This window comes from Monodelphis domestica, chromosome 2, assembly GCF_027887165.1.
Source record: "Monodelphis domestica isolate mMonDom1 chromosome 2, mMonDom1.pri, whole genome shotgun sequence".
In the NCBI taxonomy this organism is placed as follows: Eukaryota; Metazoa; Chordata; class Mammalia; order Didelphimorphia; family Didelphidae; genus Monodelphis; species Monodelphis domestica.
This window is the reverse complement of record NC_077228.1, coordinates 183,844,894-184,998,326: the sequence shown is the minus strand read 5'-3', so window position 1 is coordinate 184,998,326 and position 1,153,433 is coordinate 183,844,894. Positions and strand designations below refer to the sequence as shown.

Sequence of the window (1,153,433 nt, the reverse complement as noted above, 5' to 3'; positions counted from 1 at the left end):
GTTACCCAGGCATACTTGCAGTTTTTTTAAACCCTTACCATTCATCTTAGAATCAATACCATGTATTGGTTCCAAGGCAGATGAACAGTAAGGGCTAGACAATGGGGGTTAAGTGACTTGCACAGGGTCACACGGCTAGCATACTTGTAGTTCTAAACATGATATTTCATTATCCAATTTTATGCCTTTTCTCTGGTTATCCCCCCATGTCTGGAATGCTTTCCTTATTCTTCTTTGCCTCCTGGCTTCTCTAGCTTCCATCAAGACTCATTTAAAATCTTATCTTCTGGAGGGGTCCTTTCCTAGACACCTATATAATATTCCCTCTGAGAATACTTTCTATTGACACTATATATCTGTTACATTTTTTTGCATGTATTTTCCCCATTTAAAATGTGAGCTCCTTGAGGGCAGAGACTGTGTTTTTGCTTTTCTTTGTATCCTCAGTATTTTAGCAAATTGTCTAGGATAAAGTAATGATTTAATAAAAACTTGTTATTTGATTGACTGATGTGGGTTGGCTTGGGTTACTTTCTTGATGCTCTTGTAGTCACTTATTGATTCGCTGAATAAATGAATGAAGAACTTTTATGAAGTGCTTCTATGTGTCAGACCACTGACGCTAACTCTATCTCCCTATCTGGAGACTTATAGAAGTCTTTGCTTCCTTTGTTACCAGGCAAGAGACCAGCTTGCCCCATTAGTAATCTTTTGTATGCACACCCAGTTCTGGCTTAGCAACCATTCAGAAAAGTATATAGGGAGAAGACCAGAAATAGCCTTAGAATACCTGCACGTGCTTGTAATCCAAGTGTTATTGTATTAGGCAGAGTAATCTTAGCATGTTCAATGGGCTCTCATTGGCCATCTGCTCTTAGAGCAGTAATGTGGTCAAAGATATGTTGAAGAAGTATTATTTTCATAGCTGAGTGGAGGCTGCTTTGGAGAGAAGAAAAAATAAAATTGTTGTTACCAATGAAGAGGATGTTGTAATAACCTAGATGAGAGGAGATGGAGGACTTAATGGAATTCAAGCAATTTGGAGGAGTTAGCAGATGGAAAAGCTGATGGCCAGAGAGATTAAATGACTAGCTCATTGCCATTGGACTAGGGTGCTTGGAGTGGGGCAGAATTCCTAGCCAGATCCCAGTCCTGCTTTTATAAGGATTGGTTGGAAAAGAGAAAAAAACTAGTGCTGGGACCATACATTTCTCTTGGACTCAATACTGTAAATGGTATAAGATCTGGATTCCAGTTATAATGTCTGACCATATTTAATTGCAGAAGGACACTCCCAGAATCTCTCTGAACAACAAAAAAAAAAGATACTGGATAAGTGAAAGTTTTACGTGTTGCAAAATCTTGTGAGAACAATGTTCCAGGTGCCTCATTTCTTCAGGGATTAGGAAGATCAAGAAGGCTGAATGACATAAGACAAAATCCAGCAGGAGCCAAAAAAGAAAACCACAAGGTTTTCAAGGCATGGTGACTCCTCTTTCACAGCTGCAGTATCACCTGTCCTTTGAATACTTCCAGCTTGATTTGAAATGTCATTATTTCACAATCAAATTCTGCCTTCCATTGCAAACTTTACCAGATGAGTCTTTGGGATAGAAAATAGCATTCAGGCAGTGAAATTTCTTAAGGAAAATTTCCATTTCTAAATAAATGGCTATAACAGTCAACTGGCAGGTAACACATTTCCTTCAGGTCATCCAAAAGGATGAGATGTCAGGTGGAGGATCTTGTCTTTTCTCTTAGCACTTCACAGTTATGTGAACTTGAGCTGTAACTTAATTTCTCAGTGTAAAAAATGGAGATTTGAACCCCAGACTTCAATCCCCAGAAGTCCTTGGTATTTCCCAGAATTCCCTATAATCTCACCTGAGTCTCCACCTGGGCAAGATCACAATTAGTATTTAATGGGCTCTCTGCCTCCCACGGGTCTCTCTTCCTCTACTAGGACATTGCAAACATGTAGTAAGTAGGCTGTAAATGGGCTAATTAGCTCTAGGCACATGGTTTATTATTTTGTATCCTTGATTTCTAATAATCTTTAATAAACCTGATAAAATATAATTTTTCTATTACTAGAAATTAACTGTTACAGTTAATGGCAACCACTAGATTGGATGAGAACTTCTCAAAAAATTTTTTTTTAAAGATAGCCTAGATAATGTTTTTTAAGTCACGTTTCTCCAAGGCTTTTTAGCAAAGCCTCTTGATTCAGCTTGTCCCAGCCATCTGCTCTGGAGCTTCTTGATTCATATCGTTTACCTGGTCCCAGCCCTGCCCGCCCAACTCCTGCTGCCTGCTTCTGCACTCCAGCAATCCGGACCTGCTTGACCCAGTTGCTCTCTCTGCCTGCCCTGCCCTGGCCCTGGCCCCAGATGATCTCCAGCCTCCAAGTCAGATCACCCCAGGCCCAGCCCCAGGACCCAGGCTGCTGGTAACTGCCCTTTTGTCTTCAGAACCAAACACTAGCTGGTAAAAACAAGGGTAATCTTTCCTTAGGCTACAATTAGCCTCCACATGGTGGCAGGGGACCAAAGGGGGGGGAGGATGAGGAGAAGGAAGAGACTGTTCCAAACAGGAAGTTATAAGCATGGCGTATTTCAAAGGGTATCTTTTGAGTGCACTGATTCTGTTACTTATATCACCTGAGATTCAGGGGAGAAATTCATCTCCCTGCAACTCATTGGCCCAATTTGAGATTCCAAAAACCCACCCTCACTATGGGGGTTTTATGGGGGGCAGCTCAGTGGCTCAGTGGATTGAGAGCCAGGTCTAGAGATGGGAGGTCCTGGGTTCTAATCTGGCCGCAGACACTTCCTGGCTGTGTGATCCTGGTCAAGTCACTTGAACCCCATTGCCTACCTTTTACCAATCTTCTGCTTTCTGACAATAGGCATCTAAATGGATAAAAAACAAACAAAAAAAAACCAAGGAACTTTAAAGAGACTGGAGGATATATATTTAAGGCATTTCAGACTCCAATGTTTTATAAAAATCTCTGTATTTTATTGCATTTTGCTGATTGTTTTGTTTAAGATTTAATTTTGTTGGTTTTAAGTTCAAATATTAATGCATTCAATACTATTCTGTTACACTGAATCATTTTAATATACTGGGTTTTAACTACTGTTATATTCTGTTGCTTTTCCCCTATAACTATACTGAACAAATATTATTGAATAAGCCCATATAAAAACAACTTTTCTATTTTTGACTTTGTAAATTGTCACATAGAGGATAGATGGACTTTATAAAAACTGGTTAAAATTGTATAATAACCTTTGGAAAATTTAATAAGCTTTAGCTAAATATCTTAAATTGATTTCAAGGGGTCTTTTAGACATAATTTTTATATTTTTTTCCCAACAACTCTGGTCATTTTGCCTGTTTCCAACATGAAATAAGGTCCATTTGAATAGCTGAAGTGAAATATAATTATAATCCCCACCTCCCACATTTATAAAAATGTGAACGAATGGGACATCACAGTCTCATACCAAAGGAGCTGGGAAGTTAATCCCAGGGCATAGTACCCCTAACTCTGGATGACTCCCAAAAGAGGAGCATCTCTCATTTATAACTCTTCAGCTCACTTTACCCAACATCAACAGTACAGAGGTTTGGGTTTTTCCTAGACTTCTCTGCCACATTTTTTAATGATATCTAGATTTCTTGATGATGTTCTAGACCCAAATAAGTTTTACTTTGTTTAAAAATATGTTTGTCAAGGTTGAAACATTGCTACACCTGAAAAACTTGTGACAAGTATCCATTTTCTTTAAATGTCATACAGCAGACTTATGTAAAAAAAATAATAGTGTGTTTGTTTGCTATTGTAATTAATTGGGCTATTGAGAATTTTGCAGATATCGATACCTACATATTTGTACTACAGTTCTTTATAAAAAAAAACTGTTACCTTGTGAAATTCATTTGCTCGTACTCACAGTGGATCATGGTCAGGTTTGAAGAGGAAATGTATCTCATTTTTGGTGAGAAACCTTGTATTCTATATTTCTTTAGCTGACACAGTGTGTCAATGATTATAAGCTATTTTTAAAACTCTTTTATTATATTTTTTCTTGCTTGTGCAATATACTATTTCAGTCTTTTATTTTTTTCTCTCCTTTTTATATTTGAAGCACATGTCACCAGTATTAAGAAGATTTTAACTTTTTTTATTTGCAGTAATATAAGTTTAAAATATATTTGCTATAATGTCAATGCATGCCCCAAAAGCTTAAGACAATAAAAATGATGCCATTGATTGTTTTAAAAAAATGATGGGACTTTGCTTGATGATTCTGTCTGATTCTAGGACAAGATACAAAAAGAGCCATTGCATAGGGCCAAAGAAGCACAATAAACCTGAATGGTGCCAAAAGAGCACACAGGTCAAAAAAAAAAAAGAAGAAACCAATCCAGGTAGGATTGATGCACTTCTAAGCCAATACAAAGGACTTGAACTTAGTGTGAAGATTCGATGTTGCGACACTTAACATATGTTAAGATGTAGGCCTTCCTTGTATCCACACTCTTTGTGAAAATGCTTACAGACAAGTATCTCAAATTTGGCTCCTACCTGGCTCCTATAATCTAGTACCTTTTCTGTCTTTCATAATGTGGCAACTTTCTGTAGTCCTGGTTACTGACTGGGTAAATGCTTATATCATTTTAATTGGGCCCTGATTCAAGGACCTGTTATAGATCTATTTTTCCTTTACTTGGAATTTTTACACATAAGACTTTGATAGTCTATATTTCATCCAGAAATTATTTTTTTATTTGGATTTTTTTTGATATTTTTGATTTCTCTTACCAATTGATTCATATACCTCATAACTCAGCCATGCATCCCTAAGTGATCCCTGTGTTTTTCAGTCACCCTCTTTGGGCGGATGGATGTTAAATGCATTATTATTTTAAATTGCAAAGTTTAAATTCCTTGAGAGAGAAATTTTAGGTTAAGAAACATGATACCTCTCCAAATCCAGAAACTGAACTGTTTGGAGAAGACACCATGAAGATGCCTCCACAGACAAGGTGCACAAGAAAGATCAAGAATGAACATTGGGTGTGGGGTTTGAATGCATTTGTTTTGTATGTATACTTTTATGTCAAAGGGTACTGCCCCCTAACTGACTTTTTGTCAATGTGCCAAGTAATCATTGGTTTTGTTTTGTTTTTCCTCTTATTCTCAAATTATTGAAATCTTTAAGTTGCTTATGTTTCCACAATCCTTTTGGGGAAACTGGTTTCCCAATAAGATCACAGGGGGATATGTAAAAATGGAGATTTGAACCCCAGACTTCAATCCCCAGAAGTCCTTGGTATTTCCCAGAATTCCCTATAATCTCACCTGAGTCTCCACCTGGGCAAGATCACAATTAGTTTTTAATGGGCTCTCTGCCTCTCACGGGTCTCTCTTCCTCTACTTGGACATTGCAATATGTAGTAAGTAGGCTGTGAATGGGCTAATCAGCCCTAGGCACATGGTTTATTATTTTGTATCCTTGATTTCTAATAATCTTTAATAAACCTCATAAAATATAATACTTCTATTACTAGAAACTAAATCAGTTTGGTTATCTGTAAAATGGTGAGTGACAATATTACTTGTGGTACATATCTCACCATGCCAATGTTAGGATGAAATGAGTTAACAAGCTTTGTAGACCTTGCAACACTATGTAAATGTAAGTAAGAAATGGGTGTTGGTGTGGCAACCAAAGATTTAGTTCTGTAGTCACTACATGGGGAGAAAAGGAATAGTCTCCCCATGGTTCCTATGTCTTATGGTACTCTATTAGTCTTATGTGGCAGGATTCTTTTCACCTCACTTTGTACTGATATCCCTAGAATCCTAGTCATCATTATGGAACTCTTTTGGGGTCCACATTGATCTACTGTCATGATCCTTGCCGTATAGCTTTTTTCTCCCCTACTCTCCAATTTGATCTTCTTCCAGGGGTTGGTGAATCTGTATTCCCATCTTTTCTTCTGTGTACTCTGGAGTAGGAAAAAATAAGCTGTCAAGAATAATTGGGACATTTGAAGAGGATAGAAAGCATGGACTAGGTAAAGAATTGGAATGGGATGGAATAATAATAAGCATTTAGTAATTTCTTATCACACATAAGATACAATTGGGACACTAAAGGATATAAAGATGAAAACAGATCAAGACATTGGCCTCAAGGAGCTTACCTTCTACTGGAAACGAGGTGGATAATACTACACAGAGTCATGAGGTAAAATACAAGCAAAGGAATAACTAGTAATTTTGGAACATGGGGTAAGCAATATTAAACTCATCCTCAAATTAACTTGTAATTTATATTATAAAGTAATACAAGAAATAATTAAGATAAAAGTAACTGAGTGGAAGGAGAATGCATTATTACTATGATGGTTCACAGATGACCATTATTAGCAATGCAAGCCATCTGGTAACTTCTTTTTAATTAATTATTCTTGTGAACTAGTTACTAAGCTCATTTTTATTTGTAGTTGCTGAAGGATGCATGTTAGCAATATGAAAATGTGACAAGTTTTGAAATTTCAAAATCCTTTAGAATTATTAAAGAAATTTTGTGGCCTGATTTTCAGTGACCTTGGGGCAAAGTTACATTTTTCCTTCCCTCCTTATGGGTTCGAATACAAGATAAGGAGTAATTGGGACCAAGGAAATATAAGGACAAAGTGTTCAAGGAAAATTTGAAATGAGAGCAACACTGGTTGACTATTGGTTTTTTAAAATGGGTCTTTCTGGGAGACATTTAGGAGTCATTGGAGGACATTTATTTTTCTTCATTTTCAGTGGAAAGGAAGTGGGAAGAAGAAAAAAAATAAGTTTCTGTTATTAATATATTTCATTAAGATAATCCAGTTTTTTCTGTCTCTTCCCACATTATTCCAGTCCCATCATATGTCCTTTCATATTATATCAGATCCATTTACTGATGTATACGATAAGCTCTGTAGGGAGCTTTCCAACTGTTTCTCATAAGCTGAGTTATAGACTCTCTTCATTCACTTGGTTTATCATAGATAGGTTAAAATCCTTTGAGTGATTATGGATATATTTCTGGAAGCTCTCCAATGTGCTGAGGCTTAGAGCAATTAATACAATGTTATCTGCAAATAATAGCATCTTGAGGACAGCTTGTTCTCCTTCCAAAAGTATTCTGGTCTTGTGTGCTCAGAGCAAGGCCAGTAAGGTCAAATGGATATGTTTTAGTAAGAGTTGGGCCCTGTTCTCTGGAGTGGTGAAATATCAATATAAGGGCAGCTGAGTAAATATTATTTTAAAACTTTGTCATCCCTTCCCTACTTAGTGTTTCTGTAGGCTCTGAGGGGAGGGTAGAGCCCATGAACTGTGATGTCTTACAGTCATCCATACAAAGGGAATCCTTTTTTTTAACAAGGATTCTGTCCTGGATGCCCTCCACAATCATGATGCCACATAGTTTCGTCTTTTATGACGTGCCTTATATTTATAATCAAAAGAATCTTGAACAGAATTTATGTGTGGATTGGAGACATCTTGTTGAGAAAAAGCCTTTACAAGTGAATTTTACTCTACTCATTCAAATATACTTTAAAAAATCAATAAATAATAAGTACAGTGGAATATTGCAGTTTCTACATCTTTTAGTCAATTGCATGATGGTAAACACATGGTCAGTTGGGGTGTTTCACTAATACAGATTGAGAGCTAAAAGGAACCTATTGATGATAACTTATTTTTTGAAAATATTGTGTTTGCTTTTATTAGGGTACTTTCCAAATCTGTTATGGCTCATTTAATAGATCTGAAGGTATTTATTAATATTGGTAATCTGGGGTCAGCCAGGTGGTTCAGTGAATAGAAAACCAGTCCTAGAGACAGGAATACCTGGGTTGAAATTTGGCCTCAGACATTTCTTAACTGTGCAAGACTAAACAAGGCACTTAATCTCCATTGCTCAGCTCTTACTGCTCGTCTGTCTTGGAACCAACACAATATAATAATTCCAAGACAGAAGGTAAGGATTATTAAAAAAAAGACTGGTATTACATACTTATTTTTCCTATTCAACTCCCATTTTATATATCAATCAGTCTATTAACATATTGTATATATATATATATATATAAGGGATCTTTGAATTTATCAGTGTAGGCAATTCTGCAAGGAAACTATTTAACAATTCAGGTTGGGTTTTTTTTTTTTTATCTGTACCTCATGAAGTCTTAAAGAATTGCCTGGAAACATTGAGAGAAAATGACCAGTCTAGGATCTGTAAGGATAATTTAGGGTTGTGACTTAAAGTCTAAATTAATTTGGTCACCAAGGAAATCCCAAAATAAAATGCCCAAGTCAGCTGGAAGTTTATGTTGATTTTAATATAGAGGAAAGAAATTAAGAGAGAGAGAGAGAGAGAGAGAGAGAGAGAGAGAGAGAGAGAGAGAGAGAGAGAGAGAGAGAGAGAGAGAGAGAGAAAAGAGTTAATTTAAAACTCCTCTGGCTCAGCCTGAGCCAGGCAGGAGTTCAAGGTCTTGGCCAAGGGGTCCTCCCCTGAGAGCCAAAGGAAAAGGGAATCAGTCTCATCACTCATCACATGACTGTCTCAAGGAAGCTCTCTGAAGGAGCTCCTCTAGGCTCAAGTTCCAGGATTGAACTGACACCCAGGCCTGCTCACAGGAAGTGACCAGCCAGAGCCACCTCTCCAGGGAAAGACACCAAAGAGAGGAAGTGACACGCCCTAGATAGATGGTTTTACATCACTGTCCTGCATCTCATCTGTACCAATGGTAGCTTAAGCTTGACTTAGGACAGCCCAGCGATCTGTCAGCTGTTTCTGCGTATGTCTATCAAAGGCCATCCTCCTACATACTTAATCCTTAAGTATGGGTGTAGACATTCCTGATTTTGTTAGGCTAAGTATCTTCATTGTTACAATCAGGAGATAGCTAAATCCAATCTTCACAGATCACAGAGCTGGCATATGTCAAAAGTGAGGATTGAATCTAGGTCTTCTTTACCCCAGGGCCAGCTGTCTGTACACTATGCTATTTTGCTCTTCTGTTGTTTCAGTCAAGTCTGATTGTCCATGACCCTCTTGGGAGGTTTTATTGGCAAAGGGTCACATTAAGTGTCTGAGGCTAGATTAGAATCCATGATGATGTCTTCCTGATTCCAAGTCCAGTACTCCATCCACTATGTCACCTAGATGCCCTACATTATGCTATGCTTCCTCTCAATATATAAAATGTCTTTAAATAAACTTGTGTGGATCACTAAAATAACCTGGGTAGAATTAGCTTGAAAACATCAATATCTGTAGGATGGTAAAACAAACTATGATATGAGTTATTCTTTCCCTATAATGACAAATATTAAACAGAGAATTCAGAAAAAGATAAGATGTTTTGCACCAACAGATGGAGTCCATGTAAATAATGACTACAATAATATGAAGGAAAATGACAACCAAAGGTGATAGCATTGCAATCTGGTGCAATGATTAACAGGGGTTCTAGATGACTATTCATGCAATGAACTACTTTCCTCTTGATAGAATACAGGTGTGGCATGGCCTGTGGGTAACAATTGCTGCCTATGATAGTTTTCTTATCCTCACCCCACCATTTTCCCCTCACCCCCATAAGGGAGGGAACTATATGGAAATTAATCAATCAGCAAACATTTATTAAGTGCATGCTCTGTGTCAGGCACTGTGCTAATCACTGGGGATGTAAAATGAGACAAAAGATAATTAGAAATGATTGAGAAGTGACTGTAGTAAAAAAAATTAAACCATTTAAAGAACACTTTGTATGCTGTTTTATTATTTGAGAATAACAGAATCTCAGTGTTAGAAGAGACTTTAGAAATTCCTTCATTTTCCAAAGGAGACTATGGGAGGAGTTTTGACTTATTCAGGACCTGTACTACTAGCTGGTGATAGAGCCAGCATTAGAGTTCAGGTCTCTTGATGCATAGTTCAGTAATGACTCTCCTACACCATACTTCCTTCCTTCCTTCCTTCCTTCCTTCCTTCCTTCCTTCCTTCCTTCCTTCCTTCCTTCCTTCCTTCCTTCCTTCCTTCCTTCCTTCCTTCCTTCCTTCCTTCCTTCCGAGTTCAGGTCTCTTGATGCATAGTCCAGTAATGGCTCTCCTACACCATACTTCCTTCCTTCCCTCCTTCCTTCCTTCCCTCTTTCGTTCCTTCCTTCTCTCCTTCCGTCCTTCTTTTCTTTCCTCCTTTCTCCTTTTCCCAAGAGTTTGTGGCACTAATTAAGTGTGGGACAGAAAGATTTTCAGGTAGTCCATTAGGGTTTAGTAGGCAGGACATTGAAATTGTCTGGGTTCAAATACTGCCTCATATACTAATGAGGTCACATATACTTATGTGGCTCTCAACAAACCACTTAGAATCTCTGTGCCTCAGTTACCTTATTCAAAATGAAGGGGAAGTGGCCTCTGAGGCCATAAAACATGGTTTATGAAGGTAGAAAGTTATGATCTCCATCCCACTCGTTTTAGGCATAAATCCACTGCAAACATAAAACCAGAGGAGTTTCTATTCCAATATAGGATCTCTTTAAGAATGGATGGAAATTCCTTAGTGACATACATGTTGAACCACTCTCCCACTTAGGATGAGACTATTTCTAAGCCATGTTTTACTTTTATTTCCTATTATCTGATGCCCAAGGACCTGAGCTGTTTAGCTTAGTGAAACTTATTTGGGGATATAATTAGGAACTGCTGGTGAGGTACTTTGAGTTTTTTTTTAATTCTTACTTTCTATCTTAGAAATAACTCTAAGACAAAAGAGTAAGGACTATATAATGCTGATTAAGTGTCTCGCCCAGGGTCACACAGCTAGGAAGTGTCTGAGCTCAGATTTGAACCAGGACCTCCTGATTCCAGGTCTGGGTCTCTATTTACTGAGCCACCTAGCTACCCCAAAGTACTTCGAGTTTAAGGAGATCCTCTTGGAGGCAGCTAGGTGGCTTGAGAGCCAGGCCCAGAGATGGGAGGTCCTGGGTTCAAATGTAGTCTCAGAAACTTCCTAGATCTGTGATCCTGAGCAAGTCACTTAACCTCCACTGCCTAGTTCTTTCCATCCTTCTTCCTTGGAACCAATAAGCAGTATTTATTCTAAGACAGAAGTTAAGGGTAAAAAAAAAGATCCTTCTGACCTTACCATATGCCCTACTTCTCTGTCCTATAGTCCCTTAGCACAGTCATCACATCTACTTATATAACCTAGGGCCTTCTGGATCTTACGAACCTCATCACTGATGCCTTTTAGGATTTTCAGTCCTTTTTATCTGCCATAGAGCTGAATTTCCTTTCGTGAGTTTGACACCCCCTCTAATTAGAGTGTGAGCTGCTTCATAGTGGAGACTATCCTGATTTTTATTTTTATTTCCCTAGTGCTTAGCAGAGTATCCAACTCATAGTAAGCACTTAATAAATGTATTTTCATCCATCCATCCATCCACTCATTCATAAGTATAGTCCAATGTCTTACTGCTTTTGGGTACTGAAATCACTGTATCAGCAAGAAGGCAACTCGAAACAGATGTATAATTAAGTGATGTTTTTCACATTTCCATTAAACAATTAGGGGGAAAAATCCCCTACAATTGAGTTTGCAAAAGGGAGGCAGGCCACCCCAAGGAAGACTGACTTCAAACATTCCCCTGTCTATGCTACAACAGGAGATTTATAGCTAGTTTAGAGGTGTCAGGCTCCCACTGCCACCTAATATTTCCTTCTCCCTAGAATGAAAGTTTTCCAAAGTTCCCTGAGGGTTGTCTGTCGGTCTGGCCGGACTCTCTGGCTAGAAGAAGGCCAGGAGACCCAGGCCTTTTCTCACTGTCTCCTGAAACAAGCTAATGGGAAACAGAATGTTTTAAAAAATAATAACCACCTCATCCCATTACGAGGCCAGGAACCTCCCTCCTTTTCAGTTGGGTCTGGGTTGAGGACCGAGTAGGGGGAAACTGAATCTTGGGAAATAAAAGCAAGATTTTCCAGGGTTGGCTTGGGTAGAAAATCTTCCAGAGAAAGAATATAATTAGTCCATGAATTGGGTGACCTAGCTGTGTGAGGGGGAGGCTGGAGGGAGATGGAATGGGGGAATAGTGGCAGCCCAAATATTCTTCCTCTAGCTTTGTGTGTTCAGAGCAATATCCATAAGAACAAAGAGACCCAATTCAGGAACAGCTGGGCTTGTTCCCTGCAGTGATGGTAGAGCTCTCCCAGGGCAGCAGCCTCAATGTTATTTTGCAACTTCATCATCTGGCCTCCCTGCCTTCCCCCCTCCCCCTCCATGTTTCTGTGGGCTCTGGGGCCAATGGACTGTGAAGCCTCCCAGGCTTGAAACTCATTTGTGCTCAGGAATGGGAGGGTCGGGCCATTGACACACACGTCAGTATCCTGCTGCCCATTATTTCCTGTCTGTCCTGGCTTCCCACCAAACCTCAACCTGACAGGTGGATGAGGTTCACGAGAAAGATGAGCCAGGGGCCAGTTTTCCAGGAATGCTGCTCGGGGTGAGATGGGAGGATCTTCCCTGGACTGAATGGAAAGGAGAAACTGCTGAATGGGGAATGGGATTTTTTTTTTGCCTTTTAATTGTCTCTACTCAAAATCCTGTGATTGTTTTAGCCTGGAACAGGGACTGCTTCACTCAGATTCTCAGCTCTTCAAGAACTCTCACTGTTCAGTTCAGGGACAAAGGCATTTCCAGCTGCTGCTTCCCAGGTCTCTAGATTGATAACTGAAGGGCAGAGCAGCAGCAGTGAGCAATCAGCCAGTGAGCGTTTATTATTATGTTCCAGATAGTATGCTTTTTTTTTAAACCCTTACCTTCAGTCTTGGAGTCAATACTGTGTATTGGCTCCAAGGCAGAAGAGTGGTAAGGGCTAGGCAATGGGAGTTAAGTGACTTGCCCAGGGTCACACAGCTAGGAAGTGTCTGAGGCCAGATTTGAACCTAGGACCTCCCATCTCTAGGCCTGGCTCTCAATCCACTAAGCTACCCAGCTGCCCAGCTGCCCCCCCCCCCCCCGCCCCAGATAGTATGCTAAACATTGCAGATACAAAAATAGGGAGAATAAAACAAAAAAGCACCAATTTTTGCTTTAATTTCTAATGGGAGAGTTGACATGTAAATACCAAAAATGGGAAGAAAAGGTGGAGGTATTCTTGGAGGGAAAGATATTGGCACCTGGGGGACCAGGGAAGGCTTCCTGTAGAAGGTGGGCTTTGAGAGGAGTCTTGAAGGAATCCAGGAAAGCTCTGAATTAGAGGTGAGGGACAGGGAATTCTAGGAATTAAGGGACCAACAATATAAAGACACACCAACTGGAGAAAGAATGCCATGTTCAAAGGCTTGCAAAATAGACCAGTGAGGTTGAATTGGAAAGCTCATGAAAGGGAATAAGGCTAAAAATGTAAAAAGAAGCCAGGCACTATAGAATTTTTAATGCCTAATATAGGACTTTATGTTTGATCCTGGAGATAATAGGAAGCCATTGGACTTCATTGAACATCCCTAGGGACTGAAAGAATCTCCAGGATGGATGTTTGGTTGATTGGAGAATTTAGAAAACTGGAAATGAGGGCGGTTCCTGGTCTAGTAATGGGATGAAGTGAGGTGTGGAAGGGGAAGGAAGTTGACAAATGACAATAGATGGATGATTCAGATGGAGTGACAGAGTCCATTTAAACTTAAGGAAGTGATTTATTCCATCTGAGCCATGTCTAGAGAGTTTAAAAGCCTCGGTTCCTCCTGTCTGTTAATTTTTGTTTTCAATAAAAGGAATGTAGACTAGTTGGATGCATGACAACATGACAACAACTCTCTTCCCTGTCCTTTCCATCAGCAGCCTCCAACAGGAGGCTGAAACAGGAAGAGAAACAGATGCCAGTACTTTCTAAGGGCACATGGCATATTTATCTCTTTTGGGCGGAATGGGGGAAGGGTAGGTCAGCCTCATGTATAATTTTCTTTTACATAATTATTATTTTAATGATTTGTTCTTTGCTCATTATTTAGGATTTCATTGTTAAATTCCCATTTGTGTTTGTGTTTTTGTTTGTTGTCCCTGTAGGAATTTATTTGAGGGGACTATTTTTTATTGATATAAAAAGACACATTATATATATAAAAGACACATTAACTATTTTCTTCCTTTTTTTTTAAGCCCTTCTCTTCCATCTTAGAATCAATACTGTATATTGGTTCTAAGGCAGAAGAGTGGTAAGGGTTAGGCAATGGAGGTTAAATGACTTACCCAAGGTCACACAGCCAGGAAGTGTTTGAGGTAGATTTGAACCCAGGATCTCCTATCTCTGGGCCTGGCTCTCAATTAACTGAGCCACCCAGCCTATTTTCTTCCTTTTAACAGTTATTTGCAATATCTGTATCCATTGTTGATTTTTGTAAGAGTTCCATGTATTGCTAAGAATATGTCTATTCTTTTGCTGCCCCACTTAGGAAAGGTCATATCTTTTAGTTTTCACAGAAATTTGTTCAGTTTCATATTTTCCCTTTCACTTATCTTTCTGATAGACTTAACCAAAACAGAGATAGTGAAGTCATCTGTTATTGTTGTGTGACTGTTTGTCTTCTTTTAGTTTAGTTAATATTTCTTTTATTAATTTGGATGCTAAGGCATTTCAAACTTATGTTTATTACTGCATTGGTTTGTTGTCTATGGTTCCTTTCATTACAGTGTAGTTTCATTTTGAAATCTTTTTATTTTTTGAATATTTGCTGTTGATTTACCAAATAGTGTTGGATTCATTTGATGCACAGTAACATTTCCCCAAATTGGTTTGTATGTCTTTTTGTAAAGTGTGTATTTTTTATAAGCAATAGATTGTAGGGTTTTGTTTTCTTATTAAATCTGTCACTCTTTTTGCTTTGTTGTATTATTTAATTCATTTACATTTAAAGTTACAAGTTATGTTTATATTTTCTTCTATTTGTCCCTAAAATTGAGTTTTCCCTTCTCTCACTCCTCATCCCCTTCCCTTGTTAATTATTCCCTTCTCTTTGGATTTTTATTAATTTTCCTTCCCCTGTTTTAATCTGGGTTATTTAATTTTCTTCCACCTCTTTTTTCCTTCTCTGTTAAAGAAGATTCTTCTCTTTCCTTCAACTAGTCCCATTCATTAATTTTTAAAATTTCATTTTTTGCTTCTTTTCCCATAGAGGATTTCTCTTATTCTCTTCATTATCCATCTTTTCTTCCTGGTTACTGTAGATCTTCATTTTTGGTTCCAACCCCTATAATTATATCCTCTCTCTCTATTTTCTGTATTCTTAATGCAATCAAAATTTCTGAGCTAAGCATTCTGGGCTCTCTTCTCCAGAGTTTCTGTCTGGTAGAGCTTACCTCTTGGATCTCCCTTTTCCCTTGTGCCTCACTCCCAGAATAAAGCCAATTCCTAGAGGCGGCAGAAAAGACATGGCCCCATGATTAGACTCTTTCCCTTGTCATTTACCTTATTATTCAGTACATTATTGATTTATATCCTTCCCATGGTTATCTTCTTTTCTCCTTTTGTTTCAAAATCTTCTCCACCCCACCAGACCTCCATCCATTCCCTCTCACTTTCCCAGGTGCCAGAAGCCTTCAGGGGTTCCTATTCCCCTTCCTAAAGTAGGACAAGTAGTTTTGTCAAGCACTAGTTCCCATGGACTACACTGGGCACAACATTGCATCTCCTTTCACAGAACATCTCTCTTCACCTATTGGAGCATTCCATTCATTAGTGAAACCACCTACCACTATGAAGGCAAAGCTTCCTTCTCTTTCCCTTGTTAATCCTTCTTTCTCCTTGTCCCTTCCCTTATAAAGGTTCTTCTCTTCCCAGTACCAGAGAGGTCACCTTTTCTTCATTGCTAACCGGTGATTTGACCCTATACCTAACACACTTAGCTCTATACTCCTGTCTCCCTCTTCCCTTTTCATTCATCTTTCCATTTTGTAATGTAGTCTTTCATTGAACAAACAAACAATAATAACCCTTCAAAGTTGATTCTTCTGTAAGCAGAGTATCTTTCTGGTCTCTCTGTTGTCACTTTGTAGATATTGTTTTATGTAGATATGTTTTTGGCTGTTTCATTTGTTCAACACTCCTGCATTTCTGTTGTGTGAGGTGTTCAAGAAGCAAATAATCTTTTCAAGTCTAGTTTTTTTTATGAGAATGTCTTTTTATTATTTAACATTCATTTCCCCTTCACTTATGGTTAAACTCATATTTGTAGGCTATTCAGAATGCATTGCTTTTCCTTCCTTTGTTTTCTTGTGGGTGCAGAATACTCTTGTTATTTTAATTTCCTTTCCTTTGTATTTTGTTACTTTGTATTGAAGGCAATTTTCCTGATTGCTTGACGAATCTATTTATCATGTGAATTTTAACTTAATTTTAAATTTAACTACCAGGTATCTTGGTGTTTGCAATTTTGAGTTTTTCTGAAAGCAATTTATGAATTCTTTCAATTAGTATTTCATTTTTATGTTAAAAATTCTCTTTTTATTAAGTCTTTTATAATGGTGTTAAGGTTTTCAGTTCTGTTGAGTTCTTCTGGGAGGCCTATAAATTTTACTTATCTCTATGAATCCTGCCTTGGAGATCAATTTGTTTTGCTAGCATAGTGAGCATATTTTATTTTAATGTTATTGTTTTTGCTTCTCTTCATCTAGTTTGTCCTACATTTGCATTCCCAATCTATTGTTTTTTATTTTGTTTCTTTGGTAAGATTTGCCTTTGCAGATTTTAGTTTTTCTATTTTTCTCATTATTTTTTATGCAGGTCATAAATTCTATTCTCATAATTCTTATTTCTCTTTTAAACTACTCAGGAATAGTCTGTTGTGGTTCCAACTTCTCTTCAAATCCCACAGAGTCCTCTGTCTCATCAAGCATTATATAATTTTCTTTTCTTTTATGATATCTATTCATAGATGCCTCAATTTGTTTGCAAGACCTATAGGACACATTTATTTCTATTGTTAATGTTTTACCATCTGATTTATCTGCCTACATTCATTATCTGCTTCCATTACATACATCTGCTTTCATTTAAAATATTTTGTTTTCTTTTTTCCTAAGATCTTTATTAATTTAATTCTCCTTATCTTCTTATCTCCCTCTATTGCTCACTGTCTGACTTCCTCTTTAATTCTCCTTATCTTCTTATCTCCCTCTATTGCTCACTGTCTGACTTCCTCCCCTGTGATGGTGTTTCTTCCAGTGTTGAATCTCAAAATGTCTCAGGCTTCTTCTACATTGGGCAATTTATAACATACCAATCTAGAGCTCTGCTCCAACTGATTTCAGGGAGACAGAATTTGCCCCATCTGGATGCTGAGATCTTTCCCTCAGGTTTAAAGAATCTAAAGTTATTGATCATCTTCTCTAGATACACATTCTAGAAATTATACCTAATAATAAGAAAAAGGATGCCCAATGTAATAAGGAAAATAATTAGGAATGAGGAATTAATAAGGAAATAGATGCCCAGTGGAATACTGATGTTCTAAAGTGCCTGAAGAGGAAGTAAATATACTGAGATTGGAATTTTTTAAAGCCCCCCTTTTCAGTTTCATACCATGATTCTAACTAGTGCAATGAGTATGCCAAAACACAGTTAGTTGAAAAACCTGTCATTAGATATAACTATTTGGAAAGAAAGCACTTAGCTCTCAACATTGGACAAAAAGTGAAAAAAATCACCAACTTTCCAAGGTTTGTATGTAACAGTATATGTGACAAAGCAATTGCCACAATAAGAACCATCAAAGGGATGTGGGTCTATAAGGAATCTGGTTAATATATGGCAAACACAAACAAAGCAGGAGATATTGAAGACCTAAAGAAAAGCATCACAAACTATATCAATATCTAGGTGGCATATGCAATAGAAAACTTGAATGTTCTATTACTTCATTAGAGAAAACCAAAAAGAAACATGCAAACATGTAAGCATGACATACTTTTTAGTTTCATTTACATTATTATCGTTTTCTCCATCACTTTTTCATGTCTATATCAGTGGTGTCAAACTCAAATGGACTAGATCGCTGCTGGCAGTATATTGACTTTGAAAACCACAAATGGACAATATCCGTGTTGTATAAAATATTTTTAAAATTTGGTCAAATATTTCCCAGTTACATTTTAATCTGGTTCAGCTTGCCCTTGAGAGCTTGGAAGGCTGCTTATGGTGAGGTGGGGAGTTAAACAGCTCTGTCATGTAATCAACAAATCACTAAATCAATGACTCATTTGTAGTATTTGGAATTTCTGAGGTGTAAATGATTACACTTACTGGAACCTTTCTGTTTAAGGCTCCCACACCAGGAACAGTGGGAGATGCCAGGAAGTATCCTGATTCTGACACTTGTTAGCTGGGGGATCCTGGGAAAATCACTTAAAATCTCTGAACTGGAGAGCTGATTCTAGTGCAACCCTGGGCTTTCCATTTGACAAGGAATATCATGACTGTTGGTTGTTCATCTAATATGACTCCTTTGCATGCTCTTCCATTAGCTTGCTGCAGCTGCAATAGGCATGAGAAAGCTTCAATAAAGGACACTTAAAGTAGGTGGGAGTAGGCTGCCCCATGGAATACACAGGGTAAGTGTGAACAGGTTGCCAACTGAAACATCCAGGGGGAAATGTGAGTATGTTGTCATATAGAAAAATATAAGGAAAATTGAGGAAGAAAGAGAATAAAAGATGCCATTCAGGAAATGCACACTGGAAAAAGATGATCCCTTTATATGGGAAAGGGATGACAGATATACTGCAAGAGTACTCCAATGTGGTACTCTTTCTATGTCAAGAGAAATGGATGAATGGGAAAGATATACCAGAAAGAGCCCTTCCTATACGCAAATCACACATACATCTGCATGTCCAGATTATATATTTAGTTATATATTTGTATGCATATGTACAACACATATATAAATTATATATATATCCATATGTAAAATAATTTACACACATAGATAGCACATATATAAATATAACCAACATTGAGAAAAGGAAAGAGAACTTCTCTTAGATCTAGGAAGACCTGAGTTAAAAATACCACCCCTGAAACATATTGGTTGTGTGGCTCCAGGTCATAGAGAAGCTGTTGATCTACATTGGTATAGGAATTTTCATTAATCAGATTTTTCCAATGCCAATTAAATTACAGATTCAATTCCTATCTATCTTCCTACAAGTAGATGAATAAATAGTCTATGTGATATCACAAAGAGAGTAATAATGGATTGGTATTAAAGGACATAAAGGTTAAATCTTAGCTCTACTACTTACTACTTGGATAACCTTGATTAAGTAATTTAACTTCTCTGGGTTCCAATTTCCTAATATGTAAAATCATGGGATTCAACTAGAACAGAGGTGTCAAACTTGCTGTGTGTTGACCATGCAAAACTCCTTTGTGCTGCCGGAACTAGATTAAAATATAGTTAATGAATGTTTAATAAAATAAGCAAAAATAAAATACAGCATAGATAATGTTAATTTGTGGTTTTCTAAGTCAATAAGACTTCCCAAAGCATCTGTTTCTATTTGAGTGACACCACTGGACTAGATGACTTTTAAATCCCTTCTAGCACTAAATCTATGATCCTCTTGGAAGTAGATCTTTTAAGTGTTATTAGACACATTTTGCAGCCCAAGAGACTGAGGCTTAGAGATATTAAGTAACTTGTCCAGGATCACTCAGCTAGCTAATGGCAAAATCAGGATATTTCCTGGTATATCCCATAGTGACTAACATGGAAGGCTGACATAGGGAGGTTGAATGCGTGTTTGTTAATATGATTATTATCTTAGAATCTTGTCCTGTGCCGTAATAAACTCTCTGTACAATAGCAACTCAGGGTGTAGTTGCAGGCACTGTTTCCTGTATTTGGAGCCTTAAAAAAAGAGATTATTTACAAGGCCCCTAATGTTTGCATCATCTACCATTGCTAATTCCCCGATTAGATAATTGTCCATCCCTGGAAATGTTTTTTTCATTATTAACAGTTCTAGGGAGTGATGCAGCTGACACTTTCGGGAAGGGAGAGACTTCCAGTTGTGACTATAACATTGATCTCGCCTCCCATCCCACCCCACCCCACTCCTTCCAGAAGGAAAGGATCCTAAATTCTTGGGCCAGGTCAGCACCTAAAGAGGTCATTCAGTTCATCCCCCTGCCTCTGGGCCAGGGTGTTTCTTCCCCATATTCCCCTCACTCACCCACTTTCCTCCACATCTGCAGGGGTGACTTTTTCAATTGGAAAACACCCTTGGACAGAGGATTAACATGACATGTCAAAGGCAGGGACTTTGCCTAGTCACAAGATGAATAAACATAAAACATGGGAGGATATTGCAGCTTCTCAGGACATGATAAAGAAGTTCCCATCTAACCATTAACCAAATCTTAAGCTGCATGAGCTTAAATCAACACCAAACTGCTGGCCAATCTTCCACTGGAGAAGCATGATTTCCTTTTGAGCTCACCCAGCCTCCAATATAGCAATAGTAAAAATGCTTCATTACTGCCTTCTCAGAGAAAAAAATCTTACTTTTTTTCAGAGGTCATAGACTTCTCTCCTCAGATTTGTTTGCCCTGCTGGGTACAGAGAGAGGGTATTTGGCTTCATTGATGCAGTTAGAATTGAAAAATTTCAAAATCTTCCTTAGTTTTTCATTTTATGTTCAACCTCTGACTTCCAAAGATCAGAACTGGAAGAGATCCCCAGGGCATCTAGTCCAGTCCCTCATTTTAGAGATGAGGAAACTGAAGCCAAAGATGCTAAGTGACTTGTCCAAGGTCACAAAAGTAGTAAAAGAAGTAGGATCTGATCTCCTTTCCTCTGACTTTTTATCCAGTGTAATTTTCAACTGTACCACACTGTCATTCAAAAGAATTCTCATTAAACTCCACTTAGGCTTATCTCTCACTTTCCAAACTGGATATTACTGAGCAGTTGAATATAATTGAATTTTTGCTAATCAAACTGTCCTTTGTTGTGGAGAATCTGACTACTGAAAGTAACACAGTGATGAATCTTTTTTGGTGAATTAAAGTCTTTTTGTAAAACAATTATCTCCCAGTTTCTTTCTTTCATTATTAATCTCCATTTTCTTTTCATTCTCTTCATTTAATTGTCTTGCACCAATAGTCTCTACTATACACAAAGAAGAAAGTATTGGATAGAAGACCAAGAAATTTCATTAGCTCAAAATGGGTTGAGTGGGGAGGTAGAAGGTGAGAAATTGGTATATTAATATCTTTACACGTCTTTGGTCTCTTAAAGCTTTTGTTGGATAGGTAAATATTCTTTCTGGAGAGGGATATAACCTTAAATCCAAAGAATTGCCTCTAGCTGCTAACCTCCACTAATAATAATAGTCTCAGATGGTTCTCTTATCCTCATTTCAATATCATTTTCACCACTCCCCCAAATCCTTTAGTACCACTTCCGGGCCCCTAAACAGTGGCTTATCTCAATGTTTGCTATCAAGCACCACACTCCCTTAAGCTAAGACAATTCTGTGTAAACCCAAGGTCCTTGAATCTCTATTCTCATTTTCTTTTTATTAACCACCCCACAAATGTTTTTTTTTTTTGCCAAAATCAATGAAGTGAGGGGGAGAGAGGGAAGCCCACCCATAAGAAGCTATACCTTTAAATTCACAAGGACCAGATTTGCTCCTATGGGAGCCTCACCCCCAAGAGAAGAGATCAAGTTCCTCTTGCTCTATCTTATTGCCTTACCCCAGACTTTAGGGGAGAAATCTTGTAAACAATGTGTAGACATAGTTTTCTGTCTGATTGAATCCAAAGGAGAACTCGTGTATAGATGTAACATGCATGTATCACATGTAATAATTATACATTAAACATACATGTACATAATGTGAATTATAAAGCACTGACACAGTGCAGGAATGAACTAACAATCGTAACCCTTATTAAATTAGGGACAGAGATAGCCAGGGTGGAAAAGGGAAGTTCCCATATCTTAGAGAGTTAAATACAGGGAAAGAATAGTACTAACTTTAACATATACATGTAAAAATCTCCTAAGGTTATAAAATTGTAATAGTTAGAAACCTTAAGAAAGTATAAAATATGTAGGGAGTTTGAAAAATTTCCCCGTTAGTTAGAATTCTTTAAGATATTGTTTCTAGAGAGTTAACCAACATTGTTGCATATGGCTCAGAAATATTGTTAATCCTAGAATCAAAGTTATTTCATTGTATGAACTTTTGTAACCAACACACTTAACCTGAACCTCTTTCCTGAAACCGATCTTAGCTTCAGTTAATTAGCCAATAGAAATTAGGTTAAGAATAAGGACATAGTTAAGGGGTTGAGAGATTTTTTATTTTGGGAGGGGAATAGAGGGGATAGCAAGTAGATAGACAGAATATTAGTGATAATAAAAATAAAGTAAGTAATACATTCAGAGTGAATGCAAATTGCCAAGGTGACAAATTTGCCAAAAACCAAAAGGGGGAATTGTAATAGAGGAAAAGCAGATTCAACATGCTGGAAGAGCAACTTAAGCAGGGAAAGGGCAAAAAGGACAGAGAATTCCAGAGAAAGAACAGAAGAGCTGAGAAGATCCAAGCAGTTAACTCACTTCTCTTTGGGAACTCCTTCAAAGAGGTTGGTCTGAGAGAACCTCTGAGCTTGATCATCCTTCTGTGAATCCAGACTCCTGAATCCAGTGGAAGATAACAAGAGTGGGTAGGACTTTATCATAAAGTCATTACCTCTCTATCCCTCTAAAGTGGTCCCTGTGAACTTCATATTATAAATAAGACAGAAGTCAGGACATCTCTCACAACTGACCCAGGGATTGGGGAGGGGTCAGTTGTTAGTCTCTTAGGGACTTCCTACAACCTACTTCCCCATTGCCTCACCCAACAATCCTATTTATCCTATTTTATATGTGTTCCTTAAGAATAAATAGCTGTGTCTTTAGATCAAGTGCCTGCCTCATAATATCTAGGGAGAGAGACCTGAAGCTTGGGGAGAAGAGCTACACTTTCTCCTCAAGGAGGGAGGACCAGTTCAGTCTTGGATATTACATTCAACCCAGTCTCTAAAGGAATATAATCTGTAACTCTGAAGACAACTAGTGGTGGGTTTACTAATGAAAGAGAGGGGAGAAACAATTTATCCCTGCTCTCCACCTTTTGACTCTATTCCATCTCTCTCACACTCTGGCTTCAAAGTAAACATAGTGGGTGGCTCCCTTTCCCCCATCCATTACAGGTCTTCCCTAAAAGGGGTTTAGAGGCTCCCTTCTAAGAAAGACAATGTATAGAATAGATTTCAGGTACAGTACAGCTATTTCCAGGTCATCTGGAAATCCTCTACCACATAGAAAGGCAGAAGGGTATAGAATTAGAGAATTTGCTTATTTAGGAAGACCTGAATTCAAATTCTGACTCTGATGGTACTAGTTATGTTTGTTATGTACCAACTTATGACTAAGTTAGTCTCTTTGTGCACCTGACACCTCTACAAGAAGATTATAAAATGTAGAAAAGATCCTAATTTGCACTGGAAGAGAGAGCTTCCTTTTTGGGAGTTTCCTACATCACTGAAATCACAGGTACAATTATTTCCCACCACATATTAGAAAAGATGCTTGAAGTACGAAAGAATTATAAGCATTCATGAACACACCATTCATAAAGGGTTAAAAATTACTTATTTGGAACAGTTATACCAATGTCACTTTTGCCTCTGATTTATGCTTTCTTGGTCAGCCAGACTTTTCAGTTGTAGCATCCTTCTGGTGGTTTCTTTTGTGGTGGTTTGTCTTCTCCAAGAAGAGGCATAGTTGCTGGAATGACCTCCTGCAGAACAATGAGTCCTAACATAGGAACCCAGTTATGGGTAGCTGATACAGTGGGCAGAATTTTGGAGTTTGGAGTCTGCTTCAGATACTTCATATCTGGAGAAGTTATTTAACCTCTCCTAGCCTCAGTTTCCTCATGTCTAAAATGAAAAGGTTGGACTCAGTGGCCTTTAAGTTACTCTCTAGCTCCAAATCTTTCATTCTATGATATTATGTTGCAGGCTCATAGGATACAGTGAAGTTTGGAAATATTCTCTCTTAGAATTGCTCTTCAGTCACCTGCATATAGGAAAGAAATACAAAGCAGAAGAGACAAATAGGGATCTTTAGATCTTCTCAGTAATATTCAGCCAAGCACATGTCATCACTATCATTCTACTATTGCTGTCCAGTTGGAGAACGGGGGAGAGAGAGAAATCCATCCTCCTAACACTTACTGATAGTCCAAAGGAAGCATGGTGAGGTAGATGTGAGAAAAAGAGAGGGGAGGGGGGGAGAAAGACACAGAGGCACAGAGAGAGGCAGAGACACATTGAGAGAGGGAGGAAGGAATGGAGAAAAGAGAGTGGGAAGAAGAAGAAGAAGAAGAAGAAGAAGAAGAAGAAGAAGAAGAAGAAGAAGAAGAAGAAGAAGAAGAAGAAGAAGAAGAAGAAGAAGAAGAAGAAGAGAAGAGACACAGATAAGCAGACACCGAAAGAGACAGCAGAGAGACAGATAAACAGAGACAAAGAGAGAGAGGAAGAGTAAGGAATAAGACAGAGAGGAGAAAGAAAGGAGAAGGGAGATATAGAGACACAGAAAAATAGGGGCAGACAGAAAGGAGAGAGACAAAAATAGATACACAGGGATAAAGACTGAGAAAATTGAGAGGCAGAGACTAATAAAGACAGAAACAGATGGAAATAAAGATAGAGATATACAAAGAGACAGTAAGATGGAACTATTTTTTTTGTTTCTACAGTTTTTCAAATCTACCAAGTGGGCAGTCAGAGTAACTGTATCACATTTGACCTTTACTAAGGGGCTGAATTCAGCCCCTGTAATCATGATGGAGCCAGAAGCCAAAATACATGTTCCATATGATTGTTAGTTTTACAAACATTTAAGAAACTAATGACTCATGAGCCCATGGAATGGGCTGAGAATCATAATACGTAGTTTATGGTTATTCAATTATATTGCTATGATTCAAGCTGATATTACTTAAATTACCTGGATGAATTGAGGAAAACCCTTTCCACGAGAATTCTATTAATTGACCATTTCCTTTTGCCTTCAGGATTGACATAAATTTAGAATCCTCTGGAATTTGAATCTTTCCTACATTTCTTTCTTTCACATTATTTCCCATTTATTTATTCTATGTTCTAACAAACACAGACTATTGGTTCTTCTTAAAATCAACAAGTGTAAGACAGTTTAGAACTGAAAGGGACCTGAGAGGTTAATGAGTCCAACTAATTTTACAGTTGAGAAAAACTGAGGCACAGAGAAGGCTAGTTAATAACTGAGACAAGTTTTGAATCCAGGTTTTCCTTTCTCAAAGTCTAGTGCCTTATCTGTAATACTACCCTATCCCTTTATCACCCATCTTTTATCTCTATGTGGGGTCTAGAGGTATTCAAAGAAGACCAGCACTTCTGTTGTGAGGGCTTGCTGAATCTTTGTCAGAACTATTCATCCATTTTTGGTGTCCACTTTTCACCCAACTGTCACCTGTGGCTCCAAGAAGCTGAAGCATGTACAGCAGTCACAAACTCATAAACTATCTTGGCAGATGGGCTAAACCAGGTTGAGGGTAACTGATGGGCCATAAACCCAATCACTGAATTAGGTTGGGATGTCTACCCCAAGTATGTGAAGATTTCCCCCAGTGTAATTAATGGATAAGAACAATTTGTTCTAATGGTCATGAAGGTGGCTGAAGCAGGGAATGCGTAGTTTGGTCAGACATGGAAGAAACCAAGGTCATACATTACATCCAAGGTCATTATCAATATTGCTGGCTATTGTCTTGCCATTATTGGGACTTCAATGACTCTTAAAGAGAATGAGGCTAAAACCTTATGGAACTGTGCCTCATTTAAATCAAATTCACAAAAAAGTGAAGACATCATCCCGTGGTATCACTGGTCCTCTTTGAAAATGTAGGATAAACAAAACAACAGCAACTACAATCTCTGTGCATCCATATAAGCTTGAAATGTGTTCCTTCTTCATTATCACTCCATCAAAATCTATCTTCTTTCAGATGCCACCTCCTCTGAAAGGCCTTCCAGACCCCCCTGTTGTTAGTTCTCCCACCCTCCTAAAATACTCTTGTATTACTTATCTCTGAATATCTATTTCCTCTGGAAGCAGGGACTGGTTTCCTGTTCTGGCAAAGAACAGTTGTACATTATAATGAATGTTTGTCAAATATTGATATTGCCAGCTCTCTACTTCATAAGATCATAGATTTAGGGGGCCACTAGGTAGCTCAGTGGATTGAGAACCAGACATAGAGATAGGAGGTCCTGGTCAAATTCAACTTCAGAAACTTCCTAGCTGCCTAGCCCTTATGACTCTTCTGCCTTGGAACCAACACAGAGTTGATTCTAAGATTTTGGAATGTAAGGGTTGAAAAAACAAAGACCATAGATTTAGAGCAGCAATCTCTTGTTATTTATATTACAGACCACTTTAGAATGCTGCTAAAGTTTATGTATCCCTCTTCAGAATAGTGATTTTAAATGCATAAAAGAAAATATGTAGGTTTACAAAGGAAATCAATTATATTGAGATAGTTATCAAAATAATTAAAAATAAAACAAATTAATAGGTTAAGACCTCCTGATTTAGAGTTTGAAGGAACATCATTCTAGAGCTCAGAGGTTATCTAGTTTAAATCCTTAATCTATAGATAAGGAAACTGAGGCAGCTAGATGGTGAAGTATATAGAAACTTCAAGACTGGAGTCAGAGAAACTCATCTTTGTGAGTATAAATCTGGCCTCAGACACTTACTAGAAGTGTGGCCCTGTGCAAGTCACATAACTCTGTTGGCCCAGATAGTTTAAGAGACCTGTCCAAAGTGACATAGGTACTACTAGAGTCAGGAATTGGATTTAAAATCAGTTTCCCTGATTCCAAATGCACCACACTTGTCCACTGTCCCACACAATTCATGCTATATTAAAGACAGATGCCATACTCCTATAGCTTTGTAAAACATCATTTTCTAGCTAAGAAGTTGGGATTGGCCCCCATATTTACCTTCTTGCCTAGATAACTCAGGCACAAGTTTATTTGAATTCTTATTCTCCTTGCCTCTCTGTCTCGTTTCTTCATCCTTTTAACTTACCTAACTCATAAAGGAAGGGAGTGGGGACAGGACATATACTACCTATCAGACTTATGGATAGGAGAGGAATTTATTAATTAATAAGATATGGAGAGTATTGTTATCCATGTTCTTCCCCGACCCTTCTCCCACACCCCTCCTGTAGTCAACATGCAATTCCACTGGGTTTTACATGTGTCATTGATCAAGACCTATTTCCCTATTATTGATATTTGCATTAGGGTGATCATTTGGAGTCTGCATCCCCAATCATATCCACATTGAACCATGTGATCAAGCAGTTGTTTTTCCTCTCTGTTTCTACTTTTTTGGTACAAATATAACAAATGTTGCCAAGATCAAAAGGAATGCAGAAAATTGGGGAAATTTTGCAGAGGTGAGAGATTATGGACCTAGAATATTGCACACACTGTTTAATTCAATTGGTTTTACTCAGCTTCTTTATTTTTCTTTCCTTAAAAAATTCTGTTATGAGATGACTCTTAGGGTAGGGAAAGGTAATGCTCATAAAAGATGTTAAAAAACAAACAAAAAATGGAGAGAGTTGAATTTGATGACCTTTAGAGTCTTTTTTGACTCTAAATCTAGGGTTCTATGATCTAAGTTCACAATGAGCAAGACAGTCTCTTCCATCCTATTTTTTAAGATATTTGGAATTGCTTGATTTGGTGGGTTGGGTTGTTGTCCTTATACTTGAAGAGCACCAAAATGACATCACTGGTGATATCTTTTGACACCAGCAGAAATTGAATTTAAGTGAGGCAGAATTGCAGAAAGTCATCCTTGGATCACCTTGGGTATGTTGACTTACTTCTTTCTGGGTCTAAGTTTTCTTTTCCAAGAGCTAAGTGGCTAGAAGTTGCAAAGAGATCATGGTAGTCTTGTTTTAAGTGTAGGGCAGCTCATCACTGACAACTACCCCACCTCTTAGCGCAGGAAGTCAAGTATATTACCACAGAAAATAAGGGATCAGTAAGGTGTTCAACTAACTGAAAAAAAAAAACAACATGGACACCCTGGTTATCCCTTTATGAAGCATGAGGAAATTCCTTAAATGAATCAAAAAGGGAACTTGTTCATTAGCTGATCAGTGGTTAGCTACACACCTGAATAGCTCTTTAAAGCCAGTCAGACATTGACTCAATAGGTTTAAGGCCATGTTTGCCAGAAGCAAATTGATGGAGTATGACCCAAGCCCATGTCAGAGGGCATCAGGCAAAGGACATACATTTTCTCTCTTTCCTTTCCTACTTACCCAGTAGGATACAACCTATTCAGTAGTTTAAGATTTTGCCAGTTCAAGTGAGGTCCAGATAGGAACCAGCAATTGTATAAACTCAAAAGTTAAACATGGACACAGAGATTGTTACTCATCCTTTATTATTTTTATTTTTAAATTTAATTTAAAAATCTTACTTTTTGTCTTAGAATCAATAATGGCCAGAAATGGGGATGAAGTGACTTGCCCAGTGTCACACACCTAGGAAGTATATGAGACCAGATTTGAACCTAGGACCTTCTGTCTCTAGATCTGACTCCCAATTTATTGAGCCACCCAGCTGCATCCCCTCATCCTTTATTTTTGAAGATGACCAATGACAACATCTCATGGGGATGGTGTCTTTACTTGCATGTGAATTGGAATTAGGTGAGGTGGAGTTACACAAAGCCATCAGTCTCACTCTTTCTTCCAAAGCAGGACAAAAGTCAAGATGATTGGTGATGGCTCAGGTTGTAGTAGCGGACTTGGCTTCTTTAGTATCTAACCAAATTCTAAGCTTGAATTTGTGCTTAGTAGATTGTTTGGCTCTGATGGATTAAGGGTAAGCTTGAGATTTGACAGAACTCAGTACATATTGATCCACCATCATCCTTACTCTATACAAACTGACTTCAAATTGCTCATCTCACTCTGAGAATCATAAAAAAAAAAAAAAAAAAACTTGGATATCATCTAGTCTCATCTGTGCCCAAAGGAGAACCCATTCTATAACACTGCCCATGATTGGTTATACAACTTTTGCTTAGATATCTGGTATGGTGGTAAAAGCATGAGGATTAGAGTCAAAAGGCTCTATTTAGAATCCTGTTCATTCATACAAGCTATATGACAATTTTGTGCAACTCTGCCACATTTAAATCTAACTGGACGCAAGATAAGATATCACCACCTGATAATGTTGTTGGTCCTCTTTAAAAATGAAGGATGAACAACAACCCAACAATAATAGTTTGTACTTATATATATCATAAAGGTTAGCAAAACACTTTGTAAATGTGATCTCATTTTATATAACAACCCTGGGAAGTAGTTACTATTATAATCCTACTTTTGTGGTTGAGGAAAGTGAGGTCAAATGATTTTTCAAGGGTCATATAGCTGGTAAGTGTTTGAGGCTAGATTTGTAAATCCACTACTCTATCCACTGAATCATCTTGTTGTACCATCATATTGCCTCATGGCAAACTATCCCCCATTTACTTCTTATTTGACCAGAGGTAAATAAATTAATTCAGCTTCCTTTGCTTCCATTTACTCCTTGGTGAATTAATGTGGTTGGATTAGATAGTCTCTAAGATTTCTTCTGACTCCATATTAATTATCCTTTGTTCTCCCAGGGAGAGAGAATCTCACATGGAAATCCATCCCATTTCTGGCTAACTAAATTGTTTGGAAGTTTTCCCCATCGTATCCAGCTGTAATCCTCCTCTCTAGGCTAGTGAATGAAAGGTTTTCCTTTAAATCCCTTGTCAGGAACTGACTCTGAAGTGCTTCCCCTTGGCTAAAGCAGTGGCATTCAACAAATCCCAGATGCCTCCCTGACTCAGATAAAAACCAATCCTGTTATTTTGGGGGAACCCAGAATGCTCTGGGCTCAGGAGAAAACCCAGCTTGACAATTTTTGTGTCTGTCAATTACTCCTCTCATTTTAAACAGGAAAGACATTTCTTTATTCCACCTGTTCAATTATTTGTCATGTTGTGTGGCTTTACTACCAATTGTAACTCATGGCTTCCTTTCATGTTATAAGAGGACACTTAATATTCTTTAATGACCTTAAGCAAAGTTATTGACACTAGATACCAGTGTCAGATGTTCTGGTGACGCAGCTTGGCCTCCCAGTAGCAGAAAAGCTTCCTGCTGTGATTAACTTAGAGCTGTAAAAGGGCTAAAATGCGCTGTCCGTTTTCCCCTGATGCAAGCAACTTTATTATAGTGTTTGGTAACACAGCCACAGTAGGAGTAGAAAACTATAACTCCACATGCACCCCTGCTCACAACGGCCATCGTTTTAAAGAAGAAGACTTGTGTTAGGGACTGAGGGTATTTGTGAATAGTTATCAGCCTTTCTCCCATTTATAGGTTTTAAGAACTCTCCCTCCTCTCTCTCTCTCTCTCTCTCTCTCTCTCTCTCTCTCTCTCTCTCTCTCTCTCTCTCTCTCTCTCTCTCCCTCCTCTCTCTCTCTCTCTCTCTCTCTCTCTCTCTCTCTCTCTCTCTCTCTCTCTCTCTCTCCCTACCCTCCCTCCCTCCCTCCCTCTCTCTCTCTCTCTCTCTCTCTCTCTCTCTCTCTCTCTCTCTCTCTCTCTCTCTCCTCTCTCTCTCTCTCTCTCTCTCTCTCTCTCTCTCTCTCTCTCTCTCTCTCTCTCTCTCTCTCTCTCTTCTCTGTAACAATAGAATTGCAGCTGATTTATGATTGGCTGGCTGCCATTTTCCAAGCTCACATTAAGCACTCATGGCAAAGAAAACAAGAAGAAATCCATTCTACATTTTAACTTAAAATGGAAAATTATCTCTGTGTGCTTTTTTACAATAGGAGTCTGAGACGGAAGAAAGATGTAATTCTATTTTCTTTGGAATCAGCAAATGGTTCCCAATGGAAGTGGTTGAAAACTTCTGAGTAATAACATTGGACCTATTATAAATCAATGGTTGAGTAATCTTTTGAGGGCTTAATACAATGAAAAGTCACTGTCATATCCTCGTCCAATTCTCAATTCCCCAACACATATACCCTCCTTTCTGAAACACAAGGAGCTCTTGTAAATTCACTGCCACTCAATTTTTGTAATCTATATAGTCCCAGCCTATATGAAGCATGTCATCTATCTGGAGAGTAGTGGACCTAAGCTGACTGAGACCCCTGGGATAATTCTCTAAATAACTTCAAATTATTGACAATTATATCAGTGTCCAAATCTTTTGTTACAAAGGGAATGCAAATTGAAACAACCCTGAAATTTCCCCTCAACCCCAGAAAATTGGCAAAAAATAGTAAAAAGTGGCAATAGCCAATATTGGAGTGATTGTGAAAAGATAGGCAGTCATGTGCTGTGAATGTGGATCTGTGAATTAGTTGGTTAGTACTTTTTACTCAAAGAGGACCAAAATGAAATCACTATGTTGGATTTGATGTAAAACGTGTCTGATTGTAGCTGACTAAAACAACACTAGCTCAGAAGTCTCTACCATAGTTCCGGTTCAAATAACCATATGAACATTTGCAACTGTCTCCAAATTTGCAGATCTCACATTTCCTTTGAGTTATTGCATAGAGTACAGCATCTTTTTTTTTACTGTGGGCATGCCACGTTGGACGGTCCTGTACCAGCTTCTTCCATGTCTCCCAATTGTGAAAGTTCTTCAGAGAGACTTTTTATATCCTTGTATTACTTCTTCTGACCCTCCTGTGAGTTGTGTGGCTTCTAGTTAAACTAGCCTTTTAGACAAACATACTTTTGGCATTTGAATAACATGGCCAGCAAATTAAAACACCTCTTATTAAAAATGAACCAAGATGAAAAAATGGAAAGAATCAATGCCAGAAGAGCTGCAAAAAGGCAGGCACACTAAGATAGGCAAACAAATATATCATTAATAGTTCTGTTAATTAGTTCAGTCATTCTAGAAAGTGATATTGAATTATGTTAAAAATAATTAAACTACACATCCCTTTTTGATCCAACCATCCCACTATTAAGCATATAGAACAATTAGATCAATAACAGAAAGGTTTCATACATACCCCCCAAATCAGCATCATATTTTCTGATAGCAAAGAACTTGATACAAAGTAGTTTCCCACAAACTTTGGAATGGCTAAATGAATTGTTATATGTGAGTGTAACAGAATATTACTACACTGTAAGACCTGTAAAAATGAAGAATTCAGAGAAACATGGAAACTGTACTGTTTCAGGTTGAAGTAAGCAAAAGCAGAAAACCTACATGCCCAATGAGCACAATAATACAAATGGAAACATTAGTTAAATAAACCAGAACATCATTTAACTATAATGAGTAAGTGTGGAGCTGGAGAAGAATTGAGGAAATACTCTCCCTTCCCTTTTTTGAAGAGGTATTTTGAGTATAGAATACTTCATATTGTAATTGATGAGCCTATTGCTTTTGCTGAACTTTAAAAAATTCTTTGTTAATAAAGAATGGCAGGTGAGTGAGGGATATATGTAGACATGTATATGATATAAGGAAAAAGACACACCAAGAGAACAGAAGGAAAGGAAGAAGGAAGGATGGAAGGAAGGAAGAATGTGGGAAAGAAAGGAAGGGAAGGTGGAAGAAGGGAAGGAGGGGGGTTAAGAAAGAAAGGGGAGAGAGAAGGAAGGAAAGAAGGGAGAGAAAAAAGAAAGGAGGAAAGGGAAGAAGGAAGGAAAAAAGGAAAGGAGGGAGGGAAGAGAAGGAAAGAAGGGAAAAGGAAAGGAGGGAAAGGAAGGAGAAAGGAAATTTTGGAGGAAGGGAAGGAAAGAAGGAAGAATGGAGGAAAGGAGGAAAGTAAAAGAGGGAGGGAAGGAAGGAAGGAACAGAGTAAGGGAAGGAAAGTTGGGAGAAAGAGAACAAAAGGGAATTACATGAAAAACATATATACTTATTTAAGAAATTTGCTACAAATTGAAATGCTCAATCAACACCAACTATAGCCAAATTAGTCTAACAGCTACAAAGATGAGCAGATTTTATTGACAGTGACTTTGTGGAAGAAGTGATCCATACTTTCCAATCTATGCTCCCAAAGTTCAAGGACCAGCAAATTCTGCAAAGCTGTAAAAGCTTCAAAAATGATTTCAGTGATAGGTTGCATACTTATCATCAGAGAGGTTCATTACTAGAATGTTTCCTAGCTGGTGATAGTAGATTGTTGGTTTTTTTTTTTTGCCACAGGAATTTGACAGTGGTGCCTATTATATATTCAGAAGATTCTCACTTATGAGAGGGGAGAGAACCTAATGAAATCACATATCCTTCAAAGTCAATATTAAAGATTAGATAAGCATAGTATAGTGGACCTCAGGATTCAGGAAGATGTGGGTTCACACATAGCTGTGGAACTAGAATAAAATCAAGCGCCTTTAGGCAACTCTCTAAGACTGTAAATTGGAGAACAATTTCTTCACTGGAAAGTTCCTACACCACTAACACCACAAGTCTGGAATAACAGTAATAACAAAAATGGAGGTCAACAGAGGATCATAATGAGAAAAAATCTCATATTCCCAGTCTTATCTACATTGCTTCCAGTTAGCTATTTGAATAGTATAAGACTAATTTAACAATATTTCCAACCTTTTTTGGATATTTCATTTTTATGGCCATATTCTGCTTAAGAATGAGTGTCAATGATACTTTTGTCTTTATAATCCAGATTTTGCATGTGATCATATTGGCTATTTCTTCAAACCCTTACTTACTTTTTCTACAACCCTTACTTTCTGTCTTAGATCAATACTAAGCAGCAGTTCCAAGGCAGAAGAGCCACAAGGACTAGGCAGCTGGAGTTAATTGACTTGCCTAGAGTCACACAGCTAAGAAGTGTCTGAGGCCAAATTTGATTTTAGGACCTCTAGTCTCCAGACCTGGATTCCCCATTCACTGAGCCAACTAGTTGTTCCCAAACCCTTCCCTACTTTCAAAGAGACATAGAGATAAGACATTTAAAAATACTCAGTTGCAATTTCACTCAAGAGGCAAAGTGTTGCTTTAATGTGTAAGAACATCCCAACAAATTTGATTGAAGATATCACTGCTTGTTTGCCAATGTAGATGCTGCCAAAGATACCTGGATGCCAAAGGTGGCAGCTATTCAAACCCAACTCAGCTGTGTATTACAATTCACTGTGAAATAAATCATAATATTATTAATCACCCCAGAAGGGTTTCTGGCCTGGGGGAAGGGAAGCCTTTTGAGCTCATTTAGGACCTGGAACATTCAATTTTCTAGCTCTCAAGTTTCAAACACAGTTTGAACCCTGGGGGGAATGGAGTTATTTATTTTTTGGCAGAAAATATTTCCTCCTTCTAAGAAGAAAGAGAAAGAAATGAGGTTGTAAAATGCACGAAAAGCCTTCTTGGGTATCAAATAACTAACACCAAAGTCATGTTTTCCTTTAAACTCCTAATAGGAGTTGCCTGACTCTCTGTCCCCCTCTTCCAACCAGGTATACCTATCTCTGAGTTCAGACTCACTGGAATGATGAGACTAGTTCTGGAATGAAATAAGGAATCTCTCTGGCCCCAAATATAGCTCATTAGCACCATTCTTGCTTTGCTATTTTGCCTCTATTTGACTTTCTATTGTGCAAGGCAGATGGTTGGAGCTACCAGTTCTGTTTTGCCTTCATCTTCGGCCCTGTTCCTTGACTTTCCATCTACTAAAATGGTTTCTCAATTATTACTGTTTGACCTTCCTGGATTCTGGACACTTTTCCTTTTTAAATCTCTGATAATTTTTATACTTTGCAAATGCTAGAGTATAACTCAGTTTCTTTTTATGTGCGATTCAGGTAAAACAACCCACTCTGACTACTTTGGGTGACTAAATGAGATAATGTATTTTAAAGCTCTTTTATATTTTTATAAGGCTGTGTACAAAGGTAGGGTGTTATACTATTCCTTGGATAAAGTATTTTTTACCATTTAATTTTGGTCCCCATTTTGATTGATGTTAAGTTTAACTAGTGGAGATCAATTAATCAAATGCTTACCTGTTGAATTCCTAAACACACATTTGACAGTAACCACTGACTACAGTTTTTTTTTTTTTAAATCAACATTAGCTACAGTTTAGACATTATCCAACAAGTTCATGAGCATTTGTTTGTATGTGTGGCATACTGGAAGAATGCTCTTGAACTTGAAGTCAGGAAGACCAGGGGGTACAATCCTCCCCTCCCCCATATTTAGAAGCTTTTGTCTCTGGGCAACTTACTTAACTTCCTTAAGCCTTAGGCTTTAAGTTATAGAGGAGCTATGATCTGCATTGTGGAATGATTTCTCACACTGGTGAAATCATAGGTCCTTGCATTACTGACATATATACATAGGTTCTAGTCTCCTAATAAACCCATGACTTTGGGCAAATCACTTGAATTCATTCAGCCTTTGATTCATTATTTGTAAAATGGGATATTAATATAGTGCCCCTTTAGCAATCCTTCCCGCCTCAGCTCCCATGCCTTGCCTAGAATGATAGTTTTCCTATCCTTATCCCTGAGGCCTTTCCCTCCCTTTCTCCATTCCATCTATTTATCAGTCTTTCTTTCTTTCTTTCTTTCTTTCTTTCTTTCTTTCTTTCTTTCTTTCTTTCTTTCTTTCTTTCTTTCTTTCTTTCTTTCTTTCTTTCTTTCTTTCTTTCTTCTTTCTTTCTTTCTTTCTTTCTTTCTTTCTTTCTTTCTTTCTTCCTTCCTTTCTTTCTTCCTTTCTTTCTTTCCATCCATCATCTATCCATCCATCATCTATCTGTCTGTCTTATCTACCTCTCTATCTAGAGTACTTCATTATTGTTGGAGCAACCTATCTTGCAGGGATGTGGAAAGATCAATTGAAACTATATGTGAAATTTATAAATTTATAAAGAGCTCCATAAACATCAAATAACACCAGTTTTTTATGATTCATTTTGCAAGCTATTATTTATTTACAGTCATGTCCTTGATCCTTTATTCAGAAGAATTTATATTTATCATAACTCTTTAAGAGATTATAGTTTAAGACAAATATTTGTCTTTTGAATTGAACAACATAATCTTGGCTCTCTTTCTTGGGGACCAGGGAATAAATAGCTTGCAGGTCCCTGAAAGAGCATGTCCCTTGCCCTGAGGTTGGTAGATCAATGGAGGTGGTGTTTCATCCTCTAAGAGAAACCCTAAGACATTCACTATGAAGTGAGAAATACAGTGAACCTTCTCTGTAAGAAAGAAAGAGAATTCAGCATCCTAGGTTAATTCACCAGGACTCAGGTAGGGAGAAATTCCTCTTTTCTTCAGTTCTAGGAGGTATCTTCCTTGCTTCCAGTTTTCCCTAGAGTTTAAGGAATTCCCTGGAAATATATAGTATGTAAACTGCAGTACAGGGCCCTCTGGTGGTTTTGGGAAAAAATTCATGAGTCCATGTCTCCATTTTGAAAGACAGGACTATTTGGATATTTCTTCTATAGACTTGGTTCTCAGCTAGAACTAGTGTTCTTCAAAGAGATAGGTTCAAGTGGGTTTCCATAATTTCAGGATGAACTGAAACCACCTCACTTCCCTCCAATAGATTAAAATGATGACAATTATGTATGACCCATCCTACTTCATTTTTCCAATAAAAAGGATAAAATGATAAATAAATCTTCCTACTTGATGCCTTAGCTAAAAGGGGGTGGTGATGTCTAAGAGTTTATAACACTATTTTATCCACCTAGGTCTTTCAAAGAATGGTGGTACAAAGGTCACAGAGTCTCATATCTCCAGTAACTACTCAAAAGTAACTTACTTCCTTGGAAGGAACTGTGGGTTCTCCAATGCTTTCTCCTCTCTGCCTGAACATGGTGGCTTGCAGAGAATGCCAAGGCTTTAAGGTAGTCTCACTGTCAGTGGGTCATACCCAGAATTGTTATTCCATTGACAAGAAAGAGTTTGTACATAGCTATGTGTACTCTCTGGCTCAAGCTTCCCTATTACCAAAGACCCACTTTCATAAAATAGTAAGCTGCAATTTAGGGTGCAGGCCATGACTGGGGGACAAGATGAAGATCAATGACCCCTAATAAGTCTTATTAGCCCATTGCATAAAACCCACAGAGCTAATCAGGGTAAGTGAAGCATCTCACAGAAATCAAAGTGGAAAATTTTTGAAATCCAAGTCCCAAACCGCCTAAGCTATAATTACAGAGAAATGCTTTCATCTGGAGCAAAAGTGGTTCTGCTTTTTCTTCTCAGTTCCCTCTAAAATGAAGCTTTCAGAATAGAATTCTTTGCAGAAGGGAACTATTTTTCCAAAGGCATAAGGGATGTTCCCTACTCCCCTCTGACAGCAGCAAACCATTTATTTCACATGAGTCAGTGGATTCTGAGTGATTAAGAGTAGCCATTAAAATGTCCAGAATGAAAAAAAAAATCCTTTAGGAAGCTTCTAGCAGCACTGTGTTTATTATTTTAAATGAAAAGTACAAGTAAAAACTTTTATATAAAAATCATTGAAAGTGCTAGATTGGATCATTTCAATATTAATTTAATCCAACAATATTGACTTCCAGCTCTGCTCATCTTTTGTTTACTTTTGACACAAATCATTAAAAAACATGTTTACATCTAGTCAATAGTAAAAGTTAACAAGTTAAGAGTTTACTCTTCAAGGAAAAAAGTACCACCAATGAAGTCACTGGAACAGAATAATAAAAAAAAAATAAGATTCCAGAGAATTAACTCATGGGGGATGGGGATGGGGAACCAAAAAATTTCAAGGAAATAAAATCAAAAGTGATCTACACCTTTGAAGTCTTCACTGTGTTTAAATGCTACAATATCATGTTAGTGATTTTTTTAAAGGCAACTCTCAGATAACAGCAAATTTGTCCCATTATGATGATGGTTTCATGTTTTCCAATATTAGCCAGGGTAGTTAGGTAGTATAGGCCTGGAATCACAAAGACCTGAGTTCAAATCCAGCCTCAGATGCTTAATAGTTGTGTGACTAGGCAAGCCACTTAACTCTGTTTGCCTCAGTTGCCTCATTTGTGAAATAAGCTGAAATAGGAAATGGCAAACTACTCCAGTATCTTTGCCAAGAAAACCCCAAAGGGGGTCGTAAAGAATCAGGCATGACTGAAAAACAAACAAACAAACAAACAAAAAAACCCAACAACAAAAATATTAGCCAAGCATTGACTAATAATCCTTGCCTCAAATATAACCTCCTTAAAATGTAACATGGAAAAGTTTATTTAGTCTTAGAAAGAAATAGTCTTTCGCATGTCTCATTAAAGAAGACACAGGTCACGAGAGTCCCTTCCACTCTCATCCTTAACCTTGACTCCTAGTAAATCTTTCCAATTTTCGCCATTTACTTTTTCTAAATTGGTATTGAAAAAATGCAATTAGTGTTTATATATTTACACACACACACACACACACACACACACACACACACACACACACACACACACTGGTTATAAGTGTTTGGAAAAGTCTGACCAGTTTTTCAGGGCCCCAATTTCTGTTGGATTCAATTTTTTTAAGCAAACAGGCTTCTCTGGTTTGCCACCAGAACAGTCTGACTTTCTCGTCTTTTTGATTTCTTACTCCTCTGCCTTACCTTCCAGCACAAGGCACTGGAAGCTAACAAGAGGAGTCCAGATGACAGCAGGACAAGCCCCAAAATGGAGATGATGGATCCATGAGAATTGAAACTGTAGGCTACAGCTGTGACCACCACACCTGCAATCAGAACAACAATTGCAAATGGTATGATGCAGCGATAACAGGAGAGCTCAGCTCCCCCTGTGGCAGCAGTCAGCTGAACCTCCCTGACCAGGGGAATCGCAGTGACCACACAATCGTTGTTATTGCTCTTCTCCATTCTTACGGGTTCTGGACTCTTTGGTGTTCCCAAGATCTCCTTAAAAATCTCTTCAGTCATATTGTATCGCAGAGATTTCTTAGTCAGGTTTTAGACTAATTCTCGGAGTATTCATTAAGGCATATGCTGTATGGAAAAGACAGAGACACTCAGTGGAAGAATTTTATTCTATGGCAATCCAAAGAAAATGCAATTTGTGATTATGATGATAATAACATTAATGAACAGTTATAAAATGCTTCACTATGTGCCAAGCACTGTTTTAAGTATAGACTTCATTTTACTATCTCACTTGGTCCTCAAAACAATCCTAGGAGGAAGGTGTTATTATTACTCCCATTTACATGTGAGGAAACTGAGGAACAGAGAGATTAAATGACTTGCTTAGGGTCACAGAGCTTGTACAGCTAGATGACACATTGTATTGAGTGTCAGTGATGGAATCCAGAAGTTCAAATTTGACCTCAGACTCTTCTTAATTGTGTGACTAGAAAAGTCACTTAATTTTGTTTTTCTCATTTTTCTCATCTGCAAAAAATTAGAGAAGAAAGTGGCAAACCACTCTAGTATCTTTGTCAAATACACCTCAAAAGGCTTACAAGGAGTTGGTCACCACTGAACAACCATAACAATATTAATGCCTTTAGTTTCTACATAAAAAATAGTTCTACATACAGGATTCTTCTAACTCCCCCTCCCACCTTGAAGCTTTTCAAGCAATAAAGAAAAACAACTGAGCAAAAATGAGAGTAACAGCATCTGACAACATATACAACAGAGACAGATGTTTCATTGTCCATTTTCTGAGATCAGGATTAGTTCTTACAATAAACTTCTCCTGCTTTTTCCATTTATCCACTTTTTGGCTCAGATGTGCATTTTATTCTCCTGGTTCTCCTTATTTACCTCTGCTTGATAGATTTGTCCAAGCTGCTTAAAGACATTTGAAAATTAACTACATGTTTTTCACCATCAGCTGATAGATGAGGCCAACAAAACTGAAGAAAGAGGGGTTATAAAAACCAGGAAGCATTTTACAGTGTTTAATAGACCCAGGAGGTCTACAAATGTTTTACTAGCTCTTCCGTTATGCCTATTGCTCCTTTTCCCCTTGAAACATAACAGAAAGGACTGAATCCAGATTTAAAATGTCATCAGTGCAAGAGGAGGGAGCATTTTAAGCAGATACCACTGACAGTAACTCTAAGCCAATGTTGTGGCTGCATCACAGGCATTCTTTCCAAAAGATAATCCAGCAATAAAAGTAATTGTTGATGGTGGCAGAGCCAATAAAGGAGAAAACCAAACTGTGACTTCTCTATTAGCTGTCACTTGGTTAACAGAAAAAGTGTGTGTGTTTCTGAAGTTGACTGCTCTACTCTTCCATAAAAACATACCTTCCAGGCACCTCTTGTAGATGGAGGTGTTACAAGATTTCAGCTTTTAATGAGTATATATTTTACAATCCAAACTGACCTGGAGGCTTTTAATCCTAAAACAAAGAAATAAAAGGTACCATGTGCTGGGGTGGGTAGGGGGAAGAGGGAGAGAGAGTGGTCTTACACAGTGTTTCATTTAAATTTTAAATAAAACTGGTCTTTGATTTCTATTTCCCCCAATTGTTTTTTTTTTTAATTCTGATGTTCTGTCTTAGAATTGATACTAAGGAATGATTCTAAGACAGAAGAGAGGTAAAGGTTAGGCAGATGGAGTTATGTGATTTGCCCAGGGTCATAAAATCAGAAAGTAGCTGAGGCTAGATTTGAACCCAGGTCTTCCTGGCTCCAGACTTGGCGCTCTAATATCTCCCCTAATTGTTAGTCCTGGCTCCCTTTCCTCTTTAAATGATCATGGATATGTTCTTCATCCTAAGCAATAGTTCCATCACCCACACATCACACAAATGCAAACTTAAGTCTACATAGGCTTTTATTAATCTATTGCCCTCTATTACTTTCCCCTACAATTCTTTTGTATATATTTAGTATGAATTTATATGTCTACATTTCCATCAATAGATTGTAAACTCATTGAAGGCAGAGGTTATTTCGTTTTCATCCTTGTAACCCCAACCCTGAATTTCAGACAGATAATTCTTACTGAAGTGAATTGAGATCAGGGACTATTTTCTCTTCCACCCCTTATTTTGTCTTTATATTCTAAATACCTACCACAGAATCATGTACACAGTAGATGATTAATAAATGCTCGTTGGATCAACCTGAAAGATATGGCACTGAGTAGCCAGATCACAATTTCTATCAAATAGAGCATCTTTTTAGGCAACTGCAAAACTCTCTCTCTCTCTCTCTCTCTCTCTCTCTCTCTCTCTCTCTCTCTCTCTCTCTCAACTAATTTTTAGAAATCTTTGACAGATATACTCCAATTCTCCTAACTTAACCTTGTTGAAATGTCCTTCCTGTAAAATCAAGTTAAACCTGAAAATGTATTGTAAAGTTTCTTCATTTAGACACAGAAAAACAGTTTGATCTACAGGACTGAATTTGGGTCAATGAGATGAAATTCTTGCCTGTTACTCAGGCTTATTAGTCATTTCCTCCCAGTTTTGAGAAACAGACAGCCAGAAGGATTTAAGGCGTGCATTTCAGTCCCTTGCAAAACCTTACCAAAAGACTTTAAGCCATCTGACAGAAATACTTCACATGGACTGATGCTCTGGATATCTTCAATATCCACCAAGAAAAAGTCAAAACAAAGCAGTTTTCAAAGTCTCTACCTAGGTCCTACCAGTAAGACATCCTCTAGGAAGAAGTCTCCCTATCATTTTCTTATAGCTGTCTAATGGAGTGTTTCACCTATTTCGAGCTCAATAAAAAGCATCTTTCAAAACCTGTAGTTACCCAGTAGAGGCTGCCAATTAAAGTGAAGGTTACCTGGGACTTTGAAGTTGTGTGTGTGTGTGTGTGTGTGTGTGTGTGTGTGTGTGTGTGTGTGTGTGTGTGTGTAAGGAGGTAGAGATGGTAAATACCACTAAAAAAGAATGGGATGGAGCAAAAGCTATAGATAAGACCCACGCTTGAGTTACTCATACCTACCTCAGAAAAAGGAAATCCATTGACATCAAACCCAGTGTGATCTCTTAGGGAAGAAAGAGTAAGTCTTATCTCTCTGCACTTCTGTCAACTTGAGAAAAAGAAGGCAGCAGCAGCTCTCCTAATCCCAATGGTAATAAGTCTTGCCACGGGGTTCTTTGAAAAGATAAATGAGAAAACAGCCTGAAGGGAGGAAAGCCAAAAAAAAAAATCACTCAGCTCCAGGACTCTGGAGCTCTTTCCTCTTGCCCTCTGCCTCTAACACCCTGTGCTTCCAACATCAAAAAGAGCAAAAGCTCTTCTCTCCCTTCCTCCCTCTCTTTTTATCCCCTCCCTCTCCCCTCCTCCTCTTCCCTCCCAGTCATTTTTTTTCCTTTTCCTTGCCAGCAGATTCCAAGTTTTAGCCCTTCCCAGCTTTTGCTCTCTGACATGGTAAGTGTCAGAATCATTTGCTTGGGTCCCCAGAGAAAGGACACAGCTTTTACTTTGATTTTGCTCATCGAGTTGACTACATGTGGATCCTAACTTTCATTAGTCATGTTTTTCCCCTTTGGCTTCCAGCTTAGGGCCCCCACAGTCCCCTCCCCCTTTACCTCAAGAGTTTTTTAGAACTGAAAGGTTAGAACACCCTGGATTCAGTGCTGCTACAGACCTAGCTGAGGGCAGTTTAGGAGTTTAGGGGGAAGCTCCCAGAGGACAGCCAAAGGATGGAAATTATTATCGACAGCAGAAACAGCTGGGAAGCCACTAGGCAGCTGGGTTAACCCTATGAACCAGAAAAAAAAAAAAAGATTTATGTTCCTAAGCTTTTCCAGCCTTCCTTTTCTGAATGGGTGTGAATTGGCTAGGAGTATAGTTCTGTAAAAAGCTGAATCCAGAGCCAGTTAACCTTGGGAATTGGGGTTAGGGGAGATAGGGACAATGGATATCCAATTGTGTAAAATATTGATTTTAAGTTGTTTTCAATTAAACATGGTTACTCACTGCTTGCATCAATGAATAGGTAAATGATGGATACCCATGCACCAGAGAAGAAATTTTATGGCTCTCAAATGGGAATGTTGATGACTTTTCTTTCATTTTATCCAAACTGTTTTACATGTGTAAACTTCAAAGTGCAAGATAGCTGTCATTTAGGATTTGGGTCTTTAAGAATCTTACAAATTCCAAGTGTTAGATTGTTGCAATGAGATTTGTTTTTTTAAAAATAGCATTTTATTTTCCCCTATTACATTTAAAAACAATTTAAAATGTTTTTTTTTAGTTTTGAATTCCACATTTTCTTCCTTCTTCTGATCCTCCCTCTCTGCCCTCTCCACTCCTTGAGCGTGTTAGCAATCTGATACAGATTTTACATGTATAATCATGTAAAATATCTTTCTAAATTCATCATTTTGTGGAAGAGATTGTCATGAAATATTTTTAAAATGACAACTATATTAGAGAATTTATCACACAAACTTTTCTTAATCTGTTCCCAGTTTTAAAATCTTAAGGAAATTCTTGTTATAGAGAAATCCATGCAATTTCAATTCACTTAGTGGGTTGATTGCTTCAATTCAGCAAATCCACATATTTTAATGAAGTTGCAAAAAAAAGGTTTTTCCATCATTCATTTGCATTAGTAAACATGGCATAGAGGTGGGAGAACAGGGGCAGGGTAAAGATGGCAGTTCCTGTCACTTTGACATCTAAGTTAGGTTCTGAAAAGGAACATTACCGCAGGTCTCCCTATAAGTTATGTGTTCTCATTTGCCAAGAAAGAAACACAAACAAATGTGTATGGACAAGGGTGGGAGTAGAGAGAGAATGGAGGGAATACTTCATTTTTATGATAAGGTTGAAAAGACAGGATATATGAAATCTATAAGTATATAACAACTGTGAAAGAGTTTAGCACTTCTTTTAACTGCAAAATGAAGAGTCAGCTACATGCTTGAAGTTAGTATGAATAACTGGAGTGCCTCAGCTGACCCTGCCCTCACTCTTTTTCTGCCCTTTATAAAGTGGGCAGAGGGGAATTATTGATGATCAGTGATCATTGTAGGATCTTGGTATCTGACATTCTCCTAGTCTTTCCAGAGATCAGATGATCATAGTTATAGATTTGGAAGGGACCTGAGAGTAACTCTAGCTCAATTCCTTCATTTTCTTGATAAACCTGAGGCACTTGCCCAGTGTAACAGCTAGTAAGTGAGGTGAGATTTGAACCCATATCTTCCTACTTCTATACTGCCCTATCTATATCTATCTATCTATCTATCTATCTATCTATCTATCTATCTATCTATCTATCTACCTACCTACCTACCTATAATCTATCTTTCTCTCTATCCATCTATCTTGATATAGATATAGATATCTCACTAAATCTTAAAAGCAACATAATTTGTTTTAGGAAGTGATAGTAAGAATAGGGGAAACTATTCATAGAGGTAGGCTTGAATATTCTATCACTATGAGGTAGGATCTTATTTGAGGTGTTCTTTCTGCTCTATCAGCTTGCCACACACCTTTTTACATATCTCATTTCGCCGTTGTTGTCTGTTTTTTCCCCCAATAGTGTTCCACTTCTTTGTGACCCAATTTTGGAGTCCCTTATCACTTACCACACAGCAAATCCCCTACTGTCCTATGGTTGGGCATCAGGCTGTTTATTGCGCTGGCTCCCTAGTAGCTACCATGTATGAGCTGAACTTAATGAGAGATGCAGGAAAGTAATCATCTTGTTTAGATGAGTGTATGTGTGTGTGTGTGTGTGTGTGTGTGTGTGTGTGTGTGTGTGTGTGTTAGTGATGGTGGTGGTGGATTTGTGGGTGGCCTGTGGTGGAGAAGACAAAGGAAAGGGGGAGATATCCGTGACCTTTCTCTTACAAAGACTCACTTCAGCCCTGCTCATGGGTTCTTTTGATTTCTTTCACTCTCTAGCAATCTTTTCCCTCTCTAGCCATCTTGCCCCCTTCACTCCAAATATTCTGAGAGCTCGTGTTCAGTAGGAAATTGGAAAGGGTGGGGGCAGCTATAAAAGTCCTTCTTGGAGACAAAATGCATATTGCTCCAACCTTCAGACTTGGACGAGAGCAGGCAGAGACAGCCAAAAAAGAGCCCCCAAAGACTTAGATCTCTCAGAGAGCCTCTCACTGAAAGCCACCTCTCAACAAACAAAACAACCTCTTTGCAGACTTAATAGATTCCGCGTGCAAAACGAAGAATTCCTGGTTAACAATGTCAGCTGTCTCTTAATGTTTCTCACTCTCCCTAAGTCTGGGATGGCAAAGTAAACATTTAAAAGGCATGAAACAGAGATCTTTCAAGGGGTATGCATGTGTAAATATACCTCCACCCCTAAAAGTTAATTGTACTTTTCTGAAAAGGGCATTAATGTGTTTCGCCCTTTCCTTTTTGAAAATGAGACCAAAATCTCTGGCAAAAATTGAGCTCTCTGAACCAACATGCAAGCACATGGTTCAGAGAGAATTCTGCGCTTTTAGGAACTTTTCTAGTTGTCCCCAGCTCTCCGCAGCCAGCCTCTTATCTATGATCAGCTTAAACCTATGGGTCCCTTAGTCGTTTGCGACACACGCGCGCACACACACACACACACACACACACACACACACACACATTCACTCACTCCTTTTCGGTCTCAGAGCTTCAGATCAGAGAGCAGAGCAGAAAGTAAATCCTTACCTTGCTCCAGTCAGAATGGAACTGAGACAGACTCTTGGACAGCACAAACTCGAGCAGGGATGCAAATCCCTGTACTAGGGACTGTAAACAAAGTCCTCAGCAAGGTTTAAAAACAATTAAGGGACCAGAGAAAATGTGGTGAAAGGAAATCCCCAACCATTGACTCGAGACTGAATTTCAACCCGCCTTTCTCCTCTCTTGTCGACCTTAGCCCAGCTCTTCTGCTCAAAGAATAACTACATTTGGAAAAGTCACTTCCTTTTGTGTTGTACTGTCCTCTGAGTAATTCTTACCCTCCCTCTGGTTTTCATTTTCAAAAATTTCTCTTAAGAATCTGAAACTGAGATTCTGTGAGAGATATCTTTGATTGGGGACTCAGTGCCTTTAAAGTAAATGCCCATCTTTCCCCCCCCAGCAATTATTGGTCAATAAAATATCTATCAAGAACCTATTATGTGTCAGACACTTTGCTAACCAATGTAGATACAAAAAAAAAATAATAAAAGACAATCCATGAAGGGTTGAAGTGAGAATAAATGTCATTATAATTATGACATGAGAAACATGAATAATGATGAATAAGAAAAACTCTTAAGGATTTCAATATTAGCTTATACTACAGTTGAGAGGCAGTGCTGGTCTCACGAAAAGAATATTGGCTCTGGATTCAGAGAAGAGTGCAAGGCTTCCTTCTGATGGGTCTGACCTCAGGTGACTTATTACATCCCTGGGTCTTTGTTGCATCACTAGAGATAGCTGGATGGTAGAAGTGGCTAGATAATAGGGTTCTGGAGTCAGGAAGACCTGAGTTTGTATCTTGCCTCAGATATTTTCTAACTGTGTGATCTTGGGCAAGTCATTGTGTCTCAGTTTCCTCATCTGCAAATACTAATAGTACCTGCCTCCCAAGGTTGTTTTGATAATTGGATGAGTTAACATATATAAAGAGTTATGCCTTTAGGAAGTGTGGATTGTTTCACTTATTTCTTAGTATCACCAGAGCTTGGCACATAATGAGAGATTAATCCTCACAACTCCTTGAAAGAGTAAGGATTTATAGCATTAGCATTAGGTAAGTGGAAAGGGAGAAGAGTCAGTGTGAGTGACCTGGTTTTGAATCTCAGAGTTCTTATTTCCCATCTGTGTGTCTGTAGGCAGATTGTGTAACATCTCTGGATCTTAGCTTTCCCATTTGTAAAATGACAGATAATATTTATATAGCACTTTAAAGTTTGAACAGAGCTTTGCATGTCATCTCATTTTATTCTCGTAACAACTCTGGGAAGCAGATGGTATCATTAATCCCATTTTACAGATGGGAAACCGAAGCAGAAGTTAAATGATTTGCCTAGAGTACTGCAACTAATAAATATCTGAGGCAAAATTTGAACTTAGGTCTTCCTGATTCCAGGTCCATTCCTTTATGAACTGTGCCATCTAGCTTCCTAAAAGAATCAGGCTGTTTCCATTCTTAATCAAAAGTGGGGTACAGGTGGTAAATGAAGAAATTTACTCAGAATTTTGTTGTTAGTAGGGAGTAGTAGTTGTTCATCCTTTGTTTATGTTTCATGCTACCTTCCTCACAACTACAAAAAAGAGAATGTTACTAAATAAAATTTCTAGTCAAGGAACAGGGCAGTATGATTTGACTCTCAAGTGATCTCACCAGAATTTTTCTGTTATATAGATTCCCCCTAAAGCCCCCCATCATGTTATTCAAAGAAATAGCATTTCCCTTGCTTTAAATATATTTAGTCCTAAGCTATTAACAATAACAAAATTCTATTTCTTTCTCACCTGTATAATCCCATTTGTGAATAGATTGTTTTCTAGTCAGTAAGATGTAAAAAATTTGAGAACAAGGATAATGTTTTTTTTTTTTTCTCTCAAGGTCTGGAGCTGTTCCTATCACACAGTAGACCTTTGATACTTTTTATTGAAAACAAGCAAGTAGGAAGGAGAGAGCAAGAGAAAAAGGGAAGAATGAATGAAGGAAGAAGGGAGGAAGGAAGGAAGGAGAGAGGCAGGGAAGAAAGAAGGAAGATGAGAGGAAGGAGAGAGGGAGAACAGAAAAGAGAAAGGGAGGAAGGAAAGGAAGAGAAGGAGAGGAAGAGAGAAAGGAAGAATGGGAGAGAGAGAAGGGAAGAGGCAGAATGAATGAAGGAAGGAAGGAAGGAAGAAAAGAAGTAAGGAATACATAAATACATGGTTCTAAATGTTGTCAGAAGAATAAAACTTGTGAATAACTAAAAGGATACAAGTAGGATAAATATGGGACATAAACATGCTAGAGAATGTTGCCAACAAAGATATGTATGTAAGAACTTGTATGTAAGATATTTTCAAGGGAAGAGTATAACTAAAAAAAATGGTAGGCTATATATGGAGAAAGACAATGGATAAGAGATAGTAGTTCTTATTGGCACATTGATATCCCCAGATACTCCTAAAAGAGTAAGGAGAAAGCTTTGGGTATGCTGGGTATATTCTTTAGAAAAGATTCGAAGGCAAATATGGTCAAGAATCACACAAAGTGAAAAGTGGTTGCTATCTGCTTCTTTGGGATCTTAGCATCCACAATGATGGAATCATATCCTTTTTTATAATATTGAAGAAAAAGATGGATGAGAAACTAAGAACTGGAAAACTTTAACTGACTCTCCTCAAACTCAGTGTAAAAGCAGAAGAGTTTTATATACATTGACATGGCTTATGTAAAGTGCTTACTATATGACTATTGATTTGAGTTTGTTTGATTTGTTCCCTCCAGAGAAAACTTTATCAACTTGGAAAATGTCATTAAACCAAGAAACATTATACATGATCCTATACTTTTTCTTTTTAGTAAATTTTCAATTACTATAAGTTTCTTTTCTATCTCTATCACTTCACCCCTCCCCAGAAAGGGAAAATATATTTTAATATATCTATGATCCACCACAACAAATCACATACTGGTCATGTCCAAAAAAATTCTTTCTTCTCTTTCTTTCTTTCTTTCTTTCTTTCTTTCTTTCTTTCTTTCTTTCTTTCTTTCTTTCTTTCTTTCTTTCTTTCTTTCTTTCTTTCTTTCTTTCTTTCTTTCTTTCTTTCTTTCTTTCTTTCTTTCTTTCTTTCTTTCTTTCTTTCTTTCTTTCTTTCTTTCTTTCTTTCTTTCTTTCTTTCTTTCTCTCTTTCTTTCTTTCTTTCTTTCTCTCTTTCTTTCTTTCTTTCTTTCTTTCTTTCTTTCTTTCTTTCTTTCTTTCTTTCTTTCTTTCTTTCTTTCTTTCTTTCCTTTTCTTTTTCTTTCTTTCTCTCATCTGTTCTTTTGCAACATGGGTAATACGGAAATTTGTTTTGTATGACTTCACATATAATCACTATCATATTGCTTGCCTTCTCAAGGAGTGGGGGAGGGGTGAGAGGGAGCGTGTATTTGGAACTCAAAATTAAAAAAATGTTAAATTTTTTTACATATAATTGAGAAATGTTTAATGACATAAAATATAATTAAAAACCCATAGGCTGCTAAGACTCCTGTTTACCTTTTCAAGAGGCCGTGGGTTCTAGTTCTAGGTTGGGAGATTGGCATGTTATGATTTTGTGGTTATGTTCACCACAATTTGGGGGCTGCAACATTCTCCTTCATGAACACACACATTTTGCATTTTACAGAAAGTATCCCCATATGCATTGGATTATTTGCCCATATTTACTTTCCGTACACTTTCATATAATGTGGTTGGCCTGGCAATATTTCTGCTCTTTTGAAGATTCCCACAGGACATCCAACCGTGGCACAATTTCTAATCCCATATTCATCCAGTTCAAATGAGTTCCATTGACTCCTGGAGAGTTGCCAGTGTTTTTCCTTCTCAGTTCATCTTTTAAGAGTGTCTGAATTCTCACACTGAAGGTTGAAATATTTCAGAAGGTGGTTTGGAATCCAATTGGACCATAGCGTCTTCATTATATCTCACCAGTCAATTTATTATTATTTTACAAGGATTTTTCCCTTTCATATTTATGTTTCTAAAATCTCATAGCAACAAGAACAGTAGGCTCACATTGAGAATTAATAGCAGTAAATTGTATTTTTGTGAATGTTTAAAAAACATTTTTCTTATAAAAACTTACTGAGGTAGGTAGTACAAATGTTTTTCTTTTTTTTTTTTTAGGCTCACATCTATGGTTTTATTGCTGAGGAGAGGACTATTAGAGTGGGAATTCCCTACATTCATGTAGATCAGTATCTTATCTATGATTTATAGCCTCAGAGAACTGCCTGGAACACTAAGATTAAATCACTAGCCTTTAGTCAAACAGTCAATATGCTTCATAGGCAGAACTTGAACCTAAGCCTTGTTGACTCCTAGGTTGGCTCTCTATCCACTACATTACACTGCCAAGTATAATTATCCCCTTTAATGGGCAAGGAAACTGAAACTCATAGAGATTAAATGCTTTTCCTATGGTTACATGGCTAATAAATAACAGATCTGGGACTTAGAGCTTTAACTAGAAATTTTTAATCATGAAGCAGGTCTTCAAATCAAATTGTAATTCATAGGGTGAAAGTAATATAAGACATAATTCAGACAAATTTAGTTGTCAAGATTATTTGCTACAGTAGCTTACAGATGGTTAATAATGTTAATAATAACAATAAACATTTACATAGTGCCTAATATATGCTAGACATTGTGTTTTGTTTTTAAAAATTTTTTAATTATTTTTTTAATCTTTTGGTTCTTCGTAGAAACAAATTTTGACAATAGTTTTTTGACATTTTAGAATTCAAGTTTTTTCCCTTCCTCAAGAAGCTTACATTTTATTGGAGGGTGAATAAGTGTTTATATAGGATCTACTACATTCCAGGCCTTGAGTAATTTTTACAAATTCTGTTTCATATGATCTGATCCTAACTACCTGGTGCATGATCCCCATTATACAAATGAGGAAACCGAGGCAGACAGAGGCTAAATGAATTGCCTAGGGTCACATAGCAGATATAGAGGAGTAACAAGTAGAGAAAAGAGCTTTGGCCTAGACATTCATAGGAGTTGTCAGTGAAGGTACAGTGTAGAAGATTGTTATATATTTTTTTCCAGTTGCAACAGTAATTAATTTGAGTATTTTGTAGCCTGCAATTTGTTAAAATGATTGTCTTAATTAGTATCTTTGCAGATCCCCTAAGATTTTCCAAGTCAGCCATTATCTCATGCCAATAAGGATACTTTTATCTCTTCACCTGCTAATATTAATTTGATAATCAACAATCACAATAAGAATTAAAATTATTCCAAGAACTAGAGTTGAAAAACAGAAAGAGGTTGGTTCAAAGATAGTTAAGTCCGCTTGCTGTGTCACCTCTGGGGTTTCTGGTGGATACCTAGAGCGGAATTCAGAACAGTGGATTTAAAATATCTTATAGCAGTGGTGGAAAGAAGGAAGGAAAAAAATAAGGAAGGGAGGGAGAAAGAAAGGAAGAGAGGAAGAAAAGGAAGAAAGAAGGGAGAAAAAAAGGAAAGAGAAAAAACTGAATAAATTCCTAATTTTGCTAAATAACAAACTTTTCTATTTAGGTAACATCCATTTTGAGTTCATTGTAGCATATAACATAAGATATTGATACAATCCCATTTAAGGCAAACTTTTCCAATTTTTTTCAGCAGTTCTTTGTCCAAAAAGGGACTGCTTCCCTCCAATAATTTATGTATTTGAATTTATCACATCCTGGTCCTATTGTTTTTAATTCCTTCTATTTCTTGTTCACTTTGTCTGTTCCATTGATCCACTTTTAAAAATATCCTTACCTTCTGTTTTTAGAATTGATACTAAGTATCCAAGGCAGAAGAGCACTGGACTAGGTGACTTGCCCAAAGTCACACAGCTAGGAAGTATCTGAGGCCAGATTTGATGTATTGTTCTACTTTTCAATTTTTAAAGGAGTAGGATAGCTCTAATTAGGATTTCTCCCATCCCTGGTATCAAACCTAGATTTCACTCTCTGAAATTTATGCCCAGTTCCTCTAGTTTTACCTTCTTAGGACAAATAGAACAAGTCCAACCATTCTTCCCAATTACTGCCCTTCAAATAATCAAAGATAGCTATATCATTCCTTCCCAGTTACAAGACCCACTCCAGACACCATTTCTTCTATTTTCCAGATTATAAATTAATTTTTAGCAATAAAAATTAATGATGAGGATAATTCAGTTTTCTAAAATATTATTTATATATTACCTATTTGATACAATAGGTATTATAGGTATTATTATCCTAATTTTACTATTGGGGAACTATACAGCTGGTTAATAATTGAGGGTCTGAGACATGATCTGTTTACCATGTCAATATGCTGGGTTAGGGGTTTGACTTAATGGTTACTGAAATACAACTCCAAAATGCTATGAGTATTTGGGGTTAGATTCAAATCCTCTCTTCTCCTGACTCCAAGTCAACTGAGATTTCTACTGTACCAGAAACAGGAAAAAACTAGTTATATTCCAGGTGCAGTGTTTCCAAATATCCAGGTATTTAATCTCAGGTGGGGGAATTACCTAAATTTCTGACAATATTTTCCAGGACCATTAGAATGTTGTAGATCATGTAGACAGAGCCATAGGCTACACACACAAGGAATGGGAATGATCCTAAATAAGCACTGCTAAATTATGATTCCACATAGTTTATATAATGCTTAAAATGAGAGAAAATCTAACTCAGAAAACTTTTTCAGTAGAAAAAATAAATATTGTCTTTCCCAGAAAAATTTTTGCACATAGATGTTTGTTGAGATGATTACTAGTTTAGCTGTGGTATATGATCTGAAGGAATATTACTGTGTGACAAGAAATGAAAAGCAGGACAATTCTCAAAAACAAATGAACAAATATGGAGAGACCTGCATGAAATTATAAAGAGTGAAATGACAGAATCAAGAAAATGTTGTACGCAGTCATAGAAATATTGTTTGAAGAATAACTGAGGTCTGCTTCCAGAGAAAGAACTGATAAGTAGAAGTATGCATACATGATTTTACATAAACATATTTATCCTTTGATGTGTAGTTTCTCTCTGGAATAAAATAACTTAATGAATAAAGCATATAGTTCTTTTTTGTATTTGAGACTATCATCTGAATAAAACATTGAATGTCTTTCTAATTCTTAAAAAAAAAATATATATATATATATATAGTCAAATTATGCCTTCTCCAGTGTGGTGTGGGGAAAGAGAAAAGGAGACATCTTGGAACTTCAAATGCAAAAAATATACATATATATATATATATGTATGTATATATATATATTAAAAAGAGATTATCACTAACTCAAGAAAACATTTGAAAAGATGGCTTCCCCCATTTAGATAAACTTTAATGGCTATAGAGTAGGTAGTAGGAAACTAAATGTTGGCCACACCACAGTAGACTTATGCATGAAAAGGACTGTTTGTCTCCTGGACTCAGCACTTGGAACAATTTAGGGGCCAAGTTTTCAGTTTTCTTAGAGTGAATCTTTAAAACCTTCCTCCAGAAAGGAGACTGCACCTTGTTGTCTCCTCTTTGTTTACTTAAGTACACTATACAGGAAAGTGGCATGATTGTTCTTCCAAACTTTAAAAAACCGATGATCTCAAGATAATATATGTCCACAGAAAAAGAAAGAAAGGAACAAGCTGTTTCTATGATGACTATGAGTTAAAGGACCTCAGGTCAACTCAGAAATGTACCAGTGCCAATTGGCCATTTGCACTCAGCCAATAAATCTGCCAGAAAATGACTGGCCCCTTTCCAGTTTGATGGATACAACAGTTCTGGAGGATTATTTTCTCCCTCCCCTAGAGCTGGGTTTTTTGAATGGAACAGAATTGCCACTTCCTTAAGAAGTATTAATGCACCAGGGATATAGTTCCTGATTAAACTCAGTTTGAATAACCTGGCCTTCCTAACTCAAATGTGATTTCATAGGATAATAGAGTGAGAGATAGAAAGGAACTTTCAGATGATCTAAATCATCTTCTTTATTTTCTAAAGAAAAATGAGACTTAATGAGTCTATAATATGCCTGAGGTTACAAAAGTTTTAAATAGCAAAGCAGGGGCTTGAAGCTAGGGCTGTGATGCCAGATCAGATTTTTCCACTGAAACCTGCTTTTTCTGTTTTTTTTTCTCCCTCTATTGATAGCTCATTTTACAGATGAGGAAACTGAGGCAAACAAGGTAAAGTGACTTGTCCAAGGTCTTATAGCTGGTAAATGTCTGAGGCTGGATTTGAATGCAAGTCTTCCTGATTCTGGGTCTGGTAGGCTATCCACTGTGCCATCTAGCTGCCTAACTAACATTTATATGACTTGTGTCAACTCCTATTCTAAACATTTTACAATTATTATCTTGTATGATCCTCTCAACATCCCTGGAAGGTAGGGGCTAGTATTATATATATATATATATATTTTTTTTTAAACCTTACCTTTTGTCTTAGAATTAACACTAAATATCAGTTCCAAGGCAGAAGAGTAGTGAATTGGAGTTAAGTGACTTGCCTAGGGTCACATAGCTAAGAAAGTGACTGAGTTCCAATTTGGATCCAAGTCAACCCATTTCTACCTAGCTGCTTCCATTTTGTAGAAGAGGGAAGTGAGGCAAAGGGAGGTTAAGTGACTTGTTTAGGGTCCACACAGCTAATAAGTGAACTCAGTTCTTCTTGACACCCTCCACAACCTGCCCAGTAGTCTATCCAATGAGCCCCCTGGGTGCTTCAGGACAGTTTTCACTTAAAAAAATATCCTCAGTACTTAATATAGTACCTGGCACATAATAGTGCTTAATTAATGCCTGCAGCTTGATCAATGGGATTGGGATTGGGATCCCATTTTCTGATAGTTTCTTCATTTTCATTGGCAGCATAGGATAGTTCAGTGGTTTTTAGTTTGTGATTGGGGGCCCCATAAGGTTTTTCAAGACCTGTGCAGGGGGAACTACAAAAGGTCTAACTATTTTTATTATTATAGTATAACTATTTTTATTATTATAGGCAAAACTATTTTTATTATTATAGTATAATTTTGAATATATTTAAATATAATTAGTTAATATATTTAAATATAGTTATACTTAATTACTAATAAATAAAATAATATATTTAAATATAATTATAGTGAGATTTTTCTGATAGAGTAAATTTTAATATCTTTAACTTACATAAACAAAAGTTTTTGGTAGAGTCCTTAATAATTTTAGGGAGTATAATGGGTCCTAAGACAAAACATTTGAGAAGAGGTGTATGATGAAAAGCAAGCTGACCTTGGAGCTAGGAAGATGAGGGCTCAAGTCTAACCACTGGCACATTAATCAGCAAATATTTATTAAGTATCTTCTATGTGCTAGACACCTTGCTAAGTGCTGGGGATATAAATACAACAAATGAACCAGTCCCATACATTGGTGGTGCCACCCTGGGCAAATCATTTAATTTTCTCAGCACTCTAGGTAATTCTTTAAGTTTAGAAAATAGAGCCCTGCTTTGGTAGGGAGAATTTCCTCATCTCTGAGTTCCCTATATTAATGAATGGAACACAGGTCTAGTCCTCATCTATCCCTTCCTCATAATGGCTTTATCTAGCCTATCTATAGGATAGTCAAGTGGCTCAGTGGATAAAGCACTAAGCCTGGAGTCAGGAAGACAAGTTCAAATCTAGCCTCAGACAGTTATTAGCTGTATGACCCTGGGAAAGTCATCAAAAAATGTTTGCCTCAGTTTCTTCATCTGTAAAATGAGATGGAGAAGGAAATGGTAAACCACAATTGCCAAGAAAGTGGCTGACAATCTTTGGGGTGGTGAAAAGTTGGACATGATTGAAAATGATTAAACAAGAAGTCTTTCCCCAAGTCTTTGAGTGGGTTTAAGCTCCCTTAATGGACTGCCAATATGACAAGTCTAGGTCCTAGTTAAATGCACTTCTAGAACAAAGATCTCTGCAGTTTATGGAAATTCATCAAGGACCTTGACTCAAAATCTGCCAGATCTGTTAGCAGCCCACCTGAGGAAAATCATTCAGTATCAGGGAAGCCAAAGCCTGAGAAGAATGGGGAATGGGGAATGAGTGCTGGCGCTCCCCCAGGGAAAGGAGAACTTAGACAAGAGAGAAAGACGTATTATCTCTCTTGGAAGCTGCCAAGAGGGTGGACTCTTGTCATGAGGAAACTAGATTTCCTTGTGGCTCCTCGCCACCCATCCAGAAAGGATTGTTCTGTTCTGTAACAACCCTTTCTGGGTCAGGGCTGGTATGATGTGAAGAGAGCACTGAGTTTGGAATCTGAGGACCTGGGTTTTACTGAATGTTCTCTAAACTCCAGGCTCTAAATCTGTGATCTTGTGATTCTGGTGGCTAAATTAAACACACACACACACACACACACACACACACACACACACACACACACACGATCCTAGTGGCAAACCAAGTCTCCTATTACTGCAAGGCCAACTCTGGGGAAATCTTTTATAAGCAACAAGTCAATAATATCCCCCTTGCAAGACAGCTGATTCCCCTCATGATACATAGGTGACATCATGAATTTCTTTCATGTATTGCCTTTGATTTGATATGCTCTGCAGAATCCCTCCTCCCTAGGGTCTTAAATCACTTTTCTTCTTTCAAATCAGGGTTTTTAAAACATTAACTCATGGGAAAAAGAATCCCTTAAGCTGCATACCCAACAAATGGTTATCTAGTCTTCACTTGAAGATTTCCAGTAAGAGGCCACCTGTTGCTCTTCAATCATTTCCAGTTCTTTGTGATCTCATCTGGGGTTTTCTTGGCAAAGATACATTTCCTTCTCCAGCTCATTTTACATATGAGGAAACTGAGGCAAACAGAGGTTAGATGACTTACCCAGGGTCACATCCCTAGTAGGTGTCTGAGGCTGGATTTTGAACTCAGATTTTCCTGACTCCAGGAAGGCACTGTGCTTTATCCAGTGACCACTTAGCTGCCTGGACTGCTCAAGCTCCCTAGAACAACGAAATTATAGGTCTGGATAGACACAAAGGAAAACAATCTGTGGGTAAATAAGCATTTATGATCCTAGCTACTATGTTGGGCATTCATTTACCTAGTTGCCCTACAAGAACTGAAGCCTAACAAAATATTCTATTCCACTTTAGGATACTTTTAAAGGCCAGGACATTTTCTTTTATGTCAAGCTTCAAATTAATCTTTGCATCTTCAACCTTTTGCCCTTAATTGGCCCTCAGGGATCTTACAAACTAATGTAATCCCTTTCTCTGGTGGCACCCCTTCAAATATTTGGAGACCAATATTTTGTTTCTTAGATTTTTTTCCCCAGACTAAGCATCCCCAGTTCCTTCAACCAATACTTATTTCATATGATCTATGACTCTCACCATCTTGGTTCCCCTCCTCTGGACATGCCAGCTAAGCTTGAATCTTTACTGATCATTTACCCTTGGGTGGAGTTTGTGGATTTTTGACCTGCAAGATACCTACAGTGTTCTAACTCTAAACTCTGGGACTGTATATTATCTGGGCATAGAGGGGGAGTGAGAAACAGTTTGAGATAGTGCCTTAAGAAGCAGGAAGACTAGGGTTCAAGTTCCACTTCTGATGCATACCTTAGGCAAGTTTATTTTTTTCAATCTTTCTAGCAACTCTTTAAGACTAAAAGTTGAAGGACAGTTGCCAGTGTACATGTCAGAGGGAGTTTTCCCCCTGAAGCCTATGAGATCACAAAGGCAAATGAAGAAAAAATTGGTGGTGCTCAATTAAATTTTTATAGGATACTTGTGATATGGCATATGACCTTGAGTTGATGTCCAGAGATTTAAATTATACAGGGCAAACTCTGTTATGATAAGCTCCAAATTCTTGGCAGTACTATCAGGTAGCTACCACATAGTGGGAAGGGCACTTGGGCTGAGGTGGGCTCATTTCCATCCCCAGCTCTGTACCTTACCCAGCTGTGTGACTTTGGGCACATGATTTTCTTCCCCTCATCCTTAATTTCCTCACCTATAATATGAGAGTATTATATTAATCGCTGAAATCCTTTTCAGATCCAATCATTTATTATCTAGGATTCCAGAAGTATCAAATGTTAATTAAAAGAATCAGTTTTGGAAAGGGGCTTATATCTTTCAATTGTACACTTCAGTGAGATTTAACCCAAAGTTCAAAGTTACATTGGCTTAATTTTTATTCATGTTCAAGATGTATCTTAGCAGAGCAACAATATCTAGGTCCTTAACAGCAACTTAAAAAAAAAAAAGCAACACAACTTTGATTCTCTAGATTCCTAATTGCCAATTGCTTGGAATCTTTGGGATCAACTACCAGGAAGCACACTCAAATCCCCCTCTTAGATAAATGAGTTATTAGAAAAATCAACACATCCTTTTTCTTAGGAACAACACATGGCTTTACTGTGTACCAGCATCTTTACCTAGTTTTCCTTCCTTCTCTTGCCACTCCCTCTACTGTCTGCTAGGTTCTATTGCATGGGCAGATAAAACCAGCACTTCTTTTTTAAAAACTATATTTTAAACTATATATATATGTGTATATATATACACATATATATATGCATATGTATATATACACATATATATGTCCTAAATATAAAGACTTACACTTATACTTAATTATATATTTATATATTGTAACTATGTATAAAATATTTTGAAAAATAGATTTTTATTGTTTCTATATCACCTACATTTCCTCTTTTATCCCTCCCAGTTGTCCCTTTCATAAAGCCATCTGTTATGATGAATAATTTTTTAAAGGAAAGAAAAAGAGGAAGAAGTGAATTTAGCAAAACAGTAGATTATAGGCAATGTCTGACATAATATACAATGTTTTATACTAATAGATCTTGATTTCTGCAGCTGAGCAGAGGGAGATATCTTTTATTTTATTTTTTTCCAACATTTACAATATTCAGTTTTGATTTTTTGTGGTTTCTATTCTTTATATTTATATTGTTGTTACTAGATACATATTGTTCCTTGGTTCTATTTGCTTCATTTTGTATCCGTTCATGCAAGTCATCCAGTGAGTCTCTGTAGTCATCTTATTTGTCATTTCTCCTAGCACAGTAATATTCTATTATTTTCCTACATATGTATGGAGAAAGGGACATTCTTCTTTTACTTCTGTACTTGCTGAGAACACTTCTAGTACATCCCTATTCCATCCCACATTCCACTGTGGTTTTTGGTAGATTGTTTTTTTAAACTTGTACCTTCTGTCTTAGAATCAATACATTGGTTCTAAGGCAGAAGAAGGGTATGGGTTAGGCAATGGGGGTTAAGTGACTTACCCAGGGTCACACAGCTAGGAAGTATCTGAGGTTAGATTTTAACCCAGGACCTCCCATCTTTAGGCCTGGCTCTCCCAGCTGCTCCCTAGGTAGATTTTTTTTTATCATGTTAAAAACAAATCCTTCTATGGCTATACATTGTAGAGCTTATTTTTTTTTTTTAGTCCTGTTGAATCTTGTACTTCTGTCAAACTTTTTCTTCTGTTTTTATTGAGATAATCATGTGGGTTTTAAAAATATAATTACCTAGTAATAGTTAACACTTAACATAGCATTTTAAGGTTTGCAAGACTCTTTACAAATATTATTTCATTTTTTCTTTAACAACAACCGTGGGAGGTAGATGCTATTATTTTATATATTTTACAGATGAAGAATCTAAGAGAAAGAAATTAAATGATTTGTCCAAGGTCACAGAGCTACTAAGTGTTTGAAATAGGGGTTTTAAAAGTTACTATTTATTTTATATAAAACATAATATATTATGAAACATGACAATAATATAATACATATTATTTATTATGAACATGTAATAAATCATAATATATATATGCGTTTCCAAGAGAAATCAATTCTCACATTAGCTATGTCCTAAAATCTAGGTCTCTTTCTTTTTTCCCCTCTCCTTCCCACTTTTCCCCTCTCCCTAAGCAGGCAGGTTGCATGATATAGGTTATGTGTATATAATGCATATCTCCCTGTTCATCATGTTGTGAAACAAATCACATTACTTAAACTAGAGAATAATCTATGGTAGGATTTGAACCCAATACTCAGATATTAGGACACTATCACACATAAAGGCTCTGGCAACCAACATTTCCAATTCATCTCTTATTCCTTCATTCTTCTGTGACTTGTAGTGAGGAGACTTATAAAACAGTTGGGAGTGTTGCTTTATTCTCATTCCAAATCTTGTCTCCTCCATGAAGCCTTCCTTTCCAGCTTACACTTATTTCCCTTCCTGTTTACCCAGAGTATTTGCTGTTTTGCCATCTATTTTGTTAATGATTATATCCCATAACAATGCTATGAGGGAAGTAGTAGAAAAGATAAGTATCCCCATTTTACAGCTGACAAAACTAAAGGTCAGATAAACTAAGTAAGTTGCTAAGAGTCATAGAGCTAGTAAGTGCAAAGCAGGGGCTTACTTGAACTCAATTTTATCCAACTCCATAACCAAAGACCTTTTTGATACAATATCCTGTGACCTATGTGCTATCATTTGCACTTTCAAATTGTATTACAACATTAATGCACTTTTGGAAAAGCTGTGAATTGGTTCGGCCATTCTGGAAAGAAACACAAATCTATGTTCATAAAGTTACTAAATTGTGCCTAGCCTTCAGTCTAGCTATAGCAATAATATGCCAATACCCCCAAAAGAGATCAAAGAAAGAGGAAAGGTCCTGTATGTACAAAACTCTTAATATTATTTTTCTAGTATTCAAGACCCCCAAACTAAGGAGACACTCTCCTATTGGAAAACACCTAAATAATTATGGCATATAAATATAATGGAATAGCATCATAGTATAATAAATGGTAAAATGAACTGTTTCAGAGGAACTGGGAAGACCTGATGTTGTGTGAAGTGAGCAGAACTCAGAGAACAATTTATGTAAGGGCAACTCCTAAAAAGAAAAATAACATTGAAAGATGTTAAAATTCTGTTCGTTACATTGATGAACTGTGGTCCAGAAGATTAAACATAAAACATGCTATCTACCTGCTGCCAGAGAGGCAATGGACTTAACATGCAAAACCAAACCAAGCCAAAACCAAAACCAAAGCACTAAAACTTTTTTGGACATGGCCAATGTGGGAATTGTTTTGCTAGATCACATGTATTTGTTATGAGGGCTTTCTTTTTATTTTCTCTTTTAAAATTGTTTATTTGGAAAGGCAGCCGAATAGCTCATAAATTCTTATAAAAATAAACAAATAGATATTTTATAGAAGAAAAACAAAAAATAAACTGAGAGGCTAGGTCTTCAACTTATAAAGTAGGTTATGGAAGATGAAGGATGAGAAGAGAAGAGAAGGGAAGGGAAGGGAAGGGAAGTTTTGGATCAGACTCAGTGGGGCAGAGAGCAGAGAATCATCTAGAGAAGAATAAAATAATTTCCTTGTTGCAACGAAGATGAAATTAGATAACAAAAATTTCTAAGTGGATCTAGTGGGCTTAGTTTTATGACTTTGTCAAGCTCTGTTCCTCAGAATCGGACTGGGGCAGAGGAGGCAGATAGTAGGAGTAACCTAGGTTTGGGATATTATAAGACATGACTGGTCATAGGATAAGGGGACAAAGTAATCAAGGTAGAAGAGAATATAGTCTGAATTGACTAACTATGAGGTCAATATTAGAAAAGTGAAATCAGAGCAAATTTGAGGGTCTTGGAAGAACTGAAGGTGGTGGTGGAGTAGGGCTCTTGGTGAGGAAGTTTAAGAGGGATAGGTATAAGAAGATATGATTAACTAGAAGGTTATGATCAGAGAAGGGAATTTCAAAGTTCAAAGGATCAGTGATTTACAACTAAAAGAGATCTTAGAAGTCATCCAAATCAACTCCCTCATTTTATACAAGAGCACACTACAGACACTTAGATTCACACAGCTAATCTGTGTCTGAGGCAGGATACTAATTCTAGCCTCCAAGAGCTCTTGAACAAGGAGTGGCACACTCCTCGATGATGGTGAGGTAATGAGTATGACTATCAACTATCCATATGTTTAGCTGAGGTAAAGTGAAGGAGTAGTTAACTGCAATTGAGGAAATTAAGGAAATGGGACATTAGGATATTGAGATAACATGGATACATATGTTAAATTTTCCTAGTATAAGCTCAAGGATCTAGAGAAAGAAGACTGTGAGCCAGGTACTACATTCCTTGAGAGAGGAAGTTAAGATGATCCAAGAATTTTTAAAATAATTATGATAATAATAATATAGCCCTTTAAGGCTTACAAAGTACTTGAGTTAGTTTCTCTTGTTTATCCTTGATAAAAACACTCAGTTCTTTCTTTTTCTTCCAAATGGAATAGTCTCTGGACTGGAAAGGATAGAACAAAACCAGATAACAGATAACAGAAATGCCAGATAAGCAGGAATATTTTGAGAGCTCATGGCTGAATGCATTCAAGTGTAACTAAGCCCAAATGAACTACTTCTCCAGGATACTTTCTCAAACACTAGGAAAATATGATTGTTAAACCACTTGATATAATGATGGTTGATATATATATATATATCAACTAGCATATCAACTATATATATCAACTATCATATCAAGTGGTTTAACACTGAAATATGAGAGTTGATATTATATATTATATTTGCATAATATATATTTTTATCTTTGCAAAGCACTTTTGATCCATATAATGACAGTAAATATTATATAAGTAAGGTAAATACTATATAAATACTTTTATATAATACTTTTAAGATAATTTTATTATCTTATATCTAATATAATATCTAATATAATATATTATATAATATAATTTTACATATAATATATAACACCATATATTATATAATAGTATTTTATATATAATATATAACATCACATATTATATAATATTATTTTATACATAATATATGTCACATATATAATATTACTTTGCATGTTATAGTAGAGTATACTATTGTATATTATATATTATTATTTTATAGAATAGTTCTTAGTAAACACTTTTAGAGATGAGATAACAAGTTCAGAGAGATTATGTGACTTGCTCATGGTCACACAACTAGTACCAGAGATAGGATTTGAAAGTAGGTCTCTCCTGACTTTTTTAGGAGAACAGAAGACTAACCTGGAGAAGGATGATGTTGTTAAACTGATTTTCATCAGAGGGACCAATAGACATTAGATTAACTTGGATACTTATTAAAATAATAAATAATGGATTGTATTACAAATGTGGATAGAGTGAAATTCCCAATAGAAGAAACTGAGGAGTCATGGTAAGCAATTGAGCATCTGGAAGTGGGGAGGCAGCCGTATTTCTCCTGCCTCTCTAGCACCAAAGTTTCAGAGGGTATAAGAGAAAGAACATTCAGTGTTAGAGCGGTTGGCTACAAACACCTTGTCTTCGGTATGGAGCCCAGTGTTGCTCAAGGCCAGAACATGTGAGGAAGTATAGGAAGAAGAGGTCAAACCTGAAGGCAATATTCCCTTTCATATACAAATCTTCACCTCTTCCTTTCTCTTTCCTTTTCTACTTCTTTTCCTCCCTTCTTCCCTGAACACACCAAACTTGCCAGCAGCAAGACTTGATTCCAGGGAGGGTGAGACTGCTGGTTTAATATACCTTATTGGTGTTATGTCAAGGCAGCCTACTGGGGTAAGTGGAAATGCAGAGTCAGAAGAGATCTGAGAGGAGCATGGAGTAATGGATAACAAGATGGCCCTGGAGAGAAGACCTGTATTTAAGTCTCATCTAATACACCCTAGCTATGTGACCTGGACAAGTCAGTTAAATTCTTGTGACCCAGACCTATCTCTAAGAGAGATAGTCTCTAAACTTTGGTAGAAAAAAATATATATATATATATCTTTTTCTTTCAACCCTTACTTTCTGTCTTAGAACCAATACTGGTTCCAAGCCAGAAGAGTGGTAAGGGCTAGGCAATGGGGGTTAAGTGACTTGTCCAGGGTCACACAGCTGGGAAGTGTCTGAGGCTAGATTTGAACCTAGGACCTCCCATCTCTAGGTCTGACTCTCAATCCATTGAGCCACGTAGCTGCCCCCAAAATATATCTTTAACTTTACTAGCTTCCTGAAATCATGTTTTTCCTTAATTTTGAATGTAGACAACAAACATTATTTTGAGAAGGGATCCATAGGCTTTACGAGACTGCTCATGGGGTCTATAATACAAAAAAGTAAAAAACTGCTTTAAGATAATAAATTGTCAAGTAGATGCTATCCTGCTCCTGGCGCTAACTAACCATGACTATTAAAATCAATTGATCTAACTGAACCTCAGTATCTTTATTTGCAAAATGGGCATACTAGTACCTCTTTTGCAGGATTATTATTGTGAAGATCTAATAAGATAAATGTAAAATTCTTTGCTTGTAGTAAAGTGCTAAATAATATTTAGCTATTATTAACATCACTGGGATTTCCCACACTTCTGACACCACCAATAACAACACGCAGCATCTATTTAGTGATTCAAGGCTTACTCTCTTCTGAAGTCTTTTTTTGATTCCTCATTACTGAGTAGAGGTTTTTCTAGGGTCACAGACTCTGCCAGACCTTTGTATGTGTCCTTTGCTTCAGTGCCCACCTGCCTAAGTTCAGGCAGATTCTTTGCTAGGTTGCCAGAGTATCATTATTTTTTTCAGCTATGGTAAATTTTGAAGACCATTAAGAGGGATTGTGAACTGTATTGGAGGAGGGAGCCCATGAAATGACAGCTTCTGGAAGTAACTGAAATTTGTAAAGCTCCATATAAATTCTGGCCACAGAGACACAAACCCTAATGAGATTTGGCCAGGAGCCTGGGGAAATTCTTTTTCTTTCTTTTTTTTTTCTTTTCGGGAGAGTGGTACTGGCCCTGAGTTAAGTCCATTGAAGACACTCAGAGCATATATCACATTCATGAGAAAGCTGCTTAGCAATTCTGGCCTTTGCCCCAGATTTCTAAGATGATTCCAGGATTTCAGAATAAAGGCTGCTGGCATTTATGCTTGTTAAAGTGAAAGGACAAGTTGCCCTGGGCCAGGTATCACCACTAGAGTGTAATCCAAGACCCCCACGCTACAGTGCCCTGCTCTGAACTCTCATCCCCTGAGATAATTAGTTACCAAAGCGGAAGGGGCTAGGTAATATAATACCTTTCTGCTCATCACTGAAATTCCCTGACTGGAAGTAGATGAGCTTTATTCATCAGTCTCTTCCAGGAATCAAACAAGATTGCAATCCAACCTTTTGATCTCCTATTTTATATATAGTCTATTTCCCATAAAATATGCTTGAGGACATGCAAAGTCATTCAGGTATCCTTTCCAGGTCTTGGTGTTTCATAATGAATGCTCTTGTTTCACCCAATCATGAACATTTGATGCTGTCCAAGATAGCACCAGTGATTCGCAATCTGTTTGGACCTTAAATAGCCTGGGTATTTGTTGAATTTAATACACAATTGAGGAGTTATTTCTCCTTATTTATAAATTGATATGATCCTACATTTCTCGAGTCCACACTTTGCTTCCTTATCAATAAATGGATATGAAGGGCAGATAGTTGGTTCAGTAGATTGAAGTAGTTCTAGAGGTGGGAGGTCCTGCATTCAAATCTGACCTCAGACATTTCCTAACTTTCTGACCCTGGGCTAGTCACTTAACTACCACTGCCTAACTCTTATTGCTCTTCTGCATTGGAAGATAGAAGGTAAATGTTTATATAAAATGGATATTATCCTATGTTCCTTGAATCTATGTTTTGTCTCCTTTTCCATGGAATGGAGTGATAAATGGTGATTCAATCTGCCAGATAGTAAGAACATCTTTGATATTAGCTCAAAGGACAGGGAAAATAGGACTAGACTTCTGTTTTTCTTGTTTTAGGAACTTCTTGAGAGGTAGCTTACAGATAGGCACTTATGGTCAGTCTATATAAGAGAATAACCTTTAACCTACAGCTTCCTGGTTTCAAGGGAAACTCTTTAGCCATCTCTAGCCAAAAAGAGATTCTTGAGACATAGTTGTAATGTCAAGATGCTTTCTCTCCTTTTTTGCATGAAAAAGATATAAATATCAATGAATTCCCAGACTCTCTCTCTCTCTCTCTCTCTCTCTCTCTCTCTCTCTCTCTCTCTCTCTCTCTCTCAACAATCAATAAACAAAAACAAACATTAAAAAATCTACCAAAATGATTATGCATGGAACTGTCAACTTTCAAGCATTTAATTTTTAAAAGCATATATTTAATTAGTAACAAAAATCTTGTTTACTTTTATATCTCACTCTGAAGTATTCTATTTTTCTGGATTTTGTCATTCATATTACTAGTTTAATCAGTGTTTTTGTTTTATTTCTACTTTCTTCAATCTATATCACTTCAATCATATGCAAACTGTGTTTTTATGTTCTTTATTCAAGCTATCCCTCCCCTCTGTTTCCTTCTCCTCTTCTTTTATTTTCTTTTTTCCTTTTCCTTGACCAATAATTTTGTCTGAGTTAGGGATCTTCCTGGATAGGAAATTCCTTCAATTAATGAGATTGTCAACTGTTCTGTAACTTTGTATTTAGAAAAAAATGGGATTGTTGAGAAGTGCCTAGTATGACACATTCAGTACATGTTAAAGGTAGGACTGCAATCCAAGTTTATCTGGCTCAGAGTTGAGCTCTCTGTTCACTTAATTACATTGCCTCTTTTGTCCTTTTTATGGCTACAATAATATTCCATTATATTCATAAATTATAGTTTATTCAATTAGTCTTTAATCATTTAACACGTTTTGTTTCCAGGATTTTTTCTTATTCATGTTGTTTCTTAATCTTAGAAAATGGAAAAATTAGCATTTTTGGACTAAAGCCTATTTTTAAATTCCAGTAGAGAAGGCCATATTTGAAAAATATTCTGACAGCTCTTCTTTTTCCTGCTGAGGATGTGAGAAGTAGGTGATTCAGAGGATGGTGCTAAACTGGTACTTTGGAAGATTTGAGTTCCTAATCCTGCCTCAAACATGTAGGAACCTGGGCAATCACTTAACCTATCTCAGTCTCAGTTGCCTCATCTGTAAAATGAGGATAATAAAAGCTATCTCACAAAGTTGTTGTAAGGGTCAAATAGGATAATATTTGTTAATTGCTTTGCAACTTTAATGGACTATTATTGTATAGTCTATTCAGTCATGTCCAAATGTTCATGACCCCATTTGGGGTTTTCCTCGCAAAGATACTTGAAGTGTTTGCTATTTCCTTCTTCTGCTCATTTGACAGAAGAGGAAAAGGAGGCAAACCAGGTTAAATGACTTGCCCAGGATCACATGGCTGGTAAGTGTCCAAGGCCAGATTTGACCTCTGGAAGAAGAGTCTTCCTGACTCTAGACTTGGCAGTCTATTCACCACATAGCTGCCCTAACACATAGAACAGATTCCAGCTATTTGTATTTTTTGGTCAAGTAAGCTACAATTTAGAGGGTTTAAATGGGATAGATTATTTTAGATAATTTAGATATTCATATTAAACTTTAAAAATATGATTGTAGGGAGCAGCTAAGTGGATCAGTGGACTGAGAGCCAGGTCTAGAAATGTGTTCCTATCTCTTACCATTCTTCTCTTGGAACCAATTCATTGTATTGATTCTATGACAGTAGGTAAGGGTTTTAAAAATTATATTATTGTAGTAATTCTGTCCATATCCCCATTTAGTGATCTTATGTTTCTGGTTGATAGTTCTCATAAAATTTTGGCTAAATATGCAAAAAACCAAAGGGAAGGAGAAAAAAATGACATCGGGTCCAAATCCCACAGGAGGGTTCGTGTTTCAGAAATAAAAAGAGAGGAACTGAGGCTGACAGCATCAATCTCTGTGCCAGGCTCTCCTTTGACCTTTTCAGACCTAATTTCACTGCTTTACTGGAAAGACAGCAATGAATGATTGGAGTCAAGACAATCCCAAAGGACCTTGATGAAAAATCCTATCCACCTCCAGGGAAAGAACTAAGGGAGTTTGAATCAGATCAAAGCATATTATTTTCTTCATGTTTTTTAAATGAGTTTTCTTTTTCACAACATGACCAATGAAAAAATGTTTTCATGATCACATAAATATAAACTGTATCAAATTGCTTGCTGTACAAGAGGGAAGAGTAGGGAAGGGAAGAAGAAAGGGCAGGAGAGAATTTGGAACTCAAAGTTTTAGAAAACAAATGATAAAATTGTTTTTATATGTAATTAGGGGAAAATAAAATATTATATTGAAAAAAGAATGACTGGGGTCCCAGGCAGGCTAGCCAGTGATAGAGAAGAACTGGGGGGTGGTGCCAACAACAAAAATGGGAGTAGAAAATCAGTGTCCTTGAGTGGTAGGGCAAATGGAAAACATTTCCTTGCTTCTAGTAGTAGTGGCTGAGAGGGATGCAGAGACCTGGTACTTGCATTGTGTGAAGGAACACAGTGTTTGGGTTGTACCTATAGACTGATCTAAATGTTACCTGTCTGGAATGAATGTCAGGGGAGTAGTTTGCCTTGCAGTAGTGTAATACATTAGGATAGGGACTGAGTTGGTAGAGAGAACTCCTCTCTACCAATACAAGGCAGACTCTTCTTAAAATACTTCAAACCTCTTATAGAACTCCCTTTCTCCCTCCTTGGTGGAGGATGTTGACTCCCATGTTTTTGAGGAGAAAAAAAAAGTCATCTATAGTAAACATTTTCTTTCTATTTACTCCATATTCAACATCTGATAAAAAATTTTAAGCATACCTGTTGGTTCCCTCCTTCGCTACAACCTCTGCTGAAGAGGGAAATATTAAATTGGCCCTGTCTTCTAGGAGCCTATATTATTTTAGAGGAGACATGTACACGCATACACAAGATTTACATAAAATAAGCAGAAGATAATTTTTGAGGGTGTGAAGAAAGACCTCATGAGGATGGTGGTTTTTAGGTTGAGATTTTAATAAAACCAGGGATTATGAGATATAGAAGAAAGGAAAGAGTGAATAGCTGGCATGGAGAATAGCTTATCCAGAGGCAGATGGATGTGATACTGAGTTTTAAATATAAGGAAATGAGATAGTTTGGCTGGACCATAGATTATGTGAAAGGGAGGAATGTATAATAATGCTATTCAAATCAATTCAGTAAACATTTATGAAGCAGCTGTTATGTATGATGAGAGGCACTTTAAGTTCTGGAAATACAAATAATAAAAAGAAAGACAAATTCTGCCTACAAAGAGCTTACAATTTAATGGGAGAAGACAGTACACAAAAGGAAGCTGAAAAACAGTGGGAATGAGTGGAGGGTCCACCAGAGGGGACAGGGACAGAGATATGATGCTCTGTGGAGACAAAACTAGAACAGCTGATGGATGATGGAGAGTTATCTGGGAAGTTCTGAGCCCTCTTTAAAGGATGGTTTTTGGAGGGCATTGTTATTCCATTCCACAGCCCTCCAATCAGTGGGGAGAGGCAAGTGAGAGAGTGAGAAGGATTTGAGCAGCAAAAACTGAATCAGTCTACTTAGTGATGAGATTTCAGGTGCTCATCTCATCTTGGAAGAGGCAAGATGTTTGCTGGAGACAAAACCAAGCAGAGAGACTGAAGGAAATGAGGGACTTATACTAGAAAGGTAAGTCTCGGCAGCTGAGCTAAACCAGGTTGGAGGTAGTCAAGAGCTTAAAACCTGTTAGTGATCTAGGGGGATGTCCAACTCAAGCATGTTGAGATTTCTCCCAGCTAAATAGGAGATGAGAACAATGTGTTCCAATAGCGATGAAAGTGGTTGAAGTAAGTGTTGTGGAGCATTTGAGGATGCCTTGGATGACTCTGGAAGAGAAAGTAAGTTCCACAGTTCTGCATAACCCTACCTCAACCCAATTTATTTGAAAGTCAAGATATCAGTCATGGTGATGCCATTGGTCTTCTTCAAAATGAAGGAGGAACAACAGTTTGGAGAAAGATAAATATGCAACTCCATGGAGTGCTAATTTAGAGATTCTTTAATGTATGGTCTGGAAAGGAATTTGGTCCAATTAAGTATGGGATAATAATAAGAATTATAGCTATGTATCTTGATTGTACTTGTGTTCATAAAGTATGACTGATTATTGCCCTTCAAACTTGAAAAAGACCAAAATTACATCACTTGTGGTATCTTTTGAGTCAAACATAAACTAGATTTAAATGAGGCTGAGCCACACAAAGCCATCAGCCTCTCTATTCCAGTCACAGGAGTTCAGTGGCAAGACAAAAGTCAAGATGACTGGTGATAACTTGAGATGCAGTGGATAACCATGGAACAAATTGTTCCCATTTACCTGTAGCACCCTGGGGTTTTAACCAATAAATAAAATGAGGCCATTTCTCTGAGTGTAACATTGTTTATTAATAGGGGCATGTCTCTTAGGGGAAAGACCCTCAGTGAACTATGATTCAGTCTTTTATATGGAGGAGGTGTATTTTCCTTCTTATTGGTCTGACAGTACTTCTTTTGGACCTCTCCTAGCAGTACTAATTGGTGAATATTTTGCTGGGGAGGTAGGTTTAGATCTCAAGCCCTTCCCCTTTTCTTCATCCACAGCTTCATTGTAGATAAGCTCACTCACTTACCTCTGACACATAAGAATTTGCTTTTAATTTTTTTGATAAACAGAGTAGGGATCCCAGTCCAGATAAATGCCTTAGGGGTCTAGGAGTGATTATTTTACTCAGTTAAACCCTTGAGAAACTGTTTGATCCTCAGAGACCGGAGTTTGAGGGAATGAATGGATTTATATAATCCAACATTAATTTCCCTCACTCCTCTTCTGCCATAGAAGTCTGTATGTGTCTGGGGTAGACACCCCCCAAGTCACTGATGGGTTTGAGATTGTTGGTTACCCATGACCTGGTTTACTGGGGTGTGGCTGCTGTGCATGCTATTGATTCTTGGGGCCACAAGTGAGAGCTCGGTAGCAGGTGGACATCAAGGAAGAAAATAGCTCTGCAAATGGCTCAGCAAACCATTATACCAGAGATACTAATCTTCCCTGAATACCCTATAAACCCTATAAAAAGTATAAAGATTAAAAGACCTCAATCGCATTTTATGGCTTCTATATGAAAAATTTTTTGAAAGAGTGTAGACAAGAATCATATAGGATAAGAAGGTAGTGGTGAGTCAAAATCTATATTATACAGAAAATTATACAGAGGGTATCATGAATCCAAAAAAGTATAAAAGTATGATCATTAACCACTTTCTTCTTAAAGGGCCATGTACTTTAGAATGAAAACATGATGTCCTCTGTAAAATGCTCTCAATACTTGCCAATGGAGCTATGATCTCATAAATGAGTACATTTTTTCCTACGGGATAGCTTATATGTATACTTACTGATTCTGGGCTATTGCTGTTCATGTCTTCATATATTTAATAAGGTAGCTCTACCTAGTGTGTCAATCAATCAATATTTATTAAGCACCTACTATGTGCCAGTGTTGTGCTGGGGATACAAAAAGAAAAAAAAAAGACATTTTTTGCCCTCAAAGTATTTATAGCCTGGTGGCAGAGGCAATATTCAAATAAGCATATACAAAATAAACTATATACAAAATAAGATAAATAGGAAACTGGTAAAATAGGGAAAGCAGTGAAATTAAAAAGTTAAGTAGAGTTTCCTATGGAAGGTGGGAATTTAATTGGGACTTAAAGGAAGCTAGGGAAATCAGTAGTCAGTATGGAGAAGTGAGAGCATTCTAGACTGCCAGAGAAAATAAAAAATGTAATATGTTGTTTGTGTAACAGTTGGGATGCCAATGTCACTAGATCAAAGAGTACAGTATGTTTAAGAACACAGTATAAGAAGACTGAAAGGGTAGTAGGGGCTAGGTTATGAAGGGTTTTGAATGCCAAACAAAACATGTGTTTGCTCCTGGAGGCAGTAGAGTTTAGTGTGTATGTGTGTGTGTGTGTGTGTGTGTGTGTGTGTGTGTGTTCACGCATGAGACATGATCAGATTTGAATTTTAGGAAAATCACTTTAGTAGCTAAATGGAGGATGGGTTGGAGTACTACACTAGAGGCAAGCAGACCCCACAGCAGATTATTGCAATAATTGAAGCAGGAGGGTGATGAGGTCTTCCACTAGAGTGATGACAGTGTCAGAGGGGAGAAGGGAGCATATTGGAGAGATGTTGCAAAAATGAAGTCACTAGGTCTGGGAAACAGCTTAGATATGGATAGCTTAAGAGAGTGAGGAATCCAGAAGGACTCTTAGGTTGCAAGCCTTAGGGACTGGATAGATAATATTGACCTCAACAGTAAAAAGAAAGGGCTTAGGGGAGAAAGATAAGTTCCGCTTTGGACATATTAAGATGTCTACTGGATATTGATTTTGAGAGGTCTGAAAGATATTTGGAAATGTGAGTTTGGAGGTCATCAGAGAGATTGGGAGACTTGAGAATGCTCAACATAGAAATGATGATTAAATCCATGGGAGTTGATGAGATCACTAAATGATGTGAAGAAGAAGAATAGAAGGTCCAGGTTAGAACCCTTTGGAACACCTAAGTTTAGAGGTCATGATTTGGAGGTGATTGAGCAAAGGAGACAGTGAAGGTGTAGTCAGATAGGTAGGAGGAAAAACCAGGAGGGAGGAAAACCTAGCAAGAAGATAGTATCAAGAGGGAAAGAGAGATAAAAAGCATCAAAGGCTCCAAAGAAGTAAGAAAAATGAGGATAGAGAAAAGTTCATTGAATTTGGCAACTAAGAGATCATTAGTAACTTTAGGGAGAGAAGTTTCAAAGGAATGATAAAACTGGAAAACAGATTATATGAGGTTAAGAAAGTGAGAGGAGAAAAAGTGGAGCCACAGATTGTAAATGGCTTTTTTGGAGTAGTTTATTTACAAAGGGAAAAAGAGATATAGGATGATAATTAGTAGAAATGGAAAGATGAAGTAAGGTTATTTTTTTTTCCAGAATAGGGGAGACACTAGCATGTTTGTAGGTAGTAAAAAATGAACTGGTAGTGAGGGAGAGATTGAAAGTAAGTTTTAAGATGACAGAGAATGAAGATGACAGAGGCCACAAACATTGGATAGAATGGGATTATCTGAACCAAGTAAAGAGGTTAGCTTTGGACAGGAGTAGGGTAACTTCATCTAGTGAAGGAGGAGGAAGTGGCAGAAGAAATCAGAATGATAGGAGATGAAGAAGATGGGAGAAAAGGGAATTCACAGTGAATGTCCTCCTTTTTTTTTTTTTTGTAAAATATGAGGTAAGTTTCTTAGCTGATAGAGTTGGGGGTGGGGAGGAGCTGCCAGGATCCTTAAATTATCTTGACTTTGTATGGGTAACAATGGTGAACTCAAGCCATCTTTTGGTCATCCCTCACTTATCTTGTGATCAACCCATCCTCTTATCTTTCTAATAGCATATTTTTAGGTGATATCCTTCATAAGAATTCTCAGTAAATCTTTATTTGAATGTGTTGCAACCTCTGCATGCTCCTATATGCCTCTCCATTGTCTTTTACAGTTTAGGCATGAAATCAAACACTTCAATCTAATCTATATTGTTGCCAAGCAATGGTAAATGGATAGATGGAGGAAATGACAAAGTCTCTCTCTTATACTTCATTGTGATATGATGGTAATCCTTGGATCCTGAAAGCTATGGAAGTGGAGCATAAGTTCTATCATACTAGAGAAGCTTTGAATAGAGTCCTGTTAACACATTGGTTCTTTATTTTTTTTTTAGGACAGGTCTGGCTAAGAATAGAGAAATCCATTACCAAGAGGAGGCCCATCACCAGGAAGCTGGCCATTTGGATGATGAATCTTTTAGCCATAGCAATTCATGAAGTAAAGAAAAAAAAAGAAAATAGACTTAGTCTATTTATATAATGATGGTAATAGAGTGATAGAAAAAGGGGACAGAGGGTTTATAGATTCACATTGGATTTTAGGCTATCTATAAACATTAATTTAACAATGTATTTGTACTTTAAAGATGAAGATTTTGTCCAATAAGTAACAAATAAACATGTGATTGGAAGAAAGAAGTCACATCACTAGATATTCTTGCTCATTTAACCAACAGGTGGTGCTAATAGCTGGTGGTTTGCTCATGCCCTGGGGCAAATATGCTGATTAAGAGCCAAATTATTCATAGTTATCCCTTCTTCTTCTCTCTATAGTGCAGTACCTCAGTAATCTAGGGAGTTAGTGGATTTTTGCATTTACCCAACTATCTCTGAGCCTATCCAGTTGCTAAGCATTATGTATTAAATATAGTAAGTGGTGGCAATACAAAAGCAAACAGAAAGAAAGATAGTCCCTGCCCTCAAAGAGCTTACATTCTAATGAAGGAAGACAACAAATAAAAAAGAAGCTGAAAAGTCAACGAGGGACATTATAGAGAAAGCCCAGGAGAGCCAGCAGTGTATTCTGGAAGGGAGTGAAAACTTGGTTGGCCCTGGTGTCCTCTTTAAAATAGAAGTTCTGGGAGGAACCAGATCTTCAAAGGGAGAGACTAAAGGGGTTGGAAGGGTGGAGTGAACTTCCAGGCTGAAATGGTTACGGAAACATTGTAGAGAAAGTCTGGGAAAGTCAAGAGTGCATCCTGAAGAGGAATGAAGACATGTTGCCAATATCCCAGAAAACATCTCCCAGGGTAGTCTGTGCCTTAGTGATTCTCCACAGGGGTCTACTTTTTCTTCTTTTAATCATTGTAAACTTAGAGTTAGTTTATTTAATGATTATTTTATTTTATAATGTGTTTATTTTAAGTATAGTAAATGGAACTAATTTAAAATTCTCATACTTTTGATCTTTTGTTTTTTATTTTTAAAGTTAAAAAAGGTTCCAGGTTCATTTCTTTGATTTATATAAACCTCATCAGTGGAGAAAAAAGGGGCACTCAGGGAATAAATGTGATGAAACACAGGAATGTAATAATAACTAGGCAGAGAAAGATTCTTTGCAAGCATCTCAGACCTTGATCAAATGCTAAGAACTTTTTAGTCCTCTTCCCAAATCCCTTTGCCCCATTCCTTATCTTGTGTCTCCCTTCTGACAATGCTCAGTCTGAGCATTTCCACTTCCCCCAAAATCTAGTGGTTACTTTGTTTTTGTAGAAAACCATAAAGCTAATTTCCATGTCTTTTTTCCCTTCTGTACTTAGCAATTCATTTGAAAAAAGTAATGCTTTAATTTTATTTCTTTTTCAAGTATATTTTATTATTGTCTCTTTAAAAATCAGTTATTTCCATATATCTCCTCTTACAATTGAATTTTATGTTTTGACAAAGAAAAATAGTGAATCGTGCTTATTTCACTTTGTATCAGTTGATATAAGTTTTGCCATGCTTCTCTAAACTGCATAATCATTGTCTTTATAGTGTCAAAATACTCAATTATATTTATATACCATAATTTGGCAAGCTAGTCTTTGATCAATAGACACCTATTTTGTTTCTATTCCTTTTCTACTAAAAAAGCATTGCCATGAATATTTTAGTATAGATAGGGTCATTCTGACTTTTATATTTTGGGGCCCTGGAGGGGCGGTGGGATCAATCTCTGGGTCAAAGCACATCAAAAATTGGTAATATTTCTAGAATAATTCCAAATTCCTTTCCAAAATTGTTAGGCTAATTAACAGTTCAATTAATATTCTATTAGGGTACAAATTTTTCCAAAGGTTCTTTAACATTTATTATTTTCTCCTTTTGTTATCTTTGCCAGTTTTCTGGGTGTTAAATATGATCTCAGAAGTTTTTATTTCCTTTTAAATAATATAGAACAATCTTTCATGTAGCTTTTGAAAGTTTCTTTTTTGGGAATTGTTTGTTCATATCCCATTGATCACTTCTCCACTGAGGAATTATATGATACACACATATGCATATATTTATACTTACATGCACACATGTATTTATACACATATTTGAATTAATTCACTATATATTTTGAACATCTCTATCTTAAACATCATCTCATTACCAGAGATCATAGAATCATAGCTTTAAAACTAGAATGGAATTCAGAGGCCATCTGGTCAAACTCTGAGATCCATGTGGGTTAAGTGGATTATCCACATAGATAATAATTATTAAAGGTGGGATATGAAGAGAAGAGAGTAATAATAGAAAAAAGAAAAAAAAAGAAAAAAAGGAGGTGATAATGCCTAGTTTTCTCTTTCTCTACTCTTATCCTTACATATCTCCCTCATTTTCTTCTTCCTTTATTATGTCCTGTCCTCTCTAGGATTTAATTTTCTTCTTGTTATTCTTTCTACTCTACCAATTCCCCCATTTCCCCATACTTATTCATCACTCTAATGTTTTCTCAGTACACACTGTCCTCTCCCTCCTACACTGTTTTTCTCCTTCTATCCATTCTCCGCTATTTCTTTCTTCTTCCTTTATTAAACCCCCTCCTTGCCTTTCCTCTTACCTTCCTTTTCTTTCTTCCCCCAACTCTTCTCTATCTCTAAACCTTCCCATTTCAGCCCCCCTTTATCCCTCCTTACTTCCATTATTTCCTTTGACTCTTTCCCATTTCTCTGTCTTCTCTTTTTATCTATTTCCTTTTCCTCCATTCAACTTTCTACCCCTCCTTCCTCATTCATTCTTTATTCCTCCTTTTTCTCTGTCACATAATTTTTTTCCTCACTTTCTTTTTCCTTCCACTTTCCCAAAACTTGATCTCTATCTCTTTCCCATTTGCTGATTCTTCCCTTCCCCTTTTTCTGGGTCTTTTCTTTCTACCAGCTCTTTCTACCAGGTTCCTTTCTTCTTCAACCCTCCCCTTTCCCCTTCATCCTAATTAATTTTCTATGTTCCTCTCCTTTTTCTGTTTTACTTTCCCCCTGCTATCCTTTCTTCCTTACTCTTCTTTCTCAGCTGCTCTTTCTTTTATTCATCTCCCATCCAGTTCTCCATCCTTTCTCCCTATTCTTTAATTCCTGCCCCCTCCTTTCCCTTTATCTTTTTCTCTGACTTTGATTCCTACCTCTCTCCCATTCTATCTTTCTTTAATCTTTCTTCCACTTTCTTCATTTCTTCTTTCATCTAGTCTCCACTCTAGTCTTCTCCCTGCTCCTCCTTCCCTTCCCTTCTTGTATCTTTTCTTCCTTTTCTTTGTGTCTTCATTCTTTTTTTATCTCCTTTTCTTCTCTGCCCTTTCTCTTTCTGCCTATATTTCTTCTCCTTCTTTCTGCCTTTTTTTAGTCCTTCTCTCTATCCCTCTCCGTGTTTCTCCATCCTTTTCTCCTATCAATAGCACAATGGATAGAGCATTGGAACGGAATTACAGTCTTAACCACTAGCTAAGTGTGACTATGCTAGTCACAACTCAGCTCTGTCCCCTTCAGTTTTCTCATCTGCAACATAAAGTTAATAACACCTGCCTACCTCCCAGAACAGCTGTGAGAATAAAATGATATTATATTTGTAAAAGTGCTTTGCAAAACTTAAAGTACTGCCTTTTAGTATCTCCCTGGGGAATTTCCTCGTCTCTGTCCCACCCACTTTTTTTTTTCAACCCAGGCCCTTCCTCCTCTCTCTCTTTAACCCTCCCCCTGGTCCTTTCGGTCCCTCCCCATTTCCTCCCCAGATCCACCCCTTTTCCCTCATCCCCTTCTTCCCCGTCTCGGCTCCGCCCCTTCTTAGCCCCATCAGCTCTCTTCCTCTGGCCTCCCTCCCACCTGGGGTCACTAGGCTCACTGACAGGATGGAGCGGCAGGGTGACTTCTCGGAGGAAGAGTTCCGGAAGGCCTGCGCTGAACTAGAGAACCCGGCTTCAGACGGCAAAGCCTGGGAGTCACTGGTGGAGTCAGAGAGCTGCAATATCTACCAGATGCTGGACGAGGTAAGGGCCTGGACTGGGGGCGTCTGAGATCCCTAACAGTAGTTGAGGAAGGGAAGTTGAGGGCGGGCGCTGATTCGTCAAGGAGGCTGGGATCCGCTGCTATCTCTCAGGGAGGCCGGTCTCACTAAGTTGCGTGTATGAGGATGATAAAGGACCCACTGGAACTGGTGGGCAGGGACATATGCCATTTATAGTTAGATATGTCATATGCTGTAAGAGAAAGAGGTCAAGGCTCAGTCTTCTGTGACTGGTGGGGGAGGGAAGTAGGAGAGTTATCTAGGTACTGACTGTGGATGGAAATTGGAGAGGGAGGGAGGGTGGGAGAGAGAGTAGAGAGACAGTGAGAGAGGGAGAGAGAGGGGAAAGAGTAGAGAGGAGAGGAAGAGTGGGGAGAGAGAGATTGAGAGAGAGGAAAAGTAGAGAGACAGTGAGAAAGAGAGGGAGAGGAGAGAAAGAGGGAGAAGAGAGAGAGAGGGTATAGTAGAGGAGAGAGAGAGAGAGAGAGAGGGGAGAGAGATGGAGAGAGGGAGAGAGGGAGAGAGAGGGAGAGAGTAGAGTAAGAAAGAGAGGGAGAGAGGGAGAGAGAGGGGGGTATAGTAGAGGAGAGAGAGAGAAAGAGAGAGGAGAGAGATTGAGAGAGGGAGAGAGGGAGAGAGAGAGAGGGAGAGAGAGAGTAGAGTGAGAAAGAGAGGGAGAGAGGGAGAGAGAGGGGGGTATAGTAGAGGAGAGAGAGAGAAAGAGAGGGGAGAGAGATTGAGAGAGGGAGAGAGGGAGAAGAGAGAGAGGGGGTATAGTAGAGGAGAGAGAAAGAGAGGGGAGAGAGATTGAGAGAGGGAGAGAGAGAGAGAGGGAGAAAGAGAGAGTAGAGTGAGAAAGAGAGGGAGAGAGGGAGAGAGAGGGGGGTATAGTAGAGGAGAGAGAGAGAAAGAGAGGGGAGAGAGATTGAGAGAGGGAGAGAGGGAGAGAGAGGGGGTATAGTAGAGGAGAGAGAGAAAGAGAGGGGAGAGAGATTGAGAGAGGGAGAGAGGGAGAGAGGGAGAGAGAGGGGGTATAGTAGAGGAGAGAGAGAGAAAGAGAGGGGAGAGAGATTGAGAGAGGGAGAGAGGGAGAAGAGAGAGACGGGGTATAGTAGAGGAGAGAGAGAGAAAGAGAGGGGAGAGAGATTGAGAGAGGGAGAGAGAGAGAGAGGGAGAAAGAGAGAGTAGAGTGAGAAAGAGAGGGAGAGAGGGAGAGAGAGGGGGTATAGTAGAGGAGAGAGAGAGAAAGAGAGGGGTGAGAGATTGAGAGAGGGAGAGAGGGAGAGAGAGACAGAGTAGAGAGTCAGAGAGAGAGACAGATGAGAGAGAGATTGAGTGAGAGAGAGAGGGAGAGTAGAGTGAGAAAGAGAGGGAGAGGAGAGAAAGAGGGAGAAGAGAGAGAGGAAGAGTAGAGAGAGACAATGAGAGAGGAAGATGGAGAGAGTGAGAAAGAGAGGGAGAGGAAGAAGAGAGAAAGAGAGGGAGAAGAGAGAGAGAGAAGGGGGGAGAGTGGAGAGTGAGAGAGGAGTAGCCTGCAATAAAATTAGAGGTGCAGAGGTAGAGGTCAGAGTCTTGCCTAAGAAAAGTGATCACTAACTAGCTTTATTTTGTGGTCTTAGGCAAACTATTTCCCTTCCCTGGACTGCTGAGTCCTCATCTACAAAAGGAAAGAGATGAACTCCTTCAGTATCTTAAAGGTCCCTTCTAGCTCTAGCAATGTGTGGTTTTGTGATTTGGTTTGCTTTTTAATTGGCCAGGTAGAGGCTTATAGGCACTCTCTCAGCTGATCTGATTTATGAAGTCTAGAAAGATTAGCTAATGGGATGAGAGAAGGCAGGATAGAGTTGGGAAAAGTAGGGTGCTGTAATGGAGAGAAAAGACCTGGGTCCCAGCTTTGCTAATCATTTACCTGTCCTGTATGACCTTAGGTAAGAAATCTCTTGTCTTTTTCTCCTAATTTCTCCAGCTATGAAATTAGAGGTTTGGATTAGGTGATCTCCAAGATCTTTTGCAATTAAAAATGAGATATTGGAGGGGCTTAGGAAAACATGTGTGCTAGCTAATGTACTGTTGATGATCTTTCTTAATTCAAACACTAGGATTACATAGAAAGTTTTTATTAAATGCTTTGCTGATTTTACTTGATTAGAAAAACAAACAAAGTTTACCTTCCATTTTAGAATGAATACTGTGTATTGGTTCCAAGGCAGAAGAGTAGTAAGGGATAGGCAATGGGGATTAAGTGACTTGCCCAGGGTCACAGCTAGGAAGTGTCCAAGTACAGATTTAAACTCAGGAAAATGAGTCTTCCTGATTCTTGGCCTGGAGTTCTATCCTAGCTGCAGTGGATAGATAGAGCTGGCATCAAAGGCTAAGGCCTGTATTCAGATTCTGTCTCTGTCACATACTGGTTGTGAGTATAATAGGACTCTAGCCAAAAAGCTAAATGTCTGCTATATTTATCACCAATATGGTATCCCTCTGCTTTCAGAGTTATTAACAGGCTACTAAAAGAGGGAAATAGACTTGGATTGGAAACATTGAACCATTAACCTGCTCTCTGCTGATCATTATTGCATTTAGGCCTTCCTTAAATGTTTTTTTTTTAATTTTCCCAATTATGTTTAGTAGCAATTTTCAACATATGTTTTCTGCAATTATAAGATCCAAATTGTCTCTCTCCCTCCCTTCCCTTCTCCCTTTCTGAGATGGTAACCAATTTGATATGGTTTGTACATATTATGATCATGGAAACATATTTTGTATATTTGAAAATTCTCACAAAAATTTAAAAAATAAAAAGATAAATGAAATAAAGTAAAAAATTGTGTGCTTTGATTTGCATTCAGACCCCAAAGGTCCTTTCTCTGGAGGTGGATAGTACTCTTTGTCCTAAGTCCCTCAGAATTGTCCTGGATCATTGTATTGCTGAGAATAGCTAGGTCTTTCACAGTTGCTTATCAGTATTGCTGTTACTATGTACAGTGTTCTCCTAGTTCTGCTTACTTCACTCTGCATCAGTTCATGTAGATCTTTCCAATTTTTTTCATTCTGCTCATCATTTCTTTTTTTTCTTTTTTTTTTAAATAATATATTTTATTTGATCATTTCCAAGCATTATTCGTTAAAGACATAGATCATTTTCTTTTCCTCCCCCCCCCCCCCCCATAGCCGACGCGTAAGTCCACTGGGCATTACATGTTTTCTTGATTTGAACCCATTGCTTTGTTGATAGTATTTGCATTAGAGTGTTCATTTAGAGTCTGTCCTCTGTCATGTCCCCTCAACCTCTGTATTCAGGGAGTTGCTTTTTCTCGGTGTTTCCACTCCCATAGTTTATCCTTTGCTTATGAATCGTGTTTTTTTCTCCTGGATCCCTGCAAGTTGTTCAGGGACATTACACCGCCACTAATGGAGAAGTCCATTACGTTCGATTATACCACAGTGTATTAGTCTCTGTATACAATGTTCTCCTGGTTCTGCTCCTCTCGCTCTGCATCACTTCCTGGAGGTTGTTCCAGTCTCCATGGAACTCCTCCACTTTGTTATTCCTTTTAGCACAATAGTACTCCATCACCAACATATACCACAGTTTGTTCAGCCATTCCCCAATTGATGGGCATCCCCTCGTTTTCCAGTTTTGGGCCACCACAAAGAGCGCAGCTATGAATATTTTTGTACAAGTCTTTGTGTCCATTATCTCTTTGGGGTACAGACCCAGCAGTGCTATGGCTGGGTCAAAGGGTAGATATTCTTTTGTCCCCCTTTGGGCATAGTTCCAAATTGCCCTCCAGAATGGTTGGATCAGTTCACAGCTCCACCAGCAATGAATTAATGTCCCTACTTTGCCACATCCCCTCCAGCATTCATTACTTTCCTTTGCTATTATGTTAGCCAATCTCCTAGGTGTGAGGTGATACCTCAGAGTTGTTTTGATTTGCATCTCTGATTATAAGAGATTTAGAACACTTCTTCATGTGCTTGTTAATAGTTTTGATTTCTTTATCTGAGAACTGCCTATCCATGTCCCTTGCCCATTTATCAATTGGAGAATGGCTTGATGTTTTGTACAATTGATTTAGCTCATTATAAATATGAGTAATTAAACCTTTGTCAGAGGTTTCTATGAAGATTTTTTCCCAATTTGTTGTTTCCCTTCTGATTTTAGTTATATTGGTTTTGTTTGTACAAAAGCTTTTTAGTTTGATGTAGTCAAAATTGTTTATTTTACATTTTGTGATTCTTTCTATATCTTGCTTGGTTTTAAAGCCTTTCCCCTCCCAAAGGTCTGACATGTATACTATTCTGTGTTTACCCAATTTACTTATGGTTTCCTTCTTTATGTTTAAGTCACTCACCCATTTTGAATTTATCTTGGTGTAGGGTGTGAGGTGTTGATCTATTCCTAGTCTCTCCCACACTGTCTTCCAATTTTCCCAGCAGTTTTTATCGAATAGTGGATTTTTGTCCCAAAAGCTGGGATCTTTGGGTTTATCGTATACTGTCTTGCTGAGGTCGCTTTCCCCCAGTCTATTCCACTGATCTTCCTTTCTGTTTCTTAGCCAGTACCAAATTGTTTTGATGACCGCTGCTTTGTAATATAGTTTTAGGTCAGGGACTGCAAGGCCCCCATCATATGTGTTTTTTTTTCATTATTTCCCTGGATATCCTTGATCTTTTGTTCTTCCAACTGAACTTTGTTATGGTTTTTTCTAAATCAGTGAAGAAGTATTTTGGTAGTTCAATGGATATGGCACTAAATAGATAAATAAGTTTGGGTAGGATGGTCATTTTTATTATATTGGCTCATCCTATCCATGAGCAGTTAATGTTTTTCCATTTGTTTAAGTCTAGTTTTAGTTGTGTGGCGAGTGTTTTGTAGTTGTGTTCATATAGTTCCTGTGTTTGTCTTGGGAGGTAGATTCCTAGGTATTTTATTTTGTCTAAGGTGATTTTGAATGGGATTTCTCTTTCTAGTTCTTGCTGCTGAGCTGTGTTGGAGATATATAGAAAAGCTGATGATTTATGTGGGTTTATTTTGTATCCTGCAACTTTGCTAAAGTTGTTGATTATTTCAATTAGCTTTTTGGTTGAATCTCTAGGATTCTTTAAGTAGACCATCATGTCATCCGCAAAGAGTGATAACTTGGTCTCCTCCTTGCCTATTTTGATGCCTTCAATTCCTTTATCTTCTCTAATTGCTACTGCTAGTGTTTCTAGTACAATGTCAAATAGTAGAGGTGATAATGGGCATCCTTGTTTCACTCCTGATCTTATTGGGAATGCATCTAGTTTATCCCCATTGCAGATGATATTAGCTGTTGGTTTTAGATATATACTGTTTATTATTTTTAGGAATGACCCTTCTATTCCTATGCTTTCTAGTGTTTTTAATAGGAATGGGTGTTGTATTTTATCAAAGGCTTTTTCTGCATCTATTGAGATAATCATGTGGTTCTTGCTAGTTTGCTTGTTGATGTGGTCAATTATGTGGATGGTTTTCCTAATGTTGAACCAGCCCTGCATCCCTGGTATGAATCCTACTTGATCATGGTGAATGATCCTTCTGATTACTTGCTGGAGTCTTTTTGCTAGTATCCTATTTAAGATTTTTGCATCTAGGGAGTGTTTCATTAGGGAGATTGGCCTATAGTTTTCTTTCTCTGTTTTTGATCTGCCTGGTTTTGGAATCAGTACCATGTTTGTGTCATAAAAGGAGTTTGGTAGAACTCCCTCTTTGCTTATTATGTCAAATAGTTTGTATAGTATTGGGATTAACTGTTCTCTGAATGTTTGATAGAATTCACAGGTGAATCCATCAGGCCCTGGGGATTTTTTCTTAGGAAGTTCTTTGATGGCTTGATGGATTTCAATTTCTGATATGGGATTATTTAAGAATTCTATTTCCTCTTCTGTTAGTCTAGGCAGTTTGTATTTTTGTATATATTCATCCATTTCTCCTAAATTGGTGTATTTATTGCCATATAATTGGGCAAAGTAATTTCTAATGATTGCCTTAATTTCCTCCTCATTGGAGGTGCTGTCCCCCTTTTCATCTTTAATGCTGTGAATTTGCTTTTCTTCCTTCCTTTTTTTAATTAGATTGACCAGTACTTTGTCTATTTTGTTTGTTTTTTCAAAGTACCAGCTTCTTGTCTTATTTATTAAATCAATAGTTCTATCACTTTCGATTTTATTAATTTCTCCCTTAATTTTTAGGATTTCTAATTTGGTTTTCTGCTGGGGGTTTTTAATTTGATCGCTTTCGAGTTTTTTCAATTGCATTTTCAATTGATTGATCTCTGCTCTCCCTCGTTTGTTAATATAAGCATTCAGGGATATGAATTTACCTCTGATTACCGCTTTGGCTGCATCCCAAAAGGTTTGAAAGGATGTTTCGCCATTGTCATTTTCCTCGATGAAATTATTAATTGTTTCTATGATTTCTTCTTTAACTAAATGGTTTTGGAGTATCATATTGTTTAATTTCCAATTGGTTTTAGATTTGGTTTTCCATGTACCATTACTAATCATTATTTTTATTGCCTTGTGATCTGAGAAGGCTGCATTCATTATTTCTGCTTTTTTGCATTTGTGTGCTATGTTTCTGTGACCTAATGTATGGTCAATTTTTGTGAATGTGCCATGTGGTGCTGAGAAGAAGGTGCATTCCTTTTTATCCCTATTTATTTTTCTCCATATGTCTATTAATTCTAATTTTTCTAAGATTTCATTCACTTCTTTTACCTCTTTCTTATTTATTTTTTGATTTGATTTATCTAAATTTGATAATGGTTGGTTTAAGTCTCCCACTAGTATGGTTTTACTGTCTATTTCTTCCTTCAATTCTCCTAGTTTCTCCATTAGAAATTTGGGTGCTATATTATTTGGTGCATACATGTTGATTAATGATATTTCCTCATTGTCTAGAGTCCCTTTTAACAAAATATAATTACCTTCCCTATCCCTTTTGATCAGGTCTATTTTTGCATTGGCTTTATCAGATATCATGATTACCACTCCTGCCTTCTTTCTATCAGTTGAGGCCCAGAAGGTCTTACTCCATCCTTTAATTCTGACCTTGTGGGTGTCAACCCGCCTCATGTGTGTTTCTTGAAGACAACATATGGTAGGGTTTTGGATTCTAATCCATTCTGCTATTCGTCTACGTTTTATGGGTGAGTTCATCCCATTCACGTTCAAAGTTATGATTGTCATTTGTGGACTCCCTGGCATTTTGATTGCCTTCCCTAATTCTAACCTTTTCTTCTTCGGCTCTACCTTTTAGTCCAGTGATTAATTTGAATCAGTCCCCCTTGTCCCCTCCCTTGATGTTTCCCTTTTTAGTCCCTCCCTTTTTCTTCCCTCCCCCTCCCCCCTCTCTTTCCCTCCCTTTTTGTTCTCCCTCTCCCCCTCCCCACCTTGGTTTTCCCTTCTCCCTACCCTTGTTGGGTAAGATAGAATTCAAGATCCCAATGGATCTGGATGTTTTTCCCTCTCAGAGTTGATTTCCCTGAGATTGAGGTTTAAGTAACGCCCCCCCTCTTCCTCTCCTTCTTATAGGAGTTTTCTTCCCCTCCCCTTCCCATGTGAATCTTTGTGTGAGAACGATTATTCTATTTGGTCTTTCTTTACCCCCTATTTATACATTACATTTTCCCCACATATTAGTATACATAGATTGATATAAATATAGTCCTTATAGAAGAGAGTTTGAGTAAAAGAAGAAGATAACATTTTTCCCCTTTCCTTAATATTTACCTTTTCAGGTATTCCTTGCTCTTTGAATTTCGGTATCAAACTTTCCACAGAGCTCTGGTCTTTTCTTTGCAAAGAGTTGGAAGTCTTCTATTTTGTTGAATGCCCATACTTTCCCTTGGAAGTATATAGTCAGTTTTGCTGGGTAGCTGATTCTTGGTTGGAGACCCAGCTCTCTTGCCTTTCTGAAGATCATGTTCCATGCCTTACGATCATTCAGAGTAGAACTTGCAAGGTCTTGTGTGACCCTGATTGGCATTCCTTTATATCTAAATTGTCTTTTTCTGGCTTCCTGTAGGATTTTTTCTTTTGTTTGATAGCTTTGGAATTTGGCAATTACATTCCTGGGAGTTGTCTTTTGGGGGTTTAGTGTAGAAGGTGTTCTGTGAGCTCTGTCAGTGGCTGTATTGCCCCCTTGTTCTAGAATCTCTGGGCAATTTTCTTTGATTATATCTTGTATCACCATGTCCAGTTTGGTGTTTATTTCTGGCTTTTCTGGGAGTCCAATTATTCTTAAATGATCTCTTCTCCCTCTATTTTCCAGATCTATCACCTTGTCGGTGAGATATTTTATGTTCTCTTCTAATTTCTTGGTGTTTTGGCTTTGCTTTATTAGTTCTTGCTTTAAAGCCTGGTTTTCTTTTACAGTTTGGTCAAACTGGTTTTGTAGATGCGTGAACTTCTTTTGCATTATTTCCCACTTTTCCTCCCAGAAGGCTTCCATCTTTTTGGTCATTTCTGATTCAAATTCTTCATGGGTTTGTGGAGAGTTTCCATTTCCTTTGGAAGATTTTGGAGCATTTTCTTGTATATCTTCTTCTATCTGCTCTGTATTTTGTATTTTGGCTCCATAGAATGTGTCCAAAGTCGCCCCTTTCTTCTTATTTTTCTTGGTATTTTGGGGCTTCTGTGCTTCTGTGGAGTTTGCCATCTCTGAATGTGGAGGATTAGCTTTTCTTATCTCTGTCTGGTGTTCAGAGGCTTTAGTCCTGGGCAGATTGTCGGTTCTATGAGCTTTCCCTGAATATGCCTCACTGGAACTGGAATGGAAGGGTCGGACCACGAGGCCACACTCTCCCCCCGGCTCTCTGGGTCGGGTTGCTGTCCGGAAGTTGCCTTCAGAATAGCTGGCCGTGAGGCTGTTTCGTCGGCCTGTGGGGGGATGGGCTGCAGCTTCCCCAAGCTCCGAGGGCAGGGACTTTCACTGAGACTTGGATAGCAGGATCCAGCCCATGAGGCTGTCTTGCCCGCCCTGAGGGTTGCTGTTGTTTCGACCCTGCTCTCTGCAGCGGGAGCCCCAGGCAGTGACTTTCACTGGGACTCGGATAGAAGGCCCTTCGGGTTGTTGTTCCGAGGACCCTGCTCTCTGAGCCGGGCCGGGCTGTGGCTTCCCGGAGCCTTGGACTCTGCGCTCCTACCCCTGAGGTCCGAGTGATCTCGGGTTCTGGCTTTTGAGGGGAGCCTTACCTTTTGAACCGGGTCCAGGTCCAGGAGGAGGGTTCCCAGGGTCATTGCTGTTGATTGTTTTGAATTTCGGCGCCTTAGGAGCTTATAGTTTGAGATCGGTCGGGAAGGGTTTTCCGGAGATCTGAACTTTAGCTTTCTCTAAGCCGCCATCTTAACCGGAAGTCCTGCTCATCATTTCTTATGGTATAATAGTATCCCATCACAACCATATGCCACAGTTTGTTCAGCTATTCCGCAATTGATGGATATATCCTCAATTTCTAATTCTTTTCCACCACAAAAAGAGCAGCTTTAAATATCTTTGTATAAGTAGGTCCTTTCTCCCTATCTTTGTTCTCTTTGGGATGTGGACCTAGTAGTGGTATTACTAGATCAAAGGGTATGCACAGTTTTATAGCCCTTTAAATAGTTATAAATTTCCTCTGGAATGGTTGGATCAGTTCACAACTAGACCAAAAATGCATGAGTATCCTAATTTTGCCAAATCTCCTCCAATATTCATTACTTTCCTTTATTGTCAAATGAGTCAAATGAGATAGTATCTCAGATTTGCTTAACTTTACATTTCTCTAATCAATAGTGATTAAGGACATTATTTCTTATGACTATAGCTTTGATTTCTTCATCTGAAAACTATATCATTTGACCATTGGTCAATTGAGGAATGACTTATATTCTTATAAATTTAATTCAGTTCTCTCTATATATACATATATTTGAGATATGATGTCTTTATCCGAGAAATTTGCTATAAAAATTTCCCCAGTTTGCAGTTTCCTTCTAATCTTGGTTACATTGGTTTTGTTTATAGTACAAAATCTTTTTAATTTAACATAATCAAAATTATTTATTTTATGTCTTGTTTGGTCATGAATTCTTCCCATATCCTTAGATCTGACAGGTAAACTATTCCATGCTCCCCTAATTTGCTTATGATATTATTCTTTATGTCAAAATCACACACCTATTTTAACCTTATCTTGGTATAGAGTATGAGATATAGGCCTTTATCTCATTTCTGCCATACTGTTTCCAGTTTTCCCAACAGTTTTTGATACTGAGTTCTTGTCCTAAAAACTGAGATCTTTGCGTTTATCAAATTCTAAATTGTTATGGTAATTTGCTCATGTATATTGTGTTGCCAGTCTATCCTGTTGATCCATCATTCTATTTCTTAGCCAGTACCAGATTGTTTTGATTATTACTACTTTATAGTATAGTTTGATATCTTCTACTGCATGGTCTCCTTCCTTCACATTCCGACACCCCTCACCCCCCCATTAATTTCATTGAGATTCTTGACCTTTTGTTCTTTCAGATTAATTTTGTATATTTTTTCTAGTTCTATAAAATAATTTTTGGGTAGTTTTGATTGGTATGGGACTGAATAAATAAAGCTACTTAGGTTGAATTGTCATTTTTATCATAGTAGCTCAGTCTACCCAAGAACAATTCACATTTTCCTGATAGTTAGATCTGACATTATTTGTTTGAAAAGTGTTTTGTAATTGTGCTCATATAATTCCTATGTTTGTATTGGCGAGTAGCTTCCCAAGTATTTTATATTGTCTGGAGTCGGTTCAAGTGGAATTTCACTTTCTATTTCTTGTTGCTGGTCTTCATTGATAATATGTAGAAATGATAATCATTTATGTGGATTTATTTGGTATCCTGCAACTTTGTTAAATTTATTTTATTTCAGCTAGATTTTTTTGTTGATTCTCTAGGATTCTCTGAATATACCATCATATCATCTGCAAAGTGTGATTTCTTTCACACTTTCATTTTTTTCTTTCATTTTTTTCTCCTCTTATTGCTAAAGTTAGTATATAGTACAATATTAAATAATAGTGATGATAATGGACATCTTTGTTTCATTGCTAATCTTATTGGGAAGGCTTCTCGCTTATCTCCATTACAGATAATATTTGCTGATGGTTTTAGATAGATACTACTTATTACTTTAAAGAAAGCTCCATTTATTTCTATGCTCACTAATTTTTAAAAATAGGAATATATGTTGTATTTTGTCAAAATTTTTTTCTGCATCTATTGAGGTAATAATGTGATTTTTATTGTTGTTGATTGTTATTGATATGACCAATTATTCTCACAGTTTTCCTAATATTAAATCAGCCCTACGTTCCTGGTATGAATTCTGCCTGGTCATAGTGAATGATCCTTGTGAGTCCCCTTAGAAGTATTTTATTTCACATTTTTGCATCTATATTCATTAAGGAAATTGGCCCCTAATTTTTTCTCTGTTTTTGCTCTTCCTGCCTTAGATACCAGCTCAATATTTGTGTCATAAAAGAAATTTAGTAGGACTCCTTCTTAGCCAATTTTCCAAGATAGTTTATACAGTATTGGAATTAATTGTTCTTTACTTGTGAATTTATTTGGCCTGGGAGATTTTTTTTCGTAGGGAGTTCATTGATGGCTTGTTCAATTTATTTTTCTAAAATGGGGTTATTTATGTATTCTATTGTCTCACTTATTAATTTAGGCAATTTATGTTTTTATAAACAATTGTCATATTTATTATCATGTAATTGGGCAAAGTAGCTTTTAATGATTGCTTAAATTTCCTCTTCATTGGTGATTAATTCACCCTTTTCATTTTTGATACTGGTAATTTGATTTTCTTCTTCTTTAAATCAACTTAACCAATGCTCTATCCTTTTAATGTTTTTTCATAAAATCAACTTCTATTGTTAGTTCTATGGTTTTATTACTTTCAATTTTCTTAATTTTGCCTTTGATTTTAAGTATTACCAACTTGGTCTTTATTTAGGAATTACATTTTTTTAATTTTAAAAATTGTATTCCCATTTCATTGATCTGCTTTTCCTCTATTTTATTGATATAAGCATTTAGTAATATAAAATTTTCCCTAAGTAATGCTTTGGCCACATCTTATAAATTTTGGAATGTTGTCTCATTGTCGTCATTCCCTTTAATGAAATTATTGATAATTTCTATGATTTCTTCCTTTGACTCACTGTTTTTTTTAGAATTAGTTTCAAATCAATTTTTAATTTTTCTTTCAAGGGCCTTTTATTGATTGTAATTTTTATTGCATTATGATCTAAAAGGATTTTCTATATTTGCTTGCAAGGTTTTTACACACTAATACATGGTCAATTTTTGTATAGGTGTTATGTATCACACTGAAGAAGGTATATTCCTTTGAAATGTAAGATTAAAAATTAATATCTAAATAATTCATGCATTATATTATTTTAGGAATTTATCAATAATAACTTGAAGAAAAAGGAAAATGATAGCCTTAGCAAAAAGAGAGTTGCCTACATCGCAAAAAGCTGGAAGAGAGAACAAAAGGCGGAGTTGCAGCAAACTAATTTTTAAAACATAAGGATTCAAAGTAGGGAACTTAATTCAAGGAATTCTGGGAAAAGTAAAGGAATTCTGGGGAATGTATTCCTGGGGTACATAATTCTATTTATATGCTATTCTCATTTAGTTTTCTCCAAAGATTTATTAAATTTAACTTTTCTAAGATTCCATTTACCTCCTTAACTTCTTTATTATTTATTTATTTATTTATTTTTTGGTTAGGTTTATCTAGTTCTGAGAGGGAAAAGTTGAGGTCCTCTATTACTATAAATTTACTGACCATTTTGTCCTCTATTCTATCCCTTTAAAAATTTGAAGGATTACCATTTGTTGCATATATGTTTAGTATATATTACATCATTATCAATGGTATCTTTTATCAAGATATAATTTCCTTCCTTATCTCTTTTAATTAGACCTGATTTTACTTTAGTTTTGCCTGAGATTATGATTGCTACTCCTGCTTGTTTTAAACTTCAGTGGAAGCATGAGAAATTCTGCTCCCAGGCTCTTACTTTTACTTGGGGTGCAACTCCCTACTTCAAATGCATTTCTTGTAAACAACATATCATAGGATTCTGCTTTTTAGTCCATCCTGCTATCCACTTCCATTTTGTGAGTGAGTTTACCCCATTCACATTCACAGTTATGATTACTAGCTATGTATTCTCTTCCATCTTATTTTCTCCTTTTGATTCTGCTCTTTCTCCTTTTACTCTGCCCCTCCTCATAAGCATTTTTAACCTCTGCCTCCTCCACTTCACCATCCCTTCTATTACCACCCCTGCTTTTTCTTATTCTCTTCCTACTAGTATATAGGGTAAGATAGAGTTCTATGCCTTACTGACTATGGTAGTTAGTGCCTCTGTGAGCCAATTCTGATGGGAGTAAGGTTTAAGCATGGCCCATCACCACCCTCATCCTCCTGTAATAGTTTTTTAACACCTCTTCAGGTGAGATAATGCATTCTACCTTCCCCTTTCCTCTTCTCTCAGTGTAAACTTCTTTTTCACCCCTTGGTTTTGTGTGCATGTCCTATTATCCTAGTCAGTTTATTCCTATACCCCCTTTCTATGTATACTTCTAATTGCTCTAATAATAGTAATAAAATATTATTGGAACATGAAACATCAGGACATTACTTGATAGAGAGAATACCCCAAGACCTGAGAGCAGAACAGCTTTAATCAGTAAAGAACTGGCGCGATATAACATCGACATCATAGCCTTAAGTGAAACACGCTTACCAGAAGAGGGATCACTCAGAGAACCCACCACTGGATATACCTTCTTCTGGAAAGGTAGAGCCTCAAATGAAGACAGAATCCACAGTGTTGGCCTGACTATCAAGACCAGTTTGCTCAAACAACTGTCAGACTTGCCTGTGGGCATCAGCGAGAGGCTCATGAAGATCCGTTTGCCTCTCAGCAAAGAACGGTATGCCACAATCATCAACGCATATGCCCCAACACTGACCAGCACAGAGGAGACCATGGAGCAGTTCTACTCTGATCTGAGTGCCGTCCTGCACTCAGTGCCCACCAATGACAAACTGATACTACTGGGAAACTTTAACGCCTGTGTTGGCCAGGACCATGAAAGATGGAAAGGAGTGCTCAGCAAACACGGCGTGGGCAAAATGAACAACAATGGCCTACTGCTACTCAGCAAATGCTCAGAGTTCGAACTCACCATCATGAACACTGTGTTCAGAATGGTGAACAAATACAAAAAAACGTGGATGCATCCACAATCAAAACAGTGGCACCTCATTGACTACATCATTGTATGCTGTCGAGACATCCAGGATGTACAGATCACTAGAGCCATGAGAGGATCTGAATGTTGGATAGACCACCGATTGGTTAGAGTGACTCTTCAAATGCGTATTAAGCATCGCCATCCAAAACGTGCCCAGACAGTTTGCATATCTTGCAACATGAGTTGTCTCAGAGATCCATTTTATCAGCAAATATTCCAGTCCTGTCTGGACAACAAACTGTCTGCCAAGGGACCACTCATTGGAAGCCCAACCAAGAAATGGAACCAGTTCAGAGACATGGTGATGGAAACATCAAAGGCAGTCCTAGGCCCCAAACAACGCAACCACCAGGACTGGCTCTATGAGAACAACACTGCTATTGAAGACCTATTGAACAAAAAGAACAAAGCCTTTATGGAGTGGCAAAATAACCCAAACTCTGCTCCTAAAAAGGACAGATTCAAGTCTCTCCAAGCCACGGCGCAGTGTGACATCAGGAAAATGCAAGACCGATGGTGGGAAAAAAAGGCAGAAGAAATCCAGCGCTTTGCTGACACAAAAAACTGTAAACAATTTTTCAGTGCCCTCAAGACTGTCTATGGGCCATTAAAATCTGCCACTGCCCCCTTGCTATCCTCTGATGGTGACACTCTCATAAAAGACAAAAAAGGCATCAGCAACAGGTGGAAAGAACACTTCAGCCAGCTCTTCAACTGACCCTCCTCAGTTGACCAAAGGGCCCTTGACCAGATCCCCCAAAACATCATTGAGCAACTTGACATCCCTCCTTCATTACAAGAAGGCCAAAAAGCCATTAAACAAATGAGTGTAGGCAAGGCACCCAGTAAAGTCGGAATCCCAACCGAGATGTACAAGGCCTTAAAGGGAAAGGCGCCACCATTCCATATAGTGCTGACCAGCATATGGGAAGAGGAAGACATGCCCTCAGAACTCAGAGATGCCTCTATCATAGTCCTATACAAGAACAAAGGCACACAAGCAGCCTGTGACAACTGCAGAGGCATCTCACTACTCTCCACTGCCGGAAAGATCCTCGCCCGTGTTATACTCAACAGACTCCTGTCATCTATTTCAGAGCAGAACCTGCCTGAATCACAATGTGGCTTCCGACCAGATCGCAGCACCATCGACATGGTCTTCACAGTGAGGCAAATGCAGGAAAAATGCCTTGAGCAGAACCTGAGTCTCTACATTGTCTTCATAGACCTGACAAAGGCGTTCGACACAGTGAACAGGGACGCATTGTGGGTGATCCTCAGCAAGCTCGGTTGCCCAGCAAAATTCGTCAAACTGATCCAGCTCTTTCATGTCGACATGACAGGGGAAGTCCTATCTGGTGGAGAGATTTCCGACCACTTCAGCATCTCCAATGGTGTGAAACAAGGCTGTGTCCTTGCTCTGGTGCTATTCAACCTATTTTTCACCCAAGTATTATGACATGCTGTGATGGATCTAGACCTGGGCGTCTATATCAAATACCGACTGGATGCCTCACTATTCGACCTTCGCCGCCTGACTGCAAAAACAAAGACAACAGAGAGACTCATCCTGGAAGCTCTCTTTGCAGATGACTGTGCTCTCATGGCCCACCAAGAAAATCATCTCCAAACCCTTGTGGACAGGTTCTCCACCTCAACAAAACTGTTTGGCCTGACTATCAGCCTCAGCAAAACAGAGGTGCTGCTCCAACCTGCACCAGGGAGGCCAACTAGCCAGCCTTGCATTACAATCGATGGCACGCAGCTTTCTAACGTCAATACTTTCAAGTACCTGGGCAGCACCATCGCCAACGATGGGTCCCTAGACCATGAGATTAATGCCAGGATCCAAAAGGCCAGCCAGGCACTCGGGCGGCTGAGCTCCAAAGTCCTCCAACACAGCGGTGTAAGCACTGCGACAAAGCTCAAAGTGTATAATGCAGCGGTCCTCAGCTCGCTCCTGTACGGTTGTGAGACATGGACACTGTACCAGAAGCACATGAAACAGCTGGAGCAATTCCACCAACGCTCCCTTCGGTCAATCATGAGGATCCGATGGCAGGACCGAATCACCAACCAGGAAGTCCTAGACAGAGCCAACTCCACCAGCATCGAAGTCATGGTCCTCAAAACCCAGCTACGATGGTCTGGACACGTCATCCGCATAGACCCACAGCGAATACCAAGACAGGTATTCTATGGTGAACTGTCAGCTGGACTCAGGAAACAAGAAAAGATTCAAGGATCAGCTAAAGTCCAACTTGAAGTTGGCTGGCATTACACCAAAGCAACTAGAACTCGCTGCCTCTGACAGAAGCAGCTGGCGAACCCACATTAACCATGCCGCCGCCACCTTTGAAGATGAACGACGTCGATGTCTTGCCGCTGCGCGTGAACGCCGACACCAGGCCACAACCGCACCTCCTGTAACAACTGGCGTCCCATGCCCCATGTGCCACAAACTCTTCGCCTCAGCCTTTGGACTCCAAAGCCACATGAGGGTACATCAATAGATGATAATGCACAAAGGCAATAGTCATTTTCTGTCACTGAGAGACTACTACTACTAATAAAATAATAATGATAAATTTAAATTTAAAAAAAGTTACAAGTATCAGCTTCCATATAAGAACATAAACAATTTGACCTTATTCAAGCCCTTAAATTTTCTCTTTCTTGTTCACCTTTTTATACTTCTCTTGAGTCTTGTATTTGAACATCAGGTTTTCTGCTCAGGTATGACCTTTTCATTAGGAATGCTTAGAAATTCTCAGGGAGGTTCAAGCTTAATATGACTCTGTTTCTACATTTTGATTCTGCCTTGCATAATTGTGCCTTTGAGTAGCAACTTCCCTAGTTGAGGCAGAGGGACACCCAGTTGGAGAAAAATAACAAAAAAATTAATGGAGTAAGTCTGGTATGACCTATTCTTTTTTATTTTAAACCCTTACCTTCTGTCTTGGAACCAATGAACCAATACTGTGTATTGGTTCCAAGGGAGAAGAGGGCTAGGCAATGGGAGTTAAGTGACTTGCCCAAGGTCACACAGCTGGGGAGTGTCTGAGGTGAAATTTGAACTAGGTCTTCTGTCTCTAGGCCTGACTCTCAATCCACTGAGCTACCCAGCTGACCCTGGCATGACCTATTCTTGATACAGTCATGCTATATATAATTTATATTCTTTTCTAGATGTTCACTCATCATCACTTTAATATGGTTATTTTGCTAGAAATCAAAAAGCCACGCTCACTGGCCAACTTCCATTTTTAGAAAATTTTCATTTCTCTTATTTTAATGCTGCTAGATTATGGGAACAAATAAATTTACCTCTTATTCTTTATTTCATTTCCCTTTTAGGGGATGTTCTTATTTGTTGGGACATTACCATAATTAAGACATGGCCCTTTGTTCTTTTGACTCATCACCTCCATTAGTTACCATCAAATATATTAATTTAGTTCCCACCAGCAGTGGTAGATTGTATTGTCTCTGCTAGTGCAAATTTCAAACCTTAGTAAGCACAAATACTTTTTACCTACTCTTGAAGAACTTGCTGAACATTTAGGAAAATTAGAAACATATATGGTGGTAATACAAATTCTATGTGTTAAGAGAGATCTATGAACAGAGTTCTCTAAAAGGGCTAAGGAAGGAAAAATTATTTCCTGGTAGGGAAAACTTCATCAAAGAGATGACACTTCATATTACTCTTGGAATGTAGGTATGATTTCAACAGTAAAAGGTATGAGACCTTAGAGGAAGATGTGATTCTATTATATAGAAAATAGAGAAAATAGCATGAGCTATTTTTCTGATATGGGAAAACCTTTTTAGGAGATGGTAGGAGTTTAGTTTGGTTAGGGAAAGTAAAATGTGTAATGGAGAGTAATTTGATAAGGCTACGTTACAACCCTTTTATAAACTCCTGGTTTTATAGATAACTATGTTTTTGGTATAGTATAATTTTGGCTCTCAGAATATTTAAGAACTATTTAAAGACTGATGATAAGTAGAAATGAATATTTCTTTCACAATTTTGTGGGGACACTGTAAATGGAAAGAACAACCACCTAAGACAATTTAAAATAAAAGTTTTAAGACATAAAGAAGTAAAGTTGGTCCCAAAAAGAGATCAAAGAAGACTTATTCTTCCACTCCTTTTCAGAAGCAGGAGGTTCACAAATAAGGAACACTATATAATTTATCTCCACCACCCCAAAATGGATCATTTTTTTTTGCTGATTTTTTCTTACTCTTTTTTTTTCTTTTTAAAAATTCATTACTATAAGGGCTAGCTGTCTGGGAGGGTGAGGAGGTAAGACCTAGAGGGAAATTGAGATAATCAACTAAAATCTACTTTAAAAAGGAATTTAGTATCTTCTTTTAAATAAAAATACTATCAATTATAAATAGGCAATCTTGGCTTCCTAATAAAATGTGGCCAGAGTATCTTTATTTTCTATGTTCTCCCTCTCTCTGTCTGAAGGCTAGAAATTATGGTGAAGTGCATTCACTATCAGGCTATCTGGATTACAGTTCAAATAAACAAATTACTTCACTTTTCTGGTCTTGTCTCATTTGTAAAACAGAGTTGGACTAGAAGATGGCTTAAGGTTGTTTTCAGTCATAATAGTCTCTGCATTTCTGTTTGCCCTTGAGAAGTACCTGAGGGAGTTGTTGCTTGTGTTTTCCCAGTCTCTACCCTGTACCTCTGGAGAGGCTTCACATCACTCTCCCTACTCAAAAGCCTTCTTCAGTGGTTCTCTATAGCCTCTTAGATGAAGTGCAAAATCCTTAGCAAGGAACTTAAAAGCCCTTCAGAATATGACTTACTTGTCTATACACATTCCTCTTTGTATAGATAGAAACCCTCTTTTTCCCTTCCTTCCTTCCTTCCTTCCTTCCTTCCTTCCTTCCTTCCTTCCTTCCTTCCTTCCTTCCTTCCTTCCTTCCTTCCTTCCTTCCTTCCTTCCTTCCTTCCTTCCTTCCTTCCTTCCTTCCTTCCTTCCTTCCTTCCTTCCTTCCTTCCTTCCTTCCTTCCTTCCTTCCTTCCTTCCTTCCTTCCTTCCTTCCTTCCTTCCTTCGCAACATAATAGAAAATTGGCCTCTCTAGGCAAGTCTTAATATTCCAGTCAAACCTAATATTTAAATTACAAAGAAAGTGATGATCTACATTGGTAGAGGGTGTTTCCTATGTCAATAAAATCACAGATTACTCCCTAGACTATTTCTAGCATAACACTACATGTAGTAGGTATTTAATACATATTTTCCAAATTGAATTATTTCCTATTCTTTTTCCTATTATATAGTGCCTTTATCTCTATTGTAAGTTAAAACGACTTTTGTGGGTTAGCATGAGAACTCAGCTACTGGGATGATATTCTTTTTTTAGAAAGATATTTTCTTTCTGTTTCAAACAACTAAAGTATAAATGAACTTTTGAAATCCAACCTACCTATGAATTGAGAATAACCTATCTGCATTTTCTCTTTTCATCCACATTATGCTTATCTTCAAGGCAGCAAATAAAAGTGCTTTAATAATCTGTATCTTTTTCAGTGCCTTGCCCATGGGAAGTATTTAAAACATATATGTTGATTAAGTATAATAGGAAGAACATTAGGGTCTGGCAAAATTACATTCATCATTAGATGTGTTTGCCATAGTTAAAAATAACTCACTTTTAAAGGTTTCTCCAACAGCTGAATACATGACATGTGGCAGAATGCAGGACTTTAGAGAGCCTCAAGTACCATCCTAGGAGCAACATAGTACTATTTTGATCACATTATTAAAAGTAATATTATAGGGGGCAGCTGGCTAGCTTAGTGAATTGAGAGCCAGGCCTAGAGATGAGAAGACCTAGGTTCAAATCTGGTCTCAGATGCTTCCAGCTGTGTGACCCTGGGCAAGTCACTTGACCCCCATTGCCTAGCCCCTACCTCTCTTCTGCCTTGGAACCAACACACAGTATTGATTCCAAGATGGAAGGTAAGGGTTAAAAAAACGTAATATTATATCCTTTGAAAGAATTGAAATCCTATTACAACAGACATAAGAGAGTTTTCTAAGTCATTAGAAGTATCTGTAGGTGTCTCTCAGGGTTTTATTCTGGGCCTTTTTATTTTCTCCTTCTACACTACTTCATTTGGTGACCTCATCAGTTGTTTTGATAATCATCCTCCAATTTTTCTTGACTGCTCCAGTCTCTCTCCTGATCTTTCGTCTCACATCTTGTACATCTCAGACATCTCAAATTGGACGTCTTGTAGACATCTTAAACTCAGTATGCCTTATCACTTCATGCCTAGATTATTGCAAAAACCTGCTGGTGGGGCTGCCTCTCTCAAGACTTTCCCCACTACAATCTATTCTTCATTCAGTCACTAAAGTGATTTTCTTAAAATGCAGATTTAATCATATCACCCATATCAGTAAGAAGACTGAAAGTGTAATAAACCCCAAATCTTTCTATTGCCTCCAGGAGCAAATACATAATGCTCTAATTTGCCATTTAAATGTCTTCATAACTTGGTTCTTACTACACTTTCAGTCTTCTTACACCCCAACACATTGTACTCTTTTATCCAATGACTCTTGCCTGCTGACTGTTCCACAAACAAGACAATCCACCTCTTGGCTCCAAGCATTTTCCCTGACTGTCCTTGTCTAGAAGACTCTCCCTCCTCTGCTCAGACTACTGACCTCCCTGACTTCTGTAGAATCCTATCTTCTAAGGAAGCTTCCTTCACTCTTTTTAATTCCAGCACTATCTTTCTTTTACTTACTTCCTTGTTACATATTTGTTTGCATGTTGTCTCCTCTTTTAGACTGTAAGCTCTTTGAGATCAGCGATTCTTTTGCCTCTTTTTGTATCCTCAGCTCTTAGCATAGTGCCTGGAACATATTAGGTGCTTAATAAATGTTGATTGATCGATTGAAATGTTTTAAGAATAGTTGATAGTATTACATTTTTTGGTGGGGGTATGAGTATAGTTTAAAAAATATTGATACATTTTTGTCTTGGCACAACTAATATTTTCCAATAAATACTTAACATTTAATAAGAACCCCCCCCCCATTTCTAAGCAGTTAAATTACTGATTATTAGCAGAAAGAGAGATACCGCATTTAACTTTGTCATAGGATATAAACACTAACCACTGACATTTTTAAAAATGCCACATTAATTGATTGTTACTTTAAAGTTCCCAGGTATCTCTCTCCCTCTCATCCCTCTACTAGAGAAGACATCATTTGATCAGGAAAATGTATATATAAAACCATGTCTTGCTAGTTTCTATTTGTCCTTTCTTTCTCTGGAGGTGAACATATATGAGTTATTCTTCAAACAATATTTCTGTTGCTATATATAATCTCTTGGTACTGTTCATTTCACTCTTCATCCTTTCATGGAGGTCTTTCCATGTTTTCCCAAAATTAGCCTGTTCATCATTTTTTTTTACATTGTGGTAATATTCTATTACAATCATTTGCCACAGCTTGTTTAGCTGTTCCCTGACTGATGGTTGTGCCCTCAATTTCCAGTTCTTTGCCACTTCAAAGAAAACTGGTACAAATATTTTAGGACATATAGGTTCTTTTCCTTTTTCCTTGATCATCTTAGGAAACAGACCTAATAGTGGTATTGCTGGGCTGAAGGGTATACTTTTTAAAAAGAGTTTTATAACTCTTTGGGTATAATTCCAGATTGCTCTGCAAAATTACTGTGGGAGAAACACACCCAAGTTTGTGGCTGGGTCTCATCGAAAGAATGGGAAGCTCAAACTCCATTCAATCCGTGAATAAGAAAAGTATTTTATTTGAAGAAGAGCTTTAAGGTGGTAGAAAAGCATAGTAGCTATGGAAAAGCCTTGGAGCTAGTGAAATATTATTGGGGCTAATTGAATAGTCCTGGGGCTAATGGGTTAACCTCTGGACTGCCAGAGTCTTTAGTGAACATGTTCCATGTTTCCCTCCTTGTCCCCTTTGTCATCATTTGTCTGCAATCCTTCTGGAATGGGAACATGGGTGGAGGGTTGGGGGGGGGGAGTGCAGGGGAGTACAGGGTGGTGCTAACAGTTCAGAAATTAAGGGAGATAAAGAACACTATGAATAATTAATAAAACAGAGCAGCACAAAGCTTATGTCTAGAATAGAACATTACAGTCCCAGTGCCTGTGATTGATGATATAGAATGGGTAACTGATCAACAATATAGATATTCAATTCATGCTTGACTTATGTTAAAGCCACAGATTTTGCAGTTGATATTTAACTAGTGCTAACTGGTGAGATATACACTATTCCAGAGTAAAGGTCTGGTTTCTATTACTGCCCCTCACTGTCCACTGCCTGTCTCCATCAAAATGATTGGATCAGTTCACAATTCTACCAACAGTAGACTAGTGCCCCATTTCCCCCCTAAAACTTATCATAGGGTTTTTTTTTGCCTTTCCATGTTTATTTATTTCCATTGTTAGAGTCAATTTGGACTCTGCTTTCTATCACTTTGTACAAGTTACTTATATTTCTCTGGATTCCTCATCTTTTTCTTATGATAGTTACATTCCTGTATGAGTATTTGTTCATTAGTCCTCAATAGGTAAGCACATATTTTATGTCTTAGATTTTGTTATTCCAAACAATGCTATTATGAACATTTTTGTATATGTGCTTCTTGCCCTGTCAATTATATTCTTGGCACATTTAACTCAGTAATATGATTTCTGGGTAAAAGGATTTGAAGAATTCAGGACATTTTTTGTGTAATTAGAAATCGATTTCCTGAATAGCTAGACCTATTTACAACTCCATCAGCAATCAATTAGTAAGTTTATCTTCTCATAGATTCTCTAAAATTAGTTATTTTCCTATATTTTAGCACTTTTCTAGTTTGATGGTTGTGATAGCTCAGGGTTATGCATTTATGTATAAATGTGTGTGCATGTGTGTATCTATCTGTATCTTGTGTCTGTATGTTGTGTGAGTATATTCTAACATTATTTGAGAGTCAGGCAGGCTACATACCCAGGCTCAGAGTTTTGAGTATCCTAAGGAGTTTGTATGTCTTCTTTACTGCAATCAGTTCAAGTTCTCACTGTCAGTGTTCACCCCATCACTCACAAACTATTAGAGGCTAGTGACTAAAGCCCCAGTTCCATTTAATGATTTAAGATGAATTAGCTTTTATAAAAGAACATTTACTTCAAAAATATATTAAGAACACACTAAAAATATTTTATATAATACCTTAGGGTTTTCATTGCTTAGTTCTTATATAATATTAGTCCTAGATGTTCAAGTTAATGTCCAGATATGGCCTGACTTTCAGATGAGTTAGCTTGGGTTCCAAAGGCCACTCCTTTTCTTCTTGGGACATCAGAGATGGACTGGCTGCAAATCCTGGCCAGCCTCTAGATTCCAGCCTCTAGAATTCTTGACTCATTCTTGAGACCTGTGGTTTAATCTCCTTTACCTCAAGCAGAAAAGAATAGCAGTGGAGGATTACAGAGAATCACAAGATTTCACACCCTCTCACCTCACAATATTTTCTCTTCTTGAATTCTGTTAGCAAAGGAGTCACCCCAAGAATTTGCTGAGATGAATGAAGTGAAGTGAGATGTAAGAAACCTACTAAAATCTTTTGAATGCCTCTGAAACCAACCCAAAAGCCTCCCATTCATTGCATGAGTAGCCAACTAGGACCAGTTGCAGGATGTATAGCCATGGTTGGAGTTCTCTGAAATATTTCTTTTTTTTTTTCATTTGAATAAGTTTATTAGTCAATTTAGAACATTATTCCTTGGTTACAATAATCACATTATTTCCCTCCCTCTCCTCCTCCCACTCTTCCTGCAGACAATGCCCACTTTCACTGGGTATTACTTGTGTCCTTGTTCAGAACCTATTTCCATGTTGTTGTTTACACTAGGATGTTCATTCAGAGTCTACATCCCCAACCATATCCCTTCAACCCATGTATTCAAGTATTTGTTTTTCTTTGGTGTTTTTACTCCTGCAGTGTTTCCTCTGGTTGTGGACAGTGGTTTTTCTTGGAGTTTCCTCCTAATTGTTCAGGATCACTGCATTGCCACTGATGGAGAAGTCCATTACATTCGATTGTACCACAGTGTATCAGTCTTTGTGTATAATGTTCTCCTGGTTCTGCTCTTCTCACTCTGGATCACTTCCCGGAGGTTGTTCCAGTTTCCATGGAATTCCTCCACTTTATTATTCCTTTGAGCACAGTAGTATTCCATCACCAACAGATACCAAAATTTGTTCAGCCATTCCCCAATTGAAGGGCATCCCCTCATTTTCCAGTTTGTTGCTACCACAAAGAGTGCAGCTATGAATATTCTTGTATAAGTCTTTTTCCTTATTATCTCTTTGGGGTACAAACCCAGCAGTGCTATAGCTGGATCAAAGGGCTTTTATCACCCTTTGGACATAGTTCGAAATTGCCCTCCAGAATGGTTGGATCAATTCACAGCTCCACCAGCAATGAATTAATGTCCCAACTTTGCCACATCCCCTCCAGCATTCATTACTTTACTTTGCTGTCATGTTAGCCAATCTGCTAGGTGTGAGGTGATACCTCAAGAGTTGTTTTGATTTGTATTTCTTTGATTATAAGAGATTTAGAACACTTTTTCATGTGCTTATTAATAATTTTGATTTCTTTAACTGAAAATTGCCTATTCATGTCCCTTGCCCCTTTATCAATTGGAGAATGGCTTGATTTTTTGTACAACTGGTTTAGTTATTTATAAATTTGAGTAATTAGACCTTTGTCAGAGGTTTTTATAACGAAGATTGTTTCCTAATTTATTGCTTCCCTTCTAATTTTGGATGCATTAATTTTGTTTGTACAAAATCTTTTTAATTTGATGTGATCAAAATTATTGATTTTACATTTTGTAATTTTTTTCTAGCTCTTGCTTGATCTTAAAGATTTCCTTTCCCAAAGATCTGACAAGTATACTATTTTGAAATAGTTCGCCTAATTTGCTTATAGTTTCCTTTGTTATATTCATATCATTCACCTATTCTGAGTTTATCTTAGTGTAGGGTGTGAGATGTTGATCTAAACCTAATCTGTCCCATCCTGTCTTCCAGTTTCCCCAGCAGTTTTTATCAAAAAGTGGGTTTTGGTCCCCCAAAACTGGGATCTTTGGGTTTACCATAGGCTGTCTTGCTGAGGTCATTTACCCCAAATCTATTCCAATGATCCTCCTTTCTGTCTCTTAGCCAGTACCAAATTGTTTTGATAACCACTGCTTTATAGTATAGTTTAAGATCTGGGACTGCAAGTCCTCCTTCCTTTGCATTTTTTTTTTCATGATTTCCCTGGATATCCTTGATCTTTTGTTCTTCCAAATGAACTTTGTTATGTTTTTTTCTATTCCAGTAAAGAAATTTTTTGGTAGTTCAATGGGTATGGCACTAAATAAGTAAATTAATTTGGGTAGGATTGTCGTTTTTATTATGTTAGCTTGTTCTACCCATGAGCAATCAATGTTTTTCCAATTGTTTAGATCTAGTTTTAATTGTGTGGAGAGTGTTTTGTAGTTGTGTTCATATAGTTCCTGTGTTTGTCTCGGGAGGTAGATTCCTAAGTGTTTTATATTGTCTAGGGTGATTTTAAATGGAATTTCTCTTTCTAATTCTTGCTGCTGAAATGGATTGGAGATATATAGAAATGCTGATGACTTATGTGGGTTTATTTTGTATCTGTGAAATATTTCTATTCCACATAATTGAGACCCCATTGAAGAAAGCTTCTCAAGTCATCTTGGGAAAGATGTTATACCAGAAACTTTGGAAATGTGTCAAATTTTGTTACATATGTGGACAAGTATTTGTTTATGTCTGCATATATCTAGGTATATAGCTAGGCACATATGTATATGTGTGTATAAATATGCATGAATGTAGAGACAGACAGACACACACACACACACATATATGGTTAGTGGGACAGACAGAACAGACAGAAAAAAAGAGACCAAACAGCATGATGTAGTGGTTAGAGCTGACCTTAAAACCAAGAGGATTTGAGTTCAAATCCCACCTTTGACATGTCGTATTTTGTAACTCTGGTTTTTACTTGACTTTTCAATGTTCTAGACAACTCTCTGCAAACAAATGTCACAGATAAAGTGCCAACCTTGGTAGAAGGGGCTTCCTCACTGGGAGCTCCCTATACTGATGAAATCCTAGATCCAGGTCCTATTCTACATATACGCATACATATATGGAATAGGGATTTGACCTGGGAATAGGATATATATGTGTGTGTGTGCATGTGTATGTACAATCATATATGTGTATGCACACAAACACATGTCCTAATCTTAAGTCTAGCCCTTATTCTACACATGCATACAAATATGTGGTTACAGATGCATGTATATATATATATGTAGCACAGATCTGTATATGTATATACACATGTACAGCTGCATAAAATGTGTGTAAAAAAGAGATTTTGTTTTCTCCTGAAAGAATGATTTAAGCCATCAGTGAAACCTTTTGGAATTATTTTTTTCTTTTTAGTGATCTTTGGTTTGAAAAGATATTTTACCACTGCTGTCTCTGATTTACAGCTCTTTAAATAATTGTTGTATTCTCATGTGTTGAGAGTACTTGGTTGTCATTGTTGAGGCAGTTGTTAATTATTTGGCCAAACTTGGTCCTGAGTCTAACTGGCTAAGGATGTGAAAAGCTGCCCTTTTGGGAATTCTATAGAGGTGAATTCTGAATTTATTAGACAGAAAAGAAAGCAGAAATCTTGGAAGAGATTGATAGATTTTTTTCCAATATGTTGGCAGGTGTGAGGGAGAGAAAAATAAATGCTTGTTAACTGAAAAAAAAATTAAAGGTCAATAAAGAAAAAAATAAGTAATGGCATTTGAAATCAGAAATATTCTCTCTTTTTTTTAAGAGTCCAGTTTCTTTTTGTTGTTATTTCAAGGGTGAACATTCCTCAAATAAATGGAGGTGACAATTTTACCTCACAAAGAAGAAAAAAGGATGAATTAGAATAGTCTCTATATAAAGTCAAACTCTGATTATAGCTTTGGGCTATATTAACATTATTGCTGTTATTCCCATGAAAAATTAAAATTTTAATTTAATAATTTATCTTTTCTGGAAATACTGGATACTATCTTTTGTGAAATATGCGAATAAAGTTTGGATTTTTGCCTTTTTCTAAAAATCCAGATGTCTGGTGTTGTGAAAACTTGACTAAATTCTGTTTCCATACTTTTATTACTTTAATCCAAGATGTGAGGGGAGAAAATAATGTTTCCCCAGGGACTGTTTGTGTCTCTTCTATGTTGCTGGCCTACTAAAAATTCAAGGCCATTGAGGAGGAAAATATTTGGGAAGAAAACCACTTGCATTTGTGTGGGCTTGTCCTGATGGTAATTCAAATGATGAGGCTTTGCGAAGGGGGCAGCAGAGTCAGAGTAACAAAGGTTGTGAAATGCTGTAGCTTGCTCTTTTGCCATGTAAAATTATCATTCTGTTTGTCATTTAGCTATGAAATATGTGACATTCAATATCTTTCAGTTTTCTCAACATGGATTAGCCATTTAATGAGGGTTTTAAAGTTTAGTTTTGCTTCCTTTTTCCCTCGCCCCTAGTATTTTTTCTGGGCTCTGGTACCTTGATCATTTTTCTTGGGGAGACAGAGAGGGTTAGAGGCTAAACTTTCGATTTCATTGGTATAGGGAATTCCCAGTTAAAGAAACTCCTTTGACCAGTGCACTTTTCCTATAACTTGTAACCTTAGAGAGGTTGTTACTTGTCAAGGGTTTCTAAGCCAAAATTTATCACAAACAGGACCCAAGTCTGAGTAATCATGGTTTCTAGGCCAATACTCTATGCATCAGGCCACAGTGCTTCTCCATGAACACTAATTTAAGTAGGAAATATATACAGACTTTAATAAAGATAAACTTGCCCCTCCCAGATGATATAATGCTTTTTAAGGACAACTAGGAATGATTTGTAGATTATTCATTGTTCTTCCTTTACCCATGTCACTGGTCCCTTCATTAACCTGAATAATGATAAAGTCAGTTCTCAGAGTAAGTTGTTTTCCTTCCCACTATTGCTCTTATATGGAGAAGTTCTGTTTCCTCCAAAATTTTCATTCCTGAGAGGCATAAATAAATTACAAAGGCAGCTCCATGACTCAGGCTCCTGGGTAGGGTGACATTAGGATAAAGTGGGGGGTGGGTAGGGAAGATTTCTCTCCCAGGGGAAACAAAACAAGATCTAAATGGCTATGCATACATTCATTAGTGGGATCTGTTTCTTAGTGGTGGGGTGGTGGCCACCTTGCTGATTTATCGTGATTTATAGATTTGGACATACAGACATAGCAGGATAGAGATCAGTCTTGATGAAACAGGCTGGGGGTGGTGGTGGAAATGAGCCAGTGGGAACAGGTATGGGGATGAAGGTAGGGGTTTGTATTCTTGGCCAGCAAGTCACCTTACTGTTGATTTCAGGCTCAGATTATTCAGCCCTACCAGTCATTGGGAACATCCATTGAGTCAGGAGGAATTTCCCTCTCTTCACCCCTACCCAAAAATGGCATAAATGGGAATGGGTTAGTTAAAGGAAAGGTATTTTCTGTAAATGTGTCCTTACTCATTTGAATAACTTCTAACTTAATAGAATTTATTGAGTTCTTTAAGGTTTCCTTAGCACTTTACTTAGGAGGGTATCTGCTGTTCAGGGAGGACTAAAACCTCCGGTGAGAGGGCTTGCTAAGCCCTTTCCAGGGCTGCTCAGCCACCTTTGGTCACCATGTTTTACCCAACTCTCATGTCCAGCTCCAAGAAGCTGTGATATGTTCAGCAGCCACACCCCAGTGAAGCCGTCTGGCAGATGGGTTAATCCAGGTTGGAGATAACCAATGGGCCCGGATGAGGGATGTCTTCCCCAAGTGTGTGAATATTTCCCCTGGCAAAGAGGTGGATGAGAGCAATTTGTTCCACTTGGAGCTTGGTCAGCTCTCGAAGAGGCCAACGTAATTCACTTCAGGCCATTACAGTCATCCTGACTTTTGCCTTGCTACTAAACTTCAAAGACTGGAAGAGAGAGAGTGTGAGGCTCGTGACTGTGCAACTCTGACTCACTACATTCAATTCATGAAACTCTTAGATGAACAACTTAGACTATTTTAATCATTCTCAGAGCAATACAGCGAGATGCGACTGTTTTCTGTTTTACTTTTGTGGTTGTTTTCCTTTTGCTGTCATTTTATTTGTTGTTTTAGAAACTCCCATTGCCAATACAAATCAATCAAATCATCTAAAATTATAGTCTGAGAACTTAAAGTACTTAGAAATTAAGTGGCTTGACCAGGATCGTGCAACTAGTCTCTCAGAGATAGGACTTGAACCCAGGTCTTCTCAACTCCGTAACTGGTAAATGCTTGGAGTCATATAGATGTAAGATAATCTGGGTACAATGGATAGCCCTCTGGTCCTGGAATCAGGAAAATTTGGGTTCAAATCTAGCCTCAGATACTTACTAGCTGTGTGAACACGAGCAAGTCACTTAAGCCTGTTTGCCTCAGTTTGCCTCTATAAAACTTACTTCCCAGGGTTGTTATGAAGATCAAATGAGATAATATTTTTAAACTCTTACTTTCTTAATAATAACTTTCTTAGAAATAACTTAGAAACTTAGGAAAAATAACTTTCTTGGAAACAACTTTCAGAAAGAAGAGCAAGGGCTGGATAAATGAGGTTAAGTGACTTGCCTTGGATCACATAGCTCTTAAAGTGTTTAAGGCTGAATTTGAACCCAAGACTTCTCATCTCCAGGCCCAGCCCTCTATCTATTAAGCCACCTAGCTTCTCCTTGAGATAATATTTGTAAAACATTTAGCACAATGCTTGGCATATAGTAGGCACTATTTAAATGTTAGCTATAATGAACTATTACATATTTGAGGGTTTTTGGTAAATAAGTCTAATTGGCTCTATATCCAGGGCTTTATTCACCATTCCCCCTTCACCCCCGACTTGAAGCCATTGTGGTTATATGCTTTGAGACTTGGTAATAGTGCATAATGTGCCTTGCCTTCTAGAGCTAATGTGCTCCACTGGAATCAGTGAGTCAAACAGATAGAGGAGACCTCAGTTTGAATCTGATGCTTACCAGGTATCTGATCCTGGACAGTTCACTAATTGCCCTGAAATTTAGTTATCTGAGAAAAGGTGATACAATGGATAGTGTGCTTGGCCTGAAAATCAAGAAGACTCACCTTCCTGTGTACAAATCTGTCCTTAGACACTTATTAGCTGTGTGACCCTGGGCAAGTCACTTAATTCTGTTTGCCTTAGTTTTCTCATCTGTCAAATGAACTTCAGTATCTTTGCCAAGAAAACCACAAATGAGGTCATGGAAAGTTGGATATAACTGAAAACAATTGATAATATCTCACAAATTGTTGTGGGGATCCAATAATGCTTCTAAAGTTTTATAGAAATGCCAACAGACATCTTGTCACTTTCTGTCTTGGGGGATGGGTAGGGAGATATATTCTAGCACGAGCTGCTATTTTAACCTTTGATGAACATATCTTTCCTTATTTTGACTTCTTGGTAAGTATGGTATCTACCATGTACCAGGCATTGTACAATGTGCTGAAGAAGAGACAAAGATAAATAAAACATCGCCAGTACCCGCTCTTTTAAGGTATTTACAATCTGACCATGAAAATAAAAAGAGTAATAATTGCTGGTGTTTTTAAAATGGTTTAAGAAGATACTTTACATATTACTCTAATATTACATTTTATATTATACTCTCATGTGAGTTTCACAATAACCCCATAAAGAAAAGGATATTATTATATCCATTTTACAGATGAGGAAACTAAGTCTGTTGAAGGTTATATTTGTCAAGACAACTAGAGTCTGAAGCAGCTTTTAAACTCAGATCTTCCTGGCTCCAAGTCAAGCACCCTGGCTACTGTTTCTCCTAGACAAGACATTTACAAGCTGTTCCAAATGTACAGGGAATATTGGCCATTCAGGATTTAGAAGACATTTTCTTATGAAAACAGGGCCATCCATGGGGGTTAGGCTTTTTAAAATGTAGTCCATAAAAGTCTATCTAATAGTGTAGAAGGAATATTCTGACAATGATGGGGAACCTTTTAGAGAACAAGTGTCCAAACTGCACCCTCATGCCGCATGTAAGCTGCCCCATTACCCCACCCCCACCCCCCAGACAGGGGAAGGAGGAAGTTCTCCCATTGGACTGCTGGGCAGAGGGGGGATGAAATGAAAAATGTCCTCAGGCACAGTGGAGAAGGAGAGGGAGCAACCCCCTTTGGCATGCTTGCCATAGGTTCACCAACACGGCTCTATGCTGCTATAATAGGCATGATCTGTACATGACCAAGACATGGTCCTTACCCTCTGGAGCCTTACAAACTAGTTAGGGAACTATGACATAAACATGTAAGAAGTTATTAGAACAAGAACTAAATGAAGATTCAGCACAACTATCCAAGAGATAGGAGAGACCCCTTGATTTGTTGGACAGGGACAGTTCCTGAATTGTGCTTAGGAAGGGACTAGAGAATGAGCCTCAAGCTAGTCATAATTCCTGGGGCAGCCCCCATAATGTTAGATTGATGTTTCTTTTTAATGTCTAATTTGAGTTCAAATAGATGATCATCTTTATTTTACTTGATACAGGCATACCATTCTCACTGCTTAGAGTAGCTTCATTTAAAAAAAAATTTAGATTCAATAAAAGGAAAATAAAGGAAAGGAAGATGAGAGATCTTCCCGAGAAAACTGGCAAAGAAATGGTAAAGAAAAGGAAAAGGAAATTAAAGAGGTCATATTAGTGTATATGAAAAAAATGTAATTAAGAAAGATTTAATAGAGAGCTGCTTATCTGAACTGCAAGAAAGGAAAAGTCAAGAGGAAAGTAAGTCATAGTTGTTATACCTTCTGGGAAAGTGGTGGGAAAGAGATATCTTTGTAGATTCCAGCAAAAATTCTGGGTTGGTGTAGGGATGTGTATGTAACCTCCTATACCAAACTTCCTCCAAATTTCCCTATTGCTATTGAAGATGGTACCATCGTTTTAGTCACTCAAGTTTGGGATCCCATAGTCATCTTTTACTCTTCTCACTCCTTCATGTTGAATATCCAATAAGTTGCCACACTATTAATTCCACCTCTCCAATAATTCTCTCAGTTATCCATTCCTGCTTACACATCTACCACCCTCTCATTACTTGTCTGGGCTATTTCACTATTGGTCTCCTTGTTTCTTCCATATTTTCTCCTCTAATTCATCTCCTACAAATCACAGTTTTTGGCTTCAACTCTCCAGTTTGACATTTTGATTTAAAAAAAAAAAAGGAAAATACAGTCTGGCTCCAGTCTACATTTTCTGACTCTTTTCATGTATTCCTCCTTCTGTGTTCACATTAGACTGGTTTATTTGTCATTTCTTGGTCTTAGTGTTACATCTCTCATTTCTGTGTTTTTGCACAGATTGCTTCCTATACTTGGAATGTGTTCCTTTATCACCTCCACTTTTGAGAATTTTTTATCTTTGGGACAAGTACATTATTCATTGGATAGAGAGCTAGGCCTGGAATCAGGAGGACATGGGTTCAACTCTGATCTCAGGCACGCCCTAGCTGAATGACTCTGGGCAAGTCACTTAACCCCAATTGCCTCATCCTTACTTATCACTCTTCTACTTTGGTACTAAAGCTTAGTATTGATTCTAAGACAGAAGGTAAGGTTTTTTTTTTTAACCTTTACTTTCTGTCTTGGAGTCAATACTGTGTATTGGCTTCAAGGCAGAAGAGTGGTAAGGACTAGGCAATGGGGGTCAAGTGACTTGCCCAGGGTCACACAGCTAGGAAGTATCTGAGGCCAGATTTGAACCTAGGACCTCCCATCTCTAGGCCTGGCTCTCAATCCACTGAGCCACCCAGCTGCCCCCAAGAAGGTAAGGGTTTTAAAAAATAGGATCCTTATCTTCTTTTAAAACTTAGCTCATCTGCATCTCCAAAGGGAAATCTTTCCTGATATCTTTAGTTATGTCTTCTTTCCCTACGTATTATTTTCCTGTTTATGAGTTGTGTTATTCAAGAGAATATAGACCTGGGTCCCTTTAGCTGACCACATCGTGAATGGGAAATTCTTTGATTGGGTGGAAAGACAAGGAACAGGGCATTAACTGATGAGAGTTTTTGTCTTTCTCTTTGGCTATTTTCTTTCTTGGATCTCTGCTACTGGTTTTTGCTCCTTCAGTGATGGCATTGACAAGAGACAATGGGTTGTAGGGGAGTTGGCCCCTCCATTTTTCATGGAGGCTTTCATACAGACCTCCATTCTTTCACTGCTTCAGCATTTGTACTTTTGATTTAGAGGAAGTAAAATAATCTATAGGATCTGACCCTGTGGGTTTCAAAAAATTAGAAGAATGAGGCTTCAGGAGTCCAGGAAGAGGTAATTTTTGTAGTGAGCTCAGTATCAATTTCCCATTCCCAAGGAGAGATTGAGTAACTTGCCCATGGTAACATATGTGGTAAGTGTTTGGAGGTAAGATTAAGATTTGAGTTCAGATCTTCTGATTCCAAAGACAATATGCTTTCTAATGGGCCCCAGCACCTTCTTTCCAGTTATAAGGCTTTGATTTTATGAATTTGTTGATTAGCTGTAGCATTTCTATGTCCATGCATTCATGCATACCTGCTTTCATTCATTTAACAAAGACCTATTAAGTTTCTTTAATTTTTGGTGCTAGGTTTTTGGAGAAGTACAAAGATGATAAGATATGGTCTTTCCACATTTGTGTGTTGCCTGGATGCTGTAATCTCTATGGTTTTATAAACTTGTGACCTTAGAGGGCAGCTAGGGGGCTCAGTGGATTGAGAGTCAGGCCTAAAGAGAAGAGGAACTGAGTTCAAATTTGGCCTCATATACTTCCTAGCTCTGTCACCCTAGGCAAGTCACTTAACCCCCACGGCCTAGCCCTTACTGCTTTTCTGCTTTGGAATTAATTTATAATATTGATTATAAGACAGAAAGTCAGGGTTTAAAAAAAATCATGGCCCTTATTATGTATGGCAGTGAGGGATGGGAACATTAAGGTAGATGAGATCCCCTCTGGCTGACACTCCTTAGAGATAAAACAAACCCGAAGATATTTGTAGATCCCAAGTATTGAACTGGGTTCAACTAGATATTGAAGTCTGGGGACCCACTGCTCAATGGCGAGGACTGGATTAAGATCCTTAATTACAGCTGCTTCTTTTCAGTGCAGAGACACAGCTTTCTGTTCTGTGTCTTTTACTTGTCCAATTCTCTAGAAACTTGGAAAAGCTCCAGAAGAGAATAATGAAGATGATTCTTGGTCCTGCTAGTAGAATAGACATGAGTTGTTCGGAGACAAAGGGGATTCAATTAAGATTTCCCAAACCATTAGCAGGATTAGAGAAGTATGATTCATCACTAACATAAATGCAGATAAGCCATTTAAATGGAAGAAAATCAGCAATGACTTTATTATTTTTTCCCTGGGAGCTATAAAGGATTATTTGTAAGGGGTTGGGAGTTATGAATGCCAAGATCAAACCAGATCACATTTATAAGGAAGTGTCAACTTTCCTTGAATTGGCTCCTTTTTACAATTAATATGAGTAAACCTAGCAATAAAAATTCTCTAAGTAATTGCTAACTCACCATTATAAATGAAACACATAGTTTCAGTGGTTTGGACAGGATAAAGGTACTCCACTTCACCCCAAATAATGTTATTAAATACTTTATCTACACTTGTAACAGGTCTCATGTGTATGAAGATAGGAGAAATAAATGGTGACTTTTTTTAAAAATTGAGAACTGCAGTCTAATGAATCAAAAAAGATTTAAGTTTAGGCCCTACTGTTGATATATACTGGCTGTGTGAGTTTAAGCAAGTTACTAAATCAATGCTTCTGAACCCAAGCTTTCTTAACTCCAAGTTCTACTCTCTAGCTGTCATGCTGTACTACATCTTTTTAACTCATTATATCTGTGACCCAGACAATCAATCCTCTCAGACTGTAAGTGGCAGATAACAAATTGACTTGCACATTTGTAGAGGGTATTTCCTCATTTGGTAGTTCCCCATGCCAATGCAACCACAGGTTCTGACCCTATCCCTAAGTTTAAAATGATGAGCCCCTAGGGAAAGCACTTTCCCATGTGTTTTCTCAGTCGAGCCTCAAAATGATGTGGGGAAGTAGGCACTGTATTATTTCCATTTTGCAGTTGAATAAACTGAGAATCAAAACACGATTATCGAGTGCCTACTATATGCAAGATAACTTAAGTTGCTGGGGTTACAAAAACACAGATTAAAAAACCATACCTTCCTGCAACGAGCTAATTCTCTGTTTGCTATGAGCTGAAAAATACATAGGATTCTAGCTGAGCCTCAATCTAAAGAGCCCCTCCTAGAGTTTTAGAACTGGTGGACAATTCATGCCTAGGAGAATGGACACTGATGCCAGCCATCAGGATGCAAATTTTGGCCTTTGTAGATCATAAGTGAAAATTTTAAATTGTTTCTCATTTCTTATGTTGAAAATTTTTCTGATTTTTTTATGTTTGGAAACAAGCACAGTTGTTTATTTACATGAAAACCTTTAGCTAGGAGATATGACCTATAAAATCTTGGTTTTTTCAGTCATTCACTTGTTGTCAAGAGGAATTCAGGAGAAATTCAAGGCAGTCAAGTGGCAAGATGGATAGACCACTGTACTTCAGATCAGACCTGAGTTCTAATTCCATTTTAGATACTTACTTTGTGACCCTATACATGTCACTCAGCCACTCTCAGCCTCTGTTTCCTCATCTGTAAAATGAGGGTAAGAATAGTGTCTATCTCAAAGGGTGGTTTTGAGGATCTAATGAGATTATCTATGTAATGTACCTTACAAACCATAAATTTCTATGTTAATATTAGTAATTATTATTATTATTCCTCCTAGGGGGTTAAAAAGTGGATCACATCTTTGGGGAAACATTTGATAGTTCAGGTAGTAGGAAGTGGGAGAGAGATAAAACCTCTGAGAGTTCTATGCTCCTGATATCTTTTTAAAGGCAAATATTCCCTTTTGGACTCTGAGGGAAATTATCTCTTCCTGTTCCCATCTTCTCCCTCAGCTGCCCTTCTTCAACACACTTCCACATTGTGAAGACAGTGCGATTTATAAGTTTGTGTAAAACACTTTGGATCTATTAAAGGCATACAACAAGCATTTATTCATTATTGAATTAATTTATTAATTTAACATATGAAAAGGGGCTGACAAGGGATTGGTGGTGGTGATGATAATTGGAGGTGATGCAGGGGATTGAAATCTGAAAAAAAAATCTGCCCAGAGAAGAATGAAGTTTGGCTAATGTTAAATTTATGATTGGACTGAGTATATTTAATTGGTCACCAGGGATTTAATTACTAAATCCCAAAAATGATTTTCTAAAGTCAGCCTTTACACTCACCAGGTGTCAGTTCAATCAGCAGATTCTTTATCAGCCTCAACTCCAGTAGAACTGCTTCTTGAACAGGAGGTTCCACTCCAAGTATGAGTCTCCACTCCAAGTGTGTCTCTTCACTCCAAGTTTGTCTGTGTGTGTCTCTGTTTGCACTTTTAAAGACCTTTTTCTCTTGCGTCACTTCCCCTAAATTTTTACGTCTACCAATCACAGCCAACACTCTACTCCAGGACTGCCCACTCTTTCACATGTGAGTCACAGACCTTCCACTCAATGTATGAAATGGATGTTCATACCTTTTTGTGGTTAAAATCCAAAACGGATAGATCTCCATACTCAACTTTAAGTATTGTGCTTACATTTTTTTTGGGGGGGGTTACAATTTAATTACAATAGACAGGGGATTACAATTTAATCTTTACAATCAAGGAAGAGCTAAGTACCTTCATTGTTACAATCAGGGGAGAGCCAAATCCAATCTTCACACTAATCACCTATGGCCCATCCCCAAAATAGAACCTAGTGAAGAGCTGAACAGTGGATGGAGGAGAAAAGGGGTGGGCCTGCAACTGAGGCACAGTGTTTGAAAAAACAGAAAGTCAAGAGCACAGCCTGGAGATATTAAGTCTTAGACTCTACATTGTACCCCTATTAAGAGCAAGCTTACTGGAGCAGAGGCCTTTCAATTATACAGATACCTTTTAAACACCAAAAAAGCTAAAAGCTCTCTATTCTCTCCCACCCCTTTTAAATAGTTATATAATTAGTCTCTGTTGATTGAAGAGATGCATACCAGCACATTCTTCTTCTTCTTTTTTTTAACCCATACCTTTTTGTCTTAGAATCAATACTGTGTTGGTTCTAAGGTAGAAGAGCTTTAAGGGCTGAGCAATGGGGGTGAAGTGACTTGCCCAGGGTCATACAGCTAGGAAGTGTCTGAGACCAGATTTAAATCATAGGACCTCTTGTATCCTCTAGGCCTGGCTTTCAATCCATTGAGCCACTCCACTGCCCCCTGCAATACATTCTAGATGTGCAGATGGTTTCCTGACCCTTTGGAAGAAATTGAGTGCCAGGTGTGGGTAGATGTGGATGTGGGTATGCGGTGATGGTAGAGTGGTGGACTTAGTGCCCCACAGGTTGGGAGCTCCTGTTTTAAAGAGAGTTTTCTCTGACTTGTGTTTTGATCAAAAAATACCTGTGTACCCTGTTCATAGTCTATGGTAAATATGTATATTTATATCATGTATAATGATGTCAACATTAATAATGATATAGTCTGATACATGTATATATAAACATACATATACTTTATATGATGTATATTTATATATTGTATATTTATATTTCATATAAACATATGCTTTATATAACAAATATAAATTATTTTCATTTTTAAACCTTTTTTCTGTTCTAGTAAAAGTTATTGGCAGAGTTAAGTAAGTTGCCCAGAGTTACACAGATAGGAAGTGTTTGACATTTGAATCTAGGTCCTCTCAGCTCTAGGCTTGACACTATGTCTGGCACTGTGTCATCTCGCTGCCCTCATACATATGTTTATAAGAATTCGTACATTCTCTTCCTGCATATGATTGTATGTTGTGTTCTGATAGGCAAGGTCTGTGTCTTGAAAAGTAGCTTGATAAATTTCCTTCTTTTCCTCATGTATTAAATGGAAATGATAGTAGTACTTCACAGGGTAAATGTTAAATGAAATAATTCACATGAAGTGCTTTGCAAAGTTTTAATTTGGGGGGCACCAGACCTATGATCTTATTCATGTGGGAAGCTCTCAACCAATCAACAAGTCAAGCAATAAGTACTCATTCAATATCTATTATGTTGTACAGCATTAAGATTTTTACCAATACAGTAAAAGAAACAAGCCTTATTCTCAAAAAACTTACCTTCTAACTGGGAAACTGATAAATTCTTTTGTCTACCAATAGAGATCAGCATCTTCCCTCTAACTTAAATTTGGTAGAGTATACACCCCCGGTTCATGGAGAAGATATTCTATAGCTACTATTCTATTTCTAGGAATTCATATTTATTTGATCTAATTGATCATCTTAACCTTTGCAAATAAATGCATTCATTGGGCTTGAGCACTATGGAGTTCAGGGACAGCTACATATGTATTTAAAGATCTGTTGCAATAATTCTGAGATCACTCTAGGGGTCCACTAGCTGCAGATTGAGAATCGCTGTTTTAGTCAAAACCTTATTAAAAAAAGTAACAATAAAGTTGACACTCAAAAGTTGCCTTTGTCACTATAACTGTTAGAAACTAGGTAGAGTCCAATTACATTGTTGCTCCTTACCTTATCCACTAAATGTTAGTTTCTGTGTGTAGTTTTACTCTCAGAAATGAAAATACATGAGAATGTCAGCAAGGCAGAAATTGGTGATGATAGGATAATGGTTAGAGATTGCAATATGATGGACAGCTAACTCAGGACTAGGACATTGACAGATACAGCCCACAAAACACCATGACTAGGGCAGGTAGGTGGTTCAGTGGATAAAGACCACAAGGCCTAGGAATGGGAGGCCTGGGTTCAAATTTGATCTCAGACATTTCTTAGTTGTGTGACCCCGTGCAAGTAACTTCTTAACCCTATTTGCCTAGCCCTTATTGCTCTTCTGCCTTGGAACTGATATCTTAGTATCTCTTCCAAGACAGAAGGTAAGGGTTTTAAAAACAAACAAACACCTCCTCCCCCCGCCCCCCATGGATAAATATAGGAATCCTGAGCACTCTTCCACATCCCACTGGAGAAGCTAGGTGGCACAATGGGTAGAGTACTAGGTTTGTAGTCAGGAAGATTAATTTTTCTAAGTTCAAGTGTGACCTCAGATACTTACTAGCTGTGTGACCCTGGGTAAGTCACTTAACCTTTTTTGTTCCAGTTTCCTCATCTGTCAAATGAGCTGGAGAAGGAAATGGCAAACTACTCCTGAATCTTTGCCAAGAAAACTCCAAATTGAGTCACAAAGAGCTAGACACCACTGAAATGCCTTGACAACAACAGATTGTGCAGTGACTGATCTAAGTCATTGAAACTTTATTTATTTATTTTTAGCATTTTGATAATGGTGGTCAGCTAATTTCTTTCTTTCTTTTTTTTAACAGCAATCAGGATTTTATAACTATAAAGCCTTTGGTGATTTCAAGGATTGCTCTCCATCCCTGTATGCAGAAGTGTATATGGACTTAGAATACAGAAAGCAATGGGATGCATATGTTAAAGGTGAGTGGAGTATACAGTTTACTTTTTTTTTTTAAATAAACCTTAACTTCTGTCTTAGGATCAATACTGTGTATTGTTAGGATTAATATTCTCTGGAGACTGTATATTACTTTATGATTATTTATTAGATAGTAAAAGTGGTTTGGAGTGAGTAAAGGCACACAGTCACATAGCCAGTCATCTTGCTAGTCTGAGTCTCCTTTTGCTAGCAAAGAGATTGCACTCGAACTGCCCCACCAGGCAAGCCACCTGACCAAGAGCCTGCTGCTTCCTTGGTCCCTAACTCACAAATCTGGTGATGTCACGTTTTCTGGGTTTCCCCAGTTGGACTGATGACCTCAGTCTGGGTCAGAGGCTAGTCTTCCAGACACCAGGTATCACATGGGACACGAGGCAAGCATCTTCCAGGAGGCAAGGAAGCCACAAAGCCTCTGGCATCCTCCCATAGTCACATGTGTGCCCAATCAAAGGATGGGCTGAGACCAAAATGGATTTTTGGAGCTTTCCTTCCTAAAAAGAAAGAGGGATCCAAATTTATATTAAATCGACACAAGCCCCCTCTGATTCTTTGGAAGATTAACATGTTAGTCTCTCCATTGAATCATCCCATTTAGAATAAATGTACATTTCAGGATTTGCTCACTGGGGTGCATAAAGTCCCCCAAATATTATAATTTCCTTTTTTGGCACAAGGGTTTTACAATCAAGATAAAATAATGGGTACATGAGAGGAACAGATTGGAAGGAGGGCCCGACTCTCCACAGTTTCAGTTCATTATAGTCAAAGACTCACTCAGAGTCTTATGATGTAGTATTTGATTTCTAAGGACATACTCTATTGCTGTCATCTTTGCTGCTGTCTGGAGTCATGATGGTCCTTACAGTATCTTCCAAAGGAAGTTTGCTTTCTGATCCAGGTTATTGGTGATATCTTTCCTTAAAATTACTTTTAAAAGATCTTAGTCTATGGACCTTTAGGATAACTTCACAATCCTCTCTCAGGAAGATGAGCTATTTGCTCAGGATCTAATCCTATATACAAGCACATATATAATCTGATGGTAACAAAAAATAATGTTCCAACAATATTCATTCCAAGACAGAAGAATGGTAAGGACTGGGCAATGGGGGTTAAGTGACTTGCCCAGGGTCATGAGGCTAGGAAGTGTCTAAGGTCAGATCTGAACCCAGGACTTCCCTTCTTTGGGCCTAGCTCTTAATTCACTGAACCACCCCTATAATTTACTTTAAAATAACTCCAAAAATAGTTTACTCTCAATTTACTACACAAATGTAAGCAAGCTTTTCTGCATATAATTTGCAATGGCAGATAAAACTAAAAACTATATTGCCAAGGGAATATAGTATATTTGGTTTTTGAGGGTTGAGGTATAGTTATAGATTTAGCTTTTTGTTTGGCTCAAGTTTATATAAAAATGAGCATGTCTTCACTGAGGGTGTGCTGGTTATTAAGGATAAGAAGGGAGAAGAGAGAAGGAATATGGAGTTAAGGGGAAAATAGAAATATTTCATGCAGCAGTGGGGATTTAAAAATTCCTCTTCGGGTCCTGCAAGGTGAATTCCATTTAGTAAGCATTTTTGAGCACCTACAAGATATTGTGTTAGGGGCTGGGAATTGAAAGACAAAAGAAAAAAGGAAAAGTGTCCACATTCATAGTGCTAGTATTCTATCAGAGGGATGATTGAAATTCGAAGACCTCAGGACTAATCTTCCTTATTCCATGAGATCCACATTTCTTTTATCAGAGGTCATTCCCAACTATTCTCTCTTCTCCTTTTTTCTTTTTCTTTCCCTTTCCTTCTTTTTTAAGAAAAAATATTTATTTAGAATATTTGTTCATGGTTACATGATTCATATTCTTTACTTCCCTTCTTCCTTTCCTCCTCCCTGAGCTGACAAGCAATTCCACTGGGTTTTACATGTATAATTGTTTAAGGTCTATTTCCATATTATTCATATTTTTAGTAGAGTGACCTATTAAAGCTCCCAATCATATCCCCATTGAACCATGTGATCGATCATATGTTTTTCTTCTGCATTTCTACTCCCACAATTCTTTCTCTGGATGTTGTGACAGAGGTTTTGCACTCAAGGAAGAGTGGCAGACTGAGCTGAATCTGCTCACCTTGATGGGGGAGGGACCCCAGGAGTTCTGGAATTTTGAGAAGCCAGAAGGTTCTGACTGAGATTCAGTTAGATTTCTCTCAGCCTTGAGAAGCCTAGGAGGGAAGTCTGGCTAAGACTTTTCTCCTGAGGAGATATTCACCTTTTTCCTCTCCTGGTGACAGGATATCCTTTCCCCCACTAATTCCTAACTGAAGTGACCACTGAAGAAGACATTGAGCCTCTGTTAAACTTGTCTCACAGCTCCTGGTGCCCTGGGTCTGAATTGTGGCCAGTGGGACAAGACCAGGGCCAGCCAAACCTGACTCTCTCAGGTGGCCCACTGCTGCAAAGGGCTGGCTTCCCCAACTTGAGGAGGGAGAGAAAAGGGGGTAGTTAGTTAGGGACACCTCCCCCATTTTCCTCACCAGTTCCCTTCCTGCCAGCCATTTTCTTTGTGTTACCCCAGCTGACTTAGTCTATAATAAAGTGTTGTCTTTTCCCCAAAGTGACTCCAATGTGAATGGGCCAGCTTGAAGGGGAAGAGTAATCTCCCTGAGAAGAAACCTTTAGGCTCTACTAGTGGAGGAAGTCAAGAGCCAGTGTAGGGAAACAGCCATAGCTGAGGAGGGAAGTCTGAAGGGGGAAACTACTCACTCCTTCTCTCCTCTTTCTGGGCCAGCTTCAAATACTAGCTGCCTTTCCTGGATCCTGGTTTGAGGGGGAAGATATCCATTCCTCCTCTATCCCTTTTTATCATCAACTAATTCCTCCATTACAATGTGGATAGTGTTCTTTCTCATAAGTTCTTCAGAACTGTCCTGGATCATTGCATTGCAACTAGTAGAGAAGTCCATTACATTCAATTGTGCCACAGTGTATGTCGCTGTGTATAATGTTCTCCTGGTTCTGCTCCTCTCACTCTGCACCGACTCCTGGAGGTTGTTCTAGTTCATGTGGAATTCCTCCAGTTCATTATTCCTTTTAATACAATAATATTCCATCACCAACAGATACCACAATTTGTTCATCCACTCCCCAATCAAAGGGCAAGCTCTCATTTTCCAATTTTTTGCCAACATAAAGAGTGTGGCTATAAATATTTTGGACAAGTATTTTTCCTTATGATCTCTTTGGGATAGAGACCCAGGGCAGGCATTCTTTTAAAGCCCTTTGAGCATAATTCCAAGTTGCCCTTGGTTGGATTAATTCACAACTCTATTAGCAGTGTATTAGTTTCACTTTCCTTCTTAAAAATTATGGATATGCATATGCTTTTATGTAGCAGGAATGTATCTGTATATAAATTGAATTACATTTTATGGATTCTGGATAGATTCCTTCAAAAAGGAAAACCATGGGGAAGTTTCCAATGAACCAAGTAAATTCCCTTCTTGTTCATGCTTCCTTAATCTGGATTTTAACATGGCAGGTTTGCTAAAATGCCAGGACATACTTGAACACTGTCCATATGCCTTTTGTTGCTTGGTATTGACTTGGGCTGAGTATTGTATTATTCAGTAAGTGTGTAGGTGACTTCCCCAACAGCTGAAGAGCCAAAGACATGAGGCTATAATGGCTTGGTATGGCCCTTTTCTCTTGGATGTGTTTCCACACTTGGCAAGGTTTAAAAGCATCATCTTGATCAATGCCTCCCAGGTTGTAAGAATCACTGTGAGATGGGCCAACAGTCTTGAAATCTCTTGAGGCATTAGATCAGAAAAGTTTATTTGCCATTAACTCAGACTGTATATTTTAACCTAATTACAATAGGTTATTTGCAACTCTTACATTTTTTTAAACTTAAATTCTGGATCTGGGGATGATAGACTGAAAGATGCCTTTCATTAGGTCACCATTTAAGATTCACATAATGTTATCTACTCTGTGTGTTTGTATGTGTATATATTTTGCAGGCACACACATTTGGAAAAAAAAGAAAAGAAAAGAAACCAGTAGATAAAGCACTGGACTTGAGGTTTTAGGAAAACTTGGGCTCAAATCTCACATAGGATACTAACTATGTGATTGTAGGCAAGTTCTTAGCCATTTTATGCCTCAATTTCCTCATCTGTCAAATGAAACGATTGGACTAGGTAGCCTTCCTGACATAACTTTAAGCTCCTTTCCACACCTATTTCAATCAACAGGCATTTATCAGCAAACACTTACTGTAAGACCTTGCCATATGCTAAGTGCTCAGGATCCTTTACCCCTAAAAATCTGTGATATTATGATTTTCAGAAGTTACTTTGATGGATCACTGAAGTGAATATTCCCTCCATCAGAGCACATTATATCTTAGCCATTTCATCTCATCTAGTATGACTCTTGCTCATCTTTTCCCATATATTTTCCATTGGATATAGAGGAAATTTAATGGAGGCTTCTTTTTTTTTTTTGAGGTGTTGGAAGGGAATCATCCTATTATTGTCAACTCACAGCAGTGCTTTTTGCGTGTATATACTCCTGACTTCCTTAATAATGATAAAGTTCTTAGGGGTTACGAATATTATCTTCCCATGCAGTATTATAAACAGTAACTTCCTTTGTAAAATAACTTTGTATACATCATATAAAACTACTGCATGCATTTGCATTTTGTCTCTCCCGTTTCGATGTAAATTCCTAATCAATAGCTTTAAGAGCTCCTAGCCTAGAGATGGTAAGGAGATTAGTGAATTGGTCAGAAAGAGCTTCCAAGGGATCCTTTGCTGGCAATGGCTGCAAGATCTTGCTGCATTGTTATATGCAGTTCTGGATTACAGCTCTGGGAGCATTAGTGCTTACAGGTGCAGGGTGTTAGGGCCCTAGTCACAATTCCAGGGTGGAGGAGAGTATTTGTGGGAGTAGGGACTTTGGTCTCAGGTCCAAGGAAGAAAGAAGCACTAGCATTTTTAGCCAGAGGAGAGCAGTGGGCCAGAGTCACGGTTCCAGGGTCAAGAGGATCACTAGAACTCTAGAACTTGCAGCTCCAGGGGAACAAGGTCATTTGTTGGGTAGAGACCAGAGCTCAGTGGAAGAGAGAAGGGCACATATGCAAGCAATGTAGAGATAGAAATGATAAGATTTCAAGGAATGATTGAATATGTAGGATAAGAAAGAGTAGGGAATCAAAGATTTATTGGCAAGGTTGTGAACCCTGGATATCAGAAATTATGATGGTATCCTCAATAGAAATGGGAGCATTTGGAAGAGGGGAGAGTTTCTTTGATCAACTTATTGATCAGCCATAATTCCATAAGACTCATGATGAAACAAACTTACTTCCTGAAGGAGGAGTGATAGATTCAAAGAAAGATTGAGACCTGCTTGGACAAGACCAATGTGGGAATTTTTTTGCTTGATTATATGTGTTTATAAGAGGTTTTGTATTTCTTTTTTCTCAAAGAGGGAGAAAATGGCTTATGTTAATTAATTGAAAGAAATAAACTTTAATTATTAAAAAAAGGGAAGGTTTGGGAGAAGATGATAATAAGTTCTGCTTTGGAGTGAGGTGGAATTTCACATGCCTATGTAAATGTGAAACATGAAGTTGATGACTTCAGATTGAAGTTTAAGAGAGAAGTTAGAGCTAGAAATATGGGGATCATCTCTAAGGAGATAATAATCGAAAACATGGTAATTGATGAGATGACCAAATTAGATGGTCTAGAGTGAAAACATAAAGGGATTAAAGATAGAACCTTGGCGTAGAGCCACATCTAGTAAGCATAACGTAAGTGGAGACATAGTAAAGAAGCCTGAGAATGAACAACCAGTGACAGGTAGGAAGAGAACCAGGAGAGAAAAGCATCATTTAAAAAAACAACAACAACAACAAAAAAAACCAAACAGAAAAGAGAATACCTAGGAGAAGACAATCAATAATGTAAAATGCAATACAGTTCCAAAAGGATGAGAATTGATAAAAGTCCAGTATGTTAGGTAATGAAAGAGATTACTAATGACTTTTGAGAATAACATTTCCATTGATTAAAGAGGTCAGAAGCCAGAGTGCAGAGGTTTTAAAAGAAAGTGAGAAGTAGTACTTAGTTTAGATGGCTTTTTCAAGAAGTTTAGCTGGGAAAGTGAACAGGAGATATAGGACAATAGTTAATAGGGTTGGTAGGATCTAGTTAGGATTATTTAAGGATCAGCATTTTCATAGACAGATGGAAGAGAATTAGCAGATAGAGAATGGAGATTACTGTGTAGTGGGATGAAAATTGGAGTGATAGTCTGCTGGAAAACATGGGAAGAGAGATGATATCAAAGATTCATATAGAAGGACTGACCTTGGAAATGAGAAGGTCAATTCTTCATCAGAAACTTGAGTAAAGGGAAAGGTATAATGAGATGATTTAAATCAGATAAACATTAAATGAGAGGAAGTGAAGAAAGAACTCATGGCACATGACTAATTTTCATAGGGGAAATATGAGGGTAAGACTTTTAGCTAAGAGTGGTTGGAGGAAACTTGAGGAAAGAAGTACCAGAAAAGTGGAAGTGAATGACTGGGATAGAGAATCAGTTAGGAGGATTACATCAATTAGGAGGAGTAAAAGGTTTGTCTTGTTGGAGTAAGAGCCAATTGACTTGCCAAATCCCCCGGGTGACTAAAAATAGTATATTAGTATATTTACTACTTTTATTTACAGCCAGTAAGTATCTGAATCATATTTGAACCCAGGAGCTCTTATTTCTCTGCTTGGCTTTCAATCAATTGAGCTACCTAGTTGACCCAGAAATGATAGATTCTTGAAGTACTGAAAAGAGGAAGTAATTAAAGCAAAATACAGATTAGCTTCAGTCATCTAGGTACTTTGGGCCAAAATGCAATTGTTTCAATTAGTGTCCAAATAATAGGAAACTGAACTATTTGGATAATTTGCTTATTTCAAACTTGGCTTTTAGCATACTGGGTGTTATAGGACACTTAGCTTCTAACATTATTTGTGTGATCTTAGGCCAGTCATTTAACTATCCCAAACTTCCCGCTGAAGACTCTCCCAGCTCTGAATCTCTGTGATTCTGGGCTTATATTGCTTCCGAGGTCTCATCTAGCACTTGATCTTTGGTTCTATTGACAATTTGTACTTTCCTTTTAAAAGGCTTATATATCTGGGCAGTTTCCAAAACACATTAAGTAAGCTAATTGTTTTTAGCCTTCAAAGACCTATCTTTAGTCACTTTAAAGTACAATGCATATTCCTTTCCCCTTTCCTGCCTTGATTTGTTGATATTCTATCTTCAAAGATGATCTTTCCCTATGCAGTATCTTTTTAGATCTTTTGCTCTGTTTGGTAGGTAGCAGGTCTACTCCCCTGCTTTGCTCCCACCTCCTTTCTTTTCCTATCCAACTACTACATGATATCAGTATTACTTTGTTAACTTTGTAGCTTTTCTCTTTCATTCTATGCCAAAAAAGTTATCTTCTTATCTTTTCTTTAAAATAACCCCAAGTTCCCTAAGGAACCTATATGACAGTTTTTGGATAGACGGCAATTTTGGGGCAACTTGGCCTACTACTAGATAGATAGCTAGACTTGTAGCCAGGAAGACCTGTGTTCAAATCTTGATTCTGATACAAACTGGCTGTGTGGCCCTCAGTGAGTCACTTAACCTTTATGTGTCCCTAGAAAATGTCCTAAGATTATAATATGTCCATGAAATCAGAGGGTTAGTCCAAAAATAACCCCACAAAAACTCCACATGTAACCATGATACAGTAATATGTAAACTAATAAATATTATATGGTATAAATGTAACATTATTTATTAGAGCTTTCTGCTTATATCCTATTACCTGAATAAATTGCCCTGATATTAACATTCCTGAGGATAGGAATCTAGTGCCATATCTCTTCAGATTTTCACCTACTCTTTCTCCCACTAGAGTCAACATCTAGGATAATATTCATACAATAGGTCCTTATTAAATGCTTATTGAATGAATGATCAAACTCTGTTGGCTGTATTTAGTTTTTCTAGTGAATACTCTTAATAACCCTTACCTAATAACCTGGGCAAATTTTTACTCTTGTTTGCCTCAGTTTGCTCATTTGTAAAATTACGATAATAATAGTACCTTCCTCCCAGGATCATTGTGAAGATGGAATGAGGTAAATGAATTTAGCACAGTGCCTGGCTTATATTCAGCACTGTGGTTGTTGTTATTATTATTTTTATGGTTATTTTCAAATGATTCTGGATTTCCTGTTGTCTTAATCCCCTAACCTGGGAAGTGGGATAGAGATCAACTTTGAGAAAAGGCAAACAGGAACAACAAATTGCCTCTTCTCCCCAAAGCCCCATGGCCTTCAGCTTATGTGGTACCATCCTCTTGAAACATGGAGACAATAGTTCTAGTTCTAATGGGTGTTTTGCTCTAATAGGAGAATGTCTTTCTTTATGTTTGCAGCTTTGCATCTGTCTGGTTTTATCCTTCTGGAACTTTGGGGGCCTCTACTTGACACTCAACCACTGGAGAATCCTTCATTATTTTGCTAGCACAATCAAACTGCCTAGGAACATGCCCACTTGAAAATATTCACTAACTGGATGGCAGGATTTTATACAAAAGTAAAAGATTGTTAAGAAATATTTGGAACTGAAGAAAGAAAAATTCCCCTAAGTAAAACACTGATGCTCTGGTGACCTCTGGTGGAAATCATGACTTTTTTTTAAAAGTAGAAAAAAAAAACTTCAACCACAAAATAGTTTTAGTTTTTCATCTCTGGAACAATATCCCAGGTTGAAAAGTGAGTCTATAGCATAAAAAATGGTCAGCTCTTGTTAAGTTGGGTTTTTTGTGGGGGGTGGTATATGGATGGAGAGTAGAGAGGGGAGTCTAGATAAATTACTGGTGCGAAGAAATCTCAGTGCAGATACTCACTCTGCCAGTCAATCAATAATATTAAGTCAGCAATACTAGAAATTCATCAGAAATTCATCTACTGTCTACAGACTTTTTATTTGTTGTTCAGTCATTTCAGTCATGTCTGCCTCTTCATGACTATATTTGGGGTTTTCTTGGTAAAGATACTGGAGTGGTTTGCAATTTCATTCTCTAGCTCATTTTAAAAGTGTGGAACCTGAGGCAAGAAAGGATTATTGTGACTTGCTCAGGATCATACTGCTAGTAAATGTCTGAGGATGAATTTGAACTCATGAAAAGGAGGCTTCCTGATTGCTAGTAGAGCCCATTACCCTATCTGCTGCCACATAATAATCTTTGAAACTATATTGAGCACTGAGAAATTCAATGGTATATACATGTTTTGCTTTAAGCTTATTTCTCCTCTTCCCACTTCCATACCTTAGCCCTTCCCCTTCCCTACCTGTTGTCTGTTTTGAATGCCTCTTCTTGTAGTATAATTGATTCAATGCTTTCTAGAATTCCATGGTCAGAGATCATTAGTGTTGGAAGAGACTTTAGAAACGTCGAGGATATGCCCTCATCTTAACCGTCACTAGTGCAGGCTTCTTCAGGAAGTGAACCCAGCATTTGAATTCCCCCCCCTTATTATTTATTATACTGTGTAATGAACCATATTTAGAGTCAGAAGACTCTCAACTGAATCTGGGTTCTTACCATTGAAGAGTTCATGTGACCTTGGATGACGTCTACTTCCTTCTCTCTCAAATGAGAGAGTTGAACTAGGTGATTTCCAAGACTTCTGTGGCCTTAAGGGTCATAATCTCGTAACTTTCATATATCTACCAATTAGGAGGCTAGGCCAAAGAGTATTCTTAACTTGTTTTCTTCCTTTTTTATCTCATAGAACTCTATGAAAAAGAGATCTGTGGGAAGATGGTCATCTACTGGGAGGTGAAATATCCCTTCCCTGTGTCCAACAGAGATGTATCCTTTTAAAAAGAGCTACCAAATGACCTCATTTGTGAGCTGTTCGTGAGTTCTTTGAGGGCTTCTCAGGTATAAATGCCATTTCTTTCTATCCTTCTGTAAAGGCAGGCTTTAAACAGAAACTGTTGGTTTTGTCTTTCTACAATCCAGTAAGATGACTTCATCTGCAGAGAGTTGATTTGGGTTCAGGTGCCTCCCATCCTGGCTGGGTGGCATTGGTAATTTATTTAAAGATTTCTGTACTCCTAGGAAGTCTTCCCTGGGCCATATGTTCCTGAATAGATGCTAATTTGCCTTGGTGGAGAATTTCCTTAACTGAGAGCTTTCAATATATCATAGGTGGGGACCAAAAGAACATATGAACATTGTATTTGGGAAGACAAGATAAATGATTTCAGGCCTGGAGTCAGAAAGACACATAATCATGAGTTTAAACCTGGCCTCAGACACTCACTAGCTGTGTGACCCTGGGCAAGTCATTTTGCCCTGTTTGCCTCAGTTTCTTCATCTGTAAGTGAGCTGGAGAGGGAACTGGTTAACCACTCCAGTATCTTTGCCAAGAAAACTAAATGAGGTCATGAACACTAGCCCTTGACTGAAACAAAAGAACTACATTACCGAGTACCTGCCATGTGCAGAGGTGTAGGCCCTGCAAAAATTTAAAAACAAACAAACAAACCAAAAGAATGGATCATTATTCTTGCCCTGGAATGGCTTCCATTCCTTCTGGGGACACAAGATATAGAAGTAAAACAAGGATTAATATGAGGAAACAAGTCTGTAGTAACAAAATGCAATAGATTTAGAGTCTGAATAACTTGGTTCAGATCTCAGCTGTTTTTCTTTCCAGTATGTCCTTGGGCAAAAGTATTTTCCTCTCTAGCCCTCTGCTAACTAACATGAATGAGCTGTTTTTCAGTTGTGTCTTCTTTGACCCTACATGGGGTTTTCTTAGAAATGATACTGGAGCAGCTTGCCATTTCCTTCTCTGGTTCCTTTTTCAGATGAGGAAACTGAGGCTAATAGGATTAAGTCACTTGTCTAGGATCATACAGCTAGCAAATATCTGAGACTGGACTTGAACTCAGGAAGATGAGTTTTCTGACTACAGAGTGGGCACTACTCTGCTATGCCACTAGCTGCCTGGTGGTTGAACTAGGTGGCCTCTAAGTTCCCGTCTTGTTTTGAGTCTTTGTGCCAAGCACCAAGTGAGGGGTGCAAAGAAGTATTACAGGCTAGCAACATGATCTTTTGCCTTCCTGGATTTGATGCGTAGAATTCTAGTAGGCCCAAGTTTCCTTTCTCATGTATCTACAAAACTGGAGTGGATGCTTTTCCTTAACCTGGCCCACAGTATGTGTATATTCGTGATGGGAGAGATATCAATTTAAATGGGCGGATGGTCCGTGTGATACTGGCCAAGAGCTTTTCCACGCCTGAAATCCCAGAGAAGTGTGGTGTCATCCGAGTCAGTGATTACAGGCAAAGTCTTGTGATTGAAAGTAATGGCAAGGAGGGGTGCAAAGGTAAAAACTCAGGTCTTTCACGTGGCAATAGCTGCCTTGGTCAGTGTTAGAATAAGACATTTGTTTCCAAGTTATGCCCCTAGGATGAACTGAAAATAGAGCAAAGCTTACAGGGCTTTCTATGAAAAATATTTCTTTTTTATTTAACAAAAATCTAGCTTTTCTTCTTCCTATCTATAGTCTGACCAAAAAAAGTAAGATAAACAAAACCCTTGTAACACTCCAGTACTTTCCAAATACCATTTTTGTTTGGTCTAGAACTATGATTTCATCAGTGTAGTGAATTCTCTTTACTGACACAGGTAAGTAGTTTATAACTTAGAATCTTAGAATCTTGTCTGGAAGTATTGAGAAATTTATGTCCATGGAAACATATACCACATTCCTCACTTCTAATTTAAATTTAATTTTTTAAAAGACCTTGACATTATGTCTTAGGATCTAGTACAGTAAGTATTGATTCTAAGGCAGAAGAGCAGTAAATGCTAGGCACTTGGGCTTCAGTGACTTCCCCCTTCCAGGAGCTGACAAGCAATTCCACTGGGTTATACGTGTATCATTGTTCAAAACCCATTTCCATGTTATTCATATTTACAGTAGAGTGATCTTTTAACACAAAAACCCTAATTATATCCCTATAAAACTATGTGATTAATCATATGTTTTTCTTCTGCGTTTCTGCTCCCACAGTTCTTTCTCTGGATATGGATAGTGTTCTTTCTCATAAATTCCTCTGGATTGTCCTGGATCATTGCATTGCTGCTAGTAGAAAAGTCCATTACATCTGATTGTGCCATAATGTATTGGTCTTTGTGTCTAATGTTCTCTTGGTTCTACTCCTTTCGCTCTGCATCAATTCCTGGAGGTCTTTCCAGTTCACATGGAATTCCTCCACTTTATTATTCCTTTGGGCACAATAGTATTCCATCCCCAGCATATACCATAATTTGTTCAGCCATTCTCCAATTGAAGGGCATCCCCTCATTTTCCATTTTTGTTTTGCCACCACAAAGAGCGCAGCTATGAATATTCTTGTACAAGTCTTTTTCCTTATTATCTCTTTGGGGTACAAACCCAGCAGTGCTATGGCTGGATCAAAGGGCACAGTCATTTAAGGCCCTTTGGGCATAGTTCCAAATTGCCCTCCAGAATGGTTGGATCAGTTCACAACTCCACCAGCAATGAATTAATGTCCCCACTTTGCCACATCCCCTCCAACATTTTCTTTTTCCTTTGCTGCCATATTGGCCAGTCTGCTATGTATAAGGTGGTATCTATGTTAGAACTTCTCACTGCAGATCTCCACCCTTTCTTTTTTAGTAGTGTGGAAAGTTAGAATTAATTTGAATCCCTTTTTGTCCCCCCAAATATTTTTTTTAATTTTAAAGCTCAGTTTGATCTTAGAATGAAGCTATGAAAGACCTGGAATCTAGAAGACTCAGTCTCTTCAGTTCCAACCTAGCTTCAGACCCTTACTAGCAGTGGGACTCTAAACAAGTCACTTACCTCTGTTTGCTTCAGTTTTCTCATCTGTAAAAAATGAACTGGAGAAAGAAATGGAAAAAAAACACTAAAGTATTTTTGCCAAGTATGTAAAATAAAATACCTCAATCTTGAGGCACCCCAGTAGTAGGGCACAGGACTCACAGAGTCATGTGTGGTATTTGACAATCTGACAGAAGGGCAGATGGCCTGATGTTTGAAAGCCTTTGACCAAGGAAAGGGAGGAAGAGTGAGAGGGTTTGAAAAGTGAGAGTGGGAAATGGAGTCACTCTCTTGACTTCCATACCTGACTCTGGACTGGCATTTCTTTCTGAGCTTTTCCTCATCTCCTGATCTTTGGCAAGACTCAGCCTGAGCCAGCAAATGGAGAAATCAGATCTATCCCTAAAGTTAGAAAGGCTGAGACCTGCCTCTTTCCCCCTATCTAGTTCTCTCTACTAATAAATGATTATAAATCTAGTAATAAATCTCTAGATCAATTTTCTACAAGAAAACATCAAATGGACTTACAAAGAATTAGACATGAATGAAAAATGACTAAACAAGAAAAGCAGCCAGTTGACTTCAGGGCTGTTACTTTAGCTCATACAAAATGCTTCCTGGCGTCAGAACGTGATCATTTTCAGAATTTTCCATTGAATCAGTCCACTTATATTCTTTTAAAAATTATGTTTTTGGGGGCAGCTGGGTAGCTCAGTGGATTAAGAGCCAGGCCTAAAGATGGAAGGTCCTCGGTTCAAATTTGGCTTCAGACACTTCCCAGTTGTGTGACCCTGGGAAAGTCACTTGACTCCCATTGCCTAGCCCTTACCACTCTTCTGCCTTGGAACCAATACACAGTTTTGATTCCAAGATGGAAGGTAAGGGTTTAAACAAAATTATTTTTGTTTTATAGTTTATATTTTGTTTTAAAAATGAACTTGATCAACAAAAATAAATATTTCAATATACAATAAAAGGACAAAAAAGTATGATAAAACTTCTGGGATCATTTATAATCCCTTTGGAATTTCTTTGTTTTTAAATATATATTTCATGTGTTTTATTGATGTCCTTCTGTCTTCCCTCCCCATCTTGTATAGTGAATGAAGCAAAGCAAATAAATAAAGACCGTAGCCATGTCTGAAAATATATATCTTATTCTTCATCTTAGTCTATCATCTCTCTGCCAAGAGGTATATAGCATTTTTAAACATGCCTTATCATTAGAATGTATGTATATATAATCACATCATTAGGATGTATGTATACCCAAGGAATTCTATTTGGTTTTTTAGGATGAACATTTATGGAATATTCAGACATAACGACATTATTTTTATTCATTAAACTAAGCTAAAACTAAAATTTACTTTGAAAAAGTTGACAGCTAAATTTTGCTTTAAAATATAAACAAACAAAAAATGAAACATTTTTTGAAGACACTCAGATGTATTTGACTGCCAACTTACCTTACACTTTTGCATACATTATAATCAGTTTTTTTCTTAATAAAATTCAGTGAATATTTGGAACAAAGGCATGTGATCAGTTTTAAAAAGAGGCCTATCCTAGGTGTTACAACCTATTTCTATTGGAGCTCCTTCTTAAGAGACTTCCAAAAAGAGTTGATCAAGGAATTGAATATACAACTAAGAAAATTAGAAGAACAAATTAAAAGCCCAACTTAAACACCAAATTAAAAATCTTGAAAATCAAAGGACAAAGGAGATCTTACTAAAAATGAAAACTAAGAAAACCATTGCACTAATAAATTAGGCAAGGAACTATTTTTATGGGGAAGGGCAAAAAAGAGATAAAGACACAGCTGAAAGAAGAAATGGAAAGGACCATAAGGATCATCTAGCCCACTGGTGTCAAATTCAAATTGTATCAAGGGCCTGAGGTTCCCTATGAGCCACATGTTGTCTTAGAAAATTACACATCAATATTATCTATGCTCTATTACATTTTTATTTATTTTCAAAATGTTTCCCAATTTCATTTTAATTTGTTCTAGGCCACACTGGGGAATATTTAACTGAACCATGTTTAATACCTCTAATATAGCCCTAATCCCTTCCTCATACAGAGTAGGAAGCTGAGACCTACAAAGGAAAAGTGATTTACCCACGGTCACCTAAGTAGCAACTATAGTTGCTAGAATTCAGGCTCAGGGTCTCTAACTTTTTTGCTGCTTTATCACATCCCTACCAGATTCAGCTCCAGCATAGCCTACTGCAAAGACCCAGGACAGGACTGTTTCCATTTCTTCTGGCCTCATTTCTCAAATCTTAAAGTAGAGATAAGGATATTAAGAGGATATAAATTAGGATTATGACTAGGTTTTACAAAGGGTTGAAAGATTGACTATAATATTGACTACATCATGATAGTACAGGAATTCTTAACTTTTTTTGTGTCATGGATCCCTTCGGTTGTCTGATGAAGCTTATAAACCCCTTCTCAGTATGATATTTCTAAATGCATAGAATAAAATACATAGGATTATAAAGGAAATCAATTATGTTGAAACATAGTTTTCTATTTTCCTCTCTCTATTTCTCTTCATCTATGTATTGATCTGTGTATCTATCTATGTATCTACCTACCTATGGATGTTTGTATATATTTATTTAAGTATGCAAGCATGAATTGAGGTCTGACCTTGATAGCAAGGAAGATCTGGGTTCAAATACTGTGTCTAAATTATAATGGCCAGGTTATATGAGCGAAGGCAAGTTCCTTAGCCTTTTGGGGTCCCAAGCTCCTCTCAAAAACTGTGTTTCAGATGCATGTTGATTAGCCTAATTGGCAAGAGCTTAAATATAAGGAGTTCATTTTACTATTGAAATCACAGGTTCAAATTAAATTGAACCAATGACTTTTTTGGGAGGTGAAGGAGAGATTGGTGAGGGAGGTGCTTGAATCTGTAGATTTATTGATGGAGGGACCTTACCTTGAGGAATCTCTCTCCATCAATACAGATATGCATTTCTGTATCTGTTTTGTAATTTAAAGTCTTAATTATTTAGTAGCATGGAGAGATGAAATGATTTGCCCAAGGCCACATAGCCAGCATATTTCAAAGGTGGGACTTGAATCTAGGTCTTGTTGGCTCTGAAACAGTTTTTAAAGAGTAAATTTAGAAAAATTATTGGAGAGTAGTCTCCCATCCCAAGACACTTCCTTCCTATATAATATTGGTATCCATTCTGGATAGTCATATCACAGTGTTTTGTTTCTGAACTGTCTTGTATTTTTATTGCCTTTCTGAATTGTTCTTTTTATTTCCTCTTTCTTTCCCCCCAGTTTCCATGTTCTACCATGATAACCCTGGAGGCACAATTCCATCCTGGCTTGTCAACTGGATAGCAAAGGTAAGACTCTTAAGATGTGTGTGTGTGTGTGTGTGTGTGTGTGTGTGTGTGTATGTGTGTGTGCATGCGTGTGCGTGTGTAAGAGAGAGAGAGAGAGAGGAGATATTAAATTACCAATGCCCAAAATAAAAAGAGTGAATTCACAACCAGTGAAGATAAAACATAGAAACAACTGAAAATTTCATGAAAGAGAATGACACCAAGGAGACAACATATAAAAATTTTTGGGATACAGCCACAGCAGTATTTAGGGAAAAATTTAAATCTCTAAATGCTTAAGCATCAAAGAGAAAAAAGAGCAGATCAATAAATTGGGCAATCAGCTAAAAAAATAAAGAACAAATGAAAAATCCCCAATTAAATACCGAATTAGTAATACTGAAAATCAAAAGAGAGATTAATAAAATCAGAAGTAAGAAAAGTATTGAACTAATAATTTGACAAGGAAATGGTTTTATGGAAAAAAAACAATAAAATAGATAAACCATCGGTTAATTTGATTAAAGAATAAGAAAGAAGAAAGCCAAATCTTTTTTTAAGATATGAGAAGGGAAATAATCAACAAACATAGGTAATCTTTGAAACATGGAAAAACCAGTCAGAGAGACCTTTCTGTGGAAATATCTTTTTAATGTAACTAGAGTCATACTGTAGATTGACTGCTGAGTGTGTGTGTGTGTGTGTGTGTGTGTGTGTGTGTGTGTGTATGTGCACTAAGGAGGGTCACATACAGTTTGGAAAAAAATTATTAAGTGACTGCCATATGACTAGCACTGTGCTAAGTGCTGTGGATACAAATAAGAAAAAGAAAGACTTCAGCTATTTTTATGAGACCAGAGACAGGACCAAACCTACTTAGGTAGGACATAGATATGTTTTCAGGATTTAAGATTGGGATATAACAACACTTTGAATTACAAGAAGATAAAAACAATAATGCAAGAATGGGAGACTTTACATTTTCTCTCTCTCTCAAATTGGGACAGATCTAATAGAAAAAAAACATAAGCAGAAGTGAACATTTTGAACCTAATACATTTCTGGAGAAACTAGAACTAAATTACTTATGGCATTTTCTAAATTGGATGGCAGAGGAATATATTTATTTCTCAATACCACTTGAAACTTAGAAACTAACTATGTATTATGGTACATGAATATGGCAAATAAATGTAGAAAGTCAAAAATAGTAAACAGATCCATTTTGAAAATGTTAATTGGCCTAGGAACATAAACAAAGTACAAAGACCAATATGGAGATTTAGCAATGGAATTTGCCTCTATCTCTTTTTTGGTAAAGAATATGTTTCATATCCGTAATGGTGAATGGCAGGTGATCTGCTTCATTTCTATTTATTTTTACTGAATGCTCTTTAATATAAAGTCATATATCCACTTTATGTGGAACTAACAGACACATACCTATACACACACAAAAGTATTTTGCGAAATTAAAAAGTTGACTTAAAACAATAACAACACACACACGTACATCTATATTAAAAAACCCCAACAAACCTTTAGCCAATCTAATCCAAAAAAGAGAAGAAAATCCAGGTAACAAAATACAAACTAACCAGGTAAATCATAATAAAAAAATGTAAAAATGATAATTGAACTAATTATATACAATTTTATTCTTGCTAACCCACAAATTTAAAGGAAATATAAATTACTAATAAAAATATAAGATATTCAGATTAATAAAATCATAAATAGAGATCTTAAAATATCTAATTTTACAAAGTGAAATTGAATAAACCATAAACGAACTACTTAAAAAAATGAGTATATGTGGGAATGGAGTGGAATAGAACCATTAGGCAGATATTTCATTTATTTATTTATTTTGAAAACCCTTCTTAGAATGAATACTGACTATCTCTTCTAAGGTAGAAGAGCTCTAAGGGCTAAGCAAATGGAGTTAAGGGACTTGTCCTGGATCACACAGTGAGGAAATATCTGAAGCCATATTTGAACCCAAGAGAAAAATTAGGTTTAGTTCAATATCTCATACTCTATACAAAGATAAATTCAAAATGGGTAAATGACTTAACTATAAGAGTGAAATCATAAATAAATTAGGTGAACATAGAATAGTATACCTACTAGACTTGTGGAAAAGGAAGGAATTTAAGACCAAGCAAGAGATAGAGAACATTGCAACATGTAAAATGAATTACTTTGATTATATCAAATTTAAAAGGATTTGTACAAACAAAACGAATACAACCAAAATTAGAAGGAAAGCAACAAACTGAGAAAACATTTTATAACAAAACTCTATGACAAAGTTTAATTTCCTAAATATATAAAAACTAAATCAAATTTACAAAAAAAAATCAAACCATTTCCCAATCAACAAATGGTCAAGGGACATGAATAGGCAGTTTTCACATGATGAAATCAAAACTATCAATAAGCACATGAAAAAGTGTTCTAAATCCCTTTTGATTAGAGAAATGCAAATGAAAACAACTCTGAGGTACCAGCTCACACCTAGCAGACTGGCCAGCATAGGAGCAAAGGAAAGTAATAAATGTTGGAGGGGATGTGGCAAAATTGGGACACTAATACACTGCTGGTGGAATCATGAGTTGTTCCAACCATTCTGGAGGGCAATTTGGAACTATGCCCCAAGGGCTTTAAAAGAATGCCTACCCTTTTATGCAGCCATACCACTGCTAGATCTGTACCCCAGAGAGATAATAAGGAAAAAGACTTGTACAAAAAAAATTGCACTCTTTGTGGTGGCAAAAATTGGAAAATGAGGGAGTGTCCATCGATTGGGGAAAGGCTGAACAAATTGTGGTATTTGATGATGATGGAATACTATCGTGCTGAAAGGAATAATGAACTGGAGGAATTCCATGTGAACTGGAATGACCTCCAGGAATTGATGCAGAGCAAAAGGAGCAGAAGCAGGAGAACATTGTACACAGATAATGATACATTATGGCACAATAGAATGTAATAGACTTTTTTCTAGCAGCAATGCAATGACCCAGGACAATCCGGAGGAATTTATGAGAAAGAACACTATCCGCATCCAGAAAAAGAACTGTGGGAGTAGAAATGCAGAAGAAAAACATATGATTAATCATATGGTTCAGTGGGGATATGAGTAGGATTTTGATGTTAAAACATCACTCTACTGCAAATATGAATAACATGGAAATAGATTTTGAACAATGATACATGTATAATTCAGTAGAATTGCTTGTCAGTTCTAGGAACGAGGAGGGAAGATAGGGGGAAGAATTATAAATCATGTAACATGGAAAAATATTCTAAATAAAAAAGAAGGGAAAACAATAAAAGTGACTGCAGATTAAAAAAAAAGATTTGAACCCAAGACCTCCTATCTCTGGGCCTGGCTTTCTATCTACTGAGTCACCTAACTGCTCCTGTACAGATATTTTAACAAGTAGATTCTACAAATGTTTAGAGAACTATCAATTCACTTTAAGTTATTCTCAATAACTAAGAAATTACTAATAGTATACTTCCGGCCTTCTTTTCATGAGAAGACTATGGCCCTAATATCTAATTTTGGAAATGAGAAAGTGGAGAGAGAGTACTATAGACCAGTGATTCTCAAATTTCATAGTTATGGCCTTTTGGGAACCCTGAACCATACTTTGAGAACTACTGATTTTAGACCAATATCACTAATGAGTTTTTTTACAGTCATATTTAATAAAAATCTAGCAAGAACACTTACAGCATATGTCCAATCTCCTCTTCCAACAAACAAAAACAACAAAAATGCCCTCTAATAAAATTAATTTGAAACTGCATATACCAATATTCTTCAACATTAGAAAATGACTAACATGATTAATTCAATGAAAAATGGTAATCAAATCAAAAAATGATACAGATTTGGTAGAAATAGCCATACTTTTCAAAATGTACTCATTAGAGGTAATTGGATGATTCCTTTAGCTAGCAGATCAATGCCAACAAAGCAGGCTGGACAATCCCCATAATACTTGGCCATTGACCAGTTTGCCAGAGTTGAGGTGCATGTTATTTCCTTCTGAAATTTCCCCTACTGGGTCTTGTTCTTGGGATCATAGGGTCATAAAGCTGGAGGGAACCTTATTAAGTCATCTAGCAACCCATCTCTGTCATTTTAAAGATAAGGAAATGGAAGCCCTGAGGATTTTTGTTTTGTCTGACCTCACTTAAGTCAGTAGTAGAGTAGTGATGCCAACCCTGGTGCTCTGACTCCTAATTTACATTCTTTTCATTATCCTTTACCCACATTCTGTAACTGTGTTGTGTTAAAATCTTGCTATGGTCCTATTGGGAATTTTTGCTTTACATGGTCTTTGGTTCTCTTTTATAGAAGTCAGACGAATTGTATAGAAAATTAGGCTTGTTGTGTGAGAGTAAGAAATTGATGAGTTTAATTTTCTTTTACAGAATGGAGTTCCAAACTTCTTGCAAGATATCCAGAAGGCCTGTAAAAACTATCCCAAGAAAACATAGAAGGAGGCAGCTTTAGTTCCATTTCCACAAACAATGCACACTGAGTGGTCAGGTCCTGGTGACACCAACTCAGCCTTGGCTATTTTCCTTTTCTTCCAGAGAACTGAAAGCACGCTTCGGCATGTCCTCCCTATTCATGCTAGTCTTACGCCTCACTTACAATACTAACTTCCTTTCCCACTCTCCCCACCCTAGCAACAATTTCCCTCTCCCACAGTTGAATCTAGGTCAGATCAGGAAAACTCTGCTTGTTTATATTTCTAAAGGAAAGTCCTTACTAGGGAACACAATTGGTCTATTGTGCCCTTTAAAAAGGAAGAAAACAAATCAGAAAAAAAATCAACATCCACACCAACCGGTCTCAGGAGGTAGCTTCTTGCTGAACACAGAAGGGTTGGAGGAAATTTCATTACATTCAAAACTGGCTTTGCTTGCACTGGAGCTTGGCCAGCCTAGACCAGGTCACCTACTGCTCTGTAAATTGGCTTAGGAGAGAGATTGCCAATCTACGCAGTCTCATACAGTCTCATTCCCACTTGGGGAAGCTTGGGATCTTCTCATGGAGTCAAAACAACTCTCCACATTTTATGAATTTCTTTCCTGTCTCCGCTTCCCTACTTCTCTAGCATTCATCTATACAAATTCCGCCTGGTCCTCCAGAGTATATTTTTGTTAGTGTAGCAACCCATAGATAACAGTCCCTAACTAGGGATCTCATAAATCTACCCCCCACTGCATTCTGCTGAAGTGTCCTTACAGGGAGTGAGCTCGGAGGAGACTTATGGAATCTAGGGGATGACTGCTTACCTTGCCCTTAGGACCAGTTTGATCTATGGCTTTTAGGACCAGTTGGATATCCGGCTGAGGACCAGTTGGCTTTGGGCTTTTTTTTTTCTCAGGGAACCTTCTAGAGTTGACTGCTTCTCCTCTCACCAGAAGACCTCATGAACTCTTATTTGACTAACCTGTGCCTCAAAAGTGGTTCCCATCAGAACCATACCTAAATATTGGAGAATGAGGAAGAAAGATAGCAGCAACCTTGATGATTTTCTCAGGGGCAATGTATACCCAGCATACGATGGTACAGAACACTGATTGTTGCACATAGAAACTCAGGGTTGTCTGTGTTCGGAATTACAGGATGCAGACTGCCACAATACCTCAGATTGTGTTTCTTCTGTGTGAAAGGGAATTGATTCTTCAAGGCTTGAATAAAAACAAAACAAAACAAAGAAAATACTTGCCTTTTTTCTGGGAGTAATGTTATTCTTGCTTTTATTTATGTGGGTCCCTTTACATGAATGAAATGACTCACCCAACAATTTGGCCATTAGATGAGGCTGCAGGACCCAGAAAGGGAATTAAGTTAATTGAATTTCTAAGACCACATTTGAGTCAATGATTTGCAAGCTTGGCATCTGAGCATGATAGTTAAGTTCATTTTATCTATAAGGCTCTTTACTCACACAGACTTTGATTCTGCTCATAAGCAAGTTCTTATTTTTTAAACTCTTATTTTCTGTCTTATAATCAATAGTGTTTGTTGGTTCCAAGGCAGAAGAGTGCTAAGGGCTAGGCAATGGGGGCAAAGTGACTTGTCCAGGATCACACAGCTAGGAAGTGTCTGAGGCCAGATTTGAACCCAGGACCTCTCATCTCTAGGCCTGGCTCTCAATCTATTGAGTCACCTAACTGCCTTCCAAGCCACAGAATAAACAGAATTAAAAGAAGTCAAGTATTTGGCACATAATAGTTGCTTAATAAATGTTTCTAGATTGATTATTGATTATTTTGTAACATGGCTGGTCCTTTTTGTCTATGGAAAAATGAAGTTTTCATGGAAGATGCCACCTCAGTGAGAGATTACATGTTCCACAGGACCATGTTCATTTATGACACGTCTATAGCACTGGGCATGATGGCTTTTGAACAGTCATTATACAAAAAATGTCATGTAAATCATTTCTTTGTGATTGTAAATTACAAATGACAAATCATTTGCTTTATTTCATTTAAAATTATTTCTTTACTTTTGTCTATTGTTTTCACATGAACATCATTCCTACTTAATTTCTACATTCACATATTTACCTCCACCTTTGAACTATTTTTTGTATCTAAAGAAGAAACAGAAAAATCTGATAGAGGACATATGTGACAGACATAATCCATATTCCTCACTTGCTACATCTCTGTAAAGAGGAAGGAAGTGGGTCATCCTCCGTTCTCCAGGACTGAAATGATTCATGAAAAGTAATTATGTTTATACTATAACAGTACTACTGATATCCTGGTTTTTTTTAAACCCTTATCTCCTGTCTTGGAGTCAATACTGTGTATTGGCTCCAAGGCAGAAAAGTGGTAAGGGCTAGGCAAATGGGGGTCAAGTGACTTGCCCAGGGTCACACAACTGGGAAGTGTCTGAGGTCAGATTTGAACCCAGGACCTCTCATCTCTAGGTCTGGCTCTCAATCCTCTGAGCTACCCAGCTGCCCCCTACTGATATCCTTTTTAATTATAATAGCCATAGCAAGTATTGTTTTTCATTGCTTTATTTGTTTTCATCCGTACAAATCTTCCCATAAGAGCCATCCAGAAAGGTAACAATCAATCAACAAATATATATTAAATACTTATCATATGAAAGCCCTGGTGCTAGGATCTGGAGAAGTAAAGACAACCCAAAATACTGGTACTTCCTTTCAATGAGCTTACATTCTAATGGAGAGAAGATAACATGAATACTTTTAAGTATAACCAGAAAAAATACACTGAAGTTATAAGCTGAGAACAATGTATTTGTGGGAAAATATTTTGACAAACAAGAGCTATAAATCCTTATAACATGAGCAGAAACATCGGTTTTAAATTTACATTTGCGTATCTTAACGAGAGGAAGTTTTATCTTGCATTTTCCAACAAACCTTAGTTGAGTCATAATATCAGTACTTTCTTTTTCAGTTATTGATAATTTCATTGACCTAGATGACACCTTCCATTAAGATTTCATTTTTTCCACATGCAAAAAAGGGCCAGCCATACAACCCAATAATCAGCCAATAAGCAGGTGTCCCAAGCTGATAGGAAATGCCAGAGCTATAAAAATAGGATGGGTGCTTGAGGGAATGCTTTTTATGGAAGCGTCAAAGATCACAGGATTTAGAAGTGATAGGGATCTCATAGATCATTGAATTTAATCTTTCAGAGGCAGCTAGGCAACACTGGCTAGGGCTCAAACCCCTGTCTAATCCGTGCATATGAAGACGCTCTTCTAGAAAATAGGTGGATGAGAAAAATTCATTCCAACAACCATGGAGGTGGCTAAAGCAGATGCTGTGGAGAGCTTAGACCTTGGTGTGACTTGGAAGATGCCAAGATCATCCCCTGCATCCTGAGCCATCACTTCTCATCCTGACTTTGGTCCTTCCACTGGACTTTGAGGATTCTGGAAGAGAGAGCGAGGCTGACGACTGTGCAACTCTGCCTCACTTAAATCCAATTCATGCACAAGTCAAGACATGCATCATGATGCCACTGGCCAAAAATAAGGGATGAACAACTGCAGGTGACAATGAATATAGCACTGGGCCTGGGGTCAGGAAGACCTGAGTTTAATTCTGACATTAGACACTAGCTGTATGGCCCTGGGCAAATCACTTACCCTATGATTCAGTTCATTCAACTCTAAGATGGTGATTATAAAACCTATTTCTTAGGTTGTTATGAGGATTGAATGAGACACTTACCAACCACTTAGCTTAGCCAATAGTTGTTGTTGTCATTTTCCAGTAGTGTTTATTCTTCATCATCCCATTTGGAGTTTTCTTGGTAAAGATCCTGGAGTGGTTGGCCATTACCTTCTCCAGCTCTTTTTACAGATGAGAAACCTGAGGCAAACAGGTTGTCATTTCTCCAGGGACATACAGCTACTAAATCTTTGAGTACATATTTGAACTCAGGTCTTCCTGACTCCAGTTGCAGCATTTCCTAGCAAATAGAAGATTCTTAATAAATGAAAAAGAAAGAATCCTAGTATTTAAGAACCTACTAGCACATAGTAGGTACTTAATAAAGGTTTATTTTCATCTTCATTTTACACAGCAGGAAACAGGAGAGGAAATATGTTTTGCCCAAGACAATTCAGGCTAATAAATAGCAGAACCAGGATTTGAGTCTAGGATCTTGGATTCCAGACACATTGCTCTTTATTTTAAATGCTGATTTTCTCTTTCTACTCATTAATTGATGTAAAGTTAGAAGGGATTTTGGAGGTCAGCTAGTCCATCCAATCCCTCCATCTTCCAGTTAAGAAATGTAATGTCAAAAGATTTCGATCAACTTGCCTAAACTGGCAGTTAGTGAATATCAGTGGCATAATTTGAATTCAGGTTGTCTGACTCCAGAGCCAGTAATATTTCCACTCCATCACATTGCTTCCAATACTCTACATTTTATTCTTTTGAATTAGAACTTCAAGAGAGAGTGTGTTGGCAAATATTTAATATCCAACCCCAACCTAAAGCATGTGCAAGTTACCTTCAAATTTAATCTGCATGTATTATTAACATTTCCCCAACACTTTGTTGAGTGTAGACAATAAAGAAAATAGTAAATCAAGCCCTGATTTGTAGAGTTTGCCATTTTCTGAGGTGTAAATGCTTGTGGGCAACCAGGTAACATAGCAGATAGAGCACTGTGCTTGGAATCAGGGAGACTCACCTTACTGAGCTCAAATCCAGGCTCATACATTTACTAGTTGTGTGACCCTGGGCAAGTTTGCCTCAGTTTCCTCATCTGTCAAATGAGCTGGAGAAGGAAAAGGCAAACCACTCCAGCATCTTTGTCAAGGAAACCTCAAAATGGGATCAAACTGAAATGATTGAACAATAGCATATCAACAAAAATCCTCACACTGAAAATGGAAACATCTATATATACCCTTGATTTTAAGGGTCCCTTGGAACAGTTTTTTTTAAAGAGACCTTAGTCCCTTTTCATGTTATTTATTCAGTCATTCCAGTCATGCCAGACTCTTTGTGTCCACATTTGAGGTTTTCTTGACAAAGATACTGGAGGGAGGAGATTGCCATTTCCTTCTCCAGTTCATTTTGCAGATGAGGAAACTGAGACTTACCCAGGATCACCCAGCTAGTATCTGAGTCTGGATTTGAATGCATGAAGTTGAGTTTTCTTGATTCCAAGCCCAATGCTCTATCCACTGTGCCACTTCGAAGCCCATCTTCATTTTATAGATCAGACCATTAGGTCCAGAAAACTTAAATGGCATACAATGATAAATATATGCTCTAATCACACTAATCTAGGGAGTCAAACCAATTTAGTGATTACATTAAACCCAAAGGGTTATGGAGGAACTAGAATGACAGACAAGGAAACAGAGAGACAGAGAGACAGAGACAGAGACAAAGCATTTAAATGACATGGCAAAGCTCTCATCTTTTAAGTGGCAAAATTGGGATTTGAACTCAGATCCTTCAACTTCAAATCCAGTGTTCTCACCACACTGCCAATGTGTTTATTTGCTAAAGGCTCATGTAGTAATTATTGGACTCCCTGTAAATCTTTTATTCTATAGGTTCTGGGGGTTTCAGGCTCCCATTTATCTTAGCACTGAAGGGCTTACAAGCATAGAACGTTGAGTAGTAACATTTCCAAAAACATCTGGGGCTATACCACTTCTTCTGCTTTACTTTTATGGGAAGTGGGGCAAGCAGTGTTGGGTCAAGTCAATACCATATCAGGGCTGGTGCCATGGCTTAATGGCAAATTCTATCACAATATGATTAATGGTGCTAACATTTCCCCCATAGTATAGTTATTCACTCAGCACAGCCAGCCAACATTTATTATTGCCTTGGAACTAGAGCGTTCCAGGAGAGGGTCACTTCCCTTTCAAATGTTCCTATCTCACAGCAGGAGTTCTGGCCTGTGAGTTTCTCTCTCTCTGGTTCCCAGACCAGAAAAACCAACTGAAAGTCTGGAATTCTCTCACTGTTCAACAGAGGGGAAGATCCCGGGCTGAAAACAAACTTCTCATGTCTGGAAGGTGTCTGTTGTTGGTGTTTGCTCAGTTCCTAATACAAAAGGAAGAATCAGAAAAAATAGAGATTATTACAGATAAACCACTGGTAGGCTGACTTCATGTACTAAAACACCCATTTTAGGCTCTTCCATGCTTTTTTCCTAGTCTCACAAAAGCTGGAAATAGCCTTAAGGTGAACGATGGCATAGGGGAGGGGGATGAATAGGAGAGGCAAGCAGCTCCTTCTAGGCAATAAACAATTTTTACCTCCAGCTTTCTACCCACTGGTGGAGATTTTAAATCATAAAACACTTTTTTTTGGGGTCATGGTATTTGTTGGGGGGGAGTAGATTGGATGGGAGAAAGGCTGAATGCTGGGACGCCCATCAGGATTTGTTACCATTGACCAATGATTACCATCAGCAGGTGATGCGGGTATGTGCCTGAAGTAGTACAGTGACCATATGAACAGAGAGAAGGGATGAACCAGCTACTGCTCTAAGCCAACAAACAGTTTGAAGAGCCAACGAACTCAAGACAGGCAAATTCTTGTTTTTCACAAAAGGGAAAGAAGGAAAATGGGTATTTCAGGTTATAGACCAGTGAATTTGCTATCAATTCCTGGATATTCACAGAGTCTACAAAGTAGAGCAATGATCATTCTGAGCCATCATTCATTACAAATAGGTCAGGTAGATCTGGGGAATAGCAAATTCTTGGATTTCCACAAGGCATTTGGCAAAGTGCCTAGTTTAATAATTGAACCTGCTGTTCAGTTGTCTTTAGTCATTTCTGACTCTTTGTGACCCCATTTGGGGTTTTCTTGGCAAAGAGAGTTGAGTGGTTTGCTATTTCCTTCTCCAACCCATTTGACAGATGGGGAAACTGAGGCAAACAGGCTTAAATGACCAAGCTAATAAGTGTCTGAGGCCAGATTTGAACTCAGGGAAATGAATCTTCCTAACTCCATGCCTGGTGCTCTATCCATGGTAACATCTAGCTACTCTAATGATTGAATCTGCAGAGCACTGATTATTGAACTAAAATCAACTTGGAGAGTACTGCTAACAGAGTATTCTTTCCTTTCTCTAATTTTGGTTAACATTTTACCATTTTTACAGTTGAGGAAACTGAGACAGATAGAAGTTAAATGGCTTATTCAGGTTCACATAGCTAGTAAGTATCTGAGCAAGATTTGAACCTATCTTCGTGACAACATTTTATGCTCTATTCCACTTAGCTGCCTATTCTTGGGCAGCATTAGATGACAAAGTCTGGATCCCAGAAGCTAACAGGAAGAAATTTAAAAGTGAAAAATATAAATTCCTATTCTTGGGTTCAAAAAATCAATTCTACAAACCAGGATAGGGGAGACACAAGTAGAAACTAGTTCATGTGCAATGAAATCAAGAGGTTCTTGAAAGCTTAGTAAGAATGAACAGTGAGATGTAGCATCAAAAAAAAAAAAGTGTTATCTCAGGCTGTCTTTGTGCTGGAGTCCTATGCAGAGAGTACCATGAAAAGAGCTGGATAAGGGTTGAGGGGGATCCTTCCTGGGGGGAAGAATAAAATGCATATTTGATGAAAAAAAGTCCATAGTGAAGGATGAGGTAGCATTTATATATCTTATTGTACTCTTTCTCTGGTCAGGCCACACTTGGAATATTCTATTTGCTTTTGGCATCTATAGGAGAATTTCCAGGATGGTGGTGAGAATCAATATCATGCTGTACCAAAATTGATTATAAACTATTGGTGATGTTATAATCTAGAGAATAAGGCTCAACGGGTGATAAGACAATGCTTTTTTTTTTTAAATATATTTTATTTGATCATTTCCAAGCATTATTCGTTAAAGACATAGATCATTTTCTTTTCCTCCCCCCCCCCCCATAGCCGACGCGTAAGTCCACTGGGCATTAGATGTTTTCTTGATTTGAACCCATTGCTTTGCTGTTAGTATTTGCATTAGAGTGTTCATTTAAAGTCTATCCTCTGTCATGTCCCCTCAACCTCTGTATTCAGGCAGTTGCTTTTTCTCGGTGTTTCCACTCCCATAGTTTATCCTTTGCTTATGAATGGTGTTTATTTCTCCTGGATCCCTGAAAGTTGTTCAGGGACATTACACCGCCCCTAATGGAGAAGTCCATTACGTTCGATTATACCACAGTGTATTAGTCTCTGTGTACAATGTTCTCCTGGTTCTGCTCCTCTCGCTCTGCATCACTTCCTGGAGGTTGTTCCAGTCTCCATGGAACTTCTCCACTTTATTATTCCTTTGAGCACAATAGTATTCCATCACCAACATATACCACAGTTTGTTCAGCCATTCCCCAATTGATGGGCATCCCCTCGTTTTCCAGTTTTGGGCCACCACAAAGAGCGCAGCTATGAATATTTTTGTACAAGTCTTTGTGTCCATTATCTCTTTGGGGTACAGACCCAGCAGTGCTATGGCTGGGTCAAAGGGTAGATATTCTTTTGTCGCCCTTTGGGCATAGTTCCAAATTGCCCTCCAGAATGGTTGGATCAGTTCACAACTCCACCAGCAATGAATTAATGTCCCTACTTTGCCACATCCCCTCCAGCATTCATTACTTTCCTTTGCTGTTATGTTAGCCAATCTGCTAGGTGTGAGGTGATACCTCAGAGTTGTTTTGATTTGCATCTCTCTGATTATAAGAGATGTAGAACACTTCTTCATGTGCTTGTTAATAGTTTTGATTTCTTTATCTGAGAACTGCCTATCCATTTCCCTTGCCCATTTATCAATTGGAGAATGGCTTGATTTTTTGTACAATTGATTTAGCTCATTATAAATATGAGTAATTAAACCTTTGTCAGAGGTTTCTATGAAGATTTTTTCCCAATTTGTTGTTTTCCTTCTGATTTTAGTTATATTGGTTTTGTTTGTACAAAAGCTTTTTAGTTTGATGTAGTCAAAATTGTTTATTTTACATTTTGTGATTCTTTCTATATCTTGCTTGGTTTTAAAGCCTTTCCCCTCCCAAAGGTCTGACATGTATACTATTCTGTGTTTACCCAATTTACTTATGGTTTCCTTCTTTATGTTTAAGTCACTCACCCATTTTGAATTTATCTTGGTGTAGGGTGTGAGGTGTTGATCTATTCCTAGTCTCTCCCACACTGTCTTCCAATTTTCCCAGCAGTTTTTATCGAATAGTGGATTTTTGTCCCAAAAGCTGGGATCTTTGGGTTTATCGTATACTGTCTTGCTGAGGTCGTTTTCCCCCAGTCTATTCCACTGATCTTCCTTTCTGTTTCTTAGCCAGTACCAAATTGTTTTGATGACTGCTGCTTTGTAATATAGTTTGAGGTCTGGGACTGCAAGGCCCCCATCATATGTGTTTTTTTAAGACAATGCTTTTTTTAAAAAAAGTGAAGGGCTGACATATAGAAAAGGACTTGCTTTGCTTGGTCCTGAAGAGCAGAATTAAGGAACAATGAGTGGAAGTATGGTGGGAGGGCGACTCTTGAAGAATTAGAAGTGTCCAAAAATGGAATGTTAGGATGAAGTTGGGGTGTCTTTGAAACTAAAGGTCTTGAAACCTAAATTGAAATTTAACTTTTCAAAAGTTTGAATAGGAATTGAGTTAGATGACCTTTAATTTTATGCAACTGTCTGTCATTATTTATATTTTTACATCTTCTTTTGTTTTGTTAGCTGCCGAACGAACCATCCTTAAAGGAAACACCTATGCTAGCCATGCTCACCTCCTGCTTGACTCAGCTTCCAATTTCTACAGACTACTTTGCCATCTTGCTCCTTCACAGATAACCTTCTTTTTCTCCACCCCACTTGTTTTCTAAGTTCTCCTTGATATGTTATCTTCCCCTGAATATAACTGCTGTGAGGAGAGGGAGTCTGCTTGTATTTTCATCTCCAGTGCTTAGCACAGTGCCTACACATAGTAAATGCTTAATAAATGTTTTTTATCTAATCTAAGCTACATTATCTACATGTGTGTATCTACACATGAAATCATACAATGAAGTTCAATATTTTCTCAGTTGTGTCCAACTCTCCATGACCTTATTTTGGGTTTTCTTGGCAAAGATGCTGAAGTGGTTTGCCATTTTCTTCTCCAGCTTGTTTGACAGATGAGGAGTGGAGGCAAAAGGTGCTAAATGCCCCAGGCTCACACTGATAGTAAATGTTTGAGGCCAGATTTAAACTGAGGAAGATAAGTCTTTCTGACTCTAGGCCCAGCGTTCTATCCACTGTGCTGCTTACCTGCTATGAAATTGTAGAACAACTGAATGACAAAATGTTAGGATTAGAAGAAATTTCAGAAATCATGTTCTCCAACTGAAGATCAGAGAAAATGGTAGAGTGAACAGTGGGCTGGACTTAGTTGGTGCACTTAGGAGGTTCAAATCCTGTCTATACTACTTTCTACTTTTATAACTTTTATAACTTTATAACAGACAAGCAAGCCTACATACATTTGCTAAGTGCTCAGAGGCACTGTGCTGAGTGCTGGAAATAAAAAGACAAGAAAAAAGGAAGACAGATCCTTCTCTCAAATAGCTTGTATTCTAGCTGGGCCTCTTTTTCCTCATTTGTAAAATGTGGAGGAAGTTTGGTATAGATGACTTCAGAGGTCCCATTCAATACTCAACTTAGGAAATGAATTAGATGGCTACTAAATGGCCTTGCCATGACTAGATTCTTCATCTTCTGACTTCAAATTCAATGTTTTCCCCCACTATAGCAAACTGCCTCCACAAATAAACGTAAATGGATCAATGACAAAAACACATTAAGACAATTCTTAAATATGCTAAACATAATCTGACTCCTTACTCAAAGCAATGGTAACCCTAGCAGAGCTCCTGAATTCCTACAAACTCCAAGATTTTGACTATTTGAAGCTACTAAAATCTATATTCTGCAAGATAAACATGCTGGGACTTTATCAATCTAGTAATGCCTCATTCATCTAGCAATAATAGAGAATGAAAGACTCCGGATATAATCAACATAGCCATTGAGAGCCTACTATGAAGAACCAAAAGGAATTAGAACTGAAAAGGAACTCAGAGGCCCAATATTCCACATTTTTTTAGAAGAGATGGAAACTCAGAGAGTACAGAAGAGCCTTGATCAATGTTAACAGAGTAATTGAAATTTAATTTTAATTAAAATTGAATTAAATTAAATTGAAATTGAAAATTAAGGACTCTTGAGTTTGGGATCAGAGTACTGTCCACAAGTTTTGCTTCCTCTTTCTAATTCCAGATACTGTGAGGGATACCACCATGTGTACTTTAGAATCCCTGCCCTCAAGTAACTTACATTGAAGCTTGGGAGAGGAAGCAGAACATTTATATGACATTTCACATAAATGGGTAGTGAGGTGGAGCAATGGGTAGAGTACTAGATCTGGATCAGGAAGACTCATCTTCCTGAGTTCAAATCTGTCCTCAGATACTTATTAGCTGTATGACCCTGTACAAGTCACTTAACCCTGCTTGCTTTAGCTTAGTCATCTGCAAAATGAGATGGAGAAAGAAAAGGCAAACCGCTCCAGTATCTTAACCAAGAAAATTCCAAATGGGATTGTCCAAATTCCATGAAGAGTTAGATATGACTGAAAAACAGCTGAACAAGAGCAACATAAATGAATATGCCAGAAAACTGAATCTAATTCCTATGTTTAAAAATTCCAAATAATTATTTTTCCCTAAAATGTACTTATATTGCCCTCTCTTAAACAGAAGATATTTAACCTTTTCTTTTTTAGCTTAGGGTTGCCATAGTAAGAAACAACTGTTATATTAGCTCATAATAATTACATGGTGTCAGGCTTTTTAGCTCCTACGTAAAAATCGCACCATCCTTCTATGGCTTTTTTTTCTTTTTCTTTTGTCATAGTGTTTGTTTTGGAGAATAGATTGGCCAGGAGAATGTCTGGATGCTAGGAAACCAATTAGAAGTTTACTGGAATACTCTAGGGAAGAAGGTGCTGTGTGTCTGAACCAAGATGGTGGTCATGTGAATAGAGGGATAGATGCAAGAGAAGAATAAGTGCCTTAAGCAAAATTGCTACTGACCAGTGATCTTCTCTGATCCATTGATGTTGGCTCCATTTGGTGCTATTGCTTAAACTGCTTGTTATCATGAAGTTGCCTGAGAAACAAAATAGCAATCCCCATGGCCTCTTCAGAAGAAGGAATCAGACAGATCCCTGACTTATACTTTACATATAAGAGCCCAAAATGTAAGTAGAAAATGATGTAGGCAAATTGGGAGTAACATTCTGGGGTAGGGGACAGTTCAGATGGAGTCCTTAAATTTCTCTCTCTAGGAATCAGAAAGAGTCTAGCCTTCCATAGTGGACCAGCCATTCAGATTTGGGACTCAGGATTCTTTGAATTGGGAAGTTAATGGGAAAATGTGAGGGAAGAAGGAAGGAAATAGGAAAGGAAAAAGCATGCATTATGTTGCAGGCACTGGGCAATATGCCTTACGGATAGCTTATTTGATCCTTACAACAATCCTGTGAAATAGTTGTTCTGATCCTTATTTTACAGTCAAAGAAACTGAGGCAGTCAGCCATTAAGTGACTTGTTCAAGGAAATACAGATAGTAAATATCTAAGGCTGGATTTAAACTCAAATCTTCCTGATTCTACCACCCATTCTTCTACCCTAGCTAATAGCGAGCACTCTAAAGTTTGCAAAGTGCTTGATAACTATTCTCTTATTTGACCCTCAAAACAATCTTGGAAGCTATTATTATTATTGTCTCCATTTTACAGGTCAGGAAAATAAGGCAGACAGAAGTTAAATTATTTGTCCAAGGTCACACCTAGTTTAAGTATCTGAGTTTGTATTTGAATTCAGGGCTCCATGATTACTAGAACAAGGCTCTATCTACTGATCCACCTAGCTGACCGATGTGAAATTGGGGTATTTAGCAGAGCCCAAACTCTCCCTGATAACCGAGTGGCATCTGTTGTTGGATGCTGAGGGGAGAAGACATGTCCATTTCCATGTTGGTGCCCTGTAATGAAGCTTCATTCATTTCTAATTAGTTATAGCTCTAGTCAGCTGGCATGTGCGAGTAAGATCTTAATGAGAGCTCTGTCTATTGGTCCCAGACTCTAGTAAAGCCAGGTTCTTGTTTGTAAGCAAGGCTGCTGTTGGTTGCTGGGGAAGCAGGAGGTTGTTAACATGAAGTATGAAACTGGTTTTCCTCCCTTTAAACTTTCCTTTATTATCTGTTCCTTTATTCCAGGAAGCCTCCTATTTCCTCCCCAAAGTTAGTCTATTATTTCTATTCCCTATTGATGGCAATATTATCTTTATGCTTATAATAAAAAGGGCCATTGAAACCTAGTGGTGCTTGCGATTTTAAATAGGTAGATGATTTAGTCCTCTGTTTGCCATCAGTACTTTCACTAGCTAAGACAGATGAGGCAATATAGTTAATGGATAGCTATCATGAATCCAGTGAATTGCTTCAAAGTCATTCCTCCCTCTTCTCTGAGTAATACGTGTATGTAAGCTATGTTTAGTTCAGTCATGTTGCCAGAACTAGTATCAGAAAGAAGATATCCCAATACCTCCTGTTCTGCAGAAATGTGAACCATCTTGACTCACACGGAACCCTTCTTAAGCATGAATGAAAAGTCAGGATCTCACAGGAGAAAATCCAATGTTCTATTATGCCATTTGGGGGTCATAGAACCTGGATCTGCTACTTACCATCTTTGTAACTTTGAAAAAGTCCAGGCATGTGATGGTGAATATTTAACAATTGGCTTCCTGAAAGAAATGGACACAGGACACATTTTGAAGTTTAATCTACATTATTACAATTTTATCCATCACCTTCTTAAGTCCAATAATTCAATAAATAGAATAATAAATCATGTCTTAAAATGTAGCATCTGCTGATTTCTGAAATGTAAATGTACTAAGAATTTAGGGCATTTAATAATAATAACTAATCTTTTTGTAAAGCTGTGAAGTTAGCGAAGCGCTGTATATATGTGTATAATGTGTATATATGTACGTATATATACATATCTATCTGTTTATCTCTTTGTCTGTCTGTCTCTATCTGTCTATCTATCTGTCTGTCTATCTGTCTCTCTCTGTCTATCTTTGTCTCTGTCTATCTGTCTGTCTGTCTATCTGTCTGTCCATCTCTCTCTCTCTCTCTCTCTCTCTCTCTCTCTCTCTCTCCCCCCCCTGTCTTGATATATATATATATATATATATATATATATGTATATATATATATATATATATATATATATATATATATATAAAGAAGTAGCCTATGGCAATGGATAGAGAACTGTCTTTGGAGCCAGGAAGATCTGAGATCAAATCCTACCACTGGCACATGTTTTCTACTTGAACCTGAGCAAGTCACTTATTTGCTCAGCACTCTAGGTATCAAACTCAAATAAAAATGGAACCCTGCCTGCTGCATATTGAATTAGAAAACCACAAATTAACATAATATCTATGTCATATTTTTATTTTGTTAAATATATCTCATTACATTTTAACCAGGTTTGGGCTATACTTTGGAGGACAGTGACTTTGACACTTCTGGTCTAGGCAGTTTCTTCACCTGGAAATTCCTGAAATCAATAAAATCAAAGGTATAATTTTTCACCTTTAGAGACTCCCAACAACCATGTGAAGTTGATATTGGAGTTATGATGACTTCCAATTTACAGATGAGAAAACTAAGTATCAGGGAAGTTAAATTGCTTGTTTGCAATCATATAGTTAATACATATTAGAGATGAAATGTGGTTCTAAGGCTGACATTTTATCCTCTATAGCAGTGGATCTTAGGGGTTCGTTATATTTACGTGCATTGTTGTTCAGTTTTTTAGCCATATCTAACTGATTCTTTGTGACCCTATATGGAATTCTGTTGGCAAAGACATTGGAATAGTTTGCCATTGCTTTCTCCAATTGATTAAAACAGAGGTTAAGTGACAGGGTCACATAGCTAGGGAGGCTAAATTTGAACTCAGATCTTCCTGATTCCAAGGCCAGGGCTTTATCCATTAAGCCATCTTGCAGTTTGTGTACCTGCAGATATAGATACCTATATACAGATGTAGATACATAGCTATTTCAATGTAATAAGCTTCTTTTGTAATCCTATGTATTTTTATGCCCTTAAAAACATTATTTTGAGGAGCCCATAGGTCTCACCAAACCACCAAAGGTGATTAACATGCAAAAAAAAAAGTGACAACTCCTTTTACAGAATATTCTGTTTTATATGTCTGAGTCTTCTTTCATTGTCATTTAAATGGGGGGGGGGGGGATTGGACTAGAGAGTTTCTAAGGTCCTTTGCAGCTCCACAACTGCCATTTTTTTTTAACCCTTCCCTTCAAATTGATACTAAGTATTGTTTCTAAGGTAGAAGAGCAATAAGGGCCAGATTATTGAGGTTAAATAAATTGCCCAGGGTCACTTAGTTAGGAATTGCCTGAGTCAGGATTCTAACTGGGTCCCTCCCACCTCCAGGCTTGGTACTCTGTCCTCTGAGCCACCTACTACCCTGTTCTCTTTTTATGATCTGCCATTATGATCTGCCATTTCCTCAAGGACATGAATGGAAAAGGGACTGTCAGAAACCTGAATCTTAGACTGTGAAAGACTGCGAAAATCTTAGACTATATATATATATATATATATATATATATATATATATATATATATATATGACCCCTGCCTGCTGCATATTGAATTATAAAACCATAAATTAACATAATATCTATATTATAAATTAGCATAATATATATACACATATATAAAGCAACCTGAAATCATTGTATTTATCTTCTTCTTCTCTTTCTGTAGATTTGTAGTTTAAGCCACAAAACAATGCCAGAAGAACATTCATTTGGCGTTTTCCTTTAACTTGGAAATTGTAAATCCTTTGTTACAGATGATAATATTATACATCGATCTTATTTTCCTGAGGATGAATGATGAAATCCAGACTAAAGCAGAGGCATTCCACATAGTCTTTCTGGGCTTTGGGGTTAGGATAAGCACTTAAAATGATTAATGACTTACACACACACACAACCTATGAGGCAGAAGTATTGAGGCTAAGGTATTTTCTCCTTTGCAGCAATAATCACAGAATTTAAAGCATGAAGAAGGCCTTGGAGAATCAAAGCATCACAAGCTTAGAAAGGGAAGAGATCAAGAAGAGGCTTTGTGTATAATGTCTCCTCCGGCTGTCTGGTGAAGGCTACAGAGGAATGCTTTGGTGCCAACAAGTCAAATCTATAAGCATTTATTAAATAGTTACTATGTACCAGGAACTGTTCTAGGAATACAATTAGAAGCCAAAGAAAGATGGTGCCTACCCTCAAGGAGCTTACATTCTAAAGGGGGAAAGAAAACACATAAGGGAAGTTAAAAAGCAGGCGAAGGAATGGTTGCTACCTGCAGAAATCTGGGCAGCAAGAAAGGGAAAGGAATGAATGAATGGACATGTCTGGCTTGTTATCTTCCTGCAGAATAGAGGTTTGGGAAAGAATAAATAACCAGTCACAGGTGGAGACTGTAAGGGTAGAGAGGTCTTTCAGGATGAGAAGTCTTCCAGGTGGAGGGATCTTCTGCAGAGAGATTTGTTGTTACTCTTTAGTCATTTCAGTCATGTCTGACTCTTTGTGACCCCATTGGGGGTTTTCTTGATAAAGATACAGGAACAGTTTGCCATTTCCTTCTCCAGCATTTTACAGTTGAAGAAACTGAGGCCAATAGAGTTAAATGATTTGCACAGGGTCACACAATTCTTAAGTGCCTGAGGCCTGATTAGAACCCCAAGTGTTCCTGATTCCAAGCACCACCTAACTGCCCTCTAGAGAGAAAGACCATCATAGATGGAGGTGAGGGCATCTCACCCTGAGAGAGGCTGGAGGAGGACAGTGGAGATAAAAATCTTGAGTCAGAAGCAGAGTCTAAAGTACAATGAATGAACTTAGCACATAATGGAGAGAAATGACAAATTTCTGTTTAAGGGAAGTGAAAAAATAAAGTTGTAATTTCTTTTTTTCTGTGCAAGTTGAAGTATCACCAGACTAATCCATTAGGAGTCTAGGGATCTCAGGCTAAAAAGAAACTCATCTCAGAGGCAATCTAATCCAACCTCATTTTGCATATTAGGGAATTAAGGTTCATAGAAGAAAGGTTTTACCCATAGACACACAGCTAACAAGTGGCATATTTGCCACTGGATTTGCACCCAGGTCTTCTTGCCTCAAATTTAGTGCTTTTTAAAAAAGCTATCATCACCACTGCCAATTGTAGAAAAGCTCCTTTCTCAACAGTGGTGGCCCATGGGACATTTTTCCCTCTTGGAAGAGAGATGGCAAATTTAATTTCATGTCAAGTAGCTTCTGAAAAGCTAGCTCTGTTTTTAAGTGACTGGAGACTCAGCTCACCCCTGAATATAGCATTTCATTTGGTGAGGGGACATAAATAATATTCATCACTGGGAGCCTGTATTCCAGACCCATGTTGAATAATTACTAAACTGCTGAAAGGCTTCAAGTGGGATTCCTTCTCCCCCTCCTCCTGCCAAGGCCTGGTTCATTTTCCCATTTCAGTTACTTTAAGCTTTGTAAACAGCATTCATTTTCCATTACAGGCTAGGAAATGTGACTGCACTGCAACCATGCCCAGGTCCCTGGAGATGGCTGGCCAGAGAGGCTATTTCCTCACACTGCTGTTCATTTTATGGCTCAACTGCTCGATTGAGTAATCCCAGCACCTTCATGTCTTCCCATAGTTTTCTGTTCCACTAACTTATAAAACAGCCAGTGAGTGACCAGGCTTGAGGACTGGAGGAGCCACCAGATGTTTCCTGAGCAAGGATAGCTTTCGTTTCCCCTCGCGCATCATCTTGTGAGAGGGGAGGGCTGAGCTGATGCTGGCCCATCTGACATCATTGGGCTGGGCGAGGTGGCCTGGGGGGAGAGTTTCCAAAGCAGAGCTACTTGGCTCAGGGAAGCCTGGGCTGGTGCACTATAATCAGAGCATCCAGATAAATCCTGGAGAAGAAGCCCAGCAACTTCTCCTACTTAGACTGTTAGTCCTAAGAGGTAACAAGCGAGTCATCTGTGCTCATCCCCTGCTCATTTGGACGACTTAGGGGGAAAGGGAGATATCCTAGATGGGTATTCTGCTAACTCAGGGTTGCCATCGGCTCTGTTATTTCCCTCTCCTCAACACTACAGTGTCCCGTTGTTACCCATCACCTCCTTCTACTCTAGAATGAGTGAACTATCCACTATCCCACAGTGCCCCCAGTATGAGGAACAGGGCAGAATCTAGGGCTATGGCTTCGGAGAGAAGCACTAGTTGCCTTCCAGTATCTGAAAGAAAATAGACATATTATTTTGTTCCTACTGATCAGAAGAATTAAGACCAATTAATGGATGTTCTAAGGGGTAAGAAATGGGTTTAATATATGGAACATCTTTTCAACAATTTGTTTAACACAGGAATAACAATTTAACAATTGAATAAACAGATTAATAACAATTAACAATTAAATAGGGTGATGAGGTGGCATACCATGTTGGATTTCAAGTCAGGAAGACTTCTCTTTCGGAGTTCGAATCTGGCCTCAGACACTACTAGCTGTGTCTCAGGATGGAAGTGCAGAATTAGTTGGAGGGTCAGGAATAAGGTGATGAATTAAATCTTGAAATCTCAGGCCCAACTCAGTTGCCACTTTCTCCATGAAGCCTTTCCTAAGCCTTCACCCCACCAACGTGAAATTGTTCTCTTCCATTTCTCATAGCACTTTGCCTGACATTTTTGCCTAGGTATCCTGGTTATTCATGTGTTTTTACTTTTCCCAATAAGCCTCTTGAGAACAGGGAATTTGTTGGCTCTTTCTTTAAATCCTTACTGCTTGGCATAGTCCCTTGTTCAGAAAAAATAGTGCTTAATATCTATTTGTGGAATTGAATGGAAAGGTCTAAGAATAGTTATGACTTACAATCATAGATGTATAGAGGGTCAGAGTTGGAAGGGACTTTGGAGATCAACCAGCCCAATTTCTTACCTTCTGTAGGAATCTTCTCTATAAACACCTGGAGATGGGTCTAAAGACTTTGAGTAACAGGGATCTCAGGACCAAACAAGGTAGATCATTCTACTGTTGAATTAATTGTTATTTAATTTGTTTATGCAAATGTTATTAATTTGTGGATCAAGTTGTTAAAAAGGACTTTCATGTATTAAATCAATTTCTTCCTCCTTAGAACATCCATTAATTGGTCCTAATTCTGGTCACTAGGAACAAAAGAATAAGTCTATTCTTTCTTTTACATGACAGTCTTTTAGCTACATGAAGGCAATTAATGTATTTCTCCTAAGCTATGTCTTTTCCATGGTAAACGTTCTGAGATTCTTCAGCTGTTCCTCATATTGGAGGCACTGTGGTATAGTGGAGAGAGCACTAGTTCTAAAGTTAGAGTATTCAAATCCCACCTTTCCCCTGTACTGCCTTTGTGATCTCAAACAAGACCAGAAGCTTTTTGAGTCTCAGTATAATTGTCTGTAAAATGAGAGGGTAGGAGTCTATCCCCCCTTTCACGTTGTTTATGATCACAAATGACATTGTTTCTACAATCCTTTATTCAGGCATCTGTATGAGTATTCTCTACTTGACCAATGGGATTCTTAAAATGTGGCTTTCAAAACTGAGCACATATTCTAGATGTGATCTGATCAACACAGGTAGAGAGGGATGTTCACTACCCATAATAATGGGCAGCAAAGTTATATCAGTTTACCCTGAATGCCTTATCTATTTTGGCAACCATATCACATTGTTGATATATATATATATATATATATATATATATATATATATATATATATATATATATATATATGCATTACATTCTTGGATCCTCTTTTATGGAGTCAACTAATCCCCTCCCAGATCTTTTTTCATATGAATTGCTTCCCCTCAAAAGCCTCAAATAAAGGACTTCAAGCATATACTTGTTAAATGACTTGAGCTCCATTTTTCACATCTGAAAGAATAAGTTCTGGCAGAGCACTTCTAATCATTCACCTAGAAGTTTCCTAGTACTGTGGTGTGTATGTTCCTGTGCCTGTGCCTGTTTGTATACATGAATGTGAACTCTTGTTTTAAAATGGAAAACCCAGGGTAAAAAGTTTCCACATCTATACATTAAGTTCTATGGCATTCCCTTGATAGTGAAATCTTTCAAAAAAGGGGAATGTTTCATTTGCTATCCCTTTTCTTAATGAAACCAAGTTTGACCCCTAGTGATCAATGTTCTAACTGGCTACGTGGTCTTTTGAAAATTCAGCTAACATCTTTCAAGACACTTCAGATTTTCCCATTAAGTTAGCAGAAGGTTGATATCTGTATTGGCAAAATAAATTTACAGGCCTACAAAGTTCAAGATTCTTGATGTATTTATTATTCATGTTCTCTGTGTTTGTATCTGGAGAGGCACACTAAACCATAGATCTGGTGCTTTAAACTTTTTTAATAACTAAATTTCAATATAATTAGTGTGCTTTGTAATCCTATGCATATTATTTTATGGATTTAAAAGCATTATTCTGGAAAGGGGTCCATAGGGTTTATTAGACTTCCAAAGGAACTCATGACACAAAAAGGGTAAGGAATCCTTTCTTAAGATTGTTCCTGACTCATTTCCTTGTATTTGTACTTGAGAATAACTGGACACTTCTTCCTCCTTGCTTTCTTTCAAAGTTGCACACATCCCCTGTAATATATAGTTTTTTCAGTTCTCTCCGTCCCCTCTTCTCTTTCTCCATTATCATTATTATCATCATTAGCTAACATTTATAAAACTCTTTTAGGCTTGCAAAGCACCTTACAAATCCTATCTCATTTTGTCCTCACATCAACCTTGGGAAGTCGGTGCTGTGATTACCTCTATTCTGCAGATGAAAAACCTGAGACAGGGAGAAATGAAGGGATTTGCCCAGAGTTTCAGAGCAAATAAGTGTTAGAGGCTGGATTTGAACTCCATTATCCCTGATACCAGGCCCAGGGCTCTATCCACTGCACCACAGAATTGCCTAAAAGTCAAAATACCAATATCAAAAATCTTGATAAAATTCAGTTTTCCTGGGGTAAATTCTGGCCTTTTGTTATGAGCCTGCCATTTGGGTCCATGACACAGGAAAACAAGTCTTTCCCAATAACAAACATCAAGGAGCCAGTCATTCTCCTGTCATCTTCTCCTTTTGAGATGACAACTCCTTTTACTTCCCCAAGTCATGGAACCACAAAATGTTCCAAATGGAAGGGAACCTTAGAGACATTATCATTAGGAGGCACTGTGGTGTAGTAAAAAATATGTTGACTGGGCTTTCATAAGACTTGTTTAAAACCCAACTCTAACATATTACTTGTGTGGCTTGAGTGAGAAGGAATTCCTTTATAGCTAGGTTTCCTCATGAGTAAAAGTAGTCCTATGAACTAAATGATCACTAACATCTCTTCCATTTCTCATTCTAGGTGACCTTAGGCTGGCCAGTCATACTCTCTGAGCCTGTTTCCTCATTTGTAAAAATGTGGAAATCAGACTAGAAGGCTTCCAATTCTTAAATCTATGATTTTTCCAGTCTAAATCTCTCACAGAGAAGGAAACAGAGCCCTCATTTTGGTATTTTAGAGTTTCTAGAGATGCACTCCAGATTTCCTCTGACTATCATCAAAACCCAGTCAGTGGTGATGGAAAGTGAGGGGGTGATTCTTACTATTAGAGGGCAGGGGCCTCAGAGGAAGGAGGGCCATCGCATGATGATAATTGGGGCCAGCTGGGTAAGCATTTCTAACAGCTGGGGCTAGTGCTGAAACCACAGAGGAACAAAGTTTACTAGCTGTTTCATTACCAGGATGTCTGGTGGAGAGTAGCAGACTCAAGGGGAAATTGAGGCAACAGATCCAAAGAGCTTACCCAGGGCATGTGATTCTGATCCAAGACAAATCGACATATGCTGAGTGGGCAGATGAAAGAGAAAAACAAAGCCCAAGACAGTGGTTTGGTGGTTATGTAACCACTAACCAGGAATTGCAAGATGGGTCACTTTTGAGACAAGTTGTCAAGTGACAAGTTGAGATGTTTGTGGCTTCCTTTTAATGAGTCATTCTGGCATAGAGAGCCCACCCATTATGATTCCTTAAAGAGATATAGAACAGTAGCTTTGGATACTGATTGGACCATTGGTTCCCCTGTTTTGGTTTTCATCTTTTTTTTTAAACACTTACCTTCCATCTTAGAATATACTAAGTATCAATTCCAAGACAGAGGAGCAGTAAGGGTAATGTATTTGGGGTTAAATGACCTGTACAGGGTCACACAGCTAGGAAGTATCAGGCCACATTTAAACCCAGGACCTCTTATCTCTAGACTTGGCTTTCTATCCACTAAGTCATGTACCAATACCAACAATGTAATTCTTATAGAAGAAGTAAATGATTACTTGTTCAGTTATCACTTCTGGTGCACCCCCTCTCAAGCTCCACCACTGGCCATAGCCACACTGGTCAGAATTGTCCTGACTGCTATAGTTATGTTGTGTTTGCTCAGTCATTTTTAGTCATGTTCAACTCTTCATGACTCCATTGGTGGTTTTCTTGACAAAGATACTGGAGTAGCTTACCATTTCCTTCTCCAGATCATTTGACAGATGAGGAAACTGAGGCAAACAGGGCTACATGACTTTCCCATTGTCACACAGCTAGGAAGTATCTGAAGCCAGATTTGAACTCAGAAAGATGAGTCTTCTTGAATCTAAGACTGGCATTCTACCTACTATGCCACCTAGCTGCCCCTTATAGCTTCCAGCTTTTAGTTAACCTAGGAGTGCCCAGTTCTTTTATTGTTTCATAGGTACTATGGCAGGCTGATGAAAACTATGGACCCCTTATCAGCATAATATTTGTTGCATGATTGTAGGAATTCCTAAATTTCAGTTAGAGTTTAATAAACATGAAGGTGTAGTTTTCCCTAACCATGATCATGGACCTTTTGAAATCTATGAATCCTGGGAGTTTAAGAACCAAGTTAAGAATTCTTGATTTAAACTCTTGAAAGTATCCTAAAGGGAACTCAGCTTCCAGGACAGGTTAAGATTGCTTCTTTTCCAGGGTCCCCTCCCCTCTCACAAGCCCCCCCAAATATCCAGTGGGTCCTGCATCCTTCATGACTATTGTAATTTTAGCTTCCTACTTTTATTTTATCCTTCCCATTTTGGGTTCAAATAAAAGTGCTATACATAATTCTCCCTTCTTTTCTCTCATGCTCCATTCTCGTTCAAGGACATTGTTTTGAGTCATCTTCATATGGCCTCCTTTCTTTCTCCTTTCCCTTTCTATATGATTCTGGAAATTATTCTCAAAAATGTTAATTCTCCATAAAAGCAAAAGGGTGTAGTGCAAAATGTTTTATAGCCCTTCTGTGAAGGAGTAGATATGAGAAGGACTGGGCTATCTCTCTTTGCTTTCTTCGGTAGCCTTAAACTATGTGAGTTTTTTCTTTTAATGAAACCAATGTAAAGACCTCCTTCTCCCACATTCCTTGTCTTGTTTAGCCCTGTGTTTATGAAGATGGATGTTTTATTCTTACTCATTAATTGCTATCTAAAAGTATTTATCTTTATTCTGTTTGGTTAGTTTGTGTGCTGAATACCCTGTTAATTTCTGAGTTCTAATGAAATAATGATTTGAATCTTATCTTTTGTTAAATAACAAATTAGTCTACTAATGCTCAGGATCAAAACTGTAAGATATGTTACTTTGGGTGAATACTCCTATATTTTTTCTTCTTGAAATATAATATTGTGTTTTTCCTTTGACTTATTGCAAACACAGAATAATACCATGCTCTTCTGATTAATTCTCCTGATAATGTGAAAGATTTTTGTCCTTGCTATTTCCAAATTTTATTTGATTCTGAGCAAATCTAACAGAAAACTAGAGAATTTAGTATGAGAGACATAAATACTCTTCAAAATACTAGCTTTTCTAAAAATCAAAGCACAAAATTTCAGAGGCAGAAGAAAAACTAATGGAACAAAGTTTAAATAAAAAAAATTAGAAAAACTCAACATATCTATAAAACAGACTAGAATTGAAGATATGACATAAAATAATTTTAGTATTAGAAATATTCCATAAAAACATGAAAAAAACCCTGAAGGTTATGCTTAAAGAAATTTTAAAGAAAAATAATTCCCAGAAATATTGAAAGCAGATGACAAATTCCATATGGAGTATATACATAGAATATAACAGAAAGAAACCCCAAGTTTAACTTCTGGAGAAACATCATTGTAACATGGTAGTTTTATATTGGCCTGTATTCTAGTAACTCCAGAATGACAAAACTGAATGACAAGTAGATACTTTTGATGAAAATACAGCCTCAGTGTATCAGTCAGACTGTCCTGATGAGGCGGGCCAACTTGCTGTAACTCTATCAATATGGCAGCAGTAGATACATTTGATCTCTTAATCTCTCCTTCCCTTACAAATTCATCATACTGAAAGGAACCATAGACAAGAGGATTCCAAACTTTTTTGATCTTGTATACCTATCAATAAAAAATTTGAGCATAAACCCCCAATATAGATATATTTATTTACAAATTCTATACCATTCTGCTAATATATATACATATATATTATAAAATGTACAAAACCCAGATATATCAAAGGGATGAGGTAATGATGAAATAAACAATATTTAAAAATAATTTATTGATTGATGGATTAAGTACAAAAGCATTTCTTATTCACTAAATTATAATCAATAGTAATATTTTTGGGAAAACAATATGAGTGAATGTTTCATTATTTCTGCAAATCTTTTTTTAATACTGTGATACAAAGATGAAAAATTCTGGCTCTAAATTAAATTTATTTCTTTATTTGATTTTAACAACTGACATAGCTTTAAGAGATAGCTCATAAAAGTATATAGATACAAATGGAAGTAACGCATCATTGACTGAACTTATTAAATTATGATACTCAATTTTCAAAGCCATTCTCCAATTAAGTAAAAGGGTTTTTGTTGAAATTCAGCTAGTGAATTTCCATCTTTCCTAATGTCAACACAAATATCATGGCAGTAGAGATTGCTTCATTTGCTATATTTGCATCCCCAGGGTCTACCACAATGTACCACCCCAGTAGCAGGTTCTTAATAAATTGTTATTGATTTATTTTTGTATTATTCTTGCAAACTAATCAGAGGATATTGTATTTTTATTTTTTAACCCTTACCTTTTGCCTTAAAATCCATACTGTGTATTGGTTCCAAGGTAGAAGAGCAGTAAGGGCTAGGCAATGGAGGTTAAGTGACTTGTCCAGGGTCACACAGTTAGGAAGTGTCTGAGGTCAAATTTGAACCCAGGACCTCTTATCTCTAGATCTGGCTCTCAATCCACTGTCACCCAGCTGCCTGCATTATATTTTTAAAATGTTAATAAATGGATTTGAAACCCAGTGAAACAGATATTTTTAAATAAAAACTTTAGAATTCAGTGCAAATAAGAGTTTTTTAGGTGAAATAATTTCATCCTTTTTTTTTTTGCCAATTATAGGTTAGTAAATGTTTCAATAATAATGGCTTCATGATATCATCAATTAATATCTCAGGGCACAATTATAGATTCAGTGAGGCTCATCATTAATGATAGCGAATTTATATCCAATAGTGTTTTTAACAATATTTTGAATTTTTTGAGATGACTGTTCATCAGATCTCATTAAATTTTCCTTTAATTCCATAGCATGACTGATAAAGAGCTCCAGCTCTTACAAGAGTAGTAGTGTCTATTCTCCAATTTTACTGTCATTTGCTTGTATTTATATCATTAGTATTTTTTGATTAGCAGTGTTTTGAGGAGCTAAAGAAATTGAAGGTAGTGCAGAGCTGAAACATGAATGAATACTCTACTTTGTCAGGAGAGGGAAATACAAAGTTAGGAGATTAGTGAAGATTTGGAGGGGTGGACCAGGAACCAAATTATAATTGGAACAATCTAGGAATAAGTACCGCAAGTTAATGAGGTATTTTCTATTGTCTGACTAAAGATAGCATTTTTTTCTCTCCATAGTTTGTTTATGTTAGTATCCCCAGTCTACCCACAGGCCTTTTGGGGGATGTCACTTGCTTTGGAAGCACAGTTAAATAGGCCTAATATCTTGCTTTCACAACTGTAATCGTCAAACTTATTTGGTATTGGTTAAAAATCAAAATCAGTAGCACAGATGCAGTATGTTAGAAACAGAAAAAAATCAAGTGCAGTGTTTGGTAACCTAGAAACATAAATGATTGGAGCAAAGATGCCCTTTTTTGACAGGAACTGTTAGGGAGAAAAGGTTGGCAGAAATTAGGCTTAGTGTATCCTTTTATCACATCCAGAAGTAGTATCAAAATGGATAGGTATCTGAATACAAAGGCATACTATTAAAAAAAATCAGAAGAAAATGAGGACAGGTACCTTTTGGAGCTATGGTTAGGGGGAGAATTCCTTGTTTGTTTGTTTTTAAAATCCTTACCTTCTGTCTTAGAATCAATATTGTGTATTAGTTCCAGAGCAGAAGAAGGGTAAGGACTAGGTGATGGGGATTAAGAGACTTGCTCAGGGTCACACAGCCAGGAAGTGTCTGAGACCAGTTTTGAATCCAGGACCTCCATATCTAGGCCTGGCTCTCAATCCACTGAGTCCTCCAAGGTAAGAATTTATAGCCAAAAAAAAATACTTTTGAAGAATCTTTTTTGGTACCATAAAATTAACAAAATTTTCAAGCATAAAATCATTGAAGTGGGATTTTATAAAGTTGTAGAGTAGAAAAACACTCACATCAAATATGTTTGGTAGAAGACTTCTACCTAAGAAAACAGAAAATTGACACACATACCAAGAGCCATTTCCCAATAGGAGATGAGCGTCATGATGAAACTATATTTTAGGAAAATTATTTTGATAGTTATATGGAGAATGGAATGTAGAGGGGAGAGCAGATGAAGGACACAAATTAAAAGGCTAATCCAATCATGCTGGTGGGGCAACCAAATTATGTGCTAAATGTAAACTGCTCCCTCTTGACTCTTCTTCCTTCACCTCCTTAGTTGGTTTGTACTCCAGATATGATAAGGTTGTTTTGGCTTCAAGAATAACAAGTTGAAAATTTTCTTTCTGTTTCGTAATTTTCCAGAGGGGGATGCACGGATCTGCCTAGAGGAAGGTAGACTTGGCCCAAGTTTAAACCCTAAGTAGTAAACAAGAGTTGATATAGAATTTTAGTACAATATAAGAAGACAGTTTTGTAAATTGCCTCTAAAAATTATTTTGACCTAAGTAGGTAGGTGTCGGTGTTAAAATGTAATTTTGTTTACTCAGTCTCTTCTGCAGTTTAGAAAAGCTTCTTTCAAAGATGTCCTGGTTTTAGTTTTGAAAAGTAGTCAGGAAATAGAGTACTGAGATTAGAATTGGGAAGACCTGAATTCAGATTCTACTTCTTTGTCTCCCTCCTTTCCCTTACCTTCTCCATCACTCTGATTTTGGGCCAGTCACTCAATCCCTCTCAGCCTCAGTTTCTTATTCTGTAAAATGGGAATGATAATAATAACACCTAGTTTAACAAAGTTGTTGTGAGGGTCAAGTAATAATGTATAGAAAATGCTTTGCAAACCTCATTGTATCATGTAAATGCTGATTATTTAAGTAAGTTAATCAATCAATTGACAAGCATTTATTAAGGACCTACAATACACACCATTGTATTTTGCTTGGTTTTGAATAATATGGAAATATAAAAAAGAAGGGGTCATTTATTGTGAGGAAGCTAGGATATATAGCACTGTGCTTGGAGTTGGGAAGACCCGAGTTCAAATTCCACCTGAGACAATTAGCTATGTGTCTCAAAGCAAGTCATAACCAGTGACTCCCAGTTTCCTCATCCATAAAATGGAAATACTCCCTCACAAGGCTGTTGTGAAGATGAAAGGAGATATTTAATGTATAAAAACAATTTGAAAAATTTAAAGTAAGATATAAGTGCTCTTATTTGTCTTTTTGCAATCAGTAGATACTAGGTATAGCTATCATTTTAGTGTCCACAAAGGCTTCGATATTAAAAATGAGACTTCAAGCTGGGCAGAGTTGGGGGCAAGGACTGTCTCATTTTGGTATTTATATTTCCAGTGTCAGCACTGTGCATGCAGACACATAAGTGCTTAGTAAATGTTTGCTAACTGAGTGCTCATTTCAACGAACATTTATTGGGCTTCAGTACTATGCAAGGCATTTTTAGAGTGGTTATGGGGGATATAGACATGAACCAAGCATTCTCTTTTATTTGATTTTATTTTTAAATCCTCACTTTCTGTCTTGTGAAGGATATTATGCTTTGGTTCAAAGGCAGAAGAGGAGGAAGGGCTAGACAATTGCTGTTAAGAAACTTGCCCAGGGTCATATAGCTAGGAGGTGACTGAGGTCAAATTTGAACCCAGGACCTCATGTCTCTAGGTCTGGCTCTATCCATTGAACTACCTACCTGTCCCAGATATATTCTTTTATATGATATGATTTCTACAGTGGAAAGAACTGGATTTGGAGATGGAAAATCTTGATTAAAGTCCTGGTTCTATTATCTGCTATTAATAACAATTTAGACAAATCACTTTACCCTATTTCACGTCTCTTCTTTCATTTCTAAAATGAGAAGATTGGATTATATTACTACTAGAGTTCTTTCCATTTCTAATATTTGTCATTCTAGGATCCCTTCCCTCAAAAGCTTACAGTATAATAAGGGAGATAACACAAGCACACATATAGATAAAATACAAAATAGAAAATAATCCTCATTATAATTATGGTGCCAAATTATGAAAAATGAAACAAGCAGAACCAAGAGAACATTATAGTCATCAACAGAAACATTGTTTGAAGAATGTCTTGTCTATGCTTACCTTCAGAGAAAGAACTGATATAAAGAAATAAATAAGCCATTGTTTTATATATGCATTTTTTGTCAAATGATGCCTTCTTTAGTGGGCTGAGGGGAGGGAGGGAAGGAGTTAACTGGATATTTTAATGTAATAATCAAACAAATACACTTAAATGGAAAATATTTTTCTAGGGCATCTGAAGAAGATGATGCTTCTGTCTGGGTTGATCAGCAACATTTGAAATTGACCTTGAAAAGAAGGCTAAGATTTTGACATGTGGAGAGGAGATATGGAAGAGAGAGACATTCCAGGCTAGTGGGAAGGAGATGAGGTAAAGTCAAAAGTCGAGTAGGGAAACCTGAAAATTGATCCATTGTTTTATTAGGTAGTTCCTGCATCACATTCCTCCAGCACAAGCTTTCAGATCCATTTCAAAGAAGCTGGATTGATTTTTTCATTTCTCTTGCAGTCATCTCCCTTGTTTCCTTAGTGAAGAATAGCTCCAATGTAGAAGAGAACTGGATTTGTTCTGCTTGGCCACCAAGGATAGAATATAGAGGAGCAATGGGTGAAGGTGAAAGAGGAACAGACAGGCTTGATATAAGGAAATTATTTCCTATACATTGGAGCCATCCCAATTTGGAATGGGCAGTGTCATGAGGGACAGTGGCTTTTCCCTTACTGAGGATCTCCAAGCAGAGGTTGAATGAGGATTTTTTCAAATATATTGAGTAGATAAATGTTCACGCATGAATTAGAACAGATGGTCTCTGAGATCTCTTCCAAAGATAGGATCCTTATAGAATGGATCCTTGGCCAGTTATGATTTGATGTAGGCCTAAATGTCTTCTGAAGTTTCTCATGATACTATGACTAGATTTGTACCCCAAAGAGGCATTTTTATGGAAGTATTTTTCAGTGTGTCTGGAGAAAAGAAATGGAAACAAAGTGGATTCCCAATCAATTAGGGAATGGCCTAATTGTACCAAAAATTGTGGTACATGAACATAATAGAAGAACATCATAGAATAAATAAACCTAATAGTGATACTTAAAATCTATATAGTGCTTACTATGTGCCAGCAACTGGGAGTGCTTTATAATTAATCTCATTTGAACATCATAACAAATATAGGAAATAGATTCTTTTAACAGATGAAAGTGACTTGCCCAGAGTTCCACAGGTATTACATAAAATTTGAACTTGGGTCTTCCTGACTCCCTGACTAACATTCTACCCACTGTGCCACCTAGCTGCCTTCAAAGAAAACTGGGAACTTACATTATAAACTGATGCAGAACAAAATGATCAGAACCAGGATAAAACTGCATACACTATAATAATTTAAGTGTCAGAAGACTTTATTTTAGATATTGATTCCCCCCCACAAATAGTTTATTCTATTCATTTTTCTGTATGACAATTCTTCATTTCAAGAAAAAGACTCCGAAGTTACCAGATGTTCTCAAATGACTAATAAATGGTAAACTATGTCTCCTTTTTCTGGTAGAGAAGTGGGGGTCTACGCATGAAGAATCAGGCATACATTTTTCCAATATGACCAATATGATGATTTATTTTGTCTGATTGTACTTATTTGTTACAAAGGAAAAGTTTATGGGAAGGAGAACTGAAGGATTTGATTGTGGTGTAGGAAAAAAAAAGAAAAGAACATTAATAAAACATAAAAAACCCCTCTCTGAGATTCTGTGAAACCCTTAAAGGTTAAAAGCTCTCATTGTCCACCTGACAGCCCCCTCACCACTAATAGACTCCTTGTATCCTTTGTTCAAATCTCTGACCCCCTACACAGACCCTTCTTTGTGGAAAAACACAAATTTCCAAATGAAACTAAAGAGTTGATTAAAATGTGGTTAGAGAAAATGGATTCCACACCTCTAGTCTCTAACACCCCCAGTTCTCTCCACCAGTAAGCACCTAAACTCTCAAGTTAAGTGAACATAACAGAAGAGGTTTCTGGGGGCTTTCCCTTAGGTCAGACTCATTCCAGGTATAAATATGCAATGACACTGAGTGTTGTTTGTTTTAAGACACGATATGTTTACATTTGAAATCCTATTATGGGCTTCTCACCTTACTCTGCAACAAAAAGACATTGTAGCTTTGGGGAGGGTGACTGCCTGCTTGAATTAAGGTTTGCACTCCAGCTCCGAAAAAAAAAATCCTGGGGACTCAGTCATCATTTGAATCCAAGAGACTTATTCATCAAACATGTGGGGCTCTATTCATAAGTGATTTATAACTTTGCATAAAGGGGGATTTCTGTGCAAGCTGCCCTGAGAGCCATCGTCTGCCTCACCCGTGAAATTTATACAAGGTCAATATTTATCAAGGTGACCCGGGTATTGTGCAGCAACCCAGGGAGTTTTCAGGGATCCTTGGAGGCTGCGCGACCTAAAAGGCCGTGGAGAGAGGGGCAGGAAAGGATCCTCTGAGAGCATCACCTAAGGTCTGCAAGAGAGCTAAGGAGCAGCACCTATGAATCACGTGTGTGTTCTAGGAAAGACAAAGACAGAGTAGTCCATTTGCTTTCTTTTTTTCTAATTACAATTTAAGCACCAACAAATACATTTTGTTTCACAAAGAAGAAAAAGAACAAGAATTAGATTGGGTAAGAAACCGTGAATTTGTTAAGGGCAGATTAAAAAAAAAATAAGTATAACATGTAAAACCCAGTGGAATTGCTCATTGACCATGGGGGGGGGGAAGGAGAGGGATAGAACATGAATCATGGAAACATGGAAAAATATTCTAAATAAAATTTAGAAATTTAGAAAAAAAATTAAAAAAATTCTAAATAAATCTAAATAAACTTTGAAAAAAAGTATATAAAGATAGAGAATGGATCTCTGATTTCATAGAGGATAGTGAGCTCCCAGGTGAAGACAGTCTCTCTACCATTGCAGGATGGCACTTTTTCTGTAACTTATGGTCTTAGAGACTTTTTAAATGGCTTGCCTGGGATCACTAAGCTGGAATGCATCTGTGGAGGGATAGCAAATCAGATCTTCCTGGTTTCAAAGCCAGCTTTCTATTTGCTGTGTCACCTGTGTTGTCCCCCTGTCTGTCTCTCTTTTTAAGAGGCATGTGTACATGCATGCATATTCATGTGTACAATTAGGACACATGTATATTGTGTTATACTGTATTCTCTCATATCCTATCCCCTCATATATCATACATACAGAGTATATACATGAAGACTTTCTTCATCATGGTTTCAAGATATCGTAGGCTGACATAAGAAATGACATGGGAATTTTGGGGAGAGTTTTGTGGAAGCTGCAGACCCTAAGTGAAGACCAGCAGACAACACAGAAAGAGAAAGTTTTTTCTCTTAAAAAACAAAACAAAACAAAATAATTTCTGTTTTAGGAACAACTCTAAGAATAGCAAGGTCTGGGCAAACAGGGTTTAAGTGACTTGCTTATGGTAAGTGTCTGAGGTGAGATTTGAACCCAAGCTCCTCCCAGTTCCAGGCCTGGTGCTCTATCTAGTGTGCTACTTAGCTGCCCCTGATATACATTCTTATATCTAAATGATTGTTATGATTATCTTCTTATATGATTATATATATATTTTCAAGTGGTTAGTTTGCTATTAGTCCTAAACTTTAAAGCTAACAATTCAGAATCTGAATCTATTAATACTTGGGACTGTCTCTTACTATAGAATCAAATCAATCAATTAAATCATATTAATATAATTATGCCTATCAATCAATAGAAGTTCCTAATCAATAAACAAACACCACACACACACATAATACATTAATGTGTATGCACACACATGGAACATGTATTTAATATATAACATGTGTAACAAAGGCACACATTCCTATATGCACACACAGAACCTGGATAACAATTTGTAAAATGGAGAAAAAGAAATGTAAGTAAAAGAAAATAACTTTGAAGGACCCCATAATTCTGATCTGATCCAAAATAGTGATTTCAAAAGACAAATCACAAAACTTAACTTCTACTTTTTGGTAGAACTACAACAGACTAAAATTCAAATGGAAACATGCCTTCTCAGACTGGTCAATGCACTGATTTGTTTTGCCATATAATACATCTTCTTAGAGGGACCTCTGTTTGTAAGATGGTACTGACAATAAAGATAAAGCTAGGTTAATTTAGGAAGCAATGGTGATACAGTGGACACCATGGTAGATTTGGAATCAGAAAACTCATTTTTGATTTCTGACTTTGCTACTTTTTTATATCTGTGTGACCTCAGGTACGTTTCTTAACTTCCCTGAGCCCTAGTTCTATAAAATGAAGGAGTTGGAAGATAAAGTTCTTCCTAGTTCTAAATCTATGATTTTACTTTGTACGTTTTGTCATAGCATGAAATTCTATAAGCTGTCGGCATTATCATTCTGCATCTATAATGATGGAGTCCTACCTTTGAGGTCAAAGTTCCGTGATTTTCTTTAAGGATATGTCCAAGTCAAATAGACTTCCTTTAATGTCATAGGGTCTGAGATTATAGGGTACCTTAGAGATCTTCTGGTTATAAAATGTCTGAGTTGGAAGAGACCACAGGCACCATTGTGTCCAAGCCATGCCTAAACAAGAATCTTTTCTACAATACTTCCAACAGATGGTCATCTATTCTTGCCTTGAAGACCTCTACCAAGGATATAGCTTCTTAGATAAAACTAATTGTTAGGGAATTTTTCCTTGTCTAGCATCCCATTTGGGGTACTTACTTAGAGGGTAGTCACTACCTTGATTTTCAAACGGCAAACTTATTGCTAGAATTCTTGAATACCCATCTGACTATTTCACATTAAGAGTAGCCAATAGAGAGAATTAGCTGAAAGTAAAGAAATCTACTGTGAATTGTTTCTCATGGTTAACTGAGACCTTTCAAGAATCTCCCTTCTGACAGAATAGGGCTAAATCTTGTCTCTAAAATGGACTATTAGCAGCAGTCTACTCTCCAACAATAAACAAAGTCACCAATTGCTTTTGGTAACATCATTCTTATAACCACCACTTAGAAGTCATTGGGTTGGAATAATTATATCCCAATGTGGGATATGGTAATTAATTAATACTTTTTTTAAAAAGCATGTAATCAGGAGACCTACATTCTAATCTTGACTCTGCTACCTACTTGAAATATGATTTAAGGTTATTACTTTTCCTTTCTGGGTCAGAGTTTTCTTTCTGTAAAATGAAGGAATCTAGACTTCATGGTCCTTTATAGCTCTGACATTATGTTCTTTGAGGACAAGAACTATGTCTAAATTATACTTTTTTACAATATGTTTGTATTAAATCTAAATTATACTATTCTCTGTCCCAACTCCTTTTCTCATCCTGCCCACCTTCAATTTCATAAAATTATTGATGCTGTCTCCTATTCTTGGAGTGGACTTTTTATCTTCAGCTGTTGAAGCTTCCTATGTTTCTTTATTGCCCAATTCAGATGCCACCTTTGCCATAAAGGGGTTTTGGAGTAAGAGGAATGGGGTTCAAATACTGACTCTTTCTTGCAGTCCCTGAATTACTTTTGGCAAGTTAGTTGACATCTCTGGGCCTCAATTTCTTCATTTGCAAATAAATATGTTGGAGTAGATGTCAGCATGGTATACTGGGTCAAGCAATGAATTTGGAATTAGGAAAGTCTGGGTTCAAATCCCACTTTAGACAATTACTTAACTGGATGAGTCTGCCTCCATTTCCTTTGAAAGAGGAGAGTGAACTTGATGGTCTCCAGAACAAAACCTATTATCCTATGATTCTTCTTAACAGTCTTCACCATTCCCCTGAAAGCAATCCATCTTCCAAAGTTTTCATGTTTCTTGATTTCTCCATTGCACTTTAATTTGTCACCATTGTCCATGCATGTCTTAACCCATTAGTTTGTAATCTCTGTGAAAAAAATCTACATCATACCTTCTTTTTAGATCTCCAGGTCTGAGCCCACAATAACTTGTATATGGTAGTTGCTTAATGTGTGTTCAATTACATTTTATTCTTCACATACATACATTCATTGTAGCATCTACCATACTGTCTTGCACATAGTGAATGACCAACACATATTTGTTGACTGAACCAATGAGTTCAACATTTGAAGCCTCCAGTAGTGAGAGTGTGCCCCAGAATGCAAGACCTTTGGACAGCCATTAATTTAAAAGCAGTAGACATGTAGCTTTTCCCCTTAGCTTGAACCCTGTCCATTCTTCTCTCCAAGTTATCAAATGTCCTGCCAAAAAACCCACTAGAGTAAGAATTTCATCAGGAGCCTGGCTAGGGAGTCATCCACTGAAGTACCCAACCCAGCTGAGCAATCACACATTGATGTATTGATCCATTGCATATAGAAAACGTTTGTCTTTAATCACTGAAGTAACCTGTGTTCATTATCCTTACCTTATGAATCATTACCTATCATTGTTTCTGTATGAGGATTACATAATTCTCTTACCTATGTAATTTTCCCGATAAATATCATCCCCTCCCTCAATAAAAGAGCCATTGGCCACTTGCTTCCCACCAGCCCTCCTGAGTCCATCTGCATTCTTACTCCTTGGGCCCCCAAACCAGGTGGTCCCCAGTGGGCTTGACAAACATTGAGATTTAAACATTTTTTAGAGGACACAAAATCTCTATAGCCTTCCTCTAAACTGAATCCAGGACAGCAGGAATATCAGAGTTTGGAATAGGTCTGTTTCCGAATTCATTGTATGTGACTTGGTCAAACAGGGCAGAGCACAAACTTTGATGGGGAAGGAGGGTGTGGTTTCCCTTATTTTCTAGCCTATTTCCTCTTAGCATCATGAATCTCCTCAGTCCTCCTCCCTAATTCTCTCCAGGTCAGAATGTATCCTGTATTTATAATGAACTTAAACCTCCTCCTCACTGTTAATGGAAAAGTTACTGGATGCATTTCACTTGTTTATATCCACAGATATTCATTTCTGAAGCCCCACAATGCTGTGGTTAGTTAATCATAGTTAGATGCTAGATTATGTACAATACTGAACTTGGAGGAAGGAGAAATCTGTGTTCAAATCCTACCTTAGACATTTACTAGCTCTGTGACTGGAAAAGTCCTTAATCTCTGCCTGTCTTAGTTTTATCATCTGCAAAATGTAGATAATAATAGCACTAATATCCAGAGTCATTTTCCGGATCAAATAAGATTAGATAGGTAAACTACTTTGTAAACCTTAAAACCCTATATAAATTGTAGCTATTGTTATGTTTTTTTAACCCCTTACCTTCTGTCTTAGAATTGACTCTAAGTATCCATTGTGTGATAGAAGAGCTGTGTAGGCTAGGCAATTGGGGTTAAGTGACTTGCTCAGGGTCACACAGCTAGAAAGTGTCAGATTTGAGCCCCAGGTCCCTCCCAACTCCAGGTCTGGCACTGGCACTATATTCATTGAGCCACCTACCTGTTGTTATTGTGATCAGGGTAATAAGCTTTTAGTTGGTCTTCATAGTTGAAATGTAGGAATGGTTGGCGAAGTCTTTCTATCCTCAGGTACTAGGACCCTGCAGTGGTCCTGGACTGGCATCCCAGAAAGTGACATTATCAGCAATGCCCCTTAAAGATGGTGTTTAGTATAACAAGTAGAGTATAAGCTCACCAAGGTCAGGAATTCTTTGAATGTTTGTCTTTGCAACATCAGCACCTAGCACAAGATGTTGCTTAATAAAGGTTTACTGAATTGAAAAGAATTGAATCACTCTAGTCAATAAGAGTAAAAAGTCACTTCTAAAGGTCACTGTCAGATTAACAAAGTCCTTGGTTCATTTTGGTTCCAGAAGCCCCTTTAGGTTGGGAGAGGGTAGAGGGAGCAAGACAGAGACAGAGACCAAGAGACAGGGAGAGACAGAAAGAGGGAGAGCTTATTTATCTGATCTTACTAGAATGTGAGGTAAAGGAAACACATAGGATTTTGAGTTCTTGGATATAGATTCAATTCCTATTGTTCTAGAAATAAGGGAGCTTAAATTCTTATTTATCCTATCAAGAAAATTCTTTTGTCATGCATACTTTTTAAATTTTAGAAGAGATGCATGACAATACTATGGGGATGAAAATAAAGAGACAGAGATGAAAAGATGGAATGTGACACACACCCAGAGACAGAGAGAGAGAGCTAGAGACAGAGGAGAGAGAGAGAGAGAGAGAGAGAGAGAGAGAGAGAGAGAGAGAGAGAGAGAGAGAGAGAGAGAGAGAGAGAGAGAGAGAGAAAGAGGCACAAAGTTGGAGAAATAAACAGCCAAGGGTTGAGCAAGAAGGAGAAGGTACAGACTTTGAGAAGGGGCAGAACAAAAGAACCCCTGTGGTTGCTAGCATGTGAAGAAAATCTGGCACCCCAATATGTTCCTCTCTCCTTAGCTCCCACATTCTCAGAATTCTAGGAGTAGCCTCAAACTTAAAGGGGCTGCTACAAACCTTTACCCCTTTCAAGGTAAAGGTAATTTCCAAGTATGGTATATATTCCAATGGATGGAGCTATGCCTTTGCTTTCAGGATATGGCTTCTTGGCTGCTGGGTGGGGTCAAAAGGTGGTCATTCCTTAAGATTGACACCTATCTAGCCACAATAGCTATGTCTCTGGTAGCTTTTCTAACTTTTAAGACCTCACAATACCCTTTACCAGTGATTGTGAACCTTTTAGGGATCAAGTGCCCAAACTGCAGCCTTCATGCTACATGTGAGCCCCCTGCCTTACCCCAGACAGAGAAGAGAGGAAGCACTTCCATTTGGCTGTTGGGTAGAGGCAAGTTTTGTGAGAAATGTCCTCAGATGCTTGTGGAGAGTGGGGAGGAGCAGCCCCCTCTGGCATACATGCTATAGGTTTACCAATAAACAAAAGGAGATACCCTTCCAGGCAATGGCAGTTCTAAGAGGTCATGAATAAATGGGCCAGCTTATTGGGAAAGGTGGGGTAGGGAAGAACATTTCTCCAATTTGTCAATTCATCAATAAGTATTTTTAAATAAATTGCTTATTAACAAAGTATATATTCCAAGCACTACTAAATCACATGGTTTATTAAGAAAGGCAAAAAAGGCAAAAATAATTTCTACCCTCAAGGAATTCACATTCTTCTAGTGGGGAAGACAGCATGCAAGCAAGTATGAACATGGAACATATGAGGTGATCAAAGAGAGAAGACAGCATTAAGGGGGACTGGGAAAAGCTTCCTGTAGAATTTTCCCCAAGACTTGAAGGAAATCAGGGATGCCAGGAGGAAGAGAAGAAAGGAGAATTCCATGGGGGTGGGGGCAACCAGTACAAAGGGATGTAGTTGGAACCTAGTCTTGTTTGAGGAACAATAAAAGAGGCAGGATCTCTAGATTTTATAGGATGTGGAGAAGAATAAAGTGTGATACTGGAAAGGTAGGAAGGGGTCAAATTATGAAGGGCTTTGAATGCAAAACAAAGGATTCTCTATTTGATTTTGTAGGTAAGACAGAAACAGAGCAGTTTCAAATAGGGGATGACTTGTGATTTAGGAAGATCATTTTGACAACTGACACCTACTATCATAGAGTAATGAACTTGTGTGGGGAGAGACTTGTGGCAAGGAGACCAGTGAGGATGCTATCTATTTGCATCAGGGTGGTGACAGTGTCAGAGGAGAGAAGAGGACACATTTGAGAGATGTTAAGAAGGTATAATTGATAAGTCTTGGCAACAGATTGGATATTGAGGTAGGGTGAAGTGAGAGACAGTGAGGATAACACTGTGGTTGCAAACCAGAATATATGGGAATATGGTGGCACTCTTGATACTAATAATAAAGTTCAGAGAAGGCAGAGTTTGGGGGTCTAGTTTTTGACATGTTGAGTGTAAGATATCTACGGAACATCCAGTTCAGGATTCCAATAAGCAATTGGAGATGTGAAATTGAAAGTGAGAAGAGAGGTTAGATTGGAGAAGTAAATCTGAGAATTATCTACATAAAGTTAATTGAGACTCATGGCCAGGAGAGAATCAGCTTCACTGCTGGAGCATTTTTATGCACTCAGTCTCAACTTTGTAGTCAACCAAAAAACGATTTGTTACTACACAGTAAGTAAAGAGGAAACAGTCACAGAACACTTACCCATACTCTGAACTGGAATAGCTTCACCCCCCATTCTATATCATTGTACACGTTCAGAAACATAGTCATCAATCTCCCCTCATGTGGGTTGTCAACAGCAAAGTATCCTGGTACATGTTCCTAGGACAGGATCCTTATTGTATAATCCACATTACATTTCATTTCTAGCACTCATTTCCTCTTTTGAGAAGATGAGGCAAAGGCTTGTTTGGATCTCTGTATACTTTTTTAATACACATGAGAGTTTGTGAATGCTATTCTCTATCAGAAAGTCTAATATTTGGCTCTGGCTACAATGAACAAATCATTCATCATCTCTTGTACCAGCCATAAACTGCTCATTCCAGCCCAAAAGGCATATTCAGAAAAATCATAAATGCATTTTGAACTCAAACCTTTGCTCAGGCTTGCTCCCTTGAAGATACTCCTTCCTCCTTATGGCTTATCAAAGTTCTTCTTTCCCATTTCTAGCTCAAGACCCACTTCTTCCACAAAGACTTCCCTGACTTCCCTAATGCAGGATGATCTCTTTCTCCTGTGAATTTCCAACATCTATGTATTTCTCAATTGGCACATATCATATATTTCTGGTATTTTTATTTACTTCTTTTCATGTCTTTATCTCATTTCTCCAATCGGATAACAAACTCAGAAATGGCCAGGGATCAAACTTTAGACTCCTTTATATCTACACTATCTCTAAAATTAGAAGTGCTCAAAACTGTTGTCTGATGATGGGGTCATTCTCTTAGCCTATCCCTGGATTTTCTTGGAGACCTCTGAATAATTTCTAATGCTTTAAAATATTTCATAAATTTAATTGCTATCAATGAAAAAATCATGCAAGCACATACAACATAAAACCCTTAGCAGGCAAAAGAGTAGAATAAACAAATGAATAAATAAACCATAAACAAAGAAAATATATTTGTTTGATTTTTTGGGGGGCCTCTCTGAAGTTCTGTTAACTATGGCTTCTTTCTGTCTTTCTCTTTGCTCTCCTTCCTTCTATAAATCTTTCCTCTACTTTCTCTCTTTTTATTTCTTTCTCTTTTATTCTTTCTTTTTTAGTTTCCTCTTCTTTTCTCCTCTCATTTCTTTTTTCTTTTCCCTTCTTTTGCTTTCTCTCTTTCCTTCCTTCCTTCCTTCCTTCCTTCCTTCCTTCCTTCCTTCCTTCTTTCCTTCCTTCCTTCCTTCCTTCCTTCCTTCCTTCCTTCCTTCCTTCCTTCCTTCCTTCCTTCCTTCCTTCCTTCCTTCCTTTCTTTCCTTTCTTTCTTTCTTTCTTTCTTTCTTTCTTTCTTTCTTTCTTTCTTTCTTTCTTTCTTTCTTTCTTTCTTTCTTTCTTTCTTTCTTTCTTTCTTTCTTTCTTTCTTTCTTTCTTTCTTTCTTTCTTTCTTTCTTTCTTTCTTTCTTTCTTTCTTCCTTTCTTTCTTTCTTTCTTCCTTCCTTCCTTCCTTCCTTCCTTCCTTCCTTCCTTCCTTCCTTCCTTCCTTCCTTCCTTCCTTCCTTCCTTCCTTCCTTCCTTCCTTCCTTCCTTCCCTCCCTCCCTCCCTCCCTCCTTCCTCCCTCCCTCCCTCCCTCCTTCCTTCTTTCCTTCCTTCCTTCCTTCCTTCCTTCCTTCCTTCCTTCCTTCCTCCTCCCTCCCTCCTTCCTTCCTTTCTTCCTTTCTTCCTCCTCCCTCCCTCCTTCCTTCCTTCCTTCCATCCATCTACCTCCAGTTCAAATTCTGCTGATTTTACTTTGCCTCACTTGATATAGGTCTTTCCATATTTCCTTATATGCTTGTATTGTTCTCTATGGCACTATAAAGTTCCATTACATCAGCATAATGTAATTTATTCAGTTATTTTTCAATTTCTTGTCATATAGATTGTTTCCAAAACCTTCAACCATTTTCAACAGTGCTTTCAATCAGTTATTAGTAGGAAATATCTTTCTCTGCTTTGCCATGTGAGGATGACATAACTCAAGATGGGGACTGCCTGAAAACTGAGGAAATACTCAACCCTACTGGAATTTCTCAGAGGTACCTTTGACTCACTCTCCTGCCAAAGAGCCAGACATTGACATTGAATCCTAACAGGCCACCTGGCTGGGGAGCGATGCCGGTTGATGATTCAGACTTTCAAATAAAAATAATGAAAACCCAGCTGGACAGACAGCTTGACTTCCCTGATCCAGCTGGAACATGAGTAAAATGGCTCCAAAATGTTATTGGATGATATTGCAGCTTGAATAAGCAGAATGCTCACATTCAGCTGTGAGAGTCCTGCATGGTGGTCTTGTGACCACAAGTCCTCTCCAGAGCCTGCCAAGAACTAGGTAATGTTTTGGCTCAAAGTGCTGATGCTTTCTGCTCGAAATGAAGTTGTTTAGGGAGTGAGGGGTGCATTATGTTTTAGGGAGTGGGTCTAGGACTAAGTGATAAGCTGAATAGCCAAAAGACTGAGCCCTGAAGAAATCAGAGAAGTTACCTTTCATTGTGAGGGAAAGCATAACTGACCTCAAGGGAGCTAGGGTTTTGGTTTAGGAGACTTAGCTCTGATACCGACTCTGATGTTAAGCTATAGAACTATAAGTAAGTCATTTAGCTGTTCTGAGCTTCAAGTTTATTACCCATAAAATTGGGATAATAATTCCTGATCCACATACCTCACAGGGATGTTGGGAGAAAAGCATTTTGGAAACCTTAGAGCATTCTATAAACATAAGTTATTTTTGCACAAGTTTAAACAATTTTATTGAAACTGTCTTAGAATATTTGATTTAATCAAGACTTGGGTTCAAGTTTTGGCTCTGTTACTAACAAATGTATAATCCTGAATAGGTTACTTAAACTCTGAGACTTGGTTACCTTCTGTATAAAATAGGAATAATCATCCAGCTCCCTCTGTGGGGTCATATGGGAGATTTGTTTCCACACTGTAATGTGGAACAACCCAATTTATTTGGCTTAGGGATGATATCAAGGGAGAAAAAAGAGAAACCAAATGGTAAATTAAGAGTCATTCTTATAATAGATTAAAAACACTTTATTATTTTTACTTATTTTTTATTATTTATTTGCTTATTATTACCTTATTAATAACACTAATAACATAATTAACATCATGAGTATTCATGATCAAAGTCAAACTCAAATAGAAATTGAGACCACAAATCCATACAAAAAGATCCTTTTAGGTTGCAAATTGCCTTAGATTTAGAATTTAATATTACCTATGTTTTCTAGCATTTTTATTTATTTTGTTAAATTTTTCTCAATTACATTTTAATGTATTTCTGGCAGCCCTTGGGAAATTCAGTGGGCCACATGGGCCCTGTGGGCTGCATGTTTGATATTATTTGATGTATATATTATTTTTGGGTTACCACCCATAGATTTTTTTTAAATCCTTACTTTCCATCTTAGAATCAAGGGTTCTACAGCAGAAGAGTGGCAAGGGCTCAGTAATGGGGTTTAAGTAACTTGCCCAGGGTCACACAGCTAAGAAATGTCTGAATTCAGATTTGAACCTAGGACCTGCCAACTCCAGGATTAACACTCAAGTCTGCGGAGCTATGTAACTGCCCTCTAGACTCTCTTTTTGTTATAATATTTTAGCACTGAACAGAAAGGACCAACATTTAAGAGAATGCAAAGATTGTGACATGCTTTAAGTCCTCTTCAATATGGTGTCACTCTCAGTTATCTTGGGTTGAAGATGATTAGAATTAAAGACTTCATCTTAATAGCTTCAACTTTCCTGAGTGGACTTATTTTCATGTCAAAATGTAGATCCAACAGTTTTGAAAGGAGTGTTGAACAAGAAAGAAAGAAAAGCTACAAATAGGATGTAGGAGCACTTTTAAACTGTTACACACTAGATCTCTTCTTCTCTATCAGTATCATCAAGTGGAATCAATGCTCGAGACAACTATAGCCAATTCCATCACTTAGGAGAATATTAGTAAGTTTTATTTTGTTTCGTTGTTTTGTTTTTTAGTGAAAAGTATTGAATTGTAGTTTAGAGGACCTGGGTTCAAATCCTTAGTCACTACTAACTACACACACAGGAAGATTTGAGTTCAAATTTGGCTTCAGACACTTACTAGTGGTGTTACCCTGGGCAAGTCAGCTAATCTCTGCTTATCTCAGTTTCCTCATCTGTCAAATGAGCTGGACAAGGAAATGGCCAATCTTTCCAGTATCTTTGGCAAGAAAACCCCCAAAAGGGTTACAAGAGTTGAACAGGAGTGAAAAACTACTAAACAATATGTGTGCATTTATACAAATATATATATGTACACAAATATATACACATGCATAATATTTAGATATAACATCCTAGCTACTGTATTAAGTGTTGGACAACCCAAACAATGAAGCAAGATAGACTCCCCCTTTGGGAGACTACTTTGAAGGGCATCATTTTGGGGGGGAATCAGCTTTTGCCTTTGCTGGTCCTACTGAGGCAAAGCTAGGTAGAAAGAAAAGAAATGCTTTGCATACCTTTAACTTCATTTAGTTCCCAAATCAGGAAATGGGTCAGTGTCACCCAGCTGGTAGCTCTGTTGCCTCTGGCCCCAAGGCCAAAGGTTCAGGTTCCATACTGGAGATTAGGCATCCTTCCAAAGCCAATGCTCCCTCCTGGTGGGTGGAGATTTATCCTGGGAAAAAGGAGATCCCTCTGGTTCTGGTTAGCTCCGGAGAGCAGAGGCAACACCAGACAACCCTGTCCTCTTTGGACAAAAGGTCAGCTATTGACTAAACTGGTGTTAAGTTATTTTTCCCAAAATGATACCCTGTGACATGCAGGAGTGAGGACTGACTCACAGTGGCTGTCAGGAAGGTAATAACAGATCTGTGTCTACTTAGGGACAGACCTACACCTTTCAGAGTTGAAACTGACTTTAGAAATCATGTATGCTTTACTATTTCTAAAAAAAAAAACAACTAGAACCCATTCTTTGTGTCCTAGTACGAACATTAAGACAGAAGGGCAACAGGCAAAAGGATTAAGTGATTTGCTCAACTAGATCCAAGTCTCCCAGCCCCATACCTGGTATTCTATCCACTAAGCTAACTGGCTACCCTTATACTTTACTCTTTACCCATCAACCCAGCAATATAATGGAAAGAATGTAGGATCTGGAGACCCTGGACTTGAGTCTCTGCTACTTATTACTTGTCCTTGCAAGCAAATCACTTCTCCTTTATGAGCCAACTAGAAGATCTTCAAAGGTCTCTTTCTTCTCTAAATCCTGTGATCTGGATAATAATTTCCATTTACAGGGTCTTTTATGGAGTGTTTTCCTCATCATAACCCTGGGAGGTCTTAGAGCTGGAAAGTGTATTGAGAGAATCTAATTCAATCTTCCTACTTTTACAGATAAGTTAACTACAGTTGAGAGAAAGGAAAAAACGGAGCCAAAATTTCATAGGTAATACATGGCAGAACCAGAACTCAAGCCAAGGCTGTCACTCTTTCAAAGTATCATTATCTAGGGGCAGCTGGATACCTCAGTGGATTGAGAGCCAGGTCTAGAGATGGGAGGTCTTGGGTTCAAATCTTACCTCAGACATTTCCTACCTGGGTGACCCTAGACAAGTCACTTAACCTTGATTGCCAGTCCTTACTGCTTTTCTGTCTTGGAACCAATACATAGTATTGATTCTAAGGCAGAAGGTAAGGGTTTTAATTTTTTTAAAGTATTATTATTCTCTTTGTATAGATTCAATTCAATTTAATTAATTTAAATCAATATTGATTATCTGTTTTTTGTCAGGCACTATGCTAAGTCCTGGGGACACAAAGATAAAGATAAAAATATTTATTTACTCAATCAATAATGTTTTCTGATTCAGAAGAGTTCTAACTTTGTAAAGAAATACCACCCTGGACTTCCGGTTAAGATGGCGGCTTAGAGAAAGCTGAAGTTCAGATCTCCGGAAAACCCTTCCCGACCGATCTCAAACTAGAAGCTCCTAAGGCGCCGAAATTCAAAACGATCAACAGCACAGACCCTGGGAACCCTCCTCCTGGACCTGGACCCGGTTCAAAAGGTACGGCTCCTCTTAAAAGCCAGAACCCGAGATCCCTCGGACCTCAGGGGTAGGAGCGCAGAGTCCAAGGCTCCCGGAAGCGGCAGCCGCGCCGGGCTCAGAGAGCAGGGTCTGAGGAACAACAACCCTCAGGGTCTTCTACCCAAGTCCCAGTCCGGGTGAAAGTTACTGCCTGGGGCTTCCGCTGCAGAGAGCCGGTTGGTCCGGGTGAAAGTTACTGCCTGGGGCCTCCGCTGCAAAGAGCTCGGTCCCGGTGAAAGTTACTGCCTGGGGCCTCCGCTGCAGAGAGCTGGTCAAAACAACAGCAACCCTCAGGGCGGGCAAGACAGCCTCACGGGCTGGATCCTGCTATCCAAGTCTCAGTGAAAGTCTGTGCTCTCGGAGCTTGGGGAAGCGGCAGCCCATCCCCCCGCAGGCCGACGAAACAGCCTCACGGCCAGGGATTCTGAAGGCAACTTCCGGAAATCGAGCCAGGGGGAGAGTGTGGCCTCGTGGTCCGACCCTTCCATTCCAGTTCCAGTGAGGCATATTCAGTTTAACCCAGGGAACGCTCATAGAACCAACATCTGCCCAGGACTAAAGCCACTGATCACCAGACAAAGACAAGAAAAGCCAATCCTCCACGTTCAGAGATGACAAATTCCACAGAAGCACAGAAGCCCCAAAATACCAAGAAAAATAAGAAGAAAGGGGCGACTCTGGACACATTCTATGGAGCCAAAATACAAAATACAGAGCAGATAGAAGAAGATATACAAGAAAATTCTCCAAAATCTTCCAAAGGAAATAGAAACTCTCCACAAACCCATGAAGAATTTGAATCAGAATGGACCAAAAAGATGGAAGCCCTCTGGGAGGAAAAGTGGGAAATGATGCAAAAGAAATTCACGCATCTACAAAACCAGTTTGACCAAACTGTAAAAGAAAACCAGGCTTTAAAGCAAGAACTAATAAAGCAAAGCCAAAACACCAAGAAATTAGAAGAGAACATAAAATATCTCACCGACAAGGTGATAGATCTGGAAAACAGGGGGAGAAGAGAAAATTTAAGAATAATTGGACTCCCAGAAAAGCCAGAAATAAACACCAAACTGGACATGGTGATACAAGATATAATCAAAGAAAATTGCCCAGAGATTCTAGAACAAGGGGGCAATACATCCACTGACAGAGCTCACAGAACACCTTCTACACTAAACCCCCAAAAGACAACTCCCAGGAATGTAATTGCCAAATTCCAAAGCTATCAAACAAAAGAAAAAATCCTACAGGAAGCCAGAAAAAGACAATTTAGATATAAAGGAATGCCAATCAGGATCACACAAGACCTTGCAAGTTCTACGCTGAATGATCGTAAGGCATGGAACATGATCTTCAGAAAGGCAAGAGAGCTGGGTCTCCAACCAAGAATCAGCTACCCAGCAAAACTGACTATATACTTCCAAGGGAGAGTATGGGCATTCAACAAAATAGAAGACTTCCAACTTTTTGCAAAGAAAAGACCAGAGCTCTGTGGAAAGTTTGATACCGAAAATCAAAGAGCAAGGAATACCTGAAAAGGTAAATATTAAGGAAAGGGGAAAAATGTTATCTTCTTTTACTCAAACTCTCTTCTATAAGGACTACATTTATATCAACCTATGTATACTAATATGTGGGGAAAATGTAATGTATAAATAGGGGGTAAAGAAAGACCAAATAGAATAATGGTTCTCACACAAAGATTCACAGGGGAAGGGGAGGGGAAGAAAACTCCTATAAGAAGGAGAGGAAGAGAGGGGGGGGGGGTTACTTAAACCTCAATCTCAGGGAAATCAACTCTGAGAGGGAAAAACATCCAGATCCATTGGGATCTTGAATTCTATCTTACCCAACAAGGGTAAGGAGAAGGGAAAACCAAGGGGGGGAGGGGGAGAGGGAGAACAAAAAGGGAGGGAAAGAGAGGGGGGAGGGGGAGGGAACAAAAAGGGAGGGACTAAAAAGGGAAACATCAAGGGAGGGGACAAGGGGGACTGATTCAAAGTAAATCACTGGACTAAAAGGTAGAGCCAAAGAAGAAAAGGTTAGAATTAGGGAAAGCAATCAAAATGCCAGGGAGTCCACAAATGACAATCATAACTTTGAACGTGAATGGGATGAACTCACCCATAAAACGTAGACGAATAGCTGAATGGATTAGAATCCAAAACCCTACCATATGTTGTCTTCAAGAAACACACATGAGGCGGGTTGACACCCACAAGGTCAGAATTAAAGGATGGAGTAAGACCTTCTGGGCCTCAACTGATAGAAAGAAGGCAGGAGTGGTAATCATGATATCTGATAAAGCCAATGCAAAAATAGACCTGATCAAAAGGGATAGGGAAGGTAATTATATTTTGTTAAAAGGGACTCTAGACAATGAGGAAATATCATTAATCAACATGTATGCACCAAATAATATAGCACCCAAATTTCTAATGGAGAAACTAGGAGAATTGAAGGAAGAAATAGACAATAAAACCATACTAGTGGGAGACTTAAACCAACCATTATCAAATTTAGATAAATCAAATCAAAAAATAAATAAGAAAGAGGTAAAAGAAGTGAATGAAATCTTAGAAAAATTAGAATTAATAGACATATGGAGAAAAATAAATAGGGATAAAAAGGAATACACCTTCTTCTCAGCACCACATGGCACATTCACAAAAATTGACCATACATTAGGTCACAGAAACATAGCACACAAATGCAAAAAAGCAGAAATAATGAATGCAGCCTTCTCAGATCACAAGGCAATAAAAATAATGATTAGTAATGGTACATGGAAAACCAAATCTAAAACCAATTGGAAATTAAACAATATGATACTCCAAAACCGTTTAGCTAAAGAAGAAATCATAGAAACAATTAATAATTTCATCAAGGAAAATGACAATGGCGAAACATCCTTTCAAACCTTTTGGGATGCAGCCAAAGCGGTAATCAGAGGCAAATTCATATCCCTGAAAGCTCATATTAACAAACAAGGGAGAGCAGAGATCAATCAATTGGAAATGCAATTGAAAAAACTCGAAAGCGATCAAATTAAAAACCCCCAGCAGAAAACCAAATTAGAAATCCTAAAAATTAAGGGAGAAATTAATAAAATCGAAAGTGATAGAACTATTGATTTAATAAATAAGACAAGAAGCTGGTACTTTGAAAAAACAAACAAAATAGACAAAGTACTGGTCAATCTAATTAAAAAAAGGAAGGAAGAAAAGCAAATTCACAGCATTAAAGATGAAAAGGGGGACAGCACCTCCAATGAGGAGGAAATTAAGGCAATCATTAGAAATTACTTTGCCCAATTATATGGCAATAAATACACCAATTTAGGAGAAATGGATGAATATATACAAAAATACAAACTGCCTAGACTAACAGAAGAGGAAATAGAATTCTTAAATAATCCCATATCAGAAATTGAAATCCATCAAGCCATCAAAGAACTTCCTAAGAAAAAATCCCCAGGGCCTGATGGATTCACCTGTGAATTCTATCAAACATTCAGAGAACAATTAACCCCAATACTATACAAACTATTTGACATAATAAGCAAAGAGGGAGTTCTACCAAACTCCTTTTACGACACAAACATGGTACTGATTCCAAAACCAGGCAGGTCAAAAACAGAGAAAGAAAACTATAGACCAATCTCCCTAATGAATATAGATGCAAAAATTTTAAATAGGATACTAGCAAAAAGACTCCAGCAAGTGATCAGAAGGATCATTCACCATGATCAAGTAGGATTCATACCAGGGATGCAGGGCTGGTTCAACATTAGGAAAACCATCCACATAATTGACCACATCAACAAGCAAACTAGCAAGAACCACATGATTATCTCAATAGATGCAGAAAAAGCCTTTGATAAAATACAACACCCATTCCTATTAAAAACACTAGAAAGCATAGGAATAGAAGGGTCATTCCTAAAAATAATAAACAGTATATATCTAAAACCAACAGCTAATATCATCTGCAATGGGGATAAACTAGATGCATTCCCAATAAGATCAGGAGTGAAACAAGGATGCCCATTATCACCTCTACTATTTGACATTGTACTAGAAACACTAGCAGTAGCAATTAGAGAAGATAAAGAAATTGAAGGCATCAGAATAGGCAAGGAGGAGACCAAGTTATCACTCTTTGCGGATGACATGATGGTCTACTTAAAGAATCCTAGAGATTCAACCAAAAAGCTAATTGAAATAATCAACAACTTTAGCAAAGTTGCAGGATACAAAATAAACCCACATAAATCATCAGCTTTTCTATATATCTCCAACACAGCTCAGCAGCAAGAACTAGAAAGAGAAATCCCATTCAAAATCACCTTAGACAAAATAAAATACCTAGGAATCTATCTCCCAAGACAAACACAGGAACTATATGAACACAACTACAAAACACTCGCCACACAACTAAAACTAGACTTGAACAATTGGAAAAACATTAACTGCTCATGGATAGGATGAGCCAATATAATAAAAATGACCATCCTACCCAAACTTATTTATCTATTTAGTGCCATACCCATTGAACTACCAAAATACTTCTTCACTGATTTAGAAAAAACCATAACAAAGTTCATTTGGAAGAACAAAAGATCAAGGATATCCAGGGAAATAATGAAAAAAAACACATATGATGGGGGCCTTGCAGTCCCAGACCTCAAACTATATTACAAAGCAGCAGTCATCAAAACAATTTGGTACTGGCTAAGAAACAGAAAGGAAGATCAGTGGAATAGACTGGGGGAAAACGACCTCAGCAAGACAGTATACGATAAACCCAAAGATCCCAGCTTTTGGGACAAAAATCCACTATTCGATAAAAACTGCTGGGAAAATTGGAAGACAGTGTGGGAGAGACTAGGAATAGATCAACACCTCACACCCTACACCAAGATAAATTCAAAATGGGTGAGTGACTTAAACATAAAGAAGGAAACCATAAGTAAATTGGGTAAACACAGAATAGTATACATGTCAGACCTTTGGGAGGGGAAAGGCTTTAAAACCAAGCAAGATATAGAAAGAATCACAAAATGTAAAATAAATAATTTTGACTACATCAAACTAAAAAGCTTTTGTACAAACAAAACCAATATAACTAAAATCAGAAGGGAAACAACAAATTGGGAAAAAATCTTCATAGAAACCTCTGACAAAGGTTTAATTACTCATATTTATAATGAGCTAAATCAATTGTACAAAAAATCAAGCCATTCTCCAATTGATAAATGGGCAAGGGAAATGGATAGGCAGTTCTCAGATAAAGAAATCAAAACTATTAACAAGCACATGAAGAAGTGTTCTACATCTCTTATAATCAGAGAGATGCAAATCAAAACAAGTCTGAGGTATCACCTCACACCTAGCAGATTGGCTAACATAACAGCAGAGGAAAGTAATGAATGCTGGAGGGGATGTGGCAAAGTAGGGACATTAATTCATTGCTGGTGGAGTTGTGAACTGATTCAACCATTCTGGAGGGCAATTTGGAACTATGCCCAAAGGGCGACAAAAGAATATCTACCCTTTGACCCAGCCATAGCACTGCTGGGTCTGTATCCCAAAGAGATAATGGACACAAAGACTTGTACAAAAATATTCATAGCTGCGCTCTTTGTGGTGGCCCAAAACTGGAAAACGAGGGGATGCCCATCAATTGGGGAATGGCTGAACAAACTGTGGTATATGTTGGTGATGGAATACTATTGTGCTCAAAGGAATAATAAAGTGGAGGAGTTCCATGGAGACTGGAACAACCTCCAGGAAGTGATGCAGAGCGAGAGGAGCAGAACCAGGAGAACATTGTACACAGAGACTAATACACTGTGGTATAATCGAACGTAATGGACTTCTCCATTAGGGGCGGTGTAATGTCCCTGAACAACTTTCAGGGATCCAGGAGAAAAAAAAAACACCATTCATAAGCAAAGGATAAACTATGGGAGTGGAAACACCGAGAAAAAGCAACTGCCTGAATACAGAGGTTGAGGGGACATGACAGAGGATAGACTTTAAATGAACACTCTAATGCAAATACTATCAACAAAGCAATGGGTTCAAATCAAGAAAACATCTAATGCCCAGTGGACTTACGCGTCGGCTATGGGGGGTGGGGGGGAGGAAAAGAAAATGATCTATGTCTTTAACGAATAATGCTTGGAAATGATCAAATAAAATATATTTAAAAAAAAAAAAAAAAGAAATACCACCCTGATGCTTCTCCATACCTTGTTTTGAGGTTGCAGGAAAAGCCCCCAACATCTTCTTTACTCACATAAATAGTAAGGATAATATATTGGAGAATTCTTTAAGGAAACCCATAAACAACTCACCACTGAAATGTGGCTTCTTTATCTGCCTATAACACATTACACAAGATAACAGAATCATGGCTTTAGAGCAAGAAGGAAATAGAGATGATCTTTTTCATTTTACATATGAAATAGCTGAGATCCAGAGAAATTGAGTAAACTTACCCCAAATCATGCAGATAATAAATGTCACAGGCAGGTGCTGAACCCAAGTTCTCAGATTCCAAACCCAGCATTCTTTCTATTGCTACATTTGTCCTGGTCAAAAAAGCCCAAGGTGTTTGTTTCATCATTAAAGTCTTTTTTTTAGACTCAAAGTCACTATAAGGTATGGCTGTGTCTTTAAAAAAAATCTCTTTCATATTGTCCACTTGGAGGTGACTAGATGACTCAGTGTCTAGAATATTGCTAGATCAAGAAGACCTGAGTTCAAATGCAGCCTCAGACTCTCACTAGCTGTGCAATCCTGGGTAAGTAACTTAGGCTCTGTTTGCGTTAATCCATTGGAGAAGGAATGACAAATAACTCCAGATTTTTAACTAAGAAAACTCCAGACGGGGTTACAAAGGGTCCATTAGATATGACTGAAGTGATCAAATAATAACATTATTGTCCACTTGTCCTTTAATTATTAATTGCTACTCTTCTGGAGCAATGCTGAATGAAGAGGAGAGGCATTCCTAAGATTCACAATAATTTTCCACTCTAACAGTAGTCTCTCACCCTCTATTCTGGAATCTACCCTTATAGGCATATGTAGGAGGGCTAAACGTGAGCCTGACTCTTTGCTCTCTTTCCTTCTTTAAGAAATTTCTTTTAAGAAATCTCCATAGACTTCACTTTCAATTAACTTTACTAAAAATCCCCTTCCCTCTCCATCCCTTTTCTACCTATTATACTCCATGCAAAGAAGGGTGGGCAAGGTAGCAGCAGCTGGAGGAGGAAGGAAGGGGAGACATTACAAACACATTTAGCACCTCAGGAACAAAACAGCATTTTTGAGCTGTGGCTTTGGTCGCCTAGAGGGGGCAGCCTACCACAGTGGAAAGAGCTGTGGATCTGGACTTTGAGGACCTGAGTTCAAAGCCAATCTCTGTTAATATCTGTGTGACTTTAGGCAAGTCACTTAATTTCTTTGAGCCTCAGTTTCCTCATCTGTAGAAGGGGAGAATTGGACTAAAGGAACTAATCCTTTCTAGTCCTCTTCTGGCATCTTCAACTGCCCTCCAGATATCTCAAACTGGATTACCAGTAGGAATAAGTGCAATATATTCAATGCTAAATTTATTATCTTTTCTACCTAAACTCTCTCTACTTCTAAATTTTCCTAATACTGTTAAGGACACTCCCATCTTCTCAGTCCTGCCCAGGCTTATAACCAATTTCTCACTTTTGCTTTGTTGTTCAGTCATTTCACTTGTGTCTGAATCTTTGTGACCCAATTCGGCCTTTTCTTGAAAAAAGACAATGAAGTCATTTGCTATTCCTTTTTCAGCTTATTTTCCAGCTGAGGAAGTTTAGGCAAATAGGATTAAGTGACTTTCCCAGGGTCATATAGCTGGTAAGTGTCTGAGATCAAAGTTGAACTCAGGTCTTGCAGACTCCAGGGCTGGCACTATAACCATTGTGCCACTTACGTGCCCGGTGTCTCCCTATCCATATCTAGTGGAAAGCCTGTTGATTTCACCTTAGCAAGATCTCTCACATATGCCCTATTCTCTACTCTGCTGGTGGGTCTGCCTGTTTCAAGTCTGTTTCCACTCCAATGCATCTGCCATTCTGCCATTAATGTGATTTTGCTAAAGTACAGATCCAATCATGATATCACATCTCCTGCCCCTTTAAGGAGAGTTGTCTTCCCTTCCCTAATTAATAACTCCAATTACCTATTTACCTTCCCTAATTAATAACTCCTATTACCTCCAGGATCAAACACACAGTTTTCTGTTGAGTATTCAAAACCCTTTATCACTTAGTCCCACTCTCCCCAGGATTTTTATATTTATCCCCAACACATACTCTTTGTTCCAATGATCCTGGTCTCTTTGGGTTTCCACTAACAAGACTCTCCTCTCATGCCTGGAATGCTCTAGCTCCCTCTTCATCACAGTCTCCTGGCTTTGCTGACTTCCTTCGAGTCCTATCTAAAATCTCATCTCTTACAAGAAGCCTTTCTCCTCTTCTCTTTATTCTGATGTCTTCCTTTTGTTAATTATTTCCTATTTATCCTGTATATGGCTTATTTATATACTTTTATTTTGCTTGTCCTCTCCCCTACTGTGAACTCCTAGAGAGTGAGGATTGTCTTTTGCCCCTTTTTGTATTCCTAGCACTCAACTCAGTGCATGGCAAACTCAGTGCCTTTTAAATGTTTTTTGACTTTTCCACTCTAAATCTACAATTCTATGACCTCCTTCTTTTAGAACACTTAGCATCCTCCATTTAACTTTATAGGGCAGCTAGGCAGTATAATGGGGCTGGAGCCAAAAAGATGCAACTTTAAGAGTTCAAATCTGGTCTTAGTTTTTAGTCATCTAGCTCTCTGAGCCTCAGTTTCCTCATTTGTAAAATAAAAAAAACATGAACTGGATTATCTCTAAAATCCTTTCCAGCTCTTAATCTGCGATTATTTTCCATAGCATCTGACCCTGCTCTTATGATCTATGATGTGACCACATTGCAGTTATAACCTTGTGCTTTATGATTTCCTTTGGGTCACTTTGCAGGGAGGCTGAATCCCCTAGACTAGTTTACTCTCTAGCCCTGGTCAGCTCAAGGATATGACATAGATGCTATAAATTCAGCAAATCAGAAAGCTGGTTGCTAAGAAGACTGTAGCTTTCTCATGTATTGGCAAGCTACACTGTGTGTTAACAGGCAATAATACTAAAATGGATTAAAGACCATGTAATTTATTCCCAATATGCTGTTTTTCTTTCCAAAACATTAGCTCTGGAGCAGAGATTTTGCAAAATGCTGTCCTTATTTCCAGAGTTTGGGCTAAAGATCATATGCAACCAATGAATGAAAGATAATTGGCCACTTTACAGTTTTAACCTCAAATGAACTTCCCTGTCTGAGTGAATTTCCTGGTAAAAGATCGAGTTTTCACAGAATGCAAAAGCTGTAAGAAGGATGGCGAACAAGACGGTCAGTCCAGTCTGTTGGACAAGTGACCTGGAGTCACTTTTCTAGACCACGTTTTAAAGACGGACTCATCCGAAGGCCCAGCAAGAAACTGTCTAGCCATTTAGTGTTCATCTTGAAATGAAAATAACCCACGGGGGCTCAGCCAGAGACTTCATGGTCCTTGGAGCAGGCTTGGCAATATTCTTTCTTGGGGGAACTGCTTTCAGGAGCTGTCAGCTTTATCGTCAGGCATTTGATTTTACAGACCTCTAATAGGCCAGGAAGTACACAGGCTTCGGGCTGAAACCGTACTGTTGGGTTTGCAACAAATGAGTCTCTCCGCTGCCCATGTGGATTCACTTCACCAGCCTGTCACTTAGCCAGAAGTCTTGCATAGGTTTTTGGGTTTATGGTTGAAGAGAAATATGAACGCTTTATTCTCCTTGGCCCCTCTACCCCTCCTGCCCTGTTTCTCTCACCACCCAGGCCCCCCACTTTACAGAAAGCCTGTGATTTCTTTAGGCCAGCCCTGGCTAGGATAAACAGACCCTCCTCATCTACTCTCAAGCTTTTTAAGCCCATTTCAGTCTTAAATGATTTAAATGATTTAATTTAAATGATTCTAATGATTCTAGAAGTCATATAGTATAAGTCCCTCATTTTCTATTAAGGAAACAGGTTCAGGGAAGTGAATGAAATTTGCCTAAGAATACATACTTTGTAAATGTTAAAGCTGGGACCCCAAATCAGGTATTCTGGGCCTAATAACCAGTTTTCTCTTCTTAATTTACATATTTCACAAGTCAGAGCTTCAGTTTATACCTAGTTCACATATAAGGGCAGTTAGATAGGTGGCCACAGTGGAGAGAGGTCCAAGGCTTGAAGTCAGGAAGCTCATCTTCATGAGTTCAAATCTGGCTTCCGACACTAGCTATGTGACTTTGGGCAAGTCCCTTAATCCATTTGCTCCAGTTTCCTCATCTGTATCTAGAGATAGAAATGGTAAACTACTTTAGTATTTTCACCAAAAAAATATTCTAAAGGAGGTCGTGAAGGGTCAGATGCAACTGAAATGACTGAAGAACATATTAAGGGGTCTAATTTGTAGTGACTAACCTTGACATAGGGAGAAGTTGTCAGATTGTAGGTAGAAACAGGTTGAGGGGACTGGACATGCATGTCCAAAAAGCAAGAATCTTGGCAGAGATATATCCAATAAGCAACAGAAATCAAGATGGATAAAATATTGGAAAACAAAATAACTCGGCATGGGCAAAAAGCATGCATACAGCTAAGTGATCTTTTGGAGATGAATAGTGTAAGGTGAGTAGGAAAATAGCCAACTATTAGGTTTAAAAATACTGAAGGAATAGGGGCTGGACACTAGCAGAATGATATGGGAGGTATCTCTCCCTCTGGCAAGAATGATGTCATACATATGTCAGTAGGAACAGCTGATTGCCTTGGCAAGATGGTACTTGGACCTTAAGAATCTCACTGGCTGACTCTTCTGTATTGCTTGCTTGTTTGCTTCCCTAGAACTAGGGATTCTGAGAAATTGACTTTTCTGGAGGTTGGAAATAACTAACTTTGTTGTCAATCAGAAAGTAACCACAGAAGCTTCAATAATTTCTTGAGAGAGATGACCAATACCACCAGAGGGACACTATAGTTGATAGGACTAAATAAATCCAGGACATGCATGACCTAGATGGCCAGAATATCTGCAATCACAAGCTTTTTGGAGACTAATGACCTGAGGTGAATATGAAATAGCCATTGAACAGTCTGGAAAAGTTATCTTTACTTCTCAATAGAATAGGTGATGATTACTGTTTCACATTTTAAAAATATTTCTTCATGTTTATATTTTAGTGTTTTGTGTTTAAACATTTGTAGTTTAGGAAATAGCTATTGTATAACTAATATTTTGTATCTTAAGTATCTTTTTGAGAAGAGATTCTATAAACATCTTTTATGGTATAAAAGTATATCCTAGAAATGCCATACTTAAGTTTTTAAAGATTTCCCCCTGGAACTCCTGGGAGGGGTCATAATGAGCCAGAGAGTAAAAACAAAAGCCTGATTCCCTTTCTTTGTGGTTAACCTCCCTTAGAACTTAATCCCATTCATGTGAATATAGAAAAAGAGAATTTTTGTAGGCAAGCATCCCCCACCCACTCTTTCCCATCCTCCCATTTCATGGGTGACATTTCATGTAACTAAATGCTTCAAGAATTCATTTTTTAGAAGAGAATTATAGTTCTTTGAAGTATTAGAGATTATTTTTTTCTTTTAACTACTTTTCAGAGCAGACTATAAACACTGGGCCACTGTATCAAAGGCTATGATTGGTTTATTATGCTTATTAATTAAAATTTTTTCTAAGAATATTGCACTGATTTGCAAATTCACCATCAACAAAGAATTTTGTCACTTGTAATTATTTTTATGACAGGGTGATAGGCATTAACTAGCACCCTGAAGTTGTTTTTTTTTGCATTTGTATTTTTCTTGATTATTGTATAGTATAGGAAATTCATTTACAATTTTATTTTTGCATAATTTGCTTGTTTGTGTCATTCAGTGATTGAGTAAGTGTTTGGATAATGTGTGTCAGGGGGATGTAGGACTCACTAGAGGATGAAAAGTTGACTCTAAGTGTACGTGTCTTCTGGGAGGAATTTCAATAACTTGGTAGCATTAGGAACATGTATGAAGATGGTACTAACAAGAAGAGTTGTTTTAGATCTTCATGGAATTCTGGATTAATACAGATTAATTTCAGTCTTCAAGGTTTCTCATGAATCATCTTTGGCTTGTGTCTTCACCTGGCATTTCCTCTGATGACATCAGCATTTGTCTCTTTTGTCTCTATACCTTTGCCTAGAATGTGTACTTTCCTCTGCTCTGCTTCCTCTTTCAAAGCTCAGCTCAAGCATCACGTCCTAGAGGAAGCCTTGCCTGATCCTCCACCTCATTCCATTAGCAGCTAGCTATTATTACACTTTTTGAAATTATATTACATTTGTTTCATATGCATTTTGTACATATATATATATATATATATATATATGATTTTTTTCTAGAGGGTTTTTGGTTATTTGGTTCATATTCAAAAAGAACCAATACGAAATCACTATGTTGGGGTCAACGTACGGTGTGTCCAGGCATGGCTGATCAGATCCACATGAGCCCAGAAGACTCTACCATAGGTTAGGCATAAACAGCCTGTGAACATTTGGGATTTCAGAGGTCTCTAAATCTGTAGATCTCACGTTTCTTTTGAGGTACTGTAATTCTGCTTTGCTCATAGAGTGCAGCACCATCTTCAATGCAGGCATGCCATGCTGAATAGTACTATGCCAATGTTTCCCATGTCTCAAAATTGATAGCAAAGTTCTTCAGAGAGATCTTGAGAGTGTCATTATGTCACTTCTTCTGAAAGAAGCTCACATACTCTGTGTAAGTGCTTTTATTGTGTGAGTTCTCTATTTTGGAGTATTTTAGTCTTTTAGGCAAATGTGTGTTTGACATTCATACAAGGCTAAACCATCAGAGTTGCACTCTTTGCAATAGAGTTTGAATTATAGGTGTGCTGGTAAATGTTGAATGAATGTCTTAGTGAAAATATAGGCACCATACATTAAATTTTTTTAAAAATTCATTTTCTTTACATTTTTTTTCTCAATTACATGTAAACAAATTTTCAACATTAAGAAAAAAATTGAGTTGCAAAATCTTTTCCTTCCTCTCTACTTCCGTGAGAAGGCAAAGAATTTGATATGAAGGATACATATGTAGTCATGTAAGACATTTCTATATAGCCATTTTGCAAAAGAAAATGTAGTCCAAAACAACAATGACCAAGAATAGCAAAGAAGATTTTTAAAAAATGTTTCAGATTGCATTCAGACTCCATCTGTTCTTTTTCTGAAGACGGATAGCATTTTTTTTTCATCATAATTCCTTTGGATTGCCTTGGATCATTGTATTGCTCAGAATAGCTAAGTCATTCAGAGTTGATCATCATACAATAATATCATTTATATTGTTCTTATTGCTCATTTAATTTGTGCTAGCAAGTTTTTCTGAAAGCTTATTTTTCATTATTTCTTTACCCCACTTTCTTCTATCCAATTCCCCTCCCTAAAAAAGGTAGGTAATGTTAACAAGGTTGTAATATATTACCATATAATACATATTTCCCTTTTTCATGTTATGAAACAAGAGATATTTCTTACTCTAGAGAAAAATTAATGGAGGAAATAAATAAAGAATGGTATGTTTCAATCTGCATTCAGACTCCATCTGTTCCTTCTAAGGTGGTGGTTATCTTTTTACATCACGAGTAACATAAATCAGAAGATCAGGGAACATATTGCCTATCAGATTTATGAGTAGGAGAGGAATGTATGAATGAATAATAGAAAGCATAGTGAAATGTAAAATAGATAATTTAAAATATATTAAATTGAAGAGTTTTTGTACAAATAAAACTAGTGTAGCAAAGATTAGGAGAGTCATAAGTTGAAGGAAAATGTGTGGACAGTTTTTCCAATTGAGGTTTAGTATCTAAAATACATAAAGAACTTTGTCAAATATATGAGGGTGAGACATTTCCTAATTGATAATTGGTCAAAAGATATGAATAGATAATTTTTGGATGGAGAAACCAAAGATATATGTGAATATATGAAAACTGCTCTAAATTATTATTGATTATAGTAAAGTAATTAAGAACAACTCCAGGCTCATACCTATCAGATGGTCTAAAATGATAAAAGGACAAAATGGCAAAGGTAGGAGGGGATGTGGAAAAATATGGTCACCCAAACATTATTGGTGGAACTGTGAGGTAATCCAACAATTTTATTTTATTTTTGCCAGTTACATGTAATAAATTTCCACATAAGTTTTCTGAAGTTATAGGATCCAAATTGTCTCCTTTCCTCCCTCCCCTCCCTCTCCTGGAGTTGGTAAGCAATTTGATCTGGGTTATACATATATTATCATGCAAAAACATTTTCATATTTTTCATTTTTGTAACTGAATAATCCTATAAAACCAAAACCTCAAACACATACCCAAATAAATAGAATAAAAATAGTATGCTTTCATCTTCATTCCTACTCCAACAGTTATTTATCTCGTGGTAGATAACATTTTTTTTCATAAGTTCCTTAGAATTTTCCTGTGATCTGACCATTTTAGAGAACAATCTGGAGTTATGCTTGAAGAATATAAAACTGTGTATACCTTTAATTCAGTAATACCACTATTAGGTTTATTTCCTAAGGTGATCAAGAAAAAAGGAAAAAGAAATTATGACCTAAAATATTTATAGAAGTTATTTTTATGGTGGCAAAGAACTGGAAACTGAAGTTGTGGTATATGTTCATAATGGAATGCTATTGTGCCATAAGAAATGACAAACAAGATAATCACAAAAAAATCTGGAAAGACATATGAAGTGAAATGAGCAGAACTGGGAGAACATTATACAAAATAACAACAATATGATGATTAACTGTGAAATGACTTGACTATTTTCAACAAAGCAAGAATTCAGGACAACTACAAGGGACTTATTATTTCTTACAGCACAACAGTATTCCATAGAAATCATATAGCACAATTTGTCTAGTCATTCCCCAACTGATGGGAATCTACCTAATCCTTTTTCAGTCCTCTGCCACCACAAAAAGAACTGCTATAAATAATTGTGTACATATAGGTTCTTTTCTTTCTCTTTTATTTCTTTTCAGTACAGACATAGTAGTGACACTGCTGGATCAAAGAGCATGCAAAATTTTATACCCCTTTGGGCATGGTTGCAAATTGCTTTCCAAAACGATTGGATCAGTTCACAACTCCTCCAATCATGCATTAGTGTCCCTATTTTTCCCATTCCCTTCCAACATTGTTATTTTCCTTTTCTGTCATATTATCCAAACTGAAAGATATAAGATGATATCATGGACTTGTTTCAATTTACATTTCTCTAATCAATAATAATTTAGAGCATTTTTATATGTCTAGATAGGTTTGCTTTCTTCTTCTGAAACTGCCTGTACGTATCCTTTGACCATTTATCAACTGGGGAATAACTCATATTTATATAAATTTGACTCAGTTCCCTATATATTTGGGAAATGAGACCTTTATCAGAGAAACTTGCTGCAGATTGCTTTTCTGCATTTGGACTTTGAGAGCTCCTCTAGCTGCTGGGTTTACACAGGTGTAATCAATCTTGGTGGCTTCTCATGATTCATCCTTCACTTATTTTCCACCCAGAATTTCCTCTGACAACATCATCATTTAGTTTATTTCTCCACAGATGAATAGACAATTTCTTGTCTCTGTACTTTGCATAGGTTATCCATCAGAGAGGAAATCTATACTCTCCTTTGCACTCCCTCAGCATTTCTAGCTTCATTCAAAAGGAGATATGGTTGGTCCTCTTCTTTCTGAGTGGCTTTAACAACTTTAGAGGAACTCTTTTACTTCTCTCCAGATATATGGGTCTGGAAATTTGAGTAGAATTTCTGTTTCCCCAAACTTAGTTTAAGAATTTCCAACATTCTATCTCACCATTCTATCTCTCTTTTGCCATCTCTGAGGTTAGTGGTGATGGAGGAAAAGACTAGGAAAGTTATTCATGTGAGTAGGCTTCTTTTCCTGTGGAAGGACTGTTTAGGGAAGACTTTCCTTCCAGGAACCCAAGTCTGAATTAATGAATTAATTATAAAGCACTTATTAAGTATTTATTATGTTCTAGACAGAGCACAAAGCAATAGGCGTATAAATAAAATCAAGTAAGACAATCCCTTCACTGAAGAAGCTTATTTTTAATGGGAGAAGAAAGCACGTAAAAAAAGAGCCAAAAGAGAGAGGGAAAAGCAAAGATTGAACACTTAAGTAGCATTCCTGGAAAAACTGTGGAGACTTGGTTCTAGACAAGATAAGGTGAAATCTTAACTATCAAATGCCTCTGATCTACAGTCTCTCATCTTTACTTAGCTATTTCCTTGATCTCAAATCTTTGTCTCAGATCCCTGCCAGATCTGTCTGCTCCTTTTCCTAAGGCTTAAATCTAACTGTGTGGCTCAGATCTACATTGGTATTCTGGTAATTCAATCATCCCTGAAAGTCAGGATGCATTAAAACATGCTCATTGAAGTGACAGTGAGGAAACAAGTATCCAGGCTAAAGGTATTCCTTATATGTATTAGGGCAGGAATTTTTAATCTGGGATCTGTTGATAATTTGATACTGTGTTTTCAGTATGTCTCCTCTGTAATTCATTTTATTTTATGCACTTAAAAGACATTTTCTGAGAAGGGGTCTATAGGCTTTATAAAATTGTCAAAGGAGTGTGAGACAGAGGCAAAAAAATTAAGAACTCTTTTGTTAAAGTTATCTCAGTGTGTGGTTAATGTAGATGTTCCTAGGAATATATCTCAAAGGCGGGACAAAGGTGTCATCCTTAAGGTTCAACAAGCTTGACCAAACTGTTCCCATTCTTTATACTAGCACTATTCAAGTAAGAAGCACGAAGGCCAAAATGGAGATGAGTTATTTGTAAATATTGTTGCACATGGTTAAGATCTCCTGAGAGATAGGTGAATGAGGTACAAGAATTATTGGCCAATGACCTCCATGGCCCTTAGTCAACTGACTGACACAAATATTTTGTTGTTTTGCTGTATACATACTCAAAACCATTTAAGGCTGGTAAGAGGACTTACCAAAACTTGTGTCCTGCTAGCATAGACATTAAGAACTAAGGATCACTTCCATACCATGTGAAAATGCATCCATTCATCCTTCCTTTTTTCCTCCCTCCCTCCCTCCCTCCCTCCCTCTCTCTCTCTCTCTCTCTCTCTCTCTCTCTCTCTCTCTCTCTCTCTCTCTCTCTCTCTCTCTCTCTCTCTCTCTCTCTCTCTCTCTCTCTCTCTCTCTCTCTCTCTCTCTCTCTCTCTCTCTCTCTCTCTCTCTCTCTCTCTCTCTCTCTCTCTCTCTCTCTCTTCCTTCCTTCCTTCCTTCTCTCCTTCCTTCCTCTTTGGTTTTCAGTAAACATATGTAGTTTAAATATATATTATTTCCCTCAGAAATTACTATAATGTACTGTTTACAGTATGAGTCCAGGGTAAAACTTTTTTTCTTCCCCAAACTGATTTTTGAAAAATATTTCCATTCATTGATATCTGATATCCTTGCCTTGGTTTGTATCAAACACTAACCTTTTTGCTCACACTTGCTTCTACTTAAAGGATCTCTTTTTCCCCACTGATTATTAAAAAATGTTTTTGGTTCATCTCCAGATAATTTTGATAATAGCTGCTGTATAATATATTTTGAATTCTGTTATGATAAGACTCTTTTCAACAACTTTTTAAAAGTAATTTCCTCTTGATATTCTTTCCCCTTTGTTTTTCCACAAACTTTTATCCAGTTCTTTAAAGTAGCCCATTGGTTTTTTGATGGGTATTGCATGAGATCTGGCAGAGACAGCTCAGAGCACAGCTGTAGTACATTAAGCAGTCAGTGAAGGGAGGGAGGCTGTCACCCTGTATCCACAGATGCTGTTCCTAAAATGAAGATGAATCCATCACTTTTGATGCCTGGTTGGTCCTGCCCACATAGTCAAGGATAGACAGAATCTATAAATTTATTTGGAGACTATATTTTTATTTTATTGAATTATTTTAACCAAGAATAAATGATATCTCACCAGTCCTCAGCTGTTCTTTTATTTCCATCAAAACTATTTTGAAATTATCTTTAAATAGTTCTGTTTTGTGCTTTGGTAAATAAATGCCCAAATATTGGGCATTATTAACTGGCACTAATATAAAAATATATATTTTTTTATCAACTCCATGAATTCCCTTCTTATGCCTGGTGTCTCAGTCAATTTAGCTTTCCTGTAATGACTTCTAGCTGTTGTCTTCATCTGTTTTTGAGGATTTTCCCTGACTTCTTTCCCTTCTTATGACTTTTTCCTAGAAAAGAGCCCCATCAATCCCTAAATCAGTTGTCTTGGGGCTTTTCTAAAGTGAACTGCTTGAATCTCTTCTGAACTTCCTACACTGACTTTATTTCAAGATTTGCCCACTGCTCCTGCTCCCATGACCCTAGATTGGATAGACTCTCTAAAACAATTTCAGAAGAAGTAACATTTTAATTATATTGAATCATCCTAAATATATAGGTATTATCCTCCCAAATGTCATAATATTCCTTTGTTTGTCAAAAAGTGTTTTTGAAATACTTTTAAAAGGTTTCCTGTATTTTTATTGATTTGGGGTTTTTATTATATTATATTTTAAATTAATTTGTTTTTATTTAGAGTAGATAAGAATACAAGGCATGTTCATATGTTTGTTTAATATCCTACCTTCCTGAAGTAATTTATAATTTTAATTAATTGTTTTTTAGAGATCCCTTGATATTCTCATTGGTAATTTTAACATTTGCCAATAGAGATCCATTTGAACCTTTTCGTTTACAATGGTTGTTCTACTGATCTTTAAAAAATACATAGGATTTAACATTTAGAGCTCTTAGGGACCTCAAAGGCTATCTAGTCTGAATTTGTCACTTTACAGGTTAGGAAACTGAGGTCCAGAGATGTTAAAGGACTATAAAGAAACACATCCCCCCTCCCAATCCTATAACTTAACCTCAAGGTGTTAACAAAGTGTTAAACTAACTATAAAAATTTGGCCACACCCGGTGATGCCTTTTATGAGGTGTGAACACCTCTCTGATTGAAGCAGGAAAAGAAAAAATGCATTGACTTGTGCAAACAAATTATCCATATCCCTGGGAACTTAAAGAAAAGAAAAGAAAAGAAAAACTAAGTCCTTGAAGAATTTCAACAGTTTGACAGTGAGAATGCAGGCTCTGAACTTTGTGGAGTGAGGGGGAATGGAATTTTCTTCTCTTCCTCCATAAACTATGTCATTTAACAGTAGAGCTAGAAGTTACCACTTCTCGCATTTCAAAAATTTAGTTTGAGAGATTTTAAGACACAATTAAGAGATCAGAAATGCACATTGCAGACAGATATAGATATAAAACAACAATCACTCACTCAAATGAGGAGATGATTTTTGAGTAATGGGACTCCTGGAAACAGAGAAGAGAGCCAGCTAAGAAGTAGACAATGAGGAGACTAAAAAAGCACTAGCTCTTGTCTTTCAGGTGTTGGGACCCTAAGGAGAGAGAATGGACTTCCAGAACCTTCAGTATAAGGAATTGTGCCTTGCCTTTGCTATAAATATATTGTATATAAGTCCCTCACTACCACAGTACTCTTTTTTTTTTTTGAGTCTACTCTTCCCAAGGACAATATTTTGCTCCAGATTTGGTGAGAGGGAATGGGCATTTTGTAGCTATTGCTTAAAAAAGGTCAACCTAATAAATGACTTTGTAATATCTAATTGTGTCTACTTGCTTAGTATGAATCAGAAGCATTCTGGTGGGAACTCATGAGCTATAGTGAGGAATTCAGCTCCACAGTGCTGCCCCAGAACTTGAGGTAATTACTGTACCTTAGGAATACTGCAGAGAGGGTACCACACACACTGCTATGGAGAGGCAGAATTGGTTTGGATCTGGGTTCTCTAATTACAAATCCGGTTACCTTTCCATCATATAACATTTCCTCCCCATACTCCTCATTGCTATAGTTCTTCCATTGAAGACCTTTTATATCCCTTTGTAGTCTGAATGTCATCCTAAGTCTATAACTATCTATCTATACCAAGAAGGGAAAGTCTGGCAGATTCTATAAAACTGATAAAATTTGAAATCTGGGGGTTTGAGGTCAAGAACGGGTTTTTTGTTTTGTTTTGTTTTGTTTTGTTTTTTGTCTTTCTTTGTATCCCTATTGTATGTCAGTGCCTGACACTGATAAATAAATGATTCTTGACTGACTAATTGAGATCTCTGTCTTTTAAAGGCTGATCTAATTTTATTTGGAGAAGGTCAATATCAGATTGGCCACAGCGTAATGCATTTTTTGGTTATAGCAAATCTCTGAGAAGGTCTCCTAAAACCATAAACAACTGCAATCTATATTCTGTGAATGTGTGTTTATCTGATAATTCTAATTGTTCTTTTGTTTTCTATTTTGTTAATTTCTCCTCTGGACATAATTATCTCTCTTTTATTTATTTTTTTGGTTTATCATTTTGTTCTATACTAAATTCTTTAAATGCAGATTTAATTCAATTGACTTCTCTCTCTTGATCTTATATATGATCAATGTTAAATATAAAATAATATCTACTCAACATTAAAAATTTATTTTTGAGATTAACTATGACTATCAGCTATAGATTTTAATTTTAATGGCATTAAATTCTTAAAAGCAATACCACAACAGAGAACAAGTTCTAGAGCAAGTTCTAACACAATTGGAATCACCTTAAATATAGACCCAGTGAGTGACTCTAAGACTGTCATCCAAGTATAGCAGAACCATCATCAAAGGGTTAGAATCAAGATGACAATATTTTTTTAGTTACAGCAATGACCAATTTATGTTAATGTTCTATGTATATCTGAAAAGACATTCTATTCTCAGCTTTTTCCAAGATATGATTCTAATTCCAACACTTGATTACTGTGCAATGATGAGATCATTGAACTTTTCTATATCTCAGTTTCCTCATCTATGAAATTAAAATAATACTTATACCATCTGTCTAAAAGAGTTGCTGTGGTTAAAGCACATAGTAAATCTTAAAAATATTGTATGTGATTGATTATTATAATTACTTAGAAAGACAGTATTGGAGGGCAGATGTCCTAATCCAGAAGGACAGATTAAAAATTAGCCTCAGTAGAACATTTCTTTAGAGCAGTGTAGGGGCAAAACCTCTTCAAACAAATGCTGAGTATTCTATTAGAAGAGTCTTTATGGCAAAGGGGTTCCAGCAAGGAAATTCTAGACAAACTATGTCTCATGACATCCAAGGGAGAATCTAGCCTGATGACTCTAAGTACCTTACATTAATTATGACACTACTAACATGGGATGCCAAGCAAATTGGAAAGTTCCATTCCTTACTTGTTGAAACGTATAATAGCCCATGATCTTGAAGGATAGAGTATATTACATATAATTTTTTTAAAAATGGAATCTGCAATAAGACTCAAGCAACATCCAAAAGAGAACTTCTGCTCTTACCTTCATAGAACAGACATACTTGGGAAGTATGTATGTGATTTTATTTTTATTTGTGTTGTTTTAAATCAATGACTTTTGTCATCTCAAAGGTGTACTGTTTTTCTGATAGTAGCAGCTCCTAGGTCCAAGTATCTATTTACATGGCTTCAATGCAAGATCTCTTTTAGGACGCAATGGTCCCTAAGCTCTGTCCTGTTTTTGAAAATCATTATTATCACTCTTAAGGCATCACCAGTATGCATTTCCTGATGGTCTGCTATCCCAAGACTTTATGTCAAGAGGAAAGAGATCATTACAACTTTAGATCAGTATTTCAGATAATTACTAAAGTACTAAAGAAAAACACATTATAACTACCTCCCACCCAAGACCTTTTCATTCTGTTTCATTTCATCTAGCACACAATAAACACTTAATAAATACCTGCTGTTGTTGTTAATGATGACAACGCATTTGTGCACCAACATGGGTCAACACTTTCAATGATTCAGTGAAACCATCAGAACTCCAACAAAGCAAATAAAACATATTCAAGGGATTATCAGAGAAGCTTAGCCTACTCGCTTGTGTAGTTTTCCATGAAAGCTTAGTAGAAAAGTCAGTGTTTCAAAAACAATAATGGATCAGATCATCAATATCAAGAATTTGCCAGTCAGTATATCTCTTGGTAACTTTCAGACTAACTCTTCCTGATTCTTTGAAAATCTACTCAGGCAGGCTTCTGAGATAACGTCAGGATAAGAGGTTACAAGGGATCCTGAGTGTTCACAACCCTTATCAAAATTACAAACTGAAAATCCAGAAAGAAACATTTATGGGGATTTCAAAAAGACTGAAAAAATTTTGCAAAAACTTATAAAACTTTTCAAAAACTGAAGTTTAAAAGGAACAAGTTGGAAAAGAACAGCAGATGGAATGTACAATTCTATATTCCAGTCATATTTGCCTTTTCTACATTCCCCATACTCAATATTCCATTTCCTGCCTCTGGGTCTTCCTGTGATTTCTCCATGTCTGGAATATAGTCCTTTCTCATGTCCACCTCTGAAATCCCCAGTCCCCTTCAAAGGTCACTGATGATGCCTTTTTCATAAGATCTTTCTTGGTTTCTTCCTTGTTCAATGTGTAGCTAATGCTGTTTCCCTGAAATTGCCTTTTATCTTCTTTTTATATCTTTTGTATTTTCTTACCTATGCTCACATTGTTTATCTCTGTAAGATATAAACTCTTTGAAGAAATGGGCAGTATCATATTTGTTATTGTTTACCCAACCCTCAACACTCAGTTTCTGCTTTATAATAGGTGTTAGTATGTATTTGTTGAATTGTTAAATTAAACAACACAGTCAATGAAAGGAATGAGCTCAATAAGATAAATGACATATTAGAGAATTAAAGGAAGATCTAAGCTCCTTGAAAAAAATGCCTGGATGCAAGATCTGAAACCATCTCAAAAGTTGCTGGGGCAACTGGGTAGCTCAGTGGATTGAGAGTCAGGCCTAGAGATGGGAAGTCCTAGGTTCAAATCTGGCCTCAGACACTTCCCAGCTGTGTGACTCTGGGCAAGTCTCTTAACCCCCATTGCCTAGCCCTTACCACTCTTCTGCCTTGGAACCAATACACAGTATTGACTCCAAGATGGAAGGTAAGTGATATTTAAAAAAAAGAAAAAAGTTCTCTGGCTGAGTAATAAAAGTTATGATAATAATAAAAACACCTAGTAATATTTTTGTTCAATCATTTCAAGTTGTGTATGATTCCTTGTAATCTCATTTGAGATTTTCTTGGCAAAGATGCTGGAGCAATTTGCTCTTGCCTTTTCCACTTCATTTTACAGATGATGAAACAGAAGCAAACAGGGTTCAATGAGTAGACCAGGTTCACACAGTTAGTAAATTTCTGAGGCCCAATTTAGACTCAAGAAGATGAGTCTTTCTGAGATGAGATCAGGCTTATGCCTGAGAGGAAACTGGGAAAGTGTTTTGCTCATAATCCATGTGCCACTGTGAAGTATTTGAGCCAATGGTTGTGTAGCTTATCTGGTCCTATTGCTTTATAGTTTTGAAGAAAAGCTAGTTTCTATCTCTTCCTTTGACATAACTCTTCTGTCAGTTCATTATACTGACAGTGCACAGTTTTCCATTTCTTGTTAGATTCAATGTATATTTCCACTATACAATACATGGAGACAAGTGGAAGTTGTCTATGTCCTCCTTCTTTTGGGGTACCCTTTCACCTGTAACTTCTCAAGCTACTGTAGTAAAGTTTTTGTTTGATTGACGATAAAAAAAAGAAGATGGATCTTTCTGACTCCAGACACTCTCTTTTTACTAACAAAAAATATAGAAATATTAGTAGTAACAAGGAAGAAAGAAAGAAAGAAAGAAAGAATAAAGTCAGGGAACCAGAAAGCAGAAGAAAATGTAGGATAAGAAGAATAAAAAGTATGATAATAACAAAATGAAAAAAAATTAACAAAGATTTGTTAATATGAATTTAAAACATTAATTTTGGGTGCATGTTTAGACTATAAGCAAATTAGTGAAAGAGGGAACCTGTTACATCTAAGAAGAATTCATGAACAACAAAAAAGAGATTGACAGGTGATAAAATGGACAGTTCTGATTACAATGAAACTTAAAAAATTTGGCATTATCAAAATCAAGGCAGAAAAACTAGAATAAAAGTAGGAACCTAGGGAAAATTGCTGTACCAATTTTCTCTTATAAAGGTCTCTTTTCCAAAATATACAGAGAACTGAATCAAAATTACAAGATTAAGAGCCATTCCCCTATGGTGAAAGGATAGGAGTAGATAGTTTTCAAAGAAGTCAAAGCTATTAATAACCATATGAAAACATTCCAAATCACTAATAATTAGAGAAATTCGTATTAAAACAACAAAACAACAAAAGCCTTACACCCATTAGATTGGTTAAGATGACAAAAAAAGGAAAAAGACAAATATTAGAGAGGAAAGGGAAAACAGGCATACTGAATTCACTGTTAGTGGAGTTGTGAATTTGTCTAACCATTGTGGAAATCAATTTGGAATCAGGGCTAAAAAGCTATTAAACTGTGCATACCCTTTGACCAAGCAATACCACTACTAAGACTACTTTGAACTCCTCAGGGAGTTCAAAGAAAGAAAAAAGGATCCATATGTACAGAAATATTTATAGCAGCATTTTTTGTAGTGGCAAAGAACTGGCTTTCAAGACACTATTTTCTTGTTTTAGTTCAAGTACCTCTGTTTCCAGATGATGTATCTTAGTTTTTACGTTCTTTTCCCAGTTGTCTTCAGCCTCTCTTAATTGTGTTTTGAATTTTATTTTGAGTTCTTCCAGAGCCTATATTCAATTCCCTGGGGTTTCTGTTTCTTTTGCTTGGTGTTCCCTCATCCTTCTCTGTTCCATTTGCTCTTTGTTCATTGCCTGTATAGAAGCTGTTGATTGTAATTTCTTTTTTCTTTTTTTTGTTGTTTACTTATCTTTACCCCTTCTTTACTCCCTGCAGTTGCCTGAACTCTTGCTACTCTCATTTTTTCTGTGGTTTTTGGGGTTTTCTGTCAGTCTCCCCTCTTGGAGCTTTGTCAGGAGATCTCTCAGTGCAATCTATGGGGGAGGGGTTTCAGAGCTTCAGCTTCCCTTCCCTCTGAAGGCTTTGATGGGATTAAGTCCAGCTGGGTTGCTGGATGTGCCCTGAGGCCAAAACCTTGGGAAAGGGGAGGGGGCAATATGGAGTGTCTCTGCTGCTGCTACTGCTGCCTGCTCTGAGATCTGTGTTTCTTCTCTAACTGCTTCCCCACTGCCTGTGTTGGATGCCCTGAGCCTGGCACAGCTTTGCCCGCTAGGTACTCCCTCCAGACCAGTATCTTTGCCCAACTAGACGTTCCAGCTGCCACTGGAAACTTAGCCTTCTAGGTGAGGGAGGGGTCCCAGGACCTTCCTTCTTCCTTCCTCTTAAACCAGAGTGTTCTCAAATTCTGCCTTTTGGGGGTGTACCTTTTGAGTCCAGAATTCGAGAACACTCTGGTTCCTTGGCTCTAACTTGTTGTTAGGTTTGATTTTCAGTCCCCTAGGAGCATTTAGTTTTTAATCAGTAAGAAAAGGTTTTCAGAGGTCTGAATGTTCACTGCCTCTATGCCACATCTTGACTCCACCTCAAAGAATTGGAAACTAAGGAGATACCCATTAATTGGTGAATGGGTGAACAAGTTGTGGCATGTGAATATGAGAGAATACTCTTGTGCTCTAAGGAATGATGAAGGGAATGGTTTCAGAAAAAATTGAAAAGACCTGAATGAACTAAAGCAAAGTGAAGAGTTTAGAACTAAACTAAAAATTATACAATAACAATAATTTATAAAGATAATTGAGTAATAAAGATTTAGTAACTCTGATCAATTAAATGACTTGTCAAGATTCAAAAAAATTCACACTCTCCATATTCAGATAGATAACTGATAGACTCAGTGCAGATTGAATAATTATTTTTTCTCATTTCTTTGGTGGCAGGGCAAAGCTAATATGGAAATTTGTTTTGTACAGCTATCTATATTTGGGATGAGTTTTTTTTTTCCTTTTCTTTGGGTAAAGGAAGGGGTGGGGAAGGGAGAGAATGTGTAACAGAAAAAAAGTAAAGTGTTTTTTTAAACATCTTATCTTCTGTCTCAGAATTGATACTACACAATAAATTTCCAAGGTAGAAGAGCAATATGAGCTATGCAAATGGGGTTAAGTGACTTGCACGGGTCACATAGCTAGGAAGTATCTGAGGTAAGATCTGAATTGAGGACCTCCCAACTCCAAGCTTAGCTTTCTAGCCACTGATTTTGTGCCTTTTAAAAAAGCTTTCCTTTAACCAAAATAAATAAATCAAGAAAGAAAGAAAACATTGACCCTGTCACAATATCCTAGATTTACAGTTGGAAGGAATCTTTGAGGTTATCTAGTGGAGGAACCTCATTTTTTAATCTTAGAGGAGTTAAGTGACTTGATCATGGTCATACAAGTAGAAGTTAACCCAGCATCTGACTCCCCTTAGTCCCAACCAGAATTTGTTCCCATTATATCACACTGTCTTCCCCTGTGATTGAATCTTAGAATTATAGAGATCCTTTAACAGAATCACAGAAGACTTTGGTCATTTTTCAATGAATAATTCAAAAAACCTTCCCTGAACTGGCATTTCCTTCCTACCTTGGTGCCTTCATTACTGTGATATAAGCTACTTATAGTTAAAAGGAAATTTGATCTCTAACACTGCGAACTACTGATGATAGCCTCCCTGGAATTACTTGTTCCTCAGTTGGCTCTGATGATTCTTTCCTACCTCCTTCCCCATACCCCAACTCATCTCATTCTTCTTGACTCCATAAGTGGGTATTTCCTTAAGTTTGGATTTCTCCTCAAGCTGCAATTATCTTTCACTTTTAAGGAGACCATGTATAAATCTCTATTCCTGCCCCCAATTTCTCTCACTCAAGCTCTAGAAAAATGTCACCAATTTTTTCACAATGATCTTCACATATTTCTTATTCTTACCTCAAACTTTGTCAGACTCCAAAGAGAAAATATTATCTTTTCTTCCTAGTCTTATCTTCCTTTTAACATGATCATTATTGTCAATTTTACCTCCACTTATTAGCCTTCCATGTTTGAAACCTTGATGCTCTTTTTTCCATCTCCTCCTCCAACATCTAATCTAACCAGTTATGAAGTCCTATAAATTTTACCTCTATAATATCTCTAATTTTTTCCTTCCCTTTTCCCCACTGCTATAAACCTAACATAGGATTTATTACCCCTATTATAATTGGCTTCTAACAGGTTTTTCCATCTCTATGTATCCTATCTACTCTTCATGCCACTTCTATGCATCATTATGAACAGAAATGATTACACCACTGATTTGCTTAAAATTCTCACATATTTTCCTATTACCTAATGAAGTAGAGGTCAAATTCCTTTGTTCAGAACCCAAAGCCCTCCAAATAGTTTATGTTTCAACCAAACTTCACAATTCTTTCTCTTCCAAAAATGCCCCATTTTCTTATGGTTTCCTGTGGGGTAGTAGATTTGGTGTCAGGAAGATCTTGGTTCAAACCCTGTTTCTGACACTATTACATGTGGGATCCCATGAGCAAGTTATTTAACTTCTCCAAATCTCAATTTCTTCATTTTATAAAATGAGTGGATTTCATGCAGAGGAAGAACTGTGAGAATAGAAACACAGAAGAAAAACAACTGCTTGATCACATGGGTTAATGGAGATATGATTGGGGATATAGTCTCTATCTATAAATGATCACCCTAGTGCAAATATTAATAATATGGAAATAGGTCTTGATCAATTACACATGTAAAACCCAGTGGAATTGTGCATCGGGGGAGGGAGGTGAAGGGGCGGGAAAGAACATGAATCTTGTAACCATAGAAAAAATTCAAAATTAATTAATTAAATAAAATTTAATGAGTGGATTTCATTATATGGTCTATGAGGTCCCTTTCAGTTCTAAATTTTGACATAATTTTGCCTTTTCTTGAACTGCTCATTATCCTTGTAATAGCATCTCTTTTTTAATTGGTCTGTTGAATTATTACCCAAATAAATTCCATGAATTTACTTATCATTTCCATGCATTTGACTCCTATACCTATATTGATATCCTTCTAAAAATGGACTTTTCCATTATAGCCCCACTCAGATATCTTCCCTTCTATTTATCCTTCCCTATCACTTTCCATTTCCTTTTTTGCATGTTGCTTTTACTTTATTAGAATGAAAGCTTCTTGAAGGCAGGGACTATATTTCTTTTTACTTATATTTATGTATTCACAGTATGATTTAAGCACATAGTAAGTGCTTAATAATACTTGCTGCCTTGCCTACTAGTTGACAACATTAGGATATCTCATTGGCAGTTTTAACTTCAACATTTCTACAATTATTTTCATCTTCTTTCTAAAATATACCCTTCCACCCTCAACTCCTCCACTTCTATTAATAGTACCACCATACTCCCAGTTTTTTTGTACTTTTAGCCTCGTGCCATTAGATGATAGTTCAATAGCAAAAAAATTAAGAGCTAATTTGAAAAAATACTAGTAAAATAGACAAACAATTTAATTTTAGCCTCCCATAGAAAGGAAAATTAGAAAAATGAAAAAATAATAATGAAGAGAAAATTACAAAAAGTGCTAGAAACTGTTATAGCCATTATATGTCAACAAAACTGAAAACTTGAATGAAATTAATGAAAATTAACAATAATATAAAATATCAAGATAGGTGGTAGAAGAGAGAGTTTAAGTATTTAAATCTCAAGAAAAGAAATTGAACATGCCATAAAAAAGCTCCTAAATAAGCTAGGTATGAAAACCCAGTCCCACATGGACTTAAAAGTGAAATTCTATTAAATTTCTAAAGAAAACTGATATATAAACAATGCACAAGAATTTAAAAAAGACAAATTATCAAACTCCTATAAAGCAGATATGTTCTTGACATGATTTGATATCAGACCAGAGTGAGAAGAATATAGCAGAGAAATAAAACTATAGATCATCATTGAGGAATATTGAGACAAATGTGTTTAAAAATTATTAGCAAAAATTACTATAGTATTGTATTTATTTTTAAACCCTTACCTTCCGTCTTGGAGTCAATACTGTGTATTGGCTCCAAGGCAGAAGAGAGGTAAGGGCTAGGCAATGGGGGTCAAGTGATTTGCCCAGGGTCACACAGCTGGGAAGTGTCTGAGGCCAGATTTGAACCTAGGACCTCCCGTCTCTAGGGCTAGCTCTCAATCCACTGAGCTACCCAGCTGCCTCCTATAGTATTGTATTTAAATTTTTATTATTATTAGGTGTAATTTCATATTAGTTAAGTAACAATAATATTAATTTTATATATGGCAATAATAATAATCCCTAACATTTATATACTACAGATTCTGTACTAGGCACTGTGTTAAGCACTTTACAATCATTTTCTCTTTTTTCTCACAACTACCTTGGGAATTAGATACTGTTATTATATCCATTTTATAGATGAGGAAATTAAGTCAAATAGAGGTTAAATGGATATTGTAGGTGCCATACAGCTTGTGTCTGAGGCTAGATTTGTACCCAGAATTTCCTGACTCTAGGCTCAAAGCTGTACCCACCACACAACATAGTTTTTATAGAAGCTGCCTTCATATCAGGAATCCATGGATGTTCTAACATTAGAAAAACTCTACACCTAGACTTTTTAAATAGGAAAAATAATAAAGATTGTATATCAACAAAAAACCTTTGATAAAATATTGTCTTCTACAACATGACCAATATGAAAATATGTTTTGCATGATCACACATGTATGACATAGATCAAATTATTTACCATCAGGGAGCAAAGGAGGGAGGAGGAGGAGAGAGAGAATTTAAAAATCAAAATTTTAGAAAAAAAATTAAAATTATTACCTGGAATTGAAAAAAAAGTAAAAAAACAAAAACAAAGAAACATAACTCATATATTTGAGAAATATGAAAATATTTAATAATAGATATAATCTCCCTTAATGTGAGAAATGCAAACCATTTTAAAATCAGGAAATTATTTGTATTATACATTATTTGTATTAAAAATAAACTAGATCATTTGAAATAAATTCAAAGGTAAGTTACTTAGGGCATTATTAGGACAAAAATATTATTTTATTGAATAGAAATAGAATTTACATAATACTTGTATAGTTCTGGACATATAAAAGAAAGAAAAAATAGAGAAAGAGTGAAAAATAGAGAGAAAACAAAAAGACAATAAAGGAAATAAAGGAGAAAACAGAAAGAGAATGAAAGAAAAAAGGAAAGGAAAGGAAGAAAGGAAGGAACAAATCAAGGGAAAAAGCATAGTCAAGAAAAGGCAAAATTTCTCAATTTGTCACTAATACAAAACAATATTATATTTTAGGAGAGGTGTCTGTTTTATATAGTCAAGGATGTTGAGCTCCAAATTTGATTGGTCTGGAGGACTAGGCATCAAATCACTGGTAGAATTCTCCTTACTATCTTTCTTCCTGGGTGTTGCAATGTAACAACTCAGAGAGAAAGAAGAATTTTGTTCACTTAAACAAAACTTGTAGCCAGATTGATTCTTGAACTTCTCTTTGTTTAATGTTTTACAACTCATGAATGCCTCATTTTGTGTTTCTATCCCAAGTCTGAACCACAATACTGGCCTTCATAAAGCCTGGTGCAGAATGTCATGTATAGGTACTTACGTATAGATTCACTACTTCTATGAAAATATTTCCAAGATCCACACATACAACTCTATTTCCTCTCTTGAGTTCTCAATTATATATCACATGGACATTTCAAACTGATTGTCCTATAGGCATCTAAAATACATTCCCCAAAGTGAACCCCATTATTCCACTCCTTCCGCCTTTCTCAAACTTTTCTAATTGATAATACCACCAATCTTCCAGTCGCCTATGTTCACTGCATTAGAGTCATTATTGGCTCCTCATTCTTACTCCTCTTAAACAATCACCAACTATTGTTTCAATTTCCAGAAAACTTCTCAAAAATGTTCTTTATTTACTCTCACAGTTGTCACCTTCATTGAGGAATTCATTAGTTTTCTCCTTGTCTATTGCCATAGTCTCATAATTAGTCTCCTTGCCCCAAGTATTTCCTCTCTTCAAATTATTCCTTTACCCAGCTGCCGAAGTGGTCTTGATAAAGTATGTGCCATATTACCTGCTATTCAACAAGCCCCAGTGATATTAATTTTAGGATAAAACATGGACTCTGGCATTTAAAATTTGTCCTTATTCTATCTTTCTAGCTTTATTAAATATTTGCCCTCTCCAGTTGTGCACTGTTGTTAGAAGTGGGAATCAGTACAACCATTTTGGAAAGAAATTTGTAATTATGCAAATAAAGTGATCAAAAACACCCATGCTCCTTGATCCAAAGGTCCCATTTCTAGACCTATACTTCACAAGGTAATTGATAAGAAGGAATTCTATATATCAAAATATTTATAGCAATACTTTTGTAATAGCAAAGAATTGAAAATGAAGTAGATGCTTATCAACTAGAGAAATCACTGTATTGATATAGATAAATTAGTATAATGGAATATTATTGTGTTTTAAGAAGTATGATGAATATAGATTATCATAGAAAGACATGAATTGTTTTAAAGTGTAGTAATCAGTAGTAGGGACATAATACACACAAAGAGTACAACAGTATAAGTGGAAAGAAACACAATAAAGCAACCAAAATGCAATGCTGTGAAACTTTAATGACTTGGTTGAACTGTAAACAGATCTTGCCTTTCTGACAAACTCTAATAGCATAAGAGGAAATTCCAGGGGCTGTCCAAAATCATTTTACAGAATCTATGATTGCGTGTGTGCCATAATGCTTTTGTTCATGAATACCATTGCACACAAGGCTTTTGGTAAGAAGGAACTACCTCTCTCAGAGAACCATATGCCTCTCAGTTGTTTTGCTCCAAGTTTTTCTTTCCAGTCAGTCCTGAATTTCCCTTTCATTATAGGCTTGCTTTAAATTGTCTTCTTCAAGTAGGGAGAAATTCAGAACATGAATTGTACCAAACCAAGCCCCATATTTTGCTGTTATTTCTGTCCTATGGTTCCCAAAGAAGAGATGGGAGAAGACATCTTCCCTTACTTTCTTGAAGAGGTGAGAAACGCTCAATGTGGAACTGTGGAAATATATGTCAAACTCTTTCAATATGTTGATTAGCTCAAAAATACTTTTATTCTAGTGCCTTCTTTAGCTCAGGCTTCTGTGGTATGGTTTTGGCACAGCTATAGCTCTGACTACAAGACTTTAGAGAAGATAAAAGGGCAAAGTAAGTGAACTGGGGAGTCAGAGTCCTCAGATTCAAATCCCAGGAAGTCTACTTACTTGTGTGACATTGGTCAAGTCACTTTGCCCATATCTCTGGGTTTCAATTTTCTCATCCTGAGTACCATTGAGGCCATTGAAACCATATTTAAAGAAGTCTTTGAGTCAGGATTTATGCAAAACCATAATTCATGAGACTTCATCAGTAAAGTAAGCACTTCCTTTCTCTCAGGTTAGCCAAGAGACAATTATTTCAAAGGAAAGACATTCAGTGAATAAGTATTGTAAGAAAAGAAGCAACAAACATTCTTCCAGTTAATCTGGATCATTTGTATTTTGTATTTTTTGTATTTGTATTGTAATTTTTTTTGGTATTTTCTTCAATGTATTATTGCTGCTATGAAGATTGGATTTAGCTCTCCCCATTATCATAATGAAGGAATTTAGCTCTTCCTTTATTGTGAAGATTAAATTTTAATCCCCTGTCTATTTTTAGATTTTAATCCCCAAAGTGTAAACCCAGTACTTAAAATAGGTCTACCCATTTTAACCACAAAAAGGTATGAACTAACTACAAAAGGTGTGAACTAACCACACAAAAGTATGTATACCCATTTCATACATTAAGTGGGAGATCTGTGACCCTCATGTGAAAGAATGGGCAGTCCTGGAGAAAAGGGTCTGCTGTGATTGGTAGACATAAAATTTAGGGGAGGTGACACAAGAGAAAAAGGTCTTTAAATTGTGGAAACAGAGGTACACAGGAATCAATCAGTCACTCAGACTTGGAGTGAAGACAGACACTTGAGGAGAGACTGGAAGCAGACACAGACTTGGAGTAAAGACACTTGGCTGTGGAACTGGACCCCAGGAGGAACTCATGCAGGACACAAGAGACCTCATACTGCTTCCCTTTTAGATAGTTACCATGGTGAGTATAAAGGCTGACTTAGTTCCTTGCCCTTTCTGGAGGTGTGAACCTCCAAGAAGGCCCATCGCCTTGAGACTCCTTTCCCCTGACTAGTGCCTTAGAAATTCTAACTGTCTCTCTCTCTCTCACTCTCTCTCTCTCTCTCTCTCTCTCTCTCTCTCTCTCTCTCTCTCTCTCTCTCTCACTGTCTCTCTCTCTCTCTCTCTCTCCCCTTTTCCCTCTTCCTTAATATCTTCCCTCTGTTGTAAAATAAATTACCATAAATTCCATTTCACTTTAGTAATTCATTTTGGGATTTAGAAATTAAATCTCTGGTGACCACCAATTAAGTATTCAGATACAACTATAAAATTAACACTGCTATACCTCCATTGCTTTATCTACCTAATTTGCACTCACACTGAAGATCATGGACAGTTAAAGAGGAAATGAATCTTATTTTTCAGCAAGTAGTCTCTGTATTTTATCTCTGTGATTATGAAATATATACATTTTTTATATTTTTCATTATTATTTTTCCTCCTGCATGTGTGATACAGTATTTGCATTTTTCTCTCATTTTTTTTTTATATTTGAAGGACGTCACCAGTATTGAAAAGATTTTTTGAACTGTTTTGATTTTGCAATAGAATAAGCTACTATGTCCATTTGCCTGGCATATAAATATGTACCTAAAAAGCTTTTGAATATGGCACCCTGCCACTAGTTATTTAAGTATTATAAAATTTTTTTTTTATGAATATGTCTGAATCAAGAAAAAACAGACCACAAAGAAGCATGGAAATTGACCTGCAAAATGCCACACAAGCACAAAAGTTAAAAACAAAACAAAACAACAACAATTCTATGAGGATTGATGATATTTTGCGCAAAGAGTGCAAGGACTTGATAATTGTGAGACTCAAGGTCGTGGTCCATCAACCCTCAGCTTTCCTTCTTTTTAATGGAGAGGGGTTGAGGGTCTGTCTCACTGGAAAGATATAATCACCAGTGAAACTGTTGAGTGGACCAAGTGGTGAGGGAAAATATGGAGGTTGAGGTGAATTCTAATGATGAAGGGAAGATGGCAAGGCCTCTTCCTCCTTAGGTAAACCAAAGCAGGAGATTGAGGTTATCTCTTGAGAGAAAGAAAGGAAGACTTTCTCCCTTCTCAAGGAATATTTTAACAGACAGTATCACTGGAGCACTGACGAGAACAGAAGCTGAGGGGAAAAGGTGTCTGTTTCCCCTTTCAGCTGTTTCTGAGGAAGGTTTGTATCCAACCTTCCTTAATGGATAAAGGCATTTCCTTAATGGAGACTGTGACAGACCTAAGTCTGATCTTGCCACTGATTGGACAATTGCCCAATACCCCTCTTGTTATGAAGACAGACCAAACCCAAATCTGACTTAATTAAGGATTTATTTGAAAGGAAAGGGTAATGTGTTGAAGGGAAATGGGAAGAAGTTGCCCTATCAAGTAAACTCCCAACAGCTGGATCAAGAGGCAGGTACTCAAGCCCCCAAGTGTCCCAGCCCCTTTCCAGCTGAACTGCTCTATTTTTCTCTAAGCTAAAGTATCTTATCACTAAATCTTAAATCATAAAACAGTTTAGGGAAGGCAAGAAAGAACCAAGGGATGCCAGGAGGCTGGCTCTGTGTTTGAGAGAGTCCAAGCCAAAAACTTCCTCTCAGTAGGTGATTCTTGAAGGCAAGTGGAAGAAGACAGTGGAATGATGTCTTTGTAGAAACAGCTTTGGGATCAAAGGCAGGAAGTTGAAATCTCTCTCATGGCTTCGAGGGTTTCAGAAACTGAACTTTTTAGCTTCCAGTCCTGGGCTAGAAGACCTGGGGCTCACCAGAATCTTCCTCAGCCAACAGTTCTCTTCCCACAATCCTTTGCTGTTCAAACTATCACCTCTGGGTGTCAGTCAAAATGTAGGATTGGCACAAAGATCTCCTTGCCATCCTTACACTTAGGGTTAGAAATTTCCAAGAGCATTTCTTGCTTTACATGAAAAGGAATTTTATCTATAACATAAGGAAAAATAAGAAGGAAAAATCATTGTTCTCCATAGATCTTACCTGAATTTTTCCCTTATTATTTTATGTCAGTATAAAAACAATTTGATGCTATATTTCATCAAATAAAATCCTATCTTCTACAAGTAAAATGTTGAAGCTACTCTTGATTAGGGTTCTTGATCTTTTGTGTGTGTGCATTTATACCTTTGACAAACTGGTGAAGCTTACAGATTCATTTTCTGAATATTTTTAATATATGCAACAAAATACAGAGAATTACAAATGAAACCAATCATATTGAAATACAATTGTCAAAATCTTTTAAAAAGTTAACAAGTACTAAATTAAGTACTCCTTAAATTCCTTATTGCTCTAAATATATAAATTTATGATAATGCTGTGCCCAAGGTCAGTGATCTCCCCAAACCCTACCACCTGTCTTTTGAGTTAAAAAATGAACCCAATTATTATTGACAATTTCTTCTCTTCATTAAAGAAAAATTGAAGCAAAAAAGGTTGGTTTCATAAAGCTTTGGATGTTGAATAGCTATCACTAAGGAACATTTTGATGACTAAATGACTCCAGAACAGATGTATTACATTTTCCACTTGGGTTCAGGAATTAAGGGAAAAATGGATGAAGGCCAAATGTACTTAGGGATATTGTCAAATTCCAAATGTTGGTAAAACATTTCAAGATGTTTGATGGAGTCCATCACCCTGGAGAGTAGATCTATCCCCCACTGAGAAATATCAATGTTGAAACATCTTTGAAGATCTTAGTGTGGCTGAGGCCTATAAGAAGAAAGAAAACAGATAAGATTACTTTTTCAGGGATTGTTTTTCTAGAATTTCCCAAGTGTTGTACTTAGAGTAAGGAAGACTTAGATTCAAATCTTAACTCTGGGGAGGCAGAGCTAAGATCATAACATAGTAGCAGGAGCCTTCTGAATCTCCTGCCAACTGATCATTACAAAGCATCTCAAAAGGACAGAAATAATAATTGGATTAGTAAAGGGGACCTCTCACTGGACTCAGCCTTAAAGGGGGCAGTATTTGGGGATTCTCACATGATAAGAGGGCAAAACTGCAATTATCAAAGCTCAAGCTGATCACTCCTCCCCCACAGCAACTACCTTGCCAGAAGCAGAGTGAGGGCTGGGCAATCTCTAAATTCCCAGGGGCTGGCTGAAAGCACCACAGATTTATCCCTGAAGGCAGTGCAAGATGTTGGCAGCAATTCTTGAGACCTGAGGCTAAAAAGCATGGAGCCTGGGTAGCAGAGTGCTGAGCTTGGGCAGAAGCAAGACTGAACACAGCCCAGGAAGCAGGGACTGGAAATATAGCCTCAGGGCAAACCCCTTTAAAGTGTGCTACACAAAGAACATCACTTTACCTGGCCTCACAGGGGTTCTGACTGGAAAGGGAAGATATTACCAAGGCAAAGCCCTATGAGAAAGATACTAAGAAAGCAATCAACCTGTAGGAACCCCAATCCACTTGTGGCAAAAGGAATAAGCAGCAGCAAAAAAAAGCTCTTGATCTGGGATAATTGCTATGGAGAAAAAGAGCAAAATATAGAAGCAAAAACAAAGAGTGACAAACAAGCAAACACATTTAAACTTTCTAAAAAAATGGAAATTGGTCACAAGCTCTTGAGGAACTCAAAAAGGAGTTCAAGAATCAAATAAGAAAGATAGAAGAAAAATGGGGGTGGGGGGAATGAAATGAAAATAGTACAAAAAAATAACAGCTTAAAAGACAAAATTGCCCACATGGAAAAAGAGGCACAAAAAATCAAATGGAGTAACAAGCAAATTGGAGATCAGACTTGACCTGCTGGAAGCCATGAAAAGCAGGATAGACCAAACTGAAAAGGCAAATTAAAAGATCATAACTGAAAATCAGTCTTTAAAGACTAAAATCGGGCAAGCAGAAGAAAATCTCATGAAACAGCAAGAATTAATAAAGTAAAATCAAAAGAATGAAAAAATAGAAGGAAAATTAGATAACTCATTGAAAATACAACTGACATGGAAAATTGATCCAGGGGAGACAATTTGAGAATTATTGATTTACTGGAAAGCCTGGAACAAAATAAAATCCTTGTTATCATATTATAAAAATTATACAAGAAAACTACCCTGATATTCTTGAATATCAAATAGACATTGAAAGAATCATTAAATCACCCCCCAAAAGAAAACCCCCAGGAATGCTATAGCCAAATTCAAGAGCTTCCAGGCCAAGAAGAAAATATTCCAAACAGCCAGAAAGAGACAATTCAAATATTTAGGAGCTCCCATAAGGATTACACAACATCTGGCAGCCTCCATGCTAAAGGACCACAAGGCTTAGAAGATGATATTCAGAAAGGCAAGAGCATTGGGTCTACACCCAAGAATCACCTACCCATCAAAACTGACTATATACTTTCAGGGTAAAGTATGGGCATTTAACAAAATAGAAGATTTCCAGGCATTGCTAAGGAAAAGACCAGAACTAAATGGAAAATTTGATGTCCAAATATAAAATTCAAAATAACCATATAAAGGTAAATAATAAAGAGGGGGAAATTGTTTAAGGGCTTCAGTAAGGTCAAATTGATTATATTCCTATATGGAAATGATATCTGTAACTCTTAAAAATTATTTTCATTATCATAGTATTCATAGGCAGAGGTTATGGTATTAAGTTGTTCAAGATAATATGTAAAAAAAATTGGTTGGGGGGGGACAAAATAAAGAGGATGGCACTAAGAGAAACTTGAAGGAAGAAACAAAATGGAATAAATTATACCCCATAATGAGGTGTGGAGGATGGGGAGGGGAATACTATTATAAGAAGGGGAGCAAGAGAGTGGTAAGTAATACTTAAACCTTACTCTCAGTGGAATCAGCTCTTAGAGAGAAGAGCATCTAGATCTATTGGAGTATAGAATTTTATCTTACCCTACAGGGAAGTTGAGAGGGACAAATGAAAGGGGAAGTGGGGCAGGGAGCATAAAAAGAGAGGGACAGTTTTTTGTGGGGAGTGATTAATAGACTTTAAAGAGAAATAAGAAGGGAGGGGTAAGAAAGAAAGTCAAACCTCAACTCTGTCACTTAGCAGTTGGATGACCATAAGCAAGTCATTTAATCCCTCTAAGGCTCAGGCAATTCAGTGACTAAGATTAATCTATTAAATTAGTGAGAGATTATGATCTGCCTTGACCAACAAAATCCTACAACCTTCAACTGTGGTTAGCTAAGTTCAAAGTCACTAATTGCTCCCTTTGAAATTTACTTGGTTTCATACTTCAAGATGCAATTTTAAAGCATTTGACTATGCTTTTTATGTTTATATGTTATATATAAGTTACATATGTTTATATATCATATGGTACATGGGAAAGAGGTTACAAAGGGAAGCACTGAGTGTAATGAAAACTGCACTGGAATTCAGGTGATCTGGGTTCCAGTCTCTTCTTCAGAATTGATTTAACTATAAGAATTTGGCTCGGTTTTTTGACTTCCCTGAGTTTCAAGTTCTTTCTTTGTAACAATAGCAAGTAATAAGTTGTAGTATATGATTGTGATAGAATACTACTTTGTCATAAGAAATGACAAACATATTAGTTTTGGGAAAAAAACTTGGAAAGCCCTACATGAAGTTATAAAGAGTGAAATGAACAGAACCAAGAGAACATTATGTATAGCAATAGACATATTGTTTGAAGAATGCTTTGTGTATACCTATCTCCAGAGATAAAACTGAAAAATAGAAATAAATAAGACAGAGTTTTATATATACCTATATACACCTATATCATTTTGTCAAGTGACGTTTTCTCCCCCTTTGGGGGAATAAGCAATCACAAAACAAAACTTGATTTTAAAGACAAACAATGAAAATATGCAATGAAACATGGGAAGCTATTTTCAATAGTAGGATGAACAAGACCAGTTAAGTACCTAATAGAATACTAGCTGCTTCACAAAATTCCATTTGCACCTCTCATTTTCCCCCATTGCATGTAGCTGCCAGTACTTGAGTGAAAATGAGGTTACTAAATAAAATCATGCAAATACTTAAAAGTTGTAAACTTTAAATGTGTGAATGTTGATGATTGACTATATACCTACATATACATTTAATAGTTATATGTAATATATATGTGATGACATATAAGGGTTATGCATATGATATATATATATGCACACACACATATATAGATATAGATATAGATATAATGGTTGTATCATTTTAGGAAGGAAAAAATCATCACAGTTGACAAAGTCTGAAAAAACAGCAATGTACAGCACCCATGGATCTCCTACCCTCACCTCATATTCAAGCATAAACATAGGCATATGTATATGCCTCTCTCTATCTCTATCTCTATCTCTCTATCAGCAATTTAGTTCCTCCACTAAAAAAGAAATACTTAAAACTCAACTCATAAAGATGTATATTAACAAATACTGAAAACTTAGTATCACTGATAAATACAACAATCACCAACAATTCCAAAGGACTCATGATGAAACATGTTATCCACTTCTAGATAGAAAACTGATAGACTCAGGTTGTAGCATATTTAAAATTTTTCTTTTTTTTTTGAAACTTAGCTAATGTGGAAGTTTGCTTTGTTTTCTTGCCTTAATACTGATGGTGGTAGTTGGTGGAATAGAGAAGAATAATTTAGAATTTTAAATGAAATGAAATGAAATCAAAAAGAAAAGCAAAAATACAAAAATCTCAAATGCTTAAAACATAAAACAGAAAGTCATCACCATCATTATCCAATTCCAAAATATAAAGGCATTTCATGAGGCTGTTGAACACAGGTTTCACTTTCATCTCAGATCTGCACTGCCTGGACAACTCACAGAATCCTGATCTCCTCATCGGTCTAGGCATAGCTTGAGCTTTCTTAGTCTTTGAGGACCAAGATATCAGTGGACATCTTCTCTGAGAAGTGAAGTAGTTTTGGGAATATTTCCTGCTGAGTAACCAGCACTGACTTAAATACCTCTGAATTTTCAAACTCATGAAGGAAATATTCTATTTCTATGCATTACTGGTTGCTGTGATAAGAGGCTGGCACTAGAGAAAAAGTGCCAGACTTAAGAGTATATGAAATTGATCACCTCCACAGGGGAGGGGCCCCAGGAATGAATTTCCTGAGGAGAGAAGACTCTGGTTGGAGAGCAGTGAGGGGCTCTCCATATGGAGATGTCAAAGAGAGAAGGTGGAAAAGGACTTTCTCCTGAGGGTTACTAATTTTTCCTGCTGGTGACTGGAAATCCTTCCCCCCAACACTTCACAACTGAAGGGACTTTCTGAGGAGGAACCTGAGCAGACTTTACCTCGGCTGTTGTTGCCCAGGGGTGAGTCAACCTGACTTTCTCTCAGGGGGCTCAGGATGCCAAGGCCTGAGTTCCCCCCAAACTCGAGGAGGGAGGAAAAGGGTTTAGAGACAGGGACCCCCTTTTCTCACTTTCCTTTTCCCATTCTTCCCTGTCCATTATACTTTTGTATTACCTGATTGAGTTAACATTAAATTATCTGTTCCCCAAGCTGAGTGTGAGTAAACTGAATCAAGGGGAGACCTTTTCAGCCTCGAGTAGTAGAGGGGAACAAGAGGGACAAGAGGGAATTGGGATTAGTTAAGGAGGGAAGGCAGAAGGGGGAAAATCTTCAAACCCCCTCTCCTCTCTCTGAGCCAGCTTGTTGCATCTGCTGTTTCTCCTTGAACCATGCTTTTGAGGAAGAAGGGGGGGGTTCTTTTCTCTTTCCCTCCCTTTCCATATACCAAAACCCACGTCTCCCTTGGAGGTACATCCTTTTTCTCTTTCTTTTTAATTTTTTTATAAAAGTTGGTACCTCAGATTTAAAAGGACCCCGTTTATTTAAAAAATAATAAAAACTGAAGGAGAGAGGCTGTACTAGGGCTGTCAGCAATAGGATCTAGTCATCTTGGATCCTATCTAGCTAGAAGCAAAGCTTGTGGGTATAACAACCATTTTCTAACTGTTAACTCCTGACAAAACCTAGAAAAGATCTAATAGGGAACATGTTACAACTAATACTATCATTGACTGTGCTAGGAACAATTGCCATTTATTGGGGCTACTGTATCATTTATAATACAGTGGCAGGGATGATAGACAATGTTCTGGGGACATTAACCAATATGACTATGGAATGGATGCAGTTGCCAATGAACTATCTAGATGTAAATTACCTCTGGCAAATCATACCCCAAGTCTATTTTGTGTTCGTGGCAGTGACTAACATCTTAAAGAATATCAAAGCTTCTGCCACCCTGATCTTCCAAAAGAAAACTGTACATGCTCTAGTCATAGATAATAGATTGTAGACTTTGTTTGATCAGATCCCTATTTTGACTGAGATATGCCAGGATTATATGCAGAGAAAACAAAGCATGGGTAAGAGAACTGATAAGGAGACTGGGGACGTGACAGGACAGACTAATAGGGACAATGTAGTTACTGATACTAATGATACTAATAATACTGGGACACCATTAGGTGCAGTAGGGGGAAATGACTTTGCCAATAACAACAAAGCACCAATTGATGCATCTGCTAACAATCTTGCAAATGCATCAAAGACTCAAAAGATTATGCCTTTGCATGATGTAGCTAAGGTCAATGATAACTCTGGCATTTTACATGTGAAGGTTCATAAGTCATTCACCACCCATGACTTAGAATCCTTACATTACTGTATGCCTAAATTTTTATTAGAGCCTCATCTTGCAATTAAGGAACTGAAAAGAGCATTTTGCCTCTATGAATCAGATTTTGAGGATGTAGAAATTCTTTTATCTGAACTTTTTACACCCCAGGAACATAAAAATTTTACTGAGCAAACTAGAAAAGATTCCTCACTCATGAGCTTGCCAGAAGTTTTTGAGGATCTGGATTTTTCTAATCCAAGATCAATGGCTTATCTAAGAAAATGCCATGAGGATTTATTGCAGGGTATGAAACAATTTTCAGAAAGACCCAATGCATGGGGAAAATTTGACAGATTATCCCAAGAAAAAATGAACACCCAAGCACATTTATTGATTGCCTTATTTAAAAAAATGGAGGAACTGTTAGGTTTTAGCCCTGATTCAAAAGAAGCAGAAGTACACATGAGGAGACAGTTTCTCAAGGGCTGTGATAAGCACTTGAGGGATTTCTTCAGGAACTATTGCCCTAAGTTTGACACCATCTCACTTAATGAACTTCAAGATACTGCCACCTATCTTCATGATAACAAAGTAGATTAAGAAAAAGAAAAGAATGATTTAAAGCAAAAGCTCCCAGAGACCTCTGAAATATTAAGGCAGAAAGAATTAGAGGAGGTTAAAAACCTGGCTACAATTAAGACATTTAACAGACAAACCACACAGTATAGACAGACACCCCAAAGTCAATAGAGGATACAAAGAGATACCAGAACTTGCTTTTTGTGTTCTCATTAAGGATACATAGTAAGAAATTGCCCAATAGAACATCATTATGAACAGTGTAAAAATAAGAGAGATGGGAAAGATCAAAATTCATATTATCAGGGAAAAGTATATAATAACAAAAACTATGGGAGACATGACTCTAATAGCAAGCAGTGTTGCTCTCACTGCAGGCTTAGAGAACAGGAGACCCCAGACCTGCAATCCATGAGAGCAGTGATAGCTTCTGGAGCAAAACCCCATTATACAGAAGTTGGAGTGAGAAATGAGCATTATACCGCATGATGCCAGGCTCTAGCATTATCTAGTAAAAAAGAGACAAATTTGGAGGGTACCCCAGGGAGGAAACATGAGGAAATAAGCATAAAGTACACAAAGGGAGATGGTAGAAAGGAAAATGAAAACTTTAAAATTTTGGTGGTGGAGAAACAGATACTTGGGCAAGAGGCCAAGGTAAGTAACTTAAGTACAAAACAAAAAATGATTACTGAGATGGAGGGTGAAATTGCACAGATAATAGCAGACATGAAACATGACATTTATGGTTCATAATACATGGGTACACAAAACTGCATGGAGAAAAGCAAAGAACAGATTAAATCCTTTTTGGAAAAATTTTTAGCTTGCAGAATGTGTCTAGGCAGTGGAATATCAAATGGGGCTAACAAATCTTTCAAACAGCAATTTAAGTATGCAGGCCATTCTGACAAGATAGCTAAATGAGACATTTTTATAAGAGCCTTTGGAGCTGAAAACATTATACATCTAAGAGGGGAAAGAAAGGGAAATAAGGGAAGAACTAACAAATCCAAAAGCCAAAGACTTTTACCCACAAAATCTTATGACACTCAAAGATGCCAGTCCTGGGGATGGGTTTAGTACAGATCAATACCAAACTTCCAATGACTGTCTATTCCCTGAACCAGAAGCTACAAAACAATGTAAGGGAGTGGGAACAGAAGAGTCTTTGATAGTGAAACCTCATCCAAGCAGTTCTCAAACTGAAATTAATACAAACACAAAACTTTCCTCTGAGCAAAACTTAGCTCATGGACAGCAGTTGTCCAAAGTGATACAAGTGTATTACAAACCCTGGGGCAAGAAAGTAAAGATGATAATAGAAAATCTGTGTATATAAACACCATAATAGCTAATTTACAAGAAACTCCAGAACCATATCTTGGGACAGAAGTGGGAGAACAAAAGCACAAACCTTTCACTGATATAGGGGCAAGTGGATCTGTATTGAAGTCATTCAATACAGAAGATGCCACCATAGAGGGAATGGTTTCTATGTCAGCAGATTCACAAGAGGGAGTAGATACACGAGAATCTGATCCAAAAGATACAGTAGAACCTGTGCACTCCAGTAACATAATTGCAGATCTGTAGGAAGCAGTAAACCCACAAGGATCAAATTTGTCACCACAAAACTCAGAATTAGAGCATATTACTGGTCAACAGATAGAAAAAGAATTGGGAAATACAGAAATCACTGAAATGGAGTCAGACCAAGACACAAAACCTGGGTTAACAACATCTGTCACAGAATTACAACAGGTCACTGAACAAAAGCTAATGAAAGACCTACAGAGTACAGATATCAGTGACCAAGAGTCAGACTCAGACCCAGATGATACAGTATCAAATGGTACAATAATAGTTGAACAAAACAGTGATGAAGAACAGGAACCTTATGAGTACATTAAGCGTTATGATAAAGTTCATAAAGATTTAGATGAATGGGACACAAATTGGCATAGTGAATACCTGAATTCAGAGCAAACAAGTTTTTCTGATTCTGATTCAGCAATTGAAAACATAAGTAACTCATTATCAGTACAGGAAATACTGTATATTACCGGTGTCAGTAGTTTTGAAGAATTTTGTAAGAAATATAATTTAGGGGACTGTGACATTGAATTGGAAGTAATATGATAGAGAACTTGGTACCAGGACCTGTTTGAGTTCTATAGGGTAACAAACAACATGAAACCTTATAAGAACCCAGACTGGTACTAGGCATAAGATCTGACACTTGATCCTCTAAGAAACTTTTATCAAATTAGGAAAACCCCTAAGCCATAATGACAAGCCCTGGCTGAAAAAAAAAACCTGAGACAAGTCCACGAACCCCAGTAAATGTAGATGAAAAGCATCCAAGATGCAATTGGAGCATCTTACCCAAACAAAAATTATTCCATGAAACCTAAATAGAATAATGCCTAAGACTGATAGTATAAATTTGGATTAGTTAGATCAGGAGAATTAGTGTAACCTGTGAAACACAGGAGAATTAGTGTAACCTGTGAAACACAGGAGAAGCAGTTCCTTGCAGAACTTGGGAGTTTATTTGGGTGGATTTAGAATCCCTTAGAATTATTAAACCTATATACCAATTTCAATCTCAAGCATTGACTAAAATGTCATTAATCTCTATAATCAACCACATAGGAATAGAATGATCCCCTTACAATCAAACATTTTGAAAGTTACCTACTTTCATTACATAAAAAAAAAAATTCTCACTTGTACTCATGAGGATGGCATGAACATCCTATATAAAGTCTCATTTACAAGCATCAAACTATTCACTCTTATATGCACTCACGTTAATCTTTTTTTTTCTTTTTTTTAATTTTAAACATTATTTTATTTGGTCATTTCCATACATTATTCACTGGAAACAAAGATCATTTTCTTTTTCTCCCCTCCCCCCCTCCCACTACCTTTCCCTCTCCCATAGCCGACGCACGATTCCACTGGTTATCACATGTGTTCTTGACTTGAACCCATTTCCCTGTTGTTGGAATTTGCATTATAGTGTTCATTTAGAGTCTCTCATCAGTCATATCCCCTCCAACCCTGTAATCAAGCAGTTGCTTTTCATTGGTGTTTTTACTCCCACAGTTTATCCTCTGCTTGTGGATAGTATTTTTTAGACCCCGGCAGATTGTTCAGGGACATTGCATTGACACTAATGGAGAAGTCCATCACCTTCGATTGTACCACAGTGTATCAGTCTCTGTGTACAATGTTTTTTTGGTTCTGCTCCTTTCGCTCTGCATCACTTCCTGGAGGTTGTTCCAGTCTCCATGGAATTCCTCTACTTTATTATTCCTTTTAGCACAATAGTATTCCATCACCAACATATACCACAATTTGTTCAGCCATTCCCCAATTGACGGGCATCCCCTCATTTTCAAATTTATGGCCACCACAAAGAGTGCAGCTATGAATATTCTTGTACAAGTCTTTTTCCTTATTATCTCTTTGGGGTACAAACCCAGCAGTGCTATAGCTGGATCAAAGGGCAGACAGTCTTTTATCACCCTTTGGGCATAGTTCCAAATTGCCTTCCAGAATGATTGGATCAATTCACAACTCCACCAGCAATGAATTAGTGTCCCCACTTTGCCACATCCCCTCCAGCATTCATTACTTTCCATAGCTGTCATGTCAGCCAATCTGCTTGGTGTGAGGTGATACCTTAGAGTTGTTTTGATTTGCATCTCTCTGATTATAAGAGATGTAGAGCAATTTTTCATGTGCTTATTAATAGTTTTGATTTCTTTGGCTGCGAACTGCATGTTCATGTCCCTTGCCCATTTGTCAATTGGAGAATGGATTGATTTTTTGTACAATTAATTTAGTTCTTTATAAATTTGAGTAATTAAACCTTTGTCAGAGTTTTTTATGAAGATTGTTTCCCAATTTGTTGCTACCCTTCTGATTTTAGTTACATTGGTTTTGTTTGTACAAAAACTTTTTAATTTGATGTAATCCAGATTATTTATTTTGCATTTTATAACTCTTTCTAATTCTTGCTTGGTTTTGAAGTCTTTCCCTTCCCAAAGGTCTGACATGTATACTATTCTGTGTTCGCCTAATTTTCTTATAGTTTCCTTCTTTATGTTCAAGTCATTCATCCATTTTGAATTTATCTTGGTGTAGGGTGTGAGGTGTTGATCTAAACCTAATCTTTCCCACACTGTCCCCCAATTTTCCCAGCAGTTTTTATGAAATAGTGGATTTTTGTCCCAAAAGCGGGGATCTTTGGGTTTGTCATATACTGTCTTGCTGAGGTTGCTTGCCCCCAGTATATTCCACTGATCCTCCTTTCTGTCTCTTAGCCAGTACCAAATTGTTTTGATGACCACTGCTTTATAATATAGTCTGAGATCTGGGACTGCAAGGCCCCCTTCCTTTGTATTTTTTTTATTATTTCCCTGTATATCCTTGATCTTTTGTTCTTCCAAATTAACTTTGTTATGGTTTTTTCTAAATCAGTAAAAAAATTTTTTGGAAGTTCCATGGGTATGGCACTAAATAGATAGATGAGTTTGGGTAGGATGGTCATTTTATTATATTGGCTCGTCCTACCCATGAGCAGTTAATGTTCTTCCAATTGTTGAAGTCTAGTTTTAGTTGTATGGAAAGTGTTTTGTAGTTGTGTTCATATAGATTCTGTGTTTGTCTCGGGAGATAGATTCCTAAGTATTTTATTTTGTCTAAGGTAATTTTGAATGGGATTTCTCTTTCTAGTTCTTGCTGCTGAGCTGTGTTGGAATTATATAGAAATGCTGATGACTTATGTGGGTTTATTTTGTATCCTGCAACTTTGCTAAAGTTGTTGATTATTTCAATTAGCTTTTTGGTTGAATCTCTAGGATTCTTTAAGTAGACCATCATGTCATCTGCAAAGAGTGATAATTTGGTCTCCTCCTTGCCTATTTTAATGCCTTCAATTTCTTTTTCTTCTCTAATTACTACTGCTAGTGTTTCTAATACAATGTCAAATAATAGTGGTGATAATGGGCATCCTTGTTTCACTCCTGATCTTAATGGGAATGGATTTAGTTTATCCCCATTGCAGATGATATTAGTTGATGGTTTTAGATATATACCGTTTATTATTTTTAGGAATGACCCTTCTATTCCTATGCTTTCTAGTGTTTTTAGTAGGAATGGGTGTTGTATTTTATCAAAGGCTTTTTCTGCATCTATTGAGATAATCATGTGGTTCTTGTTGGTTTGCTTGTTGATGTGGTCAATTATGTGGATAGTTTTCCTAATGTTGAACCAGCCCTGCATCCCTGGTATAAATCCTACTTGATCATAGTGGATGACCCTTCTGATCACTTGCTGGAGTCTTTTTGCTAGTATCCTATTTAAGATTTTTGCATCTATATTGATTAGGGAGATTGGTCTATAATTTTCTTTCTCTGTTTTTGGCCTGCCTGGTTTTGGAATTAGTACCATGTTTGTGTCATAAAAGGAGTTTGGTAGAACTCCCTCTTTGTTTATTATGTCAAATAGTTTGTATAGTATTGGGATTAACTGTTCTCTGAATGTTTGATAGAGTTCACTGGTGAATCCATCAGGCCCTGGGGATTTTTTCTTAGGAAGTTCTTTGAAGGCCTGTTGGATTTCTTTTTCTGATATGGGATTATTTAAGAAAACTATTTTTTCCTCTGTTAGTCTAGGCAATTTATATTTTTGTAAATATTCATCCATATCCCCTAAATTGGTGTATTTATTGCCATATAGTTGGGCAAAGTAGTTTTTAATGATTGCCTTAATTTCCTCTTCATTGGAGGTGAGATCCCCCTTTTCATCCTTGATGCTGTTAATTTGCCTTTCTTCTTTCCTTTTTTAATTAGATTAACCAGTACTTTGTCTATTTTGTCTGTTTTTTCAAAGTACCAGCTTCTAGTCTTGTTTATTAGCTCAATAGTTATGTCACTTTCGGTTTCATTAATTTCTCCCTTAATTTTTAGGATCTCTAGTATGGTTTTCTTCTGGGGGTTTTTAATTTGTTCGTTCTCAAGTTTTTTGATTTGCAATTCCAATTCCGTGATCTCTGTCCTCCCTAATTTGTTAATATATGCACTCAGGGATATGAATTTTCCTCTAAGTACTGCCTTGGCTGCATCCCATGAGGTTTGAAAGGATGTTTTGCCATTGTCATTTTCTTCAATGAAATTATTAATTGTTTCTATGATTTCTTCTCTAACTATCTGATTTTGGAGTATCATATTATTTAATTTTCAATTAATTTTTGATTTGGCTCTCCATGTACCCTTGTCAATCAATATTTTTATTGCCTTGTGATCTGAAAAGGCTGCATTTATTATTTCTGCTTTTCTGCATTTGAGTGCCATGTTTCTATGACCTAGTGTATGATCTATTTTTGTGAATGTGCCATGTGGTGCTGAAAAGAAGGTGTATTCCTTTTTGTCCCTATTTATTTTTCTCCATATGTCTATTAACTCTAATTTTTCTAAGATTTCATTCACCTCTTTTACCTCTTTCTTGTTTATTTTTTGGTTTGATTTTTCTAAATTTGATAGTGGTTGGTTCAAGTCTCCCACTAATATGGTTTTACTGTCTATTTCCTCCTTCAGTTCTCCTAGTTTCTCTATTAAAAATTTGGATGCTATACCATTTGGTGCATACATGTTGATTAGTGATATTTCCTCGTTGTCTATACTCCCTTTTAGTAGAATATATTTACCTTCCCTATCCCTTTTGATCAGGCCTATTTTTACTTTGGCTTTGTCAGATATCATGATTGCAACTCCTGCCTTCTTTCTATCAGTTGAGGCCCAAAAGGTCTTACTCCAACCTTTAATTCTAACCTTGTGAGTGTCAACCTGTCTCCTTTGTGTTTCTTGAAGACAACATATGGTAGGGTTTTGGGTTCTAATCCACTCTGCTATTTGTCTACATTTTATGAGTGAGTTCATCCCATTCACATTCAAAGTTATGATTGTCTTTTGTGGATTCACTGGCATTTTGATATCTTCCCCTAGTTCTGACCTTTCTTCTTTAGCTATTTCCTTTTGAACCAGTGATTTACTTTAGGTCAGTCCCCCTAGTCCCCTCCCTTGAGATGCTTCCCTTTCTAGCCCCTCCATTTTTGTGCTCCCTTCCTCTCCCCCCTCTCCTTCCCTCCCTTTTTATACTCCATCCCCACTCCCCCTCCTTAATTTTCCTTTCTTTCTTGCCCTGTTGGATAAGATAGAATTCAGGATCCCACTGGATCTAGATGTTCTTCCCTCTCAGATTTGATTTCACTGAGAGTAAGGTTTAAGTAATTCCACTTCATGCTCTCTTCCTCTCCTTCTCATATGAGAGTTCTTCCCCTCCCCTTCCCATGTGTATCTTTATATGGGAAAGATTATTCTATTAAGTCTCCCCCTATTTCTTGAAGTAAATCTTAGTATTATCGATGGTTCCCCCCTCCCTTTTCCTTTCTTTGCCCCCACTTTCCCCAAATCTTCTTAATGCCCCAATCTTTCCCTATGCATGTTTCTTCTAACTACTCTTATGATGCTACAGTTTATGAGAGTTACACAAATCATTTTTCCCACATATTAATATATATAATTTGATGTAAATGTAGTCCTTATAGATGAGAGTTTGACTTAAAGAAAAAGATAAGATTTATCTCCTTTTCCCTTTCTTTCATATTTACCTTTTCATGTTTCTCTTGCTTTCTGTGCTTGGATATCAAATTTTCCACTAAGTTCTGGTCTTTTTTTAGCAAATGCTTGGAAATCTTCTATTTTGTTGAATGCCTATACTTTCCCCTGGAAGTATATAGTCAGTTTTGCTGGGTAGTTGATTCTTGGTTGGAGACCCAGCTCTCTTGCCTTTCTAAATATTGTGTTCCATGCTTTGTGGTCTCTTAGTGCGTTAGCCGCTAAGTCCTGTGTGATCCTTATGGGAGCCCCCTTATATCTGAAGCTCCTCTTCTTGGCTTCTTGTAGAATTTTCTCCTTTTCTTGGAAGCTCTTGAATTTGGCAATTACATTCCTAGGTGTTGTCTTTTGGGGATTTAGTATAGAGGGTGATCTATGAATCCTTTCTATTTCTATTTTGCCCCCTTGCTCCAGAATGTGGGGGCAATTTTCTTTTATAATTTCCTGTAGAATAATATTGAGTTTATTGTTTATCTCTGGTTTTTCTGGGAGACCGATAATTCGGAGGTTTTCTCTTATCCCTCTGTTTTCCAGATCGATGATCTTCTCAGTGAGATATTTTATGTTTTCTTCTAATTCATTAATTTTTTGGGTTTGCTTTATTGATTCTTGCTGTTTTATCATCTCACTTTCTTCGAGTTGCTTGATTCTGGTCGTTAGGGACTGGTTTTGCTTTTCAGCTTTGTCTGCCCTTCTATTGGATGCTTCGAACTCTTTTTCCAATTGAGCAGTCTTATCTGTCAGACAGCTGATCTCTTTCTCCCATTTTTCTTTCCAGGTTTCCATCTTTTGGATAAGTTCCAGTTTGAGATCTTCCAGAGCTTGTTGATAGTTTCCATCTTGGAGGCATGTTCTGATTTTTTTTTTGGGTTTCCTCCTCATTCTCCTCTTTTCCTTGAGAACTTCCACCATAAAAGTTTTCAATAGTCACTTTTTTCCCTTTCTTCCTGGAGGCTTGATTTTGGGCCATGTGCGCCATCCCTTTGGTGGTTTTATTCCCCTTTCCTTTTTGGTCTGGGGTCTGGGTGATATGGGCGGTTTTTCTGTGAATTTAGGTTGCTTCAGACTAGTTTTTCCCAGCCTCCGAGGTTTCTTAGAGGGCTGGGCCCCTGATCACAGCCACACTGCCCAGGTGTTCAGCTCCGCCCAGATAATCAGTGTGTGGTCCGCCCCTGGTGTTTAGCTCCGCGGAGATGTTCAGTGCAGCCGCCCCAAGTACAGCTCCGCTGACCCCCGTGCTCAGCTCCGGGTTCTCCAGTGAAACCGCCCTGAGATGTTTTTTCCTGGCATTCCCCAGATCCCAAGGACCCTGGAGTGCCCCCCCCCCCAGACAGAGACATTCCCCACTCACTCGCTGTCCCAGTGAGCACTCAGGTAGCTCACTCTGGTTTGGTGGGGGAGGTGGGGGGGGAAGGGTGGCTCAGTTCACTTTTCTGTGCAAGCTTTTTCTCCTTCTTATTATAGTGTGGAAATGTTCAAGCCCCACGTACCTTCACCTCTGTGGGATACTGGGGAGTCCTGTTCCACCAAAGGTGATTTTTATGCTCCTTTGATGTAGTCTGTTTCGTTCGGTGCTCCTGTTGCCCAGGGGTGAGTCAACCTGACTTTCTCTTAGGGGGATTTAGGCTGCCAAAGCCTGAGTTCCCCCCAAACTCGAGGAGGGAGGAAAAAGGTTTAGAGACAGGGACCCCCTTTTCCCACTTTCCTATTCCCATTCTTCCCTGCTCATTATTCCTTTTGTATCATCTGATTGAGTTAACATTAAAGTTATCTGTTCCCCAAGCTGAGTGTGAGTGAATGGAATCAAGGAGAGATCTTTTGGACTTGAGTAGTAGGGGGGGGGACAAGAGGAACAAGAGTGAATTGGGGAGAGCAGCTTTAGCTAAGGAGGGAAGGTAGAAGGGGAAAAATCTTCAAACTCCCTCTCCTCTCTCTGAGTCAACCTGTTATAGCTGCTGTCTCCCCTGAACCCCACTTTGTGGAATAGGGGGGTTCTCCTCTCTTCCCTCTCTCTATACTTTGGGGTATGAGCCTCCCCTTGTGGGGTACATTCCCTTCCCTCCTCTTTTATATATATATTTAAAACATTGCTCAGTGGTCCTCTTTGAAGCACCTCTCAATCAGACAGCTGATGTTATTTCTGCAAAGCTGAGTAACTATACTTCACTGAAAGAGTACAATTCTCATGTACAGCAAGAGGGATTAACCCAATTGTAAAGGTTGGAAGGAACCTCAGAAGCCATTTAGTATAAACTGCTCATTTTGCAGATAAAAAAAAAATGAGACCCACAAATGCTAAGTGATTTGTTCAATGTCACACAGGTAAGTAAAAGACAGAGTTAGGATTGCAACTTAGGTCCTCTACCTCTGAACCAATGCCCTTTCTGTTATAACTTTTTTTTTTTACTTTTAACTTTCCCTTCACAACTTGTCCAGAAAAAGAATCTAATACAGTGTAGGAATAGATTTCCTTATTTGGCCATGGTAGGAATGAGAGTCAAGAGAAAAGAGAAGGTGAATTAAGAGAGTTATGATTTGTTTTTAGAATGAGATATGTATACAGATAGAGGGGACTTTGGTGATTATTCATTCCAACTCTGATTTCATAGATAAAGGAAATAAATCCAAAAGAAAGGGTAATTTTGCCATTGTTGCAATACAGTTATTTAACAAAGCAGTAGTAATTCTTACTTTGAGAAGGTATTATTTCTTTTTTAAAAATTCAAATTAATTAATTTATTTGTTTGTTACATTAAAGTTCTCAGGTAACTTTTTCCTTTCCCTCCCCACACTGAAGAAGGCATAAATTAACAAAAAGGATATATGTACATATAAAAACTATGTCTTTTTTTTAATTTTAAAGTTATATTTTATTTGATCATTTCCAAACATTATTCATTAAAGACATAGATCATTTTCTTTTCCTCCCCCCTACCCCCCCACCCCCAATAGCCGACGTGCAAATCCACTGGGCATTACATGTTTTCTTGATTTGAACCCATTGCCATGTTGATAATATTTGCATTAGAGTGTTCATTTAGAGTCTCTCCTCTGTCATGTCCCTTCAACCGCTGTATTCAGGCAATTGCTTTTCCTCGGTGTTTCCACTCCCATAGTTTATCCTTTGCTTATGAATAGTGTTTTTTTCTCCTAGATCCCTGCAAATTGTTCAGGGACATTACACCGCCACTAATGGAGAAGTCCATTACGTTCGATTATACCACAGTGTATTAGTCTCTGTGTACAATGTTCTCCTAGTTCTGCTCCTCTCGCTCTGCATCACTTCCTGGAGGTTGTTCCAGTCTCCATGGAACTCCTCCACTTTATTATTCCTTTTAGCACAATAGTATTCCATCACCAACATATACCACAATTTGCTCAGCCATTCCCCAATTGATGGGCATCCCCTCGTTTTCCAGTTTTTGGCCACCACAAAGAGCACAGCTATGAATATTTTTGTACAAGTCTTTTTGTCCATTATCTCTTTGGGGTACAGACCCAGCAGTGCTATGGCTGGATCAAAGGGTAGATATTCTTTTGTCGCCCTTTGGGCATAGTTCCAAATTGCCCTCCAGAATGGTTGGATCAGTTCACAACTCCACCAGCAATGAATTAATGTCCCCACTTTGCCACATCCCCTCCAGCATTCATTACTTTCCTTTGCTGTTATGTTAGCCAATCTGCTAGGTGTGAGGTGATACCTCAGAGTTGTTTTAATTTGTATCTCTCTGATTGAGAGATTTAAAACACTTCTTCATGTGCTTATTAATAGTTTTGATTTCTTTATCTGAGAACTGCCTATCCATGTCCATTGCCCATTTATCAATTGGAGAATGGCTTGATTTTTTGTACAACTGGTTTAGCTCTTTATAAATATGAGTAATTAAACCTTTGTCAGAGGTTTCTATGAAGATTTTTTCCCAATTTGTTGTTTCCCTTCTGATTTTAGTTACATTGGTTTTGTTTGTACAAAAGCTTTTTAGTTTGATGTAGTCAAAATTATTTATTTTACATTTTGTGATTCTTTCTATGTCTTGCTTGGTTTTAAAGCCTTTCCCCTCCCAAAGGTCTGACATGTATACTATTCTGTGTTTACCCAATTTACTTATGGTTTCCTTCTTTATGTTTAAGTCACTCACCCATTTTGAATTTATCTTGGTGTAGGGTGTGAGGTGTTGATCTATTCCTAGTCTCTCCCACACTGTCTTCCAATTTTCCCAGCAGTTTTTATTGAATAGTGTATTTTTGTCCCAAAAGCTGGGATCTTTGGGTTTATCGTATACAACTATGTCTTTTTTATGTTTTATCAGTTCCTTCTCTGGAGGTGGACACACATAAGTCATTTATCAAACAATATTTCTGTTGCTATATATTCTCTTGGTTCTGCTCATTTCATTTCACAATTTCATGTAGGTCTTTCCATGATTTAAAAAAAAAATTAACTTGCTCATAATGTCTTATAGTGCAGTAGTATTCCATCATAGTCATATGCCACAACTTTTTTAGCCATTCTCCAATTGATGAGTATCTTCTCAATTTTCAGTTATTTGCCACCAAAAAAGAGATTTATTAGAAATATTTTAGAACATAGAGTTTTTTTTCTTTTTTCATGGTTATCTTAGGAAATAATATTTCTGTTGTATCATAGATGAGCTATTCTCCTCTGTGTAGTCCCAAATTCTTGGTACTTCAGAAGCAGAGAAAACAATAACCCCCCTCTTTAATGTCTCTGATGCTGCTGCTTCTACTTTTTATTTTACAAATAGTATTTTTTCCAGATTACATGTCAAGAAATTTTTTTAATATCCAGTTTCTGATTTTTGCAATCCATGTTCTCTCTTCCCTTTTGATTCCTCCCCAAATCCCAAGAAGGCAGCTAATATGAATAGGTTGTATGGAGATTATCATATAAAACATATCTCCATGTTCATCATGTGAAAGAAGACACCTATTGCTTATACTAGGCAAAAATTCATGGAGGAAATAAAGCATAGTATATTTCTATTTGCATTCAGATTCCCTCTATTCCTTCAACAGCAGTAGATATTGTTTTTTTTTTTTTGTTGTTGTGAATCTCTTGGAATTGTCCTAGATCCTTGCCCTGTTGATAAGTTAAGCCATTCACAACTGATCATCATACATGATTGTTGCTAATGTGTACAACATTCTCCTGGTTCTTCTCACTTCAATGTGTGCCACTTCATACAAATCTTTCCAGGTTTTTTTGTGATCATCTTGTTTGTCATTTCTTAGGCCATGATAGTATTCTATTAAAAGCATATACCACAACTTGTTAAGCCATTCCCTAATTGATGGACAGTCCTCCAGTTTCTAGTTCTTTGCCACCACAAAAAGAACTTCTATAAATAGTTTTGTACAGGTAGGTTCTTTGCCCCATCTTTAATCTCATTGGGATACAAACCTAGTAGTGGTAATTGCTAGGTCAAATGGTATACACAATTTAATGGCCCTTTGGGTATGGTTCCAGATTGTTCTCCAGAATGGTTGTATCAGTATATAGCTCCACCAGCAAGGTTTTAGTGTCCTGATTTTTCCATTTTCCCTCTAGCATTTATCATTTTCCATTTTTTGTCCTGTTAGCCAGGCTGATCAGTATGAAGTGGTACATTCCCCTATTTTTGACACATCAAATGGGCATTAATTTCATCTGCGCAACAGACTTTTGGTGGTGGACATGGAAAGTAACATTCTAATATAATGCCAGGGAGCAGGAGACCCAAACTAATCAATCTATCTGTGTTTGGGTTTCTCCACCCACAGAAGGGATAATAGTACCTTACTTTCTCTTTCTTTAAAGGATTTCATGAAGGTGGCAGATAGAAGAAGAAATATTAGGAGAATAGGAAAAAGATGTAGAAATTCTGTTGCTATGGATACACTAGGCAATAGGATTTTCATTTTTGGTTATCAAGTATAAGAGGTTTGCAGCTGAACATTCTAGTGGATAAAAGGGTGACACTAAATTACTGAGTGGGAAAATTCATGCTTTGGTTTTTTTCCCCAACTCATAACTATCAGTATGAGGAAACTCAACTTATGGCAAAGAGAGAGGACCAAGGCTTTGCTGTCTTCATCAGTACCAGTGGTATGACTGAAGTTTCTTGGTATGAGCATGAAGACACTGATTAAAAGTCTATTGCTTATATTCTGAGAAATAGGATCCTAGGATTATGTATTTATTTATTTATATCTGGAAATACCTAAGAAGCTATCAGGCCCTCACTTAAACCGATGAGGTAATTGAAAACCAAGAAGAAACATGATATGGCCGATATTACATAAGCAAATAAATGGCAAAGCTGGAGTTGAAATGTAGGTCCCATTACTTCAAATCCAATGTAGCTTCCCTTTGCCATTCTTTCTCCCCATTCCATTCCATTCTTTAAAGATGAGTTTTGTTACACTCCAAGACTATGTTATTACATGGATCTTGGTCTATCTTTTGCATACAATAAATATTTCTTATCACATTGAAAAAGTACACTTTGTTGTCTTAGTATATACAGTCATCATAGGCTGAGATTGGTAAGCTATTCCTAACCAGAGACAAGCTTGAGACAACTTCAAGTTCATGTTGAAAGAACACTTGCCTGAAATAGTAGGGTCCCAAGTCTAAACTCAAAGGCTTAGTTTACAGGGAAATAAATATAAGATGTTACTGCCATCTAGTGATGATTCAGCAATTGGTCTCTTCCCTGTGTGTCATCCAATACCAACAAGAGCTTAATGACTGAGAAGTGACCTTGGATCTCTGATAGAGTAGCTATGTTACATCCGAATGTAGCCTGGTTCCTAAAATGGAGGCCATATTTCTGTGTGAGGTAATTAATGGTCTTTTGCTTCTTTCCTTTCAGTAACTCAACATCCTGGGTTGTTTAGTGATGGCTATGTGGTTGGTTGATATTGTGAGTGGTGGGTTATTTTTTTATGGATGTGGTTGAGGGATGTAGTGGTTGGTTGCCATATTCCAAGGTTCAATTGACAGAAAGATATTGCAAGGAAAAACCTTTCCTTTCTGATAGTGAAAAAGTTCCACTTTAGGGACATATAATAAATTCTAAGCTTTATAATTAATTTTCTTGTAAGCTTCCTGAATCTCAGAATTCATTGTAGGAATGAAAATGTGTTTCATCATAAGAAAAGCTGTCATTAATAGGTTACTTTCAGGTTTACAAAGTACGTGCCTTACATGATCTCATTTGAGTCTCACAATAACTCAGTTAGGTACATAAGACTACAGATATTATTTTCATTCTTCACACTGTAGGAAATTAAGTCTTAGAAAGGTTAAGTGGCTTCCCCTGGGTCACATAGCTTGTAGAAGAAGTGGGAGTGGCATCTAGGTCTTCTTGACATATGGCATGGTAGAGTGGTAGGGTTTGAGTTAACAATACTAGGTTAAAATTCTGGATCTGATACTTCCTAGCTACATGGTCTAGCTATAGCACAAGTCACTTAACTTCTCCAAACTTCAATTTCTTCTTTATAAGATGAAAGGGTTGTGCTAGATTCTTTCTTTCTTTCTTTCTTTCTTTCTTTCTTTCTTTCTTTCTTTCTTTCTTTCTTTCTTTCTTTCTTTCTTTCTTTCTTTCTTTCTTTCTTTCTTTCTTTCTCTCTTTCTCTCTTTCTTTCTCTCTTTCTTTCTTTCTTTCTTTCTTTCTTTCTTTCTTTCTTTCTTTCTTTCTTTCTCTCTTTCTCTCTTTCTCTCTTTCTCTCTTTCTCTCTTTCTCTCTTTCTCTCTTTCTCTCTTTCTCTCTTTCTCTCTTTCTCTCTTCTCTCTCTCTCTCTCTCTTTCTCTCTCTCTTTCTCTCTTTCTCTCTTTCTCTCTTTCTCTCTCTCTCTCTCTCTCTCTCTCTCTTTCTTTCTTTCTTTCTTTCTTTATGTCTTTCTCTCTCATATACACACTATTTTACATCTCGTTTCATTGAGATTCTTCACATAACACTCCAGGAATCCTGCCATTATATAATCCCCAAATTTAATTGTATTTATCTCTATTTCCAGGACACTCAGTAATTCAGCATGCATTAAATTAATTTGGGCAAGTATATTAGGGCACAGTGGAAAAAACTCTGGAATTTGAGGACCTGAATTCAAATTCGACCATGAATACTACTCATGTGACCTTTGGAAAATTACTTAGTCTCCCTGAGTCTCAGTTTCTTTATCTGTATAATGAAGAGTTTGGAGAGGATAACCTCTAGTATTTCTTCCAGCTAAAAACTCAAGATTCTTTGATACAGGGATGTGCTAGAGCCGGCTCTAATTGGCCTATGTGAACCAACTGTTAAACATTCAGTGTGAGCACTTATATCTCACATAATGGAAATGTCACAAATTAGGGCTTGATTCATTGTTGTGTTTGTTGTCTAGACTTAAGAAAATGTTAACATTGTAAAATAAAAGTGTGCCTGCATACTTTTTTTTTTAAAGAGCCTAGTTGTTAAACATTTATCAGCACATCTCAATATTGCTCTATAAACATTTCTCAGAAGGAGTACAGTAGAAGATTCAGGGGACAAAGTCATCAATAGACTGGAAGCTAATAATTATAATAATAATAATTGTAATTCACATTAAAAGTTAATATGATTGAAATGCTTTACAAGTATTATTTCATCCAATTCTCACAACTTTTATACTCTCATATTTAAGTTTCTAAGTGCAACTAGGCAATATAATGGAACTAATTCTAGAATAGGAGCAAGGAAACCTGGGTTCTAGTCCTTTCTCCACAATTAAGTTTTTTTTTGTCACCTTGGATCACATATTTCCTTTGGCTAAGTATTTTCATCTGTAAAATGATGACTGATTTAGAATTATTATGAATATCAACTGTGATAGTGTGTGAAAGTGTTTTGAAAATATAAGATATTATTACATAAATATTCTGCTTTTGTAACTAGATTAAAAAAAACAAAAGATGAGAGAATAATAGCTTGTATTCATCTATGTTTCTTCTTGCAGGTCCTTTCCCCATCCTTTTCTCAAATCTAGAGTGGCACTTTGCACAACATAGATTTTCTCTGAAGTCTATTGACTGACTCCAACTTCATCTATCTAAAATTATAGAGTGATAGAATAGCAGAGCTGAAAGAGACTTCAGTTTTATAAAGGATGAAAATGGAACCTATGAAGGGAAATTACATATCCAAGATCATAGTTAGAAATGTCACAACTGGGAGTAGAACTTAAGACTCTAGCATGTATTATTGGAAAACATTCCTCTGAAGAAGGAAACTGAGGTCACAAAAGTTCTAATTACCTTCTATGACTGAATTCCTACTCAAATTGAGGTGAGAAACATGGAAGTAAGAAAGTAGCTCTGTGTCGAGAACTGTATATGCAGAGTAGGTCTGATGGAAAATAAGCAAAGCATGATTCTACATACTCAAGTGATGGGTGAAATTGGTGCCATAGATTCTGCAGAGACACTTTTAACACATTATTTAGGAGGCAGAGAGAAAAAATTTGACTGAAAACTACTGAAATGGATTATATATATATATATATATATGTATATGTGTGTATGGATATGTAAATATATATTTTCACCTTATGGATATGTAAAATCCATTTCTTGGATTTCCAATTTGCATCCTTAAAGATTTCAGACTTTCCTCTTGGGTGATTTAGGGACCCTTCTCTTGGTTTGAACTGAGATCTCATTTAACTCTGAGTAAAAATCATATTCACTTGTATATTATCTGGTAGGTTATAATTTACATAACTTCCCTAGTTTCTGTTTCTTGTTTTGTTGGGATAGATGTATTTACTTACTAATTACTATTTTGTATAAGAAAGTAGCTATGCCACTGACTAATATAAGATGAGGACCATCCTGTTACTTGAAAGTAATCACAAGATTTAGCAATTTCTACATTAAAACAATGAAGGTCATGGAATACAATATTTCAAAGAGTAAAGGAGCTTAGTTTACAACAAAGGATCTACACAGCAAAGCTAAGTATCATCCTATAAGAAAAAATGGTTATTTAACAAAATAAAAGACTTTCAGATATTCTTTCTAAAAATCCTTACCTTTGGTCTTAGAATTACTATTGAGTATTGGTTCCAAGGCAGAAAAGTAATAAGGACTAGGCAACAGTGTTAAATGACTTGCACGGGGTCACATAATTAGGAAATGTATAAGGTCAGATGATTTTCAAATATTCTTGAAGAAAAGGCCAGAATTAAATGGAAAATTTGATCTGCAAGCCTGAGAAGAAACATAAGAAGATAATCATGAAAGACCGATCATAAAGAATTTAATAAGGTTATTCTGTTTACTTTTCCTATGGGAAAATGGTACATATAAAACTCAAGAATTATATCATTAATTGATAGTTTGAAACAGCATATATAGCTAGAAGCTTTGAAGTTGTATTGAATATAATGGAATGAATCAAAAAATAAAATAAAATTGGCCAGGGAGGGACAAAATAGAATAAGTCTCATATTAAAGATGCATGAATAAAATAAATGTTACAATGAAGGAGAGGAGGAGATGCAGGGCTGATAATACTAATACCTTATTCACATAATATCTGGGTAAAAGAGGAAATAATACATATAGAAGGGTATAATTTTTCCTAATTTATAAGGATATAGGTGAGGAATAAAAAATAAGAGAGGGTCATTTAGAAGAGTGTATAGATTAAGAAAAAAAGAGGACAGGAGCATAAGATAATGGAGGGGATATTAGAGGAAGACAAAGGGATAAGGGAGGGAACAACAGAGATCATTCATACTAAGAAATATAAAATGAATAGAGCCAAGATTAGAAGAAATGCATGAAATTGGGGAAAATATAGTTTCTAGAACAGAGGTCTCATATCTATAATATGTAGAGAGCTTTGTAAAGTTTATAAGAATAAGAGCTGTTCCCCAATCAACAAGAAAAAGCAAAAGGTATGAACAGTTTTGGAATCAAAGCTATATATAAAACTATGTGAAAAAACACTTTATATTAATTTGAGAAATGCAAATTGAAAAAATTCTGTGGTATTATCTCATACCCATAAGATTGGTTAAAACGATAAAAAGGTAAAATGACAAATGTTGGAGGAGACACGAATACGCTGTTGGTGGAACTGTGAACTGATCCAACCATTTTGAAGACCACTCTTGAATTATGCTAAGGAGTTATAAAATTGTGTACACCTTTTGACCTAGCAATATCACCATTAGGTTTATTTCCTAGTATGATCAGGGAAAATGGGAGAGAACATGTATGTTCTAAAATATTTATAGAACCTCTCTTTGTTATGGCAAAGAATTAGAAATTGAGAAGATAGATGCCTATCAACTGGAGAATGGCTGAACAAGTTGTGGCATAAGATTGTGATGGAATACTACTGTGCCATAATAAACAATTGGCAAGTTAATAAAAAAAACCCATGGAAAGAGATACTGGGAACTAAGATGGTGAAGTAAAGGATGATTTACTCCCATGAACTCACCATTCACACACAAAAAGAAAATTAATTGCTTCAAAGCAAAGGAAATCAGGAGGGACATGAATCACTGGGGTAAGAAGAGAGAGTATTCCAGCATCATAGCATATGCAAGAACCAGCAAAACTGGGAACAGCCCACCATACTGTGATTCCTCCAGAGGCAACAAAGCTGCAAAATGGGAACAGTCCCAGCCCAAGTCACTCAACACCAGTATTTTTTTTATTCTCTTAAAAAATTGTATTTATTTAATTAATTTAGAATATTTTCCCATGGTTACATGATTCATGGTCTTTTCTTCCCATCCTCCCAAACCCCTCCTGTAGCCAATGAGCAATTCCACTGGGTTTTACATGTGTCAATGATCAAGACCTATTTTCATATTTCCATATTATTGATGTTTGCATTAGGGTGATCATTTAGAGTCTACATCCCCAATCATATCCCCATCAACCCATGTCATCAAGCAGTTGTTTTTCTTCTGTGTTTCTACTCCCATAGTTCTTTCTCTGGATGTGGATAGTGTTCTTTCTCATAACTCCCTCAGAATTGTCCTGGATCATTGCATTGCTGCTAGAGAAGTTCATTACATTTGATTGTGCCACAGTGTATCAGTCTCTGTGTACAATGTTCTCCTGGTTCTGCTCCTTATACTCTGCATCAATTCCTGGAGGTCATTCCAGTTCCCATGGAATTCCTCCAGTTCATTATTCCTTTGAGCACGATAGTATTCCATCACCAACATATACCACAATTTGTTCAGCCATTCCCCAATCTAAGGGCATCCCTGCATTTTCCAAATTTTTGCCACTACAAAGAACACAGATATGAATATTTTGGTACATCTACAATATTAATAACAATCCTATATTCTGTTCTTGATAAAGGAACCATCTTCAAGAACCCTGATATATATATATATATATATATTATAATTATATTACTTCAAAAGAGTTATACATTTAAGTCATAGGATTCTTTAATGGTATTTCAATCTTCTGTCATATCTGATTCTTTGTTACCTTATTTAGAGTTTTCTCAGCAAAGATACTGAAGTAGTTTGCAATTTCCTTTCCCAGCTAATTTAATAGATGAGGAAACTGAGGCAAATGGTTAAATGACTCACTCAGGATCATAAAGTTGGTAAGTGAGACCAGATTTGAATTCAGGAAGAAGTCTTTCCACCTCCAGGCCTGATACTCTATACACTGTCCAATCTAGTTGCTCCATTGTAATCATGTATCCCTCTAGAAATGTACAATTTGTTTTATTTTAAACCCTTAATTTCCATTTTGAAATCAATACTGTGTATGGTTCCAAGACAGAAGAACAGTAAGGACTAGGCAATGGGGGTAGGGGCACATAGTTAGGAAGTGTCTGAGGCTAGATTTGAACCTAGGACTTCCTGTCTCTATATCTGGCTCTCAATCCACTGAGACACATAGCTGCCCTTGAAATGTATAATTTTTTGAAGAATTAAATTAAATTAGATTAGAAGTTTCAAATACAGGGCTCACAGGCACTCCCTAGTGCAAAGGAATCAGATGAATATGTAATGGTAAAATAATCAACAAAATAAATAAAATACAATAAAAGAGATAATGTTAAAATGTTTCTAAGTTAATATGTGGCTCTTTCTGTAAGGATTAGTAGCCCTTGATCTATTTGAATGTGACACCATTAGATTGAATGAATTGAAGATGAATCCTGTGTCAAAAAGACATTGCCTGGGAAACTAGATCCTCTGCTATCTAAGAGATGCCTACCTTTTGTTGGAGCTAAGGGGTTCTGAATCCCAAGTTGTTGAAGAGATCAGCACTGTTCTAGCTGCTCAGCTTTCCCCCTTGCTTTCCCCCTTTCTAGTTAAATCAGAAACAAGTAATTAGCTCAAAGTAGCTCCAACATGGGATAGAGATTCCCCATGACTCTAGGGGAGTCATAATAAGAATCTACCTTTATATGGTTTAAAGTTATTTGTATAGACTATTTTACTTTTTTCCTCCCAATGACCCTCTAAGCATTCTAGGAATTTTATTCCCATGTTACAAATTAGGAAACTGGGGAGAAAAGAAAATTTATTCCCATTTTACAGAGGAAAGATAAAGTAAGAAGTCCATGGTGATTCAGCTAGTAGTTTTCAGAATCAGGTCATGAAATTAAGTCTTCCTGACTCCAGATTCAATGTTCTTTTCCATATACTACAGTGCCTCATGAGAGGATGAAGTGAGATTCTCCAAGTTCTTTTCCTCCCCACCATGTGAGACAAGAATTTTGTTAAGCCTAATTAGGGAGGAGAGTCAAGGGCACTACATTTAATAGTGAGAATAGAACTATGATAAAATCTCCTTTACCTCTTTCACAATGAACCATTACATAGATTATGTAAATTGGGTGGGATCATTTCATAGGTCTCATTAAGCATGAGGTTCCTTACATTTTCAGAATGTCTTGGATCACAATCTTTTGGGTTTTCTCAAATAGTATAATAATATTTAGGCTGCTCATGTAGATTTCCATATTTTTTTCTATTTGAATTAGTTTATTTAGTCAATGTAGAACATTATTCCTTGGTTACAATAATCACATTGTTTCCCTCCCTCCCCTCCACCCACTCTTCCCACAGCCAATGTGCAATTTCATTGGGTATTACTTGTGCCCTTGATCAGAACCTATTTCCATGTTGTTGTTTGCACCAGGGTGTTCATTTAGAGTCTACATCTTCAACCACATCCCTTCGACCCATGTATTCAAGCAGTTGTTTTTCTTTGGTGTTTTTACTCCCTCAGTGTTTCCTCTGGATGTGGATAGTGGTTTTTCTCATAGATTCCTCCAGGTTGTTTGGGGTGATTGCATTGCCACTAGTGGAGTAGTCCATTACATTCTATTGTACCACAGTGTATCAGTCTCTGTGTACAGTGTTTTCCTCGTTCTGCTCCTCTCACTCTGCGTCAATTCCTAGAGGTTTTTCCAGTCCCCATGGGATTCCTCCACTTTATTATTCCTTTGAGTGCAATGGTATTCCATCACCAACATATACCACAATTTGTTCAGCCATTCCCCAATCGAAGGGCAGCCCCTCATTTTCCAATTTTTTTTTTGTCACCACAAAGAGTGTGGCGATGAATATTCTTGTACAAGTCTTTTACCTTATGATCTCTTTGGGGTACAAACCCAGCAGTGCTATGGCTGGATCAAAGGGCAGACAGACTTTTATTGCCCTTTGGGCATAGTTCCAAATTACCCTGCAGAATGTTTGGATCAATTCACAACTCCACCAGCAATGAATTTATGTCCCAATTTTGCCACATCCCCTCCAGCATTCATTACTTTCCTTTGCTGTCATGTTAGCCAATCTGCTAGGTGTGAGGTGATACCTCAGAGTTGTTTTGATTTGCATTTCTCTGATTTAAGAGATGTAGAACACTTTTTCATGTGTTTATTAATAGTTTTTATTTCTTTAACTGAAAATTGCCTATTCATGTCCCTTGCCCATTTATCAATTGGAGAATGGCTTGATTTTTTGTACAATTGGTTTAGATCTTTATAAATTTGAGTAATTAGACCCTTTGTCAGAGGTTTTTGTAATGAAGATTTTTCCCAATTTATTGCTTCCCTTCTAATTTTGGATGCATTAGTTTTGTTTGTACAAAAACTTTTTAATTTGATGTAATCAAAATTATTGATTTTACATTTTGTGTTTTTTTTCTAGCTCTTGATTGGTTTTAAAGTCTTACCTTTCCCAAAGATCTGACTAGTATACTATTCTGCACTCGCCTAATTTGCTTATAGTTTCCTTCTTTATATTTAGGTCATTGTCCCATTCTGAGTTTATCTTGGTGCCCTAATACATGGCCAATTTTTGTGAATGTACCATGTGGTGCTGAAAAGAAGGTGTATTCCTTTTTGCCCCTATTTATTTTTCTCCACATGTCTACTAACTCTAATTTTTCTAAGCTTTCATTCACTTCTCTTACCTCTTTCTTATTTATTTTTTGGTTTGATTTATCTAGTTTGGATAGAGGAAGGTTCAGGTCTCCCACTAATGTAGTTTTTCTATTTATTTCATCATTGAGCTCCACTAGTTTCTCCTTTAGAAATTTGGATGATATGCCATTTGGTACATGCATGTTGAGTACTGATATTTCTTCATTGTCTCTACTGCCTTTTGATGTAATTACCTTCCCTATCTCTTTTAACTAGATTTATTTTTACTTTGGCTTTGTCAGATATCATGATTGCGACTCCTGCCTTCTTTTTTATCAGTTGATGGCTAATAGATTTGGCTCCCTTACTTTCACCCTATGCATATCTACCTTCCTCATGTGTGTTTCTTGCAGACAGCATATGGTAGGGTTTTGATTCTAATCCACTCTGCCATTTGCTTGCATTTTATGGGTGAGTTCATTTCATTCACATTCAGAGTTATGATTACTAGCTGTGTATTTCCCAGCATTTTGATTTCTACTCCTGGTCCTGCCTTTTCTTCTTTCACTATTTCCTTCTACACCAATGTTTGTTTTTAATCAGTCCCCCTAGTTCCCACCCTTATTTTACTTCCCTTTTGACCCCCTCCCTTCTTGTTCCCCCCTTATTTTCCCTGTCGTCTTTCTAAAACTACTCCCCACCCTCTCCCTCCCTTGTACTGCTTCCCTCCCCACCAGTCCATTTGTTACCCTTCTGCTCCCCTATTAGGCATAAATCTATTCTCTGCCCCAATGGATTGGATTGCTCTTCTCTCTTTGGGTCAATTTCAATGTACATAAGAGTTGAATATTTCCTATCTCCAACCTCGTTATCCTTCCAGTATATTAATGTTCTTCCCCCCTCCTGCCATGAGCTTCTTTGTCAATTTACCGCCATTTGTTTCTTTTCCCATTTCTTTTAATATTAGCCTCTTTTTTAGCTCTAGTTGCATATATATGTGTGTGTGTGTGTGTGTGTGTATACATATGTATATATATTTAGGCATGCATATGTCTATATACCTATTTCTGTCTTGTCCTTTCATCCTATACAGTTTGTCACTGTTCCCTCTAAGTGTAATCCTTCTAGCTGCCCAGGTGATAACAACAGTTTTTAAGAGTTACCAATGACTTCTTTTCTTATAGGGATACAGAACATTTTAACTTATTGAGTCTCTTTAAAAAAAGGTTTTTTTGTTTGTTTTGTTTTTCTTTTTCCCCTCTTTTTAAAATTACCTTTTGATGATTCTCTTGAGTTCTGTGCTTGGGCATCGAATTTTCTGTACAGGTATAGTCTTTTCTTTATAAATACTTGGAATTCTTCTATTTTGTTGAATGACCATACTTTCCTCTGTAAGAATATAATCAGTTTTTCTGGGTAGTTGATTCTTGGTTGTAGACCTAGTTCCCTTGCTTTCTGGAATAACATATCCCATGCCTTTAGTTCCTTCAGTGTGGATGCAGCCAGATCCTGTGTTATCCTCACTCTGGTTCCATTGAATCTGAATGATTTTTTCTTGGCAGCTTGTAATATCTTTTCTTTGGTCTGATAGTTCTTGATTTTGGTTATAACATTTCTGGGTGTTGTCAGTTGGGAATTAAGAACAGGAGGTGATCTGTCGATTCTTTCAATCTCCATTTTTCCCTCTTGTTCCAGAATATTGGGGCAGTTTTCTGGAATAATTTCCTGTAGTATTATGTCCAGGCTTTTTCTTTTGTCATGGTCTTCTGGTAGACCAATGATTTTTTCCCTTTTAAACATTATTTTATTTGGTCATTTTCAAATATTATTCATTGGAAACAAAGATCATTTTCTTTTCCTCTTCCCTTCCCCCACAGCTCCCATAGGCAACATGCGATTCCACTGGGTATCACATGTGTCCTTGATTCGAACCCATTTCCATGTTGTTGGTATTTGCATTAGGGTTTTGATTTAGAGTCTCACCTCAATCATATCCCCTCAAACCTTATAGTCAAGCAGTTGCCTTTCCTCAGTGTTTTTCTCCTACAGTTTGTCCCCTGCTTGTGTATAGTGTTTTTTTCTCCTATATCATCCTGCAGATTGTTCAGGGATATTGCATTGACATAAACTGTCTCTCCTTGAACGATTTTCTAAATCCTCTGTTTTGTGAATGAGATGCTTCATATTTTCCTCAATTTTTTCATTCTTTTGGTATTGTTTTATAGTGTCCTGCTGCCTTTTGAGGTCACTTGATTCTAGTTGTTGTATTCTGGTTCTTAAAGACTGGATTTCATCCCTAGCTTTTTCATCATCCTTCTTCTGGTCTGATTTTCTTTGGAGGTCATCTTTCATTCTCTTTACCTCATCTCTCATCTCCTTTGCCTCATCTTTCATCTTCTTTGCCTCATATTTCAGCTTCTTTGCCTCATCTTTCATCTCCTTTGCCTCATTTTCAAGCTGGTTGATTTTGGCTTTCAAAACACTATTTTCTGTTTCCAGATGACTTATCTTAGTTTTTTAATTCTTGTCCCCGTTGCATTCAGCCTCTTTTAGTTGTGTTTTGAATTGCATTTTGAGTTCTTCCAAAGCCTGTGTCCAATTCACTGGGATTTCTGTTTTATTACTTGCATCCTCCTGTGTATTGTTTGTTCTTGGTTCGTCGCCTGTGCAGAAGCTGTCAATTATAATTTCTTTCTTCTTTTTCTGTTGTTTGTTCATATATACCCCCTTTTTTTTCTCCCTGTATTTGTCTGTGCTCTTGCCCCTCTCTCTCTTTTTTTTTTTTTTTGGTTTTGAGGCTTTGTGTCAGTACCCTCTTGGAGCTTTGTCAGATTTCTCAGTGCAGTCTCTGGGGGAGGAGTGTTGGAGTTTGCCCTTCCCAGTTCTCTGGAGGCTTTTGATAGGATTAAAACCCAGCAGTCAGTGTTTCAGCTTATGCTTCCCTGAGTTCTGAAGACTTTTGATGGGATTACATTCAGCTGGGTTGGGCTAGGTGTGCTCTGAGACCAAAAACCTCCTGGAAAGCTGGAGCAATATGGAAGATCTCCATGGCTCTGAAGAGGCTGCCATCTCTCTCTCCAGCTCCTTCCCCACCATCTGTGCTTGAAGCTCCAAGCTTGGCACTGCCCTGCCTGCAAGGTACACCCTCCTTGCTTTTGCTCACTCAGAGGTTCCCGCTGTCACTGGAGGCCCAGTGCTCTAGGTTGGGGTGGGGGGTGGGTCCTGGGACCTTCCTTATGCCTTCCCCTTAAACCCAAGTGTTCTCGGATTCCAGCTTTTGGGAGGGCATACATTTTGAATTGAGTCCAGCAGGAGGGTTCCTTGGCTCTGTCTTATTGTTGGGTTTGATTTTTAGTCCCCCAGAAACATTCAGTTTGTGATTGGTAAGGAAGGGTTTTCAGAGGTCTGAACTTCTGCTCCTTCTATGTGGCCATGTTGACTCCTTCAACACCAGTATTAAAGGCAGAGAGGGCAGGAAATTTATAAATCCTCATGTGGCAGCAGAGTGCCTGAGGCTACAATGTAGCAGAGTTGGAAACCAGCTAGGCTGCAGGATCTGACCTACTCCCATGTGGCAGCAGAGTGCCTTAAGCAACAGAGTGACTTAGCAGAGGCATAGAAGCAGTAGAGTGGAGAATAGGCAGTTCAGCCCATGAAACAACAGGGGAACTGGAAACACATGGTTCTTGATATATCTGCAAGCCTCTCCAGAGCAAACCAGCAGGGACATCTTCTCAACAGACACACCATGGGATAAAAGGCAGCCGAATACCACAGAAGAGTATTTGGCAAGCTTGAAGCAGTGCACCTATCAAGAGAGAAAAACCTCAAAAGACAGATATGATAAGAGGGGAAGTAGCTAGAAAAATGAGCAAAAGACAAAAAAAAACCCCAACCCTGTCCTTGGAAAATTACTTTAGTGACAGAGAAGACCAAAATACAAACTCAGAAGAAGTCAATAATGCCAAAAAGGAAACCTATGAAGTCTCAAAAGAAAGTGTGAAAAGATGTCAAGCCCCAAAAGAATGCCTGGAAGAACTTGAAAAGAATTAAAAAAAACAAAAACAAAAAAACCCAAGAGAATTGATAGAAAAACTCAATAGCTGGTAAAAAATCACTAAAGAAATCAACTTCTTAAAAACTAGAAGAAGACAAAAGGAAGTGGAGGAACAAAAATAAATTGAATAAAATAATTCCCTAAGGAATAGAATGAATCATGGAGGGAAAAAATGAAAAAAATAATTCTTTAAAGAGAAGGATTGGTGGAGGCAGCTGGGTGGCTAAGTGGATTGAGAGCCAGGCCCAGAGATGGAAGGTCCTAGGGTCAAATCTGACCTCAGATACTTCCTAGCTGTGTAACCCTTGGAAAGTCACTTAATCCTCATTGCCTAGCCCTTCCCCTTCTTCTGCCTTAGAACCAATAGTTTCCAAGGCAGAAGGTAAGGATTTTAGAAAAAAGAAAGAGAGAAGGGTTGGCCAAATGGAAAAAGTAACAAAAAACTCAAGGAAGATAATGGCTTCCTAAAAATTTGAATTGGAAAAATAGAAGCTAATTAATCCATAAGATGCCAGGAAACAATAAGACAAAATAAAAAAATAGAATAAAATATGTAATATCTCTCTGGAAAAATTACTAACCTGGAAAATAGATTGAAGAGCAATCATCAAAGAATTATTGGAAAGCCTACAAGTCACAATAAAAAAGTAGCCTGGACACCATATCATTAGAAATTATCAGGGAAAACTGCCCTGATCAAGCAGGAAAAATAGAATTTGGAAGAATCCCCTAATCACTTCCTGAAAGGGATCCCAAAACAATATACCCCAGGAACTATTATGGTCAAATTCCAGAACTCCCAGGCCAAGGGAGAAGTACTATATGCAGCTAGAAGGAAATAATTCAAATATTGTGGAGCCACAGTCAGAATTATACAGGACCTATCAACTTCTACATTAAAGAACAAGAAGGCATGGAATATGATATTACAAAAGGCAAAGGATCTAGGACTACAACCAAGAATTACATACCCAGATAAACTGAACATAATCCTCCAGGGGGGGAAATTAATGTTTAATGAAATAGAGGAACTTTAGACTTTCTTGACAAAAAAAAAAGAATTGAAAAGAAAATATAATGAGCAAATTTGGCATGGAAGAGAAGCATAAAAATGTAAAGTGAAAACTTAAGAGTCCCAATAAGGTTGAATTGAGTCCATTCATACTTGAAAAAGTGATCATTGAAATAATTAAGTTTTTTATTATACTTGAGACACATAAGGTACTTAAATATGCCAGATACCTAAAGTACTTGAGAAACTTAAGAACTTTATCACTATTAGATCAATGAAAAGGAATATAGTTAGAAAGAAGGAAAGAAGCCAGATAAGATGGGCTGATATGTGAAAGAAAAAAGCAAGGGTTGAAAGAGAGAAGAATACATAGGGAGAAGAGAAAAGGATAGATATAAGAGGCTTTTAAACTATTTCTTATGAAGAGACACCTAAGAGAGAAAATAAGATAGAGGGAAACACACAATAATCATAACTCTGAATGTTAATGGAATGATCTTACCCATAAACCCCAAAAGAATATCAGAGTGAATTAAAAACCCATAATACTTTAATTTAATTAGTAATTAAATTAAAAATTAAATAATCAAAAATCCCATTATATTCTGTTTACAAGAAACCCATTTAAAACAAAGAGTGTCTTAATTATAAGAGTAGCCTAAGCAAAATCTATTATGCTGCGGCTAAAGAGCAGGAGTAGCAATCATAACATCAGACAAAACAAAAGTAAAAATTCATCTAATCAATATGGAAGTAAATTACATTATGATTAAAGGTACCATAGATTTTTGAATTAATATCAATATTAAGCATATATGTACCAAATGGCATAGCATCCGGATTCATATAGGAAAAGTTACATGGGTTGCAAGAGGAAATGGATAGTAAAATGTTACTAGTGGGGGTCTTCAACTTTCCCCTTACAGAAGTAGACAAATTAAACCAAAAGAAAGAAGTTAAGGAGATAAAGAGAATTTTAGAAAAGTTTTATACAAAAATTGACCACATAATAGAACAGAAAAGTCTGGGCAATCAAAATTCCATTCAAAAGAGCAGCAGAAAGACTAAAATTAATTGGAAACTAAATAGTCTATCCTAAAGAGTGAATGGGTCAAAGAATAAATCATAGAAACAATCAACAATTTCATTAAAGTAAAGGACAATAAGGAGACAATTTATCAAAATTTATGAGATGTAGCCTAAGAGGTACTTAGGGGGTAAATTCATATCCATAAATGCTTACATCAATAAAATACAGAGCAGATCATGAATTGGGTGTACAACTAAAAAAAACTAGAAAAAAGAATAAATTAAAAATCTCCAATTAAACATCAAATTTGAAATCATGAAAATCAAGGGAGAGATTAATAAAATTGAAAGTAAGAAAACCATTGAACTAATAAATTAGACAAGGAGTTCATTTTATGAAAATATAAATAAAATTAGAAAATGAATAAAATATAAATAAAATAAAACTTGTCAACTTGATTAAAAAAAGAAGAAAACCAAAATATCAGCATCAAAAAGAAAAAAGTTGAAATCACAACTATTGAGGAAGAAATTAAAGAAATATTGGAAGTTATTTTGTCCAAATATATGCCAATAAATCTAACAATCCAAATGAAATAAATTAATACTTATGAAAATGTCAATTATTGATATTAACAAAAGAGGAAAATACTTAACCCCATCAAAGAAAAATAAATTGAACAAATCATCAAAGAACTTTCTAAGAAAAAGCCTCAGGATCAGATGAATTCGCAAATGCATTTTATCAAATATTCAAAGAACAAATACATCCAAAACAACATAAATTACTTGGAAAAATAGGGAAAGAGGGAATCCTTTCAATCTTTTTTATGACACAAATATTGTATTGATACCTAAATGAGGAGGAGTTAAAACAGAGAAAGATAATGATAGACCAATCTCCCTAATGAGCATTGGTGCAAACATTTTAAACAAAATACTACCAAGGAGATTACAGTATTATATCACAAGAATCAATCAGATGAATTTTATACCAGGAATGAAGGGATGGTTCAATATTAGGAAAACCCTTAGTATAATTGAACATATAAATAAAAATCTAACAGAAAATATAATTATTTTAATAGATGCAGAAAAAAATTATAAAACTCAGCACTCATAGAAAACATTGGAATAAATAGACCTTCCTCAAAGTGATAAATGGCAACTACATAAAACCATCAGCAAGCATTATCTATAATAAGGATAGACTAAAACCCTTCCCAATAAGATCATGGGAAAGCTAGAATGCCCATTATCACAATTGATATTTAACAATATATTTTAAATGATTGCTATAGCAATAAGAGGAGAAAAAGTAATTGAAGGAATTAGAATAAACAATTAAGAAATAATTACTACCCTTTGCAGATGATATGAAAGTATACCTAGAGAATCATAGAAAGTCAGTCAAAAAACTAATAGAAATAATTAACAACTTTAGCTAATTTGCAGTATACAAAATAAAACCACATAAATCATCAGTACTTCTATTTACCACCAAAACCCACAGCAAAAGATATAAAAGGAAATACATTTAAAATAGCTCTTCACAATATAAAATACCTAGGGATATTCCTATCAAAACAAATCCAGCAACTATATTAACATAATTACAAAACATTCTTCAAACAAATAAAGTCAGAACTAAACAATCTGAAAATAGCATTAATTACTCATGAAAATCAGAGCCAATATAGGGAAAATGACAATCCTATTTAAATTAATTTACTTATTCAGTGCCATATAAATCAAACCACCCCATTTTTTTTCATAAAACTAGAAAAAATAACAACAAATCTCATCTGGAAGAATAAAAGGTCAAGACTATAAAGGGAATTAATGAAAAAAATATGAAGGAAGGTGCACTGCCCATACAAGACCTCAGACTATATTACAAAGCAGTAATCATCAAAACAATGTGGTACTGGCTAAGAAATAGTAGTAAATCAAATAGATTAAGTAATCAACATATGATAGTTCATGTCCATACAACTTAGTGTTTATTAAATTGAAAGATAATCTTTTGGAGAAAGAACTCACTATTTGACAAAGACTGTTGGGAAAACTGAAAAGACCTATGGCAGAAACATGGGGTAACATCTCACATCATACAATAGTATAAAGTCGAAATGGATACTTGATCTAGAAATAAATAGAGGCATATAGAAAAGTTTACCTGACAAACTTATGAATAAGGAAGGAATTTATGACCAAACTAGACATTATAAAAAATGAAGTGGACAATTTTTTAACATTAAATTATAAAGTTTTGTAAAAATACAACAAATGCAACCAAGATTAGAGGGGAAACAACAAATTTTGGGAAAAAATTATAGCAAGTGTCTCTGGCAAATGCCTTATTTCTCAAATATATAGAGAACCGATATCAAATGTTTAAGAATGAAAAATATTCCCCAAGTGAAAAATGGTTAAAGGATATGAATAGCTTGTTCTCAGAGGAAGAAGTCAGAACTATCTCTAGTCATACGAAAAAATCCTACAAATCACTATTGATTAGAGAAATGAAAATTAAAGCAACTCTTAAGATACCTATCACACATACTCACACCTATCCATTTGGCTAACATGAGCAAAAAAGAAAATGATAAATGTTGGAGGGGATATGGGCAAATTTGGGCACTATATGGTGTTGGTGGAACTGTGAACTGATAAAATAATTCTGGGGAGAAATATGGAACTTATTAAAGGGTCACAAAACCATGCATACCCTTTAATCCAGAAATATCATAACAATATTTGAATCCCACAGAGCTCAGAGATAAGGGAAAAGGACCTACCAAAACATTTTAGCACCTCTTTTTGTAGTGGCAAAGAACTGGAATCTGGAAAGACTTACCCAAACTGATGCAAAAGGAAGTGAGCAGAAGCAGAAAAATAATGTATACAGTAACAGAAATATTGCATGATGATCATTGTGAAGGACTAAATCATTATCAGCAAAGGAAGTCTCCAAGATAACCAGAGGGGACTCGTGATGAAAATAAGTCAACAAAAACCACAGTCAAAGAAGGAACTGTTGGACTCTGAGTGAAGATCAAAGGATGCCATCCTCTATTTCTATTACATGTGTGAAATATATCTTCTGTTATGATATAAACAATATGAAAATATGTATTACATGAAAGTACACATATAACCTATATTAAACTATTCAGTGCTTCATGGAGGGGGCAAGGGTAGGGAAGGAGAAAATATGAATTCTAAAATTTCAGAAAATGATTATCAAAAATTGTTTCTACATGTAACTAAAAAAATTTTTAACTTGGAAAAAAGTATAGAAAGACTTATATGAAAGTAAAATGAGCAGAATCAAAAAAAGTAATATATAAGGTGACAGAAATATGGTTTAAAAATGACAGATATGACCACCTCCAGAGAAATAACTAATATAATATAAACATAGAAAGACATAGTTTTATGTATACATATGTCTTTGAGTTAAATGATGCTTTCTCTACTATGGGGGTGGGGAGAGAGCATGGGAGATACCTGAAAATTTTAAGGTAACAAATGAACAAATTAATTAATTAATTAATTTTAGAAAAGAAAGTGACCAGGGAAGCAGTTTTTGTCCTGAAAGCCTCAACCACAATTCCTCTCCTACTCATATCAAGGTAGAAACTGTATCCTCTCTTGGAGAGATATCAGCCAGATTTAAGTATCCTTGAGATAGTCGCATAAACTGATTTTTTTCTGATTTTTTTTAATCTATAAATTGAGACTGTTAGATTTGATTCCTCTAAGGTCTCTTCAGGCTCTGCTTCTAAGATCCTGAGAGCAATAATCAAAGAGTTCAGACTTATACTAGACCGTAGACATCATCTAGTCCAAACTTATTATTTCTTTCAAGAGATATGGAAACAAAAACCCAGAAAGTAGCATATCTAGGATTAGAATTCAGATCATTTTTTACTCCAAATTCAGTGCTATTTCCACTATAGCCACACTACTTCCATTATCTAGTCAATATCTAGACGTAAAACAAGAACCATGATTTAGAGTACATGATTTGTTTTTATATAGTCTAAAATTTTAATGGTTGAACTAAATCAGGGGTTTTTAACCCAAGGTCCACTAACACACAACAGGACATGGATAAAATTCAAGAGGTCTGTGAATTTCAATGGGAAAAATTCCATCTTTGCTTTCATTAAAATTTAGCATTTCCTTCAATTATTTAAAAATATAATTCTCAGAAGTAGCCCATAGACTTCAACAGACAATGCCCAAGGGGGCCATGACATTAAAAAGTGTAAATTTCTTGGACAGGAAGATCTTTAAGGTCGCTATGAATGCTATAATCCTAGGATCCTCTTATCTCTGCTCTTCCTAGGAGTATAAGGAAACCTAATTCTTTTTTTTTTTAAATAAGAAAAAGAAAACCTAGGGTAGTCTAGTGAATTTTGTATTTGTTTTGCAGTCTCTAATCAGTACCATTTAATTCAAACATCATTAAGATTCATTACCTGGATTTCAAAATAATCACCACATATTATCCTTCATTATAGGCAGAGGAAGGTGAGAACAGGGCATAGTCACATGCCTTACCTGGAAGAGTTTATTATAATTTAAGAGACAGTATGCACACACACACATACACATACACACACACACACACAAATTTAAGAACATAGTAAAATCTTAGGAGTACTATAATTAATAAATTACAGACTGCATAGATGAATGCTGAGTGGTGTAGTCAAGGATTTAATCAGGGCAAGCTGTATGCAAAAGATGCTGAAAACCAACACTCCACTCAGGACTCCCAGATACTGGGCCTGAACACCGAGGCAGTTGCTGGACACAGTTGGTGGACCCTGGAGGAGGGAGAGGCAACTTTTCTTCAGCAATCTGGAAAGTCCAGAGGCTATCTGTCTGGTATTTTCTGGGGTGGACCCAGAGAGTCAGTGGGTTCCTCTTCTTTGGCTTTCTTGACATTTCTACCTATTCCTACTGCTGCTGCTGCTACAGAGAAGTGGATTTCAACTGTTGGTGATATCTTTCTGTGACTGCTGTTTGAATCAAAGAGTACTACTGATATTGTGAGATTCCTTGGGCCCTTTTGTCCTTGCTCCTACCAATCCCTCCCTAACTTTAATTAATACTCAAATTAGTTAGTTTAGAATAATTATAGAAAGTTTTAGGATTTTAAATATCTGTTGTGGGTTAGAAATAAGTTATTCCCTGATTCCCTTCCCTTCTCCATTTAGCTAATTAAACCTTTTAATTACACACACACACACACACACACACACACACACAGTTTGAATCCATTCTTTTAACCCACATATAACAGTGGCTACAAACTTGTTGTTTACTCCTCATTTTCAAAGAGGTAATGTCTTGACTTTTGCATGCATTGAATTTTAGTGAGTCAGAGTCGCACAAAGTCATCAACCTTACTTCTCTTTTCCAATCATCAAAGTCATGGCAACAGATGATGGGCCTGGGATACAGTGGATGACCTTGTCATCTTTGATGCCTGACCACACTCTAAGCACTCCATAGCATCTGCTTTAGTCACCTTCATTGCCATTAGACTACAGAGCAAGGATGGGTCAAAGTTCTGGGCCCCAGAATTTAGAAAGATCATTTTTATGCTAGAGATTTTCCAGAGAAGGTCAAACAAGATGATAAAAAGACTTCAAATCTATACCATATTAAAACAGGTTGAAGGACATGGAGATATTGATTTTGGAAAAGAAAAGATCTAGGAGAGATATTATTGTTACCTACAAGTAGTGAGAAGGTTGCCATATGGAAGGGGAATCAGAGTTGTACAGATTTTAGTACAGAGGAAAGCCTTAGGAATAGGCAGTGGGGTAAGGTAATAGCAAACAAGTAAATTCAGCTTGATGTCGGAAAATATTATGAATAATTCCAGTTGTCAAAACATGGCATGGGATGCCTTGAGAGATAGTGTATTTCTCCTCATCATAGGTTTGCAAAGACTGAATAACCAGTTGTTGGTTGTGTCATAATGGGAATTCTTTTATTTTTTAAACCTATACTTTCCATCTTGGAACTGTGTATTGGTTCCAAGGCAGAAGAGTGGTAAGGGCTAGGCAATGGGGGCTAAGTGATTTGCCCAAGGTCACACAGCTGGGAAATGTCTGATGCCAGATTTGAACCTAGGACCTCTCATTTCTAGACCTGGTTCTCAATTCACTGAACTACCCAGCTGCCCCCTGCGAATTCTTTTTGACATGTGGGTTGAAAAAGATCAGGAATTTAAACTTTTTCTGTGTTATAAACTCCTTTGGCCATTGGGTGAAGTCTGCTGACTCCTTTTCAAAGTGCTGGTTTTTTTTTTAATTTTATTTAGTCAATTTAGAACATTATTCCTTGGCTACAAGAATCATATTCTTTCCCTCCCTACCCTCCCCCAACCCTTCCCATAGCTGTTGCTCAATTCCACTGGGTATTACTTGATCAGAACCTATTTCCATATTATTGATGTTTGCATAGGATGTTCATTTAGAATCTACGTCCCCAACTATATCCCCTTGACCCATGTAATCAAGCAGTTGTTTTTTTTCAGTGTTTCTGCTCCCACAGTTTTTCCTCTGAATATGGATAGTGTTCTTTCTTGTAGATCCCTCCAATTTGTTCTGTATCACTGCATTGCCACTAATGGAGAAGTCTGTTACATTCGATTGTACCACAGTGTATCAGTCTCTGTGTACAATGTTCTCCTGGTTCTGCTCCTCTCACTCTTCATCAATTCCTGGCGGTTGTTCCAGTCTCCATGGAATTCCTCCACTTTATTATTCCTTTTAGCACAATATTATTCCATCACCAAAATATACGACAATTTGTTCAGCCATTCCCCAACTGAAGAGCATCTCCTCATTTTCCAGTTTTTTGCCACCACAAAGAGCACAGCTATGAATATTCTTGTACAGGTCTTTTTCCTTATTATCTCTTTGGGGTACAAACCCAGGAGTGCTATGGCTAGATCAAAGGGCAGACACAAAGTGCTGTTTTTAAATACATAAAATAAGCTATATGAGAGGGAATGAATTATGTTGAAATATAGCTATTAATTTAATTAAATAATTTCTTGAGAATTAGATGAGCCCTGACGGTCTCTCTGACTTTGAAATTCTGTAATTCTATAGTTCTTTGAACACTAACTGGTGGAGCCAATATTCTTTTTTTTATTGGTTATTTGTTTGTTTGCTTGCTTTTAGCTTTCACAAATTGTATCTCTAAGCTGGTATGTCAAGAACAGTTGGTACAAACATACCTCCCCAAACCTGGGGACACCTTCACCCACCAATATATACAGAATTCATGAAAAGTTTAATGCACAAATGATACTGAGGTGTACAAGTAGAGAATACATGTGAAAAAGGGCTACATCTTATTTCTAGCTCTGGAAGTCTTTTATCACACACTAGGTTACTGTTATCATTTACAACTGTGCTGAGCATCTAATTTATTCCATTGATCCACTACTCTGTTTCTTTTCCAGTGCCACATTGTTAGCCAATTCCAGTTTGGTGGCCATTTCTTCTACCACTATTCAGTCCCAAGTGTGAATGGGACATCTGTATCAAGGAGGTGAGTTAATTTAAAAGGGTCATGACTAAGAAAAAGGCTAAGTGCTTGCTATTACACTGCTACCCTTGTGAGGGCAAGGACCTAATCTAATTTAAATTGTGTTCCTTCCTCATCACTTAGCCTACTCTTCTATATATGATAGGGACTTCATTAGTGATGAGTATTGCTTCTTCCCAGCAGCAAAGGAATAACTCCCTAGTAGGAGAAAGTCAAGCCTTGGAAATGAGGGACTGAATGCCTGAGATCAACGCTGAGAGAGTGGGACTGTCTCTGTGTGTCAGCTTTTCCACTTAAATCTCTTTCACGCACAAGTATCTTTGTGCACACTCATCTATCCTAACCCAGTCCACCCTCTTCAAGACCTGCGGCGATGGGGGAGTGACGACGCAACAGGTGGAGGTGACCACTGGCAGTTGTAGTCACAATCCTGCACGTAGGCGGCCCACGGTCCAGTGGTTGCTCAGCCCTGTGGGCAGCAGGGACATTCAGCAGCATCCTGAGCGACTGAGCAGCCCTCTCTAGGACAGCACTGCTCACCCTAATCAAGGGAGGGGACTAGAAAAGGTGTCCCAAACATTGCCTGCCCTACAAACACCCAGTCAGCACACTGCGGCTGGCGGGTCATCCCCTTTAAGCGGTCGAAATCAAAGAAAAAATACAAAGAAACTCCTACTAGGAGCATGGAACATCAGGACATTACTTGATAGAGAGAATACCCCAAACCTGAGAGAAGAACAGCTCTAATCTGTAAAGAACTGGCACGATATAACATCGACATTGCAGCCTTAAGTGAAACACACTTACCAGAAGAGGGATCACTCAGAGAACCCACCACTGGAAACACCTTCTTCTGGAAAGGTAGAGCCACAAATGAAGACAAAATCCATGGTGTTGGCATGGCCATCAAGACCAGTTTGCTCAAACAGCTGCCAGACTTGCCTGTGGGCATCAGCGAGAGGCTCATGAAGATCCATTTACCTCTCAGCAAAGACCGATATGCCACAATCATCAGTGCATATGCCCCAACACTGACCAGCACAGAGGAGACCATCGAGCAGTTCTACTCTGACCTGAGTGCTGTCCTGCACTCAGTGCCCACAAATGACAAGCTGATACTACTGGGAGACTTCAATGCCTGCGTTAGCCAGGACCATGAAAGATGGAAAGGAGTGCTCGGCAAACACGGCGTGGGCAAAATGAACAACAACAGCCTACTGCTACTCAGCAAATGCTCAGAGTTCAAACTCACCATCACGAACACTGTGTTCAGAATGGTGAACAAATATAAAACAACGTGGATGCACCCAAGATCAAAACAGTGGCATCTCATTGACTACATCATTGTATGCCGGCGAGACATCCAGGATGTAAAGATCACCAGAGCCATGAGAGGAGCTGAATGCTGGACAGACCACCAATTGGTTAGAGTGACTTTTCAAATGCACATTGCGCCTCACCATCCAAAACGCGCCCAGACAGTTCGCGCATTTTACAATGTGAGTCGTCTTAGAGATCCATCTTATTTGCAAACATTCCAGTCCTGCGTGAACAACAAGCTGTCTGCCAAGGGACCACTCACTGGAAGCTCAACCGAGAAATGGAACCAGTTCAGAGACGCAGTGAAGGAAACATCAAAGGCAGTCCTAGGCCCAAAACAATGCAACCACCAGGACTGATTCGACGAGAACAACACTGCTATTGAAGACCTATTGAGCAAGAAGAACAAAGCCTTTATGGAGTGGCAAAATAACCCAAACTCTGCTCCTAAAAAGGACAGATTCAAGTCTCTCCAAGCCACGGTGCAGCATGAGATCAGGAAGATGCAAGACTGATGGTGGGAAAAAAAGGCAGAAGAAATCCAGCGTTTTGCTGATATGAAAAACTACAAATAATTTTTCAGTGCCCTCAAGACTGTCTATGGGCCATTAAAACCCACCACCACTCCCTTGCTATCCTCTGATGGTGACACTCTCATAAAAGATAAAAAAGGCATCAGCAACAGCTGGAAAGAACACTTCAGTCATCTTCTCAACTGACCCTCTTCAGTTGACCAAAGCGCCCTTGACCAGATCCCCCCAAACCGCTCCATTGAACAACTTGATGACCCTCCTTCAATAGAGGAAGTCCAAAAAGCCATTAAACAAATGAGTGCAGGCAAGGCACCTCATAAAGACGGGATCCCAACCGAGGTGTACAAGGCCTTAAATGGAAAGGCTCTCCAGGCATTCTACATAGTGCTGACCAGCATATGGGAAGAGGAAGACATGCCCCCAGAACTCAGAGATGCCTCCATCGTAGCCCTATACAAGAATAAAGGCTCACGAGCAGCCTGTGACAACTTCAGAGGCATCTCACTACTCTCCACTGCCGGAAAGATCCTCGCCTGTGTTATACTCAACAGACTCCTGTCATCTGTTTCAGAGCAGAACCTGCCTGAATCACAATGTGGCTTCCGACCAGATCACAGCACCATCGACATGGTCTTCACAGTGAGGCAAATGCAGGAAAAATGCCCTGAGCAGAACCTGAGTCTCTACATTGTCTTCATAGAACTGACAAAGGTGTTCGACACAGTGAACAGGGACGCATTGTGGGTGATCCTCAGCAAGCTCGGTTGCCCAGCAAAATTCGTCAAACTGATCCACCTCTTTCATGTCAACATGACAGGGGAAGTCCTATCTGGTGGAGAGACTTCCGATTGCTTCAACATCTCCAATGGCGTGAAACAAGGCTGTGTCCTTGCTCCGGTACTATTCAACCTATTTTTCACCCAATTATTATGACATGCTGTGATGGATCTAGACCTGTGCGTCTACATCAAATACCGACTAGATGGCTCACTATTAGACCTTCGCCGCCTGACTGCAAAAACAAAGACAACAGAGAGACTCATCCTGGAAGCTCTCTTTGCAGATGACTGTGCTCTCATGGCCCACCAAGAAAATCATCTCCAAACCATTGTGGACAGGTTCTCCACTGCAACAAAACTGTTTGGCCTGACTATCAGCCTCAGCAAAACAGAGGTGCTGCTCCAACCAGCACCAGGGAGGCCAATTAACCAGCCATGCATTACAATCGATGGCATGCAACTTTCTAACGTCAACACTTTCAAGTACCTGGGCAGCACCATCGTCAACGACGGGTCCCTAGACCACGAGATTAATGCCAGGATCCAAAAGGCCAGCCAGGCACTCGGGCGGCTGCGCTGCAAAGTCCTCCAACACAGAGGTGTAAGCACTGTGACAAAGCTCAAAGTGTACAACGCAGTGGTCCTCAGCTCGCTCCTGTATGGTTGTGAGACATGGACACTGTACCGGAAGCACATGAAACAGCTGGAGCAATTCCACCAACGCTCCCTCTGGTCAATCATGAGGATCCGATGGCAGGACTGAATCACCAACCAGGAAGTCCTCAACAGAGCCAACTCCACCAGCATCGAAGTCATGGTCCTCAAAACCCAGCTACGATGGTCTGGACACGTCATCCGCATGGATCCACAGCGAATACCAAGACAGGTATTCTATGGTGAACTGTCAGCTGGACTCAGGAAACAAGGCCGACCAAAGAAAAGATTCAAGGATCAGCTAAAGTCCAACTTGAGGTGGGCTGGCATGACACCAAAGCAACTAAAACTCGCTGCCTCTGACAGAAGCAGCTGGCGTACCCACATTAACCATGCCGGCACCACCTTTGAAGATGAGCGACGTCGACATCTTGCCACTGCACGTGAACGCCGACACCAGGCCACAACCGCACCTCCCATAACAACTGGCGTCCCATGCCCCATGTGCCACAAACTCTGCGCCTCAGTCTTTGGACTTCAAAGCCACATGAGGGTACACCATAGATGAAACTGCACAAAGACAATTGTCATTCTCGATCACTGAGAGACTACCACTATTGTTTCTTATAGAAATCCCTTGCATAAGCATGACACTCTTTCTCTTTTAGTTCAGTGGGCAAAAGCAAGGCCAGCAGCCGTCTTCCATTCAGTCAAAACAGAGAAAGCAGTTGATTGAAATCAATTAAAGACTGTCAAAATACAGCTGTGAGACCAAGTTCCTTTCCCCCTTCCTATCACCTCCTGAAGAATGGAGGATGAGATGACAGACTTAGAAAGAAACTTGATTATTGACAGTTTCTGTATTGCTCCTAGCCTCAGCCGCCTTCATAACTCCAGGGTGTAATTATCCATATACTTAATTGGAGGTTCAGGAGAACTTATTAGCTAGCTCTCTTTTGTTGCATAATTCAGGAACTGAGCACTCACTTCCTTCCATGGGTTTTCTTCACTTCTGGCCCCAAATGACCATTTTGCAATTGTTTCTGATTGGTAAATTCAACCAGGCTGTTTAAAACAACTGCAAAGAGTGACCTTGGGGAACAGTTGCTACAGGCTAGGGAAACAGACTGTCAAATTCATTCATTCAACACACATTTATTAAGCTGCTGCTTTGTGTCCTGCACTGTGCTAGATGCAGAAGAAGAAGTCAAAATAAATAGGGCACTGTCCTTGTCTTCAAGAAGCTTTCTACTGCCTAAAAGGCTGCTATTTGGTCCAGTGGATGGAATTCTGGTTCTGAAGCCTGGAAGACCTGGGGTAAAATCTGACCTTAGATGCTAATTGTGTGGCTTTGGGCAAGTCATTTAACCTCAACATGCTTCAGTTTTCTCAACTCTAAAGTGAGGATTATAATAACATCTACCTTGCAGAGTGGTTGTGAGGTTTAACTGAGATATTTACTAAGGTGCTTAGCACAGTGCCTGCCTGACACATAGTACTCATTATTTCAATGCTTTTCTTTTCCCTCCTCCTCAAGATCTTTGAAGTCACAAACCCCTAAATAGTCAGTTCAAGTCTCAGTGTCTTAGAGCAAGGGTCTACTCTAGGGTCTGGGAACTCTTTTTCCCCCCCAGTATTTTGATAAGTATTTCAAATATCATTAGTTTCCTTTGTAATCCTTTATATTTTATTTGATGCATTTAAAAACATTCTAAGGCATGCATAGGCTGCAACAGATTGCCAAAGGGGTCCATGACATAAAAAAGGCTAAGAACCCCTACTGTAGAGTAAGAATGAGAAGCTGGAATGAAGAGCATATTGGCCCAACTTAGAATGGGAAGCAAGAGTTATAGAATGGAAAGACCATAGGACTTTGGAGTCAGAGAACCTGGGTTCAAATCTTGACTGTCTATAGTTACATCATCTTATCCATGTTACCCTTTCCTAACTCAGTTTCTTCCCCTATAAAATAACAAAGTTGGATTAGATGATTTCTAAGGTCTTTTCCAGGTTGAATTTTTTTTTCTTACCACTATTAGGTATCAGGAGAGAAGACTAAGTTGTTCTTCCTAAAGGTAAGCAATGAAAAGATATGCCTTTTGGCTGTTCTCTTTTGACTGATTTCTTCTGCAGTAAATGAGAGAGAGAAAACTAAGTGGGAAAACAAATACTGTGGTCAGCCAGGCTTCATGATAGCCCAGAGGAGAATCCTACCTAATGCAATTCAATTAAATTCAGTAAGCTTTTATTAACACTCTTGGGCAAGTCCCATTTACTGGGAAGAAGTAACTCAACCACAAGGGAACCTATGCTGTTTTTTGGCACCTGGACTCATCTTTCCTTTGAAATCCTCCATGCAGGTTATTAGTATTATTTGGAAAATATGAAGGAATCAGGAAGAAGCATAAATCTCAGGATTGCTGTTAAGCCAGGGCCCATATCTCTAATTCCTGCTTTGTTTCCCCCCCACCCCCCATCCCCGCTCCCCTCACTTCCAGTCTTTATTAAATTCTCTTCCTCTGTACTGTCTATTTAGGTTGTCCATTGGTCTCCCACAGGCAACATTTCCATCCTGATGGCTGTGTTCTCCTGCTAAATTCATTTTAGTTAGAAAATTCTGCTATTCCTCTAGATCAATTCTACTCTCTTGGTGACTAGTATGTGATCCCACTAATTGATGTTGCAGTAATTAAGCCATATGGCTTATAAATGCTCCTGTCAAATTAGCAAGGCTTATCTGAATCTCCTGTCACTGTGAAACATTTTCTGGCTGCCTCAGAGTGGTGGATTGGCTTATGGGTGATAAGAAAGGATTGTTTTTATGATCTTCAAAGCCCAGGCTGTTGGTTTTGGATTTAGGTTAGCTTATAGAGTTATACCAGGATGAAAGCCTCATTTGTAGTCTTTGGGTGATTCTGGATTCCTCCCCATTCATCAATTGCACCTGGTATAATTGAGCTGGGAGATTAGAGGAGAAATTTTACAATTGCTCTCCTTCTTGTCAAATGATTTTCTGGAGTTGTCAGATACATTAGTGGATTGCCACCCTGGGCCTAATGACATTTAGCTTTCCCTTAAGGCACAGCAAAGGAGCAGATGGTTATTAATTGGAAAGATCACTACACTGGGAATTTGGAGACGTGGGTTTGAGTCCCAGCTTTGCCACTTACTAGCTGTATGACCTTTGGAGAGTCATCTCAGCCTCCCCAAGTCTCTTTCTTCCTCTGTAGAATGTGGATAGCAAAAATTGATTTTAGTTGCCTCATACAATGGTTATGAACATATCTCCAATGAGATAATGTGTGAAAAGTCCTTTTGTAAATTGGAAAGCCTTTATGGAGAGTAAAGTGCTATATGCACACATTTGTATGTTTATATTATATGTGTGTACAGATATACATGGATATACATAGATGTATATAGTATAGATATATATATTTTATGTATACATGCATAAATAATACACATAAATATATAGAATATGCATGTGTATTTATATAATCAATCCATATATGTATAATAATCATACACAATAGTTTTTTTGTTCAATCATTTCAGTTGTGTCTGACTTTGGGGACCCTCATTTGGGGTTTTCTTGGCAAACAAATTGGGGTAGTTTACCATTTCCTTCTCCAGCTAATTTAACAAATGAGGAAACTGAAGAAAACAGAGTTAAGTGACTTGCTCAGAGTCACATAGTATTTGAGGCCATATTTGAATACACCTGGTACTCTGTCCACTGTGCCACCTTGCTACCCCCCAAAATACATATACTCTACTCTACTCTACTCTACTCTACTCTACTATATGTACAGGGCAGCAAGGTGGCACAGCGAAGAGAGTACCAGATCTAGAGTCTGGAAGTCTCCTCTTCATGAGTTCAAATTTGGCCTCAGAAACTTACTTGCTCGGTAAGTCACTTCACTCTGTTTGCCTCAATTTCCTCATCTGTCAAATGAGCTGGAGAAGGAAATGGCAAATTACTCCAGTATCTTTGCCAAGAAAACCCTAAATGGGGTCACAAAGAGTTGGGCATGACCGAAATGACTGAATAACAACTTATTTGAACAATATACATTTATGTACATAGTATGTATACATATTAATATGATGCATTATGAAATATATAGATAAGTGTGTATTTAAAATATCTTATTTTATTCTGCATATGATTCCTACTTATGCATGTAGTATCTAGCTACATGCATATATATTCATATGAGATGCATGCATCATAAAGTATACATATATTTATAATACAAACATAGCCATATTATATATAATTCATATCTACATAAAATTATGTATATGCATAAACATAGGCATTATATAACATATTCATTTGTATATGTGCTATTCCATATTGTATTATAACATACACACATATAAACACATGCTACATATAGCATGTAGATATATGTTGTATGAATGTGTTATGTGTTACGTATAACATATGTATATTTGTATATTTGTAATATGCACACAGCATACATAATCCACATCTGTATATATAGTATGTGTATATATAAATATGTGATATGTATAACACATGTAATAGAAATGTATTTGCATTTTGTTTTAGATACATATGATACTATATACACAGTATGCAATTATGTACATATTCATGAAAATATAAATTATTCATTATTAATATACAGATATTTGTGTATTTACAATATGCACGTGTATATATACACACCATATATAATACACACATTTTTGTCTATTATAGTTGTATATATTGTCCTAGCCCGTGATTTCATCAGTGAAGGGTACTCCCAGATGAGGAAACTCCCTCTCTCGGTGAAGATCAATGCAGATATCCCCCTTACAATTTCAGAAAGATGTCTAGGGAAGTGACAGAGCAGAGACTTGAATCCAGGTTGTTCTGATTATGAGGCTGGTCCTCTGCTCACTCACTACACACCAGTATCCCTTAATGCTAAATAGTTATGATGGATAAATATTACTATGGGTTCAGGTAATGAAAAAGAGACTTGCTGATGACATTTATGATTCTAGGTGCCAAGTTCTTTTCTACTAAATATGAATTGGCTCTAGTATCAGGGAAAGATGATAGGATAGCAAGTGGATGCCTTGAGGCTACCTACCTTCTCATCTTTGCTGTTGACATTCCCATTACTTGGAACACCTTTTCTCCCACTTTTATCTCTGCATTTTAAAATACCATTCATTTTTCAAGGCTCAGCTCAAATGCCACCTTCTCCATGAAGCCCTCCTTCATCTTCCCATGAATATAACTTTTCCTTTCTCTGATTTTTTATTGGATTTTGTTTTGACAACTCATCTGACACTCACTTTAGCCATCCTGTTTTTGTTTCCATATATTTCTGAGTTTTCCTACAAGACTGTAAGTCTATTGAAGCCAAGTATTTTATTCTTTGAATCCTTCACAATATATAAAAGAGCTGTAACAAACAATAAATGTTTATAGGATATGGCGCATTATATTTTACAAAATAAATGTATAATTCTAGGAAGAACAGGGAATTTGGAATCAGAAGGTGAAGGTTCAAATTGCAGCTCCAGAGTCAGAGTTAGTCCAGGTAGACTATGGCTTTGCCTCAGGGGTAGAGAATTGTTCCAGTATACACAATTTAGAGTGTTCTGACACCATTTATAATATACTTATGTATTTAAAAAAAAACAAGATTGTGGTAGATCCTCATACCTTTGGTTGGAGCCTGGTGACAGGGGATAGCTAGACTGTAATTCTTATTCTGTTTCATGTGACTTCTCTGTCATTTAAAACTTTCCAGAATCTGATTCGCTATTTTTCTGACATTACATATTACTCACCTTTACTATAGTATAAGGGACATCTATTTGGCATTAGTAGATAGATGGATCACAGAATCTGGAGTTAGGCATCCCCAACTTCAAATTCAGCCTCACACTCTTAATATCTGTAGGACCCTGGGCAAGTCACTTAACCTTTAGTTACTTCAGGTTCTTCATTTATAAAATGGACATCTACTTCCCAGGGTTGATGTGAGGATCAAATGAGATAATTTTAGACTTTAAACATGTCTGACAAATAGTAAATGCTATAGGGAGCAGTTAGGTAACTCAATGGATTGAGGAGCCAGACCTATAGATGGGAGGTCCTAGGCTCAAATCTGGCCTCATATACTTCCTAGCTGGGTGACCCTGGGCAAGTCACTTGACCCCCATTGCCTAGACCTTATCACTTTTCTGCCTTGAAACCAATACATAATATTGATTCTAATGTGGAAGGTAAGGGTATATAAAAAAAGAAATGCTATATAAATATTAGCTGCTGCTACTGCTACTATTATTATTATGAATGAATGAAAATGCATATATTAAGTACATTAATTACTTACTTCATGCCAAGTCCTAAGCCAGGCATATACCAATCAAAAAGCAAAAGATTGGTCTGAGAGAGCTTATGCTATATATAGAGAAAACAGTAGGGAATTATTAGAGAGAGAAGAGCATTTTAGTCTTGTAAATCACAGAGATGGTGGAGAACAGGATTGACACCCCTTTTCATGGAGCAATGGCAGTATAGATTTGGTTAGTATTGTAGAACTGGAAGGGGGGAATTGCAAAGGTAAAAGTATTGATACATACGTGGCATGGTCTCTGGTCTCAGTGGCAAGGTGGCTGGTGAGAAAATAGCCAGGGAATGACCAATGAAGCCTTTTCTTGTGTAGTGAAATGCTGGGTATACCCTCCCAGTCCACATTAAGTCAGTTTTCCATAGCGTAACTGCCTATGTCTCCCTTAGGACTCAAAGGAAAACCTAAAGGAATATAGAATTTTCTTTAATGTTATTAATTCAAGACCCCATCCTACTACATTCCTCCAGTATCAATAACAGCTCCAATTAGCATTTCCTTATTAGCCTAAGCACATTATCCACATGGTGGAGGAGGGTTCAGTTGAGCTGTGCTAGCACTGGAAGCAAGACTAGATGCTATTTCACAACTACATTGTCTATGCCCACATCTGCATCAGTTCAAGGAGGGAGAGGAGCACTTTCTGTCAAAAAGGAACAGACTTTTCAGGGACAGTATTACTTGTGGTCACAGTACTGATTGCTATCTCAATGGATCAAGGACTTTTCCTGGATAAAGACCTGAATGCATAACAGGAGAGGAGAGAGCACATCTCACCCCAGATCATACCACATCAAAAGCAGCTACAACTTCCTAAGCTTCAGAACTAGCTCTAAAAATAGTAGTGCTAACAAGCCTAAAGTTTCTGATCATGCCTGCCCCCATCTAGGAATGGATCCCAACTTTAATATAAGTTAAAAAATCAAGAAATAAGGTAGAAAAATGATCAAAGAGAAACAATAACCTCAATAAAACCTAACTATAAAAGTTACTCTGATAACAGGGAAGATCAAGAACAAACTCAGAAGACAATGAAATCAAAACAACTACAAGAAAAGCCTCAAAGAAAGATGGGAATTGAACACAAACCCAATAAGAGGGCAAATGTGAGAGCTGAATAAGTTAGAATGATATAAAATTAAATTAAATTAAGGCTTGAGAAAGAAGAATTCATTGAGAGGAAGGGGAAAAGAAAAATAAAATGCACTGTTTTTATACAAAGAGGCATGACAAGAACTTTTACAATGGAGGGGATGATGGGAGAAGTAGGGTGGGGAGCATATGAACCTCACTCTCATTGAAATTGGTTCAATGAAGGAAGAAAACACACAATCAGTTGGGTATAAAGAAATCTCTCTTACCTTACAGGAAAATTGTAGGGGAAGGGGATAGAGAATTGGGGGTTGGGCTGAAAGAAAAGAGGGAAAATTGGGGGAGGTAGAGGAAAGAACCTAAAAAAAGACTAAATAGGATGGATAATAATATACAGTAATCATAATAGTGTAATTTTTTTGTTTCTCTTTAATAAAGGCCTCGTTTCTCAAATACACAGATAAATGAGTTAATTATCTAAAAATACAAGTCATTTCTCAATTGATAAATGGTCAAAGGATATAAACAGGCAGTTCTCAGACAAAATAATTAAAACTTTCTAGTCATACAAAAAATGCCCTAAAAAACTACTAGAGAAATGCAAATTAAAACATCTTTGGGGTACCACCCCACACCTAACATCCTTCTATTCAATCAATACCTTATGGATCTATACTAACTATATATCATATGGACTCCATTTATTTACCTGAGGTCATCAAAATATGTCATTTTGTGAATTATGTACTCTATTTTATGTAGTGTTGGATGTGATACTTACTCTCCACCTTCAGAAATTCACTTCTTACAGTTGCCTGATGTAGCTCTCTTCTTATTTCCAGTTATGTAGTGTTGCATGCCTTAACAAGTGAAAATGTGTTTGTGCATGTGTTTTTGGCACACTATATCTTACATATGTCCCATTTCTTATCTGTTCTCTTGATATTTACAAATATTCACATTGTGAATTTTGCCTTAATTTCATCTTCATTGTTAATGCATTCACACTTTTCATTTCTAAAATTTTAAAAAGATATTTTATTTTCCTAATTACATATGTTAACAATTTTCAACATGCAATTTCCCCCAAATTATAAGATACAAATTGTCTCCCTCCCTCCTTTCCTTTCCTCTCTTTAGAAACTATTTTGCCCAATTATATGCCAATAAATCTAACAATTAAAGTGAAGGGAATGAATATTACAATAATATACATTGCCTAGATTAACAGAAAAGGGAAATAGAACATTTAGATAATCCCATATCTGAAAAAGAAATTTAACAACCCACAATGAATTTCCTAAGAAAATTCCCAGGACTTGATGAATTCACAAGGAAATGTTATCAAATATTTAAGAAACAATTAATCCCAATACTTTATAAAATATTTGGAAAAAGTAGGCAAAGAAAGAACTCTACCTTATTCCTTTTATGATGCAAATATGATGCTGATACCTAAGCTTATAAGAACCAAAACATAGGAGGAAACCTATAAACCAATTTTCCTAATAGATATTGTTGAAAAAATTCTTTTGGGTAGCAAAGAATTGGAAATTGAGGGAATGTTGATCATTTGGAGAATGACTGAACAAATTGTGGCATATGATTGTGATTTAATACTATTGTGCTATAAGAAATGAGGAACAGGATGCTTTCAGAAAAATCTGCAAAGACTTATAAGAACTGATTCAAAGTGAAGTGAGCAGAAGCAGGAGAACATTGTACATATTAACCACAATATTGTTATTGATGATCATCTGTGAGGACTTAGCTATTATCAACAATGAAATTATTCAAGAGTATTTCTAAGGACTTATGAAAAATGATATCCACCTCCAGTAAATGAACTGATGGAGTCTGAATGCAGACTAAAGCATACATTTTTCAACCTTTCCTTATTTTTCTTTTTGTCTGTGTTTTCTTTTTTATGACATGGCTAATATGGAAATATCTTAAAAGTCTGTACATATGTAAGTCAATTCCTTACCTTCTCCAGGAGTGGGGAAGAGAGAGAAAGAGAATTTGGAACTCATAATTTTAAAATGTTCAAATATCTTTAAGTGTAATTTAGAAAAAATAAAGCTATTTAAAAAATAAAAATAAAGTGAATTTAGAGAACTTTCTAAGAGTAAGATATAATATACTCAAAGGTAAAGCTTCAGGCCTCATATAGAGGACATAAACAGTTTAGTTTGGTTTTAACTGGGGTGCTTGGAGACATTAATAGGAAATAAAGCTGAAAAGTTAGTAGCACCAGATTGTAGAAAGCAGATCAGTCAAAGAAAACAGTTACAATAATTATAATAATAATAACATCATTAGCATTAATATAATGCTTTAAGGTTTTTAAAGCTCTTTTGATCCTTACAACAACCTTCAGAGATAATGTGATTATTTTTCCCCTTTTTATAGAGGAGGAAACTGAAACTTACAGAATTTAACTATCTCGCCCAGAGCCGCACAGGTAGTGCCTGCGACTGTAAATGAGCTCAACACTTACTGATTCCAGGCCTAATACTCTGATTATGAACAGAGAAGTGACATAACCAGATAGAAGACTAGTTTTGCTTCATGTGGTCTACATACTGTTACTCTGAATGACCAATTACTGAATTCAAAATGTTGTTATCCTGTCCTAAACAATATGAAGATGAAATGAAGGCAATTATTAGGAGCTATTTTGCCACACTGTGAATATGGTTTTCAATCTCTTGAATATAATAAATTAGGCTTTTTTTTTTAAAGGAGATTTGGGATTTTAAACAAAAGGCTTCAGCTTATCCTTGAATTTCTACAAAAGCTTAACATATCCACCAAGGTCAGAAGCAGGCATCAAAGAATAGATTAAGCTGTCTGATCTAAGTGGGCATCCTAACTAATCCCAGAGCAGAGAGGTTACTGGAAGTTGGGGTATGGGAGAGAAGGTTTATGAATAAAAAGCAAATAAAGCAGAGATTCCTGGAGCTAATTTGCTTGGATGCTCAATATAAAGCTATAATTATTGCCATGGCAACATACTTATCACTTGAAACATGAATATGTAGCTTTCTTGAAGGAAAATGCAAATTGCTTGTACCTTTGTTCACCTTCACTTCTGAAAACACATGCTGGAGTTTGTGACAGAGGCTGGCACTAGAGAAAAAGTGCCAGGCTGAAGAGTATGTGAAATTGATCACCTCAATGGGGGAGGGGCCCTAGGAGTTTGGAATCTGAAGGAGGAGAAGACTCTGGCTGGGAGAGGAGTTGCTCTTTCAGTTTTGAGAAGCTGAAGACAGAAGGTGGGAAAAGACTTTCTCTTGAGGGTTACCCACTCTTCCTGCTGGTGACTGGAAATCTTTCCCCCCTAACACTTCCCAGTTGAAGGGATTTTCTGAAGAGAAACCTGAGCAGACTTTACCTTAGCTCCTGTTGCCCAGGGATGAGTCAACCTGACTTTCTCTCAGGGGGCTCAGGGTGCCAAGGCTTGAGTTCCTCCCAAACTCAAGGAGGGAAGGGAAAGGGTTTAGATAGAGACAGGGAGTCCTTTTCCCCACATTCCTTTTCCATTCTCCCCAGCCCATAATTCCTTTTGCATTACCTGACTGAGTTGACATTAAAAGTTAGCTGTTCCCCAACTTGAGTGTGAGTGAACAGATCAAGGGGAGACCCTTTGGTCTTGAGTAGTTGAGGGGAAACAAGAGGGACAAGAGTGAATTGGGGAGAGTAGCTTTGGCTAATGAGGTAAGATAAAGGGGGAAAATCTTCAAACCCCCTATCTTCTCTCTGAGCCAACCCTAAATATTAGCTATCCCCCTGTACCCTGCTTTGAGAATGGGGGGCCTCCTCTCTCCCCCCGCATACTGAAAGTCTTAATCTTCTTTAATACAAGTTCCAGTTAAGATGACAACATAAAAGGTATAGCAAAGCCCAGCTTTCTCCCATATGCTGACTAATAAATAAGATTAATAATAAGATATAATGAAACAATAATTAAATAAGATTAATAACAAATAAGCCTACAGAACCAGAGAGACCAATAATTATGGAAAGAGAAGCAAACTTCTCAATTCAGTCCAGAGCTACAGGAGATGACCAGAAGCTTGTGATATCTTTAGAGGTCATAGCAAGACTGGAGGAAGCCAATTCAACTGGTAGCCTGAGGTTTGAATGGGTCCATAATAGTAGACTGTGGGTTATCCAGGTGGAGGACAAACATGATCTCACAAGGTTGAAAGGTATTCAAGTGAGAATACAAGAGGAAGAGGAAATCAGTGCAATCTCTAAAGCTCTAGTGAGAGACAAGATTAGTTTAATGACAGGGTAGAGGTACATGTGCCACAAGTCTTGTATGTGAACCAGAACCTGCATGAACTCCAATATATGATTAGGATATGAAGCCCATAGCAATAGATAGATGAAATTTTCCATTCTGTATTTTATAAGAAGACCAAGAAGGTCTGAGGCCAGCACTCCCATTGAGCCAGCAAGAAAAGATACAAAGCTAGGGATAATGGAAGAAGACAGAGTCAAATCCCAGCCACCTTATACAGAAAAACAACAACGGCACATGGGCTACTAAAGAGAAAGGACAAGAGAGGGCTGCTCACTCAATTAAAGACTATAGGAAGGGGTAAAGATTTTCCCTTGTTTTAAGTCCCAAACCAAGGACTAAAGCTAGAGATAGGAGAAAACAAACAACAAAAAAGCACATACTACTATAGATTAGTAGGATTCCCAGAAATTGAAACAGAGGAAGAGAATAATTACATAATTAATTTTTAGAACCTCAGATAAAAGAATGGCTTGGTTTCAAAGACTCAGAGTAGTTGGAAGAAATTAGGCAGGAGGGGAAAAGGATGAATTGATAGATTAGAAAAGAAGATGGAAAAATTTTAAAAATAGAAAAGAGTGGGCAGCTAGGTGGCTCAGGAGATCCTGGGTACAAAGCTGACCTCTGATACATTGTAGCTGTATGACCCTGGGTAAGTCACTTGATCCCCATTGTCTAGCCCTTACCACTCTTTGGCCTTGGAACCAATACACAGTATTGATTCTTAGATGGAAGGTAAGGGTTTAAAAAATAGAAAAGAGCTAGTATATTTCAGTAAATTGATGAGATAACAAATATGAGTACAAAGACAGAAGACAAAAAAAGGGCATCAAAACTATCTACTATAAAGAAATAATTGACAAAAAAGGGTTGAATAAGAATAATTTAAGTAAGAATAATTATGACCAATCAAAAAAACCCACTGGATACTACATTTTAAGAAATCATGAAGACTACTTAAAACTCTTAAAACTAGAGGTAAAGCAGAAATAATTTACTGTGATCACCTCCAGAAATGAATGCCCAAATTGAAAATGTCCAGGAATATTGTAGACAAAATCCAGAGTTTCCAGGCCAAACAAAAATATTGCAAAAGAGGAAATAGTTCAAGCACAAAGGAAATAGAGTCAGGATCACTCAAGAGTATGTTACAGCTACTTTAAAAAGTAGAAAAGGTTGGAATACAATATTCCTAAAGGTAAAATATAGTGACTTACAATAAAAGAAGCCTACTCTTCAAAAATGGGGGAAATGGAATCTTAATAGAATGTAACAATTTCAAGCATATATGATGAAAGAATGGGAGCTGAGTAAAATCTTTAAATGCAAATAATTAGTGAGAGAAATGAAGATTAAGATATTTGAGCATTTTGAAGGCACTTGATTGCAATGAAGTGTTATATTCTGACAGGGGGAAATGTTCAGAATGTCCAGAATGTCATTTATCTTCAAAAGTTATAAAGAGTGAATGAATAAATTAATGAATGGAGAAGCAATTTAAAATGTTAATTATGTGTCAAATACTTTGTTAAGCTAGGAAAAATGAACACAGGACCTTTGTGTGGTTTTGCTATTTTGTTTTTTTTAATTTCTAGTCAAGAAGAAAAAGGGAATAAGGTAAAGGGATACATTAAGGAAGACATGAGGAAACAGAGAGAGGACTTGACTTTTTCATAATTGAGATGACAGAGAAAAATACATACAAGGAGGAAAGTATAGGGAGAGAAGGAATCTCACAAATTTTACTATTATACAACCTAAGCAATGGATGGTTGAAAACATACAGGAATCAACACACACACATGCGGACTTTTGTGTAGAAATATATTAAACTCAACTGAGAGCTATGAAGAAAGAGGTAAGAAGAGGAGAAAAGGAAGCTTAAGAAAGAGGGTTGAGGAGACTTCCGGTCAAGATGGTGCCTTAGAAGCAGCGAAAGTTCAGACCTCGGAAACCCTTCCTTACCGATCGCAAACAGAGTGCTCCTAGGCCACCGAAATACAAGCTGAACAACAGGATAGACCTGGGGAACCCTCCTTCTGGACCTGGATCAAAAGGTACCACACCCCAAAAGCCAGAAACCTAGATCACTCGGATCTAAGGGGTAGGCAGAAGGAAGGTCCCAGGACCCATCCCCCCCAACCCAGAGTGCTGAGCCCACAGCAGCAGCGGGAACCTCAGGGCTCTGAGGACTCACCTTGAAAGCAACCTGAGCCAGTCTCCGGGGTGCCCAACACAGATGGCAGGGAAACATAGAGAGAAGGGGGAAGCCTGTAGCCCCCTGGCTGGGTCCTTCCATCTGAGTCTCAAGGGAGGTCCCAGCTTTAGGGCACCAGCTGAACCCAATCCCATCAGGAGCCCTCAGAGCTACTGAAAGGACAGAAAACTCAGGGCTGGCAAAGGACTTGCTCCAAAGAGCTTACCTTGAAAGTAACCCGGGCCAGTCTCCGGGCATTGAACACAGACTGTGGAGGAGGAGGTTGTTTTTTTTCTTCCTTTTTTTGGCTCGGGATTATTCGGCTCACACCACCTGAACCTAATCCCATCAGGAGCCCTCAGAGCCCAGGCAAGGCACGACCCCTCCTCCCCTTAGAAAGCAGGGTCTTCTGAAAGAACAAGCTGAACCTAATCCCATCAGGAGCCCTCAGAGCCCAGGGAGGCCAAGCACCTCCCCCCTTAGAGAGCAGGGTCTTCTGAAAAAAAACAGAAACCTAGGGGCGAAGTCAAGATGGCAGCCTAGAAGGAGCATAGACCTGGCAGTCTGGCCAGAGCTTTGGAAATCCTCCATATTTGCTCCAGCCGTCCAGGAAGTTTTAAACTCAGAGTAAACCCAGCCCAACTAAGCTGAACTCAATCCCATCAAAAGTTTCCAGAACTCAGGGAAGCCCAGGCTCCCCACTCATCCTCATTGACTGCTGGATTTTAAGCCAATCAAAAGCCTCCAGAGGACAGGAAAGCTCAAACGCCCAACAACCCTCCCCCAGAGATTACACCAAGAGATCTTCTGTTAAGGCTCCAAGAGGGGAGACAGATAGAAGTGCCCAAAAAACCAAAAAAAATGAGAGGAACAAGAGCACAGACAAATACGGGGAGTAAAGAAGGGGTGAATTTGAACAAACAACAAAAACAGAAGAAAGAAACTACAATAGACAGCTACTACTCAGCAAATGGAACAGAGGGGGAGAGATCAGCAAACGATAAACCAGAAATCCCAGCAAATTGGATACAGGCTGTGGAAGAACTCAAAACACAACTAACAGAGGCTGAAGACAACTGGGAAAAGAACTTATAAATTAAGATGAGTCATCTGGAAACAGAGGCACTTGAACTAAAACAAGAAAATAGTGTCCTGAAAGCCAAAATCATCCAGCTGGAAAATGAGACAAAGGAGATGAAAGATGAGGCGAAGGAGATGAAAGACGAGGTAAAGAGGATGAAAGACGATCTTCAAAGAAAATCAGACCAGAAGGAAAAAGATGACCAAAAAGCCAGAGATGAAATCCAATCTTTAAGAACCAGAGTAAAACAACTAGAATCAAGTGACCTCACAAGGCAGCAGGACACTATAAAACAAAACAAAAAGAATGAAAAAATTGAGGAAAATGTGAAGCATCTCATTCACAAAACAGACGATTTACAAAATCGTTCAAGAAGAGACAATTTAAGAATAATTGGACTACCAAAAGACCACGACAAAAGAAAAAGCCTGGACATAATACTAGAGGAAATTATCCAGGAAAACTGTCTCGAGATCCTAGAACAAGAGGGGAAAGTGGAGATTGAAAGAATCCACAGATCACCCCCTATATTTAATCCCCAACTGACAACACCAAGAAATGTTATAGCCAAATTCAAAAACAATCAGATGAAAGAACAGATATTACAAGCTGCCAAGAAGAAGCCATTCAGATACCATGGAAACACAGTGAGGATAACACAGGATCTGTCTGCATCCACACTGAAAGGACCGAAAGGCATGGAATACGATATTCCAGAAAGCAAGGGAACTAGGTCTACAACCAAGAATAAAATACCTGACTATATTCTTACAGGGGAAAGTATGGTCATTTAACACAACAGAAGAGTTCCAAGCATTCATAAATAAAAGACCAGACCTGAACAAAAAATTTGAAGTCCAACCACAGAACTCAAGAGAATCATCAAAAGGTAATTAAAAAAGAGGGGAAAAAACAACAACAACAACAAAAAATTTTTAAGAGACTCAATAAGTTAAAATTATATGTATCCCTATAAGAAAAGAGGTCATTGGCAACTCTTAAAAACTGTTGCTATCACCTGAGCAGCTAGAAGAACTACACTCAGAGGGAACAGTGACAAACTGTATAGGATGAAAGGACAAGACATAAATAGGCATATAGATATATGCATGCATAAATACATATACATGTGTATGTATATATATACATGACTAAAGCTAAAAAAGAAAAGAGGTTATGACTAAAAGAAATGGGAAAAGAAATAAATGGGGGTAAATTTATATGTCACAAAGAAGCTCATGGCGGGAGGGGGGAGAACATCGATACACTGGAAGGGTAAAGAGGTTGGATATAGGAAATACTCAACTCTTACATACTTTGAAACTGACCCAAAGAGGGAAGAATAATCCAATCCATTGGGGAAGAGAATAGATTTACGCCCTTTAGGGGAGTAGAAGGGTAAAAAACAGACTGGTGGGGAGGGAAGCAGTACAAGGGAGGGAGAGGGTGGGGGGAAATTTTAAAAAGACTACAGGGGAAAATAAGGGAGGGAATATAAAAGGAGGGGGTAGAAGGGAAGTACAAGGGGGACTGATTTAAAGTAAATCACTGGACTAAAAGGTAGAGCTGAAGAAGAAAGGTTAGAATTAGGGAAGGATATCAAAATGCCAGGGAGTCCACAAATGACAATCATAACTTTGAACGTGAATGGGATGAACTCACCCATAAAACGTAGACGAATAGCAGAATGGATTAGAATCCAAAACCCTACCATATGTTGTCTTCAAGAAACACACATGAGGCGGGTAGACACCCACAAGGTCAGAATTAAAGGATGGAGTAAGACCTTCTGGGCCTCAACTGACAGAAAGAAGGCAGGAGTGGCAATCATGATATCTGATAAAGCCAAAGCAAAAATAGACCTGATCAAAAGGGATAGGGAAAGTAATTATATTTTGTTAAAAGGGACTTTAGATAATGAGGAAATATCACTAATCAACATGTATGCACCAAATAATATAGCACCCAAATTTCTAATGGAGAAACTAGGAGAATTGAAGGAAGAAATAGACAGTAAAACCATATTAGTGGGAGACTTGAACCAACCATTATCAAATTTAGATAAATCAAATCAAAAAATAAATACGAAAGAGGTAAAAGAAGTGAATGAAATCTTAGAAAAATTAGAATTAATAGACATATGGAGAAAAATAAATAGGGATAAAAAGGAATACACCTTCTTCTCAGCACCACATGGCACATTCACAAAGATTGACCATACATTAGGTCACAGAAACATGGCACACAAATGCAGAAAAGCAGAAATAATAAATGCAGCCTTTTCAGACTTCAAGGCAATATAAATAATGATCAGTAATGGTACATGGAAAACCAAATCAAAAACTAATTGGAAATTAAACAATATGATACTCCAAAATCATTTAGAGAAGAAATCATAGAAACAATTAATAATTTCATTGAGGAAAATGACAATGGCGAAACATTCTTTCAAACCTTTTGGGATGCAGCCAAAGCAGTAATCAGAGGTAAATTCATATCCCTGAGTGCATATATTAACAAACTAGGGAGAGCAGAGATGAATCAATTGGAAATGCAAATAAAAAATCTCGAAAGCGACCAAATTAAAACCCCCAGCAGAAAACCAAACTAGAAATCCTAAAAATTAAGGGAGAAATTAATAAAATCAGAAGTGATAGAACTATTGATTTAATAAATAAGACAAGAAGCTGGTACTTTGAAAAAACAAACAAAATAGACAAAGTACTGGTCAATCTAATTTAAAAAAGGAAGGAAGAAAAGCAAATTAACAGCATCAAAGGTGAAAAGGGGGACAGCACCTCTGATGAATTGGAAATTAAGGCAATCATTAGAAATTACTTTGCCCAATTATATGGCAATAAATACACCACTTTAGGTGATATGGATGAATATATACAAAAATACAAACTGCCTAGACTAACAGAAGAAGAAATAGAATTCTTAAATAATCCCATATCAGAAAATGAAATCCAACAGGCCATCAAAGAACTTCCTAAGAAAAAATCCCCAGGGCCTGATGGATTCACCAGTGAATTCTATCAAACATTCAGAGAACAGTTAATCCCAATACTATACAAACTATTTGACATAATAAGCAAAGAGGGAGTTCTACCAAACTCCTTTTATGACACAAACATGGTACTGATTCCAAAACCAGGCAGGTCAAAAACAGAGAAAGAAAACTATAGACCAATCTCCCTAATGAATATAGATGCAAAAATCTTAAATAGTATACTAGCAAAAAGACTCCAGCAAGTGATCAGAAGGGTCATCCACTATGATCAAGTAGGATTTATACCAGGGATGCAGGGCTGGTTCAATATTAGGAAAACCATCCACATAATTGACCACATCAACAAGCAAACTAGCAAGAACCACATGATTATCTCAATAGACGCAGAAAAAGCCTTTGATAAAATACAACACCCATTCCTATTAAAAACACTAGAAAGCATAGGAATAGAAGGGTCGTTCCTAAAAATAATAAACAGTATATATCTAAAACCATCAACTAATATCATCTGCAATGGGGATAAACTAGATGAATTCCCAATAAGATCAGGAGTGAAACAAGGATGCCCATTATCACCTCTACTATTTGACATTGTACTAGAGACACTAGCAGTAGCAATTAGAAAAGAAAAAGAAGTTGAAGGCATCAAAATAGGCAAGGAGGAGACCAAGTTATCACTCTTTGCGGATGACATGATGGTCTACTTAAAGAATCCTAGAGATTCAACCAAAAAGCTAATTGAAATAATCAACAACTTTAGCAAAGTTGCAGGATACAAAATAAACCCACATAAGTCATCAGCATTTCTATATATCTCCAACACAGCTCAGCAGCAAAAACTAGAAAGAGAAATCCCATTCAAAATCACCTTAGACAAAATAAAATACCTAGGAATCTAACTCCCGAGACAAATACGGGATCTATATGAACACAAGTACAAAACACTCGCCACACAACTAAAATTAGACTTGAGCAATTGGAAAAACATTAACTGCCCATGGATAGGATGAGCCAATATAATAAAAATGACCATCCTACCCAAACTTATTTATCTGTTTAGTGCCATACCCATGGAACTCCCAAAAAATTTCTTTACTGATTTATTAAAAACCGTAACAAAGTTCATTTGGAATAACAAAAGGTCAAGGATATCCAGGGAAATAATGAAATAAAACACAAATGAGGGGGACCTTGCAGTCCCAGACCTCAAACTATATTACAAAGCAGCAGTCATCAAAACAATTTGGTACTGGCTAAGAGACAGAAAGGAGGATCAGTGGAATAGACTGGGGGCAAGAGACCTCAGCAAGACAGTATACGATAAACCCAAAGATCCCAGCTTTTGGGACAAGAATCCACTGTTCGATAAAAACTGCTGGGAAAATTGGAAGACAGTGTGGGAGAGATTAGGAATAGATCAACACCTCACACCCTACACCAAGATAAATTCAAAATGGGTGAATGACTTAAACATAAAGAAGGAAACCATAAGTAAATTGGGTAAACACAGAATAGTATACATGCCAGACCTTTAGGAGGGGAAAGACTTTAAAACCAAGCAACATATAGAAAGAATCACAAAATGTAAAATAAATAATTTCGACTACATCAAATTTAAAAGCTTTTGTACAAACAAAACCAATGTAACTAAAATCAGAAGGAAAACAACAAATTGGTAAAAAAAATCTTCATAAAAACCTCTGACAAAGGTTTAATTACTCAAATTTATAAAGAGCTAAATCAATTGTACAAAAAGCAAGCCATTCTCCAATTGATAAATGGGCAAGGGACATGGATAGGCAGTTTTCAGATAAAGAAATCAAAACTATTAATAAGCACATGAAGAAATGTTCTAAATCTCTTATAATCAGAGAGATGCAAATCAAAACAACTCTGAGGTATCACCTCACATCTAGCAGATTGGCTAACATGATAGCAAAGGAAAGTAATGAATGCTGGAGGGGATGTGGCAAAGTAGGGACATTAATTCATTGCTGCTGGTGGTGTGAATTGATCCAACCATTCTGGAGGGCAATTTGGAACTATGCCCAAAGGGTGATAAAAGGATGTCTACCCTTTGATCCAGCCATAGCACTGCTGGGTCTGTACCCCAAAGAGATAATGGAGGAAAAGACTTGTACAAGAATATTCATAGCTGCCCTCTTTGTGGTGGCCAAAAATTGGAAAACGAGGGGATGCCCATCAATTGGGTAATGGCTGAACAAATAGTGGTATATGTTGGTGATGGAGTACTATTGTGCAAAAAGGAATAATAAAGTGGAGGAATTCCATGGAGTCTGGAACAACCTCCAGGAAGTGATGCAGAGCGAGAGGATCAGAACCAGGAGAACATTGTACACAGAGACTAATACACTGTGGTATAATTGAACGTAATGGACTTCTCCATCAGTGGCTGTGTAATGTCCCTGAACAATCTGCAGGCAGAGGACAAACTGTGGGAGTAGAAACACCGAGGAAAAGCAATTGCCTGACTACAGCGTTTGAGGGGACATGATAGAGGAGAGACTCTAAACGAACACTCTAATGCAAATATTAACAACATGGCAATGGGTTCAAATCAAGAACACATGTGATACCCAGTGGAATCACGCGTCGGCTATGGGGGGTGAGGGGGAGGAAAAGAAAATGATCTTTGTCTTTAATGAATAATGCATGGAAATGATCATATAAAATATTATAAAATTTTAAAAAAGAGGGTTGAGTTAAAGAGGGGTAGTGATAATCGAAATAAGCTTCATCTTTGGAGAGAGGATGATAAAGGAAGGATAAAAGGAATTTGACTAATAATCCTGGTCTGGAGTACACAGAGAGAAGAGGTGCAGGGTGGTAGGAGAAGACTACCCAAATTATAAATTACTTGTCTTCTTTCATATCTCTTCTTTTTTACCATTTATTTTCTTGTTTTGTATAAAGATTGAATGAAAAATGAAAGTGTGAAAGAGGACAGAATTAGAAGTAAAAATCATTGCAGCAAGTCTCTCTCACAAACACAGTTGACAAGAGAAATCTAGCAAGGTAGAGACATTGGATCAATTGTGTTTGCATTGTTCAAGACATATAGAGAATCATAACACATATATACAAGAACAAAAGTATTTCCAAATATATAAATGCTCAAAAAACGGAGCAAGCAGTCCTTAAAACAAAAACAAAAAAAATACAAGCTATCAAGAACCACATAAAAAAGTATTCCAGGGGGCAGCTGGGTGGCTCAGTGGACTGAGAGCCAGGCTTAGAGATGGGAGGTCCTAGGTTCAAATCTGACCTCAGACACTTCCTAGCCAATATACAGTATTAACTCCAAGACAGAAGGTAAGGGTTAAAAAAGTATTTTAAATCACTAATAGTAAGAGAAATACAAATGGAAAAAAATTCTATGAGATTACAGATCAAACTCATCAGATTTACAAAGATGGCAAAAAAGCAAAATGGCAAGTGTTTAATGGTCTATGACACACTAATATACTCTTAGTAGAGCTACGAATTGGTCCAAACAATTTGAAAAGCAATTGGAAATTTCATAAAGATATCATGAAACCTGGCATAATCTTTATTTCAAAGATGCTACTGCTAGGAATATAATTCAAAGAGGTCAAGGAAACAGAGAAATGATCCATATCAACATCAACAAGCATTTATTGCTTTCTATATATAAGTATATACTAAAATTATGGATACAAGGAAAGGCAAAATATGATATTTAAATCAAAGGAACTCATTCTAATAGGGAGACAGCATGCAGCTATTTACCTAGCATGTACATTATAAATATATACATGTATATGTAATGGGAGCTAATCTCAAAGGGAAGGCACCCATGGAGAGGTAGCAAGAAAGAGCTCATGTAGAAGATGATATTTAAGTTGAATCTTTTATTTTCTATTAACATTTTTTCAATTACACGTGGAAACAAATTTTCACAATTTTATGACATTTTGAGATTCAGCTTCTCTCTCATCCTCCCAACCTCCCAGAGGCAGTAAATAGTCTGATATAGGTTAAAACAGTGTTAAGCTGAGACTTGAAGGAAGCCAGGAGAGTTAACATACCAGACATGGAGGTATGTGGGTGGGTTGCCACTGCAAAGTGGTGGAGTTAGGAGATGAAGTGCCATTGTGAGAAGGCTACCAAGAAGGTTAGTGTCTCTGGATCATAGAATATATACAGAGGAGTAAGGTATAAGAAGACTAGGAAGATAAGGAAGGGGTCAGATTGCAAAAGGCTTTAAACCCCCCAAATAGGTCTGATCTGGATAAAGATTCAGCAAAAATGCCTGCAAAGGGGTGATTAGGCAGATAGAAAAACTAGGAGATAGTAATGTCCCAAAAACTTATAAAGAAGAGACTATTTAGAAGAGGATAATGAACAGTATCAAAGACTCAGGAGGCTAAGAAGGCTGAAAATTCAGTAAAGGATATTAGAAGGTTTGGGAGCAATCACTCATATTTCACAACTAAGGAGGGTGGGATGCATATTGCCCATTTCCCCCTACTCATGCTTGCTGGACAAACGTGATTGTTGGGTCTAGAGGAAGTCTGGACCAGCAGTGGCATGGAAATGCTTCAGTTCAAGGACCAGGCACACTAAGTGTGACTTTGCCTTAGACAAACATGCATTGCTTTATAGCTCAGGGATGAAAATGCTAGGGTTGACTTCTGACCCAAGGATGGGGAGAGTCAGACAAACAATGACATAAATAGAAAACAAAGAGAAAGCAGGAGAGAGACAGACACACACACACACACACACACACACACACACACACAGAGACAGAGATATAGAGACAGACAGACAGAGACAGACACACAGAGAGAAACACACACACACACAAACACAGAGAGAAACAGAGAGAGAGAGGAGATGAAGAAATAAAGTATTTATTAAACACTTACTATGTATCAGGCACTATGCTAATCCCTGGAAATACAAATACCACCCCAAAGACAGATAATCCCCAACCTCAAGAAGCTAAACATTTCAATATTGTAAAAAACACATTAAAGGATTCTGAGAAGCTGGGGAGGGAGGAAGTTACTTATGGGGGTGAAGGTAGAAACATCCAGAGAATCAGGAATAAGGCCATGTTAGAAGTGAGAAGAATGGCAGTGCTGGAAACAAGTACACTTCATTGCATTGTCCTTAACTTTACTGAGTTTCAAAAATAGTGTTGTTTTTTTCCAAGTAGAAGGTTTGTGGCAACTCTGTGTCGAGCAACTCCACTAGCACCATTTTTCTAGCATCTTGTGCTCACATCCTGTATCTGTGTCACATTCTGGTAATTCTCCCAATATTTAATTTTTTTTTCATTTTTATTATATCTGTGACTGATCTTTGATGATAACATTGTAATTGTTTGTAATTGTAATTGTTTAGGGGAACTGTGCCCATATAAGATAGTGAACTTTATTGATGAATGCATGTATTCTGACTGCTCCACTGACTGGGGTTCCTGTCTCTCTTCTTCTCCTCTGGTCTCCCTATTTCAGGAGGCACAACAATATTGAAATTAGGCCAACTAACTTTACAATGTCCTCTAAGTGTTCAAAGGACAAACTTCACTGTTGTCTCATTTTAAGAAATTTGCCACAGCCAACCTGACCTTCAGCAACTACCACTATGATCAGTCAGCAGTCATCAACATCAAAGCAAAACCCTCCACCAGCAAAAAGATTTTGACACACTGAAAGCTTAAATGATGGTTAGCAGTTTTTTTTAAACAATAAAGTAGTTTTAATTAAAGGATATACAGTTTTTAGATATAATGCTATTGCATAACTAATAGAGTATAGTGCAGTATAAACATAAATTTTATACATACTGGGAAACCAAAAAAAATGTGTGACTTGATTAATTGTGATATTTGTTTTATCACATTGATCTGGAACTAAATTCACAATATCTCTGAGGTATGCCTGTACATCCTCAAATGGAACTCCAAGGAAAGAACTCACTAATTAGAGAAGGGGGAGACAAGAGTGGAAGCATCACATCCCTAGTTTGAGAATGCAGCTGGGGCTAAAGTAGAAAAAAAAATCTAAAGACTGGAACCAGGTTAGAATATACACTTCTCCTTTTTAAAAAATGAGAAGATATTTGTGAAATGGGAAAGGATTTGTTTGTACAAAAATATTTATAGCTACTCTTTTTGTGGTGGCAAAGAATTAGAAACTAAAAGAAAATCCCTTAATTGTGGATTGACTGAACAAATTTTTTTATATGATGGTAATGGAAAACTATTCCACTGTAAGGAATGATGAACTGAATGATTTCAGAAAGAGCTGGAAAGACTTATATGAACTGATGCAGAGTGAATTAAGCAGAACCAGGAAAACACTGTACACAGTAACAGCAATATTGATGCGATACTTAGCTACTCTCAGCAATACAATGATCCAGGACAATTCTGAAGGACTTATGATAAAGAATGCTGTCCACCTCTAGAAAAAGAACTGTTGGAGTCTGATGCAGATGAAAACATATGATTTATAACTTATTTATTTGGGTATATGATTTGAACTTTTGGTTTTATAAGATTATTCACTTACAAAAATGAATAATATAGAAACATGTTTTGTGTGATAATACATGTAAAACCCAGATTGATTTGCTTGCCAGCTCTAGGAAGGGGGAGGGAAGAAGGGAAAGAGACAATTTGGATCATATAAATTTGGAAAACATATAGAAATTTTTAAAAAACATATTTTATTTGATCATTTCCAAGCATTATTCGTTAAAGACATAGATCATTTTCTTTTCCTCCCCCCCACCCCCCATAGCCGACGCGTAAGTCCACTGGGTATTAGATGTTTTCTTGATTTGAACCCATTGCTTTGTTGATAGTATTTGCATTAGAGTGTTCATTTAGAGTCTCTCCTCTGTCATGTCCCCTCAACCTCTGTATTCAGGCAGTTGCTTTTTCTCGGTGTTTCCACTCCCATAGTTTATCCTTTGCTTATGAATGGTGTTTTTTTCTCCTGGATCCCTGCAAGTTGTTCAGGGACATTACACCGCCACTAATGTAGAAGTCCATTACGTTCAATTATACCACAGTGTATTAGTCTCTGTGTACAATGTTCTCCTGGTTCTGCTCCTCTTGCTCTGCATCACTTCCTGGAGGTTGTTCCAGTCTCCATGGAACTCCTCCACTTTATTATTCCTTTTAGCACAATAGTATTCCATCACCAACATATACCACAGTTTGTTCAGCCATTCCCCAATTGATGGGCATCCCCTTGTTTTCCAGTTTTGGGCCACCACAAAGAGCGCAGCTATGAATATTTTTGTACAAGTCTTTGTGTCCATTATCTCTTTGGGGTACAGACCCAGCAGTGCTATGGCTGGGTCAAAGGGTAGATATTCTTTTGTCGCCCTTTGGGCATAGTTCCAAATTGCCCTCCAGAATGGTTGGATCAGTTCACAGCTCCACCAGCAAAGAAATTTGTTAATACATGTAAATACATGTAAAAAAGGTAAAATAAATGGATAAGTAGGAAAAAATTATATTTGTCAAAATAATTAAAAAATAAAATTTCCAAAAAATTTAAAGAAATAATTCAACAATCATAAATATACCCCAAAGCAGTCTGATCAAAGTTCTAAAGCTATGTAGATAATTGTTTCTAATGAATAGCCATAGAAAGTGAAAACTATTGAGTAATTCAGAGAGAGACTCAAAGAGAGAAATCTAGAATAAACATATAATTAATTATAAGTAAATGAGCAGGTTTGTATTTTTGAAACCATGTAGGATTTCTGGGACTGAAGTCTATAAATCAGACATTAACATCCTAGAACCCTGGAGGTAGTAAGGGACCTTGAAGATCATGCTCCAAATTGCTAGAACCTTCCTTCTACCAAATTACTTTGCTTTTATTATCTATATCTTGCATATACATGTATGAATAAGCATGCATGGGTGTGTGTGCATATATATATATATTTTTTCCTACACATTGAATATACTTTTCTTGAGGGCAGAGATTATTTTCATTTTGTTAATCTCAGTGACTAGCACAGTGCCTGGCACACTGTAGTCACTTAATAAGTAATAATAATAAAATTTTAAAAAATTTGACTGATTGATTTAGCTTTTCAGGTTTCTCTTAACTCTGAATAGGATTTCTTATTCCATTATGATATTCCAACTATCTTTTTCTCCCTCTTTTACTTTCTCTTCTTTATTCCTTCTCCTTCCTTTCTCTGTTTCTCCCAGTCTGCCTCTGCCTGTCTCTTTCTCAGTATATACATGAGGGATAACATGGTATAGTATAGAGCTAACTTTAGAGTTGGGAAGACCTTGGTTCAGGACCTACCCTTGGCAAAGAGTAAATGTCCACGTTAATTTTTCAGCTTCTCATGCAATCAATTCTCTAAGACTAAAAACTGAAAATTAGTTAGTAATGAAGGAGGCAGTTAGGTGGCTTAGTGGATAAAGAGCTAGGCCTAGAAGGTCCTGGGTTCAAATTTGACTTCAGATGTTTCCTAGCTGTGCAAACTGGGGAAAGTTCACTTAACCCTAATTACCTAGCCATTACCACTCTTCTGCTTTGGACAATATATAGTATTGATTCTGTAAGATGGCATTTGGACCAGTAACTGAGGTAGGTGAGCCTCAAGTCTGTTGGTTATGATTCCTCCCAGGCACAGAGAGTAAGATGGCTACTCCCAGGACTGTGACTATTAGAAACACAATCTGACCTTCTCTTCTTGACAACAGTGTGTTTATTCAATTTGATAAAAGGAATAAGGTAGGGTTTGAGGGCTAGGTGATTCCCTGGACTAATCACATGCTAACTGTCCCAGAACCAACTGATCTGCAAGGATCTCTTCAGTATCCACAAAGTGGACCTACACTGGTCTTCTTCTCTATCTAAATGTCCCCAAACCTCCCTGATTCTAGCTGCCTAACTCTATAGACACTCCAAAAAGTTTTGGATGATGAATAGAGCAAGTCGCTGGATCAAGGAAGATGAATCCAATGGCTTGGGTCACTCCAGATGCAGGTTAAACTTGTGAAGGCAGTGTATCAGGTCAATTCACTCAAGATGAGGTTCTACTTTCCACATAGATCAGACAGTTGTTATTCATATCAGGAAATGCTAGCAGGACTCTCTCAGACAGGACAGAAGATAAAATTACTAGACAGGATGCTTCACACCAAGGTCAGAGGATCAGAGGAGACCCAAACATCCATGAGCTCTGTACTCAAACATTGCTCCCCAGGTTCTCCCCCTCAGGACTGTCCCAGAATTCTGAGACCATCTTGTCAGCTTCAACCTTCTCTCAAAATTCCATTCCTAGACTTTTTAATGCCTTTCATTCCTTGCAAAATCTGATATTTATATCTTTTTGCATTTTCCTTTTCCTCAATTCTAAGATGGAAAATAAGGTTTTTAAAAGAAAATTAGTTATGAAGTACACCAGAGAAAAGAGTTTGCACATTGAGAATTCTCTATACCAATGAAATCAAAAGTCCTCACACACATACACACACACACATATACAACAGATATTAAATCAGGGAAAAATTAACTAAATTCCATTTACATTCCACAGTCCTTTTGCTGTCCTTTGCACTGATGTGCTAGAGATATGAGAAAAACCTTTACTGAGAAATTTCAGTTCTTGAATTGGCATAAGTTCTATTGGAAGAGGCAGATCCTAGATTAATGAGACCAGGAATGTGGAGAACATAGTTTAGAAATGAAGACAAAGGATGGAAATATCATGTGATAGGCCAAAAAGAGCAAGTTCTGAGAAAAGAAGAAAATGAAAAACTTATGGCAGAATAAGTAGGGCTGTATCGTAGTGCCTTGCTTTCCCATCAGCTCCCTGCTCCCCGCCTCTGTCAACCCCTAAGGCTTAAAGAACAAGGGAAAAAATGAGTTTTCCCTTTTTATGTTCAGTTGGTGTTAACTCTTTGTTTTATGAACTAGGAGCACTAAAGAAAATACACTTCAACTGACTTTTATTTCAAAAAGAAAACCACAAAAATGATGTTAGAAATTCATAGATATGATGGATGAATGAGAAAAGGGTTGATTCTGACTTTAATCCTGTAAAGAATTGATTTGGTCAGAGACCCAGTGAACTGTAGAGAAGAGAAAAAATGTAAACAAGATGTGTCTTTATAAGTGTACATGGTGTGACTACATCCTGCCAGAGAAAAGATACTAAAAGGAACATGGAATTGTGTGCTTTTTCATAAGAGACACAGCTAAACCAACCAAGATTATTTACAGATCTGTTATGTTATTATTCCATAAATCTTCCTTTCTTCTTCTCCCCTCTCTTGTTTTCCTCTCTCTTTCCCTCCCCTCCCTTTTCCTCCTCTCCCTTCCTGTCCTTCTCTTCTCCTTTCCTTTCTTCTCCTCTTCTCTTATCATTTCTGCCAGTTAGTATGATATTTACTGGTCCTTTGGATAATGATTGCCAGCAAACTGAAGACTAGCCTTAGGGCTATGGGACACATTTTCTCCTTTAAATAAAATCTAAAATGACAGACTGATTTGTTTTAGACTTTTTTTTCTCATTCCTTTCAGGCCCTATGTCTGTCTTTTTCTCACTTTGAAAACTTCAACAAAGGAAGCCTTTGAACTTGCTAGTTTCACAGCAGCCATTGATCTAATGGCATCAACCCTTTCCTATTGACATTTCTATCACTCTGCAAGTGATGAAGCTATTAAAAAAAACAAAAATCTTTACCTTCTATCTTAGAATCAATGCTATATATTGGTTCTAAGGCAGACCAGCAGTAAGGGCTAGGTAATGGGGATTAAGTGACTTGCCCAGGGTCACACAGCTAGGAATTGTCTGAGGCAAGGTTTGAATTTAGGACAACCCTCTGCCAGGTCTGTCTCTATCCACTGAGTTGTGTTGCTGCCACAGAGCCTTTATTTTTAAGGGGAAAAGATAAGTGATTGATTTTACTTATATTACAGAATTTAAAAGATGCAATTTTAGACCTAGAAAGGAACTTAGAACTTCTTAAAAAATATTTTTTTTAAAACAGAGGTCATAGAATCATAGAGTTAGAACAGAGAACCCTCACAGCTTGCCTTCCTTTTCCTTCCCTTTCTTTGTCTTGCCTTGTCTTGCCTTCCCTTCCTTTGCACATTTAATCTAAGTCTTTCATTTTACAGATGAGGAAATTGAGGAACAGTAACTAATCCAGAGTTATACAGCTAGTAAGCAACAGAAGCAGGGTTTGAATCCCAGGTCCCTCACTTTAGAACCAGTATTCTTTCTAGTGTTTGGGGGGATGACTTGCTTAAGATCACAAAGTTAAGGAGAATATTGTACACAGAGACTGAAACACTGTGGCACAATTGGATGTAATGGACTTCTCTACTAGCAGTAATGCAATGATCTAGGACAATTTGGAAGGACTTGTGAGAAAGAACACTATCCACATCCAGAGAAGAACTGTGGGAGCAGAAACACAGAAGAAAAAACAACTGCTTGATCATGTGGATCGATGGGGATAGGATTGGGGATGTAGACTCTAAATGATTACCCTGGTGTAAATATTAATAATATGGAAATAGGTCTTGATCAATGACACAAGGAAAACTCAGTGGAATTGCGCATCAGCTATGGGAGGGGGTGAGGTGAGGGGTGGGAAAGAACATGAATCTTGTAACCATGGAAAGATATTCTAAATTAGCTAATTAAATATTTTAAAAAAATGATCACAAGGTTAGTTAGTGATAGAACTAGAACCTGACTTCAAGTTTCCCAGCTCCCCATTCTATAGCCTACCCATGGCACCATATATCTTTGGTTTTTAAAAACTTTATTCCTGCCCTTCATTTTTGTGTATATTTTAACTTCTTTGGCAAAACTTCTGTATACTGAATTGGTCAAATAGCACTGGATGTGCTATTTGGAATGGAATGGAATGGAATATGAGGATGTAGGTAGTATGGAAGAGTGAAAGGAGGGCTGGTTTGAAATTGAGTTTTACTAACAGTTTTATTACTAAACACCTTTGAAACCTTGGTTAAATTACTTCTGCAGTCTGGGCTTCCATTTCCTGCTCTGAAAAAAGAGGGGAGGTTAAATTAGATGATGAAAGTTCTTGCCAAGGTATTCTAAGCTTTTTATCCAATTAGATTTAATGAACATTCATTAAGTATATGTCAGAAGAGAGGCAGGGCAACATACTTCTTTTTTTTTTTAACCCTTACCATCTATCTTATTATCAGTGCTAAGTCAGAAGAGCCATAAGAGCTAGGCAATTGGGGTTAAGTGACTTACTCAGGCTCACACAACTAGGACATGTCTGAGGCCAGATTTGAACCCAGGTCCTCTTGACTCCAGCCTAGTGTTTTATTCACTGTATCTTCTAAACTGCCCTAGTAACATACTTTTGACACATGCTAGCTGTAGGACCCTGGACAATTCACTTAATCCCTCAGTGCTCAAGTAACTCTCAGTTACAGAGAAATTGACAATTGGCATTAGTAGAAGCAGTTTCTACATCTGAGAGTCTCCTATATAATAATGATAGGACCATTTCCTTGCCCCATCCCTAGATTTTGTTTTTATACTCATATGTGTACATGTTAATTCTCCCAAAAGAATGCATACTCATTGAGGGAAGTCACTGTTGAAGTTTTTTGTCTACCACAGTGCCTGGTACATAATAGAATGTAAGTAAACTGCTGATTGATTGATTTGTTAATTTGGTTAATTGTTAATTGGGAGATCCCACACAATTCACTTAACCCAAAAAGGTCCCAGACAATTGTATAATTGTAGATCTGCTTTGTTAGGGGGATTTTACATACCTGGGGTTCCCTCACTGAATTTATTTATTTGAACTACCTACTTCCCAAATGTTCAAAGTGTGGTGCTAAGTACTAGGAATGCTAAAGGAAAAAAGGAATTAATTCCTACCTTCTCAAAGAGCCTATATTTTAGAGTTTAAAATGTTTGACTCATTTTGAATTTTATGTTTAGGGTTAACTTAAGTCAGATATTAAAGGCTATGATATTTGTACTCTGCTAACTCCTATTTCTATGCCTACAAAGAACTACCTTCCAAGAGTTCTTTTGCTGCCCATTGTTTCTCCACTTACTATGCCTGTGTTCCATGGGTCGTTCCTGTTTTAATTCTTTTCATTTATCTCGATAAATCCACAAATCCAGTCTGTGCTTCATCTTGCTGGACTACTGACTTACTAAGCTTTGGTGTTAAGACGTTAGAACCTAATTTCATGTCACCTCTCCTAATGATAGTTTGTCTTTGGAAAAAGTACTATTGCCTTCCTCTAAAGGAATGGATGTGTAATGTGGCTATTTCTGGTATGCTAGCTCAAATACTAGGACACAGCTATAATGTTCTTCCAAAGTGTTCTCTTCTCCAGGCTAATTACATTAAGTTCTTTCAATTAAACCTCATATGATTCATATTCAAGGCCCTTCACCATCTTGGTTGCTTCCCTCTGAGCATTCTCCAGAGCATCAATGTCTTTCTTAAACTATGGTTCCCAAAAAGGAACGCAACACTCCAAATGATCTCTGGTAAGGCCATAACACAGTGGGACTATTACTTTCCTGTTTTTAGAAACTATGCACCTCTTAAATGGGGCCCAAGGTTTTGTAGCTATTTTGGTTGCCACATTACACAACTAACTCATATTCTGCCTGCAGCCAACAGCCTGACCCCCTATTTTTTTCAGATAAACTGTTATCTAATTATCTCTCCATTTTTGTACTTTGGAAGTTGTTTAAAAACATCTCTTACAGATATGCTTGGGGATGTAGATTCTGAATGAACATCCTAATGCAAATACCAACAACATGGAAAAAGGTTTTGATCAAGGACACAGATAATACCCAATGAAATTGCACATCTGCTACAGGAAGGGAAGGGGAGGGGAGGGAGGGAAATAATGCGATTCTTGTAACCAAGGAATAATGTTCTAAATTGACTAAATAAATAAATTAATTTAAAAAATAAAAATAAAATAAAAACATCCCTTACAGATATGATTGGGAAGTTGACTTTAAATGATGATTTTATTGCAAATAGTAATAATATGGAAATAGGTCTTGATCAATGACAGATGTAAAACCCAGTGGAATTGCTCATTGGCTTTGGGAGTGGGAAAGAGGGAGGGAAGAAGAATAATATAAATCAAATAACTATGGAAAATATTCTAAATTAAATAATTAAAGAGAGAAATTATTTAAAAAACATCCCTTACACTTCTATCATTCCTTTCTTTTCTTTTTCTTTCCTCTCCTCTCCTTTCCTATCCATTCCCTTGCCTGTCTTCTCTTCCCCTTCCCTCTCCTCTCCTCCCTTCTCTCCTCTCTTTGCTTCCCCTCTCCTCTCTTCCCCTCTTCTCTTTCCTCCTCTCCCCTCTCTTACTACCATTCCCCCTTTCCTTCCCTCTCCTCTCTTTTCCTTTCCCTCCTTTGTCTGATTCACGAAATCACCATCTATATAACATACTCAACAAATTGTTTTCTGGCCTTTGCCTAAATATTTCCATTGATTGGGAACTCACTAGGTGAACCTATATTTTACCTACTGAAAATCCAGCGTAGCCCAAGTGTTCTTTCAATGTGAATCTAATGTTTAACATCATGGAACTATCAATCACTCATCCAGCACTTATTAAGTGCTTGCTGTGTTCCAGGTCCTATGCTAGGCAGCACAGATGACAAAAATTTAACCACTTCTGACTATTGACTATAAGAATCTTAGAATCCAAGCTTCAACTATTAGATTGGTGCTGGGTGAATTAAGGAAACACAACTAAGGATTTTTTAACCTTTTTTTTTAAATGAAAGAGAAATAAACCCCTTAAGGATTCATTTGTCTTCTCATCTTGTCTATATGTATTTGTTTGTAGTATGTGATGGCAGAAGATAGGAAGAGAAGTTAACTTTGGTGTCATTCGATACCCTCCATCTGAGTTCAACTTTTTAAGAGATGAACCTACTGAGGGCATGCCATTGTGCATCTGTGCCAGATACTGTTGTCCTTGACAACTGATTTACAGAGGGTGATTTATTTCTCCTTCAACGGGTTTCAATTGCCGCTGCTGCCTGAATTTGGGTTTGCCTACCAGGCTCCAGGGGGCAGTGTGGTAATGCCTAAGACATGAGCCTCTTCTCATGGAAAGCCTTTGACATTTTTAGGTGAAAATGTTTACACTGGAAATTAAATTATATTGGGAATTTTTGAACCCCCCCTTCCCCCACTCTGGGAGGTTTAGGAAAATTAGGGCAAGCAGCAGTGACCACCACCAGGGCAGGGCTGGAGGGCTGTCAGCATTCCCTCCCCTTTCCCACAGGCTGGCTGGACAGTTCAGCACCTTGGCCACATGCAGATTGATGGCTTGTGGAGGCAGAAGGTGATGACATCACTGGCTCAGTATGTCCAGACATTCTAGAATCTTCAGTCACTTTCAAATCAGGTGTACCTTCATCTGAAGGATGAAGTTCAAAGGACCCTCCCCTGTTTATAATAATAATATATTATTAATATGCCATATATTAATAATGTTATATTGTTATTAACTATTACACTTCCTTCTACCCTAATGATATATAAATATATATCCTAAAACTTCTGGATGTTTTGGTGCATGTGTATAGCTACCTTCTGAGATATCAATTATTATGAACTTCATTTTACAATTGTGGAAACTGAGGCACAGGGAGGTTAAGTGACTTGTCCAGTATCACATAACTAGGAAGTGTCTAAATGTGGGTTTGAAGTTAGGTCCTCTTGTCTATAGGCTCCAGGCTTTTTCCATTAGATTACCTAGTAGTTGTTAAACTTCAAGAGAATTTAGAAATCATTTAGTACAATCCCTCATTTAATAGATGAGTGATTGAGAAGTTAGTTAAGTGGCTCACCCAAGGTCACACAGTAAGTGTCAGAGCCAGGATTCAAACCCAAACCCTCTGACTCCAAATCAAGTACTGTCTACCTTCTGCCATCCTGCATATAAGGGTCCTACTATTTACTTGGTCACAAGGCTGGTGACATGATGATGGGTTTTTCAAATACAGAGATTCATGGAGACTAATGAATTCATGGAGTGGCTGAGACCTTATAGAAGGAGGGAGGATATGAAATGAAAATACTAGTCCTTGATGCATTGAAGTGATTATATTTAAACAAATTTGTTAAGAAAAGTGTTCATTCATTCAGCAAATATTTATTAAGTGCCTACTCTATGCAAGATTGTCTAAAAACCAATTCAAAAACTTACAGTGCATGCATTATTCTCCCTATTAGGATATGAGCTCCTTGAGAATAGGGGTTTCTTTGATTTTTAAAATTGTGTCATCAGTGCTTTGCACATAGTAAGTGCTTAACGTTTTTTTTTTTCCACTAAAGTGCTGAGGCGATTTCAAGGAAAAAGGACTTCTTTTCCCTCCCTATGGATACTGCAATATTTTCTATATGTTTGTTTACCCCACCATTTGTGATAACCTGAAGTTTTGCCCATCATAAAGAATCCAGGCCTTATATACAGACATATGTAAGTTTAAATTAAAGCAGAAAGCCAAATTTCTACCCAAATGATAGGAATATTCAGAACTTGGGGCTCTGAGCAACTGTGTTTTATTAACATGTGTTTAATGTAAACCTCATATTACTGTAACAGCATTTATGTTGTTAATATAATGAATTAGCATTAATTAAAACTGTAATATGATTAATATCGATTGTATAAATACATTTAGTATTAAACATTTCATTTCATTTTGTAAATATTTTAATATGTATTTAATAATGCATATTAATAATAAACATTAATGTAAATATTAAAATAAACAATATAAAGAAGACAAGGACATCCTAGTGGAACTGATGGACCAACATATTGTCTAAACTAAAATCATGAGTTAATTGTTGAAACAGGGTATCGCTGATTTAATCTCTAGTTTAAAAGGGTGGGGAGAATAGAGGAAGAGAGAAATAGAGACTAGAGAAATGATTATCTGATTATCTGGTGACCAGCTGCACCCTCTGAAATGATACCAACAACTATGAGTGTTACAAAGTTGGGAGCTAGGTGTAGAGATGAGAGTCAAGAAAGAACTAAGTTTGAATCTTGCCTTAGATGTTTGCTAACTGCAGGACCTTAGGCAAGGCATAAAACCTTTCTCAGCCTCAGTTTCCTTATTTATAAAGTGCACTTCATTATAAAGTCATGCTATTATGAAAAAGCACCTACATTTCTGGGTTATTGTGTCAAATGAGGTAACATAGATAAATTGCTCTGCCAAACAATGCAATGTGTAAATACTACACTTTTGGGGCTTCTTTGTTGTTGAATTGTTGGCTGAGTTTGTGCATTGTCACTCAAAAAGGGTCTAATGATTCTGTTGTTGATTTTAGGAGTTTTATAGACTTTATACAGTTGTATGCCCTTTTTAGTATTTAATAAGTCACAAAGCATGTAATTTACACCTTTACTATTAGTGAAGTGATATCTATGAATTCCAAATGTTATTTTGTGAACTTTTAACCTATTTACCTGTGTTGAGAACATTTCTCAATCACCTTCCTTTGTTTTGACAAAGTAATATTAATCTTTCCATAACTATCTTAGTGTGATAGATTGTGTTTCCTTCAGACATGGCTAGAATAAGAACAATCAAGGTTATTTATTTAGTGTGGTTTGAGGTGAGCTTTAGTAATCTATAAACTTCACTTATGTGGAATATCTCATTCTCTAATGATGCCAGGTAAATGAGGCATCTTTTGAATTATATTCTTTCTTAACCAAAAACAAAATATTTTTAAATCTATGACTCCTTCGAGCTCATCAACAGTATCTTTCTAATTATTCATTTTAAAATTATAGTAGAGGAAGAATTTCATTGAGATGACAGGTGAGAATTTTAAAAATGAAAATGAAGAGTTACTATTAAACATACACTTAATTCAAGGCTCTCCAGCTAATAACAAAAGTAAAGGGGAATACACAATTTACTACACCAACATTTCTCCCTCATCTATTATTATTAAAAGTAAATAACAGTTGTGAGAAGTATCCAGGGCTTAAAATCCTTAGGAATATTCACTTAAAGATAAGATTGTTGCTTTTTAAAGTCAGGAAACAAATGCTGATTGAAACAGATTTATTAATTATGATATAGATATGGTTCTCCTTCGCTTTCATAGCAAAAGGCAGGATCTGGAAAATAATTCTGAAAGAATTGCATCACTCATTGAGCATTTTCTTTTCCTTTGTAGATGAGATAGAAAATACAGGAATGGAACTTCCAGTCAAGATGACTACAACAAAGGTCATAAAGTAACCCACCTCTCCCATATACACCCCCAATAAAGATCAAAAAGGACACTGGAAGGAATAACACTTAAGAACACCAAAGTAAAACACTAGGACGTTCTGCCATCCCATCAAGGAGTACATAAAAAAGATGGCTTGAAACACAAAGATGCTCAGAGAGGAGACAGGTCACAGAAGGTAATAGTCAGTCCTGGTTCTAGTAAATGGGGCATGAAGCCAGGGGGATTTCAACCTTGTATGGATCAGCCAGCAACCGGGAGAGAGTCAACCCCCATAGGTAGCTGCACAGAGAAATAGAAATGGATAGTTTGGGTCTGCTTCAGGGCGTTTTGAAAGGCCTAAATCCAGTGTTTCTAAGTGAATCATGGTTGGAGACAGTGCTGGCAGGTAACTTTGATACCAAGGAGCCTCCTTAGGGGTCTAAGACCAATACAATCTCTAACATTTGATTGGGACCTTAAAAGACCTCAGATGATAGTCCTCTTCAGGCCAGGGATTGTGCAATGAGAAGACAGAGGTGGGGCTTAGATACCATCTAGGTGGTGTCTGCCACAGTAGCAGTGCTGAACTTCTCTGTGCAGTGACCTAGTGGAGGTGGACTGTCTTCTCTGTTGCTGGATGAACATACATATCTGAAATTCCAGAGAAAGAGGCAGAGACAGACAGAGTTTCCACTATGCACCATTGCACAGTAGTAAACCTATGATAAACTACAATTGCTTACGTTTCCAAGGTAAAGGACAATATTCTGCAGTCAGATAAATGAGCATTGCCCCAGGAAGGCTAGTTCCAATGCCTAAAAAGAATCCTTAGGGCATGAGATCATGAATCAAGAGCAAGAAGGGACATCAGAAATCACCAAGTCCACTCTCATTACTGTGAAGATGAAGAAAGGAAGGACCAGAGAAACTACATGCCTTGCCCTGGCACTTACAGCTAATGTCTCAGGTGGGATTTGAACCCAATTCTTCCCAACTCCAAGTCTAGTCATGCATCCAATATATTTTGCTGCTTCCCAGGTGACAATTCCTGCTCCCTACCTTAGATTCGATAGGTAACTTCTTAGCTGTGCTAGTAGCTAAAGCTACTGTTTCTGTTTCTAAGATAGCACTAATTTATCTTCTCATAGCTTGGCAACTTAAGGTGGCACTTAAGTGAATGGAATCCTTTAGGCATATTCCATTCAGAATTAACTTCTAGCAATGCTGAATATGATGACAATAAACAGAAATAAAGTTCTCCCTTCTTGGGGAGAACCATATTTATTGTTTTTAATTAAAGAAGAAAAACACAAACCTTCAGCCCTGTGTCAGATTGTTTAAATTCAGCAAGGCATCTTGGAATCTTCTTGCTCTAAGAAATGCTAGCTAGATAATTGGCATTGTCTTGCTCATGAAAAGAGGGGGAGGAAAAAAGTTGAGTGGCCTGAATTTTATGGGTATTTCACACAATGAGTTGTTTAAAAATAGGTCTTGAAATGACATATATGAGACATTATTATTAAATGTGCCTTAACATATTAAGTTTATTTTTGAAGGAAGCCTGAGGGCAGGAATTAGGAGAAAAAAGAAATACCTACACCAAAATATTAGGGTAAGAGTGCTCTTTTACTGTGTCAAGAGAAGCAAAAACAAAACAAACAAACAAAAACCAACACTCTTCTATCTTGCCTCTAGGGAATATTAAATTTGCTAGCTGATTAAGACAGGTAATGGCTGCATCTCAGAAGTTGAAAGCACTTGAGTTCAGCTAAGTCTGCAGTAAGTTTTAAATAATTCTAGTTTTTTTTTTTTAATAAAAAAAATGTGCACCTACGTACAGGATTTCAAAACTAGAGCTATAGTTAGAAAGAACATCAGAGATAAACTGCTGCAGTCCCCTCACTTCACAGATTACTAAACTGAGTTCCAGTGAAGAACTTGCCTACATGCAAGAGCCAGAATTACAGGCTAGGACCTTGATTCCTGATATATGCCCACCATGCCACCTTATCTTTCATAATGGAGCATGGCCACTAGATGAACCTTCCAGCCTTGTAACTTATGAGACAGATTAAAAATACAAAATGGACCTCAGTCTTATATAAGCCTTTTCTGCTTCCAGAGCTATTGATAACTGTGGAGTGGAATTATACATCTTTTAGTTTGATATTCTTAATATAAGAGCTTTCTCCAATCACTGAGCTAACATCTACTGATGGCACTGACTCATATCAATATTGCTATAAATGTGATCAGAAGGTATATTTTAAAATGCCAGCTAGGTAGAGGAATGAGAGCTAAACCTTCTATAGTAAGTGAGAGATATAGAATAATACTGTGTAATAAATAATGCTGTGAAGTAGAGTAAATAGAGTCCAGAGTAAAATGAATAAAATAACCTCAACTAAGGAAATCAAATAAACATGTAGAAATAAAAGAACTCTGGTCATATTCAATGGTCAATATTTGTTCAGCATTATCAAAGTTCAAGAACATTCTTCCTTTCCTAATATTCTTAATGATAGCTAGTATTCATGTAACACTATGATATTTGGGATGTTTTATTCATATTTTCTCATTTGGTCCTCATAACAACCTAGTGAAGTAGGTGCTTTTGTTATTCCTGGTTTACAGATAAGGAAAATGAGGCAGGCAAAGGTAAAATGGATGTGGCAAGGTCCCAGAACTAGTAAGTGTCTGAGACATAGCTTCTTGAATCTACTGTGACTCCTAGCTACCAATGTAATTTGTAAGGAAGTTCTGTTTTTGTTGTTGTTGTTGTTGTTGTTGTTGTTGTTGTTGTTGTGAAGGATTAATCGAATCAGATAAAATGTATCAATACATTTTCAAAAAATAAATGGAAGAATGATTCAGAATTTGTGCTCAAAGTTATCAAATAAATGTGTTTCTATAGTTTGTTTCATCATGGCTCTGAAGGTAGTAAGTGTGCTTTCTCTTTGTTTCTTTCAACAGAACTGTGGCAGGGGCTAGGCAATTGAGGTTAAGTGAGTTCTCTAGGGTGACACAGCTGTGTTGGAAGCTATTCCAATTCCAGGACTGGTGCTCTATCCATTGTGCTTCCTCACTATACAATAAATATCCTTTCCAGGGATGTTTGGTTATTTTACCTAGTAGTATTCACATTGAATATAAGCAAAGACATGACTACAAAGAAAATTGCAGCTTATGTGTCAACATATGTTGCAGGGGATGAAGCAGAGAAATTCTATAGAGAATTTGAACAAACCAAGTCACAGCTGACCTTGTTACTTGCTGATTTCAGTGGGAGGACAGGCAGAGTAGAGGATGAGGGAAAAAAATGTGTGGAAGTATCACATAGTGAGAGGCAATCTGATATATTAGATAGAGGATGAAGTTTGGAGTCCTAACGGCCCAAGTTCCATTTCCATCTGCCTACAATTACTGTGACCCTGGAATGGTTTCTATGCCAATGGTTTCTTCATCTTTTAATTGAAAGAATTAGATTTGATGGCTTCAAAGGGCCTTCCAAATTAAAATCTATCACTCTGTGTTATAGAATATGCTCTCACTTACTAAGTGAAATAGGACAAAAGATTAATAGGTTATAAGAAATCTCAAGCCTGTATATAATGACTATTCTTTAGTTTAGCCTGAGCTAGGAATGTGGGGTTTTCCTTCAACAGTTTATGGTTTCTGCCAGGACCTGTGTAAAAATGGAGAGATTTTGAATCCTAGGCTTCAATCCCCAGAAGTCCTTAGTATTTCCCAGAAGTCCCTATAATCTCACCTGAGTCCCCAAGTTGGTGAGATCACAATTGGTGCTTAACTGGCAGTAAAGCCTCCCTCTCTCTTCCATTGCAATGATGTAGCAAGTAAGCTAAGTGTGGGGATTTTGAATGGGCTAATCATCCATGGGCACTTGGTTTTTATTTTGTATCCTTAATTTCTAATAATCCGTAATAAACCTCATAAAATATAATATTTTTATATTAGAGATATAATTTAATTTTTACAGTTTATGGCAACCACAAGATTGGATGAGAACTTCTCAATTCTTTTTTTAAAGATAGCCTAGATAATTTTTTAAGCCACGTTTCTCCTGACTAGGCTTTTAGGCCCCCCTTGCAAAGCTGATTCTGATTCAGCTTGCTCTAGACATCCGCTTTTGCCTCCACTCATCTACTCCGGACCTGATTGACCCATATCGCTCCCCCCCCCCCAGTACCAGTCCCAACCTCAGCCAGGCCCCTGGGCCCAGCTGATCTCTAGCTTCCCAACCCAGATTTCCCCAGGTCCAGCCCCAGGACCCAGGCTGCTGGTCTGTCTCTTCAGGATCACAAACCAACTGGTAAAAACTGGGTTTTTTTTTCCTTAGGTAACAATTAGCCTCCACGTGGCTGGGGACAGGGAGTGGGGGGGGGGGCAGATGAAGAGAAGGAAGAGACTTTTCCAAACAGGAAGTTGATTACAAGTATGGCGTATTCAATGAAAGGGCAGTGCATTTCCTATTTCAAAGGATATTTTTTGAGTGCACTGATCCTTTTACTTATCTTACCAGACATTCAGGGGATAAATTCATCTCCCTGCAACTCTTTGTCATTTGGGCCTGCCCAATTTGACATTCCTAAAACCCACTCTCACTATGGGAGATCTCACAGTACTGAAAAAAAAGGAATCTAAATGGATAAAAAAAAAAACATACAAAAACAAGCTTTAAAGAGACTGGAGGTTATATTTTAAGACTTTATAGACTCCAATGTTTTATAAAAATCTCTGTATTTTATTGCATTTTGCCATTTGTTTAAGATTTAATTTTGTTGGTTTTAAGTTCATATATTAATGTATTCAATACTAATCTGTTACACTGAATCATTTTAATGTACTGAGTTTTAACTACTGTTATATTCTGTTCCTTTCCCCCTATAACTATACTGAACAAATATTATTGAATAAGCCCATATTAAAAAAAAACAAACCCTTTTTTCTATTTTGACTTTGTAAATTGTCACATAGAGGATGGATGAATTTCATCAAAACTGGTTACAATTGTGTAACAACCTTTGGAAAATTTAGTAGTAGTCTCTCAGTAACCGAGGATGAAGATTGTCTTTGTGCATTTTCATCTATGATAGATGAGTGTGCACAAAGACACCTGTGCATGAAGGAGATTTAAGTGGAAAAGTTAATGCACAGAGACAGTCCCACCCTCTTGGTGTTGGAAGCCTGGGTCCAGTGGCACGAAAAGTTGTTACACCTGGAGACTTCCTCAGCTGCATTGGATGGCCATGTTGTCTTTTGTGCTCCAACACGCCCTAAGCCCTCCACAGCACTTTGCTGCGTCGCCATCTCAGATGTTGAACCTTCTTATTGGTTTCTTCCATCTGTTTGGCCAAAGCAGTCTTCACATGCTGGGTGAGCAAAGCCCTGGTTCACCAGGGGTCGACAACCCGATGGCTACCCTCACAAGGTTTAGCTGGCCTGTCGAAGCCGTTGTCCGGGGTGTGGCTGCTGCCGCATGCTAACAGCTACTAGGAGCCACAAGTGAGAGCTGGGTGTCAGGTGGGGGTCAGAGGCTGGAGAGCTGCCCTAGAAGGGCATGACAAGACCTCCACACCAGAGATACTACCCCTCCCTGAACACCCTATATACCTCTTTGGAAAATTTAATGAGCTAAATATCTCAAAATGATTTTAAGGGGTCTTTAGACATGATTTTTAGATTTTTTTTCAACAACTGATCATTTTGCCTGCCTCTAACAGGAGGTAAGTTCCATTTTAGTAGCTGAAGTGAAATATAATTATAACCTCCACCTCCCACATTTATAATAATGTGAATGGATGGACATCCCAGTCTCATACCAAAGGAGCTGAGAAGTTGATCCCAGGGTATGGTACCCCTGGATGGCCCTCAAAAGGGAGCATTTCTCATTTATAATTCTTCAGCTCACTTTACCCTTTCACAAGAATGATATCTAGATTTCTTGATGATGTTCTAGACCCAAATAAGTTTTACTTTGTTTAAAAATATGTTTGCCCAGGTTGAAACATTGCTACACCGGAAAAACTTGTGACAAGTATCCATTTTCTTTAAATGTCATATAGCAGACTCATGTAAAAAATGATAGTGGGTTTATTTGCTATTGTATTTAACTGGGCTATTGTGAATTTGGGGGATTTTGATACTTTTTGAATGTGTGTTACATGTTGTACCACTGTTCTTTATAAAAAAAAAAACTTTTATCTTGTGAAAATCATTTGCTTTGTATTCACAGTGGATCATGCATCTTCTACAGGGCCTTCTGAAGTCCAGCATGGTAATCTATGAATGGCTTCATTCGCCTTTGAACTATAATCATTCCTGAATATACTTTACTTTGAAGAGCTAGAACATTGAATCTTTTCTCCATTTTTTATATTTTTTAAACCCTTACCTTCCATCTTGGAGTCAATACTATGTATTGGCTCCAAGGCAGAAGAGTGGTAAGGGCTGGGCAATGGGGGTCAAGTGACTTGCCCAGGGTCACATAGCTGAGAAGTATCTGAGGCCAGATTTGAACCTAGGACCTCCCGTCTCTAGGTTTGACTCTCAATCCACTGAGCTAACCCAGTATGAATTATGAAGAGAAAATGGATCTCATTTTTGGTGAGAAACCTTGTATTCTACATTTTCTTAGCTGACACAGTGTATCAATGAATATAAGCTATTTTTTTATTTTTAAAACTTTTATTATTATATTTTTCTTGCATGTGCAATATACTATTTCAGTTTTTTATTTTTTCTCTCTTTTTCTATTTGAAGCACATGTCACCCATATTAAGAAGATTTTAACTTTTTTGATTTTGCATTAATATGTTTAAAATATATTTGCTACAATGTTAATATATGCCCCCAAAGCTTGAGACTATAAAAATAATGCCACTGATGGTTTAAAAAAATTATGAGACTTTGCTTAATGATTCTATCTGATTCTAGGACAAGAGCATACAAAAAGAGCCATTGCACAGTGCCAAAGAAGCTCAAAGCTAAACTGTACAAGGTCAAAGAGACCAACCAATCCTGATAGGGTTGATGAAAATTTTGAGCCATGATAAGAGGACTTGAACATGTTTGGGGTTCGAGGTTGCGGCTGTTTAACATGTGTTAATGGCAGGTCTTCCTTGTTCCACATTCTACCACGTATCTCAAATTTGTCTCCTACCTGGATCCTATAATCTAGTCCCTATTCTGTCTTTCATAATGTGGCAACTTTCTGTAGTCCTGGCTACTGATTGGGTAAATGCATCATTGCTTAAATCATTTTAATTGGGCCCTGATTCAAGGACCAGTTATAGATTTATTTTTCCTTTACTTAGAAGTTTTACACAAAATACTTTGATAGTTTATGTTTCATCCAGAAATTATCTTTTTTATTTGGATTTTTTTGATGTTTTTTATTTTTCTTCCAATTGATTCATGTACCTCATAACTCAGCCATGCATCCCTAAATGATCCCTGTGTTTTTCAATCACCCTCTTCAGGGGAGAATGCATAATTATTATTATTTTAAATTGCAACATTTAAATTCCTTTTGAGAGAAATTTTAGATTAAGAAACATACTACCTCTCCAAATCCAGAAAATGAATTATTTGGAGAAGACACCATGAAGATGCCTTCACAGACAACATGCTGCACCAGAAGATCCAGAGTGAACTTTGGGATGTGGTGATTTGAACTGTGTGGGGTTTGAATGCATTTGTTTCGTAGGTATACTCTTATGCTGAAGGGGATTGCTCCCTAACTGGCTTTTTGTCAATGCGCCTAGTAATTATTGATTTTGTTCTCTTTTCCTCTCATCCTCAAATTATTGTAATTTCATAGCTGCTATGTTTACAAGACCCATTGGAGAGACTAGTCTTTCTTGGGCCTCAGGGGTGAATTGTAAAAATGGAGAGATTTTGAATCCTAGACTTCAATCCCCAGAAGTCCTTAGTATTTCCCAGAAGTCCCTATAATCTCCCCTGTGTCCCCAAGTTGGTGAGATCACAATTGGTATTTAACTGGCAGTAAAGCCTCCCTCTCTCTTCCATTGCAATGATGTAGCAAGTAAGCTAAGCATGGGGATTTTGAATGGACTAATCAGCCATGTGCACTTTTTATTTTGTATCCTTGATTTCTAATAATCCTTAATAACCCTCATAAAATATAATATTTTATATTAGATATATAATTTAATTTTTACACCTGCAGAATCTAGGAAATGGAGTAAGGGAGACTGGGAGAGGAATTGACAGGAACTGATAGAGGAGAGTTGGGAAAGACATGAATTTTCATACTGTGCTTTTCTTTTTAAAAGATAGTGGACTGTCAGACCACTAAGAGATAGTCAAGCCACAGCATGCATGGTCAGACCACAGTTTATCACAGAGATACCACATGTGGCAAAATCCTTCCAGCTCCCTCTTAGATATCTGAGAAGTCAAGACTTCCTGAATTACTAAAGAAAAAATTTAACCAAGTCTGGTCAGAATAGGGTTGCATTCCTCTCTCTTTCCCAGCATTGAACTTTACTATTAAGTAGATATTCTTGGAGCTAAGTAGACATTCTGAGAAACTGTCATTGATGATAGAGTAAGACAATATATTTCTATTATTCAATGACCAAGAGTGGAGGTAGGTCCAAGAAAAGATTTCTTCTGAATCCAGTTATTTTAATGTGGACTCTTTCCATAGTCTCTAATTGATTAATATAACCTTATTTATATTGCCAAAAATATAAAGAAGATATAAAAATTGTAGTTATGTGAAAGTATAAATATACTAATTTAACCATTAATGATACTCAAGCTATTACCAGGCAATAAATATACCTGATTCATTTATCCAAGTGACAAGCAGCAATTTGAGAAGTCTCAGTACTATATATTGGTATGTTCCAGCTTGATATTTTAGAGATATACTGTACATTAATGTGGGTTATGTAAAATAGTGAAATATATATATGAATAAATATACACATATGTAAGTACATATGTATCTATATTTATTTTTTAAAGGGAAATAAGATATATGTTATACTGAAACCAAATTTTGAATATTTTCTTAGCATAAGTTCTAGATGAGTACAAAATAAGAACCAAAATTGGGCTGTTTACAAAATAACATAAAGATTCTTTAACATTTTATAGCACTAAAATGCCCAAGATGGGGGTGGTAGTGGAGTAGGTGTTTGCTACAGTCAGTACAAAGCATCTTAACTTTCTAGAGACACAGCTTTAGTTCTTCCCTAAGGAATAGGGCTATTCCATGGGATACTTTACCCTTCCTTCTTACATGTGAGGTACCCTGTACCTTGCCAATCTTTACATATAGGGATCAAAACTTTTATTTCATTAAAAATAGAGTATGAAGGTGATGGATACACATTCTTCCTTCCTTCCTTCCTTCCTTCCTTCCTTCCTTCCTTCCTTCCTTCCTTCCTTCCTTCCTTCCTTCCTTCCTTCCTTCCTTCCTTCCTTCCTTCCTTCCTTCCTTCCTTCCTTCCTTCCTTCCTTCTTCATTTCTTTCTTACAAAAAAAAAATAAAATAACTATATCTTAAACTAGAAACATGTGGTTACTAACATTGGAATCAATCCAGAACTTGCTCTTTATATATCATTAATTTGTTAGAGCAGAAGTTAAAATCAATATCAAATTAGAAAAAAAACAATGATATAAAGAAGACACTGCAATTATGACATTTAGAAACTAAAAAATGTAAATAAACTGTGTAAAGGTAATTTTAGTGTTTGTGACTTGAAATCTAAATAATTGGCCACCAGGGAAAATTCCCAAATAATAAAATACCCAAGTCAGCTGAGAATTATGGAGATTTTAATTAATATAAATGAAAGAATTAAGAGAGAGAGAGAGAGAGAGAGAGAGAGAGAGAGAGAGAGAGAGAATGAATTAATTTAAACTGCTCTGGCTCAGGCAGTAGTTAAAGGCCTTGGCCAAAGTGACCTCCCTGAGCCTAAGGTAAAGGGAGTCAGTCTTATCACTCACCACCAGACCGTATCCAAGCTGGGTTCCAGTCCTCCACTGAACTCAATCTCCTGAACTGAGTTCAGAATATCCTGAAGTGACTTTTAGCTTCCTTTTAAAGAGAATTTTCTCTTATGTCACCTCCCCTAAATTTTTATGTCTACCAATAACAGTAGACACTTTCTCCAGATCTGCCCATTCTTTAGTTTTCACCACTCTTTAGTTCTCACCTTCTCTGATTAGATTATATCTTTTGAGTACTTCATACTTCTTTGTTAAGCTTGCCTTTTGTGAGTTACTTGATGTTTTTGTGATTAATTTAACCTTTATAGGTACTTAACACCTTTTTGTATTAGATCTAAAAATAGTCTTAACTTAAGTTTCTAGCTTCACTATAAGGTATGAGTTAAGTACCTTCATTGTTCAATCAGGAGTTTATAACTTTATCTTCCCCTAAAGTATGTCTAAGTAGAGTGGAGTAATTTTAAAAGTTCCCAATACATTCCTGATTCTTGTTAGACCAAGTATCTCCATTGTTACAATAAGGAAATAGCTAAATCAAATCTTCTAAAGTACAGTCTGAGTAGTTTTTAAGATTCACAACTGTTACATCAGAAAAATGACAAGAAGCTAGAAATCACATAATCCAGCACACACTTGGTCTACTGATGTATTAGAGAATCATGGAGCCCAATGATTCCATCAAATTAGAACATAAACTAATTTTTAAAATTCTGTAAGATAGTATGATCATCATTGCATCAGAAAAGAACAAAACTCATTGGTATGGAAAAGGAGCCTTTAGAAAGCTGGATCTAGTCAAGTAAATCTATGCCAAAGTAATGAATAAATAAATACTAAGGATAGCCAAGAAACATAAAATGAAACCAATTTCTCAGGATTTATTTTTCTAGTGGTTTATTTTCATCAATGTCAAATTATCAGTAAGATGCTATAACCTCAGCCTTAGGTATACCACATGAGGAATTGAAAATGGGCTTAACATAGTGGGAAGTAGGAGAATATTTTTAAGGGAATTTTCTATAGATGGCATCACCACATCTGACATCATCAGAAGCCCCAAATTTATGTTGGTCAGATCTTTTGATTGGTCTTCTAGTATTGGTTAATGGTATCAGGACTTCAGGTTAAGACATTCCTTCTATCAAATTCTAGACTATCAGTCTATAAAAAACAACAACAAATGACAAAAACAACATTTGAAGATTTCACTTAAAATAAAGAAGAGGTTAAATAAGTAGTTTGAAGGAGAAATGGCTTCTCTATATTTCTCTATAATGTCACTGATGGCCATGTAGAAAAATTTAGTAGCACAGATAAAAGAATTAGGCAAGGTCAATAGGACATTTTTCTCTGTCTTTGTTCAACAATCTATTAGGCCAACCTGTCAGCAATAACATTTCTGGTTTTTGTTAAGGATTATAGCCAGTACAAATGAGTTGGGCTCCCTATATTTGTTAACAGGGAATACTGGTCAGGAATTCTTCAATATGTGTGTGAAATCTTACCTTGACCACCATTTCAGCCCTGACATGCAAGACTGATTTATTATTGAATATGGAAGAAAGGTGCTGTAACTAAAGAAATGTTCATGAGTAATGTTCTTTGATGTTTGGAGAGGGTCAAACCACTCAAACAAACTGGCTAATATTGAAAGTAGAATGGAAATATAAGATCAGACATAAATATATGTTTGTGGGTGTACAGATAAGAGCTTTTTAACATCAGTGATAGTATTTATTTGTTATTGTTCATGCTGCTTGGCCTTTCCTCTTAGACACTTTTGCAACAGCTCCAATGTGTGCCTTTTCTCTCTTTTAGTCCCTGAGAGTGATTATTGTTAATGTTCTTTTTCTGGTTAAGAGAAAATAAATGTGTGAATGTTTGTGTGTGTTTGTGTGTGTGTATGTGTGTTCATGGGAAGATGGAGTTAGAGTGGTATTTGGATGTTTCTTCTTCAAAAAGAAGGTTTTGGTAATATTTATGATAATGGAAAGATATGCTGAATATATTCTATTCAGATCAATCTTACATGATAATTTTTTTAAATGAAAGGCAGTCCTTCTTGTTTAGATTTAGCAAAAAAAAAAGTTAATTCCAAAGAAGCATTCTATCTTTTCAATGTGATTACTGTGAATAGCTAGGTAGCCTTATAATCTTTCTCATGTTTCCTCACTGTTCAATGCAAAAACAGAAATGTTACCTGAAATTTTGCTTTATGGAGCAAAGTAATATGTCAATAATCTTCTGACACCATTCTTGGTGTAATTGACTTGGAAGGAAGAATCAGAGGCAAAAGCTATTGGTGTTCATGTTATGTTTTGAGTAATCCAACATTAAAAAATACAAACTTAATTTTAAAAAGACAAGATAGAACTTCTGGGCTAAGATGGCTGCAGTGTGGAAGGAACTTCACAACACTTCCTACTACCAATCATAACAAAGTGTCTCAAAAGGACAAAAATCGAAATCTGATGAGGAAAGGGACTCTACCATAGGGTGCAGCCTTGAAGGTAGGCAGAGTTTGAGCATTTCCACACTATAAGGGATTAAAATTATAACTACTAAAGTGTGAACTGATCATCCCATCACACTCTACCTACTGTGCCAAAGTCATATCAGAAAAAGAAATTGAACAAGTCATCAAAGAACTCCCTAAGAAAAAATCCCCAGGGCCAGATGGATTGACAAGTGAATTCCATCAAACATTTAAAGAACAACTAATCCCAATATTATATAAACTTTTTGACAAAATAAGTAAAGAAGGAATTATACCAAATTCCTTTTATGACACAAATATGGTACTGATTCCAAAACCAGGTAGACCCAAAACTGAGAAAGAAAACTATAGACCAATCTCCTTAATGAACATAGATGCAAAAATTTTAAATAGAATACTAGCAAAAGGACTCCAGAAAATGATCAAAAGGGTTATTCACTATGATCAGGTGGAACTTATACCAGGAATGCAAGGATGGTTTAATATTAGGAAAACTATCCACATGATCATATAAACAATTAAACTAATTGATAAATGTGCAAGGGACATGAATAGGCAATTTTTAGATAAAGAAATCAAAATTATCAATAAGCACACGAAAAAGTGTTCTTAATCTCTTTTAATTAGAGAAATCCAAATCAAAACAGCTCTGAGGTCATCACACCTAGCAGATTGGATAATATGACAGCAAAGGAAAGTAATAAATGTTGGAGAGGATGTAGCAAAATTGGGACACTAATGCATTGCTGGTGGAGTTGTGAATTGATCCAACCATTCTGGAGGGCAATTTGGAACTATGCCCAAAGGGCGTTAAAAGACTGCCTGCCCTTTTATCCAGCCATAGCACTGCTGGGTTCATACCCCAAATAGATAATAAAGAAAAAGACTTGTATAAAAACATTCTTATCCAAGCTCTTTGTGGTGGCAAAAAATTGGAAAATGAGGGGATACCCTTCAATTGGGAAATGGCTGAATAATCATGGTATCTGATAGTGATAGAATACTATCATGCTGAAAGGAATAATGAACTGGAGGAATTCCATGTGAATTTGTATGACCTCTAGGAATTGATGCAAAGGGAAAGGAGCAGAAACAGAAGAGCATTGTATAGATACACTGTAGCACAATTGAATGTAATGGACTTCTGTACTAGTTGCAATGCAATAATCCAGGACAATTTTGAGGGACTTATGAGAGAGAACGTTACCCAGATCCAGAGAAGGAATTGTGGGAGGAGAAACACAGAAGAAAAACAACTGCTTGATCACATGGTTTGATGAGTATATGACTGGGGATGTAGATTCTAAATCATCACTCTAATGCAAATATTAATAATTTGGAAATTGGTCTTGATCAATGACACATGTAAAACCCAATGAAATTACTTGTTGGGTATAGCAGGTGGGTAGGAGGAGGGGAGGCAAAGAACATGAATCATGTAAAATGGAAAAATATTCTGTTAATTAATTAAACTTAATTAAAAAAAAACAAGATAAATTGAAGAATCAGCAACAATATGACTAAAAGATTCTCCTTTGTTTTTTTTTAATTACAAGCTACCCTAAAGTAAGCTTTCATTCATTAAAATTCAATACAGGGCTAGTTCAATTTATGTATGAGCTCCCAATGAGACTTCCTTCCAATGGCACAGATTCCAATCCTTTTATGTTGTCCTGTTCCCATAAAATTCCACAATGGGTGTTTTTCCTATTTCTCCAATACTGGGTTTAGTATATACATTTATAGTTGTTGTTGTTGTTCATCCTTTGTTTCTGAAAAGGACCAATGACATCACAAAAAGATGTCTTGACTTGCTTGTGAATTGGATTTAAGTGGGGTTGAGTTACATAGTCATTAGCCTCACTCTTCTAAAGTTATCAAAGTATAGTTGTAAGACAAACATCAGGACAACTGGTGATGGCCCAGGATGCAATAGATGACCTTGGCGTCTTCAAAGGCTGGCCAAGCTCTAAGGGCACCACAGAGCTTGTTTCAGCTATCTTCATGGACATTGGAACAAATCGTTCTCATTGCCCATTCTACAAGGGTAAGTCTTCTCATATTTGGGGTTGATACTCTCTTAACTCACTGACAGGTTTGCAGCCCATCAGTTATCCTCATACTGGTGTTGTTCATATGCCAAGTTGGTTTATGGGGGTGTTGTCACTGTGCATGCTATAGGTTCTTTGAGCTACAGCCAGGTAGACACCAAAAAGGAACATCCCTAAAAAGGGCTTGACAAGCCCGTATAAGAGAGGAACTAGTCTTTCTTGAACATTCATACCTCCCCAAATAAAATTTACATGTACATATATATGTATATATATATATATATATATATATATATATTCCTTCCACATTTCAGGGATTAGGGGCCCTATGATCCTGATAATCTGTGTAAAAGTTTTTGGCTTTTGTGTTCTTTCTGCAAATTTTAATTTTTTGCTTATTTTAGCTTTTAAAAAGAAATTATATATGTTTATGGTTTTAAAAGGTAAACTATGTTGATATTATATAATATACACATTTTATAATTTCTGAGTTTCAAAACTTGTTTGTGTTATCTGCTAGCCTTTGCATGTCATCTTTGGCATCTTCAAAAGTCCCCCCAAATCTTCATGTAATTTCTTATGCTGACCCATGATATATCAAAACTGCAATAGGGAAAGTCTCAATGTGGAAGGGATACATACATACATACATACATACATACATACATACATACATACATACATATATATATACATGCATATATATGTACATGTATGTATATTGTGAAGATCGGATTTGGCTATCTCCTGATTGAACAATGAAGGTTCTTAGCTCTTCCTTTATTGGGAAGATTAAATTGTAATCCCTGGTCCATTTTTAGATTATAATCCCCAAAGTGTTAACTCAGTATTTAAAATAGATATACCCATTTTAACTACAAAAAGGTGTTAATTAACCACAAAAAGTTGTAACTAACTACAAAAGGTGTGAACACCCATTTTATACATTAAGTGGGCAGTCCTGAAGAGGAGCATCTGCTGTGATTGGTAGATGTAAAATTTGGGGAAGGTGACACAAGAGAAAAAGGTCTTTAAATAGAGGAAACAGAGGCACATGAGGCTCAATCGATCAATCAAGAATGAATAAGAGTCACTCGAAGGAGAGACTGGAAGAAGTCAGAGTTGGACTGGAAGACAGACACTTAAGGAGAGGCTGGATGGCCAACACTCAGCCTTGGAGTGAGGACACTTGGTTGTGGAACTGGACCACTGAAGGAGCTGATGCAGAAGACCTCAGACTGCTTTCTTTTTAGATGGTTACTGTGGTGAGTGAAAAGGCTGACTTAGTTTCCTTGCCCTTTCTGGAAGTGTGAACCTCCAAGAAAGGCCTAGCATTTTGAGACTCCTTTTCCCTGATTAAGGCCTTAGAATTTCTACCTGGCTCAAAGGAATGCAGATCTCTCTCTCTCTCTCTCTCTCTCTCTCTCTCTCTCTCTCTCTCTCTCTCTCTCTCTCTCTCTCTCTCTCTCTCTCTCTCTCTCTCTTCTCTCTCTCTCTCTCCCTTAAGATCTTCCTTCTATTGTAAAATAAACTACCATAAATTCCATTTTACTTTAGTAATTCATTTTGGGGATTTACTCATTAAATCCCTGGCAACCACCAGTTTAAATATTAAGCCCATGAATTTAACAATATGTATATATACAGACATAAATATATGTGATATACAATATATATTATTACTAATACATATGTATATCCATGTATATGCATATATATTCACATACACATAGCTATAGCTATACTATTTTGCTATATGAATAGCCTATTTCCTTTTCTATTTGTACATCTCTTTGATAGTATATATTCTGTTGCTTGGGGCTATAGCTTTTGTAGGTAGTATACCATACTCTATTCATACTCAGTATGTGTCTTATCAATGTCCATTGTATAATCAGCAATTGTAATTAATTAAAGGCTGTGGTATTTTATTATTCACTGTCACATGAGCATTAATGTAGTGGCAGGGTCTTTGTTTCCAGGAAAAATTATGAATCATTAAAATTGTTGTATAAATTATTATTAAAGGCATGTCAGCAATCTTTCCTTTTGAACACTAAAATTATTTCAAGCCTAAAACATGAAGTTATCAAATCTCATGTAGTAGTTAATATTTTAATGATAATTATGTAGCATAGAGAAATAAATTAAACAGAAGGTGTCATAGAATTTGAAGTCAATCAACCTAATTGTGTAAATGAGGGGTCATGTAGTGCTGTCCTGTTTTTGCCCATATAGGTTATATGTGTCTATATGGATCTGTCTAGAGATGGCTTTCAGAGAATCAAGAATAGATATCTCTAATATCCCCTTACCCTTTCCTGCCAGTAAAGGAAGCCAGTATTTATGGACAAAGGTTGGTCATTCTGTTCTCAGAAAAAGGGTATACTGGGTTAGAAATGTATTGAAGGCTCCCTTAAATATTGGTCATTTAGAAGATGAAGTTTTTAGGTTCAAGCTAAACTCCTGACTCCTATTTGTTAATGGGAAAGGATCATTCCAAGCCATATAGTCAAAGCTTTACTTTTTCACCACCAGATATCCATCCCATAATAAACACATGTAGCAAACAGCTAAAACCCATTTATCAACTTCAATCGCAAAATAGAAATCAGAGGATGTATCCTTAAGTTAGTATATACCACACAATACAGACTGAAAGAGCTCTCCCATTGGAAGCAAGATAATTCAATTCAATGAAGAGAAAGTCTCAGATAACACCTAATGGACTTTCCCCAAAGTCTTGACTGCAGTCAGCCATTAATAGGGACAGCTTCATGCCATGTCTTTCTCCCTTCTTGGACCAGAAAAGAGGTTGGAATCATGTATCTTTTCTCTTGAAGTTGGAAGACAGAAGAGCCCAAGATTTCTCTTCTCTCTTACTCTTACCATCTTTGCCCTTCTTGAAGATGTGTGCCAGTGAATAACCAATGTCCATCAATAAGAAAGCAGTGCAACACAATTAATCTTTTGAGCCAAGGGTTACACTTGCCTCTAAGTTCCATTTCCATCTGCCAAAATAAGGAAGGAGAGAGAAAATACAAAACATTTTTTTCCTGTAGCTTGTATTTGATTTCACTCCATCTCTGTACTTCAGTGTTTTCATTTTTCCATTCCTGTAACTCTCTCCCTCCTCATTTCTGACTCCTTGTTTCCCTGGCTTCCTTCAAGTTGTAACTGAAGACCCAAATTCATTAAAAAGTCTTTTCAAATCTCTCTTAAAGTTTCATTGGTGCACTCCAATTTATCTTGCATAGATTTTGTTTGTACATAGCTTTTTGCATGTTATCTCCCCCATTTGACCATAACCATCTTGAGAGCAGGGACTCTCTTCTGCTTTTCTTTTTATCCCTAGTTCCTGGCACAGTGTCTAGCACATAATACATGCTTAAAAAATCCTGGTTGACTAAATGCTCCCTTTTACTACAAGGCTAACATTTAAGAAGAGGTAGCTGACTTAGTTATATTTCTTAATACCTCTCTACTCACTAAATATTAGTATGAAAGATTAAATGGATTATGAGGTTTTATAAGAACAGAGAATATGCCATACCCTTTCTCCTCTTTCTCTTCAATTTCAGTTCATTATTCATCTTTAGTGAATATCATAGATAGATGTGTATGCATGTATGTAGGTATCTATGGGTAATATGATGGACCATTTATCTGGGCTATCAATATAACCATAAAATATAAATTACTTAATAAGCATTCCTTATCTACTTAGTTTTACCTATGTAAATAGGTTGAAAATATTTGTTTCATTATGGATCTTATTAAGGAGGCTTTGTATTGTTTTGTGAGTGGAAGGAATCAGCACAATAATATTCTTAAACAGGTCAAGACCTTCACTATTCAGAGAATAATTATTTTTGCACTTGGATTCTCTGAATGACACTCTGACAGTGGTAAAATCCTTTCTTTTTTTTTTTTAAACCCTTACCTTGTCTTGGAGTCAATACTGTGTATTGGCTCCAAGGCAGAAGAGTGGTAAGGGCTAGGCAATGGGGGTCAAGTGACTTGCCCAGGGTCACACAGCTAGGAAGTGTCTGAGGCCAGATTTGAACCTAGGACCTCCCATCTCTAGGCCTGGTTCTCAATCCACTGAGCTACCCAGCTGCCCCCCGGTGAAATCCTTTCATAGGGAGCATGGCTCTGCCTGTTTTATGTCTCACTTGATATTGATATCCAGAGTATAGTTGAAAATATTTATCTCATCTTCCAAGAGATCTTCTTTCTTTTGCTCCATATGAGAAATCCTGGTGGAAGAGGACCTTTGAGGGTTTCTTCTTGTAACTTAATGTTAAGTAAATTATCTACCATCTTTTGGGGGGAAGCAGGAAATACTTCACAATGGAGGTGAGACTATGTTTTGATGGAATGTAGGGATTGTAAGAGGTAGAGGTAAGGAAGAAATGTGTTCCAGGTCAGGGAGCAACCATCTGGGCAACATCAGAAGCAGGAAATTTAGATTGTTATATATTCAGAAGAGGTAGCAGTGTAGTTTGGAAGCAAGAGAGTGAAAAATATATGAAATTAATTGAGAAGGTAGGTAAGAGTCAGGTTTTGAAGGACTCTAAAAATCAGACTGGGAATTTTATATTTGATGCCAGAGGCCATTAAAGATTTTTGATTAAGGAAATTGTTTAAGAATATTCATATTTTCGGTTTTTGGAGAATGGATTGTTGAGAAGAGAGAATAAAAGTGTGGAGGTCATTTAGAAGGCTACTGAATTATCTAGGTGAAAGGAGATAAGGATGCACACTAGGGTAAAGACTGTATGAGTGAAGAAAAGTGATAAGCATGAGATATGCTGTTGAGGCACAGCAGACAAAATTTGGCAAGTGATGGAAAAAATGGTGCCAGTGTTTTAAACCTGGATGATGGGGAAGATACTGGTTCCTTTTGGAAGATGTAAAAAGTCATAGGGTGAAGTTTTAGGAACATAATTTTTCTTCTAAAAAATATGAGTTGTTGATCTGTTCTGGTGAAGGGAATTCTCACAATGGACTTTCCAGACATTGATGAAATCACTCTCTACATCAAAATATCCCCCCTTCTATTCTTTCTCCCACCTGCTATTTATAAAGACATATACTTATTATGTGCCAAGCACTTTGCTAGACACTGAGAATGCAAAGGTAAAATTGAAGTCGTTCCTGCCTTCAAGGAGCTTATAGGTATGCAACCTCATGTATACCTCTAAGAAAGAGTATGCTGGAACCACCTCAGATTGACTTGCACAAACCAGTTGTTAAATTTTTTAGCTTGAGCATTTTTTCACCATAGAAATTGGTAAATGCTTCAAATTGGGGCTTGGTTGATTGCTCTGGTTCAAGAAAGTGGTGAACTGAATATCAAGAATGCATATTAAACTTAAAAGTGTGTCTTATATAAGTTTTTTTTTTCTCTCAAGAGCCAGTTGCTATTTACCAATATATTATATATACATATATATGATATTCACATCATATGTTTCTAAGCATACACAAAATATATAATATTTTCTTGATAATTAGGTTCTTTGGACAAATGAAATTCATGTCTTGAATTATGATTGGAAGAAGAGTGCTTTTCAAATGAGCATTATATTCCACATTGCCAATACCCTGGAGATAGAATAAAATTTGTTGGTTCTTTTTTAATCCAGAAAATTACACTTCAGAGAAAGTCAACAACTATGCAAGTTACTATGGACTGACTGCTCCTGGGGAGGCAGGTGGGATAAAGGATCAAGAAACATTATAATAGGGATAGAAAAAAAAAAATTGGTGCTTCCAGATAACCTGATTCTGAGAGAAAATAAACAGATGGATAATGTGGGTTACTGAGGGATCTGAGAGAGACAGAATTAATGATATTGAAAGGAAAAGTAGAATAGTACTAGTGACCCTGGGCATTGTGTCTAGAATATGCTTACTTTGTAAGCAGAACCTGGGATTATGAGAGTTAAATCAATGAAACATAATTCCTACAGCCCAAGATATGACTCAGAGGGCTGTGAGCAAGGAAGTAGAAGAATGACCAAAGACATAAAGACCAAGCTGCCCTCACTGAACTGGAGGTTACCTTCATAGACAGTCAGAAATCAATTTAAGGTAAATTTTTTAAAAATTATGAATTTACACAGAAGAGAAAGGGTTAAGATGCACCTTTAAAGTAAGACCTGCATGTTTCTTTAAATAGCAAACTTTGGTGTACATATATGCTTATTTACATCAACTTCATCAACTGCAGTTGGGGAGCAGACAAACTGAAAACAAGGATTAAAGACCTTAATAATTACAGATCTGGGGGGGGGGGCAACTGGGTAGCTCAGTAGATTGAGAGCCAGGCCCAGAGATGGGAGGTCCTGAGTTCAAATCCGACCTCAGAAACTTCCCAGCTATGTGACGCTAGGCAAGTCACTTGACCTACATTGCCTAGCCCTTACCACTCCTCTGCCTTGGAGTCAATGCACAGTATTGATTCCAAGACAGAATGTATGGGTTTAAAAAATAATTACAGATCTATCAAAAATTATGACAGGACTATTCTAAAATAATAAGAATCCAGTTTTCCAGGGAATCTGTTACCTTTGGTGACCATGTGGCTATTCTCTTGAACAATGCAGATTGTAGGGAGTTCTGTGGGTGGAACTCAATCCATTCATATCTTTCCATTTGTGCAACTATTGTTCACACACTCAAAATTTTCACAGAGAGTCAACCTAACGTAATGAGAATTCAAAGATAGTCTCTTAACATTACATCAATACTACTGGAAAACATGTGTCCACTGGTTGTTTCTCTTGTTACATGACCCATCCATCTCTTCTCTCAGTCATATATTGTTCTTTTCAGGTTTCATTTTTCAAACCAATAGAAAAAGAGGAATGTATTTTCAAAAAGACAGTTTATGTAAAAGTCTTAGGAATATGTTCAGAGGTAATCCTCAAATAACAAGTGGGATGAGATAGGTCCTTAGTAGTTCTAGAAATCAATTATATATATATAGAAAAAAACCTTTTCCAACAATTAAAGCTCTCTACCTGAAGACTGGACCATAATCTCATGAAGAAATAAATACCATGAGGCAGCTAGGTTGCTCAGTAAACTGAGAGTCAGGCTTAGAGATGGAAGGGCCTGGGTTCAGATCTGGTCTCAAACACTTCCCAGTTGTGTGACCCTGTACAGGCCCCCCTCTTGGAATTGATACATAGGATTGGTAAAAAAAATGGAAGGTAAAGGTTTAAAAGAAAAATACCATGTTAATGAAAGTGTTCAAGCATATCTTGGCTCAAATGATCAATTAAACATTTATTAAGCATCCACTAATGTATGTGTCAGACATAGGTCTTGAAGCTGGGTCACTCTCAGGGATGCTTTCATGGTTATTCCTATATTATGTAGGAGATTAGATTAGGTAATCTCATTCTAATTTTTTTTTTCTTCTGAGTCTCTATATTACAGTCATTTGTAAGTTTTCATCTAGAAATTTGTAATATATTTCCCCATAGGAACAGTATTCATTTTCCTGGGAGTCCATTAAAAGCTTCAGGATTGCATTTTTATATTATATGGCAAGAAGGGAATAACATATGTTGGTCTTTGGGCTTTCCAGAGCCCCAGAGAAAGCCTATCCATGTTTTTGATGTTGTTTCATCCACCTATTTGAAGGTTTGAGACAGTTCATTCATAGATCAAGACATTCCCACCCTGCAAACCTGTTCATAGACCTCTGTTGAAACTGATTTGATTACATTCATGTGATCTCCAAATTGAATATTTCTCTGAATTATTGTGATAGAGATGACTCATTTATGATTTATGTAGACATGCAAAATGATTATTGGATATTTAAACTATACTTAGTGTGTAGGCATAGAAGATTGAGTAGAGCTCACTTATTCCTTCATTAATCCCATCCTCCCTACTCATTAGGTTTTAAAAAGATTTTACTTTTCTAGAAAAGTCCTCCTCCTCAAAATAGCAGCAAAACAGCTCAAAATAGCAAAAATATTTCCTTCTATTGGGGGGGGGGGGGCGGGAGGAAGACTTTGCACTCAAAAGCTATTTTATCAAAGTGCATTTTCTAGTTTGTTCCAAAGCTCTCAGGCCACCTATCCTAGTGATTTCTGGGAATTCATGCTTTTTATCTTTTCTATTTTTCAGGAGCTCTTTTCTTGCTACCAGATATTGATACTACGGGTGCCCAAAGCCCTATACTAGAAAACAATGCAATTCAGAGGCATAAACACTGACTACAAAGTGTTTATTATTAAGTTCTTTCTATGGGCCATGAATTGTGCTAATGGTTAGAGTCATAGGATAGATTTGATTTCTATTTTCAGAGCAAGATGCCAATCAGGATACTATGGCCCCAGGGTAAGAATTCTGAAACTTGGTGACAGCTCTCTGGAGGTCCGCTTCTGAAGGTGCATGCAGAAAGAGATGACAAGAAAGGAGAATTATTCACAATGAGACCAGAAAAATAGTTTGGATCTAGTTAGTGAAGAGATTTAAATGTCAAACAGGAGTTTGTAAGTTGTTATAGAAGTAATAGGAAATGTAAAAAGGAGATTTGAACCCTGGACTTCAATCCCCAGAAGTCCTTGGTACTTCCCAGAATTCCTAATAATCTCACCTGAGTCTCCACTTGGGCGAGATCACAATTTAGTATTTAGCAGGCTCTCTGCCTCCCAAGAGCCTCCTTTCTTCCTCTTCTATGCTCACACACTGCTCTCTCTTCCCCTACTCGGAGACTGCAACATGTAGTAAGTAGGCTGTGAATGGGCTAATCAGCCTAAACACATGGTTTATTATTTTGTATCCTTGATTTCTAATAATCTTTAATAAACCTCATAAAATATAATACTTTTATTACTAGAGACTATTTTAACTTTTACAGAAGCCACTGAATTTTATAGAGCAAGAGAGTGTCCTTTCTAGAACACCAGGACCTATGTCTTTCAAGTCACATGTTTGTCTTTTTTCAACTAAGCTGCCAATTCATATCTAGTTAAGGTACCACATGCAATTCAGCAATTAATCACTGAACTGCAGAATTAGAAGGCACTTCAGAAATTATCTAGTCCAACCAATATCCAAAGTATTAAGTCTGCTTACAACATCTCTTACCCCAAAATGGTCATCCAGATATTGCTTGAAGAGCTCAAGCATTAGGAAACTACCTTATCACTTAAGGAAGGATATTTTTTTAAAATTACTTCTCTTTGTTAAGCTTGTTTTTACTATTGAACCCAAAACTCGGCTCCCTGTAACTAGTGCCCTTTACACCAAGATCTTCTCTAGAGAGAAGAATAAACCTATTACCTCTAACATATCCTCACCACTCAAATATTTGAAGACAGAAATCATATCTTCTGTAATTTTTTTCTTTTCCAACTAGGCATTCCAAGTTTGTTCAAGGGATCCTCCTATGGTATTGTCTCCAGTCTACTCACCATTTTGGTTATGCTCCCCTAGAAGCACTCCAGGTTGTCTATGCCCTTCATAAAATGTGGAACCAAGAACTGAACACAGAATCCTCCATATGTAGATTGACCAAGACAATATACAGTAAGATTATCTCCTGAGTTGTGGACACTATTCCTCTCAGGGCGAAAGGGTAAATGAACAGGCATTACTAATTAGCTTCTGTGCTTGCGTGAAATTTTCTACAAATATTATCTCAATTGATCTTCACAACAAATTTGCTAGGTAAGTGCTGTTATTATCTTCTGTTTTAAAGTTGAGGAAATTTAAAAAGACAGAGATTAGGTGACTCTTCTAGGATCTCATAGCTAGTAAATTATCTATGGTTAGATTTGAGTTCAGGTCTTCCTTCCTCCAAATTCAGAACTCTGTCCACTGGGCTCCATAAGTACTTCAAAAGCAGTCTAAGACAACTTTTATATTTTTGTTGTTATTTTTTATTGATATATTTACACTAGAGACTAAAAAAATCCTAGATATATATGTGTATGTTAATGAGTAAACACAAACATATGCATATATAGGTATGTATATTTATACATATGTGTATCACTAATTTTAAAACCTTTTGGTTTTTAAAATTTATTTTTAAATTTAAAATTTACTTTAATTTAATTTAAACTTTAAAATACTCATTAAAAACTCTAACATATATGTTCTTGATGTCTAAATTTGTGTTACATACACATATATTTACATACTAGTTATTGCTTCACTATGTTTTCCCCATCTTATACTTGTGAAAGTGCCTAGGAAAGTCACTGGGGAGCATCATCAATTTTGAGGATTTGCAAAGGTCCTGGGTACTACCCCATTCTTAATAAGCACCAAATTATTTTTAATTACAATGTTGAACCCACCTCTTCCTTGAAGACTTGATGAATTCACCCAAGGGAAGATAATTCCTCCCTTATCAGCTCTCATAGCACCTTGTATACCTCTTATGAAGATATCTTCTATTATTTAGTTTTATATTAATCTTTCAAATCAATCCAACAAGTTAATAAGGCAACATTTTAAAAGAAAATACTATGTGTGGAGCATTATGATAAATGTTGGGGATGCAAAGAAACACAAAAAAAAGAAATTCCCTGCACTCGAGGAACTAATAGGATAATGAGGGAGAAAACATGCAAATAGCAATACACAAATAAGATATGAATAGAATAAATTGGATAAAAACAACAAAGAGAAGGCACTACCATTGTAACCTCCTTGAGTATAGATTGGATCTTCTTAATTGGCACTTCTTTTTCAAGTGCCCAATACACAATACCACATATAATAGAAAATAGAAAACGCCAAATGAATGACTTAAAGTATGAAGTTATCTTTGTTTTGGAGCCCTGTTCAGCTCCTTTGCTGGAATGATTTAGTAAGGGGCAGATTCTGCCATTGAAAGTACAATTTTGATACCCCTAGTGGGGTCTCAGAGGTAATGCCAATGCAAATCATGTACTAAGAGATTCTTCCAAAGTGAAAGGATTTGAGGCAGATGGAATGGAAGTTTTTTGAGGGCAGGGATTGTTTCATTTTTGCCTTTCTATCCCTTGTGCATGGTATATAAAAGACTCTAAATAAATGTTAAGTGTGAGTCTGATAGACTGTAAATCTGACTGGCAGCCTTGCTAAATGAGGAGAGGTTTATTACCAGGTTGGCTACAGCTTGCTGACTTGTCTAGCCATAACAGCTCTCAGAGCTCATCTACCAAGTCCCAGAGGGAATGTGAGTGGAGTCCATTGAGGGAAGATTCACCTTGAGATACTCATAGACCCTAGGAATACTAGCATTATAGTAGGGTATGATTATATCAATCTTCATGGCACTTAAATCTCATTCTTTATTCATTTTCAGAAGCATAGAGTGACTCTTCATTTGCCTTCTTTGAGCTTTTCAGTAAGAAAAGATATTTTAATTAAATCTCAGTTCAGTCATCCTGGCTTCTGGAAGGCCTTCAGTGCTAGTGGGTGGCCTGGTGAGGGCCACTGAGTGAGTTTGTGTCATGTTATTTCTTTCCCTTTGAGTTGGTCCAATTTTGCATGTTTTAAAGACTGAATCATAGAGACAAATACACCTCCAGCCTTCCTTTTACTCCACAGCCACATTCTTGGACCATCTCCTCAGCATCCTACCCTTTTCTTTAGTTACTGACGCCTCTCAGTCTTATTTAGCAGCAGGCCTTGCTCCAGGTATCAGCCTTGACTGCCTCTGTATGCCCAATGGTTGGAAAGAGAGCCCAAGGAAGAAGGCCAGTCTGTAGTTCCCTGATGACTTCATTGCTATTTCATTTCAGAGTGGCGCAGTTACCTAAGAAAGTACTTTGAGGAGACACTTACAAATATTCTTAAGAGCCAGGGTTGTCTGGTGGAATTTTGTTCTAACAGGGTCCCAGAATTAGTTATAGGGCATATAAAAATTTAAGGAACTTGTGGGAGGGGACCTCTTTATGGGAGCCAGGCATCTCTGAATGGGGGTGATGACCTCAAATGTCTCAGTAGTTGCAGGCCAGCAGACAGCTTACTGTAGTGAATGAAATTTTATATCTTAAGGGAAAATTAGTTATATATCCCAGCCTCATCCCCAAAATATCCAGAAAGACTGCTATGGTGACTTCAATAAAGAATGAAAGCCTTTAGTATGCACCTGAGACTGAGGAAGCAGATGTTTCATTGGAGAAGATGGGGGACACAAAACCATCCCTGACTCACTCTTTTATTAGAAGAACATCTTTTGCTTTGGGGAGTCATATGGAAGCCCAATTTCAGATTTTACATCCAGGTTAATGGAAAATAGTTAAAGAAATCCACAAACTAGAGATCCCCAAGGAGGAGGAAATACAAGCATTTACTCAGGGTCATTCTCTTAAAGAGAGGAAGGGCCAAGGCTAGATGAGCAATGCTAAGAATATATACAGCCCCATACAACTCTTACTCTAATGTCCTTGGAGAGATGATTAAGTCATCATTTTCTTGACCATCTGAGGGTTGGGAGGTAGTTAATTCAAATTGAATTATTCTCAATAAGGAGTACAAAACACCAAGAGATCATTTACTCAGGGTCATGGAATAAAGGATAGATAGATGGGTGGGTGAAAGAAAAGATAGATGGATGATTGAATGAAAAATTGTTAACTATTAGATCCTAGACTCAAACTCATAGCTCCTGACTCTAAAGAAGTGCTGCTAAAATGACTAAGTATCATTTTCTTGCCTTTCAAACAATCTCATAGGTATCTCAAATAGTCTTAAATAATTTAGTTTTTTGCAGTTCAAAATGAGGCAGTATAATATGGTGGAAAGAGCACTCCTCTTTGGAGTTAGAAGAAATAACACTGGAGATTAGAATTTAAGAACTATTTGACTTCAGAAAGTTGGTATCTCTTTGAGCCTCAGTTTCCTCATCAGTAGTGCGGAGGTAATAGCACTCATTAAAAATTGTAAAAAATGAAATGTGCTCAAACTTGATTTCATTTAATTCAAAATTTTATATTTAGCAGTATTAGAATAGAAAAAAAGAAAAAACAAGTTGTATCATATGATTTTGATGGAATATTGATGTGTCATAAGAAATGGGAGGGGAGGTGGAGAAAGATACTTGGGAATCTTAATGTAACAAGCAAACAAATTAGTTAATTTAATTTATTTGAAAATTTATTTATTATTATTTTTTTAATTTATCTTAAAGTATTGTGGTATATGTTGGTGCTGGAATACTATTGTGCTCAAAGGAATAATAAAGTGGAGGAATTCCATGGGAACTGGAACAACCTCCAGGAATTGATGCAGAGTGAGAGGAGCAGAACCAGGAGAACATTGTACACACAGAGACTGATAGACTGTGGTACAATCGAAGGTAATGGACTTCTCCATCAGTGGCAATGCAGTGATCCTGAACAACTTGCAGGAATCTAGGAGAAAAAACATTATCCACATTCAGAACAAAAACTGTGGGAATAGAAACACAGAAGAAAAACAACTGCTTGAATACATGGGTCAAGGGGATATGGCTGGGGGTGTAGACTCTAAATGAACATCCTAATGCAAATACCAACAACATGGAAATAGGTTCTGATTCAGGACACATGGCTGTGGGAAGGATGGGGTAGGAGAGGGAGGGAAATAATGTGATTCTTGTAACCAAGTAACAATGTTCTAAATTGACTAAATTAATTTTAAAAAAGAATAATTTTTTAATCTAGAAGCTGTAACATTTGGTGAATATATGTTGAGTACTGATATTTATTCATTATTTATATTATCTTTTATTATGATGTAGTATACTTCCTTATGTCTTTTAATTGAATCTGTTTTTACTTAAGCTTTGTCTTGAGATCATGATTGCTACTCCTAACTTCTTTTTCTCAATTGATGCCCAATAGATTCTGCTCCAACCTCTTATATTTACCCTGTGTGTGTCTACCCAACTCATGTGGGTTTATTGCATATAACATATGCTAAGATTTTGCTGTTTAATCCACTCTGCTATCCACTTGTATTTTAAGACTGAGTTCATTCCATTCATATTCACAGTTATGATTGCCATCAATGTCTTCCCCTCCATTTGGACTTCCTTCTTTAATCCTGACCTTATTCCTTATGGCTAGTCTCCTCCTTTCCCTCCCTTTAAATTTCTCCCATTACTATCACCCCATCTTTTTACTTCCTTCTTACTATAGGACCTTTTGGTTGCCTCCCACCATTTCCTCCATTGTATTACTTCCCTCTCTACCAACCTTTTTATTATTCCTCTTCTACTCTTCAATAGGGTAAGATACAATTCTATACCCCAATGAGTTTGACTGTTCTTCTCTCTCTGAGCCTATTTTTTTTGTTAATTTTATTTATTTAATTTTTTATGACTAAACTTTTCCCTGATAGAGTATAGTCAGTTTTGCTGCGTAGTTGATTTTTGGTTGTAGACCCAGTTCTCTTGCCTTCTAAAATATCATATTCTAAGCCTTTTGGTCCTTCAATGTGGAAGCTGCCAGGTTCTGTGTGATCCTGACTGGGGCTCCATGTTATTCAGGAATTTAATTCAGGAGGTTACCCTCTTGTTCAAGCATATGAGTGCAGATTTTTTGGATAATTTCCTGTAGTATTATGTCTAGTATTTTTTATTTTATTTTATTTTTTGATCAAAGTCTTCAGGTCATTCAATAATTCGTAAATTGTCTCTCCTGGATCTATTTTTCTAGGCCAGTTGTTTTATCAATGAGTTGTTTCATACTTCTATTTTTTTTCATTCTTTTGATTTTGTTTTACAGATTCTTGATGCCTTGTGTGATAGAGACATGAAGAGAGAGAGGTTTTGCAGGACTTGTGGACCAAGATGCAAGAACCAGAGTTCCAATGGAATGTCCCCAGTTGGTGGCAGTTTGAGCTGACTGGAGGGAGGGCACTTTGTCTCTGACTGGAAGTCACTCTTTTTCCTTGGAGGTTTGAAGCTGGCTGAAAGACCTTTGTGAGGCTGATTTGTTTTTTGGGGGTTTCTCTGACTCTGAGCAGTTGAAGTTGACACTGAGAAGAGAAACTTGGCTTTTGAGGCTTAGTCTCTGTCTCTCTGGCTCTGAGCAGTGGAAGCTGATCAGGGGAGAAGCTTTTGAGTTGAGGGTCTATTTGAGAGTTGAGCTGGCCAGGAGAAAACTTAGAAACTTTGAACTTTGTTTCTTTCTGGGGTTAAGCTGAGAGATCTGGCTGATTTGTGAAGAAGAAGAAAGAAGATTTTGAACTGCTATTGTCCTCCATTTCCCTAACTGTCTCAGAGTCACAGCTTGTGACTGAAATACTCTCACAAACCTTCCTAAAATTATCCCCATATTTTAGGGAAATCCTCATCTCTCTTACCTCAGTTTTCCATCCTGTTATCCCAATAAACCCCTTGACTTAAAAAAAGGAAAAGAAAAGAGAATCTTTATAGTTTACTCAAGTGGGGAGGGAAGGAGCCATAGGCTTCAAGAAGAACTGGATGGAGAAAAGGGAGGGAGTGAGGGAGGAAGGAGATTAGAAAAATAGATGGATCCATCAGACATCAGTAGGGATCATCAGCCAAACCCCAGAGTAAACCCCAGGGAATTCCTTTATAAGTAGTTCCCCTGTGTACCAGTATCCCTGTGTGGTGGCATCCCTCAGCATTTATCATTTCTACCTACATTACTAATAAGCAGGTTTAGGTTCCTGTAGCAGCCCTCGCTAGTCAAAAGCAAGAGAACAGTTTATCCTCTCTATTTCAACAAGAAACAGTTTCCATTCAGTTTACTCATTCTCTTTCACTTGTGATGTCATTAGCTTCTAATTGTTCAATTCTAATTTTTAAAGACAATTTCATCTGTAACTTTTTTATCTTCCTTTTCCTTTTGATCTATTTTTTTTGTAAGTCATTCTTTTCATCATTTGATTTTTTGCCTCATTTTTAGCAGGCAAATTCTGGCTTTTAAGAAACTATTTTCTCATTTTAGTTCATGTGCCTCTGTTTTCTGATGACCTATTTTGCTTTTTTATGTTTTTCCCCAATTTTCTTCAATCTGTCTTATTTGTTTTTTTTAATTCCTTTTCGAGCTCTTTGAAAGCCTGAGTTGAATTAGCTGGAGTTTTTGAGGTTTTGCTTGCTGTTCCTTGATCCTCCTCTGTTCCATCTGTTCTTTTTTCTTTATTTCAATAGAAGCTTTCCAATGTAATTTCCTTTTTTTCTGTTCTTTGTTCATTTTTTCTTCTTACTCCCTTCTTGTGGGTTCTACACTTGTTTCTCTGATTGTTTGCTGGATACATAAATTTGAGCTTTTCTCCCCTGAATGGGCTTCTTCTCTACTCTGCTGGTATACTGGATTACACTGGTTGAGCCCACCTGCTGAGCTAATCTGCTCTGAGGCCAAATCTTCCCCTACTGCCATCAGAGGCTGAAGTTAAAGTTTGGGGGGGCTGAAGGTAGTAACCAGCAAGTCCTCCCCTTTGCTCCTCTTTGCCAGCTGCCTCCCTGCCAGCCACAGTGAGAGCCCTGAGCTTCATGTAGTAGCCATTGCACCCTGAGATCCCACTGTTGGCCTGAGTCCTACTGCAGATTTCAGTGTAATTGGTGGGGGAGGGATGGTGGAGTCTTCCCCTATACTCTAGAATTCAACTTTCTCTTTGTGCCTTTCAAGCTGAATTGAGTAGGAGAGTCCTGTGGCTCCATTCTGTTGTTGGGTTAGGATTTCTGTTCTTTTTTGGAGCACTTTTGATTGATATGGAAAGATAGTCACAGAGGATTCACCTTCTGCTGCTTCTAAGCCACCATCTCCATTCTTCCCCCAGTTAATTAATTTAAAAAGAGAGTTGACCTCTGACTTAGGAAGGCCTGGTTTCAATTTTTTTTTTTCTGATACATATTGGCAGTATGATCCTGGGCAAATCACTCCATCTCTTTGTATTCTAGTTAGAGATCTAAGTCATAGAGAGGGTGGTGATCTACCTAAAGAAGGGTTCCTCACAGTAAATTCCTTCTACCAATGTAATTAGAGATCAGATTTTTTTAAATGTTGCAAGTAGTGGGGATACAAGACAACACTGAAACATTCTGTAATCTCAAAGAATTTATATTTTCTTCAGGGTGCAGGGTAAAACACTTATAACAACACATAAGTACAAAGCTTATTAACTTTGTAATACAAAGTAATATCAAGAGGAAGCCAGCATAGTACAAATAACAAGGAGGGAAGTGATAAGATCAAAAAGGATACTTATAGGAGATAACCTCTAAACTTTGCTTTGAAGGAAGCAAAGAACTTTGTAAAATAGAAATAAGGAGAGAGTGTATACCAGACATAGAGGATTCTTTGGGTAGTCACAAAGGTAGGAGATAGAATGCCATATTTTTTACATGCTCTATACCTCTACCAAGCCTCCACTGGGATTGTTTTAAGGAGAAAATATGTATGATATATTTCCACATATCATAATATGGTCAGTTAATGTATATAAAATGTTCTGTAATAAAATGCCATATGAATGTCATCCATTAATACATATAGGAAATTAAACTCAACATATGTATTGATTAGATGAATGAATGCTAGAAATGAGTTTGAGAACCTATATGTGTGGCAGAAATATGAAAATGAATCACTGTCAGAAAGATAACATAGGATTTTAATTTATTAGAGGATAGACTTTTGCTTCAATGGGTAGCTTCTTTCTTTCCCCCAATTAAGAGGGGGGAAATGGTTTCCAAGGAAAGGAGGTGAAACTTAATCACTTCCTTTTATTAATTTTTTTTGGTTGGCCCAAAATGAATTACTAAAGTAAATGGAATTACTGGTAGTTTATTTACAATAGAGGGAAGATCTTAAGGAAGAGAGAAAAGGGGAGAGAGAGAGAGAGAGGCAGAGCTGCAGCTTCCTCTGAGCCAAGTAGAAATTCTAAGCCCCAGCCAAGGGAAAGGAGTCTCAAGATGATGGACCTTTCTCAGAGGTTCACACCTCCAGAAAGGGCAAAGAAAGTAAGTCAGCCTTTATACTCACCACAGTGACCATCTAAAAAGAAAGCAGTCTGAGGTCTCCTGCACCAGCTCCTCCAGGGGTCCAGTTCCACAGCCAAGTGTCCTCACTCCAAGTCTGAGTATCTGTCATTCAATCTCTCCTCAAGTGTCTGTCTTCCAGTCCAACTCTGACTTCTTACAGTCTTGACTAATCCCATGTGCCTCTGTTTCCTCTATTTAAAGATCTTTTTTCTCTTGTGTCACCTCCTCTAAATTTTACACCTACCAATCACAGCAGACTCTCCTCTTCAGGACTGCCCACTCAATGTATGAAATGGGTGTTCATACTTTTTTTAGTTAGTTATACCTTTTGTGGTTAGTTAACACCTTTTTTGGTTAGTTAACACCTTTTTTGACTAGTTAACACCTTTTGTAGTTAAAATGGGTAGATGTACTTTAAATACTGAGTTAACACTTTGTGGATTAAAATCTAAAGGTAGACAGGAGATTACAATTTTATCTTCACTGTCAAGGAAGAGCTAAGTATCTTCATTGTTGCAATCAGGAGATAGCAAAATCCAGTCTTCACACTTTGTATCAGTGAATCATTGAGTTTGTTATTTTGTTTAGTTTTGTTCTGGGCATCCGAGACCACCTCCATTAATGAAGATGGGAATTGTGTGTAAAGACAAATAATGCTATCTGTGATGGATTGAATCTTCTACCAGTAAAGAGCATGAAGTTAGACAGTATGAGTACTAACATTCCTTCCTACTAGGACATGTTCTGAATAATAGTTCTGTGTTACCAATATCTACCTAATTCACATTAACCTAAAAATTATTCAGTTATGTATATAACAGCTGAAGCCTCCTTCTATTCAACTGAGTTATTCCTATGTTGACATCCTCTACTTGTAGCTTTGACTTTTGGTAACAACTCTGCAAAAGAGGACTAATGGCCACCCTGGCCTTTAAAATTCTATTTCTAGAGGGCATATGATAAAATATGATGCCAATCTCCTTATAGAGTGATCATGGATTCAGTATGTAAATTAAGAATGTCTTTGGACATAGTCAGTGTAGGAATTTATTCTTCTTGCTGCTTTTCTTGTATGTGTCTATGACTGTGTATATGTTTATGGAGAGAGAGACAGAGAAAGACAGAGAGAGTGGTTTTCTTTGCTTTTTCATTGTAGGAAGGTTGTTGGGAGGGAAATAATATTGATCTTCATAAAAAATAAAATTAATGAAAAAACTATTTCTCATTCAGTAGAATGATAAAATAAGATCACATCATCTATGGGCATTGTTCATCATTGTTGTTCATCCTTTGTTCAGGAAGAGGACCAATGGGGGGCAGCTAGGTAGCTCAGTGGCTTGAGAGCAAAGCCTAGAGACAGGAGGTCCTTGGTTCAAATCTGACCTCAGACACTTCCCAGCTGTGTGACCCTGGGCAAGTCACTTAATGCCCTTTGCCTAGCCCTTACTACTCTTCTCCCTTGGAACCAATACACAGTATTGATTCCAAGACAGAAGGTAAAGGTTTAAAAAAAAGGAAGAGGATCAATGACATTAGGGAGTGATTTTTTGACCTGTTGATGAATTGGAGTTGCATGAAATCATCTTCATTGTTTTCCAGTCATCAAAGTCCAAGACAAAAGTAGCAAGACAAAAATCAAGGATGACTGTTGTTGGTTAAAGATGTAGTGGATGACCTTGACATCTTCTGTCTGACGAAGCTCCAGGTATTCCATGGTACCTGCTTTAGCTACCTTTATGATCACTGGAACAAATTGTTCCCATCTGCTCATTCCCATTGGTCATCATATAGCCTGGATAGATAGAGTATGTAGCCTCCTCCATAGCATAAAAGTCAGAAATTACTCAATAAAAATCAGTTCTACAAACTTATATTAAACAGTATATACTATGAATACTTTGTATAAGACATTATCGTGTCCAAATTCTTACCTGGGAGAACCCAACATGTACACAGGGAAGTAAATACACAATTTGTACAATTATTCAGTGTCATTTCAATAGAGAATGAATATTAACAATGGAGGAATCAGGAAAGGTCTGGTGTAGGAGCTGGTGCCTGAGCTGTGTGTTAAAGTGAGAGGGATTCTGAGAGATTGACAGGAGGAGAGAGCATATTGCAGACACATGAAACAAAGCACATTTTCCAAGATGCTTTGATGATGCTATGAGCCTTGGTATATGATCCTTTCTTGTCTCCCATTTCACTGGCTTACTGCTTTCACCTTTAACCTTGATTTCTTCTCTGCCCTCTGGATACTGTTGCTGCTTGGCCTCTTTAACTTGGCTATTCTATTACACAGTCACTCTGCATTTGGACCAATGGACTCTTTTGTTACCCAGTACAGACCTTCTCATTATGCCCAGGACAAGCTTCTTATATCTTTCCCCAGATATTTGTTATCATCCCTCTTTGCCACTATATGCCCTCCACCTTCTTTTGGACCATCACCTTCATCTCCTCCATACTGGTAATTTGGACACTGTATGTGAGTTTTTTGTCTCAGGTTAGAATTTGCCTTATGTTGCCAGGACTCGGAGCTCCATGCCATTTCCAGGTCTGCTCCAACCCATGCGGCTACCCTTTTATATGTTGTCTTTCTATCAGAATGCAGTCGTTGAAAGTAGGCACTGTCCTATTTTCTTGTATGTGTATCCCCAGCACATATAGTTCAGTGCCTGAAACATTTTCTATTGTTTGGTAATGTCCAACCCTTCTGGACCACACTTTGCATGGGATTTTTTTCTTTCTTATTAAAAGATATTTTATTTTACCAATTACATGTAACCATAACTTTCCACATAAGTTTTCTGAAGTTGTATTATCTAAATAGTTTTCCTCTCTCCCTTCCCTCCCATTTCCCAGAGATGGTAAGCAATTGGACCTGGGTTATGTATGTACCATCAAAGAAAACATATTTCATGGGATTTTCTTGACAAAGATACTGGAGTGGTTTGTAATTTTGGTTTCAAATGGATTAAGGCAAATACAGCTTAAGTGACTTGCCCAGGGTCATAGAGCTAGTATGTGTCTGAGGTCAGATTTGAAGTCAGGTCTTCCTGACTCCAGGCCTTGTGCTCTATCCACTGAACAATCTAACTGTTCCTGGTTAATGCCTGGAAAATAGTAAGCAGAACAAATGCTCATTCTTTCTAACTCTATATATGTATGCATGTTTGCATGCATGTCTATCTACCTACCTATTTACCTATCTATCTGTCTGTCTATCTATCTGTCTGTCTGTCTGTCTATCTATCTATCTATCTATCTATCTATCTATCTATCTATCTATCTATCTATCTATCTGTCTGTCTGTCTGTCTATCTATACCATTCCTTCCCTGGAACTATGGTACATTTTGAAACCTCAGTTTATCTTCTGAGATGCTATAGGTCAAGATCATATGTACCCTTGGCCTACTTTTCTGCCACCTGGCTTAACACCTGCCACCATACTTGAGGACCAAGGAACTTGAGGACCTAGGATAGAACATCTGAGGTTGGGTAGGGAAAGGTAAAGTGAACTGTCTAACATTCATAAACCAGCTCCTGTGAATAGTAACTCAACACCTGAGGAAACTGTTGACTCAGAAATGTAATTTGATTCAATAAACATTCATTAAAGCACTCAGTAGATGCTCAAGGTGTAGTTAGTTGCTAGGATTACAAAGTCACCTGCCCTCAAAGAGTTTGCTTTATATCAGAAAGAAACAACATGTGGTCACAAAAATTAATTAAAAAGTAAATATCTTAAATATTTTACTTGATATTTTAAAATAAAAAATTTAAACGTTAAATAATTTTGTGTTTGTGTAAGGCATGAACAACCTAGGGATTGGGAAAAGCCTAAAATAGAAGACTGACCATGAGATGAGATTTTAAGAATTCCAGAGTACCATACCCATTGAACTTCCAAAAAAATTTTGTACTGATTTAGAAAAAACCATAACGAAGTTCATTTGGAAGAACAAAGGATCAAGAATATCCAGGGAAATAATGAAAAAAAAATACAAAGGAAGGGGGCCTTGTAATCCCAGATCTCAGACTATATTATAAAGTAGTGGTCATCAAAACAATTTGGTACTGGTTAAGAGACAGAAAGGAGGATCAGTGGAATAGACTCAGGGTAAGTGAACTCAGCAAGACAGTATATGACAAACCCAAAGATCCCAGCTTTTGGGACAAAAATCCACTATTTCATAAAAACTGCTGGGAAAATTGGAGGACAGTGTGGGAGAGATTAGGTTTAGATCAACACCTCACACCCTACACCAAGATAAATTCAAAATGGGTGAATGACTTGAACATAAAGAAGGAAACTATAAGAAAATTAGGCAAACACAGAATAATATACATGCCAGACCTTTGGGAAGGGAAAGATTTTAAAATCAAGCAAGACTTAGAAAGAATCACAAAATGCAAAATAAATAATTTGGACTACATCAAATTAAAAAGGGTTTGTACAAACAAAACTAATGTAACCAAAATCAGAAGGAAAGCAACAAATTGGGAAACAATCCTCATAAAAACCTCAGACAAAGGTTTAATTACTCAAATTTACAAAGAGCTAAATCAACTGTACAAAAAATCAATCCATTCTCCAATTGATAAATGGGCAAGGGACATGAATAGGCAGTTCTCAGCCAAACAAATCAAAACTATTAATAAGCACATGAAGAAGTGTTCTAAATCTCTTATAATCAGAGAGATGCAAATCAAAACAACTCTGAGGTATCACCTCACATCTAGCAGATTGGCTAACATGATAGCAAAGTTTCTGATCAAGGGGAAACCTCTGCTCTCTCTGAGATTTGACTGACCAAGAGTTGGAGGCAAGTCAAGCTGAAGGAGAGACTTTTCTTGGTGGCTTTGTGAAAAAGAAAGAAGATTTTAAATAGTTGTCCCCCATCCATCTCTCTAACTGTCCCTCTGTCACAGTTGTGACTTCCCAAGCCTTCATAATCTTCATTTTAGATTAGGGACACCCTCATTACTCGTACTTCTGTTTCCCATCCTGTTTCCCAATAAACCCCCTGACTTGAAAAGGAAAAGAAAAGAGCATCATTATAGTTCACTCAGGGGGGAGGGAAGAAGCCAAAAACTTCAAAAAGAACTGGGAGGCGAGGGAGACAGAGAGGAGAGGGTGAAGGAGAGAGGGAGACAGGGTAGGAGGAGATTAGGAGAAATACTGATCCATTAGTCATCAGTAGGGATCAATAGGCAAACCCCAGAGCAATCCCCTGCATCACCATTCCCCTGTATCAGTATCCCTCAGTGTCTCTCTCTATCTCTGTAGTACCTCTATCTCCATTGTAACTAAGTACCATCAGGTGTGTCCCCATACTAGTAGCACTCTAGTCATAAGCCAGAGCACATCAGTTATTGCATCAAGTAATAGTGTCACACAGATTTTAATTTCTATTTCAAGCTCTGAGATTTGTGTAGTGTGGTAGCAAGGTACTTTGTCCTGGCTGGAACCCTCACCCTGAGATCCCACTGACTGCCCAAGTCTCAGCATAGTAGATGAGGGAGAAGCACTGGAGCCTTCCTCCCTTCTTTTCCATAAACCTGAGGATTCAAACTTCTTTGTGTACCATTTAAGTTGAATGGAGCTGGAGGATGCCACAGCTAAGTCTTGTTGATGAATTTGGGTTTCTGTCCCCTTTGAAGCACTTTGTTTTTGATTGATGTGGAAGGGTTTTCACAGAGGAATCCAGAGGCAGAGTCAAGATGGTGGCTTAGAGGCAGCAAACCTTCAGACCTCCAAAGAACCCTTCCTCTCCAAATCAAAACCACAATGCTTCAAGGGGACTGAAAACCAAATCTAACAATAGGTCAGAACTAGGAAACCCTCCTACTAGGCTTACTTAAAAGGTAAGCCCCCCCCCCAAAAAAAAGCCTGGATTCTAGAATACACTGGCTTAAGGGGAAAGAAGATGAAATGTCCCAAGACCCCTTCCCCACCTACAGTGCTGAACCTCCAGTTCAGCTGGAATCTCTGGGCCAGCAAGGCTGCTAGTCCAGAGGGAGTACCTTGCTGGCACAGCTGTTCCAGACTCAGGGCATTGAACACAGGCAGCAGGGAGACAGCTGGAAGAAAAGTGCAGAGAAGGTTGCAGAGAAAGTAGCTTAGTCATAGCCAGGATATTTCATCTTACCCCCTCCCCTCCTTATCATGAAGTTTTAGCATCAGGCCATATCCAGCTTTGCAGATCAACTCTGCCCTGGCTCAATCTTATCAATTGGGCAGATAAGAAGCCTTCAGAGGGCAGAGAAGTTCAAGCTCCAACACCCCTCCTGTGAAGATTTGATTTAGCTACCTCCTGATTGTAATAATGGAGATACTTCGTCTAACAGAATCAGGAATGTATTGGGAACTTTACATTGCTTAGTCTAATGTACTTAGTCTAACAAGGTCAGGAATGTCTGCACCTATACTTAAGGATTAAGTATCTAGGAGGATGGCCTTTGATAGATATTGCAGAAATAGCTGACAGACCCCTTGGGCTGTCCTAAGTCAAGTTAAGCTGGCATTGGTACAGATAAGACACAGGAAAATGATGTAAAACTGTCCTTATAGGGCACATCACTTCCTCTCTTCAGGATCTTTCCCCAGAGAGGTGGATCTGGCTGGTAACTTCCTGTGAGCAGGACTGGGTGCCAGTTTGACCCTGGAACTCAGCCTGGAGGAGCTCCCTCAGACAGCTTCCTTGAGACGGTCTCATGGTAAGTGATAAGACTAACTCCCTTTTCCCTTGGCGCTCAGGGGAAGCCCTGTGGAAAAGGCCTTTAACTTCTTCCTCGCTCAGCCTGACCTGGAGCAGTTTAAATTAACTCTTTCCTCTCTCTGTCTCTGTCTGTCTGTCTGTCTGTCTGTCTGTCTCTCTCTTTCTTTCTCTCTCTCTCTTTCTCTCTCTCTCTCTCTTCTCCCTAATCCCTTCTCTCTATATTAATTAAAATCACCATAATTTCCAGCTGACTTGGGTATTTTATTTGGGATATCCCATGGCGACCAATAATTAAATATAGTTTAGGTCACAATCCTAAAATTATCCCTACACTCCCCTAGACTGCTCTGAGAGCCTTGCTGACTAAGCTGCAACCAATACAGGCTACAACCTTGGCAACAGGATGAGAAGCCCAGCTCCTTTTCAGTTTCTGCTGCAAGCTGGGGAAGATCTGAAATCAGGGTTCATCAATAAAATCAATGTAACCTTACCAATCAGCAGAGCAGAGATGAAGCTCCTTCAGTATAGAACAGCCCAAACCCACAGGTCCAGCACATAATCAAAGGAGAAAGATTATAGGCAATTACAAGGAGGAAAGAAGGGGAAAATATGAGTAAACAACAAAAAAAAGAAATTACAATCAACAACTTCTATCCAGGCAATGAACAAAGAGCAAATAGAACAGAGAAGGACCAAGGAACACAAGCACAGAGGAATCCACTTTTGCTGCTTCTCAGCTATCATCTTGACTGCCCAGAGATTTCTGTAATATAGACTGAAAACTCGGAGGTCATCTATCTGTACCAGATAGTGGGAAGCCTTGATTGTCAAAACAAGGAATTTGAAGATTATTCAAGTAGACTATAGAAAACTACTTAAGAGCTTGAAGACAGAAGGGGTATTATTAAAGATGGAATCAGATTATATATATATATATATATATATATATATATATATATATATATATTTTAGTGGCACACTAAGCTATCTAAAGTACATTACCAAGATGAAGCCAACTTATCCAGAACATGAGAATATAGTCAGAGAACATCATATTTCTAACTGATAAGGTGGTTGAAAAATGAAGTTTGTACTACAGAAAAACAGAAATCTCTTGTTCATCCAAGCATTTGTAATATGGTCCTTGACTACTGTCAGATGAATTGGAGGCCAAGTTTACTTTTTCAGTGGGTGGAGTAGGGATGGGATTGATGTGAAGAGGAAAAGCCCTCTGGGGACTTTCCCTCCCTATTTGGAGGAAATTGCTTCTTAAAGCAGTAGAAAGACATGATTGAGCTGTGACTACTCAGAGGCCTCTGACTGTCTCCCATTGCTGGAATATTCTACTCTCTCACATCTTTCATTAACTTTTCTGGCTTCCTTAAAGACAGCTCAAATCCCACATTCTGTAGGAAGTCTTTCTTGGTCTCTCAGAGGCTAATAACTTGTATGTTAGACTACATTAATCTACTGAAGTATTTAACAAATATGTCCATAAGTTGTTGCTTTTTAAATTATCTCTCATTCAAGTGTAAACTTTGTTTTTGCCTCTCTCTCTCTCTCTCTCTCCCTCTCTCTCTCTTCAGAACAAATCACAGTGACTGCCACAGAGAAAGATATAATGATTATTGATGAGTTGATAAACTACATTTCTTCCATGTAATTTTAGGAGAAATCGAAGCCATGTACAGAGGATTAATTAATTTATAATCCATAAAACTGTTTTATGTCTAAGATTCCCTTGAGGTGCCTTTTTAACAGGTTTTAGAGACAAGAAAATCTTTTTTCACCAAGAATCAAATGAAATGTGACTCAAAGAGTCTTTGGAATTCAGAGTAGCTTGATGAAACTCTGCATTTGGACCAATCTGTGTGTTGACTCAAGGAATTTTTCTGTCACAGTGTTCTTTTCTAGGCTGAGTATTTAAAAATGACTGGGAGAGTTGACTGGAAGCAAGTGTTTTATTGCAGCAGTGGGTGGCTAACCAATCTCATGTCACCTTTTCCCCCTAAAATGAAGAAAAAGTACAGAAAACTTGGGTTTGCACAACACCTATTAATGACAAAGTACTTGGTTATTCTCTTATTTTGCTTCTCACAACAATGCTGTAAGAGAATTAAGGTATTTCCCTTTCTCCCTTTTTTTTTCAGATGAAATTAAGGCACAGTTAGGGCAAGTGATCCATCTGATCATATACAACAAGCATTAAATCAGAAACCATACCTATGTAGTATAAAGATGAATTTAGAGTTGTGACTTTGAATGTAGATTTAAATGGTCGCTAAATAAAATTCCCAAGTCAATCTGGAAATTTATGGTAATTTAATTAATATAGAGGGAAGGAATTTAAGGAGAAGAGAGAGGGAGAGGGAAAAGAGTTAATTTAAACTGCTCTGGCTCAGGCTGAGCCATGCAGGAGTTAAAGGTCTTGGCCAAAGGGGCCTCCCTGAGCCCAAGGGAAAAGGAAGTCAGTATTATCACTTACCATGAGACTGTCTTAAGGAAGCTGTCTGAGGGAGCTCCTCCAGGCTGAGTTCCAGGATTGAACTGGCACCCAGGCTGCTCACAGAAAGTGATCAGCCAGATCCAACTTTCTGGGGAAAGAGTTTTTGAGAGACAAAAAAATCCAAAATATAAAGACCTCTCACCCTTATGTCTCCACCTCTAAATTTTCACATCTATCAATCACATCAAAGATTTTCTCCCTCCCTGGGGTTAATTGTAATCAGAGCTTGAGGGAATTCTAGAGAGACAGAAGTGTCTCTCCTCACTAGGGATATTTCAACAAATGAGATGAGAAAGGATCCTGTTCTCAGTCCTGTTCTCAATCACCCAACTTCCCTCTTGTTATGGAAACAGGCCAATCCAGATCTGACTTAAACTAAAGATTTTATTTTGGAAGGGAAGGATAATGTGTTGAAGAGAAATGGGAACAGGATGCCCTGTCAAACTAAAATTCCTAGTAGCCAGATCAAGAGGTAGGGATCTGAGCCCCAAGGGACCCATTCCCTTTCCACTTGTCAGTGCTCTCTATCTCTATGCTATTATATATCTTATCACTGAAATCTTAAAGCAGTTCAGAGAAGGTTAGAGAGACAAAGAGAAAGAGGGCTGGGCTCAAAGTATTGATTGAGTTCCTTTCAGCTCCTCCCCAGGAACAGATATTTATGGCAGATAGAAGTGGTGTAATGAGTCTTCTTTGTGAGAATATATCTTCAGCAGTCAAAGGCGGGAAAATCTAGGTCTTCTAAGGGCCTTGGGGAATCAGTTGAGTTTTATTAAGATTTTAATTAATACAAATAAGGAATTAAGGAAAGGGAGAGTGAGAGTAAAAGGAAATAATGGGAAAGGGGCCTAGGCCTAAGCTTTAAGAGAGACCAGTCAGTCTTTAATCCACTCACCACAAGATTTGTCCCAAGCAAGATTCTAGTGTTCAGAGACCCAGCTACTCCAACTAGTCTGAGCTCCAACTCAGCTACCAAAGCTGCACTCAGTTCAGAGCCCCAGCAGCCTTCTCTGACTCCTGACCTCCAATTCAGCTCCAAAGCTGAATTAACCTTCAGAGGCCTTCTGACCTCCTTTTAAAGAGAATTTTTTCTATGTCACCTCTCCTAAGTTTTTATGTCTACCAATCACAGTAGACGTTTTCCAAAGGACTGACCATTCTTAATTCACAACTGAGTAGACTAAAACTTTTGAGTAATTCACACCTGAGTAGACTAATCTTGTCCTTTGCAAGTTGCCTGATTAATTTGATCTTCATAGGTACTTAGCACCCCTTTGTATTAGATCTAAAAATAGACCTAGCTTAAGGGTTCTTGCTTCACTTTAAGTATGGGTTGGTGACTTTTTCTCCCACTAGCTTCTTCCCACCCACAAGGCCAACCATAACACTCCATACACTTGCCTTTTTTTCTGTCTTCAACTCTGAAGGAGGATATATATAAATCATTTTTCAAACATTATTTCTTTTGCTGTTTGTAATATTCTCTTGGTTTTGTTCATTTTACTTTTCATAATTTCAGGTCTTTCCATGTTTTTTTAATAATCTGCTTGTCATTTCTTATGACACAGTGGTATATTATATGTCACAACTTGTTTAGCCATCCTTCAGTTAATGAGCATTCCCTCAATTTCCATCTCTTTGCTACCTCAAAGAAATCTGGTCAAGATATTTTAGAACATATAAGATCTTTTCCTTTTCCCTTGATTCCAGAATTCAGTTTGAGGCATTATTTTAAAGTTGTTGGGAAAGGAATGGTTTAAGAGTTTAGCTTGGCCGTTTTCTTTACACCATCCTGACTGTCTTCTCAGGTGCCTTTGTCATTAGAAGAGTTGATTCAAGAGAAAATGAGACTTACTAGAAGATAAGCCATTGTGTCCTTTCAACAAAATGACATATATACTCTCTCTCTGTGTTATCTACTTCTGTAGAGCCTTCCCCATTTAGGTCTGTCCTTTTTTTTTCACATGTCTGTTGAAGGCCCTATTCTCAAATAATTAAATCTTGAGTTTGCTGTAGCCCTTCCTAATCTTGTTTCACTGAGTAGGGTGGAGATTATAGTTTCCAAGACCTGATTCTGTTATTCCAAGTATCTCTATTATTATTGATCAGGAAATAGCTAAATCCCATCTTCTAAAGAATGATCTGAATAGGGTGGAGTAGTTTTGAAATTTACAACCCATATTGATCATGTGACTTTGAGCAAATAATCTTTCTGTATTCTGGACAGTCCTATAAGGTTGTAAATTGTAGCAAAGTCATTCATCTTCACTGGTAAAAGAAATTTTCTCATCTGAGAGTTTCCTATGTAAATTCAATAAAATATTCCTGGCATACCAGTTATACAGATGTTCTTTTGTATTTTCATGTGTTTGCTAGTCTTCTCTTTTCACTTAGACAGTAAACTAATGCTAGGAACTATATCTTCTTAACCCTTTGTTTCTTACTCCGTGCTGCAATAGCACTTGATTATCCATTGCCACTACACTGTGCAAGGCCCTGCACACAGCAGATACTACATGTATCTTATAGAATCAGATTTTTTAAAGCTAAATGGCGATTTGATAATGATGCTGATGCTGATGATTGCATATATATAGTACCTTAATGCTTTCAATACTCCTTAAAATAATATCTTACTTTATCCATGTAAAAATTCAGGGAAGTAAGTACTAATATTATTCTAATTTCACACTGGAGGAAAATGAGGCAGGAAGTGGTTAAGTGATTTGCCCATGGTCACATAGCTAGTAAGTGTCTGAGGTCAGATTTAGAACCAGGTTTTCCTAATTACAGGTCCATTTTTCTATCTATTGCAGGATTTGTTTGCAATCCCTTCATTTTGTTTGGGGAAACTGACTCCCAGAAAGTTTGAATAAGCTGTCCTGTATCTCATTGCTTATTAGTAGTAGCTTTGAGTTGAGAATTTAGGTCCTCTTGAATGATCTTTTTATAAATATATATGTCTTTGTTGTTGACATGAAGTGAAGGAAATATTCTGTTGAGCTGCTAGGCTTCACTAAGTGAATTTTCTAGAATTTCAGAGGTAGAAAGGGTCTTTAAGGGTATCTAGTACAATTTCTGTTTGAACAGGAATTTCCTTTACAACAGACTCAATGTGTGGCTCTCCATACATCACCAGAAGAGCTCCAATGACAAGGGAATTCCACTTTCTCCTAAGGCAGTCCATTCCACTTTTGTTTAGTTCTAATATTTGGGAGATTTTTCTTTCATTGAGTTGAAATCAATATCATTGAAACTTTTACTAATTTTTATATCTCTTAACTCAAGCTTGACATTATTAACATAATTAATGATATAATATTGCAATTATATAATTATATTAATATATGATCAATCTTATGTTAATTACAACATTGTTACATAACCATTTTTAATTACATAGACATTTCAGCATGACATATAGGTATGTAAAATAATTCTAATTAAGAATATATTATCATTCTAGTATTGAGTTTATATTAATATATCAATGATTTATAAACATTTTGCATGTCTCTAAAACAGAGTCTATGGAAAGCAAACAGTAGTGTTTGTTGTTTATACAGAAAAACTTATGTCTTGTTCTGTTTAGTTGAGATCAATACAATACAGTACAATAGATCTCTCTGTTCAGAGTCCTTGGGAACAAATGGAGAACACACAAGTCACTGACAAATACTGGTCTTAGTTGTTCCTGTAGCAGCAAGCATTTAAAATAGCTCAATGATTAAATATAAGAAATTATCTGATCCTGTATGTATATGTGTGTGTGCATATATGTGTTTGTTTATTCAGGGATGAACTTGGTAATTTATGTTTGATGTTGGTACTAAATAAGAGTCTATATGTCATTAGTTAGCAAAAAGAGATTTATTAAGCCTATCAGATGAAGGATATTTAACAATAATGGGCACTGAGCACACTTTGAATTGATTTAGCTGATTTGCTGATTATGGTCCACCAGCCAAGCAAAATAATGTCTCTAAAGCTCTCCATGGCTATTGTTTACACAGGTAATGAGAAAACAGTGTAAATGTTCTAGCTTCCAAGGCTTTGCACCTATAAAATCTCAAGGATGTTTTTAATGCCATGTAAGGAAAATTAGCCTTACTTTCATGGGGGAAGAAGCTAAGCTATTGTTTCTATCATAGAGGGCCACAATTTCTCAAAAAAAGTAATGACAAAAAATCAAATCAAATCATAAGCCTATTTAATACTTGTGGAGACTTTGTAGAAATATCTATTGTGTGCTGAAATAAGGTTGCTCTGGCTAGGTAGTCCCTTCTTTGGAATGCCATTTTCCTAAAAAAATCTTATCTCTTGGCCTTTTTTTTCTGGCTTATAGAATACTATTGAGTTGTCTTTAATTTCTAAAAGCAAGATGATAACAGTGGCAAGAACATCCTGGTATTGGACTACTACTATGTTTAACTGTTCTTAAGCTTATAGCAAGACTTACCTACTTTAACATCTTCTCCATTGTATCAGCTGCAATTATTATGCGCCATCTCTATCAGAAGGCTCTTGGTGGCCACCTTTTACAGAGCCTGGTTTACAGAGCTAACAACTCTTGCCAAGTGACTAATTTGAATAGAGATGGTATTAAATGCAGTAGATAAATATTTGTGAACATTCTATCAGAGGATACAGGCATGATGACCTTCACAAAACTGTGATGTAGGGGAAATTTGTTTTTAATGTTCTCCCTTGTTATAGTCTCCTTTTTTTTCTGCTCAATAACTTCTCCAACTTGGTTCTGAAAGTCTAGCTCTCACTCAGCTGTGGTAATCATAAAATAATACCATATGGTTAAGTAGATTAGAACAATGTCTTTCATCTGCCAGATATTCACACCTTGAAGTCACTTAGAATGTCTCCCTACTGGCTCCATGCCTAAGTCTTCTGTTTTTCAGGTTCATTATTCCCAACTGAATACAATATTACAGATGGAGTCTAACCAAGAAGAGTATAGTGGGGCCTTCTTAGTTCAGGAACTATGCTTCTCTTAACGTGGCTTCCTCCTCCAACTTATATGGAACTTTGGAGTTCATTAAAGGTTCTAGAAGTCCTGAGAACAGTGATCTAAAAGATTTCTGGGACGACACATTTCATATTGCCATAAATTTTGAGGTCTATGTCTAAAGATGTTAAAAACAAATCTAATCCACAGCTGTGTAGCATTTCATTGACCTTGACCTGCATGTTGTTGGCCCTAACACATGGTGGATTGTCATGGTGCCCACATTCAAGATTAATGGAGAGGTTTACCACTTCAGTTCCTTTCTCCTTTCATCCATCAAGGAGACATCTGACAGCTTAAACCCTGGAACATGGTCTTCTTTGTATCTTCTTGCCCCTTGCCACCAATGTAAGTAGGTCATGGACCTCTTGGCTCATTCTTTTTTGGCTACACTGGAAGCAGACAGGAGGCAGAGACCAAGCAGTGGCAGGAAGCCATTGCTTGTGTACAAGAAACTTCAGGTTCTGGGTCCACAAAGTTTATTTATGTCTATTTATCGGTAGAGAAAGAACTAGGGCCTATGGCTATCTTTCTGTGGATTGTTTAACATCACTACCAAATATAGTCATTTAATAATATGAATCAGAGGCTTGCTTTTCATTATAATTCTAATTACACAGCCTTGATTATGCACCTCATATCAGCTAATGCTGACAGTCTTGAATACCAAGTTAAGGAAGGAGCACTTTATTCAGTTGAAAACAGGATAATTATGGAAGGTTTCTGAGTGGCAAAGTGTAGCAGGACTCCTGTTGTGATTGGTTTTTTGTCTCTACCCTAAATGCAAAATGGGCTCCCCACCCACCAGGACTTAGCATGCTAGGAGACAAACTACCCCTAGGCAATCTCTCTATCAGAAAGAGTGAGGGACAGGTGAAGGGAATGTGGAATCACAGAGATAGCCAAGTAGCTACAATAATTAATGTGAATTAAAATAACTGCCTAAAGGGATAGTACAAACAATTAACTTGGTTTAAGTAATTAGAGTCACAATGAATAGAAAAAGATCTGAGTTCAAATACAGCTTCAGACATTTACTGCTGTGTGACCCTGGACAAATCATTTAGTTTCTGTTTGCCTCACTTTTCTCATCTGCAAAATGGAGATGAAAATAGCACCTATCTTTTAGGGTTGTTATGAGAATAATGTGATTTACTATTTATGGAAGTGCTTTGCAAACCTTAAAACACTATATAAATGCTAGTGATTATTATTATTGGTATTATATGAAGTTGGAATAATTGTGGGTATTTAAGAAATAATAACAGTTTATAGACAAAATAGGAATAAGGGAGGTGATAGGCCATTGTTTTGATCATTGACTATCTTGAGTGCTAGAGACCACCTTTTGAGGAAGACTTGTAGAATCTAGAAAACTAGACCAAGGAGACTAAATGAGGACAATGCCTTAAGTTGGTAAAGAAACCAGAAATTTTAGGCCTGGATAGGAGAATGCTTGGGAGGGAATATGATATCTGTCTTTAAGTATGAGAAGAGGGATTTCGAAGATTACCACAAAATGAATTGGTCTCCTTTCGAAAATAATGGGTTTCCTCTTGGTGGAGGTCTTTGAAGAGATTCTCTATAAGTATTCATTGTATATGTCATAATTTTTTTTCTACTTAGGCATAAGTCATAGTAAAGCAGGGATTCTTAACTTGGAGTTTCTGGTCTCTTCTTCTTTCCTTCCCTATCTTCAAGGAGTGCATGGGTAAATTACAATGGATTCATACATTTGAATTGGAAAAATTATAAAATTTTAATAGAATTATTATTCTTTATTCTGAGAGGAGATCTATAGACATCCCCAGAGTACCAAACAAATTCATAACACAGAAAGGGTAAGAATCTCTGTAGTAGATGGACCTTTTAGTTCCAAGATTCAGTGAGTCTAAAATCTTGAAAATAACCTGGGAGATGACAAGAACTTTTATGAACAAGGAAAGGGATTGAGATAAACAAAGGATGTGAATCTCAAGAGAACACAGGGCTTCTGGACAAAGATTCATCTTTACATGGGCACAGCAGAGAGAGGTTGGCTGATCATGAATTGGTCATAACAACAGACCTGGTACGTATAGTGATCTTCAAATGCCAAGGCAAACAATATTATCTCTCGGAGTATGTATTACTACACTAGATAGACACTGAAATAAGACAACCTCATGGTCTGGTCATTCCCTATGAGCCCATAGCACTTCCAATTGGCAAGATTTATACTTAAAAGGATAACAACTGTCTCTCTCCTTGAGGCATGAAGCTTACAGAACAAGGTTTTGACATCAAAATAAAACACTTTCTTTTACAAAAGTGAAATGTGTCCACTGGGCAGGATGCCAAATTTCTTGTCTTCATATATTTATATATATATACATGTATATATTCCATATTTCATAAAGTAGTTCAAGGAAAATTTTCTGCATTAAATTTTAATCCAAATTCTAGAAGTTCACACACTCAGTTATTGACTCTGATTTGATCTATATACGGGTTTCTGCATCTCACTTCTGTTTGTCAATCTACATCATTCTCCCTGACATTCTCCAAGCAATTTTTGTTTGTGATAAGTAAAGGATGTGATGTGATTCTACTGGTGGAGAGAAGAGTTAGAATCACAAGTGAAAATGCACAGGTTGTGAGGGCTTCTGATGATGCAGTCCTATCAGAGTTCATTTAAGTACAATGTCTTTAAGCATCTTTGCAGGTATGACTGAGCAGTCAGACAGCTGCCAAGCTGTAAATGGTAATATTCTAGTTAATGTGAGATAGGAATGAGTTTTAGTGAATAATTTACTAATCCTGCCTGTGCTAGAAAAGGCATCTTTCCAGCTTTTATTTAGCACATACTTACTTCTGAAATTAAAGTTATTGTCTGTTTAAATATTTGTGCTCATCACAAGCCTGTCCCACCTGTGACTTCTAAAGCCTTCTTGCTTGCAAAGTATAGTTGACATATGTAATTACATTCCAGCATTTATTGAGCACCCACTATGTGCCTGACACTGGGCAAAGAACTGAGGATAGGCACAAAGAAAAGAAAGACAAAGCTGGCATTGAGCCTTGTTGAACACAGGAATGTAATGGTTAATAACCATCTAGGCTGACCCAGAGTTAAGCCCCAAAGGGAGACTTCATCTGGATGAAAAGGCCAACAGGATAGATTACTCTCTCAAGTTTCTTCTTGGATATGCATTTGTTCCCATTTCTGAAGGGCTCATGAGATCATTTAGCTTTAGAGCTGGAAGTCTATCTTTCCCTACTCCCACATACTTCCCATCATCATTTTAAAGATGAGGAAATTAGTGCCTGGAGAATCTATCAATTAATTAATATTTATTAAGCACTTGCTTATAGGTTGGGTACTGTGCTAAATGCTAGCAATACAAAAACAGTACCTACCTATTCCATTAAGAAGACTAGTCCCTAATTCCATAATTTAGAAGATAAAAGCAGTGTATATATGAAAATATTTATGGAAATTTTGTCCATAATGACAAAATAACTGGAAATTACACAAATACGCTGACTGGGGAAAATGGCTGAATAGATTGTGATTTTCTAATGTAATTGATTGTATTATGTTATTAGAAATGACAAATATTGGAAATATGAAGAAAATAAGGTAAATATATGAAATTTTGAAAAGGAAAGAGCATAAGAATAATACATACTATGATTACACTAAAAAACAACAACAACAACAACACTATATACTAGTGGGGGATCAGGAACAAAAGTTTTACAGGTAGCTGAGAGGGAGGGAACAAATAAAGAAGAACATTACTTCCCTCCCAGGCAGATCTATCTGGAGTTGGATCTGACTAGAGCTGAAGGGTAAGAGAAAATCCCCTTCAATCTCTTCTATTTTCTTCTTTAGTTGATGGTATTTATGATCCCCTTTAGTACATTGAAGATATCTTATTTCTCAATTAGTTAAAATATCTATTTATTAGATAAAGGATTTTGGTATAATAAGTTAGGAAAGAGGGGCCAGGAAGTCCCTGAACTATCTTCCTCCTATAGTTTCTTCATAGATTTGAAGCTCAAGTCTAGGGACTAAATCCCAGACAATCTTAGTATCTTTATAGGTCCAAGATGATTGTAATTCTTGGCACAGAGATATAGCTTTGAAGGAGTCTTCTGAAGGATAGTCTATTGCTTTTCCCAAAGGGGAAAAAGTCTTTATCCAATCACTATGAGACAGATGGTCAGTCTGGATCTTTCTTGTTGAAATGAGGGATTGGTAGCTAGATGTGGTCAGTGGAAATTGCTCCTTCCTCTTCTCAGTTCAAAAGGGAACATGAATGAATCCTCAACTGCTCCTGCTGCTTTTCTTAGCTGGGGAGTTCCATTCCCACCCCCCATTGGCAGCCAGAGTTCTATATTCTTTTTTCATGAGATGATACTGCAAATCCAATCCTTGCATTCCCTTCAATATTTCTCTCTTTCACAACTACAAAATCAAGAGAAAAAGTGTATCAAAGTAAAACAAATCCAAAAGGAACTCAAAAGCAGAGGATGTCTATGTTAGAGCGTATATATAACTTCCAAATTTTAAGATGAATTGCAAATGATGTAGAATTTGTGGTTTTGCACATTTTTTATGTATTTCTTTATTTAAATGTTTTTGGTCATTGTTGGTAGTTACTAAGTATATAAGAAAATGAAAAAAAAACAGTTACTGATTTAGGATCTTGTATTATATGGGGTAAATCAGTCAATAAACACTTTAAAAATGCTTTCTATGTCTTAGTATTTTGCTTAGTACTAGGTAAAGTTTTTAAGGCATAAGATCATCATTATTTAAAATTTAAAAAAATTAACATTCTTTTAAAATGTGTTCCAAATTCCTATACCTTCCCACTCCTCCACAATACATTGAAAAGGCAAGCAAAATCATATCAATTATACATATGAAATCATTCAAAATATATTTCTATATTAGCTATATCTCAAAAAAGCAAGAAAATTATACTTCAATTTCAGTTTTCTCTTAGAGTTCTTCAGTTTTGTTTTTTTTTCTGGAGGTGGATAGCATTTTTTTTATCATAACTCCTTTGGAATTGTCTCAGACCACTGTATTGATTAGAGTGAACAAATCTTTCATAGTTGATCATAATTACATTATTGTTTCTATACAAAATGATCTCCTGGTTCTTCTCACTTCACTCTGCATAAATTCAAATAGGTGTTGTCATTTTTTTTTTCTGAAACCATCCCCTTGTCATTTTTTATAGCACAACAGTACTCCTTTGCAATCATATACCATAACTTGCTCATCCATTTGCCAATTGATGAGCATCCCCTCAAATTTCTATAAATTGAGGTTCTAGAAATATTTTTGCATATATGAGTCCTTTCCTTTTTTTATCCCTTTGGGGAATAGACCTAGTGGAGGTCTTACTGGATCAAAGAAAATACACAGTTTTTATAGATTTTGGGGGTATAGTTCCAAATTGTTCTTCAGAATGATTGAACCAGTTAACACCATCAACAGTTTGTTTATCTATTTTTCTCTAATATTCTCCAACATTTCTTATTTCATATAGGGGTGAGGTGTTATCTCAGAGTTATTTTAATTTGTATATCTAATTAATAGTGATTAAAAGCATTTTTTTCATATTACTATTGGTAGCTTTCATTTCTTCTGAAAATTGCCTATTCTGAGGAATGAGTCTTATTTTTTTAAAAAATTCACTCAGTTCTCTCTATATTTGAGTAATGCCTTTGTGAGAGAAATTTGCTTTAAATTTTTTAATATTACTTCATTATCTTGATGCCTTTTAGGAAAATGCAATTTCCCTGATTATTTCTTTTAATTAAGTCTATTTTTGCACTTGCTTTATCTTAGATTATGATTGCTACCCCTGACTTTTTTATTTTATCTGATGCATAATAGATTATACTCCAGCCCTTTTAAAAAAATTGCATATGCCTTTCCATTTCAAGTATCTTTTGTTAAAAAACATATTGTTAGATTCTGGTTTCTAATCCACTCTGCTAGCCAATTCCATTTTATGAGTGAGCTCACCCCATTCACATTTAGAATGTATCCATCCTGTTTTCTTCTGTTTATCCTTCTCTCTTTTTCCATCCTGTCCCTCTTCAAAAAAAGGAAGGTTGTATCAAGGGAGGCAGTGGCAAGAATAAAAAATATGGTAAGAAGCATTTGCTTCTTACCACTGTTTCCCTTGATACAACATTCCTTCTTATCATTTCCCCCACCCTCACAGCATCTCTTATCCCTTTCCCATTCTACTTCCCTGTTGGGTAAAATAGGTTTATACACCCAACTGAGTATATATATATATTCTTCCCTCTTTGAACCAATTCTGATAAAATTAAGATTCAAGCATTTCCCACAACTCCCCATTTCCCTCTCCCCTATAAAAGTTCTTCTTTGTATGCCTCTTTTATGTGAAAAAAATTTCCACAGTCTACCTCTCCCTTCCCCCTTCTCTTTATATTATTCCTCTTTTTTCACACTTTTTTTGTTAAAGATAATCTCAACGCAATGAACTTATACCCATGCCTTCTATGCATATTCTTTCTACCTGTCCTATTTATGATAAAGTTTTTAGGAGTTACTCATATCATCTTTCCATATAGGAATGTAAATTGTTTATAGAGCTTCTTCTCTATGAACAGGACATACAGCTTTTCCATATCCCATTTTCTATTGAAATTGAAAATGTGGATACAATTTACCAAATGAAACTGAACTGCAGAATTGTGACTCTGAAAGATGTATTCAAATCAAACAGCTTGCCTAATTTCTATGGATCTCTCCCCTCTGAGACATACCCTAATCTCAGGAACCATACACTCAAAATGGCAGCCATCTTTGGCAGCACTTATGTCTGTGAACAGACTTTTTCCAGAATGAAACATCTGAAATCTCCAACCAGATCTAGACTAACTGATGCACACTTCCATCACTGGTTTCATCCCATTCAGGTTCAGAGTTATGATTGTCACTTGTGAATTCCCTAGCATTTTGATATCCTCTCCTAATTCTGTCCCTTCTTCTTTTGCTATATCCTTTTAAACCAGTGGTTTACTTTTAACCAATACCCCTAATCCCCTCCCTTGAAGTGCTTCCCTTTCTTGTCCCTCCCTTTTTGTTCCCTTCTTGTTTGTTTTTTAAGGCCTGTTGATTTCCTTCCCCCTCTCCTTCCCTCCATTTTTGTACTCACCCCCCTATCCCCCTTAGTTTTACCTTCTCCATTATCCTGTTGGATAAGATAGAATTCAAGATCCCAATGGATCTAGATGCTCTCCTCTCTCAGAGTTGATTTCTCTGAGAGTGAGATTTAAGTATTTTCTCTTAGCACCCTATTTCTTCTCCTTCTTATAAGAGTATTTTTCCCCTCCCCTTACCATGTGTATATTTGTGTGAAAAAGATTATTCTATTTATTTTGTTTCTTCAAGTATCTCTTCTTACCCTTTTCATTTCCACCCTTTCTCTTTTTTATATCATATTTTAGCCGTAATGCCCCTAATCTTTTCCTATGAGTGATTCTTCTAATTACTATTATGATTACAATTTTTGAGACTTCAAGTAACATTTTCCCCATATATCAAAATATATAACTTGATCTAATTGTAGCCCTTAAATAAGAGAGTTTGAATACAAAGAAAAACATTTTTCTCCTTTTCCCTCTCTTTCATATTTACCTTTCCTGTTTCTCTTGCTCTTTGTGTTTGGATATCAAACCTTCCACTTACTTCTGGTCTTTTCTTTACAAATACTTGGAAATCTTCTGTTTTGTGGAATGCCCATACTTTCCTCTGGAAATATATAATCATTTTTGATGGATAGGTGATTCTTGGTTGAAGACCCAGTTCTCTTGCCTTTCTGAATATCATGTTCCAGGCCTTGTGGTCCTTTAGTGTGGAAGCTGGCAGGTCTTGTGTGATCCTGATTGGTGCTCCTTGGTATCTGAATTGTCTCTTTTTGGCTTCTTGTAGAATTTTCTACTTAACTTGAAAACTCTGGAATTTGGCAATTACATTCCTGGGAGTCGTCTTTTGGGGATTTAGTATAGATGGTATTCTGTGAACTATTTCAATTTCTATCCCCCCCCACCCCCCAGTTCAGGAACATCAGAGCAGTTTTCTTGGATGATTTCTTATAGTATGATATCAAGATTTCTGTTTATTTCTGTTTTTTTCAGGTAGACCAATGATGCTCAGATTGTCTCTCCTTCCTCTGTTTTCCTGATCTGTCATCTTGTCAGTGAGATATTTTGTTTTCTTCTATTTTGTCAGTCTTTTGACTTTGCTTCATTAATTCTTGCTGTTTTGCAAGATCATTGGTTTCCAGTTGCTCAATTCTTGTCCTTAAGGCCTGTTTTTTGCTTTAACATTTTAATTTTAAGCTATAATTTTTTTGGTTCTCTGCTATGATTTTTTCATTTTCTTTTTGAACCATTTCCCATTTATCTTTCCAGAAGTCTTCCATCTTTTTGATAAGCTCCAACTTACATTCTCCCAAAGCTTGTGTACAATTTCCATTTCTTTTGGGAGGTTTTGGAGCATTTATTTGGATTTCCTCTTCTGCTATTTCCTCTGTAGTCTGTATTTTTCCTCCATAAAAATTATCCAAGGTCAACCCCTTCTTCTTGCTTTTCTTGGTGTTGGGAAGTTTTTCCTGGGCACTGTTTGCCATTGTTTTTCCTTCCCTTTCCAGTAAGAAATCTGAGTGAGGAGGGCAGCCTCTCTGTGTATGGAGCTAAGGAGCAAGGTTTTTACCTGAGGCAATCTCTCAAATCTCTGCAGATGAGCTACCTTCCCAGAGGTACCTAGGGTCTGCCCTCCCCCACTTGCCTGCCTGCATTTCGAGTGTTACTGCTCTCAGGGGTAGGTCCTTTGTGGTCTTAGTCAGTTCCCAAGACCTAGAGGTACCCCTTGCTTGCTACAGAGGTGCCCTTCGCTCACTAGCTATTTTTGGTGCACACTGGCTCTGAGTGCCTGAGGTCTGCCCTCCCCTGCCCGCCCACCTGTGTTTCAAGTATAACTGCTCTCAGGGGTAGGTCCTTGGTGGTCTTAGTCAGTTCCCAAGACCTAGAGCTACCCCTTGCTCATTCCAGAGGTGTCTGTCACTCAGTCCTTGATTCTGGTGCGCGCTGGCTCTTACTCTGGCTCTGTAGGTGGGATGGGGTGGGGGTAGATCAGCTCGAGTTTGGGTGGGAGCTTTTTCACTCCCTTGTAGTGTGGAAATGCCCAAGTCCCACATACCTTCAATGCTGTGCCCTACTGTAGAGTCCCTTAATTCTCATGAAGATGGTTTTTGGGGGTCTTTTTGGGTCATCTATATCGGTGGGTCTGAGGAGGGGAAGCCTCCCACATCTAGATTGCCACCATGCTTACCTTGAAGTCAGCTGCTGCCATTCTTAGCTCCATTTTGAAAGCAGAGTTTAAGTAATTTGTCCAAGGCCTCAGAGCTAGTAATTTTCTATCCTGATTGATCTCTTCTGGACTCAAAGGCTGCATTACCCACTATGGTTACTGATATCATTTGAGATATTAATGCAGGAATGTATTACCTCTGTTCCACTATCATTTTCAGGAGCTGAGGCTTGTTTCACAGTGAGGGGTAATTAAAAAGGCATATATTTTATGGTAGCCTCCAGGGAAAAAGTGCTCCTTCCTTCTGTACTAATTGAATAGTCTTAGTGAATTTCTTCCCAGTCCCACTCGTGGTGTACAGAAAGAGATTGTGAACTTGATGAATATATAACAGAAATTGGGCAGATATATTGCTTTCAATTAAAACTCCTTAGTCTTCCACAATCTGGTCCCAACTAATCTTTTCAATCTTAATTGTGTCATCCCTGAGGAAGAAAATGTGCTGGTGATTTAGAATAATCATTAGGGCCTAGAGAAAGGATCCTGCTGGGTTAAATGGATGTTGTCTCTGAGAGAGATATAAGTTGGAGGCCATTCTAGATCAAATCCAAGTTCACTAAGAATGCCAAACTCAGTTGGAGAGACAAGGGGTAGGAAATGAAGTTTGATAGAGTCCATAGTTAGGAAAGTTAACATGGAGTTAGTGAACCAAGTGAGAGCACTATAAAGAAGAAAAATATTCATTTATTTGGATTATTTGTTATTAATTAAAGCCTCAAGGTTCTACCACCCCCATTGAATAAAAAAAAACATACTTAGCCATGTACGAAAATGATAAATCTCTTTCTATATTTTAAGTTAACCACCTCTGTGCCAGGAGATGCATGGCATGTTTCACCTTCATTCAGAAGATAATTTGTGAATGCCTAATGTAAAATCTTTGACCAAGGTAACATGATTATATGATGCTATCTTGGTTTACCCCCATGGGTGTGCACTGCTGATACTATTCAGAATTATACATCCTATGTTGCCTGCCCTTGCTTCATCTTTTTTTTACTTTTTAAAAGTATTATTAAATCAAATCAAATATTAATATTATTTAAAAGTATTATTTAAAGTTCATTGAGTTCCATGCACATTTAAGCTTTGTCTCTTTAGTTTCACAATCTTATTTGGTATGATGGGTGCCTTTGGCATTCTGATGAAAACATTTTCAACATAATGTCTTGAAGTGAATAAAATAAATGGGATTAATATAGAAACTAATTAGAATATAGGGCTCTCTCTCTCTCTCTCTCTCTCTCTCTCTCTCTCTCTCTCTCTCTCTCTCTCTCTCTCTCTCTCTCTCTCTCTCTCTCTCTCTCTCTCTCTCTCTCTCTCTCTCTCTCTGAAAATCCATAGAACCAACCAAGTTAAGAACCTCGGCTCTAGACAGTTCCTTCCTTTTTTCTTGAAGGGAAGTATTTGGTTTTTTGTGTCACTGGAGTTTCATTGTTGATGTCTTTTCATCTTTAATCTTCTAGACATGTTCTGTCTCTGAACTCTTTGTACTAGGTTTTATCGAAAATTCACTGTATATGTAAGCCTATGCTTCTCTTCCCTCTTCTCTCTATCATGAATACCAAGATGCATTGGCATTTCCTCCTGAGAGTCTCCTTCAGTAACCTATTCTTTGACAATATGACCCAAAGCTGGAGGAGTAATTCTTTCCTGTTGCTTTCTTTATCTTTTGGCAGAGGAGAGCTAACTCTTCTGTTGATTCTAATCCTCCTTCTCCAGAAACTCCTGCACAGCTACACCTTCTGGCCTGATCTTGGCATATATCCAGATGGCCAAACTTAATGGTCTTCAATCCATTTCACTGCAGATAGGCATTAAGGAAACAGTATGAAAGAAAGTAAAGAAAGATAGACCAGAAAAGACAGTGTTTTAGCATTATATCAATAATTAGTGATCACAGTGAACTCAGATGCTTGTTATGATAAAGTAGAAGAAATCTAAAGGAAGGACTATAGCACACTGGAAAGATCTTTTGTGCAGGAATTTTTTCATGTAAAAGAATAGGAGGTTTTAGTAGAATATATGTTTAAAATAAGCTACACAGTGTGGACAGCTTACAGTAAAATGAACTAATGGAATTATTCAATTATTATTTTCTTAATCATACTTGTGATTTCATTGACATAAAGAGATACTAGTGAGGACCTTCTATCAATGCAGATTGGCATATTGTCTGAGGCTGAGAGTCCTGGATTGCTAAGGGGTTAATTTATGGAGGATCACATAGCCAGTATGATGCCTGGGATAGTTAGGACTTGAACATTTATCTTACTAGCTCTAAAACTGAATCTCTAAGTTAATTGCATTAATGGTGGCAGAGTGTCTAAGACAAGAAAGGTAATGGTCTTGCAGTACTTATCCATAGTTACATCACTTTGTAAATTTAAATATTTATATTAAAAAATTTCAGTTCTGGATGACACATTTTAGGAAAGACATTGACTAATTGGAACTTGTCTAAAGATAGGAAACCAAGGTGGCAGTGGGGAGCTGGAGACCACTCTATATGTACAAAGATCATTTAAAGGAAGTGGGGCTGTATGATCTGGAGAAAACCATGGACAAGAATATCTAAATAAATGATCTTAATCATTTGAAGGGCTGTCATGTAGATGAGGAATTAAACTAATTCTCCTTGGCCCTAGTTGGGAAAACTAGTAGCAATGTGAAGAAAAATTTCAAAGAATCAGAACTATCCAAAAGTACAAATGGTCAATTCTTTTTTTTTTTTTGGTTGAAAACTTTATTTATTTTAAAATATTTTCCCATTGTTACAAGATTCATGTTCTTTCTCTCCCCTCCCTCCAACCTTTCAGAATTTGACGTGCAATTCCACTGGGTTTTACATGTGTCGTTGATCAAAACCTAATTCCATATTATTAATATTTGCACGAGAGTGATCATTTAGTCTATATCTCCAATCATATCCCCATTGACCCATGTGATCAAGCAGTTGTTTTTCTTCTGTGTTTTATTCCCACAGTTCTTTCTCTGAATGTGGAATGTATTCTTTCTCATAGATCCCTCTGAATTGTTCTGGATCACTGACTTCTCATAGAGAAGTCCATTACATTCTATTGTACCTCTGTGTATAATGTTCTCCTGGTTCTGCTCCTTCCATTCTGCACCAATTCCTGGAGGTCATTCCAGTTTACATAGAATTCCTCCAGTTCATTATTCCTTTGACCACAATAGCATTCCATCACCAACATATACCATAATTTGTTCAGCCATTCCCCAATTGAAGGGCATTCCCTCATTTTCCTTTTTTTTTTTTGCCACCACAAAGAGTGTGGCTATCAATATTCTTGTATAAATATTTTCCTTATTATCTCTTTGGGATACAAACCCAGCAGTGATATGGCTGGATCAAAGGGCAGACAGTCTTTTATCACCCTTTGGGCATAGTTACAAATTGCCTTCCAGAATGGTTGGATCAATTCACAATTCCAGCAGCAATGCATTAATGTCCCTACTTTGCCACATCTCCTCCAGCATTTATTACTTTCCTTTGCTGTCATGTTAGCCAATCTGCTAGGTGTGAGGTGGTACCTCAGAGTTGTTTTGATTTGCATTTCTCTGATTATAAGAGATTTAGAACACTTTTTCATGTGCTTATTAATTTTTTTTCTTTATCTGAAAATTGCCTATTCATGTCCCTTGCTCATTTATCAATTGGGGAATGGCTTGATTTTTTGTACAATTGATTTAGCTCCTTATAAATCTAAGTTTTTAGAACTCTGTGAGAGGTTTTTGTTATAAAGTTTTCCCCCCAATTTGTTGGTTCCTTTCTAATTTTAGTCACATTGGTTTTGTTTGTACAAAACCATTTCAATTTAATGTAATCAAAATTATTAATTTGCATTTTGTAAATTTTTCTAACTCTTGCTTGGTCTTAAAATCTTTCCTTTCCCAAAGATCTGATAGAATATACTATTCATTTTTCACCTATTTTACTTATAGTTCCTTTCTATTCAAGTCATTCACCCATTATGAGTTTATTTCATACAGGGTGTTAGATATTGATCTGAACCTAATCTCTCCCATACTGTTTTCCAATTTTCGCAGCAGTTTTTGTCAAATAGTGGATTTTTGTCCCAAAAGCTGAGATCTTTGCATTTTTCATAGACTGTCTTGCTGAGGTCACTTACCCAAAGTCTATTCCTTTGATCCTCCCTTCTGTCTCTTAGCCAGTACCATATTGTTTTGATGACCACTGCTTTATAGTACAGTTTAAGATCTAGTACTGCTAGACCACTGTCCTTCACAGTTTTCATTTTCATTATTTCCCTTGATATTCTTGATCTTCTGTTCTTCCAAATAAACTTTGTTATTTTTTTTTCTAATTCAGTGAAAATTTTTTCTTAGTAGTTTGATGGGTATGGCACTAAATAAATAAATTAGTTTGAGTAGGATTGTCATTTTTATTATGTTAGCTTGTCCTACCCATGAGCAATTAATGTTTTTCCAATTATTTAGATCTATCTTTAATTGTGTGAAAAGTGTTTTGTAGTGGTGTTTATATAGTTCCTGTGTTTGTCTTGGCAGATAGATTCCTAAGTATTTTATATCATCTAGGAGGATTTTAAATGGATTTTCTCTTTCTAACTCTTGCTGCTGGGATGAGTTGGAAGTATATAGAAATGCTGATGATTTATGTGGGCTTATTTTGTATACTGCAACTTCTATCATCTTTTTAGTGGATTCTGTAGTATCATTTGCAAAGCGTGATAGCACAAATGGTCATTTCAATAGGTAGTTAATTAAAAACCACTAATGGACTCCACTAATGAGAGATAGGATAATCATTTACCAAAGTTGTTGTAGAGGGGATTATTATTCATTTAAAAGTTGAACTAGTTGGTCTTTGACATCCCTTCTAGATCAGAAGTTCTATTCTTCATCTTTTCATTTCCTATACCTCCTAGCATGGAGCCTTGTGCAAACCAAATAAATATTTAGCAATGAATAAATGTAATGACTGAATATATATGTATATATTTATATGTATATGTGTGTGAATTTCCAAAATATAGGATCAACTTTAAATGGTGAGCCTTAAAATTAACCAAGGTACACACACACACACACACACACACACACACACACACACACACACACACACATGCTCCTCTATTACTTAACTGAAAAGTTCACTACCCTATCTACTAAATTCATATCCTTCCAGGTCATTTCCAAGTTCTTATCTCTTTCCTCATCTTCTCAAACTTTTTATTGCTTTTGACATTGTCAGTTGCTTCTGACCTACTTCTTCAAATTCTTTCTCCCCTGATATTTATTAGTTTCTACTTTCTTTTGTTTTCTACTGTCTTTCTAATATATTTTGGGCACTTATGGGATGTCTCTGATCAGTTTTAATTCCATCACTTCAAATTCAACATGTATAAAACCGATGATATTGTAGTCTCTCCTTTACAATTCCCATTTACTAGCCAGAAAAATAAGTTTTCTTCCTATCATTCATGCCACTATCAGTGACACTAACACACTTTCCCAATCCCCAATCCCAGATGGGGAGACAATCCCAGGATGAGAGACTTAAAATAGGGTTAAAGCCAAGGAACTAAGAGACACTGGAGTATGATGCAAAGAGGGTTGGTCTTAAAGTCAAAACAAGTTGGGCCACAAACTCTTGGGCCACTCTAATATTATAAATGGCTGGGAAGTTGCTGATCTGCAGTTAGAGGGCTTTTACCAATGAAATCTCAGGTTCATTCCCTATCTCTTTATCACATGCAATTATTGTCTATGTGTTCCCACAAATCCTCCACCAGTGTCTGTCCAATATGTTGTGGGTCTTCTGTCTTTTTAAATATTATAACCTCTAGGAAATAGTTTGGTTTTTTAATGATTTCCTGCTCTTGCTATGCCACCAATGTATATTCTTTCTACAACATAAATATGACTTTTTTTTACATTGCTTCTTACATGGAGTTCATCATTGGTAATTTGTCACCAACTATTCATATCCACCATGTACCTCTGCCCTTTGGCCTATAGAAGATAGAATACTCCACATTGTATCCACAAAGATTGTGTCCACAAAGCATTATCAGGAGAATATTAGGATGGAATTTTGATTTGTGGAGAAGTATGAAATGTTTGAAAGTGTTATGTAATTTCCCAAGCATAAATCAGCTCATGCTTTCTTCTTTTCAATTCTGGGCTATCTATCTAGAGTAATTGGACAATATATATATATATATATATATATATATATATTTGTGCCCCAATTCTATGGGTTAACCCATCTTATTCTGGATTTTATGAATTCTTCATTCCCTTGGTTTTTGAGAAAGTTGATAGATCAGTTGATAGAGCAAAGGACCAGGAGTCAGAAAGATCTCACTTAAAATCTGGCCTCAGACACTCACTAGCTGTACTATCCTGGGTGAGTCACTTGACCTCTTCCAGCCTCTATTTCCTCAACTATAAAACGGGGATAAAAATATCACCTACTTTGTAGAGTTGTTGGGAAGATCAAATGAAATAAAAAGCTATAAAAAGTGCTTAGCACAGTGCATGACACACAAAAGGCACAATATAAGTATTTATTCCCTTCTTTCCTGTGTGGATTGTGTGACTGAACTTTAGGCTGACTCAGTGATTATTAATCTCCCTAATAAATGCTTACTCTTTTCCTTTTTCCTTCCAAATCCATTATTGCCTCTGTTCTGAACTCATTTCCTGGTTTCGATTTCTTTTCTTCATTGTCTTGACCATATGGTTGACCAGCTCAAATAAATGCTTTTCTTTACTTTTGATTTATAACTCTTGAGCCAAGTGCTTGTTTCATTGTAAATCATACCTTACTAATTCTCAAGTCATATGAATTCTCCAGAACTACTGAGATGGTGAACACTGATGGAGAAAATCATGTAGCTATCACAATTGGGTTCATAACAGATTTTTGCCTGATAATCTCAACTAGATCTTCACTGATATTTTGCAATCCTTTTATATATCTCTGATTAACTCTCCATCACACTCTCCAAAGTCTATTCCAAGCCTACTCGTTTTCTTCAGACCTCTTATAACATCACCCTCCTCAAGGATTTTGTTCCCTACTTTTCAGAGAAAATAGAAACCATTTTAAGTTACCTCCTCTCCCTTACTCTAGACATAAAAAATTCCTTTTATTTGCTTGAATCTCAGATAAGTTAGCAGCATCTATCCCTTTAATTTATATTCTCACTGACTCTCACCTAGTTCAGGTTTTCAAATTTTAATTGAACTATTGATTACAATTTGGTTTCTGTACTAGTCTCTATCCTTCCACCAGAGGTACCAAATGGATTTTTTCTAAAATATAGTTTTGACCATGTTACTCTCTTATTTAAAAAGTCATAAAAGGCTCACAATGATCTCTTGGATGAAATAAAAAATCTTCAACTTGGCATTTAGATCCCATTCCTATCCCAAGTTTCCCCTACCTACATTTCCAGTTCTGTTTCATATTATTTCTCTTCACATCTTCTCGATTATAGTCAAGAAGGAGGTGAGCACAGACTAAGTTCTAGTTATGGAATATAGTTTAACAATTGCACATAGAAGCTATTTCTCCATACACAACACTGCATTTCTATTCCTTTCCACAAATGAATTGAAATGTCCCTTCTTAGAATCCTCAATTTCCTTCAAAGCAGAGCTCAGGTACAATCTCATATTCATAGTCTTTTTGAATTTTCCTGGTTTCACTTCTTGAAATTACTTTGTATTTGATATTTGTATCATATCTATTTTTCTATGTAGTTGTTATTTCTTTTCCTTAGAATATCAACAGCTTGAGGGTAGAGATTGTGCCCTTTTATGACCAATAATAGAACAGTATCTGGTACATATCATGTACTTAATAAATATTTGTTTAATTTAATTGAAACAAAAATAGATATGTAGTAAATAAGATCTTGAAGAAAAGGCAGTGGTGGAGAATAGCAACTACCATGTATACTTATGCTGAAGGAGTGATAACATAAGTAAATTAGGGGAAAACAGAATAATTTACCTGGTAGATCTTTGGAGAAGGGAAGAATTTATGACCAAACAAGAGAGAATATTATAAAATATAAAATGAATAATTTTGATCATATTAAATTAAAAAGTTTTTGCAAAAACAAATGTAACCAAGATTAGAAAGGAAACAACAAACTAGGAAAAATTTTATTATAAGTGTCTCTGATAAAGGGCTAAATTCTAAAATTTATAGAGAACTAAAACAAACTTTTAAGAATACAAGCCATTCCCCAAATGACGAATGGTCAAAGGATATGAATAAGTGATTTTCAGATGAAGAAATCAAAACAATCAATAATCATATAAAAATGCTCACTTTTTCACACTTGATTAGAGAAATGCAAATTAAAATCATGTTGTGGAACCCCCTCACATCTATCAGATTAGTCAATATGGAAGTGAAGAAAAGTTATAAATATTGGAGGGGATGTGGGAAACTTGGAACATTAATACATTATTGGTGGAGTTATGAATTGATCCAACCATTCTGGAGGGCAATATGCCCAAAGGGCTATAAAACTATACATACCCTTTGATCTCGTAATATCACTACTGGTTTTGCATCCCAAAGAGAAAATAAAAAAGGGAAAAGGCCCAACTTGTACAAGAATATTTATAACAGCTTTTTTGTAGTGCCAAAGAATTGGAAATTGAGGAGATGTCCATCAGTTGGGGAATCTCTAAACAAAGTGTGGGACTTGTTGGGGATGGAATACTGTTGTTCTATAAGAAATGATAAGTAACATGATTTCAGAAAAAGTTGGAAAGGTCTGCAGGAATTGATGCAGAGCAAAATAAGCAAAACTGGAGGACACGGTATACAATAACAACAATATTGTTCGATGATTACCTATGAAATCTTGGCTATTCTCAGCAATGCAATGATCTGGGACAATCCTGGGAGAGTTATGATGGGAAATGATATCCACCTCCAGAGAAAGAACTTTTGGTGTAGTCTTTACCATCAGTGTATTTATGGTTTTATTTTGGGGTTTTGGTTATATATGACTTTGCTCTTACAACAATGACCAAAATGTGTTTTGTATGACAGTAAAAATATTATTAAATTTTAAAAAATTATTTATTTTAAAATATTGAATCAAATTTTCCTCTGAATCTCATCACATATGACAGGCTAATCTAAAGATGATATATTCTATTTAAAATTAATTTTTTACATATCAGCCACTTAACAACTCATACTTTTTATCTCTTTATTTGTTCATAATTTCTTATCAGATTTCATTGTGTTCCTTTATGGGTCAAATTGATCACAATGTCTACAATGTCAAAATGATCACACAACATACTGAATGGTGAAGTCCAATATTTAATCTTAGAGAAAATACTGGTGGCCTTATTCCTCCAGCTTTATGCTGGTTTCAATTCATAATGAAGAGAATTATGTCCTTCTTTGAGCAATCCTCTTTCTTTCATTAGGTTATATATTTGGTTTTTCTTGTTCTGGTATCATGCATATTTAATTACAAGTGATAGGGGTAATGCCCATTGGTCCAAAACCTTGTTTATCTGGGTTCCTTGTTATCTATTTGCAGACAATGGCCAGCCAAAAGAAAGAAATGAATGATTGTTACCCTGGAGTTGTATTTAGGTGCATATTTTGAGCCAGGGGGCTAACCATGCAGGAGGCCTGGGGTGTTTTCACTCAGGCACAACCATGAAAGTGTTTTATTTTTCCTTGGGTGGAAAATGATGGCTACACTCTTCTGAAACATTCCTCCCTGCTTATTCATGGAACCCAAGGAAGGCAGCATCCAAAGCCGGCCAGTACGTAGCCTCTGGTTTCCCAGACGGAGGCAGGGTTTGGCAAAAGTTTCTAGTTGAAGGGAGGGGGTTGCCCAGTGCAGTAGGTGAGAGAAGAGTTGGCCAAAAGGTAGGAAAGAATTGAAACCAGAACCCACACTCTGATGTGAGGGGCCTCCCAGCAAGAAAAAACACACTCACCCAACACCCACATTCTTATTTGGGTTGGAATTCTGTCTGCAGTGCCCAGGCAAGTGTTGGAATAGCATGCTGCTCCCTCAATGATGGTCCTTCAGTGCCCAGGGACCGTGGATAGTGGAAAGTCAGGACAGGAGAAAGGGAATATAGCAGGTCAAGCTGAAGAGATTATGCCAGCAGGACATCAAGGTACAACTTTAATTAGGACATAAGGTCATAAAACCTTAGAGTTGGGGGAGACTGGAGATCATGCAGTCTTACCTGCTACCTGGGGAAGAGTCAGGGGGATCTTCTCTACAAGAACCCTGACAATTTTTGCCCCCCTCTTAATCTCAGTTTAAAAGCTTCTGTGTTGTGCAGAGATGAATGAGGGCAGTTTTTTTTTTGAATTTTTGAATTCAAAATTTTGAAGCAAAATTTTCTTTCTCTTCTATGTAAGTGTCTAAATACTCATGGATTTCCAAAAGAATTAGCCCTTGCCTTCTAGAAGCTGATACTGTAAAAACAAACTCAATTAAATATAATTAAAATTCACCTAACATTTATTGTCTATTTTGGAGAATGAATTGTTCTCATTTACTCATTTTTCTGGGTTGGGGGATTCTTCACATGCTTGGAGTAGACATCTCTTTCACTCACCAACAGTTTTGAGTCCTATTGGTTACCCTTAATCTTGTTTGGCCTGTCTGTGGAAATGGTTTTACCAGGGTATGACCACTGAGCATGCAACAGTCTCTTGGAACCACAGATGAGAGTCGGGTAAGAGGAGGACACCAAAGATGACCAGCCTAGACAAGGCCTCAATAAGCCCTCACAACACAGATGTAAGTCCTACATCATTGTAGAGCACTTAGAGCATGGCCAGGTATCAAAGATGCCCATGTCATCTACTACATCCTGACTTTTGCCTTGCCACTGGACTTTGATGATTGAATGAAACTGACTACTTTGTAAAACACTGCCTCACTTAAATACAATTCATGAGCAAGTCAAGATGTTACCTTGTGATGTCAGTGACTGTCTTGGAAAATGAAAGGAAAACAACTTTATAGAGAAAACCATACCAGGCACTATGGGAAACACAAAGTTTAGATTGAGTGTTTTTAAATTGGAAAACAGAGACTAAGGGATTGGTGTATAGATCACAGATGGTTATGAATTTGTATGGGCATAAGGGGAGTTACATTTTTGTTTTAACTAACCTCTACCCAAAATTTAATATTTCCTTCACTTTTGAATTTTCAAAACATTTTTCTCAAGGGGTCCACAAGCCTTATCAGACTGCTAAAGTATCCATGTATCTTTATGCTTATCTTGTTTTCATGATGCAGAAAAAGGTTAAGAATCTGTGTAGTAGTAGGAGGAGGAGGAGGAAGAGAAGAAGGAAGAGGAGGAGGAGAAGGAGTAATAGTAGTAATAGTAATAGTAGGTAGTAGGAGTAGTTGTTGCTATCATAGTCATTATAAGCATTTATATAATGCTTTAATATTTGTAAGTATCTCATTTGATTCTTTCAACAACCCAGAGATGTAGGTACTAGTTCCATTTTCACAGATAAAGAAATGGAAGCAAACAGAGAGTTAAATGATTTGCCTAATGTTTCATAGCTAGTAAGGTTCCAAAGCAATATTTGAACTTAGATTTCCCCAACTCCAGGTCACAAATATATAACATTTATGATGAATATTTCATAGGACTAAGTGATGATATTTCAAAGGATTCTCTTTCTTTTCTTTTTTTTTTAATAATAAGGAACTATGTGGTCCCCTTCTCCCACATATATAAATGCTTTGTTGGTACTGACAAGTATAAGGACACAAATACAGAGCTGAAAGGGACATTCAAGGTCCTCTGGCATATTCTGATGGAAATCTGGTGCATATTTTTGAGAAACTCTACTTGGATAGTAGCAGGCAGTAACTGTTTGAAATGTGCTTATTTGACTAAATACTCTCACTAAAACTTATCCTATCTCTTCCCTTCTCAATCTCTAAGAGGAGGAACCTTTACTCATTGGGTAATAAATCTTCCTTCAAGGATGTTGTCTACTACTCAGGTCAGTTACTATCATGAAGTAGAAATGAATGGATGAAATATTACTTTATCCAAGAGAAAAATATTAATGATTCTTCTCAATGTGCTATATATTTCTCAGTATTAGAAAGGGGTTTAGAGGTCATCTAGTCTAGTATGGACCTCACAAAAATGTTTTCTACAATATTTCCAATAAGTGGTCAGCCAATTTGAAGACCTCCAATGATGTAGAACTCATTAATGTAGACCATTTTCTTCAGGCTGGCATATAACCTGTTTATCAGACTCAGTTTATTAATCATCCTTCTGTGAGTAAGCTCCAGTTTATGAATGTCTTTCCAAAAATGTACAAGAATAACAATGTTCAGATATAGTCTGACTAAGGTAGAATACAGTGAGACTCTCTTTCCTTTCATCTTTCTCATTCTGAACACTATGTCCCTCTGTTAATGCATACTGTAATAGCATATTTAAAAATTAATAACAGATGCATCAGTTTTAATTGTGACCCAGATTGATAGAAGGATAACAGATATCAACAATCATTTATTCATACATTCAATTGAATATTTATTAAGGGTTCATTATGTTCTAGATACTGTAGGACATGCTAAGCACTAATTAAAGGCTAGACACATGCAGAGAAAGGCAGAATCATAGCCCTGCCCTCAAGAAGTTCACACTGTAATATGGGAAACAATATACAAATAACTATTTCCATGGAAGTTAAATATGGAATAGATGAAAGATAACATGGGAAGGGAAGGAATTAGCAGCTGAAGAGAGAGACAAAGGAGAAGACTACAGGGAATGCCTCCTAAGGATGGCCAGTGTGGTAGTGGCATAATGTGAAGATGGCTGGGAAGTGTAATGGATAGGAGGCATTCCAGCTTCCACAGGATTGGGCTATAGATCTTTAAAATACCTTTTGCGAGAAGAATTCTATAAAATGAGAAGGAATCCATTTTCTTCCATTGTCCAGAAGAAGGTGGAAGGTGAAGCAATGAATCTGATGATCTCCCCTCCAAAACAGGATAAGTCACTGACTAAAAATGTTTTAAAGGAGCAGTGAGGAGGCTCAGAGGATAGAGAGCCAGGACTGGAGACAGAAGGTCCTGTGTTCAAATTTGACCTTAGAAACTTCCTAGCTATATGACCCTAGCCAAGTCACTTAGCCCAATTTCCTAGCCATTACTGCTTTTCTGCCTTGGAACTGATACTCATTTTAGATTCTAAGATAAAAGGTAAGGGTTTAAAAATAGAAAAAGAAAAAATGCTTTACAAACTATCAAGCCCTATACAAAAGTATGCTATTTTTATTCTTGATATGGATTGGTTAATCAGTTCAATTTACTTCTCAAGGAACACAAAATATAGCTGTCTATTTCTTAATACCGATTCTATGGGGTTTATTAACAGAGATCACCAATGACTGAATAAAGAAAATACAAGGAGGTAATTCATCAATCAATTCCTTAGGCATTCAGTTCTCAAATATGTTTTCTAGTCCATGGAAGAGCCCACACAGTGAGTTAAGTCAACAAGTATTTATTGAGCATTTACTGTGTAACAGACACTGTGATTAGCCCTCTCTAGCACTACAAGTAAAGTCCAAGCAGCAGCATTTTTATATTCAGTGCCACAAAGGCAAATAGTCATTCTTCAATGTTAACCAGTAGACACCACATATGTATTAAATACTTCACATATGAAGAAGCTAGATAAAGAAGTACATAGGAGTTGATAGAGTTTCTGTAGGTGCATGTAGGGAGGGAATAGGTAGGTGAGAGGCTGGTGCACTCAAGGATCTATTAGTCATTCTAAATACTTTGGTCTATATGTTCCCTTTTCCTCATGATGGAGGATAGACAGTCTGGCTAGACTTAATACTTGAATTCTAACCTATGGTATGAGATTTCACAAACATGTATTATGTAACAGCATCAGAGTTCTAGAGCTGGAAGAGACCTCAGAGATCATCAAGTTCAACCTCTTCATTTTACAGATAATTCAAGGGAAGTCGTGATTGACCCAGGATCACAAAAGGTATTAAGTGGTAGAGGCAGTATCTGAACCTGGGACTTCTTCAAGTTTTCCTACTTTATATGTATTATCATACATTTTGTGTCATACATCATCCCATCATCATACATTTTAAGTTTACTGAGAATAAGAACTCTGCATTATTTTGTAGGGTTACATTTACATATAGGTCATTTTGATGATGATGAAGACTTGAGAAAAGTGTTTTATAGGAAGTCTATTACAAGTATCAATTTAGTCATTTAATGACCGGGACCTTTCTTCTTCTCATGATATTCTTGTTACCAATAAATATGTGAAGACATCACACAAAGCAGAAGACCTGGAACTTTTTCATGGCCATATCTCCTCTGAAACTAGACTGCAAGGTCCATAAACTAATTTATACTTTTCAAAATTTTCTATAGATTCAACCACTATCAACAAACATTGATTAATCAACTATGATATGTAAGATGTGATGTTAGGTGGTATGGGGAATACAAAGATACACTAGGATATTATCTCTTCACTAAAGAAATTTGCAAGAGACAATAAGATTATATTTTTAAAAGGTATCTTGCACATCAGGACATACTCCCCTGTCTCCTTATGATAAAGGAATAATTATATTTTTACAAAGACAACACCAGTGAAATATGAATTCTGGTAGCTTCTGCCATAGTGAAAAAGCTTTGAATATGGTCCTGGCAAGAGAAAAATTCTGCTTTTTTATTTTCATGTTTATTTTAGCATTCATTTTATTTCCCCTCTAAAATAAATATTTTGTTTTTCCAATGACATATAAAAACAATTTTAACATTCATTAAAAAAAATTGAATTCCAAATTCTTCCACCCTCTCTCTCAGTGAGAAGGTAAAAATTTTGATAGAGGTTATGCAAAACAAATTTTCATCTTAATCATGTTGTGAAAGAAAACAGACAAAAATGCAAGAAAAATTAGGGACATTTTAAAAAGTATTCTTCAGCCTACATTCAGACACCATTAGTTCTATCTTTGAAGCTAGATAGCATTTTTCATCATAAGTCCTTCAGAATTGTGTTAGATTGTTGTATTGATCAGAATAACTGTCATTTATAGTTGAGCATCATACACTATTGCAGTGAACTTTATGTTCTGTTCTCCTGGTTCTAATTTTATTTACATTAATTCATGTATGTATTACATTAATACATTAATTACATTAATACATTAATTCAAAAACCCTTACAGGTTTTTGGGAAAGCATCTTGCTCATCATTTCTTATTGCACAACAGTATTCCATTACAACCATATACTACAACTTGTTTAGCCATTCTCCACTTGATAGGTGTCCTCTTGATTTCTAATTCTGTACCACCACAAAAATTGTTTATATATGTGTGTGTGTGTGTGTGTGTGTGTGTGTGTGTGTGTGTGTGTCCTTTCCTTTTGTTTTATCTTTGGAGATATAGACCTAATAGTAATATTGCTAGGTCCAAAGGTATGTATAAATTTATAGCTCTTTTGGCATAGTTTCAAATTGCTCTTTAGAATGATTGGATCAGATCAGATTCTACCATCAGTGCTTTAGTGTCTCAGTTTTCCTATACCCCTTCTAACAATTGTTAATTTCCCTTTTGGTTATATTAGCTAACCTGTTGTCTTGAGTTGTTTTAATTTGTGTTTCTCTCATGAAGAGTGATTAGCATTTTTAAATGAGTATAGATAGCTTTTATTTTTTTAAATCTGAAAACTAATTGTATCCTTTGATCATTTATCAGTTGGACAATGATTTCTATTCTTATAAAATTTTCTTTGTTTTCTGTATTTTTGAAAAATGAGGCTTTTTATCAAAGAAAATTATTGTAAAAGATTTTCACAGTGATGTTTACTATGTATTTTCTTCAACCTTATTTCCTACCTCTCTGTCCTTCTCTCTTTCTCCTTTTGTCCTATCCATCCTCAAAATGTTTTGTTTCTAACCACTGCCTCCTACAGTCTGCCCTCCCTTCTATTGGTAGTCCTCTTCTCTTATTCTCTTTCCTTCTTACTTCCTTGTAGAATAATATGAATTTGTATACCTAAGGGTGAATGTTATTCCTTCTTTGAGGGAATTCTGGTGAGAATAATATTTAAGCATTGTCTACCTCCCCAATCTTCTCCTACAGTGCAAAAGTTCTTTCATGGATTTTTAAAGTCAGATTATTTACCTAATTCTTCTTCTCCTTTCTCCCAGTGCAAACCTCTTTCTTACTCCATAAGTTTATTTTTTCAGATATTATGCCATCATAGTTAACCTACACTCATACCTTCTATGTATACTCTTTCTTTCTAACAGCCATAAAAAAGCTGTTTAAGTTTATTGAATCTTTCATGATTTGTACTTGCTGTTTTTCTTTTCATGCTTCTATTGAGTAGCTGAAAGTGAAATTTCAATTCTGGTCTGGTGTTTTCATCAGGAATGGTTGAATGTTTTCTTCTCCATTTCCTCCCTGAAGGATAGGTGATTCTTGATTCTAATCCTAACTCCTTTGCTCTCTGTAATAACATATTTCAAGCCCTCCAATTCTTTAATGTAGAAGCTGCTAAATTTTGTGTTATACAGCCTGAGGTTCCATGATATTTGAATTATTTCTTTTTGGTTACTTGAAATACTTTGCCCTTGACCTGGGTGCTCTGAAATTTGACCATAATATTCCAGGAAGTTTTCATTTTGAGATGTCTTTTAGGTGGTGATTAATGGATACTTTTAATTTCTATTTTACTCTCTGGCTCAAAGGGAAGTTTTTCTTGATAGTTTCTTGAAATATGATGAATAGGTACTTTTTTGACCATAGATTTCAGGTAGTATAGTAATTATTAAATTAATTCTCCTTGACCTGTTTTCCAGGTTAATTGCTTATCCAATCAATTATTTCACATTTTCTTCTATTTTTTCAGGCTTTTGATTCTATTTGATTCTATTTCTTGATGTCTCATGGAGTCATTAGCTTCTACTTGATGAATTCAAACTTTCAAGGAGTTATTTTATTTATTTTTTCTTTTTTTAATCAATAGAATTTATTTACAAGTGTCTCAGCTTCCTCTCTTCCCTCCATAATAGAAGGCATCATCTGGGAGACAGATATATATATATATATATATATATATACACATACATACACATGGAAATATAAAAATGGAAACATGAACTCCATAATTTTATATCTATTTTTATAACTATCTATTTTTATAAGGGTGATGGACCCTTATTGGTTATTGGTATATTAATAATACCAATAGTTGTCTTTGCTGTGGACAGGTTCTCAAGTTTGACCATTGAAAAATATGGCTGCCAGGCAGTTGTAGAAAATCTTTGTCAGGCCAGTTATAAAAAGCCATATTTATTATAATTATTAAAATTTAGGAAAAGGGAAAGTAAAAGGAAATATTCCCTAAAGCTAATAAATTCTCTGACTAACCCAACCAAACCCCTCATCCTGCGAAGGACATCTTTTTTGTCCACCAAGGTAGTGTTATGGGGAATTTAGAAAGGGGGAAAGGTTTATAGAAAAGGGAAAAATATTTTAATAAATGAGTTTAAACCTTCAGGGATATCCTCTGGTATAGGATAGATTGAATCCAAATCATCTCTATACTGACTGAATCTAAGAACAACAATGGAAAAGCTTTCAGAGATTCTTCTGGTAGATGTAATGATATGTCACCTATATCAGTATATTGGATTGTTGCCAGTAATTTACATAATAAATCCCTACCTAAAAGATTCATGGGACAGTCTGGCACACAAAGAAATTAATGCCCTACAGATAAAGGACCAAAAGTAATCATTTTTCATTGTAATTTTGCTACTCTCTCTAGTTTACCAGTAGCTCCTATAACTTCAATTGTACCAACCACTCTATAATTCTTAGGAAGACTTTGCAAAACTGATTTACTGGCTCAAGAATCAACCAGAAGATCATAAATCTGATCTCCTATAGTAACAGATACATATGGTTCTGTACTGTTGGGAGGTTGAAAAATTTCAAATACTGGTGATAGCACAGTAACATCAGAACAAAGCTCAGTCATTTCCTGTCCATCTAAGTTTACATCTGCTTAAACTGCATGATGTTCCCAGAATTTTACATCTGTATCACCATCTTCAGCTTTTTCACTACTATCCTTGGTCCTTATATTCTCTACCTTGGTATCATTGCTCTCATTTACAATCACTTTATCATTTATCCAGTTTAGATTCTTCACAATTTTCCATTATTTTATAATCATTAATTTTTAAATTATAATTTTCTTTTTCCTTACAATTATTAACACTAATTACAGTATCCTTTGATTCAATCATATCATCTATATCTTCATTAACCTTATTTACCATCACAATCACTTTGATTTAATATCAATCCATTTTCCCTTGATTCAAATACAGAAAAAAAACTGGGTAAACCTTCATAAGGAACAAAAGCCCCTTTGTTCTGATCAACCTTAACAACTTGACTATATTTACACCTTGATCCAGATTTAACCCAGTCCTGCATGGTGTTTAGATCTGGTGCCTGAGCTCCCTGACAATAGGCATTCTGACATGAATTTCCATTATTCTTTCTTTGGTAGTTATTTCAGCTATTATTGTTATTATTATTGTTCCAATTACTATTGTTGTTATTCCAATTATTATTGTTATAATTATTTTGTCTAATACATCCTCCATTCCTGTTCAATTGTCTGGAAAATTGACCTCTATATCTGCATTCCTTGACAAAATGACCAACTCTATTGCATAAAAAGCACCTTTGGGGAACCTGATCTTCTGTCCCTATGCTTGTAATAGTTGTTATTAGGTTTCATGGATCTTAATGCTGCCACTGCCTTGATTCCTTAATTTCACTGTCTTTTGTGCCCTCTGCTTCCTTCAATTTTTTTTTAGATCTTCTATAACTGTATCCTTTTCCTCATATTTTTTCCTCAGCATCTGTACACAGGTATATCATCTTCCTTCTAATATCATCTAGTTCCATCTCCCCCCAATCTGGATATATTTTTAAAATAGTTTTATTTTAAAGATAGCATTTTTCACAAAGATTCTTTTTATATGTGCAATTGTTCCCTCTCCCAGAACATCCATGTTCAAGTATGTTTCAGTTGCTTCAGTAAAGTGGTCAAGGAATGTAATAGCTGTTTCATTAGCCTTATTTTATTCCCTTGAACTTAGACCATGCATTCGGTCTTTTTGTGTGTCTACCCATAACCTCTAGTATTGCTTGTCTGGCTTCTTTCATAATGTCATATTGGCCTTTGTTTTATATTTGTGTCATAATACTCTTGTAGCCATGGTGTTAATAAGGGATCCTGCCTAGTTTAATCTATGAACTTATTCCTTTCCCTTTTTGTCAAAAGTTCTTTCATTAGTTGGGCAAAATAATTATAATCTGGATCAAACAGATCAATGGCTCTCTTTATTTCTTTGATTACCTTATTTGGTTCATCTACAAGGGCAGAAATTCTCTTTTTTATGGACTCTAAGTCTTCAGATGTAAATCTCTTATGTGTTTTTACTGGAAAGATCTCATCCCTAGAAACCACTGGGAGATCTCTCAGAGGGAATAAGGTAACCTTCCCTTTTGCCTCTTCCTTTTTCAGTCTATTCAAATTTTTAGATGTACTATCTTTTTCTTTTACCTCAAATCCATATTCGTTATTTATAAACCTTTTGTCTTTCATGTATATTTCCAGTTGTTGCTTTATTAATATTATCATTTGTTTTAGTTCAGAATCCTTTGTTACCCATACCATAGCAGTTTTAAACCAATTACCAATAATAAATAACACAACCCTACACTTGTACACAATACACATACAAATACACAGTGTTGGAGCATAGGATAATACAGTTTGCCCAGTCAAGGACATGCAGGGTTTCATCCACTGGTAGTCTAACAACATGTAACACACTTTAGGGAACAGGGTGAAAACAATGTATGGGATGTGTACAACACACTCCCAAAGTACAAACAAAAAATCCTTTAACATGTCTCCAGACATGTTTACATTCATTAGTAACCCAGTATATACAATAGAATTAGTATTGTTGTAATCCACTGTGATCCCTTGGTAACTATATATAGTTAAGGAAAGGGAAAAAAAAATCCAGAAAAAAAATTCCAAGATGGCCACCTAGTTCATGTGCCAGGGGATTTAAAATTTAAATTAAACTCTCCCAGTTCAGTTAGAGTCCTAGAGTTCTGTTGCCCCCACCTTTGGAATATTCCACCTGCTGAGAGCAAGATGGAATCTTCCCAGCCTGTAATTGACTTTGGCTTTTCTAACTGCTATATGCTTATATTAAATTTATATTCCTAAGTCCTATCCTGACTCTGACAAAACTGTTATGGGGAATTTAGGAAGGGGGAAAGGTTTATACAAAAGGGAAAAACACTTAATAAAAGAATTTATTAACAAAGAAAGGGATGATGGGGAAGGAAAAGGGGAAAGGATTCCATCTATTTGCCCCAAGATATTTAACCCACTATAGTTAATTTCCTAAACTTAACCTGTCTAACTAACTCAACTAAAGATTTCTAAGGATAAGTCCAACAGAGAACCCAGAATCTCACACACAAAGTCCTTGGTGGGTCAGGTTGGAATCCAGCTGTTGAGACCTCAGATGTTCCAGGAAAGAGAGAAAAAGACTCCAAAACCATTCTGTCCATCAGAATGTGTGGGGATCTTCTTGATCCTTTAGATCTTATTCTAAGGCAGATAGTTTACAATATGAGGTTGTCCAGGGAGAATCTAGATCTACACCCTTCAGGCTTGAACTTCTGCTCCAGACAGACAGTTGGAAACCTGTCCCTTCAACAGCTTAGAACTCTGACCCAGCCAGATCTTGGAAAATTCTGAGATTTGAGGGTTGTCAATCAATTCTTTGCAGTTTCTGTGTACTTTGTAACTTCCCTCACTACAGTAGACACTACACTTACTACACTTACTAAATCCATAATCTAATTTACTAACATATTTCAAAAAAATTATATAGATATAGATCTGCAACTTTCCTTCTTTCAGGCAATAATTTCACTTTGCCAGCAGATGGATTCCACAGAACTGCTCAATAACTCTCCTGCTTAATTGATTGGACTCCTACTTTCTCCAAGCAAGATGTTCAATTCCTTCACAAGTCTTCCAAGGCTGATCAGCAGCAAAGCTAAGAGCAACCAACCTCTGAGTCTCTCTCCCAGAAGTGGTTTTCAACTGACATTCCTAAGGCACAGTACAAAATTCCTCTTCCTCTGACATCAAAGTTCCATGAAAAATTTTTAAAGCAGTCTAGAAAATTTCCAGATCTCTTTTCTAACTTTTACTAAGCTAATTACACTTCTATTACAATTACCATTACACTATGTATTACATATATATGTATAATTATGACTTTCATGGTTCCATTTACAGTTCATTCAATGGAAGTAATATCTACAAGTTATTCTTCAAGTATTAAATCTAGAGCTGAAAATAATTTTCTCTTAATTCTACTCAATTTGTTAATTATTCTATGTAGTTCTTTCCAAGTTTTAAAAAATTAGTCTGCTCATTGCTTCTTATATTAGTATTCCATCACAATCATATACCCTTATTTATTTAGCCATTCCCCAATTAATGGACATCCCCTGAGTTTCTAGTTCTTTGCTCCCACAAAGAGAACTGCTATAAATATGTTGGAACATAAACATGCTTTCCTTTTTTCCCTGTTTTTATTTTCTGCTTTCCTTTCCAATGTTGGCAACATTTGTTGTATTTGTATAAAAATGTTTAAATTTAATGTACTCAATATTATTGATTTCACATCTAACAATACTCTCCATCTTTTATTGACTCACACATTTCTTTCCCATCTATAATTCTCATAGGTAATATGTTCTCTGTTTTTCTAATTTACTTACATTGCCTTTGATGCTAGATCATGTATTGATTTTACTCTTATTTTATGCCTAGTTTATGCTAAAGTACTTTCCACTTGTCTCAGCAATTTGGGCTGGTGATTTCTTATCCCCAGTCTATAGTTTGTCAAATACAAAGTTAACATAATCTTTCACTACTATTTTTTTGTTGTATGTCTGTCTTGTCCCAGTGATCTACTTTTCTATTTTTTAGCTAGATCAGGTAGTTTTGATAATTATTGATTTATAATACAATTTAAAACTTCTTGTTTTACATGTTTTTCACTAATTCTTTTGACATTATTGATCTTTTGTTTTTCCAAATGCATTTTATTATTTTTTCTAGCTCAATAAATAAATTTTTGGTAATTTAATTGGAGTGGCATTGAATATGCAGATTAATTTAGATAGGGAGTTTCATTTTAATTATATTGGCTTTGACTATCCATTAACAATTAATATTTCTCCATTTGATTAGATCTGATTTTCTTTGTGTAAAAAGTGTTTTATAATTATGTTCATGTAGTAGCTGGTTTTGTTTTGGTAGATACATTTCCAGGTATTTCATTCTATCTATGAATATTTTAAATAGAGTATTTCTTTCAATCTCTTTTTGGAGAACTTTTTAGTAATATATAAAAATGCTCAAATTTATGTGGGATTATTTTATATCCTATTACTTTGCTAAAATTATTGACAATTTCAACCAACTTTTTACTCTAGGATTTTCCATATATACCATATCATCTACAAACAGAGATAGTTTCATTACTTCTTTGCCCATTCTTATTCCTTCAATTTCTTTTTCTCCTCTTATTGTTCTTTCCAGCATTTCTAATGTGATGTTAAATAATATTGGTGATAATAGGCATCCTTGTTTAACTCCTGATCTTATTGATAAGGCTGCCAGCTTATCCCCTTTATAAATAATACTTGCTGATTATTTTAGGTAGATGCTTCAAATCATTTAAAGAAAATTCCATTTATATCTACAATTTCCAGTGACCTTAATAGGGATTAGTGTTGCATTTTGTCAAAGACTTTTATTGCATCTAATGTTATGATCATATGGTTTTAATTACTTTTATTATTAACATATTCAATTATGTTGAAAGTTTTCCTCATACCACCTTTGGATTGCTTGTAAAATTTGTCTGATCACAATGTATATTCTTAGTGATATATTGTTGTAGATTCTTTGCTAGCATTTTATTTAGGATTTTTGAATCCATATTCATTAATGAAATTGGTCTGTGATTTTCTTTCTCTGTTTTTGCTCTTCCTGGTTTAGGCATCAATACCACATATGCTTTTTAAAAGGTGTTTGGTAAAACTCCTTTGCCTATTATTTCAAATAACTTATCTTATACTTCCTTTTCAATTTGTACAATTCACTAAAAAATATCAACCTTAATTTCTATCTTAGAATTGATACTAAGTATTGGGGTCCAAAGCAAAGGAGTAGTAAGGGCTAGACAATTGAGGTTAAATGACTTTCTCAGGGTTACACAGCTAGGAAGTGTCTGAGGACAGTTTTTAACATAGGACTTTCCATCTTTCAGTCTAGCTCTCTATCTACTGAGCCACCTATCTGTCTTCCAATTCACTTAAAAAAATAAACCCTTACCTTCCATCTTGGAGTCAATACTGTATATTGGCTCCAAGGCAGAAGAGTGGTAAGGGCTAGGCAATGGGGGTCAAGTGACTTGCCCAGGGTCACACAGCTGGGAAGTGTCTGAGGCCAGATATGAACCTAGGACATCCCATTTCTAGGACTGGCTCTCAATCCACTGAGCTACCCAGTTGCCCCTACAATTCACTTTTTAGGGAGTTGTTTTCAGTGAATTTTTATGCTACATTTGCCATTTTGCCTCTTCTGTTTTTAAGATGTTATTTTCTACAGTAATTTTTTGTGCTTCCTTTAGCAAGATATTGAGTATTTTTTTCACTATTTTCTTGCATCACTCTCATTTCCTGCCCCCCCCTAATTTTTCTTCTGCTTCTCTTATTTGACTTTTAAAATCCTCCATGATCTCTTCCAGGAATTCTTTTTGGGCCTGACACGAATTCATATTTTTCTGTTTTGATCTTGATTTTTTATTTAGTTGTTTTAATTGAAGTCTTCTTCTGAATTTATATTTTGACCTTTCTCCTCTATGGCCACAAATGTTGGTGCATTAGTGCTCCTCCTCATGCTGGGACTATGATCTGGAACTGTGTATGGGTAACGCAATAGAATCTCACATCCATTGCCAGCAAAGTGTCCTTTTTAATCTCATTCTGATCCCCTTACCACCTATGAACTGGGAGCCCTAGATGTTGCCTATGCTGATTCAGTCACCCCTATAGCTTGCTGTTGAACTGCCAGGACATGTATTCTATTGGACAGTGCTCCATTCTCACCAAAGTGAAAGAGATATTTTCTACTAACCTTTTAAGTTGTCTTTGACTGGGTAAATTGTTTCATCTCATCCTCTTGTTGGTTCTGCTTCCCCAGATTTTCTTTTGAGGCATTATTTTAAAGTTGTTGGAGGTGAATTTGGGAGAGCTCTGGTCAGTGCCTGTCTTTACTCCTCCACCTTGGCTCCATTGAAATCTGCTTTCTTAAGACCAGCCTGTTTAAGTAGAGGGAATTGCATCACCACTTGGTAACAAATATTCAAACATGGCAACTCGTGAAACAAAAAGTTTTTTGTCTAACAGTTGTTAATGGCCTTTTTTATGCTCTGTAGTGAGAGTAGAAGATGTACAATTGGGGCCAATGGCTCCTTATGATTACTTACAAATGTTGACTTGATTTCTGGTCTTCTGAATGTGGGATGTTTGTTCAGTGATGAAGAAGTGAACAGTTTAATAGGAAACTGAAATCACTAACTTAAAAACCCTTTAAATTGCTAGTTATTTTAAAAAAACCTGTCACTTTAATTTCTATATAACCTCTTTCCTTATTCCTTCCCCAAAGAAAAGTTCCTCATGAAAAATAAAATTAATGAATGAGAGAAGAAAAAGAAGTTCAGCAAAATTAATCAATGCACTTAAGTCTGATAGTTAATGCATTGTTCCACAGGAATAATTCCCCATAATGCCAAAAAAAGATAATTAGCCTTTTAAAAAAATGTGACTGGGACATTATAATTACACTAAATATGGTTGTGATTTTTGATGTTTTTATTTGCATTTATATCCTTATAGTCATTGTATATATTGTTTTCCTGATTGTACTTATTTCATTGTGCATTATTTTATATAAATCTTATTGTCCTTTCTCAAGTTCTTTTTATTCATTATTTCTTATGGTCTAATAATATTCCATTGTATTCATGTGTCATGATTTGTTTTGCATTTCCCCTTATGATGGATGGGTCTTTATTCTTATAGAAAGTGATGCTTTGAATATTTTGATGTCTATGACTGAATTTTTCTTTCTCTTTTTCACAACCTTGGGTTATATACCCAGCAATGGGATCTGTGGTTTAAAGGAATGTCAATATTTTAGTCATTTTAGTTATCACATCAGACACTTTTCTCCAGGACTACCCACTCTTCAGTTCACACCTTCTTTGGTTACATTATACCCTTATGGGCTACTTAACACATTTTTTTGGTTAGTTCACCTTTTGTAGTTACTTAACATCTTTTTGTAGTTAAAATTGGTAGATCTACTTAAAATACTGAGTTATCACCTTTTGGGGATTAAAATATAAAAATAGATTGTTACAATTTAATATTCCAAATAAATGAAGAGCTAAGTATCTTCATTGTTACAATCAGGGGATTACAATTTAATCTTCACAATAAAGGAAGAGCTAAATATCTTCATTGTTTAGAATCAGGAGATAGCTAAACCCAATCTTCACACTACATTTTGAAAAAAGTACCACAAAAATAATTGCAACTTACAGAGGATGATGAAAAGAAACTTTATAATGAACTACTTTCATATACAGTGTGATGCTAAGTGACTTCAATATAAAGATGGGGGTAAGTGAGGTTATTGAGAAATTAACTGGAAAATAGATCAGGAAAATGAAATGAAAGAGATGAAAAGATGTTAGATGACATAGAAACTTCCCATTTCTACATTGGGAATACTTTCTCTTTGAGAAAAGCATTGGTAGGTATTGGACATGGTAAATACTGAATAATGTCATGAAAATGATGTTGGTTACATTCTAAGAGACAGGAAATTACTTGGTATTTATGTGGCAGTCATTTATGAATCAACTGTCTGTATATAGTCAAACCACTGACTCATTAGAACAGAGATCAAAATTAGTACAAAATGAGAAGAAATATTGAAAATGAGGAAAATATAACATTTACAGTTAAAACAACTCAATATTGACCCACAGAAACAAGTTATTGATTATGAAAAATGGGTAATATAAAGAAGAAAGAACAACAAACATCATTATAGTAAGTTCTTAAAGAAATTTAAATATAATCAAATGTCATAACAAGACAGACAAAAGAGCCTAAAAAACACCTTAGTCAGCAAACACTTGATTTACATGTTGTGTAGAGATAGCTAGAGCTATGAATTTGCCTAACCATTCTGAAAACAATGTGAAACTTCACTTATAGCAAAATTCACTAAATTCTGCATACTTTTTGACTGAGAAATATCATTACCAGGTATATACTTACTCCTAAAGAAATAAGGCAGCATGAAGAAAAATATTTATCAGGCCCTTTTTAAAGCAAAGAACTGGAAACAAAATTGGTTTCCATCAGTTGTAAAGTAAATGGACAAACTTTAAAGCTTGAATATAAGGGAATATTACACAATGAGAAACAATGAAGACAATGAATTCAGAAAACTTGGGAGACTTGTATGAATTGATGAAGATTGTAATGTCCTGGTTTCAGAGAATAATTTATGCAATGAATTTATAGGAAAAGCATTATAAAGGAAAACAATTTTGAAAGACATAGAACTCTCCTTCTGACAGATAATATGGGTCCAAAGTAGAGAATGAAATATTTTCAGCATTAATTCATGCACTTTCTTTGATTGGTTATATTTATTTATAAAAGCTTTTGAAAGCTGAAAACACAGTAGGTGCTTAATAAATGTTTATTTCTTGATGAAATTTCAATGGGAGATAGCTAATCCCCCATGGAGTTTGTCATATAGTAGAAGAAATCTACAGATCAGAATTAACTGATCCTGAGGGGAAATCAATTAAAACATTATGGAGAGAAAAAGGAGGATCAAAAGTAAAAAAAAAAAACCCTATGATGACAAAAGACAGAACTCAAAAAGAATAATCTACACACTGGAAATGATAGGACAATAATACCTAAATAAAATGATAGTATGAGAGCACCTATCTGCCTTTAACAAATGCAAGCCAAGTGATTCAGATGAATTATATTCTTCAATCCAGAACACCCTGGAAGACAGAATTTTTAAGGCATTGTTTGGGATACTTGAGAGATCATGAAAAATGAGAAGGGTACCAAAAAATCTGAGAAGGGTACTTGTTCAAATTTAAAGAGGGCAAAAAGGGGAAACAAAAAAAATGGAGAACAAATTTGCAAACTTTGGGCCACTGACCTTGACTTAGATCCCTTGGAAATTCTAGAAAAAAATCATTAAAAAAAAAGTTGGTGAGGGGAAGCTGGGTGGCTCAGTGGACTGAGAGTCAGGCCTAGAGACAGAAGGTCCTAGGTTCAAATATGGCCTCAGACCCTTTTTAGCTGTGTGACCCTGGGCAAGTCACTTAACCCCACTTAACCCCCATTGTAAGCCAATATACAGTATTGACTCCAAGATGGAAGGTAAGGGTTTAAAAAAATAGTTGGTGAGATTTTTCCTTGTGTAAGCAATATGTGTCTGGTGAATAAGAAATATGTATTATATATTAATATATTTACAACCAATATATTACCTGCCTTTGGGAAGGGGAAGTAATGAGAAGGAAGAGGAAAAAAAGAATGAGACAGATATTTGGACATAGCTAATATATGAATTTCTCTTGGAAAAAATGGTTGGTGAGAATCTAAAAAAAGGAAAAGGAAAGGAGAAAAAAGAATCAGCATGGCTTCATCAATTATAGTTCATGCCATACTAACCTCATTTCTTCTTCTAAAAGAATTACTAAACTGGTAGCTGAAAGGAATCTGTGGATATAATTGATGTAAATTTTAGTGATGCTTTTGATAAGGGATTGCATGCTATTCCTGTGGGGTGAGGCAGAGAAATATGGATTAGACAGTGTGATGATCAATAGGGCTTATTCAGTGTCAGTGTGACAGCGCTCCAGTGGAGTTATCAAGAATACTTTTTTCTTGGTCTTGCACTATTTAACATCTTTTTAATCAAAGATTTGGCTAAGAGCCTAGATGATATGCTCATTATCAAATTTGAAGATAACACAAAACTATTGGAGGGAAAGCTAATGCATTAGATGGGAAAATCAGGATCCAAAAAGATTTCAACAGGCTAGAGATTTGGGCTGTATCTAATGAGGTGATATTCATTGGGAATAAAAGCCAAGTCTTGCATTTGGGAACAGAATCAATTTCACAGGTGTAAAATGGAGGTATCATAGATGGACAATGGTTGTTCTAAAAATATCTGGGTGCTTTTTATTGGCATTCAATCTCAATGTGAGTAAGCAATGTAATGACGTAGCCAAAAAACAGTGAATGCAACCTTCAGTTGTATAAGAGGGGCACAGGTTTCAGGAATAGAAGATAGCATGGTACCAGAAGAAATGGAGTCAGACACTTTGTGTTCAAATCTCAACTCTACTACCTTTGACTTTCACTTCTCTGGTTCTAAATTTCTTGATCGGTAATATAGTCCTAATCTTTTGGACCAGATTATCTCTGAAGTCCCTTCTAGCTCTTAATCTTGGACTCAATGGGCCCAAGATACTATGATAGGAAAGGTAATGATCTCACTGTATTGTACCCTTATCAGATTTCTTTTGGAATATTGCATTTGATTTTGGATACCATGACTTAAGAAAAACAATGATACATTGGATAGTGGTAAAGACAGAAACTAGCAAACTATTTCAATGTGATAATTGGCTGAAGGATCTTAGCCTGAAGAAGTGAAATCTCAAAGGAATATGATAGCAGTTTCTAAGAATTAGAAGGACAGACATTGGGAGGAGAGATTAGACTAGTTTTGTTTGGATTCAGAAAGCAGAACTAGGAGTAATGAGTGTTGCTGTTTTTCATTTGTTTTCAGTCATGTCTGACTCTTTGTGACCCCATTTTGGGTTTTATTGGTAAAGATAATGGAGTGATTTGCTATTTCCTTCTAAGATCATTTCACAGATCAGGAAATTGAAGCAAGTAGGATTATGTCACTTGATTAGGGTCACACAAGTATTAAGTATCTGAGGCTGATTTTGAACTCGGGAAGATGATTGTTCCTGATTCCAGGTCTGGCACTCTATCCACTGGGCTACCTAATTGCCCCAGGAACAATGAACAGGAAATACCGTGAAGTCAGGAAGATCTGGGCTCAAATATTGCTGCAGCAAATGGCCATGGGAAAGTCCCTCAATCTTCCTGTTTCAACTAACTCATGAGAAATTTGGGTTCAATGACTTCTAAAGTCCCTTCTTGCTCTAAATGTATGAACTTATGAAATTGCAAAGTCCAATTCAGGGAAAACTTTGTAATAATTAGAGCTGCCTCAAGAGGTGACGGTTCTCATTTGTTTGAAGTTTTCAACCAAGTGCTGGAAAATTACTTGTGGAATACATTAAGAGTAGGGATTTCCCTTTTCTTGGGGAGGCAGAGTCAAGATGGTGATGTAGAGGCAGCAAAAGTTCAGACCTCTGGAAACCTTCCTTACCAATTAAAAACAAAATGCTCCTAGGGGACTGAATACCAAATCTAACAGTAGGGCAGAGCTAAGGAACCCTCCCACTTGACTCAACTTAAAAGGTACACCACCCAAAAGCCTGAATTCGAGAATACTCAGGTTTAAGGGGAAGGAAGAACAAAGATCCCAGGACCCCTCCCCCACCTGCAGTACTAAGCCTCCAGCAGTAGCTAGAATCTCTTGGCAGGCAAGGGTGCTAGTCTGGAGGGAGTACCTTGTGGGCAAAGCTGTGCCAGGTTCAGGGCTTTGAACATTTGAACACAGGTGGAAGGGAGGCAGCTGGAGGTGAATCTCAAAGAAGGTAGCCCAATACCAGCTGAGATACTCCATATTACCCCCTTCTTCCTGAAGTTTTGGTCTAAGGGCACATCCAGCTCTATAAGCTCAACTCCACTGGGTTTAATCTTATCAAGCCTCCAGAGGGCAGGGAAGCAGAAGTTCAAACACCCCTCCCCCACAGACTGCTCTGAGAGCTTTGCTAAGCTCCAAGAGTGAAGGCTGAAAGAAAAGCCCAAACCCACAGACCCAGCACATAATGAGAGGAGCAAGACTACAGGCAACTACCCAGCAAAACTAACTATATTCTTGCAGGGGAAAGTATGGCTATTTAATACAATAGAAGAATTCTAAGCATTTGTAAAGAAAAGACCAGATCTGAACAGAAAATTTGATGTCCAAACATAGAACTCAAGAGAATCATCAAAAGGTAATTAAGAAAGGGGGGAAAATCAAAACCAAAAACAAACAAAAAACTTTTTTAAGGATCCCAAAAAGTTAAAATGATATGAAGCCCTACAAGAAAAGAGGATATTGGTAACTCTTAAAAATGGTTATTATCACCTGGGTAACTAGAAGAATTATACTTAGAGGAAACAGTGACAAACCATATAGGATGAAATTCCAAATAGAGTTAAAAAAAGATTTTAATGCTAAGAGAAATGGGAAAAGGAAACAAAATGGTGTAAATTTATATGTTACAAGGTGGAAGGAGGGGAGAACATCAATACAATGGAAGGGTAAAGAGGTTGGAGATAGAAAATACTCAATTCTTACATGCATTGAAATTGACTCAAAGAGGGAAGAACAATCAAATACACTAGGGCAGAGTATTGATTTGTGCCCTATAGGGAAGTAGAAGGGTAACAAATGGTCTGATGGAGAGGGTAGTAATAAAGGGAGGGCAAAGGTGGAGGAGTAGGTTAAAAAAGACTTTAAAGAAAATAAGAGGGGAATAAGAAGGAATGGGGTAGAAAGGGAAGTAAAATAAGGGTGGGAATTATGGGGACTGATTAAAAATAAAACATGGGTGTAGAAGGAAATAGTGAAAGAAGAAAGGGCAGAACTAGGAGTAGAAATCAAAATGCTGGGAAATACAAAGCTGGTAATCATAACTCTGAATGTGAATGGAATGGACTCACCCATAAAATGCAAGCAAATAGCATACTAGATTAGAAACCAAAACCCTGCCATATGTTGACTACAAGAAACACATATGAGGTAGGTAGACACACATAGGGTAAAAGTAAGAGAATGGAGCCAAATCAATTGGGTATTAATTGAGGAAAAGAAGGCAAGAGTTATAATCATGGTATCTGACAAAGCCAAAGTAAAAATAGATTTAGTCAAAAGAGATAAGGAAGGTAATTACATGCTGATAAAAGGCAGTATAGACAATGAGGAAATATCAGTACTCAACATGCATGTACCAAATGGCATAGCATCCAAATTTCTAAAGGAGAAACCAGTGCAGCTCAAGGATGCAATAGATAGAAAAACTATACTAGTGGAAGACCTGAACCTTTCTCTATCAGAACTAGATAAATCAAACCAAAAAATAAATTAGAAAGAGGTAAAAGAAGTGAATGAAATCTTAGAAAAATTAGAGTTAGGAGATATGTGGAGAAAAATAAATAGGGACAAAAAGGAATATACCTTCTTTTGAGCAGTACATGGTGCATTCACAAAGATTGACCATGTACTAGGGCATAAAAACAATGCAAACAAGTGCAAAAGAGCAAAAATAATAAATGCAACCTTCTCAGACCACAGTGCAATGAAAATAATAATTAGTGAGGGTACATGGAGGGGCAAATCAAAAGGTAATTGGAAATTAAATAATACAATTCTCCAAAATTGGTTAGTTAAAGAACAAATCATAGAAACAATTAATAATTTCATTGAAGAAAATGACAATGATGAGACATCCTTTCAAAATCTATGGGATGCAGCCAAAGCTGTACTCAGGGGGAAATTTATATTTTTGAATTCATATATCAACAAATTAGTGAGGGCAGAGGTCAATAAATGCAAATTTGAAAAAAAACCTAGAAAGTGAACAAATTAAATATCCTCAGATGAAAACTAAATTAGAGATCCTAAAAGTCAAAGGAGAAATTAATAAAATTGAAAGTCAAAGAACTATTGATTTAATAAATAAGACTAAAAGCTGGTACTTTTGAAAAATCAAATAAAATAGACAAAGTACTAGTCAATCTAATTGAAAAAATGAAAGAAAAAACCAAATTGACAGAATCCAAGATGAAAAGGGAGACCTCACCTCTAATGAAGAGGAAATTAAGGCAATCATTAAAAAGTATTTTGCCCAATTAAATGTCAATAAATATGGGAATCTAGGTGATATAGATGACTATTTACAGGAATACAAATTGCCTTGAATAATAGAGGAAGAAATAGAATACTTATACAACCTCATATTAGCAAAAGGAATTGAACAAGCCATCAAAGAACACCCTAAGAAAAAATCCCCAGGAACAGATGGATGCACAAATGAATTGTATCAAACATTCAAAGAACAACTAATCCCAATATTATACAAACTATTTGACAGAATAAGCAAAGAAGAAGTTCTACCAAATTCCTTTTATGACACAAATATAGTGCTGATTCCAAAGCCAGGCAGGTCAAAAACAGAGAAAGAAAACTATAGACCAATCTCCCTGATGAACATAGATGCAAAAATCTTAAATAGGATAATAATAGCAAAAATATTCCAGCAAGTGATCACAAGGATTATTCATTATGACCATGTAGGATTTATACCAGGAATGTGAGAATGGTTCAATATTAGGAAAACCTTGACCATATTAACAAGAAAACTGACAAAAATCACATGATTATTTCAATACGTGCAGAAAAAGCCTTTGACAAAACACAACACTCATTCTTATTAAAAACACTAGAAAGTATAGGAATAGAAGAGCCTTTTCTAAAAACAATAAACAGTATATATCTAAAACCATTATAAAACAGCATTTGCAATGTGGATAAATGAGAAGCACATAAGTCATCAGCATTTCTATATATTTCCAACACATCTCAGCAGCAAGAATTAGAAAGGGAAATTCCATTTAAAATCTCCCTAGACAATATAAAATACTTAGGAATCTGAAACAAACTGAGGAACAAACTTAGGAAACTGAGACAAACACAGGAACTATATGAATACAACTACAAAACACTCTCCCCACAATTAAAACTAGATCTAAACAATTGGAAAAACATCAATCGCTCATGAGTAGGATGAGCTAGCATAATAAAAATGATACTCATACCCAAATTAATTTACTTATTTAGTTTCATACCTATTGAACTACCAAAAACATTTTTATTGAATTAGAAAAAAACACAACAAAGTTTATTTGGAAGAACAAAAGATCAAGGATAACCAGGGAAATAATGAAAAAAAAAATACAAAGGAAGGGAGCCTTGCAATCCCAGATCTCAAAGTATACTATAAAGCAGTGGTCATCAAAGCAATATGGTACTGGCTAAGAGACATAAAGAGGATCAGTGGAATAGACTTGGGGAAAGTGACCTCAGCAAGACAGTCTATGAAAAGCCCAAAGATCCCAACTTTTGGGACCAAAACCCACTATTTGATAAAAAAAAAACCTGCTGGGAATATTGGAAGACAGTATGGGAGATATTAGGTCTGGATCAGCATCTCACACCCTACACCAATATAAACTCAGAATGGGTGAATGTGTTGAATATAAAGAAGGAAACTATAAGCAATTTAGGTGAACACAGAATAGTATACATGTCAGATCTTTGGGAAAGGAAAAACCTTAAGATCAAGCAAGAGTTAGAAAAAATCACAAAATGTATAATAAATAATTTTGATTACATCAAATTAAAAAGTTTTTGTATAAACAAAACCAATGCAACCAAAATTAGAAGGGAAGCAACAAATTGGGAAATAATCTTCATAACCAACACCTCTGACAAATGTCTAATTACTCAAATTTATAAAGAGCTAAACCAGTTGTACAAAAAATCAAGCCATTCTCCAATTGGTAAATGGGAAAGGGACGTGAATAGGCAATTTTCAGTTAAAGAAATCAAAAGTATTAATAAGCACATGGAAAAGTGTTATAAATCTGTTATAATCAGAGAGATGCAAATAAAACAACTCTTAAGTATCACCTCACACCTAGTAGATTGACTAACATGACAGCAAATAAAGTAATGAATGCTGGAGGAAGATGTGGCAAAGTTGGGACATTAATGCACTGTTGGTGGAGTTGTGAATAGATCCAACCATTCTGGAGGGCAATTTGGGTCTATTCCCAAAGGGTAATAAAAGACTGTCTGCCCTTTGATCCAGCCATAGCACTGCTGGGTTTAGACTCTAAGGAGATAATAAGGAAAAAGTCCTGTACAAGAATATTCATAACTGCACTCTTTGTGTTGGCAAAAATTGGAAAATGAGGGGAGCCTTTCGATTGGGGAATGACTGAACAAATTGTGGTATATATTGGTGATGGAATACTATTGTGCTCAAAGGAATAATAAACTGGATGAATTTCATGTGAACTGGAATGATCTCCAGGAATTGATGCAGAGTGAGCAGAGCAGAACCAGGAGAACATTGTACACAGAGACTGATACACTGTGGTACAATCGAATATAATGGACTTCTCCATTAGTGGTAATGTAGTGATCCTGATCAACTCGGAGGCATCTATTAAAAAGAACACTATTCACATCCAGAGGAAAAACTGTGGGAGCAGAAATACTGAAGAAAAACAACTGCTAGATTACATGGGTCGAGGGGATATGATTGAGGATGTAGACTCTAAATGATCATCGTAGTACAAACATCAACAACATGGAAATAAGTTATGAAACATGTAAAACCCAGTGGAATTGCAAGTCGGCTGTTGGAAGGGGTAGGGGGAAGGGAGGTAGGGAAAGTATATGACTTTTGTAACCAAGGAATAATGTTCTAAATAGACTAAATAAAATTTTCAAAAAAAAAAAAGAGTAGGGATTCCTTCTCTGTATGGTTTAGACTAGATGGTCACTATGTTCAATTCTATCTTTAAAATTCGGTGATTCTAAAAACAGTAAAACACAGAAGAAAATCAAATGCCAGAGAGAAATGAATAAATACTATATAGGGCAACTAGTTGACTCAGTGAATTGAGAGCCAGGTCTCAAGTCAGGAGGTCCTGGATTCATATCTTGCATCAGACAGTCCTTAGCTGTGTTACTTTGCCTATTGCCCATTGCCTAGCCCTTACCACTCTTTTGCCTTGGAACTTATACACAGTATTGATTCTAAAATGTAAGGTAAAGTTTCAAAAAACAGATAAATACTGTAATGTTGGTACTACTATGTTAAATTTGATATAGAATTTTGGTATCTTTAATATACATAAAAGTACCAAGGTAAAAAAGTGGAAGTTCTTGTCTTCTTATATAATCCCCATTTCCCTTTTCCTTTATTTCTAGAAAAGTTCCCTGTCATATTTAATTGTATAATAAAAAACTAAAAATTTATACTTTTGAGTGACTTTTTGAAACTAATTACTAAGTCAATTGTAAGTTGCTTTTTATACCCCTTGATGACTATATATACTTCCCTTTTGCTCCACAACCAATATGATGTTTTCTTATAAAGTGTTGTTGTTGTTGGGGTTTTTGGGGCAAAATGCAAATGTATTTATAGAGTATATAATTAGCCTATATTTCAGAGTCAGGAGCAGCTCTATGACATTCTCATGTTTTGACCAAAGGGCTGTAATGCCTCTTGTTGCCAAGAGTAGGGTTAAACTATCTTTTTTTCTGAGAATAAATTGAAAAAGTACTTCATTATTCATGCATTTGGGATTATCAAGTGATTGAACCAAAATTATGAATCTTATTTAAAATCATCATTTTCCATTTTTGAAAAGAAATGATTGTTTCGTATTCTTCAATATTATTTTTATTATTCTTATTATACCCTGTTGTTTCATATTTATGACCCTTCTGCTAGAGCACTTACATATTTTTCATGTCTAGAAAAGGAACTATAAAGTATAATTGACCAACACTGGCCTGGTGGGTCATGGTGGTGGGGCAGAGGACTATTAAAGAGGGAGAGGGACAGAGATAAGAGCAGAGTTCATGTAGGTTTTCAGTTCACCTGTTGCATAGCATCTTCTCAATAAATATTCTGTAACCAAAGAGGAAATGGGATTGAGAGGCCAATACTGTAACTATGGTAATATGAGGACTCTTGTCATTTACCAGTAGTCCAAATGGATTAGGAGAATCTTTTTAAATACCCATAAGCATAGAGGCAGCTAAACTTGTCTTGACTCTCTATCTCTCAAAAGCCATTTCCTGGAGCCAAGGAGATGGGGCTTTAGAATGCGGAGCTTCAAAGACATGAGTGGGAGGGGTGTGTGTGAAAAATCCTAAGGAAGATTTGCACAAAACTGCAAGCTATCAAGGGCTAGATTTCCTCCTAATACCAGGCAGCTGCCTGTAAGTCCTCCCTGTGCAACACTTATAGATAAAGGTTTTAGTTTTAAAAAGAAGAGTATGCCCAAATATATACTTACTTTTTAAAGAAAGCATCCTTGTCCCACCCTCCTCAATCCTGGTGTGGGACTCTTTGGTGCCAAGGATTCTGTTCAACACTGTTTGCCTGACTGCTTTGAAATGTCTAGTGTGGACTGGTCTGCATAGCTAGTTAGAATGGACATGAATTTGGTCACTTCATTCAGTTTACACCTTTCCTCAAGCCTTCACTAGTAACCTTAACTAAACAAATGTACTCTTGGATGTGAATAAGAATGCACAAGAGGAGACTTCCGGGTAATCATGGCTGCAATCTAGATGCCACACACTTCCTCTCCACGGCACCGAACGAAACAGACTACATCAAAGGAGTATAAAAATCACCTTTGGCGGAACAGGACTTTCCAGTATCCCACAGAGGGGAAGGTACATGGAGCTTGAACATTTCCACACTATAATAAGAAGGAAGAAAAGTGAGATGATAAAACAGCAAGAATCAATAAAGCAAACCCCAAAAAATTAATGAATTAGAAGAAAACATAAAATATCTCACTGAGAAGGTCACCAATCTTGAAAACAGAGGGATAAGAGAAAACCTCCGAATTATCGGTCACCCAGAAAAACCAGAGATAAACAATAAACTCAATATTATTCTACAGGAGATTATAAAAGAAAATTGCCCCCACGTTCTGGAGCAAGGGGGCAAAATAGAAATAGAAAGGATTCATAGATCACCCTCTATACTAAATCCCCAAAAGACAACCCCTAGGAATGTAATTGCCAAATTCAAGAGCTTCCAAGAAAAGGAGAAAATTCTACAAGAAGCCAAGAAGAGGAGCTTCAGATATAAGGGGGCTCCCATAAGGATCACCCAGGACTTAGAGGCTAACACACTAAGAGACCGCAAAGCATGGAACATGATATTTAGAAAGGCAAGAGAGCTTGGTCTCCAACCAAGAATCAACTATCCAGCAAAACTGACTATATACTTCCAGGGGAAAGTATGGGCATTCAATAAAATAGAAGATTTCCAAGCATTTGCTAAGAAAAGACCAGAACTTAGTGGAAAATTTGATATCCAATCACAGAAAGCAAGAGAAACATGAAAAGGTAAATATGAAAGAAAGGGAAAAGGAGATAAATCTTATCTTTTTCTTTAAGTCAAACTCTCTTCTATAAGGACTACATTTACATCAAATTATATATATTAATATGTGGGGAAAATGTTTTGTGTAACTCTCATAAATTGTAGCATCATAAGAGTAGTTAGAAGAAACATGCATAGGGAAAGATTGGGGCGTTAGGAAGATTTGGGGAAAGTGGGGGCAAAGAAAGGAAAAGGGAGGGGGAACCATTGATAATACTAAGATTTACTTCAAGAAATAGGGGGGGACTTAATAGAATAATCTTTCCCATATAAAGATACACATGGGAAGGGGAGGGGAAGAACTCTCATATGAGAAGGAGAGGAAGAGAGCGTGAAGTGGAATTACTTAAACCTTACTCTCAGTGAAATCAAATCTGAGAGGGAAGAACATCTAGATCCAGTGGGATCCTGAATTCTGTCTTATCCATTAGGGCAAGAAAGAAAGGAAAATTAAGGAGGGGGAGGGGGGAGGGAGTATAAAGGGAGAGAAGGAGAGGGGGGAGGGGAAGGGAGCATAAAAAGGGAGGGGCTAGAAAGGGAAGCATCTCAAGGGAGGGGACTAGGGGGACTGACCTAAAGTAAAACACTGGTTCAAAAGGAAATAGCTAAAGAAGAAAGGTCAGAACTAGGGAAAGATATCAAAATGCCAGCGAATCCACAAATGACAATCATAACTTTGAACTTGAATGGAATGAACTCACTCATAAAACGTAGACAAATAGCAGATTGGATTAGAACCCAAAACCCTATCATATGTTTTCTTCAAGAAACACATATGAGGTGGGTTGACACTCACAAGGTTAGAATTAAAGGTTGGAGTAATACCTTTTGGGCCTCAACTGATAGAAAGAAGACAGGAGTTGCAATCATGATATCTGACAAAGCCAAAGCAAAAATACACCTGATCAAAAGGGATAGGGAAGGTAAATATATTCTGCTAAAAGGGAGTATAGACAATGAGGAAATATCACTAATCAACATGTATGCACCAAATGGTATAGCATCCAAATTTTTAATAGAAAAACTAGGAGAATTGAAGGGGGAAATAGACAGTAAAACCATATTAATGGGAGACTTGAACAAACCACTATCAAATTTAGATAAATCTAACCAAAAAATAAACAAGAAAGAGGTAAAAGAGGTGAATGGAATCTTAGAAAAATTAGAGTTAATAGACATATGGAGAAAAATAAATAGGGACAAAAAGAAATAGAACTTCTTTTCAGCACCACATGGCACATTCACAAAAATAGATCATACACTAGGTCATAGAAACATGGCACTCAAATGCAGAAAGCAGAAATAATAAATGCAGCCTTTTCAGATCACAAGCCAATAAAAATATTGATTGGCAAGGGTACATGGAGAGCCAAATGAAAAATTAATTGGAAATTAAATAATATGATACTCCAAAATCAGATAGTTAGAGAAGAAATCATAGAAACAATTAATAATTTCATTGAAGAAAATGACAATGGCGAAACATCCTTTCAAACCTTATGGGATGCAGCCAAGGCAGTACTTAGAGGAAAATTCACATCTCTGAGTGCATATATTAACAAATTAGGGAGGACAGAGATCAAGGAATTGGAAATGCAAATCAAAAAACTTGAGAACAAACAAATTAAAAACCCCCAGAAGAAAACCATACTAGAGATCCTACAAATTAAGGGAGAAATTAATAAAATCCAAAACTGACAGAACTATTGCACTAATAAACAAGACTAGAAGCTGGTACTTTGAAAAAACAGACAAAATAGACAAAGTACTGGTTAATCTAATTTAAAAAAGGAAAGAAGAAAGGCAAATTAATAGCATCAAGGATGAAAAGGGGGACATCACCTCCAATGAAGAGGAAATTAAGGCAATCATTAAAACTACTTTGCCCAACTATATGGCAATAAATATACCAACCTAGGTGATATGGATGAATATTTACAAAAATATAAATTGCCTAGACTAACAGAAGAAAAAATAGTTTTCTTAAATAATCCCATATTAGAAAAAGAAATCCAACAGGCCATCCAAGAACTTTCTAAGAAAAAATCCCCAGGGCCTGATGGATTCACCAGTGAATTCTATCAAACATTCAGAGAACAGTTAATCCCAATACTATACAAACTATTTGACATAATAAGCAAAGAGAGAGTTCTACCAAACTCCTTTAATGACACAAACATGGTACTAATTCCAAAGCCAGGCAGGCCAAAAACAGAGAAAGAAAATTATAGACTAATCTCCCTAATGAATATAGATGCAAAAATCTTAAATAGGATACTAGCAAAAAGACTCCAGCAAGTGATCAGAAGGGTCATCCACCATGATCAAGTAGGATTTATACCAGGGATGCAGGGCTGGTTCAACATTAGGAAAACTATCCACATAATTGACCACATCAACAAGCAAACCAACAAGAACCACATGATTATCTCAATAGATGCAGAAAAAGCCTTTGATAAAATACAACACCCATTCCTACTAAAAACACTAGAAAGCATAGGAATAGAAGGGTCATTCCTAAAAATAATAAACAGTATATATCTAAAACCATTAGCTAATATCATCTGCAATGGGGATAAACTAGATGCATTCCCAATAAGATCAGGAGTGAAACAAGGATGCCCATTATCACCTCTATTATTGGACATTGTATTAGAAACACTAGGAGTAGCAATTAGAGAAGAAAAAGAAATTGAAGGCATTAAAATAGTCAAGGAGGAGACCAAATTATCGCTCTTTGCAGATGACATGATGGTCTACTTAAACAATCCTAGAGATTCAACCAAAAAGCTAATCGAAATAATCAACAACTTTAGCAAAGTTGCAGGATACAAAATAAACCCACATAAGTCATCAGCTTTTCTATATAATTCCAACACAGCTTAGCAGCAAGAACTAGAAAGAGAAATCCCATTCAAAATTACCTTAGAAAAAATAAAATACTTAGGAATCCATCTCCTGAGACAAACACAGGATCTATATGAACACAACTACAAAACACTTTCCACACAACTAAAACTAGACTTGAACAATTGGAAGAACATTAACTGCTCATGGGTAGGATGAGCCAATATAATAAAAATGACCATCCTGCCTAAACTCATCTATCTATTTAGTGCCATACCCATGGACCTTCCAAAAATTTTTTTTACTGATTTAGAAAAAACCATAACAAAGTTCATTTGGAAGAACAAAAGATCAAGGTTATCCAGAGAAATAATGAAAAAAAAATACAAAGGAACGGGGTCTTGCAGTCCCAGATCTCATACTATATTATAAAGCAGTGGTCATCAAAACAATTAGGTACTGGCTAAGAGACAGAAAGGAGGATCAGTGGAATAGACTGGGTGCAAGCATCCTCAGCAAGACAGTATATGACAAACCCAAAGATCCCAGCTTTTGGGACAAAAATCCACTATTTCATAAAAACTGCTGGGAAAATTGGAGGACAGTGTGGGAAAGATTAGGTTTAGATCAACACCTCACACCCTACAGCAAGATAAATTCAAAATGTGTGAATGTCTTGAACATAAAGAAGGAAACTATAAGAAAATTAGGCGAACACAGAAGAGTATTCATGTCAGACCTTTGGGAAGGGAAAGACTTCAAAACCAAGCAAGAATTAGAAAAAGTTACAAAATGCAAAATAAATAATCTGGATTACATAAAATTAAAAAGTTTTTGTACAAACAAAACCAATGTAACCAAAATCAGAAGGGTAGCAACAAATTGGGAAACAATCTTCATAAAAACCTCTGACAAAGGTTTAATTACTCAAATTGATAAAGAACTAAATGAATTGTACAAAAAATCAAGCCATTCTCCAATTGACAAATGGGCAATGGACATGAACAGGCAGTTCGCAGCCAAAGAAATCAAAACTATTAATAAGCACAGGAAAAAGTGCTCTACATCTCTTATAATCAGAGAGATGCAAATCAAAACAACTCTGAGGTATCACCTCACACCTAGCAGATTGGCCTACATGACAGCTATGGAAAGAAATGAATGCTGGAGGGGATGTGGCAAAGTGGGGACACTAATTCATTGCTGGTGGAGTTGTAAATTGATCCAGCCATTCTGGAGGGCAATTTGGAACTATGCCCAAAGGGTGATAAAAGACTGTCTGCCCTTTGATCCAGTCATAGCACTGTTGGGCTTGTGCCCCAAAGAGATAATAAGGAAAAAGACTTGTACAAGAATATTCATAGCTGTGCTCTTTGTGGTGGCCAAAAATTGGAAAACGAGGGGATGCCCGTCAATAGGGGAATGGCTGAACAAATTGTGGTATATGTTGGTGATGGAATACTATGGTGCTAAAAGGAATAATAAAGTGGAGGAATTCCATGGAGACTGGAACAACCTCCAGGAAGTGATGCAGAGCAAAAGGAGCAGAACCAAAAAAACATTGTACACAGAGACGGATACATTGTGGTAAATCGAAGGTGATGGACTTCTCCACTAGTGTCAATGCAATGTCCCGGAACAATCTGCAGGGATCTAAAAAATACTATCCACAAGCAGAGGATAAACTGTGGGAGTAAAAACACCGATGAAAAGCAACTGCTTGACTACAGGGTTGGAGGGGATATGACTGAGGAGAGACTCTAAATGAACACTATAATGCAAACTCCAACAACAGGGAAATGGGTTCGAGTCAAGAACACATGTGATAACCAGTGGAATTGTGCGTCGGCTGTGGGAGAGGGAAAGGTGGTGGGAGGGGGGGAGGGGAGGAAAAGAAAATGATCTTTGTTTCCAGTGAATAATTTATGGAAATGACCAAATAAAATAATGTTTAAAATTTAAAAAAAAAAGAATGCAGAAGAGAGTGTGATGGCTGGGTATGGATGATGCTCATTCTCAGAACTAAAACCTCAATACCTAAATAGTCCAATGAATCTTTTGTCTTTAGATGTCAGTATTCTCATTATGTGAGTGCCTTGAAATCAAATATTGACTTCCTTCACTCTTGGTATTCCGAGAATCTAGCTTTCTCTGGTATTTTTTTCATTCATTCTTTTATTCATTCCCTCCCTAATGTGTCTCACTGTGAATTCTTTTCTTCCTTTCCTATCAGATTATTTTTCACGTCTTTCCTTAAGGTGTCTATATATGATAGGGCACATCTCAGTGAGCTGAGGACTTTCTTTGATTTCTTCTTACATTGAGAAAACACCAATGGATCTTGTGGACTTTTCATTGCTTATCCCTCACTCTCAATGTTTATCTTATTTTTCAGCTATTTATTTCTTTGATGATACCATTTACACTACTTCCTCTTAGTGTAAAAAATAGACTCGAATACAGGACTACAATCCCCACAATTCCTTGCTCCACTTCCCCAAAATGCCTTTTAATCTCACCTGGGTCGAGATTGAGAAGGTATTTAAGCTGTTTCAAAGGCTTTTGAGGGCTCTTGGCGCTCGGACTTCCGTTTTGGGGCAGGCCTGGCTTTTTTTTTTCATAATGTAGGTGAGGTTGTGTCTAGGCCTCTCTATGGCCTGGACACGTGTCTCTTATCCTGTATTTTCTTTAATCCTTAATCTTCAATAAACCTCTAAAAAAATATAATACTCCTTGCAGAGAGAAACTAATTTCTACCTGCCTCAGTCTCCCCACAGTCTCCCCTAAATTTTAATCTTTACAGTTGGCAACCACGAAGGGATCAGAGCAGGGGAGAGAGATAAGGGAGAGGAGAAGAAACAGATTTTTTCAAACAGAAACTTAAAAAGCAATGGGCTGTTTAAAAGGATTTTTGACTGTTCTGGTAATTTCATTGATTTCACCTGCGTGCCAGAAGAGACATTCAGCCCAAAGATTCAACTTTGAATTTGCAAATGGGTGGCTCAGGGAACTGAGAGCATGGTCCTGGGTTAAAATCTGGCCTCAGATACTCCCCAGCTGTGGGGCTCTGAGCAGATCAATAGCCTTTACTACTCTACCTTCGGATAATAGACATTTAAATGGATAATTAAAAACAAACAAACAAACAAAAAAAAACCCACCCAAGGAACTTTAAAGACTAAAGGCTATATTCTATGGCATTTCAAACTCCAATGGTTTATAAAAATCTGTATTGTATTGCATTTTTTGTTTAAGGTTTAACTTTGTGATTTTAAGTTCATATATTACTGGATTCAATATTATTCTGCTTGAACTGAAGGTTGATTGGATTTATTTTGAATGTACTGAGTTTTGAAATTCTGTTGTTTTCCCCCTATAACTATTGAACAAATATTATTGTGAATAAGCCCATATATGAAAAAACAGCTTTTTTCTATTTTGCCAAGGATAGATGGACTTCAGAACTGGTTATACTTGTATTAACAACCTTGGAAATTTTAATGTGCTAAATACCTCAAATGATTTGATTTTAAGGGTTTTTTAAATATGATTTTTGGAATTTTTTTTTAACAATCTGGTTATTTTTGCCTGCCCCTACCACGAGGTAAGGCCCATTAGCTGAAGTGAAATACATTTTATAAACCCCAACCTTCCCACATGTGAATGGAAGTTGGGCAGTTAATTTCAGGGCATTTGTACCCTTAAAAAGCCTCCAAAAGGAGCACTCCTTTATTTATACTCTTCAGCTCACTACTTTACTTGCACCAGAATGAAATATAGATTTTTTGATTATGTTCTTAACCCAAGATGAGGTTTACTTTGTTTAAAAAAATATGTTTAAATACCAAGGTTGAAAGATTGCTATGTTTGTAAAAATTGTGACCAATGTCCATCAATTCATAGGTATTAAAAATGTCATACAGCAACTTATGTGAAATATGAAAGTGTGTTTATTTGCTATTGTAATTAATTGGGCTAATGAGAATTTTGAGGATTTTGATAACTACATATTTGTACTACTGTATTTTAAAAAAATGAAAAATTGTTAACCTTGTTCAATTCATTTGCCTTCTACTCACAGTGGAGCATGGCCAGATATTAAGAGGAAATGGATCTCATTTTTTGTGAGAAAGCCTCGCATTTTATATTTTCTTAGCTGACACAGAGTGTCAATGATTATGAGCTATATTTTTTGAATTTTTTAAAGCTCTTTTATTATTATATTTTTCTTGCATGTGCAATATACTTTTTCAGTTTTTTTTTATTTTTTTCTCTCCTTTTTATATTTGAAGCACATGTCACCAGCATTAAGATTTTCTTTAACCTTTTGATTTTTCAGTACTACAAGTGTAAGATACATTTGTCAGAGCATGCCCAAAAAGCTTGTGACTATAAAAACGATGCCACTAATTATTTAAATAAATTATGGGACTTTGCTTAATGATTCTGTCTGATTCCAGGACAAGATATACACACAAGAGCCATTGCACAGAGCCAAAGAAAAGCCAATCTAGGATGGATTGATGCACTTCTAGGCCAATACAAAGGTCTTGAACCTAGTGTGAAGACTTGAGGTTACTATGTTTAACATGTGTTAAGACATAGGCTTTCCTTGTATCCACACTCACCCTGAAGATACTCACAGACGAGTATCCCCAAAACCTTGGCTCCTACTTGGCTTCTATAATCTGGTCCCTTTCTTTTCTGCCTCTCATAGTGTGGTACCTTTCTGTAGTCCTGGCTACTGACTGGGTAAATGCATCATTGCTTAGATCATTTTAATTGGGCCCTGATTGAAGGACCTATTATAGATTTATTTTTCTTCTACTTGGAATTTTTACACATAAGACTCTGATAGTCTATATTTTCATCCAGAAATTTTTCTTTTCTTTTTGATTTTTCTGATGTCTTTTTAATATCTCTTGCCAATTGATTCATATACCTCATATCTCAGCCATGCATCCCTAACTGATTCTGTATCTTTCAATCACCCACAACACGGGGAAATGGAAAAAAAGTATTATTGTAAATTGCAAAGTTTAGATTCCTTTTGAGAAGAATTTTAGGTAAAGAAGATTCTACGTCTCTGAATCCAGAACTGAACTGTTGGAGAAGCCACCATGAAAAAGTATCCAGACCACAAGCTGCACAAGATCAAATTGAACTTTGGGTGTGGTTGATTGAACATTTATTTGTATGTATACTTTCATGCCAAAGGGGACTGCCCCCTAACAGCTTTTTGTCAATGCGTTCAGCAATTATTGGTTTTATTCTTTTTTTTTTCTCTTATCCTCACATTATTGTAATCTTTTAAGTTGATTATGTTTTTATGATCATTTTGGGGAAAAATTAATTTTTCCAAAATGATCACATGGAGAAACGTAAAAAATAGACTCGAATACAGGACTACAATCCCCACAATTCCTTGTTCCACTTCCCCAAAATGCCTTGTAATCTCACCTGGGCCGAGATCGAGAAGGTATTTAAGCTGATTCAAAGGCTTTTGAGGGCTCTTGGCGCTTGGACTTCCATTTTGGGGCAGGCCTGGCTTTTTTTTTCATAATGTAGGTGAAGTTGTGTCTAGTCCTCTCTATGGCCTGGACATGTGTCTCTTATCCTGTATTTTCTTTAATCCTTAATCTTCAATATACCTCTAAAAATATAATACTCCTTGCAGAGAGAAACTAATTTCTACCTGCCTCAGTCTCCCCATCTCCCCTAAATTTTAATCTTTACATTTGTAACTCTTGTTTATAGCACTACTGTCAATGCATAATTGAAAATGTGGCTTAATCTTTTTATTTTTTATAACATGTATTTAGTGCTTTAAGATTTGTAGAGTTCTTCTTAAATGTTTAATTTTTTTCTCATGACAACCATGAGTGGCAGGTGCTATTATTATCTTAATTCTATAGCTGAGAAAATGAGGCAGAGAGGTCATGTAACTTGCTCAGGATCAGAGAGCTAGTAAGGATGTGAAGTCAAATTTTGAACTCTGATTTTCCTGATTCTGGATCCAGTGCTTTAATCTTTGAACCACCTGACTGATCCAATCTAGCAAGCATTTAAAAATATTTAATGTTCCAGGAACTATACTCAATATTTTTAGTAGAAATAAAAAAATTGAGAGTCCTAACTTCTAGGAGCTCACATTATAGTGGTTATTATCTAGTGGGCAATGGGGAGGCCTTTAGTTGTTTTAAACTCAATGAAATATATCACAAACATGGAATTATTTAAGCTAGTGAAAAAGAGCAGAATTGAGATAGAGTGTCTTGTATAAGGAACAGTAAGAAATAAAGTATCACTGGATTGCTGAGTATGTGGAAGAGACTAAGGTGTAAGAAGATTGGAAATGTAGGAACAGGCTAATTACAAAGGACCTTAAAAAGACAAACAGGGGATTTTATATTTGATTCAGGATATAATTGTGTGCTATTGGAGTTCATTGAATGGTGGGAAGTAGGCAGACATGGTCAGACCTATACTTTGGGAATATCTCTTTGGAGAGTGAGGAGAGACTAGCAGTAAAGAGAGCAATTAGTCCAACAGATCCAGTAATTGTTCCTTTTTTGATCTTTCATCTCTAAGTTCCATGTCTTTGCATAGGTTGTTCCTTTTCCTGGAATGCTCTTCATCTTCCCCTATACCTCTTGAATCTCCAGGCCCTTTCAATACTCAGCCTACATGCTTCCTCATGAAATCTTTCTTGATGCAAAGAGTTTGTAATGCTCTCCTCTACTACATGTTTTAGGTCCTGATCTGCACACATGTTGTTTTCCTCTAAAAGAATGTAGGCTACTTGAGAGCAAGCATTTACTTATCATTGTATTTGTATCCATAGCACCTAGGACAGTGCCAAACACATTGTAGGTGCTTATTTAATAAATGTTTTATTTGCTTGGTTTGGGAACTTGTTTCTTCTATTCTTGAATTGTCTTCACCTTAATTTCTGACTGTTCAAATTAGGTTTGCCTCATGGAGCTACTTGGTAAATAAGCTGAATTCTTCTTTTAGATGACTATCCATTAGGTATTTAAAAATAATGATTATATCTTCAATGTTCTCTCTTCTCAGGATAAGCAGGGAGGGGGAAGGGAATAAGTATTTATGTTGCACCTATTATATGCCAGACACAATGTGTAGTGTTTTACAAATATTATCTCATTTGATCCTCCTTATTTTCTTTATAATAATTCTTGTGTGGGATGGTATTCTGCTCTTAACATCTTCCAGATGACTAATATCCCTTCTGTAATATATATATATATATATATATATATATATATATATATATAATTTTTATTATTAGTGATTTGGAGCTAACTATTATATGGTTCTTTCCTTTAGCATTGTTTTTTTTCTTTTTTTTAAACATTATTTTATTTGGTCATTTTCATAAATTGTTCATTGGAAACACATCATTTTCTTTTCCACCTCCCTACCCTTTCCCCCACCCCTTCCCTAGCCGAGGCGCGATTCATCTGGGTATCCCATGTGTCCTTGCTCTGAACCCATTTCCTTGTTGTTGGTATTTGCATTAGGGCGCTCATTTAGCGTCTCTCCTCGATCATGTCCCCTCAACCTCTGTAGTCAAGCAGTTGCTTTTCCTCTGTGTTTTTGCTCCCTCAGTTTGTTCTCTGCTTGAGGATAGGTTTTTTTTTTTCCTCATAGATCACTGCAGGTTGTTCAGGGACATTGTAAAGCCATTACTGGAGAAGTCCATTACGTTCTCTTGTACCACAATGTGTCAGTCTCTGTGTACAATGTTTTTTTGGTTCTGCTCCTTTTGCTCTGCATCACTTCCTGGAGGTTGTTCCAGTCTCCATGGAATTCCTCCACTTTATTATTCCTTTTAGCACAATAGTATTCTATCACCAACATATACCACAATTTGTTCAGCCATTCTCCAATTGAAGGGCATCCCCTCATTTTCCAATTGTTGGCTACCACAAAGAGCCCAGCTATGAATATTCTTGCAAAAGTCTTTTTTCTTATTATCTCTTTGGGGTACAAACCCAGCAGTGCTATGGCTGGATCAAAGGGCAGACAGTCTTTTATCGCCCTTTAGGCATAGTTCCAAATTGCCCTCCAGAATGGTTGGATCAATTCACAACTCCACCAGCAATGCATTAATGTCCCTACTTTGCCACATCCCCTCCAGCATTCATTACTTTCCTTTCCTGTCATGTTGAACACTCTGCTAGGTATGAGGTGATACCTCAAAGTTGTTTTGATTTGCATCTCTGATTTTAAGAGATCTAGAACACTTTTTCATGTGCTTATTGATAGTCTTGATTTCTTTAACTGAAAATTGCCTATTCATGTCCCTTGCCCATTTTTCAATTGGAGAATGGCTTGATTTTTTTGTACAACTGGTTTAGCTCTTTATAGATTTGAGTAATTAGACCTTTGTCAGAGGTTTTTGTTATGAAGATTGTTTCCCACTTTGTTGCTTTCCTTCTAATTTTAGTTACATTGATTTTGTTTGTACAAAAACTTTTTAATTTGATGTAGTCAAAATTATTTATTTTGCATTTTGTGACTCTTTCTAAGTCTTGCTTGGTTTTAAAATCTTTCCCTTCCCAAAGTTCTGACATGTATACTATTCTGTGTTCACCTAATTTACTTATAGTTTCCTTCTTTATATTCAAGTCATTCGTCCATTCTGAGTTTATCTTGGTGTAGGGTGTGAGGTGTTGATCCAAACCTAATCTCTCCCACACTGTCTTCCAATTTTCCCAGAAGTTTTTATCAATTACTGGATTTTTGTCCTAAAAGCTGGGGTCTTTGGGTTTGTCAAAGACTGTCTTACTGAGGTCATTTACCCCAAGTCTATTCCACTGATCCTCCTTTCTATCTCTTAGCCAGTACCAAATTGTTTTGATGACCGCTGCTTTGTAATATAGTTTGAGATCTGGGACTGCAAGGCCACCTTCCTTTGTATTTTTTTTTTTCATTATTTCCCTGGATATCCTTGATCCTTTATTCTTCCAAATGAACTTTGTTATGGTTTTCTCTAATTCAGTAAAATAGTTTTTTGGGAGTTCAATGGATATGGCACTAAATAGATAGATAAGTTTGGGTAGGATGGTCATTTTTATTATGTTAGCTCATCCCACCCATGAGCAATCAATGTTTTTCCAATTGTTTAGATCTAGTTTTAATTGTGTGGAGAGTGTTTTATAGTTGTGTTCATATAGTTCCTGTGTTTGTCTCGGCAGATAGATTCCTAAGTATTTTATATTGTCTCGGGTGACTTTAAATGGAATTTCTCTTTCTAATTCTTGCTGCTGAACTGGGTTGGAGATGTATGGAAATGCTGATGACTTATGTGGGTTTATTTTGTATCCTGCAACTTTGCTAAAGTTGTTGATTATTTCGATTAGCTTTTTAATTGATTCCCTGGGATTCTTTAAGTAAATCATCATATCATCTGCAAAGAGTGATAGCTTGGTCTCCTCATTGCCAATTTTAATACTTTCAATTTCTTTTTCTTCTCTAATTGCTACTGCTAATGTTTCTAGTACAATATTAAATAATAAAGGTGATAATGGGCATCCTTGTTTGACTCCTGATCTTATTGGGAAGGCTTTAGGTTTTTTCCTATTTCAGATGATGTTTGCTGATGGTTTTAGGTATTTGCTGTTTATTATTTTTAGGAAAGGCCCTTCTATTCCTATACTTTCTAGTGTTTTCAATAGGTATGGGTGTTGTATTTTGTCAAAGGCTTTTTCTGCATCTATTGAAATAATCATGTGGTTTTTGTCGGTTTGCTTGTTTATACAGTCAATTATGTGGATGGTTTTCCTAATATGGAAACATCCTTGCATTCCTGGAATGAATCCTATCTGATCATAGTGGATAACCCTTGTGATGACTTGCTGGAGTCTTATTGCTAGTATCCTATTTAAGATTTTTGCATCTATATTCATTAAGGAGATTGGCCTATAGTTTTCTTTCTCTGTTTTTAACCTGCCTGGCTTTGGGATCAGTAACATGTTTGTGTAGTAAAAAGAATTTGGTAGAACCCCTTCTTGGCTTATTCTGTCAAATAGTTTGTATAGTATTGGGGTTAGCTGTTCTTTGAATGTTTGATAGAATTTATTTGTGAATCTGTCTGGACCTGGAGATTTTTTCTTAGGGAGTTCTTTGTTCAATTTCTTTTTCTGATATGGGGTTGTTTAGGTTATTTATTTCTTTTTCTTTTAGTCTAGGCAATTTATATTTTTGTAAGTATTCATCCATATCACTTAGATTGCCATATTTTTTGCCATATAATTGGGCATAGTAGTTTTTAATGATTGCCTTGATTTCCTCTTCATTCAAGGTGAGGTCTCCCTTTTCATCTTGGATACTGTCAATTTGTTTTTTTTCTTTCCTTTTTAAATTAGACTGACTAGTACTTTGTCTATTTTATTTGTTTTTTCAAAGTACCAGCTTCTAGTCTTATTTATTAAATCAATAGTTCTTTGACTTTCAATTTCATTAATTTCTCCTTTGATTTTTAGGATCTCTAATTTAGTCTTCATCTGAGGATTTTTAATTTGTTCACTTTCTAGTTTTTTAATTTGCATGCCTAATTCATTGACCTCTGCCCTTCTTAATTTGTTTATATATGAACTCAAGGATATAAATTTCCCCCTGAGTACTGCTTTGGCTCCATCCCATAGGTTTTGAAAGGATGTCTCACCATTGTCATTTTCTTCAATGAAGTTATTGTTTCTACAATTTGCTCTTTAATTAGCTGATTTTGGAGAATCATATTGTTTAATTTCCAACTGCTTTTTGATTTATCTATCCATGTACCCTTACTAATTATTATTTTTATTGCACTGTGGTCTGAGAAGGTTGCATTTATTATTTCTGCCTTTTTGCATCTGTTTGCAATGATTTTGTGCCCTAGTACATGGTCAATTTTTGTGAATATACCATGTACTGCTAAAGAGAAGGCATATTCCTTTTTGTCCCTATTTATTTTTCTCCATATGTCTACTAACTCTAATTTTTCTAAGATTTCATTTGCTTCTTTCACCTCTTTCTTATTTATTTTTTGATTTGATTTATCTAGTTTGGATAGGGGAAGGTTCAGATCTCCCACTAGTATAGTTTTTCTATCTATTTCATCCTTGTGCTCCTCTAGTTTCTCCTTTAAACATTTGGATGCTCTGCCATTTGGTGCATACATATTGAGTACAGATATTTCCTCATTGTCTATACTACCTTTTATCAGGATGTAATTACATTCCCTATCTCTTTTTACTAGATTTATTTTTACTTTGGCTTTGTCCGATATCATGATTGCTACTCCTGCCTTCTTTTTATCGTTTGATGCCCAATAGATTTGGCTCCATCCTCTTATTTTCACCCTATGGGTATCTACCTTCCTCATTTGTGTTTCTTGCAGACAGCATATGGTAGGGTTTTGGATTCTAATCCACTCTGCTATTCTTTTGCGTTTTATTGGTGAGTTCATTCCATTCACAGAGTTGTGATTACTAGCTGTGTATTTCCCAGCATTTTGATTTCTACTCCTGGTCCTGCCTTTTCTTCTTTCACTATTTCCTTCTATACCAATGTTTGTTTATAGTCAGCCCCTCCCCCGTTCCCTCCCTTATTTTACTTCCCTTTCTACCCCACTTCCTTCATATTCCCTCCCTTATTTTCCCCTGTAGTCTTTTTAAAACTTCCCCCCACCTTCTCCCTCCCTTGTACTGCTTCCCTCCCCACCAGTCTGTTTTTTACCCTTCTACTCCCCTATAGGGTGCAAATCTATTCTCTTCCCCAATGGATTGGATTGTTCTTCCCTCTTTGGGTCAGTTTCAAAGTACATAAGAGTTGAGTATTTCCTATCTCCAACCTCTTTACCCTTCCAGTGTATCGATGTTCTCCCCCCTCCCGCCATGAGTTTCTTTGTGACATATAAATTTATCCCCATTTATTTCTTTTCCCATTTCTTTTAGTCATAACCTCTTTACTTTTTTAGCTTTAGTCATGTATACATATACATACACATGTATATGTATTTATGCATGCATATATCTATATGCCTATTTATGTCTTGTCCTTTCATCCTATACAGTTTGTCACTGTTCCCTCTGAGTGTAGTTATTCTAGCTGCTCAGGTGATAGCAACAGTTTTTAAGAGTTGCCAATGACCTCTTTTCTTATAGGGATACATATCATTTTAACTTACTGAGTCTCTTAAAAATTTGTTGTCGTTGTTGTTGTTGTTTCCCCTCTTTTTAAATTACCTTTTGATGATTCTCTTGAGTTCTGTGGTTGGACTTCAAATTTTTTGTTCAGATCTGGTCTTTTATTTATGAATGCTTGGAACTCTTCTGTTGTGTTAAATGACCATACTTTCCCCTGTATGAATATAGTCAGTTTTGATGGGTATTTTATTCTTGGCTGTAGACCTAGTTCCCTTGCTTTCCAGAATATCGTATACCATGCCTTTTGGTCCTTCTGTGTGGATGCTGCCAGATCCTGTGTTAACCTCACCATGTTTCCATGGTATCTGAATGGCTTCTTCTTGGCAGCTTGTAATATCTTTTCTTCCATCTGATTGTTTTTGAATTTGGCTATAACATTTCTTGGTGTTGTCAGTTGGGGATTAAATACAGGGGGTAATCTGTGGATTCTTTCAATCTCCACTTTCCCCTCTTGTTCTAGGATCTCGGGACAGTTTTACTGGATAATTTCCTCTAGTATTATGTTCAGGCTTTTTCTTTTGTCGTGGTCTTCTGGTAGTCCAATAATTCTTAAATTGTCTCTTCTTGAACGATTTTCTAAATTGTTTGTTTTATGAATGAGATGCTTCACATTTTCCTCATTTTTTTCATTCTTTTTGTTTTGTTTTACAGTGTCCTGCTGCCTTGTGAGGTCCCTTGATTCTAGTTGTTGTATTCTGGTTCTTAAAGATTGGATTTCATCTCTGGCTTTTTGGTCTTCTTTTTCCTTCTGGTCTGATTTTCTTTGAAGATCATCTTTCATCCTCTTTACCTCATCTTTTATCTCCTTTGCCTCATCTTTCCTCTCCTTTGCCTCATTTTCCAGCTGGATGATTTTGGCTTTCAGGACACTATTTTCTTGTTTTAGTTCAAGTGCCTCTGTTTCCAGATGACTTATCTTAATTTTAAGTTCTTTTCCCAATTATCTTCAGCCTCTCTTAATTGTGTTTTGACTTCTTCCACAGCCTGTATCCAATTTCCTGGGATTTCTGGTTTATCGTTTGCTGATCTCTCCCCCTTTGTTCCATTTGCTGTGTAGTAGCTGACTATTTTAGTTTCTTTCTTCTTTTTGTGTTGTTTGCTCAAATTCACCCCTTCTTTACTCCCCATATTTGTCTGTGGTCTTGTTCCTCTCATTTTCTTTGTTTTTTGGGGACTTCTATCAGTCTTCACTCTTGGAGCTTTAACAGAAGATCTCTTGGTGTAGTCTCTGGGGGAGGGTTGTTGGGGGTTTGAGCTTCCCTGTCCTCTGGAGGCTTTTGATTGGCTTAAAGTCCAGCAGTAAATGAGGATGGGTGGGGAGCCTGGGCTTCCCTGTGTTCTGGAGACTTTTGATGGGATTAGATTCAGCTGGTTCTTTCAGAAGACTCTGCTGTCTAAGGGGGGGAGGGTTCGTGGCCTCCCTGGGCTCTGAGGGCCTCTGATGGGATTAGGTTCAGCATGTTTGTATTGGATGAGCCCTAAAGCAAAAAACCTCCTCCTCCCCAATCTGTGTTGAATTCCTGGAGACTGGCCCAGGTTGCTTTCAAGGTAAGCCCTTCGCTGGCCCTGTTTATGTTCTTTCTGTAGCTCTGAGGGCTCCTTATGAGATTAGGTTCAGCTGGTGTGGGCTGAATGATCCCTGAGCCAAAAAAAAAACCCAACCTCCTCCTCCATAATCTGTGTTGAATGCCCGGAGACTGGCCCAAGTTACTTTCAAGGTAAGCTCTTCGGAGCAACCCCTTTGCCGGCCCTAAGGTCTCTCTCCTTTCAGTAGCTCTGAGGGCTCCTGATGGGATTGGGTTCAGCTGGTGCCCTAAAGCTGGGACCTCCCTTGAGACTCAGTTGGAAGGACCCAGCCAGGGGGCTACAGGCTTCCACCTTCTCTCTATGTTTCCCTGCAGTCTGTGTTGGGCATCCTGGAGACTGGCTCAGGTTGCTTTCAAGGTGAGTCCTTCAAAATAGCCAGCCTGGGGCCCTCTTGCAGACCCTGAAGTTCCCGCTGCTGCTGTGGGCTCAGCACTCTGGGTTGGGGGGGATGGGTCCTGGGACCTTCCTTGTGCCTGCCCCTTAGATCCAAGTGATCTAGGGTTTTTGCTTTTGGGGGGCCATACCTTTTGATCCAGGTCCGGGAGGAGGGTTCCCCAGGTCTGTCCTGTTGTTCAGCTTGAAATCTGCTGTCCTAGGAGCTCTCAGTTTGCGATCGGTAAGGAAGGGTTTCTGAGATCTGAACTTTCGCAGCTTCTAAGCCGCCATCTTGACTGGAAACCAGAACCTCAAAGTCCTCCTTTAGCATTGTTGATACTTTGACCACTTAGATAATGGGGAAATACACTTATTCTCATATGTTTGTATTAATTCACTCACCGAATCAGTTAATAAGCATCTACAGTGTACCAGACATTGTGTTAGGTGCTATGCTTCTTATGCATTTTATATACCAGACTCTTATGAAAGCTATTTAATATAAAGATATTCTTTTCCAATACATTTTCCTTTTTATGTTAGGTATATTGGTTTTGAGGCACCTAGATGTCTCAATAGAAAAAGCACTAGATCTAAAGTCAAGAAGACTTGAGTTCAAATCTAGCCTTAGACATTTACTTAATGTGTGATCTTAGATGAGTGACTTAACCTCTTTTTGCCTATAAGACATCTTGGTAGCTCAATGGATAGAGCACTGGACCTGAAGTCAGGAAGGCCTGCATTAAAATCCAGCCTCAAACACTTACTAGCTCTGTGACCCGGAGAAGTCATTTAAACCTTTGTTTGCTTTAACCCACTGGAGTAAGAAATGACAAATCACTTCAATATCTTTACAAAGAAAATCCTATGGGTAGTATGTTCCATAGAGACATGAAGAAGCAGGCACAACTAAGTAATAAGTATTAGTTTAGGAATGAGAGGAGAACAAAACCTTTTCAATTCTATGGCATCAGGATTGTCTCCTAGCATTTGTAATCCTCTGTTATACTATGTGTGGTTGAAAAGTATTTCTTTAGTCAGATACATGAAGGATGCTTCCAAGGACCTCCAGTTAAGACAAGAGCATGAAAGGTTCTAGGCAAATCCAGATCCCTGGAGGAACATCTATTGTAACAATGATGAAGAACGTCAAAAGAAAGAATGAAATCAAAGGAAAATATTTCTCTGCTTCTTGTATAATGGAAAATCTGTTACCCTAAAAGAGAACTACATTTCCCAGGAGCCCACTGACTTCCTGTCATTACGTACTTCCTGTAGACAGGGGATATTAGGTGGGGACATGCAGGATCCCACCCTCTTGGGCTTCTTGGCTGGATGGTGGTGAGTGGGATTTTCAACAGATTCATCAGCCATGGACATGTGATCTATATTTTGCATCTCTTTTATTCCATTATTTCTAATGATCATTAATAAATTCCTTAAAATATAACATTTTTATTATCAACATTTAATTTTATTTTTTACATTGATGGTGACTACTAGTTGGAGAAGAACCTCTCAATTTTTTAAGAAAGTCTAGATAAAAATTTTTTTAAGCCACATTTCTCCTGCAAAGGTTTTTTGCCCACCCCACCCATGCTCACAAACTCTGAACTCTCTTTGGAGCAGCTGCCTTTATCTTTCCCTACTTTTTGCCTGGTCTCTCTCCCTACTGGCCAGACTATTGTTAGCCAGAGGACTCTTGGAAAAGAGGAGATAAGTCACTTCTCTCCCCCATTTACTTGAGCCCATGTTCCTCAGTTCCTTGCTCCTGCCTCTGACGTTGCTGAAACTGTTGCAGTTTGAGATTCCTCAACCCCATGTTCTCCCTCACTATGGGAAATACCATAGTTCTGACAAAAGGAATCTGAAGGGAAAGAGAAAGGAACTCTAAAGAGACTAAAGGTGAAAATTGTAAGACTTCTCAGATTCCATTGTGTGAATTTTAGATTTACTCCACCCTGCTTAGTTTTTAGAATTTTAGCAACCAGGAATGTATACACCCCCACTTAAGGATTAAGTGTGGGGGAGGAAGGTCTATGACCCATGTGTGCTAGCAAGTTACAAATCAGAAACAACTAACTTACCCCCTGGGCTATCCAAAGCCAAGTTTAAGCCACCATTGTGGCTTAACATGTGAGACAGTGACATAAAGAACTGCATTTATATTTCATGTCACTTCCTGTGAGAGGGTCTTGGTGGTGGAACTTGACTGTGGAGGAGCTCAAGCGTGAGACCTCAGACTGCTTCCCTTAGACTATCACATGATGAGCCAAGGCTAACTCCACTTTCCTTAGCTTTTCTGGAGGCACAAGCCTCTGTAGAGGCCCATCTCTTGGGACTCCCTTTCCCTTGGCTCTCTGGAGGCACCAGCTTCTGAGAAGGCCCCTCATCTTGTAGGAGGCCACATGGCTGGAAGCCTTGCTAGATTTAATCCTCTTCCCCCCTCCTTGGCTAGGGCCTCTGAACTCCTGCCTGGTATCTCTCTCTTTTTTCCTCTCTTTCTTTCTTCCTTAATATCTTCACTCTATTATAAATAAACCACCATAAAATTCCATTCTGGCTTGAGTATTTCATTGGGATTTAGGATTTAAAATCCCTGGAAACCAACTAAAAATATATTCAGTCCAACCATAAGTTTTATCTCTAACAGTCATTTTATGAAAGTCTGTATTTTATTATATTTTGCTGATTGTCTGCTGTAAGATTTAATTCTGTTGTTTTTAAGTTCATATATTAATCTATTCAATACTATTCTGTTACACTGAATCAGTTTAATCTACTGTGTTTTAACTATTAGATATATTCTGTTACTTTTCCCCTATAGCACTGAACAAAATATTGTAAAATATTGTAAAAGCCCATAACCAGATGTTTCTTCCATTTTTGCTTTGTTAATTGTCATATAGAGGATGGATGGACTTCATCAAAAACTGGTTACAATTGTATGACAACCTTTAGATAATTTAATGAGCTTAGTATTTCAAATTGATTTTAAGGGGTCTTTAGACATGATTTTAGATTTTTTTCTTTCAACAACTCTGACTGGTCATTTTGCCTACCTCTGAGTTATTTGTAACAAGAGGTAAAGGATCCATTTTAGTAGCTGAAGTGAAGTGCAATTAAAATCCCCACCTCCTGCATTTGTAAAAATGTTAATGGATCAGACATAACAGTCTCATACCAAAGGAACTAGGAAGTTGATCCTGGAGTATGGTACCCCTGGATGGCTCAAGAGGGAACATCTCTCATTTTTAACTATTCAGCTTACTCTACCATTCCACCAGAATGATCTAGATTCTTGGTGACATTTTTAGACCCAATATCAACAGAATAGAACTTTGGTTTTTTTCCTAGGTTCCTCCACCACATTTTTGTAATGATGACAATAATAGGTTTCTTTAAAATATCTCAGCCAAAGTTGAAATATTGCTACACCTGAAAAACTTGTGACAAGTATCCATTAGCTTCTAAGGTTATTTTTTAAAATATCACACAGCAAACTCATGTGAATCCTAATGATAGTGGGTTTGTATGCTAATGTCATTAAATGGCCTATTATAACTTTGGGGATTTTGATACCTTTTGAATGTGCATTACCTATGTTCTTTACAAAAAACTGTTAGTGGATCATGGCCAAGTTTAAAAAGGAAATGGATCCAATTTTGGGGTGAGAAACTTTTGTACTCTACCTTTCCTTAGTTGACACAGTGTGTCAATGATTGTAAGCTATATATTTTTGTTTTTTAAAACTCTTTTATTATTGTTTTTGCTTGCATGTGCAATATACTATTTCAGTTTTATTTTTTTGATCCGTTTTATATTTGAAGCACATCACCAGTATTGAGAAGATTTTCTTTAACTTTTTTGATTTTGTAGTAATATAAGTTTAAATATATTTGCTATAATTGATATAATATATATAAATTTTTTATTTATTTTTTATTTGTACAAATTTATTTGTACAAATAAATAAAAATTAAGCTTTAGACTATAAAAATGATATCATTGATTGTTTAAAAAAATTATGGGACTTTGCTTAATGATTATGTCTGATTTCAGAACAAGAGAATACAAAAATAACCATTGCACAGTGCCTAAGAAGTAACAAAGCTAAACTGCATAGTGCCAATCTAGCACAAGGTCAAAGAGACCAACCAATCCCAAAAGGATTGATGAAATTTTGAGCCAAGACAAGAGGACTTGAACTTATTTGGGATTCGAGGTTGAGGCTGTTTTGACATATGTCAAAGGCAGGTCTTCCTTGTCCCACATTCTACAAAGTATTTCAAAATTGGCTCCCACCTGGCTCCTATAATCTATTCCCTATTCTGTCTTTCATAACGTGGTAAACTTTCTATAGTCCTGGCTACTGACTGGGGAAGTACATAATTACATAAATCTCTTCAATTGGGCCCTGATTCAAGGACCTGTTATGGATTTATTTTCCTTTACTTAAAATTTTTACACATAAAACTTTGATAGTCTATATTTCATCCAGAAATTATTTTTTTCTTTTTAATTGGATTTTTTTGATGTTTCTTATTTATCTTTTCAATTGATTCATATACCTCCTAATTCAACCATGCTACCCTAAGTGATCCCTGTGTTTTTCAACACCCTCTTTGGGGAGAATATATTATTATTCGAAAATGCAAAGTTTAAATTCTTTTTGAGAGTAATTTTAGGATAAGAAACATGATACCTCTCCAAATCCAGAAAGTGAACTGTTTGGAGAAGGCACCATAAAGATGCCTCCACAGACCACACACTGCACCAGAAGATCCAGAGTTAACTTTGGGATATGTTGATTTGAACTGTGTGAGGTTGAATGCATTTGTTTTGTATATATATTCTTATGTTGAAGGAGACTGTCCCCTAACTGGCTTTTGTCAATGCACCTAGCAATCATGGGTTTGTTCTTTTCCCTTTTATCTGCAAATTACTGTAATTTAAAAGTTGGTTGTGTTTACAAGATCCATTGGGTAGACCAGTCTTCCATCGATCTCAAGGGGGAATGTATAATTGAAAATCTGTTATCCTAAAAAAGAACTACATTTCCCTGGAGTCCACTGACTTCCTGTCATTACATACTTCCTGTAGACAGGGGATATTAAGCAGGAGGATGTGGAGGATCCCATCCTCTTTAGCATCTTGGCTTAATGGTGGTGAGTGGGATTTTCAATAGGCTGATCAGCCAGGGGCATGTGGTCTTTATTTTGTATCCCTTTTATTCATTTATTTCTAATGATCATTAACAAATCCCTTAAAAATATAACATTTTTATTATCAATATTTAATTAAAATTTTTACATTCTCTATCCCAAAAATTATGTCAAAAAAAGACAGGACCTGAAATATAGCTTTTTCCAAAGATTGGGGCCAATAAACAGTTAATGGCACAAAGAAATGGAGACAAGATCAGCTTGACCAAGGGTCTTAGGATGACCTAGATACTAGTTTGAAATTAGTGACATTTCCAATAAGGCTGTTATAGAAGGCAAAGCCTGAAGGAGAGAAGAGGAAAAGAAAAAAAAAATTATTAAGGATAAACTGTAGGACATTATAAATTTTTACTCATTTGATCTTTAGAGCAACTATGCAATGCAGATGCCTTTCTTATCATCATTTTATACTTGCCAAAACTGAAGCAGAGAGAGGTTATGACTTGTCCAAGGTCACACAACTGGGAAGTGTCTGAGACTGGATTTTAATTCAGTCCAGGTTTTGAAGCTACAACCTTTTGGGTAAATGACTGCACAAAGAAACAGATTAAGATGTAAGCAATCCAAATGACTTAGGACATCAGATTGATCACAATACAATCTTGATTGGATCACACCATGGGTTGAGATCTTAAACCTTAAACCTCCAAGTAACTTCCAGCATGAGGAAATGCAACAGGATAACCAACAAGCACCTCTGAAAACAATGGGTTTCTAGATTGTGTGTGGTTGTGGACTGTGGTAGTGATTGAGGTTTCCAATATCCATCACTCAAACTGTGGTCCCAGGCAGGGAACTAGAAGAAAATAAGGTATGACCCCAGCAGCAACTTCTGAATCTCAGTAGAGGCAGGACTTTGTTTCAGTAAACATCATCCTACTTCAAGACTACATTGGGAGACAGGTCCTTGATATGTTGAAAACATTCACCAGTGCATGAAGGAATAAATATTAACCCTGGAACAAAGTCCTAATCTCTGAAATAAAACTGTAGAAATAAGCAAACAGAAATACTGCCCACTTCCCTAAAAAAACCCCAACTCCAATGAATGAATTCTCTGTGCTAAATGACTTTCAAGATAAAGGCACAGATAAAGGAAATAGATCTGAAATTATTTTTATTAAAATCTCAGGAAAAAAAAAACTTGTTCCACTAGAAACATAAGGGAATTTTCCCCTAGAAGTCAGAGATCAGAGATCAGAGTCTCTCTTGGCTGAGCTAAAATCTTGTCTATGTCCCATCTGAAAATCTTATTCACTTATATATTTTTGGTATATTCTAATCTCTATAACCTCTTTTTTGTTTGCTATTTTGCTGGGATAAATGTGTTAACTTGCTATTGAAAAAAATTATATTAAATAAAAAAACATATAAGCAGTACAATGAGAATATATTTAAGCAAGTTGAGAAATCCTGTTGACTAAGTTGTCTATAGAGGTAATGCTATTTGAAATCTCTGAGCATATTGTATTACTAAATAGGAAAATAATTTTAAAAAAAGAATCTCAGAAAAAAAGAATAAATTGGGTATAAGGACTCCAAGAATAGATGGAAGAAATGATGAATTAAGTTAAGCAATAAAAAGGAAATGTGAAGCCTGAAATAAGAATAAATAGCTTGCAGCAAAAAGTATGCAAATTTAAAAAATAATATACATGGGGGCAGTTAAGTGGTTCAGTAAATTGAGAGTCAGGTCTAGAGATGGGAGATCCTGGATTTGAATTTGGCCTCAGACAATTCCTAGCTGTATGACCCTGGGCAAGTTATAATTTCAGTTGTCTAGTCCTTCCCACTCTTCAACCTTGGGGCCTGTATGTAGTATTGATTCTAAGATGAAAGGTAAGGGATATTTAAAAAAAAAGAATGTCATATAGAAATACATTTAAATCAATGATTAAATAGTAAGATTCAGGGAGAGTGAAAAGAAAGGTTTAAGAGGGAGAGAGAAAATGAGAAGAACAGTCACAAAGAAAACCAGCTTCAATCAATTATGAAAATAAAAAAATGTGAAACTCAGAAGTTTAGATATAATCTGAATAAAAAGATGAGTGAGATAAAAATGGGATCAAAGCACTACCTAACATTCATTCTGGGGAAGCTATGTGGTGCAGCTGATAGAGTGCCAGGACTGGAGTCAGGGAGACCTGAGATCAAATGTAAACTCGGGCACTTACTAGCTGTGTGACCTGGGCAAGTCACTTGACCCTGTTTGCCTCAGTTTCCTCATAGGTGAAATGAGATGACTAAGAAAATGGCAAACCAGTGTCTTTACCAAAAACAAAACATCTAATCCTATTCGTGAATTACTTTCTTTTTTCTATTACTGGAATTTAAGTATAAGAAGTAAAAAAGTAGTCTTCAGGTTCTGAGTTGAGAAGGACTGCTGAGTTCTCTTTACAAGAGAAATAATAGAGAGAGAATCAGTGTGCAATCAGAAGGAAGAAAGAAGAGAGAATCTATAGAAAGTTTGAGGAGAAGGACGATTTCACCCACCATACCTACTGGGATCTGAGCAACTTAGGACATGGGAAAGCTGAATAATGCCCCCAATGGTAGCTATTTCTTCCTCAAAGTGAATTACTAAGTATTGAGTTATTTAGTTTGATGTTTGGATTCTTTTTTATCTATTCTGTTCCATTTTACTATTAAAAAAAAACCCCAAAAACCCAACAGTTTAATAACTACTTTGAACTATGGTCTAGGTTCTGGAAGTGCTATTCCTCATCCTTTTTTACCTTTTAAATTTCATCATAGATTCACCAGATTCTTCTAGACCTTTTGTTCTTCCAAATGGTTTTGTTATTATTTTGTCTGGCTCTATAAAATTACTCCATTCTATTTTGAGTATTATAACACTAAATCTGTGAATTATTTTTCACAGAATTTTCATTCTTATTACATTGGCAAGCCCCAGGAAGAATGAATAACTAGCCAATTATTTAAGTCATCTTTTATTTCTGTAAAGAGTGTTTTGTAACTGTATTTATGTGACTTGCATGCAAATTTATGGCCAAGTATTTTTCTTACCTAATTTGAATAAGATCTGTTTTTCTATCTTTTCTTCCAGGTGTTTATTATTGCTGTCTAGAAATGTTGATGATGTTCATGGATTTATTTGTATATAATTACCTTAGTGAAACTATGATTTGTCTCAATCTGTTTCATTGTTGATTCTCTAGAATTTTATAAACAAACCATAATGTCTTCAGTAAATAGGAACAGTCTCAATTCCCATTTGCCAATGTTTTTGTCTTTAATTTCTTTCTTTTTTCCTTGTTAATATCTAAAAGTATGTTGAAAAGTAGTGGAGAGAGGGATAGCCTTGTTTCTTCTCCATGTGTTGGGAATTATATTTCTCAGAAAACATTGCAAAATAATGCTATTTTTTGATTTTGACATATATTTTATCATATTAAAATTGCTGTGTTCTTTTGGATTTTAGCACAAATGGATGTTGAATTTTATCAAAGGCTTTTTCTGTATCATTATATAATAATGTAGTTTTGATTATTTTTATCACTATTATGTTAATTATTTTTCTAACATCAAGTTATCCTTGTATCCCTGACATAAATCCAAATTGGTAAAAATGAATAATTTGTGGACATTTTCTTAAGTTTTTATTTTAATTGATTGCAACAATTTTCATTAGTGATATTGGTCTTTGCCTTTCTTGCTCTGCTTTATACTTCCTTTCTTTAAATAATTAGACTGTATTTATCTCATAAAAGAAATCTGAAAAAGAATTTCTTTGCTCAACTTTCAAAGATAATTTATGTAACATAGGTGTTAAATGTTCTTTAATCATTTGAGAGAATTCAGCTAATTTGTTAAGTTATCTGGAACAGGGCTTTTCTCACCTTTCCCCACCCCTCTTAATTTTGCAGTTCCTTACAGCTTGTATGATAACATTTTCTAAGACTGGGTTACATAAGATCTCTATGAAACAGTCTATTAATTTGAGCGTTTTATATATTTGAAAGTAATTATCTATTTCTTTTAAAATATCACAGTTTTGTTTATATGTGATTGTACATATGTTATTAAAAAAAAAAGACCCTAATCTTCTGCCTTAGTATTGATCCTAAGGTAAGAGAGCAGTGAGGACCAAGCAATTGGAGCTAAGGAACTTGTTAAAGGTGGCATAGTTGGAATGTCTGGACCCCAATTTGAACCCACATCCTCTTGACTGTAGGCTTGATGCTCTACCCACTGTACTACCTAGCTGTGCCCCTGTATTACAATCATTTTTATTTTTTTCTTCTGAGTTCAATTTGTTTATTTTTTAAATTTAATTATTTGTTTTTCCTTCCCATTAAAAAAAAATCATGTTAGTTAAAGCCATACCAATCTCTTAGTCTTTTTTCTTTTTTTATTTCATTAACTATTTTTCAACTACATGTAAATTAAAATCTTTTTTTAAGTTTTGAGTTCCAAATTCTCTCCCTCCCTCATGCCCCTCTCCACCCCATTAGAAGGCAGGTAGTATGATATCAATTATACATGTGAAGACCTATAAAACATTTCCCCTATTAACCATGTTACAAAAGAAAAATCTTACATAAAAACAGGAAAAATAAAGAAAATAAAAAAATATACTTCAATCTATACTCACATTCATTGGTTCATTGATTCATTCATCAGACTCATCAATTCTCTCTCTGTAGGTGGATAGTTTTTTTAATCATAGGTCCTTTGGAACTGTCTTAAATCATTGTCTTGATCAGTTTAGTTAATGTCTTTCACAGTTGTTATGCTTACAAAATTGTTGTTACTATGTACAATTTTCTCCTAGTTCTGCTCACTTTATTTTGCATGAGCACATAAGTCTTTCCAGGTGATTGTTTTTCCCCCTTGAAATCATAGTACTCATAATTTTTTTTGTTAGCACAAAAGTATTTCACCACAATCAAATAGGATAACTTGCTTAGTCATTCCCAAAATGATGGATATTCCCTCAATTTCCAGTTCTCCATGAGCACAAAAAAGAGCTGCTATAAATATTCTTTGTACTTAAAGGTCTTTTTCTTTTTTTCTTTGATCTTCTTGGAATAGAGTCTTAAAAGTGGTATTGCTGGATCAAAGGATATGCAAAGTCCTATAGCTCTTTGGCATTAATCCAAATTGTTCTTTAGAATGGTTGAATTTATTCACATTTCCACCAATAGTTCCCAGTTTTTCCATGTCCCTTCGAGGATTTGTTATTTTCCTTTTCTGTCCTGTTAATCAATCTGATAGACATGGGATGTTAATTCAGAGTTGTTTTAATTTGCATTTCTCTAATAAATAGTGATTTGGAAACATTTTAATGACTTGATATCTTTATTTCTTTTTATGAAAATTGTCTGTTCCTATCCATTGACAATTTATAATTTAGGGATAGTTATAGTTTTATAAATTTGGCTCAATTCCTCATACATATGAGAAGATAGGCCTTTATCAGAGATGTTTATCCTAATCCACTCTGCAGTTTCCCATTTTTCTTCTAATTTCCTTTCTAATTCTATTAGTTTTATCTGTACAAAAATTTTAAACTTTGTGGATTCAAAATTATTCATTTTACTTCCTATTATGCTCTCTACTTCTGATTTGTCCATAAACTCTTTTCTCATCCACAAATCTAATGGGTCTATTTTTAAATGCTCCCCTAATTTACTTATTATATCACCCTTTTTGCATAAATCATTTATCCATTTGGCCTTATCTTGGTATATAGTATGGAATGTTGGTCTATTCCTAGCTTCTGCCAAACTGCTTTCCAATTTTCACTGAAATTTTTGTCATATAGTGAGTACTTGTCCCAAAAGCTTGGATTTTTGGGTTTATCAAACAGTAGATTACTATGGTCTTTTGCCACCATGTATTGTGTATCTAATCTATTCCATCCACTAATCCACCATTCTATTTCTTAGGCAATTCCAGATTGTTTTGATGATTACCACATTATAAAATAGTTTGAAATCTGATGCTGTTAGGTTACTTTCCTTCACCTCTTTTTATTGATTCCCTTGATATTCTTGACCTTTTGCTCTTCCAGATTAATTTGAATATTATTTTTTCTAGTTCTATAAAATAATATTTGTTTGGTATGGTACTGAAGAGGTAAATTAATTTAGGTAGAATTGTCATATTTGTTATGTTAGCCCAGCCTAACCTGGAACAATTAATATTTCTCCAGTTGTTTAGGTCTGTCTTTGTTACATTAATAGTGTTTTATAATTGTGTCCATATTGTTCCTATGTTTGTCTTGGCAGGTAAACTCCTAAATATTTAAAATTCTCTACAGCTGTTTTAAATGGAATTTTTGTTTCTATCTCTTCCTGCTGGTTTATGTCTGTAGTATATAGAAACACTGATGATTTATGGGAGTTTATTTTATATTCCGGAGCTTAGCTAAAGTTATTCATTATTTTAACTGGAATTGATTTTCTAGGGTTCTATAAATATTGTAGCATATAATTTGCAAAGGGTGATAGTTTTGTTTCTTTATTACCTATTTTCATTCTTCTGATTTCTTTTTCTTATTGTTATCATTAGCATTTCTAATATAAAATTGAATAACAGAAATGATAATGCATAATCTTATTTCATCACTGATCTTATTGGGCAAGCTTCAAGTTTATACCTGTTGCATAGAGAATTTGCTATAGGTTTTAGCTATATAGTACTTGTCATATAAATAAAATTTGTGGTATTTTTGTCAAAAGCTTTTTATTTTGCATCTTTTGAGATAATTTTTTTGTTTGTTATTGACATGAACGATTATGCTGATAGTTTAGTTTTCCTAATGTTGAACCAACCCTACATTCCTGGTATAAATTTCACTTTGTCATAGTATATGATCTTTGTGATATATTATTGCAATATCCTTGCTAGTGTTTTAATTAAAAATTTTGTACCTATATTCATGAAAAAAATTGGACTATAACTTTCTTTCTCTGTCTTTGCTCTCTCTGGTTTAGGTATCAAAACCATATTTGTATCATAAAATGAATTTAGTAGGACTCATTCCTTACCTATTTTTAAAAATAATTTATACTGCACTATTGGGATTAATCGTTTCTTAAAGGTTTGGTACAATTCACTTGTAAATCTTGGGATCTTGGGGATTTTCCATGTGGAGCTTATAGATAGCTTGATTATTTTTTTCTTAAGGCTATTTAAGTATTCTATTACCTTGACTGTTAATCTGAGCAGCTTATATTTTTGTGAACATTTCTCTATTTCATTTAGATAATCAGTTTTACTGGCAAAGTAACTCCTAATAATTGTTTTAATTACATCTTTATTGGTCATTTTTGACACTGGTAATTTAGTTTTCTTATTTCTTTTAAAAATTAAATTAACCAAAGGTAACCAACTCCCAGTTTTATTTATTAGTTCAATGGATTTTTTCACTTTAAATTTCATTAATCTCTCATTTGATTTTTTAGAATAATATTTTATTTGATCATTTCCAAGCATTATTCATTAAAGACAAAGATCATTTTCTTTTCCTCCCCCCCACCCTGCATAGCTGACGCGTGATTCCACTGGGTATCACATGTGTTCTTGATTTGAACCCATTGCCATGTTGTTAGTATTTGCATTAGAGTGTTCGTTTAGAGCCTCTCCTCTGTCATGTCCCCTCAACCGCTGTAGTCAGGAAATTGCTTTTCCTTGGTGTTTCTACTCCCACAGTTTGTCCTCTGCTTATGGATAGTGTTTTTCTCCTAGATCCCTGCAGATTGTTCAGGGACATTACACCGCCACTAATGGAGAAGTCCATTACGTTCGATTGTACCACAGTGTATTAGTCTCTGTGTACAATGTTCTCCTGGTTCTGCTCCTTTCGCTCTGCATCACTTCCTGGAGGTTGTTCCAGTCTCCATGGAATTCCTCCACTCTATTATTCCTTTTAGAACAATAGTATTCCATCACCAACATATACCACAATTTGTTCAGCCATTCCCCAATTGATGGGCATCCCCTCCTTCTCCAAGTTTTGGCCACCACAAAGAGTGCAGGTATGAATATTCTTGTACAAGTCTTTTTCCCCATTATCTCTTTGGGGTACAAACCCAGCAGTGCTATGGCTGGGTCAAAGGGCAGACAGTCTTTTGTCGCCCTTTGGGCATAGTTCCAAATTGCCCTCCAGAATGGTTGGATCAGTTCACAACTCCACCAGCAATGAATTAATGTCCCTACTTTACCACATCCCCTCCAGCATTCACTGCTTTCCTCTGCTGTCATGTTAGCCAATCTGCTAGGTGTGAGGTGATAATTCTGAGTTGTTTTGATTTGCATCTCTCTGATTATAAGAGATTTAGAACACTTCTTCATGTGCTTATTAATACTTTTGATTTCTTTATCTGAAAACTGCCTATCCATGTCCCTTGCCCATTTATCAATTGGAGAATGGCTTGATGTTTTGAACAATTGATTTAGATCTTTGTCAATTTGAGTAATTAAACCTTTGTCAGAGGTTTCTATGAAGATTTTCCCCCAATTTGTTGTTTCCCTTCTGATTTTAGTTACATTGGTTTTGTTTGTACAGAAGCTTTTTAATTTCATGTAGTCGAAATTATTTATTTTACATTTTGTGATTCTTTCTATGTCTTGCTTGGTTTTGAAGTCTTTCCCCTCCCAAAGGTCTGGCATGTATACTATTCTGTGTTTACCCAGTTTACTTATGGTTTCCTTCTTTATGTTTAAGTCATTCACCCATTTTGAATTTATCTTGGTGTAGGGTGTGAGGTGTTGATCAATTCCTAATCTCTCCCACACTGTCCTCCAATTTTCGAGCAGTTTTATCGAATAGTGGATTTTTGTCCCAAAAGCTGGTATCTTTGGGTTTATCGTATACTGTCTTGCTGAGGTCGCTTGCCACCAGTTTATTCCACTGATCCTCCTTTCTGTCTCTTAGCCAGTACCAAATTATTTTGATGACTGCTGCTTTGTAATATAGTTTGAGGTCTGGGACTGCAAGGCCCCCATCATTTGTGTTTTTTTTTTCATTATTTCCCTTGATATCCTTGATCCTTTGTTATTCCAAATGAACTTTCTAATATTTTTTTCTAAATCAGTAAAGATATTTTTGGGAGTTCAATGGGTATGGCACTAAATAGATAAATAAGTTTGGGTAGGATATTCATTTTTATTATATTGGCATGTCCTATCCATGAGCAGTTAATGTTTTTCCAATTGCTCAAGTCTAGTTTTAGTAGTGTGGAGAGTGTTTTGTAGTTGTGTTCATATAGTTCCTGTGTTTGTTTCAGGAGATAGATTCCTAAATATTTTATTTTGTCTAAAGTGATTTTGAATGGGATTTCTCTTTCTAGTTCTTGCTGCTGGGCTGTGTTGGGGATATATAGAAATGCTGATGACTTATGTGGGTTTATTTTGTATCCTCCAACTTTGCTAAAGTTGTTGATTATTTCAATTAGCTTTTTGGTTGAATCTCTAGGATTCTTTAAGTAGACCATCATGTCATCTGCAAAGAGCGATAACTTGGTCTCCTCCTTGCCTATTTTGATGCCTTCAATTTCTTTTTCTTCGCTAATTGCTACTGCTAGTGTTTCTAGTACAATGTCAAATAGTAGAGGTGATAATGGGCATCCTTGTTTCACTCCTGATCTTATTGGGAATGCGTCTAGTTTATCCCCATTGCAGATGATATTAGCTGAGGGTTTTAGATATATACTGTTTATTATTTTTAGGAATGACCCTTCTATTCCTATGCTTTCTAGTGTTTTTATTAGAAATGGGTGTTGTATTTTATCAAAGGCTTTTTCTGCGTCTATTGAGATAATCATGTGGTTCTTGTTGGTTTGCTTGTTGATGTGGTCAATTATGTGGATAGTTTTCCTAATATTGAACCAGCCCTGCATCCCTGGTATAAATCCTACTTGATCATGGTGGATGATCCTTCTGATCACTTGCTGGAGTCTTTTTGCTAGTATCCTATTTAAGATTTTTGCATCTATATTCATTAGGGAGATTGGTCTATAGATTTCTTTCTCTGTTTTTTACCTGCCTGGTTTTGGAATCAGTACCATGTTTGTGTCAAAAAAGGAGTTTGGTAGAACTCCCTCTTTGCTTATTATGTCAAATAGTTTGTATAGTATTGGGATTAACTGTTCCCTGAATGTTTGATAGAATTCACTGGTGAATCCATCAGGCCCTGGTGATTTTTTCTTAGGAAGTTTTTTGATGGCTTGTTGGATTTCATTTTCTGATATGGGATTATTTAAGAATTCTATTTCCTCTTCTGTTAGTCTAGGCAGTTTGTATTTTTGTATATATTCATCCATATCCCCTAAATTGGTGTATTTATTGCCATATAATTGGGTAAAGTAATTTCTAATGATTGCCTTAATTTCCTCTTCATCGGAGGTGCTGTCCCCCTTTTCATCTTTAATGCTGTTATTTTGCTTTTCTTCCTTCCTTTTTTTCTAAAGTCCCTTTTAACAAAATATAATTACCTTCCCTATCCCTTTTGATCAGGTTTATTTTTGCTTTGGCTTTATCAGATATCATGATTACCACTCCTGCCTTCTTTCTGTCAGTTGAGGCCCAGAAGGTCTTACTCCATTCTTTAATTCTGACCTTGTGGGTGTCAACCCGCCTCATGTGTGTTTCTTGAAGACAACATATGGTAGGGTTTTGGATTCTAATCCATTCTGCTATTCATCTATGTTTTATGGGTGAGTTCATCCTATTCATAATCAAAGTTATAATTGCCATTTGTGGACTCCCTGGCATTTTGATAGCCTTCCCTAATTCTAACCTTTTCTTCTTCGGCTCTACCTTTTAGTCCAGGGATTTACTTTGAATCAGTCCCCCTTGTCCCCTCCCTTGATGTTTCCCTTTTTAGTCCCTCCCTTTTTGTTCCCTCTCCCTCTCCCCTCTCTTTCCCTCCCTTTTTGTTTTCCCTCCCCCCCTCCCCACCTTGGTTTTCCCTTCTCCCTACCCTTGTTGGGTAAGATAGACTTCAAGATCCCAATGGATCTGGATGTTTTTCCCTCTCAGAGTTGATTTCCCTGAGATTAAGGTTTAAGTAAAAAATCCTCTCTTCCTCTCCTTCTTATAGGAGTTTTCTTCCCCTCCCCTTCCCATGTGAATCTTTGTGTGAGAAATATTATTCTATTTGGTCTTTCTTTACCCCCTATTTATACATTACATTTTCCCCACATGTTAGTATACATAGATTGATATAAATGTTGTCCTTATAGAAGAGAGTTTGAGTAAAAGAAGAAGATAACATTTTCCCCCTTTCCTTAATATTTACCTTTTCAGGTATTCCTTGCTCTTTGTTTTTCAGTTTCAAACTTTCCACCGAGCTCTGGTCTTTTCTTTGCAAAAAGTTGGACGTCTTCTATTTTGTTGAATGCCCATACTTTCCCTTGGAAGTATATAGTCAGTTTTGCTGGGTAGCTGATTCTTGGTTGAAGACTCAGCTCTCTTGCCTTTCTGAAGATCATGTTCCATGCCTTACGATCATTCAGAGTAGAACTTGCAAGGTCTTGTGTGACCCTGATTGGCATTCCTTTATATCTAAATTGTCTTTTTCTGGCTTCCTGTAGAATTTTTTCTTTTGTTTGAGAGCTTTGGAATTTGGCAATTACATTCCTGGGAGTTGTCTTTTGGGGTTTTAGTGTAGAAGGTGTTCTGTGAGCTCTGTCAGTGGCTGTATTGCCCCCTTGTTCTAGAATCTCTGGGCAATTTTCTTTGATTATATCTTGTATCACAATGTCGAGTTTGGTGTTTATTTCTGGCTTTTCTGGAAGTCCAATTATTCTTAAATTATCTCTTCTCCCTCTATTTTCCAGATCTGTCACCTTGTCAGTGAGATATTTTATGTTCTCTTCTAATTTCTTGGTATTTTGGCTTTGCTTTATTAATTCTTGCTCATTTACACAATTGTTGTCTTCCAGTTGCCTGATTCTGGCCTTTAAAGCCTGGTTTTCCTTTTCAGTTTGGTCACACCGGTTTTGTAGATGTGTGAATTTCTTTTGCATTATTTCCCACTTTTCCTTCCAGAAGGCTTCCATCTTTTTGGTCCTTACTGATTCAAATTCTTCATGGGTTTCTGGAGAGTTTCCATTTCCTTTGGAAGGTTTTGGAGCATTTTCTTGTGTATCATCTTCTATCTCCTCTGTATTTTGTATTTTGGCTCCGTAGAATGTGTTCAAAGTTGCCCCTTTCTTCTTATTTTTCTTGGGATTTGGGGGCTTCTGTGCTTCTGTGGAGTTTGCCGTCTCTGAATGGGGAGGATTAGCTTTTCTTATCTCTGTCTGGTGTTCAGAGGCTTTAGTCCTGGGCAGATTGACCATTCTATGAGCTTTCCCTGGGTTAAACTGAGTATGCCTTAAGGCAAAGACTTTCACTGGAACTGGAATGGAAGGGTTGGACCAGGGGGCCACATTCTCCCCCAGCTCTCTCTGTTTCCCTGCTGCTAAGGTTCCCCTTCGACTGGATTGGGTCCGTTTCCTTTCTGGAAGTTGCCTTCAGAATAGCTGGCCTTGAGGCTGTCTTGTCGGCCCTGAGGGTTACTGTTGTTTCAGACGACCCTCCGAGGGCAGTGACTTTCACTGAGACTTGGATAGCAGGATCTAGCTGGTGAGGCTGTCTTGCCCACCCTGAGGGTTGCTGTTGTTTCAGAGGAACCTGCTCTCTGAGGGGGGAGGGGTCACGGCTTCCCGGAGCCTTGGACTCTGCGCTCCTACCCCTTAGGTCTGAGTGATCTCGGGTTCTGGCTTTTGAGGGGGGCTGTACCTTTTGATCCAGGTCCAGGTCCAGGAGGAGGATTCCCAGGGTCTATGCTGTTGATCGTTTTGAATTTTGGCGCCTTAGGAGCTTATAGTTTGAGATCAGTCGGGAAGGGTTTCCGAAGATCTGAACTTTAGCTTTCTCTAAGCCGCCATCTTGACCAGAAGTCTCTTATTTGGTCTTAAGGTCTTTCCTTTCCTAAAGATCTGAAAAGTATACTATTCTGTTTTCACCTAATTTACTTATAGTTCTCTTCTTTATATTAAAGTCATTCACCCATTCTGAATTTATCTTGGTGTAGGGTGTGAGATGGTGATCTAAACTCAATCTGTCCCTTATTGTTTTATAATTTTCCCCAGCAGTTCTGTCAAATAGTGGATTTTTGTCCCAAAAGCTGAGATCTTTGGATTTATCATAAACTTTCTTGCTGAGGTCACTTTCCCCAAGCCTATTCCACTGATCATCTTTTCTGTCTCTTAGTCAGCATGATATTATTTTGATTACCACTGCTTTATAGTACATTTTGAGATCTGGTACTGCTAGGTAATCTTCCTTCACACTTTTTTCATTATTTCCCTTGATATCCTTTTTTTCCCATTTGAATAAGTTTATTTAGTCAATTTAGAACATTATTCCTTGGTTACAATAATCGCATTATTTCCCTCCTTCCCCTCCACCCACTCTTCCCGCAGCCAACATGCAATTTCATTGGGTATTACATGTGTCCTTGATCAGAACCCATTTCCATTTTGTTGTTTACACAAGGATGTTCATTTAGAGTCTACATCCCCAACCTTATCCTTTTGACCCATGTATTCAAGCAGTTATTTTTCTTTGGTATTTTAACTCCCAGTGTTTCCACTGGATGTGTATAGTGTTTATTCTCATAGGTTCCTCCGAGTTGTTCAGAGTCATTGCATTACCACTAATGGAGAAGTCCATTACATTTGATTGTACCACAGTGTATAAGTTTCTGTGTACAATGTTCCCCTGGTTCTGCTCCTCTCACTCTGCATCAATTCCTGGAGGTTGTTCGAGTCCCCATGGAATTCCTCCATTTTATTACTCCTCTGAGCACAATAGTATTCCATCACCAACATATAACACAAATTATTCAGCCAATCCCCAATTGAAGGGCATCCCCTCATTTTCCAATTTTTTGCCACCACAAAGAGCACAACTATAAATATTTTTGTACATGCCTTTTTCCTTATTATCTCTTTGGGGTACAAACCCAGAAGTGCTATGGCTGGATCAAAGGGCAGAGAGTCTTTTATCGCCCTTTGGGCATAGTTCCAAATTGCCCTCCAGAATGGTTGGATCAATTCACAACTCCACCAGCAATGCATTAATGTTCGAACTTTGCCACATCCCCTCCAACATTCATTACTTTCCTTTGCTGTCATGTTAGTCAATCTGCTAGGTGTGAGGTGATACCTCAGAGTTGTTTTGATTTGCATCTCTCTGATTATAAGAGATGTAGAGCACTTTTTCATGTGCTTATTAATAGTTTTGATTTCTTTAACTGAAAATTGCCTATTCATGTCCCTTGCCCATTTTTCAATTGGAGAATGGCTTGATTTTTTGTACAACTGGTTTAGCTCTTTATAAATTTGAGTAATTAGACTTTTATCACAGGTTTTTGTAATGAAGATTGTTTCTGAATTTGTTGCTTCCCTTCTAATTTTGGATGTATTAATTTTGTTTGTACAAAAACTTTTTAATTTGATGTAATAAAAATTATTGATTTTACATTTTGGGATTTTTTCTAGCTCTTGCTTGGTTTTAAAGTCTTTCCTTTCCCAAAGATCTTACAAGGATACTATTTTGTGTTGACCTAATTTTTTTTCAATCTTTTTTTTTTATTTTAAACATCATTTTATTTGGTCATTTCCAAACATTATTCACTGGAAACAAAGATCATGTTCTTTTCCTCCCTGCTGCCCCCCCCCCCCACCTTTCCCTCTTCCATAGCCGACGCATGATTCCACTGGTTATCATGTGTGTTCTTGACTCAAACCCATTTCCCTGTTGTTGGTATTTGCATTAGAGTGTTCATTTAGAGTCTCTCCTCAGTCATATCCCCTCCAACCCTGTAGTCAAGCAGTTGCTTTTCATCGGTGTTTTTACTCCCACAGTTTATACTCTGCTTGTGGATAGTATTTTTTAGATCCCAGCAGATTGTTCAGGGACATTGCATTGCCACTAATGGAGAAGTCCATCACCTTCTATTGTACCACAGTGTATCAGTCTCTGTGTACAATGTTTTCCTGGTTCTGTTCCTTTCACTCTGTATCATTTCCTGGAGGTTGTTCCAGTCTCCATGGAATTCCTCTACTTTATTATTCCTTTTAGAACAATAGTATTCCATCACCAACATATACCACAATTTGTTCAGCCATTCTCCAATTGATAGGCATCCCCTCATTTTCCAATTTTTGCCCACCAAAAAGAATGCAGCTATGAATATTCTTGCAAAAGTCTTTTTCCTTATTATCTCTTTGAGGTACAAACCCAGCAGTGCTATAGCTGGATCAAAGGGCAGACAGTCTTTTATCACCCTTTGGGCATAGTTCCAAATTGCACTCCAGAATGGCTGGATCAATTCACAACTCCACCAGCAATGAATTAGTGTCCCCACTTTGCTACATCCCCTTCAGCATTCATTACTTTCCATAGCTGTCATGTTAGCCAATCTGCTAAGTGTGAGGTGATACCTCTGAGTTGTTTTGATTTGCATCTCTCTGATTATAAGAGATGTAGAGCACTTTTTCATGTGCTTATAAATAATTTTGATTTTTTTGGCTGGGAACTACCTGTTCATGTCCCTTGACCATTTATCAATTGGAGAATGGCTTGATTTTTTGTACAATTGATTTAGCTCTCTGTAAATTTGAGTAATTAAACCTTTGTCAGAAGTTTTTATGAAGATTGTTTCCCAATTTGTTGCTACCCTTCTGATTTTGGTTACATTGGTTTTGTTTGTACAAAAACTTTTTAATTTGATGTATTCCAGATCGTTTATTATGCATTTTGTGACTCTTTCTAATTCTTGCTTGGTTTTGAAGTCTTTCCCTTCCCAAAGGTCTGACATATATGCTATTCTGTATTTGCCTAATTTTCTTATAGTTTCCTTCTTTATGTTCAAGTCATTCACCCATTTTGAATTTATCTTGGTGTAGGGTGTGAGGTGTTGATCTAAGCCTAATCTTTCCCACACTGTCCTCCAATTTTCCCAGCAGTTTTTATGAAATAGTGGATTTTTGTCCCAAAAGCTGGGATCTTTGAGTTTGTCATATACTGTCTTGCTGAGGTTGCTTGCCCCAAGTCTATTCCACTGATCCTCCTTTCTGTCTCTTAGCCAGTGCCAAATTGTTTTGATGACCGCTGCTTTATAATATAATCTGAGATCTGGGACTGCAAGACCCCCTTACTTTGTTTTTTTTTTCATTATTTCCCTGGATATCATTGATCTTTTGTTCTTCCAAATGAACTTTGTTATGGTTTTTTCTAAATCAATAAAAAATTTTTTTGGAAGTTCCATGGGTATGGCACTAAATAGATAGATGAGTTTGGGTAGGATGGTCATTTTTATTATATTGGCTCTTCCTATCCATGAGCAGTTAATGTTCTTCCAATTATTCAAGTCTAGTTTTAGTTGTGTGGAAAGTGTTTTGTAGTTGTGTTCATATAGTTCCTCTGTTTGTCTCGAGAGATAGATTCCTAAGTATTTTATTTTGTCTAAGGTAATTTTGAATGGGATTTCTCTTTCTAGTTCTTGCTGCTGAGCTGTGTTGGAATTATATAGAAATGCTGATGACTTATGTGGGTTTATTTTGTATCCTCCAACTTTGCTAAAGTTGTTGATTATTTCAATTAGCTTTTTGGTTGAATCTCTAGGATTCTTTAAGTAGACCATCATGTCATCTGCAAAGAGCGATAACTTGGTCTCCTCCTTGCCTATTTTGATGCCTTCAATTTCTTTTTATTCTCTAATTGCGACTGCTAGTGTTTCTAGTACAATGTCAAATAGTAGAGGTGATAATGGGGATCCTTGTTTCACTCCTGATATTAATGGGAATGTATTTAGTTTATCCCCATTGCAGATGATATTAGTTGATGGTTTTAAATATATACTGTTTATTATTTTTAGGAATGACCCTTCTATTCCTATGCTTTCTAGTGTTTTTATTAGAAATGGGTGTTGTATTTTATCAAAGGCTTTTTCCGCATCTATTGAGATAATCATGTGGTTCTTGTTGGTTTGCTTGTTGATGTGGTCAATTATGTGGATGGTTTTCCTAATATTGAACCAGCCCTGCATCCCTGGTATAAATCCTACTTGATCATGGTGGATGATCCTTCTGATCACTTGCTGGAGTCTTTTTGCTAGTATCCTATTTAAGATTTTTGCATCTATATTCATTAGGGAGATTGGTCTATAATTTTCTTTCTCTGTTTTTTACCTGCCTGGTTTGGGGATCAGATCCATGTTTGTGTCATAAAAGGAATTTGGATGAACTCCCTCTTTGCTTATTATGTCAAATAGTTTGTATAGTATTGGGGTTAGCTGTTCTTTGAATGTTTGATAGAATTCACTGGTGAGTCCTTCAGGCGCTGGGGATTTTTTGTTAGGAAGTTCTTTGATGGCCTGTTGGATTTCTTTTTCTGATATGGGATTATTTAAGAAATCTATTTCTTCTTCTGTTAGTCAAGGCAATTTATATTTTTGTAAATATTAATCCATATCACCTAGGTTGGTATATTTATTGCCATTTAGTTGGGCAAAGTAGTTTTTAATGATTGCCTTAATTTCCTCTTCATTGGAGGTGATGTCCCCCTTTTCATCCTTGATGCTGTTAATTTGCCTTTCTTCTTTCCTTTTTTAAATTAGATTAACCAGTACTTTGTCTATTTTGTCTGTTTTTTCAAAGTACCAGCTTCTAGTCTTGTTTATTAGCCCAATAGTTCTGTCACTTTCGATTTTATTAATTTCTCCCTTAATTTTTAGGATCTCAAGTTTGGTTTTCTTCTGGGGGTTTTTAATTTGTTCTCTCTCAATTTTTTTTGATTTGCATTTCCAATTCCTTGATCTCTGTCCTCCCTAATTTGTTAATATATGCACTCAGGGATATGAATTTTCCTCTAAGTACTGCCTTGGCTGCATCTCATTAGGTTTGAAAGGATGTCTCACCATAGTCATTTACTTCAACAAAATTATTAATTGTTTCTATGATTTCTTCTCTAACTATCTGATTTTGGAGTATTATATTATTTATTTTCCAATTAATTTTTGATTTGGCTCTCCATGTACCCTTACCGATCAATATATATATATATATATATATATATATATGTATATATATATATATATATATATATATATATATATATATTTGCCTTGTGATCTGAAATGGCTGCATTTATTATTTCTGCTTTTCTGCATTTGAGTGCCATGTTTCTGTGACCTAGTGTATGATCTATTTTTCAGGATGTGCCATGTGGTGCTGAAAAGAAGGTGTATTCCTTTTTGTCCCTATTTATTTTTCTCCATATGTCTATTAGCTCTAATTTTTCTAAGATTTCATTCACCTCTTTTACCTCTTTCTTGTTTATTTTTTGGTTTGATTTATCTAAATTTGATAGTGGTTGGTTCAAGTCTCCCACTAATATGGTTTTACTGTCTATTTCCTTCTTCAATTCTCCAAGTTTCTCTATTAAAAATTTGGATGCTATACCATTTGGTGCATACATGTTGATTAGTGATATTTCCTCATTGTATATATTCTCTTTTAACAGAATATATTTACCTTCCCTATCCCTTTTGATCAGGTCCATTTGTGCTTTGGCTTTGTCAGATATCATGATTGCAACTCCTTTCTTCTTTCTTTCAGTTGAGGCCCAAAAGGTCTTACTCTAACCTTTAATTCTAACCTTGTGAGTGTCAACCCGCCTCATATGTGTTTCTTGAAGACAACAAATGGTAGCGTTTTGGGTTCTAATCCAATCTGCTATTTGTCTACATTTTATGGGTGAGTTAATCCCATTCATGTTCAAAGTTATGATTGTCATTTGTGGATTCGCTGGCATTTTGATATCTTCCCATAGTTCTGACCTTTCTTCTTTAGCTATCTCCTTTTGAACCAGTGATTTACTTTAGGTGAGTGCCCCTAGTCCCCTCCCTTGAGATGCTTCCCTTTCTAGCCCCTCCATTTTTGTGCTCCCTTCCTCTCCCCCCTCTCCTTCCCTCCCTTTTTATACTCCGTCCCCACTCCCCCTCCTTAATTTTCCTTTCTTTCTTGCCCTGTTGGATAAATTAGAATTCAGGATCCCACTGGATCTAGATGTTCTTCCCTCTCAGATTTGATTTCACTGAGAGTAAGGTTTAAGTAATTCCACTTCACGCTCTCTTCCTCTCCTTCTCATATGAGAGTTCTTCCCCTCCCCTTCCCATGTGTATCTTTATATGGGAAAGATTATTCTATTTAGTCCTGAAACCCCAGCAGGCCAAAGAGTGCAGACCTTGGCACAAAGATACCTCAGAAAGGTTGCACATAGTAGAAGGCCTGGAGCTGGGAGAGGTGAGCTCAGGCAAAAACTGCTCTCCTTAGCTCCATGCACAGAGAGCCTGTCCTCCTCACTCAGACTCCTGGCTGGAAAGGGAAGGAAAAATCAGCTTAGCAATGGCAAACAATGCCCAGAAAATACAACTTCCAACCACCAAGAAGATCAAGAAGAAGGCTTTGACCCTGAATAAATTTTATGCATAAAAAATTCAGACTACAGAGGAAAAAGCAGAGGACAATGAAAAATTAAATTCATCTAAACCATCCACAAAAAAAGGAAATTGTCCACAAACTCTTGAAGAATTTAAATCTGAGATTTTTAGAAAATGAAGGAGTTTGGGCAAGAAAACCTGGCAATAGTTCAAAAAGAAAAACAACAGTCTAAAAGACAGGAACTCTCAAATTGGAGAAAGAGGCCAAGAAATCAATTAAAATGATAAGTAAATTGGAGAACACAATTAAACAGCTGGAAGCCATGAAAAGCAGGATAGAACAAGCAAAAAAAAAGATTATAGCAGAAAACAAGACTTTAAAGTTTCAGGTCTAATGCTTTCAGGGTTAGGTCTCTGGTGGTATTATTCAGTGGCTAAGGGTGTAAAGGTACTCCCCCCTCCCCTGCTTTCTCACTGGTTCTATTGCCCTGGCTCTGACTCTGGCTCTGTAGGTGGGGTGGGGAAAGGTTGATCAGCTCCCAATTTTATGGGAGTAATTTTCCCCCCTTATAGTGTGGAAATGCCCAAATCCCACATACCTTCATGGCTTGACCCTACTGTGGAGACCCTTTTTCATCTAACTTTGTTTTTGTTTGTTTGTTGTTTTTTTTGCCTTTTGGGGTAGTCCATATAAATAGGTAATAAGGAAAGGAAGAGTCCTGTGTCTAAATTGTAGCCATGTTAACCCAGAAGAACCTTTAATCTTTTTAAATTATAGTTTTTAGGGTTTGATTTTTTTTACCATTTCTGTAATAATTTTTTTTTCCCATTCTCTTTATTTGTCCTGTAATTTTCAAGGTTTCTTTTTGGAGTTTTCCAGAAATTTGTTATTTTGCTAGTTCCCTAATATTTAAACTGCATATTCTATTCATCAGTCCTCTTTCTTCTTTGTTTGCTTATTTTTAGACAAAAATTTTCCCTCTAAGGGCTGCTTTAGCTATCTCTGAGATTTTTGGAATGTTATTTCATTATAACCATTCTCTTTCACACCATTTTTAATTGTTTCTATGATTTGTTCTTTAACTTTGTTATCATTATCATTGTCTCCATTTAGTTTTGTATCTTTTTGTTCATTATTCTCCTTTCATTATTGTAAAGTTCCTTCTAAGTTTGTAGGCCTCTTTGAGTTGGCTGTTTGAGGGTTCCTAGCCCAGTTAACCAATGGTAAATAGCTAAATTTCTAGTTAAATATCCTTTAGGCATAAAGGTTCCTCCTTCTCTAGCTAGCTTTGTTCTGTGCTTTTGTAAGTTCATCCCTGCCATTCCAGTTGTCCTATCCTTTCCTATGGCTAGGAAGAATGAATATGTCTTTTTTTCCTTTTGGTTAATGGGAGGGGACTTTGTCACTCACATGGGAGAAATGAACAGGCACATTGAAAGAAAGATCCTGAGAAACAAAGCTAATTGATTGTTGGTCATGACTATGCCCAGCAAGGGGGCAGTGTTTAGGATGGAGAAGATAGTGAGATCTAGACATTAAGGTCTCTTGGGTTATTTTATGTATTCTTTCTAATATACTGATTTAAGTTGGGCAGATTAGGAAGACTATTACAAATATATATAATTGATATTTTTACAATACAATTTTGTAATATTCTTTTTTTTAAATAGAAAATCCCTTACCTTCCATCTTGGAGTCAATACTGTGTATTGGTTCTAAGGCAGAAGAGTGGTAAGGGCTAGGCAATGGGGGTCAAGTGACTTGCCCAGGGTCACACAGCTGGGAAGTGTCTGAGGCCAGATTTGAACCTAGGACTTCCCGTCTCTAGGCCTGACTCTTAATCCACTGAGCCATTCAGCTGCCCCCTTACAATATTCTTAAGATATAATTTTGAAAACATGAATAAACATTAATTTATGTTCAAATGATACCCAAGAAATTTTACATTAATTTTATCTGTATCAATTACATATTTATATTATTATTCTTAATTTGCCCAACATAAATCAGTGAATTAAAAAGAATAATTTTTATTTATTATATCTTGAAAGCCTTGGTTATAATAAAAGTATGTGGACTTGGAAGGGAAGGCCCTAAGGACTTCCTATTAATGCATTAGTACAATAGATTTATGTGACTAGCTGCCACCTTGACCACAGGGAAAGGGTGGTCCTGAGGGGCTAAGGGGATTGAGTAGGAGGGAGATGAGGTAGGAGTAGAAGGGAAGAATGGAGGGGATGGGAGTGGGGGAAATGGCCAAATGGTGACAGTGACAAATGAGTGGAGTCAAGTGAGCCACTCCAGTGGAGGCTTTGTGCCTGGGGTAGTGATTAAAGGATTTGGTTAATATGAGTTCCACTCATTTTTAGCTCCAAAACTAAAAATCCCCTGTTGATAGTACGTAACACATTTTCCTCTTTGTGTTGAGCCAATATACAGGTACAAATCTAAAAATTTATTTTGAATAAAATACATATGTATCTAAAAACCCCATCAATGCCCTCCCTTGTCAATTCTTGCCATGGCTGTTCAACTGTATTTCCTCACTTGCTTAAAGTCTTCGGTTTCCAGTTCTGAATCCTTGGGTAGGAAATTTCAGCACTTCAGATTCTGACTTCTTGTATCATGATTTATTGATAGAGGAGGCCACTGGTATTTTTCTCTGGTATGGGATTTCATATATCATTCTTTATTGTAAATAGGTGTTCCTTGGGGGAACGATGTTCACCTTGAATCTTTCAAGGTGCCATTTTAAGCTGGAAACCCCTTCCCCTTTCCATAATTTAACACACCTAATTTTTCAGATGAGAAATCAAACTATAGAGATGTTAAGCTATTTGATGAGCATCACAGAGCAAAAAATAGAACCAGTACCTTTCCTTTGCCATTTGCTTCTTTTCTCCAACCATTGAGTCAAGGTTTGAATAGGCAAGCTGGGAATGAGTCAAGAACTGGGGCTAAAGGTGTGAACTAGCTATCTTGAATATGAAATAAGTTCTCAATAATTATGTTAACTTGCTTTGAGTTAAAGTGAGAGATTGCCCTAAGAATTTATTATCTATATATAATTTATAATTTATTTTGTGGGACCTCTACACACAGAGACATGAGTGGCAGGGCTGTTTTTTGTTCTATGTAGGCATGCTATTATATGGCATTGCATGACATGTGTGTCATTGTGGGATGAAGGTGTGTTTGTTCCTTGACACAGGTATTTCATTGCACAATACATGCATGACATTGCAGGACACAGATATGCTGTTTGAAGTTGCAGAAATGTCATTACATGCTAATAAAGAGCAAGGACCTTTCCTCAATAAAGATTATAGCATAGGCCAGAAGAGTACTTAATTACACATTTCCTTAAATCATAATACCTTGGAAGCAGCAACAAAAACCTATAGCTTCCAGAGATTCCTCTGAAAACAGCATCAAGGAAGGAATGAAGCTTGGAACAGTATCCCATCATACCAGGAATATAAAGTTAAAAGTCAAAATATAGTTTGGGGGAAAAAATACAGCAAACAACAAAAAAATAACCTGGCCATAAAAAGTTACTATGGGACAGAGGTAAGACACAAACTCAGAAGAGATAACAAAAACTGTTACATGCCAGGAGGGGGATCCGTGGAAAGGATTAGATATGCAATACATATTAGCAAATCCAAGATTTTAGAACCAAAAAAATCAATATTTGACAAAAATTGCTGAGAATACTAGAAATCAGTTTGGCAGAAACTACATACTTTGTATCAAAATAAAGATAAAGTCAACATTTTTAATGGTATAGATACAAAAGATGCTATCATAAGCATATTAGGGGAGCATGAAATATTTTACCTGTCAGATTTGTGGATAAGGGAAAAATTTATTGCCAAAAAAAAGATAGAAGGAATTATACGAAACAAAATGGACAATTTTGATCACATGAAATTAAAAAGGTCCTTGCACAAATAAAACCATTGCAGCCCAGATTAGAAGGAAAGCAGGAAATTGGGAAAAACAATTTACAACATGCCTCTTTGATAAAGACCCCATTTCTCAAATATATGACGAACTGAGCCAAATTTATAAGAACACTAGTATTCCCCAATTAATAACTGTCAAGTATATGAACAGGCAGTTTTCAGAGGAAGAAATCAAAACTATCCATAGACATATGTATGTACATATATATATAGTAGTAGTAGTAGTCTCTCGGTAACCGAAGATGACGATTGTCTTTGTGCGCTTTCATTTGTGATATAGATGAGTGTGCATAAAAACACTTGTGCATGAAGGAGATTTTAGTGGAAAAGTCGATGCACAGAGACAGTCCCACTCTCTCGGCGTTGGAAGCCTGGGTCCAGTGGCACAAAAAGTCATTACACCTGGAGACTTCCTCAGCTGCATTGGATGGCTGTGTTGTCCTTTGTGCTCCAACATGCCCTAAGCACTCCACAGTGCTTTGCTGCGTTGCCCTTTCAGCCATTGAAACTTCTTATTGGTTTCTTCCATCTGTTTGGCCGAAACAGTCTTCACATGCTGGGTGAGCAAGGCCCTGGTTCACCAGGGGTCGACGACGACCCGATGGCTACCCTCACAAGGTTTAGCAAGCTTGTCGAAGCCTTTGCCCAGGGTGTGGCCGCTGCCGAATGCTAGCAGCTACTGGGAGCCACAAGTGAGAGCTGGGTGTCAGGTGAGGGTCAGAGGTTGGAGAGCTGCCCTAGGAGGGCACGACAAGCCCTCCATACCAGAGATACTACTCCTCCCTGAGCACCCCATACACCCCTATATATATATATATATATATATATATATATATACATATATGTATATATGTATGTTAATACTCTAAATCACTATTTTATAGACTAACATAAATAAAAACAACTCTGCAGTATCACCTCACATGTATCAGATTGGGTAACATGACAAAATGAAAATGACAAAAATTGGAAGGAATGTGGAAAAATTGGAGCAATAATGAACTCTGGGTGGAGTTGTGAACAGATCCAACCTTTCTAGAGAGCAATTTGGAACTGTGCCCAAAGGCTATGAATCTCTTTATATATGTATATATATACTCTTTAACTCAGCAATATCACTATACAATTTATACCCAAAAAGATAAAAGGAAAGGAAAAGGGCTTGTATGTACAAAAGTATTTATAACTGCTCTTTCTGTTTTGGCAAAGAATTGGTTGTGTTATCTGAATGTAATGGAATACTGTTGGGCTAAAAGAAATTATAAGTAAGATGCTTTCAGAAAAACCTGGAAAAACTTACATGAGATTATGCAAAGTAAAATGAACAGAACCAGGACAACATTATATTCAGTAACAATAATATTGTATGATGATCAACTATTAATGATTTAATTATTCTCAACACTACAGTGATCCAACACAATTCTGAAGGATTCATCTGGAAAAATGCTATCCTATTCAATAGAAAGAATTAATGGAGTCTGAATGCAGACTGAAACATGTTTTGTTTTTTTAAATTTTGTGATCTTAAGAGCAAGTATCAACAGTTTTTTTCATTTGCAGCCTCAGTATTTAGCATAATGCTTTACAAATAGTAAGCAATTAAAAATGCTTCATTCATTCATTCATATCACAAGCTTCCATTTTTTGCTTTCTGATTTTCTTATATTGCTAGACATCTTGACTCCTCACTATTTTAATCTTCAGTTCTATATAACATGAAAAGATAGCCCACCTCTTTGCTTAAGAATATGCATTTGAAAAGAACTATCGAATATATAAAAGGAATTTCCTGTTTTTTTTTTCAAGAATATTGCTTCTACTATCACCTCTAATTTATTTCTTTTTTTTAAACATTATTTTATTTGGTCATTTCCAAACATTATTCATTGGAAACAAAAATCATTTTCTTTTCCTACCCCACCCCTCCCATAGCCGGCACATAATTCCACTTGGTATCACATGTGTTCTTGACTTGAACCCATTTCCGTGTTGTTGGTATTTGCTCTAGAGTGTTCATTTAGAGTCTCTCCTCAGTCATATCCCCTCCATCACTGTAGTCAAGCAGTTGCTTTTCTTTAGTGTTTTTACTCTCACAGTTTATCCTCTGCTTATGGATAGTGTTTTTTACATCCCTGCAAATTGTTCAGAGACATTGCATTGTCCCTAATGGAGAAGTCCATTACCTTCGATTGTACCACAGTGTATCAGTCTCTGTGTATAATGATTTCCTGGTTCTGCTCTTTTCGCTCTGCATCACTTCCTGAAGGTCATTCCAATCTCCATGGAATTCTTCCACTTTATTATTCCTTTTAGCACAATAGTATTCCATCACCAACATATACCATAATTTGTTCAGCCATTCCCCAATTGACGGGCATCCCCTCATTTTCCAATTTTTGGCCACCACAAAGAGTGCAGCTATGAATATTCTTGTACAAGTTTTTTTCCTTATTATCTCTTTGGGGTACAAACCCAGCAGTGCTATGGCTGGATCAAAGGGCAGACAGTCATTTATCGCCCTTTGGGCATAGTTCCAAATTGCCCTCCAAAATGGATGGATCACTTCACCACTCCACCAGCAATGAATTAGTGTCCCTACTTTGCCGCATCCCCTCCAACATTCATTACTTTCCATAGCTGTCATGTTAGCAAATCTGCAAGGTGTGAAGTGATACCTAAGAGTTGCTTTGATTTGCATTTCTCTGATTATAAGAGGTGTAGAGCACTTTTTCATGTGCTTATTAACAGTTTTGATTTCTTTGGCTGAGACCTGCCTGTTCATGTCCCTTGCCCATTTATCAATTGGAGAATGGCTTGATTTTTTGTACAATTGATTTAGCTCTCTGTAACTTTGAGTAATTAAACCTTTGCCAGAGGTTTTTATGAAGATTTTTTCCCAATTTGTTGCTACCCTTCTGATTTTAGTTACATTGGTTTTGTTTGTACAAAATCTTTTTAATTTGATGTATTCCAAATTATTTATTATGCATTTTGGGACTCTTTCTAATTCTTGCTTGGTTTTAAAGTCTTTCCCTCCCCAAAAGTCTGACATGTATACTATTCTGTGTTCACCTAATTTTCTTATAGTTTCATTCTTTATATTCAAGTCAATCACCCATTTTGAATTTATCTTGGTGTAGGGTGTGAGGTGTTGATCTAAACCTAATCTTTCCCAAACTGTCCTCCAATTTTCCCAGCAGATTTTATGAAATAGTGTATTTTTATCCCAAAAGCAAGGTTCTCTGGGTTTGTCGTATACTGTCCTGCTGAGGTCACTTACCACGAGTCTATTCCACTGATCTTCCTTTCTGTCTCTTAGCCAGTACCAAATTGTTTTAATGACTTCTGCTTTATAATATAGTCTGAGATCTGGGACTGCAAGGCCCCCTTCCTTTGTATTTATTTTTCATTGTTTCCCTGGATATCCTTGATACGTTGTTCTTCCAAATGAACTTTGTTATCGTTTTTTTCTAAATCAGTAAAAAAAAATTTGGAAGTTCAATGGGTATGGCACTAAATAGATAAATGAGTTTGGGTAGGATGGTCATTTTTATTATATTGGCTCATCCTACCCATGAGCAGTTAATGTTCTTCCAATTGTTCAAGTCTAGTTTTAGTTGTGTGGAGAGTGTTTTGTAGTTGTGTTCATATAGTTCCTGTGTTTGTTTCAGGAGATAGATTCCTAAATATTTTATTTTGTCTAAGGTGATTTCGAATGGGATTTTTCTTTCTAGTTCTTGCTGCTGAGCTGTGTTGGAAATATATACAAATGCTGATGACTTATGTGGGTTTATTTTGTATCCTGCAACTTTGCTAAAATTGTTGATTATTTCGATTACCTTTTTGGTTGAATCTCTAGGATTCTTTAAGTAGACCATCATGTCATCTGCAAAGAGTGATAACTTGGTCTCCTCCTTGCCTATTTTAATGCCTTCAATTTCCTTTTCTTCTCTAATTGCTACTGCTAGTGTCTCTAGTACAATGTCCAATAATAGAGGTGATACTGGGCATCCTTGTTTCACTCCTTATCTTATTGGGAATACATATAGTTTATCCCCATTGCAGATGATATTAGTTGATGGTTTTAGATATATACTGTTTATTATTTTTAGGAACGACCCTTCTATTCCTATGCTTTCTAGTGTTTTTAATAGGAATGGGTGTTATATTTTTTCAAAGGCTTTTTCTGCGTCTATTGAAATTATCATGTGATTTTTGTTGTTTTGCTTGTTGATGTGGTCAATTATGTGGATGGTTTTCCTAATATTGAACCAGCCCTGCATCCCTGGTATAAATCCTACTTGATCATGGTGGATGACTCTTCTGATCACTTGCTGGAGTCTTTTTGCTAGTATCCTATTTAAGATTTTTGCATCTATATTCATTAGGGAGATTGGTCTATAATTTTCTTTCTCTGTTTTTTACCTGCCTGGTTTGGGGATCAGATCCATGTTTGTGTCATAAAAGGAATTTGGATGAACTCCCTCTTTGCTTATTATGTCAAATAGTTTGTATAGTATTGGGGTTAGCTGTTCTTTGAATGTTTGATAGAATTCACTGGTGAATCCATTAGGCCTTGGGGATTTTTTCTTAGGAAGTTCTTTGATAGCCTGTTGGATTTCTTTTTCTGATATGGGATTATTTAAGAATTCAATTTCTTCTTCTGTTAGGCTAGGTAATTTATATTTTTGTAAATATTCATCCATATCACCTAGACTGGTATATTTATTGCCATATAATTGGGCAAGAAAGGTTTTAATGATTGCTTTAATTTCCTCTTCATTGGAGGTGAGGTCGCCCTTTTCATTCTTGATGCTGTTAATTTGCCTTTCTTCTTTCCTTTTTTTAATTAGATTGACCAGTACTTTGCCTATTTTATCTGTTTTTTCAAAGTACCAGCTTCTAGTCTTGTTTATTAGTGCAATAGTTCTAACACTTTCGATTTTATTAATTTCTCCCTTAATTTTTAGGATCTCTAGTTTGGTTTTCTTCTGGGGCTTTTTAATTAGTTCGTTCTCAAGTTTTTTGATTTGCATTTCCAATTCATTGATCTCTGCCCTCCCTAATTTGTTAATATATGCACTCTGGGATATGAATTTTCCTCTAAGTACTGCTTTGGCTACATCCCATAAGGTTTGAAAGGATGTCTCACCATAGTCATTTTCCTCAATGAAATTATTAATTGTTTCTATGATTTCTTCCCTAACTAACCAATTTTGGAGTATCATATTATTTAATTTCCAATTAATTTTTGATTTGGCTCTCCATGTACCTGTACTGATAATATTTTTATTGTTTTATGATCTGAAAAGATTGCATTTATTATTTCTGCTTTTCTCAATTTGAGTGCCATGTTTCTGTGACCTAGTGTATGATCTATTTTTGTGAATGTTCCATGTGGTGCTGAGAAGAAGGTGTATTTCTTTTTGTCCCTATTTATTTTTCTCCATAAGTTTATTAACTCTAATTTTTCTAAGAGTTCATTCACCTCTTTTACCTCTTTCTTGTTTATTTTTTGGTTTGATTTATCTAAATTTGATAGTGGTTGGTTCAAGTCTCCCACTAATAAGGTTTTACTGTCTATTTCCTCCTTCAATTCTCCTAGTTTTTCCATTAGAAATTTGGATGCTATTTCGTTTGCTGCATACATGTTGATTAGTGATATTTCCTCATTGTCTATATTCCCTTTTAACAGAATGTAATTACCTTCCCTATCCCTTTTGATCAGGTCTATTTTTGCTTTGGCTTTGTCAGATATCATGATTGCAACTCCTGCCTTCTTTCTATCAGTTGAGGCCCAAAAGGTCTTACTCCATCCTTTAATTCTAATCTTGTGAGTATCAACCCACCTCATATGTGTTTCTTGAAGACAACATATGGTAGGGTTTTGGGTTCTAAACCAATATGCTACTTGTCTACATTTTATGGGTGAGTTCATCCAATTCACGTTCAAAGTTATGAATGTCACTTGTGGATTCGCTGACATTTTGATATCTTCCCCTAGTTTTGACCTTTCTTCCCTAGCTATATCCTTTTGAACCAGTGATTTACTTTAGGTCAGTCTTCCTAGTCCTCTCCCTTGATATGCTTCCCTTTCTAGCCCCTCCGTTTTTATGCTCCCTTCCCCTCCCCCCTTTTCTTCCCTCCCTTTTTATACTCCCTCCCCCTCCCCCTTCTTAATTTCCCTTTCTTTTTTACCCTGTTGGATAAGATAGAATTCAGGATCCCTCTGGATCTAGATGTTCTTCCCTCTCAGAGTTGATTTCACTGAGAGTAAGGTTTAAGTAATACAGCTTCAAGCTCTCTTCCTCTCTCATATGAGAGATCTTCCCCTCCCCTTCCCATGTGTATCTTTGTATGGGAAAAATTATTCTATTTAGTCCCCCCCTATTTCTTGAAGTACATCTTAGTATTGTCGACACTTCCCCCCCCCACCTTTTCCTTTCTTTGCCCCCCTTTCACTAAATCTAATTGATGCCCCAATCTTTCTCTATGCATGATTCTTCTAACTACTCTCATGGTGCATACAATTTTTGAGGGTTACACAATTCATTTTCCCCACATATTAATATATATATATATATATATAATTTTCTGTAAATGTAGTCCTTATAGAAGAGAGTTTGACTTAAAGAAAAAGATAAAATTTATCTCCTTTTCTTTTTCTTTCATATTTACCTTTTCATGTTTCTCTTGCTTTCTGTGATTGGATATCAAATTTTCCACTAAGTTCTGGTCTTTTCTTAGCAAATGCTTGGAAATCTTCCATTTTGTTGAAATCCCATACTTTCCCCTGGAAGTATATAGTCAGTTTTGCTGGGTAGTTGATTCTTGGTTGGAGACCCAGCTCTCTTGCCTTTCTAAATATCGTGTTCCATTCTTTGTAGTCTCTTAGTGTGTTAGCCTTTAAGTCATGTGTGATCCTTATGGGAGACCCCTTATATCTGAAGCTCCTCTTCTTGGCTTCTTGTAGGATGTTCTCCTTTTCTTGGAAGCTCTTGAATTTGGCTATTACATTCCTGGGGGTTCTCTTTTGGGGATTTAGTATAGAGGGTGTTCTATGAACCCTTTCTATATCTTTTTTGCCCCCTTGCTCCAGAACATGTGGGCAATTTTCTTCTATAATCTCCTGTAGTATAGCATTGAGGTTTTTGTTTATCTCTGGTTTTTCGGGCAGACCAATAATTCTTATGTTGTCTCTTCTTCCTCATTTTTCCTGGTCTGTGACCTTTTCAGTGAGATATTTTGTGTTTTCTTTTAATTCATTAATTTTTTGGCTTTGCTTTATTAATTCTTGCTGTTTTGCATGTTCACTGTCTTCCAGTTGCTTAATTCGGATCATTAGGGACTGGTTTTGCTTTTCAGCTTTGTCTGCCCTTCTATTAGATGCTTCCAGCTCTTTCTCCAATTATGAAGTTTTGTCTATCAGACTGCTGATTTCTTTCTCCCATTTTTCTTTCCAGAAAGTTTCCATCTTTTGGGCATGCTCACTGTCTTCCAGTTGCTTAATTCTGGTTGTTAGGGACTGGTTTTGCTTTTCAGCTTCGTCTGCCCTTCTTTTAGATGCTTTCAGCTCTTTCTTCAATTGTGAAGTCTTGTCTATCAGACTGCTGATCTCTTTCTCCCATTTTTCTTTCCAGAAGGTTTCCATCTTTTGGGTAAGCTCCAATTTGAATTCTTCCTGAGCTTGTGGATAATTTCCATTTTGTGAGGCATGTTTTGATTTTGTTTGCATTTCATCCTCTTTCTCTTCTTTTCCTTGGTACTTCCGCCATAAAAGTTTTCAATAGTCACCTTTTCCCCTTTCTTCCTGGAGGCTTGATTTTGGGCCATGTGAGCCATCCCTTTGGTGGTTTTATTCCCCTTTCCTTTTTGGTCTGGGTTCTGGGTGATATGGGCGGGTTTTCTGTGAATTTAGGTTGCCTCAGACTAGTTCTTCCCATCCTCTGAGGTTTCTTAGAGTGAGGGCCCCTGTGCTCAGAGGGCAGCCCCTTTGCTCAGTGCAGTCTCTCAGTGCAGCTGCCCTTTTGCTCAGCGCAGCCTCCCAGCGCCACCACCCCTTTGCTCAGCACAGCCTCCCAGCGTGGCCTCCCCCTTGCTCAGCACAGCCTCTCAGTTCGGCTGCCCCTTTGCTCAGCGCAGCCTCTCAGCGTGGCCTCCCCTTTGTTCAGTCCAGGATTTTCCCGTGAAACCACCCTGAGAGGTCGTTTCCTTGCAGTCTTTAGATCCCAAGAACCCTGGTGTGCCCCCCCCCCCACAGAGACGCTCTTCACTCACTTGCTGTCCCAGTGAGTGCTCTGATATCTTACTCTGGTTTGGTGGGGGGTGGGGGGGGTGTTGAGGAGTGGCTCAGTTCACGTTTTTGTGCAAGCTTTTCCTCCTCCTTAAAGTGTGGAAATGTTCAAGCCCCACATACCTTCATTTCTGTGGAGTACTGGAGAGTCCCTCTGTTCTTCCAAAGGTGATTTTTATGCTCTTTTGAGGTAGTCTATTTCATTCGGTGCTGGGGAGAGGAAGAGATTCGCGTCTAGATTGCAGCCATGTTAACCCAGAAGTCCCCCTCCAATTTATTTCTAATCTCCATTGTCTTATCTATTGGCAGCTTCTATAGACTGCTCAGTGGATTGGGCGGCTGGGTTGCTCAGTGGATTGAGAGCCAAGCCTAGAGGTGGGAGGTCCTAGGTTCAAATCCGGCTTCAGCCACTTCCCAGCTGTGTGAACCTGGGCAAGTCACTTGACCCCCATTGCCTAGCCCTTACCACTCTTCTGCCTTGGAGCCAATACACAGTATATATATATATACATATATATACATATACATATAAATACATATACATATATATATATATATATATACAGTATATATATAAAGGTTTAAAAAAAAGAAATAACTTGACTGGCATCTGCTTCTATAGACTGCTTCTATAAATATTCCCAAGTCTAACCCTTATTAAAAAAATAAAAACAAAAATGAACAATACTCATACTTGATCCTATCAACCTTGCTTTCTATTGGGTTGTATCTTTCTTCCTCTTTTTGATTAAACAATTTGAGAAAATCATCTAGGCTAGGTGCCTAGATATTTCCTATCCTTACCATTTGCTTTTAAACCCTTTAAAATCTAGCTTCTATACTAATCATTCAAATTAAAATCCTTTCTTCTATATTCTGGGCATTGTTTATGAACAACAGATGACATCTGAAATTGCACAGGAGACAGATAGAAATATTTTTGTATCTCTACTACTTAGACCATTGCATTAAATATAGTAGGTGATTAATAAATATGTCTTTAACATATTTATTGAGGTCTCTAACCAATAAACAATTAATTGGTATATTAATAGAAGAATCAAATTGATAATCTTGCCATAAATGAGATCAAAAGACAAAAGAAAGTTGCTGATCATTTGAGCCAACAAACTTTTGATCTCCTTGCTGAGCTAGGAGAGATGAAAACTAATAGCAAAACCAAGTTAGGTCTTACATTCAAAAATAATTTGCCTGGTAATCCTGTATGATTGTGAATCTGGAAACTCTATAATCTCTAAGTTATCTAAGTTTTGGGTGACCCTAAAATTAGTTCAGTGGAGAGATGCATGGTGAATATAAGCAGGCTGCAACATATTTTCATTGATGACCTATGCTGAAAAAAAATCATAATGGCTGTAATAGATATAAAAACAGGCTGTGAGATAGATAGATAGATAGATAGATAGATAGATAGATAGATAGATAGTCAAGAGAAATAGATTAATGGAACAATTACTGTTAACTAGGTGCCAAATAATTGTGCTATTCTGGTAGGGAAAATCCACATTCATCATGTTACTCAGTTTCTGAGAACTACTGAGAACTTGGCACTTGTGCTCTCCCTTATATCAGGGTGGAGCAGGTAACAACCAAGGTCATTGTATTACTTGCCCAGTGTTTCATCTATCTTTTTAAATAGAACTAGGATAGTGGTTAGAAATGCCATCTTGTAAATGAAGTACATATAACATATATATATATATATATATGACAGCTTTTATGAATAATAGATTGTATTGAGAATTGAACAGAAGGAAGAGAATGGATTGAATTGCCTTTGAAAAATTGTTCACTGTTTTTATATATCCTAAGTCTCTCCCTGAACTCTCCTATTAAGAATAAAACAACCTTTAGGGTGATATATTGTGAATAAAAATATAAGCAAAGAAAATATATTCCTGCCCTCAAGGAATTTACAATTCTGAAAGGAGAAGACAATATATGCAAGGAACTAAAAGGTAAGAGAACAAGTAAGTATGTACATGGAGTCAAGTTGGAGAAATCAGGAGAGTCAGGAGATAAGTCAATAGAGGAGTAAGAATAGCTAGCTTAAGCACTTCCTCAAATGGAAGATTTGAAGAGATACTTGCTTATAAAAGGAGAGAGGGTAGCAACATCTTCCAAGATGAGAACACTTCTAGGATAGAAATGGAGAGAAAACTAGAGAGTTGGAAATAGAGCCAAGAGAAGAGTAAGTGAAAAAACTGAGAAAACATGACTGAAAAGGAGGTGAGTCTGTTTTGTATTTGCATATATGAAATATTAAAATACTTAAAGGAATTAGGGCAAAACCTACAAGGAAAGCATAAAGTTTGCACAGGATGAGAAGGTGGATACAAGGAGAAATTATGTCTATGAGATTAAATCATAGAAATATTGAAGCATTTTTAGGCTATTTTGTTGAATTAAGCTACAGTGAGAAAAGAGCTTGATTGGGGTTTTCTAGTTCCACTATAGACTTTTCTCTTAAGTCAGAGTATACCCAAGGACCAATGTGACCTAAGCACCAATTCTTTGTTTCAATCACACTTCAGCCATGGCTCCAGTTATAAAGCAAATCAGTAAAGACATTTAGAGTGAGGTGAAACACAACACTCAATCCTTGTGGTTTTATGACTTCCATTGTCAAATCACATCAAAAGATGGTGATGGAATACTATTGTGCTCAAAGGAATAATAAACTGGAGAAATTCCATGGGAACTGGAACAACTTCCAGGAATTGATACAGAATGAGAGTAGCAGAACCAGGAGAACATTATACACTGAGACTGAAACACCATGGTAAAATAATGGTCTTCTCCATTAGTGGCAATGCAATGATCCAGGACAATTCTAAAGGACTTGTGAGAAAGAACATTATCCACATTCAGAGGAAGATCTGTGGGAGTAGAAACACAGAAGAAAAACAACTGCTTGACTACATGGGTTGAAGGGGATATGATTGGGGAATATAGACTCTAAATGAACATCCTAGTGCAAACACCAACAACATGGAAATAGGTTCTGATCAAGGACACATGTAATACCCAGTGGAATTGTGCATTGGCTATGGGAAGGGGTGGCAGAGGGGAGGGAAAGAATATGATTCTTGGAACCAAGGAATAATGTTCTAATTATTATTATCTAATTATCTAATAATTAATTAAATAAAAATTTCAAAAAAAAAAGATGGTAAGGAGATGGCCCCTTTGCTTAGGTGACTAAGATGGGTTAACATTTCACTGTTTGTTCCAACATATGCTTGTAATTGAAATCCTACATTCTTCAGCCCTTTTCCTCTCTGCAGCCTTCCTTACATCCCTTCTTCCAATCGAGTTGGGTCTTACAGTAGTCAACAGTTAGGTGTATTTCTTTTTTCAGCTAATCCTGAAGGAAAAGAGATCTTCCACACTGAAAGTCCACTTACAATTCTCTCTTTGCTCAACTCATGGAACTCTGTCTATCCTGGGAACTAGTAAAGGATATATTTCTCTAACACCATCACTTCCTCCCCAACCCTCTCCCTCCTCCTGTACTATGGGATTTGACAGTTACTCATGAGGTTTCTCAAAAGTCTTCCACCATATTCTGGGGAGCTGTGATATACACAGCCCCACCACAAATGACCATTAGTGCACACTTAAATTTCCTGTTCTCTCATCTATCTCTTGGGCTTGAATTTCAAGTTCTTTGTGTTTGTTCCAATTTGTAACTTAAACACTGGAGAACATGAGAGCAGTGAGTTGGGCTAAGAATGAAAAATTCATGGAGAGTTTCAAGGTGGCAACTTTTAAAAAAATCATTATTTCAAACTGAAGTAAGCCAACCTACCTTGTGACAGTGAAATATCTATTATGTCCTCTGAAGTAAGGACTAGAATTCAGGAGGCAAGAAAGGGGAATGCTGTTTGAGAGAGGGAGATTCAAGTCATGGCTGAGGTCTGAGACCTAAAGAGAGATGACTACAGGAAGGACTTCTTACACTGGACAGACTTACAGCAAGTATACTATTCATTTTGTATGAGGAAGGGATCGGCCTCTTCTGACAGTGGCTTGAGGGATCAAGCATCTCCATGGCTTACAGTAAAAGTGTCTATGAAACAGCGAACCCAATCGATGAGCAAGATGTTATGTTTTGAAAAAGTAATGGGGCTGTTTTGGAAAAGTCGGCAGAAGTCTGATGCTTACAAGAAAGGAACTTGGAAAACTGAGCGGTATATAGTCACAGGCAGCAGGTACACAGGAATGTGGTGGGGAGGACACCAAATGCAAAAGGGTTGTATTTTGTTTTATTTTAGTAGCTATTTTGACTTCCTAGGTCTTCTGTTGGGGACTTCTCCTAGAAATGCATGAATGCTTTGGAATGCTTCTCTGTCCCAGGTTCTGGGGGTGTGAAAACCTTGATAAGAGAAGTGAACTGCAAGGAATCTTGTTGTGGACCAATTTTCAATCATGTTTGACTCTTCCTGAGTTTTTTGGGGGTTTTCTTGGCAAAGATACTGGAGTGGTTTGCCATTCCTTCTTTAATCATTTTCCAAATGAGGGAAATGAGGCAAACAGGGTTAAGTGTGACTTGCCTGTAATCACACAACTAGTAAGAATACAAGGCCAGATTTGACTCAGAATGAGGAGTTTTCCTGATTGCAGGCCCTGTACTCCATTCACTGTACCACCTAGTTGTATGGAATCTTAATAAAGGCTATTTAATATATTGTATTCTTTTCCTGTCCTGTGGGTCCACTTGGTTCTTTTTGATTTCTTCAATTTTATGCAGCCTTCTCCTTGGCTACAAATGAAGAAGGTTGCTGAACTTTTCCAGCAATATCTCTAAGCTCCTGCCAAAGAGTGGGAAGCTCTTTGTTTAAAGATAGGACCTCTTTTAACACAAATTGTTTCTACTATGTCATACCTTGACATATGCTTCAAAAAGGGTCCTTAAGCCTCTGGTGATGGGGGCTATTGTGAGCAAGGGAATAAGAGAGTTTTCTTTTGATATTGCAAACTGCCAACACAAATTCTTGGTGGGGGAGGGGGGAGGTAGGAAAGAAACTCAGAATATTCCAGCATCACAGATTTAGGACAGTAAAGGACTTTATAAGTCCTTTATAAGTCTATAGTTTCAAACTCCTTGTTTTACAGATGAGGAAATTGAGGCAATTTGCTATGACCTCCCTAAGATCACATAAGGAATAAGTGGCAGAACCAGGATTCTGCTTCCAAAACGAGATCTCACTTTCCACTGAATCCTAGTTTGAGCATGCCTGGGGGATATTCTGATAAATTTACAAACAGATTAAATGAAACAGCCTGGTCTAAAAATGGCTCTTTAAATAGGACTGGCGTCCCCATTGCTGCCATTTACTTGACCAAGGGGGTAGACAAGGCAAAAAATTAATTATAGCATTACTTTCCCATTTGAATGTATGACTCTTCATACTCTACCCAATCATTACCACTTCTTCCTCCCTCTCAAACCATGTGAAATTGACCCCAAAATTCCATGCCCTATAAAATAAGATCTTGGTAGGGGATGTGTGGCAAACTATTTTTTGAGATGAATGAACCTTGAAGGTTTTTATTTATTATTATTTATTCATTTGGCTTTTGGAAACTACTGAAACAAAAGAAAATCAGGCAGAAAGAGGGTTTTGCTCTATGTGGTGATCAGAAATCTTCATGTTTTTTATTTAATTAGGCAGAATTCATTTGTGCCAATATAGACTCCATCACTGCCTCAGAAGTCCCCAGTGCTCTTTTTTTCTATTCCTCCTTTTTCTTTCTGTTTCTGAAGAGAGACTATGCAGGGGATCCAGGAAATGTTGGACGGTTAGTAGCATCTCCTAGCCAGCTGACACCACGGATTTCCTGTGGATTGGCTCCAGAGGCATGCTGAACTAGGCTGCCAGGGGCAGTCGGCTTCTGTGGAGTCTGAAATATTTTACTCCTGGCTCCAACTGCGGGCTGGCTGTCTGCTTAGTTTAAAACTAACTGGCCCAGTGGTCTTTGTAGATGATGTTCCTTGAGCTTTTTCCTTGACATCTGCCAATGAAATGTGTGAAAGGGCATTATTCTGTGGATTTCTTCTTGTGGCATTGAGATGTTCACTCCATCTTGGCTTCTTGCTCTGCTATGTTGAGTTATGTATGGAGTTAGTTGTCCTGGGACTTATCAGTTACTTTCCCTCCTAAATCTAGACATTTGCTTGGGTTTGCTTTCCCTTTCTAAACTCCACTTTTAGAGTCTTATGATCTACCACTTATTTAAGACCTTCCTCAAACCCTTTAATTCTAGTGCCTTCCCTCCGTTAATTACACCCTATTTATCATGTATATAGTTTGCTTTGTACATATTTGTTTGAATGTCATATTCTCCATTAGACTGTAAGTTCCTTGAGGGCAGGGGATACCTTTAGCCTCTTTTTGTATCCTAGTGCTTAGCAAAATGTCTGAAACATGATGTTGTTGAGTCATTTTTCAGTGTGTCTAACTCTTTGTGATCCCTTTTGGGGTTTTCTTGGCAAAGATCCTGGAGATATTTGCCATTTCCTTCTGCAGCTTATTTTACAGATGAGGAAACTGAGGCAAACAGGGTTAAGTGACTTGCCCAAGAAGGTCACACATCTAATTAGTGTCTGACTAACCCTTCTTAACCCTTCACTATCTCCTTAAGACTAAGAATCCCTTGAGTACAGGAACTCTATTTTGACTTTCTTTGTGTCTCCAGCTCTCAGCACAGTGCCTGGTACAAAAGAAATGCTTAAAAATATTTATTGAATGGGAAGTGTTGGGTTCAAATCTGATCTCAGGCATGTTTTAGCTGTATGACTCCCATTGCCTAGCTTTTACCACTATTCTACCTTAGAACCAATGCATTGTATTAATTCTAAGATGGAAGGTAAACATTTTATAAAAATGTTTATGGGAAAGCAGTGGAGCCCAGGGATAATTAATAAAATAATTTTCAATCTTTAAGTCTCAGGCACAGGGACAGATCTTTCCAGGACTTCTGCTGATGATGGTACCCCAAATATGAGAGCCCAGAGGGTTCCTGGTTATGACTTCTTTGGTCTGGCAAAAGTACCAGAGATGACATAACATAATAGAAAGAACAGTGGCTCTAAAGTCAGATGACTTAGATTTGAACCCAGTCTCTGATGCTTATCAGCTGCCTAACTTTGAACAAGTCTGGAAATTTTCCAACCACAGCTTTAATATGATGAAGAAAGAATAAGGACTCTGCTATGGAGAACCTTTGAAGTCAGAAACTTGGGCTTAATACATAGCTCTGCCATTAAATTCATTGTGGGGGTGATCCTGAGCAAATCATTTTACCTGAGTTTTAGCTTCTCTCAGTAAAGTGGGAGAGATTATGCTTACACTTTAATTCTGTAGGACTGCTTTGAAGAAAGTGTGTCATAAACCTTTTGTGCTTTAATATTGAGAGCTATTGGTGAGGAAACACCTTCTAATGGAGATGGCAATTTCTCTTCAATATTTAGGCTCAGAGAATTAACAGAGGCATGGAGAGGTTAAATAATCTGTCTGGGTCTTATAGTCAATTTATATTAGACATTCAAGCCCAAGTTATGCAAGTTCCTAATCTTAAAAGCAAGAAAGTTACACCTATCTCATTTTACAGATGAGAATAAAAGTCTTCAGAAGTTAAATGACTTGTCCAAGGAAAGAAGGTATAAGTCACAAAATGGGATTTGAACCCAGGTCATATAAGTTTATAGTCATAAATCTAGAAGAAGACCCCCTCATTTTTACAAATAAAGAAAGAGGCCTTCCGATCTTAAATGGTTTGTCTAAATATATACAGTTTTTAGACAAAGATGAGATTTGAACCAACGTCCAATAGTTCTTAATCTTGAATCTAGAAAGGGACACCTCTCTCATTTAAAAGACAAGGAAACCAGCTTTCAGAAGTTAAATCATTTGTCCAAAGACACAGGTTATAAATGACAAAGATGAGATTTGATATTAGGTCCTCAGATTCCAGATCTAATATTTTTTCTATCATACCATGCTGCACCTCAGTTTGGCTCTCTTATCTACTATCCACATACTGACTCTCTGTGATAATATTATAAGTTATATAATAATCCTACATCTTCTGATCTTTACTACATTTCATTATTTGGCAGCCTTAATAAGGAAAGAAATATTATGAAAGAAGTAAAAGACCTTGAATCTTTTCTTCCTCCTTCTACTGTACTGTGGAAACTGAGGATGAAAGAAAGGAATTTCTTCCTTCTTTTCTTTCTTTTACTTTTCTCATCCTCTTCCATTTCCTTTTCCTTTACCTATTATTCCTCCTTCTTCTTTGTAGTAGCTGACATTTTAAAAACTTTGTTTTTTGGAAGGGAAAGAAAAAATTGGTCTACCCTGCATCCCACTAAAACTAGTCATACAACATTTCCTGTTCTACTCCCAGCTCTTGCCGCCAACATTACACCTTTATGGGCTCTAAATATTGCTTAATGGCATTATTTTAAGATTTGAAAAATGCTCTGCATACTTTGCCTTGACTAGGAAAAATGGGGGGAGGGATATAGAGGGGTGAAGGGAAGAGGCACAATAACCACCAAGCAATTCAAAGAGACTGTAGACTAACTCCATTGGAATTTGCTAGCATTCTCCTTGACTGCCAGATTCAGAATGGCAAGCCAAACTACTAAAGACACAAAGCTATTGGCTCCCTCAAAGGATGGAATCATGTATTGTGCAAAACTGTTAAATTAACTCATCCTTTGGGCACTTAGGTGGCTCAGTGGATAGAGCACCAGGTCTGGAATTAGGAAGACCTGAGTTCAGATCCACCCTCAAATATTTACTAGCTACAAGACCCTCGGCAAGCAATTTAACCTCTGCCTACCCCAGTTTGCTTATCTGTAAAATGAGGATAACAATAGTATTCACTTCCAGGGTTGTTATGAGAATCAGGTGAGATAATAAGTAAAGAGCTCACTTAGCATTGTACTTTGAACACAGTAAGCACTATATACATGCTAACTATTATTATTATTGGTGGTTGTTATTAATCATCACATTATTATTATTAAATGTGCATATTGTATTGTAGTCTTTGATCTTGGGCCCTGCCAAAAATGCAGCAGCAGCAAATTTGCTAGAAAACTGTACAATGTATCTTAATATGATTGTTCTTTAGTAGTTTTTCCTCTCCCCCCAAAAAAAATTCACTTATTTTGCTTAAAGATAAAATAAACTACAATATGCTGGGCACCAGAAAAGCAGTGATCCTAAACTATATTAGAAGGATCTGCCCTACAAGATTTGAATCCTTCCATAAAACCATCCCATCCTTTTTTCTCCAGGGTAGCCTATGTCAGACTGGACAGTCATAATTCTGGAGGAAAGAGGAGCTCAAAGAAACTTCCCCTAATCCCTGGAGGTATTTACAGCTCTAAATCAGGTAAGATTTTCTTTCATCATTAAAAATAGCCCCTAAAGGTAGGATAGTGGCACTGGGAGATTGAGGTGTCATAGGAAACTTTGTATGGCTAGTTCTAGTGAGATGCAGTTTAGACCACATTATTTTTTTCTTTTACCCCCAAGAAACAAAATTTCAAAAAATTCTAATTTCCAAATTTATTCTAAACAAATAACCTAAGTGCTAGGTTTGATAGTTTCCTGGATGTGACATGGACCATTTTACATGGTATTCCTTCTTATTCATAAAGGAAAGCCCCATTTAGAATGCTCCTTGGCTTGTCAAGGTTGGCTCCATTCTAATCTTTTGAAAGGCTGTACTATATTGTGATTAGTGTGCTAGACTTAAAGGTAGGAGAACCCGGGCCCAAAGTCTGTTCCTGAGGTTCCCTGGCTGTGTGATCTTGGATGGGACACTTAAATGTCTAGATTTTAGATTCCTTACTTATAAAATGGGGATAATAATAGAGCTAATGCCTACCTCCTAGGTTTTTTGTGTGTGCACTTTGGAAACATGTAAACACGATACAAATGCCAGTTATTAGCATTCTTGTTTATCTTACTGGCTTTGGATCTCTCCCCTAGTGAGCCAGTTATCTATGACCAAGACATTTTTAGCATTATGATTGTCATGTAACTCTTTCTTCATTCTTGGGGAAAACAGAAGGCTTTACAGAGTTGTCCTGTAGGTATATTTAAAAGTCTCTAGGGCTTCAAACATGTTCTTCAGTTCACAACATTTTCCTTAAACCTTTCCCTCTTCTGTCCTAAAAATCCCAACACAAGATGATCCCACCTAGATCACGAGGTGATGGAACAGAGACAGGGCCAGGCTAAAAGGTGGAGGAACTCAAATTCAGCACTAGCTAGGTTGCTTATCTTGACCCCGAAAATATCTCTGAAATGGTCTACCTCTAAGTTCCCTTCCAATTTAGTCTCATATATAAAGAAATATGAGACTAAATTGGAAGGGAACTTAGAGGTAGACCATTTCAAATCCTTATTTTATAGATGAAAAAAATTAATGAAGTTACAAGGTGGCAAATCTTTAAAAAATCATTATTTCAAACTGAAGTAATCCAACACCCCTTCTGACAGTGAAATGTCTATGAATTGAGGACTAGAATTCAGGAGGCAGGAAGTTTTAGATACAGAAGGGAAATTAGGAATGTAACTTCCTAAGTTACTCAATTGGGTTACTCAAATTCCCAATTACTCAATTGGGAAGTTATAAGGTCTTTTATATTGAAATGGATTCTAAGGTAATGCAGGGAATATGTTTCTATGTTCTTTTGTTTAGTCATTCAGCTTTGTCTGTCTCTATTGTGATCTCATGGCCTTTTTGTTCGTGGGGTTTTCCTGTCAAAGACACTGGAGTGGTTTGCCATTTCCTTCTCCAATATGTCCCCATTTCATAGCTGAGGAATTGAGGTTAATAGAGCTGACATGACTTGGCCAGAGTCACAGAACTAGGAAATATTGGAGTTTTGATTTGAGTTCAAATCTTCTTGAATTCAAGTTCTATCTACTGTCCTTCTTGAAATTATTTTATTAATTATTAAAATTATCATTTTAAAATCATTTTGATCTGACCACCTACCTAATTTATTAAATGCTATTTATTTAATAAACTAAAGGAAGCTCTTCTGCTCTAAGTACTTGCTTCTGTCTGTCTGTCTCTCTCTCTGTCTCTCTCTGTCTCTCTTTTTCTCTTTCACTTTCCCTCTCTCTGGATACAGAAATATATCTGTTTTTACAGAGATATTTATGTATTATAATTAATATAACATATAAATCCTATTATATATAATTATTATAAAGATAGATAACTTTAGCTTATTTTGTGCTTTAAGGAAGCAAAAGTATTGACAATAAAACTTATTAATAGGCTGACAAGTAACAACACGGACATAAATAATTATTTCAATATTTTTGCTATAAAAAAGTGCATAGTTATAGTTAGCTCTCACTTACAGTTTTGCCTTCTCATTTAAAAAAAAATAAAACAATTCCTCCACTCAACTTCTCCAAATAAGAACCCAAGTGTGTCAAGAATCTTCTTATTTATCTGCAATACAAGGTTTAAACTCATTTCTATCAGGGAAAGAGTTCTCTTTTTGTTTTGGCCTTCCATTATCTCTTTCCAATATAAATTGTTAACTGATACATATTAATAGCTAGGATTTATCTGCAGCTGGGTGGTGCAGTAGATAGAGCACTGGACTTGGAATTGGGATGATTTATCATCCCGAATTCAAATCTGAATTTAATTTGTAAATGCCTTGGACACACTATTTTCATGATCCTGGGCAAGGCACTGTACCCTGTTTGCCTCAGTTTCCTCATGTGTAAAATGAGCTGGAGAAGGAAATGGCAAAGCACTCTAGTATCTTTGCCAAGAAAATCCAAATTGGTGTCTCAAAGAGTCAGACACGACTGTCATAACCAAAGAAAAACACTCTGAATCCAGACCTAGCATTTTATTCATTCCAAGCTGCTGTCATAGGAAAGACATATTTTCCCCAGCCCTCACTACTAAACTCTTTCACCCCCTCCCCGCCCTCCACCACAGCAATAATCTACCTTAAAATAAAGGAGAGGTCAAGTTTGTTCCACTGTCTTTTTACACATCTCTCAAAGGTGCATTTTGCAATGCCTTTGTGTTCCTGCTAGAAGGTGGTATGCCATTGTGATCCCATGAAAATCCTTGGTGCTGCCTTCTATGTCAGATACTCAGCGGGTCAAGCCCCAGGGTTTGCCTTATAGTTACATCACCTGTTGTTACTTTTCCAATCAGAGCTTAACGACTTAGTGGGCTTTAGAAACCAAAGAAAAAATAAACTTCAAGACAACCGGCGAGCGGGGTCAAGCCTGTTGGAGCTACTTAACTCTTCCCCACCCCTTTTCCCCAGATGCTTGCTGTGGCTGCATTGAAATTTAACCTCTCCCAAAGTTAAAAGCCTTGCTTTTGCATTGATGGGAGAGTTTCCACATGACATATGCATGGCTAATAATACATAGCTACTATGACATTGTCAGGGGGTGAATCTCATCATAATTTTACAAAGTGCTTCCCCTCATTCATTCATGAATTCAAATGTAGCCTTGGACACTTAATAGTTGTGTGACCCTGTTTGCCTCAATTTCCTCTTCTGTAAAATGAGTTGGAGAAAGAAATAGCAAGCCACTCCAGTATTCCTGCCAAGAAAACCTCCAAAATGGGGTCACAAAGAGTTGGGCATGACTGAGAAACAATTGAACAATAACTATAGGCCAGCCACTGTGTTAAGCACTTTAAAAATTATTTTAGTTGATCCTCACAACAGTTCTGGGAGTGTTATTAGGTTTTATTATTATTATTATTATCTTCCGTTTTATGAATGAGGAAACTGAGGCAAATAGAGGTTAAATGACTTATCTGGAGACACAGAGCTAGAAAGTATCTGAGGCCAGATTTGAACTCAGGTCTTCCTGACTCTAAGCACAGTGTTCTATCCATTGTACCACTCAGCTGCCTCAAGGAACTGTGCTTTATTCCAGAATATAAATTTTTAAAAATTTTATCTTTATTTTATTTTAATAACAAATTTACACATAAGTTTTCCAAACTTATATGATCCAAATTGTCTCCCTCCCTTCTTCCCTGACTCTTCCTAGAGTGGACAAGCAATTCAATCTGGGTTGTACATGTATTATCACACAAAACATTTCCCTATTATTTATTTTTGTCAGTGAATAATCTTATGAAACCAAAACCCCAAATCATATACCCAAATAAACAGGTGATAAATCACATATTTTCACCTACACAGAATACAAGTTTTAAAATTTGAAATATCCCCTCACCTCAGGAAGCTTATATTCTATTTGGGGGAGAGAATATGAACCTAACTCAGCACATTGCTTCTCATCCCCTTTCTTCCTATCTGTCTTTGAGACATTTCGGTCACACTTACTGAGCACCGGCTATATACAGAGTAAATATGCAAGAAGGCAGCTGGTCCTCTGTCCTCATAAAGGTAAGATCTTTTCGGGGAAGATCATTAACTGCTGATTGGTTCTTCTACCTAAGGAAGATGAGGGAAGTAGAGGAAGGGAAAGTTGTATAAGCCAAAACAAGAAGTCTTTGGTTTAATATTCTCTTCCATCCCTCCTTTGCAATCCCTCCAGTAGAATAGTAGGAGAATATCATTTGCTCCAATGAAGGTCAGAAATGCTGGGTGGATGTCACATATTTAGGCTTTTGACCAAAGAATCAGAGACTCTGGTTGTAGAAATAATACAATATTAAGGAGAGTTGTGCCCGTCTCTGCACCCCTATAATAATCTCATGGCTGTGGTAATAAATGGAAGGACATCTTTTCCCAAATAAGACACTCATGGCATCATGGTTCCAACCATTTTTCAAAGGTAATGGAATTCTGTGCTCTCAGGTGTACCAAAAGCCTAGTACAGTGGCTAGAACTATGCAAAAAAGTGAGTCAAATGAATTTTTTTTGGTTTTCCAATGCATGTAAAAGTTGCTTATGCTATACTATAGTTCTATTAAATGTGTAATAGTATGATGTCTTTAAAAAACAGTGTTAAGTCAACTTTTTTTCAGAAACATCTGACTATTGGAGACCGTAGTAGAGGTGTTCTTGGCTAGGATACTGAAGTGGTGGGCATCTTTTTCTCCAGCTCCTTTGACAGATGATGAAACTGTGGCAAACAGGGTTAAATGGCTTGCCCAGGGTCACCTGGATAGTGTCTGAGGTCAGAATAGAATTCAGGAAGATAAATCTTCTTGACTCTAAGTTCGGTGCTCTATCCACTATTGTACCTAGTTTCTCCCTCAGCCTAGGAATTTTATCTTTTCCATGAGTTTAGTCTGCCTCTAAAGAGGCAACTTCCTTAAACACACACACACACACACACACACACACACACACACACACACACACACACACACACACACACACCTTCTGCTTTTCAGTTAAGGCAAAGCCTTTTTTTTATTATTTGATCATCTCTTTTCTCCTCTGCTATGAAGTTTGTGGAGATTTGGGGATATGGAGGTGGAGGTGGCAGGGGGTGGGGGGAAGATAGGGTGAAGATAGGAGATTTGGTCACTCCAGAATATTAGAGATCAGCTTTCACTGTTTTTCATTTTTCCATTTGTATCCCCAGAGACTAGCCTGGGATCTGGCCAATAGTAGGCACCTACTCATGGTTTGCTGATTGATTCATGTAGGACTAGAGACTTAGCTGGGCCATATTGTTAGGCAGTTGAAAATACCAAGGTCTGAAGGGGGCAGGATGGTCACTCAGGTCACTGTTGGAAAATGCATCTGCCTCTTTGGCTGTGGTCATTTGTATTCACTCCAAACACTGTTTTTAAAGTGAAAGAATAATAATAACAGCTGATATTTATATAATACTTTTTAACATTTATAAAACCCTTTGGCTGCATATCTCAGTGGATGCTCACCACATCCTTGTGAAGCAGGGACCAATGTTCAAATTCTGGCTCCACTACTTACTATCCATGTGACCTTAAGCAAGTCACTTCATCATCTCTATTTCCACATATGTAAAATGAGGGATGTTAGATGTCCTCTAAGAACCCTTTTTACTCTAAGTTCTATGGTTGTGACTTGAAGAATAGCTCACATCCATGTAACACTTGAATATATAAGAAAAGGAAAGAGGAAACACTAAAGGATCTGACATCAGAGATTTAGAGTAGGAAGGAACCAGAGAGTCCATCTATTCCAATTTGCTCATTTCATATATGATAAAACTAAGGCCTGTGGGGGTTAAGTGACTTGTCCAAAGGTTTTGAGTTTATATATGTTCTGTAAATGCTCTGAAAATCAATTTCCTTGGACAGTCACTTTTGTGAATCATGATGGAGGCAGGATTTGGACTTAGTTACTTTCATTTCAAATCCAATATTCTTTCTCTATACCAACTTGCAATCTCTTTGTGTCTTTGTTTCTCTCTCTCTCTTTCCCTCTCTCCTTCTCTCTCTCTCTCTCTCTCTCTCTCTCTCTCTCTCTCTCTCTCTCTCTCTCTCTCTCTCTCTCTCTCTCTCTGTCTCTCTCTCTCTCTGCCTTCCTCCTCCTCATCCTTTCTCCTCCTCGTTCTTCTTCTTCTTCTTCTTCTTCTTCTTCTTCTTCTTCTTCTTCTTCTTCTTCTTCTTCTTCTTCTTCTTCTTCTTCTTCTTCTTCTTCTTCTTCTTCTTCTTCTCCTTCTCCTTCTCCTTCTCCTTCTCCTTCTCCTTCTCCTTCTCCTTCTCCTTCTCCTTCTCCTTCTCCTTCTCCTTCTCCTTCTCCTTCTCCTTCTCCTTCTTCTTCTTCATCTCCTTCTTCTTTTGTCTTCTTCTTTTGTCTTCTTCTTTTCTCTTCTTGTCTCCTCCTCTCTCTTTTCCTTCTTTCTTTCTTTCTTTCTTTCTTTCTTTCTTTCTTTCTTTCTTTCTTTCTTTCTTTCTTTCTTTCTTTCTTTCTTTCTTTCTTTCTTTCTTTCTTTCTTTCTTTCTTTCTTTCTTTCTTTCTTTCTTTCTTTCTTTCTTTCTTTCTTTCTTTCTCACTTCTAAGACAAAAGAGTGGTAAGAGCTAAGCAACTGGGGTTAGATGACCTACCAAGGTCACACAGCTAGAAAGTTTCTGAGGCTAGATTTGAAACCAATTCCTCCCTACTCCAATCTTAATGCTCTATCCACTTTGGTACCTAGCTGCTTCCAATCATTTATTTTTTCCAATCCTCAGGTTTCTCCTCTGTAAAATGAAAGCTATAGATTAGATCACCTCTGAAATCTCTCCCAAATCTAATTAATATGAACCTAGATATTCAAGGTAAGCAGGGCAGCTAGGTGGTAGGTAGGAAGACTCCTCCTGAGTTCAAATTCGGCCTCAGATACTTACTAGCTATGTGACTCTGGACAAGTCGCTTAAACCTGTTTGACTAAGCTTCCTTATTTATAAAATGAGCTAGAGAAGCAAGTGGGAAACTATTCAAGTATCTTTACCACAAAAACCCCAAATAAGGTCATGAAGAGTGAGATATGACTAAAAATGACTGAACAAATGTTCAATGAACAAATGAACAAATGTAGAGTGTTAGACTTAAGACTCAAGTGTTCAAATTCTAACTTTGATATTGCCTATGTTTGTGACCATAGCAAAGTCATCTAACCTTTTTCAGCTTGGGTAAGTTTCCTGATTTGTAAAATGAAGAAAGAAATATCTCAGAAGACATGAAAGCTAAAGTTCATGCTGATCCTAACTGTCCTTCTATGTAAGGAACATGAGCTGGTCCAAATATCTCATTTCCAAAATATAGAAGGAATTGATTCAATTTTCTAGAAATAAGAGACATTCCCCCAATTAATAATTTATATAGTACTTTAAATTTTGGAATGCATTTTATAAATATATTTATAATTATAATGTTGTATTATAAATTTATAATAAATATAATATTTATAATTTCAGTTTATCCTCATCATAACCCTGTAGGTAATAGTTATTATTATCCCCTTTTTTATAGATGAGGAAACTTAGGCAAGCATAGGTTAAGTGACTTGCCCAGGGTCATGTCCAAAGCTGGATTTGAATTCTAATCTTCCTAATTATAGGCTCAGAACTCCATCCATTTCACCATGTAGTGGCCAATTGAAAAAATGATGTAAATGGAAGAAAAGAACATGTGTAGCTCAGACAATGCAATATAATCTGGGCACAAAGTTGTTATGAAGATCAAATGAGATGGCATGTAAAATGCCTTACCAATTTCAAAAGTACAAAAGAAATGTTAGTTATTATTGCATTTATAGGTATTATTGGCTTCCCTATTTTATAGATTGGGGAAAAAAGAATATATTGGGCTTGCTGAAAGAAGGTGGCTTCAAAGGATCTTGGATTGAGTGTTGGAAGGAAACTTTTAGGTCATTAAGTCAAGCTTCTTCATTTTACAGATAAGGAAAGTACAGTTTGGAGAGGTCAAATAATTTGAGAAGGTCATACTGAGAGTTAATAGCTGAGATGGGAATTGAGCCAATTTTAAATCACGTGTCCTTTCCATTTTCCTACTGTGAATTGGACCTTCCCTGCCCCTGCAAAACACAGTCCTGGTCTTGCTTTCCTTGGGCCTCCCCACTAGGAGCTGTGCTATTGTCTTCCTCTATGGCCTTGGGCAACCTCTCTGCACCCTTACTTGAGGGTGTGTATGTGTGCCTGTGTGTGTGTGCATGTGTGTAGGCAGACCTGGCAATTATAATCTGTCTGCTAAATGGGACTTGATAATAATAATCTTCCCTGCCACCCACTTACCTCACCAGGATTTGGGGAAGATGAATGAGCTGATGTCGGCACAGGGTGTCAGAGACTGAAAGGCACTGTTGGAACACCCAGTATTATTTTATTAACTGGAGGGGTGGGTGTTGGGGATCCAGGGCTGTATTTGGGATGCCTCTACTGGGGGCTCACAGAGCCATTTTGGTGGCAGTCCTGATTCTTTCCTCCCTGTGCTGGCTGTCAGCTAGCCTATGGGGTTAGTCATCTGTATTTAGTGATTCAATTCAGGGATTCTTGGCTCCAAGGATAAGAAAAAGAGCATGTGGAAAACTCTTAACTGGGAACGCACGCATTATCACCAGAGTTTTAGTTTTTTCTTTTCTTTTTTCCCTTTTCCTTCATGTGACTTTTAGAGTTTAGGAGAGAGAACATAAGTTCAGATTCTGACCAGCTGTCTATGTAAAGGATTCATATTTCTGGGTTGTGGATGGGTAGCCTAGTGTCAACAAACGTTTTATAGAGAGATATGAATTGTTAAAGTATCCAATTGTTAAATACATCCATCTGGCCATCACATTGTGGTTGTGATTCTGTTGTGCATGACTCTTCGAGAGCCCATGGGCCATGGCGATCCTTGGCATTATCTTGGCAAGGATACTGGAGTGGTTTGCCATTTCCTGCTCCATGGATCCAGTGGATCTCTTTGTCGGCTTAATAGACTCAGCTCTATTTTGACTCCAGGCACAGTGGTCTTCACCAAAGAACCACAGCTATTTCCCTGTCTCCAGACTATTATTGATGGTCTTGATTATTTTACCCAAGTAGAATGGCAGTGGATTGAGTGCTGGGCTAGGAGTCAGGAGAAGGAATGGATTTAAATCTCCCCTCCAGTACCTAATTTAATTCAGTAAACATTTATTAGGAACATGCTCACTATTAGATGGTATACTAGGCACTGGGAATATGAAGACAAAAATGAAAACCAAACAACACAAAACAAAAACAAACTTTCCCTTAAGCAGCAACAATATGGCACGGTAGATAGAATGTTGGGCCAAGAGTCAGGAAGACCTAAGGTTAAATCTGACCTCAGATACTTCTTAGGTATGTGACCCTGGGCAAGTCATTTAAAGTGTCACTTATTAAAAAAGTCACTTTTTTGCCTCAGTTTCCCCGTGTGTACAATGGAGATATCATCTATGACCCAGTATTATTGTGAAGATCAATTAGAGAATACTTATAAAGTATATAACATAGTGCCTAGCACATAATAGGTATCTATATAAATATTAGCTATTATTTTTAAGAGATTGTGTGACTGTGGGTAAATTATTTAATCTCTAGGAGCCTCAAGTAGATCTCTGGGAACTAAAATTGTAGCTCAGGTGAAAATAGCAGAGGAATAAAAGAGTTGGAGGGAACATTAGAGATCACTGAGTCCAAACTTCTTACTTTATAGATAAGGAAACTAAGGCACAGAGACTTTTCCAATAAGATATCATACTTTTTTGAGTCTCAGGTTGCTTATCTGTAAGATGGGGGGAATGGACTAGATAATCTTTAAGACTATTTCAGGCCTTAAATCTAAAACCCTATGATTTTATAACCTAGGTTTAAATATGGACTCTGACACTTAATTAGCAATGCAATCCTGGGTAAGTTATTTAATTTCTACATGGCACAAATCACTCTTTAGAATTTATCAAGTCAGAAGATTCATATTCAATACTGACCTCTGGCACTTACTAACTTCAAGAAATTACTTAACTTCCCCAAGCTTCAATGTTTTTAGCTCTAAAAGAAGGAACTAAATCTTGATGGCCTCTGAGGTCCTTTCTGGCCTTAAATCCATTATCCTGTAGTCTAATGAAGAAGAAAAAAAGCCAATGGTTTACAACCTAGATTAGTGGAGGGATTCTCCTTACTAGGAACTCCCTACCCTGATGAAATCAGTGATGCTTTTTAGCCATCTCTAGTTTACTCTCGTGAACCAGTTCTCTAGAGAAGAACTTGAGAAGTAGGGAGGTTCTGAGAAAAAAATATTGGGCTTTGAGGCAGAAGAATTGGTTTTGAATCTCTTGGTCCTGCCATTTATGAATTGTTAACTTGACTTTTGACAAGCTACGTTGACTTTTGTCTTCTCACTGAACTCCAATGACTGGAAGAAAGAATGAAGTCAATAACTGCACAGCTGCCTCACTTAAATCCATTTTATGGACAAGTCAAAAGACATCACCAATGATGTCATTTTAGTCCTCTTCTTGTATGAAGGACAAGAACCAACCTATCAAAGCAAGCCATTTAAACTCTTGAGATTCAGTTTCAACACCTGTAATAAAGGGAGAGAAGTTTGGGGAACAATCTACCTCCCAGAGATGCTATGAGGCTTGAAGGAGATAATGTATCTCACTTGGTCCCCCAAATTTTTTACATAATATCAACTTTTAGTATTTGAGTTACCCCCACCCAGGGGTAGATGGCACCATCTTGACACAAGTCATTATCACCTCACACCCATACTTTTGAAATAGCCTGTTGATTGGTCTCTCTGCCTTAATCTCTCCTCACTTAAATCCATCTTTTATTGCTGTCAAAACTGATTTTCCTAGAATGCAGATCTAACCAGAATATTCCTTGTCCTTTAATTACCCTTGTTAATAAACTCTAGTGGCCCTCGATTACCTCCAGGATAAATATAAAATCCTTTCTTTGATTTTTAAAACTCTTAATAACTTGACTTCTTCCTACCTCTCCACCAGTTTTCTTACATCTTACTACCATGTGTTTTTACAATTCAGTGACTCTCATTTCCTTGTTCCTAAAACATGATACTATATCTCCTATCTGTACGTTTTCACTAGCTGTCCCCCATGCCTGGAATCTTCTTTCTCTTCAAAACCTATTCCTAGCTTCCCTGGCTTTCTTCAAGTCTCAGCAAAAGCCAAGAAGTCTTTTGCTTCTTTAAGAAGTTGCCCTTAATTAAAGTACTCTCCAACTAAGAATAAATTCAGTTTATCATACTTATCTTTTTTGTACATAGCCATTTGCCTGTTGTCCCTCCCATTAGACTTTGAGTTCCAGCTAAGTAGGGATTTTTAAATTTCCTTTTTTTGTGCATTTTGTTTATTTTGTTTTTGTCTTTCTTTGTACCCTAGTGCTTGACATAGATAGTGCTTAACACATTACATGTTCTTAATAAAAGCTCATTGACTCTGACTCATTTCATCATCTCTCTCTTTGTGATTAACATTGCACTCTTGATGAGGATGGCTATGTCAAGGGGTATGGTCCAATATCATGGAGCCAACTGACCTAAGGGAACCGAAACCCTAGATTCTATTCTTCATGATAGCCTTCTTCTGTTCTTATTAGCACCAAGAGGAGCTTGCTCTTACTTTCTTATATAACAAGAAAGTAGACCTTAGCAACTGAGGCATGCTTTAGGGTGGAATCCTGCAAAGTTTTGTTTTGATTTTATTCTTCATGCTATTGCCCAGTGAGGGTCTCCCCTTAGTTCAGAGTCTTTCTCTTTGATAATGTGGTATGTGCTTGAAAGTATAAATTAGCTACCATAGTAACTATAAATTATCATCTTCCTTTGACTTTCTCAACAATCTAAAGAATATGCAGTAAGCTTCCCCTACAATTAATCCTTCCTAGAGAGGTGTCTAAGCATTGTGATCTATTACTAAATTTAGAGCCTCAAAAGCAAAGGTTGGGTCACTTTAACCATAAGTGAATGTAGTCAAAAGAGTAAAGACAGAGATTAAATGAATTTTAGAGGCAATCTAGTTCTATTATTTTACACATATGGAAACTGAGGCCCAAGGAGGTTAAATGATTTGCTCAAGGTCACATAGATACAGTGTCAGAGGTGAGATTTCAACACAGATCTTCCAGTTCTGACAAGCAAGCTATCTCATATATTGGCTCATTCACTTATGAATTTTTGTGACTGTGGACATTATTTAATCTTCATATGACTCACTTTCCTCATCTATAAAATGAAGAGGTTGAATCAGATGGTCTCTGAGTTCTTTCTAGCTCTAGAACTTCTTACCTTATATATCATTGCATTTGTTTAGTCCTTGTAGAACAATGGAGAGAGTCTTCAATCTGGAATCTAGAGCTGGGTTTGGATTCTGGCTCTGTTACTTTTTACTTTGTTTCCTTAGACAAATCACTTAATCAGTTGGGGCCTCAGGGTTTTTTTTTCCATCTCTAAAATGAGAGGATTGGATTAGATCAATCAATCAATCAATCAATCAATCAATGTTTATTATGTCTTCCATTTGCCTGGTATTGTATTGTGCTAGATTAGTCATTTTTAGACTCCAGTCCATCTTTAAATCCTATGACTATAGCACCTTCTGCAAAGTCATTGGAAAGGATTCCATTCTTGGATTTTTCCTAATCTATGAGGTAAGAGCTTTTCTAACTTGTTTATCCCAGTCTTGGCTAATGGACACATATCTAGAAATGGGGCACAAATGGTTTTGGTGCCCAGTAGTAATTTATGGGTCTGAAAAGGTTGACACCATTCTCAAAGTGTCGGGATCAACTTTTTACATTTATTCCTTTTAAAATTTAATCTATTTTGCATTCATTTTAGTAGAGCTATATGTTTTGCAAAGCCTTTTTATATCTGTTCTATCAATCTATCACCTCAATGACCTTGTGAGGTAAGCAAGGCATTTATCACACTCCTTTCTGCATATGAAGAAATTGATGCTCTGAGACTCAGATAAGTGACTTGTCCAAGGTGATATGACCTCTTAGTTCTAGAGTCAGGACAAAAACTAAAGACCTCTGACTTGGGGTAATACTCTCCCCACTCCTCTGTATCAGGGAGTGTTTCACTTTATATTATCTGCAGGGCTAATCAATTAAATTTGCTTCCATTTCTTTCATCCCCTTTCTCTCAGTGGTCTTCTTTTCTACTCGAGAGGGCATGGAAATGCATAGTATATCAAGACTGGGGACCTGAAGTGCCCCAATGAAATCTTCTTTACATAAATGCTTAGGTTAGTGTGTGTCATCTTGTCAACCCTTCAACCATTACCTGAAGCACCATTGCATTCTCATATCTGCTAGACATTCTCCCACTGTCTTATCATTTCTTATTCGTATATATAAACAGTCATACAAAACCAATCCATCTCCATCAATGCTATTCTTTTTATTAAATTTTATTTAATTGATTAATTAAGAAAAATTTTCCATGGTTACATGATTCATTTTCTTCCCCTCCCTTTCCTTCACCTCCCTCCCATAGCCGATGCGCAATTCCACTGGGTTTTTACATGTGTCATTGATCAAGGCCTATTTCCATATTATTGATATTTCTTCAATGCTATTCTTGAAACATGTTTCTGAGGTTTGACTTTTCTCTTGACAATCCCACCACAGTACTCTGCTATCTAGGTGCCCCCCCCCCCTTTCTGAGGTTGGTCTCAACTGCAGTGGCCATTAATGGATATGATCCCAATCCTAAGAAGTATAAAAGACCTTAACCTACTCCATTTGTCTGACATGGACCAGTCTACTCCTCCTCAGGTAGGTAGCTTGGTAACCCTCCAGTCTTGGGGAATCATGATACTGGTTCCGGACTTAGTATGGACATCCAATTGGCATTTACTCTATTGAAACTCAGAAATCCTAAATTCCAGTGATCCAGAAGTTTCACCCTCCCCAGAAACTGTTATTATAAGCATGTACCACCATGCTTGATTCCTCCCTAATTTTCAAAGGTATAGTCAAAATATCATTTATTCTATTTTCCTAAAGAAACATTGGGGTTCATTGATAACATAAAGAAAAATATACTTCTTAAGAATCATTGTCAGAAGGTTGCCTTTGTTTAGAATGAGTAGGAGAACAAACACTCTGTACTAAAGATTCCATTAGTGAGACAGGGAGTAGTGAAGGAGAAGGAGAGATATGTGAAGTTGACTTCTAAAAAGAATGAACTATTTCGTTTTGAAAACACTGCTTCTGGGTATAGACTGCAGACCAATATCCTTTGCTTGCAATTTGTTTTAGCAAAATACCAGCATTTAATTATTGGCTGGGTATACAACCACATCTGACCATTAAGTGTGGTATGACTAGCCCCAGAGGGAAGAGTTGGTAATTTATAACAGTAATCTTGTATTTTGTCTAAAAAAAAAAATGTAATACTTGCAGGATGATTGGAGTAGCTTGGTTACATCCATCAAACTACAGAGAAATCTCCCTGGGGTGAATAAAGTCAGCCACTGTCTGGCTCCTGGTATTCTGAGAATTAATATTAGTGTTGTGCTGTCAAAGTACAGTAAGTCCCCAGCAATGGAGGCATAGGAAGAGCACCAGATTTGAACAGATTTAGAGACATGGGTTTAAATTCTGGTTTTGTTGTTTTACTTTTATGATCTTGGGTAAATCCCTTCCCTCTTTTTCCACCTTTCAAATGATGATCTCTAAGGTCCCTTCCAGATCAAGATCCTACAATTTTATTTAGACTCACTGGGAAAACACCAGTTGGAAAGATTAAAAAGCCTTAATTATTTTGAATGTTTTAAGAAAGAAATGTTGCTCACATTTATACATCTTCCTTCCTTCCTTCCTTCCTTCCTTCCTTCCTTCCTTCCCTATTTCTGCTTTAGAGAATGTATCCCCTAAGTTCTACTAAAAGGATGCACAGTATAACAGACAAATAAATTTAATATTGTTTGAAAAAGGAAAAAAAATCAAAGTGGATAATTGGTGGGGAAATGGAAGCCACCCACTTTGGTCTTTTTGTTAGAAGGCCAGAGGTTCCAATTTAACTAGGAGAGCAATGATGTATCTTATTTTATTTGAAGGCCATGGATCTTGGAGGAGGTAGGAGTGTGCCCAAATACCTTCCAGCAAGCACTCAGAGAGAAGAGGAAGAAGAGGAAGGAATATATCAAGAGATGTAGATGATACCAAAACAAGATAGCAACAAAATCTATCTTAATTTTTAACAGAAAAGCAGAGTTCCTGCTTCACATTAGGATTTGAAAGTTGGGTTCATATATTATCTTCTAAGTTCTTATAATTTTTACAGGTAGTTTAAATTATTTTGTTGACTTCACATTCCCATACTACAACTACTAATATAAAGCCTTGCCCTGGGAAGTGAATACTATCTTCCAGTAACCATGCTAAGAACTTTAATATACTATCTCATTTGATCCTCACAACAACCTCTACAGGTAGAAGCTATTATTAGCACCATTTTATAGTTGGGGAAATTGAGGCAGACAGAGGGTAAGTGAATTGCTAAGAGTCACAGAGCTAGTAAGTACGGTTGGATTTGAACCCAGATTTTCCTGACTTCTCTCCACTGGGTCACCTAGCTACTTGAGGAAGGGTGTAGAGAGTTAATGTAGAGTGCTTTGGGGCAAGTTTTGATGTTGGCCTTTCTTTTTCCCATCCCAGTAGTGCAAGGATGGGGTCATGCAATTTCTCTCAGACTCTGAATTTGGAAACTCTTGTGTCAAACCATTCCATCCTCCTCCAATTCTGAGGATGTTTAGACAGGCTCTGTTGCCAATTGTAGAAGTTTAAATCCTTCTGTCTGGACTTCTAAGAGTTAAGATCAATCTGATGAACATGAGACAGAAATTCTTGCAGTGGAGGAGAGTAACATACAGGCTGGAAAATTCTTGTTTACATAATAAACCTTTGAGTATGCATGTTCTGCATCTTCTCTTTCCTTTTTCTCTCTTTTTCTCATTATTTAATAAGATGTGAGGCAAAGGATGAGCATTTGCTCTGAGAACCTAGCAAGCTAAGATGACAAGAAAAGGAGAGATGGAAAATCTCCGAAGACCATGTTTCTCTGGCCAAATGAGTATTCTATTTATAAAAGTCTAATAAGGCAAGATTGTAGCCTTAGGCCTTTTCTTTACAAAATGGAAGGTTCACAAAATTTGTCCTTTGAATATTGGTGAGTTTTCTTTCCATGGTCTAGTGGGAAAACATTTGATCTACAAACAACCAGGTTTTGATTCTCAGAGCTATTACTTACTATACCTGGATGATACTGGACAACTTAGGTTACCTCGCTTGGTCTCAGTTTTCACTTCTGAAAATGAGGGGGTAATAGAGTAAATGATCTAATGAGGCTGGGAACGGAAATTGCAGTTAGCTTGTGAAAAGCTTTAAATGTTTAAAGGTAAGTCAATAAACATTTATTAAGCACCTGCTATGTCAGTATTACGCTAAGTACTGGGCTAAAAAGAAAGGTAAAAGACAGTTCTTATTCTCAAGGAGAATAATAAGGAAGATGGTAAGAATAATAAGATAGTTTTATTATTAAGAATAATCCAATAAGGAAAACAACATGCAAATAACTAGATAAAAATAGGCTATATACAGGACAAGTTGGAAATAATCAACAGCATGAAGGCACTAGAATTAAAGATTGGGAAAGGCTCCCTTTCGATGGTAGAATTTTAATTAGAACTTGAAAGAAACATGTGAAGCTTCTTTCATATGAAAGATTGCAAAGGTAAAATCAATAGACCTTGGCATCAGATTGGCTATGGGTGGTGAGAGAGAGAGAGAGAGAGAGAGAGAGAGAGAGAGAGAGAGAGAGAGAGAGAGAGAGAGAGAGAGAGAGAGAGAGAGAGAGAGAGCCTGGGGTTCTGGGAAGATGATAGTTCTTTTGACATAAATAAGGAAGTTTGAAAGGAAGGAGAATTAAGATTTGGGTGTAAAGATAGTGAGTTTAATTTTGGACATAAAAAGTTTAAGAAGTCCACAGGAAAAAAAAATGCTTTCCCATACCTTTTCCTTTGCCTTCTCCCTTCCCTTCCTTTGATTGATCCTCATAACAGCCTTGTGAGATAGATACTATGGCATTATTCATCCCCTTATGTAAATGAAGAAATTGATTCCTAGAGAAAGGCAGTAACTTACTTGTGCTCATAGAACTAACAAGTGTAGGAGGAAGGATTTGAATTCAGGTCTCTCTTGAGTCCAACTCTTCAATAAAATGGAATAATTTTGACCAGGTTTGAACCAATTAACTTATCTAATATGCACATACTTCTTGTCATCGATTATTTAATTAAATTCAACAATAATTTGTAAAGCATTATTTTATGTGCTAGGGATGCAAAGTAGCCCCTGCCTTCATGGTGCTTATATTTTAGTGATGGAGAACTCTCTGCTACATGCGAGATGGAAAGTGGAAGGGAAGAGGTTTGATGAATAAGACTTCCTGCCAAGCAAGGGTGCCTATGCTGGGCCTCTTTCACACAATACCAAAAAATGATGATAGAGTTGACATCCAATGATTTCAAGGTGAAGATGTTGAGGAGTGATGTTTAAAAGGCTGCTAACTTTCCCCCACTGCCATGAGAAGGGTGCTCTGAAGAATCTGATTAGCAAATGGTGGTGGAAAGGAAGGTCAAAGATGATTCAAAACCAGAAACCAAGGTAGAACATTTGGGCAAGATAGTAACTGCTAGATGTGTCAAGTACTTTTCATATATTATCTTCAAAAGGTTGCTGCCATAAATATTATTATATCCCTACCTCCATTTTACAAATGAGAAAACTGAGGCCCAGAGGGGTAAGTGACTTGTTCAGGATTGTCACTTCCAGAGTCAAAGATAGGATATAAGCCCAGACCTTCCTGACTCCAAGCCAAGCACTCTTTTCCCTGCACCCTTCTATTTGGCACCAGGCACAAGAAATGCCAAGTAGCTGAATGCTGAGAATCTCCACTGAGGTGTCATTTCCTTTCTGTGAGCTGGGGCAGCGGGGCTGCTTTGAAGGCAGCTCCATCGTCCACCAGCTGTTTCCTGAAGCAACAAGGGAATGGGGAGAGACAGACGTTTGGAGTTTTCTGTCATCAAGTTATTTATAGGCCTCTTCTGATGTGACAGCTTGTTCCACATGGTCTGTGTCCATACTGATGGCCCCATACTTTGTATGGGAAGGGACTAAGAGGAAAGATCTGAGCTAAAAAGAAAAAAAAAAGCCAGGACTCTGGAGAAAGAAGTATCTGAGGTCTGCCTGAAAAGAATGCTGATTTTATTTTGAGGAAAACTTTGGATTTTACTGAGACTTCCTGGCATAGAAACTTTCCCCACTAAGGCACATTAGAAACTCAATTGTTACTTATAGATTTAGATAGTTGCCTGGGTGAGGAGGAAGTTAAATGACTTGCCTATAGCCACACTGGCAGTACATTTCACAGGCAACACTTGAACCTGGGTCTTCCTAAATCCAGACCCAGCTTGAGCTTCTAATGCTGCTACATTACCATTTCAGAAACATTGACAGGGATTTCTCTAAGTATGGCTAGTCTTTAACCTAAATGACTTTGACTGTATCATAATCCAATCTCCTAACTGTAAGTGCACCCCCAAAGTCCTAGGCTCTTTTCTTTTCTCTCTCCCCCTTTATCTCCCCCCTCCTTTTTCCTCTGTAACTCTCTCTGTCCCTGTATTTCTGTCTCTGTCTTTCTGTGTGTGTGTTTCTGTCTCTCCCTCTCCCCATTCCTCCCTTCTTCTTTCTCTATCTCTGTTTCTCCACTTCCCACCACTGGCTCTTTTTCTCTCTATTGCTCTTTCTTCGTGTCTCTGTGTATTGCTCTTTCTGTCTCAAACTCTCTTTCTTTATTTATTTCTCTGTCTTTGTCTCTGCCTCCCTTTGTCTCAGTCTCTCAGGCTTTCATTTTCTCTCTCCAACACACACACACACACACACACACACACACACACACACACACACACACACACACACCATCAATTTCTTTGGGTTTAATGACCATCCCTACACAAAGACTCCTAGATCCATTAAATCCAGCCCAAATCTCTCTCCTGAACACCAATCCTGTATGACCACCTATTTATTATATACTTCAAACTAGATATCCTGTAGGCATCTCAAACAGAACTTGTCCAAAACAGATGGGCAGTTACAATCTCTTTATGAGTAAGTTCTCATCCACCTAAGTGGTATAGAAAATAGAGTGCTGGACCTGAAGGCAAGAAGACCAGAGTCTGTCTCTGGCTTTAAATATCTAATTAACCATGTGAATCTGGGTAAGTCTAATAACTTGCCAGCCTTAGCTTCCCTGTCTGTAAATGGGAATAATAATAGCTCCTGCCTTAGAGAGTTGTTATGAGGCTCAAAAGAGCCAATCTTCATAAAATATTTTGCAAACCTTAATGTAGTATAGAAAGGTGAACTATTTTCAAGAAACATTTTCCAAGTTTTAGGTTCTTTTGGGAAAATGAGATGTCATAAATTCATGAATTTATAAATAGAAGAAACTTTTAGGGTCATCTAGTCTTAAACCTTCATTTGAAAGAAGTGGTTTGCCCAAGATTAAGGATGCTGAATGACAGGTACTCTGACTCAGATCCACTGCATTTTCACTACTCTATCACATGGGCCCTGCCACATTGCCCTTCCGGATCCCTTTCTTAAACCATGTATGTGTTTTCTCCCTGATTCTTTTATATTGGTTTACAAGTCGGGTGGCCTTTTTGTTCTTATCTTTTCCTGAATACCTCTTCTGATAATAGAAAAAAATACAGCATAATCAACTATGTGGATTGAGTGCCCACTCTGTGCAGAGCAGAACACTGTACAGTCAGTCTCCCAGAGATGAACAGGTTGTTTTCCAAAGACTTATTTGTAGGTCAATTGTTTGGAAATTAGAAAGTAATTTCCCATAGAAAATGGCTAGGTTCCAAGACAAGGCCCAGATGCTTACATAACCCACCATGTAGCTAACATGTACTAATAATACCATTCCATGGAACTCACTTTTGAACAATGTCACTGTGTGAAAATGTATTCTGAGATCTGATGTAAAATGCAAACTCTGCTATTTTCTCTTACTTTAACCTGAGCTTTGGGACTGGGAACTTCTCTGGTCCCAAAGTGGTGACTTGTAGCTTAAGGAAGTGGTAGGGGAGGAATGGAGGGTGGTGGAGAGTCCAGATAAGGGACTCAGAAGATCTGAGAGTAAAGAGGATAAGGGTCTGGCCTGAGGTGTGTGTAAATGCTTAGCAATTAGGATCTCCAACATAAGCAAACATTGAAAAACCCACTTGTACCCACATCACACCTTTATGTTTAAAACTGCATTATTAACACTTTTTGTCATCATGTTCTTAAATCAAGTTAACCAACAAAACAATAAATAAAGCCCTGACTTGTCATGTTTACTGTTTTCTAAGATGTAAGTGTTTTACTTTAAATAACAATCAACTCTTGGGAACTGGTTTGACCAGCTCAAGCATAACCTTGGAATCCTGGCTTCTTAGAAATGTACAGTTTTTAATCTGGACAAGTCCCTGGGTACCCCTTTTGCATTCATTTTAACTGTGTCTGCATGCACTCAGAGTTCATGCTGTGCCCAGTACCTGCCTTCAAAGTACTTTCATTCTAGTAAAGAAGATATTGAATACTCAAAATACTCAAACATATCTGGGGTCTCATTGATGTGACTATTTGCTTTGGTAATAAGATCACAGCCCATTCATATTTGCCCATTCTCTGAATCTAGTCTAGGTATCTCGTGTTTGCCACATGGGCTCCACAAACATGCTAGAGGATTCTTCCCCCCCCCCCCGTCTCTGTCTCTGTCTCTCTCTCTGTCTGTCTCTCTCTCTCTCTCTCTCTCTCTCTCTCTCTCTCTCTCTCTCTCTCTCTGTTTGTCTCTGTCTGTCTCTCTCTGTCTCTGTCTCTGTCTCTGTCTCTCTCCCCCCCCCACTGTGCAGACAGTCCCTAAAAGATGAAAATGAACAGGTTGTTTTCTAAAGGCTTATTTGTAGATGAATTATTTGGAAATTCCTTCCTTCCTTCCTCCTTTCCTTCCTTTGATGTAAAAATTTAAATGTTTCTTTTTATTATGGACTTAATCCACAGTGAACATTTCCAAAATCAAGAACAGAAGAAAAGGATTGACCATGAAATCATAAATGTTAATAATAACCATTATACATAACTACTATGATTAATAATTCCTAATTAGTAATCATTAATATTCTAATATTATTTACTAATATTGTAACAGTCATGTTTTTTTTTAAAAATATATATTAAATTTAACAGAATATATCAACACTGCTTTTCTGAACTTCCTTCTGCTCTTTTCTATGTATGTGTGTCTCACTGATGCTCTTTTCTTCTTTTTTGCATCACTATCCAACTCCTCTCCCCTGTCAAATCATTAAAGCTCTCCAACAATAAGTATAGTCAAACAAAAGAAATTCACACATTGATAACTTCTCAATATGTCTCTCATTCTGCATTTCTATTCCATTAGCTCTCTGCCCAGAGAAGGGAAAGACAGTAACCCTTTCCACATCATGACTTTCCCCATTGTAGTTTGATATATCATGGGTTGGCATAAGAAATTAAATGGGAATTTGAGGGGCATTTTGTGGAAGCCACAGATGAAATGACAAGTTGAGTAGATGACCCAGAAGAAGTTTAGAAACCCATAAATGCATACTTAGCCACAAATTTATAATAAGATGCTGTAAACATTCTATAAAAGAAAAAGAAAAAAACTCCCTTTAGAATACTGTAGTCATTATAGAAATTGTTCTCTCAGACCTGGTTACTTCACTCTGAATCATTTTATGCAAACCTTCCTAGGTTTCTTTGAATCCATCATGGCTTATGACTCAATAATATTCCATTTCATTTATTAAAACATAATTGTTCAACCTTTCTCCAATGGTAGATACCTACATTGTATCTAGCTCCTTGCTATAACAAAAAGTGATGCTTTAAATAATTTTGTACTTATGGATTTTTTTTCCTCCCTTTTTTTAACCTCTTGGGCATGTATGCCTCTACTTCACAGTGGTATTGCTGAATAGTTTAGGGATTTTGTAGGTATAGTTCTGAATATCATTCCAAAAGAGCTTGACCAATTCACATATCCAATAACATTGCATTAATGTGCCTGTTTTCTCCAATAGTGTTTATTTTCCATTATGATACTTTTTGTTAATCTGATGAGAATGAGCTGGAACCTCAGAGTTATTATAATAGGTATTCCTTTTGTTACAAGAGATTTGGAATGTTTTTTTTTTCATGTTTTTGATAGTTCCCCATGAGAACTGCCTATTCATATCCTTTCATTGTCTCTTTAGGAATGGTCTTATGTTTTAAATTTACATTAATTACTTAAATATATATATATAATTCAAGTTTATTCACATATTTATCACATTAAAATATTATATAACGCCTCCTTCCTTCCCTTCCCTCTATTAGAGAAGGCAACATTTTACAAAAAGATATATGTATATATAAAGCTATGTCTTGCTTCTTTCTCTGGAAGTGGACACATGTCATTATTCAAATAATATTTCTATTGCAGAATATAATGTTCTCTTGGTTCTACTCATTTCACTCTTCATAACTTCATGTAGGTATTTCTATGTTTTTGTAATTAACCTATTTGTTTATTACTTACAACATAGTAGTATTCCAGCACAATCATATGCCACAACTTGTTTAGCCACTCCCCAATTGATGGCTGTCCTTCAATTTCTTGTTCTTCGCCACCACAAAGAGATCTGCTATGAATATTAGAACATATAGGTTCTTTTCCTTTTTCCCTGATCACCTTAGTGATCACCTTTTTCCCTGATTACCTTAGTGATCACCTAATAGTGGTATTGCTGGGTCAAAAAGTATACAGAATTTTATAAGTCTTTGGGCATAATTTCAGATTGTTCCCCATAGTGGTTGGATCAGTTCATAGTTCCATGAACAATATATTAGTGTCCCCATTTTTCTACATCTCCTCCAACATTTGTCATTTTGTCTTTGCATCACTTTAGCCAATTTGACAAGTGTAAGATTTGTTTTGACTTGCATTTCTCTAATCAATAATGACTTATGGCATTCTTTCATATAGTTATATATAGTTTTGATTCTTCATCTGAAAACTCTGTTCTTATATTTGAGTATATTTTAATATCTCTATTGCAAATATTTTTCCACTTGAGTTTCTTGTCCAATTCCAGTCCCATTGATTTTATTTTTATAAAAACCTTTCATGCTTTCTTTTCATATATCAAAGATAGAAGTAAAACAGCTGGGTCATCAGGAGTCATCCCTTAGTCTTGTTGCATGAACAGTTCATCTTCTTTATTTTTTAATTTGATATGATATATTTATTTGATATTTTTGATATATTAATTTGAAGGAACATTTATTTTGTTCTTTGTTGTAGTTCAGCCTTGTCACACCCACCATGACTGATTTCTTTGCCCTCTAATGATCCTCAACTTAATTCTTTAAAGTCTATAATGTTCCATTGCTTGGAACTATAGAAAAATGTGTAAATAACTATAGTAGCATACCCTGCATAATGTTGCTTCATCAAATACCATTTCAAAAGAATGCATTTTGTAACACTAATGATTCCCAGGTTCAATATGGCTTAAAAAAAGATAATCCACTTTTTCCATTCATTGTCTGAATCCCTTCCCAATGTAAGGCCTCTCCCTCTCTTACCAGGTTATACAAGAGTTCTATTGATTCAAAAATATTAGCACTAACTGAAGATAGGAGACAATCTAAATAAAAAGGGATGTAATCCAGTATTAAAATCTCTTCACCTGTACACAAAAGGAGCACAATTTCTTACACATGCAGAAGATCTTCAGTTTCCCTTTAAATCCCCTGATTGCTCAGAACAGGAGGACACAATCATTCCCAAAGTCATAGCTCAGTGGTAAATTTTTAGAATGGAGTACTTGCTGTCTGCCTTTCAGAATTCTTTCTTAGCACCGTGTCTTTTGCTGAAAAATAAACCATGGATGAAATCTCCAATGATAGCTCTAATGTCCTGGTCCAGTTTAAATTCTTTTGTAGAAGGATACCTTAATCATACTGTCACATATAGTCTCCATTCTAACCATAATTCAGTTACTTGCCTCTCTGTATCATTTGTTCCAGGAACAGCTAGATGGTACAGTGGATAGAGTATCAGGTCTGGAGTCAGGAAGACCTGAGTTCAAATCTAACTTTAGGTATTTAGTAGCTGTGTGGCTCTGGGCAAGTCAGTTGACTCTATTTGCCTCAGTTTTCTAATCTGTAAAATGAAACAGAGAAGAAAGTGATAAACCATCCCAGTGTCTTTGGCAAGATACTGACCTCAAAAGGGGTCATGAAGTGTCAGACACGACTGAAACAAATAAGCAACCACAAGTCAGTTTTGTCACTCTCAGTAACTATTTGTTCCTTCTTCCTTATATTGTTCTTTAAAACTTCTGTTCTGTAGAATACTTTCCAACAATTAATGGGCTTGCCTGCTCCAGGTTCACATTCAAGCCTCTGGGAAAGGCAGTCCAGAGAATCCCAATGAGCAATGTTCTCTCCAACTTCAGGGTTGTTGGAAATCAGATCTGAGGGACACATCTACTAAGAACAAATTATTGCCAAACCCCACAGAAACATTGTAAAATTTTACTGTGGTGTCATCTGGCCCATTATTATAGCTACCCATCAGATGGTCAGTGGCAATCTAAGCTTGAACATGAGCCCTATAATATTAATAATAATAATAATAATAATAGCTTGCATTTATATAGAAACTTATTTTGTTCCAGGGACTCTGCTAAGCACTTTACAAAAAAATATATTCATTTATTATTATCACAACTCTGGGATGTAGGTTTTATTTTGATTCCTATTTTAAGGTTGAGGAAACTGAGGCAGACAGAAGTTAAATGACTTGCCTATTCATACAACTAATAAGTATCTGAGGCTGGATTTGAACTTAGGTCTTCCTGATTCCAGTTCACCTAACTACCCCATTACCTCCTCTGTGAGTTGGACTGCTTGTCACGCCCACCTAGCCTTTGTGTGTGCATGCATTATTTCCACAGAATGCATAATGAAATGCTTCTTTCAACGCTACAGTTTCACCAATTAGTGTCAGGCAGTGTATACCTGTAATATGAAATAGAATATCTCCACTACATAAGAGAGGATCCTCTCCCCTCTCAGCCCCACTGTAGAAGAGAACACAGTCATATAGGTTTTCTCCTCCTCCTCCTCTGTCCTAAGAGAAGTGCACAATCCTTTGGGGTTTTCAAAGGCTTCTAATCTTTCCTAGTATATTTTTACTCTAAGTAACAAGGGGAACAGGAGGTAAAAAAGACTCCATTATAGATACATTCTTTCATTTGGATACTGTAGTGGATAGATGCAGCCAGGTGATAATAACAAGTTTGGGGGCAAACAAACTTGCAAGATGTATTTATATTTCAGAAGAAAACTCAGACTCCTCCTGTCACTTAGCTTATTTTATCATAAAACCTAAGGCAGGGAATCTGGGATGAGGTGCAGCAAGAACCACACTAGGCAGACAGAATGATAGCAGCTTTCTGGAATACAGCATATTTTAGACAGCTAGAGAGAGGTGAAATGAGGGAATTTTTTCATTTAGCTTTTTGTAAAAGAAAATATTGTAATGGCAGAAAAATGCTGATCCCTGTGGCCAACTGTGATTTTTTCTGCGAGGACATAATGTGAAAGCTTAACATGGGTGCCAAATTTAGAGAATGAGATCTTCAAGTCTTATCTAGGGAAACAAATACCTTAAACTACTTTTCAGAGCATAACAGGGATAATGCGGTTTGAAGAAAGAGAAATTAGGTAGGAGATGCTATCCTACTAAGACTGCTAAGCAACATAGTAGATGAAGGGCTAAACTTAGAATTATAAGTCCTGAGTACGAATCCTACAAATATACTACAAATATTGTGTGGTCTCATAGGCAAATCCCCTATCCTCTGCCTGCCTCAGTTAATCAGTATATACCCTCAGCGGAGAATAATAAATCTAACTAACTTTTGTGAGGATTAAGTGAGATAACATATGTAAAGTATTTTATAAACTTTAAAGTGGTATATTAATGATTTTGTTGTTCAGTCATTTCAGTCATTTTGACTCTGACTCTAAATAGGGTTTTCTTGGCAAAGATACTGGAGTTGTTTGTCATTTCCTTCTCTAGCTCATTTCACAGACTAGGAAACTGAGGCAAACAGGGTTAAGTGACTTGCCCAAGGCCACACAGGGAGGAAGTGTCTGAGCCCAGGTTTGATTTCAAGAAGATGAATCCTGTCTCTAGGTATATCATTCTATCCATCTGATTCACCATGCCACCTAACTGCTGGCTATTATTGTTCAAGTTTTCTATGTAGCTAGCATTAGGGCTGGGAAATTGGTGGATATGAGGAAAGATACAGGAGTACTTCTGGGACTTTAATTATTTCCTCTCCTTTTCATTCTCCTAAGCTGTCACAAGTCCTGGCACTACCAGTTAGGGTAAGAAGTAGGACCATAAGTGGAAGTGTCCCAGGTAGTGGCAAAAAATCTACAATAGAAGACCCATCAGTAAGGAAGGAAGTGGTCATTTAGCTGGTAGCAATTTCCAGGTGGCCATTCACATATATAGTCACTTGATGGGTATTCACAAGTGAGAAAGTGCCTTTGGGATGAAGAGAAGGAAGGAAGGAAGGAAGGAAGGAAAGAAGGAAGGAAGGAAGGAAGGAAGGAAGGAAGGAAGGAAGGAAGGAAGGAAGGAAGGAAGGAAGGAAGGAAGGAAGGAAGGGAGGGAGGGAGGGAGGGAGGGAGGGAGGGAGGGAGGGAGGGAGGGAGGGAGGGAGGGAGGGAGGAAGGAAGGAAGGAAGGAAGGAAGGAAGGAAGGAAGGAAGGAAGGAAGGAAGGAAGGAAGGAAGGAAGGAAGGAAGGAAGGAAGGAAGGAAGGAAGGAAGGGAGGGAGGGAGGGAGGAAGGAAAGAAGGAAGGAAGGGAGGGAGGGAGGGAGGGAGGGAGGAAAGAAGAGAAGAAGCATTTATTGTCTACTATGTGCCAGGCACTATAAGCACTTCATAAAAAAATATTTCATTTGATTTTCACAACTCTTTGACCCCCATTTTACACTTGAGGAAACTAAGGCAGGCAGGGTTAGTGACTTGTCCAGGGTCACACAGAAAGTGTCTGAGGCTCTATTTGAACTCAGAAAGAGAAGTCTTCCTGACTCTAAGCCTGGAATTCTATCCACTATGCCACCTAGTTCTCACCATGTCACATATTCCTAACTCTCAAAACAGGGTTTTGAACCAGATTGACTCTAGTAGAAAATTAACATATCAAGTTCTGAAAACATAAAGAGGGGGAAATGGCAGCAAAAAGGATCTGGAAACAGTAGAGACATTAGCGGTATTGTGTTTGACTAGATGCATCTGGGTAGCATTGTGGGAAATATTTGATGGAGATGTCATTGTGCCTAGCTGTATCTGTTTCCAAATGATTACAGCAAAGCCAATTTTATCTTATTATCCACTTGTTAGAACTGAGAAGGGCTTGGAACTTGGAGATGTTTTTTTGGCATGCTTGTTTTAAAAAAAGCATAGTTTTCCAAGAATGAATCTCCCTTACTGGAAAATGAATAGTTGAAGTCCTTTATAATCTAGGACTCTGTAGAGGTTGAGGGGAGGCAGAGACTGGCCTCTCAGACTATGGGTTGGGGATGGGCAGGAAGGGAGTTGCAAGTATAGTGGATTTCTGAATCTTCGATTTTTGAAACTAAGAGACTTGCAGTTGTTTCAAAGTCAGATTCACTTATGGATTTAGAAGCAATAATGGATTGTAGCCACTCGATGCCTACCTTTGTTTTGCTTCACCTCTAGTGTTTCTAATATATTCCCATCAAGGCCACTGAAATTAAATAAACAAGACTTACCATGTTGGATAAAGAGTTGGATTTCAAGTGAGAAAAACTTGGGTTTGAAACCCAGCCCTCAACCTTTCTATCTCTGTGACTACAGGCAAGTCATTTCACTTTTAATCTCAATTTCCTTATCTATAGAGTGTTATTAACCCTGTAGTACTTGCCTCAAAGGATTGTGATGAAATTCAAATGAGATAAGGTGGATAAAATGCTTAGAAAATATTAAAGCATGATATAAATGTTTGTTGTGAAGATTTTATCGGCTAATGCTAAAATAGATTTGAGATCTTGTCCAGTATGCTCTTAATCTCTTGCAGGCCTTATGCCATCATCCAGTTTAAAAGCTTACTTACCATCTATGACTTTATCCAAGTCATTGATAAGAATGTTAAATGGTACATGGCCAAGCACAGGTCCCCAGGGAACGTCGTTGTAGATTTCCATCCAAATAAACATTGAACCTTTAATGACTACTCTTGGAGTGAAGCCATTCAGCTGGTTCTGAACCCATCTAATTATAATATCATCTAGCTAGCATGCACTTCTCCACCTTCCCCACAATATTACCATTGCTGTCAGGAAGGCACAGACTTCAGAATGAGGACCAGTGCTCAGAGATTGAATTTTTCATATGTTCTATAGCTAAGGCAGTGAATAGTCATTTTGGCTTCTTGCCAAGATGGACTATGAAGTCCATCTATTACGACTTTTCTCCTCTTTATTTAGATAAATTATTAGGTAATTTTATAAATTGAGTTGAGGAGGGTGACGGGCGGTGTGTGCGTGCCCTATTGCCTAATTCAATTAAGCACTCTATTCTTAATTTACTACTAAATCCTCCTTCAGGCACATTTAATTTCATAGTGTGATTCATTATTATCTAAGTTAGATAATGTAGCCCATTTCTTTCCCTATCATAGGCTACACCTTGACCTAACGTTTTTATGGAAGATAATTTTGTTTACTTTATATCTTTTTTAAGGTGGGCTGACGATGGCGGTATATAGGCTGTATTGGCAAGATAGGGTTGGGTATATCAGGGTTTATCGATTATAGAACAGGCTCCTCTAGGTGGGTTTAGGGCACAGCCAAGTCCTTTGAGTTTTAAGCAGTAGCTAGTAGTTCTCTGGCGAGTAGTTTTGTTATTTAACTATTTTAGTTTACGACTAAGCATAGTGGGGTATCTAATCCTAGTTTGTGTCTTAGTTGTCATGTATCAGCTTTATTAAAGTTATTTTAATAACTTATTTTAGTATTAACTAGAGTATATTACAACTTAGTTAAGTATTAACTTTATTTTAATGTTTTGTTTGAATACACTTTACGCCGGAAGTTTGTTAATTTGGGTTAATTGTATGACCGCGGTGGCTGGCATGAAATTTACCAACCCTTAAAGATAATTATGATTTAGTCAAACTTTCATTTATAGCTTAATTCTAATCACTGCTGTTTCCCATGGGGGTGTGGTTGAGCAAGGTGTAATTGGCTACTGTTAGTGTGCCTGATACCAGCTCCTCTTATCTTTTGGTTTAATAGTTTTGAGGGCATTCTCATAGGGTAGCGGAAACTTGCATGTGTAGGTCTAAATAAAATTAACAATAAGGCTAGGACCAAACCTTTTGTTTATGGGTTTATACTATAAACCATCTAAGCATTTTCAGTGCTTTGCTTTAAAATTAAGCTACATTAACTTTAGGATAAGGGTTAATTTAGTTGTATTTATTGGATAGAATGAATTTGTATACTATGTCAGTACTGATGAAAAATAAAAAAAAATTTTAACTTTAAAAATATTTAATTTAAAAAATTTTTATATTAAAAACATTTAGAACATAAAGTTTTTTTAATAAATTATACTCTAATTTATACTCTAATTTATACTCTACTTATATTCTATTTATACTCTATTTATACTCCCTATTTAAGTACTTGAAGTTATGTCTCCGGTTTTGGGGTTTGATGGAAATAAGATATAATTTCTTTGTTAAGGGGGCAAGGGGGCTTAGTGAATATATACTTAAAATTATATTTGTTAAATAAATATTATAAATTAATATAAATATTATAAATTATTATAAATTAATATAAATTATTATAAATATTATAAATTATTATAAATTCATGTGTTTGCATCACCAGGGTGGAAATAATATAAGCATGTCTTCAGATCATTGATTTATATGCCAGTTTGAAATTGATTAAATATATATCCTTAGTACTGCGTATTACATGTATGTGCATAATTTTAATAATATAATAAATATGTCTATCAAATCATTCATATAATTTACTCATTTAATTGCGTGAGCTCTAAGAACAGCATTAAATGATAGGTCCTAGATTTTATTGGTGTCCGAGGCGCCTGCCCGTTGGATATGGCTCACCCCCCAAAAAATCCCCCCATGCCGGTTAGAATAAGTTATGCCGCGATATGAGTTGGTTAGTAATCATAACATCAGCAATGCCTTATTTAATGGCAGTTTGGATGCAATGAACAATTTCATGACCCTGAGGTAACAACCAGTGGCACTTATAAAGGAACTTAGGTATGTTACAATATATGCATCTCCTCTGAAGGATGTTAAGCCTTTAGATGGCGGGATGGTGGTTTCTCGTGAGGGGAGGATTGAGGTATTCCCAATGGTAATGATCTGCTAGAAAGATTAGGTTAGTTGATCCGGGTGACCATGGATATAATGTATATGTCCGTCTACATAATATGTCTTATGTAAAATTATGATATATATTAGGTTAAGGATATTCATATACTATATAAATTATAGTACAATTAATAATTTAATGTTATTAGTATGATTATAAATTTAATGTATCTAGTAATATAATAGTAGGTTGTACTTAGATATATGCTAGGGGTAAATAAATACATGTATTATATACATAGACAAAAAAAATTTTAAAAATCAAAAAATTCAATACTGACATAGCATACAAATTGCGTTTTTTTTTTCAGGAAGTAGTTTAAACAGAATATCAGCTTTGGTGCTGATGGTAGGGTTTTAGTCCTTCTTCTTGAAGATGTCTAAGGAAGGTATTTTCCTTCATTGCTGGCTTACAAGACCAGTATTTTTATTAAATTACTTGGATATGTACTATGGAAATTTTGGCTTAAGTATATAATCTTCAAAGATTGCTGCTAATGGTATAAAAATAATGATTAGTGAAAAATATAGAATTGAAGCTAGTTGGCCAATGATGATAAAGGGTTGTTCTACTGGTTGTCCTCCAATTCATGTTAGGGTTAAAAAGTTAGCTGTTAGTAATCAGAATAAGACTTGTAAAACTGGTCGGAATATTCGGCTTCATTGTTTTGATGTGTGGAATAGTAGGATAATTAATAGAATTAGGATGGATGCTAGAAGAGCTAATACTTCTCCTAATTTGTTTGGGATTGAACATAGAATTGCCTAGGCAAATAGAAAGTATCATTCTGGTTTGATGTGTGGAGGGGTATTTAATGGATTAGCTGGTGTAAAGTTGTCTGGGTCACCTAATATATCTGGTGAAAATATTGCTAATGATATTAAAGTAAGGAGTATTAGGATTAAGCCCAAGGCATCTTTGATAGTATAATAAGGATGGAATGGGATTTTTTCTGAATTAGAATGAACTCCTGTTGGGTTATTTGATCCTGTTTCATGAAGAAATAGAAGGTGTACGATAACTAGTGCAAGAATGATGAAGGGTAAAATAAAGTGAAATGCGAAGAATCGGGTTAGTGTGGTTTTATCTACTGAGAATTCCCCTCAAATTCATTCTACTAGAGTGCTACCAATATATGGAATAGCTGATAAAAGATTAGTAATGACTGTGGCGCCTCAAAAGGACATATGTCCTCATAGAAGAACGTACTCTACAAATGCAGTAGCTATAACAGTAAGTATGAGAATTACTCCAATGTTTCAAGTTTCTTTAAATAGATAGGATCCGTAGTAGATACCTCGTCCTATGTGAAGGAATAAGCATATAAAGAATATAGATGCTCCATTTGCATGTAAATTTCTGATTAATCACCCATAGTTAACATCTCGGCAAATATGGGCTACTGATGAAAAAGCAGTAAGGGTGTCTGATGTATAGTGTATGGCTAGAAATAATCCTGTTAGAATTTGAATAATCAGGCGTATGCCTAAAAGTGATCCAAAGTTTCATCAAGCTGAGATGTTGGATGGTGCTGGTAGGTCAATGAATGAATGATTAATAATTTTTATTAAGGGGTGGGTTTTTCATAGGTTAGTCATTAATTTTTGTAGTTGAAATACAACAATGCTTTTTCATACCACAGGTAATGGTTAAAATCCATGCTAAAATAACAAAAATGATAATAATTTTTATTATTTCTTTGCTTTTGATTTTTGGGTTTGTGGCATTTTCTTCTAAACCTTCTCCTGTTTATGGGGGATTACGTTTAGTTGTAAGTGGTGGTTTGGGTTGTGCAATAGTGGTTAACTTAGAAGATTCTTTTTTAGGATTAGTAGTTTTTTAAATTTATTTAGGGGGTATATTAGTAGTGTTTAATGACTACTCTTGGAGTGAAGCCATTCAGCTGGTTCTGAACCCATCTAATTATAATATCATCTAGCTAGCATGCACTTCTCCACCTTCCCCACAATATTACCATTCACATACTATGAAGTATGTGAATATTATGGGATGTGCAGTGGCAACATAGAAGGGTTGTTTTGACAAAAACATTTTCTTGCCTTAAAAGCAACATTCCTGAAGGCTCTCCTTGCCATTCGAGGAACATCAGGAATGACAAGAGTTCTTGACCTTGACATGATTGCATTCTCTAAGACTTTAATCCTCAGACTTTTTCCTTCCATAGCCCATGGTAAAAGCATAAGAGATTCTTCAGACAGGAGGTCAAAAAGAGAGAAAGACATGACCCATATAAACAAGAATATTTGTAGCAGCACTTTTTGTGGTAACAAAGATCTAGAAAAAAAACTAGATAGGTGTGCATCAGTATAGTAATAGCTGAACAAATTGGATATAGGAAGAAAAAATGGATATCATTGTGCTATAAGAAAGAGTCAATATGAGGAATTGAGAGAATAATTATTAACTTAAAAAACCCCAAACCCAAAACCCTTACCTTCCATCTTAGAATCAATACTATGTATTGATACATAATACTATGCTCTAAGAAAGAGCAGGAGATTAAGTGGCTTGCCTAGCATCATACAACTGGGAAGTCTATGAAGACAGATTTGAACTCAGGAGCTCCCATCTCCAAGTCTGGTTCTCTATCCACTGTGCCACAGAGCTGGCTCCCATCATTGACTGTTATAAGCTGATAAGGAGAGAAGTAAGGGGAATCAAAAGAACAATTCACACATTGACCAAAATAATGTTAATGAAAACAATATTAAAGGATAGTCAAATATATATTCATGGCAATGATCAATCATGATGAAATACTATACTTTTCCTTTGGGCAAAAAGGTAGCATAATCACTTAACCCTATTTGCATCTATTTTCTCATCTATAAAATTTCTTGGAGGAGGAAGTGGCAAACCACAGCAGAATCTTTGCCAAGAAACAACAACAACTCTTCTTTTATTATGGATTCCCAGACTGGAAACTGAGAACTTGTTAAAAAAAAAAGCACTTTGATAACTGTATTTCAATATCATAGGTTTCCTGTGTCATTCTATTCTTTTATTTTTTCATTTAAAATAGTTATTCTTAGAAATGGTCCATAGACTTCACTAGACTGCCCAAGGGCCTATGTACCAAAAAATATCTAAAACTCCTCACATAGATTGATATCTATCTATCTATCTATCTATCTATCTATCTATCTATCTATCTATCTATCTATCTATCTATCTATCTATCTATAATTATAGGTCATTTCATCATAGATGTCAATTGAGAAAGACCTCAGAGGTCAGCTGGTCCACATTTCAGGGAGGTTAAGTCACTTGTCCAAGGTTGTACAAGTTGTAAATGTCAGAGATAGAGGACTATGGAAGCATAATATTGTATAGGAGGAAACTGGCTGTCATTTTGTTGGACAAAGTTAATTACTTTGCTGGTTTTTTTTTCTTTTATAAGAAATGTTTCAGTGATGTGGTTTGGGGTTAAACAATAAACAATAGACCACAGTAAAATCTTTTCCAAAAAGATTCTAACATTTTCTCCTTTGTCTCATGTAAACCAAAATATCACTAGATGAGGCAGTCTCATGTCTTTGAAAGAGTGGACAAAGAGTCATAAGAACTAGATTCTAGCCTTTTCTATGTCAACTCAGGGTGTGACCTTGAGCAAGCTATTCCTTTCTGGGCTTTATTTAGTTCATTCCTCTATGAAGCAAAAGGATTAGGTTAGAGCTGTAGTATTAGACTCAAATAGAAATAATTTGCTAAATCATACTTAAAAAATCATGTACATGGCCATGTACTGACTTGGAAAGCTATGTATTAATATTACCTATGTTTTATTTTGTTTTTTATTTATTTAATTAACTATTTCCCAATTATATTTTAATCTGGTTCTATATTTGGGAGTACTGTGGACTGGCTCTAGACAATCTCTAAAGTCCTGTTTCTCTCGAAAGTACTTTGATCCCAAGCCACTGGGCCAGTGGTGTTCAGATATAAAACTGGGGAATTGGCCTCCATGGACCCTTTCAACACTTACAAGTCCTAAAGGCATGAACCAGTGAGTCAGAAATTATTTGTGGTTGGTACTTTTGAGCAGGTATTATATGTAACATATAAAATTAAGATTATAAATGTCATGTCATAAACATGAATAAATGTGACAGAAGTTGTTGATGGGACCAGAGGATCTCAGGCTGCCACAAGAGATGAAAGCAAAAAGCATAGTAGGCAAAGTGGTGCATTTGTCAGAACATTTGATTTGAAGTCCAATAACATAACTTTACATCCAAATTCTGCTACTTAATACCTAGGTGGCCATGGATGAATTACTTAAACCTTAATTGTAGCCGTCCACACCTAGCTATGGACAAGGGAGACAGTTAGCATGTACTGAGTGGCTTAGAAGAGAGCATGCTCAGTCTTGCACATGGCTAGTGAAGCCTGTTGACCCTTGATCCCAGCTTCCCCCAGGTTAGGTGTGAAATCAGGTTTCTTTGTGTTCACCTGGCTAGGATAAACCACACCTATACCTTGTCGTAATTTACAATTACCCAATGGCAATACACTATGTAATTCATCAATATGTATTGGGTACATTTGCATGTCAAAGACATTAAAAGGAGCCACAGCAGTCACCTCCCTCTCTTGGATCTTACCTCTCACCTATGTCTGTCTTTGCTGGAGCTTGGCCTCTGGCCAAGCTCCATCTTTAATTCCTTTCCTTCTCTATCTCTCTCACCTGTGACCTGGCCTTTGGCCAGGCACCTTTCTTTTCCAATGCTAATACCTAGCTCTTTCTAATTCATTCCATTACCTGCACCCTATTCTCTCAGCCGTAAGGTTTGGCAACTGGCTTAAAGAACCTAGGCTAATTCTCTCAGCTAAGTTCTCTATCATGTCTCTGACCTGAGTGGTGGTTAATTTTGGATCACTGGATGGATCATGCCTTTGTGTTGTCCAGAGACCAGAGTTTTGCTGTGGCTCCATTGTAATCAATAGGGCCTGGTTTCTGACTCATTTCTGCCATCTCCTACCTGGCTCTGTCATGCCCCCCGTGGAATCAAATCTACTATCCTTTCTCTCTCTCTCTCTCTCTCTCTCCTTGAGGCATTCATAGCCTAGAGTCTCATTAATTGTGTCTTGTAAAAGTGGAGGGTTAGACTAGATCTACAAGCTTCTCTTCCAAATGCTTTCAGAGAGCTTAATAAATAAGCACCAATACAGGGGGAGGAAGAAGAAAGACAAAGCATGTAAACAATGTACTTCCATGCTCATAGTGGCAAGAGGGAGTCAGGGAGTTAGCACAACTCAGATTCTCTGATATCCCCAGGACATGGATAGCTTATCACTTGTCTTTGTGATGATTGTGCCATTGAGGATGCTTTAAATCCTGACTTGAAAGGAAAAAGCTTGAAAGCTGATTGAATATAGAAAATGAAGACATAATTTAGAAGCATCTTATTTCCAGGGTTTTATGACTGAAATTCACCCCCAGCTTTTCTTGTGAGGGCTCCTGCATTTGTGTTTTTAGCCTCCTCTTGAATCAGAGCCATCTCTTATCACTTCTTTTTTGTAAGTGATCAGACAAGTTAATAATAGTTCTTTGGCATGGAAAACAGAAATCAACTATTATTTTATGTTTAAAGTGAGATGGTTACAACTTATTGGCAAGTCCCCAGATCATAGACAAAGGCTACCTGTGTCTGATGATTGAGGAAACTGCTTATGAAAGAAAAGTCTCAGGAATAAAAGTTGAAGCTTATGAAACAAAGACAAGGTACTGGATTGGGAATCAAAGCAACTGGGTTAGAATTCTGACTCTAAGTACCAGGCGTGACTTTGAGACTTTTAATTTCTCCTGTCTTCAATGTCGTCATCTCCAAAATAAAAGGATTAGATTACATCAGAAGTATCAAAGTTGGGGGTTGTAGGCTTTGTGCTATGTTTGGAAAAACTCTCAATGCAATTGAATCAAACTAAAATGTTATTGGGAGATAGTTAACAAAATAAATAAAAATAGAATATAGCATAGGTGCTGTTAATTTGTAATCTTCTAAGTTACCCATAGGGACTCTTTGAGTTAGACACTACTGGACTAGGTAACCTGTAAAATTCTTTTAAAAATTATTATTAATTATTGTTAACATTTTTTAAAATGTTGAAATTCAGATTTTCTCCTTCCTTTCTACTCCCCCTTACCCAGCGAAGGCAAACAATGTTATAAATTATACATGTAAAATCATGCAAAACATTTTTATATTAACCATATCACAAACAATAAACAAAAAGAAATAACATGAGAAAATTATGCATCAATTTGCACTCAGAATTCATTAGTTTTCACTCTGGATATGGATAGTACTTTTTCCTCATCATTCATCCTTTAGAATTGTCTTAGATATTTGTATGGATAAGAGTAGTCAAATCTTTCATGGTTGATCATCATTACAACATTCTGATACTGTGCAAAATTATATCTTGGTTCTTCTCACTTCACTTTGCATCAGTTTATAATAGGCCTTACCTTGTTTTTCTGAAACCACTAACCTCATTATTTCCCATAGCATATAGTATTCCATCACATTAATATGCCACAGGTTGTTTAGACATTATCCAATTGATGAGTCTCCCTTCAATTTCCATTTTTTTGCCACTCCCCAAAAAAGTTGGTACAATGTTTTTGTACATATGAAGACCTTTTCAATTTTTTGCTGATCTCTTTGGTGCATAGACCTAGGAGTGTTATTGCTGGGCCAAAGAGTATACACAATTTTATAACCTTTGAGTTTAATTCCAAATGATTATACAGAATGGCAGGACTAGTCCAGAACTCCACCAACAATGCATAAGTGTACCCATTTCCCCTTATCCCCTCCATCATTTGTCATTTCTGATAGGTGTGAAGTGGTTGGACTGAGATTTTTTATTTTAAATCCCACTTCTCGGTAGTGATTTAGAGCATTTTCTAAATGACTATAGATAGTTTATTTTTAATCTGAAAACTGCCTGTTCATATCTGTAAATGATAATTTTAGTGTTGTGACCTAAACTATATTAATTATTTGGTAGCCATGGATATCCCAAATAAAAAAATACCAGTCAGCTGAAAATTTATGGTGATTTAATTAATATAGTGGAAAGAAATTAAGAAGAAAGGAGAAGGAAAGGGTATAGGATTTCTCCTGCCTGGCTTGTGTCAGGGAGAAGATTAGAGGCTCTAGGAAGGTAAGGTTTTGGAGAGTAAAGGAGGAAGGAATCTGCCTGAACTTCAAGAGGGCTCAGCCAAGATGCCTGAACCTGAATTAGCTCAAGGGCAAACTCACCGATAAAACCCAGACAAATAGCTGCCACCATGCCAAGATGTCAGAACACTTAGCATGCTGCCAGCCAAAGCCGTCTCTCTGGGGATAAAGAGCAAAGAAAGGAAGTCACATGCCCTATATAGATGGTTTTATGTCACTTTTATGCATCTCGTTTGTACCAATGTTAGCTTAGCTTGACTTAGGACAGCCCAGTGGTCTGTCAACTGTTTCTGCACATGGCTGTTGATGGCCATCTTCTTAGATACTTAATCATTCAGTATGGGTGCATCCATTCCCGACCTTGTTAAACTAAGTAGGGTGGAGCAATGTAGAGTTCCCAAGACCTGATTCTGTTAGACCAAGTATCTCATTGTCACAAATCAGGAAATAGCTAAATCAAATCTTCTAAAGTACAGTCTGAGTAGGGTGGAGTAGTTTTAAAATTCACATATCATTTGACCATTTATCAATTGGGGAATGGCTTTTATTTTTATATATTTGATTCAGTTCCCTATATATTTGAGAAATGAGATCTTTATCAGAGAAACTTGCTGTAAAATTTGTGGCTATTACTTCATTGCCTATGGTACCTTTTAGCAAAATGTAGTTTCCTTCATAATCTCTTTTAATTAGACCTATTGTTGCTCTTATTTTCTCTGAGATGCTGATTGTTTCTCCTACCTTTAAAAAAAGCATAATAGATTCTACTGCATTCCTTTTTCTTTTTTAAACTTTGTGTGTCTTTCTGTTTCAAGTATGTCTCTTATAAATAACTTATTTTGGATTCTGGTTTCCAATACATTCCATTATCTGCTTCCACTTTATTGATGAGTTCATCTCATTTACATTTCTTTCCATTCTATTTTCTTCTGTTTATACTTCTCTTTCTTGCTATCCTATCCCTCCTCAAAAATCTGTTTCGCTTCTAACCATTGCCTCCATTAATTCATTGTCTCTTTTATTATCTAGCCCCAATATCTCTTATCTTCTTCCTCTCTTATTTCCCTAAAGGGCAAAAAAGATTTCTATACCCAACAGATGGTGACTAATTTGAGCCAATTCCAGTGAGAGTGAAGTCAAAGTATTGCCTGCTTTCCCCCCCCATTTTCCATTCTGTTACAAAAGTTTTTCCTTGTGTGCCTCTTTTATGTGAGAAAATTTCCAAATTCTACCTTTACTTTACCTCCCCCCAATGTATCCCTCCTTCTCCTTCATTTTTTGGGGCTGAAGATCATCCCAACATAATCAACTCACATTCCTTTCCTCTAATTAGACTCCTTCTAACTGTCCTAATAGAAATAAAGCTCTTGGGAGTTACATGAATCATCTTACCATATAGTATTATAAACAGTTTAGAGTCCCCTTTTTTATGCTTCTCTTGACTCTTGTATTCAAAAGTTAAAATTTCTATGCAGATAGTCTTTTCAATAAGAATGGTGGGAAAAGAGGCAGAAGAAATCCAGCGCTTTGCTGATACGAAAAACTACAAACAATTTTTCAGTGCCCTCAAGACTGTCTATGGGCCATTAAAACCCACCACCACTCCCTTGCTATCCTCTGACGGTGACACTCTCATAAAAGATAAAAAAAGGCATCAGCAACAGGTGGAAAGAACACTTCAGTCAGCTTCTCAACCAACCCTCTTCAGTCAACCAAAGCGCCCTTGACCAGATCCCCCAAAACTGCACCATTGAACAACTTGACATCCCTCCTTCAATAGAGGAAGTCCAAAAAGCCACTAAACAAATGAGTGCAGGCAAGGCACCTGGTAAAGACAGGATCTCAACCGAGGTGTACAAGGCCTTTAATGGAAAGGTGCTTCAGGCATTCCATGTAGTGCTGACCAGCATATGGGAAGAGGAAGACATGCCCCCAGAACTCAGAGATGCCTCCATTGTAGCCCTATACAATAACAAAGGCACATGAGCAGCCTGTGACAACTACAGAGGCATCTCACTACTCTCCACTGCTGGAAAGAACCTCGCCCGTGTTATACTCAACAGACTTCTGTCATCTGTTTCAGAGCAGAACCTGCCTGAATCATAATGTGGCTTCCGACCAGATCGCAGCACCATTGACATGGTCTTCATGGTAAAGCAAATGCAGGAAAAATGCCTTGAACAGAACCTGAGTCTCTACATTGACTTCATAGACCTGACAAAGGCATTCAACACAGTGAACAGGGATGCATTGTGGGTGATCCTTAGCAAGCTCGGCTGCCCATCAAAATTCGTCAAACTGATCCAGCTCTTTCATGTCAACATGACAGGGGAAGTCCTATCTGGTGGAGAGACTTCCGATCGCTTCAACTTCTCCAATGGCGTGAAACAAGGCTGTGTCCTCGCTCTGGTACTATTCAACCTATCCTTCACCCAGGTATTACGACATGCTGTGATGGATCTAGACCTGGGCGTCTACATCAAATAATGACTGGATGGCTCACTATTTGACCTTTGCCACCTGACTGCAAAAACAAAGACAACAGAGAGACTCATTCTGGAAGCTCTCTTCGCAGATGACTATGCTCTCATGGCCCACCAAGAAAATCATCTCCAAACCATTCTGGACAGGTTCTGCACCGCAACAAAACTGTTTGGCCTGACTATCAGCCTCAGCAAAACAGAGGTACTGTTCCAACCTGCACCAGGAAGGCCAACTAACCAGCCATGCATTACAATTGACGGCACGCAGCTTTCTAACATCAACACTTTCAAGTACCTGGGCAGCACCATTGCCAACAACGGGTTCCTAGACCACGAGATTAATGCCAGGATCCAAAAGGCCAGCCAGGCACTCGGGTGGCTGCGCTCCAAAATCCTCCAATACAGAAGTGTAAGCACTGCAACGAATCTCAAGGTGTATAATGCAGTGGTCCTCAGCTCGCTCCTGTATGGTTGTGAGACATGGACACTGTACCAGAAGCACATGAAACAACTGGAGCAATTCTACCATCACTCTCTTCGGTCAATCATGAGGATCCGATGGCAGGACCAAATCACCAACCAGGAAGTCCTTGACAGAGCCAACTCCACCAGCATCGAAGTCATGGTCCTCAAAACCCAGCTACGATGGTCTGGACACGTCATCCACATGGACCCACAGCGAATACCAAGACAGGTATTCTACGGTGAACTGTCAGCTGCACTCAGGAAACAAGGTTGACCAAAGAAAAGATTCAAGGATCAGCTAAAGTCCAACTTGAAGTGGGATGGCATTACACCAAAGCAACTAGAACTCGCTGCCTCTGACAGAAGCAGCTGGCAAACCCACATTCACCATGCCGCTGCCACCTTTGAAGACGAATGACGTCGACATCTTGCCGCTGCGCGTGAACACTGACACCAGGCCACAACTGCACCTCCCGTAAGAACTGGAGTCCCATGCCCCATATGCCACAAAACTTGTGCCTCAGTCTTTGGACTTCAAAGCCACATGAGGGTACATCAATAGATTATAATGCACAAAGACAATTGTCATTCTCGGTCACCGGGAGACTACCACTATACTATACTATACTTTTCCAGCCTATTTTTTGTCTTTGAGCTTCATGTGAATGTTGAATTATGTTCACCTGGGGACAGGAAGGAGGCACTATCCTAAGTTTTGGTCTTTTTTTCATGCTGTTATTTTTACATCTACTTCTTGTGGGATCTTTGAGTTTTCAGTGTTTCCAAGGGCATATGATCTAGGGAAATGTGGGGCTACTGTTTTCCTACTCTGTGCTCTAGTCTTTACCGAGGAAGAACTCCTTCTCTCCTCCAACCACAAACATTAGCAGTCCTCTTGGCTATGGGATTGATCTCCTGTAGTCACAAGCACTAGTGCTACTCTCTGCCTTGAAACTGTGTCTAGGGTTCCTGACCCCCTTGTAACTGACCACATATGTTCTTTTTTGCCCTGAAATTATAATCCTGAACTATCTATAGCAGTGTTGGGGAAGTATTGGCACACATGCTGAATTGATATGGGAGTTGCTGCTCTGTTCCCCCTCTTCCCAGTGCCTGAAATCATTTTTTTTGCCCTACCCCTCTGTCCAGCCACCCAAAGGGAGCACTTCCTCCACTCTCTGGGGTAATTTGGGGGGCTCACAGACAGATCAAAGTTTTAGTTTGGGCATGCAAACTCAAAAACATTTGCCAAAGCTGACCTATAGGCAATAGAGTTGTCAATCAGCTCCAAATGCACTCAGGAGCCAGCAAAGAGTCCATGGAAACCTCCTTCTGACCACTTGTCAAAAACCATTATCATCTCTGGTTTGAGATTCCCCAAAGATGCCAGTGCTGTTGCTTTTAGTTCTTCTCTCCTGGCCACATTTCAAGTCATACTTCTGGTGTTCTTGCTGTGCTCTAGTGTCATAGACCTCTCTTGCTGACCTCCAAACTTGTCTTAGGCTGGAAAAAGTCCATCCTGACCCTTGTTTTGATTCTGTCACTCTAAATTTTTATTTGAGGTATGTTTTGAAGTTATTTGGAGAGGAATGTTGAAAGAGTTCTGCTGGATTTTTGCCTATACTTTTCCATCTTGGCGCTACTTTGACTTCTATGATTCTTTATAGCTTAAATTTTATTGTCTGTGAGCCCTACAAATTTCTATCTGGCCTCAATTCATTCAATACTTCCCAAAGTTCCCAACATTAAAACTGAAAAAGATAGATAAGAGAGATTTTGGACTATGTTTAGTTACCATATAAAGTAGCTATAGTATAGGAAGAAAAAAAAACTGAGAAATTCAGAATTTGAAAAATAAAATCCAGAAAGAAATCCAATAGTAAAACCAAAGGCTTTAGATATCCATACACAAATACAAAACATGTACTATAAACTAGAAGTCTGAACACACACACAACACATACACACACACACACACACACACACACACACAAACTAATTTGATGTCTTAGGAAGCACTAAAGCTTGGAATTAAAGCAGTAATACGAGTATACTTCTATATGGCTATACTTCATTCAAAAGAAAGAGACAATTAAAAGGATTAGGGAAATAACAATATATTAAGAAGATATAGTCATGTGAAGACATCCAGGAAGTGGCAGTATTAGGGAAGCATGGCAAAGGTAATTTGGGAAAATACTAATGGAAGTAAAAAAATAAAAGTCTAACTAGTTAAGAATCATAGGACCAAGAATCGAGGACATCCATTTAAAATTTCCTTTCAAGATGAAAATAGATCTTTAATAATTATTCTGTATGGCCAGTCAAACATTTCTGAATCCCTTGAATTTTAAAATCACTTAGCCTATATTTCTCCATATATTTCAAAATAATACAATGAGACTTATGAACTCCTTAACTAAATCTAGACATTGATTTCATTGGGTTAGTGGCTATCACAAAAGAAATAAAGTTAGTCTTATATAATCATTAGGTATTGCTGTAGTAATCAGATGTATCCTTTTTATTATCCTTTCTACCTTAAAAAAGAGTTGGAATCCTCATAGCATCCACCTATCTCTATTCCATAAGATTGGCTAGGGGTGGAGGTTTCTTATACATCTTTCTGTTGAAACTGGGAGAAGGAAAGTGTTTACCTTAAGGAGCCCCACAAAAGAGTTATGATTATAACATGGGCTGCACCTCATGCAGAGTTTTTTAACGTAGAAGCCATGGATAAATTGGATAGATTCCCAAGGAATCCACAGAAAGATTTCAGGGGATCTATGAACTTGGATGGGAGAAAAAAAATCCAAATTTGTTTTTAGTAATCACCAACTGAAATCTAGCATTTCCTTCAATAATTTAAAATATTCTAGGGATCAGCCAGTAGAGCATCACTGATAGAGGGCTAGCTTTCAGCCCAGAAAACCTGTGTTCAAATCCTGCCTCTGACACCAATCTGTGGGCAGCTGGGTGGTTCAGTGCATAAAGCACCAAGCCTGGAATTGGGAAGATCTATGTTTAGATACTACCTCAGATATTTACTAGCTGTATGATCCTGGGTAAGTCGTTTAACCCTGTTTGCCTCAATTTCCTCATCTATATAATGAGGTAGAGAAGTTCAGAGACAGAGTGAAGATGGCAGTGTAGAGACAGTAAAAGTTCAGACCCCTGAAAACCCTTCCTCACCAATTAAAAACAAAATGCTTCAAGGGGACTGAAAACCAAATCTAACAACAGGACAGAGATGAGGAAACCTCCTTCTGAACTCAATCTAAAAGGTACCCCCCCCCAAGCCTGAATTCTAGAGCTTGAGGGTTGAAGGGGAAAGAATAAGGAAGATCCCGGGATCCCTCACCCACCTAAAGTGCTGAGCCTCCAGCAGTGGCTTGAATCTCTGGGCCGGCAAAGGTGCTAGTCTAGAGTGAGTACCTTGCTGGCACAGATGTGACAGGCTCAGGGAGTTGAACACATGTGGCAGGGAAGCAGCTGGGGGAGAAGCTCAGAGAAGGCAGCTCAATCACAGCCAAAACACTCCATCTTGCCCTCCCCCATTCTCAAGATTTTGGCCTCAGCACACATCCAGCTCTGCAGATCAACTCCACCCTGGCATAATTTTATCAATAGGGAAGATAAAAAGACTTCAGAGGGCAGGGAAGCGCAATCTCCAATACTCCTCCCCCACTGACTCCACTGAGAGCCTGCTGACTAATCTTCAAGAGTGAAGGCTGCAATTACTGCAGAATACCTTAATGACAAAGTGGGAAGTCCAGCTCCTTTTCAGGTTCTGCTGCCAGCTGGGGAAGATATGACATCAAGGCTCAAACTGACCAATCAACAGAGCAGAGAAAGGAAAAAAAAGGAAAAAAAAAAGAAATTACAATCTACAGCTTCTATCCAGGCAATGAACAAAGAGCAAATGGAACTGAGGAAGACAAAGGAACACCAAGCAAAAACACAGGAACTCCAGCAAATTGGACACAAGCTTTGGAAGAACTCAAAATACAATTTAAAAAACAATTAAGAGAGGCTGAACTGAAGATAACTGGGAAAAGAACTTAAAAAGCAAGACAAGTCATCTGGAAATAGAAGCACTTGAACTAAAATGAGAAAATAGTGTTTTGAAAAACAAAATTAACCAGCTTGAAAATGAGGCAAAGAAGATGAAAGATCAGAAGGAAAAGGATGACCAAAAAGCCAGGGAAGAAATTCAGTCTTCAAAAACTAGAATCCAACAACTAGAAGCAAATTACTTCACCAGGAAGCAAGAATCTATAAAACAAAATAAAAATAATGAAAACATGAGGAAAATATGAAACATATCATTCAGAAAATGACAGACCTGGAAAACAGAAGTAGGAAAGATAATTTAAAAATTATTGGACTACGAGAAGAGCATGACAAAAAGAAAAGCTTGAACATAATTCTACAGGAAATTATCTAAGAAAACTTCCCTGACATTCTAGAGATGGAAAGAATTAACAAATCACCTCCTGTATATAATTCTGAATTGACAATGCCCAGGAATTTTATAGCCAAATTTAAGAACTACAAGACCGAGGAAAAAACATTGCAAGCTGCTAAGAAGAAATCATTCAGATACGTTGGAACCACAGTTAGGATAACACAAGATGTGGCTGCATCTACACTGAAGGGCAGAAAGACATGGAATATGTTATTCTGGGAAGCAAGGGAACTAGGTCTACAACCAAGAATCAACTACCTGGCAAAACTGACTATATTTTTGAAGGGGAAAGTATGGTCACTTAATAAAATAGAAGACTTCCAAGCATTCATAAAAAAAATAATGAACTTAAACAAAAAATTTGATGCACAAACACAGAACTAAAGAGAATCACCAAAAGATAATTAAGAAAAAGAAAAAAACCAAATCTTTTTTTAAGGGACCCAATAGGTTAAAATTATTTGTATCCCTATAAGAAAAGAGGATATTAGTAACTCTTAAAATTGTTATTATCAGCTGGGTAGTTAGAATAATTATACGTAGAGGAAACAATGATAAACTGTATAGGATAAAATGCCAAGATATACATACATATATGTGTGTGTGTGTGTGTGTGTGTGTGTGTGTGTGTGTGTGTGTGTGTGTGTGTAGGTAAAAAAGAGGTTAATACTAAGAGAAATCTGAATGAGACAAAATGGGATACATTTATATTTCATAAAAAAGCACATGGTGGAAGTAGAGGAGAAAACCAACACACTGGAAGGGTAAAGAGGTTGGAGACAGGAAATACTTAATTCTTACATGCATTGAAATTGACTCAAAGAGGGAAGAACAATCAGATCCATTGGGGCAGACAACTGATTTGCACCCTATAGAGAAGTAGAAGAGTAACAAATGGACTGGTGGGGAAGGAAGTAATACAAGGGAGGGAGAGGGTAAGGGGTATTTTTAAAAGACTCTAAAGAAAAATAAGAGGGGAATAAGAAGGGAGAAGGGAAGCAAAAAAAGGGTGGGAATTAGGGGTACTTTTTAAAAACCAAACACTGAAAAATAAGGAAATAGTGAAAGAAGGAAGGGCAGGACTAGGAGTAGAAATCAAAATGTTGGGAAATACACAGCTAGTAATCATAACTCTGAATGTGACCAGAATGAACTCACCCATAAAACTCAAGCAAATTGCAGAATGCATTAGAAACCAAAATCCAACCATATGTTGTCTACAAGAAACACACATGAGGAAGATGGAAACACATAGAGTAAAGGTTAGCGGATGGAGCAAAATCTATTGAGCAACAACTGAGAAAAAGAAGGCAGGAGTCTCAATCAAGATATCTGACAAAGCCATAGTAAAATATATATCTAGTTAAAAAAGATAGGGAAAGTAATTATATCCTGATAAAAGGCAGTATAGACAATGAGGAAATATCAGTACTCAACATGTATGCACAAATTATATAGCACCCAGATTTCTAAAGGAGAAATTAGTGGAGCTCAAGGATGAAATAGATAGTAAAATTCTACTTGTGGGAGACCTGAACCTTCTTCTATCAGATCTAGATGAATCAAACCAAAAAATAAATAAAAAAGAGGTAAGAGATGTTAATGAAATCTTGGAAAAATTAGTCGCAGGATACAAAGTAAACCCACAGAAGTCATCAGCATTTCTATATATTTCCAACACATCTCAGCAAAAAGAAATTGAACAAGCCATCAAAGAACTACCTTAAAAATATCTCCAGATCCAGATGGATTCACAAATGAATTCTATCAAACATTCAAAGAACAACTAATCCCAATATGATTCGAACTATTTGAAAGAATAAGCAAAGAAGGAGTTCTACCAAATTAATTTTACAACACAAATATGGTACTGATCCCAAAACCAGCAGGTCAAAAACCAATCTCCCTAATGAATATAGATGCAAAAATATTAAATAGTTTACTAGCAAAAAGACTCCAGTAAGTCATCACAAGGGTGATTCACTATGACCAGGTAGGATTCCTACCAGAAATGCAAGGATGGTTCAGTATTAGGAAAACCATCCACATAATTGACCATTTTAACAAGCTAACTGACAAATATCACATGATTATGTCCATAGATGCAGAAAAAAGCTTTGATAAAATACAACACCCATTCCTATTGAAAACACTAGAAAGTATAGGAATAGAAGGACCTTTCCTAAAAATAATAAACAGTATATATTTGAAACCATCAGCAAACATCATCTGCAATGGAGATAAAATAGAAGCCTTCCCAATAAGATCAGGAGTGAAACAAGGATGCCCATTATCACCACTATTATTTAACATTGTACTAGAAACACTAGCAGTAGCAATTAGAGAAGGAAAACAAATTGAAGGTATTAAAATAGGCAATGAGGAGACCAAGCTATCATTCTTTGCGGATGATATGATGGTATACTTAAAGAATCCTAGAGAATCAACCAAAAAGCTAGTCGAAATAATCAACAACTTTAGCAAAGTTGCAGGATACAAAATAAACCTGCATAAGTCATCAGCATTTCTATATATCTCCAATCCATCTTAGCAGCAAGAATTAGAAAGCAAAATTCCATTTAAAATCACCCTAGACAATATAAAATACTTAGGAATCTATCTGCCAAGACAAACACAGGAACTATATGAACACAACTACAAAACACTTTCCACACAATTAAAACTAGGTCTAAATAACTAGAAAAATATTAATTGCTCATGGGTAGGATGAGTTAACATAATAAAAATGACAATCCTGCTGAAATTTATTTACTTATTTAGTGCCATACCCCATTAAACTACCAGGAAACTTTTTTTATTGAATTAGAAAAAAATATAGCAAAGTTCATTTTGAAGAATAAAAGATCAAGGATATCAAGTGAAATAACGAAAAAAATAATGAAAAAAATGCAAAAAAATGCAAAGGAAGGGGGCCTAGCAGTACCAGTTCTCAAATAATACTAGAAAGCAGTATTCATCAAAACAGTATGTTACTGGCTAAGAGACAGAAAAAGGGATCTATGTAATAGATTTGGGGTAAGTGACCTCAGCCAGACAGTCTATGATAAACCCAAAGATCCCCAGCTTTGGGGAAAAAATCTACTATTTGACAAAAATTTCTCGGAAAATTTGAAAACAGTATGGGAGAGATTGGGTTTGGATCAACATTTCACACTCCACACCAAGATAAACTCAACATGGGTGAATGACTTGAATATAAAGAAGGAAAGTATAAACAAATTAGGTGAACACAGAATAGTATACTTGTAAGATCTTAGGGAAAGGATATATTTTAAGACCAAGGAAGAGTTAGAAAAAATTACAAAATGTAAAATGAATAATTTTGATTACATTAAATTTAAAAAGTTTTTGTACAAACAGAATCAATGCAATGAAAATTAGAAGGGAAGCAACAAATTGGAAAAAAATCTTCATAGCAAAAAACTCTGATATTGTTCTAATTACTCAAATTTATAAAGAGCTAAATTAATTGTACAAAATATCAATCCATTCCCCAATTGATAAATGGGCAAAGGATATAAAAAGGCTATTTTCAGATAAAGAAATCAAAACTATTAGAAGCACATGAAAAAGTGTTCTAAATCTTTTATAATCAGAGAAATGCAAATAAAAACAACTCATGTACCACCTTACACCTAGCAGATTGTTTAACATGACAGCAAAGGAAAGTAATGAATGTTGGAGGGATTGTGGCAAAATTGAGATATTAATTCATTGCTGGTGGAGTTGTGAATTGATAGAACCATTATGGAGGGCAATTTGGAACTATACCCAAAGGGCACTAAAAGACTGTGTGTCCATTGATCCAGCCATAGCACTGATGGATTTGTACCCCAAAGAAATATAAGGAAAAACACTTGTACAAGAATATTCATAGCTGTGCTCTTTGTGGTGGCAAAAAATTGGAAAATGAGAGGATGCCCTTCAATTTGGGAATAGGTGAACAAATTGCGGTATATGTTGGTGATGGAATACTATTGTGTGCAAGGGAATAATGAGCTAGAGGAATTTCATGTGAACTGGAACAACCTCCAGGAATTGATGTAGAGTTAAAGGAGCAGAATCAGGAGAACATTGTTCAGAGAGACTGATACATTGGTATAATCGAATGTAATGGACATCTCTATTTGTAGCAATGCAATGATCTAGAACAATTCAGAGGGATTTATGAGAAAGAACACGACCTACATTCAGAGGAAAAACTGTGGGACTAGAAACACAGAAGAAAAAACGTTACTTGATCCATTGGGTTAATAGGGATATGATTGGGGATATAGACTCTAAATGATCACCATAGTGCAAACATCAATAATATGGAAATAGGTTCTGATCAAGGACACATGTAAAACCCAATGTAATTGCACATTGGCTACTAGAGGGGTTGTGGGAAGGAGAGGGAAAGAACATGATTCTTGTAACCATGGGAAAATATTCTAAATTGACTAAATAAGATTTTAAAAAATATTCTAGGAAGGGGTCCCTAGACTTTATTAGAATCTCAAAGGAGTCCATAATCCAAAAAATAAGAACCTCTGCTCTACAGAAAAAATAAAAAGCCTAATTTAAAATTTTCTACCTGTTATAAGATTAGTCGAGTTTTTAAATAAAAGTAAAATAAAATGAATATTAACTCAATCTACCCCTAGGTGGCTTCTAATCCACCAGATCATATCAGAAAAGTCCCAGTTTCCACACTTTGTAACATACACCACTCCTATTTCCCCTCAGAATGAAAAAAATATATAGTGATCTTTATCATTAGAGAATCCAAGCTTAACAATGCTATTGAAAACAGAAGAAAAGCAACTGGGAGAAAGAGAAAACAGGAAATTTGAGATGAAATCTTAACCAGTAAGGATAGAAGAGATAAAGAAGAGGGCCAACATTCCCCTGAGCCATGTGGCCTGTCTTATTATCCACTCTGGTTTATTGCTGACTTGTTTGACTTCAGTGGACCCTGAGATGGAATAGTCTTTTGTTCTCTCATTGTTCATTCTGGGTCTCTTCTTTGCTCTCTTTCTCAACCATTTCCCTCTATTCCCCCCACTTTCCTGTTTTCTCCTCCAATTCTAAGTTTTTGCAGACTCATCCCCAAACCTGCTCCAGTTAAAAAAGCTTGACAAGTCTTTTGAGAATGAACTACATTTCCAAGGGAGCTATGCGGTTATTCTCTGAAGACTTGTCCATTACCAATATCTCTCTAAAGGAATTAAACTTGAATTAATTGTTGATGAAACCATACTGATACCCAGTTATATGTGTTTCCTTTTCCAGACATGAATTAGTCATCTCTTTAATAATTGCTTTTAGAATTTTCCAAAGAATCAACATCAAACTCACCAACTTTTAGTTTGTAGTCACTTCTATCTCCATCCCTTTTTAATACTTTCCATTTCCATCTTGGTGATACTTATTTTGTTTTCTTCTGTCTTTCAAATATAAGTAAAAAAAAACCTTAACAATTACACTCATCATTTCGTTCTAATATATGCATTCACTCATGTCATTAATTCCATTTGAGTCACATTTTCTTAAGGCAATGCGGTATTAGCCTTGGAGTGTGAAGATCTGAATTTGAAACATATTTCCCATATTTTCTTAGTGTAATTTGAGATAATCTACTTTACCTTTTAGAAATTTGGTTTCCTCATCTCTAAAATGTGGATAATAATATTTGTATATCTATCTTAAGGGATAGTTGTAAGTCAAGATATTATATAAATGTGAGCTATTACTTTAATTTCTTCCTACATTTTTTTCCTTTTTCTCTCTCTTCTTCCTTTCTTCCCTTCCTTCCCTGATGCATTCAACAAATATTTGTTTAAAATATGCCATATGGGGACTTCCGGGTTAACATGGCTGCAATCTAGATGCGAATTGCTTCTTCTCCTCGGCACCAAGCGAAATAGACTACCTTAAAAGAGCATAACAATCACCTTTGGAAGAACGGAGGGACTTTCCAGTACCTCACAGAAATGGAGGTACGTGGGGTTTGAACATTTCCACACTATAAGAAGTAGGAAAAGCTTGCACAAAAATGTGAACTGAGCCTCCACCCCCCCCACCGCCCCCACCCAAACCAGAGTAAGGTATCAGAGCGCTCACTGGGACAGCAAGTGAGTGAGGAACTTTTCTGTCTGGGGAGGCAAACCAGGGTCCTTGGGATCTAAAGACTGCAAGGAAACGACCTGTCAGGGCGGTTTCATGGGAGAATCCTGTGCTGAGCACAGGGGCGGAAGTGCTAAACACAGGGGGTGGTTGCACTCAGCACAGGGGCCTTCACTCTAAGAAACCTCAGAGGTTGGGAAGAACTAGTCTGAGGCAACCTAAATTCACAGAAAACCTGCCCATATCACCCAGACCCCAGACCAAAAAAAAAGGGGGGAATAAAACCACCAAAGGGATGGCTCACATGGCCCAAAATCAAGCCTCCAGGAAGAAAGGGAAAAAGGTGACTATTGAAAACTTTTATGGTGGGAGTACCCAAGGAAAAGAAGAGAAAGAGGATGAAACGCAAACAAAATCAAAACATTTCTCCCAAAATGGAAATTATCCCCGAGCTCTGGAAGAACTCAAATTGGAGCTTACCCAAAAGATGGAAAACTTCTGGAAAGAAAAATGGGAGAAAGAGATCAGCAGTCTGATAGACAAGACTTCACAATTGAAGAAAGAGCTAGAAGCATCTAATAGAAGGGCAGACAAAGCTGAAAAGCAAAACCAGTCCCTAAAGACCAGAATTAAGCAACTGGAAGACAGTGAGCTTGCAAAACAGCAAGAATTAATAAAGCAAAGCCAAAAAATTAATGAATTAGAAGAAAACATAAAATATCTCACTGAAAAGGTCACAGACTTGGAAAACAGGAAGAAGAGACAACCTCAGAATTATTGGTCTCCCCCAAAAACCAGAGATAAACAAAAACCTCAATGCTATACTACAGGAGATTATAGAAGAAAATTGGAGCAAGGGGGCAAAATAGAAATAGAAAGGGTTCATAGAACACCCTCTATACTAAATCCCCAAAAGACAACCCCCAGGAATGTAATCGCTAAATTCAAGAGCTTCCAAGAAAAGGAGAAAATCCTACAAGAAGCTAAGAAGAGGAGCTTCAGATATAGGGGGGCTCTCATAAGGATCACACATGACTTAGCAGCTAACACACTAAGAGACCACAAAGCATGGAACACGATATTTAGAAAGGCAAGAGAGATGGGTCTCCAACCAAGAATCAACTACCCAGCAAAACTGACTATATGCTTCCAGGGGAAAGTATGGGCATTCAATAAAATAGAAGATTTCCAAGCATTTGCTAAGAAAAGAGCAGAACTTAGTGGAAAATTTGATATCCAATCACAGAAAGCAAGAGAAACATGAAAAGGTAAATATGAAAGAAAGGGAAAAGAAGATAAATTTTATCTTTTTCTTTAAGTCAAACTCTCTTCTATAAGAACTACATTTACATCAAACTATATATATTAATATGTGGGGAAAATGTATTGTGTAACTCTCAAAAATTGTATGCACCATAAGAGTAGTTAGAAGAATCATGCATAGAGAAAGAATGGGGCATCAATTAGATTTGGTGAAAGGGGGGGGCAAATAAAGAAAAAGGGAGGGGGGAAGTTTCGACAATACTAAGACTTACTCCAAGAAAAAGGGGGGGACTAAATAGAATAATCTTTCCCATACAAAGATACACACGGGAAGGGGAGGGGAAGATCTCTCATATGAGAAGGAGAGGAAGAGAGCGTGAAGTGGTATTACTTAAACCTTACTCTCAGTGAAATCAACTCTGAGAGGGAAGAACATCTAGATCCAGTGGGATCCTGAATTCTATCTTATCCAACAGGGTAAGAAAGAAAGGGAAATTAAGGAGGGGGAGGGGGAGAGAGTATAAAAAGGGAGGGAAGGAGAGGTGGGAGGGGAAGGGAGCATAAAAATGGAGGGGCTAGAGAGGGAAGCATCTCAAGGGAGGGGATTAGGGAGACTGACCTAAAGTAAATCACTGGTTCAAAAGGATATAGCTAAAGAAGAAAGGTCAGAACTAGGGGAAGATATCAAAATGCCAGCAAATCCACAAGAGACAATCATATCTTTGAACGTGAATGGAATGAAATCGCCCATAAAACATAGACAAATAGAAGATTGGATTAGAATCCAAAACCCTACCATATGTTGTCTTCAAGAAACACATATGAGACGGGTTGATACTCACAAGGTTAGAATTAAAGGATGGAGTAAAACCTTTTGGGCCTCAACTGATAGAAAGAAGGTAGGAGTTGCAATCATGATATCTGACAAAGCCAAAGCAAAAATAGACCTGATCAAAAGGAATAGGGAAGGTAAATATATTCTGTTAAAAGGGAGTATAGACAATGAGGAAATATCACTAATCAACATGTATGTACCAAATGGTATAGCATCCAAATTTCAAATGGAGAAACTAGGAGAATTAAAGGAGGAAATAGACAGTAAAACCATATTAGTGGGAGACTTGAACCAACCACTATTAAATTTAGATAAATTAAACCAAAAAATAAATAAGAAAGAGGTAAAATTATCACCCCTATTATTTAACATTATACTAGAAACACTAGCAGTAGCAATTAGAGAAGAAAAAGAAATTGAAGGTATTAAAATTGGCAATGAGGAGACCAAGCTATGATTCTTTGTGGATGGCATGATGGTCTACTTAAAGAATCCTAGAGATTCAACCAAAAAGCTAATTGAAATAATCAACAACTTTAGCAAAGTTGTAGGATACAAAATAAATCCACATAAATCATCAGCATTTCTATATATTTCCAACACAGCTCAGCAGCAAGAACTAGAAAGAGAAATCACATTCAAAATCACCTTAGACAAAATAAAATACTTAGGAATCTATCTCCCAAAACAAACACAGGAACTATATGAACACAACTACAAAACACTCTCCACACAACTAAAACTAAACTTGAACAATTGGAAGAACATTAACTGCTCATGGGTAGGATAAGCTAATATAATAAAAATGACCATCCTACCCAAACTCATTTATCTATTTAGTGCCATACCCATTGAACTTCCAAAAAAAAATTTTTACTGATTTAGAAAAAACCATAACAAGTTCATTTGGAAGAACAAAGGATCAAGGATATCCAAGGAAACAATGAAAAAGAATACAAAGGAAGGGGGCCTTGCAGTCCCAGATCTCAGACTATATATTATAAAGGAGTGGTCATCAAAACAATTTGGTACTGGCTAAGAGACAGAAAGGAGGATCAGTGGAATAGACTCGGGGTAAGTGACCTCAGCAGGACAGTATACGACAAACCCATAGAACCGAGCTTTTGGGACAAAAATACACTATTTCATAAAAACTGCTGGGAAAATTGGAGGACAGTGTGGGAAAGATTAGGTTCAGATTAACACACCTCACACCCTACACCAAGATAAATTCAAAATGGGTGAATGAGTTGAACATAAAGAAGGAAACTATAAGAAAATTAGGAGAACACAGAATAGTATACATGTCAGACCTTTGGGAAGGGAAAGACTTTAAAACCAATCAAGACTTAGAAAGAGTCAGAAAATGCAAAATAAATAATTTGGAATACATCAAATTAAAAAGTTTTTGTACAAACAAAACCAATATAACTAAAATCAGAAGGAAAGCAACAGATTGGGAATCAATTTTCATAAAAACCTCTGACAAAGGTTTAATTACTCAAATTTACAAAGAGCTAAATCAATTGTACAAAAAATCAAGCCATTCTCCAATTGATAAATGTGCAAGGGACATGAACAGGAAGTTCTCAGCCAAAGAAATCAAAACTATTAATAAGCATATGAGAAAGTGTTCTACATCTCTTATAATCAGAGAGATGCAAATCAAAACAACCCTGAGGTATCACCTCACACCTAGCAGATTGGCTAACATGACAGCTATGGAAAGTAATGAATGCTGGAGGGGATGCGGCAAAGTAGGGACACTAATTCATTGCTGGTGGAATTGTGAATTGATCCAACAATTCTGGAGGGCAATTTGGAACTATACCCAAAGGCAATAAAAGACTGTCTGCCCTTTGATCCAGCCATAGCACTGCTGGGTTTGTACCCCAAAGAGATAATATGGAAAAAGACTTGTACAAGAATATTCATAGCTGCACTCTTTGTGGTGGCCAAAAATTGGAAAATGAGGGGATGCCCTTCAATTGGGGAATGGCTGAACAAATTGTGGTATATGTTGGTGTTGGAATACTAGTTTGCTAAAAGGAATAATAAAATGGAGTAATTCCATAGAGACTGGAACAACCTCCAGGAAGTGATGCAGAGCGAGAGGAGCAGAACCAGGAAAACATTGTACACAGGGACTGAGACACTGTGGTACAATCTGCAGGTATCTAAAAAACACCATCCACAAGCAGAGGATAAACTGTGGGAGTAAAAACACCGAGGAAAAGCAATTGCTGGACTACAGGGGTTGAGGGGACATGACAGAGGAGAGACTCTAAATGAACACTCTAGAGCAAATACCAACAACACGGAAATGGGTTCGAATCAAGAACACATGTGATATTCAGTGAAATCATGCATTGGCTATTGGGAGAGGTGGTGGGAGGGGGAGGTAGGAAAAGAAAATTATATTTGTTTCCAATGAATAATGTTTGGAAATGACCAAATAAAATAATGTTTAAAAAATTGTTACCAGAAAAAAAATTAAAAATAAATTATTCCATATGATAGATACACATATAAATGACATAATCAAAAAGGAGCAATTTCATATCAGATGTGGCAACCTGTAGAATTTAAATATATTTGAAAATGGAGGAAAATAAATTAACATTTCTGCAATAACTGAGTTTTTAGTAAATACGGACTGAGCAATAATCAGAGCCTCAACCCCCATGAGCAATGTGGCATATAACTCTTTCCTATTGAAGTATATGGTATAGGATAAATATTTTTAAGTTAAAAAATTGTGATGAAGTTGCTCTTTGAGGTCAACTCTACAATATTTCTAGCCATCTCCAAACGTTTTAAATCACCTCCAGTAGAGGAAAAAAGAGACACCTGAAGTCTTTTCCCTGAACAGAACCCAGGCCAATAAATATACCAAGTAAAGTAAATACATTAGAAGCATCTACTTAATCCAGAGGAAGAGAGGACAAGAGGCTAGTGTTTGTCAGCAGGGTTCATTCAGTCTTAGGTTTCAAGGAGGGGCAGAGTATAGTATAGGAAAATGAAAGCAAAATTCATCATCTCCTCTCTCCAATCCTTATTGATTTTTGGTAACAGGCACCTGGCAAGGAAGGAGCTCTCTGCCCTGCTCCATAGTTTTTATGTGCCAAGAAGATACCTCCTGTGTTATTGATGCCAAACTCAATCTCCTTAAAGACAGAATTATAGCACTGACACAAGCAAAGGCTTACTGAAGTTTATTTCTACCAAAGTTCTCTACAAATGTTAACAGTATTTTGATTCAGAATAAAAACAACAAAGACAATTCTGGAGTGAAAAGAGCTTTCTAACTCCTATATATGCCATGCAATATAATGAAGCAAATTTGATAGTACCAGCAACAAGAGAGATAGCTTCTGCCCTCAGACATTTCCTAGCTTTGTGATCCTGAGCAAGTCACTTCATCCCCAGTTCCTAACCCTTATTATTATTCTGCTTTGAATTTATTCCAAGATGGAATGTGAGAGGAAGAGAGAGACAGAGAGACACAAAAAGAGACAGAAAGACAGAGACAGGGAGACAGAAAGACAGCAAGACAGAGAGCGAGTCAGAGAGAGAGAGGAGGGAGAAAGGGAGGGAGGGGAGAAAGAGAATACCATAAAAAATACTGAAAAGCTCCATTCATAAACTATCCTACCTTCAAAAGTTCAAGGCCACGGTGAGAACAACTGGACTTCCATCCTACTTTCCTTAACCTGGGGCATGAACTTCTGTCCCAGACTTATCCTGTAGGTTGGAGAGTGAACCTTTTCCCTTTCATCCCCTAAATATGCTTCCTAATCCCAATCAGCAAGTTTCTGTCCTCTCCCATCACTCAGCAGCTCCAGAAAAAATGGCTCCCAAAGTAAGACCATGAACCTAGGGAGGCTCCCATAGGGCAATGGGATATGCATGCACAGAGGCAAATCTGTCTCTCTGTGGTTATATATATGTACTTCTTACAAAGAATAAAATGGAGGTACAACTCTTCAGTATGTGTGGGGAGGGGCTTCAAGAGTTGGGACTGGGGGCAACTCATAAGAGTCCTGAGAATATTGCTTAGACTCTTCTAAACTGTCCCTCTTTAATGAAATAATTTCAAGTGACTTTACGTTAAGCCTATGTCCTTCCATTAGTTTGGTACAGTAGAAAAGACATTGCCTCTGGAGCTAAGGGACTTGGATTCAAATTATTCCTCTGATTCCTATGACCTGTGTGAATTTAGGCACATCATTTAATCTCGCGGGCCTCAGTTTCCCTCATGTTCAATAATAACTAACATGTACATAGCCCCTTAAGACTTGCCAAGTGCTTTTCATGCTAATTACCTTGTTGATGCTTATAAAAACCCTCTGAGATTGGTGCTGTTTTTATCCTCATACTATCGATGAAGAAATGAAGGCTAAGACAGGTTCGTACTCAGTGACCTGTGAGGACCCTTCCAGTTCATGCTCTTTGATCTCACGATCTCTGCCATTGTAAAGCTGTGAACGCCAGTGGACTATCCCTTCCCTGTAATCAAGGAGACTGATGGCTCCTTGGAAGAGCTTTTTTGCTTTCTACATGATGGCTAATAAGGAGGCCCCAGGGTGGGCAAGAGCCTGCTGACAGAAGGTAGTGGCCTGGGTGTTCCTGTCAGCATTCATCCCCTTGTTAGACCTCTTGCTGTGATTATGAGAACACTCCTCCAGTTGTCATAGAAACTGCATCTTTCTTCTTGACACCCAGCCCCTTTGCAGTGCCTGCTCTTTTGGTGCCTTGCTTCTAATGAAATTAGGCAAGCTGTTAAATGCACTCACCCCCTCTTAAAACCCCATCCTTTCCCCCACAATGTAGCAGGCCAGGCATCTTTTTAAATATGATGTCAAAACCAGATGCCATTCTGAAGCCATCCCCTCCTTTCGACCCCTACTCTAATGGATGTTTGCTTATTTAATGACTTGAGCTTCTGTGACTGCCACAGTTACGATTTGAGAAGAGCAGCTTAGGGGTTTGAATTTCTGGTCTATTTCTGCATTCATGGTTCAGTTTGGAGAGGCCTGGGAATTCATAAAAGAATAATGAAATATCAAGAAGTTTCTCACTGATTACGGTGGAGCGGGGTGGCATGGATCTGGGTGTCTATGATGCGTAAGAAAGTTTTATGAGGAAGAGCAGATTTCTATTGATATTCAGCTATATTTAATAGGATTTTCACAAGAGCACTATCCTTACAAATTGTCTCCACTCTTCTCTTGACAAGGTTTCAAGTCTTTCCTTATATTTACCCATGGGATCCTGGACTTTACTTATATCACTTTCTTCTATTGTGTCTATAAGTGTTCCACACTTCTGATCCTGAGAAGAGAAAGCTTATCTGAAAATGTAACTGTGCCACTTAATACTGGGAGCCACAAACCATGCAGAACTTATTTATGAAATATAGTTTTTTATTCTTTAATTTTAATTTTTGATATTATTTATTTTAATTCTTTTTTCCTTGGTTCATGTTGTCTCCCTTCTTTCTTCCCAGAGCTGACAAGCAATCTGCTGGGTTATACATGTATTATCCCTCAAAACTTATGTCCATATTGTTCATTTTTATAATAGAGTAATCTTTAACAACCCAAACCCCAAATCATATACCCATATGAACAAATGATAAATCATATATTTTCTTTTGCATTTTTATTCCCACTATTCTTTCTCTAGGTATGGATAGCATTCTTTCTCATAAGTCTCTCAGAATTGTCCTATGCCATTGCATTGCTATTAGTAGCAAAATCTATTACATTTGATCATCCCACAATATTTCAGTTATTGTGTATAATGTTCTCCTGGTTCTGCTTATTTCACTCCATATTATTCATATACTGCTTTCCAGTTCTTAAAGAAATCAACCAGTTCACCATTTCTTATAGCACAACAGTATTCCATCACCATCATATACTACAATTTGTTTCAGGACATCCCCTCAACTTCTACTTTTTTGCCAACACAAAAAGCACAACTATAAATATTTTTGTGCAAACAGATATTCTTTCTTATTTAAAAAAATATCTCTGGTGTACAAACCCAGTAGTGGTATGGCAAGCATTCTTGCCATTTCAATTCACAACTCCACCAGCAATGCATTAGTGTCCCAATTTTGCCACAATTCCTCCAACATTTATTATTTTCCTTCACTGTCATATTGGGTAATCTGTCCAGCTCCAGGCCCATGTCCCCAGCTTCAGTGTTTCTGTTCAATTTTAAATTCTGATGAAATGTCCAGATCTTACAAGCTCATTTGAACTTCTTAGTATAGCTTTAAATTAAAAAGTGAATTTCATGAGTCAAAATTACCTTTTCCCAATATTACTTACTCATGTCTTTGCATCATTGTTTTGCCCCATTACAAGCGCTTTTCACCTCTGAACATTTGAGCAACTTTTTAAAATTGCTCTTCTCGCTGTTATTAGAACTATAAGCAGTCTATATTAATAAAATGGTAATAATACCTGCCATTGCTGGATTCCTCAGAAGATCTTTGCTAATTGTATCAATTAAGAGTTTTATACAAATAATTTTTTTTAATTCTTGTTGCTATTTTTAAATTTCAATCACATTTTCCTTTGTAATTTGGTGAAACTAATCTCTATTCATTGTGGATTTGATTGATCCTTAAAGCACTTAACTTCTCACAAATAACAAAGTATCTTTAGCATCACTGAAATACGCTCTTGAGAGCTACAACTTTTGCACGTTTCCTTAGAATAATATCTATTCTCAAAATTCACTGAATTAAAAATTCAACAAAAGAGAGCAATGAAATGGATACTTTTAGAAAAGATGAAATCCAGCCCTCAACAGAGACAGAGATGGGGAAACCAACTCAATCCTATTTTATGTAATCAAGGTAAAATAGTCTGAATTTGTCCAGTCTCAGTGAAAAAACATACAAATTATGATTGTTTTTAAAAATCAAACAATATCAATATTATTATTTGTCCCAAGTAATATAGGGAAGACAAACCAGGAAATGAGAAGTGAACTTCCAATAATCTCGTTGCTTTCTTCTTCTCCTGAGAATTAACCCCTTCTATTTATGAGACTACCACCCTGTGTTCCTGATGTCCTGACTATATCTCAGTTGCTTATTCCATCTAAGACCAGCTCCTGTCATAGTTCCCTTAATTATATAGCGATCTCATTTAGCCACTGCCAAGATTTTGTCTTCCAACAACTTTGCCCCTTAATTTTACAGTTCTAGAAAGATAATCAAATCAACTGTCATTAGTTTTGAAAAGGATGTGACAGTTTGCTCTACTAAGGTTCTATTCATTATCTGTATAACTTTCCAAAGCAAAATAAGCCCCTTTGGTCACTACAAACTAAAATGTGCTATCCCTTTATTAGAATGGAACCACCTTGTGGGTAGGAACTATCTTTGCTTTTATAGTTACATCGTCATCAATGCACAGTGCCTAGCACATAGTAAGCACTTAAATGATTTTTCCATTCATATGTTCATTATGTGTGAGAGAGGCAGGGAGGTAGAGTGAAGGAAGCAATGGCTTGTATTCTCCTATTACTTTTTGGAAAGGAAGAAAATGTAAATGAAGTGGATCTTGAAATTTGCATCGACATGCACCAATATTATTATTTTCCTTCTCTCCAAAATTTTAGTATCTCTACCATTATTCATCTTTCTATGTTTGCCCTAACAGAAGATACAGTCAGTAGAGTACTCAGGAAATTTGAACTTAAATCACATTAGAAGAATGGGCCAAAAAGAAATGCCTGAGTAGCCCTAGCACCTGCAAACTCAAGACTCTTGAAACCAAGGTTTCTATCAAAGCCAACAAAAAGATGGGCCTAACACAACAGCTGAGCAGCCAGACATAGCATTAGGAGTCTAACAGATCTGTGATCTGAGTAATCTATCTTATGGAGGCCCATTAGGACCTCCACAGGAGACAGAACCAACTTTTCATTGGAGTCTATGTAAGAAGAAGGAAGTATAAAAGGGCTAAGGTCAAAATATATTTTAAGTATTCAGGAGACAGGCATAGGAACCTGAGATTCTGGGAGATTAAAGCTTATTTTTAGCCATGTCACAAAATCATAGCATCAGTAACATCCTAATTATAGAGAGAGGAATAGTAAGTAGGTCTTTTCCACCAATCAAGAGTACAGGAAGGAGCAGACTCTCACCCTAATACAAATTCCAAATTCAGAAACTGAAATTAGAGTTATGAATAAATAGAAAATACCAAACATAATGAAGAAATAGTATCAGTTAAGGGAAAATCAAAAAGGAAACTCAGAAGAGAATAACTCAGCCACAAATAAAAGTAGACCCTCAACATAAAAGAACTCCTTGGTCATAAGAACTCAGAGAATAAATAGAAGAAATGAAAAGTGAAATTGGAGCTTTAAAAAAAATGAAGAAGCATAAATAGCTTATGCTGTAAGACTGAAAGACTTAACACAAGGAGGGGACTTTTAAAAATTTACAAGAGTAAAAAAGTTCAAATAATTACACAAAAATTTTTAAAAATTAGAAAAAAGTTAAAAGTTTGAAAAAAAAATCCTAAGTTAATCTATAACTGAAAACAACTGACCTCAAAGGGATGAAGGAAACATTTTTAAGAATTATAAGACTTCCTAAAATCTATGACCAGACAAAAAATCTAGATAAAATATGCTTGCAATACATTTCCTCCTCATTGCTGCCTCCTAATTTTCCTGAGTTTATCCTGTGTTCAAGTTGTTTGCACATATTTCTTTACTGGTCCTCCAATAAACTGTAAGTTCCTTGAGGTTAGAGGGAAAGAAAGAAAGAAAGAAAGAAAGAAAGAAAGAAAGAAAGAAAGAAAGAAAGAAAGAAAGAAAGAAAGAAAGAAAGAAAGAAAGAAAGAAAGAAAGAAAGAAAGAAAGAAAGAAAGAAAGAAAGAAAGAAAGAAAGAAAGAAAGAAAGAAAGAAAGAAAGAAAGAAAGAAAGAAAGAAAGAAAGAAAGAAAGAAAGAAAGAAAGAAAGAAAGAGAGAGAGAGAGAAAGAAAGAAAGAGAGAAAGAGAGAGAGAGAAAGAGAGAGAGAAAGAAAGAGAGAGAGAGAGAGAGAGAGAGGGAGCGAGGAAGGAAGGAAGGAAGGAAGGAAGGAAGGAAGGAAGGAAGGAAGGAAGGAAGGAAGGAAGGAAGGAAGGAAGGAAGGAAGCAAGGAAGCAAGGAAGGAAGCAAGGAAGCAAGGAAGGAAGCAAGGAAGGGTGATTGGACCCTGGCATAGGAAGGAATATTGGATTTGGAATTAGAGGAACCAAGTCCCTACAATCTAACTTCCAATTACCAATGCTAGTTCTGTCACATATCCATAGATTGCTCTCTTCTACGCTGCCAGAAATCTCCTTGAAGCAACTTTCAAAGTGGAATGCAGCCCTTTCTGTATGTGTCTCTAAGGAGAGTAAATCTCTTGATTCTGCCTGCCCTTGAGAGATGCACTGCAAAATGCTTTGCTAAGTGTAGAGGGGATAGAGAAGAGAGAAAAGTGCCCTCCTTCCCCCTCCTATCAGGTCTAACTCAATTCTGTGTCTTTGTCTAACTAGAAAGTTTGTCTCTTCTCCCTTCCAAAGACAATGTCTCTAAATTGAAAGAGCAGTTCTGTTGCAATACCAACTAAAGGGGAGGAATTCTCTTTTGGTTCTCCTATTTCCTATTGGTATTGGTTTAGTAATTACACTCCACAAAACTGCTCTTAACCTTAACAGACTGCAAAGATTAGCAAGCCAGTTTTTATTTATCTTTTTAAACCCTTACCTTCTGTCTTGGCATCAGTTCTAAGGCAGAAGAATGGCAAGGGCTAAGCAATCAGGATTAAGTGACTTACCTAGGATCACATAGCTAGTAAGTGTCTGAAGTCATATTTGAACCTAGGTCCTCCCAACACCAGACCTGGCATTCTATACACTGTGCTATCTAGATGCTCCACAAGCTAGCTTTTAAAAGGTGACTAAGTAAATGAGCACTCTTCTGGCAGCCAATGACAAGCTGACACTTAAATTTCATCAGGAGAACATCATACTTCATTAGAGAGGATGGGGGAGAAGGATTAATACCTAAATAATGCAATAACACCTAATCAACTCTTTTACCTGACTAGTTTTTCACAATTATGCCATCTTTACATTTAGTCTGATGCTTAGAATATCTATTATATCCTGGGATGGGGAAATGAATTGGTTAAAGAGCAATTGCCCCCCCTTATCAGTAGACTTTATTATCATCATGATGATTGTGAATAGACACTATAGAATAGAAGCAGCAGAATGGCTCATCCATTACTGAGAATGCCATTCTTCTACCTCAAAACTTAGGATTTAATTCCTCCAATAGTATGGCTTTTCATTGGCCACTAATAAAAATCTTGTATTTATAACAGCAATAACTATATTCCTGTTTATAGGATTATATAAATGTATTCTTTGCATCTTCTACCCCATTTCAACTAGCTGCCATGGTCACTGCAGAAGCAGAGTTCACATAGAACTCCAAGACACTTTTTTGTCGACTTATGGGTTGCCATGGTGAGAGAATTCATTACTAAGTGGTAGCATACCAATGATGAGTCTCTCTTTACTTAACTGGAATGGATGGTCCACAGAAAGAAGACAAACTCTTTCTGGGACCAAACTCAAAGCCTTTCCTAAATAGCAAAACCTTCCAGACTATATGTTAGACATCCATAGAAGATGAAGCATTTGAATAGAACTTGGTGAAAAAATAACTGACACTCCAATTAAAAAAATATACTGCATAAGTATAAAATAGGGAATATTGAGCTAGATAGAAGCTCATATGGAAGTTGACATGTATTTCAGATTAATGTAAATTAAAAATATGACATGGGAACCGAAAACATTTACAATATCTTGGGTTACATATATATAAATATGTATACAGAATAATGAAGTTTATAGTCCTGCACCATTTGAACCTAATCAGACCACATCTAGGTTAGTGTGTTCAATTCTGGGCAACATAATTAATAAAGAAATAGAAATGAGAGCATGAGTGATGAAGATGGTTTTGAAGCTCCAAAACATGACATTTATGGAAAGGACTGGGAATATTTTACCCAAAAGGGACAACCAAAAAAAAAAAAGATTAAATGAGGACAGGATACTTGTCTTCAAGCATTTAAAGGGCTTTTTTTTATAGAGGAAGGATTAGATATGCTCTATTTGGTCCCAGAGGGCAGAATTAAGAACAATGAGGGGAAAGTTGGTGAAAAGCAAAATTTAATTCCTGGACAATTAGAGATATCTAATGGGCTACCTTGGAAGACAGTTAATTTCCAAAAAACAAAACAACCCCCCCCCAACATTTGTCTATGTATTTGTGTTTATATTCATGAACAGATTGTTTATTTTTCATATGATACAAAATACATTTCTTTATTGGTCATAAGAGCACATGCATGAAAAACAAAAACTTCAAAATAAAACTGTAAATATACTGACATGAAAGATAGCATGCTTTGATCTACATCTATCTGACTCCAATGGTTCTTTCTCTGAAGGTGGAGAGCATTCCCTGTCATAAGTCTTTTAGGATTGTCCCAGATCATTGCATTGCTGAGAATAGCCATTGAATAATATTACGTAATTTATCATTGTTTACCATTGTATAATATTGCTGTTACTGTGTTCAATATTCTCCTGGTTCTACAGATTTTGCTCTACATCAGTTCATGCAGATCTTTCCAGCTTTTCATCTTGCTTATCATTTCCTATGAAACAATTTCATTCCACAGTTTGTCCAGCCATTATTCAATTGCTGCATAATCTGCTCAATTTCCAATTCTTTGCCACCACAAAAAGAGCTACTATAAATATTTCTGTACAAGTAGGTCCTTTCCCCCTTTTTTTATTAGTTCTTTGGGATACAGACCCAGTAGTAATATTATAGGATCAAAGGGAATGAATGGTTTTATAGCCCTTTGGGCATAGTTCCAAACTGCTCTCCAGAATGGTTTGATCAGTTCACAAGTCCACCAACAATGCATTAGTGTCTCAATTTTGCCATACCCCTCCAACATTTATCATTTTCCTTTCCTGTCATATTGTCCAATATGATATGTGTGAGGTGGTACCTCAGTGTTGTTTTAATTTGCATAAGAAACAGATTTCTTGAGATGACTTTGCAGAAGAAAATAAGGGAAGAAGGGCTATAGTCAGGTGGTAAAGCAGTGTGGACATGTGCTTCTAAAGATGGAAAAAAGAATGTAGTGAGAAGAGCACAGCTCCTGTATCCTAGATGTGATATGAAAGGTTAGATTCTCTGCTAAATGAGAAAATGAAAGATCTGAAGTATACCATTATATTGACTTAAATATTGGAGGTAAAGTTCAACTGCAATAATCTCTAAGGTCCATTACCACTTTGATTCAAGGAGAAGCTGGAAGACCACCTGTCCCAGATGTTTTAGAGATAATTCCTGTTCAAAGAAAGGCCAAACTATTTTCTGAGGTTCCTTTCAGCTCATATGCTATGATTGTGTCTCCCTCATTTTTTGGTTATGTTTGTCTCTCTGTCTCTGTCTTCCTCTCCCTCCTTCTCTGTCTCTCCTTATCCTGTCTATCTCTCCTTCTCTCCTTCTCTGTGTATCTCTCTATCTCTGTGTGTGTGTGTCTCTCCTCTCCCAGTGTTTGACTGAGTCAATGAATGACAGACCACTCTAGGAAGTTCCCTGGTTTCTTTTAGCTCCTCCCACCATTACCACCACTCCATCACCACCACTACTAACCTTCAATCTCTACTAAGTGGCAACCCAGAGACTACTTTATTTCTTTCTACTCCCAATTCAATAATGTCCTCCAATCTTTGTATAAATGCTCATTCCCCTATTTATTCCCTACTCTTCTTGTCTAACACTAGCTCAAAATAGCAAGCTAACTCAGAGATATTTTCTTCAGTTCAAATGGCTGAGGAGGGATTTGTTTTCAGAGACTGAAAGAATCTGGACTTTAGAGTCAAAGAGAAATGTACTTTATCCATTCCTTTCAGTCCAAATATTTACAACCATAGAGCTAATTCATGTATGTTGTGTCTTGGAAACTGAAAGGTAGATACAAATATGAACAAATACTGATGTATATAGGCCATTCTTGAAAAATAGATTGTATTAGCTCTTATAGCACCTGGGTCAATCTGCAGCTCAGTGTGATTTAAATTGTCTAAGTATTTGTCAGTGCAAGAAATTAAGTGATCTGACCGAGGATGTACAGAACCCATAGATCACAGAAATTTATGTTATACAACAGTTGATCCTATATGTCCATGTCTGGCCAGCTGTAGTTATGCAAATTTCCATAGACAGAAATGCAATTTTTAGAAACCTTTTCAACACTTTCTGTTTTATAAAGAGAGTTGTTAGTAATGTAAAGAGACCTATGGAACTTTATATAAAACAATCAGCCTGTGTTTTCACCCTCCACCTCTACAATAAAAAGCTCACTATTTTTTCTTTGGAAGGATATATGCTCCTCTGCAGAGCAAGAATTCTTCCCCTCCCTCTTCTTGTCCTTGCTCTTGCTCAGATTATACCTCCTTTGGAAAGTCTGCCTTGATTAATCCAATAGACTCCTCTCATTTCAACACTGATAATGCTGTCAACCTCATGAGCCCTGCTCATCTTCCATCCTCCTCCTCTCAGACCAAAGCATTACCAGCCAATTTCTCCCCTTTCCCTTTGGTTGTAGAAGGCATAGATGCCTTCACTAAGGCTAATCTCATATGTCCTTGGACCCATTTCTCTCCTCTAGGGACAGAGACCTCCAGGGTCTCTGAATCCTCTTGGGGTGATAATCAATTCAATGCTGGAACTTGTCCTGGGGCAGAGCTATCTATCTGTTGTTTGGAAAGCAAATAAATCAACCACTTACCCCTTTATAAATAGCCAGACTACAGAGTCAGATTTATCAGAATCCAATCTGTGTCTCTTCTCACATCTGGTTACAGAATTTTCTTTTGGACCTTCAACTTGGACCCACCTCGTTATGATAATGATAGTTTATTCTCTCTGCTTTGGATATTATCATCAAGGCCTCACACAGAACTCTGCACATAATCAATGTCCATTTATACACCAACTGACTGACTTAACTAAGAGAGAAAAAAAGAAAAGGTATTTTTTGAGGCAAAATTGCTAATACATGTTATGTAGACTCTCTTTCCCTACCTCCCTTTTCCCTCTTGGCTTCCAAGAGAGTCTCATTATCTTTTGAACAATTCTCTTAAGACTCTTCAGTTCATACCCATGTGTTAGTCCAACAAGGTTTGTTTTAACAGGAATCTGTTTTTAAGAATTCAGAATAGCAAGGGGGTTGGCAGGGGCGGGGGCAGGAGGAGTTATGGGGAGCACAATAGAAAGAAAGAAGGGTATGAGTATGAAGGACTAGAGAGAGCTCCGCCTCTACTGGTCACACATTCTAGTCATTGAAGGAGGGACAAGGAGGCTACAAGATCAGCTGGGTATAAACTGTGTGGGTCAAGGATGGAAAGTGTCTAAAGCTGTATTTGACAGTTCTCTCAATTTTCAGAGCTCTAAGGCAGCTGTAATTCAAAAACCTCAGAGGTCAGGGTTTCTGGAAAGAATCTTTAGGTACCAATTTTAGCTCTAGCTAAATAGAGAACAAAGCTTTAACTAAATAAAGAGCACTTATCTTCTAGTTTCTTGTTCTAGGCTGTTCCTTTAAACTTCTGGCTTTCACCAACTCTGCAAGCAGATCCATATCACTAAGTCAGAGATCCTTAACCTGGGTTCCTACCCTAAAGAGTTCATGAATAAATTTCAGTTTGTCTGTGAACTTGGATGACAAAAAAAAAGTTAGGTCTTTCTTTTCACTAGCCTTTAAATGAAAATTAGCATTTGCTTCAATTTTTTAAAAACATAATTATGAGAAGAGTTCTGTAAGTGTACCAAATACTCGAGAGGGTTCATAACACAAAAAGTTAAGGATTCTGGGCTTAATTTGGTCAGACTTGCCCCTTCATCTTTTTTTCCCTTCTTTTTTTTCTTTCCTTTCTTTTCTTTTTCTCCCCTCCCCCACCATCTTGACCTGACTGAGGAGGACCCAGGAATCCTCAATCTTGCTGCCTTACCTAAGGTGGGGTGATCCATGAAAGTCAACTTCATATAGTAAATATAGTATTGAACTTGGAATCAAGGAAACATGATTTCAAATCTGACCACAGATTCTTATTGTGAATTGTCACTATTTCCCTATTTTTATTACCTCAGAGAGTTTTTGTGAGAATTAAATGGAATAAAGAGCATAGAGATAGGCATATCAAAGTACTCTTAAAGTATCAGTTATGTTTGTTCCATATCCATCTATAACTTCTAGTTCAGGTTTAGAGCCACTGTTGAATCCATTATCTATATCAATACTTACTTCCTAACAAAGCCAACCAACCAACAGAAAAAAAAAAAAACCAATCCGTTCTTTCATAGTAGAAAGAACACTGGACAGGGAGTTAGGAGATCTGAATTTTTAGTACTGGATCAGCTGCTATTTAACTAGTCTTGGACAAGTAACTTCTCATTAGGAATAAGTTTTCTTCTCTACAAAATAAGAGATTTAAAACTAGGTGATCTAAGATCCATTTCAACTAAAACATTTGGTTATGTGTTGATTCTAAGTTGTATTTAGTAGGAGGAGAAATGAGACCTTTTCCTAACAAATGTGTCTTGTTCTATTCTAAACTTTTTAGTATGATCTTTGCCAAGTCTTTTCATCCTCAGTCTCTAATCTTCTTACCTAAAATAAAGGACTCACATTTAGGTTCATGGACTCCCACATAGTCCAGAGATATATTTCAGGGTTTCCATGAACTTGAATGTATAGAAATAGGATATTTATTTTCACCAACTTCTCCTTGAAATTCAGCATTTCTTTCAATTATTTAAATTTAATTTTTAATTAAAAATTCAGTTATTTAAAAACTATTCTGAGAAGAGGTCCATAGGTTTCACTAGACACTCAGAGAGGTCCCTAACACAGACATTTTAAGAATTGGACTAATGATATCCACAATCCCCCTTTGATGTCTAATTATTAAGTTGGGAGGGTCAGTAAGAGGAGTAGCCAAAGCCACTGCTTGCAAATACATGCTGTTCAACTCTATACTGGATACTGTATTAGAATGGGGAAGGAATGGAAGATATAACTCAATCCTTTAGTTGTTATCCTTTAACAGAGGGATGAAAAGTTGAATGGTCAATGGCAAACAGCGGCCAGGGCCCTGAAATGGGAGAGGGTTTGGCCAGGTGTTGAATCAGTTACCAAATTATGCAGATATAGGAAAAGAGACTTAGAATACTCCCAAATTGAGTACCTATCAGTAAACCAAGCCAAGGCAGAGGCAAAGCAAATATCCAAGGGTGAACCAGGATAAAGGAATGAATGCAGTAGTCCAAAAATGTTTTCTAAAAGTAAAAGGCAAAGAGATAAAGGACCAGGGAGGAGGACCAAGGCTAAGGACCAAGATATCCATTAAAATCCAACAAGGCTTTATTAATTGCCTGCTATGTACAAAATGCTAGGCTAAGCTCTGGAAATGCAAAGAAAAAAAAAAGAAAAGAATTCCTTCCCTCAAGGAGATTACATTCCAAAAGTGGAATACAAAAGGTAACAAGATAAGTAGATTCAAGAACATTTGAGAAGTGAGAAAGCATAAAAGGTTTCCTATAGGAAGTGGCAAATGAGCTGAACCTTGGATAAAATTACATATTTTAAGTGATAGAAGTGAAGATGCAGTGCATTCCAGACTATCCAAAGAAATGGCTGTGGAAGGAAAATATCTAGGAAGAAGCAAACAAAAACTATACCAAATGAATAAAAAAGAGTGTAAAATTAGCCTGGAACTGGAGGCTGATTGTCAAGAGATTAAATGCAAACTGAGCAATTTGTATTCATCCTAGTGGAACTAGGGACCCACTGAAGAATTTTGAGCATGGGGATTATATAATCAGACTCACACTTTAAGAAGGTTAATTTGTTAGCCATCTGGAGGATAGGTTGGAAAAGGGAAAGGCTAGATAGAGAAAACATGGAGTAAGATATTATAAAAGGCCAAGTAGAGAGATAATGAAGGCCTGAGTTAGAGACCATATGAGTAAGAATAAGGGGTTGAATATGAAACATGTTTTGAAGATAAAATCAACAAGATTTAACAACAGCTTGGATATTGGATGGGAGAGGGATAAGGGAAAGGATGAGAAGATGCACATAAAGTCAAAATCAGAACTGAAAAATGAAACAGGACAATGTTAATCTCTACACTCTTCCTTTTAATGGTGAATAAGGGTATGCTGGCCATCCTCCCTCTTTCCTCTTACAGGGTAAGATTAGGGTGTCATATCAGGAAGATTTCATTCTAATATCACACACACACACACACACACACACACTCACACACACACAATTATGCAAACAACTGAAGAATACTTCCAAATGTGCATAGGTATGCCTTAGTTCCCTCATTTATTAAGAAATGAGTGTGGACTGCTTCTCTTTTTCAGTTCTAAATCAATGATTCTGTTCTCAGGAGAATTAAATGAACTAAAATCCTGAGGGAAGTAGAATAAATGTTGATGATAGTGGATTAGATGAAGTTAGACCTCTGCCTTTCCTTATATCTGATTAATTTGACATTATTGGACCCTGACCAAACTCCCTCCCATTTGGGGTTAGGGGGGTGGATGGAGGCTGAAATGACTTTAGAGGTTATTTCATTTACAGTTGAGGAAACTGAAATCAAGAGAGGTTAAGCAACATGTCCAAAATCCCAGTGGTGGTAATAGAGCAGGGATTTGAACTCAGATTCTCCCATATAAGATCAATCACTCATTCCATTCTTCTACAACCTCAGGCAATAGTAAGTAAAGATTTTTGAGCCAGGGACATTATGTGTTGAGAACAGTGATGCTGCTGCTGCTAATACTAATAATAGATAATATTTATATAGAGATTTAAAATTTGCAAAGCTTTCATGTTATCTGATTTGACTATCATATAAACTCTGTGAAGTTGATGCTAATACTCATTTTACAGATGAGTAAGCTGAGGCTGAGAAAGATTGTGATTTTCTCAGGGTCATATATAGCAAGTAAGTGAATAAGACAAAAATCAAACTATGGCCTTCCTGATTTCATTTCCTGGCACTTTTAACTACACCTTCTAGTTGCCTGTGGAAGATTGTTCCTTGTTGCTGCTGTTGTTTATGTTTTACAACTGTGCAGGGTGAATTAGAAAGGTTAGAGACAGGAGGCAAAAAGACCAATTAAGAGATAATTACAATAAGCTGCTCAAGTGGTGATAGAAGTCTGAATTGAGGTAGTGGTTGTATACATGGAAAATAAGGAAATGGAGCCAAAGGATATTTCAGAAACAGAAGTGGCAGGACCAAACAATAGATTGGATTCAATGAAATAGAAGAGCCAAAGATAGCTCTCAGGTTTTGAACTTAGCTAACTAGAGGGCTAGTGATTCCCTCCATGGAAATAGGATAGTTTGGAGAAGGTGCAGAGTTAGGAAAAAAATTACAAATACCATTTTAGGCATGATCATTTTAAGATGCTGAGGGGACATCCAGGTGGAGCTGTCCAGCAGGCAGCTGGTGGTTTGAGACTGGCATTCAGGAAAGAGATGAATTGCACAGTTAGATTTGGAAGTCATCTACATCTTCTTGGAATTTTATGACCTTTGCTCTTGGGCCAGAATATGAAATAAGCAATGGTATATATGCAGGGGGAAGCTTAAAAATGTCTCAATGGTATATATGCAGGGGGAAGCTTAAAAAAATAATATTCTTCCTTCTCCACATTAAAAAAATTATATTGTTTAGAATTTGCCATTTTTTTCCATGATGTCCTTGTTTTGTTGGCAGTACAAAGGCAAACTGACAACTTAGTACATTAGGCCTTTTAAGAGTCTCCTCACTTTACTTTTCATCAAAAGAAATGAATTGGGTTATTGCTACCCACTGTTCTCAGAAATCATGGAAAGGGAGGGCTAAGAGCTTGTTGTTAGTGTTGTTTTAATAAAATCATTCTTTTGTGTGTTGCTATCTTGAAAGAGAAGCAGACCCAGAGGAAAGAGGTAAAGGAAGCCATAAGCTCTTGAATCATGAGATGAGCTGTCAGATTGCTTGGGTATAGATTTTCTCTCCTTCATTACAGCCTAATAGGAAGAATACACAAGCACAACAGGATTGGGGCCATTTAGGAGCAAAGAGAAAAAACATGTACCTGCGGTGAAAAAGTATGCTTCCATTTCAAAGGATTTGATATCAATCTCCTTGCCACATGGTAAAGGAAGAGAGGAAAGAACAATGGCCAAAGAAAATTCTGAAACTTTACCTCTGAGGTCACTTTGCAAGCAAAATAATTAGGGACCACTACTCATTTTTCCTTTCTAGTAAAGACTTTATCTTTGTGGTTTATTCAAGACAGGTAATGTTTTGACATGACTGGCAATTCAATCTGACTCTCTGACTGCCTACATATAAACAACAGAACCCCTTTATAGGCTAGGCCATCATTCTCCCACGTCAGCACAATTAATACTTCCCCCTTATGCAGTCCTGTGCATATAATCAAACATCCTTTAGTATCATTCACATCAGTCTCATTCTCTTAATGCCATTTTAAGAAGGTGTTTCAATGTTCAAAGACATTAGGAACATTTATTTATGTAAATAGTTGGGCCCATACACCAAAAAGATGGCTGAAACACCAATTCCTCTTAATTAAGAGATATCAGCATTAAGTATATGCCACAAAGAAGTCAAAGACAGAAAGAAAAATTTTTTTATCCCTCCAAAGTCGTACACATATAGTAGAAAAGAACTGAAAAAAGAAGAAATGGCCATTGACTGGGTGACAATTAAACAAATTGTGATAAATTAACATAATGCAACTTCACTATACCATAAAAGAGGACAAATGAGAAGAATCCAGAGAAGCAAACAAGTCTTATAAGACTACAGTGAATCAAGAAATCAAGAATCAAGAAAACAATATATACTTTGACCACAATGATATAAAAGAATAGTAAAATAAAACTGGACACTGTAAAATTCAATATCCAATCTTCACCCCAGATAAAAATTGAGAAAATGTGCTATCTTTGCAGAAGGCAGTGGGTTTGAGAACTATTATTTAAATTGTCAGACATAATTGATGTGCTGGTTGATTTTGCTAAATTGCATTTTTGCTCTTTTGATTCTTTGTTTCAAGGAATAATTGAATAGGACATGAGAAGGAATAAGTTTGGAACTGAAAGTGATGTCAAAACAAAAGATTTCTATTTAAAAACCACTAACCTATAAATAAATGGCTTCCCTATATCAAGAGAAGAGTGAATGATTCTCTTTTCACCCAAAATTTTATGGAAAAAAGATCATTTACCAAGTCAATTTCCCCTTTCTGTCGCATATTTTAGTGGCCAGCGACTTTCTTGACTGAAACTGGGGAGACATACATTATTCTGAGTTTTCTTTTTTGCCAAAATTCTGATAGAAGACTGTTGCTGAGCTAAGTCAGGGGATATGAGGATTGCCTGAGACACCAAGTTCAACATTAAGTAATGCTTAATGCTAAATTCATTCTCCCATAGAACCAGTGGCTACAATTATACTTTTCTTGGTATTGATTTTGGCCAGACCTATGATTTTCTTGGCATGAAATAAATCTCACATTGTAGCTCTTGCAGTGGGATGAAGGGAACAATCATTTATTTAGTGTCTACTATACGTCAAGTACTATGCTAAGTGCTTTGCAAATATTATCTCATTTGATTCCCCCTACAACTCTGGGGAATAGGTGCTATTATCATCCCCATTTTACAGTTGAGGAAGCTGAGGCAGTCAAAGACTAAGTGGACTGCCAAAAGTCACATAGCTAGGAAGTATGTGAGGCTAGTTTTGAACTCAGGTCTGCCTGATTCCAGGTCCAGTACTCTATCCATTGTGCTAGCTAGTTGCCTCAAAGCCTTGGATCAAGATGGACAAAACCTGTAATTTACAATTATAGTAACTATCTTAAAAATAAATTTGGTGATAGATATTAATTGGGTATTTCACCTAGATTGTCATATTTATTGTCGTATTTTTGGTCAGGGTAGCTCTTAATAGTTATCTTAATTTTCTGTTCATTAGAAGTGAGATCACCCTTTTCATTTTTGATACTATTAATTTGACTCTCTTCATTCTTTTTTCATTAGATTTACCAGTACTTTATTATTTTTGTTTTTTTTCAAAGTACCAGCTTCTAGTCTTATTTATTAGTTCAATAGTTCTTTTATTTTCAATTTTATTAATTTCTCCTTGATTTTTTAGGATTTCAAATTAATTTTTTTGTCTGGGGATTTTTAATTTGTTCTCTTTCTTATTTTTTAAGTGGTAAGCCCAATTCATTTATCTTCACCTCTCTATTTTGTTAATATAGGTAATCAGAGATATAAAATTTCCCCTGAGTATTGCTTTGGCTATATCCCATGGATTTTGATACCTTGCCTCCTCATTGTCATTCTCTTCAATGAAATCAGTAACAGTTTCTATGATTTTTTTTTGACACACCAGTTTTAAAGAATTAGATTATTTGGTTTCCAATTAATCTTAAGTTTGTTATCTATGAAGCCTTAAAATATAATTTTAATCACATTGTTATCTGAACAAGATCCATTAATTATTTCTGCTTTTCTGCATTGTTTGCAATGTTTTTATGCCCTAGTACAGTGATAGAGAACCTTTTGTAACTTTTTAGGGACCATGCACCATGCCCCACCCACCTCTCAAGACTGAGTGCCCATGCCCCACCCCTAAATGTGTGCCTCAAACCCTGATATGTGCAGTGTCCCACCCACCCCTGCATCTGGAGGTGAGGTCACACTGATCCAGCCAGTCAGCTGTAGGTGGAGTTGGGGCCCCAATACTAAGTTGATTAGGCCAGGTGGAGGCAGGGCCACATGGCCTGGCTGATCTGGCCAGAGGCCCCTGAGTCAACTGGGGGTAACCTTGCTCAGTCCCTTCAATGGTGGGAAGCTAGAATGCCCCAACCCCTGTGTATAAGGCAGGGCCAGGTTCCCAGCTGGGCAAACCCCATTCCCACACAGAGGTATCTGCAATCTTTTTAAAATTAATACTACATTTAATATTTTGCTTTTATTATTACAGCTGAAAAGAAGGTATATTCTTTTTTTATCCCTGTTCACTTTTCTCCAGATATCTATTAATTCCAATTTTTTTAATATATCATTCACTTTCAGTACTTCTTTCTTATTTATTTTTTGGTTCAATTTATCTAGTTCTGATAATGGAAAGTTGCGGTCCCCCACTAGTATGATTTTTCTATCTGTTTCCTCCTTAAGCTCCTTTAATTTCTTCTTTAGAAATTTGGATGCTATACCATTTGGTGCATAAATGTTTGGTATTGTTATTACTTCATTGATTATATTTCTTTTAATCAGTTCAGTTTTTACTTTAGCTTTGTCTGGTATCATGATTGCTTCTCCTGCTTTTTTTTTAAACTTCAGATGATGTATAATAAATTCTGCTCCAGCTTTTTACCTTTAATCTGTGTGTGTGTCATCCTGCCTCAATTGCATTTCTTGTAAACCACATATATTAGGATTCTGGTTTTTAATCCAGTCTGCTATCTACTTTTTGGGGTGAGTTCATTTTATAGGTGAGTTCATCCTATTCCCATTCAGTGTTATAATTACTGTGTATTGCCCTCCATCTTATTTTCCCCTTTTGATCCTGATCTATTCCCTTTCACTCTGTTCCTCTTCACCAGTGTTTTTCTTTTTATATACCTCCACTTCGTCCTCCCTCCAGTTACCTTCCTTTTCCCTTGTCTTATTCCTCTTCTACTTCTCTGTAGGATAAGATATAATTCTATACTCTAGTATTTTTATTTTTCCCTCTCTGAGCCAGTTATAATGAAAGTAAAGTTTAAGCACTGTCCATCACTATCCTTATCTTCCCTTCTCTATAATGATTTTCATGTCACTTTATGTTTTTATAATATAACCCAGTACATCTTTCTTTTCCCTTTTTCTTTCAGTGTAATCCTCTTTTTCACCCCTTGATTTTCTTTTCATATTATATCATGCATACATATGTATCATTTCAGATCATCACATATACATACATATATCATGATACATCATATATATACATATATATATCATAACATCATAATCAGCTTACTTCTCTACCTTCATTCTAAGTGTATTCCTTCTATCTTCTCTACTACTAAGAGTAATTTTTGAGAATTACAGATATCCTCTTTCCATGTAGAAATATAAACATTTTTTTACCTTAATGAGTTCCTTAAATTTTCCCATTCTTATTTACCTTTTTAGGATTCTCTTGGGTCTCATGTTTTGACTTCAGATTTTTTAATTTAGATCTGGATTATTTCTTAAAACGCTTGGAAATCTTCTATCTTATGGAATGTTCATTTTTTTCTCCTGAATAATATACTAATTTTTGCTGGATATGGGACTCTGGATTGTAAACCTAGATCTTTCACCTTCCTGAATATCATGTTCCATGCCTTCTTATCCTTTAATGTAGAAGCCACTATATTCTGTGTGATCCTAATTGTAGCTCTGTACTATTTGATTTTCTTCTTTTTGGATACTTCTCCTTGGTTTCAGGGCTCTTTAATTTAGCTATTATATTTCTGGAAGTTGTCATTTGAGTAATTATTTAGGGAAGTGATCATTGAATTCTTTCAATTTCAATTTTATTTTCTTGTTCAAGGATATCTAGGGCAGTTTTCTACGATAATTTCTTATATTATGATGTCCAAGATTTTTTTATCATGGCTTTCAGGTATTCCAATAATTCTTAAATTGTCTCTCCTGGATCTATTTTCAGGGCATTTGTTTTTACAATAAGATATTTCATGTTTTCTTCTGTTGTTTCATTCTTTTGGGGTTTTTTATTGTTTCTTGATTTCTCATTAAACCATTAGTTTCTAGTTCCTCAGTTCTTATTTTTAAGGTCTGATTTTCCTCCATCTGCTTTTGGTACTCCTTTTTCATTTCTTCTTGAATTGCTTTTATTTCTCTTCCCCACTTCTCCTCTGCCTCTCTTAATTGGTTTTTTAAATCTTTTTTGAGCTCTTCCAGAATCTATGTCCAATTCAAGTTTTTCTTTTGGACTTTGCATGTATTTGCATTGCATTCACTGCCCCTTCTATGTCTATACCTTGCTCTTTGTCTCCATAAAAATTCTTTAGAGTTAGATGCTTTTTTGTTTACTCATTTTTCCTACATTTTTATGAGTAAGCTCTGTTTTCTGGGTGGTTACAGTACCCTCTTAAAATTCAGTCCTTCCTTGATGCTACCCTTCTTTTCTTCTGTGTTCCTGCCAGTTTCAGTTTTTCTAATATGATGACCTGAGGGCTGAGAGCTCTGAGAGTAACTTCCCACTGCTGATTCAATTAACCCTTGAGATGCATGATAGCTTAAAGATTTGTCTCAGCTTTAGGTATAAGGTTTTAGTTTTACTCTGAGCTTGATCAGCTCAGGAAATGCTCAAATTCTAGTCTCAGTCAGAGTTGTAAGTGTTTTTGGTCTCACAGAGTATTTGATCTAATCAAGCACATAGTTGGTTGCCCTGTCCTGGAGATCTGCTCTGAGCTTGCTGCAAAAAAGATAAGGACCCACTTTTAGTCTATAAACTACCTCAAACTGGGATCTCTATCATCTCCCGAAGCCCAGACTGGGACTCCTGGCTTTGTTCTAGGCCCACACAGATCATCCCACTTCAACACATTCTGCCCTGGACTGGGATTCTGGACTTCCCCACAGGTTTAGAATTTCAAGGGGTGTGAGTTGATTGGACCACTATTTGCACAAGCAGGCTTTTAAGATCTGAATGTTGGTTTGGGCTTATGTTCTCAACCTCAGATAGCAGATGTGAGGTGGAGGTGTATGGCTTGTTCTTTACACCGTGCTATAGTCTCCTGCTAACTGTGCTCCCCTCTCACCCCAGTGACCCAGATGTCCTTTTCCTACCTTTTGGGTTTTTCTTTTCTTGAAAGTTTTTTCACTCTGTCTCCTTGTCCATTCTTTCTTTCATGTATTTGTTTTTGGCATTATTTTAATATTGGTTGAAGAGAATTCTTGTGGTAACTCTGAGCTTCTCTGCTTTAGTCCACCATCTTCACTTCACCTCCTACATTTTCTTCAAAGAGAAAATCTATGTCCATTTACCATATGTTGTTATTCAGTCACTTTTTCATATCCAACTCTTTACCCTGTTTTGGGCTTTTTGGCAGAGATGCCATTTCCTTCTTTCACGTTACAAATGAGAAAACTGAGGCAAACAGTTAAATGAATTGCCCAGGGTCATACAGCTAGTAAATATTAGAGGCTAGAACTCACGAAAATGAGTCTTCCTGATTCCATACCCAGTGCTCTACCATTGTACCACCTATCTGAATATATCACAAAGGTTCTAGACAAAAAATAGAGTTTAGTCAATGAACCAAAGGGGATTATTTTCACATCAATTACCATCAGGTTGCCATAATCACAATTGAGGATTATCTGGAAAAAGAGAAAAGGATCCAACTTAGAAAATATGTCCATAAAAAAGGAAAGAAGAAAACCAAATTGACAGTATTCATGATGAAAAGGGAGACCTCACCTCTAATGAAGAGGAAATTAAGGCAATCATTAAAAACTATTATGCTCAATTGCATGGCAACAAATATGGCAATCTAGGTGATATGAATGAATACTTATAAAAATATAAATTGCCTAGACTAACAGAGGAAGAAATAGATTACCTAAACAATCCCATATCAGAAAAAGAAATTGAACAAGCCATCAAAGAACTACCTAAAAAATATGTCTTCAGGTCCAGATAGATTCACAAATGAATTTTATCAAACATCCAAAGAACAACTAATCCCAATATGATACAAACTATTTGACAGAATAAGCAAAGAAGGAGTTCTACCAAATTAATTTTACTACACAAATATGGTACTGATCCCAAAACCAGGCAGGTCAAAAACAGAGAAAGAAAACTATAGACCAATCTCCCTGATGAATATAGATGCAAAAATCTTAAATAGTTTATTAGCAAAAAGACTCCAGTAAGTCATCATAAGGGTGATTCACTATGACCAGGTAGGATTCATACCAGGAATGCAAGGATGGTTCAATATTAGGAAAAGCATCCACATAATTGACCATTTTAACAAGAAAACTGACAAAAATCACATGATTATGTCAATAGATGCAGAAAAAGCCTTTGATAAAATACAACACCCATTCCTATTGAAAACACTAGAAAGTAGAGGAATAGAAGGACCTTTCCTAAAAATAATAAACAGTATATATCTGAAACCATCAGCAAAAATCATCTGCAATGGGGATAAACTAGAAGCCTTCCCAATAAGATCAGGAGTGAAATAAGGATGCCCATTATCACCTCTATTATTTAACATTGTACTAGAAACACTAGCAGTAGCGATTAGAGAAGAAAAAGAAATTGAAGGTATTAAAATTGACAATGAGGAGACCAAGCTATCACTCTTTCTGGATGATATGATGGTCTACTTAAAGAATCCTAGAGAATCAACCAAAAAGCTAGTCAAAATAATCACAACTTTAGCAAAGTTGCAGGATACAAAATAAACCCACATAAGTCATCAGAATTTCTGTATATCTCCAACTCATTTCAGCAGCAAGAATTAGAAAGAGAAATTCCATTTGAAGTCATTCTAGACAATACAAAATACTTAGGAATCTATCTTCAGAGACAAACACAGGAACTATATGAACGCAGCTACCAAACACTCTCTACACGATTAAAACCAGATCTAAACAATTGGAAAAACATTGATTGCTCATGGGTGGGACAAGCTAACATAATAAAAATGACAATCCTGCTCAAATTAATTTACTTATTTAGTGCCATACCCATTGAAATACCAAAAAACTTTTTTTTTACTGAATTAGAAAAAAATATAACAAAGTTCATTTGGAAGAACAAAGATCAAGGATATCGAAGGAAATCATGAAAAAAAAATACAAAGGAAGGAGGACTTGCAGTCCCAGATCTCAAACTATATTATAAAGCAGTGGTCATCAAAACAATTTGGTACTGACTAAGAGACAGAAAGAGGTAAATGTGGAATAGACCAGGGGTAAATGACCTCAACAAGACAGCCTATGATAAGCCCAAATATCCCAGTTTTGGGGACCAAAACCAACTATTTGATAAAAACTGCTTGGAAAATTGGAAGACAGTATGGGAGAGATTAGGTTTGGATCAATACCTCATACCCTACACCAAGATAAACTCAGAATGGGTGAATGCTCTGAATATAAAGAAGGGAACTATAAGCAAATTAGGTGAACACAAAATAGTATACTTGTCAGATCTTTGGGAAAGGGAAGACTTTAAAACCAATCAAATCAGAAAATGTAAAATCAATAATTTTGATTACATCAAATTAAGTTTTTTTTACAAACAAAACTAATGCATCCAAAATTAGAAGGGAAGCAACAGATTGGGAAACAATCTTCATTACAAAAACCTCTGACAAAGGTCTAATTACTCAAATTTATAAAGAGCTAAATCAATTGTACAAAAAATCAAGCCATTCTCCAATTGATAAATGGACAAGGGACATGAACAGGAAGTTCTCAGCCAAAGAAATCAAAACTATTCATAAGCACATGAAAAAGTGTTCTAAATCCCTTATAATCAGAGAAATGCAATCAAAACAACTCCGAGGTATCACCTCACACTTAGAAGATTGGCTAACATGACAGCAAAGGAAAGTAATGAATGCTGGAGGGGATATGGCAAAGTTGGGACATTAATGCATTGCTGGATTCTAGAGGGCAATTTGGAACTATGCGCAAAAGGTGATAAAATACTGTCTGCCCTTTGATCCAGCCATAGCACTGCTGGGTTTGTACCCCAAAGAGATCATAAAGAAAAAGACTTGTACAAAAATAATTATAGCTGCACTGTTTGTGGTGGCAAAAAAATTGGAAAATACGGGGATACTCTTCAATTGGGGAATGGCTGAATAAATTGTGGTATATGTTGGTGACGGAATACTATTGTGCTCAAAGGAATAATAAAGTGGTCAAATTCCATGGGAACTGGAGCAACCTCCAGGAATTGATGCAGAGTGAGAGGAACAGAACCAGGGGACTATTATACACAGAGACTGATACACTGTGGTACAATTGAATGTAATGGACTTCTCCATTAGTGGCAATGCAGTGATCCTGAACAACTTGGAGGAATCTATGAGAAAAACCACTATCCACATTCAGAGGAAACACTGTGGGAGTAAAAACACGGAAGAAAAACAATTGCTTGAATACATGGGTTGAAAGGGATATGGTTGGGGATATAGACTCTAAATGAACATCCTAGTGCAAACAACAACATGGAAGATTAAGGACACAAGTAATACCCAATGAAAGAGCGCGTCAGATGCAGAAGGGTAGGTAGAGGGGAAGGAGGGAAATAAAGTGATTATTATAACCAAAAAAAATGAAAAAAAATAAAATATGTCCTATGTACTAATAGAACAATGAATATTATACTTTGCAAGTTATAGACTCATAGAAACTAACAGATGGAAGGGATCTTGCAAATCATTCAGTCTAAACCTCACTGTATAGCAGAGGAATCAGGGTCCTAAAAAATGCAAGGTCACAGAATTATAGGCTTAAATGTGGAACAAATAAAAGGTCATCTATTTCATTCTGAGACCAAGAGTGTTTGAGGAACTTGGTCACAGTCACAGGTACAGAGCTGGGCCTTGAAATATAAAGCCATTGGTCTTTCCCCTATGCCAAGCTCCTATTTAGCTAATTTGGATTGGATAATTTTCCACATCATTACCCTGGTCCTTCTGGTGTCTATTTTCCCCAAGATGTAGAACACTCTGAGCCAAGACAACTTCATTTGCTCTTATCTAAATGACAACTCACTTAGATAAAGTGAAGTTCTTGGCTGGGACCATGGATTAGTTACCACTTCCTTCTTCCTTTGCTTGTCAAGAGGGACAAGTTAACAGGTACCCTTGGTGGAAAGAAGGCAACTTTTTCTAATTTTGTGGGAGTAAAACTTGAAGGGATCTCTCATTTCCTCCAGATCCTTATATCCAGCCAATTTTTAACTGTTCATGTACAATTTTGATCCTAAAATGGTCACCCTCACTTTGTCACACACACACACACACACACACACACACACACACACACACACACACACACACACACACACAGAGGCCATTACCTCCTGGTGCCTGGTTAGTTTGAGATAGGGGGAGTAAAACTCAATGTTATTGCAGGACTAGAAAACATAATTAGGAAGCTAAATCATCTGCCAAAAATCAATGTAGTGCATTCCAGAGCCAAAACAATTAGGGCTCTGTATGTGTGCATGTGTAGGTGGGGGAGGGGGAGGGAGATGACTCACTACTTTGGATTATTTACACCAAAAGCTGAAACTAGCAATTTTTTGCACCCAGGGCAAGTTGCACTTAAATGCACCCTAGGGCAAAGTGTGGGGAAGACCACAGAGAACAATAATAATAATAGCATTTATGTAGTCTGTTATGGTTTGCAAAATGTTTTACATGTGTTGTCTCATTTGATTCACATGTAATAATCATGTAAAACATCTGATATGCTTATATATAATTTATAAAGAAACTGAGAGACTTGCTTAAGGGCACACAGTGAATATAGGATTTCATAGGGTTAATAACAGAATTAGAACTCAAGTCTTCCTGATTCCAAGTCCCATACTCTCTCATGCCACTAAGCCTTCTAGGTATAAAAACTCTGGAGCACTATCCTAAGCAAGAGACTCTTTATTGAGCTTCTACTGGAAGGAGACCCTGAGACATCTTATTAGCAATACTGTCTCAGGAGGACCAGGGTAGAGTGAAGTGAGGGGGAAGTTTACTTGGAATCTATCTTCCTGGAAAAAGAAGAATGGTATCTGTTAGCTTCTTAGCATGTTGAACTTGTAGATAGATAACCTGGGTTTGAATATAGCCTCTAGATAGTGCTTTCTTTGTGACTCTGGGAAAGTCACTTTGTCCCTCTCAATTTTAGTTTTCTCAACTATGAAACAATAATGTTGATCTAAAAAAACTAAGTAAAACTATTACATTAAATTTCACACCTTATACATTTCCTTCTGTTTCTTTTTAAAAAATGGATAGCTTTTGTTTTTGTGTCACCTACATTTCCCAATATGTCATACTACTTCCTCCTCCCAGAAAGCCATCCCTTATAACAGAGTAACACAAAGAGGGGAAAATATTTCAGAATCTAACCAACATATATAAAAAGTCAGCTATCATATGCAAGGCTCTTTACTCATAGTTGCTCACCTCTACAAAGAATGAAGGCTGGTGTTTTCTTCGATTTCTTCTTTGGAGGCAAATTTGCTCATTATATTTTGTCTATGTTGTTTTTATTATTTTGTTATTATTTCTTTCCATTAACTTTCTTCCTCCTCCTCCTCCTCATCCTCCTTCTCCTTCTTCTTCTTCTTCCTCTTCTTCTTCTTCTTCCTTCTCCCCCTGCATCTCATCTCATAGTTCTGAATCACCAGATGTGTTAGCCATCCAATCCCCACTCTACTCACAATAGCAGACATAGTCCAAACAGTAGCACATCCTGGGTAGATTCTTTATCTGGCAAATAGATCTGGCAGATAACAAAAGCACCTGCAAAAAGTTAATGCTTGAGTTGGCTGCTATAGTTTTAAATACTCTCATTGGCTCCCAGAGAAGAACAGGTAGGAACTGAGCAGTAAATCAGCCTTTTGTCAGTTAAACATTGCATGTGGGTATACTGATTTCCTTGAATTCAAGGCCATTGTTAAGGTTGGAAAGTAATATAGTGAAAAGGAGTAGCTCACTGGGATATATCATCACTTAGGCAGTTCAAGTTCCATAGCTAAGGCATTTTTGAGAGCATATAATCTTTTTTAATTGAAAAAATTTATTTAATTAATTTAGAATATTTTCCATGGTTACATGATTCATGTTCTTTCCCTCCCCCCCCCATAGCCAATGTGCAATTCCATTGGGTTTTACATGTATCATTGATCAAGAACTATTTCCATATTATTGATATTTGCACTAGGGTGATCATTTAGAGTCTATATCCCCAATTATATCCCCATCAACCCATGTGATCAAGCAGTTGTTTTTCTTCTGCATTTCTACTCCCACAGATCTTCCTCTGAATGTGGATGGTGTTCTTTCTCATAAGTCCCTCAGAATTGTCCTGGATTGTTGCTAGTAGAGAAGTCCATTATATTGATTGTGCCACAGTGTATCAGTCTCTGTATGTTCTCCTGGTTCTTTTCCTGTCACTCTGCATCAATTCCTGAAGGTCATTCCCATTCACATAGAAATTCTCCAGTTCATCACTCCTTTCAGCACAATAGTATTTCATCACCAACAGATACCACAATTTGTTCAGTCATTCCCCAATTGAAGGACATTCCCTCATTTTCCAATTTTTTTGCCACCACAAAGAGCGTGGTTATAAATATTTTTGTACATCTTTTTCCCTATGATCTCTTTGGGGTATAAACCCAGCAATGGTATGGCTGGATCAAAGGGCAGGAGTCTTTTAAAGGAGGGCATATACTCTTAATAAATGTAAACTCATTTAAGATTTTTTTGTACTAACCAGAAGGCAACAAACAACAATGATTTCAGAGCCAGAAGACATGGATTCTGGTCCCTGCCAGCTTTACTACTCACCAGCCCTATCAGCCTTGCCAAGTCACTAAACAAATCTTTTTGATTAATGGTTTCCTTGTCTTTAAATAGAGAGCTATTATTATTATTATTATTATTATTATATAGCCAATATTTACATAATGTTTTAAGATTCATAAACAATTTTCATCTATTATGTCTTATGAAGCTCACAACAACCCTGAGATGTAATTATTATAGCTATCTCCATCTTGTAGATGAAGAACTTGAGGCAAGAAGCTTATGTGATTTGCCAAGTTCTTACAACTAGCACAAGTTGGAAGCAGGTTTTAGACTCATTTTCCTGACTCCAAGTTCGACACTCTATATATAATGCCTCCTAGCTGCCTTGTTCACTCTTAGCCTTTCAGACATGTTATAGAGAAGCTTTTGGTAAACTGTAAAGTGCTATATGAATGTAAGCTATTACTCATCAGTCTCAATAGTAATAAAATTGGGGGGGGGGCAACTAGGTGGCTTAGTGGACTGAGAGCCATGCTTAGAGATGGGAGAGTCTGGACTCAAACCTGGCCTCAGATATTTCCTAGCTGTATGACTCTGGGCAAGCCACTTAATCACCATTGCCTATCCCTTACTGCTCTTCTTTCTTGGAACCAATACACAGTATTGATTCTAAGATGGAAAGTAAGGGTTTAAAAAATAGTAATAAGATGAAATGCAATGATCCTGATATATGAAATAGATACATTAGAGAATGATCACTAGCTGTATTTTAAAAACACCAAAGAAATACCAACATTAAGAAAATATGGAGATTATCCTCTTTGCCTCCAGTCTCTTCCTTTTTGTCTACACATTATTAATATTTCTCACACTTATGCTTATGTTGTTTCCTTCTTGGAAACCCTCAGTCCTTGCCTCCTATCTACTAAATTAAGTCCAAACTTCCTTGGGCAGTCAAAGCTCTCTGAGTTTAGAGTCAGCCTGTCTGATGTCTAACTATTCCCTTTCTTTTTTCCCATCCTCCATCCAAACTCTTGGTTGTCTGCCTCTGCTCTGCTCATCTCTTGAAAAACCCTTCCTCTTGGCTCTACCTGTCCAATGTCTACCTCTCCAGTAAGTATTCAGTGTCTACAATGTGCCTCAAAGTATATTTCATATGTCATTTCTCTCATGAAATTCTAATTATCTAGTTGAATAGGTTGTTACTTACACTGAACTCTTGGCTTTGACTGCCTATATCATTCTGGGGACATATCACATACCACTCTCTATTATAACCAACTTTGTAGCTATTTTGTATTCTAGTTTTAGCTCCCCAACTCAGCTGTGAGCTGGGAATGGGGAGGGAATATATTCATATTTTTTTATATTCCCCACCCAGCACAATGCCTTCTACATGGTAGCTGTGGCAAAAATATCTGTTGATGGATTGATTATGACTGGTGACATAAATAATTGTATATTTCATGACAAGTATATACTTATAAGCATAAAGTTCTGTTTTGTTTCCAAGGGCAAAACTGGGAATGAGTCACAAAAGAACTCAGCTCACTTCTTTCCTGAGCTGTCTTTCTCAATGAACATTGTTTAAACTTAAAGTTAGTTACCATGTTCCTGTCACCATGACACAGGGGAGCTTCATGTCAAATTCCCAGGAGTATTGAGAACTGTTAGGATTTTAGGGAAAATTGAGGGGTTTGAAAATTAACTCTAGGACAGTAGAGAATCTTAATGGAAATTTCAATAAATTCTAGGCAATGCATAGAATAGCCTAAAAGAGATCGAAGATACCATGGTTAGAATCTTAAACAAGATCTTCATTTTCCAGATTAGGAAACTAGAGCCCACTTTTTGAAGTAAAATAATTCTTGCCCTCAAGGAGCTTATATTCTAATGGGGAAATTAATATGCACATACATAGGTATATACAAAACACCTATTAAGCAGATCTGAGTTAACCCTTGGAGGGGAAGGCACTAGTAGTTGGATGACCACCAAAGCCTTCTACAAAAGGTAGGGCTTGAGTAGAGCCTTGAAAATAAGGGATTTCAAGAGATATATCATAGAATTAAATATTCTATTGACCTGTTAAAGGGACTTATGAAGCCATCTATTCCTAACCCCTCCATTTCACAGATAAGAAAACTGAGGGTGTTGAGTAGGGGAGAGAGTAATGTCTCTAGATTCAGAGAACAAAAATTTAGATCTTTCCTCTAATACAGTGGTTTTCAACCTTTCTAATGCCTTGACCCCGCAATACAGTTCCTCATGTTGCAGTGACCCCAAACCAAAAAATTATTTTGGTGGCTACTTCAAAACTGTAATTTTGCTACAGTTATGATTCAGAATGTAAATACCTGATATGCATTATGTATTCTCATTGCTACAAATTGAGAGGTTGAGAATCGCTGCTCTAATACTTCCTATCTGAAGAACCATAGGCAAGTTACACAATCTCCTCCAGACCTCAGTTTCCTCTTCATTAAAATGTGTGTGGGGGGGGGCATGAATTCAGTGGTTTCTAAGGTCTCTTCTAGCTTTTAAATCTCTGTTCTGGAAGGATCCAGAAATGTTGAGAGTCTTGTCCAGGGTTATATGGGTAGTTAGGAGAAAAAGTAGGATTTGAATGCAGATTTCATGACTTCAAGTTCAGTAGGAAGCAATCTGACAGGGTACCTTGGGCAATAAATATTTAGTAAATGACTACTGTATAGGTGATAATTGAATCGTGAGCTTTTATTGTAACCATCTTCAATGAAAGTATTTATTAAATACTTATTTGGTATGTACCAGGTTCATGCTGAGCCCTAAGAGGGGAAGGTGAAGACGAATTTTATTCCATGTATCAGAGGTTATCCCCCACTAATGTCCATCTCTGATGGTCTTTACCAGTGATGATGAATCTGTCACATGTGCCAAAGATGGCACTCAGAGTGCTCTCTGTGGGCACCTGACTGCCTCCTCCCCTAAGTTCATTACTAGAAAGTCAGAGGGACTTGGGTGGAGTTGCTCCCCTCCACCTCTACCCCTCTGATGACATTGTTTTGCATCTCCACCTCTGCACCCAGCAGCCAATGGGAGTGTACTTGGGGTAAGGTAGGCAACTTATAAGCAGTGGAGTTGGAGAGGAGCAGAGTGCTTGGGTCACTCCCCTCCCTTTCTCTACACTTACTGAGGACATTCCTTATCTCACTGACCCCTCCACCCAGCAGCCCAATAGGAATGTTTCCTTCCTCCCCTGTGTGGGATAAGGAGGGAGAGGCTCAGCACTCTCTCTAAAAGGTTCACCATCACTAGTATATACCCTCAGATACAAAGGTACACAGCAAGTCCTTGTTTTTCACCAACTAATCTTTTTTAATGGCTTAAAATAATTTTAAGAAATTACTTTATTGTTTTCAGTGAGATCTAGGTGTACAAAAAATACAAGAAACTATTTCTGGCTTTTTTCAAGGGCATGCTGATGGTAAATGTTTAACATCATCCTTTACAAATATTATATATATATATATATATATATATATGCATGACATACTTTTAAGTTTAATATGTATCAGTAACATTTTCTTCATCACTTTAAATCTAGACAGTTAACAGAACAATCAAGCTCTGATCTATAACATTTGCTGATTTCTAAGGGGGTAAATGTCCATACTGAAAATTTAACAATTGGCTCTAGGACAACTCTGCTTATCCTCTTGGCTACTCTATTCTTTCTGTTTGCTCATTCTACTATTTGCTCTTCAAAACCAGTCTCTTGTGAAATAGTAGACAAGACATTGGATGTGGAATCATAAAGATTCAAATCTTGCCTCAGACACATTAGCTATCTGACCATGGACAAGTCACTTTACCTCTCTTAGTCTCAGTTTCCTCACCAATAATATGAGGTAGTTGGACTTAATTAAGGCCTTTGTGTTTCTTCCCAATTCTGAGTATATTATCAGTGATTTTTTGGAGTTGACAAACCATCACCGAAAGATACATACCACCCAGAAGTCACACAGATAACTGGTTGTTTAGGAAAAGACCCTGAAAAGATTATAACATTTGGCCTTTTTTCCATTCTTACCATCATGCCTTTCTCTATACTTGCTCATGCCTCTTTTTTAATGACTGACCTGAAATCTTAGTACTATTCAGTAACTTGAAGTTAATATTTCTATGGTTTCATGAATCCATTGGCAATAAAGAGGCATTAACAATCTTTAACATGAAATTAGTCATTAATTTAGCTATTCTGAGGAAAGCATTTTGTTTTCAAAATAGAAAACTTCTTGATAATTGTGACTTTAGTTGATTTTTTACATATGTATATTTGAAAACAAAACATATATATATATATATATATATATATATATATGAGGCAAAGTAAGGTCAGAGAATTGGAACTGAAATAATTTACTTTTGCCTCTTGTTTTACAACTGAGGAAAAGAGAAGCTCAGGGAAGGGTTAAATGCCTTGTCTAATGTCTCACAGGTGACACAGGCAGGATTCAAAGCCAGGCTTCTGTGATTCCAAATCCATCAGCTGAAGCTCATAAAGATAGTTCCAAATCCCCTCTTTATCCTTTAGCCTTCTACCACACAGTTAATTTCTAAATGTATTCCTAACCTGGGAATTAACTGGAACAAGTCTATGCTGCCTATAGCTGTCTCCATGCTTTTCTTAATCCTTCCTACCATCTCCCAGAGCCTTAGGAGGGCTTAGCTAGGTTGATCACAAAATTAGCAGATTTGGTAACAATGCAATGTTCTGCAAAGATGGTTCTGAGATAGTCTTGTGGACAGATAATTAACTTCACCTTTCATTTTGTATGGAGGCTGTGATGATTAAAAGCTAATAAAATATCAAACTAGAGGAATTTCCCATCTGGATTGTTTATAAAGACTTTTTGGATTAATTAATTCCCCTCCCATACAAACAACAATTTCTATACCTAAAGAAAATACTTTGCTCCCAGAACTAGAAGAGATCTTTTGGACCAGCAATCGCTCAGAAGTAAGACTAACTTGCAGGTTTCTCATCTAGTTAGCAGGGCATGTGCCCTCTTCTCACCCCTGAAGGAGTTATTTTTCAACAGAAAAGAAACCTGACAAACCTCTCAGCAGCTGAACCATAAATCTTTGTAACTCTAACTTGTTAATAGTTTTTCTTGCCACCTCTTCTGATAATACAAGGTAATTGTTATGAAATATGGGCTTGTTCCCTCTCTCCAGCTGTTGCTCTTCTTCCTTTGCTGCATCCTGGGGTGAAGCAGAAACATTGTGTTTTTCAGTGAATGTTCATTTCCAGGGCAATAGATGCTGGGACCAAGAATGTTCCATCCTTATGCAATGGCTGGCAGAGTATCATACCCCTGAAAGCTGAGAGTCGAGTCCTATAACCCCCAAATGTACCAAAATGGATACCTCCTTTTTGTTTGGAGCAGTTCATGGTTATCAGACTTATCCATGAAGAGGGAGAAAGATACACAGGTTCCTATCTTCCATCAGAGTTACAACAAACAATATTGCTACATTCAATTAGACTTTTAGAAAGATAACTTCACCTGAAATTTTCATTCTCGATTTAATAGTTTTATCCTGGCTATAATTGATGTCAGTTTCCATCTTTGGTTCTCCAGCAATTGATACTTGACAAATGGTTGGGAAATTATTATATTTCTCTTAACTAATCATGGTTCTCTAACCTATGTCTACAAGGGTTCCATGGACACACTCAAGAGACTAGAATTATCATATTAAGGACACAACTATCTGTATTTATGGTTTTTTGGGGAGTTGGTTTTGTATGAGTGTGTTCTTTCAACAATGACCTATGGAAGTGTATTTTGGATGATAATATCTGTATGGTTCAAATCAAATGGCTTACTATCTCTGAGTGGGAGAAGGGAAGGGGAGTAAGGATATGGCTTGTGTCTTATAATTTTGGAAAACGTATGTTGAAAATTATTACATGTAATTGGGAAAATAAAATATATTTGGATTAGAATAAAAATAATGATAAAAAGCAACACAATTATCAGTGCTATTTAGTAGGTGTCCTTTATCTGGGGTCCATCAAATTATTTTTCTAATATTTTGATAACTATTTCAGTATAATTTGTTTCCTTGATAACTGTGTCTTTCATTTTATTCATTTAAAAACATCATCCTAAGAAAGGGCCAATAGGCTTCCCCAATATATCAAAGGGGTCCATGATCCAAATAAGGTTAAGAACCCCTGATCTAGAGGCAGAAAGTCATCTAGCTTTGTACTTCTGTATTCCGTGTACCTATGGCCTCAAGTAGTATATAATAGTTCAATAAATAAAACTTTTCTTTGAGATTTACACAAATAAGAAGGAAGACAAACCTAGAAATACAAGGAGAGCCACCCAGGGTTCTGCCACTTTAGCTAGCATAATCCGCTCTAAAAAGGTCCTGCTTGATTGTCTTGCTCTTCCTTATTTCCCTATGTAAAACTCTGCCACTGGAAAGTAATGGGTCAGTCTAAATATCATCCTAAGGCTGAGGTTCTCTATGCCTTCTATGATGCTTGCAGGTAAACTTATAGAAGTTGATGTTCTTATAAGGATTAAGAGCATGAGTTACTTCATTCTTGATCCATAAATCAACTACCACATATTTCTGATGATAAGTAAAGACATCAGTTATTCAATAGGCAATCTGACTGGCAAAAGTCTAATCTTAGATCCTTGATTTCACAGTATTTATCTGGGAAATGAATTCATTCAATTGACTCTATATTAAATTAGCTGTAGGAGGTTACATGTCCATTCCAGGAAGCAACTGATATATAAATTACCTCTGAGATAATGTATTCAAATCATTTAGTAACTGAAGAATGAAGTTAATTATAATATATTGTTTTATATTTTATTTATATATTTTACCCTCTTAAATAATGTAAGAAAATGAAAGCATGGTGGTAGCTACCTCTCTCTCATTCTCTTTCTTTCCTTCCATTCTCCCCTTCTTCTCTCTCCCTTGGCTTTTGACTCACTCACCCAACTGGCACTCACATGAGCAGGTAAGAAGTTCCCAACAGATGGAATGGCCATGATGCAAAAAACTTGCTCTCCAGGGGGCAGCAGGGTAGCTCAGTGGATTGAGAGCCAGACCTAGAGACGGGAGGTCCTAGGTTAAAATCTGGCCTCAGACACTTCCCAGCTGTGTGACCCTGGGCAAGTCACTTGATCGCCATTGCCTAGCCCTTACCACTCTTCTGCCTTGGAGCCAATACACAGTATTGACTCCAAGACAGAAGGTAAGGGTTTAAAAAAAAAAACTTGCTCTCTGAGTCCTAGAAGTAACTCTTAATTTTATTTTATTTTATTATTTTTTTATTGTTCATCCTTTATTTTTAAAGAAAACCAATGATATCATGATGAGTTATGACTTGCATGTGAATTAGTTTTTAGTGAGACTGATTTGTACAAAATCACAAAATAGAAAATAGAAGGTTAGACTTACATTCAGGAACATCTGAATGCTACTAGGCCTGTTATTTACACTTTTTCCCCCTCAGCTTCTTCATCTATAAACATGAGACAATGCAAATTGATTACTAAGGTATCTTCTAGATCTAAATAAAACTATGATCCTATGGACATGTATCTACCCTTTTTGTTTTCTATATTCAAAAGTGATTAGAAATTAAACACTTTCACTTGGGATAGAGAACATAAAATGTGTTTCTTATTTTTTTATCCAATTTAAACATTATTTTATTTGGTTATTTTCAAACAATATTCCTTGGAAACAAAGATCCTTTTCTTGCTCTCCCCCCTCCCCCAACCCCTCCCCTAGCCAACGCAGGATTCCACTGGGTATCACATGTGTCCTTGCTTCACTCTCATTTCCATGTTGTTGGTATTTACATTAGAGTGTTCATTTAGAGTTTCTCCTCCTTCCTGTCCCTTCCACCCCTGTAGTCAAACAGTTGCTTCTCTTCCGTGTTTTTACTCCCACCGTTTGTCCTTTGCTTGTGGATAGTGTTTTTTTTTCTCCTGGATCCCTGCAGAATGTTCAGGGACATTGTATTGACACTAATGGAGAAGTCCATTATGTTCTCTTGTACCACACCTTATTTTATTTTTTAAGAGGTAACCCTTATGAGAGATCTACACTTCTATTATTTACAACTGTAGCTCCTGAGACCACACTGGTGTGCTTCTTATGAACAAATAAGCCACAATAATAGAGTTAATTCTTAATTAGAAACATTCATTAAACAGAAAGCCAAGTAAGAAAAATTAAAATATAACATAACACACAAACCTGGTACAAACTCTCTTACCAATGCACATGCCATATATGGGAGGAAAATTTTTTTAAAGTACATATAAAATCATAGCATGAAGGACTGTAAATAGGGAACTCAGGTCCAGGGCACCTCACAACTCTAGACTGTGAGACAATGTCCTTTGTCCCTTTTACGAGTAGTCTTAACAAAAATTTACTTGTGGGTGGGCTCATTCCTCTACAGCTTCTATTTTCAGGTCATTCCTCTTTCAGGGTTCTTTGCTTTTCTACTGGGCCGGGCAATTTTTCTACTAGTTGTTTTTTGAGGCTTCTGAAGTCATGATAAAGCCATTCAGCAAAACAAGAACCCTAACCTTTGGGTCTAAAGAGCATTTTTAGATAGTAGTGGCAATACATGAAAAAGCAAAAGTCCATCTTTCTTCAATCTATACTTCCCAGCAACATATGGCAAACCAGACCAGGGGTCTTTTCAGACTCAGCCCTGAGGTCTGTTATGACCCACTCAGTGGTCTGGTTTTCACTAACACTGGTTCCAGAGTTTCTTTTGTCAAATGGTATACCTTTCTCTTATATAAAGATAAAGTGAGTAACCCAACATCTACAAGTCTTCCAGACAAGTCACAACTAGTCACAACAATTTATACTTGTCTCATAGTTACCAAACATTTCTAGGTATTAAGGTTTGTCAGCAACCAATTTCTTTTTTTTTTAGATTTTATTTTATTATTTTTTAAAATTTTAAGTATTTTTCCATGGTTACATGATTCATGTTCTTTTCCTCCCCTTTTCTCTTCACCCTTCCAGAGCTAACAAGCAATTCCACTGGGTCATACATGTATTATCACTCAATACCTCTTTCCATAGTATTCATTTTTATAATAATCTTTTTAAAACCAAAACCCCACATCCCATACCCTTATAAACAAGTGATGAATCGAATATTTTCCTTCTGCATTTCTTCTCCAACTCTTCTTTCTCTAGATGTGGATAGTATTCTTTCTCATGAGTCCCTTGGGATTGTCCTGGATAATTGCACTGCTTTTAGTAGTAAAGTTGATTAGATATGAACATCCCCCAATGTTTCAGTTTCTGTGTACAACGTTCTCATGGTTCTGCTCATTTCACTACACATCAATTCATGGAGGTCTTTCCAGTTCTTATAGAAATCAAGCACTTCAGCATTCCTTATGGCACAAAGTATTCCATCACCAACAGATACTACAATTTGTTCAGTCATTCCCTGATCAAGGGACACCCCCCCATTTTCCAAATTTTTGCCACCACAAAGAGTGCAACTATGAATATTTTCATGCAAATATTTCCATTATTATCTCCTTGGGGTATAAACCTAGTAGTGGTATTACTGGATCAAAGGGTATCCATTCTTTTAGAGCCTTAGAACCTCATATCAGCCACATACAAATTAATTTCTAGAGAACCAAATGTATCAATCACTTTTATTCTGAATAAAATCTTTTTCCCTAGGAGCTGCTTTCTTGTATTTCTCTCACAGTTATTGTTTTTTCCTGCAAAACTTCCTTATTAAAACTTCCTTTTAATACAATTTCCAATTTTATTTCCAATTGGCAATGATATCACATTTTTCAATGAATCTATTGGCAAAAAATCTTTTGAATACTTACTATGTGTTAGATATAGTTTTAGACTCAAATATAAAACCGAAAGCAAAAGTCTTGCACTCAAGGAATATACATTCAAATAGGTGAGACTACACATACATATATAAGTACTTTATATATAAAAACATATACAAAAAGTTACTAGGTGACTTCAGAGGGGAAAGCATTGGTATTTGAGAGATCAGGAGAGATCTCACCAGATGGTGCTATTTGAGATGAATCTGAAGAAAACCAGGAATTTCAAAAAAACAGAAATAAAGTAGAGCATGCTAGGCATGGGAAACATACAAAGCCACAGAGGATAGTCAAAGTTTTATATAAGGACCAGAAAGTAGGTAAGTATAGTTGGGCCAATAGATGGCATGAAGAGGATATGATGGAAATATAAATGATAAGAATTGGAAACTGTTTGGATATGTGAAGTGAGTAAATCTAAGGATATCATCAGGCTTGTGAACTTGGGTAAGTGAAAAAAAATATATCCTCCACAGAAACAGGGACATTCAGAAGAGAAATTGATATAGGGAGAAATATTTCTTTTGAATTATCTTTTGAATATGTTAAGTTTGAGGTGCATTTGGGACATCCAGTTCTAAAAGTCCAACAGACAGCTAGTGACATGGAACTGGACCCCAGAAGAGAGAAGAGGGATAGAGATTTGGGTAACATCTGTATGAACCTTATTGAACTCATTGAGAGTTAACAAAGATACCAGATGAGAGTTTATAGAAAGAAAGGAGAAGAGAACCCAACACAGAGTTGTGGGGTATATTCATCGCAGAAGTGACATAAATTATAACCCAGGAAAGGATATTGGGGAATGGTCAGGAAGTTGGTAAAAGAACTAAGAGGTAGAAATATAATAAAAATCTAAATATGAGAGAGTATCTGGAAGGCAAATGTTGTCAACAGTGCCAATGCAGCAAGAGAGGTCAAGAAAGATGAAAATTGAGAAAAGGCTTTTTGTCTTTACATAAGTCATTTCCAGATATATTCTGTCCCACCAACCCAGTGAGTTTTCCATTTTTAAGAAAAACATTGAAGTGAAATCAATCAACACAATAAGCACAAATAGCAGTATATATGGATTAGCTCATTGCCAAGATGGTTTATCAGGAGACATGACCACTCTGGGTACACTATACCTTTTTGGAACCACAGGTGAGAGTTTAGTTAAAGGTGAATGCCAAAGGTGGATGAGCAGCCTTGAAAAGGGCTTGGCAAGCTCTCACACTACAAGTTCCAGCCCCCTCTGAACACTCTACACACCATGATAATAATTTATTAGAAACTTTACACTCAAGCCTCCACAACATCCTACTCAGCTCATTGGGTTCTTGAAATCTGTGCTGGTATACTACATATTCAGGCAGGTTCTACCAAGTTTAAATGACCTAAAATGTGGTCCTGATAACAAGGCAAGTCCATTTTCCTAAGGACTAGACTAGTTAAGGTCAGAAAAGCTCATTATCAGTAAGTCAATCACTTGGTGATTAAGTACCTTTACATGGCAACTCATAAAAAAGAATGGTCCCCAGAGCTGTTTGGCTTACTTTTGATTCTGTAGATCAGAATCAGGAGGCAGATCAGAATCAGGAGTCAGAGTGACAGAAAAGAGATGAGAAGAGATTAATAATCACATGGATGTTAGCTTCTATCTAAATTTTAACTTGACTACTGACATTTTATAGGTGAGATTCTTGTCCAAAGACCACTGATTGGACAAATTAATGGAGGAACTGAATGACTCTTGCTATTCTTACTATAAAAGAAAATAGAAACAAGAAACAAGTTATAACTAAGTGAAGAATGGCCCACACAAGGATAGCTAGGTAGCACAGTGGATAAAATTCCAAGCATGGAGTCAGGAAGACCTGGGTTCAAATCTAGATCCAACACTTCCTAGTTATGTGTGACTCTGGGCAAGTTACAACCCCAATTGCCTAGTCCTTGCCACTGTTCTGTCTTAAAACTGATACTAAGACAAAGGATAAGGATTATAAAGAAAAATAAAAAGAATGGTCCACACATTCTTTGGAAAGGGAAATAAGGAAATTGGCTGAGTTCCTTTTGTTATGTGCCTTACTAATACAAGAAAAGGACAGTCTAGACCTTAGTACCAAAAAAAGGGGGGACAGAATCAATAACTACCAACCTATATGTTTATCTTCCCAGATACATAAAGTTTTAATGAGAATCAACTACACATATATCAAGGGCATCCTAGATAAATATTTTTGTAGGCCCACAATTGATATTCCATAGTACATCTCATTTTTACCATTATATAATAGACTGAGATATATAGAAAATCAAACTATGTTTATTATGTGTTGATTTTTGTTGGGTTCTGTAAAACAAAATACTATCAGAGGCTCTCTTCCATTAAAGTATCTACCATCCAAATATTAATATTTCATATTTCTTGGAAAGTATAACTGTGTTTGATAATGCTCTAATCATACATATGATTTGAGGCAAAATAAATGTATAAACAGGGAATGCTTGCTGTAGATATTCACCATAGTGATGAAGGACAGAAACAGAGTCAAAATTGGGATATTCCTTATGGATAGTGATATCCTACAAATTCTCTTATTTGTGGTTGACATCAAGCACAAAATACCATCTAGTAAAAGAAATCTGTAACCACTCAAAAGAATTTCAAAAGAATTTGAACTAACCATCCATATCAACAAGCCAAATGGAGAAAGTATGTCTTTTGCCTGGATTATGAAATGCAGTTAGATGGATTACCCATATAGAGCTTGTCCATTACATATGTGTATATATGATCACATATATATTACACATGTGTACATAAACTACTCTATGCTCTCACATATGCACACATATTTGTGTATGAATATATCTTTCCATACACATTTACATCTATTTATATCTATATTATCTTATAGATATAGTATTGCTGGAGCAAATTGAAGATGAATTACACCTGGAATTAAATAGGAGCAAGAGAATGGTCCTGGATTGACATAAGGGAATTATGAAACTCCTTTAATTATACATTTGTTCCAGAAACTAAAGGACATTTTTTCAATAGAAATTGTTTCCTGGCATTGTTGTATGGCTTGACACTTGGAACACCAGAGTGTCTGAAGAATAAGTACTGGTCAAAAATAAGAGAGGTACATGTTGGGCATGACTAAACTGCAACATTTAACATTAACATATAAGAATAATCACAGAAATGAATTTCATAAGTGAAATGAATCACTGGAAAAAAGATTAACTGGACTTGTAGCAAAAGCGAGGAATGTCAAAAGGTTCATTCAAATGTCCCCCGTGTTTTCCCACAAAGTCTAGAGAAAATCAGGAAAACTACCAGAACATTGAGTGAAAGTTCTATGGTCAATTTGTGAGAGAACATGGACAAGATCAATATAGGAATAGGCAGACATGGATATATTGCTGTAGGGTATAGCCACACTGATGAAATTAGAGATCCACCTGAGTATATGTTAGGAAATGCATTGATTTTAACTCAGTATCAGTAGAGAAATATAAAGATGGAACTCCATAGGAAGCTATCTTTTAAAAGAATGTAGCCCCCTCCCCCCAAACACACACTCTTTGCAGTCATTCCTTTGGCTGTATTTTCATTCATTATTGACTTACAGTTGGTTTGGGATAAGAATCTGGATTTGTGCTTCAATTTCCTTATTTGAGAGATTGGGGCATCACTGATCTTATATACTTGAAGACTGGAAAATTAGAACTAATTCATAAAATTTAGGGTTGGAAGGAGGGGCTTTAGAGATCATCTAGTTCAATTACTTCCTTTGACAGGTAAGCAAATTGAGACCTAGAAAAGTTAAGTTATTTACTCAAGGTCACACAGGAAAATAAGTCAAAGAGCTGAGATAAGATCATAGGTCTAATGACTGTAGAACTCTTTTCCATCAGAGGATCATTCTGCTTATATGGATTATAAGATTTATATATATATATATATATGTACATATATATATAATTATAAGATTATAAGAATTAATCAGACATGTAGAAGTCCAGCAACTCTAGGTTCTGAATAGGCACCAAAAAGTCCCACCAGTTGTTAAATGCCTGATGGTGTACAGGATGGGGACTTCCTTTGAGAATTATTACTTTTATTTTTTACAACCTTTAATCTACTTTCTTTCGTTACCCATATGTAATGGCCATTCCCTAACACAGGTCTGTATAATGACTGTCTTTACCTGAGACACTGATCCAAAACCGAGGTCATAAATAATGCCTTGTGGGTTTGCTCAGGGTTCAAAATGCCAACAGGAGACAGATGCTCTATGGTGCTGCTCAGTATCATTGAGATCTAATGTGTTGCTCCGTTGTCTTCAGTTGCCATCCCTGGAGTGTTTTGATGCTATCGGTTGTCAGTTTCAGGTCTGTCGTTTCTTTCAGCAGAAGCGCAGCAAGTGGTAGATGAGAGACCCAAAGCCCTGCCTGTGCTAGGGGAGCAACCAAACTCCGATAACGACATAAATGAGTCAGTGTTCATCTGGGGAATCTCAGACAAAGCAGCCCAGAGGAAAACCATCCCTGTCGATGAAGGTTTATTTCTACTGCAACAGGAAGAACAGCAGGAGCCCAAACCCCTGCACAGACTGGAAAGAGGAAGGGGAAAACTAAAGCCACAACGTGTGAGTAGCATTTTATTATCCCCCTCGCCACAGTAACCATGGAAGAAACGAGCATTGGGTAGGGGGCTTGGTTGTGAGTGTGGGGTGTGTGTGTGTGTGTGTGTGTGTGTGTCCATGGTGATTATTAATGGGGGTGGGGGGTGAGGGAGGGATTTTATTTAACAAGTGCAATTGAGACCTGTCCTCTCTCTCTAAAGAAGATGCACACAGGCACACTTAAGCACTTGAAAACATATACATACACACACACACACACACACACACACACACACACACCATTATCTACTTGCATTTTTCCTATGATTTTTAATAATAGAAAGGGAAAGATATTTTCTTTTCATCTTTTTGTTTGGGGGAATGTGCTGCCTGACAGAAAGACACCCAGTTTTAGAGAGCGTTCCAAGAAGGTAATGCTTCGTGGGTTTTTTTTTTATCTTCCAAGTTTCTTTTGCAGATCTAAAGATCCCTGGTTCCTAGTCTGTTTGCTCTTCTTTGCGAAGAGAGGTTTTCACTCAAATAACTACATAAGGATGAAGGAAATTTCATTCCTTCAGGGAATGTGTTCATCTGTTTCTCCAATTTCATTGTTTCTTCCTGACAATATCAAATCCAACATGGCTTAACCCCCTCCAATGTCGTCATTAAAGATGTATGAGCATAGCATGGATGGGGGCATGTATGCATTACCCTGGGCATATCTGTCCTACCCACCCCAAACCATAATTTTCTTTCCAGGGTAGGACATCAATTGTTCTTTACATAGAAGTTGTATAAAGTTTTTATAAGACACTAGTATTATAACCCTGAAGGCACACATACCTCTAAAACTTAAAGATCTAAGATATGTGGGCATATTTCTGAAAGAAATAGAGGATGGATACCAACTAGCCTGCATCAATAAGTATTGATTTGTCCATAGATCACTGTCAGGTAGCTTTTAAACTGATGGGTATGGTAGGATAACTATTTATTCCAGTGCTAAAAATTGAGCTGTGCCCTGTCCTAAGCTGACTTGGTGACTGGTACCTGGTTTCTGTTGGCATGGTTCATGAGATGATTGTTGCTAATTTCCTTTCTTTTCCATCTCCTCTCCCTTTCTTCCAGCCTTCTTTTTCCCCCTTCCTTCCATTACTCCCATCTTTCTCTTTCTTTCTTTCCTTCCTTCCTTCCTTCCTTCCTTCCTTCCTTCCTTCCTTCCTTCCTTCCTTCCTTCCTTCCTTCCTTCCTTCCTTCCTTCCTTCCTTCCTTCCTTCCTTCCTTCTTTCCTTCCTTCTTTCCTTCCTTCCTTCCTTTCTTCCTTTCCTTTCCTTTCTTTTTTCTGTCTTTCTGTCATTCTCTTAGAGGATTTAAAATTGAAATGTATATAATTTCAAGTGCTTTTACTTCATTTTGAGCACCTGTAGTAACTTCATTTTCACCAAAGTAAAAAGAAGAGAGGGGGCCAAAAAAGGCTTTTACCCAGTGCTGCCTTTGTACAGTTTTGGGTAGTTAAGATAAGAATGTCCTTTTCATTTTATGCTGTGTCTTTACTAAACTATCATGGTCAACAGACAGTCCAAGGGATCAAGGACTTGTGCTGAATGGAAGTTCATTGAATTGACTTAGAGCTTACAGGAACCTGAAAGGCTATTTAGTCTAGTCCTGTTATTTTATAGACCAAATAGAAAAGGTTAAGGTACTTGCCTAGAGTTACACAGATAGTATGTGTCAGAGGCAGAATTTGAACTCAACTTTTGTTGATTCCAAGCCTAGGGCTTACCCATTAGCTGGATAGGTGTACTATGTCTGAAGTCCCCATCATGTTTTTGCAGTGGGATATAAGATGGGAGATCCCCTCCCTTTGGGGCTATTTCCATGTATGGATATAAGGCATCTTGGAGGGAGGTGAGAGCAAGAGAGGTTGAGATTAAGAATTTCCATTCTCTTAAACTACCCCAAGAGTATCATAATGTATACTTTCAAGAAATAAACTTGCAGCTTTTCTTCATTACTAACCTCAACCACAGCCAAATCCAGTAAAGCAAAATTTGCAGCTCCCAAGTTTCCAGCTTGTGCAGAGGTTGGGGAGGGGGCAACACATGTGAAAGTGAATGAGGAACCTAAATCCTGTTTTATTACACCCAATGACATTGAGCAGGTGTCAGAAACAAAGGATGACCCCAGAGTTTCCAAATGAGTATTGAGAGAATGGATAGAAATAAACTTATCTTGGTCATAGTCTCTCTACCTTCTCTAAGATGATAGAGAACAAAGATCTTCAAACCCACACCTTGTGAGGGCTTTTTGTTTAGTGGAGAAAAGTAATGGCTAGAAGGAATGAGGGCTAGTGACCTCATCATCTTCTGTGCTAGGCTGGGTATTTCTCCTAAAAGCACTTTTGTTAATCATTGAACCCTAGGATGGCAGATTTAGTACCAAATGAATTTTAGAGATTGGGAATTAAAAAGTCAGAGAGGGAAAACGGACTTTTCCAAGTACATCTAAGAAGTAGGTGGTCCAGTGTGGATTTGAGCTTGGTATCTCTGACTCCAGATTCAGTGGTTCATGTTTTATTCATTCATTCAAACAAATACATTTTAAGTATTTATTAGTTGCAAAGCATAAGTTGTAATTCACAAAGAACTAAAGAATGACCTCAATACATTTCTTTTCAGTCTGTGCCTTCCTGGAAGTGCCACTCTATCAACAATTTTATTATTCCTTCTCTTTGGTATCTTGTCATTCTTTGAGCCTAATTTTTGCCTTCATCTCAGTATTTTTGTTTTGTTTCAGCTATAATGTGTTTAGTGCATAAAATTATATGACCCCTCTCCATCCATACTCCAATCCCAATCCAACATGCTAAATAGTTCTGGATGTACTTTTTTATTCCCTGGGACAGGGTGTAAGGGAAATGGTAGAGTTTATTGAGTCAGATTCTCTGACTATATAAATGAGTTTAGGGATTTTTCAGATCTTTAGCAGCATTAATTTTTCAGGTCTTCTAAGAGATAGCAGGTAAATTTCTGAGTCTGTGGCTGCCATTATAGCCTGATAAAATGAAGGGTTTTTTTACTTATTTTGCCCTGAGAATAGGACACCATGTGAATTGGCTGAAGGGCATTGCCTTTCAAGAGTTTATGGGGTATGATCTGTTGAAATTTCTTCCCCTTAAAGTGCACATTGTTGTCTTTGGGATATTTTTCAATTTTGCTTGAGGGCAGAGGATGAACTAAATTACAGCTCCACTGCTCCTTCAACCTGAAGATTCTATGCTTCTTTGCAATATCCCCTCACTTGATGCTATAAATAGGTTCTCAATACATGCCTGAAATGACCTCATCCTGGGTTTAGGGAAATGGGGAGAGACTGGCACCTATAATTTCATTGGTATTAGGAGTCCCCAGATGAGAAAAATTTCCTCTACTGATGCTAATCTCCACACTTCACTCTAATTTGCAATCTTAGACAAAGCCTAGAGTTATGGGAGATGTGTTCAAGGTCACATGGCATGTATGTGTCAGAGGTTAGACTTGGTTCCCTGTCCACTGTCCATGCTGCTGCTACTTTATTTTTAATTGACCTGTATTCTGTGTGTTTTTATACATATATGTATTTTCCTAATAAAATGTAAGCATCCTGAGAGTAGAGGAGATCTTATTTTTACTTTTGTATTCTCAAGTCCTAGCACAGTGCCTGCCAGATGGCAATTGCTTAAAGAAATGCTTATCGATGTGACTCATTTCCCGCCAGATCAGTAATGAACTCAAAATGAAGAGAGACATACATTTTGGGAATATCCCCTGTGGGAATTTGTTTTACTGTTCTAGATATGTTCCTTATAATAGTTTTCTTTTTCATTTTTTGTTATGATTCAATGGGTGAGGGTACAGTGAGAAGTATAGAACATAAAAATAAGTTATAAATAAAATATAGAAAAAACAATTAATAATAATAATTATTATTGTTCAGTTATGTGCAACTCTTCATGATCCTATGGACCATATTAGACCAATATTGTCTAGTGAGTTTTCTTAGTAAAGACACTGGAGTAGTTTGTCATTTCCTTCTCCAGTGGATTAAGGCCCCAGAGGTTAAGGGACTTGCTCAGGGTAACACAGCTAGTAAGTGTCTGAGGCTGGATCTGGTCTCCCTAACTCCAGGTCTAGCATTCTATCCACCGTGCCATCCAACAATAATAGCTAACATTTACATAGCACTTATAGGCCAGTTTGTTCTATGAGCAAAGCAGAATTGCAGTAACTCAAAAGGAACATGAGATAAGCAAATATAGGCATCACCATCCCAAATGTTCACATAGGCTCTTTGTGCCCAATCTGGTAGAGCCTTCCAAGCTCATATTGATCTCATTATCCATAGATGGACATACTCTACATTGACATTAATATAGTGATGTCATTTTTCTTCTTTGGGTACAAAGGACAAGAACCATTATGGGCCAGGCACTATGCTAATTGCTTTTAAATTTTTCTTCTTTAATAATAATATTTTAAAATTTTAAAAAAGAGTAAGAAAAATATTGTCATTGATCAATACTAAAGTACTAGTATGTAGCCTTTTCACATATGGTAAGCTGGAATAACACTGTAATATAAAGGACCTGAAAAATATCACCAGCTTCCATGAACCCAGATGTCTAGGTAAAAGAGAAGCAGAAGAATAAATATTTCCAAGTTGTCTTTATCCAGTGCCAAAGATAAACCCTCTCTCTCCACTCCTCTTCCATTACCCAGCCACTGGTTTTATTCTCTTTATCCTTTCTTTCCATTTTCCTCTTCATGCAATGAGCCTGTCTCAGAAATGCCAGTTTAAGCTCAGTTCTAACCCAGTTATGCCTTCTAAAAAGACCTATGAAATACTGTTATGTTTGACAAAGTTTTCTCTAATTGAATGAAATGGTGACATCTGTCAAAGAAAATTCCCGATTTCCACAACACAGCAAGCAGAATGCCAAATTAAGAAAATGTGCTAGGGAGAGCTTTCTAAGTCATTTTGTTTTATTTCTTTAAAATGAACTGCTTTTCTCAGATCACAGACTGGGAGATGATTTTATTAACTAGCATATGATTTTATGAATGCAAGATCATAGAACTTTATTAAACACAATACAAAATGGTAACTTCTGATAGCCTTGGTTTTGCAAAAAAAAAAATGTATAAGCTATTAAGAAACTCTCTGATTATGCTGAATTTCACAATCCCTTCTTTTTTCCCATTGCATCCTTGGAACCTACAGTGGTTATGGAAGAAACAGAATATAATCCTTCACTAGTGATTTCACTAGTATGCATCTTAATGGAGAAAACGAATATTTCCATGACTTAGTAGGCAAACCTCATGAGTTGTGGTAGCCAAAATAACTAATTCATCACATGGTGACCTGTCTTTTTGCTGAAGATCCCCTCTCACTTATCTAGGTTAATTCTAAAACACATTGTAGTCAGAGGTCTATTGGAGCTGATTCTAAGAGCTGATTGTTAAATTTTCAATGGGAGCATTTATAATTTGGAAACTGGCAAAAGGTACAAATCAGGATTTGATTTATTGTTTTATTCATTATATTTAAACTTAAGAAAGTGATGGGGAAATGATAATAATGCAAATTAAAATTTTAATGGGTCAAGATTGTTATGAAATAAATCTTCCCCCTTGTAACTCTCATTCATCTCTCCTAGCTCTGCTTTCTAAAACCTCTATAACATGAGCCAGTTGGGCTTATGACAATCTTTGAGCTGGGGAGGGAGGTGAGGTTGTCTGGGAGGATCATGGGTAACAAAGATAAATGTTGACTGTTGCAATACAAGTTTGGCAATGGAATACAGTGCTTCTAGATGAATCATTGTTGATAGGTGCTTTCAAAGCCGGTTTTAAGACCCAGAGGTGCAAAAACTGCCACTAAGGATTTGCAACTACCCAAGGATGAAAGGCACAAAGGGCCTGGTAAGTTTTGGGGTGCTCTTTACTAATCAGTAGGTTAGGACATACAATGAAGTGCCTTTTGTTTCCTTATTCTTCTTTGCCATCATCACTTGTGTACTAGACCAATGCATTAGCCTCCTAATTGGTCTTCCTGAATCCTGACCTTTTCCTCTTCAATCTGGAATGCCCCGAACTGTCCAAGTGATTTTCCTAGAGCACAGGATCACTCCTCTACTCAATAAACACCAGTGGTTTCCCACTTTCCCTAGGATCATATATAAACTTTGTTAATGGCAGCACAAGAAGTCTTCACAACCAGGAGCAAACTTATCTCATTCCTATTCTAATACATATCCCTTTATGCACTCTAAAATCCACCATACTGGCGTTTCTGCTGTTTGCCATACATGATACTACTTTTTTCTTTGCAATAGCTATTCTCCTATGCTAAGGCAGCTAAATAGCCCAACATATAGAAAAATGGATTTGGAATCAAGAAGAATCATCTTCATCAGAGCCCTGAATTCAAATCTGGCTTCATACACTTAGTAGCTGTACGACTTTGGGCAAGTCATTTCATCCCCATTTGTCTTAGTTTCCTCATATGTAAAATGAGTTGGATAAGGAAATCACAAACTATTTTAGTATCTTTGCCAAGAGAAACTCAAGTGGAGTCACAAAGAGCTATACACAGCTGAAAATGACTTAACAAATTTCCCCCGTGTCAGATATGTACTTCACTTCACACTTAGAAAACCTACTTTCATTTGTCTCACTTCAAATGACATTTTCTACATGAAGCTTTCTTCAGTACCATATTTCCTGTTACTGTTTGCAAATTAACTGGCGCTCATTTTACATGCACATAGACGTGTTTTATATGTGTGCTATATGTTATATAATGTAAATATTGAAAGATATATCTATTGTTATGTGTAATATGGTACATAGATAACATTTCTCTCATACCATTATATGGTGTGTACATGTCTTCCCTGATAGCCTGTAAGCTCCTTGAGAGCAAAGATTCATTCATTTTAAGAGGCAGAGAACTTATTTGGAATCTAGAAAGACCTGTGTTCGACTTCTATCAGCAGCACATTGGCTGTGTGACTGAATGGTCCTAGGCAGATAACTGATCTTCTCTGTGCTAGAAGCACTCTCTAAAGCTGAAAGTTTCAGAGATGTGCTTCCATTGGTAGAGGGAGTTCCCTGGATCAGTCAAGTCACAGATCCCAGCCCCAGTGCCTAGCAAATGATTGATGGTGATAGTGATGGCCAACATTTTATACAATACTTTAAATTTTACAAAACTTGCCCCTCCATGCTTCATTTTTGTATGTTATTTCATTTTATTCTCATAACAAGTCTGGGAAGTCTGATGCAGGATTTGAATTCAAATCTTCCTGACTCCAAACCCAATGCTCTATCTATAGTGCCATCCCCCTACCTCAAAATAGTGACTTTGCACACACACACACACACACACACACACACACACACGCACACACATTAATATATTATGTAATATATCACATATTATGCATAAAATAGTACATTGTATTTTATATACTAAGTAATAGATACTATATTATGTATTAGATAATACATAGTATACAATTGTATTATATGTATTACCTACTACCTGGTAAAGAGATTAATCCAAAGCTTACCAGCTTCTCTGTACCTTTTATCTACTGCATGTGTGTTAGTGTCAGCTCCTTAAGAGGTGTCACTGAAGATCTGTGTCCTCAAACCAGCTTTAAAATTCCCTATCAATATTAATTCATCTAGAATATACTGTATACATACCTAATATATAATGCAATTATACATATAATACATGTTCTATACATACATACATGTTCAGTCGTTCAGTTGTGTCCAACTCTTTGTGACTCCATGGACCATACTTTGTATGGAGTTTTCTTGGCAAAGATACTAGTGTGATTTGCCATTTCCTTTTCCAATGGATTAAGGCAAACACAGGGTAAGTGATTTCCCCAAAATCACACATCTAGTAAATGTCTGAGTCCAGATCTGAACTCAGGTCTTCCTGACTCCAGGCTCAATGTTCTCTCTACTGAGCCAACTAGCTACTGCGTACATAATATAATAACTATAATTATACAATGCATGTTTTGTGCATTGCATTATACATTATATATATTACATGTTATATAGGTTGCATGCATGTATACACATATGGCTTGTTTGCTTGATTGAAGAGGTCCTATCTGATTGCTCTAGGTTTTTTTGGTATATGTCTTCCCAAATTTTTCTGTATTTATTTTGAATATATTTAACTTTGTACATGCAGTTTCTTTCCAGTAGACTATAAGTTCCTCCCTATAAGGGTAGGAAATCATTCATTTTTGTCTTTATATGCCCAGTATCTAGCACAGTACCTAACATACAGTAGGAGCTTAATAAATTCTAATTGAATTGAATTTTTGATAAAGTCAGTAATTGTATTGGGAGGACAATGATTGTGTTGGGAGAACAGTAATTTGTTGGAAGGAAGGCTGCTCTGTGTGTAAATAAACTTTTATCTCAAGGCACAGGTCCTTGACTTTTTTGTGTGTATGTCAGGGATCCTTTGGTAGTCTGCTCTAACCTATGGGCCCTTTTCCAGAAGATTTTTAAATGAAAAAAATAAAATGCAATGGTTCTAAGAATATGCAATTAAAATAGTTTCCAAATTATTCAAAAATCAAGTTCATGGACCTCAGACTCAGAGCCCCTGGCTTAGAGGATGAAGTAGGAAGAGATAAGGAGAACAGACAAAGACATAAAGGGACTACTTGCTAATGCAGCCTACTGAGTTCATAGGTGGGTGTTACTTCTAGTACTTCTAAGGTCACGTAATATGCCTCATAACTAACAAAGGACTTCCGTCTTTTCCATAGGACAGGAAATTAGGAGTGAACTCAGTCCTTGTGATTTAGGTCAGCAGCTCTAGGCTAGGACTGACTTCATTATCTCTTCCTTTCCCAACTCTGACACATGCTATATATGGACTCTGAAGTAACTCAAGCCATAGCCCCAGTAGGACACAGATACTTAAGCAGCATTGTTACTCACCATAATGAAATAAAGATGAAAAGACTTGGAAATAAAATCCTGTGGATGGCACTGATGCATCATGCCTCCTGGCCCCTGAGGATCTCCCCTTTGCATTCAGCCTGCCTCTTTTTACTCAGCTCTATATCAGTATCCCATAGGACTCAACTAGGTCTAAGATACCCCAGCACTTTTGTTTTCTAGCTATCTTCTCCAGAAGAAGTTCTGCTGCAATTAGCTGGTCATGGTACTCCTTGAATCCGAAGAAATGTTCTGAAGGAATTTCAGCACAGAGGACCTTATAGTAACTCCATGTCTTTTAGCCATCTCCTCACATTTCCCCTCTAGCCTCTTCACTATACTGAAATTATCCTTGACTTAAGGATAATGAATATTTCCACAGCTAGTACAAATCATAATCCCTTCAAAACTAAAGGGGGGTGGGTGGGGTGGGGAAGCTGCCAAAATAGTTCATCATCTGGCAGTCAAATTTCTCATGAGGAGTATCTCCACAGTTCTCAGATATGTTACTAATTTCCAGATGTCTACCCAAAGCATTTTCAGCTTAATAGAATCTGGAGGCAGATGATGCTCCCTTGGAATAGCCTTTGGGAACCCAAGACTACCTCCCCACCATCATGTCTAAATATCTAGCTATGGCAGTCCTCTGTTCAAGAAATTTCAGTGTCTCCCCATTTTTCTTAGGATAAGAGATGCATTCCTCTACTGGGCCTTTAAAACCTCTCATAGTCTGGTTTTAATTCATTTTTCTAGACTGATAGACATTATTTCCCATAATGCATGTTATCCTCTAGCAAAACTGTTCTCCTTGCTCTTCTCCATATCTAAATGCCTTTATCTGCTTCTATGCTTCTCCACAGGGTAGTCTGCTATGGCTGGAATGATCCCTATGGTCTCTTCTCCCTCTTGAAACCCCTTACTTGTCACTTCCCAACTCAGTTCAAGAGTTGTTTTCTTCAAGGAGCCTTCCTCCCCTAATTCTTAGTGCCTCTGTATATCTCCTATGTGTACTTCTCTCTGAAAATGTCACATCCCCTAACAAAATGTAAGAGCCCTAAGGGCAGAGACATCCTGAATTTGTATTTATTCCTGTGTTATAATGAATAGAGAGCTAGCCTCAAAACTAGCAACACCTAGGTTCAAGCCCACCATTGACAATTACTGACTGTGTGATCATGGACAAGTCATTGAAACTCTTAGTGCTCTAGAAAACTAGCTAATCCTCTAAGTTACCAAGAATGTGACACCACATATCGGCCAAGGGAGTTTCCTCCCCTGGAAGTACCCTATACAGAAGAAATCACATGTCAATACCCTAATCAGGTCCTCTTTCTATCTCTATTTCAATCCCTGCTCCCAACAGTGCTGGCACATGGTGTTGTTCAGTCTTGTTTGTTTGCTTTTAAATTTTTTTAAACCCTTACCTTCTGTCTTAGAATAAATGCTGTGTATTGGTTCCAAGGCAGAAATAAGGGCTGGGAAATGGAAGTTGTGACTTTCCAAAGTCACACAGCTAGGAAGTATCTGAGACCAGATTTGAACCCAGGACTCTTGTCTCTAGACCTGACTCTCTTTTCCCTGAGCCACTTAGCTGGCCCTATATTTTTTTGTTATTGAAACCCTTATTTTCTGTCTTAATAACAAGTCTTAAGACAGAAGGGTAAAGGCTAGGCATACAGGTTAAATGTCTTGCCCAGAGTCACACAGCTAAGAGTTGTCTGAGGTCAGATTTGAACTCAGGTCTTCCTGGAGCTCTAGCCACTCAACCACCTAGCTGTCCATATTAAGTCATTTTTCAGTCATATTTGATTCTTCGTGACCCATTTGGGGTTTTCTTGGTAAAGATACTGGAGTGGTTTGCCATTTCCTTCTCCAGGTCATTTTACAGATGAGGAAACTGAAACAAAAAAAGGTTAAAGAGACTTGCCCATGATCATACAACTAGTAAGTAATCTGAGGCTGGATTTGAACTCAGATATTCCTGATTCCAGGGCCAGAACTCTTCCATTGAGTCACCTACCTGCCTTTGCTGATTTTTGAGGCAGCTAGGTGGCACAGTGGATAGAACACTGGGTTTGCAATCAGAAAGAGCTCCAAATCCTGGGCAAGTCACTTAACTTCTGTTTCAGTCTTTGCTCTGTAAAATGAGAATAATAGTACCTACTTTCCAGGTTTGTTGTGAGGATGAATAAGTTAATATTTGTAAAGTAGAGGCAGTTAGATAACACAGTGCACAGAGAGCCAAGCCTGGAAACAAGAGGTCCTGGGTTCAAATGTGGCCTCAGACACTTCTCAGCTGTCACTAAGCCCCCATTGCCTAGCTCTTCTCATTCTTCTGTCTTAAAATTGGTACTTCATATCAATTCTGAGTCAGAAGGCAAGAGTTTAACAAGTGTATGTGTGTGTGCAATATAAATGCTATTAATATTATTATTGCTACTGTTACTGACATGTAGCAAGCACAGGGTGAGGTAGAGGAATATAAGATTAAAGGGCAAGATGTGGGCATTGTCCTTGACTGACATGGCTTGCTTTCCAGCAGCCTTTGGGAATGACTGGGGCTTGTTCCTTAGACCCTAGGAAGGCTTCATTCCACAGATGCACATCTTTTATTAGATTTTATGCATCCCTTCAGCAACAATTCAGGGAATTTGTAATTCCAGCTGTGCACACTGGATTAGTTTCATCTCCACATAAAGCCGACTGGAAGTTTACTGGTGCGTGGAGGAGGGGCTCATTCTGCAGGCAACAATTTCCCTTTGTAGAAGATGTCATTTCATCTGGAGGGAAAGAAGTGGAGCTGGTGATTTGGTGGTAAGGAAACAGTGATGGGAGCAGTTCTTTGATGTTACTGCTTAGTTGGGTCTCAGGAAGCTGCAACATGGGACCAAACACTGATGGAGCTTCAGATGCATGAATCAGTTCATGGCTAGGCCTGAGCTCTCTGGGTTTATCTAGGAATAGCATCAAGCATTTGGGTTCTAACTTGAGGAGTGCACCAAAGAAACGTGAGTGTCAGAAAATCCAGTCTGTCCTTGTTGCCTCTGAAACAGATTGCATCTTTAGAAAAGCTGTCCCTGCTCTCCCAGGGTGAGAAAATGGACAGAAAAAAAAAGAAAGAAAGAATTTCTGGTCCCAGAAATTGTCAAGATGCCATCAGAATGTTGGTGGAATTCATTATTATGCCATTAGTTTAACTGCCTCTCAATCTGCTCATATTTTCCCTCTTCCCAAGAAAAAGGGGAATCTTTCCAATTTTCCCCATCAAATGCCAGCCTGCTCAATTGGCACTTCCATCTCAACTTCGAAACAGAATGGTCCCTAGTAATGAAAACAAATCTGTTATTGGCAAAGCAGGAAAGTTGGCCCTGTTTTGCAGAGTGAGAACTAAAAGGAGGACTCAGAATGAAAGCCACTCACAGACCAGAGCAGAGAGAGCAAAGCCCCATTCTGCCCTTTCACAGCCAGACTCCGTAGCCTCCACTCAAACCCTTTCAAAATACTATTTCAGAGAACAGAATATTTCAGAGTGGATACTGTTCCCTGCCCCCAACCCAGTCTTGAAGACAAGGGATGAACTTTTTCCATGAAGAAGGACTTTAGAGGCAGCCACTAGATAGAATCGATATTCATGATTTAATCAGGGGAAGTGTTCATTTAAACTCAATGCTGTCAGATAGTCAAGACTAATCGAAGGCTCATTAGTCTGGAGCACAGGTTTGAAAAGGCTCTTAGGCAAGGCAGTGCATTTAACATAAAAAGGGGAAGAGGTGGCCTGAACATTCAGAACTAGTACATATTGCATTAAGGCTTATTTGGAATAATATCTGTTTGCTTGATCTAACCCTAAACCCAGAGGCAGAAGGATGAGGCCACTCATAGAGGTGGAGCAGGCAGTGAGTGAGAGGAAGCAAACCATGGCTTTTTGATTCTCTTAGTATAAGCAGACCTAGACAAGCTCAGGGAAGACTAATGAGTATAAAAATCAGAGCAAAGTTTTACATATACTATTGGTTCTCAAGGACTCTAAGATGAAGTTCCTTGAGGGTCACGGTGGAGTTTAACATCTAGTAATATCAACTAGCTTTGATTATACGAGCCATATAATATATAATATAGATATATGATATATATACATATATATATATATATACATAACCAAGTAATTCTTAACACTGAAAGGCATTTCTAGTGAGATAGTGTAATACAGGAAAAAGAGGACTAGTGTGCTATATATGGATTCTATCCCTATTTCTCCAAATAGTTTATTTAATATGGAGATGAAGGATTTCTTAAATGTTTGATAGAACCCACTTATAAATTTATCTAGCATTGGGGATTTTTTCTTAAGGAGTTCATTGATGGCTTGTTCAATTTCTTATGAGTTCTCTCCCTAACTCCATTGTGCATTCTCCTGTGTGAACTTGGGCAAGCCTTTTTACCTTTTGGGCCCTCCATAATCTGCCACCCAAATGAATTCCCAGTCTTATTTCAGGTTATTCTGATGTATGGACTTGACATCCTGCCTTCTTTGCACAGGCTATCTATGATTATCTCCTTCCCCCCAACTCCACTTCTTAGAAACTGAATCTTCCTTCAAAATACAGCTCAAGTATCACCTCTTACATATGGCTTTTCCCAATATGCCTGTAGGTATTAGTATTCTCTACTTCTTAAAATTACTTCATTTTTGAGGAGGCAGAAAGGTTGGTTCAGTGGATGGAGACCCAAACCCAGAGACAAGAAACCCTGGGTTCAAATCTAGCATCAGGCATTTCTTAGCTATGTGAACCTAGGCAAGTCATTTACCCCAAATGTCTAACTCTTCCCATTCTTTCGCCATTTAACTAATATACAATATAAATCCTAAGACAGAAGGTAAGGGTTAAAAAAATTACTTGATCCTTATTTATTTATGTGTATTATCTAATACAGGGAGACATATATTCCTAAAAAACAGAGTCAATTCCATTTTTCATTTGTCTCTATCTTATAGTACAGTAACTTGTACATTCTTTCTCTCTCCCTCATCTAGGGTAAGGGGGCAGCTTACATGCAGTGTGAGGATTGTGATTTGGGCACTCAGTCTCTAAAAGGTTCGCCATCACTGGTCTAGATCAGTGGCCTCCAACCTTTCCAAGTATTAAGTCTTCCTTTTATTTATTCATTTATTTATTTATTTATTAGAGATATATTTTTAAAAATAACCCTTAACTTTCTGCCTTAGAATCAATACTACGAATCTGCAGGGATCTAGGAGAAAAAACACTATCCAAAAGCAGAGGACAAACTGTGGGAGTAAAAACACTAAGGAAAAGCAACTGCTTGACTACAGGGGTTGAGGGGATATGACTGAGGAGAGACTCTAAATGAACCCTCTAATGCAAATACCAACAACATGGAAATGGGTTCAAATCAAGGCCACATGTGATACCCAGTGGAATCACGCATCTGCTATGGGAGGGGTGGTGGGAGGGGGGAGAGGAAAAGAAAATGATCTTTGTTTACAATGAATGTTTGGAAATGACCAAAAAAAATAATGTTCAAATTTAAAAAATTAAAATTTAAAAAATTAAAAAAAAAGAATCAAATTTACGTATTGCTTTCAAGGCAGAGGAGTGATAAGGGCTAGGCAATGGGGGTTAAGTGACTTTCCCAGGGTCACACAGCTAGAAAGTGTCTGAGGTCAGATTTGAACCCAAGACCTCCCATCTTTGGGCCTGATTCTCTATCCACCCAGCCACCCAGCTGCCCCCTAGGGCCTCCTTTTAAAAGAAAGAAAAAGAAATTTGGTAGAACTTTCTTAAACACATACAAAGTAATTTTGGGGCAGCTAGTTAACACAGGGGATAGAACACTCGGGCTGGAGTTTAGAGGACCTGGGTTCAAATTTGAGCTCAGATACTTCCTAACTGTGTGACCCTGGACATTACTTAACCCCAATTGCCTAGCCCTTGCCACACTTCTGTCTTAGAAATGATTCTAAGATAAAAAGTAATGGTTTAGAAAAATTAGTAATTACATTCCTCCTGCATATTTTGTTAGAGCTAAATAAAGATTAAAATAGCAATTTATGAGGAAGCATAGACTCCTTGTAATAAATCCATGGCCCCTTGGGGGGCTTCTGTCTACAGATTGGAAGTCACAGATTAGGTAGACCTCTAAGGTCCCATCTAATTTTTACATTCTAGCATCCCGTGACCCTTCTTTGTCCCTTTTTACCAGCAGTCCTTCCTTTTATTGAATTCTTCTTCTTCATGATAATTGCAACAATAATAATATTTATACTGTTATGTACTAGGACCAGACACCCAGAGCTACAAATTAAGAATCCCTCCCTAAGCCATCACCGGCACCAGGTGCTGCTGCTACAATGGAGAAGAGCTTTGTAAATATACAGGCATAAGTGATCACATTCCTTTTTCACATTTGCAAGCATGTTTTCAAGTGCAACCTTTCAGAATATTTGCATAATCAGCTGCTCTAATGAATAATTTGATCTTACTCATAATGAAACTGCCTTCAATATGCAGCACAGGAGTAAACCATTCCCTCCTACCTTGTTCCCTCCCTCCCACTGTGCTTTCCGGAAAAGGAGCCGAATGCTACAACACTGAGTCCCACAATACAAAAGACATCTGTGGAAAAATAGTCTCCACTTCAGCCTCATACCAGTATAATTCAGTCCATCTCTAAAGAGACCATTCCTCCCAGGGCATAGGATGATGAAGTAGAGGGGGCCTTGTACTGAATACAGTCCATTCTCCTCATTTTTTATAGAGGAAGTGATTTACTCAAGGTCACATTACTCTTGAGTGTCAGAGATGGGATTCATCCCCCTAGCTCTAAATCTACTTTTCTTTCTGCTATATTATATTGCTTCTAAGATGTTGTTCTTTGGAATAAATACAATGGAGAATGTATATGATATAATTCAACAAATGTTCTTAAGGGACTACTATGTTTAAATCACCATGGGAGATCCTAGGAGGGAGAGACTTAGATAAGGCACAGTTATTGTCTTCAAAGAACTTACATGGAGGGATATAAGGTATATACAAATAAATATTAAAAATACATGCAAAAATGTATAAAATAATGATATGAAATATTTAATATTGTATAAAAAAGGTAAAGGGAAGGGGATGATCTTTGTCCATTGGAGCAGAGGTAAAGGAAGTATTTTTGAGGGAAGTGAAATTTCAGTTATAATTCCAATAATAGACTGGGGTATGAGGTGGGGAAGATAGTACCATAAGCAGAGGAAACAGAGTGTAAACATGAAGGTAATGAACCACAGTATGCATACTGAAAATAGCAGATAGACTTGTTTGGTTGTAGTTCATAGAGTACTTAGAGTATTATGCCATAGAGTTCTAAAGGCAAGGTGGTCTTATACTACAGAGGACCTTGAATGCCAGGGTAAGATGTTTGGACTTGATTTAGAAGGCAGTGGAGAGGGCATTAAAGAACTTTGGGCAGCAAAGTGACCCAACTATATATGAGGAAGATGTCTGGCTGCAATGAGAATAAGAGAAAGAATGGGATGGTAAGGTTCTTTGGGATGTTAATGGAAGAGTTAATGGAGTTAAAGGAAGGTGATAAGAAATGAACTGGACCAGTGATTTTATTGATATATTGAGATTCTAGGTGAGGAAACCATCTACCAAGGCAAGTTGACATCTTCTCTGTAACTGATAGTCTTGATATTCTTTGTGTCATGGAATCTTTTGGCAACCTTGTTATTCTCCTTTTGGGTCCCTACTCAGAATATTGTTTTTAAACAACCAAAGGAAATATTCAATTTGACTTAGAAGTAAGTGAACTTAAAGATTCATTTATTTTTCCTGTCCATTTTTGCAGACATTGAAAGAACTGTTATCTTTGAAGGTTGCCTTCATCACTCAGATGTTGTGATTTGCCCAGTCACAGGGTCAGTATATGGGAGGGTGAAGGATTTCACTTCAGGGCTTCCTGTCTCCAAGGCCAACTCTATTCTCTATAGCAGATTTCTATTTTTGTTGTTGTTGTTGTTTAGTTGTTTCAATCTTCCCCAACTCTTCATGATCTCATTTGGGATTTTTTTTTTCAGCAAAGATATTGGAGTTGTTTACCATTTATTTCTTCAGCTCATTGTACAGATGAGAAAACAGAGGCAAATGGGGATAAGTGACTTGCCCAAGGTCATACAGCTAGTAAGATAAGAGTCTGATGTTGGGTTTGAACTCAAGTCTTCCTGACTCCAAACCCAGAATTCTATCCACTGTGATCATAGCTCTCCTAGTCTATAGTAGGACAAAGATAGTGACAATAGGAACAAAGAGGAGCCAGATGTAAGTGAAATTGCAGGTAAATAACTGACACATTAAACTCACTGAATATAAGAAATAAAGGAGAATAGTGTGTCGAAGACTATAGTGTCATCTGAAACACTGGGGGCTGTGAATGATGACTGAAAGTAAGGAATTAAAGGAATTTGGTATAGATAACTTTTAAAGAAATTTGGCTACAAAGGGGGAAGAGAGACATGGGATGAGTGGATGGAGTAGAATTGTCAAGAAAAAAAGGTTTTTGTTGGGGGGGGTTGCCTTTTTTCCCCTTAGACCAATGGGAAGGTTTCTTAAACCATTTCTTAAATAAGAAAGAAGATGAATAATAGAGAAGGTATGATTGTTGGAACAAGACAAAAAGGAAATGACATCATATGGATATATAAGAAAACATGTACAGAAATTAATATTAGTAGGAAATAGAGATACCAATTCATTTGAGAGAAAAAAAAGTGAGTAATGTTACTGAGAAATCTGAGGACCAAAAGAAGACAATTGAGGAATTCCATTTAGATAATCTTGGCCTTTCAAATGAATTGGAAACCAGACCATATACTTTAATAGACAGTTTTGTGTGAGGCTCAAGAAGAGAAAAAATTATATTTCACAATCACAGCAATATATAGATTCAATAAGAGTAGAATAAGATCCCTTCTTTTCTGGAGAAAAGGTACGACATCCTCCCTAAATACACTAAACTCCACTTCTTCCCATCCCCAACTTTAGTGAGAGAAGAAAGTCAAGAGACTAGAGAAGTACCAGGAGATATTTGGAACTCTGGGATAAAGAGAAGCAAGTTGGGTAATTAGATCTAATTAGATAGTTGAATTTCTGCTTCTGTTTGCCTTAAAGTATGTCAAGAATGTGCTAATTGCCAATTAAAGGCAGCTGAGCAGATAATGTCCACTCACTTAAGAAAAGGCAGGAAGTACACCAGAAATAAATTAAGCCTTACTCTAGGGCCTCAACCCCCCAAGGATAGGGAACAGGCATAGAAAACAGCAAGTTTGTCTCAGCAGATAACTGGAAGGGTTAGGCAAAAGATCTACCAAAGGAAAAAAAAATGAAGACAAGGATTTGTTCAAGCAATTATGAGGGGCAAGGAGCCCCTTTTTGTCATTTGCAATGACCTTCAGAAAACATATTATGTATTTGCATTGCTCCCATTACCAAGTAATGTATGAAAGGCAAGCTAGTGTTTATTATAGAGAAAAAAGTAAAAAAAAATTTTTTTTGAAGAACACAATCCTGTTCTAATTATCAAGCAGAATGAAATGTTCCTTGAAAAAATTAAAGGAGTGGTCCAAAAAGACAAGATGAAAATAAGAGAACAATTTTCCATATAATCCAAAGAAATATATTATTTAATTCATGAATAAGTCATGAATATAGAACTGAGTTAAAGGTTTTAAAATAATCAATAAAAGTAATATTATTATAATGTCACTTTGGATTGGCTTTTTTCAATAATGAATTGAGTAAATTGCTCACCCCCTCGTACTTTTGACACATCTTTTTTTTAAATAAAAAAGATATTTAAGCTTTGAATGTTTATTTAAAGCACACAGACACATAATCGACTCATATTTGGAGGGTCACTTGTGTTCTCATATTTTCATAGTGGATAAGAGAGAAAAATTTCAGAAAAATGTATAAAACATATCAATTTAAAAGGAATTAGGAAGTTTGATGCTTCCTGTTAAGAAAAATATTATTAGAATTATATATGAGAAGAAATTGGTAATCATTTTGTATCAAATGAGTATATATATATATATATGATCATCGTTACTAAAAGTTGTACTAATAATCCACAGGCTCTTGTGAAGCATTTCAGCGAAAATCATTTACTTTGATCTCACTGATTTCTAGTTTTGCAGAAAAGCTAGATAGTATTTTAGTCATCATCCTTAACTATTCTACCATCTTTGCAGTGTGCAAGTTTTCTGTTCTGCCTTTGATACAACTCGTATTGCTATCGTGCTTGATTTCTTGTGAGTATAAAAGTGATCAGAAAGTAGTTTTCCGCATCTTCTTTACAGTTTCTGTTTCTTTTCCCTTTCCTTCCCTCCCTCTCCTCACCATCCCTTTATCCTTCTATCTTTCACACATTTATACACACACACACACATACACACACATTTCTTTGTTTTCTTCTTTTTTTCTCTTTGTGTCTCTTACACACACATATACATATTTCTTTGTTTTTCAGTCCTTTGGAGTAAAATTCTTGATAAATGATGAATTATTTATTTGGGATTTTTTTGTTTCCTTGTGTTGCCTTAATTTCTGCTTTTTGGTTGCAGAATAAAGGAATCTAGAATAAGAGGAGAAGAATGAGCTTCCTGTAATATAATACATATTAATATTACAACAATGTCATCTATTGTTTAATTGTCATTTTCATGCATGTCAAACTCTTTGTTACCCCATTTGAAGTTTTCTTGGCAAAGATATTAAAGTAGTTTGCCATTTCCTTCTGCAAGTCATTTGAAAGATGAGGAAACTGAGGTAAACAGGGTGAAGTGACTTGTCAAGAGTGATATAATTAGTAAGTGCCTTAAGGCTATATCTGAACTAAGGAAGGTGAGTCTTCTTGACTCAAGACCCAATTTTTCTATCCCATTGTACTGTCTAGTTGTACATGGTGTTTGTTAAATTCAAAAGAAAAAAGAAGAAAAATCTCTCAATTGTAAAATATTTGCAATATGAAATACAAAATAAGAATAATTATAAAATCACAGACCATCCAACTGGATGGAAATGAATGGATATGTGGAGTGAGTAAGAGTGAGAACTCCAGAATGATACCAAGGTGGCAAAGGTTGGTGGCTGGAAGCTTAGGGGTGCCCAGACCAACAATAGACACATTTGACAGAGGAATTAATTTTGAGGAAAATATAATGAATTCTGTTTTGATGTGTTGAATTTGAAATGCCTATGGGATAAGGAAAACTAGAGTGAGATATTGAAGGGAATAGCATTGATAGAAATGGTAATGAGGGAGTATGTAACTGGTATTAAAGAAGGGGGTTGGTTTTTTGGCAGTCAAACAAAAAAAGTATCCATGGGTTTGGAAGAAAAAGAGGTCTAAGACAGCCCACAAACCTTTGCAGAAAGAGTCTAGATTGAGTGTCTGGGAGGTCTACTATGAATGCAAGTAATTAATAATAATTTAACATTTTTATGTCATTCTAAATTTTATAAAGTATTTTACATACTTTGTCTTATTGATTAGAAGGTTTAATGTTACTTAAGGTTTTTGATATAGCCTTCAACTCATTGCTGTTTGTTGTATTGCTGAACAAAAGGTTATTGTATCTTGGGAATGAATTGGTGACAAACTAGGCAGAGTTATGGTCCTTGTAATCTTGGGAAGCCTAGCCAAAAAGGAGGAAATAGCTAGGTGGCATTATGAATAGAGCATCAGACCTGAAGTCAGAAAGACTCATCTTTCTGAGTTCCTGTCTGTCCTCCCTAGATGCCTAGACCCTGGACAAGTCATATAACCCTATTTACCTCAGTTTCTTCATGTGCAAAATGAGCTGGAGAAGGAAATGGCAAAACACTCCAGTATCTTTGCCAAGAAAACTTCCATATGGGTCACAAAGAGTCAGACGCGACAGAAATGACTGAACAATAATAAAAGTATTCTAGCCCTAATTATCCAGAAGCAGAGCCTGTGCGTGCTATGTAGATTATTGAAATAAATTAGAATTGTGTAAATTCAGGAATTATGTGGTTAAAATACCCAAAAATCATTGCCACAAGCATTTTAGTCCTGAGAAGAAAATTTTGAACCAAGGATTGAAGCCATTTAGAAAACTGGCAGAAGGATTTAGAAGTCTAAAGAATCTGTCAGTGAGGATGGGGAAAGTGTAGTATAAATAGATTGTATTAGCTTTAACAGAAGAAAGATTATCAAGGAATGATATTAGAAATGTTCTAGCATCACAGAGGGAAAGTAAAGAGGGAGGGCATCTTTATTCTTGGCCCTGTGAGATCCAGAAAGTGGAAAAATGTAGTGACCTCTGATTGAGACAGTTGCAAGTAATTTGATATCTTTGGGGGAGGAAAGCCAAGGTGGATCCAAATGGACTCAGTGCTTCTAACAAAAGAGGAATATCCAGACCCCCTGAATTTCCAGAAGGATTCATTGGAGTTCAAGTTCAGGGATAACTAATTTAAAGTCAAAACTTCTTTTCTGACTTTTCATTGTGAGACCCAGGGCATCCAAAGCACAGCACATTTTCCCAGTCATGGCCAATTTTCCCGAGACTAAACAAACAACAAAATCCAATTACAGCAAATAGGTCATTCAACATATGGAAGACAGAAAGGAAAGGAAAGGCAGACAGTCCTCAAATGACCAACGGCCAGGAACAAATTTGTAACCAATTATTCACAACACAAAGACTTTTTTTCCCCAGTGAATGAAGCTTCAGGGCACCAAGGTGCTTGTTGAGCAAAGCCATAGAAAGACAAAATGGTTTTTGAGTAAAAGTTTCCTAGTTTTTACCTTGTCTCTTTTGTTATTGGCTTTCCAAAATTGTGGTAAGATGCCAATCAGTTTTACCAAGAGCGACTCTTATATACAATCTTGTCTATGTCCACCAAATAATCTTTACCTAACTATGTTTATGGGGCACTACCATGGGATTGATTGATTTTTTTTTTAAATATATTTTATTTGATCATTTCCAAGCATTATTCGTTAAAGACATAGATAATTTTCTTTTCCTCCCCCCCACCCCCCATAGCCGACGCGTAAGTCCACTGGGCATTAGATGTTTTCTTGATTTGAACCCATTGCTTTGTTGATAGTATTTGCATTAGAGTGTTCATTTAAAGTCTATCCTCTGTCATGTCCCCTCAACCTCTGTATTCAGGCAGTTGCTTTTTCTCGGTGTTTCCACTCCCATAGTTTATCCTTTGCTTATGAATGGTGTTTTTTTTCTCCTGGATCCCTGAAAGTTGTTCAGGGACATTACACCGCCACTGATGGAGAAGTCCATTACGTTCGATGATACCACAGTGTATTAGTCTCTGTGTACAATGTTCTCCTGGTTCTGCTCCTCTCGCTCTGCATCACTTCCTGGAGGTTGTTCCAGTCTCCATGGAACTTCTCCACTTTGGTATTCCTTTTAGCACAATAGTATTCCATCACCAACATATACCACAGTTTGTTCAGCCATTCCCCAATTGATGGGCATCCCCTCGTTTTCCAGTTTTGGGCCACCACAAAGAGCGCAGCTATGAATATTTTTGTACAAGTCTTTGTGTCCATTATCTCTTTGGGGTACAGACCCAGCAGTGCTATGGCTGGGTCAAAGGGTAGATATTCTTTTGTCGCCCTTTGGGCATAGTTCCAAATTGCCCTCCAGAATGGTTGGATCAGTTCACAACTCCACCAGCAATGAATTAATGTCCCTACTTTGCCACATCCCCTCCAGCATTCATTACTTTCCTTTGCTGTTATGTTAGCCAATCTGCTAGGTGTGAGGTGATACCTCAGAGTTGTTTTGATTTGCATCTCTCTGATTATAAGAGATGTAGAACACTTCTTCATGTGCTTGTTAATAGTTTTGATTTCTTTATCTGAGAACTGCCTATCCATTTCCCTTGCCCATTTATCAATTGGAGAATGGCTTGATTTTTTGTACAATTGATTTAGCTCATTATAAATATGAGTAATTAAACCTTTGTCAGAGGTTTCTATGAAGATTTTTTCCCAATTTGTTGTTTCCCTTCTGATTTTAGTTATATTGGTTTTGTTTGTACAAAAGCTTTTTAGTTTGATGTAGTCAAAATTATTTATTTTACATTTTGTGATTCTTTCTATATCTTGCTTGGTTTTAAAGCCTTTCCCCTCCCAAAGGTCTGACATGTATACTATTCTGTGTTTACCCAATTTACTTATGGTTTCCTTCTTTATGTTTAAGTCACTCACCCATTTTGAATTTATCTTGGTGTAGGGTGTGAGGTGTTGATCTATTCCTAGTCTCTCCCACACTGTCTTCCAATTTTCCCAGCAGTTTTTATCAAATAGTGGATTTTTGTCCCAAAAGCTGGGATCTTTGGGTTTATCGTATACTGTCTTGCTGAGGTCGTTTTCCCCCAGTCTATTCCACTGATCTTCCTTTCTGTTTCTTAGCCAGTACCAAATTGTTTTGATGACTGCTGCTTTGTAATATAGTTTGAGGTCTGGGACTGCAAGGCCCCCATCATATGTGTTTTTTTTCATTATTTCCCTGGATATCCTTGATCTTTTGTTCTTCCAAATGAACTTTGTTATGGTTTTTTCTAAATCAGTGAAGAAGTATTTTGGTAGTTCAATGGGTATGGCACTAAATAGATAAATAAGTTTGGGTAGGATGGTCATTTTTATTATATTGGCTCGTCCTATCCATGAGCAGTTAATGTTTTTCCATTTGTTCAAGTCTAGTTTTAGTTGTGTGGCGAGTGTTTTGTAGTTGTGTTCATATAGTTCCTGTGTTTGTTTTGGGAGATAGATTCCTAGGTATTTTATTTTGTCTAAGGTGATTTTGAATGGGATTTCTCTTTCTAGTTCTTGCTGCTGAGCTGTGTTGGAGATATATAGAAAAGCTGATGATTTATGTGGGTTTATTTTGTATCCTGCAACTTTGCTAAAGTTGTTGATTATTTCAATTAGCTTTTTGGTTGAATCTCTAGGATTCTTTAAGTAGACCATCATGTCATCCGCAAAGAGTGATAACTTGGTCTCCTCCTTGCCTATTCTGATGCCTTCAATTTCTTTATCTTCTCTAATTGCTACTGCTAGTGTTTCTAGTACAATGTCAAATAGTAGAGGTGATAATGGGCATCCTTGTTTCACTCCTGATCTTATTGGGAATGCATCTAGTTTATCCCCATTGCAGATGATGTTGGCTGTTGGTTTTAGATATATACTGTTTATTATTTTTAGGAATGACCCTTCTATTCCTATGCTTTCTAGTGTTTTTAATAGGAATGGGTGTTGTACTTTATCAAAGGCTTTTTCTGCATCTATTGAGATAATCATGTGGTTCTTGCTAGTTTGCTTGTTGATGTGGTCAATTATGTGGATGGTTTTCCTAATGTTGAACCAGCCCTGCATCCCTGGTATGAATCCTACTTGATCATGGTGAATGATCCTTCTGATCACTTGCTGGAGTCTTTTTGCTAGTATCCTATTTAAAATTTTTGCATCTATATTCATTAGGGAGATTGGTCTATAGTTTTCTTTCTCTGTTTTTGACCTGCCTGGTTTTGGAATCAGTACCATGTTTGTGTCGTAAAAGGAGTTTGGTAGAACTCCCTCTTTGCTTATTATGTCAAATAGTTTGTATAGTATTGGGGTTAACTGTTCTCTGAATGTTTGATAGAATTCACAGGTGAATCCATCAGGCCCTGGGGATTTTTTCTTAGGAAGTTCTTTGATGGCTTGATGGATTTCAATTTCTGATATGGGATTATTTAAGAATTCTATTTCCTCTTCTGTTAGTCTAGGCAGTTTGTATTTTTGTATATATTCATCCATTTCTCCTAAATTGGTGTATTTATTGCCATATAATTGGGCAAAGTAATTTCTAATGATTGCCTTAATTTCCTCCTCATTGGAGGTGCTGTCCCCCTTTTCATCTTTAATGCTGTGAATTTGCTTTTCTTCCTTCCTTTTTTTAATTAGATTGACCAGTACTTTGTCTATTTTGTTTGTTTTTTCAAAGTACCAGCTTCTTGTCTTATTTATTAAATCAATAGTTCTATCACTTTCGATTTTATTAATTTCTCCCTTAATTTTTAGGATTTCTAATTTGGTTTTCTGCTGGGGGTTTTTAATTTGATCGCTTTCGAGTTTTTTCAATTGCATTTCCAATTGATTGATCTCTGCTCTCCCTTGTTTGTTAATATGAGCTTTCAGGGATATGAATTTGCCTCTGATTACCGCTTTGGCTGCATCCCAAAAGGTTTGAAAGGATGTTTCGCCATTGTCATTTTCCTTGATGAAATTATTAATTGTTTCTATGATTTCTTCTTTAGCTAAACGGTTTTGGAGTATCATATTGTTTAATTTCCAATTGGTTTTAGATTTGGTTTTCCATGTACCATTACTAATCATTATTTTTATTGCCTTGTGATCTGAGAAGGCTGCATTCATTATTTCTGCTTTTTTGCATTTGTGTGCTATGTTTCTGTGACCTAATGTATGGTCAATTTTTGTGAATGTGCCATGTGGTGCTGAGAAGAAGGTGTATTCCTTTTTATCCCTATTTATTTTTCTCCATATGTCTATTAATTCTAATTTTTCTAAGATTTCATTCACTTCTTTTACCTCTTTCTTATTTATTTTTTGATTTGATTTATCTAAATTTGATAATGGTTGGTTTAAGTCTCCCACTAGTATGGTTTTATTGTCTATTTCTTCCTTCAATTCTCCTAGTTTCTCCATTAGAAATTTGGGTGCTATATTATTTGGTGCATACATGTTGATTAATGATATTTCCTCATTGTCTAGAGTCCCTTTTAACAAAATATAATTACCTTCCCTATCCCTTTTGATCAGGTCTATTTTTGCATTGGCTTTATCAGATATCATGATTACCACTCCTGCCTTCTTTCTATCAGTTGAGGCCCAGAAGGTCTTACTCCATCCTTTAATTCTGACCTTGTGGGTGTCAACCCGCCTCATGTGTGTTTCTTGAAGACAACATATGGTAGGGTTTTGGATTCTAATCCATTCTGCTATTCGTCTACGTTTTATGGGTGAGTTCATCCCATTCACGTTCAAAGTTATGATTGTCATTTGTGGACTCCCTGGCATTTTGATTGCCTTCCCTAATTCTAACCTTTTCTTCTTCGGCTCTACCTTTTAGTCCAGTGATTTACTTTGAATCAGTCCCCCTTGTCCCCTCCCTTGATGTTTCCCTTTTTAGTCCCTCCCTTTTTGTTCCCTCCCCCTCCTCCCTCTCTTTCCCTCCCTTTTTTTCTCCCTCTCCCCCTCCCCCCCTTGGTTTTCCCTTCTCCTTACCCTTGTTGGGTAAGATAGGATTCAAGATCCCAATGGATCTGGATGTTTTTCCCTCTCAGAGCTGATTTCCCTGAGATTGAGGTTTAAGTAACCCCCCCCCCTCTTCCTCTCCTTCTTATAGGAGTTTTCTTCCCCTCCCCTTCCCCTGTGAATCTTTGTGTGAGAACCATTATTCTATTTGGTCTTTCTTTACCCCCTATTTATACATTACATTTTCCCCACATATTAGTATACATAGGTTGATATAAATGTAGTCCTTATAGAAGAGAGTTTGAGTAAAAGAAGATAACATTTTTCCCCTTTCCTTAATATTTACCTTTTCAGGTATTCCTTGCTCTTTGATTTTCGGTATCAAACTTTCCACAGAGCTCTGGTCTTTTCTTTGCAAAAAGTTGGAAGTCTTCTATTTTGTTGAATGCCCATACTTTCCCTTGGAAGTATATAGTCAGTTTTGCTGGGTAGCTGATTCTTGGTTGGAGACCCAGATCTCTTGCCTTTCTGAAGATCATGTTCCATGCCTTGCGATCATTCAGCGTAGAACTTGCAAGGTCTTGTGTGACCCTGATTGGCATTCCTTTATATCTAAATTGTCTTTTTCTGGCTTCCTGTAGGAATTTTTCTTTTGTTTGATAGCTTTGGAATTTGGCAATTACATTCCTGGGAGTTGTCTTTTGGGGGTTTAGTGTAGAAGGTGTTCTGTGAGCTCTGTCAGTGGATGTATTGCCCCCTTGTTCTAGAATCTCTGGGCAATTTTCTTTGATTATATCTTGTATCACCATGTCCAGTTTGGTGTTTATTTCTGGCTTTTCTGGGAGTCCAATTATTCTTAAATTTTCTCTTCTCCCCCTGTTTTCCAGATCTATCACCTTGTCGGTGAGATATTTTATGTTCTCTTCTAATTTCTTGGTGTTTTGGCTTTGCTTTATTAGTTCTTGCTTTAAAGCCTGGTTTTCTTTTACAGTTTGGTCAAACTGGTTCTGTAGATGCGTGAATTTCTTTTGCATCATTTCCCACTTTTCCTCCCAGAGGGCTTCCATCTTTTTGGTCCTTTCTGATTCAAATTCTTCATGGGTTTGTGGAGAGTTTCTATTTCCTTTGGAAGATTTTGGAGAATTTTCTTGTATATCTTCTTCTATCTGCTCTGTATTTTGTATTTTGGCTCCATAGAATGTGTCCAGCGTCGCCCCTTTCTTCTTATTTTTCTTGGTATTTTGGGGCTTCTGTGCTTCTGTGGAGTTTGTCATCTCTGAACGTGGAGGATTGGCTTTTCTTGTCTTTGTCTGGTGATCAGAGGCTTTAGTCCGGGGCAAATTGTCCCTTCTATGAGCGTTCCCTGGGTTAAACTGAATATGCCTCACTGGAACTGGAATGGAAGGGTCGGACCACGAGGCCACACTCTCCCCCTGGCTCGATTTCCGGAAGTTGCCTTCAGAATCCCTGGCCGTGAGGCTGTTTCGTCGGCCTGCGGGGGGATGGGCTGCCGCTTCCCCAAGCTCCGAGAGCACAGACTTTCACTGAGACTTGGATAGCAGGATCCAGCCCGTGAGGCTGTCTTACCCGCCCTGAGGGTTGCTGTTGTTTTGACCAGCTCTCTGCAGCGGAGGCCCCAGGCAGTAACTTTCACCCGGACCGACCAGCTCTTTGCAGCGGAGGCCCCAGGCAGTAACTTTCACCCGGACCGAGGGGCTCTTTGCAGCGGAAGCCCCAGGCAGTAACTTTCACCCGGACTGGGACTTGGGTAGAAGACCCTGAGGGTTGTTGTTCCTCAGACCCTGCTCTCTGAGCCCGGCGCGGCTGCCGCTTCCGGGAGCCTTGGACTCTGCGCTCCTACCCCTGAGGTCCGAGGGATCTCGGGTTCTGGCTTTTAAGGGGAGCCGTACCTTTTGAACCGGGTCCAGGTCCAGGAGGAGGGTTCCCAGGGTCTGTGCTGTTGATCGTTTTGAATTTCGGCGCCTTAGGAGCTTCTAGTTTGAGATCGGTCGGGAAGGGTTTTCCGGAGATCTGAACTTCAGCTTTCTCTAAGCCGCCATCTTAACCGGAAGTCGGGACTGATTGATTTTTAAAGGTTATTTTTATTCATTGGTGAAGCAATGTCTCAAACTGGCCCTGATTTCAGAAATGAAAGTAAATTATCATACATAAAAATGTTGAGGAAAGAGATACTATATAATATTTTAACATAAAAACTTGAGCTTACAAATTGCTACAGGGGGAAAAACTGAGTTCCCTATAGTCCTTCATTAAAGAAGCAGAGAGTTCCTAACACATGAGACATTCAGTTTTTAGCATAGGATCTGTTCTTCACATCACTTGGTTAATAAATGTTTGTTGACTTGATTTGACATTTTACAAGATATTAAGGATATGAGGATGAATATTAAATAGTCCCGGTCCTCGAGGAGTTTTCATCCTTCTGTAGAAGGGTAGCAAGATTTACCTAAGTCCATTGCTATAAAAGACATGAAATTCCAAGTAAATGTTGGTGAATGTAAGAATACTAACTGGTGGGGGAATCAGGAAAGGTCTTATAGAGAAGGGGCCTATCTAAGCTGAGATAGAAAAGAGAAGGGAATATATTTCTAAGCATGCGGAACAATATAGGCAAAGACACAGAGGTGGGTGAATATTGGGGATAGAGAATGGCAGGTGAACCAGTTTGGTAGAAATGCTGAGTGTGTGCTGGATAATAATGTACATTGAGAGGAAATGTAAGTTGGAGTTAAATGATGAAGTCTGAAGGGCTGAACAGAAGGGTTTGTATTTTATACTTGACACAATAGAGAGCTAGAAATGAAGACATCAAAGTCTTGATACTCTAAATTAAAAAAAAATCTAAAACATGCTTTCCTTACAATGTTCTTGTGAAGGAGGGTATATATGTTTTTGTTATTCACTAGTTTCATTCATGTTTGCCTCTTCATGACCCCATTTGGGTTTTCTTGGGAAAATACTGGAGTGGTTTGCCATTTCCTGCACCATCTCATTTTACAGATGAGGAAACTAAGGTCAACAGAGTTAAGAGATTTGCCCAGGGTCACACAGCTAGTAAGTGTCTGAGGTCATATTTGAACTCATCTTCCTGACTCCAGGCTCAGCCCTCTATCACCTGTGCCACTTATCTGCCCTGGGAGATTAAGTATTTTTATTAACTAATTTTAGAGAAGAGAGAATCCAGGTACAGAGAAGTTAAGTCATTTGCCCAAGATCACACAGAGAATGAATGGTAGCAATGGGATTTGAACTCAAGTTCTTTCTACATTCAACATTCTTTATGTATGGAGAGAGGCAACACAACAAGTAATCCCTAGCTCCTCTTTATTAATGGCTGTTGTCTCACAGAATTTAGCAGCAAAGGAAAGGCACAGTGACCATGAACATTTTCTGTAAAGAATGTTATCCCAATTGCATAATCAAGCACAGACAAAGGGACAAAATTGAAATCTGTTTCAATGTTTTCTCCTGCCCTAAGAATGAAATAACCTTCTCCTTTTCTCCTTCCTTCCTTCCTTCCTTCCTTCCTTCCTTCCTTCCTTCCTTCCTTCCTTCCTTCCTTCCTTCCTTCCTTTCTTCCTTCCTTTCTTCCTTCCTTCCTCCTTCTTCCTCCTTTGTTCCTTATGTAATAGTACTGACGGGCTTTCCTTAACAACCTACTTTATAATTTAGAAAGGTTTAGTGACTTTCTTAAAAATCTCTGCTAAAAGAGATAATTTTCTGGGCAGAGGAAGAGCAAGAAATATTAGTAAATGCTATCAATAAGAATGATATTTTTAAAAATTAATGTAATTTTTAATTAAGCATGCTTTCAGGAACTTGGGAGGTTTTGCCTTCTTAGAGTAATGGGATCTTCAGGGTAGAAACTAACAATACTTTCAATCACTGGGTATTTGAGGTCAGATTCTTGGTGGCAGCCTCCTCCTAACTTAATAGGTCCTTATGCCTGGGCTCATACCTCACTCATCATTTTGTTTTTAAAAAACAAAGACATTACCATTTTAATTTAAGACAGGCTCATTTCACAAAACTTCATTTGCTTCTGATCCATTGAGTTGGAAGAGGATCTTAATCAAATTTGTGTATAGCCCCATGAAATTACTTCTTTCATCTGAAGGTGTAGATATATGTTGAAAGAGCATGAAATAAGCAGTGGCTAAAACTGCCAAACATGAATAGACAGAACCTGCTCATTCCTATTTGAATCACCTCTTACCTTCTTCTCCTCCTGTTCATATCCTTTCTATCCTTGAGGGTCTTGCCTCTATAAGGATCTCTCTCCCCCTTCTGCCTCTCTAGACTCTATTATCTCTCCCTTCACTGAACTCCTTTCCCCCCCTAATTATCCATATTAATCACCCAGTTATTTAGCCACTTACTGCTGTACATTTGTAGCCTGTTGGGAATTTGACTGTGTATTATATGCAAAATATATTTATCTCAATAAATACACCAGCCTCCACTTCTCACTGACCCTGGCTGGTTCCCTTAGTAAGTCTCTCTTCAGGTTAAATATAGTCTGGGGTATAAATAAGCTACCAGATATTGCTAAAATTTCAGAAACTCTTTCTTTCTAATTTGCTTACTTAGCTGGAGTTTATAAAACTGATCTTTACCTTTTGGGTTTGGAGTAATATATGTATAAAATTTGGAGTCAGAGAAATCTTCATTCCACTCCTATCTCAGTCATATACCATCTGTGGCTGGATAACTCCTTTGATCTGTTTCAACTTCCTTATCTGGAAAATGAGGAGGCTAAATTCAATGTCCTCTTTGTTTTTTTTACTACTCTAAATCTATGATCCACCACCCTCAGCCTCAGTATTTAACTGTTTCCTTTTTGGTTTGGTCTAAAATCATTGTGAATGCCATAAAATTTAAGAGTAATTTCAAATAGCATGGTGACATAAATATGTATTCGGGTGGCACAGTGGATAGCATACCAAGGCTAGAGAGTTCAAATCTGGCCTCAGATGGTTATTAGCTGTGTGATCCTGGGCAAGTCACTTAATCTTGTTTTCTCATCTATAAAATGAGTTAGAGAAGGAAATTGCCAAGAAAACCCCAAATGGAGTCACAAATAGGCATAACTGAAAACGACTGAACAACAACAGATAGTAAGCTACAGTAGGATATACAGCTAAAAGAAGAAAGTGGAATTAATTTTCTTTCTACACATCCCCATCTTTATCATACTATAAGGTGGAAGTGAAAGAGGGAAATTGTTAAGTAGGGGGCAGATTCCTTAGGTAGTTTTCTAGAAAAAGTAGGCTGAAGATGGGGCTTGTGTATTATACTCTGATAAACAACTAGATAGCTCAATCCATTCCTCTTATCTGGTTGGCACTTCTCTTTGGTTCTCTTCCTGAATATCTTCATGATCTCCTGCTTTGTGTAGCAAGAGAGCCATGTGCCATTCTTAAGTTCCCATCTGAGATTAGCAAGAGAAACAAGGGAACAGATGTAGCCACATTTCATCCTTCTCTTCCATCTATCCCCCTGGACTTCTTTGTGAAAAGAATTTCCCTCCTCCAAATCTCTATGGCAACATCCCTGGGAGGCAATGTTCCACATCATTAAGAACTATTTCATGAGTATATGTATCTTGTCTCTCCGACTAAACAATGAACTCCTGGAGGCCAAGGACCTTGACGAGTTTCCTTTGCCTACCACTCCAGGACTTAGCACAAGGTGATCAATAAAAACTTATTGAATGAATGTGTATGAATGACATTGCAAAGAGTCAACTTCCCAGCACTTTTTTAAGCTATTAACAATTCATCAAAACCAATGCAAAGCTCTTAGATTAGAAGATTGATCATTATAAATCACTTGTAGGTTTTGCAAAGCATTTGGCAAATATTATTTTATTATTTGAAGGAGCTTTGAAATCTCTGGTGTTTTAGACTAGTGTATATATTTTTTTGGTTTGTTTTTGTTTGTTTTGGGGAGGGCATTCAATAAGTTTTATGCCTCAACCAAGCAAGTGCCTTCCTTTTACCTAACTACCTAAGACACATTGACTTCTTCTCTGTCTAATTTTAACAATGTAAACTTCTCATGTTCAGAATGCCTAAGACTTTGGAAGCTAGAAACTGGCAGATCCTAGATAATTGGGATCTTCACTCTAACCTTGCCCATGACTGGAGATGGAGAACCTAGGAGACCGCCCTCAGGAAGCATCCCACCCTTCCCAATGAAACATCTGGCCCTCTTAATCTTCCATGAATTCCATAATGTTGGAAATGTCCTAATACTTGCAGGGAAGATGGATCAAGGAGTTCCAGCAAGAGGTTGGTGAGACAATACAACAAGTACTGGGAATAGCCAATCTGTAATATCCTGAGAAAGCTCCCTAGAAATATCCCTGGTTATAATTTATTTTCTCTTTCTCCATTCTGCAGAGTTAACAGCTATCTTAGTTTGAAGGAATCAGTTTTAGCTACTGTAAAGTGTATAATTAGATGGCTGGCATAATTTTGGAAATGTCAAGTATTATCTCAATTAAGTAGTGCCAATAATGACCTAGTACCCTTCCCTCTTCTTTTATTGTTCCAGCCTTCTCCTCTAGTGATTACTTGGGTATCTCTCTCTGTTTTAGCCACTTGTCCTTCTCTTAAAAGCCTATTGCTTTCATCATTGACTTGCCTGTCTAAATCCTCTGAGAGTCATCTTTAGTACAGAAACTGAGCTTGACTAGAAGTCAGCTTGTCAAGATCAAAATAAAGTGTCCAACTGTCTTTTTATTTGTTGGCAATGTCTTCTAGACTTTGAATTATGGATTTAAATTTTATATAATGTAGTGTCTGAACAGAAAATCTTTGACTTTGGTTTAGATCAAGATAAGAAAGGTTGTAGAATAGTATATCTCTCTCATATATGTCCTATCAAATATCCAAAGAGCAGCAGACAGAGCAGTGAACAAGAAAACTGAAAAGAATTTGAATTTCCTCCATATAACCTGAGATTGAAATGACAAAAGGGAGAGTGGAATGGGGGCTGCAGGTGATAAAAAAAAAAGATCGGTATCTTGGAAGCCAGCATGAATTCTGGTAATCAAGGCCTTAAGCCAGTGGGATCTTAGCCCAGGATTATCAGAAGAAAGGGTGATGATATAGCTATATCCCATAGGTTCAGGGAGACAGAGAACAATTTTGTATTCATTGGATTACTGGGGGCCACAGCATCAGATGGGACCACTTCAGTACCTCACCTAGGACTATAAGGATGTCCAGTATTCAACAGGGACCTCAGAAAGGAGCTTTCCCAGTTGAGAATTGTGTAAGGAAAAAGATTCAGAGAAATAAAACAAAGCCAGAAACATGATTACATAAAATCTTTTGCAAACAAAATCAATGCACTTAGATTTAGAAGGAAAAATGGCTAACTGGGAAAATACTTGTAAATAATTTCTCTGTTAAAGGTTAATAGATATTAACAGTTTTCAAAAGAAAAAAAAATCCAGGCTTTAAACAATCATATAAAAATGCTCCCAATCACTAACAATAGAAGGAATTCATATTAGGAGAACTATGAGGTTCCAAGGAAAATGACCATTGTTTGTTTGATGGACTGTGGGAGGACAGACATAATAATGTGCTAGTGAATTAGTTCAACAACATTTGGAATTATCCATGGAATCATAGTCATTAAAAAGTATAAACCTTTTGATTTAATATTGCCTGTATTCGACATATATTCCTATAAGTCCAAAGTTAGAAGGAAAAGAATTATAGGCAGAAGCATTCATGGCAACATTTTTTATTGTAGCAAGGAACTGAAAAAGATATGTATCCATCAAATTGAGGATTAGATAAACAAATCCTATCTCAATTTCTTCACTTGTCAAGTAAGTGGATTGGACTAACTGGTCTTTTATATTCCTTACAGCTCTAAATCCATTATACTATGTCCATCTACTTAAATCCATAACTGACCAAGACTCTCTTCTGACCTGTACTGATGGGGACATTACAGGCCATTTTTCAGAGGAAAATCTCAAAGCTATCACTAGTCATATATAAAAAAAGATCGTATTCACATGTAATTAGAGAAATACAAATAAAACAAATCTGAGGAATCACCTCACGTCCATCAAATTGTTTAGAAATGTAAAATAAAAACTGAAGGAGATGGGAAAAATAGGTACACTAACATGCTTTTGTGGAATTTTGATGTAGTCCAACCATTCTGGAGAACAATTCAGAACTATGCCCAGAGGGCTATATAACTGCATACCTTTCGAACCAGCATACTACTATGAGAACCTACACCCTAAGAAGATAAAAGGAAAAGGATTTATATGAACAAAAATATTTATAGCAGCTATTTTCATAGTGGCAAAGAATTAGAAACGCAGAGGACGCCCACCAGTTGGGGAATGACTGAACAACTTATGGTATATGAATGTTATTGAATATTATTATGCTATAAGAGATGATGAAAGAGATAGTATCAGAAAAAAATAAAAACCAAAGGAATTGATGAACTGATGAAAAGTGAAGTAAACAGACCTAGAACAATCTATACAGTATCTATAATATTGTAAAAATAATCAACTGTATAAGACTTAGTAAATGTAATCAATCCCATGATTTACCACAGCACCAAAAGACTCATGATGTAAAATGTTATCCATCTCCGGATAGAGAACTAATGGACTCAAAATGCATATTGAAGCATTCTCCTTTATTTTTATTGCTTCCCTCCCCCCAAGAAAATGGCTCAATGCAGGAAAATTTTGTATAATTTTGTACGTATAATGAGTATCCTATTTCTTTCATTTTCAATGGATGGAGGAGAGGATGGAGGAAGGGAGAAAATTTGAACCTGAAAAATGTAAAAATTAAATTTAAAAAAGATCTTTATTGCCAGAGGCAGTTGGGTGGCATAGTGAATAAGATATAACCTGAAGTAGAGAAGATTACAGTTTGAAACTTGCCTTAGACACCTACTAACTGTGTGACCCTAGACAAGTCATTTCACTTCTGCCTGCCTCGGTTTTCTCTTCTGTAAAACAGGGGTAATATAACTATCATCTTTCAGAGTTGTTAGGATAAAATGAAATAAGATTTGTAAAGTGCTTTGTAAATCTTAAAATCCTATACAGATGCTAATTATTATTAATGATAGAGATACACATTACCTTCTAAGGTAGTCCATTCTATTTTTTGATAGCTATAATTGTTAGAAAATATTTCCTTATATTGAATATAAAGTTGCCTCTTTTCAATTTAAGTACATTGCTATTAAATGTGTCCACTGGTGCCAAGAAGACATTTAACCATTCTTCCACAAGACAGTTTTTCAAATATATAAAGATGGTTATTGCCTCTCAACTCCTACTATCTAGCTATATCCCTAGCACCTTCAACAGATCCTCAAGTCTCTTCATCATCGGGTTGCTCTCTTCTGAATATTCTTCACATAGCAGCACCCTTCACATTGCCAGCACCCTGTCTTAAATTGTGGTATACAGAACAAAACACATTGATTAGAGAGTCCAGATGTTGAAACTGCACAAGAGTTGCTTCATGTAGGAGGAGTAGCATGAGAACACCATGGGAAATTTAAGACTTTAGATACCTGTAATGCCAATGGTGTGAGTTCCCTTAGCCATGTGTTTCCCAATTATATATTTCTCTTCTAGTATATTGTAAGTGTGTGCTCATTCTTCCCACTGACACCATGCATAGCTGTGGGGGAGTATGCCTTGAATTTATGAGAGGTGATACCTTGTTATTATTGTTCACACTATGCCACATCAATAAATGCCTTTCCATTAAGACATTTGTGTTCTCTGGCTGGGTATTAAAGGTGGTGCTCTCGAAGCTAGAGTTTTAAGAGTTCAGATTCATGGAAAACCTTGAATCTGGCATGGTTGCCCCTGATAGAAACCTATGAGTATGAGTCCAGAGGGGAGGGTGATTGGTTCTACATAACAAAATCTTCTGGGTAGCAAAGGGATTTCAAGCAATGGTCCACATATATGGTCCCAATGAATACAAAAGAATTTCAGGACAACAAAATATTTAGATGATATGAGTTGAATGGGAGTGCTTATATTAAGCAAGAGGAGAGAGTCAGCCACTTAAGAAAGGCAGCATGGAAAGAGTACTGGGTTCAAAAAAAGGAAGGGAAGTTGGGTTCAAATCCATATTCTGAATGCTGTTAGGCTAGTCATTTCATATCAGTGGGCTTCATTTTCCTCACCATAAGGGTATAAATAAGGAATAAGATTCAGCAACCATTAAGGTATTTTCCAGTTCTAAATACATCATCCCATGCTTCTCTTTTCTTGAATTCATTTTTTAAAGAACCTCTTCCAGAAAAATAGAGAAAGAAATTAGGGTATAGTTCCAAACTTGGTTCTAAATTTCCTGTGTGGAATACAAATATCCTAAAGGTAATAAGAAGCTGAGCAAGAGAAAATCCAGTAACCCTAGTAGGAAGAAAAATGCCTTTTAAAAATGTCTGCAGAATAGTTATGGAGAAGTGGCATTGCTGTTCAAATCATTTGGAATAAATGTCAGAAAAGCCCACATACAACAGGGAGCCCTTCTGTGTGCTTGGTAGAGTAGAGTGAACAAGCAGAGGGAGGAGGTTGTCAGTCTGTCGCCTTCTCTAATTTTGGATTTGAGAAATGAAGCACTTTGGAGCCCAGTGCCTGCTGGAAGCTCTTGGTCAGTGACCACATTTGAATTTCGATCAGTGATCAAAAATATTTTCAGAGCAAACATGCTAATTAGCATCTGTAGCATTTGGCTCCCTCTCCTCAGTCCCCCGGGTAGGGTGGCATTTCACCGGCATCTTCCTCTCCATGTTATGGGTCTAAAGAAAAAAAAAAAAGCTCTGGTTTGATGGCCCCCAAATGAGCCTAAACTCCTGGCTTTCTGTAGCCTTGCTTTGCAGCTGCCTTTTTGTTACAGGAAGCAGGTGAAATGACCCACACTGGTAGAGAGGTACTGTTGAATGGAAGGCTCTGTGCAGAATCCAAAATGTCAGACAGAATAGAAGGATTTCATCCAGCTTCATTAGCTCTACGAAATACAGTGGTACTTTGGTAACTTGTAATAATAGTGAAGAAAGCCAGTCATGTATGTATGGCCATCACCAGCCAAGAACTGGCAAAAGTTGCCAAATTGAAGTCTTATTTGGACCTACTTTAAGGGAAAGATGGGATTTGTACATGTGAGTGTGTATGCGAATATTGTCAAAATAGTTTGCAGATGGTTTCAAATTCTGAGGTGGGATTGAAAACTAACTCTTTAGGCAGAGGAATTTAAACTTCTTGAAGGCAGGAATTTTCCCATGTTTGTCTTGGTATCCCTGGTGCCTAGTACAGTACCTGGCTCCTAATAGACACTTCCTAAATGGTTGTGGACTTGAATTCTTTACAGTAGACAAAACTAACTTCAGCTTGTTGCCCAGAATAATAAAAGCTGAATGAATATGGTTTTACTGTATTTCATGGATCCCTCACAACTACCACCCTGTCTCTCACCCAGAAGCTTAGAGGAATAATGAAATAAATGAAATTAGTAACTACCACTTGCTCCTCTCCTAGCATATTTTTTTTCCTTTCTCTAGGGTACAAAGTAAGTGGTTATTTGCAAGGCTGATATATTTCCCTTTCTTGGAAGTGATTTCTAAACACTTCTAGTGGCTGCCCTGAATGGAAGGATTAGGAAATCTTTTGGAAAGTAGTTTTTTTTTTTTAGCAGAATTGTAGTGTGTAAGAGAGGATTTACAAGACAAGTCAAGCATGCAACATAAAGTAAAGGACCTCATCTGTCAATAAAAAGGTGAACATTCCATTTGGGATGTTCCCAGGAAAGTCAGTTGGAGAGCCAAAGGAGGCTGAAGGGGAAGAAGCTGGGAACAGGTCCTCTGTTAGATTCTGTCCTCGGCTGAAGGACCCTTGGGGCAGGGGAGCTTCTAGGCTGAGAAAAAATTAACTTTTGTTGGTGGCTTAGTGTGGTGAAGAACATATTGGTGTCTCTGAGATTTAAGTTTGAAGGAAGAAGAAAGAAGATTAAACAGTTATCCTTCCATCTCCTTGACAGACTTTTGTGTCACAGCTGTGACAGGACTGACATTTCTCAAAATCCTCTTAACCCTCATTATAGATTAGCTATAACCCCATCCCTCTCACCTCATCTTCCATACTTGTCCTTGTTGTTCCCAATAAACCCCCTTATTTGAGAAAGGAAGAGAAAAGGGTATTTTCCTCATAAATATCATAGTCCACTCAGGGAAGGAGGGGGGAGGGGTGAAGCTAAAGGCTTCAGAAGAGGGTGGTGAAGGGTGATATTGAAGGAGGAGGAGGGTAGAAAAATATTAATCTATTAGCCATCAGGAGTGATCAATAGGCAACCCCAGAGTATCCCCTCTAGTAGTATCTCTCTATCTCTCAGAAATATCTCTATCTCCTAGTATATCCTTTATTACTATAGGCAACCCCAGTATCTCCATTACAACTAGGAACCTTCAGGTTTTCCCTAGTAACTCTCTAGTCAAGCCAGAATATCTCATTTATTACAACTAGAAATATCTCCACAGTATCCTTTTTATTACAATCGGCACCTTGAAGACTTACTGAACCCCACAATCCTTTGAAAGGCAGAGTAGAAAAGATAAAAGATGTTCAAACAAGTTAGTTGTGGAACTGTGGTTGTTGCTGTCATTGCTTGTTTCTGGGTCTACAACATATTGTACAACAGAATGACCCACATGATCCTTGAATCTATTGGTTATATAAGCAACATAACAATGTCTATTTTGCAATTGCTATTCCAAACTGAACTGGTACTCTGGCAAATATTGGCTCAAGTGTATGTGCTCTGAATGGCTGTCCTGCAGACTCTAACCCAACTTAGGAAGATCTTTAGATTTGTGATTCCCCTGAAGGCAAAAAAGATACTGGCTATTGATAACAACCTGGAAAGCATTATTAAGGATGTGTTTGAGGAATTGATTAAGGAGAAAGGGCTAGATAAAGTTATGGGCAAGGACAATGGACAAACAGATAGTGTACCTAAAGAAAATGAAGGTGACAATAAATGCATGGGCTAGGTTTGATAAAAGGGAGAGGAATAATAAACCAACCAGCATTTATTAAGTAATGGCTATATGCCAGGTACTGTGCCAACCAATGGAGATATACACATTCTATTTGCTGATCATGGCATTCAATAGTACCTCTATCACTTCTATGCTTTTGCATTGCCTGTCTTCTTTGGTTCAAATGCTTCCTCTGTCATTCTCCACTTTTCCCAACTCTGCCTCTTAGAATCCCTGGCTTCCTTTAAGACAGCTCAAAAGTCACCTCTAGCTGGAGGGCTTTCCAGGTCTTCAGAGTTCTATAGCTGAACTTTTTTAGTTTTTTGGGGAGTCATGGACCCCTTTGACAGTGTGCAAAAAGCAATCAATTCCTCAGAATGTTTTTCAACAGTTGAATTCACTTAGAGGTAATTCAGAATAAAATGTAATTTTTTCCCCCATCCAATACCATAGACCTCCTATAAACCACCTATGGCCCCTAGGTTAAGAACTCCTATGCTCGAGTTTTCCCTTTTAAAATTATCTTCCATCCACTTGGCACGTATCTTATATAAACTAATTTCCTTATATGTTGTCTTATGAAAAAATCATTTTGTAAAGCATAGCAACTGTTTTCATATCTCATTATAGTCTGATATTTTAGCAGAAATTCATTGCATATACTAAGCATTTAATGTTTATTAGTTGATTGCTACAAAGACAAAAATGAAAACTTCTCTCCTCTGGTAGGGAATATAGCCTACTGAGGAAACAACATCTATACATGTTGTGTATAAATATATATGTTGTGTGAAAGATTATACATGTTATATATAAAATATAAAGTAAATACATGATAATTATGGGGAGGGAGACACTAAAAGCTAGGTGACTCAAAAGAGGCCTCACGTAGGAAGTTGTGCTTAAGCCATGCTTTGAGGGAAACTCAAGATTCTGGGGTTTTGTTTTGTTTATTTGAGGTGGTGATAACTTTAAATTCTTACATTTGATTTTTTTAATGAACAAAAATTGATTTTTCTCCCCCTCTCATATCATGTCCCCACAATTGCAGGGAGGGGAGTTCTTGTAATAAATAAGCAGAGCTAATCAAGACAAATTTCTTCTTTTTTTCTTTAAACCCTTACCTTCCATCTTAGAATCAACATTGTATATTGGTTCCAAGGCAGAAGAGTGGTAGGGCTAGGAAATGGGGGTTAAGGGACTTGCTCAGGGTCACTTAGATAGGAGGTATCTGAGGCCAAATTTGAACCCAAGACCTCCTGAGTCTCTAGGCCTGGCTCTGAATTCACTGAGTGACTTAGCTGCCCCATTACAAATTTCTTCTTTTGCTATATCCAAAAAAACATTTCATTCTGCTCTTTGAATCCTGCTTTTATATGGCTTTGAGAGTTAAAAAATTGTTTTGACATTTTAAAATAAATCTTTTTTAAAATGTAAAAACCATCCTTACCTCTTTGGTGGTACAAAAAGCATACTGAAGCCTGAATATGCACCCCCTCCACATCCTGACATGTCCCCTTCCTCCCATAGTTTGTTGACTCCTGGTCTACATGATCTTTGTTCCAAATCTATAATCCTGCAAACAGTAAAAGAGATGGTGGAATAAGATTCTTGGTGATATCTAAGCAGAGGCTGGATAAACACCTGTCAGAAATGTTGTAGAATAGATACAGAGTTGGACTAGATGCTCTCTAAGGTACCTTTTAATACTGGTAATTCTAATCTCAGTAGACTAGAAGAAATCTGAGGACAGGAACTATCTTTTTCCCCCCCAATCCTATCCTTTGGCACAATGCCTTGACATTTTCCCCCCTCCAAATGGATCTGTGATTTTATCCATGTAAGGAACTTCTGTTAGGAAATTCCCTTCACTGATCCTAATCACTACCTGCTCTGTAATCTATAGACTTGAAAGGTTACCTGGGGTCCTGAGAGGTTAAATGGCCACCCGGGTATCCATAGGTAGCATGTGTAAGAGCTGACACTCCACAAACCCAGGTCTTCTTTACTTTCAGGCCAATTCTCTTTCCACTTCCCCAGAACTCTGGGGGAGCCATGTGGCCCACAATACTCCTATTTGTGTATAGAACCAGATTAAAATGTAATTGAGGAATATTTAACAAAACCAAAGAAAACACAATAAAACATAACACTCATACCTATTCTAAGTCAATATGCATCCAGCAGCAATCATTATGTAGGGTTTAGGGCTCATATTTCTCTTCAAGTTTGACACCACAGCACTACATACTGGATCTCCTCTGGTCTTTGCCAAAAGAAGAGATCACATTTCTATAGTGCTTTCTATGTACTGGGGACTGGGCTAAGCCATTCATAGCAGTCATTTCATAGAAATGTCTGCTAAACATAAATGATTTTAAATCAGATGTATAAGAGCTCAGAAAGCTAAAAGAGATATCAAAATGTTGTTCAGTTATTTTTGACTCTTCACAACCTCATTTTTGTTTTTGTTTTGGCAAAAATACTAAAGTAGTTTGCTCTTTTCTTTTCTAGCGCATTTTATAGATGAGGAAACTGAGGCAAACAAGGTTAAGGGACTTGACCAGGGTCACACAGCTAACAAGTAACTGAGATCAGATTTGAAATCATGAAGATGAGTCTTCCTGTCTTCATGCCTGTCACTGTATCCATCATGTCACCTAACTGCCCAGAGATCAAAAGGGGATTACCTTAAAAAGGAAAATCTCCTCAGAATCATGAATTTAGAGTAATAAATGAGGTTGGAAGCTTTCTAGATCTCCTTCCTTTATAGAAGAAGAAACTAAGGCCAAGAGATATTAAATGGTTCCTGTATGATACAAAGGAATTGAATAACACAGCTGATATTGGAACCTAGTCAGTTGACTGCAAATGTAAGACTCCAGAAAACCAAGTGATGGCCTCTGAGCTAGATCTAAAAAGAAACACAGAGGATAGACTGCTGGGAATAGAGTCAGGAAAACTCATCTCCCTGAATTCAAATCACAATCACACCTCATACACTTACTAGCCTTGTGATTCTGGGCAAGTCTTTTAACCCTGTTTGCTTCAGTTTCCTCATCTACAAAATGATGGAGAAAAATTGGAGAAGGAAATGGCAAACCCCTCCAGTGTTTTTGCCAAGAAAACCCCAAAAGGGGTCATGAAGAGTCAGACATGACTGGGAAACAATAATGAATATAGAGAAAAGGGCATTCTAGCCAAGGGCAGGGTTCGTTTGGCTATATTGCATCCATCTCATAAACTCACATGTCTGAACATACAAGCAAATTCCAAGAGATGGAATTAGTCTCAGGGACCATCTTGTCCAAGTCCTAATTTTAGAGGGTACTGAGGACTATAGAAATGAAGTGACTTGCCCAATGTCACATAGCATCAGTGGCAAAACTAGGATTCAATCCCAGGTCCTCTGACTCTAAGTAATGGTACCATATTGTATTAAAAAAAATAGGCATGAATTCAAGCCCCCTCATGTCTGAAATTTTAATCTTCCTAAAAGCAGGGACTGAGTTGTCTTCCTTTATATTCTACTTTTTCCTCAACCCTCTTCTTTACGACCTCCCAGCAAGTGCATGATAGTGTTAAGCATTCTAGGATCACTGAGTCCAACATCTCTTATTTTACTGACTAGAACTGAGTCACAAGGAGGCAAAGGTCACACAATGAGTCAATGGTGGGAAGAGAACCAGGGACCTTTGAGTTAAATAGAGGATAACCAAAGCTGCAATGACAATAGAGTATCAGAGTAGGGAGATATCATTTAGGGAGTACAGGTTCCTTCCTTCCTTCCTTCCTTCCATCCTTCCTTCCTTCCCTTCCTCTTTCCTCCCTCCTTCTTTCCTTCCTTCCTTCCTTCCCTCCATCTTTCCTTCCTTCCTTCCTTCCTTCCTTCCTTCCCTCCCTCCCTCCTTCCTTCCTTCCTGCCTCACCTCCCCAACTTAACTGTGTTAAAATTTGACATTTAGAATAAGACTATGAAAGGTTTTGCACAACAAAGGATTTTTTTACATGCAAGATTTACATAGTGTTGTTCCTTGTTTCTCCATCATATTTCCCTCCCACCCTACAGTGGGTGTCTTGATAGGTAGTGGAGAAACATTGTGATTATGAAGAAATCCTGTTTCTTATTATGTTGACTTATGAATAAGAGCTTATCAAGTTGTATTTGGTACATTTTTCCATGAATCTGTCTAAAAATGCTCAAAGCCTTGCTTTTTTCTGGCATGCTAAGGGAGTACATGTTTGGCACATGGAAAGGACTGAAGAATGACTTTGGTATAGTTATCCAGGGATGAAAATGGTTGCAAAGTCAGAAAGAATATCTACATTCAGTCAGACATACTACCGACTTCCTTTTAGCCCTGGCAAATAATAGTAATCATCATAGTTTGGTTTTTAAGACTCCAAAGGGAGACAGTGTGATACAGTGAATAGAGAAACAGCCTCAGAATAGCAAAGGCCTTGGTTCAAGTCTTGCCTCTATTTCATATTGGCTGTGTGACCCTGAGTAAATTGCTTAGCCCCTCTGTGGCCACAGGTAGACTTCTAAGACTATAATTTGCACAGCAGCTGCCTACATATATTGGTGTAGAGTTTCCTCATTGATATTTTCTGATATCAGTGATAGGATAGGTTCTGTGATAAATCCACAAACAAATGCCACAGAATGTTTCCTTCATAATGACCCTGTAAAACTGACTTTGGGATATGACATTTTAGTCCAGATCCTGCATTCTCCCTTCTCACCCTCCCAAACCTCTAGATCCTGATTTGATTTTAGGAGCTTGGAAATCTTAGATGACTCTTTGGGCATTTAGTGCCATGAGCTGAAATGAAATGAAGAGGTTTGAGTACTAGGTCTATAAGCCTGTTACTAGTTATATTCATTACTATAAGGTGATTAAGTCATTTAACCTCATTATTCTCACCCATAAAATATAGATAATAATAAGCCAGAGGCTTCAAGATATAGTGGGTTGTACATTGTCAAGAGACCTGACATTCATTCCTTTTCCACCAGCTGTGACTTTGGGGAATTGAATTCCCTTCTGTGAACCTCCGTTCTTTGTCTGTAAAGAGAGAAAATTAAATTAGATGAGTGAAGAATTGTAGATTTAGAGTTATAGGAAATCCCTGAGGCAATTTAGTCCAGTCCTCTCATCTTACAGATGAGGAAATTGAGGTTCTTTACAATTAAGTGACTTACTCAAGGTAATAAATGGTAATTAGAATTTGAACCCAGATTCTCTCTCCAAATTCTCATTCTTTTTACTTAAACTTGTCCCATCCATACAAAGTAAATAGTATCAGTGGTTTTGGGTTTGGGTTTCCTGTGGATGTCCCTGCAGTGTAAGGACTGCCTGAATGGTCTTCATGTATCTGCTTTGGACCTATGATGAAGAGATAGCATCTGCAGAGAAAGCCAGACAACCACTATTCAGGTCTGGTTGAATAGTAAACACATTAAATAGAGCCCCGTGCTCTAACCACATAGCCACAAATTTTTTGTATGACAATTTAATTTATTGAAAACCAAGAGAAAGCATTCTTTTAACCACCTGAAACATGCAAACAAAAGAATAAAGAACGTGGAATAAAGAAATCTCCTCTAAGCTTGACATTAATAAGAAGCAATCTGGTTACTGATAAGAAATGTTTCTAATCTGTGGGAGTTGGTCTTCAAAAGCAACCAATCCTTATTTTCAGCCTCTTTAATTAATATCAGGGCAATACAGGAGGAAATTATAGAAGCTGGGCAGTCAGTGACAAATCTTCCCTGAAACAGCTAGATAAGGCACAGAGGGAGAACCTCTATCCAAAGATAATGAATGAATTGAAGTATCGGGACACAAATTGGCAAGCTAGATGTGGAACAGAAGAGCCAAGAAGACCAGGGATGCCTAGGATTGCTGAGACCCTTTCAGGGGGTCCTCTAAGTCAAACCTATTTTCATGAAAATACTAAAACATTTTTAACTTGTTAGGAAGTTAAAATGTTTTATTATCAGTATTATTAATATTATCATATAAAATGAATATACATATAAATAATCCACATAAAAGCTCTTGGGTGGAGGGTCTTCCATAATTTTTTAAGTGTATAAGGTGGTCTTGAGACCAAAAATTTGAGAATCACTGCTCTAACTTACTTATATGACCATTGGAAAATCACTTTCATATCCTTAATTTATCCAAATGTAAAATACAAATGGTCATAGTTAACACTAGTTTTGTGATCCTGGCAAGTCACTTAACCTTGCTTGCCTCAGTTTTTTTCCTTTGAAAAATGAGTTGGAAAAGGAAAAGATTAACCACTCCGGTATCTTTGCTGAGAAAACTCTAAATGAGGTTGAAAAAGGTCAGATACAAATGAAACAGTGAAACATCAGAGAAAATAAAAATCTTCTGATGGAATTCAGCCAAGATAGAGAATGGATAAGATTCCATGGCATATAAAAACCGGCGATGGATCCCAAGGATTTTAATTTGAGGAGAAGGCAAAAGACTCAAGGGAAGCAGAAAAGCTGTCACCTTCAGAGTTATATTAATGAAAGAGCTTTGTAAATCTTAAAAGTCATCAATGTATGTGAGTTATTAGTTAGTAGAAAGGATTATTTAGTAGTACAAACTCATCCTATGGTCATATGAAGCATAGTTTTGAATATATTTATAGATGTTGGTAGTCATAAAAGGTATTACTCCCATAGCAGATTATGAGAGTTGGAAGAGATCATAACAGCCATGCAGTCCAATTTAGACACAAAAAGAATCCCCATGATGATGGTAGCCTAAATTCTTCTTGGATATCTAAGTATGGCAGTAGATAGAATTCTGGACTTGAAATTAGAAAGACTAATCTTCATGAGTTCAAATCTTGACTCAGACTCAAGTTCTGTGACCATAGGCAAGATACTTAACCCTGTTTGCCTCAGTTTTCTCATCTGTCAAATGAGCTAGAGGAGGAAACAGCAAACCATTGTAGTATTTTTGCCAAGAAAATCCCAAACACAACTCAACAACAGTTCTTCTTGAAGCCCTCCAAGGAGAGGAAATTCACAACCTCTTTAGACAGTTCATTCTGCTTTGGAACAACTTTATTTGAATATAGCTCTCCTGCTTTTCTCCTGAATCTTCTGTATTCTTTTCCCCACATCATGGGCTCTAAGCTCTTCCCTATGCTGCCTGACTTCCTTTGAATGAACTTCATTTTGTCTAGGGTTATTTAGGCATCTCTGACCCTTCCTGACCCTATTTGGGGTTTTCTTGGCAAAGATACTGGAGTGGTTTGCCATTTCCATTCAGCTCATTTTCCAGGAGAGGAAACTGAGGCAAACAAATATGTGGCTTACCCAAGTCACATATTTGTCTGAGGCCAGAACTGAATTCAGGTCTTCCTGACTCCAGGCCTGGCACACTCGCTATCTACTACACCACCTAGCCACCCATTTAAGTTTCTCTATGTCCTTCAATTATGACACTTGGATCTGAATGCAGTACTTCAGATGAAGTCTGATAAAACTAAAAACAATGGAATTATCACTTGCCTTTTCCTGGTGGTTGCACTCCCTGTCTTGATACAACTCAAGATTGCAGTAACCTTTTGGTTAGCCACATTCACTATGGAATCATATTGAGCTTTCCATTAAACCCCTCAGATCTTTTTTAGAACAACTGATGTCTAACCATATTGCTGTGTATTATATATCATTTTAGTTTAATTTCTTTTCAATTCTAAACTCTCTCCCTCTTTTTACCCCCTTCTCTGTCCATTCTTGCCTTCTCTGAGAAGGCAAGAAAGTAAGCTTCTAGAGGTCAAGAACTCTCTTTTCACTTGTATTTGTATTCCCAGCATCCAACATAATGCCCAGCACACAGTAAACTCTGAATAAATATTTGTTGACTTGATTTTATCCAGCTTTATCTTTTGTAAAATATTCCTTTGGGACTAGATCTAGGAGTACACATGCCATGACAAACACAGGGTCTTCTCTCCAGGGTGACAGAAGAATAGGAGGAGGATTGCTTGCATTTCCTGTCTTGTTTAACAAGTCTAGTGAATTTCTGTTGAAACAGAAGGAAGAAGAGGCTTAAACTTGTCCATTAAAAAAACCCACACCATGCCCTTTTTGCTATGTGCTGATCACAAGGGCACCAATTTTCTGCCCAGTGAGCTTTTATGAGAAGGCAAAAAGATTAAGGGAAGAGAAAACCTTCCTATTGAAATTCTGAGGATTGTTATGCAAACAGTACTATAATTGAGCACTGCAATTAGTCTACCAGAGGAAGGTAATAAGGGATAGCTGGCTTGCTTAAGTGTTGAATTTCCTGACTTTATTACTCTCCTGATATTTTAATTACCACGTGGGAGAAATCTCAGATGATTTGGTGGTTCTGGTTTGAAGGAGCTAGTAAGGACTGGAAATTCAATAGTTTCTATTTCCTCCTTCTCTTCTCACCAGGCCATCTCATGGTTCTGATGGTCTGTATGGAAAATTTTCCCAGAAAAAGGCATCCTTTAATTCATCTTTCTGCCTGGCTTTTTAACCTGGGATGATAGTGTCCTTTAGCTCGCCACAGCACTGCAGAAACTAATAATAAACAATCAATGGCATTGGTTTCACAGACTTATTCTATTCTCCAGAGGGAAACTTCAGAATATAAATGGTATCAAACAAAGAATTTAAGTTATAAAAATAGGAAACCTTAGAATACAGTGGAAAGGATACTGGCTCTAAAGTCAGAGAACCTGAGTTTAAATCTCCCCTCTGATGTGTGCACTACCATAGATAATTTCCTGAGTACCCCCATCTATAAAGTGAGGAAGATGGATTACAAAGACTGAAAACCCTTCCAGCTCTAGACCTATAGCCTGATTTAACAGATCATTTAGTGTCGCCTTCAATTCTGTTGGTGCCTTATCAAGAATCAGAACTTCTATCTCCTTGACTACCAATGGAGAGCAGTCAGTCCCCACCATCAGACTGTCAGTCAACATTAATTAAGTTTTCATGTTCAGAGTCAACATTCTCTTTAATTCTTAAAACCTGTGAACAGAAAAAGCAGGCTTCTGGAACAGCAAACCCTGCAGACTGAGCATATGTAAACAGAGGTAAGTGTTACAACAAAATGGAGCTTAGAACAAACTAAATATGACACTTCTTAAAGGGAATGCATAATTTATGGTACAGGAGGGTATTAGATATGAATGATGAATACTTGTAAATAACTATGCCTTTATTACTATAAGCGTCATTGGGGCTAAGTGGAATGAGGCATGATCCATCCTCAGAGGTTGTAAAAAGAAAGGAAAGTCTATCTTGTTTCATTCTCCCACAAGCTTCCAGCATGCCCCAGTCTGATTTAAGAGAAGATTGCTCTGCCTCCTTAAGCTAAATCTGGTCCCCAGGATTCAACTCTTCCCAGGGCTTTGTTTACAGGGATATGGGAATATCTGGCGTTTGAATGCCATCTTGCCAGAGGCAGCTAGATAGAACAGGGATAGAGCAAAAGACTTTTGAGTCATAAAGAACAGTGGAAATCTTGTCTCGGACATTAGCTGAGTGACCCTAGGCAAATCATAAACTTTTTTTTTTGTCCTTAGTCCTCTCATCCAATACTACTTAACCTTCCAGGGTTGTTGTAAGGATTTAACAACTTTCTCCTGGTTCTCCTTTTCCTCATTTGGCAGTTCCTGCCTCAGACAGCTAGTTGTTGTTTTGGTTAGAATGCTGAGTGTAGAGTCTGGAAGGTCGGAGTTAAAATCTGGCCTGAGATACTAACTGTGTGATCCTGGGGAAGTCATTTACACTCAGTTTCTGCCTCAGTTTCCTCACTTATAAATGGCTATAATAAGTATCTACCTCTCAGGATTGTTATGAGAATCAAGTGAAATGATATTTGTAAGATACCTGGCATAGAGAAGAAACTGTCTATTGCTGTTGTTCAATCATGTCCAACTCTTTGTGACCCCATTTGGGATTTTCTTTGCAGAGGTCCTGGAGTGGTTCATTTTCTTCTCTGGCTTCCTTCTTTGTAGATGAAGAACTCGGGCAAAAGAGTTTAGTAACTTGGCCAAGGTCACACAGCTAGTAAGTGTTTGAATCCAGATTTGAACTCAGGAAGATGAATCTTCCTGATTCCAGACCCAGCACTCTATCCACTTCACCATTATTATTATAATTATTATTATCTTTTACTTTCCTATCCAAGTTGTTCCCACAGACTGCAGATATTCCTCAGGTCTCTTTCCTGGGTCCCTGTCTCCCCTCTACCCACACTATTTGTTGATCACATCAGCTTTCAAGGATCTAGTTGTCATTTCTTTGCTAATGATTCTCAGGTCTGCTTATTTAGCCCTAATCTCTTTGCTATCCTCCAGTCTTATATCATTAACAATCTAGTAGATATCTCAGATTGGATGTCCTGTAGCTCTCTTAACCTCAATATATTCCAAACTTGACTCATCCCCCCGCCCCCTTTTTTTAAATCCTTCACCTTAGAATCAATACTGTGTGTCCTTCCAAGGCAAAAGATGGTAAGGGCTAGGCAATGGTGATTAAGTGACTTGCCCAGGGTCCCATAGCTGGGAAGTGTCTGAGGCCAGATATAAACCTAGAACATCCCATCTTTAACCCTTATCTTTTCTATCTCTATTCCCCAATTCTCAAACTTCCCTGTTTCTGTCAAGAATGTCATCATCTTTCCACTTCCCCAGTCTTACAACTCTAAGTATTATTTTTTACTTCTCATTATCTCTCACTCCCTCCCAGCCCCCCAAACCAATTCATTGCCAAGGCCAAGATTTCATCTTTGCAAGATCTCTCTCTAATCAGATCCCTTCTCTTTTCTGATATTGCTATCACTTTGATGTGGCAATCTCCTTATCACCTCACCATGATACTATTGCAATAGTCTTCATTTTTGGTCTCTTTCTCTAACCATCTCCCTACTATAGTCCATCCTCCAGTTGCTGAAGTGATTTTCTGCCTTTCCTTTGTTCTGTCTTTGTCTCTATATCTGTCTTTCTCTTTGTCTTTCTCTGTCTTTCTCTTCCCTCCTTTTTTTTCTTTCTTTTTTATTTGTCTAAGGTCACATAGCTAGGAAATGTCTGAAGTCAGATTTGAACCAGGTCCTCCCAACTTGAGACCTGGCTCTCTCATCACTGTGCTACTTAACTGCTTCCAAATGATTTTCTTAAAATACAAGTCAAACCATGTTATTCCACCACTCATTAAAACCAAATGGCTCCCAATCATTTTTAGGATTAAATACAAAATCCTCTGTTTAATGTTCAAAATTATTCAGAATTTAATACTCTTCCATACATTTCCAGTCATCTTTTACCTTACAATTCTTTCTTTGCCCTTTCCCACCTTCTTTTTGAGTCCAACACCTCTTGGCACAGAGAGCTGAGAGCTTAAGAAATTGAACCCAGTTCTTCCTGGTTTTAAGGCCTTTTCTCCCCATTATGGCACATTACCTCTTGCAGATATGGTATTGAGGAGATTTCATTTGTGTAAGGGTTAAATTGGGTGGCTGCTGTGATTCCTCCTATATCTCAAATTCTGTGATTCTGGATCTACTTGGATTTATGAGGAGACCAAAATGAAAATAGTACAGTATAAGTAAGCATGGTGGGGTTTAAAGTTAAATGCACAAGGGGAGTACAAGACCTTTGAAATCATGGATCTATTCAAAGACTGGTGCCAAGACATCATAAACATTGTCATTGCTATCATTCAGTACCTATTACATGCCAGGCATTAACTTATGTTCTGAGAATACAAGACAAAGCAAATAAATTGTGCTCTGACATCAAGTAACTCCCAAGATAATTAAGGAAGCAATTTGCATTCAATTATGTCCATATATGATATATGCAGTGGAAATGGGAGGTGATCTAAGAGAGGAAGCACAAAGAGACAAAGGGAGTTGGAGAAAGACCTCCTGAAGATGGTAGGATTTGATTTGAGCATTTCAGGAAGACATAGAAGCTAGGAGGTAGAAGATAAAAAGGAGTATGAGGAAGAGCAGATGCAAAGGCATGAATCCGAGGAATGAAATATCACAAGCAAAGAACAGTAAGGGTCAGTCTTAAAGAAAGTTGTAAATATTTCATCTTACTTCAGTGATTCAAGGATTCATGATTTCATCAGCACAGGTACTCTACCAAAGGAAGATTATGACTAATCAGTGGCTTGGTAAAATGATATTGTGGCCAACAAATTCAACATCCTGTGACCCCTCTAGTAATGAGCCCTCCTACCTTACCTGGACTAGGCTTTCAAGTGGTTGGTATACTATTGATCAAGGATACTCAAAGCATTTCGAGGCTTATAGGAACTGTCAGTGGTTCCACTCTACTGGCATGACCCAGGAGAATCCAGGGGTACCTCTACAGCACAGTAAGAAACCAGAAGAAAGGGTCTGTGATGCAAGGCATTAGCTAACTCAGCAAGGGAGAACAAGAAAGTTTCAGCTTAAAGGAAAATGTGTGTGTGTATGTGTGTGTGTGTTTCAAATCCCCCTTTGTCCAACAACAATATCAACACTTTCTCAAAAAGAAAGTTTAAAAAAAAACACATAGGATTGCAAAGGAAATCAGTTATACTAATTGCCAATAATAATTTTTTATAAAAATTCATAGGATCAAGCTGGAGAATCTTTGATCAGGTAAGACTTTACAAAGAGTAGAAAATTATTCTTTCTGAAGTGACTTTGTAGAAGATAACATCCACATTAGCAAAGGGTTTCCAAAGAAAGTAACAAAGCAATGTCAGGTGATACAGAATAGAAAGCTGGATCTAGAGTAAAAACAACTGAGCTCAAATCCCACTTTATCATATATTTCCTAGTTGTATGACACTGAGTAGAAACATGGCCTCAATCTTCCTGAATTTCCTCATCCTTTATAAAAGGGAACAATAATAGCATCTACCTCACAGAACTGTTATAAGGAATAAATGAAATACTGTACAGGTATATCTTGTTTTTTATACTTCATTATATTGTGTTTCAATGATATTATATTTTTTACAAATTGAAGGTTTTGTGGCAACCTTTCATCAAACAAGTCTATTGGCCCCATTTTTCAATAGCATGTGCCTGTATTGTGTCTCTGGGTCACATTTTGTTAATTCTTACAATATTTCAGACTTTTTCATTAGTATTTCGGTTATAGTTATCTATGATCAGTAATCTTTGATGTTACTCTAGTCATTGTTTTGGACCATCACAAACCATGCCCAAAAAGAAGGCAAATTTAACGGATAAGAAGAGTTCATCTATATAGCAAACTTCTTTGTTATCTTATTTTAAGAAATTGTCACAGCTTACCCCCAAATGTCAGCAAACACCATTCAGGCAAAACCTTTTGCCAGTATAAAAGATTATGGCTCAGGTGAAGGTAGCATTTTTTAGTGATGAAGTATTTTTAATTTTATAGGACAAGTTATATCAATGTTAACTATTAGAAAGTTCAGACTGATTAGTGAGAATTAATAGTGAGTGCTTATTAATAAATTATTGTTGTCATTTTTTCAATAGTTCTTAGTCCCTTCCAAACTGACCTGAAGCTGGACTCTGGCTCTTTGATTAAAAACAGAAATTTGGATTTAAGGATAGCAGTGAATAGAACTGTCTGAGGCTGTGGTAGGGAAGACTCATCTTCCTGAATTGAAATCCTGCCTCAGACACTTACTAACTGTTTGACCTTAGGCAAATCACCTCACCCTATTTGTTTCAGTTTCCTCATCTGTAAAATAAGCTGGAGAAGGAAAAGGCTAACTACTGCAAAAAAAAAAAAAATAGCTTTGCTTATATATCCCAAATGGGATTACAAAGAGTCAGAAACATGACTGAAAAAAATTGACTGAACATTGTTTTTTAGACATAATAGACTGTAATATATATATATGTGTGTGTGTGTGTGTGTGTGTGTGTGTGTGTGTGTGTGTGTGTGTATATATACACACACACACCTTTTATATTCTCTGAGAACCAAACAAATTAATGTGACTCACTTTGTTGTGATATTTACTTCACTGCAGTTGTCTGGAACCAAACCTGCGATATTTCCCATGTTTTCCTCTCTAGGGCTCTGTATAATTTAAAACAATAAGTAATTTAGCCAATATAAAATATGGGAGTGGGACTCAATGATCTCTGTGGTCCTTTCTATCAATCTATAACTATTTATCAAGTGCCTACAATGTGCCAGGTTCTCTGCCAAGTGTGGGGGATACAAAAAGAGGCAAAAGAGAGTCCCTGTTTTCAAGGAGCTTACCATCTAATGGGGGAGATAACATGCAAAAATTATATCCAACACAAACTATTCAAGATAAATAGAAAATAATTAATAGAAGGAAGGCACCAAAATTAAGAGGGACTGTGAAAGGCTTCCAGTAGAATGTGGGGTTGAAACCAGTGATGCTAATGAGCATTTAGGTATGTTGGTGGTCAATAGAAGCTTCATTCTCAGTGGTTTTGGCTTCCAGGTGTAGGGAAGGGCAGTGGGAGAGGGAGGGCAGGAAAAGTAATTGCAAACTAATGAAGAATCTATCCAGCCAACTCCTAAAGAGTGAAAGGACAGAAAGCCCTGAGGGAAGTGTGAATGAAAGCTACAGAGTATCCTTTAGCTGCCCTCCTGGCTATGAAGTTGCATTAGGGCCCTCAGTAATTGTGCTCAAGTAGCTGCTGTAGAGAAATTTTAGATAAGGATACTTAGGTGCTAGGTGAGTTTAGGTCTAGATGTTATCAAGTACTTTTGAATTGAGACACTAAATAACTGCTGGTAAGCTTTCAGTCCTTGGGGGAGAGGATAGTAGAAGTAGATAGTCATTCTGGAGTGTGCCGTGGGTCTCAGAACCAATTGTTTAATGCTCAGTGTGAGAATTTACACTTTGAAAAGGGCAATGAGATGGATTAGGGTTGATTAAAAAAATTGGTTTCCTAGCTCAAAGGTGTTAAAGTCAAGCAGCCCTCTGGGCTACAGATTGACTTAGAAAACTACAAATTGATGTTATCTACATTGTATTATATTTGTCTTTATCCTGTTAAATATTTCTCGATTACATTTTAATCAGTTGAGAGTTTTATCAGTCCACTTATAGCAAGGAGGCATTGAATTTGATATCTCTGGTCTAGATCTTTTTAGAAAGTGACAGAAAATGTTAAAGCAAAAGTGTCTAGTGCATTTCCTTACTAGCAAAACCCACTGTGACCTTTGGGAATGGTAAGAGAGAGTGTGTTCCTTTGGCCTCTGGGCATTAGTGTAAGATGATGAGACTGCAAATCAGTCATAATACCTAATACCAAAGAAAGAGAGATAACAATTTATATCACTTTAAAGTTTTTAAAAACATGACAAAGAGTATCTTTTTGATCCTCACAGCTGTTATTATTCCCATTTTGCAGAAGAGGAAGAAACTGAGGCAAACAGAGGCCAAAGACTTGCCTAGATATAATGAGTGGCAGGAGAGGAGGAGAGGGAGAGGGGGAGTTAAGAAAGAAAAAGAAAAATAAGACTTGCCTATGGTCACATAGCTACTAAATAGCTGCGACAGTATTCTAACTCTTGGGCTAGGGTTCTATCCATTTGTGCCACCTAGTTTCAATCTCAGCACCATCATGGTCTTCTTCAACAATAAGACCCAGGCAGTTCTGATATTTGAGATGACAAGTTGTTTCTAGAAGGAAAAGCAAATATTGATGGAGAAGTCAGTCACTTGAGATCCTAGAGAGTGCTTGAGATGAGAGTGTATGGTTATGTTGTTTTTCACAGGGCTTCAGGAGCATAATTTAGGATCTGCATGTAGCAGAAAAGAGTGTCCTATTTCTTTAATAGTCATACAAAGTGATACAAAAGAAATGGTGTCTTTATTGTCCTTGGAACTCTGTCACTCTAATACATTTATTATGTTTTTCTTTGTATTCTTATTCTGTACCATTTCCCCCATCCACATATATTCGATATATTGTGAACTCCACTAGTGAAGAATGTATCATAAGATTCATAGATTCATAGATTTACATATGGAAAGAAACTTAAGAGACTATAGTATCTAAACACTTTATTTTGCATATGAAGAAAGCACAGAATGGTCATAGGATCATAGATTTTCATTTATAAAGAAACTTGGAAACCATCAAATCCAACTCCCTCATTCTGCAGAAGTGGTAACTGACCCCCAGATAGTTTAAGTAACTTATATAGGTTTACACAACTAGTGAGTACCTAGGGCAGGATTTGAATCCAAGTCTTCTTGACCTATCCACTACACCATGGTAGACACTTTCTGTGCTTGCGTGAATTCAATGCACATTTATTCAGTCCAGCTATGGAGATGGAAACAATAATATATGATAGATTATATGATACCTTGAAAATGTATAAAGAATTTTTTTTTACCTTGGTGAAGATTTAGTGATAATGATACTCCTAAAGTCAATCCTACCTCATCAACCAATTCTCTTATAAAATGTGTGACATAGGTCACATGGGGAAATCAGGACAGAGAGGGCATATAGCCCAGTGATAATCTACCCTTATTCCTAGAAAAGCAACTCAAAGGTCCTAGGTTCAAATATGGCCTCAGACACTTCCCAGATGTGTGACCCTGGGCAAGTCACTTAACCCCCATTGCCTAACCCTTACCACTCTTCTGCCTTGGAACCAATATACAGTATTGATTCCAAGATGGAAGGTAAGGATTGAAAAAAAGCAACTCAAACTATGTTCTGATAATGGATATGTAGCATCATTAAGATATATAGATATATTTTATATATCACCTTCATTGTTTATATTGCTTACCACTGCCTTAAGGCTTTTGAGAGACCCTGCATCACTCTCACCCTAACCCTCTCACCAGTAACTCTTTTTAACAAAGAATTAAACAGTTAGAAAATAAATAAAAATGAACACATAAAACAAGTCAGGGAGTATATGAAATATTCCTTAACCACACAATACCTTACTCTGGCAAGAACTGAGGGAAGATCATTCTTAAAGGAGAGTCAATTGTTGTCTTAAAAAAACCATTGATTCCAAGTACCAATATAGATACACTAAAGCCAACATCTAGAGATATATTTGTATCAGACTCAATCCTACAGGACATAGCCTGGCAGTGAGCAGAAATCTCAGGAAGATAGTAAGAGCTTTTGCAAATTCCCATGCTAAGACCCATGCAACTCTGCTCCACAGAAGCCACTCAGATTCTATTGACTGCATGCTATGCATAATTCTTAGAGATTTGGCTTTCCCAGGTCATGGAGAGTAAGAATTAATGGAGAGAACATTAGGGTATTAATAGGCAACTGGGGTTCAAATTCCAGCTCTACCATGAGCTGGTTGGGTAACCATGGCCAAGTCACAGAAATATAGATCCAGTAGGGACAGGTGGTATCAAGTCTAAATGCCTGGTTTTAACAATGAGCAGCCTGAGGGTGGCATAAGTTAATTGATTTTCTTATGGTCATAATAATAGTTTACCACATTAGTCTTTTATTACCCCATCTGTAAAAGGTAGGAAGGGTGTCAGTGATTTCTAAAATCCTTTTTCTAATTCCAAAAATCTCATTAGTCTATTTTTTTAAAATAGCAGTAAACTTGAAAGTGAAAACCCCTGAGTGCAGGAACAAACAAGTGTTTCTATGCCTGTCTCTCCTTGCTAATGCCACCAGGCAATGACAGCTGAGAGTCTGACAGTAATGCAGAGGACAGAAAATCCATGAAAAGTGGTTGAGAGAAGTAAAAACATAAGGGGCAGGGAATCTAGGTGCTATAGTGGTGAGAGCAGGAGACTAGAAATCACAAAGACTCAATTGGTCCTCTTCAAAAATGAAGGATGAACAACACCATAAGTTATGATCTGGTTCAATAAAGCATCTGGACCAATGAAATCATAGACCTGTTGAATGCCATAAGATCACACATCTAGTACCAAAATTCATCTAGTTCAACTGCCTAGTTCTACCACTGAGGAAACAGAGGTCTAAGAAAGTTTGTGACTTGTTCAAAGTCATATACATAATTAGCATCAGAGACAGGATTTGAGTCCAGGACCTGTAACTCCAAAGCCAGTGCTCTTTCCACTGGACCATACTACCTCCCTAGTATTGACACATTGAATATTGAAGCAGTAAGTTTGACTTCTATAGAAAAGTCAGCTAAGAGAAGATTATACTCCATTAACAATACTATATGAATGAAATACTAACATTTTAAACTAGGTGAGTCTAGTGGCAACACAAAGTGATATTTAGGGGTGGGAAGGTAAATAAAAACTTTTAGAGTCTGTCAGTATATAGCTAGGAATTAAATATTCACCAACCTCACCAATGGAATGCAAAATGATAAATGAATGAACATCTGCTGTTTCTGAGTCAACAGCTTGGGCATTTTCATACTACTACAACACTGATGATCCTAGGGGATCTTGGATTGCTGAGTATCCTTAAAGTGGCAGAAGTTGCTACCTGGAATGCCCTTCAATAAGTTTTGAATAGCTAAGAGTTAGGCAGACCAAACTTTTGAGTTAACAACAGAAAGGACTCTATCTTCGCCCAGTTTTCCAAGTTATATTGCTTGCAATTGCCTGCAAAATAATCCCTTCTCGTTTTCTTTAGTCAAGAAATGAGGACACAATAATCAGAGAATGTCTGAAGTACAGTTTGGCCAAAGTATGGAGGTATAAAGGGCAATTATATAGAGAACAGCAGGGTGACAACTCAGCTTCAATCCCTCAAGTCACTGAAGTAATGTGAACTTAAATAGCTTCATTGGATGGACCAAAAGGTAAAAGGTAGACCAGCTAAGTGGTATAGTGAATAAGAATGCCAGGCCTGAAGTCAGGAAGAACCGAATTCGAATGTAACTTCAGAAACTTACTAGCTGTGTGAATGCGGGCAAGTTGCAACTTCTATTTTTGTCTCATTTTTCTCATTTGTAAGATGGAGATAATAATAGCAGCTACCTCCCAGGGATATTGTGAGGCTCAAATGACATGACAATTATAAAATGCTCAGCACACTGCCTGGCACACATAGTAAGCACCATTTAAATGTTAGTTATTATTGTTTTTATTATTTTACTCAAGCCTTGCTGCCTTTACTTTGGCCTCCTCTTCTCCCCACTAGAACTGAACTCCTGCCCCTGGGCTCTGAAGAGTGACTTTTTACCTTATCCTACCTTCCAACCCAACTTTTCAGTCATCTCCCTGGCATGCTGGATCCCACCTTCTTCCCCTTCCTTTAGCTTTCCAATTTTATCTCCCATATATATGTTTCTTTCCCCAATAGAATGTAATGTCCTTGAGGGTAAATAGTACATGTTTTTTTAGCCCCAGAAGGGTAGCTAGTGGGCACAATGAAAAAAGTGCAGGTCTGGCATTTGGAAGAATAATCTTCCTGAGTTCAAATCTGACCTCAGACATTTACTATCTTTGAGAATCTGGGCAAGTCACTTAACCCTGTTCACCTCAGTTTCCTCATTTGTAAAATGAGAAGGAAATGTCAACCACTCCAGCCAAGAAAACCCCAAATGAGGTCAGGAAGTCAAACATGACTAAAATGACTAAACAACAAAAATTACACTATCCTCAGAACTTAGTAACTTCACTCACAGTAAATATTTTAGTTGTGCATTATTTCTATCATGGGATTCATTAAAACTAGCTCTAACTGCTTGGGAGAGTTGATTGTTAATTTTTCCATGTAAGCATTTGTACCTCAGAAGCCAGTGAATGCTACAAATCAAGGTCTGATTTATCGTTTTGTTGATTTTATATTGAAGAAAGTTATATTTAAAATGCTAAGGATGAAAATAAAACTTAAAAATGTCTGTCACACATGCTTTTTTTTCCCCCCTTGGAGAGCTAGTTGTTAAATATTTACTCATACAACCTTGGTTCCATCTGACAGTCTTTCAAATACCTGAAGACAGCTTTAACGCACCCTTAAATCTTCTCTCCTCAATACTAAACAATCTCAGTTCTTTCAGATGGCCATACTAAGCTATAGTCTGGTGAATTCTCCATTGTGAATAAAGTCATTTAAATTGGTCTTTGCTTCATCATTGTTAAAAGAGGATCTTGGACTATACAATCTTAAAGATTTCTTTCAGGTCTAGATCTTGGATCTCTCTAACTTTAAAATCTAAGATCTTGCTGCAAACTGTAAATTATGAACCTGCTCAATTATGGAAGTAATAATCATTCTGGATTAATTTAATATTGACTCCTTGGTATGATAGATAGAGAACTTGACCATGAGTCAGAGTCTTGGGTTCAACTCCTCAATCTTTTACTGATTTTCTGTGTGTCTCCAGGCAAGCCACAAAACCTCCAAGGACTTCAGTTTCCTCATTTCCTCACCCAACTTATTATGAAAATTCAAAAAGAAATAATAGAGGCCCTAAAGTAGTTTGAAAATTGCAAAGAGCAATGTAGATAGAATGTTGTGATAGTGTTTTGGACATTGTTGTTTTAAAAATAATTAATATTTTAAACTTGTTGTTAGAACTGAAGCATTTAGTGTTTTCACTTTCAGCTGAGCAGAAACTAATTTGAGGGATTTTTCACAGTTGAAATGCCACTTCCTTCTCCAGGCTCTTCTCCAAGACCATCAACATGAAGATTAAATATTGCAGAGCACCCAGACTAAGATCTAAAGCAAATACTGCCAGATCTCTGATTAGTGCAGTCAATGAATCAATGCATCCCTTGAGGAATCATATTATTTGACTTTACACTACATATTTTCCATTGGCTTGGAACAAATAGGCCATATTTTACAGAGCTAATACTTCAAATAGTGTCAATTCAAATTTATGAGATCCCTTTAGAGAATTCATTATTGCCACTTCAGAATCTAGCTATAATCTCTTCTCCTTTTCTTTAACATCAAGAAATAAGGACAGAATGGTCAGATATTATCTCTGAAGCAAAATACCAATTCTTCTGGTTGGCGTTGATGACATACCACCCAGCCCATCTTTCTAAGCTTATTACTCATTTCTCACCTTGGTGAATTCTATGACCCAGAAAAACTGAAAAAAGTCTCTCTTTGACTTTGCATATGCCTGGAATGTATACCTTTCTTGACTCCATAATACCCTTTAAAGTCCTTCAACTGTCACAGGTGAAGGAAATTAAAGGATATTATGTTGCTGATTGCCCCTAATTGCCAGTACTTCCCAAATTACTTTGAATTTCTCTTCTACACACTCCATATTTATTTCTATAGTACTTGTGTGTATCATCTCCTCCATAAAAGCATCTGCTTTTTACAGATAGGACTTTGGAAATTTTGTCTTTGTATCCCAGCCCTTAGCACAATGCCCAATACAGAATAGACCCCTAAATGCATGTTGATTGGTTAATTAATCAACTGTCAAAGTGTCTTGTTTCTTCTGTTAATAGGAGTTTGGGGCAGGCAGTTCAGCTACTTATATACCCCTGTTATTCAAGGACTATCTGTGTTGACCACGAGGGAAGAAGGAAAGGAGAGAGGGAGAGTGTGTGTGTAACTAGTATTATTCTATGCTGGAAAATATACTTTGGGATTTTTGAACTTCATCCTCAGTGGGTTCGGATCATTTAAGATATATTGCCTGCAGTTATAATGCTGATATCACTTTAAAAAAAGTATCATATGAATTAAATACACACACATACACAAAAGATTCCTTTAGGAATTTACCTCTTAAGGGCATCCCTCAATGAACCAGCAGAATGACTATTCCTTTCTCCCTCCCATTTCCTACTGCTTCTAGATAAAATCATAGTAACAGTAGACAAGCAATTTACTTGCATCATTTTATTTGAGCCTCCCAGCAACCTTATGAGTTAAGTCCTCATGTATCACTGTCTTCATTTTACAAATGAGGAAAATGGAGGCTGACTTGTCTCAGGTCACATAAGTGGGAAGAACCTGAGATGAGACTCCAACTCATGCCTCCCAAATTCCAAGACCAGCATTGTCTTTATCATACCACTTTTCTGCCTCCAAAGACAACAGTAGACTTTTTCCTAGGGGGGTTTTGGGAGATTATTATTAAGTAGTTAGGTAAAAATACATTCTGTCTTTTTTTCAGAGAGACTAGACATAAGGTTTCCATATTGAAGAACACTTAATAAATCTATCAATTCAAAATCTATTCTATAAATGCCTCATACGAGTTGCCCTGGCATGGAGGATAAGGCATGGTCAGTGCCCTTGAAAATAGTATAAAGACCAGCAGGTCTCAGAGTTTGATCAAGGGCCCCTAGGGATCCTCAGGTCCCCTTCAGGGGCCCCCTCAGAACAAAACTATTGTTATAATAATGCTACCATTTTCATTTCAAATATGATAAATATTGATAGGTATAATCCCTATAAACATTACATCTTGGGGGTAGGGTCTTCCATAACTTTTAAAAATATAAAGAGTTCTTGAGACCAGAAAGTTTGAGAACTGATGGCGTAGTCTAAACTGATTATTAGTGGTCCTGTAACAAATACTCAAAAAGTTACTGAAAACTCCCAACAAAATCAGAGGAAAAGTATTTTAGTCTAACTTCTTCCCCCAGGGTGGCCCTCATTGAAAACTATGCTTCTCTAGTGCACTGGGAGCGGAATTCTCTGTGATTAACAGTTAATAAAATAGGAATATGAGGCCAGTAACACTGACGAGGACAAGAAGCTGTGGATTAAGGTAGTTCCACTAATGGCCCATTACTCACCCAAGTAAAGTAATCATTCTTGCCAGTTAAGTGGGAAAAAATTACAATTTCAGTAATTTAGTCTTTTCTCTGCTACTTCTAGAGGATGGAGCGAAGGGAAAGAGAATATAAGATAGGTAGGGGTAGTTAAGTCTCTACCATATGTTTATAAGGAGTAGTTTAACTAACAGTCCCATATCTAATGAATTTCTCCTTCCACTCCAAAGATACCAAATAGGAACATTGATTTAGAAATGGAAAGGACCCTTAAGCCACCAAATCTATCCCCCTCATTTTTTTATTATGTTTTATTTTAAAATCCTTACCTTTTGTCATAGAATCAATACTAAATATTGATTCCATAGCAGAAGAGCAGTAAAGGCTAGGCAATTTGAGGTTAAGTGACTTGCCCAGAGTCAAACAACTAGGAAGTGTCTGAGGTCAGATTTGAATCCAGAACCTTCCTTCTCTATGCCTAGCTCTCCATTCACTGAGCCACCTAACTGTCCCTCATTTTTCAGCTGAGTAAACAGAATCCAAAGTGCCTGTGATTTGCCCAGAATGATAGATCTAGTATGGGATTTGAACCCAGTTCTTCTTAACTCAAAATCTAATGCTTAATCCACTGCAGATACATCTCTCCACCAAGGTTCCACTTTGATAGGTTATCATGGAATAGATGTGATTCTGGATTGCCAAGTATTGTCAGTCTGACTTCAATTCAACAAACATTTAAAAAAAACTCCTACTATCTGCCAGGTACAGTGCCAAGCCTTTGTAAAAAAAAATGATAAAAATGAAAGCAGTCCATCTTTTAAAAAGCTTACAGCCTCCCAGAGTGAAGTGACATGTATACAATTAAGAAAATAAAAGATGTAGACAAAGCTAGTACAAAGTACTTTGGAATGGAGAGAATCTGTGTGTGTGTGTGTGAGAGAGAGAGAGAGACAGAGACAGAGACAGAGACAGAGACACAGAGACAGAGAGACAAAGAGACAGAGGCAGAGACAGAAAGACAGAGAGGCAGAGACAAAGAGAGACAGAGAGAGGGAAAGAGAGACAGAGACAGAGAGGGTGAGACATAACAGAAAAGGCCTTTTGTAAGAGGTGATACTTGAACTGAACTTTGAATGAATTCTAAGAGGTAGAAGTGAAAAAGGAAAGTATTCCAAGAATGGAGGTCAGGAAGAGGTCAGGGCTAGGTGCCTATATTTGGGATCTTTACAATTAAAAACTGAAGCTATGCAAATATATGAGACTAATAAAGGTAGAGTGTAGAAGGGGACTATGATCTAGGGACAGAAACTCACAGGAAGTGCAAATGTCAAAACAGAAGCAGAAATGGCAAAGGAGGTTGTCTGAGAAAAAGGATAAGATTACCAAGGTAAAGACAATAAAGAGATAATAGAAAAATACCAAGGATCAGGTTCTGAGGGAGATCCATACTGATGGGGAAGGTAGAGGATCTGGAAAAGGAGACAGAAATAGTAACTGAAGTAAAGAAGAAAACCAGGAAAGTACAACTATAACAGAATGTAAGGAAGTTGAGAGTAATGAAGAAAAGAGAAGGAAATAGTTAACAATGTGAAATACTTCAGAGGACATGGAGAATAAAGACTGAAAAAAGGCTCTTAGACTAGGGTGAAGAGATAGTCATTAAATGTAAACAGATATATGATATGAAGAGAAAAAAATTTTAAGTCCATCATAGTAAATTTTAATAGTTTTGTAGAAATTAAATCAGTGCAGCTAAAAAAGGAAAAATAATCATGGATTAGAAAATATTTGCTTTAAATATCTCTGATAAAAGTCTAATATACAAAATTTATAGAGAATTGACTATAACTCTAAGATTAAAAACTACTTCCCAGTAAATTAATGATGAAATGTTAAAAAACTACATTGCACATAATTAATAACTGTCTAAAATAATCAAAATAACCAATCATCAAAGAAATATGAAATAAAGCAAACTCAAAACATGTCACATCCAGTGAGTTTTTTTTAAAGGATAAAAATTTTCATTTTGAAGGGGCTATGGGAGGACAGGTAACCTAATTTACTGTTATGGAGCTGTGAATTAGTTGAACAGCTTTGGAAAACAATTCGTAAACATGCAAGAAGAGTTAATGAATTATTGATAACCTCTGACCCAGAAATTCTGCTATAAGGACTACATACCCAAAGGAGTTATTAACATCAAGAAAAGACTCAGTCATACAAAACTATTCACAGCATTGTTATTTCTGATAAGAAAAAAACTGAAAACAAAACACATATCCAGTAACTGGGAAATGATGCAACAACTATGGCAGATGAAGGTAATGGAATATTACTGTGTTATAAAGAGTGAGGAATAGGGAGGAATTCAGAAAAATAAGGAAAGATTTGTTTGAAGTGATGCAGAGAGAAAAAAGAAGAGCCCAAAGACCCATCTACACAGTGAATGACCTCTAACAACATAAACATATTTGAGAGGCAATAAAACTGGCCCAACACAATTTCCCCAACTCCAAAATGTTCCCCATATTTATTGGAGAACCAAGTCAATAGAAAAGAGTTCTGCTTCCACTTTACCTTAGTGCAAAGGGAGAAAATAGACCCCAATCCAGCTTTCTAACAAATCCCAGAAGGCTGAAGAAATTAAAGACAAAGGAGTTGGGGTAAGTAAGGTGGGAGTAGGGGTTAGATGTGAAGGGAAAGGAACTACTTGGAGATCCTTTTAGTCACTTTTAGAGCTTTAATCTACTGGCAGCACATTATTGTCAATAACTTGCTATCCAAGTTAAATGGCAGGACTGAACAAATTGTTCTTCAATGAATGTGGTATGTAGGAACTTGGGTAATCTGGAAGTATTGTTTGTATTAAAACAAAATATCTTAGCACAACTGATATGTACAATCAAGAGGCAACGGAGAATAGGGGGTAAAAAACTGGACTTGAACCTAGGATCAAATCATTTAAACCTCTAGCTCATTAGCTAAGACTGGAAATTACAGGCTGTAATTCTTCATTAGGAGACTTGGGAATACTCTGTACAAAGGAAATCACAGACTTGATATCTATCAAGACAATTATTATTTTTAAGTAGGTTCTTAGTGGCCTTATAAAAAATCCCTTTTAGAAGTTTTTGGGGGACAGAAATTATTTGCATGAACCTAGGGCACCTAGGTATTGTAGTAGATAGAGAGCTGAATCTGGAGTCAGGAAAACCTGAGCTCAAATTTGCCTTCAGATGCATATACTTTGTAGAAATAAAATCAATGCAGCTAAAAAGGGGAAATAATCATGGGTTAGAAAAATATTTGCTTTAAATATCTCTTATAAAAGCCTAGCTGTATCATACATGATGCTGGACAAATCACTGAATTCTGTTTGCCTCAGCTTCCCTTTCTGTAAAATGAACTGGAGAGGGATATGACAATCGACTCCAGTATCTTTGCCAAGAAAACCCCAAACAAAATCATGAAAAATTGTACATAACTAAAACAATTGAACAATAATGACAATAAAGGAGAGAGTACACTGTACCTCTTCCTTCACTAAAAGGAAGAGTGCCATGCTGAGATGGATAAATATTTATTCAATATATGAATGGAAAAAGAGGAAAACCAAAGGCCAGATCTCTATAACAGAACTGGGAAGGAATTTAGATATTATCTAATTCAACTCCTTTCTTTCACAGATGAGGTTACTAAGGCCCAGAGAGGGAGAGTTACTTAGGCCAGGGTCACAAAGGCAGAAAGTAGTAGAACAGGTTTCCAACCTAGGTCCTCTACTTAAATGTATATTATTGGTATTTCCATCATATTCTCCAATACTCTTAGTACTAGAACCCAGGTCTGCTGATGCACTCAATTCAGTATTCTCTTATAAACAATTCTACAGATAATAAGGGGCTTTTCCCAATACCTCCCTCAAATTAAAAAAAGAACAAAATCAGCTCATCACGTCCCATAGATACACTGACAGAACAATCCTTGGCCAATGATACATACATTTTATCAGCGTCTCAGTCAGGCTCAGCTCTCCTGGCCTTTGTTTGCAGTGGAAGTCTGGTGCTTTTTGTTCCTGGTTGGGAACCATGGTGAAGAGTTTCCAAACAGAGCAAATCTGCCTGGAGCTTCAGCTGCTGGGGAAAGTGGTGACTGAGTCTATCCAGCTTCAGAAGCTCAGTGGTGAATGGTGAGTATGATTTTGAACATCTGGAAGAGCGGCTTAAAGGGTTCTAAAGGCTTTGAGGAATGGCTCCTTCCCCTCTACTCACCCTCACCTCCAATCCTTTGCCCTTTAATTTCTGCAGTTTTTTGGAATTAGTTAGAAACCTGGATTAGGGCCTATTTTCTCCCTTTTGTACTAACCTAAAGTGAGCACAGAATGTTATCCCTACTGACTTGCTTTTCTAATAAATATGGGAAACAGGTTGAAGTTGGAGTGAAGGACAGTAACTAAAAATTTCCTTATTGGGTGACATGATATTTGTTTATATGGAATCAAAAGGCTGTCCACCTGTACTGGTCACAAACTTGCTTTAAATTAATTGAAAAAATGCCTCTCAATCCCTTTCTCCCCTTTGATATATCCCTTCCCATCACCCCTTTCCTCTTCTCCTCTTTTCTTTCCTGATTTCTTCTCTCTACTATCCTTTCCCCTCCTCTTCCCTTTCTCCCCTTCCCTTCCTTTGCTCTTCTCTCCTCTCTCTCCCTTCTCTGCCCCCTTCATTTAATTCATGTCAGTTCTTTGTGACCTCATATGGGTTTTCTTGGCAAAGACATTGGAGTGGTTTGCTATTTCCTTCTCTAATTCATTTGATAGATAAATAAACTGAGGCAAACAAGGTTATATGACTTGGCCAGCATCACTTAGCTAGTACAAGTGTCTAAGACTAGATATGAACACAGGAAGAAGAATGCTCCTGATTGTAGGATAAGTAGTTAGCTGCCCCCTACTTCCTCCTTCATGACCCTAAAGAAAATATGCCTATGTTTATTGAGATCTGCAAATTGAAGAAATCCAAATAATTAGGAAGAATCAGAATATTTTGTTTCATGAAAGCATTGGTATAGCCTATATCAGACTACTTATCCCCTTGGGGTAGGGGTAAAAGGGAGGGAGGGAGGGAATCTGAATCATAAAACTGAAAAAATGTCAAAATTTATTTCTACATGTAATTGAAAAAATTTCATTTAAAAATCTGGGTATTGAAGTTGCATATAATGAGCTAGGTCTGTTGCTTAAGATTTGGATCATTAGAGCATATCCCTTGATACAGATCTGAGTATCTAAAGAAATACAGGTTCAGGTTCTCTTTCAATCAATTCCTCATCTGTAAAATGAGGTAGTTTGGACTTGATAACCTCTCAAGTCCATTTTTGTTCTAAAATGAGATGACCATAACAAATGAAAATTTATCATGCTAAATATTGGCAAGGAGATATTCTAGGATGCTGCTTATATACAATCAGTCAGGTACCATTTATTAAGCCCCTAGTATGTTCCAGGCACTGAGGTTATAGACCCAAATGAAAAAGTCTTGGTGGGTGGATAGAATAGGAGAAAGATGCATAAAGAGATGGAGATAAGCTGATTGAAGCTTAGAGTAGGAGAAAGAAGATAACAGCCTTTGGGGTGTGGGGATGATTGGATCCTGAAAAGTTTCATATAGAAGAAAGAGAGGGAAGCAACAAAGGGAAAGAGAGACAGAGTGAGAAACACAGAGATTCAGAGACAGAGACACAGAGAGAGAGACACACTCAGTCAGAGAAAGACAAAGATAGACACAGAGGCAGTCAGAGGCAGAGTGAGAGCCATAGAGACATAGAAACAGAGAAACGGAAAAAAAGACAGAGAAAGACAGGCACTTGCACAGAGATAAATAAAGACAGAGTAAGAGACTTAGGTATTCAGAGACAGAGATAAATGGAGAAACAAAATAGAAACACACAGAAAGAGAGAGGCAGAGTTAGTGAGAAATACAGACAAGAATATACAAAGAGAAAGAAAAACAGAGATTCAGAGAAAGATAGGGATAGACAGAGAGATGGAAAAAGAGACAAAGACAGAGAGATCTAGACAGAGACAAAAAAAGGACAAATAGAACCACATAAAGAGAAAGACAGAGATAGTCACACAGAGAGACTGAGACACAAAAATAGAAAAAGAGAAAAATCAAACCAGACAGAGACAGAAATATGGGAAAATACAAGACAAAAGTTGGCAATGAAGAGTAGTCTAGTAAGGTTGTTGCATAAATTAAAGCTGTGTGAAATTAAGCTGGAAAGATAAGTTGGGTTTTGATTCTCAATCTAGAATCATAGGACCTATTGAACTAGAAGGGTCAGCGGGTCAGACTCTGAACCTTGGCCTTTGGAATTCAAATCTTACACTCTTTTTAAAAATATTTTATTTTCCCAATCATATGTAATAACAATTTTCAACATACATTTTCCAGAATTATAAGATCCAAACTGTCTATCTCTCTTTCTCCTCCTGGAGATGGTAACCACTTTGATCTGGATTATACATGTATTATCATTCTTCATTCTTTCTATTCTATCTTGTTTCTTCCCTGATTCTTTAGTCAGGAGGCAATTGGGAAACATTTAGAATTCTTAGCAGAACAATTAGGGGACTATTTCAAATAGCAAAGTGTTCAAAGTGATGAGGGCCTGGGAAAAAAGAATATGGATTAAAGAGATATTATAGAGCTAGGACCTTGAATCATGACTCAATTACTACTTGTGTGACCCTGAAAAAATCTCTTTACCTCTCTCAGACTCAGTTTCTTCATCTGTAACATAGGGATAATAAAAGTAGCTACTTCAGAAAGTTGTGAAAAAATCAAATGATATAATGTGTAAAGCATTTTGAAGACTTGAAATACAAATGCTATCATCATCATCATGGCCAGTGCTTGGCTACAGATCCAAATCATAAGATTTATGCTAGCAGGGACTTTGGTAAGCATAACCTTACCCCCTCAATTCACAGATGGAAAAAAAAAAGCTGGCATTCAGTCCCAGGACTTTGAAAATATAAACCCTATTTTATATAGCATAAAGGCTCCTCAAATATTCTGGCCTTTTCTATTAGGATAGAAGTATAGGAGAGGAATCCAACTTTCTTAATTCTGCAATGCATTAGTCCTATAATCCATCACTTCTCTTCCATTATATTAGAAGGTCTTTTGCATGATTAAGTACAGATTACTGTTTCAAAAAAGATTTTTAAAGATAAAAAAGGAAACTGATGCAAAATCAATTTATGGCCTTAGCTTATATTGAATAAGCCACATAAAGGTATATTAGCATAAGTGTGCTTTTCAAAACTTAAGTGTCTAGTGGTAGATGCATCTTTTTCATGGAAGTTTTTATTGTAGAAATAGCAGGCTTTTGTAATTATAAGATGAATAAAACTAATGAAACTTTTAGAATCACAATTTTAAACTTGGGGAGGATCATAGATGTCATATATTCCAACAGAAGCCTATAGAAGTCAAATGGCTTTCCCAAAGCTATATAGGTGTGTGGTAAATGGCAAAGTTGGGATCAGACCTTTGAAACTCTGGCTCCAAATTCACTGAATTTAGCTCAACATCAGTTATTATGGTGTTGATTATTCTTTGTAATTTTTTTTACTAATTTAGAAACTGTCACTTCTTATAAATCTCAAGTGTTTATCCAGAGGCTAAAATATGGTCAGATAATTAATTGCCCAAAGATGGCATCTTTCCAGAATAGTGAAAGACATTGATGCTGATTTTACCACTTGTATCCCATTTACTCTTGACAAAATAGCCATGTGTATCAAGAACTGAACTGGTTTCCAAAGAAAATCCATCTTCTCAAGTCTCTGGTCTTTCCCCTGATGATGAAAGGGCTAATTGTCTAAGTAATTTTCTTTCTCAACAAAATACAAATTCAAGCTATAGAATGTTTGGACTGGTAAGACCATTTGCTATCAACATTCTAATGCAACCTATTTCATTTGACAGAGGAGGAAAGGACAGTTCAAGGAAAGGAAATGACTTAGCCAAGCTCACATGACTCCATGATGGAGCCTGTACTAGAATCTAGAATTTTAACCTTCAATTTTTGGTGTCCTTTTTATAGTAAGTTTGGCAGCTTTGTTGAGTTCATGTATTCCCTCTCTAACAAAAAAAGTGGAGTTAATTTTAAAGCTACCAAAGGTATAAGAGAGGTACCAATGCAGATTCTATATTTAGACACTAGGAGCTGTATTAAACTACATCAAGATGGAGACATTGTTCTTATATATCTCATTCTATATTATGTTTATTATATGTTCGTGTTTATTTGATCCATTGCATAAAAACTTTATTATAAGTCCAAGGTCCAAGTCTGATGTTTTTCTCTATTTTAGTTGGAGAGAGAGAGAAAGAGAGAGATAGAGAGAGAGAGATGCAATAAATTATTCTAGATGTTAGATACTTAAAAAGAAAATGAGGCCTGAAGGGTCTAGTTCTTCAAGCTCCCCTTTGGTTTATTGTAGAAGAAAATATAAAGTGAAAATTTGGTACACTTGTGAATTAGAAAGAAAATATTTCATATTTTCAGGACTAAGACCTGTATTTACTGACTGGTCCAGCTTGGATGGGTGGCAATCCTAGGAATCTTTCATTGTTCTCTGGCTGTGGTCAAGATGGTCCTTGATTCTGACATCCAAGTAAATACTCTGGATTTTAAAGCACCAGAGATTGAAAGTCAGCAAGTGAGAAAGGGAAATAATAGCAGTTATATGGCTGAGGTAAGACCCTGTTAACTGAAGTTAGTGTTGTTTTATTTCTGAAGATATGACTGAAAATAGTAGCCTCCCTTCTACAGTATAGTGTGCATTCAACTTTGGCTCCATCTCTTCATCTAACCATCATCTAGGTCCCTTTGCTCAAAATGAGTCTCTATATTTCTCTTATTTAGTGGACTGGTCCACCTGTCACTAATCTCTCCCAGCCATTCATCATGATGTGCTAACATTGGAAGTGGTTCTAGACCTCTCTGATAAAGAAAAATCTTGCTGGTGATATGCTGGTGATATTTTGAGTCATAGAATACTACAGTTTCTGGAGAATTAAAGTTGGAGGTTACTCAAGAGGCAATAGAGTGGCACAAGATTGACATAAATAGGCTGTAAGTGCTAGCCAGGAACTGCACAAAAGAAATAACAAAGGATAAGAGATAGAGACACAGAGAGACAGATGGACAAACAGACATACACACAGAGACAAGAAAAGTTGAGATTGTCATGTGATGAGAGCAAGGGATAACAAGTGAAACATTTGTGCACTTCATTGGTATCCATCAAATGTTAGGAAAACATTTTGGTGGACCTATTTTGGAGAATGGTGGACATGGCCAAGAATCATCTAGAATGAGAAGGTGTGGATGAATTCAAATTTGCAAGCAGTTGAGGGAATAACTGCATTGGGCTCACATCACAGATTTATTGAAATACTGAAGCTTATTTTAGTTATCCACACTGTTGAGCTAGGTGGTACTTCATGCCTACTGTTCATAGGTCTATTCCTGGAATCAGAAAGTTTGGAATTCAAATCCAGACTCAGAAATTTATTAGCTGTGTGATGCTAGGTTAAGTCATCTAACCTCAATTTATCTCACTTTCCTCATCTGTAGAATGGGGATAATATCACCTACCCTCCAGGGTTGTTGTAAAGATCAAAATAAGATAATATTTATAGAGTGCTGCTGGGAGCCATCAGACCACGACACTTTGACAGAGTCATGCGTGGTAGCTGGGGAGACCACAGAGTGGTTCTTGGTGAGATGTGACTGCCCACTCTATCTCCCTTGCATGACTTCTTTCATCAATGCCCCTTACCTCTGAATTGGCATGATTATTATTCACCCTAGTCTCAAAAGAAATAATTCCCCAAAACATCACCAAAAGATCAGACCCTCAAACCCAATCCCAAAAGACCATCATGGGTTAACTTTTACTTTGGTACATAATTCCCAGAAAAACTGCAGCTACAGGCCAAGCCCAAGACTTTTTCATGAAGTCAGCACACAATCATAGAGGCCCATACAATATATACAGGTACAGTACATGTACATTAAGCTTCAATATGCCTCAGTGACTCAATTACACAAATCAGTAACTCAAACTCCCTAGCAAGCCACTGGTGATGAAATCATTTATCTTGTATTCTGTCTGTAATCACAATACAAAAATATAGAATGTTAATCAAGTGATTTGTTAAAAGTTAATGTTTCACTTTTCCACTTATCGCTCTTTGAACATGTGTGTTAGGTAATGCAATCAGCCTGCCAAGAAAATGGGTATAAAAGTAATACCAAGCCTGGGAATGGTGGAGCAGCTGAGATGCAAAGCAGTCCCATGGCCGTAATGATTAAGTTGTCTTCGGTTTGTTATTTATTTTGACTGATCGTTCGCCACTTGTCAGGAATCCTGGAGTCGCAAGTGAGACAGGACCCTGACTGCGGCTCCCCCTCATTTAACTGGGACCAAAAGAGAGAAAGACCAAGGTCACAAAGCCAATTTGAGACAGAGTGAAGACTAAAACTGAGGTCTCTTTCATCAGTCCATTGCCACAACCAAAATATTCTGTCTCTGTAGCCCATGATGCTAAAAGTCTAAGTGTTAAGCATCCTGTTAAACCTCTCCACACCTACTAAGAGACTTTCTAAAAACAATAGGGGCAGCTCTCTCTCCCTCACCCTTTCCCTTTCCTTTTCTCTTTCCCTTTCTCTCCCTCCATTTATATTAGTCCTGGAGTTAAAATACAAAATCACCATTTGCTAAGTAGAGGGGGTTGACCAGTGAAGAAGCAATGAAAGAAATGTTATACACAATGTATGGTTAGGGCAGTGCTATGTTCTTTGCAGATCTGAGCATCTCTGGTAACTACCTAGGGCACAGATCTATTCCTGTTCATGGAGGACATTAATGTGCCCATTAACTCTTAGTTGGGAGACCAAGGGACAATTTCTGACCTGATGAAGGCAGAGGAGATAATGTGCAAATGGGAACCAGAGAAATGTGACTCTCAATCGTTTCCCACACAGGACTGCTATTTCCCCACACGACTCCCAAATAATACTAATTCTAAAATGCAGTCCTGGGTCAGAGAAATATGGTGGTTATTTTATAGGAAAAAAATCGGCTATTTAAACATTTGGTCTCATGGATAACAATAACAACAAAAACCACAACTAGAACTTACATCAGCATTTTATAAATATTATCTCACTTGATATTCAAAACAACCCTGGAAGGGTAGGTGCTATTATTATCTCCATTTTCTAGATGAGAAAATTGGCAGGCAGGAGGTCAAGTGACTTATCAAAGGCCACACAACTAGTAAATGACTGAAGCTAGATTTGAGCTTCCATCTTCCTGACTCCAAGTGAAGTGCTCTATCTATGTACCAATCAGCTGCTATTGAATAGTAGCTATATTATTTATTATGTGACTAATTAATAAAAATCAATAATAAGATAATAGTAATAATATTGACTATCATTAACATGGTGATCTAGTATAATTGAAAGGCAATTAGATAGCATAATGGATAGAGTGCTGGGTCTGGAGTCAGGAAGACTCATTTTCCTGAATTCAAATCTTGCCTCACACACTTACTAGTTGTTATTTATTAGCAATTTACTTATTCCTGTTTGCCCCAGTTTCCTCATCTGTAAAATGAGCTTGAGAAAGAAATAGCAAACCATGTCAATATCTTTGCCAAGAAACTCCCAAATGGGGTCACAAAGAGTTGGGCACAACTGAAATGACTAAACATCAACTACTGTAATGGGGAGGCAATGTGGTATAATGGACATTTGGAGTGAGGAGAAGCCTGGGTTTGAATCCTGGTTCTGAAAGTTAGCTAACAAGGCAATCCTAGAAAATCATTTTATTTCTCTCTCTGAGTCTTAATTCCCTCCTTTGTAAAGTAAGGGAATTGAGATTTGCATGGTCTACCTTACTGGGTAGTTATTAGAAAACTATTTTGTAAACCTGAAAGTGCTATAGAAATGAGAGTTATTATCACAAATTTCTGTTTTCTTGTACTATGTGCACATTGGATAGTAGACACTATGGAAGCAGTGTCCACCTAGATGATGTCCTGGGTAAAAAATGTTCTCAAATGTCTCCTTCATTGTACTATTCCTTTTCCAATTGGATTCAGTCCTACAAATGTATATCCGATACATAATAATGTCCCAGGCATTGTTCTGGGGTCTAGAAAAACAAAAACAAAAGTCTTTCCTCTGAAGAGGCTTACATTCTATTGGAGGAAATCATGTACAGATGTCACCGCTGGGGATATATATGGCTACTAGTGGTATCACCAATTCAAAGAGTTAAGCACAATTTAGTGATTTTTGAAATGATTTTTAAAGTTTAATTCTAAATATTCCTAATAATTCAAGAATGGCTTCATCATTTCATAGCTTTACTCATAGGGCATAGAAGTGCCTCTATTTCCATTGTTCCTCCAATATTTATCATTTCTCTTATGGTCAAGTACACTGAAATAGGTCTTGTGGTTCAGAATGACATGGCTGAGCTAGGACTCTAGTCTCTTTTTCCCTCCTATGGTCCTCCTGGATGAAATGGAAACATTCTGGGGTTCCAGGACTCTTGGTTCCTGTTCTTTGTACCCTTCCCCCTACCAGAGTTCTGGATGGAGTTTCAGAAGGGGGGATCAGCTCTTCCACTCCTCCCCCATTGTTTCAAATCTGCAGCTTAGAGAGTGGCCTTTGTTAGTTTAAGTTTATACATGTGTGTTTGTCTCTTGAGGGGAAGGATTATCTTGCTGGTATTCTTAGTTCAAGTCTCCTGTTGATTTATTCTCTGCTGAACTACATGCTGCTTCCATTTTTCCTGAGGTGTTTCCAGAGCAGGGATTCTCAACCTTCTGGGGCTCATAAATCCTTTGGGGAATCTGGCTTCACCAGACTCCCAAAAGGTTGTTTATGACTCACAAAGTGGGTGATCTTTTCTCAGAATAATGTTTTTAAAAACAAAACAAAATACAGAGGATTTCGTTACAAAGGAAAATAATAATATTGGTATACAGTTCATCCATCTATCTATCTGAATAGTTTCTCTAAGTGGATATCTGGAGAGGTAGAAGGACAGACAGATAAACAGGTAAATTTGTAGACAGACAGACAGATTGACTGACCATCTTAGAAATAAAGTAAATATCCATCATTTGGGAATGGTTAAAGACATTGTGGTACTTACATAATAAAATATTACTGTTATGTAAGAAAAAAATGAGTATGAATAGAGAAACATGAAAAGACAAATAATAGATGCAAAGTAATGTAATTAGATACAAGAAAAATGTATATTCAATGACTACCATAATGTAATTGGAAATAAGAAATATAAAATAATTGAAGCTCAATGTTGTGAAATTATAAAGAACAAACTTGGCTTCCCTCCAAAAAGATATATGAGATCTTACCTAGTTCCTTTGTAGAACTAGGGGGTGGTCCATGGGTCAAATATTATGTATAATGGATATGTTTAAGTGTTGGTTTTGTTTAAGTCTTGATGGATTTTTTTCTCCTCTTTTAAAAATATTTTAACAAAACAATGAAGGATAGTCTCTAGGAGGGAAGGGGGAAGAAAGGCATGAGGGATATAGGAGGAAATGTCAGCAATTTAAAGACAAAAGTTATCAATTAAATATTTTTTTTAAAATACAGATATCCATGTGATAGTTGTACTGAATATCCATTGAGAAAAATATATGAAGATAAAAATATAAATGCACTCAGGCTTTTAAATGAATCTGTTTTTATTTATTAAAATATGTCTATATTTATTTGACAAATGTGAATTAATATTATTAACATTCATATTATTCAGTTTATAGAAGGCATGCTTTCTTATTTTTGAGCTTTCATACAGATCTGGTGATCCCATGGCAAAATTGTACATCTCCTAAGCATTGAGTCTAGAGGTAGCTAGGCAGTACAGTAAATAAAGCATCGTACCCAGAATCAAAGATACCTGAGTTCAGATCCAGGCTCAAATACATACTAGTCACATGAAGCTGGACAAGTCACTTAACTATTGTTTGCTTTAGTTTTTTACATTTGTAAGAGTCTTTGAATCACCCCCTCCAAATTCTCCCTCCCTTATATTACTCTCCTCTCCAGCATCCTCTTTCTTATTTCCCTTCTACTTCTATATAGGATAAGACAGTATTTTATATCCCAGAGTCTGGTTGTTTTTCCCTCTCTGAGCCAATTCCAATGAGAGTATTACCCATCATCAACCTCATCCTGCCCTCCATTATACTAGTCTTTACCCCTGGGCCTCTTTATGTTATATCATTTAACCCATTTTACTTTTATTTTCCCACTTATGGGAAAATATGGGGGGGGGGAACAGCTTATTACCACACCCTCTGTCTATGTATACTTCTTCTAACTACTGCAATAATGATAACAATTTTAAGAGTTACAGATATCTTTCCATATAGGAATATAAATAATTTGACCTTATTGAAACCCTTACATTTTTTTCTCTTTCTTTCTTACTGTTTTATGCTTCTCTTGAATTTTGTATTCTGACATTGGATTTCCTGTTAAAGTCTATTTTTTTCTTCAGAAATGATTGGAAATCTTCTATTTTATTAAATGACCATACTTTCCCCTGAAAGAATGTAGTCAATTTTGATGGTTAGGTGATTATTGGTTGTAAACCCAGTTCTCTTCACTTCAGGAATATTATATTTTGAGCCATCCAGTCCTTCAATGTGGAAGCTGCCAAATTCTAAGTAATCTGACTGGAGCTCCATGACATTTGAATTATTTTTCTTTCTGACTGCTTGCAGTATTTTCTCCTTGAGTTGGGAGCTCTTGAACTTGGCTAATATATTCCTAGGAGTTGTCACTTGGAGATTTATTGTAGGAGGCAATCTGTGAAATCCTTCAATTTCTATTTTACCTTCTTGTTCAAGAATATAAGAGCAGTTTTCTTTGATAATTTCATGTAACATGATATCTAGGCTTTTTTTATCATGACTTTCAGGTAGCCCAATGATTCTAAAATTGTCTTTCCTGGATCTATTTTCCAGGTCAGTTGTTTTTTCAATGAGATATTTCATATTTTCTTCTATGTTTTCATTTTTTAATTTTGTTTTTATTGTTTCTTAGTTGTCTTGTGAAGTCATTAGCTTTATCTTGCCCAATTCTAATTTTTAAGACTGAATTTCTTCCATGGCCTTTTGAATCTTCATTTCCATTTGGTATATTCTACTTTTCATTACACTCTTTTCTTCATTGGATTTTTTTTGCCTTTTTTTGCAATAGATCAGTTCTATTTTAAAGAACTCTTTTCTTCATTGGGTTTTTTGGTCCTCTTTCCTGTTGACTAATTTTTGTTTTTTTAAGCTATTATTTTCTTTTTGCATTACATTCATTTCTTTTTCTTACCATTTTTCTTTGACCTGTCTTATTTGATTTTTGAATTCTTTTTTGAGGTTTTCTAGCTCCTGAGACCAATTCCCATTTTTCTTTAAAGCCTTGCATATGGTTGCTTGGATTTCACTATCTCCTACTGACTCTGCGTATTGCTCTTTGTCTCCATAGAAATTTTCTAAGGCTAGGTATTTCTTTTCCTCTTTGTTCATCTTCCCAGCCTTTTTTTTGCCTGTGGTCCTTGAGTTCTGACAGCTGCTGATTCTGTCTTCTTTGCAGATGGCTTGCAGGACTGAGCAGTCCAAGTTATTTTTCCCTGGGGCTAAGGGTTTTAGACTTGAAAAGACCAAGCACTGGGAATTTTGGGGCCTCATTGTAGGCTAGTGCCAGAGCCTGGGACTTCAAGGGGGTGGGTCTAGGGTCTAGCGTGCTATGCTATAGGTGTAGACAAGATTCTAAGACCCTGAAGTTGGCCTATTCCCAAGCTCAGAACCTGGAGCTATAAGTGGGGAGCAGTGGGGAAGGGGGGATTGGATAACACTTCCATGTACAGTTTTGCTTCTGATTCTCCCTTTTTCTGTAAAAAATCGGCTCTCTCTGCCTACATTTCAAGTTATGTTCAATGGGAGGGCCTCCTCACTCCATCTTGCTGTTTGGTTTTGATTCCTGTCATTTTGAGACACTTTTGAAGATTAGTTTGGAAGGATTGTGAGAGTGGTTTCAGCTTTTCCTGCTACTAAGCTGCCATCTTGGCTCTGCCCCTTTTCATTTGTAAGATGAGAATAATAGCATCTTTCTCACAAGGTTTTTGTGAGGATAAAATGAGATAGTTTTTGAAAGCCACAATGAAAATTCTAGTTGAAAAACATTGTTATGGTATTGTAAGTATTCTTAGTTAATATATACATTTAATATTTCAAATAAAATAAAAAACAGAAGAATCTAGAATGACACAAAGCAAGTTATTATTAAGTACTAAAACATGGAAAATACAGGAAACTAAAGGATTGGTGATGATAACTAATATCAATATTTATACATTCATTTCCAAATGAGAGCCATCCTACCTTGAAGTAGCTACTCTGGGAAGATATCATTCTTCTCTAAAATAACTAGACAAAGCCACAACTAGGGAAACCAATGCTTTAAGTACCCATTGTGGGGAAGGAAGAAGACCATAGGAAGAAGCCACAAGACTGATGCTGGCTGGGAAAGAATAAGGAGGGTCTACACAAAGGAAGAACACTGTAAGAATTCTGGGAGGTCTAGGGATCCAAGCACTTTTGCATGCCATCTTCATGGGTGGCTTCCATGTGAGCCATTCATGGTCAATACAGGGAAAGGATAGATTGTATTAGAGTCATGTGTGTGTGTGTGTGTGTGTGTGCGCACGCTCAATGAGTGTAACAACTTTGAAGGTAAAAGAGTTGAGGCAACAAAGAGGTATAGGAGAAATAAAGAGCTTATTTTTCATGACCTTGATACAGTGAAGCTGATAGAAAGAGTTGTTATGAAAGAGTGGCAGAAGACCATATGGAGTAGGGCCAGATACCAGGAAATATGTATATAGATCTGTAAGCTTCAGTATTCTGGTAGAAAGTTCTAGTTGTACCACTATACTTTGTAATTATAGTTCTGATGCTATCAATGAGAAGATAGGCATATGTTTCTCTTTTGCATGTTTTATCTCCTCCACCTAGAGAACATTGCCTTTAAGGACAAGGATTTACTGTCATGCTTCTTGGAATGTCATAGATGCTTAGCATTTTGCTATCAATAAAGCCCATGCAATTAACTACTACTCATTAAATATTTATAGAATGAATGAATTGTCCATTCAGGGCAAGAAAGATAGAGACAGAGAAAGATATGGAGATGAGCAGAGAGAGAGAGAGACTGAGACAGACAGACAAACAGAGAAAGACAGGGACAAAGTGCAAGACAGAGAGGCAGAGACAGATGAGAGAAAAAAAACATCTCATGGATCAATGAATATACAGTCTCACAAGTCATAATTTATAGATCATTGGGTAACTAATGAATCAATTCCCAAGCATTTATTAAGCATTTTTTAAGTCAGGCATTGGGGATAAAAAAGACAAAAAAATGAAACAGAGCCTGTATTCAAAGAATTTACATTCCATTAGGGAAGATTTTATACATACACACACAGTGTGCATGTATAGATATAGGTATATAGATATAGATATATAGATATATGTATATATTAAAATATACATTCATACTTACACCAGATAAACACTAGATAATTTTGTTGCAGAGGAATAAGAAATTAGTTGGTAAGGGTAGAAATCAAGAAAGACCAAAGAATGTGGTGCTTAGACGGGGCCTTGAAGAATCCTAGATATTTTGAGACGTGGAGGTGAGGAGGGATCGTATTTCAGAAACAGGAGTCAACCAGCACCAAAGCAAAGGGATAGAGGATGGAATATTGTGTGAGGATAAGTAAAGTTAATAAATCATTGCCAGCAGTCTATGACAACTACAACATTTTTCTATTATATATTTTCTCAATCACAGATACTAACAAATCAAATACTTGGGGGGGGTCTGATAAATTACTTGATGTCAGAGAGAGAGAGAGAAAGAGAGAGAGAGAGAGAGAGAGAGAGAGAGAGAGAGAGAGAGAGAGAGAGAGAGAGAGAGAGAGAGAGAGAGAGAGGAGGAAGGAGGAGGAGGAAGAAGAAGAGAAAAGGGAAGAGCTATAAAGAACTCTCAGGTGAGGGATCTCTTCATTGTAGGTCATAGTCTTAGAGAGCTGCCTAGAGCACCAGCAGTTTAATGACTTGGCCAGGGCCACACAGCCAATGTATATGTGCTAGGGACATAAACCTAGAGTGGAAGGAATCTCAGGCATCATGTGCTCCAATATCTTCATTTTATATATAGGGAAACAATAATTGGGGATCCAGGGATGATATGACTTGCTCAAAGTAATCACACATCTACTAACCCTTAGAAGCAGCAATTGGACCTAAATCCTATGACTCTAGATTCTGTGCTCTTTCCATGTTACAACATTGTTTCCCAGGACTTCTTGGGTTCAAGGTGAGCTCTTTATCTATTGCTTTATGATGTCTCTTGCTAAATGTATATAAAACAAATTAATAATACATATATTTGTATACACACAGTTTTAAGTAGAGTTCTCAGATCTAGCTTTGTAAACAAAGGAATAAGTTCTTCACAGAGCTTTCTGGTTTGACAAAATTGATTGTCTTCACTTAGGGCAGTGGTTCTCAACCTTTCTAATGCCATGACCCCGCAATACAGCTCCTCATGTTGCAGTGACCCCAAACAAAAAAATTACTTTGGTGGCTACTTCAAAACTGTAATTTTGCTACAGTTATGATTCAGAATGTAAATACCTGATATGCATTATGTATTCTCATTGCTACAATTGAGAGGTTGAGAACCGCTGACTTCGGGGGTAGAGAGAGAACTATCTCTGTGAACAGCATTAACCAAATCCCATGTTTTCTTCTCCTAAGAAGGCCATGATTAGGGACCATGAGCAAGGGAGAAAAACAGGCTATAAAACTTAGATCAAGAAAGATAATTTATTATGCTATCTCTGGCACGACAATGCCTTTACACTGGGAATAAGGACTCTAACCAATGCCCCCAAACACCTCTCTTGGGCTGAGATGCCCTTGTTTGTGTGTGTGTGTGTGTATGTGTGTGTGTGTGTTACAGACTCACATTCTAGAGTGGAGTGGTGCTACTGATGCAGAGAATGACTGAAGGAAAAGTCAAATACCACATTCAGTACTCCAGGGGTGTTTTTGCTATTAAATTAAGTCTGGAAAATAAATAATTGTCTTTGGATCTGATTTTAAAGATTTTGCGTAGTGGAGTACTTGCTAAAAAAATTGCTAACCATTTTCTTGAAGGATTCTTTTGACTGGTCAGCTTCCCTCTGCCAAATTATGGGAGATCATGATTACAGGTTGCTGTCTGGGAAGTGATGGATTTTTTTCAATACAATTATCCCGGCAAAAATAAAGGGTTGGTGGGGTGGGGAAAAGTAAGTCATATGTTCCAATTTTTATTGCTACATTCCTTGGATGGCCCCATATGTTTACCTTTAACTGACTTTAGACTTAGTGTTCTCTGTGGTTGCTGGCATGGGCTACAGAATTCCTTCATGTCTATTACTTTATTAAGGAATGTAAAAGCCACATACAGACGGACAGGGGAACACAACAGCATGAGACACAAATAACCCTAAATGAGATGCACATCTTGAATAGGGATTAAGGAAAAAAGGCTTTACACCTAATTCTTGGTTGGTATGTGACACTGGAAGGAGCCAAAAGGGGGCACTCTTACACTCTCTCCAAAACCCTATAAATAACATCCTGGTGAAGAATGACAGTATAGTGCAGAGTCCAACTTGAATATTGTCTGCCTCGCAAATGGATAAAGGTCTCACTTTGGGGAGAATAAAGACCTTCTCTGCCATGGCTCTGATGGACTTGGAGAAAGGACTTTCCAAGAAATCCATGTCTGGGGTTAACTATTTCATTTTTGGCTCCCAGAGCCAACTATCCAGTTAGGAGTCTGTTAGCCTCGGGGTATGGTTCCTTTCATCAGATAGCATGGATTGGGCTGGGGGTGGGGTCAGAAGCTAAGTGGGACAAGTTGTTTGAAATGGCAAGAAATTGGCAAGAAATATTCCGAGTAGGCACTCAATACATGCCTTTTCTGATATTCTTTTAAGTAGACTTGTGGCTAGGAATCCAGAAGGCATGGATGGCCAGATTTAGACTGGTCCATAGAACACCACTGCATTGATTCAGGGGAGCCTCCTTGCAAGGGAGGGGGAAAGGCCTTAGGAAAGGAAGAAAAACTGTAGGCCTTATTTCTCCTAGTATTCCTTTTCCCTCCTTGCAAAACGTGTTCCTAGACTCCTTCTACCTTTAATTTGCCTCTTATAATCCCTAGCTAACTGAGTCTCAGCTTAACCTCCATGATGTCTAGCCTGATCTCCAGTCACTAACACCCTCTCTCCCAAATTACTTTTGTTTGATGTGTGTGTGTATACACATATATATTTGTACAGTTAACAAAAATAAATACATATTTTCCTCCAACAGAATGTTTCCTGTTTGAGGGTTAGAACCGATCAATTAATAAGCATTATTTAGTTATTAAGTTCTAGGAACTGCAAACTCCCAGGAAAAAGAAATGGTTCTTGCCTCTAAGGAACATACATTCCATTGGGGGTGATAATATGTGCCTATATGAGTAAATATTAAACTATACATAGAGTGGATTAGTCAATCAATAAACATTTTTTTAATTTATTTTTTCCATGGTCACATGATTCTTGTTGTCCCCCTTCCCCTTCCTTCTCGCCTCCCAGAGATGACCATCAATTCCATTATGCATTATGCATGTATTATCACTCAGAACCTATTTTCATATCATGCATTTTTGTAATAGAGGATCAATAAACATTTTATTAAGAACTAGGTACTTTCATAAGCACTTGGGGACACAAAGACAGCCAAATAGGAGACAACTAGGTAGCACAGTGGATAGAATGCTAGGTTTGAAGTCAGGAGGACCTGGATTCACACCTGGCCTTAGACGCGTCCTAGCTGTGTGACCATGGGCAAGTCACTTAACCCATATTGCCTAGTCCTTGCCCTTCTATCTTAAAGTTGTTACTAAGAAAGTAAGAATTGAAAAAAAAAGCCAAAAGACAGTCCCTGCTCTCAGGAAGCTTAGAGTTAAGTTGTGGGGTGTGTGGGTAGAAGACAAAGGAATGTCAAGAAAAGACATATACAGGTGGTAGTACTTAAATTGAGCTTTGAAGCACACTTCAGTCATTTTTCAGTTGTGTCTGACTCTTTGGGACCTCATTTGGGGTTTTCCTGGCAAAGATACTAGAGTAGTTTGTCATTTTCATCTCCAGCTCATTTTACAGAGAAGGAAACTGAGGCAAACATGATTAAGTGATTCTCCTAGAGTTATACAATTAGTATCTGAGGCATGATTTGAACTCAAAAAGATGAGTCTTCCTGATCCCAGGCCTGATACTCTCTCCATTTTTCCATCCATCTGCCCAAGGAGAAAGGGAATTCTACCATGTAGAAGAGCCTCTTCAAAGGCCCAGAGCTGGGAACTGGAATGCTTTAGGTGAGAAATACTGAGATGGCCTAGACTTTTTAAAGGGAGATATACATAACAAGACTGACAAGGTGATTGAAATCAGGTCATGAAAATCTTTGGAAGACAAAGAGCACTTGACATTGACCCAAATGCTATAGACAAATTGATCAAAAGTTCCAATTGATTTAGGTAAATAATTTATGGCTACCATAGACAAACACCACTCCACTTACAGGACAAATCTAATGTCTTATAGCAGTATTTACCATTATTTAAATAGTTTCGTAAAGGTTGTGAAGCATTTGCCATATATTTTCCTGTTTGAACTTTACAACAACCCGATGTTGACAGGCATTATTAGCTCTATTTTATAGGTCAGTGAACATGCATTTATTAAGTAATGTGCTAAGGTAAGGAAACTGAACCTCAAAGAGATCAAAGAGTTTGCCAATGACTACACCACTATAAAGTGTCAAGGCAAGATTTGAACCCAGATTGCTCCAAAATGTAGTCCAACTATCTTTCCCACTATACTAGAATGCTCTCCATCATTGAGATAGAGGCAAACCTGGGCTCTTACAGGCTATGTCAATGGACCAAAGCTCTGAAAGGTGCTACCCAGATGGAAAGATGACAGATCTGGGTCTGGTAACTGATTCCTATTATTTGGGAGAGAGCCTGCTAAAGTCATAAGTGCTCATTTCCGTAAGGCTGGCCAGAAGATGATGATCAAAATCATCAACATTGCTGTTCACAAGTCATTATTAAAGCATGCAGGGGTCAAAATATGCTTTAGAAGAGTGCATGCCTATATGGATGAATTTATGGATTTCTGAAGTATTAAAGACCAGCTAGTTGGTACAGTGCATAGAGTGCCAGGCCTGGAATCAAGAAAAGCTCGGTTCAAATCCGGCAAGTCATTTAATCCTGTTGGCCTTAGTTTTTCATCCATAAAATGAACTAGAGAAGGAAATGGCAAACAATTCCATTGTCTTTGCCAAGAAAACCCCAAATGGAATCACAAAGAGTCAGACATGACTGAAATTATTGAACGACAACAAAGTATTGAAACACAGAGGGGAAAGAGAACCAAGGAATTAAAGTTTCCAAACATAGCTAATTGGGAGGGATAAGAGAGGGAATAGAGTGGATGATGCCATTGGGAGGAAGAAGGAGGATGGGAACCCATTAAAATCCTTAATACCTCTGCTTTCTATTGGCACAATTCAGGCTCGAAGATCAATAGCCATAGTAGGTATGGCAGAGGCAGGGAAAGAGAGACAACACAAACAATATTATTTGGAGAGGGAGGGGTACTACCTCATATCAATCCTTGGTTGGAAAGATGAGTCTATCCTATGTAATCTTAAAAGAGAGGTCTTTAAGCTGGGGTCCAAGTATTCCCAAGGCATCTATGGATAGATTCCAGAAGGACCCTGCATTTGGATGGAAAAAACAAAACAAAACAAAAATAAAAACATTGCATCTTTGTTTTCACCAGTCTCTCATTGAAATTTAGTATTTTTTTCATTTAATTTATTTTTTCCCTGATAATGGGCCCAGAGATTCACTTCCTCCCTCACTCATACACACACACACACACACACACACACACACACACACACACACACACACACACACACATTTGCCCTTAGAGAAAAATGATAGCAAATGTAGGATGTGTTCACATTCACAGAGGCCTGCCCTCTGTTAACTATATTACATGCTGCTTCAGAACAAGTTAAACAAGAGAATATTTTTGTTTTTGTTTTGGTAAGAAACTATAACATATTCACTCCAGGAAATGAAGTCTGAAATTTTTATTATTCAGGAGCTTGTGGGGAACAGGTTGGAAAGTTTAAACTCTGATGAGCCTATCCTCTGGTGTATTTTTTTTTAGCCTATTATATCTTTACTGTGTAGAGAGGTGCCTCTGGATTCTTAAAGGTTATGCCAATAGTTAGCATTTAAAAGTTTGCAAAGCTTTTTACATGTTATTTTATTTGATCATCACAACATCCCTGTGAGGTAGGTACTATGATTATTCCAATTTTACAGATGAGGAAACTAAGATTGAAAGAAATTGTGACTCCTAATCAAGTGCAGACTCTGATAGGCTCTTCTTGAGGGTCCAGATCCTAGCATAGGTGCCTCTCCAGTATGGTTATTCCCTCCACTAGTGTCAGATCTGCAATTATATGTTCTTCTGGTTCTAAAGTTGCCTGGGGGCACTGAGAGATGAAATGATCCACCCACATCACAGAACTAGTAACATGATCTGGTCTTCCTGACTATAAGGTCAGATTTCTAAGCTCTGCATCCATAATGATAACCCTCAACATTATATACTTAGCAAGGTCTAAGGTCTTTGGCTACTACAACAGATAGAGCAATGAACCTGCAACCAGTTAACCCAGAGTTTAAATCCAGCCTCAGATACTTAATAACTGAATGGCCCTAGACAAGTCACTTAACCTTGCTGCCTCAATTTCTTCATCTGTAAAAAAAGGGAATTAAAAATAGCATATACCTCTCGGGGTTATTTTAAGAATCAAATAAAATAAAATTTATATAGTTTTTAGCTTAATGCCTGGCACATAATAGATACTTAATAAATGCTTATTTCCTGCTACCCACAATAAACTTCACATATCCACTAAAATCATTAGAACATAGATAAGGAGTCAAAAGGAACCTCTTAGCTCATTTAAAATAAACCTTGCTGATGAAGGAAACAGAAAGAGAGATCTTGATCACAAAAGCAGAAGTAATTTATTTGAACCCAGGTTATCTGACTGCCAATCAGGATTCTACCTAGCACATGAGGCAGCTAGGTGGCTCAGTAGATAGAGCTCAGTTCAAATCTGGCCTCAGATACTTACAAGCTTCGTGACCCTGGACGGGTTATTTAGCCTTTGCTTGCCTCAGTCTACCAGAGAATAAAATGGCAAACCACTCCAGTATCTTTGCCGAGAAAACTTCATGAGTAGTTTGGTCCATGGGCTCATGAAGAGTTGGATATGACCAAACAACAACCTACTATATTATGCTCTCTTAGCCTAAGCAAAGTTGAGAAAAGCTTATTTGGAAGTTAGCCAGTAAGTAATGACTGCTTTTCTTAAGGCAGCCAGGTTGTGGCTATAAGAAAGAGTATTGAATTTGAAGTCAGAAAGACCTGAGTTTGAATACTGCCTCAGATACTTACTTGCTAAGGACCCTGCACAAGTCTCTTAACCTTTGTTTGTTTCTGTTTGCCCATCTGTAGAAGTGGGAATTATTACAGCACTTGCTTCAAGGGTTTTTGTGAGGGTCCGGTGAGATAATAATGTATAGTAGACATATATAATATATGTATTATCAACAACATGTATTGTCTGCAGACTTTAAAGTGCTACATAAATGCTAGTTATTATTATTATTATTGATACCATTATTCTTATTGTGAGAGTTGAGGGAGCAGGAATAACAACAACAGCAGGAATAGCAAGCCCACAATGAAGGAATGCAGAGGGTGATGCTCTGAATACAGTATTGATCTGAAGTCAAGAAAACCTGAGTTCAAAGCTAGCCTCAGACACTTCCTTGCTCTGTGATCCTTGGAAAGTCACTTATCTTTTGCTTTAATTTTCTCATTTGTAAAGGATGGGTAATAAGAATATTCACCTTCCAGGGTTATTGTGAAGTTCAGATGAAAGAATATTTATAAAGTGTTTTGCAGGGCAGGTGAGTGACTCATTGGATTGGCAGCTATGCCTAAAGATGAGAAGCCTTGGGTTCAAATATGTCCTCAGATACTTCCTGACTGTGTGACTCTGGGTAAAATCACTTAACCCCCATTACCCAGCTCTTACCACTCTTTTGCACAGTATCAATTCTAAGATGGAAGGTAAGTCTTTTAAGAAAAAAAATTTTTTTTGCAAAAGTATTTTGTAAACCTTAAAGTATGATATAAATGCTAGCTATTATTAGCTTAATCATTATTATTTATATCGTGATTATTATTGTGGAAGTGTACATACATACACACATACCAACAAAATTCTCTGATCTTGAAAATGATATCATTTAACTTTTCTGAGCCTCAGTTTTCTCATCTGTGAAATTAGGGAGATTCACAGAGGTGATATCTAAGATTTTCCAAGTCTAAGATCTTTAATTGATAAGAAAGACCAAAAACTTCTCTTTGTATTTTTTGGTCACCTGAATTCATCATCATGTTGAAGATGGCAGTAGATAAAGGGCTAGATCAAGAATCAGGAAGATTTGAATTTGTATCTGGCCTCAAACACTAATTGTGGGATCTAGAACAAGTCACTTAATCTTTCTGTGCCTCCTACTTTCCTAGTAAAATGAGAGTAATAAATCAGTTCTTTTTTCTTCTTTCTCCTCTTACTCTTCCTTCTTCTCATCTTCTCCTTCCTCCTCCACCCTTCTCTTTTTCCTTCTCCTTCTTCTTTCGAACTATTATTATATAAGGAAAATGAGTTACAAAATGATTGATTCAAGCAAGAATACAAATCATGATACAAATGCAGGTCCTCTCTAAATCTTTCTAGCTCTGAGTAACATATATGTTCTGTGAGCTCTATCTCTTTGTTCTTAATCTCATCTATGTTAAGATTCCTATTATGATCAGCTTTATGCCCATGAGAAACCAAGGTCAAGATAATCAATATTCCAAAAGGCCAAAGCCAGTGACAACATATGTACCTATTACTCCATGTATCTATTCTTTCATCATAAAATCCTAAAATCTGTCAATGGAATGGATCTCAGAAGTCATCATTTCACAGAAAAGGAAACTGAGGTCCAGAGAAATTAAATTATTTGGCCACTATCATACTGGAAGTGAGTAGCTGAGCCTAGGTTTACATATAGATCTTCTGAATCTGAATTTAGTAGCCCTTCCTTTTACCATGTCTTTTCACCTTTCACAACAAAGTTATTCAAACATGCATTTAAAAAAACATCTTTACCTTCCATTCTAGAATCAATACTGCGTATTGCTTCCAAGGTAGAAGAATAAGGGCTAGAAATTTGGGGATTAAGTGTCTTGCCTCCAGGGTCACACAATTAGGAAGTATATGAGGTCAAATTTGAGCCCAGGATCTTTTGTCTCTAGATCTGGTTCTGTATCTACTGAGCAACCTAGCTGTCTCCACATGCATTTTAATGGATGATCTTTTTGTTTTTTTTTGTGTTGTGAGTAGTATAAGAGAATTGAGGACCAATGTATGGAAAATGCCTGGAACTTCCTGGAAGTGAAGGCCTCTCCTCAAAGAAGGTTCTTGTCATATTGTTTATCATTAAGTCCTTTGAATTTGAACCTGGAATCTCCAGAACCAAATCCTGTGCCCTTTCTGAAGAAAATTGGAATAGGTCGTAGGCAAAGAAGGGAAAGAGGAAGGTAGTCTATTGCTTTTATCTGATACTATTCTGATTTTATTTAATTTAAGTGTGGACATATGAGAGAGGGAGAAAAATGTCTACATATATAAAAAGGAAATCAATGAACTTTGGACAAGGAAGAAGATGATAAGTTATAAGTTGTTATTATCAACTCACATAGCAGGCAAGCCATATTTATAAAATCAACATCATGTGGTTTCCTACAATAACATGAACATGTGGACTCTCATTTTTGTTGAGGAGAGGGATAATTGGAGGTGACTTTCTTGTCAGCTACAACCAAAGATGTCACAAAGCTCTGATATCCCAGTCTAGCGAGGCAGCTGGTGGCAGTGTAGATAGAATGCTGGGCTTGGAGTCAGGAAGATTTGAATTAAAATACATCTGTAAATACTATTTGTGTGACAGTGGGCTAATCACTTAATCTCTGTTCACATCAGTTTCCTCAATTATGAAATGGAGAGAATAATAGTGTCTACTTCACAAAGTTGTTGTGAAGATCAAATAGGGCTTAGCACAATGCCTGACACATAGTTGGGCATCATATAAATACTTATTCCTTTTTCTTTCCTTTAGTGCCCTAGAAAACCACTAGCCCTTCCCCATGAAAAATATTTAAGGATCATGGAAATCATTATTATTCATTCATTGAAATACTCAAGATGAAAGATCATAAGACCATATAATTAGGGTTTAAGAGATCTTAGAGACAGTATAGGGAAGTGATGGTGAACCTTTTAGAGTAACTGCGATCCTCATACACATATGAGCTGTCACCTTAACCCAGAAGGAAGGAAGCACTCCTATTGGGCTGCTGGGCAGAGGGTGGGTGATGAGAGAATGTCCTCTGGTTTCAGTGGAGAGGGGGATCTTGGGCATAAGTTTCCAAAGGTTCGCCAACATGGGTCTAGGCCAATGTCTTTGTTTCATGGATAAGAAAGCTGAAGCACAGAGAGGCAATGTGCTTGCCCAAAGTTCAAGCAGGAAGGTAATGATAGAGTCAGAATTTGAATCTAGACCCTCTTATACCAAACCCAGCATGCTTTCAATTTCATATTTTCAAAAGCAATGGTTTAGCCTAATGGTTGCTAGTGCCATTATTCGGAGGCAGTTCGTGTATCAATAGGATCACTGATTCATGTGAGGACTAGATTTAGTCCATAGGGTTTGATATAGACTATAAACTCAGCCTGAGTACCCCCCCACCCACCCAAGCACTCTGAGCAAACAATTATGTAACAATGAAGTAAATTTCAGTCTAAATCGTCCAGGATAGAGGAAGGCATTATTTTTATTGTTGCTGTTATAGTTACTGAAATGAAAGGTCATTTTCTGAAATAGATAGATTTTTCAAAATCGTCCGTCCCATACAGAGTGATTGAAAAATAAATAAGAGCACAAAGTTTATATTATTTTAAATGTATATTGTATTTGTCTTCTCAACACTGTGGTTTTGAGTTCTGTGAATAGCATCGTAGTATAGAGCCAGCCTATTAAGCCTCCTGTTTTGGTAAGGAAACTCTGAGCCCGGCTACAATGTTCTATTACATACTGTGTGTTTCCAATATGCTTAGCATTCCAGGGCCTAAATGATCATTTGTTGAACAAATTCATGCTTTTATTAGTCAAAATACAGAGAAAACAGAGTCTCCCTGTTTCAAGATATTTGCTAATGCATGGTTAATTATCACATATAGCTTACTATAATTCATTTTACAGGGGAGACCTCCTGCAGGTAACATACTAGCAATTTATGAACCAAAATAACCTCAGTATACATTAGGACTGTTTCAGGGCCGGTCAGACAGTTGGTGCTTCTAAACCTTCTTACTCCACGTTGCTAATTTGAACAAGGCTTTATTTTTGTATTTGTCAGCAGCAACACTGTAGCATGGTTGTTAAACTTCTCCCAGGCCTAATTAGAGTAGCAATGCTCGCATTCATAATGAAGTTCGTGTCCTGGTTTGGAAGCGGCTGGCCGGGCCGTTACAGTAGCTTCCTGGCAGACAGCAGACGTGGTTGGCAGGTTTAAGGTAGCTAGTGACTGCGATATTAAGTGACTGTTGAAATTCATTGACTCCACAGCGGCTAATGTGTCTAGATGACAACAAGTTTACACGGTTCTTTTATAGTTACAGCAAATGGGTCCATTTAAATATTTATTAGGTGATTATGATGATGTGAAATGGAAAAAAGGGGGGGAGGCAAAGTACAGTATTGCATGTGTGCCTCTCTTGACTGTTTACGCGGAGCAGGGCGGCGGGATCGCTCAAAATTACAGCATCTTTTCCTTATAAATATTTATACCATCTTCAGCAGTTATGAATGCTAATTTATTTGCATTTGTCTGTCCTTGAGATTTGCCTGCCCCTCTGGCTGTGGCCAGACTGGAGGTTAGGGGCAGAGGCTGGGGAGTTCGGCAGGCTTCTTGGGTCTCTAGTATATTTCCCTCAGCAGACCGAGTGGCATTTGGATTAGCTGGGAGAAAGTTCCTTTTTGCTGGAACTGAGAAGTCCTTTCTGCTCCCAGCAGAGCTGGAAGCCTGGGGGAACAGTCTGGCTACCCATGTATTCATGTTCAGCATTGACTCAGGTCTGCTGTCCCACCCCCTCTCCCTATAAATTTGGCCTCATAGTCACTACAGGGCAGCCCATCCAGTCTCCTTGGATGGGTCTGAGAGGATTTGGCTAATTTGAGTATTTGTCAAGATTGAGCCCTATTTTCCTCCCTCCTGCTTGCTGCAAACCTCTTACCAGAATGCCAGACTATGAACTTTGACAAAAGCAGGAAGGCATCTCCCTAATAAGTGGGAACCTTTGGGATAAGGAGCCCAAGAACTGAAATGAACCATTGAATGTGTGCAGAGAAGGTGTCTAAATCACCACCTGAAGCCAGGCCATGGAGTGAAGAAAATCAGTTCAACCAATCCTTTGACAGCATGGACACAGACTAAACATTCAGTTAAAGGATGGATTCCCCCACATACACGCACTGTTTTTCTGGTGGTTTGGGCTCTGTATGGACAACAAAAAAATCGCCCAGGGCACAGCTACCTTTAGGATTGAGTGCCCCAGGAATAACTGGCTGGGATTTCTTTGTAAAGGAAAATACATACTTGTGACTTTTATTCTGCAAATATTTATTAAACTTCTAATATTTTCAAAGCAGCCTATTACAATGGATGAGAGGGAGGAGGGTATAAATTCAGATTGAGTTCAAATCCTGCAACTTACACTTAAATACTTATGAGACCCTGGATAACTCACTTAACCATTTGATGCCTCAGTAGGATTTCACTAGTAAGTCATGTTGAGGCACATATATGCACTGGTTGAGGGGATTCCCACAGTAAGAGTTTAATAATAAAAATCCTTAGTGTTCAAGTACGAAAGACACTTGGTTATTGAGATTATAGTTAGCCAACCAACCAACAATCCCAAGCCCTCAAGAATCTTGTATTTACCTGGCTTTGTGATATAGTTGATGTAGGGAAGTCCAGTATGAAAACTCTCTCCTGATGCAGATCAGCTACTCTTCCACAATTTAATAGGATACTGAGAGGTTAGTCACATAGTGAGTTCATGTCAACAATAGGACTTTGACCAGTGTTTTCTGATTCTGACTAGTCCTCTCCACAATGTCATGCTAACTCTCATGCATCTGTATCAAAGAATGTGAATGTGAATAGTCATCCCTCACTATATCACAGTTCACTTATTGTAGCTTCACAGTATTGCAGGGTTTGGGTTTTTTTTTTAATATAATTCTGTATGACAGAGTTTTTGCTGTCTCAAGGCATCTTGCAGATGCATACCATACTGTACACAATGGAAATGCAGTTTGCCACTACTGCTTGCACAAGTTGGCCCATATGAGATTGGCTGATGAAATGAAAGGTAACCACCCATAGTGCTGTTTTCTGTATTCTGAGTGCTGATTGGCTCAGTGTTTTTAAGAGTGTAGGAAAGGCTAATAAGAATGTGGTAAAGATTTATAGGAGAGTGGGAAGGGTTTATAAAACCTTAAAATATATATAAATAATAAAATAAATATAAGCCCACTACTTTGTGGATTTTTACCTATCACAGGGGTCTCTGGAATGTAACTCCTTCAATAGGTGAGGGATCAGCATATATATATATATATATATATATATATATATATATATATATATATATATATATTCCCTTTAGGTTTATAAATCAATACATATAGAGGTAATATATAGGCAGCATATACACACACACACACACACACACACACATATATATATATATATATACATATACACACATACCTATATGGGCATATATTTATATGTGTGTCTACTTTAAAAAAAACTTAGATAAATGAATAATTATTAAGTAAAAATTTACTAATTGCTAAATATAATTAATTAATATGCCATGAATTGAACTAAATACTAAAGACACAATAGTATGTAATTGGTGTTCAAGGAGGACTAGCACCTCTGGTGAAAGAGCTTGCTGAGCCTTTTTCAGGGCTGCTTATCCACTTTTGGTGTCAACCTTTCATTCAACTCTCACCTGGTGCTCCAAGAAGCTGAAACACAACCCCATAGAACTGTCTTGGTAGGCAGGTTAAACCAGATTGAGAGAAACTAATAGACCTCAAACTCATGAGTGAGCTAGCAAAGTGTCTACCACAAGCATGTGAAGACTTACTCTGATGGAATGTGCAGATGAGAACAATTTATTCCAGTGGCCATGAAGGCAACCAAAGAAGGTACTTTGGAACACTTAGAGCTTGGTCAGAAGACAAAGATTTCTAAGGTCATTCACTGCATCTTGGGCCATCCCCAGTTGTCCTTAATTTTGTTTTGCCACTGAAGTTTAAATGATTCTGGAAAAGAGAATGAGACTGATGACTTTGTGTATCTCTACAATTCACCCATGATTTAAGATATCAGTCCATGATGTCATTGGCAAGATAATAAAAGGATACAGAATTATATATCCTAAATATTCTAGAATATACTTTCCCAATTTCCATCTATTTTCATCCTTTAATATGAGGAAAGTTCAAATGACATTTCTTCCATAAAGCCAGACAATTATAGAATTCAACTTTTTTTTTAATTTTACTTAGTCAATTTAAAATAATTTTCCTTGATTACAAGAATCATGTTCTTTCTCTCCCCTCCCAGAACTGATGCACAATTCCACTGGGTTTTACATGTGTCCTTGATCAAAACCTATTTCCATATTGTCAATGTTTGCACTAGGGTGATCATTTAGAGTCTACAACCCCAATCATATCCCCATCTACCCATGTGATCAAGCAAAGCAGTTATTTTTCTTCTGTGTTTCTAGTCCCACAGTTTTTCATCTGAATGTGAATAGTGTTCTTTCCTCATAAATCCTTCTGAATTGTTCTGGATCATTGTATTGCTACTAATAGAGAAGTCTATTATTTTCGATTGTACCACATTGGTACAGCCTCTGTGGGCATAATAGTATTCCATCACAAACATATATCACAATTTGTTCCACCATTCCCCAATGGGGATCCCCAGAGGGCATCCCTTCATTTTCCAATTTTTGCCACCACCACAAAGAGTGCAGTTATGAATATTCTTGTACAAGCCTTTTTCCTTATTTTCTCTTTGGAGTATAAACCCAGCAGTGTTATGGCTAGATGGAGGGGGAGTAAGTCTTTTAGTGCCCTTTGGGCATAGTTCCAAATTGCCCTCCAGAATGGTTGGATCAATTCACAACTCTACCAGCAATGCATTAATGTCCCAATTTTGCCATATCCCCTCCAACATTCATTACTTTCCTTTGCTGTCATGTTAGCCAATCTGCTATGTATAAGGTGGTACCTCAGAGTTGTTTTGATTCACATTTCTCTGATTATAACATTTAGAACACTTTTTCATGGGCTTTTTAATAGTTATGATTTCTTTATCTAAAAATTTTCTATTCATGTCCCTTGCCCAGTTATCAATTGAGGAATGGCTTAATTTTGGTTGGATTGATTTTATTTGTACAAAACCTTTTTATTTTAATGTAATCAAAATTATTCATTTTACATTTTGTAATTTTTTCTAACTCTTGCTTGGTCTTAAAATCTTTCCTTTCCCAAATATCTGACAAGTATACTATTCTGTGTCCACCTAATTTACTTATAGTTTCCTTCTTTCTATTCAAGTCATTCACCCACTCTAAGTTTATCTTGCTGTATATAGGGTGTAAGATGTTGATCCAAACCCAATCTCTCCCTTACTGTCTTCCAATTTTTCCAGCAGATTTTGTCAAATAGTGGATTTTTGTCCCCAAAGCTTGGATCTTTGGGTTTATCAAAGACTGTCTTTCTGAAGTCACTTACCCGCAATCTATTCCAATGATTCTCCATTCTGTCTCTTAGCCAGTGACATGTTGTTTTGATGACCACTGCTTTATAGTATAGTTTGAGGTCTGCTACTGCTAGGCTACCTTTCTTCACATTTTTTTTTCATTATTTCCTTTGATATCCTCTGGCATAGAATTCAAATTAGAAGGGATCTTAGATTTTATCTAGACTAACCCTCTCATTTAATAAATGTTTTGTTAATTTTTAAAAATTCAGAAAATTTATATGATTTCCCTAAGTGTTAAACATTTGCCATTGAATTCCTGTAAATAGTGGATTCTTCTAGTGCATTACAAATATAATAACTTAATTAACCCAAACTGAATCTAGACACTGTTTTCAGGAATAAGTCTAGTACATTAATTATGGTCTCCTAATGACTGGTAACAATTCCAATTGTAAGGCACCAGGAAGCTGTGAATGGACTCAGCAGACAAAGTACCCACACCAACAAGATCCCAGGTCCTTACAATATACAGGAAGATGATTGTTTTTATCAAAGTAGAAGGCATGCCTACCTTCTACAGGTTGAAGAAGTCCTTGGGAAAAACATCAATACTTGTCTGTAATGTGTAGATTTCTTCTACATTGGTGGAATATATCCATATTGTTGGAGCAGGACCCAGGTATATAATAGAGAAGGAAATTATATTTCAGGTTATGAGCCCCGCCCCCTACACACACACACATACCACACACACATGGGAAAGGTACTTGGAAATTGATTGACCCCTCCCTGTATAAAGCTACCCCATAAGAATGGGAGCTGGAAAAAAAAAGAGAAAATGGCATCTCATTCTTGACACCCAGTTAAATCACTTGTTCTGTACCTTAACAGTCTTTATCTGTTTTGGGGGGGAAAAAATCAACATGCTGCTTCTCTCTGGAAACAACCCCAGATTGGAGTCTTTCATGTACTCAGCAGTAACTGTTCAGTGCTCCAAATTGCATGAGTGCTAGAGGTCTGAAAAATGTAACAAACCCCATATTTAAATTAAAATTGGCTTCATGGTGTGAGGCTTGCAGCAAAAGCAATAAAAAAAATTTTAGTTACCACTTTTCTCCCTGCTCCCCCCCTCCATGTGCATTATTTTTCTTTGTTTTGATCTGGTGAGGAAACAGTACCTTTAAAAATGAAATTTTGAAGTAATTTTGTTTTCAGAATTGATATATATATACTCTTGTATTCAAAATGTGCCACTTACCAGTGTGTAAAGCCATATTCCATTCTCTGGGTTCCTTTTCTGATTTCCAGTTTTTTTCCCTATATTCCTCCTAGTTTGACTTTTCCTTTTGGACTTTCATTTTTTCCAGATATTCTTTTGAAGTTGCCTCTGCAATATTTCTCTCTTCTGTCTCTTCCCCTCTATTCCTACTGGTAATCCTCTACTTCAAGGCCTCATTATTTCTCACCTGGGTGATAATAATAATCCAGCTAATTGCAATGTATTTTCAACTGCTTTACTTCTCCTATCCATCTTATGCACTGCAGTTTGATTTGGCTTCCTAGTCCATATATATCATCAAGTTTTTCCACTGCTCTAAAATGTTCAATAGCTTGTTAGTGTCTGTCAAATGAAATCCAAACCTTTTAGCCTTGCACGCAAGACTTCCCATCACTGGTTTCCAACCAACTTTTCAAGGGTTAATCTCACACTACTGCTTGCCACATACTCTCTTTTGATCTAATTATTTACCAGAACCCAAACTCAGATTATGTTTTTTTTTCCTCTACACCTTTATTCATGTTTTTCTCTTTACCTATAATAACTCTCCTTATTTCTGCCTTTTGTTGCCCTTCAAGGTCCAACATAATTGCCAACTCATATCAAGACTTCTTTCATCTTCCCTCCTATCTACATCAATGCAGTTTTCCCTGATCTAACTGCATAACTCGTGATACTGAACATATATTCTTCTCATATTCTAATTTGTCTTATATTAAGTGTACTGATCCTTAGAATCATACTGTTATAGAGTTAAAAGGATCAATTAGTTCAACTGGATCATTTTAAAGATGAGGAATTTGTTACTGTTGTTCAGTTGTTTCAGTTTGTGACCCCATTTAGGGTTTCTTGGCATTTGCCATTTCTTTCTCTAGCTCATTTTCCAGATAAGGAAATTGAGGCAAACAGTTAAGCAACTGGCCCAGCATTACTTACCTAATAAGTGTATGAAGCCAGATTTGAATTCATGAAGATGAGTCATCTTGACTCTCGGTTCAGCATTCTATCCACTGAGCTCTTTAGGTATCCCAGATAAGGAAATTAGAGTCCAAATCAGTTAAATGACTTATCCAAGGATCTTACAAGTTTAAAAAAGCTGATCCAGGATATAATGGCACTCCATCCTCTCAATCACTTTCTTCCTAATAAATTGCAAGCTCCTTGATGTCATATTTATTTTTGTGCACTGCTTCATCTCTAGAACAACATGTTACACACTGGAGGCAGTTAGGTGGTACAGTCAATATAACATTGAATCTGGCATCAGGAAAGCCTGAGTTCAAGTCCAGGCTCAGATATTTCCTATCTATGTCACCCAGGGCTATGTCTTATCTGCCTCAGTTTCCTTATATGCAAAATGGAAATAATAATAATACTTATTTCTCAAGGTTGTTGTGAGAATAAAAATAAAATAATACTTTAAAAAACCTTTCCAGGTCTTAAATTGCTTTAGAAATTCAATGATGAGGATGTTTTTAATGTTAATTTCTAAATTATAAGGTTCTGGAACTTCTAGTAAGGGGGACTAGATATCACTTTAGTCATAGACTGAGTTGCAAAATAAGAAATCATGGCTGAGAAGCCAACTAATTAGTTTAGGATGTTCTCCTAATGTGAACAAGGAAGCCTTTAGGGTAAGAGGACCAGCTGAAATATTGGGAATGACCTTTAGATTTTCTCTATGCAGTGGAGAAATACTATAATTGAAGGTCATGAACTTTTCAGTGTCATAGCCTTTCAAAAGAACATAGGAAGAGCCTTTTAGGATAAATGCAAGTATGGAAAGTTGTAGAAGAGCCCAGGTCTCTGCAAAAAAACCTCAAATCTAAAAAGAATTGCACATAGATCAATGATAAAAGAAATGAAGTAGGCACCTCCATCTACTCCGGAATTGCATAAAAAGAAGGCTCTGGAAGACTGTGAATGAGATCACATTAAGGGAACCAATTTAAGTGTCAATGGACATCCCTAGAACCAGATCTCAGCCTTTCTAGAAGGACATTTTGTGGTTTTTCATGTTTGTTAAATTAATAATAATAATAATACAGAAAATGTAGGAGAAAGAGAATAGAAGAGAGAATGGGAGAAAATAATGTGCATGCTTCTTGGGTGTCATAAACCTGTATTTGGCACTTTGTCTTAAATGATCACTCAATTGGGCACTAATCTTTTGAAGGGAAATTAAATAGTACTTTTATATCCCTAAGATGTTCCCTGTCTCAAAGCCTCTCTTGTTCAACATAAATGTCCTGGTGATGCTATGTGGCAATAAATTTTAGAATTCTGCAATCTCAAAGGGGAAACCAAAAAGGCAAAGAAGAGATAAAAGCAACCAGTAGCTTATTTCTTGAAGTGGGCTGAAGAATCTCTTTCAATCCATGTTTGATGACAAAAGGAGTTTAACCATTCAAATGACAAGAGTAAGAGTTAAAAGATGGACAGCATGGTCCATTACTACCTATGAAATATATAGAGCCCTAAAAATGATTCTATATCTGGGTTCATGAACTTGTTTTTAAAAATAGATAGAATTACATAACTATATATTTCATTATATTTAATTTCTCTTATAATTCTGCATGTTTTGCTTTATGTATTTAAAAATACTCTGAGAAGGGGTACTTTGCAGAAGATATTTTTTGGAAAGATATGGGCAAAACTTTCACAGGATCAGAAGGCATTTATTGGTCATTACCTTCTCTTTACTGCATATATTATATAGAGATGTATAGAGACAATCATACAGACCTAACATGTAGACAATATGGAGGTGTGCTGTCTTGCTAAATCCAACAGGTTTGCCAACACGCATAAAATTCATGATTTCCTGTATTTTCCCACTAATTCACATGGGAATAAATGAGAAACCTAAGGGTCACCTAGGTGGCTCAGTGGACTGAGAGCTAGACGAAGAGACTGGAGGTCTTGGGGTTCAAATCTGGCCTCAGACACTTCCTAACTGTGTGGCCCTAGGAAAGTCACTTAACTCCCATTGCATTGCCCTTATCACTCTTCTGCCTTGGAACCAATATACAGTCTTGATTCTAAAATGGAAAGTAAGGGTTTAAAAAAAATAAGGAAAAACCTTGAAGATATCTCCAGAGACCATTAATATGAATGGTGACCAAGAGGACTTCAGGGTCTAGGTAGTATTTTCTTCCAGGTCTATAACTTTAGAAAAGAAAGATTTGATAATTATATAGTCAGAGATGGAGAGGATATTTTTGGGAGCCCTAGCCATATCAGAATAATGAACTCTGCCATGGAGTTGAGTAAATCTCATGAAAATATCAGTCAATACACATTTTTAAGCACCTACAATGTGTGTACTAGGATTATAAAATAGAGGCAAAATAGGCACTGCCCTCAAGAAGCTCACACTCTCATAGCATAGTATATTCAGTGGGAAATTTACTGATGATTAAGGAAAACATCATGTGGAATTTTTGAGGAAAGTAAAAAATAATTTGAAATAATAAGCTTGTAATTCTTGGCCAGATGTGGAGAATTCTTTCCCCCCAGGAGAACTTATTCTCTCTTTATTTATTCTGGTTTTTAAAAACTTCTTGAATTGAATTGAATTCAATAAACATTTATTAAAGTACCTACTATGTGCAAGGCACCAAGCTAAGTACAGGGAAAACACAGATAATGACAGACTACCTTGTACCTGGTCCAGTGAGGCAGTCTCTGTGAATGCCTCAAGGAGAGAGAGAGAAAGAAAGGATAGTAGATTGGATTCTGCGGGGGGCATGATGAAGCCAGGTAGGAGATGGTAGAAATGAGTCAGAAACCAGGCCGTATTAATTACAATGGAGCCACAGCAAAACTCCGATCTCTGGACAACTCAAAGGCCAGATCCATCCAGTGATCCAAAATTAATACCACACAGGTCATGAGAAATGATATAGCTAGCTGAGAGATCAGCCCAGGTTCCTCAGACTATTTGCCAAGCCCGAACCTTACAGCTGAGAGACTAGGGTGCAGGTAATAGGATGAATTAGAAAGAGCTAGGTATTAGCATTGGAAAAGAAAGTGCCTGGCCCAAGGCCAGGTCCCAGGTGAGAGAGATAGAGAAGGATAGAGAGAGCTAGAAAGAGAGAGGGAGGTGCCTGTGGCTGCTCCTTTTAATGTCTTTGATATGCAAATATACACAGTACATAGGGATAATTATCATTGGTTAACAATGAGGTATAGGTGTGGTTTTTCTTAGCCAGGTGAACACAAAGATTTTGCGCCTAACCTGGGGGAAGCTGGGATCAAGGGTCAACAGGCTTTACTAGCTATGCACAAGACTGAGCATGCTCTCTTCTAAGACAATCTTTATATTCTAACTGTTTCCCTTGTCCCTAGATAGGGGTGGACTGCTATATCCAGAATATATTCTACTGGATGGAACAGAAACTTTCATGGCAGTCACCAAAAAAATGGGGAGAATGACTGTTTTCTGCCCTAGTGAGATGGCACGTGGAATATCGGGTTCAGTTCTGTACCCAACATTTTAGGAAGGACATTGATAAGTAATAAAATTTTGACATAGCTATGGATTGCTCCAATCTTTTTGGAAGGTAATGTAGAATTATGTGAAGAAAGCGACTAAAACATCTACACCTTTTGACTCCAAGTTTTGACACTGCTATGCCTATGCCTCAAAAATGTAATGACAAGAAAGAAAGACTCTGGATGCAGAATATGAACTCATCTCGCTGGCATTTAGCATTCTGCAGAGCCAGCACCAACTCTTCTTTCCAGCCAATTGTCCATCATTGTTTGATTCACTCTAAGGACCAATCAAACTAGGTCACTTGACATCCCTTCTTTGATCACCATGCCTTGGCACAGGCTGGTAACCCATCCATCTGTCTATCATCATGAGGCATTTGCTAATCACTTATTCTGTACCAACCACTGTGTTGGGTGTTGGGGATACAATGACAAAAATGAAACACTCTTTGCCCTCAAGAAACTTAGAAACCATCTACATATACAGTGTATACAAAATGTATACAAGGTAATGGGGGGAGGGTCATTAGCCACTGAGGAGTATCAGAAAAGGTTTCATATAAAAGGTGCTAGGTGAAGAGGAAAATGTTTATTAAATACTGCCTATGTTCCAGGTATTGTGATAAACACTTTATAAATATTTCATTTGCTCATCCTGACAGCTCTTTGAGGAAGGTGCTATTATTATCACTCCCACTTCACAGTTAAGGAAACTGAAGCAAACAGAAGTTAAGTGACTTCCTCAAGGTCACATTGCTAGTAAGTGTCTGAGGCCAGATTTGAACTCAGGATTTCTTGAATCTAAACCCAGGGCTCTATCTGCTGAGCCACCTAACTTCTTATTGCTTCTGGGAATCCTCAAAGGAGAGAAAGGATTCTAAGAGGCAGAGATGAGGAGGATGCATTCTAGGAAAAGGCAATAGACTTTACAAAGGCATAGAGACTAGAGTTGAATATTATTTGTGAGAAACCCTAAGAAGGGTAGTTTGATTCAGTTATTGAGTATTTGAAAGTGTTTGAATTGAGCATGTTGAAGAGTAATAGTGCAGCGGATAGAGTGCCAGGTCTAAAGTCAGGAAGACCTGAATTCAAATCCAGCCTCAGCCACTCACTAGCTGTGTGATCCTGGCCATGCCCCTTAATCCTTTTGCCTCAATTTTCTCATCTGTAAAATGAGATGGAGAAGGAATGGCAAACCATTCCAGTATCCCTGCCAAGAAAAGCCCAAATGGAGTCAGATTAGCAGCTCTCCATTCCCTCCTTCCCTTTACTATAACATTTTTTCACCACACCTCTTTTTTATGACTCCATTTTATCCCTTTCCATACAATTTTATTTTATTTTTGACTCATTTCATTATATCTGACTTGACCTCAAAACTTCTGTCTCTTCTATATGCTCTTTCAAACTACCCAACTAATGATATCATCTTAAGATTTATGTATTTGTATATATAATTTTTATGTGAGAAGTAAACTATTTGACTGAATTAAATCCTTTATAATTAGTCTTTTTATTTATCTTCTTATGTTTCTTCTTATTCTTGTAGCTCAAATTTTCCATTCAGTTCTGGTCTTTTCTTCAAGAATATCTGAAAAAATGGGAATTAGAGTAATATCCACATTATGGAATTTTGGAAAGGTCAACTAAGATAATGTGAAAAATTATATGATAAATATAGCAGTTCTTAAAAAAAAAAGAAACCCTCAAATCAAATCACAAAGAGTCAGATATAACTTAAAGGACTGTATAACAACAACAACAATGTGTAATAAGTATAGAAGGGTAGTTTAGGACTAAGGCAGTCACAAAGTTGTTAAGGCAGTCACAAAGACCTGGGTTTCCATCTTGTGTCTGATGCTTCCTGGCTATATGACTGAGAGAAGGTCATTTAACCTTTCAAGGAGAGTCCCAGGCAATTGGGAATAGAAGTTACAGATAATTTGCTAATTTCTATGGTTGGAAGGAGTTTCCATGCTGGAAGTTCCCCACACTGACCAAAATAACCACAACCAAAATCTACACCCTATATTAATGCTACCAGCCATTCAATTCAGAGGCAAAGTATCAACTAACTATGTGCAAAGCTCCATCTCTTCCCACTTGGAATTTCCCCTCAGCCTCCCACATGATCCTCCTAGTTTGATGTGGGTGGGACCCGCATGCATTGGAGCTAGTGTTATCTCCACGCCATGGCCCTGACTCATGTTTTTGTTTTTGCCCAAACCAGCAATTCAGACATTGTGAAAAATGGAGTGCCATATGTTGAAAGCTTCTGATCAGCTATGCCCAGTATCTGAAGGGAATTGAAAGAGAATCTCATGAAACTCTTTTTTCTCTTCAAGAAGGCTATAGAGAAAACAATCTCAAAGAAGGTCTGGGAAACTTGGAGGGATGATTTAAAGGGAGTAGGATAGACTTCTATTTGTCTGGAGAATTAAATTAAGGATAAAGTTGCAGTAAAAAGAGTTGAAATTGGACATCAAGCACATCTTGACTATGGATGAATATTGGGACTATGGGATATTAAGCCAGAAGCAATCCTAGAGGTCTCATAGTCTAATCCACATTAGAGGAGATTTGAGAAAAGGGCAAGTCCATATCTTTTCTGCCATTGATAGTTTTATGGAGTTACTTATAGCACTGAGAAGTTAAGCAATTTTCCTAGGGTCCCACAGCCAGTTTGTGTCAGTGACAGGATTTGAACACAAGTCTCCCTAGCTTTAAAGACAGCTCTCTATCCACTTTGCTACCTCTCATGGTGGGTTTAGCAGACCTATTGAGTTATCATTAAGAGATCATTAACAACCCCTTAACCTGTGCTATTTGGCACTGTTTTCCATGACTTAACTGAAAGCCTACAGCCTAGTAAGTAAGCTAATGATATAATGTTTGGAAGGACAATTAACATGAGAGAGAACATATTCCAAGGCTTCAAAGGTGTCATCATACTAGAACTATGGATCCAAACAAACAAAATGTAATTAAAGATAAATGTAAAATTTTACACACAAACGCAAAAGATCAATCCTACGAGTATAAGGTAACTTTATTGTACCTGATCTAGATGGAGGCATAGAGGGCATGACTATTCATTATGCAAATGATACAAAGTTTGGAGGGACAATTAACATGAAAGAGGTTATACTTTAGGTCTTCAAAGGTCTCATTAAGCTAACACTACATACTACTAAAACTACAAAATGTATTTGAATACAGAAAAATGTAAAATTCTACACATAAACTCAAAAAATCAACCCCACAAGTACAAGATGAGACATGCTAGGCAACTTTTTCTCTGGAAGTTGTCTTGAGAGAAGGATAGATTACAAAAATCAAAATAAATAAACAGTGACATATGGCAGCTGAAAACTTTTAAATCTCTTCCATCCTGCCTTGGGAAAAGCATTTTGTTGTTGCTATTGAGTCATTTTCAGGCATGTCCAACTCTTCATAACCCCATTTTGGAATTTTTTTAAAGATACTGGAGTCATTTACCATTTACCTCTCCAATTAATCTTATAGATGAGGAACTGGAGGCAAACATGATTAAGTGACTTGCCCAAGGTCACACAGCCAGATTTGAATTCTGTAAGATGTCTTCCTGACTCCAGGCCCAGCATTCTGTACATTCTGCCACCTAACTTCCCCAGGACAGTCATAGGTTTCCAAATAAGGAGGTGATAGTGTTATCATCTGCTCTGGTCAAAACCTATTTAGAGAACTGTGTTCAGAAGTGAGCATACCAATGTAAGAAGGACATTGAAAAGCTAGAGAATATCCAAAAAAGGATGGTCAGGATGAGTGAAGCTCAAAGTATATCAGGTGTTTGGAGATTATAACCATTATGGGTTTATTGAAGGAACTGAGTATATTTAGCCTGGAAAATAGAAAGCTTAGAAGCAGGACGATAGGGACTTTCACATATTGGAAGGTCTGTTGTGAAGAAGTACTAGACTTTTCATGATTGGGCCAAGAGGGCCAAAGTGGGAGCCATTGGGAAAAAGTTTCAGGAAGGCAGGTTTTAGCTTGTTTTAAAAGGAAAATCTTAAAAAATTTGAGATGATAAAAGAGAAATTGGCTGCCATATTTCTTATTCTATAAATGGGAATAACAGCACCTACCTCCCAAAATTGTTGTGAGATTCACGTTAAAATATTTGTAAGGTATTTGATAAAACCTTAAAATTCTATGTAAATGCCAGCTATTATTATCATCAGAATCTATTAAATGAAGAAGTTGGACTAGATGGCTTCTAATGTCCCTTCCAGCTCTAGTTATGGAACCAAAATTTTGAATAATATTTTGCATTAGGAAACATGTAAAGAGAATTTTTATATCAAATTTGGGTTTCATCTAGATGAGTTAAGATCTCTTCTGAGGCTGAGATTCTGATTCTGTGATTACCAATGACTTTGCTCACTCTGTGTATTTGTAGTGAGAGGGGAGTTATGAGATGAATTAGTTCTGTAAAGCAAGTTCAGGACCTGGGTAAAGAAGCAGTCTAGACAATTCTGAACTATCATTCTTTTTCCTCTCCCTCTTCTTCCCCTGACATCTGGTTTGTGCCTTCTCTTCTCTGCTGAACCTGTCCTCTCAAAAGTTGCCCATTCCAATTTAGTCACGAATTCTGGCAGCAAATTGTTAAACTTCATTACCTTGGCTTCTACAGAATTTATTTCTTTAAACCACACTTTTGACTGTCTCCTCCTTAGGCTTCCAGAATGCTGTCCATTCCTTCCAGGTTCCTGCTGATTTCTTTTGGCTCAGAAGAAAAAAACAAAAAACAACTTGGTACCGTCCATTACCCAGTAATGCCCAAATTAATCCCATGTGTCCCTGAGCCACAATTCAGGTCACCTTAGTACCTTGTGTTCTCAACTATCCTTATGATGTGTGTTAGTATCCCAAATAGAGAAGTAGTGTGACCTGGTAGATGGACTGCTAAACTAAGCCTCACAATGATCTGGATTTGAATAAAGGCAGTGTGATGATAGGCAAGCCTCAACCCCTCTGAGCTTCAGGTTTTCATCTATAAAAAGTCTTATCTGTAATACCTCACAGAGTTGTTGTGAGGCTCTAATGAGACAATGTATAAAGTACTTTATAAACATTAATGTGTTATATAAATGGTAGTATTATTATTATTAATTAATTAGCATTTATTGATGCCCTACTATATGCCAAGCACTATGCTCAGAATTCAAAGACAAGAATAAAATAGCGGAATTAGAATTCTATCTAGGTACATAACAATAACATAATCCATACAAACAAAATATATATCAAAGAAAGACAAGGTGATTTTTGTGGATAAGGCACTAACAGCTGGTGTGTAAAGGCCATGGAGGAGTAGATGAGGAAAGGTGGTACTTGAGTTGTACCTTTAACGAAATCAGAGATTCTATGATGTAAAGGTAAAGTAGGAGCAGATACCAGGAATGGGGAATAGTTAGTATAAAGATACAGAGAAGAGATTTGGAGCGCTATGTATGAAGAGCAGTAAGAAGGCCAGTTTTTCTGGATCTTAGTGGGATTTAAAAGATATCATGTAATAAGACTGGAAAGGGAGGTTGGAGCTAGATTTTAAAAATCATTAAATGCCAAGAATATTTTATTTTGAAGATACGTGGTGATTGTTGATCATAAATGGATATATTACTCATTATTAGTATCAATTATTCATAAGTTCATGGACAAAGGAATATATTTCATTTTCTCAAAATCACCTGACACAGTGCTTTGAACATTGTGAGCCTCAGCACATGTTCATTGATAGTAAATGTCAGCCTTTGGTCTCCCAAAATGACCTCTCCATTTCGCTTGGTAATCTATAGTGCCCCAAACCCCTTTCCACAACCTTTGTTTTGGCTCCTAGACCTGAAGACATCAGCTTTTTTCATGGGTTGGTTTGAATGGGCTCCCAGAGCATCTATGGTACCTATCTTGATCAACATCTCTGAATACTACAGCTATCAGGAATTGTGGATCCTGGGAGCTTGACAAGAAACACATTTCATAGGCCAAGTCACCCCAAGCCAATCCCACTAGTATAATTCTTCCAGTTTGTTGACAGCTGGGTGGTAGTCTTCCAAATCTCTAAAGCATATAGCCATAAGTCCTTTAAAGAGGGGTTGCAAGGAAGGACCTTGGTAGATGGGTTTGGGGAGGTTCCCCCCCCTTTTCTTGTTTCAGAGGCATATATGATTGGCATTTGATTATATAAAGTGGTTGAAGATTCTGTCATGGTCACATGGCCCATGGCCTGGCAAGATAGTGAAGTTCTGGACCATGACAAGGTGAATGGTTCAGCAACCCATCTGAAGCCTGTCCAAACCCACATAGAAATAATAAGTATGGATTTTCTCTGTTTGGAAGGACAACAAGAATGCCAGAGAAGAAATCTCCAGAACCAGCCGCCTGGAACTTTGGGAAAAGTTGGAGGTTTGAGAAAAGGATAATATGAAAAGTAGGGATTTCTTCATTCTTTATACTTGCATCCCCAGCACCTAAGTGTCTGGCACATTGTAAACACTTATCAATTAAATACTATGTTGGTATGAACTTTTATAATTTAAAAAAATTCATTGAATACTTTGGCCCACTTGATCCTCATAAAGACTTCATGAGGGTAAGTGAGGTTAATGTTATCCCAACTATACAGATGAGGAAAGTGCCTTGCTCAAGGTTTTATAACTAGCATTTAGAAGAACTCAGCCTTGGACACAGGTCTTTGAACTCCAAATCCAGTTTTCCTAACTTTCTCTCATTTAGAGATCACATTTTTGGAGGAGTCGTTTGAGCTAAAGATCTCCAACTCAATATATTTTCCCACACAAAATCATTATGACAATAATACAAGATTTCTTCTTCCTGAAATCTTTGGTCTTTTTTCCACTTTATTTTCCTTATCTCTCACTTCCTAACTCTTCTCTGATTAGAGTTTCTTGGGGGTTAGATCTGAAGAGATCTCAGTCTCCTCCCACATTAGGCAATTAAGAATTATTGGCTTACATCTTTGCCCTGACTGACTTTTGGTTATGGGATTGCCCAGTTCAGCACAGGTGGGGTTTCCTACAACCTGTCCCACTCTTTCCTTAGTTCCTTAGTTCTCTAGATTGGTGCTAGTGCTTCCTGGTTGTGCTTTCTGGCAAAATTTTTCTCCTGAATGACTGTGGCCAAGCTGACTGCTGAGGCCCAGGAAAACTTCTATAATCTGAAGCCAGGTTCTCTACATTATTGGAAAGAGAGAGGTACAGGGGTGGGTTTTGATGTAAATCCTTGCATCTGCTAGTAGAACTTCCGTGCTGGTAGTAGGGGAGGTGGGAGAGAAGTGCTGAGAGAGCTCAAGGTCAGAAAGTTCCTGAATTTGGAGGGTTAATTTTTTTAATCTTATCTTGGATATGGGGTGTCCTAAACCATTGAGACAGTTGAAGTTTTCTATCTTTGGTGCATATTTATATTATGGAGAAGTTTGAGAGGAAGGAGAAAATGTCTAGTCTATCTTCTTGTTACCAGTATGACCCAGAACTCTGCCATATAAATGAACTCAGGGGAGTGCCTCTAAGGAGATAAAACCCATTATGTGGACAAACTTTGACCTCAATATAATATCATGCTAGCTATGTGATTAACTCAGCCTCTTAACTTCCTTTTCAGTTGCCTCTTCTTCAAAATGAAGAGTTTTCACTTAATGACAGTCAGTATGATCCTACAGTCTCTGATGATTCACTATTTTACAGAAAAAAGAAACCCAATTATCTTCTTTGGAGTGGTAGCCAAGAAAGGGAATTAAATTCTGAGAAGTTACAAAAATATCAAGTGGACAATATGCATTCAATTGTCCTCCTTTCACCAGAATCATCAGGAAGGGAAATTGGATTAATGTAAGTAAAAAATTCATAATAATTAGAGCAAATGACAAAAGGGATGGGTTATACTTTAGTGGAGATCTTCACTCAGAGTCTAGATGATGACTTTTCAGAAAAGATTGTTTTTCAGGTATTGATTAGGCTAGATGGCCAATGAGGATCCTTCTAACTCTGAGTCTATGATTTACAGGCAGTGAGGTGGGATAGTGGATACAGTACTGGGTATGGAGTCAGGAAGGGTTGAGTTCAAATCTTTCCTCAGACATTTACTAGCTCATTACTCGGGGCAAACCATAACCTCTGTTTTTGATTTCTTCAGTTATAAAATGGGGATAATAATGGCACCTATTTCCCAGAAATTTGTGAGGATCAATTGAAATGATGACTAGAAAGCACACAGCTTGATGTCTGGAACACAGTAGGTACTTAATAAATGCTTGTTTCCTTTCTTCCTTCCATTTATTAGTCTGAGAACTAGTTTAGAGATCATCCACACCAAGTCTCTCATTTTCTTAGTGGGTAACGCCAGACCCAAAGGGATGAAATGACTAGCATAAGGTAGAATAAGTTGTAAGCAGCAGTTAGAATTAAACAAAACCCAGCACTCCCATCATTGGTTCAACTAATAATAACACCTTTAAATGGAAGGGATGGGTGAAATGGTCAGTCTATAAAACAAATCCATTGAAATGAGCATCTGTTATCTGGCATTGGGTTTCCTACAGTACAATTCTCTTCTTAATTATATTTTGATTAAAATTGGTTTCCTTTGCCTAAGCACTCACTAAGTGCATATTGAGACAAAGAACAGAGATGGCTCTGTAGAATTGGGGACTCAGCCTGAGATTAAAAATCTATCATACACAGAGGCATGGAGAGTCAAGAAATGGCCTTATTTAAAATTAGTCATTAAATTCTGTTATTCACTCCACCCCCACTGCTGCTCTGTAGGCAGATTACTAGACCTGGTCACCGAGGGTTGGAAGATATATGTATGTGTTGGGGAGGAGAGAAAGGGCTGTCATTTGCATAGACCAAAAGTACGTTGGCAGCCATCCAAACCTTCTCTCTGAGTCTCCATCAACTAAAGTTAGTCTGGAAGGTGAACAAGAAGCCCCGACGCTCCCATTTAAACCACAAGCCCTCTTGGCATTCTCAGAAGCATGAGCTCCAGTGATGCAAATAACTAGATATTTTGTTTGGGTTCTTTCCTCCCCCCCCAAAGCAAAGAGGTGATTCTCCCCCTATCCCTGCCCCAGAGAAGCAGGAGGGAGAAATGGAAAAATATTTACATAGCGACTACCTAGACCAGGTTAGAAAACTCCTGTTCCAGGTGGGAAACTTAGCTAAAAAGTTCCCTCTCTGACTCAGGCTCTCTCCTTCTCTGTCTGTCTTTCTACCCAAATTAGAATAGAACAGGAGTATTCAAAGCGCAGTCTAAGACACCAATCCCTGAAGCAGCCCTAGTGGACCCTGTCCTCTATTGCTTTGCATCCCTCACTTTACAAACGAATAGCCTAACCCCCCTTTTAAAACACGATTAACATTTTTATCTCATTTTTAAGGCTCTAAGAGTGTTAGATGATTTGTCTCCTCCCTGACTGGAGACATTTATTATAGCTGTTTAATCTGTCCCTTCTCTTAGTGTAGCTTCATCCCTACTACTGAAGAGCTGAGCTTTAACTTTGGCAAGAAAAACAAGCTGCTTATACTACATGGCATGATGCTTTTAATTTTAATCAATAAGACAATCAGATAGGCAGGCAGGTAACAATGGCAGGTATGAAATAATTATCATAGAAGGAAACCTAAAGGACATTTTTTGAAAGATGAAAGAAAAGAAACAGAAGACATTCCCTAGCCTTAAAGGATTTCCAATCTAGCTGTGAACATGAAGCAGACACACTGTAAGTGGAACCTATAATAACTTATATTTGATAAGTCCTTTTAATTTTCCAAAGCATTTTGACATCTGTTATCTTATGTGCCCAAGGCAACCTTCAGAGAAAGAGAGCAGCTCTAAGAGTTGATCATCAATAGAAAAAGTGAATTCTCATTTTCCAATGAAACTATTTGCCATCATGATGCCATAATGATAGATGATTATTACTAGGTCCAAATTTGAAATATTCATAACACTGGTATCATTTTTATCCATTTTATAGGAGGAATTTTATAACTGTATCTGCCCTAAAGAGAAGGAATTAGTGACTTAATTGGTCTAATATAGGGAATCCCAAAGTAATGGAATTAGCTTTTACCAATTCAGTATAACACCTTCTCTACAACTTATAGTCTTAGAGAGCTGCTTAGAGTACTGAGTTAAGTAATTTATCCACTGTCTCATACCGAGTATGTGTCAGTGGTAAGACACAACACAGTATGTGTTAGTGATAAGAACTGAAGCTATGCCTTCCTATATTTGAGGCCATCTGTCTCTTCCCTATTCTCCCATATATTACCCTCAATTTACAGATGTGCCGAGTTTTAGTGGGTTTAAATTATTTGACTAGTTAATTTAAGAACTAGGATTAACAAAACTATCAATAATCACATGAAAAGTGTTCTAAATCCCTCCTGATTAGAGAAATGCAAATAAAAACAAATCTGAGGTACCACCTCACACCTAGAAGATTAGTTGATATGACAGTAAAGGAACAATAAATTTTGGAAGGGATGTGGCAAAATTAGGACACGAATATATTGCTTTTGGAGTTGTGAATTGATCCAACCATCTGGAAGGCAATTTGGAATTATGCCCAAAGGACTTTAAAAGAAGGTATGCCCTTTGATCCAGCCATACCACTGCTGGGTTTATACCCCAAAGAGTTAATAAAAAAAGATTTGTACAAAAATATTCATTGCCACATTCTTTGTGGTAGCAAAACTTTGGAAAAATGAAGAGCTGTCCCTCGATTGGGGAACGGTTGAACAAAATGTGGTACATGTTGGTGATGGAATACCATTATGCTCTAAGGAATGATGAACTGGAGGAATTCCATGTGAACTGAAACGACCTCCAGGAATTGATGCAGAGTGAAATGAGAAGAACCAAGAGAACGTTGTACGCAGAAATTGAAACATTGTGGAACAATCGAATGTAATGGACTTTGCTACTAGTAGCAATGCAATGATCCAGAACAATCCTGAGAGACTTATAAGAAAGAATGCTATCCACATTGAGAGAAAGAATTGTGGAAGTAGAAGCACAGAAGAAAAACATATGACATCACTTATTTATTTAGGTACATGATTAAGGGTTTTGTTGCGAAAAGATTGCTCTATTGCAAAAATGAATAATATGGAAATAGGTATGAAGTGATAACATTTGTATAACCCAGTGGAATTATGGGGAGGGGAAGAAAATGTATCTTCTAAACATGGAAAAATATTTTTAAAAGAACTAGGATTAAAATCCAAGTTTCCTGACTCCCATTTCCAGGTACTTTTTATTCATACTTCTGAAAAATCACTGGGTCTGGATAGGAAAAGAAATTTTTAAAATTCTAAGATTTCTTGAAGTAGGGGAAAAGGTTAATCAAACTCTAGTGGACCCTTTTTCATGAAATATTTCTGGAACTCAGAAGTCTGAGGTAGATCCAGGGTCTCTCACTTTTAAACTAACTAGGAATACTCAGAGTCAGAAATGAGACCTTACTCAGTTACCTCCTCTGTTATATAAGAGTTTTAGATTCAGTATCCTTAAAGGTCTTTTTTGGTTCTGACATTCTGTTGAAGGGGGTGGGGGGCATTTATTAAGCACCTATTCTGTGCTAGTTATTGTGTTCAATGCTTTACAAATATTATCTCATCTGATATTCATACTAACCCTGGTATATAGATGTTATTATTATGCCCATTTTATGGATGAGGAAACTAAAGTTATCAGAAGTGAAGTAACTTGCCCAGAGCTGCATAGCTATTAATTGTCTAAGACTGGATTTCAACTCAGGATGTCTGAGCTTCAGATTCAGCATTCTGTTCACTGTGCCACCTGGCAGTCTTACAGTTCTTTGATTATAAATCTCAAATGACCCAGAGATGTTAAAATAGGTATGTGATCAGAGTCAAGTGAGATTGCTAAGGGAAGGTTTTTAAAGGACAAATTAGGAAGGAATTGTGGGAAGGTGGTGGAATAAGGCAAGAAACTACCTGACGCTCTTCTAAATTTCCTCACAAATAACTTAAAATAATTCCTCAAAGTAAGTTTTAAGGAATCAGAAATAATTACAAATGGGGTAGAGCTGTCATCCTGCCTAAGGCAATTTGAGAGGACATTAGGAAAAATCTCACCTCTGGGGTTAGTGGCCTAGCTTGATTGAAGTACAGTTACTGCCTGGCCAATAACATGGAATCAACAAACAATAAGCCCTGGGGGCAGTTTATCTTTGGGACATTTAACCCACTGATTGCATGGGGGGCCAGGCAACTGACAACTGATCAAGAAATATTGGGGGGGACTTCAGATGGCTTTGAATTCAGGGCCCTGTCATGCTGACCAGATGCAATTGCTTGCAGTGTCTGTGGGTAAAAAGGAATAAACACATGCTGATTGGTACAGTTGCAAAGGAGTGGGAGCTCAAATCACTCACATGACAGTAGGGTACCTGGTTTTGATCATAAGTCAAAGGGGTGAGCTGATGTTTTCAGTCACCTGAGGGATGGCAGGGAGCAAGAGAGTCTGCCATGGCAGTGGTCCTAGGCCCCCTGGGCATAGCTCAGGGGCAAAGAGGAGTATTTAAGAACTCCTAGTTCAAGGTATGAGCCAGAGGACCAGTGACCATACCTGGCCTTGGATTATAGAATGTTGAAAGAACCAAGAGGTCAAAGGACCCCAAGGGGAACCCAGAAAGTGACAAAAACCTCTAAAGTCTGAATGTCCCTCACAAATCAAGAGCAGAGCACAACCCGAAGGTAGCCAAGAAAGAGGCCATTAAAAAGGAGAGAAAAATAGAGGAAGAAATTGATCATAGGCTGCTATCATGGTGATAAATCGCTGTGAAGGAAAATGTAAAGTGATTACAAGTCCAAAAAGAGTTCTTGGATGAGCTTTAAAAATCAAATAAATGATAATGGGGAAAATTGGGAAAAGAAACAAATAATGAAAGAAAAGCATGAAAATAAGGAAAGTCAGTTCATATGTAACTTTTCCTACTCACCCCAAACAGGAATGTATTTCCCAAACAGCTCTGATTTGGGAGTCAAATGATGTAAGTTTCAACCATACCTCTGTCTTTTAATACCTGTGTGAGTATGGATTGGTGGTACAACTTATCTTTGCTGTGCTAGGATTTTTCAACTATAAAATAAAATTGTTGCAGGAAAAAAAGAAAGCCAGGTAATTAAAGGAAGAGTTGAAAAAACTTACAAAGAAAATAATTCTTTAAAAATTAGAGTTGGGCAAGGAAGATTTCATAAGACATCAAGAAATAATAAAACAAAATCAAAAGATTGGGAAAAATAGAAAAGAATATGAAACAATTCATTGAAAAAAACTGACCTGGAAAATATGTCAGAGAGATAATACAAGAATTATAGGACTACCTGAAAGTTATGATTTTTACAAAGAGTCTAGTCACTATATTTCAAGAAATTATTAAGGAAATTGTCCTGAAGTTCTAGAACTAGAGAGTAAAATAGAAATTGAGAAAATCCACTGATCAGCTACTGAAAGAAACCCCCAAATGAAAAGTCACAGGAATATTATAGCTATATTTCAAAACTCCCAAGTCAAGGAGAAAATAGTACAAATAATTAGAAAGAAACAACAGGAAAACACAAGATTTAGCAGCTTCTATATTAAAAGACTAAAAGTCATGTAATATAAAAATCAGAGGAATAAAGGAGCTGGGTTTGCAACTAAGAATAACCCTGCTATAACCTACAAGGAGAAAAATTGATATTTAATGAACTAAAGGACTTTCAATTATTCTTGAGAAAAAGATGAGAGCTGAACAGAAAAAATTGACTTATAAGAACAGGCAAATACATAACAAAGTAAACGAAAAACTAATTGTAAAGGGATTTAATAAGGTTAAGTTGTTTACTTCTTACATAGAAAGATGATATTTACTGCAGTAGTTTGAAAGAGCATACATAGATAAAATGTTTGGAGTTGAATTGATTGTAATGGTATGACTCTAAAGAATAAAACTAAGTAGGGAGAGGTAAAGTGGAGCAAATTTTCTCAAACTAAATAAGTGTGAATAGAACTCTTCCAGTGAAGGAGAAGATAGAGGAGAAAGCAGTTAGTGAAAGAACCTTGTTTTCATTGGAACTAGGTTAAAGAGAGAATATTATATACATTTAGTGAGATGAAAAAATTTCCTTAACTTATAGAGAAATATGGGTGAGGTAAGGGGATAGGATATGGGAGGGACTCTTAGAAGGACCTGAGAATTAAGGAGATAGTGGTCATAAGTAAGTGAGAATTTTGAGGAGGGATTAGTCATATTAAAAAATGTTCTAAATCATTATTTATTGGAGAAATGCAAATTAAAACAACTTTGAGATATCCTTCCATTTCTTTCATATGAGCTAAAATGATAGAAAGGGAACAAATATTGGAGGCATTGTGGAAAATTGGGACATTAACACACTTTGGGTGGGACTGTAAACAGATCCAACCACTTTGGAGAATGATCTGAAATTATACCCAAAGAAAATTATAAAATTGTATATACTCTTTGACCCAGTAATATAATTCTGAGGTCTATTTCCTAAGGTGATGAGGGGAAAAGGAAAAGAATCTGTAGGTTCTAAAATATTTATAACAGCTCTCTTTGTGGTAGCAAAGAACTTGGAAATGAGGGGATACCCATCAATTGGAGAATGCTGGAATAATTTGTGGTATGTGATTATGTTGGATTTTAATGTACTTTTAGAAATGATGAGCAGGTTGATTTTAGAAAAACATGAAAGGACTTGCATAAAATAATAGTGAAATGAGCAGAACTAAGAAAAGATTGTGTGCAGTAATTAGCATTGTATGAAAATAAAAAAATGAATAATTAAGCTATTCTATGTTATATGAATATTTAAATCAACTACAAAAGAATCCATGAAGGAGGATGCTATCCATTACCAGAGAAGGAACTTATATGGAACTATATATTATGTAGTTTCACACACACACACACACACAAACACACATACACACATATATACATATATATCTGTGTCAAATGTTTGGTCTTCTCTAGTGTGGGATTGGAAAGGAGAGAGGTAAACAGCTTATAACTCAAATATGAATAAAGAAATAAATAAAAAGAACATATAAAGCCAAATTTGCATGGGAAAAGAACAAATAAAAATGATGACAAAAAAGTAACATGATGGGCTTTGGGAAAAGTACCTGATAGAAGATCTTGGTTAAAATGAATTATTAACTAATTATTAATGATAGAAATACAGGTTGATGATTGGAAAAAATAACTTTGGAGGAATCAAATCTACTCTCCTTGTTGTAAGGAGACAGGGGTGAAATTTAATGGCAAGAAAACTCCTTAGGAACATAATTCAAGATGGGAGTCCTTGTGGAAGAGAGACAGCCTGGAAAGCAATCCAATTGAGGAGGCAAGAGAATAACTTAAAAGTTAACATGAATCGACATTTCTCTTATTCTCACAAGACCACCAGGAGCTAAATTGACATCTCACAGGCTATAGAAACATTTACATGAAGGATCTTCCTATTTAAGATATCTGTTGGCTAGCTTTGTGACCATGGATAAGCTTCTCTAAGTTTCAATTTCCTTATCTAAAAATAGTATAAAACTACTTCCACTTGTGTAAAGTGCTCTGCAAGTTGTAAATTTCCAGAGAATTCTCAGTTATTATTTTTATTCCTACACCAGGCCAGGAGTTCAGAAAAACATACATTGGAACAGATTTTTTAGAAATCCCAATGACTAGAATGTTCTTCCATTTGCAAACTAAACCACAGCCCCATTGTATTAGAGTTAATGGTTCCCAGAGTGAAAATATCATATCTACCTTTTGGAAAGGCAGTAAATGCTATTTCTGCTGGAGCTGTCCAGCACACAGATGCCATTGGATCACCAATCAAATTTGTCACTATCACTTAAAACAAAACAGACCTGCTACAATTCCCCCAGAGAAGAGACTATAGCTCTTCACTAGAAAGCATTGTTATTCTTCTCTTTATCACTATGGTTTCATTTATAGTCATAAAATTTTCATGTTTGTAAACAGTCACAGCAAAACAATCATTCTTGCCCATTCCCATCTCCTCAAAGGCCTTTGACCCTGGAAGACCGTTTTGCTTTTTGAGTTACTTTCTTGGGCATAAATTGCCTTCTTTCAACCATGAAACATAAATAATTGCTATTGAATGTCTATATTGGTAGCCCAATATGGTGGCAAGGGCTTTTCTGGTTTCCAATGGCCTCATGAGAGCCTAGAGATGAAAACTCTAAGCAATTATTTGTTGAAATTTTATTTCCAGTCTGAAAGGTCTCCATGTCAGACCGGCTGCAGTGTTTTTGTATTGTGATGGAAAAAAAATCTCAACTAGAAAGGAGAGGATCTGGGTTCTAGTCATACTTCTAACATTAATTAGCCACTGAGACCTTGGGCAAGGTCTCTCCATTTCTCAGGACCTCAGTTTCCTCCCCTTTAAATCAATAGTGGAGTCAGACTAAATGATTTTTTATGGCCCCTCCCAGATCTAAATCCAAAGGCCAATAGTGAGAAAGGCTGTCTAAAGTTGGGTCTTTGGTGCCCCAGCAGCTCTCCTATACTTCCTACATTTCACCTCTCTCTAAAATACTCTGTAGATTCACATTGTCTCTGGTTATCCAGAACCTCCCACTGGGTTACAACTTTTTTTCCATATGCTCATTTTTTTTCAGATGGGTCTGACTCTGACCTCATGTCTCACTCCTAGACTAGGAGTAGAAATACCTGACTTAGATATGTATTCTAGTGGTGTCACCCTGGGCAAGTTACTTAAGTTCTGTCAGGCTTAATTCCTTATATTTAATATGATACAGTTTGATTCAATGGCCTCTAAAGTCCCTCCCAATTCTGAATTACGATGCTATGATATTATGAAATTGATTTGCTCCCATGATGCTTTGAAGTGGGATTTGCTTTTCTTTGTATCCCCAGAGTTCCTCAGTTCAGTGATTACACTAGGCATCTAGTGTTTATCGAATAAAGAAGTGCCACACAACCTCTCCTAGGGAGATGCACTTGGAGATAGTAATGTGCAGATGAAGGAAATTTTAAATGGTTTCCTGTGTAGATTCTCACACCTGGCCAACAGAGAAGGTATTTAGGTATGGAACAGCCTTTTCTTTTCAAATAACACTATTTCTATGTACCTAATTGCTTGCATGTAAAGTTTATGAGCTCATGGTTATGAAACCGTTAGTGAGGTTGGGGAAGGGAAGAAAATACAAATGTCCAGGGGTAAAAAATTCTGCCTCAGGATGATTCTAGGGTTAGGAATGAGACCTGTAGTTTCAATGACATGCAGAACTCCTAAATGAGGAAATACTACCATTGCCAAACAGCATCTTGTCTGTGACTTATAGGTTTAAGAGTTCCCTAGAGCAATGGTGTCAAACACAAATAATTAATAAACACTTATTAAGTGCCTACTGTGTGCTGGGAACTGTGGATCTAATCTCCACAAATATGATTGGTCTTAGAGAGTTTCCTCTGAGCAGAAGAACTGAAAAAGCTAAGCAGAAGATTAAGGAGAAATACTTATGTATAATAAAAGCCATCACCAACTGATCGCTGCCATTTGCTGCCACCTGCTTCTTGGCTGAAACATAAGTCATAAAAGTAGTTTTTTCTTACATAGTAGCTAATATTTATATAACACCTGATATGTGCCAGATATCACTGTAAATGATTTGCAAACTTTGTCTCATCCTATCCTCATAACAACCCTAGTAAGAATCTCCATTCTATAGTTGGGAGACAAAGAGAGGTTAGGTCAAATACCTAGTAAGTGTCTGAGACTGGATTTGAACTCATTTCTCCCTGACTCCAAGCCCAGCACTCTAACCCCTGTGCTACATAGCTCACTCAAGAAAAGCATTCTTTTTTTGTCATGAACTCAAGTCTCTACCTGCAATATGCCAATATACATGTTATATAATTGTCACCTTATCCAGATCTCCCAGATAACATTTTTTTGATCATTACACATGGCATCTGGAAACTCCATAACTTATCTTCCAAAGCAATGCAATTCAATAGGTAATTATTACACTCCTCCTAATGCCAAGTAGTAGCTATTGCTGCTGGCCACTAACGTCTTCTGGGGAATACAATAGAAAGACAAAGATATATTGACCAAAAATTAAAATAAAATAGTCTCTGACCCTCAAGGAGTTTTCATTCTATTGGCTAAAGTAGGAGAAATAGCATGCATTCAGATAAGCCAATACAAAATAAAATACAAATCAATTACTGGAGCAGGAGCAGTAACTGGATGAATCGGGAATGGCTTCTTATATATAAGCCTTCATTTGAGTTGAGCCTTGAAGGAGAATACTGATTCTCAGATGTAAGAAGGGAAAGTATTCTGGGAATGGGGAGAGAGCCTATGCAAAGACAGAGAGATCTGAGAGAATACCAGGTATGATGAATTTCAAATGGACCACTTTTCTTCCTGGAACAGAGGGAAGCTGGGTTTTTCAATGTTTACCACTCAAGTTTGGAACAATTATCACATCTGATTCTCCTTAATGCTGCACTGTCTTGGGAGTTTCCAGTTAAAATTTTGACAAGCATGTATCCAGGACATCCTAATTTCCCATTCCCTTCAGTTCAAGATGTAAGCAGTGAGTACTTTCCTTTCAATGAGATCGAGGTAAACTAGCATCAAATACCTACCCTCATATTCAACCACACTATTAGGGTGAGCAAATAAGTCTCTACATTCTTATTTTCTAAGTATTTTCTTTGACTATGTTTTGGGCATTTGAGTAGTTGAATTCCACTGAGTATAGTTAGCTTTCTTTTTTGGATATCATACTCACTGAACTAGAAAGATCAAAACTTGGATTCCAGTCTTCATCACCTCTGACTCTATAGCATTAGGTAAATAGAACTTGTTAGCAGCTAGATGACGCAGCGGATAGAGTGACAGAACTGGAGTTAGTAAGACTCATCTTCTTGAGTTTAAATCTGGCCTTGGACACTTACTAGCTATATGACCCTAGACAAGTTACTTAATCCTGTTTGCCTCAGTTTCCTCAACTATAAAATGAACCACAGAAGGAAATGGCAAACCACTCAAGTATCTTTTCCAAGAAAACCACAAAAGGCATCACAAAGGGTCAGACAAGACTGAAATAACTGAACAACATTAATTTAAGACTAAGTAAGAGCGAATATTACAAAATATAAAACAAATAACTTCCATTTTATCAAATTAAAAGTTTTTGAACAAACAAAATCAATGGAACCAAAATTAGAAGGAAAGCAACAAACTGGGGGAAAATCATAACAAAACTATCTGACAAAGGTTTAATTTCCCAAATATATAAGAAACTAAGTCAATTTTACAAAAAAATCAAGCCATTCTCCAATCAACAAATGGTCAAGGATGTGAATAGGCAGTTCTCAAATGAAATAAAAACTATCAATGATCACATGAAAACATGTCCTAAATCCTTCCTAATTAGGGAAATGAAAATAAAACAACTCTGAGGTACCACCATATACCTAGCAGATTGCCCATATGGCAGCAAAAGAAAGTGATAGATGTTGGAGGGGATGTGGCAAAATTGGAACACTGATGCGTTGCTGGTGGGGTTGTGAAGTAATCCAACCATTTTGGAGGGAAATTTGGAATTATCCCCAAAGGACTTTAAAAGAATGTCTGGCCTTTGATCCAGCCAAAAAAACTGCTGGGATTGTGTCCCAAAGAAATAATAAGGAAAAATGCTTATACAAAACATTTATAGTCATGTTCTTTGTGGTGGCAAAAATTGGAAAATGAGGGGATGCCATTTGATTGGGGAATGTCTGAACAAATTGTGGCATCTGATGGTGATGGAATACTATTGTGCTGAAAGGAATGATGAACTGGAGGATCTCTATGTGACCTAGAAAGACCTCCAGGAATTGATGCAGAGTGAAAGGAGCAGAACCAGGAGAACATTGTATACAGAAACTGAAACACTGTGGCACAATCAAATGTAACAGACTTTTCTACTAGTAGCAATGCAGTGATCCAGGACAATACAGAAGAACTTATGAGAAAGAACACTATCCAGAAAAAGATCTGTGGGAGTAGAAATACAGAAGAAAAACATATGAATGATCATATGGTTTTACGGGGATATGATGAGGTTTGGGTGTTAAAAGATCACTCTATTGCAAATATGAATTATATGGAAACTAAGTTTTGAACAATGATACATTTATAACTCAGGGGAATTGCTTGTCAGCTCAGGGAGGGGGGAGGGAAAAGGGATGGGAAAAATTATGAATCATGTAACCATGGAAAAATATTCTAAATAAATAAGTAAATAAATTTCAAAACAAAACAAAACAATATCTTTCCCAAATTACGAAAGGGGCATCCTGATAATACACAGACTTTGTAATTTGCAAATAATTAACCTATAGTTATGCATAAATTGTAGAAACTCAAAAGAAAGTCAAACCCAATCTACTCATAAGCTTTATATTTGTTTGACTTTTAATAGAGCATCAGCCTCCTGTCTTAACCCTTGCTACTGATCCAACACAGTTCTAAAACACACACACACACACACACACACTTATACACACTCATATACACAGACACCTAAAATCACAACTGCTACCAAGCTCTAAGAAAATAAAATCTAATATCTCTAACTTCTCTGTGTCCAAGGATTCAGTCCAAAGTTCATCAAAATTGTTCTATGCTAATTTTCTGTCATATTCATGCCTGAATTAATCAGACTGTCTTTCCACTGTTCCACTATAATTCCCTCACTTTCAATATCTTTCTCATCCTCATCCTCTCTGTCACTTGTTCCCTACCCAGACAGAGACACAGACACACATAGACATGCACACCAGAAAAATATTAAAATTCTATTCCTTTCCATACCATTAGAGTTACATTCAAATCTTGTAGCATTATCATTCATTAAACTATTCCCTGATTTTGGGATACACAGAAGTTGCCTTTTCTATTTCTTTTGTTCTTTGAAAAGTTATTTCTTTTTCAGAAAACATGTGAGGTATCCCTTCCCTTCCCTCTTAACCACTCCTCTGTAGTCTGAACACTTCTTGAGCCAAGTTCTGAGTGCAATGTCCATTCTTAGCTTTGCTAGACAAAGAAGATGGTTCCCTTAGCAACAGGAACTATTTGGAGGTCCCCAGAAGGGGTTTCTCCCACTCCTCAGGTTTTCTTCAACTCTACAACTTACTCTGATGTCTCTCATGGAAGATACACCAACCAGGGTAGGAAAACAATGGTTCTGAATATAAATAACTGGTATTCAGGAGGTGGTTATTTTATATTCAACTGACAGAAAATATGAGGAGACTCATATTTTATTACCTGGCTTGTCAAATGGTGCGCATCCCAAACTAAAGTGAAAGAAAATTTGAATTTGCTTGGTGTGCAGTGACTTCTGAAACTGTAATTTCTTGGGGCTGCAAAGGACATCTTCGAGGGGTAGATGCCTGTTTAGGGCAAAGGCGGAGACTTTTTACAGGCAACCCCATTTGCTAGATTGCCTCTTATTTCTGGTCTTCCTTTCCTCTTACTGTTACCATTTTCCGTTATAGAAATCTTGAGTCCCCAAGTGATCTGTCACTTCCATGTTATAGTCAACAATTACCCATTCGTTTTCCAGAAGGTCTTTGTAACAGTTTTCTTCAGACAGCATGAATATGAGATTGAGGAAGTAGGGGAGAGTAGGAAGTAATTCACTTTAATGCTGTTGGGTTTACTTTTGTTTTGGGCAGTCACTTATAAGTAGCTGAAGAGCATAAGAGTAAGGGGCAATCTGAATGAAACATTTTTAATATCTAAGGATTACTTCTTTAAGGAATTATTGGTCTCTGATCCTGCAACATGAATTCTTTCCCCCCCACAAACCAATGCACTAGTTTGATCATGAAGGTCAGAAATGCAAATTCAATATATGAGAAAGTTTGCAGTGATGAAAATTTTGAATTAGAAGTGATCTTAAAGACCTCTGAGTCCAGCTTTCATTTTACACACCAATGACTTGCCAAGATTCACATAACTCATTAGTGTCCAAGGCAGGCTTCAAATTCATGTCTTTTTTATTCCAATTCAACTGTTCTATACACTATTCCAGCTCACTGAGACCCTGATCAATGTAGTACATTTTATGATCAATTTAATGAATTTACAGGGCAGTTGTAATAGATCTGTGGGAGATCATTCCCTATAGTGCAGGGGCATTTGTCACCTTAAGGAGAGGTTATAGAATTTTTTGATGGGTTTTAAGTGACTGAGGCTGAGCTGAGCTGATGATGCTAGCTGAGATTCAGGAGGACAAACTCTTAAGGAAAGAGCTCTTTTGAGTTTAGCCAACTGAACAGCTGAACCAATTATGGACTTCATGTGTATAAACTAGCATGCAATACAGAGGTCTGGTCCTAGGAGGAAAACCCTCCCTTATGTTCAGTCCTTCCCCTAGAAATGGATAAGCATCCAATGCTTTAGAGCAAAAGTATAAAGAAATTCTATCTCCTGATATATGGCTTTAAAGCAGAGATTCTGAGGAACGAATTTCCCACTCTGAGAGGTTAGCAACAGCTAAGGTACTGATAAGGAGCATATGGAAAAGGGAGACCTATTTGGCCTAAGAGGGTGGTTTATGGATAATGTTTATGAATTCCAATCTCCAATGTGGAAAGTGATGGGCATTTTTATTTTCTTAAAGGGTAATTCTGTACCCTTACTTTATAAACTGAGAAGTAAGATTTCCTGAGCAGCCTAAGGGGTTGCCTCATGGGCAATCCTAAATATAAAGTGATCAGGTTCAAGATTTTGAGAACTGGACTTCTAGAGAGGAATGCGGGTTTCCTGAAGTAGTAGTCTTTCTCCCTAGAGACAGACAAGGATTTCAAGCATAATTTCTTAGCAGTGTCTTTCTTTTTTAAACCCTTACCTTCTATCTTAGGATCAATATTGTGGATTGGTTCCAAGACAGAAGAGTGGTAAGGGCTAGGCAATGGGAACGAAGTGATTTGCTCAAAGTCACACCACTAGGAAGTGTCTGAGGCCAGATTGGAACCCAGAATCCCCCATCCCTAAACCTGGCTCTCAATCCACTAAGCCACCCAGCTGCCCCCACCCCACAATGTCTTCTTTGAAGAGAAAATCCAATAAATGTTGAGACTGACCCAGGGGAGAGGAGGTATATGTTGTAATGTCAGTGTGTTGCCCAAATAATTCAACAAGTTGCATTTGTCCCCAAATTCAACAAGAAATAATAGAAAGTAAAAGATCTTTTTTTTTTAAATTAGACCCACATGGGGGGACTTAGCCAAACAATTATGGGTATGGAACACAAGACAAGGAGAAATAACTTAAGCGTTACTGAACCTCATGAAAAACCACATAAAAAGGCCAAAATACTATCAATAACTGTTGCAACTGGAGGACAAAGTGAAAAAAAAAACCTGAATCTACAGGTCACCACCTGCAGTAAATCTCAAGCATATAACACACCTGAAAACATTACCAAATCCTGAGCTTGCAGTCAAAGAAAAAAAATGTTGCAAGCAATCAGGAAGAGAGATCTGTCACAATCAGGGCTATGTAACGATATACAACCATTATGAGAAAGTAATGAAAATTTGGAATATAATATATCAAAAGACAAAATATAAAGAATTGCAACCCAATATAGCTTATCCTGAAAAACTGATCATAATTCTATTTAGGAAAAATAAAACTTTTAGACTCAATGACACCCAAATATTCTTGTTGAGAAAACCAGAGTTCAGTAGAACTTTTGAAATGTGAATATAGGAGATAAAAAAGGGGGGAAAAACAAACAAACTTAGAAAGGTAAGTTAATTTGAAGAACTTGAAAAAGCTAAATAATGATCAAGTATACATATTTTAATAAGGAGGAAAATCGGTCTATTTTATACCTTTAGAATCCCACCATCTTTGAGATTTAAAGAAAAACAAAGTAAGCCAAGACCTGGGTATTTTTTCTAATTTCTTTTTTGTTTTAAGACAGAACAGGAGGGGAGAGCTTGTTATTTCTAGTAAATGAGGTACAACAGGACTATATGACCACAAAGATAATGTTTGGGAAGCAGACATCTCATGAAGATCAATCCTATAGTATTAGAAGAAGAGTTTGGAGTGTAGAAGGGAAAGAAAATAGTAAGGGAATAGAAAAGAATAGTTCAGAAGGCAAAGTAGAAAGAAACAATGGAGCTTTGTTCCCCCCCCCCCACTATTCAGCCATGATGTAAGAAGAACACTGATTTGAGTAATGATCAAGAAATTGAAGAAATTACAATGAGTCACTTCTCTAACCTAAAACCAAAAATTCATCCTTATAGGCAAGTGATTAGGGCAAAAATTATGGATAAGGGCTAGGACAGCAATTTGGGGATACCCAGAGGGGATCACAGTCTCAATCTTGGGCCTAAAGTGAGGTGACCCAGAGAGTTGCCCAGAACTGAGCTAGGTCAGTCCAAAACAGATTACAAATTCATTCCCTGGCTCAGGCAAGCAATTTAAACAGAAACATAGACTCTGTCCTCAAAGTTCCAAATTAAGAGTGCAGTGCATGAAGACCACCCAACTAATATTGACCTTAGCCCTGGCCATCATATTGGGGCTTGGAGCAAGGGATTAGTACCTAGAACAGCACTGGCAAGGTATTAGCACCTGTGTCAACTCTGGCTCAGGATGGGATTGCTGCTCCATTCCTCCTCTTCCTAGCTCCTGAGGACATTTTTGCATGCCTTGTCCCTCTGTCCAGCTGCTATAATGAGGCCAAAAATGCTCATGACAAAAACCCCAAACAGGAGAATAACACTAAAACACCTACAAGTAGAATCTTAAAGAAAAATATAGCTTAACCACAAAATCAGTCAGAATTCCTAGAAGAAATAATGTAAGAGTTTTAAATATCAATTAAAATGGTATTGTAAATGAAATGAGAATGACAGGAGAAATAGCTGGAATAGAAATGAGAGCTATGGAGGAGAGGTTTGGAAAAAGAATAAGCTTGGCAAAAAAGTATAAAAAACAGACTTCCTAAAATATTAGAATGGACCAAACAGAAATTATCAACCCCAAGAAGCAGTAAAAAAAAAAAAATCAGAGTCAAAATGTGAAAAGTTAAGTGTTTCATATTAAAAACAACTATCCTTGAAAAACAAAGATTAAGAAGAAAAATATAGTTGAGACCACCTGAAAGCCAAAAGCCAAAAAAAAGAGGATCTGGATAATACACTTCAAAAATCACGAAAGAGAGCTGTCCAGATCTCTTAGAACCAAAAAAAAAAAAAAAAAAAGTGAAAAAAAGCCTCTGTTTACCACCTAAAAGAAACATCAAAATGAAAATTCCTTGGAACATTATAGTCTAACAGGCAAACTCTAAAGCTTCCCAGGTAAAGAAAAATATTGCAAGCATCCAGGAAGCAAGTTTTAAATGCTGACAAATCATCATCAGGATCAGAGAAAATGTAGCAGTCACCACTAAAGGATTGGGAAGCATGGGATTATTATTCCGAAGTGTATTGATAAATATTTAAAAATAGAGTCTCTGAGAAAATGAATATATGACACATGTTTAAGTTTAATCTTAAATATAAACATCTCTCCATTACTTTCTTAAGTTTAGATAGTCAACAAATCAATAAATCAATCTCTGATTCTTAGCATTTGCCAATTTCTGAATTGTAAATGATTGCACCGAATATTTAACAGGCAGCTCACATGAATGATTACAGCTTGTCTCCAGCATAGTCTTGGATATTATGTCCCCAAAATTAGAAAATTTGGTCTTATAACCAAGAATAACATACCTAACAAAAATCATCATAATTCATAAAGTGGATTTGTCATGAAATTGATGACTTCTGGTTATTTCTGATGAAAACTTCAGAGATGAGTAGAAATTTTAAATACAAACATGTGAGTAAAGAGAAACACTAGAAAAGAATAAATGAGGAAAGACTTTATAAAAATGAAGTGTTTTTATTCTAATGGGGAAGTGAAGAGATGATAACAAATATTCTTTAAGAATTCTTGTCATCTGGGGCCAGAAAGGAAGTCAGATTAGGTTTTAGGATTGGTTTCTATTGTTTTGGTGATCTTAAAGGAAGAAATGAACAAGAAGATACAATAGGGAAGGAAAAAGGGAGGAAAGGGTGGGGTATTTTTCTCACAAAATCAGAGGGCCCAAGTATTACATATGAGGAAGATGTAGGAGAACAGGTAGCATTTGAACTTTAGTTTCAGCTAATGCAGATTAAAGCAAGCAGAACTAGAAGAAAAAATATACTATAGCAATAAACATAAAAATAAATAACTTTGAAAAACTAAGGAACTGTTCAACAAATTAAGTAAACAAGATTCTAGAGGAGAAATGATTTAGAATGCTATCCACTTTCTGACAGAGAGGTGATGTACAAGATATATAGAGTAAGACACATTTTTTTTCAATATGACCAATGTGGAAGTATATTTTGCTTGACTATATATTTGTTACAGATGTTTCATTCTTGTTTTTCTTTTTCCATGAGAGAGAGAGAGTTGAAGTGAAGAGGAGATATAATAAATAAAGAACAAATACTGGTTAATTTTAAAATGAAATTTAATAATAATTTTAAAATACAATGAAGTATGAAGAATGTGAAAGGACAAGGAGAAAAAGCTAAGGAATAGTAAGAGCTCTCTCTTAGGAATGAAATGGTCACAACCAAAATGATCTTCAACTGTAAATGACTATAAATGGGAAATAAAAAAAAGAGATAAAGTATAGAATATTTTTATTTTGTTCTGATCTGAGTGAAGAGAAAGAACAGAGAGATCTGAAGTGAAAAAGTTAGCCTAGTTTTTGGTATTAATTTCATTATCTTTTTCCTCTGAACTTTTTTCTTATATCGAGAGGTGTTAAAGGTAAAGAGAAAAAACACTAATAGGATATAGTGGAGTAAAGCAGACAAAAATTCATTCATTCATTTCTTATAACAAACTTGTTATATATTTCTGTCTAATCCATTCTGTTTGTGAATTTTATGGGTGGTCATTTTATTCATATTCCTAACAAAGATTCACACAGAGTTCAAAATGGAAAGTTAGAGAATAATCTATTATGTCTCAGGTTAGTCCAAAAAAACTAGAGGTGAAAATCAGGATGTCAAACAAAGATAAAATAAAAATAAACATGAGTAAAAGAGATAATTAGGGAAACTAAGGCATATTAGATATTGAATCAATATTAATATTTTATGTATATATGCATATAAATATTTGTATATATCAAAACCAAATGACAAACATCTAAGTGTTTAAAGGAAAAAATAATCAAATTTTAGACAGAAGTAAAGAGCAAAGCAATATTTGCTTTGAACTTTAATGTGCCCCTTTTAGATCTAGACATATCTAAAAGAAAATAATATACAAAAATTAAGTACCTGAATAGAGGGGGGAAATAGGTATTTTGCATCTCTGAGAAAAAAAGACTATTAGCAGATTAAAAGAGTATCACAAGGAATACGTATATTTCTCAGACTTGAATAGCAGCTCTATAAAAATTGTTATATACCAGGGTAGAAAGATCTTATAAACTCAAAAACAAAGTCAGAACATCTTCCTTAAGTATTAAGCATTTTCCTTATAGACTGCAATACAATTCTATTTGTAATTAATAAAGTGAAGTTGAGAAAGGATTCAGATTTAAATAGAAACAAAATATTATAATCATAAAGAATGAATGACCTATTGAACAAATACCCAATATGCTTAATTTTATCAAAGAAAATCATAATCATGAGACAACATACCAAAACCTTTAGAATTTGACTAAGGAAGTCTTTAGAGGAAATTTTATCTCTAACTTTTCACCAAAAAAATGAAAGAAGAGGGACAGCTGGGTAGCTCAGTGGATTGAGAGCCAGGCCTAGAGATGGGAGGTCCTAGATTCAAATCTGGCCTTAGATACTTCCCAGCTGTTTGACCTTGGGCAAGTCACTTAACCCTCATTGCCTAACCCTTACCACTCTTCCACCTTGGAACCAATACACAGTATTGATTCTAAGATAGAAGGTAAGGGTTTTTTTTTTTAATGAAAGAAGGAATCAATAAAAGGAAATTATAACTAAAAGAAAACAGAAAATCAATTAACCAAACATTTCAAAATAAATACAAAGATAGAAACTTTTTAAAACAAAAATGAATTTAATTACAAAGAAAAATTGAGCTCATAAATAAGGCAGAGAGCTGTATTAGAAGAGTGTTAAAATAGATAATCCACTAACTAATTTTATGTATAAAAGAAAAAAACAAATTACCATTTTTAATAAAATCATAAAGAGAAAATTCCCCACAAATGAAGAGGAAATGATGAAATTATTAGAAACTATTATTATAAGTAAACTGAAATTTAAAATAATGATTATTCACAAAAATATAACATGCTAAGGTAAATACATACAAAAAAATAAAATGCTTAGCTGAACAGAATAAGAAATAGACTATTTAAATAGCCCAATCTTAGAAAAAGAAATTAAATCTCATTCCCAAAACAAATAACCTCCTAAAGTGGGATGAGGGGAGTTTTGGCCAGCAATGCAAAAATAATAAATAAAATAAAACATTGACAAAGACTGTAGCACTATATCAAGAAAATTGTTCTTATTCACCATGTTGAGCTTGTAGTTATACAAGAAATACAAGAATAGTTCAACACTAAGAAAACTGTGAACATGATATACTACATTTGTAACAAAAATATTTTTGTATCAATGCATGCATAAAAATCCTTTGATAAAATATAGCACTATTTGTTACAAATACAAATTCAGAAAATAATTGTAATTTATTTAATATGATAAATATTCTCTAATTAGTCCAAGTCAATAAAGTATAAGCATTTATTGTATGTCAGATACATTTTTAACTGCTGTAGATACAGATGCAAGTGATGACATAATCTCTACTCTCAAAGAGCCAATATTCTAATGGAAGACAAAATAAATACATTTGTACATATAGAAATTAAAAATGCACAAAAAATTAGATACAAGGTACTTTGGAATGGCATACACTAGCAGTTGGAGAATTTAGAAGAAGCTTCACATGGACAATGGTGCTTAAGCTAAATCTTGAATCAAAAATGGGATTCCATAAAATAGGTATGAGAAGAGGGCATTACAAATCTGGTGGTGGCCAATATGAAATAATGGAGATAAGAGATGTAGTACCATGTATGAGGAACAAAGAAGACAATTTGACTGGGTCACAGAATACAGAAGCAATACACTGGAATACATTGAGATTTGTAGGTTGAGTTCATGTATTGAAAAGCTTTAAAACCCACATTGAGAAATTTGTATTTTATCCTAGAGGCACCAGGAAATCACTTAGCTTTATTGAACAGAGGCAGATACAGTAAAATTAAGCTTAAGGAAAACCAGTTTGGCAAGTGTGGAAGGTAGACTGGAGTGGCAAGAGACTTGAGGCAGAGAAACCAGTTAGGAGACTATTACAATCCAGATTGAGACAGGGTAAGTTTCTCCACTATAGTAGCACCATAGGAATAGAGATAAGGGAAAATATGTGCTCTTGTGGATGTGGAAATGACAAATTTTGGCAACTGGTTGGATATGGAGGAAAAGGGAGAAGCTAAGAATAACAGCTATCATTGAGGGAGATAGTGATTCTATAAAATAATTCAAGAATTTTAATTGATAAATTTGTTCAGTCTCTAGGAGTTTGCATCACAAGCTTTTCATTGTTTTCTGGTGTGATGTTTATTCTTTTAATTGGCACTTTTTAAATTCATTCAGAAGTTTTAGTTAGTTTTCTTGCCTTATGGTTTACAGAGTTTTTTTACTTGTTCTATTCTTATACATCTTGTCTCAGAAATCAGTTTTGCTTATATAGAGATCATGTTTTCTTTTATTTTTTCTTCTACTAAATTACCCTTCATTTCTCTGAATTTTCATTCCCAATCAGTGCTTCTTTCTCTCTTTTTTTTCTGGTGAGACTTTTGCCACTATGGATTAAATTGTATTTATTTTCTAATTATTTCTTCTGTTGCTTTCACAATTCTTATTTCCCTTTTAAACTCTTGAATAATATGTTGCTATGGTTCCATAGTTGTCTTGAGAATCCACAGGTCCTCTACATGATTTGCATTTTTCATATAATACTTATTGACAAATATTTGTACTCCTTTAGCTGACCTGTTATATTCCCTTCTGAAATTAATCTTTGTTATTAGCTTATATGCTTATATTCCCAAAGTCTGTAACTGATTTTTCTTTCCTGCAAAATTTCTGTTAATATCAGCATTGTTTCCCCCACACACACTCTTTCCCTATTGTTCACTTTCTAACTCTGTCTCTTTTGATTGGGGTTATCCCAAGAAACTAAACCTCAAATCTGTTTCTGCCTCCAGGGAATTAATATTTTACCAGCCTCAATGTCTGCCACATACACACACACACACACACACACACACACACGCACACACATCACCACACACATACACACACACCGCTATCCTAGACCTACTATTGAAGCACAGAGCACTCTTGTGCCACAGTCCCATTCAGAGCAGTATTCTAGCTTTTGGTTTTCTATGACTCAGGGAAGGGGGGAGCATTTTATTTATTTATTTAGATTTTATTTAGTCAATTTAGAACATTATTCCTTGGTTATAAGAATCATATTCTTTCCCTCCCTCCCCCCCCCCACCCCTTCACGTAGTCAACACACAATTCCACTGGGTAGTACATGTGTCCTTGATCAGAACCTATTTCCGTGTTGTTGATGTTTACACTAGGATATTCATTTAGCTTCTATATACCCAACCATATCCACCTCAACCCATGTAATCAAGCAGTTGTATTTCTTCTGTGTTTCTACTCCCACAGGTTTTCCTCTGAATGTGGATAGTGTTCTTTCTCATAGATCCCTTCAAGTTGTTCAGGATCACTGCATTGCAACTAATGGAGAAGTCCATTACATTTGATTGTACCACAGGGTATCTGTCTCTGTGTATAATGTTCTCTTGATTCTGCTCCTTTCACTCTGCATCAATTCGTGGGGGTCATTCCAGTTATCATGGAATTCCTCCATTTTATTATGGCTTTGAGCACAATAGTATTCCATCACCAACATATACCATAATTTGTTCAGCCATTCCCCAATCGAAGGGCATCCCCTCATTTTCCAATTATTGCCACCACAAAGAGAGAAGCTATGAATATTCTTGTACATGTCTTTTTCCTTATTATCTCTTTGTGGTACAAACCCAGCAGTGCTATGGCTGGGTCAAAGGGCAGACATTCATTCTTTTATCTCCCTCTGGGCATAGTTCCAAATTGCCCTCCAAAATGGTTGGATCAATTCACAACTCCACCAGCAATGAATTAATGTCCCAACTTTGACACATCCACTTCAACATATATATCTTTCCTTTGCTGTCATGTTAGCCAATCTGCTAGGTGTGAGGTGATACCTCAGAGTTGTTTTCATTTGCATCTCTCTGATTATAAAAGATTTAGAACACATTTTCATGTGCTTATTAATAGTTTTGATTTCTTTAGCTGAAAACTGCCTATTCATGTCCCTTGCCCATTTATCAATTAGAGGATAGCTTGATTTTTTGTACAATTGATTTAGCTCTTTATAAATTTGAATCATTAGACCTTTGTCAGAGATTTTTGATATGAAGATTGTTTCCCACTTTGTTGATTCCCTTTAATTTTGGTTACATTGATTTTGTTTATACAAAACCTTCTTAATTTGATGTAATCAAAATTATTTATTTTACATTTTGTAGCTATTTCTATGTCTTGCTTGGTTTTAAAATCTTTCCCTTCCCAAAGGTCTGACATGTATACTATTCTGTGTTCACCTAATTTACTTATAGATTCCTTCTTTATGTTCAAGTCATTCACCCATTCTGAGTTTATCTTGATGTAGGGTGTGAGTTGTTGATCCAAACCTAATCTCTTCCACAATGTCTTCCAGTTTTTCCAGTAGTTTTTGTCAAATAGTGGCTTTTTTTCCCAAAAGCTGGGGTCTTCGGGTTTGTCATAGACTGTCTTGCTGAGGTCATTTACCCCAAGTCTATTCCACTGATCCTTCTTTCAGTCTCTTAGCCAGTACCAAATTGTTTTGATGACTGATGCTTTATAATATAGTTTGAGATCTGGAACTGCAAGGACACCTTCTTTTGTATTTTTTCCATTATTTACCTGGATATCCTTGATCCTTTGTGGAAATAAACTTTGTTATGGTTTTTCTTAAGTCAGTAAAAAAATTATTTTGGAAGTTCAATGGGTATGGCATTAAATAGATAGATAAGTTTGGGTAGGATGGTCATTTTTATAATATTGGCTCATCCTACCCATGAGCAGTTAATGTTTTTCCAATTGCTCAAGTCTAGTTTTAGTTGTGGGGAGAGTGTTTTGTAGTTGTGTTCATATAGTTCCTGTGCTTGTCTTGGAAGATAGATTCCTAAGCATTTTATTTTGTCTAATGTGATTTTGAATGGGATTTCTCTTTCTAATTCTTACTGCTGAGATGTGTTGGAAATATATAGGAATGCTGATGACTTATGTGAGTTTATTTTGTATCTTGCAACTTTGCTAAAGTTGTTGATTATATCAACTAGCTTTTTGGTTGATTCTCTAGGATTCTTTAAGTAGACCATCATATCATCCTCAAAGAGTGATAGCTTGGTCTCCTCATTGCCTATTTTAATTCCTTCAATTTCTTTTTCTTCTCTAATTGCTACTGCAAGTGTTTCTAGTACAATGTTAAATAATAGAGGAGATAATGGGAGTCCTTGTTTCACTCCTGATCTTATTGGGAATGCATCTCGTTTATTCCCATTGTAGATGATGTTTGCTGATGGTTTTAGATACATACTGTTTATTATTTTTAGGAAAGAGCCTTCTATTGCTATGCTTTCTAGTGTTTATAATAGGAATGGGTGTTGTATTTTATCAAAGGCTTTTTCTGCATCTATTGAAATAATCATGTGATTTTTGTTGGTTTGCTTGTTGATATGGTCAATTATGTGGATGGTTTTCCTAATATTGAACCAGCCCTGCATTCCTGGTATAAATCCTACTTGATCATAGTGAATGACTCTCCTGATCACTTGCTGAAATCTTTTTGCTAGTAACCTGTTTAAGATTTTTGCATCTATGTTCATTAGGGACATTGGTCTGTAGTTATCTTTCTCCATTTTTGACCTGCCTGGCTTTGGAATCAGTACCATGTTTGTGCCATAAAAGGAATTTGGTACAACTACCTCTTTGTTTATTATGTCAAATAGTTTGTATGGTATTGGGATTAGCTGTTCTTTGAATGTTTGATAGAATTCACTTGTGAATCTATCAGGCCCTGGGGATTTTTTCTTAGAGAGTTCTTTGATGGCTTGTTCAATTTCTTTTTTCTGATATGGGATTATGTAAGAATTGTAATCTAGGCAATTTATATTTTTGTAAATATTCCTCCATATCACCTACATTGCCCTATCTGTTTCCATATAATTGGGCAGAAATAGTTTTTAATGATTGCCTTAATTTCCTCTTCATTGGAGGTGAGGTCTCCCTTTTCATCTTGGATACTGTCAATTTGGTTTTCTTCTTTCATTTTTTAAATTAGATTGACCAGTACTTTCTCTATTTTGTTTGTTTTTTTTCAAAGTACCAGATTCTAGTCTTATTTATTAGTGCAATAATTCTTTCACTTTTGATTTTATTAATTTCTCCCTTAATTTTTAGGATTTTTAATTTATGTTTCATCTGGGGATTTTTAATTTGTTTGCTTTCAAGTTTTTTGATTTGCATGTCCAATTCATTGATCTCTGCCCTCCCTAATTCGTTAATATATGAACTCAAGGATATAAATTTTCCCCTGAGTACTGCTTTGGCTGCATCCCATAGATTTTGAAAGGATGTCTCATTGTTGTCATTTTCTTCAACGAAATTAATTATTTCTGTGATTTGTTCTCTAACCTATTTTGGAGAATCATATTATTTAATTTCTGATTAATTTTTGATTTGGCTCTCCATGTACCCTTACTGATCATTATTTTTATTGCATTATGATCTGAAAAGGTTGCATTTATTATTTCCCCTTTTCTGCATTTCTTTGTCATGTTTTTATGTCCTAGTATGTGGTCAGTCTTTGTGAATGTACCATATGCTGCTGAAAAGAAGATGTATTCCTTTTTGTCCCTATTTATTTTTCTCCACATATAAATTAACTCTAATTTTTCTAAGATTTTATTCAGATCTCTTACCTCTTTTTTATTTATTTTTATTTGATTTATATAAATTTGATAGTGGTTAATTCAGGTCTCCCACTAGTATAGTTTTACTATCTGTTTCTTCCTTCAACTCCACTAGTTTGTCCTTTATAAATTTCAATGCTATGCCATTTGGTGCATACATGTTAATTACTGATATTTCCTCATTATCTATACCGCCTTTTATCAAGATGTAGTTACCTTCCATATTCCTTTTAATTAGATCTATTTTTACTTTGGCTTTGTCAGATATCATGATTGCAACTCCTGCCTTCTTTCTATCAATTAAGGCCCAATAGGTTTTGTTCCAACCTTTCATTCTAACCTTGTGAGAGTTTACCTACCTCAGGTGTGTTTCTTATAAACAACATATGGTAAGATTTGGGATTCTAATCCACTCTCCTATTTGTTTTTGTTTTATGGGTGAGTTCATCCCATTCATGTTCAAATTTATGATTGTCATATTGTGTATTCCCCAGCATTTTGATACTTTCTCCTAGTTCTGTCCTTCTTCTTTTGCTATATCCTTTTAAGCCAATGATTTGCTTTTAATCAGTCCCCCAATCCCCTCCCTTAATATGCTTCCCTTTCTTGTCCCTCCCTTTTTGTTCCCTTCTCACTTTTTTAGGGTTAGTTCCCTCCCCACCTCTCTTTCCCTCCCTTTTTGTATTCCCTTCCCTTCTACCCCTTTAGTTTTCCCTTCTCACTTTCCCTGTAGGATAAGATAGAATTCAAGACACCAATGGACCTAGATTCTCTTCCCTCTCAGAATTGATTACACTGAGAGTAAGGTTTAAGGATTACCTATTAGCACTCTCTTCCTCTCCTTTTTATAAGAGTATTCTTCCCCTCCACTTCCCATGCATATCTTTGTGTGATAAAGATTATCCTATTTATTTTATTTCTTCAAGTATCTCTTGGTGCCATCTTCCATTCCCCCCTCCCTTTTTCTTTTTTCTTTTTTTGCATATCATCTTATAGCACTTATTACCCCAATCTCTTCCTGTGAATGATTCTTCTAATTAATATTATAGTGAATATAATTTTTGAGAGTTACAAATAACATTTCCCCATATGTTAATATAAACAATTTGATCTTATTGAAGCCCTTAAAGAAGAGAGTATGAATAAAAAAAATTTCCCCTTTTCCCTCTCTTTCTTATTTACCTTTTCATGTTTCTCTTGATCTTTGTGTTTGGATATCAAACTTTCCACTTAGTTCTCGTCTTTTCTTTAAAAATACTTGGAAATCGGGGGCAGCTGGGTAGCTCAGTGGATTAAGAACCAGGCCTAGAGATGGGAGGTCCTAGGTTCAAATCTGGCCTCAGCCACTTTCCAGCTGTGTGACCCTGGGCAAGTCACTTGACCCTCATTGCCTACCCTTACCACTCTTCTGCCTTGGAGCCAATACACAGTATTGACTCCAAGATGGAAGGTAAGGGTTAAAAAAAATACTTGGAAATCTTCTATTTTGTTGAATGCCCATACTTTCCCCTGGAAGTATATAGTCAGTTTTGATGGATAGGTGATCCTTGGTTGAAGACACAATTCTCTTGCCTTTCTGAATATCATGTTCCAAGCCTTGCGATCCTTTACTGTGGAAACTGCCAGATCTTGCATAATCCTGATTGGCGCTCCTTGATATCTGAATTGTCTCTTTCTGGTTTCTTGTAAAAGTTTCTCCTTAGCTTTGAAGCTCTTGAATTTGGCAATTACATTCCTGGGAGTTGTCTTTTGAGAATTTAGTGTAGAAGTTGTTCTATGAACTCTTTCATTGTCCATTTTCCCCCCTTGTTCAAGAGCATCATGGCAGTTTTCTTGGATAATTTCTTGTAGTATGATGTCAAGATTTATGTTTATTTCTGGGTTTTCAGGTAGACCGATCTGTTTTCTTGGTCAGTCATCTTCTCAGTGAGATATTTTATGTTTTCTTCTATTTTGTCAGTCTTTTGACTTTGCTTTATTAACTCTTGGTATTTTGCAAGATCATTGGGTTCCAATCACCTAATTCTCATCTTTAAGGTCTGGTTTTTCACTATAATCTTGATTTTCCTTTTCAGTTTGGTCTATCCTGCTTTTTGTGGCTTCCAGCTATTTCTCCAATTGGGAGTTCTTGTCCCTTAAACTTATTTTATTTTTGAATTATTTCCTCCTTTTCTTGCCACAAGGCTTCCATCTTTTTGATAAGCTCCAATTTAAATTCTTCAAGAGCTTTTGGATAATTTCTATTTTTTTAATCTTTTGGTGCATTTATTTGTATTTCCTCTTCTCTTTCCTCTGTAGCCTGAGTTCCTTCTCCATAATAATTATCCAGTGTCAACCCCTTCTTCTTGTTTTTCTTGGTATTGGGAAGTTGTTATTCCTGGGCACTGTTTGCCATCATTGTGGCAGTTTTTCATTCCTTTTCCAGTAAAAAATTTGAGTCAGATGAGCAGGCTCTCTGTGTATGGAGCTAAGGAGCAAGGATTTTGCCTGAGCTCTCAAGTCTCTGAAGCTTCTACTGTTTGCTGAACTTCACTGTGCTTTCTCCTAGAGAGCACTCACAGTCTATGCTCTTCAGGCTGCTGGGGTTTCAGATCTAGCTGATTTCAGGCATCGGTCTTTGATGGTCTTAGTCTTCTGACAAGGACTTAGAGGTACCCCTCAGTCACTTTAGAGGTGCCCCTCACTTACTCACTGATTCTAGCTCATGTTGGCTCTGACTCTGACTCCATAGATGGGGTGGGGGAGGGTAGATCAGCTCACGTTTTGGTGGAAACTTTTTCACCTTCTTATTATGTGGAAATGCCCAAACCCCTTGTACCTTCAATTCTGTGTACTATCGTTGAGTCCCTTTGTTCATATGAATTTTTTTTTTTGGTTTTTTGAAGTAGTCTATATCAGTAGGTACTGAGCAGAGGAGGAGTTTTGTGTCTAGGCTACTGCCATGTTCACCTGGAAGATGATTTGTAGTATTATTGCTCAAAGCTGAGATGATGACTCAAATTGAAGGTGACTCCTGAGACTGACCTTCTTCCTTAAGCTGACTTCCTTCTTGAAGTCCAACTCCTTCTTGAAGCTGACTTCTTCTTGGATTTGACTTTTCTAGCCCCAGAAATTCAGAGTCTTTTATATTGGCTCCTTGTCCTTTACCCCTTTCACAAGGGCCAATCACAGTTTCCAAATTGTCTAGCACTGCCCAGAGGGCAGAGTCTGAGGGATTCATACCTCTCATCCTCTGTAGGTGTCAACTCTTATCAAAGGCCTCTGAAGGTCATCCTCTGAAAGTCAAGTTCTCATCAGAACTTTCATAGTTTCCTTATTGATTGAATTTCTAAGGTTGTGAATTCTGTAAGTGGTTTGCAAGCTTTTGTTGATTCAATCAAAAGGTGTATTAACTCAAAATAGGCAAAGGGAATAAAGGATTCCCTTTCACAAGTGTGAACTCAGAATAGGCAAAGGGAACAAAGAATTCCCTTTTCACAATATCTATAAACTTACTTGAAGTTTCTATTTTATGTTAGAATCTCATCTATGTGGAAACATTCTACATAACAAAACTAAGTATAAAGTAATCTCAAAAGGGGACCTCAGAAATTCTGTAATACAACTCTTACCTGACCAGAAAACTTGTCTCCATCATACACAGAGAATGGTTACTCAGCTGCTGCTAGACAATCTCTAGTCAGGGAAGTCATGGAGCAAGCTCAAACTGTCTCATGAGAGCCAATTATATTTAGATCAAATTTTATTAAATTAAATTACTTATTTTATACTTATATATTTTAAATAAGTTATTTATTATTAAATTAAATTTTGATGTATTTACACCTCAGAAATTGGTGAACACTAATTATCAGGGCTTGATTTATTGTTTTACTGAATGTCTAGTTTTAAGAAGGTGATGGAGGAAATGTTAATAATACAGATTAAACTTAAAAGCATGTACATTTCCCCCTCCCCGAAAGATGACATTTGAATATTTCCAAGCACACCCACTACTCTAATGAGAGAGAACCATTATTTCCCAAGACAGACCATTGTACTTTTGGCTAACTCAATTAGGAAATATTTCCCTTCATCAAGCCCATATCTCCTCTTCATAGGCTCCATTCATTGCTCCTAATTCTATTCTTTAGAGCCAAGTAGAAGAAACCAAATTCTTCTTCCTTCAAACATTTTCTTCAAATACTAAGGAAGTTATCCTATCTCTAATTTCTTTTCTTTTTTTAAAACAAAAACTATTAATTCTGAGACAGAAGAGCAGCAAGGTCAAGGTTATTGGAATTAAGTGACTTGCCTAATGACACACAACTGGAAAGTGTCTGAAATCAAATTTTAACCCAGGCCCTTCAAATTCTCCAACATCTTTTCCTCTACAAGCTAAACATTCCAAGTTCCTTCAATTGATCTTGTGTTTCTATCACATGAATACTCTCCAGTTTATCAGTATCCTTCCTCAAATATAGTTAGCAGACATGAAAACCTAAGATGTGACCTCCCTAATAATCCCTTTTATGTGTTCTTGAATTTTGGCAGGAATCAAAGTTAAGTTCACTGACTTAGAATTAATGGACTTTTCTTCTCCTTTTCCTATTAAAAAAAATTAAACAATTCTCACTCTTCTCCAATTTTGAGGTTGCTCTTTAGGTTCTTTCAAAGATGGATGACAGAGGCTTAGCAGCCATATCTACTGGTTCTTTCAGTACCTGACCATGCCATTCATCTATGCCCTTCTCCTGAACTTCATCAAATGCATCTCTTTTTATTTCTCTCCCTGTCTCGGTAAGTTTGTTCTGTTTTTTCCAGACTAAAATCATCCTACTTGGCAGAGGAAACAAAAGCAAAATATGAGGATGCTCAAGAAGAAGGTGGAAAAAAAGATTTGAATAGTTTATTTTTCTACTCAGTTGCCCAAGTCAAAATCATTTTTGTGTCCAAGCATGTAAAATGATCATTTGCAGATCCTCTCTCTGGCTTTTATCACTTGTGGATCATGGATATTTTTACTGGGTAAGGCAGGGTGGATGGGTGCAGTCCTTTTCTTTTAGACCCATTGTCTGATGCTCCACTCATTAAAAGAGATATTGATTGCTGAATCCCAGTGGTGGTACCTTACTGTGGTGCTAAGGAGTGGTTAAGGAGTTGCACTAGCTTTCTCCCATTACTAACCTGTGGCACTTGGTCCTGACTATTGCTAACTTCCCAGGGTGGGGTGGGGTAGCAGACCTAAAATTTCACTAACCTTTCACTCAAATTGCAAATTTTGTTATACTTATGACACCTAACTCATGATTGTTTTGGGTCTCAGATGAGAAAACATAATACAATTCTTCATAGACCTTAAAACACTCTAGAAATGCTAACTATCACCATCATTGACAGCAGCAAAGTGATGTGTTGGATAGAGTTTAGGGCCTGAGGTCAGAAAAACACTTCTTTCTGAGTTCAAATCTGGCCTCAGATATTTACTAGCAATGAGATCCTGGACAAGTCACTTAATTTCTTGGTCCCTCAGTTCCCTCATTGTAAAATGAGGATAAAAATTGTACCTACCTTCCAGAATTATTGTGAGGATAAGAGAGAATAATTTTTTATAAAGTACCTTTCAAACATTAAAGAGGTGCTAATTGGTATTTTTATCTATCATATCTTTATTATTATTATTCCCACCTTCCTAGAGAGGTCTAGGGCATGTATGTACTCCTGAATCTTTTGGGACTCTCGGTGTGAAGGTTCATTCATCACACAACCACTTCTGTGCTCATGGAACTCAGACCAAAAAAATCAACCCTGAGCTCCTGGTATGAATTATGTTTGTGGTTTATGGAATGCCCCAAAGCCCTAGAAAGCACCTATTTTCATAGCATACCACAGAAAAAGAAATGCAGCCCTGGACTCTACTCTCTAACATTTTAATATCTAGAATAAACAGCACTGACATTTATTTTTAAGCATAAAGAGATAATGAAAAGAACAAATACAAAAACAAATATAAATTTCAAAAATAAACACCAGTGTTAACATCATAAATGTCTGACACTTTCCCTCTAGTAGAATACAAGTTTATTAAGGACAGAGGCTGTTTCCTCTTTGTCTTCATATTTTCAGTGGCTGATTGGTAATAGTCAGTTAATAAATACTCCCTGAATTGAATTGGGGTGGATATTATATAGCATATGGTTGGATCATAATATAAGAGGTTTTTATCATTAAAATGAGATGGTAGTCAACTCCAGTATTCTTTTCAATGCTGTGACTCTAAAGTGACTCATAGCCCGGTGATTGTAACTTTTCTCACTAGAGTGATGCAGATAGTGACTTCCTTTAGGAAGAATGGGAGTGCTTTGCTCCAAAGAGAAAACAAAAAGTTTTTTCTTCATCCTGTATTCTTTTATTTCTATGAAAAGCATTATATATGTATACATGTACACACAAATTTATTCAATCATTTATGAATTTATCTATTTACTTATTTGTGGCACCAAAGCATCAACCTTTGAATATTTCCCAAACACTTGAACCTTTAGATAAAAGTTTGTTGCCTTGGACAATGGAAGCAGAATTAATAGTTTCTTCATCTTTAGGTAATATAATATCATTGCCATATGTTTCTTGACCATCCCAGCTTCCCAGAAAGTCTATATAAGATAGAGCCATAGATTTTTGTGGTACAAATAATCTCCCAAGCCTGTGAACCTTGAGAGGATGCAGAACAGTTAGCCAACAAGCAGATATTCTAAATTTGTCATTTTATCAATACATTTTGAAAATTTTAACATTGTACAGAGCAATGGGTTGGATGAGACATTGTACTACCAGCTTGCTCAATATCATCTCATTCTTATGACCCCCAAATAGTTTTCCATTGCTTTATTTAGGGGTCCTACTATCTAGTACAGAGAGAGATCTCAGAAATTATCTAGTTTAATCCTCTTATTTTGTAAATTATGAGATTGTCTGTAAAACAGAGGCAATGTGATTTATTGCATAGATTTGGAGTTGGATAACCTGAGTTTAAGTCCTGCCTCTTTACTTTTCAACCATCTTAGTTTCCAGATGAAAAAAAGTTGGTCCAGAAAGTTCAAATCACATTCCCTAAGGATATAACAGCTGAATTCAGAGTGCAGAACCCACCCCATGCATGCCCCTTCTTCTGTCTCTTCTTCAGCTTAAAATCTCTATTTTACTCTTTCTTTGCCTTAATCCATTTTTATGTTGGAACGTATTACCTATGACCACCACAACAGAAATAAATGATGGGAACAGAGAAAGGAACAGAGAAGCAAATCTCTGCAGGTCTGACTTTGGAATTTGAGGGATGAGCCTTCATGAAGTTGTATTAGACAAAAGGATGTGAAAAAGAAATGGACCCTGACCTCTTGGAGCTTATCGGCGAGAACAGGAAACATTCAAGTGAGCAACCATATTAAAAGGCATGAGAACAGAGAGACCACTAAACAGAGCAGGTGAGAGAAAGAAAATGTTAGAGAAGTAGTCCAGGCTAAAAATAAATCATTTTTACAAGTGTGGTTGACTTTACTGAGACTTAAAACTATGAAACATAGCATACATTCCTGTCCCCCCTACCTCCGCCACCAAATAAAAACTCTGAGAAATCTTTGACCTGTTTCAGAGAAGACTACAGACAAGAGAGTTAGAGAAAGTTTCAGTCAGAGCATTTAGGATTAAGGCTATATTTCAAATATGATAATCCTTAGGAAGATTTAATGACATGAGAAGCAAAATGATGTGGAATTGCTTTATTTAAATCAATTTAGTCATTTGTACTGCTCCATTAAAAAGAATTTCTAGCCCTCTTATTTATGGAAACATCTATGTACCACCACCCCAGAGTAGTCTGGACCAAAGGAAAAAAAATGGGCCAATTTTGTTGAATTCTGTCTGGTATGACAGCTCTCTCCATCTCCCAAGTGAAAATAATTATTCATTCTGTATTTAATCTATAGCCAGAAAGCGATACTCAATACTGAGCTTGGCATTTTATTTTGTGTTTGGATGGGATTGGAACCAGCTGATTGGCTTAAAAGTTTATGGTCCAACTGCATTGCCTAAGACGATGCCCTCATGAATCAGTCATTCAGCATATAATGACCTAATATTCATAATTTAAAATCTGACATTCACCTCACAATCCTAGCCCTGTCATTGCCTAGAGTTCTATTTCGGTGCATCACGGTTTGCCTGAGTTGGCCGCTCCATCCCAGGGGTCTGGGAGCATTTTTTTTCCCCTCAGATAATCTTTAAATAAATACAAGATTGATTTCATTTATCTTTTTTTGCCGGCCAGCATATATTTTCCCAAATATTATTTCATTGCTTCTTTAGGTTAGAGTGCTGGGTAGTAACTGCTCTGGAATTAACGCTAGCAAAATGTCATTTGGAGGGGTTTAACTCGGACTTTCTGCTGCCCTGGTCTCAGTGAGCGCCACCCCTCCACACACCCCCACCCCACACCCCACCCCCGCCAATAACACAGTAATATTACTGTAGTGGTGGCGGGCACTGTTTACTTAGAACGTTGTCATTCTTTGCAGTTTGGTGAAATGCTTTGAGAGTTGGGGTTTGAGCTGTATTTATGTTTGTCGTACAGGAAAATGTGGCTCGCGGTGGGCGGGGGGGGGGGCTGCAGAGGGGCAGAAAGGAGCAAAACGTCTACTTTTTCTGTATGTTGTCAGGCTAGGGATAGTAATGGAAAGGGAGTTAAAAGATTATGGCACATAAACCTGAAGGCAGGGAGGGGGAGGTAATTAGCTGATCTACCAGAGAAAGAACGGTGTGGTGTTAACGTCACGCTGTGTATTTGTGGGGCGAGGGAGCTAGGGCACTTTGTCAGGGTCCAGTCTGCTTTCGCAGACATACACAGAGTAAGCAAGAGATTAATCCATGTGGTTCTAACCACCTTTCATATCTTTACAGCTGAACATTTTTTATAGAAATCAATTAGTCCTCTGTCTCTACAATTTTATTATGAGCCTCTGTCCAAGTTTCTGGCAAGTTGCTTTAAGAGGATGATTGATGGTAAACTTTCATAATGAATAAAAAATGAACCCTCCCCCAGGAATTAGTGTAGTGGAGAGAAAGTAAATGATAAAAATTACAAACTCTAAAAGTCACTAAGAAACCAATGTTAGATCAGTGTGGTCGTTGTTACACTCAAGGTTCTACCCCTTTCCTGTGGCAAGTCTTCCCCTCCCCCTTTTTTTGCCCAAATATTCAGAATCCAATTTACTCTGGAAACTTCAGGGGAGTTCTATGCCTATTATTGAACTTGTTGGAAAGTATAAAAGCATTTATTTGCCAGTCTCATAAATGCCACTTTGATGACTTGGGTTCATTGTAGATGAAGAATCCTGACAAAGAAAGAAAGGAAGAAAGAAAGAAAAAAGAAACCCTTGGTTTTTGATATATGGAAAATGTAAATGTGATGGGGAACTAGGCTAACCAGTATCCATTCATTTAGGGTATCAACAGAATAAGGAAAAGGACAAAATCCTATCCTAAGGAGCTCCATGGGAGATCCAGGTTCTTTTTATTATATTGTGATTCTATTATAATTAGTATGCTACTTTACAAAAATTGCATTCCTAGGCACCAAGGGCTAGGGATAAAACAGGACCAATTCCCAGCCTCTCTGGAGAGAATAAAGGAGGAAAAAGGTCTCTGAACCTAGCTAGAGAAAGTGAGACTTGTGGGACATAGCCTTCAAATTTACTTTCTGTAAGCTTCTAGATCTTTTCCATGTACTGCTAAGAAAGTGATTTGAAAGGTAAGGAGTGTCTTCCTGAGGGGAGGAGTTGAGTGATAGAAGATGCAAAGGGGAGTTGAAGGCTTATTGCTGATTGGCAATTGAAACCCAGAGAATAACTATTGCTACAATTTATATGAAACACTGGACTGGGTGGCCCATTGGCCTGATTCAGTTGGACATTTCTTATCTACTCTTGATCTTATTAATAAGGTACTTATTAATGTGATTTCATGTCTCCATTTCTCCATCCATAAAGTTAGAGAGAAAAAAAAATTCCCATTCCTCCATATTTTAATAAGATGTTTTTTGGACCAATGGAATAGTAAGTAGGAAAATATTCTGAGCTTCACATGGGAATACAGCTATGAAAGTCCAAATTCATTATCAGCCTAATTCCTTTAAGCACAATGTTGTACATTCACATAATTTAAATTTTCCAAGGAAAGCCCTAGAAGGGCTTTTGGAAAGGGGTGGAGAATTTGAGTGGAGTAGGGTTCTTTCCCCTCCTTAAATCCTTACCTTCCATCTTAGAATCAATTCTGTTCCAAGGCAGAAGAGCATAAAGTTAGGCATTGGTGGTTGATTGACTTGACCAGGGTCACACTGCTAGGAAGTGTCTGAGACCAAATTTGAACCCAGCACCTCCCATCACTAAGCTACCCTGAAGAGTAGGGTTCTTCTTGAAAATTAGAAAGGGCACATTAAGGCCATTGGTGGCTGGAGCTGCCTCATACCAGTGTGTGGGATTTTCATTCATTCTTTTCAATTGTGTCCAGTTCTTTGAGACCACATTCAGGGTTTCCTATGCAAAAATACTGTAGTAGTTTGTGATTTCATTTTCCAGCTCATTTTACAGATGAAAAAATGGAGGAAAAGAGGGTAAAATAACTTGCCAGGTCACACAACTATTAAGTGTCTGAAGTAAGATTTAAATTCAGGAAGATGGGGTATTCCTGATTTTAAATCCATTACCATTTAGCTGCCTTCTGCTTATGAAAGCCAATTGTTAAATTTTCAGTGTGAGGATTTACTCCTTGGAAATTGGAAAACACTATAAAACAATCCTTCATTTATTGTTTGGTTGGTTGTCTAAACTTAAAAAAGTTATGGAGGGGTAGCTAAGTGGCTAGGCCAATGGGCCTGGAGTCAGGAGGTCCTGGGTTCAAATTTATCCTCTTCCTAGCTATGTGACCCTGGACAAGTCACTTAACCCCAATTGCCTAGCTCTTACTCTTCTGCCTTAGAGCTGTTACTGGGACAAAAGTTAAGGATTTTTAAAAAAAGTGATGGAGTACATGTTAATCATGGAGATTAAGCTTAAAATTGTGTCGTGGGTATTAAATCTTTGCCAGTATACTCCCAATTATTGTCCCTAATGGGTTAGAAATAAGGAACTGGGATTTATCTTATATGGCTATTATCTATCAGTAGAGCACTTACCTATATTAAAAAAAAATCTTGTATTTATATCTTGGTACCTTGTTGTCCCATAAGGACACAGACACTTTGAAGCAGGAACTGAATCTTCTGTTTGTTTTGTATGGTTCTCCATAATATTTGTTGTACAGTATATACTACTCACAGTATATATATATACACACATATATATATTAAATGGATTCTCTTTAAATCAATTGACCCCAAGTTTGGACATAATGATGAGAAGCAGAATGGTTTAGAGGGCAAAGATCCTCGATTTGTCATCTGAGGACCTGGATTCAAATCCTAACTCTGCCATTTATCACTAATCTAGGACCCAATTTCTTCATTTGCAAAATGGGAAAGTACTAAATGATTTCTAAGATCCCTTCCAGCTCAAAACATTTTAACTAGTTAATATTAATTAGGATAACTAGGTGGAACAGTGAATAAAGTACAGGGCATGAGGTCAAGAAGAGTGTGAGCAAATAACTTAACTCTGTTTCCCTCAGTTACCTCATCTGTAAAATAAGCTGGAGAAGGAAATGGCAAGCTGCTCCAGTATCTTTGTCAAGAAAACCCCAAATAGGGTCACTAATCAACAGAAATGACTCAACAACAATAACACATAGTATTTATATAGCAATTTAAGTTTTATAAAAGTGCATTATTTCACATACCCTGAAAACAATGCTCTGCAGAAGATATTGGAAATATTTCCCCCATTTTACAAATGAGGAATGTGAGGCTCAGATGGTTGGTCACATAGCTAGAAAGGGTTGGACATAAGATTTCAGCCTAATGATTTCCTGAAACCAGGCCAGGGACTCTTTTCATGATGTTCTTCTTGTCACTACCTGATATATTTAAACTATTGATATAAATTTCCCCTGGAGCTGTCTACACTAGGCAGCCTTGAGATAATCAACTAGAAGATTCTGAAGATTAACTTTTTTGACCTTGTGTAGACAAAATATCTAAATAATAGATTGAAGCATCCAGTCTTTATCCAGATGTTTGTCATTATTTATCTATACCTCAAGTTCAGAAAAGCCCAAATAAAATAGTAATATGGAAGGGAGCAGCAAAAACTCTGCAAACTCCTCCTTGACTCCTCCATTAAATTCTGAGTGGTGTGTATAGGATATTCCGGGAGGACTAGCATCTCTGCTGTGAGGGTTTTCTGGGGCTCTTTCAGGGCTGCTCATACACTTTTGGTGCCTACCTGTCACCCAACTCTCATTTATGGCTTGAAGAAGATGTAATATGTGCAGTGACCATACCAAATCGAACCATCTCAACAGATAGGCTAAACCAAATTTGAAGTAACCAATGGACCACAAACCCATCAGGGAGTTAGGAGGGTGTTTGCCACAAGTATATGAAGACTTCTTTCAGGGTAATGGGCAGATGAGAATAATTTGTTCCAACAACCATGAAGGTGGCCAAAGAAGGTGTTGTGGGGAGCTTATAGCTTGGTTGGACATCGAAGATGCCATGGTCATCCACTGCATCCCTGCCCAGCACCAGTCATCCTGACTTTTGTCTTGATTTTGGGCTTTGGTACCTCTGGAGAGAAAGTATGACCTATGACTTTGTGCAACATCACTCCCATGATGTCATTAATCTTCTTTGATAACTAATGATGGACAACAACAACAGATTTTGGGCTTCCTAAGGGCAGAGACTGTTTTTTAGCTCTCTTTGGCTACCAATTGCTAAGCACAAAGCCTTGCACATAATGGGCATTTAATAAATGTTTGTCTAATTTCCATTTCATTATTTTAGTATTACATATATACATATCTAGAGGGTTGGTCAGGGTAGTTCTCTAATCAACTTGATAACTTTCCAAGGAGATGAGCTTCTCTTGGAAATGTATACTTCCCTGTGAAGTATTTGAACACACACATTTTCTCCCCCTTGGAGAAGTATAATATTGAGGAAGAATAAATTGTTTCAGATTGTTATGGAAGAAGTCATAACTTAATGCCATCCACTTCACCACCTAATCTTTAATATGACTAGATTGATTGTTATAGTCATCAAAACAGAGATAAATAGAATGTCCTTCCTCTTTCCATCTTTTCTTCTTTTTTAAAGAAAGATTTGAATATTGGAGGAGGAGGACATGTAACTGAGATCTTCATTTCACCAACCATTCTCAGAGACTTGAAAGCAAGCAAAGTCAAACCTATTTCTCTTCAGTAACTCAACTATATCTGTAGCTTTTATCTTGGACTATAGCCACCATTTAGAGCTAGAAGTTTCTGTTTCATAATTCTTAAGTGATCAATCAAATAATGGTCAAGAACAGTCAGAGAGGGCATCAACTGACACAGTGAATCCTGTAAACAACTAACTTGGCACAGTTGAAATATACTAGATATACTAGGAATAAGTAGTTTCCCTAAAATTATGTTCTGACTTAGATTTCTCTTCTTTTCCTTGCTTTGCTTTCCTGGTGGTTCATCCTTCATTCAGGCATGTTTCTCAGCCAAAGGCCTTCTCAGAGAATAGCATAGCATTTTCCGATGTGTATATTTTGACTCATTTAGCAAAAATTTTAAATGCCTAATGTATGCAAGGCAGAGGAAACATTGCATATCGTATGAAGATCTGGCCTTTGAAGTTCAAGTCCTAGTTCTGACATGTATTGACTGTATGATCTTGGACAAGTCACTTGTTAATTCATTACCCATACGATTCTCCAAAACTTCAAAGTAAGTGTTGAGAGACTTTCTTCACTGGAAGTTTCCTACGTAAATGAAATCACAGGTCTGATTGTTTTCTGATGTGTCAAGTAATAGGAGAGAAAATAAAAATAATAAGATATGATCCTTACATAGAGCTCATACTCTAACAAGGAGATGAGAATACACTAATGACCATAATACAGTACGGAAATGAAATAAAGAATTACGGGATGTCCAATGATAATGAAAGATAACATTTATATTTATAACATTTATCTATGTGCCAGATATTGAGTGAAGTGCTTTCTAATTACTTCATTTGATCCTTGCAACAGCTTTGGGAGGTAAAGTGCTATTATTATCCCCATTTTATAGATGAGGAAACTAAAACAAAGAGAAGTTAAATGACTTGCCTAAAGTCTTACATCTAGTAAGTGTCTACGGCCAGATTTGAACTTCTCTAAAGCCTGGTCACCTATCTTCCTGAGAAGAGGGAGAGAGCTTATTCATTGGGTGACATTTCAGGGCTATCATGGTGTAACACTGGTCCTGGAGTTGGTGGATCCAAGAACAAATTCTGGTTCTGTTGCATATCATCAGTGTGCCCTTGAACTTATAACTTTTCTGAATTATAGTTCCCACATATGTAAAATTAGGGTAGTGCATTATCCAATGTCTTCCTGCAATAAATTTTATCATTATTTTCATAAAATAAGCTATGCTGATGAATTACTGTACAAATGTATAAACAATTCATAGGAATGCCTATAATTATAGACACTTGAATATATTCATATGTGTATACATATACATGGACATACATACATGTACAAATGTGTGCATGAATGCATACATATGCAAAGATATAAATGGAGTAGAAGGAACTGGGTTCAAATCTTGCCTCCAAGATTTACTACTCTTGTGATCATCAGCATGTCACTTAACCTCAATAGACCTCGTTTTTCTCAACTCTAAAAGGAAGGAGTTTAGATAAGATGCCTCTCCCTTACTGTAGCTCTAGACTTATAATCCTGTGACCCTAACCAAAGTACATGCTGTTAGTCCAGAGACATTCATTTCTATGACCCACTGTGTTCCTAGGAACCAAAAAATTAATAGCTATCAAATCCATTGTTTAGATGGTATAGGCACTGCATAGTTATTTAGTCCACACAAGTAAACTAAATTTTAATTGACTGTGATCTCTATGAAGTAGCCGTTGTACCCCCCCCAAGTGTTTTCATATTTAAGGAACCAATTACCTGATAAGCCTGGGAAAATTACTCACTTCCAGAAAGAGACTTCTGCTGATAAGTCCTTATCAAACACAGAGACAAAATATGCTGTGTGTTCCAGAATATGTACACCCATCATCTGGTTTACTATACATGGGTAACTGGAATGTCTGATTTAGAAAATGTATCTCATGCTAAAAATGAAGACCTGGAGAATTTCTTTTCTCATTTTGGCTAGAAAGCTTCTTCATTTGAAGGCCATGTCAAAAGCTTTTGGCCAAAGGAGACGAATGTCCAATCCTCTGTGTGGTTTGAAAGTCTTGATTGCCTCTAAGGTTTTCTTTGAAACAGAAGTAACACTGTGTGACTTGTGGCTCACTTTCCAAGATAATACTTTAATTTGAATTTCAATAGAAGTCAGTGTTCTGTCTGTTAGGTATTACACAACTCACAATGAAAAAAACATCCAGTATGGACTGGCCAAACAATACCCTTCTATATAGGCGCTCCCCACACAGAGCAGGCTCCTGATTCAGAACATTACCTATTTTATGGCATTGTAATTATATATGGCTATAGGATATTTTTCAAAATTGCCTAAAGTCTACTCCATGCCATGATTATAACCATAATGTAGTTAGTCCCCCCCTAGCAAAATACTGTTCTGTGCAAAATTTTAGCTGAATGAGATGGTGCGTTTCCTGTGTGTCATCTCGTTGTCAAGAACAGTGGAGTTGCCAAAGAGATACAAATGAGTGTTCTAGGCATCACTTGTTTTACTTATCCAGCCTTTCCAAAAAGCAAGTTAGAGCCGGGGCATGCCAACACCAGCAGTCAGTGCTGCATGCCCTGAAGTTACCTCTGAATCAAGTGTGCAATGCTTGGCGTCATCTAGACCAAACATTCAGATGTTTGACTGAATTTTTCATTTTTTCTTCTGGATGTTTGGCATTGGTAGAAGCAGCCAGCGTCTGCCTGGAGTGCAGCATCTAGGGCAATGGGGAATTGTTTAAACATGGCTCACAATGAACTTTCTGGGGGGAAAATGTTCTTTTCAGTGTCACTTTCAATACTGGTGATCCATGACTATTTATTATGAATGCTGTCAGCATTGTGAGTAATAACAAGGATTCTTCCTTTATAGTCTCACTCACATCCATCTTTCCTTTTCCCTTCTGACTTCCATCACTCAGGTCCAGGTCCTTATTATTTTACCTTGGGTAATAGCCTAAATCAGTAATCAGCAAGCATTTATTAAGTGTTTACTGCACACTAGTGCTGGTACTAGGCTATGAAATTACAATTTAGTAAGAAAAAGCAGTCTCTATCCCCAAGGACATTAGCCTCTTAACTGCCCTCACTGATTCCAACATATCTTCCATTATTCCAATTATAGACTATACTAAAGAGTTCTAAATTCACTAGGTACTCAACTTAAGGCAAATCTTACAATCTTTCTGGACCTCAGTTTCTCTATCTGTAAAATGAAGAATTGGACTAACTGACTCCTAGAGTCCCTTCCAGCTCTAAATCTATGATTTCCTTCTTGAATTGTTAACTTCTGCCTAAGTAGGACCAGCATGTGAGTGAAATGCAAAACCTGTGTTTTCCTCCTTGTTTATCCAGTGTCTAGGCAGACCTACTCATTTGGGAAGAGTCCACTCTTCTCCCATTCTCTGCTCAGATAAATTCTATCCATCCTTCAAACTCAACTAAAGTCACCCCTTCTCTGTGGGATCTTCTTTGTCTACTCTGTCCCACAGTGATCTCTCCTCTCCTGCACTCATATAGCATCTACTGTATACTCCACTCAGAGAACTAAGGGGAAAAATATTAAGTGGCAGAGCTAATGTTCAAATCCAATCCTTTAACTTTAAAGTAAATCCCATACCATACCAACCTTATAAGAACTCCACATCTCCTTCCTAATCTATTCTGTATACAATGGACAGATTAATTTTTCTAAAATATAACTTTGATGTCAACTACTCAAAAACATCAATGGCTCTCCCTACCTGCAGACTGAAGTTTATACTCCTTAGCTTGCCATTTAAGACCATCAGTAGTCTGGTTCCCAACTAATTTTTCATTCTTAATCCCCATTATTCTCCCCCACAAACCTTGGTACACCAGAGGGATTTCCCCTCCCCAAATATCTGGAATATGTTTCTAGAATATAAGTCTTGTTCTGAAAGAAAGTAAAGCAATTCTAACAAAGTCTGACTACAAAGAACCTCTTTGGATATGATAAAAATTGTGTTAGATTAACTAACGAGGGGCATCATGGTACAAAAAGTCTAGAGTCCTAAACTCATTTACTGCCTCTGTTTTTTTCTGCCTTTTTGACCTTAGAGAAGTCACTTCATTTCTTCTGTGCTTCAGTTTCTTCAACTCTCTAATTATAGGGAGTTGGATTATAGGACCAATCTCTAAGACCCCTTCCCATTCTAAATCTATGATAAAAAAAGCAATCTAATTCTCTTCAAGATATAGTTATAATTTAGTCACCAGACAACTATCAATGAGTGCTTCATTTTTAACCCCTTACCTTCTGTCTTCGAGTCAATACTAAGTATCAGTTCCAAGACAAGAGCAGAAAGGGTTAAGCAAATTGGGGTTAAGTGACTTGCCCAGGGTCACACAGCTAGCAAGAATCTGAGGCCAGATTTTAATCCAAGACTTTCAGGACTGGCTTTCTTCCACTGAGCCACCTAGCTGCCCCCCTCAATAAATGTTTCCTGAATTGATGAAATAAGTTGTTGATATTTTTTTCTGATTCTTTCTCTACTGAGAAAGATTTAAAATTCATATAAATCAGCATTAGCTACCCCCTCCCCATATGAAATTTCTTATCTTAACTTCAGAACATTGTTTCATGGACTGGGGCCCCAATAAGCTATTCTTTTCCCCCTGTTAATCCAAATGAAAAAAATCACACAAAATATTAGAGCTGAAACCAAAACCTTTATTTTGCTAGAAAAGAAACTGTTCAAGTAAGACCCATAGAAATTTTTTCTGTAAGGAATCTTACTAGTCATATAGTCTAAGTCCCTCATTTTCCAAGCCAAGGAACTGATATCCACAGAGGCTTGGGATCATAGACTTAAACTTTGAAGGACCCTGATAGATAATCTGGGTTGGGCCAGATTAAATCTTCATTTTACAGAGGAGGAAAGCAGAAGCCCAGAGAAAATAAATGACTTGGCGAAGGTCACATAGCCAATCAGTGACTGCTCTCCCCCCTCAAGAAAAAGGCAACATCTTGTAATAAATAAAAGATTGTCTTTCCAAAAGTATAGGAATTGCTTGGATATCTACATGGTTTAAAAATAGAAATAAACCCATGAATATATTCTCGTTTGTATTCCTCCCTGGATTTTATTAAAGCTGTTGCCTCTTCTCTTAGGGGAAAAAGTAATAAACAGATTAGAATGGCTGACTCTAGCCAGGAAAAGTCCAGCTCAGAATCCTGTCTGAGGAACCCAAGCATTAACTCAACACGTTGACACCCCTGGGATCCTGGGTTTCCTCTCTGACCTAGGCAGCACCTTGTATCCTGTGGGCACTCAACAAGGTTCTACATCAGACATTTAGCTATGGAGGCCAAGAGAGTAAGCAAAGATCTTCCAGGAAGTTTTGTTGTTTATCCCCAGACTAACTTTCTATTTGTGTGTAAATGAGCCTCATGATTCATTTTCCATAAACATTGTGGGCAGGCTGAAGGGGGAAAAATATATCCAAGAACTGGGGACTGGCATTTTTCTCCATGAAAATTGCCAAGAAAAAGATCTTTTCTTCGTTTAGGCATCTCTCTTTTGGGCCAACTTCTCTGAAACAAGAGGATGTCCACAGCTGAGACACAGCACAGGAATTATGACCTCTTCACAAATGAGTAGGTCTGCCTAAGCATTGGATGAATAAGGAAGAAAACATGGATTTTGCATTTCACTCACATGCTGGTCCTACCTGGACAGGAGCTAAGATCTCAAGAAAGAAATCATAGATTTAGAGCTGGGAGACTCTCCGGATCAGTTAGTCCAATTGCCTCATTTTACAGATGGGAAAAATAGGATAATTGAGGTCCAGAAAGATTGAATGACTTACCTAAAATTGAATAGCTAGTGACTTTCAGAGATGGGATTTGAACCTAGATCTTCCTAAATCTAGACCCACCTCTCTAGCCACTTACCACAATAGCTTACTAGAGGGTCAAAGGTAGGAACAGTTGAAATAAGTCTTTGTTAAGCACTTGGCTATTTTTATCATCTTGTGAGCTTCACATTTTTAGCTCTTAGTATTTAAAATCCTTAAAAATATGGATCAAATCTACCACCCCCACTTACCATTTTCTTCCTTCCATTAGAGAAGAAGGAATCTGCTCTTTAACTGTGCCTCTTGCATCCTTGCCTCATTTCTTTCCCCTTGTTTAGAACAGCCTTCCTCCATTCTCTGCTGTAATAAATTCTATCCATCCTTCAAGCCTCAGCTCGTCACTCCTTCTCTGTGGCATCTTCTTTGTCTACTCAGCCCCACAGTGATCTCTCCTTTCCTGGACTCCTAAAGTGCCTACTGTATGTCCCACTCAGATAATTTAATTTGGACGGGATCATTTATTCCTACTTCCTCTTCTTTATATAGTGAGGAAACTGAGATCCAGAAAAGGAAAGGGATTTACCCAAGGGAACAATATTAAGTGGTAGAGCTAATGTTTAAATCCAGTTCTTTAACTTCAAAGTAAATCCTGCACTATACTAACCTTATAATACATAGCCTGGCATTGTTCATTTCTAATTGTTCTGATTATATGTGACTCCTCTATATGACTTCAAATCTGGCCTTAGATACTTACTAGTTATGTGACCCTGGGCAAGTCACTTCACTCTGTTTCCCTCAGTTTTTTCATCTGTAAAATGGGCTGGAGAAGGAAATGACAAACCACTCCAAACTGAAAAATGACTGAACAACATATATGCATATATTCACATATACATGTATGTATGTTATATATCTGTACACATACATGTCCCCATATAGATCTGAATCTCCTTCAGGGCTTTCTAATCTTCACTTATTATTGTTGTTCAGTCATTGAATTCATGGTCATGTCCAATTCTTCATGATCCTATTTTTTGGTTTTCTTGGCATAGATACTGGAGTAGTTTGCTATTTCCTTCTCCAGCTCATTTTACAGAGAAGAAAACTGAAATCAACAGGGTTAAGTGACTTGCCCGGGATCACACAGCTAATAAGTGTCTGAGACTAGAATTGAATTCAAGCCTTTGTGACTTTGGATCTTGCCCTCTTTCTATTGCCACCACCTAACTACCTCTATTTCCCAGAATACACAGCAAAACAAGAACCCTGAATAAAGTTAATACCTGATTGAGTCCTCTGATTTCTGCTCATTGGTGCTAAAATTTTGTTCACTAGCCCTTAAATCCTCTAGAGGAAAGAAGAAAATTTCCTCTCTTTAAAAAAATAACCAACACATTCTTTACTATTTGTTTCAGAAGAGTGACAGCTTCCTGGATAGTAGCAAAAGTCAATTTAATGAGAGTTTTACACAAAAGCATATAGAACAATCTTTTTCTAGGGACTCTGGCACTTGCTTAGTTCTGAGCCCTTCAGTTTAGAAAAGAGCTACATCTCTGAAAAGTCCCCATTATGGGGTGGCTAGGAGGCTCGGGAGATTGAGTGCCAGGCATGAAGATAGAAGATTCTGGGTTCAAATCTGGCCTCAGACACGTCCTAGCTATGTGACCCTGGACAAGTCACTTAACTCCAATTGTCTGTCCTTTACCACTGGAAAGATTATCTAGTATCAATTCTAAGACAGATAGTAAAAGTTGATTTTTTTTTTCAATTGGTGCTCTACAAGTGAACTGAATTACTATCAGAATGAGAGAAGAAATGTCAAAAATAAAAGGGTGGAGGAAGCCAAAATGAGAAAAGCATCTGTTCATTTATCCTATATTATAAAAGGATCGGCAGAAGAGAGTCTCTTGGGTACCTTCTGGGACTGGTACTATGTCAACATGGATACTGTGTAAAAAACACTGGTTTGGGAGTTATAGGACCTGGGTTCAAATGTGAGCTCTGCATTTTACTCTGTGACTTTGGACAAAACACTTAATCTCTTTCAGTCTCAGTTTACTCATCTGTAACATGATAGAGTTGGACTAGTTGATCATCAAAGTCTCTTCTAGTTCTAAAAGCTATGATCCTGTCCTACCCAAAGGGAACCAAGAAAGGCTTTTGTTTAACTTCATTCCATTAACCCTTCATAAACTGAGAATTTGAAAAAGAGCCCAGCATCCTCAGACCATTGGGTAATGACTCAGGTCTGGATAACAACTAGTTTTGAATCTAGGTCATCTGACTCCAAGACTAGAGCCTATTCTGCTACATTAGGCTGCCTTCCAAGAAAAATAACTGGGCAGGAAGGACCAAGAACTGAGGCCCTCTGTGTTGTCTGAACTTCAGAGAAGACACATCTTTAACCCCAGGTCTTACCTTTTTGGAATCACAAGTCTCTTACTCAGATCAATAAGAAAGGTCATTCTGGCTTTCAAGTACAGTAATTAATTCTTCCATTTTCATTCCCATTTCACTATCCTTTGATGTTTTTGTTTTGTTCTTATTTTCTATTTAGAAGGTGATTAGGTAGGAGGAAACTATGGAGAACAAAATAATATTTAGATATTTTAGAGCTTATCCAGAATGGGAGTCCTTAATTTATGTATCTATTTAATTATATTTTTTCAACCAATGAAGTTCCATCTTCTCTCCTTCTAGCTGACCTCCCATTGCCCCAAACCACACTGAGAAAGCAAGAAAAATAAAACCCCTATTACAAACATGTATAATTGAGATGTAGTAGGACTCAAATAGAAGTCTCCTGACTCTAAGACCATTGATTTTTCTACTTCTTTTTGATTACTAAAAAAAAACAAACAACCAAATAACTCAGAATTAGAACTGCCTTTGAAGTCCTAGACAGAGAATTCCAACATTTTTCATTCTGTAAACATTTTTCAACAACAAAAAAAACCAATGTGTTGTGATCCCCTAGATAAACTTAATGTACTGCTCATAATATGCAACTATTTGTGACTTAAGGCATCATTGAACAATTTTTAGCTCTAACTCCTTGGCCCATTATCATGAATTCCAAATGGGAATCATTGCTCTAGTCCAATTTACATATGAAGAAGAATTCTCACTATAATATTCACAACAGGCAGTTATCCAGTCTTTGCTTGAATATCTTGTCTATCTCTAATTGTTAAAATTATTAAGATTTAGCAAAATACCTGGCGCATAGTGTTTAAAATATGTTGATTGACTGATTGATTTAGAATGTGTTTCTTACAGTAAGCCTAAATCTGTCCCATTTGTAGCTTCAAACCATTGATCATAGTTCTACCCTCTGGGAACAAATGAATCAAATCCAGTCCCTCTTCCACATGACAGTCTGCCAAACACTTGAAGACAACTATCATAGCCCACTCCTCCCCTCCTCAAGTCCATCAAGTCTTGTCTCCTCCATTATCTTTTTATTCAACCAATTTTCCTATGGCATGAACTGAAGACCCTCTTCCATCTTTATTGACTACCATCATCAAACCATATCCGTACTTATCAATGAGCTTCACCAATCATCAAGATTGATTACCTCATGTCTTGATCCCAGTTGAAAGGCTCTATCTATCTATCATGACATCTTGTCAACTGAAAGATGATCTCTTCTTTGAGTTAGGATATAATAAGGAGAAAGTACCATGGCAGGGCAACTAGACTGTACAGTGGATAAAGCAACAGGGGTCAGGAAGACCTTGGTTATCAATGACCTTCCTAAAATATAGTACTACAAACTGAACATAATACTTTGGGTGTGATCTCACCCATGGCAGGACAATCACTTCCCTGAGAATCCTACCCAATTCCCTTAATTCAGTCTGATTACACTAATTTGTCAGTCAACAAGCCTTTATTAAGCATTGTGTTAGGTGCCAAAGATACATATAAATAAATCCCTAATCACAATGAGTACACATTCTAATAAAGGAGAAAACAAGAACATATATAGAGATAATAAATATAAAGAAAATAAATATTACTACTAATGGCTAATATTTATACAGTGTCCAATATGTGCTTGGTATCATGCTAAAAAGTTTACAAATATTTTCTCATTTGATCCTCACAATAGCCTTGAGAGGGTGCTATTACTGTTTTCATTTCACAGATGAGTAAACAGAGACTTAATGGCTTGCTTAAAGTCACAAAGGTAGTATTGTTTGGAACCATATTTGAACTCATGTCTTCCTGACTCCAGGCCTAGCCCTCTATTCACTATGCCACAATATCTGGACACTCAAACTCATGAATTGGGGTCCCCAGGTGGTAGGTTGATTAAATGCAATATAGGTCGGGAGGAAAAGCATTAGCAGTTCAATCACCATATCATATTTTTGAATCTTACTGAGTTTGGCTGCTAAAATTTCCCTAACCCACTAACCCCCCAAATGTTTTTCAGATTTAAGTCTGCCTCCCCCTTCCATTTTAACTATTTGAAGTAGATATTTTGTTGGTGATTATATCTTAATATGTTTGATTCAGTGTTCTAGCCTGTCAGAATCTTTTTGAATCCTATTTATGCCATCCAATGTGTCAACCATACCTCCCCATTTTATGTCATTGGCACAATTGATAATTATGCTACTTATGCCTTTACCCAGTTCACTGACAAAAATGTTTAACAGAATAAGGCTAAGCCTAGGTTCTTGGGGAAACTCTACTGTAGTCCAAATTGACACCCACGCATTAATGACTACTCCTTGTGACTTGTCATTCAAATAGTTCTAAACTGATGTAATGTTAATATTATCTGTTCATTTTGTCCACAAGATCTGAGCAGATCCTGCCAGATACTTTATAAAAGATAAGCAAACTAGTTCTATAGCTTTCTTTTGACCCCCCAGTTTATTTTATTGTGTTTATTTCTAAAACTATTTTCAGTGAAAAGCTTATCATTTATTAGGTATTTATGAATTACTTCTTCAATAATATATAACATCCCTATAGGCAACTTCTACAACTGGGCACTTGAACTCATGAGTTCAGGTCTCCAAAAGGGTCATTAATCCCCTCAGGTCTCTAATTATAACCCTGAGGGTCTGTGCTTTCTTGTATTGTCACTCATGAACCCCATTTGTGTGCTCACTACTCTTAATCTGCCAGTTGAATTCCATTAGCTTTTGGAAAGTGATTTACTGAGAGGATATGGTAAAATATATTCTTGGAAAGAATGAGCTCAAATGTGAAATTCAAAGGTTGGGAGGCATATGTATAAAGGAGCATTTCTGACTCTTGCCCCTGGAAGTCCTTCATACAAGCTTTGTGAAGTTCCCCTTAAAAGCAACTCTCTGTTGGGTTCTGAGGGTAGGTATCTTTTTATTATCATAGCCTTCACTTCTCACTTTGATGTTCATATTTCCTGAAGCCACACTGCTCTCCAGTGACTGTACTCTTTCATCTTTCTGTAGGCTCTTCTTCTCTCAAAGGCCACTATGGCTCTAATGGTATCTACTTTGACTCCCCTGTAAATATACCCTCCCATGGGTACTCTCATTTTAAAACATTCAGTCACTTAAAACTAGGAAATGTTAAACACAAAAGAAGTAGAAGTACCATGGGCTCACATATACATGGCAATCAGTGGGAGACTTGAACAGTTATTGTTCTCCCATCTGGCAGCTTGTGACCAGTTCAGATGGCAAAAATATCAATGAAATAGACTGGAATATGGGTGAGTCATAACTTTTGTAATCATGTTTAATTCTGCTTTAGCAACTTCTGAGTCATTGGTTCTTTTAGTTCCTCACTCAATAGAAGGTTTTTCATCATCATGCATTATGGTTCCCTGAATCACTCATGATTGAAAGTTTCCACATGATTGAACAAGAAGTAGGTAGAAAATATTTGCTCAAAGTCTATGGACTGAAATCAGGTAGAACATATCTACATCTGCTTCAAGGACCAACTCCCATTGACCATTATTCCCTATCACAGATATTGAATATTACCAAGAATCAAAGTCAAGTTCTCTGGCCTATAGTTTTTAGACAATCTCCACTATTTAGGAAATAGGGAAAGCATCTATCATTCTCCTGTCCAGAAATACCTCTCCTATCTTCCATATTCTTTACTTTTAAAAAATAATTTAATTGAAATTTTTTGGCTTTACATCACCTACACTTCCCAGTAAATCTCTTCCCTCTTCATCCAGTCTCCATCATCTTCTAAATATAAATAGTTGCTCATTAATTACATATATCAGCTCTTTCATTACTAAAGAAATTAGTTCTTTTGGTGAATTAATCAAGGTTAAGCTCTGCCATATCTTTTTTTTAAACCCTTACCTTCCATCTTGGAGTCAATACTGTGTATTGGCTCCAAGGCAGAAGAGTGGTAAGGGCTAGGCAATGGGAGTTAAGTGACTTGCCCAGGGTCACACAGATGGGAAGTGTCTGAGGCCAGATTTAAACCTAAGACCTCCGTTCTCTAGGACTGACTCTCAATCCACTGAGCCACCCAGCTGTCCCAGCTCTGTCATATCTTATGTTAAATTTATTTCTGGTTGGACTTGAATATATTAATTTGGTGGTCACTAGGGATTTAATTTCTAAATCCCAAAATGAATTAATAAAGTAAAATGGAATTGATGGCAGTTTATTTACAATAGAGTTCAAGATATTAAGGAAGTGAGAAAAGGGGAGAGAGGGAGAAAACTCCAGCTTCCTCTGAGCCAGGTAGAAATTCTAAGGCCCTAATCAGAGAAAAGAGTCTCAAGATGATCGGCCTTTCTTGAAGATTCACACCTCTATAAAGGCGGTGTCAATAAGTCAGCCTTTCACTCACCAAGGTGACCGTCTAAAAGAAAAGCAGTCTGAGGTCTCCTGCACAAGCTCCTCCAGGGTTTGGTTTCACAGCCAAGTGTCCATCTTCCAGTCTCTCCTCAAGGGTCTGTCTTCCCTCCAGCTCTGAGTGACTGATCCTTCACTCTAAGCCAGGGTGACTGACTCTCCAAACTCAAGAGACTGATCCTCCAGTCCAACTCTGAGTCAGAGTTCTTTGATCTAACTCAAATTGAATAAAACTCTTCTGGCCTCTGGTCCTCTTTTTAAAGATCTTTTTCTCTTGTGTCACCTCCCCTAAATTTCCCATCTACCAATCACAGCAGACACTCCTCTCCAGGACTGCCCACTCTTTAGTTCATACCTTATTTGGTTAGATTATACCTTTTTTGGTTACTTAACACCTTTTTTGTTCACCTTTTGTAGTTAGGTAACACTTATTTGTAGTTAAAATGGGTACATCTACTTCAAATACTGAGTTACCACCTTTTGGGGATTAAAATCAAAAAAATACATTGTGGATTACAATTCAGTATTCCCAATAAAGGAAGAGCTAAGTACCTTCATTGTTATAATCAGGAGACAGCTAAATACAATCTTCACTCTTATGATCTCATGTTGGTCATTGACTCCCTGTTAGCTATATTTATTCTTTCTTTTCAGTTCAAGAATAAATTTCCTTGGAAAAGTGAAGAAAAAAAAAGAATTGGACAGTTCCACTTTCTCCCCATTACCATCTGTTATCACAGGACCATAAAAAGAGCACTAGTTCTGGATTTAGAGAATCTGGGTTCAAATTCTACCTCTCATGCATTTGATTCTACTTGGCTCATTTTGGGGAAGCCACTTAATCTCCCTGAGCCTCAGTTTCATATATCTATTAAATGAAGGGATTGGAATAAATGACATCTGAGGTCTCTTCTGTCTCTTAATCTATGGCATTGTTATCATTATTCCATCCTCATGAATTTATGGCCACATTTCATGCTTGATCCTTCTCTTTCCCCCTCCAAATTGAGCTCTCTCTAATTTTAAACCTTAGAGTTCTTGATTCTTCTTATTCTAAACTTTAAAACCCCTAATGTGCTTCTTACAGGATTATATGTCACCCTTCCCTTGCTTCCTTCTCTAGCACATTTTAGAAATATTTATTCTTTAATTTTTTAAAATTTTATTTAATTGATTACTTTAGAGTATTTTTCCAGGATTACAAAAATCATGTTTTTTCCCTCCCCTCCCTCCAACTCCCTCCCATAGCAGACACACAATTCCACTGGGTTTTATATGTGTCATTGGTCAAGATTTATTTCCATATTAGTGATATTTGCACTAGGGTGATCATTTAGGATCTATAACCCTAATCATATCCCCATTGACTGTGTGATCAAGAAGTTGATTTTCTTCTATGTTTCTACTCCCAGAGATCTTCCTTTGAATGTGGATAATATTCTTTCTCATAAGTCCTTCAGAATTGTCCTGGGTCATTGCACTGCTACTCATATAGAAGTCCATTACATTCAATTGTACCACAGTGTATCAGTCTCTGTGTACAATGTTCTCCTGGTTCTGCTCCTTTCACTCTGCATCAATTTCTGGAGGTTGTTCCAGTTCATGTGGGATTCCTCCAGGTCATTGTTTCTTTAAGCACAATAGTATTCCATCACCAACAGATACCACAATTTGTTCAGCCATTCCCCAATTGAATTTTCCAATTTTTTCCCACCACAAAGAGTGTGGCTATGAATATTCCTGTACAAGTCTTTTTCTGAATATCATATTCCAAGCCTTGAGGTCCTTTAGTGTGGAAACTGCCAGATATTGTGTAATCCTGATTGGTGCTCCTTGATACCTGAATTTTCTCTTTTTGACTTCTTGTAAAATTTTCTCCTTAGCTTGGAAACTCTTGAATTTGGCTATTACATTCCTGGGAGTTGTCTTTTGAGGATTTCATGTAGAGGGTGTTCTATGAACTCTTTCAATGTCTATTTTGCCCTCTTATTCAAGAACATCAGGCCACTTTTCTTGGTATAATGGTGGTATAATGGTGGTATAATGTCAAGGTTTCTGTTTATTTCTAGGTTTTCAGGTAGACCAATGATTCTCAAATTGTCTCTTCTAGACCTGTTTTCTTGGTCAGTCATCTTCTCAGTGAGATATTTCATGTTTCCTTCTATTTTGTCAATCTTTTTATTTTGCTTTACTAATTCTTGCTGTTTTGCAAGATCATTGGATTCTCATTACCCAATTCTGGTCTTTAAAGACTAATTTTCCCCTATAATCTTTTGATTTTCCACTATAATCTTTTGATTTTTCTTTTTGGTTTGTTCTATCCTGCTTCTCATGACTTCCAGCTATTTAATTTTGGTCTCTAATTTATTTATCATTTCATTTGATTTCTGGGCTTCTTTCTCCAATTGGGAGTTCCTGTCTTTTAAACTGTTATTTTCTTTTTGAACAATTTCCCACTTTTCTTGCCAATATTTTTCCATCTTTTTCATAAGCTCTGATTTAAATTCTTCAAGAGCTTGTAGCCAATTTCCATTTTGGGTAGGGAGGAGGTTTGGATGCATTTATTTGTTTGTCATCTTCTGCTATTTCCTCTTTAGTCTGGATTTTTCCTCCATAAAAATTATCCAGGGTCAAAGCCTTCTTCTTGTTTTTCTTAGTGTTGGGAAGTTGTTTTTCCTGGGCATTTTTTTTTTTTGCCATCACTATGCTGGTTTTTCCTTCCATTTCCAGTCATAAGTCTGAGTGAGGAGGGTAGGATCTCTTTGTATGGAGTTAAGGCTTTTGCCTCAGGCCACCTCTTGAGACTCCACAGCTTCTACTGTTTTCAGCCCTTCTCTGTGGTATCTCCATGCCCAATGTCAGCTCTCTTCCACCTGTTGGGTATCAAGTCTAGCTGCTCTCACAGGTAGGTCTTTGGTGGTCTTAGTCAGCTGCCAAGGATCTAGAGGTGCCCCCTGCTCACTCACTGATTCTAGCACACTCTGGCTCTGAATCTAGCACACTGACTCTGTAGGTGGGGTGGGGGAGGGTAGATCACCTCACATTTTTGTGGAAGCTCTTTCACCCCCTTATAGTTTGTAAATGCCCAAATGCTAAGTATCTTCAATGCTGCACCCCACTGTGCAGTCCCTTCATTCATATGAATTTGTGTTTTTTTTTGTTTTGTTTTGTTTTGTCCTTTTGAGGGAGTCTGTATTGGTAGGCAATGAGGAGAGGTAGTACATTTTTTAAAGTTTTTTTTTTTTAACTAGATTTAAAAAAAATCTAGTTGTTAATGAGTTCTCTATTCTTCCTTTTTGACTTTCAAGTGGAGATTGGATAACATTCAGGTGTGGGTTGGATTAGATGACTCCTGAGGCCCTTTCTATCTCTTAAATTTGGTGACAGTCATTTAAGCTGCATAGATCAGTCACCTTTTCCAATAACTGGAATGAGAAGAAGGATAGCAAGTTCAAGTATGGCTCAGAATTTCCCAAGTGTATTCTTTTTTCAACTAACTTCCTAAATCCTTTGTAGATGATATAGCAAATGAACTTTTTTTATTTTATTGCCTCCTTAGTTTCTTTCTTTCCTTTAAAAAAAAAGAATTCCCCTTAGCCATAACAATCTGTAGTGACTTGTGGTTGGTTACTGGAGTATAGACCAGCTGCTCCAGCTTTCAAATCCTTCCTTTGAATTTGTATTCAGGGAGGCCTTTGGAGAGAATTAAACACTTGTCCACACTTTTTCAACTTTACTCATTCATTTACAGTTCAGAGAACAAGATCAACAAAAGCTAGTCTCTTCCTAACTTACTTCCTTTTTACCTTTTTTCCCTTCCCCAACATCAAGGTTTATGTTTTATAAGCTTCACAACTCCAAGGGATTTTCTGAGAAGATCTATCAATGTGTACCCCAAAGAGGGCTATAACAATGAATTAGGGTGTCTGGAACAAATTTACTGGGGAAGGAAGATGATGGTAAAGTATAATCAAGGACCACTTCCCAGTCCACCCCTACCTTGTTGTTACCCTATAACTGTGCTACTCTTCTTTTTAACTTAATATGATTAAGAGAACACTCCTCTCAGAAAAAGGCCTTCTACTGTCCTAAGAGGACCTGAGAACTTTTGTAGCTTTACTACATTGGTGAAACATAGTCAGAAGTTTAATTCTCAGCCTATTCCCTTCCCTTCCCTTCCCCTTCCCAATTCATTAACTACATTCCAGAGAGTCAGTCTATGAAGGTCATAATTAGAGATGAGATGGGAACAGTCCCTGTAATGCCCAAATCAGTCTCATCTTATACGCAAAATATAGTCATAAACTCTGAAACCTTGAACTATAAAACTATGAAACCATCTCATGGTTGGATGGTGCCAACAAGACTTTCTGAATCCCCCCATGAGACCTAAATGGAGATGGCAGGTGATAGAACCATTCTCATTTCTTACAACCTGCCCCCATATGCAATCCCCACCCCACCTCCTCTAGTTTCTCTCCCCTCTGTCTCCTCTTAGATACCCTTGCTTCTGCCTGTCCCAGCTGCAGAGGCTTCCAGCCTCATGTATTCAGTGCATTTAGTTATCAATCAACAGGGATTTCAGCAGCAGTTGTGCTGGAGCGGACAAGTTGGCCTTTCTTTATGCCAACAGGGAATGCTTGAAATAACTCGACACACAACACTGATTGATGCAGCCACAGTTTACACACCATGCTTCAGACGGTTTGAAATGGCTAGAATTAATGGCTTATTATTAGATAGGGGAAAGAAAAAAATACCTTTTTCTGGTCTTCTAATTTAAATCTATTTATTTGAATTTGCAGAATGTGATGGGGGTCTCGCTGCCTTGCTGTCAGTGGGTCCCCTGAGAGAAATCCAGCCAGCTTGGCACCACCCCAACCCCAAGGGAATATGGGTATTTAGAGCCCCATTTTCTTTGCAACTGATGCAAAGCCCTGTGGTCATGCCGAGAGGGGCTAAAAGGGGCCAGGGAATGAGGTATGGAGGACCTGAGTGAAAGGCAGGAAAAAGGGGAGTGTGGGGGTTTGCTGGAGCTCCCTCGTGTTCATGCCAGGCTATGTCAGCCAGCTGGAAGAAAGGGGAGGGATGGAGTTTAAAACCCCTGGTAAGGAATTTTTACTTGGTCTGAACATTGTTTAAATTCCTGGAGTGGGTGATCCCTGTAATAAATACCTTGGACTCTGTAAGACAGATATATTTATTCAAGTTTAAAGTTCGGCCTTGATGGATATGCATTTGGGAATGCATAGGGTCAGAGTGTTTGTTATACATTGGAACTCGTTCAAAGTACTCGAGGAGTTAGGAAAACTCCATTTATAGCAAAGCAGAATGTCTTAACCTTTCTTTGTGGTTACTCTGCCTAATTCTATGTTTTGTCCCATGCCTTGGCCCATGTTGGTCCTCAAGGAATACTAAGTGAGCGGACATTTGGCCCCAGGCACTCAAAATACTCTTGCAAAGCTCCTTTTGATGGGATCTTAACCTCAGTCACTGGTATTTTATGGAGAGAAAACCTCATCCATGGGGAAAGGCAGTGATCAAGCCAGAGGGTGGATATATACTAAGGAAAGTGAATAGTGCAGGAAAAACCTAGGTGTGCTGTTACTTAAGGCCCTTCCCTTTTAAACCCTCTGGCTCAGACTTTATTTATGCTAAATGCTTAGTGCTAAATGATGGGAAGTGTGGATGAGTAGTACAGAAGCAGTGTTGTACAATGGATAGGGCCCAGGATTTGAACTTGAACTCATGAAAACTTGGGTTCAAATTCTAACTCAGACACTGTACAATCCTGGGTAAGCCAGGTCATTTTTTTGCTCCTCAGTTTCCTCATCTATAAAATAAGACTTTTAAGAGGCTTCCCATTTCTAAATCTAAGGTCTGGAAAATGAATTCTGTTGAAATAAGATGTCCATCACTCAATATTGAATTGGAAATCTCCTGACTTTATCCCTGTCACTCTTTCTCAAAGTTTCCTTTTTTCTGTGATCTCTGAGTTTGGACACGTGACAGAGTTTCCAGTGGCTCAAACTTCTCCATTCTCCTCTGAAAACATTCCCAAAATGCAGGACGTTGGAGAAATGACCTTCCTTTCCTCCCCATTCTTAGTGATAGCAGACATACAGTTCATAGAGGAATCACTATCAGTCTGGGAAATATCCTTCCAACAGCTTGGTTTCCCCAAGAAGACAACCATCACACTATTTACTGGTGCAAAGACTCCATTACTCTGGAGAACTGATGAGGACCTGGTTCAAGGTGGAGTGGCTCCCTGTCATCTGTGCTCCTTGATTCACATATATCTAGGTACTTTTATATAGCTGGGCTTTGGATTTCCTTGGACTGGGCTGAATCTCTTAACTCCAGAAATCTCTTTTCCATTGTGATCACATGTCTTGTGGAAAAAACAGCTCACCTGGACCATAATGGGCCTCTCAGAAATGGCAATCCCTGGTAGCAATTCCTGGCTGCCTGGGTGTTTTGTTCATAATTCCCTGAAGACAAAATTTTCCTCCTCTGGCCAGTATGCCATCCCACTGGTGAATGACTATAGCACTCTGCTGGCATGAAGGTTTTTTTCTTCAAAATAAAAGGCCAGCATAGAATTTGGTTTGGGAAAACATATACCTTTTATAGGACAAAGTACGTAATGTTTGCAACAGTAGGAAAGAGGTGTAAAAATTCTATGTTCTGCAATATTAGCAAGTTACTCTCTAGTTGAGGAATTCTTAATTAAAAATGGAAAAGCAAAAACAACAACCTAAGGTCCTAATTTTTTTGCCACAACTACCATTATAGGTTTTTATTTTTCCCTAAGATGCTGGATTTTTTTTCAGCACATAACTCACACTTAAGTTCCTTAAGCACTACTTTCCTGTTAACATCATGATTTGGGATTTCTTTGTCACTTTAGGGAAGTCAGAATAGAATTAAATAGGAATATAGTTAATCTCACTAAAGACATTCCTACCAACAGAATTTTCCCTCAATGTCACCAAGTCTTAAATTAGTTGATTTATTTGTCTCCTAAGCATGACTGGTTAGGACTTACCCTCCTCCAGGTCACACTCAGATACATGTAGACATACACCTTTTTTATTATATTGTATTACAATATTGTCTTATAAAACAATATACATTGTATATACATATAGTCTTACAAAGATGGAAGATATTCCCTGGTTTATAAGTTCTCTGATGAAGGAAACACACAACTAATAACCCTAGTATGGAATGGGCCTGGGGTTCAATCCTGACACCTTCTGATGGGGCATTTTCTCCTGCAATCAATCAATCAACAAGCATTTATTAAGTGTCTATGATGATTTGCAAGACATTAGGCTAGGTGCAGCAGCATTTAGATTTCTGACTGAAGGACTGTGGGGGGGACTCTGAGTCACAGGGGAACTCTGAAATACTGGGTACCATAAATGGAAGGGATCGTTATTTCACCAAGTATTGAAAGTACAGGCACACAAATAATTTGGCAATATCTCAACACTTTAATGGATCTACAGTCTCATCAGTGTGAACATTCTCAAAAGGTGGCAAACCCAACCTTCAGTTCAGTCATTTCAACTGTGTCAAATTCTTCAGGACCCCATTTGAGATTTTCTTGGCAAAGATATTAGACTGACTTGATATTGCCTTCTCCAGGTGATTTTACAGATGAGGAAACCAAGGTAAATGAAGGGTCACATAGATAATAAGTATCTGAGGCCAGATATGAACTCAGGAAGACTCATCTTCCTGACTTCAGGCCCAGTTTCCTATATACTGTGCCACCTTGTTGCACTGTGAACTTAATACCCAAGATATCCATACCTATTTATCTTTTACTTATCTTTTCTATGGGTTCCCATATATTCTCCACAGGTCTACCTGTCATGTTGTGATTAGGTGTGAATTAACTACACTGGAATGATATCTAAAAAACCCCACAAAATTAAGGAATGAGAAAGGAGACTGTACTATGAGAAGAGGGAAAGTAGAAATAGAATGGGGTGAATTATTTCAAATAAAAGAGGTGTGAAAGCTATTACAATGGAAAGGATGATGAGGATTGTGATGACAGACAGTACTAGAATCTTATTCTCATCAGATTTGGCTCAAAGGGGGAATAACATTCACTCTCAGTTAGATATAACTTTAAATTTTTAAAAGGAATGCTGATATTCTTCTAGGATTGTTGACATGATATGAATACCAATGGAAATCCCAAGTAGTCCTTTTGCTAATCCATCATTCTCACTATATTATTCTTACCTGCTTTCTCTGTTTGTCTATCTTTTTGATAATGTCTTTTATGTTTTAAAAATACCCAGTTGATTACTGGTGATTTAGTAAGGTCTGTTTATATTCACCATGCAATTTCTCTTTGTCATTTTGAGGACATTAAATTTTGATTCTTTTTAGACTATCTGATGTTATCAGTTTAAACAACCAGATGGATTTATATATTCATTCCTTCAGCAAACATTTTTGAACAAATGATTAAAAAGTAACTTATGAATTTACTGTATGGTAAACACTTTGCTAAGAAGTGGACTAAGACTTAGGATACAACTATAAAAGCAAAGACAGTTCCTAACCTCAAGAAACTTACTTTCTAACAAGGAACACCACATACAAAATAGAGTAGTGGACAAGAAGGGGCTTTTGGGCCCTGAAATTTACAAGGATGTTAAGTGGGGACACAAGGAATTATACTGATTCACTCCATTCAAAAACAGTTATTTTGATCATGATTCCAGAGAAGAACAGCTACTGTATACAAGAAACTGTTCTAAAAACTATTGGGGATACAAAGAAAGGTATGATCCATGCCCCTCAAAAGTTTAAAGTCTATTAGAGGTAATTACATGTACAAATAACTATGGACGTGCTATAAAATGTGTCCCAAACATGATAGAATATCAATTGAATCAAGAGTTACATGGAAGAGATTACATCTGAATCATATTAACAATCTTGAGGTTTGGGGGGGAAATACAAAAATGGAATTTGGTTATTGGGACATTTTAGGCAGATGGAAGAGTGTATGCAAAGGCATGAGGTAGTGTAGGACTGTCTGAAACAAAACAGCACATGATTTAATCAGTCTGGAACCTAAATATCATCAATGGGAGTGGTAGGAGATAAGAGGCAGGGGTCAAATGATGGAAAAACTTGAATGCCATAAAAGCAAATTTTGTTTTTATTTGACAGTCAATGGAAAACCACTTAAATCTTTGAACAAGGACAGTGGCATGGTTGGAGTTTGACTTCTAGAAGATAGCTCTGGCAACTATTCATGGGCTACTGAAGGACAAGACTGAAGACATGGAGATGGATGATACTTAGAGAGATCATGAGGGCTTAATTTAAGATGATTGACAGTAGAAATGGAGAAAAGGAAATTAATATGAGTAATATATCACATTTATAAGTTTGTACATGTGTCTGCATGCATGTATGGAACAGCAGTGGAAGAAATAAACATGATTTTTCCACTAGCAAATCACTAAATTCAAACTCTATTGAAGCCCCTATGTTTTTTCTATTTTTCTTAATAGCACTAATTTGCCAATGAATATGGGGGCTCATTAACATGGATATTCCTCCAATAATTCCCCTGCCCAAGGCAAAAATCCATTCATGCCTGCCTGTCCTTTGCAATTCTTGTTCTTATCCTTCCATAAAAGAGGGGCTCACTTCATGTTCTAGGAGTCTTCCACCTATTCTTTTTACATCAGTTGGTCAGTCAAAAAACAGTTAAGCTGTGTGACCCTGGGCAAGTCACTTGACCCCCATTGCCTAGCCCTTACCACTCTTCTGCCTTGGAGCCAATACCCAGTATTGACTCCAAGACAAGGCAAGGGTTTAAAAACAAAAACAAAAACAAAAAAAAACAACAGTTAAGCATCTATTCTGTTCCAGCCTCTGAGCTAAGAGCTAGAGATACAAAGAATGGTAGAGGATAATTTCTTCTCTTAAGGAACTCACAATCTAATGGAGAAGCCAATATGCCAACAAATATGTACAAACAACATACCTAAAGGATAAGTTTGAAATAATCAATAGAAGTTAGGCACTAGCACTTAAAATAATTGGGAAAGGATTCCTGTAGAAGATGAGATTTTAACTGAGTCTTGAAAAAGCAAGAAGATGGAGATGAGGTGGGAGAACCTTCAGGTATGAGGGACAACTAGTCTCCCAAAATGCACAGAAACAAAAGATGGTGTATTATATATGAGGTAGCCAAGATCTCAGTGTCACTGAGGCAAAAAGTATATGGGGGAAGGGAAGTTTAAGAGAACATACTTGATTATCATTTACCCTCACTACATGGACAGGACTTTTTTTTTTCCCACATACACATTCATTTGATGACATCCTTTTCCAGATCCTCTATAATTTTTTATTTGTGATTTTTTTTGCAGCTTATTCACACCTATCATGCCCTTCTCTGTTATCCTTTGAGTCATCCTCAAGTTTTTTTCGTTGAGGCTTATGATATTCTATGACTCACATCTATGTAATATCACCAGATGACTACCAGATTTTAAAAGATAAGACCTCTGTTTCCAAGAGAAGCCCCAGAAGCCTGCAATCCTAAAGAGGACTATTACATTTCTCAGTGGCCATACAGGAAATCTATTCAATTCTGGGTCCAGCCTATTGTCCATTTTCACTCTCAGGCCAAGATATATTAATGAATGTACTAGTTCAGTGGATTCCCCATTTACCCACATCTCCTGTGCTGTGAAATGCATGTTCTTATTGAGTAACCACTCCAAACATCATAGTACTATTCTAGGTAGTGTCACCATGGGAGGTTATAATAATGTTTATCATAAAATTCCTCAGCTCTGTTGTAGACTTTAGCATGGCCCTTACAAAAAGAGAAATGAAAAGAAAGGAAGAGAAGAAAAGGAGAGGGGAGAGAGAGAGAGAGACAGAGACAGAGAGAGAGAGAGAGAGAGAGAGAGAACTGAATATACAAGTTGTTTGGAGGTTTCCTTCCCACTTTTGTTGACTACCAGGGGGAATTTGCAAAATGCAGACATTGTCAATGTAACATTGGTTTACAGACATTTTATTCTGTTACTAATAATTCTTTAAAGGTGCTGACACAATTTTTAGTGGCATATGAATGGCACGTGACTAGCACTCAGCTATCACTTTGAATGCTGCAATTATTGCCCCAAAGTACAAACACGATTTTTGAGGTATGCTGTTTGTCGGAGTGTCATACACCCCCCTCCCAATTTAATTGAACAAGAAACCTTTTGAAATGTTACTTAGACTCACACATTTAATTTCCACCCACAAAATATACATGCTTCACATGGTGCAATGGAAAAAAATATTACATGTCGAGTCAGAGGACCTAAGTTTGAATACTGACTTCATCATACTACCAGACAAATCATTTAACATCTCTAGGCCTCCTTCAGTATTCCCATCTATGAAATCATTTCTGAAATCTGTTCTGACTCTAAATCAATGACTCTGTGAAGTAGGGGCTTGGAAAGAATTGAGAATTGAAGTAGAGTGTAACATTGAAATGGCACTAGCCTTGGAGTCAACAGACTAAATCTACTACTGACATGGGATCTTGAATAACTCATACCTCTTCTTTAATCCTGTATTATTCTCTGTAAAATGAAGGAGGGACAGTTCCCCCACCTGATAATTTCAAAATCCCTTTCAAATCTCATACACAATGGTTCTATATGATAGTAAGATGGTGGCTGATTTGAATAAAAGTAAGACAAGGGAGAAGCTAAGGATTCCAACAACAAGCTTACCAAGAATCTCTCCATATAATCCTTTGAATCCTCTTATCACAGAATTCCTAAGAGAACCACAGGTGAAGGGTATGAAAGGTTGAAAATAGTGATTTTCTCAGTTACACTCTTGGAAATATAGAATTAAAAACTCCTATTTTGCTTCCTTTCCTCCACCTCCCCACCAAAAAATGATTAGATATCTCCTAAGGCTATATTTATTTCTAGTAGAAAGTCAAAAAGACAACTTTTTTTTTGAGATGACTCAAATCCAGTTTTCTAAGAGATTGAAGAAAGGAAGACACTTCCCAAGATGCCCAGAGCACTACCAAGGAATATTTGACAAACGATTGAGAAAAGGATGTTAGGTAGAAGCTGGAGAATTTAAGCATGCTGAAGCATAAGCTCCTCTCATTTTTGAATATGTGGAGAAAGTATTTAGAGTAGAATTTTAAGAAGGGACCTCAATATTTACCTAGTTCAACATATTTATAGTTGAGAAAACTGAGGCCCAAAAAGGTGACTTGCTCAGTCATAGTCAGTGCCAGAGCCTAGAGCTAGGACCAGGTGTCTAGCTTCCAGTCTAATTCAATGTCTTTCCCATTATTTCAGACTACTTCTCCGATCATTAAGAAAATATTGATGAGAATTAATGGTGAAAGTTTGAGAAGGACACAATCTCTCCCTTCCCTTATCTACTACCTTATGTGGAAATGGATAAAGAGCTAGAAGCAAAACTCAAAGATTACAGTCTAAATTTCCCATTTTACAGATAACTGAAGCCCAGATGATAAGTGACTTGCCCAAGATCAAAGGGTTCCCATGCCAGGGATCCTAAATTTCCATTGCCAAAGAATAATTTGCTTTGACCCACATTTGATGCTTACTGTTTATACTTACTGTACATTCTCGTTTTTTGTCTAATGCTTTTGTTCATCTATTTCCTGCACATTTGAATCTGTAGCCACATGTCACTCTTAAATTGTAAATTCCCAGAGAGCAAGTATCTTTGAATGCTTATCTCTGCCAAAACAGATCAGAATTCCCCACTCTTTGTTATTCGTGCCAAGTTTTTCTATGAGCTTTCCATCAAGGATGTACTTAATATTTCAAGAGCCCATTTCTTCTTTTGGTATCTCAAGGACTTGAAGGGTATTGAAGCAGATAGAAAACTTGTCTTGGAATCAGGACATTTGTTGTTGTTCAGCCATGACCCCATTTGGGGTTTTCTTAGCAAAGATCCTGGAGTTATTTACCATTCCCTTTTCCAGCTCATTTTACAGTTGAAGAAACTGAGACAAATGGGATTAAGTAACTTGCCCGGGGTCACACAGCTATAAAGTATCTGACATCAGATTTGAACTCAGAAGAGTCTTCCTGACTCCATATCCAATGCTTTATCCACTGTACCATGGAGCTAGCTCTGCAATCAGGAAGACCTGAATTTAGATTCCTTCTTGGACAATTATTAGTTCTGTGGTCTTGGATAAGTCATTTAACCTCTATTTGCCTCAGTATCCTCAACTGTAACAAAGGGATAATAATGGTACCTATTTCCCAGGGTTGTTGTGTGGGTATGCATAAAGTATTTAGCAGAGCACCTGACATACAGCAGGCACTTTATAAATGTTAGTTGTTGTTGTTATCAAGAGTGTAATTATCTCAATTGATCTAGCCAGACATTCTGCTTTATTTTCATTACATGGAGGGCTTATTTCTGTAACCTATTAAATGTATCCTTGTTCAATTGCCCCCATGCAGTTTCCTTGATACAACACTCTGCTCAAAGTAGACTCTTAATAAAGATTTCCACATGTTGATTCAATTTGACAATTCAGTGAGTACCTGTTGTGGACAGAGCTTCGTACTAGGCAATAGATATATAAAGACAAAATGAAAAACAAAAGTCTCTGCCCTCAAAGAATTTATATTGGGTAGAGAGCAATGCCAGGTTTATACAAAAAAGAACAAGATAACTCAAGAGAGAAAGCACTGATAGACAGGGGAAGTGGGAGCAGAGAGTCCATAAAGATGAGAGCACCTGAGTAATGACGACAGCAATGATTATGGCAACAGTAATGATGAAAAAGAAGAGTCAAGATGATAGTGACTTCCAGAAAAGTCTAGTTAGCATTTGGTTCATGAAGTACAGTGATAGGTTGTTCAGTTACATAATATTCCCAGCCTACCACTACCCCACCTCCTCAAATATTTGTCCTAATGATTTTGGTTCTTTCCTCCACCTTTAATGGGGGAAACAATTAAGCCATTTTTCAGTCCTTGCCAACTCTCCTACAGACAACACTTAAAAGTACCCCCTCTGACAGCATAATTAGTATTCCTGGGACATTTTTCACCAGCTGCTTATGTCTTCTCCAAGTTAAAAGTCAACAGCTAAATATATAGCGTTGCCAGTTCACAAACAGGGAAATTGATTTTAACACTCAGAACCCCTTGATTATCCATATTTATAGCTGTAATTAGAGAATGTTTTAATGTCTTATATAATCCATTCTTTATTGAAAGTCTCACGACAGAGAACTTGATACTAATTTCCTTTAAATCAGCAAAGAAGGAGCATCACTCCTCACACTGGCTTCGCTTCCAGGTTGGTTAATTACAAAACACCTTGTTCTACATTATACACAGTACATTAGGGGCTGATTCACTTGTCAAGTGACTTTCATTGGGAGTTCCTGTTCCAAGCTACTAGCATATTATATGTCTGTCCCCAGAGCCTGATTCAAGTGTATGGCATGTTATGAGTGATGCCTGCTGTTAATATTGGCAAAATAAAGCTATTTGTCTATAATGCGAACACTATATCTTTGCAAGACAGTGTGTTAGAGTAAGGAGAGCACTGAATTGGAGAACAGGAGACCTCCATTTTCCTTCTGTTTATGCTATAACTACATAGGTGATCTTGGGTAAGTTATTCCCCTGTCTCGGTCTTGGTTTCTTATTTTATAAAACAAATTCAATGGATGATCTCTAAGGTAGCTTCCAGTTCTGAAATTCTATGATTCTATAATTCTAAATGTATGAGGTAATATGAATGATATCGATGTTCAAATTAGCCAAAATATTATTTATAGGTCATACATATAAAATGTCTAAGCCATAGTTTTGATGTATTCTTATTAGGAAATACTATAGGATATTATCATCTTTTTATTTTCTTCTATATCCATCATTCAATCAGGCCAGCCATGTGTAAGAAGTTAAAGGTATGAAAAAAGGGAGCCCATAAGGTGGCTTAATGGATTGAGAGCCAGATCTAGAGATGAGTGGTTCTGGGTTCAAATTTGGCCTGAGACACTTCCTAGCTGGGTGACCCTAGGCAAGTCACTACACCCCCATTTGCCAAACTCTGATTGCTCTTCGGCCTTGGACCCAATACCTGTGTATTGAGTCTAAGACAGAAGGTAAGGGTTAAAAAAATACAAGAAAAAGAAAAGAAAAATATTTATTATCCTCAAGAGGTTTATATCCTAATGGAGGAGAAAATATATCTAAATAAGTATTCACAAGATAAATATAGTGTAGATGAACAATAGCTTTACAGAGAAGGATACTAGTAGTAGTGAGGACCAGAAAAAGTCTCCTAAAGGGATGGTATTTATTTGAATTGGGTCTTAGAGGATACGAGGGAATCTAAGAGTCAGAGATTGGGAGGAGAAAAATGGGAAATAGGTAATAGTGAGGAAAAGAAATGGAAGATGGGACATAGTGTGTGAGGAACAGTAAGTAAGTCAACATGACTCAGTACATGGGTAAAGCTGATAAATATTTAACAACCAGCTTTCCAAAAAAAATATATATATATAGAAGATGGGGGGATAGAGGGGTATGGAATATACCCAGGACATATTTTTAAGTTTAATTTGCATCCTTACTAGTTTCTCCATCATTTTTTTAAAGTCTAGGCAATTGATAAAATAGTACATCAAGCTGCATTTTGCAGCATCTGTCAATTTCCAAGCCATAAATGGTCACACTGATCATTTAAAAGTCAGCTTGTAGGTTTGACTTGGTCCAGCACATCTTGGGCTGCACTGATGAAATGTGTTAAAAGAATGAAAAGTCAAGAAGGGGCCTATTTGTAAAGAGCTTTACAGTGCCAGACAGAGGGGGATTATATTAGACTCTGGGAATTATAGGAAGCCACTGGAGCTCATTGAATAGAAGGGTGACATGGTCAAACCTGCACTTGAAGAAAATTCCTTTGACAGCTATGTGGAGGATGCTTTAGAGTAGAAAGATCTAAAGCAAGGAGTCCAATTAAAAGTATATTGCAATTGTCTTAGAGAAAGGAAATGAGGACCTAATCTAGGATGATGTCTGTGAGTCAAAAGGATTATTTTTCTAAGAGATGTATCTCATTTGTGCATAGGTGATTGCACGTTGGCTATCCCATTAGACTATGGCCTGCTTAACAGCTAGGACTGTTTTTGCTTTTCTGTCTCCAGCACATAGCACATTGCCTAGCACACAGAAGTCACTTAATAAATGTTTTTTTGACTTGATTATGTGATTTGACAACTTACTGGACATGAAGGGCAAGTTAGGAAAATAATTAAACATGACACCAAAGTTGCAAACTTAAGTGACTGGATGGATAGTGATGATCTCAACAGAGATAGAAATTAAGAATAATAATGAGGTGGCTCAGTGGATAGAGAGCCAGGCCTGGAGAGGAAGGGTCCTAAATTCAAATCTGACCTCAGGTACTTCCTACCTGTGTGTCCCTGGGCAAGTCACTTAATTCTAATTGCTTAGCCCTTACTGCTTTTCTGCCTTAGAACTGATATTGAGTATCAATTCTAAAACAGAAACTAAGGGTTTAAAAGAAGAATGAGAATAAGAATGGTTTTGGGGGAAAGGAGGATGAATTCTGATTTTGGAATTCTGAGATTTGGATGGCTACAAGAAATCCAGTTTGAAATCTCCCCCATGACTGGATGATGAAAGATAACCAGGTTTCCTTTACTATACTTTCTGGGAGCTCCACCTTTCCATTGGAGTATAGGCCAGCTCAGAACTGATATTCCCAGAGATGATCTTTTGGAATTTGGCCCTCTGCCTTCTGGGACATTTAAGCCTTTAAAAAAGCCATCCTCTATGCCTGGAATGCCCTCCCTCTTTACCTCTGCTTCATTAAGCTCCTCTCTTCCTTTAAAATCCAACTCAGACATAATCTTCTCTTAATCAACCCCACTGCTAGTACCCTTCCTTCTAAACTTCCTTGTTTAAATTCCCATATATTGGTATTTCTTCACTTTATATTTATCAAGTATCTAAATATTCTTATCTCTCCTATTAGAACGTAAGCTTGGTATTTTGGATAGAACATAAAGTATGTGAAGTTAGAATTGTTTCATTCTTTGTGTTTGTATTCCCATCATTTGACAAGTGCTTGAGATATAGTAGATGCTTAAATAGCACTGGCTTATTATTTGATGTATATCCTAGGAAGGAGGTTTAAGGAGGAGTCAATTATAGCAAACTATTCCCTGTCACTGGGAATTCAGAAGAACAAATCAAGCTCCATCTTCTAATCTGTGGGAAAGAGATAGGTGAAAGCATTCTCCATGTGGCGCAAGATGCTGACTATTAAGTTGTTTGGGAAATGTGGAATTGAATCCAACTAGAAGATTGGTCGTGGCCATTTTAATATGTTTTTGAAAATCATTGAGTGCTTAAAAACTTGTAGTAAAAGCCCTAATAAACTAAATTAGACCAAGATCCTTGCCAGAATTGTATTTACCTCCTGAAGTGGAGGTTTGAAAAGCCATGTTGAATATGAAAATGAAAAAGAAGTCGGGGGTGGGGAGAATAAAAAAGAGTTTCTGAGTTTGTGGGAAGCAGGGAGCTCTTTCACTAAATGGACACCCCCCCCCCCCCATCAAAAACAGCTCATTTGTAAGGGGACTGGAGATTGCTTTCAATGTCACACGTTTTTGAAGGGTGATGCCACCCGCCGTCCATTTTTGTTTTGTTGTGTTTTGTTTTACAAGTCTTATTTATTTTTACAAGGGTAAGAGGGGGAATGGAGTCCTTGTAGCCCAAAGAATACATGCTTTGTTCATTGTGTATGCCCAGGCAGTACAATGAACAAGCACCAATAAGAGGAAAATTATTGTAGCAAATAAAATCACATATGCTTTAATCACCCAGAAAGGGGCTGTGGGTGAGCAATGAGAGACATTCCCTGAGCATAACATTGACATGAGACAGTCTGTGGGGCATCTTAGGGAATTCACCACAAGGGGTAAATTTTTCCCTTGAAGCCAACATCACACCTGACACAGAAGGTTAATAAAATTATCTAGAAGGGTAATGGGTTGCGAGTCATGGAATCATGGATTTTAGAGCTGAAAGGGACCTTAAAGTTCAGGTAGTTCAACACATTCATTTTTACAGAGGAGGTAACTGAGGCCCAAAGAGGTTAAGTAATTTGCCCAGTAACCTGTAGTTTGGTAAATATAAGAAACAGAATTTAAATCTAGGTTTTTCCTGACTCTCTGTTTAGCCCACTATCCATTATAAGCTCTGGCTTCTAAGGTCCTACCATTCTAAGTTGATTATATATTATTAACCTTCATATACTTTATGTTCTATCCAAAATACCAACACTGTTCTCCTTCAAACATGCCATTCCATCTCCTGGTTTGTTTGTTTGTTTCACACAAACTGTTTCTATTCATTGAATGCCCACTATTCCCACCACTGGCTCTAAGAATCTCCAGTTTTCTTCAAAGCTCTCCTCAAATGCCACCTCCTTCATGAAGTCTTCTTTGATTTGCCCTACATACACCCAGTTTCTGGTGCCTTCCACCTCTAAAAATGTACTTTTTAACTACCTTGTATTTATTTTGTATCTAACTGATACATATGTCTGCACACATTGTGTTCCCAGATAGAATGTATGCTTGTTGAAGGCAGAGACCATTTTATTTTTTGTTGTTATATCCCAGCACCTAGCCAATTGCCAACACAAAATAAATGCTTTTTAAAAAAATTATTTATTTAGTCAATTTAGATCATTATTCCTTGGTTACAAGAATCATATTATTTCCCTCCCTCTCCTCCCCCCACCCTTCCCGTAGCAGATGCGCAATTTCATTGGATATTACATGTGTCCCTGATCAGAATTTATTTCCATGTTGTAGGTGTTTGCATTAGGAAGTTCTTTTAGAGTCTACATCCAAGCCATATTCCCTCAACCCATGTATTCAAGGAATTGTTTTTCTTCTGTGTTTCTACTCCCGCCCCCTGAGAACAACCTGAGCCAGTTGAGGGGGCACCCAGACAGCAAGGAGGCAGAGAGAGACGGGGGGAGCCTGTAGTCCCCTGACCAGAACCTTCTATCTGGGTTTCACTGAAAGTCCCTGCCTGAGGGCATACTCAGTCTGAGGTTAATCCTATCACCAGCCCTCAGAGCTCCAGGAAGCCAGGGCCCCTGCCCCCTCAGAGTGCTGGCTCTTCTGGCCCACAGAAACAAGGGCCAAGCCATAGAACGGACAATCTGCCCAGGACTAAAGCCTCTGAACACCAGACAGAGATAAGAAAAGCTAATCCTCCCCACTCAGATAGAGATGGCAAACTCCACAGAAGCACAAAAAACCCAACATTCAAAAAAAAAAAAAACAAGAAGAAGGGGGCGACTTTGGACACATTTTATGGAGCAAAAAATACAAAACACAGAGGAGATAGAAGAGGAAACACAAGCAAATACTCTGATACCTTCCAAAGGAAATGGAAACTCTCCACAAACCCAAGAAGAATTTGAATCAGAAATGATCAAAAAGATGGAAGCCTTCTGGGGGGAAAACTGGGAAATAATGCAAAAGAAATTTACACATCTACAAAACCAGTTTGACCAACGTGAAAAGGAAAACCAGGCTTTAAAGCAAGCACTAATAAACCAAAGCCAAAAGACCAAGAAATTAGAAGAGAACATAAAATATCTCACTGACAAGGTGACAGATTTGGAAAATAGAGGGAGAAGAGATAATTTAAGAATAATTGGACTTCCAGAAAAGCCAGAAATAAACAGCAAACTCGACATCGTAATACAAGATATAATCAAAGAAAATTGCCCAGAGATTCTAGAATAAGGGGGCAATACAGCCACTGACAGAGCTCACAGAACACCCTCTACACTAAACCCCCAAAAGACAACTCCCAGGAATGTAATTGCCAAATTCCAAAGCTCTCAAACAAAAGAAAAAAATCCTACAAGAAGCCAGAAAAAGACAATTTAGATATAAAGGAATGCCAAAAAGGGTCACACAAGACCTTGCAATTTCTACTCTGAATGATCTTAAGGCATGGAACATGATCTTCAGAAAGGCAAGAGGGCTGGGTCTTCAACCAAGAATCAGCTATCCAGCAAAACTGACTATAGGGAAAGTATGGGCATTCAACAAAATAGAAAATTTTCAAGGTTTTGCAAAGAAAAGACCAGAGCTCTGTGGAAAGTTCGACACCGAAAAACAAAGAACATGGAATACCTGAAAAGTGTTATCTTCTTCTTTTACTCAAACTCTCTTCTATAAGGACTACATTTATATCAATCTATGTATACTAACATGTGGGGAAAATGTAATGTGTAAATAGGGGGAAAAGAAAAAGACCAAATAGAATAATCTTTCTCACACAAAGATTTACATGGGAAAGGGAGGGGAAGGAAACTCCTATAAGAAGGAGAAGAAGAGAATTTTAACTTAAACCGTAATCTCAAAGAAATCAACTCTGAGAGGGAAAAACACCCAGATCCATTGGGATCTTGAATTCTATCTTACCCAACAAGGGTAGGGAGAAGGGAAAACCAAGGGGGCGAGGGGGGAAGGGAAAAAAAGGGATGGGAAAGAGAGGGGGGAGGCTGAGGAGAAAAAAAAGGGAGGGACTAAAAAAGGAAACATATCAAGGGTGGGGACAAGGGGGACTGATTTAAAGTAAATCACTGGACTAAAAGGTAGAGCTGAAGAAGAAAAGGTTAGAATTAGGGAAGGATATCATAATGCCAGGGAATCCACAAATGACAGTCATAACTTTGAACGTGAATGGGATGAACTCACCCATAAAATGTAGACGAATAGCAGAATGGATTAGAATCTAAAACCCTACCATATGTTGTCTTCAGGAAACACACATGAGGAGGGTTGATACCCACAAGATCAGAATTAAAGGATGGAGTAAGACCTTCTGGGCCTCAACTGACAGAAAGAAGGCAGGAGTGGTAATCATGATATCTGATAAAGCCAAAGCAAAAATAGATCTGATCAAAAGGGATAGAGAAGGTAATTATATTTTGTTAAAAGGGACTCTAGACAATGAGGAAATATCACTAATCAACATGTTTGCACCAAATAATATAGCATCCAAATTTCTAATGGAGAAACTAGGAGAACTGAAGGAAGAAATAGACAGTAAAACCATATTAGTGGGAGACTTAAACCAACCATTATCAAATTTAGATAAATCAAATCAAAAAATAAATAAGAAAGAGGTAAAAGAAGTGAATGAAATCTTAGAAAAATTAGAATTAATAGACATATGGAGAAAAATAAATAGGGATAAAAAGGAATACACCTTCGTCTCAGCACCACATGGCACATTCACAAAGATTGACCATACATTAGGTCACAGAAATATGGTACACAAATGCAGAAAAGCAGAAATAATAAATGCAGCCTTTTCAGATCACAAGGCAATAAAAATAATGCTCAGTAATGGTATATGGAAAACCAAATCAAAAACTAATTGGAAATTAAACAATATGATACTCCAAAATCGTTTAGTTAGAGAAGAAATCATAGAAACAATTAACAATTTAATCGAGGAAAATGACAATGGCAAGACATACTTTCAAACCTTTTGGGATGCAGCCACAGCTGTAATCAGAGGTAAATTCATATCCCAGAGTGCATATATCAACAAACTAGGGAGAGCAGAGATCAATCAATTGGAAATGCAAATTAAAAAACTCAAAAACGATCAAATTAAAAACCCCCAGTAGAAAGCCAAACTAGAAATCCTAAATATTAAGGGAGAAATTAATAAAATTGAAAGTGATAGAACTATTTATTTAATAAATAAGACAAGAACCTGGTATTCAGTAAAAACAAACAAAATAGACAAAATACTGGTCAATCTAATTAAAAAAAGGAAGGAAGAAAAGCAAATTAACAGCATCAAAGATGAAAAGGGGGACATCACCTCCGATGAAGAGGAAATTAAGGCAATCATTAAAAATTACTTTGCCCAATTATATGGCAATAAATACACCAATTTAGGTGATATGGATGAATATATACAAAAATACAAACTGCCTAGACTAACACAAGAGGAAATAGAATTCTTAAATAATCCCATATCAGAAAATGAAATCCAACAAGCCATCAAAGAACTTCCTATGAAAAAATCCCCAGGGCCTGATGGATTCACCAGTGAATTCTATCAAACATTCAGAGAAAAGTTAATCCCAATACTATACAAACTATTTGACATAATAAGCAAAGAGGGAGTTCTACCAAACTCCTTTTATGACACAAAAATGGTACTAATTCCAAAACCAGGCAGGTCAAAAACAGAGAAAGAAAACTATAGACCAATCTCCCTAATGAATATAGATGCAAAAATCTTAAATAGGATACTAGCAAAAAGACTCCAGCAAGTGATCAGAAGGGTCATCCACTATGATCAAGTAGGATTTATGCCAGGGATGCAGGGCTGGTTCAATATTAGGAAAACCATCCACATAATTGACCACATCAACAAGCAAACCAACAAGAACCACAAGATTATCTCAATAGACGCAGAAAAAGCCTTTGATAAAATATAACACCCATTCCTATTAAAAACACTAGAAAGCATAGGAACAGAAGGGTCGTTCCTAAAAATAATAAACAGTATATATCTAAAACCATCAACTAATATCATCTTCAATGGGGATAAACTAAATCCATTACCAATAAGATCAGGAGTGAAACAAGGATGCCCATTATCACCTCTATTATTTAACATTGTACTAGAAACACTAGCAGTAGCAATTAGAGAAGAAAAATAAATTGAAGGCATCAAAATAGGCAAGGAGGAGACCAAGTTATCACTCTGTGCAGATGACATGATGGTCTACTTAAAGAATCCTAGAGATTCAACCAAAAAGCTAATTGAAATAATCAACAACTTTAGCAAAGTTGCAGGATACAAAATAAACCCACATAAGTCATCAGCTTTTCTATATTTCTCCAACACAGCTCAGCAGCAAAAACTAGAAAGAGAAATCCCATTCAAAATCACCTTACACAAAATAAAATACCTAGGAATCTATCTCCCGAGACAAACACAGGAACTATATGAACACAACTACAAAACACTCTCCACACAACTAAAACTAGACTTGAGCAATTGGAAAAACATTAACTGCTCATGGATAGGATGAGCCAATATAATAAAAATGACCATCCTACCCAAACTTATTTATCTATTTAGTGCCATACTCATTGAACTCCCAAAATATTTCTTTACTGATTTAGAAAAAACCATAACAAAATTCATCTGGAATAACAAAAGATCAAAGATATCCAGGGAAATAATGAAAAAAAAACACATATGATGGGGGCCTTGCAGTCCCAGACCTTTAACTATATTACAAAGCAGCAGTCATCAAAACAATTTGGTACTGGCTAAGAGACAGAAAGGAAGATCAGTGGAATAGACTGGGGGAAAGCGACCTCAGCAAGACAGTATATGATAAACCCAAAGATCCCAGCTTTTGGGACAAAAATCCACTATTCGATAAGAACTGCTGGGAAAACTGGAAGACAGTGTGGGAGAGATTAGGTTTGGATCAACACCTCACACCCTACACCAAGATAAATTCAAAATGGGTGAATGACTTAAACATAAAGAAGGAAACCATAAGTAAATTGTGTAAACACAGAATAGTATACATGTCAGACCTTTGGGAGGGCAAAGACTTTAAAACCAAGCAAGACATAGAAAGAATCACAAAATGTAAAATAAATAATTTTGACTACATCAAATTAAAAGGCTTTAGTACAAACAAAACCAATGTAACTAAAATCAGAAGGAAAACAACAAAATGGAGAAAAATCTTCATAGAAACCTCTGACAAAGGTTTAATTACTCAAATTTATAAAGAGCTAAATCAACTGTACAAAAAATCAAGCCATTCTCCAATTGATAAATGGGCAAGGGACATGGATAGGCCATTCTCAGATAAAGAAATCAAAACTATTAATAAGCACATGAAAAAGTGTTCTAAATCTCTTATAATCAGAGAGATGCAAATCAAAACAACTCTGAGGTATCACCTCACACCTAGCAGATTGGCTAACATGACTGCAAAGGAAAGTAATGAATGCTGGAGGGGATGTGGCAAAGTGAGGACATTAATTCATTGCTGGTGGAGTTGTGAATTGATCCAACCATTCTGGAGGGCAATTTGGAACTATGCCCAAAGGGCGATAAAAGAATGTCTGCCCTTTGATCCAGCCATACCACTGCTGGGTCTGTACCCCAAAGAGATAATGGACAAAAAGACTTGTACAAAAATATTCATAGCTGTGCTCTTTGTGGTGGCCAAAAACTGGAAAACGAGGGGATGCCCATCAATTGGGAATGGCTGAGCAAATTGTGGTGTATGTTGATGATGGAGTACTATTGTGCTAAATGGAATAATAAAGTGGAGGAATTCCATGGAGACTGGAAAGACCTCCAGGAAGTGATGCAGAGCGAGAGGAGCAGAACCAGGAGAACATTGTACACAGAGACTAATACACTGTGGTATAATCGAACGTAATGGACTTCTCCATTAGTGGCAGTGTAATGTCCCTGAACAACTTGCAGGGATCTAGGAGAAAAAAACACTATTCATAAGCAAAGGATAAACTATGGGAGTGGAAACACCGTGGAAAAGCAACTGCCTGATTATAGCAGTTGAGGGGACATGACAGAGGAGAGACTCTAAAGGAAACCCTAATGCAAATATTAACAACATAGCAATGGCTTCGAATGAAGAACACATGTAATACCCAGTGGAATCACGCGTCGGCTACGGGGGGTTGAGGGGAGGAAAAGAAAATGATCTTTGTCTTCAATGAATAATACTTGGAAATGATCAAATAAAATATTATAAAATTTAAAAAAGCAATTGGAGGGATCAGAATATATCTCATTGAGGAGGTGGCTTGAGGAAAGTGAGCCTAGAACACATTCTAAGTAATGAGGGATAGGCAGCATATGAATTATGGAGATAGGAGGAATGAAATCATTTACCCATGATCAGACAGGTAGTAAGTGTTGAAGCTAGAGGTTGATATTAGCTTTTCTTACTCTGAGTACAGTGTTCTTTCTACTTCCTCATACTGTCTTCCACTGAATATGCTTAAGAACTTAAAAAAAGATCATTATTCTTTAATTGTCTATCATTTTCAATGGGTCTGCATTCTTAAAACATGGAATCTTTTCCATACTATGAAAAGAATTTCTCCTTTCCAACTTAAAACGAAGCTATTGCTTTTTCATCATTCTGCAAGAATTGAGAAAGAATGGAATGGAGAGAATACTAGACTTGGATTCAGTTCTTTGGATATTATCTTTGACACATTATATAGGCAGCTAGGTGGCCAATATAGAGCCTTGAACTTAGAGTAAGGAAGACCCAAGTTCATATTTGGCCTCAGATACTTACTAGTCTGGGCAACTCACTTAACCTCTGTCTACTTCAATTTCCTCATCTTTAAAGTGGGATAATAATAATGCCTACTTCCAAGAGTTGTTGTGAGGATCAAATAATATAACATTAATAAAATGCTTTGTAAATCCTAAAGTGCTACTTAAATGCTAACTATTATTAGATGTGTGAGTGGACTAATTAATTATTTAATTTTCATGTGCCACCAGCAATATAGGAAATAGTATGGCACAGTGCAAATAGGAATGATGGCTCTTGAGTAAATAGAACTGGGTTCAAATCCTACTTCTAATACTATCTAAATGTTCTTAGACAATCCACTTAATCTTCATGGATCTCAGTTTCCTTCTTCAAAATGAAGGATTTGGACTAATTAGCTTCTAATCTGTGATCCCATGAACATTTTGGGCTCACCTTCAAAATCTGAATTATAATTTAGGGAAAGAATTTCTAAACTTAGAGTTTCCTAGGTGAAATACTAGATCATCCAGGTCCCATTCAAGAATTTACAACCTTCAAATGAGAAACTACTATGTATCCATCTTCTTCTTTAGTAGTCATAAAGTTTTGGATTTCTTTCACTCAAGAATTAGTTACAGAATCATGGAATTTAAGAGTTAGATGAAATCTCAGCAAGCCATCTCATCCAACATACACACAAAAGAAACTCCTAGTCTAATGTACCTAATCAGATGATTGTATATCTTTTAAAGATTCTGGATCTCCCACCATTTCACTTCCAAGTGGAAGGAACCACTTTATCACCTCATCCCATTCTACTTCTTGTTAACTTTAATTGTTAGAAAGATTTTCCCATCTTCAAACCTAAATTTTTTCTCTTGGCATTTTTCACCCAGTCTTTCTAGTTATGTCATCTGTGACCAAATAGAAATCTTTTTACTCTCAAATTGTAGGCAAAAGTAAAAAATAGAAAAGTGAAAAGAGACAATGAGTCAAAAAAATCTTGATTACTGATAATACTCTACTAGTAACTAGTTGTTACCTTTAATATTTATTTTAGCCTTTATATTATTGCTTCCTAAAATGAAAATGGGCATGTTAGACTCCATGATCTCTAAGATTATTTCCAGTTTTAATGTTCTCTGAATTATCTGGGATTCTTCAGTCTCCTTAAGATCCTTTTGCCTAAAAAGAGGAAACTAGCTGAATTATAGATAAGATGATTCTTACCAGATATTCTGATTTATCTATTATGGTGATGTCAAACTCAAAAAAGAACTTGGATGACTAGATAGGGTTAAAATTGACTTAGATAAACATTGAATTGCTATTTATTTTCTTAAACATCCCCCAATTACATTTTAATCTGTTTTATACTGGGAATTTTTGAGCTTCAGTTACATGCAGAAAGTTTGACATCTCTGATGTATTACATCAGAGTTTTTTTGAGCTGGTTTATCTTCCTGACTACATCACCCCATGAAAAAATGAAGAATATTGTTCTATTTTAACAATCTGAGTAGAGAAGTAAAACCTGAGGAAAAGCAAAAGTTAGATGATTTTGTCTGCATTTTTTTTTAAGTAATAGGGTTGTAGTTCTAGAGTTGTAAGGGACTTAGGATGCCATCTGGTCTAATAACTTAATTTTATAGGGAAATTAAGATTATATGACTTGCCCAAGGTCACACAAATAGTGTCAGAGGCAAGATTTAAGCAGAAGTTCCCCGTGCTCCTTTCAGTGTCCTTTATCCACTGTACCACACTGCCCCCAAAATAGCTAGTAAGTTTATAGCCCATGTTTAAAAATATCAAAGCACTATGCACAGAGATAGGTATTTAGATAGATAGATAGATAGATAGATAGATAGATAGATAGATCTAATTCAATCATCACAACAATGCTGAGATGAGTGCTATTATACTCATGTTACTGATGCATGGAAAGGTTAAGTGACTTGTCTAGGGTCACACAGAAGTAGGCACAAGAGATGGTATTGAAACTCCTATCCTCTAACTCCAGTCAAAATTCTTTTCAATGTCTCTCTCTCTCTCTCTCTCTCTCTCTCTCTCTCTCTCTCTCTCTCTCTCTCTCTCTCACACACACACACACACACACACACACACAAACACACACACATATAAAACATACATATATGTATATTTAAAGCTAGTGGAAATTTTAGTGATCATTTATTTCAACTGCCTTATTTCTTGATTGATGAATTTGAGACCCAAAGAGATTTATCTGATGTTGCACTGAAGCATGTGGCAGAAATAAGGATGTAAACCAAACTTTCTGACTTCAAAACTAACCCTATTTTTAACACGATGCCTATTGGCTTTTATCTAGTGCTTTGAGTGTGCAACTGTAAGTTTTTACTCATATCCTAATTAATGTAATCACTGAAAGTCCAGATAGCTTGGTCGTATTAATCAATTAAAAATAAAATCTAGATCTAAATAAATCTTTAATCATTTTGAACAAAGAAACTACTTTAGTGAATAAAGAAAGAAGAAACCACAAAAGAAATCATGTAATTGACTCAACAATCAGACACATCCTTGTCTATATATAACTCTTGATTATATATATTTTACATATATAATATATTTATATATTATATATGTATAATTAGCTTGTTTTAATCATATAGGACCTGATAATGGACCTTTCTTAGGTTTTTCCTTATCAGTTTTAGAGAGTTAATTTTAGAGTAAAAGTTCTAAATTCAGTCAGTTGCCCTGAGCCTCCTTTTAGGTAAATTCCTTTTATTTAGGCATAGGTTGGGTTCTCTGTCTGTGTATATGTATGTGTATATGTCAAAATAAATTGAGTAGGTAGGCAGTACAGTGGATAGTGTGCTGGACTTTCCAGGCAGACCTGAGTTCAGATCCTGTCTGTGAGACACTTACTAGCTGTGCGATCCTGCACGGGTCACTTAAATTCTGTCAGCCTCATTTTCCTCAACCGGAAAAAGGGGTTATAATAGCACCTAGCTCACAAAGTTGTTATGAGGATAAAATGAGATAACATACATAAAACACTTGGCAATTCTTAGAGTACTATATAAATGTTAGTGGTTATTGCTATTATCATCATAATTGTCATTATTGTCTTTAGCACATGACCTCTTAGTGGATGAGGAAATGTTTGGGCAATAAAACAGGTTATATTATATCATCTTTAGACAGACAGGCATCTGGAGGAGAAATTGGGGAAAGTGCTGTGAGACATCCTTCAGTGTGAATCCTTCATTCTGAAATTTCTATAAAAGCAATGACTTTCTTCAGTGTCTCTTTTCTCTGCATCAGCTCATTCTTTTCTTTGTTACTTAAAAAGTGTATTAGAAATGCCATTCTGGCTCCAGCCTCTCGAATTTGGACCCTCAGAATCTCTTGCTGTGGTTCTGAGATAGCATCTTCCTTTCAGTCTCCCTCACAATGGTTCTGAACTGTTTCTAGAGGATATACAGGTGCCGGTCACACTTAGTACTGATGGTCTGATTCAGAGTGCTCTTACTTAGTTAAGGTATCAGAGCCAAAATGGGATAGTTCTAACCATCTGGCTATATATGAAAACAACAAGCTAGTTTGTAGATAGTCAGTCAAGTGGTGGTTGAATCTAGTGGCAAAGTACTCTTGAGAAGGAATTACCCTTGAGGAGAGGAATAAGTTTCTCTCCTCCCACTTCCCTTTGACAAGGTGACAAGCATCAGCATTGAAACTGATCTCAGAACCAGCAGTGACTGATGTTAGCATGGAGCTTAGAGACACACTGAGGGGAAAAAAACGCAATAAACTGAAGAAAGAATCTTCAGCAATCTACAACCCTAACCTTCATAGCACAACAGAGCTATGAACTTCTGGAAAAATCCACAAGGGATTTTCTAATGCTGGGAATGACTACTTTGTCATATGAATTTCCTGCATGTAGCGTCACTTCCATTTTTCTATTAATATATGCTGCCCAGGGATCTAGCATAAGCCAAGGATTCTACCTAATTGGGGAATTGGGGGTTGGCAATTGTTTTTTTTTCTTTTTTCTGTAAATTTTAAAAATTTGTTTTCCATTGAATTTTATTTTTTTCAATTACATATAAAAACAATTTTTGACGATTGTTTTCTGACATTTTGTATTTCACGTTCTCTTTCCCTCCCCGCCACATTCCTGAGGTGGTAAATAGCCTTATATAAATTATAACAGAACTAGTATGCAAGAAATATTTCCATATTCTCCATGTCTTGACTGAAGGCACATATCACATGTCCAAAAAAAAAATCATGAAGAATGGCATACTTTGCTATTTAATTAGATTCTAGCAGTTCTTTCTTTGGCTGTGGATAGCATTTTTTTTTTCATGAGTGCCTCAGGATTATCTTTGAACCTTGCCTTGTTGATAACAGTTTAGTCCTTCAGAACTGATCATCCTACAATATTTCTGTTACTTTATGTACTGTTCTCCTGGTTCTAGTCACTTCACTTTGTATCAGTTCATATAAGTCTTTCCAGGTTTCTCTGAACTCATCCTATTCATCATTTCTAATGGCATAATGGCTTTCCATTATAGCCATATACCACTGCTTGTTAAGTCATTCCCCAAAAGATGGACACACCCTCAGTTTCCAATTCTTTGCCACTAAAAAGAGAGATGCTAAAATGTTTTGTTTTATTTTTTAATAAGTAGGATCTTTTCCCTTATGTCTGATTTCTTTGGGATAGAGACCCAGTAGCCAGGTCAAAGGGTATGCATAGTTTTATGGCCCTTTGGATGTGGTACCATGGCAATTGTTTTTCTAACAACTCTTTACTATACATGCCTAAAAATACCCTTTCTATAAGCTAACCTTGCTATAATGAATGGGCAGCACACTGGTAGATGCTCATGAACAATTGTACTTGAAATTCCAAGGCCTCAGAATTACCCCTAGAAATGCAAGGAGAGTAATAGCCTACCACCCTCAAGGGAGCTGATAAATTGAGAGAGTGAACCCAGAGAGTTTACTTCACTTGAAATAACCCTGAAAGATAGTTAGTGAAAAGATTATTCTCCCTATTTTACATGTGAATAAACTAAAGGTCAGAGAAGTAAAATGACATCCATCCTGGATAAGGTTATAAATCACATTGATTACAAGTTCACATTCTGGGACTTGAATGGTGGTTTTCTAACTTTAAATTCAGTACTTTTTAAACTACATCATAATATATTAATAAATATTCCTTTAACTAATGTCAATTTATACCAAGATCAATTTATCATACTAGCATCCTATTTCCTATATTTATATATTATCATCATCACACTTCCCAACCAAGATTACATTCAGAAAAAATCATTAGACTTCCGGGTAATCATGGTGGCAGTCTAGACACAGGAAGCTTCCTCTCTCCAGCACCCACCAAAATAGACTACCTCAAAAAAACATAAAAAACATTTTATGAAGAATTGAGAAACTCTACAATAGGGCGAAGCATTGACGGTACGTGGGGTTTGGACATTTCCCCACTATAAGAGGGTAAAAAAGCTCCCACCCAAAAGTGAGCCGATCTACCCTCCCCCAACCCACCTACAAAATCAGAGCCAGCATGAATCAGAGTCAGCGAGTGAGTGAGGGGCACCTCTGGGTCCTTGGGAGCTGAATAGGACCTCTAGGGACCTACCCCTGAGAGCAGTTACACCAGAAACTCTGGCAGGCTGGGGAGTGCAGACCATGGGTGCTCTAGTGAACAGCAGATACTAAAGAGATTTGAGAGCTTGCCTCAGGCAAAAACCTTGCTCCTTAACTTCATAAACAGAGAACCTGCCCATTTCACTCAGATTTCTGACTAAAAAGGGAAGAAAAGAACCACCACAGGGATGGCTAATTGTGCCCAGGACCAACAAATACCCTCCAAACAGGAAGAAGGCATTGATCCTGGAAAAGTTTTATGGGGGGGGGGGGCACCCAAGCTACAGAGGAAAGAGAGGAAGAAAATCAAACAAAATCAAAACTTTCCAAAAAAAATAGAAATTGACCCAAGATCTGGAAGAATTCAAATTGGAGCTTATCAGAAAGATGGAAGCCTTCTGTCAAGAAAAGTGGGAAATAATTCAAAGAGAAAACAACAGACTAAAGGACAAGAATTCCCAATTGGAGAAACAGTTGGAAGCCACAAAAAGCAGGATAGACCAAACTGAAAAGGAAAACCAGTCTTTAAAGACCAGAATTAGGCAACTGGAAAACAATGATCTTGCAAAACAGCAAGAATTAATAAAGCAAAGTCAAAAGACTGACAAAATAGAATAAAACATAAAATATCTCACTGACAAGGTGTCAGATCAGGAAAAGAGAGGAAGAAGAGATAGTTTGAGAATCATTGGTCTCCCTGAAAAGCCAGAAATAAACAGAAATTTTGACATCATAATACAAGAAATCATCCAAGAAGAATGCCCTGATGTTCTTGAACAAGGGGGCAAAATAAACATTGAAAGAGTTCATAGAACACCCTCTACACTAAATCCCCAAAAGACAACTCCCAGGAATTTAATTGCCAAATTCAAAGCTCTCAAGCTAAGGAGAAAATTCTACAAGAAGCCAAAAAGAGACAATTCCGATACCAAGGAGCACCAATCAGGATCACACAAGACCTGGCAGCTTCCACACTAAAGGACCACAAGGCCTGGAACATGATATTCAGAAAGGCAAGAGAACTGGGTCTTCAACCAAGAATCATCTATCCATAAAACTGACTATATTCTTCCAGGGGAAAGTATGGGCATTCAACAAAATAGAAGATGTCCAAGTATTTGTAAAATAAAGACCAGAACTCAGTGAAAAGTTTGATATCCAAACACAAAGATAAAGAGAAACATGAAAAAGTAAATATGAAAGAGAGGGAAAAGGAGAAAAGATGTTTTTTTTTAATTCAAACTCTCTTCCATAAGGGCTACAGTTAGATGAAATTATATATGTTAATATATGGTGAAATGTTATTTGTAACTCTCAAAAATTGTATTCATTATTATAGTAATTAGAAGAATCATTCATAGGAAAAGATTGGGGCATTAAGGGCTATAAGATGATATGCAAAAGAAAAAGAAAAAGAAAAAGGGTGGGGGAAATCAATAACCAAGAGGTACTTGAAGAAATAAAATAAATAGAAAAATCTTTTCCACACAAAGATACACATGGGAAGGGGAAGGGAAGAATACTCTTATAAGAAGGGGAGGAAGAGAGTGCTAATAGGTAATATTTAAAACTTACTCTCAGTGAAATCAGCTCTGAGAGGGAAGAGCACCTAGATCCAATGGGTTCTTGAATTCTATCTTATCCTACAGGGTAAGGGAGAAGGGGAAACCAAGGGGGGTAGGGAGTACAAAATGGGAGGCAAGGAGAGGGGGGAGGGAACTTAACAGCCCCTAAAAAAATAAGAAGGGAATAAAAAGGGAGGGACCAGAAAGGGAAGCTCATCAATGGAGGGGATTAGGGGGATTAATTAAAAGTAAACCACTAGTTTAAAAGGATATAGCAAAAGAAGAAAGGCCAGAACTAGGAAAGGATATCAAAATGCTAGGGAATTCACAAGTGACAATCATAACTTTGAACATGAATGGGATTAACTCACCCATAAAATGTAGACTAATAGGAGAGTGGATTAGAATCCAAAATTCTACTATATATTGCCTACAAGAAACACACCTAAGGGAGGTAGATACTCACAAGGTCAGAATTAAAGGTTGGAGCAAGACCTATTGGGCCTCAACTGATAGAAAGAAGGCAGGAGTTGCAATCATGATATCTGACAAAGCCAAAGTAAAAATAGACCTTATTAAAAAGGATAGAGAAGGCAAATACATCCTGATAAAAGTGAGTATAGACAATGAGGAAATATCACTAATCAATATGTATGCACCAAATGGTATAGCACCCGAATTTCTAATGGAGAAACTAGGAGAATTGAAGGAGGAAATAGATAGTAAAACCATACTAGTAGGAGACCTGAACCTACCACTATCAAATTTAAATAAATCAAATAAAAAACTAAACAAGAAAGAGGTAAAAGAGGTGAATGAAATCTTAGAAAAAGAAGAGTTATAGATATATGGAGAAAAATAAATAGGGACAAAAAGGAAGACACCTTCTTTTGAGTAGCATATGGTACATTCACAAAGATTGACCATATACTAGGTCACAAAAACATGGCATACAAATGCAGAAAAGGAGAAATAATAAATGTAACCTTTTCAAATCAGAGGGCAATAAAAATAATGATCAGTAAGGTACATGGAGACCCAAATCAAAAATTAATTAGAAATTAAACAATATGATACTCCAAAATCATTTAGTTAGAGAAGAAATCATAGAAACAATAATTTCTTTGAACAAAATGACAATGATGAGACATCCTTTCAAACTTTATGGGATGCAGTTAAAGCAGTACTTGGGGGAAAATTTATATCCTTGAGTTCATATATTAACAAATTAGGGAGGACAGAGATCAATGAATTCGACATGCAAATCAAAAAACTTGAAAGTGAACAAATTAACCCTCCTAGAAGAAAACCAAATTAGAGATCCTAAAAATTAAGGGAGAAATTAATCAAATTGAAAGTGATAGAACCATTGAACTAATAAATGAGGCTAGAAGCTGGTATTTTGAAAAAACAAACAAAATAGACAAAGTAGTGGTCAACCTAATTTTAAAAAGGAAAGAAAAAACCAAATTGACAGTTTCCAAGATGAAAAGGGAGACCTTACCTCCAATGAAGAGGAAATTAAGGCAATCATTAAAAACTAATTGCCCAATTATATGGCTATTTTAAATATGCCAATGTAGGTGATATGGGTGAATATTTACAAAAATATAATTTGCCTAGATTAACAGAAGAAGAAATAGAATTCTTAAATAATCCCATATCAGAAAAAGAAATCAAACAGCCCATCAAAGAACTCCCTATGAAAAAATCCCCAGGTCCTGATGGATTCACAAGTGAATTCTTTCAAACATTCAAAGAACAGCTGATCCCAATACTATACAAACTATTTGACAGAATAAGCAAAGAAGGAGTTCTACCAAATTCCTTTTATGACACAAATATGGCACTGAAAAAGCCAGGCAGGTCAAAAAAGGAAAAAGAAAACTACTGACCAATCTCCCTAATGAACATAGATGCGAAAATCTTAAATAGGATACTAGCAAAAAGACTCCAGCAAGTGATCAGAAGGGTTATTCACTATGATCAGGTAGGATTTATATTAGGATTGCAAGGATGGTTCAATATCAGGAAAACCATCCACATAATTGACCATATCAACAATCAAACCAACAAAAATCATATGATTATGTCAATAGACACAGAAAAAGCCTTTGACAAAATTCAATACTCATTCTTACCAAAAACACTAGAAAGTATAGGAATAGAAGGGCCTTTCCTAAAAATAATAAACAGCATCTATCTAAAACCATCAGCCAACATCATTTGTAATGGGCATAAACTAGATGCATTCCCAATAAGATCAGAAGGGAAACAAGGATGACCATTATCACCTCTATTATTTAACATTGTACTAGAAACACTAGCAGTAGCAATTAGAGAAGAAAAAGAAATTGAAGGTATTAAAATTGGCAATGAAGAGACCAAGCTATCACTGTTTGCAGATGACATGATGGTCTACTTAAAGAATCCTAGAGAATCAACTAAAAAGCTAATCAAAATAATCAACAACTTTAGCAAAGCTGTAGGATTCAAAATAAACCTGCATACATCATCAGCATTTCTATATATCTCCAAAATATCTCAGCAGCTGGAATTAAAAAGAGAAATTCCATTCAAAATCACCTTAGACAATATAAAATACTTATAAATCTATCTGCTGAGACAAACACAGGAACTATATGAACACAACTAGAAAACCCTTTCCATACAACTAAAACTAGATCTGAACAATTGGAAAAACATTAACTGCTCATGGGTAGGATTAGCAAACATAATAAAAATGACCATCCTACCCAAACATCTATTTATTTAGTGCTATACCTATTGAACTTCCAAAAAGTTTTTAGTGAATTAGAAAAAGCCATAACAAAGTTCATCTGGAAGAGCAAACATCAAGGATATCCAGGGAAATAATAAAAAAAAAATACAAAAGAAGGTGGCCTTGCAGTCCCAGATCTCAAACTATACTATAAAGCAATGGTCATCAAAACAATTTGGTACTGGCTAAGAGACAGAAGGATCAGTGGAGTAAACTTGGGGTAAGTGACCTCAGCAAAACAGTCTATGACAAGATTCCAGCTTTTGGCACAAAAATCCACTATTCGACAAAAACTGCTGGGAAAATTAGAAGACAGTGAGAGAGAGATTAGGCTTGGATCAACAACTCACACCCTACACCATTATAAATTCAGAATGGGTGAATTACTTGAACTATAAGAAGGAAACTATAAGTAAATTAGGTGAACACAGAATAGTATACTTGTAAGGTCTTTGGGAAGGGAAAGATTTTAAAACCAAGCAAGATTTAGAAAGAGTAACAAAATGTAAAATAAATAATTTTGACTACATCAAATTCAAAAGATTTTGTGCAAACAAAACTAATGATAACCAAAATCAGAAGGGAAATAACAAACTGGGAAACAATCTTCATAACAAAAACCTCTAACAAAGGGCTAATTACTCAAATTTACAAAGAGCTAAATCAATTGTACAAAAAAATCAAGCAATTATCCAATTGATTAAATGGGCAAGGGACATGAACAAGCAGTTCTCAGTCAAAGAAATCAAAACCATTAGTAAGCACATGAAAAAGTGTTCTAAATCTCTTATAATCAGAGTTGCAAATCGAAACAACTCTGAGGTATCACCTCATACCTAGCAGATTAGCAAATATGACAGCAAAGGAAAGTAATGAATGATGGATGGGATGTGGCAAAGTTAGGACATTAATTTATTGCTGTTGGGATTGTGAATTGATCCAACCATTCTGGAGGGCAATTTGGAACTATGCCCAAAAGGCGCTAAAAGACTGTCTGCCCTTTGACCCAGCAATAGCACTGCTGGGTTTGTACCCCAAAGAGATAATAAAGAAAAAGACTTGTACAAGAATATTTTTAGCTGCTCTCTTTGTGGTGGCAAAAAAATTGGAAAATGAGGGGATGCCCTTCAATTGGGGAATGGCTGAACAAATTGTGGTATCTGTTGGTGATGGAGTACTATTGTGCTAAAAGGAATAATAAAGTGGAGGAATTCCATGGAGACTGGAACAGCCTCCAGGAATTGATGCAAAGTGAGAGGAGCAGAACCAGGAGAACGTTGTTCATAGAGACTGATACACTGTGGCACAATCGAATGTAATGAACTTCTCCATTAGTGGTAATGCATTGATCCTGAAAAACCCAGTGGGATATAGGAGAAAAAAACACTATCCACATTCAAAAGAAACACTGTGGGAGTAAAAACACCAAAGAAAAACAACTGCTAAATGACATAGGTCAAAGGGGATATGATTTGGCATGTAGACTCTAAATGAACATCCTAGTGCAAACATCAACAACATGGAAATGGGTTCTGATCAAGAAAATATCCAATACCCAGTGGAATTGAACATTGGTTGTGGGAGCAGTGGGGGGAAGGGAATGGAGGAATAGAAAATGATTTTTGTAACCAAGGAATGTTTGAAATTGACCAAATAAAAAATAATGTCAAAAAAAGAAGAAATCAGTAGAGGTGAGTATTCATGAACAAGGGAGGAAACAAACAAATGTGTTTTCACTGGATATATATCATCTGATACCAACCCCAAAACCCTTTTACATTCCACTTCTCAATTGTGTAATCTATTCCTTCCTCTCTATTTTCACTTGGTTGCACTCAAAAAAACCAACCAAAGAAACAAAAAACCTGGATCCCTACATAGGATCAAGGCCCTAAGTGATATAGAGGACTCTATAATCAGAAGAGGTATAATAAGAACAATTCTGGGTCTTTTATTCCCCCCTGGGAAGCCTACTAGAGTGTTTATTCCAGTAGCTGAACTAAGAGAACAAAACAAAACAAAACAGAACACAGAACTCTTCAGAAATTATGAAGAAATAAACGTCCTTTCACTTAAATTCTGAGTGTTTTCTGTTTTTTAGCCTCCATCCAGCAAAAAACATTTATCTGTATTGATGTGGAGGAAGGAAGGTGGTTTCAAGGATATTTTGATGGAAAAAAGAAAAGAAAGGAAAATGTTCAAGAACTGCCCATGGAGTGACATAGAAAGAATCACATGATATGTCAATTAATGCTTTCTTCAAACATGTTGATACCTTGTTTCATAATTAAAGAAGTCAATACTCATCAAGGAAATGTATGCATTGAGTTAAGTCATCCTTTGAGCCAGTTAAGACTCCACTTGGGGATTCTGATAAACTCCTTTGTGGAGGAAATCATTATTTTTTTCTAAAGTATGAGTAAAATGAGATATTCCTTTGATCTCCTCAGATTCTAGCTTCTATAGTCTATCAACATTCTTCTTTTTTCTTTCTTTCTTCTTAGTAGAGTAAATTCCTTAGAGTTAGAGATCATATCTAATTCATTTGATTCAGTTCTAGAAACATTTTAAGCATCTACGGTCTGTAAGGCAATTTTCTTTTGTCACAATTCTCTGAAAAAAGGTTCAACTTTTTTCTAATTTTCATTAATATCTTTTTATTCTTAAAACCAGTGTCACTTCTACATATATTCTACCCCCTCCCCTCTGGAATGCCATCTCTTATAACAAAGATTTTTTTTTAAAGAAAAATACAAATCAGCAAAACCAATCAACACATATGATATTCCACATCCATTGTCTCCCACCTCCACTTGTCTAGATGAAGGCCTTAAATTAATAAACTTTTTCTTGGATTTCTCTGTATCAAATCTCACACTAATGCATTTTTCACATAGCTATAAGGTGATTTTTCCTTAAGGGCAGTGATAATTCATTTTTATATGTACATTTCCATTGTGTTTAGCACATCAGTATTTAATATATGCTAAATGATTGATTAAAAATAGTCATATACAACATTTTGGCTATGCCAAAAAGAGAGGATTTTAGAGCCTGAATCTGTTATCTACTCCAACTGACTCATTTTAAGGGGGAGTTAAACTAAGATACATTAAGTGGAAGTGAATGGCTGAAATTCACACGGCTAGTTAATGGCAGATGTGGGACCAAGGTTCAAATCTTCTGCTACCTAGGCCAGGGCTCTTCGAGGTATGTCTAATGAATAAAGGACTACATCAAAGAAAATCATTAACATTAGAACTGTCAACACATTGTGTACCTATTTTCATCTTCATTGAGATGGCATTAATACTCTTAGTAGTAATATTTTCCATGGACTGTATTTTAACTGAGTGGAATTTAAGAAGTCTAGCCTATTTGTATTAGTAGCCCATCCCTTTCAAAAGAACCACATTGTGGTACAATCGAATGCAATGGACTTCTCTACTAGCAGCAATGCAATGATCCAGGACAATTATGAGGGAATTATGAGAAAGAACACAATCCACATTCAGAGGAGGAACTGTGGGAGCAGAAACACAGAAGAAAAACAACTGCTTGATCACATGGGTCAAGGGGATATGACTGGGGATGTAGATTCTAAACAATCACCCTAGTGCAATTATCAATAATGTGGAAATAGGCCTTGATCAATGACACATTTAAAACCCAGTGGAATTGCTTGTTGGCTACTAGAGGGGTTAAGAGGAGGGGAAGGAAAGAACACAAATCTTATAACCATGGAAAAATATTCTAAATTAATTAATTTAAAAACTTTCCAAACAAAAGGACCCCATTGCACTGACTTTTACTGAGTGGCTCTCTGGCAAACATGTGCTTGACATTTTTCTAATAGTAAGTAGGTTCATGGATCTTAGCTCCATGTGTGGTCTTAGTCAAGTCATTTCCCCTCTTTGGACCTCAAATTTTTCCTCCATAATATGAAAACATAAACTAAATGTTTGCTAATGTCCCTTAAATCTCTAAAACTTATATGTTATCCACATTATGCATTCTGTTCTTCCCTAAATTTGTCAAATCTTTGATCTGGAAATTTTTCTATGTTCAAAGGCAAGGGTCCCCATAGCATCATATTCTTTCTGGTTGAGCTTATCAATCCTGAATATTCCCTGGTTAATATAGGTATACATACACACACACACACACACACACACACACACACACACACACACACACACACACCAAAAAACAGGGGCTAGATCACTTTCCCTCTCTTGTCCTATAGTTGTATTTAATATAAAACAACACAGGGTCTTCAATATTGCTGATATGTTGTCCAAGATGGTCCATAAAGTTGTCTAGCATGACCTAGCATGTTCTAAGAACCTCTGATCTTCACAAGAGTTGCCACAAAGTACCTGGAATGAAAGAATTTTGCTAAACTAAAGATACAGGTACTCTCCAAGAACTGTCTTTTCTTGACTATAGATCAGGCTGGAGCTCCACCTGTTGGTCTCTTCACTTCTCAAATAACCTGATAGTTTTCTCACATAAACATTCTGGGAATCTTCTCCAAGCATGTTATCTGGTGGTCAGCCAAGTGCTAATTGGCCTAATGCATTCCAAGAACCCCATGTTCCTAGAATGGAATAGGACTTTTTAAAAGATTAGTCAATGGAGTTACTTCAAGGAAACAATCCAAAATGAAATGAAAGTAGCTAAAAATGTCAAATGGAGGGTAATAACAGAGTTGCTAGAGAAGACTTAGGAGCTGTAGAAAAGATTTAACCAGGGTGCCCCTTCTGCCCTCTTGAAAAATATATTACTCCAGTGAAGGGATAGCTCTATTGAGTTTATAAGGTATGTCCATCTGGATCAAGCCCATTTAATTCATTTTTAAAGCCCTTACCTTATATGTCTTAGAATTGATACTAAGTATTGGTTCCAAGTCAGAAGAACAGTATAGGTAGGGTAATCAGAATTAAGTGACTTGCCTAGGGTCACCTAGCTAGGAAGTATCTGAGGTAAGATTTGAACCCAGTCCTGCCCATCTCTAAATCTAGTCTCTATCTAGCTCTATTCACTGAGCCACCTACCTACCCCAAACCCCATTTAATTCTCAAGATAAATAATAGGGATATTAATGATAGAACTAAGAATATTCATTTTAATGTATTATAACAGAACAATTTTTCAAAGCTTTTCCCTCATAACAGTCCAGTGAAATGAATAAAGCAAGTATTAATTTCCCATTAGAAGCCAATCTGGAGGACTGAACTAGAGTACTTGAATTAGAGTCATGAAGAATTGGTTTAAACGCCACCTCTGATACTACATGGGTGACCTTGAAAAAATTATTTGACCTCTCCTAAAGCAATTCTCTTGGACTTTCTAAATCATAAACCATCATTGAGTGAATGGAGAAGGAAGTATATGTACAGGGACTCCCTCAGATAAAGAAAACCGAAATCCTTCAGTAATCAAGGATTACATCTCCCCAGCAAAGATAAGGAGCTGGATGATTGCAAAAACCTAATGACTTGACCACAACTTCTTGGATTCAAAATCAAGTTTTTTGGTCTTTTTTAGAATCATAGAGCTAGAAGGTACCATAAAAAATACATGTTTATTTTTAGATACCTACCAATACACATGTAAACATGCATATATGGTCCAGTATATATGTGTGTGTTCATTTGTGTTTACATGTAGGCGGGCGTTTATGATGGTGATCTACCAAAGCAGCATCTGTACCAAATGGGACCTTAGAATATCCAGAAGGAATGGCCCCAAATCGGGAAAAGACATGTGCCTTCTGTAATATAAATTCCCATTTCTAACCTGACACTTTAGAATCCTGTTGAGTCGCAGGTTTCAGCATGGGGTTATAATAATCATGTTAGCAAAATGTCGTGCAAGCTATTTGCCAGGCATACCTACCTACTCTGGCCTCACTTTACTGTGGAGTATTTCCTACTACCTCATATAAAACACTTTTGTGTGTTTGTCCAAATGAAAGAAGATTTGTCTCCCAGGAAAACCATTTAAACACAGAGAGGCTAAAATCTCATTTTCGAATATTAGGTTTCATTTTATGACATATCATGCTGTTAGGTACAGCATATCTATATTAAAAAGCATGAACAGGCATTGCCTTGTTCTGCTCCATGCCTATCCCTCTCTAATGTACATTTATAAAAATACAGACATATCTGATTCCACATACACCATACAACATTTTATCGATTACAGTGAAACTGGGTTATATCATATTTCCAGTCTGAGAAAAGAAAACATAGAAAGTGGGAAACACTGAATTTGATTATAGGAGCCCTAGAATTTTAAAGACCTGAACTGTAGAGAGGCCTTGTATGTGAGAATGTTGAAAATAGATTGTCCTGAAATACTCGCCATTTATGCCATCAAACCATAAGCATCTCAATTGACAGCATTTAAATGGCTATTGAAAATGCATTCCTAGAATGGACACCTTGGTTTCCATAGCCTTCAGAGAACTATCACTGTTATCAACAGTGGCAAATATTTCCTGATAACTTACTGGCTATGAGTATACCCTATAGTGGAACATTTCTTACATCTGACCCTCTCTTTCCACTCATAAAGCCTTTATATTAGTTAAGTCTCTAATTAACCCTCACCAGAACTATCAAAATAGCATCTTCATTTCTCCCTTAGCTTCTAGTCTTTTCCCTCTCCAATCTATATGCCACAAAGCAAAAAAAAAATGATGTCCTAAAACTCAAAGCTGATCATGTCACATTGCCTGTTCCCACTCAGAAACATGAATGACTTTCTGGTGATTTTGGTTTCAGAGGATCATGAGTTTAGGGTTGGAAGGGTCCTTAGAGGTGATTGATTCCAACCCTCTTATTTTTCAATTAAGGTAACTAAAGCCAAGAGGAGTTTATGACTTGCCCAAGATCACACAGGGAGTGAGTGGCAAGGCTGGGATTTGGAAAGTAGATATGGAAAGACTCATTACCCGTAAACTAGTCAATTGGTAATGTATTTTTTGGCAATAGCAACCCATGAAAGAAAGAAAAATATAAAATTGTGCTCCATCCTATATAAACCCCTTCTCTATTTCTCTAGTGTTAATGACAGAAAAGGGAGCAGAAAGTGCTGAGAATCACTCTGATGTTTAGATAATCTATAAACTTTAACATAGTTAATATTTTATATGTTATTAAGAATAAGAATGTATTATATATAATAATATATGTATGAATATATGTAATTTTATATCATAAATAATGTGTCTTTGTTTCCATGGGAGATTTGGGTTTATTAAATGAGTTTTGCAATTTGATATTTACAATTTCCTGTGGATGATCCATCATACTCTTTGTATTTTTTAATTTTGATCCCATTTCATTGTCCATTTTATCTTTTTTGTAGCTACTCATCTTTTTAAAATACCAATATTCTACAGGTGATAAGGCAGAAAATCATGGATCACTGCTCTTTCCAAAGAATTACAAATTATTGTCTTACAGAAAGCAATGGCACATGGATGTTTAAGCTGGCTTTAACATAGAACATACATGGAGCTTTTAAAGAAAATCCAGAGTAAATCATGTCATCATGGAAAATGTATGACTAAAAAAAGAGAGTAGTCTGGTCATGGGTCAAGAATAAACAGATTGCCATGCCAAGTATTTCAGAGCTCCTCAAGACAATCGGGAGGAAGAGAGGACTGTAGAGAGGCCCCTGCCACCCTGCCAAGGTCAACTTCCTAGGATTAGCATGTTAATCCTCTGTGGTGAACATGGTAGACTTACAAAGGATGGGTAGACCCTCAAAATTTTGGGTGACTTTCACTTTGGTGAACTTGTGGGAAACATAATCAAGAATTCCAAAACATGAACAGGTACAAATAAACTGTACTCTGCATCACTGGAGGAAATAGCCAAATCAAAGAAGTCACAAATTCATTTGGTTATTTGAAAGTATTTGTGTACATATTATATCCCTACCCCCATCCTTGAATGTAAACTCCTTGAGAATGCTGTGTGTTTTGTTTTTATGTACATAGTACTAGTATACTGACTAGTACATAGCAAGCATTGAAGAATTATTTATTAGATTTAAATGGATTGATGAGGGTATCAAGTAAAGAGACAATTTTAAAAGATATTTTCTACCATTATCGTTCATAATTATCATTCAAAAAGAAAGAGACAAAGGCAGATGAACACACTGGCATGGCTCAATCTGTGCTTTGCAGAAGCATCCAAAGAAAAAATGGAAAACTCAGTCAATTGTCCAGATGTCTATTATCCTGTAGACAAAACATCCAGATGATGGATGGATTTTTTTTTCACTTTTTTTCTGGGTCACGGAGACACAGCTGTGCCCTAATCACTTAAAGCAAAAGTATCAGAAAGGTATAAATCCATATGTGTGAAGTCTCAATGAGGAGGAAGTACATTTTTTCACTCCCTCTGATATAAGGAGAGAAATCATGAGAAAACAAGTCATCTATTAGAGATGTGTTAAAAAAGAACCCTTCCAAGATTCATTCTGTCAGCATCAATCCAAAACAATGCCCTGCCCCCTCTTCATTTAAAGTACTTTGTAGACATTTAAAATTCAAGTTCTTAGAAAGGACTCTGATGCCCAAAAGGTCTTAAATAATTTTAAATTTGTATTTCTGATTTTATTTTTTCAATTTTATATACTTAATAACAATCATCAATTTAAATAAACAAATGCATAAAATTATTTGCAAAATTACAAACTCCACATTGTTTACAATTTGTTTAAAATATGCAAATTATATGTGTGTGCTAATATAAACATCCCCTGCTTTTGAGTTCCCTCTAGATTTCTTTTAATTGAATACTTTTGTCTCTTAATTTTGTGGCTGGGTTTTTTTTTAATGTAATCATAATATGTATCATTCCTAATCTTTTTGTGTCTTCTTATCTCTTCATATATTTCTATTATTTCTTTATATTTCCAATATTAGTCATTTCTGATAACATAATACAATCCATTACATTCAAATCTCACAATCTATTCAACCATTTCTCCCTATCATTACATTTGTGTTTTTTCTCATTATTTTGTTATTACAAAGTTTCCATGAATATTTTCATACAAATATGCATTTTATCCTCTTAATAATGCCTTTAGTGTCAAATCCTAGTAATGGGGTCCCTAGGTCAATGAACATAAAAGTTTTACAGCTATTAATATATATTTTCATCTCATTTTCAAAAAAAAAACAATTCAGAACTGCTCTAAAATATAATATTAGGCCACTTTCTTCATGTTCCTATGAGCATTTAATTTGATTCACCCATCTGGTTCTCAGTTAATATACATTACCAAGGTTGATGTTCTTTCTAAAACCAAGTCTTTCCAGTTTGGTCATACCCAATTGAACTTTTCTTCTACTCTCACAATCCCTCAAAAATATAGGATTATCACCATTGTATGATGAGTCTTAATATAAGACTTTTGCAGAATACTTATGATTTCTAATGCATTATTGTCCCACCAGAAACTATGTTTGGATTATGGGTTTTTACAGGCTTAAATCTACTACTATTCTCATGCAGGCATATGGTGGCTCTCTAGGTATATATCATATCTAACATATCTATAGTACTATTCACTTCCTTAATATCTTTCTTGTTTATTTTTTGGTTAGAGTTATCTAGTTCTGAGAGAGAGAAATTAAAGTCCCCCACTATTATTATTTTGTTATCTATTTCCATCTGTGTTTTTCCTTTAAAACATGGATGCTATATAACTCTTAGCGCATACAGGTCCAATATTGATTATGTTCCATTATCCATAATACCCCCCAACATAATATAGTTTACCTTGTTCATCCATTCTAATTATATCATTATATATTTTGGCACCAACTCAGTCAGAGATCCTGAGTACTATCCCTGCCTTTTCTGAATCATTTGAGACATAGTTTATTCTACTCTGGCCCCTCATCTTTACTCTATGTGTATCCCTCATTTACAGTGTGATTCTTATAAACAATACTATGTCAGATCCTTGTTTTGACCAAGAATAATTTGAAAATAATGAAAGCAACAAAAACTAATAACTACCATTCATATAAATGTTAAGGCTTGGAGAATGCTTTACAAACATTTAATTTTATCCCCACAACAACCCCAAGAAGCAGATACTATTATTATCTCTATTTTACAAATGAGGAAAAACTGAGGCTAAGGGTCACATCGTTAGTAGTGTCAGGATTGATATTTGAATTTAGTTCTTCTTGACTCCAAGCTCAGCACTCAATGAATTATGCTTCCTAGCTACTTAAGGGTAGTTAATACAGTCATTACTATCTCCATTCCTCAGATGAGAAAATTGATGAATAAAAAATTTAAGAGACTTGCTCAAGCTCACACTAGTAAATAACACAATTAAGATTCTAGTTCATTTTCCCAAGTCCAGGACCAATAGTCTAATTCAACCAGAAAATGTTATTCTTTTAAGCATTGCAACTAAGCATACAGGTTCCTGCATACAGGTATACAACAACTGATTGGTTTTGTGAGAACACAGGGAAATAATGTTATTGGGGGAAGTGAGCTCATTTGGCACAAATGTTACGAACTTTGACTATTAGCCAATGAGTAAAAATTGGCAACTTTAGGGTAGCATTTAGTCACATGATATAATATTTTTGTGAAACACTTGTTGGGGTCATCTAACTTCTTGGTCATCTCACCAAACTAACCAAATTTTACCATCATCTGACCCACTTACGTCAGACTCTGGCCCTGGGTCATCTAGGTTGGATAGGTGACTTTTTGCCTTGTTCTGCTTGGCTTCCATTCAAAATGTTATCTTTCTCTGCTATAAAGCAAATTCATTGAGAAAAGGAAATGTCTTGCTTTATTATTTTATCAACAGTGCTTAGCATAGTGACTGACATGTTGTTGTTCAGTCATTCAGTTGTATCTGACTCTTCATGGCAAAATGGACTTATCCATGGTGCTTTCTTGGCAAATATTCTGGAGTGGTTTATCTTTTCCCTCTCCAGTATGTCCCTATTTTACAGATGAGGAACTGAGGCAAATAGGGGTTAAGTGAATTGCCCAGGGTCACACAGCTAGTAAATGCCTGAGGATAGATCTGAGCTTAGATCTTTATCCACTATGCCATTTAGCAGCCCCATACTAAGTGCCTGACATAGTAAATGTTTAATAATGGTCTTTTCTGTCTATACATCTACTTGCCTGTCATCTTTCTATCTTCTGATTCTCTCACATCAATTTTGTATGATCAGCTTAAGAACATGAATAAAAAACAATTCTGTGTAATGAATATTATGTAGGAGAGGGCTTCTTTAGGAGGTTCCAATATATATGGAGTACCTGGTGTAGAGAGAAAACATTGCTTAGATCAGAGAAAGGTTTCATGAACAAAATGATATTTCATTTACTTGGAAATTGATAGTTTAAAATTATTTCACTATTTTTGCTTCTTGGAAGAAGGTAGAAGAGAGTATAAATAGTTATTCAGTCCCACAATCCAATGGAATGAGGATAAGACCTAGGTTAAGAACACTAGAGTCAGTACTAACCTTGACAGTTAAGCTCAAAACAAAAACAGAATCATGTCTTGCCATTGGCTGCTTCATTCGTTTTATCATTGCAGAGCTTTGCGGACACCATAATGGGGTAGATAATAAAGGTTCTAGAAGTGATCCCAAGGAGAATTAAAGGGACAGATTTGGGTGTTCAAGTTTCCCTATGATGTTCTACCTATTAGTGAGGATCAAGACAGGAACAAAAAATGTATAAAAGTATATGTTCTTTCTTTTCTCCATTCTCTTTACTCTCCCTCTTTTTTGTGATTTCATTCACTTCAGTCTTCAGTTGTCATTTTTCAGAGCATATCAGGCATCGTAGGTGCTTAAGAAATTCTTTTGGATCATTTGATTGCTGATAGACTTGGCCAGGCCACCATTAGCAACTGGACTATTACAGAGTTCTGCTAACAGGTCTTCTTTATTTATGTCCACTCTCTACTACCTCTAGTTTCTCTTTCTTTACCTGTTCTTGCAATTAGTTTATACAGTGCTGTGATTAATTGTTCCCTAAATGTTTAATAGAATAAACTTGTAAATCCATCTGATCCTGGAGGATTTTTCTTAGGAAGCTCATTGAAGGTTTGTGCAATTTATTTTTCTTAAATGGGATTTTTAAGTATTTTATTTATATTTAAGTATTTATTTTATCTTCAGACTAATTTTCATTCATAAGGTCATGCCACTCATCTCAAAGCCCTTCAATGATTATTACCTTCAAAGTGAAGCACAAAATCTTTATCTCAGTGTATGAAGCCTTTTGAACAATAGTACCACTCTTCATGTCAATCCAACATTTAGTAAGTACTTCGTATGTGCCAACACAAGGCAACTAGATGGTATAGTGGATAGAATGTTGGAATGCTGGAGCCAGAAAGACTCATCTTCCCAAGTTCAAATATGGCCTTAAGACACTAGATATGTGACTAAGTCACTTAATTGGTTTCAGTTTCCTCATTTGTAAAATGAGCTGGAAAATGAAATGGCAAACCACTCCACTTTCTTTAGCATGAAAAGCCCAAATGGGGCCATGAAGCGTAGACACAACTGAAATGACTGAATAATAATGAAAGAGGCATTAAACATACAAATCCAAAGAATGAAACAATCTTTACTCTAATAAAGCATTAGAGAAACAACATACATATACGTTCATGAATTTTCTATTCCTTTACATGTATTCTGTTGTTACTATTCAATTGCTTTTAAGTTGTGTCTAATTCTTTGTGTCCCCATTTGGAGTTTTAGTTTTCTAGGCAAGAATACTGGGGACATTTGCCATATCCTTCTCCAGCTCATTTTACAGATTAGATCTGAGGCAAGTATGGCTAAATGATTTGCCCAGAGTCACACAGCTAGTATCCGAGGATGAATTTGAATTTAGTTTCCTCCTGATTCCAGGGTCAGCACTCTATCTACCATGCCATCTAGTTGTCCTTCCATGTATTCTATACTACAGCAAAATAAGGTTACTATCTATTCCCTATACAGACTGTGTCAATCCATTGCTGACTTTATCAATGCTATTTTCTATATGCTTAGAATGCTATATCCTCCCTCCCTCCTTGTCTGATGAATTCCTACTCTTTAACTTCTATTACAAAAACCTAACTAAATCACTTCCTCCCCTGTTAAGTCTTCTTTAGTGACTTTGGATTCATAGGACCTCAGTACAAATCTTGCCTCTGTTACTTACTTTCTATGTGGCCTTAGAAAGGTTATTTATTTTCTCTGAATCTCAATTTCCTCATCTTAAAATGAAAGGGTTGGATACTCCATTTGTGACCTAGATCTATGATCCTTTGGTACCTCCAGTGGGGAATATTCTTCACCTTTCCAAACTCACAATACATTTCTTTCATACTTTTTGTATGTATTACTCCCTGTCCCTCCTAGATGGCAAACCCTGGCAGGGGAGGAGAAGTTTCTTTTTAAACCATGTATTTATTGAATATCACAAAGCATAGAGTTCTAGACACAATAGGTTCCTAGTATTCATGCTATTTTCTTCAGAGGTAGTGTAGAATAGTGGGTAAACAGAAAGTTAACTTTAAAGCTAGGAAAACCATGTTCTTGTTTCACCTCTGACACACTGACAATAAGCAACCCCCATTGACACAGGGATTTTCTTTATCCAAGGGTTCCCAAAACCAAGGAAATCACAGGTTCATTTGTTACTCTTCCCCCTTGCTATTGTGATCAACCATCCTTGTCCCTCACTACAGGCCAAGTCCACTGTTGCTTGACAATTAATGTATCTCACAAAAAGAAGGCATTCTCATCATTTAGGGGATTATATGAGATCATATTAGTAAAGAGTATGGCATTGTTCAATGTTCTTTTCATGAAATCAAAATCCAAAAGGCTAGTATGTTTCCAATGCAAATATGAACAGATATTATGTCATCCCAATCACCATATCCTAATTAGGACTTAGGATCATATAAAAATTTAAAATTCACTCCTCCCTCTCTCTCTCTCTCTCTCTCTCTCTCTCTCTCTCTCTCTCTTATATTCCGACAAATCGGAAGAATGTTGTATGAATGCATGCTTGCATGTGTATGTGCATGCATATAAAACTATTTAATTTTAACAATCTTTTATTTTTAATTTTGAGTTCCAAATTCCCTCTCCCTCCCAACTTTCTCCCCTCCATGAGAGGGCAAGAAATTTAATGTTGCTTATACTTGTGAAATCATGTAAAAATATTTCCATTTCCATATTAGCTATGCAAATAAACAAATAAATAAATAAGCAAAACAAGGAAAGTAAAGAAAGTAAAAAGTGCTTCAATCTGCATTTAGAGTTTATCATTTATCTCTTTGGTGATGGATGGCATTTTTCATCCTGGGACCTTTGGGACTGTCTTAGATCATTATCTTGATCAGAATAGCTAAGTCTTTCACAGTTGATCATTCTTATAATATTTCTATTACTGTGTGCAATATTCTACTGGTTTTCTTCACTTTATTTTGCACTATTTCATATTTCCTCCCAGGTTTTTCTGAAATCATCCTGCTCATCATTTCTTACAGTACAATAATATTCCATGACAATTATATACTGTGACTTGTTCAGTCAGTCCATAGTTGATGGGTATCTCCTTGATTTCCAGTTCTTTGCCACCACATAAAGAGCTACTATGAATATTTTTGTATAAATAGGTCCTTTCCCCTTTTCTTTGATTTCTTTGAGAGACAGACCTAGTAGTGGTGTTGTTGTGTTAAAGAATATGCACAGGTTTATAGCTCTTTAGTTTCAAATTGTTCTCCAAAATGGTTAAACAACTTTACAACTCCACCAAAAGTGCATTTGTGTCCCAATTTTTCTGCATCTCCTCTGACATTTGTCATTTTCCTTCTCTATCATATTAGCCAATCTGCTAGATGTGAGGTGTATTTTCAAAGTTGTTTTAATGCATTTATCTATTCAGTAATGATTTAAAGCATTTTTCATGTAACTATTGATAGCTTTAATGTCTTCTTCTGAAAACTGCCTGTTCATATCCTTTAAGCATTTACCAATTGGGAAATGGCCTTTGTTTTTATAAATTCGGCTCAGGACCCTACATATTTGAGAAAGAAGGACTTTATCAGAGAAACTTGCTATAATTTCCTCCCTTGATATCTCATTTAAGCTACTTTGGTTTTATTTGTACAAAGGTCTTTAACTTCATGTAATCAAAATAATGTAGTTTACTTCCTGTGATCCCTTCTATCTCTTCCCATATCCATAGATCTGACTGGTACATTTTTTCTATGCTCCCCTAATTATTTATAGCATCACCCTTTCTGTCACATCATTATTCATTTTGACATTATTTTGGTATAAGGTGTGAGATATTGATCTATTCCAAATTTCTACCAAACTGCTTCCCAGATTTCCCAGCAATTATTTTATCAATGCTAAGTTTTTACCTCAACAGTTTGGATCTTTGGTTTTATCAAATACTAAGTTACTAAAGTCATTTAGTGTTTAGTCTTGTGTACCTAATCTATTCCACTGATCTACCACTCTTTTTCTTAAATAATGCAAGAGTGTTTTGATGATTATTGCTTTATAAAACAACTTGAGATCTGGTACAGTAGTCTACCTTCACATTCTTTTCACTGATTCCTTTAATATCTGGACCTTTTGTGCTTCCAGATGAATTTTGTTATTATTTTTCTAGCTCTGTAAAATAATTCTTTGATAATTTGATCAGTATGGCACTGAATAAGTAAGTTAGCTTAGGTAAAATTGTCATTTTTATTATATTGTCTCAGGCAATTAATATTTTCCCAATTGTTTCGATCTATCTTTATTTGAGAGAAAATTTTGTAATTGTGCTCACATAATCCTTGGGTTTGTGTTGGCAATATTTTTTATTGTCTGCAGTTATTTTAAATGGAATTACTTTTTCTATCTCTGTTTGGCTTTGTTGGAATGATAGAGAATTGCTGATGATTTATATGGTTTTTTAAATATTCTGTAACTTTACCAAAGTTGTTCATAGTTTCAACTATTTTTAGTAGATTCTCTAGAGTCCTCTATGTATATCATCATATCACCTGCAAAATGTGTTAGTTTTATTTCCTTATTGCCTAATTACTTCAATTTTTCTTGTCTTATTACCTCACATTTCTAGTGTAATATTGAATAATAGTTGTGAGAATGGTGAGAATTGCTTCATTCCTGATATTATTGAGGTTTCAAGTTTAATCCCATTACAGATCATGCATTTTGGCTTTAGATTGATGGTACTTGTCATTTTAAGAAAGGATTCATTCTTTCCTATGACTTCTAGTGTTTTTAATAGGAATAGGTGGTGTATTTTGTCAAAGAATTTTTCTGCATCTTTTGATATAATCATATTGATTTTGTTGATTTTATTACTGATATGACCAATTATGATGATAATTTTCATAATATTAAAACAGCCTTACATATCTGGCATAAATCCCACCTGGTCATAATATATGTTATCCATGATATATAGCTGTAATCTTCTCACTAGTGTTTTATTTAAATTTTTTACATCAATATTCACTAAGAAAATTGGTCAGTAACATGTAAAACCCAGTGGAATACCTTGTTAGCTACAGGAGGGGGTGAAAAGAAGGGAGGGAAAGAATATGAATCATGTAACCATGGAAAAATATTCTAAATTAATTAGTTAAATAAACTTTAAAAATTGGTCTGTAATTTTCTTTCTCAGTTTTTGTAATCTCATGGTATCAAAACCATGTTTTCTTCATAAAAGGAATTTGGTAAGACTCATCTTTACCTATTCTTGCAATTAATTTATACAGTGCCATGATTAATTGTTCCCTAAATGTTTAGTAGAATAAACTTGTAAATCCATCTGATCCTGGAGGTTTTTTCTTAGGAAGCTCATTGAAGGTTTGTGCAATTTATTTTTCTTAAATGGGATTTTTAAGTATTTTATTTCCTTTTCTGTTAATCTGAGCACTTTAAATTTTTGTAAATATTCATCCATTTCACTTAGATTGTCAGTTTTATTGGCATATAATTGAGGAAAATGACTCCTAATAATTGTTTTAATTTCTTCTTCATTGATGGTGCATCCACCCTTTTCATTTTGGAGAGTCTCTTAACCTCTGTTTGTTTTAATCCACTAGAGAAGGAAATGGCAAACCACTTCAGTAACTTTGCCAAGAAAACCCCATGGACAGTTGGATGTGTTTGAAAAAGAACAATTTGGTTTTCTTCTTTCTTTTTTTAGATCAAATTAGTCAATTATTTTTTTTCATAAAACCGATGCCTAGTTTTATTTATGTTTAATGTATTTTCCCCTTTCTATTATATTAATCTCTCCTTTAATTTTCAGGATTTCAATTTTGTTGTTCAATTTGGGATTTTTCCTTTGTTCTTTTTTCTAGTTGTTGTTGTTTTCTCAGCCATACTGGGCTCGTGGTGACAGATACATAGTTCATCACCAGACCAATGATCAAATCCTTTCCTACTCCAGTGGCACAATCTTAGAGAACCCAAAGTTACCTTTATAGCACAAGGAAACATCAGGGGAAGACCATGGGTGAGGACTCTCAGAATTAAATATTTTATAAATAAAAAGAAATAAGCATCTCTCATTTCTGGCCTTTTCTTACTATCACCATCATTCTTTAACTTCAGGCTCTTATTTCTTCTTCCCTGGACTGTTATAATAATGTTCTTTATTATTGTTCTTTTATTCTGAATGTAAAGTAAGGATTTTAAACACACTCCAGAATTAGAAAGAGATTGTACACGAAATTGTGAGTCTTTATTATTCAGTGCTTTTCTTTTTAAGGATATGGCATATTCAACATGTGACTTTCACAGCTATCCTGAATATCTGTAATCTCTTATGACCTTCTATCTCATCTATTGTTTAGAGTGGCAGGGGTGGGAAGAAGAGCGGCAATCTGTTCTTAGTCTTCCTCTCTCTCCTATACTCTCAATTTTTTGAAAAAGAAAAAGAAAGTCCTTATTACTAATATGCATAGCAAAGAAAGCAAATAACCTCTATTGAAAATATGTCTCTATCATCTTTCTCATAGGAGGTGAGTAGTGTGCTTTGTTAGTTTTTTAAATTATGATTGTTTATTACATTGATCAGTGTTCTTGTCTTTCAAAAATGTTTTTTTCTTTGCATTGTTGTCATACTATAAATTATTCCCTGATTTCTACTCCATTCACCCTGCATCATTTCATATAAATCTTCCTAGATTTCTCTGAAACTATCTTTTTTATCATTCTTATGCAACAATAATATTTCATTACACTGATGTAAATTGTTCAGCAATTCCCCAGTAGATCAGCATTCCCTTAAGGTACGGTTCATTGCCACTACAGAAAGAGCTGTTAAAGCTTTTACATTCAGGACCTTTTCCTCTTTCTTTTATCTCTTTGTGATATAGACCAAATGGTAGTATCACTAGGGCAAGGGATATATAAAGTTTATAGGCTTTAGGGACATGTCTATAAACAATTAGACCAATTCAGTGTTCTAACAGTGAATTAACATGCCACTTTCTCAAAGCCTCTTCAACAATTTTCTTAGTTGTCATTTTTGCCTATCAGGGAAGTATGAGAGAGAACCTCATAACTGATTTAATTCACATTTCTCTAATTATATATGATTTTAGAGTTTTTCATATGACTGCTGCTTCATATAGAAATATGCAGTAGTTATACATACACACACACACACACACATATATATATAACATATGTGTATGTATAACTACTGCATATTTCTTTCTTTGGAAATTTCCTGTTCACATTCTTTGCCCGTTGATCTTTTGGAAAATGGCTCTTGTTTTTACAAATTTGAATCAGTTGCTCATATCACAGAGAAATAAATACTTTATAATAAAAACATTCCACAAAGGTTCCTATTTCCCTCCCCAAGTAACTGTTTCCCTTCTAACTTTAACTGTATTGGTTTCCTTTTTGTAAAACCTTTCAAATTTTATGTAATGAAATTCATCCATTTTATCTTCTTGACTTTCTTTTCCCCAAACCTAGATCTATTGATCTGATTTGCTTACTATGAAATGTTTTACATCTAAATCACAAAATAGGCACACATATATAGATGTCTGTATATATTTGCATATACATATTTATAAATACATGAATGTGTCAATGTATATATGTGTATGTGTGTATAAAACATGAGGTACTGATCTAAACCTAATGTTTGTTTCCCAGTTTTATCTAATAGTTCTTAACCCAATCATTGTGCTCTTTATATTTATCAAAGGACAACTAGATTATTTGCTTCTATATGTTGCATAACTAATATGTTCTACACATTCCCCTCTATATTTTTAAACCAGTACTAAATCATTGTTTTCTAGTTACAGTTTTGCATAAAGTTTAAGATCTGATACTGTTAGATCTCCTTCCTTCCCACTTTTTCCCCCTTAATTTTCCTTGAGTTTCTTGAACTTTGGTTCCTCCAGTGAATGTCATTATATTTTTTCCTGATCCTATGAAGTAATAATTTAGTAGTTTGATTAATATTTTACCAAATAAGTAAATTAATTTAGGTAATTTTATAATTTTTATTTTTGTGAATCAGACTACTAAAAAGCCATTAATATTTGCTGACTTATTTAAGTCTATTTCTATTAAAAATGTTTTCTAATTGTATCCACATAGTTCCTCTGTGTATCTTGGTAGATAGGCTTCTAAGCATTTAATTTATTCTATAGTTTTTTGGAATTAAAATTCTTTTTCTACTTCTTCCTGCTGGCTTTTATGTGTAATATACATATGTATTAATAACTTATATGGCTTTATTTTATATTCTGCAATTTTAGTGCTGTTATTGTTTCAATTAATTTTTAGTGTACTCTCTGGTTCACTAGGTAAACCATAATATCATTTGGAAAAAACTGTCAGTCCTTTTTCCCCCACTTTGATTATGCTTTTCCCCTCAATTTCTTTCTCTTACTGTCATTACTAGCATTTTTGGCACTACATACTATAGTAGTATTGATAATGGCCATTCTTGCTTTATCTCTGAATATATTGAAAAGACCTCTAGTTTATCTCCATGCTATTTAATCCTGCCTCTTGATTTCAGAAAGATATTAGTGACCCTATTGAGGAAAGGCCATTTAATACTATGAGTTTTGTGTTTTTAACAGAAGTGATTAATGATTTTTCAAAAGTCTTTCTGTATCTTGATGTAAGATTGTATTGTTCTTGTTATTAATGTGATCTATATGTTCATATCTATGTATGCATATTTATAGCTTTCCTAATTTAAAGCCATTCCTCAATCCTACATACATATGCATATAAAATATAATTAAGATTAAAAATATATTTAGAAACTAATTTTTTGTAAATATCCAAGTTTATTGATTATATCAGGTTTATTGATTAGGCCAGCATCATAACCAATAAAGTGGTATAAGTATCCATGTCTCTCTCAGTATCAAAGTCCCTGAGCTGGGTCACATTAATAAATAGATATTTTTAGTTCATCATTTAGCCCTTGACTATCCCAAGACATCTTTAATTGGTGAATAAATGATTTGAAGTGATCCATTAACCTATCTACATCCCCTTGTTCCCATCGTTGATTATTCAAATTCTGTTTAAATGGAAGACATTCTTCAGAATTCCTAAGAACAGAGAAAATGCAAAAAGCAAGGAGCTGGATAATATCCCTGACCCAGATCCCAGACAGAAGAATACATAGTAATACTCAGTAGCATACAGGAACTAATACAGTATTTAAAAAAATAAACTTTCACATACACATACAATCATAATGAATGCTTTCTGTGGTGTTACTGTAACTTCTTGTTCTAGTTAATTATTTTCACTGATAAATATTATGAATATTTTTCTATGATTTTCTTTCTCTTTTAACTCTGGTTTAGGTGTAAAGACCATATCTATATCCCCAAAAGATTTGATAGGAACTCTTCTGTTCCTATTTTTGCAAATAGTTTATATAATATTGAATGATTGCTAATGTTTGATTAACTGAATTTATCAGTCCACCTCTCCTTTGTATTTTTCCTCCTTTACAAGTTCATTTATGGCTTGATAAATTATTCTAAGATTAGTTTATATAATTTATCTATTATGTAAATTTGGGCAGTTTATGTTTTTGTATGCTTAAGTTTGTAAAATTAATTTATTGTTAATTTCTTTGGCATGTTGTTGGGCAAATACTTTCTAATTTTTCATTTTATTTTCATCATTTTAAAAGTATTGCTCTATTTCTTCCAGTGATCCTAACTGAACTTGTGGCGTGTGTGTGTGTGTGTGTGTGTGTGTGCGTGTTTGTGTGTGTGTGTGTGTGTGTATGTGTGATGAGGTTTTGCTTGTAGATGTGGAATTTTTATGGATTTGCATTTTGCACACCCCTAAGTCCATAGTTCTATTGTTGGTATCTTGTTTGTCTGCTTATTCATTCTTCCAGCCTTACTACCTGAATTGGGACTTAATGTTAGGGGAGGGCTCTGCTAACTTCCGGAGGTAATTTCAGGTTGCATTTTGCTCTTGATGTATGTTCTCTAGAATCTTGCTTCGTTTTCCTGGATGTTCAGTACTGCGTTCATCAAGGATCTCATGATCCATTCCATCCAGGGAGTTATGAAATTTCATCATACCTCCAGTGGTCTACTGTAGTCTGATGGCTACATTTCTGCTCTGAGCCATGCTGGTTTCCTATCCCAGTATGGATCTTGGCAACACAACTGCAGACTTACCCCTGGTTAAAGCTCTAATAGGCAATTATGACCTCAATTTCTCTAAGCTGGCTTGAAGGCTTTAATGGTTCAGAATAACTGAAGAGAAAGTTCCCTTTCCTCTGATCTTCCTGACGTGTTTATTAATGTTTCTTGTTTCAGTTCTCATATTGGAATTTTGTATAGGGGCAGGCTCTATTCACTTTTATATTCTTTATTGAGGCCCTGTTATCTCCAAATTTAAGATACCTCTACTGTTACCATTCTAGCCACATACGATGATTGTACAAGCCTCATCCTGTGAACCCAGTCCCTGACTTCTGCCTACATCTCCTAGTAGCCCTATATGAGTACTGGTCTTTTCCCGGTGTCTGACTTCTTCTTCTTGAGTAATCCTCAACCAAGAATTTGTTCTACACTATCCACATTCAGAGGAAGAACTGTGGGAGTAGAAACACAGAAGAAAAACAACTGCTTGATCACATGGATCAATGGGGATATGATTGGGGATGTAGACTCTAAATGATCATCCTAGTGCAAATGTCAATAATATGGAAATGGGTCTCGATCAATGACACATGTAAAACCCAGTAAAATTACATGTCAGCTATGGGAGGTGGTTAGAGGGAATGGAGAGAAAGAACATGAATCGTGTAACCATGGAAAAATATTTTAAATTAACTAATTAAAATACATTTTCAAATACATTTGTTTTCTTTTCTAATATAATAGCCTTGATAGGTACCATTTGTGAGTCTTAGGCTTCTAGAAACAGATTTTTGTCACCCATTGTGTTAATTATCCATCTCAGCTTCATGTCATCTGAAAAATCTGATATTGATAACATCTATTCCTCTATATACAAATAATTGATAACATTATTAAATGACATCATAGATCCCTGGGCAATATTACCAAAGACATCCTGCCTGGCTGACATTAAAAATGGCAATGACTATCATTTGAGTCAAGAAATTCAAGCAGGTATAAATGCTTCTAATTATACTATCATTTTTCATTTATTCTCTTTGTTGTGCATTCAGTATATAACATATGCTGCCTTAAATTATTATTATTATTATTATTATTATTATTATTACCATCTTTCTTTGTCTATGTTCTGCCTCCTCTCCTAAACTATATGTTCCTAAGGGCAGAGAGTAGCTCTTCTTTATCTGTGTATATTTTTATGTAATAATTATTTTTTCTCTTCTATTTATTTTTTATTTATTTATTAAATTTTATTTATGTATTTATTTAGTCAATTTAAAACATTATTCCTTGGTCACAAGAATCATATTCCTTCCTTCCCTTCCTTCCCCCTACTATTCCCATAGCTGATGTGTAATTCCACTGGGTATTACAAGTGTCCTTGATCAAAACCTATTTCCATGTTGCTGATGTTAGCACTAGGATGGTCATTTAGAGTCTATGTCCCCAATCATATCCCCTCAACACATGTAATCAAGCAGTTGTTTTTCTTGTGTTTCTACTCCCACAGTTTTTCCTCTGAATGTTGATAGTGTTCTTTCTCGTGGATCCCTCCAAGTTGTTCAGGATCACTGTATTTCCACTAATGGAGAAGTCCATTACATTCAATTGTACCACAGTGTATCAGTCTCTGTGTACAATGTTCTCCTGGTTCTGCTCCTTTCACTCTACATCAGTTGCCGGAGGTTGTTCCAGTCCCCATGGAATTCATCCACTTTATTATTCCTTTGAGCACAATAGTATTCCATCACCAACATATACCACAATTTGTTCAGTCATTCCCCAGTCGAAGGGCTCCCCTCATTTTCCAGTTTTTTGCCACCACAAAGAGTGCAGATATGAATATTCTTGTACAAGTCTTTTTCCTTATTATCTCTTTGGAGTACAAACCGAGCAGTGCTATGGCTGGATCAAAAGGCAGACAGTCTTTTAGTGCCCTTTGTGCAGATTTCCAAATTGCCCTCCAGAATGGTTGGATCAATTCACAACTCCACTAGCAATGCACTAATGTCCCAACTTTGCCACATCCCCTCCAGCATTCATTACTTTCCTTTGCTGTCATGTTAGCCAATCTGCTTGGTGTGAGGTGATACCTCAAAGTTGTTTTGATTTGCATCTCTCTGATTATAAGAGATTTAGAACACTTTTTCATGTGCTTATTAATAGTATTGATTTCTTTAACTAAAAATTGCCTATTCGTGTCCCTTGCCCATTTATCAATTGGAGAATGGCTTGATTTTTTGAACAATTGATTTAGCTCTTTGTAAATTTGAGTAATTAGACCTTTGTCAGAGGTTTTTGTTATGAAGATTGTTTCCCAATTTGTTGCTTCCTGTCTAATTTTGGTTGCATTTTTTTTGTACAAAACCTTTTTTATTTGATATAATCAAAATTATTGATTTTACATTTTATGATTTTTTCTAGCTCTTGCTTGGTTTTAAAATCTTTCCTTTCCCAAAGGTCTGTGTTCACCTAATTTGCTTATAGTTTCCTTCTTTATAGTCAAGTCATTCACCCATTCTGAGTTTATCTTGGTGTAGGGTGTGAGATGTTGATCCAAACCTAATCTCTCCCACATTGTCTTCCAATTTTCCTTTTTCACTTTTTATCAAATAGTGGATTTTAGTCCCAGAAGCTGGGATCTTTGGTCTTATCATAGACTGTCTTGCTGAGGTCGCTTACCCAAAGTCTATTTCACTGATATCCCTTTCTGTCTCTTAGCCAGTACCAAATTGTTTTGATGACTGCTGCTTTATAGTATATTTTGAGGTCTGGTACTGCAAGTCCACCTTCCTTTGCATTTTTTTTTTATGATTTCCCTGGATATCCTTGATCTTTTGTTCTTCCATATGAATTTTGTTATTTTTTTCTAATTCAGTAAAAAAAGTTTTTTGGTCATTCAATGGTTATAGCACTAAATAAGTACATTAATTTGGGTAGGATTGTCATTTTTATTATGTTAGGTCATCCTACCCATGAGCAGTCAATGTTTTTCCAATTGTTTAGATCTAGTTTTAATTATGTGGAGAGTGTTTTTTGTGTTCATATAGTTCCCATGTTTGTCTTGGCAGATTCCTAAGTATTTTATACTGTCTCGGGTGATTTTAAAATGGAATTTCTCTTTTTAATTCTTGCTGCTGGGATGTGTTGGAAATATATAGAAATGCTGATGACTTTTATGGGTTTATTTTGTATCCTGCAACTTTGCTAAAGTTGTTGATTATTTCGACTAGCTTTTTAGTTGATTCTCTAGGATTCTTTAAGTAGACCATCATACCATCTGCAAAGAGTGATATCTTGGTCTCCTCATTGCCAATTTTAATACCTTCAATTTCTTTTTCTTCTCTAATTGCTACTGTTAGTGTTTCTAGTACAATGTTAAATAATAGGGGTGATAATGGGTATCCTTGTTTCACTACTGATCTTATTGGGAAGACTTCTAGTTTGTCCTCATTGCAGATGTTTTCTGATGGTTTTAGATAAATACTGTTTATTATTTTTGGAAAGGCCCTTCTATTCCTATGCATTCTAGTGCTTTCAATAGAAATGGGTGTTGTATTTTGTCAAAGGCTTTTTCTCTATCTATTGAGTTAATCATGTAATTTTTTTGTGAGTTTGCTTGTTAATATGGTCAGTTATGTGGAAAGCTTTCTTATATTGAACCATCCTTCAATTCCTGGTATGAATCCTATGTAGTCATAGTGAATAACCCTCTTGATCACATGCTGGCATCTTTTTGCTAATATCCTATTTAAGATTTTTGTATCTATATTAATTAGGAGATTGGTCTGTAGTTTTCATTCTCTGTTTTTGACCTGACTGGCTTTGGAATAATACCATATTTGTGTCATAAAAGGAATTTGGTAGAACTCCTTCTTTGCTTATTCTGTCAAATAGTTTGTATAATATTGGGATTAATTGTTCTTTGAGTGTTTGATAGAATTTATTTGTGAATCCATCTGCTCCTGTCTTTTTCTTAGGGAGTTTTTCTTAGGGAGTTCTTTGCTGGATTGTTCAATTCCTTTTTCTGATATGGGGTTGTATAGGTAGTCTATTTCTTCCTCTGTTAGTCTAGGCAATTTATATTTTTGTAAATACTCATCCATATCACCGAGATTGCCATATCTGTTGCCATATAATTGGGCATAATAATTTTTAATGATTGCCTTAATTTCCTCTTCATTGGAGGTGAGGTCTCCCTTTTCATTTTGGATACTGTCAATTTGGTGTTCTTCTTTCCTTTTTTAAATTAGATTGACCAGACCTTTGTGTATTTTATTTGTTTTTTCAAAGAACCAGCTTCTAGTCTTATTAATTAAGTCAATAGTTCTTTGACTTTCAATTTTATTAATTTCTCCTTTGATTTCTAGGATCTCTAATTTAGTGTACATCTGAGGATTTTAATTTTTTCACATTTTAGTTTTTTAATTTCCATGCCCAATTCATTGGCCTATGCTCTCTCTAATTTGCTAATATATGAACTCAAGGATATAAATTTTCTTCTGAGTACTGTGTTGGCTATATCCCATAGATTTTGAAAGGAAGTCTCATCATTGTCATTTTCTTCAATGAATTTATTAATTGTTTCTATGATTTTTTCTTTAACCAATTTTGGAGAATTGTATTATTTAATTTCCAATTAATTTTTTATTTGACTCTCCATGTACCCTTACTAATTATTATTTTCATTGCATTATGGTCTGAGAAGGTAGTATTTCTTATTTCTGCTCTTTTGCACTTATTTGCAATGTTTTTATGCCCTAGTACATGGTCAATCTTTGTGAATGTACCATGTGCTTCTGAAAAGCTGTCTTCCTTTTTGTCCCTATTTATTTTTCTCCACATATCTACTAACTCTAATTGTTCTAAGAATTCATTCACTTCTCTTACCTCTTTCTTATTCATTTTTTGGTTTGATTTATCTAGTTCTGATAGGGGAAGGTTCAGGTCTCCCACTAATATAGTTTTTCTGTTATTTCATCCTTGACCTCCACTAGTTTCTCCTTTAGAAATTTGGATGCTATGCCATTTGGTGCATACTTGTTGAGTACTGATATTTCCACATTGTCTATACTGTCTTTTATAGGAATGTAATTATCTGCCCTATCTCTGTTGACTAGATCTATTTTTACTTTGGTTTGTCAAATATCATGATTGTGACTCCTGCCTTCTTTTTATCAGTTAATGTACAATAGATTTGGCTTCCTCCCCTTACTTTGACCCTGTGCATGTCTACCTTCCTCATGTGTGTTTCTTGTAGACAGCATATGGAAGGGTTTTTATTTCTGATCCACTCTCCTATTCACTTGGTTTTATGGGTGAGTTCATTCCTTTCACATTCAGAGTTATGATTACTATCTGTGTATTTCCCAGCATTTTGATTTCTACTCCTAGTCCTGCCTTTTCTTCTTTCACTATTTCCTTCTACACTAATGCTTTGTTTTTAATCAGTCCCCCTAATTCTCACCCTTATTTTACTTCCCTTTCTGCCCCCCCCTTCCTTCTTATTCCCCTCCTATTCTCTTTACAGTCTTTTTAAACTACCTCCCACCCTCTCCCTACCTTGTATTGCTTCCCTCCCCACCATTCTGTTTGTTACCCTTCTACTTCCCTATAGGGCACAAATTAATTCTCTGCCCCAATGTATTTGGTTGCTCTTCCCTCTTTGAGTCAATGTCAATGCATGTAAGAATTGAGTATTTCCTATCTCCAACCTCTTTATCCTTCCAGTGTATTGATGTTCTCCCCCCAACCACCTTGGGCTTCTTTGTGGCATATAAATTTACCCCCTTTTGATTCTTTTCCAATTTCTCTTTACAAGAGCATTCTACATACATTCTAAGCATTCTTTACAAATGCTTGAAATTCTTCTATTTTTTTAAATGGCCATACTTTCCCTTGTAAGAATATAGTCAGTGTTGCTGGGTAGTTGATTCTTGGTTGTAGATCTAGTTCCCTTGCTTTCCAGAATATCATATTCCATGCCTTTTGGTCCTTCAGTGTAGATGTAGCCAGATCCTGTGTTATCCTCACTGTAGTTCTGTGGTATCTGAATGACTTCTTAGCAGCTTGTGATATTTTTTCCTTGGTCTGATAGTTCTTGAATTTGTCTATAACATTCCTGGGTGTTGCCATTTGGGGATTAAGTATAGGAGGTGATTTGTGGATTCTTTCAACCTCCACTTTTCTCTCTTATTCTAGAATATTGGGGCAATTTTCTTGGATAATTTCCTGTAGGATAATGTCCAGTCTTTTTCTTTTATCATGGTCTTCTGGTAGACCAATGATTCTTAAGTTGTCTCTCCTTAAATGAATTTCTAAATCTTCTGTTTTGTGAATGAGGTGCTTCATATTTTCCTCATTTTTTTCACTCTTTTTATGTTGTTTTATAGTTTCCTGCTGCCTTGTGAAGTTGCTTGCTTCTAATTGTTGTGTCTGAATTTTAAATGCTGGATTTCATCCCTGGCTCTTTGGTCATCTTTCTCCTTCTGATTTTTCATCTCCTTTGTCTCATTTTCAAGCTGATTGATTTTGGCTTTCAAGACACTATTTTCTTGTTTTAGTTCAAGTGCCTCTGTTTCCAGATGATTTATCTTGCGTTTTAAGTTCTTTTCCCAGTTGTCTTCAGCCTCTCTTAATTTTGTTTTGAATTATATTTTGCATTCTTCCCAAGCCTCTGTCCAGTTTGCTGGAGTTTCTGTGTTTTTGCTTGGCATTTCTTCATCCTTCTTTATTACATTTGCTCTTTGTTCATTGCCTGGATAGAAGCTGTTGATTGTAATTTTTTCTTTTTCTTTTGTTTGCTCATATTTGTCCTTTCTTTTCCCCCTGTTGTTGCCTACAATATTGCTCCTCTCATTATGTTTTGGATCTGTGGTTTTGGGCTTTTCTATCAACCCTCCCCCTTGGAGTTTAGTCAGTAAATCTCTCAGTGCACTCTGTGGGGGAGGGGTGTTGGAGCTTGAGCTTCCCTGCCCTCTGAAGGCTTTGATGAGATTAAATCCAGCTAGTTTGAACTTGTAGATATGGATGTGCCCTGAAGCCAAAACCTTGGGAAGGGAGGGGGGGGAGGGTTAATATAGAGTGTCTCTGCTGCTTCAACTAGGCTGCCAGCTCTGTACTTCTTCTCCGACTGCTTCCCCACCACCTGTGTTCAATTTTCTGAGCCTGGCCCAGATTTGCCCACAAGGCACTCCCACCAGACAAGCACTCTTGTCCATCCAGAGGTTCCAGCTACCGCTGGAGTCTCAGTGCTCTAGGTGGAGGTGGGGTCCTGGGACCTTCCTTTTTCCTTCCCCTTAAAACTGAGTGTTCTCGAATTCTGGCTTTTAGGGGGCGTTTCTTTTAGGTTCAGTGTAGCAGAAGGTTTCCTTGGCTCTGTCTTGTTAGGTTTGATTTTCAGGCCCTTAGGAGCATTTAGTTTGTAGTCAGTAAGGAAGGATTTTCAGAGGTCTTAATTTTTGCTGCCTCTAAGCTGCCATCTTGGCTCTGCCTCCTATCTATGTATATTTTAGAGTTGGTAGCAAATTAGATTTAATGTAATATGTATTTAATAAATATGTAATTGATGGATTAATTAAACATATTCAGTGCCTTACATAAAATAAGTTGGTAATGAAATTGGTTGCACTTAATTGAGAGGAAAAGAAGCTTATCCCCTACGAGTTTCTCAGTATGAAGATATCTATTCCATTTACTATGGCTATTCTATGCCAAATGATATATGTTTTCATGTTGTATGTATGTATGTATGTATGTTCAAGTAGCTATGGTAAGAGTGTTGCCCTTGGTTTGGTGAAAGAGCACTTCTAAGTCACTTCTCTTCCTGTTAAAGATCTTGGGGTGACACATTCTGGAAAGCCAAGAAATAGTTCCCAAACAGTTTTTATTACTACAAAGCCAACATTACAACACCAACATTTTGATGCAATGTTCAAGTTCAACACTTTCTGTCAGATTTTTTCCCCACCCTAAATCTGGCACTATAATTGACCTGAACCAATCAGAACTAATCTTCTTCCCAAGTCCCTTTCTCTAAAAAGAAATCACTCTGCATTTCAGAAACATGTGGTGCATTACTACATATGTACAAAGAGAGTTTATTTATCCAGCCGTGAAATGTAAGGAAGTCAATATATACAATCCTATAATGTTCAAAAGCACAGGAGATTTAAGACCCTAAGATCTCCATCTAGTGAAGTGTTAATTAATCAAGTACAATGGTCAAAAATGAGTTACTATGTGAACCAATTAAAACAAGATAATTGGGAGCTTTCAGCACTTCTAAATATTTATTCCAGTTGATGTAAATATTTATTTACATATCATCTGTTTGCAATTTTTATCACTTATGCTCTCTGTAAAGCTGTTTGTAGCCAATTAGATCATTCCTGCCTGGGCTTGAATTAAGATCTAAACTTTTTCTAGTTAACTGACAGCAAACTAAAATATTTTTGTTCTAATTCATTGGACAATGTATATTTTTGACAACGTGTTTATAGTCTTCATTTATCATGGAAAGTGATATTGTAGTCATCCTTTTGAAGGAAAAACTCCAAATTTCTTTTCATAGGCAATTACCTCATTTTGTTATATTTTCCCATGTGGTATTGATTAAAACAATTCCCAACTTTGCTGACTTTGATTATGTCAATAGAGTGTTAAAAGTTTCCTTCACACTTCTGCAAGAAATTGTTGGGCTTCAGTTCTGTCTAGTGCTTTCCGTCAAATTTGTGCGGACTTTCCTGTTGGTCTTGAGAGTTTAGGGAATTACTTTAGGGTGTCTCGGTTAATATTCCCTGTTTATAAGATGTGTTTTCTTTCCTCTCAAACTAGAGTAGCAAGGTTATTTAGTATGAGTAGACTAAGAAGTCTTCTTCTGGGCCTCAGTATCTCTTGACCTTCCTTTCTTATCTACGCTTTCATGTATGCATTTCTCCTTTTCTTTTGGGGAATCTAGGTACCACAGTATATCCATAAAAGCAGCTGGGCCTGGAGTTAGGAAATCCTAAATTCAAATCCAGTCTCAGGTTCTTACTGGCTGTGTGACTATAGGCAAATCAATTAACCTCTATTTGCCTCACTTTCCTCAACTGTTAAATGGGAGCAATTATAGTATTTATCTCCTTTAGGTGTTCTGAGGATCAAAAGAGGGCCTTCAAATAACCCATTTAAACCTTTATTTTCTTGAGTAAACAAGGGATGGTCCCAGTTCATTAATCTTTACCTAAATCATCTGATCATATGATTTTTCCTTTCTTTTTTTTTTTAATTTTTTGTATTTATTTATTTTTTAAAACCCTTACCTTCCATCTTGGAGTCAATACTGTGTATTGGCTCCAAGGCAGAAGAGTGGTAAGGGCTAGGCAATGGGGGTCAAGTGACTTGCCCGGGGTCACACAGCTAGGAAGTGGCTGAGGCCAGATTTGAACCTAGGACCTCCCGTCTCTAGGCCTGGTTCTCAATCCACTGAATTACCCAGCTGCCCCCGATTTTTCCTTTCTTAATCTATATTTGTACCAGGCCTTGATTACTGCCTGGATTACTACCTTAATAAAATCAAATCTCCATATACATATTTATGTACATTAAATATGCACATGTACACATATACCTATATACATATAGTGAATAAATACATGCCTATTCATATGTAAACTTAGCCATTAGTCCAGTTCTATTCAACAATATGTCCTTTTTATTAAGAATTATATGCTTTTTTCATTAATAAAGTTTTAGTTGCCATGATTATAGAAGGAATTACTAATTAAGAAAAAGTTTAAAATTGCTTTTTCATTTTTATTTTACTTTTTTCTTGTACACACTTGGAAGTGATTACATTATTTCCAAATTTTTTCTGTCTGGGTCTGCAGTTAGCAGCATGTGAGCAGAAATTTTATACTAATGAGAGCCCATATATAAAATCCAAAAACATTTTTAAAATACTTATTATGGGTCAGGCATTGTGCTAACTTCTGGGGAGCCAAATAAAAAGCAAAAATGGTTTTAGCCTTCAAGGAGTTTACATCTTAATGAGGGAAAGAGCATATATAAATCAGAACATACCACATAAACTCAGAGGTGATCCAAGGGTGTTGTGGTAATTGTTTAACAAAAGATTCTCCTAGAAACATTATGCATGGCATACTTTTAATCTATATTAATGACATTTTTGGCATTGTTAAGACTCTATCTTAAATCTTAATAATCAGTAAAACAAAAAACCAAGCCATGATTTGTAGTGTCTGAAAATTTCAGAGGTGTAGATGCTCATACTGAAAATGGAACAATAGATTCTGTACTTCTAGCCAGCTCCAGCATACCACTGAAGGTAACCTTAGAGAGGAAGGCGCTAGCATCTGGTGGGAAAGAGGAAAGGTCTTCTACAGAAATAGTGTTTCAAGTGAGTCTTAAAGGAAGTGGGGGATTCTAAGAGTGGAAAACTGGGAGGAAAGCATTCCAGGCACCGGAAATAGCTGATGCAAAGAATGACAACTGTAAGGAATATCAAGTACTCCAGTATGAGTGAATTAAGAGTAGAAGGGATAGTAGAATGTATGATCATTACAAAGTTAGGAAGATGCCAAGTTGTGAATAACTTTGAATGAAAAATAGGGGACTTTGTACTTAATCCTAGAAATAATGGAGAATCACTCAAGTTTTTTGCCATGGGAGGGGGATAGGGTGACACAGTCAGACTTAAGTTTTAAGATAATCACTTTATAGCTTTGTAGAGGATAGACTAGAACTGGGAGAGGCTTAAAGCAATTAGCATGTATAACAATAGTTCATTTAAGAGTATGAGAACCTGAACTAGGGAATGGACAAATATAAACAATTTAGGAAGAGAGATGTAGGTTTAGGGTGTGCCAAATAATCCCAGGATGACTTTCACCTTGGAAATACATTTAGATTACATTAAGATTTTCCATATGGAAAAGGTCACTGACTGAAAGAGAGACTATTCTGGTGAGAATGAGGTATGTACTAGAAGATAACATTCTTCATTCCTTATGGCAGTTAAGTAACTCAGTGGACAATGTGGACATTGGAGTTAAGAAGTTGTTGTTCAGTCATTTGGGTCATGTCTGACTGACTCTTCATGACCCCATTTGAAGTTTTCTTGCCAAAGATACTGAAACAGTTTGCCATTTCCTTTTCCAATTCATTTTACAGATGAGGAAACTGAGGCAAATATGGATAAGTGACTTCACTGGGGTCACAGTTATTAAATGTCTGAACCAGATTTGAACTCAGGTCTTCCTGATTCCAGACCCAATGTAACACCTCACTGCTCTTTGAGATCTGGGTTCAAATCGTGATGCAAACTGTGGCCCTATGAAAGTCACTTCAATTATTTGCTCCTTAGTTTTCTGGACTATAAGATAATAAGAGCCCCTCTTTCACAGAGTTGTTTCAAGGATCAAATGAGATAACATAGAAAATGCTTTGCAAATCTTGGAGCATTATATAAATATTTATTATTATAATTCTGTTGTTTCTAGTGTGTCTTCTAATAATTAGGAAATCTCAGGAAGTTATAAAGGCCTCATTTTCTTTTCTTAGATAATTCAATTTTCTCCCTTCAAGTGAGACCACATAGTCTGGTATAAGTTTGAGGGAGGAAGAGGTTGTAGAAAGTAGATACAAGTTTCTACATTCTTGTCATTGTTTTCTTTTAGATAGGCTAGCTTATCTCTGACTGCTTTGATTGAATTAGGTTCTACACCTGTCCATAGCTATTCTTATTCAGGAGAGAAGAGGAAAAATCCAGCCAATTCTTGGCCCTTATTCATCCTTTCTTTCTCAACCATTCAATTGGCAATTAGCATCTATATCCTTGCCTCAATATTTACCTTTTTATCAGCATCCTGATGCTCCAACTAGTCAGATCCTTTTTTATATGGTGACAATTGTATAATTCAATTCAACAAATGCTTATTGTGCCCATCATATGAAAAATGTGAAATATTTCAAGACACAAAATAGGCAATCAATATTACCAGTGTTCCCATTGGCAAATCTCTGACTCTGTGTCTCAATTTTCTGATCTGTAAAGAGAGAGGTTTTATCAGATGACTTATGAGATCTGTTCTGGCTCGAAATCTATGATCCACTAAATGACTAGATATCCTGGAATTCAGTAAAGAGTAAAAAAATATGCCATTCTCACAGCAGTTAACACCATTTATTTAAGGACAGAGCTAGCTTCCCTCTCTTCTTTTTCAGTTTTGTTTTTTTTAACAAATCCTCCTCCAAGCAAGGAATACATGTCAGACCTATGGATGGGGGAAGAATTTTGACCAAATAAGAGATAGAGAGCAGTATGTATTATAAAATGGATAATTTTGATTATATTAAATTTAAAAAAATGTTTTACACAGATAAAACCAATGCAACCAAGATGAGAAGGAAAGCAGAAAGCTGGAGAAATTATTTTATACCAAGTATCTCTGATAAAGACTTCATTTCTCAAATATATAGAAAACCAAGTCAAAAAATTTTTATGAGAATACATGTTTCAGCAGCGAGGTAGCTCAGTAAACTGAGAGCCAGGCACAGAGATGGGAGGTCCTAAGTTCAAATCTGGCCTTGGACACTTCCTCACTGTGTAACCCAGGGGAAGTCACTTAATCCCCTTTGCCTAGCCTTACCACTCTTCTGTCTTGGAACAAATACATAGTATTGATTCTAAGGTGGAAAGTAAAGGTATTAAAAAAAAAAGATTACATGTCTTTCCTCAGTTGATAAATGGTCAAGGTTTAGGCAGACAATTTTATGAAGAAATTAATGAAGAAATTAAAACTGTCCTTAGTCATGTGAAAAAATGCTCCAAATCACTATTACTTGCAGAAATGTAAATTAAAACAACCCTGAGGTACTACTTCACACTTATCAGATTGACTAATGTGACAGAAAAGAAAAATAATAAAGATTGGAGGGGATCTAGAAAATCTGGGACACTAATGTACTGTTAGTAGAGATGCAACCATTCTAGAGAGCAATTTGGAACTCTGCCCAAAGGACTATAAAATTGTGCATACCCTTTGACCAAGCAATACCACTACTAGATCCATATCCCAAAGGTATTTTTTTTAAGGGGAAAGCACGTATTTGTACAAAAATATTTATAGCAGCTCCTTTTGTGGTGGCAAAGAATTGAAAAATGAGGGGATATCCATTTATTGGGGAATGGCTGAACAAGTTATGGTATATGATTGTAATGGAATGCGATTATGCTATATGCACTGATGAGCAGGATGATTTCAGAAAAGCTTGGGAAGACTGAACTAATACAGAGTGAAGCAAGCTTCACTAGGAGAATATTATACACACCAACATAATGTTATCTGTCTTGCCAGTCATGTCTTAGTGAATGAGAATGGAAACATTGGCACACACCTTTTCAGGGATCTCTTATTTTCTTTAATAATGAGATAAGTTTGAAGCAACAATACACCAGTTTGAATAAAATATAAGTCAGTAGGACTCATCTATCAGGCAAGACTGCCCTTCGCTTTGTTGTTTACTTTGCTTCCAAAGAAGAGTGCTTGGTGGCATGGCATTTTGTAGCAGCATAATATACACTCAAGGGCACATCTGAATCCCTTTCAGCATAATCAGTATTAATGTAATAGTGTCATCCAATTGTAGAACTCCATGAAAGTGAAACCTTGAAGCAAACAACCTCCTTTGTTCACATGTTCATGGCTAAAGGCAGTCTTGTTACTCTGAGAGGTTGCATTACCGTGAGGCTATAGACCTTTTCTCAGCAGGTGAGTACATTCTAAGTTTTTGTTTCCTAGCAACATGTTCTCCCGAAGAAGGAGAAGGGCACACGGTTTCTGAAGAGTTTTCCATAACATTTACTGCTTTCAGGCAGAGTGTGTAACACTAGGCAGCATCTACACTGGCGTTTTCCAATGTTTTTTGAGTGTATGATATATTATTTCTTCTTTTTTCTTAGAAATTATAAATATCTGCTTAGAATAGCTTATTGGAATGCAGGGATGGTTCAATATGAGGAAAACTGTCCACATAATTGCCTGTCTTCATTATGAAACCAACAGAAACCATATGATTATTTCAATAGATGCAGAGCTTTTGATAAAATATAACTCATTTCTATTAGAATAGATATTGTCACATATATAATCTATGTATTGTCATATATTGTCATATCAGGGTATGGAAAAAGTTGGTGTCTATGGTTTGTGAATTGAGTTAGACTAGAAAGACTTCTATGATCCTTCTCAACTCTGAAATTTCCTTTTTTTACAATTATACACTTAATTTGCTTAGTCATGCAAAATTCAGTGCACATCCTGCCCCACTGATATTTCTCCTTGTCTGTCTATAGCAGGGGTTCTAACTTGTTTTAAATAGTGTATCTTTTCTCTAAATGATGTTATTAAATTAATAAAATACATAGAATTACAAAGGAAAATAATTTTACTGAATACAATTATCAAAAACACTGTATGTTGATTCCAGAGCAGAAGAGGGGTAAGGGCTAGACAATGGGGTTAAGTGACTTGCTTAGGATCACAAAGCTAGGAAACATTTGAAGACAAATTTCAACCCAACACCTCCCATCTCTAGACCTGGCTACAATCCATTGAGCCACCTAGTGGCCCCTAATTTCCTATGTTTAGTAGTAGGGTGATTAAAGTATATTAGATTCAGATCTAAGGAAGGTCCCTTAACTCTTTCCAAAACCAGAAAATCAAATTTTTTTCTTCAAAAGTGATCAGTTCCTGAGGAAAGCCCAACTCATAATGAATGTCCAAACTCAGATCAGTTACACAAGTGCAGGATGTGTGAATATTATGTATCTAAGAGTTCCATTCCCTAGTCTAACCATTTGCCAGTTCAATTATCTGTTCAGTCAGTCAATAAACATTCATTTTAATTTAGTTAATTAATTTGGCTACTATGTACCAGGAACTATTTTAAGCATTAAGGATAAAAAAAAAGGAAAAAGATAGTCCATATTTTCAAGGAGCTCACCATCCTATGGGAGAGGCAACATGCAAATCAATATAACAAACTTGCCCATCCATTGCTCCGAAATAAATTAAAATACATATATAACAGGTAGGCAGAATAGAAAGCACCACCCTTGGGCTTTTTGTATCTCAAGATTTAGAGCTAGAACTAATTTTGAGGCTCCACCCTCCAATTATATGAATACAATTCTATTCCACAAATATTTATTTAGCATCAGTAACATACATGGCACCATGCTAGATGCTGGAGATGCTCAGATTCTTGTGGACCAAGTCAACAAATATGCTTCCTACCTTCAGACAGAGGTGAAGGATCCATGTAGAGAAAATGACACATTTTTGGTTATGGCTAATATAGGATTTGTTTTTGCTTAATGATGCATATTTGTTCCAAAGGCTTTTTTTATTGTTTCTTTCTCAGTGGAGGGGGGGGGGAAGTAAAAAATGAAAGAAAAAGAAATGGAAGTTATATGAAGGAAAAACATTAACCAAGTTTAAAAAAATCAAAACAAACAAAAAAAAACCTAAAGTTCAAAGAAGTTAAGTGATTTGCTCACAGCCAGTAAATGGCAGATCCTAAGCCTGAACCCTGATTTTCCAGTTTTAAATCCAGTGTGCTTTCCAAGACATGTTGTTGTGCTTAAAAGGCTTTTTCTCAAAAAGTTAATTATAATGAATACTGAAATGGGTTTTGAGTGATAATATACATATAGCCCAGTGGAATTGCTTGTCAACTCCAGGAAGGAGAGAAGAGGGGAGAAGAAGGGAGGGAGACAACAAGAATCATGTAACCATGGGAAAAATTAAAAAAACAAAACAAAAGAAAATAAAAAAGAAAAGTGATTATTAAATTATTATTGTATTATGCAATTTAACATGAATTTATTAAGTGCTTGTTGTAAGCAGGTCCTATGCTAATGCTTGGTACTAGGCAAATAAAGACAAAAATAAAATCTATCCTGAACTGCTTTGGGGGATCTTTTATTCTATTGTAAATATAAATTACTATTACTTTCTTCAAAAGCTCTTACCTTCTACCTAAGTAACAATTCAAAGACCAAAGGGCAAAAACTAGACAATAGAGTTAAGTGACTTGCCCAAAGTCACACAACTAGGAAGTGTTTGAACCCAGGTTACTATTACTCTTAATCATATAGCACTTTAAGTATTAAAAATGCTATCCATATATTATTTTATTTAATCCTCACAACACTGTGAGAAAGGCATTATTGAGATAATTATGTTCAATTTTTTACAATGAGGAAATTAAGTCTTAAAGAGGCTAGGTAATAAATACTCCAAACCAAATTCAGACCTGGTTATTTCTTTATTCCAAGTTTAGTCCTCCATTCTATACCTCTCTCTCTCTCTCTCTCTCTCTCTCTCTCTCTCTCTCTCTCTCTCTCTCTCTCTCTCTCTCTCTCTCTCTCTCTCACCATCATCAGAAGGTTAAATAAGTCAACAGACTGGGATGAATAAGATAGGTATGAATCAGAACTAGTTGAGGTTCATTTATTGTCCTTTGTGAAACCACTGGCTCTCACATCAATGCTGAATTAGCCCTTTTTCATGGAATTGGACAAAGGAAAGATAGTAATTTAGGCCAGCTTCTAAGACCTTTTCCTCTATAAATTGTGAGCAGAGAGAACTGAAGTGTTCCTGTTGTCTCTGTTCCTATGTTCTGCACGTGGTCTGTGGTTCTTAGTCAAGCCAAAGAGAAATGTATATAAATGTTTTGGGATATACAAACATTAACCTTGCTAACAGGCTCCTCCATGAACTTTAGTACAGGCTGAAGGAGAGGAGAGTGAAAAGCAGTATTAGAATGAATCCAAGAACAAATTTTTCATCCTTTATGTTTTGGATAATGTAGATGCTTTACCCATGGGGAAATTTTCTAGCTTTGAGAATAACATCTTAAGGAGCCTGGTTAACTTCACAATGTCTAAAATTGCGAAATAACAATACATGTGTAAACATCCCCACCTCCCCATTCCCAATCACTCATCCTTCCAGCTCTTCACTGAGCCAAACCTTGGCAGAACTTAAACGGATAGGAGGATTCTACCTAACAAATCTGCATTGGGGAGTAGAGGAGAAGGACATAGAGGTCCATGCTTTTCCTTCTCATAAGGACCTCCATTTATAGACCTAACTTCAACTTCCTCTTCTGACTTGTTCTGGCTCAATATGTGCTGCCTCTTTCTCAGAGCCTACTTTCCCTTCCCGTTAATCCCCACAGGAGTGAGATTGGAACTTTCTAGTAGATCATAATCTCTTTCATTCCAATTTCACCTGTTGGTCAAATTATCCTTTGTGCCAATGTGTCCCACTGTGGCACAGTAGAGACAGCATTGAATTTGGAAGCAAAAGAGAATCTCCACTCTACTACTTGCTCTCTGGATGGACGTGGGTCTCAGTTTTCTTAAAATGAGGAGATCTGACCTTAAAGTCTCTAATCATCTCAGCTCAGTCTATGATCCCATGATCTTTCAATAGATTATGCCTCAACTGCCTCTATTTCTAGTCAGAGTTCTAAAAATTGGCAGAGCCAAAACAGGAATCCAAAAATTTCAGCTTCATGATTTCCCTACATATTCTGAATTGCTATTGGCAAAAAAAGTAGTTTATATATGTAGACCCCCTTCTTGGTAACTCTTTCTAACTTATACTTAAATTCATAGTTTAAGTCCCCAAAGGGGGACAGCTCTCTCAGCTTCTATAGATATATCCTGCCAATCTAATATATCTAACACTATAATTCACACAGCCCCCAACAAGTCCACTTCTCATTAACAATAGGCAAGTAGACATGATGTTGCTGTGGTGTTCATTTTGTTTCAGTTATGTCTGACTCTTCATGACCCTGATGGGAGTTTGCTTAGCAAAGATACTAGAGTGCTTTGTCATTCCTTTCTCCAGCTCCTTTGACAAATGGGGAAACTGAGGCAAACAAGGTAAGGTGACTTGTCAAGGGTCATCTAGTTATTAAGTGTCTGAGGCCAAATTTGAATTCAGGAAGATGAGGCTTCCTAATTTCAGACCTGGTACTCTATCCACTTCATGACCTAATTTCCCTAGGATATAAAATAAGTCCACACAAATCATCAGAATAGAAAGATAAATCACATACATACATACATACATACAAAACCTTGAAGGAAAAGAAAGACAAATTTATATTTAAAATAAACATAGAAAGTATAAAATGTTTGGGACTCTACCTGTCAAGACACATAATAATTATATGAATACAATTATAAAATACTTATCACAAATAAGGACAGATCTAAATAATTTGAAAATGCTTAATTGTTAGGGGGCAGCTGTGTAACTCAGTGAATTGAAAACCAGACCTAGAGATGGGAAGTTCTAGGTTCAAATCTGCCCTCAGACACTTCCTAGCTGTTTGACCCTGGGCAAGTCACTTAATCCCTTTTATTACCTTTCTGCCTTAGCACCAATACACAGTATTGATTCTAAAGCAGAAGGCAAAGGTTTTTAAAAAGGGTTTAATTTAATTTGTTTTGCTTAAATTTAATTAAATAAAATAATTAAATTAAAATTTTAATTATTCATGGTTAGTCTGAGCCAATATGGTAAAAATGATAATACTACCTAAATTAATTTACTTATTCAGTGCCATATCAATCAAACTATCAAAGAATTACTTTATAAAGCTCAAAAAAATTACAAAATTCCTCTGGATGAGCAAAAGATAATGAATGTTAAGAAAATCAGTGAAAAAAATGTGGAGAGAGGCCTAGCAAGTACAAAATCTCAATCTATTCTACAAAGCTGTAATCTTCAAAACAGTTTGGTACCAGATAAGAAATGTGTTATTGATCAGTGTAACAGACTAGGTACAAATATATAGAAGTGAATGAGCATGGTGACCTAGTGTTTGATACACTTAAAAGATTCTAGCTATTGGGTCAAGAACTCACTATTTGATTAAAAAAATAGGAAAACTGAAAAGCAGAATGGCAGAAACTGGACCTAAACAATATTATTATTTCTGTATAAATTGTTCTCCTGGTACTGTTCACTCTGCATCAGTTCATAAATTCTTCCTAGGTCTTTTTGAAACCATCTTCTATATAATTTCTTATAACACATTAGTACTGTCATATTCATATATCATAATTTATTTAGCCATTCCCCAGTTAATGGACTTCCCCTCAGTTCTCAACTCTTTTCTACTCATCCCAAAAACTACTATAAATATTTTTGCATATCTGGGTACTTCTTTTCCTTCCATTTTTTAGGGTATAGACTTAGTTTTTGGTATTATTGTCAGTTTAATAGCTTTATAGGCATAGTTTAAAGACTTTATAGGCATAGTTCCCCATTGTTCTCCATAATGGTTTGATTAGATCATATTTCTGCCAACTGTGCATCAGCACACCTATTTTCCATATCACTTCCAGTATTTGTCATTGTTCTTTTCTTTCTTCTCAGTCATTCTGATGACAATCAAGTAGTATTCAGAGCTGTCACAGCTTACATTTCTCTAATTATTAGGGACATAGTTTCATATGACTACTGATAGCTTTGATTTCTTCCTTTGAATATTGTCTGTTCAGATCCCTTGTCTATTTCTCATTTGAAGAATGTATCTTTTCCTTATAAATTTATTCCTATAAATTTAGCTCTCAAGATATTTGAGAAACAAGATTTTTCTCAGAGAAACTTTCTGTGAAAATTCTACCAACAACAACCCCGAGGTTCTTCCTTTTTATACTTTTAAATACATTGATTTTATTCGTGTAAATTCTTTTCAACTTTATGTAATCAAAAATTACCTATTTTACAGCTCACGAACCTCTCATTCTCTTATTGTTTCAGATTACATTGTAGCCCTTGTTGATTAATGGTTTCATGAGCTTCAATACTGTATCTGTAGGTACAGTGATATCACTGTTTCTAGAATTTTCTTTTTCCAAGTAAAGGTAAACAAGCAATTTTTTCAATATGTATTGCCAGCCAAAATTTCAGGTCATATTTGTCTAACTTGTTTGACTTATGCTAAATAAATTTATAGTGTGCCTTGCAAAGCAACAATTACTCATTGACCGTTATATATGCATAAAGAATAAATGCCTTCTGGCAATTTTCAATAAAAGGATTCCACAGTGAAGATGCTAGACAAAACTTGTCAAGATAGATTTTGCTTTCCTTTAGTTTTCAGGTCAATATGAAAATATTTCATTATATCTAGGAATTGATTTTGTACATAGCCTTATTGAACAAAGGAACTATTCCATCTACATTGTATGGGGAGGTTTCTTCTAACAATAACACTATGAGTGACAGACAATGAGACAAAAGAACTTTTCTAATTCATATAATGTAATAGACCAGTTAGCATTGCCTATTACTGAAATGTTTCTTAAATTTAATTCTAAAATCTAAAATTAAATTAAAAAGAGAAAAAGGACTTACAAATGGGTGTCATAATATGTGGTAGAACCAGATTGCGATTTAATAATATTTACTTTTTTTTAAGGACCCTTATACTGCTTGAGAAGCAACAGTCTATTGCCAAGAAGAACCATCTTTACCTTTTGTTATAAACTTGGGTCTGAAAAGAATTGCATTGCTCATTCCCTTTTGGATTGTTCATTATGAAAGGAACTTCACTGACGTTCATTATCTCTTGAATCAGATGAGTAATACTCTTTCTCTGCTTCACACATTGCAGGAGTAGCATTTATATCATTGAATTCACTACCTGAAAGTTCACCTATGGATAAGTTAGATGGGTTATTTCTTATTAGTTCTTAAATCTGTTAACCCAAGTATCCCTTAGACATCTTATTCGTAAGGATGTAAGTAAAGCCATATTATTATAACCTTTCAGAAAATTTGAAAAGAATAATTTGTAAAGTAATGGAAATTATGAGCAAGGCTAAATTTTTATTTTATTCTACAAATACATGATCCACAAGATTTTTTAAGTGTTGACAAATTCTACTGATGTTCCAACGGGAAAATACTAATATGGTCAAAGAAATGACTGTTCAATATAAATAAATGTTGGAGAATTTCCCCTTATTTATAACAAAAGTATAAAATGTTTAAGCAAATGCATCACCTGTTTGTTTGGTTTTTTTTTTAGTAGAACCAGGTGTTTTATTTCATTCATGATTTGAAAAGTCTTTAGAAAACTAAGGAACCCTGATAATAAAGATATAGAAAAAAGTCATGGACTATGAATTAGGAATACTTTAGGTTTTTTGAGTTTCAAATGTCTAAGAAAAAATTGTGTCAGATAAAACACATGGTCCTTCTAAGTTAAGTGACTTCCCCAAAATGACATAGTAAGTGACTTACTTGGGATTTGAAAATGGCACTCTGACTTTAAATCCAAAAATATTTCTGCATTTCAATTATTGATTTTTTCAGGAAAAACATCTCAAGTGAATTTAAGTGGTATGATGAATATGATGAATGGTGTGATGAATCTCAGGAACTGATCTCGCTAGAAATATTGAGAATTAAAAGTCCAAATCTGGGAACAAATGACTAGCTTTGTAGGCTTTGATTCTAACACACTCTAATTATCTTATTTTTAAATATAGGAAATTATCTGTTTTAATGTGATCACTCTACCCCTTAACAGGTAGTTGATGGACCCCATCACCCAATCTATGCATGTTCTGTACATAGATTTCAGAGAGACTGTAAACTTGGATGAAGACACACACAAACACATGCACACACATGTGTATATTGTACATATATTATTCTCACTAACATTTAATTTCTTTTGTAATATAAATATTTTGTCTTGTATTTTTAAAATATTATTCTGAGAGAGCATCCATGAGCTTCATCAGACACACACATAGTCATACAAACACAAGTTAAGAACCCCTTACTCTAGAGTCACAATGATAGTAAAAGAGCATCAGTGAATCTTGTTTAGTCAAAACAAAATGACTAGATTATTGTTAACCCAATTCCCAAAGCATAGATTTTAACTTATTGTTCCCCTCCTTTACATACTATTTGGATTTATGATGGCAATGACTTTGCATTTCTCAGTTTAAGAAAAAATAAATGTGTCATCCTCCTTACCTCAATTGAATATAGTAGCGAATATCATTATTTATCTAGATAATAATTTTCTGGGAAACTACCATCCAAAAAGATTTTTTTTCCTTTACAGAAATCTGGCTTCTTGAATCTCTATGCTGAGTTTGTCACTTGAAGTGCTTCCTCATTTATGAGCTTTTCTTTTCTTAGCCAAGAGATACACATTCAGAAGCAGTCCACTCTATTTTTCATCCGCAAGCCATTATAATTCCCTTGTTTTGTTTTGTTTTTTAACCATATTCTCCTTTTCTCTCCCTTTTTGGTTTTCAGAGTCTACATATTAAAGACCGACATTTCACCTGCAGCAAAATGTAAGTACATTAGTTCCTTCCTTGAAACAGTTACCGTATCTATTTTTTAGAGATCCTCATCTTATTGGGCTTCTGTGTCTTTAAATCCTGGATGAATGAATGTGGTCTTGTAGGGAAATTGTTAGATGATATGTATGTCCTTCCATTGATTTTGACAAGGTGGGATGTTTTATTGAGCAAAACAATCTGATCTGCTTTTTGTTTTGCTTTGTTTTGGAGTTTGGAGGGAGCAATTTGAATATCCCCTTAAACAGTATGATAAAAATGCCAGCTAGTCATTGTGTTGGTCCATCTACACAAAACCCATTTTCAGACTATTTTCAAATATTGATTTGTTTGTTTGACTGCCTTTTTCACTTTTCAAGTCCCTGTGTGGCATTGTGGAGATATAAATTGTATCTTGTAACCTGATGGGAATCCTGGATATTTTGTCAAAGTTTCAATATCAAAGCTACTGGGGAAAGCAATGCTCTCTCTGTCTTAAGGGTTACAATACTAGAATAAGTTCCATGGTCCTCAGAACCTCAAGTAGCACCACCAAAGTTACCTCATTCTAGAGGCCAGAAATAAGTATGCTTGTTCTGAAGCCTGGAATTTATGAGCCTGTTAAGCAGCTTGTGTAGGTGATTTTTGCCTTTGTGAATTAAAACGACTATTTCTCCATGAAATAAAATAATGATAATGATATCCTCAAATGACAGAAATCTAATTGTCTCTAAAAGAATTTTTAACTTAAGAATAGCTGAGGTACTCAGATGGTACATCAGGAAGTCATCATGCCCATATTACCTGTGTGCTTATTCAGCTGGCATTGGAGCGTTTAGCTGGGTCCATTGGGGTCCAAAAGTGTTAACCCACTTGCATGGAAGATTCCAAATTACTAAACTCTCTTTGCAATTGAACATGCTCTTCTTTGAGGATCTGAAAAGATGGGTACTTCCAAACATCAGCAAAGCAAACTATTAATTTCCCAAAATGATGTTTATTGTTGGTTTCTGGGAATCAAAGCTATTGCCAGACATCAAACTTTAACACATCAAAGCCAGAACTATTTCCTCTGAAAAACATGAAGAATCGTCTCCACACAGATCCCTGTTAAATAAAAGATGGTCCTGCTATATAATACAGATTTCTTTTTGTAAAACCAGCATTGGTTTTGTTTCTCTCCCCCTCCTTTCCCCCCCAATATTATACATATGTGGGCTGCCTTAGAGTGCCATGAGCTCTATTGCCAATAGAAAAAAATCTCAATTCTTTATAAGGCTTAAAGTCCATTAAACTTAATTTGAGAGACTTCTCTATTTACTAGCTCCTTTAAATGTCAATCTCAGCACATATTATTGGGGGGCTTTATTGTTTTATCAAGCCATATGGATGTTTTAAACAGTTTCTGTCAATAGAGCTGTCTTGGAATTTATTAGCAAACCCTGTTTTTTCTGTTGCCAAGAGTGCTTTTGTTACATAAATGTTTACTATTGACCTTTATTTTCTGCCTCTTCAATAGTGAATGAATGTTACAAAGGGGAAGTTGCTCAGGTTTGCTTTATCCCTTGTTCCCATTTCCTACCTAATAACATCTGTAGGAGTTAAGAAAAGCTATAACCTTAAAGAGGGGAAAAAAAACACTTAAGTATCAAACTTATAAAATTATAAATTCATATATCACATATATTACATAATTATACATATATATAAATTACACAAGTAAGAGAAATTTGGATGAGGTAGAACATAAGATTTTAGGAACAGCTATATCCATAGGAAAATGTGAATACAAATATTGAACTAGCCATCTCCTTGCCAAGGTTCACTTAAAAGTACTATTCAATGCCTCTGTCTGAAAATTACTATGTTTACTTTTAAAATCTAGCCCTAGATTTGGTTTTATTTGAGTAGAGGATCAAGGATGATAATGATGATGATAATTCACAGAGCTCTTAAAGATTAGGAAAATTACATATGTATGTATGTATTATTTGTAAGCTATTAAAGCTATTATATATTAAGCTCTTAAAGCTTAATATTCAATAAGACTTTGGAGATGCTCTGTGTGAATATGTATATATCTTTGAATATGTACATATAAGTATATATTAATACATATGTGTATATATTTGTATGTGTTCATATTTATATATATTCATGCACATTGTTGTTCAGTCATTTCAGTCATGTCTGATTTTTTGTGACTCCATTTGATGTTTTCTTGGCAAAGATACTAGAGTGGTTTTCCAGTGCCTTCTTGAGCTCATTTTACAGATGAGGAAATTGAGGCAAAGAGGGTTGAGTGACTTGCCCAGAGTTACATAGTAAGTGACTGAGGCCAGATTTGAACTAAGGAAGTTGGGTCTTTCTGACTTTAGACAAGGCATTCTATTCACTGAGCCACCTAGCTGCCCCCATGTAAACACATATACCAATCTATACATGCATATAAATATATATTCATATATATACACACACACATTATATATAATATGTGTGATTAACTCAAAACAATTCTATGAAGGAGATGCTATTATCATCCCTTTTTTGATAGATGAGAAAACTGAGGCTAGAAAGGTTCAATGACTTGCCTAAGGTAAGCTAGTTTCTTGGCTCCATGTCCAGCCCTCTAGCTACTATGGCACCTTACTGTCCCTTAAAACAACAGTAAAAGTGTAGAATGTACCCACCATCTACTCCGGCAACAGGGAGATTTGATCATTGAAGCGACACACTTTTTGCCCTACTAGAACTTCTAACCAGTAACACACACATTTGTGAATCTCTATCCCCTACATGCAGCTCATTTTGTAGTTTGCAAACAATCTGAAAGGCTTCAAGTAAATCTCGGCTTGAGCAGTACACCAGCGAGAACTAATTAAATCTATACTCACCCTTGATTGGATCTATTATTTACAAGTCATCTGTGAGCAGATTTTTGAAGTCTCAATTGGTATAATTCAGACACTGGGACAATGGAATAACCCAACCACAAGTGGTTAATGTGAACTTTACTTTCAATTTTTGTCAGCTCTTTAGAAATTTAAACCATAAAATGTTGCCTTTTATGAGTATGGCTGGAACCGCTAAACTGACCCAAAGGCAACCTAATCAAATCAGTAGGCTATTTAAAATAATCAGTGTCCATAAAAGGCAGAATTGTTGTTGCTGTTGTTCAGGCATGTCACAGTCCTGTCTGACTCTTTATGACCCTACTTAGGGTTTTCTTGGCAAAGATACTAGAGGGATTTGCCATTTCCTCCCCTAGCTCATTTTATGGAGGAAGAAATGGAGGCAAACAAAGAGAAATGACTTGTCCAGGATCACCCAGTTAGTGTCGGAGGCCAGATTTGAACTCGTAAAGACAAATCTTCCTGACTGCTTGCTTGGACACTGTACTACCTAGATGCCCAAATGGCAGAGTAGGCTAGTAGAAAGGGCAGTGGATTTCAAGTCAGTCTGAGATGGGATCACAGCATTTCTGCTTCTTCCCTCTGTGGCTCTTGTCAAATCTTTTCCCTTCCTTCGGCCTCAGTATCCTCCTCTAACATTGGGGGCTTGGACGTAGGAGTTCTGTTCAGCAGAGGGCACAAGAAACTACAGCAATGGACTGGGAGATGTATGCTGCACATATGACCCCACTCCACTTGAATGGAATCCATCTGTAACCATGAAAAATGATCTCCACCCATATACTTGCTACTGCTGGTGGAGACACTCCTTCTGTTCAGTGACAGTAACTTGCACTCTGAGGCTAGACTCCGTGGCTCTAGGGGCTGCAAAATGAATGCCGTGCAGCAGGCAAAGACAAAGGTCCTGCGATCCCCAACCAGGCCCCGAGCAATGTTTTCATCCAAGTGTCTTGTTTCTTTTCAACCAAATATATTCATCAGGACCACTGCTTCTGGTGGAAGAGAGTTGTCTTCTGGGTGGTATGGGTGAGAGCATTGCCAAGCAAACCTGAATTATCCCGAGGGCTGTAAAACAAGCAATTGCTTTTTAAGAGGTACCGTGATATTGTGTGTTCCTTTCGTTTTTTTGGCAGTGATGATTTTCTGCGATTTGTGGTTTTGCAATTTCTCTTTCTGCAGACAACACCCTGGCTCCAAGTCAATGCCCCCATTGGGGAAGGGGGGGGCAGAGAGGAGGGGCAGAGATTCCCCCAGAGCTCTGACTGCTCCAGGAACAGAAGGAAATGTTAATGAAATAAGTCAGAAAGAATGTTAGTGCCTGGTCAACATTGGTTGGCTGGTGAGGAAGAAAATGGCTTTTAATAAATGTCATTGTGTGGCCAGGCTTTCATGGGAGACGTTTTGCTCCTTGTTCTTACCACTGGGTCAAGATGCTTCTGGGATGCTTCTCTTTGCTACTCCATTGAGCTCAGTCTGAATTTAAATCCATTGAATCTGAAAAGGACTAGACAAACTAGCTGTGAGTTTCCTTCAGGCCCTACTGGCCCAGTGAGGCTCTTTTGCTCTGTCACTTTTTTTTTTTTTACTTTCTAATACCCTGGATTCGGTTTCTTTAATCATTTTAGGGTGCCAGAAGGCAGATTCCTCATATTGTTTCTGATCACCTTTCCTATACCTCTTCTATTACTAAAAAATGCCCTCTTTGCCAGGATCTTTGGTCCCACTTCCAGACACTGTAACATTTATCTAGGCTAGAATAATGTGTTCTAGTTTCTTTTCATTACCTCTGGAAAGGCTTTGTAGACTTTTGTTTGCTTATTTATTTTTTTTTATGGCTGCTAAGCACCGTGTTGAAGGATTGAGAGCTGCATCCAACTGAACCCTAGGATTCTTTCCTGGCTCATAATTTCATAGCCAATGCCTCCCATGCTCTCTACTGAACCCATCCCCAAGGTTTATACCCCACTGTTAGTCTGTTTTCTGTGCCACAACCAATTTCCTATGCCAATGCCTCCTTCCTCTGTTTATGACCTAAATGCCACTGCTTTCTTTGTTTGTCCCTAAAAGGAACATCCAGATAATTATTCCCCAAGTGTCAGAATTATGACAGGGTCTGTAGGCTGGGGGATGGTGTGGGACAGGGAAAAGGGAGAAGGAATGACCTTTATGGATAATATTAAACAGCTATCTGATATGTGTATATTTTTAAATTTTGAGATTTTTGTTCATCTTTCATGGATACAAATCATATCACATCCCCTCTATTTACCTAATCATGGCCTTTGAAAGTTGGTTTGACTGAATGATTTATGATGCTAAGACCAACCCAGTAATGAGCCTCTTGGCACTCAACTGGGTTAATTCCTGAATGACAGATGAATGACTTGTCTTGGAGTTGAAGTCTTTCCAAACTGGTAGTCAAAGCTATCTGCTGGCAAGACCTTCTAAAGTCCAGTGACTCTGCCACATATCAGGCATAAGAAAATAACTTCTATACAAGCATATAAATTCTCTGTCAAAGTTCAAAGTTATCTGCTTTTCCTTATCATACTGAAAATGTTCTTCAAAGCTCTCCAGGAATCATGTACTCCAGAAGGTCCTACCAACATAGAAAGACTTTGAGTATAGACACCATGGTAGACCATATCTCTGTTATCCAAGTACAGGTTTGGCTAAGTTTGGAGAGGAACTCTCAAAGACTTTCTGGAAAATAGAGTCCTGAACCTCATTTATACAGAGATTGTATTTATGAAATGTAGATCTCTGATGAACTCAAATATAGAGATTCAATAGCTATTAACAGGGTCTCAAAAGTCTTAGTGAAGTCTTAAGACTTAATAACTATTAAGTTTAGAGACTACTAAAGTTTAAGATTTTAGTAAACCTTTTGAGATACCCTATATATTTATGTGTACATATACATATACAGACATATATAGAATTCCCTCTAGGGTACCCAATTTGTACTCTTATGGATTGAGTCCCTAGAGGGTAGCTACTACTCTTTAAGTTTCTAGGGCACCTATAAAATTATAATTCACATGTCCCTATCAATGTGCTACCATTAACAATCATTCTATAGACACAATTAGTTCTTAGCAAAAGCAAGAACGTCACTTACTAATGGTAATGAAAGATAGAACATTCCTTCATGTCAGCCTTATAGCACCTGGGGAAAAAGTAGGTGCAAATTTGAAGTACAATGGTAGTGAGAGAGATAGATAGGTAGATAGATAGACAAACAGACAGACAGACAGATAGATAGATAAATAGACAGATAGATCTATACATATATTTATGTATATATATATATATATATATATTTCTATATTTATGCACACACACACACACACACACACATACACACACAGAATATGTGTGGCCAAGGTAACTTGAAACTTTTGGTAAAAGTTGAATGGCCCAAGCCATGAAGACTACAGGTATAGAGGGGTAGGGCAAGTAATGTAATTTTATCTTTATTAATGGAACATAAGATTTTATTCCTCCACTAAAATCTTCCTTCTGTACTTCATCACCAAAAGGTGATGATTTTTATTGAACCACTACAGATCACGAGAACCATTCCCCCCAAAGCATTGAGAGATTACTATATGCACTAGCAGAGAAAATATTCAGACTGATGAAATACTAGATCCCTTAAGTATTGAAATGTAAGCCTACATGGCTCTTTTAGTAGCTGCATCATTCTGAAGGCTCATGTTGAACATGAATTTAGCCAAAATCCTTATATGCTTTTCACATAAAGTGCTATGAAGCCAAAAACCACTTTTTTAGCTTGCATTCAGAGAGGTGATTATAAAAACCTAATTTCAATTTTCTATACATATGACTTAAAATTCCATCTCATCTAGAGGTTATTAATTCTTTATTCAATCATTAAGTGTACTGGTAATCTTTCTCCAATATCTTTCATCTGCTTATTTGACAAACACCATATTCATATTTGCTTTCATCTTAATCAAAAGATCATAACTCTAAAATGTAATTAGTGATTCTAGACTCTGGAATATACCATCCCAATTCTCAATCTCATTGATAATTTAAGATCCCAGAGCCTGGGTGGCTACATTTTCCATTTAAGCATTCCAGGATACTCCTGAGTTAGCCGGTCCTGAAGGTTCCATTTGCCCTTCTTTTGAAGCATCCCTTCAAACTTCAGGTTTCTCTTGCTTTTGGCCATTCCCTTATTCACAAAGGTGATTATTTCTAAATGCTATCAACTCAAGCCTTCATTCCATTGCACAGTCCCGACCATTACTGCTAGGAATTAGTACTTTAGTTCCATTTAACACCATTTGGTTTTTACAAAGGGTTGTTAACCTCAAAGGAGTAGTGAGAAAAGAAGTATAAACATTTCCCCCACAAAATCCTGGGGTACATTTCCTCCTTTGCCACTTCAGTCCCGGGACAATGTGGATTCAAACTTATAGTAATTTCTACCTAGGGTTCGACCTACCAAGTTCTCTTCTCAATTTGGCATAGCCACTAAGTTCTTTTATAACTTCTTTTCAGCTGAATCCATCAGATCATTCCTCCTGAATCTTACTGCTAGGCTGGTTGATTGGCTACAAAATCTGATGTGGATTCTGCCCCTCAGACCAGGGTGCTAATTATAAACAAGAAATGGATAAGAATATCTTACCGCCCCCTGACATAAACCCTTAACTTTAGTCTTTTTTTAAGTTAAATTTATTTGTGTATTTGTTGTATTAAAATATACAGGTAACTCCCTCACTCCCTCTTCTCCTCACAATAGAGAAGGCATCATCTGACAAAAAGATATATGTATATGTGAAACTACATCTTCCTTATTTCTATTTATCTGTTCTTCCACAAGTGATTTCTTCAAACAATATTTCTGTTATTCTATATAATTTTTCTTTGGTTCTACTTGTTTCATTCTTGATAACTTCATATAGGTCTTTACATTTTTTAATTAGAAAGTTTTCTAACTCAATAAAATAATTATTTTGTAATTTATTTGTGATTTTAATGACTAAACAAATTAGTCTAAATAGGTTTGTCATTTTAATTATATTGGCTCTGCCCACCCATGAATAATTAATATTTCTCCAAATATTTATACCTGACTTTGACTTTATTTGGGTAAAAAGTATTTTTTAATTATGTTCATGTAGTTCCTAAGTTTGTTTTGGCAGTTATACTGCCAGATATTTTGTTCTATATGTGGTTATTCTAAACAGAGTATCTCTATATCTTCTTGCAGGATTTTGTTAGTAATATATAAAAATGCTGATGATTTATGTAGGTTTAGCTTATAATCTTAGCTAAAATTACTGATAGTTTAGACTAACTTTTTGGTTGAATCTCTAGGATTTTCCACATGTACTCTCATATCTGCCACAAATGCTAGTTTTGTTACTTCTTTGCCCATTCTAATTATTTTTATTTCTTTATCTTCTCTTGTAGCTAGCATTTTTATACAATATTAAATAATATTGGTGATAATGGGAATCTTGTTTCGCTCCTGATCTTATAAGGAAGGCTTCTAGCTTTTCCCCATTATAGATGTTTACTAATGATTTTAAGTATATACTTATTATTTTTCTCAGGAAAAATCCATTTATACCTAGCATATGTATAAACTTTAGTTTTTTTAGGGTGATATAGAAAGAGCACTAAACTAGGCATGAGAAAAACTGCATTCAAAATCCAGAGCTGTCACTCCCCAGCTGGCAATTGGGTGGGGCATCTGATAAAGTGCTGGCCTTGAAGTAAGGAAGACCTGATTTTACTTTAGCCCCGGATAATTCCTTGAGCAAGACATTTAACCTCTAAATATCTTAGTTTTCTCAACTTTAATAGTGATAGTAATAGTATCCACCTCCCAAAATTGTTATCAGTATAAAAGTGAGATAATATTCATAAAAATTGCTTTGGAAACTTAAAAAAAAAACCTATAAATTGTAGTTGCTTTCATTATTTTGACCTAAAGTAAATCTCTTTTTCCTTCTATTCTTCTATTCCCTTGTCTGTATAATGACAATAAAAATAATTTCTGCCAGCATTACATGGAGGTCAAATTAGATCATGTGAATACAATTTGAAAAAATGTAAAGCATTATAGAAATGTGCAATAGTGGTCAGCAAATCCAACACTTTTAACTTACTGATGAGGAAGCTGAGCAAGGGTAAATATCTTGCCTCAGGTCATACAATGTCTTCTTTAAAATTTAAACTTATATCTTCCTCAATCCATGCCCAATTCTCTTTCTGTTATATTACACAGCAAGTATGGAGAAGAACCAGCATTTGATAACAGATATTCTGACTACAAAACAAATGCACTTTACACTTTGCAGGGAAACACACACACACACACACACACACACACACACACACACACATATTTATCTTTAAGAAAGAGATGACAGTAGATCTACAGGTGAGGAAAATCCTCTAGTTCCATTAGTCTTGAGGGAGGTTATTTACAATACATACATTTACATACAAACCTCAGTTTCCCTTAAAATTCTCTAACCTTGCCTCAAATTTCTTCCTGGTCTAATCTAATTTCTACTCACTTGCCTCCTAAGGTATGGTTCAAAAGATGTCTCACACACACCTGCTCTACCTCCCCCCCCCAATAAACTTCAGTGGCACCTACTACCTCCAGAACCAAATATTAGATCCTTTCTTTGACTTTTAAAGATCTTCCCCACCAGAGTCCTCCATACTTGTCCTGTATTCTTACACTTTACTCCTCTCTACCAGTTATATAATTTCACTACACCAGCCTGCTGTTCTTTACAAATTTATTCCATGCCATTCTTTTTCTTTTTTTAATAGTAATGTTTTCCCTTCTTATCTCTGCCTTCTGGCTTCCTGCCTTCCTTCAAGATTCAGCTCAAATCTCATTTTCTACAGATCTTTCTTGTTTAAAACTACTCCTAGTATCTTCTGCCTGAGATTACATTCCATCTGTTCAGTATCTATCTTGCATTTGCATTTTTTCTTATTGTTTTTCTTTATCAGAATGTGAACTCCTTGACAACAAAGACTATATATATATACACACATACACACATATATATGTATATATTTTTTGCCTTTCCTTATATCCCTAGTACTCACTACAGTGCCTGAAACATAGAAAGAGCCTAATAAATGTTGACTGGTGACAACCAGTCCTGAATGAATTTGGTTAGAAGACTTATTGTTCCTGATAAATGCATTGAGCTGATTGGTTGAGAATTGAATGGGTTCCCTCTCAGGGAGGAAGAAGGTATTTAGAGCAGAGGTATTTCCTTGCTTATCAGGGAGAAGTTTTGCTGATAAAGTTGACTCAATGTCACCATGTGGTCAATAGGACCCCTGCTGGTTTTGCCTTAGAAGAGATTTCCTACCTTTCCTTCCTGAAAATGGTTTTCTTCTTTATTCAAATAGCCAAGTACAACAAGTCTTTGTTATTTGGTAAATAATAGACAATATAAAGTCTATATAATAGTTAGATCTGGGATTGAAGCATAAAAATGGTCAAATAGGTTCATTACTTTCTGAAGACAGGAAAATTAAAATAATTTGGATGGATTTATTAAGAAGCCTTTTGCTCTTGAAGAGACTTTTGGTCCATTATTCCATGGCATTCCTTCATTGAGATCAGAGGAGAGATTTATGAGACTAGAAGTGCTCATTAGGAAGAAGGGCCAAGAGCAACTTGTTACTTGTAGCTCCCAACATGACCACTGAATTATTATAGCTCCAACTCATGTTGGGGTGGTGATACGATAGAAGAACTAGGGTGTATTTGAGAGAGATGTAGTAGTCATTGTAGAGATTTGGAGCAGAGGTAAAGTCAAGGCTTTGGAGATGTGAGACATAGTGGCAACCTGAGACAAGACCTGAGTAAGACTAAATGAGACTGGCAGCTCCCTTAAAATCCCAGCTGCAATGTCATCGGAGGCTACCATTGCCAAATCTTGGCACTTTGCCCCCATTTTCTCTGCTTGCTTACCAGTCTTGGGAAAATCAAAACACAGAACTACTTCCCCATAATCTTTCTTTCCATGTTCTGGGCAGTGAAGATGGTTAGAAGAATAACAAGAAAGACAATTGAATGAAGAAGTTATTTTATAGTTTTGCTACATGACAAATCTTTTATTGTGACTATTTTAATAAATTGTGTGGTCTATTAAAAGACAATCATTGATATTTTATGAATCTGGTTAGTCATTTGAAAATAGGAGGCTCCCAAGTGTAGTCATCAAGTCCTCAAGGTACTTGAAAGTATAAATTAAAAATTTCTTATTTTAACAATTTTGGATCATAGCCTCAGATAGGGAATTTTGCCATGGGATGAGATAAGCTTTATATCTCACTCATCACTCCATATGAAATAGGATCTAGAGGTAGCACCCAGGCACCCTGAGCTGTGTGAGCTCTAAATTATATGACCAGAGAGAACTCTTAAGAGTTTAGAAGCTAAGCACTCTCTGGGGAGCAGTAAGAATAGTGGGGCCTTTGAAAAAGCCAGCACATGAATAGGAAACACACTCTGATGAAGGTCCAATAGCCTGATGGTAGTGCCACCTGGTGACCAAAATCTATTTTATTGTTCAAGTCCCACTTTTTGTGACCCCATTTGGGGTCATCTTGGCAAAGATATTTGAGGAGTCTTCCATTTATTTCTTCAGCTCATTTTTGCTGATGAACAAGCTCAAGCAAACAGGGTTAGGTGACTTGCTCAGGTTTGCATAGCTAGCAAGTGCCTAAGATCAGATTGGAATTCAGAGTGTCTTCATTCCAGCTTTGGCAGCCTAGCTTCCCTAAAAAATTTCTATATACTATGTTCTTATTAATGAAATGACAATTCATTTTTTTCTGTAGGCTGCAGGAAGCAGGACAAGGAGCCAGATTTAAACTTTAATTGCTTCTGCAGCATTACCATAGGATATTTGGTCTACGTCAACTATCAAGATAAAAATTATAATAATTCATTTCTATTTAACAAACATTTTAAGCATGTACTATATGCTAAGCAATAGGAATGCAAAGACTCTTCTTGTAAGCTCTCCCCAAGAGGAATCAACATCTGCCTTCAAGGAGTTTATTCTTTGGGGTATATACTCATTTAAATGTCTATTGTAAAAGCCCCTTCTCTAAAAAAAGTCTTTCATGATTCTACTAGTGATTTTTTTCCAAAATATAGGTCTAACCATGTCACTCCTAGTCATTCAACTGGCTCTCTATTATCTTAAAGACTAAACATAAAACACTATATTGTATTTGGAATCTAATCATCTTCCCTTGGCCCTTTGCTATCCAGTATTCTTACACTTTCCTCTCTGAGCTATATGATCAAGTATATTGGTTTACTTGCTACTCCATCTTTGTTCTTCAATGCCTTTGTACTGACTGTGTCCCATAACTTCAAAACTCTCTCTCTCTCTCTCTCTCTCTCTCTCTCTCTCTCTCTCTCTCTCTCTCTCTCTCTCTCTCTCTCTCTCTCTCTCTCTCTCTCTCTCTCTCTCTCTCTCTCTCTCTCCCTCTCTCTCTCTCTCTCTCTCTCTCTCTCTCTCTGTATCTCTCTCTCTCTGTCTCTCTCTCTCTCTCTCTGTATCTCTCTCTCTCTGTCTCTCTCCCTCTCTCCCTCCCTCCCTCCCTCCCTCCTTAAATTCTACCTTCTACAGGAAGCTTCTCCCAGACTTCCCAGATGCTAGAGATTTCCCCTTAATTAACTTGTTGTCAAGTCATTTTTCAGTTGTGTCCAACTCTTTGTGACACCCTGGACCATATCACATCAAGCCCTTCTATTTTCTACTATTCTTCTGAAGTCTGTTTATTGTTTGCTTAATATTATCTATCCATCCCATTCTCTGCTATCCATTTTTCCTTTTGCCTTCAATTTTTCCCAACATCAGGTCCTTTTCCAATGAGCCTTGCCTTCTTGTTATGTGCCCAAAATATTTAAGCTTCGGGACAGTATTTGATCTTCCAGTGAATAGCCTGAATTAATCACTTTAACTATTAACTGATTAGCTCACCTGGCTGTCCAAAGAATTCTCAAAAATCTTCTCTAGCACCACCATTTGTAAGCATTAATTCTGTGGCACTCAATTTTCCTCATAATCTCTCTCTCACAATCATACATTGCTACTATAAAAACTATATCTGTGATCTACTTGTATATGTCATTATCTTCTCCATTAGAATGTGAGCTCCTTTAGAACAGGAATTGTTTTGTCTTTCTTTGGGGGGTCAGAGCTTGGCCTAGGACTTAGCACATTAATAAATGCCCATTGACTGACCACAGAAACTACATTCTATTTATATCTATTCCATTCTAGCTCTAAATCCATTACCTTAATTTATTTTATATGCTATCTTCTGTGTACTCCCCTGTAAACATGTTGTACCCCCCCTCTGGAAGATTATGAACTTCTTCAGGGTAAGGACTGCCTCACTGTATCCCCATTGTCTGCTGTAGTGCCTAGCATATAATTAAAGTTTAATAAATGATTGTTGCTTGATTGATGAATTGAAAATTCTCATATGATCTAAAAAGAAATAGTTCACTACCAGGTTTGGTGACAACCTGAATTTAGATTTTTAAAGAAATTTAGGAATTACAGTGATTTACCATGGACCTGAGCAACTGAGAAGGATGGATCATAGATCTCTGGAAGAGATGTAGAATTCCAAGTTGACCAAAAAAGTGGAATTGGATTTATAGAAAGCTAGCTAGCTAGATGACTTTGGACAAGTAATTTTGCCATCTTGGTTTTCTTTATGAGGAAATAATAACAATGGTTGGCTTTGTCAGGGATGCTGGAGCTTGTACTGCCTCAAGAGTGAGTTGATTGTTAAAAAATTCCAGTGTGAATATTTACACTAAAGGAATTTGCAAATATAATAAATAATGGTGTGATTTATTATCTTGTTGATTGGCTCGACATTTACTAATAATACAGATTAAATTTAATGGTGTGTCTTACCTATATCCCCCACCCCCCATCCCCAAGAGATCAGATTCTGAAACATTTACCAGAACACCACTAAATTAACTCATTCTTCAGATAGTTGGCCTTCCATAGCCCCTATGGCTCATTGAGCTGAGCAGAGAGGGGTGGTTGGAGCCATGTCCAGGAACTCAGAGACATCTCAAGCGATCAAGACATGATTTAAGCACTGGGCCATACTCAAGCCTATCAAACATAGTAAACCCCACATATTGGTTCTAATCTTTCCTAATGTTATCCCATTGATTCTTAATTTAGAACCAGATAACTTGAGGCTTTTTTCAGCCCAGTTGTAGACTAGTGAACAAGCTTTGCAAGTGACATGTAGAACGTTCTTCCACCTCATGAGGATATTAGTTTATCTTTGCTAATTTTTTGACTTGGGGAGACTTTTTTCCACAATCTTTTCCTATTATATCTTTCCTTATAGAACCTTCCCTAGTGAAAAAAAAAGGGGGTGGGTAAACAAAACTAGCCATAGTCTCTCTCACCTTTTTTGTCTTGCCACTAGACTTTGATGATTCTAGAAAAAAGAATAAAGTCGACAAATTCATGTAATTCTGCCTCACTTAAATCCAATTCACACACTAGTCAGTGTATCACCCTGTAATGTCATTGTTCCTTTTTTAAAAACAAAGGATAAATAATAATAAGAGATGAAGTTGTTTTATCACCTCTTCCTCACTGCCAAAATTGCTTATTATTTATTAGAATTAGACTGATAATCACTGTTAGTTTTAGTTGCATTATAAATGAGTGACTAAAATGAAAAAAAGTATATGTCAAGTGCCTACTAAGCACTAGGCACTGGACATACACATGCAGAAGTGAAACAATCCCTGCTTGGGAAGAGCTTCTATTGTTTTTATTGTTATATTATTATAATGTTACTGTAATGTAATTATCATAATTATTGTAATTTTATCATTGTAATAATATTATTCCACTTGATTAATTTATACAATTAAATTATGATTATATCAATTATTTATTAATTAAACATTATAATTTTCACATATTACATACATGAGTACATATTTAATTATAATAAAGTTATTAAATTTTAGTAGAGGAAGACAATTTTGATCTAAAGAATCTCAAGGATGATAATGACTGATGTCAGTTATTTGTTGTACCCTTTTCATTAATGAGGTTAATTTAATATATAGTAGGGGAAACTTGAGTTCCATGAATTTGCATTTCTTTCATTTGGAGATATTTGGAATAAACTTTTGATTTTCTTGATTATTTTCTTTTAAAATGTTTTTTGCTGAAGATCTATTCTCTTTTTTAAGGTGTCACTGTCACTTCCAGTGACTTGCCCCCACAATAGAACCCTGCCTTGTAATAAGAAAATATAACTAAGCAAAACAACACTGGAGATAACAGCAAATGTATGCCTTATTCCACACCTATTATATATTACTTCTGCCAAGAGTCCTTTGAAGTCATGATGTATCATTGAATTGATCAAAGTTCCAAAGTCTCCAAATTGTTTTTCTTTACATTATGGTGGTTATCATGAAAACTGTTCTCCTGGACCTACTATAGACTTTGTTCTGTATCAGTTCATGGAAATCTTCCTAGGTTTCTCATAATTCTTCATATGCATTACTTTTTTTTGCTTCTTCATTTTTTAAGGTAATTAACTAATTTTTATTATATACTTAGTAACCTCTACCACCAAAAATATTAAATTAAACATTAAAAATTATGTGCAAAGGAGCAGGTGGGAGGCTCAGTTGATTGAGAACCAGGCCTAGAGACAGGACGTCCTAGGTTCAAATTTGGCTTTAGATACTTCCTTGCTGTGTGACCCTGGGCAAGTCACTTAACCCACATTGCCTAGCCTTTACCACTCTTCTGCTTTGGAACCAAAACAGTATTGATTCTAAGACAGAAGATAAGGGTGTTTTTTTTTTTAAATGTACAAAAACAAAAACTCCACATTGTTTACAATTAGTTTTTTTTTTTTAAACCCCTACCTTCCGTCTTGGAGTCAATACTGTGTATTGGCTCCAAGGCAGAAGAGTGGTAAGGGCTAGGCAATGGGGGTCAAGTGACTTGCCCAGGGTCACACAGCTGGGAAGTGTCTGAGGCCAGATTTGAACCTAGGACCTCCAGTCTCTAGGCCTGGTTCTCAATCCACTGAGCTACCCAGCTGCCCCCTACAATTAGTTTTAAAATATATAAATTATAAATGCATGCTAATATAAACATCCTCTGCTTGTCAGTTCCCTTTGGATTTGTTTTATTTGTATATTTTTTCTCTTGAATTTATGTTTATTATTTTTTAACATGTATCACTTCTTTAGATATGATATTAAAATACATTCAAATATTTATCTAGCAGAATTTATTGTCACTTGTCTAATTGATGAACATTTCCTTTTTCCATCAGTTTTTTATTATTAAAAAATAATTCTATCTTGAATAATTTTGTAGGTGTGGAGCTTTTTCTTATATCTTTGGCTTTGTTAAGATACATGACCAATAATGATACTATTGGGCCAAAGAATAGATAGAGGTTAAAGTAAAATTTTAAAGTATATTTCCATATTATTTTCCAAAATAGGTGGACAAATTTACATCTCTGCAAACTGTGAATTAGTATATTATCTTCCAATAGTCCCTCCAAAATTATCTTTGGTTGATTTTTCTCCATTTTTATCAATGTAGTAGATACAAGATGAAACCACAAAAGTGTCTCTCCCCCCCCCTCCACGGTTTTACTGTCATGCAAAACACACTTCCATATTGGTCATTATTTTAAGAGCACATTCATGAATAACCCAAACCAAAATGAAACCAAAGATACACTGATGTGAAAGAGGCTTTGATCTTTATCCAAACAACTCTAACAGTTCTTTCTCTGGAGGTGGATAGCATTCCCTGCCATTAGTCTTTCAGGATTGTCCCAGATCATTGCATTGCTGTAATTATTGTCCAATATAGCTGTTATTGTGTACAGTGCTTTCCTAGTTCCACTTATTTTGCCCTGCATCCTTTCATGAACATATTTCTTATAGCACAATAGCATTCCATTACCAACATATACCAATTTCCTATGTACTTTGGATACTGAGCCCTTTTCAGAGATATTCTTTTCTAATTCCCACTTTAATGATTTTGTTGATGCACATATTTTCAATTTTATTGAAACAAATTTGTACATTTTACTTTATATGATTACTTCTATACCTTAAATAAGAATCTCTTCCCCTAAGAATAATTGAACAAGATACAATAGATCTTTCTATTCCTTCTTTGGTATGACCTTTTATATTAAGGTGACTTATTAACTGAAACATATAAACATGATGTTTATATAATCTGCTATACTATTTTCTAATTTGCTCAATAGTTCTTTAATAGAGACTCTTTGGCCCAATAATTTATGTCCTTAATTTATTGAAAACTGAGCTACTATATGCAATTTTCTTGGCACCTTGCTTACCTTGTATGTTCCATTAGCCAACTTTTCTAGCTTTCTAAACCATTACCAATTTATTCTGACTATTATTTTTAATATAGTTTGAGTTCTTGTAATTCTGCATCCCTTTTAGTTTGCTTTCCCCCTCATTATGCCCCTTAGGATTCTTTTCCTTTTATCCTCCAGATAAATTTTATTGTAATTTTGTCTAGTTTTTATAGAAATTTCTTAGTAGTTGAATTGCTATGACAGAACATTTGCAAATTATAATCAGCATTTTTATCATATTAGCATGAACCATCAACAAGATATGAAAATCAGTACAATTATGTTCATATTCCTTTTTGTCTAAAAAGTGTCTCAAAGTTGTATTCCTATAAATCCTGGTTGCATCTTTTGGATTGGTTCCCAGACATTTCATATATTTTATAAAGTTATTCTGAATGAGATGACATTAAAATATTTTTCTTTTGCTAAGTTTTATAAATAGTACACAAAAGACATTATTTTGTGGGTCTATTCTATATCCTACTATATTAACTAAAATTACTAATTGCTCAAGTTATTCATTAAATATTCAGGTAAACTGTTATACCAACTACAAACAAAAATATTATGTCTTATTTGATTATGCTTTTTCTAATTCTTTTCTTATCTATATAATTAGTGGTTCTAAAAATATGTCAAATTGTAACAGTGATTATGGTAAATACTTGCTCTACCTTTGAACTTATTGAAAAGGCTTCTACTCTTTTACTCTTACAATAACACTATGTAAGAAATTAAATTTACATTATATGTTAAATGTGAGAATTCTAAAGTAATATTGTTGTTGCCTATTTAAAGATATTATAACTAAGCCAAAAATAACTTTTTGTAGCTTTATTTAGAAAGAGGTAGAAAGAGTAAAAATGGAAAAGATAGCTAAATAGAGACAGGTTTTTAACAAGCCTACTAGTCCTTCTCTGGTGAAGTGTGGCTCAGTCTTGCAGTGGTTTCTCCATATCTGGTGGTGTCTTCAGCTAGAGTTCCACCAATGCAGCCTCCTCCAAAGTCACAGCAGAGATCTCTGGAATCAATCTCTCCAAAAGCTGGGAAAGGAAGGCCAGCGAATCACCCACACAAGACAGATTCCAAAGGAGAAACCGAAGACCAAGTCCCAAGGCAATGTCCTCCAAAACTGAAGTCCAAAGGAGAAGATCCAAGAGCGAATGTCCAAGATCTAAAGTCCCCTTGACAGGAAGTTCAGGACTTTTTATAGTCCATTTTCACATCACTTCCTGTCCCTTCCTCCACTTTACAAGAAACAATTTCAGTCCCTCAATTTGCTTAGCACTGTCCAGGGGTAGGGCAGTGGCCTCTCGAGTTGTTGCCTACTTTAGTAAGTGACTTACAATCTCCCTTACTTAGTGTTAAGTGGGGGTGTTTACGGTTTTGACTGATCAATTTTAAAATTGCTGATTGATGGACAAAGAAAGGTTGATTAACTCTTCACAACTAGCTCTTTTCATTTTAAATAATTACTATCTGCCATATTAAGGATAGGTATGTTTATTCTTCTGCTTTAAAAAAATATTCAGAAAAATCATATTCACCCATTTAAAAATATTTGTTAACATTATCATGTAATTTTATTGAGTTTCATGGCCTAGTAGATAGGGAGTCAAGTATAGAGCCTGGAAGAATTATATTCGAATCCTACCAATCACATTTGCTGATTTTTTTTAACCCTACGCAAATCACAAACCCTCAATGAAATTGTACATTGCAAAGAGTGTTCAACATTGAAAGAGGATTTCTTTAGCAGAAATTTGCTATAGTAATGAAAACACAAATTTCATCTTTTAAATTTTTTTTAAAAGATCTGCTCATGGTTGTCCTAATATTGAACCATCCTGAATTTTTGGTAAACAAACAAATAAATAACCTGGTAATAGTGCTTTTTAAAATATATTGCTTTAATCTATAAAAATATTTTATTCCATTTATATTATATCAATAGACATTAGTAATATTCACCTTTAGTGTCTTTGATTTATCTCACTCCAGTATATTGCTATAATATGTGCCTTATAAAAGGGGTTTGACAAGGTGTTTATTTTTTAAAACAATTTGAATAATATCAAAATTAATTGTTCTTTAAGTGTCTGATAGAATGACTTATATGTCCATCTGAGCTTATGGTTTTCTTAAGGGATTTACTTATTCAACTTTTGTTTCTGAATATGGGTGCAGATTTTTTTTTGACCTGTTAATTTTTCATAATGTTATAAATATTTTATATTTATACAATATATAAACATTATGTTTTATACATATTTTATGTTTATAAATATTAATCATCATGTGGTTTTTCTTAGTAAACAATTAGGTTAAATATTTTCTAACAATTTCCTTTATTCAAGTTTCTTCTGAAAACTGCTCATATTGATTGGATATTGATCAATCGGACTCTGGAGAACAGCTTTTGTTCATATAAACATAATATACATTCAATCTTACATATATCAATATATGAATTCTATAATTCCTTAAGACAATTGTAAATATACTGATTACTTAATGTTGCCAAAAATCACTTTTTAAAAATAAAAGATCCTTTTGTAAAACAAATAATTGCCCCCTTAATTTATATGCTTGATAAGTTTAGATTGTCATGTATTACATTCTATTTTCTTAAACTTAGTGTCTATTTTCAGTTTTATTTTTAATTATGTCTACCCCATTTAGTAAAACATAAAGCTTTATCTCATTACCTCCTAACATCTAAGTCTTTTCCATTCTTTCTATTCTGATCCCCCCTTGCTAACATCATGGTTCCCTGGCCTCAGCAATCATTTCTCATTACTTTTCCTTTTTAGCTTTTTATAGTAACAGATCATCCACACACATTGTGAACTGTCAATGATCTTTTACAGTAGCAAGTCTGTCTAACTGAACCTCAGGTGATGTTTTGGTTTGGTTTTTTTTTAACTTTTTTTTTAAATTTTAAACATCATTTTATTTGGTCATTTCCAAACATTATTCACTGGAAACAAAGATCATTTTCTTTTCCTCCCCTCCCCCCCTCCCACCACCTTTCCCTCTCCCATAGCCAACACACGATTCCACTGGTTATCACATGTGTTCTTGACTCGAACCCATTTCCCTGTTGTTGGTATTTGCATTAGAGTGTTCATTTAGAGTCTCTCCTCAGTCGTATCCCCTTCCCCCCTGTAGTCAAGCAGTTGCTTTTCATCGGTGTTTTTACTCCCACAGTTTATCCTCTGCTTCTGGATAGTATTTTTTAGATCCCTGCAGATTGTTCAGGGACATTGCATTGACAATAATGGAGAAGTCCATTACCTTCGATTGTACCATAGGGTATCAGTCTACATGTACAATGTTCTTCTGGTTCTGCTTCATTCACTCTGCATTAATTTCTGGAGGTTACAAATCACATGGAATTCCTCCAGTTTATTATTCCTTTGGGCACAATAATATTCCATCACCAATATAAATCACAATTTGTTCGGCCATTCGCCAAATGGAGGACATCCCCTCATTTTCCAATTTTTTGCCACTACAAAGAGTGCAGATATGAATATTCTTCTACATGCCTTTTTCCTTATTATCTCTTTGGGGTACGAACCCAGCAGTGCTATAGCTGGGTCAAAGGGCAGACAGTCTTTTATCACTCTTTGGGCATAGTTCCAAATTACCCTCCAGAATGGCTGGATCACTTCACAACTCCACCAGCAATGAATTAGTGTCCCAACTTTGCCACATCCCCTCCAGCATTCATTACTTTCCATAGCTGTCATGTTAGCCAATCTGCTAAGTGTGAGGTGATACCTCAGAGTTGTTTTGAGTTGCATCTCTCTGATTATAAGAGATGTAGAGCACTTTTTCATGTGCTTATTAATAGTTTTGATTTCTTTGGCTGCGAACTGCCTGTTCATGTCCCTTGCCCATTTATCAATTGGAGAATGACTTGATTTTTTGTACAATTGATTTAGTTCTTTGTAAATTTGAGTAATTAAACTTTTGTCAGAGGTTTTTATGAAGATTGTTTCCCAATTTGTTGCTACCCTTCTGATTTTGGTTACATTGGTTTTGTTTGTACAAAAACTTTTTAATTTGATGTATTCCAGATTATTTATTTTGCATTTTGTAACTCTTTCTAAGTCTTGCTTGGTTTTTAAGTCTTTCCCTTCCCAAAGGTCTGACATGTATGCTATTCTGTGTTCGCCTAATTTTCTTATAGTTTCCTTCTTTATGTTCAAGTCATTCACCCAATTTGAATTTATCTTGGTGTAGGGTGTGAGGTCTAACCCTAATCTTTCCCACACTGTCCTCCAATTTTCCCAGCAGTTTTATGAAATAGTGGATTTTTGTCCCAAAAGCTGGGATCTTTGGGTTTGTCATATACTGTCTTGCTGAGGTTGCTTGCCCCCAGTCTATTCCACTGATGCTCCTTTCTGTCTCTTAGCCAGTACCAGATTGTTTTGGTGACCACTGCTTTATAATATAGTCTGAGATCTGGGACTGCAAGGCCCCCTTCCTTTGTATATTTTTTCATTATTTCTCTGGATATCCTTGATCTTTTGTTCTTCCAAATGAATTTTGTTATGGTTTTTTCTAAATCAGTAAAAATTTTTTTTGGAAGTTCGATGGGTATGGCACTAAATAGATAGATGAATTTGGGTAGGATGGTCATTTTTATTATATTGGCTCGTCCTACCCATGAGCAGTTAATGTTCTTCCAATTGTTCAAGTCTAGTTATAGTTGTGTGGAAAGTGTTTTGTAGTTGTGTTCATATAGTTCCTGTGTTTGTCTTGGGAGATAGATTCCTAAATATTTTATTTTGTCTAAGGCAATTTTGAATGGGATTTCTCTTTCTACTTCTTGGTGCTGAGCTGTGTTGGAAATATATAGAAATGCTGATGACTTATGTGGGTTTATTTTGTATCCTGCAACTTTGATAAAGTTGTTGATTATTTCAATTAGCTTTTGGTTGAATCTCTAGGATTCTTTAAGTAGACCATCATGTCATCTGCAAAGAGCGATAATTTGGTCTCCTCCTTGCCTATTTTAATGCCTTCAATTTCTTTTTTCTTCTCTAATTGCTACTGCTAGTGTTTCTAATACAATGTCAAATAATAGAGGTGATAATGGGCATCCTTGTTTCACTCCTGATCTTAATGGGAATGGATTTAGTTTATCCCCATTGCAGATGATATTAGTTAATGGTTTTAGATATATACTATTTATTATTTTTAGGAACAACCCTTCTATTCCTATGCTTTCTAGTGTTTTTAGTAGGAATGGGTGTTGTATTTTATCAAAGGCTTTTTCTGCATCTATTGAGATAATCATGTGGTTGTTGTTGGTTTGCTTGTTGATGTGGTCAATTATGTGGATAGTTTTCCTAATATTGAACCAGCCCTGCATCCCTGGTATAAATCCTACTTGATCATGGTGGATGACCCTTCTGATCACTTGCTGGAGTCTTTTTGCTAGTATCCTATTTAAGATTTTTGCATCTATATTCATTAGGGAGATTCGTCTATAATTTTCTTTCTCTGTTTTTGGCCTGCCTGGTTTTGTTACAAGGGAATCACTTTAAAAGACTGATATATATTAATTTAAGGTCGCCAAGGAATCAGCTATGTAATTCCTAAATGAAAAACTCAAGTCAGCCGTCAGCCTTTTTTGGAGTTTAATTACAATAGGAGCAAGAAAGGAATTAGAGATATATATAGAGAGAGAAAGGGGAGAGAAGGGAATAGGGCTTAAATACCCCTTCTGTTTAGGCTGGGCCAAAAGGCCCAAGCCCTTAGATAGCTGGGGCAAAGAAAAGAGATCAGTCCCTTTCACTCACGTGTCCAAAATGGAGAAACAGTCTCAGAGGCCCCCACCTTCAGCTTCCTCCAGAGCAAGCTTCCTCAGAGCCCAGGAACCACACCGACCAAAAACTCCATCCCCCTCTCTCGAGTCTCCAGACCCTCCTATCTTTAAGGACACCATCCAAGTTGCCTCCCCTCCATCCTCACATCTACCAATCACTCTTCATCAATTTCCCTGTCAATGGAGGCTCTCGCTTAACCCAGGACCGCCCAGAGGTTTCTGGCTTTTGCACATGTCTGTTGAAGGTCATATTTTTCAAATGATTAAATCTATACTCCTTTGCTACAGCCCTTTCTAAATCCTGTTAACTTGAGTATGGTAGAGATTGGAATAATTAAATTTTGATCTAGGCTGCAGCCCTTACTCAATCCTATTAGGACTGAATAGGGTGGAGTATCTCCATTGTATCAATTCTAAAATCAATCAAGACTCAAAGAAATTCCTGTTCTATGCTCAAGCATAGGTCAAAGTCCTTTCCATTGTTCAGCAAAGGGTTTCTGTCCTAAAGTAATCTTAAGAAGGGAAGAGAAGGAACCTCCCATGCCAATGGAGTTCCCATTCCAATAGACTATCAGTAAGAAATTTTCCAAGTATGAAATATCCCAATGGTGAAATTTCCAACATTTATAAGTCTAAGGAATTTTGAGGTTTACAATCCCCCCTGATGATCATTGGGAGACTAGTCTCCCAATTGATCATTTAACATAATCATTTTGTAGTTCTAAATTCACTTCTAACTAAAGATATACACAATATTCAATTTTCTAGGAGAAATTAGAATGGTGAGAGAGGAAATAGAAAAGAAAAGAAAGCAAAACCAATGTTTGCTAGGCGCATTGACAGAAAGCCAAATTAGGGGCAGTCCCTTTTGGCATAAATGTTACAATAAATGTTCAATCAAAAGTTCAGTCCAATCAATCACATCCAAAGTTCATTCTTGATCTTCTTGATGAAGTGTAGGTTTTTGGCATCTTTCTGCAACAGTTCATTCTCTGGATATAAAAGTTTCAAGCTTCTTTCTTGAAGATCTTTTCTCGAACAAAATCAAAATCTTTAAAATTTTTTATAACAGTAAAATCTTAAACAAAATTCTTGGATTTTTATAAAAATACAATCTCAAACAAAAAAAAATTCAAAAATTCTTAGATTTTAAATTAAAATACAGTTTTGAAATTAGTACCATGTTTGTGTCATAAAAGGAGTTTGGTAGGAACTCCCTCTTTGCTTATTATGTCAATTAGTTTGTATAGTATTGGAGTTAGCTGTTCTTTGAATGTTTGATAGAATTCACTGGTGAATCCATCAGGCCCTGGGGATGTTTTCTTAGGGAGTTCTTTGATGGCCTGTTGGATTTCTTTTTCTGATATGGGATTATTTAAGAAACCTATTTCTTCTTCTGTTAGTCTAGGCAATTTATATTTTTGTAAATATTCATCCATATCACCTAGATTGGTATATTTATTGCCATATAGTTGGGCAAAGTAGTTTTTAATGATTGCCTTAATTTCCTCTTTATTGGAAGTGAGATCCCTCTTTTCATCCTTTATGCTGTTAATTTGCCTTTCTTCTTTCCTTTTTTTAATTAGATTGACCAGTACTTTGTCTATTTTGTCTGTTTTTTCAAAGTACCAGCTTCTAGTCTTGTTTATTAGCTCAATAGTTCTGTCACTTTCGATTTTATTAATTTCTCCCTTAATTTTTAGGATCTCTAGTTTGGTTTTCTTCTGGGGGTTTTTAATTTGTTCGTTCTCAAGTTTTTTGATTTGCATTTCCAATTCCTTGATCTCTGTCCTCCCTAATTTGTTAATATATGCACTCAGGGATATGAATTTTCCTCTAAGTACTGCCTTGGCTGCATCCCATAAGGTTTGAAAGGATGTCTCGCCATTGTCATTTTCCTCAACGAAATTATTAATTGTTTCTATGATTTCTTCTCTAACGAACAGATTTTGGAGTATCATATTATTTAATTTCCAATTAATTTTTGATTTGACTCTCTACGTACCCTTACCGATCAATATTTTTATTGCCTTGTGATCTGAAAAGGCTACATTTATTATTTCTGCTTTTCTGCATTTGAGTGCCATGTTTCTGTTACCTAGTGTAATGTCTATTTTTGTGAATGTGCCATGTGGTACTGAAAAGAAGGTGTATTCCTTTTTGTCCCTATTTATTTTTCTCCATATGTCTATTAATTCTAATTTTTCTAAGATTTCATTCACCTCTTTTACCTCTTTCTTGTTTATTTTTTGGTTTGATTTATCTAAATTTGATAGTGGTTGGTTCAAGTCTCCCACTAATATGGTTTTACTGTCTATTTCATCCTTCAATTCTCCTAGTTTCTCTATTAAAAATTTGGATGCTATACCATTTGGTGCATCCATGTTGATTAGTGATATTTCCTCATTGTCTATACTCCCTTTTAACAGAATATATTGACCTTCCCTATCCCTTTTGATCAGGTCTATTTTTGCTTTGGCTTTGTCAGATATCATGATTGCAACTCCTGCCTTCTTTCTATCAGTTGAGGCCCAAAAGGTCTTACTCCAACCTTTAATTCTAACCTTGTGAGTATCAACCCACCTCATATGTTTTTCTTGAAGACAACAAATGGTAGGGTTTTGGGTTCTAATCCACTCTGCTATTTGTCTACGTTTTATGGGTTAGTTCATCCCATTCACGTTCAAAGTTATGATTGTCATTTGTGGATTCACTGGCTTTTTGATATCTTCTCCTAGTTCTGACCTTTCTTCTTTAGCTATGTCCTTTTGAACCAGTGATTTACTTTAGGTCAGTCCCCCTAGTCCCCTCCCTTGAGATGTTTTCCTTTCTAGCCCCTCCCATTTTATGCTACCTTCCCCTCCCTCTCTCATTCCCTCCTTTTTTATACTCCCTCCCCTCTCCCCCTCCTTAATTTTCCTTTCTTTCTTGCCCTGTTGGATAAGAAAGAATTCAGGATCCCACTGGATCTAGATGTTCTTCCCTCTCAGAGTTGATTTCACTGAGAGTAAGGTTTAAGTAATTCCACTTCACACTCTCTTCCTCTCCTCATATGAGAGTTCTTCCCCTCCCCTTCCCATGTGTATCTTTATATGGGAAAAATTATTCTATTAAGTCCCCCCTATTTCTTGAAGTAAATCTTAGTGTTATCAATGGTTCCCCCCTCCCTTTTCCTTTCTTTGCCCCCACTTTCCCCAAATCTTCTTAATGCCCCAATCTTTCCCTACGCATGTTTCTTCTAACTACTCTTATGATGCATACAATTTTTGAGAGTTACACAAAACATTTTCCCCACATATTAATATATATAATTTGATGTAAATGTAGTCCTTATAGAAGAGAGTTTGACTTAAAGAAAAAGATAAGATTTATCTCCTTTTCCCTTTCTTTCATATTTACCTTTTCATGTTTCCCTTGCTTTCTGTGCTTGGATATCAAATTTTCCACTAAGTTCTGGTCTTTTCTTAGCAAATGCTTGGAAATCTTCTATTTTGTTGAATGCCCGTACTTTCCCCTGGAAGTATATAGTCAGTTTTGCTGGGTAGTTGATTCTTGGTTGGAGACCCAGCTCTCTTGCCTTTCTAAATATCGTGTTCCATGCTTTGCCGTCTCTTAGTGTGTTAGCTGCTAAGTCATGTGTGATCCTTATGGGAGCCCCCCCTATATCTGAAGCTCCTCTTCTTGGCTTCTTGTAGGATTTTCTCCTTTTCTTGGAAGCTCTTGAATTTGGCAATTACGTTCCTAGGGGTTGTCTTTTGGGGATTTAGTATAGAGGGTGTTCTATGAACTCTTTCTATTTCTATTTTGCCCCCTTGCTCCAGAACATGTGGGCAATTTTCTTTTATAATCTCCTGTAGAATAACATCGAGTTTATTGTTTATCTATGGTTTTTCTGGGATACCAATAATTTCGGAGATTGTCTCTTTTTCCTCTGTTTTCCAAGTCTGTGACCTTTTCAGTGAGATATTTTATGTTTTCTTCTAATTCATTAATTTTTGGGGTTTGCTTTATTGATTCTTGCTGTTTTATGATCTCACTTTCTTTGAGTTGCTTAATTCTGGTCATTAGGGACTAGTTTTGCTTTTCAGCTTTGTCTGCCCTTCTTTTGGATGCTTCCAGCTCTTTTTCCAATTGAGCAGTCTTATCTGTCAGACTGCTGATCTCTTTCCCCCATTTTTCTTTCCAGGTTTCCATCTTTTGGGTAAGTTCCAGTTTGAGATCTTCCAGAGCTTGTTGATAGTTTCCATTTTGGGAGGCATATTCTGATTTTTTTTTATTTCATCCTCATTCTCTTCTTTTCCTTGGGTACTTCCACCATAAAAGTTTTCAATAGTCACCTTTTCCCCTTTCTTCCTGGAGGCTTGATTTTGGGGCATGTGAGCCATCCCGTTGGTGGTTTTCTTCCCCTTTCCTTTTTGGTCTGGGGTCTGGGTGATATGGGTGGGTTTTCTGTGAATTTAGGTTGCCTTAGACTAGTTCTTCCCAGCCTCCGAGGTTTCTTAGAGAGCTGGGCCCCTGATCACATCCAAACTGCCCAGGTGTTCAGCTCCGCCCAGATAATCAGAGCATGGTCCGCCCCTGGTGTTTAGCTCCACCCAGATGCTCAGCACAACCGCCCTGAGTACAGCTCCCTGGGTCCCCTGTGCTCAGCACAGGATTCTCCCATGAAACCGCCCTGAGACGTTTTTTTCCTGCAGTCCCCAGATCCCAAGGACCCTGGAGTGCTCCCCCAGACAGAGACATTCCCCACTCACTCGCTGTCCCAGTGAGCGCTCCGGTAGCTCACTCTGATTTGGTGGGGGAGGTGGGGGTGGGGGAAGGGTGGCTCAGTTCACATTTCTGTGCAAGCTTTTCCTCCTTCTTATTATAGTGTGGAAATGTTCAAACCCCACGTACCTTTGCCTCTGTGGGGTACTGGGGAGTACTGGGGAGTCCTTCTGTTCTTCCAAAGGTGATTTTTATGCTCCTTTGATGTAGTCTATTTCATTCGGTGCTGGGGAGAGGAAGCATGTGGCATCTAGATTGCAGCCATGATTACCTGGAAGTCTGGTTTGTTTTTTTAAAATATAATCATGTATCATTTAATTCAATTCCCACCTTCATTTAAGGAATTTAAGGAAGCAAAATCTAAGCTTTCCAGTCTAGTAGTTTACACTGGGACCAAGTCAATTGCATTGAAATTACTGACCTAGTCACATGGGGAGAAGAGAACATTATTGTAAATGACTGATAAATATTTGATATTTTTGTTTGTTTCCACCTACTTTACTGTGGCATTCCAATTCCAGCATGTCCAGTTTCAGCATCTATTTAAAATTACAATTTATGAACCTCAATCTAATGTTTTGCTTGTTTTATTTTGTTCTATTTTACTCAGACCAAACCAAAACTGTCCAAAAGTAGCATAGATTGACTTGGGAATTAATGCACTCTCATTAGAAACTTTTCATCCTTCAGTGAAACTGGATAACCACTTGTTGAGAAAGTTGTAGGAGAGATTTCTGATTGAACTCTTACTTCTGGCTTCTTTCAAATCCTGATAAATTCCATGATAGGATCACTTGCAAAGAGTAGGCAAAAATGGCCAATTATTCATTCATTCATTCAAATTATGAAGTACCTAGTATGTATCAGACATTAAGCTAGTTGCTGGGAATTCAGAGCCAAAAAATTACTGTCCTCCTGGAACATACAATCTATGGGTGAAGCCACAAAATACATGCCAACTAATTTCAGGAGGCCCTTATCCATAACACTTGTTCTACTGACCTCATTGAGTTATTAGCTTCATTTTTGAAATCCTAGAGTATTACAGGAATTTTTTTATTAATGTAGAAGATATGTATTGTGTTCTTTTCTGTGTTCTCTTGCCTGATACTGTTTTTATTTTAGGGAGGATGAGCTTTTATGCTCATGTTGCATCACAGTACTTGAGCCTCCTTCTTTTATGTTGCCCTCCTTCTAATTGGGTGTATTTTGCACATGCATCTTTATTTACCTGTTGTCTCCCTCATTAGTACATAATCTCCTTAAAGGCAAAGCCAATTTTTCTTCTTCTCATTCTCATGTCTCCAGAACTTAACACAGTGCATGACATATAGTAAGTTGGGAATTGATTGGTTTATGGAGAGAAAACTCCCATGTCACTGCTTTGAAGAACCCTGATCTCTGCTTTCTATTTTACTTTCATTTTGAATAATAAGAAATAAAATATACCCCAAGGAGGTCAGTGATAAAGAAGAAAAGTCTCTTCTATATCAGTTTTTTAGCAGCATTTTTCATAATAGTAAAGCCTAGGATGCAAAGTAGATGCCCATCAGTTTGGGAAAAGCTAAGCAAGTTGTGATGCTTGAAAAAAATAGAATATTACTGTGGCATAAGGAATGATGAATATGATGGATACAAAGAAGCATGGGGAGACCTATATAATGAAGCAAGTAAAGTAAGAAGATGGGAGAAACAAAGTACTTAATGATAACAAGGAAAGAAAGAGAAAAACAACTAAACAATAGAAAGTCAATTCTGTTCAATTTTAACGACCTAATGTGACCCCAAAGCAGATATGAGAAGGCACCTCCCTCCCTTTTTATATACCAATATGCTTTATTAATGTATGGATTCCATTTACTGAACTGACTTATTTATTTATTTATTCATCTTATTTTTAAAAATTTTTTGCTATGTGAAATAGTTCCCAGAGTGGGGGAGAGATAATGGAAAATGTAGATGATGAAAAAAATAAAAGGTGTCAGTGAAAAGAATTTAATAAAGAAAATGATGAATGAGGGGTATGTTTGGGGCTATGGAAGATTCTCAAACTCTTCTTCCTTAATAACCCATCTCTCTATTCTGGACATTTTCTTTGATCATCCCTCATAGCTGGTATGTTCCCTCTTCTCATCTCTGCCTCTTGGCTTCCCTGCCTCAGCTACAGTCCTCTCTTCTGCAGAAAACTCTTCCCACTAGGTTCAAATCTGGCCTCAGACACTTCCCAGCTGTGTGATCCTGGGCAAGTCACTTGACCCCCATTGCCTAGCCCTTACCACTCTTCTGCCTTGGAGTCAATACACAGTACTGACTCCAAGACAGAAGGTAAGGGTTTAAAAACAACAAAAAAAAAGAAAAGTCTACCCAGCCTGAATATCCTTGAGATAAGTGCTATTAAATAGCCCTATTTTACAGATGAAGGTGCTGAATCTTAGAGGTTAAATAACAGCTAATCACCCTTTCCGATAGGATTTGAACTCATTTCTTAGGATCATAGATTTATAGATGGAAAGAACCTAGAGAAAAAGAAATCACTATTGTCTTCCTCCTTCCAGAGGGCTGAGATTTAGGTGACCCCAGAAAAAAGGAACTGGTGACAGTAAGAAATCAGTAAACAAAGGCATGCTTTTCCCCCCAGAGAATAAGAGAACAAAATAAAATAATTTTTAAAATGTTTAAAAGAATAAAAGAGAATAACATTAAAAAATTGAAGTGGCCTTTTTCATTACACTTTCAGGAACCACATACAGGGTAGCAAAACTAGAGGAAAAACTGTTTCCAATGTCATTCCTGGCTTTCTACAAAGTATTTCTTGTATTACATAATCATCAGGAAGATTCTGGTTATCTTTCTTAACACTGACTACATAAGTCATGGCCATCATCACTTTTTTCCCCGATAGGAACCAACTTGTGTACTCATATACTATAGCATTATTTCAGCTTTGGAAAAGAAAGAAGGAATTCATTTTCCTTATTATTTATGAAAAGAGGTCCCAGAAGTCCATTCTAAAGTTCTCAGAAAATAAAAACTGAGCAACATCTTAAAAAAAGAGACATTCGTTACCAAAAAAAATGGTGACATATTGGAAAAGAAGGTAGTATCATCTGCCCCCACTTTGATGAAGCTGAATGGGGAGGGAATGTCCACAAGTGTGAGGGATTACATATATTGCCTATTTTTTTCAGTGTTAGTTTTGTTGATTTTTCCTTCTCTTATTCCTTTTCTTTTTGTTTTTATAATTGTTATATTCATGGCAGCTAGGTAGCTCAGTGGATAGAGATCCAGACCTAAAGACAGGGATCCTGATTTGAAATTTGGCCTCAGACACTTCCTAGCCATGTGATGCCGAGCAAGTAATTTAACCCCAATTGCCTAGTCCTTGTGGCTCTTCTGCCTTGAAACTGATACTTAGTATAGACTAGATAATTCTTATATAGAATGACTCTTTCAAAGGGAAACAGAGAGATACAGGGAGAAACTTAGGAGATATAATATCAAACTATATCAACAAAATAAGATGTTTTAATATTGCTGTTAGATCAGCAAATGAATTCAGTATTAAACTTTTCTCCCCTTTCCTCCCTCTCTTCTTCCCTCCCCCTCTACTTCTTTCTTCTTTCATTTTTCTCTTCCTTCTTTCTGTCTCTGTCTCTATCTCTCTTTCAGTACTTCTTGGTTTAAATTTTCATTCATTTGAATGATGCATAAGGCCTCACCTCATCAGTTTTAACTTCCTGCTTTCATGGTTCTTGAAAGAATTCCTAGAAATGTGTAGTTTCTCACAGAAGATAAGGCTCCCACTAATAATAAGAAGCATTAACAGATTCCACTATGAGATGACAAGTTCCCTGATCCATTAAGAAAAAAAAAAAGTGTTGGCTATAAGAGTCTGTATCAGAGGCTATACTTCAACTTGAATCATTAGATAATAAACTTGAGAAAAGGTAGGATGCCTTTCCTATGCAATTAGCTTTCAACTACCCACTGGAAGATCACGTTCTTTATGGAATCTTTCCAGAAATTTTCTAAATACCACCTGGCTTCCTTCTGCTGCCCTGTGTACTTTGGGGTAGGCTATTGTATACTAAGGGGATACAAATTCATTTAAATATCATAGAACCAAAGAATGTCAAAACTTGAAATAATCTTACAGACTATACAATTCAAATGCCTCTTTTGAAAGAAAAGACCAGGCAAGGGTTCCCTAGAGTCAGTTCATACCTTATTATTACATTTTAATTTTGAGTATCTACACTTCACAAATAAGCAAACACTTCAAATCACAGCTTGAATTATTATTGTGTTGAGATTTTAGACTTAACTAGTCTTAACTTTCTTAAGGTATGGAAAAATGATAATGCAAATTCAATTTAAAACTTAAAACGGTGTCACTTTTTTATTTTGAGGCGTGGTTTGTAAATATTTATAATTTGCTCAGATTAGGGATTAAGAGTATAAAGGAGTTAAGAATTTCAGTGACTTACTCAAGATCAAAAGACTTGTAAGTCAGAGTTGGTACACCAGTTCACATCCCTTGGTTCTCACCCCATTCATCACACTTCATGGTACTGCACAATGGCAAGCATTTCCCTTCCAATACATCAAGCTGAATAAAACAATTATGGTCATATATGTCATTATACTACACAATTTTTTGTTCATGTTCTTTCCCTCCATTCCTCCCATCCTCCTTACATAGCCAACAAGTAATTCCACTGGATTTTACATGTATCATTGATCAAGGCCTATTTCCATCTTATTATTAATATTTGTACTAGGGTAATCATTTAAAGTTGACATCCCCAATCATTTCCCTGTAGAACCATGTGATCATGGAAATGTTTTTCTTCTGTGTTTCTACCCCCACAGTTCTTTCTCTGGGTGTGGATAGCATTCTTTCTCATAGTTCTTCTGGATTGTCCTGGATCATTGCATTGCTGCTGGTAGAGAAGTCCATTACATTCGATTGTGCCACAGTGTATCTGTCTCTGTATATAATGCTCTCCTGGTTCTGCTCCCTTCATTTTGCATCAATTCCTGGAGATTGCTCCAGTTCCCATGGAATTCCTCCAGCTTTTTATTCCTTTGAGCACAATAGTATTCCATCACCAACATATACCACAACTTGTTCAGACATTCCCCAATCAAAGGGCATCCCCTCATTTTTCAATTTTTTTTGCTACCACAAAGAGCGTGGCTATAAATATTTTGTACACATATTTTTCCCTATTATCACTTTGGGGTACAAACCCAGCAGTGGTATGACTGCATCAGAGGACAGGCAGTCTTTTAAAGCTCTTTGGGCATAGTTCCAAATTGCCTTCCAGAATGGTTGGATCGATTCACAACTTTGCCAACAATTCATTAGTGTCCTGATTTTGCTATATCCTCTCCAACATTTATTACTTTCCTTTGTTGTCATATTAGCCAATCTACTAGGTGGGATGTGGTACCTCAGAGCTGTTTTGATTTGCATTTCTCTAATTATAATAGATTTAGAACACTTTTTTCATTTGCTTATTGATAGTTTTGATTTCCTTATCTGAAAACTACCTATTCATATTCCTTGCCCATTTATCGACTGGGGATGGCTTGATTTTTTTGTACAATTGATTTAGCTCCTTGCAAATGTGAGTAATTAGACCTTTGTCAGAAGTTTTTGTTGTAAAGATTTTTTTTCCAATGTGTTGCTTTCCTTCTAATTTTGGTTGCATTGGTTTTGTTTGTACAAAACCTTTTTAATTTAATGTAATCAAAATTATTCATTTTAAAGATTCTGTAATATTCTCTATCTCTTGCTTGATCTTAAACTTTTTCCTCTCTCGTGGATCTGACAGGTATACTATTCTGTGTTCACTTAATTTACTTATAGTTTCCTTCTTCATATTCAAGTCATTCACCCATTCTGAGTTTATCTTGGTGTAGGGTGTGAGATGTAGATCTAAATCTAATCTCTCCCATACTGTTTTCCAATTTTCCCAGCAGTTTTTGTCAAATAGGAGGTTTTTGGCCCCAAAGCCGGGATCTTTGGGTTTATCATACACTATCTTGCTGAAGACATTCACCACAAGTTTATTCCATGGATCCTCCCTTCTGTCTCTTAGCTAGTACCAGATTGTTTTGATGACCACTGCTTTACAGTACAGTTTAAAATTTAGTACTGGTAGGCCCCCAGCCTTCACATTTTTTTCATTAGTTTCCTTGTTTTTCTTGATCTTTTGTCCTTTCAAATGAACTTTGTTATAATTTTTTCTAATTCAGTAAAAAAGTTATTTCATAATTTTTAATCTTTATTATATCTATTTCTCTTTGTACATGTAGAGTGTTACTCATCCCATTAAGTTATAAATATGCTAGAGGGCAGCTAAGTGGCTCAATGGATTGAGGTCTAGGTATAGAGATGGGGAGATTCTGAGTTCAAATCTGGCCTTAGACATTTGCTAGCAGGGTTGACTCTGGGCAAAGCACTTAAACCTCATTGCCTAGACCTTACCATTGTCCTGCCTTGGACCCAATGTGGAAGGTAAGGTTTTTTTTTAAAGTCACAAAAATTGTAAATCTTCCTTCTCACTAATCAGGCTTCCTAATACTTCCCCCACCTGCTGCACTAAACATTTATGGGCCTACCAAAGGCTTTGACTATTAGGATCTATTGAGTTGATTGAATCATTCATGGTTTGTGGAGTGGATCATATTATGGACTCAAAGCTAAAAGGGACCTTAATGTCATTATGTTCAACCCCATCATTTTACAGAGGAGAGAAAGGAAACAACTTTCCCAAGATTGAATGAACACTCAATCTGGCATCAATGAACCTGGATTTTAATCTGGACTTGGCTACTTAGTACCTATGCATCCTTGGTGAAGTCATTTAATCTTTGAGTCTTCTACTTCCTTATCTGTAAAATAGGAAATTTGGATAAAATAATCTCTAACATCCCTCACTATGATCATATAAATAGAATCATGGTATGAGGACACCAGAAAGAAGACTGAAGGAATATGAGGCAGAAGGCAGTGTCAAGTGGATGCAAAGTCAAGTGAAGAATCATAAGAAAAAGCTAGAGAGAGAAGTAAGGGTCAGAATTCCAATGCTAATAGTTTATGTGTACAGCTGGAAAGAGAATCTCTCAATTTGTACACAGTTAGTAATTGTTCTGTACAAAATGTACAGAGTTAGTAATTGGAAGAATATATCTTTATGGCTAACTGTATGAAAATGATCCCTCCCTATAGTTTCTTCTGAGACTTTCTTGGGGAGAAAGTTACCCCTCCACCATCTCTAGTGTTCTTCATGACCATGACTCAAGTCCACATGGCATAAAACATTTGTCATGGTCCTAATAAGAGAGCTTACATGTACTCATTGATGTCCATATTATGCTGTGATTCCTTGAATAGCATGCTCTCTGAACTTCATCTTAAAGAACAAATCCTAAATTACATGAGCACCAGAGGAATTGAGGCAGCAAAAATTCTGAGACAAAAACCTGTGAATGGCCCTGTTCAAGGTACAGAAATGCCTAAGTGCCTTAAGAGGATGCAAGAAAAAGGGCAGAGACTAAGGCCATCTTAGGGATAGGACCTAGACTATAGGCAGTGATACTAGGAGGGGAGAAAATAGGGTAAAAATGGACTAGATTACTGAAATCACAACCAACCCTGCTATTGTAGATCAATTATAACATATATAGTTTGTCAATCAGCACAGATTAACACTTGTTATTAATGTGCCAGGCACTATGCTAAGCCCTAGGGATATACAAAGAAAGAAAAAAAAATATGATTTTTGCCCTCAAAGAGCCTACATTCCAATGATAAAGAACATGCAAATAATCATGTATCTACAATTTATATACATATATACACAGATGTTTTATATAGAGAGGTAATCTTAGAGAGAAGGCACTTGTAAGGTATGACGGAAACAGAAGAAATGTCAAAGGCCTTCAGGAGATGGTGGGTTTGAGTTATGGTACCAAAAATGTTCTGTCAATGGGTACTGGATATTTTTTTAAAGTTTGTAGATTTCTTCTCATGATAAAGAAATTGATTTAAGCTTTGTCTACCAGGTTAAAATAAGTCATTAAAGCTAGAGAGATATGACCAAGATCACAATAAAGGAAAATGACAAATTTTGGAGAGAGTGTAGCAAAATTGGGATACTAATACATTGCTGGTGGAGTTATGAATTGATCCAACCATTCTAGGGGGAAATTTGGAATTATGTCCAAAGGGTTATAAACGAATGCCCACCTTTTGATCCAGTAATACCACTACTGCATCTGTATCCTAAGGATATAAAGAAAATAGGAAAGGGGGGCAGCTGAGTAGCTCAATGGATTGAGAGCCAGGCCTAGAGATGGGAGGTCCTAGGTTCAAATCTGGCCTCAGACACTTCCCAGCTTTGTGACCCTGGGCAAGTCACTTGACCCCCATTGCCTAGCCCTTATCACTCTTCTGCCTTGGAGCCAATACCCAGTATTGACTCCAAGACAGAAGGTAAGGGTTTAAAAAAAATAGGAAAGGACCAGTTTGTACAAAAATATTTATAGCTGCTCTTTTTGTGTTGGCAAAGAATTGGAAACTAAAAGGATGTCCCTCATTTAGGGAATGGCTGAACAAATTGTGGTATATGATGGTGATGGAATAAGAATAAGAATATAAGAATAGTGAATAGGATCATTTCAGAAAAACCTGGAAATACCTATATGAACTGATGAAGAATGAAATAAGCAGAACCAGGAGATCATTATATACAGTACTTGCAATATTGTGGAATGATCAAATGTGATAGACTTTGTTACTAATAGCAATGCAACGATCCAGGACAATCCTGAGGGTCTTATAAAAAAGGATGCTATATACACCTCCAGAGAAAGAACTGCTGGAGTAGAAATGCAGATGAAAACATATGATTTATCACATATGATTTATTTGGGTATATGATTTGGTGTTATGGTTCTATAAGATTATTTGCTTGCAAAAATGAATGATATGGACATATGTATTGTGTGACAATACATGTATAACCCAGATTGAATTGCTTGTCAGCTCTGGGAGGAGGGAGGAAAGAAGGGAAGGAGGCAATATGGATCATATGACTTTGGAAAACTTGTATGGAAATTTGTTATTAAAATTAAAAAGCAGGTGAGATAAGAGAAGCCTCAATGTCCAGTGTCTATTGGTCATAGGCTGAATTTAACTTTACAGGTCAGCCAATCAGAGAGAATTGAGAGACACTTCACTAGAAGGTTCAAGGTCTGAAATCCAGCAGAGTATATTTTCATTCATCATCAACAAGGAAGAAAGTTAGCCCCCAAGAACAACTCTCTTGGTCTCAAGGACAAAAAGTCAATGGTTCTCTAGTGAAATAACTAAACAATCTATTTTAGTAGCTAGAAGACCACACAGTAGTTATCTATGAAGACATTTAGTGAGAGGGAAGTCACTATCTCCTAAAACAACTCATTATACTTTTGAGCACAACTCAAACTGTTATTAAGATTGTTCTTACTCTGAATCTAAAATTCCCTTTACATATCTTACACCTTCTGGTCCGAGTTCTGCCCTCTGGTACCAAATAGTATAATTCTTTGTCTACATGACAGTCTGTCAAATATAACTATCATGCCTTGCCCCCAAGTCTTCTTTTCTCCAGCTTAAATATCCACATTCCAATTTTCTTGTAGTCTAACCTACAATCCCTTTGCCATTCTGGTCATATTTAAGCTTGTGAATAACCTTTATTTTAACCCTTACTTGTCATCTTAGAATCATTACTAAGTATCAGTTACAAAGCAAAAGCATGGTAAGGACTAGAAAACCAGAGTTTAGTGATTTGGCCAGGATCAAACAGGCTAGATTTGAAACCAAGACCTTTTGTCTCTAGTCCTGGTTCACTATCCACTGAAACACCTAGCTTCCCCCATAAATAACCTTCTAAATATGTGGTGTCCTCCCCTTAACACACTCCAGTTGTGGTTGAGCCAGAGCTAGCCACCTCCCTCTGAACTCTATAATCCTAATAATTCAGTCTAAGATCACTTTAGATTTTCTGGTCGCGTGTCATACTGTTCCCTTTTATTGAACAACACAGACCCAAAGCCTTTGTGATGTCTAGAGAAGGAACTTTGAGACGGAGGGAAGGAAGGTGGAAATGTAAGAGAGAGCTGCCCACCACAAGGTCTTGCATTTGTATGAGAAGAAATTGGAACATTATTAATATTTCCTGAGGAAACCATTGTGAGACTTTCCACCTCCTGTAGAGGTAGAAGACTATGCAATGAAATGTTGCTTATGTTGTCACCTTTCATCACTATCACTTGGTTTTTACTCAGCTATTTTTCTCTGTTGCCAAGGGAACTGGGAAGTGACCATTGTGTTAAAAGCAAAATACATCAATAAAGCATTTTTTAAAAAGAAATAATTGTCTGTCACTAGCACAGAACAACCCAAACCATTATTGTTTCCACTTTTCAAATTCTTTCATTGTCTAGTAATGAGAATCACTATTGATATAGTATGTTTTCAATGCTCCGAGTTGGAAAAGATGAGTGGAAAATGTTAGAAGACCAAAATTGGTTTACAGGGAGAGTGAGGTTGGAGTGGCAGGGTGTGGGGAAGATTGTTTGGGAGTTTGGAATAAAATAACTACAAATCTGAAAGAAAATTGAACTTCTCTATTGGTCTCTTTAAAAACTTATTAATTTCCCACTTGGCAAACATTGGCCATCCAATCCCTTTTCTCTGATCATGTCCAAAGAAACTGGAGTTGATAGGATATACTTTTTCATTGTGGTAAATGATTTAAGGCTATCTGGAAAATGTAGGGAAATTTGCTATGGGGATAAATATTCCTCTCCTTTAGGAGAAGTTGCCAAGTTTATGAGGGTTAGACAGGGAGGTAAGGGGATTGAGGATAGCTTCAGTGAAATGTCCTGCCTAGCATTAAAGGAATGCGAAACCTTTGATCTGCAAGTATGGCCTCAAGAATTACTTAGTAGTTCTTTATTTCTTGAACTTTTCCTTTAAAAGAAAACATAAACTCATATAGAGCAGAGATTGCTTCTTTCTTTTTTTGTATACCATTTTTTATCTTTGTATCCAGTTCTACAAGGGGCAGTTGGATGTTCAGTAGAAGAAAAGAGCATAGGACTTGGAATAAGGAAGACTTGTGTTTGTGACTTCAAATCCAGATTCTGACATTTACTAGCTGTGTGACCTTGGGCAAGTCATTCAACCCTGTTTGCCTCAGTTCCTCTTGTGTAAAATGAGCTGGAGAAGGAAATGGCAAGCACTCCAGTGTCTTTGCCAAGAAAACTCTAATGGGGTCACAAAGAGTCAGACATGACTAAAAACTACAACAACCAAATCCAGTTCTACCTAACACACAGTAGGGGTTTACTAGATACTCCTAGAATTATACTGAATTGAAGTGAGTCAGGCTTAGGCCAAATGTAATAATAATAACAATAGTAAATTTATGTGGTGCTAGCATATCCAGATCCTGACAGCAATTTCCCATAGCTTCTTCTAACAATATCACAAAGCTGAGGATAAGATTATGGGCATAAGTCAAGGAAAGGCCTCAGGTGATCATCTGGCTTAGTTTTCTTTCCCTCCTCATTCCCCTCCTCTTCTACATTCCTCCAAAGTAGCTTTGATGATGCTCAGCTGCTGGCCCCATGCAATTCAAAGCACTCTAGGTATTTACAATACCCTGGGAGCCACCCTTATATTGTTCTCCAGACCTGTGGCATAAAAAGGACCTAGAAACCAATATCAGGTTTAGGGGCAGATTGATGATGTGGCTAGTGATGGCCCCCTCTCAGGCAAGTTTAGAATTTCCATTTGGGAGTAAGAAGAGCTGAGCAAGTTGTTCAAATTAGATCTTTCTCACCTCCATTTTCACTTGCACATGATGATTTTATTAAGATGATAGAGTATTTTTATTTGCCATGAAATCTCAGTTCCACAATTTAATGGGATTCAGATGGCTTTACCTGAGATGTGGATTTTTTAAAAGAATGTTTATTATTCTCCAGTATCAACCAGAAATTGCCAGGGAATAATAGATAGATAGATAGATAGATAGATAGATAGATAGATAGATAGATAGATAGATAGATAGATAGATAGATAGATAGATAGATAGATAGATAGATAGATGGTAATGGCTAGTAAATATGAAGAACATAATAAACCTAATTCTCTTATAGCCACTGTACTTTTTTTCTTTTAAATTATTTCCATTTTGTTTTAAACTTTCCTAGGATGTGTGAATAACTTACTGAAATTTAGTTTCATCTTCACAATATCAGAGTTTGAATAGGAAAGGATCTTAAAAGTCATCTATCCATCCTCTTAATTTTTACAGATGAGGAAACTGAGACCCAGAGATTTATCTAAGGTCACCCAGGAAACAAGTATCAGAGCCCAGATTTGAACATGTATCTAGACTCAAAGGCAAACTAGATGCTTTTTTCAACATTGCTTTGTGCAGATTTAGCTAGTTAACCTTTGGACCTGCATTTTTAGGTAAAGAATAATGTTGTCTCTATCACATTGTCATCTCCATTTGGATTTGTTAAGAGCTACTTAACATATCTTATATAGACTTAGATATCTTCTACAGAGCACTACTTGAACTGGACTGGCCAGTTAGGTTCTTAAAGGGGAGAATACTACTCTCCTCAGGGTTCTAGGGCTAACACTGAGGGACTGGAACTTCTCATATTTTTTTGGCTTACCTATGATTTTTTAAAATTAATTTATTTAGTTAATTTAGGACATTATACCTTGGTTACAGGAATCATATTCTTTCCCTCCCTCCTCTCCCCCCACCATTCCCATAGCTGATACACAATTCCACAGGGTATTACATGTGTCCTTGATCAGAACCCATTTTCATGTTGTTGGTGTTTGCATTAGGATGTTCATTTAGAGTCTCCATCCCCAATCATATCCCCTCAACCCATGTGATCAAGCAATTGTTTTTCTTCTGTGTTTCTACTCCCACAATTCTTTCTCTGGATGTGGATAGCATTCTTTCTCATAGGTCCCTCAGAAATGTCTTGGATCATTGCATTGCTACTAGTAGAGAAGTCCATTACATTCAATTGTAGTCTCTGTGTAAAATGCTCTCCTGATTCTGCTCCTTTCACTCTGCATCACTTCCTGGAGGTCATTCCAGTGGAACTACTAATATTATTACTCATAAGCCCCTATATAGTGGATCCCTTCCAATATTAGTCAACCAGTAGAGCTCTATTAGCTTCAGAGATATAGGCAAAATAGTAGTTATAAAACATTCCTCCTATCATAGGAACACTCTGCCTTTTTACAAACAAGGTCCCTGAGGAGACTTAGCTCAAATTTAACTATAGTTTGTATGAGGTATTTATGAAGAGACTATATATACATGACCAAAGTCTTTCTCTAACTCCTGGTCCTTATCGATAGTGGAGGAGAGTCTTCAGAGAGTTCCTCCTAAATGTAACTCTTTGGGCTTGGTAAAATCAATGACCTTCTAGAGTCCACAGGCAGCATTTCTCTCTGTTAAATGGTTCACAATCCTTGAAGAATTGTCTTTCGATTTCTATCTGAGGGTACTCCTTCTATTGGTAACCACTACCACCTCAAAGAGTCCTGCTACAAATTGTGTTCCCCAGTGGGACTTCTGAGAGCTCTGGTGACTCGCCTGATCTTACCTTTCCCCTGGCCACTCTTATCTCAGAATATACATTCACCTAAATGCAGGAAAGGGAAAGAATAAACACAAACACAAAAGAAACAGTGCTAATATCTCAAGGATACTGGCAGCTGGTTAGGAGATAGGGTTGCTAGCCTTCCCATCCACCCCACCCTCATAGACTCACAGCAGTCCTAACTCAAAGGCACTAGAGAAGAGGGTGAGGAATATTCATTTGAACATTTTGTATGTACACTTAGTTCTGGCTCAAGTACTCCTGAGTCATCTCTCCTTCCAGATCCAAAGCCAATTAGAAGGCTTTTCACCAGGACCTAGGACTAACCCTGAGTAACCCTGGCTACATCCAGCTTCCAGAGTTCTATGTATTAGATTGGCAACAGTCAGAGAATAACCCTACATGTTTCAAGAACTGAGCCTTCATTGGCCAATCCCAGCTTCACACTGAGCATTGAGATGGTGCTATGGACAGAGCATTAGGCATGGAGTTGGGAAGTCATTTTTCTGAATTCAAAACTGGCTTCAGAAAAATGCTGTGTGACTCTGAGCAAGTCACTTAACCCTTTTTGCTTCAGTTCCATCATCTGTAAAATGAACTAGATAAGGAAATGGCAAAACCATTCTAGAATCTCTGCCAAAAAAACTCTAAATGGAGTCACAGTCAGATGCATCTGAAACAACTAAACAATGAACCATCACACTAGTATCATAAATTTAAAACAAGAAAGAACCTTCTTTAAAGACCATCTAATAAGGAGGATACTGAAATCAGCACAAGCCAGCTCTCATATGCCAATTGTTAAAATTTCAATATGAGCGTTTACAAGTTGGAAATTGGCACACACTACAATCAGGGTTTTATTGTTTTGTTGATTGTCTAGACTTCAGAAAGTCATGGAGAAAACATTAATACAGACTAAAGTTAAAAGTGTTTCTTGCTTTTATTCACTTTGAAAGTCTGTTGTCAAATATTTACCAGAATATCCTTACATCTAGTCCAACTTTTCAGATGAGAAAACTAAGTATCAAAAAAACAACTGATTTGCTGTATATTGGATAGGTTTTAGGGTAAAGCGCTAGGATGTGAACAGAGGGCCACCAACTCAAAGGCATTAAAAGGTACTTTCTTCAGAGTTGTTCTGTGGACATTTAACCAGCTCATTTATTGGATGTTTATCTTTGGGTAGAGAACCAATGGAGAAAGAGAAAGAATAATGTTGTTTACATTAAAAATTGGCCACCAAGAAATCTCTAGGAAGTTATCAATGAGTCTGGTAGATTTAGAGGTGGAAGGGACCTCAGAAGTCATCTAGTCTAATCTCTTCATCTTATAGATGGAGAATATTTGGTCAAGAAGGTTATGACTCACCCAAGGTCATGCAGATAGAAAAGCATCAAAGTTAGAATGTCCTATGTCCTATGTCCTATGACTCCAGAGTAAATATTCTTTCCCCATTGTATTTCTCTGCTTCTCTATTTGATTTATAAAATAGTTGACTCTTCTATTAACCCAGATGAAATTTCTGAATGTTCTAACATATGAGAAGACTGCATTTTCTGGGCTGCCTTGAACAAATCCAGACCCATTTCCTCTTTCTTAAACTTTGTAAGGGAGGTCGACTAGATGGTTTCTATGATCCCCTCTGGCTCCAACATTTTATGGTCCTAAGGTTCTATGACAAATTAAAAGGGAGAAAAACATGTTTCCCATTAATGCTTATGGAGAAATATAAAAACAAAAAAGATGCCGTCTTCCTTGTTTCTCAATGCTAATGTCTCCATTCTGTCACATTTTAGTTGTACTTAATACCTAAAACAGTTTCATGTCTACAGGCAATAGGGGAAAGAGTCAAAAAATCTGAGTTCAAACTCTGGCACTCCTACTCACTACCTGTGAAATTACTTTTTCCTCCAGAAATATTTCACTGGACTTTTCCCAATTACATGTAGAAACAATTTTTGACACTTGTTTTCTGTCATTGTGCAATCCAAATTCTCTCCCTCCCTCCCCTTTCCCCTTCTCAAGATGGCAAGTGATCTGATATAGATTATGCATGTATTATGATGCAATACATATTTTCATATTCACATATGACACATATTGTACATCCAAGAAAATAAAGTGAAAATGGTATGCTTTAGACCTACATTCAGACTCCATCAGTTCCTTGTATGAAAATGAAGAGCATTTTTCATGAGTCCCTTGGAGTTGTCTTGGATCCTTTCGTTGTTGATAATAGTTAAGTTATTTACAAATTATAATCATATATTATTGCTGTTACTTTGTACAATGTTCTCCTGCTTTTGCTCACCTAATTTTGCATCAATTCATGTAAGTCTTTCCAGCTTTTTCTGAAATCATCCTATTTGTCATTTCTTAGGGTATAATAATATTTCATTACAGTCATATACCACAACTTGTTTAGTCATTTCCCATATGATCAACATCCCCTCAATTTCCAATCTTTTGTTGTGCTATTCCCTTAACTTTTCTGTGCCTCAGTTTCTTCAATTCTTACACAAGAGTGCCAGATTAGATACCACTAAGGTCTCTCCCAATTCTAAGGATATTCTCCCATAGTCACTGGATTTAATTCCTTAAATAAATTTAACTTATTTCTGCATGAAATTGATCTTATTATACATGAGTAGTAGCACCCAAATAAAATACAAGCAGAGCTCTTGAGCTGAGTTTCATAAGAGGTTGAATAAAATGGACTTCTTTCTAAATTAGTAGGTTGAGAGTTAGTTATCAAGACAAGCGTCAACTGCTTGATGCCTGATTTTAGGCTTGCCAAATGTGACTTCCTGTTTTGCAAAAAAAGAGCTGAGGAAAAAAAAAAGCAACACCAGAAAAAAAGGCTCATGCATGATTACTGGACACCAAGTGGCTTGTACCAAACAACATTTTAATGATTTAAGTGTAAATGAATCAGAAACATATGGATCAAATTTCCCTTCGAATTCACATGAATCTTAAAAGGAAAGCCAAAGAAATAAAGCACTTCCCCAAGTTTTAGTGACCCCTGGAATAGGGTTGATTTTTACTTTGGAATAGAAGGCAAAAACTGAAGTTGGGGGAGGAGGGTGTTCCACTGCATATGGCAAGTGAAACTTACTTTTCTAGAGGGGAAAAAAAGTCTTTTTAAGTCTTGCTAAAAAGGGACCATAATTCTTCTTGGACATCAAATAATTCATACCAACCAGTATTTTGATGAGTTAAGTGTAAATGAATCAGGAACATACGGATTGCATTTGAAATACTCATGGGATTAAAAATGAAGGGAAAAAGCACTTGGAGAAGTATGTTTGGGGTTTCTGCCAAACCCATAATGTTCAAAAAATAGTTTGAAATAATTGATGAATCCCCCAAACCCTGCCAGCTTCACCAGGCTGGGTTGGAAGTGTAGATGTTTGTGTAACTATCAACCATCAACCTAAGCAAACACCCAGTGCGAGAACAGCAGGAATGATGACATTTGAATGTCTCTCCCCTTACCCCTGGGCCTGAGTTTGATCCATGGCCTTAGACTGGACACCTAAAAGAAGTACATGTTTAGGGCCGGTCTCACACAGACCAATATAATAATTCAAACCCAGGAATAGACGATAATTATGTACTTCTAGAGTATATAACATTTAACAGCAGAGGATGACTTACCATCAAAATGGAAAGACTATTCAGCAGGGATACAGTATTTATCAGTCGAACCCAGATTCCCTCTTCTTGATATTTGTCACTGTGGCACCCTGAGCTAAGAGGGTATATAATGCCAGAGGAGCCCTGACTTCTTGTAGGCTGGGCTTTTTATACCTTAGGGGTCCAGGGAGCTATTCGATAGTTCAAACCTTAATCTCCTGAACCAGTTAAGTCTCAAAGATGGTTTCCTGGAATTTTTAGGGCAAAAAGGTGGCAAGAACATTGTTCCTACTTCAATGTGTTTACCCTTTTAGTATAAAATGGTGTCACAATTTGAGGGAGAGAAAAAAGTAGAGAACGATGACAATCCTATCTTTCAGAGGTAGCAAAGATAACATAATTGAATGGCCAACAATTTGTCCCAACAATTTGTTCTAATAGGTAATGGCAAAAGGGTGTATAAAGTTCAGTACCTCAAGGTTCTTTCCTCAGTGGAAATAGCAATGTGGTTTCTTATTCTTTCTTTATTTGGCACATGGACAGAATTCAAGTGATCAACTAATATTCCATAGCTCACCTGGATTTCCTACTCCTTCCAAATAAGAGTGGCTACAGTTGAAAAGAAGTAGAGAGAGGGACAGTTAGGTGGCTCAGTGGACTGACAGCCAGGCCTAGAGACATGAAGTCCTTGGTTCAAATCTGGTGTCAGATACTTCCTATCTATGTGACCCTAGGCAAGTCACTTAACCCCAGTTTTCTAGCCTTTATCCCTCTTCTGCCTTGGAACCAATAATTAGTACTGATTTTAAGATGGTAGGTAAGGGAAAAGGAAGGAAGGAAGGAAGGAAGGAAGGAAGGAAGGAAGGAAGGAAGGAAGGAAGGAAGGAAAGGAAGGAAAGGAAGGAAAGGAAAGGAAAGGAAGGAAGGAAGGAAGGAAGGAAGGAAGGAAGGAAGGAAGGAAGGAAGGAAGGAAGGAAGGAAGGAAGGAAGGAAGGAAGGAAGGAAAGGAAGGAAGAAAGGAAGGAAGGAAGGAAGGAAGGAAGGATGGAAGGAAGGAAGGAAGGAAGGAAGGAAGGAAGGAAGGAAGGAAGGAAGGAAGGAAGGAAGACCTGGAGACCAGAAAGACCTGGAGATTGATAATTGGACTTTGAGAAAATACCTTGGTGACAGTCTCATGACCTAATATTCTGAGTGTTTGATGTCTTCATAGGGGAAGGAATGGGACTAGACACATTATTTCATTTTCATTTTAGTATTTCATTAAACTATCTTATAAGGAGACACCCTCCACTAATTTCAGGTCAGCACTTTTTCTGTAATTTATATTTTTTATTCGTCTAAAATCAATAATATGCTGGTAAATATTTAACAACAAGCTTTATGAAAAGCAGAATATGTTTTAAGTTTAATCTGAATCACTAACTTTTCTCCATCGCTTTCTTAAATCTAAATAATCAACAAAAATAATAGGTCAAATCCTAATCTATAATCTTGACTGCTTTCATAGGCACACCCCAACCTAAAATTGAGAAATTCAATGACTAACCCAGCCAGGAATTGTATGAGGTAGAAGTTGAACTTAAACTTTTCTGGCTTTGAAATGGAATTTCATAATATGCTCATTTCAAACTATATTCTGAACACTATAAATTTGGGTCTCCCTCAATATCCTTCTTTTGTGCCACATTATGAATGTAATATTAGAGGTTTAGAGCTAGAGGGGATTTTCTTTTGATATTATTTAGCCAAACATCTTTCCGTAAAAACAGACTAGGAAACTAAGGTTCTTAACCTGTGGTCTTATGGTCTATTTTATAAAGAGAGAGACAGAGAAATAGAGAGACAGAGAGAGATCCCCAAAGGATTTCTAGGTGGATTTTAGGAGGCTCTATAAATTTGGATGGGGAAAAATGCATCTTTATTTTTTTACTCATTGTTAACTAAAATATAATATTCCCTTAGTTCATTAATATAGGCAACAAACATTATTCTAAAAAAGAGTCCAAAAGCTTCACCAGACAATGATTACATTGAATGATATTTCTCTCTCCCTCCCTCTCTCCCTCTCTCTCTCTCTCTCTCTCTCTCTCTCTCTCTCTCTCTCTCTCTCTCTCTCTCACACACACACACACACACATGCAAAAGATTCAGAACTCATTTACAATCCTTACCAACAGAAAAAAAAAGTGTTTCCTAAAATGTTCACTGATATTGAAGATCTTTGAAACAATTACAATTTATATGACCTTGGGGAAGCCACTCTATGCTTCAGTTTTCCCATTTGTCAAAGTAAGGCATTGTATTATTGTATTTTTTTAACTCATCTTAGAATCAATATCATGTAATGATTCCAAGGCAGAAGAGCCATAAAGGCTAGGAAATAAGGGTTGTGACTTGCCTAAGGTGACACAGCAAGGAAGTATGTAAGGCCAGATTTAAACCCAAGACCTCCCATCTCTAACTCTGGTTCTGAATCCACTGAGCCACCTGGCTGCCCCCAGATTAAATAATCTTTAAGGTCCCTTCTATCTATAAATAAATGAGCCTTTGCAAATATGTACCTGGTGACCCCAGTCCACAGCATCATGCATTTGAATGAACTTTCATGGGAATGATGACATTTCAATGTCAGCTCTAACATGTTTATTTGGATAAAGAGCAAAATCCTTAACCCTGAACCTAAGTCAGAAAAGCATCTTATCAAAAGCCAGACAGAAAGGGGTCTTGTTAAACCCACTAAATAGCTTAGATGGAGGTGTGGAGAGGAGAATACCTTTGCCAGCCTGGCCAGCTCATTCCCAGGAATCTATCCAATTCCATACACCTTTGTGGTTGCCAGGTAGCCTGCTCTGGTATACCTAAAGATAAAGCCAAGCACCACCTCTGCCTAAATAAGACCTCTATAAGAGAGAAATTTCAGGAGTACCAATTCTTGCCTCACTAGGACATGTTTATTTTTAAAGAAAATTAGATGCATGTTTCAGGGTATGTAAAAGACTTCATGGAAAACTGGCTTTAGTATCCTCCAATTCTCTATTCTCGGAGAGGAGAGAAATTGATGTGAGGTTTGGAGGAAAGTGGCAATGTGATTATCTAAAGATCCACATAATAAAATTTCTAAATTGATGTTTTCAGTACCAGATTTTGGTTTAAAATATTTTTTCTTACACAGGCATCAGAGAGGTTGCATTTCTTCTGTAGTGCTCAGAATTAAGTCATGTTTTACATATGTCTTGGACTTGGTCAAATTTGACAAATGCCTAGGGAAAACAATCATCTCCAGATTGCCAAAAAAAATTTTTTTGGAATTCATGAAAATGTGCAAATTAGTTAATAAAGAGGAGCAAGGCATCTGCTTTAAAACTACCTGACCCCCTCCTTTTTCTCCCCTTCTTTCTACACAGTCCTTTGGGTACAGTAGCAGAACATGAGTTCAGAAAGTCTAAGACCCAAAAGAACAATCAAGTAGAGGAGAAAGATTTTTCCCCTCTATTTATTTATTGCAATTTCCCATTGTAAAGCTCTCTGTCAGAGATGCCATTGAAATCATAATGTCCCTTTGAAAGGATTCAGGTCCAGGGCTTATGTACATTTCATGACCAGATGACTAGACATTAATGGGGAAGGGAGAATGCTGGAACAATGTGTGTATATGTTCTCTTTTCTCTTCAGGAAAACAATCAAAAACATGATCACTTAGGCACGAGGGCAGTGCAAGCTTTCAAAGCAGACAAGCAAATTTCCCAGGGACACAACAAGGAATAATCTCCAAAGGGCTGGTTCAAGATTGATTGGCCAGCCCATGCTATTTAGCAAACAGTTTACATAGGCAGCCTGGGTGCTGGGTTTAAACGAAATGAAACCTATCGAGACCTTCCCTATAAAGTGGACTTGATCTATATTAGGGAGCAGACTAATTATAGGGATTGGCATATATGGAATCAAAGTGAAACTCTATATGGGACTGGAGAGGGGTGGTCTTTTATACCAGGGTGGTCTGAAACCGGGGTTTAATGTATGTACAATATACAAACATTTTTGACAGACCATTAACACCTATAATCTTGTAAATATTTGCAATTTTCTAGATCATAAATATAGCTGCATAAGCAGCTCTTTCAGGACGTCATTTATACTCCATTAAAGGTTAATTTACAAGTTAGTACCTTATAGAAAGAAGATATGTGTACTTTTATGCTAACTTTCTGTAAAGGGAGACTGGTGTCTCCAATAGCAATTTGTTGCTCTCCTGTGGGTCTCACTGTAGTACTATTCAAAGAACTATGTGAATTCTTTTCATCAGCTCATGTTCACAGCAAACTTAATCTTCTGTTTTGAAGAAGAAGGGGGGAAAAAAAACAGAGAAGGGAGAGAAAGATCTGAAGTCTTCAGGCTATGCCTCTAAGCATCCAACTGTTTATTTAAACAATTTCCCCTGATACACTTTCTCATTCCTCTTGGCCCTGGCTCTCTGATACCTGCTGCTGTATCTTAACCTGAATCTCAAGGGGCTTCAGCAGCTCTACGCTCCAAGATACGTGTAAATATTATATTAAATATTAAGTAAATATTAAGGGCCCAACTCCTAAAGCCACTGTTATGGTCAATAGAATGGCATTGACTCCTAAAGCCACTATTGGAGTCAATGGAATGGCATTGCATTTTGAAAAGATCAAAGGAAGAGAGTTGATCTATGTTGTGAGGGTAAGATCCCAACCTCAGTTGCCTCCTATCCACTCTTTTACCCCCCCAACAGAACAGTCCTGGAGTTCTGATTAAGATGATGGTAAGAAAGCACTTTAAGAGTTAACTCAAGTTATTGAAACTCCAGCAGCAAAAAGTACAGATTTTCTAATGAATTAAATACAAGCTCCTTTTTAAGACTATGTAAAGGTCAGAGATTTCTTAGGGCTTAAGATTGGAATATAATAATGAGGTAGAGTAAAGATGGAGGAGTAACTAGGGCAGCAGCTTACCATTTCACCACAAAAATCCTCTCTAACCAAAAGTAAAATATCACCAAAAAAAAAATGAATATAGGAGTGAAAGAATCAACAGATACAGAGGGAAACAAACTTCAAAAAAAACCCAAAAGGTAGACAGAGATCATCTGAAGAACTGAGGCAAGATGGGAGCAGAGCTAGAAGGAGGCATAGCAGTGAGTGAAAATCAAGCCAAGAGCAAACTACACTTCCTACCACCCCACACATCTGCTCTCACAGGCTCTGAACTTAAACCCAAGCTAAGTTAGACCCTTAGATCCTGCTGGGCAACTAACCAAGCCAACTAACACCCCTTGAAATTGCAAACCTGTGGAAAAGTCCAGAGTCCCAGCCCAAAACAATCTAGGCTGAAGGAGGCCAACCTGCATAGGCCCAGAGCAAGGAATACCAGCCTGGGGTTGTGGTGAGGACATATTGGTGTAAGGACACAATTCTCGAGGGAGGCCTCCCCAGGATCTTTTTGACAAAACTAAGGGTGGAGCTTAAGGATAGGGCAATCAATGGTATGCCTGATTGAATAAAGAACACCTTGTGACCAAAATCATGAGTATAAGCCTAATCTAATCAGCACTTGACCTGATCAAGTTCAGAGTGATATCAAAAGCTTATACCCAAGACTGAGGAAAATCTGTAACCTATCTCAAGGGTCAATTGAACCAGCAGGGGGAAGTGACTATCAGAGCTCTAAGCCCTGAGACCATTTGGTAAACTAGTAATAACCCAGAAAATAAGCTGAAAACAACAGCAAGGAAGCACTGAAGTTTAAGAGGTACCTCAACTCCCCAGAAAACAGAGCCTACGTATAATTAGATAGGAAAAATGAGCAAACAATCAAAAAAGCATCTAACTCTAAAGACTTTTTATGGAGACAAAGAGGAAGGTGAAAACATAGAAGGGGACAGCAAAAGCAAAGGATACACAATCAAAGTACAAAAGAAAAATTCGGATTGGACACAGATTCTGGAATACCTCAAAAAATACTTCAAAAACCAATTATTAGAGAAAGAGGAAAAGTGGGGAAGAGAAATGAAAGTAATGAAAAAAGAAATGGGCCAATTGAAAAAGGAGAACCAAAACCTGGCAGAAGAAAATAAGGTCTTAAAAATGAGGTTTGACTATCTAGAAACTCATGATTTCATGATAAATCAAGAAACAATAAAGCAGAATCAAAGGAATGGGGGAAAAAACAGAGGAAATCATCAACTATCCTTTTGGGGGAAAAAACTGACCTAGAAAACAGGTCTACAAGAGACAATCTGAGAATTATTGGATTACCTGAAAGCCATAATGAGGGGGGAGAAAACCTTGGATATAATATTACAAGAAATTATCAAAGAAAACTGCCCAGAGATCCTTGAACAAGAAAATAAAATTGAAATTGAAAGAATCCACAGATCACCTCCAGAAAGAAACCCTCAATTGTCAAATTCCAGGAATGTAATAGCCAAATTCAAGATCCACAAAGCCAAGGAAAAAATACTTCAAGCAGATAGAAAGAAACCATTCCAGTACCATGGAGCTACCATCAGGATCACTCAGGACATAGCAATTTCTACATTAAAGGATCAGAAGGCATGGAATATGATATTCAGAAAGGCAAAAGATTTTAATTTATGAACTAGAGTCACCTATCTAGCAAAACTGAGTATGCTCTTTCAGGGGGAAAAATGATCATTCGATAAGAGAGAAGATTTCCAAGCATTACTGAGTAATAAGCTAGACCTAAACAAAAATTTGAAAGCCAAAGACAAGACACGAGAGAAACCCAGAAAGGTAAAAAAGAAAGAGAAAATTTAAGGGATTCATTAAGGTAAAAAAAAATGTTTATATGTCTACATGGAAAGAGGATTTCTATAATTCTTAAAAATTAATCTCAGTAATAGAGAAGATAGAAGTAATTTACTCAGAAAGAGGATGGAAGACTAAGCTGATTATGATAATATGATGCATATCATGATATGTGATGATATAATGTATATGTAAGCATGATAATATGAAATGATATGTAGGTATGTATGCTATGTATGCATATGAATGACATGAAAAATCAATCAAGGGTTAAAATAGAGAGGTGCACTGAGAGAAAAATGAAGAGAGACATAGATTGAGGTATATAATATAACATAGAGGCGAGAAAAAATCAATAAAGAAAGGGGAGAATAAGTGTAGTAATGGGTAATGCTTAATCCTTACTCTCTTTGTAACTGGCTCAGAGTGGAAAAAATGAGTATACTCAGTAGGGTATAGAATTCTATCTTACCCTACCCAGTAGTAGAAGGAAAACAAGACAAGGAAAGTGGGGTAGGGGGATAATAGAAGGGAGTGGGAACTGGGGTGGGTCACAAAAAAGCAAAATGCTGGTAAGAAGAACTAGAGTGAAGGGGAATAGAGCAGGATCTAAAGGGAATAATAAAATGGAGGGCAATACTGTAAAAATAAATTTTGGAAGCTACAAAATAAAATGTTTAGATGGAAAAATAGTTCCAATATAGGTTCAAAACTTTTCAAAACTGTTTAACTCACCAATCAGGTTCAAAGTGTTCAGATACTTTTGATAGAGATAATCAAAAGTATCCTTAGTGATGAAGTGAAACTCAAATGTCAACTTCCATTCAGGGTCAGGCGCAAGGATGTTAAAGAGACTCTTATAAACATAAAATATTTATTGCAACATATAAGGATAAATAAAGGATTTCTAGTTCTAAGGAATTCTAAATTCCCCCAAATAAACTCCCAGGTTCTGCAAGGAACCGCTACTCCTGTGTTTCACAGGCTACACTAATCCTCCCTGATCTGACTAACCCAAATTTATCCTAGCTAAATAAAAACTACCACTGTTATCCTTATAAATCTTAACTTTGCCTTCAAATTATAAAATAGCAAAGGCTAGCTGGATGAGTCTCAACAAGAATCAAGTTAGGACTGAGTCTTAACAGTCTTAGAGTTCAAACCAAAGACCAGGTTTTTCTTTGGTCTTCTCAGAGTTAAACAATCTATAAAACCACAATAGATATTCAATAGTGTTTCCCAAGTTGGGAAAGGAAAACACTGAGCGCCTTCAGATCTTTCTCTCAGAAAGACAGAGAGGCAAAGATGTTACCTCCTCCAGCCCTGAGAGTCTTTGAGTGTGTCTCTGCCAACTGCCAGAGCCCAACTCCCAACTGCCAGAGAGAATAATTGACAGAAAAACGGTTATAACTGTCACTAGTTGAAAGTAACATGCTCTCTCAGCTCTGCTTCAAACTCCAATTCTTTTCTCAAGCCAATCACTTTACTTCTTATCCCTAAACTAAAAAAAAAATACTTATTTTCCAATATCACCCTTACGCAATACACAATCAGTATAACACTTAATGTGTATAGGATGGACTCACCCATTAATGGAAGTGGATAGTAGAGTGGATTGAAAACCAGAATCCTACTATATGTTGTTTACAAGAAACACATTTAAAGCAGGGTGACACACCCAGATTCAAGGTAAGAGACTGGAGCAGAATATATTACATATCATCTAAAGTAAAAAAAAAGTAGGAGTGAAAATCATGATACCAGACAAAGCCAAAGTAGGAATTGGTCTGATTAAAAAAGATGAAGAAGGAAATTATATTTTGTTAAAAAGGTACTATGACAACAAAGTAATATCATTACTAAACATCTATGTACCCAATGGTATAACATCTAGATTTCTAAAGGAAAAATTGAAGGAGCTCAAGGAGGAAATATATAGTAAGACCATACTAGTTTGGGATCTTAACCTTCCCCTCTCAGAAATAGATAAATCAGACCAAAAAAGTAAGTAAGAAAGAAGTAAGGGAAGTAAATGAAATGCTAGAAAAATTAGAGTTGATAGATAGTTGGAGAAAACTGAATAAGAATAAAAAGGAATATACCTTCCTTTCAGCAATACATGTTACATATACAAAGATCAACCATGTACTAGGGCATAGAAATAGTGCAAACAAATGCAGAAAAGCAGAAATAATAAATTCCACTTTTTTAGATAATAATGCGGTAAAAAATTATATTTAACAAGGGTCCCTGGAATGGCAAATTTAAAATTAACTGGAAATTAAATGATCTAATTCTTCAAAACAGGTGGGTCAAAGAAGAAATCATAGAAACAATTACAGACTTCATTAAAGAGAATGACAATGAGAAGATATCATATCAAAACCTATGGGATACAACCAAACAATACTCAGGGGAAAATTTATATCCCTGAGTACCTGTACCAAAAATAGAGAGGGCAGAGATCACTGAAATGGGATTGCAACTTTAAAAATTAGAAAAAGAACAAATTAAAAATCCCAGATTAAAACCAAGTTAGAAATTCTAAAAATGAAGAAGAAATTAAGCAAATTAAAAGTTAAAGAAACAACTATGAACTAATTAATAAGAATAGGAGCTGATACTCTGAAAAAAAAACAAATAAAATAGATAAAGTACTAGTTGATCTAATAAAAAAAGAAAGAAGAAAATCAAATTAACAGTATCAAAGATGAAAGGGGCAATTTCACCTCTAATGAAGAGGAAATTAAGGCAATTATTAAGAACTACTTTGCTCAATTATGTGGCAGTAAATATTACAATCTAGGTGAAATCAGTGAATCTTTTAAAAAATATAAATTGCCCCGATTTAAAAAAGGGGAAATAGAATTCTTAAACAATGCCATCTCAGAAAAAGAAATTGCACAAGCCATCAAAGAACTTCCTAAGAAAAAATCCCCTGGGCCAGATTGATTCACAAGTGAATTCCAGCAAACATTTAAAGAACAATTAATCCCATTACTATACAAATTATTTGACAAAATCAGCAAAGAAGGAGTTCTACCAAATTCCTTTTATGACATAAATATGATACTGATTCCAAAGCCAGGGAGACTAAAAATGGAGAAAGAAAACTATAGACCAATCTCCTTTATGAATATAGATGCAAAAATATTAAGTAGAATACTAGAAAAAAGACTCCAGCAAGTGATCATGAAAATTATTCAGTATGATCAGGTGGGATTTATACCAGAAATGCAAGGATGCTTTAATAATAGGAAAACGATCTACATAATTGACCATATCAGTAATCAAATGAACAGAAATCACATGATTATCTCAATAGATGCAGAAAAAGACTTTGAAAAAGACAATACCCATTCCTATTAAAAATACTAAGAAGTATAGGAATAGAAGAGTCATTCCTCAAAATAATAAATAGTATATATTTAAAACAATCAGCAAGTGTCATCTGCAATGGGGACAAGTTAGAAGTCTTCCAAGAATGCCCATTATCACCTCTTTTATTCAATTTGTTCTAGAAATGTTAGCAGTAGCAATTAGAAAATAAAAGGAAATCAAAGGTATTAAAGTAGGCAGTGAGGAGACTAAACTATCACTTTTTGTAAATGATATAATAGTATAATTAAAGAATCCCAGAAAATCAACTAAAAGGCTACTGGAAATAATTAATGATTTTAGTAAAGTTGCAGGGTACAAAATAAACCCATATAAATCATCAGCATTTCTATATATTTCCAACAAAACTTAGCAGTAGAAGTTAGAAAGAGAAACTCCATTTAAAATCACTCTAGACAATATAAGATATGTAGGAATCTGTCTGACAAAACAAACACAGGAATTACATGAATACAACTACAAAACACTTTTCACACAATTAAAACTAGATCTAAATAATTGGAAAAACATTAACTACTTCTGGGTTGCACAAGCTAATATAATAAAAATGACAGTCCTACCCAATTAATCTACTTATTCAGTGCCATCCCTATCAAACTACCAAAAAACTTTTTTATGGAATTTTAGAAAAAAATGATAGCAAAGTTCATCTGGAAGCACAAAAGATCAAGAATATCAAGGGAAATAATGAAAAAAAAATGTGAAGGATGGGGGCCTAGTAGTACCAGATCTTAAACTTTACTATATAGCAGTGGTCATCAAAACAATATGGTACTGACTAAGAGACAGAAGAGTGGATCAATGGAAAAAGCTAGGGGTAAATGACTTCAGTAAGTTAGTGTTTGATAAACCCAAAGACCTCAGCATTGGGGACAAGAATTCACTATTTGATAAAAACTGCTGGGAAAATTAGAAAACATTATGGGGAAAAATAGGTTTAGGTCAACATCTTATACCCTATACCAAGATAAATTCAAAATGGGTAAATGACTTAAATATAAACAGTGAAATCCTAAATAAATTAGGTGAATATAAAATATTATACCTGCCAGAACTGTGGAAAAGGAAGGAATTTAAGACCAAGCTAGAGATAGAGAACATTGCAAAATGTAAAATGTAAAATGAATGACTTTGATTATATCAAATTAAAAAGGGTTTTTAAAAACAAAACCAATACAACCAAAATTAGAAGGAAAGCCACAAACTGGGAGAATATTTTTATGACAAAACTTCCTGACAAAGGTTTAATTTTCCAAATATATAAGGAATTAAGTCAAATCTACAAAAAATATCAAGCCATTGCCCAATCAAGAAAAGGTCTAGAGACTATGAATAGGCAGTTTTCACATACTGAAATCAAAACTATCAATAAGCACATGAAAAAAGTTTTCTAAATCCCTCCTTATTAAAGAAATGCAAATGAAAACAACTCTGTACCACCTCACACCTAGCTGACTGGTCAATATGGCAGCAAAGGAAAATGATAAATGTTGGAGAAGATGTGGCAAAATTGGGACACTAATACACTGCTGGTAGAGTTGTAAATTGGTCCAACCATTCCGGAGGGCAATTTGGAACTATGACCAAAGTGCTTTAAAAGACTACCAGCCCTTTGATCCAGCCATAGCACTGCTGGGTTTGTACCCCAAGGAGATAATACGGGAAAAGTCTTGTACAAAAATACTCATAGCTGTGCTCTTTGTGGTGGCAAAAAAATTGAAAAATGTGGGGGTGTCCATTGATTGAAGAATGACTGAATAAATTGTGGTGTATGATGGTGATGGAATACTATTGTGCTGAAAAGAATAATGAACTGGAGGAATTCCATGAGAACTGGAATAACCACCAGAAATTGATGCAGAGCAAAAGGAGCAGAACCAGGAGAACATTGTACACAGAGACTGATACATTATGGCAAAATTGTATGTAATAGACTTCTCTGCTAGCAGCAATGCAATGACCCAGGACAATCCAGAGGAATTTAGGAGAAAGAACGCTATCCACATCCAGAGAAAGAACTATGGAACCAGAAATGCATTAGAAAAACATATGATCCATCACGTAGTGTAATAGGGACATGATTAGGGTTTTGATGTTAAAGAATCTCTCAACTGCAAATATGGATAACATGGAAATAGGCTCTTAACAATAATACATGTATAACCCAGCGAAACTGCTTGTCAGCTTTGGGAGAAGAGAGGAGAAGGTGGGGGTGGGGAGAATCATGAATCATGTAACCATGGGAAAATATTCTAAATAAAAATTAAAAATAAATTTAAAGTTAGCTTTCTATACCCAATAACAGTGAAATTCAAGCATTAAAAATAGACTAATGATAATAATATAATATTAATAATAATAGGTTGAATTTATATAATGTTTTAAGGCTTGAAAAAACTATATAGATTATCTAATTTGAAGGTAGAATATTAGTACTAGAAGGGATCTTAGAACATTAGACACATAGAAATATAGTTTCTTTTTAAACACTTAGTATCCGTTTTAGAACCTGTAAACCCTGTAAATTGGTTCCAAGGTGAAAGAACAGTAAGGGCTAGGCTATGAGGGTTAAGTGACTTACTCAGGGTCACACAATTAGGAAGTATCTGAGGCCAGATTTGAACCCAGGACTGGTTCTTAATCCACTGAGCCACCTCGATGTCCCTCATACATAGAAATATAATATTAGAATCAAAAGAGATCTCTTAGTTCAGGACCACCATTTTATACATGAAGAAACTGAGACCCAATTTAAGGGCAGGTTGATATAAAGTGACTCCAAGCCAGGACTGCAGAGATTTGTATTGAGCTGTGATCCACAGGCTGTGTGAGTCTGTGTTATTTATAAGAATATGGGCCCTGTCTTTTCCTGTGCTGAAGGGTTCCATCAATTTCAGAACTCTCCTTCCTGAAAGTATGTGCAGCCCAGCCGGCCAGGCTGTATGGCTCATTGGCAATGGCATTTTTCATCTACTGCCTCATCCCAGTGGTAAGCCTGCTCTGCCACTCATAGCTCCATAATTTAGATGGTTCCCAGCATTTTCCCAGCAGCCTCCTGTCTTCAGGAGCTCCTTATGACCCACGAGGCAAGTTTCAAAAGCTTCGCTGTGTCTGCTTGCATTTATCCCTCTTTTCCTTGCATTGAGCCAGATCTTAGGAAATTTTCCAACACATCCATCTTCCCTGTCCTCACCAGTCCAAACCAACCCAGCCCAAGTCTGGGGATATACACAGACGGCTTTCTCCTACCCTTTCTTCTCTTTAGAATGCTATAGCACAAAGGACATTAAATTAGGGCTCAAAAGATCTAGGTTCTACCTGTTACTAGATGCCCAACTTTGGACCTCAGTTTCATCTTAGTAAAATGAAAGTAATTGTTTTAAATCAGAGATTTTTTTAACCCTTACTTTTTGTCTTAGAAGTAATACTGTGTATTGATTCCAAGGCAGAAGAGCAGTAAGAGCTAGATGAAGTGGGCTATGAGACTTGCCTTGGGGCACATAGCTAAGCAGAATCTGAGGTCACATTTGAACCCAGGGCCTCCTGTCTCTAGTCCTGGCTCTCAGTCCACTGAGCCACCTACCTGCCTCCTAAATCAGAGATTCTTAAGTTGGGATCCACCAACAGATTTAAGAGAGTCTGTGAACATGAAAGTGAAAAAAATACATATTTATTTTAATATAATGCATTTCCTTTGTAATCCTATATATTTTACTTTATTTATTAAAATCAGAAGACAGTCCAAAGACTTCCCCAGATTGTGCCAAATGACACAAAAAATTGTTGAGTACCAGACCTAGAGTCAGGAAGATGGAGTTCAAATCCAGCCTCAAAACACTTACTACTTGTTCCAGCCAGGGCAAGTCACTTAACCTCTGCCTCAGTTTCTAATAGCACCACTTCCCAGAATTATTGTGAAGACCAAATGGAATAATAGCTATAAATCACTCACTATGTAAAATACCTAGCACATAATATATTAATATTATTATTATTATTATTAGTTAACTCCTGACCTAGATACAAAATTACTTCCAATTCTACGTACTATGATAAAAATAGCTCACATTTATCAAGTTCTTTAGGTTGTGAAAAGTGCTTTAATTCTATCAATTGAACTTTCACAAAGACTCAATGAGGCTGGGAGTATGAATCATCACTCTTTTATAGATGAAGAAACTGAGGCCAAGAAGTTAAGGGACTTACTTAGAGTCACACAGCTAATGAATGTCTAGAATAAGGCTGGAACTCAGATCTTCCCACCTTTAAATCTACTCTTTTTGCATTCTGTCACCTAACTGGCTAGTTATGATGCTAGATGATATGTCTTCACCCTTAGCTCTGATGTTCTATAAGTTTGTCATTCCTTTTATCTTTCCCCTTAAAGTTTGCAAAGCTTGGCTCCCTTATCTGTAAGATGGATTTAACAATACTTGCACTACCTTCCTGACAGGGAAAATGCTTTGTGGACCTATGTAAATATGTGCTTTTTATATGAGCTATTCCTAAAGTGACTTCTTTCTCTAGTAGCTCTTCAATTGTCTCTTCCTTCCCTATTTCACCCAACCACTGACTCTCTCTCTCTCTCTCTCTCTCTCTCTCTCTCTCTCTCTCTCTCTCTCTCTCTCTCTCTCTCTCTCTCTCTTTCACACACACACACACACACACACACACACACACACACACACACACACACAGAGTTTAGCTCAGGAAATGGACCTTACTTTTTTTGGTCCTACGTTTAGTAATAATCTCCTGTTTAAGGATGATTGAATGAAAAAAGAAAGAAAAATTCATAATTATTCTGATTTCAATTAAGATTATAATCCAAATTTTTCCCTAATCCAACTGGAAAAATCAGAAGAGGGTTAGAGAAATCCCAGTCAGGTAGAAAGAACTAAGAACTTTGACCTAGGATTTAGGATATTTGTTTGTTTGTTCATTTATACATACATACATACACACATGCATACATACCCTTATCTTCTGCCTTAAAAATAATACTATCAGTTCTAAGGCAGAAGAGTAATAAGGGCTAGGCACCTGGAATTAAGTGACTTTCTTAGAGTCACACAGCTAGGGAATGTTAGAGGCCAGATTTGTATTAACCCTACCATCTACCTCTCCCTTCTTACCCCACAAACTGCTAACTAAGCTAGAGAAAAATCATATAACCTTTCCAGTTGAGTCTATTACAGATTTATGTTATTTAATCTGAAATGGGCCCTCACTGAAGCAAGGCAATATATTATTTTTTTCTAATTAACTCTACTGTTCCTCATTCATGTTGTTTTTAGTTTTATTTTCAGTTCTGAATTACCTCCATCCCCATTTCTCCCATCCACTGAGAAAGCAAGAAAAGGAAACACTATTACAAACATATAGATATAGATATATATGCGTACACACATATATGTATATATTCAGAAAGAGAGAAAGAGAGAAAGAATTCCCTCATTAGTAATCTAAAAATGAACAAACAGAACCCTTCAGTCTGTTTTCTGATTCCATCACCTCTCTAACTGGAGATGAATAACAGGTTTCATCAGAAATCCTCTAGAACTATGGTTGGTTTGATCTGATAAGGCAGGGGCCTCCTGAGGCCATTTATTCAGCCCCCACCACTCTTCTGGAAGGGGAACCTCTTTCACTGGTGGTCAGTGAGAGAGCACTGTATGTGGCTGCATCGCAAAGAGTGGTGTCACTCACATACAGTACTACTCCTGGTGACAATCCTTTGCTTGGCACCTTAGAACAAGGCTCAGCACAAAGGATTATGTGGCTGCACAATGGAAGACATCAGCATGGTGAGCAGTGATCTGGGGGAGGGAATTCTGCACTGTGTATACTCCTGCCCAGTTAGGGTTAGGGTTAGGGCTAGGTTTTTATAGTCTGGCCCTCCAACAGTCTGAGGGACAGTGAACTGCCCCCCCCTGTGTAAAAAGTTTGGGCACCCCTATTTAAGGTATTGGAAGCCTCTTTTCCCCTCAGGATTCCTATACCAGTCTCTCCTTTTTCTTCTGAGCAGAAGACTATGCCTCTGAGAAAGAAGATACCATTCATTGTGAACTACCATAAACCTCTCCTCTACATATTAATTTTTATATTCATTCTACTCAGTTCCTTTACTCTATCTTCTGATGAAGTATCCCTTCTCTATGCCAAGGCCCACCCCAATATATTTATGTATAGAATATATATGTGTGTGTATATATATATATATATTCAATATCTTTCCTCTCTTTAAGAGCCAAGCTCCTGGAAAAAAACTGTCTATACTTTTGGCTCCACTTCTTCTTAACTGCCTATAATCTTGGATTCTATCCTCATCACTCACCTGGACCTTCTGTCTGTAAAGCCTCCACTGCTCAACCTCATCCTTTTTTATTTCTCCACATAATTTAATTCTGTTAGTCCTCTTCCCTCATTGGATACTATCTTCTTTCTGGATTTTCATGATCTTGTGGTTCTCCAATGTATTTGACCACACTAACTCAAATCTCCTTTCCTGGATCATCAGGCAAATTTCATACTCAAACTATAGGAGAATTCCAAAGGTTTGTTCTGAGCCTCCTTATCTTCTCTCTCTATAGATATATGTCTCCATATATAGACTATCAAGATATCTCTTGATAATTCACCAGCTCCAAAGGTTTCAATTATTTCCTTGAGGTGACATATATGTGAATATGTACCTTTGTGTGGCATATATCTGGGAGTCATAATTAGATATAGGTCCATAGTGTATAATTAAAAATCTGTTACCCTAAAAAAACTACATTTCCCAGGATCCCACTGACTTCCTATCATTACATACTTCCTGTAGACAGGGGATATTAGGCACTGGGGTGGAGGGTCCTGGCCTCTTTGGCTTCCTGTTCAGATGGTGTGGTAAGTGGAGGTTTTGAACAGGCTGATTAGCCATGGGCATGTGGGTTGTTTTGTTTTGTTTTTTTACCTTTTTGTTCCTTTACATCTAATGATCTTTAATAGACCCTTTAAAATATAATATTTTATAGTTATATCATATATATAACTCCCAGGAGGTACATATATACATTGTATCCCTGGTCAAGTCACTTAACCCTTATTTGCCTTAATTCCTCATATGTAAAATGGAGACACACTGGAGAAAGAAATGGCAAACTATTCCAATATTTTTGCCAAGAAAACTCTATGGACAAGTTCATGGAATTATGAAGAGTCTGATATGAATGAATGATTGAATATCACATATACACATGTGTATATGCTACACATGTGTATATGTGGTATTCAGTCATTCATATATACGTTCACTCATATATATGTGTATGTATACATATATGCAAAAGTGTATATATAATGGTCAAGTCTCTAATCTGCACCCAATTGTTTCCTTTAGCATGTTATTTTTATTTATTTTTTTCAATCAATTATATGCAATAATAAATTTCCACCTAAGTTTTCCAAAGTTATATGATCCAAATTGTCTCCCTTCCTCCCTCACTCTACCCCAGAGTTGGCAAGCATTCAATTTAGGTTATACCTGTATTATCATGCAAACATGTTTCCATATTATTCATGTTTATAAGTGAATAATCATATAAAATAAAAACCCAAATAAACAAGTCAAAAATTGTATGATTTGATCTGCACTATCAGCTCCCATAGTTTTTTCTCTGGAGGTGGATAGTATTCTTTGTCCCATGTCACTCAGAATTGTCCTGGATCACTGTATTGCCAATAATAGCTAAGTCTATCACATTTGACCATTCCACAATATTGCAGTTACTGTGTACAATGTTCTCCTGGTTCTGCTTATTTCACTCTGCATCAGGCTTTCTGAAATCATCCTGCTCATCATTCCTTTATAGGCATACTAGTATTCCATCACCAACATGTACCACAATTTGCTCAGCCATTCCCCAATTGAAGGGCATCCCCTCATTTTCCAAAGCTTTGCCACTACAAAAAAAAAAAGAGCTGCTATAAATATTTTTGTAAAAACATGTCCTTTCCCCTTATTTCTGGTCTCTTACCTGAGCTCAATCTTGCAGAAACAACAGATAGATGAACACTTAGATAGAGAGAAAGAGAGGCAGACAGACAGACAGACCTATTGACCAAAAGACAAACAAAAAAACAGAAGGCATATATATGTGTATATATGTATACATATCTATATATACACACATATATAGACACATGCATATATATTATACATGTGAACAGATATATACACAATGATTCCAAATATATGTGCACAGAACATATACATGTTTAGATATAATATATAAAACATATGTGTATATAATAACCACATTTGTAGGAATATATACAAATCTATCACACACGTGTTGCATGTATATACATGTGTGCACATTACATATATCATACATTAGATGTGTGCATATGTAAATATATTAAAAGATATATATTATTTCCCTCCCAATTGAATGTAAGATGCCTGCTGGCAAGATCTATTGCATTGTTCTCATAATGCCATAATTTTGGAGCAGCCAGAGACAGTTCTTAGAATGTGTTCGATAAATGTTTGTTAATTGATCGATTGTAGTATTTGATGTAAGGTCTCTTTCAGCTATGACATTTTGAATGCTATGATTAACTCCTCTCTTCACTCCCCTTGGAGCTGAATTTCTCCTCTTATAGCCATGCTCAATATTTCCTTTTTCATGAAAAAAAGGAGAATTAAAAATTTTTGCCTAACAGTGAAAAAAAAAAACAACTCACTTATTCCTGAGAGACAAGAAGTAAAGAATAGATTTTTCATAGCTGAAAAGAACAAGGAATCACATTCATCCAGAGTATATGATTACAAATGTTTTATACACAATGTTCCAAAATGGACTAGATGAGTTCACATATGGCTTCTCACTCTAAATAGAAGCTAGGTATCACAGTGATCTGGGGCACTGGGTCTGATGTCAGAAAGATCTGAGTTCAAATCTAGCACAGATATCAGCTATATGATCTTAGGCAAGCCACTTAACCTCTTTTTGCCTCAACTTTCTCACTTGTAAAATTGGAATAATAATATCACCTACCTCACCAGCTTGTTATGAGCATCAATTGACATGACATTGTTAAGCATTTAGCACAGTAGCTGGTATATAGTAAGTGCTTTGTAAATGTGGTGGTGGTTGTTATTATACCACATGATTCTATCCTTTTAACAGCCCTGTGAGAATCAATCAATTCACCAACAAGTATTCATTAAACTACTACTATGTGCTGAGCACTGTCCTAGTTGCTAAGGACAGGCAGAGTGTGCATTATTTCCACCATACAAGATCAGGAAAGTGAGATGCATAGGAGCTATGTCTTGCCCAACATGGCTATTGAATGACAGGTCACACTCCAATCTGAATTCATAGGAAAATAGATTTAGAGCTTAAAAGGATCTTAGAATTCACCAAGTCAAGCAATTCTAAAAAGCTAGGCTATAGGTTTCATTATATGTGATGTGCTGAGACTTCAACACTCCCCAACCCTAAGCTTCCTGCTCTTCCAAATTTTGGACAGTCATAATCCTAGTTCTTTCTCTAGAAGTTAAAAAATGCATCTCTTCCATTGAGACTACTGAGAGAGTAATGAAGGAAGAGGAGGAAGCAGGAGAAAGAGAAGCAAAGAAATAGAAAGGACCAGTTAGTTGGTCTGGTGGCTCATCTGTATACCCAGGCACTAATCTAAGTGCTTTACCATTATTATCTCACATAATTTCTACATGAGAAACCCATATTTATTTGCAGACCTTGATTCTCATGGCAAAGAATTATGTATCCTAAGCAAAATATTAACAATAATTGAGAGTTGATCAAATATTTTGTTGTTATTCAGTCACATATGACTCTTCATGACTCCATGAACCATAACATGCCAATATTATTCATGGGGTTTTCATGGAAGACATTGGAGTTGTTTATCATTTCTTCTTCATTGGATTAAGACTAATAGAGATTAAGTGACTTATCCAGGATCACACAGCTAGTATGGGTCTGAGGCCAGATTTGAACTTGGGTCTTCCTGACTCTATATCTAGCCCTCTATCCACTGAATCTCCTAGCTTCCTTCTGATTTGAGTAACCTTCATTATTTTACAAATGAGAAAACAGAGTCCAAGAAAAGAGAAGTATCTAGTGTCACACTGCTGCATATGAAAATATGGACTGAAAATCATATCTCTTTGGCAAAATACGTGGTGCAGGGAAGAGAGTGCTTGCCTTAGAGTCAGGAAGACAAGTTCAAATCTAGTTTCAGACACTTTCTAGCTGAGTGACCCTGGACAAGTCACTTACTCTATTTTTGTCACAGTTTTCTCAACTTTAAAATAGAGATAATTACAGCACTGACCTTCCAAGGTTGTGAAGATCAGTTATTTCAGTGACATCTGACTCCTTGTGACCCAATTTGGGGGTTTTCTTGGGAAATATTACTGAAGCAGTTTGCCATTTCCTTTTCCAGCTCACTTTACAGATGAGGAAACTGATGCAAATAGGGTTAATTGATTTACCAATTTCACACTGCTAATAGTGTCTGAGGATTCAAAGTCATGAAGATGAGTTTTCCTAATTCTAAGTCAATGCTTTACCTACTGTGTCACCTAGTTGCCTTCATAATTATCACAGTATCTGGCACATAATATGCATTTATTAAATGCTTCTTTCTTCCATTTGATTCCAAATCTAGCCCTCTTTCCTCTATATGAGATATTTGTAAGCTTGGAACAGCACCTGGCATACAGTAGGCATTTAATAAATACTTTTTCCCTCCTCTTTCCTTTTCCAGTACCAATTGCTTCTTCTTTTTTTTAAAACCCTTACCTTCCATCTTGGCGTCAATACTGTATATTGGTTCCTGTAAAAAAAAAAAATCATTATTTAAATTGCAAAGTTTAAATTCCTTTTGAGAAGAATTTTAGGTAAAGAAGATGCTACCTCTCTGAATCCAGAACTGAACTGTTGGAGAAGCCACCATGAAGAAGCCTCCAGACCACAAGTTGCACAAAATTGAACTTTGGGTGTGGTTGATTGAACATTTATTTGTATGTATACTTTTATGCCAAAGGGGACTGCCCCCTAACGGCTTTTTGTCAATGTGTTCAGCAATTATTGGTTTTATTCTTTTTTCTCTTATCCTCACACTATTGTAATCTTTTAAGTTTATTATGTTTTTATGATCCTTTTGGGGAAAAATTAATTTTTCCAAAACGATCACACGGGGAATGTAAAAAATAGACTCGAATACAGGACTACAATCCCCACAAGCCTTTGCTCCACTTCCCCAGAATGCCTTGTAATCTCACCTGGGCAGAGATCGAGAAGGTATTTAAGCTGATTCAAAGGCTTTTGAGAGGTTGGGCTCTTTTTGGACTTCCGTTTTGGAGCAGGCGGTCTCTTGCGTGATGTGAGGTTATTTTGTCTAGGCCTCTGGCCTAGGCACATGTTTCTTACTTGTATATTTTTAAATCTTTAACCTTTAATAAACCTCTAAAAAATATAATACTCCTTGCAGAGAGAAACTAATTTCTACCTGCCTCAGTCTCCCCATCTCCCCTAAATTTTAACAGGTACATTCCAAGGCAGAAGAGTGGTAAGGGCTAAGCAATGGGGGTCAAGTGACTTGCCCAGGGTCACACAGATGGGAAGTGTCTGAGGTCAGATTTGAACCCAGGATCTCCCATCTCTAGTCCTGGCTCTCAATCCACTGAGCCACCCAGCTACCCCACCCCCAATTGCTTCTTTTGACTCAAAGGTTACTTCCACTGTCATGCCCACCTGGGTATGGGAGAGACCATGGGCTTAGGTACTATATTAATATCTGAGATAGAACTGACTTTGATACAGCACAGCTCTGGCTCAAGTTCCATAGCAACTCTTGGCCAAAGGTACAGCAGAAACACCTAGATCTCAACGTCTGGAAAATGAATGTGGCTAAATGACACAATTGATTTCAACCTCTCATAGTCTACAGAAAAAAAAAATTATGGAGTTATGGAGATGAGGAGCTGAGAGAGAGAAGATTCCCTTCACTTGTGGTTATTGCTTAAAGATGCCCACCATTTTCAACAGTTTTTCCTTAAACACTAGCAAAACCCCCACAACCTTTTACTGTCTACACTTCCCCTTATTTCTCTAAACCTGAGGCCTTCATTTCTAAGTCTGAGTGCCTCAGAATGGAAATGCAATCCACATGTTTCTGATTCATTTACACTTAACTCATCAAGTTGTTGTTCAGGAAGAGCTATCCAATGTCCAAAAAGCCTTTGGAGTCTTTTATTTTTTTTTATGAGCCATTTGAAGCCCTTCCGAGAAGTTCAATGTTTGGGACCAGCACAAGGTTAAACAAAATGGAACACCCAGAGAATCCAGTGCATTTAGTATATTCGATTTGCCCCAGTCTGTGTGGATTCCAAATCTAGTCAAGTAAATTTACCCAGGAGTCCCCCATGTTCTTTTATTCATTTATTTTTGCATAGTAATGCTTAGAGAAGGCCATTGAATCTAGACTTAATACTTCATCTCATTCCCAGAAAAACTCCTTCCAAAGAGGTATGACAGTAAGTCCATAATCTATCACTTTGGTGTATTTCTTTTAAGAACATCTATTTAAAAGCTAACAGATGGAGCAGTTAGGTGACTCGGTGGTTTAAGAGCCAATTTTAGAGATGGGAAGCCTTGGGTTTAAAGCTGGCCTTAGACACTTCTTAACTTTGTGACCCTGGGTAAGTCACTTAAATCCATTTGCCTAGCCCTAACTGCTCTTATGCCTTGGAACCAATACCCAATATTGAATCTAAAATGACAATTAAGGGATTAAAAAAAAAAGAGTCAATACAGATGTCTCATTGCTACCAATAACAGTCTATACTAACCCATGTAGGCACTGTAGAATCATAGATCTAGAATTGGAAAGGATCTTTGAGGTTATCTACTTGAACTCCTTCATGCTATAGAGGAAGAAACTGAGATCCAGAGAGATTCTGTGACTATTCCAGAATATAGAATCAAAGATTTAGGACTAGGAGGCATGTCAGAAACTATTTAGGTTAAAACACATTATTTTACAGATGAGAAAATAGATTCCAGGATGGCTAAGTGATTTACTCAAGGTCACACCAGCATCAGAGGGAGTACTTGAACACCAGTCCTCTGTCAGAATCAGTCCATTTTCTACTCTACTGAACTGCAATGACTCAACATCTGGCTTTCCAAGACTGATTGGACTTAGCCTATGATACAACCCATATTTTTGCATGTATTCTGTGAAGCGTGCAAAGCATGGTAACCACCTAAGCTGTAGTGACTCATTAGCATATGACTTCAATCTAGAATATCATCAGTATTTCAAGCCAGATCTCTCATGACTCCAAGCCTAGCAATCTACTACAATAGGCAGTCTCTTGTCTCAATAAGAAATTGTTTCTGCCCTTAAAGATTTTATAGTCTGGGACAGGAAAACAACTCTAACATATAATATATGACATATACATTCAAGCAGGGAAGAAGTGCAGGGGAGAAGAAATCCTGTTTGGCTAGAATTTTTAAAACCATGGCATATTGGTCAAAATCAATAATATGCCCAAGAATTTGCCGTCTTATTGGTCTGGAATCTATCACTGAATGTACCCAATAAAGTCAGGGAACACAATGGTTGGTGTGTGGAGTGGGGAATGAATGCAATCAAAATACTTCTATTCTTAGCTGAGTTTGCTTTTTTGTTTATTATAAGTGTTTCTGTATCCATTGTGAATAATTGGACAAAATGGAAATTTTGAAGAATAGAAAGTGAAGAGCCTTCATAAGGGAGAACCTGGCAATGAATTGGTTAGCCATGAGACCAGTTCAAAAATCCAAATCATAAATCCAAAAGAAATTCAAATATGACTGATTCCAGCTATTTCTAGACTGTATTTCCTCTCTGATGATTCTGTTCCCCAGTATGGGTTATATTAGCAAATTTAAAAATAGGGCCACAGTTCCAACAAAATCACAAAGTCATTATAAAAAAAGCATGGCCAATTTAAAAATAAAATACTTTGATTTTTCTTAAGCAAAATTGTACTAAAATGAACTAATTCTCCAAAATAATGGTACATATACCATTATTTTCATATATATATATATATATATATATATATATATATATATGAAGGGATGGGGTAAAGCGATAAAAATCACTGTGGAACTAAGGTAGGATGTTATTATATCTAATAATATTCTCAATTATAAATCACCAGTAGCAAAAAAAAAAACTATATTCTTCTATCTAATTTCAATTCATCTTAACTCAACAAGGGTTGAAGGATACAAAAGGCAGAAGCTTTTGTCAATCCTAAAATAAGCAACTTTGATTTTTTGAAAAGAACAATACTTAGTAGAAGGTTGAACCTTTAATCAATTGCACCCAACTTTGAATTATGACCAAAGGCTCTAAAATAATGCATACTCTTTGATACAGTAATACCACTACTAGGTCTATATCCTGGAGAGATCAATAAAAGCGGGAAAGGGTCTACTTATATGAAAATATTTTATAGCTCTCTTTTTGTGGTGTCAAAAAAATTGGAAATTAAGGGGATGTCCATTAATTGGAGAATGACTGAGCAAATTGTGGTATTTGATGGTGATGGAATACTATTGGGCTATAAGAAATGACAAACAGGGTGATTTTAGAAAGAGCTGGAAAGACCTACATGAAATTGATGCAGAGTGAAATAAGTAGAATTGGAAAAACATTGTACACAATAACAGCAATATTGTGGAATGGTGAACTGTGACAGACTTAGCTATTATTGGCAATACAATGATCCAGGACAATTCTGAGGGACTTTTGACAAAGAGTGCTATCCACCTCTAGAGAAAGAATTGTTGGAGTCAGAATGCATATGAAAGCATATGATTTTTCAATTGTTTATTTAGGTTTATGTTTTGGGATTTTGGTTTTATAAGACTACTCTCTTACCAAAAAATGAAAATATAGAAATATATTATACATGATACATGTCTAACCCAGATTGAATTGCCTGCCAATCCCAGGAGAAGGAAGGGAGAGAGGGAGATAATATGTTCAATCATATAATTTAGGAAAATTTATGTGGAAATTTGTTATAATGTATAATTGGTAATAAATAATATTTTAATTTTTTCCCAAATGGTATCATACTCAAAAAGAAGCAAGAAAATCTTAGTCTCTAGTCTGGCAGAGACACTATTCCCTATGAGGAACCATTCTTGTGAAGGGCCAGTCCGTATGACCAGCACAATGATTCAGAAATTCCTAAAAATCCTCTGGAGAGCAAAAGCATATCAAGATGCTATAGTACCAGTTGTCCATTACCCTGTGTCTTCTAAATGTGTACATAATTACCATTATTATCTAAGTTCATTTAAATTCTTCCCTATTCCTGTACTCTGGGTATATTTATAGGAAAGTGTGGCTTAATACATTTAAGTTAAAGAGTTGAGGGTATTGGCTGATTAAGGAGAAAAATACTGATAGGGACTTGTCAACTATCATTTGAGATGATAGCTACTGAAAGGGTTACTCCTGGAATCCTGAGAATAATAACAGCCCCCTCTGTGCAGAAAAAAAAAACTGCCAATATTCATGTGAATTGCCCCAAGAAGATATTATATTGATAAACCATTAATTAAACTGTTCAAGAAGAAGAGATAATGAGGGTGAGGATGAGGATAATAGTAATAATAATATAGCTAACATCCTATCTTATTCTCACAATAACCATACGAATTAGGTATCATGATCCTCATTTTACAGATAAGGAAATTCAGAATGAGAGATAAAATTACTTGTCTAGAGTCACACATTAGTAAGTATTTGATGTGGATTTCATACTCAGGGCTTCCTGTCTCTAAGTCAAGCATTTTATTTAAATAAAAACAGAAATTATCCCTATTTGCAGATGACAGAAAATCCCAGAAAATCAATGAAGAAATTAATTAGCTCTTATAAGTTAAAAGGATGAAAAATAAATTCATAAAAGCATCAGTAATTCTATATAATACTAACAAAACCCCAAAGAGAAATTACATTATAAACAAAACACCTCAAATGGTTAAGTATTAACCTATTGACACTCTCAATTTATAAAAATACAACCACAAAATACTTTTGACAGAAATAAGGTGAAGCAAAGAATTTGAGAACTACATTTCCTGCTTGTGATAAGGTAGTGTCACTAGAATAAAGATGATAATATGACCTAAATTAGTTTATAGATGTAATGCAATGCCAACCAGCTCATCTAAGGAATAACTTATAAAAACTTAGAGGAGACAATAACAAAATTCATTTGGAAAACAAAAGGTCAAGAATATCCAGGGAAGTAATGGAAACAGTATGACCAAGAAGGGTATAGAATTACCAGACCTCTAACAATTTCACAAAGCAGCAGTCATAAAAACTATTTGGTACCAGTTTAAAAAAAAAAACAACAGAAAAATTGATCAGGAAAACAGACTAGAAATAGGAACAAGAAATAGAAGCAACTGAAAACAGTAGCCTACTGTTAGATAAACTCAAGGAAAAAAATAGTTGGAGGAGAAATATCTTTTTGACAAGAATTGCTAGGAAAACTAGAAAACAGTTTAGAAGAAATTAAATTTAGACCAACATTTTATACCATATACCAAAATAATCTCATAATGGATAAATATAAAAGTTTGCATCATTTTTTTAAAAATGGAACTTTCACAACTATGGCTATGGGGAGAATTCTTACCCAAACAAGTGATAAAGATCATAAGAGATATTTTGAGTTCATAATTTTTAGAAAAAAAAGAGAACCTTTTCACAAATCAAAATAATTATAAGAGTCTTTCCTCAGTCCATCGATGTCTCCACTATGTCATCTAGTACTTGGTACGGTCACAAACATACATTTGTCTCTATTCTTTTCATATCTTGGTCATCACACTTTTTCAGTGATATTTGATAAAAAATAGTTTTCATGTTAACCCTTTCTTATTTTTCTTCATATAGAGTTATATAAGAAAATGACTAATATTTCTCACACTGACAGTGATCCTATTACTGGTCTTATACCCAAAGGAAGTCAAAGGCAAAAGAAAATAGCAAACAATATTTATAGTAGCTTGAAACAAAGAACTTGAAATAAAATAGGTACTCATCAATTGAGATAATGGTTGACAAGACTATAGAGTCTGGACAGAATGAACTATTATGCAAAAAGAAATTATGAAAGAGAGAAATTACAAGAAAGATGGGAAGATTTGTGTGAATTGGTATAGATCAAGGTAAGATGCACAAAAAAGAACAATATGTGCAAGATCTACAAAAATGAAAATAAAAAGATCACTGAGAGAAAAAACAAATTCAGAGTAATTGAAAAACAAATAAAGATGTCACCCATGGCAGAAGAGTCAAGGACTGCTAGGACAGAATTTTTGTATACACTATCAGTAAGTCTTTGTAGCAGATGGTTTTGTTTGATTGTCACTATGTCACAAGGGAGAATTCAATATGATTTAGGGCTAGGATTCGGCCCCACCCCAGCTTCTGGACTGATAGGGACATAAAATAAAATGTATCAACAAAATTTTAGGTGTTTACCATGTATAAGGATAGGCACTGGGATACAAACTCTAAAGTCTCTAGGAGTTCACATTCTACTGTGGGGCCACCACATTTAAGCAGAGAAGTAAATACAACATAATTTGAGTGGAGAGGGAATGCCAGAGACTGGAGGGAGCAGGAAAGGCTCTGGTGAAAGGTGAAATCTGAGAAGAACTCTGCAGAAAGGTAAGCATTCTAAGGAGCATAAGAGAGGAAAGCAGATATCCCAGACATGGCGGATAAATAGTCCATGCTTAAACATGGAAGTAGAAGATGGAATGCAGAATTTGGGGAATAGCAAAGAGAAGAGGGAACACAGAAAATAACTTTCCAAGATTTGACTGGAATCAGATTATGAAGTGCTTTGATTTTAATTCAATTTAAAAAATTCTTAAGCCCATAGTACTCTAATTGTAAGTACAAAGCACAATGCCTGGCACTTAGTAGATACTTAATAAATGCTATATGCCTGACTGAGTATGAAGTAATGTATTAGGGGCCAAGGATATAAATACTAAATAAGATAGTTTGTGCTTTCCAGGAACCTATAGTGGGGTAGAGATGAGGCTTATAACACATATACAAGTAAGCAAATATAAAATCTATTTAAAAGAATGCAAAGAAATTTCAAAAGGGAGACGGTGCTAATAAATGGTACTAAACTGTATATCTGGTTCTAAATCACCTGTTTTGGGCAGGGGTAGGAGGTGTGAGTTTGCTAAATGTAAGCCAGGAAAGTAATCGTACCCTTGTCCTGGGACTCCCATTCTTACAAGTCCTATCATGATAGATGGTGATGTCAGTTCTCCAGCTGGTGGTATAGAGGATGAAGAGATGGATTTGGAATCAGGAAGATGTGAGTTCAAATTATGCCTCAGACACATTAGCTCTCTGACCCTGAACTAATTATTGATTATAATATGTTAGTGAGTATACATATTATTATATGTTATATAAAAGGACATGCATTAGAATATAACATTTTTTCACAGAACATATATTATTAATTATCATCAGTTAACTTCTCTCACTCTCAGATTCCTTGTTTGTAAAATGATGATAATAATACCTTACAGAGTTGGGGGAGGCTCAAAGAGGAAAACATTAAATGCTTTGCACACTTCTTCCCTCTTAAGTACTCAAGAAGAAGACATGTTGGTTCAAGTACAGAGGGCTGTTAGTGCCTGGTAATTGGTCTACAGAGGCCTGACTGAACAAATGTTCAGCACCAGTTCCTATATTTCATCCTAAAATATTCACATGAAATATCCATACTTAGAAGATTCCCTTTGTCTATTTGAGTCTGGTATCAGAGGCCCGCCGTGGTCCTCATTGGAGTCAAAGGAGATAGTCCCACACAACATCCTGGAGCTGATTTATCTGTAATATCTTTACCTAAATATCTAAGTTTTATTTTACGAGCTTTGTGGATTTTGATACAAAATTCATTTTAGCGTAGTAGTTCTACTGGAGTTTTTTCAGAACTCTTTCCTTTCTGAGTGCTTTACTGAACCATGAATATAAAGACTATTGGGAAGTCTGGGCAGACACATGAACAAATGCAAAGTGAAATAAGTAGAACCTGAATATAACAAAATAATGAAGTCTAAGAGTACAATCTATGCATTAATAACATCTATATGAAAACATACATGTTGATAAAACAGTGGAATAGACTATTGAAGCAGAGACATTCTCAGTTTCTTTTCCTGGAAATCTTCAAGAAGAAAAAAGAAAAACTGAGCCAGATGTTATCAAACTTTTAGCAATGCCAAAACTATTGGATTTCTCTAAAAGGAAACTTGGAGACTAACTGGTTTAATTGCTGATATCATAGGTGAGAAAACTGAAGTCCAAGTGACATGCTTATTGTAAATAAATCAATAAGTATCTAAACTGGTCTTCCTCCCTCCCCCACTTTTTTTTTGCCTCAAATTATCTTTGTCTTTTTTAAAGTCACAAACCTGACAGCTATAAATAAACATGGAAATTTCTATATACAAAGAAGGATAGAAAGAGAGGATTGTGTATATATGAAACCATGAATCTTTATTACATACTGATTGGTATATATACTGTCCCCCATCTCTGGAATTTTCTTCCTCCTTATCTCTGCCTCCTGGTTTCCTTCAAACCCCAGTTAAAATCCCACCTTCTATAAGAATCCTTTCTTAATCACTTATAATGCTAGCTCCTTCCTTTTGTTGATTTTCTCCCATTTATTCTTTCTATATTTTGTCTGTACATAGTTGTTTGTCATAAAATGTATATATGTGTATAATATATATGAGAGGAATTTGATTTTCTCTTTGTTTATGCAATCACAGAAGATGAAAAGTTGATATATTTCATAGTGATAACACAATCTATTTTCCATGATATCATTTTTCTGTTAGTGAATTAAAAGGGGTACACCATTAGCTTACGAGAGATGATCAAGGCTTCCAAATTATCTTTTAAAGGCAGTTGGAGTATCCATGTGAGGTCAGTTTAGCAGCTGGAGCCAGCAGTGTAGGAAGAAAAAATTTTGACAAATATGAATATAGAAAAGCAGTTATTTCAAGAATTGGAAATTCTGGCCACAGAAAATACAGATGTCTATTGAAATGAGATAGAGAGCTAAACTTAATGACCAGGAGTGTATCCAAGGAAAAGAGGAGACCTTAGGAACCCAAATGAAGAACTTGTCTAGCAGAAATGCTACATCCAAAAAAGGAGATTCATATAGATTCCATGAGAAGGGTCTTCATGGTCCTATAGGTTCAGATTATGAGTTGCCTTGGCCACATGTGTCCTTTATACATGTGCCTCATTGTCTTTGTATTCTCTTGTATACACTCTTTCCATGGATTTGTAAGTGAGTATGCATACCAGGTTTACTGTCATCTCAGTAAATGATTTTTGTTAATATTTAATTGCATCTATTGGCTAATTGTTAGTAGAAAGGATACCATTGGGGTCACATGAGTTAAAGGTGGCCCCTTAGTCTACCCCATGAACTCTGGGATTCCAACTTGCAAACTTGAGAATGCCAATTAGAACAGGTAGCCTAGAGTAAGCGCTACATATACTATGCATGTGCATGTATATATTAATATATGTGTGTATAAATATACATATATGTTTACATGTATGCATACATGTATTATACACTAGGCAGACCACATCTGGGGAATTATATTCAATTCTAGATATCTTGTTTTAGAGGAGACATGGACAAATTGGATGGGGATCAGAGGAAAATAAACCATGAGAGAGAGAGGACTTGAAGAAATCAGTGATTCTTAGTCTGAAGAAACAAAGCAATTTGGAGGAACATGCTTAATATCTTGAAGGGCAGTCAAATGAAAGGAAATTATAGATTTTTTGTGCTTGAATCTAAAATGTAAAAGTAAGAGCAATAATAGGTGTCTATGCAGAGAGCTGGGTTTGGGCTCAATCTGAAAGCAAAACTTCCTCACAATCTGATCAATCAAAAATAGAATTTGCTTTTTTGAAGAATGGTGAGTTCTCCAGCATTGAGGTCATCTCACCTCTGCTTCTTGGTATTCCTAGGTCCCTCTTGTGCTCATCTCAACTGCTGCTTCGTACCAATTAGTTATGTTCACATATAGACACACACTCCAAAATGACTTTCAATCATGATGTATACATTTTGTGTTACTTATCTGTGTACTGCACAAATTCTTCCTCAAGTAGAATGTAAGCTTCAGAAGAGATGTTTTGATTTTTTTTCTCTGTATCTCCAGTACCTCGCATTGTATTGTGCAAATAACAGACACCTTATAGACGCTTTCATTTAAATAACATTAAACCAGAGCCTGGATAACCAATTTGAAAAGACACGGCTGACAATCAGGATTCATCTATTAGGCAACCATTGGACTAGACAATCTCTGAGGATGGCAATTTTGCCCCTAGGGGCCACCAATGCAGTGCACCTGCTCATTGGGTAGTTGATAGTGCCACAACCTTTGCTCCAGATGGAAAGCTGGCATTAAAGTAGAAAGTTCAAAGAGATAGATGAGGCTTTTTAATGAATCGAGACATTATTAACAGATCACTTTAATGAGCAGTGCTTAAGAAAAGACATTTATAAAATGTCAATTCAGAGCAAAATCAGAATAATCCAGATGGCTCATAGCATAAACAAGATCCTTGGCTAGCAAAACACCTTCTAGTTAAACTCTAAGATTTTGTTCTAAAGAAGTGTAAGAGTTTAGAATATCACTTCATATGGAATAGGTTTGCAAGTCATAGCTTCAGTTAAGTGTCTAATCCTTGTCTTGCTTGCCTTTTAAGCTTTCTAAATTTCCTTCAGAGCCAACTTTCTTGAAACTCCATCATCCATACCTCTTCCTGCTACATTCCTTCTTTCTCCTGTACCCCTTCTCTTCCCCCTCCATTTCTTTCTCTTCTTCCTTTCCTACCTCCTTTCCCATTATGATAACATTTTATCTGGTTGTTAACATAATTATGACCAATATTTATTATCATTCTAACACAATAGCTAAGCAGCCACAGTGACTAGAGACACAGAGACTAGTGACCTTCACCAGTACTTGTGCTTTATTTGCCCTGGAGGTTCATCTTGGGTTGGTTGCTCTAGGATTCCCTGTCTTCTCAACAAAACAACAAAGTTCCCCAGGACTTCAATCACTGATCACCTTAGGTTCTCTTTTTTGACTCTAGGCTAAAAGATTATCATAGTAAAGGACATGGAAGATGCAAAAATATTGCTCAGAGCACAAGCATGAGTTAGTTATAGAACAGACAGCTTTATTCCCACATAGAAAAAACTGCTAAGAAATAAAGAATAATAGAGTTATCATAATCAGTCAAGAGACTAATAGTCAAACCTCCTTGTGGGATTTGTACTTGTTAATCATTTATTAGCTATCATACATTTCATTTCCACCAAATACAATCTTGAATGCCAGGTGGACCTCTCTTTTGGTTATTCCTCTCTATAGAACTATTAAGACCACCAGTGATCACTCTTTGCACTTCAGCTGATCAGCAGTGACTGTTGTTTCCGTTGCAACCATTATGGTAGCCATTTCTTGCTACTCAGGTGCCCAGGAAGGAGACGAGGTTCTGACAACCTTTGGTTATATTAATGTCCTAAAGTCAAGGGAAAGAAGACACAAAAATGAATGGCACCATTCCAAACTCCAGAACTCTGAGAGCACTCCTCATACCTTGATGTCATCAGGAAAGAGAAGTCTGAAGGTCAGGATTGGCCTGTTATTATATCCTTGAAATTCCAACTGAACAGCCTATGAAAAGTGTCTTTTATTGGAAACAGGAAAAGGATATCTGCACCTTCTCTGAAGTTAAAGGGTGACACTTTCATCATGCATGCCCAAAGGGGTACTATATTATTATTAATAGCTAGTATTTACAGAATGCTTTAAAGATACTAAATGCTTTACAGATATTATTTCATTTGATTCCTTGAGTATTTAGCTTATTCCATTATGTTAATTTCACCTCATCTGAGAACTAGGAAGCTAAATTGTGATCACAGAATGATAAGACTAGGAAGGACTTTAGAGTTGATCTAATAATCACTTTATTTTATAAGTGAGAAAACTGAGGCCATAAGAGTTTATTCATTTTGCCCAAGATCACTCAACTAGTAAGTGGTAGAGGATCAAATTCAAAGCCAAGTTGGTGGACTTAATGTTGCATCCTTTATACAATTCTACTGTTTGCTCACCCTGTTGGGCCTCCTATTAGCTAAAACAACAACAGCAAATTGGCTTCTGCACATAGTCAAATCTTTGCTTCTTTTTTTCACCTGACTTGCTGGCCAAATCAGATCAACTCCCTGGGCAGGCACCAGAGTGACCTCCAGATCAGAACAACTGTAATTAATCAAGGAGTATGGAGACTCATTCTGAACACACCATCTCTGAGGTCAGAGTTGCTGTTTTCCAGCTCTCCTTTGAATTGGTCTCTCATCAACCTCACCTGGCAAATGGACTGGAAGTCATTCCACAGTTTCAGATGAAATAGCAGCAGCCATTGTCAATCAATCATACTAAAACCTGTATGACCTAAACTAAACAGAAGTATGATTATAGGTCTTTCTCCCCATGTGCAGTCTCAGAAAAAAAGGGAAAGCATGGAATTTACATAATTCATTATGAATGAAGCTAAAAAGAGGCATCTTGGAGGTGATGGATTTGTTTGTTATCAAGGATTATGTTTTGGTTTGTACTAGAAAATGCTCTTGACTTGGTTCTGTGGCTTTAATAGCCACAACAGAATCCAATGGGAGCCCAGAAATGGATAAAGTAATGTATAGTGGTGCATTTTAACTCATATAAGGGAAAGCACAAAACCTAAACTGAAATAAGCAGAGGTAATTGTTTAAATAGAGGAGGGTAGAAAAATGAAAGATGAAGGGTTCACATAAGGGGTTTCACAGGTGCCTATGACTGGAGTCATTGGAGGGACAGTCATTGGAGCTTCAGGTGGAATGTTCTTTAAAGCATGATAGGAAAAGGAAGTGTAGGAGTGGAATTATTAAGAACTCTTTAGAAAATTTGTTCTTGGACTTTGCAAACCCAGCCCTGCCAAACTTTCTTCCTTTCTTCTGGTCAGTATGTAGCACATCAAGGTTCTCGTTACCTCCAACAAGAAGTTGAGGCAGAAAAGGTTAAGAACTACAGTTTGAATGCACCTAGGTAACTGAGTGGATAGAACACCAGGCCTGGGTCAGGAGGACCTGGGTTTGAATTTGACCTCAGACATTTCTTAGCTGTGTGGTCCTAGGCAAGTCATTTATCCTCAATTGCCTAGTCCTTATCCCTCTTTTACCTTAAAATCAGTAATTATTCTAAGACGGAAAGAAGTAAGGACTTAAAAAAACAATCCCTTGAACTAAGATTTGGAGGAACTGCTATGGCCTGCATCAGATTACCTACATTAACAAAGTCTGGATGCATGTTAGGCAGAGTGACTTCCTATAGATATTCTAGTGGCAAGAGGGGTGGCAAAATCTTCAAGATTCTCTGAGTGGTTCAAGTTTTCACAGCTTACAGAATTTTACTGCATCCATTTTTTTTTACCTGTTATTCTTCCAATTCCAATTCCCTGAAAAAGCAGAAGTTGAATCATGGAGAAAGAAAATGAACATTGCCTGCTGAGCAATGTTCTTTTCCCCACCCCGTGTTGTTTAAGAACAATGCTAGGGCTTGTTGTTAAGAAAGATTTAAATAGGAATTAATATTATGGGATGTTTCCACCCAAAGAGCTCCAGGCTTTAACATGCTCCTCCAAATAGCCTTTCTGTTTTACAGGTCTGGGGAGAGACAGCACAAAGGCAACTATTGAGTTGGCATGCCATGGCAAATTACAACACCTGGTTCCAGAGTCTATAGTCTCACCTCGAATCTCCTCTCTCCATCTGTACCTTTAGTTTATGACTTCCCTAGGAGTTTTGAATTGAGAACTTTTCTTGGTAGAATGCAGCAAACCAGATGACATTCTCAGCCAGGGGGGACGTGGCAGCTGCCTGTGCTTGGCTCTGTGCATGTGTATGTATCTGAATTCTTATGTATTTTTAAAGTCTTCTAGGATGACAATGGGTTTGTGTCTGTGGTCACATGGCACCAAGGATTGGAGGACAAAAAGGAAAACATGGCCAAATCACCAGGGCATTTGATCTACATGGGCACCAGAACTATGCATTTGCAAGCACTAGGGCTCTGATGCACTTGATTGATTTTGCTATTGTTTTTCCAGTTTTCACCTGGATTAATGCAGCATGCTCTAGAGATAGTAAGTTCTCCTTCATTGGCTATCATCAAGCTGGCTTTGGATGACCACCTGTCTGACTTGTTTTAGAAGAGATTCTCAGGTATAGGTTAGACCAGATGGCAGCCATGTCATACAGTGGGTAGAATGCTGGTCAGGAAGATTGAGTACAAATCCACCCTCATACACTTGCTAGCAGTGAGTCCCTAGAAAAATCACCTGGCCTCTCAGGTGAGGACTCTCCTAATTCCTCATTACAGTGATCCAGAAAGATGTGACTGTCTTTGTGGTTTAAAAGATTAATACAATATTTCTCACCCTACTTTTTGGCTAACTGAGCAAAACAGCATCAGGAAGCAGATGAAAGATGACCCTAAAGAATACAAAGGACCTTAACAAAAAGGTCAAACATCTGAATGTCCTTCTAAATGGGAAGAAAAATTGATAGCTTGGAACACTGTAAGATCACAGGATGTTACAATTAGAGCTAGAACTCCAAAGCAAGCTATTGTGAACTCCCTCATTTGCTTGTGAGGAAATTGAAGCTCTGAGGACCCAAGTGATTTATGCTCAAGGTCATACATGTAATAAGCCTAAGAACCAAAGTCCTCTAATACCAGAGCCACTGTATGAAAAAGTGAGGAGAAGGTTTAGGACATGCCAAGGTGGCCACTGGTTTTATACGCTGAGGATGAGAATTTGGGAAAAGAACAAGGATACTGTGTGATGCTCAACACCACAAAGTATTTAAAATGTAAAATGAAAAGGCATCTTTCAATGGATCTTTGACTAATGACACCTTGGTTAGCACATCTGAAGGGAATGGAGCAGAGCTCCTTTCTAACAGTCAGTTGTACTATAAAAAAGAAAGCAGCAATCTTCATAAATCATATGAAGCAATATTGGCATGCATCATATGAAAATATTCCCACTGTGCCAGGGACATGCACAGCTGTGCAGGACAAGAAAATATCTGCACAAACAACTTCCTTTTGCCCAAGCACAGCTGAAAGTAAACAGAGCAGATCAATGGCAAAAAGTGTGAAGCCTGGGAAGTTTGCCTTTGGCACTGTCTACCTGCCCTTTCTTCAGCTTTGTCCTCTTTCAGTAGTAAGCTATTTCATCCTCTTTTGGAATGGCCCTCTTGCTCTTTAAGCCCTTTTCTATTTCCAGAAAGTACAAACTCTGAGATCTATCATCAATATTAGTTGGTTACTTGAATGATATCATTTTTATGTCAGTCATTATATTGACTTGTCAAGAGTTGGCATTTTTTCTCAAATGATGGGATGAGAAGGCTTGTCTCAAGCTCAAGGATCGCAGGCAGGTAGAAGTAAATTAAAGGGCACATCTCAGTCCTGAAGTGAAACCTGAGTTAGTCCTTAGAGACACTATTGTCTCTAATGCATAGTTAGCTATAAAGAGATCAGCCTACACAATTCACACAAGAAAAATTAAATCAATAAAAAAATGTCTATTGTCTAGGCTATGACATCTTGTTGAATAACTAGTTCATTGAACTGGTGTATTGGTCTGTATATCTGAGACAGCACTGCAGATAGACAATATATTGGGTCCAAGTTTGGATAGAAGGAAAATCATAGGCTGAATTATTTTAGAAACTGCATGAAAAATTTAAGGATCCCAAGTTATTCCTTGGAATAAAATCCCATCTTTTAAAAAATATTATTTTATTATTTTTATATCATTAGCATTTCTGAGTATATCCTTCCCACCTGTCCCAAGTCTATTATGCCATCTCCTATAACAAAGAATAAAGAAAAATGAGAGCCTGGCTCCCACTCTGCCCACTGTGGATGAATAACCACTCTACAATTTGCAGTATTAGAGTTGCCCAAAAGACCAAGAGGTTAAGGCAAAGCTAACACGCATGAGAAGCAGAACATGTCTTTCTGACCTAAGGCTAGATTTTTATCCATTATGCCATACTCTTCAGTTGTTTCAGTTGTGTCCAACTCTTCATGACCCAATTTGGGATTTTCTTGGCAAAGATACTGGAGTGGTTTGTCATTTTTTTTTTCTCCAGCTCACTTGACAGATGAGGAAACTGAGGCAAACAGGGTTCAATGCCCTGGGTCATATAGCTAGTAAGTTTCTGAGGCCAGATTTGAATGGGCTCAATATTCTATCTTCTCTACCAACTAGATACCCCATTATATCATGTTATCTTTCAAATACTACCTACATACAAAGTAGTTGAGGGGAAGGAAGCACTAACAACTTGCGGGAATCAGAAGGGCCTTCTGTATGAGATGTGAAGGCATATGAGCTGAACTTTAGAGGAATCTAAAGATTTCAAGAGGTCAAGGCAAGGAGAGATGTGAGGGGTATAGCTTAAGCAAAGGCACAGAAGTGAGAGATGGAAATCCAGGTGTGAAACAAAGATAATAAGCAGTTTTATCTGAAACAAATAATTTTTATATGCAGATAGAAGAAATTGATGGCCAATAAAGTGTTGATTTCAATTCTCTATAGAGTAAAATGAGAAAAACTCATATTTTTTCTTATTGAGTTCTTGAATTAAAAGTCCTCCCAGGAGGACTCCACATCATCAAAATTATGAGTCAGATGTTCAAATTGGTCCTTTGCTTCCCTTATTTAAGTGCCCCTTATTCCACCCTTAATATCTCCCCAGGTATCCATCATGCTACCATAATATAGACCTCTAGTCTTGCCTTCATGAAAATTTACCTGTCTTTATATCCCCTTCCAAAATACTTAGAGCATCTCAGAAAACCTCATCCATGTTCATGAGTTGAGGCAGCTAAGTAGAGCAGAGAACTAAACTTGTACTCAGAAAAGTCTGGTTGGAGACTTACCATTTACAACTGTGTGATCTTGGGCAAGTAACTTAACTTCTCTAAGTTTCAAATTTTTTCTCGGTCCTATCAGTCTCAGAGGATCTGAGTCTGTCTTAGTAAATAATGATAATTATCTCACATTTATGTTTATGACCAATTAATCAATCATTTACTAATCACCTACTATGTTAGACACAAAACTAGGAACAGGGGATGAAAAGAAAAATGAAAGAGAAAAGGAAGAATTCCTACTCTCAATAAGCTTACAATCTATAGGAGGAGATACTGATTTTATCAGTATATGCAAAATAAATACCAGGCAGTTAGGAGGAAAGGGTATAAATAATTTGAGGGTACTAGGAAAAGAAGCCTTCATGTATTTTATATTTCATTTTGTTTTAATAAACAAAAAATTAGTTTTCTCTCCCATTCACACATCTCCTTATTATAAAAAGAAAAGAAGTCAAACCTCTATGACAAATATACATAGGCAAAATAAAATCCTACATTCACTATTTCCAAAAAAAAAAATGTATGTGGCTTTCTTCATCCTGAGTCCATCATTTCTTTGTTATTAGGTGGGTAGCACTGTCCTCTGGAGTAGTGGTTGGTCAATGAATTGATCAAAGTTCTAAAGACTTTCAAAGTTGTAAATGTTTGCAATGTTGTTGTTATTACATAAACTATTCTCCTGGTTCTGTTCACACCACAATGCATAAGTTCGTTGAAATTTCCTAGGAGTCTCCAAAAAGATCCCAGGAAAGGCTTTCCTGCATTTGAACTTAGCCATGATGGAAATGAGGGATTCTCTGAGATGGTTAAGAGGAAGCAGGGTATTCTAGATATGGAAATCAGCCAATGCAAAGGCATGACAAGAGAGAGAGTGCTATGTGGGAATAGCTGAGAGACAGCAAGTTCATTTGAACTGTAGGATCCAGAGAGGGGCGTGATATACAATGGGAGTAAAAGTTGTTGAGACTGAAGGGCCTTTTTTAACCTTTACCTTCTGTCTTAGAATTGATAAGCAGTACCAGTTCCAAGGAAGAAGAAGGGCTTGGCAATTGGGGTTAAGTGACTTGCCTCCAGCACAGCTGGGAAGTAACTGAGACTAGATTTGAATCCAGGTCCTCCAGACTCTAGGCCTGGCTCTCTATCCACTTAGTCACCTAGCTGTCACATTATGAAGGGCTTTAAAAGTCCAAGAATAGTTTATATTTTATCTTTCAGGCAACAGGTAGCCACCGGAGTGTGCTAAATAAAAGAGTGACATAGTAGATCATATAGAGCCCTAAACTTGGAAGAGTGAAGGCATAAATTCAAATCCTGTCAAATCCTTAGGTGTTTAATATTTATGTGCTTTAGGAAAGTCACATAACTTCTCTTAGCCTCAGTTTCCTCACCTATAAAATGAGAAGATTGACTTCAAAGGTCCCTTTCCATAAAGCTATGATCCTATGATCAGACCTGCACTTAAGGAAAATCACATTAGCATATACAATTTGTCAAATATGGAGGAAGAATCAGAGTGGGAAGAGCTAAGGCAATTATGAGGCTATTGCAATAGTCAAAACAAAAATTATTGAGGCCCTGAATTAAGAGGGTGCTTATATAAGTAGTGAGAAAGCTCAAATTTAAGATATTTCATGGAGGTGGAAACAGTAGGATTTGGTTACAAATTGAATAGGTTGGTTGGGATAGAAAAAGGAGTCAAGGATAAATAACTCCCAGGTTATGAACCTGGAAAACTAGAAGAATGGTGGTACCCTTCACAGAAATAAGGAAATTTGGTCATTGAAATTTGGGATGAAGAATTCTGTTTTGGACTTGTCGAATTTGAAATGTCTCTGAGTTTTTAGACCTTTTGAGACATTAGACATTTTGAGATGTCTAATAGATTAGATGGTGATGCATAATTGGAGCTCAGGAAAGAAAATGGGACTGGACACATAGATCTGTGAGTCATCTGCACAAAGATGCTAATTAACTCCTAATAGCTGGCAAGTATCTAGGGAGAAATTTGAACCCAGATCTCCTGACTGGAGCCCTGCCATATTGTTAACACACCAGTTGTCCTTGAGGAACAAATGAAATAATGGATATGGAAGTAAACCATAAAAATGAAAAATATTAATAAGTTCTGAATTATCTACCCAAAAGGCATCATTGTTTAGAATGAGAGGTACTGGACTTGGAGTTAGAAAGATCTATGTTCCTTCTCGTTTTTGACCCTTGGCAAGGGAACCTTAACCTATATGAACCTGAAGCACTTTTGTAAGGTTATAATAAATCACTGGCACACTCAAGTGACATAAACCCCCAAACCAGTTATGGTTTACATTTTCTTTTTTTATTTTAATTTTATTTTGTCAATTTAGAACATTTTTCTTTGGTTACAAGAATCATATTCTTTCCCTCCCTCCCCTCTGCCCACCCTTCCTGTAGCCCACATGCAATTCCACTGGGTATTACATGTGTCCTTGATCACATTTCTTCACATTTTCATAAGAAGCAAGGTTAATGCTGGGATTTGAGTCAGGCAAATAAGAGAGATATTAGGCCAACCCTGGAGAATTCCTCTGAGAGAATAAGAATGATTCTCAATTCACTGCAGGTGAGTAAATGCCTGGTCTCCCAGCAAAGTATTATCACTGACCCTGAAGAAGAAACCTCAGTTGAAAATGGTAATGTGTTTATAAGCTGGCCTGTCAAATGAGACTTGGCTAATAATTAAATCTTCTGCTTAAAAGACTTTAAAATTTGGCTCTGAATGATAGGAAAGCTTGTTTTGTTATGCAAATCAGCATTTGGGGCTTTAGGCTTGATCTTTCCCTCTCCTGACCTTTGTTGGAGCAAACCACTCCATTAAACACAAGCCCCAGGCTTTCAGCAAGTTACACTTGGAGACCTTTAAAGTGTAACTCTCCATTGTCCTGATCTTTCTCTCCTTGCTGGAAATAGGCATGACAGGTCATAAGCAGCTTCTGCATTTCACTGTCATTGTTTCAAGGAAATGAAGCTTTCCTCTGGAGGGAGGAACTAGATACAAGTTGTTAATGAGTGGCAAACAGAGAAACTAAAGTATTGTATCAGGGAATTATGCCTCTAGTAGAACTGCATTTGTTATCAACTTCCAAGTTGCTCTACAAATGCAACTGAAGCCAATTTTTGTCCCAGGTTTGGTTCTAGAAATTGTTTTCAGTTCTTCTGTTCTCTTAGCTTGGGCATTTTCTCTCAGGCTTCAGTTCCACTTACATAACCAAATGAACAGCAAATTCATTTTAAAAGGAAGCTCAAGCTCTTAAAAATGTGTGGCCCAATCCTCTCTCTTCCTCACACATCCAGGTCAGCAGGAAGTCGGGCTGAAGCCATGGGGCATCTCAACAAAGTCCTCTCTCTTCTATGCCAGCTCCATTTAAAAACTACCCTGTGGATTTTTTTTTCAGTATTCCTGTGTTAGTGAAACAAAAACAAAAGACTGAGGAGCATTTAGAAATCTTCTGCCTCCAAAGAAGTTTAGACAAAATCAGGTTTAGGTAAAAAAAAGCAATGGGAGCTGACTAAAGTCAAATATACCTATCTAAGAACCATTTCTCTGTAGCACTATCTAACTGGTCTTCAGTTAATTCCATCTAGGATGACTTTGTGATCATTTGATCTATTGCAAAGCAGCCATGCTGAACCAGAATCGTCTGCTTGGACTTAAAAAAAATCAGTCTCAATTTTTTTTTCACCTTGAAGATGAAATAAATATGAACTGTTCATCATAGATGTAGAGACAGAAAGAATTTTTGAGACCATTAGGTCCAAACCTCTCATTCTACAGGTGAGGAAACTGGTTCACAAAAGTAAAGTGACTTGCCCAAGGCCACACAAGTAGTAAATAACAGAGGAGACATTTTAATCTAGGTTCTTGGATTCATTCCTCTGTATTGTTCTATCTCATTAGAATCATGTATCATGATGGAGTATGTTGAGTATTTTAAAGAGGTATCATCCATTAGGCAAAGTGTAAATGACAGCCTGTAAAAAAATTAAGGGTGAAAGGAATATTTATGGGATTGTTAAGAGATACTAGCTTACTCTATGTATTGTCCTTCTTATTCCCTAGGAGAACATAAATTTCTTGAGAGCAAGAACTGCTTCAGCTGATTTTCAGCAGCAGCACAGAGCACAGTCCCTGGTTCATTTTGAAGGAGGAAAGAAAGACTTGATCTATGTTGTTTTTTTTTTTTTTAAGTAAGAAACTCCCAGAAAGAAAAGTCTATCTGCTGGTGCAGATAGAAAATGAATAATCTTACAGAGTTACCTGAAGCCTTGAGAGGTTAAATGATTTGTCCAGGATAACATAGCTAGTTTGTGTCAGGGGTGAAACTTGAACCTAAAGAATCATAATAATAATGGCACTGATGTAGCATTAATTATGTGCCAAGTGCTGTGCTAAGCACTTTACAATTATTATTTCATTTGATCCTCACAGCAACCCTAGGTTTTAGGTTCTATTTTTTTAACCCTTACCTTCCATCTTAGAATCAATACTGTATATTGGTTCTAAGGCAGAAGAGTGGTAAGGGCTAGCCAATGGGGGTGAAGTGGCTTGCCCAGGGTCACACACCTTGGAAGTGTTTAAGGCCACATTTGAACCCAGGAACTCCCATCTCTAGGCCTAACTCTCAATCCACTGAGCCACCCAGATGCCTCCTTAGGTGCTATTTTTTAGATGAGGAAACTAAGGCAAACAGAGATTAAATGACTTGCCTAGTCACATAACTAATAATCCAAATTTGAATTCAGGTCTTCCTGATGCCAAAAACCATAAGGTCAGTTCATTATCTAGTATACTGTGCAGTCATCTGCTGCATAACATAAAGTAGATGCTTAATTATTGCTTTTTTATTAATTTACCCAATGTATTGCAAAGAATTATGATTGTGACAATTTATGGGGTAGGATTAGATCCAATATTCTTTGCCATGGGCTTTTCTCTATTCTAGACATGTCCTTTTCTTCTATTCAGCATGTCTTCCCTTTTCTATAATTTGCCAGGAATGTTGAAGGCTTAAAAGTTTCCATCCCCCATGCAAGTTCCATGTTGCTTCATTGCAGATGTGACAATCAGGGAGAGCTTGGTGTCGTGATGTGCCAGATCCTAGAGGTGGCCTTTTGTAGTGCCATACTGGACTCCTAAAATGGCACAAAGACCCTCACTTTGGGAAATGTCTGGTTTCATCCCTTCACTGCCAATCCCTTTTCTGTGTTCAAGGTGATGGCTGGTGGCCTGCCATCTTCCCCTTGTTGGTGCTGCTTAAGCAATTTTCTATTGATGCTTCTGAATAGCTGGAGCAAAACTTGTTACTAGATCTGTTGGAGATGCTTGACAGTAGGCCCTTTTGCACAACTAGAAATTTACCACACAAGGGCTATAAAGAAGTGCTCCCAAATTCATGGAGTTATAAGCTATTAAAACTATAGATCCTTTCTCAAAATAATGCTTGTACATGCCTAAAATGAATAGGATTACAAAGGAAACAAGCTTAAAACTGTACAAGGATTTTAGGGATATCTTCTGACTGGTATCTTTTGTGATCTTACATATTTCAGGCATGGATAATTATTATTTTGAGGCATAGGTTTCACCATACTGCCAAAGGGGTTCATCATAAATTAACCAAACCCCTGGTGAAAAGGGGTAGAGGAAAAAAGTAGCTTAGAATTCCATAGAACATTATGGTATTTTTTAAAACCTTACCTTCCACTTTAGAGTCAATATTTAATATTGGTTACAAGGCAGAAAAGCAGTAAGGGCTAGGCAATTGGAATTAAGTGACTCACCCACGGTCACACAGCTAGGAAGTATCTGAGGTTAGATTTGAATCCAGGATAGATTTGAACCTAGCTTAGATTTAATCTCCCATTTTTAAGGTCTGACTCTCTATGCTCGGAGCTACCTGGTTGCCCCAGTTTCGTTGTCTTTTAAGGGAAAAGTTAGGCTATGTGGCATATCTATTTATATTCTGTAAATAGTTATTTTTTCTAAAAAATTCTCATGTCTTTGAGAACCCTGCTTTAAACAAAAGAAACATATAAAAACAACCTCCTAGAAAAATATATCTTAGTAATATATGGGAGAGTCACTCCATCTTAATAATCACATGATTTCCTCCTACTGTTCTGGCCTAAAACTCAAGATATCTATCTATATCTGCTACTTATTACTGTGTTACCTTGGATAGGTCCCTTAACTTCTCTGGGACTAATTTTTCTCATCTGTAAAATGAGGTGGGGAGGGCAGGTAGATAGATGGCCTTTTATATCCCTTACAGATCTATGGCTATGGTTATTTGATTGTAGACAGATCCCATAATAAACACATCTTAGACTTTTATGGCATTATTACAATATATATCATCTGGTTTGATTTTCAAGAAAACTTTGACATTTTAGACTGGCATTCAATTTAATTCATTTCAATTTCAACTTATATTAAACAATAAGTATAAGGCACAATGGTAGGCCCTATGGATGCCAAGACAAAAAATGAAATAGTACTCACCTTCAAGGAGCTTACATTACACAGAGAAGGAAAGGGGAGAGGAAAGGGAAGGAAAGGAAATTAAGCTCTTACTCAATGCCAAGACTATGTACTTTATAAATAATATTATTCAATGCTATTGACTCACAATAACCCTTTGAGGTAAATGCTATTATTATCCCCATTTTATGGATGTAGAAATTGAGACAAATTTAAGTTATTAGCCCAGGGGCATATGACTAGGAAGTATGTGAGGTCAAATTTGAACTCGGGTCTTTCTGACTTCAAAACCAGTTCTGTAGCCACACATCACCTGCCTGTGACTCAGAGGTGTTAGTGACTTCCTGATACTTCTAGAACTTGCTAACTACCTGCCTGAGTATCCTCCTAACTAACTCCATTTTCTATTGGATTATATCACAATTGATTAGACCATCATCCTTCTGTCCCAAAAATGTGTTTTCTTGGGATAATAGTCTATGGTGTGGGTTGTCAATGGTCAGGCTGACTGTACCAGGGAAGCTTGCATTTGTTGAGGCTTAGTTGTCAAGCACTCAATAAATGTACCTCAAAGTGAATATCTTGGGGAATCCATTATTATTGGTAGTATTGGTATTAATGTTTTTGCTGCTGCTACTGTTTTTGTTCCAAATATCATTATAGCTGATATTTAAATAAGATGAAATAATTATACTCATGTAATCATTATTATAGATAACATTCTTTATATTATTATAGCTGATACTTTAAAATTAAGTATTTGTTACTTATATAAATATTATTATAGATAGCATGCTTTAATGTTTCCAAAGAGCATCAAAGATCAATCAGTCTTGAAACTGACAAGAACAAAAAAGGATGCAACAGAGGTTTCAGAAAAGTATAACCTAAATACTCTAAGGGTCCAATTAAATTGAGCTAGGCTGCTTGAATCCTTAAGTAAGAGTGAGATCTCAGCTCTGCATCAAATTTGCTATTCCATCCTAGTTAGAAAGATAGTAAGTAGCACCATCAGCCACTTCAGAGGCTTCATAATTGCCCCTCAATTTGGTTTCTATTGATTCACAAACGTTTGAAGGTAACTCTGATATTGACCTGACTGCCTGAACCTCTAAGCTTCTGATCTCATCTCCTCTCCTCCTTTCCCTTCCTCTTGCATGTAAATTAAAAGCAAGGAGGAAAAACCTACAGGAGTGCTTCTCTCCAGCAGCTAAGAAGACATTTTAAAATAAGAATGTGCATCTTCTCTCTTGTGTCTTCAATGTCTGGAGTGCACAGCTCCTTTTCTCCATTTAAAAAATCCCTCATTTCTTTAAATATATGCTTTAAGCACCATATTTTACAAGAAGGTTCCTCCCATCCCTCTAACTATTAGTGCCCTCCTTTCTTAACTACTTTGCTCTTTAGTTGATAATGAATTTTCTCTGTGAAAGGCAAGATGGGACAGTGAATAGAAAGCTGGCTTTTAAATATAAGGCAACACTGGTTCAGGTCTCACCTTTGTCAGCTACTTAATGTGTGACCTTCCCTTCCCTTTGCCCCACACAACTCTCTGAGAATAGAAGTTGCAGAGGAGGTACCACCTTGCATTGGTAAAGGTAATTTACTTATGTGGAAGTTCCTTATACCATTGAAATTACAGACAGGTCTATTCTCTATCCTTAGAGGGAGAGGGAAAGAGAGAGAGAGAGAGAGAGAGAGAGAGAGAGAGAGAGAGAGAGAGAGAGAGAGAGAGAGAGAGAGAGAGAGAGAGAGAGAGAGAGAGAGAGAGAGAGAGAATTTTCTACTGTAATAAAGTAGAAACTCCTTGAAAGCTGTGGTGGTGAACCTATGGCACACATGCTACAGGGAGGCACTCAGAGCCCTCTCTGTAGGCATGCATGCCATTGACCCAGCACAAAGTTTATCTCACATAACCCACACCTCTAAAAGGTTTGCCATCACTGACCTACAGTATTGCCTAACACATAGTACATGTTACACATTTTATAAATTCTTCTTTTTTGAATGATTGATTGGCTGAGGGTCTTTGAGATCCCATCTTGGAGTTTTCTTGGCAAAGATGCTGGAGTGGTTTGTCATTTCCTTCTCCAGCTTTTTACATCATTTCAAATATGAGAAAACTGAGGAAAACAGGGTTTAATGATTTCTCCAGGGTCAGACAGCTAGGAAGTAACTGAGACCAGATTTGAACTCAGAAAGGCAAGTCTTCCTAACTCTAGGCCCAGTGTTCTATCCACTGTATCACTTAGCAACCCACATTAGGCACTTACAAGATACTTATTGCCTAATTTACTGCTATTTACAATGTCTTTTTCTAGCAATGGGTAGCTTGGGAATCATTGAAAACCTTGTATATCTTTGCAAATGCAATACATGAAAATACAATCAACTCATTGTCCACTCTTGGTCCACCAGGCACAGTAGCATAAATTGATGTTTCCTTTCCAGAGGCCCCACACTTATATCTCCAGGAACCACTCTGATACTTTGAGGCTGCTCATTTAAAAGAGAGTAATTCACTGAGCAAAATATTCAGTAACCTGCGATATTTTACTGTCTAGAATTCAATGTTGATTGATCAGCCATCATTTCTAAATCCATTTTCCTCCAACTGATTTTATCTTTAGTTAGTTTTGATCCCAGGATATCTGCCCACTGAAAAAGGTACAGCCCACTTCAACCAATATGTGGTAGTTTTGGCAATCCTTCCATTCCCTGCCTGCAATAGCTTGGCATTTGTGCCCTAACCATACAACCCAATATCTATACTCAAGTCATTTGAGAGCTTGACCACCCAGTGTGCCTCTTTCTTCAAGCCATCTGGAAATCTTCCAGAGTTCCTTTCGAAGAAGGGAGGGACTGTGGCATCCTACAGCTGGCTCCGATGTGTCTGTTGAACTTCAAAATTCTTCTCACCTCATTCCATTGGAGATTTTCCTTTTACTGCCAATCACTTTCTTTGGAAAGTAGCTTTATGATGACCTTGATCTAACAATTAACCAGGAACTAATTAACTTAGCAAGTTGAGATCAAAACTACTAGACCACAAGAAATCTTCTTTGTCTTTTGAACTTTCCAAGTGTGAATATTTTCAATGTTGTCCTTAGCAGTGCTGCCAAAATTTTGGTCTCCATTCCAATACAACAGACAAGAACTAATCAGCCAGCATTTTGGAAAGTTTGTTGGTGAGAACATATGTTGCTAAGTGATGAGCATCATTTGTTCCTTTCAGGTTTTCCTTTTTATCACTGGAATGGAAACTACAGATCCTTCAAAAAGAAGAGAAGGCTGAGCCAGATTTTTTTTTTCCAGGACAATATATAGAAGTTGGTTTCTTCGGGGACACAACTGAAATGACTCTAGAGGTGAATATTCAGGCAACCCCAAATCTTTGAGGAAATAAGAAAAAAAACAATTTTATTTTTCCTGACCCTAAATTCTTTCAAAGCTAGAATTGTCTTCTTGTCTTGCCATATACAGACAGGTATAGTATAATCAGAATCAGTTTTCAATCTCATTTAGAGAGAGAATGTGCTTTTAAGAAAGCTAGGACAGTTGGAAAGTAAACCATTCAGCAGAAGGTGCCTCAGGTCTTTCTTACTGTCCTTCATCAAACTTCTAGACATTAATATTCCTTTGTCCTGAGCATGCCACTTCCATTGCCAAAAGCTTTCACCTACTCCTTATTGCACCCCCTCCCCAACAAGCTAAACTCCTTAACGATAGTGCCTGCTCTGTGAGATTATTTCCAGTTTGTCTTATTTTGCTGTTCAGTCATTTTCAGTCATGTGCAATTCTTCATGACCTCATTTGGAGTTTTCTTGGCAAAAATAATGGAGTGGCTTGCCATTTCTCCAGGTCGTTTTATTGATAAAGAAATTGAGGCAAAGCAGGTTAAGTGAGTTGCCCAGGGTTATTCAGCTAGTAATTTATTCTGTATATCACTTATTTGTACATAATTATCTGCATGTTATCTCTCTCTACCTCACACCCTACCCCCATATTAGATTGTGAACTGAATCACTGAAGCCAGAGATTGTTTGTTTGTTTTTTATTCTCAGAATATAGCACAATGACCAGTACACAGTGAATGATTAATAAATACTTGTTAACTTAGCCTGGGATTTTGAAGGCCTACCCATGTTGGCAAAGATGTGGCACCTGTGCCCTGGCATGCTGGAGGGGACTGCTCCATTCCCTTTCTCCACTGTACCTGAGGACATTTTTTGCATGCCCTCCTTCTCTGCCCAACAGCCCAATATAAGCACTTCCTCTCTCCACTCTCTGAGGTAATGCAAGGGACTCACAGGTGGCTTGAAGGTGAGTTTGGGCACACAATCTCTAAAAGTTTAGCCAATACTGGCCTAGACAATCTAGCTATGACATCTCTTCCCAGTCTTATTTCATATTTCTTCTTTTTATACATACTAGAACATATTAATAGGTTCTGATAAACTAGGCTAACTGTTCCCCAATCACATTTGCCATCCTATTTCTCATTGTGTTGGAAAAAATGTCTCCCATGCCTTGAATGGCTGTAATGCCTCCTCATCCCACCTTGCTGAAATCCTTCTTTTCCTTCAGTGTTCAGTTCAGTTGTTTCTACCACAAAGCCTTCCCTCATCCCCCAACTTAAAGTAATCTCCCCTTCCTTAAAATGTCCTAGATCTGGGCTACTCCCTTGCCTCCTTATCATATCCTACTTGGAGAGAGAGAGAGAGAGAGAGAGAGAGAGAGAGAGAGAGAGAGAGAGAGAGAGAGAGAGAGAGAGAGAGAGAGAGAGAGAGAGACAGAGAGACAGAGACAGAGACAGAGACAGAGACAGAGACAGAGACAGAGACAGAGACAGAGACAGAGAGAGAGGAGAGAGGAGAGAGGATAGAGAGAGATTTATGCATATATGTGTAAATATATAGTATTACAGTAACAATTTTAGCTAACATTTACTTTGTTTTGCAACACACTTTTCTAGTTACCTTACCTGATCCTCCTAACAACCCTATGAATTAGGCACTTTTCTTATTCTTATTTCACAGATAAAGAATCTAAGGCTAAGAGACTTTAAGTGATTTGCTCAAGGTGAAACAACTAGTAAGATCTTGAGAAAGAACTTAATCTGTGGTCTTCCTTACCTCCCAATCTAGGGCTGTCTAAGAGAGCTAGAGTTGGGTGAAAGATGGACACCAAAAATGGATGAGTAGCTCTGAAAAGAACCCCCTTACAAGAGGTGCTAGTAGTCCTCTCTGAATACCCTATTCACCCCCAAGAAGCTATAGTATGTTTAGCAGCCAAACCCTGGTAAGATCATCTCAGCAGATGGGATAAACCAAATTGAGAGTTGTCAATAGGCCTCAAACCCATCACTGAATTGGGTTGGGGGAGGGTATCTATCTCACGTATAAGAAGATTCCCCTGGAAGAATGGATAGGTGAGAACAAAGTATTCCAATGGCCATTGCTGAAGTCAGCATTGGGGAACACTTAGAGTTTGGTCAAAGATGTTTCATCTGGGAGTTTCTTTTTCTAGTGAAATCACACGCTAAATCCCTATTCCTTTGCTTTCTGTCCATGACCATCTCTAGTGTAGACACTTCTACAGTTCTGACTCCAGACTATACATCCATTTGTACTCATTTTGGTCCTCAAGCCTTTCCCTATTTTTTCTTCTACCAAAATGAGTCACTTTTCCAAAAGTTAGCAATCATACCTTTTAAAGAAGAGCCCTGCACACCTGTTTAACCAAGTAAAAAACCAAATAAACATGAAACTGCTAAGCAATTGTGATAATAGGGCTCTTTCAGACCAATTGAATCAACAATACAAATAGGCATCTTATGTGAAAAATAGCACCAGTCAATCCCTCCTTACCTTCTCCCCCAAACTTATTAGTGGACATTCCATTCAGTGAAGCAAAATGATTATCTCAGAAGAAAAAAAAATTCACTCCTTTCCTGAAGCCTTAATTCTTACATGTTTGAAGTTAGAAGGGATCTTAGAGACCATCTCCTCCTTAACAAAGATTGATTTTCCCTACTACACAACTACCATCATTGAAAAAGAAAAGATAAACAAAATCCTTGTAAAAATATGCATAACCAAACAAAACAAATTTCCACATTTGCCATGTCCAAAAAAAAAATCTCAGCTGTCTGAGTCCATCAATTCTCCATCAGAATGCAAAAACAATCTTTGTCACCAGTCTTCTTGAATTATAGCTGGTCATTGCAATGATCAGAGTTCTCACGACTTTCAAAATTATTCATTTTTAAAGTGTTGTCTATAATGTAGAAATTGGACTCCTAATTTTAATCACATCATTCTGCATCATTTCTGATAAATCTTCCCAGATTTTATTGAATCTCTCATCAACTATTATGTTATAATAATATTCTTTTATATTCATATTTGATATTTTGTTTTCCTATTCCTGGATTTGATAGTCATCCCTCAGGCTCCAGGTTTTTTGCTACTACCAAAAGAGTTTCCAGAAATATTTTTGGATAGATAGGTCCTTTTACTCTCTTTGCTTTCTTTGGGATATAAAGACCACATCTTCTACAAAGTTCCTGGCAAGTAGCCATCAAGACTCTACTTGAATATTTTCAATGAACATGGAACACATTATTTTCTTGGGCTACTCATTCCATTTTGTTGTTGCCATTGTTGTTGAGTTGTTTCAGTCGTGTCTGTTTCCTTATGACCCTGTTTGGAATTTATTTGGCAAAGATATTTAGAGTGGTTTGCCATTTCCTTTAGCAGCTAACTTTACAGATGGGGAAATTGAGTCAAATACACTGAAGTGACTTGTCCAGGATCACAAAGCTAGTAAGTATCCAAGGCCAGATGTAAACTGAGGAGGATGAGTTTGATTGATTCTAGGCCAGGTACTCTATCCACTATACCACCTCACTGCTCAAATTTCATTTTTCAACTCCTCTAACTATCAAAAAGTTCTTAATTATATTAAGCTAAAAATGTTTTTTTTCCCTATAACTTCTGTCTCCTTATCCTGTTCTTCTTTAGAGCTACAGTTTATATTTAATGTTTCTGAATCCCCTGGAAGTTTATGAAAACTTCCTAAAATTTTTAATGGTACCTTAAGAAGTAAATAACTGCAAAGAATATGAGTGGTATATTAAATTAGAGGTTCAGAACAGAATTTTTGTTTTTAAAAGAGATTCATAGAACAAAAAACACTGGGAACCACTGTTATAGAGAGAGTATGACTAATTCTTTAGACACATGGCAGCCCTTCAGATATATGAAAATAAGCATCCTATTTTCCCCTGGTAGTTAATTTAACAAAGTGGAAAAGGAGTCAGGAAAATCTGGGTTCAAATTCCAACTCCAATGTTTTGTGACCTTGGGCAAGTCATTTAACTTGTCTCAGGCTCTATTTCCTCACCTATTGTTCAGTCATGTCCAACTCTTCATGATCTCATTTGGGGGTTTGGCAAAGATACTGGAGTGGGTTACTATTTCCTTTTCTAGCTCATTTGGCAGATGAGGAAATTGAGGCAAAGAGTATGAAATTACTTGCAAGCATCTGAAGCCAGATGAAGAAGATGAGTCTTCCTGACTCAGGGTCCAGCAACCGAACAATCCACTGTATCACCTAGCTGCCCATTCCTTGCCTATAAAAAGTATTAATAATAATAATTGTAGAACTTTAAAGGGATCTGTGAAGATCAAATGAGATTAAGTATATAAAGCTCTCTGCAAATATATATTTATATGTATAAAGCTCTGCAAATAGAAAATGATATATTCATATCAGTTATTATTATTATTGTCCTATGCAAAAAGTAAAAGATCCTATCAACAAAATGCCTTGCAGTTATTTAGAGCTATGGAAAGAAAACTGAAATGTGAGTCATGAGATCCAGATTCTAGCTCCAAACATGCTTTTCTTTCCTTCTTTCTTGCCTCATTTCTTTCTTTCAATCCTTCCTTTCTTTTTTTTTCTTCCTTTATTTCATCTTCAAGTAAGAAAAGGCTTAAAATGGTGGGGAGGAAAAGGGAAGAGGAGGAAGGACATGATCACTAGTCCAAGTATTAGAAAGACAAGGAGACTATACTTATTCTACTGTACCTACTTCTCTTTGAGACTTGGCAAGTCAATTTTTCTCTCTTGGCCTCAGTTTTCTCATCTGAAAAATAGGTAATTTAATCAGATGCTTCCTGAGTTCCCTTCATGATATAAAAGCCCATCATTCTAAGAAAGTATCACATTCATCCCATATGTAACTAAGATGTTTGGAGCAAGAAGTCACTAATCAAGTTATTAGAGTCAGTTGTGTTGGTTAGCTACATGCAGGCTATCCATTTTGTTGGTTAATGATGACAATTAAAAAAAAATCCTGACTGGCTTTTCCCACCACTCAGCAGACTTTTGGATTATCTCCCTGCCATGAGGTGGCAGGAAATGAAAACCCCTTAAATGTCAGTCTGGGTAAAAACAACTCAAAAAAATAAACCTACCAAAACCACATAATGCATTCCCAAACCAAAGAGAAATTGGGTTTTGGATTATCCTCTATTTGGATTTTCTGTGGTACTGCTTCCCCCCAGTCATGCAGATAATTGAGGATTTCATGCAAAGTCACCACGATGGAAACCAGTAGCTAATGACATTGCAGTCCAGGCAAGCTTTGGTTTTCAGGAGTCCAAATCACTCTCTGAGAGTTTAATTTACATCCAGAGAGGATCAAGGATAGTGACCAGACCTGGGGTTTCATCAGTATAGGGGACTCCTAAGTGAGAACACTCCTTCTACTGATTTGGTCAGCACCTTCTCTGCAATCTATTGTCTTAAAGTGTTGCTTAGAGCAAAGAGAGATGAAATGACTTGCTTAGGAGCACACACCTTATGTGTCAGAAGCAGGACTTAAATTCCTGCCACTAAGACTATTGGATAATCCTGCCTCTCTTACTGCCAGAGCAGGTAATAATACCAGTCACAATGATGTCCTTGGGCAGTTGATCATAAAGCCATAGATTCAGAATTAGAAAGGATTTCATGGATCATTGAATCCAACCCATTGGACACATGAGGTAAAGGAGAATCAGAGAGGCTAATGGCTCACCCAGGGTAACAGTAAGTGTCTGGGGTAGAAATATAAAAGTTAAACAGTCAGAGGGACATTTGGGGAGCACAATGAATAAACAGCCAGGCCTGGAGTCAGGAGAACCTCAGTTCAAATCTAACCGCAGACATTTCCTAGCTATGTGACCCTGAACAAGTCACTTAATCCTGTTTTTTTAGCCATTGCCCTTCTGACCTAGAGTTGTTACTAGGACAGAAAAGAAGGGTTTTAGAGCAAGACAGACAGAGACCAGAGACAGAGATTATAATCGAGTCTCTGTTATAACCACTATATAAAAATACTCTGCAAAAGTACTTCTTCAATGCCTGATAGTGGCATGAAGGTGGCCATCACATCAGAGAAAAATTCCTTGGCAGATTCTATCAAGCTATAAAGGCTTCACGTGTGGTCCAAGGAATAGACTATGTCAACCACCCAAGGGCCAGACTCTAATAGCTAAGTCTAGAAAAGTTTAGCACCAACAGGTTAGTCACCACATGATGAATGTTTTGGTCATGGCAAGCTATGAACGAGAGAAAAAAATGTAAAATGATTCTCATTCCTCTAAGCCTTCCTCTCTTGATGGTGGTAGAGTGTTCTAAGAATGGCACAATTTTCATAGTCTGTCAATCAAGTTGGGTAATCTCAATTTATCCAGAAACCAATGGCTTAATATGCTCCTGAGAAAACCAAACCATTTCCATATGGTTATTCTTGAGGAATAAAACAAGACAGAAAGAAGTTGTTTCTGTATGATAGGCGTCAAACAAAATCCACAAGCTTTTGTGGGCATACATCATTTTTTTGCACCTCTACTTATTGCCCTTCACAGATATTGCATTTTATACAAATTGACAGTTTATGGCAACCTTGTGTTGAGCAAGTCTATTGGCACCATTTTCCCAGCAGCATGTGCTCACATTGTGTCTCTGTGTCATCTTTTGGTAATTTTCACAACATTTCAAACTTCCTCATTAGTATTATATCTACTATGGGGATCTGCAATCAGTTGTCTTTGATGTTACTATTATAATTGTTTGGGGGCACCATGATAGCTAATTTAATCCATATAAGTTAGTGAATTTAATCCATAAATGTTGCATGTCCTGGGCTATTTCCCTAACTCTCCATTCCCTGAGACACAACAATATCAAAATTAGGCCAGTTAATAATCCTACAATGACTTCTAAATATTCAAGGGAAAGGAAAAGTTAACTAATGCAGCAAACTTTATTGTTGTCTTATTTTAAGAAATCGCCACAGCCCAAAAAAATTGGAAAATGAAGGCATGTCGCTCAATTAGGGAATGGCTGAACAACTTGTGTTATATGTTGGTGATGGAATACTATTGTGCTCAAAGGAATAATAAAGTGGAGGAATTCCATGGAGACTGGAGCAACCTCCAGAAACTGATGCAAAGCAAAAGGAGAAGAACCAGGAGAACATTGTACACAGACTGATACATTATGGTACAATCAAATGGACTAGTCTTTTCTACTAGCAGTAATGCAATGATCCAGGACAATCCTGAGGGACTTATGAGAAAAAAATGCTACCCACATCCAGAGAAAGAACTGTGGAAGCAGAAACACAGAAGAAAAACATATGACTTATCACATGTTTATGTGGGTACATAATTTGGGGTTTAGGTTTTCAAAGATTGCTCTTTTACAAAAATGAATAATATGGAAATAGGTATCAAGTGATAACATTTGTATAACCCAGTGGAATCCAGCTTGTCAGTTCTGGGAGGGAGGAAGGAAGAGGGGAGGGAGATAAAAACAAATCTTATAACCATGGAAAAATATTTTTAAATTAATTAATTAATTAAAAAAAAAGAAATTGCCACAGCCACCCCAACCTTCAGCAACCACCATCAGCCTGATGAATCAGCAGGCATCAATAATGAGACAAAACCCTCCACCAGCAGAAAAAAAATCATAACTTGCTGAAGGTTCAGGTGTTGATTAGCATTCTTTGGCAATAGTTTTCTTTTTTGTCAGAAGTGGGACTTAAATTCTTGGCTCTAAGTCTGGCTCTCTCCACTCAGTCATCCTACTTCTCTTACTGTCAGAACATATAATAATACCAGGCATGATCATGTACTAGAGCAATTTCTCATACGACCATAGATTTAGAATTAGAAGGGACTTCATGAGTATTTTTTACTAATGTATATGCATTGTTTTTGTCATAATACTATAGCACACAGTGCACTACTTTTGTTCAGTCATTTTTCAGTCCTATCAGATACTTTGTGACCTCATTTGGGGTTTTCTTGGCAAAGACGCTGGAGGGGTTTGCCGATTCCTTCTTCAGCTCATTTTACACATGAGGAAACTGAGGCAAACAGGGTTAAGATACTTGCCCAGGGACACACAGCTAGTAGGCCAAATGAGTCTTTCTGACCCCAGTCCTGACACTATTCCCTGGGAACCAAAAAAAAATTATGTGACTTGCTTTGTTGAGATTCATTTTATTGCAATGACCTGTAACTAAACCCACAACATCTCCAAGGTATGTCTGTATTAAGCACTTAGTATGTGAGAAAAAAGCCAAAAGATGTCAGAGGTAACCTAATTATTGGACATATTAGAATTTTAAGGTCATAAAGGAAAAGAACTGGTTTTGTCTTTCACGGTATCTTCTGCACTTAATATTTTGTCCAGCACATAACTAAGTGGCTAATCAATGCTTTATTGATTGTTTGATAAGAAGTGAGCTAATCAAAAAATGATAGCAAAAGATGAAAGACAAACAGCATGAATGTTGCACCACTAGGCACAAAATGTGAGGTACTACTAATCTACTAGGTTTTGAGGTTATAAATATAATGAATGAAACAATCTCTACCCTAAAACACTTTCAATTCTAATTAGGAGAGTAACAAAGATAGACATATATAAGTATACAGATAAAGGGAAGAAACACAAAATTACAATATAATTAAATATAAGGTAGAATGATGAGACCCTGGAACAAAAGATCCAAAGACCCTCAGCAGAAGATCCCCAGCCACATTCTCCCACCCTTCTCTTCCTCTCTCTCTGGGGCATGTTTGTATCCTATATCCCTGGAAACCCCTGAAGACTTTTGTATCCCCAAACAAAGTCTTGTATATGTATCATGTAGCCCATGGACACCTCTGATCCTCCAATCACTGTATGAGATGTGTCTGATAAATCAGTAATGGATGGCAGACTGTATTATGATCCTCAAGGTTCTCTGATAATCATTACCTGTCACTCTGTAAACATTGCCTATTACCATGTGTATGGGAAGTTTAGGTAGAAATTCCAGCTTGTTATAAAAATCATGGCCACTTCCAATAAAGCAGCCATTGAGCCCTCCTGACCCCAGACAACATGTTGTCAGGCAGGACTTGTAGACCTGCCCCTGACATAGAATGAAGGCACTAGAGTTAGGAAAGGCTTAATATATAAAGCAGTGATTGAGCTACATCTTGACAAAATAGAGGGAGTCTATGAAAAGAAAGTGTGCATATGAAGTATTTGAGATGGCCAGCATAAAGGTAGAATGTGTAAGGGTTAAAAAGTAAAGGGTTGGACTAAATTTAGAGGAGTGTGGTTGGCAGAAATTATTACTCAAGTCAGAGTGACTTTATAGCAATTTATTTATAAAATAGAGGGAAAGAGGAAAAGTAAGGAAATGAGAGAGAGTAGATATTTACTCCAGTTGGGGTCCAAAGCAGGCAGGGCTTCAGAGGCCCCAGCAAAGAGTGCCCAAAGATAAATTAAACCAGGGTTTTAGCCACAAGGCTTCCTCCAAGACCAGGGGCCTCTCTGGAGGCTAGTACCTCCAGAAAAGCCAGGTAAGGGAGTCAGCCTTTTTCACTCACCCACGTGGTAGTTCTAAGAGAAGAATTGAAGAGCAGTCTGAGGTCCCAAGCCAGAGCTTCTTCAAGGTCAAGTCCCAAGGTGAAAGAGCTGCTCATAGGAAGTTCTTCCCACTTTTAAAGACCATTCCTTTCATCACTTCCTGTGTCTTGCTTACACTTTACATGAACCAATTGCAGCTATAGTTTTGCTTAGGACTGCCCAGGTTTCTGATTCGTCACTCACTATAGCACACACAGGTCACAGACCTCCCCCACTTAAGAATGAGAGGGGGGTTTATACACTTCTGGTGATTATATCTAAAAATGGGCAGGGGAGAGTTGATCTCATCTTCACAAGTGTCATATTTGAGGAACAGAGAGACCAGTTTGGCTAGAACAAAGTATGAGAGGAGAGGATAATGTCCAATGAAACTGGTAAAATAGGGCTGGCTTATAGAAGCTCTACAAGAGGGTTTATCTGTGTCACACTGGTTCTCCTAAGAGGGGAAGATGAAAAAGATGAAGTTGTGAGTTTCATTGCATACCTGAAGGCAATGGTCATCATAATTTCAGGGGTTACTTGATCATTTATCCTAAGTGTTCTTGATATTCTTAAGCAGACCACCATGAAGATAAATGTAGTATTTATGCCAATATCACCAAGGAGGAAAAGGTAGGAAAATCCTAAGAATCTGGCAAGATCCTCTAAACTAGGAGTAGCCTTTTAGCAATTTATTAACCCTTTTGAGGTTTTCAATAATGATACAGTAGATTTGTGCTAAAAATGCCTTAATGCAATCTAAATCAGAACATAGTTGCATAAGTCAGTGACAAATAACTAAATTACTCTAGAAATTCACAACATTTTTTTCTTGCTGTTATTAGAAGAGGTTCACAGAACCAAAATAACAAAACAAAACAAAAAACAATTGAGTACCAAAGCTCTAAACCAAGTCAGCATATACTTTAATATTCAGTAACTTAATAATGAGAGTAAGCATAAAGGAGAACAGTGAAAACTCAATGGTTAAATATAGTCGGGATTTGAAAATTTTTCATTTCATTTTTTAAAGTCAATGGTAAATTATTATTATTATTATTAGTAGTAGTAGTAGTATTATATGGGAGATTATTCAGAAGTTTTGTGCTTATATACCATAAATAATTTCTTCAAGAAGAGAATTAAGAGGTGATGGATGCATATAGCAAGTGCCTAAAAACATCAGCAAAATGAAAAAAATAATAAATTGGCTCTGAACATTCATGCAATGTCTGGTTACTATTGACATAGGAGTTATTTCAGTATGTTTATATTCAACCAGACAGTCAACTTCTTAAAGCAAAGGCCAAAACATCAATATCAAATCATAAGATTAAAAAATGTTAAGACCTTGATTATAATTTTTAAAATCTATTTAAAAAGCCTCCAAAAATGAGAAACTTATAAAAGTAATGACACTGAATCTGTCACTATTTCTTAGAAAATAGTTGTTTTAAGGAAGCCAAAAGAACTCAGAAATCTTCTCATCTAGCACATTTTTGATGTCTTTGCCAAGAGGAGAAATATGTCAGCCAACGTCTAAAATATAAGCTCACTGACAAAACATGCCAAAGATGAATATTGGAGATTACACATGGTATAGCCTTACAAAATAACCAAAGTCAGTGAAGAACACAAACCTACTGAAAATTAAAATAAGACTCAACTAAGCTTTAGAATTTAATAATGAAAAGAAGGCCCAAGAAGAACATGAAATAGAACAGATCAGTAGTGTTTCTCTGGTGATCTTTTTTCATCATGAATTCCAAAGGAACTGCATTTGGATTTCATGCCCTTAGGATCCAATGACCTTTATGAGGAACTAGCACTTGAGAAGATGGCAATTGGAATAAGAGTTGGGATTAAGTTAGACCTGATGGAAAATACATTGAATATGTGTCAAATGCAGATATCCATTCTGGGGGTAACACAGTTTTAGAGGCACAGGAATTTTTATACAAGATATCACACAGAATAATCCAAAAAGAATAAATATTACAGCACTATTTTTAAGTGTCATTTGAAAAGACACAAACAAATTGTTCCATATACCTACCTTCTAACTTGCCAAAATCCTTTGCAAATTCTCTATGCATGCACTGAGGGCATTCTTGATGGAAAATATGGTAAAGGAGCAGGCAGGGTTTTTTTTTTTTCAGACAGTTTTCTAGAACAGGTCACATCTTCATGGTTACATAATTGAAAGAGAGGCAAAAAGAATGCATGTTTCCATCATGCTTATTAATTTTTCATTACCAAAAAAGCAAAAAATGATCTTTTGACTTGGTCAAGCAGAACAACTAAGTTTCCTTTCTAACTAGCTGTCTCTCCAGCATGTGCAATCCCTTAATAAATGCAAAGAGATAGCTTTGTTTAATGATCCTCCAATTATAAGTAATGAGTTAGGCACGAGATTATACATATTAATAAAAATAATACATATGCACAATACTCAAGGTGTTTATCCAAATTAATCTGGCTCCTAATCTAAATGCAAGAGAGACTGGATAGAAATGGTGAGTTTCTGTAGCTGTTTGTGTTTGCAAATAATATTGTGCTGACTGCATCAAGTACCAGAACACTACAGGCCCTTGTCAATGAGAACAACAGGCACTCAGAAGAGACTGGTCCAGCAATTGATATGGGGAGCAAAATGAATGCAGAATGTTGATTGTCCTTAATGTGACATGAAGTTGAATGAGTAACCCATTGAGTTAATCATGTTAATATAGCAGGAACTATGTCACGGACAAACCCTTCAGTTGGACAATAGACTTGGATGGAAACTAGATGGGAGGAAGAGTGAGCTAGATTGCATTTTGGAAAATTGTGCAGCACTTTTAATGATACTAATCTGTTATCTACCACTCCCCATAGTTTCCCGGCCATAAGCCTACTCTCTGACTAAGTCTGCTCCACCAGAAATATGGATCCTGATACCTCAGCTCCACCCCTGGTTCTCTCTAGGCTCTGACGGTTTCCCTGCTGTTCTTTTCTCTCCTCCCTTCTCTGCACTTCCTCCCCCTAGTTTAGCACAGTGCCTGACATGTGTAAGTGCTCAGACGAGCTTTTTTAACAACAATACAAATGGTAGTTATATATCAATACATCGTAGAATATCATTTCTGAAGATGATAGGGAGATGGAAGGGACCTCAAAAGCAGTTTAGTCTAACCTCATTTTACATATGAGGGACCTGGGACTTAGAAAGGTTGTGACTTTCCCAAGATCACACAGGGAATAAGCACCAGAGGAAGACTTTGAAGCTAAAGACTTGGACTCTAGGACCAGTGCTCCTTCCACTAGTGGTGCCATATTGCATCCTCAAAACTTCAAATGGGCCCAAGGTCAGTGAGGAAATCTAGTGTATGTATAAATAAGGAGCAGCATATTGACAAGTTCTAAACAAAAAGGTGGCCAAAAGATGTCAGAGGTAACCTAATTATTGGAAATATTAGAATTGTAAGCTCATCAAGGGAAAGAACTGGTTTTGTCTTTCACTGTATTCTCTGCACTTAACATAGTGTCCAGCACACAATTAAGTGGTTAATCAATGCTTATCGATTGTTTAATAAGAATAAGAAGTGAGCTGATCACAAAGTGACAGCAAGAGATGAAAGGAAACAACACTAGTCCCAAAATGTGAAAAATTACTAGAAAAAAGCCCTACAAGTGTATTTGGTAGTTCCCTTGAAGAGGATTTAATGGAAAGGAGAGGAGCCATGTAAACAATAAAAGAAAAGGAGGTAAAGGCATGAATTAATCATCATTTACAACAATAGGACCAGAGAATACTCATATCAATGAAGATCACACATGGACTGAGGATAAGCTTTATAAGCTCTCCAGAGTGCATTGAAAGCTAGGTGGTGCAGTGGATAAAACACCAGGCCTGGAATCAGGAAGACCTGAGTTCAAATCCAGCTTCAGAAACTTAGCTGTAAGACCGTAGGCAAGTTATTTAATCCTGTTTGCCTCAGTTTACTTACTCATTAAATGACCTGGAAACTACTCCAGTTTCTCTGCCAAGGAAAGTCCAGAAGGGGTCACAAAGAGTTGAACATGACTAAAAGGACTAGACAACAACACTAAAATGCAGTCTTGTGTTTAATCAATATTTATTGCAGGAGATAGAGTAGCACAGTGAAGGAGGAGAGGTTTCACTCTTGGAATCAGGGAGACTCTGATAAGTACTAACCCTATGTATATACCAGTCATGATGTCCCAGTTACCCCTAGGCAACTCACAATGAATTCTCAGCAAAAGATATAGGGATGGATAAAACATGGGTTAAGCCTATGGTTATACATGAATTGTTAGTCTTCCTAAGAAGAAGAATCATCCACACTTGGAGTTCCCAACTGGGTGAAATCATAGGTCTAGAACAGAAAACAAAAAGCAACTCTTCCTATCAAGGACATAACGGGACTGATAATATAACCATATCCATGGCATAGCAAAACACACTTTCAAGGCTTCACTTTATCAGGGCAGCCCAGAGATAAGGATCTCACCCTGGAGCATGACCTTGAATTTCTTGCCTGTGACTGTGTCCTTTCCTGAAAGAAATAGCTATTGCTTCCAGTCACTGGACTCAAGCTCTTTATCTTAACAAAAGTGTCGCAGCAGTAAGAGAAAGAGCCAATTCAAATTGCACCCAGTTCTAAAAGGAACAGGTCTTGTTCATTTCCTGTCTGGAGAGAGATACCCAGAACAGGGTCACCAGGAGCACAAGTTCTCATTTTATAGGGCTTCTCAATGGATGCCACAGAGAAATCAATCATCTGAATGGGCAGCAAGAAAGGGCTTCTCAACTTGAGCCAGAAAAATTATCTTTTACCTGAGACAAAAGCTGAGGTTAACATATGACCGACTCTGAACTTAAAGATAAGGAGCCAATACCCTTTGGCAAATAAAAGGTTTGGCCAATAAATATACTGGACCAAGCTGGCCTTGTCAGAAGGCACCTGTCTCTCTCTTATTCTTTGCTCATTGGTTACAGTCACAGCTCCATTGTTAGTTTACTTATCTCCTGGATGCCTAATAGCATTCCCAGTGCAGTTTGAAAAATAGGCATTAGACTGTGCTTGCATCTCTTCCCATTTGACATTGTTCCCTGATTAAATTCGAGGCTAATTAACTTCAATTTTATCCAATCCAACAAACATTAATGTAGAGAGAGTGTGCCATGGCAGATAGAGCACAAACCTAAGTCCTGCCCCTGAAACTTACTTTATGGCAGCCCCTTAACGTCTCTGAGACTTGGCTGCCTCAGCTGTAAAATGAGAATGGAGTCAATGTCCTCTGAGTTCTTTCTGTTTTAAATCCATAGTCATAGATGTGGAAACTAGGTAATGCAATGAATAGAGTATAGGACTTGGAATTAGAAAGACTTGAGTTAAAATCCTACCTCAGACATTCATGATCCTGGGAAAAATGACTTAACCTCTCTCTCTATCAGTTTCTCCATCTTGAAAATGGAATTAATAATGACACTTAATCTCCCAAGGTTGATGTGAAGATCAAAGGAGTTAGCATATATAAAATTCTTTGTCTTACAGCATTATTAATGAGAAGAAGGTGGAGAAATAGGGGGAGGAGGAAGAAGAGGAAGAGGAGGAGAATGCCTACTTTGTTCAAGTCAGCAAAAAGTAGAACCAAGCATGCAGGATGAAATGAATATTTATAACATGAGGACAAATCCCTTCAAAAGCTGAGCCAGTCATCCTTCAATCCAGACTAGAGTCTAGGTATCGTGGATAGAATATAGATTGCTAGACTTGAAATCAGAAAGATATGGATTTGAGGGCAGCTGAGTGACTCAGTGAATTGAGAGCAATGCCTAGAGACAGGAGGTCTTGGGTTCAAATTTGACCTCAGACACTTTCTAGCTGTGTGACCCTGGTCAAGTCACTTCACTGCCATTGCCTAACCCTTGCTGCTCTTCTGCCATAGAGCCAATACACAGTATTGACTCCAAGATGGAAGGTAAGGGTTTAAAAAAAAAAGAAAGAAAGATGGATTCAAGTCTTCTTTCAAAGTTATTGTGTCAACATGGATAAATCACATAGTCTCTCTCAATCTCAATTTACTCACCTATAAAATGGAATTAATAGCAGATATCCCTTTTAGGATTAATGTGAGACCCCAATACAAAGTATTTTACAAATCTCAAAAGGCTCCATAAATGTCACCCCTCATTATAATATTATTTCAATAACCATTATGATCTTGTTTTCAGCTTTATCAATTACATTCAGATAAAATGTTCCTGGTGCATCATTTTCCTAGTATTAACCTTTTTAGACATATATTCTGAATATTGTTGCATATTGTATGGATAAAATTACTTCTTTTTATAATTGAATAAAAGTGTTGGCATGCAAGCTCAAGCTCTGTAGGTTTACTAAGAGCACCTCAGGGCAACTTTAGCATCAGCCAGGATGAAGGAAACAATATGTACCTCAACCTTACCCCACAAAGTTTTGATTTCCTCCTCTGTGTCTCTAAATTTTGAAGGTTTTTATTCCATGGAATTTGGAGAGAGAGCATGAGTATTTAGAGTGGTGATATCTATCTGTACTTGAATGTGATTCGGGATAGTGATATTAAGTTACACTTGGAATGTTATTAGGCATCCAAGAGATAAAGTGTCCTAATAATAGAGCTGTGGCTGTGACTAACAATTTATCATCTGGAAGTTTATTAAAGATAGTGAGCCTGTGATGCATCATGTCTTGCAAAGCATTCGGTAGGTGCTAGATTTTTACATCCTGCTGTGATGGTTGTATGATTTCTGTCATTTCTTTGAATAATTATCATTGATCAAAAAGTCTGGTCACTGTATGAATAACCCTTCTGTAATATCTAATAACAATCCCATGACCCTGAACTGCCATCATAAATACCTTTGTTTCTATAAACAAAACTTGAATGATTCAACTATTTGACACTTCTTTGGCAACATATGATTGAGCTGATACAGATAGAGATATCAGTGCCCATTTAAGATGGCGAGGTGAGGTTCACATGGATTACCTAACTGTATAAGCACAGCTGAAGTGTAGCATCAATAGATATCTCCCTCTCCAATGGAGACTGTAGTTTCCTCTTTGAAAGGATCAAAGAGGCTATGACTGGATCCTTGCTTTTTGCTTACCTTTCTCCAAAAGAAATATCAGATTGGACTCATATCTATCTACCTCCTAAAATATAGTTGGTCTAGGCATCTAAAAGTTTCAAGAGGAAAAAAATCTTTTTTTCCTGGGTTGCTCTTAAGGATAATCGTTAGTTGCCAGCTTAATACCCTCCCACCCAACACTAGTTACCCAAGAACACCACAAATAGTGAATATTGAGTAAACCTATTTGTCCAATCAAGCACCATATGTCAAAGAAGAATATTCAGGAGGAATGAGTTAGGAGTGAGATTATGTCCTTAATCATACCAAAGGAGAGAGGCTGATTTCATCCAAAGAAAAGTTTCTAGAGAGGCAAGCTGGAAATTGGGGACATGTTACAAAGCCAGATTTCCTTTCACATCTACACTTTACAAAATCCTTCTTTCTTACTATCTGTCTCTCCCAAGAAACTCTGCCACCAATTCCATTCTTTCTACCAAAATACCATATTCAGTTCGATGTCTAATTACATAGATGTTACCCATTGATGACTTTTGGGTTCTACTCCTTGATCATAGCCATTTCATAGCTCTATCAAGTAAAATACTTCCATTTTGAGTTTGAGTTTGCTTGACAAATCCAATGGTATGTTCCCATTGTCAGCTTCTGACTATTTCTCAGTTAAGTGATTGATTTGTTTCAAAAGCATTCTAAAAAAAATTTTACCTTGTTTGTCATGTGTCATAAGCTTCTAAAAGTCCTTTCTCCTTTTTTGTGAAGTACCTTTAATTTTCCTATAACTGCCCTAAGGCAATGTGGTTTATGTTTGATTAATATCATAAAGGACTTTTGTAGATATTTTCCAAATCTATTATTTTCCTCTTTGTAGTATCAAAAGGGTACATAGAGTTTGATGTGGAATGGGAATGTTTCCCCTATTGAGTTTTGATTTTAGGATGTGAGGATGTATTATTATGTCAGCCCCATCACTGAGTATTAAAAACAAGCTGACACCATCCTGGGGTCCTGTAAAAATTAGATTGTGATCTCAATATTATCTTTAGGTGAAACTTCGAAGAATTATCCCTACCATATATTTTAGATATAAGACCTCTATCAAATTTTCTATAATTTTTTCCAACTGCTTTCCTTCTAACCTTGGCTATATTCATTTTATTTGTACAAAAACTTTCAGTTATCCATTTTACATTTCAAAATACTTTCTTTCTGTATTTTATTCATAAATTCTCTCTTCTATTCATAAATCTGTCAGGGAATATGTTTCCTGTTTTTCTTTTTTTTTGCATTTTGCATTTAACTTCTCTTTTATTTTTATTATTTTTTGAAGACATATTTTTAATTGATTAATTTAGAGCATTTTTCCAGGGTTACAAAAACTTTCCCTCCCTTCCCCCCAACCCCCTCTCATATCCAATGCACAATTCCACTGGGTTTTACATTCATCTTTGGTTGTTTCCTGTTTTTCTAATTTGTTTTTTTTTCTCCCTTTAAACCTAGGACATATATCCATTTTGATCTTATGTTAGTTAATAGCATAAGATATTCATTTACGTCTCCAAGGAAACCAATGTTTTGACTTCTAAAAAGTGGATAAATTGTGGGGAAATTAACACTCTACTTTATATATATATAAAGAAGAGAGAGATTATATAGATATATAGATATAGATATATATCAGAAGAGAGAGATTGTGTTTGAATATTATGATGTTTCTTGGTGACTTATAGAGATATCTTCCTAAGAAATATAGCTTTTTGTACCCTTAGAAATTATTGAGCACCTCAGAATATTGAGAACATTTTACATTGTTCCAAATAAATGTACTGTTACTTTCACACTTATGGCATTTATTCTATATTCCAACAATACTGGCTTCCTTTCTTTGCTCTAGACATGATATTCCATTTCCCATCTCTAAGCCTTTGTGTAGTTTACCTACCAGGGCTTCATTTTTCTTTTTATTTTCCCTAAAAACCCTTAACCTTCCGTCCTGGAATAAATACACTGTATTGGTTTCAAGGCACAAGAGTGGTAAAGGCTAGGCAATGGTGGTTAAGTGACTTGCCCAGGGTCACATGGCTAGGAAGAATCTGAGGCCAGATTTGAACCTAGGACATCCCATCTCTAGGCCTGACTCTCAATCCACTAAGCTACCCAACTGCCTCCTTGAATTTTCTCTATCTTCTTCTCAGTCTCTTAGAATGCCTTGTTCCCTTTAAAGCTCAGCTCAAATGCCACGCTCTATGGCAGATTTTTTCTGGTTTTAAAAAAATAATTTAAATATGTTTAGAGGAGCCAAGGAATTGCTGCTAACCAGACTAGGCAGCTTAGCAGTATTGTTGGCCTCTAAGGATCGATGGTGGTTACTATTTTCTTTTCTGTGCATTGTTTTAGGTTCTGAGCAAAGAATAATCTCTGAGCCAGACCTCTGAGGTTGCCATGTGGTAAGGCAGGCACTGGCAACCACAAAGGGTGAAAACCACTCTTTGTGAGCTGCTAGTGGCTTAACTATTTCTTTGGCTCATTGGTGTTGATAAGCACAAAGCATGAGAGCCAGACGAGCCCACATTATTTTCCTGTTGGTGGTTAAGGATCTGTTCATCTGAAAGGTCTCTCTTATCTCCCAAGAATCTCTCCCTCATCTTTCCGGGAATGAACAGAAGTTTGTTGCAAAAGTTCACTCTATTTTTTCTAGATTAAAAGTTCACAAAGTAGGATTCTTATTTAATTCTAATTATTCAACTCATAGTCAGCATGGGATAAAGGATGAAGAGCTAATGTCAAGGTAAAAAAAACCTGTGTTCAAATTCTGCCTCTGATATATACTGGTCATTTGACTTTGGACAATTTACATAAGTTTTTCAGGCAATTCTCTTAAGACTATGGTTTCAGAAAAGATGATTATTGGCAATGGCAAAGGCAGTTTCATTTATAGGAATTCTATACTAATAAAATAAAAAATCCAGTCCCTATCTCTTTAGTAATAATAATAATAATAAGTATATATACATGAATATACAACTCAAATCATTATTTTTGTTTTTAATTTTTCAATTCTAAAGGAATTTCTCATTAATCTCTCTCCTATACTTTCTTTCTGTACTAAACTTTCTGTTGAGTAATTTTTTTAAAGATCCTTCATATCAACATAGTTCAATTAAACAGTTCCTACCTTACCCATGTCAAAAAAAAAGTGTCTCTGAATCTTAAAATCATCATCATGTTTGAGGTAGGGGTGGAAGATAATCATAACCATAATCATTGTCTCCTAAGAATTGAATATATTATCACTAATCTTTTTAACATATTAGTAAAATATGATCAAAGTTCCTAAGTTTCAATAGTATAAATGTTTTCCCTGTCCCCAAAGGTCTGAGTCAATCTGACATGCCTTCCTGCTTAGAGGCAAATGGTGGGCTGGAAAAACTTTGCCACATTTACTGGCTCCATGGTTCCATAAGTATGTGCTTAAAAAAATGACATCCTTCTATAAACAAACATGCAAGATGTGATCAGCTTCTACTCTATCAGAATCTATATATACATTCAGAAAGGCCTTTTTAGGTTCATTCTCAATTTCACCATTTTGCAGATTATCAACAAGGCAGCCTTCTTAATGAAGCTACCTCAACCCTTGGGGCTTCAGTTTGAAGACTCTTTCTTTTATAGGTAAATAGAAACAATTATGGGGACCAGGCCTCTCTTTTCATTGGCATAGGGCAATCCTGATAAGGAAATTTTCTCTATCAGTGCAAGTCAATACCTTCTCTGAGTTCTTACCTTTTTATACATCATGGACCCATTTGGCAATCAAATGAAGTTTAAAGGACTAATTAAAATAATATTTTAAAATTTATAGAAATACAAAGGACATCAACTATTACAAAATAGTTATTGAGAATGATTTTAATTCATGGACCCCAGGTTAAGAACCACTGTTTCAAGAGGTTTTTCAAGAGCTCTGAAAGATGAGTGACTGCCAGAGACCCACAGCTAGTATGTGTCAGAGGTGAAATTTATATCCTGGTCAAATTAGCTTCAAGGACAGCTCTCTATCAACTATATCATTCTGTCTCACTTATCATAGATAAATTTCACAAACTTGCAGAAATCATGGTGGCAAAGAGATACACTAAAAAGAGTATTATATCCTAGATCAGAGAATGTTGGGGTCAAATAACACTCATGACATCTGGCATGTCACTTGTCCAGGCTTCTGTTCCCTCATCTGTAAAATGAGAGTGTTGGACTTCAGGATCCTAAGATCCCTTCTGTCTCTAAGTAGATGATTATAGGATTTGTAGCTTGAAAGGAATATAAGATTCACTGAGCCTCTTCACTGAGCCACTGAGATGAAGAAAGTAGGAACCAGAGAATGGCTTGCCTGATAGCATGTGGGCACGCTTTCTACAAATCCATGTTCTTTCAACATCCTGCATCCTTGGTTTGTCACAGGCATTTGGATACTCTATTTTATTCTAAATTAAGGAATAGATTTACATGGAATGTACATCTATATCTAGAAGCTATTTTTATGCATAGATTCATAGACTAAATAATACTGGGGTGGGGAGAGGGAAGGGCACAATGGAATGGTAAATAGAATGCTAAATTTTGGTACCTAAAGGACCTGGATTATAATGCCGCTTCAGATGTTTGCCAGCTATGTGACCCTGGGAAAACCTTACTGGGCCTCAGTTTCCACATATGTATAACACATATGTAGTATACTTGTTTACTTATATGTAAAATAATATATTATATATGTTATAAATGATTATATCTTATACAATATGTTATATACATGATATTGTATATTAAAAACAAAAAAGAAGTTAGCTTTAATTAACTATATTATAATAATTAATTCAATATATTACATATGTATGTTATAATAATATATAATTCTATATAACATATACATTGTATAATATATAAAATATAATCATTTATAACATATATTATTATACATATAAGGGAATTTTATTTATGATACATATCATTATACTTATAAAGAAACTGACTATATATTATAATTTTGTGCATCATATATTCTGTTGTAATAATATAATATTAAGTAGAATTTAAAGATTGACAAATTACTTTAAATCTGTTATCTCATTTAAGTGCCACAATAAGCCTGAGAGGTAGGTATAATTATTTTCCCCATTTTATAGGTGAGGAAACAGTCTCAGGAGAGTGAAATGGTTTGCCCAAGTCATATAGCTAACAAGTATTCAAAGCAAAACATACTCAGGTCTTCTTGACTCTAAATCCAAACTTCTGTAGACTATCCCTATCTAGCTGATAACATATAAAATGAAGGAGTAGAACTCAATTATTTCTAAGCTCTAAATCTGTGAGCCTATGACTTCAGTGCTATGGGTATTCACTCTAGTCAAGAAAAAACAAATGTTTATACAAATTAGAGTGTGATAACTTCATGAGATGAACAAATACAATGTCATGAGAAATCCCAAAAGGAAGAGTTCATTTCCAACTGGGGGAGAAGTGAAGAAAATAAGGAAATCCAATTTTATTCAAGCATTAAGTGACTACTAGGTACCAGACATTGCCCTAAGAGCTGGAGAAATAAAGAAATAAAGACAAAGGTGAAGTGGTCCCTTCCCTTAAAGAGCTTGCATTCTGCTAATAGGGATGAATGAACAAATTAACCAAATGAATGAAACACTTGATAAGTATTTACTATGTTCAAAGCACTTGGGATACAGAAAGAAAAATAACATATTCCCTGCTTTCAAGTTCACATTCTAATGAGGGAGACAACACAAATTGATGATTTCAGCTTCAAGTAAGGTGATAGAAGTCCCAAAGTCTTTAAGGTATAGCAACACAGCAGACAATGTACCCAGATAAAAATGCAAATTTGCATGAAGTAATTTGAGTGAGAGAACTAAGAACTTGAGGAATCAAGAATGACCTTTTGATGGAAGCAATGCTGAAGATAACCCTTGAAGGAAGCTGGGGATTCTAAGACACATAGGTGAGGTAAGAAAATATTCCAGGTATAGACATTAGATTATAATGTCAAAGCGGTCAGAACATAGAATATCATTTCTGGGCAAATTAACTAAACTAGTCTAAATGGAACATAGAGTACTTGAGAGGGAGCAATATGGAACTAGGTGATACAGTGGATAGAACACTGAGCCTGGAATCAGGAAGACCTAAGTTCAAATCTGGCTTCCAATACTTACTAGCTGTATGACTCTGGGCTTGTCACTTGTCCCTGTTTGCCTGAGTTTCTTCATCTGTAAAATGAGCTGGAGAAGGAAATGGCAAACCACTTCAGTATCTTTGCCAAGAAAACTCCAAGTAGGGTCATGAGAGTTGGACGCAACTGAACAATGGTATGAAATTAGTCTTGAAAGACAAGTTGCAGTCAGACTGTGAAGGACTTTAAATCTCTACAAAGGAATTAGTATTTTATCCAAAAAATGAGAGGAAACCACTAAAATTTCTTGAGAAAGAGAGAATGATATGGTTAGATTTGTGCTTTAGCTACAATAATTTGATTCCTATTAGGAGAATGGGTCAGGGGAGATTTAATGACGTTGTTTGAGCTGGATAGCAATAATAATCTATGCATATTCATTTTCACATGAAATACATTTCTAAGAGTGTTTCTAAGTTTCCAAGGATTACTATTTCTCATAGCAAAGAAAGGCAGCTTTGGAGTCAGAAAGACTTGAGTTCAAGTCTTGCCTCTGGCACATACCAGGTCTCTGATCCAGAATCAGTTGTCTGGTTCTTAGTATCTTGGACAACTCTTAAGATGAGAATGTACAAAGAAGACATTGATCTGCATTGATGGAGGAATTTACCTTACTGGGAAGACCACCATCCCCATGTTGATGAAATCATAAGTACACACCAAATATATGCATGTGTTTCTGTTATTTCTGTTTCAAATCTTATAGCAGTAAAACAAGGTCCTTTGACTTCTTTTGATGGCCAAGGTTACCTAGGTAGTAAATAGTAAGTGCTTTTTACCACAGAATCCCTAAATGGCACACCACATTTCTTTCTTTAGATAGGTTTGTTCAAACATATCACCGGTTTATTGAATCATTACAAAAATGAATGAATTAGAGCAGTTAGAGAGCACAGAAGATAGAGCACCAGATCTGGAGTCAGAAGATCCTGGACTCAAATCTGACCTCAGACACTCAGACCATGGGGAAGTCACTTACCCAATTGTCTAGCCCTTGCCACTCTTCTATTTTAGAACTGATACTGAAACAGAAGGTAAGGATTTTAAAAATGAATGAATGACTCAAAGATTCTGTGGCCAACTCTGGAAAGCCGGGAACAACAATATATAGTCACGATAGGCAAAGCTTTCATCTTGAGAACCAGGATCCTAAGGGACCATGTATATGAGTCACTGAACTGCTATACCACAAAATTCTTACCTATAAAAAGGGATGATAATAGTATTGCTCTCTGCTGACTTTAGATTATTTTAATTTAGTTTGGTTTATTAAGAAAGTTTTAATGTTGGCATTTCAGACTGTTAAGATCATAGAATTAAAAATGAGAGGGACTTTATGGATCACTTGGACCAGCCCTTTAATTTTTATAGATGAAGAAACTAGGACCTAACCACCTACCCCAAATCAAACAGGTAGTAAGTAATCTAGTTAGGATTTGAGCTCAGGTCCTCTACCTCTGAATTCAGTACCCTTTCCAATATATAGCATTTGTTGGCACCTGAAAAGTTAGACTGTGAAGATAGGTTTGTAAGGGATCTAATCCCACAATCTAGAGATGCAGCAAGATCAGGAGATGGACAAATCCAGCAGCCTCTGGGATTTTTTAAGCATCTCAAGTTCTTTTTCAGAAGTTCTGGTTTGGCAAATTCCAAAACTCATTTTGCCAAGTTCTTCTTTCCCCCTTAATTTTTAAGCCCATGTGTATTTTAAGGGAAATTTAATCCTCATGTTTCTGTTTCCTTTACACTTAACTCATAAAAATGGCTTGTCAGAGCTATGTGGTGTCTAAGAAGTCTTTGGAGCCTTTATAATGATATTTTTGAACCCTTTTTTCTCCCTCCCTCCCTTAGAAACAGGAAATTGTGTTTCACTGAAAGCAAATGAATCAAACAGCAAAAGACTCAAATTCAGTATTGATAGTTCAGGTACTTGAGTTTCAGGGTCTATATTCTTGGGAAAAAAACAGGTCTTCTACTGTTGGTCTATCCCAAGATCCTTAGGGGTCAAGAAAGGAGAAGTTACCACACACTAGTGGCTCTTAAAAGACAGTGTTATCTCAAAGCCCCTACAGCTGTGGAGAATGTCACAAACCTAGAGTGCCTAGCCTACTTCTACCCCTCCAATGTGAGAGATGTTAACATACTTACATGGAATTTGGGGCTTCTGTTCCTCCACCAGAAGTGATAGATGCCCTCAGAGCACCTGAACGTACATTTCTAATCCCTGCATGCTTTCAGGTAACTGGAGGAATATCAACAATACAAAGGGATTATATAGTTCTCCAGTGCTAAGAATGAAATGGTTCATAGAGACTATAATGGTCTACAGCAAGTCAAGAAGACGGGACATGGGATATTATTTAGCCTAAAGACGTTTTCAATACTCCTGAGAGTAGCTTGAACCAGATTATAAAGTAATTGGAAAATACTTAACAAAACAAATAAAAAGCTAATATTAATATGGGGTTTTCTAAGTCAGTATGTATCCCACAGGGTTTAGTAGTCCCCATTTCTACTTGAGTTTGACAACACTGGTCTAGGTCAATAATTGGGCTTAACTCCTGACTGCAAGGACACTGTGTGCAGTTACTCATCTGATCCACTCCCATTTTACATATGAGGGAACCAGCCCTTAGAATGGTAAAGTGACCTGCCTAGGATGATACAAGCAAAGTTGCCTAGTCTCCAAAGTCTGGCCTGAACCATCTCAGAAATTAGATAGGAAGGAGTTGTCCCAACTCACATAGCTAATAAGTAGCAGAAAGGCAAAAGCTCATTTGTCCTTGGCATTCAGAATGAACGAAGACTGTGAAAGTCAAGCCTCCCAGTCCTATGCATCTTGGGAGTTTTAAACCAAAGGCATTAGAAAGGAAACTTGAAGCTGTACTGACTTCAGACCCAATGCTCTTTATAATATATTACCCTATGTTTGAGTTGTAGTACTGCCCATCACTGGCTATTTCACCTCGTTGGAATCATTTAACTTCCCTGGAGCCTTAGTTCCCTGTGCTTCCTCGCTTGCTGCTTCTTATATTCAACATTCCATTTTGTCAACCATCCCAAGTTTACCTTCCCAGCCTTATTCTACATTACCCTGCATCATGTACTCTTAAATTCATTCAAAATGTCTGCCTTCTTTATCATGCTTGGCATTCCACCTCCTTGATCCATGTGGCCCATGACAGGAATACAGTCCTTCCTCACCTCTGTCCTGTTAAGGTCCAAACTTGCCTTCCAAGTTCTACCTTTTCCATGAGGCTTCTTCTGATTCCCACAAATTACCTTTCTCTCTAAATTATTTTTTATTTATTTGGGGGGTACCTGTGTGTATAATAGTATTATGTTATTATATGTGACTATATAACACTTATATAATACATTATAATATTTCTTATTTTATGTTATTATGCCTTGTAAATATAATGCTAATAATTATATAATATACATTATGATTTATATATCTTTATGTGTATATGTTGTTTCCTCCAAAGAGAACATAAGCTCCTTGAATCTCATTTCTGTCTTTGTTTCCTAACACTTAGCACAAAACCTGTACATAGTTTAACTTTTTTTTTTACTATAGTAAAGTAAAACATTTATTAAGCAGGACACCAACAGCACAAAATGTTTCTGTTAATTGAATAATTTATCCAATTGGAGTTTAAATTTCAAATCTTTGAGAGGGTGTTCATATTTGTTGATTCACTGATCTGTAAAACAAGGATACTCCTAAATCAACTGCCTAATATTACATCACTTCCCTGTAATGAGTGACCAGTGGAATGGCAATGGAATATAGGGCTACTGAGCAAGTTCCTAGCTATGAAGATGGACAATTTGGGCTTCATGAATCCTTCCATGCTTGGAGATGCATGTAGGTCAGTGATGATGAATCTTTTAGAGACCTTAGAGAGTGAATGCCCAAACTGTAACCCTCACACAGCATATGAACCCCGCCCTCACCCTTTACTCCAGACAGGGGAGGGAGGAAGCACTCTCATTGGGCTGCTGGGCAGTGGGACAGTTCATGTGAGAAATATCCTCAAGCATGCATGGAGAGGGGGAAAGGGAGCAGCCCCCTCTGGCACATTCTGGCACATATGCCATAGCTTTGCCAACATGGATTTAGACTCACTAGCTCATTTGTCTCCATGAATAGGACCATCTAGAACTATTCACTTTTACAGACTAGAGGCATCATGGACTGGTGGAAAAAGAAAGTATTTGAGATCATGTGTATCTAATGATTGCCCTTGGGCAGAAGGAATAACCTCATTTGAACTCTGATTTTCTTCTTTGTAAAAAGATGGACAGTAATATTCATACTAGACAGTTATATGTAACTGATTGTATCGTATTGCCATTAGCAATAATAGTAAAAATGAAGTCCATTGATATTTGGACAAATGCTTAGACTAGAGGGAAGATGTTAAAAAAGAAGGTTAAGGAAAATACTTAGTTTCTCTAAATCTTCATAAAACTGCCTTGCATTTTAACAGGAATATTAGCTCTTGCCTTACTCCTCCTAGAATGATCCTAGAGGAGATTTAATTACATTTCTTCCAAAATGGCTTTAAAAAGAGGAAGCAAGGGACAGAGTTATATTTGGCTCCAATAAAATCCAGTAGCCACCCCAGGCCTCACTCAGAAATGGCAATCTGTGTTATCAGTATCTCATCTTTAATATGGAACCAGCCTGGTGTCTTCCCTTTGATTGTTAAATGCCTTTCACATGCATACCTTTAACTACAAAAGTAACCAGTGCCCTGCAACCAGACACAACTGGAATGTCTATTTCCAGGAAGAAGAAGAAGGGGAAAAAAAAGAATCTCCATCTCCCTGACATGAAAACAAGACAACAAAAAACAACAAAAAGACTAATCCAGCTATATAATATCATGTAGACATACCCCTCCACACACTTTTTAATTGGTCCCTTTTAAATCATCAAGCAGAATCTTAATTTTAAAAGAGGATGTATAGTATAGTATTAAATTTAGAGTCCAAAGACCTATGTGCAACCTACCAACCTGGAGAAGCACTTTGATATGATAGCTGGGAAAATTGGCTTAGAATCATGAATACTTGACTTCACGGCCTGCCTTTGACATTTACTAGTAGGTGACCGGGGAAGCTGTTAACCTTTCCAAGCTGCAGTTTCCTTTCTGTAAAATGAGGACAATAATTGCTATGTCTTCACAGAGTTGTTGTCAGGCTCAGATAAAAAGTATACAAATTTTGTCTAAGGTGCTGAGTAAACATCTGTCATTAGTATTAACTGTGTGACTTTGGGTAAGTCCTTTAATTTATTTAGATCTCATTTCTTTCTTCATAAAATGGTTGGAATTGATAAACTCTATAAGAAGTCCTCAGTTCTGACATTCTGTGATTCCAAGAATCTTCACTGAAAATTAGTAAACAAAATAAAAATCTATATCCCTATACTACTTGCCTTTGTAACCACATAAGGTAGATATATGATAATGATAGCTAGCATTTCTGGAACATTTTAAGGTTTGCAAAGGGCTTTCCAAATAGCGCACTTAATCCTCACAACAATCCTGGAAGAAATATGCCATTATTAACTCAATTTACAGATGAGGAAACTGAGTCAGACAGAGCTTAAGTGACTTGAGCTCAAATCTGAGGCCAGATTTGAATTCAGAGCTTTCTGATTCCAAGTCTAGCACTGTGCCACCTAGGGGTTTGGCTTTTTTTTCCTTATGGATACTGTAGACCTTACATGGATCTCATTGCTTCCTCATAAAATAAAGTTAGAATTGAAGAACTCTCTAAGAATTCTTCAGGTCTGACATTCTGTGATTCCAGGAGTCTGTACTAAAAATAAATAAACAAAAGAAAAATGTATACCCAAACAATACTAACTAAGCACCTCTTTCCTTCTGGGCAGCCTTTTCACTTCCCTATCAGAAACCAACATTATGAAAATAGCCCAATACTCACTCATTGATGATAACAGTGATTACTAGAAATCTATCCGCTTTGTAATAGCCTTCATCTTGCCCTGCACTAAGGCATGTTCTTGCCTTTTTGGCCAGATAGCTAATAAACCTCAGGACTTGTTATTCTACTTTCTACCTTTCCTTTGTCATAACTCAAGATTCTGGTGACTTTGGGGATGGATAACTCCTCCCACACTTGGAGTTACTATCTAGAACTTAAGCTAAGGCTTAGTTCTATCAACTAAGTTCATATGAAGCTATGATCTACACTGATGGCAACTAAATGGTTCTGAGAACATTCTATCCGTAACAAATTTTGCTCAAACCAACCCACCTCATCCAAGAGCTTAGCCAGCAGATTTGGGAGTACTCTGTCTATGTCAACACTACTGAGCCATTTTGAATGAGTACATGGCTTGACTGAAATTGAATTCAACAAATGTTTGTTGTATCTGTTGTATACAAAGTGTTGGACTGGGTAAAATATAACTCACCGAGACATGGGCTCAGCTTTCATCAAGCTTATGTTCTAGTAGGAATTTGCGATTTAATATGCAAAATAATACATAAATGTATACAAAAAATGGAAGGTTCTATGTTGAGGTCCAAGGGGAGTTCTCTTCTCCCCTTGATGCTGACAGACCAAGGCAAAGGCTGCTAATGAGTGGATGGATCTGTAGAGATCTGATGAATCTTGCTAGAAGAGAGAGAGAACCATTCTTAGTAATAGGGAATTTTTTTCCTCCTAGTATAACATCATTGATTAATGAGGGCATGCAATCTATTAATAAGAGACTGCACAATCACATGTGGCTTCTGCATAGAAAGACCAGGAAGAGGAAGCTACAGAACCTTAAAAATATTTTTCATTTTTAATTTAATTTTAAAACTATAATACCCAGAACTGTACAACATTCTTGAGATGTGATCTGGCCAAGGCAAAGTATGATAGGGCTATTACCTCCTCATTCCTGGAATAAGGCACTTTGAACTCTATCTATCCACCACACCAGGGTACACTGTCATTCTGTGCATTATGAGTCCTAAATTTGGGGCTTCTCGTTGTGATTGCCTGGAGCCTGGAGGCGTAGGGGTTGAAAAAAGTTACAAATGATCAGAAGTCCTATCTGCACTCTGAACATGGAAAATCAGACTTTTGGTTCACTGTCACAGCCATTGTTAACGGTTAGAACCTATGTTACTCCAATCCACGGCTGTGTGGCCAGTCCAATGTTTTGGTTCAACAAAGGGCTTCCTCTCTGTCTCTTATCCAGTTTCTTTGTATTTACTTTGAATATATTTCATATTTATTCTTTGTTGGAATGATTTTTCCCTTCCCCTCCCCCCCCCAAAAAATAAAAGTATCTTGAAGGCAGGGGCTTTCATTTTTGTTTTTGTATCTTCAGGACCTAGAACAGTTCCTAGTGTTTACTTTGTGCTCTGTACTATGAAAAGTACTGGGGATATAAGTATAAGAAAAAAGATAGGTAATTCTTGACCTCAAAGAGCTAACTCTGTAAAGAGAAGATGATCCCCAAAAGTAATCTGAAAAGCCTGGGGGAGGTAAAAAGTCTTGGGGGGGGAGAGAAAGGTATTCATGTGGGGATGTAGCGTCCAAGTCCAAAGAGTCAGAAGTATGGGCAGGAAGAGAATAAAGATTGGCCCCAGAAGGAACTTACTAATAAGAGAGCATGGCTCGATGGGGAGAAAGATGTCACAGTGTGCAAAGGCTTCAGAACTGAGGAAACTAAGACCTCTTACAGTTACAGGTTATATGACCCTAAGTAAGTCACTTGACCTCTGTCTTCCTCAATTTCCTCATTAGTAAAATGGGGATTATAATAACACTTGCCTCACATGGTTGTTATATGGATAAATGAGGGGTTATTTGTACAGCACTCAGAACAGTGCTTAGCACAAAGTAGGACCTTAATAAATGCTTGTTTCCTTCCTTACTTCTTGCTCAGTCTTTCCCAGATGATTATCTGCTTGAGGTTTTATAATTTGCTCACCTGAACCTTTGAATTGCACTAGTGTGTAATGTCTGAGACAAGTGTAGCCAATATGAGTTGGAGAAGAAAGAATCTACTTTGGGGCTTTTACCAAATTTCTGAGACCCATTTTTTTAATACTACAAACCTACTTGGAATGAGAGATTTCTGAGCAAGAGAATTCTTCTTGCTAAATTAGATAAGCTTCTCTATCCCCGAGATGTTTCTAACTTGCATTTTATAGTAACAAGGAAACCAAAGATGAAGAAATTCCACAGCATCAATAAAAACAAATGTACATTATTTCAGTTAAAGGTTTTAGAATCATTAAAAAAAAGGAGGTCATTTATTTTTTTTAAATATATTTTATTTGATCATTTCGCATTATTCGTTAAAGACATAGATCATTTTCTTTTCCTCCCCCCCACCCCCCATAGCCGACGCGTAAGTCCACTGGGCATTAGATGTTTTCTTGATTTGAACCCATTGCTTTGTTGATAGTATTTGCATTAGAGTGTTCATTTAGAGTCTATCCTCTGTCATGTCCCCTCAACCTCTGTATTCAGGCAGTTGCTTTTTCTCGGTGTTTCCACTCCCATAGTTTATCCTTTGCTTATGAATGGTGTTTTTTTCTCCTGGATCCCTGCAAGTTGTTCAGGGACATTACACCACTACTAATGGAGAAGTCCATTACGTTCGATTATACCACAGTGTATTAGTCTCTGTGTACTATGTTCTCCTGGTTCTGCTCCTCTCGCTCTGCATCACTTCCTGGAGGTTGTTCCAGTCTCCATGGAACTTCTCCACTTTATTATTCCTTTTAGCACAATAGTACTCCATCACCAACATATACCACAGTTTGTTCAGCCATTCCCCAATTGATGGGCATCCCCTCGTTTTCCAGTTTTGGGCCACCACAAAGAGCGCAGCTATGAATATTTTTGTACAAGTCTTTGTGTCCATTATCTCTTTGGGGTACAGACCCAGCAGTGCTATGGCTGGGTCAAAGGGTAGATATTCTTTTGTCGCCCTTTGGGCATAGTTCCAAATTGCCCTCCAGAATAGGTCATTTATTAATGAGGGAACACATCCTTGAAAAATATTTAGAAGGATCCCTTCTTTCGGTTTGGTCAACAGTATACAAAAAGGACATCTCTCTTTTTAAAAAAAAAATGACATTCCAATTCTGAGTTTAGCTCACACAAACAAGACATTCTCACCCTTAGTTTGATCATCATAAATTCCATCTATTGATCTAACTATGAGTTCTGTCTTGGGGAATTGAGACCATTTTCTAAATTAAGTCTCATATTCAAGCAAGATTGATTATTTCTTTGATTCAAAGGAGACAAGGGAAATAAGAAAACCAGACAAAAGACAACATAAAAACATTAATTCTTAATATTCATGACATAGAAATAATCCTTGGTGCTATAAGCTTCCACAGAGTCATAGATTCTTAAAGTTAGAAGGTACCTTAGAGGTCATATTTTTTATTATTATCTATTTAATTTTATGGTGCCTCTTTCAAAAAAATATTATAGATTTATAGCCAGATAGAAACTTAGAGGCTTTCTAAATTCAACTCTCTCATTTTCTTTATTTTTTAATTCATCAAAAAACGTTTTTTTTTTTCAGGTCCACATTCTCTTGTCTCCCTCTCCCTCCACTGAGAAAGCAATTAAAATAAACTCCATTAAATATGTATAGTCAAGGAAAACAAATTCCCACTAGGCCATCATATTATATATCTTCCCTCTAATTAATTTAACTTTTCCTTTAAGTATTTAAATGCTCTACTATTTGGTGAATCAATGTGAGCACTAAATTCAATTCATTGTCTGTGGTATCTTTTCAGCAAAATGGAGTTTTCCCATTTATCTTTTTTAATTAGGTTCACTTATTAGGTTCATGCTGTTACTTTGCCCAAGATCATGATTGCTACCCTACTTTTTTTTTACTTCACCTAAAACATAATAGATTCTGTTTCATTCCATGTTTTAACTCTCCATTTGTCTTTCTATTTCAAATGTTTTTTTTTTCTTTTAAACAAAGTATTGTTGATTCTGGTTGCTAATAAATTTTGCTATTCTCCTCTGTTTTATAGAGGAATGCATACATTCACAGTCATAGTAATGATCACTACCTTTTATTCTTCTCCAAACTATTCTCTTATCCTTTCCCCTCTCTTTTTTGTCTTATCCTTTCTTTAATAATTTTTGTTTCTTACTAATTCATCCCAAAATCTACCTTCCTTCTTTCCTTCCCCTCTTTCCCTTAACTCTTTTCCCTCCTATTTCCCTGTTGAGTGAAATGTATCTCTGTACCCAAATTAGTGTGTGTACATGTGTCAGGGTATTCTTTCCTATGACCTGTTCAGATGAAAGTGAGGTTCAAGTGCTGCCCACTCTCCTGACTCCATCTTCTTTGTTGTCTAGTCTTCCCCTTGTACAATCTGATACTCATAAATAATTTTCTCCATTTTTCCTCTCTCTTCCTTCCCTACCTCCAGAGTACTCCTCTTCCCTCCATTTTCATTCTATTTTTAAAGTGTATCATAAGAGAATCGCTATCAGGTCTTCTGTCTAATTAGACTGCCTCTATGTCCTTATAAGGATGATAGAGTTCTAAGAGGGCAGCTTGGTAAAGCAGTTGATAGAGTGCTGGGTCTGAAGTCAGGAAGACTCATCTTCCTGAAAAAATTAGTTGGAGAGGGAAATAGAAAAACACTCCAATATCATTGTCAAGAACCCCCCCCAAAAAAGGTCAAGAATATTCAGATGCAACTTTTTTTAAAAATGCCAGAAGGACCAAAGAGAGATGATTGTGGCTCAGTGGTTATGAGCTCTGAGCCACGAATCACAAAGTCCAGAGTTCAAATCTAGTCTCAGACACTTCTTAGCTGCATGCCTCTGGCAAGTCACTTAACCCCAGATTGCCTGACAAAAGTATCTACTGTATCATTTGGGGACAGAAATAGTAAATAACTCCAGTCTCCTTGCCAAGAAAATCTTATATTTAGCTAGGGTCCGGGAGGTCATGAAGAGTCAGACCTGACTGAATGACTGAACAACAACAGAGTTCTGAGGTGATACATTTATCATCTTCCTGTATAAGAATGTAAGTGGTTTCTTCTTGTATCATTCTCTATGATTGTGAGCTCAGGTTTAGCTTTTTATCCTCTTGACTCCTTAGTCTGTATGTAAAAGTTTCTATATAACTCTGTTTTTTTTTATCAGTAATGTTTGGAACTCCTCTTTTTCATTTAAGGTTGATTTTTACCCTGTTGGATTATATTCAGTTTTGGTGGACAAGTAATTATCACTAGACATTTTTCCTTCCATAATATCATATTCCAAGTTCTTCACTTCTTTATGATAGTTACTGCTAAATCGCTTGTGATCCTGACTAGCTTTCCAGTACTTGAATTCTTTCTAGTTGTTTGTGGTATTTTTTTCTTTGACCTGAGAATACTACATTTTGACTATACTATTCCTACAAGGATGATATTAGAAAATAAGTATTGTTTTATTAGTTTAGGGATAAAAACTAGAGTGCTGGCTTGAGAAAAGAACTGGAGTTTGAAGCAGAGCTGAGGGAGCATGTTGATTTCAGATGTTGACAGTTATAACCATTTTTCTGTGTCAATTACTCTCTCTGGCAGTTGTGAATTGGTATCTGGCAATTGGCAGAGACACACTCTCAGAGACTCTTTCTCAGGGATGGAGGAGGTAACCTCTTTGCCTCTCTCTGTCTGATGGAAAGATCTGAAGGAGCTCAGTGTTTTCCTTTCCCAACTTGGGAAACACTATAGAATATCTGTTGTGTTTTTTATAGATTGTTTAACTTGAGAAGATCAAAGAAAAACCTGGTCTTTGAATCAAGACTCAACCAGCTAGCCTTTGCCATTTTATAATTTGAAGGCGGCATTAAGAATTTTAAGGATAATAGCAATAGTTTTTATTTAGATAGTGTAAATTTTGGTTAGTCAGATCAAGGAGGAGTAGTGTAGACTGTGATATATAGGAGAAGCAGTTCCTTGCAGAACCAGGGAGCTTATTTGCATGGATTTAGAATCCCTTAGAATTAGAAATCTTTCTTTATCCAAATATTTGAATAAAAATTTTATTTTTATAATAAGAGCCTCTTTAGCATCCTTGCGCCTAGACCTAGAGGGAAGTTCACATTTGAGCTTCACTTCATCACTGAGGATACTTTTAATTACCTCTATCAAAAGTATCCAAACAGTTCCGAACCTATATTGAACAGTTTTTCCATCTAAATATTTTATTTTTATAACTCACCAATTTATTTTTACAGAATACTACATTTTGTATTTACTACATTTACTACAATGTACAATTGTATTGTACATACTATTCCTACAAGTTTTCATTTAAGTGTTTCAGGAAATCAGTGTTATGTTATTTTTTCTATTTCCAGATTGACCTCTAAATATAAAGAGATCTGGACAGTTTTATGTTTCTTGAAATATAATGTCTAGGATCCTTTTTTGTCATAATAGCCCAATGATTCTTATTTTTTCCTGTATCACCTGAACTCTCTCCTAAAATTGGTTTTCAGATCTTCATGGTGCCCTATAGTTTCATTCTTCCCTAGAAGAATGCTTCCACTATTCTATACTCTTAGTTGGGTCCCTGGTCTACACCAATCTTTTTGACACCTGGGTTCCTGTTGCTGACCTTTACTAATTTCTCCCATTCAATAGTCACTTGAACATCAGTTCTTACATTCACCATAGTCAAATGATCTGGACAGAGACAAGGAGTAACCTTTGATTTCACTAGTATGGGGAAATCTTGAGTAAAGGAACTCCCTCTATCAAAGCAGGTCAGTTACCTTCTTTGGAATTTTAGGACTTAGAAAATTGCCTATAAGATTGAGAGGTTAAATGATGTGTCCAGATCACACAGCCAACATGTGCCAGAGACAGACTTGAACCAAGATCTTCCTGGCTTTGAAACATGTTCTCACATAGCCAAGTGTGTGAAAAAACAAATATGTTACTAAAGAACGCTTTGAAAGTATAACATGAAGAGAGAAAGAAGAGGGTATTAGAGAGCAGAAAGCAAGAGGAAGGACAAAAGAGATGGCTTAGAAATGCATGGTAATTTGGATTGCCAAATAGTTCTTTTGAAAACTATTCTTGGAACTGATAAGATATGACCTTCTGGTCTAAAAAAGTTAATGCTGAACCTAAAATTGCTTAACTTTCTCTAATATTTTATATATTTACATATGTTTATATGATATTTCAATATATGCCTAAGCTTTGACTAGTGTACCTGGTTGATTAGTAAAAAGTAAACCCACTGGTGGGGGACTCCTGAGATATGGTTTGGAGAGGATTCTAATCCACAAATCTTCAAGAGCCTTGTGATAACTTTCTGGTGGCCCCTAGGCAAGGAACTTCCCAGGTACTATATCCAGTGAGGGGCCAAGAACTTAATTTAAATAATATGACAAGCTATTCTAGTCTCACTGGGTATCTTAATGAATCCATAGCTATTTTTCAGTCAATTTAATTCTAATTCATTCATCTGAAGTAGTCACACTTTCTTTCCTCCACATGCCACAAATGACACAATGCATAAATTAATAATAGGTTGATTAAATGTAAATATTTCTTTTAATTAGTAGATTTTCTTGCTATAGCATATTTAGGAAAAGTAACATATTGGAGTTTTTTGTTTTTAATTTTACTCAGCTGTATTTAAGAAGTTAACTGAGTTTTGGAGCTGGTCTTTCAGAAAAATTTCTCACTGTCATTTAAATAGCATTCAGAAAGAACAGATCAAGTGGTCTGGCATCTGGCATGTACAGGTTAGCTGTTGAGGCACTAAGGATCCGACAGCCTCTTGCCATCTTGCTTCCCACAATTCACCCCAGTTACATCTCTTGTTCAAAACCTAGAATGGATTGCCCTGTCTAAACTGGCCAGACCAAGGACATAGCTGCCATGGCAGCTCTTTTCAATCTGGTTTGAGCACACAGTCTACCTCCCTCTTTTTTTTTTTTCAAAACTAAGTGAATAGAAGAGTGAGGCATTAAGCTTCTAATTCCTTTCAATTCATTTTGTTATCCTGAGACGTTTGTCCTGTGGGATTGACACTGAATGCCAGGAAGGAATCACTTTTGTCACTTTCCATACCTGGTTCCCAAAATAGCACAATGCAGGCATAAATGTAAAAGCTCTGATGGGTTCAGACAGGACCGTAGATGATTCAAGTAGAAGAAATAGGACAGGAGATAGATGACACTCAGAAATAGGTAAAGGAGGTAAGGCTGGGTGAAAGCCAGCAGGAATGACGAAGAAAAAGAAGTAACCTTAAAAGTCCTGAGAGATAAATCCTTATTTTTAAAACTGAGTGGTCCTCTCTTAACCTTTTTCTTCTTCTTTCAAACTGTCATATCTGCATTTTCCCTTCAGCTTTCCTTTATTTCTTCAAGTAGATCACATGGTTCCTGGCTGCCTGAGCTCTAGGTCAGATTCACCTGACATTCACAGAATAAACCTGAACTGGGTTTTTTGAAGGAAAGAACAAAAAAAACAAAAAATAAAACCCGCTGCTACTGATAATTCATTTAAGCAGATGAAGTAATCTTAGCAATGAAATTTTTCCTTGATAATTTGGGGTGGATTTTTAATTGCTTCCTCTTACCCTTTGAGGTAACTATTTACTTTTTTGTAAGGTCAGTTATTACTTCTCTGTCTGAATCTTTTCGGAAGGGCATACGAAATTAATTTTCTTGCCTCTCCTCAACCAGAAGCCTTAATCTGGAACCTTGTAACAGTGAATAATCACCAGGACCCTTCTGCTGCACTTATCTTGGAAAACCAGACATACAAAAATGTGGGGTTAAGGAAAGGATTTTTTTTCCTCATCTGACATGTTTGGGATGAGTTGATTAGGTGAGAAAGGTGAAGTCTCAGGCCACAGATAAACTTTTTAGAAGAGCATTCTTAATTGAACAGAGGAAGTTTCTATTATGGCATCAGTTTATGCTGCAATTAAGAAAAGGCAAGAGTATTGCTCCTGAAATTTTGGCTTGGGGGCCCGGAATTTCAGTCATTGCCTCTAGTTCAAACCCGATGCAAAACAGTCCAGGAAAAGTTTCTGAAAAAAGCCATCTCAGCTGGCATCCAAGGGAAAGAAGAGGGGAGGGGGGAATGGATGAGGATGGGGAGGAATTTCTTTTATGGCTTGAGTGACCAGGAAAGCTACCAGGATTACTCATGCATATCGCCACCCACTGAGAAGAGATGCCTCCTATAATCAGAAACAAGCAGACACTCCTATGCAATATTGTAACTGTCTCAAAAAAGCCCCGGCCCCACCACTGGAAACACTCTGAGGGCTTTGTCCTAGGAAGACCCTGAAGATTTGGGGCCTCCTTATGAAACAAGGCATAACAACATGAGCCCAAAATAGTGTATTTCTGAAAACACATTTTAAGAAAGCAGATTTCAATTCATTGGGGGGGGGGGAGGAGAAGGGATTCATATGTTGACAGCAGAGTCCAAGGATTTGTCTAGGACCAAGGAATAAACCAGAGAGAAATAAAGAGCTTTTACTGGTTCATTCTGTGATATTGGTGGGAGGGCATTCCATGGGTCCAGAGCTTAACTTACATTTTGCTTAGATAGAGGCCAAAAAAAACTTTCAATGCTACTCTACAAGAAGCTTTCACAATTGTTGGGAATAGAGACCTACTATGTCACTACCGATCGACTTTCCTTCTTTGCTCACATAGGGACAACAGAGACTTCTCTAGTCTTTGGTGCTTTGTAAAAGATATAAATACCACCCAAGCAGGCTAGTCCCTGGTCAGGGAAGGGGGCTTTTCTGCTAAAGATCTGTTTATTTTGCAGTCAACAAAGGGTAAGGAAGCCGTTGCTAAAATGTTTGTTTGGAAATCTGAAATATAACCATATAGCACTAGTCTTGGTCATTTTGTTTTTTAAGATGACAGGCAGAGAATGATGTAGGTTCTGAGAAGGTTGGTGATGTGTCTGCTTTTTAAAATATACTTCATGAAACCATTTGTCACCCTGACCAGGGTTTAGTGTTATGAACACAGTTAATTCTTATATACTATCTATTTATTGCCTCCCCCAAAGGGTCCCTGGATGGCCGGCTCCATGGAGCAAAGAATGGGCCAAAGAACAGCTGTACTGTTGCTGTTGACAATTTCATTATTCCAATGATATTCAGCTGGGTAATTCGTTTCTCCAGCCTGGCAATATCTCCTGATCTGGCTAATGGCCTGGATGTAATTTTGCAAGCTTTTGAATATGAATGTCTCCTCTTGTGTTGGGCTTTGCCCTAATATGGGGAACAATGATTGCCGCCATTAGGAAACAACTTTGTAGCTCTCAGTTTTTACAGCAGGTTACCTCCCCAACCACAAAGGCAGGAAGCATTAGTGATTGGTTTGATAAGCTCACTTCTCTCCTTAGCAGCAACAAGTTTTGTTTTCTTTTAATTTTGCAATTAACCTTCAGATGACCAAGCTCTCTCCTTCTTTAGCTGACCTTAGGAAGACGGAAAAGTTAACCAAAGATTCCTTGAGGTTTTCAAGGTATTATACACCGCAATCGTTGCCTTAAAATGTGTTTACAATTCATGTGATATTAAGGAGGAGGAACTACTTATGTACTTGGCTCATGTCTTCCATCTGTCAACGTGAAATCTGGATGCCTCACTTTACCCCTGTCCTTTGAGAAACCCCAGTACCAGGCACGCCTGTTTGGGGTTGAACTATAGACCTTAAACTATTTGGGGACCCTAGTGTGGGTGGGATCTGTGGACATAGTCCCAATGTTGGGTACCTGCATTTGTTTTAGAAGCTTCTCCCATTGGATTAAAGAACTCTCCGGAAGCCCGGCTCTTAGTTGGACCCTTTCTTTTGTAATTGTTATAGCTGACTGCTCCCTGATACCCCTGAGGTTGGATACAGACCTCTTTGTAGCCTGCTTGCAGTCTTGCTTTACTGAGTTCTCCAGAGGGTATAAAAGATCCCCAAGTTCTGCCCCTCTTCAGAGCTGGAATCTAGCCTTCTTCCAGGGATACGTCCCCAGAGTCCCCAGGGTATAAGTCCTGTGTAGATCATTTTGTTGGGCTCTATGCGGCAACCGAATAGTGGTCCTATCCCTATCCTGATTAAAGACTTGTTTTTTTTCTGGATATTAAATAATTCTGTGGTTTTTTTTCTTCCAAGTTAACAGATCCAATATCTAGTCCATATTGTTTCTTAAAGTTGGAGTATAAAATACTAGCCATGATTCTCATCCTACCCTTCCTCAAGACTCACAAGCAGAATATAAAACTAAGTCAAATAGCATCCACCTAGTTTCTCTGGAAAGAATCTGCATTCTGTGAGCTCCAATTCAATCACTAAATTTAAGAATGATAGTCCTCCCTTTCTTTTCTTCTTTTTCTCACTCTTTTCTTCCTACATGTTTCTCGTCATGGTGGGTTGTTTCTAGTCATCACCAGTTGTCACCTCTCTCAAATAAAGTATGGAGACACGAAGATAAACATGGATTCACATTTTGTGCCTCTTAGCTCATTCTTATATACTAATACAACATATCTGTCTTATTTTACATAAATAATTGTAATCTACTTGGCAATATCCTGGTGGAGTAAGAATGGTGAATGATTCAGAGATGAAATGAATATGTTGGATTTTTTAAGAATTAATTTGTTTGTTACATTAAAATTCCCAGGTATTCCTTGCCCTCCCTCCACAACTTGCACTAGAGAAGATATCATTCAACAAAAAAGATATTTGTATATATAAAATTGTGTCTTGCTTGTTTCTATTTATGAATTCTTTCTCTGGAGATGGCCATACACAAACCATTCTTCAAACAGTAGTTCTGTTGCTACATATGATGTTCTCTTGGTTTTGCTCTTTTCATGTTTCAAAATTTCATGTCATTCTTTCCATGATTTTTAATTAACCTGCTTATCATTTCTTACAGCACATTCCATCACATTCATATGCCACAGCTTGTTTAGCCATTCCCCAATTGATGGGCATCCCTTCAATTTCTAGTTCTTTGCCACCATGAAGAGAGTTGATATAAAAATTTTAGAACATATCAGTTCTTTTCCTCTTTTCCCTAAGCACCTTATGAAATAAACCTAATAGTGTTTTTGATGAGTCAAAAGATAAACAGAGGCAAACAGGTCCTCTTGGGGCATAATTCCATATTGCTCTCCAAAATGGGTAGATTAACTCATAGTTCTACCAATCATGTGTTGGTGTTCCCACTTTTCCACATCCCCTCCAACACTGGTCATTTGTCCTTTTTATCATTTTACCCAGTCTAATAGGTTGTGAGGTTTAATATTCTGACCTATTACCTAACTGGCTTTCTCTTTCATTATGTAGGGGCTTTTAACTCACTGATTTCATGTCTTTGAACTTGCACACTAAACTTTCAACTTTACTGATTGTTAAGGTTATATCATTTCTGTTCAAGGCATGAGTGCAAGGCAGTAGTTCTCAACTCTTTTTCAAATTCTTGTCCTCTACTGATTTCTTTAATTTCATTAAACAGCCATTCCTTTCTTTAATTTCTGCAGGATATACTTTTATTTTTTAATTCTACAGGATTCTCTTAGACCCATGATTATGACCTCATCAACAATCTGTTGGGCAACCCATCCATTAATTCTAGACTCAAGAGCATGGTAAAGCAACTCCGACTGGCTCACAACAGCCAATTATTATGTTTTCAATGTTAACATTTACACTTCAGAATTCAGCAAATTCTACAAATCAGGCCTTGATTTGTTGTTTTATTGAATAAATAGACATAAGTATTAGAGAAAATGTGAAAAATGCAGATTATTCTAAAAAGTATGTTGTATGAACATTTTGTTTCTCAAGAGAGGCAGGTGTTAAATATTAATCAGTAAAACCCTGACTCTAGGTCTTGTCTTCTGATAAATTCAAAATATGGATCTACCTACCTTGGGATCTTTTTAAATTTTCTTTTGACATCATATAGATGCCAGTGGAGCACAAAAATATTCCACTGGTTATATCAACTTGCATTATCTGACTGGCCCATCTTTTTCTCCCAGTTTTACATTTCTTTGTTAACATCCTTTATGCAATTTCTGCATAATTAATTTTTATGGTTTTTTGTGGGGGGTTTTAATGTGTTTCAGCCTGTCCACCCCTACATTCCCCTTTCCATTGCTCCTTTAAGGGTGTTCAACTTGAATAAAAGGGAATTAAAATTGATTTTGTGTTGAGTTTTCCCTAAGAATTTTGTACCATAATAGCAACAACAAAAAAAAAATCATACCCTTACCATAATGGAGACACAAATTTATGGTTAGTATTCAGTCACTCCTATAGGATTTTGAGTTGCAATCAAAGGCTTACCCTGGAGGCATTGTATATGAGAAGTGTTCTGGATAGAAGGCAGAAGTATCCAAGAATTACTGTGATCAAGCAGTGTGCTAATCTCCAATGAAGACATCACTACTTTTAAGCATTATTTATTATTGTGACAACATCCCAGTATAGCTAAATAATTTGCCTAGTTCCCTAGATTTGTTTTAAGGAAAACTTATCTGAGCTCTTCTCTTTTTGCCAATCTTCCTTCCATCTCACATTCTGCATGCCTCTATATTGGCTATCTTGTATACCTGAAATACATTCTCTTCTCTTTACTTCTTTCAATTCTTAGTTTTTTTCAAAGCTTTAATCAATTGCAATCTCTTTCAGGAAGTCTTTACTGATTCCTGTCTGCTTCCCTTCTACCCCTAATATGTGTGCAAAAATAATATAATGCTTAATTATTTATAGACATGTTAGATCTCCCATCTTAGAATATAAGCTCTACACATGTCATTCAGTCATTTTTAGTTGTGTCTGATTCCCCGTGACCCCACTTGGGATTTTCTTGGCAGAGATACTGGAGTAGTTCACCATTTTCTTTTCCAGTTCATTTCACAGAAGATGAAATAGAAGCAAACAAGGTTAAGTAATTTTCCCAGGGTCACACAACTAGAAAGTGTCTGAGACCAGATTTGAACTCAGGAAGAGAGGAGTCTTTCTAACTCTACACCTCACAATCTATGTGCCATCTACCTGTCCTTTACATAATATATGCTTGATAATTTTCTTGAATTATATTAGAAAACTATATGAATATTGATGAATATTGATAGATGAATTGAAACCCACATGTTGCTTTATTGTTGTTGTTTCAAAGGGCCTATTGACATGTAACTACATGGCATGGCAAATAGCTTCTTTCAGGAGGTGACCAGTGGATTCTTTTTATTTCTACTTTGCCCTCTGGTTCTAAGAGCTCTGGGAAGTTTTGCTTTTTTCATTTTTCTTTTCTTGAAATAAGAGATCTAGATTGCTTTTGATCATCATGTTCAGGTAGCCTGATGATTTTTAAATGTTTTCTCCTTGATCTGTTTTCCAAGTTTGTTTGTTTGTTTTCCTATGAGATGCCTTAGATTTTTTTCTATTTTTTTAACCTTTTCACTTTGTTTTATTTTTCTTTTTGCCTCTGTGAGTACTGGCTTCTATTTGCTTGATTCTATTTTTCGTGGAGTTTGTTGTTTGGTCAAGGTTTGTACCTCTTGTGCCATGCTCTTAATTACCATTGTGTGCAAATTCCCTTCTCGGTTGAGTGTCTGAATATGGATCTAAAGGAGCCCTAATAGGTATCTGAGACATCTTCTTAGTACACATTTATAGCAAGTTCCTGGGCCAATCCATACTCCAGTATCTGAAGACCTCCCTCCCTGTCTCTCTATGTTAAGCCAGACTGGACAGATAAATCATTGTAACTTTTTCCCTGGATTTTCAAATCAGGGTTCAGCCTCTAGCACATTTTCTAGATCTACTTGAAGGAGATTTTTAGAAGAATGCTCTCTGTACTATTTCTTGCCACTCCTCCATCTTGACTCCACCCCACTAGTAAGGAACCTAAAGGGCTACTTCCAGGCTTATACCTCTCTAAGGAAAAAAAGACAGAGATTGAGCCTGTTGGGAAGAATGAGGGAAGAACTGTAGCCAAACAGAGGCATTGCCAGATAGAATTGGAATAGGATCAAATTTCCATTGGTGGAAACAACTAGTCTAGTTCACAGGATCTCTTAGGCAAGAGAAGAAACAGGGCAGAGGCTATGACTAGTGGAACTCATGATATGGCTTGGCCTACAAGAGAAAAGGGAAGTTCTTGTCCCAAGAACTGATCAGCTCAATCTAACAGCAATGTTCCTTCAGGGGCCAACTTGCTGCATGTCTTGCTATAAGAAGAATGGAAATGAGGGAAGTGTTATGGGAGGGAAGAAGAATAGCACAACTACTAGACAGTCTGGAGATCAGAAACAGGATGGATTGGAAGAGAATCCTCTCCATGACTGACCCATGGAGGGTGTATGTAGAGTGAGCAGGGTCAGGTTATTCCTAGGAAGGCAGACATGTTTCTAAAGGCCTATTGGATATTAAGATATAGCTTCCTTTTAACTCATCCACCTGAGAGAGTGTGGATATAGTGTATTTGGGATAGGGAAGCTCTTCTGGAAGGATAAGGCAGGAATAGAGACCGACCACTCACTCTCTATTAGAGACTATGCCTCCCTGGGAACCCCTATACTTCCTGTCCCAAATCTTTGATCTCTCTAACTGCTCAAAATTTCTTAGGACAAGAAACCGAGAGAAAAGGGGATAAGTTGGGTCCAGGTTTTGCCTGAAAGGACAGAAGTTTCCCCATTCTTCATTAGTGGCCTGTCCTGTGTCATGAGATCAGGGATCATTGCTCTAGAGGAGGGATCAAGTCACCTACAAAGGAAAAGCCTAGTGCTGAGCACTGGGAATACAAAAAGAATTCTCAGGGAGGTCAGAGTCTAATTAGAGAAGGCAATATTTTTATAAGAATTCAGCTGCAGGATTGATAGAGAAGTCCGAGGTTCTATTGGAATAGTAGCAAGTCTGATGGCAAGGCTTAGGAGTCCTTAATCTTCATCATGGTATCTTTCTGATAGAGAAATGGCATCTAGTAGGATAGAAGAAAGACAGTAAAGGGAGTCCTGCTAGGGGTCAGTTCAGGTTGGAACATTAAAGGCACTCTGGATTGGGTCTGAGGTGCCCTGCCAATGAAGAAGGTCAAATTTCAACAACCTGGCTGGAAAAAGTCAGAAGCCCTTGATTTCCCCCATTAAGGTTATCTTCCATCTATTCAGTTTACTGGATGTTCAAGGACTCTGGTATGAGGATTCTTCAAACCCTTTTCAGGTTGCTTATCTTCCTTTGGTGTCCAATTGCCACCCATCTCTCAATGGTGACTCTAAGAAGCTGAACCATTTGCAGTGGCCCCATTCTGTAAACCTTCTTGGCAATCAGACTAAACCAAGTTGAGAGTAGCTGATGGACCACAAACCCTTCTATGAGTTAGGGAGTTGTCCATCTCAGTTATGTGAACAGGACAGAAAGGGTGGATAAGAACAAGTTGTACCAGTGGCCTAGAAGGCTGCTGAAACAGATGCTGTGGAGCACATAGAGCTTGGTCAGACATCAAAGAAGCCAAGGTCATACACTGCATCCCAAGCTATCATCATCATCCTGACTTTTGTCTTGCAACTGGATTTTTTGGAAAAGAACATGAGGCTGACTTTGTGCACTTCTGCCTCATAAACCCAATTTATGTTTGAGTCAGAAGACATCAACAGTGATAGAATTTTGGTCCTTTTCAAGTACAAAGACAACAACCAAACCAACTCTGTAAATATCTTTTTTTCATACGTGTTTATTGCATTGGGGTGTAAATGCCTTGAGGGCAGGAAGTATGTTTGCCTTTTTCAGGAATCCCCAGCAATCAGGTCCATGCTAGAACATAGAAGGTGCTTAAGAAATATTTGTGGATTAATTAGGTCTCCACGTCCTCTCTGTAAAATGAAGTCATACAGGACAACCTGTTAGGGTCATTCCCAGTTCCCATAGTCTGTGAATCTGTGATATTGATATTCCATCTGACTTCAGTTCAGCCTCAATTTCAACAATAATCAAATAAAGCTTTCTCTGATCTTAGACAGTCATTTCTGTTTTCTGGAGTTCCAGTTTCCTTTTCTATTGGTGAGATGATCCCTAAAATTTCTCTGCAGCTCTAACATGATGCTTTGAAGTTGTGGTTTGCTTTTGTTTTGTATTTGTACTTAAGTTCCTTCCAACTCTACATCCAAGGATGTAAGATTTACAATTCTAACCTCAGTCAAGAGTAATTAGGTTCTATGGAAGCCAAGTATGAAGAAAAAGTACAACCTTTTACCTAGTTATACTTAGCTACAATGGGTATCTGAAACATGGCACACTTCCTAGGAAAGAAAGGGCAGGGAGCAGCCTTCTCTTTGTTCTAGGGCTAGGATCTCTATCTTCCTGACAAGAAAAGAAGGGACTGAGCATTTAGCTAAAATCTGTTCTCTGTGCCAGACACTGTGTTGTTATTGACAAATATCTTATTTGATACTCATGACAACACTAGGAAGTAAATACTATTTTTATCTCAGTTTTATAGTTGAAGAAACTGAGGCAGACAGTGACTTGCCCAGGGCCATACAGCTACTAAGTGATAAGTGTCTGAGGCAATTGCATGCCTAGCACTCTATCTGTGCCCCTGCAGAAAGGTGACTGATGTACATTTCAACCCCAAGCTGAGATTGTTTTTCACTGGCTTTACCTCCAGGATGGTTTTTAGATCTTCACTCAAGTGTACAAAAGAAAAATCCTAGTTACAGGTCTCATAATTCATATTTAAAGGCTAGGGATAAGAGCTGGGTTGTGAATTTCAGTAATATATGGAATTCCCAAGTGAGGAAACGCCTACCAATATATGTTGGTGCCTTCTCACCTGCCCAGAAGCCAGTACAGGACAGAGGCAGGACTTACAGCTAGGTCTTTCTGGCTTTGAGGCTGTCTCTCATTGTGCCTGCTGCAGTATATATAAAACTGCCCTGAAATCAGAATTTATGGTACAACTGTCATCAAACTAAGTGCTTGTTTGAAACAATTTAGCACCTCCTGACCCTGAAATCAATTCACAGTGAAATGATCCCGCCAAATCTCAAGAATAGCCAGTTATTATATAATAGCAGCTGTCTTGACATAATGTCACCACACTGAGACGTGGCTGAGCCCGAGGCCACAGCTCTATTATACTGTACAGCGTTTCTTGTCAGGGAAGACATTTTTTTTGCATGTAAAATTAGAACGGTGGGAAATAAACACGTGGACCTTAAGTGTGTCATTTAATTGGAAAGTTGAGAAAATGAGGATAAATGTAATTCATTCCCAAACTCTCTTGACCTGCCTCAGAGGGCATATGGTACTGGGTAGATAGAGAAATACGATAAAACTTTGAGGCCACATATAAATGGGGCATTGTGACCTGGCTGGGGACAAGGTTGAGACTTAGAGGCAGACCTAGCAGACTTGCATTCCTTTCCTCCGTGTGCTGTGGGGGATCTCGGGCACATAACAGACAATAGGGAATTCATAACGAGAGAATTATAATGATGACTGAAAGGAGGGTCTGCAGCCAGAACAAGAGGACTTTTCAGAAGTAAAGGATCTGACTATCCCAGGGTGATGCCAGAGGAGAGAGGCTGCATGGAATAAGTAGGAAATGGTTCTTGGAAAGCTTTCCAGTGAAGAGTTCAGAGCCATCTCAAGAGAATCCCATTTCTCCAAACTTCGAAGTTGGGAAACCTCAGATGGCTCATTTTTGATAAACATTCTGTCATAAAACCTCCCCAGGCATCTCCTAAGGACCATCTCTTTCTTAAGAGCCCTTTCATACATCCTGTCTCGGAGTCCAAAGAGAATGTCAGAAGAGCCTTTTGGGGGATATTTTGGGACCTCCAAGTTTTAGTCTCAAAGGTCAACTGGTGCTTAAAACAAAATAATCAAGAAATAACATGCCAGTGAACAGTCTGAACCTTTTGAAAAGGTCTGATTGGGATTGAATAGGAGATGCTTTTTCTTCCCTCCTTTTTTCTTTGTGGCTTAGAAATGGAGAGGGAGGAGGAGGAAGGGTCTTACATTCATTTCTAACAACTTCACACAAACTGAAGGAACCCTGTCTGCATGTTCTGGTACACCCTGGGGTGTTGGTTTTCTTTTCCTATTTTTTTTTTGTTCCCTTCTAAGCAGCTTTCAATAAGTGGCATATTTTCTTTGGGGGAAAGGGAAAAAAAGAATCAGAGTAATTAGTGAGGAGCCGACACCCTACGGAAGGGTTGGGGAGATTAGGGAGCAGAAGCTGCCAGTCAGTACCTCCCTCCTGGACCATACTGAGGAACAGGGCTGGTTTCTTCCTAAAACAATTCAGAAACTGATGAAAAGGGCACCCAAATTTGAAAATCCTTGCTGAGGAAAAAAAAGTGAAAAACTGTTAGAAGGCCATCAAAAAATGATCAATTTATTGTTACTTATTGGAAAACAACCAAATAAAACTGTCTTCCCATCAGAAATGCATTTCCTGGGATAGATGGGTCTTTTTGAAAATGTGACAGGATTATGAGGAGAGGATCAGGCATTATTTATTCCTTCTATTGGTGATAATTTTGCCTTAAAATTAGTTCACAAAATGACTTCTTGAATTAAGTAAAGAAAAAGTTAGCATATCATAATCCATACATTCACTCATTTAACAACCATTTCTTAAGAACCTACCATGTATAAATCATGATACAAGATAAAAAACAAAAATAACAACAAAAATCTTTTTGAGATCTCTGCCCTTAAGAAATACAACAATGGGTGAGAAACAGCATCCATTCTAATACAAAGAAAACACACAGTCAAAATATATACAGAACAAATTAAACAAATTAGGGAAGGGAAAACTAACAACTGGGAGAAATCAGAAAAGACCTGTTATAGGAGATGTCACTCAAGAAGAGACGTGAAGGGAGGAAGGAATTCCAAGGGGTAGAGAGAAAAAGAGAAAGCAGGTCAGGCATGGAAAATAGTCCATAAACATGAAAGTGCTTTCATTGAATAATACTTATCAAAAATTTACTCCCATAAACACAAAAAATACAAATGCACAAACAGATACATATTTCCCAAATCAGAAATTTTGTTCACTCTATTTTTTATATAAATTAATTTTTACAGACAGACAATATCTACTATGATGGATGGAGGCACCAGACTTGGGAGTCAGGAAGATGTGAGCTCAAGTCTTGTCTGTGAGGTGACCATGGACAAGTTACTTCTCAGTGTTCTAAGACTGAGTTACTATTCTGCTTTATAAAAGGGTGTTTCCAAACAGAAGTCCCTTATAAGGATAAAGTCACAATTCTGGACCTATCTAATTCATGTTAACAAGAAAATAACTAAATTGTTCTTTTTGTTGGCATAAACCTTCTCCAAACTTTCAGGAAGAATATAACCTCCTTGAGTGAAGGAATTTTTTCATTTATGTCATTGGATCTCCCTAGTCTAGCAAATTACCTAGTGCATAATAAGCATTTAATGAATGTTTATTGACCTAAATCTAATTCTGAGCTTTGCTTTTCTGAATCTCTCCAAGTGCTTTTTCTGATAGCATTGTTCTTGTCATTATTTACATAATGTGAGCTACTGTGGATGTTGTGATTTGGGTTCTACTCTCTTTATTGATATCATTTTCTATCCAGTTTTCCCAGACAGCTTTGTGTTCTTCATTTATGCCACTTCTTATAGTATAATAATATTCTATTCCATTTGAATAGCACAGTTTGTTCAACCATTTTCCAATTGCTGGACACAAGTGGTTTCCAATTTTGTTTTGTTTTTTGCTTATTGCAAATAACATATGATATTTTCATGCCAAAGGGTCTCTTATTTATAGTCAATAATAGGCTCACAGGATAATATATTTAGAGCTCTGAGAGATTTTAGAAGTTATCACAACTAATCTTGGAGCCAAGATGTTAAACTGGGACCCAGTTGAATTCTTATAATATTCTCCTCCGTATAACTTTAAAATAATGCCTTGAATCAAATTCTGGAGCAGCAGAGCCAACAAAAGTTCAGAAAGAGACATTTATAGTGCCTAATACAACTTGGGATTCCCACAGGAGAGGTTTGTAATACCAGAGTTGATTTAGGCTCAGATTTCAACAAAAGCATCAACAGTGGACCTTGGAGCCTGCTATGACAGCAGGAGCGACAGCAGCTTTGCAAGCTCTTAGCCTAGAGATGGTAAGGGAATTGGACAACTGATCAGAAAGAGATTACACTGGATGCAGCTGGCTCTGAATGATAACTCTATTGCCCATAAGCCAGTGGTTCTCAACCTTTCTAATGCCGTGACCCTGCAATACAGTTCCTCATGTTGTGGTGACCCCAAACCAAAAAATTATTTTGGTGGCTATTTCAAAACTGCAATTTTGCTACAGTTATGATTCAGAATGATATACATTATGTATTCTCATTGCTACAAATCAAACATAATTTAAACATAGTGATTAATCACAAAAACAATATTTAATTATATGTTGAGAAATATTAATCCAGCAGGAGGCAGCCTTAGCGCTGGGGCGGGAGGTAAGTCCTGCCTGGGGAGGGGGGTCCGCAGACGCTGCCTTCTTCTTCCAGTCGTCTCCCTCCAGCTTGAGCTGAGGCTTCACTTTGCTGGGGTTACTCGGCTCTGTTATCCCCTCCAGGAGTTATCCGCTCCAGGACTCGTTCTTAACCCCTCCCGAGCCAGTGCCTGGGTGCTCTCTCTGGGTCTTTGTTTGAGTCAGGTCTCCAGACAACAGGGTAAATCCATCGCCCCTCATACGGGGAGGGCTGCTGATAGGTAACTAATGTACAATGTGCGGGCATCAGGGTCCCCGTTCTTTCTGAGATTTTGCTGTAAAGTAGAGCAATTTCCCAGCGGCTAAAGTGATCGGAAATATGTATTTTCCGATGGCTTTAGGCAACCCCTGTGCTTTGGTCATTTAACCCCCGCCAGCATTGCAACCCACAGGTTGAGAACCACTGCCATAAGCAGTTCTGGATCATAGTTTCAGGATGAGGAGGTGCATTCATGATCAGTCACAAGGGAGCAGGAGACCTAGTCATAGTATTAGGGGCAAGAAGGGTGCCAACACTTGCAGCTGCAAGAAATAAGGAGATATGGACAAAGTTCCAGGGATAAGAGGAATACTAGTATTTCTGAAGGGAACAGGACCCCTTCCTCTATAAAGACCAAAGTGAAGACCAGAAGAGCAGTGACCACATCTTTCTCAGACTTTCTCAGAGTAACACCACCTTGAAAGCACTAAAACTTGTAGATCTCCACATCTAGCTCTGAAAACAGCAGCACAAAAAAACCCTGAAGCTTGGCACAGTACTTCTCTAACCCAGTTGCTCAGAGCCCAACTTTAACATGAAGTTCAAAGTAAAGAAATGAAACAACAACAAAAAAGAATTTGACCATAAAAAGCTACCCGGTGGCAGAAAAGACCAAGACATAAACTTAGAAGAAGATAATAATGTCAAAACAGCTACAAACAAAATTTCAAAGAAAAATGCTTATTGGACCTAAGACCAAAGAATTCATGGAAGATCTCAAGAAAGAGATGATTAGTAGAAGAAAATTGGGGTAAGAAATGAAAGTGATATGAGAAAATTATGGTAAGAGAATTAATAACTTGGTGAAAGAAATACTTGTTAAAAATACTTGTTAAAATTTCTTTTAAAAACAAAATTAATCTAATGATAAAAGAATCACTAAAGAATCACTAAAGAAATGAATTTCCTTAAGAGCAGAATAGGGCAAAGGGGAAAGAAGATACAAGAATTCAAAAAGAAATCCTCAAAAATTAGAATTTGCAAATGGAAAGAAAAGCACAAAAGCTCAATGAAGGAAATAATTTCTTAAAAATTATAATTGAGCAAGTAGAAGCTAATGACTACATGATACTTCAAGAAAGAATTAATCAAATAAAATCAAAGGAATGAAAAAATCAAAAGAATGAAAAAAATAAAAAAGGTATAATACATCATTGGAAAAACAATTGTCCTGGAATATAAATCAGAAAGAGATAATTTAAGAATTATTGGACTACCTAAAAGCATAATCAAAAAAGAGACTAGACATATTTCAAAAATTTAAAAAGAAAGCTGCTCTAATATCCTAAATCTAGACAGTACAATAGAAATTGAAAGTATCCATCAAGCACCACCTGAAAGAGATCCCAAAACAAAACCTCCCAGGAATTCCAGAATAGCCAAATTCCAGAGCTCATAGGTCAAGGATAGAACATTGCAAGTAACTGAAAGAAACAATTCAAAGATTGTGGAGCCATAATCAGGATCACACAAGATTTATCTGCTTCGTTGGGAAAGGAGTGGAAGTCTCAAAATATATTACATAGAGCAAAAGAGAAAGGTTTCCAAAGAATAATCAACCCTACAAAACTGAGTATAATCCTTCAAGTGTAAAATGGATATTTAATGAAATAGATCAGCATTCCTGATGAAAACATCAGAGCTGAATAGAAAATCTGACATTCAAAAAGATTACCCAAGAGAAGCATAAAAAGATAAAATGAAAGAATTTAAGAGACTCAATGAAATTGAAATGTTTACATTCCATTATGGGAAGAGGATACAATTAGCTTCTAAGACTTTATCATTATTAGAGAAGTTAGAGGAAATCTACATAGGGAACATGGATGTGAGTTGTTTAAATTAGGATGGTCTCCAAAAAAGAAAGGGAGGAGTGAGAAAGAAAGATGCATTGTGAGAAGAAAAGGAGAGGTAGAATGGAAAGATTTTCTCACATAAAGAAGGTGTGCAAGGACGTTTTATAGTGACAGAGAAAGTCAGACCTACGCATAAGGGAAAAATTTATGAACAAGACAGAAAGCATTAAATGATTTAACTTTAACTACATTGAATTTTAAAATGAACAAAACTAGTGCAACCAAGGTTAGAAGGGAAACAGCAAACTGGGCCAGAGGGGCAGAATATAGCAAGTATTTCTGGCAAAGACTTCATTTCTCAAATATAAGAGACATGTACAGATAGTTCAGAGAAAAGGAAATTAAAATGTTTTAAGTAGATAGAAAAGTTCCAAATCACTTTTAATTAGAGAAATGAAAATTAAAACTCTGAGATATCACCTTACACCTTTGAGATTGGCTAATATGACAAAAAAAGGAAAATAATAAATGTTGGAGGGGTTATAAGAAAATTGGGATACTAATACACTGTTGGTAACACTGTGAACTGATACAACCATTCTGGAGAGCAATTTGGAACTAAATCCAAAGGGCCATACAAGTTCACATACCCTTTGACCCAGCAATACCACTACTAGGTCTGTATTCCCAAAAAGATCAAAGATAGGGGAAAAGGACCTACTTGTTCAAAGGTATTTATGGCAACTCTTTTTGGATGGCAAAGAACTGGAAACTGAAGGGATGACTATCAGCTGGACAATGGCTAAATAAATTATATCATATGATTGTAATGGAATACTAGTATGCCATAAGAAAGTACAAACAGGATAGTAATTTTAAAAAGCTAGAAAGGCTTATATGAAGTGAGGCAAAGTGAGGTGAGCAAAACCAGGAGAACATTGTACACTAAAACAGCAATAATGTATAATGATCAACTGTGAATAACTTATTATCAGGAATACAAGTATCCAAGATAACTCTAAGAGACTCATTATGAAAAAAAAATTATCCACCAATATAGAAGGAACTGATGGAGTCTGAAAAGAGATTGAAACGTAACATTTTCTACTTTATAATAAATGAGATGTATCTTCTTTTACAACATGATGAACATAGAAATATGTATTGCATGATAGCACATGTATAAACTATATATATTACCTGTCATCTTGGGGAAAGGAGAGAAAAGGAAGGGAGGGAGAGAACATGGATCACAAGATGTCAGAAAATACTAAAAATTGTATCAACATATAATTTTTTTTAAATATTGTGTATGGAGTATTCAAGGAGTACTCTGGTGTGAGGGCTTGTCAAGTCCTTTTCTGGATTGCTCATCTACTTTTGATGTCCATCTGGCAATCAACTTTCAGTTTTGGCTCCAAAAAGCATATTGCAGCAGCCATAATCCAGTAAACTATTTCTGCAGATGAGCTAGACCACAAACCTTTCGGTGAGTTATAAGGGTATCTACCCAAAGCATGTGCAGACTTGAATGGACAGATGAGAACAACTAGTTCTAATGGCCATGAAAGTGACTGAAGCAGTTTTTGTGCTTTAATGACTGGTCAGACATCAAAGATGCCAAGGCTATCCACTGCATCATGGGCCATTGCCTGTCATCCTCACTTTTGCCTTGCCACTGGACTTGGATGACTCTTAAAGAGAAAGTGAGAGAGTGAGGCAAATGACTTTGTGCAACTTTGCCTCACTTAAATCCAATTCATGCATGAGTTAAGACATCACCTTGGGATGTCACTGTTCTTTCAAAATGAAGAACTTACAACAATTCTACATTATGGGATAGAATGATTACTGGACAATTTGTGTACCTGCTCTACCCTAAAGTTTGAAAAGGTAGTTTGCAGTTGAAGTTGGAAATATCTAGACCATGTCTAATGTCTGAGAGACAGTGTGGAGTAGTGGATAGAGATGGCATCCAAACCAGGAAGCCCCACTATTCAAGTCCTGCCTCTAACACATACTGATTATGTAACCCTCACTACATCACTTTTAACTTCTCAATTCTCTTGACAACTCTCTAAGATGCAGAGAAGACACTAACTTGTATTGATAGGAATTTCCCCAACTGACAGATCACTAAATCAATGAAATCATAGATCCAGATTCCTATAACTCATGCCTCGTTTGTATATGAACTGTTCAAATAAGAGAAGGGAGTAAAGGGGAACAAATATTTATTGATTTATTAGTCGTCAACTGTGTGCCAGACACTGTTCTAAAAATTTTATAAATATCTCATTTGATCTTAAAACTAGTGTAATTTGGGGGGACTCACCCTCCTTAGATGGAGAAATGAGGGTTGAAGGCAGTGAGGAAAGGGTTGATGAAAATGGCTTCCCTCACTACTCCTTCCCAGAGTCCCTGAATTACTTGAGAGAGACAAAATGGAGATCTCCCCTCAGTGTTCATGCTCCCCTTGATGTTCATGCCAGCCCTTAAGGATGACAGGGAAGTCTTCCTTACAAGGAGAAGAATGTGGGACCTCAATCCAGATATGTGCTGCTTTGGGACTCTCACAAGCCTCCCCCTCCTGTCTTCTTGAAAACTGGCAACAAGATGGACTCTGCCAATGGGCTTACATTCTAGTTGTAAATAAATGAGATTGAATTTGCTGTCTGACTGCTTATTTGATTTAATTGTTGATTGGGGCAAAGGGTAGAGGTTAGAGGGATTGTTGGTTGCCCTAAATCTCTTTCTAAATATCTAATTACTGAAGTAAAATGTTTTCTCCTAGTCAGGGGAGAGGAATAAAGGGGGGGAGAGTACTGCTCACTGATTTGAGTCCAGTATCTCAATAGTTCGTGGAATGAAAGTCTGAAGGAATTAGGTTTCTTGACAGGAACCAGCGGTGTTTTAAACAGGAACCGGTGATGTTGAGATTTCTGTCAGTGTCAGAAATCCCCAAAGGTGATTTGAATGGTCCTGAGAAACAGCTCCTCCTTCCACTCCCTTCTGTGTCTCCGCCTCCAAGACCCCCTCCTCAGGACAATTTCCCCAAAGTCCTAGTTCCATTTGCAACTGCTGTTCTTGCCTCATGCAACTGTTGAGCTCAACACAATCCATTTCCACCATGGTTCTTTTTTCCTATTCCCCATCATTGCACTAGGGAAGCTAATTGCTATTATTACCCCCATTTTACAGTTGAGAAAACTGAGGAAGATAAAGGTTAAATGATTTGCCTCTCGTCAAATAGCTAGTAAGTATTCAAGGCCAGATTTGAGCCCAGGTCTTCCCAACTTCAGGCCCAGGGCTCTATCCACTACACCACATGGCTGCTTCATTTCTGCCTCAGGAAACACATCCCTCAACTTTTGTATTAGTGCTAAACCATGTAACATTAAGTTGTTTATCCTGTAGTGAGAAGGGATATATCTGAGAATATAGAGCAGAATATAATCCCAAAGATCATCTAGTCCAACCTCCTCATTTTACAGATCATGAAACTGAGATACAGAGAAATAAACTGATTTGGCCAACATTACACAAGCAGTCAGCAGAGCTTAAATCAAACCCAGAACTCCTGAATCCAAATCCAATGAGCTTTCCTTCCAATCACCCTAGATTTCGTGATGCACAGCCCTTCTGATGAAAGACACGCATTTTTCCAGCTGTCAGACCAACGCTATGGAATAGCCAGTGGCTGAGAGACAGTTTTTCTCTGCATGAATCTAACTACCCACTATGAGGACTGAACCCATAACCCAGTCAGTCATAAATGCTAGATTCTAGTCAATAGAGCCAGCACAGATAAACCATACTATAGCCTTTCAAAAAGCATATATCTTGATGTGTTTCCTCATCTTGTCTCTACCCTGAGTCATCATTGTAGGGGAGATAGAAATCTGGTCTCTAAGCCTAGAAGACATGGGATTAAATTCTACTTTATACATATGCTGGCAAATCATCCAATCTCTCTGAGACATAAGGGTTGCATTGGTAGAAAGCATTTTCACATCTGAGAGTTTCGTGCGCTAATAAAATCACAGAACCAGTCCCCCAATTCTGTCTGGTATACACCTTAACTTACCTCCTGCCCAGGTACAGGATTAAAAGAAAATGTTTCTCCCACATTCTGATGTCTTAAAGATTTTGTAGCTACCCCATAATAATAGGGTAGGTTGGAAGCAGCTGATTGGTTCAGTGGATTTAGCACTGGGGCCAGAGAAAAGAAGTCCTGGATTCAAATTTGGCCTCAAATACTTCTTAGCTGTGCCACCCTGAGTAACTCACTTAATTCCCATTGTTTAGCCCTTCCTGCTCTTCTGCCTTGGAGCCAATGCATAGTATGAATTCTAAGATGGAAGCTAAAGGTTTATTAAAAAGCAATAATAATAATAATAATAATAATAATAATGTTGGTTTCTCAAGACTTCAAGGACAGATGGTGGACAATGGTCCTTTTTCTAAGAGCTGTTTGTTTTATGACTCACACAATGGTATGCAGGGAACCATAAGAGGGCTTACTGCAGAGAGGTCACCTCACCCCTGGAGAATCTTCCTGGCCTTTAATTTTTGTTTTTGTTTTTTTTTTTAATTAAAACATTTTAAGACCAATACCTTCTAGGCAGAAGAGCAGCAAAGGCTAGGCAGCTAGAATTAAGTGACTTGCTCAGGGTTACACCCTAGGAAGTGGCTGATGCTAGATTCCAGCCCTGATACCCTATCCACTGGGCTACTTTGCTGACCTTAGCTTTCAGTTAAAATTTGAGTTTATTCAATTATACACCTTCCCAAACCTAACCCTGGACTTGATCATTTGGAATCATCTCTTTTCCCATAGTAACAAAACTGTGGACAAATGTATGCTAAGTCAGAGCCCTATTAGAGATGTGGTTGTCCCTTTAGCCAGCAATCATTGGTTAGTTAACAGACATCTATTGAGAGCTGACTATGTGCCAAGTACTGTGCTGAGCATAGGGATAAAAAGGAAGGTAAAAAACAATCCCTGCATTCATTCACTGAGCTCACATTTTAATGGGGGAGACAACATACAAAACTAAAATATACATAATACATGGCTATCCATAGCTACTGTGTTTGTTATATACAAAAGTATGTATGTACATATTTGGAGAGAGAGATGGACAGATGAATGGATAGATAGATAGACAGGCAGGCAGACAAACAGATAGACAGACAGATAGATAGATAGATAGATAGATAGATAGATAGATAGGCAGATGGACAGATAGATAGATAAAGAGAGAGATATAAATAGATAGACAGACAGACAGACAGACAGACAGACAGACAGACAGACAGGACCAAAGAGGACCAGTGATATTGTGGGGTGATGTCTTGAATTGGATTTAAGTGAGGCAGAGTTACACAAAGTCATCAGTCTCATTTATTCTTCCTGAGTTGTCAAAGTCCAGTGACAAGACAAAAATCAGTATTTCAGAGGGAAAGTAGTGGAGGAAGGAGGGGCACAGAGGGAGAAGACAAGGACAAGTTTCTAACAGAATGGGGGCTTTGAGTTTAGTCTCGAAGGCAACAGAACCCAAGAGGTTGTGGTAAGGTGGGAAAGCATTCCAGGCATATAGAAATGGAATAGGTTCAGAGTTTAAAGATGGAGAATCATGCATAAGGAACAGTAAGAAGGCTTACATCACTGGATTATAAAGTATATGGAGGGGATTTAAATGTAAAAAGAGAAGAAGAGGGACCCCTAGGTAGCACATTGAATAGAACACCAGACCTGGAGTCAGGATGACTTGAGTTCAAATTTGACCTCAGACTCTTCCTAGCTGTGTGACCCTGGGCAAGTCACTTAACCTCAGTTGTTTAGCCCTTGCTACTCTTCTATCTTAGAATTGATACTAAGACAGAAGATCAAGGTTTAAAGAAAGAAAAGGAAAGTAGGAAGGAGTCAAGTTATGTAGAACTTTAAAAGCCATTACCAGAAGGTAATAGGCAGCCACTGAGTTTATTGGGAATCAGGGTAACATGGTCAGACCAGCCCCTTAGGAAGATCATGATGGCAGCTGAGTGAAGGTGGACTGGAATGGGAAGAGGCTTGTTATAGAGATACTAATAAGCAGGCATTACAACTTCATTTGCCAGCTGATAGCCTCTCTCAGGACAGCTAGGTGGTGCAATGAACAGAGTGCTGGTGCTGGAGTCTGGAAGACTCATCTTCCTGAGGTCAAATCCAGCCTCAGACACTTACTAGTTCTGCAAGCCTAGGCAAGGTCTCTTAATCCTGTTGGCCACAGTTTCCTCATCTGTAAAGTGAGCGGGAGAAGGAAATGGCAAACCACTCCAGTATCTTAGAAAAGAAGGTCCATACTAGGAGTCATGAAGAGCTGGACACAACTTTAAAAAATGACTGAACAACAACAGAACCATAACTACCATGAGATAACTGAAGCTTTGCCCCAGGACAGCAAAATATAAGTGGGGACTGATTCCCCTCTCTAGGGACTATGTCTCACCCAGTCTTTCCCTGGTCTACACTGTCATATAGAGTGATGACCTCTCATATCTGTCCTCCAGAGCACCTTCCTCCTTAATTTCTGAGATAATAAAAATTAGACTCTGAAGTACAAGTCATACCATCTCTAATACTGGCTGTGTGACTGTGGGAAAATCACTTAACCTCTCTGAACTTCACTTATCTGTAAAATGAACCAATTAGCCATGGTGGCCTCTCAGGGTCCTCCCATTTATGATTCATTAGCCATAAAGCATTACCACTGATAAAATTCCTCTGCAACACTCCCCCCCACCACCACACACACACACCTACACATACACTGCATTTGCCCCTAGAGAAAGAATTCCTCTTTATGTTTCTGACCTGTTTTTTTTTTTCCCCTCAGTTGTGATAGGAGGAAAGCTACTTAGAGTCTCAAGATTTGCAGTTCCCTGGATCAGGATGCTTGCAGTAAAACTTCTGGGGTTTTAATAGACCCCAGAAGTGGAAGACAAAAAAAATTCCCAGGGAGAGTTTTTGCTACACTGATTGGACTGAAGGAAAGTCATAAGTAATTTTCTTCTCAAGGCCCCTGGGGAGTTTTTGTGAGTCACTCAATGCTACCAGCAGGTCATCATTTGAGAAGTGCTTCCCACAGTTTCCCAAGGGAACCTGTCAGTGTGCTCTGTGGTACCCAAAAAGCAAGGAAGGCGTTTTCGGAAAGCTTACAAGTCCTTGCTTTGCCTATGGTGAATGATGGTGCAGTGGATTAGCCCTAGAGGGCTGCTGTTTGTCACCAGGTAACTTTCTCCAGCTTTGTGTGAGCATCAGGGTAAATGTTTGGTGGTGGATTGGGCTTCAGAAGCAACAGGACCAAAGAGCATGGAGGGAAGCTAGGTGGCTCAGTGGATAGAGCACCAGGGCTGGAGATAGGAGGCCCTGAGTTCAAATCTGTCTTCAGACACTGCTTAGCTGTGTGGCTTTGGACAAGTCACTTAACCCCCATTACGTAGCCTTTACTGTTATGGTACTGGTACTATGATGGAAGGCAAGGGTTTTTTTTTTAAAAAACAACAACAACAAAAATAAAAGAGCAAGGGCATGTCATTTAAGGACATTAAACATGGTTTCTAAAGCAGCAGAGCACTTGGCAGTCAAAGAAAAAGTCTGAATGGAGAGCTCAAGAGCCATCTAATTTTATGCTGTTGCTAGGGATCTTTGTGTTGTGTGTGTGTGTGTGTGTATTTTTATGTGTCCACACATGTTTGTATGAATTTAATTAGTAACAAGGCTCAAAAACTGTAGGTGACCCTCTTTGTTCCTGTTTCATGTTATCAGAGGAAAATGCAAAGGATGTCCCTGTTTGCAGCTTTCTAGGGAATACAGTACAGGTTCCTGGCTAAACTTGTACACCACAAGGCTGGGCTGTGTGGGAAGTCAGGTATTTCCATATGTTCCTTCTTTCATTGAAGCATCAGAAAATCTTCCTCTTGAAATAGTTTGTGTTCTCTACAGGAATGTGTCATGAGCCGTGCTTTCTGATCACTTCCTCAGAACAGTTGTTGCAGAAACTCAAGAATTATTCAAGGAGCCTTGGCTGCAGTGTGTTGTCTGCCCTTCTTAAGGTTATCCATCTCCCCCAGCCCCACCCCCACCATTCGTGCTGGGAGCTGTCAAATAATGGTACTGGACCTTCTTGGCTGGGGATATGGCTTCTGGCTAGTGAGACTGCTCTCAGCCAGTCATAGGAGTCAGTGAGGTGGCTGGCCCCAGAGAAGCCATAGCTCATCAGTAGCCCTGAATTATGGGATGCAATCACAGCCTCTGGATGATTTTCCTTCCCTGCTGTTAATTTAGCACAAAGATAAAATGCTGACTTACTGCCTTCCTGCTCACCCCGGAGTGACAATCAAGTACAATTCAGTCCTGCCTTCAGTGATTCTTTCGGTCCTTGCACACTGTCCAGGCCAATTCTCACAGATACAATAGATAGAGCATGCATCGAAGTCAAAGCATCTCTTGACTACATGAGCAAGAGCCTTAGAAATCAACTCTTCCGAGAGCTGCAGTCCCGAGAATCGAGAATACACCTAGAATCTGAGCCAAACTCTCTCTCTCTCTCTCTCTCTCTCTCTCTCTCTCTCTCTCTCTCTCTCTCTCTCTCTCTCTCTCTCTCTCTCTCTCTCTCTCTCTCGCTGCATCATTTGCTCTTTTGTTTTGCTTCAAGAGTACCTCAATAATCGTGGACTTGGGCTCCTGTGGGTAGTGAGACTGTTTGTTTCTGATTCTTCATGCAGAATAGGAAGGAGGTTCACTTGCTTTGCACAGAGACTGAGCCAGAGGCAAAAGCAAAACCAATGTGATTTATTGAATGAAGACGCTGGACAATTACCAACAACTTCTTCTGCCTCCTCCAAGCTAAACTGGTAAGTAAATTCTATTACCTTCTCCCATCATGTTGAACATAGAGCTTGCTGGGTCATTGTTTTTAAAATGTGTGATGATGCATGTTTAATGATGTGGTATATGCCTCTTCTAAAGAGTTAGCTGTGGGGAATATATGCACAGCATGCACACACACACACACACACACACACACACACACACACACTACTGTTCAGGGACATGTACTTTTCCACCCAGACATATTGAGGCATGGGGAGGAAGGAATCTATGCATTTTTAAATTACTGGCATCAGCAAGCTTTAGAACACTAAAGGACTGTTTCCTTTGAGAATGCAAACAGCTTGCTGCTCCTCTGGCTTTACCATTTCCCAGTCCGCTCCCAAAGCATCTATCAAATACCTGTTGGATCAGGTTAACTGTTGGATCTCAGAATGCTGAAAAGGACCAATGCCAGTCTGAGCAAACAGCTGCTTCCCTGCTTCTGGTTTGCCAGCTGAGCACGGGGGCTAGAATGCCAGCATTGAAACAATCCTAGGTGATTGACCGAGAAGACCTAATGCTAGGAATGATAATGTTTACAACATGCATTTCCCCCACCCTGGATAGTAGCACAAAACAGATGCCCAGATGCACATCTTTGCCTTGGGCTTCTAACATCATAGGATTTGAATTCTTGAATGTGATTTTTTTCAATTCACTTTGAGACCAGAGGTATTCACTGAGTACAGGGAACTGCAGTTGCCCTGCTGGGATTTGTGGCAGGCCACTAATGTGATTGTGGGGTGCACTGTTCGTCTTTAATGCTAGTCATGTTCCTGAACTGGACACCAGGAATGTCCACAAGAAAGACACAACTTATTTCCTTCACCTTTCAAAACAACAACAAAAATTCATTTCTATGGAAAGGAGAATGGATATGGGGAAACAGTTGCTTCTTCTTCTTTCCCTTCTCCATCATGAGCTTTTGTCTGGAACTTTATCCTTTGGTTTTATGGAAGCATCAATTTAGCACTCTTGTGCTAACACTTCCAGGTCTGAATCCATATAAATGTCATGTTGAGTTGAAGGCTCCATTGGCCATATTGTCTCTCGTATATCGCTCGGCCATAAAGACAAAGTGGTGACTTTGAATCCTGATTAGAAAAAGAGATCAGTCATCTAAGAGCAGAGAACATGTTTCTCAAAATTTAAGTAGCTTGAAACTGAAGTTGGGAAATTGGAGGTTGCCTGAAAAAAGAAGCAAAGCTTTGTATAGAGCCAAAGGAACCCCGTGTTCTCAGTCATGAGGGCTATGCCATTCTCCACTATGACCTGAAAGGTCCAGAGATGATGGAAACATAATAAACTGATTAATGAGCTGAAGTATCTCTAGAGAAAGTCATCGAGAATGGAGATGGGCCTTAAGTTCATGCAGTGTTGCTCAAGAAGCTTGGCAATTTTTTCTGCAGATGCTGTAGTCATAGCTACTAAAGATCTAGAAAATAAAATTCTTACCACCAAAATGCTTAGCATTGTCAAATGTCTCAGTATCAGTGAAAATAACATTAAAGAAGAGACGATGCCCATCTGCTTTAACACTGACCCCGAAGGATCATGGGACCTTTCCATCTGAGCAGCAGGTGAAACCTTTCATTTGTACTGTGCCTCTTATTAGAATGCAAGCTGATTGAGAGCAGGGACTGTCTTCCTTTTCTATTTGTATCTCCAGCATTTAGTGCAGTGAACTGAACATAGTGAGCACTTAAGAAACACTCCATTCATTTTTTCTTATAAGACTATATTGAAGGAACTGGAGAAGCTAGAAGAGAAGATCCAAGGAGACAAAGATACTTAACTCCAGGCATTTGAAAGTATGCACCTGGAAAAGCAATTAGCCTTATTCCTTTTGTCCTCAAAGAGGCAACTCGGTGCTTACATAGAGCTTTTCAAAGATGCAGTGCCTTAGGCAGTTGGGTAATTAAGTAGTTCTCTGTTCACTGGGATGTCTTCAGATAAAGGCTAAATGACTTCTCCATAGTAATTTCCTCTTGCAGGGGGGATTCTTTTTCAGGTGTTGAACTAAATGACCTTGGTCAAGTCCTTTACATCTCAGACATTCTGTGATAAATAGAAGAAGGTGGCATGGTTTCAAGAACCAGGAGTTACAGTGGATAGAATACTAGTCAGGAAGACCCAAGTTCAAATTTGATCTCAGTCACTTGCCAGTTATTAGATCATGGGCTAATTACTTAACCTCTGTCTGCCTCAGCTCCCTAATCTGCAAAACGAGAATAATATCTTGCATGATTTTTTGGAAAATCAAATGAAGTAATATTTATAAAGTGTTTTATAAACCTTAAATCCATTTAAATGCTAGCTATTATTATTATTGTTATCATTACTGTTATTATTATTAATATAATGTCATATAAATGCTAGCCAGCTTTTATATGGCCTGATGATTAGAGCAATTGGCAAGGAGTCAAGGATCTTCCTGATTCCTCATCTACTTATCTGATTTGGGTAATGTCATTATCATAGACTAGAGCTTAGAGATTACAATAGCCAAAGGCATTATTTTACAGAGAAAGATTCTGAACCCTGGAAAGTCAAAGTGACCTGTCCAATATCAAAAGTGAATTTATAGGGGTGGTTAGGTAGCATGATCGATAGAGCACCAGGCCTAGAGATAGGAGGTCCTGGGTTCAAATCTGAACTCAGACACTTCCCAGCTGTGTGACCCTGGGCAAGTCACTTGACTGCAATTACCTATCCCTTGTCACTCTTCTGTCTTAGAATTAATACTAACAGAAGGTTTGAGTTCTTGTTTTTAAAAAGCCAGGTAATGGCAGAGCCAGAAGTGAAACCCAGTTATTGTTTTTCCTCTCTGTACCTCCCCTTGACTATAACTATAATCATACTGGTTCCGCTCTGCTCACTGGAGTCCACTCATAAAATTCTTCAGGTAGAATGGGCTTTAGTCATCATCTACTCCAACCCACTCACCTTACAAGTGAGGAAATATGCCCACAAGCAAACAGCGCTTTAGATAATTCAAAGAAAAGGAAAAATGGAAACTCAAAATTATCTTCCCAATTCTTTGAACCAAAAGCTGTCACATGGAAGGTTTTGTCTGGTCCAATTCAGCTTAGGAAGTATGTGTTCATTGCCTACTCTGTACAAGGCAAGAAATAGCCTTTAATAGTGGATATAGAACTAGCCTTGGAATCAGGAAGACATGAGTTCAAGTCTTACTTCTGACATATCCTGGCCATGTGACCCTGAGTAAAATCCATTTCCCCTTCACAACAACGAGAAGTTGTGGAGTTCAAATCTAAGCATCTTTATTACATATCTCTGAATAAAACATTTTAATACCCAGGCAAGCCAGAATGGGCTGAAGAGTAGCAGAAGAAATTAGCATTCATCTAAACCTAAAGAACATAAAAACAACAAGCAAACAAACAAAAATAAAAATCATCAATCAACAAACATTTATTAAGTGCCTTAAGTGGTGCAGTGGATAGAGTACTTGGCTTGAAGCCAGGAAGATTAATCTTCTTGAGTTCAAATCTGGTCTCAGCCCCTTACTAGCTGTGTGACTGTGGGAAAGTCACTTAACCATCTTTGCCTCAGTTTCCTCATCTGTCAAATGAGTTGAAGAAGGAAATGGAATATGGTTCCAGTGTCTTTGCCTAGAAAATCCCAATAGCATCACAAAGTGTCAATCAGACATAACTAAAAAGTTCCTGAACAACAGCATTATGTGTATCCATTATAGAGACAGCATGGTAGAGTGAATAGAGAGCTTGGTTTTAAGATTAAAAGACCTGGGTTAGAATCCTGTCTCTGATATGAGCAAATCACTGACTCCTTGGGATTCATTAATAAGTCATAAATAATTGTCACCTCTACTAGGGAGAAAGAATTCCCATAATAGAAATTGCCCATCTTGGGGAAAGGTGGATCAGTGATAATTTATATCTACAAAAGTGCTCCTTAGACACTATATATGTATAAATATATGTATATATTTGTATGTATGTATATATATTCTCAAATGAACTCCTAAATGTTCAAGAAAAAATATTATGTACCATTTTGTGCATTTTGTTTAATTTTAGTTGTTATAAAATTGGTGATCCATATATGATTCTCTATAAAGGTAATTCATTGGACATTTCTCATCAAAATATCAGAACCAAATTCTCCCACAGTTACTCTGAGAATGATCAAAAAAGCCACCAGATAAAACAGTGACCAAGAATCCAAAGAGAAACATCAATTAGCTATTTCATCTAGGTCAGGATTGCTTAAAAGATACTAAGAAGTTACAAGCCCTGGAAGAGACATCCCACCAAGAAAACCAACCTAAACTTGGGAAATGAACTAGAAGACCAAAGTCGCTCCTGGACAGGCAAAGTCCCAGGAAGGATGGATGATCACAGGAGTACCCAGACAAGGAAGACCCCAGATTCCACTATCATTCTGAGGATAGAAGCCTGAAGCAGCAATATGATAGAAAACCATATACTTTTGATCAGAGCTACTCTAGTACTGAAGTCTGTCAGCTGCCTGAGAAGAGACACATCAGGAGAGGTAGAAACAAATGACAAAAATTCTGAAAATTGAGACTGGCACCAAACAGATCCTGACCACCTTCCGTAACAGTAATAAGAGGAAACGGAATGCCTTCACTGGAACAAAAACCCAAATCAAGAACTGGAGTAGGAGAACGAGGTAAACTGAAGATAATGAATATAATGAAGTTACATTATAGATCAGAAGATATTCAAGATGAATATCCAGGATAAAAAAGAGCAATGCCACAGCCATAAGCAGTCTCAAAGAAATAATGCCTTAGCCATAAAGACTATAAGAGCTCCTGGGGAAAGTGCAGCAAGAGAAAAATGGAATTATAAGTGAAATAAAAATTTTGGAGCCAATAACTAGAGGGATGATAATAGAGTTAAACAGAAGATAAAAAAATTATTCAAGTACTAGATAGAGTCCCTAAAAAATTGAATAGACCAACCAGAATCCCACAAGACAAGAAGAAATATTAGAATAAAATCAAAAGGTTGGGGGAAAAAAGATGTCTGCTATGGAAATCAACTGATTTAGAAAATACGTCAAGGAGAAATAATTTAAGAATCATTAGATCTCAGTCCAGCTAGGTGGCACAGTACATAGAATACCAGACTTGGAGTCAGGAGGACCTGGGTTCAAATATGGCCTTAGATACTTTCTAGATGGGTAACCCTGGGCAAGTCCCTTAACTTCAGTTGCCTAGCCCTTGACATTTTTCTGCCTTAGAAGTAATACTAGGACAGAAGGCTAAGGTTTTAAAAATATCATTAGATCTCTGAAATGATGATCTCTCCCCCACCAAAAATAACTTTGATTCTAATTTTTTTTTTTTTGAGATTTGGTCTACCAGTTTCACCAAGTGCAGTGCTATGGCCATTCACAAGCCAAATCTCAATGCTGATTGGTACATAAACTTTAGCCTTCTCCATTTTCCCAACATTAGCTGATTTATCCCTTTTTAAACAGGCTAAAGATCCTGCTATTGGGTACTCATCATATTAGTCCTGGGCTTAGTGTATACAGCTAATGAGCTTTAGCTAAGAACTCCTAAACTCAGACATAGCCTCCTCCAGGAGCAGATTTTAGGTAGGAATTATGATGCCTAATGGCACTTTATTTCAATAAATCATAAGAAAAAACTTCCCAGATTTAATTCAACCAGATGATGAAGAGAAAATAGAAAGGATACACTAGTTACTTCCTGAAAGAAGTCCACAAAGAATAACTCCCAGGAGTAAGTCACACCTAAAAATTTAGAGCTTTCAGGTCAATGAAAAAATACTGTAAGAATTCAGATAAAATTCATGTGCCAAAGAAACACAATAAGGATCACACAAGACATGGAAATAACTACTAAGGGCTGAAAAATCTTGGAATAACATATTCCTACAGGTTAAAGATAAAAATTTACAATCAATATTAATTAGCCTAAAAGACTGGATCTTATCCTACAAGGAGAAAAGTGGAATAGATTTTCAGCATTTCTGATGAAAAGATTGAAGTTGAGTAGAAAATCCAAATTGCAAACATAATACTCAAGAGAAAGCTAGAAAAGTAAATATATAATATAATGTGTATTATATATTTTAAAATATTTTATCAATTTGAAGAATTTAAACAATGAGGAAATATTTATATTTGATTAAGGGAACAAGAAATAAGTTTCTCTTCAAAATCCAAACATTTTCAAGCTTCAAATAGGGAATTAAAATTGAGGGAGCAGCTGTGTGGCTCACTGGATTGAGAGCCAGGCTTAGCAATGGGGAGGTCCTAAGTTAAAATCTGGCCTCAGACACTTACCAGCTGTGTGACCCTGGGCAAGTCACTTAACCCTTTTTGCCTAGCCCTTACTGTTCTTCTGCCTTAGAACCAATACACTGTATTGATTCTAAGGAGGAAGGTAAAGGTTTAAAAAAGTTTTTAAGACAAATTCAGAATCTAGACATGGTTCTATTCTATTTTATTGGTTTGAAAAGAGCAAAAAAAGGAAGGCAAAAAGGAATACTAGCTAAGAATTTAGGAAGATAGTTGTACTTATATCTCACAATTGGAGTATAGAAGGTAAGTATACAAATATAGAGGAAAACTTGGGGAGAATGTACATATGAAGCTCCTTTTCTGAAAAAGACCAAAAAAACTGAATACACATTCATGTGAAGAAGGAATTTAGAATAGTAATAAATTAAATCAATCAGGAAAACATAAAAGATTAGTGATGGAGAAGGCAGAATTTAAGAGGGAAGGAATAACTAGGGAAGAGGAAATGAATAGACATAAGGGAGACAAACTTCAAATTGATAGGGTAGAATGTGAAGGGAATTAAAAGGCAGAAAGAAACTATCAGAACCAATGACTGAGGTCATGATAAGGAGAAGAATGGAGGACAGTGAAGTGAAAGCAGATCCCTTCAATTATAGATTACTGATATTGATCATATTCCCTAAACTTTACTTTCCTCTTCTTTAAAAAGTGAAAGGAAAGGGACAAAGAGAGGAAAAATGTAGAAGAATATAATCGAGGGAAACTTATGTTTAGCAACTGTGATTATGAATGTGGTGAATTCACCCATAAAATGGAAAAGAATAGCAATATGTGTTAAAAAGCAAAAAAAAAAAAACACCAACTTTTTGTTTATAAGAATTGCACTTGAAACAAAGATTCATAGAGTTAAAATTAGAGGCTAGAAAAAAATTATTATGTTTCCAACAAATTAAAAAACGTAAGAGCATAGCAATTGTGATCTCAGACAAGGCTCCAATAAAAAAAAAAATTTAAAAGGAGATAAGCAAGGAAACCATATTATGTTTTAAGGCACCTTAGATAATGAAATAATGTTGACATTTAATATATATGCACAAAATTTAATATAGTATTTAAGTACTTAATTGAAAACTTAATCAAATAAAAGAGAAATAGCAAAACTTTAATTATTGATGAATCTCATTGTACTCCTCCCAAACCTAAAGAAACATAATAAAAATATTGACATCAATAAAATAGAAAACATAAAAAGAAAGAAGCTAAGGACCTTAGAAAAATTTAGATACAATCAAGTTGGGGAGATAGGCAGAATAAATAGAAATGAACATTTTGTTATTCAGTAGTTTTTTTAGTCATGTCCTACTCTTCATCATTCCATTTGGGATTTTATTAGCGAAGATATTAGAGCAATTTGCCATTTCCTTCTCTATCTCATTTGGCAGATTAAGAGAACTGAGAAAAATAGGATTAAATGGCTTGCCCAAAGTCACACAGCTAATATCTAAGGCTAGATTTGAACTCACAAAGAGGAGTCTTCCTGACTCCAGACCCAACACTCTATCCACTGTATCACCAGCTGTATGTGCTAAGGCATAATAACAGTCTCATAAACAAATACAGAAAAGTAAATATTAAGCATAGCCTTTATTAACCATAATACAAAAAATTAAAATCAACTAAGTTTTGGGGCCATTAAAGACCACACTGTTTGACATGGTCACATGTGGAAATTGGGGACTACAAAGCAGCCCCCAGAAAAGATGAGACACCCATTCAATCCCCCTGAGTGACTTTTCTTATTAACATCCCCTTATTGGAATTGCTATGATTATTATTCTTACTTAGCCCCAGGAAAAATAGATGAGAGCAAAATGCTTGCAGGGTTAATATGGATGTCCCACTCTATCCCCCCCAGAATATTACCAAGAGATCCCACTCACAAAATTAAACCTAAGGATTCTCATGTACCCACTTAAATAGGACCCTCTTTTCTAGGCATAAAACTTCTAGCAAATCTGTGCTCAAAATTCCCCAACCTAAAACTGGGCCATGTTGATCCTACCCTCTGACCCTGTACTTAGCAACAGTGTTTTTGTTGACTATCTCCTTAGGCTTCATGTCTGTTGTTAGGAATTATGGAAACATGTGTGTTGAAAATGAAACTGTATGCCAAGTAGAGTATAAAATAAAACCAAGCCTCAGTCAAGGCAGAGCAGTTTATCCTATGAAACCTATTATTATGGGTTGAATATGAAAGCTCTGCCCCATTCATCATTCTGCCAACAACTAAGGACCTTTGAAAAAATGATTCAAAAAATTCCAACTTAAATGGATATTAAATGACTTAATTCTAAAGAATTGGTTAGTCATTTAGAAATTATGGAGCACATGGCATCTAGTATGTTTATTAACTTGATTTGAGATAGAATTGCACAGAATGGGTAGAAAAGAATGGATGCAATCTGTACCACTGTAGGATACTTTCCACTCAATGAGGACATGGGTTAATTTCATTATATAAATTTTTACTTGCTTTATTCAATTTCATTTTTGACATGTAATTGTGTGGTAGTGTCCAATATATATATATATATTGTAAAATGTAAATACCCAATGTAAATACCCATTAATTTTGTTTTTTTTTCTTTTTCTTTTCTTGACTAAGTTAACAATGATTTAATGATTTAATACTTCCAAGAATCAACAATCTGTATTGTTTCTCAGTTCAACATTTTTGTTTTCTGTATTATTTTTTTTAACTTTCAGATTATTTCTACTTGTGTGCTTCTTTTTCAGATAATTGCTTACATGAGCAATTCAGTGGTCTTCTCTTTCTCTTTTAAAAAAGTACAATGAGAATAAAAAACCAATTGCTTGGTCAAAGAACAAATCATAAAATAATAAGTAAATTTTCACCAAATAATATGATAACCATAGGACAAGAGAACAATATGTTCTGCATGCAACCAAAGTAGTGCTTAGGGGAAAAAAGTAACTTCCATCAACTAACAATAGAGAAAATAGATCAATGAACTGGGAACACAACTTTAAAAATACAAAAGCAATAAATGAAATTTCAAACTAAACACAAAAATAGAAATCCTGAAATTGAAAAAGAGATGAATGAAATGGAAAGCCAAAACAAACTAAAAACCTTAGGATAATTTTGATACTAGTACCTGATAATTTGAAGGAAAAAAAAAACAACTAAGAAAGTAGATTGTTAGCTAATCTGTTTTTAAAAGATATAGAAATGTTAAATTATCATTTTAAAAATGGAGAAGTGGCATTTACAATAAATAGAGAAGAAATAAAGTTTAAATAAATAATTATAAATAATTAAATAAGTTAATAAATATTTCTAGTAAGAAACTATTTTGCTCAATTACATGCCAACAAATTGGTTAATTTAATGAAAATGGGTGAGTACATATAAAAATTTGAAGATGTCCAGATCAACAGAAAAAGGAATAAGGGAATAAGTCAATTAATTCTAGTATTATATAAACCATTTACAAAAAGAGATAATCCAACTAAATTCCTTCTGTACTATAATATGCTTGCAATACTTAAATCAGAGGTGAGGAGACAGAGAAAGAGAATAATCCATCAATATCCCTAATAAGTATCAATACAAAATATTGAACAAAATATTAGCAAAGAAGCTAAAGAAGGATATTGAAAGAATATACACCATTATCAGATTAGATTCATCTTAGTAATGTAGAGTTGGCCCAAATATGTAAAAACCTATAAACATGACAGACTCTATTAATAGCAAAAAGTAAAAATCAAGTATTTATATCAATGGATACAGCAAAACACAACATCCATTAATGTTTTTTTAAAATCAAGATCAGAATTAAATACAATTCTAAATGTGATAGAAAGGATCTGAAATCTCATCATCTACAATGTTTTAAACAGAAAGTGAAGTACTTTTAGCATCATATGACAAGAAAGATTCAAAGATTTGTAGGAACTGAACAGAACAAAGAACAATTTATATAACTACTCTAATGTTGGGAAGTAAACAGCACTTTTTAGAGATTTTAATGGTCAGCAATTCAATGACTAACCATGACTCCTGAATACTGATGATGAAGAATTCTATCCACCTTTTGTTGTTTTTGTTTTTTAGACCCTTACCTTCCATCTTAGAGAGTATTGGTTCCAAGGCAAAAGAGTAGTAAGGGTTAGCACTGGGAGTTAAGTGATTTGCCCAGGGTCACAGAGGGAGGTGTCTGATACCAAATTTGAACCCAGGGCCTCCCTTCTCAGTCCATTGAGACACCTAGCTATCTCTATTCTACCTACCCTTTGACAAAGATATAACAGACTAAAGATGCAAAATGAGACATATATATTCAGACATGGTCAATGTGAAAATTTGACTTGCTTGATGAAGCTTATTACTTACAAGGAACAAATTTTGTTAGGAAAGAAAGAATTGGAGGAGGGAGGGTCAGTGATAGTAATGACATATAAAGGAAGAAAGAAATAACATCAATAAAGAATTTAGAGAAAATGCACCAAAGAAACCTGGTGATTGAAAGGAAAATGGAAACAACTGAGGCAGCTCTAGAAATAATTTTTAATTGAGTAAGTGCTATTTAAAAATGTATATCACAAGATTTGTGGTTTTCTATATATGCCTGTTTTCTGTTCTTTTATATGCAAATGTTAATGTTTATTAGTGTTTTTCAAGTTCATTAAAATATTTTTATAATTTTTAAAGAAAGTCAGTTAATTGAAATATATCACTAACGCCTCAAACTAAGACTTCCCCAACACTGAATTAATGGTCATATTCAGGTGACGTTTGAAAGAGTCCTAGGAAATCTCTTCTGCAAGGGTGATACAGTACTTGGAATCTAACACTAGAGATATATGCCTTTGAGTTATATGTTGCCTTCTCTTAGAACCAGGTCCAGAGTTAGGCAGAGTTAACAGTACTCTAGGGCACCATGACATATATGGGGTGTTCAGAAAGGACTAAAACTTCTGCTATGAAGCCACAGTCTGGTCAAACTGTCTTAGAAGGTGGGCTAATCTAGATTGAGGGCAACCAAGAAGCCTGAAATCCATTTTTCAGTTAGGGCTGTTATCTACTCCAAGCATGTGACACCTTCTCCAAGTGGAAGACATGGATGAGAACAATATCTTCCAGCAGCCATGAAGGAACAGGCACTGTGGAATACTTAGAGCTTAGTCAGATACCTAAGACCTCAAACACTCCCTAGCTGCATGAACCCAGACAAGTCACTTACTCTCGTTTCCTATCCCTTATCAATACATAGTATTGATTCTAAGACAGAAGGTGAGGATTAAAAAAAAACTTATTGATGTATTTTGGTTCTGCATTGTCTTCATTCCTCAATATATGTCTTTTTCACCCTCACCTAAAGAGTCTCTTCCCTCCTCATCCCCCATGTAAAGAGTAAATAAGAAAGAGAAAATAAAAACAGGTCAGTAAAACCTTACATCAAACAAATCAGACAGAGCAACACAAGAACCCCCTTCCTTATGTGAGTGTATCTGGCACCTAGTAGCCTCATAAAGCTTGACAATTGCTAGATTAATTTTTGATTAATTATAATGCCATTTTTAATCACTCCTATTTATCCAGACTGTTTTAAGCACCCCAGTGGTAATTCATCAATGTTAACTTATTAACTATCATAATTTCCTGAAGCCAAAGGTCCTTTATTATTTTATTTTATTTATTTTTCTTTATTTTGTCAAAAATGACTGATTCATCTTCATTAATTCTCTTCCCTCCTCTTCCCCTACCCCTTAAAAAAACTTCAGGGTCACATTTTAAAAACCAGAACAGCTCTCATTCCACAGTTACAACTGACATTTTGCATGCTTATCATAGGTTAATTTTTTTGAAAATTTTATTTAATTAGTTAATTTAGAATATTTTTTCCATGGTTATAAGACTCATGTTCTTTCCCTCCCCTCCCCCTGCCCACCTCTCATATCTGATGCACAATTCTACTGGGTTTAACATGTGTTATTGATCAAGATCTATTTCCATATTATTGATGTTTACACTAGGATGATCATTGAAGAGTCTACATTCTCAGTCATATCACTATCAACCCATGTGATAAAACAGTTGGTTTATCTTCTATGTTTCTACTCCCACAGTTCTTCCTCTAAATGTGGATAGCTTTCTTTCTCATAAGTCCCTTGAATAGTTCTGGATCATTGCATTGCTGCTAGTAGAGAAGTTCATTACATTCGATTGTACCACAGTGTATCAGTCTCTGTGCATAATGTTCTCCTGGTTCTGCTCCTTTCACTCTGCAACAATTCCTGGAGGTTATTCCAGTTGGCATGGAATTCCTCCAGTTCTCACCAGCATATACCACAATTTGTTCAGCCGTTCCCCAATTGGAGGGTATCCCCTCAGTTTCCAATTTTTTACCACTACAAACAGTGTAACTATATCATAGGTTAGTTTTCAAAAGAACACTTTCAAAGGAGACTGAAAATGTTGCCTAAATACTGTCTAAAATAGTAAAATAATTAGATGCTTATCAATAAAAAATACAGGTGGTTTTAAGAGCAATGCAAGTATCCCTCTTCTCTCCCTCTTACACACACACACACACACACACACACATACACACACATATATGTGTGTATGTGTGTGTGTATATATATATCTCCACCTCCCCAATTAGAATGTAAACTCTTTGAAGGCAAGAATTAGCTTAACAGCGCTCAACTTAATGCCTGGTATACTATAAGGACTTAAAGTCTCCATCTACCCTGTTTATCTTCATCTGTCAAATGATCTTGAAAAGGAAACTGCAAACCATTCCAGTATCTTTGTCAATAAACTCCAAATAGGGGCATGGAGTCAGAAACAACTCTTGAATATAGCTGGAACTAGATTAAAATATAATTATAAATATTTGACAAAATCAATACAAATACACTAGAACCCTGAAAATCTTAAAATGTGATTTTTCTAAGTCAATCTCTGATACATAGGAATCTTTAGATATAATTTAATGGTCCTTTCTATCTGAGTTTGATACTACAACTATAGTGGATAGAGTGATAAGTCTGGGGTTAGGAAGATCTGGATTCAAATCTTGTTTCAGAAACATTGTTAGCTTCATAAACCTTGGCAAGACTCTTTCCCTTTCTGGCATCCAATTTCCTCAAGCTGAAAGTACTGAACTTGTGATTTCTTCTTTTATTTGGAAAAGTTATTAATAGTTTGGGAAGAGTATAATTTCTTATTTCCCCACTTAAAAAAAGGCCCAGTCAGTTACATCTTCCTACATTTTCCATTCATGTGTTTTTCTATCCAATGTTAGAGTATTGATAGAGTTATGAGATGCCCCATATATATGATATTGTCTCATACAGGACCACAGGTCTGTAGATTTCATGTCAGAATTGACTTTTTAGGCTGTCTTGGATGGAATTATTTCTAGAGTCATTTCCACTTCTAAATCTATGATCCTTTGACATGCTAGGTTGAGTCTGAAGTAATAGTATGATAATCAGTTGTAAAAGCAGATAATGAGAAACCTTGGTCTAAAGTTCAAGAAATATATCAGGACTAGAACTACAGATGTGGGTGTCGTGTAGAGAAATTATTGTTGAGGCCATGACATTTTAATAAGATATGTGAGAAAGAGATAATAAATTTAGAGTTGATCTAATCTCAAACTGTTCCAAACTCAAGTGCAAACACCTCATTTTACAGAAGGAGAAACTGAGATCCATAACCATTTAAGTGGTTTGCTCAATATCATATAAGTACTAAGTGTCAGAAGCAAAATCTGAATCCAGGTCTTCTGAACTACTGCCTCTAAGATGATAGATGTGAAAACTAGACTTTAGTTTATGTGCCTTAATTGGATCCAGTTGAAGAAAGAGAGAAGGATCTTATAGAAAGGTCGAAAGAAAGTCAGGTAGGAGCAATGTTATAGAAACTATTGAGGATGGTGACTAGTTTATTTTCTCCCCCTCTGATGCCTAAGAGTGTTGTTGCTCAGTTGTGTCTAATTCTTCCTAACTCCATTTCAGATTTTCTTGGCAAAAATGTAGATTGTCATTTCTTTCTTCAGCTAATTTTATGGATGAAGGAAATATGGCAAACAGGGTTAAGTGACTTGCCTAGGATCACACAGCTAGTATTTGAGTGTCTGAGGCCAGATTTTAACTCAGGAAAATGAGTTTTCTTAACTCTCGGACCAGGCATTCTATCTACTCTGCCACCTAGATGTCTCTGCTTAGAGGGGTACCTTATATATAATGAATATTTAATGAATATTTGAATAATTGAATTTTACAATTTCAAAATGTGACAAGAGAAGTTGTATAAAGAGGTCTGTGCAAAATACACAAGGCACACCACTTAATGTTTTTTATTGTGTATAAAAGTATACGGACATTAACAAAAGCTTGGAATGAGCTATGACTAGCAAGGAAAGTTAAGCATGTGTGTGTTCTCACACACAAAGTTTTGCTTGTTTTTCTTAAAGCTATATTGTAGGAAAAGATGAAAATCAAAGAAAGAATGTATTAAAGTTGGATGTATTCAGGATGGATAATGTGATAATAATTTGTGACAGAAAAGGCAGAATCTTTCCATTTGTTTTCCTACCACTGTCAATGAGAATGGTCTTCAGGCAAGCAGGGCCAGAAATATGACCAATAAAGAGTTAATACTTTTGATAAGTAAAAAGATAATAACATAGCATGAGTTCAGGTCACTGGTCCAGATTAATTTTGTTCTTGGATATTTTTTAAAATGCATGTTTGCTGAGCCACTATTGGTGATCTTTGAAAGACTGCAGAAAAAGAGAATATGTTGGATTGAAGAAGAATAACAAAAAGAGAGACAAAGAAAAACTAGAACTTGCTAATAGTAGACTAGTGAGCTTGACATCGATTTCTGGCACAATCCTATAAAACGTTATTAAAAAGATGGTTAGTGAATAGTTAGAAAGGGAAACAGAGATCATGCAGGCTTCAGTGAAAATAGTCATGCCAGACTAATTTTATTTCCTTTTTTATTGGATTAATAAACAGATAGATCAGCAGAATATTGTAGTTACATGTGTACACAGTTATATATAGTTACCTAGTTACAATATCCAAGTACATAGTTTCACAGTTACAGTGCCATAATTAATCAGTATACTTAGGTAGCAATTACACAAATAATGAATCTCACAAAGGAGTCACATAATTTAAATTCACACTGTATTCACTTTAGGCTTGTACCTATGACAAGTATTACAAAATTATAACTTCAAGTAGTGGGAATTTAAGTATATCCACATCTGACTTCATGAACTGCATTAATTGCACTAATAGAGACCTGACTATTAGAGTAATTATTGCAACATTCATTAATCTTCAGAAAATATCCCAAGAAGGGAGAACTCAAATGCAACCAATCAAATTTGTTACCTTGATATAAAGAAGTATGAAAGAAATATGCATATGGATTTATATGTATATATAAATCTATTTCCTAAATGCTTTTGCTAAATATACATTCGGTAGTAGTACTAAGACTGATTTTTAAACCTAATAGCAAACGAAAAAAGATTTTGTTTTGTTTTTTAATTCTTTGGTTACTTGAAAGATGAAAATAACAAGTTTCTTTCACTGTAGGACCAGCCACGTGAAAATGACCCAGCAAATGCAGAATCTACATCTTTCCCAGACTAAAAAGAACAGTGCTCCATCTTCTCCAAATGCAGCCAAACGCCTCTATCGGAACCTTTCTGAAAAACTTAAGGGAAGCCATTCTTCCTTTGATGAGGCATACTTTAGAGCAAGAACTGATCGACTCAGCCTTAGAAAAACATCTGTGGTAACAATTTTTTTGCTTATTTTCTCAGTTGGGTATTCTTTTTTATTTTCCTTGGGATCATGGAGGTTCTGGATGAGTCAGTTCAATTTTGGGCAATACTATTTGTCAGTCACATATACAATAGCCCCAAGGCTAAACAGAGTCAAGCTAGTGAAGGCAAAAGCCACCAAATTTTTTGCTACCTGATGATGCTTCAGCTATGTCTGGGTCCTCATTTCACTTTTAGGCTTCTGGTAAAACCAGGTTCCCTGTTTAAGGAAGCCATATTTGCTCAAGGATAGAGCACACCATTTGTTAAAATCCCCAAGCAAAGAGCTGGTATAGATATGAGCTTTGTGTGAAATAGAAACTTGATGGGGTTTGTAAGTTAATGTGTAGGTGTGAACATTATGTGTAGTAACCTGAAAAGGGTACATATGGCATAGAAGAAAACAGAAACATCAAGAAGTTCTAAAGAGCATACAATAATTGGGCAACAAAGTGAAGCAGGAGATGAATGCTAGACCCGGTGTCAGAAAGAACCAAGTTCAGCCTCAATGATATTACTAGTTATGCTACCCTAGGCAAGGCACTTAAACTCTGCCTCATTTTTCTCTACTGTAAAATTTAGACAATAATATCACCTAGCCCCTAAGTTGTTCAAATAAGGAAATATATTAAAAAACTTCCTGACATAGCACCTGGAACATAGTAGGTGCTTAATTAATGATTTTTCCAAATAAAATTACAGGGTCACATATTTCAAGCTGAAAGAGACATTAAAGGTTATCCAGTTCCAACTCCTTCATTTTAAAGATGAGGAAATGGCTCAGAGAGCTTAAGTGATTTGCCAAAGAGCACAAAAGTGGCAGAATTGGGACTTGAATCTACTAGGAGCCAGTCACAAAATCCTTTCCACTAGAGCCCACTGTTGAATGAATTTTAACTTAAAACCAGTTTATTTTCTCACATTTCATTAATCTTAAAAAAAATGTTTATCTTCCATCTTAGAATCAGTACTATGCATTAGTTCTAAGTCAGAAAAGAAGGAAGGGCTAGACAATAGGTGTTAAGTGACTTGACAGGTAGGAAGTGTCAGAGATCAAATTTGAACACAGAACCTCTTCTTTCCAGGTCTGGCTCTCAATTCACTGAGCCATCTAGCTGCCCCTAATTCATCTTAAGAGATTTGATTGTAATTGAGTTGTATGATACTTTTCTTTTTAGCCAAGTGACTCGTGCTGCAATAGCAAATGTCTCTGACACCAAAGTGGCTTTATTCCCCAATCCTCAATGCCAAGATAAGCAACTTCACAACATTGCCACACAGTCTCCAACTGTGCCTGCCCCTGCTCCAATCACTGTGTGTGGCGCATTATTTATAAGGAGCAATAGATGTTAAATGAGCCTAAACATTAAAACTATCCCAGATAAACTTTGGGCTACAAATAATCTTCACTACGGTACTTGAAACTTAAGCATGACATTGACTTATCAAGTCGGTCTCTCATTTGTACAGTTCCTGTGGCACAGATTGTCTATACCAGTGACTATTCTGTCTTGTTGTGCATAGCTCTTGTCCATGTGTTTTTAAAAATAACCTATGGATTCTATCATTAATCAATGCATGTGACATTCCTATGATCCTCTTAATATGGTGACCCTACAAGAATAAATCTTGGGTTGTCTATCAATTTCCTTTACTCTTTTTCTCCCCCTATTTCTGTTTTCCCTACCAGGTTTATTTATTTCATTTTTATGGTGTCTTTTTCCAGATTCTATGTCAGTATAATTTTCATTTATCATTTTCTGACATTTTTCAGTCCATGGTGTCTCCCTCCTTCCCACTCCTTCCCCTTCCCTAAGATAGCTAAATATGATTTATGTTGTACATGTGTTATTCTGTAACACACGATTGCATATACATCACATTGTGAAAGAAGACATGTATTGCTTACATTAGAGAAAAATCCATAGAGGAAATAAAGTGAAGAATGGCATGCTTCAATCTGAGTTCAGATTTTGTCAGTTCCTATGGCAGTGGATAGCCTTTTTTTATCATGACTCCCTTGGAGTTATACTGGATCCTTGTATTACTGATAATAGTTCAATCATTCACAGTTTATCATTGTACTTTATTGCTGTTAGTGTATACAATGTTCTCTTAATTCTACTCACTTCGCTTTGCATTATTTCATAGAGGTATTTTGAGGGGTTTTTTGTGATCATCTTGTTTGTCATTCCATTGCAATCATATACCACATCTTGTTCAGTCATTCCTCAATTGATGGATATTGCTTTAGTTTCTATCCCTTTTCTACCACAAAAAAAAAAATCTGCTATAAATATTTTTTTTACAAATAGGTCCTTTTCAACTATCTTTGATCTATTTAGGATACAGACTTAGTAATGGCATTGACAATTTTATGGCCCTTTGGCTATAGTTACAAATTGCTCTCTAGAATAGTTGTATCGGTTAAGAGTTCCACCTGCAGTGAATTAGTGTCCAATTTTTCCACATCCCCACCAATACTTACTATTTTCCTTTTTTGTTATATTAGAGTATGTTAGTAATATATTATACTCTCTAATATAGCATATTAGAGAGTAGATTCTTTTCTAGCCCTTTATTTTTACTCTTTTTGTGTCTCCCTGCTTTAAACGTGTTTCTTGTAAACAACATATTATGAGATTCTAGCTTTTAATCCACTCTGATATCTTCTTCTGTTTTATGGGTAAATTCATCACATTCACATTCACAGTTATGATTACTATGTTCCTCTTCATCTTGTTTTCTCCTTTCAGCCTTTCCCTGTTCACAAATATATTTTATTCTGACTACTGCCTCCAAGAATTCACCCTCCCTTTTGACCATTTCTCCTTTCCTTATTCCCCATCCCCTTCTTACTTCCTTGTAGAGTACAATGGGTTTCTATAGATAACTACATATGACTGTTATTCTCACTTTGTGTTATATGAGAGTAAGGGTCAAGCATTGTCCACCAACCCCCCCCCCATCTTCCCTTCCATTGTATTGATTCTTTTAAGCCTCCTCATGTGAAATAATTTGTCTCCAGTTTTCTCTCCTTTTTGCTTTTCCCAACATATCCTCTTTCTTATTCCTTGATTTTACGTTGCTTTTTGTGGGTGCTTCTGTGCTAGGGGTGAGGGGGAAGGATATTAAACCATTATAGTCAACTTACTCCCTGTTCTCTATCTATGTATGGTTCCGTAATAGTGATAAAGTTCTTAAGGATCTTTTATAACTTAAATATCCTAAGTAATTTAGGTACATTCTATACTTGAGTGTTATAGGTATCTTAAGTATCTTAATTATAACCTTATGAAGTCATTCAATCAGTTTAATCCCATTGTTTCCCTTGATTACCCTAAGAATATTGTATATTAAGTATCTCTTGCTTCCTTCACTATTGCTATATATCTTCCTTCTCTTTCTCTCTCTCTCTCTCTGTCTGTCTGGGTCTCTCTCTCTCTCTCTCTCTCTCTCTCTCTCTCTCTCTCTCTCTCTCTCTCTCTCCTCTTTCTCATTCCCCCCTCTCTCTTTTATCTCTCTTTTATATGTACTCTTCCTTCCCCATCCTCATTCCCCCCTCATCTCCTCCCTCCCTCCCTCTCTGATTATATGACTTATTGTTAATTTCTAAAACTAGAATATGGAATTAGATGATCTCTAAGATTCTACCCCTTTCCCCAAGGATCTTATGATTTCCACAGAAGTTCTTGCATTGAAGTCACTCTTACAATATGCATCAGTCTACTCACCCACCAAGTATTTTTTTCTCACTGCCCTTTTGTGTTTATATGACCACAAAATTCCATGATTCACCCAATATGTAGCATCACTGGGAAATTCCTGTTATTAAGAATCTTCTGTTGAAATTAAAAGCTTTGGGTCATCTTGATAGCGACTTCACAGATGCAATCTAGTCTAATAACAAGTATTTATTAAGCACTTCATGTGTGTCAGGTGCTATGCTCAGCACCAGGAATATAAAAAAAGACAAAAGACAGTCTCTACTCTTAAGAAGTTCACAGTCTAATGAAGAGGCACATATAAAGAACTATGTACAAGCATGATATATGCTAGATAAATAAAACATTTATAAAAGCACTTACTATGTGTCAGGCACTGTGCTGAGGGCTGAGGATAAAAAGAGAAGATGAAGGTTCTCAAGGAGCTCCCAGTCAAAACTGGGGAGGGGGATAGATAGCATATAAATAACTTTGCAAACAAGATATATACAGTATTAATTGGATATAATCAACAAAAGGAAGATACAAGAATGGAAAATCTATTATTCATCTATAACACTTGTCCAAAATATGAGTTAGGTTGCCATGCAATGAGAGAGAGAGAGAGAGAGAGAGAGAGAAGGAGGAGGAGGAGGAGGAAGAGGAGGAAGAGGAGGAAGAGGAGGAGGAGGAGAGAAGAAGAAGGAAAAGGAGGAGGAAGAAGAAGAGAAAGGAGAGAGAGTGCCACTTTACTGGAGAGGAAATAGAAGCTGAGAGTTTCTTCCCCAAAGTTACACAGCTAGTTGGGTAGGATTTGAATTTAGACTCTTCTGATTCCAAACCAAGCATTTTATTCACTACACCTCCTAGCTGACAAATACTAGCAATGGTACTCATTAGATACTTAACAAATATTTTGTTTTGTTTTTGCTCTACTGCTATTGTTATTGCTGCTCTAGGAGCTACTGTATGGCACCTGGTGAAAACCAAGTGGTGAAACACATGGTGAAAAAATAGTTTCTTGTTATCACTTGGAATATAATGAAATCAGGTCCTTTTTTCAGCAAAATATGAAGAATCTTTGAGCTCCTCTTTCTTTTAGCTATCAATTCTCCAAGTTTTCTGGCCTTATGTAAAGCAAGATTACAGATACAGATTTTATTCTGTCTTGCCAATATTATATCCAGCAATTGGTCATGGAAAAATGATGTATCACCTGTCTTCAATAATTCAGTTAGGGATCCAGAGGGATGCAGTAGGAAAAAAAAACACTCTAGATTTGGAGTCGGATGACTTGAGTTCAAATTATGACTCTGGCATGTATTGCTTGTGTAGTTCTAAAAAGGCAATTATTTGGCACAGTGGGTAAGGTGCTGAGTCTAGAGTCAGGAGGACCTGAGCTCCAATCTAACCGTAAATACATACTAGCTATATGACCTGTATAACCCTGAGCAAGTCCCTTAAACCTGTTTGCCTCAGTTTCCTCATCTGTAAAATGATCTGGAGAAGGAAATGGCAAACCACTACAGTTTCTTTGCTTCTGAACCATACTAGTTTCCAACACTCTCCAATACCTCACAGAAGTAGAAGAGAGTCACACCAGACTAAAGGCTAATTTCTGATTTTATCTGTTTCATGGGTCATGGAAAGCCAAAATTTCATTGTGTAGTGATAAACCTTTCTCAATGTATAGCAAGATTGGTCCTTAGATAGCTGACCACATTTTGTTGCCCAGTTGTGCTCAGAGGCTTGCCACCAGATTGTGCACTGTTGGTGGAGGCTTTAACAATGCAAGATGGCCTCCATCCATTCAGAGGCATCAGAACAAACCTTTGGTCCTTGCAAAGTAACTTTATACCTTAGCTCCCCATTGAAAAACACGTTTATACATGCTCATCAGTTTTTTTTTTGTTTTTATCAGACTTCAATTCTTCATCAAACATCCTCTCACCCTGTAGCAATCGGGGAGAAAAGGTTTTTTTAAACCTGTACCTTCTGTCTTAGAATTGATTTTAAGCATTGGTTCCAAGGTAGAAGAGCAGTAAGAGGAGGCAATTGAGGTTTAGTGACTGGCCCCAGGTCACACAGCTAGGAAATATCCAAGATCCGATTTGAACCCAGGACCTCTCATCTCCAAGTTTGACTCTATCCACTGAGCCACCTAGCTATCCCAAGAATAGATTTTTAATGAGACAAAATAAAAATTACCTGAGGTAAATTCCAGGGCTCTTCCCTGCTTAGTTTAATCTTGCATATCATTTTGCCTCTTCAGGACAGAAAGATAATAATAACCTTATAAATTTAGAATTGGAAGGCCTCAGAAAGATCACCAGTCTTACACCTGGCCTATAGTCCAAGCTGAGGATGTAATTGAGAAATATTTAACAAAATAAATAAAAAATAGAATAGAATATAGATGATGCTCATATCTTCTTTTCTGAGTCAATATGAAAGTTGAAGAGATTCCTATGTATAGTTTAAAAAAATAGAAGCTTTGTTCCTATGTGTATATGACACCACTGATCTAGTCCAATCTTCCCATTTTATAAATGGGGGAAACTGAGGTGCCAAGAAGTGAATGACATCATGTCACACAAGGAAAAAGTGGCAAATTTGGAATTTGAAGGCAAATTCTCTTTTTAAAAAAGATATTTTATTTTACCATTTACCATTTACCAGAAAATAACAATTTTCTACCTAAGGTTTCAGAAGTTATAAAATCCAAATTGTATCTTTTACTTTCCTCTACCTTTCCGGAGATGGTAAACAATTTGATCTAGGTTATCCATGTAATTATCATGCAAAATTTATTTCCATATTGTTCATAAGATCCCAAAATAAAACCCCAAATAATCTGAAGTGAAAAAGAGTTTGCTTTGATCTGCATTCTGACTACAACAATTCTTCTCTGTAGGTGAATAGCATTTTTTGTTATAAGTCCTTCAGAATTTCCTGGATCTTTGTATTACTGAGAAGAGCTAAGTCTTTCACTGCTGATCATCCCACAATACTGCTGGTACTAGGCACAATGTTCTTATGGTTCTGCTTATTTCACTCTGCATCAGTTCATGTAGGTCTTTCTGAAATCATCCTGTTCATCATTTCTTACAGCATAATAGTATTCCATCACCATCGTATACCACAATTTGCTCAGCCTTTCCCCAGTTGATGGACATTCCTCTAGTTTCCAATTCTTTGCCACCACAAAAAGGGCTCCTATAAATATTTTTTGTAAAAGCAGGCCCTTTCCCCTTTTTAAAAAAATCTCTATGAAGGGGCTTTCCTAAGAATAATAAACAGTCTATATCTAAAACCATCAGCAAGTATCATCTGCAATGGGAATAAATTGGAAGCCTTCCCAATAAGATCAGGAGTGAAGTAAGGATGCCCATTATCACCTCTATTATTTAACATTGTATTAGAATAACTAGCAGTTAACAATTAGAGAAGAAAAAGAAATTGAAGGTATTAAAATAGATAATGAGGAGACCAAGCTATCACTTCTTGAAGATGATATGATGGTCTACTTAAAGGATCCTAGAGAATCAACTAAAAAGCTAGTGGAAATAATCAACAACTTTAGCAATGTTGCAGGTTACAAAATAAACCCACATAAATCATCAGCACTTCTATATATTTCCAACACATCTCTGCAACAAGAGTTAGAAAGAGAAATTCAATTTAAAATCACCCTACACAATATAAAACACTTAAGAATCTATTTGCCAAGACAAACACAGGAACTATTTTAATACAATTACAAAACACTATCCACACAATTAAAACTAGGTCTAAATAATTCTGCACAATGATATGTAATGGACTTCTCTACCAGCAGCAATGCAATGATCCAGGACAATCCAGAGAACTATGAGAAAGAATGCTATCCACATCCAGAGAAAGAACTGTGGGAGCAGAAACAGAAAAAAAACAACTGCTTGATCACATGTGTCAATGGGGATATGATTGGGGTTAAAAACACTAAATGATCACCCTAGTGCAAATATCAATAATATGGAAATAGGTCTTGACCAAAGACACATGTAAAACCCAGTGGAATTGTGTGTTGGCTATGGGAGGGGTTTGGGGGGGAGGGAAGGAAAGAACATGATTTTTGTAATCCTGGAAAAATACTCTAATCAATTTAATTTTGTTAAATCTCTTTGGGATACAGACCTAGTAATGGTATTACTGAATCAAAGGCTATGCAAGTTTGATAGCTGTTTGGGCATATAAACTCAAATTCTCTTGCTCAAAACATGGCATTCTCTCCTACTAAACTATGCTACCTCAACTAAAGATATCATGCTGTTACAACTCACTTCATGTAAAGTAGTTCATTGAACTCTTAGAGCAACCCTGTTGAGGGTCCAAGTATTATCATTGCCATTTTTCAGGCGAAAGAGGAAAGACAGAGAGATGAGGTGACTTTCCTGAGTTCACACCACTTCAACAACTAATAGCCAGCACTTCAAGCTGCTGACTGCAAGCTCACTCTTCATACCAATACACCCTGCCCTGACTCTGCTTTGTTTCGTCATCAATCAAGGAAGGAGCAATTCTTGGAAATGACATCAACTTGATTTTGAAATTCCATTTCTCCTGGGGGGAGGGAGGCTGTCTTCTAAGTTCAGAGAGCCCGCTATCTGAAAGATTTCCAAATCCATTGCCAAGCCCAGTTGATTGTATTTCCACAGTATCTCTTCTGTATGTCCTCATTACTCCCTACACCCCTCTTTTAGGTTCTCAGCGCCTCCCACCCATTCTAGCCTCCTAATTATGCCCCTGACATAATAGTAAACATCCTCTTAGCTAACATTCATTGTTCAGTCATTTCAGTCAGGTATGACTCTCTATGACCCCATTTTGGAGATTTTCTTTGCAAGGCTATGGAGTGATTTGCAATTTCCTTGCCCAGTTTATTTTACAGATGAGGAAGCTGAGGAAGAAAACAGGGTTAAGTGACTTTCCCAGTGTCTGAAGGCAAATTTGAATTCATGAAGATGTCTTCCTGATTCCAAGCCAGGGCTCTCTCCACTGCACCACTTAGCTGCCCAGTTAGCATTCATATAGTACCTACTTTGTACCATGCTAAATGCTTTATAAATATCATCATAAGTGATCCTAACAACAACTGGGAAGTAGGTACTAGTATTATCTTTATTTTAGAGATGAAAAACAGAGACAGACTGAGGTTAAGTGACTTGTCTAGGATCAAGTATCTGCAACAGGATTTGAACTCGGGTCTTTCTGACTTCAAGCCTAGCATTTTGTCTAGTGAGCTAACAAGTTGCCTAATATGATACAGACTTCTCTTTTGACTACTTTAGACTCTTCATAATTAGCATCCAACCATTCAGTCTGCTTAATCCCCCTTGTACAATCTGCATTCTAGACAAACAGACCTAGTTGCTCTTTCTTAACTCTGTCCCTTTTCATGGGGTATTTCCCAAGCTTGGAATGTTTTCTATTCTCACTTCTGCTTCTTACATCCTCAACTTCATTCCAGGCCCAATTCATGTCCTACATGAGGCCTTTGCTCACCCCCCCCCCCAGGTTTAGTATTCTCCTCTCCCTATGAAATATGACACATTTGCAGATGTGTAATATTTACCTAATTCTGTACATGAATTCCTTCCAATAGCATTGAGACTCCTTGAAGTCAGGACCTATTTTTATTTCTAATCATGCCCTGGAGTGGTTTACCATTTTCTTCTTCAGCTCATTTTACAGATGAGGAAACTTGAGGCATATAGGTTTAAGGGACTTGGCCAGGGTCACACAGTTCAAATTTGAACTCAGGTCTTCCTATCTACAGTCCCAGCACTTAGCTCCACTCATTTTGGCTCCCCATATTATAGATTAATTAGAACACATAAATTCTATATCAAATAATATTATTATATAATCATGTCATATATAAAATGTGCATTATATACATTAAAATATTATATAATACTACATGCAATTATATACATTGATATAATATAGATTAGTCAATATGCAACCATATATTAATTCTATGTTAATGGCATTTTATAACATGTCAATATAATTGTATATAAATATTATATGGTTATGTGTTAATTAATATAATATTTTATTATATATTAATTAATGTGTGGTGTTACATTATTATGTATTAATTTATTTATTTCTATATATTAACATACTATTATGTACCAGAATATGCCATTTATATAAATATAATATGATTTATATTAATATATTAATTATATTATTAGTATGTTATATATTTATATTCATCACATAATAGCATGTATAATTAATAAATTTATATGTGAAGATAATTCTATTGTATATATATATAAATAAATAATATAGAAGTATAGATTGATATAGAATTTTATTATATATATTGACATAATCTTCTATATTAATACACTTTATTTAAATTATGTAATAATTATTCATATTAGCCAATAGATAATATATATGAATTGATAATTATGAGGTGAGGAGGAGGAGGAGGAGGAGGATACTGATACTGCAAAGATTCACCACCCTAGGAAACCAATCTTGGGTTGAGCATATGACAGGACATTAAGACTCATCTATAGCAATCACCTCCCTTCTTGGATGAGGAAGGTAAGGCCCAGAGAGGTTCAGGAACTCGTCCAAGTTCACCCAGGTAAAGTAAGGGATAAAACAGAGATTCCGATTTCCGTCATCGGCTCCAAAGACAGCAGCTCTCTTCCGCTGTTGACTGCTTTTTGTTCTTATCCCCCTTCAGAACTTCCAGGGCAATGAAGCGATGTTTGAGGCTGTGGAGCAGCAGGACATGGATGCCGTGCAGATCCTTCTGTACCAATACAGTGCTGAAGAGCTGGACTTAAACACGCCCAACAGTGAGGGCTTAACGCCCTTGGACATTGCCATCATGACTAACAACGTGCCTATCGCAAGACTCCTCCTGAAGACAGGCGCCAGAGAGAGTCCCCACTGTAAGTAAAGCTCAGGGCGGAACCCATCTAAGGCTGCCACAATGAGTGCCACCTTCATGCCAGGGAAAGACCCTTAAAAGTCCTTCTTGAGCACCGGAAGGGATAGTAGAAGTCACCTGATGTAACTAACCTTCTTGCTTTAGAGAGGAGGAAGTAGAGAACGAGCATTGACGTCAATATGCTTAATATGTTTTCATGTGTAAACCTTTTGAAAACAGCAGCTTAGACATAAAAAGAGAGGAATTGTTTGCTAAACTGGGCATCGGGGTGCTTTGAAATAGCGCACGCTGGTTCTTGAGTGTCCACATCGTCATTTACCAGAGCTCCAAAGCTCTTGATGATTTAATCAAGTGATAGTGGAAGGCAAGGGAGTGTGTGTGCATGTGTGTGTTTGTGTACAGAGATGGTCCCGTACCCTATGAGCTCTTTGGGGGATTGTAGACTTAGGGCTGAAAAAGACCCTTAAAGATCATCTAGGTTAAGCTCCTCGTTTTGGTGGTAAAGACAGCTCAGCAGAACTAAGCGTCTCAGATAATCACATAGGCATTGAGAAGCAGGTCCAGGATTCAAATCCCAATCTTGGTCTTCCAGTTCCACGCCCTTTTCATAGTTTCCTTTGTGGAGGTAGTATGATACAGTGGATGGAGTGATGGGCGTGATATTAGGAAGACCCTAATCTGGGAATTGTGGGACATGGCTGTAATCCCTGTTCTGTGGAAGTTGAGCCTGGTGGATCAATCAGGGCCTGGAATTCTGAGCTGCAATTAGTAGGTTTTGGGCTAAAGTAGATTGCCTCTACTACGGTGAGCTCCTAGGAGCAAAAGACAAATAGGCTGCCTAAAGACCCAGGTTAGAAACAGAGACAAGTCAAATCTTTCAAGTTAATCAATAGTAACATCAGATTCATTAGCTGCCTCTGCACTTCCAGCCTGGGGAGGATAAGTAGACCCATTCCCCTCAGCCCTGCGCCAAAAAGAAAAAAAAAGATCTGAATTTGAATCCTGTCTCAACCTAACAATATAACCCTGGGCTTATGATTTAATCGCTATGTACTTCAGTTTCCTCATAGATAGATAAAATAAGGAATAATAATAATAGCACTGATCGTGAGTATCACTTAAGATGATGCCTAGAAAGTGCTTTGCAAATTTCAATGAATTATATGTGTTGCCTATTGTTTGAGTATTCCATAAAGTATTCCATAAAGACCACAAGAACCAACTGAGACAGCTCAAGAAATGTATTGTTTGTAAACAGTGATATGTAGTATGGTACCCATGGCTCCACTAGAATCAGTAAAGCCCTGCTAGAAGCCTTTACTTGGATGTAAACACTCTGTGATAGTTCATGTCCATGCTAGCTCAGAACCAGTTTTATATTTTCTCCAATGACTTCATGAATGAGCAGGCATTTGTTAAGCACTTACTATGTACTAAGCTCTGGATATACATTTTTTAAAAAAGAGACAGACCCTTTTCTCAGGGAGCTACAGTTTAATTGGAGAAAACAATAGATGAAAGAAAGTTTGGCTTCAGAGTGGATGAAAAGGTTCCTGGAGAGACAGAAAGCAAAGGTCTTTGGGTCCTATCTTCAGGGCTAATAACAGTGCCAAAGATTTGTTGGCTATAAAGTTAGGGACGATGGAAAAATCTGGTGGTCCTCGATCTCACCAAGAGAAAAAAAAAGAATGGATGACTACCACTTTATATGAGCCTTGTCAAGAAGTCAAGTACCACGTTAGACACTAGGGGTGCAAAGGTGAAAATGAAATAGTAACTAAAGGATCCTTGTTCAATATTCCTTCAACACATCAGAACTCCAAAGGGTTAACCACAGCTAACACTAATTACCTTCACTCTTAAGGTTAAAAAACTATTTAGAATGGATAATTTGGAAATCATTTGTTGGCTCCCAAATTTCAAACATCTATCCAAAGAGTCTCCTTACACTAGGCAAGCTCATCTCTGTTTTTGGCAAATCCATGACCCTCCCCTACTTTGTACAGGAACTTTAAAATTTTGTTTTGGTGGAATCTGGGTCCAGGAGAATGACATTTTCAAGAAGAGCTTACTACTCTCTTGAGAGTACCAGAGGATTTACAGAAATGGATGCTTGAAGGTGGGATTAAAGAAAAAAGTTGGAGAAGTGGGCATTTTTGTCACTATGAAATTTATTCTGCAATAATGTCTTTCCCAATGAACCAGCAAGGGAGGGCTTGGAGGGAGAATCAATGGGTCTGAATACCGAGAATGCAGACTGAACAGCATTCTGTATGAAGAAACAAGGAGACTATTCATCCAGATGTTGCCACTGCCATCTCTGCAGTGAGCTGGATGAAACATTAGACCTACTTACCTGGACGCTGTAGAGATTTCTGTACTTTCCACGAAAATAGTGAGACGCCCCCCTCCCCACCTCCAAAGCCCCTTGTACACATTCAAACCTTCTTTAAAAAAAAAATTCCAAATCCTAAACAGTGAGACTGAAGCCAAAACAGTCTTAAGGAGTCTTCTATCTTCTTTGACCTTCTATGGGATGGTCCCTCATGAAGTGATAACATGCTGATTATGATTGATAAAAGCTTGCATACGCTCTTTGTCTCCAAAGGACCACACCAACTCTTTTAATGGAAAGAATACTAGACTCAGAGTCCAAGAGACCTGGGTTCAATCCTGCCTCAGACACTTACTCACTGTGACTTTGAGCAAGTCACTTGCTCTCTTCTGTAAAAATGAAGAGTTCAGGTTCCATGACCGCTAAGTTCTTTTCTAACCCTAAGTCTATGATCTCAGGAACACAGGAAAAAAAAAACTTTAGAAGCATCAGCATAGCCAGAGGAGACACATAACTCTCTCTCAAACACAATTGAATGTTAGATGTATGGTGTGTCTAGTCGCTTGACAGAATCCAGCTTCTCTCCTTTTCCCCAGTTTGCTGGAATCCAGCAATGTGTTTCCCTTGGCTCTGTTCTTTGCACAAAGGTGTTCCAATTAGAACGAGGTCAGGATGGAGGGAGGCAATCTGTTCTCTAGGATTTTCAATTCACTTTATATATCAAGTTCAAATGGGGGCAGAACTGCTTCAGCTCATTAGAGTGATCTCACCGAAGAGAAAAGCCATGGTCTGCCACTGAAACCAGATAAGTGAACACCTGCCATAAATGGCTCCCTGGAAGATATAGAGACATATGAAGAGTGAGGAAGATGATTACAGTTGGCATTCTTCCTCTGAAGTCTGAAAACAATTTGAAACTGCAACCTAGTGGAATATAATTCTATCCTCATTTTATTGCAGTAGGAACTGAGGTAGAGAGAGGTTGAGAGACCCAGTGACCTGCCTTGTGTCATTGCATGACATCATTTAGAAGTCTTCTAGTTCAATCCCTTTATATTATAGGTGAGAAAACTGAAGCTTGGAGAGATTTGCCCAGTGCCACCAAAATAATAAAAGGGACTTGAACCCCTTTCTATTAGTGCTAGGGCAGGTACGTGGTTCAGCGAATAGAGCGCTAGACCTGGAGGCAGGAAGACAACGTCTTGAGTTCAACTCTGGCCTCTGACACTTACTAGCTGTGTGACCCTAGGCAAGTCACTTGCCCCTGTGTGTCTTAGTTTCCTCATCTCTAAAATGAGCTGGAGAAGGAAGTGGTAAACCTCTCTGGTATCCTGCCAGGAAAACCCCAAATGGGGGTCTCAAAAAGTCAAGCATGACTAAAATGACCGAACAACAACCACTGACTCTAACTGGAACATTCTCTCCACTATTCAGTCACATTTTGGCCCTCTCAGTTTCCCTCTCTGTGAGTAAAGGGATAAATTAAGTGGCTTCTATGCCAATAACCCTTTGAGTCTCGCCCTAAGCTTATGGCTTGCTACCATGTTTTCCAGACTTCAGCCTCCAGTTCAATCCTGGTCCTATGAGGGGATGGGCAATTCAGGGACCAGAACTTAGGGAGTCGCACAAACAGCCCCAGAAATACTCCATCCAGAACTGCACACCTCCCTAAGGCCAAATGCATGGCAAATGGATGGTCCTCTGGGTAGCCAGCTATCCTTATGAAGCTGCTTCCTATGTCCTCCTGCCTCTAGGTGGCAGCCCAGTAGTGCAGAATCACCTTTATTCATAAAAACAACCAAAATAGCTACTTCTTCAAGGATTATTGGGGTAGAAATAGAATTACTTTACTACTTCCTGTATACCTATTGGGATGGGCTTAGAGAATATATCTGAATAGCAACCATGCATGAGTGTCTATATGAGACTTCAACTAGGAAAGTCTAGACCCATAAAATGTCTGTCAGTGTACAGGAATAAGTAAGGCATGGATAGCCTAAAGGACTTATAAATATATATGTGAGGCTATAGACTTCTACTCTTATTGTCAATATTCCCAACTACAAATATATATATATGTATATATATACATACACAAACACACAGGCAGTGCAATGAAAAGAACGTTAAATTTAGGGTTCAAACCCCAGCTCTTCTGTGTGATCTTGAGTCTTCATTTTACATCACTGGACCTCAGTTTCCTCATCTGTGAAATGTAAGATTAAAAATTAATATCCAAATACTTCAAGTATTATATTCTTATAATAATTTATTAATTAATAACTTGAAGAAAAAGAAAAATGATGGCATTAGCAAAGAGAGAGTTGCCTGGACTGCCAAAAGCGGGAAGAGAGTCAGGAGGAGAACATGGGAAGAAGAGTTAAAAGGCAGGTTACAGCAAACTTTTATGTACAATACATAAGGATGCCATGTGGATGAAGGGAAAAGGATTCTGGGAGATGAAATCCAAGAGTTCAAGATTTCTAATTACACAAAAATGAGTGGGTGGAGCCAGATGACTCTTGATAATTCTTTCAAATTTCTAAAATTGTGACATGAATCTGCCTCTCTTATCTTCTAATCCCCAATGTTTCCTCCTGTCTCTGGTCTACCACCTCCCTCCCATTACCAGACATTATAACATTTTGTGCATATTAGAGTATTGGAGAAAATCTGGATCAGAGATTCTTAAATTCTTGATTTCCAGGAACCTTTTAAAAATATCTTGATAACTGTATTTCAAAGTAATTGGTTACCACTGAAATCCTATGCAGTTGATTTTATGTATTTAAAAACATTATTCGTAAAAGGGGTACATATACTTCTCTAGGCTGTCAAAGGGTTCATGGCATTAAAATGGATTGAGAATCTTTGATCTAGTCCAATTCTCCATTTTACAGAGAAAGAAAGTGAAATTGATGAAAGTAAAATTAACTCAAATTCAGACCCAGATCCTCAAATGTTCAACTCCATCCTGTTTGCACTAAATCATGTTATCTATGAAGCATGTCAATGAATTTGTAATCACTTGTAGCTGCTCCTGGGAACACTGATCCACCAAAAAAGCTTTATGGTTCAGAGCAGGAAGAAAATACTAACATGACACTAGAAAGTGCTGATAGCTATACACATGCTAACTTAACCACTTCTTATTTCATGCAATGAAATCTGACAGTATTGGGGAAGTATAAGAAGGTGGCCATCACTGCTTCTTACTCTGTCCCTTCTTCCTTCTGGAGCAAGGAAACTGCCATCTATCCTTCTCCTCCAATTATGATCCTTTTTATCACAGGTTCATAGTTATTTCTTTCTCCTATGATTATTGGTTCCATGGCCATGTGACACTCCATAAGTTTGAGATTACTGGCTTTGGGAAGGGGATGAGTTCTGTTTCTTCCCTTAGGGTCTAGCTTCTTCCTATTTGCTTATCTCACAGCTACCCCAACTGAGGCTCTGCATTCCCTCCTAACTCATAAAGAAACCAGAATAAGTCCTTCTTGGGTGACTATACCAAGGGTATCAGATGATCATAAATTCAGAGATCATCTAAGTCGAACCTCTGATTGTACAAATAAAGACACCAACGTCAATAAAAGTTAAGTGACTGGCCCAGGGACACATAGCTATCAAGTGACAGAGGGAGGATTCAAACCCAGATTCTTTGACTTTCCAATCAAGAGATGATCTGGAATTCCTTTCGAAGGCAGTCATTGTTTTATACTTGCACCTTTAGCATGTCAGTAGACAGATTGTATTGCTGTTTCAAGCTTGATTAGACAGTCTCTCAGATTTGGCTGAGATTAACTTGGTTATTTCTCCTTATCTGATATAACAAGAAGAGATAGAGCTTTGTCATAATTGAGAAGGATTGTTCACAAGAACGTGACTTTCCTCTTAAGACAGTTCCCAAAAATGAACTCCAGAATTTTTTTTTTTATCAAAGTCATCACCATTGGAGAAAATGAGTCACCTCCTAAAATGAGTCCTTTCAAAAAGGATGACAACTCTAAGTTCTGGTCTCTCTGTTTAAAAAAAAAAATCAATCCCATGATTTTATAGTCACACATTTGAGACGTTGTCAAGACAACGATGTCAATTCAGTGGAAACAGAAACTGTTTGGATAAACATATGGGTGGATTGACAGATTTTTCCCCCATTCTTCAACCCATTGTTTAGGCATCGTGTAGAGAGAGTCCAAGTCAAAGTTGCCTCCTCTGAAAAATGAATATGGTAGGCGGCTATCTTGTTTCATCTTTGAGTAATTCAGATTCACTGGTTAATGTGTTTTTGTTATTGTTGTTCAGTCATTTCAGTCGTGTCCAACTCTTCGTGACCTTATTTGGGGTTTTCTTGGCAAGGATGCTGGAGTGGTTTGCCTTTTTCTTCTCCAGTTCACTTTATAAATTAAGAAACTGAGGCAAACAGGATTAAATGACTTGTCCAGAGTCACAAAACTAGAAAGTATCTGGGGCCAGAATTGAACTTACATAGATGAGTCTTCCTGACTCCAGGCCTGGCACTCCATTTACTGTGCCACCTAACTCTGTTTTAGAATCTCAATAAATTACTAGAATCTCTGGTATTCAGTATTCATTTTTATGTAATCCTCTATTTGCCCTTTCAAGTTTGGTAAAACCTGGGTCATCAACAACCCTCTCTGATGTCAGTTAGGCTTTTTTCAAATATTACTAATATTAATAGACACATCCAATCAATTTATCTTTGTATATTGAGAACTTCCTATGTTCTAGGCACTCTAGTAGGGATACAAAGAAAGAAACAATCCCTATTTGTGATGAACTTACATTCTTTTGGAGGATGCAAGTACATCCCCTCCCCCAAATTCTGTAGAATAAAGAAAAAGCAAAAACATGCAAATATATCCCAAAAAGTTCAATGTAAAGTCATTTAGAAGGGAGGACTGTAGTTGGAGCACTGGGAAAGTCTCCGTGGAGAAGATGAAGTCTTGGGCTTCATTTGAAAGTAAAAAAGTTCAATGAGGTGGTAGAGAGAGAATGCATTCCAGGCATGAGGGACAGCTAGAGAAAAAGCATGGAGATCGGAGCAGGAACATGAGGAGTATGGAGCAGAGACTCAGTCACATTTGGACGGATCTCAGAGTTCAGGAAGAAGAGTGATAGCCACTAAGCCTGAAAAGGTAGGTTATGCTCAGATTGACTGAGCCTTTAAAATCTAAACAGAGGAGTTTGTATTTTATATTAGTTGTTGTTCAGTTGTTTTTCAACTGTATCTAAATTTTGTGACCACATTCAGGGTTTTCTTGGCAAAGAAAAAATTATTTGACAGACAAACAGGGTAGAGTGACTTGCCCAGGGTCACACAGCTAGTAAGTGTCTGAGACTGAATTTGAACACAAGAAGATGATTCTTTTTTATTCCAAAGTCTGAAGCTCTAGCCACTGAGCCACTTAGTTGTCCATTTGATCCCAGAGGCAATAGGATCTCACAGGAAGTAGTTATGTAGGAATGACATGATCAGATCTGTGTTTAGGGAAATCTGTGTTTGAGGAAAATTACTTTGTCAGCAGAGTGTAAATTGGACTAAAGTTGATAGAAACACAAACGGGGGAGAACAATCAGGAAGCTGTTGCAATTATCTAGGTGAGAGGTAGAACGTGGAGAATTGGATTTAATGAGAAATAAGAATAACAGCATTCATATAGCACCTACTATATGCCCTGCACTATAAACATCTAATTTTATCCTCATTATAACCCTGGGGAGTGAGTGCTATTATTACTCCCATTTTACACTTAAGGAATTTGAAGCAGACAGAAATTGTCTAAATGTCACACAACTAGTAAATGTCTGCAATAGGATTTGAACTCTGGTCTGCCTGACTCAAGGCTCAACTCTATCTACTCTATCAACTACTCTATGCACTACACCAACAAGCTGCCTGTGGTTTTATACACTCAGAGTCAAAGAATTCCATAAGTGGAAGGGAGCTCAGTGCCAATCCAAGCTAATTCATGCACCGTTATAACACAGTCACCAAATGGCTGTCCAGACTTTACTTGGACCCTCCAATAAAGAGAATCCCACTTGAAGCAGTCCAATCTACATTTAACTAGCTCTAATTGTTGATAAGTTAGTTTTTTCTTACATCAAACCTAAATTTTCCTCTTTGTCTCTTCCACTTAATATACCTACTGTCTCATATAGTCAAATAGAACAATGTTCTGTTTCTTCCTCCACAAAGCAAATGTTAAAATACTTAAAGATTGTTTGAAGCAGCTAGACTATACAGTGGATAGAGTGCTGGGTCTGAAGTCTGGAAGCCTCATCTTCATGACTTCATAGCTCTAGACAAGTCACTGAACCCTGCTTGCCTCAGTTTCCTCAATTGCAAGATGAGCTAGAGATGGAAATAGAAAACCATCCCATTATCTTTGTTGAGAAAACCCCAAATGGAGTCATGAAAAGTCATATACAACTGCAAATAATTGAACAACAACCAAAGAGTTATATCCACCCTGAGACTTCTCTCCAAAATCTTAAACACCCTCATTTGCTTCAAATAGTCTTCTTATATCATGAACACAAATTCCTTCACCATTACCTTATTTAGCCCATTCTATAATTTACCAATTTCCTTCCCAATCTTTGGAATCTGGAGTTCTTCTGATGGGGTCTGACCTAGGGAAGAATATAATCTACTAGTCTATTACCTCCTAATCTGGAAGCTGTGTCTATCCATGAGGTCTGAGATCATGGACATGAAGCTTTCTTGGCCACCATATTACACTCTTGTGCCATCTAGAGCTTAAAGGCCACTAGAAACTCTAGGTATCTTTATAGATAAACATCTATCTAGACTTGCCTTCTTTGTGATGTCACCCACATCCATTCAATAAGCCAGTCTTTCTCTTTTCCAGTGCATCCTCTGTTCTTCCATCAAGATGATTTTTCTAAAACACAGATCCAAACACGTCACTTCCCTATTCAATAAACTCCAGTGGTTCCTTATTACCAATGGGGTCAAATATAAAATTCTGCTTTGTGTTCAAAGCCCTTCATGACCTGGCCCCTTTGTACCTTTCATCTTACATATTATACTCTTGGACACGCTCTGAGATCCAATAACATTCACTTTACTGTTCCTCAAAAAACTCATCCCATCTCCTGACTCTAGTTGGCTGTCTGCCATGCCTGGAATACTCTCTCTTCATGTTCACCTCCTGGTTGCCCTGGCTCCTTTCAAGTCCCAGCTAAAATCTCATTTTCTCTGAGAAACCTTTCTTGATGCTCCTTAATGCAAAGGCCTTCCCTCTATTGATTTATCTTTCACTTCTCCTGTATATAACTTATTTGTACATCGTTATTTATACATTGTCCTCTCTGTGATCTCCAGGAAAGCAAGGGCTATCTTTTCCTTTTCTTTGTACACCCAGCACTTAGTACAGTGCCTGGAACATAATAGGGACTTAATACATGCTAGCTGAGTAAATGACTATCCTGTACCTGTAAAACTGATTTCTTGAACCAGAATGTTAAAACTTTACATTTTATCCCTATTGAGTTTCATCATATTAGATGAAACCTAAGTCTCTTGCCTATCAAGATCTTTTTGGACACTGACTCCATCGTCCAGTATATTAGTTATCTCTTCTTGGGTTACTGTCATTGGAAAATATGTTTGCAATCTATGCTTTTATCTAAGTTGTTGTTTTTTTTTAAGTCCCTTCGGTGAATTATAGTGAGTAGCACATGGCAGGCTTTTCATATTTGTGACCCATGGGGAACAAATTTAATTGAATAGGATATTTAACTTCCTTGCACCCCAGTTCCTCCATTCACAATTTGAAGAGACAAAGACATCGCTAACCTTACAATAATAACAATAACAACTGCAATGATAGCAAGCATTTATAATAACAATTTAAAGTTTCTAAAGTGCCTTGCAAATATTACCTTGATTGATCCTTACAATAACCCTATAAGGTGGGTGCTGACATTAACCCCATTTTACAGATGAAGAAACTAAGATTTTGAATACTTAAGTGATTTGTCCTACATCACATACATAAGCAACTTTCCAGGAATGATTTGAATGCAAGCCTTCCTAACTTCAAGTCCAACACTCTAGCTCCATTTCTGCTAGAAGAATTGGAAGACATCCTAAATTCATAGTTCTAAAATGAAGATAGACCTTAGATGTCATCTAACATTCAATTTACAAATGAATAAACTAAGGCTGGGAGAAATTATTCCATCTGACCAGCATCCTAGAGATAATGCATTTCTTAGCTTGAGAACCTTTTTACCATTCCACACTCTCATTTCTCCCACTCTTTTAAAAATCTTAGCCAGAGTAATTTTACTCCTCTGCTCTTAATGGAAAATACTATTTTGTCATATTTTGCCTCTGGTAAATTTCTGGACCACCAGTAGATACTATGTAGGGCCCAAACTCAGCGATGCTTAAGAGTGGAAAGCCGAGGAAGGGTTGGGGTTACAGGCACTGAGTTAGGCCCTTCAACTCTGCTGCTAAGGGAATTCATTCATCCTTAGTACATTCCTTATCTTCATGCTCACAGGCGAGGTCTCTGTATTTGTCTGCTTTGCACACTGAGTTCCCCCTGCCATTAATTAGCTCCCTGGGTCTCAGTGACCATGCTGTTGGTCATCTAACACCACAATAGCATGAAGGCCACGTCAGGAGTTGGGGAGGGGTCCCTGCCCCAGCCGCCAGCCCAATCACCACCCACTCACAGACCCTCTATTGTACTGGTGAGGAGGGCAACACAGAAGGGACTTTACTGGGCTGGAGGGGAGACAAACAGGAACGAGGCAGGGAGGCCCCAGCTTGGAGGTTTCCAACTCTTGTGAGACAGAAAAGGAAAGAGGCGAGTATTGGGGGGGTGGGAGGTGGAGATGGGGGGAGGGCAGAGCATAAAGTAGGAAAGAGGCAGAGCCAAGAAGAAAAGTAGATGGGCAGGACAAGCAGTGGTAGAGAAGGCGGTAGGACTTTTCCATTAAACTGAGCAATCCAAAGTCTTACCAAAGCCAGTCTGAGGGGAATGCCACATGTGTCCATTCTCCAGTTCCTATCACCTGTATGTACTCCATTACATTCAGGGGTTTTTAAGCCATTTTTCTTACTGACAAGATTTTAGGTTATGTGCCAAGCTACTGTGGGGTTAATGAGAAGCAACTGGTTTAGGATTCTTTTTTTCTTATTGGTATGTGCATTTTTTTCAATTACATATAATGAGACAACGGTTTGATGGGTGAAGGCTAATTTCATCTAAGTCAAGAATTACCAGTATGGAAACTCCCTCCACTAATTCAGAGAGGCAATTCTCAATAACTTACAGAATTAAGGGCACTGAGAGCCCCAAGGGTGACTTGGCAATGGCCACAATGCCCATGTAGCTAGTATATGTCAAAGACAGGACTTGAACTCAGGGCTGCAGACTCCAGAGTTAACACAATCCAGTGGTAAGAGCATGGGTTGTGGAGTTAGAGGCATGGAGTTCAATCCTGGCTTCTACAACCTGTAATTTCTCCCAGCATCTGAGACTTCTTTGTCCTAGAACATCCAATCATCTGAAGCTTTGTCATCCTGAAATATCCCTCTCTCCCTCCTTCCATCGATGACTGCCTCTTGAAGCCTCCATTCAAATATTACTTCAGACAGGAACTAGCTGTATAACCCTGGTCTGCCTCAGTTTCCCCATCTAGAAAGTAAAAATAATCATAGTAATTATTCTCAGGGTGGTTGTGAAAATAAAACAAAACAATATTTATAAAGCATTTTGCAAACCTTAAAGCACTATGTAAATGGGGGTACTTGTTCTTTTATGGAGGGGCTCAGGCTGAGCAGCCCTCATTCCCTTGGAAGTCCTGCTACTAACATTTCAGACTTAAAAACTATGGCCCTACAGCAGATACCTTCACTCTCCTTGCATCCATTTCTGAGCCTCCTCTTGTGTATTGTCATTCTCCATCAGAATTATACGTCCCTTGAAGGCAAAGACTGTTTCTTTTTGCTCATATGTATATCCCCAAATTTTAGCACAGTGACCGGTCCATAGTAAGGACACAATATGTGCTGGTTTTCTTCCTTTCTGCCCGACATTAGGTAAAGTCACTTAAGACTTCTAGGGATTTGTTTCCTCATCTACAAATGAGGAAACTGGTATAATACAGACAAAGTAGACCCAGAGAAAGTACTGAGAGACCAGCCCTATAAAGAAGATAATAGAGGTACTGCTAATCATCTGTCTTGTTGAGGAAAAGACTGAAAGTCAGAATCTGCAAGCTTTTTGCCTACACTTACTAAATGAGGCAATGTGGTACAGTAGAAATAGCATCCCCTCTGAGACCAGAAGACCTGGGTTTCCATCCCACCTCTGACACTGTGACCTATGGGACTTTGGCTGTCAGAAACATCACCTCTTGGGGCCTCCGTTTCCTCATCTGTAAAAAGCAATGATGTGACTGGATGGCCTCTAGAATTCTGAAGCTATAGAGCTATGAACTGGAATTAAACATAAGTTTCATACACTTCCTAGTTGTATGATCCTGGGCAAGTCACTTAACTCCAATGGCCAAATCCTTGCTGCGCTTCTGTCTTGGAACCAATATTTAGTATCAACTCTAAAATGGAAAGTTAGAGTTTAAATACACACACACACACACACACACACACACACACACACATATTTACATTTGTAAAACACATTTAAAATAAAGAGAGAAAAAGTAGAGTAAATGAGCTCTGAGGTCCCTTCAAACTCCAAATCTAAAGCCAACTTCTCTTTCCACTCTACCAAACTGCCTCTCAAATCTGATCTCAGTGGGAATATACTTGTATTATATATATATATATATGTGTGTGTGTGTGTGTATATATACATACTTATATACATATATATGTATTTAAGGTGGTGTCATGGCATTTAAAAAATCATTTATTAAATGACGCATTCATTCCCTAAGGTATGTGTGCAATCATGTAATTCCACCATATGTACACACATCTAAGGAAAAAAAAATCACTAGATGGCTTAGCCAAAGGACAATCCCTCCTTTTCTATACAATTTGGGGAGGGGAGGAGTGGGGATAGAGAGGGGGCTGAGAGTACAGTTACTGGGTCAATTCATCAACCAGAAACTGGTGACATGCACTCTGACGCCGAACCCGTGTCTAAAAATACACAAATGTATACGGATTTGTTTGAAACTGCCCAAGCCTATATTTAGGACATTCCCAGTAAGGCTATAATGAGACTGTGTTCGAGACCTTCAGTCACAGCAGACTCTACCATTAATCTGAAGTTAGTTAAATTAACAACATTTAGGACTGGCTTGTCAATCTCCGTGTTCCAGGAAATTGCACCTTGAGGCTACTAATATTGCCAATTTTTCCACAGGAGTGTGTGCGGGCGCGTGTGTGTATGTGCATATGTGTGTGTATGTGTGTGTATTTTTTTTCCTTCAGACCCTCCGTGTGCATACACCATTACTGCTTTCTTACATCCACAGCACTTATATTATCATTTATTCTGGCCTCCTTTAGCCTTCCCGAGGGACTTCACATAGTGTAGCTGCTCAGTGAAAGAGTTTTTTAGCTTTATATTTATTTGTTTATTTTTCTGTCATGGCTCATGACTGAGGCTTAAAAAAAGTGTGACGGTATTTAGAGTGCGTGATTGACTGCTGGAGCAACATTCATTAACCATGACAAATCTGCGGGAAAACACAGTCCTGAGTGTTCTAAACAGCAGTTTAAAAAAAATAAGAAAGAAAGAAAGAAAAAGGAGGAAAGAAAGAAAGAAAGAAAAGAGAAAGAAAAAAGACTAAACTAATTTTTCATTGACCTCATCTGTAAATAAATTTAGTCTGATGGTGGGCAGGAGCAATCATAAATTAGTATTCATTTCCTGTAATTAATGCAAACATGACTATGAACCCAGAGAATATGAATATATAACCACCTAATTTCCATTTCAAAATACAACTTAACAAATTTCCACTTGTTATCATTATAAATTTCAGCACCCTGCCCACCCCATAACTGAAAGAATGGAATTGCTCTCTTTCACTTGGGAACATCTTATTTGGGTCTCGGGAGCCCCAGGGGTCATAGAGGCTTTATTTGAAAAGGTCTTATTTGCTCATTGGGAGCCACAGGGGTCACCTTCCTTCGAAGGTGTCAAACTCAATCCCAAGACCAAACTTGGGGAACCTGTTTCTAAAAGTCCCAAATGATTCGCTTCATCTTTGTGATTTTTCTTTCGTCTCCATGACATCACACCTGTCTTTTCTCCCCCTTTTTCGAAGGGAAAATGAGGACTAGTCTTCTCAGCTGCTTGCTAGTGGGATTTCAAATGGCTGTCCTTTGAGCAAGGATTCTTAAGCCTTTTTTTGGCCGTGGACTCCTTTGTCATCCTGCTGAAGCCTATAGACCCCTCCTCAGGATGATTTTTTTTGAAGGCATAAAATAAATTGTGTAAGATTTTTTTAAATTATACTAAAATAAAGATGTGATTTTTTTTCACATCCAAGTTCATGGGTATTTGAAATCTACCCACAAATCTTTTGGGAGTCCATGTAGCACTAGTTAAGAAGTCCTGCCGTAGAAGATAATCATCCATATCCTTTCTCATAAAGTATAAACATAGGGTTACCATCACCTAATATAGATGAATTTTTTAAACCCTTACCTTCCATTTTAGAATCAATACTGTGTATTGTTTCCAAGGCAGAAGAGCAGTAAGGGCTGATTAATGGTGTGAAGTGAATTGCCCAGGGTCACACAGCTAGGAAGTATCTAGGGCCATGTTTGAATCCAAGACTTTCTGCCTCTAGGCTTGGCTCTCAGTCCACTGAGTCACCTCTCTGCTCCCTATCAACTAAAATCATTTTGAAATAGCATCAGTAGCACATTATAACTGGCATAAGCTAATGAAAGTTCCATAATTTTGTCAGGAGGGTTGGGAAGAGGAGGGATCCTTGTGTGGAAAGGCTCTTTACCAATTCAGATTATAACTCATCTATAACTGAGCAGTTAAGATCTAAGAAACTGCTTGAGGCACATAAGAGTTAAATGTCATGTCCAGAATCATATATCTAATAAATGCCAGAGAGGGAGTCCTGACTCTAAATCCTATACCCTAACTATCCTATGCCATGCTACCTCTTATTAATTCAGGAAATTTCATTGCAATTAATTATTTATTTCATTATTTAAATCATTTAATTCCACTCCCCCATATAAAACACTTTTAAAACAATGTTCCTAGAGAACAAACAGCTCCTTATAAGGCCATTTCATCTAACACTGTATTTTTGGAAATCAAATAAGTGAGGAATATGCTGTTTTGACCCCAATATTTAAAATCTTAGTAAATGTCACAAATAGTGTTTTATTTTACTAAGATAACTAATCAAGAAATACAGATCTCATTTTCTCCAGATGCTTTTAACCACTTAGAGAACCATAAAGCTTCCTGCCAATATGGCATCATTCTCCCCAAAGAACAAAGACATTCGCCATATACCCAACCCTAACTGATTTCTAGCTGATTTCTAGCTGAGCCTCAGCCCACTATCTACTGGGCATTTCCACCTGGCTGTCCTATGGACATTTCAGCCTCAACAAGTATAAAACAGAACTCATGATCTTCATCTCTCACTTTTGCCCTCCTCCAAACTTCCTTATCTACTGTCATCCTTCATTTAATCATCCAAGATCACAGCCCCAGATTTGTCACTGACTCTTCCCCTTCCCTTACTCTCCAACCCCTGACATAGTCAAGCAGTTACCAAGTCTTATGATTTTCCACCTCAACATCTCTTCCATTTCCCCCTTCTCTTCATCCACACAGCCATCATCCTACTTCCAGCTCTCTTTACCACTTACCCCCCCCCAACATTGCAATAACTTTCCTGCTTTTATTCTTCCCTCTCTGATCCATCTTCCATACAACTGCCCTTGACAACAGATCTATTCATGTCAATCCCTTGCTCAAGAATCTTCACTGGTTCCCTATTGACTCTAAGATAAAATACAAACTCCTTGGTGTTTAAAGTCCTAAACAATCAGGTTCTAGCCTCCCTTTATTCCATGCCTCCCCTTCATCTTTTCTTTGACATTCCCACCAAACTGACTTATTTACTGATTCCCACAGTTGATTTTCCATTCACCGCCTCCTAGCTTTTGCACAGGCTGAACCCCATGCTGGAATACCCTCTCTCCTCAACAGTTCCTCTTAAAATTTCCAACGTCCTTGCCTGCACAGATTAGTTACCTTTTCTGATCCCTTTAGTTATTAATGCACAGTCTCTCTCACTTCAAATTAATGTGTATTTACTCATCTATTTATACCCTCCCAGTATAATGTAAGCTTCTTAGGGATGCAGGGAGTAAGGCTGTTTTTCTCTCTTGGCTTTGTGTCTCTGGCATCTAGTACAGGGCATTGCCTATAACTGGCACCTAATAAATGTTTATTAAATTGAATCTCTTTCCCTTTAGTCATCAGCCTTGAAAGCAGGTCAGCACATCTCAACACCTTGGTCCAAGAAGCCCAGCAGAGGGTGAATGAGCTGTCTGCCCAGGTGGAGAATGAAGGATTCAGTATGGACAGTACGGAGAAAGAGAAACAGTTGAAAGCTTGGGAGTGGAGATACCGGCTTTATAAACGCATGAAAACAGGCTTCGAACATGCCAGTGAGTAGTAACAAACTTCCAGACTTGAACAGCCACCATCTTTGTTTCAGACAACTAGTAATCACTCTTCCTTCTTTGGTGGACAACCCATTCAGAACAAAGAAGATGGGAAAATGGAGCAGGGTCGGGTAGGTGGGGGGAGAGTCCTCTTGCTCCATTTTCTTATTAATAAGGTCCCATGTCCAGAGACGTGTGGCTCCAGTGGGTCCAAGGTTTGACACACTCTTCTGTTTCATCTTCCTCCCTCCATGAGGTTTAGAAATGCGCGAAAATGGGCCTGTTGACCTGGTTAGCCTTGTGACCTAAAAAAAAAAAAAGCGAGTGGGGAAGGGAAGGGAACATGGTTTTAAAAAAAAATCTTTTGCTTCAATTATAAGACCTCTGGTAAAATCACAAGATTTTTGTTTTCCACTTTCTACTGTACTTAGTACTTGTTAAGATTAGATATGATGGAAATTTCACCTCTGTTAAATGTGAGACAACAAAGAAATATAATCGTCAAATTTATTAATTTTGTCTTATTTTTTCCCACTTCTATTCTTGAGGATAATTATTTCTTAACATAATTTGTCTCCATTAAAGTTATTAACATGAAACTTTTTCTGAGACAATTCCGCAGATGAAACTCAAACACACTTGAGAAAATCAAGGGAGTTATTAAGAATGCAGATATTCTTGCTTAAATAGTTAGTCTTGGTATCTAATTGTAAACAGAAACCCAATTCATTTATTTGTTATTTATTCTTCTTGACTGCAGAGGTTAGCCAGAGTTTTGGCTTTGGCTGTGATATACACATTGACACTCTACTAAACCTAATAGACTAGATGGTCCTGTTCCTGGAATCTGGATGACCTGAGTTCAAATCCTACCACAGATATTACTAGTTGTGTGACTCTGGACAAGTTACTTAAATTGCCTCAGTTTCCTCATTTATAAAATGGGAATAATAATACCACCTGTCTCTCAGGTTGTTGTGAGAAAAATAAAATAATATTTATGAAGTGCTTTGCAAATCTTACATTGATATATAAATGTACTTATGCTATTATTATTCTGGCAAAACTTTCTTGGAGTATAACATCTATAATGAAAAGTCGATGCATTCTCAATTATTCATTTAGCTTGAAGCTAAAGCAATAAAAAGTGTCCATCAATCAATCAATAAGCATTTATTAATTACCTACTATATAACAAACACTGGCTTAGACCCTGGAATAATACAAAAAAAAAATGAAAGTTTCTAATCTCAAAGAGCCTACAATCGAATGGGGGAAAGAATAAACACATATATGGGTATTTATAAAACATAGCCGAAGAAGATACAAGGTCATCTTGGGGGAGAAGGTACTAGAAGCTGGGAGTCTCAGGGAAAGTTCTGATGTAGAAAGTGGCATTTATTATTTTAAAAAATAATAAACATGGGCATCTAGGTGACTCAGTGGATGGAGAACCAGGCTTGGAGCAGCAGTAGGTCCTGGGTTCAAATGTGACTTCAGACACTTCCTAACTGTTTGATCCTGGGTAATTAACTTAATTCCAGTTGCTTAATTTCTTAATATCAATTCTAAGCCAGAAGGTAAGGGTTTTTTTAAAATTATGAATAAAATAATAAATATTAGATGGTGTTTCATAACCACACTTATTTCTATCTCCCCCACATTTTGTATAGCACTGACACTTAGTAGGTAGTTAATGAGTGGGGGGGGGGGGGAGTCCCATGAATTTTCTTGGACTCTCTCTTGAACTCGAACAGGCATTATTATTTGCTTTGAACATGAGGTACACTGGACAAAGCTCAATAAGACCATGGTAGCACTGAATGGTGTCCAAGCAGGTCAACTAGACTCCTAAATGAGAATGTCCAAAAGGCAGAAGAGACAAAGGCTTCTGTGGTGTGTGTTTCAGGGCACTCTTTGAAGAGGGGGGAACACTGTTTGAATAGGATTTGCTCTGAAGGTCCTTGTGTTTTCTCTTCCATCCCAGGACCCCCCGAGGTGCCAACCAATGTCTGTCTCATGGTAACCAGTAACACATCACTCACTGTCACCTTTCAAGAGCCTCATAGTGTCAACGCAGCTGTAGTGACCAAATATAAAGGTATTGAATTTCAGACTTTTTTTTCCCCTTCGCTGATCCTTCTGAGGAGAAAAAGATGGGCTGTTTAGGCATGGAGTTGTCCCCCATTCTGTTTGTTTGTTTTCCTGGCTCCTAGAATCTTCACCTATGAATGGGGCTTCAGTGCTGAAACATTTCCCACTGGGTGTAAAAGAGTGACAGGGGCAGCCTAGGAAGGAAATCAGTAGATGAGCCCAGACTCTGAGTCTTGCAGATCCCAGAGATATTTTCTGCACTCGCAGTGGTCAAGTGTGAGCAGGGTAGGTCAGAATACAGAGCCAAGCTGAGCTGGCTTCCTGGGCCAGGCCACAAGGTAGACTTTCTCAGGGCATAAGCCACCATTGCCCTCTTCCCCCTTCCCCTGAGAGAGCAGGCTACTGGCTGTAACCCTTCACTTTCCCTTCTCCTAGCCCCTATCCTCACTGCCCTCCGAGGGAAGCCAGCCTTGATTTAGAAAGACCTTCCAGACTACAAGCATTTATTAAGTGCTTATGCTCAGTATTATAGATACGAAAAATAATCAAAAAATAGTCTCTGACCTCAAGGAGTTCACAGTCCAAAGGGAGGACAATATGCAAGCAATTAGGTATGACCAAGATATGTATGAAGCAACTTGGGAATAGTCTCAGAGCAAAGGCTATCCAATCCAACAAACATTTATTAAGTGCCTACTATTATGCATACAAGTAATACAAAGAAAGGCACTTTGCCCTCAAGGAGCTAGCAATTTAATTGAGAGAGACAGCACATAAAAGGAGTCCAGAAAGCAGGAGCAGATAGGACACCTGGGGGGATGTGTATAGATTGTTGTTATTCAGTGGTTTTCCCTTATGTCTGGCTCTTGGTAGCTCCATTTGGGGATTTCTTGGGAGAGATAATAAAGTGGGTGGTCATTTCCTTCTCCATTTCATTTGACAGATGGGGAAACTGAGGCAAACAGAATGTAGGTCAAAAGGAGTTAGGAAAGTAGAAGCAGTTAGGACACCTGAGGGAGGGATCATGTTGGGATGGAGGAGGTAGTACATCTTATTCTATGGAGCTAAAAACAGGTAGAGGGACTGACAGGAAAAGGAAGAACTAAGAATGGAATTTTTGCCCTCTAAAAAGGAAGGCATTGTGATGAGTTTAGTGTTTTGCCCTCCAGACCTCCAGTGTGAAGGGAGAAGAGACTGAGGGAGATAGAATTAATCAAAGCTTCAATTAGAAGTATAATGATGAGATTCTAAATGGAGCTTATCCTGAGAAAGGCATCTTATTCCAAGGAGTTGAAGCTTTCTGGGTTTATCTGTGTTTTTTGCTTAGAATGAATGTATTTTCCCCACCCCTAGAATGCTCTTTTTCTACACCTCCATCCATTGAGATCTCTAGCTGTCCTTATCAAAAAGGTCAAGAACCACCTCCTACATAAGACTTTTCCTTATTCTCCAGTCTTAGTATCTTCCCCTAAATTGCTTCTATACATTTTGTATTTACTTATCTTTGTACATACAGTTCCCTTTCCCACCCCCACATCCCCAGTAGAATGGATTTTCTTTATAGTTTTTGATGTTTTAATTTTCCGAGTACCTTTTCAAAAATGCTGAACGTTGAACCTCTATCCAGGCAAAATGGTTTGGACCAACCATCCCAACCAGCCTCCACTGGAAAAAAAAACTTGATTATAATTAGCAAAGAAACACTAGGAAAACACCCAGTCTAGAAAGGGAAACTGAGACTCCTGTTAGTTGACTTAAAAAAAGAGCAGTGAATTCATTACCTTCTTTGTTTGTGTCCATTCTTCTGGGAATGATCATGGTAAAACTCATTGGATAAAATTAAGGGAAATTATTCAATGGGAGTTGTGAGTGTTTGAGGGCTAAATCAAGTTCAGACATTTCTTAAATGTCTACTTCTTTCCTCCTTTGCGCTTTTATAAAAGCTAAAATAGTTCTGGCTAAATAGATGTTACCTTCTTTCCTGTGTTTTATTTGTGAGTTCTCTGAAAGTCATAATTTATCCAAAAGGTTAGCTCTTACATACTCCAGTACTATAGAGTATAGAGTCCAATAGAGGATAAGCTCCTTGAGGGTGGGGGAATCCTTTGTTTTTGACTCTGTATACCCAAAGCCCAGCCATCAAGTCTGGCACATAGTAGGAATCTGAATGAATGAACACCAGAGAATTCCATCAGCATTTCCATTTTAACACTTCTCTCAGGAGACTTGTATTTAACTTGGGTTGAAATAGAGGGGTCACAAACAAGTTCCATTAGTGACTTGAGGGGATTAATTAAGCATTATGAATAGAATTGTCTGTTACATTATGCAGTGAATTTCCTTGTGTTAATTTATAAGACTATAAATTGAGTCCTCAACCTGACAGACCATTCATGAGAGTTATTTAAAATAGATAACAAGCTTCTGGACTCATAGAAACAGCGTAACAGTTCTGAAACCATGGATTGATCTAGTCTTCTAATATAGGATTATCAGCAAAGTTACCCTGAGACATGGCTAATTATTTTGTTTTCCTCATTTTTTTCCAAACAAAAGGGGAAGAAAAGGAAGGAACAATGGAGAAATCCACTGAGTAAAATTGCAATTATCCAATTGGTTAGAGGGAAAGCTTAACCAAGCAGTATTTGGGGTTTGGCAAAAACATCTCACACTACTTTCCAGACTTTCTGGGTTCAGCAAACTCCCAAGCCTATTTGGTCAACCACTTTTTCCCCTTAATGCTTAAGCTTGTGTGTGTTTGTAAGAAAAAAAAATCTGATCCTTCTGTTTCTCATTTGTTTACACTCAACTCATCAATGAGCTATTTGGTAAGAGGGAGAAGATATCCAAGAAGCTTTTTAACAGCACCTTTTTTTATAAGCCCCCTCCTTCAGACCCGGAGCTGTGTGCTGGGCCAGTTGCCAGCAGTACTTGGGTCTCAAGAGGTTCAAGCTCAGCTTGAAACCCAGAAGGCTTCACTATGCCAGATTATGCTTCCCCCCTACTACCCTACCCCCATCCCAACCTGACTAACTTCAGCCCATTGATGCTGTGATGTGAAGTTACAGGAGGAAGAGTGCTACTGCTGGGTCCTAGTCTCTTCCTTGGCCCCAGCAGTTCCATGGCTCTTTGGTTCTCATCTCATCAATTTGTAGGAGTTGTGGAGCCAGGGCTAAAGCTGTTTCAGATACATGACTGCTTTGGCCAAGAGCCTCAATTTATGCCTTCTCACTTACCTTAGGTACATTCTCTGTTCCCACACAGTTGCTGAAATGGGATGTCATTTGTTCTCCTGTGAAGGTCTGTTGATTCTAGGCCTGTGACCAAAATACAGTCGGTCTATCAAAATGACATTTTGCTCCTCCTTACTGGAGCTTCAGAAAGGATTCCTCTTGCTGGTTATGTTGTTGACGCATGGAGTGTCATCTGGTTTGCATCCCCTGGATGGGTTGTTTTCTAGATGGTTTGGGTTTTGTTTTTTCAACTGGGAATACTCATCATTGGAGATTTATTAATGATTTGATTCTGCAGTAATTATTGCAATGCAATAACTATCAAAACCTCCCAGCAAGGGCAACAAGCAAAGTCTGAACTGGTCTGCTTTCTCAAATTATCTTTTAATGGATTAGATCCCCCCAGATCTAATTTCTCCTCTCTAGAGCTCTCAATAGCCAGTATTTTCATTATTCTTCACCTTGTGGCAAAGCCTTCAAAATTTTCAAAGCTCCCATTCTTCCACAAACTATGAGGACAGCATAAAAGCTGGTCATTCATTTAATTGCTTTCCACAGTGATCAGACTTGACTCTCTGGTAGTCATTCTTCCAATTACTATACTAGCCCTTCCCTCCAGTTCCTTTCCCATTGTGGGGGTGGGACCATTATGGAATAGATCAAGATGATTCCAAGGAAAATTCCTGACAAATTTTTCTCCTGGGAGAGGAGGCTCCCATCATTGTAAAAATGCCAGTGTCCTACAAGGAGATTTTGAGCTTGGCCTTGAATATTGGCCTTAGGGCATTCAATCAAGATATTTGAGGGGAAATAAGACTTAATGAACCAGATTCTCCTAAGTTTCCCCTGGCTGCAAATGATATCTTTGGAAAGCTGCCTTTGGGCTTTCAGACCCTCTAGGCCACAGCATTACCAGTTGCTGTTGTGGCAAGAATTGTGAAGACAGCCAAGGTTCTTCACCACCCAGATACAAATTAGGAGGTACTTTTTGACATTTTCAACACTGCCTGTTTACTTCATTACATGAAGAGTATCTCCCATAGCTTCCAGGTTGCCAAGGTACAGTAGAAAGAACTCTGACTGTGAATTCAAGGAATCTGAGTTCAAATCTCACTTTTTATTCTTTTGATCTGTGTGAACTAAAGCTTATCTTTAAATCATCCTGAACCTCAGTTTGCTCATCTATAAAATGAAGAAGTTGTACATAGTAGCCTCTGAAGAGCCTTCTAACTCTGGATCTTTGCATCCAATGTAGAATTTTAGCTCTCACCCAATATTTTCATTCCCCTGCAGCAGCCATTGACCACCAGCTTGGAACATAGGACCTCATTCATTCTCTATAGGACATCTTCACACATCCTACCAATTATCTTGCTTTCTTGATGCTCCTGCTATTCCCAGAGTTGTTTGAAGAGGTCTAAAAGCTCTCACCTTACCAGTGACCACCCCCTTCTCTATTGTTTCTCTCCATTGTCACTATTGTGTTATTCTTTCACTTCAGTCATGACTATGACCCAATTTAAGGTTTTCTTGGCAAATATTCTGGAGCGGTTTGACATTTCCTTCTCCAGCAAATTTGACAGATAAGGAAACTGAGCAAACAGGGTTAAGTGACTGGCCCAGGGTCACACAGATTGAGGCCAGATTTGAACTGACTCAAGACCCAGCATTCTATCCACTATGCCCCATTTTCACTATAATCTATCCCTAAACTATTCCATGCCCTTGACCCAATGCCTATTGTCAATATAACGCTCTGAAAGGCTCTTTTCCTCCAGGGTGTGATGTCATAGAGAATTTAGTCAGTCAGTCAATAAATATTTATTAAGTGCTTAATGTGTGCCAGGCACTGTACTCAGAGCTAGTGATACCAAAAAAGACAAAAGGGAGTCCCTGCTCACAGTGAGATCACAGTTCAGTGGCAGAAACAACATGGAAACCACTATGTTGAAATGGGAAATAATCAACATTAAAGGAATCAGGAAAGACTTCTAGTAGAAAATGAAACTTCACCTGTGACTTGAAGGAAGCCAGGCAATGGGGATAAGGACAGAAAACTTTTCAGGCAGGGGGAAGAGTCCATGAAAATATCCAGAGTCAGGAGATGGAGTGGCTTAGTCAAGGAATAGCAAGAGGCCAGTGTCATTGGATTAGAATATGTGGTGGGGTCGTAAAGTGTAAGACTGAAGTGTTGTGGAAGAGGGTCAAATCCGACTTGCTTTTATCCTGGCCCACCCATTATCAAGAACCTTCATGATGCCACATTTCATGTATTAGCTTCTTGGGTTGAGTGGAAGCCATCATCAGGTCTTTTTACTTGACTTTATTCTGAAAACAGGATTTTGGTATCTGTGCCAGCACCTCCTCCAACTCATCACCATCTCCTCTAGAGCCCCTCAGTCCCTACCCCTCACTCCTAGACTGTAGCTAGCTGGTTAACTTTCCAGAATAAAGTACAATTGGCAAGAGAGGAAGATTTAAACCCAGAACAGTATCATTCTACATGAGACCTAGCAACTGATCAACCATTTTTCCATCTGAGGCACCCATTCATAGGCTATTTTACTTGATTTTGATCTGTTTTGTGATTTTGTTGCTTTTCGACACCAATGAATTTTTGCCCCTTTGTCAATCTTCTTATTCAGTCATTTTTTCAATCACATTCAACTCTTTGTACTCTCTTATTTGAGATTCTTGGCAAAGGTACCAGAATGGTTTGCCATTTTCTTCTCCAGCTCATTTGACATGTGAGAAAACTGAGGCAAATAGGGTTAAGCAGTTTGCCTAGGGTCACACAGCTAATAAGATCTGGATCAGATCAGATTTGAACTCAGTTCCTCCTGACTCTAAGCCCAACATTCTATCCACTATACCACTAGTTGTATATTCCTAGTTAAAATCTCTTATACTATGACTGTTTTGGACCAAGGTAGGTGTTTCATATAGGATTAACCTTAGACAAAGCTATGAAATATGGCTGAGTTTCACCTATGATGATAATCCAACCTTTGACAACAACAACAACCTTTAACTCCCATTGGCACTCCACACCACTTCTATCAACATCTCTATTTTCCCACTAATCTCTTGTTGTCCAGTAATTCCCAACATGACACCCCACTCAGGTAACTTTACATAGCTTAGGTCCTTTATCTTATCAAAGCATATCTGTGGAGTGTCTTATCCCTTCAAGGAAGCTCACCACTAATGTAATCATTGCTAGAAATAAGAATATTGTAAGAGCCAGTTTCCAAACAGTATTTAAAAATAAAGCATATAAGAATAAAGATTTCATAAGAAAATGTCAATAATTGTGATCTTTTCTTTTCTAAAACATTAAATATTAAATAATTTTTTTATCAAAATACTGATTAGCTATGGCATTTTCAGTATAAGAATAGGCTCAATTTTCTTCAGTTTTCTGCAAAGTTTCACCAATCCAGCTTTTGTTTTGGAGGTGAGTATTGCATTCCCCTCAGACCCAGTGGGTCAACATTTATGGGTTCTAATGATATGATTTAGACCCCAAAGTGTTCTAATACCAAAATACTTTTGGAAATTGCTGACCTGTGTCGTTTTATCATCCTTCCTTGCCAAAATTTGCATTTTAACATCTTTAATCTACTGGAGTCTTGAAGTGACATAGAACAATGGATAGAAGAAGTAGTCCCTTGGAGTAAGGAAGACATGAGTTTGAATCTTGCTTCTGATATGTATGACTCTGGGACAGGAACTTATCATGTATTTACCCCAAACAAGTCCCTAAGGCTTAACTATTACATCAGAGATAGGTTTCAATCTGTTCTGATGGATAAGTTCCCACAATGGGAGTTGCCTGCCACATGAAATCACAGATCCTTTATTTATTGCAACAAGAAGAACAATTAAAATGAGAATTTATGGCAGGGATAATTAGGGGGAATTTTTGTAGAGTCTCCAAATTAAGCCATTAAGAGAGCTACTCATAATGTTCAGGGCAGCTCAGTCCACTGTGTGGATTTGAAATTTAATATACACCATTTAAGCTTAATCTGCATTATCTGTATTTTCTTCATCTGTTTTTTAAGGGTAAACAAATAGCAAAACAATAAATTGAGACCCGATTTTTTTTAATATTTGCCAACTTCCTAAGTATAAATGCTCATACTGAAAATTTAACAATCATTTCTAGTAACCTGGCTTCAGCATGCCTCAGATCACTGGCCTTAAGAGTTAAAGGTCCTGTGTTCAAATTCCATTTCTGATGTTAATTACCTGCCTGAGCTTAGACAAGACACTTCAATTCCCTGGGTTTCCTTAAATGTAAGATGGGATGGAAGGAAAGGAGACAAGATCTGTGGTCTATAATCCCATTTCTCTCCATTTTGGTTGTTGGTACAATCCTGGTGTGTCTATGCACATAGAGGTTGTTGATGACTACCTAGGGAATATGGTAACTTTTGACCCTTGCTTCCCCAAGCTGTCTACTACCAATTAGGAAAGCTCATATAGGCTACTACTATCAATGATATTTATACTCTCCTTATTGGCCTATTCTCTTGATCTTAGGCATTTAGGTTTTTGAGGTAGCCAAGTGATAGAAACAGTGATTAGATTATTGGCTTTGAAGTCAGAAATAATTGAATTCAAATCTGGCCTCAGATCCTGTGTGGACTTGGGCAATCATAACCTTCTCTCAGTCCCAGTTTCCTCATCTGTATAATGAGGATAAAAATAGCACCTACCTCAAAGGGTTGTTACAAGGATCAAATATGATAACATATGGAATGCATGTTTAAAACCTTAAGATCCTAAATAAATACTAGCTATAATTTTTTTCAATCTTATTTGGTCACAGAATCATCAAATGTTAGGGATCATCTAGTCCAGAGGGGGCCAGATTTTCCACAGCAGCCCACACTATCCAAACTCCACATGTGAGCAGGTTGCATGAATTTAATTAAGTCATTAACTACAACTAATTTCAATAGCAATCTAATTGATCCAAGCCTGCTAGAATAACACCTGGAAATAATCAGTTACACAACAGTAGCAGTAGGCAAGTGGTTAGGACTTAATGGTAGCTAATTAGTGGAATTTTTCCTCAAAAAAATCTCAGTTGGCTGTATCCCCAGAGTCAGGTGAGTTTCATATGGCCTCATGTTAGACACCTAAGGCCAAATCCAAACCCACCCCTATATTTTGTAGAGAAAGACACTGAGGCAGAGTGTATTTGAAGCAATGCCTTTTTTATTTATTTGTTTGTTTACCTGTAACATTTAAAACATTAAGATACTCAATTGTCTCACTCACTCCCCTCCTCCCATTAGAGAAAGCATCATTTGACAAAAAGACATGTATATAAAAAACTATGTCTTAATTATTTCTATTTATCACTTTCTTCTCTGGAGGTACACATACCCAAGTCTTTCTTCAAAGACTATTTCTGTTGCTTTTTTTCTGTTGGTTTTTATTTCACTCTTCAAAATTTCATGTAGTTCTTTCCATTTTTTTTCCCAAAATTAACCCATTCATTCCTTTCAAAGCAGTAGTATTCATCACAACCACATACCACAACTAATTTAGCCTAATTCTCCAATTGATGGACACCCCTTCAATCTCTGGTTTTTTATCACCACAAAGAGAGCTACCTTAAATATTTTAGAACACATAGTTTCTTTTCCTTCTTCCTTAATTACCTTAGGGAAAAATCTAATGGTGGTATAGCTCGGTCAAAAAGTATGCACAGTTTGACTGATAACTCCTTGAGTATAATTCCTTATTGCTCTCCAAAATGGTTGGACCATTTCACAGTATATCAATAGTGTCTTAGTGTCCCCATTTTTCCACATTGCATTCAACATTTATCATTTTGGCCTTTAATCATTTTAGCCAATCTGATTAATGTGATATGATATCTCAAAGTTTGTTTTGTTTCTAATTAATTTTAAATTTGCCTTTCCATCAGCCCTTCTTGATGATGATTTTTATTGCATTATGGTCTGAAAAAATTGCATTTATTATCTTTGCTTTCCTACATTTGTTTATAATGTTTTTATGCCCTAGTACATGGTTAATCTTTGTATAGATGCCATGTACTGCTGAAAAGAAGGTATATTCCTTTTTATGTCTATTTATTTTTCTCCAGATATCTTTTAGCTCTCATTTTTCTAAAATGTCATTCACTTCCTTTACTTCTTATTTATTTTTTTGGTTCATTTTATCTAGTTCAGATAGAAGAAGGTTGCCATCTCCCACTAGTATGGATTTACTCTCTATTTCCTCCTTAATCTCCTTTAGTTTCTCCTTTAGAAATCTGAATGCTATACCATTTGGTGCATACGTGTTAAATACTGATATTTCTTCATTATTTATACTGCCTTTCATCAAGATATAATTATCTTCCTTATCTTTTTAAACCAGATCTATTTTTGCTTTAGCATTATCTGAGATCATAATTGATACTCCTGCCTTTTCTGTCTCAGTTGCAGCCCAGTAAATTCTACTCTACCCTCTTACCTTTACCCTGTGTATGTATACCTGCCTCAAGTGTATTTCTTGTAGACGGCATATAATAGGATTCTGTTTTTAATTCATTCTGCTATCTGCTTCCTTTTTATTGGTGAGTTCATCCCATTCACATTCACAATTATGATTATTGTCTGTGTATTCCTCTCCATTTTTATTTCATCCTTTGATTCTGCCTTTTCTCTTATCCTTTTTACCGTTCCCTCCAACTTTTCACTTTTAGTCAGTCTCCACCTTTCCCCTCCATAATGTAACTCCCTTTCTACCACCTCTGTTCTTATTATTCCCCTTTTATTATAGTGCCTTTTAAAAGACTCCCCAACCTCTCCCTCCCTTGTATTGCTCCCCTTCCTACCAGCCCATTTATTAACCTTCTACTTTGCTATAGGACACGTTAAAATTCTCTGCCCCAATGGATGTGATTGTTCTTCCCTCTCAGAGCCAATTTCAATGCATGTAAGATTTAAGTATTATCTGTCTCCAACCTTTTCCTCCCTTTGATTGTATTGATCTTCTCCCACCTCCCCCATGTGCTTCTTATGAAATATATATAAATATATCCCATTTTATCTTTTTTTTCCTATTTCTCTTAGTATTATCCTATTTTTACCCCTAGTTTTTTATATTTTTTTGACATATCATCCTATACAGTTTGTCACTATACCCTCCAAGTACACTTCTTTTAACTACCCCAATGATAATAACAATTTTTAAGAGTTACCAATATCACCTTTTCTTACAGGAATACAAATCATTTTAACTTATTGGGTCCCTTAATTTTTTTTTCTTTCTTAATTACCTTTTGGTGATTCTCTTAAATTCTGTATTTGGGCATCATATTTTCTGTTTAATTCTGGTCTTTTCTTCAGGAATGCTTGGAAATCTTCTATTTTATTAAATGACCATATTTTCCCCTGCAAGAATATAGTCAGTTTTGTTGGGTAGTTGATTCTTCATTATAGACCAGTTCCCTTGCTTTCCGGAATATTATATTCCATGTCTTCTGATCCTTCAGTGTGGATACAACTGGGTCCTATGTAATCCTGACTGTGGCTCCATGATATCTAAATTGTTTCTTTTTAGAAGCTTGTAGTATCTTTTCTTTGGTTTGGAAGTTCTTGATCTTGGTTGTAACATTCCTGGGCATTGTCAATTGGGGATTTAATACAGGAGGTAATCTATGGATTTTTTCAATCTCTACTTTACCATCTTGTTCAAGAATATCAGAAAGTTTTCTTAGAACATTTCCTATAGAATGATATCTAGGATTTTTCTTTGGTCACGATTTTCAGGTAGCCCAATAATTTTTAAATTGTCTCTCTCCTGGATCTATTTTCCAAATCCCTTGTTTTATCAATGAGGAGTTTTATATTTTCCTCAATTTTTTTTCATTCTTCTGATTTTGTTTTATAGATTCTTGCTGCCTTGTGAAGTCATTCACTTCTAATTGTTTGATTCTAATTTTTAAAGACTGAGTTTCATCCCTGACTTTTTGATCATCCTTATCTTTTTATCTATTTTTCTTTGTAAGTCATTGTTTTTATCTTTTGCTTTCTTTGCCTCATTTTTGAGCTGGTCAATTCTGGCTTTTAGAACACTCTTTTCTTGTTTTATTACATGTGTCTCTGTTTACAGCTGATCTATTTTGCTTTTTAAGTTCTTTTCCCAATTTTCTTCAACCTCTCTTAATTGTTTTTTGAATCGTGTTTTGAATTTTTCTAAAGCCTAAGTCCAATTCACTGGAGTTTCTGAGTTTTTGCTCAGTGTTCCTTAATCCTCCTCCATTCCATTTGTTCTTTGTACATTACCTGAATAGAAAGTCAATTGTAATTTCTTTTTTCTTTTTCTGTTGTTTACTCATATTTTTTTTCCTTCTTCACCTCCCCCTTCCTTATTGGCTGTATTCTTGCTCCTCTGTTTATTTACTAGATCTGTGAGTTTGGGCTTTTCTGCCCTGAAGGGGTTTCTTCTCTGCTCAGCTGATTAATGAACCTGTTGTATTAATGTGCCCTGAGGCCATATCTTCCCCAGCTGCCAGCAAAGGATGAAAGTGAAAGTGAAAGTGAAGGTATGGAGACTGAAGGTAGTTACCCTTGGTCCTCCTCTCCATTCCTCTCTGCCAGCCACCTCCCTCCCAAATACCAGGTTAGAGCCCTGAGCTGCCCATGGTAGTACCAAGGTACTCCATTGTGGTTGCAGCCTTTGTTTTGGGATTCTAATCAGTCAGATTTCTACCTCAGGTCTCAGTACAGTAGGTGGGGGAGGAGTGTTAAATCTTCCGCTTATACCTGAGATTTTGACTTTATCTGTGTACCTTTCAGGTTGCATCAAATAGGAGAGACCTGTGGCTCTGTCTTGTTGTTGATTTTGGCTTTCTGTCTATTTCATACATTAGTTCTTCTTGTTGTTTATTAGCTCTATGAGACTGAGCTTTTCTGACCTCTGGAGGCTTCTTCTCTGTGCTTTTGAATCAGAGTTGTTTTGATTTGTATTTCTCTAATCAATGATGATTTAGAGCCTTTTTTTCATATGGCTATATATAGCTTTGATTTCTTCATCCAAAAACTGTTCTTCATATCTTTTGAGCATTTATCCATTGGAGAATGGCTCATATTCTTAAATACTTGACAAAGTTCTCTTTACATTTTAGATATGTGATCTCTATCCAAACAAATTTTCCCCAATTTTTTTGTTTACCTTCTTATTTTGGCTACATTAGTTTTATTTGTAAAAGAATTCAATTTAATGTATTCAGAATTATTCATTTTACATTTCACAATGCTTTCTTATCTCTTGTTTATTCATAAATTCTTCTAACCATAAACCTGATAGGTAATATTTTCCTTTTAATGGGAAATTTATGGAATTTGGCATTAGGAGACCTGGAATCAAAACTTGCCCCAATCATTCACTTTGTCAAAGTGGCATTGATAGCCTTTCCACCACTTTGGTCTTATGATTTGGATATGGTCATACAATTAACATAAGTGGCAAAATTACAATTATAAATCCAGTCTCCTATTCTTTAGTGCAGAGCTCCTTGACTCCAAATGCTTCATTATTATACAAAAAACATCCCTACCAATCCATCAATCAATAATCATTTATTTTGCACTTATACCAGCCAGGCACTGTGCCGTAAGTGTTGAGGATACAAAAGGTAGTAAAAGACAGTCTCTCCCTTCAAGGAGCTACAATCTAATTATCCTTTAGGTTCTCATATTCCTTATAGGTGAAGCCACTTTGTAATAGAATAATTTGGGTATTTCCATAATACAAGCCTTTTGGCTGTTAAAATCTCTCTATTGAAATGCCCTCTCTAAAGAATAACTATGGCAAACCACTAGGCTGGTTGCTATAAATTTGTCTATCTATCCTCCTTACATATAAACAATTGCTGTGGATAATTTTAAGAATGGGGTTGATAGTATAGGAATTATACAAGACTAAGAGGAAAAAACGGAACAGAATAGAATAGAATAGAATAGAATAGAATAGAATAGAATAGAATAGAATACAATAGAAGAATAACAAAATGGAAAGAGAAGGATAGAATGGAATGGGATTGGATGGGTTGGAATGAGATAGAATGGAATCAATTTGTTAAGAGTTGATGGGGACCTTAAAGAATATCTGTTCAAATGCCTCATAGAAAAAAAAGTGAATCTCAGAGAGGGGGAGAGATTCTAAAAGCTATACAACTATTTACTAGCAAAGCCTGGACATTGGCAAACCTAGTCCCCTAACTCCTAGTACAGACTTGGAATCAGGGAGCCATGAATTTGAATCCTACCTGGGATATTTATTAATAAGTTATGTAACCTTAGACAAGTAACTTTGCCTTTCTAAACCTCAGTTTCTTCATCTATAAAATAGTCCATAAATTACAAGTTCTTTTGAGGATCAAGTGAAAAAATACATATTTAGGTAATGCTCAGTCATTTTCCAGCCGGGTCCAACTCTTAGTGACCCCATTTGGGATTTTCTTGGCAAAGACACTGGAGTGGTTTGCCATTTTCTTTTCCAGCTCATTTTACAGATGAGGAAATTGAAGTAAACAGGGTTAAGTGCCCTGCCCAAGGTCACACAGTTACTAAGTATCCGAAGCCAGATTTGAATTCAGAAAGATGAGTTTTCCTGACTCGCTCTCTGGTACTCTATCCACTGGGACACCTAGCTGCCAATGTATATAACAAACTTTGTGAATCTTTAAGCACTATGAACACATGGGTTACTATCTTTATTAATTATTATTACTCTTAATTATCTCATTCTGCTTCAATCAATGCTAACTAGAACTTTACTTTCACCTATTATATCAAAGTGAGTTGAAATTTTCTCAGTCAGTCCTGATTCTCACCTTTACCAAGTGATATTTTTTTTGCAACTTAATCTCTGTGTCTCAGTTTCATCATCCTTATAATAGGAATACCAATGTCTCCTCTCCCTAACTCACAGTAATGTGACTGCTCAATGTGATAATCCACTTCAACTTTGATTAATTCTATGGATTACATACCTTTAGGATTATTCATGGTTAATTTATAACACCCAAATAATCTCAACCTTCCACTTAGCATACCTTTACTAGTTTTCTTTGCCACTGAGCCAGTGTGTTCAGGAAAAGCAAACTAATATCAATATACTATTGATAATAACCTAAGCCAAAAAAAATTAAAAATGTGAAAGCACTCTTGTTGCCCTCAAAAAATTCAATTAAGTGTTCCTGGACCAAAATAAATGGATTCTAGCTTATCAGCTATTTGCAGATTATCTATGCCTCTGCTTTCTCCTTTCTTAGATATAGATCATTACTGAATTACAAAATCTTCAACTGGAAAGTGACTTTCAACTCCAACCTGGGTTCTTATCCTGGAGTTCTTGGGTAGATTTCAAGGGTACATGAACTTAGATAAGAAAAAAAATCCCATCTATATTTTGACAAACTTCTCATTGAAATTTGGAATTTCTTTTAATCATGAATGCAGATAACTAAATATTATTTTAAAGAAGAGAATCACGGGTTTCATTAGACTGCCCTAAGATGTCTACAATGGAAAAAAAAAAGAATCCCTGGTCTCACCTAGCTTCTCTCCCATTCTTTCTAGAAAATCTAAGAGATTCCAATTTATGCTTAAATACTTTTACTGATCAAAAACCCTCTACCTACAAGAAAACCTATTCCATGTTTAAATAGCTATTTTTGTCAAGAAGTTTGCTCTTATATTGATCTTTTTAATCTATCTTCCTATAAGTTATAGGTATAATCAATAAAGCATGGAACTCAGGTCTTCCTGTGTTCAAAGCCAACTCTGCATCCATTTATACCACACTGTCACTCTTAATATAAGCTAAGATTAATCCATCCTAAGATTTCTCCAAACAAGATTTCCATCTAAAGTGAGTTGACTCTAAATGAGGGGATAGGGGAGCAAACATAAAGATGAAAAATTTTACATAAAGGCAAGTTTCCATTATTCACTTGTCTACTCATTCATTCAACAAAATTTTATTGAGCATCCACTATAAAAGAGGAACAAGAGTAAGGGACACAAGAAATCTGGTTCATTCAAGGCTTGCCCCCTGGACTCCAGAAGCTTCCAATCAAATGACATAATCCATGTAAAACTCTTTGCAAACCTTATAGCAAAGTATAAATGCTGAATATTATTATTGTTACTAATATTATTGTTTAGTTGTAAAGGAAACTTTCCAACATCAGAATGTCCCTCTAATTAAAAAAAAAAAACATACCCCATCATTACCTCAAAGTGGAGACTTAGAGCCATGGTGCTGAACCTATGACACTCAGAGTCTTCTCTGTGGGTGAACACTGTCACCCCAGCACAGAGTACACCAGAGTTCATTACTAGAAAGCCAGAGGCACTTGAGGCCCAGGCTACTCCCTTCTCCTTCTCCACAGGCACCTAAGGACAGTTCTCACATCATCCACCCTTCTAAAAGGTTCACCATCACTGCCCAAGAGAGTTTAAGTTGCTTTGTCTACATTCTGCTTTTATTGGTTTCTCTTCTCTCCCATCTTCCCTTCCTCTTCTATTCCTATCCTTTCCTTAATTTTCTATCCCTGCTCTGTCCTGCCTTCTCTATATGTTCTATAGGGAGTCAATGTGCCAATGTGATGTCTGATAAAGCTTTGATGAGCCCCCAGGCCAGATTCTTAGTGGTTTTCTGTGTAGAATAAAAATAATCAGTAACCTCCCCCAAGGAAGTAAAAAAAAAAAGCAACCCTAAATGGTCTATGTAAACCCTAAAATTTTAAGGGTTTGAGGTCAAAGAATCCTGAACTAAAGAATAATACAAAGGCATCACAAGAAGTTTCCTACAGAGGTGATCAAGAAATCAATAAGGCAATGAAATCTAATATGTACATGGTGTTTTAGAAGTTCAGATATCTCCTTATGAACCCCCATTTGCACATACATTCTCTCACACTCCTTTGGGAGTAATTATTCATGTCAGCCTCAGTTTACCAATGAGGAAACTGAAGCTGAAAGATGTTAAGTGATTAGCCCAAAGAGTCGTGTAGCTAATAAGTGCCTGAGCTAGAATTTGAGCCCAAGTCTCCTTTATTTTTCCCATGACACCAACCCTCTACTAAAAATGCCCTTATGTCTGAGAGAGCTACAGAGCCTCCTTGGGAAGAGATGAGGGAGGGGAGGGCACTAAGCTATTTGCTTCTTGCCATGAAATTGGGACATTCCTCCCAACAGTTGCATCTGAAGCTGACTCAGGCTGCCAATCCAGGTTTAAAAGTAGAGTTCAGGGAGTCCTGATGTGCCAAACCTTCTCTGCTCTTTCCATCCACCAGACCACTGCCCCCACACTGCCCCTCCCCACCCCCAGACAGAACAAACTGTATCACTTACCCCCTGGGAGACTGGCAGTTGCTAAGCCCCGACGCCATGAGGCTGATATTTTTCCAGCAGTCTCAGTGGCAGGTCTCCCCTGGAGGCAGACTCAAACGCGGCCCTGTCCGAGTGAGGCTCCCCAGCTTGGCACCCGACAGGAGCCGAAAACGATGAGCAGCTGTCTGGATCACCTTCTCCCCCATCAAGAGTTTTCTCTTGATTCATTTTTGGCCAAATCCCTTAGGAGCGTTCAAGTTTGTCAATAGCCTGAGACGACTTTCTAGAGTTTCTCCCAGGGGGCAAAGTGTGTTTTCCTAAGAAATCACTGTTCTAGCCATGAGTCTAGTTTCATGTCAGGAGCAAAAATAATAAATTATCCCCTGTGACTGGTGACTGAGGTGCTTCTGCCCCTTCAAGTGAATGCTTTTCAGGGGCTTCTCCCTCATTTTTAATGGCATTTGGAATTCCCAGCACTCCAAATGTGACTGTTGAGTGCAGAAGCCACAATCGCTACCAAGATTCCCCCCAGATAAGGAGGAAAAAGGCATAATGACAGAGGCATTTCTTCGTACCATTTTTCCCTATAAAAAAAGTAAGTTGGCTCCCGAAGACTTGAAGCTGTTTATTTGCATAGATGGTATAGAATTCCCAAACTGATAAAAAACGAAGTTGTCATTCTCAGAGGATCATAAATTTAAAATCAGAAGCGACCTTTGAGGACATCTAATCCAACCCCTTCGTTTTATTCATGAGAAAAGCCAGACTCAAAGATGTTGCAACGTACCTATGGCCATACAAGCTTAGGTGGCAGAGGGAGGACTGTGAATCCAGATTTCCTCATTCCAAAGTCAAGGTTCCTCCCACTGTTCCGCTCCTAGCTACACAGAATGAAAAACTACAGGATAGACATCATCCCATTGACCTGTTTGTCCCAAAGATGCTTTCATCAAATATATAGAAGATGTGGCGACATCCCAATTAGACAAAGCAATCATTTCAAACCCTCCCTGGTCTAACGTATAGGAGCAGAGGTCTAGCAGTGGAAAGGAATTTCAGTGATCAACTAGTCCAGACCCAGAAACCAGAGGCCCAGGGTGGTTAAATGACCTGCCTTAGGTCTTAACAGGCAGTCATTATCCAATAAATATTTGAACCCAGATTATCCTACTCTAGTCTCAAGAGTGCGTGATTTTTCCACTTACCTGTGGGCAGAACTTTAAATACAAACAACTAATAGCAGGATAGTGGCTTGCCCTAAATTTGAACTCCATCAAAAATATGACATTTTGCATAATATTAATAATAATAATAATAATAATAACTTGATCAAGGTGAAGATCTCGCCTGTCTTTAAAAAAAAAAAAACCCTCCTCCCCTGCTTTACTCACCCATTTATTTATTATTTTAGGAAGGTTTTGCTAACCATTAGAGCCCAAGAATGGAACCAATCAACACTAGGACACCCTGTTAAAAACAATTTAGCTGCCCAGAGTCGAGCTGCTCCATTGACAGAAAGAGGGTGAGGATATTTGCTGTCAAATACACTTTAAACACTCCTGGAAAGGTGTACTCTTTGCCATGGAGCTCGTCCCATTCCTCTAAACCACATTTTCCAAGGATTAAGTAAGGAAAATATGATAAACAGAAGAAAAATCCTTGTTCCCCTGGATTATGTTAGGTACATGCCTACCTATGCTGATACTGCACAAATTCAGTTTAATCAATCAACAATGATTTATTTAGCACCTACCATATTCCAGGTGTTCTGCTAGATGCTGGGCATGCAAATGCAAAGGCTGAAATAATCTCTCCTCTCAAGCAACTTACATTCTAATGGGGAAGACTAGTTTATCTGTAAGTATATACAGAATAAATATAAAGACAATAAATACAAATAATATTAAGTCATCAAGTTCAACGAGCATTTATTAAATACCTGTTTTATTGGGGGTTCTGGGGATTCAAAATGAAATAATCCCTGCTCTCAAGTAGCTTACATTCTTTTGAGAGAGAGAATATATACACATAAGTAAATTTTTGAGAAATGTAGCAAGATTTTTTGGGGGGAGAAATAGGTCTAATATAAAGGATAGTTTGTTAACAATAAATAGTACAGGAATTAAGGAAGGAATGATGAGATGGTAGAGCATAGTGTGTCACTAGAGCATAGTCACACAGGTTCAGTCCACTCTATGCCCATGGTCTAAGAAAGAATACACCAGGGCACTCACATATTTCACAGCATGCTTTTGCTCAGAGACAGCACAAGCCAAGAGAGGTTTGATTACAGAGATCCCAGCCCATGAGCAAGCAAATAAATAGTATGAAGATAAATGGAGTAATTATATATTCATAGCCTCAATAACTTATCAGGCTCCCACTAAATATGCCAAGACATTTGGTGCTGAAGGAGGTGCAATGGTGGTACCTGCCCTTAAGATGCTTATAGTCTGATCAAGTCAAGTTTGGGGCCGAGTGACACTTAGGAATACACAAATTGTTTGGCTGGGTCTCTACTCTCTAGAGGCAACCTTGAGAACACCTCAGAGCTGGACTAGGTATGCCTCCTTCCATGAGATGCCAGGTAGAGATTCCCAGGATTTGGGCCACTCTTGCATCCCCTCTCTATATCGCTCACCCAGGAAAATCAGTTTCCCTCCCATGCTTCACAGGTCCATGTCTCCAGAGTCACAGACCATAAAATATGGTTTACAAGAATGTTCAAATTGAATTTTCCTGAACTTTGGAAGCTATTATTACTTGGGTGTTATGAATTAAGTATAAAAAGAAAGGTCTTGGCATTTATAGATTCATTTCAATGACGCAAAAGACACTGGAAACTGGTTTTAATTAGAGAAAAAATCCCTCTATGATTGTAGACTTAGAACAACACAAGGAAAGAGAAATGTTGGACATTTTTGTGCTTGCAGAGTACGACCATGTCTTATTCCCTTCATTCCCATATTCACTGTAGCTAGGGCACAGAAATAACAGTGAGAACAAAGAATAACTAAGCCTGGGGCCAACATTTCAGAAGACAGATATGTCTTGGGCAAGCTTTGGGTCCAAGAAGAAGCTGTATGCCCAGCAGAGGGTGCTGTTACTGTGCCCAACTGGAGAGTTGACTGGCCACATTCTAATGAGCTGAGCGTGATGAATTTTCCTTTTGTCATTAATCACATATCAAGGATTATATTCATAGAGTAACTTGGGAGAAGAATAGAGGGAGAAGCTCAACATAACTGAACAAAACATTCTCATGTGGGGAAAGGTAGGAATCTTAAGAGTCTTCATATCACCAAGAAGAAAGAGGTCATCAGAGGTCACCCCTGTCTCCAAATAGAATTGTAATTAATGATGTTATTATTTCTTGGTTATTAAGTGTTTCCATTGAAAAGATTAAATGAAATGACCCCAAAATTTCCCAGGTTCTTTGTATCACTGATATTGCCATAAATTCTTCTACTTACCTAAATCTAAACCATTTTTTTTTGGTCATTTAAGTCCATTTCATCAAATTTTGTCCAGATTATTAATATAGAAAAGGAAATATAATTTGATTTTTTTAAATCCTTTACCTTCTGTCTTAGAATCAATACTAAGTATTGGTTTCACAGCTGAGTAGTAAGCTGAATAGTAATAATTGGGGTTAAGTGACTTGCCCAGGGTCACTAGGAAGTGTCTAACACCAGATTTAAGGATGCATAATTTTCCAAGTAGAGAAATCCCATTGTGAATTATGGCAATTTCTTCTATATTCCATCTGAACCTATTCCCTTCAACCAAAATGGATTACTTGCTATTCTATTTCCCACCTCCATACTTTTGCACAGGCTATTCCCTCACCCACACTTGGAATTTATACCCTTCTGACTTCTGAACTTCATGACCCTGAGCAAGTCACTTCACCCTGTTTGCCCCAATTGTCTCATCAATAAAATGATCTGGAGAAGGAAATGGCAAACCACTGCAATATATTCGCCAAGAAAACCTCAAACAGGGTCACAAAGAGTCAGACACAATCGAAGCCCAATTCAAGTGCTAGTAGGAAACAGCATCCAGATCCATTCTATTCTTAGAAACCCAACACACACACACACACACACAATCACTTTGATCTCTTTTATATATATTTTGTATTCATTTTCTGTGTGCAGCTTTATCCCTTCTCAATGGAATATAAATTCCTTGATAGTAAGGGACTGTTGTTTCATTGTTGGTCTGATGTCTTCAGCACTAATCAAAAACGGCTGTAATATAATAGCAATTAATTAATTAATTAATCAAGATAGAATGAAGATTTCATTCTCTCTATGACTTTACAAGTTAAGTCCTAGAATGTTGCTTGAGGCACAAGGAGTTTTATAAGTTTGAGGATTTGAACTTATATCTTCTATGATTCAAACCACCAGGCTGTCTCTAAATTGGGAGTTCTTAATCTTTTTTTCTGTGTCATGGACTCCTCTTGTAGCCTGGTAAAGGCTAGAAACTTCCTTACAGAATAATATTTTTAGATAATTAAACTAAATGCTAAATTTCACTTAGAGGTTAGTAAAAATAAATATGTCCCTCTTTCTTTTTCTTTTTTTTTTCATGAAAGTTCATAGACTTTCTGAAATCATTCCAAGGGCCTCAGGTTAAGAAACATTCATATTTAATAATTAACATAATACTTTTTTTAGAGAAAGTTTCAATTTTAGGATTTATACTGGTGCCTTTAATAGCTTATCTGAATCAAGAAAAAATGAGATAGGAAGTTCAGACTGTTTAGAAAAAATGTTTCAGGAAAATGGAGTATAATGGTAAATTCATTGACATGGAAAACAGTTCTAGACTTTGCATGTGTCCTAGACTTGGCTCTGATTCAAAAATCCCTCAATTTTTCCTGGGTCCAAGTTTCCTCATTTGGGGTGAAAGGAGTAGACTAGAAGATATCTGAAGTGTCTTCGAGATTCTTAAAGAATCTTCCCAAGCTCTACCTCAACAAGAAGAAGTCCTGTAGACTTAGTGGTCTAATATTTTCTTGCATATATAACAAGAGAAGAATTCCCACCCCTACCTCAACACATCCTACTTACCTAGAGGTTAAAGGGAGTTTAGAGCTACTCTGTAGTGAGAAAGAGACTACAAATTGCTCTGTAAATTATTAGTACAAAGTGGCAGAAACAAGAAGAATAAGGCTGTATTTAACTGATAATGAAGCTTGAGTTGCATCTCTTATTTAAACCCCATGCCCTAGGAAACCCCAAATGGAAAGATATGGATAGATTTGTGTGTGGTTTCTGATCATTCTGCTTGTAGATTGTCTTGTATTTCTGGCTATGATTTTGATCAGTAAAACACATTAAATGCTGTCCTCCTTGACTTAGCTCTAATTGTGACAAAAGGAGTCAACAAAAGAAAAATCTAGGGTAGTGAGAAAAGCAGAGGAATAAAAGAGATAGGGAAGAAAGGAAGGGAGCTACTATAAAAAATATTGAAGTTCTAGTCTGTTCATGTGACTTCAAGGGGGCTTCAGAGAAGAATTACGTAGACCATTGTAAATCACCACTCTGGTCATCTTGACTTTTGACTTGCCTCTGGACTTCATTGACTCTGGAAGAGAGAGTAAAAACCATAATTTTGTGTAACACTGCCTCACTTAAATCTGTTTTATGCACAAGTCAAAAGATGTCATTTTGATTCTCTTCCAGTAAGACAACAACCAAACAACCAATGAAGACCATTAATACATTGCAATGAGACTTTAGTTGAGGTTCATATTAACTCAGAATAGAAAAAGTCTTCTGTATTAACATGAGATGCCCAAGGACATAAGGAGTGGAGAAGGATATATGTTCGTCATAGTCACCAGAGCCACACAGATGCCAATGGCACAGATTAACTAGAATAGGTTACATGGGATTCAGATGGGTGCAATGAATATCAGAATATCAAGGAGGGAGGAATGGTATCAATGATCTAATGAGAAGCCTTTCTCAGCCCAACACTCATGTAATGCCATGTTCTAGACAGACCTACCCAGCTGGGTGCCTAGGTCAGTCTCACATGACAAGGCCATTGTCCAATGCAGATGAAGACCAGGTGCTTTAAAGCAGGGTCTGGGTCTTGCTCAGTTCTGTGGCTGGCTACTACCAATGAAATAGGCAAGGAAGGATTCATCAATGAGTTTGCATAGGAAATGGAAGTTTCTAGCATGAGAAGTTCCCAATAGATCCCAGAATGGAAGGAGATACTTGTCAGGAGAAGAAGGCATCATTAGAGTAGAAACAGTCCCTTACAAGAAAGACTAAGTCAGAAAAACCAGAAGTTTTTCTGGACTATCACAGTTGAATTGAAAAAAATTTAAACAGTAATAGGTTTTTTAAATGTATTACATAAATGATATAATTATTTATTATATTATCACATAATAAAAGACAGTGCAAGAGTAATTGCATACAAACAGAAATATAAGAGCAGCAAGAGAGACAAAGATTGGGCAAGTAAATTTTCTCCCTGTCTCAAGGGAGGAATCAAAGCGGAAGGTGAGAGACAGAAAGAAACAGAGACAAAGAAGAAGGAGGAGGGAGGGAGGGATAGAAAAAGAGACAAGAGACAGAGACACAGCAAGTGAACTTTCTTTTACTCAAGAGAGAAATCAAAAGAGGAGGGGCAAGGACAGAAAGGCAGACAGAGGGGCAGAGACAGACAGGGAGGCAGACAGACAGACAGAGACAGAGACAGAGAGATAAAGAAGGTACAGAAAAAAAAAAGAGGAAGAGATAGAGATGCTTGGATACAAAAGGAAACCGAATAGAGAAATTCTGGTAAATTTCCACTGTTTTTCCCTTATTGACAAATAGGAGAACAATGCAGTTAAACCAAGTGGTGAAATGGTTTTAAATCTTTATGGAAAAAGAAACATCTGCTGCTATAATTCCTGAGACTGTAGGGGGTTAATTTTATAGAAAAGGCTCCTGAACAAAACAAAATAATATACTTCACAAAGGGAACCTTTTTGCCATGTTTTAAAGCTATCAGGGAAAGAAGAGAATTTCAAATGACTAGGGTGTTAACATATCTAATTTTTATGTAACTTTAGAACTATAAAAAGTATCCTCTTTAAGATGGGGAATATGGGACACATGCACTTAATTTTCACTTCAAATTTCTGAATGAAAAATACACACGTTATCCACCACCCCACCAGGATTAGATCAAGTACAATTTTATTGCTCTTGGCCAAAAGCATTGTGAGACTTACCGAGCAAAGATCAGGTACAGAGTGATCTTTAGAGCATGTCTCTGAAATAGGCTGAGTTTCTAAGTATGTAAATGTTTAGTATTTTATAGTAACATTCCATAGAAATCAACATCAGAGGAGTAGCCATCACCATTTCATTTTATTACAGTACTTCTAGTGGCCTTTGCTTTGATTTTGAAGTATCCAGAGCAGAAGGAAAAAAGTCTGAAAGTACATGTCAGACCTTTATATTCTGAATCTGATCATGTGAAAATCCTGGTTAAAATTAGAAAAAAAAAAACCTTCTGGACTATACCTTTAGCTTTACCAGCTTAAAACTGTACCAAGATTTTGGGGGGAACCCTATGTTTCTGGGGCAGACTAACAGACATCAGGTAGATTCTAGTGAAATCAAATAAACATTTATTGAGCACCTCTTCTAGACTGAACATTTGCATTAAGACTCTGGGACACAAAGAAAGGCAAACAATAGTTTTTGCCCTCAAGGAATTCATAGTCAACACAGGGGAGACAACATTTGAACAGCTATGTACAAACAAACAAAATACGTGTAGGAAAATTGAAGATATTCTCTAAAAAAGAAGGCACTACCAGTAAGAGGAATCTATAAAGGCTTCTTTCAAAAGCTGGGATCATATTTCAAGCTGGAAAAGATTATGGAGATCATCAAATCCAACCCTTCATTCCTTAGCTAATAAGAATAATAGCAAATGGGGCATCTGGGTAGCTAAGTAGATAGAGAGCCAGGTCTAGGAACGGAACTTCCTGGGTTCAAATTGGGCCTCAGACACTTCTTAGCTGTATGACCCTGGGCAAGTCACTTAACTCCCATTGCCTAGCCCTTACCACTTTTCATATAGCCAAAATATATTATTAATTTTAAGATGGAAGGTAAGGGTTTTTAAATCATAATAACACTAACAGTAGTAATAGCTGATAATTATTTAGCACCTACTATGTACCAAGAACTGTGCTGTTCTTTATGATTCTTGTCTCACTTGATTATCATCCCCATTTTACAAGATGAGAAAACTGAGCCTCAGAGTGGTTAAATGAGTTGCCATGGGCACACAGCTAGTTGAGTGTCTGAGTTTGGATTTTAATTTAAGTCTTCAGGCTCAGCATTGTATCCATTGTGCTATCTGGCTGCCCTTCATCTGTTCAAGAGTTTAGTGGTTTCATAAATACAACTAGATCCCAACTAGTGCATATAAATGAATTGCCTAAAGTGTTTGTCTTATTCAAATTCATAATGCATATTTCCATTGGACTGGATTCAATGACTGTATTTTACATGATGATAACTTCGTGTAGTAGGAATTTAAATATATGTAGCTACTTCAAGATTCATTACTTGCTCTTTTCAGAACCAGGCTGTATAGTTTCCTTGATCAATCTGGTGGCATCCACCTTTAATCATGGTGGTAAACACAAATTAGGAAACTAATTGCTTGAGGTCAATACCAGCCCTAACAAATAAGAAATATATTCATTATTTAACATGGGGGAAAACTCTAGTTGGATCTAGAGGTCAGGCTTATCAAATTTGCCTGCAACAGAGATAAGAGGATTAGTTAGTATATTGGTTAATAGAATCAGGATCCATTATAGAAAGGATGATGAACTAATATGCAGAAAAACAATTAATTTTTTTGGACATAGCAAATGTGAGAATATGTTTTGCTCTGTTGTGTTTATATGGTGCAGTACTTCTATATTCCTTTCTTTTTCCTTTCCTTCTCCATTTCTCTTTCTTCCTTTCTTCTTTCTTTCTCTTCTCTTTCTTTCTTTTTTTCTTTCTTTCTTTCTTTCCCTTTCTCTAAGTTGCTAAGTGGTTAGAGCATTAACTCTTAAGTTCAGGAAGACCTGAATTAAAATCTAACCTTAAATACTTAACTATGTAACCCTGGGCAAGTCACTTAACCTCTCTCTACCACAATTTCTTCAACTGTAAATTGGGAATAATAATAGCACCTACCTCACAGTGTTTCTATAAGGATCAAATGAGATATGTGTAAAGCACTTATGTGTAAAGCACTTAGTACACTTCCTGGCAATAGTAGACACCTAATAAATATTTGTTCCTTTCCCTCTAGAGAAAAATTCAAGTCTAGTGGGGGAAGTAACATAGTGTTAGAAGCCTGTATGGGTTCCAGAGATGACAATGGGTCTCACCAGAATGTCATAGGGTTATGTCTCTAGAAAAGGCAAGTTGATTCCCTTTCATAGAAAATCAAAGCCATAGGGTAGCATTGTGAGTCCAGAAAACTATACAGGGGCTAAACATGCAAAGAAACTGAAATGTTGTGTTGCATTTAGGATTCAGATCTATTAAAAATATTAATTTATTAATTTATCAAGTCATTATATACAAGATGGTTGTCTGATAAAATCTGTCCTAATGGCCAAGAATCCTCATCCTACTGTGAAAGTCTGGGGTTTAAATAACAACATTTAAAGTGCTTGCTATGTTCCAGGCATTGTGCTGAGTGCATTATCATTATTATCTCATTTTATCCTCACAACCTTGAAAAGTAGGGTCTATTATTATTCCGATTTTACAAAAGAAGAAACTGAGATAAACAGAGATTGTGATTTGCCCACCATCACCCAGCTAATAAGTGCCTGAGGTTGGATTTAAATGTAGGTCTTCCTGACTCCAGACTGCTCTCTGTCCATTACTTTGCCTAGCTTTTCTACCCTAAGGGCTTTCCAGCAAATTCTAAGCAATTTCTTCATACTACACATTTGTGGTGGCAAATCACAAAAAGTTTAATAGAACTTCAACAATTTCAAGTTGTAAAAAGAGGCACTTCAAATCACTAAGTTTCTAGATTATAGTAAATGATGAGAACAGTTCTAATTGCATCTGGTTGTATTCCAAAGACTAATAGTACATCCCAATAACTTCCAATATGTATATAGGCAATTAATCTTTTTTTAACCCTTGTTTTCCATTTTGGAATCAATACTAAGTATCTATTTCAAGGAAGAAGAGTAGTAAGGGCTAGGTAACTGATGTTAAATGACTTGCCCAAGATCACATAGGAAGTTCTTGAAGTCATATTTGAACCCAAGACCACCCTGCAATAAATCTTAATCAATAGCTAACAGCTTAAGTTAGAGGTCTAGTTCATTCAGCTACAATGTTATTACCTTTTAATTTTATTTTATTTTATTTTGTTTGTCATTGGCCTTGCAGCAATATCACCTCCCCCTTTCTATGTCTTACTCTAAGAACAGGAGCAAAATCAATAATAATATTGAATCTAGAAAAAGCATGTTATTTCATTGACTGGCCTCTGGATCAATTCCTCACCCATGGCTTCTAATGTAGAAATGCCTCCTGGCCATCTCACCTTTTATATATTGCTTCACTCAATTAGAATATAAGTTCCATAAGGGCAAGGATTGGTGTATTTTTTTGTATTTGTTCAGCCACCACTGATCATGTGCCACATAATTAGGGCTCTTTATTCATTTATTCATTCAGTTTTGAGTCTTTGATATTGTTTCATCAGACCCTCTTCTCCTAGCAAAGAGACCCAAGAATTGTAGGAATTCTATAGAGATTTCTGAGATCCTTCTATGTCTTCTGCATTTTCTGTGGTGTGAAAGGAAGGGTGTTCTATACTCAAGACACTGCATTATACCTTGAGTTCTTGCACAGAATCTGTGGACCCTTTTTACCCACATCTGTGTATACTTAGACATAAACATTGTTTGAGCTCTATGTAATCTGATATTTGCCAGAGAAAACTTGGGGTGGGAGGGAGAAATAAAGGAAGGCAAGGAGATATGATTTGAGGAAGAACCCCCTAAGACTGAACTCTGACCATTTAAGCTCAAAATCTGAGTTGCTAGGTTGTGAGTTATAACGATTATGGTCCACCAGAAGAACATCATGAAGGGAGGATAAAATGGTACCGATTATTTTCTGATTGAACAAGAGAGAGAAGAGACAACCTTATTTCATCCTTGATTTATAGAAATCCCTTCTAGAGGAAATGGCACTTCTTTCCCTTTATTCTGTCAGTTCTGTCACAGGGAGCTTCTAGGGCATAAACAAAGCATATTTATCAATATTTGTGCCAAAGCAAGTCTCTATTGACCAAGTCAAAGGCTGCAGTTATATCTACAAAATCATTCAGTAAAGTCCTGTGTGCCTTGTTGGGCTAAATACTAGAGTAAATGATATAGTAGTTTGCTTGCTGAAAGTCTCCTTTTGAAGTCTGCTTATTAAATGCAGCTTTTCTCCTAGCCTTCAAGGTAATTCAAAAGATGTCTGCTTGACCATGTGAGCATTCTCTACCCAAGAGAATTACTGTGTAAGAGTTGCTCAGATTGTGTTTTAAAATACAGGGTGGTAATATGTTCTTTATGCCTATCAGGCAAATCTTTTCCCTAATAATATAGGTGAGATAACTGGGCCAAAATTGGTGTTCATCAGTCAAGAACAGGTTCTAATATCTTAAAAGGCAATATAGCTTTTTTCTGATTCAGAAGAATCCAATGGAACCTTCATCCTTTCCTATAGTAGTTGATTCCTTTCACATCATCACACAGGCTTTCACAGACAATTTTCTATGAAATAATCCCTCTTTAGAGCCACATAATTGACTAAAAGAAGTCAAGAATATGAGATCTCAATGGATCTATTGATTTTTCTATTGCTTTTTTTAAAGTATAAGATTTAAAGGAAAAAATGTAGCTATGAAGTCTCTCTTCAAGTATAGGTTAAAGTTAAACAAGATTTTAGGTGCTACTAAAGAAATATTCTTGTTCAATTAGCCACTAAATGTTATATTAAACAAAGAGAAAACAGGGATGTAGAAACTCATCTAAGTTAATGATCAGTGTCATGAAAGATATTTAATGCAAAGTCCAATCAAAAGAAGGTTTCTGTTTTGATGGCAAGATTCTCAAAATATACCTAGTCACAAAAAGCATTATACAAATTACACCAAGTCCCAATATTCCATAAAATGCTGTTGGCAATGATCCACAAATACGAAATAAATTAGCCTAATTGTATAAATTGGAAAAATAAAGTGGATGAGAAATATGTTTTCCAGATTTTAACAAGCAGCTTTTTGTTGTTCAGTTGTTTCAGTCATGTCCAACTCTCTGTGACCCCATTGGGATTTTTTGGGAAAGATACTGGAGTGGTTTTCCATTTCCTTCTCTGGTTTACTTTACAAATGAGGCAAACAGGGTGAAGTGATTTGCCCATGGTCAGCTGATAAGTGTCTAAAGCCAAAGTTGAACCTTGGAAAATGAGTTTTCTGGACTCTAGGCCAGATACTTTATCCACTAAATCATCTGATTGCCCTGAGAAGGTATCACTGAGCAATGAACTGAAATCATATTTGAGTAAGAACTCATTGGACTGACTTGTGTTTAGGGAATTATGGCCTTTACAGATGCTAAAATGTGAAGTACCATAACACTATTTCTGGAGTGATGTTATATGCCTATGAACCATGGAATGCCAATCGCAAAAGAATCACAATTACAAATTAACTCAAAGTGAAATGAAAAAAGATGCATGGTAGGTACTAAGAGACTACCACCTTTTGTCAATACAGAGAGATGGTTCCTTCTTATGTACTTTGAATAAACTAAAGAGTTGGGCAATTTAGTGCTAACAGGTGAAATGCCTAGGTCAATGGAGAAAGCTTCTTGACATAAGCTATTCTCAAATAAAGTCTTGGTGATAAGGAAATATAAAGTTAATGATCATTAGATTCTTCCTTTCCTAATTTGTGTTCTGACACAATTTCTGGGAAGAGCCAAAATGGAGTGTCAGGGAAACTGACAATTAATGGATAATGATCACTTTTGTTTTGTTTTGATTACAGATTGTGAGGCCATTGATGGCAGGTCAGATTGGAAGATAAACAATGGTACTCTGGTGGTTAAGAAGGCTGAAGTTTCAAAGAACCTATTACTATCATTATTATTATTACTACTATATCTGGTTCTATAAAGACAGTAAAATTGGTATGGGGACAAAAGTTCAAAGAAGCTCGTCGCTGATATTTTATGTGTTTATCCTAGACTATCCTATCTAATGGGGGTGGGGGGGAACTGATGTATGCTACTTTCCTCTAAAGGCATTTAGGAGGCCTGCAATAGTTCATTTCAAGTCAGTCTGGCATTAAAATCTCCTCCCTGCATGTGGTTTCTTATGAGCTCCACTAGTGTCCCAAATAAGTAAAGGACCATGGAAATTAGAGAAATGTTAAGTGGCATGTAACTGCAGCACAGAATAAATTGGCAGCCTCTAAGGTACAAGGACCCAGGGATGGTCCCTGTAAGGCAGTTCAATCTCTACCACATAAGCGTTTATACAAATTAGATCACATAACCATTTGCTATATTGTAAATAGACAGGATCATCTGGGGAGAAGCAGAATACAGGATGTAGATATCTGCCTTTAGGGCAGTCAGTGTGAGAATATCTAACCCCTACTTCTTTTTCAAATGGGTTTCAACTATGGGAACTTAAAATGAGTGATAGCTTTAGAGGTAGGGTTCTATTTTGTCTCTCCTGGAGGGTTGAGATTTCCTACAAGCAGAGAATGACAAGTTTTTACGAGATAAAAATAAAGGCATCTGAAAATCTATATCTTCATCTTAGGAGATTGCAAGGAAACAACTTTAATTATCTGTTTGTACCTATAGTATCATCTAATATTTCATCTGCATTCTTATAGTGTGATCAATACTAAAATAATGCCTAGAAGTAGACTAATGGGCACTATCAAACTCTAAGTCTCTTGAGTTTTTCCAGATAAAATCTGGCTGAAGATAGCTCCAACTCCAAAGCTAGTCTGATAGCTGTTTTTCATTTGTGTGTGTTAAAGGAGGGACCAAAGTCTGAAGTGTTCTAATGAAAATCATCAGTCAGCATTTTTGAAGGGGAAGTCATTAACCGATCAGTCTTAGGAGTATGAATTTTTTAGAAATGGAGAACGAGGAGAAAAACATCTAAAATATATTTTACTTAGTCAAGTGTATTTTCCTTGGAGTATCTACACAAGTCATAATGGCTATTTCTTCTTTGATAGGGAGAACCATAAGGAGTTGATCACCTTGCACTAAAATTTGTCTTTGAATAACCTACATGGCTCAGATTCCTCATACTTATCACAGAATCTCCCCAACAAACTCATAGACTATTGAAACCCTTCCCCCTCATCTTGCCATCCTTTGCTAAGTTTTGTGTGTAATCTTGATGTTTGATTTAAGGCATGAGCATGATGACTATTCATTCTCTTTGTAGTGGTCCTTGAGTGTCTTCTTGTACTTTGAACAATAATAGGAATCTCTAAAGGCTGTTCTTTTAAGTTTCCTCAAGGACTGCATAGACTCAATTTGGAGTAATGGACAGAAAGAATGAATAAAAAGGAGTCAGAAAGACATGGATTCAAGTTCTACCTCTGATCCATACTATATGTGACCTAGATGAGTCATTTAATTTCTTAGTGCTCTAGTCAAGACCAGAAAGTATAGCACTACATTGGTAGAGTAAGTTTCCTCATCAGGAAGTTTCCTATATTAATGAAATCCCCAAGAATTAAAATTTATGATGGCATTTTTGAGAGAAAGAAATAGAGACAGGGACACAGAGAGAGAATGAGAACAAGAGAGAGAGAGACAGACACACACACACACACAGAGAAAGAGAGAGAGAAAGAGAGAGAGAGAGAGAGAGAGAGAGAGAGAGAGAGAGAGAGAGAGAGAGAGAGAGAGAGAGAGAGAGAGAGAGAGAAAGTATACATGGTTCCTGGATTGGATGAGTTTTAAATTCCTGATTGCCTCTACATACTTCCCCAATCTATAAAATATTACCAAAATTAGAGTTTATTCTGTCTCCAATAATAACTAAGAGGAGGGAATGTACTTGTTTGCATTTACTCTCATATTGTATAATGTCTAGACAGTTTTAGCTGAATCTGTAATTTTTAAAAAAGTTTCTACACTTACAATTTTAGTTTAGCAGTACATGTTGGGAGGCAGAATAATGCAGTGGATAATATATTCCATCAACTACTAACTGTGTGATTCTGGAAAATTACTTTACCTCCTTTAGCTATGGAGTCAGAAGACCAGGGTTCCAAACCCACCTTTTGCTATTTTTTTTTGTATGTATGACTTTAGATGAGTCACTTTACATTTTGGTTTCTTAATTTCTTCATCTGTAAAATGAAGAGAGTTTAGATAAGATGAGTTCTAAAGGCTCTTCCAATTCTAAGTCTGTGATGCTTTTGTAAAGTGGATAGGTAGAGGATGCTATATTTGATAGCATTATCTTCTCATGTTCTTAGAATTATCCTCCGCCATATTTAAATAGTTAAATACATTTGACACTGGCACAGCAAATTTATTACTATTTGTTAAGAAATTAACAGAGTCAAAGTGTGACAATTTGGAGTTATTTGGGGACAGAGGGTAATGATCTGCTTTGATGGAATCCTTGCTCATTTTTTCCAATCCATTTCAAGAATCTAAAAAGAGTAGAATTTCACAATGGCATTAGCATGTTTTAAAAAGACCTCAGAAGTTGTTTGTTTTAAAACACTAAAAGCAAAACAAAGTAATAAAACTATAAAAGGAACATGTGAGAGGGCCAAAGTATTAAATATTAATGCTCCAATACTATCATCAAACTAATAATAACTACATTTGCCTTAATAATTTTACTCTGAAAGATATGTGATTTCATCTCTTTTGGACTCTGCTTTAACTGAGATAAACCAAAGCATTTCTTTACCTTCTTCTGTGATGGCTCATAAAATAATATGTTCCTAAAATACTAGAAAAAGAGCAATCAAAAACCCTAAGATTAAGAAGTACTTTAAAATAATGGTGATCAGAAGTTATTCCAGCAATACTGTAGGCTAGAAAATGTGTTGAGGCAACAGACTAGAATGGATTTTCAAAGACCAGTCCACCTAAGTTGGAGCAGCTCATCATCAGGAAGTTGGATCCTGAGTGATGATTTGTCAATGGCAACCCATGAAATAAAAAGAAAAACACAAAATGGCTCTTGGTCCTAGGAAACCTAATCAACTTCTGCTATGATGGTGGGGAGGGGGGATGCAAAAGAGTCAGAATATGCTTAGGAACCCAAAGTTTTTAGAACTTTTATAAATATTAGGAATTTCTAATGGTGGGCTCTTAATCTATGAGTAATTTGACATGCTTTTGGAGAAATTGGATCATATCAATTTGACATAGATAAAACCAGAAGACAAAAAGGGCTTTTAGCTAAATGAGAAGATAGCTCAGCTCACAGGTTCTCCTTTAAGAAACAAGTAACCCAGAGGGCAGGCTTAGTAGATTGAGAGCCAAGACTAAAGATGGGAGGTCCTAGGTTCAAATATGGCCTCAGGCACTTCCCAATCCCTTGACAAGTCTTAACCCCAATTACCTAGCCCTTACCAATCTTCTGTCTTGGGACCAATATAGAGTATTGATTCTAAGTCAGAAAGTAAGAGAAGGAGGAGGTGGAGGAGGAGGAGGAGAAGAGAAAGAAAGAGAGAGAGAGAGAGAGAGAGAGAGAGAGAGAGAGAGAGAGAGAGAGAGGGAGGGAGGGAGGGAGAGAGGGAGGGAGGGAGGGAGGGAGGGAGGGAGGAAGGAAGGAAGGAAGGAAGGAAGGAAGGAAGGAAGGAAGGAAGGAAGGAAGGAAGGAAGGAAGGAAGGAAGGAAGGAAGGAAGGAAGGAAGGAAGGAAGGAAGGAAGGAAGGAAGGAAGGAAGGAATGGGAGGGAGGAAGGAAGGAAGGAAGGAAGGAAGGAAGGAAGGAAGGAAGGAAGGTAGGAATGGAGGGAGGGAGGGAGGGAGGGAGGGAGGGAGGAAGGAAGGAAGGAAGAAAGGAAGGAAGGAAGGAAGGAAGGAAGGAAGGAAGGAAGGAAGGAAGGAAGGAAGGAAGGAAGGAAGGAAGGAAGGAAGGAAGGAAGGAAGGAAGGAAGGAGAGAGAGGTGGTGGTGGTAGTAATCCATTTATAAGAGTTGATTTTTGTCCTGGGTTTAAAGGCAACAAGCAACATTATTCCTTGGGGCACTTAGTTCATATTGCTGTACTCATCATAGGCATTTTCACAATGAATACCAAGTAGATAATTGTACCTTATGCATCAACAGCATTTTCCAGAGAAGGAAGAGACATGGAAATTTCATGAAGGACTTTACATAACCCTGTAAATTAAGTCATTATATGCTTTTATATATGGTGACTTCAATGCATAAGTAGGCATACCTCAACATGTCTCTGGAAAAGTGCCTATTAAGTATTGAGAGACAGTATGATGCAGTGGAAAAACTGTTAATTTCAGCATTAAAGAACCTAGGTTTCGATCCCAACCCTACCACAAAGTCCCTGAGTGACTTTGAACAAGTTGTTCAACCTTTCGAGGCCTCAGTTTGCTCTTCTTTAAAATAAGCAGGTTCAACTGGATGAGTAGTATCAAACTCGAATAGAAACATATTCCAGTAGGCGACATATTACCTTAGAAAGTCATAAATTAACATTATCTAAGTCACATTGCATTTTTATTCATTTCGTTAAGCATTTCCCCATTACATGTCAACCTGGTACAGGCATTCCAAAACTACAGTTTTATAGGCACTTGCTGCCCTTCGTGTTTGACACCTCCCCTTCAGCTCTAAAATCTCTAAATCTGATTATTAATTGAATTGAGTTACAGATATCAGAAGACTTAGAACAAATCTATTTCCTTTCATTTCTGTTTGTCAGTTGTCAAATACCAAGAAATGACCATCATGTTCCCCTCTCCGAATTCTCTTTTCAAAATGCTCAATATCCTTAGTTTCTTCAAGTGATCCCCATATAGAATGGTCTCCAATACTTCCCCACTAGTTATCCTCCTCTTGACATGTTCCAGCTTGTCAATGTCCTTGTTAAAATATGGAGCCCAGACCTAATCACAATAGCTTAGACATGGTCTAAGGACAGAATACAGCAAGACTAGCACCTGCCTCTTTCTGAACATGTTTCTTCATGCAGTCTGAAGCGATATTACCTTTTTGTTGGTGTTGTTGACTCTTACCTACATAGAACTTCCAGTCCACTGAAACACCCAGTCTTTTTCACATGAATTTTTGTTTGACCACACCTTTCCCCATTATATACCCATGAAATTCATTCTTTTTTTTTAACCCTTACCTTCTATCTTAGAATTAATGCTAGGTGTCAGGTTTTTTTTATTTGAAAATTTTTAATTAATTAATTTATTTAGAATATTTTTCCATGGTTACATGATTCATGTTCTTTCCCTCCCCTCCTCTTAACCCCCTCCTATAGCCAACATGCAATTCCACTGGGTTTTACTTGTGTCATTGATCAAGACCTATTTCCATATTACAGGTATCAGTTTTAAGGCAGAAAAACACTAAGAGCTAGACAATTGGGATTAAGTGACTTGCTCAGGGTCACACAACTAGGAAATGTCTGAGGATAGATTTGAACTCAGACCTCCCATCTTCAGGCATTCAGGCACCTACATTCAATCCCCAGAACCACCTACCTCCCCCTTGTAATTGATTCTTTTCTCCCATTTAGCATTCTTAAATTTGAACTTACTTGATTTAGCTGATTATTCTAATGTGGTAGTGTCAAACTCAAATAGAAATATATTCCTTTCTTCTGCATATTGAGTTAGAAAATCACAAATTGATATTATCTATGTTTTTTTTTTAATTTTGTTAAATGTTTCCCAATGACATTTTAACCTGGTTAGGGCCACACTTGAGCTTTTTTCAGGACACTCTTTTGACAATAGTGTAGTAGATAGAGTTCCACACCTGGAGTCAGGAAGACCTGAATTCAAATATAACTCATACACTAGCATTGTGACCCTGAGAAAGTCACTCAATCCTTTTTATCTCAGTTTCCTCTTTTGTAAAATGAGCTAGAGAAGGAAATGTCAAACCACTCTAGTATCTTTGCCAGGAAAACCCCAAATGGGAGCATGAAGAGTTGGACATGACTAAAAACAAATAATAGCATTGATAAATTTGACAACTCTTTTCTATTTTATCAAGATCTTTTTGCATCTTGATGATCATCCCACGTTTCCCAATATCTCCCCAATGTTGTATCACCTGAAAATTTAGTAAGCATGCCATTTATTCTCTATCCAAGTCTTTAATGAAAAGATTGGATAGCATAGGCCAAGGAAAAAATACTTGAGTATTTTGTTTGAGGCCTTCCTCCAAGTTGATATCAACAAATTAAAGATTTATCCTTCTTGGTCACTCAGCAGTTTTTGACTAATGATCATCATCCTTCCTCCTTGATAAACTCCCTCATCTCTCCTGAAAGTTTTCTCCTGGTTCTCCTGCCCATCTGTCTGCTTGTTGACCCATCTTTCCTGCCCTCCAACACTTGACTCTAATCCATCTTCTCTTTCGGAGCTATTTCAATGATCTCATCAACTCTCATTAAGTTTCCACATGCATATGGCTTCCAAATGGGCATATTTGGGCCTAATCTCTGCCTCAAGCTCCAATTTCTCATCACCAACTACTTAATGAATATTTCCACTAGGATGCATAATAGGCATCCACATCTCTAAATCAATATGTCCAAAATGAAACTCACCATTTCCTCACATGTACAAGTCTAACCCACCCCTCAAACCTTTGTAATCTCTGAAAGGCCACATCACTGTTTATGTGACTTAGGTTTGTAGCTTCAGATTCATCCTCTTTTCTTCCCTCTCCATATCCAATCAGTTACCAAGTCTTCTCCTATCTACTTCCTCAACATCTCTCCTGTCCATCCTTTACTCTCCACTCACATAGCCACCGTTGTACTTCCCCTCTCTTCCAAGCTTCTCCCTTGTCCTATCCCTCTTCCTCGCAGCTTCCAAAATAATCTTTGTAAGACCTAAATCTAAGCACGTTAGTTCCATCTTCAAGAACCATTGGTGGCTTGCCATTGACTCCAGGATAAAACACAAACTCCCGAGTTTGGCATTTTGAAAACTTCACAGTGTGACTCCAGCCACTTTTCCAGTATCAGTTCATATTATTCTCCTTCATCTATTCTACATTCTAGCCAAATTAGGTTTCTCACTGTTTCATCAGACTCAGCATTCCAACTACCACCTCTGCTCTTTGGCAAAACAGCCGTCCTCACACCTGGAATGCCCTCACTACTCATCTGCCTCACAGAATCCTTCACCTCCTTTAAATATCAGCTCATGTACCACTTCCTATGGGAAGCCAATCCCGATTCCTCCAATTGTCAATACCATCCCTTTGCTCAAACTTTTGTTTTCTTGCTTGTTTTCTTGGTTTTAATCACCCAGTAGAATGTTAACTCTTTGGGAGCAGGAATTGTTTTTCATTTTTGTTTTGGTACTATTCCAGTACCCAGCACAATGACTTAAACAAAGTAGGCAATCAATTTGTTCTTATTCTTATAAAATAAATTTTATTGATATATTTTGTTCTACATTACCTAAATTACCCCCCTCCCAGAATTCCTCCCCATTTCTACTTTCAAAAAAGTCATCTCTTAAAACTTAATTTTGGAGGGCAGCTGAGTATCTCAGTGGATCATGAACCAGGTCCAGAGGCTGGAAGTTCTGAGTTCAAACACTTCCTAGCTGTGTGACTCTGATCAAGTCACTTAACCCTCATTGCCTAGCCATTTACCACTCTTCTGCCTTAGAACCAATACATAGTATTGATTCTAAAAAAGGCAGGATTTTTACCTAAAAGAACATAATAGTAACAACGACAAAGCACATATGGTAGCTACTATATGCCATGCACACTATGCTAAGTGCTTCATAAATATTGTCTCATTTTATCCTCACAACTTTGAAAGATAGATGTTATTGTTATCCCCATTTTACATATATTGTTATAGTCCTTCAAAAAGAACCAATGACATCGCAGATGATGTCTTCACTTAGGTGATGTCTTGATTTATGCATTAATTAGATTAAAGGGAGCAAACTGAGGCAAACAGAGGTTAAATGACTCACCCAAGGTCACACAGCTAGCTAAAAGTGTTACCTCAGTGTGAGATAGTAAGATTTGTTTTTTCTAAAACCCTTACTGTCCATCTTAGAATTAATACTGTATATTCATTTCAAGGCAGAAGAGCAGTAAAGACTAGGCAATGGGGGTTAAGTGACTTGCCCAGGTTCACACAGCCAGGAAGTGTCTGAAATTAGATTTGAACCTAGGACCGCCCACCTCTAGGCCTGGTTCTCAATCCACTGAGATACCCAGTTACCCCCTGAGATAGGAATATTTGAACTTCTCTTCTTGATTCTAGGCCCAAGCTGGCATTAAGTATTAAATGAGCAATGAGATCATAACCAATCTTTACATTGGAAAACTAACATTATATGTAATATTTCACACCCAAGAATTCTCTGCAAAGGAATGGAAGGTTTATTCTATATCTCCTTTTTGAGACTAGCTTGTTTTCGTACAGCACATGCTTATTAATGGTTTGGACCTGACCATTTAATCAGGTCAGAGTCTACCTAACTATACCATAAGCCATCAATCACCCTTCTTTCCATCTTGTCCATAGACATAGGATGATGCTCTTTGCTAATCCTTCACTGAAATACTAGCTAGCACTAATATAGTGCTTTAAAATGTGTTAAGTACTTTACTAATATTATATAATCTTATCCTCTGTTTTTAATAAATCCACATTGACTTTTAGGAACAAACCACTTCCCTGACTAAATGCTAAGCTAAGCCTTTAATAATATATTATAATATAAGCCTTTAATAATATATCCTAGAATTTTTCCTGGAATCAAATTAGTGAGTTTGATTACTCACTTACCTATAATTTAAAATTCCCACCCACTTTAAAAAATATTTTAGCAATATTTGTCCTTCTCTAGTCCTGTAGCAATTGGCCTATTCTCCAAAATTTCTCATAGATCACAGATAGTCTCTCAAGAATTATATCCTCTGGGTCTTTCAATGCCCTAAGATATAACTTTATCCAAACTTGGTAACTTAACACATTAAAGACAGTTATTCTTTAGCTTTCTCTTCAATTATTTTAGATTTATTGTGAATCATTTATTTTTAATCTCTTTAAATCCATCTAATAATCAATCATTATCTTTGGCAGAGAAAACCGAAGAAAATTAAGAATTGAGTAATTCTGCCTTCTCTGTCTTATAAGAGACCTCCCTTTATCCACACAATAGCTTTCAAAGGCCCTTTTTTTCTGGCCTTTGCTTTCACTGCCAATCTCAGCTCATACTAAGCTTTAGGTCTTGTGATGTCACTATTAGCAGGACTATAGGAGATCTTTCCTATTCTTGCTCTTTTACTTACTTTTCTTTTCATCTTCTATATGTGTATTGTGAAAGTTGGCCTATGGGTTCTCTTAGAATTGAAGAGCACTTACTATGGGACCTATGAATTGGTTTTTTTTTTTTAATTTTGCTAATATTTTGAACATTTATTTAATATTTTGAAAGTTGCATTTTGATATAATTGATTTCCTTTGTAATTCTATGAATTTTATTTTGTGCCATTAACAATATTATTCTGAAGCGGGGGGGGGGGGGGTTACATGGGTTTTACTGACTTGAACCCAGAATTCATGACACATAAATGGTTAAAAATTCTTGAGTTACAGAAGAAAAACAACTATTTGATCACATCTTTCAATGGGGATAGGATTGGGGATATAGACCCTAAACAATCACCCTGGTACAAATACTAATAATATGGAACTAGGTCTTGATCACTGACACATGTAAAACCCAGTGGAATTTCATGTCAATTATGGGAGGGGCTAGAGGGAGGAGAGAGAAAGAACATGATTCATGGAATCATGGAAAAACATTCAAAATTAATTAATAAATTGATTGATTTGTGTTATAATTGATTGTGTTAAATTGAAATGAATTGAACTGGATTGGGTTGTACTCCTATGTACTAGGGCCACAACCAATATTTCTCTCAACTGGTAGTTCATATTCCATTAAAACATAATACCTACAGGGGGCAGCTGGGTGGCTCAGTGGATTGGGAGTCAGGCCCAGAAATGGGATGTCCTGGGTTCAAATCTGACCTCAGACACTTCCCAGCTATGTGACCTGGGCAAGTTACTTAACCCCCATTGCCTAGTCCTTACCTCTCTTCTGCCTTGGAACCATACACAGTATTGATTCTAAGATGGAAGGTAAGGGTTTTATAAAATAATAATAATTATTATTATAACTACAAAATGCTTCTTCCATTAAAGTAATAATAGCCTCAATTTACATATGAGCACTTTAGTCAAAATATGTTCATAGGGTAGGGAGTACAGGATAATCATCAGTTGAGGAAACTAATATTCAGAGAGACTGTTGTTGTTCAGTAGTTTCAGTTCTGTCTGACTCTTCATGACCCTATTTGGGGTTTTCTTGGCAAAGATACTGAAATGGTTTGTCATTTCCTTCTCCAGCTCATTTTACAGCTGAGGAAAATCAACTAAACACTGACTTGCCCAGGGTCACACAGCTAGTAAGTGTCTGAGGTCATATTTGAACTCAGTTCTTCCTGGCTTCAAGTCCAACACTATCCACTGCTCCACCTAACTGGCAATCAGAAAGGTTAAGGGATCACAAAATTAGCAAATTAATCAGAACTCAAACCCAAATCTCCAGGCTAAAGCCAATGTTTATTCCAACATGCTTCCAAGAATTGCATGACCTACAAATCTAAACCATTAAATCATTCGCCTTGACTCCTCAAGGTATCACAAACTCATGTCTCCTTCACTTCAGTCATGTTTTCACCTTTTTTGATCTCTTCTCCTAACTCATTTCCTATTTTCTTCCCTCCCAAGAGGAATCACAATGTAAATTCAGGTTGGCCCATGTTTGTGTCTGTCATTTCCTAGGGGGACTGTTTGTTCTACTTCCTACTAAAGCCAAGCCTCTTTTCTTCTCCTCTAAGTGAGGACTTTTGATGGAGGAAGTAACACTTCAGGGCTTCAGCAATCTCCAAGTTGACAGAGAATCTCTTTGATCTCTTACCACTAAATAAGGATAGTTTGGGAAATTATTTAGGAATTAAACTCCTTTCTTTCCAAAAATATCACCTTAAAAATGTCTGTGCAGTTGTGAAATCCAGCAGTCGGAGGTTGCTTAATTTGCTTAAAACTGAGACTGTGACAACTACATAAATATTAAATGAGCAATGAGATTAAAACTGTTTTATTATTATCTGAACTTTAAGTGAGTCTTAGACCAGTTACACACTTCTGGAGAGAGGACCTGATTTTGATATGGCGTGATCTTTAATTTGGAAAATTTTCAGAGTATTATGTAGCAATAATATTCTTTGTATGGAAATATATACATATATGTGCATGTATATATGTGTATGTGAAAAGACAGACAGACAGAGAGACAGAAAGAGACAGTGAGAGAAAGGGAGAGATAAAGACAGAGAGGAGAGAAAGAAAGAGAGAACAAGACAGAGAGTTTCCAAGGTACTTTATGAACAACTATGTTATAGTGATGATAATGATAATAATGATAGCTAGCATTTATATAGTGCTTTCAGGTTTACATATAAATATATATATATATATATATATATATATATATATATATACACATATATATTAAAAAGGATCCACTGGAGAAGGAAATGGCAAACTACTCCAGTATCCTTGCCAAGAAAGTCCTATGGATAACTATGTTCCATGGGGTCACAAAGAGTCAGAAACAACTGAACAACTGAAAAACAAAATAACAAAAATTATTTCATTTTTGTGCCCACAACAACCATAGGAGGTATATTCTATTATTATCCCAATTTTACAAAGAAGTAAACCAAGGCAGGCAGAAATTAAGTGACTCGCCCAAGGTTATGTGGCTAGTAAGAATCTGAGACTGTATTTGAACTCTTGTTCCCTGACTTAGAGTCTAGCCCTTTGTAGCTAAATAAGCTAAACTTTTTTGTGTCAGGCTGGTGGAACCTTTGTATCTATTCTCAAAATAATGTTTTTAATGAACAAAATAGGGCTACAGAGGAAACTAGTCATGTTCAGATGCAGTTATCAAGGTTAAAGAATAAACAGATTAAGAACCCCTGTTCTAACTACAAATTTGGTTTACAATTCAATTCTACAAACAACAAACATTTATTGGATGCCTACTGTGTTCAATTCTTTGTATTTGTTTCTCCAGCATGTAGCACAGTGCTTGGTACATAGTAGAAACTTAATCAGTGTTTATTGATAGAGTAATAGTATATACAAGATACTCAAATAAGTTTCAGAGATACAAAAATAAATCAGGAGAGTCCTTGCCCTCAAAAAGGTTACATTCTACAGTGAAGATACGATATGTACACAGTGGTGTAAAAACAAAGTAGACAAACATGTCCTCCAATAGGCCCAGTTGTCTGGGCTGATAGTGGAAACTGCCCCAGCTGCTTATGGATCCCTTTACCCCACTCCCATTTAAATCAAATGGAACTCCTTCCAAGGCAGATAAATTTGGCCTTACAGAGATTGATGAACTTTATTTTCCCACAGTGACATGCCATCTTCTTTGAACTTCTACACTGATGTAATTAACAGCCGTTTTGCTTTGCTTTCGTTTTTAGAAGTTAATATACTAAAGCCATATAATATGTGTCCGATTAGCTTGGCGCACTATCAGATTAAGCTACATATTTTATATGTGTATATTTGAGGGTGAGGGAATATTGCTTTAAGCGTGTATGTTAATATCTTAGATAATCTATTTTAAACTGCATATGGAAATGCATATTCAACTATCCCAAGTTGCAAGGCAAATAGAGTAAATTCCAACTCCAGCATATGGTCCCAAAAAGAAAACATCAAACCTCCTAGGGTCAAGCAGGAAGTATGTCACACAGATTCTATCTCTTGTTCCACATTAGCCAAGCAAAAGAACAAAAGAAAACTGAAAACTCTTGGACCAGGATGATTTATTCTCTAAGTTAATAAAGAGCAGAACTACTGTAGAGAGTATCCCAGGAGAGCCCTTCTTTTTGTACAATAAGGAAGCCTATGGACTAGTAGCTAGAGTTGTGGATTTCAGAATCCATAAAGCATATTGTTAAGTAATTTATAAACATGCTAGAAAACAAAAAAGTCATTTTTATAAGGAGTACTAAGGACGTAGAACTAAATGAAGATTTAATAGTGATGTACTAAATAATGAAGAGATAAAAGAGCAAATTATAGGAACAATGAACAACTATGTGAAAAGAAAATTATAATAATTAGACTATATGCCAAACTAGATGAAATGGATTTGGCCAGTTCTCGGAGGGGGTTGGAAACATATCCCTGAGAATATACATTAACCAAAACAGACCAGAAAGAGATTAAATGGACTGAATATACAAATCAAAAATTAGAAAGTCAACAAATTAGCCCAAACGAGAACAAAAGAAGAAATGTTGAAAATTAGAGGAGAAATAGGTAAATTGGAACCAAATAGGTGAAAAAACAATTATAAGGGATTCAACTATCCCAGTTCCTCTAGAGAGAACTAGAACGAGAGGAAGGGGTCTAAAATGGAGACAATTTTTCAGTTCAAGGAGCTCTCCCTTCTCCCTGACATTATCCTTGCTCTGTCCCAGGCCACACCTTAGCTAAAAATGTCCCTGACCAGGGAAAAGAGAAGCAGGTGAAAGAAAGGAGGCTGAGATTCATTCCCAAATGAGAAGGGCTTATAGCATAGAAGAATTCAATGAGGCGGAGGGGGATGTGGGGGAGGACTGGCAGGGGGGAGGCAGGACTTGGCACCAAGAAGGTTACATAACATGAACCAGCCTCAAATTATGTGCCAGCAATTTACACGAGTTTCGGTGACTGTTTACATTGCTGTTTATTTAAAAATCAGTACTTATCTTGGCCACCGCAGCAACAACCCATAGCTGACATGAAAATATTGGACACCTTCATTAGACCCAGAGTCACCCAGATTCAATACAAACCCCTGTTCTGCTCAGTGGTCACGGTCCCCACCCCCCCATCTCCCCACTCCCCTACTCCCCCACCTTCCCTTGGAAGCCACAACAAGGACGTCACAGTATTAAAGACAACTCTGACCTTTGGGGGGAGGAGGGGAAAGGGGTTCCAGACAGTCTTCTTAGTGCCCTCACCCAAGCTACACTCAGTAACAATTTGCCACTGCCGAGGCTAGCCTGAAACTATTGGGAGATTTTTAGATTTGAAAGAGACCTCCAAGGATTAGTTGCGCATCCCTTCTACCTTTCTAGGAGTCAATTTCGAAATCCCTACCAGAGTTTAGCCATTGTTTGTTTGGTCCTCAAAGATATCTGGGGGGTTGGATTCCTGTAATCCCACTCTCTCTGTTTTTGTTAATTTGGGATGGTTGCTGTGGGGGTTTTTTCCTCTATCCCTCCCCTTTCATTTTTCTTAAAGGCAATCATATAATAGCAAAAGATCATAAGAGTTGGAGCTGTCTCTGACCCTAGAGGTCATCTAATCCCACCCACTCCTTTTACAAATGAGCACACAGGCCAACAAAGGTTAGCTTTAGAGCTATAACTAACTTTGGAGGTCATATAATCTAACCCCTTCATTTCACAGATGAAGAAATTAGACCCAAAGAGACTGACTAAGTGACTTGCCCAAGGTCGCTCAGGTAGCAACCTACAGAAGAGTTGACATTTATATAGGGACTTAAAGACTGACACAAAGCTTTATATACATTATTTCATTTGATCTTCGCTATATCCTTGCAAAATAGGACCTACTTACTGGAATTTTTATTCCACTTTTACAGATGAGAAAAAAGAAGTCAAAAAAGATTAAGTAAATGGTCATCCACAGTCACACAACTGGTTAAGTGTTCAAAGTTGAATTCAAACCCAAGACTTTGTTTCTTTTCAAGTGAACCCTGTAATGGGTGCTGCATATCATATTCAATCCATAAGTCCAGGGCCCATATCACTACCCACCCGCACAAAGACTAAGCTTACACAGACTGGGTTTGATCCTGGAAAGTGTGAAGGCTTGACTTCACATCCTGCCTCTGCCCCTAAATACACTTTTGTAACCTTGGGCAAGTCAACTTAACCCCTGCTGGTCCTCAGTTATATGTAAAAACAAGAGACTGGGTTGTCTCTGAGGTCTGTTCCCCAGTCTAAATCTGTGATCTCAGGATCCTATGAATGGGAGAATTCCAAAAGGTTGAAAAAAGAAGAGGCCATTCCAGATGGATGCACAATGTAAGAAAAAGATGAAAGAAGGGAGGGAAATAAGAGGTTGGAGAGTTTTTGATAATCCAGTTTGACTGGAGCGTAGGGTTCCTATAGGATAGTAATAGAAAATGATTCAAAAAAGCATATTTATGGCCTCAACTACAAAGAACCTTATGTGTTACACTGAGGATTTTGGATTTGCTTTGTTTGGTATTGAGACATGGACAGCTCAGTAGTACAGCAGATAGAATGCCAGACCTGGCATTCAGGAAAACTCCTCCATCCTCCTGATTTCCAATCTGGCCTCAGACACTTACTAGCTATAAGACTAAAGGCAAGTTACTTTAGCCTGTTTGCCTCCGTTTCCTCATCTATACAATGAGCTGGAGAAGGAAAAGGCAAACTACTCCAGTATCTTTGCCAAGAAAACTCCAACTGGGGTCACAAAGAGTCAGATACAACTTAAAAACTATTACAATCACAACAAACAACAGTGAGGGGCAGGAAATGAGATAATGAAATGCACAGCTCTTCTCTTGGTAGAGAGGTGGGGGATTATAGCTGCAACATATTACATGTACTACTAGGCATAATATCTTTGCCATATTTCCTTAACATAAAAAATAACAGCAACAAAAAACAACAATTAAGAATTTTGTTTTAAAGAAAGAAATGAAGGTCAGTAATGGACTGATTTCCCCATATATCAATAGAAGAAAGCATCCAAATATAAATGTCTAAGTCTTGTTCCTGAGCTGTAACCCAGAACGTTTTTGGTTGTTGGTTTTTTAATGAGACTTTTCTTTTCAGTTATGTCTGATTCTTTGTGACTCCACTTGAGGCTTCTTGGCAATGATACGGGGGAATGATTTGTCATTTCCTTCTACAGATCATTTTACTGACAAGGAAACTGAAGCAAATGGGGTTCATAGACCTGACCACAGTCTCACAATCAGTTCATCCCTAGAATAACAAAGCCTAGAGTAGGAAGAAGCTAATTGTTAATGCTGTCATGTGACCAGAAAACCAAGCCACCAATCTGAAACATCATAGCAAACCCTTTGACTTCTCAAGAGTTGAGGTCTGGTATTAAATGTTGACTTTGCTACTAACTTTGTGACCTTTAGCAAGTCACTTCCATGCTCTTGAAGAACTATTTTTCATCTTTACAAAGAAGAGTCAGTCTAGATGGATCCTCTTGCTCTAACATCATTTAAAATTTATAATGTTTAGAGACTCCTTGTCAAATGTATGCAAGGGTACTCTCAAATGCCTTTAAAATATAATGAATTAATGAAATCAGTTAATGTTGAGATGAACTGAAAATATGACAATAAAGCTAGAAACTTCTTTAATGGGGGAAAGAGGTAGAGAAAGAGCAGCAGGGGTTGAAAGAAGAGATGGACCCAAGGAAGGCAGATATTATAGAACATCTCCTACCAACCTAGGTTCCAACCTCAGCTCTATTTTAAGTCATTTCTTAGAACCTCAGTTTCCTCATTAGTAAAATGGGAGTGAAACTTGATAGCAATTATCCAGTGCTTTAAAGTTTTCAAAGCAATTTATACCCATTTATGATGACAATGCCTGCACAATAACCATCACAGAGTCATTAAAGATAGTACTTTGTAATCCTTAAAGTTATTATTATTATTGTTATTATTATTATTGAAACATGTCCTAGTCAACTGGGAGACAGTCTCTGAATCAATAAGAATGGGATTCAAGTCTTGCCTCTGACCTCTACTGGCTCTGTGACCTGGGCAGGTTTCAACCTCTCAGTGTTCTATGTATCTTCTTTGAACCCATGTGTCAGAGTAAGGACCTAATTCTTTATTGTTCTGAGAATGGCTCTATCCATTCAACCACATGTCATCTTCTTCCTCATCCTAATCACCATAATTCCCATTGGTAGGAGGAGTTTTCTCATTCAGAAGTTCCTTGTATCAATTAAAGCACATAATTGAGTCCTACCTCTATTATCATTATCAAATGAAGGATTCTCTTCTGGAAAAAAAGGAGGTGAGGCATCTTGGGGAATCTTTAACCCCTGGAAATTATCATTTTGGTTCATGGAGACCCAATAAATTTGTGAATTGTGCAAGAGGACCTGGGCCAACTTGTTTTCTTCTATTAAACAGCTAAGTGACATTGAGTCAAACATTTTACCTCTCTAGCCCCTGTTGTCTCAAATATGTAAAGGACACTGTCCTCCCTAATGCATAGAGTTGCTGTGGGGCCCAAATGAGATCACATAAGTTTTTTGGAGTTTTAAAGTATAAAATATAATAATTCTAACTTAGAAAGGCAGCTTGGAAAAATGGTTAGAGAGTCTTGTAGTAAGGAAGTTGTTCTGTCATTTGTTTCAATTGTGTCTGATTCCTTGTGACCCCATTTAGGTTTTCTTGGCAAAGGTATGGGGGTGGCTTGTCATTTCCTTCTTCAACCCATTTTGCAGATGAGGAAACTGAAGCAATGGGGTTTGGTGACTTGACCAGGGTTACACTGCTAGTATCTGAGATCAGATTTGAACTCAGGAAGATGAGTCTTTATGACTCCAGACCTGATACTCTATCCACTGTGTCCCTTAGAGTATTACACTACAGTCAATTTTTGTTATCTTATTTTGCATTATCTACTCTTTAATTCATATATACTCACTCTATACCCTGAGTCTGAGTCTAAAATGGGCCAGAAAAAGGATTTCTCTAATTATCATTTTAACTGATATCTGTTGAGCCTATGCTCTGCTTGACAAAGAGTAGGTGCTTTCTAAAATATATATTGGCTTGAACACCTGCTATATACTGAAATGAAGAAACTATATTGCCCCTATACCAGTGATGGAGCATCTTTTAGAGACAGAATGCCAGACCCTGTCCTTACCCGATCCCCCAAACCAAGTGTCATGTCCACCCATCCCCAGAGACCAGCATGCCATGCCCCTCCCCACACCAAGTGCTGGAGGTGCCCTACCCCCACTTTTACCCCATACAGGGGAGGGAGAAAATGTTCCCCCTGGGCTGCTGGGCAGAGGGGTGTGTGATGTGAAAAAATGTTGTCAGACAGGAGGAGAGAGGAGAAGGGAGCAACTCTTCCTGAGTCCCTCTGTCTTTCTATTAATGAATTCTGGGGGAGAAGGCAGGAAGGTGGGAGGGTGGCCACATTCCCACAGAGAGTGCTCTGTGTGCCATCTTTGGCACCTGTGCCATAGGTTCGCCATCACTGCCCTATACTCAAACTCTAAAGAGGAGCATTAACCACAAATGACATAATGAGAACACTCAAAGCAGCTGTGATCTCTTCATCATGACAAGGAACTCTTGGGTGGAAATCTCCACCATCATAATTAATCTATAAGTTGGTAGAGAAGTCATTAGTATCATCATTTGCATGGCCATCTGGTCCAATCTCCTTATATTACAAATAAGGAAAGTGAGAACCTGGGAGGTAAATAAATTCATGAATAAGTGTTTATTGCTCATTAAATGTAAAGCACTGTACTAAGTGCTGCAGATGGAGAAAAATGAGAGAGTCCTTGATCTCAAGGAACTCATATTCTCATTAGAATATGGAATGCTTATGGGGGGGGGGCATGAATCTAAGGTTCCAGCACCAAATAAGTTGGAAAGACCTCATGGTCCTCAGGGCACAGCAGCAATGCATGTTCTCCAATGTCAATGATATTGGTAAAACCATATCTGATAAAACCAACATGACAAAGAGTGGTCATGGGGGTGAGAACACATTTTTCTGACTCTTCAATATTTAAGAAAGGAAATCAGAAGCAGCCTATGCTGCCCCACCTGTTGAGTGATTGTCACAACCTTCTCCATAAGAGTTGATGCAATTGATGATAAATTGGTCATTGATTGATTATTGATGGCCATATAGGCTAGGCTGGATGCAGGACTGATGATCTGTGGTACATTACTATTCCTGAAGCTCTTCAACTTATATGTCAAACAGAGGCAACTGGTGTAGGTGGCAGCAGGGATGGCAGACCCCTTCTCCCTAGGGCTTGCTATGGGGTCTGATCTAGAAGTGAGGCACTAGCCTGGGGAGCACTGTCATTCCAGGGACTCTTGGTTGCAGGGCCCTGGTCTTTCTTTGCAGAGGTCTGTGGGGAGGTGGTAGTTGACAGGGACATTTTGCCTGCTCTCTCTTCCTCAGGACACATTGCTATTTTGGCTAGGCTACTGTGCTTAATGACTTAAAGCTAGTTCCTTTTAATCCTAATCCAGGGGCTTGCCTGAGGCATAGGAAGAGCAAGTCACTTGTATCCCTGGGCAGATATTTCTTCAAGGCTCTTAAGTTTTTCAGGTACTTAAAAAATTCAGATGTGTGCATTATATATATATATATATATATATATACATGTATATGTATGTATATAAAGTAAACTACTAACTATGGCAGATTATAGATACAGTCAGTCTACCCAATATTTAGCATATGTAGATTTGTATGTCAGTTTTATAGTAGGCATTTAATGAAGTTTGCCAAATTGAATTGAATTGAATTGGAATTGAATTAGATGAGAGAAGTTGGCCCTGTATTCAGCATCAGGATTCCAACTTCGTTTTCAACACTTCTCAATATAGACTGAAATGTGTAGGGGGTGGGGGAAGAAGGAAGAGAGGGAGGAGAAGCCCTTTCAAGTGTCAAAAGAAAAACCAACCCACAAAATATTTTTCCCCTTAATTTAAATCATTGTTTTTCTAGGGAAATTTAATTTGAAAAAAAAATCTTTTTCTAATTAAATGGAAGACTGTGCTATGCAAACAATAAAGATTCTTGTTTGAAAGTAATTCATGCCCCTGCTTCTAGGACTACCAAGGGAATTGGGGGAAAAAAATAAAAAAACATTTGAGCGGCCCAGAACTTGTGTTTTGTCAGAGCCAAAGAGAATTCACAGCTCAAAAGTTTTCATGTCAGTTCTCAATTTTAAAAGCCACAAGTGTTGAGTGGGTTCAGACCTCAGCAAGACACATCTTCTCATCTCTAGAAATGACTATATTTGATCTCTCTCTGGGTTTTTTATGCATGTCCCTCTTCCTCTCTCTCTCCCTGTCTTGCTATGGTTTGCCTAAAAGGTTAGAGAAAGCATGATTAGACTGATTGGGGAAGATTTCCTAATGCTCTGGTATAGCACTAGGCAGTCTAGCCAAATTCCGTTCATTAGTGAAGGCGCCAGGGTGAGTGTGGCCAGTAAGAATGCTGGGTTTGGTTCTACAGAAGTGCTAATATTGAATAAGCCCTTTCCTGTTTCCTGGGAGGCTGTGTGGACAAGGGAAAAGGAGATGGGGCTGAGAATCAGAAATTTGGATCAGATTCCCAACCCAGTCACTGACTCACTGGTTAGCTCTGGCAACTTCAAGCCCTTTAAGATTTGTAGCTATCCTGTTTCTATATCTCTGTTGCTATCTTAATATTCAGTGTGCATGTGTCAGCAACTGTGCTGTCCGTAGACTCATGGAATCCATAAGTTAGAAGAGACCTACCCTAAATGTCCCCCTACAGGTGACATACCCAACAAGTGGTCACCCATTCTCTGCTTGAAGACCTCCAAGGGGCAGAAACCCACTACCCTCGAGAGGGGGTCCCATTTCTAGAAGCTAAACTTTGCAGACATATTTTTGCAACTCTATTTATGTGAAAATTGATATATCCCACTCCCGCCTCACCACCAACAGTCAAAAAAACTCTATTTCTTTGTAGGACACTTGGAAATTTAAGAATACGCTTGTTCTTAATGATAAATAAAAGTCAAATTCAAATGAGAAAACCACAAATTATTTGTAATTTGTAATGATTATCACCATATTTTGTTAATATTAGTTGACCGTTAGTTAATATAGTTGGCGAACTTCACCTATCAGAAATCTGATCCTGCAATTTAGGTATATAGTCACCAGGTGGCAGTAGTCCCCTTAGCCACATGGACAAAATAGGTCTAGATGGGCTTTGCCTGAGATTTTCTGTTCAGGCTTTTAAGATATATATGTATATGCATGAAGTGTCCACTCACACTTGTGAAAAAGTTCACTCTTTATTGAAAGAATTGAACTTGAGGCATTTACCACTCATGATTTTTTGGGATATTTTCTGTTGAAAAAGTTTGCAGGATTCTCCTTTTGGACACTGTTTACGTCCTCATTAGCACTATTCCCACCATTTGGGTGCTGTGTGGTGCCTGGCTACAGCTAAATGATCTGTGAATTGTTTAGGTTGAAGACAAGACCTGTGATTTTCTGGGCATTTGGAACTCCCAGACAAGGAAATTCCCTCTACCCATACAAGTTAGGACTTTCTCAATCAATCAAATAAAATGGTGGGTGTAAAGCACTTGGCCCCATGCCTGATACATAGTAGATACTTAATAAGTGTTTGTTTCCTTCTCCTCTTCTCCGATTTACAGTCTTTCGGAAGCAGCCAGAGCCACGAAAGGTTAAGGGTTTGCCCAGGGTTAGACATAGTTAGTACGTCAGAGGCAGGATTTGAGCCTATGGCTTCCTAGGTTCAAAGGCAATTCTATATCCACTCCACCCCACTGCCTTTTCTTGCTTTAGAGACCCCAAAAAAACTCAATTTCCCAAAGTGTATGGAATTGGGAGCATGGATTTAGCAAATGGTTCCACTCAATTATGCTTGTCTAGAAGAACAAATACTTTGTTAAAACAATAAAGCATGACATCTGATTTATCTCTAATGACTCATTATAAGCCCAGTTTACACAGTTGAGAATCAGACTTAAGGAAATGCTGCACTCATTGTAATATATGAAAAACTCATGGTGTCACTAATGTTGTCATAGCCTTCTCAAATGCAGCCTACATTGATCTAGGGTGGTTGTGGCCAAAACTAAGTCACCTAATGGCCAGTCTTCTGACCTGGAGGTTTCAGAGTTTACCTGAGCTAGTCTTAAGATAACAGCCATGTGGAGAGGTAGATGGCTCAGTGGATAGAGACCCAGGCCTGGAGACAGGAGGTCCTGGATTCAAATTTGACCTCAGATACTTCCTAGCTGTGTGACCCTGGAAAAGTCATTTAACCCCTCTTGCCCAGTCCTTACCACTCTTCTGCCTCCATACCAACACTTAGTACCTTCTAAGACAGAAAGTAAGAGTATTAAAAATGTGACAGCCATGCAGTCTACCACCAGAACTATACTCAAAGTCTTAGTAGAACCTTCTAGAATAAAGCTCACAGCTACTTCATGAGTAGGGCTTTAGTGTGAGAAGGAAACACAAATTCATATATATTCCTGATTCTCTAAAAATTATCCCTCCCTCTTGAAATTTTGCCATATTCTGATTTGTATTTTAGTTATTTAATAATAATAATAAGTAACAGATAATATTTATTCAGTGCCTTAAGTTTTGCCAAGTGTGTTTCATTTTATCCTCTCAACAATCCTAAGGTTTGTACTATTATTGCCCCAACTTTACACATAAGGAAACTGAAGCTGACAGTGGTTAAATGACTTGCCCAGGGTCACACAAAATGAGCAAATGTGTGAGACAGGTTTTGACCTTAGGTCTTTGTGACTCAAAAGTTAATATTCTCCACACCATGCCACCTAGCTGCCTTTCTGTAAGTTGATACCACTACCATTATTGTAAACTTCGAAACCCCTGAAAACAGATCTCATCCTCAAATTGAGACTTCTCTGGGAAAAAAAAAAGGTATAAAAGAGTTAACCAACCAATTAATAAGCATTTGTTAAGCACTATGTGCCAGATCCTTCAATAAGTAGTGGGGATATAAAAAAAGAAAAAGAGGCAACCTAGCTAGTAAATAGTCAGCCTCAAAGAGAGGAAGGTCAAAATTCCAAGAATGCCTCTGGCATGTAGTAGAGGCTGTATCTCTACTGTATCTCTTCTGACCTTAGAATAAGAAAACTCTAAGCCCAAGTGTGGTCTGTGGGACCCTAGGCAAGACACTCAGCCTCTATCTGCTTCCATAAGTAGAGATGATAACAACAGCACCTAGCCCCAAGTAAATGCAAGGTAATGTCATAAGGAAAGTATTATCAATGGAGGAGATTGGGAAAGGACTCTTGTGGAAGGTACGGTTTGAGATGAGTCTTGAAGGAAGCCAGGAAGAGAACAGGGTTATTGGGAGGATCCCATGGAATAATATTTGTAAAGGGTTTAACGCAGTGCCTGGCATGTAGTAGGCACTTAATAAATACAAGTTTCCTTCCTTCCTACAAAATCAAGTTAAAAAAAGATCATTATCAGACTCAAATGATCTATGATTTCCTTGATGAGGGGAGCTCCCTATATAGAAACTATGTCCGTCAAAATCAGATCACAAACCCCCTGACCTCTGTACTTAGTAGATAAATCCTAGAGTTACCTGTAGCACACAAACTCAGTAAATGACTTGTCCAAGGTCATAAGACTAGTATCAGAAGGAACATATGAACCCAATTCTTACTCCAAGCCCAACACTGAATATATTATGCTACAGTGCATTACATGAAAACAATGTGTACGTGTTTTAAAGTAAAGTTTTAAAGTAATGCACTGTATATATGTCTATATATATCCATATGTGTGTATATACATATATATATGTGTATATATATATATGTATATACACACACAACCACTGTGAACTCTTCCTTATATTTGTTTCAAGTCAGCTCTGGAAGAAAACTGCTTCAAGCTCAGGCTTTGTACAATCAGACTTGGGATGAGAAAAAATACAGGCTGTATTTGAATGAATATGGTCACAGCTTACATTTGATCAGAAAGAAGGTGCCAAGTTGCTTTCTTTGCACTCCTGATTAGCTCCCCAAACACTTCTTTTTCATTCTGTCACCCCTGCCTCTTCTTTACATAAGGAAGAAATTGCTTTCTGCTCCATGTCTCTTCAAAGTAAAAGAGAAGGGAGATTGCCCAAGTATGTACACAGAGGCAGGAGGCAGTGTGACTTCCCCATGATAATCCTTTCCAATCAGAAGATTTTTTTTTTCTCTTTGTGGCTCTTCTTCCCCAACCCTCCCACTCTTTGAAGCCCAAAGTGGGAATGAAAACTAATTTGAATCAAATGCTTAAGATTATCCAATAACACTTCTTCAGCCTCCCAGTTCCTTACAAACCTGCTTCTAGTTTTTGTAAAGCAGCCAGATAGGCTCTGTTTTCCTCTGAGTGTTGCTTTATTTTTAATTTTTCAAAAATGTTATTCATATTTTTGTTTTTAAAATCACCTTCATTTATGACTAGATCCTTCTTCCTCTGCTGAATTCAGTGAGCTATTCCTTCTAACAAAGAATAATAAATAGTATAGCTGGAGAATTGAGTGTGTGCGAAGGCAAGTGAGCCAGGTGAAAACCTCTTTATGGCAGAGCAATGAGTTTATGGCAGTCTGGCTATCTGGATGGCAGCTTCCTGCATACCTCCATTCTTCCCAACATTGTCTCTGCTTCAGAACAGTCTTGTGCACTGGACATCTGGAATCCCTGGCAGTATATGGAAGGAAAGTTCAACTACCTCTACCACCTCCCCTCAAAGCCAATGGAAGGATCCAGGACTCTAAACGCAGGAGGCTTGAGAATAGCAGTGCCCCTCAAATGAGTGACTGTTTCTAGACTAGACCCCTTAGCTATCATTGAAGAGAGCAATCCCTGTGGAGAAGGGACCCACCTTCTTCACCTCCACCAGCAGCAACTCAACAAGCATTTATTAAGCTTAAGTTATGTGCCTGGCACTCTAGTGAGTACTGGATATACAAAGAAAGGCAAAAAACAGTCCTTGACCTCCAGACTTCACATTCTAATGGGGAGAAATCATGGAAACAGCTATGTACATGGGAGATAAATCCAGAGTAAATGCAAGATAATATCAGAAGGAAGTCACTACCAGTGGTGGGCATTGAGAAAGAACTCTTGTAGAAGGTACAATTTTAGATGAGAACAGAAGCCAGGAAGTGAAGACAAGGAGGGAGAGCATTCTAAGAATGAAGGACAGCCAGTGAAAAGTCATGGAGGCCAGAGTCTGCTGCTAACTTCCACCTACTGATAGGTAAGCCCAGGAGACATGAGAATAGAAGCATTTCCCAGACCATTAACAGTACTTGCATCTAGCTCAACAGTCAAAGAAGCAACCCCAGGGTAGAAGGGACTAGTCAACCCCATCAACTACTGATCAACTACTGCTATCTCCTGGGCCCCAAAGAAACAACAAAGTATCCCATGGAAATAATGGGAATTGGCATGTGCAGCCAAGGTGGCATAATGGACAGGGCACTGGACCTGGAGCCAAGAAGACCTAAGTTCAAATCTGGCCTCAGCCACTTAGCTATGGTGACCCTTGGACAAGTCACTTAACCCTCCCAAACAAAAACATCTCAATAAATTATTATTAACTGAAAAGATATGTGCTTCACTTTGACAATGTGGTATTACCATTGTTGACAAGAATTTTGCCTTTGCACCTTGCCTTTAATTATGATGTTTTAGTTGTTTTATTCATTACTTAAAAGATATTTTAGAGTAACTTTTAAATAAATAAATATCTAGGATAAAATTTGATACCTTTCTCACTATTTAACTTTCTTATAAATAACTTTCCCTAAATTCTTAGTATGAAGTTTGTTTTTTTAAATCCAACACTTTATATTTGCCCATAAAAGTGACACAAAGTGCCGAAGAACCTGGGGGCTCTTAGCTGTCAGTAGACTGATATGGACTTTTAGTTTTAGGATTTATTCTTGTGTCTTCTTTCATTCGCAGGCTGATTCTGAAGTAATTTCCTAGTAAATTGTACACTTTTCTCTCCAGTTCCTCTTCCTTCTCTTCCATGTGGCAAAAGAAAGAAGAAAAGAGAAGATAGAAAGCATTCCTGTGATTAGGAAACATAAACATTATCATCATTAGGTTCTTCTCAGACACAGAATTTTTGTTTTGTTTTGTTTTTGCAAACTAATCACTGGATTTTTTTTTTTGCTTAATCTTAGAAAACCCTCACCTTGTTCCTTTCTTACTTCTCCAGTGAGAGTGAATGTAACCTAATTTGCATATAGCATTTATTTCAGTTTCTGCCTGCTGCTATTAGCAATGCCATGAGCTCACAAAATACCCCAGATAGGTGGTTTCCAGGCCTCTTTTTTTTTTCTTAAAGAGCTAGAGAGCTTTAAGCAAAAAAGGAAAAAAGTTTAATCAAAGCCTCATGTAGAATGTACAATGTACAATGTAGAACTGAAAGGCAAGTCAGGTCTGGATTCAAATCCTGACTCCAATAATTGTTACCTTTGCCATCTGAGGAAAGACTTTTGACTTCTCTGATATTCATTTTGCTTTTCTAAATAATAAAAATGACAATAATTTGAGTAACTACTTCATATGATTATTTGTATTAATTATTTCTTTCTACCCAGAGATATATATTTTATAAAGTTTATTAGGAAGGGTAGCAATCATTCCTAAGTAACCTGACCTAGCCTGCCAGTTTCTTTCTCATTCCCCCTCACCTCCTGAACTGTCTCTTCTCCTTTGGTTCCCTCATGGTCTTCTTGTTGGTCTCCCCGGTCTCACTTGTGGTTCTCTCCCAGTTCTGCCCCAAACCTTAACTTTTATTGACGTACCAAACGTACACCACACAAACCTGGTGCAACGCAACTGTGGTATGTCAGGAATGTTTGACAGACAGGTAAAGTTACTCAGGAAGGGGGAGGGGATGAGCTTCCTTGACACATATTAGAAGGTTCAAAGGATATAAAATGTTTGCAAATTCCAGAGCATCTTACAAATATATTTTCTTGTGGTAGCTGTTTTTATTATTATTTAGATAATGGAATAGAATGGAGAGAATTATGAGCTTTGTGATTTTGGAAAGCCTGGGTTCAAATGCTACCTGTGATGTGGTTGTGTTTCCCTGGACAAATCATTTAATCTCTGTGTGCCTCAAGCATTTCCCCAGGATTTGTCTATAGACACGACTCTCGTCTCTCATGTCATAGACAGGTTTTGCAATCTGTGCTAGGAAAGAAAATTCCAACATGATGAATTTCTCAAGTTGATTAACATAAGTCCTTCATGTATTGCAATTAATCACCATGTAAGTCTTAATTCAAATTCTAAGAGAGCAGGCTTGTGAGTTACAACTCTGGGTTCATTTAGGAGCCAAAGTCTCCTTCTTGCTCAATACTTAATTTAGAACTGCTTTATTCTACATCATATGTAAATCAGAGCTTAAGAAAGCTGACCAGGACAACAGTGATGATGTACACTGTGTACTCTGTAACCACTGGGCAACAATGATATATGTGGAGACATAAGTGGATGCATAAATATGTATGTCTATACATTTATATGTCTAACTATTGCCATTTCATGTGTCCTATTTCTCATCTGTTACAGATATTCCATAAAGCATTTATTTCACAAGTGGTATGTCTACTGGATAACATGTATCTCACACAAAAACATGTTTCCTACCTCACCTTTGGAACACTTCTCCCATATACCAAAGTATCTCATTCTTTCTAGAGGACCTCGTGGATTAAATGCTAGACCAGGATAATCCCTAGTATATTTAACTGCTTTTTGCCTCAGTTTCCTTAGGTGTAAAATAGGGATAATAATAGCACCTAACTCCCAGGATTTGGGGGAAGACCAAATGAGATTATTTATGTAAAGGGTTTTGCAAACATTAAAGGATTGTATAAATACTAGCTCTTATATGAATGAACCTTGCCTAGATATAAATCTGTTACTGTCCCTTTTAGAAGTTAGTTTCTTTCTAGTTTCTCACCACTGAATTACCATTTCCCAAGGTAGAGAACAAAATGAACCCATGCAAAGAAAGGAAAGAAAGTTTGTGCTTTTTTAAGAGGGATAGGCTTGGGAGTTTCAGTAGCTCTCCCTTTAATCTGACAAAATTACCTCTCTCTCTCTCTCTCTCTTCTCTCTCTCTCTCTCTCTCTCTCTCTCTCTCTCTCTCTCTCTCTCTCTCTCTCTCTCTCTCTCTCTCTCTCTCTCTCTCTCTCTCTCTCTCTCTCTCTCTCTCTTTCAGTGGAGTGGAGCATTTCTAAAGACTTTTCTCCTCTGGCTGGGGAAATAATCATGGATAATCTGCAGTCTTTGAGATGCACTATCACTGGACTCTCCAAGGTAAATGTCATGTCATCCAGTTGGATTTTCCCACTCCCTCATGACCAACATTCTCATTGGGGCTTTTGGTAGGAAGGGCCAATGCTCTCCCCCACCCTCCCCTCTGTTCTTCTGGCAGCATCTACTGCTCATTAAGCATGATATGTCTGGTATCCATAATCTAAAATTCACAAAGGAATAAGCAGACAGCATGAACCATTTTGTAAGTTGTCATGTTCTAGGGAGATCAGAAAAGACTGGCCTCAGGCAGGCAGTGAAAGCTGCTGCTTTCTGGATCCCAGTCTAATCTTTATGGGGATCAAAGGCTCCTGATAGAGCCAATTCTGACTCCCTGTCTGCTGGTTAACATAACAAACTCAGCCCTGCTCAGTTGGGATCAGTCATCAATTGCTGTCACACAATTTCCCGAGAGAAATCTTTTCCTCTTGATAAAAATATCTGACTCAATCTACTTTCAAGAGTAAGAAATTGTATATCGTGGAAGATATATGACTTAGAAACATGAACCAAAGTCTCCATGAGCCCAAAGCAAGACCAAATAGTACTATTCTGCTGAGCCAGTCGGGGCTTCTTTAGAGGAAAAAGATTTTCCTCAAAGTGCCAGAACAACCAGAACCAAACACGTTTTCTCAGATGACTGAACAGGAGCAAAACTGAAACATCAAGATCTATTCCCTCTTGAACCACTGTTTCATTTTAGTTTAAATCCTATATATTTGTGTGTGTGTGTGTTTGGTCATGTATATACATAGATGCACATATACACACACAGACAGATACACACACACACAAGATGTCCCAAAAGATTTAGTGAAATTACACTACTAAAACTTTTATATTTATTTATTAATATAGTAATATAGCATAGTTATATATTGCTATATCAATTATTTGTTCATAATAGTTGCTAATATATTGCTTATTTGATAATATTAATTAGTGTGTTAACAGATTATTAATATTGTATGTTGAATTAATATTAATTATATTTATTTGTTAATATAGTGATTACTTAATAATACATTAATCATTTATTAATAATATTTATTGACATAGTAATTACTTATTACCATATTAATTATTTGTTAGTGATATTTATCAACATATCAATTATGTGTTAATGATTATTTATTAATAATTATTGATATATCAACCATTTAATAATTATTTCTTAGTATTTCATTTTAAAATATTTATTAATTAATATTTATGTATTATTTAGATGTTTATATTTAATAAAACTTGTATTGTGTGCATGAAAATGGATGTGTCTATATGTGCATTTTTACAAACTTCTGAATAGGATGCTAGATCTAGAGTCAGAAAGACCTGAGTTCAAATTCATCTGCAAACACTTACATGCTATGTGACCTTGGGCAAAGTCATTCAACCTCTGCCTGCCTAGGTTTCTTCAACTATAAATAAGGACCTACCTCCTGAGGACCAAATCAGATAATATTTTAAAGTACTTAGCACAGTACCTGGTGCATAGTGGGTGCACAATAAATGCTCATTCTCTTTATCCCCAATAAAACCTGGTAGAGTTGGGAACCAGAGTATTCTTTTTCTAATATAATTTAGTTAGTAGAGACACAAAAATTCTGATCTCTGATTTCATTGATTTAGAGAAGTCCTCACTGAGTGAACTTTGCCAACCAAAGCAGGTTAACACCCTCTCTGACTTAAAGAATGGAGTACCAGGGGCAGCTAGGTCACTCAGTAGATAGTGCCAGGCCTGGAGGGAGGAAGTTGTAGGTTCAAATTTGGCCTCAGTAATTTCCTAGCTATGGGACCCTGGACAAGTCACAACCTCAATTGCCCAGCCCTGACCATTCTTCTGCCTTGGAATTGATACCAAGACACAAGATGAGTCTAAAAAAACAAAACAACAAAAGAGTGTACTACCCTATTGAGAGGCAAAATGACCTGCCTAGGTCCACATAGTAGGTCTTCCTATATTCAAGGTCAGCTTTCTATCTTATAAATGTCAATAAGTATTTATTAAGGACCATGATCTTATTAAGTTGAAGGTGAGTTATTTATTCAACAATCTACTTCTGGATAACAAATTGTCACAACTTCTATGACTTACAACCTACATGTTCCTGACTTTCTGATCATTGCAGAACAACATTTTTCATCACCCCTAATGTCATAATCTTTAGGTTGCTAAATAGTGTATCCTAATTAATTACATATTCCAACTAACAAAATCACCACATATACAAGGCACAGATTATAATTTTTTTTTAACACTCACCTTCTGTCTTGGAATTGATACTTAGTATTGGTTCCAAGGCAGAAAAGAGGTGAGGGGTATGCAATTGGAATAAGTGACTTGCCCAAGGTCACACCGCTAGCAAGTGTGTGAGGCCAGATTTGAATTCAGGTGCTCCTGTCTCCAGCCCTGATAGCTTTATCCTCTGTGATATCTAGCTACCCCAGGACCGTTCTTGAAAAGCTTCTATCTTGGTAGACTTCACCAGAATATTTGCCCTTATAACAGGACCTTCAAGAATCCGCAGTCACTAATATGATATAAGAAGACTCTAGAATAAGACTTTAGTGAATTTATTTGTATCCACATATATAGATCTACATCCATACATTGAGTTACATGCATGTATGTGGGTAATATGTAAAGCTGATCAATTATTAGAGCTCACTTTAAAGCAGAGTCCTCACAACCAGGATAAAAACCTTTATTTGGTTCCATTTCTTTTAAGTCAAATTAATAAGCATTTATTAAACACTTAAGTACTTAAAATGTGCCAGGCACTGTGGTGAACACTAGGAATACAAATCAACCAAATGAAAGCGAATCCCTGCCCTCCAGAAGCTAATATTCTAACAAGGAAAGAGAACACATAAAAGAAAAATGGTGGGGTGTGGGGAGGGGGTGGAGAAGAGAGAAGGCAAAGAAGAGATGTATATCCTTGGCTCATGTACACTGTAGAAAAAAACTTAAGAGACAGAAATATAGACTGTAGAGGAATGAAGACAATACTCACCCAGGGATCTTCCTTAAAATGGAGATTTGGGGAGGAATGAGATGGCAATTCTAGACTATCTTCATAATGTGACAATGACATGTGCATGAAGCCATTGAATCATTTATTTCAAACAGAATCAAATATTGGGTGTTCATTTCCAGGTTGTTAATTGTTAAATGTGTAGATAGACTCAGTCAGGCTAGGACTTGAGTATGTAGACTTATCTGTAGGCTCTTTATATCTGATTCACTCAAGGGTCAACAATCTTACCCCAGCGTCCAGATAAGATCAGCTGAGGACAGCTCTCAAGCCTATAGTTTGTCTTAAAAGAGGAAATAAAGAAGACTCTTGGGGGAAAGGAGATGGTGTGAATTTCCATTGATTAAAAGAAAAAGTGAATAGTGAAAAAACTGCCCACTTTCCACTGAGATTTTTTCTACTATTTAAGCTAAATTCTTTGGTACATTTCCATTCAGATCCCCAAGGATGGCAATGCACACTTTATTATCGTCACATCATTTTTCGAAACAAAATGCCTGACACATCTTTCTCTCTTTCTCTTCATTTCAATCCTTCTGCAGGGCCAACACTATTTTGTCCAAGTCTCGGCTTACAATATGAAAGGATGGGGACCACCTCAGACCACAGCTCCTGTCTGTGCCACTCCTTCTAGTAGGTGATGGTTTTGAAATCATCCCAGCTTTATTATCTGGCCTCCTATTCCATCAGCATGGTTTTTTGTTAATCCATCTCGACCACCTCTCTCACCAGCAACTCCTAATGCTTGGGAGGAACATGGCTACTCTGGGCTGTCATTGGAGATGGCATTGAGGTCATCATTTGTCTGTCTATGACAAAACCCTCTGTAGGTCAGTCTTGGGGTTTCACATTAATCTCAGAATTCAGATCTATTTATTAAGAAAATGGAACAATAAAAGTTGCTGCTTTATCAGGTATTGTCTTTAGGAACTTTCTATTAATAGGGTGTCTTTGCATCTATGGCACAATAATAAGTGATATTCAAAACGGAAAACCTCAGGCTTCTGAGTACATTTCACTCTATTTTAAATCTTCTTTTAAAAAAGTATAATGTCTCTAATATATACGCTGCCTCTTTATTAACCAGGATGTATAAGAATAGAATAGAATATTTTGTTCCCTAACCATATTAGATTAGATATTTACATGACTATATAATTAAAATTTTTGGTCTGAATTGATTAGAAAAGTAGAAAAATATGGTTTTTAAATTAAGGTTGTGACTTATTTGTTTAGAAGTAGATTTTAAAATAAATTACTTCTTTTCAACTTAATAAGACATTAAGGTATGATTTGGAATCATTGGCTCTCATTTTGAATATTGGTTCTGCCATTTACTATCTGTGTGACCTTGGGCAAATTATTTCATCTCTCTGAGCCTTATTTTCTTGTATATAAAATGAGGGGGTGGATTAAACTGTATTAGATGTCCTCTAAGTCCTTGTCCAGCTTTAAATCCATGATCCTATGATTTAGAGCTGGCTGGCATTTGTACCTAACCCCTCATTTTACCAACAAGAAAAATGGACCAGAAAGGGGATGGGTAATCTGCCTCAGAAATTCCTGGGGCAATAAAACACATAATTGGAATTCAAATCCAGGTCCTCTGACCTCAATTTCAATTTTTTGGAAATCTGCAATTTCAACAATGTAGGCACTCCTTTCACTAATGTTGACCACAACTCCATTCCTTAGGAACCAGGGAGATGGTACAATGCAAGGAAAAGAAGTCTGAACATGGAGCCATAGGGTCTTTTGCCACTCACCATCACTGTGATCTTGGGTGAGTCACTTTGATTCCCTGGGTCCCAGTTTCCTCACCTGCAAAATTAAAGAGTAAAAATAGCTTTGAGGTCTCTTCTAGCTCTTGATCTGTGATCCTATGATTATAATTTTTACAGATTGCTGTGGTAAATATATAGATGATACAGCTACAGACATAGATATAGACAGCATTGTAAATATGGTTGTAGAGAGACAGATTAGCATAGATATAGATGTAAATGTGGTCGTAGGCATATGGTCATATAGGTATGGATGTAGATTTAGACATGATATAGATATGGGTGTAAACATAGACATATATGGATATAGACATAAATACAGAAAGGGATTTGGGTATAAACACAGGCATACATAGGCATAAATATAAATATTGATGTAAACATACTATAAGTGTGGATATATGGATATGGGTGTAAGAATAGACATAGATATAAATTTGGACATGGACATGAGTATAGATATAGATGATAGAAATAGAGCTGGGAAAAGGTCTAGAAATAGGATAGTGATAGAGATGAAGATGGAGACATATCACCTAGGGGTAAATCTTCTGATAATTAATCTCTAAACATAGATATTCTGGATATAGGTTAATAGGATCATAGAATTAGAGATGGAAAGGACCTGAGAGGTTGTTGAGTCCAACCCTCTCATTTTACAAATAAGGAAACTGAGGCTCAAAGAGGTTATGTGACTTGTTCAGATACAGCAGGTATCTGTGGATGGATTCCAACCCACATCTTCCTGTCTCCAAACCCAGGACTCTGTCCACTATGCCTCACCACTTCTCAAAAGAAATTTTTCAATGAATCAGAATCCTGGGTCCATACTCAAACCCTTTTTAGTTTTGTGAGGTTTTCCTGAACCAACCATCCACCCATGCTACCTGGAGGCAATGGTGAAAGACGTCAGTGAAGAATATCACTCTTTTTCATTTTGATATCTTGTCAAAATCTTTGACATTTTGTCAAAACTACAGTCCAAAATTTCCTCTTCAAAATATATAGAGAGATATGGAGCTGTTGGGATTTAAATAGTAAATACCTTTTAAAATAAATTACTAATCCTAAGACAGCTAGGGCTATATGTCTACAATGCCAAAATATTTGGATGAAAAGTTGAAAATTTAGTCAGTCACCTGGATTTTGGAATCACCACCTATGGAGTAAAACTTGATTTCATTCAACAAGCATTTAATAAACACCTCCTATGGGCAAGGCCTTGTACTTGCTGTTGTCAGTGATCCAAAGAAGTGTAAGAAGAGTTTGTATTTCAAAAATACCACATTTTTTCCTTTACTCCTTAAAAATCCTATTTAGCCAGGACCTGGTTAGTGTAGGGAAGACATTACTCTTTCTAGCCTCGAGGGCACCATTAGCTGGACTGTTCTTATTGCCAGGCACAAAAGAATGCCCCAAGGCCCAGAAGAGTTAAATTCTCCTCCTGAATTGCCTGACTCACCCCATCAGGGAAAATCTGGCTGATAATGTTAAACAACAGTATTTATTTATTTATGTTGGAAACGAATGACATGGTTAAGAAGGAAAAAAATCTTGTTCACATTTTTCTAAATCAAGCATCTGTGAATTCACTGGGTTTTTAAAAATGTGTTGATAACTGTATTTTAATAGAATTGGTTGCTATCATAATCATATATGTTTCATTTTGTACATTTAAAAATGTTATCCTGAGAAGGGGTCCAGGCTTCTAACAGATGGCGACAAAGGGATCCATGAGCAATAATAGCAATAAAAAGGTTAAGACCCCTGTTTAAAACATTATAGTCATAAAGAACAAAAAAAATATTGTACACAGTTGGCAAATGACTACTACCACTTATATTTGTATAGCACTTTTTATGTTCCAAGGCTCATTATCTTATTCTAATTTCACAACCCTGAAAGACAAGCCCCATTTTACAATTGTGAAAACTGAGACAGAGGTTAAGTGACTTGCCCAATGTCATATCACCAGTAAGTATCTAATGACAGATTTGAACTCAAGTCTTCCTAATACCAGATCCAGTGCTCTATCTACAAACCTTTGCAGATAAGATAATACATATAGGAAAATTGGGGCAGCTAAAAGCTAGGCCTGGAGACAGGAGGTTCTGGGTTCAAATATGGCCCAAAAACTTCCTAGCTGTGCAATCCTAGCCAAGTCATTTAATCTCAGTTGTCTAGCCCTTATTGATCTTCTGTCTTGGAACTGATAGTATGGATTCTAAGACAAAAGGTAAGGGTTTAAAAAAAAAGAAGAGCTCTGAGAGAGAAAATTTAAACCAATATTCTGAAAGGGGAGAACCTCATAATCAAAACTAGTTACTATCTCTCTAATGGGAGTGGGTCAGCATAGAATGTATGTCATTTCCTAGTCAGACATCCTGGAGAACTAGGAACCTATCAGATTTTCAATCAGAAAGCATCTATTATATTAAGTTTCTATTAAGCAAGGTACCTAAGGAGCTAGGTAGCTCAGTGTACAGAGTATTGGACCTGAACTCAGGAAGAATTGAGTTCCAAACTGATCTCAGATATATTAGCTGTGTAGGCAAATTGTTTAACCTCAGTTTCCTCCATTGTAAAATGGGAATGATAACAATAGCAACTATGTTGTAGGGTTGCTATGAGGATCAATGGAGATATTTATAATGCACTTAGCACAGTTCCTGGCACATAGTAGGTGCTATATAAATGACTATATAAAGGCTTATTTTCTTCCTTCTGTCTTACTCTAGTGGGTGCTGGTTTGAGAGTAACCAACATCCTGAAACTCACCCAGTGAGTTAAGAGTACGTCTAACCAAGCATGTGCAGGAAGACTTCCCCCAGCAGAATGTGCGGATCAGAACAATTGGTTCCAACCGCCATGATCTTGGCTGAAGCAGGCACTATGGAGTGTTTCAAGCTTGATCAGACATCAAAGATGCCAAGCTCCTTTCATGCATTTCCCATTCATCATCAGTCATCTAAATTTGTGTCTCACTACTGGATTTTGATGACTCTGAAAGAGAGAGTGAGGCTAATGACTTTGTGCAACTCTGCCTTACATAAATCCAATACACATTGGAGTCAAGACATCACCCTGGGATGTCCTCTTCAGGAAGGAAGGACATACAACTAGGCACCAGAGATACAAAGGAAAAAAAAAAGAAGCAATTCTTGTCCTCAAGAGGCTTATTCCCTGAGGGGAAATGTCTCCAAAGCTGATACTTCTGCACACTTGCCAAATCAACAGGAAAAATCTATTCTATCATGCATCATAATAAATTTAGCCAACACAGCCCAAGCTGTTATGATATATTGAGACCACACTGCTCTTGGCTTAAAAAATGGAAACAATGCCATATTCACTCATGTGGTTTTCCTCTTTTTTATTTCAAACTTTTACCATGACAAAAAAGGACCAGGACAAGGAATATACAAAAATAATATTTGAGACTCAGGGCCAGCTGAGTGGCTCCATGAATTGAGAGCCAGGTCTAGAGAGGGGAGGTCTTGGGTACAAATCTGGCCTCAGACACTTCCCAGCTGTGTGACCTTGGGCAAGTCATTTAACCCCCATTGCCTCACCCTTACCACTCATCTGCCATAGAACTAATACATAGTATTGCTTCTAAGACAGCAGGTAAGAGTTTTAATAATGATAACAATAATAATATTGGGGGTTAGTTCCCTGACAGCAGTAAACTCTGGGAGCTACTTCAGTAGCATGATCTCCTAGGTGGCCATAGTTATTAACAAGAACAGGATCTTCAAAGGTTTTTTAAGCAAACCTGAAGTCACTGTCTTAGAATATCACTTCCTCCAAACACAAGTGGGAATATCTGGGAGCACATCATTGCACAATACTGAGTCTCCACTTATTTCTCCATAAAATGAAGAGGATGATCTAGATGATTCCCCTAAGAGTTGTACAAAGTCATCGCTTAATCCAATTTATGCTCTAATTAAAAGACATCACCCCTACTGATGTCATTTTGGTCCTCTTTGAGCACAAAGGCTAATAACCCATCCCCAAGATCACTTACATCTCTAATTTATAGGGTTGGAGTCAGAGGACCTTGAATTCAAAATCTGTTTTTGCTTATTATTGGTTTTGTGACAATCAAAATAGAAATCTTCTAAGATTCATTCCATCTTTACAGTTCTATGATTCTATATCATTACACCTCAGTTTCCTTATCTGTAAGGATGAGAGGGTTGAAGTGGTTGATCTCTGCCCATTTTCTCATTCTCAGGTTAAATATAAAAATGTACCAACTTCATGATATAATTTTGATTTTGTTGTTCAGTCATTTCAGTCATGTCTGGCTCCTTATGACCCCATTTTGGGGTTTTCATAGAAAAGATACTAGAGTGGTTACTCTTTCCTTCTCCATCTCATTTTATAGATGAGGAAACTGAGTCCAAAAGAGTTAAGTGATTTGTCCAGGGTCATACAGCTAGTAAGAGTCTGAGGCCAGATTTGAACTCACTGAGATGAGTCTTCCTGATTTCAGGTCCAGCATTCTATACACTGCCCCACTTAGTTGTGCTACACATGATCAAATAAATGCCTATAAGCAATCTTCTCAGAGAGGCAGGATATCAGAGTGATCATGATCAAATGAGGTCAAGAAGAGTCAGACTTGACTGAACAAAGGCAGCCAACATCATTTATTAAACACTCACTGTTGTTTCAGATACTCTGCTAAGTTTTGGAAGGGCAAAACATGAATTCTGGTCTGCAGGAGCTTATATTCTAAATGGGGAAAAGCATATAAATAATCAGGGACATTTAAGCCCATGTTGGTGAACCTATGGCACACATGCCAGAGGGGGCTGCTCCCCTCCCCCTCTCCACCCCACCTGAGGACATTTTTCACATCACACACCCCTCTGCCCAGCAGCCCAATAGGAGCACTTCCTCCCTCCCCTATCTGGGGTAAGGGGGAGGCTCACATGTGGCATGAGTGTTGGATGGCTGGAAAGATTAGCCATGCCCCCAACAGTAATAAGGAAGTTTTAAAGAGGACAGGCTTTAGGAAGCAAAAATAATAAGTTTTGCTGGGGGATGGGAGAGCAGGAAGAGAAAAGAAGAATTTCATTATCCAGGGTAAGTCTGACCATAGAATGGAGAAAGTATTTACTATTTGGTAGCTTCCTATTTTAACTGTTCCTACTAAGTAGGTGCTAAGCTAAGCTCAGTTGTTTCTACCCTGCTGAGGGAAAACAAGTGTCGTCAGCAGCCTCTAAATTTCAGCACTCTAAAGAAAAGTTAGAGAGTCCCCAGTCTAGTTATAGCTCTCCTCTAGGAAACAGCCATGGATCTGGAAATTAGAGGGAAAGATCTCTCAATAAAATCATTAGCAGAAAGAACACTTGAGCCTGTTTGTTCTATTTTACATATAATTCTGTCAAGTTTACTTGCCTGGTTTCTTGACACACAGAAGGTTTAAAAAAGACAAATGAGAAAGAGGTGGGTTCTATGCCACAGACAGGCACACCAAACACAACAAGTGGCAGATGACAGCATGATAGCAAGGAAGGAGACAGAAATACTATTGTATCACAGCACAATACAATAATTAGCTTTCCAAATGATGACCCTGAGCCATCAAGGAAAAGTTAAATTATGTTCAGGATTCTTTGTTTAAGAAGGCAGGGGAGTGTGTCATCCACTTTAAAAAGGTGTCTATTTAAACTGCTTAAAATACAAAAAGGTTGATGTTTCTGGGGTAAACTTCCATTATCTAGAAATTTGCATTATAGAAATATCCTATTGCTTGACAATTAGAGTCACAATAGAAAAAAGGCTTTAGGATTCTGTCCCAAAGTACCAATATACACAGGGCACACTTGTTCTATGCTCTGGTCCTTTCTCCTCCCCAGTCTCAAATTCTTTCCACTACACAGACACATCTGCCATACAAGGCCCCAGTTCTCTCTTCCCTATGACTGGGCTCTCCATCTTCCACATCCTTTTATTTGTTTTCTCCCCAAAATTTCCTGGTAGCTGACCTTTGCAGACTGCCTCCTGTATGTGAGTTCCTCCACAACTCATTTTGCCCCAAGTACCAGAATCTCTGGTTATAGCTCTATGAATGGCTCTAGATATAAATGGGTTATTATGGTTTTTAAACCTTCTAATTCCACTCAAAGTTTTGAGTGCCTACTATATGCAGTCTTTTGAGTTTGCTTGTTTGTTTCTGTTTTTGCTAGATTTGCAAATCATCCAAGACTTATTAAGCACATACTATGTGCCAGGCTTTCTGCTAGGTGCTGAGGACAGAGAAAAAGAAAGAAAGGGAGGAAGGGGGAGGGAAGGAGGGAGGGAGAGAGAGAGAGAGAGAGAGAGAGAGAGAGAGAGAGAGAGAGAGAGAGAGAGAGAGAGAGAGAGAGAGAGAGAGAGAGAGAATGTTATTCTACCATTTAATGAGCTTTCCATTCTTTTGGACTTTGGAGGCTGCCCCTCATCTCTACAGAGAACAAAATTAAGTAGGGAAATGGTAGTTCTCTGGCAAATTGGAAACCTAGAGTTCCCTATAGAAGATGCGGGTGATGGACATTTTTACCTTGAATGTCTAGCATAGGCATTTCTTTGTGGGGGAGCTGGTGAAAGAATGAGTCAGAGATGCTGAAGCCTCAAGATATTATTTAATAAGATCAGTTCATTCAATAGCTATTAATTCAATTCAAAAGCTTCTTATGGGCCAAACACTGTCCTAGCTACATTCAAAGAAGAAAAATAAAACAGCTCTTAAGACATTTAAATTCTTCCTGGAAAGGAGTCTAAATAAACACAGAAAAGTAAATACAAATTATGTTCTTAAAAGGGAATCAGGGAAGAGTCCTACCTACCATCAAAGAAAGATGTCCTGTAGGAGATGTCCCTTGAGCTGAGCATTAACTGGAGCCAGAGAGTCCAAGAGGCAGAAGGTGAGAGAGAACATTCTAGGTAAGGGGAAATGTCTGAGCAAAGGCATTAAAGTGGGAAATAGAATCATGTGTATCAGGAATAGTAGGCAGAAGGGTATAGTACTCAGTGGAAGATAAGGAAATCAATCTGTAAAGATGGCCTGGAGTGAGAGTATATGATGTTTCAAATGCTAAAGACAAAAGGTCTTTTTTTGACAAAGCTAGACAAAACTAGAGCTTTGTATACTGAGAGGTCAACTACATGGTCAGATTTATGCTTTCAAAATCCCAATTTTATGAAGAACAGATTGGATGAAAGAGATACTGGAGGCAAGGGAAGCAATTAGATTACTTAATAGTCCACAAAAGTTTTAGTGAGGATCTGTACCAGAATGGTGATGAAAAAGTAGAGAGAAGGTGATGGAAATAAGAGATGTATGCATTCCAGAGCCTTTAAAAATACAAAGTATCCCAAAAGTCTTAGTACAGTTTTAAACTTTCAATAGCTGAAAATAGCATTAAATAACTTTTGGGACAGCTTGCATATATGATGTTTTAACATGAATTTGCTAAATGCATCCCAGTCTTAAAGAGCTAGAAGCCTATTAGATCTTGATACTGACTTGTCAGAACAGCAACTAGGGACAGAGCAAGCCACCATTCCTCACTGCTCTGAGAGCCAGGATGGAGAAATGCTCACCTGGGAGCCCTCAGAGCCATAGCAGGAGACCAAGCCACATCAGGGATTGGGGGCCTTACAGGAGCCCTAAGAACCACATGATTCTCCAATATCTAATTGGGGACTGTGAGAACCACAGCCATAACAGAGAAGTAGAAACAAATCCTGGATGAGAATTATAAAAGAAGGACATGGAGATGGGATGAGGTCAGCACCCACATAGACAACATCCACCAGACAAAAACTAGAAACTGAAGCAGAGGCAAGATCCTGAACCCAGTCACCCCATTCAGAACTACCACAGCAGCATCCAGATCACAGAGTACCAATATGGTGGTATACTGAGAGAATCCTATAAAATTAACTAAAAAAGCTAGTGGAAATAATTAATAACTTTAGCAAAGTTGCAAGATACAAAATAAATCCACATAAATTATAAACATTTCTATATATTTCCAGCAAAAATCAGCAGCAAGAATTAGAAACAGATCACAGCAAGTACCAGGCAAAATAGAAACTGAGCACCCAGTCCAAGAGTGAAGGAGGAGCCTGGACCTAGCACAAAGTCATGACCCAGAAAGTGAAGCTGGAGATATGAACAGATGGAACAAAGAAATAGCAGACAATGAAGAAATCCTGTAGGTCAGGAGAATTCCAGGAGAACAGAGCTAATCCACAAAAAAAAAAAAAAAAAGCCTCTGGGTAAAAATGCCTAGCCCCAAGGACTTCAGGGGTAGATGAAAGAAATTAAGAGATGATAAATGAAATTGAAGCTCACAATGGGGAAAAATGAAGTGAGAATAAGTAGTTTAGAACAGGTTAAAACATTACCCAATTAATAGAGTCCCTGAAAAATATAATGGAGCTAACAGAATTCAGTGATTATTTCATGAAGTAATAACTAAAATAAAGTTTAAAAAGAAATTGGAAAAGCAGAAAAGCACATAAGGTACACATAAAATATACTCTATCAAAAGTAAGAAAATAGGTCAAGGAGAGACAATTTAAGAATTGTCAGACTGAAAACCGGGACCAAACCAAAAAAAAAAACTAATCACAAAAGTAAACTACCCATGTCTATTAAAAACAAAGGGCAATGCAAAGATACAAAGAACCCACCAGTCATTTCAAAGAAAACCTTAATTGAAAACACCAGGAGTGTGATAGCCAAATTTCAGAGCTTTTAAGTCAAAGAAAAAAAATAGTGTAAGCAGCCAAAGAGAAATATTTCAAATGCCAAGGAACCACAGTTATAAGATCATACAAGACTTTGCTGCAATGACCCTAAAGGAGAGAAAAAATTATAATATTCCAAAGGGTAAAGGCTTGAAACCAAGAATAACTTACCCTATAAAACTGAGTAAACCTACAAGAGAAAAAAATTAACTAATAGAATAAAAAACTTTGAGATATTCCTTAATGAAAAAAAAGAGTTGAGTAAAATCTTTGAAATAGGAAAATGGGAAACAACACCAAAATAAACTTAGAAAGGTAAATACATATGAACATTTGGATGAAGCTAACTGATGACCAAGTGTTTAAATTTCAATGGGGTGAAAAAAAAAAAACAAATGTCCCCTCAAAATTCCACTGTCATTGAGAGTCACAAAAAGAGTTAAGAAACATGGATATAGGGGTGGGCCATGATTTTGTTCTGTTTTGTTGGTTTTAAGAGAAGAAAAAATGGAGGAGAATAGGAATATATTAAGGAAGAAAAGAGGAAGAAGAGGGAGGAACTCAGTGTCTCTCATAATTGTGGTGCTTGAGAAGGGAATGAAAGCATAGAAGTAAAGAATAAGTGGGATAAGAGTCTCATAAATTCACTTGTATCTGAACCAGACAAAGATGAATCAAATTCATATGCATTTGCATGCACACATACACACACAGTTTAATGAGGAGATACAGTAAGCTCAAAAGGGAAATATTTGGGGATAGAAAGTGTGAGGTTCAAAAAGGAGGATAGAATCAGGAAGGGAATAGTCACATAAAAATAAACTTCAGCTTGGAGGTGGATCAAAAATTATGGTTAAAAGGAAAGAAATAAAGCATAATAATAATTGGTTCATGGGTTAAGTGAAAACAAGCTGAAGTACCACCTCATACCCATGACAGTTGTTGGAGTGGCTATGAGAGAATAGGCACACTAATACATTGTCGGTGGAAATGTCAAATGGTCCAATCGTTCTGGAAATATATTTGAAACTACAATATATCCAAAAAGTTACTAAATTGTGAATGTCTTTTGACCTAGCTGTAACACTAAGTGTCTACTTTCAGTGAGATCAAAAGGAGATCCATTTGTGCAAAAGCATTTATGGGAACACTTTTTGTGATAGAAAAGAAGTAGAAACATAGAAAGTAACCATCAGAGAATAGCTGGATAAATTATGATCTGTGAATGTAATTGAATATTATTATGCCATAAGAAGTTACAAAAGAGATAGAGTCACTGAAATATGGAAGACTCACATGAACTGATGCAAATTGAAAACAGAACTATTTAGGCAATTGCTACAATATCACAAACCAAAACAACACTGAAGACTTAAGACCTCTGAACAATGTAATGATACAACTGATACTAAATCATGATTCCCAGAAACACAAAATGAGGCATACATTTTCAGATATAAGATGTTAGTTTTGATTAGTCATTTTTTATAAGAAAAGGCTATTTTTGAAGGACAGAGAGATAGAAGGAGAGTGGGGGATTTTGTTACCAAAGAAGGGAAGAACAGAAAGAAATAAAAATCAATGAAACATATAAAAATATACACAGGAGAGCAAAAGGAAGTTCGGAAGGGGACATAGAGATATAGAGAGTTGTGTAGGCATCAAAGTGTTAGATTTATAACATACTTTCAAAAACAAGCTGTTTGTAATAGAGATTCATGGTTTCATATACAATCATCTTTTTTCTTTTTTCCCTCCGTATATGGATATGTTCATGTTTGTTGACATTTGTCAAATTCATGTGTAATAGGGGACTGGGCAATAAGCCCAGTCCTTATGTGCCCAGTCAGAGTGAATGGCTGATGCAGCCTCCACAAAGACTTTAGAGAAGGCACAGACATTCTATGCAAACTCATATGTACTGGGCTAATTGGTCAATTTCATTGATCAATTCAATTATATAATACAAAACATTTTAGATTTACCAAATATACATATATATTACATCTTGTTCTGCCACTTAGGCAAACGACTTCTCTGATCTCAGTTTTCTCATCTGTTAAAGGAAGGGTTTGAATTCGAAAATCTCTTCAATGATCCTATGTTTTGGGGAATAATAAGAGACAGACAAAAAATACTGATAAATATGCCCTCAGTTCACATGGGAAATAGCATACATCACATTGCTATGACTGATTTTTCACTCCCATCAAATATTTAGTTTTCTGAAAGTTCCGTGTTCTAAAGTTGAGAAGTATCTTCCTTTCAGACACATTCTTCCCAGTGATCCCATTAGAGCAGGGTCTCCCTCCACAGGGTGGAGGCTGCTATCCCTATAGACCTGCCAAGGAGTAAAGCTAGAAAGCCAACTTTGTGCTTCTAGCCAAAGGGCAAGGCTGAAATGTCATCATCTAAGTCTAATTATTTTGAATATCCCCAATCACTCTGAAGATCCAATTTAAAAAATTCTGCTTCTATTTAGAAACAGAGCATGAGATTGTGAGCATCAGATTTTTCTGTATTTGGATATTTATTATGGGATCATGTATTCTAACATGACAGAGTAATTGGAAATTCTGTAATATGTTCCAGCTCACTATTAAAGTGTTTAGTTGTTTTTTTAAAAAGGTCTTAATGTGTTTTTATAGACTTATGTTATATGGTACCCTCCATAATATGAGAAAAGGACCCAGACAGACTTGTCTGAGTTATGATCAGGAAAGACCTAATATCACAGGCAAATGTAAGCTTTGCATTGTGTTAGAACTTAAGTATCTCATTACAAGAACAGTGAACTGTATTATGTAGAACAATATGGGCTTTTCCTCCCACACTGAGTCGGTTCCTTGTCAGGTTTACGGATTTCTGTAATATATTTCCAATTTTCTCCCTCATCCCTGAAGTCTCCTGTTTTATGTAGGAGTCAAAGACTTCCAAACATCTCTGAGAAAACTCATTCTTTCCAAAACTCTTGGCATAGTATAGAACACTCATTTTGAGCTCCTAGTTTTTACATTTGCCTTTTTTTATATAAATGTATCATAAAAGTCATGAGAGGAAGCTGGCTCCTGACGTATCCATGCTCCCTGCCCCAGGGGGCTGGCTGCACCATATCTCTCCACACTTTGAGGGGAGCATTGGTTTTCACAATAGAACTTTTTGGCCTGTATAGGGTGATAAGATCATTTAGCCTCCTGGGAGTCTGACCAGAGAAAGCAATATTGGCTGCCTATCTTCATTTGGTTTATCATTTTTAAAAAAAGACATGGAATGGACTTTGGAGAAAAATCATCCCCTTGAGAATTAACAAGGAATGGCAATTTTTCTCTCTTTGTGCATATATCAAAGGTCACTGAACAAATGAATGAAAAAACATTTATGGTTCATTATTTGTCAAGTGCTGTCCAAAACTAAGGTTTTTCAAGGTGGATGGAAAAACAATAAGGAAATATTGCTCAAAACTCTTAAAATCAAGTCCCTAAAATCTTGATCTCTCCCCACTCCCCCTTCCAATGAACAATTAATCTGGACTAGTATGGAAAGGAAGAGAAAATTTGAAGGAGCATTTGATCCATTCCTCTAACTAGGATAGGCCACACCTAAACCATATCACATCAAGTTTTAACCCAACTTCCAGCCAACAAATAAAAAAATCTAGAATTGGATCATGGAAATAGTATAGAAATGAGAGGTCAGGAAATGTGAGTTCTATTCCACTCACTACACACCTAATTCTCTCTATGGCCTAGTTTAAGTCACTCCCTTTCTCTGGGCTTCAGTTTTCTCATCTATAAAAGTACATAAATGTTTATATGTATATGTACATATCTATATGCCCACATACATCTTGAGTAGACTAGACTTTCTCCAAGATCACAAAAGAATTAGAAATCTAGAGCTACAAAAGGTTTAAAGGTCATTTAGAGAAGAGCTTCCTAATCTGGAGTCCATGAAGTTTTGAAAAATATTTGATAATTGTATTTCAACATAATTGGTTTCCTTTCTAATCCTATGTGGTTTTTTAATGCATTGAAAATTGTTCTTCTGAAAAGGGCTCCAGAGGTTCTCCAGAGTACCCAAGGGATCCATGACACAAAAGAGGTTAAGAACCCCTGCTCTTTTTCAACCTCCTCATTTAACTGCCAAGAACACTGGGGTCCAAAGAGACAAAGTGCCTTGCCCAAAGTCATATACCTAATTAGTTAAAAGGCAAAACTAGAACTCAAGTATACTGGCTCATTGCCCAATGCCCCTTCTCAATGTTCCATTCCTTCACATTCTGAAATTCCATTGTCCTGAGTGTCTGTGATAGTACTCAAAGGGTCTGGATTTAAATCTTGGCTCTATTATTACCTATGTGGCCTTAGGCAAGTCTCTTCACCATTCAGAAGGCCTTAATTCCTCATCAACAAAACTTAAGGGATTGGACTAAATGGCCTCTAAGATCCCTTGTAACTCCAAATGTATAAATCTATGATCTCTACAGGGAATAATCTACCTTAGCAAAAGAAAAAAAAATGTTTGCTGAAAGTACTTCTTGAATCACTGAATTTTCATGGGTTAAGCAGGCCTGAATTTTGGTGCAATGTTGGTTAGTAATGGCAATATTTATGTAATATCACCTCCTGTGACATCTGTTAAAGCCCATAGTGATGGAGAGTCCCCTGCTAAGTGGGTGTCTGCCTGGTGACAGGGGTATTAAATGATTACATTAAATTTTATCTAGAATTTATACTGCATTTTTAGAAAGCTTCTTAAATTTGTTGCATCTGAAATATAAATTCAGATTTTTTTTTTAAGGAGGGAGTTAGGAAGGGAATGTCATCAAGGAGAGAGGGGGATTAATGAAAGCTCCTGACCTGCTGAAAAATCAGAAGCCACAGACAGTGCAATTAAAATACTGATGCCAGTCCTGTAAGGGTTATTACTTTTGATCTCCATCAAAGCCAGCAGAATGAAATCTCAGGGAGGGAGCAGAGGTGGGGGGTTGGGAGAGTGGTGTTGCTCAGATGGGTACTGCAATTTGAATTTACCATGTAAGTTAATACTGTATGTTTAGAGCCTGAACAGACAGGGCGGTTGGTGGCTCAGAATCTCTACAGGATTCCTGTGCCAGCCAACGAAAGCAGACATTCATTAGAGCAAAATGTAGATTTCTATTTCTTGGCATCTGACATGCACTCTTTCCTTGGAAAGAAACTTCAATTTGGCCAAAAGTGTGAAAGCTACAATAAAAGCATTGGGAACAAGAATTTCAGCTCGTCTGTGCCATTCCCGCCCTTTGCTTTCTTCCCTTTGTGGTGGGGTTAGGGCTTTGGATTCAGGGGGAAGAAGATAGGGAGTCCCAGGGGCCACTGGGACTGCCTAACTCTTCCCTATCCTTTGGCTTTACATTCTTGTTTTGTCCTGTCCTGAGACGGTCCTACATAACCTAGACCAATTATCAGGACTGTTTTGCCCCCTGAGGAGAGGTAGGACAGGGCTGGATACTGTTCGATGGCAGCCCTTGGGGCCATTGGCATCGCTCCCTCGCTCTGCAGAGGTATCCTGGGTGCTGTACCAATCGTCTCCCCCTAGTAGAAAGCACAGTCACTTCTTCCAGCACGGAGGGAAGAGAGCACTCCCTCCCTCTCCTCCTTTATGTTTCATTCTGTTTGTTTCTTTTGTTCAATAGACTGGAAAGACTATGACGGCAGAGAGCCCAGACATAAGGGACAGAATGAAGCTTTGGAGCGTCTGCTACAGCAGATCGGGGCTGCTCATCAGCGTTACAGTTGCCGGGGTAAGGATAAAAATCTGTGTGGTAGGGCATCAGCTGAGGTCTCAGTGGCGCCTGTAATTTTAGCAGTTTTCTAACTGGGTCATACCTTCTCATTCATCAGGGAGAGAAAGATATTAATATTGGGACATCTGGAATCACTTTACAGCACTATCTCGCTTTAACCCTTAAGATGAGCCTCCCCTACCCCCCTTTCCTCCATCCCCCCCCTTCTTTTCTCTGTCTCTCCTCTTTTTCCATCAGAACAATTTAAAAACAAGCACAAAAAAAGGGAGAAAAAAATGCTTTCAGTTTCCTCCCGGTTGAGTGTGTCTCCTGCGGAAATCGTCAGTGGAGTCTAGAACTTTGGGGTATGCACACAGTACCCAGGAGTAACAAGCTTGGGGTGAAATGAGAGAACTTCGCCACATCCCAAAGCATCTCCCTGGCGTCTCTGCTGAGAGATTCCCCCAAATGATCTGCTCTTCTGCCTTCTCGACCAGCTGGACAGCAATATTGACTTCGAAGTTCACCCTAGATATGCCTCCCGCGGGCGATAAGCATAGCTTGAATCTTGGAACTGCAGAGCCACCCTCTACTCTGGGATTCATAATTTGTAGGACAGAGAACAGAGGGATCTCAGAAAGGTCTGGGGGCTCTTAACCTGGGGTTCATGGATGCCCAAGGGATCCGCGGATAAACTGCAGGGAGTCTGACTGTGAAATTGGAGGAGGTGGAGAAATTACAGCTTTATTTTCACTAACCTCTAACCGAAATTAGCATTTCCCTCAATTAGGAATGTTAACAGCCACCTTATGCAGAGGAGTCCATATAAAGACCCATATTTAATGCTATAATCATCCATGACACGTACAAAAACCTATCAGCCACTAAACATTTATTAAGCACCTACTATGTAACAGACACTGAGGATACAAAAGAAAAGCAGTCCCTGATCTCAAGAAACTTCATCTAAAGGGGGAGACAACATATATAAGACTACATATGATCAAGTTGTAGACAGAAAAAAAAAATTGGAAATAATCAAGAAGGCACTATTGAGTGAGACTGGGGACAAAAAAGTTTAAGAACTCTTGAGAGTCCAGGGCTTTTCATTTTATTAAAAAAAAATCTTAGCCTACTGAGATTGTGACTTGCCCAAGATCATACAGATTCAAGTAATAATAGCTAATAATAAAGAGTATTTCTAAGGGATTTTAAGGTTCATAAAGTATAGGGTAGCTAGGTGACTCAGTGGATAGAAAGCCAAACCTGGAGACAGAAAGTCCAGGGTTCAAAATTTGGCCTCAGACACTTCCTAGCTGTGTGACCCTGGGCAAGTTGCTTAACCCCAATTGCCTACCCCTTACCACTCTAATGCCTTGGAATTGACTCAGTAGTGCTTGTAAGACAAAAGATAAGGATTGTTTTAAAAGGTTCACAAAGTACTTTTCAGATATTTTCTCACTGTATTCTTACAGCAGCACTGAGAAGAGGTTCTATTATATCTCCATTTTACAAATCAGCAAAGTGAAACTAAAAATGGTTTTGTGACTTGCCTAGGTTCACACAACTAATAAGCATCTGAGGCTAGATTTGAACTCAGGTCTTCCTGACTCCAAATTCATCCCTTTACCCCCTGCACCACTTAGCTGCTTGAAGCTAACTAAAAGAAACAGAATTATAACTCTGGTTTTCTGACTCCAAAGCCAGTATTCTCTTTCAAGCTAGAGAAGTTCTCAGTAAAGTCCTTCTCTTGGTGGGCTGCTCAGATGGGATCAAGTCAGGTTGCCAATATGGGTAATGATTCGTGGCAGAAGCACTTAGCTTTATTTGGAAGAATCAAGCTGCCATAACATTTTCATCTTCCATGCTCTGTCACCCATGGCACTCTGAGCTATGGGGAACTCGGCAGCAGCAGGGCCATGCTCTGAAATCCATGGCTGAAACCAAAGAATGTTCACTGAATTTAGATCAAATGCAGAAAAGGCAGACCAAAGATTAGCAAAAATCTACATCATCCCAACAGAGTTATGGCAATAAACCCATTCTGAAATTCCAGCTCCAACTGGAAACAGTCTTTGCCTACTCCCAAATGATTATCTTCCTATGAACAGGGTCTCTGGCAACATCAATGTACTCCTAAAAGGTCTGAGAGTCAACAGTTAGCAGAGGGTTTGCTCCTGAGCATCCAGGACCACTGGCAGCTATGTGGGGTGCTTATAACTAGAGAGAGTGCATTTCATCTCTCTTTCTTCACCAGTTCCCTTATCTGTAAAATGAGAGAAGTTAGGCTTTATAACCTGGAAGGTCCCCTTCCCTCTTTATCATCTTGGATATAATGAACCAATCTGTAAATTAGCAAGGGCTCCTTCTATAATGTGGTTCAATGGAAAAAATAATAGAGTGGGAGTCCAAAATCTCTCTCTTTGTGTTGACTAATAGCCATAGGATGTTGGTCAAGTCACTTAACAGTGGTAATCCTCAGTCTTCTCTTCTTTAAAATGGGAATTTAAAAAACTCTACATTACCTTACCTACAGGGCTATAACTTGGGGTTTCTGTGCTTTAGGCAAGTATAGCCATGGTTGTGAACCTATGGCACATATTCTAGAGGGAACACTCAGAGCCCTCTCTGTGGGCAAGTGAGTAGTTGCACCAGCACAGAGTTCTCCAGAGTTTGTTACTAGAAAGCCAGAGGGACTTGGAGCTGGGCTGCTCCCCTCTTCCTTTCCACAGGTGCCTGAGGACATTTCTCACATCAGCAGCCCCTCTAAAAGATTCACTATCACTGGTCTATAAGATAATACATGTAGAGTGGCAGACTGAGGAAAGGGAAGAGCTCATCCCAATCTGCAATCTGGTAGCTTCTATTTTAATAAGCTATTTTTTAACCATTGACTTCTGTCTTAGAATCCATACTATGTATTGGTTTCAAGGCAGAAGAGTGATAAGGGCTAGGCAATTGCGGTTAAGTGACTTGCCCAGAGTCACATAGCTAGGAAGTGTCTGAGGCCAGATTTGAATCCAGGACTGCCCATCTCTCTAGGTCTGGCTCTCTATCTACTGAACCACCTAGTTGCCCTTCTTAACAAACTATTCTCTCTAATAAGGTGCTAAATTCTGCAGTTTTGAAAGCACCAAAGAGCCTAAAAGTGTGCCCTCAGTACTCTCTAAATTTGGTGCCCTCTAAACTCAGTTCTCTGAACAAAGCTCCAGTGGCTCTGCCCTAGATAAAATGCTGCTTACATTACACTATGAGGATCAGATGAAGAAATGTATACCAAATCATTGTTGCTATAAAATATTATATAAATGGAACCTAGTGAACTAATAATCATAAACATGGTTTTTATAAAATGTTTATAAAACACTTTCCTCAGAACAGTTCTCTTAGGTACATAGTACAAGTATTATTATTCCCATTTTGTGAATTACTTGAGAAACAAGACAATTTTACCATGGATATGTGACTACTATCAAGATTTAATTTTTAATTTTTAAATTTAATATTCAATAATCACATTTTCTTCCACTATATTACAAAGTCTCTAACATATAAGAATTATTCCCTGCTGCTGCCTCCTGTTTTTTAAGGATCATAAAATCATAAGCCTGAGAGAGAGAGAGAACTTTTAGTTCATTTTACAAAGGAGTAAACTGAGGCCAAGACAGGGAGGAGTGATCTGATGTTCTTGAGAATTATTACCCTGCTCATTGTTTATCCTAATTAGGCAAAGGAAAAAAATCCAGATTGAGCTTTATTACTTGTAATCAGTTTGAAGAATTCTAATAAAGACTTTGATCTCTAAAAGAGAGAGGAATAGTGAAGTAATGACATCAGCACTGCACATGGAATTTGATGAACTTTTTCTCCCTGTGACCTCATAACCATGGAGAATCAAGAATGAACTAATTAATCTGCCATTCCCACTCAACTTTCCCCTTGTTGATCTTTCTCCCCACAGGAACTGGACAACATATACCTAATAGGGATTTCGGTTCCTGCATAACCTTAGGCAAGTTGTTCTGAGCCTCAGGTTACTTATCTGTAAAATGAGGAAATTGGACTAGTTAGCCTCTGAGCACCCTGCCATTTCTAGTAAACTTGGTGGTACATTGAATAGAGCTGTAGATATGAAATCAGGAAGAGCTGATTTCTAATTAGAAGGTATTTTCTAGCTGCTACAGAAAGAAAGAAAAAATTTAAAAGAAAAATTCCCTGTTCATGAGGATTTTATGTTCTCCTCATTATTTTTAGATGTCAGACTCAGAGGACCCCCCAAAAAAGACAGAAATCCAGAAATGTCATAACAATATTTAACTACATCCCTCCGTTGCCCACCTAAGTACAGAACTGAGTGTCTCTACAATTCATAGGTTACTTTACTTGAAGTCAGGAAGGCATCCCTGGGCAATTTGCTTAAGTGCCATAAGCCTCAGTTTCCTCATCTATAAAATAGGGATTATAGTAGCGCTTACCTTCTAGGATTATCATGATACTAGAACGGCATGGCGTATATCAGAGCATTTTGTACACTGTAATGTCCTATGTGTAAATGCTGACTGTTATTATTATCAGGATTTGGTAGAGGTAAGGCATGCCCTGGCTACAGGTCTGAGCTGTCTTCTGAGTTCCTGATTCAGAAGGAGTAATAAAAATGTACCATCTTCACCAAAACACACACACACACACACACACACACACACACACACACAGAGCATAGAGAAGGAACAACTCAGGTGAGCTTCCAACTCTGGCTAAAGGGTTAACATCATGAGCATCTGGCATGAAGGAACCACTGGGCTGGAGGAAGTCGAATTCCTCTGTTCACAAACTTAATCCCCTGGAAGACCTAGAGAATTGCAATCCACAGAGTCACTCATTATCTCCATGACACAATCCTACAGGAACAAATTACAGCCGTGTCTCCATCCTTTGGGCTGTCAAAGATGAGTGTGGCCAAGTTTGCTCTAATGCAGAAGTCATTGTTTGCTGATCTTTGGTGAAAAGTGATTGTCTTGAGATCTGGCTGTGTTTCTAATTGGTGGCAGTGTGCTCCGCCAAGCAGCACCGTCAGGTCCAAAGAGGAGGCTGTGACATCATTTGGATTTCAGTCTGCTGTGTGGGATCCTTAGCCAGCAGAATGTTAAAGTCTATTGTAGATATTAACTATTTGGCTCACTCTTCCATGTTCCAAACTTTATGTATCAAAACATAAGATATGGCTCCTCCAGGTTACTCATCCATGGTCACAGCCCAGTACTCTGTCTCTAACAGTGACGCAAAGGGACAATTTGTGGGAAGGCTTAATTAAATACTTGGAAAGATCCATGATTTCATCAGTGGCTTCATAACTAGTTTCATGAGTTGTTAAGGAAAGGGGACTAGACCTGTGATTTCCTTGTCCTAGGGAACTTCCTCGGAGTTCTCAGGTGTTGACTGACTTACCCAGGCTCGCACAGTCACTCTGTGTCAGAGGCAGAATTTATTTGAAATTCAAGTTATACCATGTCACCTTGAAAAGTAATTGTGACCTGGGGCAATTAGATGGTTCAATGGATAAAGAACCAGACCCAGATATAGGAGGTTCTGGATTCAAATCTGATCTCAGACACTTCCCAGCTATGCGACCCTGGTTCATTTAATCTCATTGCCAATTCCTTACTACCCTTCTACCTTAGAACTGAAATTTAATGTGGATTCTAAAACAGAAGGTAAGGGAAAAGGTAGTAAGGCTTTGGAGCAGGAACAGAAAGTATGTGAACTAACACAAATAACTAAATGCAGTGTTGTGAAGTACATCATTTTGTCTGTCCCTCATCTCTCATACCTTAATCCCTGGGTAATCTTATTATGTCTGAGCCAGTGTTTGGCAGATGTGGCGCTAGCATCAACTAGCTCCATGAAGTCTCACCTAAACTATCTGATGACCTCAAACCAAGAGCAAAGCAATAACAAGCAACCAAATGCTTTCTTGTTCATACATACCTCTCAGTTTAATTGGACATGGAGTGAAGAATACCCGAGTTGAAATCCAGCCTCATACATCTACTAACTGTGACCCCTAGCAAATCACTTAACCTTTGTCTGCCTCAGTTTCATTGTCTCCAAAATGGGGATAGTAATATTTCTAGGCGTTGTGAAGATTTTAAAGCACTTTGAAAACCTAAAAGTGATATAAATGCTAGTTATTATTGTTATGAATTTAAGTTCTCTGGATCACCTTATTCACATGTGAAAAGAAGAGGCTAGTTTTTAGATTTGCTGTTTTGTACTTCTTTAGCAGTAGGAGCAATAGATTCTCAGGTCCTAGTATTGTGCTGGGATAGATTTATAAATGGAAGATGGAGAGATATTCCATTAGTATAGAGTATAGTATCTCCTTAATGAAGAAATCCCCCCCCACCAATTCAAGTTTTCACCTTCTCTGTAACTTATAATCTTATAAAATTGCCTAGGGCCTTGAGAGATTTAAGTTATTTACTCAGGCTCACACAAGCAATAAAGATCAGAGGTGGGACTTGAACTCACTGCTTCTAGACCCTGAGGCTAGCTCTCCATCTGCTACTGACTCATATATTTAGTAAACTAAATGGAAATCAGATAATAACCTAAGGAGGGCTTTTTCCAGTATCGAGAAATGAATATTGAAAAATCAAGGCATAAGTATATTAAAGGAGAGCTCTCTTTTTATACCTACCCACCCCCAACAAGTAAATCATTGATTAAAAAAGTGGAACACAAAAATTTTCTAATGAATTCCTTTAGGGTTATGAATGCTACTCACCTCCAATTTTGTTTTTTAAAGCTGTTCATTAATCATATTAAGTTATTGGCATCATGAGGCATAAGTGTTTTCTATGGAGAGGAATTTATTCCTTCAGTAAACATTTATTCTGTGCCTACTATGTGTCAGGCTCTTTTCTATATAATGGAAATACAAAGACAAAAACAATATTGTCCCTCCATTCAAGGTATATATTAAATGTGGAAAGACTTTAGCCAGAAAAGTAATCTAGTTCAACATCAGAGAATTCACACCCAGGACAGACCTTATAAGTGGAATGACAGGACATAGGGAATATGGAAATATGTATTGTATGAAAGTACTAGTATAACGTATAACAGACCACTTACTGCCTCGGGGACAGGAAAGAAAAGAGAGAGGGAGAAAATCTGAATCACAAAATAACAGAAAACAATTATAAAAAATTATTTCTACATGTAATTCATGTATTTGAAAATAAAAGAAAGTAAAAGAAAAAGAAATGTAATGACAGTAGAAAGGCCTATGGGATTCAGAAAGATCACACTCCATAAAGAACTATGTCAATGTGATGCTTAAGTGTTTATTATCTTCTTTAGTTAATGCCATTCTCACCAAATATCTCTTAATAAAAAGAGGAAACTTTGAAACAGAATAACTTGCCATTTTTTACAGTATCAACACACTTATTTTAAAATGTATTTAATTATTTTATTTTTATTTAACTCTTATTTTTAAATTTTCTACTTTGAATGAAAGTCATCAAAATAAGACTTTTAACATAAGGAAGAATAAAGGGTGTGTGTGTGTGTGTGTGTGTGTGTGTGAAATGGTGTAAAGTGGGGAAAAAGGGAGGGAGGCAGCTCAGAAATTAATATGTAACTTGAAAATAAATTTTAAAAAAATTTAAAGTAAATGCCAAAAAGAAGACACTGGATTTTACCCACTAAGCAACAACTGGCATTAACCAGACAGGTAAATGATATGGTCACACCTGTGCTTTAGGAATAATAATTTAACAGCTGTATGGAGAATGGATGAGAAAGAGGAGAGACTAGAATTAGAGAATTACCCAATTAGGACTCACTATTGAAATAGCCCACATGAAAGGTTCTACTAGGAGTGGAGAAAGAGGAAATAATAATTTCAACCTCCCCCCATCCCCAAATGACACTAGGAATAATGGAGTAAAAATATTTTCTATCTTTACTGTTATTCTGCCAAACTGAAATCCTGCTACAGGTTTGCTTTTGTTTATTTCTATTTTTGTGTTTCAGAAAGTTCAAAATTACAGAACACAGGTCGCAAGCAGTCAGTCTCAAGGAGCCTGAAACATCTATTCCATTCCTCAAACAAATTTGTGAAGACCTTAAAACGGTACATTCTAAGTATTGCTTCTAGGAAATACCATAACCCGTAATCTTGCCTTCCCAGGAATCCACTGGTTTGGGAGCAGCAAAATGAAACTTTCTACCTCGGTGACTCCTCTCATCCCCAAAAGTAGTAAGCTCATTCTTCTCAGTATTTGGAGAAGATGGTAATTTCTCCACTAGTTCTCCCTAGAGTGTTGGAAATACCTAGCAGGAATCATGAGCACATATAATTATATTGAATTTGGCCTTTGCAAAAATATTTTCCCAGATTCAGGGTTAGTGGAGGCAAAGAAGACTAAAGATGAAGTTTTACTTTGTTTTTTTTTTCTTTCTAGGGGACTCTATATAGCTGTTATATTTTATTACAAAGATAATATGTTAGTCACCAATGAAGATCAAATACCAATTGTTGAAATCGATGATTCTCACTCCAGTTCCATTATGCAAGATTTTCTGTGGTTCACAAAGGTATATTGCGATTTTATTTCATATTTTCACCCAGCATTATTTGTGCATATTTTTATTTGAAGGAGGAACAATTTCAGTATAATCACCCCCCCCAAAAAAGTCCTTGATCATTGTTGTTGGGTTCCACATTTTGATTTTCCAAAGCAAAACCAGTCAGTCAGTCAACAAGCAAGTATGAATCAAACCTATGTGCCAGGCACTGTGCTAAGTGTTACAGATACAAAGAAAGGCAAAAAATAGTTCCTGCTTCCAATAATCTCATGGTCTAACATGCAAACAGCTACTTACAAACAAGTTAAATAAAGGATAATTTGGAAATAATCAATAGAATGAAAGCATTAGCAATCGGGGGGGGGGGGGGGGGGGGAATGGGCGTCAAGAAAGTTTTCTTTGAAGAGACTGGTCCTCGAAGAAAGTCAAGTGTGGGGAGTCTAGATACCCAAGTCTTAGCCCTACCTTTCTTTACAACTGACTAGCTGGAGGTGGTCAAACTACCTGAACAAATTAGGGTCTTTTCAAACCTTACATGTGCTGAAGCCAACTCAGACTGGCTGGTGAGAGTTGACTTAAATTTTCAGTGTGAGCATTTACAACTTGGAAATCTGTAATTGCTACCCATCAAGACCTAATTTACCATTTTGATGGTTGAGACAAGAAGAGGCTGCAAATGCAAATTAGGCTTCAAAGTATGTCATGAATATAGTTTTCCCAAAGAGCAGTTATTAAATATTTTACCAGCACGCCCATGTTTCCAACCAGTATAAGTATATGAATATATACTATATGTTATGTACATATTATATTTTATGCATATGAATATTCATAAATGCATATATGTATATATGTATGGTTCATATAGCCATATATATTCATGTTTCAAGAAAAAGCTACCAAATACTGCCTACATTTTAAAATTTCAAAACAAGCAAAATGAAATCCTAGAGGGAGATATAAAAAGGACCCTAGAGGCATCTAGTCCATTCCTCTTATTTTACTAGTGAGAGTTCCAGAAAGGTTAAGTGTTGAGTGCCCAGTTATACCAATAATTAATGGCAGAGTTGGGATTCAAACTCAATTCCTCTCCCTCCAAATCTAGCACTTTTTCCTCCTTCCCCTCCTACTCAAATCAAAAGATCATAAGATGAGCAAAGATCCAGATGAAGCCATTGTTATCTATACAATGGATCTGACTATCTTATCAGTATTCAAATTCTTTTTCAAGTATATAGAAATTAATATTTCTGTAGAACACAGGGTGGGAGGGTAAAGGGGATGGACATAAATTTGGGGTCCTTTCATTTCCTTTTCATCACCTTGATGCAAAACCTGAACCATACACTAGCCAAAATAAATGAATAAAATGAAGGAGGGAGTAAATTAAAATACAGAAAATGATCCTGTGACCTGTTTTGCAGTTATCTTGTATGTGGGAAGATATCCGATGGCTGCGGCAAACTGTGCCTATTTCCATGTCCTCATCCACAACACTGCAGGCCAGGCAGAAGATGCTTGCGGCCACAGCTCAGTTACAGGTGAGGAACCCAGTTTCCATTCCAGACTCCCAAGAAAAATTTTGTGGAGAGCTCCCTCTCAAGTTCATCCCTTCTCAGAAATATTCATAATATACCCTGGAATGAGGACAGGTGGCTTTCTCTCTTCATGACTTCCAAGAAGTATTGGTAGTTGCTTATTCAACAGTTTAAGAGTCAGTCACAGACATGAGGGGCTTTGATTACCTCCAGGGATATGGATGCCATCTCTAAGAATTTGTGAAGAGTTCAAGGAAGTATCAGGAGAGTAGAAAGTCATTTGTATGGTCTCACAGAGTAAAGTGAACTGAGGGTAAAGTGGAAAACTAAAATGTAGGTACTCCCAATGTATTTTAGTGGTCTGTTCCTTTTTTCTTTTCTTTTCTTCCTTCCTTCTTTCTTTCTTTCTTTCTTTCTTTTCTTTTCTTTCTTCCTCCTTCCTTCCTTCCTTTCATTCATTCATTCTTTCTTTCTTTCTTCCTTCCTTCCTTCCTTTCTTTTTTGTTTCTTTGTTTCTCTCTATTTCTTTCTTCCTTCCTTCCTTCCTTCCTTCATTCCTTCCTTCTTTCCTTCCTTCCTTTCTTTCTTTTCTTTCTTTCTTTTCTTTCTTTCTTCTTTCTTTCTTTCTTCCTCTCTTTCTTTCTTTCTTACTTCCTTCCTTTCTTCCTTTCTTCCTTTCATTCTCTTCTGCACGTTTTACCTCTAATCCTGAAATTATTCTTAATTTTTCCTTACCATCAGCCCACACAGATCAGGTCTCAGAGCCCCCCAAGGATACTTATAGGTTATATAGCTCTTCCTAGAACTGGTATTGAATTCCAAACTGACTGGGGAGTGAGAATACTTGTCTCTGCTGTGTTTCCCTTTCGTGGTTTCCTGGTATTATGTGAATTTATGGTTTTGAGCATTCAGTCTTATCCTCTGCCTGAAGTGGGGTCACTGGTCTGTGGGATGCTATTGGGTTATCCCTTGCTGATTGAGATGGTAGGAGGGGTAGGACTGTCCATTTAAGGACACTATTGAATTTTTTTAGGTAATACTTTCATAGAAAGCCAGAATACATGGGGAAAGGAAGGGGGGTATATAAGGAGTGGGAAAAGAGGGAAGACAGGAACAAGAAGACAAAGTAAATATAATTTGCTTGTTGGCTACCATTAGAAAAGTAGAAAAGGGCACAAAAGACTAAATTCTATTCTAAGTAATAAGAAGGAGGGAGGAAGAAATTTCCATTAGTTCCTGGATTGCCATGCCATATTGAAATGATTATATACTTCTGGTTCACTTCTGGACTTGATTTCCTAGTCTCTGGCTGTCCATCATCAAGTGCTCACTCAAGGTCCACCCATTTGTGAGTCTTAGAATACTATCTCTTTCTTATGAAAATATCAATAGAAGGGTTTTCTTCTATTGAAGACTTTCTTTAAAAGTTCTATGAAACTACATAGCATCAATCCACAAAAACCCTGATGGAATACATCTAGCAGCACTTTAGAAGTCAGTACTTGGAACATTTGCCTTGAAAACTACCTAAAGACGTCAGATACTTCTTAGTTGCCCAGACACCCTGGGAGGGTTCCTCAGTTTCCTCTGTAAAATGAGAGAGTTGGGTTAGTTAAGCTTTAAGGTCACTTGCAGCTCTATAGCCATGACCCCATGACTCAGATCTACCAAAAGGACTTTGTTATGAAGTTGATTCTTATATCAGGTCATTAGACTGGGTCAGGTCCAATGATAGCATGACAAAGAGGTCATAATGTCTGCATTTTCAGCCACTTAATCAAGGAAAATTCTCCCAATGAGACACACCAAGTCCCAAAAGGCTGTTTGATGCAGTATTTTCCATTCAAATGAGTCTCTTTCATTCCCATCTATCCATTGGGTTCATTGACAGTATTCTGCTTCCTCTTGTCCAATACTTCACACAAACAGAAAACAGCCATTTACCTTCCCTTACCCAGGCTCCCATCAAAGATCTGAGACTGCTTAATCTGGCACTTCTGAAAAATGTAATCTCAGTTCTTTGACCTTTTCAAAAAGGTCCTATTACCCACACTTTTAGTCGCTTTGTCTGCTTTCCTCCAGAACCAGTTATGTAAAATCTCTGAAAATGTCAAAGCCTTGAAAAAAAAAACCTGTTGTATTATCCTCAACCCCACCCCTGGCTAAAAGGAGTCAAGGAAGTTTGGGCAAAAACTGAAATGTCATTCAATATTTTTTTAATACACACATCGAAAGTAACTTGGTCAATTTAGGAACATAAAAATGTATTAGCCAAACCTTGGTTTGCTTGTAGAATCACTGTGTTTGGTATATTATAAAACATTAAGACAATAATTATAAATTTGTTTCTTTAACAAGAATTAAGAATATTCATTAATGTTCTTAATTTTTATTATTAAAAAGCAAGACTTTGGGGAAACTGACTTCTCTACAATTTTTGCCAGCTTATAAAGAAAAGCAGGCAAAATGATGAGAACTGAAGAGTTTGTCATTGTTGCAGTAAATCCAACCCATGAGTCCTTTGAGGACCTGTCAAAAATATTTAGCACCTCTGCCAAATTTTATATCATACGTTAACAAGAGGAAGCTCGTGAGCAAAGAAGGCAGGGGCCACTGGAGGATTACAAGCATCTCAGTCCTGCCTCTGGAGAATTATACCCTTATTGAAGAGTTGTTCTACTAATCCACAGTGTCTTCTCATCAGAGATTTAAGGATAGAAAGAACCATTGTTGTTGTTCAGTTTTTTCAGTCATGTCTGACTCTTCATGACCCCATTTGGGGTGTTCCTGGCAAAGACACTAGCATGGTTTGTCATTTTCTTCCCCAGCTCATTTTATAGATGAGGAAACTGAGACAACTAGATGTTAATGGCTCTGAACTCAGTTCCTCCTGATTCTAAGCCCAGTCCTCTAACCACTGCCCCTAGAAAGGATCATAGAGATCATCAAATCCAAATTATTTCCTTTTCCTGGTAAATAAGATGAGGCTCAGAGAGTAGCTTGCTCTATGTCACATAGATAGTAAGTGGCAAACTCAAACTTATATTCCTCCAACCACAGATCCAATTCTTTCCTCTAAAATACAAAAGGACTGCTCTAATATTAGGGGAAGAGAACAAGCATTTGCATAATGTCGACTACTCAGCATAGTTCCAGGTACTATACTAAGAATCTTAAAAGTATCTCATTAGATCCATACAACAATCCTGTAAGGTATATGCTATTAAGATCCCTACTTTATAATTGAGGAAATTGAGGCAAAAAAGGGTTAAATGACTTGCCGAAAGACTCACAGCCAGAAAGTGTCTAAGGTCAAATTTGAATTATTGTCTTCCTGACTCCAGTTCTAGTTCTATGCTACCTAGCTGCCTCAACAGAGGCAGTACTACAGAAAATGTTTACGTTTTTCTCATTTAAGTTTTCTATTGAATAGTTTTAAAAATCATTCTGTGGTAATAAAGGGTAGTCATAATACATAAGCAATCTAACTTTAACCTAAATCTATTTTTTTCCTCAATTCAAACCTTTTCCATTTTCCTTAGGGAAATTCTGTCCTCCAAAAATAATTTATTGTCTGAGTTCTCATATCTCTGCTGTGTATTTCCTCCAACTTCTCCATATCACCTCAAATAGAACTCCACCCTCTGATAAAGAGTGATGCTAAGTCTATAGCAGGAAGGTGACCTCACAATATCTGAAAGTTATACTTATTTTTCAGCCCTACTAGCTGGCTCATGTAATTCATGATTCTCAATTCCTGTTTAACTTGTGGGTCCACTGTGATGTCCAGATTTTTTTCTTACTAAGGGACAATGATGATGGTAGTGATGCTGACAATGATGATGGTGAGGGTGATGATGACAAGGACGTAATATAGCACTTTAAAGTCTACAGGAACAGGTAGGTTGCACAATGGATAGAGAGCCAGACCTGGAGTTAAAAAAGCCTTTGTTTCAAATCTGGCCTCAGACACTTCCTAGTTGTATGACCATGGGCAAGTCACTTTACCTTAATTGCCTAGCTTTTATGGTTCTTCTGTTGTAGAATTGATACTAAAACAGAAGATAAGAGGTGTTTTTTTTAATCAATTAGTTAACTTTAAAGTTTACAAAGCACTTCAAATTTTATCTTCATAGCAATCCAATGAGATACGTTGTTATTCCATTTTAGAGGTGAGGAAACTGAGACTGAGAGAGATTAAGTGACTTGCCCATGGTCCCACAGTCAGGTCACCAAGCATTTATTACACATTTGCTATGTGCTAGGCACTATCCTATTTAATGGAGATATAAATCCAGAGCTGTCAGATGACATTCATTCCTGAACCTTACATTAGTTCTAAGATCCCCTGGGATCTCTTTCTGTCCATGTGCTTCCTGTCCTGGAATCCCAGCTTAGTCCTCTTTTAGCCTCTTGGAGCTCAAATGCTCTGAACACAGGCATACTTCTAGCCAAGACCCCATCCCTGGTGTCCAGTCCATGGACCTCTCTGTCTCTTTAAACCACCCTGGGCTGGAAAAATGGTTTTCTTTGTCTTTTTCTTGCCTTTCCAGAGCAGAACTTTATCTGGTACATTTTCCAGATCTTTGTGGGAGAGGTCTGACTGAAAGCTAGGCTGTACTGCTTCTACTCACTCCATTGTCTTTTGAACTAGGGCTTTCTCAATGGATTGGTTAGTTTTACTGAACTTTGCCCTCATCCTTCTTTATTCTCTGTTATAAAGGATGGCTCTTGAGGCCAAGGGAAGGAGGGAGAAGAAATATGCTTGGAAATGTAAAACAAAAGAGAATAATAAAATTTTATTTGGGGAAAAAAAAAGGAATACCATATTGAAGGAAATTGTATATCATGTAGAAGATCCAGATCATTCTGAAAGGAAAGCTTGGAAACACATTGTGAAGGGCTTTATGTGCCAATGAGAGGAGTTAATATTTGAATCCAGAGGCAATAGGGATCCTCTGTGATGAGGCTCTGAAGCTCATTGAGCAAAGAAATTGAGTACAGTCAGACCTTTGCTATGAGAATATTCAATTTAGCATCTAAATCAAGGAAGGATTGAAGAGGATCTGGTGGTGAGAAGAAACAAAGATATTGAGTTAGAATTTTCCATTATAATTTTTGTGCCTCTTTCTATAATGCATTCAGTCAAATGGTGAAGTAGGTCTGCTAGGGCTTTTGTCCAGTATGTTTTGATGATGCCGTGGATTCTAGTGTTCCATCTGCATTAACAGCTTCTGAGAGTTATCAGAGAATAACTCTGTGTCTTTCGTGACAGTAATAATTTTTCTCTTTGCAATTTCACCTAAAATTTCAATAACATGTTCTTTTGTAGAATTTACTTGGAACTCACAACTTGGGAAGAATTTACTATGAGCCTATTAAGGATCGGCATGGAAATATCGTCATAGTCACAATCAGAGAGGTGGAAACGCTCTATTCATTTTTTAATGGTAAATGGATGCAGATATCAAAGCTACAAAGCCAGAGAAAATCGCTGTCAACTCCTGAGGAGCCAACAGCTCTAGACATCTTAATCATAACCATCCAGGTAGTGGGTTTTTCTATTTACCTGTATGCTTGTAATTTCAAATGCCATTGAACAAAAAGACATCAGATAATATTTGTGTTATGCCACAGCTAGAAAACAATTCTATACCCTTTATCCTGTTTGGTCCTTATGGTAAGTATTATTATTATTAACCCCATTTTACAGATGGGAAAACCAAAAGGAACAAGTGATTTGCCCAAGATCACCCAGCTATTGAGTGTCAGAGGTAGGATTTGAAACCAAGTATGTTCTGACTTCAGCTATCAGTAGTCTCCAAACTAGGAATCACAATGTGACCCCAAGGGTTGTGTGATCAACCAAATAAAGGATGAAAAAAATAAGTTGCATCCCACCCTCCCAATAATGGTCCATCTCCACCACAACCAAATCTACCTTTATCTCCCAGTGTTCCTTAGTATTTCTCTCTTCCTCTACTCTACCAACTCCCAATCTCTCCTTTTCGAACTCAAGTGGTTCCATCAGGGAAGTTATCATTTAAAAACTATCCAGGCATTTAGAGTGGGACTGTTGGCATTGAGAAAATTCCCTACTCTCAGCATTCTGACTTCCTTTGTCCTAGACACTCCTCAAAAGATAGACTACCAAAGCATTGATCAGTAAGAACCCTGCTTCTTGCCTTTGGGGTTTATTTCAAACAGAGTAAGTTACACAAAATGTACAGGCATGGATAGATTATGATCTCCACCCCACAGCTCATCACATTCACATTCACCACAAACCTGCCCTTCTCCAAATGTCCTTATTACTTAGAGGGCCCCACTACCCTTCAGTCACCCCAGTTCACAACCTGGGTATCATCCCCCACTCCTCATTTCTTCTCAACCAATTAGTTTCCAAGTCTTTCTGTTATTCCCACAGTTTCTTTCACATACATCCCTTTCTCTTCATTCATACAGACACTACCCTAGTTTGGATCCTCACCATATCTCACCTCGATGATTTCAAAAGTTTCTAATTGGTCTCCTGACTCAGGTCAATTCATCCTCCAATCCACAGCCACAGTGATTTTCTTGAAGTTCTGATCATATCATTCACCTATTCAGTAAACTCCAATAGCTCCCTAGGATCAAATATCATTTCATCTTTATCTCATGCTTTTTTAAAATTTCTTTTTTGTTTAAGTTCAATATTATAACTATTACATTGTTATGCATATGCAAAAGTAATATAACTATGATCTAAAAATAAGTATAAACATATTAAGAGCATGTGCTGAAAAGTGTTTTAGTGATAGAAGAAAGTAATTAAAATTGTTTGGAGGCCACTGCACTGGAGCATGGGCATGAGTAACTAAATACCAAGATTCATTTTAGTAAATAATGATATAACAAGTCAAAGTGAGAGGTGGGAGAAGCCACACATACATCCAACTCTATTTCAAGAACAGAAAACCTGTAGCCAGAATCTTAGATGGGTCAGAAGAGTCTTCACTTATAATAATAAAGACAATAAAAACAGTAATAATAATAATAACTAGTATTTATATAGTACTTTAGGTTTTACAAAGCACTTTATGCTTATTTCATTTTATCTTCACAAAAACTTATAAAGTACTATAATTCTCATTTTGCAAATGAAGAAACCAAGGTTGAGGTATTTAGTCACTCACCTAGTGTTACACAGGTAGTGTCTAAGGCATAATTTGAATTCAGTTCTTACTAATTCTAAGGTTTAGGACTCTATCCACTATATCAGTTAATTTCCTCCCCAAATCCAGAAGTAAAAGGAATAATATTTTCTGAATCCCTAAATAACCTCATTAAGCAATAGTCCCTGTGCAAAGACAATTACATTGTTGTAGCTCCTCTCTGGTGCCCTAGAAGATTATAATCTAAAATATAAAAATGGAGGCAAGTGACAGGTGGATCAGTAGAGAGCCAAAACTGCAGATGAGAAGTCCTGGGTTCAAATTTGACCTCAGATATTCCCTAGCTGTGTAACCCTGGGCAAGTCACATAATCTCAATTGCCTAACCCTTACTGTTCTTCTGCCTTGGAACCAACACTTAGTATTGATTCTAAGACAGAAGGCAAGAGTTTTTAAAAAGTGTCCAGGGAGAGCAACTAGAATAGGGATGGTCTTTGTCATGTGAAAATTTAGGGATGCTGTGGGATACATGGCAGCTATCCTCAAATACTTTGAAGGCTCTCTGGTGAAAAGTTGATTCTTGGCAGAACTAAGAGCAATCTTGCTGAAGTGAACATTTAGACTTCATAGGAGAAAACATCCAAACAATTAGAGTTATCCAATAGTGGAATGGGGTGGGGGTGGTGAAGATGGGAGGTAGCAGCATCTTTCCCCTTCATCAGAGATTGGAGATCTTTGATCAAGCTCTGGATGATCAGGTAGGTTATAGAGAGGGAGTTTTGCTTCACAGGATGTCCTCATTTGCTACTGAGATCCTTCCCACATTTTGATTATATGACTTGGAACTTGGAACTAGGAAATGAAAGCATGTGTAATTGGAAGTAAAGAAATTGGTGGGGGGAGAGAATAAAGGACAATCCACTTTAGTTTAGAGCTGGGACTACAAAGATTTAATAAGTCACAGTTTGTCGGTTGGTTAGCCAGTCAGTGAAGAAGCATTTATTAAGCATCTGCTAGGTGCCCAGTAAAGTGCTACTCACTGGGGATAGAAAAACAAGTTAAAAAACAAAACAAAACATACACTCTCTCTCCTCTCAAGGGATTTATATTCTAACAAGGATAGATAATACATAAAAGAGGTTTTTAAAAGAAAGGGGAAACCAAGAAAGTCATAATCAGAGTAGGGATAGGAACTAAGGAGGGCTGGTTAAAGACCTTTCCTCAAAATGAAGATTCCAGGAGGAATTCACTAATGGTAGAAGGTGACCTCAAGGGTGGAAGGCTATTCCGGGATAAAAAGGATGCAGAATAGTTAGTTCCTGCCCTCTGAATATTTCCAGTTTCCAACAGTATTCTGATCTAAAATTTACACTTGCTAATCTCAATTCATTGATGAAATATTTTGGGGAGAATGAAGAATAGGAAGGGTTCCCACAGGAGGGGTATGTGCTGTGAAAGGCTCTTCCTTCCAGTTTACTCCATCCTATCATAAACAGTAACGTACATCAGTAAAGGAAAATTGGCTATGTCACAATAGACTATAAGCAGAAGCAGGTTTGGGTTATTTTTTCATTTTATTCTGTTTTTTCCTCTATGAAGCTTTAAGGTAAACTTAATGAATAAAATATTGATTAAACATTGACTCTAACTCTAAAGATACAAAGAAAGGTAAAACCAGTCCTGTCCTCAAGGACTTTATATTTCAAAGGAAAACATAGACATACTCACACTAACACACACACCACACTCATGCATATATATATATATGCATGTGTATGTATCTATATCTATATTTTTCTTCAATTCTACATAGAGAGTATAAATAGTATATAGATAGAGAGTATATAGAGAGGGGTAGAGAGGAATAGAGAAGGAAAAAAGAAGAGTATAAATAAATCTATATGGAGAGGAGAGAGAGAGGGAGAGAGAAAGAGATGGGGGAGAGGGAGAGAAGGAAAGAGAGGTAAAGAGAGGGGAGAGGGAGAGAGAAGGGGAAGAAGAGAGAGAGAGGGAGAGGGAGAAAGAAAGAGATAGCGAGAGAACTTAAAAAATAGATTTAGAGTAAATAGAAAGTAACCTATGAAGGGATGAAAGGGGCACCTAAGTGTCTCAGTGAGCAAAAGAGGCAGGCCTAGAGATGAGAGGCCTTGGGTTCAAATGTGACCTCAGACAATTCCTAGCTGTGCAACCCTGGACGAGTCACCTAGCCCCAACTGCCTAGCCCTTATTACTCTTCTGCCTTGGAACAGATAGTCTGTATCCATTCTAAGCCAGAAGGTAAGGGCTTAAAAAAAAAGAAAAGGGAATGACACTAATGACTGGGGGGTTGGGGGTGGGCAGGAAAAATCTCCTACATAAAGTGGAAGTCCAGCTGAGTCTTGAAGGAAGCAAGGATTCTAAGAGGTAAAGGTGAAGATGGACACTATTCCAGGAATAGAAGACAGCCCAGGCAAAGATGTACAGACAAGAGGTGGCATTTGGAACATGAGAAGTACAAAGTAGGCTGGCACAACTGGATTGTCAAGTGTAGGAAGAAGAGTAGAGAGTCAGAAGAACATAAAATAATCAAATCTCTCACCCTGGGTTCATTAGCACCAGTGGGTCTGCTCTGACCAATCACACCAACCAGCCCACTAATTTACTTAATCTCTACCCAAAGGGGTACCCAAGTTTGAGCATGTGTTTCAATTTTTTGTATTGTCCTGAGCCCAGACATGCTACAGTGTGGACCAGGAAGGCTAATTGGGGGAGGAAGAAAAACAGAGCCAAAGCCTCTAAACTAGATTTTAAAGGATTCTGATTCATATGAAATTGATAAAGAAAGAAGAGGAAAACCCCACTAGCTCATTCATAGCTTTCTTTTTCATCATTTATAAACACATACTCAAGAAAACATTTTAAAAATCATAATCAATTGAGCTTTTACAGGGTGACTAATACACTAATCCCCAAAGGGATAAACTGAGGTCTGGGCTACCTTGGGTTTTCAGTATTGCTCCGAAAAATACCATTCAGGCCCCAGCATGATATAATACCTGGTTTCTGCTAGACTTATTCCATTAAAAATGTGTTACAGGTGCAGAGAAATTCCAATCTGGGCAAAGGTTGTTAGAGAAGGAGACCAAAAATAGAGGCGGCATCAGGTTTCCACCCAGATCCAAGTGGAAAATTTACCCTTGCTGACTGGCACATTCCTGCCTGATGTCGTTTTCTCTCTTCCCCTCTGAACCCTCCCCCCATTTTGCCCCACCCGTTTACAGGTCATTTTCTTGGGGTATAGAACCACCGGGGCAGGTTTCCAGGCAAGTGTCGGCACTCCTGGAAGTGAGGTACTCATTATGTGGCAAAGGGCCCAGCCAAGGCTCAGATATCAGCATGAAGCTGGAGATAAGGTCTAGTGACTTCTAAGGTCCCAGGAAGGCTGGACAGTCCCCACAGTATGATTAGTGTAAGCTATGCAGTTTGTCTCCCACCCTAATAGACACACACCCAGGATATTCCCAGGAGACTTAGAATCTTGCTGAGTTTCTAGTTGAAAGTGTCACCAGTTGTGGGTTCCATAATGCAATAGACCTATTCAAGTCCTTGCAGTCTTCTGTGGGACTGTTTCCAGCATTTAATTTGATGCATATATTTCTGAATTTCAGTCTCCTCATCTATAAAATAGGGATAACACTTGAACCATTTCCCTCCTGGGTTTGTTGCATTGATTCCATTCAATTTAAGAAGCATTTATTGATTTGTTTAGATCTACTATGTTTGAGGCAGTATTCAAGCAAAAGGGATACAAAGATCTCTACCTATAAAGATCTTAATTCTACTGGGTCAATAGATGGGTGTAAAACACTTGGTAAATGATAAAATGCTATATAAACATCTGCCATGAATATTTTATTTTAAAACTTTATCTTCTGTCTTAGAATCGATATTAAGTCTTGTTTCCAAGACAAAAGAACAATAAGGGCTAGGCAATTGGAGTTAAGTGACTGGCCCAGCGTCACATAGTGAGAAAGTGTCTGAGGCCAAACTTGAACCCAGGACCACCCATCTCTAGGCCTGGCTCTTTATTGGCTGAGCTACCCAACTGCCCTTTGCCATGAATATTTGTTGTTCTTTTCTTCAAGACTTTCTCCTCTTAAGTTGTGATTACCAAAACTGAACACAATACTCTGATTAGCTAATTTGTCCTGAACCTAAATATAGTATCATATATTTAGAGTTGGAAGAGACCTTATAAGCCATCAAATCCAACCCTTCATATTGCATGCATATAAGTAAACAGAGAGGTATAGAGGTTAAGTCACTTGCTATGGGTCCTCCAAAGAGTAGATGTATATGTGAACTTCCTCACTCTAGTCCTGGCACTCTATCCAAACTTGAACTTTCACGCTCTCATTTTGTTACATCACCCTTTCCGAGTTTTCAAAACATTCAGCATAGTGCCTGGCACATAGTAAATACTCAATAAATGTTTATTGACTGACTGAGTATTCCTGTCTATCTCCCATGTTTCCAGTGCTTTCATGCTTTCACTAAACTTCCCCAAATACTACTATTAGAACAACATCATCAGCCCTGTTTTCCAGGGACAAATCTTTTCTCCCCATCCCATATCCTTCATCTATTCATCCTCCAGCTCCTTTTTCATTGACTTGACTCATGTCCCATTGCTGGGCATGTTGATGTATTCATTAACCTGTTGAGTCTGTTCAAGGTACAAATATTTTTAATTTCATCAAGGATTTCTTCCAAACAGTGCTCCCTTGAACCAAAGAATTGGCATCAGTGATGGGAATTTCAGACATTAGTCTAGATCAGCATATGAGATCAGCAAATCTGACCCAAGGGAAATTATAGGATCATAGATTTAATTAGATTGGAGGCAGATAGATTTTTCAGTGACTCTAATATTACATCATATCACATAAGCAACAATATCATTTATATTTATATAGGACAAGTACTCCCCAAAATAATAATAATTATTAACAATAATAATAATAGTTTATATATTTATAGCATAATATCAACTTGATGCCTTATAATAGTCACTGGATTCAGGATCAGAAGAATTAGATCCTGGTCTTAGATTCATTACATATTGACTGTGTTACCTTGAGTAAGTCACAACCTCTATGAGTTTCAGCTTGCTTATCTTTTAAATAATGATGATATCTGCCTCATGGAGTTAATGTAAAGGTCAAAGAAGAGAAGCTCTAGGAAAATATTTTGTAAACTATAAAATTCATGGATATAAATTTTAGTATGGATATAAATTTTATATTCCATCAGTTCTATAATCTCTCATTATGGCTTAGTACTTGAAGATTTGCAAAGCAATTGGCATATATTAACCCATTCGTTCTCATAACAACCCCATAAGGTACGTACTAGTATTATCTCAACTTTAAATGAGGAAACTGAGGCTTGGAGACTTGACTCATGCAGTACCTAAGGCAGGATTTAAACTCCATCCTGATTTCAAGTCCAATGTTCTATCTCCTTGTCAATGCTATCTTACAGAGCACTAAAGAGATTGCTTGCTGATCCTTTACATAAATTATTTTAAAAATATTCACAGTCTATTAAAGTGTGTTGAATATCTACTGTCAGATACATAGTAAAGGTTCAATAAATATATATTAAATGAATTAATAAGCAATATACTCCAAGTCATACTGTTATGTGATGGAATTTTCTTTATATATTACAGGCATATAATATATAAATTTATATTATATATAGTATAAAACTTAAATGAACCAGCAATATAGTGCTATGTATAAATATATAATATATAAATAATAAATAAATAATAAACATATATTTATATATCACACCACATTGCTGGCTCTTTTAGATTTTTCTTCTGTATTTGCCATTCCATCTTCCCAATTCAGCATATGCTGATATGTAAAAATTTGTCCTAAAGGACATTTAACCTGTTAAATTTATTTTTTCTTTTTTTTTGAACCCTTACCTTTTGTCTTAAAATCACTAGAAAGTTCAAAAATTCTAACAGAAAAGTGATAAGGACTAGTCAATTGGTGTTAAGTGACTTGCCCAGAATCACACAGTGGGGAAGTGTCTGAAGCCAGATTTGAACCTAGGTCCTCTCCACTCCAGGTCTGACACTCTTTCCACCATCCTACCTACCTGCCCCTGTTAAATTTCTACCCCAGTTTTGGTAGTTTCCAGTTTTCCATGACCCTGCTAAATTCCAACTTGAAGGGGGAAAAAAGAATCTATGTATCTGTTCAATATAGATTTGATTTCTTTATCTCAGATATCACTAAACACTGAATAGATGGGTCCTGAGCCCAGTCTTAACTGAGACACCATTCATAATATTTAGCCCAGTTAGAAGCCAAGTCATTGGTACGATCCTTATGCAAATCATTTATATACTTTATAGCAAAGTAATCTAGTTTCCCAGCTTGTCAAGGTGAAAAGGGGGGTGGCAGGTTGGAGGGAGGAGAGTTATGTCCCACAGAGAGATAGCAAGAGCTTCATTTAATGATTCTGAGATAGAGGACATCTGTGACCTTCCCTTCTATAGGATTTGGTCCCCTCTCCTAGTAGGGAATTGAAATGATCTGGCCCAATGTGCTTCTTACACAACCATGGTGATTGATCTTCTGTTTCTCCCAGTATCTTCCCAAGGATTTATGTTAAGCTGACTGAGCTGTAATTGCCAAGGTCATTGGGTTTTTCCCCTCCTTGATTAAGGACTAATGCATTTGCCCTTTTCAAGGTCCCTAGGGACTCCCATTGTGCTCTGTGATCCCTTGAGCATAATAACTAGGGGATCTACAATGATATCTGCCAGAGTCACATATCATCAGTCCCCATTGATTGGAATACATTCAGTTTTCCAGGCACCTTGATGGTATCTTTCTCCATTTTTTGTTTCCCCTTCCAGTTTTCCCTTGGGAATGGGATTTGGCATGAGTAGATAATCACAGCTGATCTTTTCTGAAAAAGGCAGAAATAAAGAATATATCAAGTGCTTTGGACTTTTAGCCATCTTGACCTATTTGTTTCCTGTCCATTCCCTTGGCTTTTTATAGAAGAAAGATTTTTAATGTTTTTTTTCCTTCATACATTCAAAGATTATGGTTTGATTTAAAAGTTTTAGAGGTCTGCCTCTCTTTTCCCATTTTGCCCTTCCTTTACTAGACCCTTAACCAATTTTTAAATCCCATGCTTCCATAGGCAGGGGTGCCCACACAGCTGAGATGTGGACAAATGTTGATCCAAGCCGACCTGGCATCAGGCTGGATACCAGACAAGCACAATAAGATGGTGACAGGACTAAAAGTCCATGTCGTATGAGGATTAGTTGAAGGAATTAAGAACATATAATATAGAAAAGAGAAATCTTAAGGAGAATATGATTGTTATTGAATGTTTAAAATGACATCAGAGAGGAAAGGGATAAAAGTGACTGATTCAGAGGTCTTTCTTATTCTACCTTTCCTGCTCTACCCCCCCCCAGTTATTTCCTTATACAATTACCTTCCATTTACCCTGTATATATCTTGTATATGCCTACCTGTTTATGTGCCACCCCCCCCCCATTAGAATGTGAGCTACTTTAGGGCAGAGGCTGTTTTTTTGTCTTTGGGTTTGGTTTTGTTTTTGTAGCCCTAGCACTTAGCACACTGCCTGACACATAGTAAGCTTTTAATAAAATAAATGCTTGCTAATTGTCATTCTGACTTTTTCGCATGATAATTCTTAAGAAAATTTGAAAACAGCTATGAAATCATCCCTCAGACAACATGTTTCTTGATTTAACATTTCAAGTCCTCCAAAGGATTCTCAAAGAACATGATTTATTCACACACACCCCCTTTTAATTTTCTTCAGCTCCTCATTAGTTTATTAATGACCTTCCTAAAATGTGTCTAGAACTGAACTGTTATTCCTTTCATATTCAGAGAAAGGCAAAGACAGTTGGAATCCCATATTCTTCTTTCATTACAATATGACTTTCAGTAAAGCCTAAGATTTTATTTGTTTTTCTTTTGTGTCTGTCATCAATCAGATATTTATTAAGCACCTACTATGAGCCAGGCACTGCCCCATACTGAGCTTCTAATTCACTACAACCCCCAGATCTTTTTTTTTTCTTTAAAAAAAAACCCTGCTTTTTGTCTTATAACAACTTCAGGACAGAAGGGCAAAGGTTAAGCAAACAGGATTAATTGACTTGCCCTGAGTCACACAGCTAGGAAGTTCCTTAGGTAAGATTTGAACCCAGGTCCTTTCAGGTCTTCTGTTTTATCTACTGTGCTACCTAGCTACTCTCAGATCTTTTTATAAAATAAACTGAAACCTATCCTGTACTTGTTTGACTTTTTTTAAACCCTTACCTTCTGTCTTAAAATTAATACTAAGGATCAGTTCCAAAATTAGGAGAAAATTAGTAAAAGCTAGAAAATTGGAGTTAAGTGACTTGCCCAGAGACAAACAGCTAGGAAATATCTGAGGCCAGATTTGAACCCTAGACATCCCACCTCCAGGGCTGGCATTCTTTCCACTCTGTCATATAGCTACCCCCAGATTTTTTTACAAATGAGCTGAAATCTAGCCTTCTTCTCCCCATCCTAGACCTGCTGAGTTTTTTTTAACACAAATGTAAGACTCTACATGACCCCAACAATATTAACAATAATCTTGATTTCTCAGCCAAATGGTATTAATGAGTCAACCAATCAGTGACCAAGTCTCCACAAGGAGAAAAATCTGAACATCCTTGTGAAACTTTTTTTTTTCCCCCAGGACATCTTGTCCTACCAGAAAAGAAGCCAACAGCGTCTCCCTCCTGGATTGTACCTTGGTTACCTGAAACTGTGCAGTTCTGTGGATCAGATTAAAGTCCTTGTCACCCAGAAATTACCCAACATTCTCTGTCATGTAAAGATCCGAGACAACAACAATGTTTCCAAGTGAGTTATCTTGGGGGGAGGCGGTGGAAAGGGGATGGTGGCAAGGGGTTCATGCTGCCTGATTATTCTTACAATTCAATGATTAGATGTTACAGAGATGAACCATTTTTTAAGAAAACTTTCCCAGAGTAATACTCAAAAGTAGATTATAGATAGCAATAGGGTAGATGCCCTAAGGAACTTGAAAGGGTACCCATATTCATTGCCTTTTTCCAGGAAAGAGAAACAAAAACAGGGGCAGGAATCCTTTGAAAAACACCCTGGGGAGCTTGGCACTAAGGACATTTCCCCCACTATTTTTTAAAAGGTTGCCCAGTTCGGGTGATATGAGCCAGCATTACAGCTAAGTAACCAATTAAAGTTATAGTAATAAATCTTAGCAGCCTTTAGAAGGCCTAGAAGTTTGTAGTTCCACAGAGAGATCACAGACACTAAAGCTAGAAGGGACTTTAGTGATTTCCACGGTGCCTCTTCATTTTTCTGAAGGAGAAACAGAGGTCCAGAGTAGTGATTGTTGCCAAAATCATACACTAGTAACAAATCCAAGAGGGGATCACAGGTCCTGTGATTCCAAATTCATAGATCTTTCCACTATACCATGAAGTTCCCTGGTATTGAAAACTAAATAATTGACACATGCTTAATAGGGAAAAAAAAGGAATTACAGTGGAATGAGTCAAAAGATCCAGTTTCTATCCTCTATAAAGAAAGGCCTTGGGAGGAGTTCAGTACTCGACCCCTCCAATCACAGGGGAGAGGAGGCTGAGGGAAGCAATGTTAGTCAAGGCTTGAATTAACTGCATGATGAGTTGGAGGTGATGAGCTTAACCTAGGAGGGTCATCTTGTTCCATGGAGCTGAAACCAGGCAGAGTAGCAGATGCAGAGTGGAGTGAGCCATAGACTAGTAACTTTTTGTCCTCACATAGTTTATCAAACAGCAAAGCTGCAATGAAAACTGTTAAGTCTTAGTATTGTGCAACATGTTACCCAACTAGCCCTTCAATGTTTTCTCCAGTAGCCTCCTTCCAGAATTCTCTCTTAGGGTGTTGGAAGAATCATTCATAAATCCTCATGTCCCACTCCCTACCCCTGCCATATATTAAGAGAAATATTTTTAATTAAAAAATATCTTATTTTCCAAATTATATGTAATAACAATTTTCAAAATACATCTCCCAAAATTATAAGATCCAAATTGTCCCCCTCCCTTCCTTCCCCCCACTCAGAGATAGGAAGCAATTTGTTCTGTGCCATACATGTATTATCATGTGAAACACACCTCTGTATTAGTCATTGTTGTAGGAACACACTCATACAAAACCAAACCACCCCCCAATAAAATTGTAATTACATTGAAGTGAAAGATGGTATGCTTTGATTGACATTGATCGAACTCTAACAGTTGTTTCTCTAGGGTTGGATAGCATTTCCCATTATAAGTCCTTCAGAATTGTCTGTTAGGGGAAATATTATGGGAAGGATTTCCATGTCTAGGACCTACCTGCTATAGGCTCTGTACATAAGAGGGAAGTAGGACAAGAAGACTGGTGGTTCCTTGCCTTCTCAGATTGAAAGGAGTACCAAAAGTGGACAATCTTGTCCTACTCATCAATCACTCATGACTTCATAAAATTAAAGATTTAGAACAGAAGGGGTCTTCAGGGGCCCTCTAGTCCAGTGGTCTCATTTTACAGATGAAGATCTAAGGCCATGAGAAGTTAAATGATTAAGTGCCCCAAATCATATAGATATTAAGTGACAGAGCAAAGATTCAAACCCAGGTCATTAGACTCTTAAATCCAGCACGTTTTCCTCCAGAACTTGCTAACTCCCAGGATCAATCTGGTACTCCCAATGCAGCAATAGCCTCAGAACAGATTACATTACTGAAACATAGGGTCTTGGGTATTATGACTGAAACATCAACTAATGGTCATACTATCTGCCTGGCCCCCTAAAAATTTCTCTGCTTCCCATGCCCAAAGGGTAAAACTACTGATATGCCATGACTGAAGCAATTTCTCTAGTCCAATAGTCAATCCCTTGATTTAGTGACTGCCAGATCAAATAGCAATCAGCCACCATAGCTTTGCCTGGAAGCTTCCAGATACCACCTCCTCCTAATTCCCAAAATAGCTGTGCAAAAAGATTTCAGATCTCAAGGGCAAAAAGGGGAATCATCCAATCCAGTCTAGTCACCAGGTCCAAATTTCACCACCACTGTCCTTCCTGTCAAGAACATAGGCTTAATGGTAAAGGTAGAAAAACATGGTGATCTTCAGAAGCATCTTCTTATTCCTTTCTCTGATCTCAAACTACAAATGTCACAGGACCTGGGGGCAAATAATAATTTGGGGAAGAGAAGAAAGAGGATAACATGACAGAATGGATAGAGAACCAAGAAGACATGGATTGAAGTACAAATGCATACAATCCGTGTAGCCCTGGGAAAGCCACCCAACCTCCAACTGTCATATGCAACTCTGTAAGACTATAAGTCTTAATCGTAAATGGTTCAAATTGTGTCAATATGCATTGTTAGAGGAACTTTGCTTGACTGGGAGTTCCCTATGCCAATACAGTCACAGATCTAGTTCTTCTACCCACCCCCCTCCTGCCCCATGCCCATGCCTAAAAAGGCAAGGAAAGAGCATTCATTTGATTTGTATTCATTCTTCAAATGTTGGTCCTTGAACATTCCCCCTAGTCACTAGTCAGAGCAAAATTTACAAGTGTCTTGCACTGTCATGATAATTCTATCACAACACCCAGCAATAGTAATTGGAGGATGGTCAAGTGAGTATTTGGTATGCTTAGGAAAACTAGGTGTTTAGTGACAATTGTACCAATTTGTGGGGAGGGATAATGGAGGCAGGATGAGTCTACATCTATAATGTTATCAGCATAGGGAACTCCATATATCAATGCCAATTGGCACTGAGGTTCAGTGACTTACCCAGGGTCACACAGCCAATAAGTGTCAGAAGCAGAACCAATAAATAACACTTCCCCTCCCTACCACCTTATGTTCTATTTTAGGTTGAGAAAAATAGATTTTTTAATCATCAGAACTTTTGGGTTTTATAGTTCTATGTGCTGAAGGCAGCTAGCTGGCATAGTGGATAGGGCACTAGGCCTGGAGCTGGAAGGACTTGACTTCCTAGCTGTGTGATCCTGGGCAAATCGCTTAACCCTGATTGCCTAGCTCTTACTATTCATTCTGTCTTAGAGTTGTTATTAAGACAGAAAGTAGGAATAAAAAAAAAAAAGAAATAGTTCTATGTGCCAATCAAATGCAGTTCATCTTCAGTCTTCTTCATTACCCATATAAAATCATGAATGTTCATTTTCTGAACATAATCAGAGACATAAGGCACTTGTGACATCTGACTGCAAACTTAAGGTGGGCATGCATACAAATATAGTTCCATCATTACTGGGTCCCTTTTCTCCCTGAAACAAAGGGGAAATTTTTCTATTTTCCTGTATAGGATAGAATAGCGCAAATGATTATGAGAATAGATGTTTTTCAAAGGAGGTGGTTGGTGGAAAGAAAGTGTGTTTTCTGCTTAAAAGTCTGTTTCATAATCATTTTGGCTCTCTGATCCACAGATTAGTGATCAGCCTATCAAAACCCTTATTGAGAAAGCCCCATGCTGTTTCATATGGATGGGAAATTTGTCATTATCTCCTTAACTTCATTCCTCAAGAGGAGCAGGAGCAAAGTTTTCCTTTGGGGAGTTAAAGGGCATCTTGTCAGTTCCTTCAGTTCTAAAAAAGGATAATAGGGCCAAATGAGAAAGTTAAAAGGTTTATAGCCAATTATCTGAGAGAAATAAGGTGTCTCCTAAGATTCCTATAATCCTTTCTAAGCTTTTTTGAATGGAAACATTTTGGGAATGGATCTTAGGATCATTGATATTATAGACTTGGAAAGTTCCTTAGAGAGTATCTGATCTTGCTGCCCAATCTAATAGATGCCCAGAAACCCAGAGAGATTCAGTAATTTATCCATGGACACAGAGAAGTAAATAACAGAGCTGGAATTTGAACTTGGAATCTCAGTCTGCAAAATTAGCAGTCTTTACATGCTGCCTCTGATGGGTGTGATGATCAAATGCGCTTCCCACCAGCACAAGCAATCTTTCACCTTCCCTACTCCATGTCCTTTGTAGACAGATGTTCTACTGGAAGAAAATGCAAACCAAACAGAATAGTTTGCCTCTTTTTCTTTTTTTCCCAAATATTTCTTTTTCCTCCCCCTTTAAAAACCTTATGCATAATAAACACACAGTGCATCAAAATAAATTCCCACATTGGCCATGTCCAAAAATGTATATCTTATTCTGGATTTTAGTAGATCACCTCTTTGACAAGAGGTGAGTGGCAACATTCACCTTCAGTCCTCTGCATTCTGTTTTATAATTGCATTTATTAGAGTTCTAAAGTCTTTTGAGTTTGCTTTGCTCTACGATATTGTCATTGGATAAATTATTCTCCTAGTTTTGCTCACTTCACTTTGCATCAGATGATAGAGGTCTTCCCAGTACCCTATGAAACTCTCAAATGGGCAATTTGTAAGGAAGTTGGAAGCAAGGTTATTTGGACCCCTCTTTTCCTCATGAAGTTGCCTTTTTGAGATTCTTCCTTTTCCCTCTTTAAGTATCTGGAAGGGAAAGGAAATCAGAATAGTCTCCCTGGTTCCCAAAGGCCTAGAGTTGATTTGCTTCAGCTGGCATCAAAGCTCCCTGTGGTCTCCCAGTCATTGAACTAACCACCAAATGCCCTGCAGTCAGAGGTGGGGCTTGAGAGCTCTGGGAAGATCTGCAAGAGAGATGATCAAAAAGATAATTCTGAAATATTTCAAAACTAAGACCTGGGAATGTTCACACGTATAAGCTAGCCTTACCACATCCTAATCATATTGGGTTTGGCACGTGAAGGTGGCCTGAATGAGGGAGATGTAGTTTGGAATTGTCTTTGGGTGGTAAACAGTTCAAATTTCATCTTTACAGATAAGTTTTCACCACTACAAATGGGTCATTCCAGGTTCTGCACATGTACACTCTGTGTTCTCAGCTGTGTACTCAACTTTTGTTTTATTTCTCATTTTAACTTGACTCACCATGCAGAGATGAGTGGGAATGGATCCAAAAACTTTCTGGCTCTGAATCTATGGAAAGTATAGATCATTCTTGTGACTGCCCCACTCAATTGTTCTTCTATGAGCTCCAGATGGCAGTGAGAGCACTCCTGAAACAGATCAATCTACCTCTACCGCAGGTATTCTACTTTACAATATTGACCATCTATTGTGGACACTAGTGGTCAGATCAAAAGTAATAGATGTTTGAATCCTATCTTGAATAGCATTTGCATGTCTGTAATGTAGTACCTAAATGAATAAATGTCTTTGCATTCTATTCCTTTCTCCTCATTAACTCTTACTCAACAATTCTTTCTCACTCACCCTTCAAGGTCATCCATTTCCTCCTGAGACCAACCTGGCCTTAAATAAAAAAAAAAAGTTGGCAAGGTTCTGTCCCATAGCATAGAAGAACCAAGATCTTGTTTAGGGATTCAAATGCATTACTTTGTAGCACACACACCACATGAAAAATGCATGTACACTTAATCAAAAGCAGTTATAGCAAGAAATATTCACACCAGTACCACAAACTAGGCATGAGAAAACAGTATAAGACACACCTTCAAGTGAGGTTATGTCGGAAAGATGTAGAGAAGAAAAAGGGTCAGAAAAGTCACCTTCCCTCAGCACACCAACTCTAGGTAGCTTCCTTTTTTCAATAATTATTGCTGCCAACTAGGAACTGAGTTGTATATTTCTATGAAAAAGAACAAAAAATGCTGGAGTGTCCTCTAAATTAAGTGTTCTCTAAATTTGACACCTTGGAATAAAGTGTTTGCCTCCACCCTAGTTATAGCTCTTTTAAAAGATAGCCTTATTTGAAATAATATGCCATTGTGACCCTGGGCAAGTCACAACCCCAACTGCTCAGTCTTACTGCTCTTCTGCTTTGGAATCAATATTTAGTATCTTAGTATACTTAGTATCGATTCCTAGACTTTAAAGAAAAAGAATGAAACAATATGCTATGGGCTCACTTCAGATACTTGTTATCAAAGGGTTTTCTGGTCCCAATCCAAATGTAGAAGTTCTATAACTTCTTATATTCAGTCTTCTAAATTCTAAATTCTAAATGTGTTTTAAGATTAAGTTGACTTGATTTTTCTTATAAAATGCTCTCCATCTTCCCTAAAGACAGATCAAAAGGGCTCAGCGTAGAAGGAGAAAGACCTTGGCAACAGTAGAAGTATGGCTGTGCCCTCCCCTTTAAAAACCAAACACCTGTTGGATACAACCCCACCTTGAAACATGCGATAAACTAGTTAACTTTGAGAGAGCCCTTCTATCCCTGCCATAACCCAATTTTAAGTTGGAACTGCAAGATCAGCATAGCACTGTCACCAGGATGGTGCGCCACATAGTCCATAACCAGTGCTTGACAGGACCACGCTCACCCTCAGTGACTTGCTCATTGTGCACATTTAATAAATGTGTGTTGAGTTGAAATATTTGCAGAATGGATAGATGACTGACAGCAGAGTCATTAAGCAGACAGCTATATTATTCCAGTTGGAGCCACTCTCAGAATGAAGAATTAGTTCTCCTTAAGATAGTCGATTCTATTAAAGGATTTCTTTGGCTTAGCAGGTTCGAAGAGGCTCACATTTCATTGGTGACTCTCTTGGGCTGTATATACATGTTGGGAGAAGGCTGCCTAACTGCATGCAACAAATTTTTTTTGATACTAGTAAAATTTTCTCAGACCTTGGCCAGAAACTGCATTTTTCCCCCCTAACCAACCTAAATTGAAAGTAGTGGATTTTTTAATTCAATCCATTTTTGCTGTTGCACATAATTATATTCATCATTTCAAAAACCCCACAGAATTCAATCATTTTCTGCTTTTTTTTATAACAAGCATAAATGTTGTTTTCGGCGTTTATGTGGAACATTACTGCCTTAAATCTTGATTTTATATAGCATTATTAAATGGGCTGAACCCTAATATTTATGTTGTATAAAAATTCCAAGCTTGAAGTCATGTAATTTTGTTAGATGTTTTATGCCGGGTTGGTGTTGTTTATGTAAGTGCCATGTTGTAACTCTCCTATTTTTTCTCTGTGCGTGTCCCTCTACAGGCCAGGCACTTCCGTCTCTACACACAGGAGGTGTTGGAAATGGGTCACAATGTCTCCTTTCTTCTCCTGCTCCCTGCCTCAGACGACGTCTGTACGGCCCCAGGACAGAATAATCCTTACACCCCGCACTCAGGATTTCTTAACCTCCCTCTTCAAATGTTTGAACTTGGTACATACTAGCTTATTCCACCTAGAAATAGTAACCCAGCCCCCTTCAAATCGAATCACAAAGTGATATCTGTTCCCCCCTTGTCCCAGTGGAGGGCCAATAAATCACATGATAGCTTTGGCAACAGCCCTCCCTAGAACTGTGTACAAGTCAGTGAGAAAGCAAAACCCTCTGACTATGGTGTGTGCTGGAGGGGTAATTATTGAAGGTTTGCAAAGGCAGGCCAGAGAGGGGAGTCCAGACAGAAAGTTCATAGTCATCAGGCTGCAAGCAGTCCTCTCTCCTTAAGAGGGAAAATACAAGGACCGATGTGGTCATGAAAAGAACTCCTCCCCAGCCCCCCACCCCAACACACACCACACCAAAAAAAAAAAGAAGGAAAAAAATGGAGAGCTTACATCACTTTGGAGAAAATTCCATGGTCAATATTTTCACCTTTCTTTTGTTTCTTTTTAAATGAAATTTGGACTGGAAAAACAGAATTCTAGGCAAGTGGAGTTCTCCCAATGACTAACAAAGTTTCTTGGTATGCAATATTATTCAAAGGATGCATGTTTCTGAAAATTGGGAGATCTTATCCTGGCTTTCTGGAATGAATAGCATAGACCCCAGTTTCTATGTGTTCACAAAAGCCCCTGTCGCACACCCTCCCCACCCTGCAAAGCATGGGAATAGCGATGCTTTGTCTCTATCCCCATGCTTCCTTCATCTTTTTAGCCAGTCCAATGAGAGGCAATTAGCCAGAGAGTTTGGTCAGCTCAACTGATTTGTATGATTTGTAAGTGGGTGGGTGAGATGGAAGTAGGAGATTTTGGTATTATTACTCCCCAGGTCGCAGATTTAAAAGCAGCTACTACAGTCGCCTATTACCCACATCCAGGATTGTGGTACAAAGCTTGAAATTCACTCTTGATTTTCCTAGCCATCCACTGTAGAATTGCCATTAAAAAAAAAGCAAATGAATAGCAATTATAATTTTCCAGATAAGGCAGAGAATCCTTTCAATATATGCAACAACCTTCTAGATCAGAACCCAGGATTCTATGTGACACTGCCTGGACAGCAGGTACTTCTTTCTGTACCAATTCCATGACTAGTGACCAATTATATTGGCCATCCTATTCCCATGAGCCTCTGTGTGAATTCTCTATTTAATGAGCTCCCTAGCCAATAAGTCTTGTTAGTGTAGGGCAGAATAGCCCCACTATTCTGTACTACAGTTTGGATGAATGTCCTTCAGCATTCGCCAGAAACAGGGCAGGACATCTCATCTGGAGGCCAGTGAGACTCCCACCACATGTAGCCCTTCCAGTGCTAACTCTGGAAAGGGAACCCCTCTATCCAGAGGCAATATGAGGAGGAACTCCTATGTTTTCCCCCTTAGGCAACCACTACATAAATGGTAAGGAAGCCTCAGTAAAGCTTCCTCCAAGGGGAGAGAAGCTTTAAGGTAGAAAGATAGAGACAGGATAGAAGTTTAATACCACAAGGGGGATGATGGAGTCAAATTAGAAATATGAGGTGGCAGGAATGAGTCTTTATTAATTTTCCATGAGCCACAGCTAAGCTCTGATCAAAGGACCCTTCCGAAGGCTTTTACCAGTCCAGAGATCCACATTTAATACCACACAGGTCGGAGAGATGAAAGAGTGATAGAGGTTTAAAGATGGAGCTTGGCCAGAGGCCAAGCTCCTGCCAGGACAGCCATCAGCTAGCCTGAAAGAGAGAGAGAGAAGGAGCTTGCTGGGCTATATATAATCTTTGATATGCAAATATACACAGTACATAGGGATGATTCTCATTGGTTAATGACAAGGTATAGGTGTGGTTTCTCTTAACCAGGTGAGCACAAAGAAACCTGTGTTCCAGCCTAACCTGGGAGAAGCTGGGGTCAAAGGTCAGAGGCTTTCCCAGCCATGTGCAATACTGAGCATGCTCAAGACTGAGCATGCTCTCTTCTAAGGCAATATGTACACTCTAACTGTTTCCCTTGCCCATAGCTAGGGGTGGACTGCTACACTCAGAGTGTAAGGGAAAGAATACTGGATCTGGAGTTGAAGGACCTCAGTCTGAATTCAACTCTGACACTTTATAACCTGTGGGATAGGGTTAGGGATAGGAAATGAATTTGTGATTTCCTTGGTATATGGATCTCCCAAGTGAGCAAACTCCCTCTACCAATGCAGGTTTCTTGGCACCTTCTCTGCAAATCATAGTTCTTATAGGGTTGGGAGATTAAATGATTTGCTTGGGGGTCATACAGCCAGTATGTGTCAAAAGTAGAACTTGAACCTTTGTCTCTGAACTATGCCATGCTGACTTTTATGAGCTACATGACTTTGAGAAAATAGATCTCTTTGTTTGAGTCAAAGTATTCTCTACTGTAAAATTAGAGATTTAAGCTAGGTGCTCTACAAAGCCTTTTCACAGCTCTAATTCTTGATTCTTACAGTTGAAATTCATCTTTCTAGACAAAGCAATATTGACTGGCTAGTGTAGAAAGCCTTCAATAGCAGGAATGAAAATCCATCCTTCATGGTGGTGATAATCAGGCCTCAGGGATTTAGAATTGATGGCCAGGATCCAAGTCAAAATGCAACTGATAACTAGCAGCATGATCTTGTCGACCATCATTATCTTCTATTGTTTCTTAATCCTTACCTTTCATCTTAGAATTAATATTGAGTATTGTTTCCAAGGCAGAAAGGCATGAAAGGCTCTTCTGGGGTGAAGTGACTAGACCAGGGTCATATAGTTAGGAAATAAGTTATCTGAGGCCAGAGTTGAATCCAGAACCTCCCATCTCTAGACTAGGTTCTCAATCCACTGAACCATCTGGCTGCTCCCACATCATCTTTTTTTTTTTAATTTGGATTCTTAAATTTTCCCACCATGTTCCTTTAGGCTTAATCTTATTCCTCATGAGCTTTGTCCAACTTCTAATATTCCTGGTTGATTTATACTAAAGTTTCTTAATATTCTTTGTGTCATGGATCCCTTTGGTAGCCTGGTGAAGCCTATGGCTATCCTTCCCAAAATAATTTGCTTAAATGCAAAAAACAAAATACATGCGATTACAGCATAAATAAATTGTATCAAAATGCAGTTATCAAAATATTGAAAGAAATTCAGCTCGCAGAGCCCGGTGATGACCCCCCTGATTTTTCTGTATCACTTGAGTAAGTCTGTTAAATCTCTAAAGAGATGGCAATGAGTATACCAAAAGAAATAGGAACTTCTCAGGACAAGGGATGTTTATATATGAATGCAGAGGGATCCAAATTCCCATTAGTGTCATCAATTCAACTCTTTCATTTCATCCTCAACCATTCATTTAAAGCAAAATCAGAGGTTCATAGGTTTAAATCTAGAACACCTAGAGGTCATCTAATCCTTTTACCGAGTAAGAGACTAAGTGATTTACCCAAAGTCAAATAGGCCAGAAGTAGCATAGGAGAGATTTGATCCCAGGTCTCCTCACTACAAAGCCAGTTCTATTTCCACTGTACTACAAGACACAAACTTTTAATAAATACTGTGTTTAACTTGTGAATGAACTCAAAGCTACTGACTCTCCCTCTGCCACCCCATGTACATCATCACTGGGGCACCAGCTTTGATTTGTTTTCCCAGAATTGAGACTAGGTCAGCATTGATCTAAGCACACCCCCTCAGTCACTTTATGCTCATGCATGAATGGAATGGTTGTGGTCCAGTTGGTAAAATTGTTGTATTTAGGAGGCTGCATCAAATGGCTTCAGTTTGCTAAAAGACTCACTCAACCAGTCTGTGTTCCTAGACCATAGATTGTGCCCTCAACTTTGATCAGCCAGTGAATATGGAGTTGACACACTGTTAGCTCCCTCTCACAAAGGAGGGCACAGATTTTAGCTAGCAAACAATTACTAAATTGACTAGTTCATTATATTTTGGTGTCGAGTAGTATGGAAAGCACAGGCTTTCTTCAGTTCAGGTAAAGAGGACTTTTTCAAAAGGTATTTTATTACAGTTTCTTCATGATTTAACCAGAAGTCTTATAAGCATATCTAAGCACGATAAACCCACAGTAATACCTCATATGGGAATCTCTAGGGAATTGTTCTGTGTGTGCATGGGCATGCGTATAGGTGTTTTTGTCAGGGGGAGAGGATAATACATCTTTAAAGCAAATACCAGACACATAGTAATCATAATCACTTAATAAATGCCTGTAGACTGACTGACGGACTAAAGAGGGTGCTAACGATTCATTAGCTGGTGGTTGGTTGGACTTTTTGTTTGTTTGTTTTTTTTAAAGGGACTTCTTTCTGCCTCTTGAATGGGGTTTCACAGTAAGCAATAGTGACATGTGCTAAGTATTTCAAAGTAAGGAAATCTACCCATTAACAACATGGAAGATTTAATGGGGTTTTTAAAAGGTGTAAATCATGGGAAAATGTTCATTGTTATCATATAATAAGGAGTTTCTCTCTATTTCATTTTGACTGGTACCAGTCATCCATGTCCTCACAAAAGAATAAGAGTTTTGGCAAGCATAATATTCTCATTATTGGTTTAGTGAATCACCGATAGCCTGCTAATCAGATATAGAAACACTTCTTTTGTGCATATTCCAACTCTAAGTGGGTTTTTATTAGGACAGGATTCTCATGAAGCTTATTGAATAAAGATTGGGTAGAACATTAAATCTACAGAGGACATTCCAACAGAGGGCAAAGGAAGTAAATTTCTGATAGGGACTCTATCATGAGCCATCAATACAATTGTGAATAAAGTCAAGTGTGGAAAGTTCCACATTCATCATAAAAATTAATTTCCATTCACATAGTTTGATAAACACAAAATCACCTTGGATAGGATAGAACTTCTCTAGTAGGAGGATATGTAAGCCTATGGACCCACAAAAGGAATCAATCAACTTTTGACTTTGGGTAAATTATTTATTCTCCTTGGGTCTCAGTTTCCTTGTCTGTAAATTGAGAAGGGATTAGATGATTTCTAAGGTCCATTCCAGCTCTATATCTGTGATCTTAACATTTTTTATGGGCAAAATAATTCAGTGGAATCAGGAAACTCTCTCTAGTGGCATCCTGAGGGTTTACCTAGTCTGTTTTACAAAATTATCCCATCCCTACTCTAGGATGGTAACAATTGATAGCAGAACAATGATTTTTAAAAAAGTTTATTGGTATTGATTTTACTAGCTGTACAGTTCAGGCCAAAAGGCCTAAAGGAAGGACATCTATATTTTTTTTTTTAAGAAAAAAGATCTATTGTGATTGTTCAGACTTCTCTACTAGTTTTTATAGTTCACATTTATGTAATGCTCTAAGGTTTGCAGAGCACTTTAAAAATATTATCTCATTCAATCCTTGCAACATCCCCTGGGGTAGGTGAGAATGGTGTTGCGCCTCAACCTTCATGTTCATCAATTGCCACCACCAGCAAGAAAGCAGAGGCCATTTTCCAAGAAATGGCTAGGATGTAGGATTTGGGACCCTTGCCATTAAATGAAGCAGTAATCTTCTTCACTGGAATCTTCAGGCTATCAAACAATTAATCTGATGAGAAATGTCATATTTAGAAGAGATGGAATACTCCTAGCTTCTCCTTTCATTTATACTTTATTTAGGTTGTTAATGTTGTTCCTTAGTACTGAAAAGATAGAATTAATCTAGCCAAGTTCTCTTTGGAGTCAGCATCCAGGTTCAAATCCCAGCTCTGTCTTTTCTTACTAGTATGACCTTAGTCAATTCACTAAACTTCTGAAGACCTCACTTTCATCCTGGGCTTTATAAAAAGATAGGGTTAAATGGTCCTTCCAATTCTAAATCTGTGTCTCCAAGGTACAAACTGAGGTCTGATTTTCACTTCCATCAACACCATGAGGGATGAACTCCTTCTTCCTCCCAATGTAGAGTTGTGTCAAGATTCTATGAAAGTCAAGGAATCCTGAAATTGGAAATGGCCTCAAGAGGTCATCTCCTCCATTCCCCCAAACCCCCAGGTAGGTCCACACTCAGACCATCTCTAATATCAGTATAATCTGGAACCCATCAAGACAAATCTTCTACTAATTCCCCTTTGTCCTCTTCCTATGTTTCAGCTCCCTGCCCCTGATATTCTGTCCTCTTGTCCAGCCAAATGAAGAAATATGGTATATTGGAAAGAAAATTGCTCTGAGAGTAAAGCGACACTGGGTTTTAGTCCTGATTCTGCCACTAACTTGCTATTTATTATCCCTAGGCAGTTTACTTCCTTCCTGTAGACCTCAGTTTCCTCCTTTGTAAAATGAAGGAGTTTGACTGGATGATACTAAGATTCCTTCCAAATATAGTATTGAGGCAGCATTCTAGGACATAAAATTTAGATTTAAAGTCAGAACTCCCGAATTCAAATGTTGACTGCCTCTTTACTACCTATGTAATATGAGACAAGTAATTTAATTTCTCTCAGCCATGATTTTCTCAACTGTAAAATGTAAGTGTTTTACTAGAGAACTTTAAAGAACCTTTAGAGCTCTAACTTCAGGAAACTATGAATCTAAAATTCTCATTCCAATGACCCATCTGATTCTTATATTTATCACCAAGGGGGAAGAAGGGAGCATGAGGAGAGGAAGCCCACTGAAAGTTAATTTTATTTAATAAATCACATGGCATAGAGGTGATTAGACTATGGTATGGTCATAGTATGTCAATAAATGTCTGTGATTTACAGGGTTTTTTTTAGATTAAAAGTTTCCAGTATCTCTATCCCACCTTACATACATACACACTACAGTCACCACTATTATATCATTATTAAATCTCAAAAAAAGTTGCTTTAATATTTATTAAGAAACATTAAAGACTGTGGCTGAAAACCATGAGATCACAGAGAGCCATAGTTGAAAACCATCTTACTTGTGGAATGGCACACAGATGGTGTGGTCACTAGGAGATCATCCTTCCTCAGAGCCTTCTGTAGCAATAGCCACAATAGGGGTAAGTTGTGGTTATTCTGGTCCTGGGGTTTACTTTTTTTCTTTTCTGGAGGAGATCTGTGAATTCCTTTAATTGGAACTTTGTTTCCTCTATTCATAAGTTCTGGGCAATTCTTTTCTGTTATTTCCTTCATTATAGTTCTAAAGATTTTTTGGCTTATCAGGTTCTTCTGTTGAGCTCCATATGTTTTGCTTGTATTCTGAGTACATTTTCTTTTAATGTTATTGGTTTTTGATCCCCTTCCTCTAGACTGTCCTTCATTTTTGTGTAAGTGCATCCCCAACCTACTGATCTTTCTTTTGATTCTTTAGTGAGGCTTGACATTGCAGATTTGAGTTTTTCTATTCTGTCCATTATTTTTATTGTACAGAATATAAATTTTGTTCTCATTTCTCTTTTAAACCTCTTAGGAATCATATGTTGTCCCATGTGTTTCTAAAATTCCAGAGGTTTCTCTGTCTCATCAAGTGTGGGTCATTTTCCTTATTTTTCTGTATTTATTTATACATGCCTAGACTTGTTTACTAGATCTGGGGGCCATATTTCCTCTTCTTATTATTGTTTTCCTTGTTGATTTATCTGTTTATTTCAAGGTTTTAGAGATTTCTTCTTCCTGAAATCTTTGGTCTTTTAAATCTTTCCCTAGTCTTATTTTCCTTATTACTCACGTCCTGACTCCCTCCCCTTTGATTGTGACTTCCTTAGGGATTGGATTTCAAAGTATCTTGACCTCCTCCCACACTGGGCAATTTACTATTCAATAATTGTAGGTCTCTGCCTCCAACTGACTTTTTTGGATTGGAACTGACTCCAGCTGGGCATTGTGCTCTTTCCCTCAGACTTAGTAGAATATGATACAGACCACCACAACTACAATGATGACCTGTCCACTTCCTCAGGTCTCTGGCCTTGCATAGGCAATTCAAAGCTTGTTTTCTCTAACACTGTTAGTTCCAGATTTTGTTGCACTGGTGCTTCCAGGTTGCTTCCCCTGGCAGGATTTTGTTCCTGAAGGGCTGAGACCAAGGTAATTGTCCAAGCCTGAGCAAACTTCCTCAGCCTGGAGTCAGAGTTTCCATGACCCTGGAAAGAGGAAAGTGGGGACAGGAGTATAGGAGTGATTTTTAATGTAAATCTATGTCATGTCCTTGGATCCATTAATGTAGCCTTGTTTGCTGGTAGTGTGAAAGGCAGAGGAAGAGAGTCTTGCATGAACGTAGTCTCAATGAACATCAGTTCCTAGACTAGGAAGATATTTTTTTCCTTCTTCAGGATTCTGGGTGTCCTCAACCATGAAAACAGCTAAAGTTGCTTTATCTTTGGTGTTTAATTTCTGTTTTGGAGAGGGTTTGAGAGATTATAAGGATTAGAGAAAATATCTCATCCACTCATTGCTTGTGGGACCTAGTGGTCTAGTACATTTTTTGTAAAGGAGTTATTTCAACTTTTTTCTTCTTTTCTAAGTCATTGTCTAAAGAATTTGTGGAATCAACAGCCAACTTAGAGATCACCTGCTTCCACCTCCTTATGTTATAAAAGTGAGGCCCAGCAATTCAAAGTTGTTCAGTCAGTAAGAAGTAGAACTAGGATTTGAATTCAGGTCTTCTTTCTTTCCAAATGCAGGTTTCTTTCCATTAAACACTTTTTTCTCTGTTTTTCTCTTTCTTTTCTTCCTTTCCTTCCTTTTTTCTTAAGAAAGAGATAACAGAAAAAGATGGAGACAGAAGAAAGAGGAAGGAGAGAGATAGAAAGGAGAGGAGAGGGAGAGAGAGAGGAGAGAGAGAGAGAGAGAGAGAGAGAGAGAGAGAGAGAGAGAGAGAGAGAGAGAGAGAGAGAGAGAGAGAGAGAGAGAGAGAGAGAGAGAGTTTTCTCTTAAAAATTGGTTTGGCTTAGAAAGAGTGGCTCTAAGACATTTTACTCCTGCCAAAAGATGACATCTGTTAAGTGCTAACAGGACATAATCCCTACTTTGAAAAGCATGAGGTCAGATTTATGGGGCTGTTTGGGGACAAAAGAAAACTAGAATGTCACAGAAACTTCTAGGGCTCAGATTCTGTGACTCTGCAGTAGATACCAGGCAGTCTCACAGCCCAGAAAGACCCTTCAAATTGGGAATAATCTAAAACAGAATAGACCAAGATCAAATAGGATAAAAGAAGTCCTTTGGAGCAAAATCTAAGTGACCTTAGCTTTGGAATAAGAGTTAGTATTCTCTCACCTCTGCAAATGAAACAGGACTCATTCTTTCCATTTATTGGTTTACTCCTTGGGCCCCTTCACTAAAAAGTATATTAGATAGCTTGTGTAGTGTCTTGTGCCATAACCATTAAAATAGTGGCATACTCTTAAAGAAGAACTAAATAGTTTATGAAAATTAGCATAGTCTAGTGAATAGAGATTGGTCCTCAAAATGAAGAAACCTGGGGAAAAGTCTTGCATACTAACAGTGGGACCCTAGGCAAGTCATTTGCCTTTTCAGTGGCCCCAGGGAACTCTCTAAGACTCTTAAGTTGCAGTGCAGACATCTATCTACATTGGTAAAGGAAGTTTCTTCATTGGGATTTTCAATTCCAATGAAATCATAGGTTTTATCCCCCCAAAAAATGGCATAAGGAAGGCAAAGGTGGATATAATTTGAAAAATGCCAAAATTGGGGGATATATAAATTGTAGGGGCAGATCTACTCTTACTTCCCTGCTATCTAGGGTATCCTTGACTTAGTTGTCACCGAGATGAAATCAAGGATAAAAGTGGGCAGTGGTAAGAGAGGGGGACATATGATATACAGTGTACTCAGTCATTCAACAAAAATTTATCAATCACCTACGATGTGCTGTACATTGTAAAAGGTGTGAAGTCAGGAATTTACATTTTATCAAGAGATAGACACATTCACATTTAGGTGTATACATAGGATATGTCCAAAATAAAAAGAAGAAGAAAAATTAGATAGGGGAAACACTGGCATTTGGGGAGACTAAGAAAGAATTCATTAGAAGGTGGTCCCATGTTGAATCTTCAAAAAAAAAAACCTTATCTTATATCTTAGAATCAATGTAGATTGATTCTAATGCAGAAAAGTGGTTAGGATTAAATGATAAATATGTCCAAAATAAAAATAAGAAGAAAAATTAGGTAGGGGGAGCACTGGCAGTTGAGGACATTATGAAAGAATTAATTATGAAGGAAATTAAGAATTATTTTTAAACCCTTAGTTTCCATCTTAGAATTAATATTTATTGATTCTAAGACAGAAGAGTGGTGAAGGCTAAGAAAATAAGTGACTTGCCCAAGGTCACACAGCTAAGAAGTATGAGGTCAGATCTGAACCCAAAACCTCTCATCCTCTATACCTGGCTCTCAAGCCACTGAGCTACCTGGTTGCCCTGAAATGAAAATTCTAAGAAGAAGAAGAAAAGGAAAAATACATTTTGGACATAGAGGACAGCTAACTAGTACAGATGAATGGAGATGGGAAATAGAGTGAGAAATAGCAAGAAAGCCAATTTGATTGGATCCTAAAGTTTTTGCTGGGTAGAAAGGCGTAGAAATACCTGGAATAGTAGGGACCAGATTGTAAAGGACTTTCAATGCCAAATGCAGGAGCTTGTATTAGACCTTTGAAGTAATAAGGGGATGTATGAAGCGTGGCATGGTCAGTCCTGGGTTTTAGGAAAATCACTTCATCAGCTGGATGGAAGCCAGGCAGACTGGAGAGGGGAGAAGCTTGAGGCAGAGAGCCCAATGAGGAAAGCTTTGCAAATGTCCAGATGAGAAGGAAGGCCTGAAGTCATGCAATGGTTGGGTACATGGAGAGAAGGGGGCAGGCACAAGAGAGCCTCCTTCACCAAGCCTGGAGAGGGTTTGGTGCTAGAGTCTAGAGCAGCTTGCTTCACTCCGCTGAAGGAGGGGGAACTTAGTCACTTCCAAGGTCTGGTCCCTAATGTCCAGGCCTCAGTCCCAGGACCAGAGACTTCCGAGGCCACTCCCTCTTGTTAACCAAACTAACCACTAACAGAAAAGGAGGTAGATGCTCCCTTTGGTCCCCCTCACCAAAGAAACCAAGAAACAAATATGAAAAAGGCTGCAACGGGCTGGCCTAAATGGCTACGCCCATCTGGAATTCAGAGCATGGACAACAGCACATGGATCTCCTGAGGGAGCAAATGAGGTTTTCAGGAAAACGTGACTCCCCATTGCACAATGCTGGGGAGTAGACAAAGGACGACCCTCCTCACCAGACTCAAAGTGGTTGTCTCACCCCTTTGGAGGAGACACCAATGGGGTAAGGTGTGGTCAGTCAGGGCAGTTCAAGTAAGCAACTGGAGTTTGGCTTATTCATCAGAGGCTGGTCAGTAGGTGTGGAATGTGGTCTGGGGCCAGCTACCCTTCCATGGATCAGGGTGGGACTACCTCCTCGAAGCAGGCTGGGCACGTCCCCATGATGCCAAGGACTCAGGCCACCGCTGATCCCTCCTCACTGCCTAGCCCCATGCCCCAGACTTCCATTGCCCTCAGGGGGAAGAAGTCCAGCCTTGGCATGCCCCACTTGGAGTTCAATTCCCAGGAACTTCCAAAGAGGCTAAAATTGTTGGGGGAGAGGGAGGAGCTGTGTGAGGGGGCAGGGCTGAAAGGAAGACAAATCCCAGTTATGACAGGCTCTGTACAGATACTCAGGGTTTCAAAGATAGGCTACAGGGATACGGAGAAGAATAATCTCTCATGTTTTTGTCTCAGTCTTTCTAGTCCTGACTAAAATCCTGACATTCAGTGAAAACCAAACTGAAAAATCAAACCCAGATTTTGGGTTTCTGCTGTGCCTTTTTTTTTTCTTTGAAGTGATAAGCAAACTGATTTTTCTAATTTTATGAAAGTGAAATATCAACAAATCAGCAAATACTTATTGTACATTTGCTATGTGCCAAGCACTGTCAGTTACTCAAGGTACAACCCCAAAGAACAAAGCAATCTCTCCTCTTTCTAGATATAGATATTGTTGTAGCTATATATGGAGACTTGGATTGGGAAGAGATCATTATAAATAGGTATATGGCTACTGATCTGCATGAAAATGAAAGAGATGGAGACAGAGGTAGAAAAAGTGACATATACAGAGATATGGGTGGAGATGAGAGAGAAGGAGATAGAGGTAGAGGATGTGCTAGAGAGAGAGAGATGGAGGTGATAAAGATGGAGATGGGATGAGGATGGGGATAAAGATAGAGATAAGAATATATATCTCAGTCAGCATGGCATTGTATAGAGTTGGACCTGAAGTCAGGAAGATCTGGGTTAGAATCCTGTCTTTTATATATACTGGCTATATAACCATGTGTAAGAGGCTTAACTCTTCAGTGCTCTAGGGAACTCAAAGATCAAAACTTTCAGAACATTTTCTGATTGTCATCGACAGAGTATAAGTTTCCTCAGGGCAGCTGGGTGAGATTGTTTGACCTGGAGTCAGGTATTCACATAAGTCCTCAGATACTTACTAGCTATGTGAGCCTGGACAAGTCACTTAACCTCTGTTTGCTTCAGTTTCTTCATCTATATGATGAGGTGGTATTAGCACATATTTCCCATATTTCCCACAGGAGTGTTGCAAGGATCAAATGAGATCATGATTGTAAAGCCCTTTCCACAGTATCTGACTGATAGTAGGTACTATATAAATGTTGGGTATTATTATTATTTCCCAACCAAGAGTTCACTACACCAATGAAATCACAGGTCCAAATTCCTCCCCATCCCAAAGAAAAATAGATTGGAGATGGATAGATGTGTGGATACATGGATAAGATACGTGTGTGTGTGTGTGTATTTCCCTAAGAGGAAAAAGTCCACATAAACTCTGGCTTTAGCCCACACCATTTCCCTGTGTCTTACTCAGGCCTGAGTAAAATCCTTAAAAGGAAAAACTGTCTGAGTAAAGCCAGACAACTGGCCCCTTAAGAGCACATTTATAATTTATTTATGGCTTAATATTTTCCACTGATCGGATTAATAAATCATGTTTTCGTTCAACTTGTTTTCTCCAAGGTATGAATTTCTCTATTTTGATACCAGATCTTAACATGTTTTATTTTGCTTGTCCATTTTCCAGTTCATTTTTGTAGCTACAGGGAGAAATTTATTGGTCTATATTGCCGCCTTTCTGCTGTCGCGGAGCTCGATTCTTTGAACACCCAGCAATCCCTGAGGGAAGCAATCTCAGACAGCGAAGTAGCAGCAGCCAAGCAAAGACACCAGCAAGTCTTAGATTATGTGCAGGTAACTCTGTGCTTCTGTCTAGGTGAAGGAGAGGAAGGAAGAGGTGGGAGATGAGAATCCAATTTATGCCCCAATAGATGCCTCCTCAGCCAGAGAAATGGGAACAGCCTGATGGGGTGGAAGGAGGACTGAATCTGGCATCCCAAAGACTATGCCATTAACATCTGAGTAACCTTGAACAAATCATATCTCCTGGACCTCTGTTTCCTCATCAGTTGAGTGGGGAGGCATGTAGGCCAAGTCATCATTAAGCCTATCACCCAGTTCCATGTATCCTCCCCCAAACCTCTCATCCTTTTCTATTGAACCCCTCTTGAGTATTTAATAATTTTCTAATTTATGGTTATCTTGATAAATGTCTTTATCCCCTCCTCACCTCAATCCTTCATTGGAATACAAACTCATTCAGGAAAGGGGCTGGGTGTGTATGTTTTAATCTTCATATTTCTAGTAACTATGGGTCAGAATGACACAGTGGATAGGGTGCTGGGTTTGGCCACAGGAAAATTTGAATTTAAGTCTTGCTTCTGATTCTTACTACTTGGGTAATGCTGGGAAAGGGCAACTAAGTGACACTACAGATAGCATGCCAGGCCTGGAGTCAAGAAGACTCATCTTCAGGAATTCAAACATGGCCTTAGACACTTTACAGCTGTGTGACCCTGGGTAAGTCACTTAACCTTGTTTGTTTCTATTTCCTTATCTGTAAAATGAGCCAGAGAAGGAAATGGTAAACTGCTCCGGTATCTTTGCCAAGACAACCCCAAACAGGGTCACAAAGAGTCAGACATGATTGAAACAACTGAACAACCATGCTGGGAAAGTCATTTAACCTCTATGTGTCTGTCGCAAGCAATTCCCAAAGACTTATCTACCAATCAGAAATGAGTTGTGTCTACTTTGGTGGATGGAATTAATCCCACTGAAAAAGGGTTCACAAATTCCCGATACCTAATGATCTGAACATTGTAAGTGCCTGATGAGTACATGCTGAATTGAACAAAGGCATTATACCCTTGGAAACATATCAAATTTTGCCAATATATTTAAAGAACATGTATGTACTTTTCATATATTTCCTGCTCCACTTGAGGAAGACACAGTGCCTAGGGTAGAGCAAAAACAAAAGCAAAAAAGATTCCTATCAGTTTCCATGAAAAACTACAGCTGAATCAGAATTCCACAGAGAGCCCATTCTGCCACAGCCATAGGCAATGAGACTTCTCAACTCCAAGGTAAAACCAGCAAGGTAGAGGCAGATAGAAGAACCTTGCTCTCCTCTGGTGGCTTAACTTATCTGCTCATTCCTCAGTATGAGTAACACAATGTATTCTTTTTTTCTTTTTTTTTTTATTGTAGACTACTTTATTTTTTTTTTTTAATTTTCAATGGCAGCTTTCAAAAAAAATGAGACAAATGGATGATAACTAAAATCTAAAGGAGTTGACCTCAGGAAAAGAAAAATAAGTAGCCAAAGGTAGATCAGTGGATAGCAGCCAGGCCTAGAAGTGAGAGGTTTGGGGTTCAGATCTAGCCTCAGATACTCAGATACCTCTCAGCTATGTGACCCTGGGCAAGTCACTTAACCCCCATTGCCTAGCCCTTACCACTCTTCTGCCTTGGAACCAATATTTAGTATTGATTCTAAGACAGAAGGTAAGGGTTTAAAAAAAAATAACTGACAATGAGATCATGGCAGCTCTTTTTAACTCAGTCAGTTTGGCTTCCTTTAAGATCTAGCTTTTGGGGGGATTGAGGACTCTTAGGACAGTGTCAGTATTAACAGGGAAATCTGTTCTTTGGCCAAAGAACTAGGGGATTTCCATAGTGTTGAGACTTAGTTTTTGTTGACCTAAAAGTTAGTGTCATATGATAAAATGCAAGTGGACAACTGGTGCACAGGCACTCTAAAAAGCAACAAGAGCTCATGGAAGGAACTCTAAGCTCAGAGTGGAGATATCTGCTTTCTAACTCTGGCTAGGCCACTAAGCCTTACAGTAAAGTCACTTAAGGAAAGAAGGAAAAAGACATTTATTAAGTGCCTACTGTGAGCCAAGCAGTGTTCTAAATGTTTTATTAGAGGCAATTAGGTGATGTAATAGAAAGGGCGCTGTGCCTGGAGTCAGAAAGACCCAAATTCAAATCTACCTTCAGATAGTTAATAGCTATATAACTTTGGGTAAGTCATTTAACTTCCATCTACTTTGGTTTTCTCAACTATAAAATGGAATGATAATAGCACTTACTTTCCAGAATTGTTGTAAAACACAAATGAAATAATATTTGAAAGCACTTAGCACAGTGCCTGGCCCATAATAAGTGCTATAAAAATGCTTATTTCCTTCTCCTTACAAATATTATCTCATTTGATCCTAACAACAACCCTGGGAAGTGAATGTTATTATTAGCTCCATTTTACTGTTGAAGAAGCTGAGGCAGCAGAAGCTAAGTTCCTGCCCAGGAAGACACAGCTAGTAACTGTCTGAGGCTAGATCTGAACTAAGAACTTCCTGACTGCATCCATTGCACCACCTAACTGCTTCTTCAAATCTTCACTTACAAAATGGGAATATTACTAACATCCACATTGAGTTCATTTGATGAAATCAGAAAGAAAACAGTAGCATGACAGTTCTTATAATTTAAAGCATAATACAAATACAAAAATTTTGTAAATATTAGACATAAAGATTTATGGAGATGCAAATTTAGGAGATAATAGAAGAAGTTTTAGTAAGAAATGTTGATTGAGATGGCCATCCTTTAAATCCTTAAAGAGTTCTTTCTAGCCTTCTCTCCTACTTGCCCCAGCTTTACTCACCTTCCTGTCATGGTACTGTAATGTCCCAGATGAGTAGGGGGAAGAAGGAAGGAAGGAAGGAAGGAAGGAAGGAAGGAAGGAAGGAAGGAAGGAAGGAAGGAAGGAAGGAAGGAAGGAAGGAAGGAAGGAAGGAAGGAAGGAAGGAAGGAAGGAAGGAAGGAAGGAAGGAAGGAAGGAAGGAAGGAAGGAAGGAAGGAAGGAAGGAAGGAAGGAAGGAAGGAAGGAAGGAAGGAGAAAAAGAACTTTTTTTATTCCCTGGTTTTATCTTGTTGAAAGAGATGCTGATTTGAGAAAGAGACAGGAGAATTATGTATCTAGAGGAAATGAGAGTGGGCTAGTCCACAGTTTTATGCCAAACTATAAGAAGCAATGTGTAGAATTATAGCAACTGAACATCCCAGCCTTCCTGAAACAGAAATGAAAGTACAATTTGAACAAGTCTTTCAAAAAGAAATATCCTTTGTCAAATCGTCCCTCATTCTCTCTTTGTTACAGATGAAGAGGTAGCCTAATTCTTGATCAAGGTCATACCTTTCATTTAGATCTTTGCTCTCATTCTCTTCTATTTCCTCTAGCAATTTACCCTGTTAGTCCTCTCTTTCTCTGCCCCTTTCCTGTTGCCTCCAAACATACCTAAATCTTTCCCATTCTTAAAAATACTTAGCTTGACTCTGCTATCCCTTCAAGCTAATATTTAATCTCTTCTTTTTCAGAGATAAATTAAAAAAAAAAACTATTTGTACTTCCCCAGTACTCATCTTTCTTGACCTTTCCACTGCTTTTGACATGGTCATACACTCTTCTGCCCAGCTTTTCTAACACTCTTCTACTGGATCTTCTCCTCTCTGTATGACCTTCTCAGTCTGCTTTGCAGGATCTTCACTCTTCTCCTGTAGCCTCAAGGTGATTCTATCTCAGAGTTCTGACTTGAGTCCTCTTCATTTTCCTCTTCCCTTGGGACTAGAGAATCTCACTAGTTCCCATGAATCTAGTTATCATTTCTATTGAGATGGCTCCCAGATCCATATACTCAGCCCTCATCTTTCTCCTGAGCTGTAATTTCACATCTCCAGCTGCTCTTGGATATCACCACCCAAATGTCCTCTAGGTAGTTTAAATTCAACATGTCCAAAATGAAACTCATTATCCTTTCCCTTGAACTTCCCCTTTTTTCCTAACTTCCCTTTTTGTTGTTGTTGTTGTTAAACCCTTTACCTTCTATCTTGGAATCAAAACTAAATATTTATTCCAAGGCAGAAAATTGGTAAGGGCTAGGCAATTGGGTTAAATGACCTGTCCAGGTTACATAGCTAGGAAGAATCTGAGACCACATTTGAACCCAGGACCTCCTGGATCTAGGTCTGGCTCTCAATTCACTGAACCACCTAGCTACCCCACTATCAATCTTTAAATCTGTCACATTCACACTGTTGATGCTATTCTCAACATTTCACTCTCATTATTGAATTGTTTCTGTCTTACCCAGTTCTCAGTGATCCCATAAGAGGTTTTCTTGGAAGAAATACTAGAACAATTTGCCATTTCCTTCCCTTGCTCATTTTACAGCTGAGAAAAGTGAGGAAAACTGGGGTAAGTGACTTGCTCAGGGTCACACAGCTAACAGGTATCTGAGGCTGGATTTAACTCAGAAAGATGAGTCTTCCTGGCTTCACTCTCCTTAGCCCCTTCTTATATAACAGTTGTCAAGTCTTATCAAATCTCCTTCCATAGCATTTCTCCCAACCATCTGAATTTTTTGTTGCCATTGACACAGCCACCCTAGTTCACACCATCATCTCTGGCTAGCACTGTTGTAATCATCCATTAATTGGTCTTACTGCTTCCAATCTCCCTGCTCTCTAAGCCATCCTCTATACTGATAGCAAAATAACCCTTCTAGATCACAGATCTGGCCATGCCACTCCCCTCCTCAAAAATTTTCAGAAGCTGCCTACTGCCTGTCTGTCAAAATATAAATATCCTCTGTTTCACATTTAAGTTATCACACAAGCTGAGTTCAGTATACCTTTGCTGGCTTCTTTCACATTAGTTCCCTTCGTCCACTCTACATTCCAGTAAATTAGCCTGCTTGCTCTTCCCCCTCCCTAGTCTTTGCACAGGCTATCCCTCTATACCTGGTAGAAGTTCCTTCCTCACCTGTGTCTTTTAGGATCCCTATCTTCCTTCAAGAACTGGCCCAAATGCCACTTCCTACTCATCTCCCATCATGAGTGCTATTTTTTTACTTATCTAGGTACATTTTGTCTAACACCCCTTCCCCCAGAGGAGTAGTATTGTCAAACTGAATAAATAGGAGGTGGTCTCTAAGGTCCTTTCCCCCTTTCTGTTTTCTGTTCTTCCAAAATGACTCTAAATGGGGGCAGCTGGGTAGCTCAGTGGCTTGAGAGCCAGGCCCAGAGATGGGAAGTCCTGGGTTCAAATCTGGTCTCAGAGACTTCCTAGCTGTGTGACCCTGGACAAGTCACTTAACCCCCATTGCCTAGCCCTTACCACTCTTTTGCCTTAGAACCAGTATTGATTCTAAGATAGAAGGTAAGGGTTTAAAAAAATGGCTCTAAATATATTTAGGGCAGTGCTCCATTGACTAACTTAGATTCTGTTCCCATTTTATGTTAGCCACCCTCCCCATAACCCTTAATGATAACTAACATTTATATAGTGCTTTAAGCTAGGCCAAGGTTTGCTTTTTTTGTTGTTCATTTTTAATTCAGGTGAAATGAGGGGTGTGGTGGGGAGAGAACACTATTATAGTCCAGAGTAAGAAGAACCTGTGTACGTGCTAGGACCTCACACCACAAATTTGTTCTTGGTGAAAGAGTTGCTCTTGGTGGCTGTGTCTGCATGAGCCTGGTAGCCAATAATGACCTTCGGAGAGAGTCCCAGACTCTCCTTGTAGACACGTCCAATAAAGGTGACAGCTGGCTGGTTCTCAGCCTCACTGGTCCAAATGGCTATCTTGTCCCCCTTGGTGCGAACATTGAGCACAGCCCCACACACTTCCTCACTGTATTCCTCAAAGGCCCCCCCCCAATCAGACAAAGAAGCATCTCTAGCCAGAGCCGATCCAGGTTGCTTTGATGCTGTTGTTTGGCCAAGCTGACCAGCCATCGGCCACCATGTTTGTTCCTGCTATCTTCCCACATAGGCTCAATGCCATCCTTGAAAAGGGCATAGTCACAGCCTGAGGACAGTTTGCTGGCCAGTTTGATGTGGCTGTGGATTGCCCAGAAGTCCTCCACAGTCTCAAACTTGGTAACTAGGTGAAGATTATCTTGCCAAGCTCTGTTCCTGTCATTCTTGAAGAACCATAAGGCCCACCTGTTCTCCAAAGGATGCTTCTCCAGCCCTTCCCCAAGAAGCAACTTCCTCTCTTTTGGGGACTCCTCCAGCACCTGGGTTTCAGTCTGCACATCTTCCACCGTTGGAGCAACTGTAGCTGGGAGATAAAGGCTATCATCATTTCCATTTTATAGATGAAGAAACTGAGGTTGAATGGAACTTCTCTTTCTAACTCTTGCTGCTGAGAATTATTGGAAATATATAGAAATGCTGATAATTTATGTGGGTTTATTTTGTGTCCTGCAACTTTGCTAAAGTTGTTGATTATTTCCACTAGCTTTTTAGTTGATTCTCTAGAATTCTTTAAGTAGACCATCACGTCATCTGCATAGAGTGATAGCTTGGTCTCCTCATTGCCTATTTTAATCCCTTCAATTTCTTTTTCTTCTGTGATTGCTACTGCTAGTGAGAAACTGAGGTTGAGAATGACTAGGTGAATTGCCCACAATTGAAAAGCCAGCAAATATCTGAGGTGAGATTGAACTCAGATTTACTTGACTCCACATCCATCTCTCTATCCACTCCCCCATGGACCAATATCTTTCTTTATAAAGATGAAGCTTTTTTTTAATAACCATTACCTTCTGTCTTAGAATCAACACTGTGTATCAGTTCCAAGGCAGAAGTGCAGTAAGGGCTAGGCAATGAGGGTTAAGAATCACACAGCTAGGAAGTGTCTGAGGCCAGATTTGAACCCAGGACCTCCCAGCTCTGGGCCTGGCTCTCAATCCACTGAGCAACCCAACTGTCCCCAAAGATGGAGCTTCTTCTATTTGTCTGAATTTTGTTCCAAATAAACATTCTGATATCCGGGGGTATCTTCCACCCACTTTCATCTTAGCTCCCCCCACCACATTTCCAACCTTCCATTCTTTCCACAGTCCAACCAATGAACCCAGACAGCTATAAGAAGATGGAACAGGTTGGGAATTCAGCTGAATTCCCAACCTGTTTCATTTTCCCCATGCAGGGAATTTGAAGCACCCCCTTCCTGTCCCATCCCTTCACCACACCAGCACTCGTACCCTTCCTTCAGACAACCAGGATGAAAGGGCATAAATGCCTTGGAAGGAAGCCAATTCCCAAAGGGTTAAAAACCCATCCCTTCCAACCAAAGAGACTCGGACTCTCTCACAGATTCCCCAGGCTCCGGGGAGTCCTCCCACTCCCGCTGGGATGGGATCATTTCAGCCCCAAATCTCTCTCTCTCGCACCTCCCAGCCCCAGAAAGAAAGCTTGGCTATTGGGCTAGGAGTATTTTGATCAGGCCTTTCCTTCACCCTCATTTTTTTTTCCTTGCCCCTCTCCAAATGAAAACCAGCTGCAGCCACTCACCTATTGGTGCACACGTCTCAGCCCACCACATACTGCAACCTTCAGAGGCGACCACAAGCCACGAGAGCATTTGTATGATTCCAGATCTAAGACAGTGTTGAAGTCACTACACAAACCAAACATTGTAAAGAGCAAAGGAGTCTATGTAAATAAGGCTATGAAGAGAAGCCAGAGAGCACAGCCAGCGAGGAGGGGAGTCGGGCAGCGGAGAAAATCACAGATAAGGTCTGCAGACTCTCCCAGCAGCCCACCCAGAGCACAGATTGTCGAGGCCTTGAGCTTGGCATATTCCGGAGCCCCTAAAGCTGAAATGGCAATTAGGATATAATTTATATACTGTAATGCTTCAAATGCTCCTAAGCTGTATTAGAAACACAGCTCATTTAATATGACCAATCTATCATCCCCACGGGCACCTTGTAACCAGGTTGTGAGAAAGCTGATCACCCTCATGTTTTAATAAAAATAATATCTCACCTAGGTACAGTGGTGGGAATGGGGGGGCACTAATTTATGAGTTGAAAACTGATTTTTTTAAGGCAAGGTGAAAAGAAATGGGTACTGAACATTGTAACAAACAGATCCGTGAAGCTTATAGGTTGAGTTTTTTTCCATTTTTTTGTTTTATTTTGTTTTGTTTTTAATATGTCAGCAAGTCTTTAGCACTCCAGTTTGGACCTTTAAGACCAAAAAGGATTATGTTGTCAGTTACCTTTAGATCAACAGTAGAAGGCAAAAATTGATGAAAATTAATTGGATGTCTTTTAAAACTACTTAGCTAAGGGGGCAGCTGGGTAGCTCAGTGGATTGAGATGGGAAGTCCTATGTTCAAATCTGACTTCAGACACTTCCTAGCTGTGTGACCCTGGGCAAGTCCCTTAACCCCCATGGCCCAGCCATTACCACTCTTCTGCCTTGGAACCAATACACAGCATTGATTCTAAGATGGAAGGTAAGGGTTTTTTTTAAATGCTACTTAGCTAAGTTCCATTAAAATCAACCTTGGGTCCACAGATGTCTAGCCAAAAAGACTCTTTGAAATCATCAGTTCATAAAGTTTCTTCATCTGGAGTCCATGCCCTTGTCAGAGAGAGGGAAAGGGAGAGCGAGAGGGAGAGGGAGAGGGAAGGAGAGGGAGAGAGAGAGAGAGAGAGAGGTTTTAATATAATTGGTTTAATTCACAATTCTATATGTTTTAGGGTTAGTGTTTTATTTCATACATTTGAAAATATTCTAAGGCATCCATAGACCACCAAAATTGCCCAGGAGGTCAATCACATATTCAGAAAAAAATTCTAATAACTAAAAAATTCTAATAACTAAAAAATTATTTAATTCAACCATACCATTTTACAGAGAAAACAAGTTAAATCCCAAAGAGGTATTGCATGAGTTCCTTGATGAACTCCCTAGATCTACCTCCTTATACCTACCTCTCTGAAGTTCTGGCAGCTGAAAGGCAAGTACCCAAGAAGAATGAATCCAACACTATTTCCTGGTTCAAGACCTCCAAACCCAGTTCTGAGGATAGACCTAGTCTATTCCAATGTAAGCAAGCCAGAGGAATTCAACAGCCCCACCAGGAGATCATAGACTAGTAACCAAAGATAGAACATTCACTCTGACAAGTATTTATTTTATCAATACATTTATCAATCAGTTATTCTATGCTACAAGTACTGTGTGAGAGCCTGGAAGTACAAATATAAGAATGAAAAAAAAATCCATCTTCTCAAAGAGCTTTAATTCTATTTATTGGGTTGGAGGTGAAAGTGGAGAGTTCACCAGGTTTTCTTGGCTTTCTGTGACTATCTTTATGGAATACCAACTCCAACAATGGTTGCTAATTCTCTGATTGCCCTTAGTACTTGATCAACTGTTCTCTACAACAGCATAGTTTCATGTTTCTTTATGTCTATGGATCATCAAATAATACATTTACTGCTGAACAAGACCTTAGAAAGCATTTAGTCCAAGTAATCCATTTAATAGTCCAAGTAATCCATATAATATCTAAGGAAATTGAGCCAAAGAGAGATTAAGTGATTTGCCCAAGGTCACATAAGAAATGAGTCAAAACTGGGATTCAGACTTGATCATTGTTGTCATTTCTGACTCTTCAAGATCCCATTTGGGTTTTCTGGGCAAAGGTACTACTAGTGATTTATCATTTTCTTCTCCAGGTTATTTTACAGATTAGAAAACTGAGGCAAAAGGATTGAGTGACTTGCCCAGAGTTACCCAGATAGTAAATGTCTGAGGTTGGATTTGAATTGGGGAAGATAAGTTTTCCTGACTCAAAATCAAGTACTTTATCCACTGTGCCATCTAGCTGTCCATAAATTGGGAATTAAGAGACATTAATCTAGCATCACTCACGTGAGGATCTTACTTTTAGGAAGCCCAGTATGACCAACTGTTTTAATTAGGGGTTTAGACCATAGTATCATAGAATGTGATGTCAAGTCAAGTTAAAAAGGATTTATTAAGTATCTTTTATATGCTAAGGACTGTATTAAACAATGGGGATACCAAAAAAAAGACCCCAAAAGTCTCTAATCTCAAAGACTTCACAAAGAATTAGGAAGAACCTTGGTGATACTCTAGCTAAATATCATCACTTAAGACATAAGAAAACTGAGGCCCAGAGGGAGAGAGAAGACTTGTTCAAGGACACAACTGGTCATCAGAAAGGCAAAGACAATAACCCCGTCTTTTAATTACCAAGAGTTTGAAAATAAATGGAACTTTATGCCTTAGCTAACTGGTTTTCTGAATATTTAACATGAATTCAAAAGCAATACTTTGAGAAACTTGTAGTTTTGAAATTAAATACAAAAATCTAACTTCTTTGGAACCCAATTCATAACTCAGCATCTTCTATGATTTTATTCCAAAGCAAATAGATGAAATTTGGCGTGAAATGAGATGGATCACAGATGCACTCCAGTATGCGAGATACAAACAACCGGGAACTGGCTTGCCCATCACGAAACTAATCGACCCCTTCAATGAGCAGAATCAAAAGAAGGTCAATTCAACATCATCACCTATAGACTGTCTTCCATCCCCATCCCCATCCCCAGAGACCCAGAGGAGAAAGGCAGTAAGTGGTAAGAAACAACAACTTTAATCAGCAGATTTTTCCAACGTTCCTATCCTCAGGCCAAAAATTCTCCCTTCTAGAGCAACTGGGAGCAAAGCTTTTTGTGTCACTTGTTATGAAACAGACATCTCAAAAGTATCTGTTAACAAAAATCATGAAATTCCTATTGCACCCAGAGTAAATTTAGGATACTTAACAAATACCTGTTGATCCTTTTCCAATAAGGAAGTTGGTCCAAGGCTTTCCAAAGCATTCCTATGTTATTCCAAAATCAACTTTGTGATTATTTTTCTACTTCAATAAAATAATCTTTGGTAATTTAATTGGAATAAGTAGATTAGTTTAGGTAGGATTGTTGTTTTAATTATATTGGCTCTGCCCACCCTGAACAATTAATATTTCTCAGATTATTTAAAAATGATTTTGTATAAAAATATTTTATAATTGTGTTTGTATAGTTTCTGGATTTGTTTTAGAAGATAAATTCCTAGGTGTTTTATTCTTTCTATGCTTAATTTAAGTGGACTTTCCTTACTATCTAGAAGAGGTACAAAGCCACCTGCTTCTTAAAATCTTAAGACTGCCAAAGCTGGAGAGAATCTTAAGAGATCATCTTCAGAGGAGGAAATGAGCCTAGAGAGATGAATGATGTGGCCAAGGTCACCCAGCAAATTCACCACAAGATTGCTTGAAAGGAGAAAATTTTTCTGTTGTGTTTTAAGGATTTGTTTACATTAGCTCCTTGACTTAATAGCTGGGAACAGTAGATATTAGCCCCAAATAGGAACCTTTCCTGGTCCCTGAGCTATTTAGTCCTCTCTCCCTCTTCTCCAAACCATAAGGTATGTACTTGCCTACTAACATATTATATTCTCCAATAGGATAGATAGACTGTAAGTACTTTAAGGGCAGAAGCTGTTTTTCCTTTTGTCTTTGTATACTTAGCACCTACCCAAAGTATCTCATGTTCAGTAGATCATGGATAAATACCTATTAATTTGAACTAGAGATTTGTTCAAAGCCACTATCCAGTCCATTCAACAATCTCCTAAGTGTTTCCTGTGTTCCAAGAACTGTGTGAGTATCTGAGGATGGAAAGAGAGAGATGCTCTCATCCCTGCCCTTCAAGATGCTGGCTTAGAGAGGGGTGAGGTGTAGCCAGGATAGCTCACCTCTTCATCAGGATTTATTCCTTTGAAAAGGAGATTATCTTGCATGTCCAGAGGAAGGAACAGGAGCCTCTTCTCAAAGACAGAAGATAGCAGAAGACCCATCAGAAATAGCCTTCATGTTAGCTCTGAGATCAGCTCCTTGGGAAAGTACAATTCTGTTCTCTCTAGGATTTGACTTGTAAAACCTTGATTTGTTATGCACTCTTTGAAGATTGAAGGAAGGGTATAGATATAGATACACATACCTATTTGCATAACAAGGACACATATATACACATGCATTTTGTATGTACACATACCTTTGTGTATATATGCATATATGTATATGTATCAGCTACTTACATTATGCATATAAACACATAAATCTATTCACATATGCATGTGTGTATGCCTGCGTGTATAAGGCATAATTATTCTTAAAGCCATAGGTGTGTGCACATAGACATACACACCATGCATGCATATGTGCTATGTGCATCATATATAATATATAGGCATCCCTTCCACATTGCGAGTTTCCCCATCACACTCTTGATATAGTACAGATCAGTATAAGAAAATTCAATGGGAATTTGGGGGGAATTTTGCAGAAACAGCAGACAAAATGCAAAGGCTAGCAGACCCCACAGAAAGAGTTTAGAAACTCAGAAATGCATAAAATATATGTATAGGATTGTATAATAGCAACATTGTAATGCCTTTTATTATACATGAAGTATGTTCAGTATTCTCAAATTTCTTTCATTTAAAAATTTTTTTCTGTTCATTTCATATTTTTCCATTTTTCTCATACAGTATTTTTACTTAATGTTGGCCTACACATAGCCTATACTGACACACTTAACCCGATTTTATATTAACGTATTGAAAACACCCCATAAAAGAAAAAGAAAAAAATTCAGACTTTGCTGGTATGAAGGGAAGGGCCAAAATATTTTATGCAGCTTTCCCAATTGTGGCATCACGTCCCGATCCCCCATGATGTGGAAGGGATGTAACAGCACATCATATAAACAAAACATCAGTGACATAGACATAGACATCACATGCATTTTATACCTATCACATACATATACACTGTATATACATGTTTTGTATATACATCATAGGCATAGACATCATATACATTTATTAATATATATATACTGTATATATATGGCTCATACACATATCATTGACATAGCCTGACAACATATTCATTTCCATCATAAACACATTTATGTCATTCATATATACATAGACATCATTGACATAGATGTATGTAGATATGTCTGAGCCAAATATTTAAGGCTAAGAAGTAAAATAATAGGCAAGAGTAGAGGAAACAAAAGAAATTACTTTTTACCCACAATTCTCATAGATAAAAAAATATCATATATTGGAATGAAAAGTCAGGAGCCAAGGATCTTGTGCCAGCATTCCTCTTAACTCATAGTGTGGTCTTGGTCAGAGTCTCAGTTTCTCTATCTGTCAAATGAGGGAACTGGACTAGATGTTCAGATTTCTCAGTTCTCTTTCAGTTCTCAAATTCTCTTATTGATTTAAGGATTCACATAAATCCATTCTTATACTCTGCCCTCTCTGAGGACAGCACTTGCCAAGTTTCTGCTCCTCTCTTAGCCAGAGAGGATGCTGACATGTTAATTTGCTGCCCTTCTCCAAAGGGACAGGGTGAAGCATGAGAAAGGTCCTTGTTCTGCTCTGTAAATGTGGCTTCCTCCTCCTCCTCCTCTTGGAAAAAGCATCAAGTCAAAAAAGCACCAGTCAATTACATTCAGATTTTATTATTAAATTTAAAAAGTGAGGGATCACCACCACTCTTCTTAATCAATCATCAAGTATTTAATGATGTGCCTGGCATCATGTTAATCCTGGTAATAAGACAAAATAAGACAAAAATGAAACCATCCCAGTACTCAAGGAGTGTGCATTCTATTGGAGAGAAGTTGCACATATAATTTCTTGAAAAGTAAATGCTGAGATATTTCTAGAGGAGGCACTACCAATGAGGGAGTGGAGAGGAGTAATCAGGAAGGTTTTGACATAAGAGATGGCATTTGAAGTGGCCATGAAAGAGGCTAGGCATTTTAGTCCACAAAGTTCAGTTTGCTTGAGTGTTTTGTTTTTCTGTTTTGTTTTTCTTTTAGGACCTGATTTGTTGGGACATTTCCAATTAGCGGTGAAAACCAAACTCAGATTTAATTTCTTGATCTGGCATAGTGGAAAAATAACATAGAATTTAGCATTTCTGTCCCTATATTATAGTCTCAGCTCTGTCTCCAGCTACTTGTGTGCCTGGATGGCCATAGACAAAGTTGCTTTCTTCCTCCTGACTTTAAAGTCCTCATCTGTAAAATGGGTAGAGGTTCAAGGTTAGTTAAATGATCTGCCAGCCCAAGTTGTCCATGGTCTTATGGCTACTCAGAATCAAAAAATCAAAGTTGGAAGGAACTTCAGCAACCTTCTAGCCTAACATATACCCTCAAGAATTCCTCTCTATCACTTTCCTAACAAGGATCATCTAACCTATGCTTAAAGACCTCTAATGATGGGGAACTAACTCACCACTTCTTGAGATAGCCCATTATAATTCTGAGGCTTTGCACATTTTTGTTTTGTCATGACTGCCCCTTTCTGAGCTTGTGTTTTGGTCTTCCCTGTTGCTGAAACAATTTTCTAGGAGCAGGCTTCTTTGTTTTTTTTCCTAATTTTGAGGACTTTTTTCTGACCTATATGTTGAATCTTAGCTCCACTCCTAGAGTGAAGAGAGTACTGTCACTGAGTTCCCCTGGGTGCTACATACACTGGATTGAGCTGGATTCCACTCTCAGCTGCCAGCTCTCCTGTGTCATGAGGTTGCTTCTTCTGTTGAAAGTGTCTTCAGATGTGCTTGCACAGGGCTACTCCTCATGCTTCTCACTATGTGCTAGATTGTTCGCTGCAAATGCTTGGCCATTCCTTGTTCTGCCATTTCCATATCTATCCCCTCTTACCCCAGTGAGATGGGTCCTTCCTGCTGTTCCTCTACATTTTCTTTGGCTGAAATTCTGCTTCCCTGTCTTTTGCTGGTTCTGCTATTCCAAAATTTGTTTTGAGACGTTTGTGTATATGTGTATGATTGTTTAAAGTTGAGTTTGGGTGCTATTCAATCTACTTTATGTGACTGAGGCTCACACTAAATTTATGTGTATATAAGGCACTTTGCAAATTTTAAAGCACTAAGTAAATATTAGTTTTATTTCTTTCTACCTACCTATCTATCTTCTATTCTATCTCATCTATATCTATCCCTGTGTATTCTATCTAATCTTTCTATCCATCTACCCATCTATCTATCTATCTATCTATCTATCTATCTATCTATCTATCTGTCTGTCCGTCTGTCAGTCTGTCTATCTATCTATCTTTCTTGGGTTTGATATACCCCTGGAGGAAACTGAATGGGAATTGAAAGGAATATACCTTCTTCTTAACAGTCCATGGCACCTTCACAAAAATTAATTATATAATAGGACATGAAAGCCTCACAACAAAATGCAGAAAGCATAAATATCCTTCTTTAGTTATAATGCTCTAAAAATGATACTCAACAAAGGGCTGAAGAAAAAAGACTAGAAAGTATATGAATCCTTACTACATGTCAAACACTGTGCTAAGTTCTGGGGATACAAATAATAAAGAAAGGCAGCCCCTGCTTTTAAGGAGCTCATATTCTGCTGAAGGGAGACAATACATATAAGAGGTTCCAGCTATATGTAAGATGGTAAAGTCCCATGGTCCTTAGAGTGCAGTGGAAAAGTAGATGGTAATGCAGCTTCTTTTTAAATATTTTTTTCCACTGATAAAAACCAGAACCTTAAGTCACTTAAAAGTGTCAAGAACTTTGGTGATGATAACTTTAGTTTCTGGTTCTTCAGTAGCTGTGGTTGCTAGTAGGGATCTGGGGGGTACTATAGTCCCTGCAAGAGGGAGTTGCTAGGTAACATCTCCACAGTAACTGCTTCCTCAGATGATGCCTAGAAGGAAGTCAGTGATCTGGGCCATATTGCTATTCCTGAAGTCCTTGGGCTTACCTGCCTAATGATGGCATTTGGTTAACAGTTAGTGTTAGCATTGGTGTTGGTGTTGGTGTTGGTGTCAGTGTTGGTAGAGATGCCTCGCCCCTTTTCCACAGGAAGCCTGTTCCCCCAGAGAAAATCAGGTTGGAATCAGGGCCAGTAGTCTAGGGGGCACTGCTACTCCCAGGGCGTTGGGACAAAAATTTCTAGACTGAACCCACTTGAGGTATAATAGGGAGCTAGCCACAGAACTAAGAAGATCTGACCTCAAGTCCCATTTCTGGGACATATCAACTGTACTGCCTTGGGCAAATCACTTTTTCAAGATCACAGAGTAACAGGGACAGAATCTGAACCCATCCCTTCTGTCTCAAAAGACCAAGCTACCCCACCCTACAATGACAGAGAGCATTGAACTTCTTTGCCTTCATATGGCAATGTGGGGCAGTAGAGTGATGGCTTTGGAGTCAACGGGGTTCTCAACCTGCTTGAGCCACTCTGACTATGCGATCTTGGACACCTCTTTGGTCCAAGTTCCTCCTCTGTAAAGTGAAGGGATTTCACCAGACCCCTTCTAGTGTCTCTTCTATCTTTAAACCTCTGATCCATTCTATACTAATCCAATTCTATGTTATGCCAAGGACAATCCTCTATCCATTTTGCCAACCTGTCTTCAAAGATCAAGAAATAATATTTTAAATCATTAGTAGAAATGGAATGCTCAGCTCCTATTGTATCCCCCAAAACCAAACCTCAAGGGCTTTTAACCACCATTTACACAGAGAAACCAATGGGCATAGTACTTACATTTGGAGAATGGCTTTACAATGTCCCTGAACAACCTGCAGCGATCTACGAGAAAAAAAAACAAACTATCCTCAAGCAGAGGACAAACTGAGGGAGTAAAAACACCGAGGAAAAGCAACTGCTTGACTACAGAGGTTGAGGGGACATGATCGAGGAGAGACGCTAAATGAGCACCCTAATGCAAATACCAACAACAAGGAAATGGGTTCAGAGCAAGGACACATGTGATACCCAGACGAATCGCACATCGGCTAGGGAAGGGGGGGGGACTGTGGGGGGGGGGAGAAAATTATCTGTTTCCAATGAACAATGTATGGAAATGACCAAATAAAATAATGTTTAAAAAAACAATTAGTAGGAATATATTTCAAGGCACTTTCACATGTCAGAATCAATCAACATTTACTGAAGACTTGCTGTATATGGGATACATATTCAAAGAAAAATAAAACATGACCTCTGCCCTCAAAGCTTAAACTTAGTTGAGAAAGAGACATAAATAGGTTGTTAGTATAAATAACAAGCAAGCATGCTTCTTCCTCTTCTTTGCAAAGACTATGGAAATGGACACTATATACACTGTCAGGCTCAATTGAAGTATTGGTTAGTTATCCTGAACTTTTTGCCTCTTTTTTTTTTTAATTCATTAGAAGAGATGGTTCTCCAGGGAAAGAATAGGGAAGTATATATTCTGAAATGAAGATAATATAAAAACAAAAGACAGCCACAAAGACAAATAAAAATTAAAACAAAACCCAACATTTTTATCTCATTGGATCTTTTCACTTTATTTTTGTTTCACAGAAATAGAATTATTTAGAGAGTGTTATAGTTAGGTTTAGAAGCCTGTCCGCTAGAGTACAAGAAGGTTATCTCTACCTTCCCTCAGACTGATTTAGTATAACTTGGGTTTCACTCTTGAAATACTTTAATTTTCTAATAATACTTTCTGTTCTTTTCAGACTCCCAGCCCTGTTCAGATGAAGAAGGGTGCTCTGAGGTATTTCTCCCTACAGATAGCGACTATGATTCCAGCGATGCCCTTAGTCCCCGAGAACTGGACTTGGTCTATTTGTCATCCCATGATATTTCCCATCAGTCCATGAGCGGTATGAGTGGCAGTGCCCCTGATGTCTTACAGGTGCATGATATGAAGCCCTGCATGGCTTTAAGAGGGGACAGCCAGGGTCAGGCCCTGGAACCAGACACTGACCATTCCTGTGCTGAGTATTTCAACAGTCTGACCCTCTCAGGCTTCATGGCCAAGAACCCTGATAAGATGGCAGGCAGCTCCCAACAGCCAATGAGCTTCTTGGGGAGGAAGAAGCTGAGCAAGCACCAGCACTATGGCTACTTCAGCCGCCATCACCGTTGGCTCCGAATCCACAGCGAAACACAGTCCTTGTCCCTTTCTGAGGGAGTCTACACTCAGCATCTCTCCCGGGCTTCAGACTTGTCCCAGGAGACCACCGGGGCAAAGCAGATCAGGATCCCAACTGATAGGCATCGGAATCTACTTCTACCCCATACCTCAAGCCTCCCTGAAGAGAAGAAAAGCAAGTACCAGGATATGCGGCCCATGGTCCGACGCATTTATGTGGAACCTTACCCTACAGCCCTGGTGAATGATGATAAACCATGGGTTGGACTTAACTCCCCTCCAGGAGACCAGGGTGATATGCAACGGCCCAAGGAGCAGGAGGTCATCCCAGGGGACCAGGCCACCTCTCCAGGATCAGAAATATTTAGTAGCATGCTTTAGGGATCTGAACCACCTATTCCCTCATTCCATCTACCATTGCCATTTTCTCATCTCACTACTTCTGGGGACAGGAGCCAAGATGGCAGCCTAGTAGCAATGAAAGCTGGAATTGCTCCAAGAATCCACCCAAATCACTACTTCTTCATCTCCCCATCCCATTTTCAAAGAGACTGGAATTGTAAAGTAGAAAAGTTAGTGGTTACCAGGTCCTTAGAGTGGAATTCAGCTACAGTCTTTTTTTTTAAGGGAAGGAGCTAGGGGTTGAATTGTCAGTGTTCCTCATAGACACCTGCTAAGAGCCAACTATGGCATCAACTCATGCTCAAGGAATCTTGGATACCTGTGCTTGTTAGATGATACCTTCACCTTGGGGATGCCAGCTTGGTGCCATCTGATTGTCAGCCCAAGAATGTGCCTTAGGGCTTCCATCTTGTGTTGAATTGAAACAAGACTATAGAGGGAGGTGATAAGATCATAGTATCCCAGATCTAGAACTAGGTGGCAACTTAGAGATGATGTAGTCTAACCTACCCCATCCCCACCTCCAACCTCTATGTTATAGATAAAGAAACAGATACAGTGAGGCCTAATACCATACAGGGAGTAAGGAACAAAGCTTGGGTCCAAGTCCAGAGCCTCTGATTCCAAAGCCAGCTCTCTTCTCACTGAAACATTGGGCTCCTCATTCCATTTCCAGCAGCCTGAGCCACTGGGAGGGCGAGCACTTCAAGAAGGACTAGAGAAGGAGTCTGGGGAATTGTCTTCAGGGCACTGAGCAGAGGAGGGTTCCTTGAATATTCTAGATTGGGGGATGGCCTCAGACTGCTAAACTTGACCTTTTCAAATCCAGGTATATTTTTAAGATCAGTTCAAATGCCTCCATTTTTCCTGTTAGGAAGACTACTGTACTTGTGATTCCATTGGTATAGGGAACTCCTAGGTCAGGAGACTCTCTACCAATGTAGGTTGGCATCTTGTCTACATCTTAGAGAGTTGCCTGAAGCATGGAAAAGTGAAGAAACTTGCCCAGGTTCACATAGTATGAATCAGAGGTAGTACTTGAACCCAGGTCTTCCTGGCTCCAAGATCTCTGCTCTCTGCTTACTACATCCCATTGCCTCTCACTCACATTAACTGTTTGCAAAGTGCTATAAATTATCTCATTTGATCCCCACAACAACTCTGGGAAGTAGGTGCTATTTCCCCAATTTTACAGGTGAGAAAACTAAATCAGAGAGTTTAAGTGATTTTCCCAGGATCACACAAGGAGTAAGTTTCAGGAGTAGGATTTGAATCCAGGTTTCTGACTTTAGAGCCAATGTTCTTTCCATTCTACAACACTGTCTCCATTATTCAATTCCCCCACCCTCCCACCCAGGATCAGAGCTCTGATTTCATCAGTATGGAGAACTCCTAGTATGGAAAGTCTACCAATGCTAGTCAGTAACTTTTTCTATAAGAAAAGAGAGTGGCCTGAGGCCCAAGGCAAGTTTGGGAAGATCACACCCTCAGTATCTTTTAGTAGCTAAACTTGAATTCAGATTTTCCTGACTACAAGACTATAGCCTCCATTCTTGTTGGTGAAATTCAACCAGATCATATTATTCTAAGTCTCTACTCTTAATTTTCCATGCTTCTAGGCATGTAAATATGCAATTCCCATTAGTCAAGGTACAGAGCATATATAGATAAAAGGAGAGAATATTAGAGCTGGAAGAAAACGTAGATGCTACCAAGCTCTTAGACAGGACCAAGAAACGGAGACCTGGAAGCATGAAGCAATTTTTCTAGGATCATGCAGCAACTTATCACTCAAATTGAGACTACAAGTCAAGTCCCTTAAAGTCCAATTTCATATCTTTCAAACACACTCTACAGCCCATCTAGAATTTGCAGCAATTCTAAGCACTATTGACTACTTAGTGGATCAAGCATAATGTCTGAGCCCATATCCATCTCCCTTCTCCCACCTGCCTCACTCTAGAAACACTCTAGTTACCCCACACTCTACATTCAGAGTTGCTATGTATTCAAAGAAGGCAAGCTCCTTTTAATATTAGTCCGAGCCAAACAAGAAGCTTAAAAAGTCTTTGGAAGGGCAGCAAGGTGGCTCAGTGAATGGAGAGCTACACCCAGAGATGAGAGGTTCTGGGTTCAGATTTAGCCTCAGACACTTCCTAGCTATGTGGTCCTGGGCAAGTCATTTAACCCCAATTGCCTAGCCCTTACTGCTCTTCTGCCTTGGAACTGATACTTATCATCAATTCTAAGACAGGAGGAAGGGTTGGGGTTTTTTTTCAAGTCTCTGTGATGCCCAAAACAAAACAAAAAATAAAGAAAGAATCCAGTCAAATATAATAGTCATTTGTACAGCAAGGGAATTGTTTGCAATCATCCATAACAGAGTTCCCATTTATTAATCTGGGGAATTGAGAATTAACTGAATGCCATTTCTCTTATGGAGAAGTTATATATTATCAATGTGTGACCCTGGACAAGTCACTTAACCTTGTTGGCCTCAATTTTCCCATCTGTAAAATGAGCTAGAGAAAGAAACAGCAAAACATTCCAGGATCTTTGCCAAGAAAATTCCAAATGGGGACACAGTCCAACATAACTGAACCAACTCTACAAAAATGACATAAAATTGTAGCATTTCAAAGTGGGGATAGACCTCAGGGGTTATCTGGTCCAGTTCCTATCATAATCAAGAATCCTATCTGCAAAATCCTTAATAAGTGGTCCTCCATTGTCTTTTAAAGACCTGCAATACTGGGGGACTCACTCCCTCCAGAGGCAGCTCATTCCACTTTTGGACAACTCTAACTATTGGGGAGTTCTTCATATAGAACCTAAATCTGCTTCCTTTTTAGATCCATAGCTTTAGAGCTGACAAGATCTCCAGAAACCATAATGATTAATCTGCACATTTTATGGGTGAGACTTAGAAATGAAAGTCCCAAAATTGATAGCAGAGCCCAGATTCCAACCCAGATCTTCACACTCTGCCCTACCCCATCTACCCTACCATCATCCTACCACATTGCCTCTACCCAACACTTTAGAGCTTAAAAAAACACAGCTTATCCCCTCCACAAACCTTCTCTTGTCCAGGTTGAACATGCCCAGTTCTCTTGAGCTATTTCTTATATGGCACAGCATCTAATTGCCCTCCTCAGAATGTCAATATCCATTCTAAAATATGGAACCCAAAATTTAAAGAAATACTAGAAAGAAATACTAATCTATCTAGGACAGTGCCAAATGACAAACATTTAATTAAGCACATTGCCAGGCATTGTGCTAAATGATGAGGATACAAAGAAAAATAAAAGTAGATCCCTCCTTGAAAGAGCTTACATCCTAGTGGTGGAGATATCATGTAAATAAATAGCTTCATGAAGGTAATGCCAGAGGGAAGTTCTAACAGCTTCCCAGACTTGAAGAGAGTTCTTACAGAAGACAGGATTAGAGCTATGTCTTGAGACAATGGGACAATGAGACAAACTTCTCCGTCACTCTTGGAACTATATCTCTCTTTCCTGCAGTCTAAGATTAAATTTTATATTTTTTCTGGGCCCTCATACTGCTTTCATGAGGAAGATTGTCTGGATTACATTAAAACCAACGGGTCCTTTTCACATAAATTGTGCATGTGAAGGATGTAGTAATGGGTTGGGCATTGGTGGGGTAAATATATTTATATTTATATATATATATGTGTGTGTGTATATATATATATATATATATATATCATTATGCTCTGTCTACAAGTTACTTCTACTATTCAACATCTACTGTTTGTAGACTTATTCCTGGATTACTATTCCAGAAAAACAGAAGCATTTTCCCTCCTTTAGAAAATATTCTCCGTTTCAGAATCTACTGATTCATACTGGCCTTCATTCCAATTAGCAGATTTGATAGTTGCTGATTGGATGTAATAGACCATACCCTAGCCCTCATCCTAGAGAGTTGGCTGTTGTCCTGGAAATAACACTAGATTTGGAATGAAAAAGCCTGAGTTTAAAATACTGGCTAGGTATTTTACTTGTATAAGTCACCTACCCTCTCTAGACCTGTTTTCTCATCTATAAAATGAGTTAATTGGATTAGATCAATGGTTCCAATTTTTTTTGTTCTTTGATCTCCTTTCAAAAACAATGCCAATAACAACAACAACAAAAGTGATGTGAATGCCCAGGTTAATTTAATATACATAATAACATAATAACAATGTTAATTTTCTCCAGGCATCCCATCTTGTCCTGATCTTTTCTAGCACGGTCCTGTCTAAATTGGCTTTGGCTAAGATTACCCAATCTCAATCCATTGTAAAAACTTCCCAGAGTTATTTACTGAGCATCTGCTGAGGACCTAGGCCAGTGATGGACACTGTGGAATACAAAAGAAAAATTTTTAAAGAACCCAATCCATAACTATGTAAGAGCCCGTGATATGGTTGAAGAATAGGGGAACTATCACACTTTTAATTCCCATTAGCAGTTTGCAAAGAGGCACTTGCCTTTTTGCCCCAGGAGAGCTCAAGTTTATGTCTGAGGAATATCCAAGTGCTAAGTAGAAATTCTTTTCCCATCACCCTCTCAGAGAGGGCAGCCTAGAAAATGTGAGAGGCACCTGGTATCAGTTCTATCACTCTTTACTGACCTAATGCAGATATGCCACTGGAGAAAGGAGTGAGTCATCAGACATTTTCTAAGCACTTACCATGTCACCACTAAAGTACTAAGCATTAAGGATAAGAGGAAAGGCAACAGCAGCCCCTTCCCTCAGCAAGCTCATGTTCAAATGAGGGAAGCAAAATGTTTAAAAGGAGAAAGAAACTACATAAAAGATAGATACAGTGTATATGAGAGGTAATCTCAGAGGGGAAAGCAAGTCAAAAGATTTGGGAAGCATGGATTCAGTTTAATAATAAAGACCCACCCTTCATGGAAGAAGCAAGTCCTTAAAGATGGAGGTTCCCTTCACTTCCCCACCCTGCTTAACATTCAATGCAATAATTGGAAAGGAGAAGGAAGTGGGACCCTTTGATTTTAGAGAAGACCAAGCACATATCAAAAATGCTTTTCATTTCTCCAGCGCCCTTTCCTGAAGGATCCCAAAGCGTTTTACCAAGAGTAAAAACTGAAACCTAGTTACATTTTCCCTACACCCAAACTTCCACCCAAAGAAACCTGGCCTGGAAGAGCCTGGTCAGTGGCATACTCTCCACTCCCTACTCCACCCCCTTGACACTCACCCACCACCTGCCACCAGTAATCTGTGGAGGACAAGTGGAAAAAGAACACTGACCTCTCATAAATTCTTCCCTCTCCACACATGTGGGTGGGCTTGAAGATGTTCTGTTCCCCTTTATGAGTTAGCCCTTTGCAGTGGGCAGAGATAGTCCTGGAGAGCTCCTCCCCATCTCCAAAGTCATGCTCACTTTCTCTTTTGAGAGTTTAAAAAAAAAAGTCCAGCCCAGATAGATTGTGTCTAATCCACAGACAGGATGGGAGGTGCTCTGGGATTTTCTAGTCAAGTTGAAAACTCAAGCAGAAATCACATCCATTGGAAAATCAATTCCTCCCCCTCCCCACCAATCACTGTCAGAGGATTTCAGGCTTTTGCAGTTCACAACCAAGTTAGACATAACAAAGCTAGAGCAAATCATGCCTCTCTTCTATATATTCCTATATATTTAGGTTATCAACGGAGACAATACAAACTAAAGACAAGGTCTTCATATATGGCTAGTGGACACGGGGTTGGGGGGGTGGGAGGAGTGGGGGACTTTGAATAATATTATTTCACTGTCTAAAGTGTAAATATTTTTTTTAAAAATAGATCCAGTGAAGCAGATTCAGATATTTTCTCTTGAGCTCTCTCACTCTCTCTCTCTCACTTTAGGGTATTTTTTAAAGTAGAGTTGGGAGAACAAGGGTAGCATACCTCCTTACCAGAGAGAGCTTCAAGGGACCAGGCAGCTCCCATAAGCTGTTCTGACAAATGGCTCATGACTGTTAAGTAAAACTTCAACACAGCCTTACCAACAGCAAGGATAGTGTACTTGAAATGATGCTATGCCACTTGGAAACCAAGTCTAAGATTTTCATTCAGAGTTGCTTCCATTCGTTCTGTTCTGTTTCCCCCAGCCACTGAATTTTGCTGTGAGGAAGAAATATATTTAGAAACTCCACTGAATGTATATGGTTTTGCCATGATTTGGACCACTGGTTATTCCACTATTACAGCTCATAGAAATTAGAATCTTTTGCTATTGGTTCTTTGGTTGGTTTGGTTTTAGTAAAATATTTGGGGGTCCCCCCCTAAAAAATCTGTTCTTCTTTCGGTCATCTATGAATTTTTGATTTGGTCATTGTTGTGTTAAGAAATCAGCTGGCCAGACTATGAGAATTGACTATTTTGATCAAAGAAAATGGAGGGAGTTCATTAAAAAAAATTTTAATTAAAATAAGAAAGAAAATGTCCTTAGGTCTTTCTCTTCCAGAGATAGATTTATATTTTTATTTTAATGTAACATCAGTCTCAGAGTCCATTGGTATGACTCTTATTAGTCAAGGTCAACTCCTTGGCCACCAGTAAGGAGAGAGTGCCATACCAAAGGACTTTGGGACTGGGATTGCATTAGAAAAGCTAGTTTTTATTTTAGCTATGAAGACTATCAAATGATTAGTAAATGATACCTGCTAATCATTCTTTCCAATTACGACAGACAAGTCTAGGGATATATGGGTAGAAAGTAAAGGAGCAGTGTCAATGACAGTGAACTCAGTGGTTTTTTTTAAAAAAATCTTGTTTTGGAAACTTTGATCTGTTAAGTCACTCCAAGCAACTGTCCTGACTTCCTGACTCTGATTGGGACAAAGCCAGAGGGATCAGAATGTCACCCTGTAACCAACACCTATTTCATAGGTGAACCAGAAAAAGATAATTTAAGAAGTTGGGGGTTTTGTCATCTTTGGAAGGAAAAAAAAGGAGTCATTTCCTTGACATTCTATAAGGCTATGTTTAATCATTATTCCTTGCCTTATGTGTAAATAGTAATTTCGCTGTTTATTGGTTGTCTTTGTTCAGATTTTATTGTATCTTGTTATATATGCAACTGAGTGTAAGTTGAAATTTGGTACAATATATGCACAATTTTGCGTGCTTTAAACCTCTGTAAATATACAGACTATTCACATATAGTGTGTTGATGGTGACCTCCAGACTCTGACACAATAATATTTTTGTCATATGCACATTTGCAAACTTTGAAAAATTCAAGCAGCTATTGGAAATAGCCAATAGCTTCAATAAGACAGCCCCAGGAATGGACTTACCTCTTCTGCCTGCTGATCTAGAAGAGGTAGGGGATTCAAGCGAATTTTTTTAAAAATAGTTTTCCTGATGGCAAGTATTTTTGATAATTTCATATTCATCTGATTGTCTTTGCAAGAAAAACAAAGAAATGTTAGCTCCGTTGAAGTGAGTGGCTTAGTTTCTGAAGCATTCATTAATACTAGCATTTTCTATCTAATCTGATATTGTTGAAATCTCATTTGAGGGAGAATGAAGAAGTCATTTGTTTTGGACCCTTGAGAATTTTTAGCCATGTATATTTACAGTTTCTAAGCCCTTTATAACTTTTGATGCTTGGCTTATCTGAAATATATCCTGTTTCTCAACTAAG

At 37.1% G+C, this 1,153,433-nt stretch overlaps 4 protein-coding genes across 7 annotated transcripts; 2 read left to right on the top strand and 2 right to left on the bottom strand.

Annotated features, from left to right (window-relative positions):
- Nucleotides 1–37,675: 37,675 nt before the first annotated feature.
- Nucleotides 37,676–46,103, bottom strand: TMEM100 (transmembrane protein 100). 3 transcript variants are annotated; one of them, XR_008916334.1, is made up of 3 exons: nt 42,829–42,937; nt 42,180–42,359; nt 37,676–39,249 (listed from the first exon to the last, which is right to left on the bottom strand). XR_008916334.1 is itself a non-coding variant. In XM_007481843.3 (3 exons), exon 3 carries the CDS (start codon nt 39,181–39,183, stop codon nt 38,779–38,781), a length of 405 nt encoding a protein of 134 aa, XP_007481905.1. In that variant the 5' UTR covers nt 39,184–39,249; nt 42,180–42,359; nt 45,867–46,103; the 3' UTR covers nt 37,676–38,778. The 3 variants fall into 3 exon arrangements, 2 of the variants coding, with proteins under 2 accessions (XP_007481905.1, XP_007481906.1); XM_007481843.3 differs by lacking the exon at nt 42,829–42,937 and adding an exon at nt 45,867–46,103; XM_007481844.3 differs by lacking the exon at nt 42,829–42,937 and adding an exon at nt 45,867–46,103 and having other exon boundaries at nt 42,180–42,332.
- Nucleotides 46,104–77,445: 31,342 nt separating this feature from the next.
- Nucleotides 77,446–140,015, top strand: PCTP (phosphatidylcholine transfer protein). Of its 2 annotated transcripts, none has more exons than XM_001368826.5 (6): nt 77,446–77,743; nt 117,802–117,919; nt 127,811–127,890; nt 129,248–129,419; nt 134,214–134,281; nt 138,713–140,015. In XM_001368826.5, the coding sequence occupies exons 1-6, from the start codon at nt 77,606–77,608 to the stop codon at nt 138,776–138,778; spliced, it is 642 nt and encodes a 213-aa protein (XP_001368863.1). In that variant the 5' UTR covers nt 77,446–77,605; the 3' UTR covers nt 138,779–140,015. The 2 variants fall into 2 exon arrangements, with proteins under 2 accessions (XP_001368863.1, XP_056672532.1); XM_056816554.1 differs by lacking the exon at nt 77,446–77,743 and adding an exon at nt 78,047–79,688.
- Nucleotides 140,016–560,223: 420,208 nt separating this feature from the next.
- On the top strand, nt 560,224–1,148,087 carry ANKFN1 (ankyrin repeat and fibronectin type III domain containing 1). Its single transcript, XM_056816551.1, has 20 exons — nt 560,224–560,495; nt 801,704–801,744; nt 956,753–956,881; nt 972,849–973,050; nt 983,537–983,747; nt 1,000,588–1,000,782; nt 1,002,767–1,002,880; nt 1,060,986–1,061,083; nt 1,064,658–1,064,748; nt 1,080,328–1,080,435; nt 1,088,458–1,088,557; nt 1,088,889–1,089,021; nt 1,090,437–1,090,553; nt 1,095,883–1,096,098; nt 1,106,494–1,106,660; nt 1,111,794–1,111,944; nt 1,113,889–1,114,057; nt 1,127,147–1,127,313; nt 1,137,729–1,137,942; nt 1,144,935–1,148,087. Exons 4-20 carry the CDS (start codon nt 972,865–972,867, stop codon nt 1,145,732–1,145,734), a joined length of 3,237 nt encoding a protein of 1,078 aa, XP_056672529.1. The 5' UTR covers nt 560,224–560,495; nt 801,704–801,744; nt 956,753–956,881; nt 972,849–972,864; the 3' UTR covers nt 1,145,735–1,148,087.
- Nucleotides 1,132,835–1,134,899, bottom strand: LOC103102859 (eukaryotic translation initiation factor 4E-like). The gene is given in 3 exon segments (XM_056820181.1): nt 1,132,835–1,133,182; nt 1,133,185–1,133,591; nt 1,134,830–1,134,899. Coding segments are annotated over 3 exon segments (717 nt in total). The 3' UTR covers nt 1,132,835–1,132,942.
- Nucleotides 1,148,088–1,153,433: the final 5,346 nt, after the last annotated feature.

Coding starts and splice junctions, on each gene's coding strand:
- TMEM100 (XM_007481843.3), bottom strand. CDS start 39,183: ATGACTGAAGAGATTTTTAAGGAGATCTTGGGAACACCAAAGAGTCCA.
- PCTP (XM_001368826.5), top strand. CDS start 77,606: ATGGAGCGGCAGGGTGACTTCTCGGAGGAAGAGTTCCGGAAGGCCTGC. Junction 127,891..129,247: donor TCCCTGTGTCCAACAGAGAT/GTATCCTTTTAA, acceptor CCTGGCCCACAG/TATGTGTATATTCGTGATGG. Junction 134,282..138,712: donor TTGTCAACTGGATAGCAAAG/GTAAGACTCTTA, acceptor TTTCTTTTACAG/AATGGAGTTCCAAACTTCTT.
- ANKFN1 (XM_056816551.1), top strand. CDS start 972,865: ATGACCCAGCAAATGCAGAATCTACATCTTTCCCAGACTAAAAAGAAC. Junction 983,748..1,000,587: donor CGCCAGAGAGAGTCCCCACT/GTAAGTAAAGCT, acceptor CTTTCCCTTTAG/TCATCAGCCTTGAAAGCAGG. Junction 1,096,099..1,106,493: donor TCTTAATCATAACCATCCAG/GTAGTGGGTTTT, acceptor TTTTTCCCCCAG/GACATCTTGTCCTACCAGAA.